Here is a 1,066,269-nt window from a genome sequence, read left to right as displayed (position 1 = left end):
TGAGCAGATTTCATCATCATCGACCATCCGCCTGCGCCAACATATATATCCATCTTTCATACTCGAGTTCAATCCGTGTCGACGACTGAAATATGAGATCAAGTCCGAGGTCTCGGGTTAAGCAGGAACCGGGGTTTGGGAAGGGATCATTGATGGATTTTCCGGATCGGGCCTCACATATATCAGACTTCACGCCTTCGAGGGCCAGTGCGATGCTGAGTCGGATATCGACTTCACACTTATCAGAATCGACGACACCAACGCCGTCAAGTCGAATCTCATCAGAAGCAATTTCAGAAATTGCCCCGGAAATCGTCGTGTGGACAGAAGACATGGACATGGACCTGGATGACTCAAGCCTGGATGAGGCGGAACATCCTTCCGGCACATTATCGGACCCTGAGTAGGTGATACACTACGGCATCTTTTTCACGATGGTATCCTGGCTTCATGAGATGAATGCTGGGAGGCTCGAGATCGAGTTTAGCTGACCATCGATCAGTTCACCAATGCCCGAGGACGCGGCTGCTCCGTTGGAGACCCTCCGCATCCAGTCACACGATACCCCTCACGAATCTTTCGAGTCGCCGATGACCAATTTGTCTGATCACGACCAGTCTGAGCTTTCATCGGTCCCGCCGTCGGTGTCTAGTAAGGCAACGACCCCTGTTGAACTGGACGGGCATACGGAAGAGTCTATACCGTCAGCAGAGACCCCTCCGGTACGCGAGGCATTGCGACAGACCTTCAACGTGAAGCCGAAGTCGTCCATACCCTCGAATTTATCAAGCTATGAATATGCAAGGCAATGCATAGAAGCAGCCGAGTCATCGAGACTAAACCCGTATGCCCTGCACCAGGAAGAATATCAGATGCTGCGACAACACATCAGCCATGTTCAAGTCACCACGTATCTGAATATCAGGAACGGCATCCTCCGGCTCTGGTACAATAACCCACGTGTTGCAGTGACAAGGAACGAAGCGGTTGGTTGCGCTGGTGCCAGATGGGTTGACGTCGCAAGTATATGTTACGATTGGCTGTTGCGACGCGGATATATCAACTTTGGCTGTGTAGAGTTTCCAGCGACGAACGATCGACAAGAAGAAGAAGACGTAGAGGCAGAAGTCCCGCTTAACAAGAAAAGGATTGTGATCATCGGTGCTGGTATGTCCGGCTTGGGCTGCGCCAGACATTTGGACGGCTTAATACGGCAGTATGAGGATCGTTTCCGGGCGCTTGGAGAACCAGTGCCTGAAATTGTGGTACTGGAAGGGCGTGGGCGAGTGGGTGGAAGGGTCTACTCGAGGGAGTTCAAAACAAAACCGACAATACCACTGCCCGATTTTGACGGGGAACGGTTCACCGCCGAAATGGGCGGCATGATCATCACTGGCTTCGAACGCGGCAACCCGATGAACGTTCTCGTGCGTGCGCAATTGTGCCTCCCATACCGTGCTCTGCGATCGGAAACGACAATTTACGATTCCAATGGCAAGCCGGTGGACTTTGCAAGGGACCAGCTCGTAGAGAGGCTCTACAATGACTGCTTAGATCGCGTCAGCGAATACAAGTTCAAGTCACAGCCCGCCAAGCTTATCGAGGGCAATCGAGACTTGATTGACGAGGCGCGAGACGCCGTGAGTGACGGCCACAGGACAATTCACCAAGCTGAGGAAGCGGTGGCGGCTCTCCCACATGCAACGCCCGTTTCGCAACAAAATGTCCCCGAACGAGTAAACCTGGTGCCGGTCTCGTCAGATAAGCTCACTGGCCGTGTCCACACTCAGCCTGGCACACCAGGTGTACTAAAGGCAACCGAGAAAGCCCAGGCAATGGGGTGGACGTTGAAGACCGGTTTGGCAAACGACGCCAATATCGATCTGAACGAGGCTGTTACTCTGCCAGCGGCCACGCTCGGTTCGGTCATGGACGAAGCCGTCCTTCAATACCGCAACATTGTCGACCTGACTGCCCAAGATCACCGTCTCATCAACTGGCACGTTGCGAATCTGGAATACAGTAACGCTACAAATCTTCATAATCTCAGTCTTGGAGGCTGGGATATTGACGCTGGCAATGAGTGGGAAGGCAAGCACACCATGATCGTCGGTGGCTACCAAAGCGTTCCCAGAGGCCTCATGCACTGTCCCACTCCTCTCGACGTACGCCCGAAATCCGCGGTCAAGAAGATCACGTACCAACCACAGAATAACGGGCGTGCTTCGATTGAGTGTGAGGACGGGACGTCCATCGACGCAGACTACGTCGTTTCGACGATACCTCTGGGAGTCTTGAAACACGGCAACGTCGCGTTCGACCCGCCATTGCCCGAGTGGAAGACGGAAGCAGTCACTCGTATAGGGTACGGAGTGCTCAACAAGCTTGTACTCGTTTATGATCAACCATTCTGGGATACGCAAAGGCACATCTTTGGCGTTCTTCGAGACGCTCCGAACCGCCACAGCCTGAACCAAAGCGACTACGGCTCTTCACGAGGCCGCTTATTCCAGTGGTTCAACGTCACGCAGACCACCGGCATACCGTGCCTCGTGGCCCTGATGGCCGGTGATGCCGGGTTTGATACGGAGCACAGCAGTAACGAGGACCTCATCGCCGAGGCGACAGAGGTCTTACGCAGCGTCTTCGGCCCCGGCGTGCCGTACCCCGCCGAGTCCGTAGTCACCCGCTGGGCCTCGGACAGGTTCGCGAGAGGAAGCTACTCCTCGGCCGGACCGGAGATGCACCCGGACGACTACGACGCCATGTCGCGCCCCATCGGCAACCTCTTCTTCGCTGGAGAACACACAATCGGCACCCACCCGGCTACCGTCCATGGAGCCTACCTCTCAGGACTCCGCGCCGCGTCAGAGGTTCTCGAGTCGATGCTCGGCCCGATAGAGGTCCCGACACCCCTTGTCCGAAGGAAAGGAAACAACGTGTCCAACAAGCGTAAAGAAATGGAGGGACCCAAGGACCCGGAACAAATCCGCCTGGAAGCCTACGAGCTCTCCGCCTGGGAACACACCAAAGCCAAAATCGGCGAGCGGCCCGCACGCCCGGCCAAGGTAGCCGCCAACGCCTACCTCCTCTACAGCCGGGCCTTCTTCGAGGTCGCGCGCACGCGGTGCGAGGAGGAGCGCGCGGCGGCGGCCAGCAGCGGCAACGGCAACAAGAAGAAGACGGCGCCGAACGAGGTGCGCGTCATGACGTCCAAGATGTGGCGGGCCGCCTCGGTAGAAGAGAAGAAGCCGTTCGAGGACGAGGCCGCCGCGCAGAAGACGGCGTACGCCGAGGCCGTAAAGCAGTACGAGGAGACGTCGGCGCGGTGGGATAAAGAGTACGTCGAGACCATGAGCGCGTATCACCGGGAGCACCCGTACGTGCCGCTCCAGCAGAACGGAGGAGGAGGAGGGAGCGGTAGCGGCGGCGGGAATAGTTACAGTGCTGCTACGGCGCGGCAAAGGGAGATTAATGCGCAAAAGTACCGCAGGACGAAGCATGTCAGCTACGCCGAAAGTGACGGCAGCGAGATGGAGTTTTGACGGGGTTGTTTTACCTGACGAGGCGCGGGTGGTATGATGAGGTATTCGTTTTCTATTAAGTGAGGGGTTAGGCCGTTGGCTGTTGTTTTCTAAACGGATTTGCATGGAGGGCAAGGAAGGGTGCATTCGGGGGGCTCGTCTGTGGTGGTGGGAGTCTATTTTTATTTCTCGTTCACGGTGTCGAGGAGTTCTGCATACCCCCCCTCCGTACATGTCATATTTGCTCTCGTTGGAACCTTGAAAGGGTTGTAGTAGACCAGCCTTTTTAAACGTTCTGCACAGTAATACTGTTGCTCCCGTACATAAAGGCACCCTCGTTAAGAGTGTGCAAAACAATAAATGGCAACACGCTCATCAAACGGCACAGATTTCTGAGACTCGGGTTTAAGATAGATGAAAATAACCGATCCATATTCTAGATCAGGATGTATTCGCGAGGATTTGGTACACTGAGGGCTAAACTAGCCGCCCTTGGTAGCTTGATACAAAGGGAAGAGAGGCAATAATCATCTCTATCTGATGCGCGCGCTTTTTTGGCCAAAAAAACCCGCTTTACATGTCCTCGGAGGCAGTGGCACCAGTGATAATCTCAACCAACTCTCCGGTAATGACGGCTTGACGGGTACGGTTGAAGAGAATCTGGTACTTCTGGATCATCTCACCAGCGTTCTTGGAGGCGTTCTGTCATGGCGTGTCAGTTCAAAGTACTATCTTGGACAAGAGTTTATGTCAAGGAGGGTGTTAACGTACGTCCATGGCGTTTCTACGGGCAGAGATCTCGCAGGCGTGACCCTCAGCCAGAGCCCAGTAGATGGAGTTGGCAAGAGCGTACTCGCGGAGGTTGGGGATGAGCTCCTCATCGACCTCGAAGGCGGAGAAGTTGGCTTTGAATGCAATGTTAGTTCAATTCGTTCAGTATATATCTGATTCATGTCGGGGCAAGCTTACGAGACTGGGTGATGGCCTCCTCGGAAAATGCCTCAATAGTGACAGGCTCGTAGCTGGTGGCGTTGATGAACTTGTTGTGGAGGATCTTGATGGAGGAGTAGTCGCCAGCGAGCTGAACGATCTGGTCGGCGATGGCAGAGGCATCAGCAAAGGTGGGGACGTCCTTGCCGACGCCGGCGAAGGAGAGACGGATGTCCTTGGCGTTGGTGCGCTGAAGCTGGGCCTTGCACTTCTCGCCGAGGATGACGAGGTCGGCGGTGGCGTTCTTCTCGGCGAACTCGCGACGGATGGTACGGGAGAGACCAGAGTGAATACCACCGCAGAGACCCTTGTCGGAGGAGCAGATGATGATGAGCTCTCTCTTGCCCTCGCCCTCGAGGGGCTTGGTCTCGGCGGAGTCGAAGACCTCGTTGGAGGTGGCGCCGTAGACGCGAGAGTCAGACATGGCCTTCTGGGCGCGGTTGAGCTTGGTCGAGGCGACAATCTTCATCGTCTTGGTGATCTTCTCGATGTTGCGAATGGACTTGAGGCGGCCTTCGATTTCACGGAGGGTCGCGAAGTTGGCAGCGTTGGTGGGCGCGCTGGCCGTAACTCTGGAAACGCCGCACAATCAGCATGACAGCTCTCTTATCTCATTTCTCCTCTCGCTCGTGTGTTCAATTGGTATCGTTCCCAGCATGTCCCTCGAGTCCCGTCCTCTTTCATCGTTGATGGCCGACCGTCGGCACTGTTCTGACGTGTTGTCCCTTTCCTCCGATTTTCCGAGCTCAGGAAGGTGTGGATTCCGACTTACCGCGAGGGAGCCGCAGCCGCAGCTCGCAGAGCTGGTCTCGCCGCCCGGGAAAGCATTGTGAAGTTTGAGATATTAGGGAGATCGAGCCTCTGCCGTTTGTGGGGAGCAATTGACCACGACCGCTTTCGAGATCAATTGAGGCTGTCGGACGGTGCTTCGGGATAGCGAGATTGGTAGGTTCGAGGTTATTTTCCTCCCCGGCTAGCAGTCTTCGCACCCGACTCCATCCACCTCGTTTTCCCGGCTAACTGAGTTTGACCGGCAGCCGGGTGGCTCAGGAAGGTCACGTGCGCTGTGAAGCTGTGGCGCAGGCTTTGGATTGGTTCAGGCCTTCCTGTGTTCTAGCAGCACCTGCCACCCGCTTACCTGTGCCTACCTACCCGGGCTTACCTAGACAGTTAGACTCCTAGGGGCAGCCCCATTAAGTTTCGCTCGTAGCTAGAAGGTCTTCGACGCCTTTCCCACCCCCGGCCTTCTTTTTTCGTTCCCTCGATCCCTCGAAAAAAATCCTCGTCTTCCCTTTCGATTCGAAGAGACGTGGGTGCCATTCCCTACGTCTTTCAACTCATCAAGTGGCGGCCTTTCCAACCATCCGGCTTTTGCCTCTATATCTACGCGATTCTTCCGCGCGGATCGGCTTCTACAACAACTTTTTCTGCTCCACCAAGCCCCGGTTTTGGACTTTGCGATTCAGTTCTTACTTAACCGTCCGTAAACGTCGCGAACCGAGACCTTTTCCCACCATGAGTTCCTCAGACGACGACGCACCTCTTGCGAGGTCGAACGGACATAGTAAGTACGCTAAGAAACATAAACTTTTGCGCTTTCGGGCGCTTTACCCTTCGCGCCTGCCACTTTACGCCGGACGTGTCACTTTTTCCCTCCTCTCGCCCCAGCGAACCCACCTGACTCGTCGCGTACTTCCTGCATCCTGGCTTTGCCTACGAAACCAAATGAAAACTTAACAGCTTTCTAACCTGATCACCGACAGTTTCTGCATCGAGGATATCGAAAGCCGACGACATCGCCATGGACAGAACCGCCTCCAAGGCACGAGCGGCCCCGCCCGGTCTCTCTATCCGCAATGGACCCGTAGAGGATGACGATGCGATGGATGTCGATGGCCCATCGACGAACGGCAAGCGCAAGTCTCGTTCATCATTGCCCAAGGTCAATTACAAGGACGAAACCGAAGATAGCGACGACGATGCTCCTTTGGTAGGTTACACATGGCAGGCAGACAGACGGTGGCGGACTCCGAGGCTGACAGCGACTCTAGGCCAAGCGACAAAAGACCAAGGTCAAGGCACCAGAAACGGATTCGGACGACGAACCTCTCACTTCGAAGAGGGGCAAGAACCTGCCTCCTTCCTACCGGGAGACAGCTTTGCCCGACGAATCCTCCGATGATGATCAGCCATTGGGCGCCAGGCTCGCGCAAAAGAAGGCGGACATTGAGAAGGCAGCCGCCAAGGAGGCTCGCAACATTCGTGCCAGCGAGGCCAAGGCAAAGAAGGCAACCCCGAAGAAGGCGAAAAAGGAAGAGTCCTCCGACGACGATGTGCCTTTGGCCAGGTCAGGAGCAAAGAAGCGCCAATCGAACGGCGCCAGAAAGTCAAATGGGGTTAAATCCGAATCCGACTCCGATATGCCTATCGCAAGAAAGGCTGCAGCGAAGAAGGCCACCCCGGCCAAGGCTACGGCAGCCAAGGGCAAGGCTGCCGCAGCACCAGCCAAAAAGGGAGCAAAGGCCAAGGCGGAAAGCGAGGCTCCTGAAGACGAGGAGGAGGAAGAGTACGAATGGTGGAACGCCCCTAAGAAGGAGGATGACAGTGTCAAGTGGAAGACCTTGGAGCACAACGGCGTCATGTTCCCACCCGAGTACCAGCCCCTCCCCAAGAACGTCAGACTGCTCTACGATGGCAAGCCGGTCAACCTGCCCGTCGAGGCCGAAGAAGTTGCCGGTTTCTTCGGAGCGATGCTTAACTCTAAGCACAATGTCGACAATCCCGTCTTCCAGAAGAACTTCTTCGACGATTTCAAGGCCGTTCTCAAGGAGTCAGGCCAAGCAACCGACAAGCAAGGCAACAAGGTCGACATCAAGGACTTCATGAAGATGGACTTCGAGCCCATCTTCAATTACTACGAGCAACAGAGCGCCATCAGAAAGAATCGCACAGCTGCAGAGAAGAAGGCAATCAAGGCTGAGAAGGATGAGACGGAAGCTCCCTTCATGTACTGCAAGTGGGATGGCCGCAAGGAAAAGGTTGGCAACTTCCGCGTTGAACCTCCAAGTCTATTCCGCGGCCGTGGCGAGCACCCAAAGACTGGAAAGCTCAAGAAGCGAGTGTATCCTGAGCAAATCACCATCAACATTGGCAAGGACGCCAAGGTTCCGACACCGCCCAAGGGTCACAAGTGGAAGGCGGTTGTTCACGACAACAAGGCTACTTGGCTGGCTATGTGGCAGGAGAACATCAACGGTGCATACAAGTACGTGATGCTTGGCGCTGCCAGTGCAATCAAGGGTCAGAGCGACATGAAGAAGTTTGAAAAGGCAAGAGAACTCAAGAAGCACATCGACAAGATTCGAAGGGATTACACGAAGGATCTCAAGAGCGAGGTCATGGCGGACCGACAAAGAGCCACGGCCGTGTACCTGATTGACAAGTTTGCTCTCAGAGCTGGCAACGAGAAGGACTCTGAGAACGAAGCCGAGACCGTCGGCTGCTGCTCCCTCAAGTATGAGCATATCACCCTACGCGAGCCCAATACCGTCATCTTCGACTTCCTCGGAAAGGACAGTATTCGATTCTACGATGAGGTCACTGTTGAGAAGCAGGTCTTCAAGAACTTGAAGCTCTTCAAGAAGTCGCCCAAGACTGACGGTGACGACATTTTCGACCGCCTGACCACTACGCAGCTGAACAACCATCTCAAGAACTACATGCCGGGCCTGACAGCAAAGGTGTTCCGTACCTACAACGCGTCCTTCACCATGTCCACTCTCCTTCAGAAGCTTGTCGATCACAAGAACCTGACGATTGCGGAGAAGGTGAAGCTGTACAACGACTGCAACCGTGAGGTAGCCATTCTTTGTAACCACAAGCGCACTGTCGGTGCTGCCCACGAGGCACAAATGGAGAAACTCGGCGACCGCATCAAGGGCCTCCGGTATCAGCAATGGCGCCTGAAGCAGATGATGCTTCAGATCGACAACAAGGTGAAGAAGAAGAAGGGTGCCGAATACTTTGCTCGCCCCGAAGAGTTGACCGATGAGTGGATTCTCGAGCACCAAAAGTTCTTGGTGGAAGAGCAGCGCACCAAGATTGAGAAGAAATTCCAAAAGGATAACGAGAAACGCCTGGCCGATGGCGAGAAGCCGTTCCCCGATAAGGAGCGTAAGGAGCGCCTTAAGGCTGCGGACGAGCTCGCCGCCAAGTTCAAGAAAGAGAACAAGTCCAAGAAGGTCGAGCCGGAAGGCCGAGGCCCTACGGTTGAGAAGCTTGTTGAGCAGGCCAAGAAGATTGATGACAGAGTGAAGACTTTGGAGCTTCAGGCTGCTGATCGTGATGGCAACAAGGAGGTTGCCTTGAGCACCTCTAAGATCGTAAGTTATTCGCTTGGCTGAAAATATTTCACAGCTAACATATTCCAGAACTACATTGATCCGCGCCTTACGGTTGTCTTTGCCAAGAAGTTTGACGTTCCTATTGAGAAGTTCTTCTCCAAGACGCTGCGCGAAAAGTTCAGCTGGGCCATCAAGTCTGTTGAGGATGATGACTGGGAGTTCTGATCGCGTTCTTTCCAGAACTTCAGTTGCTTTGCTGAACCAACCCCATCGTATCTCGTCACTTTTACTGTATTTGTTTGTTTGTACCAAAAGCATTTCTATTTCAGCATTTTACCCCGGGCCTGGGACGTCCTGCCAGTTAGGGACCACTCTACGCGATGGCCTAACTCGGTATCTGGAGAAAGTTACTCAGGACGGCAAGGAGAAAAAGGTATATATCAGCTGCGGTTGAGGGCGCGAGGAAGTGCCAATGCATACAGCGAAGAGATGGGGTGTTGCTTAAAGAGATAAAACGGAGCTTTTGTAGAGAACGGTGACATGGGGGCCACCGTCCGCCGGTTACGCCTTTTTGCTATAGAGCCACAAATAGGCCACAGCAGACTAGACTAGCTTAGTTAATTAAAACAACAGCGAATTCAGCAACTCAGAGTGTCGCATAGATGTGATGTCAGGCTTCAACAAGTCGTTCCCCAAAGGTTGGGGTTCGACAATAGGTAGCATGTCTTCATTGCTTACGGGGACATGGCACGGCTGTTGTGCTATGCCAAACCCAACCAAAGGCCAAGAACACGAAGCGGAGTAGACTTTCGAGGTGGTTGCAGAATGTTGATGGTGTGGCGGGCTGGTGGTTCAATGTCTGAGGGAATTGAGGCTTGTAAACCTGTACCTCCATGTCACTCAGTTGAACGGCATTTACAGAACAAAAACGGCTTCTACGCCATACCCAATCTAAATGAGTCAATGAAATAAAGTGCAAAATGAACAATGAGTGCCACCGATTGAGATTTGTAGGAGGCTATGGGAAAATAGACCAAAAAGCAAAAGATATCGACGTTGGCCTGATTCGAACAGACGCTCCCGAAGGAACAAGATTTCTAGTCTTGCGCATTAGACCACTCTGCCACAACGCCTCATGTGTTGTTCGGACGGTAAAGTCATTCTAGTTGCCTAGCCGTCCCAAACCCACTCTGATTCCTCCGTCCGGGCTGCCCGCTCCTCGAAGCGACGACGAGAAGTCACAATCCAAAGGGATCAACTCGGTTGGATAAACTGCTTTCCGATCCATTCGCTTCGGGTGATCCTTCACGCAGGACATTGCTGCGTCTATTCTATTTACAAAAGTAATGCGTCTTATACGTTTCAAATCCAATTCGTATGGTTTCCCGTCCCTTGATGCTCCCCAAACGCCGTCCAATGCATAGGCTTCTTTTCAATGTGAGCCGTCCGTTTTTCTAATATCGTGCCTCCAGAAACCAGCAAATGTTCTTCCACCACATATATCCATTACGTCATGTTAAAAAATTCCGGGGAAAAAAAACACCTCTCCAGGCGGAGGGGGAAAGCGTATCATGACATCTTCTTCTACCGCCCCATCAAAGCGAAAATACCGACAGCAAACGACACCACCAAGACCAGACACGAAGGGCGCACCGAGCTGCCCGCGCCGTCGGGAATAATCTTGCCCTCGGACGTCATGCGCCATCCGTCCGGCACAGAACCGCCCGTAGGTCTCGCGCTCGCGACCCAAGGCCAACCCGTCTGTGTAGCGGAAGCCGACTCGTCGGCGCCGATACCGCCGCGCGGCACCGTGGGCGCGGGGGAACCCGTCTCAGCGGCCGCGCTGGCCGTGTAGGTGACCTGGCTCGCCTTCCCCAGGTTCCCGTTGACCTGGCCGTCGACAGCCTGGATGGAGCCCCAGTTGCCCGTGGTGTCGGTGTACTTGTACTCTTTACCCGTCGAGTAGTCCGTAATCGAAACGTCCTTGACGACCATGTGGAAGGGCCCCTTGGAGAAGTCCGTCGGTCCGCGGGCCCAGTCGATCGTGCCGGCGGCGTTGGCCGGGTCGCCACCGGACCAGGAGCCGAATTTGACCTGCATGGGCGACTGCGGGTACTGGTTTGTATCGGCCTCGGATTCCTTCAAGGTGCGGACGACGGTGCCGTCGACGGAGAAGACGATGCGCTCCGAGGTCCAGTCGATGGTGTACTTCATGAAATTCTCCTGGTTGTTCTTGCTGGTCTGGTGGAACTGGCCGCGGTTGTAGGTCGTCACGTCGCCTTTACCAAAGTAGTTTGACTGCACCTCTGTCGGGTCGGCGCCGAGCCACTCCATGTCGATCTCGTCGAGGGTGTCGGACTGCAGGACGAGGGAGCTGACGATGCCGGCGCCGGTGGCGGCTTTCAGGGTGATTTCGACGCGGCCGAACATGATGTAGAAGAGGGACATGAGTTGCGGCGCCTGGCCCGAGGCGGCGACGCTGAAGGTCACGCCGTCGGAGCCGTAGGTTGGGTTACCTGATGCGGCGAAGGAGTTGACGGCGCCCTGGGTGAAGTCGACGTGGATGGCCATGCCGAGAGCTGTGTCGGCGGGACATGTTGCTGGAGAGCGGGGATAGGTTAGTACCTCATGTTGCTTGTTGGTGGCATCGTGTGACGGTAACTAAGACTTACTTTGTTGGAGGGGGTTACACGATGAATACGTCTGAGCTGAAGCTGTTGTTGCCAACGCCGTCAGGCCGGCAAATAGTCTCCTTGAGAAGAGCATTGCGTGATTTGGATGTGTGAGGGTTCCACCGCAGAGAACCAGTGGAGGGTAAGGGTGTTACAGACTCGGGAGGTCGAGGGTGAAGTCGTCGGTGGAAGAGAGGAGGAGAGGTTTAACTCAAGTCTCCTCCCACTTGAAGAGAATCTCCAAGTCGAACCGCCGTGGAAAAAGAAAAAATAGCCCGCTGCGACCTAAAGCCAAGGCCGGTTGGGAGCTGGCGACGTCACAGGGAAAGAAGATGCAGACAAGGATCCGTGTAAGTCCGTGGCACGTCGCACTTGGGCAACACGAGGGGGTGGGTGGACAGGAGTAAGCGTGAGGTACTGTAGGTAGGGAGAACTGACAGCAGCAAGAACAAGGAAAATTGTACATCACACGGGCGGGCCGTGATAGAATGGCAGCGGCAGATTGGTGTTATATGATCTGAGCTGTCTGCATGTTCCCAATCATTTCCCATGTGCCCAGCCACTGGCAGCTGCAGTAGCGTCATCGGGCCGCGCAGGGCCCTTTTTCCCTCTTGTCCTCTGGGGTTCCAAGCAGTTTTTTCGGGCCTTGGGCCTTGGAAAATAGTCCAAGAGAATTCATCACCCCATGCGCCGCCTACGGTCTACCTTGCCTAGTACCTTACTACCTACCAAGAGGGTGTGGGGGGATGGTCGATGGGTGGAAATGAAGGGACATCAACATCGAGATGTTTTCCATGTTTTTCTTGCACTGGACGAAAGGCAATCAGTGGCCGTTGTTCCGCGGTGCCGCTACGTGGTGTTCCCTGTTCGTTGTCCGTCCAACTCGGATTGGCTGTCCTGGAAAGAAAGTTGAGACGAGGGGAGGTTGGGATGAATTCAAAGGTTCTGATTGGTTGGTGCATAGCGTTGAAAATGGCGTGGCTGGTGAACGACGGGTGGCTGGGGCTCCGCCAGACCCTTGGCGTCAGGACTCAGGACCCGTTGACTCGGTGCCAGAATCTCGTGAGACCCCTCTTCCGCAGCAACCTCCAAGGATTAGTAGAAGTCAAGGTAGCTGAATGGGGAGTAAATCTCTGACGATGATATTCAGGTACAAAGTACGCAAGACGGGGGCTCGGGATGCGGGACGCGAGGCCTCGCATGAGTGTGGGATACCTACGAGTCGGTAGGGGGCCTTCTTCGGGCTTCGATGTCCACGGGCGCCGGCTCTCACATCCGGGTTCGTGACGATTGCGCATCCGAACGTCTGGCGGACAGGTGTCTCGGACGGGGGGCGCAGGCAGCTAACGGTGACTGACACTTACATGCCCGTGACGCATGGAAGCCGTTGCGCTATCTGGGATTTCCGTGCGCTGGCGTGTTGGACTCGATGAAAGGCCAGGCATCTGTGCTCTTGGTAAAGAAGCACATGAATCAGTCTCGAATGCCGTTCATCCCGGACAGATACTCTGTCCATTATGATTCTTATCTCGTTTGACCCACTGCTATGCGTGAACTGACACCCGGTTCTCGATGGTCCCGCCAACCGGCCGACGGCCAAGTACCCCCGGACAGGCTCCAGTCTCGGGTATCCACCCGGAGCCGGACTGGACCCGCCATCTCTCTCCGCAACCGGCGTCACGCGATCCATCCTCAACAGGCCGGTGATTCCCCCCTTCCCTCCCCGCAATCTAGTACATTTGCAACTAGAGTCCCAAACTGGTCTTCTACCAGCACTAAGAAGGAAACGCTCACAGCGCCCGCAGCGGTCAGAGAACCCCTAGTTACCTAAAAATTACGGGCAAACAGTAGCACAATGCGGGGGAGTCATGGGTAGCTGCGGGTAGCTGCGGGCTGCCCCACCACCTGGTGCACCCGCGCCCTCGTGTAGAGTGTCAGATACGCCTTACGCCCTTTGTTATCTCGAAAGCTCCCTGGACTCGGGCTGAGATAACCGACAACTTTCAACATTATTCACAACACCTCTTGAAATCTCACAGTAAACACATCTCTTTCTCAAACATCTTGTAACTCAACTCGTTCCCCGCAAGCATGTACTCGAGAGCCGCTCGCCGTGGCCTCAATGGCTCCGTCTGCCGGGCCTCCTCTGAGCCCTTATCAGCAGCTGCTGCCCCTCCTCGCACCCCATCTCGACTTACAGATCTCCGGCGCCGGAGCCGGGAACGCGCCCCGGCGACATGGGAGCCCGTCGCCTCTCAGCGCCCGTTTCACTCAAAGTCGAGTGACAGATCCGTGGCAGACGCCGTCCCCGTGGAGAGGAAAGCAACCTTTGAGAAGAGACAGCAGCCGTCGCCGTTCGATGGCGTCCGGGAACGCAGGGCCAAGGCCGGCAAGCTGATTGCGGGTGTGGCCGCCGCCTCAGACAGCGATATGTTCAAGGCTCCCGTATGCTTCCTCTTTAAGGGCATTCGGATTTCGAGTGACGTTATACTGACCTCTCATCACAGGCCGTTGGGAAACCCAAATCAAAGCGATGGGACCGTAAGCTTCACTCACATATCCTCTCACTCCTGAACATCTCACTGACACACCTTCAAGATCACCTTTCCAAAGAGTCCCTCTCCCGCCACCCCTGCTCCCTCAAACAAGCCGCCCGCCACCTCAAGAAACCGGGCCTCATCTCCCTCGGCGGCGGCCTCCCCTCTAGCGCCTACTTCCCCTTCGCCTCCCTCTCCGTCCGCGTCCCCACGGCCCCGCACTTCTCCGAAGCCGACACCATCGGCGCCCACGGCCAAGACATCACCGTCGGCAAATACGACGTCCGCGACGCACCCGACGCCGAATACGACCTTTCCATCGCCCTAAACTACACCCAGTCCACCGGCTCCGCCCAAATGATGCGCTTCGTCACAGAACACACCGAGCTCGTCTACAACCCTCCCTACACCGACTGGCAATGCTGCCAGACCGTCGGCAGCACCGCCGCGCTCGAGCAGACGCTGCGCATGTTCTGCGATAAAGATCGCAAAGACGCCGTCCTGACGGAGGAGTACAGCTTCTCCACCGCGCTCGAGACCATTGCTCCGCTCGGCGTAAAGGCCGTCGGCGTCCCCGTCGACGCGGAGGGCCTGTTGCCGGACGCCATGGACGAGATGCTCTCTGCCTGGGACCCGGCGGCGCGGGGCGGGCACAGGAAGCCGCATCTGCTGTATACCGTCCCCTCGGGCCAGAATCCCACGGGTGCGACGCAGTCTGCGGCCCGGCGGCGCGCCATCTACGCCGTGGCGCAGAAGCACGACCTCTACATCATCGAAGACGAGCCGTACTATTTCCTGCAGATGCAGCCCTACGCCGGATCCGACGCCTCTGCGCCGGCAGCCCCGCCCCCGTCCTCCGTCGACGAGTTCCTCGGCACGCTGATCCCCTCCCTGCTAAGCATGGACACGGACGGCCGCGTGCTCCGGATGGACTCCTTCTCCAAGGTCCTCGTGCCCGGTTCCCGCCTGGGCTGGGTGACGGCCTCGGCGCAGGTGATTGAGCGCTTCATCCGCCACGCCGAGGTCGCGAACCAGGGGCCCTCGGGGTTCTCGCAGATCGCCGTGTGGAAGCTGCTCGACGAGACCTGGGGCCACGAGGGGTACCTCCAGTGGCTGATGAACCTGCGCATGGAGTACACGCAGCGCCGCGACTGGCTGCTCGCCGCGTGCGAGAGGCATCTTCCCCGTGATATCGTGAGCTGGACGCCCCCTGCGGCTGGCATGTTTGTAAGTTCTTTACGTCGTCCTCCTTCTCCCAGACACATACACCTCCCCATGTGACGACACTTGCTCCAAGACTAATCAACTCCCTACTCGTATCCAGCTATGGCTCAAAATAGACCACACCGCCCACCCAGACAGTAATGCCAGCCGCCCCCTCCTCGAGATCGAGGAGGAAATCTTCAACTCGTGCATCGAAAAGGGCGTCCTCTGCGCCCGCGGCTCGTGGTTCCGCACCGAGCAGGACACCCCGCTCAAGGATCTCTTCTTCCGCGCCACGTTCGCCTCGGCCAGCGAGCAGGATATGGATAAGGCGATTCAGAGGCTGGGAGCTGCCATCAAAGAGAGTTTCCGCGTTGCGTGAAGAACGAAACTGTTTGCAGGCCTTTGGCTTCCACGTTTCCCGTGGTATTGCTTTATTTCTTGTCTTTTCCACGCTTCTGAATCTTCACATCATCTTCTGCATCATTTTGGCTATGCTTTCAACATGAGTTTGTCTGGGGGGTTATAGGTTGGTTAGCATTATCATTATCATCATCACATTGGACCGTGGGCTCGGGGGCTACGAGTCATCTGTTTCCTATCACACTAGGGGGCTTAGAACAAGAGGTAGTTATGCTCTCTTATGAGAGATGACAGGGCTCAGACTCATGATTGGGTACTTTTTTTTAATTTTTTTTCAAATAACGAACATCACAACGGAGTAGTATTTATCTTTCGCAGTGTGCACACAACGTGACGGTCCAGTTGCAAGGAATGTCCCCATGCAGAGCACACGGTTCCTTAGATATATATAAAAGTACGGATCCAAATCGTAAGAGATCTTCGGCGCTATCGGATTCCAAACCCGCCTCGCAAGCCTCTTCAATCACTAGATAGTCTCTGACACGACTCCCGTCAGGCTAGCTTCCAAGAAACACTGCAACCCAAAGTTGCTAAACCAAGACAATGGTCGCCCATGCAAATCAGCAGCCACAATCCGCTCTCAACTTGGCCGCCTCTCACTTCAGCCCTATCAAATAGTCCTGCTTGCCAACGCGAGTACCCGCTCTTGCTTACTCCGTACTCTACTCCTAATTTGAAGTAGGCACCTACTTTAGCGGCATCCTCCAGGGTAGCCCCAGTATCTGGGGGAGACAAAGGTCGGGTTATGGCTTGTCGTTGTGTATGGGGCTTGTCCGTTACACAAAAGAGGTTTGCTTATCCTAACCTCCCACACCAGTTGGTTTACAGTGCGCTTCGAAGACGTCTGGCGCTGTCTTAATAAATACCTCGTACAGAGGAAGAGTATTGTGTTGAGATTGTTCGTCGTAATCATCAGTCATCCACCTAATCTCATATATCTTTCCAATATTCGTCGCAAAACGAGCTGTATCTCCCTCCCTCTCTCCCTCTCTCAGCAGCGTCAAAATCCTTCACATTTACCCCTGCTTCGCCCTCCAAAAAGCAACCTTTACGCCATCCCCAGGTTGCAGCACAATCTCCGCCTTGAGCGTCGGCTTCCCGCCGTCAACGGCATCCATATAACTCTCCACCCTCTCAAACCTCTGAAACAGCCGGCACAGCGTATAACTCATCTCCGTCAGCGCAAACTGCTGCCCGATGCAAATTCGGGGACCGCCGTTGAAGGGGATATACGTCCACGGCTTGGGCTGCCAGTGGTACCACCGCTCGGGCGAGAAGGTCTCCGGGTGCGCAAACGTCTCGGACACGGGCGGGTACAGATCCTCACGGCGCTGCATCAGGAGCGTGGAGTACCCGATCGGCGTGTCCTTGCAAACGGCGAGCGGTAAGGTGCCGTCGGGCCCGCCGCCGACGGGGAGGGTCGTGTCCTTGAGGGCGAGGCGGACGTTGAAGGGGACGACGGGGTAGAGGCGGAGAACCTCGTTCATGACGTTTTGGAGGTACTTCATGTTCTTGAGGTCGGCGTACGTGGGTTCACGGTCGAGGCCGACCTGCTCGATGATCTCGGCGCGGAGCTTGCGGACGACTTCCGGGTGGCGGCCCAGCTCGTATAGAGTCCAGGAAAGGGAGGCGGCGGTGGTGTCGCGGCCGGCGAGGAGTACGGCGACGAGCTGGTCGCGGAGGACTTTGCGATCTCGGGTGAAGCTGGCGAGCTCATGGAGGAAGGTGTACCCTTGGTCAGATTTCGTCTTGGAGGCGAGCTCCTCGGGGCTCAGGCGGAGGGCGCGCTCGATGAACTTGTTGACAAAGTCGTTCATTACGTTGAGGCCGGCGCGGAAGGAAAAGAGGGGGATGAAGGGTTTCAGTTTGGCGGCGCGGGCGAGGATGTTTTGGACGCGCTGGACTTCGTTGAAGGCTTCAGCAAACTCTTGCTTGACGGTCCTGTTGGAGGGTCCCGTATTAGTCTGTGGTGCTGTATAGGTTTGTTGGTGTGGCACTCACGAGAGAGACTTTACATCCTGTCCCAGGAGGAAGTCGGTGGCCACGTCCAAGGTGTATCGGAAGAAGAGGTCCGAGACGTCCATGACCTTGCCGTCAACGGCATCCATATTGACGACCTGATCCTCTCCATCCAAGGCACCGCCATTGGCAATAGCCTTGAACAAGGTCTGGATATGCGACTCAAAGCAGTGCAAGTCACTGACGCGATCCTTGATGAATTGAGGTCGGATGAGCTGCCGGCTTGCGTGCCATTGGTCACCGTCGGTGGTGAAGATGCTGTCGCCAAGGAACTCCTTCCATTCCTGATGGAAGGGCTCGCCCTTGCCGTAGTCGGAGAACTGGGTTGCGAGGATGGCTTTGATGTTCTCCGGGTCGGCGGTGAAGACGATGCGCAGGCCGAGAATCCTCTTCTCGCCGGTCCAGCCCTTGACTTTGGAGAGCATGTCCTTCCAGAACTCGACGTTCTTGTGTGTCATTGTCCCGCGGACGGCCTTGAAGATGAAGTCGATGCCTAATGGGGAAGGGGAATGTGAGTAACCAGAACCATTGATGAAAGGGTTTTTCAAGAACATTGACCACCGAATGTGTAAGTCACATCGCGGATAGCATGAAGAACTCACCACCGGGGAAACGAGCATTGAGGGACTGGCCACGAGTGCCGGGTGCCAGACGGCGCAGCCGTATGGTCTCATCGAAGCGCTTGACGGCTACCCATAAACCCCAAGCTATTGCGCCAAAGACCAAAATGACTTTGAGAGTAAGGTACTCGAGGGCATGGTCTACTAGACCCATGGTGAGTGGATTCCTGTGGACGTGTCGTCTAGCGAGATTCGGTGGTAAGGAGGGTGGAAGTCCGAGTCTGGAATCTGAGATGCAGGGTCGCCTACGGGCGAGACAAATTCGAGTAACGTCTCTTTAAATTGGCGAAGATGGGTTGATTTTCCGGTACTGCTCGAGTGGGAGTTGACGTGCAGTCGTCAAATGTCGTAACGCAGGAAAAAGGTGGAGAGAGAGAGAGTCGACAGAGGACGGCGCAGTGACTATATTCCAGGAGCTCGTCGAGACCGGTGACGCAAAACCCGATAGCTTATGTACGGAGGAACGGGATAAATCGAAAACCCGCTCCAGTTGTAGACAAAAAGAAGACCAAGTCTGGGCAACGAAGGCATAACCATCTGATGTGGGTAGGTCTGATGTTGGAGGGTGGAAAGCTGAGACTACAAGTATTAAGTATGTATCGAATTAGCTAAACAGGATGCATGAAAGCAGTGACAGAGTACAAAGTGAAAGTACACCTCATTGACCCTTAGCTACTGCGATGGGCTCATCCCCACTTGGTCTACCGTTCCTAGCTTGTTTTCCCCCCAAATCCGTCTATCCGTGCCATCTCTCTTTCTCTCGAGCTTCGGTACGGGGTCCTCGGAGTGCAGTGCTAGGGGTCTGCTTGAGACTAGCCAGTGTTGGAGACAATGGGTGAGGGGGACGGGGTCGAAGGACGAGGGGACGAGGAATGTGAGGAGAGAACCAAAGACACAAAATGCCAAGAACCCCCAATGTGATCATCCATCACCCATCCTCCATCCGTCACAATCCATGATCCATCGATGGCAGCAGCCCGCGGACGGCCAGAGAGAATCAAACCAAAGACGAATGGTTGGTCAGTGTACATTGAGGTGGGCTTTCCCCGCCCCCCTCTCTCCCTCCTCGGTAAAGAGGACCATCCCAAGTCCTCACATCCCTACAAAAATTAATTACACCATGGACATCGATGTTCTCTCCGTGGACCATCCACCGCGGCCGAAACACTTGCCCTTGTGTGCTAGCGGCGGCGTAAAAGCCACATGGCGAGTGAACTGGCGTAGGCCTGAGTTGGCTTAGTGCAGAGTCCCGTGTCACGCTTCACGCTTCTTTTGCATTGGTCTCTTCCTCTAAAATTTCTTAAATCGTATCACAAGGTGAGCGTCTATTGAGAGTATCTTATGGACTAGTATGCGTGGTCCAGCTGTATACTATGTAAAAGCTTCCCGAGTTCACTCTCAGTACGAGTCAAGAAGCAACCTGTTGGCTGTTGTGCAACGGAAGCTCGCTGAACCGATACCCAAACCCTTTTTGTGCATGGAACCGCACCCGCCACGCGGAGACTGGACGAGGAAAAGAGATGGACGACTACCCGGGGCTCAATGATCCCTGGAGAAGGCTCGAATTGTATTACCTACACAGTACCTTCCTTCGCCATGTTGTGGCACAACAGAGCCGAAAAGGCGGTCGATGATGGGAAGTGTGGTTTCGAGAGCCGCGGGGATCCGCTGCTTGGTGAAGCTAAGAAACCTCCCCTGTTGGTTGTGAAATCACCTACCTGCACATGTACGGCGCAGCATGCATGGCAGCACAGCACAGCAAGATCAAAAGACTTCGCGTGCGCGCCGCTGTTGTGCTGGCTCTACTTCATCAAATATCATCCCCCAGAGATCTTCCGTTTTAGGGAAAGAGGTGCAATGCCTGACCAATCGTGAGATGCTGTGTACTTGAGAGTTGCGAGAAGGTTGCGGCATAGTTGCTGGGGACATGCCTACCTGATGCCGAGGTCACGAACCTCTTTTCTTCGACGAGAAGAATTTTGGATCTTTTGTTTGAGAGGGCGATGGAATGAGGCAATTGGGTGGATTACGTACAGTGCGATGTGATAGAGGAGCATAACTATTCCGTAGGCCACGATATGTTTATCTTGTCTTGTCGCGAATGATTGCAGCAATTTCCATTCTTCAAGAGAACAAGATAGTCAAGCTGTTCGACTCTTCCGTCAATTGACAGTAGCGTCGGACGATACTCCTGCGACTCTCGATTATTACCCTTTCACCCATACCTTTTGTTGAGAAACTTGAGAACCTCACTTGGTCCCAGTCATTCCACGTTGGAGACTACTGTGTAGAGACTCAGACCGGAGCAAGCACAGTGCAAGACCCCACCGATCACGATCTGAATACCCAGAAAGGGAATTTCTGCTGTCGCAACCTGCAGGTGCCCACACGACTTTTGACCAAAGCTTCTCCACCCCGCAACTTACAGCTTACACCCCTGCAACTCTTTTTCAAGAGGAGGAGGAAAAAAAAGAGGAGTCCAATTGGATCCTGCGAGGTTATGCCTACTTTGCCTTAGCGCGACTTCCAGCGCCCTCTCACTGCCGAAGCGGAGGGTGACGTCGGGATCGTTTTCGTCCTTGTGACTTTGGAAACGAGCGGGATGGCGTCAAAGAGAAAAGAGACTGAGAGCGAGCATCCCAATCCAGCGTTCAGTCCTTGCCAGAGAAAAACTTCCCTCTAAGTAGGCGTATGCAAGTAATCCAGTAGAAACGTCTAGAAGTGAAATCATATCTCGTACATAGATACAAGTTTTCAATTACAGAGTTCTCAACCTCTAAAGACGACCAGAATACCGCCGAACGCTCAGCTCTCATCCGCACCATGATACCACGGGAAGCCCATCGCAATCACGAGCAAATAAAACCTTACCCCAGAATCCGCCCTCCTTCTGGAAGCGCGTCACACCAGATTCACCGAGGTTTGGACATGTAGATCACCCCGATTTCTCCCCCGCTTTCCACAAACGAGCCGTTCATGCGGAGGGCGCAGCGGGAACTACCTTGGGCACAACCAACCTCGAAGAGCGACGGCGGCGGCTGCCAAAAAAGTCCCGTTCTCCCCTCCCCTCCCTCCGCCACGGAAAGGACATTCGGATGAACTTTTTAGCCCAACGGCGCCGGGCAACGGACGCTGAATGTGTCGACCCGATCCCCCGGGGCTTGATGATCTGTGTCGAATGATGCGAAGCGTTGTCATTTGACACCCTGGATAGGGAATCCATCATCCGTTGTAAGAGTGTTGATTAACGAGATGAACCCCTGTCTCTAATACATGTACAGAAAAAGGTATGCTCAACTGATCCGGCGAAGGGACTCGCTGCCTTCTCCCCGGGAAACCGCATCACGCGGAATATAACAGAGTGCGTGGAACTCCCAACCCAACTCTTACACCATGGGATACCCACACTCACCCGCATCCCCCTGCGTGCAAAACGGCATCTGCACCGGCTCCGACCTCACGCCACGCGCCACCATCCTCTCCCGGAACTCAGCCAGCCTCGGCGCCGCGTCGTACTGGCTCCGGTTCTGGCCCGAAGCGTCCCGTCGGCCCGACCACAATACCTCGCCTGCCGCGCTGGCCCGCGGCCACAGGATCCCGTCGATACTGACGGGGTCAATGGACTCGCTCCACGCCGCCACCTCACCGCCAAGGACAAGCTTGGCTTCCGTCTCGGTCAGGTTGGCCCGCGGGTCGTGCGAGTACATGAGGCGCCACCCCTTTGCCGGCGAGCACCAGTCATTGAAGGGGAAGAAGGCCTCAAAGGCGGCTCCGTTGTCGAAATTCATCCAGTGGCCTCTGCCGCAGTCAGAGTACTGGTACACGTTAGCAAGGTGAACTCTTCAATATGGACGTCAACAATACCTACCCAGTAATTGTAGTTGCTGTCAATGACCTTATGGCCCTTACTGGTCAGTTTCTTTACGGAATCGCCTCCCAACCAAGACTGGATCACGACGTCGTCGCCGAGCGTGATGTTCCACTCGAGCGGCATCTCTTCCCAGACCAACGGGATGAGCCCGTGCTTGCGGATTCTGGCGTGGTTCTTGTCCATGAACTTTTGCAGGAGCGGTTGCAGGACCTCACTCGAGTTGGACCGGATACCCTCGTCTAGCATTGAGTCGTTCTTGTTCAGTTCATCGCCACCAGTGTGGAAGTATGCCGTGTAAGGACCGACCCTCGGCAGGAGATCGTCAAAGAGTTTGTCCAGGAACTCGTCGACTCGGGTATCGTTCATCTTGAAGGCGCCACATGGTGGCTCTACGCACCACCACGTGTACGGCTTCTCGTTGTAAGCCACAATCAGCTCCGGGTAGGCGAAAGAAACGGATCCGATGTGTCCCGGCATGTCGATTTCAATCACCGGCTCAATTCCGCGGTGAACTGCGTATTCTTGGATCTTTGCCAAATCCTCGGGCGAATACGACAATCCCTTGCGGTAAGCACCTTTGGCGGCTAGATCGGGCATCGCAGGAATGTCAAGCGGCCATGATTGCGAGTCCGTGATGTGGATGTGGAGCCGGTTGAGCTTATTCCAAGACATGGCGTCAATGACCCTCAGAACATCCTGAACGGGGAAAAAGTTACGCGCCGTATCGATCATGATTCCGCGGTGGGAGTACTCTGGCGAATCCTCAATCGAAACGGGCGCCAACGTGGTATACCAGGAGGTGCCGGATGTGTGCTGGTGGAAGAGCTGCACAAACGTCTCAAGACCTCTCAAGATGCCGGTGGAGGACTTGGCCGTAAGCGTCGCTGAGCCATCCTCTGTGATGTTGAGCGCGTATGATTCATCGACGTCACCAGCGACAGGCTTAAACGTGCTAGGCTTATCCTCTCCAGTCTGTGTAATCTGCAGCGACTTGACTGCCTTCTTGTCCGCCGCGTACACATCTGGCTCAAAGTCACTGTTCTTCGGGTGGAACTTCCAGGGCACGAAGTTTTGCTGGAAAATGGCAGCCATGGCGCGCGACACACCGCCTTGCACAATGTCTTTGCTGTTAAACGTCGAGCCCGAAGCCGGGTTGTAGCCATAAGTGTAGGGCAGCTGCACATTAAAGAAATTCTCAGTATTCTGTGTCTCATCATGGGAAGTGGAAGTGGAAGCAGAAGAAGGGCGCCAGCGTACAGATCCTCCATTATACGTGATTTCCAGTGTTTGGCTTATGAACAGAACACTCTTGCCAGTGGAAAGCTTCTTCGGGGCTGGCCAGATACCGGCACTGACCTGGCCCACGGCGAGGGAGAGGGATACGAGTAAGAGAGAGGGTAACATGTTGACGATTTGGGGACCCCGCAATGAGAAGAATTAGGAAAAAGAAGAAGTATGCCGTTCAAACCAACGGAAGGGTCGAGGCTGGTTATATGAACAAGCTAGGGTGATGCGCGGTGGTCTTTGTGGTGTGTCTTCGCACTGTTCCTGCGAAGCACAATTCTCCGAGATAAGGTAGAGAGTATGATACCCTCCTAGCCACCAAACGAACCGAAAGATTCGTCCCGTGCCACTTTCAGCTGCAGAAGAAAGACATACGAGAGCGCAGAAGTAGTTGCCCGTCGACTCTGCTGCCTTTTCTTTCACGGATACCGCGCAGCCAAGTCTGGATGGTGGTTGGGAACCAAGCAACCAATTGACAGTGTGGTGCACAGAGCAACGTTACGTTACGTCAAGCTTTGAGGTTGACGGAGCCAAGCTCACTGTACGCTTGACGACCCACGCTACTGCTGACGACGGAGGGGCTGGCTGATGGGGGGAGGGAGAGATCCTCAGGCCTGGTCGATCTCATGCGGTTGAGAAAAAGGAATGAACAAAATCAAAGCTTCTCGAAATTGGGTAGACCGACGAACTGGCCTTATAAGGTAAATGTACCCCGTACGTTGGATGCGACGTGCCAGACCGGGCTGGGGCAATGGCACGATCCAATATGCTGATCCCCCCAGTATTCGGTTCCTGATAATCTAGGGAAAATAGTAGGCTATGATTCGTTTGTTGGTGGCGATGAACAAGGGGTATGCCTTCATGGGAGTAGAGGCGCAGGGCGGATGAGAAGAGGCAGCGGCTGTGCTTTGACGCCAATCCAACGCCGGGTGATTAAAGGAGCTGATGGAGCCGGGAGGCGCGGAGAAGAACCGAAGAAAAAAGATGCTGGTTCTGCAGGAGACGATGGTCGATATGTTGGTTTATGCTCTCATAATAAAACTAGTGTCAAGCGCAGCTAAGAGCGGGAGAGCGCGTGAGAAGCGACAAAGGTGGTAGATAAACCAAGCTCAATAAGGATACAGGTGACAAATGCCCATGAAGTCTCGAGATTGACAGGAACAAGACAGATTGACTGCTAGTATCATCTGGTCAAAGGTCAAAGTAGCGTCAACGCAGGGACTCCTGAAGGTAAGAGCGGGCATTAGGATCATCAACACCGCCTGTCATGAGCAACGATTACAAGGATGACAGGAGGGGGAAGGAGGAGCTGGAGGAAGTCAAGGGGAGGCGCGGCAGAAGCCCCCCCTCAAGCCAAGGACCTAAACCAGGCCAGGACAGCCAACCGTCATGGCAGCAGGGGGCGGGGAACGGCACCTACGGCCAAACAACTTTAATTACCGACCAATCAAGCACACAGAAACCTCCGATCCAAGGGCGGCATTGTCTCCATCGACAAGGAAACAAGAAACGTAATTAGAGTATTCTCTCGTAAAGCCTTTCATTCGGTCTCGCTCAGTCGGCAATAGTAAGAGAAGCATTTCGATGGCTTTCGAAATGCGGCAGACCAAACTTTGGATACGCGTGTTGCAGTCAATGTTCAGCGAGAGAAGTCTGAAAAAAAGTGAGAAACCATAGCTGGTCACCAGACGCACATTGCAAGCCAAGGCAAAAAGCCAAGAGTGGAGGGTGCTGGGTCGGTACCCACAGCTTGCACACACCAACGGCGGATCTGCAACCATACCTACCTACCTACCTTATGTAAGATTCTTATCTTTTACAAGACCCGACACATGCCGCAAGAACATACAAGGGCATCTTACTGCATTTCGGACCTCGACAGTGAGAGATCTGGAAAACATCTATGAATCCTCGACACTAAGATTAAGATTCTGATCGCCGCAGTCTCATCAAAACTCTCATACGTAGAGAGGGAAAGTAGAGAGCTCTTTCCTTTGTCGTCACCCTGTTTCAGCTGCCACCCGTATAGCGTGGGGGCTTTGAGACAGACTCTGGCCTGCCAGTAAGATAATGCCCGATATCTTTGGTAGTGACTGGTGTCATGTCCTGCCTGGAAGTAATGGCGGTGTAAGGCGCCATAGTCTAAGGCATCCGTAGATGCAAAAAGCTCGGCCACTGTAACAGTGAGCCTACGAAAGATCCGAGGAGACTCTTACCAGCCTCAGGTGTAACGATGCAAGGATTTTTACTAGAAGACGGGACTCGAACCCGGGACCTGTGTGTGCGGGCATTTCGTTCAGATGCGCCAGCATTCCCCGCTACGACACAGGCCTTGGTGACAGAATGAAGCATTTTTATTCAGTATAGAGGTATCGCGGGCGGGCGAAGCTGGAATAACCCAGAGGTGGAAAGGACATCATGATGTATGTTCAACCTGCCTGGAAGGAGCGGAACCACACAGGTCGGGTGGTTCCTGGGGAAATGAGGCTGGAGAGCCGGTGGCTGTGTAGCCGTTACGCTGAATAATCAGGCGCATCGCGTGCCTGAATTAGTCAGGGCAAGCCACACTTGGAATTGGCCTGAACCTTCTCCTTCTGCAGTGAAGAACCTCCGGACATTGGCTTTGCACCGCCTTTCTTTGCGCAGACTGTCACGTGACTAGACTACATCTCCTCCAATCAAAGGCTTTGTTGTGGGCCCAGCTCTGAATTCTCCGTCATCTCAGGAACGTTCTTTGGCTCTCTTGCCTTAACTACCTCGATTCACTTCCTCCACCATACACAACATTCTTTTGTTGCTCTCTTGTGCATCACCAACTCTCCTCTGCCGGAATCATCGCCTGCTCCCCCTATACCCCGGCGCAAGCGATTTCCACTACCGCGCGCATTCTAACACGTCAACTAAAGTCTCCGGTGCCGTATTCGACGCCGACTTTTCTTTCCCGACGGCAACGCGTCTGGTCCTGCAGCTCAACTTCAAAAAACTGAACGCACCACGACTCTTCGCATTTGCACTCGAAGCTTCACGCGATATTCGCCATATCGGCGCCAATCAATATGACGGTCCAGGTCGTCCTCAATACCCCGCTGGCGGATGCTTTGAGCGCCGCCATCCAGCCCAAATTGATCGAGGCCGGCTGGGCATCAGGCTCCGACGATGATGCCGCGCTCGTCGAATACATCATTCTCATGCTCGTCAACGGCCGCACGCAGGAGCAGATTGCCACCGAACTCTCGGCTGATCTCCTTGGTCTGGGTCCCGAAGATGCGGGCGCCCAGCAATTCGCCGCATGGCTCTTTCAACAGGTTGAGCAGACCGACGCACAACTCAACGGCACCCAACCTTCCGTTTCCGATGCTATGACTGGCATGTCTCAAGGAAATGGAGACTTTGACACCGACATGGGTGCAGGTGATGGCAATGAATTGAACGCGTTTGTCTCCCTAATTTACCCCCCGCAGCCCGTACCTTACTAACCCGCTGTAGCCCGACTGGCCCGCGATCCATGCGAAATGGTCCCAACCCCCGAGGTGGTCGCGATAAGCGAATGCTGGGCCACATGACCAAGGCTATGGACAGGTCTGGCGATTCGGTTCTTCACCGCGTTCGCGGAAACGACAGAATCAACTCCCATGCCCGAGGCCCACCTACAGGCCCCAGAGGTGGTATGGGTCGCGGCGGACGACCCATGAACAACCGTGGAGTGAATATTCAAGCTGGCCTCAACGCGATGGCAGGAATGAACGGTCAACATGGTGCCCCCCCGGGAATGAACCCCATGGCCCAAGGTTGGGGCATGCCCCCGCCGCAAGGACAGCCGTCACAAATGGACCTCATGGCAATGATGGAGCAACAGGCGCAGATGATGTCACAACTCCAGCAGCAGCTTATGAACCAAAGTGGTGGACGAGGTGGACGCCGTGGCGGCAAGTCTTTGTTCGATCGTACTCAAAATTCTCGCGGCGGTTTCCGACAACATCAATCCAGAGACAAGCAAGATTCAGCGATGACGGAAGGCGGAGAGGGAGACGATGTCGACATGTCACAATCGAAGCGCGAACCGCCCAACCCCGACGAGACTGTCTGCAAGTACAACCTCCGTTGCACTAACGGCGAGTGCAAGTTTGCGCATCAGTCACCCGCGGCACCGCCAGGCACCACAGTCGACATTAACGATGTATGCACTTTCGGTGCCGCATGCAAGAACCGCAAGTGCGTCGGACGGCACCCATCTCCAGCAGCCAGACTGGCGCATCAGAGCGAGCAAGACTGCAAATTCTTCCCCAACTGCACGAATCCGAGATGCCCCTTCAAGCATCCCGAGATGCCGCTGTGCCGTAACGGTGCTGGGTGTACGACTACGGGTTGCAAGTTTACACATGTTAAGGTCAAGTGTAGATTCAACCCTTGCAAAAACCCTCACTGCATGTACACCCACGAGGAAGGCCAGCAGGGCGTCTTCAAGGACAAGGTGTGGACTGCCGAGGGTGTCGACGACCACGTAAGCGAACGTCAGTTTGTCGACACAAACGCACAAGCAGAAGTGATTCTCCCCGATTCAGAGAACGCTGTGAACCAAGAGCAGAGCAATGCGCAGGAAGTGATCAGCTAGGCGCTCATACGAGAACGTAAACCCTCAGGAACGCGAACTCTCAGCAGAGAGTTAACGCCATGCAAGAAGCGTTGTCTCCAGCAATGAGGCTGACTAGACGGGGGGCGGTGGATTGGAGGAGCGCAGTTGGCTCGGATTGGCGTCTCGCATCAGACCTGGTATACCCTTAGGAGGATCACTGTGAACTAGTTCAGTTTTGGGATCATTAGGAGGCTTCCAAGAAGAGGCCTCGATGGTAGAATGGGAGCGGCGACTTCTTGTATGATAATTGGACGATGATGTATGCCGAAAGCGATATGGCACTTTGGGCGTTTTGCGGGTGCAATTATTCTCTTATTCAAGTATAGACTGGGCTTTGGGCGAGCTGAAATAAAGCGAATCAGAGGGCCTCATAAATTGCGGTCCCTGATAGTGTTAGAGGCAGAACATGCTGTCCTCTTTAGTAGCCACACTATGTTCTCTGGTCTTTATTCCTCGATATCTTGTGTGTCAATCATTATCTGACTGTCCGGGAAGCCAACTACCTAGACTACAAACGTTTAGGATAATAGTCTGTAGCCACTGCCTACAAAGGTTCTCATTTTCATTCTAGTCTGCATTAGTATTGATTTTGACTACCCTGGGAAAGTAATTGGCCTTCAAGACGTCAAAGCTGCCCATGTTGGCAGTTGATGTTGGTTCGAGGTGGTGGGGCCGGAAGCTCCAAGGACCCCTAGCTCCAGGTACGGAATTGCTTGCTGCAAGACCCCAGTCCATGTCGTGACGCCACTTTGCAGCACCAACATCTCTACCAACGGTCAACCTCGGATTACCACTCTCTTCCTTTTTCTTCTCCTTTCACCTCTTTTTCGGATCGTTGGACCTTACCAAATGGTGCTTAGAAGAGCTGACGATGCATTCATGGCTCTACTGAGGTCCTACCACTCCCAGCGCTTCTGCAGTGCAGCCCTCGGCGGCTGCGGCAGAAGCGCCGCGGCCATCGTGCCGGCGCGACGACCCTTCTCGACAACCACCGTGGTCGCGAGACAAGAACGGCGACGAAGCCAGAAAGAGGCAGAACCAATCTTTACAAAGAACATCCAGGTCCCCACCGACATCGCCGTCGTCGGTAGTGGCATTGCCGGCCTCACGACCGCGCACTACCTGGCAAAGCTACTCCCCGAGACGTCCAACATCACCATATACGAGGCGGGGGACCGGGTGGGCGGTTGGATCAACACGCAGGAGCTCGAGGTTGAAGTCAATGGAAAGAAGAATAATGTGCGCTTCGAGCGCGGGCCGAGGACGCTGCGCGGTATGGGCAAGGATACATGGAAGTTCGACGACCTCGTGCTCTTCGACATGGTTCGTAGTCTCTCGTCGCGAAGACCTTTTATACCCCTTCTTCGCTAACAGAAGCTTCCCCTTTTGAAACAAACAGATCAGAGACCTCCAAATGCAAGGCGAATACCTGGGCATCAAATCCCCGCCCCGGTACATCTACTACCCAGACCACCTCGTCGAGATGCACCCGCGCAACGTCTTCCGCGAAGCCGCCTTCAAGGGCATCATCCCGGGCTTCCTGAACCTCATGTGGCGCCGCCAAAAGGCCCGCGAGGAGGTCAAGCCGGCCGACATGTCCGTCGCCGACTTCATTGCCACCTACACGGGACGCCCCGAGCTGACGAACAACCTGGCGTCGGCCATGATCCACGGTATCTGGGGTGGCAACGCCGATAAGCTGAGTATGCGCAGCTTCATGCCCGGGCCCTGGCACCGCTTCTTCGACAAACCGTACAAGGAGGACGATTATGTGTCGTACCCGCGGAGCGAGGTTGGCATAATGGCTACGTTGGGCCAAGATCAGGAGCTCCGGCAGTACTTGACATCGGCGCAAAAGGATCAGCTCGTCTTCTTCGAGAAGGGCATGAGCAGTCTGCCGAATACTATTGCGGAGCACCTGAGGAGGAGGAAGAATGTTACGTTCAAGATGGGCGAACCCGTCACCAGCCTGGAGTACGATAACAAGGGCAAGAAGGTTATGGTGAGCTGAACATCTCTTCTTTTTCCTAGGAAACCCCCTTCCAACCAACACCACAAGCTAACATACAACCTACCCCCCTATAGCTCTCATCACCAAGCTCGACATCCCCAACACCATATGACAAGGTCATCTCCACCACCACCAGCAAAGCCCTCCACGCCGCGACGGGAGACGCCCTCCCCTCCCTCGCAAACTCCCCGAACGTCTCCATCATGGCCGTGAATCTCTGGTACCCGCAGCCGAACCTCAACGCCGCCCACCCAGGCGTCGGCTACCTCGTCCCCCGCGCAACAGACTCCAACCTCGAAGGCCTCCTCGGCGTCTTCTTCGACTCGGACGTCGTGCCCCGCGCCCCCGACGAACCCGAAGGCACCAAATTCTTCGTCCTCATGGGCGGCCACTACTTTGACGGCCTCCCTGACGACGCCCTCCCCACCGAAGCCGAAGGCATCGAGATGACCAAAGCCGTCGTCGAACGCCACCTCGGCATCCCCCAGTCCACTCCCGCATTCGCTATGGCGAACCTCGCGAAAGACTGCATCCCGCAGCACCACGTCGGCCACTACAAGCGCATGGCGCACGCGAGCTACGAGCTGCGCGACGCCTTCCAGGGCCAGCTCACCGTCGCCGGCGGCTCCTACACGGGCATCGGCGTCATGGGCGCCCTGCGCGCGGGCTACGACGTCGCGGTACACATTGCCCAGTCTGCGCAGGAGCACGTCGGCGACACGGGTCTCGGGCAGTTCGAGGGCAACACTGAAATATTTTCGTCGCCTCGGTGGCACCTACGCAACCTTGGGCGTGATATCGACGATAAGATTGGGTGGAGGAATTATATCCGCTAAAAAGGAGGAAAGAAGAAGACGTGGGCTGGAGGAGTTTGCCCATGTGTTGAAGAGTTGTCTATCCACTTGTATCATCAGTCTGGGTTCTTGTACTATCTAAGATTTGAGATATTATCATAAATGTAGACTAAAAAGCATCGTCGACTTTGCTGTTTCATGATGTTTTTTCCGAAGACAGTCATAGTAACAATTGTATGACATGAGAACCTGCTGTCAATCATGTCTCGAGCTCTTGTTTTGCATCACTGTTTATCATTGTCATTGTCGAAATTAATCTGGTTTTCCAAAACCTTTGCACTCTCTGTGTTCTCTTTTCATGATAAACTTCAATTATCATGATAAAGGGGGTTACCAATGGTAGAAGGAGAGTAGATTACTCTTTTGTTTACTGCAGGCACGTAGGTACGTAGAAAAGCTTACCCTTTCTTTCCGTACATAGAAAGGAGGGGGTTACCTTTGTATGAAAATACATCACCACCGAAGGCTTACGCTACGCAGTAAAGGACAGACAGACGCGATTGACTTTACGAATGTTTTCGAGGTATCTTTTGGGGGGGAACCATCTACCGGTCCCTTGGCCAAACCGGCCCGGGCTTTCTTTTACAGGCACCGCTCCTCTGCGCGCGTGCTTCACAACCGCCTTGGCTTCCAAGCATCGTATACCCCGTCCCGTTGGTATCACGTCGTCACTAAATACTAATGATGAATCGAAGAATCGAAGAAGAAAACAAATACACCGTCGCATCCAAACCACGCCTCTTCTGGGCCAAGGTCTATGCAACGCTGTTGGGCAGTCTCTCTGCCCACGTGGCTACGCTGATGCTCCCCTCCCTGCATCTAATTCCGTGTCTCTTGCCTGCAGGCACTCAATCGAGGACCAAGGGCGCTTGCTTACTTCCTCCACCGTTCCTATTGCTCCCTTGGCTCACGCTCGTTGGCTGCGTTCCAAAAGACTGATTGATTGAAGTTGATTGACTGGTTTGTGTCGGTTGGCCCTCGGTTGATGGTGCGCTGCTAACATCACCAGTCACAGCGTATGCTCGCACCAGGTCGTCAAGCTTCGTGAGCAACTCCATGGTGCTTGGGCCAGGCCGCGAGGCTGCGCTCGTCCTAAGACCTCTCCAGCCATTGCCGTGAGATTCCCAAACTCCCTTCAGGATCTTGTTGAACTCCTCGTCAGGGTCCACCACGCCCTGTGTTGCACGAGTGAAATTCCACCACATCTCGTTGCGCCGCATCCTGCTTCGTATCTCAAGTACCAAAACCCGAGGCTCGCCTGTCGGACTAGGCAGAGTATAACGAAGAGCAATCCAGTCGATGGACCTGGTGAAGATCTCGACGCGACCTTGGTTGGTTGTTTCGAGGGGTTCCCATTTCGATTCGATACTCTCGAGGGTCCTCAGAACTGGGAGGAGTACCGGCATATAAAAGATTAAGACTCTGAGTCCGTCCTGGGTATTCACCAACGTCGTGAGTAGGTCAAGAACTCTCGCGTGAGGGTTCCCCTTCTCCAGGGACATTCTAATCTGACTCTTAGCCAAGTCGAGGGATACCCTCCAGCGTTTTGGCTTCTGAGTCTGATCGCTCTCGCCTGGCATTGTGATATCGCTGTACGTGAAGACGACCTGCTGAAGGCTGACTCTTTCGCACTTAACAGAACCCCTTGCTTTGCTCATGGCCTCGAGGAAGCCTACAAGGCGATCAATAGACTTGACATGGGTTGTCAAAGTCTCTAGAATAGGTTGCCCAACCAAGTAGCGTATGCGGAATATGAATTCGCCCTTCTTGGGACTGAAGGAGACGTTGCGGTCGATACGGCCCTTGAGCAGTGCAAATTTAGTCTTGTCTTTGACCCGGACAATGGCGTCAACAATAGTGTTGAGTTCGGCGTTCTCAAGCACCTCCACAGCCGAGGGAGCATTGTCATCTTGGCCCTGGGCGGCTGTAGGCCGAGTTTGAAGTCCCTTGAACTTCACTTCGACCTGATCCTGCGCCCAAGCTGAGTCCTGTTTGCCCAATTGCCTCGAGGTGTCTTTGGGGCCATCCTGTGCGCCTGATTCTGATGACCCCAAGATCTGGGACAGCTTGATGACCAGAGACGGAAGCCGTACTTGTTGTGGCAGTGCGTAATTAGTAGACTCCTTCATCAAGTATTGGATCTTGCCCTTATGCAAGTGTTCCAAGTCAGTAGCCTGTTGAACGATGCCAGTCACAAAGAGTGTCAGGTGAGACCAGAAGGCATCATCCAGATCTGGTTGCCCTCGAGTGAGTTGTAGTTTGGTATGAAACTTGAGTGGACGTGTTGGCGTGTTGCGGTCACTATCATCGTTAGTATCGCTGATCCAGTGCCTCTCAGAAGTGTAAACTTACATATCAAGCAGCCACCATTCGTCGCCACTCAGGCTCAAGGACACCATAACGAACCAGCTCTGATCTAGGCTCTGGCGCTGCATGAAAATAGTCTGGAATGCCTCACGAGTCCGAATGATTTGCTTGATGTCTTCGCCACCAAGGGGACTCTTGCAAGTCTTCCAGCCCACACTTCGTCCTCTGCGGTTGCACTCTTCAATGAAATAGCCCCATCTGATGTTCTCCAGGCAGGTAACTCCGTCCTCTGCGGGGTCTTTGCCGCCGTAATTGAGGCGGGTTTCTCCTTGTAGTGTATATTTCGCGTGAGGCTTGATCGCGGCGAATCCAGTGATGGGTTGTATAAGGAGTGTAACGTTATCCCGAGGGCCCAGTTGCATGCTCAAGGATGATTCCATCGGCTCCATTTGAGAGACTGTCAAAGTCATCGAGGACTCCCTGTTGACGAACCGAGGATATGATAGAAGCTTGGTGTGGATGGATGACAGAATGTGCTCAACGTGTCTAGCCACTGCTGTCTTGAGCAGGTCTTCGGCACACAAGTTGTCCACATCAAATGGCAGGAACACATCCTTGACTTCCTTGTTGTCCCGGTACCAGCGTGCAACTAATCGACTGGAGTGCTTCGAATCAGTCTGCCCATTCGTCTTCTTGGCACTGTTCACTGCAATCATGACCCAGCTCTTTGGTCCGTTGGCTCCGTATCGAGTGGTCCAGTATTGTAGGGCTAAGGCTCTGTTGAGAGGTTCCACCATCAACGTGCCAGTCCATGTGCTTCGACTCAGCTCGATGGCCTGTCTCCTGAGCTCGCTGATCTTGTGCGTGAGCACAAACTCGTGCAGGAATCGGTAGCATCCTTCGAGACCTTCCTTTCCGAGGATTTCGTTAACGTGTGCTTCGAGGAATGACACCAGCGCGTCAGAGAGCTTGCTTGACGATGGCGAAAAGGCGAATCGGAAGTCAATGAACCAGAATTGTTGGGTAAAGTCCTCATCGGCGATTGTCAAATCCACTTCAAACTCGCCCTTCACTACGAAAGTGACTCTACCAGACTGAATACTGTAATTCTTGAACTGATGTGGTATTTTGTCGTAGTCTTCCAGATTCAGGCGAAGAGAGAGCATCGTGTTAAGATCATCGATCCATTTCAGCTGTTCTTCTGCTGTCAATGGCGGTGGTGGTATATATCCAGGCTACGACAGATTAGCTCCCATCTCCGCCTCGACAAGATCCGGATAACCTACCTCTGGAATCCATGATGCTTCACCAGTCGTTAGGACTTGCAGAGCCGTCTTCAAGTCAGGGTTGGGAAGTCGGGCGTTGTCCAGCGAACGCTTCAGGTCAATCAGCAAGTCCTGGGAGTAGTCATATAGCATACGTTTCGAGTCAATGTGTGCCTTGATGTCGATAAGCTTGCTAACAGCCTCCGCGTTCTTGCTCCAGTCCGTAATGACGAGGGCCTTGACCCATTTGGAATGTGCGTCTTGTGCAAACTTGATCATGAGCATCTTCTTTCTCTTATTTCCTTCTGACATATCGTCAGGTGCATCGCTGCCATGGGGTGTATTCCCGTTCACTGCAGGAGGTGCCCACTTGATGGAACCCATTTCGATGACGGTCTTCTGTAGCTCTTCGTGGGTGTGTTGCGCCAGTCGCGCGACAATCGTCGATAGTGGAATGTACCCCTGGGTGATGTGCACAATCTCCTCGGGTAGGTCGTTCATCCTCGGTTTTTGCTGTAATGTCAACCCGGTCGACATCTGCGATTGTTGCTTTCCTTGGGAGTCGTTTTGAGAGTTTCCGCCGGAAAGGCCATTCGCCATGTTACCGGCCCCAGGGGTGTCGGCGGGCGCCTTGCCCTTATTCGGCTGTCCTTCCATCGTTCCACCATTGGCGCCGTTGACCTTTAGGTTTCTGTCATGGTTCGGATGTGTGCCGTTCAAACCCCCATTCTCCATGTTGACGATTCCAGGCATCGGGGGAGGGCCCTTCCTGCCTCGTTGCCTGCGTCACGACCGGCCCCCCAAAATATGAACTTGATTCTTGCCTGTTCGATAGATTATGGAATACAGATGCTGAGTGAAGCTGTGCCAGATGAGCAAGGGAGGATAATGAAATGCTGGTCCCGGTCCGAGGTGGCTGTCAGACGGGATTCAGTCATCGGCGCCGGATGCGCAAGCCAGCAGGACAGCGCAATCGCATCAACTAAGAAACCGAAGTTTCAAAGAGGGACGCGATACACGTAGTAGAAGTTCAGTCGCCGAGGTTTCGTAGGTAATAGGCGCAAGTGTGGTGTCGTTGAAACGCGATGAGGTCGTGGTCAATCGGAGGAATCGACCTAGCGTCGATCGTCGATGGGGGGGAGGACGCGAGATCGTTGTCGGAATTGTATCGTTGATTTCCGTGGAGAGTAATTCGCAAGTCGAGGTATTCGGTGCATACGGAGTCTCCGAAGGGTCGTGGAAGTCGGGCCGCGCAAAAACGTTCAGTTTGTTGACTGCTAGGTAATTGGGCAAGTGGTGATGCGATGGTGAGAGCGTGCAGCCAGGCATACAAGCAGGGCGGGAACTAGATCGGTCACGGTGCAACCCGAGCCTTCAGCATTTTTCTCGGACAGCCACGCCTACGGGCAGGCGCCAGCAGTCGACTGTCCCTGCTGTTCATCCGGGTCGGGGTGTCATGTGATCTCCGCCAATAGGACAGCCATGGGGTCCACCGCGCAACTCCAAGCCGCAAACCACCTTAACCGTACCTATTTAGCAGATTAACCTTATCTTATCAACTACCGTACCTTTGTTTGAGGTAGGAGCTCCTCGAAATACTTCGGTACCTCACCTAGCTAGTCACTTAATCCTGGCATGTACCCTTCATATATCGTTTCCAGCTGTAAAGTCACGATTGTCATTTTGCACCTTCCAGGACCAAATCCGTGTACCTTTCTTGAGTTACAAGCCTAGAGATCGAACATTGCTGTAAGCTGCATTCTGGGCTGGCTCCTTGCATCAAAATTTGATTGCATGTGTTCAAGATTTCCCACAATGACGTTCCTATGAATACCTACGCTTTCAACAGTGACTGACTCGTTGCTCTAGGTACCTTACTAAGTGAGTACCCTCGTCACCCCGGCTCTGTCGAGGACAGTCGTGTCTTGGTATACCTTTCGGATACGAACCGTTCTTGGAACGAGAGTTCGTCAATCATAGCAAGTGTAAGGAACAGACAGTTTTGATCATTAGAAACGTGAATCTCATTGATTTTCTATCCTCTCTGAACCGGCCAAGCAAAGCGAAGAAATGTCCATCGTCCTACCAGTGTTCACCCGTGGGCTTTCCTCCTGGCTTCCCTTATTTATGTCGTCTTCATTTGAAATCTATGCCCTCCCTTCGATGGTTATGATACGTTGCGAATGCCATAGGCTGCGCAGTGGGATATCGCGGGTGCATTGGCCGAAAGTGTGGTTTTTGTAGTTGGTGTAGCGGGGGTGGAGGGGTTTGCTCAACTGTTCGTAGACATCCTTTAGAATCAATTCTTCTATGTATGATAGCTACGCTAAGGCGCGCACTTAGTTTTACTCACAACTTGTTCGGGGCAGCCTGAGCAGAGGTAGTAGGCCACTGGTATCCAGCCGCATCACTGAACTTGTAGCCATAGGAGGAGGTGAAGTCGTCAAGGACAGCGGGGCCACGAGAACCTGGAAATGGTTAGAAAGAGCTGGCTACAGAGCGTACACACTTCGAAGACTAACCATAAGGGTATTCCATGGGGATGATCTCCTTGTTGTCGTCCAGGTAGTGTAGCAGAGGGGTGAAGATTCTCCAGCTGGCGTCCAGCTCGTCGTCACGGACAAAGTTGGAGTGGTCGCCCTTCAGGCAGTCCAAAATCAATGACTCATAAGCCTCGGGGATCTTGAGGTCAGAGAAGCGGCGGCGATAGGTCAAGTCAAGCTCGGTGACGACAGTCTGCATGCTGAGACCGGGCAGCTTGGAGTTCATCTTCACGTAGACACTCTCGTTGGGCTGAATGCGCATGACAAGCTCGTTGCGGGGAATGTCCTTAAAGATACCCGAGGTAACGTCCTTGAACTGGATACGAATCTCAGTCTTTTGTTCGTTGAGGGCCTTGCCGGCCTTCATGATGAACGGAACGCCATCCCAGCGCTCGTTCTTGATGTATGCGACAAGGGCGCAAAAAGTGGGACACCTCGAGTCCTTGGGGACAGTATCGTCTTCCTTGTACGATGGCTTGCTGCCGTCCAGTGACTTGCCGTATTGTCCGATGATGACGTTCTTGGGCTCGATGGCGGGCATGGCGCGGAGAACGCGCACCTTCTCGTCACGAATGTCCTCCGAGGCGAAGGAAATGGGGCGCTCCATGGCGAGCAGGGTGAGGACCTGAAGCAAGTGATTCTGCTGAACATCGCGAATGATACCGAACTCGTCAAAGTAACCGCCACGGCCTTCGGTGCCAAAGGGCTCCTTGAAGGTAATCTGAACGTTGTCGATGTTCTGCCTGTTCCAGGTGGAGCCGAAGAAGGAGTTACCAAAGCGAAGGATAAGGATGTTCTTGACCATCTCCTTGCCGAGGTAGTGGTCAATGCGGTAGAGCTCATCCTCCTTCCAGTCGGGCTCGAGGGACTTTTGAAGCTCCCGGGAGCTGGCAAGATCCTTACCAAAGGGCTTCTCAATCTGCAGACGTCATCATGTCAGCATCTCCATAAGCAACGGGCTAAGATTCAACGTGGGCGGCACGTACGACAACGCGCGCAATTCCCTTGGTGGGGTAGCAGCATCTCTTGAGATGCTGGGAGACAATGGTGAAGACACTGGGGGGAAGTGCCATGTAGAAGAGACGGTGAGTCTCAGGCTTGCCCTGCTCGAGCTCCTCGAGGTGCCGGGTCAGGTTCTGGAATGACTCGTCCTTGTCGTACTGGCCAGAGACGTAGGTGCAGAGGTTGCAGAAGTCGTTGAGCTGCTGCTCAATCTCCTTTGTGGGTGTCTTCATGTAGGATCTGATGCGGCGGATGTAGTCATCGTGGTCCATCTTTGTCCGCGCATATCCGACAATCTTAATGTCCTTGGGGAGGAACTGGTTTCGGTACTATTTGCGCCGGGTTAGCTCGCCATATCCGTGGGAGAGGCATGTCAATGCGGTCGTGAAGTTCGTACCAGACCGAACAGAGCAGGGTACTATAGAAATGTCAGCAGATTTTCCGGCCATGAGGAGGCTCTCATTCGCGTACAGTCTTCTTCTTTGCCAAATCTCCGGAAGCACCGAGAACAACGATGACGGTGTTCTCCTTGAGCTCCATAGAACTGTGTAATTAACGCCATTGTCAGCCAAACTCGCACACCGATAAACCAGAACGAGGCCATTGCCATTCTAGCACAACCCAAATTGCCGGATTTCAGGTCGGACAGCGATGGTGAGTGAACCTCCGGAATCGCAAAGCACAGAGGAAGGGAATGTTGGTGGGGTAGGAAGGCGGGGTGACATACGCTGCGGCGGAGGTGTGATCGGCCATGGTGTGTGTGATGTCAGTGATGAAGCTGGCTCGACTATGAATGTTTCTTTGGATGAGAGATGTAGAGAAGAAGGGGGAAAGAAAAGCCTCTACAGCAGGAAACCAAAGTTAGCAAGCAGAAGGGCAGAAGAGCGAGCTGGGAAGGTTTTGGAAAGAGATGCTGGGCGGAATCCGGGACGGATGGATTGGGGTATTTAGTAATGACGAAGCACAGATGTACCTCACCTCTGAGGTAGGGGTGTAGAGGGGTGAATGGGTACGACAGAACGGACCCGACGCATGTGTGGATGGGGTGAATTGGGATAAGGTATGGGTACCTACGCGGTATCCGTACCGTGGTGGTACGCCAGGCAGGGCATGGCAGCGTGGTGCGGCGCGAAGGCGCTGGAGGAAAAAGAGGGGGACTTTGGGGGGGAGTTTAGAGTCTCAGGGGAGCGAGTACCGTACAAAGACTGGGCCAGACAAGACGGCAAAAAGCCAAAAAGATACTTAGCCTGAGATCAGGTCAACATACCGCGTTTAGTGCATCCCGACGGGGTTTGTCAAAGCAGTACGGGAGCCAGGGGGAGCTTACTCACAGTTGCAGCCCACTTCTTGGTGCCGCCTTAGCGTGCTATGTACTGTACTTTGATACTTGTTGAAGTTGTCGAGTCCCGCAACCGCACCGCGGCTCGCCCTTTTGCGCTTGAGAGCGAATCACTCTGGTGAAGGTGGGTAGGCTTCCCTCGATGGGCAAGTGGATAATTGATAGATCAAGTCGATTTCGGCGGCATTACTGAGCGGTACCTACCCGGTAAGGTAGGCCTATGGATACCTATACAATGGAAGCACATCGGTGAGACAGAGGTTGGCACAGGTTGTCTTTGTGATTTTAGACAGCCCAAGCCTGAAAAGCGCCCGCCCGCTCTCGCCGGACGGTCAAGGACGTGGAGTTGAACTTGGACGGAGGAACAAGCTGTGTGGAGAGAGAGACAGAGACACGGCAAGGAGCTGAGAGCGCACGGAGACGGAGAGCGAGGATTAGTGAGCGAGCGGGCTCTCGTGGATTATTCTACAGGTTTTCGGTGCTTTTTTGCGAGAGGCAAGGGCTCCTCCGGCCCCCCTCGTTCAATGTCACCGGGTTATTCTGTCTGCTCCTCGCCGACTTGGGGCGCGGGACTTGAACAGGGTTGATGTCAATGGAGGGGAAGAAAGGAGGGGCACCTCCTCGGTCTTGTCGACAAAATGTTGAGCGCTCCCGGAGATTCATACGTATTTATCGGTCTTAAGCTCCCCGGCCCATCAGCACTGATCACTGATGAGTGGTGACTGAGCAGCGACCATCCCAAGCATCCGTAGATCCCTCGACTCGACTCGGCTCAACCTTGCGGTATGTACGAATACCTAGTCATAGCTTCCTGGCATAGCTCCAGTGTGCACAGAGTCATTCACGCCCATGCCACCTTGGTTTGGTCCGGCGCGCTGACGGCATCAAAGACTAGACGGTGGGCAATTGGGTTCCCAGCACAAAGCCAATCCCTCCCACTAACTTGGAAGTGGACTGGCGAGTGTCTGTCTCTCTGCCGCATCTGATTTCAGAGTAAGCGACTGCCCTGTCTTGGTTACATAGGTTCTGTAGAGCAATCATCGTGCAACATCTATGCAAGCGTCGCTATTCTATTCCGCCGGTTCGGGACACCATTCTTTGAATCCTAAAGACCCAGGGGCGAGTGAGAACAGTAGCAGGTACTGTACATGCCAGACCCCTGCCCGAAGAAAAGAAATGAAAAGATTCTCGAGCAGATCGGGTACCTCGACTGAAGGGGAGCTAAGGTGCCTCCGTATGCAAGCTGCAGCAGAAATGTTGGACCAACGCCTGTCAGAGCGCACCGGAGCTCCAGAAACATAAAACATCAGAGGAAAATGGGAAAACATTTAAAAAAAGATTCAGAGCCCTGCCGCTGCAACTTCAGCCCACCAGCGCACACTTTGCTTCAATGCACCGCGCAGACGTGCAGGATTCGCGGCCCCTGGCAAGTAGGTGACAATATCGATTTCCGCTCGACACATACGACAAGCAGTTCCACCGCTATTATCACTGAGATCAATATCTTTAGAACAAAGTATATTCCTCTACGTATGTAAGAAGAACTTTAATACAAAAGGATAGTAATAATGATATGAGTACAAGTAGTGAAAGGGGTATTCATCAAGATGAATAGCAGGAAATAGATCTTGTCACCCACTTGCTTGGGTACCTGGTATACGTGCAATAAACCACCCCAACTCAGTCACCATGTCAACATAGCATCCACACATAGGTATGACCTCAGATAACTAGGGCCCCCAAAAAAGGGTCCAACATCAGCAAGACTGCCCAGCATCGATGGTTGAACATTTGGATTTTGGCTTGGGCTCCATCTCCGGCCCCAGCTGATGCGGCGGTACTCCCAGTCCCTCTCTTCCAAACGCCGGACACCGCCGAGGCTCCCGATCGGACTTTGCTGCTTATGAGATCGGTCTGGGTAGCTGAGAAGCGAGGGCGGAATTCAGGAAAGCTGTGGAAAGCGTGGGTCGCCAGCCTGTGTGAAACGGTGCTCCGTCAGGTAACGACAGACCTGTCACACTCTGGCCTGTATCGTCGCCGTGTCGGGCCCAGTTGCATTGGAGAGTCATATCTGTCGCTGCTGCAGGGCAGGCGGATATGCCTATGGTGCGTTTCCTTCTCTTCCCTTCCCTTCTCATCGCTCCGATGTTGTCACCGCGGGGTCTTCCAAGAAGTCTCCATGCCAGCTGCCACAACTCCATTCCGCTGCCGGTCCGGCCAATGCAACTGTGGCATGAAGCTCTACTGCAGACCTGCTGGGCAATCGGCAGAGTTTGGCGGCCAGAAATTGCCGCAAGCCCACCCTTTGAGGCGTTCCAATCGTTGAAGCTGGCGGCTCAACCTATGCCGGACATTTATTACCACGGCCGCCGCCAGGGCATTTGGAAGCATCTCCGGAGTCGCTCTTGGGTTGGCCCCCACGATTCGGTCTTCGTCGGTTCTAATTCCAAAGGTCCGAAATTCCTGGTAGGTTGCGTGGGATTATCCGTGGTTCGGTTGACACCTCAATAGTGGAAGATGTTTGAGACATTTCCTGCATGACCATCAGACTTTGTCTCTCCCCTTTCCCCCCCCTTCCTCTTCTTCTTGTGTAAACCAAAGAGACGCCGATCCAGTTCAGGGAATCCCGCGAGATTTTGGGACCTGGGTGTGGTTTATACTTGGGACGTCGGACTGCTAGGAAAGGCCGCCCTGCAACTGTCTCACAACTCCGCGGTTTCGGCCGTCCAAGCTCCAACGGATGGCCTGAAGTATTCTGGAACTCCGGTCGAGCCGCACATCTGTTTCCGAGTTTGCCATTCTCTATCGAAAGTTGAAAGTTGGTATAGGTCATCAGTTACGGCCGACCTTCACTTCGGCAACCCCCACCCCCGGCAACTGCCTGCTGTATGTAACCAGTGCTGGGCTGAGGAGCTCCGGTGAGGCTCACACATAAATGGACGTTGCGGTGCATCATTGCATTTGTCATTGACGGATTTTCTCCCGCAACGACAAAATCTTATCCGCCGCGGCTGCAAGGCTTCGGGCGAATGAAGGTGCGAGGCAAGTCGGTGTGGGCTGAATAGCGGCAAAGACGCGTCCAGGCCAGACTGGGTCCCGGGTCGGCAGCTGGGCGGGATTGACACCGAGTTGGCCGAGAAACACAAATCCATGAAATGGTAAATTTGGAAACGCCCGGGCGGAACGTGGAAGGATGGAAGGCTGACTGCGCCTCACCTGTTGATCCCAGCCACGATAGATGGCTTACCTTATCTTATCTCGAAAAATGGATTGAATTGAGGTGGGGTGGAGTCTGCACCTCACCTTAGTCATCTCACGTGCCTCCGCAGCCCTAATTGTGCGCCGACGAAATTCGAAATTGGCTATCGGCCCCCGTAGCGAACATACCGAAATCGCCAACCCACGACGAGCGCCCGGAGTATTAGTCCATCGACAATCCTCTGCCTTCCTTTCTCGAGTCCCTTTGGTTGGAGCGTCGACATACTAACCACCGCCAAAATGCCTTCGGAAGCCGGTCACAGATGTGAGTAATTCGATGTCCAATCCCCCTGCTGCAAAAGTTTGCAATGTCGAACAGAGCCGCGCATTGCCCTGAACCCTGTGAATATGGTCAATCATCGAGCACTCTGAAGATATCACATTATGGTGTTTGCATATTATGGAACTTCAACTGACATGATTCTCTGCAGTATACGTCAAGTAAGTTGCACCCAATCGATTTTCTACCCATCGGAACCGACGACGCAACTCGTGGATCTATACGACTGCGCCCATCACCTGAACAAACGATGCCTCAGCGACCCGAACTTTGCGCGACGAAATGTACTTCAAACCGAAAGAATCGAAACTAACATGCGTTTCAGGGGACGTCACCTCAGCTACCAGCGTAGCCGTCACGTCACCCACTCCAAGACGAGTCTGATCAAGATCGAGGGAGTTGACGACACCAACGCCGCCAAGTATGTCACCCAATCCACGCCTTTTCCCCTCGCAACGCCCGACACGAAACGGTGGCTAATATGAGAGCAGCTTCTACCTCGGCAAGAAGATCGCCTACGTCTACAAGGCCCAGAAGGAGATCCGCGGTTCCAAGATCCGCGTCATCTGGGGCAAGGTCACCCGCCCTCACGGTAAATACAGCCTCCTCCGATCGAACACTTTCCCCGCGAAACCGAGCCCTCAGCTAATACTAGGAAACAGGCAACTCTGGCGTCGTCCGCGCCAAGTTCTCCAACCCCCTCCCCACCCGCTCTTTCGGCGCATCCGTTCGCGTGATGCTCTACCCCTCGTCGATTTAAAAAACGGACTCATCATCGGACGGAGTTGGTATTTGAGGATGGATTCTGAATTGGTTGCATCGGTCCAGGCAAGGGCAAGAGCATAGTGCCTTGCTTGCTAAAAAAAAAGGCATCAAATCAAACTCGTCAAACAACCACGCATGAAGGGCGAAACGCACAACCCGCCGAGAACCCTCCCCCACCCTATTTTTTTCATCGAGACATGGGAATATGATTCTGCGTGATTCGACAAAAGAATGGAAGAGACGTTTGTGTACGGGTCGCGAAGAGTAGCCATTATTGTCGAGGGCTCGAGGACGGGGAAATGAAAAAAAAATCAACAACTTGATGTTGCTGGCCGGCTACACAAACGCGATAACGACGAACGGTAGATCGGGCGGCATTAATGTCAGGTGTTTTCAAAAGACATGGCTCAGCGACGGTATTCAATGGTTTTTGCACAACTTCCATTCGGCTCCCTCTTCATAAGCTGCCCGCGGCTTGTCCCCAGTCCTAGTCCAAATGTCTTGCTGCGAAAGCAGTCCCAAAGCCTCCACGTCCAAACTTTGCCAATGTGTGCTTGGGTGATGTACAATGAGAATCAGTGACATACTCACAATACATATTTGGAACGATGCTAATACGCCCAATCTACCTTGCTCTATCTATTCATGTGGACTGTGCGATTCGTGGAAATCCGGGGAAAGAAAGGCTGCCCTAATCTACTGCCATGTTCCCTGACTTTGATATCCCGTCCATCACCCAGGTAGGTATTCAAAGCATCTCAGGTTTCCATCGAGCATCCCAGGAACCTTTCACTTTATGAGGACAATATCGCAAAGTGTCAAGGAGGTTTCCACTTGCGCCAGCAACCCTATGGTCCCAAAGTTCTCAAGGGACACTTTAAGAAGTGACGTCAAGGGCATTTCACTGACACGAAGCGGATCCATGGGGGCCGCTCCCACCCCGTCCCGATTTCCCGCAGCCGGGATATCTTCCGTCCATCTTCGGCAGATTTACCGCTTCGGTACCACGAACCGGGGGCCTCCGACCGAGGGGAGGTGACCTTCCGAACATCTCCGCCTGGCTTGCACTTTGTCGCCAGATTGGTTCCAACTTACTCCGATTCAACGCAACGGAGACTCGCCTGTGTGTTGCACACATTTTGATTGACATTGGATTGCAGGGGAGAAACGTAAAACGGAAAAGACCTAGGTGGATACACGAGAACGTGGAAGCTGAACATCATGAGACATGTCGACACGCATGCGCAAGCGGCTTATCCACCATTCATGTCTACGTTAGGTACGACACGACATTATACCGATGGGACTTTCCAAAAAGAACTCGACATTGACCTTAGAAAGACGAGAGAGAAAAGAAGGGTCGTTTAAGGAACTGGCCCAAGGTGAAAGTGGGCATGAACCGACGGGTCACGTCATATAAAGGTGATGCCTTCCAGCCCAAAAACCAACTCATGCAAGTCACAATCTTCAACACAGCTCTAGTATGAATGTTTGATTTTTGTACATTATGCCATACACTATCTCCGCTTCACTATTCCATATGCCCCGTGTTGCATTCCGAAACTCCTAAACCCCGTGGAATGGGGGCCAACAAAGACTCACCAGCCTCAGCACCCTTTACCACAGAATCCATCATTCAATATCCTCCATCGCCCACGCGCTCACGCCCGCCCTCTCGACATTAGCCTTGAGCTTGTTCAGCACAGCCTGGCGCTTGGCCCGCTTCGCCATCAACTCCGACTTCTCCTCCCCGCTGAACCCGCTCAGCTTCTTGCGCGGAGGCGTGCCCGTGCCGCCGCGGCCGCCGTACGAGGCCACGGAGGACACCATGGAGTTACGCAGGGTTCCGGGCGACGCCATCACGGCAGATCGCTCGGGCGAGAAGAGGATGGAGCGGCTGTTCCTCTGGGGCGTGACCATCGGGGAGCCCTCGCGGCTGTTGACCGACGAGAAGCGGAGCTTGCGCATCTGGTTCTCGAGGACGTCGATATCGCCGGATCGCTTCTCCACCATGCTGGTCATCTTGCCAATGGTCCGCATGACGGCCTCGACGGTAGGCATGTTGGAGGTGCCTTTTCCAGATGCGCTGTTCGCGGCGGCGATTCTGGTCTTCAGGATCGTCAAGGCCTCCTCGGCTTCGGCGAGAAGCTTGGTGAAGTTTGTGTATTCGCGACGCAGCTCGTTCTGCTGACTTGCCTGCTCGGTACTCAGAGGCAGAGAGCGGCTGATGTCGGCTTGGTCGGGGTCCGTCTTCACCATAATGATCTTCTTAAGATCATCTTGCTTTGATCGGAGGCGAGACATTTCGCGGGCGAGCTCGTTGCACGCCTCAAGCTTCTCTTCAACGTCGTGAACACGACCATCCTCGAGGTCCTGAGCCAAAGATCTATCAACGACTTCTCCGAGCTCATCAATCTCGCAGAGAACCCAACTGTCTGGGTTCTCGAGATCTTGCTTGCGTCGACCCCCGGCCTTGAATCCGATGTCGTGCCCCATGAGAAAGCTGGCAAGAGAGCGAGCATTCAGACCAAGGGTGTCGATCATCGAGTTAATGTCGCGATACACTGCCTCCACCTGGGCCGGGATGGTCTCCTTGGCTGACGGCACAACGTTTGAGTGGGCGATGAAGTCATCAAGCTTTAGTGTGGGCTCGATCTTGGAAGCAAGAATCTTCTGAATCTCATCATCCTCCTCGTCTTCCAGCGCCCTGGTCTCTTCGGCCTGCCGCCTTTGGCGCGCAAGTCTTTGCTGAGCAATGAAGTGATCATCGTTGGATTTGTTCCCGACAATGGATGACCCCATCTGCGAAGGCTGCTTTTTCTGGGCTGCAAGAATCTGAGATGCCATGCCCGGGGCACTAACCGAACGAGCAGACTCCTGGCGCATGATGCGGCCTGGCACAGCGCCACGGACTGGGCTGGGAGAGCGAGGGCTGGTTTGGGACGGTCGGGGGAACATGGGAGCATTGCGGCTCAGGTCACCAAACAACGATGCCCGCGGTCTCTCTTCCTCCGTCCGTGGAACGGAGTAGGTGCTGCTACTAACACCACCGAACGAGCTTTGCGGGGTCATGCCCGCCGTAGGGGTCATCGCCGTCACGGATGGGCTTTGATCCTTGGAGACAATGACGCCGCTGCCCTCAGACTCATCATCGTCGTCCTCATCCTCAAGATCGGTGTCATGCTCACTATCAGGCACAGTCGGAATGGAGGGGAAGACAGGCTCCTTGGGCTTAGTGAGGAAGTCTGGCGGCAACGGAGCATCGTCTACTGCAGGTGTCGTGTTCTGAGGGGTAGACGACCACGTTGCCGACGACAAAGATTGCTTGGGCATCTTGAGGAAGTCCGGAGCCGCAGCAGGTGCAGTAGATTTCGGCCGTTCAAGCTCCTCGGGCGAGGACTGGTCGTCTGCTGGCAAATGAAGCGCCGCCGAAGGCGTGGCAGACACTGCGGTCTTGCCAGGCTTGGGCGTGAGGAAGTCGGGTGGGAGAGGAGCTTCGTCGGCCGGAGTAGTGCTTCCCTGTGGCTTTGAAGGCTTGAGGAAATCAGGCGGTAGCGGAGCAGCGCTGGCTGCCTTCGTTGACGTTGCCTTTGGCGTAGTGAGGAAATCGGGAGGCAGAGGCGCATTGTCCACTTGAGGTGAAGCCTTACTTCCACTGTCTGAAGGAACATTTCCGGTGCCCGAAGAAGACGAGGAATCACCAAGAGGATATGAGTTTTTGCTAGTCGTATCAGGGGGAAGAGGAGTGCTGGACTCGGTCTTGACCTCTGGTGTCTTCTCTGACGGCTTCGCAGAACCAAACAAACCTCCAGTCGCTGGCTGAGAAGGGAATCCAAACAAGCCGCTTTTGGGGGCTGATGTTGAAGTCGGTGGGAAACCAAATTTGGAAGGCGCTGGAGTCTCTTTCGGCGTTGTGGATTGGCCAAGGCTGAAGACCGATTTGGGCTTCGGTGTTTCTTCGTTCGATTCTGTGGTCGTTTCCTTAGGAGGAGTCTTCGTCACGGCGCTTCCCAGTGCAGAGCCGAAGTTGCTGCCAAACAGAGAGGATCCGCCAGGGGTAGAAGGCTTCTCATCATCATCCTTGGCAGAGGGATCTGCCTCGAAGGTGGTTCCCAACTTGAAAGGCTGGCTGAAGGGATTGCTAGTCGCCGGGCCAGTCGAGCTCGGGGGAGGGAACGCGGTATCCTTAGAAGCCGTGCCCAGTTGACCCCCAGAGCCGAATGGACTTGACGAAGTCTTGCTGGAGAAAACACTACCACCCTCGTTGCCCTTATTTGCAAGGGAACCAAAGCCACCAGAGCTAGCAAAGCTAGAGAATCCCCCAGACGCAGGTGCAGGTTTGGCTGCTGATGCACCGCCGAACACACTCTTATTCTCGGATGTTCCGAAACTACTAGGCTGGCCGAACGCCGGTGACGCAGACGTGTTCGCACCAGATGCTCCGCCTGACGCCCATGGAGAGGACTTCTGTCCAAGCGACGACGACTGACCAAAACCGACTGATGAAGGCTGGCCAAACGCCGGACCTGATGAGGAAGCAGCTGGTGTCCCAAAGGCGCTGCCACTGCCAAACGCTGACTTGGGTGCAGCCGATGGCGTAGCAGAGGGGGTCCCGAAGGCGCTTCCGCTACCAAACGTCGACTTGGGTGCATCCGATGAAGCAGCGGAAGGGGCCCCAAAGGTACTAGCACTGCCAAACGCTGATTTGTTTGCAGCTGGAGTTGTGGCGGAAGGGCTTCCGAAAGAGCCGCCAGTGCCGAACGCTGATTTTGTTGCGGAGGCCTGAGCAAAAGGAGAGCCAGATGTAGCTGAGCTGCCCCCAAAGGGGCTACCGCTGCCAAACGTAGATCCAGAGGCTGCGGGAGCGGCGGGAGCGGCGGAAGACGTTGTCGCAGCGCCCCATGGTGAAGCCTTAGATCCCAGGGCTGATGAGCCACCAAATGTAGGGATCTTGGATCCACTGGAACCGAACGGTGAGGCCTTTTGGCCTGAGCCCAAGACGGATGCCGAACCGAAGGCCGGGGTGCTCGAAGGAGCGCCAAATGCTGATGTGTTCGAAGCTGGGGCCGTCACCGGTGCTGCTGCTGGTGTCGAGCTGGATGCGCCCGCAGGGGGCGCGGAAGTATCAACCGCGGCCATGCCAGGGTATGTCGTGCCCTGCCTGATGGAGTCCTCGTAGATAATCCACCATGAACTCAGTACACCCTCATTGTTCAGCACCCACAAACCCGGCACTGGGCCGGGAGAATCTTCAATCTCTTCATCGGCGGGCAAGGGCTTGTACACCTTGTCCTTGGCTGAGAGATCAAGGGCAACACCGATGGGGATGGTATTCTCATAGCTGTCATTCATGGGCAGAGAGGCACGTTTCGAGTCATCGGCCAGTTCTGTTGTGGTAAAGACGCCGGCGGTGTCGACTGGATGGTCAGAAGTCAGGGGTGACTTCGCCCTACTGAGGAGGCCGATGTCTGGGGAGACGGTCGATGCCACGATGAGGAGATCTGAAAGGTTGGGAGGGAATTCCTTGAGCCTCAATATTGAGTGATGAGGCGGCTTTTCGGCGCCAAACGGGTCGACGGGGTCGTTCAGCTTCTGGAAAGTGAAATCTGATGGCAGCTTTCTTGTAATGAGATGGTATACTGAATTTGGCGGGGACTCCGAAGTTGATGTGTGGATGGCGAGGAAAAGATGATTTTCCAGCCAAGTCAGAGACGATACTGTAGTCAATTAGTTCAGCATGGTTGCGCGTTCCGTCAGCTCGAGAACCTACCGTGAGCATTCGACACGTTTGATGGCCGCGGGATCTCGCCCTTGGCCTCACCCTCAGGGGTCATTTGGAAAATGGTCCCGTCCGCCAAGCCCGCCACCAGCTGCTTTCCTTTTGTGCTCCAGCTTATGCAGCTAACCTGTGCTTTCAGAGCATTGCTGACTGACCTCTCCTTCAGGTTCGCCATGTGCAGGTTGCCGTTGTTCGTCACAATGGCACACAGTTCCGCCTTCTCGGTCGTGGGGTTCGGGAAGAGCGCCCTCAAAGTTTCGCCGTTCGTCGCAAGCTCGAACGCAGCTTTCGTGGCACCCTGGAGCAGGCTTTCCACTTCGTATACCGCGAGACCGCCTCCGCTCTCGGCGGAGAGGATCAGGTAGTTCTCGTCGGCGCTGAAGGCGAGCTGCGACACCCTCATAGGCATGGGCAGCTTGCCCTGCGGCTGGAACGCGCGGACATCGGAATCGCCTTCCTTTTCACCCTCAAAGCCCTTGCGCACGGAGTCGGTCGAGGTGATGGTGATACCGTCGGGTCCAGCGGCGGCGACGAGGCCTCGGCGGGAGGCGATGCTGATGAGCGAGGCGGTATCGGCGGGCGGCGGGGACCAGGCGGATGTGAGTCGGAGCTTCGCGTCGCCTGCAATCGACTTGAAACCAAGCGCCTGAATAGATTTACATGGTGAGCCTCGAACTTTCAAAAGACAGCGGCATCGACGGTGTCGGTGACCAGATCTCACCTCGGTCTGGATCACCTCCAGCTCGGGGCCTTGAGTCAGTCCTCCTCCTCCTCCGGCCGTGGCATTTCCTTGGTTCGCGAAGCTGAAAGCCATGACTGTTGCGACGTGACCGGCTTGTGGAGGGAGGACGTGTAAGTCAGGGTGGTCCTTCGCATTCGCTGGAGGGGTCGCGTTTGTTGATAAGAGTTTTCCCCTTGTGCTTCTTTTCTTTTTCGTCTTCTTGTTGCCCCTCTTCTATTTCTTGCTGTTGTTAGGGTGCTTCGCGCTGCACTCAGCTTGGGGGGTGTTGTTGCTTGAGCCACGAGGTTTGGCTATGTTGCTGCTGTCGCAACCGGCAGCTATGGGATAAAGAGAAGGAAAATAGCTGGATGAAGCCTGGCTAATCGCCTCAAATCTGGAAGGAAATAAGTATTATGACGTCCCACACGTGGAAACGCGATGCAATTGGGTGCAAAGCAGAGAGACAGGCGCCAGTCGAGATGCGTAAAAGAATCTTGCACCTTTTGCTCGTCTTTTGGCCTGGGACTTTTTTTGAGGAATGGCTACCTAAAAATTCCCAGCTCTTTGCTTGGCCCATCCCCCCGTTCCCCGGCCGGTCGCCTGCCAATCCCTCCAAATGTTCGAGTCACGTGCGGTGAGCTTCGGTTTAGCTCAGATCTGGGGCTCTCTCTGTCCAATCACTGCTGCCTCTGGCAAGCTCCGTCGAATGTCAGGGTGCCTTGCAGGCGTGCAGGAGCTCCCAGGCCCCCCCAAACAGCGGCAACGACCATCGAAGGCAGCTTTTAGCCTCGTCATCCAGCTCTACCTTACCGTTTACCGCGTCCACCTTCAACCTCACTCGATCCCCACCTCATCTCTCGACGACTTCTCCTCGGACCCAACTTCGACTGCCACGACTGACGACCACAAACTATTTGAACGAATTCGACGGTTTCTCACATACATAGGATAGCGACCGGGGTTTCCAGATAAGGCAGCAGCAACGATGCCCGGCTTCGACTTCTCAAACTACAACCGCAATGCGGCCCTCCACGCCCGAGGTGTCCCCCTCCCCAAGGCGACGAGCACAGGTACCACCATCGTAGGATGCATATTCGACGGCGGTGTTGTGGTCAGTACCCTCCATTCGATTCACGTCTTTGAGCAACGATGGCAACCTTTGGGATTCGCCTGGTCCCCCCCCCCCTCTCCCACCCCGATAGCATCCCTCGCCTTCAACCGCAGCAGCTAACAGAGCGAGGTGCACTCTAGATTGCCGCCGATACAAGAGCAACTTCCGGTCCCATCGTCGCCGACAAGAACTGCGAAAAGCTGCACTACATCGCTCCCCAGATTTGGTGTGCAGGAGCCGGTACCGCCGCCGACACCGAGTTCACCACGGCAATCATATCCTCCAACCTCGAGCTCCACGCCCTCTCCACGGGCCGCAAGCCCCGCGTCGTCACCTGCATGACCATGCTCAAGCAGCACCTCTTCCAGTACCAGGGCCACATTGGTGCCTACCTCGTCGTCGCCGGCGTCGACCCCACGGGAACCCACCTCTTCACCGTCCACGCCCACGGTTCCACCGACAAGCTCCCCTACGTCACCATGGGCTCCGGCTCCCTGGCCGCCATGTCCGTCTTCGAGACCCAGTGGAAGCCGTCTCTGACCCAGGACGAGGCCGTCAAGCTCGCCAGCGACGCCATCCAGGCCGGTATCTTTAACGATCTCGGCTCCGGAAGCAACGTCGACGTCGCCATCATCACAAAGGACAAGACCACCCTCAAGCGCGGCTTCGTCAAGCCCAACGAGCGTAGCGCTAAGCTCAAGAGCTACGCCTTCCAGAAGGGCACCACGGCCGTGCTCAACGAGAAGATTATCAAGAAGAACGAGATTGGCCGCTACGTGAGCGTAACGGAGGTGCCGGCCGGTGAAGCGATGGAGGTTGATACCTAGATGCATGATGTTTACGAGGCAACTGGAGGTGGGGGTTCTTAAGACGTGCTAAATGAAGTACTCCCATATCGGGAAGATTCTGTACCAATACAATGATGGCAATAGACGAGACTGACGCAAACCGTTTCCCCCCAAAGTGCCAACTTCCCATCACTATTTTGACATGGAACAGCATCGATAATTTACTTAACAGGGGCTTCGATAGCCGCTGACTGTGGATGCTTCCACAAGACTTTGGTCAACATCCATTCCTCCTGACATAGTACGGCCATTCGACCCCTTGCTAGCAGTTCGTGCCAACTCAAAGTGGTTGCTCAACAGTTTGATTTCGAAAAATTTGATCCATTGGCTACACTACCGCAACTGGGTAGGCAGACGCATTTTGTATGACAAAAGGAATCCCCATGAAGTACCCTATGAAGAGAGCCATTGCTTCCCTCCCAGAATAAAAAAGACAAAAGTGGTATATACATAGGAATCAAGGGTATGTTCGATCAAGGTCTGGACACGCAGAAAGGACCCATCACTTTTTTGTCCCTATGTCACAAACCCAGAGCCTCTCCAGGACCCAAATCCCTCGCACACATTGTTAGAACAAAGTAGGGAGAGGCGTCCTTATTCCCCCCCTCCCTTAGGTCACACTTTTTGAGACCTCGTTGAATACAGAAAATGGCACAATTCCTAGCCTCTGAGTTTTTAAATGCCCAGTAAAAACAGCTGCACTCCGCAGAGCCAGTCTTCCGAAACTCCGAAGATGCGGGGTATGAAGGTGATGTGTTGATGCAAGTGGTCATGATCCATGAAATGCCGCTAGTCGCTCCGCGCAAAAAGAACTTCAAAAAGACTCATCGCTAGCCAGTCTTAATGCCGAACATGGTGCGCGTCCTCGACTTGCTGCGGGCATTCTTGGCAGGCTTGTCTTCGTCATTGTACTTTGACTTGTGAATCCTGTGATGGCGCTTGTCAATACCAATATTCCGTTCCCTTGGAGGGCTACATGTAAAACATACCAGCTGTTGCCGACCATGTTCATCCCTTTGGCCTCAGCTTGTCTATAAAAGCCAGCGGCCTTCTTAAGGTTCTTCTTGCAGCCAACTCCTTGAGCGTAGCAAAAGCCTGCTTCGGCCAGTGCATCTACATCGCCCCAAGCTGTTCACACCATTAGCTTCATGAATCCGTCAAGAACATGCAATCTCAGCTTACATCCAGCGATCTCAAAGCATCTCAGGGCAAGAGCCTTGTCCTGCTCGATGCCCCATCCATTCATATGGCTCACACCCAACTCATAGATGCTGAGTGCGAACTGTGCCTTACGAGTTCTTCTCTCCATGGCATCCACAAACTTTCCTTCCTTGACATGGTCCTCGTCATCAGCGATTTCAAGGCTGGCACATTCAGCTGCTTTACGCAGCCACTCAACACCCTCCCGCTGGTTGGGCCGCATACCCCAGCCGTGTCTGCATGCCAGCGCATACAGAAGCATACCTGTCGGGTTGCCTCCCTTCGCTGCATGGCGAAGATGGTAGGTGGATTCCTTCACTGAGCCATTCTCATGGCATTCAATACCCTTGGCTAGGTGATCCTCCGGAGACATGTCTGAAGCTGTCGGGGCACCTGATGCCAATGAGCGAGCCGCCTTGACAGTGCTGTTAGAATCACTGGTGGTAGTTGACATGGCAGTCTGACCACGAGCAGCAGTATCGTGGGCCTGAGAAACAAGGGCACGACCCCGAGAATCCTCCTCTGAAGCCCGGCTCTCGGTCGATGGACGGCTGGGATTGGGGGATGGCTGCGGGGCGGGGCCACCGCGATCGAGACTGCGCTTTCCTTGCTCGAAAGAAGGCTTGCCCAAGCTGAGGTTATCGGGCTCTGCTGAGCTAGATGGCCGAGTTGGCGGAGATGGGGGTGCTCCGCGTTGGATAGCTTGCACGTTGCTTGGAGCAGTCACGGGCTGCTCCCATTGAAAGGAAGCTTGCGGGTGAGGGTCGAGAGGAACAGATCGCTGCACGATCTTGCCTCGGGGAAGTGAGTACTTGGAATAAATGTACGAAGGAGCGGCCTTGCCATCGTCGTGCACATGGTCGGGGAAGCCCTCGCTGTTCATGCTAACAGGAGTATTGGCAGAGTCGTCATTCGCAAACATGAATGACGGTTGGCTGTCGGATGAGGCCTGACGCGTTGGGGTCTCCAAACCAGGTGTGCCGGCTCGGCTCATGGGCCTCGAAAAGTTGAAGGATGGTCGCGGTAATGGCATGGAGGCGTCGGAGCACACGGAAGGTGAGCGTTGGAAAGGACCTGGGTTCAGGTTGGGTGACGCATTTGACGCCGCATAAGCGCTGCAACTTGAAAGTTTGCGCGGGGGCAACGATTGAACAGAGTTGCTCATGTCGTCGCTAGTATTTTCGAGGGGAGAAGACATGGAGGTCGCCGATCGTGCTGTGAAGCTCGGTCGCGGAGGAGCCAAGCCAGGTCCATCAAACGAGTGTCCTTTTGACTTGCCGGGCGATCCATTTAATGAATTTTCGCGTGACCGTGCTGGCGAGAGCAGAGGTAGTGAATGATCTTTTCGTGGAGGCGAGGTTTGCAAGTGAGAGTCGTTCGTGGGGTGTTCCATTGGCGTAGGGGACTGCTCTCTTCTTGCGCCAAAGTACGTCTCATCCTGGTGTTCCTCCATCGAATCCAATACTCGTCCACGCATCATGTCGGGCAGGGGCGTTGGGAGAGGCTCGTTCTCGTCGGGAGTAGGCGGAATGCGGCTCATTCGAGGGTGCACCGAGACCGGTCGATCTTTCTCAGACGGGAAGGCGTCCTCTACCTCGGTTCTAAGTCCCAATCCTGGGTTTTGAAGCTCAGGAAGTGGCATCTCGTCGGATCCTGAATCATTAGACATAGAGCGAAAGTAGTCTGATCGGCCCTGTACGACCAAAGGACTTTCAGTCGTCAGAGGTGGTAGTCTGCTCATGCGCCTTCCTTCGCCGCTCGCGGCAGCTTGGAGCTGTCTCGCCAACAGGCGACTCTGAAGAGCGAAGGCATCGAGAGGTGACAATTCCGGGGGTGCCTCGCCTGCGACGTGGAGTCTAGGGGATCGCAAAGGTCTCGAAACGTTGGACATGCTCGAGGGCGCCCGAAGGTCGATGAAGTTTGGGCGTTGCGGCGACATGGTCGGTCGATTTCGAATCGCGTGTTACTTTAAGTTCCCATGCAATGCGATGCAGCTGTTTTGCAGGTCTCGTATGCGTTGGGGAAATCGACAACAGACAGAATGAACGGTCGGGCGAGCCTAAGAAGTGGTCGGTGGTTGGAATCCTGGCGGTGCAGGTCGTGTCTTAGCCGAAGGATCGGTTATGGCGTCAGTCTAGAATGGAGGATGCCACATAGAGGTCGAATAACAGGTCGATGGCCGGCTGATGGTGTGGCTGCCGAGAATGCTACCAACCGCGCATGAGAACAATGAGGTCAGGATTGGTTAGACGCTCGAAAACGGGAGAAAGTTTCGATGCGGGTCGAAGATGGGCGAAAGAAGAAGCAGAAATGGAATCTGAGGTCGAATATTTTGGAAACGGATGTCGTCGTAGGGGCCTTTCCTTTCAGTTGGTGTTGCAGATGGATAAACAGGTTCGAGGATCGGTAGAGTATTCTTTCTTAGAATCCAAGCAGTACGCACTAAGGTAGCGGGAGGCGGGCGTCCGTTTTAGGCACTGCGGTCTGGCGGATAACAAAGAAGGCGCAGCAGCCAAGTGGGAAGGTCGAAAGACGAAAAGAGTGTTGGAAGAAAAAGAAGAGGATTCGAGGGTATCGAGAGACAACCTGAGGTAACCTGAGGTTTATTCAAACTGGCCGGCCGGTGCTTGGTGCTCAGTAAGGTAAGTAGCAAGAGGTCTCAGGCCGAGAGCAGCTGAAAACGGTTCCTTTCGACGCCTGTGCTAAGGATTGGTCCCGATCTGTCGCGAGGAACAGATGATGGAACACGGACACGAGGAGGGGAGGGGGAAGCCTAGGAGGGAAGGGGGGGAAAAAGAGAAAAGGTAGAGAGGAAGCGAGACGAGAAGCGGGAAAGAAAGAATGGAAGCGATCTCTGTTTCCCCCCAGAATCGGATACGAGGGGGAGGTGATGAGCAGGTGCCAAAACGGCCGGGGGAGGCAAGCGAAAGAGGATGAACGAGGAGACGAAAGAGGGAAAGAAGCAATGCACTTGAGTCGCCCCGGGCTGGAACTGGTTGTGGTGCAATAGTGCAATGGTGCAGCTGGATTGAATTGGATTGGATTGGATTCCCAGAGGGGCGGGCACTTGGGCACTTTGGGGCCCTAGGGAGGGGAGAGGACTCAGAGGTGACTTTCCACTTGTCAACTGGGACAGGGTGTTATTGGGCCAATCGTGGGGACGCAAGGAACAGACTGAGTTGAGTCTAGCACCTAACGCGACGCTAATACAGGGACATCAGTGCTCCGTAAGGTACCGTAAAGATGGAAAGCACCTTCCATTCGACACCTCACGTTCCCATACTCAAGACGGTAGGAACGCTCCTGAATGGGAATCCTGAGGTGGGTGCCTCTCACTTGGGAGCACGGGCATCGAGACCGGTAGAGGGTAGGGATACGTACCGCGGTACGTTCAAGGGATGAGTTAGCACGACCACATGTATCCGCAGCCACGACGGCGCCAGGGCCCCCCATGCGAGGCACGCCGCACGGAAGCAGGGGCAACAACAGGGAATGGCATCACAGGCGGACGCCCACGAAACACAGCAGGAACAACCGGTGAAAGTTGCACGCGCATAAGCAGCCAGAATATGCATTTCTACGCAGCCCAGTCCTTAGGTACATCAAGGCATGTAGGTATTCGTACCTATGTAAGGTACAGCAGCAGCAGCATCACTTATTGAAACCCCTTAGTGTCTGCAGTTGTAAATCATGGCTGGCCGTCTGCCGATGGCGTTGTCTGGGGTGCAGGTACACAACAGTCATTGGATGGCATCGCATAGCAACACGATGCACTAACAGCAAGACCCAAATTTCCCCTTTTTTCTTGTCTTGTCGCTCGTCCCCGTCTAATCCCTGCTTGCTGGCCCTGCAAGGTGCAAGGTCTCTACTTCCGCCCGTGACGCCCCTCCTTCAACCTTTCAAGCCCTGTGGCGGCTGGCCCTGCGACCTCTTGCGACCCTGCGCTTCAACTGGAAACGGGGACGTCTCCAGTTCTTCTCTGTCGCTGTCACCTTGTTCATTAATGCCAATGCGTCGTCGTCCGTAGCAAATCGTAAGGTAGGTAGCGCGCCACACTCCGTTTTCCTTCTAGACCGTCGACGACCACGTTCACGCCGATTGTGCATGTGGCTTGGACATTGTGACCCGAGGTTCGGTGGCAATCAGCAGCCCGGGACTGTATACTGTACGTGAGTCTACCTTTGGTATGGCTGATATTCAATGCTCAGTCAGGTACGCGCTCGGTTTGGTCGTCAACATACGTGAGAGTCTAGGGCATAGTCATCTTCAGGTCAACGTGGGAGCCGCGCCTAGGTGCATAGCAGGAGTGTATGCCTTGCCCGTACCTCTCGTCTCTGCACCTGCCTGTACCTTATTTCATGAGTTTATGTACGTCCTTCGTTGCCATGATGAAAGATGCGGTGGGTGTAGATCGTAGAGCACGTCAGGTGGGCTTGCTTTGACATGCATAACGGCAAAGGACACAACCATCTTCGGTAAGGAAGCTGCGCTTCCTTTTGGCACCTTGGTATGAGGTGATGATCTCGTGTCGCCAGTTGCCACACTGAACGGAGAAAGAAAGACCAAAGGGAATGCCTTTCCTTCTTCAACATAGAGGTTACCTGAGGTGCCTTACCTAATAATCATGGAATCGCGGTTTTTTTGTATCATCTATGGTGTGAGTTGGCAGGTAAGGTATTCGGTTCGTACCTTCCCGAGTCTGTTGGCCAGAAGTTGGAATGGGAAGCAACAGCTTTTCAGCCTGGAAGTAACAGCCCTGCCACCGGTCATTCCCGCTTCCACTGCCGCTTCCTTCTCGTTCTTCCCGGTTTAGAGTACGGAGTACAGTTCCTGCAGCAATAAGAATCGCCCAGAATAGCCCAGCCATCAACCTACTTTAAGCACCTAAGGCATTCCCGGGCGGGATGGGAGGAACTTTAACAGATAGGCACGTAGGAAGCGCAACAGCCTCTTCCCTCAAGCTCCAGGCTTCAGGTGTCGCTCATCACTGCCCATCTAAGCAAGAGCCGTTCTAGCGGCATCCTCGACTCAGCTTTCTTCTGAGCTGTCCTGAACCTGACGGAGCTCTTCCCATGCCCGGGCTTTACTAAGGCACTCACGCACTGAGCACTATGCTAGGTAGCTAGAGGGGAGGGAATAGTGCATACGAGGTATCCGCACGCTGCCCCGGACTGAAGTGCGTTTCTCGTCATTCCATTCCATTTCCTTATTAGCGGATGGCCAGGAGACCTAACTTTAGTAACATTGTCGCTGCACTAACACGGGCGAAGACCCAGGCTAGAACACGCTGGGCCAGAAATCTGGACCATTCATCGAGAGATCAACGCCTGGCGCAACACCACACAACTCTGTTCTTCTCTTCCTCTCCAACACCTCTTCCCTGCTGTTTCTCGGCCTACCTTACCAAGGCGGCCGGGCGCTGTTATGCACAAACAGCTATCCGCATCGTTGCTGTGCGAAATGTTGTTGTGCGACGACTGTCCATGTCCACGATGGAGATTATCTTACTGCTAAAGGCCCACCGTCCAGTACCTTTCCACCTACCCTGCCTAACCGTTTACACTAACGGACGCCAGCTCTAGATTTACGGAGCTGCTACGGAGCATCCTCCATCAACTAGACATGGCGATGTGTCGTCTTGATCGTCGGTCCCGTCCACTCGCGAATCACTCGTCAGCGGGAGAACCCCCAATGGAACGCACCCTTGGGTCTTTGACGGTTCAACCTGGATGCTGGAAGGGCTTGAGCAGCAACTTCCCAGCAAGCAGCCCCATCAACAACAAAGGAACGGACGCCAAAATAGACCAATTGGCAATTCCCCCCCAAGAAACGGAGCCACATGCCACGGAGCGACGGTCCAGAACAACATAAACAATCAAAGTAGAAACCAATAGGTCGCACATGACGAATCGACGATGGCCTCACGGACGACAGCATCCCCTCTCATATCCGCTCGAAGCCTGTCGGCATCATATATTTCCCTCCCAATTTTCTCTCGAATCCCACATGGCACATGTCCCGCCTGTCGCCTGCCCTCCTTTTTCCTCCACTCCGAGGGGGCTCTAATTATTTCGCTTCCCGCTCTCTGCAGCGTGATGCCCCTGGATTGGGAAGTCATCCCCGCGTTTCATTGGCTCATCCCATGACCCAACAGAGTACGAAGCATCGTCGGAAAACCTTCTTTTGAACTTTTGAATTGCTTTCTCGTCTACTTTGGTACTCGATATTGGTACCTATCCGTACGGAGTACCTTACAGCAGGTAAGACATGTGCCATTTAGGGACCGCGCTCATTACGACCTTCTTCCTATGGATACATACAACCTTATTAGTGCGACGTTGCAACATGCAGTGCCGCTGCAATTGCCAATAGCCTTCCTATGGTCTATGGGGCATGGTCCGGGACCCTTCTTTTTTGTTTCCCCGGCAAGAATCAAGAAGGAAGACTGCCCAAGACGGTACGGAGTCACGGAGGATTACACCTCGAAAATTTCTCTGCCAACATATGACCTGCATGGACTGCCAATTCAAGGACGGGAAATTTACAAAACTCAACCTTCTTTCGGCTGGGGAAATTACACGGCGGCTCACTCCCACGTCGATCCTGGAGGCCGCGTCAACAAACACCCAAAAGCAGCCGTGACGATGCACCAATTACCGAGCACACTTCAGTTGACGGCGACCTCTGCAAAAGATGCGAAGAATACGCAAAGATGCGCGGTCCCATCATTGCCAGCCGCGGTCTCTACCTGAGTATCCGGGGTTTCGGCTGTATCCATGCTCGTCATTCACAACTCAATGTCACTGACAACTTTCAACAACCATCAGACTTACGGTACTATACCGTGTATGTATAACAACCTGTCAGGTCGTTTCAGCCTGCGGCCATCATCCCTTCTGTCGGTGCCTCTGTCGTTCGTTCATTCGTTGCACTTGGGGTGCCCTCAGATGAACCCATTTTAACGGTTTATGTGGACGCGACCAATGATAGAACGCGAAGACTCCCCCAACTTGCAGCTTCCGCCATGTGAGTAAAAAAAAAATCATTCCTTTTCTGAAAGGTCAATTTTCTCCTCCTTTTCCCACACAAGAGTGTGGCACGAATGCATAGGGAGACACAGCTCCTACGGCGCATTCACTACGGACTCGGATGTTCTGCCCATTGACATTCTCTGACAAAAAGAACTCCTCCTCCCCCATTTTTTTTTTTCCTTCTTCTCCGTCCTCCTCCACAATCCCCTGCATGCAAAGTGCAAAAGATTCAGGAACGACGTTACCCTCCCGATGGGCTTCTAGCTTCTGTGAGACAAGTGGCTTGTTTCGCTCCCGACTCAGAAGCACGAGTGGGGCCACCCACAGAGCACCACATTTATTGGACACTCTTTTTTCCAATACGAGGGTTGACTGCTCGCGTGGCTCGTGTACCGCATCGAACACGGCCGCGATGCGGCGGGTGGTGTTGAAGTGGCGAACTAAAGTTCTAGCGATGGACGTCGTTAATCGTTAGGGGAGGTCTAGAACTTCACTGCAATTCCGTCCAACATTGTTCAAACTTCAGCATATCTCGTCCCATCTTTTTTTTTTCGCTTGCCAACTCCCACCATTCCGGCCAAGGTGACCAAGCCACATGATTTTGAAAGGATGGGCCCCCGGTTACAGCTGCCGATTCATCCCACCGAATCGCACCCCATATCACAGTACACAAAGCAAGTCTCTCTTCCTTGGCCGCATGAAGTTCTCTCGTCTGGTCACGACTCACTGTGGCGCGCATAGTGATAACTGCCACAGAAACATGATATCACCCCTCCCCCCCCCCTTCTCCCGTCACCTTGAGTGCAGCCATGTACGTGGCGGCGGGCGGCGGCGAATGAGAACTTGGGAAGTTGAGGATACTCGCTATCCAATGTCTGATGTAAAACCCTCCTCGCTAGGCCCCGGCATATACCTCTGCCAGGGTCAGGAAGACCGGATGCGATGCATGAGATATCTTGAGTAAAGTACTTACTCTCTGCAGACAAAACTCAGTCCCATCACGGCCAAATCCTGTCCGCCGCGGAGTGCTGCTCCCCCAGCATTCTATACCCGTACGAATATGCAGTAAACTTGTCCTATCAGTAGAAACCTGTTTCTGTAGGCATTTTGAAACCCAGCTTCTCCAGTCGCCTTACAGGGCATCTTTCTTTGCCATTTAGAGTTGCTTGTCGGTATCAGATACACCACTCCCCCCCTAAGAAAAAACATTGTCCCGGTATCTATTTTATTTATTTATTTTTTATTTTTTTTGGTATATATCTCTTATCTCATCTTGCAAAGAGTATCAAAGCCACACGCCGTCTAAGACGGATGGACGGCAATGAATTGAAACCGTTTACAAAAGTGATCTTGTTTGTTCTACAGCTAAAGGTCGTGGCAAAGATGTGCTATAATTGTCCTACCTATCCTTCACATCGCGTTTTCCATGAGCCGCAGCAAACCATTGTTGGCCAGGTGGTCGGTCTCGTCGTCAACTTTCGCCTCCCCCCACCAGCTTGCGTCAACGGCACACCGGAAAGTAAATAAAGTTTTTCTCTGAGCTGAACAAGATGCTCAGCTCGTTTTCGAGTGTAAAGTGTGGTATATTTAGACTTGGCCGCGTTGGTTTTTTTTTGTTCCTCGTGATCTGCCTCGTCCGCACTCTAGGAGAAGAAAAACTTGGTTGCTAGAAAACACAAAAAAGACCTTTCGGCCCCGCCACTGCTGCGAATCGAGGCGCAGCTCTCAAAAAATACGCCATCCATCATTCAACGCCACCTTCCGGCCTCCCCACACGCCCGTGTTTTTTCAGGCCCTACCGAGGCTCAGATGTTAAACAATCGGTAGAAAGTCGTTTTGTGATGATTTGGATGAGTAAAGTAGAGTGGTTAAGGAGGTTGTTGGAGGGGCAATTATCTGGCAAAGACCCCATTGAGCCCCTCATCTGGTCCCTCCAAGGGTAGCTTTCCTCTAAGAATAGCTTCGTATGAGCCTCTTTGCTCACGAAGCAACCATCCGCAAGGTTCCGTTTCGTTACCATGAGCCAGGTCGGATGTTCGGAGTTAGTATAGAAGCTGTGGACGTGGGGGGGGCCCCGCATCTTCTCAATCTCAAGTCTTTACCATCGATCAGAGTGACGTGTCTGCCCAAAAATAGTAGTCCTGGGTTGCTCCAAGCGATGTCAAGCTCGTAAGCTGAACACCACAGCTCGCACATGCACCAGGGCAAGTATACCATGCTCATCGCCTTTGTCCACCAAAGCTTGCGCGGAGCGCCAGGATCTGTTGTCTCTCTGCCTCGGGGAGCATGTTGATCGTCTCCATCGGCAGTTCCATAACCTGCCGCATGAGAGCGTCGGGGTCTTGACCCAGAGGTGCAGCAACTGGCGGGGGTACGCCATAGGGAGCTTGCTGCGGGGGAGGCGCGTACGGCGTGCCGGCGACAGGCGGGGTGTTGTTAGCTCCCATCACGGGGACCGGCGGGAAGCCGGGGGTGGGCTGTGGCGGGTAACCGATCGGCGCGGCCTGCGGTGGGGGCGCCGGGGGCGCGCCGCCAGGCTCGATGACGGAGTGGATCGCCTCGGGAGACACCAGACCCATGAGCAGGAGAGCCTGGAAGACGGCGTATGCCAGTTGCGGTGCCTGCTGGAGAAGTTCCGTCGCCCTGGCGGGGTCGGTAGAGGCCAGCGCCTTCATCTGTGTGAGGATATCGAGGAGTTGAGAGGGGGGAAGGGTGTTGAGAGTCCGTGAGATGGCGTCGGTTGCTGTGACGTTCGGGGGGAGCTCCTTGCCGGCTGGGAGAGGAGGCAGCGTACTCGATTGCATCGGCGGCGCGACAGGGTTGTATCCGTTCGAGGCGTGGGAGGGGTTGCCGCCATCTCGGCCCTGTTTCCATTGTCAGATTCCAACTTCAAATGCCGGGCTGTACCTCTATACGTACGTGTCCGTGGCTATCATTGTTGTCGTCACTGCCGCCCTCGTTGGAAAAGTCGACCCTAAGTTTCCTTCCCATAATCTCATAGTCGTTCAGGTTGCGGACAGCCGACGCTGCGGAGTCTGCGCCGCATAGTCAGTCAAGTCTAGATTCTAAGAGCAGTAGGGTTCTTCTGAGAAATACCATTGTCTGGATATTCTGCAAAGCCGAAACCCTTGGGCCGTCCGGTCTCGCGGTCGTAGACTAGGCGGAAGTTGAGGACCTTGCCGGCGCTGCTGAAGATGTCGCTGATCTGCTCCTCGGAAAGGCCTAGGACAATTGGTTAGATACATAGAGTCTTGTGGAAGAGTAGTTCCTACCATAGGGGATATTGCCCACGAAGACAACTCTGGAAGGCGGCTTCGACATCACGGTATGAAGGTGCGATGGTCGGCACACAAGACTCGCTCAGTACGCGCTCGCCAAGGCGGTCAAAGGGACGTTGGGTATCGCGTTCGTTGAAAAATTCGCAGCGTTCTCTTCTTTCGGTATCGATTCCTCGATTCAAAGTGTCGTGGGTATCAATTTGATTCAGTCGAAGGACGGCGCAACGGTGATGATTTCTTGGAGGTTGCCTTTTGGATCAGAAAGCACTGCATTCTCCAGCCTTGACTACCAGGCTGGGATTTTACAGTGGGGACGGGAGCCGCGCAGCTTAAGCACGAGCCATCTGATTCTGGATTGCTTCTAGTGGTCTAACGGCATCTTCCATTGGCCAACGGCCGACAATTACCCAGGGACCCGGACCCGCCCGCCCCGTGCGAGACCCCTGACAAGATGCACCTTTAGCGCAATTGAGAGCTGGACCGTGGACGGGCTGCGTGGCCAGAAAACGAGTGAAGGTGGCCTCTACTTTACTTTGGATTTGCGCAACTCCCAAGGCTTTGTGAGATCCAATCCTCCTACCTTGCTTCCAACTCGACTTTCTCGCGTCGACCTTCTCTTCTCATGGTTCAGGCGGGGTCTCTCACTTCCTGATATCACCTTTTACCTCTCCGCCACTCCTTTCAGCGTTATTCTGCTTGGCGCATTGTTGCGAAAGTACGACTTTTGGCCTACTCCCGTTGATTCTTCCCACAACGCTTACGAGGCTACCCCAAACTCGCGATAGAGGTCGACAGCTCTTGATAACACACTCCTCCTCCCGAACTCACCATGCCGGCAAAATCGAGATTCACAAGGCTCGACGCCTTCACAAAGACAGTCGACGAAGCACGCATCCGCACAACGTCTGGTGGAATTGTCACTATCGTGTCGCTGATCGTAGTCTTTTGGCTGGCCTGGGGAGAATGGGTTGACTACCGGAGGATAGAGATCCACCCCGAGTTGATCGTGGACAAAGGAAGAGGTATGAAGCCCTGGCAGTCTCTCCTATTCTGTACAGGCAGAAGGAGCTAATATGTACCCGGTAACAGGCGAGCGCATGGAGATCCATCTCAACATGACTTTCCCCAAGATGCCCTGCGAGCTCCTCACCCTGGACGTCATGGATGTTTCTGGCGAGCAACAGCACGGCGTTCAGCACGGTATCAACAAGGTTCGCCTTCGTCCCCAGAAGGAGGGTGGTGGTGTCATTGACATCAAGGCCCTGGATCTGTAAGTTGCCGCAAATGTCGCTTCTGCCGGGGAGCTTTCTCTAACACCTTCCGCCAGTCACTCTCGTGATGAGGCTGCTGAGCACCTGGATCCCAACTACTGCGGCCCCTGTTATGGCGCCCCGTCACCCGCGAACGCGCAAAAGGCCGGATGCTGCAACACCTGCGAGGAAGTCAGGGAGGCGTACGCGCAGGCTTCGTGGGCTTTCGGTAAGGGCGAGAACGTCGAGCAGTGCACACGCGAGCACTACGCCGAGCGATTGGAGGAGCAGCGCCAGGAGGGCTGCCGTATTGAGGGTAACCTGCGCGTCAACAAGGTCGTCGGAAACTTCCACCTTGCCCCTGGCCGCAGTTTTAGCAACGGAAACATGCACGTCCACGACCTCAAGAACTACTGGGACACCCCCTCCGATGCCCAGCACGACTTCACTCACACTGTTCACTCCCTGCGCTTCGGCCCCCAGCTGCCTGACACCGTTACCAAGAAGATGGGCAAGCGCGCCGCTGCGTGGACGAACCACCACGGTAACCCTCTCGACAACACCCACCAGGAGACCAACGATCCCAACTACAATTTCATGTACTTTGTCAAGATCGTGCCTACCTCCTACCTCGCTCTCAACTGGCAGAAGGGATCCAACCCCGAGGAGGAGAACTCTGGCCTCGGTCTTCTTGGCCAGGGAAGTGATGGCAGCGTCGAGACTCACCAATACTCCGTCACGAGCCATAAGCGCAGCTTGGCTGGTGGCGATGACTCTGCCGAAGGACACCAGGAACGCCTCCACTCTCGTGGCGGTATCCCGGGAGTCTTCTTTTCCTACGTAAGTTCCTCCATACCCGCGTCCTCGACCTCCTTCACTCACACGAACGTGTCCAGGATATTTCTCCTATGAAGGTCATCAACCGCGAAGAGCGCGCCAAGACATTCACTGGTTTCTTGACCGGCCTTTGTGCCATCATTGGCGGCACTCTTACCGTCGCCGCTGCTGTTGACCGCGGTGTCTTTGAGGGTGGACTGCGTCTCAAGAAGATGCGCTCCAAGGATATGTAGATTAAAGAGATGGAAGACCTGGTATTGTAAGTAGTCAATATGTGGTGGAATATTTCCGTACGCTGTGCATCAAAAGTGGAGTTTGGGTGGCTTGGTAAAGAAGGCTTCATCGTTTCAATCAATACATAAATATCAAATGTGCCATTGGAGTTTATGCGTCCACCAGTCTTCCTTCACTTGCCATGCCTATCTGTAAATATATCTTGTACCGATCACTGTAGCCTTTTTGATATACGAATATGTTCTCGGACAATTCTGAGCCATTTCGAGCAACGATGTCAGCTTGTACTAAGATTTGTATGTTCAAAACGATGTGTGTACGTGACTTTAGGCCTTTGCAAGACTACTCCATGGAGAATTGAAATTCATCATTTGCCCATCAAACATGACCTCAACTGGCAAAATGAGTCTTGCGATATGGGAATGTTGCATGTTCTGTGAGATTCGAGTATCTTCCAAATACGTACGCACCCCCGTTCTGCTTTCTCCTGGTTCAGACCATGGGCTGTGTGATAAGCCATCCATGCGTTCCCGATCTCCGAAATTATAAAGGCCGCATATCATCGTGACTTCTAGGGCCCATACCCAGTTTTGCGCCAAAGGCAAGGACAAGAAGGCGCTTCACAAGAAACGCTGAGAGAGAGATATGGCAGCTTGCAAGAATGACCAAGTAAAAAAGGGGGCTTAAAGGAGCCTCAAACAGTACCAGGAAGAAAGAAAAAAGAAGGCACCTGTGGGATTCGAACCCACAAGCTACAGCCCGGTAAATCTGCTCTTAGCATTGGGTTACGAATATCTTTGTCTTCTGGGCAACTTTCCCTTTCTTGCTGTTATTGAGATTTTCCGAGGTGAATCGGCATATAGCCCACCCCACACTCGTGTATTCCCGTGTATTGGGAGAGAGGGAAAGAGAAGAAGAAAAAAAAAGGCTGGAGAAGTCAAAAGAGTTCACCCCCCCGGTGGCGAACGGGGGCTACATCTCTGGTGCTCATGCTGGGACTCGAACCTGGAACCTAGTGTAGGCTAAGCCAGTCGACGAGGCTCGCCCGTAACCATCCCGCCAAACGGCAGTTTGACCTGACCTCACAGGCCTGTGAGGCGCCTGCTGCCGTTGGTGACGGAATTAGAATCGACGGGACCTATATGGGCTTCCCGATGTAGTGATTCGTTCTCGTGTGTTCATGGTTCCGTGGAGTCTACGGGAATTTGACGGCAGGAGGCAGTAGGCACCCACGTGATATACCGAAAGTGTTTGCTACAGGTCTACTGCCGCCCGTTAAGTCGAGAGGAGATTACCTTTTGAGTATGATGGTTCATCCACTACGCATTGTTCCTATCTAGATATGAAAACGGGAAGCAGACCCTGTGGTTTTGAACGTGGAATAGCTTAAAAGCCTACCGCCCATCATTGTAACGGTGGCCCTCAGGATTATGCTACGATACGTTTCCAGAATACTGTATGCTTTCTATCAAACGGGCTAGGCACGGAACGTACCATCTTTCACTTTAGAAGTACAAGATGTAAATTTATGCTGCTTTTGTCAACGCCAAAATCATGATGTTCTTGAACTTCTTCATTCTCCGTATAAAACTCCAATCGTATGCTCCAGATAATCAAAGATACAGATCATTTTACGGACAGTTGAAGCAGTAAAGACAGTTGTAGCAGAAAGGGGGATGAACGAGGCTATGTTCTCATAGCGCAAGACAATCGGTAGGTTAGACCATGACACGCCATCTTTCAGGTTCTCCTTCACCCAGATACTGCCTCATGGCTAGTCAATCGACAGTCGTCTTAGGGCTATAATCCTTTCCGAATTATCATCTGGATTTAGGCATGGTGACTCCGTGGCGCGCTTTTGGAGTGGGATTTCATATTTCATGATGTATGCAAGTTGGGAAAAAAAGTACTACGCGAGCCTACACATAAGTGACCGCTGTCGAGTAGGCTTGTAACACAGGCCTCAATATGCCATGTACGGTTCTTGCAGCTCAGATTACGCTACTCCTCAAGTCCTTCGTAATTTCTTTATCGCCTCAAGTTCGTTCAGCTTCATTGCAACACGAAAGTCATCACACACTATTTCGCGATTGAGTACACCGCACGAAAGACACACCGAATTGCTAAGTTTGAGATGCTTAATGGACACGAGTGCGCAAAGATAGCTGCAGCGTCATAAATCATTCTTTTAATACCCGAGCAACGTACTTGTTTATACCACACAAGCTTCGGCGAACATGTCCTCATTAACAAAACCACACGTGTCCAACACCTCAACTCCACGACTTGATCCGGTAGCTCTAATTTGCGTGTCAAAACAAGGAAACAGAGAAGGCGATCGCACTATCCTACACTGGTTTCAAAAATAATAAGAGGCTACGAAGGAGACATCGCAGCACCTTTTGTGACGAGAAACTCATCCAAGGCCGTAGCTTGTGCCGGTGTGTATCCGTTCCCGTTATTTGAAGCAGGTACGGGAGTTTCTGTCACCAAGCAGACCGTATTCTATGAAGTACAATTAGCCACTTGCACACTTGGAAGGTGATGGATCATATCTTGCCGGGAAAGCAACAGAGCGTGCGTCAACTTACCATTCCTAGAACTGCGGCATCCAGCCGATCAAACATCCTCCACAAACGATCGTTATTCTTCGTAAAGACGTAGCCAGCCAAGCCGACAGGGGTGTCGTTCGCCCTCATCACAACCTCGTCTTCCGTGTCGAACACATACAGGCCCAGCACGGGGGCGAACACTTCCTCCCGGCACATCAGCATCGAGTCCGTCATACTCCCCAGCACAGTCGGCGCCATGAAGTACCCGTCACCAGGCTCTCGCCTTCCCGTGCCGAGAAGCTTGACAGCCCCCTTTTCCGTCGCGTCCTTGCATAGCGCCTCCGCCTTGTACAGCCCGCGAATCGTCGTCAGCGGGCCCAGCGTCGTATCCTTGGCCATCCCGTGCCCGACCTTGAGCTTCGACGCCTCCGCCACCAGCAGCGTGGAAAACACATCATACACCCGCCGCTGCACGTAACACCGGTTCGGCGCGACGCACGCCTGCCCCGCGTGCCGCCACTTCAGCGCCGCCAGGTCCTTGGCCACCTGTCCGAGGTCCGCGTCGTCGAACACGACGGCCGGGCAGTTGCCGCCCAGGTCGAGCGACAGGCGCTTCAGGTTCCGCGTGCACGAGGCGGCGACCCGCTTCCCGACGCGCGCGCTGCCCGTGAAGCTCACCGCCTTGACAAGCGGGTGCATGCACAACGCCTCGGACACCACGGGCGTGTTCCCCAGGCTCGTCGTCAGGACGTTGATGGCGCCGGCGGGGAAGCCCGCGCGGTCGGCGAGGCAGGCGAGGGCGAGGGCCGTGAGCGGGGATTCGGAGGATGGTTTGACGATGACGGTGCAGCCAGCCGCCAAAGCTGCTGCGGCTTTGCGGAGGGTGAGGGCGAGAGGGAAGCTCCATGGCACCAGGGCGAGCACGACGCCGATGGGCTGCTTGAGGAGCGCGCCGCGCTTTCTTGGGAACGCGCTGGTTGCGGGTGTCGAAGCGGGGACGGCGCCGTCATCGTCGGATGTGGGGGAGGAGACGCGGGATGCGGCCGGCGACGGTAATTGTGGAGTTGTTGTCGGTGGTGGAGGCGGCGGTGGCGGCGGCTCCAATCGGTCTGCTTCGCCGGCGAACCAGCGGACGAGACCAGCGCCGTAGTCTACTTCGGCGAGGGCCTCGGTCAACGGCTTCCCTGTTTCGTGAACCAGAATCGTGGCCAGGTCGAGGCGGCTAGCGAGGATAAGATGATGCCATGAGGTCAGGAGGCGAGCGCGCTCATGAGCCGGGGTATGCTTCGAGAAGCCCTGGAAGGCGACGTAGGCGGATTTGACAGCGGGGTTGACGTCGTCTCTGGTGCTATCCGGACATGTCGCCCATACGCGACCGGTGCCCGGGTCAAGGACCGCGAATCGTTTGTTACTGAGGGAGGAGACCCATTCGCCGTGGATGTGGCAATCGCGGCGGAGTAGGTCCACGTCTGTCAGTCTGAACGGGAGCGGGAACGACGGCGAGATGGGAGTGAGGCTGTGGATCACGAGACTGTTCTTGTGGCTCTTGGCCGTTGAGGTGCCGGAGGACGAGGTGCTGGCTGTCGTGATGGTGCTCGCGACGGGGGATGTTACCGCGCTGATCATTGTTGGTGAGAATGAGACCCTTCGTCGATGGGAGGAGTAGTCTTCCCGACCGGGCTGGGCAACGGAATGTCTCCGCATCGGACGCCCTATGAGGTGAGGAATGAGTGGATTTGGTAACACATACACATATACACACAATATGGTGTTGAGAAACCGGTTTGAGTTGGGACCTAAGGAAAGGGGACGCAAACACCTACCGGGCTGCTGGTAATATTAGCAATGCTGATCAGGCGCCCGTCCAGGTCCTGGGTGATTCGGGAGGCGGCGGAGAATTTCTCCCCTCTCCTCACGGCGTGGCATCGGTGCCCGACTGTTGCATAGTGGTAGACTTCGGGGGAAGGGATCCGAGGTCGAATGAGATCTGCGAGGTCGGGAATACACATGTTTTAAGCTCTGCCCCTAGGCGTCATCTGAAGCTTGATGTCGGTGTTGTTGCAAAGTCTCCCATAATAACCTACCCCTGGCTTCGAGTAAGCGGCCCAAGCTCCGTGCTTGCGGCTTTCCTTCCCCCCTCCCCCTTCTGCTTTTCTTGTCTGAGACCGAGACAAGCGGGCCGCCCCGGATTTCCAGCTTTCAATCCATCTATGGCAAGTGGCAGGTCACAGAACGTTTCTGGTTACGTTGGCTCGGACTCATGATGAAGAGAAGGACGGAGTTCATCTGAGCTCGGGTAGAGACGCAGTTGACAAGTAATGCGGTTCTGAAGAACTTGAGGGGAAAACCGTTTAGGGAAAACTGACAGGATTCGGATGATAGGACAAGAACTGTGCGCTCACGAACTGAGTACTAGCGGGAGTTAACAATCCGGGGTTGACGGAAATGAGCCGCATGAGCCAGATAAGCGTAGTATTTAGTGAAAACTTTGAAGAGTGTGTCTCCCACCGGCGGTGCTCTTTTCTAACACTTTCTCAAACAAGAGAACAGATGGTTGCTACGACGTCTAGTAATAGGACGTGCTTGCGCTCCTGTAATCCGGTCTCGATTCAGGATATCCTCCAGGTGGCCCAGATACGCCTTTGCCCTCGTCATCGGAGCTCAGGGCATCTCCGTAGTCGTCATTCCTCTCAGGCGGCGCGCGCATGGCTTCCAAGATGCTGCGATCCAACACTGGCGGCTGATACGGCTTGAGGGTGTGTATCTCACGGCCAGATGGCATCTGAGCCAGCAAGGGCCCAATCGGAGGCACGATCTGGACATTCATCTATGCATGAATTGTGAGCCTCGCAGTCATCGACCTTGTACGTAACATGGCTTACCGTGTCATTGAGCTTGTGCCACTTGCCTTCAAGCAGCTCGATCACCCTCGTCTCCTCGCCCTTTCCGCCGTCCGCACCCCACGTGGTCTCCTTTTCGACCTTGCGATCCTCGCGTTTCTCGCTCCACTCCTTTTTGAACCGGCTGAAGCCACTACCTTTGGCTGAATGTTTAGACTCAACGCCTATTTCTTGGAGTCCGGCTTGTAGCCACGCGATGGCCGTGCCAACTTGGCCACTAATCTCTGAGTCTATGCCAAAGAAACGGCAAGCCTTTGCGCGACATGTTCTTCGCAGATCCTCGAGATAGCGAAGCAGTCCCTCGTTGATCCCGCTGGAACCCCGCCCCGCAGCTTGGCAAAGAGAGGAGGCCTGGGCGGCGTGCTCCGCAGCAGCAAGACAGAGTCGTGCAAACAGATGGGCACGAACTTTCGGAATCTCGGGGGCTTTGAACATCCACTCGCGGTCGTTCTTATTGCGGTCTTGCGCGACAATGGCTGGGTAGGGATCGTCCTTGAGAACCGCCAACAGTGTCGCCTCGGCGAGAGCCAGGGACGACATGGCTCGAAGAGTCGAGGGTGATACATCGCTGCAGGGTGGCGGGATCTGAGTTCTCTCAGCCCGGGAAGCTATATAGTCGTATATCGATGCAGCATCCAGAAGATATTTGGTCGCTGTTTGAATGGAAGCTGTGCGCTGTTGATTATCCAACGTGGCCTGTGTTGTGACGTACAGCGGGTGAAGGGCTGCCCGAGCAACCAAGGTGTATGAGTTTGCCAGAGATGAGAGAGTGAAGGCAATCTCGTGGTCTATGGACTGCACTTTTACCCTCGCTCGCTCTCTGCCGGGCACTGCATTCTCCGAAAGTGTTGGTCGCCATTCGATGGACGGGGGCACCTTTGTGTTGAGGTTGATCCAGTCGCCTGACTGAGATGTTGGATTTAGTCCAGCATCAATGGCGATAATATAGGGGATGTAGCCGTTAAGAGCTCCAATGACTGTCGAAACGTGAGATGATTGCGATGATGGGGGTAGTCTCTTGTGTTTTTTGAGAGCATCTCTCACAACCCCGCGATATGTGCTGGAACTGAGGGGCAATGAGGGGTGAGTGTCGCTGCTAAAACTGGAGGAGAATGAGAAGGCCGAAGTTGTCGGAAGAACAAAAGGGAAAGGCATATTCAGGAGGAGCTGGGTACCAGCCGAAGTCAAGATGGTGTATGATGAGAAATGTATATGAGAGTCAAGGATCGTCCACTCACTAACATGGAAAGCTGCCAGAGAGCAGGTACCTCGCTGTGACGTTAGATGTCCCGGATTACCTAAAGTAGCCAGCCAATTGAGGCTAACGCCTCTTAACTTGTCGACACAGACTCGGTCACGTGTTTAAGACCAGCATTCCCCGGTTGCGATGGAGAGGACCGAAAGCTGAGTTGTTACAGGCCATTGCTGAGGCTCGATTTCGAAATGGCAAAACTTGAAGCCATGTCACTTTTTATCCAACATAGGAAGTCATTGGCTCCCAAGGTTGAGATTCAAGCGCTCAGTCATACAAGGTCAGGGTTGTATTTCACCAGATCACAAAAGTAAAGTACCGCGTACCTAGGGAAAAGGCCACTAAGGTAATCTGGATGTCATACCTAACAGCACAGAATATGCTTGGAATATATTCACTGTTGCAATCTTCTTAAAGAGATACAATGGCAAGCATGGGAAAACCACATTTTCGCCTTATCAATCACATTAGCCCCAGATTGTCCCTACTTCTTTAATGGAAGAATTAATGGAATGTTTGGGACAAGGGAACGGCTAGCGGCAGAAAGGTACCTGGCGATCCGAACCTGCCTTTAGCGGCCGGGATGTGGGGACCTTAGGTACAGGACCTACAGGTTGAATGAAGCACCAGCTGTCGGGTTCGTTAACGCGACGTGGACCCTTGAATTTCAGCATCACCTCAGCGAACCTCCCACTGCCACCACGACCTTGACAAAGCCAATTCGCCGTCTCCAGGCAATTCTTCACCCCCTTCTGGCACCTCATGCCGCACATTGCCAATCGACTGGATACCGACTGAGCTGCCATCATGATCAGTCCATCTCCCCACAAACCCCGGCGCAGAGGCGGCAAGAAGACCAACGGTGGAAATGGCACTGGCAGCAGTACACCCACTGTGGAAAGCCACCTCACCAAGAAGGAGGCTCTGGTCAAGGCCCCAATCTTCCCTTTGGCTTCGTTTCTCTGGCCAGCTCGAGGCTCTGTATCGCAATGGGAGGTCCTTCCCCTGATTCTCATGGTGGTTGGCCTGTTTAGATGGGCAGCCGGGCTCTGGGGGTACTCTGGTAAATGCGCTCTGGAACACCGATGAGAATTGACAGCTCTTGCTAACCATGCCACTCATCTTAGGTTTCCAACGACCACCCATGTTCGGAGACTACGAGGCGCAAAGACACTGGATGGAGATCACAACACAAATTCCTGTCTCGCAGTGGTACTTCCACGACCTGCAGTGGTGGGGTCTCGACTACCCGCCCCTGACGGCATACCATAGTTGGCTCTGCGGCAAGGTTGGAGCCTTCATCGACCCTACTTGGTTCGAGCTGTACACCTCGAGAGGATCCGACGACCCGACTCTGAAGATTTTCATGCGCGCCACAGTCATTGTCTCCGAGTACCTCGTATATATCCCCGCTGCCGTCATCTTCGTACGACGCTTTTCTAGACACAGCAATGTGCCGACATGGACCGCCTGGATGGCGCTCGTCGCAATCTTGATGCAGCCCGCTACGATTCTTATCGACCACGTCCACTTTCAGTACAACACTGTCATGCTTGGACTCGTCCTGGCGAGCATGTCGAGTATGCTGGCTGGCCGCTATCTCTGGTCTGCAGTCTTCTTCGTCGCCGCCCTTGGCTTCAAGCAGATGGCCCTCTACTACGCCTTCTCCGTCTTCGCGTTCCTCCTGGGCAGCTGCGTTTTCCCCTTGAAGCCGGGCCGCTTCATCGGCATCGCCCTGGTGACCGTCGCGGCTTTTGCGCTTCTGCTTCTGCCCCTTGTGTTGGGCACTCTCTACGACGCTCATCGAGGCATCGACGCGCGGCCTGACTATGAGGGGCCGCCGCCTGCCCTGCCTCTATTCCCGTGGCTGACCGACGTCCTCGATACCAACGCCATTTACTACCCGGTAGTCGAGCAATTGGTGCAGATGGTTCATCGCATTTTCCCCTTTGCGCGCGGTCTGTTCGAAGACAAGGTCGCCAACTTCTGGTGTGCCGCCAACGTCGTCATCAAGCTTCGCAACTACCCTCCCGAGCTTCTCCAGAGAGGCGCACTTGTGGCTACATTGGCCTCGATCATTCCGCCCAACCTCATTCTGTTCTTCCGTCCGCGCAAGTCACTTCTTCCCCTGGCCTTTGCAACTACGGGATGGGGGTTCTTTCTCTTTAGCTATCAAGTACATGAGAAGAGTGCGCTACTCCCTCTCATGCCCATGACAATGCTTCTAGCCGGTAAGCACGGACTGTCGCGAGACATTCGGGCTTGGGTTGGATTTGCCAACGTCTTGGGCGTGTGGACGATGTTCCCCCTCCTTAAGCGGGTAGACCTCAGCGTCCCGTACGCCGTCTTGACATTGCTGTGGGCATACCTTCTTGGTCTCCCGCCAACGTCTCTGAGTGCCTACTTCCAGGAGGATCACGGCAAACTGCGCCAGTGGGCAACATTCCTTCTCCACGGCGCGTTCTACGTTGCCATGATTGCGTGGCATGTGGTCGAGAGAGTTGTGGTGCCGCCCATTGACAAGCCCGATCTCTGGGTCGTTGCAAACGTGGGTGTCGGTGCGGTGGGATTCAGCATTTGCTACCTCTGGTGTCTGGTGCAGTTGATTGTGCAGAGTGACATTCTGCCGACGAGAGGAGGCGCGAAGAACAAAGCAAAGAGCCAGTAGATAGAAGGGTCGACTAGCAATGGTCTTGTACATGACAGGCGGACGAGTCTCTTGAGGAAGAGAGCTCATGTAATAAAAGCACGGATTCCAGAAAAGATAAATGAGCATCGGAAAAGCAAGGTTTTTGTTTTGGAAAATTGGGGTGAATAGTACATAAAAACACTTTTAAAGGCCGAAAACGACGCTATTCTACCACCTGGCGATGCACCTCGATATCTAGGAAGAACAGAAGGAAAACAGGGAATCTCATGATTATCGACAATCGCCTAGTCCTGACTTGACTTTGTATCTTTCTCTGAGGCTACAGGTATGGTGATGCTCGTCCGAGGTTGGAGAATCACGAAACCTGCACAAACGCCCGCTTCTTGACAGCCCGGCTCTCATCGCCATCCTCCCAGTTCTCGTCGACGTAGTCCTTGACGCTCTTCTCCTGAAGCTGCATGCCGACGACCTTGAGCGCGGCAATGTTGAAGCCCATCTCGTCCTTTTGGCGCTTCAGCGCGGCGCGCAGGTTGGCGCGGATGCCGTCGAGCATGCCGCGCATGGTGCGGCTGGCGACGATCTGGCGGTGGTGCGTCTTGAGCATGAAGAAGAGGATGCGGCAGGTCAGCGGGATGTTCATGGAGCGCTGGGCAAAGACGTTGAGGAAGGTGAAGAGCATGGGCACGGAGGCGAAGGGCAGCACGAGGAGGGCGTCGTGAAGGGCCGAGGCCTTGATGCGGCCCAGCACGCTCATGACGTAGGCCTCGGCCGTGATGTTGCCGAGGGCGACGAAGATGGGGTTGCGCTGAGGTGCTGGCGCGGACGGGTTGGTCTTCTTGGCGTCCTCCCACTCCTGGAGGAGGTTGAGGTCGGCGATGGCGATCTCGAGGGCCTCGGCGATGCGTTCTCCGGCCATGAGGGTCTCGACGGTCTGCTTGGAGGCGGCGCCGACTTCGCCTTCCTGGTCCTCTGCGTCCGGGTCGCGCTCGAGCGAGGTGGTGAGGGTCTTTTCGTAGAGCTCCTCGATTTCCCTTTCGCGCTCTTCTTCGAGGAAGATTTGCTCGTCCGTCTCGTCCCAGACGCGGATGGACTTGTCGTGGCCCGCTGTGACGAGGAAGTTGCCCGTGTGGCCGACGGCCATGGCCCAGACCTCGCCGTGGTGGCCGTCGAGGCGCTGAATCTGCTCAAACTTGTCGCCGTCCCAGTATTTGATGACACGGTCCTTTGAGCTGCTGAAGAAATGGTGGCCGTTGCCGTCCGAGTTGTGGGGGACGAAGGCGACCTGCAGGATGGAGTCCTGGTGGCCAAAGAGGGCCTTGTGGCAGTCGCCAAAGTCGAGGCCCCATATCCTGATGTTCTTGTCGGCGGAGCTGGTAACGATAAGCTTGCTGTCGTACGAGATGTCCATGCTCAGCACCGGGAGCTTGTGGCCGTAGAGGTTGAGGTAGAGCTTCAGGCTGTCGGTGAAGAAGACCTTGACGGTGTTGTCGAGGAGGGAGACGGCGATGTACTTGGCATCGGGAGAGTATCTCACGCAGAGGATGTCGTCGGACACCTTGAGTGTTTTTGACTGGACGAGCTTCAGCTTAGGTGTCGTGCGCGTGGTGCCCAGAACCGGCTCTTGGACAATCTTAAAGTCCCAAAACTTGGCTGACTTGTCGGCACTACCTGATGCCACCGATTTGCCATCGGGGTGAACTTGTAATGACCAGATGGCACCCTCGTGCGCAGAGACGCTGTCCAGCAGGCTCGCGGACGCGACATCAAAGAGCTCAAGCTCTCCCGTCTTTGTTCCGACGACGACGACCTTGTCTCCGGGCAGGAACGCGCAGCAAAGAGCGTAACCGCACTCAAAGGTGCGGATGCAGGCCTGCGTCTTGATGTTCCAGACCTTCAGACTTCCGTTGGCAGCCGTCGCCAACATCTTGTCGTCAGAGCTGAGCGATACGGCGCGGATATCTGTCCTGTGTCCGGGGAGTTCCACGGCCAGCGACCGCGTGTAGTCGGGCACATCCTCCTTCTTCGACTTGGAGCCCTCTTTTGTAGGTATGCTGTAGTACTCGAGTTGGTTGTTTGTCGTCCCCGCCAACAAGTGTATTTCCTTGCTTCCACCATTGACCGCCCAGTCGACAGATCGCACCTTGCCGCCCGTTCGGACAATCACGTACTGAACAAAAAAGTCGCTAGCCTCTGCGGCGGAAATATCCTCTGCCTGATCCTCACCCTCAGTCGCAGCATCGGCCTCCTCTTTTCCTTCCTTGCTGGCCTTTTCACGTCTTCTTCTCCTCTTCCGGGCCAGGGACTTCTTGACCTCTGCCTCCGACCTTATGCGCCACACCTCCACGGCCTTTTCTACGCCGTGGACTGCAAAGTAGTCTCGGCGGGGGTGAAAGATCACCTCGATAGCCTTGTCCTTATGCTGACGGAACAACGTCCCTCTGTCATGGAGGAATTTCGTATTTTGCGGAGCGTCGACCTGACCCTTCAAAGCGGCGAGTCCTGTCGTATCCAGGAACCACACCTTCAGCTCTCCGTCGTTTCCGGCCGTGATGCAACCGCTGTAGTCGGGGGAAAGTCCCAATGCCCAGCATTCGCCATTCGTCTGTGCGATGTGTGTCTCGATGCAATGCCTCGATGACAGGTCCCAGAGCTTGATCAGGGAGTCCTTGCCGGTCGTAAGAAGGTAGCCCTCCGCTGACGGGTCGCTGTCCAGCATTGCCGTGTTCTCCTCATCTTCGACCTGTCCCTCCGGCTCGACGAATTGCAGTCCTGTGATCTGATCCTTGTGTCCTCTCAGCTTGAACTGGCCGACCTCAGCCACGAGATCCCAGATAATGACATCCGTGTCGCGGGAGCCACTGGCCAATCGCACGCCCGACTTGTCGAATGCCAGTGTCGTAATCGCCGACTTGTGTCCGTTGAAGTTGACAATCACCGTGGCGATCTTGCTATCCCATAATCGAATGCTTCCATCTTCGTATCCGACAGCGAAAATATCTGTGTCGACTTTACTCTGCACGATCGCAGTGACGGGTACCGTGTTTCGTTCGTCTCGCCACCTGCTAAGTAGTTCGCCCTTCTTTATATCCCAACACAAAACATCCTCGTTCGCGGCTACGATTGCTTGGCCGGCGCCGTTGCCAGCTCTGCCTTGGGGAGCCCAGGCGAGGTTTGCTGTGTTGGATGCGACAACGCCGAAAGACTTGCTATGCTCGTACTTCCTGAAGAAAAAACAAATGTTAGACACACTGGTAAAGTCCGCGACATCTGTAAAACCTTACAAGTATGATTTGACCATTTTTGCGGATTTCCTGGCGCCCCAAAAGCCCTTTGTCAATGGCTCCTTAGAATGCGACGAGTAAACCAATCGTCAAAATCTCGAACCTCCCACCTTCCAATCTTTCAAAAAGTTTCCCTCACCTTATCGATAAGATCAGAGGATAAGTGGAGAGGACCGGGAGTGCCGAAGTATATCCGCAATCAATGGTCCCGCATGAGCATCACAGCCACAGAAGCTCCGACAGCGACCTCCACGTCAGGCGGGCCCCACCACGAGGCATCATCAGCATCCAACGACGCAACAACATCACAGGAGACGTACGGACAATTGGTCGCAGACAAGATGCTTCTCCTCGACTATCAGAATGTTCTGATTCAGTCGGTCCTCACCGAGAGATTCTCTGGGTACGTTGATGAGAACCATTGTAGCCCATGTTCGGCTAGCTTCCTAACTTCCAAGGCAGTGCCCCTCCTGCACACATCGACCAGACCGTCTCCGATTTCGACGGCGTCATCTACCACATCTCGACCCCCGAGACGAAGACCAGGATTCAGCTTTCGATTCAAATAAGGTGCTACAAGGACTTGGTCAAGTATGGGGCAGAGCAAGTGCTGCAGAGGGAATATGGCCAGTATGTGGTGCCGCCGGAACCCGGGTACGACTTCTCGGTATTGATCGATTTGGAGAGCCTCCCGGAGGAGAAGGGTCAGTTACACTGCAATTATACCGGGTGATACTTGGGACTGACGAAAAATGCAGAAGAGAAGGATGCGCTGATCATGAAGATGGCGCTGCTGAAGCGCAACGCCATGGCCGCGCCTTTCGAGGCCGCTTACGAGGAGCACTACAAGCTGAAGGAGGAGGCATCCAAGTACACGTCTGAGGAAGCCCCGCAGGGTGTTCGCGAGGGCGGCGAGGTCATGGCTATCCACTACCGCGAGGAGGAAGCTATCTACGTCAAGGCCAGTCACGACCGTGTCACGGTTATCTTCAGCACCATCTTCCGCGAGGAAACCGATCGTGTCTTTGGCAAGATCTTCATCCAAGAATTCGTCGACGCCCGCCGGCGAGCTATCCAGAACGCTCCCCAGGTGCTCTTCAGGAACGACCCCCCGTTGGAGCTCCAGGGAGTCCCTGGTGTCAGAGATACCGGAACCGGCGAGATCGGATACGTTACCTTTGGTGAGTGTTTATCCTTACATAGCTTGATTGCTTTGCCATTGACGTCTTGTGATAGTTCTTTTCCCTCGACACCTTACACCACAGAGAATGCCCGACTGCATCTCCCACATCCAGACTTTCCGCGACTACTTCCACTACCACATCAAGGCATCGAAGGCGTACATCCACTCAAGAATGCGCAAGAGAACTGCCGACTTCCTCCAAGGTATGATACAGTTCGATTTCGGGGTGAACTTTTTGACTAATACTACGCAGTTCTTCGCCGCGCAAGACCCGATAGCGAGGAGAAGGAACGGAAGACGGCGAGCGGCCGCACTTTCAAGGTCCAGGGAGCGTAGGCCAGTAAGGATGCATTCTCACCGCATCCCCGGAATAGGCAGCACACAAATCGATGACAAGGACTCGCTGGACTGTGCCCTTGAAGATATGTCCGGAGCTGAGACGTATCGAAGCTGTATAAGCAAATGCGATATCACGCGTTCCCGCCCACAGCTGATAGCGATAGCAAGCCGAGGGGTTTTCCGTTAGCTTTGTAGAAGAAGAAAAAAGACTTTCATGACCACTGGCCCTGCAGACTATACCTCATCCTCGGAATCCTCCTGATGAAAACCAGAAGCAGCTTGGCAGTAATGAAATCGGGAGCAATTCTAAGCTGATGGGCCAATCAGAGGCCCTAAGGCGTGGACGGGCCTTTTCGTGGTAGGGTGATGAGACGGAGATGGAGAAACCTTCTGCAGATGATGCGCAAACTGCAGCCGGGACGGGGGCACCGGGGAGGGGGAAAAGGGAGATGGTGACGGCGTTTTGACGGCGGTGCATCCATAGAACATTAATGGCGGCGGTTGCTTGATGTGCCGGATCGACGTCTCCACTCTAACGCTAACACCGGTGTCCGATGGGAAGGGTTCCCACCTCACGCTTCCAAGTGCCTACGTGTAGTGCAGTTTGCATACCAATGGAGACCAGGGCTGATCCGTGTACGCAGTATGTTGTACATGAATGCATTGTTGACGGCCAAACCGGGATTGTTCATGTGAACAATCATGAAGCAAGCCGGCCGTGCCCTTAATATGCCTGGAGTTTGTTCGAGGCTTTATTGCTGGCCGTCCGATGTGTAAATGCTGCCACAGCGAGAAAGTCGAAATATTCGAACTAGGTATGCGTAGCGTATCCGTATAGAGAACCTAGTGTTTGGATGAACGAAGGGGGGGATGTAACATGTGGTACCCCTATTTGCATCCATGGACCATAAGGTAGGTATATGGTGTGGCTCTCTGCATAAGATAGGTCTATATATCGCTCTTAGTAATCGTTGATCGTTCCTCTCAAGCACGTAATCCAGGTCGCATAAAGCTGTTTCCTCGTGGAAGGAAGGAATTGGATTGTTTCGTTTGTGCGGCGAGGTTTTTTGGATTGTGTAATTCACAGGGTAGTCGGCTTTCGACAACCGCGCATAATGGTGAATTAAAGTGGTTTTTTTTCCAACAGAGGGATCCGATAAGTGGGTGGGCAGACGCGCCGGGACAGAGAGCTTTCAACTCTCCTTTTCTGCCTTGGTTTTTCGCGATTCGAGTTCGTTGGAACTTATCCTCCACTTTGAGCACTGCCCGCTGCGTTCCTTATGCTAGGTAGTTTGGTTTCCTACGTTTCCCTGCTTTGCGCCGTCCAGAATCGGGCCGTGGCAATTAGTTCCCTTGAAGGAATGGACGTGGCCAATTTTGAAATGTCCTTTACCAAATCTTGCTCAGAATCGAAAATCGAAGTACCAGTGAACGGAAGACCGATGAGCCAATTGATGCATCGTGAACGATGTGTATGCACTTTATGCAGCAGAGGTTGCGATGACAGTTCAATCAATTGGAGAGCGGACGCCGCAGGCCGGGATATCCCCCACCGAGGAATGGGCTGTGAGACCAACTGGGTTTGAAGATGGGGCGCCGCGGGCCCCCTCGTCCAGTCGTCACGGTCACCTCGGACGACACTGCAAACTGGAAGCGACGAGGGAGGGGACGGCTTGATGATCCATGCCGCGACGCCGGATCCCCCCCTTCGTCATTCTCTATCCGTACGCTACGGAGGGAGCAGAGCACCAGTCTTTCTCTCTTCCCGCGGCTCCGGGGGATGATTTACTTGGTGTGAGTTTGTACACCTGCTGTGTATCCGTACATAGATGCTCTGCCTCCCCCCCCGAGTCGCGTCTCCAAGGAGGAAGGACCCGACCCCTTAAAACTCTCACAAGGTATCCCATGCATACCGTGGACGGCCAAATGCGAGAGCCTGAGAGGATACCCGACTGACTGGATGACAAGCCCCTGGGACTGCCATCGCATCGCATGGCATCTTTTTTAGCTGAGGTGTGCACGGGGACGATAATGCAAGGAACGGCCGGCGCGGAAGGAGGGTTGAGAAACTTGAGACGGATGTGATAGGATGATTGGGGGTTTGGGGTGATTGGGATTGGGGGGGGGGGGGGAAAACCCCACGTCGCGAGCTGAGGTGGAAAGATGGAAGGGCGAGTGGTCTGCACTTGCCTTGTACCTGACGCTAAAATAAGTGAAGTGTCTGTTTGATGTATCTATGTATTATCCGTACCTGCTTGGCAGTGCCTGCAAATGCGAATGTAACTCGAGATGGGCCAGTCAGAGCACTTTGTCACATCCAAAGCATCTTTGAGCAACTTTCTTCGAGCAGTGGAACCTCCTGGTCTCTTCCTGATTCCTAAATGCTGAGTGGCCGGCACCTCCTCGACCTTCAAGCTTGCTCCCCCCCACCTGCCGTCCGTCATCTGCCCAGGCACTTCGAGATGTGGCCCGTCTGGTCTCTGGCAGACTGGCACTCTGCTGTATCGGGCGTAGCGGCAGCTGGGAACTCCTGCAGGAAGAACGTGCGCTGCTTGGGCCTGGACCGCGGGCAGCCGTCAGAACAGCCAGACTTCAGAGGTCAAACCGTCAATCATGTCCCAGAATCGGAATAGGGAGACTGGAGGGAGGGCCCTCTGAAGCTCTCCCTCTCAACGTCTTGAGGGTCCCGAACCTGCGGATGGCATATCATGACAGATTCAGATAAGATGTGTTTGGTCTTTTCCTGGATGGCCACGAACCTCTTTTAGGAAACGGGTGACTTTCCTAGTGACATGTTTGCAAAGGGAGGATGAAAGTCTACACCTATACCTTCTTCACCTGGCATATCGCTGTTCTAAATCCAGGCCTTGCTGCTCCATACATAGTACCCTAGAAGGCTTGCCAATTCTTTTTGTGTGGTCTGCCGCCGATGCCACGACACACTGGACGACGCCGATGACCCCCCGGGCATTCTTGACATCAACCCCTGCCTGCTAAGAGCGCTTGAAGGAGCAAAAGTGGTACGGATAACGTGAAAGTGGCTCCTCCCAACTCCCAACTGTGACTTGCAGCCTGCAGGATTGTGACTGAGGCACTTTCCTCTTCGTTGGTTGAGCTGCTCCTTTTTCTCTGCTTCTCTTTTCGACGTTTGCTCCATACGGAATCCCTCTCCCCCATTCGCCCCGAGATTTCCTTCGCGGAACATCTCTGTCGCTCATTTACCAATCTTCCTTCTTCTATTCCATGGGCAGTCTCGACGTCTTCACCGTAGATTCAACATAATATCCCTACCGACGCCTTACCCGGACCGTTTTGCCATCTACCCGGCCTTTCTGCGCTCGGCCAGCCACTCACGACAAACAAGCAGCACGAGAGTAGAAAAAGAAAACGCAAGACAACCTAAGGCGTAGGCATAGCGGCTTGCAGTGACTACAGCGTATACGAAGAGTCAATTCTCGCCTGGAGCAGTACAGAGCACAACTACGCAGTAGACGATAGAAAGACGCCAAAGAAGCATTCGAATCGAATTTTAGCACCCGTTAGGTCAAGGGAACAGGAGGGAAATCGTCATTTGGAGATCTCCCAGAATCCGAGATTGGGGACAGCGCTGGTCGTCCCTCTCAGAAGCATTCATTGGCCGATGTTGAACTAGAGCCATTTCTTCTCGAGACGTTTAGCTCCCGTGGCGTCACCGGCTTTTCCAACGATCGCCCTTTCTTCTCCTGATAGCTTGCTTACCTTACCTACCTTACAGAGTCAGGTAGTAGGTATTGTACGCTACCTACGGATACTTCTACCTGACCGACCTGGCACAGACACCTCGTGTCACAGCAAGAGGCGACACCGCAGCGAGACATTTCGGCGGTCCTCTACGGATTTGCAAACACACGAGACAAGCATCTCATCAATCCACGTCGACAACGTAGTACACTCATTTCTCGAAGCTTTCGCGCGCGACTCTGTTTCAATTTCACCTCTTGGAATCCACTCCGATCAGATTCCCGTCGATTTCCCGTCTCTATCTCTCTCTCGCTCTTCCCAGCTGCAACTTGCACCCATCCACACTCACTCCATACATACAGTCACCTTTTTAGGGCAACTCACAATCATTCATTCTTTCCCCTTTCTTATTCAACATTCGGGTAACAATTTCTTCTTCGCCGAGACGCCAGCCGACGACCGACACAAAACGGTTCACTTGGTCTCTCATCAATCGGTCTGCTTCATTTCACGTTTGGTGGACTTGCTTTCGTCAAGCTTGCCCCAAGCCAGCCTAAACCGATTGTCAACCCATCCGAGCACATTTCAATCAGCAGCCGCGGAGCCGTGGCCGCGACTGCGTATCCGTACCTTACTCCGTAAGGTACCTTACGGCGAGTGGAGGCACCGCCCCACCCACAAAAAAGTGTCAGTGCTTTTGATAGGAGGTAAGTGCAACCTAAAGTCACCACCAATTTCCCTGGCGCAGGTACGGGCAGGTACAAGTCTGCAAAGTGGGGCCCGCACCTTCCATTCCGGGCCCCATCTCGTCTGGCGACTCAGCCTCTCTCCTTCCCTCTGGGCTCCCGTCTGGCTCTGGCTCTGCGTCTGCGTCTGTGTCTGTCCGCCTCTCCACCAACAAACAACAAAACACTGCGGTCGACAAAGAGCAGGGGGAAGAATAGGAAGCGCAGCTCTCACCACCTCGTCGTCGCTGCCATCAAATGGCTGCAACTCAGTTCTAACCTTTTTTCTTGTCCGACGATAGAACTGGGCGACCAAACTACTCTCTATTTTCTTTTCCTTCTCTACATCCGACAACAGACGCTCGTTTTCACTCCCCCGATTATTCGCTAAATCCTCACCTTCCGATTCGACTCGACCCGATTCGACTCCTTCTCTCCGTTTAATTTCGCACCACCGATTTTCGACGCGCCTCCGAACTCGCGACCGATCAAACGAAGCAGCAGACATCATTCTTTCCATGGCCAGCATCCAAAATTAGATTCCTGCAAATGCGACGCGATATCCAGTCCGATTCTCAAGCATCAAAAATCTTCAATTCAACAGCTTCGATACCCGGTATTCACAGCACCCAACTCACCACCCTCTTGCCGACCGAACAGCAATAGCAATGCGTTTAGCTCTCGGTCAGCGCCCTTCGGCGCGCCGGAGTAAGTGGGCGAACCTTCTTGCAGTGGCAGCCCTCGCACCTCCCTCGGTGGCAGCAATCCAGTTCACCCCAGTTTCCGATGCGAACCTCGACCTTTCCCAGCTTGGCAGAATTGGTGTGGCGGGCGACTTCAACGGAATCTCCCTCTACCAGTTTGAGGAGCAAAATGAGAAGCCTTACAGCACAAACGGAAGCGAGTCTTTGCTTTCTCAGCTGCCCAATGGGGCCTTTGCGTCGCTCATCTCGACTGATGCCTCAATTCACGACATGTGCACATTCACCCTCGACAATGGAACGATGCAGGGAGTGGTAATTGGCGGTAATTTCACGAGCTTGGATGGCACTCAGTCTCAAGGCATTGCCTTGTTCAACCCCAACACCTCCCAGATCACCCCTCTGGCCGGTCTGTCAGGTCAGGTGAACGCTCTTCTCTGCGACCAAGCTGCCAACACCGTTTATGTTGGAGGTAACTTCAGAGGCGCCAACTCGACGAACGCAATCGCCTGGTACGGCACCGATGGATGGACTAACCTTCCTTTCGCTGGTTTCAACGGCCCTGTTTCGTCCATCACCAAGGCTTCAAACGGCCACATCGTCTTTGGCGGCAGCTTCACTGGGCTTGGCAACACTAGCACTCCCAGCACCCCAGATGGACAGGTTATCAACCTCTCGACTGCCAACATTACTTCGGCTTCGAGCACCTCTACCGCTGGCTTCAGTGACCCTCGCAACATCATCTGCAAGACGGACGGGGCTGATGGCTCAGGCAACACTTGGCTGCTCCGCGACAACTCTGCTGGATTCTGGCAGGCAAGTTTCGGCTTCGGTTTCCAGCCCACCAAGATGCGGCTCTGGAACACCCACCAGGACGGCCGAGGAACTAAGACATTCCGTTTTACTGCTCTCCCTCTGGGCGGTATCTTGAACATGACCTACGTGGACCCCACGACTGGTCAGAACGCTACCTGCACTAGCGAGTGTCCTCTCAGCAACAACTCGACTCTCAAGTTCCAGGACTTCCACTTTGTCAACCTGGTCGGAATGAACTCATTCAGAATCGATATTTCCGACTACTACGGATCTGGCGGTGGTCTGAACGGCATCCAACTTTTCGAGGACGACATCAACTCGTACGCCATCAACGACTTCAACTCCCCGGCCTGCGCAGATAGTGACACCAAGTCATCTGCCACAACCACCGGACCGTGGTCGACTTCTCCTTCCTTGCAGAGCAGCTCTCAGTACTTGACTGCCAAGCTATCCGGAACCATCAGCGCAAGCTCCGCCACGGTTACCTTCCTCCCGGATCTCAAGGAGTCTGGCAACTATTCCGTCAACCTGTACACGCCCGGCTGCCTGCAAGACGGTACCTGCTCGACCCGAGCACAGGTTAACGTTACCGGCATCATGTCGTCCACTGGTAGCAACAAGTTTACTACGTCCCTTTACCAGACTAATAACTTTGACAAGTATGACCAGATCTACTTCGGCTATATCGAGGCGAGCTCAGCAGACGGCTTCCGGCCCAGCGTCACCCTGACTCCTTTGGCTGGGCAGAGCATCGATGAAATGACCATTGTCGCTCAGCGAGTCGGATTCACGCTCATTAATTCGACGGGTGGCCTGAATGGCCTATTCGACTTCGACCCTTCGTCTGCCACAGTCAACACTGATTTCAAGAGCTCCAAGATCAACCAGCTCGGGTCCTCATTCTCTTCAGGATCTGCAGTCACTAGCTTGACGACTGCTGGCGACTTGGTCATCGTCGGAGGCAACTTTACGTCATCTACTGCCCGCAATGTCATTGGTATCAACACGGCAAGCGAGGCTACCATGGCTCTCGACGGCGGTCTCAATGGCGAAGTGAAGGCGATGGAACTCAACGGTACTCAACTTTACGTTGGCGGTGTCTTCTCCAACACCCTCGACAATGCCGTCACAGGTCTCAACAATGTCGGTGTGTACGACACCTCCGCCAACACGTGGACTGCACTTGGTGCAGGCGTCAACGGCGAAGTCTCCCACGTTGTCCCGATGCTCGTCAACATTACAAGCGAGAGTGAGGCAGAGTCGGTCGTTACATTCACTGGCGACTTCAGCGAGATCAACGCGTTCGGAGACAACTCAGCTATTCAGGCTTCCGGCTTTGCCGTCTGGGTGCCCTCTCAGAAGAATTGGCTGCAGAACCTCAACGGCCCTGTCCCGGCCTTGAACGGAATCCTGACTACTGGCATTCTCGATCTTCCCGGAGGAGGATCTCTTTACGCAGGATCGATGACCTCGGCAACTATTAGTGCTAATGGTGCCGTCACCCTTGCTGAGAAGTTTGGCCAGTTCCCGGTCAAGTTCAAGTCATCCTCGACGACCTCTAGCACCGTCAGCAAGCGCGATTCTCTGGCCAGTGGCAACATTACGGGCGTGGTCACTGGTGCATTCTACACTGGCAACAACCGCAACATTACCATCCTCGGTGGTCACTTCACAGCTGTGGGCACCAACGGCAGCTCCGCCAACAACCTGGTGCTCATTGACGGGTCGAACTCGAACTCGATCACCGGCCTCGGCTCTCAGATCGAGGACAACTCAACCTTCATTGCCCTTGCGGTAACTGGCGACCTTCTCTTTGCCGGAGGTAGTGTCCGTGGTACTGTCAACAACAATGCTGTGCGAGGTATCATCTCCCTGAACCTTCAAACTGCTACCTTCAACAGCACGCAACCTCCCGGCATCAGCGGCGGAAACGCGACTGTCACCTCCATTGAGGTCCGCCCCGATTCTGGCGATGTCTATGTTGCTGGTTCTTTCGAATCAGCTGGAGCACTCGGCTGCCCAGGTGTCTGCTACTACGACACATCTCTGGCAGGTTGGAACCGTCCCGGTGTTAACCTCGAAGGCACCGGTCATTGCCTCATCTGGACCAGCAAGTCCCAGCTTGTTGCCGGTGGCAACTTCACATTGAATGGTACCTCTCCAACCATGCTTGCCATGTACAGCCCCGATCGCCAGGCATGGTCTGCCTACCCCGGCGAGGACTCTCTGCCTGGTCCCGTCGAGGTTCTGACGGCTGGATCGAGTGATCGCAAGCAACTCTGGGTTTCCGGAACCGCGAACAACGGCTCCATCTACCTGATGAAGTACGACGGCTCCAAGTGGCAATCTGCCGGAACTACTCTACTTCCCGGCACTATTGTCAACAGCATCCAGGTCTTTTCTCTGACTTCATCCCACGATAATACCGACATCCTTGACTCCAACCAAGCCTTGATGATTACTGGCTCCCTCAACGTTCCCGGCTACGGATCAGCGTCGGCTGCCATCTTCAACGGAACGACCTTCCAACCGTACGCGCTCACCGTCAATAGCGGTAACACCGCCGGCTCGATTTCGAGAATCTTCACCGAGAACCAAGACTTCTTCTCCGACAATGGTAAGTTTTGCATACCCGATACCTTTTAAAACGCGTACTGATACCAAAGCAGATGGCCGCATGGCTCTTGGATTCATTGTCCTAATTGGACTCGGTATCTCGCTCGCCCTCATCTTCCTCATCGTCATCGTCGGTATGGCCCTCGATCGCCTGCGCAAGAAGCGTGAGGGATACTCGCCAGCACCGACATCGATGTACGACCGCGGCGGCGGTATGAGAAAGATTCCTCCCCACGAGTTACTCGAGTCACTCGGCAAGGGCCGTCCTGGCGCTCCGCACGTGTAGCACTTGTGAGGAACGTTTCGGTTTCGGTCTTTTATCAGGGTTTTGCTTTCCGGCGTTTGGACAGGCATGGCGTGGAAAAAGGATACCATCGCGACTCGACATCTTTCACCAACGGAGGCATAGAATCAGCTGTTGAGTCCAAGAGGGACGAAGACGGCACACATTCGACACCACGCAAAACGCAAGTCTTCGATAGCAGTCTACCTGGCTACGACCAATCGATATGGCACGCCATACGATCTGACAGTAGCCTCGTGGACCGCCTCGACTTCTCTGCATTCGATTCTTCACGACCTCACGACCTTTGTTTAATGTCTACATGTTTAGTTATACCACTATGCGCGTCAAGCCGCTTTCTCTTCTCGGACACAATCAGCAAGGTTCCTTCCCAGGAACTTGTACACTACAACTGGACACAGCTCCTTTTTGTTATCGAGCTGGTCACGCGCATACACCAAAACAACCAAACAATACCAATCACTATCAATCAGGTTTCATTTTTATTCTTCACTTTGTCGTCTCCAAATGAGACATTTTCGGAGTTTCCCAAGGTCAGAGAGGAGGGATCAAGGCTTCTTCTGAACTTGGAGGTATGAGAGAGAGAGGTGGAGGAAAGGAATTCTCTTTTTTTTTCAATTTCGGCCAGCAAGTCTTGGCTGAGGCTGTTTCTACCCAGCTTTGGAGACATAGTAGTAGCTTCATGGCGGTTGAGTGCCATAGGTAGCTTAATATCCAGAATCGAACAAGGTTTACAGTAACATTCCTCCTTTTGCCGTCCATCGTGATCGATGCAGTCAAGTGCCCCAGCGCCTGTGTTTTCCTACTCGTCAAGATGACGAGGATACAGAGAGGAATGTCATCCAAGTGTACTCTGGTGTGTACCGGTTTCCTCTCCATCCCTCCCCCTGATATTGTCTCATAGCACTTGTCTGCGCCACGTAGAAAAAAAGCCTTCCTCCCCCAAGCGCTTCCCCTCGGCCAGCAAATATCTCGCCCTACGTGCCTGTACGACGTTTGAGATCATTGCCAGTACCGTCATCGTCATGTCGCTTGTAAGCTTAGCTGCTTGCGTACATGTCTCTCTCTCTCTCTGTTGAAACCTTCGATCACCGATCTTATGCTTCGACGCCCCCCCCCCCCCTCTTTCCACTGCCGGTATGTCTTCGAAACTGTGTAACGCTGGCAGAGACTGGTTCATCTTGAGAGAGCGCCTCACACGCCCCCTCCTTCCTCGGTCTCGTTAAGGTACTGGATACTGGGAGCTCAGAGTGTGGATCAGTGAGTAAGTGGGTGAAGTGTTGGCCTGAACGAACAGGTCGTTTCGACGGGGAGATGGTTTCGTGTATACCGACCTTCGTGATTTAAGGAAAGACGTCCTACCTAGCTCGAGATGTCCAGAACTCAGAGCTATAAGCTGGAAGCCAGAAGCTTTCGGGGGTTGCGGTGAACTTGAACTTGATCTTGAACTTGATCTTGAACTAGAGCTAGAGCTAGAGCTAAAGCTTGTTAGGTACCTCGTGTAGAGCTCTTCAATCACACGGCACACACACACACACACACACACACACACACACACACACACACACACACACACACACACACACACTCACCGAGCAAGGAGGGGAAAGGGAAAACAGGAGAAAAGACGTTGCGCTTGCCCCAGAACAGCGAGCCCACGATATCTCACTCACTCACGCCCGGAAACAGCATGAACGGCCTACAAGCACTACACCATTACACTATAATGGCTGGAAGACGAGGGCTTGTGATCGTAGATGGCGGCGATTTGGGGGGGGGGGGGATAAATAAACGTCTAAAGCTTATTCCGCTCGCGGTGAAAGTCTGCTTCCTTCCGCCCGCTATCATCCTCTTGAGAACCACTTATGTACCAGTAGACATCCCCCTCCGGCGTTGAGATTTGCCCCGTGCCCCGAGAAGCCCTAAAGGGCGTTTGTTTCGTGCGGGTGAGACACTGTCTAGTATATACGGATGATCGCCAGCTAAAGGGCGTAGATTTGATGTTCATCTAGGTACACGAGCGCTTTTTTCTTCTTCTTTCTCTCTCTCCCTCTCTCTTCTTGAGGGGTATGAGACGGATGTTTCCGTCCAAGTGAACTACGTCTCAATGCTATAGCCCATCTACAATGTGTGTGTGTGTGTGTGTGTGTGCCTTGGATGTGATTTGACAAGGACTTGAGTGAGACGGAAGAGATGAGCTTTCATGTTTGATGATAGCTTTCGGCCGAAGCGACCACCACCGCCGCCCCGACCCGACAAGACACCGAGGGAGGTGAGGACATGGCCGTGTATGGAATGCTTGGAATGACTTCCTTGAAAAGTGCATGCAGTAGATTCCAACCTCGAGGACACAGGTAGCCAAGATAGGGCTGTTGTGTTGTTCGGCAGCCATGCGCTTCGCACCAAGGCCCAACCTTCCGTTTCGTCATGCCCTGCTCGCTATACGCGCGAAACTCCCGAATGCGGGCATTTCTTAGGGCCCTGGCGACAGACAGCTCAGAGGACATGGGCGACATGGCCTTCTCCCAATCCTCGATATCGGGTTCTTGTCGTTGCTTACTTCCTTGTTTTGTTGCATTAGAACCCTTCACGCAGAAGAGACGATGCGAAATCTGGCTGCAAGCTTCTCGATTGGGAGCATCTCCCGTTCGTCGAGGCTAAATTGCCTTCATCTCGGAGAGGACCCTTGGGGGCCCCTCCCGTTGCCTCCCTCGGCAGGATCCAGAGTGGTAACTTGTAAGAGTCAATTGCCTCAAGTTGAGGCATTACATTTCACTCGACATTTCCTTGTCTTGGATCTTGATTCTAAACTGACGATGGTGATGATGCTCGTTTGAATGGGCCATGTCGGGTGGCAAAAAAAAATAAAAAATAAGCAGACTAAGAAAACAAGGCCGACGGATGTCAGAAAATCTCGCAAGGGGGGTCTTGTTAACCACCAGTACGATTGATTGTAGGCACGAATTTGGATGTAGCGCGAGACAGGATGGGGACCGGGTGACGGAGACCGCACTGCAGCAAGGCAAGACAAGGCAAGGCAAGGTAGGGCGAACCTTGATGGTCTGTCCCCGTCCGTTTGCGCAAGTCCGGTTACGGGGCCGTTGGCTGCTTTGAGCGGTGAAGAGGCCGGCGCCGCGGGGACTTTACAGGGACCGGGGGCGGGAGGGAGGCTCGATGGTGAAAGTGAAAGACTCGGCGATTGATTGTGTCTGGTGGTTGGAGGGAAGGTAAATGCGTTAAAGGAGAATATACCCGGTAGCTTCGTGGTGGCAATTCAGGGTACTGCATAGGTATGAAGGCTTGGATAGCTGCCTTCATTGGCCAAAGCGACTGGTTTGTGACTTCTCTGGTGGTACGCCGTATCTACTGTGTAGACTTCTGAGCATGGGGGTCTTTGCCGCCTCTTTTTCTTTGTTTCCAAATTTCCATATATCCGTAGACGTACCGTGGTGGGGAGGCAAGCTGGCAAGCAAATGGTCCGTGGCGTGCCGGTGTGCAGTGTTGTGTCGCTAGCAAAAGCCATTGGTCGTGCCAGAGGAGTGAGGCTGGCTCTATGGGCAAGGATGCCATCTCAGGTGCTGGGATTCAGTGTTATCTGATGCTCATGAGTGGTGGAGGGCGGATGGCTCCCGCGTCGGGGCATGGCACAGGACCATCAAAAGAAACTGAGGTGAGCAGAGCTCAGCGCTGTCAGGCCGACGGGAGGCGAGAGGCGACAGAGGGCTGCAGATTGAGGTCAAGTATCCGTAAGGCAACGTTTATCTACTGAACTCTCCGCACTGACACAGGGTGTGTTTGACTCTAGTCGGAGGAGTCGCAACCGCAGTCGAACCTTGGATAGGCTTGGATTGAATTGGATTGGGCAATGGCGCAGAGAAGACCCTGTGCTGAGGATCGAGTATCTCTCGTCTGGTCTATCCGTCCTCTAAGCCTGTCCGAGACTTGCAGGGCATTGGCATTGCGGTGGCTAGGGTGTGGCCGCGTCGTTCCGCCGTTGTTTTCCTTTCTTAAGGGTCCGTCAAAGTAAACAAAAGGGGGCACGGCGTGTGGGGGGGTACGAATAGACGCTGCAGAAGGCGCGATGGCAGTGCAACACGGTTGGTCTTGGTTCCGTAAGCTGCTCGACGCCTCAGGACAATGGCATTTCCTGGCGCCTGAACATGGACATCTACGAAAATGCCATGGTGTTAGGTGGCGCCTTGAGGGTGTGAGGTGCGCGTCACTGTTGGAGCTCGAGACAGGCAAAACGCTGTATCCGTCCGGACATTGGGTGCCTCTGTTTGTCAATGGAGGGCAGTTGGTACCGCAGCCTGCAGGGCGCAAAGTCTCCTGCGCAGCTAGCGGTCAGTGGGTGGTCAGGAACACGGGCTCTTCTGGAAAGGCATGCCGCTGTGTCGTCTGGTAGAGTATCCGTAGTGGGCAATGTTTGCCAGGAATATGCCTCGACCCCTATTTCCTACTTGATGGTTCCGTCCCAAGAGACGAGGCGACTGCGACTGCAACTACGACTGCGATTCACGGGCAGCGTAAAGACGAGACACGGACATCCCTGTGGCCACTGCTGTCAAGGGACGAAAGGATGCCGAATGGTTCATGGACCATGAGGGTTGGCATCAATTGAGCTGCGGGCCTGCGGCAGATCTTGTGTTTCGAGATGGGTGGAGGTGCCAAAGTGAACTTTGAAAAAGGGTGGAGGAGGTTGCGAAAAATAGAAACCAGGGAAATAAGGGTCGGTTGGCTTCTTCCCTCGTTCTTTGATGAGATGAAATGCGTCGACAGGGAACATGAAACTTCGGTTGAGAGAACATGCACTATGCCTGCGCCGTACGAATGAATAAGGTATGGCTATCCATACTCGGTACCCCGTAGCTGCTCTGGTTTCGTGGATGGTGCACAGTATTTTCTCTCGGTGGGGTCAATTAGAGATTTTGGGGCCGGTGGCAGGGTCCTTTGGAGTGGCATGGAACTGAATTGACGATTTTCTGCTCTCTTCATTTTCCTGTAACAAATTTTCAGTGACATATCCATCAGGTCAGAGATGAAGGAAGCACCGCCTTGGGATCTGAGGCAGGCATCTTTGGTCTTCGTCGTGATACCTTCCTACCTTGCATGCATTAGCTAGAATTGGTTGTTGCATTTCTTTTCTTTTTGGTAGCTGTGGAAAAGAGGGGTGTGTACGCAGTACTGAAAAGTACGTACTCCGCCTTGGATCTTGGACATTTACTGGATTCGCCCCCCTCTCCATTGGCGAATCGTAGGCCAGTCAGATGGGCCGGACTCCATGACGGCCGTGGCACAATGACGTTTGTGGATGCCGGCTCAGGGTGGGAATACTACAGAGTCAGTATCCCCGCTCTAGTCCCGCTCTCGAAGCCACCGACGTCACCGCGTCCGGGTTGTTAATTCCAACGACGAACCACGGCATCCACCCATCCTCCACACCCTCTTCGCTTTCCCGTGCAGACAGAGTGCAGACAGAGTGCAGACGTGCCTCTTCCTTCCGGATGCCTTTTAGCATAGGTAGCACATACCCTATTAGCCTATGTGCCTTAGGTAGAGGGAGTGCAGCTTTAGCAGGTACGACACTGCAAGATACCTGCCCGCAGTACCGGCCGGGCGTGCCTGCCGATTGGGGGTCAATGAACCCATCACATTGCTCACTTGTGATGTCCTTTTTATCTTTTTTCTGCCCATATCCGCTACTGCTCCTGCGTGAGAAATTGGCGGTGTGTTGGAGGTTGGAAGTGACGATGACTTGCATCGGAGACGGAGCAGCTGGTGATGTCTTCATGCAGTTACCCAACAGAGAATTCCATGTCCCGTCGCTCGTGTTACTGAGGATAGCATGTCATTCTCCGCTTCGGCCTTGCTGGGCCAAGGATGTATGGTATCTGCGACTTGTAACTCTACGAGGGTACAGGAAGGACCTGATGAGAACGGCAAGGCGAGCAAGGACGAGGCATGAGTGACAACATGAGCATGCCACCCCAAGTCGTCCCCAACCCTCCAGCTTCAACCGTCGTCTCCTCTCAAGGTTCCTCCAATTCTTCTCTACGCACCCCCTTCATTGTGGTTGGTAGCCAACCTCAACTTACATCTACCCAGGCAGCCTTGTGGCAAATAAAGCGCACCCATGAGCATGCAATCAAATCAACAGACACTGGACGCCTCGTTCACTGGCCGAGACAGCAATGACATCGCATTTGGTTCGGAAACAAGCATTGTCCCTTGCGAACTGACCGTGGACCAAAATTCATCCAAAGCGTGTACCAATACCATCATCAACAACACCAACACCCACGCCTGACTCTTCCCCATCGAACAAAAAATCCGGGGTGGGCGTTCAGACCCTAGGGTTCTAGGAACAGCAGAAGGACCCTGAAGATCCCATCTTGAGAGGCGTCTGCCTTGCCCCAATCCAATGCTGGGTCTGCGTGCAGCTAGCCGCACTAGCGCGTCTGCTCGTTGGCTGCTTTCGATCCAGGAGTCCTCCAACCGAGGGGGTATCTGTACAGTACGGAGTACGGCCACACCTTTTACAAAAACGCTACTGGATTGCGAAGCCTGCGAATTGCATCCAACCTATCCCTCCCTCCGTGACATTCCCCGGCCGCCAAATGGCCCGCCGCCAGCGCCGCCGCGGTACGATGCCGTACCACTGCTACACGGGCTGCGGGCACGGGCACGCACATTTACATACTACCCATCTGTATCTGTTCTGCTTCATGTCGACCAAACAACGAACACACTCCCGCCCACCCACACATCCAAGCACCCTTGACGGCGCATTTACAGGCACTAGCTATGCTATCTGCTACCCACCCACCGCATCCAACTGAATAACCGACTCCAATCACCACTCACAACCTAAATCACCGCACACGACACGAGAGGACGACCAAAAGCCTGTGCCGCGGCCACCATGACGTTGAGGTCAACAGGCTTCCCCCCTCTGAAGCAGCCATCTGTCTCGTGCGCCGGTATCTCGATGACGGAGCCCTACTAGCACAAGGTACTTGACACTTGGGGTGCGCGAACTCTCGAGGGTCTTCGCCTTCCATGGTCGGCTGCGGCCACTTTCACGCCTCGCCAGCTTTTTTGCCGTTGCGCTGCCGTCGTTGGCGCGCCCGCTGCATTTCGAGCACCGCATGCTACCTCGCTAGTTGGGCGGAACCTCCGCATGCCATCACAAACCTCGGATGGTGGACAAAGACACTATCAAGAGACGGGTGCCAAGCAATGCCGTCTCTCGCTTGCTCAGCATCGCTTCGCACCTGGCACTCATGGCTTCCATTATTTCACGCAGCGCTTCAACGGGCTAGCACCGTACTGCATCGCGATTCGAGCACAAGATCACTCTGATGGTGTAATGGCAGAATCCTTGCAGGAGCGCAACTGGACATCCCCGTCCCCGTGATCTGGGGTAGGAAAGCCGGTCACGGCAGGCTCAGAGACTTGTCACGCGCGTATCCGCTGAAGGATGGACATGAGTGTGTGTCGGTGTCGGTACCTGGCGGATCGTCGGTGGTCCGGCAGGGCTTGGAAATGTTCGCCTTGTCACCTCATTTGCTGGCCGTCCTCCAAGCTCCGTGGAATGCCTAGCGAAACCTAGCACCATGGAATTCTGGGATGGCATTAGACGTGAAGCTCCAGAGAAGTCATGTTTTGGATATCGTTTAGTTCCATCGAATCGGGTGCCTCGCGAGCAGAAATCCCAGCCAAATCCTGGGTCATTGTGCCCTTCTTCTGCTGCTTTTGGTCGGGCTTGGTACGGGTACGGTAGTGCGGTACATTTGACGCTCTGGTCTTGCTGGATGTAACCTCACCATGCTCCCCGAGGATCAAACAAAGACGTCGTGTGCAGTGGGGTCGCTATCTTATCTCGTATGGATAGAGAGCCTGGCTCTAACAACGGAAGAGGAGCCCTCTCAGAAACCACTCAGACCGACCGTCTCGAGAAGTTGAGCCGGGCCACTTCACCAAATGCCGTTCGAATGGGTTCGCTGTGTCTACCCAAGGACCAAGGCGCTATCGAGGTATCCATGATCAAAATGGACCTCTCTTTTCGAGCGTACTACGTAACTGCGCTTTTCTCTGGACGGATACATGACCGACATTGTAGCCCGAACCACCAGGCATCAGATGTAAAACGTCCCCAGCACAGTCCACAGTTCAGACTTCAGCACCGCCGGGATCCGTCTCTTCCAAGATCGCCCCGCCCAAGGCAATGTCATCCAATCACTCCCGTTCAGCCCACCACGAAGCTTGATCGAGCTTAACTCCAGGATATCTCTCGAGCAGGAAATGATCAGAGCTCATCTTGGTGCCAAATCCCAGCAAACAGATGCTCGCTGCTCGACGCGTGCCTATGTGCGGAGTCTGACATGTTGCTGAAACACGCGTATCCACTTTTCCCTTCATCTCTGGTTGCGCCGAAGTTGGCTCTTCTTGTGGCTCCGTGGGACGGTGCAAGAGCTGGGGCTTGCGGCTGGGATGAGGCAATTCGATGCTGAGAACGACGACAAGTTACAACCACCACGACGACGATAACGGTGTGGATACATACTTTTTGTTGACCCTCTCCACCTCCCACATCTGCCATCAGGCTTTTGTTCCGATGGCTTGTCTTTTCAAGCACACACTGCGTAGGCAGGCATCTGGTTCACTTTGAGGCTTGCCTCATCTTGCATAGCCTTTGCCTTGGCCTGTCCACCACTTGCAGCACAAAGGTCCGCAGTCTCCATTTGTTACGGTTCCTACATCGTCATCCCCAGCCCATCCATCTCCAACTTATCCAGTTCAGCGGAGCTCTACTTCCTTGCTCCCTTCTCCCAGCGATCCCAGTCCCCCGTCTTCGCAGTTCTTGGTGTAATGCCACATATTGTCAATGACAAAGTTCCCCTCATCATTCCTAGCCTCCATTCATCTTCATCCCACATCGAATGATTAGGTGCTCTCCTCGTTTGCATCTCACATACTCGGGGCGCTCCACACTGAGACCTCCCAAACCTGTCAGTCCTCCAATGCATATGCGATCTCCCAGGTTGTATCCTCTCTCATATTGGTCTTCCCACCCCTTGTCCCTCTTGGTCCGCTCATACTATACATTAGCTCCAACGGACGGGCATACGACACGACTTAGTCTCTGCGGCAGAATTGCAGATTGACCATTCTAGTTGGCCTCTTTGGGATCCGTCTCTTCCTACTATAACTAACACCACGTCGTACATGACACTAAATTAGTCATCTCCGTTTTGGCCCATACGCCATCCGTCACTTCATGGCAAAGTTGGCCTAGTGCCGTCTTGGTGAGATCCCCTTGAGGACTCCGTAAACTACGTAAGCACATATCCATCCTTGATAGCGCTCCCCTCTATCTACGTAACCCAAGGTTGCTTCTTCCCCCGTCTTCGTTAGCCTCTTTCCGTAGCCTCCCCGAGTCTCCGCCCCGAAACGCCTCCATCATGGCGAGGCAAACCCCCTCCCTTTTAGCCGCCCTTCCGTGTCGCCGCGTTCGACTCAGTTGCCGCAACGGCGCCTTGTTCCAAAAACAAAGTCGCCGCTAACATGCCCGGACCAGGTGACCTTGACCAAGGCCAGCAACGACGACAACAACGTCGCGAATTGAGCCTCCACTTCCATCAGGACTTTTTGTCGGTTTTTGCCTCCCCCGAGCGACCCTTTGGCAGCGTCCAACCGCCAATTCGCGAGCCACGTTCGAGATGGGTCATCTTATCTGACCATGGGCGCAACCCCATCCTAATACCTAGCATATACCGAGCATGCCAATGTGTGTGTGCGTGAGAGTACGCCCCGCGTACCGAACGCAACTGCGCGCCGATCGTTGACCACGCGGCAGCTTCTCCCATGTTTTCACATGAACACTCGCACAACCCCCTCCCCCCTTTCTTAGAGATCGACGCAGCCTCTTTCCCCTTTCCCCAAAGAGCCCCCTCTTTCTATCAAAATCATGGCGTTTTGCTGGGTGCCTGGCATTGCCTTGGGTTTTGTCAGAAAGGCAGCGAGCCCGACCCTCATTTAGGCTTATCCCTACCATTGGGTTGTCACACACGCATACGCGGTGCCGGCCGGCAGTAGGTATACGCACACTTTCAGCTTCCGCACTCGGCGAAAGCGATTGGATTTGCGATGAGACAAAGGCGCGCGCCGTGGTTGAACCACACTAGACCACGGAATACCTACCAATCCTCCAAATTTCAGGGCCATGACATTGGGATATCATTGCCCGAATAGACCGCATCGCATGGCAGGTGGCGAGTCGGTGAGAGCCGAACCGTCCAAGCCCCAAATACACACATCCTCATCTCAAGCTTCGGCTTCATCCCCATTGCGGGGAGAGATGCATAAGTGATGAGATGGCAGGCATGGCGCTTTTGGAGGGGGGGAAGCACGGGAGCTCGGGGGGCCAGTCTACTTGGGGATGCAGGTTGTCGTTTTCCCCATCTTGATGCAAAGGCGGAGGAGGGAAACCGTTCCCCCGTGCCCTCGGCGCCGCGCCATCTATTTGATGCTTGACCACCTGCAATTGATCGATCGAATGTTCCTACAAGCCCAGGGAGCTTCATTGCATCAGAGGTGGTCTGATCTTGCGTTGCCGATCTATCAAACTTTGGCCATTGGAGATGCGCGGTTTACGGATGGATGGTTCATGTGAATTTTCTTTTTTGAAATTCTTCGTACTACTATTATATTATACTGTTCGCAATGTACTATGTGCGTTGTTACCCATATCCAGTGACACTATCAGCCAATCCACTAATCTGGTTTCCTTAAATCGCAACCCATTTCCGTTGCTCGCCGCCACCGCCGCCTTCGCCGCTCAAGTCACGAGGGACGTGAAGCAAAGAGTCTCAAAAGTCCAAAGGAAAAAAAATTGTCCTCGACGATGCAAACTAGAAAATGCAATGGCATTTCTTAGTAAGATGGGTATAATCATCGTGTGTGGAAGCTAGTAGTACAAGTCGCCCTCCCGGTTTGGGAACAGGGTCGAGTTTTTGCGAGGTGTGCCGCCGAGGCACCAACCTCTGGTTCGTCATCTAAGAAAAAAGACCCTTTTGGTGGAAATTCCCAACGGGCGGAAATGACATGATGAGAGCGCAACAAAGTAACAGATGATGAAAAAACAAAAGGCAGAAAACAACAAGAGTGCAGCCCAGTATCCGTTCAACGCCAAGGGTGAGGGTATCGCCAGGTCCTCCATGACCTCTTGGAGATCTTCTTCCTCTTTCAAACATTTGAAAACCGAAAATGGACAAGAATGTGGTTGGTCCAGCCACCAACCAGGCCCGTATCCTGGGGGTTGTGTGGTGTGGGGTTGAGCGATCGACAATGAAGTGAATCCGCGCCCTGGTCCCCCTTCCTCCTCCTGCAGTTTCCCCCTTTCCCATGCGTACCTCACAGCCATGAGGCGCCGTCGACTCTGCCGCATCGTTCCGGAGCCCGCGGGCTCGAATAGTCGCAGGTAAAAGTAAGCCAAAAAAAAAAAAAAAAGATTGGTGAAAAGATCTCCAACATATCATGAGACACCCTTTATGATGATGATCCGAAAGTGACAACCCGCCCGCCAATTCCTTTGCCGCCGCCTGACTTTTGTCTCTTTCGCTCGCAGATAGATGGATATTATAACGATTGTAAGAATGGTATCGTGTGAGAACCGATGAAAAAACGAAGACCGTCTATGAGAAATTTTGAAAAATCACAACCCCGTTGTCGAGCCACTTGCAGATGTGGAGGGGGTTTCGGTGTCGAGAGTGGGTATAGACTTTTGGTCATGACTCGAACCGGGAAAACTCGTGAGCTCGTACTGATCATACTCGCCGAGGATTGTTTCGAGAACAACAATGTTGCCGTTACAGCTTGTTGTACATGTGGACATGGCAAGTTGAGTCCGATTAATCGGAGTGATGGTCTTCAGAACCAGCTTCAGAGCGAGCGTCGCCCTTGTGGACCTTCTTGTGCCTCCGCAAATTTGATACTACGGAGAAGTGACGACCGCAACCTTCGACCTCGCAGGCAAAGGCTATACTGATATTAGCACGTGTAATCTGGAGATATGCCTTGGCATGGATGATAAGTGTAACATACGCTTCTCGCCAGTGTGGCTGTACATGTGCGTCTGAAGAGAAGAAGGCCGAGTGAAACGCTTGTCGCACACCTTGCACTTATGCTTCTTCTGCGTGCTGGACGACACCTTGGAGCTGAACTGGCCCATCATGGATTGGGGCGCAGGCGGGATCTGGGGAGCCATGAGGCCGTGGGGCCTGGGGAGGGTCCGGGAGGTGACAGACTCGATGTCTGAGCCGGCAGTAGAGTAGTCGCTAACAGAGTCGGCGCCGTAGTAGTTGCCGAATCCAGAGGCGGAGGATACGGAAGAGCTGGTAGAGTGCGTCGAGGGGAAGCCGTACGAGTCACTTGAAGCTCTGTCGCTGCGGGCGCCATAGATGTTACGGGGAGTCTCTTGGCTCATGGCGAGCATGCCGTGGCTTGCGTCGAGGGCATCAGCGAAGCTCCTGCGCTCATCGTGGTGGTGAATTCCTCTGTTGTTAAAGTCAATCATTGAGTTGCGATGGGGCCGGGCCAGAATATTGGGGGTTGTGACATCGACCAGGGAAGTTGAGGGTACTGACGAGTGAGAGAATCTCCGAGAGTGTTCGGGTTCCGGAGCAAGGGCGAAAGTAGAGCGCATGGGAGCAGGTGCGTAGCCCATGGTCTCGTAGGGGGTGGGAGAAGCCGTGTAAGTAGCGTTGACAGGGGAAGTGGCGGTCGCGTAGGGAGCATCACCGTAGGCAGGGGCCGAGGTGGCAGCCATGCGGTTGATACTGAGGATATCTTGGGGAAGAGTGAGTAAGTCCGACCTAGGCAGAGGGTCTGCCATGGGGAGACTACCTGCTGAAGCTGCCGTCACTGGGATCTGTCCGTAAGAACCCAAAGATGAGGCATTGCTGCTGGTGCTAGTCCTAGCAGTGTGTGACCTGTCCAAACCCAGACCCGAGTTGAGAGAGTGACCGTGGTGAGGAGCATACAAGCCCTGAGGAGCTTGAGGTGATGAGGTGTTTGCCCACGGGTTTGAGAACTGGGGGGAGGAGGAGGAGGATGAATGTGCGTAGGAAGACATGTGGTCGAATGTGTTTAAAGGTCCGAATCGTTGCTGGGAATCTAATGTCATAGTCATGATGGTATGGTTGGTGGTGTTGATGATGGTGGTGATGAGAGGTTGTGGTGGTGGTGGTGGTGAGATGGGATGACGAGGTTGAGCGTCAACAAAGGTAGATGTCCGGTGGAATAGCGTTTGCTGATCGGATGCAAGTGCAACGGCTTTGAGAAAAAGCCAAGTCGTGTTACGGATCAGATAGAACTGGATGATCCCGTGGGAATTGTGTGAGTTGAGGTTGGGGGATCAGCGAGGTTTAAGTGTGTGCCTGTGGACTACTGACACACGAGTATTTGAACCAGTTGAGAGCTGAGACCAATCGTTTGGGCCGACCAGGCAAGAGTCGTATGAAGCTTGTTGCACAGTGGTCAGCGGGACATGGGAGAGTCGTGTGGAGACTCGTTCTCTGCAGACAGCTGTGACGACTCCGACTCAGAGTGATCGACAGCGCCAATATCCCGTGGGAAAGAGGCCGAGGCGGACAGGGTTGGGGGCGATTAGGTAGGGTAGCAGGATGGTTCAGATTAGGACCGGGGGGCAGGCTGAGGAGGAGCCTTGAGGGAGGGAGCGACCAGGTTGAGGTACAGTAGTGAAGTACTCCGTAGTGCAAGGTTGTGTACGAAGTAGGTGTAGACCAGCGAAAGCGGAGCGGATGCACGGTAGTGCGTAGCGTGGGTTTAGAGGTGTGTGAAGTGAGTGAATGAGGATGTGGGATTGTGGATGAGAATGGGAGAGGAGAGGAGAGAGAGAAAGAGATGGTGGCCCAATTTTTGACAAGTTGACCAGGAAGGAAGAGGAGGAGAGACCTGGAGTACGTCCCTGGGACGAAGTCGAAATGGGAGAAAGATCTGCGGTGTCGAGGACGGTTTGGTGAAAAGTCTCGAGGTCAATTGGGGAGCCGTGACAGGGACCCCAGGTGTAGTTCAGTAGTGCGGTGTAAAGTGCGGACGGCTCTGAAGTCAGCCGGGAGAAGACGACCGATAATTGGAAGTGCGTTGGTGTGTTTTTTTTTCTCCCCTTCCCTTTTTCCTCAAGTTCGCAAATAGTGGGGCTCTCCCGTGTTGTGTGTGTGTGTGTGTGTGTGTGTGTGTGTGTGTGTGTGTGTGTGTATGTGTGTGTACGTAGTGTACGTAGCGTGGTGCTTTTTTGGTGTAAAAGGTACCAGTATCTTTTTCTCGTTCTTGTGTGTGGAAGAAAAAAGATATGGGGGCAGTTTCGGAGAACAGACAGTTGCTTCTTTTTTTGATTTTGCTGCCTCTCAATGCGCTCTCTATTTCTTTCTGTTCAGTTGTGACGAACCGAAAGCACAGGGCAAGCAGGAAAGAAGGCGGAGCGCTCTGTCTGTAATGCGTGGTTGGGCTTGAGGTTGGATGATGGAGCTGATGATCTCTCTGATGATGAGCGTTCAGAAAATTGGGTCAAGGTGTAGAATTCGCAAAGAGGGATGGGGGAGGCGAGGGAACAACGCTTTTACATCCTGTGGTGCTTCCGGGTCAGGCAGGAGAGACAGCAGATGAAGCTATGATGTCGCTTTACTTGGTGTTAGAGTGCCCGGTGTGGAGCGATGAGGTGAAGGGGTGGGGTGAGGAAACCGATGAAGAGGGGGTGAGGTTTTTCTGGCAGCGAGAAAGATGAGGAAGAAGACGTGTGGTGGGGTCACTTTAGTAAGGAAAGAGGGATGGGGGTTCGACCGGGGGTAAGGGGGGGCGGGCAAGGAAGGAGAGAAGGAAGACAACGGTAGGGAAGGGGGTGTGTTTGCGAGTAAGAAGGAGTGGGTGGAGTGAGGGGGGAGAGACAGGCAGGGACCATGGGAAGTGGATACCCGGCTGTCCTAAGCCAGGCAGGAGAAAGTGTGCACACACACACACACATACACACACACACCTCTCTCTCCTCTCAGAGTCTTTCTGTCTCTCCAGCGTGAGGAGACTGAGAGGGGGCACCTACTGCGTACACCTACATCAGAGAAAGCGGTATCCGCTCGCACTACAGATGCGGAAACCTGCGAGGTGAAGAGCCGGGCTCAGGCTTGTACCGTCCAAGTCAGGTGCGCGCCACGCAGGTACCAAGCCCGACGGGTAGAACTACCAACGTAAAGCGCGGCTGTCGACGCCTCGACCACGTCCCGTCCCAAGTACCCGAGTACGTCGTCTATACTTTGGGCAAGGCTAGCACGCTCGAGCATATGCTGCCCTTTCGCCCACCTACCAAAGTACTGTACGGGGACTTTGCAAGTCTACCTACCTTACCTACCTTGCTGCAGAGTATGGCAAGGTGAGGTAGGTATTCGTGCACCAGCATTAAGAGAAAAGCCCCCCAGTCCACAAGGTGCCGGTATCTGTCTCTCCCGCTCGCCATCGCCTCTAGCGCCAGGCCACGGGCAAGAGCTCTGTTCTCCCCCCATCTCTTCCAATCCGAGCAGCCCATCACTAGCCTTTACCTGGGCTAGTCAACTTAAGGTCAGGACTCAGCGTAACGTAGGATAGGGTACGGCGTCACGGCGTCTAGGGCATGCGGATACGCATTGCGCCTCCCTCGGGGTAGGAAGAATCAGAAGAAGCCAAAAAAGCGCCACTGATGATGGGTAGGCAAGGGCACGGAGACTATGGGAGGGGCGGCCATGGCATGGAATGGGACGGGATGGGGGTTCGAGTTGGTGGGCAGTCTCTCCTTTCTCGCGCATCTACACTACGAAAGGCAGACCAAAAGTGCAGATTTGTAGAGTCCCCCATGCTGGCTACGGATACTAGCATCGGGTCTGATCAAGGTTGAGGAGGAAGGGTGTGTGCGCTATGATTTCTCTTCTTCTCCTGCGACCATGACGGATGTATACGGATAGGATAGTCAGGATGAGGGGTACGAAGTAGGGAAAGAAGAATTATTCCCAAGTTAACCGTACTCTGGAGGTGGGTTCTGACGGCTGGCTTGCCTGACGTCCAAGCCATGAGTTAATCAATCGCCAATGCCTGTAGAATAGAGATGAGATATGCAGGGTCTTTCTCTGCCAAAGCAGAGGAAGGGGAGCAAAATACATCAAAACTCGATTCTCCGACCCTAGGTGCCATCTACGCCATACCGGATACGTAGTCAGCCAGCATCATGTCCAGATTCAGACCTGCCATGGCTTGACTCGGAACGGCGCTTGCTCGCCAGTGTCGCCACAAAGTCCCCTTGGGCTGAGATGGATGTCGCGATATCTGAGAGGGGAATGGCTCCAGGGCCGGGGTAGGGGACCATGTATTCCGGTCCAACGACTTTTTGATACTATTCTCCTCCTTGCGAAGCTAAATGACCGATGACAGCACTCGCCGTCCCGCTGGCTGAAAGGAGCGAAAGAATGGTGGATGTGGATGTGGATGTGGTGGTGGTGGTGGTGATGGCATCGCGTTCTGCGGTCTCTGCACTCGGCAAAGTGTGAAAGTGTCAAGACGAGCATGAAAGTAAAAAGAGTGGAGGGCAGGCCAAGAGAAGGGCTCTCAATGGTGACATTTTGTCCATACTCCATCGACGAGACCAACAGCAGCGTATCACGGGCGTCGAGATGCCGGCTTTGGCTCCTCTCAAGTGGCTCCCGTCAATTTGCTGGGAAAAGGTCTCCGGTCTCTCCCAAAGCCATTGGAAAAGTACGGATACCAGTATTCCGTATGGATACCCAGGTCAGGTTGTAATGAAGACTGTGGGCGCATTCTTGTTGTCGTCGTCGGTTCGGTTCCTCATGTCTTCCTCTCTCTCTCTTGTCCCTTTCCCACTCCAACGCACGCAAATTCGCATCTGGCGTTCATACGGATACTGCGTTCAACGCTCGTTCGCTTGGGGGCGTCCCATCCTCTGGTATTCAAACAATATCAATGGCATCCTTGCGAAGAGGAGAGACCAGGGCGGGTTCGAAAGGTAGCGTGGGCGTTTGAAAGGGCAAAATGTAGGGGTAAGCCTTGGAGAAAGGCGTAAAGAATCAGAAAAAGTGGGCCCGAGGGCTGTACTGAATACCTTCCTCTCGTTCTTTCTTGCTGCCCGTCTGTCTCCTCCCACCCTTCCTTTGCCTGCGATGAAAATAAGCAACCACGGGCCAATGTCGATGAGAGCGCCAAGAAATACCTCTCTCAGACGGATCCTAAGCAACTTTGGAGAGAGAAAGAGCAGGGGCTTTCTCTGACGACGGGGAGGGGGGGGGAGAACTAAAGCGGGGACGTGAAAAAAAGGGAAAGGAAGGGTGGTACGGCGTGCGTTTAACCCTCCAAGTGGATACCAGGGCGTCTTTCGACGGCTACCACTGACGTAAGGCACGTCAATGTATTGATGCGTTTCGAGCAAGGGTGTGCAAGATTGAAACAACCTCCACAGTGCCCACCCGGACACTGCTGTCATCAACTGGCAGGGGCCAAGGCAAAGAGAAGGGGGGGCACCGGGGCCCTCTTGGGGGGGATTGTGCCCTTGGTTTGTTCGTCAGTGAGGAAGTCGATGTATCCGTTCCTAGTGTAGTGTACGGAGTATTGAAGTAGAGGGAAGCGAATGAGGAGGGGAAAGAGGAGCTGCCAATTCGATTCGACCGCAAGCCGACGCAAGAATAAGTTCCCCCCATGCTTTCAACACTGCAAAGTACCTACACTACGTATCTCGAGATCAAAATTGCCAGCAGAAAGAAGCGTCAACTTTTGCGTTTGATACGTACCTTCAAGACTCGGAAGAAAGTCACACGGCCAGGAAGTGGGAAGCTGCACTTGCACTGCACGCCAGGATCTGTTCTGTCCTGCCCCATCCCACATGTACAACCAATCCCTTTGCTTTCCACGCCCGTTATTGCATGCTGCGTACTATGTAGAGTACGGAGCACTTCATACCTGGGAGGGGGAGGGGGGGATGATGACAAGGGACCTGCTACAAGATGAGAGCGGGCGGTCTTGAATGAGAGGGTGCTGCTGGAACCACATCGCAACCGTGGGTTTGGGCAGCAAGAATGCATGGTCAAAGACAGAAGGGTTCGACATTGTCGTCATATCATGGCATCTCTGTTACGATGACGGCCCATGCCTGTAACCCATCATCATTCAACGCAACAAAGACACATGTGTGTTGCCGAGCAAAACAGAAAAGTGCTTTTGACCGTGTGGGCTCGGCGGGAACAACCAGCCTTACTGTTCCTGTGGGAATGTCAATTCCGGCAATAAGTGACAGACAAGCCACTGAGCCTCATATTAACATGGTGGCAGTCGCGCGTACGAAGACCGCATTCAATGTCATCGAGTCAACCAACCCGGTGCTACCAACCACGAAACAAGCAAACGGTATATACGTACAGCTCCGATAAGCTGCCGCCATAGCTACTGTTAATTCAAGTCAAGTGCTTGGCTCTTCCATCGTATGCGTTTCTCATATGATCCGCTCCCAAAGAACCGATCTCTGGTTGATGAATTGCACGTTGTTTTTCCAATGGCTTGCATGCAAACATGAGCCTGGATTCTTGATGACGAATTTTGTTCGCTCTCTAATATGAAGGAACACCTTCCATGATGGATGTACGGAAATCGCGTCAATAATGACATTTCCCGTGGCTGCATCTAGGACACACAGAATATCCATACTGTTACATGTATGACGCGGGTGCCAGCTTACTCGTCTGGGATGAGGCAGTGAACCTCCCAAGGTGGCTACGGTTCATGTGGCCTTGGGCCTGTGTCGAGTATGACGGGGGTTGACAGAGGTAAACCGCATGGGGGGTGGTAGTGTCGTCTGTGAGGCCAGTGGATTTTGACTGACGTAGCGTGCCTCTTTCCATCCTTCCCATAATCAGGATTCTTTCCTTCTCGTGTTTGAGTTACGGCATGCTGGACGACGAGGACGAGAAACCATAATCTGGCAGCATTGGTTGGTCGGCCATCCAGCCGGCCAGGCATTGCTTGTCAGCATCCAAACGGCCCAGCAATTACATCAACGATCCGGGGTACCCTCGATCAACGCTGCCCCTCATCCATCCTACAATGGCGCAAGTGGAGATGTTGCCCTTTCTCCAGACGTTTCCCAGCGCACCACATGTCATCGTCTGCCTCGCGCAGATTTAGCTATTGCCCGTGGAAGAATAACCCAAAAGATCTCTTTTCTTCACGTGTTGAGCAGGAAAAGTGTCCGTCTCGCCGTGTCTGCAGGGTGCCGTCCTCCACCCGAAGCTGCCGTTAAGGCCCCCATTGCTCTCCACACCAAGAATCTTTCATCTCTCAGGAAAATTCCATACCCAACTTGGACAGCATCCACCATGGGCTATTGCGAAGATGGAGATGCTTGGCAATATTTGAAGGTCTGGAAGGCTCTCTTGATAAATATCACCAAGAAATGATGGGTCGCAAACGCCTTCCGGACAAAAAAGTATGCTCAACATGTCGATGTATACTCCGTACACTCCCCTTGACTCTCAGTTTATTGGTGTCCCTTACAACAAACATGGGATACGGAGATCGAGGCACACTCTGGAGTGTAAACACTCAAGGCCTGGCAGCAATGTCTCGCGGCTTCCCGGATCTTCGATGCCTGAGGTCCGAGTGAGGGTTGGCATTGCCTAGGAATATGTCCTCTATCCCCAATGCGATGCATAGCAGGGGCTGGCAGGATTAGCGTAGGTGTCCGCAGAGAGAGAGAGGGCAAAAAGGGAAAGCAAAAAAAAAGGAAAACAGAGGAACTCGGTACTTGATTGCACCAGAGACAAGATCCACAAAATCTGCAAGGATATACAGGGGAGATGATCCACCGTTCCTTTTCAGGGAGATGACGGGTGATGGGAGTGGCGCCGCACTAGCAGCTTTTCCGCTGCAGCCAGACAACGACCGCTGCCTCTGCAAGTGCCACACACCAACACTTTGACGCCCTCGAATTCAACCGCTCTATTCTCACGATTCGCTCTTTGCCCATGGCCGGTGTCGCGACGCTAGCTAGGACTCTGAGAGTGCGGAACGTTCCTGCAACCCCGGTTGTTTCTCCGCCTCCCTAGCAGAGACCGGGGCAAACGGGATATTGAAGAGCGGTCACGAAGTGCCCATTGCCCGCAACAGACTAATCTCTGACACAATCCCCTAGTGTCATCTAATCGTGCTTAGTGCGCAAGCTGGACCCTGATGAGCATTTTGCCTCCTTGATTGCAACGGTTCAAGGCAGCCAATCATCATTGGCCTCTGTTTCAAAGACATGCCGAACTGAGATTCCTGTGTCAACAGCAACACTTCAAGTAACCTCCACGTTCCGAAGAGGCTTAGAAGCTAAGCAGAGGCTGCGCTGGCACGATGGTTGGCGCTTCGACGACTTCTTCGCGGCAATCAAAAGCGGCCCGATATCAGTTCAGAGGCGAGTGTCCATGTACTAGTGGAATCACCGTGGAACTGCCCAAAACTTTCGTGTGAGCTTCCATCTCGTGGCAAGGTCCGAAGACAAGAAGAAGTGGCAAATAACATCTGCCGTGATAGCCCAATAGAGATGGCTTCATTTGGCCCCCATCCAAAAACGGATTCCCTGGAGCCGATAACAAGAACCCATCTTCTTAATAACGGATAATTCTTTTTGAATTCTTCTGGATCACGACCCGGGTCCCTAGGGCCTAGGAGATGGCAGGTGGGGTCCTCAGCTCAAAGGCCATCTGTCGGCTGAAGACCCTGGCAGCCTGGGCAGAGCCAGGCCTGAAGTGTAAAGTTCTCTTCGGCAATAAAATCCCCGGACGATAGTCTCCAGTGTGTAGAGTTCCGCAGATGATCGGCCAGGAACAACCCTGCCTGATGGAACGCCGGTTTGGGAGACTGGCCCAATAAACCTTCCAGCAACAGCCGACAGACAAGGAATTGTTGGATGAGGATGAGCCGTCTTTGGAGGACTCAACAGCCTTTGCTGGGTCAACTCTGCAGGTCCTTTCCCGAAGAAGATGATCAGATGGTGGTGTTTTCGGAATGAGCGAAATGGGATATGCGGAACATGGAGAGTTGCGACAAGGTTCTCGAGATTGCCCCCAGCGTTCATCTCAAATCAAAGCCTCACTATGCCCTATTCGAAAGGATGGCAATTGGCGGTAACCTCGAAAGAGACAGTTGAAACACGCTAGACATGGGAGGTCCATGCCCAAAGTGTTGATAGCAGCAACGTTAAGGTCGCCGATGAGCCCGGGGACCCAGGTGAGTGAACAGACTTCGAAGTCTGAGAACGTGCCAACCAGCCAACGTAGCGGAGACTGACAAGCACCTCAGCGCTGATCCAGCAGTTTTTGAAATGGCTTCGTCGATGGAGTGGGATCTCGACATGATGATTTCTTGTCGTTGAGAGTGGGACATGCTGGTTGGGAAAAGCTTCCATGGCAGGCAACCCGACGAGACCCGGCTCCATCAGCTCAAGGGGAGCGAACGCGTCCTCTCCACATGCAGAACCCGATGGTAGGTGGCGACGACAGCCGGCTATCCATCCGTACTCCGTACACGAGAAAGCCGCGCTCGTCCCTTGACCGAGCAATGAGTCTATTGGAAAACGGCGCGACGGCTCGGTGAGCCACGGGATGATTAAGCCTGGCCCCCAAAGCTTCTGGCAGTCAACGGCATTGAGTAGGGCCGAACGCACAGGAGAATTCATGGAGCCGTCAATGAGGTGCAGTTGAGCGTGGAGTGCCACCTGATCCAGATACCCGAGATGATGACGGCGCCGATCACCGCCCAGAGTCCGGCGGCGGAACGGCACCTGACTGATCTTCTCTCCCAGAACAACGACAGGGTCGCATTGAAGGAAACATTCTCTGTCGGCCGGAATCTGTAGGCAATCTGTCATATTACCGTCCAAGCGGATGAGCGGGCTGCGGGCGGCCGGGCTTGTGCGGAATCAGAGTGGATGTTTGCAACCTGCCAAAGTCGGTGATGGTCAATAGTGAGGGCACGACCCACAGCGCCTCGGGTGCAACGTTGGTGGTGGATTAAAGTTCGAGAGGGAAAAAATGCAATGTCGAGGACGGGGTTGAATAGGGTTGCCTAGTGTAAGGCCAGGTGGGATTCGACGAAAATGGATGGCAGTGCAGGCACATCGCGGCAGCTGAGTACGAGAAACTCATCAAAAGCACCCTTGGCGATAGTTGTTATGAAAGGAGTGCGTCTATGTAAAGGGGTGCGCATTGGCTGCCGTCTGAGTGTGCACTGCGAGCGAGAGCGGAGGAGACGGGAGAGCATAGCGATCAAGCAGCCTACCCCTTGCTGATTGAATTGACCAGGGAATGTCTCAGAATCGACATGGATTCCCCAAAGGCGGGTCTTCTTGTCTCTCCAAAGCAATCAAGCAATCCAGAGAGACTCCAGACAGCTCCCTTGGCATTGAACTGTATGGAGACGCTATACTGGAATCGACAGTAGCGCATTATATCATCCTGGCTCTTCTGCAGCCCACAGCGGGGAATGTCGATCATGACCGTTTTCTGTTGTCCTGCAGACGGCCCAGCCGTGCCAGCCTCACTTTGTCAAGGTTCCTGTGCCTGGGGTGCCTGAAGCGCAGAGTACCATCGTGTTGTTTCTTGTCTCTGTGCTCCTAGAGTTGATCGAGGAGGCTTAATTAGAGCGAGGAAGAGCCGTGAGGCGCGCCAGTGGTGAGAAATGGTAATAGAAACATGACAGGATGCGCGCTGGCCGTTGGCCGCTTGGTCGTTTTCTCTTGTCCCCCAAGGCTCGATTATCTAGGGTCCGGGACGGCAGCGAAGCCCTAGCTGAAGATTTTAGCGGCTAGGCGTGTCCTGCGTGCTGCTACACTACAGACATACCTGTGGGGGGAGGAGGGAGGCCTTGCATATCCGTACGGATACTGCTGTTGTTATTGAGAAATGAGGTGCTGTTGGTGACTTGATGTTGCTGCTCGAAGCCATGCAATTCGATAACCCTGTGAACAGGCATTGATTTGGATTTCTATGTGGGGCCATCAGAGCGTCGTCGCCAGATAGATGGCCAGCAGTGGGTTGGCACATGGTTTCTCGAAGTCGAAATTTCCTGTTCTCGCATTTTGCGGGTGTGCGGTTGCATTGGAAATAATGGAGCAGCCATTTTGACGATGCTAAGCGGCATCTGTCTGAGAGCCAGCGTGTCCAGGATGCGCAGGATGCGAGATGGAGCCGCTGAACTACCAGCACTCTCTCGCGCTCAGGTATCATGTAAGGTTTTTTTTGTAGTGTTGGAAGCCGGCTCGAAATAGCTATGGAAGGCCGGGGAGAGATGGAGCGATTGATCCCGTCCCATCCTGTCATGTCTCTCTCGTGTTCGGCGGTGTGCTATCCGTGGTCCGTTCCTGAAAAAAGGGGGGAAAGGCAAAACCGAGAGGCCTTCAGACGTGTTGTAGTCAACGTCGGAAGCTCGGTTGTATGTTGTGTGAGCTTCTCAGCTTCTGAAGATGGTGGAGCGAATGACAGGTGACGCGCGTATCCTGTTGCAGACGACTTGTGGCTGACAGCCAAACGCCCTGAGCAACGCCTACCGAGACGGGACGAACGTCTCCCTGGCAGCATCGGAATGTTCGTGTTGATCCCGTAGCTCCAGTTTAATGCCATGGAAGGACATGGCCGTAAGAGCAGAGGGAAAGGCCAAAGCCCAAATGCCATGGCAGAGGCCAAAGAGGCAGGGTCGCGAGCCATGTAGCTGCATCTTTTAATGGCGGGATTGCTGGAGCCGGCAAGCCTTGTGCCAGCACGCGAGTAACGGTGCGAATCGGTCAGGACAAGAACAGAATAGCATGGAGCTACTAGGCGGCGGCGTCATGCTGAGGTCAAGTAAATGTGGACTGACTAGCGCCGAGAAAGGGGATAGTTCGAAGGAAATGTCCACCTTGGTCAAAGCCGCGAACGAGGAACTTTGGAGGGGAACAAGAAAGTGAAGTCAGCGCTGGACAGCATCGACGATGAAGTACATGGTGAGCGTGCGGATGCCATCATTGCTCAGACTTGTTGTGGATGGAACTCGAAAGGCAGGGTACTGTTGACAGGACATAGCCATGTAATCTTGATCCGATGTGGTCGACTCGCGCTGAGGGGTGAGGGGATGGGTTTGACCTGGTAGGAGACAGACGTTGGCGTTAAGAAAGGCAAATGTGGTTTTTCGCTTTCTCAGTGGTGAGGTTGGATGACATGAGGTCAGTGTTGTCAAAATCGGACGGATGTTGTCGAGATGGTTCCTAATTAATTACCTAAGGTAAGGTAAGGCGGGAGAGGAAGGCGAGGCTTCCGGGCGGCTGCCCTGAACAGTTGTGCACTCATTCCCGTCGGGTGATTTCATTCTTAATTACTTCCTTCCTTACCGTGAAATCAGGGCAGCTATATTCTATTCTGAAGACAGGTATCCGTACCTACCTTAGGCAAAGCATTGAATAAGGCACGCTTCTTTCCTTGGTACCAGACATCTGACACCTCTTAGCGTACATACACATCTGATGTCGAGGCAGGTGTATGCGTACGGAGCTCTCGGTACTCGGTAGGGCTGGCTGTGCTTGCCGCATCTTCACGCCCCCAAACATGGGGGAAACCGAGCGTGGAAGGGGCATCGTGGGATATGTTTCGAAACACTCAATGACGTAAACGCCCCTTGCGAGCCTGCTTTCGCCTACCTCTTATTCCGAAACAGCAAGAGGTCACCTTGCGATCTTTCCCCTTTTCCCAATTAATTATCTACCGTGCTACATCACCCTTTCAACCTTCCCCCGATTCCACCTTCCGTCTGATATGTGCACAGGCAGGCACGTAGGTATACATACCTACTCAGGTCATCTCCATGTAAGGTACCTACAAAAGTAACAAAAGTACGGATACCCCCCTCTTTCTCACCTTGAGTAAAATGGAATGAAGGATGCATACCGAATAGGAACGCCCCAGCTTGTGTACCCCGAGTTTATTAACTTTCTTTCCCCGGAATTGTTTCGTCCCAGCATTTCAGATCATCCCCGTAACAACTTTTCGACTGTCATTCGAGAGATATCGACCGAAACGCACTTCCGCCTTCACATTTGCATTTGCGGATGCACCGGCCTGCGCAGCCAGCCCCGTGCCCGGCGTTATCGCACACAGCTGTTGCGGTTTGCCACTCTCGTTCTCCGGGTCGGTCCTTGAGGATGAGGCTTTCCAGACACAAATTTGATTCGGACAAGGCCTTCCCAATACAACGACGTGCAACCCCCGCGCCAACGCTCCCTCCATACCTTCCTTGTCCACACTCATCCTCCCTTACAGATGCTTCAGATCTGGAATTCAGCAGGAACTCACAATATCCTGCCATCCCTCTCGTCCTTGCTATACAGATACCTCCGTGCCTCCATAGCTGTCAGGTGCTGTTCGAGTCACTCTCAACACCACTCAACAGTCATGGCCTGCCAAGCTTGACTTACTCGCTCAGTCATGGAGACGGCACAGTTGCTCCGTCATCTTCCCTGCAACTTGCAAGCTTGCGAGAACTTACTTCGTCGTTCCGAACGTCCCCCGGCGCCAAACCGTTTGCTAGTGGAATGCGCTGACCAAAGTATTCCAATGCGCCAACCTGCACCTTGCGCAGCCCTGCGCTTTTGGCGCAAACTTTGTTCCCAGAAGTGCCTGCTGAGCATTTGCATATGCACTAATCAGCAATCCCGCGGTAAATCCGCCGCTGCCTTTACCGAACTTGAATGGTCACGGAGCACGCTGGCGGCCTGCCTGCCAGTGCAGCAGTGCCTGCTTCTTGCGGCTTGGTAAACAAAATGGGGTGGAGCAGTCTGGGGAAGCTTTCGGGCGATGTTGAATCCTCGTGGGAGAAGGGACGACAGCACGATGACAACGATGATCTATGACGATCATGGAGATCTCGCACATGAGACGACACGAGGACGATGCCGATATGATTTAGGGACGAAACGCCAGCTAACGATATGTCTTCTTCTGTGCTGTCGAACACGGTCGAAACCATGCTGTTGCTTGTGAGCATGCCCATTCTCAGATAGGTCCTGAAAACCGCCACTTCCCCCCTCTCCTCCCCCTTGGATCGAAAGTTCACAACGGCGCGTCGGCACTACGACCTCAGTATCTGTATCTGTGACGACTCTTTTCTAATCAGATGAGACATGGCGCAGTGGTCTGGTTGAATGCGTACCGCATACCTTAAACACGCCTTGCCTTCCATTCCCTTGGTCTAGTGCTTCGATAGAGGCGGCATGTAAATGAGGCAAGATTGTCTAGGGAATCCGAGTCTCATCGGCTTTCCGCTGTGGCTGTCTCGAACATGTCTTTCCATATAGAGTCCCGCTATGCCCGCCTCAAGATTCGCCCATTCCTCCTGCAAAGAGCCCCTGTCCTGCCAGTGAATTTGGCCGAGCTCACCGAGACAGTGCTTACTGTTTTAGTCTTGGTCGTTATCCATGTTATCTAGAGATGAAGACGGCGCCGCGGGACTTGAGAAAATTCCCGGGGGTGAAATGTCGATCGTTGCTTAAGAGGAACACCAATACGGAGTTTGGGGGACTGGAGTGGTTGGTCCAAGCACTGTGGAAGGGCGATTATTACACTAGGAACGCCTCAAGTCAGCCCAGACTATGGCCGTCTAGCCTCAACTCAGTTTACCCAGTTGACGCAGGCGCGCAGATCCCCCGCAGTGTCCCTTTGCGCGAGAGGCAACGCTGACGCCGTCGCGACCGTTTCCTTTGCCAGCGAGGCTTGAGAACACACGTAGACGCGGTCTGGAGAAAAAGGAAGCAAAGATGGGGCGCCTTTTGGTAGTGAGCCGAGTGTGAGACGGCGCGGATGTCCGCAAACCGCTGGACGAAAACAACGGAATGTCTCAGGAGCCAGGAAAGCCGCTCGCTTGTGCGGATTACATTGCGTTGTGGACACTTTCGGGGGTTTGCATATCCGAGCAAGAGCAAGCCCACGGCAGAGACCAAGACCGTAATTCACTTTCCGATATCGCCTCTTGCAGTCGCAGCGCCACCAGGCCTAGCGACTTTACACAGCGAACCGGTTGCGATGAGGTTGGCGAACTCAGGAATTGAGGCTCTTTGCACTTGAAACGAGACCTTGATCCCGTTTCCCTCCATATTTTACACTACAACATTCGACAATCTACCCGCGTTGGCTCACCTGAATCTCGCATTTTTCGACAGGAGGGGTTTTCATTCCCCACGGAAACTGTACCATACAGCGAAGGGGAAGGGGGGAGGGAACAGAAGAACAACAAACTAATAAAGGGCAGCGTGGTACCGACAGCAACATCAGGAGCGCAACCCGCAGCCTGCCAGCCCACCGCCAACCGAGCGTGCCAACCGACCAACCAAACCAGCCCTGCCCCTGAGTGAGTTGCATTCCGTCGACATCTCAAACAACACAAAAGAGGGGAGAAGGGGACGGCGATATGCTGCCCCCTGACCCACAAGATAGGTACGTGTGGTACTGCTGATCGCGGCGTCGACGACAATGACAGACGGCGACGACACTTGAATCTTGACTTACGATATTGACGTGAGAGCGCCAGGGACTTGCAACTTTTTTCCTTTAAGGTGGGAGGCTTGAATAAGTGGTTCATTTTGCTAACCGAACAAGGTATCCTTTCGCCCGGCTGTTCCTGCGGCACGGAGCCAAGCTCTCCCCCGTACGGAGGTGGGAAAGGATCATGTCTGTAAAACTTTTCTCCTCTTCCTTTCGACTAATATGTGGGATGCTTATTTTTAACCATCCGCCGACGCAATAAGGAACACGTGAGCTGTGCCTGACGGTAGCAAGGCCATCCATCTAATCCATTCGCTGGGCGGAAGTGGAAAGGCAGATGAATCGGCGTTTTCGAAATCCTCTTCAACCTCTGGGTAAACTTGTATCGGGGCCATCCTTGGACGACATGTATACTAGGACACAATTCTATTTTTTTCACGTCCTGCTGCTTGGATCAAGCTGGACACCGGGGGAATCGGGGATGATGATGTGGTTCAGATTTCATAGTTCAGACCTTTTCAACGGGGCTGCAGAGTTTCCCCAGTTTAGGAGAGTTGTTGTGATAATACGTTTGTGCTATATGCAACGCGTTTGAGGACGCAAGGCGGCCGATGGGCCCGAGGCTGACTGGTTTTCTTGAATCGCGCGGCGGGGGTCGGGCAAAAGTTCACGATGACTTCCCATCCCCAGACTCCCCGTGGGCTCATGGAGGTCTATCACAGGAGACATTTTCCGAAAAACAGGTTGCCTCCTTTCTGTTTTCTCCAGTGCCTTTCCCCGTTCATCAATCTCTCTCCCACTCCCGTGGCCGCGGGACTACAAGCGGGGGGTCCGGGTTTCCCGATATACAATGCTCGGATTTGAACATGACTAGAATACACAGTATTGTACCAAAACATGACTTATACGCAATCAAGGCTCAAGAGCACACCCCTTTTCGCCCCACCAGCTCTCCGCTATACACCAGATGACCCGGGAAGACTGCATTTGGAGATTGTTGATTTTTGAGTGTAAATGTGGTTCCTCTTCTTCTTTGTGAGCTCCGTATAATATGCGGAATACAATTGTAGCTAGGCAAGACGAGGCTGAATCGTGTGTCAGGCTTTCAAGCTTCTTCCCCCTTCCCCCTTCTGGGGCGGCAGGCCCCAAGCTTCTTTCTCTTCTTCTTCTCGTCGCCCCCGCAATACCGGCGAGCGGTGGATTGGGTGAGTTGAGGGGGTGTGGATGTTAGATGTTGGTCCTTGCTTTGCATTGCGCCCGTTTCCCAATATCTGAATATAGGATAGTAAGTAGTCACTTGCGGATAGACGCCTTGGCTGTTGGCACTTGCTCTCTGAGTCCCCTAATGCCTCTTTGACTCCCGCTGCCGGCGTGCCGAGACTGGGGTGGTTTGGACAACGTTCATTTCGAGGGAAGGGTAAAGGATGTGAATAGGGCAAGGTCAGGTATATTCGTACATTATCAACACGCCACGTCTTGTCATGAAGGCACACTCAACACGGGCGGGTCAGAACATATAGTTTAGCATACCGTACGGATCCCACATCATATGGGTTCCATACACACGGATGAGATAGTAAACATGCGTCCATCCTCCGCGTACAAACTCTCTGCCTCATTTGCCCCAGCCGGCCGGGGGTCGGTGCTCAACAAAGTATCTAGCTACGAAGCAGTCGCCGAAAAACTCTGTATCTAGAGAAGATCGTTCACCGCTTACTATAACCCTATTCATTCCGTGCCTGACAGAAGCCGCAGAGTTCTCTCACAGAGTGGGAACAAGAATCCCCGTCACCTTCAGACCGGTAACCCGTGAGACGTGAAAAGCTTCACGGAGACAGCCGTTCGAGCGAGATACAGCCCACCCCATTTGCACCCCGCCGTCCGGAAGCCCCGAGTCATATTACAGCGAACAGACGAGCACGTTTCTCCAGTTCAGGGTCACCCGGGGGGGCTTCTGCGGGCACAGCGAGATGAGAAAGCATGTAGAAGAAAAAAGGAGGGAATTATTGCTGGTATCCCAAGTTCTCAACAACAAAAATCAAAATGGAGCTTTCATCGTGGAGTTTTAATTCTGCCCATTAAGATCAAATAACGCCGCTGATTTGTTTGTTGGCTGCTCTGAATGCTCCACCAAATGAAGAAAAAAAGACAACAAGAAAAGTCTACACGATGCGAGTATTATGACTCAAGTACAATGGCTGCCTACCCTGCGCCCGTCGAACACGCGCTACAAGTATCTTGCTCTTCTTCTGCTTCTTCCTTCTTCCTTCCCCTAAGCCCGGATCAGAGCCTCACCCCCGCGGCCCGTCCGTTCGCTCGCTCGCTCTCGGAACACACTCCCCTAGAGCCTGTGCGGGCCCGGAAAAAAAGAACACATCCCTTCTTGGATATCGTAGAAGAAAATCAAACCCTGAAAACCCGTTGAACCTTATGCCCCGCTTGCCTCTGATATCCCTCCCTTCCCGTGTTCTTCCTAAACTTAGAGCATGATTGCAAGCTCTGACCTGTCAACCTTTTCCTCGTCCAGGTTGGGATAGTATGGTACCATGGCATCGGCACCCTGGACGTACGCGTCGTTGTACAGCCGCCAATAAGGCTGCCGTACCTTGCGCGCAGGATGGAACAGGCCTGCCCATACATAGTTGAGAACGACGCCAGGGCCAACCGCCATGCGGATGGCTTCGATGGCCTCGATGATACGGTCAATGACGTGAGGACTCGTTTCGAAGAGGTTGGGATATAGGAGGTTGAGAAGATGAACCATTGCGTCCTCGCATCCAAGGCCGACAACGCCAAGCGCGATATGCTTGACGACAGATGCGGCCGTCTGTCGATGGACTTGGTCGCGGTCGATGAGAGCATCCTCGAGCAGAGGGGTGACAGCATAGACGTAGTCCTTGGCCATCTCGCCAATGTACTCAAATAGGAAAGAGAGGGATTTGAGCACACCGTTTTGTACGTTGAGCTCGGGAACGCGGTACTCGTTCATGAGGGCGGGAAGAACAGTGAAGGGGGCGCAAGTCTCAGCAACGATACCAATGGCAACAGCTGTGTTGACACGGGACTGACGCTCCTGCACGCGAAGATTGTTCAGCAGCGTGGCGAGCACATCCTGGGGACCGATGGCCTTAGCGATGAAACCAAAAGTGTTGTTGGCGGCACGACGGATGCCCTTCTTGTGTGCCTTCAGCATGTCGAGGAGCTCGAAGCAGATACGCATCCACTCGCGGGCGTTCACACTCTCGGGGCCGCGATCGGCGATACGACCGACCAGGTCGATGGTGTTTTCTTGGACCTTTTCGTGTCGGTTGCGCAGGATAGGGGTGAGTCTTGGCAGCAAGTCCTTGATAGGAGGTTGCATCTGTGTAATACCGACAACCGTGACGATCGACCTCAGAGCTCCCAAGATGGAACCAAGAACCTCGGGGTACTCCTCACCCAGGTATTCATAAAGGACGATACCCAACTTGCCCATCAAAGCGTCCTCTCCGCATTGCTTCATGACCATAGCAATGCGTGAGATGAGGTCGGCTGCTTGCTGCCGTACTGTTGCTGACTTGTTGTTCAATCGCCAGAGGATGGTACTGACGATCTGGGGCAGGTATGGCTTGCAGCGCGATCCCAGGGCGTTGACGACGGAGCCGAAACCGTTGAGCATGACAATGTCTTCCACGCTCTGTTCCTGGAACGAGTGTAGGATACCATCGATCAAGCGCTCCTCAAGACGCTCGCCGATGTCTGCTGCGCCCAAACTAGCGACAATCTTCTCCACTGTCTCGACAGTCATTTTCCTGTAGGCCTCACTCTCGTCCTTGAGGTTCACTACGATTCGTTCCAGGATTTCGCTGACGCCGACCTTTTGGCCAATATCGACGGTGGTTTCGACAACCTGTCTGTAGTTGCGCTTGTCCAAAGCCATTCTCCTCACCCAGAAGCTCTTGAAAAACTCGTCCAGGACATGCTCCTTAAGGTAGCCTGCGGTAACACCATCAGTACCAGCGCACTGAGACACAACCTTCAGGACAACCTTCTTCATCTCCTCGTCTGGGGAAGAAAACTCGCGAAGGAGAATCTCCATAATCTGACTGGTATAGTAGTTGGCATATTCCTCATCCATGAGCGGGATGATGAAACCGACGGCCTTGAGGAAACCAGCCAAACCCTTGCCTCTTTGCTTGCGAGCTCCAGTCCACAGCGGGTTGAGGATATCGTCGAAGCTCTCAATACCGTAGGGGTTTGAAGCTTCGGCAAGCGCGGCAATAGCCAAGCTGGTGACTGTCCTGACCTTGGTCTGCTCGTCGTTCAGGTTGGGCCCGATGCAGTCGACCAAGCCCTTGAGGTGCGGAAGGACGGCGCAGCCCATTAGGATAGGAATTTGCTGCACAATCTTGACACCAGTATGGCGGGCTTGCCATGACTTCTTGCTGCGACACACTGCCCGAAGGAAAGGCAGCAGGGCCGGAATACCGAGGGCGGACGCCACAACGGCGAAAGCTCTTGCGGTGGTGTTTCGCACGTACTCGTCGACATGGTCGATGTCTGGTCTCATCGTGCTGATCATGGTGGCCAGACCAGCCGCTTTACTGAGGTTGGAAATGATCTCACGACCTTCGACTCTGGCGTAGTAGTCTTGATCGATGAGCAGCGGCTCGATAACGACCAAAATCTTGTGCACATATGGCCGCACCAAGTCATCGAGCTTGTAGAGAATACGATCGATGACCTTGACAAGCAAATGACGCTCCTGGTCTTCCAAAGTCTTCTCCATGAGCAGGGGAAGAATCTGGTCGAAGAGCGGACCGGCTCCAAACTGCCTGGCATTGTCGGTGAGCTGTCTCAGAGCAGTTTTACGCATTGGTGGAGTACCATTCTTGACTTTCAAGAGCAGCCTCATGATCTTCCTCTCCTTCATTTCGTCCACGCTCAAGCTGTTCTCGTCAGAACCATCGGTCAGCTTACCGAAGTACGCCATATCCTCGGCCTTGAAGAACTGCAGGTCACCAATGCCGGGAATTTCTGCCGGCACAGGCTTTCCGCTCAATCTAACGGCGTCAGGGTCCTGCATCATGAACCCAGTCTGCGGTGCTGGCGTAGCCATGAGCTTATGAGCAGGCGCGCGAATGGGAGCGTATCCTGGCGGTGGCTCGAGAATCTTGTATCCCTGTTCCTCGCCGGGGAGAAGCGCGTCCAACTCTTCGTCACTGATGGGCGCGTTGCGTCCTGAGATATCGGTACCGAAAGTCGTAGGCAAGGCTGCGCTTCCCGCCTGTGACGGGTGCATTGGCGTGGCGAGACCCTGGTTACCCATTGGAGTGGCCGAAGGGGCCTGATCCCACCTTGACCGTTTCTTTGGTGCATCTGCAGGCTCCAGAGAGGGGGCCTGGTCCCAACGCGAGCGCTTCGACTTGGCGGGCTCAGATGGCTGAGCAGCTTCCTCGTCAGCTGTCGTGGTCGCGACATCCCACCTTTTCTTGCGCTTCCTTCCAGAAGAGACAGCATCGGTAGAGCCAGCTTCCGCGTTTTCCTTATCGTCGTCCCTCAGAGTCGCTGGGGCGGTGTTGCCGTCTTCCTCGGGACCCCTCGCGGCCTTGGCCTGGATCTCCCTTGCAACGCGTTCCTCCTCTCTTTCAAGCTCTCTCCGCTGCATGATCTCGCGGTAGCTATCGCCGTTTTTGTTGTCTCCGTTGGCGAAGGCATCGGTTCGGGAAGGGGAGAGACCGCGATCGAATCGGCGCTTCTGGTAGTCTGTCTCGCGATCGGTAATCCTGTTGCTCTTCTCGCCCCGGCCAGCCAAGGGGTCATCCTCTTCGACGCCATCGCCGCGTGCAAACTCGTCAATCATTTCACGCGATGCCGTGTACTGGCCGACGAGACGGCGCGTGTTGTCGGTGCCTTCCATCTCGTCGTCATCGTCATCGCCGGCCGGGATGGACGTGTTGTATCCGGCAAACTTGTCGACGCCATTTCGATCGTACAGATCGGTGTCGAAGCTATCGGTGAGTTTCTGCTTGGTGCCAGCGTCGGCACGTTGATTGTTCGGGTCGAAAGTGGTCGAACCCTTCTTCGCAGCGGCGGCAGCGTTGCGCTCCGCCTGGAGCTTCCGGACAGTCTCGAAGTCTGCGTCGGACATTTTGAATTATGGGCAGGGTTGCTTCATGTCACTTGAAGATGCAAGTGGGCGATCGACGATGGCGGCGCGCATCAGTAATGGTCGTTGTGTTGCTGATGAGGCTGAAGGGGGTAGCAGCAAATGGCCGGGTCGCAGGAGAGTTTGCAATCTGCGCAGGCAAAAGCTTTGCTGTCGGCGACGCCACCAGAATTTGGGCGCCCGAATTTTAGCCGAGAACGCCAAGGCTGGGAGCTTCTGCACCTCAACCTAGGAGCATTCGCGACTGATAACAACAAAGAAAACAACATCAATATTATTGTTCCATGGCTTTCACCCGCAGAAGATCAGGTAGAAGCTATCTAAGAATTTCAGGTAGTTCCACCTACATGTCACAGTAAATCAATGCTGTAACGCTTTGTCTACTGTGTACGCGCTTCAAGACATGGCCGGGGATGCGAAGCTAGTGAGTAGACAACCTGGCAGGATGTCGCTCATGTTGTGCATGACGAGGTTATATTACTAAGGTAGAGGTATCAGCTCGTCTTTCGAGCCTGCGATCGTGTCCTCCTCCGCTTCGGCGATGATTCTAGCAGGGCAGTGTCGGGCACTTCATGCTCAACCTCAACCTTGACCTTTGTCTTCACAACCTTACGTTTCTGACCCAAAATGGGCGTTTCTTGATCAACGGTTACCTCCTTCTTCACCCTCACCGTCTGGTCCTCTTCCTTCTTCACTGTTCGCTCAGAAAAGGTCTTGAGGTCCGCCGTGAAGAGCACAGAGTGCGCCCAGCCCGCATACTTGCCCCAGAGCTCCCTAAAATGATCTCCCACGGCATCGTACATCGCCTTGTTGAACGTCTTGGTCTTGGTCTTGCCGAACTTGTAGTCTCTCTGGGCAATCTGCCAGACGTGTGTGTCCACCGGCACGGCCTCACCCCAACCCAGGCCCATCAGACAGACACAATCGGCCACCTTGGGGCCTACGCCCGATAATTGGAGCAGCTGTTCATGTGCCTCTTTGTATGTACACTGTGGCAGCTTGCATCCCTCGGCCGTTTTGATGTAGCATGGGTTCTCTGGGTTGGTAAGACTCTCGAACCATCCCTTTGGCCTGTCATTGACCACAATGGAAGCCGTCTGCGCGATATACTTTGCGCGATAGCCAAACCCAAGCTCCCTCAGATGCGCCTCTACTGAGCTTCCCGTCAAAGCCTCGGGTGTTGGGAAATCGTGGAATGTTTCGTCCCCAATCTTGCCGATCAGCGGGCCGTAATGTAGACACAGCTTGTGAACCTGGCCAAGTATGAGTGCTGGATTTCTTTTTCCACTTTGCAGCAGTTCTTACCATTTGTGATATCCTGGCGATATTGTTGTTGCTACTGCAGATAAAGCATATCAAAGCCTCCCATGGGTCTTGGCTCAGCATACGAACACCTCCGAACTCTGGGGCCCTCTTGCGAAAGTTGGGATCCGCTTTCGACCATTCCTCGTACAGAGACTTGAGGTCCAACTTGAGGCTCAGATAATGCCGTAGTAACTCCTCTGTGTCATCTTCACTAGCTTCGCTGTCAAAACTTGGAGGGGTGAGCGGATATGTTGGTTTCGTAGGCCAAGTGACCTTGTAATGCAGGTGAGTTGGATCTTGCTTTAATAACACGATTCGACCATACAATGTGCAGCACCTGGATGAAAACTTAGCGGAATTGAATGATTATGCAAAGAGCTCAATGTGACTGACCACATGTCATTGACTTTACGCCATCGGAAGGACTGGCCACATCGAAGAGTCGTGTCAATGCATAGCTCAGCTAGACTAAGCGGCAGTTTCCGCCATTCAGTCACCCTGACCACAGACATAACTTTCTTGTATTCAGAGACCAAGCTTTTCGTGAGGGTCACCTAAGCGAATGACAGTGACTCTAGAAGATGCCAAGAATTGGATCAGAAAGAGGACAGAAAACCAGATTAATCGATATGAAGGTGTGCGAGTTACATGAAGTTGAATAAAAGTCGCCGCTGAGGCTGATCACTTTGTGAGTTCTTCCCCTGAACGGACTGGCCGATTCAGTGGCCAGTTGCCACCACAGAACTGGCTCTAGCGGAAGCCGTCAGCCACGAGGGCTAAGCCACATCACAGTGTGATCCATGATGAAGCCCAACACTGAGATAGCCGTGCACACTGTACTGAAACACAGTACGCAAGCCCCCACACCTCTTCGCACTCAATCAAGAGCATCACGACCTTACTGAGCGGCGCATCACACCTCAGCATCCAGTTCAACCGCCCACCATGCTCTTCTTCAGGTAAGTTTCGAAACTCACTCGGGGAACGCGATATTCACAGGCTTTCAAGCCCAGAGTTGCGCCCCGCGCATGCTGGATGATGCAGTCACTGACGTTACGCCCACTAGTTTCTTCAAGACGCTCATCGACCACGAGGTCACCGTCGAGCTCAAGAACGACATCCAGATCCGCGGCATCCTCAAGAGCGTCGATCAGTACCTCAACATCAAGTTGGAAGAAATCGCTGTCGTCGAGGAGCTCAAGTACCCGCATCTGGTCCGTCAGCCGCCTGCCCCCCCTTGCACCAAGGCTCTCACGCATCCTTATTAGGCTGAGGAGCCAGCCTTGAGAATGTCGCTAACGAAAATATGTAGAGCTCTGTCAAGAATGTCTTCATCCGCGGCTCCGTCGTTCGTTATGTTCACTTGCCCGCTGGCTCAGTAGACGTGCCCCTTCTGGAGGACGCGACGCGCAGAGGTGAGTCTTGCGTTTCCATCCCGTTCATCGCAGGTATGGGGATAGCGCTAACGCCATCACAGAGGCTGCTGCCCAGGCCGCAAAGGCGAAATAGGCTATTAGCGGAAGGGTCCAAGGTTTCAGAATGACGCATATTAATCATGGCGATATGGCCGGGGCACTGAAAAGGCCGGTCCTCGCATGCGGTGGAATGAAGGCCAAAACCTCACAACTAGGTACACGTGCTCAACGATATTCTTGGCGTCTGGCAAGACCTGGTGTGGCAGCGCCTCATGGAGTATGAATAGAGGCGATATGATATCCAGACAGAGATCTACGAAACAAACCAAATGTTCAACGGAAGTTGCGCCCGACCGCATTGTATTCATTATTCATTATGCTATTCTGATGAAGCAAGCAATCACCACCAGACGCCTCCTCCACGGCTATCTTTGCCGTTCCACAGCGCAACTTCTTTACCCTCGGCCTCTTCGCCTTCGAGAGGATGCACGAGTCCGCCCTTTCTCCTCTCAGACAACCATTTATCAATCCAGCCCTTCATCCTTTTCCTCGATACTTCGCTGCCGACATTGACCGTGGGTACTACCTTGTCGATGCGCAGGGACATCACGAACATGGTCAGCTCCCGGAAGCTGCTATGCTCACTGTATGGCACACCAAAACACATGGCTTCTTTCGTGCTGCCGCGTTGCGCGACGAAATCCTTTGCCCCAAACCGAGGCCGCCAAGCCTTGCCTTGAAGAATCTGTGTCATCGGGATCGTGCCAGGTTGAGTGCTAGCTGTCACCGCCTTGCTAGCGCCTTGTGGACGGTAGTTCCAACCTGAAGGTCGAAATCCTACGATACGACTGAAATGCGGCTTGTACCCGTTGAGATATTCTTGTAGTGTCTCGGCGCGGATTTCCATCAGCATTTGCATGTGAACCTGAGCTTCATGCGGATTATCCGTCATAAGTGCCGTCAGCTCTGGGTCTCCGAGTTTGGACACAATGCGGATCTTCGACTTGGACGCAAATATCTTGCTTCCCAGAGCTTGGGCAATAGCTTTGCAAATCCGCTCCTTACCAATCGAGTAGGTACCGCAAATAACAAGGAGACGTTCCTTTGGAGCATTTTTCTTCTTCGCCTTTGCAGAGGCGTCGTCCGCAGTTGTCTTCGTGAAGAACTTGCTGACCGTCTCCGTGCCAGCCTCTCTGTTGATCTTGTCCCATGTGTTGTCTTCTGACGTCTGGTCTGGAGCAAGTGACTTGCACATATCTGCGCATGCCTTTATTACGTCGTTCTGAGGCGGGAAAGAATAGCGGGGGTTGAGGTAGGTCGTGTCCAAGTAACAAACATCAATCTTTTGCTGCTTGAGTTTGCCTGATACCGAATCTTGTATGTCCGGCTTGAGTAGAGGATGGGCAACCTGAGCTGGACAGGCTCTGAAGTCGCCACAATGCAAGATTCTTTGCATTCTCGCATTTGGACCCTTTCCCATTGTCTTCTCAAACAGAAATAGGGAGCTGCCGGGACAGTGGTTGGCAGGGATCATAGTCACCGTCACACCCTCGGTGCCCGGGACCTCCTCCGTCTGATTGAACTCCAGAGCAATGACCCACTTAGCAGCGACTCGTAATTGCATCTTGACCAGGTCTCCGGTGACTTTGCTGCAGTATATTGGGCCGTGCGTCCAGGTGGAAGTCAAGCCGATGTAGTGATCGCTGTGAAAATGGCTCAAGAAATAGGCATTGCATCCCTTGACCGCACCATACCTGAAGGCATCTACGCAGATGTAGAAACCAGGCATTATCTTGTAAAATGGACAGGTCCGTTGATACGCGGGCTTTCCACGCGATGAATGCTCTGCGGCAGCGGCGCCGGCCCACGCAGCGTCTTCAGCATGGCCAGACATCAATTTGGTGAAGGCAGAAGTCGACTTGTTTTGGACTTCGCTCAGCTTAAATGGGTTGGCTTGGCCCTCTCGTGGTACTGCTGCGCGCGCAAGTCGTTTGTTTACTTCAGGGGGTTCAAGGATTGGCGGTCTGGCGACTTCATCTTTGACTTCCTTGGTCTCCTTGGGTTGGGGTAGTGGAATTGGGTTGCCATCGAGGCAGGCGTTCACATGTCGTGTTGCTTCGTCAGGTGTGATACCGGCAAGTGTGCCGTCGCAAATAGGACAGTTGGCCACCATGGCATCGCTAGGCCGTACAGGATCGGCTAATTCGTCGCAAGAATAGTCGCCCGTATCTGCAGCCTCGGCTTCTGCTTCCAAACGGGCTTGTTCCTCCATGAACTGCATCATGCGGTATTCTTCGCCGCCGAAATCTTCGTCGTTGGGGAAATCGTCTAGGTCACCAAAGTCGTCAACATTTGCAAATTCGGCGTCGATCGAGTCCTCAACCTTCAATGGCGGTGGCGGGCAGCTCGTTTCCGTCGCTGGCGGTTTTGCCTCTTCTTCTTCCTCCTTTAGCTGAACCAACGGCGTAGAAACATTATCTTGCTTCATTGCTGGAGACGTCACGTCGTCCTCCGACTTGACCGGTGGGACGATGGGCGGTCGACTGCGAATAGCACCGATGAGACTTGATTTCCGAGCTGTAGGGACCTTTTCTTCTTCTTCTCCTTCACTGTCAGATTCGTCGAGAAAGGGGCCTTTCCGCTTAGTGGCCACCTTCTTAGAAGGCCTCTCTGTGGGTGATGAGGGTGGTGGTTCGGACACCACAGGGCTGTTGGAATCTCTTGCGGCTGACTGTTCCCCTTCGTTATTCTCGGGCTCTTGGCTTAGCCGCCGCTTCTTATTTGGCGCCTCAACCTCATTAAACCTCGCCTCCTCCTCCCATGGTTCGGCATCATATATCTCTGGTACCTCATCATCTTCCTTTTGGGGAACAACGAGCTTTTCGTGGCCATCGATAAACAACGTCTGCTCGGGCTTTTCGGCCTTTTGAAAGAAGCTCAGAATGCTAGCATTGGGTTTCCCTGCAGGCTTCTTCGAAGGAGGCAACCTGGTTAACGGTTTTTTGGGAGTCGTCGTAGGCCTCTTCCGCGCTGCCGTTGATGGAGGGCCCATTTTGCCACAAATGCCCAGTGAAGGGTTGCTCTTCTCGAGAAGTCCGAATTGTCGAGGGTTCTGATGTTGCGAGTACTGTCGAGACCGCCATCTACACTTGCATTGTGCTACACAAGTCGAAGGGGCGAAATCTGGACAAGGGGCGAAGTGTCAAAAAGTAATGACGTTGGGGCTAGGACTGACTAAAACACGAAAATCGCGGGGTCTTTTGGAGTGCGTCGCGAAGTCACGTGCTCTTTCCGAAATATTAAAGTGCCTGGTCCTAGCTCCGGTATAGAGATATTCTTGGAAACGTATAAGGCGACAACCATTCCTGAGCACGATGTTCTTGTGAAAAGAATGTCTCGCAGTCTTGATTATGGATAAGGCGTTTTATCTTTATTCACAAGCCAAGTGCGATGATATCTGCTCGATTTAGCCGAGTCCTCTTTCGTCCTGTTCCCCAGTCTTCCCATGTAGCTTTACCCAAAGCCATGCATCTCCATCCCAGTCCGAGCTTCGTACAAGCATGCGAAAGCCCATTCTTAGTTGAGTACGAAGGCCTCATCAGTGCTTTGTAGCATAGACAATGATTTCCACATCGCTGGGGCCTCAGTTGACGGCCCGACGGCTGCTACGCATGAGCTCCCAGTGGAAGAGCACCTTGATGTACGCCTGGCGTACCGTATAGGCGGTGATAGAAGTGATGATAGCCGCCAACGCCACACCGGTGCTCTGTACGTTCGCGCCCCCATCGAGCCGATGCTGTCGCCAAAGCCGAAACAGGTGGGCCTCGACGGCAAATAGGCTGAACTGCATACAGAGGTAGGAGAAGGTGCCGAATCTTGCGACGTTGCGTGGTAGTTGATACCGGCGGCAGAAGCTGGTCCACCTCTTCTTGTGGATGATGTAGGGAATCTCGGTCGCATAGATGATGATGTGGCGAGCAAAGAGTATCATGAAGTAGCGAAGCGTCAAGGTCGTTGTGCCTCCGACGATGACGGAACGGAGAGCCAAGACCACGATGAGGGCGGTGATAATGTCACGACCGACGGTCATGTACACCAGCATTGTCGCCAGGAGATGCGCGTCATCAATCTCTTGCTGCTGGTTGAAATATTCCAGGGCGAAGACTCTGATGCGTATGCCAGTGTCGATAGTGGCACGCGCTCTCAAAACACCGGGTGGCCGTGTTCCTCTTTTCTGAATGGAAAGGAAGCTGGGCGTGTCTGTCCTGCTCCGCGTTTAGTTTGTTTCAAAGATACTGAGGATAATGGAACAGTCCTAGCAAGACTCACTGATGACGTTGTTGATGGGTTGTTGCGGTTGGCTGTTTACCTCAGCTATAGTCCGAGAGAAAGAACATGTGCGAGGAAGAAAAGGCAGCTCAAAAGGAAACCAAGGTGGAAAGAGAATATTGATGTTGAGCCTACGTAGGCTAAATATTTGTCGATATCCCCCTTGCACACCATCCTGGATATTGGGCCAGTATGGTTATTGGTGAGGATGGCCAGCTCAAAGGGAGCGAATCATCATGGGCTGAGAGTCAATTGTACTCCTTGTGATGACGGCGTCCCCGGGAAGTCTCTTGACCAGACTTGCGTGTTTCTAGCTCGAGCCCTTTCACTCATACGCATAGCTTATTGAACCCCTTGTGATGGCTGAGTACCTGTATCTTCGGTTGAGAGTCAAATAAGCCTTTCCTTGTAAGATGAGAAAGCATGTATTGGTGTTGTGAGAACAAGCTTCATTGTCTCACGCGGAATGATTTGGAAACGCTCGTTTCTTGCTTTTCAGCGATTTCTTGGACAAAAACCATAGCCTGTTCAAATATATAGTCTCACTCTTCACATTTTCAATCTGAACGAGGGTTACTATACATCAGCATCTCAACGAGCATTGTTGGTCCTTTGGTAGAGTCGAAGACGTATCAAAGATAATAGATCGAGCTAAGGGCTTGATCTCATTCAGATCAAGACAAATATCCAACAGTCTGACAGCGTATCAATGAGAAAAGAAACACCAGGCTCCTCTACTTACATCTCTTTCCATCGCTCAAAATAAGCGAGAATCCAGGGGCCACTTCGAACAAGGCTCGTGATCATCTCACTGCACTACTCGCCCCTATACCTCTCAATGAACTCCGCTACTTCAACGGCCCCATGCGCCCTCGCAACCTCAGCTGCCGTCCCCCTGACCTTGAAGGGTGCCCTCATCTTCGTCGGCATGACCTGCTTATCGATGCCCAGCTCTAGAAGCAACTTGACGCACTCCATTTTGCCTGTCCTCGCCGCATAGTGTAGCGCAGTATAATCCCCCTCGGCCCTGTGATGCAGATCTTGGCCACAGCCGAGGAAGAAGCTCACGCACACGACGCTTCCGCCGGACGATGACCAAATAAACGCGTTTGAGCCTTGAGGCGTCATGTAAGACCACTGAGCTCCGTGCTTAAGCAGGAGCCTAATCATTGGCAGCGAGCCGGTCTCGGCTGCTGCCATGATCGGAGTCGCTGTGCGGTACCCCTTCGCCTCTACTTTGGCCCCGTTCTCTAGCATAAACCGAACTATCGGGAAATCCTTGACCCATACAGCCGCATGGAGAGGTGTATCGTTACTAGATGATTTGGCATCCAGATCGGCTTTGTGTTTGACCAGCAGCTTAGCCAGCTCAAGCCAATGCTTCGTCGCTGCAAGATGGAGAAGAGTTATGCCATTGCTCTTTGCACGCGGATCTGCGCCAGTTTCAAGAAGCTTGGCCGCGATGCTTAGGTCTGGGTTGTAAGCGGCGTACCATAGGGCAGTCGGCGCCGTACCGTCTTTTGAAGTCTCTCTCGCGTTCACGTTGGCTCCACGTTTGAGCAGAACATCTACGGCGCCTGGGTGTTTGTTCTTGACTGCAACGAGGAGCGGCGTTTCACCCTGAGAGTCTCCTGTCAGCGGTAGTTCGAGAGTCTTGGCCTCCTTGGCCAAGATCTCGAGCTCCTTTGCGTGCCCACTCGACGCAAGCCCGTGAATCGGAGTTCTGCCGGTTTTCCAACCCCCAAGCGTCGGATCTGCTCCTCGCTCGACGAGTAACCGAATGATTTTCAGGTTGATGACAAAGTCATTTTTCTTATCCTTCTCCGGGGGAATGCATGCCTTATAAAGGGGAGTGTGACCCCATCTGTCTCGAGCATTTGCGTCTGCCCCCTTATCGAGCAAATATTGCACAACAAGATATGCAGAACTCCTCACGGCTGTGTGTAGCGGCGTGGTCCCGTTGGCATTCCTGATCTTCCAACTGGCCCCGCTCGACAATAGCGCCAACGAAGTGGGAATCTGTCCTCGATTGAGCGCCTGGTGCAATGCTGTATCCTGCAGCGCATTCTGGACATTGACGTCTGCTCCGGAAGCAATAAGCCGGTCCAGGACGAGCAGAAATCCCTCGCGAGCGGCAACATGTATGGCCCGGTCACCACGGTCTCCTAGGGCCATGTTTACAGAGGCGCCTTGGGCCAAAATGGGCTCAAGGTCCTCAAGCCGCCCGCCTCGTACAGCGGCAAAGAGGTCGTCAGCAAATCGCTTGCCTGTTGTGTTGATCTGAGTATCTGATCTACTCTTCTTCAACTCCGATGGTGGTTGTAAACCCAGTTGAGGGGGGTTTTGCCTTTTGAGAAATTCGGTCAATATCTCTCTAACCTCCTCTCGGAGAGTGTCGACACCCTTCTGTACATTATGGACGCCCTCCTTTACTTCTTGACCAGTACGCCTATGACTTATTAGTGTGTGGCTTTGTCTTGTTCGGCGTTTGTCTTCATTGCGTACACTTGCAGAAGCTGGATAACAATACCAAGGCGGGCTTTCTGATCTTGGATACTTTGCGCAGCATCTGAAAAGATCTCCTCCCTCCATAAGAACTTCGTCTTGTCCCACTTTCCCATGCGCGAGTCACTTTTGCTCTGCACCTTGCTGACTTCGTGTTCCAAATCTTTGAGTGTCTTCTTCAATTTGTCCATGCATGTATCAAGCATCTTCCGCAAACCATCCTCGGTACTGTTTTTGACCGGGTTTTTGAGGATATCAGTCTGTGAGACTTGTTTCTGCAAATTGAGGCACACATCTTTCGTCAAGTTGCACTCGACGATGATCTCGTGCACAGCCTTGGGTGCATTCTTGTACTTTTCCACAAGGCTTTGAATCTGACGGGCAACGCCGAAAAGTTCGACGGCACTCGTTAGGGCGGTGATGGGATCCATCTCGCACGAAATGTAGGTCTTTGAAGCAAGGTTAGAGATACCCCTCTCTCAAGCGCAAGCATGGGCGAAGGTAAGCTTCATATAACAGCGGAGAAATGGTATCGTGGTGCATCGCCTCAGCTAGCCATCCTCTCTGCGGCCAATCGTAACTGTAGCTAGGGCTGACATGCATGGATGCTACCCACCGGCTGATATTTCACAAGGCTGCCTCTCATTTCGGTGTCACTGCTGTAGTGTCTTTCTTCGAGAAGAGGAGGCGGGTAAGCTGTGGCATAGATTTGAAGTAAGATGAAAAGACGTTTCATAAGCTCAGTGATTGAAGTCATGGTAACCAGAACATAGGCGCTTTTGATTGCTCGACTTTCTCAAAAACTGGCTTTGGATCGCCGTTCTCCTACCTCGAAGCATTTAGAGACCATGACACCTTTCGATTCATTATTTGCCCCAATATAACCAAATGAACGTGCTCGAGGGCCATTACCGGCGAGCCTTGAGTGGAGATCTTGAACTTTACCAACTCTGCGATGTGTCGGCTATGATGCCGCCGCCTTTCCCAGCGACGCTGGCACCAGGCATGGCGCAACAAACCCTCTTTCTCATTGCTGACAGCTTCATTATTACGACTTTCCGGGGTCTCTAGAAACGTATTCGATGGAGGATATACGGAGAGCGAGTCAGAGAGGACAGTTACAGTGACAGCTATATCAGCAAGGGGGGCAGTGAGGTTAGTTGTAGTGAAGATGCCAGTACTGGAAACTCGACTTTTTAGAACTCATTTCGAAGACAATCACTTCCTTGAGTTTAAATTTTCTGCTTATCCTGGTAAAGTTGCATCCATTTCCTTCTAGCGCCTCAGCAGACAATTGAACGAATGGCTTGAGGGAACCGCAGGGTCAAGTCGACTTGACTCTAGCTCACAGATATCCTGAGCGCGCAAGGAGCAATTTGATCCGGGCCCAGTGCCACTCATGCGAATATGTCGCCTTAATGAACTATCAAACCTTGTATGCCACTCATCCGAGTTGGTGTCTGAATGCGAATGGACTAAATGGTGAGCAGAAACGTTTCGTCAACAATTCCATTACCTTCATGCTGGTCAACTTGCGCGACTAGCTGTACCGGCAACACTGCAAATAACCAGGTGAGGGGCGATGACGACATCCACTGAACATCAAATGTCTAGACAAGGACCGGGGTTATGATGAGAAGGTTTAGCTCTCAATAACAAACCGCTCAAGCCTGCAGACTGCTCTTCCGAGAAAATGAGGTGACCGATGATTAGATAGCGCCGACGATGAGCGCAATACCAGCACAACGTGAAGTCCATGAGTGACAACGACGCATGCTAAATCCAATTTCTGAGCTGGTCGCGCAAAATGGGCCCAAAGAAACAGGAATGGGTGCCGATGGCGGCGCCCACTGGGGGCTAGCGCTGGGCTGATGCCGATGCGTAATGTTCCCAGAGCTCTCACGAAATCCAGGTACGTAAACCAAAAGTTTTTATCAGAGCAGAGGCTGCTGTCATTCGCCGATCGTCTCATCGAGCCGTTGGTTGGCTTGTCCCAGTATGCCATGTGTGTAGAAGTACCGTCGTGCCGTGGAGGCAGGGGGGGGGGGGGTCCCAGTTCTCAGGCATGTGCAAGTGCTTCTCGAAGAGAGATGGAGGAAACCTTGTCTCACCAGGAGTATCGCCTACCTGGAATCCCCACGCCCAGTAGCCCCCAAGACACTAGACATCCCGCATTCAGTTGCAGGCTTGATGAGCTGCTTCCCAGGTTCGTGGATGGGTTGTCTTCTGTCAGAGAGATAACCTTAGCTTTGGGGGGCGGGGAGGTATCCCTACTAGGAGCTCACTCACACACACTGATAAGTACGGAGTACTTCACTTATCTCACCTTACCATATGATGTGATGTACGGTAGAGAGCTGCCAGGAACAGGTGCCTTATCTATATATAATATCGCTGACGTACCTGGTCTCGATTTGTTATTCTCTCGTCCCATCTTGCAAAGTTACTCAAATAAAGTTGCGCACCCACGTTGTTTCCCACCGAAAGACATTCTCACTGAACTCATCCAACAACGAACTCACTCACCATAGCTCACGAACCACACGCCCTACATCCATACCTTGAACTCGAACACGATGACTGCCGAAGTATCTCACGGAAGAGGTGGCGCCGGAAACATGGCCGTTGACGACACCCAGTACGTCGACGGCGAGGTCGTGAGAACAGGCCCCGAGGGGTCTCAGGGAACTGGCGCATTCAGCGCAGGTCGTGGAGGTGAGTCTTGACGCGGGACGAGTGCGCCCAGCGCATCGCCTTATCACCCAGCCCGCCAAGCGGCATCAGCGCAATCGCCCACTTGGCCGATGCCCCGCCCCTAACCATGCTCACTCTCCACCCCACGATGTCTTCAGCTGTTGCAATCACATCATAGTCAAACGCACCATGCTTTGTAGGCTGACTGTTTGCGCCCTGCCATCCAGGTGCCGGTAACATTGGCGACGCCAAGAAGGAGCCCGCTCTGCGCTCCGACAAGGACCTCGTCCCCGAGGAGGCCTACCGTCCCTCCATGGAGGGCCAGGACTACCACGTCGGCCGGGGCGGTGCGGGCAACGCCGTCGAGACGGAGAAGTCGGCCGCCCACAAGGACATTGATCATGAGAAGAAGGCCGCTGCGCAGGCTCGTGCCGACGGCCACTCGGGTGTCAGCGTCGCCGACAAGCTCAAGGCCAAGATCCTCGCCCCCTTCCACAAGAAATAAAAAGGAAAAGACTTGTCTGTTGGAAAAGGGTAATTATGGGTGTTGATGTGTTGCGATGGATGCTGGTTGGACCTGGGCTGGAAGTTTGTTTTTGGCATACCCTTCACGATATCCCCCTTTTCGTAAAATCTATTTCGTGTCGAGACTTTGTCTCGACTTTTAAAATGATATCCTGCCACTGGCATCATTATTTTTCTTGGCAAAAGCGTACTTTAATTGCTCTCATCGCGTTGTTCCATCTCATGCATCTCATGCATCTCAATGCATCGATCAAATTTTTGGTGGGCGCGGGTTCCGCGCGGATGTAAGGCGTTGGCGCAACCAACACCTTCCACACAGAAAACATGAGTCTGAATGAAAGAATACGTCTGGGAAAGCCTGAAACATAAGTCGACATTCATAAAAAGACACAAACTCATCCGTGGGCGGTAAAAAGCAAAAGTACACGACGAAGACAAGATTCGAACTTGCGCGGCCGAAGCCATTTGATAGAAGGCTCTGAAAATACAGAGTTAATTCGAGTCAAACCCATTAACCACTCTGGCACTTCGCCATTGCTCATTTTATGAAATGGGAGTTCAGAATGCGGATTATGTTGCTTTGCTGTCCAGATTTGGTGAGAAATCTCATGTGTGTCCTGTGAAGATGCCGATGAGTGAGCGTCGGAGATGCTCGGTGTGGAGAATAGTGGTCAGTGCACTCGCGCTAGACCCGGCTAGGGGGCGGTGTAGTCTAAATCGGCAGAAACTTGGCAGGGTATGCCGGGTCTGTGCCCAATCACTCAACCGCTTCAACATGTAGGTATGGAAGCTACGGAGTAAGGTAGTCAGAATCAAGTCGTCTTTCCAAACACCTTTCCGAGCCATACATCAACCTTCAACTTCACATCTCCGTTGGAGCTTCGCTTCATCAAAGTATCGAGAGTCGCAACCGGAGCTCCAGGTCCATGTTTCACTCAGTCACAGGACAGATGTCTGCTGCATACAGTGGATTCCATGGGTCCTCCGCGTCGGGGCCCATCGCCGCGGAACTTTAAACTGAAGCGGTGAACTTTGGCGGAATGCAGCGTCCAGACAGCCATCCGCCTGCGTTTTCGAGGTATGACAAGAATTCCCAGTACGCACAATTTGGCACTGCCATTGATACTACTCAGCTACTGCCCGGATTCTGGTTGCCAAATACTGTCGACTAACACCATCGACCATGGCGATGCTAGCGCATCATGTCCGCGCTTTGCAATTTTCGTCTGCGCCGACTTGATTTACGTGCCGGTGATCGTCGCTCAGGGTCCAACGGGTCTTGAAATGTGGTGGGCAGACATGCTCACTGGCGCGAAGAGGAACCGCAGATCGCTCGGGCACTTGCAGAATGCCCGCCCCCGCAAGCCCCAGTCCGGCTTGGATCGCCGTAAAGCCTCGCCGCAGTGCTGCGACGAGAATTGGGTTGCAACACACACAGTAGCTGCATTTTATCATGAGATAAACGAGTGTTAGAGGAGCGTGGTCGAGTGCGAAAGTTCATTGAACGGAGCCTTGTAGTTTGTGCAGTATCGACATCCAAGGAACGCCGCATGCGAGCTAAAATTGATCTGGGATCGTTTTTACCCAACTGAAAAACCAACCACTCCCAAGACGGCACGGCTCTAGCCAAGGAAACGCAAACCCCTGGAGACTTGGTGAACCTAACCTGGTGAGGTAAAGTTGACAGATCTGTACTGATATTTCGGCTTTCCAAGGTCTCGAATTTGTTAAGTCTATGATACTCGGAGTTTCCAAAGAACCCGGTGGGGTTGAGACGCTGATTCGTGTCGACCAGGGAGGTCTTGTATCCCTATGAGGCCGAATAAGAGAAACTACAAGGGAGCCGGGGAGGCCGTTGAAGAATTCACCAATGCAGTGGGATTCAGCCTCTTGCGGTGTAGGCAACGCAAAGTGCCAATGGCCATGGTGGTTGGAGATGGGGAATTTGTGGTGTACGATCAATGCCCAATCCCAAAGGCGGATGCAGCGCATATCCATCGACGCATGCCGGCCATGGAATATCGGACGAATGAATAACCTGGTTCGTCTCACAACGCATGTCGTTCAACGCGCATCCTCTCACGATAATTGGAGTCCATTGCCTCATAGCGCGATATGCTTCAAGCGTGGCAGCGGCGCTAGGAAGGAACACCGTCCCATCGGCGATGATCTAGTTGGATGCATCCATGTTTGTCGTCGCAGCGCTTGCGAGATTGGGCAACGGTTTTCGTCGCGACTGGGGTATTTGGAGAAGATTTTTGTCACTCCCTTACACACATTACAGACGTACAGGGAGGAGAGCGGTTGGGCGGAGGAGGGTTGAGAGGGGAGATGCGATGTGGTGAACGGCGGACGGCGGGCCTTTGGTGGCCTTGGCTCAGCTTAGAACGGCTCCGGCAAAGGAGCCGCGGCGCAGAAGACAGGCAAAAGGGCAGAGAGCGACCAAGTACTCCGTAGACATGGAGCTAGAGGCCGGGAGAGACCATGGATTGACACTGTCACCCTGGATGTCCCTGTCCTTGCCTCTCTGCTCTGGCCCGGCCTGCTTTCGACGACTTTTGCGACGCCATATAACCAACCACGCCGGCCCACAGCCGGATCTCGCAAACCTGACGACACATCAACCTGCCTCGCTTCATTTTCCCCGTCCGTTTTTGGTTCTACTTTCTTTTCCAGTTCTATCTCGTCTTTCCATCATCTGTCCTGGTATTGACTGATAGAATCCGCTGTGGCCCCATGTTGCTGTCCCCGCGCACCAAAGACCGACCTCGCAATTCGCAAACACGGCGTATTCGGACTGACGCATAGCGGTCACTATTGAACAGCGCGCATAGCCGCCTCTCACAAGTCGCCTCTTTTCTCGGGTCCATTACAGCCGGCATCCTTTATTCGGAATCGGCAGGCCCTCACAAGCGAATACTCCATTGACGAGCCCTCGGAAAACAGATTGGGTAGGCTGCTACCACAGCCCAACAGTAGCAGGAAAGTGGAAAATCACCGAGTGGTTCGACCGAGCTGCAGCATCAGCGGGGTCCGAATACAAGCCCGTCATCAACTCGGCTCTCACTTTGGCGAGGTGCCTAGCACTTGCGACGAGTACGACGCTTCAGTGCTAGGTGCCTTGCCCGAACCGCACCCGCATCTGCACCCGCAATCCGCATTGGCGCTGGAATTCCGTCGTCGCATTATCTGACTGCATTACCTACCTGCCCGGTTGGTAAGTCAACTTCCTTGGTGAAGGTACTTTGTCCCGTCCAAAGTGAAGTGCTCAACAGAGGTTGGCAGGTTCCCGCGGGCCGTTCTGCAGCAGTGCAGCCTAAACTCAAGGCAGCTGCAAGTTACAAGAGACGGAAGAGACGAGAAAGAGACATTTCTCCAGTTCTGACCAGTTCTGGGCCATCTGGACCTTGTTCTGGTTGCGTGCTGTGACCGGAGTGCACCCGTCCGGTGAGACAAGGTGACAGGCCCGCACAGGCACAGAAGTCAGCTGTCCGACCTTGGCCGTCCAGTAAAGCTGCGCCCACACCTGCGGCCTACCCGTGTCAGCCGCCATGGTTCCAAGACAAGAGCAACACGCTCGACCACCACCTGCACCACGCTTATGGTCGCGTCTTTCAACTTTGTCAAAACGCTCTTTTCGCTCCTTCACCTCCGACTTCGAGGCCGATGACGAGCGTTCCGATACAGATTCCGACTTTGACAGAATGAGCGGCAGCAGTAGTGATGGTTTCCTTCACGGCCCAGGCCGTTACAAAGGCGAAGACACTCGGCCCACGAGCCAAAAGGAGCTGTCTGGTTGGTATGCATACGCCTTTGCTGCCGAAACCTATGTCATATGTGGTAAGTTTCCAGCCCATGGATCTGGATGTGTGTGCATGCGCTGACTGAGAATAGCTATCGGTGAGTTATCGCAGTCTGCCACTCCGTCTTCGAGCAGTTACATTCGTCGCGAGACAGTGATCAAGCTGTGGAGCCTGGACAGCTCGAGATGCTGGAGCCACAGCATTGCCGTGCACCCCGCCCCGAACCCGTTGCGCTGACACCACACGATGCCTAGGTTCCTTCATCCCGATCCTCCTCGAGACCCTCGCCCGCGAAAATGGCGTCCTATTGTCTGATCGAACGACCCCGTGTGGTACGAGCGACTCGAAAAACAAAACTGATGGACAATGCGTCGTGTATCCTTTGGGTATCGAGATCAACACGGCGAGTTTCGCCATGTACACCTTCTCCATAAGCGTCCTGCTGCAGGTTCTCCTTGTCGTGAGCGTCAGCAGTGCCGCAGATCACGGCAACTCGAGAAAGAAGCTTTTGCTCACCTTCGCCTGGGTTGGAAGTTTCTCCGTCATGGCCTATATCTTTGTCAACAAAACCACCTATCTCTTGGGTGCTCTGCTGGCTATCGTTTCGAACACATGTTTTGGCGCCTCATTCGTGCTCCTCAACTCATTCCTGCCGCTATTGGTCCGGCATCATCCGGAAGTGATTGCTTCCGAGACTGTTCACACTCCCGACTTGGGACATTCGGACCTGGAATCGCGACCGCTCGATGGTTCCCACGTTGACGAAGATCCCGCCAGTGCCGAGGTTGAGGACCAACATTCGCCCTTACTCGGTGGGCATGGAAACGGAAACGGAGGCTACCCGTTGGTTCGGAAAGCTACTCACGAGGAGCTCACCTCCGTCGAGCTCCAGCTGTCCACTCAGATTTCCGCCAAGGGCATTGGCATTGGCTACATTGCCGGCCTATTCGTACAGTGTGTCGCCATTGCCATAGTGATTGCACTGAAAAACACTACCTGGTCGCAAAGGGTTGCATTGTCTTTTTGCGGTCTTTGGTGGGTATGTGACGGGCTCTCTCTCTCCATCTCATCCCCGTCGCCTGGGCGCATTATCCACCGTTACTGACCATCTTACAGGCAGTCTTCACGATCCCTGCTGCCATGTGGCTCCGCCCTCGGCCAGGTCCACCAATGCCCATCACGTCGGGCAAAGGAATCCGAGCTTGGCCAACTTATGTGGCTATGGCCTGGAAATCGTTATTCAACACTGTCCGGCTTGCTCGTCGCCTACGAGACATCGTTCTGTTTCTATGCGCATGGTTTTTGGTCAGTGATGCGATTGCAACTACATCTTCCACGGCCATATTGTTCGCCAAAACGCAACTCCACATGAAGCCTTGGGCTTTGGGTATGATCAATGTGATCTCCACTATAGCTGGTGTTATCGGTGCCTTCAGCTGGGCTTTCATCTCACGCAAGTTCCACTTGAAGCCACATCAGACAATCCTTGTCTGTATCGGTCTCTTCGAGCTCATTCCGATCTACGGACTTCTCGGATATTTGCCGATTGTGCAGAGATGGGGCGTGATCGGACTGCAGCAACCGTGGGAAATGTATCCCCTAGCTGCCGTGTACGGACTGGTGTTGGGAGGCTTGAGTTCATATTGCAGATCGCTGTACGGCGAGTTGATCCCCGAGGGAAGCGAAGCTGCCTTTTACGCTCTATACGCTGCATCCGACAAAGGTTCGAGTGTTTTTGGGCCTGCGATTGTCGGAGCCATCATTGATCAATCTGGTGATATCCGGCCGGCGTTTTGGTTCTTGGCGGCATTGGTTGGGCTTCCGGCGCCTCTCATCTGGAGCGTGAACGTGGAGCGTGGCAAGCGGGAGGGTCAGAAACTTGCAGAGACTATTGAGGGATTCAAGAGTCTACAGGCTGAAACCGGCAGCGAGACAGAGGACAGCGACGATCGTCCGATTCTCAGTGCCTATGACGATGAGGAGGAAGAAGTCGAACACGAGCATAACCGGACCAGGGGGAACTGAGCCCCCATTACCGAACATATTTGCATAGCAACGGCGTAGGTAAATCAAGTTAGCGATATTGTATGTTTTACTCAAAAGCTCCGAGTAATGAACAGTCGACTTTGTCGTTGTTTCTGTTGTCGTCTCTATCGCCCCCAACATGCTCGCCGCCTCCGTCGTATCCCCTATCTTCGTTGTTGCTCTTTGATCCCCATACTCTTCTGTTCATATTTACGTCAGAATACTGGGGAAAAGCAATTGACTATTGATTTGAATGATGATGATGAAACTGGTATCCTTTTGAAACCAATCATCCAGCTCATTCATATCAGAAGAACGGCATATGGCATGAGACACGAAGACTACAGGTGTAAGAGGTCATGGTAAAGCGACGAGACCGGTACGTAGCCAATCAGGTAATGGAGAAATAAGTGTCGGCGCTTGTTGTGGGAACCTTGGAGGCAGACCAGGATTTTGGTAGGCGCGGATGGTTCTAGCTCCTGTTGTCTGCTGTGCTTACGTGACACGCCTGGTCCATCTGTGGCACGCCGCACGCCGCACACCTGCTGCCCGCATCGTGGTTGCTGGTCCGTCCTCTAGGTGGCAGTGGACGTTTGGTCGGAGGAACGCCGCGCTCACGTGACCCAGCAGAATAGTCATCCTGCGCCACCTTTTTTTCGCTGGGTAGCAAGAACGCGCTCCGCTCCTCGTCCCGGAATTGCCAGATCCTCAACCCGCGATTTTCCCAATTTTGCGCATCGTGGCCATCATTGGTCGTCGATATTCGGCCTGGACCATCTTCAGGCTTGCCAGAGTATTTGCACACTTGACAAAATCAACAAAGAGCGCCCATCTAGGACCGCGCGCTTGCCATACTGCTTCATACTACCTCCCCCCGGTCCTTTGGGCGACCCATTCGTCTTCCAGCCACCCCGTGCTCCTTCCCTTCGGTCGCGACATCCCAGCGAGCTCTTTGCACCAACGTCATTCGTCTCGGACACCATCAATCGAGATCGCATCACTCCGATCACTCTCATACCTGCGATAACTTCACCGTATTCGCGTTTGCGACTCCGAACCTCCTACTACACCAATTATGTCCACCTCGCGGAAGCGCCCTCGCGCCGAGGTCGAGGAAAACAAGGCCGAATGCCCCTTCAGCATCACCTACGCCGAACCCGACATCAAGGCACAGAAGAAATCCAAGAAGAGGAGGAAACCAGAGCAAGAAGAGGAAGATGGGAAGAAGAGCTCCAAGCAACTCTCTCCCTTCTCCCCTTCCGGCGACTTCAACGGCAAGAGCGCTAACGATGTTCTGGACTTGGAATACCATGTGCATCCGCAGAAGAAGTGGTTGGAGATGACAAGATACAATAGCTTCGTCCGTAAGTTGCTCAGCGATAGTCCATCTGCGATGGCCTTGCACTAACAGTGACGGGCGGTAGTAAACGGGACGAAGTATTTCAGTGAGGGCTTTATCTACGTCGCAAACGACCAGACAGTCCAACGCCAAAAGGCCGCAGCGGAAGGCTCGACAGATGCCAATGAGCCTGAGAAGGTCCTGAAGCGGTCCAAGTCCGAAGATGACTGGGTAGCGCGCATTCTGGAGATCCGCGCTAGTGATGAACACCACGTCTATGCGCGCATATACTGGATGTACTGGCCGGAGGAGCTGCCGGAGGGCACGATGGAAGGAAAGAGATACACGGGAGGTCGTCAGCCGTACCACGGCCACAACGAGCTGATTGCTTCCAACCACAGTAGGTTTCATGCTTCTCTAGACAGTGGTCTCAGTACTGACGCGAAGCAGTGGACATCATCAACGTCGTTAGTGTGACATTGCCCGCCACCGTCAAGCAATGGATTGAAGAGAACGACGACGAGATTCAGGAGGCCCTCTATTGGCGTCAGGCCTTTGACTGTCGCACCCAGCAGCTCTCGGTATGCATAAATACCCCCGAAGCCTAGAGCAGGCGATTGTCGCTAACCCGTCATGCAGTCAGTTGAACGCACCTGCAAATGCCGACAGCCCGCCAACCCGGATAAGACCCTCGTCGGGTGCTCCAACAAGGAATGCGGAAAGTGGCTACACGAACACTGTCTTCGAGAGGAAACCCTGATGCGAACATACGAGCGACTTGGCAAGGACAAGCCCCACTTCACCGCGAAACCCCCGACAGACGGAACAGCGTCGGTCGCTGAGAGCGACAAGGTCAAGGAAGAAAAGCCGCTCGATGACGGTGTAAACGAACCCCTCAGCCCTACCGAGAGCGGTGCCGACGTGAAGCAAACAATCGATGCCAAGCCGAGCGATGCGCTAGAAGAGATCAACGGGCAGTCAGTAACCGAGGGAACGCCTGCCGTTGTCGATGAGCACGTTTCGCAACCACCCACAACTCCTGCCACACCAACCGTACCCGAGGTGTCGGCAGCGGCGTCGTCACGCAAGGTGAGATCCTTCAAGAAGAAGCCGTCCTCCGCCGACGCAAAGCCGTGGGAGGGCTTGTTCGAGGCGAGGATCTTGATGGACATGACCCCATCGACGATTGAAATCAGGGATCTTCGAGAGAACGTCACTGAAGGCGAGAAGGTGTGGACTGAGCCGCTGCTCTGCGTCGTTTGCGGAGTGGGAATCAGCTAAATAATCGGCCTTATTGTGACTGCCAAATTACCGATCGATCTCTTGAATTAGGGGTCATTTCACAAACCGCCAACGCGACGATGGGGTGCCGAGCTTCACTTCTCGATGTACTTATTCCAGCAGGCACTTTATTCAACACACCGGAGCGGTGACTTAGGAAGTGCTGCTGTTTTGCTTATGACGATTTCCAATATGATTGGGGTTCGTAAACCGACCCTGAAGACAAGTATAAGGAGAGGAATACATGCCAAGAGGCATGTTGCAGGGGATGAGGGAGGACAGGTCTGGGCAGGCGGGGCGAGACCTGGACAGCTGAAGGCGAGTCTCGAGGAAGAAGACTGGTTATTCGGGTGTGGCTGGGGTGCAGTTTTATTTTTCGCGCGAGGCGTTGGCGAAGGGAGGGGGATTTATCTCGCAACTGAGTGAGGTTGGCATAAGGAATTGGTCTTGGTGTATTCTCAAGAGACAGACAGAAGGACGTCAACAAAAGGGGACGCAAAAGGCGAACAAGGCCAGCAGAGCGGCCAATTTGGAGACCAGAGTCTTGCGAGCAGTTTCCTAGAGCTTACATGGTTTGTGGTCAAATGTTTACCTTAACCTCTTTTACTCTGCATTAGCCATTGTCATGATTGATGAGACTTGCTCGATTGACCAGAGACGTCTCATGTGGTGGTTCACTGTGATTATTGCTGTTCAACACCGAGAGCTCCAAGAGCTCCAGATGCAGTGGAGAGCTGTGCTGACTCGAGAGGTAGCAATAGCTCCAAGAACTCACTCCCTTTGTCCAGCTAGGTGAAGAGGTAGGTGTGTGAGGTACCTCAAACAATGACGTGCCTTTTGTAGCTCCGTGCCTCTTCAACATGCCCGAGGTGGTAGGTGCAGCCCAGAACTCCCTGGCTGTGGGGTCCTGGGGAAGTACACCCAGGGGCTAAGGACCGTCTACCCCGCCAGACCTTCCGCTAACACCCCAACCTCAAAGACCATCCAAGTCCAATCGACACCGCCACCCTTTCATCGCCAACGACTCTGAAGAAGCTCAAAGACAACCTCTTCCAGCGATAGACACACATACAAAGAGCCCATCATGGCCTCCGTCGACCCCTTCGACTCGGCTCTGTAAGATCGCAGCGGCCCTGACCCCCTCAACGTCATGCATCAAAGCAAATCATCTCTAACCTCTGCCGCGTGTTCTCCCCGTCTAGCGACCTCCTCCGCCGACTGAACCCGAAACACACGACCGACCACCTGAATGCAATCATTTCCCTCGCACCGGATCTGACGGAGGACCTTCTCTCGTCCGTCGACCAACCCTTGACCGTTAAGCGCTGCAAGCAGACGGGCCGCGACTACCTCCTCTGCGACTACAACCGCGACGGCGACAGCTACCGCTCTCCATGGAGCAACCAGTTCGACCCGCCTCTAGACGAGGGCGGCGTTGGCGGCGTCGGTGCCGGCGGTAGCGAGGGCGCCGGCGAAGGCGCGATCCCGAGCGAGAGGGTCCGCAAGATGGAGGTCAAGGCCAATGAGGCGTTTGACGTGTACCGAGATCTGTACTACGAGGGTGGTGTGAGCAGCGTATACTTTTGGAACCTAGACGATGGATTCGCTGGCGTGGTTCTCTTGAAGAAATGTGCGTTTCTGCCTGTGACCAGGAATTGGATCTTTTTTTTTTCTTTTTTTTTTAGCTGACAAGACACCTCACAACCACAGCCGCGACCCCCGGCGGAAGCGCAGAGGGCGTATGGGACTCGATCCACGTCTTCGAGGCCATTGAGCGCGGCCGCACGACGCAGTACAAGCTCACCTCGACCGTCATCCTCTCGCTCTCCACCTCGACCAACGCCCTGGGCGACATGGACCTCAGCGGCAACATGACGCGGCAGGTTGAGCAGGAGCTCCCCGTCGACGGCGACGAGAGCCACATTGCCAACGTGGGACGGCTCGTCGAGGACATGGAGCTCAAGATGCGTAACCTGCTGCAGGAGGTCTACTTTGGCAAGGCCAAGGACGTCGTCGGCGACCTGCGGAGCGTGGGCAGCCTTAGCGAGGCTGGTAGGGACCGCGCGGCGCAGAGGGAGATTATCGGGAGCATGCAGAAGTGATGTGAACCCGTTCTGATTCTCCTTGAGCTCATCAAAGGCTGTATCCTAGGAATTGGAGCTACGATTGATACCCCGCTCATGATATTGCGGGCATCGTGGTTGGTGGTGGATGAGAGTAGCACGGGTGTGGCGCCGGATGTTGAGATCGGGTTGTTCGGCTTGGCATTTTCCAAGCCGGGCTTTTCAATATCCCCCAAGATCGAGTTTCGCTGTTTTGCGTCGTTGGCGTCGGTGGAGGAGAAAAAGGAAACGATCGCGCGTGCCTACATCTCTTGTCTTGAATCTCTAGATCCCTTGGCGGATGAATTTTTTTCTTGCTCCGGCAGCAGGGCTGTAGCCCATCACTCCCGTCCACTCTTTTCTGAAGCAAGAACGAAACAGGCGATAGAGAAGAAAAAAAAGACGGTATGGCTGTAATCCAAAATCACGTGTACCTCTTTGTCCTTGAGTGATCCATCTCACTGCAGCGTCCCTTTGCCTGATTCGGTTTTTGACGTGTATGGGTTTGGGGGAGAGAAGTTTGTCTCCGATGTTCGGCACGATTTGCGTTCGACAAGGCTCTGTTGGATCTCTGTATCACTGTGGCGCTTGAATGGACCATCACACCGGCTTCAAGACTTTTCGTCTCTTTGCCTCTTTATGGTATACGCAAGTATACAAGTCCTTGGTTTTCGGATATGGTTTCTTCTACATAGAGACATGCGTTGTAGACTCTGGACATATTTTCAGTCCATGTTGCGCGGCACCAGCACCGATTCGGCGTGTGTAGTCTCGTTTTTTTTTTGCCTGAAGATCTGATCACGGTTAATAGCAGCGCGCACTGGCAATTTAGGGACACGTTTGACTGGAAACGAGCAAATAAACCTCTGCAATATACGACGTGGGGGAAAGGCTCGATATCTTCAACGTTGAAAGTAGGAGGTCATCATGGCCATGTATTCATGCGAAGACCTCAATCAACAGGTGAGGGTTTCTTCCTGGCCCCCTAGCAGCCATAAAGAAGAGAACCGGCTTCGTGGGCGGGACTTGGTTGGCATCAGCTCAAATCACAGCTCAGCACCGAGTGGACGCAATTGTTCGCAAGATCCCTCCTAAAGCCGGTCTGTTGACTCGACCAATGGATGGGCAAGATAAGGTCGATGAACTTGACAAGGAGTGCAAACAGAGTAAGTAGGTAGGCTCACACGGCAAGCTACTCATGTAAGCTTCCGGCAAGATCTTCCAGCCTGCTCTAGTTCTGGCAGTCCTCGATCCTCAGCTATACTCTCACTTTTCAAGCGCCCCGCGAGGATCAAGAGACAATCTTCGGATAGGTAACTGAGAGTGAAGCGATCAAGTATGACACCGGTATGGTTCGCCTACATGCAGTAAGCTTAGTTGCGGCTAATTGCTTTGACGCAACAGGTTCCTTTGGCTATGCCCGCAAAGTGACAGGCCGGGAATCGATTCGACGATTATCGTGTAACGTAATGTGGACCGAAATCGTGAGAAACACCACTCAATAGCCTGGAAGCCGAATTCGTTTTACACAGAAGCCAGTCAGAGACTTGCCGAAGTAAAAGCAATTCCAACCTCGCGGCGATTATAAGTGTGCCAGGAACGTGGTTGCATAATACTGCCCATACCGTAAACTATGCGTCAAATTAGGACCGATAGTAGGGGTCCTACAAATGTTCGGATCAAATTGAGCCAGCGCTGACAGAGACTTCGTTGCCCATTCTGAGTCTGACTCTGACTTTCGTTCTCGTTCTCAGAAGTAGGACACGCAATTGCACAAACAGATCCGATCAGCCAAAACCCCCGTAACCTACCTAGTGTGCCTAGCTGAAAGGTAAGCTCTAAAGCGAACCCGGTAACACTGGCATCGTCGGATTCACGCTGTATGTCCGGCTCGGTCTGTTTAAAGATGTGAGATACGCGGACCTTGATACTCAGCGAACACCGGGCTCCCCATCTCCTTTCGATAGGCTTCGGGGGCGCAGTCAGGATTTGTTTGATGACGAAGAGCATGAGTGTCGCACTGGGCGAATGATGCCCAACGTTGCCTGTCGAAGCTTAGGCGGTTAACGCGCCGACGCGGGAGCTGTCCATTCAAGGCGGGGGTTTGGTTTGCTAAGGAAGAGACCTGACAGAGTTGGCGGTTGCTGCATGGGTTGGTGCTGTGGAGCCCCCTTGGCTTGATGACGGACCTGCAACATCAATAGTTGGCTCTGGCTCTGTCTCTGGCGCCGAGGGCGGCTGGGTTCCTAGCTCCAACGTCGTTGGCGTTGGCGTTGGCGCTGGCGCTGGCGTCGACGCTGGTGTTCGTGCCTTGGTGGCGCATAACCAAAATGCCAAAGTCAATTATTTTGGGAAACACATGAAAGTGAGTACGGTGCCAGCCAATGTCTCTCGTGCCCTCGTTGATCTTCAGGGGCCTAGCTGATGTGAAAAGCGGCAAGATAAGGGTTGGTAATTTGGATAAATGGATTAGCACTCACTTTCGCCCGAAAAAGAAAGCATGCGTGTTCCGTTGCAGAACAGATCCCACAAGATTTCTAGAACATGCAGCAGATCTCCTCTAGGACTCCCCGCATGCAGGATGCAGGGAGATGCGAAACGCGAAAAGCCAAATGGCCGAAAGCTGAGCCCAAGCCCGAACCCGCTCGTGGAGCGCCGGTGCGAGTGCGGTTCACTGGTTAGTAGCCCCTTTTAAAGTTGAAGTACGGCGGCATGGCCCAGGCAAGAAGCACCCATCTGCGAAGAGCATCATGGAAGGCCCCTGAGCGGGAACGGGGCGGGATCCATGGGATGGACACTTCGCGCCGCTGGCGCTAGCCGGAAGCTTGGGACGCAAGGTAGCCAACAGGAACAGGAGAGCCAATAAGAAGTTTGTTTTTTTTGCATCTCGCATTGGTCATTTCGTAATTTGTTTTCAACGAGATGGGCGTGTTACTCGAAATCGAGGCTGATGGTGAGACAAGATCTGTTGTATCACTGTCTTGACTTTAGGGGATGAGCTGTGGATAGCCGTGGTTCCTGGCCCGGGCCGGACAATGAAAAGAAAAGACGGAGAAGCCGGCCGGCAAGCAGGGCAAGCCGCGAGTGTTGAAGTGAGTGCGTGGGTGGAAGACCGGGAATAGCGGGAGGGAAATCGACAAGCTGCCATCGGGCATGGATTGTTCCCTGCTTTTTGGCGAAGATCTCGGTGGCACGGGAAGGGTTGGACACGATATCAGGCATGTGTTGGGAGAAACCTGAGTCGGAACGCAACAGAATCCGAGGCTGTCAAGAGACATTATTGGACAATAGAAGGCAATTAGGGCGCAGGATTGCACTGCGAGGGCACCGTGAGCGCGTACCTTGCATGGCCTTTTTTCCAACTAAGGGCACCGATGTCTCTCTTTGGCGAGTATAGGTATTCTGTCTCTGACGCATTGCACGCATGTCTCTGCCGGGTATTTGGGATTCGACGGAGCCAATAGATGCAAGAAAGTGTGACGACAATCACGACGACCAGGCTAAGAGGTGACGGGGATAGGCCCGGTTGAAGGCTCTGAGCAGCAGACAGACACAAGTTTCTTGTCTGGATTTCGATTTCCAGCAGTACGAATGTTCATTGATGAATGTGGCTGACCTCCCCCTCCCCTCTTGTGACGATAATTGATAGAGGATGCTTGTCGTCGCTCAACAGATGGTGGACGCCACGGGCATGGAGTGGACCGGGGGATATCTTGCTGCTGCAACGATGTGGGGTTTCTGAGCAAGCACGGGGCACTGTAAATTTCGCGACAAGGCGGCAAGCGGCAGACCGTCTTGGTGTCCAGCCCATGGCTCTCGAATCCCCATGGCATTGTTTATGTGTGTGACCGAGTGTGAGCGGGGGGATGGCGAAGAAGCAGCTTGGCGAAGACGGTCGATATCGGATGAAGATGAGCATGCGATACCGGAGCTTTGGTCGTACAATCTAGTTAGTGGTCGGTGGTATTTCGCCCCTTGGAACGCTGGCTTACCTAGTGAGAGTGATATCGCGACCCTTCTCAGATAGTAGAGGCACGTTATCCGTACCAAAGTTCTTCATTCGGTAGAAAATCTAGCACGGCACTTGGGTATGACTGTGGACGTAGGGATACTAGGTGCTTGTATCGATTAAGATAGAGCGCAGTAGCCGCCGCCAGAACATGTTCCTTTGGATCGGGGATTGGTTTCTTGGTGGATTACGCCGCAGCCAGGGTTCAGGGTGTTGGAAAAGGATGCTCTCTGGACTTTGGAGAAGGCAAAGGATCGCTAGCGTGTCAACGGAGTGACTCAGGCGGAGCTGGCACGGCAGGCAGGACAATATGGGACATGTCAGCGAGCTGCGTAGATTGAAACTTGAGATGATGGCGGGAAGACACCGATGAGAGCAGCTGCGAACTAAAGCTACCTTAGCTTACGCAGTATAGGTACTTAGAACAGGTAGGCACGTAGGTAAGCAAGGTGTGGCATGGTGGTGGTGAGGTCAGCAGACAGGGGCTCGGGAATCCGGAGGAAAGAGCTGATGGGAGCAAAGTTATGTGTTCTTGCTTGGTGAATACTGAATACACAGCCCCAGTAAGGTACCTTACGGAGACCAAGAAGTCAAGGAAAGAATGGACTAGGCGTTGGACCTGCCTGGACCTGAAGCTGGCGGAGAGCATGGAAGTGGCAGGAGTTGTCCCCGAGTTACCTAAGGTAGGTACCTACTCAAGTGAGAGAGGCAACAGCAGCCAAAGCACCTGGCAGGGTTCAGCTCTGTAAGTGTGAAGTTTGAAGCGGCATAAAGGCTCCACCGGCTATCCATCGGCAGCTTGATGAACGAGAGCCCTCTCGATTACAACAAGTGAGACTGTGAGTGCTTTGGTATGGTAAGGTAACTTGTGTGTGCGTGTACGTGTGTGTGCTGTCCCTGGAGATATTGTCATTTCCAAATCTCCTCTTTTCCTCCCACTTTCTTCGAGTCTTCATACTATGTGTGCAGTAGTAGGTAGGCCCCCCCCCAGTGCCCCCCTCGTCCCTTGACCCGCTCTCCATTCGTTCCAACTTCCACGGCCCGCTCCAATATCCATCTAGCCCCCGTTTTGAATGACAGCACCATTGTATTGGAGGATCCTCCGTACTGGAGCTTGTTTTTGCTCTGTTTCGTCTCTTTTTTTATGCTGCTGCATCTCCGCTAAATTTTTTGACTATTTTCTCCTTATTATTCTTATACTCGCACGGAAGGGAACACAAAAGAAGAAAAAGGGGAAAGGACCATGTGTCGTCTCAAGTTTTTTTTTCCGTCGATTTTGTCTTTTTCCACGACGTGCGCAACGCTGCTGCTACCTTGACTTATGTGCTTTTCGATATCATTAGACGTAACCAACCAACTCGAATCTTTTACACTTGAACAACACATACACGCGCACACCTAGCTTACCATACCTTTCCTTTCCCTGCTTTAGACGCACAAACATACCATACTGCGTACCTTACACAAACACATATATACATATATAGGCGCACCCACGCACACCACCATTAAGCCTACAACCTCCTTTTTGTCATTATTACTCTTGCCCCCCTCGTCCGCTTCTCTCCTTCTTATTCTTCCTCTCCTCTCTCTTTCTATTCCTCATCACACCCCTCCGACTAGTCTCCCCGCCTCTGCCACCTGACCTCAATAACATTGACTGCCCTGCTATCCATAACTTGGACCTAATCAAGGCCATCCGTCTGCCATCTTCGTTCGCCGCCCTCCCCAAGTCCTTCCCACAAACTATCCCGGTTGGACCGTCGCCCCCCCTCGAAGCCCCCCTGCCGAGCTTCGCCCGCATCCATCCCGCTGCACCGTGGTTTACACTAAACTCGCGCAATCCCGGTGCTGCAACTCTCGTTCCAGGGGGCCAGGGCAACTCACCCCTAACTCGACGGGAACCTGGACACCAGACGTCAACCCCGCCGTCCGTTACCCTCGCTGTCCTTGTCGTCCCTGCCCGTCAGAGGTACCTTTCCTCCCGCCTTGCCGCTGAGCGCCCAGTGCACCACCACCACAACCACGACCTCGAACCCCTCTGCCCCCAAACTCGTCAACCTGCGCTGCTCGTAATATCCTTTTCTTTCCGACGACACAACACCGCACACAAACGCACAACCACTCGACGACCGCCTCTGCCACCGAATCCCCCCTCCCCCTTCCCTTCACCATGGCCGAGAAACCCTCAGTCCTGATCATCGGGGGGCTGGGCTACATCGGTCGCTTCCTGGCCCGCTACATCCACGACAATGACCTCGCATCAGAGGTCCGCGTTGTCGACAAGGCCTTGCCCCAACTCGCATGGCTTGCTCCCGAATTCCAGGACGCCTGCGCCGGCAGCAAATTCATGCAGGCCGATGCAAGCAGAGAACGTAAGTCACCAGACCTAAACGACGACATGACCTGTTTTCTCCTTTTCTTTCCCATTCACCGCCCTCCAATACTCATTCGTTCATGTCTCTTCTTCCTCTTCTCGTCTCTTCTCTTCTCTGTAGCCCCTCCCCTCCCCCCTCTGTCTCTGGGGTCTCCAAAGCTACCAACCGACCCAACACCCCAGATAAATAACCAACTGTCATGTCCCTCTCGGCTAACGTTTCTTGCTTTTTCTTTGCCCTGTTGCAGAAGCCCTAGCAAAGATATTCGACCGCGCCGACGGCAAACAGTGGGACTACGTCTTCAATTGCGGCGGCGAGACGAGATATTCGCAAGAGGATGAGGTTTACAAGTTGCGCTCTCTCGGCCTGTCGCTTGCTGTTGGCAAGGAGGCGGCCAAGCGCAAGGTCAAGGCCTTCATCGAGCTCAGCACCGGCATGGTCTACAAGTCAGACTCGTCCCCAAGCAAAGAGGGCGACAAGTTGAAGCCTTGGAGCAAGATCGCGGTCTACAAGCTGCAGGCCGAGGAGGAGTTGGCCAAAATTGAGGGGTACGTATCCAAGGCGTCGCCACCAAGCGTTCCCAGAGCTCCCTTTACCTTGTGGGGCACATTATCGTGTATCGTTCCAAACTGACTCAACGACACTCTTTCTCTAGACTGAATCTCATCATTGTGCGTTTGGCACACGTCTACGGCCCGTACGCGTCGCAATGGGTCGCAACGGCACTTTGCATGGCCCGTGTCTACCAATACCTGGAGAGCGAAATGAAGTGGCTGTGGGACAAGGGCCTCCGACAGAACACGGTACACATTACAGATGCCGTACGAGCACTTTGGGATATCACGGCGTGGTACAGCAAAGGCCAGGACAAGTGGGATGTCAAGACCATGGGCAAGGTGCCCACGTTTAACGTTGTCGACAAGGGCATCACCACACAAGGCACCATGTCCGAGATTATTGGCGACATCTTCAAGATCGAAACGGGATTTCAGGGACAACTCATCAGCACATTTGCGCGCCTGAACATGGACAGCGTCGTCGACGACGTCAACGACGAGCTCATGGGACCATGGGCCGAACTGCTCGAGAAGGCGGGCATTGCGCGGCCGGGACCTCTTACGCCCTTCATGGAGAAGGAGCTGTTGAAAGATACGGACCTGAGCATGGACGGTAACCGCTTAGAACAGGTTGTCGGCTTCCAGTACGAAAAGCCCAAGTTGACCAAGGAATTGGTCGAGGAGGTGATTGAGAGCTACAAGACGATGAACTGGTGGCCGTGACGGTCACGGACGGACGGAAACGGATTAGAAGCATAAAACGGCGTGCGGATGACGATTTTCGGCCTGGACTCATCTGAATCGAAGAACGGGGAAGGATACCAGCGCAGGCGCGGGCGCGGGTTGCGGAACCGAGAAGGGGGAAGCGAGAGAGACAACGAGAGCGCGCCGTGATATCAGTCGAATCGTTTGTTTGGAAACTCCACTGCGTGCGAGCAGCATTCAGTAGCCGATGGCGGGGAGTGCCGGGGAGTGCCGGGGCATTTGTATAACCAAGATATCCTTTTCCTTTTATTACTCTTCGTAGCTCCGGCCATGTATATTGGCACCATTTTTGAAGGCAGTAATCCACGACGAAATTAGGCCAAAATAAATAAATAAATGGAGCGCGCATATTCTTGAAGCATGATGAAAGAAAGGGAGCTGTACCTGAGCTGTCACAGGCAGGGGTTTGCCTGCTGGCATCTTCTTGAAACAGCAAAGAGCTCTCACGTGTGGTTTTCCGCGGGCGGAAACGTCGCGGACGGCCACCTCTTGGCCCCGTGGGAGCTGGGATTCTCCTGCCTGCGTGACTGGCTTCTTTGGAGCTTGGCCCCGCCGCAACGAGGTGTCTCCCTCATCGCTGCGGCGCCACTTGCCATCTTGAAGAATCGAAGACTTGAAGCTTCGTTCACCGGCCGGACCCATTTCTGACGCAGGAGTCATCCTAGTCAGGCACCGGAAATTCTCGAGACGATTCGTCGAATAGACGAGTTTTATTCGGATGCCTCTCATTGCGCTTCGATTCGCTCGCTTGTGTGACGGATGCTAAAACACATCGTTCCCCGATGGTCGGTTCAGGGTCTGGTTCAGAAACCCGGAGCGAGGATCAAGGAGCCAGAGACAAGCTTGGTCGACGTCGACGTTGACGTTGGTCGGCTGGCACTACTGTGCGAGTTGTCAAATAAATGTCTGCAGTTTCCCAAGCTGACGCAGAGAGCCGCTGACGGGATGCTGTCGTGCGATGAGGCAACCGAGACGGGTAGAGGTGGTACCAGCTAGTTGACAACCGAGTCCACTGCTGAGTGCTCTGAGATGCTGAGATTGACACGATGGCTTGAGCCAGACTTGTGGAAGGTTTTATGGAGATGAACCCCACGGACGGAGAGAGGGAGCCTGAGCTGGAAAAAGAATGCAGCTCGCTCGGTTGGCCCCGTCGCAATCCACCACCACGGGCAAAACTAAGCGTCCGTCCCGCACATGCTTCGGACTGAAAAGGCCGAGTGTGACCAAAAGTCTGCCGAAGCCGTGGGTTGGCATCTCTCGCCTGATCGCCCGAGACGGGATGGAGAGTTTGGGGGGACCGAGTTCGTGATTGGCGTCGTGTCATTGGCAGAGATTGGCGGAGTAGAAGGGGAGAGAAGCTGTCGGTGTATGCGACATTGCTGTTCGGATACAAGCGTCAAGCAAGGTCGAAGCTCTCAGACGAATTGTGCGCCTGTGAGCTGTTGTCTGTCCCTGCGTCTGTCTGCTTTACCCGTCATGCATATGCCCGCCATGGATTGCTTTAGGTAATGACCCTTGCCGGCCCTACATCGTGAAGACCGTGCAAAAGGCCCCTTGGGTCTTTTCTTCTTCTTTTTTCTTCTGCCCTTCAGCGCTGCCTCAAGCCTCAGAAGCTGTGGCGTCCATTCGCCTCTGGGTTTGTCCTTTCTTGGCTGCCTGATTGGGAGCTTGAGAAGTGACACTCAGGGTGCACGTGGGACTGGAACGAGCATCGTCGAGGATAGGGTTCTATTCGTCATGAAGAACGGTTGTTCGGATTGCTACGTTCCCCGTACTATCTCCAGATGGACGCAACGCAGACCGGGCTAGGCGGCCAGATTGGGGTTGTGAGTGTCGGTCTGGTTGCTATCATTGGCCGTTTGTTTCGCGCAGGCCCAGGTGGTATGCTGGCATGCCCAGATTCGGGGAGTTAAGAGGAGGATTAAACTGCTGACAGGAGTGTAGAGTTCTGGGGGTGGGAGGTTGCAGTCTGCAGAGAAGGGTGTGTATGCGGTCATGATCTCACGCGCGATCCCTTTTCGAGATAGATTGGCAGGGTCTGGGGTAAACGTAAGGGTGTGGAGGTTGTCTCGCGAGCCTCGGCCCCGACATTTGAGCGGTCGCAGAACGTTCGTGTGATAATAGAGAGCTGTCCTTATTCGGGGCTGGCTGAGCGATTGCGAAGGTGAGAGTGAGAGAGAGCGAGAGCTTCTTCTCTTCATGTGAAAGCCGTGGCAGTGGCAGTGTCAGTGTGGGGAGGGATACTTCCCCGCCCCGCTTGCCCAAGGTAAGGTAAGGTACGGATAAGGTAATGAAGGTAAGTACCCACGCAGGTGACAGAGAAATCGGCCGGTCTTCTAAGCATCGAGGTACCTTACACCGTAGGTACCTTCCAACTCCAATCCGTATGTACTAGGTAGGTAGGTACTCGGTCCCGCGGTAGGCACCTGGTGAGCTTGTTCCTGACTTGACCTGACTGGAAAGAGCTGATACCGGACCAGGCGGCGTATAAGAAGGCGGCGACGGATTGGACGCCTTCCATCTGGAGTCAAGTTCCACGTCACCTTTGTTGCTCGGCCCAGCTTGTTCATTCCCATCCTCTAATTCATTCTACCGCCAGTTTGCGAACAAAAGAAGAAGGTGGCTTACCTGAAACAGAGTTTGTGCCTGCTTTGAGTAACGACTTTGGCTTGACGACATTTCACCTTTGCAAACTGAGCCTACCTACATTTACGTATCTCACCTCTGCGGGCCCGTTGACATTTTGTTCCCGTTGCAACCCTCCCGGCCACCGACCCAAGGTACTTTACCACCGCCACCACCACACCTTTACCTCCTATTCTACTTGTTGAAGCTCACCAAAGCTTGAGGACATAAAACACCGAATACTTCTTCGGCCAATCTTCGTCGCAACACATTCCAAACGCATCCACACAACACATCGCATCACAATGGCTGCTCCTGCTACAAAGACGATCGCCGACCTCAACGGCAAGTGGGTCATGGTACGTTCACCCATGTTCTGGATACTTTAGCACCACCAAGGAGCAGAGATGCGCGCAAGGAAAGAAAACTGACAACGCCAATAGAACAAGACCCTCTCCGATTCTCCGGAGCCTGCTCTCGCCCTCCAGGGCATCGGTTGGATGACCCGCAAGGCTGTCGGCCTCGCCACTGTCACCCTCGACGTCAAGCAGTACACCGCTCCTCCCTCCCCTCCCGGCACCGGCACTGAGCCCGTCACCCACTTCGATATCGACCAGTTCGCCACGGCCGGCCTCAAGGGCACCACAGAGAAGCGCTGTGTCGACAATGAGTGGCGTGAGCATTCCGACTGGATGTTCGGCAGCGTCCGTGGCCAGAGCCGCTGGATGACCCTCGCCGAGATTGAGGATGAGTTCCTCAAGAAGGGCTGGCTCGAGGGCGACGCCGAGGCCACCGGTCCCGATGGCAGGGCTCACCTCTACAGCCACGTCGAGAGCATCGACAACGGCTGGACTGCTTCCCAGATCTGGGGCTTCCAGACCGTCGAGGGCGAGAGACGCTACACTCGCAACGTCCTCGTTCAGAAGGGCGGCAAGAGAGTCGAGATCCGCCTTGTTTACGACTACCTTCCTTAATTTTGACGCACGCGGCGTTTTCTGGGAAATTCTGGCATTGGGGTTGGATTATGGGACCGATTCTACCACACACAAAGCATGGCTACTACTACACGCACTTGCAGGGCGTCTAACGCCGTTATGCTCTTGGGCTATGATAGATAGCACGGCGAAGAGTAGACTTTGAGAGCATGAATATCAACTGAACCCGTCTGAAAAACTCCTGTTCCGTGGATGCTCATTTGTAAAAAAGATATACGTGATGACAAGGGAGAGCAATGTTGAATCGTCTGCCTGTGTACCAGTCATTGCCCCAATGCTTCCATCCGCTTCAACATGCGAACCACCAACGCCTGAGTTGATGCAGCCAACCGTCTCATCTACCATGTTTCGTCGTGCCATAGATTCATTACGACCGTTGGATGATCGTCGCCATCCCAGCTCTCTGGGTATAACACTGCTCGGCCCAAACCTCTCACTCTTAAATCCGTCCTCGACAAGCGCACACTCACGCCGGTCTCCTCTTGACAAACTCCTCGAGATCCTGCACCGTCGCGACGCCGAGCACGAAACGCCGCTTCTCGTCAGTGATGACAGCAAAGTGGCTCTTCTTCGCCTCGACGCCGTCTCCGGCGAAGAAGGCCTCGAGCTCCTCGAGGGGTGTCTGCATGGTGATGACGCGATAGGTGCGGCCCTTACGCTGGAAGCGGACCATGGCCTTGGAGAGGGGGTCCTCGGGCTTAACCTTGCCGGCGTCGAGGAGGGCCTGGAGGTGGGGGATGGCGAGATAGCCGACGAGGGCGCGGTGGGCGTCGACGACGGTCAGGTGGGTGTAGTCGCGCTCAAAGGCGGAGATGAGGGCGTGGGAGATGGGGTCGGTCGGCGTCAGGGAGAGGGCGGCGGGGGGGTCGATGTCTTCTACTGTGGCCTGGATGATGAGGAGGGCAGGAGTTAGTCACTGGCTGAGAAGGCTTCGTGGTCTGTGGTTTGAGGGACAAGTGGGAGAAGGGGGACTTGGTTCGAGGGGATGTTCACGTACACCGCGATAACGGGAAGACCATTTTGAGACGAAGGGACTGGAGGTTTCGCTGGTTTGCGACGTAGGTGCCGCCGCGGCGGGAGTGGAAGCCAAAGCCGCCATTGTTGGGAATTGAAGGGACTTTCCGGGCCTCGAGTGAGCACTTGTCACAATAACAGTCGACCGTCGAGGCAGAGTGGGTATCGTTTAATCGTGGTTGGTGGTGGTCGTTCGCGCAGTTGCGTTGGAAATGATATCAATTATCGCGGGGTTCTTTAGAGGGAGGGAGGGGCGGTGTCGACATCGACAGGGCTGAAAGATTTGGCGGTAAGGTACGGGAAAACGCCACAGTTGAAAGTCGGGCGGTGTCTCGGATTTGCTCACAGACGCGCGCGCCGGGGGCGGCTGCCCGCCATTGCGAATTTGCATGTCGGGGGGTAGGATCCCAACACGGTCCACTTGCGCCAGGTATCCATCCGCAAATTGTTAAGGTTTCGCTGAAGCTGCCTGCCGCCGTTCCTTCACCGATCTTGGGGGTTCCACAGCGGGGTGTTGCTGCTGAAGAGTCACCAAAAGCCACGGGAGCGATCGGGTTGAGTATCACGGATCAGCCCGCTGGTAGAATATCTCGCGAAGTCGAAACAAGGAATACCAGATTAGACCTACCATTTCGAGAATGAGGCCCATAGAATTCCGGTCATCTGCTCGCTGAAATTTTCTCGTCGCGCGCATCGAGAATGAAAAAGTCATTCTAAAATCCCTCGACGGAAGTTCTTACGATCGCGGTCAGCCTGGATGCTTTAGTGTAGTTTCAAAGCAATTTCCTATTTGGGCCATCGGCTCTGTCACGGTCAGTTTGCAACGTATCGCCATTTCGTTCTCTCCGTCGTTTACCACAGACTACATGAAGCAGAATCAAGAGTAAAAGAGCGATCGAAAGGGTGTAAATTGTACTTGAATATAAAATCTGATTGGAGAATGATTGATGGACAAGAGTATTGGAAAATGCGGCCGGGAGACGAAACAGCGAAATCACGGCGAAGCTCCGCAAAATCCGGGGATAAGCGCGGGCCATTTCGCGATAACACGGGAGCTTTCCCTCTCGTCGTATTTTGTCGCATGCCGGTGCCCCACTCAAGCTACCTTACTCCTGCTCTAGGTAGTACACAGTACAGCACCTCCCACAGCTCTGCATCAGAGTCGAGACCTCCCCTTCTGAGGTGTGATGTCACCCATACCCTCCCAACACCTTCCGCCGCAGCTGTCGGTCACTGGCGCGTAAGCTCTACCCAAGTCCAGGCGACATTGTACAGCAAACTATTGATGAGGTCGAGGTACCCGCGACATGGACGTGACCGAATCATCCGAACCGACCCCTTCCTTCTCTCACCTCCTGGGCCTTCTTCTAGAGGCAATCACTGCCTACCTCCTCGTTAGAGCCCCGTTCCTTCCTGAGCTATCCTGTCCATCCACTCATCAGCGCCGGCGCCCCCTTTCCCCCAATTATATTCGCACGATAATAAACCTGCTTCTGACCTCTCTCTCGTCCTGGCTTCTTCTTCTTCCTGTGTATGCGTATTTGCGACGACTTCACTCGCAACCTTCTCCTCTTCCTCTGCTTCCGCATTCTCGACAAGTAACCAGCTCTCGACTCTCAAGGTGCTGTCACTCATACGCCGGAAACGGTCATTTGTGTCGCGCGACTGACGTTGCACCTGTTCTCCTCCTACTGTTCTTTGAGCTGGAAACCCCTCCCAGCTCGCTCTTTTGGTGAGTAGAGGTCTTCAACTTTTTCTGTCTACTCTCTTCAACATCGTGTCATATACGCCCATTGCCGGTGTCGCCCGTCTCCTTCGAGCTCGAGCTTCCATTGCCAAAATCGATTACGCGCTCATACCGTCTCTCGAGCTTATCGCAGGGGTATGATCGTCCTTCACCTTACCTCCCGACTAACTTCATTAGCCAGATATCCTTGCAGAAGAAATCCCACATCATCCAACCCTCCCGGTCCAGACGAATTGCGTCTCGACCACCATGTCGTTCCTCTACCCTAGACAAGATACCCTCAAGGGATGCTTTGCGTCCCCTTTTGGCAGCCGTCCTAGCAAGGCAGCGGACACCACGGCCATGGCGAAACCTACGCGCTACCAGGCCCGCCCCGAGTTCTATGGCGCATTCTCCACCGTTGACGACGTCAAGGGCAAGGCGAAGCAGCTCAGCGCCGAGGCCACGGCCGAGTTTGAGAAGGCCAGCGCCAAGGCCCAGTCTGCGGCTGGCGGCAAGATTGAGCTGTACTCTGGAAAGTACTATGTTGCGTGCACCGTCGGTGGCCTCATGGCCTGCGTGAGTTTCCCTTGCCTTCCTAGACCTTGACTCGTCGTTGTTGTCCATGATGGGTGACCTCGTCTCCGCTCCGGGGTCCCCACAGCGGCGCCGGGCCCCGGCGCCGGGCCGCAACGAAAACTTATGAGAACCGCTCGACTAACACTAATGGCTAGGGCTTGACGCATACCGCCGTCACTCCTCTGGACCTTGTCAAAGTGAGAAGACAAATCGACTCGAAGCTGTACCGCGGAAACTTCCAGGCTTGGGGAATGATCTTCCGAAAGGAGGGTCTCCGCGGCATCATGACCGGCTGGGGCCCGACTTTCTGGGGCTACTCCGCCCAGGGAGCTTGCAAGTACGGATTCTACGAATACTTCAAAAAGGTAAGAAGATATAATTCCACATCGAATCTCGCATCTCAGCCCGATGAAGGAAGCCTCGTGACTAACACGCAACTCCCAAGACCTACGCCGACCTCGCGGGCCCCGACAACGCCAAAAAGTACCAGACGATTCTCTTCCTCTCCGCCTCAGCCTCCGCCGAATTCCTCGCCGACATCGCTCTGTGCCCCTTTGAGGCTGTCAAGGTCCGCATGCAGGGTGGTATCCCGTCCCCCTATAAGGGCACTCTCGACGGCATCAGCAAGGTCACGGCTAAGGAAGGGTGGGGAGGCCTCTACAAGGGCCTGTACCCGCTCTGGGGCCGACAGATCCCCTACACCATGATGAAGTTCGCCTCCTTCGAGACCATTGTCGAGATGATGTACGCCCGCCTCCCGGGTCAAAAGTCTGACTACAGCAAGGCCGCCCAGACGGGCGTGTCGTTTGTCAGCGGTTACCTGGCAGGTATCCTCTGCGCCATCGTCTCCCACCCAGCCGATGTCATGGTCAGCAAGCTCAACGCGAACCGCGCGCAGGGCGAGGCGTTTGGTGCGGCCATGGGCAGGATCTACAAAGACATTGGATTCTCTGGCCTCTGGAACGGTCTGCCTGTCCGTATCGTCATGATTGGTACCCTGACCGGCCTGCAGTGGATGATCTACGTGAGTGGCCGTCATAATGTTATTGAAGGGAGTTGAGAACAGTGACTAACATGAGTGAACAGGACTACTTTAAGATCTTCATGGGCTTCCCCACCACCGGAGGAGCAGCTCCCCCCGCCGAGAAGAAGTAATTCAGCAGATATCATGATGGTTGGGTGAACGGAGGGTTGGGCCAGTGCAACCTGGGTTGTCCAGCTAGTATACTATGAACACTGAGGATCTCTCGAGGGAGTTCTCTTAGCTCTTACGCTATTGTAACAATGAGAGAGTCTTTTCCGCAATGACTTTTGTCTGTTTTTTTATTAATACCTCCCCGTCAAAGTCGTATATCCAGAGATCAAACTGCAGCACCGGGGAAGTTGAAAATATCACGCAAGTTGTTTTTCCTTTTTCTTCCCTGAAATTTTTTCCCGCTCTCTCACCATATCTGGGTTCGCCCTCATCGAAATTCTTTTTCCTCGGCGTCACTTGGCGTTCCATCACCGGTACGTCCGTGTATAAAAAGCGATTATTTTCCCCTTGACCTGGCTTAATTTTGGAGACGATCAAACTTGCATGGGATCCGATTTTAACGGCAAGATATAAACACCGTGCCCATATTGTAATGCGCCTGCAAAGCTGTGATGTAACTTTCAGGCATTAAAATTGTGAGAGATCTATGATGAGGACGGGGATGATTGGGGGGGGGGGGGGGCGAGGAATTTGATGGAAAGGAAGAAGAAGAAGAAGACAACCCGGGTCGGAATGGGAAAGGCCCTGGAGCAAAAGACGGGAAGCGTAGATGTTATCGATTTGAACGACACCTTGAATACAAATCAGAATACTATTCCCAAGCCTCGGTCTCCCATCTAAAGCTAATGCCGACTATCAACGACCGGACTGCGTCACCTGTCTTGGACAGCAACGGAACGAATGCCGTCTTGCTAGCACCCTCATCTTTCCAACAACGAAAAGAAAGAAATGACCCAACGTGGCCTTAGGTTTTGGCCTTCAAGTTTGAGCTTCACGTTTGGCTTTGTCTCAACGTGTCATATGAAGGATAGCATCGTGTCAAAAGGTGCCAAACCCACACGATGTGAAATAGCACAGTCAAACCAGTCAACTCAGTGCACCAGGTGATAATGCTGACCGACTTGTCAGAATAGTCATACAGGGCACTAGAAAACATTAGTTCCAACAGCAAAACGTAGTAACGAGAAAAAGGCCAGGCCCGGACGCCGGCGACGCCGGGGCGGGATACCACTCCACCTGCAGAGCGACTTAGCCGTCCGAACTTAGGCGCGGGGGACGCTCCGGCAGTCGTGCGCCGGCACCGGTAAAGGTCTCTCTGCAGTTAGATGGATAAGACTTCTGAAGCCTGACCCTCTGTGCGCGGCCTCTGAAGAGTCGAGACTGCCCGAGTCTTGCTAAGCAAAATTTAGAGCGTTGAGTCGAAGAGTAAAGAGCAATAATTCGTCATTTCACAGTGCTTGGGCGGCAGTGGGGGAAATGGCACCGAGGGATGCAGAGCATGACGTCCATGTCTTCCAGAAGTTCGTGGGAATCGGGCCGGTACGGGACCGTGTGGAGGACGCTGACCTACCAGAAAACGCCAGTGTGCTGCACATCGTGGATGATGGAGCGCGGGTGGTTCTAGACGTGGCATCTGCGAATCGGTTGGCTGCGACACCCTACCTAATGGTAGTGCCTGTTGGCCAAAGATGTCCGATGGATTAAGCCAGGTAAGCCAAGGTACGCCACGAGCGAGGCACAACGAAGATAGCTCAAGACACAATAGCTAAGTGGCGCTGACGTTGAACGTATGCCTTTCCCCTCGGCCGCACTAGCCTTCCATAAACAATGCAATGTCTCCCGAAGTTGCTTTCCGTTCGGGGGCTTTTCGTCGAAAAGTAACGAGGGGCTCTTGGGGTCCGCTCATGGATGATACCTGTTATGACTGCGGAGTTGTTGAGGAGGTGAGGGTTTGGGAGTGAGCGTTCAGGATGGGTCGTGATGGAGTGGTTTCGATCGGACATGGATGCGACGAAGGTGCAGTGAAGAAGCGAGTGGGTGTAATGCTGATTGGCAACGTTAATGGGGCATTCTGTTGGTGTCGAGCGGATATCCCCCGCATAGATGCTGGCCAGGTACAATAGCGTTCCCCATGCCTGGTGGGAGGGACATACTGGAGCAAGGGGGAGCGAACAGCAGCAGATCGACAGAGCTTTGCTCCACTGCTGTGTTTGTGAAAAGACTCGGCGTGTGTCGGAGGGGAAAGACGAGAGGCATGTCTTAAGATGGACCGAATAAGCACGGGAGGTGAGTTGACGAATGAGCTCGGGTCCAGCAGCGTGGATGAAGGTGACAACGGCGTCGTCCCCCGTCCAGCTAGACACGGAATCGGACCAGTAGCGTCGAGCCGTCGATCCTCTCACACCAACCGCGATGCAACAATGTCTTTCGGGGTGGCTGCACCGCACCAAGGGATCCAACACGGCGGAGAGGCATGTGTACATAGGGGTTTTTGAGGTAGTCGTTTGTGGCCCTGGCCTGGCATGACGGGTCAACCAGCTGTTCATTGGCGCTCGTTCTCGCCCGTTGTTGTGAATCTGCCATCTTCAGGTAAGGCGGGTTACGTTGCGTTGGAGTGTAATTCGCAACTCGCAACCTGTGTAAGAGAGAGAGGGGTCATGTCTGGGTTACCTACCGAGCCGCTCCTGTGCGAGTCGCATGCTGTTGCGGCAAGGCCTCGAAGCATGGAACGAGGAGCCGGAAAAAAAAAAAAGAAACGCTACAGGGACTCTGGCAGTTCATCAGGCCAAGGTTGCTGGCTGTGTCAAGAGGAGGTTGCAGAAAGCCTGTCCTGGACGATGTCCGTCTCATCGATCGTCGAGAAGACGGCAGTCTGCAACACCAACGACTCAGGAAGAACGCCTCTTTTTCCGGGGTGCGGGGACAAATTCAGACTTGAAGTCGGCAGCTAAGGCGTTGTAGTTTGTAGACTATGGGCAGATGTGTAAGCCGTCGGGTGCTTTTTCCCACCAAATAAAAGGCCTTGGAGAGCGCCCTCATCCCCGATTGAGCAACCGGCGTTTGAGGGGCAACAAAACTTCGGTTGGTCTAGGGCGGCTAGGTTTGATGGGTAGAAAGCAAGAGACTGACTAACAATGACTGAATTAACAATGCGCTGCCCGGTTACCCTTGAGACTGGATGTTTGGGTGTTTGGACGGATAGTTCAGCAGGGTTCCAGATACTCTTCGTGACCACACGACTTCGGAGACATGCCGGGAAGGGATAGTCGGGCCTGACAAGCCATGTTCGTACCCGAAGCGCCTGTGTTCGGAGCTGTCTGGTTTGGACATTATTGGCAGCTAGGCCGAGCGACTTCCGGCCCCCACGTAGCGTGTATACCTCGGGTGCTGCTGTGCCGCAGGCCGCCGAAGGGGCTCGGATACAAGAAAGCGAATGAGTTGCTGAGGCCGTGTCGGCGATGGTGACGGGCGGTCGTCTGTTGTTCAGAATTAGGGGTCGTGATCTATTGACAACTTGACGTGCAAAGTCTAAGCAAAACGGCATGTTGAGCGCAGATCCTCGCCAGCGGCGGTCGTTGGATCGAAAACGGGAGCTGTTATGTAGCAGCAGGCCTCCAGGCTGGAGGACGTCAATATCGGGACCCAATCAAGGGCGCGTTGTACGTGAGGGTGCCATCAACAATCTTGAAACCTAGGACAGCAGCCGGGCGAGACAGATGAAGGAAGCAGGATGTCTACTGTGTACTGCGTAGGTGAGGGTGAGGGTCAGGCCGATAGCGAGCGCTACGAATAGACAAAGCTGGACAGGCAGAACGGACGAGACCAGGAAAGAGGACCCAACGGCCAGCCAAGGGTAGCGTTCCAGCGGACCGTCGTGTCGGGGCGTAGCAGGCGTGGCGGACAGGTAACGATGAGGGCGACGGGGTTCCTCTGGTGGTTCTTCCGGGTCGGGTGAGGATGCGGCCTTTTGTCTCACAGTTCAGATAATCAGTCCGCTGGTGGCGTTGTTCCCACAGCGAGTTGAACAGTGGTGGGTGAGGTAAGCGGAGAAGTATTCCGGGCTCATGTATGTAGGTATCGTATTTCCATCATAAGGGTGCGTGGAGGTACAGGGATCGTTTTGAACCGTCTCGATACACGGGCGGTCGTATTGATTCCCATTTCCTGCCCATTGTCTACCTACTCCGCCGGAAGCTGAATGGCGGATGGGCGCTGGGTGTATTCTGTACAGTGGAGAGTACGGATAGGTACGCCAGAGAGAACCCGACAAGCAGGATGCTGGGTGCTGGGCGAACCGTGATCGAATCGACAGGGACCTTGCCGTACATAGCCCCTGGCCGTCCTGGTGTCTGGTCGCCAGTGGGTCAAAGTGCGGAGAGCGAGGGTGCTCACATGGCAGGCTGTTGAGTGCTCCGTGCCTTGGTGTTGGTCAGCAAGGCGGTTGGGCGTCACGGACGAGTTGGTGGAAACTGGGCAAGGATGGAAAGGACCACTTGAAAGGTACTTTCAACGCTATCAGAAACAGCCTCTCGTGAGAGTACTAGCTAGCCGTGAGCTGTCAATGAAGGGTTCGAAGAAGAGGTCGTATCCATCTATACAGTACGTGAGCAGGAAGACCAATAACAGTCGTTATACCTCGTGATAGATAGGTAGTCCGCAGTGAGAGGAGGCTCAGGCTTGCGGATGGCTCCCGCCTGGGCAAAAAGGCTCTTGCAGCAAAGAATGCCTCGCCCTATGGTGGAACATGCTATGGAAGGGTTGTTCTGCATGCTGTTGTGTGAAAGAGGCTGAGCTTGTCTTTTGCCCAGGCTGGCTTGGCTGCGGTGTAATCGTCTTGCGTACGAAGTATATGCCATGCCAAAGTTACTCGGGGGGAGAGAGGAAGCCTGGCCAATCCGTAGTTAGATGATGCGTGCTGGCGTCCTGCAGAACATTGCTCTATCCCACCATGTCCAGGTCGGGTCATGCTAGGGGAAGAGACGCGGCTGGCGAACAGTACGTCGCATGTCTCAGTTCAGGGGGAGCATTCCGGGGTCATTATCGAGTTGCCAGAGAGACAAGACGGATGTGGAAGTCAGCTGGGGACAAGTTGGACCAGGAAACATGTCGTCTGACACACAAAGTGCAGTCAGTTTCACGAAGGTGATGGAATGCAGATGTTGATGAAGACTGAAAAGAGGAGGTACGTACGGATAGGTATCGCCGGTACGTATTCGCAAGGGAAGTACCTAAGGTACCTAGAATGCTGAAGCCGACAGGACGGGCAGGAGACGACAACCTAGAGACAGCCGTCGGTCGCAATCGGGTAAAGTGTTAGTGTCGCCAGTCACATTGGAGTCGCAGTGGCAGGCAGTTTCCCCCTCCCACCTGCTATTCGCCTCGTTGTTTGGAAGCGTCGCCAGGAACACCCAGCCCTTCATCCTCGCCTCTTCGCACCTAACCTTCAGCCTTGATTCATTGACAACGTTGGTTGCGCGCTGTCTCTCACCTGGGCTTGACGACGGTCAGAAACCGAGCCCGGCAGGTGTGAGAGCAGTGCACTTTAGAGAGGGGAAGAAGAAGAAGAGAGATAGCGTCATATCGGCCGTTATCTCCGTCCGTCGTCCGTGGGCTCAGTTTTGTCGGGTCTACCTTACCGTGTGTCAACCTGCCAATCCGTAAGTCCACCTACCTAAGGAATATGCGATCCACTCGCAGTCCACCAAGGGCTAACAGTACGTATCTTGAGTAATGTGCGACTGAGGTGTGGTCCTGCCTTTTTCTTGCCTTCCTCTCTTCTTCTCTTTCTGCCTTGAAGCCTTCGTACCTTCGTCTTCGTGCCTTGGTCGCATCACGGGTCTCCAACCTCTTCCAATTGCTGCCCGCCATCAGTACCCAAGGTACGTATGTGGGTACGTAGTTATGGTAAGGTATTCGTACCTACCTACCTACCAGGTAAGGTAGTGCATCCGTAAGGTCAGAAAAGGACTTACAAGTCTTCTTCTGGAGGCATCCTTTTATCCGTCCTCGTCACTTTTCTCCTCATTCCTCCGCTTCTCCCCCAATCGCTTATCCAAAAGTGACAAAGTACCCCGTACCTACCTCACCACTGACCACCAGCAAGAGGAAAAACCAAAAGAAGAAGAAGAAAATACTTACTCCTCCGTCTGGGAAGCAAAAAGACGCCAAACTTGCTCCAGCCTCTCCATGCCCACCCCTGGTCGGAAACCCCATGTCTGGCCTGTCTAGCCCTGCACTCGAGAACGAACTAGCCCCCTTTCTGTGCACTGCAACCCTTCGATTCCTTCCACCGACCTCCACCTTCCCTCCACTGACACCGTCAGGTTGTGGGTTGTCCAGGTGGGGCCCCCTCGTCCTCGGTGTCCTCCCCACCACTCGCAGTCAGCCATTAACAAAAGTCACCTTCTTTTCCGTATGTACTTGCGTACCACCACTTGCAGTAGTCGCTCCCGGCGCCGTGTGTCCATGGTCTCCTCCGTACCTTAGCTCGCAATGAAGTTCGCAGACTCCCGTCACTCAGGTCTCCTGCGAATGCAGTACACTAGGTAAGTATCCATAAGGTACGGCTCTGGCCTGTTGCCTGCCCTACTGGCTGAGAGTGAGAGGTGCAGCAAGCCCTGTCACCCATCGTCTGCCCGTCTGTCTGTCGCTGTCGCGTCCTGCCACTACGTGCCCAATCCAGGCTCTCCAACCCACAACCTCGCCTCCATCCTCCTTGTTACTTACGCCTATCAACCCCAGGACCCCAAGTCTAACGTCCAAATCCCGCCCAGGGCTCCTCCGTCTTTTACCTTGTTCTCACCCACCCAGCTGCTAGGTACCGCAGACTACGCCTCTTACCAATCCTCCCTTCCTCTTCTTCATCCACTTCCCACATTGTCCCTCATCATCATCATCCTACTCCTCCTCTTTCTGCTGCCAACACGGCTGGTTTGAGAGTCTGCGTCCTGGCAAATGCTGCTTCCACCACCGTTGCCCGCATCCAATCTTCCCTGACACCTCTCGTCCCTCTCTCTTCCCACCCTGCTTCCACAGACCACCCGTATCTTCGGCCGAATCACCGAGGGAAACGACCCCTACTCCTCTGCACCACAATCGCGCGCATCTCTCGAATCTCCTCGGATACACGATAATACCTCTCTCCGCACCTTTTCCACTGCGTATTCTTCATCACGACGTCAATTGTCCATCGCATGGTACATTTCGCCATATTTGCGCGGCCGCCGTGAGCTTGTCTCGCCCAGACATCACCCTTCAAGCCAAATCCACGACCCCAAGTCGCCAACATGGCTGGTTTCTTCAACAAACTGAAGAGCGCGGGCAATGTGCGTTTCCTCTACTCTCGTCATTTCTTTGACTACGCTCTGCTCATTGCGTGCTCTGAAATTCTCTTTCTTCTCTGCTGTGCTTTTGCTGTTGCTGCTGCTCGCGCGTTCTTCAGGCTGACAGACCTCGTCCTTCACAGACCACCTCGAGTCCAACAAGTAAAGATGTCCCGAGCAAAAAGGTCAAGGAGGAGCCAGCACCGGAGCTCACTCCTCTGGAAAAGATGCTGCAAAATGCTGGTCCATTGAGGGAAGACGGGACTGACAAGTTCTTCGGTCTGGAGAATGTAAGTTTTCGAAGCCACACCCGGCCTAGCGACTGCCTTCCCGAGACAACGAATGCTGACTGAACTGGTAGTTTGGTAATACTTGGTAAGCGATGCTATCATCACCACATCGTCTCTCATTTGCTGACGTGTCTGTAGTTATTGCAACTCGATTGTTCAAGCATTGTTCTATTCAGAATCCTTCCGAGACCACGTCGTCAAGTACCCCACACTATCACCTACCGATACCCCGAACGGAACTCGACCAAAGGTGAATGTGACGATCCGACCGCCAGTCGCGAAAGAGCCCCCGAATACGCCCGGAGCGAAACAGAAAGGCCTGAGTGCATCGGAATCAATGAAGCGCAGGCAGGCCATCACAGCGGGAATGCCACCTCCAGGAGCGCCGGGCATACGACCTGAGGATAAACCTGATTCGCCAGAGTACAAGAAGAAACATGCCATGATCAAGGGCCCCATCCTCGAGCTGGCACAAGAGAATCCCTCCGCTTACGGCATGGAAGAATGCACCTTCACCGGTCTCAAGGACATCTTTCAGGCCCTTATCGAGAGCAATACTAGGACAGGCGTGTTGAGTCCACAGCGATTCCTGGAAATTTTCAAACGAGACAACGAGATGTTTCGGAACTCAATGCACCAGGATGCTCACGAGTTCTACGGTCTCGTATTGAACGATGTCATCTCCAACGTGGAAGCGAATGCCAAACGAATTCAAGAGCGACAGGCCGAGAACAAAGACGGACTTATTCAGTCAGTGGAGAACGCTCTTGGCGCGACTAGTTTGATAAACCGACCAGTGAATGGCGTGGGATCCCCAGGAACCGGCTGGGTTCATGATATCTTTGAGGGTGTATTGACCTCGGAAACCAAATGTTTGACCTGCGAAACAGCTTCGCAAAGAGATGAGACGTTCCTGGACTTGTCCATCGACCTGGAGGAGCATTCATCAGTCACGTCTTGCCTGCGTAAATTTTCCGCCGAGGAGATGTTGTGTGAGCGCAACAAATTCCACTGCGACCATTGTGGTGGGCTGCAAGAGGCTGAGAAGCGGATGAAGATTAAGCGTTTACCAAAGGTTCTCGCGTTGCACCTGAAACGATTCAAGTATACCGAGGATTACAGTCGACTGCAGAAGCTCTTCCACCGGGTCGTCTACCCGTACCATCTACGCATGTTCAACACCACCGACGACGCTGAAGATCCCGATCGACTCTATGAACTATACGCTGTTGTTGTTCATATTGGCGGAAACGCCTATCACGGCCACTACGTATCAGTGATCAAGACGAAAGATCGGGGTTGGGTCCTGTTCGATGACGAGATGGTGGAACCGGTTGACAAACATTTCGTGCGGAACTTCTTTGGGGATAAGCCTGGCATGGCATGCGCATATGTCCTCTTCTACCAAGAAACCACCTTTGAGAAGGTACAAGCTGAGATGGAGGCCGAGGGTCTGGAAGAGGTCAAAATTGCCAGCGAGGCCGCTAATGTTGCTCATGAACATGGCCAACCAAACGGTACGACACCACTTTCGAAACAGTTTACGCAGCCAGTCAGTCCCATTGAGGAACGAGAGCCGTTGCCCAGCCTGGCACATGCACAAACAGCCCCAGGCAAGGTGGATGTTCCGCCATCCGAGAAGCTTCATACCCCTGTGATAGATACACCGGCCACTCCTGCTGTCCCCCCTATTCCATCAAGCCTCGCCAGATCAAACACGGGCGCCAAGGCAGACAAGTCCAAAGAAGACAAGAAGCGGGAGAAGAAGGAGCAGGAGGCAGCGGACAAGGCCAGAAAACAAGCTGAGAAAGAGCAGGAAAAGCTCAAAGACAAGGAACACCGAGAGAGTATGGCTAGGGCCAGAACGGCTCATGCACGAGAAGCAGAAGATATGCGCAGAGCAATCAAGGCCAGCATGCAATCGGCTGAAGGAGACAAGAAGAAGGAGTCGTCAAGCTCAGGCAGTTTCCTCAACCGATCCAGCCGGGCAAGCAAATCAATGAGCAGGAAGAGTTTCGGATTCCTCAGCAAAGATAAGGACAAGGCTGAATCACATCAGTCATCTGAGAATGGGCATGCTACTCCAGAGGGGGTGCCGACTCAACCTGAGAAGCCCAAAGAACTGAGGGAGAGATTCAGTTTCAACCTCGGCCGGAAGAAGAGCGGTAATCTTCTGTCATGAGGTGGCGCATGAGGTTCTAACGATTCATCTGAAGATTTTGGTATTTGACAGTACATACAGCAAAAAAAGGGGTGAAGAGCAGGATCCTGTACGATGTACAACCCACGCGCCCAGCGTTTGGTGCGCATCTTATCCATCGGCCGCATGGTTGTTTAGGGGATTGAGGAGGTGGCGGCATGCGCAGATACCCAGGCATGGAGTGGTTTGCTTGGATAATACTTTTCTCACTTAATGATGCAAAAGAGGATACGTTGTGATGAAGGCATCTTGAGCGTTAGTTACTTTCTCCTGGCACCTACTTCATCGGACTGTATGATAGCGCAAGGTGTGGTCAACAAAAGACGGTACAAAGCACGTAAGGGCAGAAAGGCTCTCTCGAGTTCTACTACTCGGTTTGAAACAACGCAAGCATCCTCCTCTGCTGATTGTGATATTACACTCGCCGGGCTTTGCAATGTTACCCGGACATTTTCAGTTAAGATACACATACGTACGTGACATTGACAGCCAAAACCCCATCCGCTCTCCATCCTTCAACGCCGATTCGTTACCATGATGCCATGCCGTGGAAGTGGAAAAGTTCAAGCCATATACGATGCATTAAAGAGCAGCAGCCCCCTTCGTTTTTCTTGTATCTTCCTATCTCATCTCCTGTACCCTAACGACACCTTATCCGAGGATGAGTTCGTACAGAATGATAATGGTGTTGATTCCGATCAAGGGTACTGTGGCAGAGCGTCAGTAAAGGGCGTTTCTGTGTGGAAGTACTCATACAATGAGAGACGGATGTTGGGGATGTAGACACGTACTTCTCATCAGTGTCCGTACGCTGGCGATCAAGTTGATAATCTTTGCCTTTACGCTTGCGTCGTTGCTCGAGCCAAAGGTCGGGTCGTAGGAGGAGGGGGAGAGGTTGACTGGAAGGAAGTCGCGGTTAGCTATTGTAATGTCTCTTTCTCCCGGAGGGGTAAGGGCGCAGGGCGGCAATGTTGCTGGGTAGGATTAGGCGGGGACGTACTGCGCGCGAGGAAGCGGTCTTCGGAGAGGACTGCGATGGCGTTGATGAGGAGGACGGCGACTGGGAGGAGAAGAGGAGGAATGTCAGTATAGGCGGGAAAGCTTCGAGGGGGGGGGGGGCAAATGGTTTAGGGCGGACGTACTGTAGAGGAAGTTTCCCAGGATATACATCTTGACGGTTTTGATGTCGGCTTGGGGAAGCCCTGGACGCGCAAAATGCGGGTTTGGTATTGTTGTGTCCTTTCCGCGGGTAGAGCTTGTAGGAAGGTGGGTTTTTAGCTCTTCGTCGTTCGAATTGAAGCCAGGTGGTGATGGTGTTGCGCTGCGCTGTCCAGAGCTTACCTTAGGAGGGATGGGATGCGCCGTCAGAGGTGGGGAGGCGTATTTGATCCGTTCCGAAGGAGAATCCCTGCAATAGGTGCCCCGTAACTTAGGTGGCCTGTCACTCTGCCGCGGCATGGCTGACCCCTAAGTTCCTAGTAGACAGCTTGCATTGAGTGGTGCTGGCGCTGGGCTGTGCACGGACGCTCAGAGCTTCACCCTTTCAATGGCATTTGGATCTGCACGAGACGCCAGCTTACACCTGCTTCAAGTGAAAAAGAGCGGAAATCGTGAGAAGCAGAAAATCGAGGGTCATATGAGGCAAGGGAAAAGCACAGGGCAAATTGTTTCAAAAACCTCATCTTCTCGTTGTTCAACCCCATCTTTTGTTTTTTCGCTTCTTCACCGGGGCTTTCCTGTTCTCTGTGTATCTTCCAACAATGAGATAGTCACACCCGACAACACGCTCCTTCACCTGCTTAACAACCACATCTCACAGCTTCTGCGCCTCCTTGCCGGCACCATCACAATGAAGCTCCTAGGTAACCCAAACATGAACACCCCCAATTTCTCATCACAACTCATAAAAGATACTAATCAGTCACTCAGATACCGCCCTTCTGGGTCTCATCCCAGCCCTCATCACCCTCCACCTCCTCCTGGCCCCGGACACAAAAGTAGAGGAATCCTTCAACATCCAAGCCACCCACGACGTCCTCGTCTACGGCACGCCAACCCACGGCGTCGCCGCCCGTCTGAGGGCCACCTACGACCACTTTGAGTTCCCCGGCGCCGTGCCCCGCACTTTTGTCGGCCCCGTGCTGCTCGCCGGCCTCGGCGGGCCCCTCGTCAACCTCGTCGGCTTCGCCCACGCCCAGCTCGTCGTCCGCGGCTTGCTGGGCCTCGCCAACGCCGCCGCCCTCGTCGTGTTTGCGAGGAGCCTGAGAAAGGGCATGGGCGAGGGCGTCATGCGGTGGTGGGTTCTGTTGCTCGTCGGCCAGTTCCACGTCATCTTTTATGCGTCGAGGACGTTACCCAACATGTTTGCCTTTGCTTTAAGTGAGTTCTCATGTCTTCTAACCCCCTTTTTCTTTGCCTCCTCACAAAATCCAACATTCTAATGAAACCCTTCACAGCAACCCTCGCATCCGCAAACCTCCTCCCAAACCAATCCCCGCAATCCCGCCTCCCGCGCCTCCGCGTAGCCCTCTCCCTGCTCGTCTTCGCCGCCGCAATCTTCCGCTCCGAAGTCGCCCTCCTCCTCGCCACGACGGGCCTCCACCTCCTCCTCACCCGCCAGCTCACGATCCCCCAACTCGTCCGCCCCTTCCTCATCGCCTTCGCCGTCGCCCTCGCCGTCTCCGTGCCCCTGGACTCGTACTTTTGGCAAAAGCCCCTCTGGCCAGAGCTCTGGGGCTTCTACTACAACGCCGTCCTCGGCTCCTCGTCAAACTGGGGCGTCTCCCCCTGGCACTACTACTTCTCCTCCGCCCTCCCGCGCCTGCTCGTCAACCCCCTGACCTTCACCCTCCTGATCCCGCTCGCCCTCGCGCAGCCCGGCGCCTCCCGCTCCGCCGCGGGCCTCGCCGTCCCGCCCCTGCTCTTCGTGGCCATCTACTCCCTCCAGCCGCACAAGGAAGCCCGCTTCATCTTCTACGCCGTCCCGCCCCTGACCGCCGCCGCCGCCCAGGGCGCACACTTCATCTTCACCCGGCGCGCCAAATCCGCCCTCTACGCGCTCGCCTCCCTCCTCCTCGCCACCAGCGTCCTCGCCGCCCTCGCCGCCTCGACGGGCATGCTCCTCCTCTCCTCCCTAAACTATCCCGGCGGCGACGCCCTCCGCCAGCTGCACGCCCTCGTCGCCGCGTCCCCCGCCGCCAGCTCCGTCACGACCGTCCACACCGACGTGCTGAGCTGCATGACGGGCGTCACCCTCTTCACCCAGAACCGCGTCGGCCTGCCAAAGAACCCGCACTCCCGCGCCCTCGAGACCTCTCTCCAACAACAAGACTCCTCATCATCATCATCACCATCAGGCACGGATCCGATCCTCGCATTTGATAAAACAGAAGACAAGTCCATCCTCTCCGACCCGGGCTTCTGGTCTCGCTTCGACTACGTCCTCGCCGAGGACACGGCCTCCGTAAAGGGAGGGCAGTGGGAGACGGTGGGCGTCGTGCAAGGGTACGCCGGCATCGAGGTTCTCAAGCCGGGTTCCGCTACCTCGTCCGGAGAAGGGGACGAAGAGACGGGGGAAAGCAAGATCCTCGGCAGAGGACTCGTTGTCAAACGCGTACGGGATTTCGTACAGGGCGTGACGGGCGGCTGGTGGGTTGGGCCACGGATGGAGCCGCGGATACGCATCATGAAGCGGGCCAAGGATGTCGGTGGCGCCGGTGCCCGTATCGTGTCTTCATAGATGGGTTGTCTTTCTAGATGGATAGTGTGTAAGAATACAAAAAGAACGCATCAGTGTCAGATTGTCCCAGATCACTTGGACGAAAATCACTTGTACGAAGGAAAGGAAGGGCATAAGCTTCGAGTTGATGGGAGACAACACGAGGTATTTCAATCGTTTCATACGCCGAGCGGTGTGCTCCGGCTTTGTGGCACTAAGACAAGAGCAGACACTATCCTACCACAAAAGGCCAACCAGTGCAAGCAAGGCCTCGTTTCCTCTCTTTCCAACACCAACAACTACCGCGACTACTGCCAATGCCAATGCCAATGCCACTGTGTCACCGACCAACCCTTCCGCAGTCCCAAAATCACTACGCACTTTTACTGTTTTCAATCCATGCCAGCACTCAGTCCGGCCCGGTCCCAAACCGCCCCCTGCCCTATCCTATCCACCGCCTTTACCTCCATCCAACACACCTTCCACGACCAGCCGGTCGGAGCAGCTCACTAGCCCAAGCCCTGGGTAACCCAACTTGCTGAAGTAATGACAATCGGAAAGCAGTTTGGGTCAAAACTGCGACTCGCTAAAATTGTCTGGGTGTCGTAATCGCATGATACAGTAATGGAATATGTATATAAGAGGCGCCTTGTTCTCCCCCCCTGAAAGAAACGGGTATTCAGGTATTGTTGTTGTTGTTCTCGATGTTATTGTTGTTGCCTTAGTGGTAGACGGGATGCTGTCTCGCGTCGTAGGTATACTATATGAGGTCGCAGTAAGGGAATCATGAAATGAACGCTCGCTACGCTTCTCTCATTCCGTTTCGCTCCCGTCGTCTTCAGTGTCGTTCAACTCGCCGTACAACGCCTTGTACCGTGCTAGCTCGGCCATCTGCTTGGCAACCTGGTCAAGGATGTCACTCATGGGACCTCGCATGTCCTCGAGTTGTTGCAGTGGAGCGCTGCCGAAGGCAATGTGACGAAGCGACAAACTCGTCACGCACGTCTGTCAATCGATTAGCCAAGACCCTTCACAAATCAAGTACTGCATCAGGACGTACCTCTATTCTGCTCACTTGATGCTCCATGAAGTTGAGCAGGAATCGTTCCGTGACCTCACCTCCTCGGTGTTTCATTCTCTCCAACAACTCTGTTTCGGGTGGCTGTAAGCCCTGGCCAGAGACATTTTCTAGAGAGCTGCACAGCATCTCCAGCCGCAAGCTGACACGCCACAAAGCCCAGATTGATTCCGTGTCGAAAGCCAACTCGCTGCCTGCCTGGAGAATGGCGGGTTTGTCGACCTCGGTCCGTTGTTCGTGTTGTTGATGATGCTCGATACGGCCTGCAAGTGCATGTGGGTACAAGGAGTATACGACTTCTGGGTTCTCAAGGCCTTTGAGCTTCTTCTCACCCATTTCCTTGACCTCAAAGCCCTGGGAGCTGAGAGAGCGCAGGTCTTTCCGAATTGCCGAACCCATCTGGTCGTCGTCAAAGGTATCTTCGGATCCAGTCGATCCGTTTCTGTCTGTGTCCTGATAGTTCTCCAGACAGCGCTGAATCTCTGAAATGAAATCAGAGGAAACGGTGATTTGTCCACCGTCAGCAACGGACGAGATACGAGAAGCTTTGTTGACCATTGGACCAAAGTAATCCATACGTCTCGTGACAGGGTCCATCTCACTAACCGCTTCACCAAAGTGAATGCCCATACGTACAGAAAGACCCTTGAAGATCAGGGCATTATCCTTGTCGTAAAGTGCCTGGCAGGAAACGGAGTTGATTACTTCGGAAGGCCAATTGACATCCAGCAACGACATCTGAACAGCAAAACACCAGAGAAGCGCCGATGTGGCTGTCGGGAAAGAGACCATGAAAGCATCTCCTTCAGTCTTCACTTCGTATCCACCAATTCTTCGCAGCTGCCGACGCATAACCTCGTTATGCAGCTTGATTGCAGATCTCATGGCAGCGGGGTACATCTCCCATAGAGTAGTCGAGTTCTTGATATCAGTGAAGGCTATGGAGACGTTGCCTGTCGGGGCTGGAATCTCAGCCTCAAGACGTTGTAGACTTGAGTCGAGAACGTCGGCCTTGTTCCTCTTGCCTCTGCGCATGGGCTGCTGAAGATCTTCCGGTACGCCTGAGGGGTACAGAGACATACTCTGACCACGATGAAGCCTTGACCGTTCAACCCGCCTCTTAAGGTCGGCAACGCTCATCATCATGACCATGATCTTGTTGGTGGCGCCATAGGCAATGGCTAAATCGCGAAGCTTCTGCGATGCTCTCATTAAGTCACCGCGCTCCTGCCTTGCAAAGTCAACCACCAGAGCGGGATCCAGGTACTCCCAGAACTCTCTGGTGGCAATCAGGATTATGTCGTCCTGCTCGCGGATCGTGAAGTTGCTGACATAGGGAGCGGCTTGCACCGCTGGCATCAGGTCTACGTATCCGAAGGCCCTGGAAACCTCGAGCAGGTCGTTCAATCTGCCGTTGCGCGAGACCCAGCCACCAGCCTCACGAATCCGTTGGCGCTCGCTTGGTTCTGCTGGGTCGTGCTTTTGCGTGAGGATCTTGTGAGAGCCATCGGTCTGAATCAGCATGGCCTGCGCATCGCCCACATTGGCGACATAAAGCTCAGTGTTTTGAAGATAGACCACAGTGGCAACACCACCAGAGTTAAGGTCCTCCTTGCTCAACACGACTGGCGTTGCAGAGCCTCTATGCGTCTTTTGCGAGCGCTCTTCGGTGTGCTGGATGGCGATGGTGACGAGATCCTTGTTGAGAGACAAGAAAGCCCGCCTCAGGGCATCCGATGGTGTCTCATTGAGATGCGTCTTGAGGCCCTTCAACTCCATGCCAAAGATGTGGCCAAAGTTCTCATGCAGATACTTTGCAATCTTGGAGCCTCCACTGGAGAGAGCCTGTCCGTCAAACAAGCCAAGTAAAGTCTCAGTCTCTGTGGAGTTGTATCGAGGCACCACGAGATCGATGGTGGACAAGTGCTCATTTTTGCCCAGCGTGTCGGCCATACCATAGGGAAGATGGCCGGCAAGAGAACCAGACGTCCGCACGCGGCGATCCTCACTCTGATCGGGAATCGTGGGCTGTGTGAGGGTGACATCCATGAGACCCAAGACCCTCAGATTCGAAAGCCTGTTAAAGTCGGCGAGCGATTCTCGGTTTGTCACCGTCGGACCAACAGTGGTCTGTTTGATCTCCAAACGCTTGTTGCCTGAAAGATTCAGGTATCTGAGGTTGGGGTTGAGGTTCCAGTTCCAATCGTAAGGAACGTTTGAGATGTTGTATTTCAGGGAGTTGCTACCACAGTCCAAGACCGCAAGCTTCTTAGCCCTGGATATGTCGGCCGGTAGGTTGGTGAACTTGTTCCCATTGATATGCAGCACCTGCAGCAGACTGGCATCTTCGAGATCATCAGCCGGTAATGTCGTCAACTCGTTACCAGAAAGATAAAGTTCCACCATCTGGGGCCAACTCTTGATCGATCTTTGTGGCATGTCGTTAATGTAGTTCCACGACAGGTTGAGGACGCGTAGCTCGTTGAGCATCGTGATCTGGTCAAAGACTTCGTCGTCAAGCTTGTTCTCAGCCAAGTACAGGTTGCGCAGAGACCCGGCAAAAGTCGTGTAGAGTCTCGACGACAGGCTAGAGTCTTTTCTTGCGGTCGCAGATGGTGGGAGCGGTGGCACGGTGCCGGCCGATGTGGACCTAGACACCACTGACGTCTTGCGGCCACCCTTACCATAGACTGACACGACAGAACTCTTCCTATCACCACCGCCTGGTACAGGCGACGGTCCAACGCTCAGCAACGTTGATGATGAGTTCTGGCTCGGTCTCCTGGACGGATCCGGTGATTCTTCCAAGGGAGATTGGGCAATGCGCTCCATCGGGTTGGTCTTGTTCACGGCAGCTGGCGTCTGTGCTTCTTCGCCTGATGGCCGGGGTTGTCTGGAGCCCGGCTTGGGGAAGTTCTCCAAAATATTGGAAGATGCATTGAGAGTCTCGAGCTTGTTGGCCCACCACAGCTCCATTGGCAATTTCCTGATGTTGTTCCTGCGCACGTCCAACACTCTCAGCTCTGTGAGACATCCTATTGAAGGTGGAAGTTCTGCGACGTTGTTGTTGGCAATGCTGAAGTGTTCCAGCTTGCTGAGATTGCCGATGAGGGGCGGCAGGGAAACGAAGTAGTTCTTGTCCAGCACAAGACGCTCAAGGTTCAACATCATGTTAAACGTCTCGTCGATACTCGCAAGCTGGCAATGAGACAGATTCAGCATCTTCAACGTGAGAACTGGCTCGTTGATCTCGAACTTGGTGATTGGGTTAGAGTTCAATTTCAAACTCCGTATCCTGTCGAAGCTGCCGATGAACTGCGAAATACTGTTGTGGTCTGCAGAGAGAATCTCCAGCTTGGGAAGCAATGAAATGATATCGATGCTCGTAATGGCGTTGTACTTGATGTCCAACTCCCGAAGGCCCTGCAGCTCGCTGAAAGTGTCGGGTAGTGCATTTGACAGCCTGTTGTTGGTCATGACAAACTTTTCCAAGTTTCTCAGTCTTCCAATCTCGTTAGGTAGACTGCTTATCGAGTTGAAGCTCAAGTCCAGCTCGACGAGAGTCTCCACCTGGCAAAGGAACAGTGGGAACTTGTCCAAAAAGTTGGACGAGATGTTGAGGTTCCGCAAAGCCCTGTAAGCGCCAAAATACGGCGGGAGTGCCTTGAGGCGGTTATTGGCTATGTTGAGCTTGAGTATGCCCTGCAGACCGTTCAGCTCAGCGTGGTCCAGCTGTTCCAGTCGATTGTTCGACACATCGAGGTACGTCAGCTTTGCCGCCTTGCCCAAACTGGGAGGTAATCTTCGTGCTTCGTTGTTGTTGAACTTGATATCTCTCAGGTTTTGACATGACTGGATGAAGTCGCGAGGGAGATCCAATGAGAGGTTACGTGAGAGGTTGAGCGATATGATCTCAGAGGCTTTTGAGTAGAGCGAAATCGGGATGGTGATGAGATTGCGGCCAGCAAGGTCGACATGATTGAACTTTTGTATCCGTCCAAGTCCGAGATCATTTGTGACGGAGTGGAAATCGCTCTCTCTAGAGGAGAGGAACATGAATCGGCACAGATAGCTATTGTCCTCCCGACCAACGTCTTCGATTCGGTCCCGCTCCTCGTAACCGATTTGTTGCAGTAGTCGCTTCTGCATCAAGAGTGGGCGCTCGGGGGCCGCGAGCACCCGGACCAAGTCATGCTTCTTAAGAATGATGTGGTAATTCTCTAGCCCGTCCGTAGCGTAAGTCTTCTTGATAAGCTGTGATATGACATCGGTAACGCTCGCATCGAGAGCCATTGACAAAGTCGCAAATGTCCCGTCGGATCTGAAGATTCGAATGCAGTAAGGTGTCATCTTCTCGTCGGGCCGAGGCGGACTGCCAATGTCGTCAATGTCTGGCGCCTGGTACGTGGTGTCCTCTGTATTACGACGCACAGCCCAGCTGTCCGGCGCGTTCCAAGAACCATTGGGTCCAAGGACAGCATCGGTCTTCGCGGGCACTGGGGGTGGTTGTTCGACTTTTTCGGAATCGCCAATGCTGGAGAAGACACCGCTGTCCATGGGAGTCAAGGGTTGGGGCTTCGTAAGGATGCCGTCCATATCACTGAGGTTGGTGTCCAAGTGAATTCCTCCAAGCGATCCGAGGTTATTGTTCGCTCCAGGCTGCCTATCCGTCGGTCCAATCTGCTCATCCGGCTCCATAGTCCGTTGTTGCCGGCCTTTGCTCTTGGAAAACGGGAATCTGTTGTTGAACGTCTGGTTTCGTTGGTTGTACGCTGCTAGTCGAGGGTCCTGATCTGGACCAGGCTCGGTGCCCGAGAAGGCGAGCGGGAAAGTTGAGGGCGACAGCTCGGGTCTAGCGAATTCGGGACGAGATGGTTTGGTGGCCAGTGACCGAGTCGAACCGGGCAGGTCGCGTAATCTAGACGTTCCGTCATCTTTGTCCTTGTTCCGCCGTAGACGATGCAATAAGTTCCTCTTGGAATGATGCTGCGGCTGTTGCTGTTGTTGCTGCTGGCCGCTGGGTGACGTGGAGCCATCGACGGTGCCATGTCTCGAACTGAAGTAGCCGCCGCTCGGGGTCGGGCTTTGAGCGCGGGATCGATTGGAGCCGTACATGACTGTCGCTGCTGAGCCGCCGCGCTCTCTCAGATTCTGTTGAACTTGCAAGCTGGCCTGCGAATCTTCCCTGCTTACAGTCGGTCGCAGGGCCCTGCCATCATCAATGCTCCTGTTGTGTCGATGGTGGTGGCCAGGGAGATGCACGATTGAATGGCCGGAGCGGCTGGATGAGGAGGTCTTTGGTGGATTTTGCGGGTTGTTGGGATTTTCGTTGTTCATGTAACGTTCGCGGTCGGGGCCGCTCAAAATGTCTCTGACTGGGGCTTCGCCGAACCTGGCAATATCCTTGAAGCACATTTAGCAGTCTTGACTCGACACAGAGAGGCGGGTGGAAGAAGGGGTAATAAGAGATAAGATAAGGCGATGGGTTGATGCGGCGCAATTCCCGTATGCGAGATAGCGGCGCCAAGGGTGCGGATGTGCGGAATGCGGATGGGGATTGAAAAGAGGAGGGATGTTCGCAACGAAATCAATCGTGGAGAGTGGGATCAACAACAATGTAGGAAATAGCGTCTAGGTACTCACATCAGCCTCTTGGTAGAGGAATGGCACGACTTCAGGAGCCGGTACTGGGGTTCTTGGTCTTGACGAGGAAGGCGAAGCTTCTCTGTCCCGCGCATGGTCTGTCGCGTTAGAGTAGTTGCGATCTCTCGTAGGGCGGCTGTGGCTGTAGGAACGCGAGCGGTCCCTGCCAGAACTCGAATGCAAGCTGCTCTCGGAACCGTCTCGTCCAGGAAACTCCTCCCCAAAGAAACCCTGTAGTTTTTGCAATCCACCTCTTCGGATGCTCGTCTTGGAGCCCTGACTGCTCAAGGTCGTTATGCTAGCCAGAGAAGGCCTTCGTTCGTCTCCGAAGTATGCTACATCTGGCGAATCTTGGCTGCCAGAGGATTGAGGCGCAAGGCGATTTGTAGGAGCACGGAAGCCAGGCGAGAGCTGTGAGGCGACGGAGAGGTTATCGCTCGAATCGTTGTAAAAAGTAGTGTTGAGCTGGCTCTGAGGCGTGGATGCGGTGGCACCGCCGTTGGATGGCGACATCCAGGGAGCTATCTGGGAATTTGACGAGGGAGTGGCGGTGGGAGGGTTATGTTGGATGGAGGGCAGACGGCCGCCAGAAGTCTCTAGGACGGCCAGGTCTCTCCGGTAGTTGGCGAAGTCGCTCAGACGATGATCGCGATAGGACGAGGCATTGGACTTTGTTGTTCCTGGTGACAAAGCTCCGCGCGGCGCAGAGGCAAAAGTGGAAGAGGTGGGCGGGTCGGCTGGGCTCAAATCACTGATGAAAGACCTAGACGGGGGGGCGGAACGCAATGACCAGTCAGTTATGGGTGCATTCGTCAACCAAAGAAGAGGAACACGGAGGAAAAATGGAGGAGTAAGTTGTTAGTTCTGGTGGGAGAATGAGTATGTCTTGGGTGCTTGGCTTGAGAAGCTACAACTGGGCTGGACTGGAGGGGATCGAAAACAGCAGATAGCTCCACCATTGAAGCGACGACGACAAAGCTTGCCTGGGGCCGGGGCGGAGGAGGAGGAGGCGATGGGGGACGGGGGGACGGACGGGGAGGGGTGAGGTAAGGCAGGCTGCAGGGCAGGGCAGAGGCAGGGAACGTACGAGGTACGATGAGAGTGCGGATGAGGCTTGTTGGTTCAGGGTCGCCGGGCTACTGCTGGCTTGTTGCTGGAACTTTGGAGGGGAAAGTTGGGAACAGCGCCAGCCAAGGTACAACAAGATGGGTATTGGACCCGTAAGAAGTAAGGTATCCGTAGTGTGCAAGAGACGAGTGGAGGGGAAGGGGGCAAGACAAGACAAGAGAAATGTTGCAATGCAATGCGCACACCAAGGCAATACGGGCAAAGTAGCAGACTGGAATCAGCCCAGTAGCAGCATCTAGGTAGCAGGGCAGAAAAAAAGGATCAAGACAAGCACAAGCACGACCACAAGCTGGCGACACCTCAGTCCCCAGTCCTTAGTCCTCAGTCCTCAGCTACGAATAGTACCGGTGCGAATAGTTGAGAACTTCAGAGAGTCCTTGGACCTATTCCGTTCCATAGACACTATTCGTACACCAGCTGTGTCTCGACTGGGGCTGGGACTGGGTTTCGGGACGCCGCCGCGACACGCAGGGAAAAAAGCTGCGGGACGACAACCTGAACCAACGAGTGGCAGGGAACAGCGGCCATGGGCAGCAGAGACAGAGACAGAGACAGACAGTGAGGAGGGGACCAGGAAAGAGAATGAGCGCCGGGACCACTTCACGACTCAAACAACCCACTTGCGGCTTGCGGCTCGCCCACGCAATACCTGGGTGGGAGGCGCAATGAGTGTGAGTGTATGGAATCAAGGTGTGAAGTGAACCCCGGCGTCGGATTTGAGAGCTGAGTGGTCTCACTCTCACTCTCACCATCGTTTCTCACTCCCACTCTCACTCTGTTTTCCTCCATGAGTCGTCTCCTTTGGGGGTACGGTGCTGTCCACAAGGTAAAGGAAGTGGGATAGGAATTGTGTTTTGTGTGTGTGCGTGAGTGCTTGATGATTGATTGATCGACTAGGGGTTATGGGGAACGGACCGGGACAGGCACACAGGGCCAAACATTAGGAAGAACATGACACTCACTTGTCTGCGAGGGATCCATTGCTATTGCCAATGCCAGTGCCAGCGCCAGTGCCAGCGCCAGCGCCATTGCCCTCCGTCTTGAGGCGCATGGACGACTTGCGCGATGCTGGGACGGGGTTGCTGGAGGGTCTCACGGTGGCCGATGATCGGGTGCTGTCGGTACTGGTGCTCGTGAGAGAGCTGAAGCGGGAGCCGGCCTCATTCCTCGTCATTGTCGCCAGGCCGTCGCGAGAGGGCGCAGAGCCATGTCATTCCCGAGAAACAAGGTTGAGAGAAACAGAGGGGACCGGCACCCAGCAAGGCACGCTATTGCTGGTAGAGCAGTACCTACTCCGTCTCCGTAGGCGGGCACGGAATAGGATACGTACGTTAAACGCGTGATGGACGAAAGCGTGAGTTGTGGGCACTGGGCGGTATCCGTAAGTTGGGCCTAGCGGGCACGCGGGTAATCGACGACGAGGGTGGAGTGGGCAGTAATCGTAATCGATATTTGCGAGTGGGTTTTACGAATGCCCGTGGTGTACTCCGTAGATGAGGTGTGTGGAACAGAACGCGGGCGGCGAATGCGTTTGCGACTTTTGCGCACTTCCAGTTTTCAATGGAGAAAGTAAGCAATCCGGCGGGACGAGAAGCGGGGAGGGCTGCCGTCCAAGTTGACGATCCGGTTCTAGTGTATGTACGGATAGGATATTCGTACGATGGCAAGGTAGAAGGACAGGCACGAAAACAGCTCGAGGGCGACAAACTCCAGAGTCCAAGAGAGGGGTCGAGGCCGTTCTGAGAATGAGGTGGGCCGACAGAGACAGAGGCTCCGAGTAAGGTATGTAGAGATGAATACGTTTAGGTGGCGGCCAGGTGGAATGGAAAAAGGAATTGGAACGGCGGCAGGACAGGAGGTATGTTTTGTCGTCAAAAGGAGGCTGTTTTTGCAGTCCGGTCGCATCTGCTGATGTCAGTTGTGGTGCAAAGAGGCGAAGAAGAATGAAGCTGCGTGACAGCGAGAATAGCGAGGTAATGTAAGGTGGTAAGGTAGGGCCGAAAAGTGAGAGGTAACTGCTGCTGCTGCTGCTGCTGCTCTTGCTGTCACTGGTGTATGCAAGTGGTGTCCAGGCAATGAAAGTATGAGGTACTTGGGTAGTTTTGTACGACGGACAAATGAGAGCTCCATGCAATGGGTGAGGCAAGGTGCCTTGAGGTGAGGTGAGTGAGAGGTGAGAAGGTACTGATCAGGTAGCTCGACCCAATGGAAACTAAGGTGAGTTGCGTGGTGTGCAGACTGCAGAGTGCTGGTGTACGGAGATGTGGTGGCGTGCAGCGTGTGATGCGGGCGGCAGAGTAGGTACCTATCCCCCGCGCTCTGTGTTGGCGGTGCTGGGTTCCAATGGACTGGTGGAAGAGGATGCCCTCGATGAGAGGCTTCGCTGTTCGGTATGGATGTCTACCTTTTCTCACAATTTCCCAAGTCATGTTGCAGTCATTTGTTTCTGCATTTTCGCAATCATGAATTGCAAGGCGTGTATACCCAAAGTAGTGCTTACTACGCCGAGATACTTTGCAGAATAATCAGTCGTGCCTGCCTCGAATTGCAAGATGCCCTGGATAAAGCATATTCCCATGTACATACTGCGTATTGACACACGTGGAAGGTTCCAAAGGTCCCAAGGTACTTCACGATGTCCAAGGTAGGTGCCAAGTCAGGGAAGGTGGGTGGCTTCTTACTTAACCTTTGGGTAAGGCGAGGGAGGCACCGAGTGACCAATGGTCTGTTCCCGTCCCATTTCAATCCCAATGCCTTCCGTCCGTACAACCACAATGTGACAATACCAGGTACAACCGTGACGTCCATAAGAAACATCGTCGTTCAATCAGGTCTTTGAATGCAACTTGTGTCCCTATCCCGTATTCTTACCATGGGGTATGAGGGCCGTGTTTGAAAGAAGCACCAACATTTCATGTTTCAATCCCAGGAAACCCTGTCACCGCCAGCATAGACACAAAACCTCAATTTAGTGTGCCTATCTTGACGCGGTACGGAGTCCTTCGTGCAAGGTAATGTGGGAGGTGCCTCGATGCCTACCTTACACAACAGAGTACCTTACTTCACTAGCAGGTGGATGTGGGCTTTTCCGGGGATTAGACCCGCTCCAGGACTCGCTTCCGTCGCTCTGCCGAAGCGTAGCGCGCTGAGGTGCGGTTGAGTGGGCGAGCGAAAGTGGGTAAGTAGTTGGCCGGGCTAGCTTCCAAGTACCTGAGTACGGATACCTACGAATAGACTTGCCAAAGTCTCAGAGATGGACCACCAGGAGTGCCGCTCAGACCGGGAAGCCTACCTATCCAAGTGAAAGAGCATCAGGAGCTTCGTACTTCCGTATGTCTTTCCCACTGTCTCTTTACGGAGTGAAGATGAACACTAAAGGTAGCGACAGGCTGGATGCTTCAAAGATAACCAACAAGTCCATATCGACATGCTCCCATCACACGTTCAGATAGGTACCTTGTACCAACCAGAGGTATGTTGTCAATGCACCAAGGCATACGTGATTTTTTTCTTCTTCTTCTGAGTCTCAAAAATTCTGCCCGGCAGAGCTTTGGTTGCCCTTGTTCCGAGGGAATCAAAGTGTTTGGTTCCCCGATACTTAGCGCGGTAAGTGTGAGTGACAATATCTTCATTTTTAGCGTCTGAGGTTCCTTGAAGCGTTCCTCCTGACTGGAGGTGAAGTGTTGGTGAGGCGCTGAGGTACTGAGAAGGTGGGGTAGCAGGTAGGAACGTGCTCACGGACCACCTGCAAAAGATGTCGGGTAGATGGTAGTGGGCAGTGCAGGGATGGCACCTGATATGGGAGAGGTGGGGCGACGGGCCATTCCATGATTGGTTTTTCCAACTGTGAGTGGCTGACATGTTTGGGGGAAGATGGAAGGTCCCCTCCCACATCATGAAGTAGGTACTTAGGTAGGTACGGACCACCGTACCTCCTCCTTCTGGGCTAGTCTGTTTGTATCTCTTAATCCGTAGTGCACCTCACCTCCTCAGGTCTGCCCACCTCAGGGCAGGTGCTAAGCGATGCTATCTCGGGACTTGCCACCTCCCGCTAATCACCTGCGACATCTCAAGTATCGTCCTATCGTCCGTTCGCATTCCACCCAACATCGTACTGCGTACACCAAGAGATGAGAGACGAGAAACGACAGCACATCTCAACATCAACCGTCCACTCGCCCTCGTCCACCTCGCAAGGAACGGACTCGCGACTTGCAACGCCAGAGCTGAACAGAGGTCAGTGTCACCGTCCCAGGTACGGGCTGGCAGGGGAACAGACTACACATTCTCAAAGAGTAATACGACTCTGACACTCGCTGCCCAATGTCATTTCCGATATTCTTCTTCCTCAGACTAGAGACCAGAGACCAGTCACTGCACTACACTATACTGCACTACGGTCCCTACGGGTAGGTCAGACCTTAGACCAGACCTCCTTCTCTCATCTCAACATGGACTTACTTCATGGGCTCATGAACCTCCGAGCACATGTATCCGAAGTGATACGGGATACGAAGCACAGAGAACGAAACACTGGCTTTCTTTCACCTTAGTCAGTTAATGTCTTCTCTCTGCTTGTTCATACCCCGATCTCAGTCTCACTTCATCTTGGCACGGCGCGGCACGCAAGGTCCAGCTTCAGAACTCCATTGCAGCGCGGCTGCTGAAGCGGCTGCTGCTGCGTTACCGTTCAGTTGCTATTATTGCTTGCTCGTTGTCACATCGTGGCGTCCCATTGCTCGACTGAACGAGTTCCCAGCTCTGGTTGGGCATCTTTGCCTCTTTTCTATTCTACCTACCTACACCAAGGTACCTCACTTGTCACCCATGTCGTATGTCCATTCCTATAGTAGACCACCCATCACCGTGTTATGCATCTGCCTTATGCTCCGACTACGGCATTGGTTCCGATCCATGTCTTGATACCTACCCCACGGCTGTCCTTCCGCGATTCATTCCCAACTCCGGCCAAGCGCCCGTCGCTGTGGGATCCGTCCAAGTTGCGAGATGACTGTCACAATCGAAGCCTCACTCACGGACATGGCTCATCTGCCAATTGGATGACAGAGTGACGACCTCATTGCTAGCTTTTTCTGTCAATATCAAATCTAAATTCCTCAAGGTTCCAACCACGGCCCCTGGCAACTCTTGTCATTCCACGGACGCAGTTCCGTTACCCTGCGGTTGGTTTAGGTTGCCTACCTTGCCTTACTGCACCTCGCTCACCCATGCAGCCACCACCTCCCACCCACAATCGTTCCCGAGTCGTTGAGCTCGCATATGAATAAACGTTCACAGCGCATCTCGTACTCGCCCACCCAACACGCACGCGCATACGCACACGCACACATGTCAGCCATGCAGCAGCCCGCGGGGCAACGCATAGGGCAGACACACCGCTGTTCACCAGCAGGGCAAGCCAGCTCAGACGCTCGTCTCATCCTGTATCCCTCCTACTGCGTACGCCTCCACGGCCTTCAACGCCGCCGCACGAGTGTCCCACGTCCCCTGGTGCTCTAGGGTTCTCCTTCTTCGCTCTCTTCCATTGCCTCCTCATCTGCCCCCTCTCAGCTGCCTGACCCTGCCTCCCCGTCCAGGCAAGTAACCTTACACATGATATCGAGCGAGCAACCTCCCTGCTTAGCCACATGTCTTCTACCACTCTACTTATTCTACGCAGCAACTCTGCTCATCTACCAAGGCTATACTTCCCAGTGGCTCCCAACCGTCGTTCACGACACTAACCATCCAGGCGTGCAAGGCCCAAACTCTATTCTCCCATCACCACCTCCAAGCGTCAATATGGCCTGATACTGACATCTTATTTGGCAGTTCGATCTCTGCATCAAGCTGCGGCTACAGCTATCTCAAACCATGACTTCTCAGTCACCCTACCCAAAGCAAAATTCATCGCTTTTGCTACTCACCTCTTACCTTGTCGCCTGTTGCCAAAGACGGTCCATTTCAACCAGTTCTACAACGAAACTCCAGCTTCCCACTCTCCGACGCCACATGTCTTGCCTATGAACAAGAAGGACTGTCGCCAGACGGCGATCAATGCGCCCTCTGGAGGGCCCTTGTTTCGTTGCTTTCGGGCCTCTCAGGACCACTTCGCCTCTCCCTTGTCTGGTCATCCATGCACGTCTTACCGTTCCTGTGTTACCATGCACACCAAAAACAGCCCGTACCTAGAGGGAGAGGCCGCGTCTGCAACCTCATTCTTATCCTCAGTAGGTACACCTCTGACACGGATCGATACTCTCGGGTTCGCCGCCATCAAAGCCGCCCCAATCTCATGATTCTAGCTGTCTGGATCATGCGAGATATGCGAAGCAAACAACCATAATGAAACAACATTATCAACGTCGACATCAAGACCATCATCACTGGGTACGTTGGAGGCATCACTGTGGTTATATGAGTTGCCTGCCACGATATGACGATGATAATCAAGCGATTACTTTACACCGGTCGACCTCTGCCCGACATGTACAGCTGAGCTGTTGACCAAGGCACGTCAAGTTGCTCTATAGTCAAAGAGTCTACAGTTCCAGGAGCAACTCGTTGCGAATGGTAAAAAAGGCCGATGTGGCTTTCGTAGGTTTTACCTATCCGTCCCCAGAATACCTTACACCCCAAGGCCTACCCTCCCTGTTGGACGATTCGCGAGCCGCAACAACGACAGGAAGATCGACAACCTTCTTGCGTCTAGCTCTGAACTCATCAGTTGGCACAACATGCTTGCAAGCCTGGTCGGCTAGTCTAATCCTACGAGCTACTGTTCCCAACACGCCATACGAAGTTTCATCGACAAGTCGAAGCACCGGCCAGAGGATGCATTATTACACCCTCCATGGTCCCTGAAGATCTCTGTGGCCCCCCGAGTCAAGACACCGGCTCAAGGGTTGCAACTGTCCTTTGTTTCTGAAGTATCTCTCATTCCCGTCTGGACAATGTTGCCTTCGGAGCAGCTTTCCGGTCATCCTATCCCATCGTTTGGCAACCACCACTCTGGAGCACAGGCTCGCAAACTAAAGCGGAGGCGGCATGTTTGTTTGGCCGCATCAGGCCAACTCGCCACATCTTAATTGACTCGAGAGCATTGTCCACAGCTTCTAGAAGGTAGTTCCTCTGAACAAGTGGTTATCACGAGGGTCCCGTGAAACGGCCTCGAGCGAGTAAAAGAGCGAGACCAACGCTCCTTCACATGGGGCCTAGACGCGGCCGCGCATGGGTCGAGCTGGTAACAAGATGGTGTTTGTTCTTTTTTGTTGTACCGGACCTCCCGTTCTTTTTCCCAGATATGGTTATGCCCAGTAATTAAAATCCACGCCACCCAACAGGACGTAACAGAAACACAAATTTTCCAGAAAAAAAACACGCCATTCTCTAATCTTGTCTTGCCGGGTCCAACTTAACCTCTCCCACAATGGCATCGACCTCGGCCATGATCTCGGGCGTCAGCTTCTCCAGAACCTTCAATGCGCCCACATTCTCCACGATTTGCTCCGGCCGTGAGGCTCCGGTGATCACAGAGGTAACGTTGGGGTTCTTGAGGCACCACGCCAGGGCCAGCTGTGACTGCGTTGCACCGAGCTTCTCCGCAATACCCTAATCACACACACACACACATGTCCCGGTCAGCCATCATGATCTCTTTCGTCCCGAGTCGCGAGTGTCGCCGGCGGCGCCAGCGGCGGACACGCGGGGGAGTACCAAACGACAGCAATAACAATAGGAAACTTACCTTGAGCTTGACGACATTCTGAATCAGTGCCTTCCACTCGTCGTTACCGTACCACTCCTTGTTGGCCCAGTTGACAAACTTATCCCCCTTGCCCTCCGCAAACCGGCTCCCGGCCGGCGGCGCGTCGGGGTTGTCGTTGTACTTGCCGCTCAGCAGGCCCATCTTGATGGGGCTGAAGACGGTCAGGCCGAGGCCGAAGCGCTGGTACAGCCGCTGGAACTCGTACTCGACCTTGCGGCGCTCAAGGATGTTGTACTGCGGCTGCTCGACGACGGGCGCAATCATCTTGAGGTCTTTCGCGATGCCGCAGGCCTCGGCGATCTCGTCGGCGCTCCACTCTGACGTGCCCCAGTACATGGCGTAGCCCTTGTCGATGACGTGGTTGAAGGCGCGGACCGTCTCCTCCATGGGGGTCAAGCGGTCCGGTCGGTGGGCGTAGACGATGTCGACGTACTCGAGGTCGAGGCGCTGGAGTGAGGCGCGGAGGCCTTCGATGATGTGCTTGCGCGAGAGGCCGTGGTTGTTGACGAGGACTTCGCCGTTGGCGCCGCCCCAGTTGAGCTGTAAGTGCGCGCGACAGGTTAGAACAACTCGTGGTTCAACTGCGCGCTGTCGTTGCTTCTGCGGAGCTCCGTGGTTCAAGACTCACCTTTGTTGTGACGACAATGTCGTTACGGTTCCAGTTGAACTTCTTGATGGCCTGGCCCATGATGATCTCCGAGTTTCCGCCCGCATAGCTGTATGGAGCGGTTTGTGATTAGCTACTTCATCTTCGCTTCACTCGGCCGCAACCGCATGGTATCGCACGGGAGAAGTTCTGGAGAGACTCACCTCTCAGCTGTATCGAAAAAGTTGACGCCAAGGTCGTAAGCCTGCTTCATACACGCAAACGTCTGTTCTGCAGTGCGTCGTAGCCGTCAGTGACGCTGCCAAAACACACGAGTCTCGCAGAAGATTCGCTTGAGTCCCCGTCCCGTACATACCATTCTCAACGTGGCCGCCGAACCTGTTGTATTCACCAAAGTCAGCACGAAGGTCCTACAAAGCACTTTGCAATTTCGCGTGAGGAAATAGGTAGGAGAAATATACGTCAACCAACCGCCCAAACCCAGCACCGAGACGTGAAGTCCCGAGTTACCCAGGCGGCGGTACTGCATGCCCGTCTTTCTAGGCTCTTCCCACGCCATTGTGTCTTGTTCTACTCGGTCTGTCGGGTTGGTGATCAGGGGTAATCTAGATATCTCGGCGTCGGGCGTCGTCTCTCGAAGCGTAGGGAAGTGGCAAGTATGCGAAAAAAGGATGTAAGATGGTATGTTTACATTCACTCTCGTCTACTTTTTTTTTTCTGCGCTTCACACTGCCTGCTAATGATTTTACCCCTCCGTCTTCGCTCTCGCGCAACATGGGAAAGCTCCAAAAGAGCTTGCCCCGCACCCCTCCTCCCTCTCTGCGGAGATATTATCGGAAAGTGATGTTTCTTTTTTACCCCTCCATAACCACCTCACCACGTCATGCTAGCAGCTAAAGTAGTGGGAATCCGACTGGCATTGACCAATGGTCCACCTCGCAGCGGCGCGGTGCGGCTGGCTGCAGCTGGGTAAAGGACCAAACTGCATGTTGGTCCCCGAAGGATTACCATCATGCATATCCTATAAGTAAGTAGGTACATACATATAAACGGATCGCGGCAGGGCCAACCACCAGGGGATTTATCTAGGCACTCAGGTAGGCTGGCTTTCCGTACTTCTCGCGGTCGAAGGCCGGACTGGTAGATATGTACTAGACGCGCTTGGGGGGGACTCGATGGTTTTCTTTTTGGCTTATGGCGCTTTCTCTTTTAGTCTCTGAGGTGTCTGACGTGGAGGCTGCACCGCGGTGACCATCGAGATGTCCGCTTGAATGACTGCTGAATAGAGCAAGTTGTACCACCATCAACATCGCTAGAGAAGTTGGAGGCGGTTGTGGCAGTCTGACAGGCCAGCCCAGCTTCACCGCTTTGTTCTTACTAGCAGTTCAAAACCCGAACTTCTGCAAACTAGCAGTTTCATTACCGTCATGTGAACCAGGCAGGTAGTGCTAGGCTCTTGTGCAGGTAGCCTGCCATCATTCTACGCTACGGTCTATCGTCCTCAGCATCGAGGGAAGCTTTCCTACCAACGTTCCCCGTGTTATTCACGTCACCGGTGCGGAATCCCAGCCCGGCTCCGGGAGTAGCCTCCGTCTCGATGAGAATTCCGGACCCTGGAAGACGGGGCCGGGGGTGTGTAATAATTCATGGTTCCGCTGAGGGTTGGAGAAGAGCTTTGTCGAAATGGCAACAGGCTTGTGCTTGCCGTGACTGCCGATGGTGCCGAGCTCTCGTTGATATACTGGCTTTTGGCAAACTGGGATATTCATTGATGAACGTCGAAGGTTTACAAGAGTCTACCTACTACTATCAAATTGGTCCAGCTAATACTCACTTTGTCACAACAATATTCCGATACGACAAGGCCATCTGACCACCATTTGACGTATTTCGAAGTACTAGATATGGTGTTTATGAGCCGTCAGTGTTGCCATTTCATACCACTTACAAGAGAGAAAAAACATGACCAATCATATAGAGCACCCTGCATCATTCTACATATTATCGGCGTGCTCTCCGTGAACTACAAGTCGCTGGGCTTTGTGAAGCCTCCGCAAGTCCGGCCTATTCCCACTAAGATCCTGAGGCTCCGGGTCCCGAATGAACCCCTGTAGAATCGGTGGACCCGGCAAAAATCTCGGGGACGGGGTCGGGGGCTGCTCGTGTGGACGGTGGGCCAGCACCGCCGGCGGGGCACTGGGTAACACACACATCCATCCACTTGGGAGGAACCCAGCACTACCACACCACACCTCTTTGCTTTCAACGCAGGCGCAGTTACACAATGGGAGGGTTGATCTTCTCAACCTGCAACACGACACAACGTAATGGCATCAATGCAAACTGCTTCCTGAACATCTCCCGCGCGTCTGCGGCTGTACCTGCTTGAGAGATCATCATACTCTTACATGTTTTCTTGTTTCTTGAATAGGCAGTAACGTAAGGGAACGTCTGCTCAATAGGTACCTTTATGCTCAAACGTGTACATCCGTCTCACCCATATACAAGTATAAGTCGAGGTACCTGCAAACAGGGCGGAACCTCCGCAACTTTACTGTGCAGAGCATGTAGCCCAGCCCTTGGGGCAGCCAAAAAGTTACCCCGCATGACGGAGACGGGTTCGATGGAGGGGCAGCTGCATTCAACCTCCGATTCGGGGAAGACCCGACGGGGGGAGTGAGAGAGAGAGAGTCTCCAGAAAGCCCATTCCCTCTCGTCATTCGTCCCTTTCTCGCTCTCTTTTCTCGCTCGAATTCTCTCGTGGTCCCCAAGTGTTGGGTCGGTAATTATCAACCCATTCCCCACGCAAAAGGGATCCCAAGTACCTGAAAGTTGGCTGCGACAACCCGCCGATCATCTCTTCCCTACTGCCTTACCAAGTACAACCAGCCCACGCGCCGTCTTTTTGTGTCTCGTGTTTGGCTGAACATTGGCTTGTCCGCCTTACTCAGCTTCGTCCAAGCCAACGCTTTCCCATCTCCAAATTCTTCCAATTGGTCACCACGACCAGTCTTTACTCGCAGAAACTCTTTGCAAAGCCCTCCTCCCCCGCCAACGGACCAAGCTCCTATTACCAAACCGCTAACCAACCCCCCGCCCTCTTACCGGAGAGCCTGAACTTTGAATCTCTTAAAGGAGTATCTGCTCGCTCTTGTCTTTGCAGCTCTTTCAAATTGTATAAGACGTAGACCTCTTTGTTCTTGTATTACCAGACGCTGTTCGTTTCTCAAAGTCCGTTGCCGCATTGCGTGTATTCCAAAACAGCTACGCAAACGACCCTGAACCGGCAGCACAGCTTTCTACTCTCGAAAGCTTCGAATTATCCAACAATTCCACACTACTTCTCACCGTAAACCTACAATACACACAAGTTTTCGCCCACAATGGCACGCTATGTCGTCGCGGAGAGCGCGGGCGGGCGTCCCCCCAAGAGACAGCTTCGCAAGTGGTGGAAGGAGAGCTCCGTATACCAAGTCTACCCGGCCTCGTTCCAGGACTCGACCGGCTCGGGCGTGGGCGACCTCAAGGGCATCATCGACCGCGTCGACCACTTCAAGTCCCTCGGCGTCGACATCGTGTGGTTGTGCCCCATCTTTGAAAGTCCCCAGATCGACATGGTGAGTTTCTGGCAGGCAGTACTCTTTAAAAGACATTTCATGAACTCGGACGGATGAACTGACCAACAAAACGTGCACCAGGGCTACGACATTAGCAACTACAAAAAGATCCACGAGCCCTACGGCACCGTCGCCGACGTCGACACCCTCAAGGACAAGCTCCACGAGCGCGGCATGAAGCTCGTCCTCGACCTCGTCGTCAACCACACCAGCGACCAGCACGAGTGGTTCAAGCAGTCGCGCAGCTCAAAGGACAGCCCCTACCGCGACTGGTACATCTGGCGCAAGCCAAAGTACGACGCCCAGGGCAACCGCCAGCCTCCCAACAACTGGGCCTCCCATTTCCAGGGTTAGTTCTCTCAGGCCATCCCATACTTCCTCGAGGCTCTGGAAAGCTTGTTGAACCCGCCTACTCGAAGACGACGGGAAAGTTCAACTAACATCGGACGTCTACACACAGGCAGCGCGTGGGAATACGACGAAGCAACAGACGAATACTACCTCCGCCTCTTCGCCCGCCAACAACCCGACCTCAACTGGGAGAACCCCAAAGTCCGCGCCGCCGTCCACGACATCATGCGCTTCTGGCTCGACAAGGGCGCCGACGGCTTCCGCCTCGACGTCATCAACTTCGTCAGCAAGCCCCAGGACTTCCCCGACTCCAAGCAAGAGGTCCTGCCCGGTTCCGAGCTCTACTCGGCCGGGCCCAGGCTGCACGAGTACCTCAAGGAGCTGGGCGCCATCCTGCACGAGTACGACGCCTTCAGCGTCGGGGAGATGCCCTGCGTGAGGGACCTGAACGAGGTGATCAAGAGCGTGAACGGCGATCGCGGGGAGCTGAGCATGATTTTCCATTTTGAATTGTGAGTATCCAACCCGCCTTTTACCCCTATTTTGCCCATCCACTATCGGCAGGACAACTAACAAGCATCTCCTCCCCCCTTCCAGCGTCGACATCGACATCGGCCCCCACGGCAAATTCTCCGCCAAAGAATGGGACCTCGCGGAGCTCAAGGGCATCGCCAACAAGTGGCAGCGCTTCATGTACGACCACGACGGCTGGAACGCGCTGTACCTCGAGAACCACGACCAGCCGCGCTCCGTCAGCCGCTTCGCAAACGACGCGCCGCAGCACCGCGTCGACAGCGCAAAAGCCGTCGCCATGTTCCAGGCCCTCCAGGCCGGTACGCCCTTTGTTTACCAGGGCCAGGAGATTGGCATGGTCAACGTGCCCAAGGAGTGGCCGATGGAGGAGTACAAGGACATTGACTGCCTGAACCACTGGAAGTGAGTATACGGTCATAAATTTTAGGCTGCGCAAAGAATGATGCAATGCTGACAATCTCCCCCGTAACCAGCTTGCACAAGGACTCCAAAGACAAGGAATACCTCGAATTCCTCAAATCCCAATACCAGAAGAAATCCCGCGACAACGCCCGCACACCAATGCAGTGGACCGCCGCCCCCAACGCAGGCTTCACGACACCCCAGGCAACCCCGTGGATGACGGTGCACCCGAACCACACGGAGATCAACGTCGCCGCGCAGGTCTCGGACCCGGCCTCCGTCTTCAGCTTCTGGAAGACGGTCCTCGCGACGCGCAAGCGGTACCTCGACATCTTTGTCTACGGCGACTTCGCCCTCGTGGACGAGAAGAACGAGAAGATCGTGGCGTACGCGCGGCGGGCCGAGGACTGCGCCGTGGCGGTCGTGGCGTGTAACTTTTCGAGCGGGACGGTAAGTTGGGAGGGACTGAAGGCGGAGAGCGTCAAGGAGGTGCTTGTTTCCAACGGCGGCAAGACGGTGGAAGATTTCAGTGGGGGCAAGGTCGAGTTTGGACCGTACGAGGGAGCGGTTGTGCTTCTGGCCTAGTACTTTTGATTGTTGGAAGCGGTTGGGTATGAAAACTAAGTTATAGAATGTAGACAAAAATCTGGAGTACTATTTTTGCGTTTACTATTTTTGCGTTCTCCTTGCAGACATACTTGTGCCTTTTTGAGATTGCTTATCATCATGTCACGGCTCTTGATCTGGTGGGTAGTCAGAGATAGATCCAGATGATGGAGAGGCCAAATGAGGATGACAGCTTACCTAGAGATTCGGAAACCACGCTCATGATTCTCTCCTTTGACGCCTGAACGCCAGACTTCGTGCTTCAGTCTTGGCCAAGACGTAGGCATTTGTGTCACTTCAAGTCGAGTGCTTGCCCATATGTACCATCAACTCTTACGGCTCGTATACGCTTTCTTTTGACCCACAAGCATCCTCAACGGCCACAAATCATAAAACAGCCCAGAACGGTAGTTCGCTACTCATACGTCCTCTGCAAATTGGCCGGAGACTGCGTCGGGCTGTTGAATACGCCCGGATTCCCCTGCACCGACGCCATCCAATCGTCGTTTGCGACGTTGTCCCACAACGCCCCATTGGCAAAGAGCATATCGAGCGTGCCGTTGGACTCGACGGTGTTGAAGGAGCCGTCAAAGTGCTGCAGCTGATCAATTAGGTCATGGGGGGCGCCGGACCCCATCTGGCTGGTGGATTGATCCCAGACGGGGGTCCTGCCGATGCCCTGCCGCTGAGGTGACAGAGGTACTGTGTTGCCGTTGGTCATGCCCTGCGCGGAGGTACCATCTTTATCAAACATTGGTGAAAAGTTGGAGTGAGATGGTTGTCCATAGGTCTGAGATACGCCGTTGATGTGTGCAAACATGTCTGCCTGGCCGTTTGCCGCCGCCGCCGCAGCAGCAGCAGCAGCATGATTCCCGTCATCCCGCCACTGGTCATCGTCGACCTCCTGGATCCTCGACGTCGGGCTCCTGTTCATGATCAGCAGCGGGCCGTCCTGGACCTCGGCTATGCGGGCGCAGAGCATCTCCAAGAGGGCTTTGTTGCCGCCGCGACACGAGGCAAGGACCCGCTGCAGCTGGAGGAGAATGTCTCTTGGGCCATCGGTGGAGGTGCGAGGAAGACGAAAGTTGTTCGCCACGGCATCCGTCACTGCGCTGGCAATCTCATAGATTTTGAACTCCTGGTAGTCAAATTAGTAAACCGAAAAACGATATATACCTATATATGTATATTTGTCCGGTATGGGGCCTTACGATTCCGGGGCCATGGGCTTCAATGGCCGTACTGGGAAGTTGTGAAATCAACTGGAGAAACTCCTTGGCGATCTGGATGGGGTGAGATAACGAGGTGACAGTGTTGTTATTACTGTTGGAAGACCAAGCGCGGCCATGGTTCATAGTGACTTTCCACAACACGGCCTGCATCCATTGACGCGTCACAACGATGTCAGCTCGCTGGACATCGTTGCTGGCATCAGAGTCCAGGGGAATTTGCTGTAGTTTCTGCTGCACGACATCGAGACACGCTCTACTAGCCGTTTGCAGGCCGTCCGCCATGGACCACAGGGCGTCCTCGTCGTCCGAGTTCTGGAGGATGTCAAAGGCGCCGCTCTGATCGAATATCCAGAAGAGGTCGGCTAACTTTTTGAAAGCAGGTAGAATGTGGCCTTCATCCTCGCCAACCCCTGAACCGTCTAAGGACGGAAAACGGGTGTTGGACTTGAGCGCCACAGGTAACTTGTGAAGCATGGCCACGCCTCTGCCATTTTTGTCAGAAAGCAGCTCGATGGAGAATCTTCAGGGGTAGAACAAACCTTTCCGTGACAAATAGTAGCCAAAGTGTCCTCCTCCGCATCTGCTGCTCCGCCAAGGGCAGAGCCACGTACGACGACTCCTTGTGCAATCCCATGATTTGAGCAATGGTGATGGCCTCTCGGAGGTAGAGAAGCGACTTGGCCCCTCCGGGCTGCTGGTTCTCGTGATAGACGTGGAGGAAGAAGGACGTCCTCAACCAGTTGAGGTTCATGGGCGGGCCTCCCTCGCGTTCCTGGAGCGCCATTCTCGACCGCTGGCACTCGGCCTCCATCGAACCTGCCGTCGCCGGGTCGTCGTTGTCAGTCGTGGCCAGCTTGAGCTGGGCAATGGTGGCAGCTCCCACGGCGTTGGCCAAGACGTATGATTCGAGGTCGTCAGCATCGCGGGACAGCGAGGCCATGATGTCTTCGACTGCAATGATGGGCCAGACGGGGAAGAGACGCAGGCGGTAGATACACAACCTCAAAACCAGTGATGCGCTGGGCGTCCTTTGCGGCTGAAGGGCATTGTCCTGTCGGACGAGTCGTTGCCCACTCGCGGCGCTCCCAGTGGCCTCGGATGATCCTCCCTCGGAGGACGATGGGGACCGGGATGAGGACGGAACGCCCGAAGAGGCGGCGGCAACAGCCGGGGTTGAAGCGGAAGCCCCATCACCGGTGGGTGAGACGGAGGATGCAGAACCGGCGGCACCGGTGGTGCCAGCGGGGGCAGAAGAAGAAGCAGAAGCACCAGCAGTTCTAGCAGCAGCAGAGCCCTCCTTCTGGGCCTGGGCAATCTGGCGTATCGTCTTCGCCCTCAGGTTCCGTGGGCCCCTAGTGGCAGGGACCTTGTTGAAGGTGCATGATGTCCCGATGGCGACGCAGCCATCACAGGGCGGGACCTCTGTGCATTTGATCTTGCGGATCTTGCAGGCGTCACAAGCTCTTTTGCCAATCTTGCGCCCGGATGACATTGTCTCCGCGAAAGAGACGGAGAGAGGACGGAAAGGGGGGAGGGGGAGAACAACGTCGGCCCTGCTACCCTACTCGTGCCGTGTCATGGCAGCTCGCACCTGCCGTGGACTGACTTTCTTTTTGGGGATTCGCCAGGTAATACGTCAAAGTCGTGGATGTATGCAAGTTGTGTGAGGGCGGGTGTTGTGAAGTCTGTCACTTGCACCAGAAGAAACGGGTCCCCAGGTTCCCGGCAGGCTGGGCTTGACCAAGACCGTGTATCCGTAGTTCTTAGGGGCGTAAGTGGGTAAGCGAGGTGACAAGCACGTAAGGGTATGAGGTACGAGTGAGGCTATCCGCAGGTATTACAAAGCAAGGCTGCGAGGGTCAGGCGACTCTGGCATAGTCTGAGTAAAAAACTGGCGTTCCTTGCTTGATTCGAATCGAGGCAGAGAGAAAGCTGTCACCGGCGCCTACACGTCTCGAGGTGACTGAGAGAGGCACGGAAAGGTTGGACCAAAAAAAAAATGGGGATGGGAGAGCATCTGCGGACGTCTGAGATGCGCAGGGTGGAGTCGACGACCGATGGTGTGCTCGCTGCGCTAAGCCGATCAGGGGAGCTGTGGACCTTCCGCCGTGCTTGCCTCCCTGCAGCTTGACACGCTTCAGTCCGCTTGAGGGGGGCTTGGGGTCGACAGGTGGCGCCCGTTAAGGGACCTTGGCGCTGTATTTCCCCGCAAATTCGGCCTCTCACTGCGGTAATGTCCTTGACCGCTGTCCGGGCCGCCGACCTCCCAGCGATTTGGTCCAGCCCAGGACGTCACACGGGGCCAATCAGCGTTCATCGATTATTACCTAAGTGTAGGTACGTAGAGAGGTATCTCGAAATTCAAGCGAACAAAACGAACGAGAATATGCATCTTTCTACCAAGAACACTAGGTAGCACGATGTTATAATTATCAATTGACCTGATTGGGAGTGCAATGCGGACATATTGCGCATAAGGTAATGTGATTAGTTGAAGAAAATTATAATGCCTCCTAGCGCATGCATGGTAGTACCTTGTTCTCGTCATTTTGGTCTCTACCATCTTTATTAGTTATAATCTTGTCCTTTTCATGGACTGGTATCCAAACTTATATCGCCCATCAACTTTTTAAATATTGTCCTCGAGCTATACTCATGCATAGACGTATACAATGCATATGGCATGATTACCCTCCTAGTACACAAATCTGAAATCCAGACGCTTGTTTCCGTCCTGTTCGCGCGCCGCCGCATCACTCTGGTACGCCAGCCGCTCCTCGTTGGACATGGCGTCCCACACCCGCGCCTTGCGCTTGTTCAGCAGCACAAGAACTTGACGGTGGACCAGGAACACAACGAGACTAAAGGCGCAAATCGACACGCAGACCGTGTTGCCGCGCTTGTAGTACGGCGCATCGTAGGCGCGGTAGATTTGGGATCCAGCGAGGGACCCGATCTGCACAATGACGTTGTACGTCGCTGCCGAGATGGCGCGCTTCTTGACGTCGAACGTGTTCTCCGAGATCCACGATGAAACGATTGGGTGAAAGTAAGGGTAGCCAGAGATGAGCGTAATAACCGAAAATCGGCTCCATTCGCGTCCACCGTCGGGCAGCGTGAGGAGGGTGATGAGTAGGGGCATGATCCAGAGCTCGCCAAAGATGCAGTGGAACGCTCGCTCCTTGAAGTAGTCGCTGCTAAAGGCCAGCGTGAGCATCGTAATGATTTGCAGCACGGCCGAGGGCACCGTGAGCATGTTGGCGTTGAACGTCGTGAAACCCAGGCGGCGGAGGGTGAGCGTCAAATACGCCTGGACGGGCGTGGCCGGAATGTAGGCGACGAGGCCGATGAGGTACAGGCCCCACATGGAGGGGTCGAGCCATGCGTTCTTGATGTCCTTGAACGTCATGGGCTCCTTCAGCGCAGTGAGGCCCTTTGCGGGGTCGTCGCGGAGGATGCGGTTGATCATGATGACCTCCTGTCTCTCTGTGTACCATGGTTTTCTCCAGAGGACCGTCGTAGTGTTCGTCGGGGAGGCGGGGAGCCAGAGGAATGCCTGTAACAACATGGGGTCAGTGGGGGGAATCATTTCGAATCACCATACCTCGGAAGAGAGAAAGCGGGGGAAGAAACGCGGGCAGACATACCATGACAGCCAACACACAAGTCAGGAGACCCTCTGAGCGGCTAGTCAGCGACAAGACACACAAGAGATGAAAAGGCGAGGGAGCAGATCACATACCCAACAGGAAGAGCCAGAACCAGCCTGTGTGTCCACCAATGCCGCGCATCTTGAGGATACCCGCCGCCAGCAGAGCCGAGATGACTCGTGCAACGTTAAGCGTGGACCAAAACACGGCCAGTCGAACGGACAGCTCCTTTGATGTGTAAAAGTAGGTCGCGAAGAGAATAGTACCAGGAATGAAGCCACCCTCGCAGGCGCCGATGAGGGCTCTCGTCACGTAGAAGCCGGCGCGGGTCGTGATCCAGGCCTGCGTCCAGGAGACAGTTCCCCACATCATCATCATGGTCGGCAGAACGTACTTGAAACCGAAGCGCTTGGTGAGGAACTGGACGGGGAACTCGGCGGCCAGGAAGCACACCAGCTGAATTGTGGTTCCCTACAAGAGCGTATGTTAGCAATTGAGATAGTCAAAGAGGCAGACTGCCAGAACGTACGTTGTTGTAGTCGTCACTGCTGAGCTTCAGGTCTTTGAGGAAATCATCTGCCAGAGCATTGCTCAAGTTTCCTCTGTCCAATTGCAGGCCAAAGAACTGGTTTAATATTAGCAAAATAGCTTCTCATGACCTCAAAGTGGCTTCGCATACCATGATACACAGCATCGTCAGCAACTTGATGTCGGTGATGCGAACCACCTTCCTCTCCTCGGCCTCTGTCCAGGTCGCGGCGGGATCCCATCTGTGCTTTCCTTCATAAGACTCATGCGGCGGCACGAGGTCAGACAGATTCTCGCGACCGATGACAGGCGCGTCCGAGTCCTGGTATATGGATACGGCGTCCTTCCCGCTGTCGCTGGCCGTTTTCCGCGCGGTGGGCTCGACGTCGACCATCTTTGCTGTTGCTACTGCTGCCGTCGCTTGGTTCAGGCGAGAGAGCTCGTGTAAGCAAGAAGTGAGGTGGAGGCCGGAGCACACACACTCGCCCGAGGTTTCGCTTGCGAAGAAAAAGGGAAACAAAAAGGTAGCGTAAACTGACGGTGATCGACACGAAGCTCCAGTCTCAAGAACGGAGACGTTCTTGATGCTCAACTTAATAGTCGTTCCTCAAACTTCTGATATGTCTGATTGAGGCTAGCAGATCACGGCTCACGACATCTATGCTCGGTCTTGCGTCTTCGAAGGAACCCACATACTAGTGGAGGTGAACCATGTGGTCGGACAAGGGGGCCAAGGGCGAGAGAGAAAAGATGGTGTTGACAACTTTTCTGCTGCTGCTGATAGCGACCGGGTCCGGATGGCCTAGCCGGAGAAGTGAGAGTTGGTTTCTCCAAATAAAAAACCTTACCCCAGAATTCTCCGCCTACCGATTAAAACCCCGGGCTCTCGGAACGACACCCCCTGGCAACGTGTCTTGGCCAACGGGCGATGTCATTGTCAACATAGTTTTGACTACATGTCATCTGCCCTTTTCTCTGGCGAACGACGACTTCACGTTCAATGGGGGTTTCATTCGTGTTTTCTGTTTTGCTTGCGCCCATGTGGAGGGTGTCGACAAGAAAGGCTTGTGACAAGGAACGGAGCAAATATGCCAATGGGCAAGGTAGCCCCGGTAGCTAATGTGCCCAGAGCAAAGACGTGATGCTGCCGCGTCCGTCTTCAAGTCCGAAAGATTCTCCGACGAGGACTGCGAGTTTTGAGACTATGAGGCAGAGCAGGAGAGGGGGGAGGTGTGTGTGTGTGGGAGGTTAGATGGCCGAGTGTTGTCTCCGGAGGGGGTGCCTGAGGTGCCCCCACTCCGCTGATTGGCCACGGCTGACAGACTTCGCCGAATTAGGAAGCTTTGCGATTGCGCCATCGCCCACCGGTCGGGAGCCTCCGTAACGATGAGGACTCTGAGTCTCTGAGTACTCCGTAATACCTGCCACCCGACCAAGGGGAAGCCATCCTCGTTGGAGAAAACGTCTGACAATCTTCTTTCCCTCCTCACCCCATTTCACATTACTGGTCACTCCCCGATCTCGCTTTGAAAGCATACAGAAGAAAAAAGAGGAACAATACTCTCCCTCCTTATGACAACGTACGTGGAGAGTGACAAAACATAACGGGTGCTCCGGACATAAAATCTAGCCATATATCTCGCTCATAAATCTTCCCTTTCGCTTATCAGATCTTACCTCACACACCCCCAAACAAAACATGATCGACGACACTCTCAAGCGCCCTGCATCAACAGACTATACCACCTCACACCCCGTGAAATCACAAAAGATCATCAGCAACAATAACAACAACGACATGCCTTCCGCAGTCTCTACCGGTTCCAACATTGTTGGTGGAAACTCGGCAGCTCGCCCCCGCTTGAGCAAGCCGCTCGTCTACTCCGGTTCTCTGGACAACTTCAAGAACGCAGACATCACCCCTGTCATCGGACGTGAGTATGAGGGCCTGCAGGTTGTTGATCTCCTCAAGGCGGACGACCAGGTCATTAGAGATTTGGCCGTCACAAGTGAGTTTATCCTCCACCTCTCTATGTATGTCAAGCCATGTGCTAATAGATGGCATAGTTTCTCAGCGTGGTGTCGTCTTCTTGAGGGACCAGGATGTGACGCCCACCCAAATGAAGGATTTCTGCCTCCGTCTCACAGAGCTTGCCGGATGTGTAAGTGAAAATCAACTACTTCAACCCAACTTGTAACTCAGCTCCCTAACCTGATCCGAGAAATAGCCCGAATCATCAGGCCTTCACATCCACCCCCTGACAGAAGAAGGTAGCGAGCTCGGTGACCAAATCAGCGTCATCAGCAGCGAGAAGCAGAAGAAGGGCGGCGGCCTCACCCACCAACTGAGCGATGTCAGCCGCTTCGCCAGCGCCGGCTGGCACACCGACATCTCTTTCGAGCAGGTCCCCTCGGACTACGCAATGCTCAAGATCCACACCCTTCCCGCCACCGGTGGTGACACTGTAAGTCCCAAACCAACCGCCTCCCCGTCCCCCATCTCATCTCTCTTCCCCTGAAAAGGCTGGCTGGAACCACCCGTGTCCTCCCCCTTGCTCACTTGCTTGCTTGCTTTGCTCGCCATTATACCCTTGCAGTTGCATTGCAGATGAGATGTGGAACCTTGCCCGGCTAACGGGGTGAACTCGCAGCTATGGGCTTCTGGATATGAGATCTACGACAGACTCTCCCCGCCCATGCAGAAGTTCCTCGAAGGGCTGACGGCCACCCACGACGCCACATTCTTCCACGACGAGGCCCGCAGGCTGGGTAACCCCCTCCGAGAAGGCCTCCGCGGCTCGCCGCTGAACAAGGGCTCCGAGCTCAAGTCCATCCACCCCGTGATCCGTACCAACCGTAAGTATAATGCCCGTCTATCACATCACTCCACCCCTAGTCAAAAGCATTCCGAAAGAAAAAAAGTCTAGAACCTCAAGCTGAAAAACCTACCCCCTTCAGCCGTAACGGGATGGAAGTCCGTCTACGTGAACAAGGGCTTCACCAAGCGCATCAACGGCGTCACAAAGGACGAGTCCGACGTCCTCCTCGCCTACCTCTTCAACCTCGTCACCCAGAACCACGACGCCCAGGTCCGCTTCAAGTGGCGCCAGAACGACCTCGCCATCTGGGACAACAGGAGCATGTGGCACTGCGCCACCTACGACTACGTCGAGGCCAGGGCCGGCGACCGTGTTGCGTCGTTGGGCGAGGCGCCGTATCTCGATCTGAACAGCACAGGTAGACGGGAGGCGTTGGGACTGTGAAGAAAGGGCGTTTTCGACGAAAAAAAGTTTTGGGTCACGAATGGCGTTGGGGTTTTTGGTAGTTTTGAGATGGAAACTTGTATTAGGCCTTTGACGAATTGAAGTTTATTAGCATTATGTGGAAGACACGGCACTATGAAACATTGTTGGAAGAATCATCCATTGCATACTTGTCATGGCATAAGGTAACCTGCTTCATGATGCTATAAATATCAGTCAACCACCACATGCTAGCGATTCCATCGCATTGCCCCTGGCTGCCATTCTCGCTCAAAAAGCCCTTCTGTCATCACTCCTCTTTCTCATCATCGCTGAGTTGATCTACAGTATCGCCATTATCTTCGTGAAGCAAGTCTCCAATCCACTTGCTTTCCCCGAGTATGCTTCTTGCTTCCTCGGCTTCCACTACCATATCATCAGATATCAACAGCACTGCCAATTCCGGGACCAACACTGCCTCCACATAGCTAGAATAACCACGCGACGATATCAGCCGATCGTCGACGGCTCGTTCTCTCAGAATCGATGAAAAGCGACCGATAATGTGCTCTGAGAATGCACGAAGGCCCCGCGGGCCGTAATAGCCAGGCGTCAAGCTATCTTCTGCCTTGAGCAAGGTCCGGTTCTTGCCCTCCTTGACCTTGTCAAGCAGCAAATCACCAAAGTGAGAAGATCCGCCGTTGATAATCTTTCCAAGAAAGCTATAGTGAGTAGCAATTCGAGTATCAAGTCCCTCCCAGTCGATCTTGGGGTAGCCCCGAGCATCCCAAGCCTTTTCAGCAGACTTCTTTTTGTGCAGTCGGCAGAACTGAATCTGCTTTCGGATGTGCAGACGGGCACCCTTGGAGAAATCGTGCAGTAACTTCTCATCGACAATCTCATTACACATGGGGCAACGTGTCTCTACAAGCTGCTTGAGGTCGCTGTCCAAGTCTGACAAGTCCGAGGATTCAAACGAGAATTTCCTCGTCTTCTTCAAATCAGACTCAGGACTTGACTCGAGATTGCGAAGCTGTGAGCGCGCATTCGTTGGACTCTGCAGAGACTCAGGTAGGGAAGCTGATGGAAGTTTGAACTCGGCCTTAGCTTTTCGCTTTGGTGACGAATGAGGACTGAGAGATACATGCTTCATAACAGGATGAGCAGAAGCGTGAGGAGGAGAGGATAAAAACGTGGCCGCGGGCTCAATGATGCGTTTTGGAGGTGTCTGGCTCAAGAACTGGTCAAATGGGTCGTCATCGTAGGCTTTGAAAGACGGCTGCACCATCTTGGGCGCGGCAGCTGATCAATGGTTAGTAACCCCATGACTTTGAAACCAATGTACAACAAACCTTCTCTTCCTAGCTTGGATATCGGCCTCTCCTGCGATGACTTCGGTTTTGACTTTGTGGGAGGTCTGATACGCCCTCTGCTGTTTTCGCCTCGACCATAGCTCTTCTTCCGTACTAGTAATCTTTTGGCCTCTTTCTCGTCGTCAAGGCCGATCTTCCGTGCCTTTGTTACCTTAGATTCTGGACTAAGTGCTCCGCCGTCTGGTGAGTTTCTCTTGCTGCCACGTGTTGTAGAGAAAGAGCCCTGAGAGCCTTCGTATTGCGCTTGTCCTTGAGAGCTTTCCTGGGAAGCGCTCCACATCTTGCTCTGCTCCTTTCCTCTCTTCGATGAGCCGAAATAAGGTCGAGCCATGTCGGCGCGAGATGACCACGCACTCTGATCATCATCAGAGTCTGAAGCTGGTTTTGTACTCGAAAAGACCCGAGACGCCTCTTTTGAGCTTGGCATGGCATTCGAAGGGATTGATCCCCTGCAAGGTTCTGGATCGGTAATCTCATCATCAGAGTCATCAGGTGGCCGGTCTACCGGTCTGTCGTCGGCGACTAATGTCCGTCGCTGGCCATTAACCTGTGACAATAAAGGCCGAACGCGGTTGTCTCTCGCAAGACCAGCTCGCCTCTGCATCGTTGCCTGCTTTGGGGGCATGTTGACACTGAATATGCCTTAAAACGATGCTTAACGCAGCGTTGGGTCGACTGAGTTATGCTCTCGAGAGGCAGAAGTATCAGTATTTAAGTGTTTCCTGCGGAGACCAGCAGGCATCTCACACGGAGCTCAACATCAGTCTCCGGCCGGGTTCGCTTCCGCTTCCGGTTCAATCCCTGATACTTTGTAATGGAGGTTGGCGAACATATGCAAGATGATCAACGACAACCCCCAATTGATGTTGAGTCTTCGTACGTAGCCTCGACCGATGTCTGATCTTCTCAATTGCGGAGGAGACGTTGTTTGTTCGGCCCCCGGAGCCACAAAATTTGCTGCCGCTTGAGGTTAAGTGGAAGTGCTGACCCGGGGAAAAGGTGGAAGCTACAATCGCGTTCTCGACGCGTGCCTGCCCAAGCACCGGCCAAGCAGTGTACAAACGACCCCACCCCACTCTGTCAATGGGTACGTCCACGTTAGCGGGAAACCCCTGGTGGCTCAGTGACTTTTGGCGTGGAAGCTGGAGCTCCCCTTCCTGCGCAGGGGTCTTTGATTGATTGTTGACTTTACTACTCCGTACATCGACAACTGGGCCATTAAGCTTCACGGGCGACGCCTTACCGACGACTCGAAAGGGGTGCATTGCCAGACAACGCGTCCTCATCCACCGAATTCCCCAATTCTTCCCGGATTCTTCGTCATGGCGTTGAATCGGAAATACGCAGCATTACCAGACCTTGTCAGCATACTTGTACTACTAAATACCAAGAAGACAATACTGACGAGGTTCAGGACTCGGCCCCGGACGTGTACGAGACGCCAGAGCTGACAGACGATACCTCCACTGTTCCTGTGCGTTCCTTACCCTGAGATCGTTTGCTATGGCTGACCAGCGCGCAGACGACAACCGGACAATCGCATTCGGATGACGATTTCGACGACGATCTCGACGATGACGCCAACGGCATTTCAAGGTCCCGACTTCGGGTAGATGAAGCACGATCTCGCTTCCTTCCGGCGGGCGTGGATGCCACAGGGGTCGACTTTTCCGATCGAGTAGACGGCAAGCGCAAATCGTACAAGGCATCAACGCGACGCCAGCGTTTCCTGCAGGATGGTACGGAGCAATTCGGCGATCTTAGCGATGAGGACGATGAGGACAGCCTGGAACGCAAGATAGCGCGGCTGCAACGAGAAGTAGAGGAAGCCAAGGAGGAGTACGGGAAGAGGAAGGAGGCTGCAGCAAAATCTACGACAGGAGACCATGACGAGAATTTAGGGTCTCTCAGCAAGGTCCTGGACGAGATCTCCAAAACTCTGGAACCGCATACGAGCGCTTCTCGCGCACCTCAGCCAGTGTCTCAGTCATCTGGACCATCTAAGAATGAATCGCAAGACTTGGTGGCACCGGGGAACTCTGCGACCTACACAGTAACGTATGCTCCTACCTACGAACAGAGTCACGCTCTCGCCACCGCCGCGGACTTTGACCGACGACTGGTCCTCCTGGAGAAGGCAATCGGAGTAGGATCAACCGCCCTGCCGGAAGTCGACATCAATGGTCTGCCCAGAGCCATTCTTCCCACGCTTGATGGGCTTCAGAAGCAGATTACGACTCTGTCGCAGGCGTCAACATCGAATCTGGATTCAATCAGCCGTCGAGTCCGTACCCTCATCCAAGAAGCTCAGGAGCTGGAAAAGGCACGCCAGGGGGCTAAATCTGCGCAAGAAACCCTCGGCAATGGTACGGCTCCTAGCGAGGATGCCCCGGCTCCCGAGCAGCTGGCAAAGATTAACGCTCTTTATGGGACTTTGCCGACCATTGAGAACCTCGCTCCTCTCTTACCACCATTGCTTGACCGCCTGAGGTCCCTCCGCGCAATACACTCTGACGCTGCCACTGCTGGCGAGATGCTTGGCAGAATTGAAAAGCAACAAACCGATATGGCGACGGACCTTAAGCAATGGAAGGACGGTTTGGAAAAGGTTGAGGAGGCGATGAAGGAGGGTGGCACTGCCATGACCGGAAACATGAAGGTGATGGAGGCATGGGTAAAGGACTTGGAGGGACGCATTGCGAAGTTGCCATAATTGACTTCCGCCGTCAAAAGATACCCCTGCTTTAATCGATCAATCGAGCCGAATTAAAAAATCTCTTGCGAACGTGTCCATGATGTGGCTGTCGATGTGTCGTTGTAGAATGGCTAGGCCCTTACGAGGTTTTAGGATCTGAGCTCCCAACTTCGACGTGCATGTATGTCACCACAAACCCGACTATGGAAAGCCAGATATAACCATCAAAGCCCTTCGGTGAACTCCGCAACCCGATCAAAAAACATTCAAGATGTCAGATGCGTTCGAAATATAGCGAACTTATTGCCAGTCTCTACTTCTGCAGAAGCCCACCCTGCTTCTGTCTGATGCATCGTCATCTGTTTCTTACAGTAAAGTAGAGTGATCAATAGACAATGCCCTTCATATTCCTATTTCTGGGCTATTAAGGTATGCAGCACAAATATGGGGTTGGAGATGGGTTTCGGTAAGCGGTGAACACGGCAGAAACCAGATGGACAATGCGCCCAACTCGCGACCAATGAGAGATCGCTGGGTCCCTAGCACGCACCGTGGAAGGGTTTCCTTTCGCTAAAGCCCTTCCACAAGTCTTCGTAGCGAAAAAAAGATCGTACTCGCAGTCAACCATCAACCCGCGCAGCCCACCACCCAGCAGCACCTTCGCAACCACATACATGTACGTGTCGCGACGCCCGAGAAAAATTGACAGAGATCTTGATCGACTGACGTATAATTTTCGCCCGCAGTCAAAATGGATTCCGCTAAGCAGCCTGTCAAGCTTGTGAAGGTCACCCGCGTCCTGGGCCGTACCGGTATGCCCCGCCTCTCCTCCCCCGAAAAATAGAGAAACGAAACCCTCCCCGACGAAGATCGAATCCACGATTGCAACCGAGACGGAAGGAGGGACGAATTTTTGGCAGATTTTCTGACTGCGTATAGGCTCCCGCGGTGGTGTCACCCAAGTCCGCGTCGAGTTCATGGACGACGAGACCCGTTCCATTATCCGTAACGTCAAGGGACCCGGTAAGCGACCACCGAATACCTGCGACCGCCTTCTCACCGAAAGAGGGGGCAACAGCGACAACCGCGCGAAGGGAACCAAGAATACTGGCTAACATCTTTCTCTCTCTCTAGTCCGTGAGGACGATATCCTCTGCTTGCTCGAGTCTGAGCGTGAGGCCCGCAGACTGAGATAAGGCAGCTGAATAGGCGGCGGCGTGTGTTATGGACATTACGAGGAACGGAATCATGGTTCTGAGGATGGGACAGGAACATTGCGAGGGCTTCGTCACCCGAGCCCACGGCTTTCGTGTTTAGAGGAGTCAAAAAACGGATTCTGCATTGCGAATACAGCAAGGTTCTCCCACCCAGCCGCGAGGCAACTCTGCACGAAGAACGACCTCGTGTACCTGTTTGTGATGCGACGCTGGAAGGGGCAAAGGGAACGGCGTCTACGAGATATATCAATCAATGGACAGCCTGGGAAAATTCATCAAACATCTTCTGCACCAATTCTTGCATCTCGACTGACTGCTATGTGGTTCACGCTGCTTGGATGATGATACTGTCTCCTCGGGGAACGATGTGAGAATACGACGTGTGCAGGGGAAAGTCTCAATCAATTTGATTATCAACGTAGTCTTGGAACTCTCCTTCAGCATCAACTTCTCCAGACTGCAACTGTCATCACGATCGCGAATTGCCCCGCAAGCTGCGCCTGAGAGCCGCAAAGCGCAAGGCCGCAAATTCCTTGGAAGTGTCACGTGATTGGGGGCCAACGAAAATTTCCTTGGACTGCCCCACTCCCTCATCTCTTACAGCTATAAACTTCTCTGGATTCCCAATCACCTTGGACTTTTCTCTTCCTTAACCCTCAACCCTTGAAAGGGGGCATTTCGCGAAGTGGTAAGTCAAACAGTCTCTATTTTTGCTCGTTATAAAAGTTGGGATGATGTATCCAAATTAGCATGTATTACCTGAATCCTTTTGATGTATCAAAATTATCACCAAGATCTCTGACACCAACACTATCAACTACTCTTTTGCGTTCACTCCAAGCTTTTTGTAGCATTGGCTAACCCAAACAAAAGATTGCAGATCTCTACCAATTTTACTTCGAACATGGCTGCGGCTCCCAGGCCACCCAAAGACCACTTCAACGTCTTGTTCTTTGCAAGCGCGGGCTCCTTCACATCCAAGCAATATGAGGTGTTGCCGGCCCCTCTCCCCTTGAAGAAGCTATTCGATGCGCTTGAAGAGAGACACGGCGGGTTCAAGGAGAGGTTCTTAGAGTCGTGTTTGGTGACGGTCAACTTAGAATACGTAGATATCCCTGGGCCGGACGACGAGGATGGTCCGATAATACGGTCCGGCGATGAAGTAGCCATCATACCTCCGGTCAGCTCCGGGTGAAGGGGTCCCGTCGGTGGCAGCCCTCGTATCTGTGACTTGGTTCCATCATGTCCTCATGGGCACAGCAGGAGTAAATCCCTGCGGGAGCTCTTTTTTTTTCGCTACGTGCCATCTCGCGTGCTTTGCGCTTGACCCAGCAACGGGTCGCGTTCGCCGTCCTGTCCTTGCGGTCGTTGCCAAAATTGTACTCGGCTCCAGTCACGCCTCCACAACCGCCACCAGTCCGGGTCTTGCTTACTCCGTCGTCTCCCCCAGCGGACGCCGAGCACGATCAAGGTCACCAACAAGACCACGATGAACGTCGACACTATGGAGATGATGGACGTCAGACTCGTAATAGTCGAAACCTGGCAGCCCAACGGCTTGGTGCGCAACTCCCATCGTTCCGCCCAGTGCGGACAAATGTTCTCGTCGTAGGCGGGTGCTAATAACGGAATCGCGTACGAATTAGGTACACAGGCGGACGTCTATATCAAGGAACGCAGACACAGCATCACGAATTAGCACACAAATATTCGTTTCATCGTTTCCTATTTTGGGCGTGGTAGAACGGTACCATGGGACACCAGCTGCATTCGTTCTCCGCCAGGCACACCTTGCAGTCCTGGTGGTTCCAGCACCGGAAGAAGTGCTCTTCAGATGATTCTCTGGCTGATGAGAAGTTATGCTTCAGTTGCCATAATTCTTTGGTGCTGAGTTTGTCCATCTTGTGAAAGTCGGTACGGCGGCACGGGCGGCAGTAAAGCGCCTAACCTAGCCAATTGGTGATTACGATTGCGATTGCGGGTGGAAAGTGAATCTTGTGATGGAATTTCCCAGTGGGACGAGTACGGGATGACACCGGAGTTGTGCGGGGAAGGAGCTGGTCGAGTTGGAGTCCGTGCGGCTAATACTTGGATCACAGTCTGTCACAATTCCTGACTTCAACAAGCCTCGCGCTTCAAATCATAGAATCCTAATACCCATTAGATGCATATAAGAGATGCTTGATACATCGTCTGAGAACATTCCGTTTGAGCCAGTTCAGCAGAGAACCTTGAATGCGGTCGTTCCTCGGACAATTCCTGCAAAGAAATTCAATATGACAAATTACGGCAGAATGTCCATTTGAGGTGTCCTTTCAAGGCATCACCAATATGCGGCGGCCACGGAACAAGGCGGCCACCGGACACCGGCTACTATGCAGGTACCGTCGCTTGACGGTTGCTCCCACGGGAACGTCAATTTCTTGGTCCTGCGGCTTGCTACGGAGACTTCTCAGGGGCCAGTCCTGGAGGATGAGTGCTGCGCTGCAAGCAATATAAGCAATTGGTCCCAAGATCACGGATTCGACGATCCCCCATCAATCGGCAACTTGGGAATAATACCCTTAGCGGCGACATGCCGGCAATTTATGGATAAATTACCCCTGCCTTCGAGAAGCAGCCGCAAGCCGACAACAGCTCGACAAGTATGTGATTCGAAAGCTGCGTACTTTTCTTCAAGGAGGCCTTCGGATACAGCTACCGGTGTGAGTTGGACTTTGTGCATCAAGATACTTACAGCTGTGGTGGTAACATGAGAAGATCATCTACGTGTATATCGGTCTGGTCCCATTACAGGCCATGCAATTATTGCTGTTACCGAGGCTGTCGTGAGCTGTCATGAGCCGCCTAGACTGTCCACAGACTGCCGTTGATCGAAAAGTCGGCCCGGTTGAAAGACACTACGGACAAGAGGAAGCACGAAGGCGGCTGACTACCTACCTATGTCTCGAACGCGATCATCGACTTGCGAGTCTGCAACGAGGAACGCGTCGGCTGAGAGCCGACTACGGTTAATTGTATTGCAACTCCGTTCGTGTTGGTTCAGTCACGGGCAAGACCCTGCAATGCAATGTTCTGCCGTTGGCATAGCGCGATCTTCCCTCTATCAACCACTACCGGGCATCATTCAGCCTGATATCAGGCTAAATGGCTAAATGCATCGGGTGCCCTGGGTGGCGCCGGTCAACGACGTGGTATCCTGGCAGAACCCCCCATGTGAGGCAGCGGCGCAGTAGCCATTTTTTCAACCTCACGCTAGGAATCTCCAACCCCTCGAGTCTTCTCCAACAGGCAACTTGGACACGGTGCGATTCTCAGCGTTGTCGTGGGGCTCCGCAAATGCATCTCCACGACCCACGACGGTTTAGTGTAGAGGCAAGACCGTTCGACTAGGGAACTCGATCATTCATGCTGGGTATGAGCTGCTCAAGTGTCGTACCACTAACAGGCCTGGTGTGCGAGGCCTTCCCAACACCCCCCACCGCTGTTTACACCCACGCTCGGAAGCACCCACGTGAACTCTTCACCTAGCAAGGACCCTGGCGAAAGTCACTCAAGGAGTGATCTGACTGAGAAGGGCAGGCCTTACCACTCTCGAGTCCTCTTTACAGGGCGGGATGGAATGCAAAGTCGGGCTGTTCCGCTTCATCGTGGATCGACTGACAGTCGAGCAGCAGTATCGACGGAATAATCTTGGCCCTCATGGTGACCCTCCGCACAGCGCACGCCCACGAATCCACACCCTCAATGACCTTGGGGAGGGTGGGTCTATGGGTACTCAGAGAGGAGCGGTTCTCGGCCGACCAAGTTACGAGAGATTCGCATGCACCCGCTGTCGCCCCATTGCTGCGGAATCCATCCCGCCGGCACGAGGACTGATCGCGCTGAAAGCGACATACGGCGTCAAGAGGCATATCACGTCGCCATTACTCACCGTGTAAGAAGCAGACTTGTCTCTAGAATCTGGATACACATCAGTGGTTTGAGTAAGCGCAAAAGGCCCGTCTAGCTTTTGGTACCAGGCCCGCAACCCATGTCCTCAAAATAACACCAATGGCACGGTGGAAAGCTTTACCGAGGGTGTCTCTCTTAGCAGGGGTCGCTCCTCGACAAAGTTGCATCGACGGGACGGAGGTGTCTGCACTTTCGGTTTGGCCTACCGCCTCATCGCAGCAAACTTTGGTCCCCGGACATGAGTACCGAGCACCTTATTGAAGCATTTACTGTTTTTCATGCGTCGAAAGAGCTTCCCGTTTTCACGTGGCGAGTAAGTTTTCTCTCATTTGCCCCAGAAATTATTGGGATAATACGCGTGAGAAGCAACCATTGACTGATACTTCGTTGCGGCCCCGGCGTGATCACTGCATCAAGCCGGCCCAGCAAAGGCACGGCACACGGAAACACACGGAATAGAAAGTGTACGGAGTATACCTGGCGAGTCACGGAAGCGTCATGCCGGGTTTAAGTCGAGTCGCCATGTTCCCAGCGCCCACATTCTAGTGGTAAAGACGACCGATTTTAGCTTAGCGATGAGTCGTCCACCTCGGCCTTGTCTTCCCCGCAGCGGTCGACTAGTCAACCCCAAACTCGTCTAATTTTGCGGTTCTTTTTCTCTCCGTCCTCACTTGCTAGGATATCTCTGGGGTTAACTCTTAAGCAGCCGGCAAAAGCTGTCCGTATTTTCCAGCCTCTTGTCCGAAACTTAAGCCATTGACGTCAACTGAGAAGCTCCCGGAACTGGCCTTCTCATCACCTCAATCTTCATACACGTATGTTTACAACTTTCAGTCGTAGTCGAGCGTGTCGAGTCACCTTGGGGAAAGAGAATGGGACAACGGGCGGGACCGTCGCAGTCTCCACTTGAAAGACAACCTCCCTGCTTACCTCCACCTCCTTCTCCACGGGACCCCAGGGGGAACGTTCAGCAAAGTGGGAACTCTCACACCTTTCGCCCTTTTCCCATCTAGTCTTGTCCTTGTCTAGTGGGTTGAAGTGTCCACACAGGCGCCCGGCAAAATACGATTGCCAAAGTTTGGAGAAATAGGTGTCCGATTCGCATTCACCCGTTCGGACGGCAGCAGATTTCTTGGGGAAGAGCCTAGTTCGGATAGGTTTACGCCGTACGGGTAGAGAGTAGAGGAAAGCCTCCCGCCCCTCGTGACTTGATACTTCTCGGAGCCAAACTTGGCAGCGAAGCTTTGTCTTGAAACGGTTCAAGCCCATCGCATTTTGCCGGGAGACAGTGGCAATCCCCTGCGCCGCGTACGCACTAGGAGATTCCATGGGCCTGGCAATTTACCTGGGCCGGCAGGCTGCTTCGTCCTCGTGCAGGACGATATTCTCAAAGTCGCTATGATATTGACAGCTGATTGGGAACCGGTCGACCTCCGCTAGGATTTCACGCAAAGGATCCCAACCAAGTGGTTCCAGCTTCCAACACCCCCCCCCCCCAAAGAAGACCGGTCCCTAGACCTAGGCCTTCCCGGTCCGATGCCCCGTCTGAAGCTGTTCGCACTGTTTATTCTTTGCTTCCCATCTGTTCGTCTTATGATCCACAGCTCCATATAATAAGACCTGGAGACCCCGCGTCGTAGATGGAAGTTGTCCTTCTCGCCCTGTCCGTCCCTCTCAAGTCATCCTCTGGCCCAAAACAATACGGAGACCTGCTTCTGGCTCTTGCTCTGGTCGCCGGCAAAAAGCCAAACGTCAACTTACCACGACAAACCCACACACGATACATAGCTCCATTGAGCAGACGCCAAAATGGGTTTCCTCAAGGGCGTTACACAGAAGAAGACCAACAGCGAGGCTGTTGTCATAGCTCAGGAAGAGGCGCCGGATTTTGAAAAGGTCAACTGGGTGAAGGACCCCGGTCTGAGGAAGCTTTACTTCTACGCCTTCGTCCTTTGCATTGCCTCCGCGACTACTGGTTACGATGGGTAAGTTGCGCAAACGATCATGAAAGAGAACACAATCAGGCCCGTTTGCTGACAGCAACGTGATTTGTAGCATGTTCTTCAACTCTGTCCAGAACTTCGACTCATGGCAGTCCTTCTTCGATCACCCCAAGGGAGGCCAGCTCGGTCTTCTCGGTGCCTTTTACCAAATCGGCAGTCTGGTTTCGATTCCTATTGTGTAAGCGCCGTTCTCACACGAAGCCCCTGGGCGATCGACAAGCTTGCTGACCCTTTTGAAGCCCCTTCATTGCCGACAACTTTGGCAGAAAGATCCCCATTGTCATCGGCTGCTTGATCATGGTTGCCGGTGCCGTCTTGCAGGGCGCCTGCACAAGCATGGGCAGTAAGTAGCTACAAAGATGTAGCAGCGGTTTCTCAGAGGCTGACCATTCGCAGTGTTTATGGGCGGTCGTGTCCTTCTTGGTTTCGGCAACTCCTTTGCCCAGATCACGTCGCCCATGTTGCTCGCTGAGCTTTGCCACCCTCAGCATCGTGCTCGCTTGACGACGGTTTACAACTGCTTGTGGAACGTCGGTGCCCTCGTCGTCGCCTGGCTCTCTTTCGGAACCGACTTCCTCGGAAATGAGTGGTCGTGGCGTATCCCTGCCATTGGCCAGGCGGTGCCCTCCGTCATCCAGCTCGCCTTCATCTTCTGTAAGTCATCTTCATGAATCGAGGTTCTCCGTCAGATTCTGACTGGTTATCAAAACAGGGGTTCCCGAGTCTCCCCGTTATCTCATCGCCAAGGACCGCCACGACGAGGCCCTCGCAATCCTGGGCAAGTACCACGCCAACGGCGACACCAACAACCCCACCGTCCAGTTCGAGTTCCGCGAGATTCGCGAGACCATCAAGCGCGAGATCGCCGCCAAGAACAGCAGCAGCTACCTCGACTTCTTCCGCACCGCCGGCAACAAGTACCGATTCATCGTCCTCATCTCCCTCGGTCTCTTCTCGCAGTGGTCCGGCAACGCCATCATCTCAAACTACACAAATATCCTCTATGCCAACGCCGGCATCGAGAGCTCCACCGCCCGCCTCGGCCTCTCCGCCGGCCAGACCGGTCTCTCCCTCGTCACCTCCCTGACCTTGGCCATGCAGGTCGACCGCTTCGGTCGCCGACCCATCTTCCTCGCCTCCACGGGCGGCATGCTCATGACTTTCGTCTTCTGGACCTTGTCTGCCGGCCTGTACGAGGAGCACGGCTCGCCCGGCTCCAACTACGCCATGATCTTCTTCATCTGGCTGTTTGGCTTCTTCTACGCCTTCGCGTGGTCCGGTCTCCTCATCAGCTACTCCATCGAAATCCTGCCGTACAAGCTGCGTGCCAAGGGTCTCATGATTGTCAACTTGACCGTCCAGGCCGCCCTCACGCTCAACAACTACGCCAACCCCTACGCGTTTGACTACTTTACCGGCCACACCTGGAAGCTGTACCTCATCTACACTGTAAGTTTTCACTTGTCTTCGACTTCGAGGTCAATGAACATTTTGGCTAATGATATTGCGTTTCACAGTGCTGGATCTTCCTCGAACTCGTCTTTGTGTACCTCTTCTACGTCGAGACAAAGGGCCCTACGCTCGAGGAGCTCGTCAAGGTCATCGACGGCCCCGACGCCCAGGTTGCGGACCTCGATCTCGCGCAGGTCGAGCAGGAGATCAAGCTCGGTCACGAGGCCGAGGAGTTGGAGCACAAGCGCGGTTGAGAGAGGCTATGTGTGTGTGCTTGGCACCATTGCATTGGGGATTTCCCTTCTCCCAATTTTAGCATTTCACGGACTTGAAGCTCCGTGACATGAAAGCATATACGAGCATGCAGATACCCCCACTATTTAATGTTGTACAGAGATCATGCGATACAGACCTTTTATAATGATGCGATCAAGTATACAGACATCTTGTGTCATCTACTATCTGGTTTCATGAGGACGTGACAATGTCGGTTGACTACATGTCATTGATCCAACGTCTAATAAAGAATTAAGCGTCAAGGTCACCTTGCTAACATCCCAAGTGTGATTTATATACTCTTAAACCTCCCAGCAAGGTGTTTCCAAATATCAGTCGCTACAAACTGCCTACTGCTATGCTCTGCCATCACATCTGCGTAAACCTGTTAGCTTTCAAGTCGACTCTTGAACATCATCAGCGTGACGGCCAAGATCAGGTAGACCAGGCCGCCTTCCCACCGTCAACTAGACCCAGCCTCATCATCCCTCACCCCAACCAAAGCCTCATTCCTCTCCACCCCCTCCCCCTCCAGCTCCGCTCTCTCCATCGCATCCAGCATCCGCATCCTTTCCGCAAAAACCAACGTCACCCACTTAATCTCAGCAGCTTGCCTCCTCTCGAGCTCCGCCCGCGCCCTCTCGAGCCTCTCCTCGTGCCGCATCCGCACGCTGTACATAATCTCCTCCCGGATCGTCCGCTCCTCCTCAACTTTAAGCTTGTACCGCGCCACCTCGTCGTCCCGCCACCGCTCCCACGCCCGCCATCCCTTATCCATCGTTCCGCGGAACTCCCGCATCAGCACCTCGATGCGCGCCTCGCTCGAGGGGCGGTCCGCGAAGAAGCTCTCCAGCTGACGGAGGTACGCCTCTTCCGTCCTCTGCTCCGCCAGCACGCGGGTCGCGTACTCCGCCGTCAGGCTCTTGACTTTGGCGGCTAGCTTATCCGCGGCCGTTTCGACGAGGGCTCGCTGCTCAGCCTCCTGCTTCGACTCGAGCTCCGCCGTCGACATGGCTTCCTCATTGGCCGCGAGCTCCTTCTCCTTATCGTGCTGGTACCGCACCAGGAACTCCTGCAGGTCGTGAATCTGGTCCAGCAGCTCGCGCAGCTCCTGGAACCTCACCTCGACCTCGTGCCGCCTCAGACTCTCAAGCCGAGCCCGCTCCTCCTCCCACGCAATGCGCGCCTCTTCTTCAAGCCTCTCCATCTCGAGACGCAGCAACTCGGCTTTCAGCGCCTCCTCGCGCTCAAACTCCTCAATCTGCCGCAACGCGTCGCGGAGCTCCTCTTCGGCCTCGGCCTCGCGCCGCAACCTCTCCCGCCGCCGCGCCGCGGCCCCGTTCTTGATGAGTTCGAGCTGGTTCATGGTGCAAGTGCACGTCCGCCACCGCAGGCCGCAGACGTAGCAGAACTGGTAGCCGCACCGGCACGTCATGTGCTGGCACGCCTCGCGGTGCTCGACGAGCGCCTGGCACCGGCCGCAGTGCTGCCACCCTTCCTCCGCGGCGAGGGCGTTCGTCAGCGCGAGGTCCCGGTCGAGTGGGCAGTCTGCGTCGTTGGCGTGGTGGGGTCCCCGGCACATGCTGCAGCTGCGGTGTCCGTCGCGGCACCGGGCCACGCGGGATGCGGCGTCGACGTGTTCGGGGCGCACCCAGAGGCCGCAGGCCGGTTCGGCGCAGTAGATGCGGTCGGCGACGGGGATGGCCCACTCGGCGGCGCGGTCTTTGCAGGTCTTTGCCAGGTCGGGGGAGATCTTGCGAAGGTAGAGGCGGGTTGGGATCGGGTTGAGGCAGCATTTGGGGGGCCAGTGTTGTTCATTTTGGACGGCGGTGGAGATGAGGCGTTCGAAGCAGTCGGGGCAGTAGCTGTGGCATGTGACTTTGATGACTTTCTTTGGGCTGAAGTCGTCAAGGCAGGAGACGCATTCGCTGGTGGGTTTGGTGTTAGATGTCGAGAATGGGTTCAGTGTTGGAAAAAGGGGTAAGGGGGATGTGACTTACACAGTCACAGGAGCTTTCTTTTGCTTTTCTGTGACAGTAGGAGCGGGTTCGTCAGATACTGCTGCTTCCAGGCTCGCCTTGCTCGAGTTACCACCGAAAAGGGACGTCTTCTTCGCAACATCCTTTTCACCAATCTTTTGCAAGATTCTCGTCAGGGCGAAGCGGCTTCTTTTCTTGGGCTGGAATGGCAAGACGATGAGCCCCTGTGACAAGGTATTGCCCTCGCCCGCTCCCGTCATCTCGGGAAACAGCTTGAGATCTTCGACATTCTCAACTTCTTCCGTTTCGAGCGCCGACGATGGACCGGGTTCTCCGTCCGTACTAGTGATGATGATGGGAAGATACGGCTCCTTTACCGTGCCGTCTCCCTCGTCGTTTGCGGTTGCTGCTTCGGCTTCCCGCTGTTTTTCATCTTCCTCTAGCTGCCGCCGCTGATTTTCCTCGGCGGCTCTTGCCTGAAGGTTCTCGATGGAGACCTGGAGGATCTCGAGGGCTACCGTGTTAGTGAGGTTTGGCGCTGTTCTGAGGGACGCTGGCGGATTGTATTCAGTCCACCGGGCCTCACCCTCATCCTCACCCTCTTGTATTGAATTCGCCTCGTTTGTTTCATTCTCATCGGCCGGATTCTGAGCTGTTATTTCTTTGTTGGTGATGGCCAGAGTAGGCTTCACCTCATCATCGTCAAAGTCTCGTAGGGTCACAAATGGGTCGCCGTAGAACCCCACGTAGTCTTCCAGGCGGGCGGGCACGTTCGTCGCAGTCTCCATCTCGACGACGGTCGACGTGGTTGTCGTCATGTACCTGGGTATAAGATGCTGTCTTAGGTAGGATGTAGAGTTTGGCTCTTCGCCGATAGAGAACGGAGAGAAGAGCACAAATAACTAAACGCCACGCCGAACAGTCCATCAAGAGCGGGAAAAGAATCTATCTAGGTAGAAGTGTGTCTCATACCAGAGCCCTGGCGGAAGATATGGATATGGAGAATCTAACCGATCCCACCAACGAAACGTAAGAGTCTCTCTACATGGCGTGAGCGGGAAGCGGAGCATGAAGGAAGCCAAGGTGCAGTTGGCGGCTCCTCCGAGCCTCATGACAAGCTTGAAGAGATCCCCATTTTTGGGGGATCAACGACGAGGCACCCTGATGACAGCTCACAGACCACAGGGCTGAATCTGCCCCAGCTGCACTGCTAGACTGTCGAAAGAGGCGTGGAGGTGGTATGGAGAAACACCACATAAAGTTACCATAGCATTGGCGGCGGCCAAGATCGGCTCTATGGTTTTGCGAACTTGGCCGCGGAGAAAATGGGTTGGTAGCCCGCCAACCGGGTGCTGATTAGATCAAGGCAGACTCGTCAAGCACGATGTCGCGAGGCGAGACCTGGTTGGTTGAGTCTCGTGTCTTGAAGATAAACATCGCGAAGAAGGCCGAACTGGCTGCGAGTGGGCTGCGTTGGTGTTGGGGGCGGAGCTGGGCACGTTCGGCTACTTAGCGCGCGGGCAGTGCAGTGCGCCCTAGAGGTCAGTCTGTAATAACTGCCGCAGTTGGTCACCGAAGGGGTTGCTTGGTGCCATTAGAAGGTATGTCACGCAACGCTTAGCCTCCTGAAGATTGGTTATGGATAGTTTGGCTGATGGTGAAATGTTCCAGTCGGTGATAATACGTCGTGGGATCATGTCGTACTCGCGCTGCTGTGCCTTGCAGGCCGAGTTTCCGCCGATTACGGCATAGATTGACGTCCTTGGTAGGGAGCTGGAATGGTGTCAGCCTAGAGCACATAAAGAAATGACAAAAGAATATTCAAAATAGCTCTAGATGAAAGTTTAAAGGCGTGACTTTCTCTTCCGTCTATGCTTTCTGATTTCCGTCTGAAGCTGGACAGAGACGAAAGAGTGAGGATGAGGAACGCCTGCCTGGAGTTTGAGATTGGGGCACGGACCACAAACCGATCCTTCCTGTCTGGCATGGCTCAATGATCCATAGGTGCTAGACCCGCTGCAATTTTCACCAGCATCTGTAGTGTAGTGGTTATCATCCTTGCCTTCCATGACTCTCCGCGGTTAGCAAGGGACCCGATTTCGATTATCGGCGGATGCATGAACGTAATCAATTCAGTACCTTTTTAAGGTGCTTTGTCTTTCCTTTTTTGACGTCGTCTGAGCATGAGGTACTCTCGATTCACTAATTGCCCATGTTGTGTGTACTTTCCATGATGGGAAGAGCCGACGCAATTTGCATAACTCATAATGAAGGAAGCTTGCCACCTTCCAAGGAACTCGGCATCAGGCATCTACAGGTTCTCTATGTTTCGATACGCCAACGCGTGCTACTTCGGCCGCAAATTCGGGGAGCGCCATCTCGCTACCTCAGGCAAGTTTGTTTGGACTCCATATGGAACAACAGATTTCAGTTGACAAATGACCATTATCTTAGCAATTGGTACAATGCACCTCCCCGCCACTTTCAGCTCCATCCCTAAATCCTTGACTTGACCTTGCTGAACTCGATCTTGTTGATGCAAGAGCCCACATTCTCAAGGCCAACTTCAACAACGTCTCCGTCCTTGAGCCACAATTGGGGCTTGCGACCCATGCCAACGCCCTCGGGACTACATATACCGTCAGTCATGGGGTCGGCTAGGGCTCTTCGTTGATCTACTTACGTTCCGGTGAAGATGACGTCTCCCGGGAGCAGGGTAGTGCCCTGGCTCAAGAAGGAGATTGTCTTCTTGATGCCAAAGATCATGTCCTTGGTGTTATTATTCTGGCCCATTCGTCAGTTCTAAACCCACACTTCGTTGCCTGCGGTCCAACACCCACCTGAACGGTCTCCCCGTTGACCTTGGTAAAGATCTTGAGGTTTTGAGGATCCTTGATGACCTTGTTGGTCACAATGCCAGGCCCGAACGGCGCCCAGCCGTCAAAGCCTTTCCCAAGAGACCACTGACCGCCGCCACGCTGGATTTGCCACTCGCGGTGTGACACATCGTTGCCCACGGCGTAGCCGAGGACGTAGTTGAGGGCATCGTCCTCGGAGACGTCCGCGGCGGTCTTGCCAATGACGATGACCAATTCGCACTCGTAGTCCAGCGTGCTGCCGGTCTGAGCAATCGGATGCACGGGAACGGGGTCAGTCGGTCCAGCCAGAGAGGTCACGGGCTTGTACTGGGAGAAATCAGTCTACCATTTTCTTCTTTCCTCAACGAACGACGACGACTTACGAAGAGAACTGGGAATTTGGGAATTGCCATGTTTGACTAAGGGGTGCTGTTAGCTATTTGTGCAGAGCCATTTCCAGGGTTCTTTGGCTCTAATCTCACCTCCTTGGCGTGGTTGGCATAGTTGAGGCCGAGGCACCGTACAGTCTTGACGTGCTCAGGCGCAAGGGGGGACAGCAGAAGGCGGATGTCGGCGACGTTTTCTGTGACGTCGTGTCTTCCAAAGATGTCGCCCGTCACGATTCTGGCTTGCCTCGCCTTGGCGATGTCAGTGACGCCGCTCGGCAGAATTGCATCGCCGTAGTACGTCTTGCCGTCCCGGGCAAGGAAGCGAACGAGTCTCTGATGTGAGAGTCAGTATATCGGCTGCTGTCAGTCACTCCTGGGCAGCGATTGACTCACGGAAAATGAGGCCATATTTACGACTAATCAACTGCAAGTTTGTGGTACAGGCTGAAGAAGAAACAAAGCAAGATAACGGTACAGTAGATGAGAATATGTTGCAGGTGATGGAATGTGACGAATATCGGGAGAGGAGCCGAAGACGGGACGCTGTAGCGACTGGACCCCACGAACGTGAAGCCTCCGATTACTATCCGTCGACCCCACACTTCCCCCCATAGAGCACGGATTCCAGAGCTAAACCCCGGCTCGCTGTTCGGCGTCAGATGTGCCAGAGCGAAGTGAATTGCGTAGCACTCTGGCGCGCCGGCTAATGCATCGGCATCATTACGCCTTGAACTCCCGGCAGCTGCGCAGCACTACAGGTGTGCACCTCTTCCGGATGCGACTCCACAATTCCGAGGAGCTCCTTTCAGCATCAAAAGCTAGAGTTTACAGTTTCTGGGTTACTGCTATGGACAGGCAGAAGAGAGTACTTTACGGGGTTCATAAGACTACAGGGTTGCTCAAACACCCTTTTAAGGGACGGGGCACTACTTGCTTTTGCTCCTTCCAGCATCATGCCAATGCCAATGCTGCTGCTGAGTCATCCAATCGACCTCCGACTTCCGCCGTTCCTCATTGGCCTGAGCTACAACGATGGAGCTCTCTTTCTCATGGTTGACATCAATGATTCGACATCCGAACTTTCTCATTACGGTCCTCTCATGAACCATCAGAAGAGCATTCCTTCCGCAGTAACGCCGATTTGACGTTCGAGATGGCAGTACCGAAGCGCGGTCTTTCTGGCCTTCAACGGGAGGTTTTGGCACTCTATCGACAATGTATCCGGGAAATTCGGAAGAAGCCAGAGGTAACATTTCTTCAACGTCTTCGACTTGCATGTGAGATGTTAATACCGTTATAGACTGCACGACCTCATTTTCAATCTTTTGCCAGGCAAGCTTGTGCACCAGCTTTCTTATGTGCCGCATACCACCATACTGACCAACACATTAGGACAGAGTTTGAAAGGTACATTACGGTCGACAAGCGCGACTTCTCCGTTGTAGAGCATTTATTGCGGAAGGGCCGCCGCCAGCTCGAGACGTACTCTTCACCGAGTATCAAGGACATCAGCCGGTGAAGAAACCACCATCCTCATGCCAAGAAACTGGGCTTATTCACATCCTTCTTCGCACGGTTCCGTGTAATGTTGGGAAGGAACGTCGACTTTAATGTCCAGGGCCACGCGCAAGGCACAGCACCGACTGCCTCCCCTCTGTATCACCATATGTCTCTCCTATGCTACGTTTTTGTTACCTAAACCACATGATACCAACGCAAATTCTTCTTTGGATCCATCGCTACTATTCCAGTGCAGCGAGCATGGACGATGCTTGATTGCGACAGAGTCTTCCGAGACTGCAATTGTATTTCACCTTGTTCACCACCGCCGCCCATTCTTAAATCTGAGCCGACACAAGCACACCAGGCAGCAGAAGACGTCTTCCGCAAGCCCATAAGTCGGTCTGTCGAGAGTCTCCGTCGTCAGCAACGCATAATTGTACATACAGAGCGCGCCAGCAGAGCCAGGCTCCCATCCGGTAAGGTTACCAGCTCTCGAACGACTGTAGCATCCGCGAGAAGAGCGAGCCAACTTGTCCCGATCATCGTCTCCCAAGAGCGAGAGCTAGAAAGACTGCGCAGTATTGTGGCCTCGGACGCTCTTCAGCTCTTGACGCCGACCTCTCGAAGGCACAACAGACCCTCAATGCAAAGGACGCCACCTGCGTGGTATATCGCGATGGACCCTGCGGTTCAAGCCGGTCCTAGATCGCCGAGACCACGAGGCTCTTCTTTTCGCTACCAACGTGCTGTTCCAAATCGGGCATCAAAGCCACGTCCCGTCCGTAGAAGACCAGTTGCAGGTCCTTCGGGATCCCCAAGTCAGCCAAAAGCGCCAAACTTTGGCAACAGTCCATCCAGAATCCGAGGTCACCCTCTGTCGGCCATGGCGGATCCTGGCCACACCTTTCAGCACCGCGAATCGGTGGCGTCCCACGAGAGAAGATTCGGAGTTGCTGATCCACAGCTGTAGGAAGCTGTTCGTCGGAGTCTTTCGCAGCAAAGCCGAGTATCCCTTGTTGCTTCGCCATCAAATAGATCATCAAATCAATCTTTCCGAGCACCTCAACCTCCATCGAGAACCTCCAGCCGGCGCCGGGAAGTGAATCGTTTCGCACGGCAACTAGAGATATATGCTGAACGTAGAAAAGCTGCAGGAGAGCTACCTGTCTCTACCCCGACACCAGAGTCGGTTGCATCGCTTCACACAGTTACAGCTCTTCTTCCGTATGAGGAACAGTTCCAAGCTGTTGGTCTAGCAGTGACTTCTGAACAGCAGCGTCAGAAGTCGCCGCCCAAACCGTCTCCCAAAAAGGACATGAAGACGAAGAATCCATCAGACATCGAAGCAGAGCCAATCTCGACTCGCTCTAGGGACACCAGAAAACAAGCTGAACCAGGCCACCTTCAGCTTAATGGCTTGAGGAGCGCTTCAACAAGCTCATCCGATTCATCAACTTCTGGTACGCAGGTTGCCTTTGCACAGCCAGACGCCTGGGAGCTCGCCTTTATCGACGAAGTTCCCGCCAAGAAAGAAAGTTCTACTTCGAGATGTTGTAACCTACCTTGCTTCCAAAATACGAGAGACGAATCGATCGACATGCCAACGGGTCGGCTACCTCCCGCTCCGACGCCGACAACAGTTGACACGCCAAACAAGATACTGGCAAAGTGGGAACCAGTCTACCCCCAGAAGACAGAGGCGCTACAGGGCTGGCGTAAGTCGAGCTTTATAATCGTCGGCCAAATCGTTGCTGACTCTTTCAAAGGTGAGAAAGCCTCTCGAGATGTTCGAGCCAAAACATGGCACGGCAACACGGCACAACGTCCATCAACCTATCGGCCACTCAGGGAGGCTCCCCCTTCTCGCAACGAGACAGAAGCACCAAGTCCCAAAAGCAAGTCTCCAAGGAAAGCGGTACCTCATGACTTGGACGACGATAAACCACCCATACCTCCAAGGGCCCAAGCTCGTATCGATCGTCCGAGGAAGCAATCAAAGGCGCTGAAGCTCGAATCTTCAGCCCCTAAGGGGATACGTAAGGAGTCTCAGCAAAACGTGTTTTCAGATCAGGAAAACTTCCCACCAGGAGATAAAGCCCTTCCTGTCATAGCCAAAAGACCAGTGAAAGCCACTGTATTATCAGAGTCAGACGAGAACACTGTCGAAGTACAGGCTCAGGAGCCATACAACACCAATATCTCCACAGGATCGAAACAGTCAGCTGGCGTTGTAGACAAGCCTCTCAGGGTTTCGATCAGGCAGCCCGAACGCAAGGCTAAGGAAAAGGCCGCTCTTCTGAACAAGCCTACACAAACGGATTTTGAGCATCCGCCAATTTTCCAATCTGGGAGGATGTTCAGAAGCCTGCCAGGACCCGCAACAGAAGTGGAAAGAAGAGAACGGTCGGCTCAGACGAGTCGCGGAACTATCACACCTAACCCTGCTCTACCGTCCACATGGAAACTGACCTTGAGCTCATCCTCGTCACTTGAAGTAGCCATGGAAGCCGCTTCACGGGAAATGAAGATGCAAGAAGCCAGGCGATCCAGGCATGAGACACTCAGAGGACAAGACTTGGAGACACAAGCTATTCCCTACATGGCTGCAGAAGCCGAACATGACGAGCCACTCCCAGAGCCCGTTGACGAGGAAGCTCCCTTACCCTCAGCTGAACAACCCGAAGAGGGACGAGAACCGCTGCGAGGTAGTGATAACTCGGACCCCAAGGAGCAGGACGACAAAGAAATTGATGACAGAGATGTTTTGCGAGGTCTCCACATCGCCATATCGGCTGCTTGTAACGAAGAGGTCGACGCATGGATCCGACAAAAGACGGGTGTGCGCATTCGTCGATTCTTGGCAGACTTGAAGGCCTTTGAAACGCTGGGTGAAGAGGCCCAACCGGATCCAGCCAAAGAGCGCGCGAGGAACAGGAGAGCCGACTCGAGGAAACTCAAGGCACAGATTCGACAATCTAAAGCTGCCAGGGAAGCAAGAGCAGCAGCACAGTGACATCGACGCATGGGATGTTGTTACTGCTTGCGAAGATCAGGAAAAGGGCTTGACTTTATGTAGTAGTTTTAGATTCTGTGCCACTACCACTAAGGGGCACCAATCCTAATTGTCTACCTCACTGCCTAATACCATGATGATTCAACAATGTCGGGTGGATCGTAAGCCGCCTCATAGCAATTTGAGGCCCGGGGGATCGTGTGAGACTTGATGCAATTCATGTAGTTCATTCAACCGAGGTTGCCCTGATAGGTCCCGATCCTCGTCTATCGTCTAGACCGAATAAGTCTTATCTTTTCTACCCTTTGTCCGGACCACTATCCCAAAGCTGAGGAGGACTACCTACGCCTCTCCCCTCGGCCTCCCCTCCACTCCCTTCTTGTCTTGGGTCCCTTCTCGCCGGTCATCTCTGAAATATAAACCTGGCACTCTGAGTGGTGCCTCATGTCTCTCTTGCCATGATTAATACTAATGACTCTGGACCCTCTACTCGCTCTCAATGTTGTGGTACTATGTCGTACAGCTCTGAACAACGCTGGACGGATGTAATGCGGGCCGCAAAGGCGGTCAACCGGAATGAATGCGGAAAGTGTGTCGAGTCGAATCAAATAAAATGATCTCTTTTTGTCTCAAGATGAGAAGACGTCGAATCATGAAGGAGTCAACTGATCCGCCATCATCTTTCGAACCTCCTTCTCCAAGTTCTCCTCGGCATTCTTGTCGTCCAAATCCTCCACCGCACCAGTGACCTTCTCGGCGAGCTCAATCTTCTTCTGGCAGGCTTTATAGATGAGCTCCTCAATGGTGTGCGATGTCAGCAAGCGAATCACCTCCACATCCCGCGTCTGGCCGAGGCGGTGAGCTCGGTTCTCGGCCTGAATGTCGTCCTGCGGGTTGTCGGATTGATCAAAGATGATGATCTTATTGGCAGAGGTCAGGTTGATGCCAGTGCCACCAGCGCCCGTCGTGAGCAAAAAGGCTGTGATATCTGTATCGTTGTTGAACTCGTCAATCAGATCCTGGCGCTCGGCGACGTTGGTCTGGCCATATAAGACGCAGTGCCTGATGTTATCGGTGTGAAGGACCTCCCGTAGGATCTCAATGACCTTTGCAAATTTGCTGAAGACGAGGACGCGGTCGCCGTTGTCGCGATACTGGTGGATGAGCTCTAGTAGCTTGACGACCTTGCCACTGTCCATCCAAGAACCCTCAGGGACGTCAAGATGCCTGATACAAGCGTAATCACGGCACCAGAGATGCAGCTCGAAATCGGAAGAATTTTGCAGCTCCCCAATGAGATGGTCAATCCGCGGTTGTTGCAGCTCGGATTGCGGGACCTCTCGCATCAAAATATTCGCCATCTTCTCAACCTTCTTGTTGTCAAAGTAACGACGGAATAGTTGCGGGTGAAGGGCCGCCTTCCGAAGCTGCATCCAACTGTTGTTTTGGTCGCTCTGACGTCCGGTTGTCGTCTTCTTGACCGGGCCAGCCTTGAAAAGTCGCTCGTAGTCCTCGTAGAGTTCCTTCTGTACTCCTGGTGCCAGATCGCAGTATGCGACATTGCAAATCTTGGCCGGCATGTCAGAGAGCACCTGCTGCTTGCGACGCTGCAGGATGAACGGTTCCAGAATCGTTCTGGCTCGGCTGACACGCTCACCGTAGAGGAAAGCACCATTGTTGACATCGCGAATGGTGACCTTTTGGCTGAACATGTACTGGAGCTGGTCCATCCGACCGTTGAACTGGAGTGGGTCAATGAAGTTCAACAACGCCAGCATTTCCATCAGGTTGTTCTGAACAGGTGTTCCGGTGAGAAGCATTCTCCAACCGGCCTTAATCCTGATCAAGTCCTTGTAAATCTTGGTCTTGGGGTTCTTCATCTTGTGCCCCTCGTCAAAGATGGCTGCGGCTGGCTGCAACTCTCGGAGAGCCTCCAGATCCTCTTCGGAGCCAACTTGGGTATAGGTCGTCAAGACGACGTGGTAGTCCGCCGGGTTCTCGAGCATCTCGTATGCTATCTCTCTACGTTCGGCTTGAGGACCTTGATATGCAAGAATCGAGAGGTCGGGAGCAAAGCGCTGGAACTCTCCCATCCAGTTTGAGAACGTCGACGGTGGTACAACCACAAGATTGGGCCACGGCCTCTCACCCTTTCCGGTTTTCTCGTAGTTTTCGACAAGATGACAGATGAGAGAAATGACCTGGCAAGTTTTCCCTAGACCCATCTCATCGGCTAGAATGCATCCGTAGCCACTGTTGTACAGGAGGGACATCCAGTTGAGACCGAACAGCTGAAAGGGACGCATAGTGCAGTGCCCATCCATGAACTTCGGCTGGCAGGAGATTGGCGGCTCCGAAAGCTTTTGAGTGTGGAAGCTTGTCGGTGTCAGGGGGAGGTCGCTGTTAGTGGAGGAGCTCTGTGTGCTCCGTTTCTGACCCTTAACATCGAGGTCCCATCGGCTGATCTCCTGTTTGACCTTGTTCGCCTTCTTCTCGCATTCGGCTACCACTTCGTCAATGGCATTGACGCTGCGAGTGAATTCCATGATTGCATCAACCAGGGTCTCTCCAATTGGAACCTTGGGCCTCCTGCTGCGAGCGTTTGCCTTCTTGGCCACCGAAACGGCTTGTACCTCGCTAATGGTATCGAAAGGCCTCTTCGTCTCAATAATCTTCAGCTCGTCCATCTTGATATTCGTCATGGCTGACAGATCCGCGATCGAGCTGGTGTTGATGGCTTGGAGAGCCTTGTCCTGCAGGCTGTCCTTGACTGCCTCGTTCAATTCATCCTCGTTATCAAAATCCTCGTCTTCATTGTCATCGGGAATGATGATAGGCTCGTCCACTTTGTCGGCGGCAAGCTCGTCTAGGGACGGCTCGTCTTCGTGAGCCTGCTGGGACGCAGGTGGAGATCTACCGGGGCGACGACCTTGCATCAAGCGCCTGCGCTTGGGCTTTGGTGGTGAAGGGGTGGTGCTTCGAGAAGGTGTTGGTAGAGTCGGGGCATGTCGCCCGAGTAGTTTTGGCTTGCTGGGTGAGCCGGGTCTGCCTGACTTGCGGTCCATGTTCTTTGTTCTTTCGTCGCCAACGGTTATGCTTGGCTTGGTAGAGCTCACGAAGCTGTTGACTTTGGGCTTCAGATGCCGACCATCCAACAAGTAGTTGATTGCGTCCTCAACATTATTGTGGCATGCGGTCAAAGCTTCCTTATAGTATTGAACCGGTATCGTGCCGTTGAGCGCCTCAGAAACCTCTTCAATCTTCTTTTGCAGCTTATCCACCGAAACGTACTCGAAGTTGGCGACATGCTTCTTGAAAGATGTCTGGCTGATATTGCCACGGGACGTTCGGTCATCTTCGTCATCTGACGAGCCTTGTATGAGCACAGGCTCCGCCGAGGGCCTCTTCCGCGGGTTGGAAGGCGCTTGTGACTTGGGGGGCGGCTGAAATCGTGAGCCGGGGGGCACGAGGCGTGAGAAGTAGCTGGATTTGTTCTGGAACGGCGAGGATGCGGGAACCTCAATGACTGAACGCGAAGAGGGGGAGGAGGAATGATCGGGTTGCGTCTTGGCTTGGGACGCGAGTGACGTTCGATTGACAATCTGCGTCGCTTGTGTCTGGTAGGGGGATTCGGGGATCGTCTCGTCGGCGAGCTCGTCGGCGTCGTTACCGCGACGAATGCCTCTGATCGGTGACGTGCCCATTGCCGAGCTGCCCACCGGCGGCGGTGAGGAGCTGAGGGTATAGTTGATTACCATGGCTCGTATAGATGTGTTTGTTGCTTGTGAGAAGTGAGGTGGAAATTGGGAAGTTGACAAGCGGAGGTACGAAGGCGAACAATGGTCGATATACAAAGGCGGGGAGAAGTTCGCTCAAAGGAGAGAAGGACTCGAGGACTTTGCTGCTGTGAAGATGTCGATTGTCGAAAGGCTGTGCGAGATAATTAACGCTAGAGCAGGAGAAATCGCAAGGTAAAAGAGCAACAGATTGGGCAATTGCAGGTATCCGTGCCGCCTTCCAAGATGTGGGCGCTCCTGAGCAGGCTGGCAGGAGAGGGCCGAGATTGATTTTGAACCGACGGCGGCACTGGAGTGGGAATTTTCTGGGGCAGATCGCAACGCCCCCCCATGTCCGTTGACACGGGAATCCAAAGAAACGCGCTTAGACGAATCCCCATAGCGCGTCCGCACGTGGTTGGCGTCATCAATTAAAACACCGTGCGGACAATCATCCCTTCGAACTGTGGGCACTGTCTTCTGACTTCACGTCTCGTTTTTGAGGAGACCTCTAGCAGCAAGGCTCAATGAGCGGGACCATCAAACTCATAAGCCCCAACCGACGTTCATCAACTCCGGGTCTTCCGCAACGTCCTCGACTGACAACAAGCCTATTTCAACGTCGATAATCAACACCTTGTAGGTTTCCTGTCCCTTAGCACAAGCTATACGAGACCATGCGCTTACTTTACACCTTGCTCAATCAAGATACACGTCATGGCGACCCGACGCATCGTGGCCTCGGAGAAGACCATCCTCGAGAAGGATGATGTGGTTGGTGCCAGTCCCGCTGCTGGCGACAAGTCCAACATCACTCCTGCTGTACCAATGGATGTCATCTTGAAGCTTCTTGGATTCACGTTGGCCATGATTGTGTTGCCCATCGGCACCTACTTTGCTACGGTCGACTTCCTTTTCAAGGGTAAGTAAGCTGCACTCGTGTTTCTGCCTTTCCTATTCCACTGCCAAACACGATTGGACGCGCCCGATTAATCTGATAACCAGGCAATTCGACATTTGCCGGCGCTCTTGCTGCTGTAATGGCCAACGTGGTATTGATCAGTTATGTTATCGTTGCCATGAAGGAGGATCAGAGCGACCAGCTGGAAGCGAAGAAGCAAGGGAAAAAAGACCGTTGAGATTTGGGATGGGCAGTCAATCGACACCTTGGTGCCTGGGGTGGCAGCCTGGAACGCGTTTCACAGTTTCCGTAGGAATGAAAGTTGTGTCACACATCCCTCTCTCTCATCAGATATGTTACACTGTTGATGGCAAGTTTATCTCTATTCAGGAGATTATATTACGTTGATCTGGTCTTCTTCTAAGACCTGGCTTATTGAAAGCCACACCAGTGTTACAATGAAGCCTTATCAAATTTCCAACGCCTGAACCGCCAAATCATCCCCAAGCGTTGTAGATGAAACATTGTCGTCAAGTCACCATCAAGCCTCCATGGCTGCCGACTTCGCCCTCGCAATCGTAAACTGGATCCTGTGCATATATCTCGACCCAAACAGTGTGTATTTCGTTGTTTTTTTGAATCAGAAAATAGATAGCCATACCTCTCGGCTATACTCTCAAATTGACGACCCACCTCAAAATAGGAACGGCCGTCTCATCAGGGGAGAAGGGTACTCCGGCAACTCCACACCAGTGACATATCAGGTATAAGCCGATCTCTGCCCGAGAACACCATTACACATCCAGAATCTAAGAAAATGGGGGTATCGACAACGTTAAAACGAAAACCAGCTCATATCTCATGCCTTGTGTTGTTCAAGATGATTTGCTGAAGCGCTTAGAGAACCAGCTCTTTCTCTTGGCCGGCTCAGCAGGTCTAGGCTGCGCCTGTTGCTGCTGTTGCGGTGGGGAGCCGCCAACTGGTCTCCGAAGGACGTTCGCGCTCTGTTGCTGAGGTACCTGGGCTCCGTTGTTCACAGCTTGATAGGCATGTCCCTTTCCATTTGGCGCGCCATTGTCAAACTTGAGAGCAGACGCCTGGTGCCCTTGGTCCTGACTGAAGCCAATGCCATAATCGTTGGTGGGTTCAGGCCTACGAGCCGGACCGCCACGCTCAATAGAGCTATTGTCGCTACTAGTCGGATCGGTATGGTAGCCTGCATGCTCTCCGGAGCTTCCACTTGCGGCGGCTGATGTAACAGTCTCGTATGAGCGGTCCTTGTTGGGAAGGGGATAGATGTTCTGATCGCCGCGAGCGTAGCCGTTCATGTGGGGATCGGTCTGCGTCCTGGGAACTCTCTGTCGGTAGGGAATGTTGTTGCCGCCATTGTAATGTCCTCCACCATTTTGGCATTGATCGTAGTAACTCTGTCGATTAGACCCCATCTCAATCTGACCGCTTTCGGGACGGAACGAGCCCGGGCGACCGTTGTAGTAGCTGTCATGGGGATGGCGTCCTCCACTGGCTATATAATGGATTAGCTAGGCTGTGCAATCAATCGGTGAGTAGATAAACTTACTGGCATAGTAGCTGCTGCGCCTGTTCCATGTTTGGACCGACTCTGTATCTGAGCGAATATAAGACTGTCGCCGGTCTCGGTCACGATAGCCTCCATCAATGGCGGCCTCGAAACTGCGAATGGTATCAAGGGGTCGTTCCCAACGGCTACGTGTGGGATTAGATCGGTCGGGTTCGGCTGAGAAGCATGGTTAGAATAAACCGGCTAGGTTTGCGGATCCAGAGCTGTAGCGTACCAATTGGGGCACCGGTGGTGTCCTTGTGCTGAATGGCGCGCAAAGGAGCCAAGGAAGTCTTGGTCATTGCCTGAACGGCGGCTTCGGAAGCTGTTAGATATCTTACAACCGACATCACAGGAGAGTGGTAACTTACAAGGTTCGGCCTCACTCATGGCGACGGTAGGATCAGCTTTACTGTGTAATCTCTTTGCTTCCTTCTCTTCAGGTGTCTCGTGGAGGTCGATCTTGGGGTGACTGCCAGAGCTCTTGTGGGACTTGTTGGACTGGAAACTGAAGGTTCTCGGCCGGGACTTGGAGCGTCTATGGGGAGTTTGATTCTGGGCGTGGGATGGGGACTGCGCCTGGGCGTTGGGAGGTGGTTGAACAGGCTGAGGCTGGTCGTACTGCTGCTGATAAGGCGGGAATTGGGACTGGCCGTTGTCGTATGAGTCGGGGCCTTGTTGGTGATAGTGGTGATTCGGTTGCTGGTGCTGGGGAGGCAGCGCGGGAAGTGGATGGTGTTCAGCCATGACGGGCGACTGGGGAGGGTGCTACTTTTAATTGATCTGTCTCGCAAGTAGGCGGGTTCAGTGGGCGCGGACCTGGTCTCGGCGAGCAAGGTCGATGGATGGAGCTATTGCGTGCCTTATCGCGGGTCAGCAAGGGGAAGAGTGGGCGGGCGGTTCCCAGAGGTCGCTAGCGAGGCGGCCAAGGTTGCGTTTTCCAGGGGTGAGCGTGAGATGATGGAGCGCGGTGGAGCGTTGGAAGGGGCAGAATAGTGGAAGGGAAGGGGGTTTGGGGTGTGCCGTATGCCTGAGTGTGGTGTTTCTGCCGACAGCTGGGATTGAAAGTGGATGCAGAAACTAGCAGAGAATAGTGTACCCGTGGACCGGGCTGTTTCCAGTGTTCCACTTGTTGACGATGTGTGTTGTATGAGAAGCAAATCTTCGGGGACGGAGAACAAGCAGTTCGAGAGCAAGTTGAGGTGCTTGTGTGCTTGGGAGATGTTTTTTCTTTCTTTCTCAGATACTGTCGCAAGGGGGCAGGAAAGCAGGGAACTGGGTGTCTCGAATGTGGCTGGGGGTGAGGTTGAGTCGACAACCTGGAAGGCACTTGACTTGGTACGAACGGCAACGGCAACAACTCCCAGCCGATGAAGCTGCCCAGGTGGGCTGCGGTGTGGTTGTGGTACCGAGCTGGAAGGAACGGCCAGGCAACCCGACGACAACAGCGATCCAATGAGATGGCGACAGAAACACCAATGACAACGACAAACCCCAGCTGAGGGTACGGGAACGGGAACAGTTGCAGGTGCAGGTGCAGGTGTTGGTGCGATGGAGGGTGCTCACGGACAATTCGGTACGTACCTTGCCTTTTTTTTTGGGCCGATGTTTCGATCCTTGATACGGAGTACCTTATGGAGCGAGGTATTGCTGCAAGCTTGGTGTATCTTGCTGCAACAGAAGCAAGAGAGAAAAAAACGGGAGGGAGTCTGAATCTGACTCTCGCGCTCTCCCAAGTCTCAACTCTCGGATGGATTCTGATGGGATTTTGGGAAGACAACTTCGGGCGAGCGACGCCAGGATGTTTGCTGAAAAAGCGCTAGGGCGATTTGAATTGGAGGCGTTACAGGGAAGGAGGGTGGCCGCAATGGGTTAAGCGTCACGTCTTTTTTCGATGGGGTGGTCGGACGCTGGAGTCAGGTCCGGCGACGTAGGGGAAAAAGTGGTGACTGGGGGGCTGGGACGCTCAGGGACGCCGGGGCCAGCAAGTGCTGTCCTGGTGCTGTAAACTGGGTCTGCCCAGACGGCAAGCGCCTCCTACTTGTTGATGAGTGTCTTGGTGATGTGATGTTGCCGTTGGGTTTCTTTTTCCGCCGGCTGGTTCTTCTCCTGCTGTTTGCTGCCAATTTCTTTCTGCCCAGGTTGAAGAATTGACGTGTGTTCCGATATAAGGATGTAAGGATTTTTCTGGTTTTGCTTGGCCGGCTGTGGTTCTTGGCTTTTTGTGTTAGTTCTGTCGCTCTTTCCTTCTTTTTGAGTGTCACCGGCAGTTGCAGCAGGGTGCGGGCAAGCTGGCAGGGTTCCCATCGACCTGAGCCTTAGGTGAGAAGGCTTTTCCTGACAAAGGTACGTACCGGTAAAGAAAGTATCCTGTTTCCTGGCTTTACTTTGGACGGGAGGGTCCTTTGAGGGCAATCAAGCCGTTGCTTCTGAATCTGACGTTCTGCAGCCTTCTTCGGACGTTTCGTAACAAAAAACGAGTAAACTGGGTATTATGTTTGATATTGCCTGTTGATCGATGATCGAATGCGACGTAGTTGGCGCGTTTGCAGGCGGTTGGTGGTGGGCCCGGAAGGGCTAGGACGTGGAGGCCGTCGATCGTTCGCTTGATGTGCGTGGTGGAACTGGATGGGCAATGCCAATGGCGGTGCAGAGCAATGCGAAATGCTGTCGTTTCCGAATGGCCAATTTCGCCCCTGTCGTCGTCGGTTTGTCTGTCTGGAGACTATCTGGCTATGGCTGACGTCAAGCGGCGGTAATCCTCACGTGTTTCAAAGCGCCTTCGCGTGGTAGCTCGAGGTACGGTATGGCGGAACGCAGCGGTGTCCTTTTCCCCTTTCCTTTAATTTGCTTTTTTTTTTTCCTTCTTGTCTTTCTCGGCCCTTCCCTTTCGGCCCTTGGCCTAATGCGTCCTGGAATGGAATGGAATTGGATCGAGAAATTGTCGATTGGGGGGTGCTTCTCAGCTCCTGTGCTTCCAGGACCAATTTGTCCGGTCGCAGAGCACGAATTTTGGTCTTCGCTCCGTGTCGGACGTTTTACGTTCTCGGGTCTGCGTTTCTGCTCGCTGTCCCAATGTCAGCCAATCTGTTTTGCATCCATGTGGGCGATGGGGTCCAGTGTCTTCTTCATCCCACGTCGCAGCGCCATGCATCGTGGCACGTCCTGGCGCCGCAGCCGACCGCTGCTTGCAGATGATGGACGACCCATGGGGACCCAAAAGAAATTCCCACCTCTGTGCGTACCTGGTTTTCTTTCAATGGCCCCTTGCTACTTTGATTATCCCGGACGTGGACGGGTCGCTTGTCGGATCGCTCCGAACAGTGAGGTTTTATCAAATTGCCTTATTATAGATGGTGCTCCGGAGATTGGAAGGGCGTCGATAGCGTCCAAAGCCAGGTCGGGTCAATGACAATGACTGGTCAGCGAAAGAAGATCGAGGTGTCAAATGATATAATATGGCGAGATGCCAGTGTGCGTGGTATAGGCAGCGAGTGTGAAAGGTGATTCACTGTAACCCTGCAGGTGTTGAGGCAACGAGGTGGATTAATACGTCGTCAAGTGTGGATGTGAGTGAATCGGGCGAGACCTTTTGGAGGTGTAACAAGGCCAAAAACATAAGGATGGCTTAGAATCCCAACGCAAAAGCGTGGCGGGAGGCCTTGGGTATCTATACGAGCCTCCAACTCAGTTGGGCCAACGAAGGAAGAGCCGGCGACAGAGTGTGTGAGTGCGCGTGTGTGTGACTGGAGGGAAGGCCAGCTGAACAAGGTGGTGTGTAGTGACAAGTCAATGATGATCTCGACGACTAAAGCGTAAAGGTGTGGCCTGTCCTGGTCTGGCCTGTCACGACATGCTATGGCAAGAATAATAAGAAGCTCCGGTGGTACCTATCGTACCTTATGGTCCTTCCCTCACTGAAACCCGTACCTTGCTGCCATTAGGTTACTAGGTAAGGTACTTCATAGTCGTACGAAGCTTTAGAGAAGGTCGGCGCCGATGGGTCCCGCACTTACTTCACGACAAGGGAAGGAAAGAGTGAGGAAATTTTTGACTTCGGGGACCTTTCTTTCCCAAGGTCCGTTTATGGCGTGGCCTCATGAGAAAACCTATCAAAGGTATCCATGTACCTTTAGTACCGTACGTATGCACACAGGGAATGCCTATCAAGCGATGCGGCCTAGCAACTAACACAACCACACAACGTACGACTCCCTCGAGTCTCTCCTTAGATGTCCTCTCCAGGCTCTTAGCATGGGAAAGAAGCTGTACTTCGAACAGATGCACTGCTCCACAGAGCCCTGCCTGCCTCGGCCGCACCCTGTTCTCAAATGCCGGGCTTTCCATCGAATGACAGGTGACCGCGGGCAGCAAGATCAAACCTTTCTGTCCAGCCTTCCAGTTGACAAGGGGCCAGGATCTATAGAGTCAGAAGATACCTACTGCAGTAGCAAGATGGCCGGTATCGAGTACTGCTCGGATGCAGTGCGCCAAAGTCGTCAACAACATTCGAAAAGCTCCCTCCCCCACCGTGCCGGTCTTTCTAGAAACCCAGCAGCCTATTTGGCACAAGCTGCACTGCAGCTGGCCGCAAATTGACGCAGAGGAAATCAAAGGCCTGGCCTTGCATTCCATCTCAAAATTCCAATTGTTATTGCCCGCGTCTGCTCGACCTCCACAGTGCACCCACCCGCCTTTTCCACCTTAGCCGTCTCATGCCCACCTCCCATAACCTGTCACAACCTCCCCAAGCACGTTCCTGGCCTGGAACTCGAGCTTGACGTGTGTTGCCCTGAGACTCCAAACCGCGTGCGTGTACCTCTCAGAATCAGACGCAAGACAAGCACCGGTCAATCAACGGACTCTCAACCATTGGCAATAAGAGGGGTGCTCAGGTGGAGGGGAATTCCTGAAGCCCGCGCCATTACGCGTTTCGCCCCTCATCAACCATCCCACCCGTCCAACCCGTCCAACCCCAGCACAGTTATGAGGTTCCATCCAAGAAAACCTTAGCCTTAGTCCTGCAGGCTTGTAGACGGACGACAAGACCCGATCAGCCACCACTGCCACTGCGCCCAACCAGGATCGACGCCCGGCCATCCATTACTTCCAGTCAATATTGAGGACAACCGCACACAATCGACTACCTACCTACACTACCTATCATGGTACACGGTATCTGTACCTACTGTACGCGACTGTTTGGGACTTCGTACATGCAAATCAGCGAGGTCGCTACCAGACGGCGCACGACGGGCTTTCATCATTCCCATTCCGCCGCTTTGTTCCTCTGGCTTTAAATCGATGCTACTACAAACTCCCACCTTCGCTGTACACTATACACGGCCATTCTTCCCACTGGCCAGCGTTGTTGCTGAGCGAGATGCGGCCGCATGGAAGACGTGCGTCGGGGAAGCACAACAGTGGTTCAGTCTGAAACTTGACTGCCTCTGCATCATTCAAGCAGGCAGTCAATCATGATTGTCCTTTCCGATCCCGAACGACAAATCACTCGGTCAGTACCTTATGTGGTTTGTCTGTCTCGCGGGAGCGGGGCTGCGTTGCGACTCATGGAAATTCTGGCACAGCGCCTCAAACACAGTCAGCCAGCATCTTTCATCTGATCCTCGATCCTCAGATGCCATTAGGACCGAACAGCATCTCGACAATGGACCCCTAAGGCCGAGACACTCAATCACTTGGACTAGACGCCAAAGGGCAGCGAGGATCATGCCCGTCCCACCGCCTCTCCCTCTTCAGTGCTCCACGTTGTCAACTTTTGCCCAGCCCGAGCTTGGGGTGAGATGTTGACCACCCCTGCAAGCCGGTGGACTTCGTGTTCAACGGCCGGCCATACGAAGGCTGACCCGTCGCAGTACTGCGAACCTGCAAGGTCCACTTCCAACCGAGAGTCCGGAATATCAACTTGGCTGCCAGACCGCCGCATAAAGCGTTAGTCTTCAGCTCTGCTCGTCAACTCCCGCGGGTTCCATATTGCATAGTCGAGCTGCGCCTCAATCACAGTTGCACACATGACGCGGATCGATGGCTTACGGTACGCGCACATCAGATACGTGGACGTGTGTACGAAGTACGGGCCAAGTTGCCTCCACAGGGCCGTGAAGTTTTATCCGCTCACTCTTCTACAATTCGTGCCCAGTTCTACACCATATACCAGCCTGTAACTCGGATTTGATTCGCTTGCATCGAGTCTCACAATCAACGGCCAAGGGACCCCAATCGTACCCGTGAAGTCTCTAGGAACGTTTCCATTGCTTCGAGATTTTTCTATACATGTCCAACTTTCTCTGATATCTCCCGCCTTCCCGTATCAAAAATTTTGCGCCTGTCTTTCCAGGAGACGGTGAAGGAACGCAGTGTCGTGCGGAAAGTCTGGACAAAGCCTGCATCATCGCAGGGTCCTTCCGATGTTGTACCAGCTCTGTATCCCTTCAAGCCGGCGCGGGATTGCCACTGTCTCTCAGTAGGTATCGTGTTTGATATCTCCATACTTGCTGGATTGGCAATACGGTTACCAGCCGGGGTCAGTAAGTCACTTTCGCCTCATACAGTACACACACACACACACACACACCACCAGACGAATGACAGGTACATCGAAGGAAGGAAGGGTCTTGAGGCCCGAGCTTCTGGGTAATTCTCTCCATGTTTCTACTGATCGGCCAGCAGCCTTCCATTTTCGCCGCAGAGCACCCAGGTTTCCCCGTCAAACCTGAAATTAAAATAGAACAACGCTTGCCAGCCAGTCATCGACGCTTGCTAGTTTTGCCTCGAAGCATTCTCTGATATCAAAATGCGTGGAAGAGATACCTATGTCAAACAAGAGCTTCATCACCCTACTCATCTCACCCTAGTCACCTTGCATCTTTACGGATGCTCAGTGGTGTTGCGGTATCGAAAACCGGAATCTACGTTCAACAGCATGCTTACACCAACATCCCACACCAAAGCTCAGGAAAAGCAGAAAATAGAGCAGAAGTCGAAGGCCAATGGCATCGCGCCGAGCTAAGACGGCCGGGGCTTCCGACGGCTGGTACGGTGAGAGTTTGTAACCCTCTTCAAGCTCGCGCAATCTAGCTACAAGACATGCCAGCAACTGCGTCTATGCTGCAGCCGGGCGGGCTTGAGCAACAGCCCCCTCCCACCATACGCGCGAGACCAATTAACTGGCCGCAGCATGCAGGCTCGGCCAGGTTCTATCAAGATCCCGTCGTTCTTGGAGGCGCAAGTTTGGTCTTTACTGCACGCTATCCAGACAAAGTCGGGTCGGGTTTACTTCCGTGGCACACCATATCCTTGGCCACGCACCCTCTTCGGCCTGTTTCGCACACCACGCCTATCGTGGATTTTGAAAGCTCCGATTGTTGGTCGGGAAATCCCTCCTCAAGCTCTCGCTGCTAGGTGGGTTTCGTCCTCTCTCCATCTCCTCCCACCTTCATGATTCGACTCCGTCGTCGCCCTGTCCTTGGCGTTTCGCCCAATCTCCAACCTTTCGCCTTGCCTAGGAATACTTTTCAGCGTGCCCGGTTATCAACTTATCTCGCTACCCTCCATTGATGGCCATCACCGCACCAATGTAACCTCGACGATTGTCAAGTAATTGAGTTTCCAGACTTCCCGAACCAGCTTGCTTGTCGATGCCCGCGGCGCCCTCTCAGAATGGTACGCACAAGGGGACTGATCTCGATCATCCAATGCCTCGATGGCGCAGGGCAGTGGAGGGCGGTAGTTGAGCCCCCAACAGAGACTAGAAGTGGTTGCGTCCCCCGAGTGGGGTGGAGGGGTACAAAGTGCCTAGGCAGAGAGACCGGGGGGTCCCCACGAACAGAGCAGAAACCAAAACCTTGGCGTCCGACGTTTCCCAGATGTGCGGGCTGCTTCAGCCCGATGGGTCTTTTTTTTCGATCCCATCTTTTTTTCATACTTTTTCCAATTTCTTTTCTCTGTTTCTTCCATGACTTCTTCCTGAAACTCGGGGCTCTGTCAGTCGAGGCGCCGCTCCAAAAACATGGGACCGTCATCCTAGCAAGACCGTTGGCTCTCGGATCGCGAGGCTGTCGCGGTCGGTCTCTTCTCTTTTCTCGCTCTTTGACTTTACACGATACCATTGTCGTGTACATCAGCCCTTTTTCTCCATCTTCTGCTGTTTGAGAAGTCTTCAGACGATATCGGTCCTTCCGGGGTTCGTCCTTCTTTGGTTTGTAATGACACAATCTCAGGGTTTTTGGCCCTTTCCCTCTTTTTCGCAAGTCGCCTTACTTTTTCGGGCCCAAAACTCTATAGTCGAGTGAATTGAGTTTTGGTCTGATAGTGATTTTGCCTTGAACCATTTCTCGGAGAGGGAGCGGGGGAAAAGGGAGGTGACGGGGACCTGACTAAATGACTTCCAATTCTAACTCTGAAGTCGTGTAAGTGTTAAAAAGTTTTCTGCCCCTCGTCGGATCAGAGTGCTGCGGAAAAGGTTGATGGAAGTTAATTTCCTGTCTGTTGCTCCGGCCGGGTTCACTGCCGAGAGTCTCGAAGATTGCGCGACCTCTTTTTTCGCCAACGTCTCATGATGAGGTCTACTATGGGAGGAGCCGAGGCATCTCTAGTTGGCAGGTACATCAATTCAGATGAGCAGCTGCCGGTTCCCGGTTATCGCGTACGTAGCTGGCTTGCTGATATATACACAACTGTTGCCTGTGGAATCTTTGGAGCCTGTCCATCTGCTTGTGTCCAGGGGTCTTGTCTTCAAAGATGTCATGAGTTGCAGATCGGTCAAGCAACTTTGGATGCTTCCCCTCTATGATAATTCCCGAACGTAACTCGCCGAGCCTATTGCAGTATATAGAGATTGTGTCTCGCGGTCAAGCCAAGATAAGGACACACGCATTGTATAAGGTGGAGGTAGCTCGACATCTTGGAGACCTTTTCTTGACCGACCCCACAAGACTTTCACACTCTATAACACCATACCGGCAACCGAACCTGTGCCAATGTGCAAAGCATCATTCGTTCACGCTGTTTAGCACAACCTTAAAGCGAAGTGTGTCATATGACATAGTTGATGATAATGATTCCGTTTTTGTGACATGGGGCCATAAGTATATCGCTGGACTACCTTAGATGTATGATGAATGCGTCGTCCAACTCATTTCCAAAACTCAGTTCTTTTCCACTTCATCCGAGGAATTTCTATGATACAGACAAGAGCCACCACATTCTAGAAATAATAGGAGAATAGCCATCGAAATTCTGAGATTGGTAGGAAAATCCATAGCGACGCTTCTTGGTCAAAGTCATCATGTCCTGTACTCCACGACTGACCCCATCTGACTCTTGGGCTCTCTGCTACGCATCCATCTGGCTTTGCCATGGAATTACTGTCGAAGTTGGAGATACTGTCTATTGGGGACAGCAGTCAGTTATTCTGGCATTTCTAGGGTTTCCGAGCCACCTTCGACAAACAAACCTAGAGCTGTTTCTCAAGTAAGAGGATCATCTTGGAAGAACGGACCAGCCGTGGGGAGCTGACCCCAACCATAAGCATCATCACTCGACGGAAATTCCCAGTGCCCGTCCGTTTCTCCCATGGTCATTGCATAGTTGGCGATAAGCGAACCGTCGTCTATCATGACATTGTCGTTGGCGGCACCACTCATGACAGAAAGCAAGTCGCGGAAGGATTCGAATAAAGTCCTTTGGCTACTGCTTGGTGATGATATAGCCGGCGCCCTCTCTGAGAAACATGCTGTCCCTGTAGAACTGCGTCAGTTTCTTGTCTAGCAAGGCCTTGATCTCTTTGGAATCGATTTACCTGGACTACCGTCTGAAGATGAATCCGAAACTTGCTCTCCCTCGGCAACCGAGGTGTGCTCCTCGATGAATCGATTGAAGAAGGTTTCCATAAACGTATTCAAACCGCCAATGACCCGTTCCCTGTCAATACCCGGCATGCGGTCAGCATGGTTGACCAGCATCTCCGCCTTGGTTTCTTGCCAGTAGTTTCGCATATTTGTTGCCACCTCACGGGTAGGGCTGTAAACATATGGTGAGTCTGGTGGCGGTGTATCGGGGAATACGATGGTCCAGACGGCGAACCACTGCTCCTTCACGGCGAGCTTGCGGTCTACCCTCTCCTTGAGCTCCTTCTGCTGGTCTTGGGTGATTCCGTCGGGCGGCTGGTTGGCTCGCTTGCTGCAGTCCTGTTGCCTTGTGTGGCACCTCTCCTCAGTTTGCGTCTCGAATTGTCGACCGCACCTTGAGCAGTAGTGAGGCTGCATATGCTTCCGATACAGATGCTGCTTCACGTCTCTGATCCTACTCAGCTGTAATAAAGAGCACCGATTGTGGGTGCGTTTGTCTGCCTTGTAGAACGGACAGGCTAAGCTGAGATCATTGTCATTCTTGTCAGTGGCTGGACCTTGGAGTCGTGATTTCTTCCTTCTGGACTCATCCGGCAGTTCGTCGTCGTCACTCCGATCCTGGCCATTGGTTTCATGTTGACATGCGCCTCTTTTGCGACGTGGCGAGCCTGTATTCCTGCTCCGGTGTTCTGGGGGCTTTTCTTCACTGGTTTCGCGGCTATGCTGACAAGTATTGTAGGTCGGGCATGTCTCTGTTTCTTGTTGTGAAGGCAATGGGCAAGACCTGTTTTCCATATTTGAGCCAAGTTTCCAGTGGCAAGGCCAGGTGAAAGGCCGAGCATCAGACTCGAACAGCCATTGCAGATATGAGAACAGGTCTCTGCAGGTTTCAAGAGACTTCGCTTGGAGCCATCGATATCCTGTCACTAACGTGCTCAGAGCCCTTCCTTGGGAGTCAGTCTTGTCTGCAACTCGAGAGGAAATTGGGCCTATGTCCCGATAGACTTTGTCAGGACTGGCAATAAGGAGCCTTCGATTTTCAATGGGTATCGATGAAGAGGCACCCTGTCCTCGGGGAGTGACCAGGTCTCCGCCGGCTGAATTCTCTCTGGGAACTCCAATGGAAGGGATGGAGAAGGTCTTCCAACCGGTCTTTCCGGAAACAATTACAGGACTTCGGCCCTGGACGGCTAGAGAATGGCGCGTAATTCCAGGCTGTCTGCACGTCTTGATATCTTGAGGAAAGTCATGCTGATCCATGGCCATGGGGTAAAAGCCCCCTCGGGAAAATTGCAGCTCGTAATGAGCAAACTCAACAGAAGCTTCCAAGTCGAAAACTGTGGTAAGGGGCAGAAATCTTGTCGTATAATTGCCAGAGTCGACCGAGCGTTCTGTTCGGAATCCTGGTTTGTCAGAACGTTTTGTTGACTGAAAGTTCCGTTGCAATAGCAGCCTGGTACCGAAGTCCTCGAAGGCCAGATGAGGCGCGTTGGTCAGGAGACGACCTGCACGGTAGTTGAGAGCATGGTATTCCGGGATTTCCTTGGCGTGTAACGTGTCTCGCGAAAGGCGTGGAAGTTCTGCTGTTGGACGTATCGAGTTTTCCATCATGCTTGTGTACCAGAAGTTATGCCAAAAGCAATCCACGCCAAGGTAAGAGTCCGAGACGTTTGTAAACGTCTTCTCATGGACTGCTAACATCCACAGTACAGCGGGAGATATTGTATACTTGGATGATGATCCGTCCACATCGGCAGCAAACGCCAACCAGAACCTAGGGAAGGTAGTAGAGCCACGACAAATTCCACGGCAACTTGCCCGGTCAAGGGACAAATGAGCGTGTCGTTAAGTCGAAACAATTGATGAACCCATGAGAAGAGGGTCCACGATAGAATAAGTCCACGATAAAGGAATTCCACAATAGAAGGAGTCCGCAATAAGGATTCTCCACGTTTGGTTTTGTCCTGATGGCATCCAAGTTTGGGCATCCAGCGGTCATCCACGATTCCCTGTCCTAGGGCACAGGGTCCACGTATACGGTCAGGCGTGTAGTTTATGGTCGGGGTTGTCGTTGTTATTATTGTCGTCGTCGTCGTTACCGACAAGGGCGTTGATCTATCGAAACGACTCAGTACAAAATGAAGAATGATAAGAAGTGAAGAAGCAAAAATCATGAATCACAACTTCCTCTGTTTAAATATCAACCCCAAAGAGGCAGGCCCATGCGAAACCCAACGGCTCGAACAGAGAGAAAGAGCACAATTGTGCTCCCATCATTCGCTGCAGCTCCTGCTTCCCCTTTTCCTTTCTTCGGGCATGCTCTGCATCGTGCATAACGGTGATTGGCCTTGCCCGCGTCAGTTCCGTCATCCTCCCAAACCCGGCCACACACTTCTTCCACTTCACCATCAGGCTACGTCCACCTAATAGGTCAAGTAGGTAGGTGTCTGCTGACGAACCTGACATCATGGGCGTTTTACCTCCTCATAAAATTCCAAACACTCTGGGAAATGGGCTACTGTCCTCAGACCAAATTCCCTTCCTTCCCACTCATGCCCTGCGCCCTAATGCAATGCTCATGCAGGCTGCGCCGAGAAATGCAAACACTAACAAAGTGTTGGCTATATTCCTCTAACCCAGCTGGGACAAGATGCAAGCTCCTCAAACTGATGAAAGAATGTTCTGGTAACAATATCAAGGGCATCTTGCATACATGTCTCGGCAGCCTGTTACCATTGGCAGGTACAATTGGCGACATTGGCCATAGCCGGCGTAACCAGAATGGCAGGAAAGGAACTTGATAGCTGCTCCCAGGTTTAAGTCTTAATCACAGGCCAAAAAGAAAAGAAAAAGAAAGAAAAAAAGGTTGGCCACAGTAAGTCCTCTCGCACATATACCCCTTTTTCGCCCATATTGCCGTCAAGCCTACTTAAGTTTTGTCAACGCCAGCTTTTATCACTGCTATTGCGCGCGGGAAAGATACTCTGTGAGTTCGTCTTGTGTCTGCACGCGCATTAGACCCAAACCAAGCCTCCTAAACCAGAGATGCCAGTCAGCCTTACGTGCTTGGCATCAGCTGGCTGTAATCTCAAGCATACAAGTTTCCATCCATATCAACCAAGTCACCCCATTTCCCCGTCACTAGGTGATAAACCTCTGAAATAACAACAGGATTTGACATTATCAAAACGACCGGTGTACATTACACATTGTCCCGTTTACCATCCGTGAGTGCACCGATCAATCTAAACCAAAAAACAAGTTTTGGAACGTATGCTTTTTCAGTTCAACAAGAAATGAAGAACCCCATCAAACGCCAGTGAGAACTGCCCAACATACCCCTGAAAGGAATAGTTCACTCATTTCGCTTTTTTCTCTCTTCCCCTTAGACAATGTTGTAAACCCGCTTGGCAATCAGGTAACAGCCCATGCCGAATGCCAAAAGTCCTGCGGTAATCGCCCAGAACCATTTCAGGTCCCCTTCGTACTCCTGGCCGGGAACCCACACGTTCATGCCCCACAGACCAGTGATAATGTTCATGGGCAGAACAATGGTACCCAGCACGGTCAGCTTGCCGAGAACGTCAGCCGTTTGCTCCTGTCTCTCGTTCATACGAATGTTTATTTGAGCCAAGTAGTTGCCGTGAGATCGCGCAAGGATTCTGGAGAGAAATGCTCGGTTAGCTTGGGTTTGATCAGTCTTCAAGGCTGAATGACTTACTTTTCATAGTGACTGAGGTTAGACGTCATGGTCACAATATGATCCTGAATATCGCCCAGGTACAGTCCAATATCAGACTTGGGTGCGACATCCCAGCGTTCGTTGCAGCGCTTCGCAAATCCCTTGATGACATCTGCCTTGTTGCCGAGCAGACGGTACAAGCTCATCACTCGTTTACGGCAGTCGCCCACCCGGCGAAGCATATCGCCTTCAGATCCCACAGTTGTTCCTGTATTGCTGGCCTTCTCGTCAAAAACGTCGCTCTTGGAGTTGCCAGTAGAAGAATGCAGCCTCAGGATTTCATCATCAATGTCGTCGACTTCGTCCTCAATATTTTGGATCAATGGCACAAACACATCGGTAATGTCGTCAATGATTGCGTAGGAAATCCAATCAGAGTTGACGATAAGGTAGTCCTTCAGCTGACGGATACGTCGGCGGACGTTGGCGGGATGCGGTGTCATGGAGAAATGGAAGCTGATGACACCCTCGCGGAAGACGATGACATACATGTTGACGGGTTCCAAATAGTCCTCACTGTTCTGATCCTGGTCAAAGGATCGGTAGTTGACAAAGTAGTAGTGGCGGAATAGTTCAACCTTTTCTCGCGCCTCCTGAACCATGATATCCTCAGCTGTAAGCGGATGGATACCAAAGGCCTTGGACAACACCTTCATCTCCGCTTCCGTTGGAGAAAGGACATCGAGCCACCACACAGGTCGTTCGCCGTACCTCGGTGCGTTGACGAGCAGCTCTGGCGTCTGGGTTGTCTGGTTGCCGACGACCGGCGATCTAATCCCGGTAGGGGTACGATGAACGGATCCGGCGCGGGAGCTACCACCCGAAGTTTTGTCAGGAGACTTGATGCCCTCTCTTCTCTCTTGTTCGGATTGAGTATTCGCGAGTGATGGCTGCCGTGTGGGAGCTCTAGACTCCCCGTTTTGGCCAGTGTGGGAGTGATGCGTAGACAGGGGTGGCAGACCACCATCGTCTTCACTATCTGTGCTCTCATCGTCGGAGAGAATACGCGGATCTGGGATGAACAGCTCTTGGAAGTTACCGCCGGGCTGCACAAGTTCCGAGATTGTCTGACTGTGGATAGTGCTCTGGAATTCCTCGTTGAAGTAGGTAAAACGATAAGGAGCATCTTCCTCGGCACGGTACCACTCCCGGGTAATTGGTCGTAAACGGCCGTTAATGAGCTGAGGCTCGGTAATCCGCTTGGCGCGTCTCTCGTCGCTGCGTCCCTCCTTTTCGAAGCGGCTCCATTCTTCCAGAATACCAAGATCGGGCCAGCGGCGTCGACGACGCCTCGGGCGTTGTTTGGCAGCGGGGTCTTGAGAGTGACCTTCCTCGTCACCAATTTCCGAGATCCCGCTCGGGAAGCAAACATCCTCCTCAGCCGTCAGGGCAATGGTGTTCCTCCGTGCTAGATCGGGCGAAGAGTGATTATGAATATCCCGGTCGGAGTGTGACCCGATGCTGTTTCTTGGGCTTCCACGCGGCGAGGTACGAATATCAATCTCGTCTTCGTGAATCATGACATCCCCGAAGCTCAGATTCAGGGGGTCGGAAGGTCGGAAGGTGGGCGACCCAGGCATGGATGGTGGGTAGTTGACATTATAATTGTTGTCTTGGAACGGGGTTGCAAGCTTCGTCCTCGAGGATCTGCTGGATCCGCGTCGGCTCACTCGTTGGCGAGGATCGCTCGAACCATAGCCGGGGAACATGGGTGCGGTGGAAGAGCGCTGAATGGACCTTGACAAGAGAGGGGCACCCTCGTCCCACGAGCCGTCCTCGTCGCCACTGTCTCCCACGTATGCGTTGCGAAGTCTGCTGCCGGTTTGTGGTGTTGTCGTCGTGGCGGGGAAGGGGGCCGAGTTGTTCATTATGGAAGGCCTGCGAGGTCGGAGTGGCTGTGGTTGATCTCTGCATTGTGTAAGTCAGACATCGTTACGCCTGACATTAGGGACCACGCGAACTCACCTGTGATCCAGGAGTTCCTGGCTGTCAATGCTCGCGTTGCTTAAATTCGTGCGCTGGCGGTAAAAACCGTCTCTCTCGGGTGCCGTGGGCGGAGCTTCGTCGTGAGACTCCTCAGCGAGGACGGCGAATGACTTGCGCCGATTGCGCTTCTTCTTGGCGCCGCCGCGATGGTTCTTTCGCCGACGGGGCTGCTGCTGCTGTCCGTTCTGGTCATTCCCGTTCGCGTGGCTCGAGGGTGTCGCTGGCGGGGGCGGTGCTGTTGAGCTCGACCCGGGAGTATTGGACTGTCTCCGGGACGTCGGCGTCTGTAGATGAGCCGCCAAGGGCTGGAAGGGATTGCCAGACATGTTGGAGGCGATATGTCACACCGTCTCTTGCAGCGCTTGTGCCGACTACTACTAGAGAGACCGGACCAGGTGGGTGCCGCAGGTCGGCGTCGAGCAGACTGCAGACGGCAGACTACCTTTGGCGTGGGTCGACGACTCCTGGTGTGTTTTGGTGGCGACTGGGGACGGTTTCCACGTGAAGCACGAAACGAACTGCGGGCGAGCTGGGGTAGATTTCAGCTGCTGTCTATTTTGAGTGGGCGTAGGCGTGGTGCGTGGGTCGGAGCTCTGTTGGAGAAATGGCAGCGCGAATATCGGATCGAATGCACTGTATTGTTTGAAAGTGAAGATAAGAGATGATAGAGTGAAGTCGGGAGATTCAAACTATGCAGCGATTGACAGTAAAGCTGTTAACGAAGGCGATAGAGCGGAGATATCAGGCGACCGAGACTGAGGAAGAAAAGTCTGCCGATGGTGTTGGAATTGGGGAGAGGGCGAGAAGCAGTCTAAGGAACAGCCCAGACTTGAGAGATAGAGCGATGCATCCGTTCCGTTGGTTGCTCTCGGTGATGTCAGTGGAAGGTGGAGCAACAGAGACTGAGAGAGAGGGCCTTCAAATGCTAAGCCGCTTTGAGGAGAGATCCGGCCGTCCACTACGTCCAGCACACGCACAGCTGCCACAGCAAGACGCACGGCACACCTGGGATGAGACCCCGCCCTGATGCTTCCGCCACTTGCCATTGGTCGCTACGGGGTCCGAGAGCTTGCCCCCCTCCGAAATTTAGCCAACCAGCGGCCACCTCCGAAAGCCTGGAAAGTCTGGCCGACCTCTTTTTTCTTCTTTTCTGGGGCTTGTTTCTGGGAACACGGGTACGGGCAGGCATCGGAGCTCCAGGTCCTCACACTCCTCCAAGCCATCAGCCAACACTTGAATACAGGGCATCCAGTCAGCGAGGACAGTGCTGTTCGCTGTCAGCTGGTCGTCGTCCAACCCCACAGTGGACCGAGACTTTGATGCTCAGCGCGCTGTTCTCCAGGTGTTCTGTCGACTGCCCACGTCCTTCCCTGACGCATGACACTCCACAAGTCTCCAGGCTGTCGCACAACGACTGATAGGCAAGTACCTTAGGTACCTCGAACAGTCCAACACCTCATAGAGCTTCGACCAGCGCTCGGCTCATTGCTGAGCCTGTCGATCGGTTGCGGCAATTGAGCACACGACCTCTTGACTTTTTTGGCTTTGTGTATCTGGGCGCCGAGAGTTTCTCTCGACATTGGTTGGTCCATTTACAGGACGGTACCTGATCATCGCGCTGTATCGGGCCAGACACATGTATTTGTCTCTTCGTGGGTATTACCCAAAGAGCTGGAAAAAATCTTACTCAGGTAAGGCAAGCCTCATGGCAGGATGAGTGAGTATGCCCGGGAGCTGAAAATTCGTCTGAAATTGAATGACTCTTTCAAGGTGTGGCCACATGGATGAAGGAATGGCTGCAGCGGGAGCTAGGTCAATGGCAGATGGGAATAAGGTGTTAGGATCGAGATATACTTGCCGTGCTCTAATGGCAAAAGTCGACTGCCAGGACACCCACCTCATCGGAAAGCGGCACATCGATCATTCATGCTGGAGGGAACGAAAACTCGGCAAGGCGGACATCTCCAATGCGCATTTCCACTGCACGACATGGCTTTCAGCAAACTTAAATCGTATTACCTACCCATCACATTATTGATCGACCTTCCATGTCTGACTTTGGAATAGTAGACATTGAGATGAGAGAAAGGGTCAATACTGAACCAGGGACAGGCAACCCATCAGCTTTCAAGGTCGCCGAAGCAAGTCTAAAAACTTCGACTTCGGATGACTTGCCTTACTGTTCGACCACCTATATCAGATCATATCAACCACGAAATACGCCCCTTCATGCATGTTATCGGTAGTAGATAGAGTCGGCTATCCACTCACGATTGCCAAATCTCCATATGCCACTGCACACCCGCTCGTCGCAAGCGGAATCGTTTACATAATGGAAAAAGTGATGAGGCTCACAAAACCTCCACGATGCTGAAGCCCAATGAGCGCCTTGTTTTGATAGCAAACAATGTCTACCCGTGATGTCTAAACTTTTCAAGAACCATCCATGCCTCCATGCCGCGCCCGGATATCAAGAAATACCAATCTTTTCTTCGTACAAGGGAAGTACCGTCTGTTGGCCTGGATGGCATCTCTCCTGCCACCTCATGCCCATCCTCCTCATTATAGGATCTTACTGGAAGTTCCACAGCTTCGCCACGAGACTATCTTGAACTCCGGACTCCGGCTCGTTTGGAAGAAACACCTTCTTGGGGATCTGGAACTCGATCACGGGCGGCTTTCTGACCTGCTTGCCCATCTCGGCTTCGAGCAACTATATCAATTGTTAGCCGGAGGTTCTTGTAATGGTCTATCTGGGTCTTTTGTGAGGCAACTTACACTGCTGTAAGAGTGGTCGAGGAAGTCCTCAATGTTGTAGGACTGCTTGGTAAACTGCTCTGACATGATCTTGGCAATCGTCGCCACGTTGGGATGGTAGTGCGACTGCAGCTGCACAATCTCCCATAGACAGCTGTCAATGGCGTGCGTTTCCATGGGATCGGCCTCGTCTGCCAGGAACGGGTCTTCCACGCCCTGCGTCTCCATGAGAGCCTTGATCGCCGGGTCTCTCGTTTCCCTGTGGAGCATGAACGTGCATAGAGGGTGCCTCTTGAGAATGTTGTACATCCAGGGCACAATGAAGACGATGGCGCTCGGGGGAGCGTTGAGGCTCAGCCGTGCCAGCCTCTTGATGAAACTCGCCACCAGCACTGCAGGCAAATGGGTTGAGTTGAGGAAGGTGTCCATCAACCGGAAGAATTTCGAGCGGTACTTGGAGTGAAGGATGTCCCGGTCCAGGAGCGAGTAGAGCTTGGTGTAGAATGACGGGTAGTCGAGGTTGCGTTCCTGGATGAGGTAAAAGACACCGGAAAGCGCAAGCAGCGAGATGGAGCCGCCCGCGTCGTAGGAATCCGTCAGGAAATCGGCGAGCAACTCTGGGCGGATGAACCACGGGGCAATCTCCTTGGACATGACGTCCAGAATCTGCTTCCGCTGCTCCCTCGTCGTCGCCAGCCTCAGAACCGCCAGCCAGGCGTCTTGGCCCTGCTTCTTGTGCTGGTGCACAGAGTTGACGTTGTGCGACTTCTTCTTGGGCTTTTCGGCGTAGAAGTTTCCTAATTCTTTCGGCACGTCCCCAATGTTTGAGAGTAGCTCGAAAGCGTCATCAAACACCTCCTCCTTGGGCAAAGACCCAGGGTTCTCGGCGATGGATCTGTGAGTCGTTAGTTTTGTGAACCCAAAACGCCTCGCGTGCTCCGGTATCATACTTCACGGCCTTTAGTGTGAAGAAGCGAATGTCGTCGTATTCTGTCAGGTATTTCTCGACAAACTCGACACGAACATCATCACTGTCTGAAGCCAACAGCCCCCTCACAATTTGCTCAATGAAGGCGTGAGGAAATGTGTACTCCTCCTTCTCGGTGAAGTGCTGAGCCTCGGCCTTGAGGCACCTCATAGCCAGCGTCAACGCAGTCGACGCCAGATCTTCCTCCTCTAGAAGCGAAGCGAGCACGCCCTTGTACTCGAGGTACCGCTCTCTCAACCATTGCACCACCACCTTCTCCTTCTCAGCCTGTCCTGGCCTAAAGGCGAATGCTCCCGCCGAGAGCAATCTCACAAAAACCCTGCACAGGGCCACACAGGCCAGTGTCGCGGCCTCGGGCTCATCCTCTTGAGTGCTAGCGATCTGGATCAGTTTTGTGATGTTGTTGTAGTGCTTCTTGGATTCCAAAATCTCATTCTCGAGCAGTAGGATCTCAGCCTGAGGGTCGTTGCTCTCATCGCTCTCTGCTTCAGATTCGGACTCGGATTCCGATTTGGCGCGCTTCTTTGACTTCTCCTTCGTGGGAACTCTTTTCCTCTTCAGGCCGTCGGCCGAGACTTTGGCAGGCATTTCCCCTTCTTTTTTTGGCGTTAATTTTATGATGAGCTGAGCTTCAGATGTTGATATCAGTCGTCGCAGTCGTGAAAACCGAATTCAAATTTACAGCGGGTCCTAGATGAGATGGGAATTTTCATCGAGGTACCAATGTACTTCCATGCGCCGAGGTCCCACTTCAACTTGGATGAATGGGACTTGGAAGCCCAAGCGCCGGTCGGTCGTCCTGTCCCAAGTCTCCCCCCAAATTCCCGCAGCCACTGCTTCCGCCACATCACGTGATAAAATCATAGCCGTCTCGGGAGTAAGCGGTACCCGTAGACAAAATCTAACCTCACCTCGAGCAGCTCCGAATGACCTCAAACCCATAATACCCGCAACCCCCCCAATCATCACACAATGGCGTCCCGCTTGGCTCGAAGCGCTGTCGGTACGTCCAGACACATCCCTCGAAGCTTCGGCGTGTCAATTGGCTTGCTCGACGACAGCAGACAAACGTGAACGTGGTGGCTAACGCGCAGGCTCTCCCCTCCCTTCTCGAACAGGCGCGAACCTCCTCAGGCCGACCCTGGCCCGCCGCACTCTGCCCGCCATCTCGGCCTCGATCGCCGGTGCCCGCAACGCCTCCAACGTTCCCGCCGAGGACCCCAAGAAGAAGGCCCAGTCCATCGTCGACGCCCTCCCCGGCAACTCGCTCCTCTCCAAGACCGCCATCCTCTCCTCGTCCGCCGCCCTCAGCGTCTACGCCATCAGCAACGAGTACTATGTCGTCAACGAGGAGACTGTCGTCGCCTTCTGCCTGCTCGCCGTCTGGGGCGGTCTGATCAAGTACGGAGGCCCGATGTACAGCGAGTGGGCTCAGGGCCAGGCCGACAAGATCAAGGGCATCCTCAACTCCGCCCGTGCCGACCACACCCAGGCCGTCAAGGGACGCATCGAGGACGTCCAGCAGATGTCCGGCGTCGTTGACATCACCAAGTCCCTCTTCGCCGTTTCCAAGGTACGACTCTTTATGATGTAATCGATGGAAGAGGAGGATATGTCGGAACAAGCTCGGTCGGATGGAATAGTTAGGCACAGCTGGAGTGCACCATTAAAAGAGTCATTACAGAGCAGCAGCTGACACGTTCGTTCAATAGGAGACTGCCCAGCTTGAGGCTCAGGCCTACGAGCACCAGCAGAAGACCGCCCTGGCCGCCGAGGCCAAGGCCGTCCTCGACTCCTGGGTCCGCTACGAGGGCCAGGTCAAGGCTCGCCAGCAGAAGGAGCTCGCCGAGACCATCATCGCCAAGGTCACCAAGGAGCTTGAGAACCCCAAGGTCCTCCAGCAGATCCTCCAGCAGAGCATTGCTGATGTCGAGAGTACGTGCTCAATTTTCCTTCACCAAAAACCTCCGTCATCGGATGGTCCTCTCCCCGGGGATCTCTACCCAAGCCATCAATCAAGTCCTTCTTGCTAACATTCATTCCCTTCGCAACAGAGATCGTCTCCTCCAAGGCCCAATAGATTCCCCACCCTTACTAGAGTCTGAGCGAGAAGCTTTCCTTTGTCCAAGGGGTCCTGTTCCCCTTGCGTGTCAATAAACACCCTGTGCATTAGCCAAATTCAAGAACTTGAAAGAAGAACGAAACTGGACCATCACCCGCCCATGTGTCGCGTAAGTGTTTAATTAGGAAAAAAGCTTATTTTACTCGACAATTGATTCAACAATCTTCAACGATTTATTTGAGGTTCCTATAGAGCTATCTAGGATGGCGTGTTGAACGCCAAGGCTTTTTTTCGTCTCCCCGGGTGTCCTTAACCGTTGTTGTTGGCTGCACCACCACCTCCGCTCGCAAATCCGATCGCTCCGATATCCTCCGCCCGAGCATAGCAACAACTCCAAACGTGATGGCAACCAATTGACCAAACACTTCCACACGCGAAATTGGCCAGCAATCATATTAATAAAATCACAACGCATCAGAATAATCATGAAAAAGGTAAGAAGTATGTTCAATCTCGGAGTATGAAAACCATCACCGTGTCATCCTACGAAACCCTGATTCTGTCCCTGATATCCGTACTCTGTACAGCATTCCTGAACGCCTTTCCGTCCTAGCTCATGAGCAAGGTGTTGAGAGGGGGAAAATCACCAGAGCCTCCCCGTTGCGTCAAATCCGTTCTAACAAAGAAAATTATTACGCGTGATGGCGCCTAGGAAAAGTATGATGACTGGTCGACAGTGCATCTCCATCGACACGCACACACAGCTCAATAGATAGGTCGCGGCTCATCCCATTTTGAATGAGCAGCAGCCTTGTCCTCTGACGTCCCCGGGGTATCTTCTGTCTTGACATCCGCTCCATAGGAAATACGTCCGCTCTTGCGCCGTCTGGCACTGTCCCCTGCAATCGGTCCAATCCACTCCCACGCGCGACCAACTTCGCCGCTCCTTCCCTCTCTCTGGCTGGTCCGCACGTTGCTGTTTTGCTCAACTACCGCCTTGACCTTTATCCAAATTCGGTCTCTCTCTCCGAGCGAGTGGACCGAGCGGAGCACGTCGTCGCGGAGGTTCGGGAGGAAGAGCCAAGGGTCATCAATGTCTTCCTCGCCAAGCTCCTTTTGTGTTGCCAATCTTGATAAAACAAGGTCTACCAACGCAGGAACCTGCGCCACAGTCGCCTTGTGAGACCTGTACTTCCGCCGGACGTAAAAGTAAGCTGAAATCAACAGAATCACAGATCCAATTGAGAGTCGATGTCTTGCCAGGCCGAGTCTGACTGAGCGCTTGAGGGTGCAGCCGATCGGTAACCGAGCGAGAGAGGTAGACGAGAGGTAGGCGTCTGAAATTGAGGTGGAATTGGCCTTTCTACTTCGGGCACATCCGATCTGGTTAGTCCACTGGTCAGAATGGTGATTTGACGATATTGATATAAGCGCGAAAGGGGATTCCGGACATGACTCTGACAAAAAAAAAAAAGGATAAGAACTTACGGTGCCACTTCGACTTCCTCTCTACCCTTGACTTCTCCGATCGCGGCGACCCAAAGGTCGTCAAACTCCTGCTTGTTCATCTTCTTGCTCCGCTTTGCACTAATCGCGGCCTTCAGCTCCTCCTCTGCGATGGATGGAGACGCTGGCGCCTGACCAGCATCTACAGTAGAATCTCCACATTCAAATTGCGCGCGACGCTCTCTAAGTTCCTCGACCGCCTTGTCCGCTACAGCCTTCACTCTTCTGACCTTTTCGCCATCCGGCTCACATGTGGGTGGAAGTGGAACCAACCCGCCCAAAGCCAGAGGGTGAGGCTTCAAAATAAAGTCAGGCTCGCAGCGAACAGTGAAATCTTCGTAGCAGTAAGCGTGCTGTGGGCAAGGCTCGCACTGGGGCTCTGCAAGCTGCACTGCCCAATCGGGAACTGTGACCTCAGGAGGAATGATTTGCGTGGCAGGTCGACCGAGTCCGCAGTAGCCAACAGCAACCTTCTCCTGTCGGTACCACGCACCGTACGCTCCGAAGAGGGAGATCGCAAGAGCCCAAAGAGGTTTGGCGAGACTACGTCTCGGACGAGGAGGCGACGCAGGCCGCGGGGCTAGGGCTCTTTCACCACCGGCAGCCATCTCTTGTTCCATCTCGAACTGTGCATCAGGGGTAAACTCTTCCCCAGCCTCAACCTCAAACTCTTGGGGTTCGGGTGTTTGCTCGCGAAGAAGATCGCTGACAGGAACCTCGAATGCATGGGACTTTCTCGACGATTTGGGGCGATCCTCGGCGTAATGGCCATCCGTTCGTCGACGAGGGCTACTTTCAAGTTTGCCATTTGCGAAATCTAGGCCAGTGGTCTTCCTTCGTCCGTTGGGGCTAGTGATGAGATGCGTTGCTGGGCTCCCACTCTGGAAAGGGTTCTCTGTAGAGAAGTACTGTGACTCCCTACGGTTGAAGAAATCCTCCTCGGACTCTTCCTGCTTGATCTTCGGAATCTTGGGAGTGACAGCTCGCTTGCGAACAGACTTGGGCGGCTCAGGCTCGGTGTAAGGCTCGACATAAGGTTCAGGTTCAGGCTCTGGCAATTGTCGGCTCGCAGCTCGGACCTTCCGTTTCGTCGGGCTGACTGGAGCCGGCACTTCTTGCTCATATTCCTCGCTTCTGATCCGAGCAGATGCTTTCCGCGGCGATCTCGATCTCGTCACCCTCGGCGGGGGAGGAGCAAGGTCGTAGTCGTTATCGAAGTCGTCAGTGTCCTGAGAGCTCCCAGCGTCGACAATGCCGTAGCTTGATCTTTTGGCCTTGGCTTGTTTCGCCAAAATCTTTTTGGCTTGAGGCACAACCTGCTCTTCGAACAGCTGGATGAGCTGGGGCTTCTTGGCTGTTGCGGGGTACTGGATGTCGTGTGCGACGAGGATCGAGCGGAGCCGAGGAACTGTCAGCGACTTGGGGTCGAACCCAGGCTGAAGGTATTCGTAGTCGTCCATGTTGAAGCAGTTGGAGATGCCGTCGAAAATTGGTTGTTTGCAAAGAAAGCAGAGAGTATAAGCAAAGAAACTCAGGAGTTGCGATCAAAGAAAGGTTGGTGCTGAATGACGGTATCAGAGCTTGGACACTTTGCGACAAGACGTCAAAGGAAGCTCACAAGGCAGCCTTTGAAGCCCTGCAGTATGAAACCTTGAGGGATAGAGCAGGCAAGGAATGAGTGACTGGCGCATACAAAATGCAGTCGCACAGAGGATTTGGGCCTTGCTTTCTGCGGCCGTGGCAGGTGCACAGGTCTGAGCGATGGGGTGTAAGGTGCAAGTTGTGCAAAGGATGCGCCCAGTGGACAGATGTTGATAACGTCGGACGGGATGGATGAAAGACACGGGCGGGAGCCCACTGACGCAACAAGTAGGAGCATCCTGTCGCTTCTGGGTGCTGTGGCAACAGCAAAGGTCATGTGGAAAAAACAACTAGTGTGGGGGACGACTAGGGAAGTGACAGGGGATGACCTTTCCAAAGTTTCCAGTCCTTCCAGACTCCGAGGTAAGAGCAGGGGGGTAAGAGCAAGCACGGACTCGAGGGGTCCTGCCTCAGCCACATTCAAGCTCGAACAGAAATGTGGCTGGGTGTGGCGAATTATTTCGAGCTCGACCATCATTTCGACTGATGGTTCGTTCCATGTGATACCAATCGCAGCGAGCCCCTCAAGAACCCGCCTCTTGACGGCTCAGACAGAATGGCGACCACCAGAGTCCTCTTGGCCACAAACCGGTCGGTCTGCAGGTCTTGCACACGTAAAATTCAGACCCAGGCTCGCCGGTCCTATGCGAGTGTAGGCGCAACATCTTCAGCATCCGAGCCAGACATCTATGATGTCGTTTGCGTGGGAGGTGGACCGGCAGGCTTGAGTCTTCTGAGCGCTCTTCGTATGCTACAGTCGCAATTTCATGGGTACATAGAGAGAGACTAACATGTTCTAGGGGCTAACCCAGTCACATCCCGTCTCAGAGTAGCACTCGTCGAAGCTCAAGATCTCTCCAAGATTCGCGCGTGGAACCTCCCGGCCGACAAGTTCTCGAATCGATGCAGCTCCCTCACCCCGACCTCAGCACAATATCTCAACACAATTGGAGCCTGGAGCCACATCAGGCGCGATCGCGTTCAAGACTACAATGAAATGCAGGTTTGGGACGGTGTTAGTGGCGCGAGAATCGAATTCGACTGGCCGGCTGGTTCGGCGCCGGGCAAGACAATCGCATACATGTGCGAGAACCTTAACTTGACCTCCGGTCTCTTGAGCCGTCTGGAGGAGCTTGGCGGAGTCTCGGTATTCGACAACGCAAAGGTCGAGAACATCAGCTTCGGAGAGGAAACGGAGGACCTGGACTTGACGCAGTGGCCTGTTGTGCACTTGTCAGGCGGAAAGCAGCTCCACGCAAGACTGCTGGTCGGAGCTGACGGCGCAAACAGCCCAGTGAGGACCTTTGCCGGTATCAAGGCGCAGGGCTGGGACTACGGCAGACATGGCGTTGTTGCGACGCTCCAGCTGGAGGGCGAGGGATGGGGCGGGGAACACAACAAGATCGCGTACCAGCGCTTCTTGCCTACTGGCCCTGTGGCAATGTTGCCGATGCCTGGGAACTACTCGACGCTGGTGTGGTCAACAACACCTGCCAACGCCGCACTTCTGAAAAGCCTGTCGCCTAAAGACTTCATCTCCATGGTCAACGCTGCCTTCCGACTAAGCCCCGTCGACCTGGAGTTTATGCACAAGCAGGAATCTGGTCAGTCTGAGGAGCTTGCCTGGAGACTCGAGCATACTCCTTTCGATCACCGGGCGATTCCTCAGCAGGTCGTTGGAGTTCAGGAGGGCACCGTTGCCTCTTTCCCGCTCAAGATGCGGCACGCAGACACTTATACCGCCGAGCGTATTGCCCTCGTTGGCGACGCGGCACACACCATCCACCCCCTGGCTGGGCAAGGCCTGAACCAGGGTCAAGGGGACGTCCAAAGCTTGGTCAAGACCATTGAGACAGCCGTTTCTACTGGCCAGGACTTGGGAACGACACTTTCCCTCGAGGCGTACAATGCGGAGCGCTACGTTGCGAATCATATTGTACTAGGCGTATGCGACAAACTTCACAAGCTATACTCTGTGGAGAGCGGGCCTCTTGTCCCATTGCGATCTCTTGGTCTTAGCGCGGTGAATGCTCTCGGCCCCTTGAAGAAGTTCTTCATGGACCAAGCCTCAACCACTGGCGCCAAGCTCTTCTAGAGTTGTACTCTATGTATTCCAACCCCAAAAAGCTGTACTATCAACCTAAAAAAGCCTGGTCTGCGTAGTTAGGCCATTTGTATCTTTAGTCTAAATATCAAATCAATGGCCAATGCCAAACACCTGGCCGAAGTTTTCATAGATACGCTTATTCAGTGAACGTAGACTAGAGACATTTTGCATGCCATGGTCTGTACGAAATTCTTCTAGAAAAGAGAACAATGCGGTATATACGTCGGCGCTCTGTCTCTTCACTCTACAAGTACACAAAAGGAAAGAAGTTCCTCAGTCATTTTGATATCCATCCTCTGATACACCCTTTACCGATCAACCTCACCTGGGGCAATAGTTAGCAGCTGCTTTATTGAAGCATTATCAAAAGGAATGAACTCACCGAACACCAAATCCATAGTACCGATAACCGCCACAGCATCAGCAAGCATGTGGCCCTTGGAAACGTGGTCGAAACCGCCCAAGTGAGCGAAACCAGGGGCTCTGATGTGGACACGGTAGGGTCTCTCGCTGCCGTCACTGACGACGAAGACACCCATCTCACCCTTCGGGGCCTCGATGGCGGAGTAGGTCTCACCAGGGGGGACAGTGTAACCCTTGGTGTAGAGAAGGAAGTGGTGGATAAGGGCCTCCATGTTCTCCTTCATGGCAGCACGGGGAGGGGGCGAGATCTTGTAGTCCTCGACGCGGACGGGGCCAGCGGGCATCTTGTTGAGGCACTGGTGGATGATGCGCAGGGACTGTCTGAACTCCTCCATACGGCAAAGGTATCTGTCGTAGCAGTCACCGCGGACACCGACGGGCACGTCGAACTCAACCTCGCCGTAGGCATCGTAAGGCTGGCTCTTGCGGATATCCCAGGGGACACCGGAACCACGCAGCATAACACCGGTGAACGACAGGTTGAGAGCCTCAGCGGCAGAGACCACACCAACGCCCTGAAGACGCTGGATCCAGATACGGTTGTCCGTCAACATCTCCTCGGTCTCGTCAATGCGGTCACCGAACTGGGTAGCCCATTGGTAGATGTCGTCGAGAAGACCGACTGGAATGTCCTGGTGGACACCACCGGGACGAACATAGGCGGCGTGGAGACGGGCACCGGAGACACGCTCGTAGAATTCCTGACAGACACGCGGGTTAGCCGGAAATCGCACAATCGGCTTCGTCATTTCTCCCGACTTACCATGAGCTTCTCACGCTCCTCGAAACCCCACAGGAAAGGCGTCAAAGCACCAACATCCATAGCGTGTGACAGAACGGACATGAGGTGGTTCAGGATACGGGTGATCTCGCCGAACATGGTACGAATCCACTTGGCGCGCTCGGGGATCTCGACGTTGAGAAGTTTCTCAACGGCAAGGGCGAAACATTGCTCGTTCGTCATCATGGAAACGTAGTCGAGACGGTCGAAGTAGGGGAGGGCCTGGAGGTACGTCTTGTACTCGCAAAGCTTCTCTGTACCTCTGTGAAGCAGGCCGACGTGAGGGTCGGCTCTGATGATCTCTTCGCCATTGAGCTCGAGAATCAGACGCAACACACCGTGGGCGGCGGGATGCTGGGGACCGAAGTTGACGGTGTAGTGGCGGATCTTTCGGTCCTCGACAGACTCCTCAGGTGTCGTGTCCTGGTCCTTCGGCGGCGTCAAGCTGTAGTGGTCCTCGGCGCGGGAGAAGTCGGTCGAGACAGGTGTGAGGCGCGTTCCTTGGTATTCGGGGGCGGCATCGGCGTATCGGCGCAGGGAGGTCGTCGAGAACGGTCGGGCGGCGAAGGAGGTGACTGCTGCCGGGCGCAGACATAACCTCTTGGCGCTGTGGCCAGCAAGTCGGTAGAGGCCTGACATGGCGATTGTAGAGTGGAGAGACGGCTGCAAAAGAGGTCAAGGAGATATGCTGCCTCCAATTGAGCCTCCTTTATTATGCCAATGGCTAGGGGCCGGCTAGGTTGGATAGAGGGGATTCGCCTTCGAAAGTGTGTAGTGTGGCCGTCATGTCCCGAAAGCTCGAACGCATCGATTCAAAATGGGCCTTCGCTGATTGGCTCAGCGGAGCACGGTTTTGCCGCAGCCCTTGAAGGTGCGCAACAGTGTCTTTGATACAGTACGTACTGTATCGCACACGGCTTATGCTACATGGATGTGGATTCAATTGAGTTGCAGCTCTCTCACAAACTAGTCTCAAGCTGCAGCCGGTATCAAACGAGGTAAGCAACTGTTTTCTCAATTCAACTTGCATTGCGTTTGCATTGGACATCAATGCCTAACATTCTCGGAGTCAAGGATGTTGCGATCAAGACCCTCCCGGATTTTGGCTTCTCTTTCATGGGTTGCGCAAACTTAATAAGCTGATCAGAAGCTCTAGACATTCGCTCGGTCTGTATCTCACCGCCGGTGAACCTGTGTAGGTTCAGAACTCCACCAGGAGTCCTCGACAATGCCATGGCCGTTCAGCTCTTCCAGCTCAGGGAAACCGCCCACCCCGAGCAAGTCAGAAGATGATGCGCGAGTCTTACCAACATCATGGAACGACCTGCTGCCACAACCTGCGCCGCCATTACAGGCTGCTAGAGAGTGGGCTCCCGTTTTCCTGACATCCGTCGCATCGCTGGCAGCTTTCATGTTCTATCAAACCCGGCTGCGGAGGTTTCCCACAACAAACCACATCCAGCCAGAGCTTTTTAGAAAGAGGACTCTTCTAGGCCGAGTGACCAGTGTGGGAGATGGCGATAACTTTCATCTGTTCCACACACCAGGTGGCAGACTGGCAGGCTGGGATTGGCTGAGGAAAGTTCCTAACACCAGAGCCGCACTCAAGGGAAAGACAGTAAGTGCAAACCTGAGCGGAAGGAGAAACTAGTGCTGACACTCATCACAGATACCGATACGGATGGCTGGAATTGATGCTCCTGAGGGCGCACACTTTGGCCGGCCGGGGCAGCCAGGTGCGACAGAAGCGCTGCAATGGCTGAGAGGCTACATACAGAACAAACGTGTCTGGGCGCGGATTCACAGGCGCGATCAATATGAACGCGTTGTTGCGACAGTATACGTCAGACCGTTTCTGTTCAAGAAGGACGTCGGGCTAGAGATGCTGAAGCTCGGGCTGGCAACGACATATGAAGCGAAAACGGGAGTCGAATGGGGAGGAGCTGAAGAGGCATACAAAGCTGCCGAGGCCAGGGCCAAGTCAAAGAAGCTTGGAATCTGGAATGGCAAGGCAAGTGATTTTGAGAGTCCCAGGGCATACAAGACCAGAACAAATGAGACGGAGGTGAAGCCTGAGGGGAAAGCTGAGGGCAAGACAGGGGCTAAGAAAACCGGCTGGTTGTCGGGGTGGTTGTGAGGTGTAAGTCGGGAGGGAAAAATGTTCTACCACTTCGAGGTCAGCTGCATGCAAATACACAAGCGAGTACCTTACGCGGCGATACCAATTAGCACTCTTGTACGAAAGCAATTGCTGCTTGGACTTACGAGAGCGACTTGATGATGAAGTGAGAGGACAATGAATCCTTCTGCTGTGATTGAGATGGTTATATCGATACACCGCTTTGTTGCGAGATAGCTTAGTTGCATATGATAAATTACTGTATGCTAACAGTGATTGGCTGGAAATAACTCCAGTACCTGCCACTTTCACCGTGCTCGCAACCTCACCCCCTGTGTTTGACCCGAACTTGGACGTATCAGATTGCAGTATGCGTACAACCCAACCTCGATGAATACTGCAACTTCTCATAACATCTGGCCCTAATCGGCAATTTAAGCATTGAATGCACAGGGGACTGATCTGTTTCTCTTCGACCGCTGCTTGATTGCAATTTTTGTTTTTATCGACTTGAGGAAGAGACACGCAGCTTTTCAGGCCGTCCTTAACGGTCACAACTCACCCAAGATGTCACTCCAAGTCAGAGGCCCCGACTTCTCGGTGACGAAGCAGAAGGCCCTAGAAGATGCGAAAAAGATGCAAGCTGCTGTGGACGATGAGGTGGCCAAAGCAGGACAGGACAAGCCGCCATATCTTCTCAATGAATTGATTGGCAAGGGAAGTTTTGGTCGTGTCTATAAAGCAACCGACATCAACACCAGTATGCTTGTGGCGGTCAAAATCATCGACATTGAAGAAAGCGACACCGTCAACCCGAAGCTTGCAGACACCTTCAAGGAATTTTTGGCTGAAGTTAATGCGCTGAAGCTTCTAAGCGACAGCGGCGCAAGGAACATCAATCATGTCATCGACGCATTGCCTGTCGGCCAATCTATGTGGATGATCACGGAGTACTGCGCCGGAGGAAGTGTGGCTACACTCATGAAGCCGACCGCTCCCGGTGGCCTGCAAGAGAAGTGGATTATTCCAATCCTCAGAGAGGTCTCTGAAGCTGTCTTCTGGGTTCATCGGCAAGGCATCATTCATCGCGACATCAAGTGCGCCAATGTTCTGGTCACCGAGGCTGGTGGAGTGCAACTTTGCGATTTCGGAGTGGCAGGTGTTATTGAGACGAAATTCGATAAACGATCAACCTTCATCGGAACCCCTCACTGGATGGCCCCGGAACTTTTCGATCAGTCAACATCCTATGGAACAGAGGTGGATATCTGGGCATTCGGCTCCATGGTTTTTGAGATTGCCTCCGGCTTGCCACCAAACGTCATGGCTGGTGTCGACGTTTATCAGCTTGGAAATTACATCAAGGCACACACGCCTCGATTGGAGGGCGATCAGTACTCCGACCGACTAAAGCACCTAGTTGCCTACTGCTTAGAAGAGGATCCGACGAAGCGACCAACAATCGAAGAGGTACAGAACCACCCTTACATCGCCAACTCGGCCCAAGAATACCCAGCAGCATCACTGGCATTACTAGTCAGAGGATTCAAGCTTTGGGAGTCACAAGGTGGCAGCCGTAAATCACTCTTTGCTCCGGGAGGAGCCCAGGGCATGTCCGGCATGGATGAGTCCGACTTTTCATCCACTGCGATGGCCAACGACGAATGGAACTTTAGCACAACGATGGCATTCGACCAACAAGTCTTCCAAAATACGGACGCTCAGGCAGTCTACGATGTGTATGGCTCAAACGTGGAATTCGACCCTATGCTTCTGGATGACATGTCTCGATCCAAGCCGAAATCGCGGCGGAGACCGCCACCACAACAACTTGCTGCCATGAAAGCTCCCTTAGAAAAGGTGTTTGACCCAAACACTATTTCCAATTACGAAGACAACTCTCGAGCCTACTATGGCAGACCGATCCCTCCGCCAACTTCAGATCTTCCACTGCGAGACGACTCGCTCCAGTCAACAGCAGTGAGAGAATCACTCATCGATCTCGACGCTTCACTGCACGGTGGTGATCTATCCAACTTTGTGGATATGAACACCATCAGAGCCGGCGCACCGCGCGTGTCTGTCGATTATCATATGGGCGACGAGCCAGACTTCAGCAAAGCACCATCGAGTGACCCTGCAGATCTGAATCCGAATAGAAGGACGCAGGACTGGAAGTTCCCTTCCATGGCACCTCCGGCTTCCGCAAACCCGGAAATGTCGAGGTTTCCCTTTAACGAAGATCGCCCCTTCCACGAAGATAGGCCATCGTGGGATGACCATTCGGGACCAAGTTCTGCGTCTCGCCCACAAATGTTCCACCATCAGACCGATCCTGTCCCCGCTCCCAACTATGGCGGCGACTTAATGGTTCCCCGGCCTGGCTCACAGATGAACAACAGAGAGTCCACGGGGAGCTTGATAGATCTGGATGAACTTATGGTTCCGCCTCCCAGTAACCAGAATAACCGTGTATCTACCGGCAGCTTGATCGACCTCGACATGGGCTTGGCCGATCCCATGCCGGAGCTCACTCGTCCTTCAACAGCAAACTCGGACGTCGCATCTGTCAGCGGTTCAGAGATGGGAATGGCGAACCCCTTCGACCTGGAGCGTCATGCCTCCCTTTACGTGCCCACATCAAACCGGGAACCTTCCATCTACGTCCCAGTATCGAATAGAGAACCATCTCTATATGTACCATCATCGAACCGAGAACCGTCAATCTATGTTTCGGATGACTCGGACTTCTCCTCGCGCGCTCCCAAAGACGATGATCAACTAAGCCTCGTCGACCTCAACCTAGCCGAACCCGGTGCTACCGTTCGGCCCAATGGCCAGGGCGGGTTGCGACTTAACACACATCGCTCATTCAACAGCGTCAACAGTGCCGACTACTCTGATCCCGAATATCTGACTCCACAGCAGGCCGCCCAGCCAGCCCTGCCCCCGGGTATCCCACGCTCGGTAGGGAACCGGGACAGTGGCACTATCCCGCTGCCTCCTCCACCAGCGCCGCCGTCTGTTGAGGTCATGCAAGGCTCAGCTAGTGCAGACGCTGTGAAGGAAGAGTTGAGGAGAATGGCGATGAGTTTGGGTGAGCATCTAAGTCACGCAAACCAGTACCTGTCAACGCTACCTGTCCGTAAGGGCGGAAGACAGGACCTACAGGACCTGATGGGTGAATCCACTTGATGGGTTTGGTACGTTTGGCTTTGTCTTGTATACATGGAAAGCAGCATGAAAATACGGAAAGGACCTGCTTATGTATTCACGGAGCATCGGCGTTAGAGGGGTATGGATTGTTGACGAGGGACATGTATGACTACTCTAAGTTGGATGCTAGGTTGGCATGGGCAATGTTTGCTTCGAACGAGAAGGGCCCATGTCAGATATCGTTTTTAAAATGACATCCATTCCTTTTGAGAGTGTATCTCCCTGCCCTATCGTACTCTATGAGAACCCTATCATGTCGCCCAGCAGCAGGGCCCGATACTTCTCCGTTGCCTCCTGCAGCTTGATGAGCACCGCGGCAGAGAGCATCTTCACATTATTCTCCTCCCCGCCATCGTCACCGCGCGTGCCGTTGAAGACACCGCTGACCCACTCCTGCGTCTCGACCACCTCCCGCGGATGCGCCTCGCACAAGCGCCGCATGTCAGACGCCTCATTGACCTCGAGCATGGCCGCCAGCGCGACCAGCAGCGCGTGGGTTCCGGGTACGTCGCCGTTGACGTGGGCGCGGACACCCAGCAGAAGATCCCAAAGCTCGGCCGTCATCTGCGGGAGGGCCAGCGTCGCGGGTCCCGCGGCGTGGACGAGCACGGCCAGTGTCTTTAGGTAGAGGGAGAGGAGGTACGGCTGGATGAAGATACCGGAGCGTGCCGAGTGGGAGCGTAGGGCGTGTTGGAAGCGGGCCGTCAAAGGGAAGAAGAATGAGGTGGCGAGCAGGGAGGCCGTTGTGTTGGGGATGGAACGGATGCCGGGTTTCTTGGTGGACTTTAAAGGCAGGCGGGAGGTGAAGGTCGAGAGCTTGAGGACGTCTGGTCCCGTTGTTGCGTCTGCTGCGTTGGCGGCTATGGGGGCGAGGAAGGAAGACGTCAAAGAATCGGCGATGGTGTCGAGGGCGTTGGCGGGAATGGCCTTAAGGTTCGACGAGGAGGCGAGGCGGGCTTGGGCGGTGGACGGGTCGAGGTAGAGCGCTTCCATCTTCTCCGGGAGGCGTTTGGAGGGGAACGAGGCGGCGGCAGAGTATTCCGAGATGTCGAAGCCGGCGAGCTCGCGCGCGCTGAGGCCGAGAACGATGAGAACCGCGGCACGCTGCGAGATGGAGTAGTCGCCGTCAAAGAAGGTCTTTGCGAACCATTGGCCCATCTTCTGTGGCTGTGCTGCGACGATGGCTATCATACCCTGAAGACGGAGGTCATTGAAGTTTTCAATCTCGAACTTGTCCTGGAGGCCGACGAGAAGCGTGGCGAGCTCGTCTGCATGGGAGGAGACCTCTGTGCCAAAGTTCGCTTTGCGACGGATCAGGGGCGGGGCTGTGGTGAGGGCCAGTTTTTGCTTGTCGTAGTTGTCAGTGTCGCGGAGGTAGGTTATGAGATCGCGGACGTAGACTGGAGCTCTTGGCTTGTCGCGGCGGACGAGCGTGGCATCTTCGTCTGAGTCTTCTGCATCGTCGGAGGGCTTGGCGTAGGGTATGAGGTCCTCGTCCTCGCTTTCGGAGTCTGAGACTTCTTGTATGATGAACTTTGAGGGCGCGGCTGGTTGCTTGGGTTTTGGTGCTGGGTTCCGGCGGGAGGGTCCCGGCGGTTGTGGCTGTCTCTTCTGCTCCACCTCAGGGGTGGTGATCAACTGATCGATAGGCCCTGTACTATCCAGCGTTCTGACGAGATCCTTGTAGAACTGTGCCTCGTCTGTTGCCATTTCCTCCATTTTGAAGTCCAGTTTCTTGTCACCACCGTCGATCAGACTCGAGAGGGCCTCGCCCACTGCCATACCCAAGAATCTAGCCCTCTCTTGTGAGGCGCCGATCCGGTTGGACACGGTGTTGAGGTAGCTTGAAGATCGCATGAGCATCTTAAGCTTCAGGGGTGAGAGCTTGTTGACATAACTAGCGCTAAGGAGAAGAACTTGTGCATGGGCTTTGTCATAGTCAGTAAGTGCTAGAGAGTGACAAAGGTGAGAGAGTCGAACCTTGCTGCTGCATGATGGGAGAGTGCTTAATGTATAGCTGATCGCCGAACTGGTGAAGGCTCTTCTCAAATACCTGAGTGACGCATTCTCTGTCCTGTGCAAGCGCTGCTATGGCTGCGCGCCTGATACCTATGCCATCTCCCAGGCCGGCACCAGTTGAGCTGGTCAACCAAGAGATTAAATGTGCCTTTCGGCTTTCTTCGTTAGACACTATCTTCTCGATGATGCCAGTCGCAGCGGATATAACCGAGTTCGGCTTCAGAGGTTCGACATCGCCCAGCTTATTGAGAAATGTCTCCGACAAGTGCTTGAGAACAGCAAAGAGAACCCGCTTCTGCTCCAGTTGAGAGAATTGGCCAAAGAGCTTGAAGAAGGCGTTTTGGCTTTCCTCAGGGCCTAACAGAAGTTCGCTGATAAATTGGTTCATCAGGGCATCTACAAATCTGTTAGTGACATTCCTCAAGCTATAGAAGGGATGGCGTAGAGGATGGTGTACTTGCCAGAATAACCCAGGCGAAGTGATCGTATGAAAGCCTCTGCACATAGCTTCGCATCGTCAGACGAGTTGCCACCCTTCGCCCACGCTCCGATACTTCGACCCAGCCACCTGCTGTATTGTTGCCCGTCTGCGATCCAAAGTTGCTTCTTGTTGATTTTGTCCGGGTTGGCAATGGCATCTGCCTCGGCTGCAACTGAAATAAGGCGTCCACCGGCTATCAGTGCGATGAACTCATTCGCCATCGGCCGTCTTCTCGCCGTAGACTCTAGCCCAGCGCTGCTCGACGCCCATAGTGCAGCAAGGTAGTCGTCCCCACCCAATACTGCTGAGCTGACCTCGAGTAGTACGTTCAGGTTCAGGCTCAAATCTGGGCGCTTTACATCCTTGGAGCTCGCCTTGGACTCTTGGATCAAGGCCTTCATACGGGTGATGATGGCGTTGAGACCTGTAACACTCCTCAAGCATCTAAGCAGCAACTCGACGTCTTTGGGGCTATCGACATCTTGTATACCAGATCCTCCAGAAACATCTTCTTTGAGCAAAGGCCAGTAGTTGGGAACAATCTCTGAGACGAGGCACTGAATAATTTGCGCAGCCTCGGGACTGGGCGTCGCAAGCCTGAATCCCGTTGCAGCAACACTGCCATCAGTGAGGGACTTGAGGACCCCAATCAGATTGTCATAACCTGGCTGGTTCTTCAGAGTCTCTAGAGCATTCTCTACAGAAAGAGTTTCGGCAGCAGCAGATTTTGGTGGTTGAGGCTTGTTGCTTGTGGCTGCTTCTTCCAAGAATGGTTCGTTTGGCCTTGCCTTGAGGTAGGTAGTGCTGACCGGGGTAAAGAAGTCGTCCATGCTTGATAATCCCTTTTCTGGTGGTGGACTACGGTCCTTGCATGGTACCGTGAGAAAACGAAAAGGGCTTTCTCAAACTGTCACCTCAAAGGCCGAAAATCCAGAATAGTGTCGAAATAATTTTCGCTGATTGCTCTGAGTTGTGATTGCAATATCAGATGGGAGTTCTGTTCGTTAGGAATAATATGTCCCCCAACTGTCTCTACGAATGGATGGACAGACACCCAAGCCCAAAGAGTTAAGGGCCGGTGGGGTTGTCTTTCCACACCCCACTGTACTGTAGACACACCCATAGAAGGCCCCAAGGTCGGTAGGTTCCTAGGTTTCCATTTAGGCAGGCATCTTATCGATAACAATCCTGCTGATAAGCCTTATCAGGCACGGACATAAGGTAAGGTAGGTAGGCTCACCTGGCCCTATATAGGTAGGTATCGTCATGTCGGCCCCTCCACCTCCCGAAGCTCACCCTGGTTGAGAACCCAAGGAACAAACAACAAAGTGATCACACCGAACATCACCTACAAGTCAATCCGATTCGAGCGCTCCTCACGATGGCTACCGAAGCACCTTTCCCGGTAGCGGCACATCAAGTCGATGAGTCAAAGAGATGGTTCGCCTCTCATGCTACAAGTCGTCAGTTGTCGCACTCAATCGCTGACCATAGCATGGTACAGGACCTATCTCGACAACATTCGCAAGACCCCAGGACCCTTCAGCGACCCTGATGTGGCCGGAACGGAGGAGGCTTTTGAACAGTTTGACAAGATCAAGGTCCTGTATGGTATTGCATGATCCAATGAGTCGGTGCTGTCTACTAACACATCGTGTAGGGTAATGTTGGTGATCCCCTACTCGAACACGATAACTACGACTGACATTATACAAGTGGCGCCGGAGGTCTTGGATGTGAGATTTTAAAGAACTTGGCGATGTCGAAGTTCAAGGATATTCATGTCATTGACATGGGTAAGCCGTACCCTGTCTCGCCGCTCTACTCAAGATCTGACATTTGCTTGGCCAGATACTATCGACATCTCGAACCTAAATCGGCAATTCCTCTTCAGAAAGTCCGACGTCGGCAAGTACAAGGCTGAAGTCGCGGCTCAGTTCGTCATGCGTCGTGTCAAGGGTGTCAACATTACAGCCCATAACTGCGCCATTCAAGATTTTGGTCAAGACTTCTACAAACAATTCCAGTTCGTCATATGTGGATTGGACAGCATCGAGGCCCGCAGGTGGATCAACGCGACCCTCGTACAGATTGCTGAAGAAGGCGAGGACCCGGATTCATTGATTCCCATGATAGATGGGGGCACAGAGGGTTTTAAGGGTCAGGCTCGAGTCATCGTACCTTCGATTACATCTTGTATCGAATGCCAACTGGACATGCACGCACCGAGAGCCGCTGTTCCTCTCTGCACAATCGCCTCAATCCCCCGACAACCAGAGCACTGCATTGAGTGGGCACACGTCATCGCCTGGGATCAGGAGAAGCCGTTTCCAAAGCTGGACAAGGACGACACTACCCATGTGTCCTGGCTGTACCAAAAGGCTCTTACACGTGCCCAAGAGTTCAATATTACAGGCGTCACTTACGCCCTGACCCAGGGAGTCATCAAGAACATCATTCCCGCCATCGCATCCACAAACGCCATCATTGCGGCAGCATGCTGCAATGAAGCCTTTAAGCTCGCCAGCTCGGCCGCGCCAACGCTTGGAATGGAGGAAAACTATATGATGTATTCTGGAAATGACAGCATCTACACCTACACCTTCAAGCACGAGAAGAAAGACGACTGCCCCGTCTGTGGACAGGAATCGCGGCCGCTCGAGGTCGACCCTGACAGCACACTCCAAGACCTGGTGGACTCGTTTGTCATCCGTCCCGAGGCACAATTGAAAAAGCCTTCATTCAGAGCCGCCAATAAGACCTTGTACATGCAGTTTCCGCCCAGCCTGGAGGAGAAAACACGGGCCAACCTTGGAAAGACCATCAAGGAGCTCGAGCTGGAAGATGGGCAAAATGTTATTGTCACGGATCCTGCTTTCCCTCTGGAATTCAACTTCTACCTGCGGTTCAAGAAGGCCGCATAGATAGATACTCAGCATTTACGTGGGATGATGATGATAATAGCATGGACGGTGTCTTTGGGAATGTCAAAAGGCATGGCATATCAGGTGTACTCGCACCAAAAGAAGCAACTAGACGAATGTAGCAAATAAAACCGAGTGTCATTATGAACTTTTTTCTTTCTTTCCATTGCCAGCCAGCCCTTGCAAAACCAGAAACACGGGATATCTATAAGTATGGTACATGTGCAGTGATGCTTCATCTAACCATGTTGATGACCTGCTGCTCAAGACGGATACACCTCGTCTTGAACTGCTTAACCGACTCCAAAAACAATTCGTCGCTGTCCCACTGTCCTGTGCTCTCAATGGAGAAGATAAAGTGATCACGCACCCGGCCCAGCTTGACCTTGCCCTCGAATTCGGGGTGGCGCAAGCACTCACGACTGACTGTATCTCTCATGGCGTCCTTGACCACAGCCTTCTTCTCGCCCTCGTGACCCTCGTATCCGCTGCCGGCAACGGCGGCCTCCTTCTTTGTGACCTTTTCGAAGCCAATGACGCCTTGGGGGAAGCACTTAGCAAACTTGTCCGCGTCCTGGCCGAGGATTGGCCGCGTGATGGTGATGGTGGGCATGAGACGGTACGAAGCGGTAGCGACGGGGGAGAATTTGGCGTGGTCGGAGCCGATACCCTTGTGCATGTGCATGTCGAGCTCGATGCACTGGCCGGGCCGCAGCTTGGCGATGAGGATGTCGGGGTTGACGGGGCGGATGGCGTCCTCGCCGGAGAAGAACTCGACCTGGCGGCCGGTGGGGACGAACTCAATGTCCTTTGCGTAGACGCTCGCGTGGTGGAAGGCCTTTGCCGGGTCCGTCTCGCCGGGGGCGGCATCCGGGTTGCGGGTGCACTCGATGCGCAGGCGCAGCTGGACGGTGTTGTAGTCGAAGGAGCCCTTGCCGCCCTGCTCGGGCTTGCGGTACCACTTTAGGAACTTGTGCAGGCCCTCGGGGTTTCCGGTGAAAGGGATGAGACCGAGGCGGTGGGCGAGGACCTCGTCCTGGATCACCGAGGTGTTGTTCTCAATGTAGACGTTCTCGATGGCGATGGTAGGGATCTCGGCGATGAGGGTGCGGCGGAAGGCGTTTGCGATCGAGGCGTCGACGCCGATGAGGGAGAAGGAGGCTTCGTGCTGGGCATTGTGGTGGAACTGGACGCGGAGGTTGGAGGCGAAACGGTCGAGGTCCCAGGCGTGGTCCTCGCCGGCGTAGGTGCCCGGGTAGTCGGTCGAAGTCACATCAGTGACAGTTTCCTTATTGATACCGACTATCTGCAAGTAGTGGTCAGTATGGGAGAATCGCACCTCGAGGACAATGTGAATCGAATTGACTTACCCTCCGCCGGTCCAGCTCGGCTTGACTGGGTGTTGAGGAGGGTGCCATGGTTGTGTGCGGTATGGCTGGACTGCGACTGCGAAAAGTTGCGATCGATGGAAATGCAAAATAATTTTTTGGAGGACCCCTCTATCTACACCGAGACTATGCGGCTTACGTACACGCCCCCTGGATTGTTAATGCCAACCCCCCTACTCCGAATGCGTTCTGGAAGAAAAAAATCTGGAGAAGCTGTGTGGGGCACTGAACGTCACAACGGACAGTATCGATGTACCTTAGTTGCGACTCGCGAGATCATCACCCAATTCTACGGGACGGTCTGTCGTTCAGGATCACGAGAAATCACAATGCTTGATATACCGGCTGGAGTGTCTGCCGAGACAATGTTTGCGTGTAGCTGTTCTAGGTCTTCCTGATAGTCATTTCTTGTCAGTGACATCCAGGTGTCGTTGATTTTTTTGGTAGAGCCCCCAACACCGGGCGTAAACATGCTAGTCGTGATCCAAAAGGACCAGACCATGAGGCTATCGCGAACGAAGATGGCATTCACTGAAGACTTACAATGATCACTGCAGCTGCGCACCCAACGAATCGTGAATACCTCTTAGACAGTTGACTAATGCCAGAAATGATACCTTACGTAGTGAAGGGCAGTTCGATGGTTTTTACGGAGTAATGTAACTTAAACGCATATGCTCCCTCCATTGCCATGGTCGATCTCGGCTACATGATGTGGCGGGCATCTCTACATTTGGTGATGAGAATAGGTTCTGAGTTGATGTGAGTCTACGAATACGATGACGGTATTCCAGTGATCTATCGACATCGAGAGGCAACACCAACATAGGTAGGTACCATACCATCTGACCTTGAATCAGGTGGGTGGCTGCTAGGTAGAGGAGCGCACTGGATGAGGACAATGAGTCTTCTCTCCTATTCCATCTTATAAGCCGAATACGTATCTAGCATAAGAATATCCGGTGGGAAGGAGCAAGTGTAGCAAAGGCAGGTGCCACGGGAAGTAAAGTTTCGGGGGCAAGAGCGACCCAGACTTGCCGCACCTTCCCCCGTCAATAACATCGCTCTGTCCACAGGAATATTTCCTGCAAGGCTTGCTGCCCTTCTTTCTTTTCGCTTCACTCATCCCTTCTCATCGCACCTCAGTCCAAGTTCGTAGCCTTTCATTCTTTCCTCGAAAACACGAAGCTGGTTGCAAGCCTCTCATCCGCAGGAGTAGTCTTCTCATCGTTATCGTTGGTATCTGTGTTCCTAACACAAATGAATCATATTTTCCTGTTCGAGGTAAGAGACGAGACTCCCCAGATACTCATCTTCCATTCAAACCCTTCGTCAAAGGGTTCCATTGACCATTGTTTAGATTCGAGGCTATTTTGCGATTGTCGTGGCCATCACAGACATCACAGACGCCACTACTCGATTTCGCATTACTACTTCCTTGATTTGGGACTGAATCCTTGTACGAGCTTTCTTTCACACTCGACTCACGGATACCGCCCACTCCAGCAGTGATGGTGGTGAATGTAAGCACCAGTGTGTCGCCTTGGCGATGCGATGCCTCGGCGGCAGATGATGTCCATCCTCACTCTGCCACTCCAGCGTTCCAGCAGCAGCACATGCCGGACCCGCGTTACTCGAGGGAGATTTTCGAGGTCAGTGGCAACAATCATATCTCTCCTTCCTTCTTCTTCCTTTTTCGTACATTGTTTTGACTTCTAGCAGACTTGCTCCATCCCAGTCAAGATTGGAAATCCTCCCCTAGCTCCCAAGCCCGCGTTCGCAACCACGATGTCGAAGAAAAAGTTGTCTGGCAAACAAATTACCTCCTCTGACTCTTCCGGTCGCAAGAAGAGCCGTAGAGACCGTCTCTCTGCGCTGTTTGGCCACAGCCCCGAGCGGGTTGACGATGCCGCTGACGACAAGACCGCCCCCCATGACGAAGCCACGCCTACCAAGGCCACCGCAAGCAACCGACGTGAGAATGAAAATCATCTTCAGAACTCTGCCGCTAACCTCGAGGATGCTCCCAAGGAGAATGGTACTCGCGACTCTGTCGTCACCATTGTTACGACTCGTTCTGTGACTACCGAAGACAAGGATGCGCATGAGTCTGGCGCCGCGGCTTCGGCGGACAAGATTGACACCATCGATTTCGCCAATAAGAATCAGATCCGAGGTAAGACCCTCGAAGTGAAGCCTTGTCCTAAACTGACTATCGACGAAGCAATTTCGAACCCGTCTCCGAGTCGCATGACTAAGTTGCCTATCCATCGCCACAAGAGAGCTTCCAGCTCTTTCAAGATTGTCGACAGGGACTCTGCTGACGCTGTGCTCCTCTCTGCTTTTTCTTACAATCCATCCCCGGAGAAGAAGAACAGTGCTGTTGCGAAGCCAAGCACTCAGGCGCCTTCTTCTACTCAGCTTGCCGAGCATAACCAGCGCCATGATCAGGAGGCTCCTTTGCTGCCATCGTCTACATACTCCGGCCCTACCATCCACAATAGTGAACCTCAGAACAAGCACAGTCAGAGCAAGCTCAAGGGCAACTCTCATGCCAATCATGACTGCGCTCTCTCTTCTTACACAGAGCCCGGTCCTGCGATCAAGATCACCGACACCGACGAGGAGATTGCTAGAAAGCTCGAAGCTACGGCTTTCACTCCTGCTGCAGTGGCCCCTCCTCCTAATCCCCTTCTCAGCGCGCTGAAGACTTACGTCTCCGATAAGTCTCCAGGTGAGAAGAAGGTCCGCTTCGCCGCGGGCTCTTCCATCAAGTCTGGCGATAGCGACAATGAGATCGGAGTTTCGGACGATTCGGACAAGACCATCAAGTCTGGTACTGGAGGCATGAAAGCGGCCTCAAATTCTATTCTCTCGCCTACAGTCTGGGACAAGAGTGCTGAGCCCAAGATCTGGGTCAAGAACGGCAAGCCCACCCTCTTCCAGCCTCAGAAAGATCCCGGCTACTACACCAACCCGCTTTGGTCCCGCCAGTATCCCGAGATTCTCTCAGATGACCCCCGAGTTAACCCCTATGGTCCGAGCATCGCCGGAAGCACCACGTCCACGGATGGAAGCCAGTATTCTGACGCGCCCGCAGCCCGCGCCGTCACCGACTTCGAAGTGGGTAACAAGCTCCACTCCAATGGCGAATCCAGCACCAACGTGAACTTCGGCACGGGTGCTGCGCCTGCTCGCACTCTCTTCACTAGAACCACTCGAGGCACTATGCCTTCGCCCCCGGGTGCCAACCAGAACTTCGTCGGCCGTGACTTCCCCGAAATTCCTACTGTCCCCGCTGGATTCGGCATGCCACCTCTTTATAGAGGCCAGATCAAGTTGGAGATTGGTGGCCGCCGCTTCGTCAGCTCTATGGATGTTCTCGAGAGAAGCCCCTGGTTCAAATATATCTTCTCCATCAACTTCCGCGATTGGTACCGCGATGGCGTCTTCCACTTCGACAACGATGGAGATCTCTTTGCTCACATTCTGCGCTTCCTTCGCACCGGCATGTATCCACTCTTCTGGGATGCGCGCAACGGCTTCGACTATGCCATGTATGCGATGATCCAGCAGCAAGCTCGCTACTACATGCTCTACGACCTCGAGGCTTGGATTGCGCAGCAGAAGTACCAGGCAGTGGTGGAGACCCAGGTCATTCACCAGAAGTTCATCATCCCGAACTCTCAGGGCTGGATTCACGAGCAGAGTCTCACGGGTCTTGACACCTCCGAGATCTCTGGCGTAGCTGAACACCCCAATGTGACCCTCGGTCGCCAGCCTGAGAGCCAGGCACCTGTTGCGGACATGTTCTTTTCTGATAATGGAGTCGACTCGAAGGGGAAGGCCAAGGCAATCGCGCCTCAGCAGGACGGCCCTGATGGTGCCGTGGCGCTGTTCACCACCGAGAAGGTTGTCAAGGTTCACATGAACCAACTCCGCCCTTTATAAGAGTTGAACTCGTCTCACTTGTAACATGTTGGAGTATTCGGACGATTTTGTCGTGGGAGGGAACGGGAATGCGTACTGGATTTGTTTTTTGAGAACCTTTGCTGTTTCATATGCAGCTCGTTTGGCCATGGTAATGAGGGGATGGATATGGCCCGACTTTTGTTCTCTGGGAATCAAACTTTGCTCAGTGTGTAGGCCAAGAGTCCTTGGCTAAGGACTGCTTGAGCCGTTCAACGCAGGCCAACGCAGATAGTCTCAACTCAAATGAAAATTGCAATTGAAAAAAAAAAAATGAGGTATCACCGTGCTCATCATACATTGGCCAAGATGTTCATCATAATCCTAATTCTGGCAGGAAGCATTCGCTCCTGCAAGATCGTGTCACCTTCCCGAGCTAGTGGAAACGTCCGCTTTTTGCTTCCGATCTTGCCGTCATTGGAGTACACAGTTGTCTTCTCAATATTGTACACTGGGGGTTTGGTGGATGGAGTTCTTTCCTCAGGACGGTACGTTTTTCTGATAACAGCATATGATGTTCTAATCCGAATTGGACGTTGCTTTCTCTTGGGCTCACTTCGCCGATCGGGAATTTGAGACTGAATTCTGGTGCTATCGGATATTCGAATAGCAGGACTTATGCGTGGAGTACGGTCTTCTTGGACTGGTGAGGCGTTCCTTCGTCTCGGGGAGGCCTCTGTGCTTCGAGCTTCATCATCTTGGCCAACTACAGTCGTGGCTTTGCTGTCTTCGGCGGCCTGTACCTGTGGAGTTGGTCTCTCTTCTTCTTCTTCATGTTCAACATGTATGCTGATTTCTACTGGTTCGTCTGCTTGACTTCCTTTGTTTGCAATCCCTTCAGTGTCGGGTACGTTCATCACTGATGTTGACTCCTGTTGGCCGTCCTGATTCCCTTCCTGCGACTCCTCTTGAATCATATTCTTGTTTTCAACAGAATAGTTTTGTGCTTCGATATCTTGAGACATTTCTTGATTCTCTGTTTCTTTCTGAGTAGTCACAATGACGACTTCTATTTCACTTGGAACAGTCGGTACTGATGGCTCGTCTACCTCAGTCGAGACCGACCAATTCAATGTCGAAAGCGTGCTCTCCGCCGGATCTGCCTTTGGGCAATTGGCCTTGAAGCCAGCCAAATTGCTATAAGCACTGCTTATTCTACCTTTCAGTAACTCATTAAACCTCTGAGCAAGGTCGAGGCGGCTAGTGACTTGCGGTATTTTCCATGACGGGTATAACCTCCCATGGCAGCGGGACGTGTAAAATGTCTTTTCAGCTTCAATAAAAGCGTTGCAGAGGTAGCATGCGTCTTTGCTGGATCGAATGACTCTGGGAGGAAGGTCTGAATGGCGGCTCTTGAGATGATAGTGGTATATCAGCTGAACTTCAGCGTGGACCTTTGCGTTCTTCAGGACATCCTTGGCCTGCTTTTCGAATACAACGTTGACATCCTGATGGTTTTCTTGTGACCAGGCATCCCTGAGGACTCGATCGGGGCCTTTCGTGATTCCATTCCTTGACAGAGCTGTGGTGAGTTTTGGGTACCTTTCATATGCTCCCATCCGTTCGTAAGCTCCTTGCGCAAAGCTCGTGAGGTTGACCGTCACCACGTCCGCGGACCTAGCAATTGGGTACTTCTTTGCAGTCCGGTATACATGTCGAGAGACCTCTCTGTACCGCGCAATCTTGGAGATCATATTACACAGGCTCGTTTTCGAGCATGGGTCCATTTTCGTGTGAGGGACCATGCGGACGAGCTGTTCAAAGTGGTCGACTCGTGAGAGCTGGAATATATCTTCCACCAAGCACTTCAGCTCAGAAGGATCTTGGTATCTTCTCCATCTTCCGAGTGACTTTGTTATATCGCGAGATCTTGTCACGAGCTCTTGTGACTGTGCCATGCTGTTGCTCGGCTGAGTAAAGTATGTGCTGAGCGTTTTGAGCAACGTCTCAATTGACTGTCGTTTTTGCGTTGGGCGTCCTTGCGATCTCCCAACTCGTGCTGCGGGCTCTTCGCGAATGCGTTTGAGAATCCGATTGTAGCACATCCTTACAACCTCTTCGAAGACCCCATCCTCAACTTTGGATCTTGATTCCTTGGGATCTATTCAGCATCGAGTAAGCTCATGTCTCCCCAGCACCTGAGAAGGATAACTTCAATACTTGCCGTCAAGACCCTTTAATTGCTGGAAAATCTGTTCGAATCCATGCTTGATATCCAGCAAAATTTCTTGACCATTGTTCGGGCTCTTTTTGTTTACGGCCACCACAATTTCCAAACGGCGTTGTTCAGTTCGTTCTTCAATGTAGACAGCCGGAACGAAGTCCGGATTTCCATCGATGCTGGCCAGGAACGCAAAGGCGCCGCATAAACTTCGCTCTCTACTGAACTGCAGCGTTCTCTCCTTTTCTTCAATAGGGTTCGATGATGGCTGATTGAGCTGGGGGTAGTGATGACGCTTGCTCAAAAGATGCAATAGTGATATGTTCTCGGCGCAAGCAACTGCCGCAGCGCCACCTTCGCCAGACCTATCCATCGTGGCTTAAAGTATTTGTTCTGAAATGGTTGTAAGGGGACAAGGAAAACACACTTAACGACCGGGTTTTGACGAGCACATTGTGACTACAAAGTGTTGGTATTGTGATAGCCATGATGCCGAGCCTTGCGCCTACGGCAGGCACCCGAGGCTTCTTGTATGAGCGAACAATTGTATCCAAACTCAGCGCGTGCAGCAAGTCACCTTAGCAACTTCCTTGCCATGTATGCTGCATACCAAGATGTATGAGGTGAGGCGTTCTGATATGACACAAGCGAATCAGCAACAGTTGCGTCCCTCCCTTTTTCCAAGATTCTGCAGGAGGCCAACCAAACCGCGGTCCAATGGTAAGGCCAGGCAAAGGGCCCGAAAGCCTTGTGCATCTCGTCATTCCAGACACTCGGAAAGGCAAGAAAAGAAAACATGACATAATCTTATAGAAGGGCTCATCGGTAATCGTATCACGGCGATGGAATAGCATGCCGGAGTTCACTCGACGAAGGAATCTACTATACTCCCCGTATCCGCATCCGCATCCGGGTCCGAGACCCACTGGTTCATCCCGCGTGGGACTACCTTACGCAGCTCCGCCGAGCCCCATAATGCCCAATACACTTGGAGAAACACCGATCGTAGTCACGACCATTTGCGCCACTTGAGGGCCGGCTGTATTGATGTGCACATGAACTTTGGGAATGGCATTCCACTGAGGTTGAAACAAGCTTCTTCCACCCGAGTCGCTGGGCTCATAATCCTTTGTCCTCGCTCACTGATTCCGGATCTACCGGGTCTGCGGGGAATCACCCTCACGAGCGCTGGATCCATGACTGGCCTAAGAAAACAATGGGGGAGACCAAAAAACCCTGGATTCAGTAAAGGAAACACTCCATCATGCAGTGGGCACCTGTTCTCCAAATGCCCGTATTCGGGTCCGTGGGACGCAAAAGGGAGGCTTCGTCTGATACATCAACTGTATCACATGCAGCTCCTAGAGAGCGGCCTCTCACTTTGACGCATAAGGGCAAGCTCGGAAGGGCGGCATCATCGTCTTCGAATTTGAGTTTCTTTGTTTGGGGCATATACTTTATCATTTCAGCTGCGGGTTCCTTTCTCACACTGCAGATCTTATCTCATACTCAGACTTCAATTTCATTCTGAAATAACACATTTCATCGCCTCGTATCTAAACATAAATTTCAAGACATTGTAGACTGCACACTCATTTAGTCAACAACACTCCACGGCATCAAAACTCCATCACCAAACACAACCACCTTGCAAAGATGTTGAACACCACAGTAACCGTAACACACATCTCGCCCATCCCCTCAACCCTCTCCCGCGAAGGCGCCCTAGCCCTCATCCACGACGCGGAGCACCACATCAAATGCGACCCCAACATGAAAGACTACGCGGCCCGCACGCCCGCCATCCCGCCCACCGTCCCAAAGGACATTGACCCCATCGCCGCGACGCAGTGCTTCTCCGTCACCGACAGCGTGCCCTCGATGCTGCCCAAGGCCATCTGGAGCGGCGACGCCGTCAGCGACTACGACTTTACGTTCACAAAAGACGGCAGCTTCGTGCGTACGAGCTGTCCGCTCAACGTGCTGCTCGAGACGCGCTGGCGCGTAAAGGATGCCGAGGGCGCCGAGGGTGAGGGCGCGTTAGAGCTGGAGGAGGTTGTTGAGATTCGGTGCTCAAGGCTTTTGGCTGGGGTTGTCAAGTCGCAGTGTGAGACGAATTGGAAGGATTTCCATAAGAAGATTCTGCAAGGAAAGACGGCATGATTAGGTTTCAAAGAGGAGCGACTGTAAGAAAGATGAATTGTCCGTAAGTAATGCACAGGAGCAACTCGCGGTAGACGGCAGACGTGGATATGTTGCGCGGATAGATTCATATGTGAACAGTGTCTAGTTTTGAGAGGTGTACTTTCAATTGTACGGTAATATGGCTTTCTTGACATCTCACATCAAACTGCTTCGCCCGCCAATTTCCATGCTTCCCTGGCCATCCTTCATCTCACCACTTCGACCAACGACAAATTCCCGATAGATTCTCTGCAGTCTGGCCCGCTCCTGCGTGCTGATACTTGATCTGGTGTTTTCCAGGGCCTTCATCAAGTGCTCCAGCTTAACCACGACCTCCTTGTCGTTGACCGGCTTGCCATCCCCTTCTGGGCGTTGAGATTGCTTGACCCTCTTACGGGCAAGTTTGATGCTCTCCAACTTGGCGAGGATTGCGGCATTTTCAACAAGCTCTTTCTGCCGGCTGATCGGCTTCGCGGCAGGTGCAGCGTCTTGGCCGTAGCGGAACTGTACGAAGCTGGGGACAGAGCCTTGGGAAGACGACTTGCCATTGACCTTGCCGTTCGTTGTTGGGGCATGACTGACATCATCCAGAACATCGTGGATCGCCTCTAGCTGGGAGTTGGACACAAGAGCCTGGAGATCAGCACCGGAAAAGCCATCGGTCCTACGTGCGAGATCAGTCCAAGCGTCGTCGGACTCTGTCAATTCCTCGCCGAGCTTGACCTTGCTGCTAAGGGACTTCAAAATGTCCACTCTGTCTTCCAATAGCGGCATGTCGCAGAGCAAAGATTTGTCCAGGCGTCCAGGGCGAAGTAGAGCAGGGTCGATCAAGTCTGGCCTAGATGTTGCTGCCAGCACGTAGACACCGGAAAGACCTTCCGCTCCGTCCATCTGCGTAAGAAGCTGGTTCACTACTCTGTCTGTGACACCAGTAGAGTCATGGCCACGCTTTGGGGCTATAGAGTCAAACTCATCAAAGAACAGAACACATGGCTTCGCAGCTGACGCGCGTTCAAAGAGATCGCGGACACTCTTTTCAGACGCTCCAATGTACTTGTTGAGGATCTCAGGTCCCTTGACGCTGATGAAGTTCAGGCCGCATTCTCCAGCAACGGCGCTTGCAAGCAAGGTCTTGCCACAACCTGGGTATCCATACAACAGCAGGCCTGACCGTAATCGCAGGGGACACTGCTCAAAGATTGGGGCGTACTTTGTTGGGTACTGCAAAGTCTCCAGGAGAACCTTACGAGTTTCTTGCAAACCGCCGATGGAGCTGAAAGTGGTGGTTGAGTGTTGTAGAGAGACATTTCTCAGCGAGGCGGGCGTGAACCCCTTGAGAGCATTGTCAAAGTCGACGCGACTCAGATGTACCGCACCTCCCTCACCGTCCGTATCGTTGACAGACCGGATAATGGCTTCGTTCCGTGCTCTTGCCACAAGTAGGGTGATGTCTCCTGGCATATAGCCATCAATGAGGCCAGCAACATCCAAGAAATCCAAGTCGGGACTGATGACGAATCCTCCACTGGTGCCATTTTGGTTCTCGCGGCTGCCTTGGCTGCCGGCATCCATCCATGCGCTGTCCTCCCCTCCGGCGCTTCCGTCAGCTGTGGGTGGCCGGCTGCCATTCTGCGGTGGCCTTGGAAAGTCTTCAGCGGAAATCGCGTCTCTTCTGACAATGCTTTCCATGACCTTTCGTCTCGCTTCCTTGTTCGGCGCCTTCAAATCAACAATCTCGCGGACGACATGACCCCCAATGATGACACTGTTCAAGGAATCTTTACCCTCCGCAACAGCCAACAGGACCACTCCAGTATCCACGTTGCAGTATTGGCGTACCATGGAACCAATGATTTCGCTAATCTGGCGGCTCCGTCCGTTGTCGTTGCCAACTTGCAATTCGGTTTCCACAGGGCACAGCTTGTCGAGGTCGTCCAAAACTACGAGTGCCTTGCCCCCAAGCCTAGCACCCCAGCTGGCTGACATAAATACTTGGGTCAAGGTATCCTTGATGGTAGCAATTCGAGTCTCGTCATTAACGAGCTTCCGGCATGGGAAGTAAGTCGTATGGAATAAAAGATCTTTGCCAAGCTCCTGCGCTAAAGACCTGGCAACTGCAGTCTTGCCAGAACCCATAGCACCGGTCAGGAGAGTCGAGGAAAGGTGTGAAAGGTGGCTTCGAAGGTCTTGAAGGAGCTTATCAATGCCTACTAGCTGCCCGTCATAGGACGGCTGTAACTCAGCGATACTATCGTCGTTCATCCACGACGGTCGGGGAACCGGGTCTCGAATATCGACCGGAATTTTCTCGCTGAGGCCCAAGACCCATCTTGTTGATGATCTAAGCGGATCGCTGTTGATAGCTGGCGGATCGAACTTGATTACTCCTCCTTCCCAACCTTGAGGAGCCTCGAGGCCCTCGAAAAGGCCAATTACTGATCCGTCTGTCAAAGGTCCGGTGATGAGAGGGGCAGCATCTTTGCGAGCGTACAGATGCCTAAATTGCTTGGCCGCCTCCTCTTTGCCAGCCTTGGACTCGCCACCGAACTTCAATCCATCTGAAGATTTTTTGGAAGCGGCAAACGGTTGGACTATCAACTTTGTAACAGCATCCAGCGGCCATTGTTGCGGCGCCGGCTCGACCTTGACAATCCCTCCAACGGATCCTGTAAAGCCCAATGTTGCACACAATGCTGGAGAGAGGGCAATGGTCTTGCTGTCGGGTGGATCGTCCCAAGCGCGTAGATGTGCGACAACCTTTGTAGCTACTTTCGATGTGCTTGCTGATTGTTCAGCATCTTGTGGTTTCTGGGTGGAACTTGCTTGTGGTGTAGGTCGCAGAATGTTGACCGAAACATAGTTCACACCTCGGAAATCCTTGGTGTACAGAATGTCGCGGTCTACCCAAACGCTGAAATCTTGGGTAGTCAGGTCCTCGTCGAACCACTCCCGGCAAGCCGAATGGGCGATACCGCGTAAACAGAGGGCAGGCTTGCGATCTTCCCGCGCACTACGCCGCCGGACTGTACTTGCGCCGCTGCGCTTGGACTTGGAGGTGCTTGCCACACTACGATTCTCTCCCAGGGAGTGTGCTGTCTTGGCCCGGACCTTTGGCGCAACAATGACTTCAGCGTCGGGGGATATTTTGACGAAAGGAACTTCGGCGCCGGGGGCGGGATCGAGAGAAACTACTTTGACGTTTGCTGTCGATGTTGGCGAGAGGTGTAGAGTCAAGGCGTGAGGGGCGACCAATGAGCCGGAGCTGGAAGTAAACGCGGGGTTTGGCAAAGCTCGTACTTGAGAGAGGAGGTTGAGTTCGAGGAAGGTCGCATGCAACTCAATCATTTCCCAGTCTTCCGGAGTGAGCGGCTCGATGTTGATCGTGTGCGCGACGGGCGGATCGACGTGTATTGAAGCCGTCACCTTTTGTCCGTCTGTAAGGCCTAGGGTGCTGGCCAGCGTCGCGTCGATTTCGACCTGCGCCACTTCCTGTTCGCGCCCCGAAGCGCCTGGTCTACCTCCATTGATGCCATCGCGCCCGACTATGGGTACAACCTTGCGCTTACTCGGCATGCCCGTCCATCCGACGAAGAAGGATCTTTGTTGTGATGCGCCGGACCCGGAGGCGCCCGCGGAGGGCCGGTAACTGAGTTCGACAACGACATTTTGTGCAGGCTGTAGGAGATTCTATGAGAAGGAGAACCATTGACAATATGTGACTAGAGACCTACTGTGTTGACGTTCACGAGGAGTGAGACCAGCGATGCGGGGAGATTGACAAGGCAGTTCTTGAGGTGGGTGAGGGAGATCTCGGCCGGAGTCGATTGCGCATTGCGCCGGGAAGACATGACTGCTGCAATTGAGTGTCTAGTGGTCCATGAGAAGATCCAAAGGAAGAGAGCGACAGACTCTACGACGAGAACACTAGGCAATGACTACAGATATTGTTGCGGAGAGTCACCGGAGCTTGAGCTGCTGGAGCTGGGGATGGAAGTTCAGCCGAAAGTGACCCTGGCATGTGCCGACGCCGAGGCATTCCCGGCATGGGAAAGCCACCTCCACCCCCATTGGGTCCGAACACGGGGTAGGTAGCTACAGGCGGTACGTACTCTGGGATTCATGCAGGTGCATCCTAATACCTCAGCTTGCGCCTCAGGTAGCAGCTAAAAGTACAACAGTCAGGTACCTGTAATGTGTGGCTGCAAATCAATTAAACCCTGTGGCTCAACGCGTTCCCCTTTCTTGACCGCGACGCGTCCCTGCGTGTCGCCCGGCCAATTTCTGAACCCCTGGTCGCATTGATCTCACATTCGATTCTTCCCAGCCCCCACCCGGCGCCAAATAATCTTCAATCCGATAGCAGCAGAACCACAAAGTCCACACTCCCCGCGGTTGTCGCAGAGACCAAGTGAAGCAACCTCATCATCGCATCGCTGCTGTCGAACACACAGTTCGTATCCCAAGACTGAAGGAAACCAACCCCACAGCCGAGATCGCACAGATTCTGTCAAGATGGCGCTTCGTCAGTTCAAGGCGCCAGTAGCGTACGAAGCGCAGCAGAGTATGCTCAACCCTCCTGAAGCTCATGGCTTCTCCCGCACCGCCATCATGACCGTGCTGACCTGCAATAGGTGCACTTGAATCCTTCCTCACAGACTTCAAGGCGTCCCCCGAGCAAACGATTTCGCATGCCCTTGGAAACATTACGATAGACGAGGATGACTTTAGCGACGATGAGGTGATGGAGGATGACGAGACACGCGGCACCCGTCGCCAGGCCAGGAGTCCGCCAGGCCCAAAATACAAGGTCATGATGCAGAAGCTGGCAGACCGCAAGATTGATGAGGTCTTGATTGACCTGGACGATTTGGCGAGTGTGAGTTGCAGTAGCTCTTCATATCAAGCCCACGGACAGTGACTGACTCTTGCAGTTCGAATCATCCCTTGGCGATGAACTTCAGCTTGTCCACTCTATCGAAATTAACACCAAGCACTACGTCGAGCTTATGTCAAGAGCGGTTGACAAGCTTATGCCTCAGCCCAGCGAAGATGTCACGTACGGCTCCCCGGCACCTGTCGTCCAGGGGCGTCATGGCTAACAGTCGATAGTTTCAAGGATGATGTGCTAGATGTTCTCATGGAGCGGAGAAAACAGAGAAACGATATCCTTCAGAGGCAGGCTACTGAGCCTGTTGATGGTCAGCTGCCCGACCCCAGCATTGCTGAGGACAAGTTCCCCGCCGAGCTCACGCGCCGGTATACCCTCGTCTTCAAGCCCCGATCCGAAACTCCCTCCCACCCCATCAAGGCGCTCGCCGTGCGAGAGGTCAAGGGCGAGCAATTGGGTCATCTCATCACCGTCCGAGCCATTGCCACCCGAGTTTCCGACGTCAAGCCTATCGTACAAGTGAGCGCATACACTTGCGATCGCTGCGGCTGTGAAATCTTCCAGCCCGTCAACGACAAGTCATACGGCCCCCTGACCGTATGCCCGTCCGAGGACTGCAAGACCAATCAAGCCAAGGGTCAACTACACCCTTCTTCAAGAGCCTCAAAGTTCTTGCCCTTCCAGGAGGTCAAGGTCCAGGAGCTGGCTGAGCAGGTACCCATTGGCCAGATCCCTAGAACTCTGACCGTCTTGTGCTACGGCACCTCCGTTCGCAAGGTGAATCCCGGTGACGTTGTCGACATCTCTGGCATCTTCCTTCCCACACCCTACACCGGCTTCAAGGCGATGAAGGCCGGCCTCTTGACCGATACTTATGTGGAGGCGCACCACATCGTTCAGCACAAGAAGGCCTACTCTGAGATGATTGTCGATCCTGCTCTGGTACGCCGAATCGACCAATACAGACAGTCCGGCCAAGTCTACGAGCTTCTCGCCAAGTCCATCGCCCCCGAGATTTTCGGTCACCTCGATGTCAAGAAGGCTCTTCTTCTCCTACTCATTGGTGGTGTCACAAAGGAGGTCAAGGACGGCATGAAGATTCGTGGTGACCTGAACATTTGCCTCATGGGTGACCCTGGTGTGGCCAAGTCGCAATTGCTCAAGTACATCTCGAAGGTCGCCCCTCGTGGTGTCTACACCTCCGGCCGTGGTTCAAGTGGTGTCGGTCTGACGGCCGCCGTCATGCGAGACCCTGTCACTGATGAGATGGTCCTTGAAGGCGGTGCCCTCGTCCTTGCCGACAACGGTATCTGCTGTATCGACGAATTCGACAAGATGGACGACAATGACCGCACCGCCATCCACGAGGTCATGGAACAGCAGACCATCTCCATCTCCAAGGCCGGCATCTCCACCACCCTCAACGCCCGCACCTCTATCCTCGCCGCCGCTAACCCCATCTATGGCCGCTACAACCCCCGCATCTCCCCCGTCGAGAATATCAACCTTCCCGCCGCCCTTCTGTCTCGTTTCGACATCATCTTCCTTCTTCTCGACTCACCGACCCGCGAATCCGATGCCCAGCTTGCCAAGCACGTCACCTACGTCCACATGCACCAGCGCCACCCGGATATTGGCACCGATTCAGTCGTCTTCTCTCCCCACGAGGTCCGCTCCTATGTCGCTCAGGCCCGCACCTACCGACCTGTCGTCCCCGCCTCCGTCTCCGAGTACATTGGCAAGACGTACGTCCGCATGCGTGGCCAGCAAAAGCGCGCCGAGAAGAAGGGCGAGCAATTCACCCACACCACCCCGCGTACTCTCCTCGGTGTCGTCCGCCTCGCGCAGGCCCTCGCCCGCCTGCGTTTCAGCAACGAGGTCACCCACGACGACGTCGACGAAGCCCTGCGCCTCGTCGAGGCCTCCAAGGAGAGTCTCGCGGCCGAGCAGGCCGCCAATGGACGCCAGCGCCTCAATGCCAGCAGCAGGATCTACAACCTCGTCAAGACCCTCGCCGACAGCGGCGCCTGCCGCGCCGACGACGCCGACGACGACGAGGAGGAGCTCGGTGTCGAGCTCAGTCTTCGCAAGGTCAAGGAGCGTGTCATTGCAAAGGGCTTCACGGAGGACCAATGGCTTGCTGCTCTGGAGGAGTACAATGAGCTTGATGTAAGTTTTTCCCAACACATATGTCGATGAACATTGCTGATAATTCATTAAATAGGTCTGGCAAACGGCTGGAAATGGTACGAGGCTGGTCTTCATCACCTCCAACGGCGCAGAGAGGGACGAATGAGAATTTTGAGCGAGCATGTGGGAGTCGTAGTAGTAGTCGTCTTATCGCGCGGTTGGTGGTTAGCTGAAATCTTGTGTTGTTTTCTCATAGTTTGCTTCGTAAAAAAGAAGCCTTTGGGACTTGGCGTTTTGGTTTTGACATTGTTGAGGAAGATGAAGGAGACCAAGGAGAAGGAAGAACATTCTGGCGGAGCACTTGCGAGTGGACTAGCTGTCCAGTCCCGTCCGAGATGGAAATAAAAAATAATGAACCACTAGCATCAGATATCTCTCGTTTCTACATGTGACCGATTCTGGCCTGATTCCGCACTTTTTCTGGTATTTTAGACATTGTTATAACAGATTGGAATTCCCATGAAATTTGGATGATATGGTTGTATAATACAAAATTTTGTTACCCCCCCCCCCCCTTCTACAAGTAGGCATCTCTTGGTACACTAGTACATGTATACACGTTCTCTCTCTTTACACCGTTTTCCTCTCTCTCCCTCAGACTCCCCTTCTTGGACAGGACAGAGAATCCCTGATTTAGTACTGCAACACGCGCGTGTTGAGCAAGCTCGCCCGCTCCAACTCGCCGAGGACACCGCCGCCAGCAAGAGTCCACTTCTCCGCGACGGACGACTCGTCGATGCGCGAGCGCATGAGGCCGCTGGCAGCCCAGTACTCCATGACGGCGCGGGCCTCTTGGCGGCTGATGCCGCTGACGTCGAGGGTCTCGACGCCGCGGACGGCCTCGTAGACGCGGTCGTCGTAGCCCTTGAGGTACGGGTCAGGCGTGGGGACGAACTGATCCGCGGCGGCGGCGGCGGACTGCGCGAGGGCGAGCTCCATGGACGGGGAGCGGGGCGCGTTGCTGCGCGAGGTGGCGGCGATGACGGCGCCGCCGTTGGCGAGCGGGGTCTTGCCGGCGAGGGCGTCAGCGAAGAGGCGGACGAGGGTGAGGTCGTGGGCGTGGACGAGGTTGTAGGCAGGGTCGCGGTAGGCCGAGATCTTCATGATGTGAGAGAGGCCGTCGAGGGCGAGGAGGACGGGGGGGGCCGCGGGGTTGGTGGTGAGCTCGTGCCAGAGAGCCTGGAAGGCGGGCCAGGCGAATTCGGGCTCCTTTGCGGCGGTGGCGATGTCGAGGAGGGTGCCGTCCTTGGGGACGTGGAGGAGCTCGGGGTACTCCTTTGAGATCTTGTACTGCTCCAGAACGGGGCCGCTGGTCTTGACGATGGTCTGGAGGAGATTGAAGGTGTAGGTGGGCTGGTAGAACTGGAGGGGCTTGGTGTTGGGCACGGGGCTGTAGTCCGCGTTGGAGTTGGTGAGGTCTTGGCCTGATTTAGTTGGTTAGTGACGAACGCTTTTTTCAAAATAGTCCTCGGCTTGTTAGAGGAGAGGGTAAGTACCTTCGGGGATGTTAATGACCACCCAGTTGTTCATCAGTGAGTGAGCCATGGCCTGGAGCAACAGCATGCTCTTTCCCGCGATCTTGCCGCCCGTCAACGCCAATCTCAACGTCTGCTTCTCCTTGACGGCAGCATCCAGCCGGCTCGCGAGCTTGACAGTCTCCTCCCTGACCAGCATATGCGGCCTCCGGAACAGGCCCCAGTTCTGCGTCGTCTTGAACGCCTCGAGCGTCCGGAGCTGATCGACCAGCTTATCCGGCAGCCCGACGACGGACCCCTTGCTCTCCGCCGCGGCCAGCGTCTCGTTGGTGATCTCCTTGAGACCCTCGACGGCCAGGGCGTTGTTGTTGCTCAGCGTGATGCGCTTGCGGAACGCCTTTCTCTCGCCGGGGGCCGGCTTCTTGACCCTGACGTTGTCCCTCTTCTTCTTGGAGTTCTGGTTGATCTTGCCGCGACGGATGTGCTTTCCAATCATCTTGAGAGTGCGCGGAGCGGCGTCGGCAGACGATGTCGAGAAGGGGGCCGCGGAGGCGCCGGCATATGCGGTGATGACGGGGACGATGCGCTGCGAGAGGATTCGGGGCGCTGTTGCGGCGGCGGTCGTGGGCCTGGTGAGGCACCGCGCGCAGTTCGCTGCGGAAGCCATTGTGTGCAATTGCTGGGGGAAGAAAAGGACGCCGGTTTCCTGAGTCGATTATCGGTAGGGTGGGTATCCGCTCTGGTTTGTTATGATGCCATTCGAATGAATGCCGGCCAGCGTTTCGTTTTCCGTCCGACACAACTTCGCCCTTGCAGTTTTGCTGGTTCGTCGTGCGATTGGGAAGCTCTCCCCAAAAAGTTCGATGGTAAATTCTCGGGACGTTAAAGCCACACCCCCTGGCAGCACCCAGCGAACTGGGGAACAAGGTGCACCGGCCAATTTACAGCGTTGATTGGCTGCGTCAATAGCCGGCGTGGCGGTGTCAGTTGTTCCGATTCTTATCGCTATCGCCCGTCGAAATTTCCTAAACCCAGCCAGCCAAAGGAAAAAAAGTTCTAGAGTATCCCACCTTCCAGTACGCTGCGCAACCGCTGGATAAGACAACTACCACATTCAACCCATTCGAAAGGGAAACCCAAACGCAAACCCACAGAAAAGACATTTCACCGATCCGAGGAGGAAACACGATACGCACAAAATGGCGCTTCCCATCTCGCGCCCCAAACTGCCCGTCGCAGTCAACAAGCCGACGCCCTACAACTTCGACCTCGGCCTGCTCCTGGCCAACGACCCCAACCCCCTCGAGCTCGACAAGTCCGCCATCGAAGACTCCCTCGCCGCCACCGCCCGCGACGGTGCCCAGGCCCTCATCAACCAGCTCCTCACCACCTGCCCCCTCCAGAGCACCCCCGAGGGCGTCCTCCTCTCCCTCCCGGACCCCTCGACCCCTCTCCCGCGCGAGAAGCCCGTGCCGGTGGCCAAGGAGCCCACCAAATGGGAGCGCTTCGCCGCCAAGCGCGGAATCAAGCCCAAGACGCGCGAGCAGCGCCGCAACCTCGTCTTTGACGAGGACACCAAGGAGTGGCGCGCCAAGTGGGGTTACAAGGGCATGAACAAGAAGGGCGAGGACGACTGGCTCGTCGAGGTCGATCCCAAGGAGGAGGCGAAGCGCAAGGAGGGCACCACCTGGCAGGGCGACAAGCGGAGGGAAAGAAAGGAGAGGATCAAGCGCAACGAGAGAAAAATGAGGAAGAACCAGCGAGAGGCCGGCGAGAAGCGGGAGAAGCGGTAAAGGAGATGAGCGAGAGGAAAGCGTGGGATGCGGAATATGTAATGCTTCGGGTTTCGGCACATGGTTACGGCGTTCACATGGTGGTAAAAATCATTTCTCGGCATATTTTGTCTACAGGAAGAGGGCATCGGTATCTCAAAAAGCAAATGGAGGCGCTTTGTGGCTCAAGATTCGGCCCGCCACAACTCACGTTACTACAAGCCGTCAAGTCTTGCTGTGAACTCGTCCTCCGATTTTGTTTTGCAAAATGGGGGAGCATATGACGTGGCTGTCGCCGCGCGCATCCCCTTTGTCCTACATACAAGAGTCCTATATTGTACAGAGATTCCACCGACCCCTGCAGTCATGTTGTTCGTGGCCCTATGAATCGTCACCCGTCCCCCATCAAGCATCTCGTGAATGCTCCTCGCTCACGCAATTCCTACGATGCTACTAAAGACCAAACCACGCTATATCCGCGGCACCTCACCAAAGCAAAAGAAGGAAGGAAAAAATTAGGTACCCAAACCTAGAGCTACTACTAGTGATTGCCACACTTGATCTAGCTCTGGTTGCTCAAGAACCTGCATGTCGATGAAAGCTCGGCCAACGCAGTTTCCTGAAAACGGTAAAATCGACGGCTTTTGTGATACGGTTCGATGCCCTGGGGGTATACCAAATAGCATAATGCTGTGTCGCAAATGAAGAGATACCCGGTCTGTTGTTCAAAGTCATCCGTTCATGCCATGACTTTTGGTGACATCCGATATAGGCTTGGCACAGGACCGGGGCAGGGAGAGTCGCTCGGAGGAGGAAGAACGGAAGTCGTCAGTGGCGTGATGTCGTCAGTGATGTTGTTGTTGGTGATGCTAAAGTGTTCCCTGTACACACGAGTTCCGCCTGGGTATTCGAGGAAGAAAGAAACTAAAGGATACTCAAAATGGTGTTTTAGAAGCCGAGTGGTGAAAGGGGTTTGATGGGTGACAAGGGCCGCAAGTCATTCGAGCCCCGTGGCTCACGGCCGCTGTCAATCGTCAGCGTCGTACCCATCGTCGAGTTGGATGCGACGCTGCCGTTTGACTCAGAAAGTTGGATGGGCTTTTTTTTTAGCCGTCTGTCTTTCTCCTTGGTCTGCTGCTCAGTGACAATGCTGGACTGCTTACTGCTTTCCGAAAACGATGCCGCGCGATCGTCCAACGTCACAGGAGCGGGTTCTTCCTGCGCTACGGGGGCCGCAGGCTCCTCGCTCGTCTCACGAGACGGCTTGCGCGGTTCCGAGAGGCCTTTTGGGGGTGGCTGATCGAATAGTTGATATTCCTGCTCAATGAACTTTGCCTCGTTCTTGCAGCCCTTCCAGCAGTCGCGCCAGTCGCAGACCAAGAATCTGAAACAGAATGCGTCAATCTTCATGCATGGCTGGAAGCAAATGCAGAGATTCCTAAAGTCCATCTTATTCTTGTCGGAATGCGCCAGGAGCAAACTGAGGTGGCAGGTGATTGCGAAAAGAAGGTAGTAGTTGAATGGCGAGAGGTTCGACAGCTCTTCGACCAATAGTGGGGGCACGGTTTCGTAGCCGGCGCATTCTCTCGCAACTCGTTCCTGGGCCGCCTTAGGGAATAGCTCATCGGGAAGCTCTCTCAGCCAAGCCTTGAGCATGGAGCCTATGATGTTGATGTCATAGAGGTCCGGCTGTTCGAAGAGGTTTACATCGTACTCTAGAAAGAGACGGTTAGCTTGGCGCCAGCTTTGCGTACGCATGTGTGATGAACAAACCTTCGTCAAACTTCCTCTGCCATTTCTTGATCTGCGGCCCGCTGCCAGGCACACGGTACAAGCCTTCCACATCACAGCCCTTATAGTTCAAGTAGTCGATCGCGCGCCACGGGAAAGCGGGCATCCAAAACTCCGTCTTGTCTCTTGAATCCTCCAAGCGCTTCGAGATGCGTGTGCGACGCGTCTGCTCGACCAGAGGCAGATTGATTGTCTTGAGCGTGTAGTGCTCATCGTCGATGACAGGCTCCCTCTCCGTCGTGCTTCCACTACGGCCACCCTTGCCGAATAACCGGTTGCTAATAATGTCTCTGCCACTCTTCAGTCCTCCGAAAAAGCCACCATTTTGTGAAGACGAGTTTTGCCGAGGGTGGTGGTCCTTTTCCCTATGATTGTCCTTGTGGCTCATTTCCCGGGGCGACGCGCGGTCTTCCGAGCGATTCCGCCCGGTAGAGTTCACCATTTCTCTGGCAGACCTTTCGGGTCCAGTGCTGGTATTGTTGAGCGAGTGGTTACGGCTCGTCGAGGTGTGCGACGGTTCGGGTTCGACAATCGATACGGGCACCGGGCTGGGTTGCTTGTCTCGAGAGCTTGAGCCGTCCTTGTCGCGAAGCGACTTGCTGCGGCTTAGAAGACCAAATGGCTTCGATTTGGACTTCTTGGACGAGGAGGGTTGGGCGGTAGAAGTATCGTAGTCGGCAGCAGAGGCTAAAGATACGTCGGAGCGGGACGGCAGGGTGGGTGCGGGCTTTTGGACGGAGTGCTCAGCATAGGACGGATCTGCTGGTGAAATGGCATACGGGTCAGCGACTGAAGAAATGGTCTCACGATAGGCGAAACGGGGGATGGATCAGGTAGTGGGCCCCAGCTGCACAGGCAGTGGACACTACGGTCTCAAGAAGGAAAGTTATCCTCGTACCTAAAGGTTGGGTGGGTTGGTTGCTCATGGGAGGAGCATTGTCGGGGCCCCTCGACATACTTTCGCCTCTCGAGTCAGGATACTGGATCGGGCTCTGTTGGTGTTGCTGGTGCTGGCGCTGAGGGTGTGAGGGCGACTGCGCGGGGGAGACGAGAGAATGGGACGATTTGTTGGCAGACTTTGTGAAATTGAAGAAAAAGCCGGCGGCTTTGGAGGGTCTTCGGGATGGCTCGTCGGGGCGGTGCTGTTGTTGACGAGGGCTGATGGGGTTGTGCTGATGATGCTGGCGAGGGGGCGTGTCTTCGGAGGCGCGGTGGAGGGCGGAGGAGATGGCTTGATACTGTTCGAGGTCTTCGTCGTCGTCCTGGTCTTGAAAGTTTCGATGCTCGTCGGTCAACTGGAGAGACTGCTTGCCACTTGCGCTGGGCCTTTTCGGAGTGAACCTAAAGGGAGAGCGCGGAGATCTGGGAGAGGATTGCGATTTAGAGCCAGCGCTTGGAGGAACGGCAGAGGCGAGGGTTTCAGCAGAGCGCGGCACGTCTTCAGGCTGGTCGGAGGAGGCTTGAGATTCAGACAGCGTCAGCGGCTGTGGTGCATGCTTCCGGCCCATGGTAGGAAATTAATAATGTGCCTCTCTTTTTTTTATTCCCCGGGTAGCTGAATGAAATAGGAGATTTTGGGGGCCCGGTCAAGGATGATACCCAGAGGGCGCGGCGACACAGACAAGGCGTTGGTGGGCGGGCGGCGATGGGTGGTGGCAGCAGAGAGGCAGCGCAGGAGCTCCTCAATCAGGTCAGGGCCACCCAGCTTGGGGATCCGTACGGTACGAATCCAACAGCCCGGGGTAAGTAAGGTGAGGTGGATGAGGTGAGGCAGACTCCAGAGAGAGCACCCGGCCTGCATGGGCTACCTCAGGGCTCAAGCTGCACGAAGTATTCGTAGTGGTAATAGTGGTATCGGTAGAGAGACTGTGTGTATGTACTGGTGCGGCGAGGGGAGAGGGTAGTGCGACGTGCGACGGGGAGACAGGCACACACAGGGCACAGGACAGGATCAGAATCAGGATCGGGATGAGATGGGATAGGTTGAGATGGGACGGGCAAGGAAGCCAGAAACGGTCCCTATCCTGATTCGTTCTCTGCCGCAGGAGGGCCAACTGTTTCGGTGCGCGCACTGGGACCAGACGGATCACGCATCTGTCGGGGATATCAGGAGGTGGAAGGGGTAAAGTGCCAGATGGGGGAGACAGGCTAAGGAATGGAAATCTGTAGTAGGTGGGCGATTCAGGAAATAGAGATAGATCACCTAACCTAGCATAACCTAAGGCGCGGGCGGGTGATGAAAGTGTGCAATGTAGTATAGAGAGGAAGAGGGAGATGAAGGATGAGAGAGTGAGTGAGTGACTATGTGTGAGTGAATGAAAGATGGAGTTGAGATGGTACCTGAGAGAGATGGTGTGTGAGAGTGAAAGTAGGTAGGGAAGAAGGGGGGGTAAGGTACCAGGTAGGTTGGTAACCAAACAGTACCTGTGAGGTAAGGTAAGGTAAGGTCAGGTACAAAGCAAGGCTCCTTGAGATAAGTACAGTATGGCTAAGTATTAGGTGAAAGCAGCCCGCCCGTGTTGGAGAGGTCGGGGCGTGTGAAAGGAGGCTTGATGCAACTAGGTATGGGATGGGCATTGCAAGCTTGGGGACGACTGAACCAAAGATGCGGCTTTGTCTTGACTTGTTCTGGTTTGTTCCCTATTGTGTTCCCGTATAAGAACAGCCAGGTGGCTGAAAAAGGTTGGATGTGAAGGAAGTTTCAATCATTATTGAACATGAATAACGGGCAGAATAACTGGGGGAGGAAAGAAAGAAAGAAAGGAAGATAGATGTTGGTACCTTGGGTCAAGGATTGATTGATGGGTACAAAGTTGCAAACTAACAGTTCCCCTACAGACCTGGAGTGCCCGAGGTACCTTACCTACCTTACCTTACCAAAGGGAGAGGGTGGTAGCCAGCCCAGCGTGAGGCCTGTCTATGTCCGTGCCTGTACCTGGAACCGGGAGCCAAGCACAGGATCTGTAAGGTACAGCTACATGGGGGGAAGACCCTACCAACCTCAGAAGGAAGGCGCGGCGCTTGCTTTCGTCGAGCTCCTGCCTGCAAAAAATAGAGGAGAGACTGTGGAGTCACAAGCCGTTACCTCAGACAGTGGTTAGAGACGTCCGAAAAGAGGCGTATTTACATACATACGCAGTACCTAAGAGGGGGGACTCGGGAAATCTGTCACTGGCAGGAAGGAGCCATGGCCCGGTGTGGATCCGACCCTGAACGACACCTGGCGGATGAAGGCAAGAGGGCCGGGGTGGTGGTAACTGCCCGGTGACAGGCATCGCCTTCCATTCGAGTCTTGATGCCCGGCGGGGAGCTTGGAGGAAAGAATGGGGGACACAACGCGGCACGAGAGGGAGAGAGGGCACTCCGGCCGTAGTGCCAATTGGTCTGATGGTGTCAATCCCGACAAGCACCAGGTGAGAACGTTGGGCAGGTCGCTGTGGGGGCCTCGGGCTGTGCTGATTCCTGAATGTCCTGGACTTCTGAGATTCCCTCTCGCAATGGCCTGACACCGCATCACACTTCATTTGCGGCTTAGGTACCTTGCTCCAACTACACACTAACATCATTTGCTGCGCTAGCCACCACCTCGTGTTGGACCTATGCTACCTTTCCTTGCCATATTCAACACGACGTATTGGAATACCCTCATCTTGTTGCTCAACTCTCTTTAATTACCATGTCGCCCATGTCGGCTTCTACGGATACGGCGTGCGTGTCTACCCTGGCGCATTGGTGCCGTCCGTTGCCGGTTAGGCCTCAATGCGGCTCTGGCCATTGAAACCGATACATTCTTCAATCTGCCTCCTTGCTCCATCCATTATCCCTCAGCACTGCAATTACCTCAAGCGGTCTTCTGCCACCAAAGACGTCCGAAGAACCGTGGCTGCTTGCGGCCTAGTTGCATTAACAGCCTTAGTCGACCAACAACGAACCAGGCCAACGGCTTGCCGCTTGCCAGTCTCATCCGCCAGTCGCCGCGCACAGATCGTGGTCCGGTCCTCCTGTAGTGTCGATTTGGGCAGCGCACGTCTGTTTGACATTGACATTGCTCAAGCTATTGGGAAGCCATACCTGCCAAGCACCATTCTGGACGAGCCGTCTTGGATCGCAGAGTCAACCATGCCAGCCTCACCATCAGGTCGCCTTTACAAGTGCCTTCTTTGTGGACTCGCGACAACCAACAAGTCGTTCGTTAACAGCGACCACCAGCTTGGGCGCATTGTTTGTACTAAAAAGGGAATACATATCCCAAATCTATCGGTGATCTCTTCGTCCGTGTCACGATTCGTATTCGCAAGCGGTATACTCAGACTCAGCACCCAACACGATCCCGGCCAATGAAGGAAACTTGCTCCGATGGCGATGACGGAGTCTGTTCTCTGCCTTTTGCAGATGATTTAAAAACACCAAGCTGAAAGGGATCTCGCTGGGAGTCGGCTCCTTCGGTGTCCCATGCCAAGGCATTGAATGAATACCCTATTCAACTCGACTCTTGGAGGACATTGCCCACTGGACTGCCAGGAGGCCAGACTCTTGAAACGCAGTCAATTCTAGGATTGCCACGTTTTGCATCGCCTGGAATGTGAGCAACGCCAGGGGTGCTTACTGCTTGCAGCCGTCCATGTAAGCTTTAAGCGTTGCATTACCTCATGACACAACTTGCGGTCACCCCTTAGAACCGGTCATCTTTCTAGTCGTCTATCTCGGGATACGTTAATTGGCAATACCAAGACGGTCAGTGCCTCCGCAGCAGTACGGCCGTCTGTGGTCCCGCCGCTCGGGCATCAAGCTGTGCGCCGTTATATGTCGTGATGACGGCACCTCCGAAGTCCGATAGGCGCTCCGCAAGTTCAGGTGACTGACCACGAGCGGGTTACCTCAAATGTGAGGGAGGGGATGAAGCCTGAAGCAAACCCGTAATATGGAGCACCACGTGGTCAGAACACCGCGACAGTATGTACACTTGCAAGACGAGGCTAGGCGTTGCCGACAGAGAACGGAGCAACAGACTGATCTGGCATGATGTGACAAGTCGCGACGCAGCCAGCACGCTACCGACGCACTCTGTGCGGTTCTTCTGCACGTTCAGACCCTTCCAGAGTGTTTGGAAGCCCGAGTCGAAGATCCCCTTACTCCGTCCAACGGTGAGCTCGGCTCGACTCGCTCAACTTGCCTCCCTGGCCAGACAAGAAGACAAGAAGCTTGCCGGCTGCCCACTGATTTGACGGCGAGGAGTCGCGCTACTGCGCGTCCATCTGCAAAGCACAGGCAACACGAAGCCATCTAGCATATCATCGCCTCCCAAGTCGTAAGCCTCGGACTGGTTGGCAACCAACCAATGCACGTATTCTGGCTTTCGTTTCGAACCGAGCACGTCAAGTGTTGCCGCAACGTGCCGGCTTTAGCCTTATCTCGAAAGATTGTGCCGAAAACGTGCACTCTCTTTGGTGAGAGGGCTTATTTTGAGCAAAGTTATCCAGAGGGACGAGACGACGGGTCATGGCGCAGAAGAAGTAGAAACTCTGCCGAACTTTACGCTAGAGCTGTCGTCATTCTCACTGATACCAAGTCCCGCATTGCCAATGAAGGTGGTTAGAGATCGACGGAACGGAAGCGTGTACAAGGTATCAAGTATCTATCTCAGCCAATACTAGGAAGTCACTGTTCGCTGTATGGCTTCTCGTGGAGAAGTGGCCTCGGCTTCAACAACGCAGGACGGTTGAGATTACTTACGTTCGATACGAGATATTCGCAGATTCACTTACCCGAGGCGTTTTTTGCTCTAGTTGGGAACTTCCGCAGCACTATAATCAACTCCAAGCCCACGGCGTGTCGTCAGCGGTCAAGTACCTCGCGGGCGGATAGCGGGTTCGGTTGCTAATATCAACGATGAGTTACCCACTTGCCGCGGCGATCTCTCTCGGTTATGAGTTGACAGACTCAAGCCTAGTCGAGGATACAGCTAGCTTGTGCCGTATCGCAAAGCAGCTTTACAGCCATAACTTCCGTACACCAGCTCTAGCAACATGAGCGACAGGACATGAACGAAGTCTCCCAGAGCCTTACCATGGAAAGGGAATAGCACTCTGCGTTCAGGGCCTACGAAGTACTTGGTCTCTGACAACGGCGTCATGGTTCGCACAGGCCTGAATGCCAACGTACACCACCGTTGTCCGAAAGGAGCTTAGTTCAGGCACACAACCGATCACTCTGAAACTCGGTAGTGTTTCTTCGACAAACGCTGGGAAAAGCCCCGCAGGTGTGGGCACGATGAGTAAATGTCAACAACGCCCCGAACGGTGTCTGGACGGGAAAGACCCAGAAAAGAGGGTTGGTACGCGCACATGGCAGCGTGGCAGCGTGGCTTCGCCTCCGTTGCTCCTGGCCTGGCACAAGCCTGGATGATGGCTCCAGTTGTCAATATGGAAGTGGCACGTATTCTCGTACGGATACTGTGTTATGCCCGCGAGGACCCGCCTTTAGAGTCTGGGTGCGCAGATTCGGGCCCAACAACGCTGCGTTCTTCCTCGGGAGAACTGGCTCTAGCCCAAGCCGTCTCAAAAGGGAGGGTGTCCGATATGTCATAGTTCGCCCGGCGGGGTGTGAGGTTATTCGCAGGATCAAGCCTGCACCATCTCCTTCCAACTGCCCAGTCCAAGCCACCTTCTTCTACTGTGTACGGTGCCGTCAAGGGCGGCTCTGGTGACCCCGTCTGTACTTGCGATCTTTTGATGATGGGTCTTGCGTAATCCTCATCCATCCAAGATGAGATCGGGAAAAGAAGGGCGTTTCTAAGCCTTCCTTGTCGTCGATCCCAGAGCCTAAAGTACTTCTCCGCCATCTCGTTACCTCTCCAGGACAAGTACGTCTTTCAACACTTATTGGACGGCAAGTTTCTGCAAGACCGGGTTCCAGCCACCATCAATAGCCGTGCCAAGCATCAGCCTCCTCAGTCTGGCGGAGGTAGTTACTTGTTACACACCACTCCTACTAGAAGAGCTGCCACGAATGGATTCGGGAAGATGATAGGATCACGAAAAATAATTCGATCTTGCTGCGGTGCTTTGGGGATTGTAAGTTTGCATGGCGGGCATGTAGTATGGTGCCAAGAATCCAGCCTAATCCTGTTTAACGATCCCAGGTTAAAGATGAGCTTGGTTCTCAGGTCCGTCTCTCGGTCAACTGTTGAGTTCCTTAAACCCAACTCCCGGTTGACCCCAGTTGGCAATTCAGCTGGCTGCCTTTCAAGTACAGTAACTAAGGTAGATAAAGTCATGGTGCATCACCGCATAGAGTGAGCGAGACTATCACCAAGCAAGGTAAGGTAAGAGACGGCCAGAAGTTGTCGGATACTTAAGACGTCACGGACGTCACCTTCGGATCCGTTAAGCATGGGGTGGGTTACACACCTCGGTGAGGGCGGCGAGGTCACCCCACACTAGATGGACTTCACGGCCCGGCAGTCGGCAGAACCCTGCGTACCGGCCCTGCACCACCATTACCTAAGCGAACAACCTCACTTCATCCATCCTCTCACGCCTGCCTAGGTATTATTGAGAAAGTTTGGTTCGGTTTTAATTCTCCATAAATCTTTTCTGATCTTACCTCAGATACGAACGCCCGGATCAAGTCACACGAAAGGGGGAAAACCAAAAGAGAAAAAGGGTGGCGTCATGGCGGCCCAGTTCGAGAACCTGCCAGACGAGCTCAAGCTGGCGACGGCGGCGCACGTCAAATACGTCCAGAGCCTTGATACCCGCAAAGACGAGTACGACTACTGGCTGACGGAGCACCTGCGCCTCAACGGTCTCTACTGGGGCCTGGTAGCGCTGCACCTCCTCGGCCACCCGGAGGCTCTCCCGCGGGACGAGACGATTGATTTCGTGCTCTCGTGTCAGCATGAGAGCGGGGGGTTCGGGGCCGCGCCGGGCCACGACGCGCATATGTTGTACACTGTTAGTGCCGTTCAGATTCTGGTCATGATTGATGCGCTGGATGAGTTGGAGGCGAGGGGTAAGGGTCAAGGGAAGGCGCAGGTTGGCAAGTGTAAGTACATTAAAGCACTCTCACTACGTCACAGGTTTTGGGGGCAGTGGGCTAACACTCGCCATCTCAAGTCATTGCGGACCTCCAGAACCGTGAAAGCGGTACCTTTGCAGGAGACGAATGGGGCGAGGAGGACACGCGCTTCTTGTACGGCGCCTTCAACGCCCTCTCCCTCTTGGGCCTGCTCTCCCTCGTGGACGTCGACAAGGCCGTCGCGCACATTGTCGCCTGCACAAATTTTGACGGCGGGTACGGCGTCAGCCCGGGCGACGAGTCTCACTCGGGCCAGATCTTCACGTGCGTTGCGGCGCTCGCCATCGCGGGGCGTCTGGACCTCGTGGAGGCGGATAAGCTAGGCCGATGGCTCAGCGAGCGGCAGGTTGCGGGGGGCGGGTTGAATGGCAGGCCGGAGAAGGACGAGGACGTGTGTTATAGCTGGTGGGTGTTGAGTAGTCTGGAGATTATCGGGCGGACGCACTGGATTGATCGGGGCAAGCTTGTTGCGTTCATACTGAAGTGTCAGGATCAGGAGTTGGGCGGGATTTCGGATCGGCCGGGGAATACGGTTGATGTGTGGCATACGTGCTTTGGGATGACGGGGTTGAGTTTGTTGGGGTATCCGGGGACGGTGGAGGTTGATCCGGTGTATTGTATGCCGAAGCCGACGATTGATCGGGTGCTTGGGAGGAAGTCGTCGTGAACTGTTGAGACGGAATATAGGAAGGGTTAACGGATGGATGATGGCTTAAGGTCAGACGCCTGGTTCTCGATATATGTGTTCACATAAGTAGACTTGTGGCCTGCCTCAGTAGTAGAGGTATGAGGATGCGGGTCGAGAAGGGAGCAGTAGTGTCGGCTTGTCCACAGTCTACGTAGCCTCATTTACGACTTGCTGGGAGATAGCCCCTGGGATACTCGAAAGCTTAAGATACCCATGAGAGCAAGTTAATGATACGTAAAACAATCCATCATCAGCCCCATAATACAACACAAGTCAGTCCAGTCACCGTTGCGCCAACTTGTTCTAAAAGTTGGAAGGTAAATCAATCTACAAATTCCCGTTCCTCTCCATTCACACTCCCTACTGCTCTACTTCAGTCTAAGGCTTAGTCAAATATCTGTTGCAAGTGTCATATCATCCTCGTCAAATGTACTTTAGGCATATGTAGTTGCTTCTGACCTCATGGCCATTGAAAATATAGCCTCATCTCGTCCAGAAGTACCGCCTGCACTAAGGTACCTCAAGGTTGAACTGATACGCCTGGAGCGCTTCACTGGCTCGCCCGCTGAACCCTCATCTCGAAGCCTTGTAAGGTACCAAGACTTCTCACACCGCCCGACCCTCATCCCATATCCTATTTCGGCATCAAACCACCCAGTCACGTGCACTGCGGTCGGTGTAGGCTTAGCTTCGTGGTGATGCCCTCCACTCCGGAAGACCACCCACCCGCTCACCGAGCGGCCCCACCACACGCGTCTGTCGGCCTTTCTCTCGTCTCTCATACTTCGCCCTCCGCCTCCATCACAACAAACCCATCTTCCTCCTCCACGCCGTAAGAAGTCTCGATATCTTCAACCTCTTGGAGATTTCACCAACAACTACACCATTCTCTTGGACTTTGATCGTCTCATTCGGTCGCCTGTCCAGGTTTTCCTTCCTCTCTGCTTTCGATTACAACACTGTCCCGACACTTCCACTTCTTTCGAAATACACCCTTTGTACGACACCGTCGCACCTGTATTTTTCTTCCCGTCCCAGATTCGTCTGTACGACCATCATCAGATCGCCTTCGACCTTCGCAAAATCCCAGTTCCAAGCACTGCTTCTGGACCAACATCCTCATCCTCCTCCCGCTACCCATCGGGGGAATTTCAGCAATTCGCAGATACGCATTGACAAAAAGCACTTGAAATACCAGATTCTACTTCCACACCCGTTTCTCAGGAAGTTCAGGGACTAGGTACGTGGTGTTGTTTATTTTCATGTCAAAATCATCACCGAACACCTTCTTTGGCTTCATTTTTCGCGTTCCCGGCTTTGTTTTCCCTTCACGCAATACTTTCCAGATTGGTCCGTCTCTTCTGTCTCTTTCTGTTGCAAATCATTGTCCTTCGCCTTGATCTCAATGCTCTTGTTCTTTCTGGTGAACATCACCATCGAATGTTGTTCTCGTCACGGTCTACTTTTCATCGAACGATTGCTTTCGTCGCAACGCTTTGATCGTCCCAACCGTTCATTCCTCAGATGCACCGTCCGAGCAAGGTTCTCATCGCAAGTTTTCTGTTTTATTATTCGTCTTCAAATACCCTTTCCGTCTCAACACTTGGGCATCTGAAGATTCCTCACGATGTGGGTGATACTGTCTATTCTGAGTGGTTTGTTCAGACACGTTTGCAAGCGCAAGTGCTGGAAAACGATTCCCTGACTTTCTTTTCTTCATATCCTGTCAAGTTGAAGAGGCGAGAGCCACCTTCAAGTGTGCTCCAACTTTGGCCCTTTTTCTTCAATACAGAGACAGCGAGTGCTCGTCTCTGCTCCTGCTTCAGGAGCTATGCTTGGTTCAAGACACTCCTACCAGTCCTGTTCAACCCAGGATGGCGAGAGCTGGTCTTTGATCTTGCTAGTGTTGTTCAAGTTGAGACGGCGAGTGCTAGTCTTGTCCAAGGTCAGACGACGAGAGCCAGCCTCTGATCCCGTCAGTCTTGTTCAAGTTGAGACGGCAAGTGCCAGTCTTTGATCTCGCCACCTTGTTCAAATTTGGACGACGAGAGCTAGTCTCTGATCTCGCTTGATATGAGACGGTGAGAATTAGCTTCTGATTCCGCCAGTCTTGTCCGACTTGGGACGGCGAGAGCTAGGATCTGATTCTGCTGTTCTTCTTGGACTTCAGACGGCGGGAGCTACTCTCTGCTCTCGCCTATCCTGTCAACATATGATGGCGAGAGCTATTCTCTGCTCCCGCCAGTTCTGTTCATCCAGGAATGGCGAGAGCCAGTCTCTGCTCCCGCCCTCTTGGTACTACAGCTAAGGAAGGGCAACAGCCCCGGGCTTCTTGTACCCGCTCTATTCTCTGCCCTTCTCTTCTCCTTTCTCTTCTCTGGGCTCAAACTCTTCCTTCTTTCCTCTACAAACACATCGACAGTCTTGGTCCACTCTTACTTACTTTTCCATACAGAAGCAATCTAGTTCCTTGGGTTGGTGATACGATCTATCAATCAGCGCAGCAATTCAGCAAGATACGCGACTACAGAGAGTCTTTTGGTTGTATTCAGGACACACGGTGAGCCATTGCCTGAAAAACCACGAGTTCTTGGAGAGAAATCCTTACTAATGAAGCCAATCTCATAGAACCCAAATACACACGATAACCCGTCTATTTCCCGTGGTCTTCAGAACCAACAGCTGACCTCTCAACTTGAGCTCAATCTGTGGTACTTTGGTAAGTCTTTCACCTTCATCCAGCGAGTGAGGCTTGTCCGTTGCAACACGGTCGGGGTCACCAATCGCACGGCAATTTCAGGATCAAATTGCCGTCATTCTCCCGGGCCAATGGGCAGATGGTCGGCGACAACACGTTCATACCGGAGGCTTGAGGGTCCGCATTGCCGATGCCTTCCTCAAAGTGACATTGCCCCTTTACGTCAGGTGACAAGACCGGGACTTGCCTCTGCTCCTTCATCAGGGTTTCCGACTGTTGAGAAAGAGCCGGTGTCACAGCTTCCTTCATCCCCAAAATTTCTGCCACTGACGAATTCATTTTGCAGGAAAGAGTACCTGAACCTCAAGAACCACCTCTTGCCAGATTTCGATCTCATACCAGCGTACCTTCTCCGTTCATTTTGGGACGGCAGGCTTGTTGTTACTATGGATAACATCATTCTTCCCGTCTTTCCGAAATGGCTCCTAGACGTCAGGCGGCTCTTGCTGCTCAAGCCGTGAGTACATCCCTTCTCCTATCTGGAGTCTATGCCCACCCTCTTGGATGGCACAACAGTCATTGTCGATACATCCGTTCTTTCGTCGGATGTTCCCAATCATCGACATTCCTCCTCCCATCACAGCCACCCTTTGCTTCCACTGACACCTCCCATTTGCACTGAGCGTTTCGACTTCACTCCTTGGCTTTCATTGCTCCGTGCTGCCCTTCCTCTGTCTGCTGATATTCGAAATATCCGTCGTTCTCTTCCTCCCCTCATTTTGTGTTTTGGTTACTACGAGCAGACAAGCCTGTCTTCCATCCCACTCGCTCTGTTCAGACCATGGAAAGACGGCTAGTCAGTAACGACTGGCTCCATGAATTATAGAGGCTGCAAATGCTGACTCTGGACAGAACATGGCCGCCGTCGCAGCCCACGAGGCCGACGATGTCATGCCCGTCAAGATCCTCAAAGGATCCAGAAACAAGCAGCTCAAGCCTATCAAGATCGAGAAGTCCTCCACTGTCAAGGCCAGCGGCAAGGCCCCTAGCTCCAAGAATCCACCCGACGACCCCAAGCCCTCGGGCAGTCCTGGAATTCCCCTCGTCTGCCTTGTCTGCACGAGTACCCCGCGCTTCTCCGACCTCTCCCATCTTCTGACCCACCTCAGTTCCAAGGGCCACCTTCAGACTCAAAACGATGTGAGAATCCGCGCCACTCAGGATCTCGCCGCCGCGGACAAAGTTGCCACCTACGACAAGTGGTACAAGGACTATGGTATCGAGCGTATGCTTGCAGAGCGCCTCAAGGCCAAGGATGAAAAGGCGAGAGGTTTCTCGCGATCTGGACAGGCAACTTCTCAGGTAGGCATCCTGTCGAGCAAAGAACTTTTCATGTACTGACTGGGACAGACCCTCAAGAGAAAGAAGGCTCGTTCGACCCTTGTCAAGCGTGAGGCTGATGACTCCATGTTTACGCCTCCTCCTACCGGTCGACTTCTTGGCCAGCAGCAGGCCATCACATACTACGGTGACAACGATGATCTGGCCTCGGCCTCGACTCCTACCGATGATGCCATTGAGTGGGGTCCCGATGACTTGGAGTCTGCTCGACTCAAGGGAACCGTCTGGCCGGGCATGGGCATCTTTGATGCCGCCACCCCTGATCAGAAGAAGCAACGGAACCAGCGCAAGGACGCCTCTGTGCTTCGCAAGATGGAGCTTTCGTCTCAGGCGATCACCACCTTGGAGATCGTGGCAAATCTGGACTTGGAGTTCGAGAGAACTCGTGATGTCTATGATGCCCCTTCCGTTGAGGGAAGCCCGGTTAGTCAAAGCATATGCCACGAGGCAGAGCAGTATCTTACTAATTATTTCAATCGCTCAAACAGGTCATCAAGAAGTCTAGACGTCGTCAGAGACGTAGCGGTGCCGCAGAGGAGGATGGCAATGCCTCGGGAGTTGTTGTCAAGGAGGAGCTCGCTGACGAAGCCGCTCACCGTGCATCTTCTGCTTTGGCTATGCAGCTCCAGAATGGTCTCTACAAACAGGAAGAAGTTTCGGAGCTCGACAGCGAGTCCCTCTCGGAGAAGTTCGATGTCACGAGCGACATCGCTAGCACCGCCGATGGTGACAGCGATACTCTCGGCTACGCCGGAATGATCGAGCTTGATGAATCTCACAAGGAAATTGGAGGTCCCGACCGGGGTCCTAACGACCAGTTCTTCACCGTCACTGATCGCGTCTCCGACGTGTTCCAAGGTGGCAGCGCTGCCGGTAAGTCTCTGTACTATACTATATTCGTCTTCCTGCCCACCCACTAACTCAGATTATAGGCACCAAAGCTTCGACTACGGTGAAGGATGAGCCTAGGTCCATCCCCGAAAACTCTCATCATGTTAGTAATGTTGTGTATTAACCCCTATGTGCGCAGATTCGACGTCCGCAATCGTATACCCCTCCGGTCGATGAACGCGAACTCGAATCTGAGCATGGCCTCTCCTACTCCGGCTGCGAAGCAGCTTTCACGTCGAACTTTCACAGGAAAGGAAAATAACAATGGTGTACAGGAACACAAGATGACCAGCATTGACTTCTATGGTGTCAACAACACTCACTTGAACCAGGCTGGAATGACTACTGCCATCAACATGGACCCCAACATCTTCACCGGATACTCGATGCCTGACATGTACCACCTCAACCCGGTCTGGGGTAACCCAATGTTGCGCGCCGGCCACCATGGATTCAACCCCATCAATGCCAATCACAATCATCAGCAGATGATGTTTTCTCAGCAGATGCCCATGATGAACACGTTCGGCAACGGCCACCATGACCACGCTCAGGGCTCGGGCGTGTACCAGAATGGACATGGGGCCTAGTTGCGCAACTCGACAACGTTCCCGTTGGTGACATGGGTTCATCACAAGCCACCACCGCGGGGACTCTTTATCTGGGTTTCGTTCTTCGGTTTCTTTCTTTTCAAGTAAGTCTGACGTTCTGGCGAAGGCGCAATTGGGCAGTGCTGATACCCCACAGTTGTTCGAGTAGATACGCAATCTTCTCCTGCGTTCCTTTACATCACCGGACCACTTTTGAGCTCGGGGTGACGCGGGGTGAGCCTTCCTCTGGAAACGACTAACTCGCTTGCGGATCCTCGCTCAAATGGCGTCGGGGTGGAACACAGGGTAGTTAAGAGGGCGGGAATAGGACACATGCTGCTAGGCTTGCGCGATACTTGCAAGCAAGAAATCATGGGGAATGTGGTGGAACATCCATAAGCGGTGGCACTGCAAAGAGCCCCGCCAGGTTTCTAGGACTTTACCCATCGACTTTTTTTTGTTTCGGGAGGCAAAGGAGGCTATAGATAACGCAGTTTTCGGTCTTGCGCAGTCATACCGCGTCAACTAGTCACACCAGACGCACTTTCGAGAAATAACACAAGGATTCATAGTACATATGTTTACTTTTGATTGTCCGTGATATATTTGCCTACAATTGCTCAATGTTTGAGATCAAATGATCAAGCTGGTCGGGGTTCGTCTCAAGGACTTCGGTGAGAAGACGAGCGGTGCCCCTTAACCTCCGGACCTTTACATCCTGTTCCATCTCGCGCGACCTCTGCGAGGCAACATCAATGACCTTGCGGGGTATGCGAGCCAAACGAGCCACGTTTAGTCCATACGATCTGTGCGCAACACCCTCTCCAACTTCATACAGGAACGTTATTTCTTCGTCAGCACCCGCCTCATCATCATCCGCATCGACGTCGCCTTCCTCCGCCCCAGCCCCGGCTCTGCGGGTGGCGGTGAAGCGCATGTGGACGTTCTTGACGAGGCCTTCGCCTATGCCCTCGGCTAGGCGGGCGAGATTCTGGTAGTGCGTGATGAAGAGGGTGAGACACCTGTTCTCGCGGACTACGTGATCGAGGACGGCGTGGGCGATGGCGGCGCCGTCGTGGGTGGAGGTGCCTCTGCCCAACTCGTCGAGGATGACGAGGGAGCGCGGGGTGGCGGCGCGGAGGATGCGCGCCGTCTCCGAGACCTCGACCATGAAGGTCGATTCGCCGGCGGCGAGGTTGTCGCGGGCGCCCATGCGGACGTGGATTGCGTCGGTGAGGGTTAGCGATAGAGCGTCGGCGGGGACGAAGGAGCCTATCTGGGCTAGGAGGACGAGGAGGGCGACGGCGCGGACGAAGGAGGATTTGCCGCCCATGTTGGGGCCCGTGATAAGGTGGGCCAGCGGGGAGGGGGAGGCGAGGGTTGTGGTGAAGGGGATGTAGGGATCTGAGAGGGTGTGTTCTGCGATGGGGTGGCGGCCTTGGGCGATGGAGATTGTGGGTTTGTTCGTGGTGGAGGGGAGGAAGGTTGGTTTGCTGTAGCCCGGGAGGGCGGCGACGCGGGAGAGGGAGAGGAGGCAGTCGAGGGTTGCGAGGGAGGAGACGGCATCGCGGAGAGGTTGGTAGGCGTCTGCTATCGTGCGGAGGAGAGCGGAGAAGGCGGCGTCGCAGGCGGCGGCGAGGGCTTCACGGTGCTGGTCCCTCTCGGCGATGAGGCGGACGACGGCGGGGGTGTGGAAGCGGGAGAGCTTCTTTGTGCCCGAGATTTTGATCCACGAGGCCGGGACGGATTTGAGGTCCGTATTGGGCACCTCGATGAGGAACTCGATGCCCGAGACAGTGACGTAGTCGACGGGTTTCTTGCGTTTGAGGGAGGAGGCGGCGTCGCCGCGGTGCTCGTCGAGGGATTGTTCGACCGAGACGATGCCCATTTTGTGGTCTTCAATGTCTTCCGTCTGTTCTGATTCGCGGAAGAAGTTGTACTTGTCGTCTTTGCGGGCGGCCTCGGGGTTGATTTTGTCGAGGTGGGAGACGACGAGGTCGAGGATCTGGGGGAGGGACAGGACAGCGGATGCGATGAGGGGGGAGGTGAAGCCTGTTGCCTCGGCGGATTTGACGGTTGGGTATTGCATGGCGATGCGTTGGAGGGTCTGGAGGACGGATAGGAGTTCAGGGCGGGTGCATTTGCCGTAGTAGATACGGATGAGGCTGCGCTCGAGGTCCGTCTTTGTGCCGGCGAGGAGTGTTTGCAGACGGTCGACTTTTGCGGAGGACTGTTCGTCAACGAGTTCCTGGACGGCGGCCACGCGTTCCTCGAGGCGGGCGACGTCGAGCAGAGGCCGACCGACCCATTTGCGGAGGAGGCGCTGGCCGAAGCGGGTAGTGGTCTTGTCCAGAGCCCAGAAGAGGGAACCGCGCTCCGAGTGGTCGGTAGCGTTGCGGTAGACCTCGAGAGCCTCGAGTGTCGTTCCGTTCAGGAGCATATGCTGGCGCGCGGAGAAGCTGGTGAAGTTTTTGGTGAGGTCAAACACGTGCTCGAGGCCGTATTCCTTGAGGTGGCTGATCATGGCGGAGAGGCAGACGGTGACGGGCTCGGGGAGGTGGAGGATGCGCTCCAGGAGAGCCGAGGCATCGGCATCGGGGGTCTGCTGCAGCTTGTCGGCGTAGAACTGTGTGACGTGAGAGTAGGCCTCGGCGGCCATGGTCTTTGTTCGAGGGACACGCTCGACGCGGCTGCGATCACCAAATACGTTTGTGCTGCTCCCCGAGAGGTGCTGGATCAGCTTGTCTGACCCCTTTGTAAGGTCGCCGACGATGACGAATTCGCACGGCGAGATATGCAGCAGTCGGGTCTCGATTTCACTGCGCATAAAGCCGTCCTCGAATGTGTCGTAGATGATGTCGCCCGTGGTTGGCTGTACGGCTACTATACCGACATCGACCTTCTCGTCGGTGCCCTGCCCCTTGGTGGGAGTCTCGGTGATGCAGAGCAGATAACCACCCGAAGGAGCGCCACCATCACCATCCGTTTCAAGTTCGCCATTCTCGTCAATGTATGTGCCCTTTGTGTAGACGTTGGTCAACTTCCGAACGAATGGGGCGTTGCGGTTGTCGCCGGCCTTCTTCAATGCGGCTGTCTCAATCTGGCGTACCACGCCGACCTTGTGACCAGCAGCAACGAGACGCTTGGCGTGAACCGGCAGACGATGTACCGGGATGCTCGCAGAGGCGAACTTTTCCAGATGTGCTTCAGAGGGGTGCTCGTCGTAGCGGAATTTGCCAGGTATGCACACGATGCTGAGCTCTTTGGCGGCAATGCGGGCATCTTCACCAAAGAACCGGAACTTATAGCCCACCTCTACGATGAGGACTGTATCCAGATGTTTCCGCTTGATGTCGAGGAACTGGATCTCCATGGGAGTGAGCTTCTTGTTTGCTCTTGCACCGCCCTTCTTTGCCTTGGGCGGCGGCGGAGCTTCGTCCTCGTCTTCTTCTCCTTCGCCCTCCTCCTCATCAGCGGCTTCGTTGTCATCTTGCCTCCGGCGCCGCCATAGCATGCTGTCCGGATGGCCCAGCTTCTTGACGAACTTCTTGTGTAACTCCTCCTTGCGCTGCTTCGTGGACGGGTCTTGATCCTCTTCATCCTCCTCCTCGTTCACGTCTGAAGCCTGGCTGTAGGCGAACCGTCCCGTCCTAGAGGAAGCTGCAGATGCCTTGGACTTCGGCTCAGACTCGGCGGGTGGCTTGGCTCCTGGAGTGAAGAAGGAGCTCTTGCCCTGATCCGCAGCATTGGCCTTGTCCCCCTTTTCACCCTTTGCTCTCTTGATGGTCTTGTCGGGTCCATTATTGCCCCTATCCGTGTCCTCCTCCAAGGGGCGCTTGCGCGAGGAATCCGGCGACTCGGGCGGGCTTGTTCTTGCTTCGGACTGCGACTTTTGGAAGGCGGCGGCTAGGCCATTGACCGTCTTTGGCTGGAAGAAGTTTGTGAGCGACTGCTGCTTCTTTTCGGGCGGTTTCGACTTGGGCGCCATATTGGACTAGAGGTCCTTACGGGAGCTGGCGGCCTCTTTTGGGGTGTTGGGAGACGATGCGAAATGGTAGACGGGAGGCTCGAACGTCGTTGGTGATGTCAATTGGAGGCGACCACCCCCAGATTTCCTTCCATTTAGTCCGTCGCGTCTGCCGGGCGAGAGCGCGTTGAGAGGTTGCAGGGGTGGCTCCACTTGAGTTTGGAGCTTACAGGGGTCAAAGCCACTACATTTCCAGGGATGGCGCCCCTATCACCATTTAAACTTTCTTTTTCTCAACGACGCGTTTTCGCTTCAACGGCTTTAATTGGCACGGATTGTGACCAATTTACTTACGGTAATATGGGAACTTCCTCGATAAGAGACTATGATAATGTATAGAAAGGTTATAATCTGGGGAGGGAAGTGTGATGACCTGAGTCATGTTGGTGCCCGTGTAAGTCAACTATGCCGAGTCCTTGTGTAACAACCACTCCAGACCAGCCTTTTGATCTCTTTGGTGTTTCTTGCTGAAGTCTGCTTGAGGAAACAGTGCCCAAAATCCATGAGGTAGACCAGGATAGACATCCAGTTTGGTTGGTATTCCCGCATCCTTCCAAACCTGCTCCATGACAAGCGTGCAGTCTCGCACGGGATCCAGCCCACAAGCCTGGAAGTACGTTCTAGGGATGCCAGTCAGGTCCGGCGAGATGACAGGGTACGCCACCGGGCTTCTCGGGTCCGGCTTGTACATTGCTAGCACGATGTTACTCTGAGCCTCTAGAGTGCTGCTGTCGTCTTGTGATGATCCTTACCTCTGATAAACTCGATCGAGTCTGCGGTCACGACTGGGGCACTAGCATTCTGCTTCAGACTCAAGAAACGATCTCGGTACGTTTCGGGAACGGTGTCTTCGGTGACGGCTCCGGAGATGGACGAGAATATGCCCGTCAGCTCTGGCGTCTGTTTCTCGTCGATCCAAAGGCGGGTTACACCCAACGCCAAGTCCGCGCCTGCACTCTCGCCGCCGACGAGAATGCCTTTCGATAAATTAATTCCAAGGTTTTTCGCGTTATCGACGGTCTACCCCGTGTCAGCCTCATCCCTACATGGTAACAGGCAGGCCTTCTAGATGGGTAGATCTACCCATTTCACAGCATCGAAGCAATCCTGCACGGGGATAGGAAAGGGGTGCTCTGGAGCCAAACGATAGTCCACGTTCACTGCAATGCCACCGAGTGTTGTAAAGAGCTGGCAGAGGGGACCCACGCCCTCCAGATCGCCAATGACGAACCCGCCACCGTGGAACGCTACAAGAACAGGACAGCCATCATTGGCGACGGCTCTGGGTTTGTGGATGCGAACGGCAATCGCTGTCCTATCTCTCACGGTGATGCGGACGTCTTCTTCGACGTAGGGCAGGGTAGATGGGTCGGGTTTGGCCGCGAGTTTGGCCTCGAGGACCTTGGCCATGATGCCTCGGATCTGTTTGAGGTCCGTATTCTTGTTCCATGCGCCGACCTTGATTGGGCTGGCCCGTTGAAGCTGCGAGAACGGTCAACATTGTGATGTGATGAGCTCATGTTGTGGATCACCTCTGTGAACTCAGCGTTGGGCTCAGCGAGAGCTAGTATTTCCTCAATGGACAGCATGGTTGCGACTTCTAGTTAACTGTGCCCGATGACTCTTCGACAGCGCGAGGGTATGGCGAATTTCAATGAGGGGACAAGCACGTTTATGTTTATCCAGTTCAAAGTTGAAAAATCTCAGTCAAGTCCAACAATTCACCAGCCTGCCGTACAAATGTCCCATTAGGTGGAAGTCAGAACGGGGTAAATTCATGCCGACAACTTGCAGATCATTCAGCTTCAGCTGCCTTCCTAGCCTGTCAACGTAGTAGCAAACGACACGAACAAACTCCCACCCCTCATACTAAGGTAGGTGCAGTCACTAGCGGTGGGTAGCGTCACAAGAGCTCCCTTGGTCTGGTGACGATCCGGTGTCCGAAGGATCCACTTTCCGGAAGGGGGCCGGAGCCCCGCAACGCGGAACGGTCACCGTCACGGTGCTACGTCGACGGAATTCGCTGACGTCTTGGTTTCTTTGGAAATCACAGCATACATCGTCTCAAATTTTAGGAACATAAATAGGCTGTGCAGCCTAACACGGAACTGTATGAAACCTTGAGACGCATTTAATCGAGATGAGAAAACTCGAGAATTGGAACGATGCGCGAGATGGCCACCAACACACGTGACTCTTCGAAGGCGTGATTGGGCCATGGCACCGAACTCTCCCGAAAATTAGAGTGACTGACAAATGCGACAGCTATGGTGAGGTCAGTCAGCGGAAAAAAAAAGTGGTTCGACGAAGACCACCTCAATAGCCATCCTTTCCGCCCATCCAAATCTTTGTCGCAAACCACCCACCGAACAGCCCGACACTCATTTCGCTCTCAAAATGGCATCCCAAGCTGCTGCTCTGCGTAAGGAATACAGTCCAACATTTCATGCTGCGCAATGGCTAACAATGTCCGCCCACAGCCTCAATCGCCACCCCGGCCGCTGCGCCGGCTGCCAGCCAGGAAGCTTCCAAGCCCAAGGTGCGCAAAGAACCCTTTCTCCGAACATAGCCCTTCGACGATTTGAGCACGACGAACGTTGAATACTGACGAGCCATCGCGATTGTAGCCCTGCTGCGTGTGCAAGGACGAGAAGGCCAAGCGCGACGAGTGCATGCTCTTCTCCAACGCCGCCGATCCGTCCAAGGATTGCCTTTCCACGATCGACCAGTACCGAGCTTGCATGAAGGGATTTGGCTTCACTGTATAAGCATCCGATAAGAGAGAAAGGATAATAGAGCGAACCCATGCGACGATAGTTCTTGTGTACAGTAACGACCCGAGCATACTTCATATGGCGTTGGGGGAATAGAGAAATCATTTCGACTCTTCTAAGCCTTGTTTACCTGCGATCCTGGTCCCTGGAGCATCTGCGTAGAAACGTAGACCGGCCTGGGTTTAAGAGCTACACACTTCGGTTGCTCAATCCTAATGTGTTCGCATCATTGCATTATAGCAGAGGAGAAGTAGGGAGATACTGCATAGATAAAGGGATAACTTACTTGCCAACAGGATCGATGCCAGATTGTTCTCGCTGTTGCACAAGAAGGGCACCCTTGACCGCTGTGCTGGTCTTGCACGTAGGATGCCGGCGAAGTCGCGCAGACTCGGCAGGGCCAAGTCAACTAGAGGGGAGGGGAAGCCGACATTTAGTTGAATTTGGTACCGTGACCAGATGGCAGTATGGCAGTGGCTGTGGGTTTTGGGCGTGTGAGAATTGCGCCGTCAATGTGCTCGCCCTCAAGGTTCGGAAAGGGGTGGGAGGCTTGGAGGGCAAGGTAGCGAGGGCCGTGGATGGATATGGATGGCGCTGCGCCCGGTAGGCCAGCGCTTTCTGCCGTGAGCCATCAAGTTTCCATGAAAGTGAAGGCTCGAACCCATATAGGGGGGTCCAGGACCATTCCTGTCACCAACGGAGGCAGGCGCCTCACAGGCTTGTGAGGTCAGGTCAAAGTCCCGTTTGGCGGGATGGTTAGGGGCGAGTCGTCTCGGCGGTAGGCTCGTCCTCGCTAGGGTCAAGGTTCGATTCCCAGCATGTGCACCAGAGATGTAGCCCCCAGTTCAGCACCGGGGGGGGTGAACTCTTTTGTCATTTTGCAGCTTTTTTTACAAATACGATCTAAACATTCAAATTGTCTTTTCTGCTGAAGCAGGCTTCCGAAAAATGCGAATAAGCAATCAATTTGGACGTGCGTATCGTAAACCAAAATCGGCGGATTGAAAATGGTGATATAGGGACTGCTCACCTCGGCTAGGTCGGTGAGTGTCGGTGTGTCGGGTCTACCTCGGATGCAGATTGCAGATTGCAGGGACGAGCCACATTCCACAACAGGGACCCCACCAGATTTTTTTCCCTGCGATAATGGCTTTGGCCTGCATCTCTTATCGCATCTCGAAAATTCCCATTTTCCATCACCACCGGTCGGCACCCGTCACAACGCAAAGATGGGTCTGGCACAGGCGAAGACGTGAGGCTCACCGTTTCCGTGCGACTTGTCCTCGCCTGCTTGAATAACTAACTGAAAATCCCATTTTTAGTCGCCGGAAGATCGGCAAGGATCCCAACAACACGAAATGGACCAAGGACCTCGACTCCTTTGGCCAGAAGATCCTGCGATCACAGGGTTGGGAACCCGGCCAGTACCTCGGTGCAAAGGACGCAGCGCACGCGGTGCACCATACGGCGGCCAATGCCTCCTTCATTCGCGTCGCCCTTAAGGATGACATGCTCGGTCTCGGTTTCAAGCAGGCAAGGGATGACAGGGTCACCGGCATGGACGTCTTCTCCGACCTCCTTGGACGCCTGAACGGCAAGTCTACGGAGGTCATTGCCAAGGAGCAGGAGGCCCGCACGGCGCTGAAGAGCACGCTGTACTGCGATAACAAGTTTGGGCCGATGCGCTTCGTTAGCGGTGGATTCCTCGTCGGCGACAAGATCAAGGAGGAACCCACGGCCGAGGCGAAGGAGAAGAACGATAGCGACAGTGACGACGTCAAGATGGAGGATATCCCCGAATCGAGCAAAAAATCGAAGAAGCGCAAGGCCGAGGAGTCGAGCGAAGACGAATCCTCGTCCTCTGAGGACGAGAAGGCGAAGAAGAAGCGGAGGAAGGAAGAAAAGAAGGAGAAGAAGCGCAGCAAATCAAAGTCCGCGGCCAAGGAGGATGCTTCGGAAGATACCCAGGACGAGACGGCGGAGAAGAAGGCGAAGAAGGACAAGAAGAGGAGCAAAAAGGCCAAGAAGGAGGCCGCCGATAACAGCGATGAAGACGAATCGTCAGACGACAAGTCGACAAAGAAGAAGCGCAAGGGCGAGACGGATGCCGAGAAGGCTGCGAGGAAAGAGGAGAAGAAACGTCGCAAGGAGGAGAAGCGCGCAAAGAAGGCGGCGGCAGCGTCAGCATCAGCGTCAACAACACCGACGGCCAGCGGTACGTCGACGCCGGTGCTCAGAGGCCACCACGCTGTGAGGTCACGGTGGATTGCGCAGAAGAGGATGGCGACTATGGATGACAAGGCATTGAACGCGGTACGTTTTGGTGTTGCTCCAGCGCTTCTGGTGCGATTGTTTACTGACATGTGTTACAGATTTTCATGGTCAAATCGCAATCTTGATAGACTAGCAAGTATTAGACAGTTAATGACACTTCCCAGGCGCTTTTCATCCCTTCGAATTTGCAATTTCCTTATGCGATCTCAGTATCTGGGCTGCTAAGCTACTTGGTCAAGCTGCGCCGTTCCTATCGCTTCCGATAGCATTGGCTGTTTTTCGATCTATTCGCCTACACAGCAACATGTCATGGTTATTTTGTGTTGCACAAAAGACGTCGCATAATTCATTCGAATCAGCACAGCCGAATGGCTGATACTTGGCTTCTGGGCAAAATGAAGCCAATGGATCCAACCAAGGACCAAGGCCCGCTTCATCGTCGCCCGGCTTACGAAGGATTCGGAGGCCGCCGAGCCAAGTTACCGGCACATAGTTGCCGCTTCGCATTCGAATCTCACATAAGTACTTTGACCCATATGCTCCTGGTGCTCCACCGTCACCTTCTTCATTACATATTTATTGTTCAAATAAAAGCATCCATTCAAAGGCTTTAGCCAGCGAAGATCTTAAAAAGATTTCTTGACTTACAACGAAGTGGGGAGCTCGATTAGAAACATGACTTCAACTCCAACGCCAATTCCACGACCAGAGCCTGTAGCAAGCAGCGATGGACCTAAATCAAGTACCGCAGCGCCCCCGACAACGAAGCCAGACACTCCCAATACTGCCCCGAGACAATACGTCGATGATCTCATGCCGTCCGAAAACTATTTCGCAACCTGGTACTTTCTCAACCTGGCAGCACTAGCGACAATCGGCAGCCTCTCTGTGAGGCCATCGCCCTCCGGCGACGAAGACGCCAAGCTCCTCCTCGCCATCCCCGCCACGGTCTTCTTCTTCATCACAGGGGCCGGCGTGTTCATCATGACGTACGGCGTCTGGCCCCGTACGGGCCATCAGCGAATCCTGAGCAGTATACTGGGCTTCACTGCCACGCTCATTTACGGGATCACGGTCCCGAGCTGGACCGTTGGCGTCGGGCAGACTCTGGGGCGGGAGTTCTGCCTGCTGAGCGGATTTCACGTTGGGTTTTGGATTGAGGGGGTGACGGGGCTCATGGGGCTGGTTCTCGAGGCCCTCAAGAACTCGAAGGAGGAGCCTCTGCCGAGGAAGATTCGTACTGTTGGCGGCAAGGATGCGGCCAAGACTCAGTCTTCCTCTTCGTCCGGCGCGGCTCAGAACCTTTGAGATCTCAAGGTTGGACGTATCGTTCAGGCGTTTTAAGGCCTACGCAAGGTTGGGATGCGGCTGGATTAAGTTTGTGAGAGAGACCATCGCGGTTACCCGTACACATGATGCGGGTTTCCCCACGGTTGTAGATCGAGTCGAAACGAGATGGCCTCTATCATCTTTCTCTACAAACATTCCGGCGAGCACTATATGTCCAAGCAGGTCCTGCTGTCCATGTACCGAAGTCCACCAAACTCATAGCACTTCACGACCAATCTCTGAATGCTAGACTTAGGACTCGCGCTACGCATCGGTCCTTGGGGCGTAATACTGCCTCAAGAGCGATACACCGCGACTCTAAGTCCCTCTTCAAATATGGGAGATAACAAATCCCCCTACCCACCTCCCTTGACAATGAAGAAACCACCCAAACCCTCTACCGAGCAAGTCGAGTCAAAGAAGGAAATAGCCGAACAGTTGTTATGCGCGCTCGCTGTCAACTTCTCGAGCTGGGTCGTCCTGGCGGTCCTTGGCAGCGAACACTGCACAGTTGAGTCGGAGGTCCTCTTTGTCATCTACGGCGTCGCCGCGATGATCGCATTCCCGGTCTCGTGCATCGCCATCCTGGAACATTGGCCGAAGGGTCCGAGAAGCACATCCGGCATCATGACAGCCGGCATATTGGGCTATAGTATCGCGATGGCCCACTCGTTCGTCACCGGGCCCTGGCCGACCATCTTTACCAGGCACTCCTACCACTTTTCTGGGGTTTACATCGGTTTCCTAATCGAGGCGGCCACGGGATGGTGCGACGGCTTAGCATCGATCATGGCAGAGAAGTTTAGCAAATGAGTCGAAGTCTACGGAATGAGAGAAGACTGCCCGAAGAAATTTCGACTGTTGAGCGCAGCGTCGCTTTCTTCCTGGACAACCGCTGGGAATATGGCACACGTTTTCGACTGCGAGGACACTCTGGAACAATACCGGGCTCTAATGGGGGTTGGCAACGAGGCAAATGGAATAAATCTCGGAAACTTGAGAGACTTGCACGTCGCGAGCAGGTTTCGGACAATAAAAATGACCGACTACTATCATCTGCACTACTCTGTCTGGCTGTCTATCTTGGCGTACTCTTGATAAACACATCAATACATCCTCTACCTAATTATTATTTCCAAGAGCTTGGAGGCAGTAAATGTATATGGCTATGTTGTTGCCTAGGTATCTGCTCGCCCGGCCAACCTGATTTGATCCCAGCACCGCGTTCTTCATGTGGTTGACAAGAAGCTCTAAGGCAATCATCTTGAACTACATCACGGCTTTGGATTTCCCAAGGTTGGACGAAATAGCGTGGTATCTCTAGTCTTGTTCCTTAATAAAAAAAAAAAAAAAACATGCCTACGAGAATGATGGTATTTCGAGGCTAATCTCTACCGACGAATGTGAACCGTGTGATGCCAGCCTAGTGATTCACCTTTGACACCCATATCTCTCACCGCCTGGCCTCACGCATATCGCCCACCACCCACCACCTCACCCACTATAATTGTCAAAAGGAAGCTATTCCATCACCAAGGCCTGTGACGTAGCGGGGAATATCACTTAGATGGGAATAGCCCCGCACTCATAGGTCCCGGGTTCGAGTCCCGTATTGTTCTTGTAAAAATCCTTGCATCGTTACACCTGAGGCTGGTAAGAGTCTCCTCGGATCTTTCGTAGGTTCCCTGTTATAGGGAGCTGAGCTTTTTGCATTTTTTGTATGAGTTAGAAGTCCGATGGGATAGCCGTCCCTCGCCCTCAAGGTTGTTGTGGATGATCAATGGCCCGGATAATTCCTTGGTGGTGTAAGACTGGAGTCTACACGGGTGACCTATTGTGCATATTTCAAGAACATTGCCGCGAAGAAGACCGAGCTAACGTACCATCCCGAATTACTCTCGAGTCTACCGAGTCCATGGAAAAGTTAAGTCGAACTCTTGCTTTGCCTTTGACCGCGCTCCTTTTTGTTATCTTGATGAAGTCCGAGACTCTTGGAATAGCTTGGATCATACAGACTTTATCTCTGAACATCTTCCAAGCTGGATTCTCGAGCGTACCTCGGATCATGTCTTATGAGTGTTATGTTCAGGATCTGGCCCATTACGTGCTAAGAACAAATTAGAGGTTGAAGAAGCTTCTAACGTCCCGCAAGAAGTGTCATCACGCAGTCGTCAAAAGTCATCCATTGCCAAGCCGCAAACCGAATAGTCCCAGTTCTTTCCCAGGAGCCAAATGTCCCAAAGGCACCTGCATGGCATGAAGTATCTCCGCTGGACTCTGATTGAGCGCAGGATCGTGGTACGACTGAAGTCTAAACCTAGAGCAGAGAGTATCATGGTCCGATGGTGAAGGTATCTCCGGAAGAACGGTGTATGTAGTATATCAAACAGGCTCGTTTCCTGTCTTATTGATCGTTCTCCGTTCATTCCATATCCCATACATCATCTTGATAATTCTAGTAACTTCAAGTTACACTCACCACTTTCTCAAGCCACTTTACACCCAAGTATTCAATCACATATACCATCAGTAACAAAGATGGCGGCTACCCGTACATACTTTGCGAGATACCCTCACGTCTGGCACGATCGCTCCACTCGTCCGAGACTCACTACCATGAGTCTCGAGACGATCGGGGAGTCTCTTGGAGAAGTCAGCGAGACCCCTACCCCTGACAAGGTCAAGAAGATGCTCCAGTCAGCCTCCAGGGCCGAGGCCATCACCAAGGCCCTATTCGAGCAAGTATACGCTCCCAACAAGCCTGGAGAGAAGGGAATAGAGGGGAGGGAGTCTCAATCTCCTCCAACCGAGCTCGCGACTCCGGGATCCAAAGCCCCTTCCACTTGGAACCCCACCACACCCGGCTGCATAGACTGCACCATCTCCCCCTCCCCCAGCCACAACCACAGCAACAACATCGGCTGGACCTCCTTCGAAGATATCGCCCTAGAAGCCCGCACCCTCGCAGACTACGGCATCCGCAGCCCTCGCGTCAGATCCCGGCTCTCCCGCTTCCAGTACGCCGACTACGAACAAGAACCCCTCACCCGCAACGAGCCCTGGATCAAGAGGTTCTCGTACTTCGAATACGGGATCGAGGCTGCGAGGGGGATCCAGAGACGTGATGATGTGGTTGTTGTTGACCCCTTCCACGTCAACGAACTCCCCGTCGAGGCGGAGATTGAGGAGTTGGTTCTCCCGCCGCCTGTGCTGCCACTGCCACAGCCACAGGCACCGGTGGTCGCTCCGCACCTTGAGGAGTTACGGCCGCGGTCTTTGGACCTCAGCGCAGCGAAGGTGAATGAGAGTGAGAGTGGGAGTGAGATTACTTCGCAGGAGCATTTCTGCCTCTTCTGTTCCTCCGTCGTTTGGTCTGAGAGTGAGGAGGACTCGGAGTACAGCCTGGCTGACCAGGAGATCCGGCGGGAGCTGGATGCGGTGAGTTGGGATTTCGAGAAGTGGGCTCTCGGCGATGGTAATTCCGACACGGACGGCAAGGAGTCTCCCGCCTCTCCTGCCGCTGTTCCCGCTTCTCCTGCCACTCCTGCCGAGCGGTGCGGGGGTGTAGTCGCCGTAGTAGAGATGGAGGGAAGGGAGGAGGAGGAGGAGGAGGGGGAGGAAGAATCGGCCTTCAGTGTGGTTCTGCTGGCGAATCTCGTTGGATTTTCCATTTCCTTCCTGATCGTGTCCATCGTATTCGGACTCCGGTCGGAATCGCAGTGAGCGTAAAGCTTGAGCAAGGGGAGATGGGAGGAAGGGTGGTGTGCGGATAATGACATGACGATGATGATAATGATAATGAGGCATAAGCAATGGCGGGAACTCGTGTTGAGCCTTCTCGCGTGGGATCACACAGTATGTAGTCTGCCTCTAGAGGCAGATTGAAAATTAATGGAAATACTGTGGTCACCAAGATGCATTTTGAAGAGTGTGACTTATTATCCGTTTTATATGCAGCCTGAATGATGAGACTGATACTACAAGCCCAGATGCCGCTGTATTGCGCCTAACCGAGAACCTTGAAGTTAAGATCTAAAGAGGGTATAGATAATGCATGCAAGCCCGTAAACTCCACACCCAAGAGAACGCCAACGCCCCCTCCAAAAAAATAAAAAAAAATAAAAAAGTGCATCAATAATGCTGTGCCTTGCTGTACTTCCACAATAGACTCGCACCCTCAAGCTTGGGCATGACTTTTGGCCGCTGGCATCCCGGCGAGCCCTTTCCGACAAGGTGGATAGATCTTTGGAACCTCCGCCTGAAGCGCCGCCAGTCGTCATTCGTGGGCCACGACTCAAACAGGTCGCCTTCGTTTTCCAAGTCATCCTTGTCGAAACAGTCGTCCTTGTCGTCGTCGACGTCCAGCGGGTAATAGAGAAACTGATTAGAGTGCGGGTGTCGCGGCTGTGTATAGTTGAGCTGTGACTCAATATCGAACTTGAAGCGGTATCCTTGGTGCACCAGTTGTGGGCGTTGCGGATCTGGGTAGTTCATATGAGATGTGGCATACGGAGGTCGAATGTCAAAGTCGAACTGGAACTCCTGGTGGACGACAAAGACGAGCTTCCTTAATCTGGGGAACTTTGCCAGACGGGCAAGCAGCGTCGATATATTGGACTTGGAGACTTTCCAACTGAGCACAGGGTGGCAGATGCCAGTGTAGAGTCCGTATGACGTTCCAAACGCAAGCCGACTGAGGTTGTCTCGCACAAGAGGGATCTGGCTGAAGAACTGCAATGTCCGGAGTAACCGCTTGACCAGCAAGTACGGCTCGAGCAAAAGGATATCGCGCGATAGGTTGACGTATTTCGTCGTCGCCGAGAGAGCGAGAGGTCTGTAGCGTTGTAGTACAAATACCCTCGTCTCATGGCATACCGCGCCAAGCGCTGGTGGCGGTTCATCTCGAACATTGGCGAACATGAGCCCGGCTGCCGCAGGCGTTTTTTGGCTTGCATTCGGCGAGTCCATGACTTCGTACACGCGCGCTTCTGGGAGAGCGTACTCCCAAATCATTAATCGGATCTCCACTGGCAACTTCATCATCGGGAACGCCTCTCCGGGGGTGGTTGTGGGACTCGAAAACTCCTTCGAGATAGACGGAAATAATGTTGAAGGCATGTTGATCTATGTGTGACGCTGAGGCTGGGTTGCATCGCAGCAAAGAGATCTTCAGAAACACACAATGCGGGCGGTTTGTGAACCTGGCGGTCGATCTTCTTTAAGGCCGGATGATCTCTAGCTGGGGGGGGGGGGCAACAACTTTAATGATCGACGTGACCCAACCACTCGGACAGCGACCGCGCAACGCAACGACTGGGCAGATACTTCGTAGGCACGCAGCAGCCAGCAGACACGCAATGGGACGAGACGAACGTCCCCGACGGGGAGGTTGGCGTTGAAATATAGGACCGCGATACCCACTCGTTTAACGTTTCGACTAGCGGCCCGAGAGATCTCGCATAGATGAGGGTAGGAGTTTGTTTCGAGGATCGCGGCGGGGTGTAGTGTGGGTGAGGGGAGTTTATCTTGGAGACCTGGCACTAGCAGCTTTCGCAGGTTGATGAGGTTTGCTGATGGGACGACACCAATGAGACGGGGCTGCTCGGAAGCGGAGCGAGATGTGTGTTCGAATCTTGTCCAAAGGAAGAAGGAGAGACGACTCAAGGAGCTTCTTGACAGGGAAGAAAGTGAAACGTGAGGAAACGCAACCGGACTTGTTGCTTGCAAACGGCGGATGTAAGCTGGGTTTTGTGAGCCGTCCGGAGAGTCCCCATCACACTGGTGAAACTGGGGCTAGACCGGATCATCTGATGGCTGTCAGTTTTGACTAGACTAAGGTAAGGTATGGTCATCTACCGTCCCTGCGGTGTCGTTAGTGGGCAAAAGCAACGTGGGATGTCACGACCGGTACGCCGCAACAAATGAACTATTGGCCGCCATGACTGCCACATCAGGTAATCGTGCCGGCAGTTAATGACGCACCGATGTCAGAGCGGGCGAATGCACGTCGATATTCGGGCCTCTTAAGGTCTTAAGCATGGCGAAAGCGATATGTGAAAATGGGTCCTCGGTGCCGATTTGGCGAGGCGGAGTTGCGAAAAAGCGCACCGATAGACTAAGGTAGCAAGAATCTCGGTCCGCCGCCGCCGGAAGCCCGCGGTGAACATGGCGCGAATTCTAAATTTGGCGGTCAACGAGAGAACGCTTGCCCCTCGTAATCCGATGACGAGTCGTGATGCCATAAGCTGGCGGTAAATAGCTAGCAACTCGAGCTTGCATGGGCGCGCGCGCAAGAGAGAGAGAAAGAGAGGGCGGTCCAGATTAGACAGATTGGAACCATCGGTCTGCCGTCATTCGAACCATGCTACGGCGTAGCACGGCGCTGGACTGCCACGGCGCTGCAAGGTGACCGCAGGGTTCCAACGAGATGGCAGACGGTTAGCCATGCCAAGACGTTGGCCGGGGCCAGTTCGGGGAAGTGGTGGCATCGGAAGAGGGGCGGACGTGGTAAGGAGCTTGCCGAGAGCGACAGACGACGAAGGAAGGGAGGGGCTCCGAAGGGCTCGGTCGATTAGGTGGGTACGGGGTTCAAAGGTCGTTTGCTTGAGGCTTTGGGATCGGGCGAACGATACGAAAGCGGACAAGGTAGGTTGGTTAAGCATATTGCGTTGCCTCCTGGCACCTCCTCAGGTTGGGTCTCCGCCGCCTCATCACGGGCCCAGGCTCAATCAATCTGAAGGGGACTTGATAGGGCACTTGACGACGTTGCGTGACCGTTTGGTTGAAGTATCCGGCTCATCATCTGTCGTATCCAGGTATCCTAGGACCTAGCCCCCTGCGCAGACGACACCCCTTGGCCTCCTCTCGCCCTTCGGCACAACTTGGCTTTGCCTAGTACAGTCAGAACCGTGCATGGTAGCAGCTTTCTTTCAGCCCTGGTCGACATGGCTTATTGGGGGTGGGCATATTGTGTTGCGCAAGCCAGAATCCCCCCATTGTTTAGTTCGATGAAGCGGGCGAGTAGAATAGGATAGGTAGTAAGCTCGGCGCACACGACGGCTTGAGTAAGACGATGGAAGAGGGTGTCTTCATTTGTTGCTGGCTGGACGTTCGCAGTTGTTCTGATGGACTCTGGATGACGACTGGGGTGGGTGTCATCTAGTTGGCTCAAATCCGATATGCTGCTCGTCGCATACTGAGTGCAAACTGTGGGGACCGGGCGTTTGAGTGGACTTCAGGCGCACTGACCAGGTCCGGCAGCACAACGGGACGTCCAGTGGGCCTCACTCTCTCTACGGTCTTACCTAAGTATGCTAAGGTACGTGGGTACCTCGCCAGGCTCGCAGACTGAGGTGCAGTCACGTCCGCAACCAGCGCAGCTAGTCACCCAGTGGAACGCCGCGTCCACCTGCAGCCCGCGGAGCCTGCCGCGGCTATCTTCCGTTTGTCCGCGAAAAGGTTCCTCCGGTGCCCTTAGTCCAGCTGCATCAGACCCACTCCGGGCGGACGTGCAGGGACCCATCTCACGATATAAAAAAGAATTTTTGGTCGCGGCTCTGTCGAAGGCTTCTCTTTTTTCTTCTTTTTTTCTTCGTGCGGCTGGCACGATTCGTTACAGTTTCCCCTGTTGCTGGAATTCCTAAGTCGGTGAATTCATGGCGTCAATCGTGCCCCAGATCGAATTTTAATTGCAGCCGGCCTCGTCCATCATAGATCCTGTTCTTGCTCTTGTAGCGAGTTGGGTCGCGATCGATGGGCCGGACATATCCAACCGTTCAAGCCAAATTTATTCTTGGCTGGAACTCGCAAAGTGAATGCGACGACCTAGGCGGGAGAAGTACGCCTTATGCGGCTATGTCACCTATTACCTGCCTCGCGGTTGAGCTCAAGGCAGTATGTCGTCGCAACCCGTGACGTTTCCTAATTTGGCGCACCACGCGCGCTCTAGAATCGTCTCATGTATGACCGCCTAAATGCGTGACTCTGCATTACCGAACGTCAATCATGCTCAACCATGCAATCTGTGTGTGGTTCAGTGGTTTTGGATTTTGAGCCTCCGGCACAACCTGTTACCGGAGGCGTCTATAACTATTGCTCTATTCATGATTCTCGTCGCATGGGGTCTCGAGTGCAGACTTTTCTTCCTCTTTCTTGTCTCTTCACCGGACCGATTTTCAATGACCCACCGATCCGCTCTATTCGCCGGCCTCATCGCCAATCTTCTCCAACTTGCCCATTTCTCTCTTCTCGCCCGACTCGCCGATGAGGCGCACGCGATCGAGACGCACCTTTTCACCGTCGCCGTCACCCTTGGTCACGTAAATGATCAAGCTGTTAATGTTCTGGAACTTGACGAAACGAAGGCCAATGTTGGCGGTGCCGTCAGCGTTCCAGTCCTTCTCGGTGAGCTCGATGGCTTGCGTGGGAGGGGTATCGTCGGCTTCGCTAAAGTCGAGGTTGTGAGGCTTGTTCGTGTAGAGGTGAATGGTGCCCGGGCGCATAGGAGCCTCGTCGTCGTCATCGTCGGTAGGAGGCAGGGAAGTGAGCTGCGTGATGGGTTAGCAACTGACGCTGTGTCTAACTACAATTTTCCAATCATACCTGAAGGGTGTGCAGCTTGATCATGGACTGGAACGGCATGAACAACAAGAGCTGGTCATCGGCACCACTCTCAACCCAATCCTTCACGCCCTCCTTCTTCGCAAGCGCGCTAGGCTTGGATGGGTCGAACAAGACCTTGACGGGACCAAAATCCTCGTCGGCGTTCAGCAGCTCGCAGCCCTTGGGCTCGATCTGGCCGGTAACGTCGCCATAGCCGCGAGGGAACTCTGCGCCTCTCCAGTTGCCTCCGCTTGAACTTCCGGACGCCTCGCCAGAGCCTGAACCGCCCTCGGAAACCTCCTTCGCCAGCCTTTTGACCACCTCTTGGAGCTTGCGGGGGTCGGCGCCCTGGACCTTCTCAATGGTCTTGCCTTCGCGGAAGATCATGAAAGTCGGGAGGGAAGTAACGCTGTAGGCGGAGGCGATCTCCTTCTGGGACTCGACGTCGATCTTGACAAAAGTGACGACATTCTTGCGGGACAGGGACGAGGAAAGCTGCTCGTAGAGGGGCGCGATAGCTTTGCAGGGACCGCACCAGTCGGCGTAGACTAGAATCCATTTGTCAGCACGTCAACTCAATCGTGGATGCATCCCGCGAGCAGCTCAATAGCCTCCTAGATGAAGAAGTAGGAACGTGGCCGGCGCGATATTGAGAGGCAATGAAGCCGCTATCACAACGCGTTGGAGCTGTCGCGGCCGTATATGGCCTCACTGGCGTCATCCAGGATGGAGAGGCAGGGGTGCAGTGACTTCGGTGGTCGGGTAGTACTCACAGTCAGCAACGACGATACGGGAGCTCGACAGGAGTTTCTGGAACTCCGCTGCCGACTTGATGTGAACCGTAGACATCTTTGCGGCTCCAAGACTGCAGGGTTCGTGTCGGTAGGTAGGATGGGAAGGTTGATGTTGATGATGGAACTCCGAAGAAAGCTGCCCCGCGACGACGCATTGGCATGAGTGCCTGGCAGGCCGACCAACCTCCAAAGATCCTTAGCTCGACTACCCCGCACCATGCCCTTTTAGGACTAGCCACGTCTTCTCGTGATGCATGGCAAACAAATCGCCATTGTTCAACGTCCGATTACCTTTCTCTGTCCCTCAACTCATCGCAACCTTACTTTTGCTCGAAGCGTTCATTAGGCACTAGATGTTTGTTTCTTAATTTATTGAAAAATCTTTCCACTATGGTACTGATTCTTAGGCTTGTTTCCGCATACTCACAGTTGCTTTCATAGCTTCTGATTGGTGCTACTAGTTCACTCAGAAGCCCAGTTGTAACATAGTTCACGATGAAAGCCGTTTGCTATGGCTGTGTTTCCTGAAATGTTTCCAAAAGCTCGCCCGTTTGGACCTGGGCTTCATTAAGCCCATCCACGACCGCCAGGTGCTTTCCCGAATGATTCTCCCTCTGTCGTTGTTCTATCGTGGCCCTCCTGCCTCACACAAAGTGACGTTGCGAGTTTTCTTCAGTCCGCTCTATCTGACTCGGACGTTTCGAGGATGGATGTATTGAGTACATTCTATCTAGCTGTACAATCTGAAGGGAAGAGAAGAAGTCGATCGGGTGCTTCATGCTGCCTTGTTTGAGAGTGAGAGCTATAGCTCCCTCCCATTCGCGTACCATAAACTCGACAAGAAGATGAGCGATCTTGATCGGCCGCTCACCACAGCCCAATAGACTCATAATCCCTCCCCGCAACGGTCCCTCCGTTGTAAGCGTAAACAAGGCAGCCCACCTGTACCCTACCTCCAACGCCACCGTTGTTACCTAGAGTAGTACCGTATCAGCAACAAAATCTCTTCACCAGAGGGAACGTCAACCATATAGAAGCTGTCAGACACTCACACTGTAGGTAGTTATCCCTCATCAAGTCGTTGCAGCTCGGGTTGGTGTTGGAAAGGCCATTAGGATATTTAACATGCTGCCTGTCTCCGTCGGTGACACAGCCTACAGCCCAGGAGACCTTGTACTGGTGGCGACCCTGAAACTCATCGTGCCACTCGACGCGAAGAGACTTCATGCCGGATTCCATGAAGCCGGCGTAGTTGTTGCAAAAGTAGTCTGCACCCTTGAGCTGCTTGTCGGAGTGGATTGGCGGGTGAGGGTTGAAGTCGGACTCCTTGTTGCAGTTTCTCGGCTGCTGGTTAATGGCGACGTTGATTCTCTTCTCGAAGAGAGGGGCCTCGTCAAAGGTCTCCTGGGCGTACCAGACTGGGCTGTCGATGGAAGGAACCGCGGGTTTGCTGGTGGAGCGAGGAGCGATGAAGGAGGTGGTCCATGAAGCTGCGGTACCTTTGGTCGAAGACGGAATTTGGAGCTCGCTGGCTGGGATTGTTCCGTAGAATGCGGCTTCTCCAGCCACGAGGTTCGCAACCAGGGGTGTGATTGCAAGGCAAAGAGTGAGGGTGTTGGGGAACATGTTGACTTGTGAAGAGAGTGGAAGAGAATGATAATGACAGTGGATTGGTTGGAAAAAACTGTAGGAGGGAAGCTGACTGGAACGGATGGTGAGCTGGCTGGTATGTTCTCAAATGTTTCTGCCAGAGGATGGAACTACGATTCTTATATCAACTGCTTGCGTCGTGGTGTTTGTTCAGCACTTCGGAATCACATCACAGGGAGAGGCAACCAGATTGACAAAACTGGAAAGTTTTCGTGTTGCCCCGAACCAGGAAACGCCATGCTCACGCAGGGCTATCTCTTCAATTTCTCATCAACCAATGCCATCAACTTCTTTCAGTACCCAAGGAACGTCGTAGACAAGACTGCCGTTTTCAAGATCGAGTCACTCGATGCGGTGACGTCAGCATAGTCCACCATGCCTAAACAAATAAGGATCAGAAACGCAAGCTGCCACTCTCCCTACATCTACGAGGCTAGAAATAGTCTCGTCTTTGGTTCTGTTTGGCCTGAGCGTCCTAGTTTGGGTATCCGACCTGGAAAAACAAAGAACCTGAAGGCTGAGTATAGATGTTTGTGACACACGATCAAAACTTCCCTCTGGCCCTGGGAACCTGAGTGTAGTTTTCCAAGGTCCCCGAGCAGCTTCACGGGCAAACCCGAGTTCTTAATTGGATGTCTCCACGACTTTCCATGACAGCCAGATCCAGACGTCTAATGCTTGGTACATAGGGAGTAATCTCAATGCTTTAGAGCCGCTGGTGTCACCTCACCTGCGTGTACCACCGCCTCAGGTACTGTTCTTAGTCTCATTGATTACATTTAATTCGGAAGTATCGCTTGAAGAAGAAAGCCACTGAGCTCTATACATAGGGTATAAGCAGCGTAGTGCCGTGTAGTGTAACTATACTGAGTTCTTTTTGAGGATTAAAGCTCACATGGTACTCAGACTTACTTTCTAGTGTTCACTGTGTGTGTGTGCTTGCAGCAGCCAAGCCACTCAACCATGTTGGCCCAGCTGGTATGTCTCAACATGAAAACGACGACGGAATTGACGCATCCATAAGCTTTCGATTCGATTTAAATCTAAACGCCGTGAGACTAGAGCTTGAAAGTAACTCCCATGAGTCTCATCGAGGCATGCGTTCTGTCTAGGGAGAAAGACCGTTGTTTTGGACTATGGGATCTTGACATTTTGCCCATGGGATTCGCTTTGTCCCTACGTCGCTGCTCAGAAACCATGAGATGTCTCGTCCTCCTTGCACATGATCAACTCCATCCCCTCGATCACAGGCACGCCGCCATACTTCATGATTATATCCATTCCTCCGCTGTCACGTATCTCATTATCCCAATCAGCTCGGATCGTATCCTTGAACTTCTTCCACGAAACATCGTCCTCCTCAAAGAGACCGTTTGGCTTTTCATCTGCGTAGTATGACCAGATCACATCTTCGGCTTGAAGGCTGAACAGCTTCGGCGCTGCTCCCTTCTGGTATGTTAAATTGGGGGCTGTCCGCAAGAGGATAATGAGCCTTCGGCAGCTGTCAAGTTCCAGCACAAGATCCAAGACACGTCTGAAGTTTTGGTCTTGTTCAAAGTATCGGCGGTCAACGGCGATGATTTCAGGACGACAATCCTCAAACGGTCCCAGCGGGCAGTCCTCTCCGGGATCACGGATAATGATCACGTCCTGCTTGGGGTTGAACCAGGTTCCCCCAGACGCAGTGAGCTCCGAACCGTAGACGAATAGCCCATTCTGTTCGGTAACCTCCCAGGCTTCTTTGCAGACGGCTCGAATCACTGGAGGTCTGAATTTCTTGCAGAGCTCGGGATACTCGGCTACTCCGTCCGCCTGTTCGAGAACGCGACGGCCTGACAGTGCCATTTTCCAAATGTGTCTCCGCAGTTCAGCGGGGAGACGACCGAATTTTGGGAAAGCTGCAGCTCTCACTGGGAAGAGTCAATACCACGGTCGTCAAGTATGATCAACCCCAGAAAGGTTCGAAGGAGAACTCACCGGAAAGAGATTCCTGCTCTTGCTGTTTGGAGGGCATCGCCGCGGCCTGTTGTCTTGAGAGGACCATCGCCGCCTGCTCTTTCATGATCTTGGTCTGTAGTCTCATGATACTCGCCAACGTCTCTTGGGTATCTACTGCCATTTTCCCCCGGTCAGTCTTTTCGCGGTCAATGCTGCTTTTAACGGAGTGTGCTTGCCTTGAAGATCTTTGACTCGGGCGACATCTACTGCAGGGGCATTTTCTGCGACGCACAACCTTGCGATTCAGAAAAGGTCTTCGATTGCTGAGCCTGAACTTTGTTGATGGCCTTAAGGCCGTCGGTCAAGCTCTTGATGAGCTTCGCCGATTCGTCCATCTTTGTGGGCTTGGGGCTGACTCTCGAGTTGAGGGTTGAGGTGTGCGGGAAAGGTGTGGTGGATATCAGTTGCAGATGACGAAGGTTTTGAGTGTGTGAGAGGGAAAGAGCGAAGAAGGTAAGAGAGAATATTTCGAGTGTGGGAGATGGGAGTGTAGAGGATGGGAGTGTAGAGGATGGGAGTGTAGAGGATGGGAGTGTAGAGGATGGGAGTGTAGAGGATGGGAGTGTCAAGGTGTAGAAGGTAATATACAGGTAAAAAGAAAAGGGCAACGCCAAAGTTTCGCCACATAGAAGGCACACACCTGACCTTGCTCTTTCCAACGCCAGATAGGCACCTTCGAATCTACTTAATATGCACAAGTAACCAATGTCTGATTGAAGTCAAGACTCAGGGCTTTAGCCTAGTGTGAAGAAACAGTCAGTGGTAATCCACTTCACATAGCAATGAAAGTTATTGACCTGGTTCTCCTTGTCAGCAGACAAGACTTAACAATCAAATTTACTTGCTGTATTATCTCAAAAACTTCAATGGTGGCATCTGATAAAGACTAGGCAGCCATAGTGGCCTGCAATCTAGGGGCCAAATGTCGACTGTCCCCGCTTGATGCTAGTCCTTCTCACTATGCGTGATCACTCATATTGACGACCAAGCAAAGCCTTGCTGCTTCACAAACAAAATTTTCTTTTCAAATTGGTCGGCAGGAGCAGGTTTAGGGATACAAGGCCTAATTGTTTCCTCTCGAGACCTTCGAATTTTGACGAAACCACTACCATCGAGGTGGGTAAAAGAAGTCGCATCAAACACCTCGACTCCGAGGCCAGGGCTACCAAGATGGCCTCGAACTTGCAACCTGAGCCTGATGAGCAGATAGAGCTTCTCCGACATGAAAATGATCCAATCTCCAGCATGATGAGTTCCATCAGCCTGATTATCTCTTCTTTCCAGCAGCTCGACAAACAACAGACCGCCATCGCCAGCCTGCTGAACACAGCAAGCAAGGTTTATTCCAAATTTGATGAGGCTGAAAAGCTCTTAATCGGAAGCACGCATTCCTCGCTGTTATTGGCCTTAGCCGGAATCACGCAGGCCGACGGCCACCAGGACCAAGAACTCCGTCAAGATGCAATCACCCTCCTCTTGAAGGCAGCAAGCAAAGTTGTCGAGTCTATCCAGAAAACCAAAAGACCTCCCCAGGCTCGCAGTCAAGGTATTTAAGCTCCCCTCTATCGTCAATGAGAGACTCTCTAACTATTGAGATAGACCATGAGTGCTACTTCAATCGACTCCCCAACGAGCTCAAGGACAAGATTTGGAAGTTGTGCCTCCCGCCTGGTAGAATCTACGAGCCGATCACATACTACAATCACCGGGAACACGACCCAAGAAACATTCTGTTCTATCAGCACTGGGCACCTCCGACTTTCAGAGAGATCAACAGAGAGGCTCGCGAATACTGCATGAAGGCTGGCCAGTTCCGCTTCGGCCACTTTGAGGACGCATTGGGCCACGGCACCGTGAGATCGATCTGGTAAAACAATGATCTGGATGCCATCTATCTCTCTGGTCCTGAACAGTACTGGTACCTCAACCACCTTCAGGTGAAGAACCTCATCATCGGAGACGCCATCGTCCTTGACCGGAACGAATGCAGAGAAGTGCTCACAAGCGATTGTTACGGGTGTGAAAACCTTACAATCGCCTATCAACCCCGCGGAGCTCCCATCGAAGAGAACAAGGGACCGACTCGCGAGGCAATGGAAGCTACTGAACCAGTCTTCTACCCCGTCAAGGATGACGAGCGCGTCTGCGCTGAGATAGTGGACGTGGAAGATTGGGGCGAAGGCCTGCTGAAGACCTGGGCCGAACACAGAGATGAGCTAAAGGAGATCTTCTACGAGGATGGATCCAAGACGAGAGACGTCACTTTCCGTTCTGTGGAGGTTTTCCGGAAGCCTCGCATCGAGAAGGAAGGTTATCATTTCAGACGATACCACACAAACGGTACATAAGCCAAGGACCTCTCATATTCCTGCCTTGCCACGATCGCTTTTTGGTATCGCCTTCGTTAGATAGTTAGACGGCCGGAAACACCCTGCCCAACGGGACTGAGGGGGAAGAAGGCCATAGCTATCAACTCAAAGACAGTCTCCACTCCGGTTTTCAAGCTAAAAACGTTACCTGACTGTGGTCCTTTTGATGCTCACATAGATTGTAAATTCATCACGGCTAGATCATTCTCAAGATAAGCGACTGGGCGCGTGGAACACCGTGATCGCCGAGAACCTTCGTCCAGACACCTGATCCTTACAAGAATACCAAGCTCGCCTCGCATCAAATGGCAAGGTCCCTTCTGTTCACGCGCTCTATGTCGGGGTTTGGAACCAGAGTCATCAAGGCTTCTAAACGCCCTGCTGAGGACCTTCCGGTTCTGGTTGTGGTATGCGTTAGATCATTGCCAGGCTTTTATCTATCACCTCATGGACAGCAACATTATGATGTGAGTACAAGCGGCCGCTTCAGTTCTTCGCTCAACTCGTGCTCGTTTACGTGATGGAGGCTGCTTCTGCTGCAAATTTGACACGGGGGGGGGGGGGAGGACGTCAGTCGTTTAAACATCAGAGAAGGCTTGGCAGGTCGTCGAAATCGTCGTTGATCTTGCCGTCCTCACACTTCTGAGCTTCGGTGAAGAGGCCACAACGACCGACCTCCAGGGATTCCGTAGTCTGCGACGGTATCTTTAGGTTACTAGTTCTTTGCACTAATACTGCAACGGCAACAGTTTTACTTGGAACATACAATTTGTTAATGACTCGACCTAGGTATTTCAAGGTACTCCAAGAGCCAAACTCACACTCGCACCTGCTGGTTTCGTTGGCATATTTGGGGAGGAAGGAACCGCTTCTGCCTTGGACCTGCCTCCCCGGTAAAGAATGAAAGAGGGCCTACTTGAATTACTTCCGTTTTCAAAATCCTTCCTCTGAGATTCTTCTCTTCAGCAACCCACACGGCCAACGCGTGTCAGGTGAGCTGAGTCTTTTCGCCCTTCCACATTCTCAGCCCTTCAAATAACATCTCGATGTCGGTGCACCGAGTGGTCACTCTTTTCTCAGACAGGCTCCTAAGAAAGGTTTGTCTTGGCGTCTTCATTTACAATATCAACTCAAAGCTGACTTCCTCATGGCACAAATCGACAAACCCCACGAAGCGCAACCCGCAAACAAGCCTCCAAGTCGGGATCACCGGTAAGCTGATTCGATTCTGTTTCCCTCAAAACCAATCATGTTGCTGACTGCAAGCTCAAGGCCCAGAAAATGGCACCACAGCATTCGAGAATGGACTTCCCTCAGTTCCAGAAGCTGCCTGCTGAGATCAAACGCAGGATTTGGATCGAAGCCCTCCCTGCGCCACGGATCTACGAGCCAGACAACCGCGGACCCTGGATAAGTTTTAATCATCCGACTCGATTCTACCGCGAGTATTATCCTCCCCGGGTCAGAGAGACCTGCAAGGACGCCTATGATGCCTGTATGTCGGTTGGCCATTTCACCTTCGGCTACTTTGACAATTCCAACATCCGGGGCCTCTGGTACAACAAAACTCAGGACGCAGTCTACTATGCGACCTGCGACCAGTGGTTCAATACACCCTTGAAGGGCTTGAGAAAGATCTACGTTTCCATGGAAGTTGCTATTTCAATCTTCTTTGATCAAGGGCTCAGAACCCAAACCTTCGAAGATTGTCGCCACCTTGTCGTCGCGCTCTACTTAGACAAGCGGCGTGAAATAGGAGATGTCATAACGGACGATTTTGCGACGACGGCTCCAGTCTTCAGAGCTATGAGAGACGAAGATATTATGGTTGCAAAGGTGGATTTGACATACTACCTCGCAGGGCGGTTTCCAGAGCTGCTGGAGAAGGAGTTTCTGACCTGGGCCGATTTCAAGAGCGTGTTGTTGCAGAAGAGAGAGGAGATCATCCTCGAAAACTCAAACGAGCCTTGGAATGCGTGGATGAAGAAGGGGCCCTTGCTCCTAGAGGCTGTAGAGGTCTTCAGAAAGCCGGATGTTGGGATGGACCCTGAAAGACTGGTCTAGGGCTTTGGTGCTTGTTTTTCACCAGATAGAAGTCGTGCGTCCTAGCTCATACTCTCTCCAGGCAATACTACATACCTCAGCTACAGAACGTTTTGACGCGTGAGTAAGGCGAGTAAATGAAAGCTAGGTTCCATGGTCCATCCATGTCACTCTATAAAAGAATTCGTATGTATAAGAGCTCGTGGTTCGCGGAAGATTGACACCATGACCCCATTCATCAGGTACGTTTTCTGGGGGAAACAGCGACAGGCATGAACAGGGTACGATTTGAAGATCTTGAGGATATCAATTGATGCGTGATAGTTATCGTACGATGAAGAAACCAACCCAAACGCCTCTTCTCCCAATGGAAAGTACCGAAATACGGTACATATTAAATCCTGCGTGGATCATCAAGGATCAAGCTGAAAGTCATCCAAGCTACCTTCTATATCTTGTCCTCTAGTCAAAGTAGCTCGGGCGAGCTTTAAGGACCTCGATCCCGGAGAACTTGGGAACACGGACAGGGCTGAGATGCTTCACGTTGACGACGTGGTCCTCCCATATCTGGGCAACAATGCGCTTGACATCGCCCCAGGTTGCGACGCTACCGACGTCGTCAGAAAGTTCCTTCGGGTAGTCATGGGTGCTAATAGGATCGGCTTCCTGTAGCGGGAAAAGCTTGGCAGGCAGTCGAGGGCTTGCAAGGCAGGAGCGGATATCCCACTCCATGGTCTGCATGAGGATGACCTCCTTGCAGGAGGTGAAGTGATCGAGGATGGTGTCCATCTTGGCGGTGGCATCGGCCTTGCACATAAATCTATTATGCGGGAAGGCGACACGGACGATGCGTGACATATCGAGGTTGGCCCAGGTACGCGGCTCTTCGCGGACAAAGACGATGTCCTCTGAATAGTTGTACCAAAGTCCTTTGTATGGGCCACCGAACAAGCCAAATTCGAAGCCACCTGCCTCAAGGAATGCCTTGTTGGCCTCTTTGCAAGCGAGTCGGAGCTTGGGCGTCTTGTGGGCAGTCACACTCATTTCAGTGAGCCCGGAGGCCTGGCGCAAGACCAAAGCCGGGTTAGGCGCGCCGTTGTTGGCGGCAATCGGGGCTCGGAGAACACGAGAGAAGTGGGCATCGACGTTAGAGAGGTCAAAAATGCGTCCGGCAGGGAGAGCAAGCTTCCAGATCTTCATGCGAATTTCGACGGGGAACTTCTGGAACTGGGGAAACTTGCTACTCTTGCTGTGGGAATGGCGCGAAAGCTTGGAGTCTGGAAGAGGAAAGCCCAGGTAAGAGGAGAAGGCCGCTTTGACGGTGTCTCGCTCGCCTGCTTGATCGATGTCAGCGATGTGCTAAAGACAAAGAGAAGAGAAAAAACGTGCTCTTGCGACTGTGGCGAGTGGACTTCTTACTCTCAATCTGCTTGATCTTCTCCTTTAATTCAGAGTTCTCCTGATTGGCAGTCTCGAGACGACTCTGAAGGGCCGCAAGTTGGGCGGGCTGGGTTGCGTTTGGGAAATTTGCAACCTCTGTGGTGACGGCGGTGCGAATGTAGTCCTGAATTGAGACCATCATGGCATTTGAGGCTGCGGCCATCGGGTCGGCGGGGGTGGATGTGTTGTCCGCCATGATGAGTTTCAGCTACCAAGATGAGATGAGCAAACGGGGTCCTAATAAGCTGAGTCTAGATAGGTCGCTTACCAAAGCAATGGAGAGAAAGGAGCTATTTTGATGGGCAGCTTCTGTAGTGATAGCAAAGTAAAATGTTCATGCGATACCGATGATGTAGCAAGTGATTGCAATTTGTGCCAAGGCCAGTGAAAGGCGTCGCAATATGACGGCTCCTAGGCGATGAGACTTGGGGCCGTGTCGCGTGCGCGGATGGTGGAAGAGAAGCCGCAGTGGTGCAGTAGGACTTGCCAAAAGTCAGCAAACCGTCGTCTCCTTGTCCCTTCCGTTGTCGTGCCGCGGAGACTGGACGTGGTGCCGTCCAAAAAGCCCACGACGGTCGGCCTGGCAAAGAGATGTAGTTGAAAAAGGCGAGATGAGTGCGGGAGATATCCAGCGAGGTTACCTAAGGTTGGAATTAAGGTGCTTGCCACCCTTCGGTTGACTGCCCTGGTTGGGGAAGGAAGGATCGCTTCCTGTGGTTCGCCCCTCCCTCCCGCCCAATTTAGAAGGTTCAGAGGCACTGGTAGGGACCTTTGTCACCGTACCTTGATACTTAGGTACCTCTATTTCCGAAGCACCAATGATTCAGCAGGTGCGGGCCAACGTTCCTGTACCCCAAGTCTAGGTACCTACCTCAAGCAGCGTGGCAGCCCAGTAAGGCCCCTCAAGAAACCGCCCCTCTCCTTGTCACGCTGGAGCGGGAGCAGGGATCTTCACCCAGGTACACGCGTTAGTGACCGGCCGGGAGCCATCACTGCGGGCTCAATCTCACTTCCCGCGGCCGACGCACTGACCTTCAGTTCAGTCGAATCTCACCTCACTCTTACTGAGATGTGATGGGTAACAAGTATAGACGTAACGGGCTGTATCCGTAGATACATTCATCATAGATTATGTGTATGAAAACTCAAGGTTCCGCGATGCCATGAAATTAGTTGTAGGGCGAAATCCTTACAAGGAGGTCACGTCGAGGGCCTTGCCGCAAATGCTCTAACATGAGAGACAAGCGGATGGAAGGCAGGAAACGACACAAGTATCTATCTACACTTAATCGCCTGTAACGAATTGATGAGAACACCATCCGGAACCAACGGAATAAGAGATGCGTAATCGAAAGCAACAGGTCTGTGTGAGCTCATGCAGAATCGATGAGCCGCACTTTCAGTTCGTCTTATCTCCAGCACTTCCTACATGAAGAACAGGTCGGTCACGCCGGTTAGACTGAAACCCTACATGCAAGTAGCCGCAACGTCCGCGCGTGGGGGAAGACGTTCCGACCTATGGACAAACAGACCGGGGATGGTTGGCCAATCATGACGAGACGGGATTGACGCCTCGCAATTGTCCAATCCTGTCACATATAGTGCCTTGCTGACGACCAGGTTTTTTTCTAAGGACCGAGGTGGTCTAGGTATCCTCCTGAACAGGCATTTATGAAATCCCCCGGTCTTGGAGACAAGCAGGCAGTGAGCCTTGTTCGTGATGGACATGCGTCATCTTCACAAATTTACACGATACTCATTCAAGAAGCCAAGAACCAGTTTCTGTCATGAAATCGTAAGATTTATCAAGGAACATGTGTGGTCTATCTCATCAATAAATATTTTCTTCCTCTCCTGAAAACGATACATTGAGTATGAAATGAGGAGTTGGCTATTCTTACCGATCCGAGATAGTGATCCGCGAAACGAAGCAGGGTGACTATCATTCAAAAGACAAGTCTCACTCCACGTTGGGAGCAATGACAGTGTAATTCCTCCATCCACCATTGTCCCTCGCAAATTCCGTCGCCTCATGATGCTCATCCAAAGAGAAAATCTTGATCTCCGCGCCGCTCTCCCTCCCGATCCTCAGCTGACCTCCCTCAACCATGCGAACCAGCTGCAGCAGCGTCGGCCGCTCACACATCCACTTGCCAATCAACTTCAGATTCTTGAGCCCAAACACAGCATACGGTATCGTCAGCGTCTCACTCGCGCCGCCGCTGAGGATCACCCTTCCCTCGCGCTTCAGGGTGCGCACCGCGGCCTCGAGGTACGGCGGATTCTTGAGCTCGCCGGGCGTCCAGTCGTTGAAAACGTCGGCTCCGGCTCCATTGGGCGTGGCTGCGAGGATCGCCTGCGCATCGATGTTTTCGTCACCTGTCATCACCACCGTCTTGAGACGAGGGTTGTCGCCGAGCTTGGTACGCATTGCTGCAAGCTTGGATTCGCTTCGGCCCAGGGCGATGACGTTTGCGCCGACGGTGAGAGCGACTTCGACGGCTAGACCGCCAAAGGAGCCACCTGAGGGTCCGATGACCACGGTCTCTGCTACTTTGATGTCTGCTGCCTCGAGGAGGGCGCCGGCGGCAACGGAGTAATGCGCGATAGAGCTCAGCGCCGCAAAGTCGTAGCCAAGTTCACCAATGAGGCGCTTCTCGTCGAGAGGGTAGACGTTCTCGAGAGGCACCTTCTGATACTGCTGCAGCGAACCATCACGCCACTCCTTCATCAACTTCTGCCCCGCGTCGCCCACGCCGCCGAGATGACCGATCATAACCATGGCGTTAACGGGGTCGTCGCGGCCGCGGGTAGTGGCGTCAACGTAGACGAGATCACCAGGCTTGACGCGCACGGCATCCGGGCCGACGGCGTGGACGCGGCCGATGGCATTGGGGTTCGGGACGAAGGGCGGGTGGACGTTGAGCTGCGGGAGCTTGCCGGTGTGGGCGAGGTGCGTGTAGGGCACGATGGGCGCGGCGAGAATCTTGACGACGACTGTGCCTGTGGGAGCGTCTGGGATGGGGAGGTCGATTACTTCGAGGGGTTTGGAGTAGGATGAGAGCCAGAGGGCTCTGTTGCCTTGTGCGGAGCTCATTTTTGATAGGTAGATCGGGCTGAGTATAAGATGATGGTTCGTGTAAGTGGACTTTGCGAGAATTGAAAGGGTTTGGCTTTCAGGTGATCGATGTAGTCATTCGTATCGTCTTTCTTATACGCCGATACATTTTGAACGAATGCGATATGTTGCTGGGTTTTATGGTTCCTTTAATCATGATCGAAAGCTAGGGGCTGAAGCTACGTTTCTCGGGCCTGATGATGATGCCGCGTTCCCCATTTATTCAAATGAGGAAACCGGTGGCCGAAGCTTTCGGCCCAAGGAGAGAGCTACAATCCGTCAAGGGCCCCCACTTCAAGGCACCGCGCGGGAGGGGCATTTAGTGGTGACGGAATCGAGTGCCGCGGAGATCGGCGGGCCGCTGGAGGACTGTGGCACGAAACTCAATTGCCAGCTAGCACGACTCGGTTTTGGGATGAGACCAAGGGGGCTTGGTTAGTTCCATTGTCAGTTTTCACCTTACATCGCCTATGCCCCAGAGATTTCGGGCCAGCGAGCTTTGCATTCTTAAGTCTTGAGGTGTTGCAAGAAGCTGCGGCAGAGAGGACGGGCGGGAGTGGACCTGCATTAAGGTATTCGTGGACAAGGTACTTCGGTTTCGGCCGGACAATGTGCGTCAATGTCCTTCTCCTGGCCGCTTATGTAAGACGACCAACGACATGGCAACTTGCTCAACTTCGGTTTGACCTTAAAGACGTCATCCTACTTCAATCCATTCTCAGCCTGTCATCAACTGCTTTACTCATTCAACTCAACCATCCCATTGGTTATACAAGTCATGATGGTCGTCAAACGGAAAGAAGGAAACATCGCTGTCTCTGAGCGGTAGCAACTTCGAGGAATGTTCTTCGCGCCTTAGCAAGATCGGAGAAAGATTACCCCTTGCAGCGGGAACGGAAGTGGCTTGAGCTAGCCTCATACAAGTAATTAGAAGTTATTGAGTTGTGGAGGATATGTGTTCAGCGCTTGTTCTTTGCTTGCCTTCAGCCTTTGAGTATCCCATGGGTCGAATATATAGAGTGCCACCCCAAATTGACAAAGGCCCTAGACATATATGCCGGTTTGTCTTGAACAAACAAACCGCGATGAAAGACCCCAAGCCTTTGCTCGATCAAGGAAATTCTTGGATATCTTTATGTGCCATGTTGCTGCCTAGTGGTCTAGCATTCGGCAACGCTTCTGTCTGTATCATGCCCTCCCTCCAAGAGATGAGGGGCCAAGTTCCTCCTCACGGTCGATAATCTTTGCACAAGGCCCTGGAGCATGGCATATTATGAGGCTTCGACACATCCCATACCAGGTCTCCATTCCAGCTTCCTCAGCTGAGGCTTGGATGACCTTGTTGTGGAGATCTTCAAGGAGAAAGAAACTGTTCGGGTACAAGAACCCTTTTGTCAGCTCAAGAGAATAACTGTCCATTATAACAAATCCAGTTTTCGCTAGTTTTGTTGCTCTTTAGAACACACAAAGTGCTCTTTCTGCTCACATCTCTTGAGGTAGGTGCGGCTCATCTCATCAATACCTCAACAAGACACCTGAGTGAGATGAAGTGAAGGATGAATAGTCGAGACTGGAATACACACCACATCATCACCTGAATACTTCAGTACCGCTACCAAGCGACCTCAGTGGCGGTGTGAGCGAAGGCACATTCTGCTTCATTACAGTATAGGGCTGTTGGCCAAAAAAGGTATGTTCTTGACCCTGGGCCCTTTCCCTTCCCCTTTTCCTTTCACCTCTGTTTGGTCTTTTTTTCTCGCGCGCGCAACAACATCACCACCAACTATCCATCACATCTTATGCCCGTAAGATTTTTCTACCAGATTTCCATCTCGCCTAATCTTCCAGATTGTTAACACCCATCTAGTTGCTTCGGCCTTTGCGCGCTTTTTACAAACAGTCACTATCACCACTACCACCACAATGGCCCCTCGCTCATGGGCCCAGATCGCTGCCACGGGCACAACGCCCAGCCCCAGTCCTCTGCGCCAAGAGGTCTTGGTCAACCAGCAACCCCCTCCGCATCCGGCTCCCCCTCTGCCCTCTGCCGCCGACTTCCCATCCCTCACGGGATACACTGGGGAGGAGGTGAAGGAGGGGGAGGGGCAGGATCTTGCGGCCTCACGGGCTGAAAGCCCTTGCCCTTCTTCTTCTTCTTCTTTTGGCCCCGTCTCGGTGGTGGGAGGAGCGGAGGAATTTGGTGTTGCCTCTTCCCTTTTGAGGGAGAGCAATTACCCATCTTCCTCTTCTCCTCCAACTATCACGATCCTCAAGCGTGATACTACTACCACCTCCTCCTCCATTGCCGACAACACCGCCGAGATGGTCAACCAGAAGCGACAAGAAAAGCTCGCTGCGAAGAAGGCGGCGGAGGACGCAGCTCGTCAGTGGTTGCTACCGCAGATTCCGGCCATTTCGGTGGTCGGAGGGTCTTCAACCGCAGCTCCTGACGTGGCTGCTGATCCTGCCGTCATCGACGCGGCCGACGTTCCTCTCCCGGCGGACGAGGGGAAGGAAGAGAAGGGGAAGGGACCGGCAATCCCGACCGCGACCGAAGAAGAGGTGGCTGTCGCCTGGTCCGAGGCTTCGGCTAAGGACGAGGCGCTCAGAAGAGCCATGATCGCCTCGCTCGAGCGAGACCACCGCGCTGGGTAAGTCTGAGGCTCATCAAGATGCGGAAAAATGAAACAAATTGTTGACTTTCCTTTCTTCTTCCTACTCCAGGCTCCTCCTGAAAAGAGAGACCCATAACTTGTTCCTCCATGTCCGTGAGGGCACGGTGATCGGATGTCATCGCGACATCGTTACCTCCGAGGCCACCAGATTGGCGGGGCTCCTTTCTCCTGCCGACGAGGTAAGTTTGCTATTGAGGTTCGATGGAAGATTGCAATGTTCTGATATTTTCGGTTGATGAACAGGACGGCAAGACCCACCTCGACCTGAGCGACTGCGCGATGGCGTACCTCAGCCCGGTCATCTTCTTCATCTACAACGGTGGTAAGTAACTGTTGGGACTTTCTTTCTCAATTATTCTCTAATTCGAATGTTGGCAGATCTCCCCGGCCACAGAATCAACCGGGATTGTATCTGGGACACCCGTCCTGTCATCAACAACGTCATGTTCTATGGCCCGGCGTACCGCTTCGGCGTCTCGTCAATGCTCAAGAGCCAGCTTGACAACATGGAGGAGGCGTACGAGATGTACCGCGTCGCGTTCGGCGGCCGGTACTTCTACTACCAGATCAAAGAGTTCAATAAGATGGCTGGATTCGAGGTTCCCTTCCGGATGGCGCTTATCCATCTGTACCTCGACAACCCCCTCAACGAGGAGCTCAAGCCCATGAAAGTGGCTTTTGCCAAGGTGGCGACCGTCGTGCTCCCCTTTCTGCGCCGCCAGCCTAGCTTCAATCCGCTGACTCAGAGTCTCTGGGAGGGCCTTCCGTTCCCCTGGCGTTCCGAGTGGGAGGAGTTCTACTACGAGGGTCTGCTTCCCGACTTCCCCAAGATCTTTGACGAGAACATGGAGTGGGTTGAGGAGAAGATGAATGAGAGCCACTTCTTCTACGAAGAGCCCATTAACCCTGCCGGTCCTTCCTCGCGTCCTGCCTTGTCTGGTCCCGCGATGGTTCCGTTCTATCAGGAGTCCGTCGATGAGATGTGCCGTCGTCTTTCTGGCTTTGGCATCGATCCCGGCTACCCGTTCACTGGCTAAGATGACAGCCTTGACCGAATAAGCACCGAGCTTTGAGTTTCTTCTTACCTGGATGGTACAGCCCTTTCTTGCCTTTGCTGGATACTCATCAACCTTTGGGATCCACTTGGGACATCGATATTCTCGCTACCATGCTTCAAATCGGATTACTTCATTTTGGCAATACGGACGCGAAATCTTCGTTTCTCGGCATTGACCACAGATTCTTTTGTTGCGATTACGGCACTCCATCATTGCGGCTTTCGACTTTACTTGATCCTCCGCGGCAAGAGCTAATACACAGACGGATGACTTGACTTGCTCAAAACCATCTCGCAGATTGGACCTCCTGGACCAGTCCTTCAAGCGAATGGAAGATAAGACATGATTTTTTCGGCACCAGACAGCTTTTTTTTTTTTTTTTCTATTCTGTTTGGAGGTGTATGAATGTGACGGGACCTTGGAGGAGGTACCCATTCACCCAGTGGACACCATGGACTGAGAAGCTTGCTTGCTGGCTCTACTTTCACTTTTCGTCTCTTGGCATGGTCAGCCACGGTTACGGTTACGGTTATGGTTATGGTTATGAAAAAGCAGATACCCATTCGATTTCCGGTTCTGGGACAGGTTCATTTCACGATACCCCCTGGTTTACAAGTCTGGAGTTGAGGAATCTCGGTTTACGGATACTCGGATGCATCAAAAGAACTCGGACACTCTCGTCTTCAAAAGAAGACACTAATAATAAGAGATCTGAGCACAACACCCAGCAACGCGTGACTTGACGTGAATGTGACAATCCTGGCTATGAAGAATGTGGTACTCAGTGAAGAAGCTAAGAGTGAGGTGAGATGAGCGTCTGTCTGAGCTACAGGGAAACCACCTGCATCGTCGCCCCGGCAGTGGCTGGGCCCAGCACGTTTAGTGCCAATCAGCCTTATTTTGCAAGCTGGGGCCTCCCGGGCCCGTCTCTTCACCGCTGAAGATGGCGGGGCAAGTCAAGAACCACCGCCGCTAACGTGTTCTACCGTCTCCATCCTCTGTGCGGCGTGGGTGGGAACCTGCAGTGGTTGACGGTTCCTGGCGTCTGCTTGGCCCTTCACAGGCTCACGGCCCTCTGTACCTGCCGTGGCATCCCCCTACAAGTCACAAAAAGCCACCAACGGCCCAGCGCTCAGACTGGCGCCATGGCAGTAACGGCAGTAACTGAGGTGATGGGCAACGGCGCTTGCGGGCCCCGTGTTTAGTGTCGGCCCTGCCCTGCCTCCTTTGAGTTGCAACAACCGGGTGGCTGGTGGTCTCTTCGGCCGGGCTGGGTAGGTTGCATTTTGCCATGGTGATTTGCTGCTATTACATAGTACTGGACAGTCATGGCAAGCATTCTATTTAATAAGTGGTGCATCTTGGTTTCGGGGGCGCCGCCGATCTAAAGAGGCGTTCGCTTATTTTGCAATCTATCGATAATTAAAGGATATCCAATACCACCTTGCCGTTTGGAGAAGGAGAAAATATTATCACCACTCGATTAATACCAGGGTCCAAGGGAAACCCCACCAAACGGCACTTACACCAAACCGACAGACTTTACACGGTGCTACGGCACAGAAACAGCAAGGCCACCCACCGTATCATACCCGGCTCTTGCGAAGGGTAACCTTCACGATGTCACAGTACGAACCTTCACCCCAACCTCGCCGACGGGGAGGCCAGTCCCTCTTCCCCTACAGCAACAGCAGCAGAGCCTCAGCCCAGAGCCTCAGGAGCCAGTACAGCAGCAGAGAAGCTCAAACGGCACACCTCGTCCAGCTGATTGAGGAGTTCCGCAAGGGGGATCCCATCTACGAACCTGTGCCGCCCACCCCGCCACCCAGAGCCCCGGGACGGCAGGGGAGTCAACGGAGTCAGAGGAGCCGGAGGGTCGTTTCGCCATTTGTGCGATTCCAGTCACCTTTGGAGAGGTTCACATCATCACCACTTGAGCGCTTTACATCACCTCTGGAATCGTATGCTCCCAGAAGACGGGCGAAGACGCCGCTTTCTGTTCCCGTGGTGTATGATATGCCCGCCACTACCACCACAAACACCCAGCAGCAGAACATCGTCTTCCCTACAGCGATACCAGAAGAGGCGCAGATGCAGACGAGGCAGCAGTCACCACCGCAAGAACCTGAAATCGTACCCGTGCCGTCCATCATCGCCAACGAGGGCACGGAGTCGGACGAGCAGAGCTTCGACCTAGACGGATTCCCGATGCCGCCAGACTTTACGGGCCAGGAGTACCTCACTCCCGTCGAGGAGGTTGAGGACTGGGTCGATTTGGAGGAGACGTCGGGCAAGGTGTATGCCTTTGACCCGGCGCGCTCGTCGTCCGACCCGGCTAGAGACGATGATGGGTCGGATTTGGATATCCCGTTCTCGGATGACTCTACGTTGAGAGGGGAGGAGCCGCCGTTGAGTACGGCGCTTCATGTGTATCAGTCAATGTACACCGGTGAGGGCGTCCTGGGCGGTGTGCATTCGGCTGCTTTGGATGTTGTCTATGACACCAAGAGAAGGCGGCAATCGCTGTTTAGATGGCTGTAAGTGGTGTGTGTGTTCTTTAGTGTCCTCGGAATGCTAACCATCTTATAGGCATGTACAGCAAGACATGATGAATTTTGACGAGTTTACTGTAAGTCTTTACTTAAACCACCAATCTTAGGAGACAAGTGCTAACTCTGAGTAGAATGAGATTTCTCGCGCACTCTCCGAGTCGGAACAAAATGACGTCCGCAAGCTGCTCTCCGATGTGAGGAAAAACTACTCCAAGACCATCCGCACCTCTCGCGACACGACGGTCAAGCACATGGAGCCCAGCCACCTCGAACTACCCCTCCAACGCGGAGGAGACCAAGCCAAAGGCTCGGCGACAGGAAAGCGTTCCGTGACTTGGCTCTGCATCCCGTACTTTTCACTCGAAGAGTATTCTGGAATCCTGGCCACGGGAAACCCGGGAGCATACCCACCCCTCACGCTGCTGCAGTTAGCGTTCTCAAGGAACTCGCAGAAACGGGATATGCTCCAGGCGACGCGTCAAATTGGCAACGGAGGGAAAGACATGTGCTTCCACATTCGACAGCTGTGGTGTATCGTCCTGGATAACTCGCTGCTCATCACCTGCGGTTCCATGTACGAAGAAGCCCTGCGCGGCGAGACTGTCACGATGACGTCTGAGCCGGCGAGAGATCCGACCTTGGGCGCAGACACGGGACGAATACTTATCCAGCACGGCGAGTCGGTGATGTGGTCGTTTCCTCTCGAGGAGTGCAGAACCTGGTTTGCGTTTATTGCGCACTTTGCCGATTTCTGGCCAAAGGCGGTCCGTTTCCACTTCAACGGTCGTCTTTTGACGGAAGCGCGTTGGTGGAAGGTGCTTCAATTTGCCAGGACCTCTCGCAGGAATGTCGTGATCAGCATGGAAACATGGTAAGTCTCCGTGAACTCGCTCCAATAAGAGCATTGGGTTGATAAATTTATAGCACACCACCACAATTACCGCCAAGCGGCATTTTGAGACCTATCAAACAAGGCCTGAGCTGCAATGTAGGGCAATCGTCTGGTGGCCTACAGCTGCCCAGATCTTCAGCTGGAAACCGGATGAGCTTCCCACCGGGACAGTCCAACAAGACCAACGAGATGTTTCACGCATTCAGCTGGGCCGAAGCAAGATCGCCCAGCCCAATGGAAGGTCCCAACTTTATCGTCCTTCAGAAACAGCTGTCCGAAGTCGAGGAGTTCCTGACGGCTGAGACCAACGGGCCAGACCGGCGGGCTTATCTGGAGGCTGAGATGTCGACGAGAAATGAAGTGTTTGAGTACCTCGAGCAGCAGGGGGCGCAGATACAGGATACGAAGAAGTTGTGGAAGAAGCAAGATTATGACGAGCGTGTTGATATCTTTAACGCGGCTGACTCCTTGTTCCGCTTCTTCTTGCCTCCATTGTTTGATGGACCGACAACGGAGAGGTTTTGGGGTGCCGTGATGAACTTGGTCAGAGTAAGGCTATTGTTTGTCTTATGAGCCCCTATTAGATGCTAACGGCTTTCAGATTCCTCAGCCCCAGACCACCGAGGGTAAGTCTCATCCGAACAACCTCGACAAGATACGTCGCGAAGCCGTCTACGCAAATGCCCCCACGGTCAGAAAAGCACTGCGCCAAATGGCCCTCCCCGTCATCGCCTTCAAGAGCATCCTGTCCCATGCCGAACCCACAGACCGGGTGGATATCGACGTTCCGCTGGAGCTGATCCGAGCCTGGCTTCATCTGGTCATGGGCCTGATCTACGCGAGTCACGAAACGCACATGTGGGAGGACCATCTGGAGGTAGCGGACACGCTGGTCAAGAACGGCATGAAGCACATGATGGAACGGCTGTCAAGCCTTAATCTGCTGGAACGGTCTTCCGTCCTCCCGCTCGAGGTGGTGTCCCTGATCAGCTACGGCCTCTTGTCCAACACGTCTGGAAAGTATGCGGGAATTACGGACACTTATTCAGAGTATCTCAGATCATTGGTAAGTTTGGAGTGACTCGTGGTGTGTGGGCTATCTACTTTTGTATCATGCACTGACATTGCGGGCAGGAAAACGAGATTGCAAACGGGCAGTCGGACATCTCGTACCAGCAACGGATCAACTTCTTGCGCCAGGAACTGAGCGTGATTAACCGCGCAATTGCAGCGCAAAACAGTGTCTTTAGCTCTATCCTAGCCTCTCGTCAAGAAGGTTCATCCGCAGCAGCGAAGCTTCACCGATCGGCTCGAACTCAGGTCGCCGCAGCCAACTACCGCGAAACAGCTTCTCTCAAGCCTCATTTGCGGATGGGTAGAAGCAGCGGCAGACATGGCGCCGGCGATGACGAAGACGTGCAGGTGCTGCTGGAGCCCATGGTCATGGCTGCCAGTGCAGAGGTGTCCGACTTTTACAAGCTTCCGTCCACGGACGCGGCTGGCTTCAGGGATCTCCTGGCGGCGGAGTGCACGCAGCTACTTGAGCGGCGGAGCAGGGACTTTGAAGAGTATGCTGAACAGGCTGACGTTTTGGAACAGACGGTGAGTAGTTGTTCGAGACCGCTTGTGACATCTTAGATTCTGGGATGAGCACGCTAACGAGTTGAACTAGAACCTCAACAATGCCGCGGTGACCAAGGACCGGCAAGAGCAGGCGATTTATGCCTTTACTATTGTCACCATTATCTTTTTGCCTCTGAGCGCCGTCTCGAGCGTCTTCGGGATGAACTCTAGCGACATCCGAGACATGGAGGCCGGGCAGTGGTTGTACTGGGCTACCGCGATACCCGTCACCATCTTAACGATTGTGCTGGGTCTGTGGTGGATGGGCGAGATAGGACACCTCGTCGACTGGGTGCTCAGAAAAGTGCGAGGCGACGACAGAGTGGGCACAAAATTTCCCGCCTCATCGTACAGTAGCGGGGACATGTCCGAGAAGCCTAGCTACCAGCAGCATGCCGGTATCGAGGTTATCAATGCTCCGCGGGCCGTGTATAGTCGGCCAATGTTGGCCAAGCAGAGCTTCACGAGGCGGCTGGACAGACGACGAAGCCAACGGACGTGAGTTTGCGGGACGCATACCGCGGTACGCCTCTGGCAACAGCACGACACCACCAGCTACCTTGCACTACATGACGGCCCTGGTCTGACAAGTGCAACTGCCTTGGATCGAAGCCAGGAAGCTCGGGGGCACCCGAGCCGGCGCCAGGACCCTGGGTGCAAGGGTCTTCTTTGTGGAAGTGGTTGGGCCTAGATTGTCGATTCTTCGACTGCCGGGTGCTTCACGAATCGCCGAACACACTCACCCAAGGCACGTCAAAGATTGGGCTGCCAGTCTGGCGCCGGCAGGATGGGGACGATCGATGGATTGGGGATGGGTGTTGGCTCATCGGCTTGGCATCGTGGGATGGGCGCCCAACGGAGATTTGAGGCCAGCTAGCCCTTCCGCTACTCGTCTACCGGCATACACGCATCGAAAGGTGGTCTCTTGTCCTGCAGAAGGGGAAAGTAGATCTGAGAGAAGTGTTGCCTCCTTTGCAGCCCGACGAACAAAGCCGGACACAGACGCTACGCTTGGGCGAGGGAAGAAAAAAGAAGGTTGGGACGAGAAGGATAATGGAGCGGAGACGTGCGACTGCCAGCTCACACACAGAACCCAATCTGACAAGCTCAGCCCTGCAAACCCCACGATCAGGGGTGGCCCCAGATGGCCCAGATATGGCCGAGATGGGGGGAGAGCTGAGAACTCAAAGGATGGAAGCGTTTTGGAAGATTCCCCGGTTGTGGTCTGGCATCCCCAGCCTGTTGGGATCTGTGGGCGGGCTATTGATGATAGGGCCGCGGAGAGACATGCACGACGACATGACAGTTACGATAACATCCTTGAAATTTTCAATTTTCCGTCTTACGGACAGGACCAGGTGCCGGACGCCGTGAAGCAGTGCAGAGTGCGCAGAGTGCAGCTGGAGATGTAGGGCGGCTACAGTGAGTCGAGCGAATGAGTGGTCTGGAAGCTCTGCCCTTCTCTTTTGGTGATTGCTGGTGCGGCGCTTTGCGATCAAGGAGGGAGCATGTTGCGCACAGCTTAGCTCTTTGGAAGGTTTGGATAGAAAGCTCTCTACTCCCTCTGTTCTGAGCATCTGAGTGGTTGGGAACTTGGGGCCGAGGCCGGGAGGAGGGAGTGGACGTGCCGCGTGCCCAGTGATCCCGGTCAATGTTCGAGTATACGTACCGAACGTCGACCGCCTCGGGGTTTTACAACTTGATTTTCCCAATTTCTGGCGTGACGTGCCCGCTGGCGTCATAAGGCCTCAATTGCCCAATGGCGCACCCTTGTCTGCCACACGATGGGAAGGAAGGTGCCAGGTGACAGCCGACCACCTCCCCTCCCAAGTCCCAGACCAGAGGACGGAATGGAGGGCGGGAGAACTTCCCATGGCAGGTGCATCTGTGGTACTAAGGAAGGGGCAGGAAAGAGGAGGGAGGGGAGCGGAAGGGAAGGGAAGGAAGTGATGGGATGTTTTGGATGGGTTGGGTTGAACTTGACACTGGTGCAAAAAGGTTGGAATCGCATGAGGTGGCCCATCTGGAGTTTTGGAATTGGAGTTGTTGCTGCACAGTACCTTGGCTCTAGATACTATTTCACCCAATGAATGATTGTATACAGTATCCATCTGCATGTCAAGTAACACACGTCCAGGCTGTGTTTTGCGTGCGCCTCTTTCTCTCTTCTCGAATATCTGGTCTCTGTTCTTTGGGGTTAATACTTCTCCATACCCGTGCATGCTCACATCCACTCTTGCGTGCCCGTACGTGCGTCCATCTATGTAGCATCTCGGCGCTCCCGTCCCGGATCTACTGTGGGCTTTTACGGAGTGCTGTAGTGTAATTCGTAGCTTCGTCGTCCATGTGCTTGTTATGCGGGTTTGCTTCTCTGGCTTGGTTGTGGCTTAGTACGGATAGCTGAACCCGAGTGGACGGAGTAGTTGAAGGGGGAAGATGGGTGCAAGGCAGCCTGGCCTGCGTGGATGTCCCCTTCCCGCTGGGCAGTGGGCGGTTTTGATCTTGGGCTGACACACACCCAACCAGCCAAGCTGAGAAGGGTGAGAGGTGGTGCATGATAATACCGCAGCGCAACTCTCTCACAGGCCAATTTCATGGTGTTTTCCCATTAGTTGGTTTGCAGAAGGAGGGGCAACTGCCAGGCAGGCAGGTAGGCAGGCCCAGTCCAGTCACCCCTCCCCCCTTCTACGGAAGCGACGAGGACCTTGATTCAACCTGCCATCTGCCAACTCCCGTCCCTTCCCCTTCCCTTTCCTTCCCACCCCCGTGCATGCGTACCTTCCTTGCAGCCGAGCCAGAGAGCCTAGACTCTTCGTTGTTGGTGTGGGATGAGTGTTATATGAATAGCGCATCTCCCGCCCGCCAACACTCCAGACGAAAGGGACTGGTTCTGTTCTTCTCATTCCCACCACAACCACAACCATAACTACAACCCGCCGCCGCCGCTGGCTTACCGACATTTGACACCGCGACACCTTTACTTAGCTCCAACGCTTTCTTCTCTCCCACCCGTTCGTTCGCCACTGGCTCCCTTTTTGTGCCTACCGACAGTAGGTAGTGTAGAGGAAAAGGCCAGCCCACCCCGCGCCAGGTGATCAACATCTGATTTTCCCTCACCCGGTCTTTGCGCTCTGCACATCACTTGTGTCGCAAAAAACGGTCGTCTAGCGGATCGCATTCCCGCATATCGCATCTCGCACATCCCTCGGGTCGCTACACGCAACACGCGCAACACCTCATCCCATCCTCGGGTCCACGACGCATCCTGCGTCTACCCGCAACTCAAAACCAACCCAAAATAACCAAACCCCAACCAACTTTCCCTCTCGGCATCACGACACTCGCACCGAAAAAAGTGTAGGCTACCGAAAAGGCGCACAGTCGAGAAACATCTATACGTTCAAAAATCCCCTTGGCACGAATCCAGCCGTCCAAAATGGGTACGAGTAAGCCCCAAAATACCTGACGTCAACGTTTGTCGCAACGTTCGCGCCAGGTCTACGTAAACACAAATGACTAACCATGCATCGTACAGCCTCGTCAAAGGAATACTACGAGTATCACCACCACCACCGCCACCACCATCACCACGGCGCAAAGAAGCGCCTCTATCTCGAACCTCCCACCAACGGCGCCGTCACGGTCCGCACAAAGAAGACCACATTCATCCCGGCTCGCGAGCCCACCCCGCCTCCCGTCATCGTCAAGCCCGCCCCGCCGCCGCCCGTGATTGTCAAGCCTCCTCCGCCTCCCCCACCGCCCGTCGTTCTACCCCTCCCGCCTCCGCCGCCGCCGCCACCCGTTGTCGTTCCGGAGCCCCTGCCACCCATCGAGGTCATCGCAGTTGACGTCGAGCCTTCGGTGAAGAGCAGCAAGTCAAGCAGGAGCAGCCGGTCGAGGAGCCACAGCCACTCGCGGAGAGGCAGCCGCGACAGGGAGAGGGATATCAGAGAGGTGTACGTTGAGCGGGAGAAGCTCGTACCCGTCCGGGTGCCCTACCCCGTCCCCGTCCCCGTTGAGCCGCGGTACGAGACGTTCCGCTATGTCGAGGGTAGAAGGTACTCGCCGCCCAGGATGCTGCCGCCGCCGCCACCCCCTGAAGAGGAGAGGATGAGGGTTACCATCTCCGACCGGAGGAGGGAGAGAGAGTACAACGACTACAGCTACAGGCGGTGAAGCCTTGATCGTTGTGCTTTGACTCGGGCCTTGTTTTCAGGTACTGTGTGTTTGGATCGAATGTTTGGAATATTATTTGGGAGGTTGTTTGTTTGATTTGATACATGTCTGGCGATGATTTAAGCGGTTATGATCTCGCGGCGTTACCAGGTTTCTTGATACGATGAGACGGTGCGACGCCGCTGGAATGGAATCTTTTCCATATTTATGACTTGATATCTGGGATTTAGTTTGGGAAAGCGATGACTAGCGAAAGCAGTGCTGGGATATATGTCATGATAGAGAGAAACGTATGATGATATTCTGAAATGACAGCCGCTCTTACAATTGCATATTCCTGTTGCGTCCTCTTGACTGGTTCCTTTGACGCTCTCGAACTGAGGCTAATGTCTACACTTCAAGGCTGGCCTTGCATGCTACCAACTCACCCAACCCCTATATGATACGGCGTGTAGAATTCATGGCTCGCACGAAGCTCACTCCGTCTGAGTCACTAGCTACTAAACAGCGTGGGCGAGGCGTCTCTTTGTCATGTTTATCACCCGTGGTCGACACTACTCGTGAGATGTTGATTCTTGTGATTGTGACGATGGTTCAAGGTTAGACGTGAGTCGAATTGTACGCTTCCGACTGGCTCTGGGAAAAGATGTGTGAAGTCTATGGACTGGGCTTGTACGAAGTGAGCTCTGTCTCAATTTACCGGCTCCCAACAGTTGGGCGAGATATCTATTCATCCACCGTCAATGAGCTAAGGAGACCAGAGAGCCTGGATCCAGCGACATCCATCGCGTTTGAACCACGGCCCGGACTTGATTTGGAATCTAGGACGGGCCCATGTTCCCCCATCCGTCTTGGAGCCGCGTGAGATGGATATGGGTTTGCATCCCATCTCAACAATGGAACATCGTGTTAGAGAGACTGGTATATCGTGTCGAATTACATTGATCAAGCACAGCGACGGGAGAGGCAAGGTGACCTTTCCGCCTCTACCGCGACGCAGACTTACCGTGTAATTCTTCTCGCTAACATCGACCTCACAGGGGATCTGACCGACTACGTATTCAAGACTGCGACGACACGGCGAGAGAGGTGTGCGACCTAACCATTCGTGCTCTCCCGGACACTACGTGATGTAGCCCTCGGTACTTCCACCCTTCATCACGGAGTCGAAGCTATCACCACAAGCTGGGAATCATCTAGAACTCGGCAATCCCGTTCTCGGAAAGCCCGGCCGAACGGATAGGACAAATACTCGGACATTCTCGACGGCGAGCCCTGGGCGTCGCGTAACAAGCCTTGAGAGGTTGGTCCACCGTTCAAGCTCGCATTCGATCCACTATTTCTTTCTCCATCTAGAGGGACCTCCGGGCACTAGGCAGTGGGCAGAATAGAATGAATTAGCTGCGATATATCGAGATGCGACGGTGGACCTGGCATGTGTTGATAGATTGGTTTAGCAGGGTAGATGAGTAAGTCGATTCGACGATACCGATCCGAGAAGAAAGAGAACTCCAATGGCAGGAGCACGTGGTCCAAGAGAGAGCCACACAAAGTATGAATAGATTGCCATACAATATAACAAGGGAGCTTGACAATCAATACAAAGACGAACAACTTGGCACTTGATTGAGACGCGGCCTTGAAAAGATACGAGTCTCAAAAGTCGCGTGATTGGGAGAAAAAGGTGAGGCAAGATGAATGGTGATTTGAGATAATATCAATAGACTATATGCGGTTTAAGAACTCTCAGCAGGGTAAATGAGTAGGTCGTTCTTCTTTGGCGTCTCGACGTCTCTCTATCAATTGCGCACTTCCTCTATTTTGAGAAGGTCCCGAAACGCACTGTTTCGAGCATCTACATCAGCTCCTGAGACGACGCCAAACCGCAAGCAGCCGGGCAGCCCCGTCTCCTCGGGCCCGTGAGGTTACATTTCTTCTTCGCCGTGTCACGATTTTGACTGTTTTTTCAGGCCCCGTCCGTGTTGGCAGGGCTGAAGCTATATATAACCGCTTGGCTTTGTTTCTGCGCAAGCGCATCGAAATCTTTCTGAGGCGTTTCCCCCCTTCTCCCCTTCACTGTGCAACACTGCATCGTGCTTGAAGGAGTTTGGTCGTAGTCGCAGACGAGCTGTCAGTGTCTCGCCAATCGATGGGCGGCAATAAACATCGAACTTCGATTGACAGGACCCAGCCCACTGTCTCGGAACCCCAGGAGGGCCAAGAACCTCACGATCGTCTCTGATCGCGTGCTCCCTTGCCAAAACCTTCTTGCAAACCCTGCAGCGAACGTGTTCGCGACTCCGATAGAGTGTGAAACCTCGCCGCTCCAGCTCGAGTAAATGATCCCTCCTGGGATAAGAAAGGTTGCTATTTCGAAGAACGGGATGCCTACTTCGGTCATCCTGCAGTGATCGCTGTTCTCCATCGGCCATGGCAGCACATCACAAAGTTTCCAGGCTCGGATCGGCTCGGCCCTGGTCTCCATGTGTTCGTGGACCATGACGCCGCGGGGGTTCACTTCAAAATTGACTTGGCGTCGCAGTGTCGAACCCGGAGTTCGGCTTGCTTCCTAACTTCAAGTGGAAGTTCCAATGATGTATTGCAGATGGTCCATTCGTCTGGTCGCGTCAACGCGCAACTACCTCGGGAAACCCGTCAACAGCTAGCCCAACATTCGAGTGCTACAGATCTAATATCCAAACACCAATGCGTTGATGCTGAGACCTACTGCATGTGACTTGTCAGGCTGAGATCATTGCGATCATGCGCATGCCTTCAATGGCGGGTACCCCGTCAGCTTGAGATACCCATAAGTCGCGGGCTGAACTCAATACCAAACGGTCCGTAATGACCCAAGGCGAGGACGTCTCGGACAACGCCGGCCAAGACTGAGACGTTGAGGCTCTCTTCCCCCTCTTTCGCTGCTCAAAAAACGATTTCCACTGTCGAGCAGGTAGGCAGAATCGGAGCAGAAGAATGAGAACGAATGCGCCCTCCCAAAGAAGAGTGTGGAAATTTCTCGGTGGACGCGGGCTCCGTAGCACTGCAGCGGCGGCTCCGAAGATTACTGCGTAAAAGGCGGAGACCAAAGCGGAACTCGTTGCTTGGTTGACTTGGCCATAGGAGGATCACTTAATCTAGTCTGGGCTGTATATACGACGTAGGCAAGATGTGGTCTTTGATACCTGATATCATTCGACGGCAGTGCGGCAGGGTTTGATTTCCTTACTCGGAGGACCTGTGGAAGTGTGCTGGACGATAGGTGCAGATGTCCAAGTAGACTGGCGCCGACATCGATAGGAAGCGACGCAGCATTGGACCATCAACCTGCCGTACAATATCGAGGTCACAGGCATCGATCAAAACTATGCGGACGCAGGTGAGAGCGGGAAGAGCGTCCAGGAGACCGTCGTTGAACGGCACTGGCGCCGATTGATCGGCCCCGTCCCGGAACCTCTTATCCGCGGACTGGACCCGATCCGGAACCCCACGGTCCCCGACCAGACCAACGTGGTGCACCTGGATAAGCAGAAGGTCTGGTTGAGGATCAAGGTGGCCTGGGTTCCCATCATCATCCAGCCGTACCTCGATGGGCTGATGAGTCGGATCTTGAGACGGCATGATGAGATGCGCTTAAGTGACGTGGAGGCCATCATCGAACGAGGCACCTCATTCGTAACATGGCGAGACAGGCTAGCTCGTCGCGGTTGTCAGCTGAACATTGTGGATCGCTCCCATGGTTGAAACGGCATGGGGCTCCGCGTCTCATATGGGGGATTGTCTCCCTCTTCCTTTCAAGAGACGATATGGAAAAACGAAAGCTTGCATTGGGGGCCGTTTCCTTGCCGATGAATTCGATCGTGACTCGAGGGGTTCGCCTCGACCATCAAGTTCGGGTTGTTTAGTCGTGTGCATCGAGCGTGGCGAACATCGCTTCGCATGGCGATAGTTGCATAGTGAGCAAACCGCAATGCACAACGGCGGCTAGCCGGCATGTTCCTGGCGCATTTCGTCTGCGACAAGTGACACTTCGTGACAGCGTCAACGAGTAGGAGAATGGCAGGCTCGGTCTGGGGACGTCCTGCGCCCAATGAAGCCGGCCCATCCATCTCACCGACGGAAGCTGGGAGCCGGGGACTGAAGGACCGTCTGATTGCCAGGACCCATCATCTCAACTTCCGCAACGTGTCTAACAGGCTACAGCGGTGGTCCTATGATGTTTGCCTTGAATCGCTCCCTCCTCTTCCGCGAGCGGACGAGAGAGGAGGAGTGCGCATGAACTGGGATCGACATGCTCACATGAGTTTTCTTCATAGTCGTGCTGCGTGTCTTCGTCTAGTCTAGCTGAAGCGGTCGAGGTGGTGAAGCGAGAAAATCTGCGACGAGAAGCTTTCCCTCCCCCTCAGATTGATGGCGGATCTGAAACATGCCCGCGACGCCGGCTAGACTTCAGGCTGAAGATGGCTGGCGGTCATGGTAGCGACTGATTTGGTGTTTCACCGCACTTTGCGGGAGAATACCGAGTCGTCATTGGATGGGATGGCTATAGCCCGAATTGCAGGACGAGGTTGATGAGTTGATCTGCTGCACAGCTGACGGAATTCCGACCTTCCTTCTAGCGGACTTCGTCCCAAGTTTATTCGACCCCGGGAGGTTGAGGGGTCGGGATGTCAACCGAATCTGTATTGCTTTTGGTAGAGTAATCCTGGTTTGGTTCACAGAGCAGTTGCTGGAAATTTGTCATTTAAAGATATCGAAAGGCAATGATTCCCTCTTGACGATACACAGGAGTTTTCCCGTTCCTATACTGGGCTGTCGACTGAAGATGACGTTAGAAAGTCTTCTTGTAGTCTGGGGATCGAGTTGATGGAAACCTACCGAGGTAGGGGCCAGGAATTGCCTCAGTATAGGCCCGGCCGACGTAGCTGTGCGGCCCCATCACATACATCTGCAGAGCAAGCACCTATGAGCTGATTGGCTTGTCCCAGGTATAGGCAGTATTGGCCAATCATGCCTATCTGAAGCCACCAGGCTTGATCCAGGGGCGAGAATGTCCAAAGCCAATGTAATATGACTTATCAGAAAGTCAGAACTTTGAAGCAGAGAAGCTTACCTTCCACGGGTCCACTGGAGACCCAAAGACGCCATCTTCTTGTTGGGATCGTGGAGGGTTACAAGGCCCGAGGAAATTCAAATGTTCTTGGTGCGAACAGAGAACAGCTTGCGTGCCAAAAGTCCCACGTAGGCTGAGGTCATCAAACACAAGGCTGCGAATGGCACGCTAAGATTTCGGACGAAGGGCCTCGTTGAGCTTGGTGATTGCAGTTGATGAAGGATTATAGTGGTCTCGCACTCTCTCGGTCACTAGAACCTCTCCAACTCCAAATCATCTTCTGTCATTACGGTACTTGGCGTAGTCTGAGGCTTCAAAGCCCTCGCATGCAGCTGGCTGTTTGTCATATGAACGAAACAATCGCTTGTTGTGTTCTGCAGCAACGGACGACCATGACAAAAAGTGAGCTGCAGCTGGTGAGGTGCAGTAGCGGGCAGCTTCATCAGCGGAACTGGAGCTTCCCGATGCTTGGCCAAGCCGCCTTGAACATGGGCTGCAATGCAGATCTGAACCGCACAATGGTTGGCCTAGAGCTGCCGTCTGGCGTGGTATCAAGATGACCCCATATGCTGGGACAAAGTAGCATATTGTGTTTGACGCTCTGTCTGCTTCCTATGACTGTGTGCAGTGAATTCAAGACCAGCATCGTAATTCCTGACGGCATTCCGCCTGGGTTGCATATGGGACGAGGGGCTATTCCAGTTTGCAATGCAACGAGCTGCCAAGTTCCCACCTCTCTTTCTCAGGGTCCAAGTCCTCTTGCCCTTCCGCCACGCTTGATTGGCTGGCTCTGTCGATCCCAACGCTTGGCTTCCGAGGCGGCTGGCACAGGCCACCAATTGTCTCTCCCATTCAGAGCGGCTTCTGGCTCATGAGTTCGTGCAGGCGTCTCGAGGCGTTCGCGAGTGCAAGCCAGGCACGTCAGGACAAGCGCAATGCATGCTCCTTTTCCTGGTGTTGTCTCGTCGTACTAGACATGGATCTCGTGGCGGTTCATACTTCACGGGATTGTAGTGTGGGATCTCATTGCGCGCCTTGAGCTCCTTGGCTTTCGCGCCTGTGGTTCGAATGTGCTCATGGAAATGGATTAAGATTGCTGGATCCACCAGCCATCAGGATCCAGAAACAACGGCCGCTGAGGCGCTGAGGGAAAAAGCGACGCTGGAGAGGGGGTTTCCTGGTACTCGCATCTGGTTCGCGCCCACAGCACCAGTCGGGAATAGCTGCACTGCCGCCAGAGGGTTTTCGTAGGCCATACTCCGTTCTCCGTAGTCTACACCGCTGCAGCGGTTTAAATTGGCATCGACTTCTTATGCCTCTGATCACAACCTGCCTGGTCTCTCCAAGGGCCCGCTTTCTTCACTGCCATCTGTTGCTTGTTCCATCCCACTCCGAGCTCTCTCGTTGGCTGATTGAAGGCCGTAATGTCGACTTTATCAACACGACCGGGGACGATTCTCCGGATCTGGAAAAGAACTGACGGTCTGCGCCCGCGAGCCTCAGGGGCCTGAAGAGAATTATCTTGCCATTTTGCTTCGGAATGCCGGTTCTGAGCGGGTCTGTCGATTCGCCGTATTTGCCCCTCGAGTACCGGCTTGTTTGCCCCTACGGATGGACATCGAGCCTGTTCAGATCGAAGAAAATTGCCGACCTGACCGATTGCTCTACGGACCCCTTTTGATCCACTAGCCTTTCAGTGCTATCGGTGGAAGTAGAAGCTGCAGCAAAGACACCGCTTTTCCCACGTAAATCTGGACTGCCCAACTTACTCACTCTGTGTAGGCTGGGAAGCTCTCCATTGCCAATGTGCCAATCATGTCAGTGGCTTCTTTAAAAAGTGGCTGCACACAAGGATCAGTAGTCGCTTGTTCCGCAGTTCAACGGCGTCTCAACTTTGGGAACTTCCAAAGCCTAGACTGTTCCATGAGATGTAATTGAAAGGTGCTGATGAGAGGCTCGAGCGATTGCCCAGTTGCGTTGTGTGACCTCATGACTTGGTTAGGAACTGCCCCGAGTCATCGAAGGCATGGTGAGTGCTGGAGTGAGCGGTCTTTGACTGCATAGTCCCGTGTTTTCTCAGGCGCTCGGGTTCGGACTTGCGCAACAGTCTAGGATCACTTCGAACTCCCAAGAGTGCAATTGGCGACAAAACTGGAAGAGATTGGAGATTGAAGGGGCTCGACGAGTTTCCTGTCTTGTAACACTAGACCACGGATGCTTCCGAGAAGTGAATATCCCGCGAGTATTCCTAGAAATCTAGCCCGTCGATTCGAGGGATCTTGGGTTGACAACTGTCCCTCGAGGTTATTTGCGTCGAAGTTGAGGCAACGCCCTAGAGTCATGCCGTGATGACTGCCGTTTTTTGTAAAGCAGATGTTTATACTGGATATATGGTGCACTCATTTGGCGGCGCAAGTGACGGCTGAGTAGAAGACGGTGTAGCATGTGTCCGGTCATAGTTAACCCAACCCAAGGTGCCTGCCAGTACGAAGTACGGGCGCCTTGGCTCTCGGCTCAGTGTGCGAATTCCACGATTCCTGCTGGCGGAGGATGTGCCTGTAGTCTGTTCCTGCAGAAGCGGTACTACCTCCTGCATGACACATAAACGTGCTAGACCGAGTCTGGCCAGATACCTAACAAGACTAGCCACTCTCTTTTGTATTGTAGGATTCCACAGGCCTAGGCCAAGGGGGGCAAAGCCAGATCACGGCGAAAGCCCAGTGCCACATTCCCAATGGGTGCGACAGCGCGCGACGTGGCAGACAGTGTCTGAAGCAACAGCAGAAGGACAAAATCCAGCCGATAGCTGCTCGCGCATGAAGCCGCTGTGGGGTTTGTCATTCCCATAAAGGAGTGACACGTCGAGTGAATGCTGTGGACGCGCCGCGAATAGCATCTCAAATGTGACAGCAAACGGAGGACGTGGATAGCATTTGCTGGACGACCGTGACTGGCGAGGATCCCAGTTTCGAATGGATCCATTCCAAGTGCCCATAGGTAGCTCTCTTTTTCTCTGTATTGACGTGACGGGCATTCGATCCTGGCTGGCCCAGACTCAGAACACCGCTTGGGCCACTTTCCCGTCCCTAGCCCTGGTCCTGGAAGTGGAAGTGCTGTTTTTGAAGTGGAGGCATCAAATGTCTGGGACTTGAGGACCTCAAAGAGGGACGAGGACCAGGAAGACGAAGAACGCAGGGGTATGATTGGAGCAAACTGAGCAGAGACCCCTGGCCCTGAGATTAATTAAGGCCTTGGGTCGTGGCGTTAGGAATCTGGGGTGTGTGAAAGTGGCCCACAGCGCTACGGCACCCGTGCCATGCATGCATGGATGTGGTGGAGGAAGCATGTCCGTAGGAGAACTGGAGATGTTTTGATCGTGTACTTTGTAGGGGGCAGCTTGATTCCTAGTCGTTGAACAGTATGACTCTTGAGTGAGTGTCGTTGGCCAGCTCGAAGACTCAAGTCTCTTCAAGTGCGGAGAAGGAGCATCGGTGCACGGTGTGGAAGATGTAGAGATGTCTGAAGGAGGATGGAGCCGAATGACAAGGCGGCTCGAACCTTGCGATACTGATGAAGCTTGGGAAGAGCTGCTGTGGGTGACGACGGCGGGCAAGCGCAAAGAGCCAAATTCCAACAGTCAGTTGGCGTGTGTGCTCCGTACTGATCTGTAATACGTAGATTTGTTTGTCGTACGCGGACTCGTGACTGACATGTTTCAAGAAAGCCGGTGTTTCGGGAGAGAGGCAAGATGACCTGTGGTCACTCGCCAGCGGTGCGGGACATTCGGGACATTACGCAACGACAATATATTGCTGATATTGGCTTCTGAGTGTCTGGCAGGTTATCGGATGAATTTGAGGGTTGTGTAGTGTCGTGGAGGGCGAGGTACTTTCCGGAGCCGAGCGGTCGAGACCACGGTCTGGGTTGGTCCATACGTCAAAGGTTAATGGGAGTCGGAGAGTTCCAGCCTCTTTGATACATCAGTGAAGCTTGAGTTACCGGTGACATCTGGTCGTGACCGACCTGTCTTCCGTAGATAGACAGATACCGTGGACCGTAATTGTAGAAAAGCCGTCGAGGTAGGAAGAGATTAACGGGTCGGGATCGAGAACCAAAACTTTAGATTGGCATAGCAAGTCTCTAAGGGCGCGGGGCGGGCGTGTGGGATGGAGTCTGAAGATGCCTTGGAGCCAAATCTCGCCAGCTCAACATGCTGCTGCTGCTGCTGCACACGTGGCTGACGTGGGAAACCGTGAGTGCCCGTGTTGGTAAGGTTCCTACGGCACCTAGTGGTGCCGGTTTGCTGGTTCAGTCGGCCTGCACGAAGGGAGTGAAACCAAAAACACAGAGGCAGAGAATCAGACGTGGTCGGAGATTGAAGTCGATGCAAAAAAAAAAAAAAAAAAAACACGAAGCATGAAGATTGGAGGACTTACATCAGCAACATAAGTAAGGGATCTTGGGATGCCTCATGTCCTGCAGGAAGGCAGAATAGAAAGAAGTGCCTCGCAGTGTCTCTAGTACCTTAGGCAATAATTCGTCAACCTAGTTGGGCAAATGCAGGAGCAATGGAAGGCACCTCTTGCTACATTTAGTCCCGTTGTCTATTGCGGAAAGAATAATCTACCAAGGTAGGGAGGTCGGCACTTTCTAGAGTGAATTGCATAAACCCGAAAGGAAGGTGATATCGTGAAGGAGCAACTGCGCGCACTAAAAGGCAAGGTACGGCAAGGCAAGGTAGGCAGGCACGCAGGTACCTTGGAAACAGCCTTATGTAAGCCCAAGCACTTTCAACATGCCGGTGACTTGAGCAAAGCTTAGTTTATTTCCCACCCGCAAGAGAAAAACCAGCAAAATACGTATGAACAGTCCCCTTGTTTACGACTTAATTTACTGAGGCAAAGGTCCAGAGCGCCATCAAAGTCATCATGGCGGTAAGACTACGGACGACAAACAACAAATCTAGGATGACGGTTTCGCCATTGACACACCAGCGGCAGACCGGCTGCCCTGGGAGATGAAGACGTTTCTCACAACCTTAAGAGTCCAACACTAAATGACCAAATCACCCTTAGTATGCGAACTAGAGGCAATGGCTGACAGGGTTAACAGACGAATACTTTCTTCGCTACCAGACTGTCATGCTGTAGCATCATTCTATGCAGCGTGTCTTCGAGGCCCCCGCACAAAGTATCGCTTTGAAATGGTAGTGGCACGTGTATGGAACACCGTCATTCCCGCCCACCGTGGGGGCCAAAGGCTCCAAAGGGATACAACTATCGGGGAGGATACAGCAATTGCTCCGATGCCAGCTAGCACGTTAAAGGTCGAGGAGCCACGGTGCCACGGAGCCTCGAGGGAGGGGACGATGGAAGGGAGGGATCCATCATCCGGATGACCAACAACGGGATGCAAAATGAACCCCAGAGGTCAATGCTGATGGTGCATCGCATCTCTTTTGCGGCTTGCCAGTGGCCAGTGGCCATTGTCAATCCAATCTCTTCTGCCTCCTCCTCTCCTCCCCACGTCCACGTCTATACGTCCCGCCACGCTCGCATTCTCTCCGACATTCTCATCCTCGCTCCTCTTCCCCGAGTCGGCCCCTGAACGGACGGAACTTCGAAGGCCCTCAGGAGACCTACCAGCGTATGGTTATCACGGAGGACAGACTATTCCATATCCCAACTGCATCCTTCCCTTTCTGGCCACACCTTGCAGCGGCAGATGCAGACTCCAAGAACCACGAACCCACCACACGACCAGGAACGTACAGCAGCAGCAACAGGGGACTGCACCACCTGCAGCCAATTCCCAGTCCACGCATCCTGCTGCTACGACTATTTGATTGTCATTGGCCCCTGTGGCTTCCAAGTACCTTATCGGGGTATCGGTGGTGCAAAGATACCTCCATTACTCACGCTTCGAGGTACTACCACCACCACCACCATCGGCCGGCCACTTATTCCCCGGCACCCTGTTTAACCTTCAGATGTACGTTCCTCTCCCCCCCCGTCTCCCCCTCCTGTTAAGGTCCGGTTGCGAATGCCGCTGCCGACCTGCCCTGAATTATTTTGGAACGGATGTTTGGCGACAGACACGCTCGACTGGTTGAATGGACTACTGCTATACAGATGATATTCTGATCTTCTTATCCAGACTTCTAGGCTCTCCGCTAGTTTTATTGGCGGTCGACTCGAATGCTACCCTCCTCTACCACGAACAGCACCACAGATCAGCCTCCCTTTGCTAGTTGCTGGAAGCGGCAAGACGGGAAATAAGGGGGTTCTTTGATCAAAACACCACAACACCACAACATCAAATCCTTTCCCCTTCAACGCTGGTCGACTCTGAAGCTGGGTCTGTCCGGCCTAGCCCACCATCATTCGCGTTGCATTGCACTGCATTGTTCATCGGAAAACCTACACTTCGGCCACCCCAACGGCCACATCCTCCCGTCTCTTTGCTTCTGGCCTCACCTCACGGATGCCAAATCGTCCATAGCCGAGTTGCTTCTCTCGCTCTCTTTCTGCGTCTGTGCCAGCCAATGGTCCTCTCGTCCAGCATCGCCCCCCGTCACAACACCACACACACAAATACACACACATACATACACGCACACGCGCACGCCTACCCAAGACAACGGGCACTTGTCTCATCCACGCCCGGCTGGCAGCATTCCTTTCACAAAGCATATCCGGCACCGCGAGACGGGCCTCCCATCCCTCCCTTGGGACCCGAAGGACGCCATTCATCTGATCTACTGTGCTCTGCTCTGGCCCACGTCCAAGATACAACCTCTTCTTCGTCCTTCCACATCCTCGTCTTACGTCCTGCTCGCCCTGCAACACTACAACGACCCGTGACGACAACCTCAACCTCCAAAACCCAACCCAGCAGAGCCAAAAATTGGCCTTTTCGACTGGCTACCTATCTGCATTAGAACAGATCAGAGTCGACTCTGGTCTGCTTCGACTAGTCCTTGCACGACTGGCCCCTCGGCTCCGCTCTCCGTCCGCGTCCCTTCCCGGCTGGATTCGCTCGCTCCCGAGAAACAAAAATAAAAAACCTACACTGCAATCTGCATCCCGTCTAGAAAGAGGCCGGTCTACATGCAACGGCAGTCGGGGTTATCCAGGCATCTCGAAACCGCTGCGAGGTTGTCCTGCGTTAAGCTCTGACCCTGCACACACCCCTAGTTGGGCCGCCGGCCAGTTGTCTTTCCGTCGCATTGCCCACCATGTCGCAGCTTGCGCTCCAGACTCAGAGTGCCCAGGGCTCAATTTCAGATCCTGATGCTTCTGGTACGACTTCCACGTCTGGACTTCCCGTTGACGCATCCGCTGCTGCTTCTGCTGCTGCTGCTGATGCTGCTCCACGTTGTTCTGCTGTCGCCCCCGTTGCTCATCATCACCCTCGCCTCCCTCACCAAAAACATCCTCTTCACCGGCTGCAGGTCGCAGACGTCTCCTCTTACTCCCCTTCTTCCAAGGATGGCCCCACGACAGGCCTCTTGATCCCAGCATCCGATCCTGCAAGCATTAGCAACAACAGCACCACCACCGCCAATACAAGCATCGCTGCCGCTACCGCTGCCAGTCACACTGCTAGCAGTGCGACCAGCCCTCTTCTTACTCCATCTCCAAGGTACGTTCCACTGGGCCTCCACTGGCTCTGATTACCAAACGAGTAACGGTCCACTCTTTGCTCTGCTCTGCTTCGCTCTGGTTTCTCTCTCTGTGCCTTGCTTTTTCTTGCTGCTGCCGCTGCTGTTGCTGCTTCTTTCTCCTCCTTGACCCTACCACCTTGCCTTGACTTTTCCACGCCCGCTAGATAAACAGTCCTGCGACTCGCTCGCTTGTCTATCCACGCCTACGCCCACCACCGAACCTCAACCGCAGAGGGAGAGAAAGAGAACGTAACTTCTTTCTACCTCGACCCCCGGTCTGCGAGGATATCGTGTGCTTGTCTTGGCGGCCCGCGACTCTTTTTAATTTTGACTTTTCGCTCAACGCCGACTCTCTAGCTGCCTTACCATCTTTCCTACTCTATTGTGGGACTTGGATCCACGGCTCTGGCCTGGCAGCATATTGACTGATGCCCTCCTCCACCCTATAGATCCCCTCGGCGCCCGATACCTAGTCCCCTCCACGAGAGTACCGCTATTTCTTCGCCGACGAGCCCTTTCTCTCCTCGATCGTCATCTTTCTTCCCACCCGGGGCAAGATTTCATACCCACCGTTCTCGAACTGTCCCAGACATAGTCACGACGCCAACCGACGATTTCCGCTCTCCAGTAGATCTTTCGGGAGAACCGCAGACATATTATCAAAGCGATTCGTCCTGCTCATCCACGCCCGAATGCAGCACACTACGGTACGTGTGCGTCTCGTCGCCTCCTCCCGATTTGATCATCTCTAGTTGCTCCCCGCGTCGCCATACGTTACACAGCTGACAGACGAAACAGTCACAGTAGACCGAGAATATCACCGCTCCCTACGAATGATAACCGAAGCGCTTCCGAACCTGTATTGATATCTAGGCCTCTCGCAGGCCCCCTCCGATCTCCAATGTCTTCTTCCGGAGGATTGGCCGCTGCATCGCGGGGCAAACAGAGCAAAGGAGCGCCGCGGAACTCCTCCATGGACTCTGCTATTTCAGCCATCTCCACAAAGTCACAGCCGCACAGAGGCGCAGCTGGTAGTCAGTCTGATCCCACAGACATTGAGGGATTGATCAAGACTGCAGGCAGCCCGGAAGCGGTGATCCAGTACCTGTTGAAAGAGAAGAACTCGCAATCGCAACAGAACGCGCAGTTATGGCGCTTGGTCGACAAGCAGAGAGCCATGATTTTGGGCCTCAACAAAGACTTGGAACGGGCCTTGAAAGACAAGGAGAAGTACCGAAAGAAATTGAAAGAAGTCATGTCAATACCGGAATTGACAGGGGCAGACGGATCGAAAACTAGCAGCAAGGTCCTCAAGATGCCCGTCAGCAGAGGTATACCAACAGTCGACGTCAGCGCTCCAAAGGAGCGACAAGTCGTTGCACCGGACTCGCCAACTCTAGACTCTGACAGCCAGAAGCACTCACCCGTGGATATGGCCATGGCCCCCTACCCGATCACACCTCCCGCCGACCAGCCCAACGGCCCTCCATCAGCAGTTGGTGCTCTACTAGACCCGTCTCACGAGATGCCCAAAGCACATGAGCACGCCTATGATCAGTACAACCATGATGCCGAGGAACAAGCAGCAGAAGCGGCACGGAGGGAGCAAGAGGACGAGCAAATCATGGATCTTCCTCTGAATTTCGGTCTTCCACCATCCCGAAGCCTACCGAGCCAGCCGCCAAGCATGCCTCCCCCTAAGCCTCCTGGAGTACCAGAGCCAGCATCGGCAGCCAGCGAGGGTATTTCACAGTTTCCTGCCCCACCACCGCGGAAGCCTCCCCCAGCTCCTCTGCAGCTCCAGAGCCAATCTCAACCAGCTGCTGAGGACGATGACTCTGACTCCGACTTCGACGACATTTTAGAGGTGGACGAAATCCTCACTGAGCAACGCGGTCGCCGTAGGACACGCGAAGAGGATGACCAGGACCGGGAAATCTTGGCCATTCAGGAGGCGGAGAGGAGAAGCTTATCCAAGAAGAGCACAACGCAGAGTCAAACTACCTCGCCGACTGAGGGCATTCCTGAGGCCCCAACGGGCTTGCCACCAAGCCCTCCGAAGCGGATGCAGCGTGAGAATATCCCAGCTTCTCTAGGCTCAGTTCTGAATGCAACTACTCTCGAAGCTCCCTTGCTGAGCCCCGGGTTACCATCAAGCCCGCGTCCGATGGGCGGTCTGTCATCATCTGATAGCCCTGCGCCCAGTGTTTCTTCATTTCCTGCCGCGCCCTTGTCGCCACGGCCACCTCGCCAGCCGATCCCTCTCCCACCAGGCCACTCTCTCCAAACACCATCCGGCCCAGAGCCTATGGTTCTCAAGAGCCCTCAACCTCTGAACATTGTCAAGAAGGGATGGGATTCAGCCAGCGAGAAGAGCCGTGGCAGTCCGACTGAGCGTGGTCGCATCTTCAAGGGATTCACCACTGAGGAATACCCTGATCTGCTCCTGCCTCCAAACGTCTTGCCGAATATTAAGGTGAAGGTTGCGTCCTCGCGCATGAAACCATCTCGGGCAAGTTTGATGTCTTTGACACAACTGGAAGAGGATCCGGTGTTTACTCTTGCCATTTTCTCCCGTTCCGAACCGGGCGAGCTTTGGCGGGTTGAGAAGGACTCTGCTTCGCTAGCAAAGCTCGACCAAAGGTTGAAACAGTGTCCAGCCTTCACTGCGAAGACCCCAGAGAGGTCGCTCTTCAGTGGCCACGCGCCTGCTAAGCTCGACGCGCGGCGAATCGCTCTCAACCACTACCTGGAAGAGCTTCTGGAGACTCCTTTGGATACCGCTAGTGCTCTTGAGCTCTGCAAGTATCTGTCGACTCACACGTTGCCACCAAACGCCGACGACGCCGGCTCGATGGAGAGCATGGCGGAAGCCAAAGTCAAGACTGGTCCTGGCGGTCGCCCATTCAGAACCGGATATCTCACCAAGCGAGGCAAGAACTTTGGTGGCTGGAAAGCCCGCTTCTTCGTCCTCGATGGGCCGCATCTCAAGTACTACGAAACGCCTGGGGGTGCACACTTGGGCACCATCAAGCTTCCCAGCTCTCAGATCGGCAAACAGTCCCAGAGCAACGAAAATCAGTCACCGCAACCGTCTGCCAACTCAGATGACATGGACAACCAGTACCGTCATGCATTCCTGATTCTTGAGCCAAAGAAGAAGGATTCTACCAGCCATGTGAAGCACGTTCTCTGTGCCGAGAATGACAGGGAAAGAGACCAGTGGGTCGACGCTTTACTTAGATGGATTGATTATAAAGATCCGGAAGAAGATGAGGCCCATGCCGCGAAGCAGCAGACTCAAGATCGCCAACATGCTAGCGCAGCTGAGCGTGCCGAAAAGAAGAAGCAGCGATACAAGAAGACCGCTTCCCAGCACCACCATCAGCCTACTGAGTCCGACAGCCTCATAGGCGTGAGATACGATGCGACATCTCAAGGCGATCTTCCCCACCATGGCGGACCTGCGCGCCCCAAAAACCATGGACATGTGCCAGAGAATAGCCACCCTGTTGAACCCATGGGAATGTCTTCGCAGCCATCCATGATGATCTCCGCTCCACGGGATATGCAGGTCATTGCCGACTCTGCGCAGTGGGGAAATAGAGCAGGACTTGGCGTTCCCGTCAACGAGGAGAAGAAGCTGAAAAAGCGAAGCTTCTTCGGGTTCGGCCCTAAGACGAGATCGTCGTCTGACGGCCAGGATTCTCTGTTTGGTGGAAGCGAAGGCGGCTCGTCAACACCTCCCCAGGGCGGATACCAGGGACCCATTCGCCAAGCCTTTGGGGCTCCTTTGGCCGAAGCTGTTCGCTACAACCACCCTGTTGATGTGAACGTGCCTCTCCCCGCCGTCGTGTATCGATGCATTCAATACTTGGACGCCAAGAACGCAATTCTGGAGGAAGGCATTTTCCGCCTGAGCGGCTCAAACGTCGTTATCAAGCAGCTTCGCGAGCGCTTTAACACAGAGGGCGATGTCAACCTCGTTACCGACGAGACTTACTACGACATTCATGCTGTCGCGTCACTCCTGAAGTTGTATCTCCGTGAACTTCCGACAACAATACTCACCCGGGACCTCCACCTCGAGTTCCTCTCGGTGACGGAGATGACCGACCAAAGAGACAAAATCGCCGCTGTATCTGAATTGGTTCAGAGGCTGCCCCAAGCAAACGCCACTCTACTCAAGTATCTGATCGCGTTTTTGATCAAGATTATCAACAACGCAGACATGAACAAGATGACGGTCCGCAACGTCGGCATCGTGTTTTCTCCGACTCTGAACATCCCAGCACCGGTATTTGCCCTGCTGTTGCAAAACTACTTTGGCATCTTCGGCCTGGAACCCGAGCAGTATGAGCTGCCGTCTTCATTCGCCGAAGGAGAGACGGGCCGAGAGAGATCAGGCTCCCTGCCCTCGATGAACAATGGGCTTCCGAACCGGCCTTCCTACGACCCTTCTCAACATGCGCGTCCTTCCACATCAGCGGGGTCCAGTCAATCACCGCATCGCCAGAGACTGATGGATGCCATGACTGGCCAGCAACGCACCGGCAACACTCCCCCTCCTCTGCTCCAGGACCTGCAGAGTGCTCGGCAATCCCCCACACCGCCACCAAATTATCCTGTCGGCCGTGGCACAACATATGAGCCTCAGTACATGCCATCAGGATACCAGAACAACAACTACCAGCAAATGGCTCGCGGCTACGACAACAGTTCCTCAGGATACGACCAACATAAGAGACGCGAAAGCGCCATCTTTATGGGTAACGTGGTCGGCCTCAACCCACAAAGTTCCAAGAGTCGATTGCGAGAAGAGACCCAATTCTGAGATGCCTTACATCGTCTCTCGTGAGTCTGGCTGCTCTAGGCCTCACTTTCACTCCCTCATTACGCAAACATACCCACTCGTTCACACGCAGCGTTGATACCATCCCTTGCATATTTTTCTTCACGTTTTATTTATTAATGCCAGCCCAAGAGGCATGGACGACATGATGGCGCCAATATACCCGAACATATCACACCAATCCGGACCGGCGCCGAGCGCTCCACTTCTACCTAATACCGATCATCACCTACAAATCCCAAGCCTCTTTGAATTGTCCATTGTTTCACATTCGCGAGTCGAAGTAGGAGTGAGCTGGACATGGGGTGCCTGATGCAAAGTGGAACATCCAATGAGTCCGAGGGATAACGTTTGTATCATATGGACACAGGAAGTACTGCTGTTCAGGGCGCTGCTGTCACCCATGTGGTTTTTGGTGGATTATGCTTGCTTTGTTTCACAGATCTCAGCATGGCGTTGACGGTGATGAGCTGCGAGTGGCACCTCGTCTCATGGTTTCCGGGATCGCATGCAGCGAAGGTATGGCTTTGGCATTTTATACATCTAGTTTAGCTTAAACAGCGGGAAAATCTATACCAATCATGTTCACATTTTGAGGGGTGACAACTACGAATTGACCTGCTGCGAAGTAGAGACGGGAGTGTGAGTACACTATTGAATTGCCCTTCGACTTGATTGATACTTGCTGCCCTCGCCGCTGACTAATATTCGTTAGTGACGGAAAGGTCGGCGCACAGCCGTCGGCCACAACTCTCCGCGCCCTCCGCCGAACAAAGGTCGGTATTTTCTGTCGCCGTCACCGATCATCTGATATTGGCTTTCAGCACTGCACCTTGCCAAGCTCCTCCCGAAATGGATCACGGCGCCGCAGTTCTCGACCCAGCACTACGAAGCGCGGAGCCCTCTAACAATGGCAGCAATGGTATGAGCGGGACCTCTCAAGGCGCTGCCGGCGCCTACCACGATGACGAAGCCGCAGCCGCCGCCGCTGGAGTAAGCTCCGAGGGCCAGGGCCAGGGACACCATCACCACCAGCAACACCCCGACTCCCCCGAGACGCCTCATTCGGCCCACGATGGCGAAACGCCGCAACACGATTCGATTCACGGCGGAAACCCCGACGACCCCAAGCGACCGCGCGCATGTGAGGCATGTCGGGGTCTCAAGGTGCGATGCGAACCCGATCCGAACGATACCGAGGGCCCGTGTAAGCGGTGCAAGAAGGCAGGGAGGAACTGCGTCGTGACGATGCCGACGCGCAAGAGGCAGAAGAAGACCGACTCGAGGGTCGCGGAGCTGGAGAAGAAGATTGATGCGTTGACGGCGAGCTTGCAGGCCCGCGGAAGCTCCGCGGCGCCGGGTGCCGCGCCTGCGGTGGCGACGACGACGACGAGCGCGCATGCTGCCTTATCCACGCCAGGTAGGGACGAGAATCCGTATAATAAGGGTTGGGGAGGTCACGGTCTTGCGAGGGAATGGACTTCAAGTACAGTTGCTGGAACGGGGTTATCTGTGGAAGGGCTCGACCCGCAGGAGGCGCACGCCGCGGAGAAGGGGCGGTTCGACCATATTACCTTCCCGGCGCCGCCCTCAGCCGTAGCAGGGCAAAAGAGGAAACACTCAGACCGCGGAGACGATACGCCGAGCGGCAGCGATATACCGGAAGGGGGACAAATCGGGGCCAGGCCGGCGCCGCCGATCCACATGGGCAGTGACTACGCCGACGTCGTGGAGCGCGGGATCCTGAGCGCGGAGAAAGCGGCGGAGCTGTTTGAGCGGTACAACACGCTCATGGCACCGCACATGCCGGCGGTGGTGTTCCCGCGGGGCGCGACGGCGGAGGAGACGAGGAGGGCGAAGCCGCTGCTGTTCCTGGCCATCATGGCGGCGTCGAGCTCCGAGAGCCCCAATGTGCAGCGGAGGCTGGTCAAGGAGCTGATGCAGATTTTCGCCGAGAAGATTATTATCACGGGCGAGAAGAGTTTGGAGATTGTGCAGGCGCTGCAGGTCGCCGTGATATGGTACTGGCCACCAGAGCACTTTGAAGAGCTCAAGTTTTACCAGCTTGTGCATATTGGCGCCGTAATGGCGCTGGATATCGGGCTGGGACGGCGCACGGCGGGCAGGAAGATGCAGATCCCTTACCAGTGGCGCAACCACCCGTTCAAGAGGGCGCCGCCTCCGGACCCGACGACGAGCGAGTGTCGGCGGGCGTGGCTGGCCGCGTATTTCTTGGCGGCGAACACCTCCATGGCGCTGCACCGGCCGAACCTGGTGCGGTGGACGAGTTTCATGGCCGAATCGATGGAGGCGCTGCAGACGAGCGCGGACGCGGCGCCGTCGGATAAGTATTTCTGTCACCTCGTGTGGACGCATCGGCTTGCCGAGGAGGTGGGGATACAGTTCTCCATGGATGACCCGGCTGTGGTGCCGAATATTACGGATTCGAGAACGCAGTATTCGCTGAGGATGCTGGAGAGGGATTTGGAGAAGTATAGTGCTTCCGTTCCCAAGGAGGAAATGCAATGTGAGTTATCACCCCCTCTATTTATACTCACGACGGTTGTATAAGGCTGTGACTGACGACTATTGATGAAGCAACCCTCAAAATGTCCTTCCACGTCCTCTCGCTCTACATGCACGAAATCGCCCTCCACACCCAAATGGACGACATCCGCCCGCCCTTTGACACAGCCACCCTCAAGGACGGCATGCTCACGAACCTGACCCTGACAACCTCGCACATCAACGCCTTGTCCGCCTGCCTCTCGGCCATTGACGGCATCTTCGAGGCATTTTTAGCAATGGAGGTGCCCAGCATCCGCTGCCTGCCCGTCTTCAACTTTGTCCGCGTGGCGTACGCCGTCGTGGTCCTGATCAAAATGTACTTTTCCGCTACGGCGCCCGGTTCAGAGCTGGGTAGGGTGATTGACAAGGACAACATGAAGGTGGAGTATTACCTCGACGCGCTGCTGGAAAAGTTCCGCGCCGCCGCGTCGGATGATCGAAGTCGGCCTGCGGCTAAGTTCTTGATTGTGTTGGTCATGTTGAGGAGTTGGTTCTTGAAGCAGAGTAAGGGGCTTGCGATGGGTGTTCCCGTGCCGGAAGCTGCTGCTGCTGGGTTCAAGACCTCGAATTCGCAGCCCGAGACACCGGCTTCTGCTGCTGCGCAGTTGTCTTCTCGGCGGCCGGAGGCGACGCCTGCTTCCACTGCCGCCGAAGAGCAGCAGCACCAGGCGCAGCGACGGGTGTATGCGGGGCAACAGCACCCGCCGATGCAGGAGTACCCCGCCGCCAACACGCCTCTTCACCTGCTGTCAGAGATTGCCACGCAAAATGATCGTTCTGGCGGCGGCGGTGGTGGTGGCGCGACGAACAATATCCTCTGGAACCCGCCTCCATCACGCCAATCTTTCCTCTACGACCCGAGCGCCGTGACACCTACCCCAATGGACGGACCTGGTTCCGGGCCAGGGACAGCGGCGTCGAGCGGTACGGCGGCGACGACAGTTGCAGGTCCGGGCGATGGAAGCGGAGCAGGACCGGGAGCCGGACCCGGGCCGAATTCAGTGGCACCCTGGCTGAATCCCGTCTGGACAAACGACTTACAAGATTTCGGACTCGATCCGGGCTTCACGAATGATTTATCGCTCGAGGAGATCACGACGGGGTTCGGGACGAGTCCAGGGAGCTTGAGCAACGGGATGCGGTATGTTATGGCGCAGGACCCGTGGTTGAGCGGGATGAGCGGGCTCGGGGAGATTTTTGAGGGGATGCCTGGTGGATCTGGCCCGCCCATGTTTCCCATGTGAATGAAAACACCGGGAATGGTGTCGAATCACGGGAACGCACCTCCAGGCAAAAGGCCGCTCCGACGACCAACTGCTTCATGCGCCTACATACGGCGGAAGCGACGGCGTTCATTCACGCTCGGGGTTTGGGATGAACCTGGCAGACGGGCTTTGCCTATCCGGCCGGGGTAATGGAGACACCCTGGGTCCGACGTCGGATTTTGCTTATACGGCTGTCACTTAGCACCGACCTCCGGGCTCTGCTTCCAGACCCCGTCTCATCCTCACCTCAACTTTCCGACAAGAAGGGGAACGGGAAGGTTCGCTCGTTTACGGAACACTCCGAAAGCGATGACAGACACCACGATACCACTGCTGACCGACCCACATCCTTTCTGGCTAAGCTTTCCAGCGACACTTCCAGACCTGCTCGGACTTGGGAAGGTAAAGCAGACACACTCGGAGCCGAAACATCACTCAAAGAAGCCCGTCCAACGAATCTCAACTCGTCTATACAACGCCAACCTTCATCTACATGAAACTGCCGTACTATGAGAAGGCGGAATCTTAGTCACGGCCGAGGACGGATCCGGGGAACTCTGGGGAAAGAATGAGGAGCAGAGGGAATGTTGGAACATCTAGGGCTCCGCCAGGGGAAAGATGGGAAGTTTAACCTTTCTGACATTCCCCAGGGGGCCGTTTTGGAATAAGTCAGGCACAAGAGGAGGAAAATTGGGGAGCAGGAGTACGTGCACTTTGCTCTGACTGGACAAGAGACGAAGTTTGCAGAACCCAGCTTCATCCAAGAGGCTTCATCCATCTCTCTTGGAAGGTGCAAAAGTAGTGTCCTGAGGGGATGGGCGGATGGAAACAGAGAGGAATTGGAGTCGAGGGGTCGCTCGCTACAGCACAAGTGAGTTCCGGGAGCTCGTGAGTGGAATTGAGTTGTGCTCTCGCAAACCATCCGATTCTACACTCCCACGAAACTCCATCACCCATCTCAGCAATGTCGTTGTGTTTATTTTTTATTTTTTTGCATGTGCTATTCATACGAGATACCTATGTACGATGAAAAGATGCTTGGGCAGGCGAACAAAAAGGATAGATTTTCTCTCAATTCTCATTCACACAACACACATTAACCACCCCACTCGTTACCTACCCACTTCCTCACATGCCAACTACACCTTGCCTCGACTTACAAATGGAATGCGTTTGGTTGACGATGACTCTCCGCCACCCCCGGATAGGACGGGACCTGCGGTGGACTGCCAACCACGGCTTCACGTGGGGGAATGTGATGACAGAAGCCTCCGTGGAACCAACCCGCCTCCCCGAGTTCGCCTGCTGCCCTATGGTGCCTACACGTACGTGCAAATTCGCCGCCCGCTAGTGAGACCTTGCAAGCCTGGTCCCCGGCGAATGGGAACGAGATACCGACCATCCGGAATGGAGGCCCAGTTTAATCCCACGCTGTGTCTTTCGGGGATGCCTTGGCTGCTTACCACCCGTGTCTAACAAGTTGGCTTGCCGCGACCCGAAAGGCACACATTCGCATTACATATTATTACTCACCCCTCGTATTTGGCCATGCTAGGTGAGGTCTCACTGAATGATAACATCAAGATTTTAGGTAGGGACCGCGAAACTTTCACTTCGGGTCCGAGCGTGTTTCTCATGGTAGCTAAGCTCGGCGTTCGTCGCCGACCGTTCATCCGCCTCTCGCCCGGGCTGTGTGCCCGCAATTTAACCCCTCTTCCAAGTCCGGCCTGTTGTGAACTCTGTACCTATCGCGGCCGCCTGATAAAACGCAAAATCCATGCTTCCACCCACTTTCAGTCTGTCCGGCCGTCGGTACAAGCCCGTCCTCAACCCAAAGCTTTCGCCGCGTGACAGCCAGCGATGTAACGATACCGAAGCCTTTCCCCCTCTCCGTACGCCAGACATGAATCCATGTCGAGATCTTGACACCATCAACATTCTCTGATGGGCCGCAAGCAATAGCCAGGCATGTTCTTTTCCGGACCAATCTTATTTTGGAACCCGAAATCTTGCAATTTGCGATTGTCCTCCATATTCCGCATGCCGTTTGTAAACTCCTCGTGAAATTGCAGTTGCATTCCGCTTCCGTGATCAAATGTGAGACAACGGTCTCATGTGCATGTGGTATGGAGCTTCCCCGCTCAGTGTGCAGCCGCAACCGGGCTGCATCACAACCAACCGAACGCCACGTGGGGTTGAGCCGATAGAAAGTGTTCCCCAGCTTGAAAAATAGACAGGGATAAGGACGCTCAGAATCTGTGAAACGCTTGATGATCTTTTGCTCGTTTTCCATATGGCGAAAATCATGTTCTTGTAGTGAAATGCCATCTTTGATGGGGCTTATTACGATGGCATGATGGTCAACATCAGTCGTAGTAGCCGTTCCTGACGTGGGCTTCTCAGTCCATGTAGAAATCGCCCTTGAGAATGCGTTCCTGGAAGGCATCCGGCTTGGGTCGCTCGGGAGCCTTGGGCTTCATAGCAGCCGCCTGGGCGGGGGGAGCAGGCATCTCGGAGACTGATTTCTGACGATCGTGGGCGACGCCATTGCCGGGGCCGCGAGGAGGAGAGGATGAAAGACCAGAGCCGAAAGAAAAGGACGCTCGTGGTCCCTGAACAGAGCTCTCGGCGCGAGATCTAAGCTGCTCGGACCAGTTGAAACCTTGGTCTGGGCGAGAGAACACGTCAGAAGATGATCTTTGCTTGTGTGCAATGCTTGCCTGTACAGTGCTGCTAGATCGACGCCTGGCCGACGACAGAGCAGCAGCGATGGACGAAGTATTGGTCGGTGGCGTGGAACTCGCAACCGAACCAAGACCTCGTGGAGAGTGCACACTGCCACGTCTGTCGAGGGCAGCAGGAGTGCTAGGCACGGGAGTGGCAGAAGCAGAGGGTAAATCATTACCGTTTGAACCCGGACTTCCACCGCCATTGCGCATGGTGCGCATTGCCTGAGCTCCGAAGCTCATTCTGCGGGTGAAGGGAGTGGTAGGTGCTGTGCGGGCGTTGGGGGGAATCTCCTCCTCGTCGATTGCATTCTCATCGATGGAGTCGTTGGAGTTGGTCGAAAGACTTCCCCGTCGGAGAGAGTTGAAAGCACTGGCACCAGTGGGCGAAGTTCCAGTGAGGCCGAGACCGGTGGTGACGGAGAGTCTCCGTCTCTGAGCGTCGCTGGTGCCAGGGAATGCACCGCCGTTGGAGGTAGAGTTGCTTCTGAAGAGACCAGCGATAGCCTGCTGGGTGACTGATCCACGTCTCTGGCGATGCATTTCGTTCGGGTTGTTCTGAGTGTTCTGGTTGGAGTTGGAGTTGTCGTTGGACATGATGGGCAAAAGAGATAGTAAGGAACGAATTGGGGGCTGTAGTATATGTAGTCGGGGATATCGGTATGTCGTGCGTCGGGTTGTTGTATGCGTTTAGGTAGTCAGAGGGTAGTCCAAGTTGTGTTTCGGAGGTGCGTCTTGCGTGGGGTGAGATCTAGAAAGAATCGAAAGAGGGATCGAACGGGGAATCGTTCGACAGGTGCGGATGTGTGGAACAGGGTGGTTATATATCGAGGTGGCCGATGGACTGATTTGGGGTGACACTAGGGGCGGGTTACAAAAGGTTGATCACAAGGGAAGGGCCAGGGATGGGATGAGCGTACCTCTGTAGTGCGCCGTGGAAAGGTGTCGATCAAGGGGTTTGCTGGCCTGGCGAGAGTCAGAAAGAGAGACTTATTCCGTCTTTGTGCTTCGTTTGTGCGTTTGTGCTGGGGGATCGACGAGGGAAGCGTCCCCTCTAAGCGGCGCTTCCTGCACAAGCAGCAAAGCGGGTTGAAGCTCTAAATTGAGTGACGTCGAAGCTTAGGGGGCAGGTCTTGGATCAGTGGCAGCACCCTAGGACGGGCCAGGTAGCAGGGGCAGAGAGTCAGGGAGGACCAGATTGGCAGAGTAAACGGGCTAGAGGGGGATGGCTGGTTGTTCTCACTGTTCTGTAGTGGTTTGGGTAAAACGGTGGTGTGTGCTTGCGTGCGTGTGTGCTTGGTAGTGTCGAGGTGCTTGGTTGCCGGGGGTGGGCTGCTGGCTGGTCGGCGGTTGCTGGTTGTTGAGCGGATGGCGTGGGTCTGCTTGCTCAGCCAGGACAGGCAAATGGTGGTGGGATGGCGGTGCGTGTGGGGAAGAGGCGAATGCGGTGTCGGATGGTCGGTCGGTCGGCGTGCGTTTGAGGGGCCGATAATAGCTTCTTGGGCTCCAAACTCGATCTTAGATAGGGGTCAAGGATTGGCCAGTCGCCAGGCTGGAATGCTTGACAAGCACACAAGCTGCTATCTCTGTGATGCCGTGGTGAATGTGTTTTATGGCTCTGTGTGGATAGAAGTGGGTTTCTGATGGGTTGCTGATGTATTGCAGTCGTGTCGTATCCGTAGTTTCGTAGAAGGGTAAAGGAGGGCAGCCAGGCAGATGAAAGAGGTTCGATGTCAACGCAAAGATCGTGATGTTGATGGAGAAGGGTTCCAGTGTGCGTCTGCCAAGTTGAATGGCATTGAGAAGACTGGAGATCAGAGGAGGCTTGTTTGATGGAGCCGCGGAAGGAACGCAGTTTACGGATACCACTTGCTCCTTCCATTGTGGCATCTGCTCCTGCCTGTCTATTCGTTCCTTCTCTCGCCCTCGCTCTCGTTCTTGCCGTTCGTACCATTCCTTGCCCTTGCAACACCAACGGCACCTGCACCTGCCTGCACCTCTGACCTGCACTGGTTGACTGGATAATGGTGGAATCGTGGAGGAAAGGAGCCACCACGAACCTTTGGAGCCAGAGATGGCCTGGAAGACCCAAAATGCCAAGTTCAGCATGGAAGATTGGCGCGGAGGCTACGGCAGCTCCCACACCCTCAGGGCCTTCCTCATCCACGATACCACAACCCCGGCTGCCTACCCAGCGCAAGCTCACAGACACACCATCCAATCACGGAAGGCATGGCCTCAGCGTTGCTTCCAGCAAAGACACTTTGGCGGCATTGCGCGGTACGTACCCACCTTAGCGCAGTCTCTAGTGCTGGACGTGCTGGACTAGCGCTCGCAGCCACTAGACGGCCGGGTTCTGAACCAGCCAGACCCCCGCTTGTCGACGTCACCCAATCGAATGATTTGCGGGGTAATCAAACCAGCCGCCAGAGGTGGGAAAGAGCGACGGGACGTTTGACTCTCACCTGCACCTGCACTTGCACTTGCACTTTTGACTTCCATTGCACTTGCGAGTTGCACCTGTCTCTGACTGCTGTGGAAGTCACGCCGGTCGTTCGTACTCTCCCACTCTTCATACCCCGTACCATCCACACAGATGGGAGGAAGGAGCTGGGCTGCAGATGGAAGGATTTTAGCAAGGACTCAACACGGGAAAGAAGGGGTCCTCTTTACGTTCTCCGGGTCTCTGTTTCTCTGTCTCTGTTTGACTGCTTATGTCTCTCCCACCTGTCTCTGTCCCGGTCACTCAATTCGTTAGGTGTGCTGATCTTCTTGGGACGCATTGGGCCGTAATTATCCCATCGTTTCCTATCTGCATTTCCTGTCTTGCTTTTTGCCATCTTTGAACATCTTCTATCCTCCTCTCTTCCTCCTGCGTGTCCTCCCCCTTGCCCCCTCCCCTCCCCCCTCGGTCTTGCATCAGAACCGACCATCTGCGGTACGTACCCCACCACCCTTTCAACGCCCATTCAGCACCGGAACCACCACCGGGACCACCACCACAATCACTGCCAGACACCTGTGACTGCAAAGATTCCCACACAACTCGCATCTGCAGACTCAGAGACATTCATCCACCTCGCCCGCAGTTCACCACGCATACGGTTGCACTCAGCGTATACCAAGCTCAATGCAGTCTGCCTTCTGGACCACCAAGCACACACGCGGACACTTGACAAGACGTCCCATCTCGCGTGCCATCGCATGCTTGCTCTCGCCACTTTGGGCCGTCTATTGACCACCATGGGCCCATCCGCAGGCACCATCATCTGCCCATGTTTCTGCCACCTCAAACATCTCGAGCTTCGAAAAACGAACTCTGACTTCAGACCAGACGGGAAAGGCTAAGAGCTGGCTGCATCGTCTCCAGCATGTACAAGTACCAAACTTTTGTCAGCGGGAGCCATACTCGTTCAGACTACCAACCTTGATCACAGACCTGTTGTTACTCGACAAGCTCAAAGCCTATATTCTCCTCCTCTGAACCCAAGACCAAGACCCTGGAGGTCTAGGCTGCTTTGGAAGCTTTCCGATGCAAAAGTTGCCAAAGACGGTCACATCGAAATTCCCAATTCCCTCCTCTTCCGATCACATTTTCAACTCGTAGTACCTACGCTCGTGTCTCTTCGACCAACACGAGCAGCTGTCGTGTCACCATCCGGTCCTCCTTCAGTCACGTTTGGTGTGTTGTACGTAGACTATTGGCAACCAGGCTACCTTAGCTCGACATGCCGGAATTCGACGCCTCCTCCTTCTATCTTTGACTGCGTCCACTTGGCATGCAGACGGGCCCTAGCAAGTACTGCCCCGGATAGACAAACCATCCGTGAGCGACTTGCACACTGCTTCAATTGCCCTCCGCCGCTTGGACCAGGATGCATTTCAGGCGGCACGCAGGATCTCAGCGACGAGAGATTGGCGAAGCAGCCTGGTCTCTCAGCCGCTGGAGACAGGGACGTGGGCAGTGGGGGTTGGTTGGATGGCGAACAGTATCCAACTCCGTACCTTACGGATACAATGTCTTCTTCAACTCGTTGATGCACCACACCCGGCTACTCGAGTCAATAAAGTGGCCGAAGCAACGAAGCAATGAGGGGAACATGTTTCTTTCGACGCAACTTCACGACTCGCTACATCCTCTGTCTATGCACGCCTGTATCCCACGTCGAAACTCGAAGAAGAACTCTAGCACCGCACCTGGTACATCGTGGCACACATATTGGAACGTTTATCTTCTCTTTCTTCTATTGATGCTCTACCTAGATCCCACCCCTCCCGAACCCGTCATCCCTCCCCAAGCCAACCAGAACACCGCCGACCTCCCCGAACCCTGGTTTGACCAACCCCTCTGTTCAACACTTCCCCAGACTATCCACATCCGCAGCTCCCTTCCTGACTCGTTACTGGGATTCCCATCCGTCTTCGTCTTCAACAACGCTTGACTTGGTCTGCTTCCCCGCAAATTCCGGGTCTCAGCACCAGCGGGCCCCATTTCGCACGCGGATTTGGTCCTTGGCCAGATAGATCCCCGGCCTGCCAGATTAGCCCTCCCGCTAGCAACAGGACAACCGTGAACCGTTCTCTGGCCACGCAGTTGGCTTATCTTGGCAGCCAGTCCATCCTGTGCCAGCCTGCCCGGATTTTGCAACCGTCCCACGAGCCATGCGTCGTGTTGTGTCACGAGAAAGCTTAATGGTGAGAGGCTTGCTCCATTGGTGATGGCTACGTTGATCAAGGTCCAACATTTCTTTTGCCAGATAACACAGCACCGGCCACAGATTTTATTGCCACCTCTTCCGCTTGTTCGCTGCGCCAAAGCACCTGGCAAGCTACCACTGCAGGTCGCTTCCCGGAGGTCCGGCTCCGCGCCGCGGTAGTGTGAAGCTCCTGGTGGACCCTGAACTCGCGGCACAGCATCTCAACCAGCCAGCAACATGTGCAACAACGGTCATGCGCCCGCTTCTTCTCCAATTCCTGTAAGTTCTGTTACCCCGCCTTGTTTGAATCAAACTCCGAGGTGGTGGGCAAGAGTTCACTCGCAGGCCAATCTCGATGCTCTCTTATCTCTTGCTCAATTCGGGCTTCCCTGTCAGTAAGCATGGACTAGTGATGAGGGGTGACGAAATGATTGTCACCGAGGGTGATGTCAAGCGGTTGCGTAACCTCGCTAGGCTGTCAAGGAAGATGAGACCACAGAGATTGCCCAATCGTTACCGTGTGCGAGGGCATTAGTTCCCTCGAAGGAGGCCGTTGTCTCTGTTGTTATCTGTCAGAAGGCCTAGGTAGCTGAAGTACCCAAGCTGAGACTAGGCAATGGCAGGGTTGCAACACACCCAGGTGCCAGTCAGTCAAGCCAACTCTATTTCAATGGCGTTGGCAAGATGATCTCACCTTAGGAAGTAGATACCTATACTATCAACTCAGTTCCGGTTTGTAGTGAGTCCTTTCGAGGGAGTCTTGACATCCCCACTCCTCGTACACACTGTCAGATTTGACAATGATTGGGTTGCTGACTGAGTTCATGAGTGAGGTGAGTTCAAATGGCGCTAATGAGTACAGGTGTACCTATTCTTTCGAGGGAAATCAGCTAGATATATATACCTATCTCACCATACTTCCCTTGTATCCGCCTACAAGTAATTTCGAAACAGAGCGGAAGTTAGGGGGAAAAAACTGGAGGCGAGTTTACTGACGCAGAATGAGATAGCCAACTGCAATCTTCACAGGGGCTTGACCGGTCAGCGGGGCATGAGAAATGAGCGTTGCATGTGTGCTCTTGACCCTGTCGGCTTGAAGGAGTTCCAAAGGATAAGAGTTGGATTGATCCGGTTACGACTATACTTCATGCCACGCAGCTCTTGCACTTTGCTGATTTACAGAAAAATCGGCCTGCCTTGGTAGCTTTTGCAATGCATTATTCTAGATTGACTGAGACAGTAAGAGACAGTCGTTGCCTGCTGATGTGAGCTTGGAGATCTGTCTTCATTTTGCACAGCGAACATTCGTGACGTACGATGCAGGCTGTGATGGAATATATAGATTTAAACGTCGATTGATTCTGGTGACCATCAGTCAATGTATCTGGCCCATGACAAGCTGTTCGCGCTCTGTGATAGTTCACATGTGGACTTGTCGATCGTGCGCAGTGGAGTGATATCTACATTTTAAACGACTAAGTGTCAACCTGTACCTGTTGGCTAGAACATATGCTATCTGTTAGTATTTACGTCAGCAGGGCGAGGTCTTTCGGCCGTTATGAAGCTCAAAAGTCCGGGTGTGAACTGCGTATGTGTACGGAACGAGGAAGTTGTGGGCGTAACCCACGTTGCCCACGTTGGGTGTAAGTAGAGAGGGGCGTTTGTATAACCAAGACCACATTCCAAATCCATCTTTTCTACCATCAATAGTCTAACAATCATTGCTAGGATGCATAAAAACATGTATAGCATTTATGCACACATGGCGTTGAGATTATGTAGGAGTATTAAGCTTTGACTCAACATCGTTGTTTCGGTCCTCAAGTATTGAGCTAGGAATGATAGCATAGCTTAACTGTTCGTATGTAGTCGAATCTATGAAATACCACTTGAAACACGTTCTACTGGGCAAGTCACCCCCTTTGACTATGGAATCGGCAACATCACAAGCTGCCTGCCACCTAAGCAGCATCATTTAAGCAGCATCACTTTGAGCCATGATGTCCTTCATCGCCGCGAGTCGATCGCCCTTGATCTGGGCAATCTCCTCAGCCTCCGCCTTCTGCAACTTGGTCATGTACTGGGTGAACGCGTTTCCAAGCTTGAGGACCTTGTTGAAGTGGCTCGCGTCCGGCTTGACCCCCTTATCTTCCGCCAGCGCCAACGCGCTCCTGACACAATTGCGGATCTGGCGGCCGTTGAGAGGCTGCGAAGCCCAGGATTTAGTCACTTCGCTGCCTAGGGCTTTGCATTCTTCTCGTGAGAGAAGAGCTGGTGAGCCATCGCGGCGCTTGCGGCCGAGGTCTTGGATGAAGATCTTCCAGACTTCTTTGCGGAGGGGTTCGTCGAATTCTGGCATGCCGATTGTGATGTGGATTCTGGATTGGAAGGCTTGGTCGAAGGCGCCGATGCGGTTGCTGGTCAGGAACATGATGCCGTTGAAGTATTCCAACGTTCGGAGGAAGACTGCGTTTGAAGTCAGCACTTGGCCATGGTTCTGTTGAATCGGAGTTCGTAAGAAGACTTACTGGATACCAGCGCGTTTCTTTGTAGATTGTCGTAGTCTCGGTCCTGCAAGAAGATGTCTGCTTCGTCAAGCAACAGTATGGCATCCCATGCTACGGCATGGCGGAAGATCTTCGACAACTTCCCCTCGAGGGTCTCGGGGTCTGTCCCAAGATCTCCTGCGGTTACCATGTAAAGAGGCTTCTTGAATGATTCTGCAACGCACTCTTTTGATTTTATGTCAAAATCCGTTCTCATTAACCCGCCAAGGAACACATACCTGCGGTCAAAGTTTTGCCGACGCCTGGAGGCCCATGAAGAAGAATGACCAAGCCCTCGCCTTTTCCGTCAACAAGATCATGGAAATTAGTACTATGCGCGAGATAGGACTTGACCATAGCCCAGATGACTTCTTTGTACTCCGGTTTTAGGACCAGCCGCTTCCATGCATCGACTGCAAATTGCACAGGTTTGAAGTCGAGAACACGATACCAATCTTCATATCAGTTAGCTCTACTACGAAAGCGTATGATGCTTGCAAGGACATACCCCATCCTTTGTCACGGAGACTGAATCCACGTACGAATTGAGAGCAAAGCATGAGAGCCAGCTCATCCGGTTTAGTCGTTGGCGAAATGCTGTCGTAGTCACGAAACCAATTGCCCCGCGTATCTCCTACTTCTTCGGCCTCGGTTCGCATGGGGACATCCCCAGGCTCGTAACCTGTCCCGCCATTGTTAGTCGTCTGAGAAATATCAGATCCTCTTCCAGCCCTTTCGCTCCACTTTGCGATAGCTTCGCGTTGGTTGTACACGGTTGATGGAGCGCGGGGGAGCCGGCCTTCATCCATTGCACTGTCGACCTGGGTCTCCACAATTACTCTCATTCCAGGACCCCCGTCATGGCCACGTGCTTTGGATGTTACCAACTGTTGAAATCTAGATGTCGTTTTCATCTCCCAGTAGCTCTGACCTCGAGAGACTGCAAATGCCCTGACAGCATCTAGATCCTCCATGAATCTTGCCGGTACGTGACGTAGTTTTGCGATCCCTTTTCCACCATGGAATCGCTCCACGTTCCATACACAAAAGTTCTTAACGAAGGCGGACCGCTGCGGACTGTATTCAATTGACCAGCCATGTAGCATCAGCTGTCCATGGTACATTCCCGAGGATGCCGTGCTGATACTCGGGTAGTCGACGATGAAGCACACGGTCTCCAGGCCCTGAATTCTGACGAAAATGGGTTCGCCTGGTGTATAAAGCATCCAGAGGTCGTCATATTGGACAAGAGTGCTGGGACCGGCCGATTTCAAGGCCTCGAGTCTCGACCGGATTTCATTGAAGGTTGGTTTGAGAAACTCTAGGATCGTCTTAGAAATGGCAAGATTATGTTTTGAAGCTTTGGTATCATTGGCAGTTGTAGACGCTGGCGACGCTGTCGATACCTTCCTCTCGAACGCGTCTAAGCGGAGGAAAAGCGACACATACGGTGGATAGAAAACGATTCCTCGACCTGTCGCCTTTTCAGAAAAGGGGAACGGCTCGAGGCCCCTCAGGAAATCGCTAAATTCCCACCAGTCTACCTCTATTCTTTCTGGCCGGACTTTTCCGAATGCGTCCACATGATGGTAGAAAGTGACCTCTGGTATCTGGGCCGTATCGGTACGTTTCTCGTCTTCCGATGGCACGCCGACTAGCTGAACCGTTTTGAAGCGCCCCTGATGATCTCTGTATGATCTTAATGTGGCATGGCCGATTCCGACACCGAACTAGTACTCGTGAGACATGTATCGTGGAAGAAGCTATTGCGTTAACATACTTCGTTGATTTCTCGAGAAGGAGCGGAAGTATCAGGTTTCTTTCTACTTCCACTTTCATGTGTTGTCATATGAATCGACGGAGCTGGCGACTCATCAATCTCGCTACTGGGAGAATCTCGGTAACTGCGGTTTGTGCGCTCATCTGTTTCGCTAAGGCTGTGTGAATTGTCGGAGTGCATGGCGGCGGGTTAAGTCGGAGTTTTGTCAGTCAATGAGTCGTTAAAATCCAGAGCAAGCTTTCCAGTACCGGTAGATGGCCCATTGGCTATGCAAGCTGTTCGTTTATATCATAATTGCCTCTAGCTCGCCTAAATGCTCGCTCCGTAGGCGAGGCTACCGTCTGTAGTATGTTCTCGGCAGGCACAGCTTATGTGATTGCGACTATCTTAGTGAAAGACAAATGGAATCGACCCAACCAATCGATCAAGTGTGCTGTGAAGCAGTTTCTACCTGTAATATGGTGTGCGCATGTTGAAGCAGGCTTTGAGCAGCAGCCATCCTGCATCGTATGTCGTATGACACCCTATCAGGCCGCGTACTCCGTCACCTCTATTTCTACGACTCGTAATCTTCTCAAACCACTCATGTGTTGCCAAAAGCTCTCTAAATCTGATCCCTTCCTATTTCCCTCCGAGGACATGCCTCCAATATGGGCGAGCTGCTGCGTTCCCAACTTTTCAGTAGTTTCATTGGTCAGCCTGATTTATTGCTGCTACATAAGCTGCATATGTGCGCTGCACCCAGAACATGGCGCTGTTTAAGTGGGATCAGGTAGTCCAAGTCTTGCATATGTACATTTCAGGCAAATAGTACTTTGTGCTGCAATAGTACTGACGACAAGCTTGGCAGTCATGCAGATTACGAGGGCATGCACAGTGATTGATTAACCAATATCTTTCCTCAACTGGCCATTTCAATGCTCTCTTGAAGACATCGATTTGGCTACCCGTATTTCTCTCATAGTGTTTGTTATAAGGGCGTTTCTTAAAGCCATGTCTTTGATCGTGCACTGCTAAGAAATCTCATGGAAATAAATGTCGACCGCAACATGAGCAGCAGGCTATCCAGTGTCAGCGAGCCCTCAGACCAGAGTGGCTCTCTGAGGCGAACGATCAGGCTTGGCCATCCACCTGCAAAAACACTCTCCAGGCCACGACTTCGTGACGGGAAATTGAGTCAACTTCTCGAAAAGACTAAGCCACAGAAACGCCAATCCATGGATGAGGCAGAGCTAATAGAGTCTTTGAAAACGCTTCAAGGAACTCAGGTATTTGCGACAGACACGACACTATCTCGCACCCAAAATAGAACTACAGTCGACACGAACAGAAATGCGTGGGCCCTTGATGCGACCGCTAACCCATCTTTGAGAGACAAGTTCGAACAGCTGGGGTTGGCGGTAAGCGAATACAATATTGCTGCGTCTCGTGAAAAACGCGAGATTGTGATCAAAGATGGCTGCAAGCTTCAAGATGTACTAGCTCAGGCAAACGCCTTGCAGGAGGCCAGATCTACAAACAAAGACGATAAAAGCCTCAACAGCAGCATACAGGCAGGCTTGCAGCAATTTTGCAAATCGACTCTCCATTATGCTGCAGTCATGGATACACTGGCACAACATCATCCTGAATGGGTCAGTCTAGCTTGGGGAACGATGAAGCTGTTGCTCATGATTCCGATCGAGTACCAAAAAGTCAAGGAAGGTATTGTTACCAATCTTGGACGTATAGGGAGTAAGCTGGAGCTCGTGAGCCTACTGTTGTCTTTCTATCCAGTTGAGAGAATGACAAATGCGGCTGCGGCCATCTACGCGTCGATCGCAGATTTCCTGGCATTTTGTCTCCGGTACTTGCGTAGTAATTGTTTAGGTACAAAAACCTCCGATAAAAGCGTTATGTATTCACGTTGCTGATGATGCAATCTCGCCCGCCACCAGTCAAAACCTTCAAGACGATGGTCGCACCTTTCGACACCAGGCTCGGGTCCATTCTCAAGACCATTGACGAGAATTACACCATCCTGAGACAAGAAGCTGAAATTCAGTTCATGATATATCAGTTTCAACGATACTGCAGTATGCAGAGAGATCTATTTGAGATCAAAGAAGATCATGGGCGAATCATTGGAGTACTAGAAGGTACTATCGACATTAAGGGCCGATTCCAAGACCTTGTTCAGAGCTAATACGCCTAATAAAGAGATAATTCGTAGGGATGACATGGATCGAGAAAGAAGAAGCAAAACGATAGATGGTCAGTGCCAAAATGTCAACGCCAACTGGAAGTTCTAACATTCCTCTCAGCATCTGAGAATCTTGACCGGAAACTTCTGAAACCGCCCGAGCTCGAGATATGCGATGATTTCTTTCAGGACCTACTTCCCCTGGACGGAAATCTACATCAAGTCCATCTCCAATCAGATCTGCTACCAATGTCTTATTTGGTAGAGAGCCGCAATGTCCTTCGTCTTCCTTCATTCCAGTCATGGCTAAGCAGTTCAAAATCTGGTCTTCTGTGGGTAGATGGATATGAGATACCTCGCCGCCCTAGCTGGACGACGGACTTGTCTCAAAAGATTGTGCGTGCAGCTACGGAGAGCGGCTACGATACACTTTCGTATTTCGGGAGCCTACATCGAGGGAGTGACGACGATACACCAAAGCCGCGCGCTCTCGTACAGAGCCTGCTTTTCGGCATGCTTCAGAAGTTTCCAACAGTGACTTCACATGGCGATCCGAAGCTATTCAACGCCGAGATCTTCGTTGCTGCTAAATCAAACCTGGACCTTTCATGGAGAATCTTCGTGGAATGTCTGCGCGCTCTTCCATCTTCCATCATCTACATCATGATAGAAGGCGTTGATCACTTCAGCATGGCTGGGGATCAAGCTACCGATTTCGAATCTTTGCTGAAACGCCTAAGCACATTGTCAGCTGCTCTATTGGATGATAAAGTAGTCAAGCTTGCCTTGACGTCTGTTCGACCAAGCGCAGGATTTCAGCACCTGTTTCCCAACCTAGAGAGACTCGAGGTTTATCATGACCACAAGCTACTTATACGCGTGCCAGCTGCAGCCGCGCGAAGACGCAAACCCCGATCAAAGTTGCAGAAGAAGAGACAATCGCCCCTTTATTCCCCAGGACCAACGTTGGAGCCAGAACCGACTGATATGGGTAGCGACTTTGCCCCTTCTGACTCAAGTGTGGACAGAGGCGGCAATGTCAGCGACTCAAGCTCAGACTTCGATATCTTTGGTAAAGGCAAGAGGGAGATAGGCCGTGTGAGATCCTCTTGGTCAAGTCCGACTCCTGAACATGGCCGGGCGAGTCCTCTTCAACTTGATTCGGAGAAGAAGGCGAAGTTGACGGGAGAACAAGAGGCCGAGGATTCTGACAGCTCATTCGAAATATATGAGGCGCCTACTGCTGCGTTGCCTGACCAAAGCACAGCCAGCGAAGGAGACCTTTCGGATTTTGCACCATGAAGGAAGGCTAAATTCGGGGGTTTACGCTTTGTGGTCAAGGTATCAATCAGGCAAAGTTACTCGTGCTTTCAATGTTCATAGAGCCCGACTTCATGCTTTAGTTTACAGTTACTCGGATGAATTTTGTCGAACATGACTATCAACCAGAGAGAGTCAATAATCTGTTCTTAGATCCGTGCCATGAACAGTACTGTCCGGAAAGTCGTTAGATCTGCAATGACTTTTTACAAAGAACTTCTCCAGTCCTAGTGACAACACCAAGACGAGAAGATGCATGCGTCGGAAACGAGAGCGAGTTCGTCTTCCGTTTGATATGGCGCAATGATGAAGCATACTTAGTACTGCGCGTATTTCATGATCATGTGAGTAATCATCTTTCTCGAGATCCGTCTCGAACCCGAGACACTGACGCCGGCCACTTTTGATCAAGAATCGGCAGACTTACACCGAAGGAGATCTCCGAAAACCACCTCATCGAGCGCGGCGCGGCCTGTGGGTTGCTGCGGCTGGCCAATGACCAGGATGACCCGAGTTCAACATATTGACGCACCCATCTTGCCGGATTTCCGACCACGCGTCACGCCGGAAGCAGTAAGTTGCCTGACAAATAAGAAGGTTTGGTTTGATCTACGAGTAAACTTCGACTCAATTCTTCCCGCGTCGATGCCTTCACCAAATTGAGCGCCTTGCAGAATGACAGATGCGGAAAGCAGGCTGTGCAATCTTCGCACCTTGATGAGACCGTTGACGTGTGGCCTGTTCGTCATCTCCGAAAGACAAGGACTGCTTCTACTTTTCACTTGGGGAGTCTCACGACAAGCATCAACTAGTGCCGGGTATGCCCTCAAGCTTAGACGCGCATATTCAAGACGGACACTGTCTAGCGAAAACTCCGATTTTCCAGCTACTAGACCCATGCTGACCAACTGTATCAACGGACATTAACTTGGGCAGACCATCCCTCAGTGTAAGTCAATCGAGTAATGTGAGAGCAATGCATTATGATATGTGAGTCGTTATAGTGATGACCGCCCAGAAACTGATCGACGAACGACCTGGACGGGTGCAACATTGACGAGTCCTTGGCGAGGCCCGTCTTAGCGAAATTGTTGGGACGACGACGATCTTGTGAACAATTATCCGAAGACACGATCTTCAGACGATTGCCAGCAAATTTGATCCGTTCGGAAACCGCGTGGGACTCAATGTGGGATAGGTATTACAGTTCTCCCCTCCTGCCCCTTCATTACAATATGATGTGGAATGAGCGTCCCGGAGCCTTAATTCTCCAACATGGCTAAAACGACAATGAAGGGGAGGCTTAGCAGTTTTCGCACTAGTTGAGAGTTTCAAGCAACTTTTGAGACCCTGCTACTGCGGTAGTGCCGCTCTTGATTCATGTCACCAGAGCTTAAACTCTCCCTTCCCTCCACTTCCGGCAGGGGACAAACGCAAGGCGGAGAAAAGATGGAGGCCGGCCGAGGAGACCGCGGGCAGCGTGTTTACAAGCCTCGTGCTTCCATATTACGGATAACGGAAACGGCATCTTTTGCCTTGCTCCTCAGCACATGCAGGGTCCGTCCCAGTCTTGAGATCAGCCCACCAACGAACCTGAGACTCGGCGAACTTTGTTTTCCTCGTTGGGCTGGCTTGATTCCAGCCCTTTGGCAACCTCTCTGCACGCACGCTCTGATTCTGGATTGACTCTGGGAAATGTAATCACCACGTGTGGACATGTAGTGATTATCGGCTGCCTTTCTAAGAATCGGACGCCGCTAAGGTACCGAAGGGGACGGAGCGTAATATCTTCAGCTTACTTTCGAACTCATCAAAGAAGTTCAGTTTTCTGAACCAAATGAAGAATTGTGATTCATGTTTCCCTTTGCTTCTTTGTGTCCTGTTGAGCAAGTCGACGCGAAACAACTACTGAATGACGAGGCCGACATGTCTTGGCGTCTTGACTGATCTTGCCAAGCCACCAAACATGTTGCCTCGAAATCGGGTCCGGTTGCTCAAGCGATTGGCAGATTGTTTATAGAAGCAAATGAAACCTGCTCATCCGGCAGGGCGATATATCGGACTCCGAAGCACCAGCCAGACGAGTCATCGACACAAGAAGAAGGCGAGTGACCACTATGCGAAATGATCAGACTTGTAGCAGATGGTCTGAAGGCCTCTAAAATTCGGCAAAAGATGAAGTAGACCTGACACTCAAGTGAAGAAAAGGATGGAAGTTAGGAGGAGTAATGCTAGGTCCAGACCGAGGGAACAGAGCCGAGGGTTGGATGAATTTGGTGTGAACACTCGTTCTCGCCAAGAATTGTGACTGGCGCTTGTGGTAGAACGCTTCCAACAACTGGATGGAGATCTTCAGCCGTCTGTCGGTGCCAGTGATCCATGGACCAGCTTCAAGAAGAAGCACTCGAGAAGCTCGCGCGATGGGAACGATTCCGGTTGGTGTCTTGACGCATTGAGCAGAAAATTCGTATACAGAGCAGCCCCAAGGCGAGCGAGGTGAAACGCGATGTGCGGCGATCCCAGCCAGCGACTGGCTCAAAAGATCAGCCCAAAACACATGCGGGTAAACCTTCTTCTCCTTCGAATCCACCCCAAAGCTTGTCTCTCTCGGTTCAGACATCAGACGGGCCGGGCGATGCGCGCGGGGTGACCGTTGTGGACACCCACATTGTGAATTGAAGCTTCACCCGAGAGCGAAACGACCCCTGAAAGCATCGCGATGACTGGGACTGAGTTGCTTCCCATCGTGCGGCGGACAGGGTCTTCGGCGTACTCGGACGAAGTATGTTCGCCTAATCGTTTGAGATGACGACGCGATGGAAACTGGGTGTAAGTGGCCGTGTCCGAATTTTGCTCGGAAGGTTGGGCTATATAATTCAATCAAAGAAACTCTCAATTCTGGCTTTTGGATCATCAACTCAGCCTCTTTCCAGTTCATCAAGTCCTACTACTAAAGGCTCTTCACCCTCTACATTCTTTACATCATATCACGCCTATCACTTAGATCACTAAACACTATTATTCAAGATGCGTTACACTCAGCTTCTCCTCTCTCTCTTCCTCCTCTTCACTTTCGTCATTGCTCTGCCCGCGCCGGCGCCGGTAGAAGCCGTCGCTGCGCAAGACGCCGCCGACAAGAACAAGAATAAGAATAATAACAACAACGGAAATAAGGGCACTAAGACGAAGACCAACAACAACGGCAACACCAACAAGGGCCAGACCACCAAGGCCACGAAGAACGGAACCGGAGGAAACACCAGGCCTACCGCTGACGAGTGCGCTGCTGCCAAGAAGCTGGCTACTGGTATCGACAAGAACATCTCCATCCAGAAGCAAGAGCAGAAGGATGTCGCTGCTGTGAAGAAGGCTGTTCAGTCTGGGAACAAGGGTCAGTTCGACCAGGCTAAGACCAAGCTCGTCGCTACTGTCAAGTCTGGAGCGGATGTCCGCGCCGAGAACCAGAAGATCGCTCCCAAGGGTAACGCCGCAATTCCGGGTCTGAAGAAGGTACGTTCGGACTTTTACCCCACACAGTGAAGCGGTAAAAGACAGCAATCTGACAAGTCATTATAGGTCCAAAACGCACAGGCTACCGAGTTGAAGCAGGCTCAGGGTCTCACGGGCAACAACGCTGATCTGGATACCATCGCCCAGATGGAGAAGGAATTCTCTGGAGGTATCGACCAGAACCAGCAGAACAAGAAGGATGCTCTTAAGGGTTGCTAAGCATTTCAAGACTGAATATGCTTGAGGACCGAAGGATAGGCTGCACGTCACTGAGCAGACTGAGGTTGGGAGCAATGGATAGCGTTGTATATGAAGGATTCTCAGTAAATATATAGTGAATGAAGCCAGTTCGGTACACTTTGACTTTTTAGTGATGGGTTCACTCCGAATTTGAAACATTCGAGTGCTTCGATACTTCTGTTCTAGTACGGTGGTATCATTCTCCTGCAATCACCTTGAGCGTGACCTGATGCCGACTCATGCCAATCGCTCAGGGGCTTCAATACTTGGAAATTTGGAGACTGTTAGCTTGAGGCTGTTAGTTAATGTGATATAGGTTAGTATCATTGTACGAAGGCCAACAGGCTTTAACATGTTGCCCTCGCTTCGAGGTGTTTAAGATCATGATACTTGTCAAGTTGTATGAGATGTTACTCACGGCTGTGCCGCTGTAATCGACGAAAGAATAACCTTCGGTGATTGTATAGCTTTTGACGGAGGTCTTCCAAATTTCTCATTACATGTTTGACTTCTCTCTGTCTCTGCTTAGCGTTGTTCAGAAGGAAGTTGATGCTGCTGTGCAGAGGCACATCTTCGAACAAAGTGGAGGCGATGCTGGATACTGTTGTACCTCTTCAGGGTAACATAAATCAAATTTGATGCAGCCGTGGCCTCTAGGATTATTGAACACAGTCAAATTCCGGTGCATAACTCTTAAATAACGCCGCTTCTTGAACGAGAAGACCAAGTTGCTGAGACGATCACTAGCATCGAAGCAGAAGCTGCAGCATTGGGTGCACCTATTGGTGCGATTCTTCAAACTTCTACAGCCAAGATTAGCTGCTGGTAGGTTGTCTACTAAAGCATGATAATGTACACAACATATGGATAATGGTTTGTTACAGATGAAGACTCGAAAGCTTCTTCGAGAGCCCCTTTCGGAGAGGGAATCCGCCATAGCAAAAGTTGACGCTCTGAAGCAGCCTTACTTCGGTGACACTCAACGTTAAACGGAGTTTTCTGGCAAGATACTAGAAACGAAAATCCAGTCTATCATGTTCAAAAACGAGGATGTAAGCTTTCTCCCATCGTGAAGAAGCTCTATGTCTGATCTCAGAACTTATTGTAAGGTAAGTGCTCATCTCGGACTTGGTGAATCCACAACATGATAGAACGGATATTCATTCGTCATAGGAGATTATAAAGCTAGCTATCTAGATTGGCAAGGGGCACGCATTTTGAAGTTTGATCACTGATCGGCATCTCATAAATGTATCTCATTGCACGTCGAAACAGAAAGTTGAACTTACCTTTGGGCACTGGATAAATCTTATAACCTAAGCCTAAGTTGAACGAGATAGGTATCTTCGTTCATTTCTCCAAATGCAGTATTGAAATAGTATCGAAAGATGTGATGTCATCACAAAATCCACTGGCGTAGGCGAATGATTTCTCGCCGGTCAGGCTGATTGCCTGGGTTTGAATTTGAAAGTCGGCTCTTAGAGAACGCGATTGATTAGTGAGTGATGCCTGGCGACGTGAAAACTTCCGTATATAGTTGCTTTGAAACCAAGAATGATAGCTTTTGAGGGCGTAGACTCCAGCTTGCTGTTCCACAAGTAACTCTAAGCTGTGGCCATATGGGAGACAGCTAGTCACCATCCATGCAACTCGAGACAGCAGAACGTGCCGTGAAAATGTCAGTATTCAGCTTCCTTAAATTTTGACACAATCAAGATTTGTTTATGTTGAAATGGACTTAGCGAGAGTAACAGGTAAAGCTAGCTTGCTGAACAATCCTACCTCATACATAAGGATATAAAGCTCGGAGGCTTGTAACGCTGAACGAACCTGCTATACTGACTTTGTCGCGAAATAACTTCCGCGCGCAGCCGAAGTAGTTTAGATATGGCCAAAATCGATGCTTGTCTGCTTCAAATCATTAGAGGGTGCATTGTAATACCATGAGCCTTTCAGTCGTGGAGGGTCACCAGGTATTACTACACTTCCAACGCCCTTGGCAGGCAGAAAACCTTTACCCACATCACGCATCATCATCAAAGTTTTTTTTCATTGAGTACTGAAACAAAGGGGGCTAATATGGGGGTTAATATGTGAACAGTCAAGATTCTCAGTCTCTCAAGTGCCTTGAAGAACCTTCCGCCTGAGCTCGGAATGCGACTGGTTTAGACATGGACGCATTGGCGCTCCGCTGAGCGCCATCAACAGGAATGCCCTCGCACCGTCGGGATAATCTTCCATCTTCCTTCGCTTAACAAAAAACCATCCAATGTCTGCAATAAGACATCATCTATAGGTATACAAAAAATGCCGCGCGCGAAAACTTTCAATTCAGACTAAGGAAGCCTGGAAACAAAAGCGCGCAGATTATCTACTTGCCGTGTTCCCGAAGAAACAACACTTACATTATTCAGGGTCAGCAAACTTCGCCGGATCGCCTAGTAACCGTCTATTCAGGATGCCAAGTGCCGTGTTCCTGAAAGACAGCTCGGGCAGTTGCGGGCGGGAACGAACTCTCTTCTCTATCGGATGGACGTTGCGAAGAGAGTCATGGCTGTCTTGTTGGTAAACTCATCAATTCCCAGGGCCCTCCTCTCTACTCATTTCTGCGAAATTCCACCGAAAGGTAACACTTCTCCGCACTCCCCTCAAAAAGTCCGCAATAGCAGTTTATGCGTATGCGCCGTGCCTTCAAGTGGGCGATGGTTGCGGGCAAAGTCCACTAATTAGGCTTTTTAACTCGGTTTCTTGCGAGCCTAACCGGGTTGCGAGGGGGACAGTCTGCTGTCAATGCCAAAAAAGGGGGCATCTTATTTCCCTGAGGAGTCATGTTTCTCTCTGGCTTTTGCTGACGCTCAAGGGAGGCTGGTCTTGTCAGCAGGGGTCTGGAAGCACTTTGTCCCCCCCTCACGTTAGAATTTCTCGCCTGCCAACTCTGACGCTCAGGAGCTTGCAACTTGGTGCAGTCCGGCAGTCGCAGTTTGGTAGGTGAGTGATCGCCTCCTCATAGCGTAACATTCCTGGCTGGTAATCTGCTTAAGATAGCCTTATGACTCGCAGATCTCTCACGTAGGAAGTTGTAGACGACTTGGCGTTGCTTGAGGTCCAGGGCCGATGGGCAAGGGGTTCTGCCCCGTAGCGCACCCAGAATAAAGACCCCGGCCGCCGAGCCGGAGATCTCGTCCTCAACTAGTGGCCGGATTGCTCAAGACTTGGGGGCGCCGCCATGGCGCGCCGTGGCGTTCCGGAGCACCGGTTCACTCATACCCACCATCCCGATCTTTCGCGGTTCCAACATCCAAACTGACGGCTTGGCACTGCGTTCAGCGCTTGGTGTCGCCCCGATTATGATAGCTCGATGACTCGAGAATAACCCAAATTCCCAAATCGCTCTTTGCTTGAACTCTGCACAAAGTGCCGGTTCTCGTATCTCTCTAAGGATTAAAGTATTGGTTCCCTCTGAGCTTCTCGCTTTCTTGCTGCGCGAACGCCCGAACCCCCAGACAGGGTTTGTCGCAGGTTTCGCGAGTTGTGACCACGTCCACAACCGTCCGCACCGGAAGCAGAGCGGCTCAAGAACTTGCGACGTTTCACCCGCGTGGATCCCACCAAGCTTGTCTTGCTTTCGTACCTGGAGAGCCTCAATAACGCTTGTTTCGCTCCAGGGATCACCCTCGGCTTATTTCCAACGATGGCAACTTGCAGTTGGTCGTGTGCAAAGAGAAGAACGGGGTACCACGTTAGCTCCCGTGGTTCCGGCCAACGGTTAGCCTCCGCAGACCGCAAGGATTATGGGAGGATGGCTTGGAAGCTATGATCGCCGGGTCATCAGCGTCGGATCATTGACATCTCTCTGTCAGCGACAAGGATCACATCGTCGTCGGGCTGAGGCCGAGTTGTGGTATTTGTAGTCGCAAGGCCGCCCATCTGGCCTTGACGCTGCATCGTCCGGTCTCTGCTCGCCTTGTCTCATCATTCATATCATCGTGCTGGTCACTCGTTTCTTTCAATCTTGTCTAATCCAAAATACTGTCCTTTATTCAAAAACCGCGAGACTACCTGCACTTCCGCTTTCACAGGCCGATAAACAAACATCCCAAGTAATTACTTCAAGATGCGCGCTTCAATCACTGCCGCCACGGCGCTGCTCGCCGCTTTGGTTTCTGCTCATGGCAACATCGTCTCGCCTCCTGCCCGTGGTGTCGGCGCCGCAATGGCTGCAGCGTGTGGACAAGCGAACGTGAAGGCCGTGACGGCCGATCCCACCATTCCCTTGGAAGACTTCACCAACCCTCCTGCAACATGTAAGCAAGCCTATGGTACATGAGCGAATGACCCAAGTTACTAACACTCTACCCAAGGCCAACTTGATCTATGCAGAGGAGCCAAGTTCGAGGACAACAAGGCCAATGTCCAGACCTTCAAGGCTGGACAGGTCGTCAACATGAAGGCCGAGATCCCGATCCCCCACGAGGGCCCCATGAATGTCTCCATTGTCGATACCGCAACCAACAAGGTTATCGGACAACCTCTCATCGTCTTCGACAGCTACGCCGACGAGAACCTCGCGGCACTGCCCAAGAACAACACCGACTTTGACATCACCATGCCCTCCAACCTGCCCGCGGGCACCTGCGCTCAGGCTGGCCAGTGCGTCGTTCAATGGTTCTGGGTTGGCACTGCGGCGAAGCAGACATACGAAAGTTGTGTAGACTTTGTTATGGCTTGAGCGATTAGAGTATTGTCGCCTAGTTATAGAGCAATGGGAGGTTTTTTGAGCGCGTTTGAGCACGTAGATCAGCATCGCATCCCTGTGAATGCTGTACCATTTTGAAGAGCTTTTTTTTATTACACTTTAATTGTCCATGACAAGGAATGCGAAACACTTTATTTCCCCTTGATGTAACAAAGCTTCGTGGCACCACTATTGTATGTGATGACTTTGTCATGGACGATCAGTCACTCATGTTTAAAAATGACATCAAGACGTCCAATCCCCAAGTAATAGGTCGAGCGGCATATTTTCCATGAAGTCTATGGAAGACTCATTGAGCAGCATCCGCAGGCTTGGGTCCGCAGCATCGTCATCAAAAGCTGGTTGACTTTCACTATAGAAGGCAAAGTCGTTCTCACTCGGCAGATCAGCAAAGTTCTGGGTCGGCGCGACAAAGTGGGACGCCGCCGGTCTCGCTTCAGCCTCATCTAACATTTGAGGAACCACGGATTGGAAGTAGGCTTGATCCAATCCCAAGTCCAATTGCGGTAGAAACTGGAACTGGTTGTGGATGCGATCCAGCATCTCCAGACATCGTTTCGCCGATCTGCTCTTCTGCGCCAAGGTCTTTAAGCAGGCGCGTGACTTGGAGACTGAGTGCTGCCATACAAGTCTGTCGGTTTGGTCTGTGGAAGTGCTTTTGGTGAGATAGTTTGCTTCCAGGACTAGAGTGGCCTGGAAAAGAAAGTATGTCGCGTACCACACGATACCCTGGTGTAGAGAAACTTCATTCGCCATACAGAAAGTAGCAATATCATGAATGCTTTGCATAGCAACGTTCAGGCACTTCTCTTCCGCCTTCACTTTGGTGGGCAGGTAGCTGTGGTGTTGCTGACTGCCGCGCCAGAGGAGAATGCGAAGGTTCTGCTCTTTCCAGAGCACGACCGCTCGAGGCGCCCGGAACCACGATGGGCAGTCGGTCTGGGTGAAATATGCGGGCAAAGCTTGTTGCCAGCAGTTGAGATCTCGGTCCATTGTTTCGGCGACTCTGTATTCGACCTTTGTTCCGGCGGTTTTTGCCAGTAGAAACTCATGATACACAGCATCAGCAATTTTGGCTAGCTTTGCTTGTGCGATAATTGCTGAGTAGGTAGTCGGGTAATCAACTGGTCGTGATACCGGTGCCTTGAGTGGCAGTTCCTGAAGGAATGAGCCAATAGGAATCAAAAGGATCGAACTTAGAAAGACAACATACCTTATCGTCGATGTTTCGCGGAATCCGGGTATCTATGAAATCTTCCGACATCGCGGGCGGTCTTCCGGTGGTGATGTTGAACCCGCTCTCAAAACAGTAGATAGTCCAAAAGAGCTGCCGTCGCCGCTCATGTCCTAAAGTATCCTCTAATGCTGGAGGTTCGCGATGAAGACCTAGTCCTAGCGCCATTCTGTACGCTAAACCGCTGAAGTTATAGCCAGTATTGGTCCTATCTCTCTTCTGTAGGTAGTTGCTCATAAGCAAAAAGGCCTGAACTGTCTCGATAGTGCCGGACTCAAGCATCTGAAGAGACAGACTGGACCGCGCTGCGCTGTAGTAGCTCGACTGCAGATGCTCTGACTCGGTACTGGAGAGCCAGTGGCCGATGGCCAAGACCATTTGATAGACGACGCGCCATGGTGAGTTCGTGAGCCGCTGACGACGCCCTGCGTCAACCCTTTCTCTGAAAATCCGCTCGTGAAGAACCGGATAGGAGGTGTTGTAGAGTAGGAAGTAGGCATCGATTAATCGGCCAGCGATATATGACGATGGCAGATCGAAAGGTTCAGGTACCGCAAACCCGGCTGAACTGGACGATCTACGTTGTCTTTTACGATGTGATGTGTGGTTGTGAGTGGCTGGATGCGCAACGTGGATCACGGAGTCGATCTCCCCAAGCAACTGGGAACCAGAACTGCTCCCTAGAAGTTGACGTCAGGCATCGCTCTTCGGTCAACTGTCCTCCGCAGGCCATTCTAGAACATGGCTAGGCTTACCTAAGTAACCAGAGTCGTGGGTTGGTAGCATGGCCATTCCGTCATTCTCGTGGCCTGAAGATTTGAACTCTGGCGACAGCGACCCTTCGTGCCATTCGTAGCTATGAGGTGTGACTTCATCCGAGTCTCCCAGCGGGGAATGTAACGAGCCGCTTCCGTCATCATCTTCATTTCCTACTGACTCCTGCTGGTTCTGCGTCTCTCCGAGGGCTGAATTGATGTCAAGCTCCGGGTTCAAGGATCTGATGAGATTCTGGAGCTGCTTGCACCGGAGCTCGGCTGCGTCGAGGTTCTTCCGGGTCAGAGGCGTCCGATCAGGGGGCTTCTCAAAGCTGCACGTCTTGCCTGTTTTGGCGCAGTAAGAACATGGGTCGTTGGCTGCGCTGCCTCTCATGCATCGGCTTTTGCGCTTCTGGCAGTTGACGCAGGCCCGGACGGTGCTTGGATTGGGACATCGGCGGCTAGAGTTCGGCATACTTCGTTCTTCAAAGTTCAGTCCCTGTCATGAATAGTTCGACTCATGTGGAACATCGGGGGCCAGAGGGCCGAAATTGAGCTCAAATATGGTTTATCGTCTCTGCAGAAATCTCTCGAGGCTGCGTGGGACATCTCAGGTCTCTTTGGAGAGTCTTAAGATATTATCAAGCTTGCATACGCCTCATCAGACAAGTTGTCAAAATCCGAACTTTGCTCTACCCCTCAAGACGTTGTCCTCGGAGCACAGTCTCCCGATGTACGCCACTCAAAAGCCACAAATGCGGGATGAATTGCGGGGGAGCTGGGTGGGGAATACGGCTTGCTTCACAGACCATCCCAAGAGAGACGGACATTGCCAAGAGCTTTAATGATGGCCCCGTTTGTATCAGCAGATTGCTTCCGCCTCCCAATATCATAGTACGCCAATATTGTCCGTGAACTGTAGAAAGTCGGCGAAGATGGCTGCGTAGATCAAATAGTGTCAGGCTTGTTAGACTCGAAGTGCGACCCAAATCTTGCCATCTTCCTTGTCACGATTCTATACTAGGAACGTGACATGTTGACCATCAGGAACTGTTGGGGCGGGAACGTGCAGAGTGTTTTAGATATTCTTTTCATTAATATTAATTATTGCTTGATATTTGAAGTCTAGAGTCAAGAGTCTAAGAAAAATTAAGGAAATCACCCCCTATCACTAAAACGCCACGCCATCTTTCTAATGTTGAGATATGAAACCATAAAGAAGTTGGTTGCTCGATTCGCTTATGCAGGGATAATGATCAAATCAATGATAGTGCAGTAGCTGAGAGGTGCAGTCGCGGTGGAGAAGGCGTAGATGTGCTGGCCAGAGCCGGTGTTGCCATCGCCAACCTTGCTCGCCTGGCGGATGCAGAACTGGTAGGCCTTGCCATTGGAGTTCATGAAGACTTGGGAGTTGCCGTTGGCGAGGGTGGTGTAGGAGAAGATCTTCATGGCGCTGCTCTTGTTGTTGGACCAGTAGAGCAAGCTATAAGTGGACGAGGTGTCGATGTAGTAGTAGGCGTTGTGAGTGACAGAGTAGAGGCTGCCATCTGCGGCCACAATGAAAGTCTCACGGCTGCCCTGCTTGTACCAGTTGTCGGTCATGTGGGTGGCATCGTCGGACAGGGCGTACTGGGAGTTGGGGTTGACGATGGGGTTGAGGCTGAGGTAGCCGATGGTACCAGTAGGAGCGCTGGCGGCGACGTTGATGGTGGTAGTAGAAGTGACAGTCTGGACGACGATGACGGTGCTGGTGGCTGCAGTGGTGGTGCTCAAAGCCGCGCCGCTGGTGATAGTCTGGACAGTGGTAGCGGAGGCGGTCATGGTGCTGGTTACGGGGGTGGCGAGCAGAGAGCAAGCAGAAGAGACGACATCGGCTGGAGATAGCAGTTAGTATCAAGCGGGTTGAGACAGAAGAGAATGAAACATACCAGAGAATCCGGAAAGACCAGCGGGGGTACCATCGCGGCGAGCCTTTCTAAGAGTGGTGGTGTTGGAAGGAGTGACATCGGGAAGGGCAACAACATCGACGAAGTTTCCGTCATCATCCTTGGTACCGTTGACGAGAGGCTCATCGCGGGCCCAGAGACCACGTCTGACCTTGATGGAGTGGTCGAGGGGAGTGGGATCATCGTGGAGGCAAGTAGTAGTGGGACGGGGAGGCAGGTCACGCTTGAGCTGCTTGGTAACGGCAACCAGCTGGGTGGTGGTGCTGTAAGAAGTGGTCAAGGGAGTGACAGTCGAGACGACCGTGGTGGCAGGGATGGTAGTGAAGTCAGTCTCGGTGGCGGTGGTGACCGGGGTCGTGTAGCCGAGGAGAGAAGAGCAGTAAGGCTGAAGGCTGGATGTGACAATGGCAGAGCTGGCACTGGCGATGGCGCAGGGGATTCTGGGCTTGCCGGCGTCCGTGGCGTTGGTGTAGGAGAAGCTGTAAGAGATGGTGTAGTGGTCACTGCCGCGCCATTGGCCGTTGTTGACGGCATAGCTGTTGTCCCAGGACTTGGAGTACAAGGAGCAGTACTGTCCCTCGGGAACTCCATTCTTCAAGACGAAGAAGGTGTTGAAGAACTGGCAAGTCTGAGCAGGGGCGTTCGCGGGAGGGTGAGCAACGTTGTACTCGGACTGAGCGGTACAAGCAGCAGCGCAGAGCTTAGGATCGAAGGGGCCGTCGGTGAAGATCTTGGAACCCAAGAAAGTGTCGTATCCAGCGCAGTCGAGGGGAGCGTTGATGGAGTTATCTCCCAAGTAGACGGCGGAGCTGTAACCGGCCTGGTCATCGGCACGCTGGGCAACGTAGCCGTTGGATCCGGCAATCACAACCTCGAACTGGTTGCGCCATTGGCCGCGGTTGGTCGCGGTGTTCTCGTAGACGGGACCACCCCAGAAGACACACTTGATGACATTGGTGCTAGCCGGGTTGGGGCAGGCATCGGCGGGTTCCTAGATGGGGTCAGAGTCTGGTTGCTTGTGTTGATTAGGTTTAAGACTTACAACAGAGGGATCACGCTCGAAGTAGATGTTGAAAGCAACACAGCCGTTGATGGCATCGCACTTGGAAGCGCAAGCCTGAGTGTCGTAGCTAGTGAGGGTAGTGTAACCCATGTAGCCATAGGCGCTGCTAGATCCCTGCAGGTTCTTGAAGGTGTTGAAGTAACCAGAGGGAGTGGCAGCATTGTTGGCAGCCGACGAGAGATCTGTGTCGCTCAGGAAAGCGGCCGAAGTGTCGGGGTTCGAGACGGGGCCGTATCCGACGGGCTGAATCTCGCAAGCGGAGCGCTCAACGAGGCGCTTCTTCTCCGACTTGACAGGCGCAGTCTCCTGGGGAAGCGGGCTGGCCTTGACCTCGGCGACGACACTGGCGGCAGCAGCGTTGGCATCGTAAGGAACGACGGTCGGGGTAGCACCAACGGGGACGGTGGTGTGAGGCGGCTCGGGAGCATCGTCAATGACCTGCCAGACAAGGTCTTGGGCCTTGGCGAGCGCGACAAAGGCGCTGATGATAGGAGCAGAGCGCATTTTGAATGATCTCTGTCGAACTGGAGAAGTCGATCGAAAGAAAGAGCTTTCAAGGATCGGAGCTCAAGGTGTTAAGAGAGTGAAGAGGAGCGAAGAGGCTTGAGTTGACTGATGAGATATTTCGTCGATAATGGCGGATATCTCAGTTCTTTATGTACTCATCCCACGAGGCCTCTGACCTCGTAGTCTAGCCAATGCTTTTTGCTCTTCCGTTGGCCAATATCGCACATGCGACGACAACAGTGCGCAGCTCTCTCCACGGCTCGCTTCATCTTCACGATGCATACAATAGTGTTGATGCTGAGTGCTCATTTCCACATCACGCGGCCGGCAAGAAGCGGTGGACGACTAGGCCCGGAGCTGGACCACGGAGCTGTACCATGGGATTGGGAAAGGCGGCCGTGTCTTTTTCGCTCTAAAGGCCCTTGCTCCCCTGCTAGACAGCATTTCCAGACTGTTGGTAACAGATTCTGGACCCCTAAGGCCGCACAGATGGCTGTATTGGGCTTGAGTCGCTGGTGTTCTTGGGTCAGGTCGATGATAGATCCACGTGGGTTGAGTGTGTAGCCGCCTTGCCCGTTGCTAGATTGAGGAATTCAGCTCGCAACGGGAGGTGTAGCTGAGAGTCCACGGACCCAAAACAGCAGATTTTACCTAGCTCAACCCCTCGTGCCTGGTGGAGATCCCCAGCTTGCGGAGGAGTCTGGACTCGGGTGTGCAGGGGTTGACAGCAGGGGTAACGGGCGGCTGACGATCAATAGTCCAGCAAAGTGGTGAGAGACCGCTTGTTGACCTATGATGTTGCTTCGGCAGATGAGAAAATTTGAGGGACAGTCCCTGACTACTCTGCATCGTAAGGCGCTAAGCGAGTAGACGCCATGCTTTTGATATGTTAGTCCTACGGTGTTACCGACGGAACGGACGACGAGGATGCGCTGTGCTCCTATCGCATGTCGCCGATCAATCTATTGAGCAGCTAAGACCAAAATAAGCTTCCTGGGAAACCCAAAAAGATGGGAAAGCGATTATCGATGTGGTTCCACACAAGTGGATGCCGGGGAGAAGTCTGGAACAAAGAAGTGCACAGCATAACATGCCTAGGAAACATTACGCGATCTTCCCGCTCGGATTTGCCCATGAGTATTCAGAGGCATCCAAATTTTCCGGTGCCTCTCGACTAGAGTAGCATTCGATTGAGCTGATCAGGTGAATTTCAGCTTCGGGTACATTACTGTGTGTGCCACAAGCTTCACTGTTATGAGATTCTCGGCCAGGAGTTGGCCTTTAGGAAAGAAAATGCCTCAAAACATCTCATGACATGTGTTCATATTGTCAGTTGACAGGGTGTTTCCGGTCTTGCTCTTCGATGAACCCTCACCTAAGTACATCGAAACTTACTACATTTTCGATCTTACATATGAGGCCATCCGAAATCTAAGACTTTGCTCAAGACTGAACTGTTGCGATGATGAAGCAGAAGCCATGCATCAATATTACCACAGCAGTTGCCACTCAAAACCGCAATCTTTGTGCAAAGAAGCGAAAAAGTAGAAGTGAAGTTATCATGAGGTCCAGAAAGGGCAAGGTTCGCGCCGATCGTGGCGCCGGTCTACACTAGACTGCCGCGAAAGCGAGTACGGAAGAAATTTTGCCGATCTCGACTCTGATTGCACGGATGATGAGTCGAAGCCAGGTACTAGCGCGACTAGTGGTAGTCCGGCTTAGCACTTGTGCCCAAGTAGGACTGGACCCAAGTGTTCCTGGCTTCATGGACTTGAAGGCGTCGCCATCTTCGGGAGGCCGCGCGGTCGCTTCCGTCACATCCGCTTTCACAAAAGCCATGTTGAAATCGCCTACTTCCGCCTCCTGAACGGTTTCGCGGCTTTTCTCGCTAAAGTTTGAACGACTCTGATCTCGCTTCACACACAACTACGAAGGACAGCAGACAGCGTGCCGCTATTGCTCGCATGTATGTAAGAACGTGAACGACTTCGAGGGAAAGCACCGGAACGAGCCGGCTTACCTCCCTTACCTTTGCTTCATGATTTTTTACAAAATTTTGTTGTTCCCTTTGAGTGCACGAGCCCAGATAGAACGCCGAGCTCGGCACCCACTCCCGCCCTTCGCCGTTTCGACTTGGCAGCCTAGAATCTCGTGGCTTGAACTGTCAAGCCACAACGCCTGATGAATAACGCAATGAGGAATAGACGCAATTCCATCGGCAGGGGCGACAATATTGTGGCTTGCTGTCAAAGTGCTAAGCCAGAGAGACTATGAAGTACGACGGACAAAAGCCTCCAGTCTGTTGTATGCCGCGCGTATCGATCGGCATCTCGATGATGAAGGATTAATCCAAAAAAGGTGAGGTCTTCACAAATAACATAACGCTCGAAAAGGGCCAGTGCGCGCAGCATTGCATTTTGTGACTTCCTAAGTTGCATGCCTGGTGTCCAAAGTCGCCATGTTGCGGTGTGGCTTGGATCACAGGCAGAATCGGATAATGAGGCATTAAGGGGTTGACGATAGTTACCATAGAACAAATTGGTTTTATCGCCTAGGAAATATGTGTTTTAGGGGAGTCCCTCATTAAGTTCCCAACGGAATACTTCTTTCTTGCAAACCCATGAGGTGTAATGGGCCATAACTTAGCCTCTTCAACCTACCATCATCTAGCGAATTAAGCAATATCTGATTTTGGAGAAACGTGAATAAAATATCGTAACACTACGAGGTTATAACATCTGGATATGGTCCTCCGCATCTTATGTATGTTCCTAGACGTGAAGGGAAAAGTGTGCCGCCTTCTCCTCCTGCAAAGACTTCTTTAACTCACCCAACATGTGTATGGTCAAAAGATCTGTGGCCATGATGTTGAATCAGCGGCAGAATTGGTGTCACCTTCAATTTTCGGTCATTACGGTAGATCGAACATTACCTACCTAAGCTGTGCACACAGTGCATCCGGGACCAACGGCATTGGAAGGGGGCTTGATGACACCAGACTTCCTGCCTACGATATTCTCATCTTTGACTACTAGACCAAAAGGGCATCTTTGTAGAGGCTTCTACCAGAGCAGCTGGAAGTAATCCTAATGGATCTTCATCGGGAATATGTTGTCTTGAAGTATTACCAACACGATGGGAATTAGTCACACCAAAAATGAGCCTGGAGCTGATTGACAAGAATTTTGCCCGAGTTTCACGTCAAATCGAACGTGTTCGTAACCTAATTTAGGCGGGAGACAAACTGAGGCTGCGGTAACCACCACTCTCATTGTGAAGTCCGAAGACGGAGCCGTGACATAAGTACCTTATGACATTAAGACCCGGGTGTTGGACTCAAAGCGGGGTGAAAGCTGATCTTTCTCGGGTGTTGATGGAAGGATTGGGTCTAATGTTAATGAAGAAAGCATGTCGGGTAGAACAACGCCGACGAACAACGCCGACGAACTACAAGTTGGAGTCATCTGATGAAAGCATCCTCGTCGCCTCCACCTTCGGAGCACAGCGCGCCGACAACAAGATTCAGGCTTGCGGCACCGTGGTAGCATCCACTTTCCCCAGTTTCCCCGGTCATTGCAAGAACCCCAGAGAGTCTGACGTGGGTCGTCTGGGGGGCAATTCTCCGATGGTGCGTTACGTCTTCTTCATGTATAATCATGCTCTTTGCTCCTGCAGCTGCAAGTCCTGACCTCTTGTTTCTTGGACTATCAGGCTCCTACTTCTACCCTATTAATAAGATACTATAGTCGACATGGAGATCTCGTATGGCGCAGCTGGTAATACGAACCCAAAGTATTGGCCTGAATGACGAGCGTCACTAAACATCATTACTAGGCTACAAAGGTCTCGTTCACGAGCCATACATCTTCTTTCTCGCATGTTTTGCAAGCATTGGTGGTGTGTTATTTGGGTAAGTTTTCACGCGGGTTCCTGGCCTCTTTGATGAAAAATTAAACTGAAGTGCAAGACTGATTGAGGCTCCTCTAGTTACGACCAAGGCGTAATCAGTGGCGTTCTGGTGATGAATAACTTTGTCAGTTTGCGTTCAACTGCTTTGCCGCCCGTGGGACTGAACAACCTAACGCCTATCCCTACAGGCCAAACAATTTCCAACCCTCTCCGAAGATGCGACTCTCCAAGGGTGGATGGTGGCAGTACTCACACTGGGAGCAATGGTTGGCGCATTGGTCAATGGCCCAATTGCTGACGCCCTATCTCGTCGCTGGACTATTCTCCTAGCCAACATCATCTTCCTCATCGGCTCGATCATCCAAGCTGCGTCGATCAACATTCCCATGATATTTATCGGCCGCTTCATTGCCGGGTTGTCGATCGGCCAGTTGTCCATGGTTGTTCCCCTATACCTGAGTGAGCTCGCGCCGCCAAACCTTCGAGGAAGTCTGGTCGCGCTTCAGCAGCTTGGCATTACAGTGGGAATCATGATTGCTTTTTGGCTAGATTACGGGACCCAGCATATCGGAGGTACAGGTGACGGCCAGTCTCCTGCAGCTTGGAGACTCCCGCTCGCTCTCCAATGTGTGCCCTCAATAATACTTGGAGCTGGGACCTTCTTTTTACCATACACCCCGCGTTGGCTTTTGATGAAAGGTATGATTGATCGGAACCTTAGGCGACTAGCCGTATACTTACGTTAAACCACTAGATCGCGAGGAGGATGCGCTTGCCACCCTTGTCCGCATCCGGCGTGTCCCCCCAACAGATGCTCGGCTTAAGCTCGAGTTGACAGAGATCAAGGTCGCAGCCCGATTTGACATCGAGACAACCGCCGAGTTGTTTCCTGGCGTCACTTCACGCCTGAAACTCACGTTGGAGAGATACAAGTCGCTCTTCGTTGTTCGCCATCTCAATCGCCGCTTGGTGATTGCCTGCCTCCTTCAACTCATACAACAATTTACCGGTATGTCCTATATCTGATTTGATTGTACTACTTGGTTGTATCCAAAGTCTAGTGGTGATCTCAGCGTCTTCTTAATGTATGACTAACAACAAGGCGAGGCATCAACGCTATCATCTATTATTCGCCGACAATCTTCCGGAACATAGGACTCTCAGACAACTCCGTAGATCTACTAGCAACTGGTGTCGTTGGGGTCATTAACTTCTTCTCCACCATCCCCGCCATCATGTTCATGGACAGATGGGGGCGGAAGAAAGTCCTCCTCATCGGCGGAGTTGGCATGGGGGTTTCCCAACTCATTGTTGGAACTCTTTATGCTGTCTACAAAGACAGCTGGGCAAGCAATAAGTCAGCTGGGTGGGCTGCTGCGTTCTTTATATGGGCCTACATCGCCAATTTTGCTTTCAGCATCGGATGCGTCAACTGGATTGTGCCTTCGGAGATCTTCCCGCCTGGAGTCCGATCCCAAGCGGTTGGTCTTGCGATTGGAACCAATTGGCTGAGCAACGTAAGTCAACACGAAATGCTGATAGTCTTGCACGCAATGCTCACATTCAAAAGTTCATTGTTGCTCTCATCACTCCCCGAATGCTCGAGGCGATCACATTCGGCACATTCTACTTCTTCCTAGGTAAGTCAGAAACTCCTTGGACCGTCGAGTGCATGAGTTAATACTAACTTGTCAGCGTTCTGTGTAATTCTCATTGTATGGGTCTACTTCTTCGTTCCCGAAACCAAGGGAGTTCGGATCGAAGAGATGGACAAGCTTTTTGGTGGTAATCAAGGAGAGGCGGACATGACCAGAATGGCAATTATCAGGCAACAATTGGGATTGATTCAAGGGGATGAGTTGACGAAAGAAGTTAGTATGGGATTTAGCGAGGTGGAAAAGGTATGAAACATCGATATCTAATCTATTCGGTGTTCGACTCGAGCTACCAAGCTCTGAGAAGTTTGAATTAGTGATTAATGTCGAGGATAGCCTTCTGTACTTGAACACTTCGTACGCCATAATCAGGGGTGCTTAGGAGACTGTACATCCAGCCTGCATGCCTAGAGGATAGCACATTCGGGGGGAGTCTAGGTGTCTCCTTGCCTTGATAGTGCGTTCCATCATGAGCCAAATGATGACCGGTAACACTCCTCCTGGAGTAGGCACGACAACAAGATTGCTAATGTCGTGCACTCCAGGATCCAAATCACCCATTTTGGTCTTCACATCAAAGCCGAGGTCAACTACCAGCTTAACCCCAGATCCAATCATGTTCGGTTTGATGGATCCGCCCTCGTTCCGTTCTGTCATAATAACGAAGTGGCGCTTGGAGTCCTTCCAGTCGATGCTATCCAGTTTACCATCGATCGCTTCCAGGATTTCGACGTGGGGAAGATGGCGCATCAAGTCCGCCTTGAAGCCTGGCGTGATGATGTTAGTGCCTCCCACCAGGACGATGGTCAGGTCGAGCATCCAGGCTTTTTGGTAGGCGTAAAGTAGCCGTCTCAGGGCATCCGCTGCAATATTGGTCGCATATCCCTTGGCGTATTCCTCAATGTGCTTTTTGGTGTGAATGCTACCCATTATTTCGCGTTCCTCGAGATGGTGTGGTAGAGGTCGCTGTATTAGAATGCCATGGGTGGTTCCGTCTTCATTCAATTCCGCAATTTTATCGAGCGTCTCATCGGCCGACGCGTCAGGCGCAAGTCGATGTGATATGTATCGAATTCCAGCCTAAATAGTTTAATGTTAGTTCAATCCTCTCAATCCATACTAGGTAGAGTGACGTATGTACCTTAGCAGCCACCTCGGCTTTGATCTGCAGGTACTCTTTCGCATCGCTACCAGTGTCGAAGTATATTACCCCTAGCGTTGGTTCGGTACCATCCCGCGATCTGTGTCGGTAGCACCATCGCTCTATGTCCGCAGACACAGGGAACCCTTTGAGAAGAGAAGCGCCGGGGACATGTTCGAAAGTAGGCTGAGATTCGTGCTTCTCACCAATGATGGCATCCCCTCCAAATGTGCTCAAAGACATGGCGAAGCGCGATGCACTCCAATCAGAGGCACAGACAGACAGGCACAGAATCAAAGAACCAGCTACGAACCCAAGCTCCTTTGATGGCAAGTGTCAGAGGCGACAGCCCGATTTTGATGTTCTGCAAGACGCGTCGAGCATGGGGGTAGGTTGCCTGGCGCGACGGGCCGCAGTGCTAAATGAATGTCTCAGAATCCCCGACTGAAGACGTCGATCTCGGTCTGCAAGAAGCCTCAATAGCTAGCGCCGGTGGGGGTGTGTCACACGGGAACGTCCAAGATCTTCATTCGTCTGTCGTTTTCGAAGTGAAGACAGTCGCGTCATTCTGCAGCGAGCCTATGTATTCCTTCGGCTGCGCTGGATGCAAGCCAAGCGAGTCTCGTTTGGGGCATATGATGCGAGGAAGACGGATACCCCAAGCTACGAAGGATTGGGTCTTACTATTATACAGATGATTTACGTATTCGCGATGTTCAATCGAGTCTACTCTATGTACTTCCATCTAGATCAAGCTTCAGTATTCTCGGTGGTGCTCTGCTTGCCGCGCCCAAAGATCTTGCTTGAAAGCTTTGAACACCATCTCGTCATCGTCGCAATCCCAAAAGACCATCCCCGGATTCTAACAGTGTAAACAAAGAAGTACACAAGAGCCCAGTTGGCAACGGCAAAGGCAACCAAGATGCCAAAAGCTGGCCACTTATCGCTGTTGTGGACGTTGAGCGTCTGCATGTACTCGCCGCCGTTATTGTATGGACAGTAGCCGCAATTGGACGTCGCGTTAGGGTCCTCCAGGTAGCCCGTCATCGCGACCTCATTGACGAACCGGTCGGCGTATTGGCCACAGGTTGAGCCTGGAGGCGGATTGAACCTGGCAAACTCTGTGGAGCTACACTGCACCACTGCCGGTGGGAGGACGGCCGAGAGGACGCCTCGGCTGAACCAGGTTGTTGGGTTGATGTAGTACATCCAGTACCTCCAGAATGAGGGCATGGAGGCATAAGGCACCAGGATACCGTTGAAGATGGCGATCATGACGAAAAAGAAGGGCAGGATCTGTTGTTGTCAATGTTAGAAAGAAATCGGAGCACAAGTATGGTTCAATTACTTACGTTCGACACGGTGGAGTATGAGGGCCCGAAGGCGGAAATCCACTGGCCCCAGCTGGATTGGAACAGAGACCAGACGAGAACCATGAGATAGGTGTAGCCAGAGACAGACGAAGTAGCCGGGAAGCCGACGGGAAAGTACCACAGTAGCCAGTAGATGGTGGCAGATACGATAGCCATGGGGATTTCACAAACGACGTTGGCTGTGCAGAATGCAATCCAGCCATATGTGCGACTAGGCAGTTCGCGGTCTTCCCACAGATCTCGGTTCTGGAAGAACTTGATCACGACGCTGTTGACAACTGTGGGAGGTACGAAGAAGATGAGAATAATGGCACTGAACATGCGGTTCTGCATGCCTGCGATGTCGTTTCCAAGCATCCAAAATGTCTACCAAGAAGTTAGTACCTGCCACAATTCAGGAGAGAATCAGTTGCCAAACTTACAAATCCGTTGAAGATACCCATGATCGTATGCACAAATACTCTGCTATACATGTACTGGGGCTCTCTCCAATGTTGGACAAACATCCTCTTCGTGAGAAGGAGGCACTGGTAGGCAGTTGAGGCCGCAAACTCCGTCTGCGCCGTCGACCTCTCTGGCAGAGCCCGTCTCTCGGCAGTGATCTGATCGATCTCTGCAACAATGGCTCTGTGCTCCTCCGAATTGCGCCACTCCTCGTTCCAGTCGATGCGCTGGCCATCTTTGATCGACGGTTGCGATGCCGTCTCGAGGATGAACTCAGCGACGTTGCGGCTTGGGGGGCAAAGAAAGCCTCTCTGTGTGAAGTAGTCGATGACAACTGAGCCATTGGTGCCGACGGGGCCAAAATAGAAAGTGTTGCCGCCTCGGTTGAGGGCCAAGATCATGTCGAACTGCTCGATAAGATCGGAAGAGGGCTGGTGAATTGTGCAGATGATGGCTTGCCCAGCGTCGCATAGCTTTCGGAGGAATCGGACAATGGAGAATGCAGATTGGCTGTCGAGACCACTCGTGGGCTCATCAAGGAAGAGCAGGAGACTTGGTTTAGCAGCTAGTCGTATGTCAGTTGAGGTTCCCAGGTGAAGCGAGGACTTCATCAGATAGAAGGCTTACCGAGTTCAACTCCAATCGTGACTCTCTTCCTCTGCTCCACTGTCAAGGAAGATATGATGGCGTGCTGCAAATCACCCAGTTCCAGAAGGTGAATGATCCGATCAACGTACGCAATCTTCTCCTCACGAGGGATTGCACGTTCCTGCCGAAGAAGCGCAGAAAACTCCAATGCCTCTCTGATCGTGGCGGTACCTTCGTGGATGTCTCTCTGCTCACAGAAACCAGTGCCTCTCTGGAACTCGGGCCCCAGGCTAGCCCCGTTCACAAGCATATCCCCCGTAACGACACCAATCCTTTGTCTCTGGGCGATGGTGTTGAGAAGAGTCGTCTTGCCAGCGCCCGAGCTGCCCATCAGCGCAATCATCTTCCCAGGCTTGGCATATCCGCAGACGCCGTTCAAGAGTTGCCGTTCGCCGCTGCCGTAAGGGACTGTGTAGTTGATGTCCTTGAATGTGAAAACACTTTGGCCGTCGCCGATGGGCTCAAATGCCTCGTCGGTCTCTTCCGCAGGCCTGCTCTTCTCGTTGTCCACGTTCTTGTCATCACGGGGTTTCGCGAAAATCAGGGACTGGGCACCAGATCCCTTGAAGCGAATCGTGTCGACAGCCAGAACGGTCATGGCGAGGAAGAAGACGGTGAAGGCGATCATAAAGCCAAAGTTACGCCATAGGTTCGCTCTCGAGCTACATATTGTCAGTGTGAACCTATGAGGGAGAAACTGGTATGCGAATCTTACTATTGAAACGAAGCCTGTAGATAGTCAGGACCGCTGACGATGGTGCTGCCCATGGTCGAGCCAGGAAGACTACAGCCTTGATAAGTGGGATCGGATCCGGGGCCCCGTGGCACGAGCTGAGACTCGCTGCATTGCATTTCTCGTCCAAAGAACTCGTTGGCTTGAAGGGCTTCAAATCCGTATGCTACGGGATTGATGTAGTAGATCCAGCCGAACCAGATGGCGTCGCTGAGGAGATTGGGTTTGGGGATGACATATCCCGTCATGATGAACATGATGTTGAGGACTGATATTGTCAGTTAGATTGATCTTTGAGAGAGTTACTGAGCCGGATAAGCGGACTTACCGACGCCAACAAACCGGATAGAATCGTCAACGGTGGATGAAAGTGAGGCGAACATCCGGTACATGGTTGTTAGACAAAAGGTAGCCGTGTACACGATGAGTGTGTAGATCCAGAATTTGGAGGCGTCAACGTCGAATTGCGCCAAGAAGTAGACTGGTACGGAGAACAAGAGCGTCATGATGAGGATCAGTGGGAAGTCCAAGAGCATCCTCGCAATGACCACAGCAGATGGCCTGTAGAAGGCAAACACTCTCTGCCTCTCAATCGTCGTTCTACCATCAATCGCAGGGACGAGTTCTGCAAACTGAAGCCATCCGATAAAGGCAATCGAGAAGAAAGCCACACCGCCTCTCGCAAAGACGGAAGACGTGTCCTGTCCGGAGCCGTAGAAAAGCGACGAGACGATGAGACTGTTGGCAATGATGATGGCGAGCTTCGTGTAAAAGGAGCTCCGGTCACCCCACAGGAGCCATGCCTGGCGCTTGGTGCAGGCAGCCACTTGTTTGAAAAATGAGACGGTATAGATGGAATCGCCGATGACAGTCTTGCTCTTTGCGTCCTTGACGGTCGCTGCGAACATTCGGTGCTTGTCGTTGTTCGCTGACCTGCTGCCCCGTTCGTAGTCCTCGACATCTTGGAGGATGCGCTGGTAGTGTTCGCTCTCCAAGAATGTCTGTTCAAGCTCTTCCGGTGTCTTTGGAGTCGTTTCTTCTCGGCCGGGTTGGAAATGACGGGCATTCTTGTCGGCGATGGAAGTGAGAAAGTCGGCAGTAGTTCTGAAGGGCAGGCTTGTTAGCTTCTCAACCTTTTGATAATATGTCCACTATCACTCACTGTCTAGGAGGGCATAGGTATCCCAAGTCCTCAAAGTATTTCTTCGCCTCATCGCCAGGTCCCTGGAACAGCATGCGTCCGTCATCTATGACAAGGACCTTATCCATTAATTCGTAGATTGACTCTCCAGCTTGGTAGAGTGTCACGAGGGTCGTCCTCCCACTAACATCGGTGTAGACGCGGAGCGACTTGGCGAAACTGAGAGCCGTGCTGGCATCGAGTCCTCGGGTAGAGTTGTCCCAGCAAACAACAGATGCTCGTGTGGCTAGCGTCTCAGCCAGACTCACACGCTTTCGCTCTCCTCCAGAAACACCTGAAAAGTGTCAGTTGGGTTGGCTCAAGGTTGTTAAGGCCTGAATTTCTCACCTCGAATATGTTCGTCGCCGACCAACGTGTCCTTAGTGTGATCGATTCCAAACATCTGAAAAAGCGAATCGAGAATCAGTGGGATCGTCCATTGCTCTCTTTTCCGTGTTTTTGTCTTCAGGGCGAACCACAAAGTCTGCCAGACCGTGAGCGATGGGAAATGCCGATCGTCCTCTTCGCAGTACACGACTTCGCCTCGGTATCGCTCCAGTTGATCTTCTGCCGGTATAACGCCATAATGTACTTCTCCATCGACCTTGGCGTATTCGTCCCGGTGGTTGGCGATGGCCTTCAGAAAAGTCGAACATCCGGAACCTGGTCGCCCTAGAACTAGCATGATCTCCCCGTGTCGCACCGTTCCTGTCATGTTCCTAATGAGATCGACAGTCGGCTCTTTGTGAATCTTTAGTTTGGGGAAGATGCCAGTGATGAAATGGTAAAAGTCCGGTCCAAATGTGTTGACTAGGTCTCGGGGAAACGTCGTCACTTGCTTCGTCGATGACTCGATGCCCTTGACCGTCAAATTCTTGAAAGAAACACCTAGTCTCTTTGCTGGCCCGCCGCTCGGTGTGCGCATGTCCATGATTCCCCTCCTGAGAAAGTCGGGCAGGTCGAATGTGTCATTGCCAGATAGACTAGGTGCGATTGTCGAGTCACTCTCTCCTCCGGCATCACCATGGTGTTCTGAAGGCTTCCGTTGATATGCAGTAGAATGGCGGTGTTGAATCGTGCTCAACTCCTTCTCAAGATCGTGATACTCCTCCAGTGCGGCGTTTATTGAGATTTCGCCTGCCGCATTCTCGCCCCAGCGGCCGTCTTCCTCTAGTCTCGCGGCCCCCGCCATGGTGTTGCTCTCGAAATAGAAAATGAGAAAGACAGGGGTATCTCTATGAGTGCGAAAGTCTATTGGTCAAGTTGATGACGCTGGGAGTCGATCAGGTAGGTCGAGGTAGCTGGATAAGGAATTCTGGAAGAGATGGAAAATGCAAGTGATCAACAGCAGCAATAGCAAAAGGCTTGGACGTCAGGCTCAAGAAGCTTTGAGGTGAACAGCTGGCATACAAATAAGCGTATCGAATGCATCCTGTCTATTATGTCAAGTCTTTGAAGGCTAAGGTAGACTCCGCATGATGTAGCCCACCGGCCGGCAACGTTGCCATTAGCGTCCTCAACATGCCCTCCGCGGAGGAAAATTTGTAATCCGCAACGGTCCGCCAGCATTAGCAGCAAGGGGTTTGAATCAGAATAGGACATGCAGGGCTCACCCAAAGAGGGTTGTAACAATCCCTGTGGAGTAGTAAACCAAATCTCATCTGCTCCGTGGGAAACATTTATGACCAACGCCGAGGGTGAAAGAGTCGATGGCACCCTTATCTTGAGGGGTGAGGAAACCCCACGCATAGTTTGCCATGATGACATACAAGCCCAACATTAATTTCCAGCCAACAGGGACTTGCATGTGCTTTCGTTCCGGCAACTCATACAAGCGCCCATTATTAATCCCCAAAAGGCCAAGCTCACTTTTTTTTTCACCAGAGACGGAATCCAAATTCCTCTAGGAGTGGGGCCGGGTTTTCTTTCGACTTTCGCCGTGGCGTCTCTAGCGTGGTGGCGGATCCCGCACCCAGTATTACACAGCATACTGTTTGTGCCGATGTTTGAGGCACGACATGGAGTTAGAAGGGATGGCGTTTTCCATGACTCGATTGACTCTCCAGCTCGGCCATTGGCCGTTAGGATCTGTCTTGTTCTCTCTGTTATGACCGTTATTCCCTGGCTTTGGTATTGTCTCATTACAAAGGTAACTAACTCCCCGAGCGTCATTGCCGCTCCATGTTACAGTATGTGATGCAGATTGCTCTTTTTGCGCCAACATTCTTCGTAAGAGCTGATGACTAGATCTACTCTTGATACTGAAGTACTTGAAGAGGTCTCTGGTTTTATGAACAAACTCCGAACGAACAGACAGTTTTTAGCATTCGTTGCCGTCCAGACTAACAACTCGACACGATCCACTCAACTGCAGCTTGCTGACGCGCCCCACATGTTGCGGTCCAAGCTGATCGACGAGCCCAGCACAGGGCAGCTGGCAGCAAGTCTTACGCATATCTCGTATCTTATGAGGAGGCTCCAATGATAAATAGAGAATAAACGACTGGAGGCGCCTTGACAGGCGGTGTGAAGCAGAGTCTTGGATGTGCATACTGTCACTAATTCTCGTCTGCATCTGGAAATCTTACTAGATTCCCTCGATTGAGTTCAACGACCCCTCACTGTCATTTCAGCCAGAGTTTTGGGAACTTCTGCCGATACTCCGCGCCTAGGTTGCCATTCTAGGATATGGCTTGTGAAAGCTCCAATTTAAAGTGAAGTCGAGATGCATCCGCCTTTTGGTTGTCTTCCGGCTGACCAGCGACGCGTGCTATCAATGCATACATGCATGCATTCAGGTAGCTCAGTAGAGGGCCGCTGTGACTCATTCAATTCCGGCTGCAGCAAAGGGTTAAGGGAGGATCACAGACAAGATTGGCAAGTGACAATACCGGGAACCCTGGCGACCTGGAGATAAGCGGAATGCGGTTAAGTTGCTAAAGTCCGGTGATCCGGCCCCACTCTTCGGGGACAAGTCCGGAGCTGAACACGGCTGACGTTCGGCAGATCTCCGGGAGGCTGTAGAGAGAAATTTGTTCATATGCTAGGCCCCCTTCTTCTTCTGGGACAGTGTTACTGGAGCAGAGTTTGAACTCGAGTGTCGTTGATGCCAAAATTCCATTAACCAAGAATTCGAGAGATCTCATCAAGCCAACCGTTCAACCGCACGGGGGCTTCGTGGTTCATCTCAGTCAAATACCTGGTAGCTGTTCAATGGTCAAGGAAATTGGTGTTTTAACGCTAATATCAAAAGCTAGTGACATTCAAGGAAGGAATCGATTCCCAAGATATCTCTGACATCTTCGGGAACTGGGAATTCCTTCTCAATGGAAATCAGGCCTAACGCTACCAGTTCGTCATCACCGACATCAGGCCGCTCGTCCAAGACTCTTTTCAGCTCCCGCGCTCTGGTCGTCACGTCTTCAATACCAACTATTCCTTCAGCAACCCAAGAGCCGCAGATACGAGCAGGAATGCCAATCTGAATGCTTCGATACGGAAGCTTCTCCAACCGCACATCGCGTTCTGGGTCCCATTGGACGCGCACCCGCCCGTCGCCCTTTTCCAAATCGCTGCCGTGGGTTGAAACGCTTTGACGAAGAAGGTCGACGAAACCGGCGTGGGTCATTTTGATCGCCAAGATGCGCTCCTGGCCGCGATCTTTGTATGAATAACCTGCGCGGTACAGCATCCATGCCCAGCTTGGTTTGATCCAGGTCATGCGGGAAAGTTTGAAGTTTGGGGATGCGTCGAGCTTCTGAGCAGTAACGGCTGCCTCTGCGATGGCGGCGTTGTACGCTTGATAGACCGTGATAGTCTCATCGTCGAAATAGGCCCTAATCTGTCTGAGGGGCGTTGTTGTCTTCGAAGCTTGGCCTCTGCTTGGTTGATGAGTGGTTGAAGCCATTCTCAAATCACTTGACGATGGCTGGTGTGTTGCATGTAGATGATGAGGGAGCAATCCAGAGCCAAGGCCGGCGGAGATGTCGACGGAGAGACAGCAGCTTTTCTGATCTTCAGCTCAGGTAACAAATTCACCGCCACGACGCCACAACGCAGCTAGTGAGTCACGCCGACCCAAGAAGAATCAATCTCATCAGCAAACAAGTTCTCGCAATCGAACTCAGCATGGTGAGCGCAACGAACAACTTAAGCACTTCATCTGTAGGAGTCTATGCTCTGCTGTACGCGTTCGCCAACGCTCTCATCAGATGGCATCGAGTTTAACGTCCGATTAGCGTACTTCTTATTCTTCGCAGGGTCCACCTCTTCGACAAAGATCCGAGTCACAGTCTCCATCTGAATGCCCTTGAGGCCAGACACGTCCCGGTCGTGCAACGACGTCTGACTCTCGCTACGGTCGTGGCTGGCCTCGGAGCCAAGCCTGGCGCGGCGCGAGGGTCTGCGAAATACACTCGGCTTCCTGTTATGCGAGTCGTCTTTCGAAGCGCCACCCTCAATCCAGACCCTGTGGCCATACTGTTGACCCAGGGGCGTGAAGTTGAACGTGTCTAGGCCGACATTTTGCTCGTCGACTGGCGCGTCAAAGAGAATGCCGCTACGCGTGCTCGAGAAGATGAGGACATCGATCCATCCGTTGGAAGTGATCATGCAGCCAGCGAAGATGAGGTATTCTGCCGAGAGCTTGATACCCCCGCTGCTGAGGATACGTCCCAGGGCCAGCGGCGCTGTGCATAGGAGGAAGACAATGGGGTAGAAGAGGAAGAGGATGCGCTTGTGGACCTCTGTCTTCTGGTTGTGCTGCGACATGACGTTCGGTAAGGTCGTGGGGCTCAGTACACCGTCACATGAGGCTTCTTCCGCAGCAGCGGCTGCCTTTCTGGCGCTTCGGAATGCCTTATCTGCCCGGTGAACGTGGACGAAGACCAAGACATACGATACGGTTCCCGTAATGATCAGGGTGAGCATCCAGGCATAGTGTAAGTACATCCGCATAGCCTCATATTCTGAGTTGATCCAGCACTGTGAAAATTTGAAGTAAGCATATGATTTATGACAAGCTCGAGCTGGAGAGAAGGCCTTACCCAGGTAATGTCGCGGACATAGAAACCACCTTTACCGGCGCCGTTGTTGGTGATGATCACCCCAAGTACAGACATAAACAAAACAAAGAACCACAAAAGAAAGATAGTGCTGTAGAAGGCCTTGCACGAGATCTTGAGACCTCTGACCAGGGTGAGATAGGTATGTACTGCGATGAATGCCACAAAGGCGGTAGACGCCAGGTCGCCCGTAGAGATGAACCACCCCTGGGCCCAGCACGCGGCCGAGTCGTCGGTGATCTTATCCTCCACCAACCAGACAACGTCGAGGAAGAAGGCGCAGGCCTGGATGGCATCGGCGAAGAGCACATTGAGTAGGAGAATGAGGAACTGATTCGGGACTCTCGATCCCTTCGTCTGTCCGTTTGCGTTATACTGGGCCTCGAGTTCGTGGGGTAGACCGGCGATGACTGGAACCTGTGTGGTGGTGGCAGGTAGTTGTTGTTCCTTCTTCGGACTCGTCCTCCGATACCAACATGCGAGTCTGCCAATTAGGTATACTAGGAGCGAGAAGGAAGTGACGAGAGAGAAAAACGAGAGCGTAACGACGGCTTTGAGCCCATGTCGAAGAACCGTCGGGAGCGGCGAGAGAGTGTGTGTTCGTGTGTACATGATTGCGGATAGTTACCGGTTATTGGGATGATTATGAGATTATCATGACCGTCGTGCCTGCCGACCTTGCCCGTTGAACCCAGGTTGTTCCTCCGCCAAAAGACAAGTCAAAAAGAAAGACTACGGTGGTCTATGAGCCATCATGAAATGTTCACTCTTGGCGTGGCTTCGTTACTTGTACGAACGAGCGGTAAACGCTGGTAGACCAATGTCCGGCATGAGATGTCCGACGTCCGCGGGGTAACGCCTCCCTGGGGAGCCTTGAAGCCCAACGGGCGCAACGTTCTTAGCTCGCGGGATGGCGTCCGGGAAGGCCAGGAGAACCATGCCTCTCTTCATCTGTCAAGATGCCATATGGCAGCTCACCCCATGCCTAGTTTAGCTAAGCCTCTGCCGATGAGTGAGAACTCTAAAATCAGTCGACGAGTGAGGTTTCCCATGCCAAGGTGAAGTTGAGGAAGAGACCCTGCCAAGGTATGGAACAGTGTAGAGAACGCCGCGCTTGGGGTCCAAAACGGCCAGGGATCCGGATCGTTCGGCGTTCGGCCGAGCAGCCTAATTCGTCCATTTATCCCCCTCTCCCGAACTCATACCACCTATCCACAGTAACCACAGACATCGGCATTGTGCCTGCAAGCCAGTCCACCCATGCCTTCGTGCCGTGGGGGGCAAGGGGTAGAAGAGCCTAAGAGATCGCCTCATGAAAGCTTCTCGGCGATGACAGGCCAAAAGAGAAGCTCATAAGGGGCGGCTCGGCGTCGCTTTCGGAATTTCGGTTGATCTTAACAGCCTGTCGATTTCGAAGCTATCTCTCACAAACCCTTGAGATCTTCATCGCAGCATACGGAACGTGGGTTGCGGATGGCACTTAGACGAAAAAACTAACGTCGCCCCATGTCCACGGAGAAATTGGTCGTACGGCTATGCGAAATATGCAGCCCACGCAAGCGAACAGACAACGCACTGGAAGCAACAGGCACGTGAGGAATAAAGTTTAATGAGTGGAGTTGAGCGCCGCTCCAAACTCTAATAGAAGCACCAAGTGGTCCCCGATGTGGAAAAGGAGACAACGAGGATTCTTTCAGGAATTACAGGCTGGCTCGGTAGCATTCAACCGAGATTTGAAACAAGATAAAAAACATGCTCAGAAGAACTTGAAGCTCTTAGTCACCTATTACGGCTGGGTGGGAGGGCGGTGAGTAGCCTCGACGGACTTTTTTTGAAGCCGATTTTCCTTTGGCTTAGTTGATATGGACCAAAGTGGCACCCTTCTATGGGCGGCGCATACAAGTGCCATAAGCGCACCCGGCGGCTCTTCTAGAAAGAAGAGAGAGGAAACTTCTTCGCAAGGATTGTCACGTCATTTCCAAGAACGTACATAGACGATTGTGTAACCTTTGCTGGAGTCATGTCCTCGTACCCACGATGGGGAAATTTCCACAATGTGCCATAACGTCGGTAACGTACTTCCTTTCAAGCGCTCGGCTAACCGTGTCGTTGCGAGTCAGAAGGTATCATCGGAGGCGGCTGGGCGAGATCTTGTTTCTCGCGCGACGAAGTGCGAGCTCGTGGCGAACAGGGTTAATCGTTATGGCGATGATGAGTTCATAGTCATATCTTTTGCTTTCTCTCGTAAAGACGGCTTGTCCACTACTTTGCTCAGAGTGCACCGTAAGTATTTTCCTTATTCAGAAATTCAAGAAAACCTTCTTAATTGCTGTGATCGCACAGACAATTGTCAACTACGGAGTACCTAGCCTAGCTTGCTGGAACTTGTCGTTGGGGAGACAACTGACGCAACCTGCCTCTCGTCAGACTGGAAAGTGCAGGAGATGCCCGTAATTTCATGTCAATTCATAAGCCTTGACCCTTCGGTGGTCTAATTGTTTTCGCTTGTAATGATAGAACCCGCGGGCGCCCGCGCGCTTACGGCACCACTGTCTCGCTTGTTGTTCTATTGACATGGAAGTCTCGGGGGGTTTCACGATATTGGCGTCCGTCGGCGACACCGCTCAGCCCCGTAATGGACATGAAAATGAATCCGATTTAAGATTCGGAGCAATCTTTCTCTCTTTATCGGACTCGGCCGGTTGAGTTATGTAAGGTACGAATACGGCATGGAAACCACAACGTCGGCGATCTCAATCCAGCAAGGCCCTGCCAGATGCCACACCGGGCGCTGTTCAATTCGTAGGGCACTGGGCAAATGGCTGGATATCCGGGATAAATCTTGCATAGAACCCGCAATCGAGCAGAAATTTACCCAGCACTCCCTCTACTACGTAACACGGGGATTTGCGGAGTACGTCAACACGCACACGCAAGACTTCAAAAGCTGTTCCATTCATACTATAATAAAGTTCTCACTTGGTGGCTTACGGTCCGCCCAAAACAACAGGGGTGCACTGACCAGCCACCTCCTAAGTGGAGAGGTATTGCGACTATTGTCTCTCTTGTCTCGTAAATCTGAATGCAGATGTAAGCCTTGAAAGGTAAATCGAAACGTAGACACATATCCGAGCGGAAGCCCGCGATTGCGCGGCAATCCAGAGGTTGACAGGTCAAGATGCGGGCTTATCAATAGCCGATGAGGTGGAAGACTATGGCGGAAAGCTAGACAGATCGCTGCGGTCTTCTGACGCGCTTGTTCTCGTTTTCGCTGTCACAATTCTCCAGGAGAAAAATGACATGGCGAAGCAATATTTGCCGCCAAGGCTATCAGTCAGCTTTGCGGACCCAAGACTGATAGGAATTAAGTCCTGACAGGAGCCGCAGCACCCAGACTGTCGGGCAAAATGCATCTGCAAAACATCATGAACGCCGCGTGACCCTCCAAGTCGAGGGTTCTGGCCAGAATGTCTCCACCTAATCGACAAACGAGGAGCATTGGGATGACAATCTCGGATGCTGTGGATAACAATGGTCTAAAAGCTGTTTTCGAAGGCCCACGTACAGCGGGCGTTGCGCTTGAATGCTTGAAGATGAACTCCAACCCCTGATGTATCAATAGCCTGTTCACAACTAGCGGGTGATCGTCGCCTTCAATTCAAAATGGATCCACGGCGGTTTCAAGACCGTGAAAACTTTATGCCAAGAACTCGATGAACACCCAACGCCACTCTAGTCCATAATATCTAATTGCATATCGCAACTTGTATGCATTCTCAGTACTTGTAGATGCATTGGTGCCCGACTGCAACGATGAAGGACTAAGGTACAATGAAACCGATATCATCATGCGATCTTCGTCAATTGCGATAGTTGCCACAGATCCGTATCTGATTGATAAGCCGAACTGTAACTAGCACGACATTGTTCCGCAGCTGCCGTTACGTGGGCAGACTCTCTATTTCTGGCGCGGTCGAGGCTGACAAGCGAAGAGGGCAGAATTCAACTTGCGGCGTGTTGGAGAAGAACAGGGGCAATTCCGAAACCTACTACTTCTCTTTACTTCCTATCCCGATGCAACTCATCGGGATCGAGGTAACAACGAAAGCGACCATTACCTGTCAATCTTAGTTGAGATGATTTCTGCCATAATCATTCCTATCTCAAGGGCATATGCGCCGTATCCGCACTTCTTTTCACATTGTGCTCTCATGACTAGAGCCTCACTCACAGATGAAATGAAAGGCCAATTTCTTGTGGTTTATGAAAAGATTGACGGAGATGTGGTCTATCATCTGCGTCATGTGAGCCCACAAGTGACATGCTAGAAAGGAGCTCATGTAAGGTCAAACATAACGGCAGGCCAGAGAGTACGGTGATGCCAATTGGGATCAGATGAGGATGTACAGACGAGTGTCAGAGTGTTCCAATACAGCTCACCTTCTCAACTGGTGGGGTTGACTGCTCTCGTGACCCCTATCAATGAGCATTCCTCAGTTTTTATCACACGTCTATGGTCTAATTCGAACTCCGAGCCAAACGATTAAGACACGAGTTTCATGAAACCATCGTTACTATCCCCTACGCACTGACGCAGCAAAAATAGACATCCGATCAAGTGCTAGGCCGGCACCGTACATAGGATCTTAAGGTATGTTGACTAAGGATATCGGCCCGGCCCTATCTCCCTCATTTGCCTATAACTAGTTTTGAAACAAAGTGGAAGTTGGGAAGAGACTGAAAAGATCTATATTGACGTTTTGTTGCAGTCAATGGAATACGCTTTCTGAACACCGCGCAGTCACAGCATATCGATGCAAAGACCCATAAGTGGAATACAACGACATCCTAGGTAGAAAGTTTTCGGACGTATCCATTCGATTTAAGCGCGCATATGAGTGACATACTTGCACAGTTCATCGGAGCCTCCTCCGAACCGGTGGGCGTCTTTCCCCACGATTCGTGTCCGCTGATCACCTTCGGATACAACGCGCAAATCATAGGCAAACCCTCGCGATTATCCTCGGAAGAAGTGATTGATATTTTGGGGCTGACTTGCTTTTATGAAGCTTCAGCCCTGCGCTGGAGATCACACTCCATCGAACGAGTCCCGTGAGCAGATTGCTCGACTTCATGACGCGAGCTAGAACTCGGAGCCGTGCGAGACAGCGAGGTGAAATGTCAAAATGAAATTAGCGAGCAGTGATCGGCGGGACGGAGAATAAGTCGCTATGGTATCCGCAAATTCCCGGTCAATGCTGAGGTGGTCTTTTACCAAGTCAATCAGTGTTAAGAAGAGAGCCTGAACCACAAGGCCATGTGTCGAAATGGAGGAGACCTTGAGCTTCTGCCATCTGACGAGATCGCAACATGCCATCGAGATTTTTGAGCGAATCCGAGATTGTCACCAGCAATTGTAACCGATATACAAACTGGAAATCCGTAGAAAGAATTTCGGCGGGCTGGATTTGATGTGCGATCCGCGTTCAGAGCTGATACTCACCAAAAGATTTCCTTCTTCAGACTGCATTTCATCATGGATTTGTAGCCCATTGCTACTGTGACTTGATGATCTGTTAGGACTGACCGCATAGATCTCCTGTCATGGCATCATGATACCATACGCTGGAGCTTGTGCATTGATGGCTTGATACGTCATAGTGCTTTGATGATCCATGCTATTCCATCACACTCAAGGCATCGTGATATTTGGTTACCAGAATATTTAGTGGCCTGGATGAGTCAGCTTGGGTAGACCAGATGATGACTCAGATTGCCGAAGCCGGGCCAGCGGTTAATCCGGATGACATCCCCCACCCCCGGCACTTGACATCGCCCTATCAGAAGGCTCAACGATGAAAGCTGTTTTAGCTGACTCTGCATTTCATCCCTCAACATCGAAGCACACATGAGCTTGACCGCCTAGCGACTACCCCACTACCCCTCCTAAGTCGGAGTCAGTGGCAGAAATTCAATTGATTTACGACATGACGCATCCAGGCCAAAAACTTTACTCTGGGATTTTTCAATCTTACGGCTCGGTGACCTGATTGAGTCACTGCAAAAATCTTTCCCGCTTTCAATTGACGCTTTCCAAGTCACTCACAGGTTGCATTTCTCACACCGCGTTGAAGAACTCGAACCCCTCGAAACACCATCATGGTCGACCTCCCCGACCCCACCATCGACCTCGACTGGAGCGGCTACGTCGGCGCAATCCACGAGATATTCCACAAAAATGCTCAGTCGCATCCCGATCGGCCCTGTGTGACCGAGACCAAGAGTCAGACGTAAGAAATTCTGATGTCGAGCGCTGCTATACGTTGCCCTACGCTTGCTGACCTTTGTACAAGGACGCCGACGAGGACATTCACATATCGCCAAATCAGCGAGGCGTCCAACACGATTGCCAACCACTTGCACGATGCTGGAATTACCAATGGAGACGTTGTCATGATCTTTGCTCACCGCTCGGTTGAGCTGGTCTGCGCGTTCATGGGAACTCTTGTATGGCTCGCCAGTCTCCCGCTCAAGCTGCGCGCGCTGACTCACGTTGATAGGCTGCTGGAGCCACAGTAACAGTGCTTGATCCTCTCTACCCTCCTCAGAGACAACAGAGTAAGTACTATGTCCGATGTCACAGGCGGTCTTGCTGACTTGATTAGTTTATCTGGAGGTTTCCCAACCCAAGGCTCTGATTTCCATTGGCAAGGCCGTAGACGAGAATGGGTACGTATCTGCCATTCCGCTGGCCGCCACGCAGCGTGTCTCGCTTTCATTTTGCATTTTACTGACCTATCATGTCTAGTCCTCTTGCTCCCGTAGTACAGAAATACATCGACGAGGAACTGTCCCTCAAGACACAGCTCCCGAATCTCCGCCTCAGTGACGCCGGCGTGCTGTCTAGTGGCGAGCAAGATACCGAAGATCTGTTCGCCAGCGTAAGAGCCAAGGCCTCGTCTCTTCCCGACGTCATCGTCGGTCCCGACTCCAACCCCACCCTTAGTTATACGTCTGGTAGCGAAGGAAAGCCCAAGGCTGTGCTGGGACGTCATTACGGCTTGACAAGATACTTCCCCTGGATGGCAGAGCGTTTCAACCTCTCATCCGAGAGCGTCTTCGCCTGCCTGTCTGGTATCGCTCATGACCCCATTCAGCGAGGTAACAATGGACCTTGGCCCCAGATCTTGACACTCATGCTGACTTGGTGGCTCAGACATCATGACGCCTCTGTTCCTTGGCGCTCAGCTTCTCATTCCTGCCAAGGAAGATATCCAGCACGAGAAGTTGAGCGAGTGGATGAACGCCTGGTCACCGACTGTAACTCATCTGACCCCTGCCATGGGACAGATTCTGGTTGGTGGAGCCACCGCCAAGTTCCCTTCCCTGAAGCACGTCTTCTTCGTTGGCGATATCCTCACCACTCGCGACTGCAAGGTGCTTCGCAAGCTGGGCCCCTCATGCGCCATCGTCAACATGTACGGCACCACCGAGACCAGCAGAGCGGTGTCTTACTTCGAGATTCCCTCCGCCGAGTCCGACCCGACAGCTCTCGACTCGCTTGGCGATGTTGTCCCCGCAGGTTGGGGAATGCACAACGTTCAAGTCCTTGTTGTTTCTCGGGATGACCACAACAAGATGTGCGGCGTCGGCGAGGTCGGCGAGCTGTACATCAGAGCGGCCGGCTTGGCTGAGGGTTACCTCGGCGAGCCAGAGAAGAACAAGGAGAAGTTCATTGAGAACTGGTTCGTTGACAACGCTAAGTGGGTGGAAGCTGACAAGGCTAGCGCAAAGGGCGAGCCGTGGCGTCAATACTACAAGGGTCCCCGCGACAGATTGTACCGCACAGGAGACCTTGGTCAGTACCTCCCTTCGGGAGCTGTGCAGGTGTCTGGCCGTATCGATTCGCAAGTCAAGATCCGTGGGTTCCGTATCGAGCTGAACGAGATCGATGCCAACTTGGGAGGAAGCCCGCTCATCAGAGACTGCAAGACTCTTGTTCGCAGAGATCGTAACGAGGAGCCGAATCTTGTCAGCTACATTGTGCCTGAGATCGCGGAGTGGAAGCGCTGGTTGGAGGCTCAGAACCAGGAGGATGTCGAAGACGAGGGCGTTGAGATGGGATCGAGCGTGGTATACCTCAAGAGATTCCGCAGGATTCAGGCCGAGGTACGAGACCACCTCAAGGCTCGTCTGCCAGTCTACGCGGTGCCCTCCACGTACATTGTGTTGCAAAAGCTCCCTCTCAACCCCAACGGCAAGGTGGATACCCCGGCTCTGCCTTTCCCCGATACGACCGAGATGATGGAGGATGCCTCAGAAGAGGACCTCAAGAGCTGGGAGGCCCTGTCTGAGACGGAAAAGACCGTTGCTGCGCAGTGGGCAACCCTCATCAAGGGCCTGAACGAGAAGACGATCAAGTAAGTGAATTGAACGATCGACTACTTTGTAGAGGAAATCGAGGCTAACCCATCCCCAGATCCGAGTCAGACTTCTTTGACTGCGGTGGGCACAGTCTTCTGGCTCAGCAGCTCCTCCTCAACATCCGCAAGAACTTGGGCGTCGACATCACTATTGGTGTCCTTTATGCCAACCCCACCCTTAGCGCGTTGAGCACCCAGATTGACCGCCTCAAAAGCGGTCAGGCACCCGCAGTGGACAAGGCCGCCGAAGCTGTGTACGCCAAGTCGCTTGACGAGCTCGTTAAAACTCTTGATGCCAAGTACCAGAGCGCCGACCCTGCGGCCTTGAGCCCATCGGCTGGCGCGACGTTCTTCCTCACTGGTGCCACTGGTTTCTTGGGCGCGTACCTCGTCCAAGATATCCTTAGCAGACAAAACACCAAGCTCCTCGTGCACATTCGTGGTGTCAAGGATACCTCTGCCGCCAAGGAGCGCCTTACGAGATCACTCAAAGGCTACGCCTTGTGGCAGGATTCATGGGCCGACAGGATCGACTGTGTCCTTGGTGACCTGTCCAAGCCCCGTCTCGGCCTGGACGATGCCAGCTGGAAGCAAGTCGCCGATTCCGCGGACGTGATTGTTCACAACGCGGCGTACGTGCACTGGATTGCGCGCTACGAGCAGATGATGCGCAGCAACGTCCTGTCTACCATTGACGCGATGAAACTTTGCAACGAAGGCAAGCCCAAGATCTTGTCGTTTGTGTCATCGACCTCGACGCTGGACACTGAGCACTACGTCAACCTTTCTGACAAGGAGACGGCAACTGGTCGCGGAGCGGTCCTTGAAGAGGATGACTTGCAGGGCAGCCGCACTGGTCTCGGTACTGGTTACGGCCAGACCAAATGGGTATGTTGATCCAATGTGACTGAATCGGCGAAATGAAGCTAACTATTCTGCAGGTCTCTGAGCAACTGGTTCGCGAAGCCGGTAAGCGTGGCCTCCGCGGTGCCGTCATCCGCCCAGGATACATCCTCGGTAGCCGCCACGGCGGTGTCTCCAACACGGATGATTTCCTCATTAGATTGTGCAAGGGTTGCGTCCAGCTCAAGGCCCGCCCTCGCATCGTCAACTCAGTCAACGCTGTGCCTGTAGACCACGTCGCCCGTGTCGTCATCGCTGCTGGACTCAACCCCCTTCCTGGTGTCAACGTTGTCCACGTGACGGCGCACCCGCGCCTCCGCATGAACGAGTTCCTCTCGACGCTGAGTTACTACGGCTACGACGTCCCCGAGGTCGATTATGAGGAGTGGAAGACGCAGCTCGAGGAGTTTGTGTCGGCTGGTGCGGTCGAGAAGGATCAGGAGCAGAGCGCGCTGATGCCGCTGTTCCACATGGCTACGTCTGACCTGCCCTCGACCACGCGCGCACCCGAGCTCGACGACAGGAATGCCGTTGCTGTGCTCAAGGCCGATGCTGAGCGCTGGACTGGGGTTGATGACAGTGCGGGTGAGGGTATTACCCGCGAGGATATTGGACGGTACCTGCGGTTCTTGGCCGAGACCAAGTTCATGCCGCTGCCCACAGGCCGTGGACGCGAGCTGCCGCCGATTCCGGCGGGAGTTGCAGAGGCTCAGGCACAGTTTGGTGTTGGCGGTCGCGGCGGTGCGGCATAAGAGTGAGGTGCAGTTGAGGCAGCTAGCTACAAGAGGATGCAGCTTGATCAAAATAAAGTCAAATAAAATCAATATTTCAGCTATTGATAACACACTATAGAACCTCAATGGGTCAGTCAGTGATTCTGTCATCTCATCATCACATGGACGAGATGCATAGTTCTGGGGTGCAGCCAAGGTTGCAGGATAGCGTGTAGTTGAGAACCAAACGTAACTACCGAATATCAGAGATGAACCATACCCTGTTACTCTTTGCATCAAACCAGGTCTGCCATACGCTCTCTTCTCACCAGGCAGGGACTTGGCGCAGAGATGACCTGGAGATTGTCTTGGCGACGTGGATGATTGGTAGGGTATATTGCAGTCTGCTGGGAGCTGCTTACAGAATCCAATGTCTGCTGCATCGCGGGCATCTCTAATCTATCTGAAGGGTACTTGCAGTATATTGTCCGGCCTCCAACTCACTGTACCTATCTGAGTACTTCTGATGGATGGACTGTGTATGTAGAACCACCTTCAAAGGATCTCATCGTGCGTAATAGCGTCGTTGCAGTTGTGGGCTTTGGGGCTTCGGGGCTTTGGGACAAAATCCAATTAGCGTAACGGCGGAGTCAAAGCGCCAATCAGCAGTGGGCGCGCAGATGTCTCGGTGCCATCCGAAGACCCCTAATGCTTGCTTCCCGCCCGTTGTGGGCATCTGGAGAAGGGAACACTTAAAGTTGGGTTTCTATTCCTTTCTCGGTGAAGCTCGAGAGGTACCTGTTGCATCGTCTTCATGTAGAAAAGTCACCTCATTCACGTGCAGTATCATCATCCTGCCTGGAGCGCCATGTACACCGGATGACATGTAATGCTCTAGCTTCGCCGAGAGAGGTCGGGCTAAGGAGTCATGTGCCGAAAATCCGAGGTTCTGGCCGAGCTGACATTTTAGCGGGGCATCATGACGAATGACGAGTGAGTCTCAGCAGAGAAAGTGATACCCATTGCCCTGCTTTTGAGAGACACCGGTTTACTATCTGCAATGAGATACCACAGACATGGCGTTATCAAGTACTGATCTTTATAGAGACAACAAACACTCTTCGACTTTGACTTTACGCCACTGTATGTTGTGTTCCAAGAATGCAGAAGGCCGCGGATTAAATCGGCGCTTACGGCGGGCAGCGGACGATCCCGAATTGCGTGATTGGCCACGGTGCTGGTGGGGCGCCTTCTTTATCAGATGATCTAATCTGATCGGTCACCTCAGGAAGGCACCAAAAGGTAAGGTAGGTAGGTGCAGCAGGTACCTAAAACCTGGAAGGAAGGAAGGAGGGACTTATGTGTTGTCACTTTTCCCGTCCACTTCAGTCCTCGCCTGCCGTGCTGCCCACCCGCGACTGCCACGCCTGCATAGCCTGCTGACAGAGCATTCGTTGGTCCCCTGATCATGAGGCCCAGGGTGTCAGAATGCCAGCTGTGGGTGGTTGACTGAAATCCTTCCTGTTTGCCTGCACATCTTTTCACATCATGGCCGCCGGGTAGGGTTGCTGCCAAACGTCGCTTCTGCATCATTTCTCATGGACCTCTGCGGCCGAGTTGCCCATCCAGCTGCGAATCTCTGAACTCGCAAAGGTACGAAGACCCCGAGCAACGCCCATCTTTCTCAACTTACCTATGTACTACCTACGCAAATAACCCCTGCTGACTGGACCCCCCCTGAGCAGGCGCTCGATACGGATACACAGCCGAGAAGAATCTTTCCTCCTATTCCCGCCGATGACTGCGTATGCTACGGTCGCGAGCTTCCATCCATCGTTGAACTCGGTGTGCAGCACGGGGACGTTTCGTTAACGAGACACGAAAAGAGGTTGCCCAGACCTCTAGTCCCTTACCTCATCTCCGCCCGCGGCGCGCGTTCCAGAAGTACCGAGACATAAGGTTTTCGCCAAAAAAAACGAACAACGCAAGGGAGAACAAGAAGCGGCAGAGATATGTCGAAACTATGGTCGAAGCGCCGCCCTTCCCCGGGCGGCGAGACCTCGCCGCTCCTCGAGTCCGACCTCACCGTCGGAGCACCGAGCCAAGCCGACGCAACCCTCCACTCTCATGATGCGCCCTCAGGCGGCGTCGCACACTCCGATACCGTCGCGAACCAGATCAGCAGTGCCGAGCGCGTCTGGCTTTTTGTCGGGATCTTCCTGGTCGGCTACGCCTATGGCCTCGACAGCCAGGTGCGGGGAACATACCAGCCCTACGCCACGTCAAGCCTCAACCTACACTCATCCCACTCAACCATCAACGTGCTGCGGAGTGTTATCGCCGTGGCATCGCAGCCCACTGCGGCCAAGGTCGCCGATATTTACGGCCGCTTCGAAACCATCGCCGCCTCCATCCTCTTCTATGTTGTCGGTACCGCACTCGAGGCTAGTGCGTCTTCGGTGGAAGTCTTCTGCCTCGGTGCCGTTCTGTACCAGATTGGCTGGACATGCATCGTCCTCCTTCTAGAGGTCCTCGTGGCCGACTTCTCGTCGATGCGATCTCGAGTCTTCTTCAGTTATATCCCGGCTATCCCCTTCGTATTCAACACCTGGATCAGCGGCAACGTCACCTCGGCCGTCTTGCGAGTCACATCATGGCGGTGGGGCATTGGAATGTGGGCTATCATCCTGCCCATCTGCTCCATCCCACTCCTCACTAGCCTCTACACCTTTGGCCAGCGCTCGCGAAAGGCTGATCGTCATGCCGAGTCGAAGAAGGCTACCGTCGACCTCTTCCATCAACTCGATGCCGTCGGCCTTACTGTTCTCATTGCCGCCTTCTCCTTCACCCTGGCACCTCTGACTTTGGCGGGAGGAACTGTGAGCCACTGGAAGAGCCCGGGAATCATCATTCCGCTCGCCTTTGGGCTGCTTTGCATCCCGGCCTTCATCTTCTGGGAGCGCCGCTACGCTCAAGTTCCACTCATTCCCTTCCGTCTCCTCAAAGATCGTGGCGTTTGGTCCGCCCTGGCCGTCCGCAGTCTTCTCAACTTTGCTTGGTCGACGCAGGGGAACTATTTGTACACCGTTCTTGTCGTGGCCTTCGACTTTCCTATTGAGACGGCCACTCGCATCTTGTCATTCTTCTCCTTCTTTGGCGTTTTTAGCGGGGTCTTGATGGGCGTCGTCATTTATAGGATTCGAAGACTTAAGGGCATCATCATCACTGGCGCTTGCATTTTCACGGCCTCCTTTGGTCTTCTCATATTATACCCCGGGGGAGCTTCTTCTGCTTCACAGTCTGGTCTTATTGCCGGCCAAATCATTATGGGTCTGGCGGGTGGTCTGTTTGCGTACCCAACACAGGCCTCCATCCAAGCGTCGTCCGATCGGGAGCACGTTGCCGTCGTTACGAGTCTCTACCTCGCCATCTTCAACGTCGGAAGCGCTCTCGGAAACTGTCTGTCGGGAGCCATGTGGACGCAACTTCTCTACCCCTCTCTCGAGTCTAACCTCGAGTTCCAGCCGAACAAAACCCTGGCGGCGCTGGTCTACAACTCGCCATTCTCCACCATCGAAGATTATCCGGTCGGCGGAGAGATCAGAGACGCTATCATTGACAGCTATCGCGGTGTGCAAAGGCTTCTGTGCATTGCTGGACTGTGCATCTGCGTGCCTATGGTTGGCTTTGCTTTTGCGTTGAGAAACCCGAAGCTGTCGGAGGAGCGGGTCCAGCCAGAGGCTTCGGCCGAGTCGGACTGATCCATACGACTACGAGAAAGACGACATAATGTCCGTCGTTACTGACTTCCTTTTGAGACTGATCCCATTCATCGAATGGGTTACGATGCATACCTCAGGTATTAGGATTGTTGCTGCACAAAGAAATCGATAGAGCAAGCGTTGGATTTCTCCATTAGATCACTTTTCGGTTTACCACTTCATATTACAGCGTAGCCTGCCAATACGCCAAAGATTGGCACAAATATTATCTTTATCTATCATTGCTGCATCAAAGTTTTGGCTCAATATTATCACTCATATCCGCTGCTACGTAGTAGCCAATCCCCTGATCACCCCTTGTAGTGTCCCACCTACATCCCTACTTAGACGGAGCCTTGAAAAGCCCGGATTATCGAGACACAATCTCTCGGGAGTGGCATATCCATGTTGCTTTCAATTAATCTTCTTCATAGAGTTTTGATGGTTTTCTCGGCAGTCAGGGGGTTCTACATAGCGTCCGCGGGACGCGTGGGGTATTTCTCAAGTCCGTCCTCACTCTACCCACGTCCTCCTATATCGAGCGAACTACAAAAGACAGCTTCATCGGCTACCTAATCTACAACGGGCTCTGCCTCTCTTCGTATTGTCTCAGTCACTCGTTCCGAATATGAGGTTCTTGGTCATCTTGCTTCACCTCGCGGTGGCCTTTGCGCTGGCCATCGTTGAGCAAACTAATATTACCAACGAGGTCCCGAGGATCGTTCTGGTAGAACTGACTGAACGCGCGCAACAGGTAAGATATCAAATGTAAAATGTATCAACTTGTCTCATGAGACTCACCTGCCCTTCCAGAATCCAGACATTGTTTTCAACATCATAGAACAACGCTTATTCGAGCACGAATGCATATTTACACGCCGTCACACATTTAGTTCCTCATTCTTTCGCGGCTTCTCGTTTGGCTTGTCATGCGAGGGAGATAGGGAAATAGTCCGGAGCGAAATACTGCCTATGATTCAATCCCTAGACGTTGTAAAGAAGGCTTCTTTCGCTTCGCGGAGTCATCAAACGCCTCAACGCGGACAGCAACGTCCCCAACAACAACATGGAGCTCTCCCAGGGGAAACAACACACATAGTCAAACGACAGGCCACCACCACCGCCGCCAACAGCGGGTTGTACGAATCACCCACCCTCCCAACACACAACGACACAGGTGTATCCCGCCTCCACGCCGAAGGCACCCTCGGGAACGGCATAAACATCGCAGTAATCGACACGGGCTTCGATCTTGCATCCCCTGGGCTCTCTCAGACACGAGTTACATATAACTACAACTACGTCGAGGATGCCTTCAACTTTAGAGGTGATAATTGCATCAACTTCTTGCACGGGACGCATGTTCTGGGTATCATTGCCGCCGAAAGCGAGGAAAGAAAGTTTGGGGTAGTAGGCGTGGCGCCGAATGTGACGGTTGAACTGTATGGACTTGATCCGTGTGAAGGTGCTGCGCCGGGTGGGTTGGATGATTTGATGGCTGCCATTGAGAGTGCTAGTAGCAAGGGGGTTGATCTTATCATGATTGGGTATGGGATCGGGCTTGCTTTTGAAGAGGGTGAGTGCGCAGCGTTACACGGGAATCTGCCCAGATTCTGAGTGATACCGAAGCTGACATTGTTCGGTTAATCTGCTAGAACCCGTTGCTCGTTTGGTCAGCCAGGCTGTTGCAAATGGGACGGCGGTGACGGTTGCGTCTGGGAATGCCGGGCCGGGTTTGTTCACGGGCGGATCACCCGCCAACGCCCGTGGTGCTGCGGCGATCGGGTCGGCGGATAATTCTGCGACGCCGTATTACACGTGGCGAGCCAACTTCACATCTGGCGATGATGCCGGCTTTGTTCGTTACGCGCCACAGTTTCCTGCCAACTTTCCTGCTGGGAATAACCTCACTCTATGGAGTCCAGGCCCTGCGGAAGGGTTGCCAGAGGGGTGTAACCCCGCGCCGGGGGGCTTTGTTCCTCCCGCCGACCCGGCGCATACCATTATGCTCATTGAGGAAGATCATTGCTGGTTGAGTCCGGGGAATACGTCAACTCGGCTCGCGCTTGGGTTGGGGATTCCGTACGTGTTGCGGTATCAACCTGCGTCGGCTTCAGTCGTTGATGGAATGCAGTGGCGGCCTGGGTTTGCGGAGTATTCCAGGGATTACAAGGGCATTGCTCGGATCTCCAACGAGGATGGACTTTTCCTCGCAAGCCTACTTTCAAACGGCTCCTCTGTACGGATCTCCGTCCCCTCGAATATCTCCGAGGCGCATGAGGAGGTGTTATACAGAGACAATGATATTTCGGGTGGTTTCGTCTCCGGGTTCTCTAGCTGGGGTCCGACGCCCGAGGGCAAGAGTTACCCGTCCTTCATCACGCCGGGGGAGAATATCCTCAGTACGTTCCTGCCGAGGTATGGCGGTGTAGCTGTTGTCGGCGGGACGAGCATGTCGAATCCGTTTGCCGTGGGCGTGTACGCCCTGGTGAAGGAACGGCATCCAGACTACGATCCGCAGCAAATTCTCGCGGTGGTGGCGTCGACTGCGAAGCCGGTGCGGTTCATTGATGATGCAAGGCAGAGGAAGGAGTTTCTGGCGCCGGTTTTCAGTCAGGGTGGTGGACTTGTTGATGCGTGGGATGCTGTTCACACCGCTTCGTTGGTAAATATTTCGAGTTTGGACTTCAATGACACAGCGCATCGGCCCGAAGCCCTGACGTTGAGTCTGAAGAATACGGGGACGGAGACGTTGAAGTACGAGTTGAGACACCTGGGTGCGGCGTCGGGGTATATCCTGAGCGAGACGGATCCGTACGGCTTGTCTGGTGCGGAAGGGCATCCGGTGTATGCGGACGTGGATATCTCGCCGGCAGAGGTGGAGCTTGCCCCGGGCAGATCTATATCCATCTCGGTTTCTGTCCGGTCCAACCCATCGCTTCCAGCGACGTCTAGGGGTATCTTCTTTGGAGGCTACATCGAGATCGTGTCCTCTGCATCTGAGGCGAACACGCTCACGGTTCCATACACCGGCTTCGGCACGCCTTTGGTCGATATCCCAATGATCAACCCCAACGCATCGCATCTCGTCAAAGTCAACACCGACACACAAGTCGACACGGAAGTACCGCCCGATACCCTCTTCACATGCCTCTTCAACGGAACCATCCCGAAGCCAGCGTGGCCGGTCACCTGCGACCTCGGCTTCCCCGGGTTCCGGAAGGTGTTTGTCACGGCGAGCCGGGAGTATACCTACGACCTAGTCAGCGCCGAGACGGGCGAGGATGTATTGGCTGGGACGTTTAGGGGTAGTGCGGGGAATTGGGCTGCGCCGTCGAGTTGGTGGGTCTGGGATGGGTCAGAGGAGAATAGGAAGTATGTGCCGCCTGGTTCGTATTTCTGGAGGGTAAGGGCTTTGAGGTTGAATGGGGATGCTGGGAGGGCGGGGGATTGGGATGTTTGGGAGAGTGGGCGGTGGAGGTTGGCTTATGATGGGCGGAGTGTTGGGCTTCCCGAGAACGCGACTGAATTGCCGTAGTAGGTTCAAGATACTTGAGATAGGCTGACGCCGTTTCGTGGGTTCACCGTCCCGGTCCGGGGTCAGAAAGCACTGGTTTCTTTGTTGATGAACGATGTTGTTTGACAAGTCGAGATGGAGAGACATCGCTTTGCGATGACAGGAGATCACTGTAATTTCACAGGCTTGACCATTCGTCGCGTGAGCAATTTACAACTACGTTCTAGCTAGAGATGGACCGACGGCAGTGTATACGAGCAGACCACATCTGTCGTCTCTCTCTTTCATTCAACTCGGAGAACCTAGCAAGGCACGTCGTTACAGCAAGTTCCAACATCGGTGTCGGTGCACCAATAGCCATTGCAGCAGGTGCCGTCGCAATGGCAGCGAGCCTCAATCTGTACCAGGTATAAATTAGCATTCATTGACTTGGATTGTTCTATGAAGATGGGTTTGCTTACGAGTGCCCTTACGACGTGCTGGTTCTCACTCATGGCAACGGCGTTGACGCCGGCGAGGAGGGTAGCAAAAGCGGAGAGGATGATGGCGGCTTTCATTTTGTTATTGCTATGGGCAGAATGTTGGCGGATGAGGCTACGTTCGGTCGATGAACGGAAGTGAGGGATTGGGTAGGCGACGTTGTGGTTGACATCAATCAGCTCGGTGAGGTGAACGGCACATGGTTTTGTATGAATACCAGAACCTGCTTTCCTCAGACGCATCCTAGCTGTTGAAACTTACGCCCGTACCAGGGAGTTCAACTTCATCCAGGTCCCCTATCTTTTCTCATCCTTCAAATCCTGCGCCAGAGCAGAATCAGAAGGACCCAAGGCCGTGGCTTGAATCCATCAAACCGTTTTGGAGAGAGGTTGAAGATGAAGAGGGATCCGTAGAGTCTTGGCTGTAAGCTGGCGACCAGACTAAGTCGGGATGGGGAAGGTGGCTACCCCGGCAGCGATCCGAAGGATCGGGACACCCTGGTAGAGAGGTTGTCGGAGGATCGAGGAGGCAACATGAGGAATGTGATACGTGAGATCTCGGTGTGTAAGAGCTAAAGCCGAAAAGGCTTTTACGAACTTCCTGGGAACACGGGGGATGAATCCGGTAACGCTACCTCAAAGACGATTATCGAAGCTCATATACATCACTGCATGGAAGAATATACCCTTAGAGTGGTAAGAGAGTTGAGGGGACCCAAACAAGAGACGGCAGTGTCTTATCCTCGGTCATGCAATGGATTTCAACTAATACCTACAATCTCTTCTCAATCTTCTCCATTGCTGTGTAAGCATCGCCAGCATCCCTCCGCGCCCCCTCATCAAGCCCCTCAGCATCTCGAATAACCGCAAACCTCTCCTTCCACAGCTGCCACCGCTCGGCACAAAGCCCATCAGTCCCCTTGAACTTGCGCCTCAACTTCACAGCTTCCTTCTTATCGAGCTTCCACAGGGGTCCAGCTGTTGCCCCGCTCACCACCTCATTGCGCCCGTGTAAGAGGTGGCCGGCGTGGATCATCCAGGCTGCGGCGATACGTGTCTTGTGTGTGATATCCTCTACGGCGGCTGGATCTGAGTCGATCTCGTCTGGAGCGCCGCGAACGGGCTTGACGGTGCCTTCTAGAGCGTCTACGAGCGCCCAGATGGCGTTTGTTTCTAGGGGGACGAGGCCTAGGCCTGCGACTCGGGCTGCGTAAGCTTGCAGGTTCACCTGGCGATCTTTTCTTGCTTCTTCACTGGGAGCTCTTGAATCACCTGGCGGTCTCATTTCAGCAAGTGATCTATGGAGGGAGGGAATCTCAAAGGTCGTCGCAAGATCGGAATCGGGGGCGTGATCTTACCGTCACTGAGCGTCTCGTTGAAGGTATTCGCGAAGATGGTTAGGCTCTTCCACACATCGACCGAGCTGTCACCTGCACCTCCCCATTCTTCGCCCAGAATTACGCTTTTGGTTGGAAGACCGGTGAGCGCCTCGATGACTGCCGCCAGCTGATCTTGCTCACGCCGGTCGTAGGGGATCTGGCGGGCTAGATCGTGCATGAGGTCCCAGAACCACCAGAGGAAAGAACCTGCTGTGCCATGTTCTTCGTAATCCGAAATGAAAAGCGAGTTTATTGCCGCGGCGGCCTTTTCCGCTGAGATAGTATTATTCGAGCCGAAGACCAAATTGAGTATCTCGACGACTCTGGCGGCGAAGGGAGGCGCACCGGGGTCTTCTAGTTGGACATGCACTGTCGCCATTGTTGGTTGTGAGATAGGATGACTTTGCAATTGACCGTTTGTTACTTGCTGGATTGAAGTGCAGCTGTAAAGAAAGGTTTCTTCTTCCAGATATCGTTGAATTTACTGCTTGACAACGTGTCAATTGGGTCGTCGGGGTGACTGACAGTTGCATCGACTTTTGGTAGTTCAAGTAAAGCTGCCGTCATCCGGCGAACACTTTTAATTAGAGTTCACCCCCTAGCCCATAAATAAAAGCCCGGCTTCTGGAAAGGGAAAGTCGCCAGGCCTCTTCAGGCCCCAGGGATGGCGCCTCCAGGCCGCAGTGCGTGCCAGGATGGGGGGCCGTGTTTCGGGGCCCGGCGTCCCCGTCGGCGCCCTGCACAGCCCTAAAAGGGGGTCCCCGCCTTTTCCCCTCAAACGGCGCCATGCCGTCAACCCGTGCCGGGGCGCCGGTGCACCATGAACTTCAGACGCCCAGAGCTCGTTTTCTGCTAGGCAACCAAAGTTTAGCAAAGTCTAAAGACGTGATTTGTTTGGGGTATGTTAGCTATACTTGGTCGTCCTATGAACCTTGCTGTCAATAAAAGGGGTGATGGCAATGCCCGGTCCCGTGCCAAGCATGATGTTCGAATCGTCCGAAGGAGGAGATATCTAGGCAGAAGAATGAGGTCGTTCGATTTTTCTGCCTTTCTTAGAACCATGATCTACAGATACCCCGGCTTTCTAGTCTATCTGGAGTTTGTTACCAAGCTGACGTTGAAGTTTGAGCTATTTGACATGCTATTACGTTGGCAACATACCTAGAAGCAATATCAACACTTAGACTTCCGCTCGTTCCGGATTTCAGGCGAGCCCTAGAGTGCTCTATTACGACTAATGAGATGATGACTTGTAGCTTGGCATACTTGGATAACAGAGACGGTGTTTGTTGTTTTAGACTCAGAGAACGCATCGTCCAGGCCGGCTATGGAGGCATGGACCCGCTCGCTGCAAGGTTACATTTGGTGGAGATAGCCATGAACACTCGGCGAACATACGATTCCATGATTGGCAATGTCAATGTCTCGTAAAAATGACCTGGTGCTGACCGGCGGAGCCATCACACACGCTCGTTCGGCACGTCTAGCCGATGTATTATGGCGTAGGAATAGGGCAACTCACTTGTCAGTCATTCAGGATCTTTCACAAATGACCTTGTTGTCTTTCACTCACATATTGATGCTTTGAAGGTGTGAGTCAGCTCGTCAGGGAATATGTAGGCCCGAAGTGAGATGGCTGAATGCTACTTTGGGATCCTTCACTCCTTCGATGTTGCACAAGAGCTTCGGCCCCATTGCATGCCGGCATCTAGCCATCAAAGATTGAGATGCACGCAAGTATCAACTTGTCTTCAATACCAGCAAATATCTTAGCAGTTTCTAACACCTTATGGAGAATTTATGACTTATCATGTATGTCTGGTAACAAGAGATGCGAAGAGTCGTGTTCATGTCTAGTTGTGAAAGTAAGTTGGCATAGTCTGTCTGAAAGTTGAGTATATTGAGGCTAGGCTATATCGTGATTGAGTTCATGGTCTACATGATACATCGAAGCTCATCTTATTCTGTCCCGACTGTAGCCAAAGTTGGGTAAGAATATAATTAGGTCTCTGAGATATACCTAAGCAGATCATATTGGCGGCCGTACATTGATGCGTCACTGACTCGCAACGAAGTGTGAGCATAGACCATGTTCACTCGGCTAGACCGGGAACATGGCTGACAAGTTCCCTCGAGACATCTTGGAGGCCTAGAAGAGAAGAAACAACAAGTACTCAACTTCATGGGATAAATAGCGTCGTCTTGCACCGTCAAAATGATGAAATCTCAAGCTCGCTCCTCATCCAATGGTACTTCAAAGCCTTTTACACTCTTTTACAACTTGAAAACATTCAACCGTTTCTCACACTCACTTCGCAAATCACTTTTAGTAACATCAATCCGTCAAGATGGTTTCTTACACTTACATCCTCACTCTTCTTGCTGCTACCGCCAGCATCGCCAGCCCGACCCCCCTTTTGGGCGAAGACGGCACCATCGAGACTCGTCAGTCCGGCCAGGTAATTACTCCATAGTCTTCCTGCCCACCATCTCTAAATCGCATCAAAACTAACCAATTCTCAATAGTCCTACACCTGCAAGGCAGGAGCCAAGAACGACGGCGCCCTGTACGGAACAGTCAAATACGACACATCCATCGGATACCTCCGCGAAGCCAAGACCACCGCAGGCTCCAGCGGATACCCCAAGCCGTTTGACAACAGGGGCAATGTGATGACATTTGCCTCGGGATGCTCCGGCACCGTCTACGAGCTCCCTGTCCTGGCAGACGGCAAGCGCTACGACTTTAACGCCAAGAAGGGGACTACCAACCGCCCTGGTCCCATGCGTGTGTACTACACCAAGGATCTCAAGTTTTGCGGTATTGGAGCCAAGGAGAAGGCTGACGGTACTGGCAACCCTCACAACTGCGCCGCCAACTAAGGAGCTCTTTTTTTTTGGCTTGGGATATTGGTTTGATAGATGTTTCTTCTATGATGGAAGAAGGCGACTCATGTTGTTTATGTATAAAGATTGAAACATATGGCACATAGACAAATATCCAAGTACAATCTTTGAACTTGTCGCACAGGCATCGATATGACAGCTGGTCCCCTCTGAACTATTTGATTTCAGCCAATGCAGCGCGCTGTAACGAGAATGGCTTCGCCCAAGTTTTGGTCGATCAGAGGACTAGGGATGGCGTAGAAAGCTCATGGATTCCGAACTGCGGAATCACCTCTAGGTGCTTAGTATAAGGCCGTACATCCAACGAGGTCTGAGTCGCTGGATTCTCAACTTGCTATCCCCCGAGAACGATCGGTGTAGGGTACAGCTCTATATCACTAACAACCGGGAACGATGCATACCGTACGATGTGGAAAACAAACATGAAGTAATTGAGGTGCTCGGGGCTCCTGGCCGTACAAACGCCTCCTCCCTTTCTTAGCATGTCCTGGATGAGGAGACAGGGGCACGTGGGTAAAAGGTGGCTTGAATGCGTGATGACGGCAGCCACAAGCGAGAGACAATATCGGTTCCCTTCCCCTTTCCTTCCCGCCCGGACGAACCCCTCCGCTCTATCCTCCTTCCTGTGGCAGGTATGGTGCACGGAGTACGTACCTGCTCCTGCTGCCCAACTGTTACTGGTGAGAATGGCACGAATGGGAAGGTGCGTGGCTGGAACAACGTTGTGTGATTGCCTGTGTGGCTGGTGACGTCACGATGCCGACGTCACAGGCGACAATTCTCACCACACATGGCAGTTACTGGCGTCGGCTCCTGCCTGCGCCAACCCGCCGCTTTGGTTCGCTTGGGGTTAGCCAAGTCTCAGGCGGCAGCGCCCATCGCGTCACAAGGACGTTGTTTGTCGTCCGCGTGGGCTCCTTTCTTAAAGCTAACGGTGCGGCCAGTTTTCAATCGACCTCTTGAGCTGTTGGAGCCAAATCTGAAGCTCTCATTTATTCACCTTTGCCCGATCGCATCCAGACTTCCAAGCTCGCTCCAAACCAGACACTCCAACAATACCAAAACCACAACACTATCACAACCGTCACCATGGCCGTCTCCAACGCAATCCAGGATCTGTTTAGTAGCATCTACGAGCTCCTCTCCTCCATCTTCAACGCCTTCTATCACGTTCTGCAGACCATCTTCAACACCATCATCGGCTTCTTCACCGGTCTCGTCAACCTCATTACCGACGTATTCCAAGGCGCAATCGATGTCGTTGGCGGACTCGGAAAGTTTGTCTTAAGTAAGTCCCACATCACCAATGCAGCTGTTCGTCGTCTTGTTGCTGATCTCCTTTACCAACAGGCAACTTCGTCATCATTGGCGTCATCGCGGCCGGCGGCTATGCCTACGTCCGGTACACCTCGCAAGGTCGACAGGTCGCTACCGGCAAGAAGACTGCCTAAGCGGGTCGGTTTTACGCAACTCCTCGACAAAGGTTCTACACACAAGTCCAATAAGGATAACACGGAAAGTTAAGCTTGGTGGGAGACACACGGGATGAACGTACAGGGATGGGCGTTGACGCAATATCAGAGGATCCGATGATACCACCATTCTAGCCGGTTTTGATTTCAACCAAGATACCTTTTAGCAACGCAATTCATTCGCTCTGTTTTCTCGAGTACTCGTCGTTTGCTCCCTTGTGCACTGCTAGTCAATGCTTACGGAGTCGGCTCCGCCGCGTCGTCTTGAGACCCTCTGTTCGGGCCTCACTCCGCAGCGGGTCCCAACCCGCTTCCGCAATTTGCTTCATGGCAAGATGGCCGAGCGGTCTAAGGCGCCAGCTTCAGGTTAAATCTGATCCTGCTGGTGTGGAAACACGCGCGAGTTCGAATCTCGTTCTTGTCATAATCCTTTTGTTTCGGGACGGACTTGTTGGTTTTTGTCCAATGAAAGTTTGGTCGAGTCGAACTACGGCCCATGCCGATGAGATGGGCGGCTTTGTGATGCGGATGGCGCCCGCTTTGAACATGAGATGAGAACGCGATGCATGCTCAGCGAGGCAAAGCAGCCATGCATGATGCATTTCTTGGCTACATCGAATGTTGCCTTGGCGTCCTCACATATGGTCGAGGACGATAGGCAACGGCACTTGGCGCGCACCGGTTGTCCGTTGAACAAGATTTGTCCGGAGCCGATTGCGTGCGTTATTACGCCGCTTCTGTTGTCCGTGAAGAAGATCTGGAGATCTCCGTCTAGTAAGCTGTGCATCCACCTTGGAGCTCTGGCACGGAGGACAGCTAATTCTCGTCCTTCTCTTTCCCTCGTCCTCGACTTGTTTTTCGTGTCCGGTCTCCATTTCCAACCTGAAAGAGAACATGACAGAGCAGACGATGCGGCTAGCCGCTTTCCTGACACGCCGTCACTAGCACTATCCTTGGGGGAAGGAGACCTAGGGTAAGCCCAGCACCAGCTCCACCCTCAGCACACAGAATACTCGAGCCTCAATCTTTGACCACCTGACATCAACATCCGATATGGTGTAGTGGCCAACATGATGCCCTCTCATTCCCTTGAGAGGTTAGGCATAGCCCCGAGTTCGATTCTCGGTTTCGGAACTTTTGCCTTTTGTTTAGACCAGTTGATGTCTTTTGATGGCTTATGAGTCGAAAGTTTTCGATTTCTCATGGAACGTTGAGATTACATAAGCAAGTACCTTATGTAATTGGGGTTTCACGGTAGATAGCTGACGTTTTGCCGTCAGTTACTAATGCATGAAGCAAGGTACCTACTTACCTACCAACACAGTATTCACATGCGCCAGCCTGTTCCATCAGTGGAAATGCTCAACTTTGTTGGTGCTGTCAAGATCGTAGCCGCCGTGCCGCTGTCCTAGAAAGCTTAGCATCTGCTGAAGAAGCAGGGGTTCGTCTTAAGTGGTATTTTTTTCTCTTCTTCTTCTTCCCCACCTCGCGCACTGAGTACGAATTCGCTTTTACTCCTCTGGGGGTCGCCCAAAGTTCATGCTGTAAGCAGCCAGAATCGCAAAAGATCGCTTTACAGTCGCGGGAAGATGCCGATGTTGGCCTACTTACTCTGTACGAAAATCTTGAATTGCTATGCATAGTAAGTGGTACAACTACTGAACTGCAGCATGCATTTATTGGCTTTGAAGCTCGTGTTGACTCCCCGCTGACTCCCCGTCGCGATGGAGAAGACGCAATTCAGCAGCCCAGCCAAGGCCCTGTGGACCTATCCCACCGGCGGGATGTGGATTATGTGGTGGTGGATTGTCTCTGAGAGTGAGGTTCACAGAATTCTCCGTCATTGAGTCTGGCATCTAGCTTCATTGCCAGGCATTGAAGCTTCGGCACTCTTGAGTCTCAGTTGCGGTCGGATTTGAAAAGCTCCCTCCGTGAGGCCAGGAAGAAGCCTGCCCACGATACTTCAAGGAGGTCGATGAAAGCTAGGCGCACCATCTCACGGTTGAACCTTTTTCGAATCCTTGAAGGTTCCTGGGTCATCGGCCACGCATCGGCGGACTCCCACCCACATTCCGCCTAGCTCTCTGCACGCAAAAACATAATGGATACAACGTACCATTCAGCCAGCATCAACATTAGTAACTGGCCGCGGAAGTGCAAAATCCAGCAACCGTAAAAGTCGATGAAGAAATCTTTTGCAGTGCTCTCGACATGGGCGTATCATCACACGCACCTAGCAGCTTCAGGTGGCTGTATGAAGAGACGAAGCAACGCCGCATCGTCACTGAATCTCAGTGCCGATGAGCGGACCGGACCGTTGACAAAACAAAACTGAATCCTCCGCACGTTGACTGGTCGAGTCCGCCGCGAAAAGCTTGCAAACCCGCGCTAAACAACTTGAAGCCATTGAAACTGGGGCCCACGGCGTTTCTGACCACCATCCACGCCCCCTCAGTCATCACGACATGGAACCAATTCCGGGAACTTCCTGTAGTTCCTGCGTGGCCTTTTTACTCATCTCACGCCCTCCCCTTCCCACCCATGTCGGCCGTTCTGAACTCATCCAATCCGGGATCACTGATCTCTTTCAATCATCTTATCAGATCATCTAATCTGATCCTCTCGACCCCACCGTTCAACAAAGGATGCAACCATCTTCACGCATCGCACACCCCCTCCCCCCAGCAAGACGCGCTGGCGGGAGGACGATCACATCAAAAAGGACCAAACCTACAGACCCCCGCTTGCTGAAGAAAAAAAAAAAGTCTGAGTGAGTGAGAGAGAGAGAGGCATTTTTCCTCTGGTTATTCTGCCCCGAATGTGACATTACGTAGAGCCTAGGATTGGTAGGTCGTAGATGAGAATTGACCCTAATACCCCGCCATCTCCTTCACTCCGTAGTTTTTTCTCTTCTTTTGTACTGCGCGTGTGGGCAGCAAGAGTTCTTTCGTCCCTTTTTTGTTTCGTTTTCTTCCCCTCCCTTTTGTCATCTTATCGGGAAATAGCTTGGCGATACCCCCCAAGCTTTGAGGCTCACGATGTTTGGCGTTTCCAACTGGCTCATCGCGGCCAGCGTGGCTCTCGCCACGGCCGTGTACTGGGCTTTCAAGGCCGTGTACATGAGAACCAGATTCAGAGGATTGGTAAGAGCTTCATTCTCAACTCACTCCGTCACGTCCTGCGCCAGCGACCATGCAGACAGGCGCAAAGCGTGCAGCTCACGAAAGCCACAATGCTGACTCTGTTGGTGTCTTCTCACAATAGCCTCAACCGCCAAAGCACTCATGGATCTGGGCGCACACAATCATCTGGGAAGAGCTGGCAGCCACCCTCCCGCTCTTCACCCACCCCCAGCACATCTATACCATCATGGCGCAAAAGTACAACCTCGGCGGAATCTTCTACGTCGACATGTGGCCCTTTGTCGAGTCCCAGGTCATCATCACCGACCCGGACGCCGCCCAGCTCGTCCTCACCACGAATCCCTACCCCAAGCACCCCACCATCGAGCAGTTCCTCCGCCCCTTCACCGGCAAGGACAGCATCGCCGCCTCCAACGGCGACCGCTGGAAGTACAACCACCGCATGGTCGGCTCCGGCTTCACGCCCACCTACGTCAAGCCCATGGCCGGCATGATTGCCGAGCAGGTCCTCATCTTCCACGAGCGCCTCCGCGCGTTTGCTGCCAAGGGCGAGTCGTTCAACATGGAGGAGGAGTCGGCCAAGACCATCTTTGACGTTGTCGGCAAGATTGTGTTTGGTGTCTCTCTCGAGGCCCAGAGGTCTGGTTCGCCACTGCTTGAGGATTTGCGAAACTCGATTAACCCCGCCACCACCTTCATCGGCACCCGCAACCCATGGAAGAAGCGCAAGGCGCAGCAGAAGTTGCAGGCGCTCAAGGATCGCGTTAGGGATACCTTGGCTAAGGAGATGAAGGAGAGGTTGCGCATCCTGCAGGACGAGAAGGAGTTGCCTTCGCGACGACAGGTCAAGAGTGTCTTGGACCGCATCGTCCTGGACAGAATCCAGAGCGGACCGGGCATGGGTCTCGACGACGAATTCATCGACACCGCTGTTACCAAGTTAGTCAATTCTTTTCTCGCGCATCACACGTTCATTCTTGCTAACAACCAAACCAGCCTCAAGGCCCTCCTCCTCGGAGGCCACGGCACCACCACCGATACCTTCACCTGGGTCACAATGTTCCTCTCCCTCTACCCGGACGTCGTCGCCCGCCTCCGCGCCGAGCACGACGAGCACTTCTCCCCGGACCTCGACACCACCGTCGAGATGCTCATCGCGAACCCGCAAAAGACAAACGACATGGACTTCACCAACGCCGTCATCAAGGAGACGCTCCGCTTCTTCCCTATCGGCTTCACCATCCGCCAAGCCCCGCCCGGAACCACGCACCTCGAGTGGAACGGCCGCCGCTGGCCCGTCAAGAACCTCATGGTCATCCCCTGCGCGCACTCGACGCACATGGACCCGAAAGTCTGGGGCGAGGACAGCAAGAGTTTCCGACCCGACCGGTTCCTGGGCGAGGACGCCAAGGATATGCACCGCTTTGCGTGGCGGCCGTTTGAGCGCGGGCCCAGGGCGTGTATTGCGCAGGATTTGGCCATGGATGAGCTGCGCATCATGTTGTTGCTCACGGTGCGGTGGTTCGATTTCGAGACAATTGTGAATGGGACTACGCAGAGGGTCGATTATATGGATATCGATCACAAGGTGGGCGATTTGGCTTTCCAGATGGTTGGTATGGAGGCTAGGCCGAGGCACGATATGAAGATGAAGGTGCACGTCAGGGAGAGGAAGTGAGCGGCCGTCTCCGTCGTGCCAACCCCGACTAAGACGTGGTCTCTTGAAGCGAAATCTCTGTAGGTTCTGCGCTTGGGACCGCCGGCTGAGCGATCTGGGTGTCGAGGTGGTTTCGAGGTCAGCGATGGTGCCTTCACCAGGAGAATAGTGTAGTGAGTCGAGGGCACCCAGTGGAGATCATGGTGTTGTACATAATTTGGACCATTGTCACACATTAATGTCATTGTCTCAGAGCTTAGCGGAAGCACCTTGAGGAAGCGTCAAGGTGATGGGCGATGACTGGATTTCTCTGCATACTGGGTTTGAAGGATGACTAAAGCTAGGACAGCCTTGCAGCTGTGCCTTAGCTAAGTAATCTTACTTGAATCGGGTGACAACATGAACTCACTACCAGTATTGTTGGTATCGCGTGCCACATGACTACGATCGGTAGGATGGGCGCTGTCCAGGCTGCGTTCGCCCTGGTCGTCTGTAAGCTCGCTTGTGGAGAGGAACACTCAATCTTACCCAAGTTCCGGCGAAGATTGTTATTAGGTAAAGACTTAATGCTAATGTAGATGGTTGAGGCGATTGATCATCCAAATACTTTTGCCAATGTGAGAACAGGAAATTTTCTTAAAGTTTGTCCTCTGTCGGAGTCCATTCCGAGCCAGCCGGTCCGTCACCATCGCATGAGAAGGCTACTAGATAAATCTCGTATCAGACATCCTCCCTTGACTCCTGACCACGACCTGTGACATTCAAGCGGGGGCGCATGCCATATAAAAAGTGTCAAGAGACACGGACGGTGACTTGTTAGTATGGATAAAACATTCCGGCCCGAGATGAACTCTGGGGTGAGACCAAAGTCCGATTGACGCACGATTGACGTTGTTGATTTGATAGCCATAGCCGAGATGGCGTACATTCCACTACCGTGGCGCCGACACTCATCCCCTATCCCTCGCCTCTTCCCCAGGAAAATGGCTAAGACTTTGGCGTTTTAAGATTAAAATAGGCGCGGCAGGATGAAAGAACGCAGAAGAGCGTTAGTCGGTCGGCAGGCATGACGGGTAGAACGCTAGCAGAGATACGAGGGGCTAGGAGCGAAGTTCCTGGGAAGAGAATACGAGACGCGACTAACTGAATTCTTGCTGGAGAGCGAGGCATGACAAACACAACAGCACCGGAATGTAAAATGTCATCCAGACCGGATGTGATCCGAGTTTTACCAACAAACTACCCCTTGGCCATCAACGCTAGCTGAAATGTTTACGTTTAATTCACCGTCTTGGCTTCAACTCGATGTCCTATAAATCATGATCAAAGTTCTCCTACAGCCTCAACTTTCTTTCCAACTCAACCCACACACTCATTCACCACTTTGACATCAAGTCATACCACACTCTTTTACACCACACGGTCTTCACCACCCAAACCCCAACAACATGTCTTCTCACGTGGCTCCCCTCCTGGCCGGCCTGATCATCAGCGCTGCCCAGCTCACCTCCGGCTCCCCCGTGGCCGACGCCCCCGTCGTCGCACCCGTCGCCGCCCTCCTCACCAACGGAACCTACACCCAGGTCGTCACCGCCATCACCACCTACTGCCCCGAGCCCACCGTCATCTACCACGGCAAGTTCACCTACACCATCAAGGAGCCCACCACCTTCACCATCACCGACTGCCCCTGCACCATCACCCACACCGGCCCCGTCCCCACCGGCGTCGCCCCTGGCCCCGAGTGCGCCGCAACCTGTGCCGCCGCCTACGACAAGTGCCGCGGCGCCCCCGACGCCAACCGCGCCACCTGCGCCGCCGAGTACGCTGGCTGCCTCGGCTACAGCCCCTTCGGCCCCGATGGCTCCCTCGTGACTCCCACCGCCTGCTCCGGCACCGCCGTGGTCCCCACCGCCACTGCCGTCCCTCCCATCACTACCGGCGTTGTCCCCCCCACCGGCCCCTCCGGCCCCGAGTGCGCCGCCACCTGCGCCGCCGCCTACGACAAGTGCCGTTCCGCCCCCGACGCAAACCGCGCCACCTGCGCCGCAAACTACGCAGGCTGCCTCGGCTACAGCCCCTTCGGCCCCGACGGCTCCCTCGTCACCCCGACCGCCTGCTCCGGCACCGCCACCGCCGTCCCTCCCATCACCACCGTCGCCCCTCCCACCGGCACCGCCGTCCCTCCCATCACCACCGGTGTCTTCCCCCCCGCGACCACTGGCGCTGCCTGCGTTACCGGCTGCAACGACGCCTACAACAAGTGCCGCAGCGCGCCTGGCGCCAACATGTCTACCTGCGCTGCTCAGTACGCCGGATGCCTCGGCTACAGCCCCTTCGGACCTGACGGTTCGCTTGTCACGCCTACCGCTTGCTCTGGTTCTGCTACCGGTGCGGCGCCTACTGCTACTGCGAAGCCTTTGCCTTCTGTTGTGCAGGTTGCGTCTGCTGGGCGTGCGTCTTTCGGGGTCGCTGTCGCGGCTGTGTGCGGTCTTGCTGCCCTTGCGATGTTCTAAGATATGAAGGGGGTTGGAGTCTGTTGAGATTGCATCTCGGGGTTTGTGTATTGGATTCTGTGTACATAGTTGGCTTTAATATATTGTATTCATGAGACCGACCTTTAGACCACCTGACACCTACATGTCGTGAGGTAGAAGTTGCTCCATGACGAACAATATCTCGACGCAATATGGCTTGAAAGATATGGCTTCATTCCTGGTGCCTGGCCTGTTTGCAGTATGTGTCCAAGATAAGAGGTCGATTAAGAATGATGTCTGGGAGCGATGTCTGCCATACTCCATGATGCATGATTTATTTACCTTAGTCTAGGTACTGGTAAAGTACGCATCTATGTCTTATCAGCCACGAGCATCAGATTCCGTGGCGATATTGTATAATCAAATATCGGCACAACATCGACATGTTGCCCCCCGTTCTCCGTCAGGAACAAATACCGATCTAGAGCAATTACGCTCTCGACAACCTTGCAGCACAGAACACTAAGCGTCCAAAGGATCGCCACTTTGCCTTCATATCCTCGATACATTTCCTCATAAGCTAAGAGATCAGCATCGCTGATTTTGCTCTCGTCAACGTTCAGGCATCCCATTGCTCTGCGAGCGAACGCATTAAAGCTATCCATGTCTCCCTTTCGCACGCCCCACACTGGTCTATCCTCCCTATCGAGTTCTATCCCTTTATCGTGGAAAATCTTCTCCAATAAGGCTCGATAGAAGCGACGTTTGGAGTACGTCGACTCTGCTTTGCTCGGGTCTGCCCTTTCCCAATTATTCGGCGCCTGGCAGCCCGTCATGAGCGCCGTGGCACTCAGCGTGACGTTTCTGTCTCGCATCTTTGCACTGATGGGGAATCCATCAGGACAACTGGCGGAACGCGGGACGATGTGGTTGTAGCAGCATCCGACGGCGCCCAGACACATGATGAACGGGACCGTGGTGAAGTACCTCAGCATGTGCTCAGACAGATTCCCGCACGCGTGGAGGCCGACCAGCATGCACTTCTCGTCTTCAGCCCAGGCCGCCATCTCGTCCGCCAAAGGTGGCGTGCCGTCGATGTAGCGCCGCATATGCTGGATTCTGCTTTCGGGAATACCGAGACTGGCTGCGCAGGCCTTTGAGGCCGCGATTTGGGACTCGCTGCCGTCGATAGCTAGGACGCGGAGCTCTGGGAAGAGGTAGGCTAGTGCGATGGAGAGGTAGCCTTGGCCTGAGCCCATGTCGATGATGTGGGTTATGTTGTTTGTTTGGCAGACGCTGTGGATGTATGCGGCGGCGGTGGAGACCTCTGCAATCTTTTTGGTCTTCATGCGGCTTGTTAGGATCTCTGGGAGGGCGACAGTCTTGCCGGGGCGTTGATCTCGTGGAAGAGCGAGCGATCGGATGCTCTCGAGCCACTTAGACAGTGAATCTGGCCTGTCTGACAATTGTTGGTGTCGTTGACTTTCATTTGCTTCCTCATTTGCCACTGAGGAGGGTCCCGACTCTTCGATGCTGTCGATCAAGTCTTGTTGGGCTATGCGATGATCTGGGAATGATTTCCACCAGGATGTCCATTCCACGGGTAGAGCGTCCCAGGCATTGTAGATGAGTGAGTCGTTGACGTGGATGTCCCCAGTAATCTGGCGGACTAGGGGCGATCCAATGAATTCGATGAGGTCTTTCGCGTATTCATCGGTGCTGTTATATGAATTCGGCAACGCAATCATGCTTTGGTAAGTATGCGTTGCTTTGTTGATATTGTGTTGCGGAAGGGTGGATTGTCGTGCGAGAAGTAAACCGCGCGTGCTCTCCTTTCTTACGTGAAAGCGGTATGGGACGGCAGAATCCGAAGGCAGTTGGTTTTGAACAGGTCGGTTATAGTTCATGTATGATGAAATGATAGACCAATCTTCAATTCTCCCAGGTAATGAACGCGAAAGATTAGAAATGACAGGATTGGATCTTTGTTGTCATAACAGAAAACCACATGGATGTCTTAGTTGGCCCAGTTGTCCAAAGTCGTGACGGTACACTTCAATCCGGCAGCTTGCAAATGAGTCTAATGAATGATTTCTTTCGCTTTAGCAATATTGCAGTAGATTGTAGTAGCTAACATGATCATTTCAGTACCTTTTACGTGGCAGCACATGATCCTAATCAGAGCGGAAATGGCTAGTCATTCTCCCCTTTTACCGCCTTGCCTTGACTCAATTCCAGCGTCTTTATCTCCCAAAACTTCCTGTAACGATCCACAGCGCCCTTTCCATGTTCACTGCCTATACTTTCCAGCCATTCCTTGTCGGGTTCGGAAAGATGATGACAGTCCGGCTTGGCTCCAGCATCCAGCAGTATCTCGACCAGATCCCAATACCCTTTGAAGATGGCCGCATTGAGTGCGCTTCTGTACTTTCCGCCACGAATGTTGGTGTCGGCGCCCTTCTGAAGTAGCAGCTCAACGCCTTTTGTCTTGCCTTGAGACGTTGCTGCCTGTAAAGCCGTGCTAAATAGCCCACCTGTCATATTGATGTTGATTTCGGGGCAGTTTTCGAGGAGGTAGATGAGGCCGCAGATGTTCACCTCATATACACGACTACTAGGCGCTACACACGCCGACTGCAACGGAAATCCATATTGACCGCCTCCTAAGTTGACATCAGCGCCGCGTTCGAGAAGAAGCCGGAGCCTGGGAACGAGGCGGTCGTGATCCTCCAAGATCTCAAGGGCAGCTTGCAGAGCAGTGCCATGTGGTCGGCCTATGCTGTCAATATCGATACCATGGTCGAGAAGGAGCCTCATCGTTTCGGTGTTATCACTCCAACCAGGAACTGTAGCAGCAGCAGCATGCCAGGCGCTCCCGAAAAGGCCGCCTTGGACATGTACGTTGGCCCCATGTTCTATCAGTAGGCGTGGCATGTCGTAACAGTCCTTTTCCCACTGTTGATACGCGCAAGCCGCCTGAAGCGCAGTTCCGTATTTTCCGCCCTCAACATTTACATCTGCACCATGGGAAAGCAACAAGCGAATCGCTCCCATCTTGCCTCCTTTGCAAGCGCCTTGAAGTGCTGTGCCATATATCCCTCCCTGCATGTTGACTTCTGCGCCTTTGCTGAGCAAAAAGGTTTCTACATCCTCACGCCCGCCCTTGCAAAAGTATGAGCCTCCGTGTGAAGCTGCCGCTTGCAGCGCGCTTCCGAATTTGCCACCGACAGCATTGATATCGGCGCCCTTTTCGACCAGTTTCTTCACAATACCTAGACGGCGGTCTGGGTTGTAGTTGGAACATGCCGCTTGCAAGACGCTTCCAAACTCCCCACCCTCTATCGTAGGGTCAGCGCCTTTATCAAGCAAGAAGTTAACCAGCTCTGGGTCCGCTTTGGAGCAGGCGGCGTGCAATGCTGTTTCATATCGGCCTCCCCGGTTGTTTATTTCCGCGCCTCTGTCGAGAAGAAGACTTATCACACCAGTGACGTAATATCGTCTACGACATTCCGTTTGTAGTGCGTTACCGAACTCCCCACCCTGGCCATTCACGTCGGCCCCCATGTCTAGCAGGGCCTCAATCACTGCAATGCTTCTAGACGCGCCATCAGCACTTCTCTTCATGGCTGAGAGGCATGCCGCTTGGAGCGGGGTGCCATCTCGCCCATCATCCAATGTGATGTCGGCGCCGTGCTCTACAACAAAGTCAAAAAAGCTACGCGTTTTTCGACTTAACCACCTTTTGATTGCCTGATTCAGTGGGCTTCCGTGTCTTGCACACTTGTTGTTAATATCAGCACCGCTGTCGAGAAGAAGCTGCAAAACTTCAGTATTTTCCGGGACATTGTAATTCTTCTCATAAGTCGATATCCAGCACGACAAAAGACAGCCTGCCTTGCGGACGTCAGCCCCGCGACTCAGGAGTAATTGTAGTGCTGTTGGCTGATTGCCCATAGCCGCGGCCTTCAAAGCCGACCCAAATTCGTCATCGTACGCATTGATATCTGCGCCACTGTCCAGCAAGAGGCTTATGATGGCCAAATGTCCTCGGTATGCCGCAGCCTGGAGCGGCCCGACAGTGATCGCGTCTCGTTCTTTGTCACCTGCACATCGGGCAAGAATAAATTGTACAATATCATGATGGCCTGCCTTGGCAGAGACTCGGAGGGTCAAGTTGAGATCCTCCTGAACCAAATACATGATGGCTCTCGAAGCTCCACGAAGCAGGAGTTTGGTGAGATTCAGAGAGCCGAGCCCGGCGGTGTAGCAGTACGGCCGCTGCTGCAAGTTGATCCGTTCCTTCCAGTCAAACGGACCTGCCAGCTTCCTACTATAGGATTGTGGCCTATTCCATATAAGCAGTTTTAAGCTGTTACTGCGGATGGAGAGGGCACGCTCAGCGAGCCGGATAACCTCAGATGACCATTCATGGCGCGGAACTAGGTCTAAGTGCCGTACCCAATCCTCGATTGCGTAGCTTTCCAGATGTAGCTTATAGTCAGACTCCTTGGCCTCGGCACTTTGGCTGACGTGATAAGACAGGCAGCAATGAGCGATGTGCAGGTGAGCATTCCTCTCCGTAAACCAGAACTGCTTTGCAGGGCTTTGTTCGATGCGATTAGATATCAAATACTCCTTGACTGTGAAGTGAGCGAGGCGGACATCTGTGAATGTTTTCCATCCTCTAGAGCTATACTCTTCTCTTGTCTCGGTAGTCACGAGGCTTGAGAAATATCTCAAAACCCCTTCTGGGGCAAAAAGTCGCTCTTCTTTTAGGTCGATGACAACCCCAGGACGGAAAATGAATATTTCGGCAAGTTCGGCGAGGCTCAGTGGTCTGCTTGAAAAAGCTAGCCACTTCAGCGAGTCTAGGATCTGAGGTTGAAAATCGGGGTCTAGGTCGAGAAGGAGCCTATTATATGTTGCGTCAAGTCCTGACGGCAAATTCCGAAGTTCTGAACGTATTTTTTCTCTCGAATTTAACTTTTGGAGAACTTCGAACTGGCTGACAAGATATTGAAACCTGAATCCGTGTTAGTTGCGGTCTTTCGCCATAAAGTCGAGTGGTTCACTCCACTATCTTGACCTACATTCCATCCGCTTTCGCGAGCAATGATTCCTTGGCTTCGGTCTTGATCTCGGGAGGCCAAAGTTTGTACGTTCCAGTAGCTAAGGTGGCGTCGATGTACAGACTTAGATCACTGTCTAAGCCCGCCTGATTTTTCATGAGACTGATGGTGTTTTTCGTTGGCAAAGACGGCATCTCTTCGAACTTAGTACGAATGTCCGGCTCGGCCCTGCTCGTACAAAAGATATGGAGATTATCCGGCATTTTGGAAATGATCTTACTGAGGCAGTCCATAAGCCTCGTTCGCTCCCCATCAAGAATCGGGCACTCATCGAGAGCGTCTACAACAATGTATACTGCTGAAAACCCACGAACGGCAGCTCTAAGTGCATTCTCAAGTGTGTCCGTATCTGGACGCTCTCTTTTGACCACGAAACTCTCGAATTCTTTGATCGGCTGTGGCGTATCGGGACGGCTCGCGCAAAGTTGGCCAATAAGCGAAGATAACATAACGGTTACCTTTTGTTGCTCCAAGTTCCCAAAGCTGAAGAAGTAGTACGCAAGAGCAACTTGAGGATTCTCTTCTGACTTTTCTTTCAAGTGTTTGATGACCGATGAGCTCAGAATCGATTTGCCGGAGCCAGCTAGATGTTGTCAGCGGTATAAAAAGAATGTCACCTATCACACGACTATTGCGTGTCATACCTTTGCCGTTGAGCCACAAGAAAGACGTTGGAGCTGTTTCCCACGTCTTGAAATCTTCGTTATCTTGAATTAGCCATTCGCAAGTGCCACTGCGGTGTTTACTACGCGCGGCATTGTACTGCACAGAAGGGTCAACGGTACAAAGCCAGTTGAGCAATTCTTTGCGCTTCTTATCGTTCTGGATTTCCTCAATCCTTCTTCTCAGATCGGAAACATCTGTACCAATCCTTTCCCAATGGTTCATGGCTTGTTGATGCCGCGCCTCTGCGTATTCCCATTCTTCCGTATACGCCTGGTCCTGCACATGATTGCTTACTTTGTCGAATTCGGTCTCGTGATATTTGATCTGTTCAAGCAGCTCTTCCCAGTCATGATGCTTCACAGAATCAAGCGCCAGGCGAGCGCCAGTTTTATGGTTGTGGTAGCGATAGCAAACAATCTGAAACTTGAGGATCTCTCTGTACAGTCTTTCCAAGACGAGTCTGTAAGCAGCATGCGGCTCCGGCGAAGCCTCGCTGGTCTTAGACTCGTAACGCCGGACATAAAGATCTTCCCACATAGAGCTTCGTACTATGAGGGACGATATGTGCTCAAGCCCCTTGGCCAGAGCGGCGGCTTGATCCAAGGGATTCAGAAGCAGCTGTGCAGATTATCCAAGATAAGTCAGTCTTCCAGAACAGGTAGCGGATGTGAAAGGCAGTAGCTTACCGGCAGTAACAAGCTCACACCACTCCAAGCAATCGAAGCGTATGGATTTGAGACTAGAGCTTTGGCAACAAAATCATTGGCCCAGTCGACCACAGCTAGGACGGGCTTTACAATATCCTGGACTTCCACCTCGGAGCTGCCAAATTTCAGCCTCCAAGACTCCCGGTTGACTTGATCCATCTTGTTCTTGAGGATCGTTGCCAACCAGTCTTTCGTTCCGGCATGTGAACGTACGCCGACACCAAGGCCAGCAGCCAAGTTGCCGCATATCTGGTCCTCGAACTCTTGTACGAGGCTCTCTTCTTGATTTCGCAGGTTTTGATATGCCACGTCCCACAACTGCCGAATAGACCCTTCACTGTTTTGGGAAGGCGTTAACTTCGCGGCCGGCTCGTCTCGTGTATCTTCTTGGAGCGTATTTGATAGTTCGGTGGCTGAAATCGATTGCGCTGTTCCCGAAGAATCGGTCGTGCAGGAGCTGGGTGCCTTCTCCGCGAGCGCACCCGCCTGCTGCCGTGGACTCGGGTGGGCGTGAAGTGGTTCTTTGGGGGCGTCATCTTTCTTTGGACCACGGATGAAGTCCTTCAACTTCTTCTTCAGACTCAAACCCATTGTTTCTGATCCACTGATTCAGAAATGATGTGAGAATGACAAGAAAATGCTGCCAACTGTGGCGGCAAGATTTCGATGAGGGGGGAATGCGGCTGGACTGCCCAATGCCCTTTTGAGTCTTCTTGTTGGCCAATAGAAACAATAAATTCGATTCGAGGTCGCTTGTATGCGGCCAACCGCCGCCCCTTACCAGTGCAGATGGCATGATCCAACTGGGTCCAACACGCCGAGGAGAGATCAGCCAGCCAGCGTGATTGCTTCAGTAGGGTAGAATCGGTTAATGTCTCATTTCTCAAATGTACAGCGAGAAGAAGGCGTTCTGAACTTCTGGATGCGTATGAAGCGAGCGACTTGTCTCATGACACACTAAATAATGTGCAGTGAACTCAAGAAATATGCGCCTGATTGATTTCGTCCAAGTTGGGTGCTTTTCATCACCACGGTCCAAATAGCATGCCACGTGATCACGGGACATAGCCAAGCCCGGCTCTCCGCAGTTGATGCGATTGATTGCGGAGCCCACTACCAAACAAAAGGCATTTTAGATCTGAAGGCTTCGTCTGCCTGCATGATATTGACCTAGTCCCTCTCTCGCTCCAATATTGAGATAATGACGGTCATGTCCTAAGTTTGACCAGCTTTGCGTTGTGTTCAGTCAATACTGAAACATTTATCCGAGACTCAATCAGGCGTATGGATTTTCTTTCAATTTAAACAGCCGAAAATAGTCTCCCAATGGGGTCGGAAGATGTCTTCGCCGTGGACTATGTCCAGCCAGAGAACACTTCTAAGACAGGCAAGTACACTAACCCAGCTTTTTACTTGGGCCAGTGCCACAGCATCTCTTGCCAAGCCAATCAACCAGGTGTAGTGCTGGGTTCCCTGCGAGGCAACCATGCCTACAGTCAGAAGCCAAACGAAGAGAATGTTGCTGGAGTGAGCGTATGGTACGAGCTCCGCCAGGCTTTCCATCAGCCGATTGACAATCGTGTTGAATATGACGGCGTGAGAGTAATACGTCGGACCCTGGATGATGAAGATGTAGAGTATAGTCGCCAGTCGGATAGTTTCACTAGATGCCGAATGTGGCTCTACCACTTCTGGAGCTGACAACAGAAGTCGGTGTATGACAAAACATGATAGGTCATGTAGTCTTGTTGGTTGCAGCGGTGCTTTCTGCGCGCGGCGAAAAATACTCCGAAGCCGTATTAAAACATTTTCGACCTCGTTTTCGATCTCAACATCGCCGAGATGGGATAGATCACTGTCCAAAATAGTTGGATCTATCTGCCATTCAGAAGGCGTAGGGACACCGTCGCCAATGCCTACGTCGTTCTGCGTTTCAAACTGAGGCAGGCCGGTAACAATCATCGACACCCTTCGAGGTCAGACAACGTCAGTACGCAAATGTTGTGCTATAGAGCTTGTATTCAACGTACCAGCTGACCATCCTTGCAGTTAGTGGACTGGTTTGTCTCACCGAGTTAATGCCTCCTCGCATATTGACAAGTCTCTTCACTCCATCAACGTGCATTTCGCTAACTTGGATATTTCCTTTGCCAAACTGGTTGCATGAAGAGAGTCAGTAAGCATGTGACAGCATCGAATCGTCATGAAGTTCTGGTTGGAACGAACAAGCCAAAGCTCACCTCGATAGCTGCTAAAGTGATGACTGAATTCATGGTTCCATCTTGAATGGCCATTGAGTCGTCTTGAACCTTCCGGCGAAGTAGAGCAACTGAATCCGCCATCAGAATTTCTGATGACTGAAATCCTTTTTGAGCCAGCAACTCTTCGTCAAGACATGCTGTTTGTAAAGAGACGTGAAATAATGCTGGATCACCGAGAGCTAATGGCCACCATGAGACGAGGAATGGATTTGACGTCGCGTTCAGATCTAGAGGGTAGTATTCGAATGCGATCTTGTGGAGAACTACATGGGTTAATGAGCTAGACGTGGATCGACAGGTTTAGTCGTAATAGGCATACAGCTATGAATAAGACGTTGAACTTGATGCCGCGGCAGTCTAGTTTGAGGATAAGAGTCAAAAGGATCAAGAGATCCAAATCGATAGTTGGTCAAAGCACCGGATCCGTCCAGCGGAGGTCCCGGCGACGATGTTGCGCTACCCCCCGGTGCGGACCCGGAAGCAGCCGGAGCAGCCGTCAGGGGTTCGTTGGCGTAGGCGCACAGGACCTTGCGCTTGATGCAGCGGGAGCACCGCGGCGTGCGGAGGTCGCAGCTGTGTTTAGACTTTGCACACGCAGCACAGGACCGACGGAGGGTTTGGCGCATGTTTGTGCGAGATCGACTGGACTGGGGGCGATGAGGACATGGAAGAATTGGACTGGAGTGAGTCGATGGTCCCTCCGTGAGGTCGAAAGGAGAGAGAGAGAGATGAAAGTGATCCAATGGTGGAGACAATGGTCTGAGAGCTTCGCCCGCGTATCCGCGAAAGACTGAAGAGCTGCTCCCGCTTGAGAGTTCGTTTCTTGCGGTGTCCTGACCGAAAGGGGTTTAGTCGCCGCAGTTTCAATCGTTAGGGATCTCGCTGCTCAGTTCCCTCCCTTGTCAAACTCCAGTTTTGTTTGCTGACAAACGTCGAGTTGACTACCGAAAGAGGTTTAGTCTCCGCAGGTCGATGAGATGCCAAGACTTCACAGGGCTGGCTTGTTCCGCGGTTTGGGAAGAGAAACGAACGATGTTCTGCATGTGGTTCAACCAGACAGAGACCAGTTGAAATGAGACTGTGTTTGGTGGTGTTGACGGGATACGAATACGCAAGACGAAACCCCCTTTGACGTTTTGATGGGTCCAATGGCTTCCTTTAAAGAGGTGCCGAGATGTCCCTTAGATGCTCTCCTGGCGGGAAAGACGGTCCAGCTACACCGTTGTAGACTTTAACATGGCTTCAGCAATTGTCGACACGCCTATCGTACAGCCTGGAGTAAGGCAAACATGGTCTAATGAGACGGTTCTGTCGCCTAGCACGCTGCCGGCTTTCTTTTCGGGCTGGTCAACATGGCAGTACATCGTCACCTTCCTTCTTGGCGTCGTCGTGTACGATCAGGGTACGAGCAGACCTTGAGCTCCTCGAAGATAACAAGGAAAAGACTGACATATCGCCAGTGATGTATCTCAAGAGGAAAGGCTCAATCGCTGGACCTGCGTACAAGATCCCCCTCATGGGACCCTTCATCCAGGCTTTACACCCCAAATTCGAGGAGTACCTTGCCCAATGGGCGAGCGGTCCCCTCAGCTGCGTGTCAGTCTTCCACAAGTAAGTACTTTAGCTCAGTCAAAGAAGCAAGTCCTCAAGGTCACTTAGGTGCATGCCCTGATCATTGATATCTCAGGTTCGTTGTTCTTGCTTCTGATCGCGACATCGCCCACAAAGTCTTCAAGTCTCCAGCCTACGCCGAGCCATGTATCGTCCCCATCGCCAAAGATATCCTCGGCCACAAAGCCTGGGTCTTCCTCCAGGGCAAAGAGCATGCCGAGTACCGGAGAGGCCTGATGCCCCTGTTCACCAACAAGGCAATGGCAACATACCTCCCAGTTCACGAGAAGGTGCTGGGCGAGTACTTTGACAAGTTCGTTGCCGCAAGTGAGGCAAACAACGGAAATCCCATGGCTTACATGGCTCTCTTCCGCGAGATCAATTGCGCGCTCTCGTGCCGTACCTTCTTCGGCGACTACATTTCTCAAGACGCCGTCAAGAAGATTGCCGACGACTTCTACCTCGTCACCGCAGCACTCGAGCTTGTCAACGTTCCTCTCTCTATGTACATTCCCGGAACAAAAGTCTGGCTCGGAAAGCGCGTGGCTGACCAGGTCCACGCTGAGTTTGCAAAGTGCGCGGCCGCGTGTAAAGCCAACATGGCCAGGGGCGCGACTCCGGCATCCATTGTTGACCACTGGGTTCTGCACATGATGGAGTCCAATAAGTATCGCGAGAAGGTTGCTGCTGGCGACACCGATGCTGTGAGACCTTCAAACATGATCAGGGAATTCACCAATGAGGAAATCTCAGAGACGCTCTTCACCTTCCTCTTCGCATCCCAGGATGCGTCTAGCAGTGCTACGACATGGCTCTTCCAAGTCCTGGCGCAAAGACCAGACGTTGTTGAGCGCCTTCGCGAAGAGAACCTTGCCGCGAGGGGTGGCGACAGCACCGAGCCCTTTGACCTCCCCATGCTGGAATCGCTCACCTTCACCAACGCCGTCATCAAGGAGCTCCTCCGTCTCCGGCCACCCGTCATCTTCGTTCCCTATCTTGCAACCAAGAACTTCCCTGTTACGCCGAAGTATACCGTCCCCAAGGGATCCATGATCATTCCGTCATGCTACCCGGCCCTCCACGACCCCAATGTCTACCCGAACCCCGAGTTCTTCGACCCTGACCGATGGATCACTGGAGACGCCGAGTCCAAGACCAAGAATTGGCTCGTGTTCGGTGCTGGACCACATGATTGCCTTGCGAGGAGGTATGTGCCACTGACAATGGCTGCCATGATTGGCAAGGCGGCGTTGGAGATTGATTGGAAGCATCATGCCACGGAGAAGTCGGAGGAGATTAGGGTGTTTGCTACATTATTTCCAATGGTAAGTGTCTGGTCATGTCTCAGTCTCTAACTTCGCAGATGCTAACTTTTTTCTCAAGGATGAGTGCCAGTTGAGCTTTACCAAGCGACAGTGAGACTCGCTTGCTGAGTTGCTACGCTAGCTTTTGCCTGTTTCTTCTATAGAACACGCGGATCTGTCTCTAAGCATGATGACAATGGGGGACTTCAGAACTTCACACGACTATCTTATTCTTAATAACGAAAATATTCCATCTGAAGGCCGTCCTGGTAACCTTCTTCAAAGTTCCTAATTCCAAACACAGACTCCCTTGCCTTGTAAACGACAACACCTCAAACGCCCAAGTGATCTGATAGCACCATTTCCCTCATTTCAGTGATCAACCGCGAGAATTCCACATACCGATAACGTCATCTGCAGTAGCCTCCAGGGCCTGCTGCTCTTCCGGGCTAGAGGTCCAGCTTTCAGTCCCGGCAATGTGCACCAGCCCTGGGTACTGTGGCGGAGGAGTTATCGGGGACACGGAGAGTCGCTGGGAACTGTTGGATACACTGCTGATCTCTGGGTACACCTGCATCGAGGGGACTGCAGCTACATTCACCCTGTCCCGATGAAACATCTCCATCCGTCGCCAGCGAAGAGATGCCGGGGACGGCTCGCTGTGGAACCCAAATCGTCGGCGGGATGGTTCCCAGCCAAGCGTCGGACTGTTCGCAAAGCGCGGACGGCCTCGCATAGACTCTCGAGGTGACATGGTTGATCTGTTGGAGGGGTAATGGGTAGGACGACTGATCAAGGAGGGTACCAGAGAGCCTGCATCCGATGAGGTCGCGCTAGTGTTGTTGGTACGAGTCGGACGCAAAGGCGTAATGACGAAATGGCCATCTACCTCACACTCAATCGACATTGAACCTTGACCCAGATAGCACTCTAGGTCAGGAAGTCTGATGACGGTGCCGGTGGTTGCGATCGACTCGGAGTCGTTGATGCCACTGTCTCCTGCAGAGCTCGCTGCATCGAGGGCAATGCCTTGGATGGAAACCCTCAAGGAAAAGTTACCAGGCCGACGACGTAAACGCCGACTACCCGGAAGCGTGCGGTTGGTTGAGGAGGATGGTACTTCTGATCGACTGCGCTCAGAGTCAAACGGCATCGTGGGCTAATCAACGACTGAGCTGGCTGTAGCGTAGGTTGCTCTTCAATGTTTTTGAAAGACAAGTGTGAACTGGAGTTTACTAAAGCTGTTGTGACTAAGTTTATTGTAGACATACGAGGTCGCTCGAGTTTATCTATATGAGAATCAAACATCTTTCTTTGCTGTTCTACCGCGAAATTTCAAAGAGTTGTTGATTCTGACTTGAAGTTGTGAGAGGATTCGAGATAAGCCCAAACAGAAGCGGGTTCTTTGCTGTCTGTTCAACCCTTAACTTCTAGACTACTCTGGTAGAGTAGGATCTTTGCTAACTATAGAACCACATATTCATGAAGAAAAATGGGAAAGACATGAGCAACTCGTCAAAGAAGCGCATTTCAGCGAGACATATTGCTGCAGCTTTGTTTCGACTGTGGCTCCTTGCTCTATTTCTGGGATGAACAAGCTGGTTGATTGTCCTTGTGGAGCCAAGGGCAGCCCTCCATTCATAGTTGCAACTCAGCCCTCCACCGTCAACTCGGAAACGGGTCGGTTAGCTCAGTTGGTTAGAGCGTGGTACTAATATTTCACCTGAAATGTTGTGTAATGCCAAGGCCGGGAGTTCAAGCCTCCCACTGATCACGAACCTTTTGTCACAGGCACTATTTACTATTTTGCTGAAATAGATAGTATCCATGAGAGTACCATGAGAGTTCCGCGAGAGCCATTTGGCGATAGACAATTGTGGTGCGCAAATTTGTGTTGAAGTTTTGTGTGATGTGGGGAAAATGTTGTTGGAGACAGACCACCTGAAGGAGTTGTAGAAAAATCGCGGTTACTTCGACTTGCGTCGCGAGAATCTATTTGTCTTCTAATTACCATGAGGCCTGTTCATGATGGACATAATGCGCACAAATTTGCTCAGATAGCCGTGACGGGGCTTCCTATCGTTGCGTACTTAGGTTGTTCGCTCCTCATCGCATCCCCTGATCTCTACATTCAGGCAGTAGTGGCCGGCGTTGGCCGTGAATCTCCGTTCACGACTTCACGCGCGCATATCTGCCTTTCAAATTGGCTGTCCTGCCAAGCACTAGACGCCTGCTGCGATGTAACTCCAGCGGAAAGGCGAAGAAAAAGATATTCAGGCTAATATGGGAATCCGGCATTGGGTCAACCCTTGACTCTCCCGTAGCCACGGTTCTCTAAATATCGACGCGTTCATTAAGGGCCATCGATCTTGGACCTCATTATTGCAGCGTGGGTGGCTACTGGTGGAATTTTCTCAGATCCCGGTTTCTGGGCCCGGAACTTGAAATGAGCTTGTCGACGCCAACCACTTGCACATTACGGACAACTTTCCTCTTCTCTGTCAACCTTTTCTTCTGGTTGCCTCCGTCTGCCCAACAACCCCGCGCTCACACGCGCCAAAAAGGAAATCTTGAAAATGGGCCTACGGCGCAGGCGGGATGCCCACTTTCTCCCCCTCGCGCTAGCCTAGGCACAGGAATTCTCGGAGCACCCTCCGAGCGCCAAGTCAGTTTGCCAGACATGGCCACGGCACTGCTGCTGTTGCTCCGTCTGACTTGCGCGGCCAGTATGCCCATCTGGTGCAATGAGACATATGATAGTTCTCAGCGGGTTTGCACATGACGCGATCGAGCTGGGAGAGGTTCACTCCGGGTAAAAAGGATGAATGCCTCTGCAGGAAATCTGAGGGTCCTTCCTGCTTGACGCTGAACCACCACGATAATTTCCCCAATATTTGCGTGGGTGGTTAGCAGCGGGAAGCACATCCTTCGGGCCGGCGATGCCACACCCCACGTGGGAAAGTCGAGAATCCAGGAATATTCCGAAGTCATGTTCGATGGCCAGCCAACCTAGTGAGAGCCAAGAGACAAAGGGTGAAAGCAGCATGCAATGTGACCCCAGGTCAGACCTCCCTCGCGATGGAGTTTGTTCAGGATCATGTATAAGTCTACGGTGCCCACCCCAGGGAAGATGTCGATAAGAGATAATGCTCTAGTTGTCAGACGTGTGCGCATCGCTCAGCTCATCGACCATCAATCAGAATCAGAAAGTCGAACATCATGTACGCCAAGGCTGTTCTCGCGGTTCTGTTGGGCTCCGGCCTCGTTTCGGCTCAGCTCAACACCCTTGCCGTCCGCGCCGGTCTGAAGTACTTCGGCACGGCCGTCGATGAGCGCCGCACAACTACGGATGCCGCCTACATGGCAATTGTGAACAACACTGCCGAGTTTGGTTCCCTGGTACCTGAGAACGGACAAAAATGGGCGTATACCGAGCCTACTCAGAACACCTTCTCTTACACCTCGGGAGACATTGTACGTGATGCGCCAGGGCATGGAGGCTTGGCTAGATCCATTAGACTGAGCGCGGGCTGACTCGATGATTTCGCCTAGATTCCGAATATTGCAAAGGCGAACGGCCAGATCCTGAGATGCCACACCTTGACATGGTAAACATCCCTTTAGTATGAGCATTGGTGGTGCACAACTCTGACCAGGAACCAGGCACTCTCAACTCCCCAACTGGGTCTCGAGCGGATCATGGACAGCAGCAACCCTGACTGCCGTCATCAACACGCATATTTCCACCGTTCTAAAGCACTATCTCGGCCAGTGCTACGCCTGGGATGTCGTCAATGAAGCAGCAGCAGACGACGGAAGCTGGCGCACCAGCGTCTTCTACACCGTCCTCGGCACCGACTACCTTCCCATCTCCTTTAGAGCTGCCAGGGCTGCTGATCCCAATGCCAAGCTGTAAGCCAGAGAGTCCCCCGCCTCTTACCACTCAATCACTAATGGAAGGACCCAGCTACTACAACGACTACAACCTCGAGTACAACGGCGCAAAGACCAACCGCGTCTACGAAGCCGTCACCATCGTCCAGAACGCCGGCGCACCCATCGACGGTGTTGGCTTCCAGGGTCACTTGATCGTGGGCTCCACCCCGGGCCGCAGCGCCCTCGCGACCGCCCTCCGCCGCTTCACCGCCCTCGGCCTCGAAGTCGCCTACACGGAGCTCGACATCCGCCACTCCAGCCTGCCCGCCTCCAGCGCCGCCCTCGTCACACAGGGAAACGACTACGCCAACGTCGTCGGTTCCTGCTTGGACGTTGCCGGGTGCGTCGGCGTCACCATCTGGGGCTTCACCGACAAGTACAGCTGGATCCCTGAGACATTCAGCGGTGCCGGTGATGCCCTTCTGTGGGACGCCAGCTTCAACAAGAAGCCTGCGTACACGTCTGTTTCCTCTGTACTTGCTGCTGCTGCTACTGGTGCCGTTCCGACTACGACTTCGCGCGCGACGACTCTGATTACGACGACTACATCTGCTGCTGCGACTACGAGTAGTGCTGCCTCTGGCGCCGGACAGGTCCGCTGGGGCCAGTGCGGTGGTATTGGCTGGACCGGGCCTACTACTTGCCAGTCTCCTTACGTCTGTACCAAGGCGAATGACTTCTACTCTCAATGTCTCTGAGAGATTACGGGATTCTTCTTTAATCGCCCGCTCTCTATCGTGAGCAACAAGCGAGGGATGGAGAGGGTACGGCACTTTCGGGGATGGCGGGGTAGAGGTAGGGGTGGGTTCAGTCTGGGTTCCATGCCCATTTGATTGAACCAGATGTAAATACTTGACCTTCGTGTTCATACTTACTTAGTACTTTGATTCATGAAGAATGAATTCAACTGTTTGCTCCTGGCTAACGTATGCTCTTTCGGCAATACTTGATGTTTTGTGTAACCATCGACGTCACGGTTGATGATCAAAGAGAACTGTGTTTTCTTCCACGGGGAAAACCCACTCAATCTCGCTCCCGAGCTCCTAGACCAAGTGTGTGATTGTCGCTACATCGCTCCAGTATGGGAACCAGACGTAAGCATAGAAAAACTAAAATGGTTACTAATTGAGTTTCCTGGTATTATGCTGCACCTCGGCTCGTCGTCGTAGAGTTTAGTGCTCTTAAGTCCGGGAGCATAAGAATAACTTGGTAGAAGCTACGGGTAGGCACATTAGAAACGAGAGACTGGCACAAGCTTCACCGCTAAATCAATCATCCATGCAAGGTAAACGCCGATAGTAACCCTCCTCATCGCCTATCACCGATGGATATACCTAGGAATTTGTAATGATGCCGCGGAAGCGGCGCAACACAAATGGCACAGGCTAGTTGAGGGGGAATCAAAGGCTATTCTGCAAATCTGCGATGCGATCGAATGATACGCGACGCCGTCGTCCCGGACGATCGGCAATAAGCACCTTAGTGCATACCAAGCATACTAACGCACATGTTTCCATGGGATGACAAGGGAACTAGAAAAAGCCACCAAGCCAAGAAGAACGTCTGTCAGCGCCTCCGTCAGCAGGCTGCAGCAGAAAGGAATGGAAAAGCTCCATACATGCTGGTGTCTGGCTCGGGAGGAAGCGTACGAAGTACGGAGTACATACGGATTTTACGCTTGGCCTGCATTGCCCCAAGTCACTGACAGGCTGTGCTACGCCGCACAACAGCATGGAATCAAATAACTGAACCTCATCCACGGACACCGTGGGGCTTCATGCTGGAAACGTCAGCTAATTCACGTAGCTTATCTGACTCGCGCGAGCCCCCGCGGCCAAAGGAAATCCGGACTTTTGACCGTGGAGGGGCATTGGGGTTAGAACAAGTTAATCCAATTACATGTCTCAGTTGCCAAGAACAAAACCCACTGAAGATTTCCACCCCTCCTCTCTGCGTCATCATCTGAAGTGGCGGGCGAAGCTAGTCCTTTCCGGCCCAAGCACCTGCGAGTTTGGAAGCTTGACACCGCCAGAAGGCCAGACCAAAAGCTGAGTAGAACCACCAAAAAAGAAAACGAACCCATCCGCGGCATTGACGGCTGCCCCTGGGCGTCGGAAGGCTCCGTAGATATGCCGGCAAGCTCATTGAACTGTTTAAACTCGGTATAGTGCTGTCTTAACTCCAGCTAGCTCCGGTCAAGAGAGTTCTTGATGACATGATGAACGAAGGGGAATGCGCCCTAGCTCGCGGCATCTGTGGATGCCGTCATGGACCGTGGCCTCGGTGCTTTGTATTCTAAAAGTTCATACATAAACTCAGCCCCCCTCACCAAGTCGCTGGCAGTTGCTGGTTGATCAATTCGTGCTTTACAAGCTTTGAAGACGAAACTCGACTCCAGCAGTACCATATCAACAACGCGAGTCAGCTTATCACAACACACAACACACAATCATGTCCGACATCAAGTTCGAAGGATGGCTCGGCCACAGCCCCGACAGCGTCAACGGAAAGATGGAATGGGGCGCGTTCGAGCCCAAGAAGTGGACTGAAGACGACGTCGACATCGAGATCTCCCACTGCGGTATCTGCGGTTCTGACCTTCACATGCTCCGCTCGGGCTGGGCTGAGACCCCTTATCGTGAGTTTTCCCTCTTTACCCCGCCTCGACTCAAAACGCGGGGTTCTCAAGCAGTAATTTGTCCATTTTTCTTTGCTAACCTGTGCTCCTTTTTTCAGCTTGCTGCGTCGGACACGAGATCGTCGGCAAGGCCGTCCGCGTCGGCAAGAACGTGAAGCACGTCTCCGTTGGTGATCGCGTAGGTGTCGGTGCCCAGGCTCGCTCCTGCATGAAGTCCGACTGCCCCGAGTGCTCAATCGGACGCGAGAACTACTGCGGCCGTGCCAACATCAGCACATACGGCTCCGTCTACCCCGATGGTGAGGGCAAGGCAATGGGTGGCTATGCCGACTACAACAGAACCAACGGACACTTCGTCATCAAAATCCCGGATGGTATTCCTTCTGAGGACGCCGCGCCCATGCTTTGCGGTGGCATCACGGTCTTCTCCCCGTTGAAGGAGAACGGCTGCGGACCTGGAAAGACTGTTGGTGTCGTTGGTGTTGGTGGCCTTGGCCACTTTGCTGTGCTCTTTGCCAAGGCCCTCGGCGCTGACAAGGTCATTGGTATCTCCAGAAAGGCCACCAAGAAGGACGAGGTCCTGAAGCTTGGAGCTGATGAGTACATTGCGACCGACGACGACAAGGACTGGTCCAAGACCAACGCCCGCAGCATCGATCTCATCATCTCTACCGTGTCCAGCGAGAAGATGCCCTTGCAACAGTACCTGAGACTGTTGAAGGTCTACGGCACTTTCATCCAGGTCGGTGCCCCCGACGGTGGTAACCTGCCTCCCATCAACGCCTTCACTTTGCTCGCCAGCGGTATCAAGGTTGGTGGCAGCGGTATCGGCTCTCCCTCCGACATCAGGGAGATGCTTGAGCTCGCTGTCGAGAAGAAGGTCAAGCCTTGGGTCCAGAAGCGCCCGCTCAAGGACGCCAACAAGGCCATCGTCGACATGGAGCAAGGCCATGCTCGTTACAGATACGTTCTGGTCAACGAGAAGCACGCTAAGTTGTAAAAGTATCAAAAAGTTCGGAATGGACTATGTAGATTAGAAGATGAACGACGAAATGATCATGAGTTGAAGCTGAGTCTATGAACCTGATTGCAACTATGTGCTCGCACGAATTCTACATCGCGTTTGCTTCCACTTGTGGCTAACCACGGTTTCTCAAGCTCGTGAGCGGTTGGGGTCATGGCTATATCAACAACTAGGATGATTACCGTAAGCATGCCTACTTGACATGTACTTCACAACGTAATCAATGATCACTGGAACTATGGTGGCGAGATTCCTACGCCAATACACTACTCTCGCTTCGATAATCAAGGACAGCTATGATGTTGTGTTATTGGTGTCCTTTGGGTCACTCTTTAGTCAAGCACTTCCAAGGGCTAAGTCTTTCCTAAGATGCGAAGAGCAAACACGGAGCAAGGCTATTGCTTCAACAGCATGATTATGAATTAAATAGGATATATATCGGCTGGTAAAAGTCTTGTCGCTTATACAGAGTTGGTTCTACATTATTATGAAACATGGCACTCAGAGACATGGATGACTATCTCAAAGGATGTTGTCAGCCATCTTCGCGCCGGGGTATTGTTCCTTGAGGCCTTCATCAAGACTCTTTCCGCCTACAGTCATGTCCTTGAAGGCCGGGCAGGCCAAGTTGAGGATGGCAGCGCCAACAGTGTCGGTGACAAGCTTGAGAGGCGCCTCAATGATGGTAAAGATTGTAGACAGCGAGTTTGGTGAGGCGGTCTTGAGAATCTCAAAGACAAAGCACAGCAGATTGTTGCCTTCCAACAGCTTGGTGAGGTTCAGGACACCACCGGTAAGGTCGGCGAGATTGACTCCCGCAAAGCTGTTGACCTTTCCCATGTTTCCGCCGATACTGTAGTGTGAGACTCGTTAGCATGTTGCTTGATAATCTTTTGACTTGGGTACTTAGAGTGCACGTACCTTCCCAACTCAGGGTACTTGGCAATCCAGGCGAGAAGATCCAAGTTCAGCTGGACCAAGCCGTAGTCCACCGGCGTACGGTACCAGTTCTCTGGAATACGTTCCCAGCCTCTGTTGTACGTGAGATTGCCCTCTTCGCCCTCTACGGCGAAGAAGCTCTTCAAAGTTGCCTTGTCTAAAGGGAATCAGTACATTAGTCCATTCTCTAACAAAGGCTGACAACTTACTTAAGAGACCAGTTGGATTCTCCGCGGAGTGGTTCGCAAACAAGCGGCAAGCAAACAAAAAGCCCGCGTTTCGAGCAATCATGCCGGTAAAAGGACCATAGTAAAAGTTCGGGTTGGTTGCAATAGTCTCGTTGAAGCGAATAGAGGCCCTGTCAGCGAATAACTCAAAGTTGTAATCGCCCTCGCCTGACGACATGTCGTAGAAGGACCGGAACTGCTCCATGACCATGGTGGAAGCGTCTCCCGTCATGTACAAGTCGGCTCTGGTGTTGGATGAATCACCCTCGATGATGTTATGGGAGCCATTCAGTCCACGAGGCGTACCAAGGAGACCGATCAGATTGCCCAAGATGTTGTTGGATCCGCTGGCAGCATCTCCAATGGAGAAACCTGGGTTAAGAGACAGAGGGTTTCCGACAAAAACAGTTCCCATCACTCCTAGAATCGTTGAAAGCTCCAATCCCATGCCAAACACAGTGTTGATAGCGGCCGTGACCTCGACTAAGCTCGTCACACCCTTGCGGCTGATGTAGCCATGGTTCGCCAGAGCGTTGAGCCCCGGGCAGGGACCACGCTGGGCGCCGTTCTTGAAGTCGGGTGCGATGAACTTGTGGTCGCCGGTTACATCGATAGGTGTTGTCAATGGGTCGAATAGAAGCCTCTTCTCATGTACCTCGTGAAAGGCGCTGGCGATGTGTCCGGAGAGCTTGGATGAGAGCTCCTCTCTGAGAGCATCAGCTGCGTATGCGGGGAACCCAAGGATGCCGCTGCCGAAACAGGGCAGAATAGAGAGAGCGTAATGCAGCTTCATTTTGAAGCGGCCAAGTCAAAAAGAGTGTGAGAATCGAATGATATGACGTGGGGTTGAAAGAGTGACGATGGATGACTGACGGTTGCCGGTGGGCTTGTGTCAATGATCTAGAGGTGGAGGATTGGAAATCGGAACATTATTCTTGGCCAGTCCCTTTTACTATGGAAGTTTGACGGGCCGCTGGTTCCGCGACGTGCGGAAACCAAACATTGGGATCAACTCGGGTTGGCCTAATCGTGGGCATCGGAAGACAGCCGGCCAGGAGAAACACATGGGTGGTCAGGTATCGTAGGCTTCATGGCAGTGGCCCCCAAATCCCACCGGCACTTCGCCTTCCTCATCATGATAGGAAAAAGATCTACTCAGGCTTCGTAGCTGCTCAATCTCAATTCTACTCATTGGGGATCTGGTATCAATCTGTTGGAAAGGGCGACTCCCATTTCCCAGGATGTAAGTTGGGGTTGCCTGGTTGGTTGTTGTCAAGTAAACTTTACCAGTTTAGCTCGAATAATCCCTGGCCAGCATGTAACCCTTTGAAATTGAGCAATTGTCATATCGAGGCAGCCCAGAATTGATAACTCGAAGGATCTGCATTTGAATTCCCCGATAGCCCCATTTTTGAACTTTGAGGTCTCCAAAAGTTTGACGGACTCTCCGGGAACGCAGCAAACTTCCGTCAACGTCTTCTAGCGTGAGCATCAGCACTTGTGAAGTTGCACAATTTGACTGCCCACTGATCGACTGGTAGGAATTTAGACTGGAGAAGAGCCCAGGCTTACAGAGTTGCATTGAGGTGCCGACGTCCACAAGAGTGCCGATTCGGGCCTCACGCTTCCCGACTAAACCGCACACCGCTGGTCGGTGCCCCTGCACGGTGCAGTGGTTCCGGTTCCATGGCTCAACAGACGCGATGTGCTGCCCATCCGCAAGACATCAGGGGCAGATTCCTACGAGCCCCAGCACTTGTGGCAGTGTCAGACGCAATTGGGCAAATTCTCGTCCCCCTTGTATTCCTGAACCCTATTCGAGCACTTTACAACGAAGATCTCCAACAAAAACCGGGCATGGAATACAAGAAGAATTTGTGATAGAAACATCCACTACGCAGGGTCTTCGCGATTCCTTCGCGATTACTGTATCCCACCGCCCTCGCCGTCTGCTCTCGTGCTGCCTCACCAGCTCAATTCACAGTCTGTGGGCTTGAAGTCGTAATGGCAGAGTCTAAGATGACCAGCACGTGGTCCAGTCGCAGGGTCTGAAACAGATCCCTGTCTGTCATAATTCACGATGCACCCCGCTAGACATGGGATCCCGGAAGGCTGGCCGCTCCATATTTGACGTGTTTGGCAACGGTCTTTCAGGAGAAGAAGGAATGCAACATGCTCGCCTTGCCGCTTTCGAAGTTTGATGTCTAAAATGACTTTCAGAGAGGGTTACATAGATGATTAGGGGGCGTTGATTATGCACAAGGGTAGATATACCAATCGAGCTAGTAGGGCTTGGTGATTTTCGCCAAGAAGTGGCAAAGACCAACAGGGACTCTCTCGCCATGGGAAGTCAGAAAGATCAGGGCCCGTCTGACGCAGTTGAATCAATGATTCAACGCGTCCCGTGTCTGTCGATGGGCACCCGCCCACAAATCGAAAGAAACCCTGCTGCCAGCTAACTTCCTAGAACCTGGTTTTGTCTTCGATGAAATGGAAACAATAACGTACGCCGGGATGCCGGCAGATGTGGCACAGATTTGGGGCCTCTTGGATCAAAAGATGAAAGAGCATTGAATAAGTCTTCATACCGACGGGATTCAGTCATTCATTCGTTCCTCCTTCTCCGTCTCTTCTCCTTCTTCCTTCCTTCGTCTTCTTCGAATTCCGTTTCCAGCCCTTCAAAGCTGGGACTAGAAACCATGAAATTCTTTGCCTTTATTTTGTTACTTTTGGCGTGGTGTCAAGGCGTGTGGGGTTTGTCCAAAACAGTTGATACCCCCGCGTCCACGGAGACTCCTCCGTTGTGCGGCGTAAGTCATGCATCCGGCTGACTGCTGGACGACTCCAGGAACTGACATTGGAATAGTTGCAATGCATTCAATCAGTCACTTTGGCAACGCAGCTATGCTCGCTCACTAACGCAACTTGCATATGCACCAATGTTGAGCTGAATGAGAAGATTTCACTCTGCGTGCACTCTGCGTGCACTGTCCGGGAGGCACTACGTATGTTACTACTTGCCAGTGATGACTGGAAGTTGATGAACTTACGATCTTTCCAGTGGTTCAAAGTTACTCTAAGCACACTTGCGGTGCACCTTCACGAGACAGAACTGCATTAGTATGGGTCACCGGAGTGGTCTTTCTGGTTCTTGGCCTTTTGGCGTTCGTGTTGAGAGTCATGGCTCGACTTTGCCTGGGTGGCCAGTCTTGGGGGCCAGACGACTGGGTTATGTGTATTGCGGTGGTGAGTCAACTCTCTTCTGCCCTACGCAAATTATCGAGTTACTAACAGAATGGTAGGGCATGATGATACCACTCAACGCTCTATCGGTCCCAAGTAAGTCTTTCCATGTCTAGCCAATATTTTATGTTGCTGACTCGTCGCCAAGTCTCTCAAGTTGCTCTGGGCAAGGACATTTGGAACGTGCACCCTGACGACGTGACACAGTTTCTCTATGTAAGTCTTCTTCTGCAGATGTTCAGTGCCTTAACTGACTTTAGTATTAGCTCTTTTACTGGGACGAGCTTCTATACCTCGGCGCTTTGCCAATCACCAAAATCTCAATTCTTCTCTTTTACCTCAAAATCTTTCCCAAGAGAGAAATAAGAATTGGCTGCTGGGTTCTTATCGGGCTCAACGTTGCATACTTCATCACCTTCGAACTCATCTCGATCTTCCAGTGCCGTCCGATCGATGGGGCCTGGAGAGCATGGGACAAGGAATACCCGGCAAAATGCAACAATATCAACATCCAGGGTTGGGCTGCGGCAATCATCAATATTCTTCTGGACTTGGCCACGTTGATTCTTCCGTTGAAAGAACTGTACAATCTTTCGCTTTCTACAAAGAAGAAGCTCATGGTCATTCTGATGTTCAGCGTTGGGTTCTTGTATGCTTGGCAAATTATCCATCCCGCAGAACTGTTTGCTGACAAATTCTACTTAGTGTCACTATTGTGAGTGTGGTACGGTTGCATTCGCTGGCCAGCTATGCAACTACGAGCAATGCGACGCGTAAGTTTCTACCCAACATACCAGTGGGAAAGCATTAAGCTAATGTGATGCTAGAGGACTACGTCGAGGTCGGATACTGGAGCACTATTGAGGTTCCGGTAGGCGTCATCTGCGCCAGCATGCCTGCCATTCGCTCTCTATTCAGTCTGGTCTTTCCCAAGGTGTTCGGCACCACTCAAAGGGGCAAATCAAACTACGCAAATCTCTCTAGCCAACAGAAGGACCTTTCCAACTCCCAGAAGGTTTCATCCAAGGGCTCGTCAAAACCGGCTATTCGAGTGCTCAAGGAGTTCACAGTCCGGTCAAGACATCGGGATGATGTCTCCTACGTTGAGCATGAACTCACGGCAGGGCCGTTCACAGACCCCAGTTCGCGCCCGTCATCAGAAAAGAAGCCCATTACTCCACATGAATCTGTGTGAGCAAGGCATCATGAGGAATTTTACTGGCCGGCGTTCATCTGCTGTTTATTACTCTCACTCATTTACCCGCTTCCTTTTTTCGGCAACATTTAGACACACAGAAGAGGATCGATCCTGCTACCATCTTTTTTAATTTTGACAGCACAAAGCTGCACTGAGATACCACATACGAACATAGAACATAAACATAATTCATACTGTCATTATGGAAGTTAACCCTGCCTTGAGACTTTGCTGTAGTCCGCATTACCCGCCAGGTCAAAGTCCGAGACCCATGTTCCACGCCATCCAAATCAAGTCATGTTTCCTTGGAAATGTTTCTCTTGGTTAGCCCTACCCCAGACCTAGCTTATGGATACGCTAAAAATCCGAACGCCACTTGACGGGATGAGAATCCTCTTAACGGCCGTTGACTATTGCGCTAGCCAGTATGAGCATTGAGCAGAAAACACGAAAGCTCGAACAGTGGAGCAAAGTTGTTGGAACAAGGGTCGTTGCCAAGGGTCTCCTCAACGCAATGCCGATCTCTGCCTCCTTTTGTCCTTGAAGGAGCTTCACGTCTCTCATTCCTATCTCGTCAAAACTTTCTCTGCAGAGCAAACCCCTCCGACAGAGTGCCATTCTCATCTTCATCCCCTGCGAAATCAATCTTTCTCGAAGGTTTCAGTGGCATGCGGTGGGGGCTATGCCATTTCCATCTTGGGACTTAATGGGGGTCTGGGCCCCCCGTTGTATCTGTCATTGCGATCGTCTGCCTTGCAGTTTTAGCCCAGCCGGGGACTAGGAAGCGGTCCGTAGAAAGACTGCCCGCAGCAATGTCTGAGTCAACCTCCCTGCAAAGCCATTGTCAGAGCGCATATCGGCTCCCTCGCGCCCGCGACCCTTGTTAATGCTGAAGCTTCACGAAAAACGCCAACGTCTAACGACAAGCTTAGCATTATGGCTGCGTTGCATCGTCAAATTCAGCTCCTTGGCAGCTTTTATGCCAATGGCCACTCTCATCGCAAGAGGCCTGGACAAACTTTCTGCTGCGTGATCTAAGGTTTCTCGTGGCATTGATTCCTTATCCATCGTGGACTCATGGCTTTCCTCAAGTGACCAACGCCGAATGCGGAAGCCTGCTGAACCTTGTATTCTTCCAGCTCCGAATCAGTTCTCTGGACTTTTCCGCAATCCCTGAGTTGGAGGGTGGCATCGGCAATGACAATTAACCCACTTACCTTCTGCCCTTGAGATCAAACTTGACGAAAGAGCAGGGCATAGTAAGCATGGATTTTCCTAATCCATGAGGACTTCGAAGGTTGGAATCCTGGCTTATGAAGAGGAGAAGTATAGTTTTCATCGTGGCCATGGAATAGTCCACTCAAAAAGAAGTCGTCATTGAGGACGATCAACATGAAGGGTCGGCATCTTGAAGCGGAGCAGGAACACGGCATCTCCTGAGGCCTGTCACCTCGGACAATTCCCATTCCCTAAACTGACAGTTCTCCGATGGGCCTCACTTCCAAAAAACAGGGCTTTGTTACCAGACCGCCTATCAATACCGCTTAGGTAATGGCTGACCTCTCCTTTCTTTCCATTCAGGCTGTCTCATCAGTGCCGTTGACCAAGAATATCAAGCTTTCAAATGCGGCTCGTCTTCGATCTGACTCGATGTTCTGAGACCTTTGTATCCATCTGACCCATTGTCACTCTTTTCTCTCTTTTGAGCAGCCCGTGTTGCCAAGCGCTCAAGATGCGCGTTTCACTCCTTTTCACACTCGTTACTGTTTTGGCCGACTCAGCCTCTTCCATGTAAGTCGTTCCGAGCAGAATTCTTCTTGGAGACCTAAAGAATTGACATTTTCATTAGCGCTGTCCCATGGAAGACTGCAAGGCAACAGCCTCGCCATGAGCCCTTCATTGGTCGACGCGCCGCCAACACCACTCTTGACAACTACGATTATGTCGTTGTTGGCTCGGGTCCTGGAGGAGGCCCTGTTGCTGCCAATCTTGCCATCGCCGGATACAAGGTGTTGCTGATTGATGCTGGAGGAGACTCAGGGGACTCATGGACGGAGAAGGTCCCGGCTCTTCACCTTATGTCAACTGAGTTCGAGGACACAAGATGGAACTACTTCGTAAGTGTTCTAAGTACGCAAAGAGCGTGACAGAAAGTGCCTTGACTAATACCATGTAGGTCAACCACTATCCCGACCTCGAGCAACAGAAGAGAGATTCCAAGATGACGTACGAGATGCCCGACGGCAGTTTCTACGTCGGGCTTGATCCTCCAGCTGGAGCAACCCCTCTTGGTGTTTGGTATCCTCGCGCCGGAACTTTGGGAGGTTGTTCTCGCCATAACGCTCTCATCACCATCAACGCTCATGACAGTGATTGGACGAACATTGCCACACTCACCGGCGATGATACCTGGAAGCCAGACAACATGCGCTCGTACTTCCAAAAGATCGAGAAGAACATGTACCTTCCATCAAGCATCATTGGGCATGGGTACAGTGGATGGCTTGGTACCTCGCTTACTTCTCTGTCACTTGTGGTTGAGGACCAGAAGCTGCTGTCGTTGATTATTTCCGCTGCTACTGCCATGGGGAAGAGCCTTCTTGGATTGGTGCTCAGCACTGTCACTGGTCTTGGCCAGGTCCTCCTTCGAGATCTCAACGCGCCTGGCCAGACTAGCAAGACTGGACTGTACCAGGTTCCGCTTTCTATGACTAATTCCATCCGTGGTGGTCCTAGAGATCTCATTTTGGATACTGCCAACGCTGTCAATGCTGATGGATCGCGCAAGTATCATCTTGATATCAAGCTCGATACTCTTGTAAGATTTCTTGAACCAGAGTTTCATAGAAGTTGATAAATCGTGTCGTTTACTAACCTCCTTTAGGTCACCAAGATTCGATTTGATGAGAGTGGTGACAAGCCTCGCGCGGTTGGTGTCGACTTCTTGGAGGGCTCCAGCCTTTACCGCGCCGATCCCCGCTCAGGATCTGCTTCATCGACGGGCTCTGGTAGCGTTGATGCCAATCGTGAGGTCATCATCTCTGCTGGTTCTTTCAACACACCTCAGCTTCTGAAGCTCAGTGGTATCGGTCCGAAGGCAGAGCTCGACTCTTTCAAGATTCCTGTTGTCGTCGATCTCCCGGGTGTCGGAACCAACATGCAGGATCGCTACGAGGCAACCGTGATCGGCAAGACCAACAGTGACTTCGTCATCACAAGCAAGTGCACTTTCTTGGAGACGTCTCCCGACCCTTGCCTCGAGGACTACCAGAACGGCCTCGAGCCCATCACTAAGGGCGTGTACGCCACTAATGGCATCGCGATCGCCGTCATCCTCAAGTCTTCCGTTGCCGAGAACGAGCCCGACTTGCTCATCTCCGGCGCGCCGGCCAAATTCAAGGGGTACTTCCCCGGCTACGCCTCTGACTCGCTCGCCGACGCACAGCACTGGGCATGGATCATTCTCAAGGCTCACAGCAGAAATAATGCTGGTACAGTGACCTTGAAGTCGACTGATCCCAGGGACATGCCCCTCATCAACTTCAATTACTACGACACGGGCGTCAACAGCAACGGGGAGGGCGACAAGGATCTTCAGGCTACCTATGAGGGCTTCGAGTTCACCCGAAAGGCCTTCGATAGCCTCATCCCGCTCGACGGCAGCTTCCCCGAGGTTTGGCCCGGTACCAATACCTCCACGGAAGCGGACGCCAAACAATTCCTCAAGGACGAGACGTGGGGACACCACGCTTCGTGCACTTGTCCTATCGGTGCTGATGATGACCCGATGGCTGTACTTGACACTAACTTCAAGGTCCGCGGTACCGAGGGCCTTAGAGTTGTTGATGCTAGTGTCTTCCCCAAGATCCCTGGATTCTATATTGCGCTGCCGTTATATGTGGTGTCGGAGAAGGCTAGCAATGTGATCATTCAGGAAGCCAAGGCGTCATCATCCTGAGAACTCAGCACCCATCTAACACTCGTAGGAGTTTCCTGTGCAAATTACAACTTCGTCCCAGCGCGCGTTAAGGTCCTAGCTTTGGGTAGATTAATATTCTAGATTAATAATAAAGAGATACCATATTCCTCTCAAAAGCTATTGTGACACTGTGATGCGACTTGAGTTGACGTGAACACGAACTGACATGAAAGAAACCTATACGATGTTTACATGTTAGAGTGAACTGAGAACCCAGCTGACAGCTGGATGATGTTCCTCGAAAAGAGCAGAATTGAATGATCGGGGCCGAGATCATCGCCGATTATGACGCTTAGAATCAAATGGTATTGTGCAGAGAGCCCTTGGCCTATGTTCATCGTATTGACTAAGAAGTTGAGAATGATATACTGTCGATGTGCTCAATTAAAGTCTTGAGTAAAACAATGCCATGTCGGCTATAACAGTGCATGCATGACTTATTGGTAGCATGTGCCTTAAAATTCAAGAGCATCCATGCCACACTAGATATCAAGGCTAAAATGGGACATCGGTACGTTGATCAAGAATTATCCACCGACAAAAATATCTGGGGGCATAGGACCAAGTCAAAGTTTCGAAATTTTATGTATTTTTTATATAAGGTATGTAAACCGCTGGTGATGACTCAAACACTCTGAGTTACAAATAAGGTTGATTGAACAGAGTCAATATTTGAACCCGCACGGGTGGGTCTGAGCATCTGCAAAGGCTTAAGGGATGTTGTGAGTGAAGAACCTCACGTCATATTTGGGAAACTTACTCTTCACTTACAGTTGAGCGTAAACCAGCTAAGTTCACTGAGATTAGCAGACTGATATCAGATCCAGCCTCCTGCACAACCCGCTGTCACTGGAAGTACTATGACTGAAGGTCCACCTTCTTTGTAATAGGTCGACTAAGCCTTGGTACGGAGGTAGAGGCAGACGCATATCCAAGCGGCGGGACCTCGTTAGTCACTGCGCGCGTGACGGGGTAGTTACTTTCACCAATCGTACCAACATGAGTCAACAGCTGCTTTGCCCGTGCTGTTCAAGCATGACCGAAGTACAGGCTGGCAACCTTTCGCTTCATCTCAGCTTTGTGATGACACCTAGATTGGACCCAGTTGTGGATAGTTGTGCCGGTCACCAAGTGCTTGTTACGAGAGCTAAACAATAGGAATATTTCCACGCTTATGTGTCTTCAATCACTCAAGCGTCTGAGCGTCTCGTCGCAGAAGCTTGGCAGGCTTCCGAGTACGACATAGTAGCATTCAAAGTGCCGTGGTCTTGAACGCTTGATGCTCGTTGATCTCACACATTGTTGTGGGCGAGGAAATCAGACCTGGGCCCTACAGAGATCACAGAGCTTACGTTCAGTGGCTTGAGTAGAACTGTTCACATGATTGGAACGATTCCTCCTCAGCCACTCCGCTGCTCACACGACCACACACTTACCCAAGCGGGGATAGATTGGAATACTGGCAGCTGGTTTAAGGAGAGCCGCAAACGATCGACGCCAGTGGTAGTCTGCAAGCAGGGTCCACGGAATTGGATTCCTGGCATCTTGCAGATGTCCCATGACGACAATAGAGTCAGGAACATCTCAATGAGTTGAGCCTCAGCGGGGCACTCGTATGTCACATCACACGACGTTGCCCTGCGTTTGCCCTCATATGTATGTTTTACTGCTTGATACATCCCGACATCATGGCACTCATATGGTCGCTCACTGGACTCTTAGTGATAAGTAGTCACGTTTCACCCACTTTGATAGGTGAAGACTTCTGACTCACGAACATTGAACGGACTGGTGATCGAATTCGTCTCCAAAAACCCCCAATTCTGCGCATGTTGCGATAGAAGTTGGACGTCCAAATCATAGAGTACCCAGATGTAGGACTGCCGAGCAAGTGAGTCGTGACGATCAACTATGGGCCTACAAGGCGTTACCAGACGTCATTCAAGAAACATATGTAGTTGCTGAAGATCGGACTCAGTCGACAGTCCTATCAACACCCATTGTCGAATCGAAAAGAATGAGAAAAAAAACACAGATGTTTTTTCGATTCAATTGCGCAAGTAACGGATCATTCACTCTTGATTCCCCACTTCAGGCTCGCGATGTCGGAACCCGGAAACAGGGCTGCTACCGAGGTTGACCTCGGCTATGAAATAAACACCAAAAAAACTCGATGGCTCTGTATCTGGACATCACCATTGTATGATTGAATCTGTGCTATGGTATGATATGACCTTAACCCCGGAACATGAGGTTATGGTTAAAAGCTGCGCGTCCAATTTCCAATGCGTGATGAAAAGGGCCGAATAGATCGACGCTTGAGCACTTCGCGCTCCGACCCCAGTATGAAAACAAGAACCCCAAAACTCCACAATAACCATCATGGGAACAGCATCGGATTCCGAAGGAGCCTCACGAACATAGAGGAGTGCGTGACAGGCAAACATCAGTCAAGGTACCCGCATGGCAACCCAGGCTCCAGCTGAGGGCTGACAAACCCTGAGAGGCGGTACAGGTCTAGTTCTCCAATATTTGCATGGGCAACTCCACAAAACTCAACTGTTTCCCCATGGGTGTGGTCTGCTTGGGAGGAGTGGCACGGTGATTTGATGGGGCCTGGATATCCCACAAATTGCTTTATCCAGCAGTCTACTAGCATCGAATGCCGGCATTCTGCCCGGGCGTGGAATTATCATGACGTAGGCGCCGCTCACGAGACCTCTCACACCGGGACACTGGGAATATCGGGAGAATGAAGTCGCGTACGCAACTATTTTACCATCATCGGCATCGTGAACGGCTTTTCTGCCATGGATCAAGACGGACTCTTGGCGTTAAGACCGGACTCCGCGCTAATCGGCCGATCAACAGTTCAGCGTTACTGAATAACCGTTGTTTTACCGGCGGCAGGCTCCTCGACCTTCTCTATGACATGTTCCAAGGAGCACGAGGCTCGGTTTTCAGCGTAAATCATGACCCGAGGGCGAAGAACAGGGCCGATTAGATGTGCGGGGAAGCCGGGGGCACTGGGACAGAGTATTCTTTCTCTCCGATTTGGGACGACCAGTTCCACGGCCTTGGCCCCCAGAGTCCCCTCAATTTCTGAGTGTTCGTGAAGAGATTCCCCCAAAGAGCTACTCCAACCGCCATCACGAAGAAATTTCAAAGAAAAAACCTGCGTCTACAGTCCTCTAGTGTCGGCGCAATGTCGGACCTCCACACAAAGTCGTGTGTCCCAGTGGTCCACTCACCTTAACGGCGGGGGCGGGGGTGGCTGGGATTAGGCCGGGGGCGGTCTTCTGCTCTTTGAAAAGCCGGTACGGAGCAAGCTTTGAGTGAGGTGAGAGAGTGTTCGGACCGGGGGTTCGCTCAGGAGAACAAAAGCTTGGAGTCTCCAGGTTTTCCAGCTGTCACCCGATCCGCATCCCCCACATATTGGCTCGTGTTCCTTGTCCCGCCCACAGCGGCAGTTCTCCGGAAGTTAACTTTGAATGCTACGGCGCAAACACCGACAGTCAGGCGCGCTATTTGTGATTATTACTCCATTCTACTCCGTACTCTAGAGACTCTGCCCGTCGTCGGTAAAGCGACCCCATGTTGGCATCCAGCAGTCGGCCTGATGCGGAGTTATCGCTGGTAGTTCTGGAAGCCGGGCGGTGAAGGATGCTGAGACCTGATGAAAGAGTCGATTGTTCTAGAGGCCCAATGACTCGATCTTCCCGCTCAACAGCTGTTCCAGCGATTCTATGACTAGTCATATCCGCCGTTAAGAGAATTACACCCCACAACCCATTTGACGATTTGTGGCCACCTCTAGTCAGACTGGAGACTCGGCAAGATTCCGCCTCCCCACGTGTATAGCAGAGCCTTTTCCGGACCTTGCCGTCGTTTTGGCAACCATCTGGAGACTAAACCTAGTGTAGTCATCGCGTGCGTCGCTGGAAAATCTACGGCTGATTACCCTGCCCAATATCCCACCACTTCGCGCCTTGGTGAGCATCTTTCGGGTGTCAACCGGTGCGGGGCCGACTTCCGGACCATGACGATGTGCAGTACCAATGGGAACGCGATCATGATCAGGTTTTCCCCGACCTTGTCGTTGCCCGCGCGGAGGTTACGGGGAAGAGGAGGGGTCTATCCAGGTCACCGGCGAGCAGAGTGCGAGGGCGACGAGGGTATGGTGGACTGACGTTGCTGCCGACGATGAACAGGTAACATATAAAGAACGGCATGTAACCCCCAATCAATGGAATTTTAGGATCTTCAGCACAAGCCGCAAGTCAACAGCTCAAGGATCTCAAAATGTCCGCAGCTCTGTCTCTCTTCCTATCCGGTCTTCTGTTGGCACCCTCAGTCAACGCTCAGGCGTATGACTCTGGTGACCGATCTGAAGATGCCTTCAGCTGGATTCAGCCGGTGAACACCACCATCCTCGGTCCCTACGGGGACTCTGAGCCAGTCTATCCTTCCCGTAAGTTTCTCGGTTCTCTAAGTTTGGTAACAGATTAACTAACTCAACGATGAAGCCAACATCACTGGTACCGGTTGGGAGGATGCCCTCGCTAAGGCAAGGGAGTTCGTCTCTCAACTGACCATCGAGGAGAAGGCCGACATGGTCACTGGCCAACCCGGTCCCTGCGTCGGAAACATCGTCGCTATCCCTCGTCTTGGTTTCCAGGGCCTCTGCCTTCAAGATGGTCCCCTGTCCATCCGTGTTGCCGACTACGCCAGTGTCTTCTCCGCCGGTGTCTCTGCTGCAGCCACCTGGGATAAAGATATCCTCTACGAGAGAGGTCTTGCCATGGGCAAGGAGTTCAAGGCCAAGGGCGCCCACATTGCTCTCAGGTTTGTCCATCTCCGTACACTCATTATGGCCAACACCTACTGACCACTCAAAGCCCCGTCGCTGGCCCCCTCGGTCGCAGTGCCTACTCCGGCAGAAACTGGGAGGGCTTCAGTCCCGACCCTTACCTGACTGGTGTCGCCATGGAAAAAACTATCACCGGTCACCAGGATGCTGGTGTCCAGGCTACTGCCAAGCACTGGATCCTCAACGAGCAGGAGACCATGCGCAACCCGACTTTCGACCCCAATGGTACCGCTACAGACATCGAGGAGCAGGCCCTCTCCTCCAACGTTGACGACAGAACCGCCCATGAGCTCTACATCTGGCCTTTCGCCAACGCTGTCAAGGCCAAGGCTTCTTCCTTCATGTGCTCTTACCAGCGTATCAACGGTTCCTATGGATGCCAGAACTCCAAGTCTCTGAACGGTCTTCTGAAGACTGAGCTTGGATTTGATGGCTACGTTATGTCTGACTGGGGTGCCACCCACACCGGTGTTGCTGCCATTGAGGCCGGTCTCGATATGGATATGCCTGGCGGCATTGGCAGGTACGGCATGGACTGGAAGTCTGGATCTTTCTTCGGCGGCAACGTCACTACTGCTGTCAACAACGGTACTCTCAACGTCGCCCGCGTTGATGACATGATCGTTCGCATTATGACTCCTTACTACTGGCTCAACCAGGATAAGGACTACCCCAGCGTCGACCCCTCCTCTGGCGACCTCAACACCTTCTCCCCCAGATCCACCTGGGTTCGTGAGTTTAACCTCACCGGCGAGCGCAGCCGTGATGTTCGTGAGAACCACGGTGAGCTGATCCGCAAGCACGGCGCCGCCGCCGCTGTCCTCCTCAAGAATGAGAACAAGGCTCTTCCCCTCAAGGCTCCCAAGTCCATCGCTGTCTTTGGCAACGATGCTGGCGAGGACACTCAGGGATTCTACAACCAGGCTGACTTCGAGTACGGCACTCTCGTCGCTGGTGGTGGCTCCGGCACCGGTCGTCTGACCTACCTTGTCACCCCCCTTGAAGCCATCAAGGCTCGCGCTTCCAAGGATGGTGCCCTGGTCCAGCAGTGGCTCAACAACACCCTCATCATCAACTCCAATGTCACCGACCTCTGGGTTCCCAAGGCCCCCGAGGTCTGCCTCGTCTTCCTCAAGACCTGGGCCGAGGAGGCCGCTGACCGCCAGCACTTGAGCGTCGACTGGGACGGCAACGACGTCGTCGAGAGCGTCGCCAAGGACTGCAACAACACCATTGTCGTCACCCACTCTTCCGGCATCAACGACCTCCCCTGGGCCGACCACCCCAATGTCACCGCCATTCTCGCCGCCCACTTCCCTGGCCAGGAGTCCGGTAACTCCCTCGTCGACGTCCTCTACGGCGATGTCAACCCCTCCGCCAGACTCCCCTACACCATTGCCCTGAACGGCACCGACTACAACGCCCCTCCCACCACTGGCATCAACACCACCGGCTGGTACGATTGGCAGAGTTGGTTCGACGAGAAGCTCGAGATTGACTACCGCTACTTCGACGCCCACAACATCTCTGTCCGCTACGAGTTCGGCTTCGGTCTCAGCTACACCACCTTTGAGGTCGCCGACTTCGAGGCCAGCCCCGTCGAGCAGGACATCACCTCCGCCCCTGAGCAGCGCCCTGTCGAGCCCGGTGGAAACCCCGCCCTCTGGGAGACCATCTACAACGCCACCGTCTCCATCACCAACTCTGGGGATGTCGAGGGTGCCGCCGTTCCCCAGCTTTACGTCACCTTCCCCGACTCCACGCCCGCCGGCACTCCTCCCAAGCAGCTTCGCGGCTTCGAGAAGGTTCCCCTTGCCGTCGGTGAGACCAAGAAGGTCGGTTTCGAGCTGATGCGTCGTGATCTCAGCTACTGGGACGTTGTCTCGCAGCAGTGGCTCATCCCCAAGGGCGAGTTCACCCTCAGCCTCGGATGGAGCAGCAGAGACTTGAAGGCTACGGCCCAGATTACCCCTGTGCAGGCCTAAGTCTTTAGTTAATTGGCAGATGTTTTAGTGGAGGAATGATACGATGGACGAATTATGACTCTGGATAATATTAGTAATGTCTGGACAACAATAAAATAACCTTTTTTCAAGTTCAAACAAATCTGAATGCCAACATTGAGCGTCCCCACCCGCGCAATTCGTAGCATTTTGGCATTTCACGATATATGACTATCAAATTAGGCAGTATAACAGGCCATCCCCAATATCTTTGAGCTCAATATTGATTATATCAACTGGGCCAACAAGACCGAATCCCGAATTCCAGGGTACGGCCCTTTCTAGATCTTCTATACTGAGGGACTACGGCCAAAGTTTGCGTCGCAGATCACCCATCCGCTGGCATTCTACGTTAGACACATGCGTAAGCACCATACAGCAACAGCCTGCATATAGCGTGCTGTGCCGAGAGACAAAGTCTAGGACTTGCGAGACTGACCAGTCGAAAAGGTTATCTTCTCTTTGGAATACTTCCTTTTCGCGCGATTAGCGAATGAGCTTCGCTGATTTCCACGGCTGAGACGCAGCCAAGCTAGGGAGTGCATCCAGCTGAACAACCTAGTGAGATTCGGGTGATACAGATTCCAATTCCATGGGCTGAGCACATCCAAGTACTCCCCCAAGGCCTGATAAAGACGCTGTCGACACTTCTTCCCATTTGCATAGCACCCGTCTCGAAGTCATTCTCCAATCCCTTCTTATGTGACTGTTCATCTTCCCGAGAATACAGATTCTGCATTTCTGAACTGTCCGGCGCCTTCCAGGAGAATCAACTAGGACCGAAATATGGCGGCAAATATCGATGGAGTTGGAGGCGCTGGCAACGTGAGCACTGAGAATGGACCAATACTGACTACGGAAGAGCAAGATGATCATGCTAGTATTCACGGACAGTCACCGAACATCAACAAAGCCTTACAGAGACACATATCACTAGGGAAGCGAGCGCCAACAAAACCTATCCAGGAAAGGACCTGGAAATTTTACTTATATGGACTATATTCGTATGAGAATCTTCTCAGTCAACCAAATCAGTGCATCCGATCACAACGAGGGTATACAAAGCGCGAAGGGCTTTTTTCTTCTGTCGAGATCACACAGGGAGGCGACTTTCCGTATCCAGCTAAATACCGACAATCAGCAAATTGGGATGGAGGGCACGATGTCGAGACAGGGGGTGCTAACCCATCAGCCAGACACTTGCCCCGAGGAAATGCGTACCTGGGAGAGAAGCCGATGAAATTCCAAACTCGCCTGTTTGGCATATCTCGGGAATCTCTCACCGTTACGATAGCCCGAGCCTTACCGATCTATGTGGTTTTAGGCGTCTTCCCCAGCGGCCAACCCAACCCAGTCGAAAGGGTTATGTTCTGCCATGAGCCAAAACAATTGTTCCGAGAGCTTAAGAAAGAAATTCTTCGCCTACGCGGTTTCTGGAAGACCCTTTTTTCTCTCAGACATGTTAAAAGCTTTCGGCTTTACAAAGTCAGTTACTAAAAGCAGGAAACCCTATCTAATCCCTATCCCTAGCAGTCGACACCTAAGTGCGTTGTGTGACTTGTGTTGGAGATGTGGCTAACCATTTCTACAGTGTAATGCGCAAGACGGGACTCATGAGCGTGTCGAACTTGATAATAATGGTGCTGCGGACTTGCAATTGCTCCTGCATGCGTACAAAAAATGGCGGGTCCCTGAGCACATCGCAGTTGCCTGGGGGGACTGGATTCACGAGGAACTCAACAGCGACTCACATGACGTACTCAAGGGGAAATTCTCACTTGAACTTGTGCTGGGCTGGTCCGTCTCCAGGATTGCCGTCGTGATTCTCATACCAGTTGTGCTAAGCCTCGCCATCGGACTCTGGTTCAACTCAAAGGGCTGGACGGACCCAACAACCATTCAGACCGCTTGGTCTATCGCATCCTACATTGTGACAGCAGGAGGTTGTAAGTATCCCATGTTCCGTATTGAAGGAGGTTCAAACAGAGCGCGCTGACTGACCGCTTCTAGTCGTTGCTGCTTTACTTGGTATTATGAGCAGTCTTGCCGATAAATAGGCTTCAATTGCACACCACATCATGTCCGATAAATTGCGAAAGACATCATCCCGGCTTACAGGATCTATATTAATAGTGCACTTGTCTGGCTTTGATCATACCAAGGTACTGGAATTCGATACTATTGCTTGCTTCCCTTGCTAGTGGAATGTGATCGAATGCCTTTTATCTATCCGAGATATCGAATTTCAAACATCGACGGTGGGCCCGGAGTGCATTCCATCAGTCTCGTTTTCTCAATCTCGTCAAGTACACCAGGGTGATGCATGTCTTGACTGTTTAGTACTCTAGCGGTGAACATGTTGATGTGTTGTGGGGCGCAGGGCTAGACCAAACGAGACTGTGGCGTCGAACTTGAAAGCTGAAGCTTATCACCGTACTAAGGATGCTCGTTATCTGATGCGAGGCCGCGGACTTTTCAGCTCTCCACAATTTAGGTTAGGAACGTGTTCGAAATATGTAACACGGCACAATTCGACTCAAGAGGGAAATACTGCGGCGGTGCGGCCAGCCCGAGACAAGCTGCGTTTGCTAGTTCGGCCTTCACGCTTAGCTACGAGGCAGCTAGAGTTCAGCTTCCCGAAATCTACTACCGGGATTAGACTTAGTTAAAAGAGTTATCCTCAGCAAATGTCCCCGACTGGACTCTCCTTTGGAACTGCGTCCCGCAGCTTCGGGTAACCCGGCCTGCTTCACGGAAACCCTCCAATCGTCTCTTGCCAGGATACAGTTCTCAATGTTGCGAGGCGCGCAGACACGGAAACATCAGACGATGTCGTCACGTCCACAATTTTTGGACTTTCCGGCCAAGCAAACTGCCATCTTCGGCGCGGACTTCCCCACGCCCTTGGTAGTCTGGCGACTGATTGAAATAGCAGGTTGATTTCCACCTTTCAGCCAGCATCAGGAGCATTGACAGTTCATATTCTTAGCGACATTTTGGTTTGGTAGGAAAGATCTGTCATACGACCGACAACATGACAGTTGTTGAGAACAACATCTTGGCAGAAAAGCCTTCGGGCGCTCCCGCTCCGGAACTTTACAGATCTGTGCCTAAGCGCAGGACTTTGGTAAGAAAACATCTCCGCTTGGACGTTGCGCAAAGCTCCCGTAAGCATTGTACTGATCCTTCTCAGGCACAAACCGCATCCTTTCATCTCAAGACTCTCTATCTATTCACTAGGAGCGATATCAAGACCGTACTAGCGCCTCAAATCATCTTCATCACAGCAGCTGTGTTCAGTCGGGAATCACTCACGACAGCAATCGATCAAACGAAATACTCCAATATTCAGAGACTACCCCTGGCAATCCTATGGATATGGCTCAACTTGATCGTGTGCGGTATCTCAAACCAGCGACTCGCGGACTCCATCGTCGAAGATGAGCATAACAAACCCTGGCGGCCACTGGCTGCGAAGCGGTTGACGCCCGCACAAGCCCAACGACTTCTTCTCGGCATGATACCTCTCGTGGTTACAGTAAGCGCGTTTATGGGTGGATTCAAACCAACGATATCGATGATGACGCTTCTATGGATGTACAACGATCTCGACGGGAGCAGTATCAATATCTGGGCGCGCAACGCGATCAACACGGGCGGCATCATGTGTTTCAGTGCTGGGGCTTTGGAGGTCATCTCTGGCGGTGATCTCCTTCCGAAGGCGTGGGCTTGGATCGGGGTGACCGGGGCCGTCATCGCCACTACAGTCCAAGCGTTGGACTTCCCAGATATGGAGGGAGATCAAGCTAGGGGTCGCAAGACCATTCCGCTGCTATATGGCGAGGGCATTGCTCGGGGCGGGCTGGCTGTGATGGTCTTGCTGTGGTCTACTGCGTGTCCACTGTTCTGGAACCTCCAACCGGCGGCCTGGGCGGCTCCTATTGGAGTGGGAGCCTTGATGGCTGCATTGACTATGGAGAGGCGGAATGAGAACTCTGACGATATTGTCGCGAAGCTATGGTGTCTGTGGCTGGCTGTCTTATATGTCCTCCCTCTTTTCGCAGCGTAGATACAAGTGCTCAGCACAAGAGCATGTGTGTGTAGAAGAAGATATCGTAACCTCGACTTCCATAAACAGAGAATTATAAGCACCGGGCAGGATCGACTGGATAAAGTATGAGAGAAATGGCAACATGCTGAGCCAAGGCGAGCAATACGAAGACCTCCTAATTGTTTGGGAAGCATATGTCGCTGAGTGCCTAGGAATATCACCTCAATAGACTGTCCACATTCAACATCAACGAAGCGCATTGTGCGTACAGGCTATATCCAAGCCTATAGGACAGAGATTGATCCCTTTGTCATGATAATGTTTATTGGTATTCATGTTATAGCGCGAAACTTGTCGTTCTGAAACTTGATCTTTCCTTGTGAATCTTCATCCCGAACTTGACTGCTCCTGATGCACACACAAGATACCGCGTCTGTCATGCTTTCCAATGATCAATCATCCCTGTGGCTTCCATGCTCAGTACTCCTAAGCCTTCTCCGTCTCCTTCACAGACTCAATGCCAGGAACACGCCAGTCGCAGCCGCAGGTACAGCCCCAGGAGGCATTCTCACAGTCGGTATGGCGCTGATCGTAGCGAAGCTTGCCGGAGCTGTCGCAGCGGTAGTTATAAGGGCGATACTCGCACCAGAGCTTGCTGATAGGGCAGACGATGTCGCATTCGCGAGTCTGGAGGACAGTATCCTGGGCCTTGATATTGATGGTGTCGACTCCATCTCTGTCGTTGGAGTCCTGACGGATCTTGTGGGGGTTCATGCTGGGGCCGGCAGCGACGCCAATGGCAAGGGCGGTAGCACCAGTGAGAAGAACTGTGATTTACTGTCAGGCTTTCTTCATGATGGATACTTGAGTGGATTTGAACAAACTTACCTTGAAATCTCATTTTAGAGGCTGTGCTATCTGTTTCTTGGTTGTGATTGATGATGTAAATAGTGGAAGGAGATCTCGTTAACAGGCAATGGCGGTGGGAGGTGAGATATTGAAGAAAGGTAGGGAGTTCTGAAAGCTACTGATTCAACGTATAAATACTCAAAGAGTATTCTGTAAAGGCGTTTGAATGCAAAAAACTGTCTTGTATCTCCAACTGACCGCCATCGCTGCCTTGAAAAGTTGTGTTGACTGAGTAACGACATAGGTGGAAGGAGCAAACGACGGCCATCAAGTCCATATGCCTTTGTTCTTTCCTTGAGAAAATCCACTATGAGATGACCAAAAAATATCATTAAGGCATATATGCGATGATGACCACGCTAGCTCAGCTACGATACTTTGTCCACATGTATAACACTTGTGTAACCATCGAGAACCCCTTGCGATCAATCATCAGCACGAACTGAACTTTGGTACTACCCAAGGGAGTGCAGGAGAAGCAAATTGCCAAGTTGAAGCAGGTATAGAGATAACTTTTAGCAGCTTGAAACTATTTTACTTAGGTAGTGACCGTTCGTTGGTTTGGCCAAATCAAGACAGTTATCATGTAAGTTCTATGTCACGAGCGTCTTGAGGCACCTACCGATTTTGACGATGGATGAAATGATGGCATCTGAATTTGTCACACCAGCAAGAGATCTCAGCATTCTCTCTTTGTCTGTGTTAGTAATAGATTGATGTTGGGCAGTGTTTGCCAGGTACATGCGGAGCTACATTAAACAAACATCCGACATGGTGTACTACAAACAGTGACGCAGCCAAGACACCCGCTCAATACTTCAACATGATCACCGTCCGTACCTCTTCTACACCCTGCCTCAATAGTGTAGTTCGAAGCTTCAATACCTGAGCGTACTTCAAGTTGCTGATTCGCTGTTGCACGTGCAAAGACAGTACCTCCGATCAACTAAGATACAATTGTCGTGTTCAATTCCTTCAAGTTATGTTCTGTCCGTTTCAATGCTAGATACTTTTTGCACCTCAAATAATGTTACAAGTGCCAGAAACAAATACACGCTATGTCCACTCTAATGCCCCGATAGACCTATGTTCCACAAAACAAACCATCAACGCCTTTCGCCTCCAGACTTTTGTCTCTCAGCCTGACCAAGCCATGCAGTTTGCTCGTCCAACCGGCTGTAATGCGCATCAATCACCTCCTGGTTCAAGTAATTCAGCCTGTGACCACACCTCGTCCACTTGACGTCATGCGCCGTTGCTGAATCATCGCAGCATCCTCCCCAGCAGTCTCCGATTCGGTCAATGACCGACTGGAACTTGGCCTTCTCGCTCCTCCGGCTCCGGTCGATAATGTTGAGCATCGTCGGAATTGCGACCTCGTGGAACAGGTCCGCGCAACCGTAGACCGATGACAGAAAAATAAAGTCGGCAAAGAAACGTCGAGGAATGTAGAAAATGTCTGACCAGCCTACGCAAAACTCCTTTTCCTCGATCGTGTAGCCGCGGTTCATCCGGATAATTTCGCCGTTGACGGTGACGGCCTTCTCGTTCCACTTGTGGTACCAACCCCACCATTGCGGAAACTTCTGCCAGTCCGTCATACACATGTACCGCGGGCCGTCGCCCTCGAACTGCCGCGTGTTGTGAGATGTCGGGAACCAGATGGACTCGCGATTCTCATCTACCCAAGCCATCGGGTCGATCCAGGAATCGAAGTGGAAGTACATCAATCCTTCGATATCGGGTTGCTCGTCGAGTATGAGCTTCATCGTCCTGGCGACTTGCATGTAAATTGTTTCGTGGTGTGGGTACTGCGAGTGCGTGAGATTGTGCCAGTCTTCGGGCTTATCCTCGACCATCTCCGGCATGGAGATGTGGACGGTGTGGTAAAAGGGCTTGTATTTCATGAGGAGAGGCACGCGCTCCATGCGCTTCGCATTCCAGCGAATCATTGCGAGCGTGTTGCTAAAGGGCGAGGCAGTGAGGTTTCCAGGACCTGTCGAGATCTTGTACGGTTCTTGCTTGTCCGTGAAGGGTGTGATGATTTCGGCCGGGGGTGTCGAGCAGTGTCCGTCGGTGTCATCTCTCATCACGAGTCGGTACTCGGGGGTATGCGGGAGTTCGGAAAGTGTTGCATAGGGGATGATGCCTGCGCCGAGAAAGCTGGCAAAGGTAAGAAGACCGAACTTTGCTTTCTGCAATAGCGTTAGTATGCCTTGATCACAGTACTCCATTAAGATGACCGACCTTGTAGGATGGAGGCGGCGCCAAAGAGTTCGGCACGTCATCCACTGGAGACGAACTAATGTACTCTTTCAGGGGAGCATACTTCATGTATGCCAGCGAAGCGATGAAAATGAGCACTGTGCCGGGTATAAGGAACATGCTGTATCGAGACAAGAAGAAGTGCGCGGACACAAGCATCAACACAATACTTGTGGTGTCGTTGATGAACCATCTCACCCATGAGTCGACCCCTGTATAACGTCAGCAATCTTCTTCGAGAACCCCCAAGTGGGACGGTGTCTAAAACGTACTTTTCTGTGCAACCGTAGTAATCAGAGCTACAAGTGTGGTCATGAACACCACTGACAAGCCCTTGCTGTCGTAGCCGCCGAAGAAAGTGGGTTCGAAGGAGCTGTATAGTCGCACAAGTGCATGCACGAGCAGGTTGAGCATCGCACCGAAAGCTCCCAAGACAATGTTTGCGCCGTTCGAGCTCAACTCGGTAGCCTTCAAAAGCTTCTCGCTGTGGATGTCGGATAAGGCACTGAAGCTGGCCTGGCCGACAATGCTGACGTAGAGGGGAAGCTGGTATGTCGATGCCCTCGTGCGATGTTGTGGGTAGAACTGGGACAGTACCAGACCCGACGTCTAGTCCTGTTTAGCAGCTGACTTGGAATATCAGAAGCTACGCGAATGACCTACCTGGATCAAGAAAGCCATCCATCGGGTCTTGGGGCCCTTCAGTCCAAGAGCGGGCGTCGTGACTAGAGCTGCTGCAACCATGATGCCGCTCTTCGTGATGGAGACGGTGCCTGGATCGCTGACCAAATAGTTGAGAAACAACTTGAGAAAGAAATGTTAGCTTTTACCTCATCTAATGTTGCGCCAGCGCCAAGTGCCAAGCGCTTTGACGTCGCATACCAAGTTGTTGCTGAGCATTTGCAGTAAAGCAATCCTCATCAGTCCGAATCTCAAGTCCGCGTCTCCCCAGACATAACACCAGAGTGCCCTCGCGCCTCCAATGCGGGGAGCTTGTCGCGATAGCTTCTCCGCAGCGTACTCGCCAGACGACCGTCCGTCCTCATCAGCGCCAAGATCCAAGTCCTCCGATCCGTTGCCCAGCGAAGAGTACTCGGTGTTGGTATTTCGTCGGCGAATCTCGCGTTTCAAAAGCAAAGTCGCAATCAAGAACCTCAGAAATTCGGATATCGTTAAACTCGAAGATGGCGAAAAGTTGAACTGCCCTCGCTCGCGGGAATTCCAGAGATTGACCGCCGCGCCGACCTGGAGGAGCACCAGCCCGAGCGCGGCGAGACACGGGACCAGCCCGGCGCCACCGGATCCGGCTACCGCCAGCATTCGGCGGAAGATGGACCGGTTTACGGCCATGGCGAAAGAAGAAAGAAAAAAGGAGTGTAAGGCGGCGGCGCGAGTTCGTCTCGATCGCTTTCCGTTGTGTTTTCTACCAGTTTTGACGAGAAATCATGATTTCGCAACCACCGCGAGTCGAAAAGAAGAGGACAGAACGCTTGGCCCTTTTTCCTCGCTGCGAAAATACGAGTCGTGGCGGGGGCGATCAGCGTCGCAAAAAAGGTCCCCTCGGCCTCCAGACAATAGCAGGGCTGTTCGCACGGAATCTGCTGGGGGCCAGGTTAAAACCGGGGACTTGACAGGGGACGAGAATCGAAATCGAGCTTGAATTCCCCAATCTGACCACGCCGCGGACGCCCCGGTACGAGATCGTCAGCGTTCAGCTTCGGTTGCGTGGAGCGAGTACGGATGTGGACGGCTCTCGAAAAAGGGGGGGTGGTGTTCGTCAGTCAGCGCGGGTGACTTCGATGTCGTGAATAGTATCATTGAAGAACACGAAAGCTGGCAAGATGGGAGGCACAATGGTTTTGTCTGGCCTTGAGCTCGATACTCGAAGCTTAATTTGCTGCTAATAAAAAGTATTTTAAGGATCTGAGGCAAATGCATCCCCCTAACATTGCAGTTACAATTCTGGCAGCGAATTAATTAGCACGGCTGTCGCCTGTTTGCATGATCCCCGTCAATCTGGGTGTTGGACTGAACGCCAAGTGGACCGATGAGCTTTGGGAACATTTGGAAGTATCCGTTTGTTAAACCTTCCGGTGTGGGCGCCCGGCAGTGCTTGATTGCAGCTTTGCCCGATCAGTTAGGTGATCACGAAAGAGGAGATTCGACCGCAGTACATAAGGTACGGCGCAGAGCCAGGCTTGCGAAGTTGTGGCAGCGTGAAGGTCGATCCGGCGTTTAAAGAGCAAAGAATCTCTGCGCAAGGCACCAAGTTTCCAAAAGGCCAAAGTTGGCGCGCCGCGCGTCCTGTAACATCTTCTCCTCAACAAAGGCCAGTCATGCGGAGTAAACTTCAAGTTGACAACCACACACACACACTAGAAAACCATCCGAGGCTACAGCTACTTGCCTCCTAACAGCTGTCTGTCTGGCCTTATGAGTGTGCGGAAGAGATGGGGCACGTGTTCGGCCCAAATAACTAGCTTTTAACATGAGTCGCAACGGCTGTCACGGAACTGCGCATCTTCAAGGACACAGCCTGCGCCAGAAGAAGTGAGACCGGCTATCGAAATGTGGCCTGGCCGTGAGGGGCCACTCTCTTATTGGACCGTCTTATCACTCGGCGCCAGGATTGAGTTCCCAATTTAGGTCGTTTGGAGGGGCCTCCCGGTTCCCCTTGTTAAGCACGGTTCAGCAATGTCGTAGCCGTGACGGCACGCAACGCTGAGAGGGAGTTGCACTGCTAACAGAAACTGGCACACTGGTTAGGGGCCGATGGATAGACTGAAAATAAGGCGGTGGGCGTTGGTCCGTCCACCTTCAGTCGTTCGGCTGAACTGTATGGTGCTGACAGTGACGGAATCAAGTGAGATGCTCAGCTGGGTCGATACGGGGAAACCCCGCCCGCTTGCCTTGAGATCACGACACATTTCTCCTGCCTTCCACCATGTCGGGAGGCGGTGATCAGCCAGGTTCTAGACCAAGAGAAAGGGAGGGGGGGTTGGAAGGAAACAAGAGTTTACATGTGGCAAGCCGAACATTCCAATCAGGGTCCGACTTGAAACACATGTGCATGTTGACCCCTACTGCGCCGTCTGCGCCCAAGTTTGCTACGAATCGGAGGTCGCTTCACTCGTAAGGCGCATGGCTAGTGTGAAATCCTTCAAGCACTTCCAGGGGCGGCTATCCGAGATCTACCACATTCGACAGCGCCATTTAGGGAAGCTGAGAGGCCTGCAGGATCTCTTGTCTTGACTGCGTGATACTGAATAGGGGAACCAGATGGAGAAGGACTTTCCGATGATCTGGACACGATGCTATGAGCTTGACTTGACGTACAATCGGTTGAGGTTCCTTCCCCGCCTCACTATGCAACAAGCGACATCATACTCAAGGCTCGCTAACTTCGCATGACCATGGAGGCGAATGCTAGAAGCACCAGAATACTCGGCCACGGCTGCAGATGTGACTTGTGCAAACCAGTCTCCTATGCCATCACCAGATTCGCGAGGCATATACAGGCCTCTGTGATTCAGCTAAACTATTGATGAGATGCCGAAGACAGCGGCTCTATAGTCAGGCTTCCCATCTGTCATCCTATATCAAGACTGTTGGATTGAAAGGTTTGACTGGTGCAAGGTCTTCCACGCGTCCGACCACGTCACTGGCAGCAACTAGGAGGTGCCACCACCTGCGTTAGCTGCGACGGCAGCGCTAGAAGTTTTCCGTCCGTCTCACTAGTTCAACCGTCAAACACACTCAGCATAGCTCACAAATCCAGACCAGAGCGACGGGTAGACTACTCCGATTCGAGAAGACAGCAAAATCCACGGTCAAACTTTCGAGTCCGGCCGCGAACGCCAGTGTTACGGGCTCGGAGCCATGCCCCGAAGCCCCCACTTGCCGCAGAGCGCTTCCGTTTCCCTTTAGTCATCGTCGATCTCACGGTCTCAAACGTAAATGGCGGTTGAGGTTGATATCGGAACAGCAAAAATTTGGGATGATGAAATGCCCAGCTTTTGAGTAGAATAAAGATGCCTCCATTTCAAATTCACTTACGCGGAGCTTAGTGCGTTGCACATGAACACAACTAATTTGCAGCTCCTGAGTCTACATCCATGTTACCCTGAAGACGGGCACAGGGGGGAGCTTTGCGTCTTTCTGATCCACATCAAAGAGTCCTGGAAAAGTGGCTTAGCCCACGGGCCCTGGTGCCGTTCAACGGACCGTACCGTCTTCCGAAGCCCCGCTCAATCACTGACTTCCTCTCACTCTGTAAGATGTTGAACATGTGTACGATGCCTCGAAGCTGAGCTGCTCCAGGAGTTACGGTGTCTGGGATGAAGTTTCTTTCGTGCCTTGCACTACTTGGCTATTCTTTCCAAAGTGAAGACTACCAGAGTTTTGACAGAGCTCCTGATCGACCATTGAGACGCGAGATGCCAGAAACAACGTCAGAGGATTGTGAACATCGTGAGAGATACATCCCGAGTCCCATCTGTCATGACTAGGAAGGAGTTCGATAGTCCGCTCCAAGTTTCGTCGAGAAGATGCCGAAGCTACTAGACGAACCTTTATGAAGCCTCAGTTTTCAGAAAAAGCATATGCCTTCATGCCAGACTTGCCAGTTCAATAGCCGTCGTATCCATCACCCGTCCGACGGTCAAACTATCTGACTCTACAATTCTGATTCATGTACCTAATCGTCAATAAGGTTGTGGCGGAAAATCCACAAGCAGATATTATGCCCGTTTTGGGCATCTTGTTTACCTCAAGGTCCAGATTCGACAGGGTCTAGACGAGATCTGACGCCTCAAGCTAATGCGGAGGCCAAACCCCCGCCTGATCGCGTAAGTCATCACATAAGAATGCCGTGATGGAGGGAGCAAGTTTGGGTAAGGCTGCATCGTCTTTTTAAAGTTCGACGTCAACGCCGAGCTTGAAGCGGTTTGAGATGTTGCCAAGAGAACACCTTTCCGTACAGAGGAGGTGAGTGCTCTCATTCGAGACAGCATCTGATGCTCTGCACAGATGTCGCAGTAGCTGACGCAGATCTATGTCCGAGCACTATTTGGATTTTCTCTTCACAGCAAGATAGTGTGCGTCTCGAATTCTCATGGAAGTAAATGAGTGGTCGGTGTGTTCGGCCCAATCTCACCAGCGTTGGAGACGCGGCTCGCTAGAAAGTTTGATTTGTACCGAACTTCGTGTTGATGTTGCGATCAACTCGAACTGCAGTCAACGGCGACAATCGAGGCCGATAAAGATGCATTCCTGGCTCAGATGATCTTGGCAAGAGGGGTTTAAAGGGGGATTTGGGGAATACATGGATACAAGTAATGGCGAACTCAAGCCCGACGCCACATGCAACGCTTGGAATACTTCTATGTTTCATGGACCAAGAGCTGGTGTGTGATTTGCTCTCGTAAAATTGACTCACTTCCCACTGAATCATCCTGGATCATCACAAGCCCCTACCAAGCTGGAACTTTGCCCGGTCTCGCTACCCAATGGCATAAGCCTCTCACATTCCAACTTTGATTTAAGCTCCTGGCAGAATTGATAGTGTTCCCGCCATCGGCTCATCCCCCGAGTCCTCCAACCTTGCCTTGTGGTCTGGAACAATGTTTGGATCGACCCGTTACAGCACTGTCACCGAGGACCGCCCGAGGGTCGTCTGAAATGTGCATCCCCAAGTGGACAACGCCGACAACGGTCTCCCAGTTCGCCGCGATGAAGGTGTCCTCCAGAAGACGGAAAAGCAGCGACTTTTGCCTCAGCCCGAGGAGGATATGTTGATAACCCGCCACCGTTCGCCGTAAGAAGAACTTTAAACAGAGAGGTTTACCCGTGACGGCTAGGGGCGAGGCGCGCCTCCGGCTTTTGCATCCCGCACTGGACAAGTGAGAGCCTCTGTCGGCCCAGTTTGTTTCGATATTTAGAACGAACACACCCGCGAACGCTCACCAACCTCTTTCTCACCACGTCATGGCTCGAGTCATATACGCTGAAGTATTCCGAAGAGTCTGCATCGGAGTGAACGGCCTAAGCATGTGTACGTTACATCGCATTCACGCTAGCATTACACGCCTTACTGAGACCTATCCAATCTCAGCCCGACTTCCCCATCCCTAAGTCATCAAAAGCTGAACTAGTAATGATCAATGTCTGACCATCTCTTCGCAGCGGCATTTCCGCCGACCAACCAATAAAGGGTCCCGGCAATTCGGTTCTGGGCCTTGGTCTCTCCTGGGCAGAATTCTCACCATATCCTCCGACTACCAGCTTCCAACTCGACTTGCTCGCGTTCGGGGCCGTACCTCTTCTCATCCAAATGCGGCCACGATGACTTCTATTGAGAGCAACGGACCTCTGATAGCGGGCATCACATGGTTTCTCTGCTTCTTCTGTGGCACCTTCCTGGCGTTACGAGTGTACGCGAAGTTAAGCAGGGGACAGAAGCTGTGGTGGGATGACTACATCTTTCTTTTCTCGTGGGTACGTATATAAATTCTTAACGAGGTATCTGTTTGTCTGACTATCTGACAACTAAACTGACGGTGGCTTGCAGACTTGTCTCTTTGTCGAATCGATCATCACCCAAATGGGCGTCAACTTGGGTTTCGGCCGTCACTATTACGACATCACTCCCCAGGCCAATCTCCTAACGATTGCCATGTATACTTCAGTAGGCGCATCAATATCGTGCTTTGCTTCGACTGGTAGCAAAGTTGGGTTTGGTGTAACCCTCCTTCGGCTCACGACGGGCTGGTTCAGGATATTTGTGTGGTTCGCCGTCGTGACATTGACGGTGGTCATGCTTCCCAGCGCGACCTTGACATGGCTGAAGTGTACCCCGGTGCAAAAGAACTTCAACAGACAGATGCCAGGGACCTGCTGGGATGAGTCTGTGACGCTCAACTACGGCATCTTTAACGCGGCTTGGTGCGCGTTCATGGACTTTGTGTTGGCGATAATCCCCTGGAAGCTCATTTGGGGGATGCGGTTGAGAAAACACGAGAAGCTAGGCGTTTGCTTTGCGATGAGCCTAGGCTGGTTGTATGTTTTTGTTCTCAAGTCGTCGTACTATCTTACCTCATGCTGACTTATCACCACAGGGCAGGCGTATGCGCCATCATCAAGGGCATATATCTTGTTCAACTAGAACAAGGTGACTTTTTCTGTGAGTTGACTAGTTGCTCTTGCATTTGGCTTTTGTCATCTTTCTAACATTTGCACCCAAGTCAACGGAAAGGACGTAACTATCTGGACCGCTGTGGAAACGGCCACAGCAATAATTGGATCATCGATTCCGGTCTTACGAGTCTTTATCAAAGAAAAGGCATCTACCCTTGGCTACGACAACAAAGTCAACCACGATGGTAGCAACGAAAATTCAAACAACATGGAGCTCAACACGTATCGGAGCGTGATTACCTCTACAACGCGGAAGGGTACCCTATCGACGACGGAAGAGACCGATTTGGATGGCGCACGGAATCTCCCACGGAGCGGAAGCTGTCTTTTGGTGGACATACCAGACTTCAAGCTTGAGGGAATTGTGCGAGCTCGGAGCGTGGATGAAGAAAGTCAAGACGGGTCAGACGATGATCAGAAGTTTAGTAATCATGATCGGGTCGACCACAATGTCCATAGCCAGGAACAAATCAGGTATGTTGGCCCTATATGGCGTGTATACTTTTGCTAACCCTTTCCAGGGACGAGCGGGAGTTTTATGGAAGAGCGCTCTGATCAAGTCATTCTATTGAGAATGGGCGCCAGAAGCACTACGCGTAAGAAGACAATTACGCGAAGGGGAAATTACTGACTCTTGTGTACTAATGTTTTTGAATGAGAGCAAAGACCTCTGATGTCGAAGGCTTGATGATACCTGGAGTAATTCCGCTCCGCTATAAAGTAATGACAGTAATGAGAATCATGAAGTAATCTTAGGAGTTGATACCATCGTTCTCTAAGTTGACCATGCTGTTTTGTAAGAATTTAGGCACAAAGAATTTAGATGTGCCAAAGAGTAAATTGTAAGATATTTTATGCAACGGCATTCTAAGATTCCTGTGGTCACCGGTATATGGCATCATATGCCGTTGACGATTTTTCCGGAACGGTCATGAAAGGATCTGCAACAACCGCCTTCTTGATCTCATCCTCCGAGACCTCCTGCTTGAGAAGCCATCCGAGGCCTCTGAAGATGTCAAGGTTTGCCTTGAACGCGGACTCGACACCAGGGAATATGAAATGTCCATGCGGAGCGCCGGGATACACATCTAACCGGGTTTCAACCCCGTGTGCTCTGAGAGCTTTCTCGTAAACCAGCCCGTCATCCCGGAGGAAGTCCAGACCTCCAACCTGCACAACTGTTCGTGGCATTCCGACATGGGGATTCTTCGAGTTGAAAGGCGAATAATCCACTGATTTGATGTCTGCCTTGTAATTGGCAGCAAGATAACCCCAGGCTGCTTTACTGAAGATCGGAGCCTCGGCGTTCTGCTCTCTTGCGAGGAAGATATCTTTGTACTTTGGAGGCACTATGTCGTCCTCGAGGAAGAGTGGAGCCAGGAGCCAGACACCGGTGAGAGGAGCTCCGAGCTTCGTCGCGCCATCAACCATCTTCTGTGCCATGACGGCCGCTAGGTTTGCGCCAGCAGATGGGCCTCCGATAACGAAGCCTGCGCTCAAGTCGCCACCTAGTGTGTGCGCATTCTCAGAAACCCACTTGAGCCCATCTTCAACATCATTGGGGGCCGCGGGGAAAGGGTGTGTGGGTGCCAGACGATAGGAAAGGTTGATGACAGTGGCATTGAAGAGCTTTCTGGCGATTCTGGCCCAGGGACTCATTTGGTGACAGTCACCCATTGTGAAGGCGCCTCCATAGATGAGAACGATGACTGGGGACTTTGCGCCTGTTGACGTGGAGGGCTTGTGGACGCGGGCTTCTTGTTGGCGGCCCCCATCGCGCATTGGGATTTGGATAGTGTACTCGAATTCCGTGTCTGGGGCTGGGGGAGCTGACTCTGGCAAGGGATGCCCACCTGCCAGGTACTGGAGTATGGTTAGTGGCCGAGTCAGTTCATGCCAACGAGCCTTGACTAACCTCTGCGATCTCTGGACTTCAACGAGGGTCAGTCCACTTTGTTCCAGACTTTTGAAATTTCGCTTGCGGTTGATACTCACTCGATGACGCTCAAGGCAGCGAGCTTCTCTTTTGTGTCATACTCCATCTTGTCCACAGACGTCTTGTTCTCAAGAGAGCCCATTGATACAGTCTATTGCCTGAGCAAAAGTGCAAGTGTTGGAAATGTGTGGGATAGCGGTGCGCACGAGGGAAGAAAAATTGGATTAAGAAAATCTTCCAACAGCGAGCGGCCACTGTCAATTTAAAGCAAAGCCGCATTCGTTATCTGATGTGACGGAATCTGGTTCCAACAGAGCTAAAAGATTACATGTTTGTCTAGTCCCAACGGCAGCGCTACTATCGGACATGGTCTCCGCACCCCGATTGTCCGAGGGACCACAATGTGTTCGCTTCGATGGTCATTATTGATCTGCTCATGGGTAAAAAGCAAATCCAGCAAATGAAACGAACCCCCCCGCGGAAAGCCCCTCTTCTAGTGCAACGAGGCATCCCACGTCAGCACAATAACCATGCGAATTTTCGGTGTTTGGCCAACGAAAAGTCCCTTTTGGCAAACCCAGCCCGACGGTCTGGCTGCAAATGATGTTACATTGAAGATGCGCGTGCGAGGCCCAGTTCGGAGAAAGCAAGTCTTGGCGATGTTTGTGCCCCACAAATACCATTCATACCGAGCAAACGCTCCTCTTCGAGACCATACCTCCAAACATTTGACCAAGTCGAGCCTCTTATCTGTGATACTCTCGGACGAGACATTTCAAACACAGTCTTTTCTACCTTAGAATAACTTACTGCATGTGTTTAATTAGGTATCCAGTGCGGACATTTCCTCGGCTGAGGAGAACCTTGGCCCGATCAAAAATTCCATTGATCAGGATACCTTGTCTGTGGTGAAGCCCTCCTTTGTCGTGTTCTTTGACACGAGAACACAGAAATTGTCCTAAAAAGTTTTTAGAAAAGATTTGAAGGAGACAACTCGGAAAGACTGATTGAGCCTAGGTGCTCTAGGTCACTGTCCTGTTTCAGAAGAGGCAGTTGACAATGGCTTAGTCTAAGGTGTCAGACTGATCCATGGAACAAGACTTCTTCGCACCCATGAGTGCTGGTGAAAGACGACAGGCAACATCAACTTGCCGACTGAAAACGATAAAAGTGCCACTATGGACTAGCTCTTGAAGCTTCCTGCAACTCATTCTCAACTCATCATTTTAACGCAACACTCTCAACTTCAACTCAACGCTCCACAAGGATTCTCCATCTGACATTAGCAGCTTCAAGCATCGATCGAACTAACAGACTCACAACTCAGTTTACATCACAGCCATGTGCAACTACATCCTCAACGTCACCAAGTGCCGCCAGTGCGGCCGCACTATCAGCTCGTCCCAGTCCGACTTCGTCTACTGCCCGTCATACAGAAACGGCATTAGATGCCAGACCATTCAGCGCGACTGCCGCACTCAACTGGTCTGCTGCTCTAATTGCCAGAGGGCCTACCACCTTGAACCTACTGTCAATGGCTCCAATATATTCGCTGATAAGGAGTACGGTTCCGACTCTGAGGATAGCTTTGCTCCATCTCAGTAGTGGAAATAGGACGCGACGGTAAGTAGACTGATCTACGGTTTTCGAGAACTCTTTTCACAAGGTGTTGGCAAGCGAGACGATTTTACATTACAAGTTTAGTATCAGTTTTCTGCGCAGCTAGAATTAAACTTCTCTTCGCGAACTCAATCAGCAGATGTGAACTTGTAGGTCCCAATTCACCGTCTATGTTTCCAATCATGCAGCCAGTGATACGTGTATAGTGATTGTACAGGGGATTTACTGCATTATTAATGTAACTGGGCCCTTAGTCTACTTCGAAACTTCACAGATCCCAAATTTCCTATCAATCGAGTTGTTCGTCTTTTGGCTGATCAACTTTCATAAGTGGTCAAAGTGATTTTTTGTAGTTTGACACCACTTTGCCATCGAAAACCAGATGTGAACATAAACCTTCTCTTATGGGTTCTATGGGATATTAAATGGGCAGCGTCGCATTAACCTGGAGGCAAGTTCCCAGTCTACCCCCCTCCAGTCTCGATGTCGCATTAACAACATACTCCTGCAGCGGCGACGTGCCGCACTTGAGGCCCAACACGAAAGCCCCAGCAAACGAATCCGCCAGCTTCGGCGACATGTGCACGGCATCCATGGGATAACCCTCGACAGCCGCCTGCTGGCCCTGCACCTGAAGGGCCTGGGCGCTGTAGTTGCCGTGCGGAACGTAGTAGATACCGGCTGCGGGTCCGCCGAGGGATTCGACGACGTACCACGAGTACCACGCGTAGATTGTCGGCGTCCAAGAGAATGTGCCGGTCGAGTAAGGGTTTATGGGGGTTGAGGTTGAGATCACCACGCGGGCGCCGAGGGAGAGGAAAGTTGAGGAGGCGTTGCGAAGGTAGGTAGTGTATGTCTGCACTACTTCCGTTTGGTTGCTAAAGACACATAGTTAGATCGTCATCATTAGGGAGAAACATGACGTTCTCAATATCTATGGACGTACTTGAAAAGCACAGGACAGACATTGTCTCCAATGCCGGGACAGTCGACTCGGTTCTTGACTGTGTCGTTGATCGGGTTGCCAGCTAGAAGTCTGTCAGAGTTTTTCATACTTGGAGAGTTAAGATCGATGCAGTTCAGATACGTACGTCCATCGTTGTGACCAAACTCAATCACAACCCAGTCCCCAGCCTTGACTTCGTCAATGATCCGCTGGAACCGGCCCTCCCTCGTAAAAGTGCGCGCGCTTCTCCCAGCATACGCAGAGTTATTAACTCGGATCTTTGACGAGTCGAGAGAATAATGCAGGTACTCTCCCCATCCCTGGGTCCCGTTATGTCCACCGCCCGGTGCCATCGTGCTGTCGCCAGCAAGCCAGAGTACCTGTCGGTCGTCGATATCGGAACGCTCCGTGGGTGCTGCGAGCGCTGAACCAGCTCCCAGAAGGAGGGAAACTGCAGAAAACTTCATGGTCGACTTATTCTCGTCCAGACGGAGAGGGCTATGTTGGTAGAGACAGGCGCGAGGTCTTTCGAGCTATCTCACCAAGCAAGGTCACGAAGGCATAGCTTCATTTTATTGTTCCTCGTCCCATGGCGAGGGTGTCATTGACAGCGGATCTCGGCACCTAGAGCTATCCAGCGCGCAAGGGATGCCATCCTGTCTCCCCGCACCAGACTGAACTGACAAGCCCAAAAGCTGGGCATTTCCCCGCGTAAACCAGGGGTCATTTCGAGGCAAAGGACACAACGGCGGGACCGCTAAGCTAGATGAATACTGAAAACCCGTTGCTCAATTTGCGCACAAGTGGGAAAGCGATTGAATAGCGTCTGTTGAAGCGCTCCTTATTCGTGGGAAGAAGGTGGGTGGTTTTTGATTCGGGCCAACAGGGGCCGAGTCTACCATTGAGTAGGCTTTCGGTTGACCGTTTGCCGAGTGAACCCGGGCAGATGGATCTTGATTCCGTGGGGAGATGATCGGGGTAAGGGTCCGTCTGATCCGGGGTTAATTAGTTCCGCTGCACCCGGAGCTGCTTAGATTGTTTGTGCTTCATTTGATAAGAGGCGCTTCATACTCATTCATCTAAATGTTTCGTGAGCTCACCTCACTCAGATCTCACACTGAGTGAGATGAGCTCAGAGCGACCACTACTGGTGTAGGATGCAGAGTCTGAACGTGCGATTAACTACCTTGCGAAATACATCGTGATAAATCACTGCCAAACATAAGAACCCAGAGTACATGTATCATAGCCTCCGAGGCAATCCAGAAAACACAAGCTGATGACAATGTACTGAACTGCTTAGAGTATCGCGGGGCCGGATCCGGTCCTGTTGCTTTGACCTCAATTGAAGCGCCCTCGGATCCATTTGACAGCTTCAGTGTGACGCGGCCCGATCTTGAAAGATGAGCTGCTTGACAGATTGCGACATGCGGAAAGCGGATAGCTATCGAGTTCTGTGCCGTCCGATTGCGAGTCCGACTATCGATTCCAAATGGTTGATTATCGTCTCTTAAGATGGGCTGGAGCATATCGCGATCTCCAGTTCTTACTACCACAGGCTTTTTCATGAGGCAATATTACCCTCTTAGTACCTTGACATCATGCTACCTTCCGAGTGAAAATCTTTATCAACGACGACATCAAACCCGAATCTTCGGGTCTAGACGCACAAAGTGAAGTCGTACGGGACTGGCCGTCATAGGAAAGACCGAGGATCTTGAAATGGCATTGGTTCGATTACCTGTTTGGGCATTGAGCTCGTGCTTTGACTCGGGTGCCCCTCGGACGTGTTCCCGGTGTGGGGGGCAAACATTGACTTTTGCCATGACAGGATTGAAACCCGGCGCATTCGGTTGCGGGGGTCTTTGAGGGTCGCATTCATGCTGGGGGAAGTTGCCGGCCGGGGGACCGAACACGAGGTGAATATTTATTTTGAAGTGGGTAATAAACACGAACATGAGATTGAGCCCATGAGCGCACCGAGCCGGACTCGAGTGTGCGACTGAAAATGGTGTAGAATGAGATCATCTAGCATGTTCGGATAGACGAGAAGGCATCGTCCGTTGAGCTTTTTGCTAGAGATGTGGAATAGCTTCTAATCCTCGCACTGCAGAAGAAGCTTAGCTAAAGTGAGTTTACTCAGCCACAATAGGTTAGTTTCCCCAGCCAAGGGCAGTAGTTTTCCACAGTCTAAGGGAGCTGGATGTGATGAGGCATCCAATCATTTCAGACAACGGACGAAACTTGTGTGAGAAGGCATTGAATGACACGTACTCTGCTTGATACATGCAAGTAATGGGAAGCTGATGTGGGCTGAGCTGAGCCTGCATATGCTCTGCTATGCCTCGGGAATACCACTAGCGCACATGCCATACATGACAATAGGAAGAGAGCCGTGGCAGGAGGCAATGCAGTATTCGTAAAATCAGATGCTTGGAAAGAGTCAAGTCAGATCTGGGAATCTGCACTGATGCAAGGTGCTGCAGATTGCCGAATAAGAAAGGAGGGTCGCCCAGACAAAGCCGACAGGGGCAGGGCAGAGACACTGGAGACACTGACACTTGACACGGCGACTCCCGCGGTCTGTTCACTGTTTCTATTCACAGAATCGACGTATGAAAGAGGACGTTGTTAAGATCTTTAAGTGGTGAATATTCCCCGCCCCTCCCCTACCTCTGCACGAATTCTGAAGAAAAACGAACCAGTGACATACCGTTAAGTCTCATGACGTCACGTACCCGTGATCCACAATTCAACCGGAGCACCGGTGACCGAACACGATCGCGGGGACCTTCCAGAAACGCAACATCTTTTTGATCTCAGCTGGAAGCCGCGACCACTTGGCTCCTGCTTCCGTACGGAAATATTTCACATCGTCGACTTGGATTGTCGACCAAATATCTTCAACAATTCTTCCGTTGCTGCTTCAACTCACCACATTATCGACATCTTCAGGGGCACACAAGAGTCGGAGGAAGCTCCAGCGATAGACAGCCCTGGGCATATCGTCATTGTGAATTCCCGTCATGGCGACCCAACAGCCCTCAGGCCTCACTGCCGAGCAGATCAAGGCTCTGTTCAATATCCTCACCCATTTCGAGACCTACCACGAGATCGAAGACTTCAAGAAGCCAGAGACAATTTCCGACTATGGCTACCCTTTTGCGCAAAGCTCCAAGCCCGGCGAGGCCGTCACCTATGCCCCAGAGTCCTCGGCACCCCTCCTACAGTCTCTCTTCACCAGATTTATCCTGAAGCTACCGGGCGTCTCCTCCTTTGTTCCCGAGTTTTGGAACGTCCGAGTTCAAGGAATCCTTAAGAACTTTGCCGAGGCCGAGCTGTCCGAGAGCTACGAGAAGGGCGCGCTGGGTACTAGAAAGACCCTGGCGACCGCCTCATCCACTGTCATCGAGACAGTCGCGCGTGGCATGATTGGTGGCGGACCCTATAGCGACCCCTCGACGCGGCTTGAACAGTACGATCTGAACAGAGCGGAAGACCTGGCGCAGGCCTGGGATGATGCTATGCATGACCTCGTTTACGGGGACCTCTGCGACAGCTTACTTGACCACCTTGCCGAGACGGACGACTTTGAATCACACTCTCCAATGACCCAGGCGGCCAACGAGTACATCATTGTCCAGTGAGTATTGCTCTGTGCGAAGGCGACTTGAGGAAGTCAGAGAGACTAACACGGACTTACAGCCTGGCTGGACTTGCCCACCAAGTGCTGGTTGTCTCACCTGAGGGCCAGTACCTCGTCAAGCTTATGGAGCAGGTTCACAAGATGGTGCCATACAACATGGTACGGCAGACACTTAAGGTCGGCAATGCTGCGACAATGATCGCTGGCATGATGAAAATCTTTCTGGCCAAGCTCAGTGTCGGTTCGGTTTCGAACTGGTTTGGCATAACAAAGGATGCTGCAGATGGCATGAATCTTATGCAGAGGTTCGAATTCCTTGAGCTGAGGCCCTTCTACCTAGATAAACATTAAGACTAACAAAGCTGCAGGATCATCTCCGTCATCCTCGGCTGGGACTGCGCAGAGTTCAAGAAGACGATCGACAGAATCGCCAAAGACAAGAACAGGCCAAGTAAAGGCGCTCTAGATGCCATCAAGGCCCACACTCAATCCGCTCCGACCGAACGCGAAGTGATCCGAGCCATGAGCGCGCAACAAGACAAGTCCATCATCGCCGTCATCCTCGAGACCGCAAACCCCATCCTACTTTCCGACCTCAGCGAGGACGAGCACACAATGTGCCTAGAATACTACGCAGCACTACTGGCTATGCGCGATCGAGAGGAAATCATCAGCATTCTTTGCAGGCAGAGCCCAGACTACCTCACCCAGGCAGTCCGCGAGGCAGTAGCCGGGATGGATCCCATTATCCGCGCCGTACACAACAAGGTCGACCTCTCAGACCATGTCAGGGACTACCACATGTTCCTCGACCAGCTGATCGCCTGCAGCAAACCAAAGAAGGGGAAGAACAAGGATGATACGGAGACCATGCCCACGGTGGAGGACTACGTCAAGCTGTGCAAGGACAATAAGCATCTCTTGTACAAGTGGCTGCACGCTGTGGGCGGCAAATGCCCAGAAGTCATGGATCAGTTCAGGGAGTGGGCAAAGAACTCCCTGGTTGCGTTCCATAAGACTAAGAACGGCGGGGCGAGCATCGAGGAGCAGCTGGGTGACATGTTCAACCAGGTTCCCGATAACAGCAGAGCGGCCCTCCTTCCCATCATCGACGCTCACGCTGCATACCTACGGGACCTAGAACAACTGTCCTTGACGCGCATGCAGACCATCATCGAGGGCAACTCGACGAGTATGGCTGGTCCGGGTGTCTATTTGGTACGATGGCAGAACCTGATGGATGATACCCTCATTACGCCTGTGAGGCCCGTCGGTCCGGTGCGGTTGGGCAAAGACGTCAAGGGGCTGGCGCCGACACAAGGCAAGCGGGGTTCTGCTTCAAGTGATGCTGGCGAGATCATTGCGGCCGTCCGCGACATGAACCTGTCTTCTTTACCCGAAGCGCCAGATGTGCAGGCGGTTATCCAGGCGCTGGGGCCTAGGTTCAAGCAGATGCTCACCATAGCATCCAGAGCCAATGGTCCTCCGACGAACGGCACGGCCAACGGACATGCTTCGCCTATTTGAAGTTGGATGGACTGTCGACCAGTATTATGACATGTTTCCTAGGATTTCTTTTTCGGGCTTTGGGGGTGGATTAGCATGGTATCACATGGTGACTACTACAAACGACTTGCATGAGAACATGGATTGATGGCTTCTAGGAATTGGCCTGGCGTTTGGAAGGAATGAGGATTGGTTTTGGCCTTGGACAAAGGCTGCATCGAAAGACAGGCGGGATACCTGCTGTAGAGCCGAGCACAGACATTGATCAGAGATGTCGTGAAGTAAACCGTGTGTCGCGATGCTCCGTGAGATTTGCCGGACTGGAAAGTATGTTCAACAGATCAAGAGCGTTGGCATATGCGGTCGAGGCTTATCCTAGTCTTCAATGAAGGTGTGAACAAGTGTCCGCATCTTGCCATTAGCCGAACTTCAATTTATCCATAGGTCTGGGACTGCGTCATTATGCCGGTCTCTGGGCTAGCCTCTCTTCCCACCCATGTTTCTCTTCGCACTTGCCGTGCACCCATATACATTTGACAACGTACAGGCACATCATCTTGGCAAGGACGTTGCGGCAATCAACGGCGAGTAAATGTCAGCAAACAAGCATCCCGTCATCCCCAAGGCGCAGCGGCAAAAGTTTGCCGCCAGGCCATACCAAGTCAGGTAGCTCGTCGAGATCATCTTGCGTAGCTAACCGATTTCGCCCCAAGCTCATCCCTGTCTAGCGCCGAAGGGACAGAGCACGAGGGGATGTTTAGACGAATGATGCGCCGTCAGCTCGCTTCAAATATCCCTCACTCATTTCGCTTTCGTCAAAAGTTGCCCTAGTGTAGGTTACCTCCCTGGTCGGGCCCGACTGGACTTTCCCTCCCTTTGAAGCTTACCCGCCTCAACTTTCCCTGCCTTATTATCCCACATCCTCGTCTTAATTCTTTTTGATATTCCAGGACAACTCTCATAGTTCAGAACACTCAACGCAGCATCGGACGCTCGCGGAGACAGTTCATACCTCCAGTCCATCAAGATACTTCATCTCATAATGTCTACAACCACTACCACAACCCATTGTGCGCCGAGCACAGGCATCGACCTCGCCAACCTCTCCCCCAACAACGACCCAGAATCCCGCTCCTTCTCCTCCTCCGAGATCAACGACCCCTACAACCTTGGCACACACATCAAATCCGACGCCGACATAGTCCAACTCAAATCTGCATACAACACAAACAAGCCTCGAAACAACAGCAACACCACGCGAAGACGCTTCATCCACCACAGCTTCACCCGCGGCGGCGCCAAAGACGCAAAGCTGCAAGATTTTTATCGCGCCCAAAACGACAAGATCCGCTCCTATCTCAAGAGCGTAGACGACCACGAGCGCGAGGCAAAGGAGACGCAGGGTGATAATAACCTCAAGTATCAGATCGCTGTGAAGGGTAGCTTGGCTGCCAATGTTATCCTCTCGGCGCTGCAGCTTTATGCTGCGATAACGTCTGGCTCGCTGTCGTTGTTCACCACGATGGCTGACTCCGTCTTTGATCCACTGTCGGGTGTTTTGCTACTGCTTTCTCATCGCGCGGTGAAGAAGGTTGATACGCAAAAGTACCCCTCTGGCAAATCTCGCATCTCTACGGCGGGAAATATCGTCTTCTCGTTCATCATGTTCTCCGTCTCGCTGGTGCTGATTGTCATGTCGGCGCGGGACTTGGCTGCTGGATCTGAGGAGGAGACCAACGAGTTTCACTTCACTTCCGTCATTGCCGTCGCTATTGCGTTTGGAACGAAGTTTTGTCTTTGGTTGTACTGCTGGTCCATCAAGGATATTTACTCCCAGGTCGAGATTCTGTGGCGCGACCACCGTAACGATCTCTTCATCAACGGATTCGGTATCTTTACCTTTTCGGCTGGAAGCAAGATCAAGTGGTGGATCGATCCTATGGGCGCCATTCTGTTGTCTTTTTTGATTGCGGGATTGTGGTTGAGGACTGCGTATGAGGAGTTTCAGTTGTTGATTGGGGTGTCTGCTGAGCCCGAGTTCTTGCAGCTCATTACCTACATCGGTAAGCTGATATCAACTTCTAGTCAATGAGATTTGAGAATGAGAACTGACAGAATGTTAGCTATGACTCATTCGCCCGAGGTCAAGCAGATTGACACCGTTCGCGCGTATCACAGCGGACCGCGATACATCGTTGAGATTGACGTCGTCATGGACCGTCATGAAAGGCTCGAAATCGCACATGATGTGGCCGAGGCTCTCCAAATCAAGATTGAGAAGTTGCCTGGAGTAGAGAGAGCATTTGTTCACGTCGACTATGAGACGGATCATAAACCTGTAGGTCTTTTCGGCCCTTCTTCGTTGTTGGCTCAATCAACGCAGGCTTCAGGCGACATCACTGTCCTGGGCTCCACGGTTCTTAATTGCTGACGATGAAAACAACAGGAACACGACTTGAAGAAGGATCTGTGACAGCTTGCTACATAGTACTTTCATTGCCTTTAGAAGCTCCGCTACCGTGCACGTACAAGTTGGGATTCCCATGTTTGATGAATCTGGACTTGTACACAGTACTAAACAATACCAATTCAACTGAAATATCACAACGAATAGGAATTCTGGATAAGACATTCATATGAATGCTCTCAACTTTCCGAATAAAGATGATATACTGTCTAATTACATCTACATTTATTCTAGTACTTGAAATACGTACAATGAGGGAAAGACCATGGATTTCGGTCTCGCCAGCGGAATCAGCGTAGAACTGGATTGTTGTAAACCGAGCTCAATCAACCATACCAACTTTATTCTATACTTTAGCTACTCATTACTCAGTTGTACCAGATTGTACGCTGGTATTATCGACACATATCCAGCTGTCCGAGCTGGCAGAAGATTGATGAGCAAAGGCCACCCGCCGTCCAGTAATGCCGTTCGAAGCCTCTCCTCGTTTCGGAAAACCTTGTCGGAATGATGGTAAAGGTGGCCTCCAGTACGGATCATCTGACCGGCTTTCGCCGGCTCTGGAAGCGAACTTTTCCAGTTCCATTACCAGCCTTTCGCAGCTGACTCTGTTGTCTCTCTCGCACACAAGGACCTTATGCCCTAGTAGGTCTAGAAAGTCTGTGAGGAAGTTTGGTTCCTCGGTCTTTGATTCTTGATAGAGTTCATCAAGCCACTATGTTGATCCCGGTCAGCGGGCCTTGACAAAGTAGTTACCTTGACACTGTCGATTCTAGATGAGCAATAGAGAAATCAGAACTTACATTGTCCACGGCAAGTTTCAGAGAAGTTCGAACCGCTCCAGGAACTCCGCCATCATTATAAGTTGCCACAAAGAACTTGTCTTCTGCCCATCGGAACCGCTTCTTAGAGTCGTCCCAATCTCTTTCCATAGCACGGGCTTGTCCAAATTCCCCTACAGCCAAGTGCCCACGAACAACCCAAGTCAAGAACTCAGAGAAGACGCAGCCCAGGGCCCACACATCGGCCTTCCTGGAGTACACTTCCCCAAGCTGCACAAGCTCGGGCGCTTCATAGGTAGGTGCAGGCTGTCGAGCATCGGAACCATGATTGAACGACCGCGTTCGCGATGTGAGCCTATGAAACTCTGTGAGGCCAAAGTCGGCAATTTTCAACGTGCCGATACCCAGTGGTTTGTCCAGGTGATTAAACAACAGAATGTTCTCGGGCTTGATATCGCCGTGGATTCCGTAGATGTCTCTGTCAGTGTCTTCATTTTCGTGTATTCGGTTTGCTCGTTTGAGTGCTTTCACACGAACCTCGTGGATGCTTTGTAGAGCCGCTGCCAGCGCATGGCATTGCTCGGCCACCCAACGCAGGAGTATGTCAGGTTGGCGGGCGCCCTTTTGCACCTGTGTAGGGCACTTGTTCCAAAAGTGCTTTAAGTTGCCCCCCTCTGCCCAGGGAAACAAGAAGGAGTACTTGTCTCCAATCTTGAAAGTCGCGCAAAGATCAAGAATGTGGTCTCCCGGTTCCATTTTGGTAAAGGCCTTGAGCTCTTGCTCGAATTCATCCTCTGCTTGGTCAGGGTCTGTTTGAAGCAGGGTTTTCAGGGCGAATGCTTTGTGATTGTGCTGCAATTCACCCAGGTTGGTAAAGTCTGAAATAATTGCGAGGGCTCCGGATATGAGGTAGGTTAAGGGCAATACTCACAAAAGAATGATGATCTTGATGTATCTCAACTTTGCGGACCATAGAGAAACTTCCCTCCTTTCTCTCATCCCCAATGAAAGTCCAGGGCATGATGACCTCTTCAGCCAAGTGAAACGTCGTCACTTCTCCGTTTTTATCGCGATCAATAATAGGAGCAAGTATCTTCCACTGATTTTCATAGAACTCTCTCAGTAATCCTTTTCCTCTTCTTTCGAAGCAAGAAAGAGCCTTGTTCGCAAATTGAGACTTTGGACTAATGAGTTGATCCCGGGATACAGGGTTGAGCCACTCAAAAGGCAGGTCACGATCGCGTAAACCATCCTTCATGAGCGCCGGTAACGTCTCAATTCTGCGGATCAGAACCAGGATGACGAAGATCCTTTGACTTGTGTCACCTCCCTTGTGTGTGCCCGTTTCAGTGCCGCAGACGTAATCAGTAAGGCGACCCAGCGTTGGCTCGGAGAAGTGTTGTCGAAGTACGGCACTGACACGGTTCCGGTGGCTGATAGCGTGCAAGTCACCAGAGGGAAGCCATGGTCTCGAGTGTGTAGGCCCGGTGGACTGCATCGCTTCGTGAATCTGTTCGCACATGGCTTCTGCCGCCCCCATTCCGATTTCGTTCTCTAGCTGTAGATCTGCTTCGGTATTGCTCGGCTCGCCGTGTGGCTCAAATGCGCCGCCCACAAAGCCAGGGAACAAAGCATCTGGCTGTGACCAGAGTAATGCAGTGTTGTTTTCTTCGACTAGGTCTATGCCGTAGTTGTAATTATTAGACTTTGTCGTAATCGAAACATCTGATTGTTCGCGGACGACATTTGGAGGACGACGGCCTTCGGGGTAGAATTCCAAGCTCCTCTCCGGATTGAAGTCATTGAGAAACTCCTTTGATCGTTACATTAGTTTCAGAGTCTTTGTAAGAAGTAGCGATAGATATATTTGCTGTCGACTTACTCGTCCAAAGTCGAATTGAGACATCCTGGCAGGCTTTCGTCGAGGGATCGGGAATGATTGGGCAATACCCGCTATGACTGGTAGGTGCAATAGGCACCGATTGCTAAGGTAGTTGGAGCATGTGTTCCAGACAGGTGACTCTGACTCAATGTTGTGGCCTACGCGTGCTTGTATGCGGCAAATGACGAACAAGAGGCAAAAGGGCCTGGACAGTGAGGTTGCCGAGTCCTGGATGGCCGCTCAATGGGTGGGAGGTACTGATAACATGACACACGTATCAGGCCCCGAAATTTTCGGAGTCTGGTCACTTTTATCAGCGCATGGGAGTCCGGCGAGGCATTCTTTCCACTGGCACTAATGATACATTGTCGAGGCATTGCCGGGATCGACTCGATGTGCCAACTCTTACCCTGCACCCCCTGGCATGTCTTTGAGCGGCAAGTGATGGCCTGCAGAATGTGAATGCGCACATTGGTTGGGGGTGGCTTGGCGGGTTGCCTGGCTGCCTTCTGATGCATCAAGTTGCATTTTGTTGTGGTTCGCCCCGCGCGCCTTCGCACATTCTCGGCCAGTTTCAAAAAGGTACATCAGGCTACAGATTCTGCATCCTATAAGTAGTATCTGGACCCGGCATTTCCACCTCTCCCAGAGGGCTTACGCTCAAGTAATAATCATCCTTAGCCGTCTCGAGCGATTGAAATCGATTCTGATATCATGCCCAGTCCGAGAGCATACTCATCATCATCCGCAATGAGGTCTTCGCCGACATCTTACCAATCCTGGTCAGGAGCTCGCTTTACAGCAAAAATCCCAGGACGCTTTGTGAATCCAGCCAAACTGGAGAGCTTTCTCGATCGGAAGTTTGACGACTACTACACTGTAGAGGTATTCCCCTGGTCTGACCCCAATTCCCCGTGGGCGAGCCCTGATAATGAGCAGATGCGCAATAATTTCTATAGCGTCACCACGCCGTATCATCTTACGACCGAAGAGATCAAACGAAACTGTTAAAGTCACTCGCGTTTGGCTCAGGAGCCTTGTATCGATATCTTAGGCGTGGAAGGGACCTTATCGGTTCTTTAAGTAGGCTCGGGAAGCCCCCCTCCATTCTAGGTGGTCGCAGCAGGTGTCTGCTTTTGTCGAGATTGGACATATTCATTATGACTTCTCATGAAAATAATATCACCATCGGCTTTTAGGTACTCTCGTATCAACTCTTTCAAGACATACCTTACGCCTCTTGATGACTCTCCTCTCAAACAATAAGGATGTCTTATGCTCATCGCTCTCAAACGGAGACTGTATGCACCAGCAGATTACCTAAGATATCTGACCAATACAGCGTCACTGATGACATAGACATTATGGAGTTCAACTTTTACTGTCATACTGAGAGAAATGATGTGCTAAAGGCTCGACGATGCATGTATGTATGTGTATGATGAGATAAAGTACTGAGCATCCGAAAAACGAAGAGGTAGGTTACCAGCCCCATGATGATCGTCTACGTTGGCCATAAATTCATCTGTTCTGCCTTCATCTCCTCCTACTTGCATGACCTTTCATCTTGACTTTCACCGCTGCGATTTCGGCCTATATCATAGTCATTACTTGGAACGTCTCAAACGATTCATTGTTGACTCACGGGACTCAATAACCTCGAGGTCTGGAAGTACCATTGGTTATCAACATACTGTGTGTTTGTCAGTATATCATGAAAGGAAGGCATGCGAAGGTTGAGAGAACCAACCCCATGGATTGCAAAGTTGCCGTCTCCAACAATTTGCGCCAGAGCTTTATTTAAACGGCTCTGACTACCATACTGTATAGGCAAAGTTTGAGTGTACATACTGCCTACAAAACATTGACCTCAGATGAGGCGTTTTGATCTCAAAGTGGAAAAGCCACTGGGACTGGACATAACAGACCTAACTACGTGGACTGACAATACGCGTGATCCTCTCACTATTAAATAAGTACATATGCGAACCTCAAGAGGCTGAGAACTTACCGAACGATATTTTTGCCAGTGAAGCATGGGTGATAATCACGCTACTGTTCAAGGCGAACCTCCCAGCCAGGATGTGCCCACCGATGCCTAAGTTGCATGCATGCACTCAGTGCATATGCAGACCCACGCACAGCCCCGAATGTAGGCATGATGTTCCATTCTACCACGTTGGGCGTTCTGCTTGGCTGATTTGGTATCAAGAAAAAGCTGCACAACGGTGGCAGCCATTTTCCCAAATCCAAACCAGGACGGCCCGCACTTCTCGGGAGATGGGGACGAGCCTGCCGACGCACACCGTTCCTCGCCAACCGGAGCATCCCGACAATGCTCAACACGAGGCGCCTTTCGAGCGGGGTAAACCTTTGGAAAATTTGCCGGATTATTGAAACCAGATCATGCTGATGGTGAGCTTAGCTCTTCCCGAGGTAGGTACTCAGACTTGGCCTGATGGGATGTAGTCCGGGGAATCTTATTGCTCATCTCAGGGTTCGAGGTTAAAACTGATCTCTGTGACCTAATTACCTCACATGCACCTTCTACTTGATGTCTCTCGTGATCTCAACCATCAATCTATTTCTCATGAACTACCCGAAAGCTCGCTTAAGTTTGATTCAATACTTGAAGCTTCGTCCGACCCAACTTACCAGTCGCCATGTCATGGCTATGCCGTGATCCGAGAATATTCGAGGAAGATCTTGAGGTGCTTGACTTTGAACCGACAGAAAGTCAGCTGATCTCAATCGAACGACAAGATAATGTGGGATGAATTCTCCATGAGCCGACTTTTGATGAGCAAATAGTTCACGTTCTGACATCAAGAAGGCTCTTGACCATGCCGAGTCCTGGACAATGAAGACGTGTGCACACTGGAAACAATGGTTAGACACGGTAAAACTTCCTGATCATATTCTCACTGCCTTACGGTAAGGTAGCCAGATAGAACTAATATCGTCGATTTATAGGATCGGTCGGGGCGACAGTTCCCCGAATCTAGCAGACTGAATCTAATATTAGGGGGTCGGGCGGAATTTCCTTGGGAACATGATCCGTCCGCTCTTTCGACACTACCCTGGTCATACCAAATCTTTTCAAAAGTTCAGCGACGCTTCCTCGTGCACAGTGGTATCGTGAGGACGATCAATCGTAACACGAGCTGCATGTTTTCTCAGATGAATTTTGAATGGAACTTGAATGATTCCAAGCAGAAATCGCTCGGTACGTGCCCATCTGAACGATGAGATAGCCGGTATTAGGTAACTCACCAAAGATAGTATACCTCTGCAGGACGACAGCATCGTGGCCAGGAGACATGGCTTTATCCGTGACTTTTATGCCCAGCACTTTGACTACGAATGCTGTCTTGTTCGGATGTGATCTCAAGAAGCCAGACATGTACGACGATCGCATGACCTTGGCCGATATTATCACTAGTCGACTGAAAAACTCAGATACCCCGGTATTTCATCCAATGATGTTACCGACCATATTTGCAGATGTCGAACGAGACAGACAAATCGAGCTCGTCCGAGAAAAGCTCGAGCAATTAGGACGACGGATCGATCGCATTGCCTTCATGAAGCCCACTGTGAAAACTTCAGCGAGCGTCCGTAATGAGATGGAAACACTCAATGATGACGAGAAAGCCATGTCCAGTCCATTCAGTGCCCATCACCTTCAGCAGGGCATGTCAACTTCGTCTGGTTCAACCACCCTCACTGAGGATAAGGTTCTCGTTCCACCTTGTACTTTTCCAGACGAAGAAAGTCTTCCGACCGCCAAGCTCTGGCAGCAAATAAGTCGTCTCAGAGTTGGCCTCAGCAATTGGAGAAGACAGCTACTCAAAATGATTTCTCACGTCGAAGATCTCAACCGTGTCGAGTTTGCACCTCGTGGTCCTTTCAACAGCACATACAGAGAAGAGCAAAGACTACAGTTATTTTTCACAGGAGAGCGAATCAGAGACAGGCTGCAAGAGCTAGTTGATGAGTATGATGAATACATCAGAGAATGTTCACACATAATGGATGGGTTCAGCTTGGCAACTCAGCTTGTAAGTTGATCACAGTCTGTAGTTCGTCACAGCGACGGACTATTCGCTAATCTCTTTCGCGTAGGAAATCAGCCAAATTGGTCGTAGCGATGCAAAGACGAACCAAGAGATATCGCGAGTCAACCTAGATGTTGCCAAAATGACCCGACGGGACGGCAGCATCATGAAATCAATCGCGGTGCTAGGGATGATCTTCCTACCTGCTTCTTTCGCAACGGTGCGTGATTCGTTGTCCCATATGAACATGAATGTTGGGTTGATCTCTGTCAGGCATTTTTCTCTATGGACTTCTTCGACCTTCCCAAAGAAGGAAAAGGTGGAATACTGTCAAGTCTATTTTGGATTTACGTACTCGCCGCGGTTTTGTTGACATTGGGCACGATGGCTATCTTCTATTTCTGCATCTTGAAGAAGAGGGACAAAGAGGTTGAAAGCGATAGGAACTCAACAGCAGAATCGTTGGTCTGAGGTGTTGTCTTCAGCCTTGAATTTCAGTCTCGAATGTGTCGACAATTATTACATAAGAGCGGCTTCAAATTCCTCCTCGAGTGACCAAGCTAGAACGCAGTGGGCAAGTAAGCTGACATCAGATCAACCCATTGAGTAGCTCAGGACCTTTTTCCAACAACTCATGTGACACAGTAATCAGACATTCGTTAGTGCAGAAGGAAATGATTCGACGCATACAGCGGCTATTCGGTAGCTTTGTACCCATGGCGGTTCAGCCGCAATTCGATGTGGTAGCTCGTACTCAACTGAAAACCCTTGTATGGTAAAGTAATCACCCCACCATTAGCTGCGAAGATGAGGCATTTGGTGCTGCCTGTAACGTCGGATCAGGCTGCAGGATCGCTAGCGAGAATTGTTGCTGAGTTCTCCGCCCACGCGCTCATAACATCTGCCCGACCGCAATAATTATTGTTTACATAAGTACTGAAGTACTATAGTCATCAGAATTGGCACGGAGATTTTGTCTTCTTGACTCTTTTTAGAGGTATTCACGCCAGCATCAACAGTCGTGTAAGCACCAGTGCTTTCGGAGACACCGCCAGAGTAAAGCTATCTGGCGGGGCAAGTTTCTTCATTCATCGCTGCTTCCTTATCTCCTTCTCAAGTATTGTCTTCAAAGAGTCGCGCCACGATGAGGGAACAAGAAGCATCAGATTCGTCGGGCAAGAAAATCGTCAATGGAGACAGGTCCATGGATGAGATCTGGGCAGCCGCAGCCGAGCATTTCCGGGAAATATGCGGCGAGTCGCTTAACAAGGGCGAGCTGAAGAGCTTCGAAGACGTGCAGAAGCAGATTGAGAACAGCGGCAAAGTCAATACGAGCCCGAGTCCGGAAGACAGCTGGGAAACAGCTAAGAGTGTCGGCCTAAGTTCTCTCAAGTATCTCAAAATGCTCGTGGGAGCTGCTTCGCAGGCCTCTTCATTTGTGAGTCTGATTTGAGTTTCAATTTTGCCCGACTTGACCGCTGATGCAGCCAGATCCCAATCCCGGCTGTGGCAAGCAATATCACAGCCAGTGCGCTCTCATTCGTGTTCGACATCCCTCAGGCTATCAAAGGGTATAACGATGCCGTCGATCAAGTCTTTAGCGAAGTGTCGTCGGCGCTGTCTCAGTTCCAGATCTATCAGTCCATGGACAGCGTCGATCGCTTGCTAATCAACCAGATCAATCTGGTTCTCATACGCTTTGTTGAGGTTTGCGCTCATGTCGTCAAGCATCGCCAGGGCCGCAGACGTGACCGAGTCTTCCAACGGGTCAAGTCCATTTTCGACAGCGATACAGACCTAGCTGGTGCCATGGCAGCATTCAAAGGGGCTCTGCAGGGACAGCGCGATGTTGAAGGAACTGTCACGCTTGCGGTGGTTGTAGAAACGCAAAGAGCTGCGCAAGAGACCCACAAGGGCGTTCAATCTCTGACAGACGACGCTGACCGCACGAAGACACTGACCAAGATTCGTGATAATCTTGGCGTGCCGTCGACTGTCCGGCTCGACACCAACACCACGCAGACAGTTACCACAATCTCGGACAAATGTTTCAACGGCACAGGTTCGTGGATCTGGACTCATGAAGCGTACAACTCATGGACAGCATCAAACGATAAAGATGTATTGGTTGTGTCCGGTCCTGAATCATCCGGAAAGACATCTGTCACTGCTCTCATCACCAAACGCCTCGAAGAGCAAAAGGGCCGCATCTATGTTGCCCACTACTTCTTCCCAGTCAGCACGAAGAAGTCCGAAAATGACAAAAACCCCGTACAGACAGCGTTAAAGTACATGGCTTTCCAAATTGCTCGCATCGATGCCACGGTACGAAAAGCCTTGAACAAGGCGTGTGACGCTGGGCCTGCCGCATTCCGTCGCTCATCAAGCACCGAGAACTTGGAGAAGCTGTGGTCAGACCTCAAAATTGGAGCACCTGGATCAGGAGCTACATACTACCTGGTGTTCGATGGAATTGAGAATCTTCATCAAGATCAGTTGAAGATGCTCCTTGAGTTTGTCTTCGGTTCTCGGTCGAAAGAGAAGCCGGCTCGGCGAGTGCGCATCTTGGTGAGCGGCACAGACGCCAAGCTGAAGACTGCGTACCAACCAAACTTCGACGATGCGTTGAAAATTCAAATGGAGAAGGAGAACGAGCAGGATATGCGGCTCGTCATCATTGAGTCTTTGAACAAGCAGGGTGTGCTTCCAAACGCCGGGACCAATTCGCAACAGCAAAAGGCTAGAGACAAGATTCTTGAGAAGCTTCCACAGAATGTGAACGGAAGATACTCGACATTCCAGCCTCAGCTAGACGGAGTCATACGTCTCCTGAGCACACGTATGGCTACTGTTGAAGAGTTAGACCGTATGCTTGATCAGTCAATGGGCAGTTTCGAGGCGGCGATCAACGATCTCCAGCGGTCATTGACAGCTGATGAAATCATCGAGCTAAACGAAATGCTTAAATGGGCCTTGTACAGCCACTACTATCTTACCTTGGAACAACTTGAGTCCGCCATGGTAAGCACCCTAAGGTATGCTCTTGGCCAGTATGCAGAAACTGACATCAGGTGTAATAAAGAGGCTATTTTCAGGCATAGAATCTCTCACGTCTCTCGAGTACGTTATCAAAAATAAGTACTCCGCTGTCTTGATGATCGAAGATGGTAGTGTCTTCCCTCAAGACGGTGTTGTAGAGTATTTGCAGAAGCAGAGAGAACTTTCGAACCGCTCGGCCAACTCCAAAGACCGCCCTACGATCAGCATGACCATCACTATCAACAATGTCGATCAAGAGCTTTGTGGGCACTTTCTCTGGGATCTTGCAGATATGGCGATCCGGGACAAGTTCAAATTTGATTTCAACAACTCAAACGCTCTGCACAACAGCAGTCAGCGTATTATTTCAGTGGACGAGTTTGAGGCCAACCAGACAATTGTGACTCGGGCATTCAACTACCTGAAAGGCAATCCCCAGGAGGAGACGAAAACCATTGGAGAGTACCTCGTCTGTTGGCTTCCCTACCACCTGGGCCAACTTCGACTACTCGAAGACGAGGGCAAGGGAGAATTGACAACAAACGAAAGGGCCGAGATTGGAAGTAATCTGTATAACCTTTTCAAAGACGACGCGGTCTTCAAACGGCATCGAGCATCTCTCGGAGAGGTTTATTGGTGGGCAGACGAGATGACAGACGTTCAGAAGTGGTTAACCGATCCAACAGTCGTTCGGAAGCTCGATAAGCCATGGCGTGCCAAGATGGAGCGTGCACGATACCCCACAAGAGGATATCTCAAAGAGTTCGTTCATATGGTAGTACGAGGGTTCCTGAGAGAAAGGAGCTGGAATGTACCAAGCGCTTGCCGGTGGCTGAAGGAGTTCATGGCCGCGGTAAGTCTGCCTGGGAAATGTGGCATGAAGCCTTTGAGCATGGGATACTGACAGGAGCATTGAACAGGACAAGGACAAGATTGAGAAGCTTCCAGATGCCCCAAACCCCGATGGAAATGACGCGAACCAAGAGGGCTCATCATCTCCATCTTCATCCGCTGGCTCTAGCGACGAGATCGACTGGGACGTTGCCAGCAAATGGTGCCAAGACATCCTCGGACTGTCAGACGCAGACCTTGATTCACTTTGGTATGAAAGACTCGCTGAGGCATCCTCTTGGGTGGGGAACAATCCCGATCAAGCTCTGTCGCTCTATCAGAAAGCCGCTCAACTTGAGAACCCAAGCTGGCGGTGTTACCAAGGCCTAGGCATGACGTACTATAATCGGGAGCAGTTGGAGCAGGCCATCGAACAAGTCGAGCTTGCTCTGAAGGAAGCCGAATCGGAGAAAACTACGCCAAAGCCAGATGCAAAGGAGATCGTCGGCTTGCACTTATTGCTGGGCAGGTACAACTATGAGACGCAGAAGATGGCCACTGCGGCAAAGCACTACTTGGTGGCGTCTCAAAGCGATGACACTGAACAGGCAATCGCCGGACAACTGGGACTTCTGAAGGCAAAACTCATGTCCCCAGATGTAACCGAGGCTGCACAATTGCTGAAGACCATGATTGCTGCAGAAGGCGGTGAAAGTAGGATGATTGAAATCCTGAAGAAGATAGCGAGGGACTTTGAACACGACGTTCTCGCTTCAAGCATGTTCAAAACCACGAAAAGCGATCCAGAGCTTCTAAAGAAGATGGTCGACACGATGTACGCCGCCACGCAGAAGTCCACCACGCAAGAAGAACGCCATGCCGAGTCTTCTAATTTAGATGCGCAATACGAGGAAGAAGAAGCCCGAGGAGTGCTCCTCTTCGACCTTGGCCTCGCCGCGTATAAGTTCGGAATCACACTGGATGAAAAAGAGCCCGTGAGCGAAGCCCTACGTCTTTGGACTGAGAGTCGAGACCAACTCGCCAACGTGGGTGGCCGCAACGCCTACGTTGCGAGGTCTGACGCCACCTCGGCTCTTGCGAACCATTATTTCTCGAACCAAGGAAAGGGGAAAGACGAAGAAAACCTCGAAGCATTGGCCAAACTCGTCCAAGAGGAATCAAATAATTTCGACGACTCTTTAACGGCACTCCTAGCCGCACTCCATGCGTTACGTGGAGAGAAGGATAAGGCCAGATCGGTGCTCAGGCCTCGGGTAGTACAGGCTCTTCAGATACTTTCTGACGAGATGCCCGATAATGATAACTATGGCTTCTTCCTCCTCCAGCAAGTGTTGAAGAGCTATCAACAAGAAGACTTCAAGGGCGTGTTCATCGCCCATTCCTTGCGGGGCCAGCCAGATCTTGTGACGGGCGGTCTGAACTTTACAGCCGAGGATATCAAGGATGAAGTTACAGACAAAGAAAAGGTTCTCGAAGTTCTTACGGTACTGGCGAAGGGAACTACCCAGCTCGTGAGAACTCAAGTGCCAGATAGTGCGTCACAACTAGAGCGCATCCAGGCCGCCAAAGCACACATTGACTCACTTGCCCTCGCAAGTCAATCGAACCTCGCCTCCGAAGGTGACACAAGTCATCAAGACAAGCCAACGATTCCAGACAATACTGGTTCTCCAACTAATGTTGCACATCGCCTACTCCAGTCGCGCATCTCGGACTTGCTGAAGCAGCACACACCTACGGTTGAAGTTGAGACACAGTGGTTCTGCGATGGTTATACTTCGGAGGGCAAAAAGTGCGAGAAGAGAGGCGATTTTGAACAGGAGTTTTACCAATGCGTCTACTGCTTGGATAAGGACTTTTGCAGAGAATGCCTGGCGCGATTACGGGACCCTGAATCCGACGTGATTACGGTTTGCAGTGAAAAGCATCAATGGCTTCGGAGACCACGACAGGGGGAGGATGTTTGTGTTGGTCCGGAAGCGAAGACTGTTCCTGTGCCATTGGGCGTGGAACCAGTTGATGGTGATGCCAACGTTCTACGAGCTCGGTATGCCATGGATGGTGGGCAGGTGATTTCGGTTGAGGAGTGGAAGGAGAGTTTGGCAAGAGAATTCGAGATCCCAATGGACGAGATAAAGAGTGGTGTGGCTGCGTTGAATGAGCCGGAGGACGAAAGCAAGAGCACCACCTAACGAGAATATGTGCATCATGTGTAGTTCCCTGGTCATTATGACTTAGTCGTCAACTACAATGTACCGCGGTCAATTGCGCTATCGAACAGCTGCGCATCATCCCGTTTGAAGGCTTTGTCGACGTGCCAGCATAGAGTATGGCTACAAGTGGCTTGAGAGAGATTCAGAATTAACGCAATCAATTCCAATGTGCTTTCGCTGCCCAGGGGGCCATAGCTGCTGATTTGAGTTTGAGCAAAGCGGATGACGACGACGACCACATCCACATCGTGGGCAGCAGATTGCCGTGGATGTGCACGGTTGAGAAAGAAGCTCCTACGTTGCCGCAACAGGTGTAGGTTTCTGATGCTGACATTGTATCTTATCGAGAGTCTCAGCTCTTCAATTCATCTACGCAATTTCAGAACTTGCTCTGTTGCAAAGAGCTTTTCTGTCATATCGATAGCTGAGGACGCAAATGAGGCCTGCAGGGAACTGAGGGGAGCGTTGTTTCAAATAGACGCTGGGAACACAAGCACTTGGACTGTTCACTATTCCAACCAACTCAGGAGAATAACAACAAATTTCAGTGAGGGAAACTCGGCCTCTAGATCAAGGTTTTCGATGATTCAAGTAGGCTTTATGCATCAACCATCAGTCCCATGGTTGTTGTTAATCGTTCACCCGAAGTTCGATATCCACAGCATCTCAAAGATAAGCAGCGGCCCTGGCTTACTTCAAACAAACGGCTGTGCGTCTAGCAGAGATCTAAGCCCATTAACGTTAAACAGACCCCACCAACACGGACTCCAATCGTACGAATTGCGTCAACCCAATAAATGAACCGTCCCTGAAATTTGACAAGCGCCGCATCTGCCGTGCCGATGTGCGCTCGCGTCCGGGACCCCTTCGGGTTGCCCCCAGTTCAGCCCCTTTCATCGGGCTGGACCATCAGATGACACATTGACAGCTGCCGCCAACAACGCTGCTGCTCCCTGTCAAAATCGTTGATCCGCAACTAGGCTAGCCATGCCGAGGCGCTGTTGAAATGAACCAAGCAATTACATGTCGGAGCAGGATCGAAAGGGGACGGCATGCCGCTGTGGAATAGTCGCTGGCTCGAAAACAAAACGATCGGCCCAGCCGCCAATCTTCGATGCATCTGTAACTTGTCGGTCGTGACCAAATCGAAACCATGATGAAAGCTCTCTTCCTCACGGCATTGGCTGCTGGCTCAGCTGGTAGGTTGCTCTGTTGAACCCCCCCTTGCATCTACGAATACGACCCCTAACCAACAATCCGTTCCCGCAGCCGCGGCGAACCTCAAGTACCATGGAATCGACTGGTCATCCACCATCGTGGAAGAGCGTGACAAGGGCGTCACCTACAAGAACGCCCAAGGCGTCGCGAAACCCCTGGAGGAGATCCTCGTCGACGCCGGCGTGAACATGGTCCGCCAGCGAGTCTGGACCGTCGAAGGCGACTACGGCATCTCGTACAACCTCGAGCTCGCCAAGAGGGCCAACGCATCGGGGCTCATGTTCGGCCTCAACCTGCACTACAGCGACGGCTTCACGAACCCGGGTCTCCAGGACATCCCGACCGGCTGGCCCACGGCCATTGACGCCCTCGAGGCCCAGGTCACCAACTACACCGCCGAGGTGTGCGCGGCGTTCGCCGCCGCCGGGCTCTACCCCGAGATGATCACCATCGGCAACGAGATTGACGGAGGTATCCTCTGGCCCACGGGAAAGTACGATCTGCCCGAGAACCTTGCTCGCCTGCTGCACGCTGGCTCGGCCGCCATTCGCGCCTCTGCCCTGGGTTCGACTACGAAGATTGTCACGCACCTTGCCCACGGCTACGACGCCGACCTACAGGATTGGTACTACGACATGCTCGTCAAGACTGGCAAGTTCACCACCGCCGACTGGGACGTCATCGCGGTGTCCTTCTACCCCTTCTGGAGCTCGAAGGCGACATTCTCTGCCCTCGAGACAGCTCTCAGTGGCCTCGCGACGCAGTACAGCAAGGAGGTTCAGGTCGTCGAGACGAACTGGCCGACCAAGTGCACGTCGCCCGATTACACGTTCCCCTCGGACCAGCTTAGCATCCCGCTGAGCACGGCAGGCCAGACTGAGTACATCACCATGGTTGCGGATACCCTCAAGAAGATTCCCTCTGCAACCGGTCTAAATTACTGGGAGGCTGCGTGGATTTCCAACGCCGTCCTGGGTTCCTCTTGCGAGAGCAACGTCATGTTTGATGGTACTGGAAAGGCTTACGATAGTCTTGCTGTTTTTGGCACCATTTGAGATGGTCTTCCAGTGTTATTCCTTTTCGATAGAGAAATATCGCGTATTCATGTACATATTTCTCCGAGGTAATCCTGTTCATCCGGTAGAGATCAACTGCTTCAGTACATAAATTAGACTTGATCGCACTGTTGAATGCACTCTATCTCAGGTGGTTTACTGGAGGAATTCAGCGAGCATCAAATCTCACGCAATGATGGAGCTTGTAAGATGATTTCTCCCGGCACGACAAAGAATGTCCCGTGAAATTTCATTAACGACACGGAGCAGATCGAGACCCTGTTTGCTCCAAAAAAAGTCAAATCATTGAATCTTATCTTCAGAATCATGTGATGCTTCATTGTATAGAAAGATGAATTATATAGTTTCCCCTCTCCTTGACACGCCTGTGAGAAATAACTTCTCTAATCCGCCCAGAAAGTATGTACATAGAATAGAAATTACGACCCGGAAGGCCTAGGTAGCGCAGTTCGCTGCTTAAACACCAACGCAGACGTAGGTCTTGGCCCACATGTTTTGACAGGTCGCGCCCACGCCCGTGTTCCACTTGACGAAGTTGGCGAGAGTGATGCCGTTGTAGCTGATGATCTGGTCGCACGTGTTGCCCTCGGACACATAGTGGAACTTCTTGCAGTTGGTCACCATTCCCGGCTGCGTAGGCTGGGGCGTAGTCACGCCGTTGCCGGGGGCCGTGGTGGTGACTGGAGGCTTCGTCGTGGTAGTCGGCGGTGTGGTGGCGCCCCCAATGACGCCGACGCACACGTTCACCTCGGCCCACATGCCGCTGCAGTCGGCGCCCACGCCCGTGTTCCACTTGGCGAAGTCGGCGAGGCTGATGCCGTTGTAGCTGAGGACCTGGCTGCAGGTGACGCCCTGAGCAATCCAGTGGAACTTGTTGCAGTTGGTCACCATGCCCGGCTGCGTCGGCTGCGGCGTCTGAATGCCGTTGCCCGGGGTGGTGGTGGTGGTAGTCACGGGTTTACTGGTGGTTGTCGGCGGCGTCGTGGGCGTGGTTCCGCCGATGACGCCGACGCAGACGTTGACTTCGGCCCACATGCCCGTACATTCGGCGCCGACGTTGGGGTTCCACTTGGCAAAGTCGGCGAGACTGATGTTCGCGTCGCTGAGGACCTTGCTGCAGGTGACCCCAGACGCGACAAAGTAGAACTTGTTGCAGTTGGACACCATGCCAGGCTGGATCGGTGTAGGAGTGGTCACGCCATTCCCGGGAGTCGTTGTGGTGGTGGAAGCTCTGGTGGTGGTTGTCAACGTCGTAGGAACACCGGGAGCGGTAGTGGAAGGGGGCGCGGGCGCCGCTCCCCAATTTTGCTCGATGCAGTACGAGTTGCCAGTGATGAAGGTACAGGAGGCAGACAAGATAGGGTTCTGGTGAGGATGAGTGTTAGCAATCGTCAAATAGCATTGATTTCCAGAAGTTCAACTTGGCTTGATCGACATAATTCTATCTCGATACATTATGCTATATTTTAGGGAGTAGACTTACGTATGCAACAAGCTGAGCTTGAGTGATGCCGTACGTGGCAGTCACTCGCTCGCAGGTATCAGATGCGCCAGCGACAAACCACCAGGTGCAGTCCGTGATGGTGCCCGGGTCCGCGGTCGAGGGTGGTGGCTCGGCCCACTGAGCGACAGCGCCGAGGCACAGGAGCTGCGCAACAAGACTTGACTGGAGCATGAACTTCATCTTGGAAACAGGAAGTTTGCTGTCTGGTAAGAGTTTGCTCGGTCAAGTCTACTTGATCGTCCGGCTGATGACAAGGGGAAGCTCAATGGATGTAAGATAGACCGTGATACTACATATAAATATACAACATCATAATAGGAAACTGATTCGGTTCATTTTTTTCATCCAAAAGTTCCCAAAGTCTGGACACCCATGCAAGACTCGATTCAGCGAACGTGACATGATTGCGGTCAATCCTGTGAGGCTCGTACCGCATAGAACTAAACGAATCCGACCAAGACTGCAATTTCCGACTCCTCTCCGGCCAAGGCACAATGCTGACTTCATCTCCGCAACGGCGTGAGATTTCTGTATCTAGCCAGTAAGCGTTGTATTAGGAGCCACAACTTCTAGACAGTTGATCTATAGGATTCTTGCCTACATGCATATATTGGTGGCGACTCAGGGCGGCCGAGGGTCGTCCCGAGGCGAGTTCAGGCTGAAAAGATATTTTGTTCAATACGTTGCATTGCCAAGACAGACTATTTTGGTGGCCATGTGAGGGGGGCTTACGGTCGCATTAGGCTTCCTCTGCCAAGAGACAGGGATTCATGCACGTAACCGAGGGACCCATCGAACCTGGTGAATCTTGGAGTCTCTGGAATGAAGGAAAATCAGACGTAACTAAGAGACTCTCAATGTATCAACTGATACGGGCCAGAAACGAGCAATAAGACTACCGAATAGGGTACATTTCACACGCACCAAGTGGGCTCGAATCAAGGTCTTTGAATATCTCATACCAGATTCAAGATCACGGAAAGCAGATTCTAACAGATTCAAGGCCAAGACATATTGATTACACAGATCTATGAATATGAAGCTAACGATTGACGTAAAATGTAAACAGAAACGGTGTTATGCGGGAGAACCACCTCTTTCCTGCCAAGTAGTAGAAAGTATAGTAGCACCAAAGGCCAGAAGAAAGCTGCCCTAATCCGCCTTATGTGATCCAGTTCAGGCAGTCTGGTCAAAGTCTCTGACTGGGTGAAGACAGTACCAAAGCCCAACGCGCAAGTACTGCGAGCAGCTTTCGGCATTGCGCAAGGAGGGGTTAGCTTTCAGAAACAGGTTTATAGTCACAGCATTGCCGGCAATGATTGTCGAGCAAGTCGCACCCTCCTGGGCCTGGACATATTGACCACACAGATCTGTGGTACCCTGAGCGACTGTGCCAGTGGTAGGCGGGTCAACCCTGGTGTCAGCGTAGCCATCGCCGGAACCACCGGGACCCCCGATGCCTCCGTTGCCCGTGTCGGTTCCGTTACCGGAACCAGGGCCACCGTCGGGAAGTCCGCCGGGCGCGCTGACACAGATTATGTTGCCCCAGTACGGAGGCGAGGTCTTGGAGGACCAGATGTTGGAGCACCGGTCGTTCAGGCCGCCGTTCCACTTGATGATGTTCTGCCATGTGGTCGCCTGGTCCACCCCGATGGCGACGCAGTCGTCTTTCTCCTTGACCTCGTACGTGGTTTCGCAAGTCAGGGGGAGACAGAGCTCCAAGCCGGCCTGAGGAGCGTCGCAGTCTAGGAGACTTGGGTTGATGTAGTACAGACTTGCCGCAGACTGAAGTCGAAAGACTCGTTAGCATCATGCTGTCGCTCATCATCACTATTCCGTCTCGCCATGTTGCACTTACGATGGATTTTGCCTTTGCAATGCTGTTGCAAGTGTCGCCGTTTTGAACAGTGTATTTGACTCCCGTAACGCAGCTATCTGGCACAGTACCATTGGGGCTTATGACGGGTGGTTGGGGCTCTGTAGGTGTAGTAGCCCCTCCACAGTCTGTAACAGGGTCTTGGTCAGATGCTGGCAGAGAATTTCAGTCGTAAGTCGGGCTTGGGCACTTACTTTCGTTGATGTAAAGCAGCCTCTCGGCGTGCAAGCTATCGTAGGCGGAATAGGGCGACCGCTGCATGAGCCGGAGCTTTTCTCCGTAACAGAAGGAGCAAAGCTGATCCTTGGGCATATCAGCGAGGTCCTCGACGTCATCAAATGCCTCGATCTTAGCTGCGTCATATTGTGTCAACATAAAGTCTGGTAGCGTATTGGAAGTTCTCAGAGGCTGTTTTGCCCTATCGCTCACCATTGCAGTATGCACCGTCGGTATCCTTTAAGCAAGTCTCGTTCCATCCAGAGGTGACGGAGTCGATGAGAGACAGCACCGGATATCCCTGGAACAGCTCGGGCGTGGAGGCGCAAGAGCCCGCGATGCGCCGACGAGCTGTGGATAAGGCAGTCGAACAAGTGGCAGAGCAGACCGTGTCCGTGAAGGCCTTATCTCCGGGCGTCCCGTGGTATACCTTCTCGCCGAGGTTGCGGACGTAGACATCGCAGTTGATCGTCTGGTAGAGTACCGCTTCGCAGGCGGAAGTGAGACCAAAGCCAGAGAGGGTGCCTTGAGCGGCGAGCTGGAAGCCAGTGGCAGTCTGTCTTTGCGCGAGGGACTGGGGGACACCTCTGGACTCAACAGCAACAGAGCTCAGGCATAGGGCGAAGATGGCGCTCGCGAGGCGACGTGAGTTTGAAAAAGACATGACGTCTCGATGGTGCTGTAACGAGTGACTGTAGGTGAAGACTGGAGTGGATGAGAAAAGGACGAGAAGGCCGAACGGCTCTGAGCTGGATTACGACAAGACCAAGGTCAAGTCTTCAATTCAGATCGCAAGTTTCTAACCATGCCGCTGACGATATGACTGCAGATGATATCAACTGCTCCCTTTCCCCACTCATGTAGTATAATTTTGCATTGACTAATTCTGTCATCTCTTGCCTCACAAGCCGGGTCAGGCTTCTATCCAAAGTCCAAGAAGTTGTAAGTGCCGAGAAGGCTGGACCATCAGTCCCTTGGCGAACCGCCCTTGGCAAATTGGACTCCTGAAGTCCGCATGGTAAGACAAGAGGCAATTTTGTGCCTGAAAGCGGCAGGTGAGTGTTGAAAATTGAGCTCTCATGATAGAGAGACGATGGTGCCTGCTTGGCGATTCAGCGAGAATGCAAGGAATCGCGTGCAGGATCGTCCCGTGGGACGGCCAGGGCCGCATCGGAAGTGGATGTGGACAGGGATCGGTGATCGGGGACCCGTTACTTTGTGCTTATGCATATTTCTAATTACCATTTTCGTCTCCGCAATTATCGGTCTTATTCCTGATCGAATGGTGAATGCGAGACCGGGTTGATGGTCCTTCGGAACCAAAACACCTTGTAGACTGCAACGTTGTCAGCCCTAGGGCCGCTTTGGGTATCCGAGAGAGACATGTCGGCGGAGTCGACAGCAAGGGACTCTCGGAGCCCACTCCCCATGCGTACATGATCTTCCATCGAGGCAATTTGAACCTGCGTTTCTGCCCCCAAGAGGCAGAGGCAGCAAGACGCGGGGGTCAGGGGCCAGGGACTAGATGTCAGATTGCTTCGGGCCTGCGGTTTAATGACTCTTGGCTCTCAACCCCGAGTTTCGCCTATGAGATTTGACATGCGACGAGGTGAGGGATCGACTATGGCATCAAAGAGCTTGTTTCGATAGATATCTAAAGTCTGATCGATGCGCAACTCAACCCGCCATACTTTGGTCTAGTAGATTATTCTTTACTGACACTTCTGTCATTGCTTCTAGCTTGGCTCCTTCATTATGGCCAAATTTCTGCTCATTCTCTTTTCTTTTGTCTCGTTCTTGCAGCTGTCTCTTCAGCAAGCCCCTGAATGTAGCGCCACACAGCTGTGTCCCATTGGATGCTGTTCCAAATACGGAGTCTGTGGTACGGGCCCTGATTATTGCGGGTAAGTGGGAGCCCTTTGCTGCTGGTAGAAAGCTTGCAGACGCTTTGTCAACGCAGTAACTGATGTAATTGGCGCTGTCTAGTACGGATTGTGTCAGTACATGCGACTTCAAGGCAGACTGCAACCCAGGATGGGATGACCCGAAATGGAGCAAGGCCGAAACATGCCCTCTCAACGTCTGCTGCAGCAAGTTTGGCTTCTGCGGTACTACAAAGGACTTCTGTGGTGATGAGACTGTCAAGGTGGGTTCACACCTTTTAAACTCATAGACATTGAATGAGTTCTGTCTTCGAACAACGGGCTGATCATTGTCAATTTTGCTGTATCTAGCGGCCATCATGCGCCGTCAACGATACGCCTATCACCCGTGTGATCGGCTACTACGAGGCCTGGTCTACGACCAACCGTCCTTGCTACGGTATGCTGCCAGAGGAAATCCCATTCGGATATTACACCGACATCATCTTCTCTTTCGCGACGATCGACCCTAGTACCTTTGAGATCAAGGCTGGCGACTCGCAGACGGCGGATTTCATGCAAAGAATAAGCGCCATCAAACTGATCCAGCCGGATATCAAGATCTGGATCGCCGTCGGCGGGTGGGCTTTCAATGACCCCGGCCCAACGCAGTCCACCTTCAGTGACATGGCTGGCTCGACCGATGGGACCAAGAAGTTCATTGACTCTCTCATCAAGTTGATGAACAAGTATGGGTTTGATGGTATTGACATTGACTGGTAAGTCGCCAAGCCGCAACACTCCAGGATATAATGCTGACCTCTGGGTGTGTGACAGGGAGTATCCAGTTGCCGATGACCGCTTTGGAAAGGGAGCAGACTTCAAGAACTTTGTCACCTTCATGAAGTCCCTGGCCGACAGGATGCACAGCGGTGACCAAAAGAAGTCTGTGTCCCTTACTCTGCCGTCGAGTTTCTGGTACCTACAGCACTTCGATATCAAGAACCTTGAGAAGCATGTCGACTGGTTCAATATCATGAGCTACGATATCCACGGATCCTGGGATATCGACAACAAGTGGACCGGCCCTTACGCCAACTCACATACCAACATGACTGAGATCCAAGACGCGCTCGACCTGCTGTGGCGGAACGACATCAAGCCGGAAAAGGTCACCTTCGGCATGTCCTTCTACAGCCGAAGTTTCACGCTCCAGAACGCCGGATGTAACACCCCCGGATGCGTTGTTAGCTCCGGAGGCAACGCAGGCGAGTGCTCCGGCACGACAGGCGTGCTGCTGCACCCCGAGATCGCCGACATCGTAAGCAAGAATAGCCTCACGCCCACGCTGCACCGCGAGGCCGCCGTCAAGTCCGTGACGTGGGGCGACCAGTGGACGACTTTCGACGACCTGGCGACGTGGAGGCTCAAGTCCAACATCATCCGCGGGCAGTGCATCCCTGGCGTCATGGTCTGGGCCATGAGCCAGGACGACAAGGACGGAACCAACATCAAGGCCCTGACGTCCGCCGTCGGCCGCAAGGTCATGGACCCGCCCAAGTTCGTGCCGGCCTTGCCCTCCACCGAGCCGCCCAAGGTCGCGGAGCTGTGCCGGTGGTCGGGCTGCTACCAGGACTGCCCGGCCGGCTTCAAGACGGTGCAGCGCAACGGCCACAAGGAGATCATGCTCAACGGTGAAAACTGCCTCGACGGCGGCGTCGACAAGCTCTGCTGCCCCGCCGACCAGCCGATGCCCACCTGCGAGTGGCGCGGGCACAGGAACAGCGGTGTCTGCAAGCCCGGGTGCGAGGACGGCGAGGTCAAGGTCGGCTCGCTGCGCGTCGGCTGCAACTTCTCCCACCAGGCCGCGTGCTGCACCAACGTGGCGGCCACCGCGTCCTACGGGATGTGCAAGTGGGTGGGCGAGGCGCCGACGTGCAACCAGGACTGCCCGTCCGACTACCCGAACAAGATCTTCTCGTCCAGGCTCGCCGCGGGAGGCGAGCAGCCGTGCATATCGGGTACGAAGCACTACTGCTGCCAGGAGCCCAAACCGTCAGACTTTTCAAAGTGCGACTGGGTGAAGAAGGGCAGCCCGCCGCGATTCAGCCAGGACTTCATCTGCGAGGACAGCTGCCCGGCCGGCCAGATCAAGCTGGCGACCGAGGTGGGCGGCATGAACGCCGAGAACGGCTGCTTTGGCGGCGCGAGGGCGTACTGCTGCGAGCCGCCCAAGCCCATCGTCCCGCGCGGCGACGACGACCCCTTTGGAGGGAAGCAGAATAAGGAGTTCCAGCTTCTTCTCGAGGGGTACATGGAGAACCCGACGTGCCCGGCGACCATCCTGAACCCGTCCGAGGGCAGCATGTTCGGCAACACTTTCACCAAGCGCGACCTCAAGCGCGACCTCAAGCGCGAGGCCGCTGAGTACCGGTCTCTTCACGGCAGGGCCACGGACTGCGAAGAGGATCGGTTCACGAGGATGGTCCTATTCGGCGCTCTGCTGCTCACGGCGTCCCAGTCGATGCTGGAGCCCCTGAGCCTGGTGTACGATGAGATATTTGCCGGGGCGTACGATACGGAGCTGCAGTCTGGTAACATCAGGACGTACTACGCGAATCACGAGGGGATGGACCCGAACGCCCTGATGCGATATGTCTTTATGAATCCCATTGATGCCGGGCCCGGGTTGAGGCGGGCGGCAAGGACGGAGACCACGTTCTGTCAGCTCCTTACGGTGACCAAGCGGGAGGAGAGTGATCTGTCAAGGAATTCCAAGAACGTAAGTGAAGCTTCCTAATCTGATTTCCCTCCTCGATTCCCTGCTAATATCTACAGCTCTCGACGCTTGCGTCCCGCCATATAACCTGGCTCCAAAACATCGGCGCCGGCCGGCCGGATATGTCCACGATCCTCGAGGGCATCCTAAACAACGAGCTCAGCCTGCACTACGCGCGCTGGCAGCACGTCAACGCCCAGGGCGGTCCGATGCTCGAGCTGGCCTACTGGATCGGCGACACGCCCGGCGTTCCGACGGGCTCCGAGCTGAACAGGTTCCGGGATAACTCGGAGGGCAACGAGGAGCGCTTCGTCGTGTTCCACTTCCACGTCAACGAGAGGACCAACTGGATCGCGCACGTGGACGGGCGCACGCGCGTCGGGATCCAGTCGGTGCAGGTGTTCCACGGGTACGACACGGACGCGCAGCCCGGGCAGGCGTGGCGCGTGGAGAACACGGCGTCGACGCGGGACGGGTTCGGGTGTCCCGACGAGGAGCTCTGGTACGTCGGAGCCGAGACGGACCTGCCGAGTGACCAGTTGCCGGCCGACCAGACTTTCTTCGAGAGATTCCAGCGTTGGAGCAGGATGTTGTTTGATGATGGGTACCTCGCCACGCGGGGGTTGAACTTGATCCTGACGGTGAGTTCCTGTATCCGAATGCCGGGTTTCGATGGTGAAAAGCTGACGTGATGATAGGGTGGTGCCACGGTCAACAACGGGGGGAATCAAGATCTTGATCCCAACAACGCGGGGATGCTACTGCGCGGCGGAATGGCTCACCCGGCATGGGGCGTCATCACGCAAACCGTCAACTTCTTGATTGACGGAAGTCAATACGACTTCACCCCTCGAGACCCCTTTGCGTGAGGGCCGAGAACCATGAGAGTTGGCTTCGAAGACATGGCGAGGAGAAGATGAAAGCTTCAAGAGGCTCAGGACCCTAATTCGCTATAGTACTTATGCATTCTACTGAGCGAGGTAAGCCATCTGTTGAGGAAAGGAAAGCATTTCCTTCTTCCTTAACAAATAAGGTAATGACAGGCAAGAGATAATTTATTGTAGTATATTTCACAACGCTTATATTTGCATCTGGGAGCTGTACCTCGACTATACCAGCCTTGATTTCTTTCCAAGAGGTTCTTAGGCAGACGGATGCCTACCAAGTAGCTAACATCAAGCACTCTCACCGCCAGCCGAGGCTAAGTGCGCCGACAAGACGTTTACAACATCCATCGACTTGCATCTCCTGGCCCATGCCAGCGGCGTAGTGCTATCTGCTTGGCCCAGGTCCTGTGCCGATGGAACAGCCCTCTGAACAAAGTCTCGCATGCGGAAACCCCAGACATCGTGCAGAGTGTTAGAAGTGGTATAAGGGCTCCGAATGACCCTCGACTTGACGTCAACGGGGGAGCCGCTCTCGATGAGTCTTTTTGCGAGGTTCGCTACCTCTGCCCTGAGATCTGGATCTTGCACTGCTGGCCAAGATGCCAAGGCATGAAGAACGGTCCATCCCTCGTCCGTCACGACGCCAGCGCTGGCGCCATTCTGGAGTAGAAAGTCGGTCGTAAAGCACATATCATGCGCGGTCTTCCCCGCTGTCGGAGATAGGGCGCACAGGAGAGGCGTCCATCCGTTGCTGCTGGCTACGTTGGCGTCCAGGCCGGAGTTCAATAAGAATTCCACCGTGGTTCTCTGCCCCCCTGACGCGGCGTAGTGCAATAACGATTCGCCGTGAGCGTTCCGTAGTTGTATGCTCTCCGACTTCGGCGCGCGGCAGTGCGAAAGACAGATTTCCAGCTGCGGGAAACTTCCCGTCTTCGCGGCGGCGTGGAGCGGTGTCTCCCCAGCTTCGTCTTTGAGATCAGGAAGCGCGCCGTGCCTAAGAAGAAACTCAAGAGCAGTAGCGTCGGGGAGCTGACGACTGAGTGGACTGAACACGTAGTGAAGAGCGGTCCTCCCGCGAGCGTCTGGACGATTGGGGTTCGCTCCCTTCTCCAGGAGGCCGCTGAGGCCGCCGATACACTCATGCGAATGTACTGTGGCGTGGATAAGTGGTTGATGGAAACGGGGGTCTTCACCGTCTGGATCTCCGCCTGCGTCGATGAGGCGACCGACCAGTTTTTGCTGACGTGTAGCATCTGCAGTGGTTGGTGCTGGTTTTGTTTCGCGTTCGGGGAGAATCATCCTCTTGCCGACCGCCCTTGCCAGAGCATCTTGGATAACCTCGGGGCCGTATGTGGCGCCGGGATGAGCCAGAAGAAGTGGCACTGTATCATCACACCAGGCTGATGCCGCGTCAAGCAGCGCCCTCCGCATCTCTTGGTCGTCCCAACCGTCCCAGGCGCCGAGGAAGTAGGCAGTAAGATCTGCGTGGTTGTTCCTGGCAGCGATTTGTAAACAGTCGGGTCCAGGTTGGCCTCTCTTTTTTGGAATGAAGCGCCCGTCAGGGCCGACTCGTTCCCAGAATAGACGAGCCATCTCGAGTCTGCCATGCTGCGAGGCGGCCAGGAGTGGTGTGAAGCCGGGATCCTGTTTGTCTCGCGTATTGGGGTCCACGCCAGCATCTATCATCATCTGGGCAGCGGCATCGTCTGCTTGAAAGATAGCCCAGTGTAGGGCCCAACCGATATCGTTGTCGGGGTCGATGTCGGCGCTCCAGGATTCCAGGATATGTGCCAAGTATTGTTTGTCTCCTGTCTTGTTTCCGTGTCCCAAGTATGGTTCCACGATTACATAGTAGTTATCTGGAATAGACATGATGTTTGTAAAATTGACGTAAGGAAGCCAAAAGGAACAAAATTGGCCGGAGGGTTGCCTTTTAATAGCTTGACTTGGGCAGCTTAAGGTACCTTGGGAAGAGAGAGTTGCAGTCGCAGTCGCATCCCACTTCGGCTTACTGCCTAATGTAGAAGCGGGTCGTATCCCCACGCTTGGCAACTAAGTACCCTATCTCGAAATATCTTTATATCGAATTATGTCCATCTCGATGGGAAGCAGTTAGCATCTTTGTGTCATAGCAAGCTCCAAAAAGCAAATTGATCAAGCGCCAAGTAAGTACTATATTATTTTATCAAAACTATAGTCTTGTACAGATGACTCACAAAGAATTCGCTTTCTTCGATGAAAAGATATTCACTTAGAATTATATCCACCTCAAGTTAAATGAAATTTATCTCTTCGGGAAAATCGACATAATATTTTGAAGATGAGCACCAGGCTCTTTCCTGCCAATAATACAAGTAGCCTGTTCCCAATCGGGGCGTTGATCATTGGCACTACTTACTTTTGCCTCGGCAGGTGCTGGTAGCGGCTCACATTTTGTTGCATAATGTACGTTATACCCATTTAATGCTCAGTACTCAGCTGACATCTCTCAGCTGGCCGCGCATTTGCCCTCGTCCACCACTTCCGCAACAAGCATCTGCCCAGACAAATGAGCAGACGGGGCATTCAGAGGACGGGGGTCCGATCCGAGGAAGAACTATCTATACCCGTGTACACGGTCACGGCCCGCGATACGGTTCCGGTTCAGAATGAAGATTCTGGTGGGCGTGTATGGTGTTTTGATATGTTTGGCGGTGCTTGCGGGCTTTGCTGGCGCTTTGGCTGTGAGGAGGAATAGAGGGTTTAAGGGGACGAGGTTATCTCATGGTGTTGATGCGGCTAGAGGACCTGGACTGGATGGGATTGTGAGAGGAGGTCGTGGGGTGAGAGGGGGAGAGGTTGCAAGTGGATTTAAGACTCCGAGGCTTGGGCATGGGTTGCTCAAGTCGTTGAGTGATGATGAGATCGGATGTAGAAGTGTGATGGTGCCGGCTGCTGACCCTTTGTTATGTAGATTTGGATTCGGATTTGAAGGAGAGGTGGAATAGTCGAGAGATATCAAGACATATAGAGCCGCAGTTGGTAGATCACTCAAATCACATCATATTGTTTCTTACTTACTTCTATATAATTGACTGTACTCCCTTCTATACAATCGACTTCATAAGTTCATTTGCTCGACGTCTGTCCATGGTGACGCTATTCCCAAATTTCAGGTTGTCGTTCTCTGTGCTCTTCATTCACGATACCCATGGCCAAGGTCAATCCATGTCGTGAACGATAGCTTCAAAGTAAGTACGGAGAGTCGCTATGATTTCCAGCATTTCAGAACGATAGAAACCTCACTCTTTTAGAAATCCCTTGCAGAATCTTTTTTTCCTTGACTCAGAAGTCTCAGCAGAGCCTGCGAAATCCCATCGACACCCTTCGAGTCTATCTATAGCCTTCAGGATTCTCTCGACTGTCTCTCCACATTTTTATGCGCCGTCACTCTCCATCCCAACACCTCACTGTTTCAAAACATTGGGTCACCGAGCAAACGGCTTCACAGTGAGCTACGAGACAGACAAACTCTGGTTGGGGTTGATGGTTTTTGAGTGATTGAGAAAAAGGGTTTCTAGAATTCTGTTCTACAGTTCTCAAAGAAAAATAGGTATCAAAAACAAAAGAATAGAAACAAAAACTTCACCTGCCAAGAGACGCCCCAATTCATCCCATTAACCATGCCCTAATCGCAACCTGATTCCCAAAAGAAGGCAATGCAAAGGAAAAAGCGCAAGTCAGGGCCATCAAACTCCGTACTCGCAATACACTGTACTGCCCAGCTTTTTTTCAACAGTGTAAACTCCTCTGAAACGCTTCCGCTAGTGTCCGCGACCCAAGCTGCACCAAAAATAAGCAGCCGTCCGAAGTGCCGGTATGAACAGGGCCCGAAAATATCATACAAGCTCTCACTCACTCACTCTCCCTCTCACCATGACGGGCTAGGATTGGCTAGCCAGTAACTCTCCGCACCCAGAGCGTCGTCGGCTCGTATTCTGCATTGCGATCCATTCTCTTGTAGGCTCTGTGCAACTTGAGGCCGATCTCGTACTCTTCACGCTGAACCTCAGCGAGCTCAACCTTGAGAGCCTCCACCTTGCGCTTCTCGGCCTCGCGTTTCCTGAGGACAGCCTCACTGGCCAGGATACTGTCGGTCGGCATGAGCTCTGTCATTTGCTTAATGGCCTGGTTGATGTTGATGCGGCGATTGCCCAACGACTCCAACCGAGCGTTGAGGTAGCCCACGCGATCGTTGACCATCGAGAGCTCGGTCGGCGGCGGAGGCAAGGCTTTGCTAGTAGACCAAACCGACTCCGGGCGGCTCGAGTTGCTGTACAGGCTGGCAGAGCTCGTTCTAGGCAGCGGCTGCTTTTGGCTGGGCAACTGGGTTCGGGCAGGCGGCGGCGAAGTGTCCTCGGTGAAGGCGCCCGACATGTAGGGGGACGACATGGAGATGACGATGGGCTGGTCTGGGTTGATGGAAGGGCTGGTGGACTTGAGTACAGGAGGTCGTCTGCGGTTCATTACACCGTCCTTTTGCTGTTGCGGTGGCGTCGGGAGCGAAGGCACCGGAGGCCGATCCGACTCTGCGGATTCGCGAGGGGTATCGGGATCGGCGGAAGTCGCGTATGTAGTGACGCTGAATCTCGAGGGAGGCTGAGCCCAGGGGTCAGTCGGCTTGGCTGCAGCGGCAGCGGCAGCTTCGCGTTGTGCTACTGCAGGAGCGCGCGGCGGCGACTTTTCGTGAGTGCTGGCGGGTGCGTGAATAGTCTGCTCTGAGTAGACACTTGAAGAATAGGAGGGCTGCGGAGCGTGAAGCGCATGCGAGTTGGCAGGAGGAGGCTTTCTTCGTATAGCCTTGTCGAGGCCGAGATGTGCATTAGGGGCAGAAGGCAGGCCCATCAGGGATGGGGGTTGTCTCTTCGTGACATTGGCGTCATTAGTGGCCTCGGGCGTCGCATGTCCGGGCGATTGGACTCCAGCGCCCGAGTCGGGAGGACTGGGATATGCCGACTGTGCGGGTGGAGGGGTGCGAGCGGCGGAGGGAGATGAGGCGGTAGAAGCAGTAGTCAGCTGGCGGGGAGCGTTGAAGACAGTTCTGATGGTGGGCGTCCTCGACCGCGGTGACGTTTCAGATCCAGAGGGGCTGACAGGGGACAGTGGTGAATTGACACCTGCGATGGGCAGCCGAGGCCCAACGGCGGCGCGTCTGGTGCTCTTGGGCGGTATGTTGAGAGGTGCTGCAGGCTTCGTGTCACGGACTGGGCTCACAATGGGTGCTCGTCCGCTTGCACCTCGCCATGGTGGGCGCTCGTCAATGACATCGGGTGTCGTTGATGACTGACGCGGCGACTGCGGCTGCTGGGGTTGCTGTTGCTTTGGGCTTCCGCCGACGGGCCTCAACCTTCGCAGACGATCACCAAAGGTTTGCTGCGCCTGTGGTGCGTTCTGCATGGCTCTCATTGCGGCCGGGGACTTGCCGAACTGCGAATTTGAACCAAACTCCTGGGCGTACTCTTGTGGCCTGACTTGACCCGCACGGCCCGTGGTCTGGGACGTGGGTTCGCCCGTCATATCATCCCACTTGGTCTCGCGCTGGATCCGCAGCCGTTGCTGGGATTTGGTCTCTCGGAGAGTGTGAGCCGCAGCTTCTTGATTCTTGCGACGTTCTCGGCGCATCATGGGGATATTCGTCTTTTGCTGAGCCTGGTGATGCTGGTCGTTTTGGCCATGGGCGCCGTTGATATCGAGCTGCGACATGTCCGGGCTCTCGTCCATGGGCGAGACATTCCCGCGGCCCTGCGTGGGGGTTCTGAAGTAGAGGCACATGGTTAGTGGGTGGTTGGTTGACTTGCAAGTGAATCACTATCCAAAAAGGCGAGACGAGACAAGACACATTCCACGTGGGTTTTGAGAGCGAAGAATAAGACTTCTCAGACAAACCCAACGTTTTGTGTTGCTGCTCGACACTGCGCCTTTTGGTAGGAATGACTGGGCTCGACTTACCCGTCTCTGTGAGCTTCCATGTCAGGAGAGCTCGGGGGAGAGATGTCCGCCACGGCGGAGGTGTAGGTGTTTCGGGCAGCCACGTTTGCGAAGTTTGGCGAGATGGGGGAGGTGTAGTTGTCGCCGTCGGAGTAGATGGATGAAGCAGGGCGCCAGACGCCAGAGGTATCGCGGTGGTTCTTGTATAGGTTGCGCGGGGGAAGGAGGTCGTCGAGAGTGCTGCGGGAGCGCGAGATGTTAGCAAGAGCGTTTTGAAAGGCGTTTCCAAGAGTATGTTGAAGGGCAGTGAGGTTGCAAAAGAAGGAGGCCGAGGTGTCAGCGACGTGGTCGAGGTTGCGGGAAAAGTCGCGATGGACGAGGAGCATGCGCGAGGACGAGGTTGCTGCCGCCATGGTGAGCCCATGGAACGACTGGCCTTGACGCCAGGAAACCTTGAAAAAGAGCTTCACCTCATCTGGCCGGGCGGAAGGCGCGAGTGGCGGGCGCGTTCGATTGCGAATATCGGAAATCTTTGGGGGATTTTGGTTTGAGCTTGAGCTTGAGCTTGGCCGCCGCTTGAGCTTCGTTGAGTTCGTTGAGGAGGCGCGTGGGAGAAGGGCGCGAAAAAGTCAATATCGCAACGGGCAGGAACGGGTGTCCAAGCTCCAAGCTGCTCCTTCTCTTGGTGTGGTGTGGTTGACTTTCCATTTCTCTCGCCTTCTCCTGCTCTCTTCCGCTCTTTCCTCTTTCTTCTCGTCACATTGCATTGTGCATTTTGGGTGGAATATCGTGGATCGTACGGTGTATTCGGGGGGAAGGGGAGGGAATGTATGGAAATACTCACTCTTCAGCAACACCACTCTCTTCGAGGGCACGTTTCTGGATGCCACCGGTTCCGGACTGAGTGTCGTTCCTCGGGTTTGTCGCTGTCGAATTCGATCTCGTGGTGGTTGTTTTGTTGTTATTGTTGTGCTCGATGCCGAGTCCGCCGCGCGGGTTGCGAAAGTTATCGGGCCAGTAGTTCTGGTGGTGCAAAGTGCTCGTGGAGCTGTGCTGGATCTCGCGACGGAGCCTGTTGTAGTTGGCAATAGTGTCTCGACTTCGAGATGCTGCTCCCGATGTTGGAGCTGGTGGTGGTCCTCCTCCTCTTTGTCCGGGGACCTGATACTGATATGGCTGGACGGGTTGGTACTGCTGGTGGTGTTGGCCGGCACTTCCTCCTCCTCGTAAATGCACCCTGATTTGTTGTGTTGTCGTGGAAGTTGACGTGTGGTGTTGGTGTTGTGGCTGCTGGGATGTTGAAGTGGATGATTGGCGGTGGTAGGGATGAGCTCCAAGTTGTCCAAGGTGACCTTCCAGGTCGCGTTCGCGCGTGACGGAGCCGGTGACGGAAGAGAGAGAACCGGTGACGGAGACAGAACCAGACTTGAGAAGATTCCTCTCGCGTAGCTGCGGCGGCGGCGTCAACTTCTTTTGAGGGCTGCCCGTCGTTTTCAGGCTGTTCGTCCGACGGCCAATTGCACCACCAGCACCGCCAACACCTGGACCAAATGCACCAGCACCAGCACCAGCACCAGCACCGCCGTTGGTACCTGACCGGGACCTTGATAGGGCGTCGGTCCCCGGACCCACCCTGCCCTCTAATTGCAGGCCCGTTATAGCGGTTGGCCCCGCCCCCGCTCCACCGCGACTTTCACCTGAAGAGGCGTCCCACATCTTTTGTCGCTTCTCTCTCTTTTTACAGAGTGCTGTACTTTTTCGCTCGTCCTTCTCGCTTGAGGTGCTGGCCTCCTTACCTAAGACGCTTCTTTCTTAGGTCAGCTTTCCTGTTCTTAGCACCAGCTGTTAAGTGCTAAGAAAGGCAAAAGTGACAGCCGACGGCGATCAAGCACCCGCAGACGCCGCAAGTGCAATTTCCCTCCAGGGGTCGTCCGTCTCTCCACTCGCTTCTTCTTCTCTCTCAAATCCTCTTCCAAGAACCCAGCACTCACAGACTGCCCGCCCGTCAAGAGATTGCAACCCCACCAATCGCGGTGCACCCAACACCACGGAGGAGTATTACCACAAAGAAGTGGCTTGAATGCGATGCGACGCGGACCAAACTCTTTCCTTTTCGCTTGGGGAATTGGCGAAACACCCTCGGCTCGATGACTTTGTCGTATGCCCGTAGTCGACTCGGTTGTCGCAACGGTCCGTGGTCGAGCAATGCTGCTGTTGTTGCTGCTAACGCTGCCACTTTAGTTGCACCGTTTCGAAAGACGGGAGAAAGCAAAGCAAAGCAAAGCGAATGCTGCTTACACCTGGATCTTTCTCAAAAAAATGAATCCCCAAGGGCTTGCAAGGGAATCGGACACAAAGATGTTAAATATCCCTTACTTCGGCGACCGAAAAGAGACTCCCGGACCTCTCTCAACTCGAGAAACTCCCACTGAGAAACACTCCAGACGCAGGAAAAAAGAACCAGACCGAGCAGTCAATGACAGCCCGCCGCGCCTCTCGTCCCTTGTCTCTCTCTTACAGCGTCGCTGTCGTCCGCGCTTCACAACTTCAGTCTGATGTTTCGGATCTGCTCCCGAATAGGATCTCCTTGAATATGCTTATCGCCTCTCTCTTCGCATGAATTTGTCTTTTGGTTTTCCTTTTCGACTCGCCGGGGAAAAGAAGTGGAGGGGTCTATTTCTCCTCGTTTCGAACGCTGTGACCGGGGATGGGCTCGAGTGTGCACCACCTGGGAGTTGGCGGTATCCTGGACCTGGACCTAGACTTGGACCTTCTTGCTTCCTTTTCGACGACAATGAATAATTCCAGGTTTCTTTCTTTCAGTCTTCCATGGGTTCCAGTGTCGATAGCATACGATTCGAATAATAACGTCAAGGTGCCGGCTCGCTCGCAAGTCGTGTTCGAATTCGGCGGAGTGGGTATGATGCAGCGGAGTCCGGCAAGATCTCTCAAAGTTCCGATATACTTTCCTCGATGCCGGCGGGGACTCGGAATCAACGACAATAAGAGGCTGACTCAAAGCTATCGTCAAGCGATGAATGGACTATCGGTCGTGTTTCCAGCTGATGATATATGAAAACAGAAACTCTGGACTAATCAACACGTCCAAAGCCAGGCCGTCTCAGAGGCCAAGTGCCGTTCCTCGTTTCGTGACTCGGGATGATGGGCGTGGTGGTGGGGAGGGAATCGGAAGCACAGGCTGGCTGGCTGGCTGAAAAGGGCAATTCACAAACAAAACGTTGCTGGACCCCATGAACAACGACCTCGAGAAAAGGATCAAGAAAGCAAATCTTCCTTGAAATCAAGAAATGACAACAGAAGAACAAGTGGTCGACAAAACTGAAGAACCAGACGAGAGGGAGAAGAAAAAAAGAGGAGAGGAAGAAACAAAACGAGAAAACAAGAAACATCCAAGGGCTTAAAAGTCGATACCACAAAATTCAACGCAAATCCCCAAGATGAATCACAGACGAAGTGAGGGAGCTACACTACTCTCCATCATCTCCACATGGGAAAACCACATAACCCGGCACTTACCACTCGTCCCGCGGGAAGATCACCAAGGAGCGGACCTGTACCTTACATGTCCTTACATGCAAGCCTCTGGGGCCAAGTTTACCATGCACCTTGGGCGGAATAGGGTCTCATCGGGCGTCCGTCTGGCACCACACATCCCCTCTCCTCACATCCATGATCCAGCCCGGCCGCTGTCCCAGGGCCCAGACACGGACGGGGAACATCGAACGCCAGTCACTGTCATCAGACTTTAGCAGGCTGTCCATGTGCCAGACGGACAGAGAGACAATAGACAACCAGGGAAGACATCAGTCAAGCAGAAGCTAGAGCCTTCCTCGAGTCCCCGCCCAGGGGCCCGTCCGCCACTGCTCCTGTGTACGTCTCAGCCATCAGACGACGGGCCAACGCCTCAGCCAAATGACGGGGCTTTCTCCCGAGCTTCATCCCCGACGACGTTCAGACATGGACCTCTGTTGACTGTAGCCATACTTACACAGTACCGTGACAATAAGTATTTGCTTGGATGTGCTAAGAGAGTGCGAACCGCTGAGCCTAAACCTGGACTGCAGCATGCAGGACGCGGGAGGCAACATGCAGGCACCGCAGTGCAGCACTTCAGTCCAAGTACCCTCAGCGATTAACACCCCCAAGCCAACGAATATCTCGCACAGCGTGCAAGCCGACACTAAGACATCTCCTGGAGGGGTCCAGGGCCCGGGGAGCAAGTGAGGTGCTGTCCCGGGCTAGCGACGCCAAACCAAACTGCAAAGTACCTACCCTTCCCGGCCTGCGCTTCATTGGATGGTACCGCGCCGTGTGCAGCCCCCCGTGGCCCCCTCCATTTCACCGCGTTGTAAGTGGTGACTTGTAACCCAGTCGATGGTCCTGAGTGACGCATGTTCATTACGCAGTACAGCGCCCAGCGGACTGCATGCGAGGTGATGGGTTGGGTTTTGAGTATGGACCTGCGTCCTCTCGATGAACATGTTTGTGAAGAACTCACTACACGGGTTCGTCTCTTGGCCTGGTGACACGACGTTGATGATCCCTCCGGCGTGCATAAGTTAGTAAAGGAGAGCGTGGTGAACAAATACTTCACTTCGATAGCATCTCATGCCCATGGAAAATGTTTCATCGTTTCGCAAAATAAACATCTCACTTTCATCAAATCCCACCCACAGCCCCCTCCAATCCAACACCAGCGTCACACCCACTAATTAGAGCCCACCTCGTTCCCTCCGCCCATCAGAGCTTGTCGTTTACAGTGTACTTTCGTAGATCGGGAGGTCTCGACTCTCTCACTCACTCATCAGCGCCGGGCGGCAGTCTTGAGTGGCGGAAACCGGCGTACCGCCCCCCATCTCATTCAATCTCATTATCTGTACAAAACCTCGCGTGCCAACGAACCATTCCGAAGCGCCACTTTGATCACATAATTTCCAGGGACCGTTCCTGCGTTTCACATTGACCACCTTTTCTCTCCTCCCGATGGCTCCCCCCCCCCTCCCCCCCCGAATCCTTAATCCTTCATCTGACTTTACCCACTCGACTTTGAGAGAGGCTCCTCAGCCAGTGATAGGTCTCATCGCGTCGATTGTTACAACTCACGGACAGGCCGGGTCATGCATTCAAAGGGCACATGGCGAATGAATGTGTGACGTGAGAGGCCAAGTCAAAAAAGGGAGATGGGATCTGGAATAATTACAATAAGGCCAGCAAGTCATTTGCTTCTGCTCACGATTCACCTTCCCCATTCAACGCTCATAAAGAAGTCTCGTTGATGAGTGTGCACTCGGGACGCCCGGCCCTCGTTGATGAAATGACCAACAACCCCTGGAACTCAAATCGACACGCGCAATCTCGTCCAGTGCGAGGCGAGCAGTGTGGACCCTGCACTTTGGAGGAGGGACGGAGGAGTATTCGTACATCTCACTGATCTCAGCCGACCACGGGCGACATAGTTGACCTGACCCGACCATGAAGTTGACCTGACCTGACGTATCCACAGTCGAATTCCTGTACAGATTCAATGGCCGGGTCAGGTCAGATCAGCTTTGATCTCTACTCTCAATCGGCCATTGGCCCAATGCCTGCGCAGTGTTCTTGAGCTGAGCTGATCTATTGTCCCTGACCTGACCTGACGTGAGTTGAGCTGAGCATAACATCTGTTTGCACATGGAGCGTACCTCAGGTCAAACTCAGCCTCCTGTCCTCCAAGGCTCCAATGGCAGCGAGCCCTTGCCCGTCAACGAACAGCTTTAGCTGGCCCGAGCCCATTATACACTGTTCTGCGTACTTGACCTGACCTGACCAGAACATCTCTCATTTTGCAGTTGGAGTATGCCTCAGGTCAGGTCGAGTCTGGCCTCAAGTCGTCCACTTACAAGCTGCCATTGCTCGGGTGCTTGCTTGACTTGACTTGGCAAGACAGTTGACCTGCCTGACCTGACCATGGAATCCATGCAGATAGCTTGATTATGGATACGTCAGGTCAAGTCGACCTCAACCTCGCCTCCTCCAACAACAATCAGCCATTGCCCTGACACTCCTTTGACTTGACTCGACCTGACCCGACCACAAGTCCTTAAAGCTTTGACTACACACGTCAGGTCAAGTCAGGTCAAGAAGAGAAGCAATGGTCGGCTGAACTACCACCTCCACCACAATACGAAGATTCGATGCGCGCCGAACCTAATCAATGACCTGAATCTATTCCAAAAAAAAAACTCCATCGGGAAGCGCGAGCATCCTTCCTCTCTCCCTCACCACCTGGGAATCACATATTGCCCAGGCAGGCCCCTCCACGCTACGCGACGCGCGCCTCCAGTCACTCGATCCAAGAGCAATATGTACTCCGTACGCTCGGAGCCCGCAAACATCACGTATCCTAGAGAACACAAACGCAAACCGCACCGCACTCCTCGACCCTGCAATGCGCTGCACTGCACCGCGCGCCGCAGTCAGCAGCCAGCAGGCAGCATACGGCAGCATCTCTAGCAGCTGCCATCCTCGGTGAAGTGAAACCTCGTCCGTCCATGCATTCAGTCCAAGCTCCTATCCCCTAAACCCCTCCGTCCCGACACGAATGCCCCAATTCGCCAACTCCCGTGTCATCTCTTGAGGGGAACAAGTCTTGACAGACCATGACAACGGCACCCGTCTGTTCTCGCAAAGCACGGGGGTACGGATTGCAGCACGCACCACCCTTTCACTTGTCATCACATCACATCACGGCCTCCTTCACCTCGGTCAAGCCAAATTGCGTCCGCAGCTCTATAGCCGTAGATGTGCTGCATCTGCAACGCTCGAGACATGACCTGCATGCACCTCATCATAAAATAGACATAACACAGCAACAGGTGATATGTTTTCGCCCTGCACCCCTAAGTTTTCTGCCATGTAACCTATCAAATCGACTCCCCATGGCCTCATTTAAACTTTTCCGTTATCATCACCTGCCGCTCCTCAGAGCAACAGTTCAAACAAAACAGCCACCTTCGAAGATTCACCCCAATGGCTGACCCTCCAAGTACCGAGTTATCTGCATGTCTGCCAACAAAGATGTAAGGGAGCATGGACCATGAGTCGTTGCGCCCATGCGGCAGCACATGAATTACATTAAGGCAGGTCTTCAATGCCGACCCTGCATGAGTGTCGATCACACGTCTCCGAGCCACATCACATTCAAAAGAGGGACAAGCATTCAAGCACACGTTTGTGATCGCTGTCTTTATTTGCAATTAACATTGATATGTCTGCCTTGCAGGGATTCAACCCGGGCCGTCTGGACCCTTGTGCTTCAATGACCCCTTCAAAGCCTTTCAAAGACTTTTGCAGACCAAAGATGTTGCGACCCCAGAAACCACGAACCTCTTGGATGAAAAGTAAAATCTTGCGCGCGGTTGTCTAAAGAAATCTCAAAAATCGCATCGCTAAGACCTCAACGCCTTTGGAGTATGCCCGATGCCTGTACCGAAAATGAGAAACCTGGGGTATTCGAATGGCTGCGATCTGAGAAATAGTAGCTGGATGCTTCCATCCAGATAATGCAAATACTCCCTCTCCTTCTCTCGCTCTCGGCAATAGTCGTCTGCCGAAAATCACGAAGTTGCGAAATCGTCGCAAACAGTGCTGATATAAAAAAGACGGCAAAACTCAGAAATGCAGTATCTGGTGGCATGGTCACTCTTCGTCATCAGAGCTAGAGTCTGATTCGGAGGAACTCTCAACGTCGTCCAAGTCAATAGGGGCTCTGGCATCACCCCCAACTTGCTTGAGAAGCTGCAAGGCCGTCATACCGCCATTAGACGATGGCCTCGACGGCTTTGCGTCCATCGCGCTTTCGTCCGGAGGAGCAGACCTAACCTTCTTCGACGGGCTTGGGACGTGCACCTCAACTTTAGAGTTGCCTTGATGATATGTTGACGGCGGCGGCCGGCTCGCCACCGGCTGTGCGGACGTAGGCGGCTGTGACATGCTCATGCTCGCCGTCGGATCCTGTGTTGCGGCCGTCGCGTTGGACCCGTTGAGGCCATTGGCCATGTCTGTTACCGCGACGGTCTGGATCGGTGTGAGGTCCCGCGGAGTCTGCGTCGCCGACGCATCACCATTTCCATCGAGGCGAGCTCGCTTGTCGGCATGGCCTTCCTTACTCGGCGTAGGAATTGCGCGAGGTACACCATCAGGCATGCCCATACGCTGGCGTTCCATTTCCATCTCCTCGCGATTACGTCGCTGGCGCAGCTTGATGCCGTACTTCTTGCGGATCGTGGACTGCTTGCATGCGTACGAGTTCTTGAATCCCGCCAGCTTCTTCTGCAGTTCATCCGGGTCACCACCGGCTTTCTGCGCAGCGTCGATTTTCATCTTGAACACTTCTTCGGCTAATTGCAACTCGGCCTTCAGCGCCTCAATTTGATGTACTGTGAGATGGGCCATGTCCTTGTGCTGAGGGGTGCCCAATGGAGCATTCGAGAGATCAACCGCCTGAGAGCTGGAAGGAGCGCGAGGTGTCTGGGTGTTCGAGTATGCCGGGCTGTTGCTACCGGAGGCGACGTACATGGGGGCGCTATCCGGAGCTGGCCGTTTGACGGGCGGGTTGAGAACTGGTTGCGGCAGAGACGCCTTCGGAATCGAGGAAATATCGTCCTTGATGACTTCGCCAAAGTCGCCACACACCTTGTTCATCATGTGGTATTGCAAACCAGCCATGCCGCCGAATCTTTGCGCGCAGTGAGGGCACATGTACGCCTCACTAGTCGATCTTGACAGCGGAGACGTCTTGACACAGATCTTCTTCTTGACGTGCTGCTGACGGTTAGCTTGGCCCACGTTGCAAATGAGACCTGCACTTACATGTTGGTAGGCCGATACCCCTGGGAAAGTGCGGTGACAGTAGAGGCATTGCGGGTTGGCAGGATCCGCTGGCTCCAGGGGTTGCACAGGGAGCTCTGGCTTTTGGTTGACACTCTTGAAGGAGTTCGTACGCGCGAGGGCAACTTGATGTTGTTGTTGCAACTGCTGGTGCTGCTGTTGCTGTTGCTGTAGGTGCTGTTGTTGTTGGGCCGGAGCCGCAGGAGCGTTTCCAGGCAAGGAGGGGATGACATGTTCATTCTCGACGATATCCGCAGCATCGTATCCGAGCCTCTCCGCTCGCGCCAGGGCATTAACAAGTCGACGTGCCTGGATAGTGGGCAGACGAGCTACGAGAGCTCTGTCAAGGAACGTGTCGGAGGCCTTGGCGAGAATCTTATCCGCCAACTCATCAATGTCAGCCGTAGTCATGGCATTGATAAGCTCATGCTTGCCAGCCTCCAGAAACCTTGCGCCATAGTCCCTGACGGCTCTCTGGAAGATTCCCACGTCGGCTTGATGCATGGTGACGTTCATCTGTAAGAGGGTCAGTCAATCGTGATTCGTCAAGAGCCTCTCGGCTTCCTTCCCATAACGTGGTGATCCCCGCGACAGATACTTACAAGAAAAGCCAGGTGATAATGTGAGCCAAGGAGACACTTTGGGTGGTTGTCCCTAATCGCACGTCTAACTGCATCCGGGTCTGATTCTTGAATCGCAGCGGAGAGCCGAGCATAGTCGTCCTGGAATCTCTTATTTTTGTCCACGTTACCCGTATGTTGAGCTGACGCTGGCTGAGTTTCTTGCTGAATATCAGACGTGACAACCGGAACAACAGGCGGCTTGACTCCATTCGCAGCAGCACCTGGTACAGGAAAAGGCACCGGGGTTTGCTTGGGAGCCGCAGCTGGTTGCGATAGCGGAGGAAAAGCGGGAGAATGCGATGCGGACTGGCGAATTGATCCATGGCCGTATGCGCCGCCGTTGGGCATAGGCGGCTGCTGCATCATTGGTGATGCCATCTTTGAACAGCCGCTTGCTTGATCTGTGGAAAGTGACTCTACGACCAAGTCAAATGAAAGATGTTGTTCAAGAAGCCAAGTGCACTGATTGAAGAAGGAACGACTCTAAGTTGAATGAGATTGTCGTCCATGGACCCAATTTGGTCAGGTGCAACCTTTTTGAGTGTTAGTAACGGTCCAAAAGTGCGCTTAGAAGAAGCTGCTCACTATCCACGAGTTGACGCGTCAATCTTTCGTCAAACGCGTTCTTTGACGTCGATCTCGAGTTCGCGATCTTGATCGTGGGTGATGCTCGTCGTCCTCAAAGTGCCGTTCTGCGCAACCAAGTGGGCAGACGTAAGTGGAGCACGGGTTGGTTAAGTAAAGGGCGGAAAAAATAGGAAAAGTTAGGGCGGAGGAGGGGCCACGTCTTAATTAAGACAGTAGAAAAAGTTAATTAGCGTGACTTATTTAGAAGGAGGGGGGCCTGGGAGCGCTATAAGTAATAGCTAGAGAAGGTGCTATAACTTGCTATAGCGTTTTTGGCAGGAAAGACCCGCTCTTACCCCTTAGCTCCGGTTTGATTGGCCGCGCTTTCCGTTTGCTTTATAATGACATAAGAATCTGTCACACATTCGCGACTGCCTCAAGGTGCATATAAGACGCTTGGACTCGATGCACCCAATCAGAGCATTTGGATCAGGAGTAACCGTTAAATTGGAGCAATTACTGCAGAAAAAGTAACATTTTTAGCCCATTTATTAATAAGTCGCAATAAATTCTCTCCATATTTTGTCACCCACGTGTAAGAAGCGCATGATTCGTATTATTTCGGCCACAGTAACGAGCAGCGAGACTGGGTCATTTGAACAACGGCAAAGCATCGCAATGTTGACAATTAGGTGGTGTTGTGTTGCAAATCCAGAACAGAGTCCAGATTGTCATTACGGTAAACTACTGATAACCATGCCAAGCACCCGTCCAATTACCTCTGCTCCTCGCGAGCTCCATCGTTATAGGCGCTTACTCATTCATCCATCCATCATTCCCGGCCATTATCTCATGAGAAGTCCTTCCCAGCCCAGGGTATCATTCGGTTTCGCACTCCGCGCCCGCGTTGTCGCTGCTCAAATGTTCTCGCCAATACACGCCAACATCAGCCTCTGGTAATCGCCGCTCGTCTCGCCCCGGATCCTGCTCGCCAAGCTGCGGTTGTACCTAGCTTGGTACGCACCCTTGACGTTGGCGAGGGTGTTCTTGTCCCAGTGGTATCGCACCACGCGCGCTACGAGCAGATGATCCTTGGTGCCGAGCCCAGCCATTGAGTCTTCCAGGAGCTTGGCGGCATGCATGTACTTGTCGACTGCGTTGCGGAGCTGGAAAAGAAGGGCGTCCTCCATGTGTCCAGAGAATTCCTATCGCGTAAGTTAGTATCGGGTATGACGTGCGCGTCGAATTGGGCCGGCTTACCTTCTTGATGACTTCCTCAAGCTTCCTCCTAAACTTCTGCTCGTAGGCTTGGTTGATGGCGCGGATCTGATTGTCGTTGCGGGTGCTCAGGATGCTGCAAACAAGCATCTCATCCGTGCCGACCTTGCCTTCGGTAGCCTTGTACAACTCCATGACATCTGAGTCGACCTGTTGTGGCACAACGGGTGCAGAGTCTTCTGCCCTGTTGGCACCCAGAACGATGAGGAAATGCCTCTCGGTCTTCATGCTGAGGTCGCCCTTTACGTCATCCTCCAGGCGCCTCTTGAATGTTTGCTGGTATGCGCTCTTGATGGCCTGCAGATCCGCGTTTGAACGGCTGAGGAGAATGTCATTCAGAACACTCTCCTTTGTGCCAACCCCGTCCATTGCCTCGTACAAGTTGTAGATATCGGAGCGGAGGGGGCCGCGGGCGATAGACACCAAGCCCTTCTGGAACCAACTACTTGTCTCCTTTTTAATATCCTGCTCGAGATCACGCCTGAAATTCCTGTTGAATGCTGTTCTGATGGCATCGATCTGCAGAGGATCCTTGGTTGCTAGACAGCGGATGAGAGTCTTCTCGTCGGTACCAAACCCCTTCATTGCGTTGCGCGCTGTCGTCGCGTCAGGAGTCGCATCCCATTGGATGATCTGAGGAGCGCCGTATCCCAAAGACGCCGGCGTCGGGGGTCCGTAGTGCTGAGGCGGAGGAGCGCCATACGACTGGTTGGGTGGCGGTGCCCCGTAGCCACCCGGCGCGGGAGAGTGTCCGCCATATGGCGAGGGAGGGATCGGGGGAGGTGCGCCGTATGCGCCGCCCTGAGGCGGATACTGGCCTGGCGGAGGACCCTGGGGCGGGGGGTAGTGTCCGCCTTGCGGGGGGTATTGGCCCGGAGGAGGTTGTTGGTAGTAGCCGCCCTGTTGAGGAGGTGCACCATATTGGCCGGGCGGAGGACCTTGAGGAGGAGGGTAATGTCCTCCTTGCGGAGGATAAGGTGATCCGCCGTAACCTCCCTGTTGAGGGGGCGGATACTGCTGGCCGTAGCCCTGGCCGTGAGGCTCTGAATTGGTGTCAGGATCTAAATAACAAGCATGAGAGGATCGCAGAGATGCGGAATGCAACTTACGGGCGCCGTAGCCGTACTGGCCTGGATAGGACATTGAAGTCTGGAATGCGACGCGCAAAGCTCGATCGGTTGACGGTGCCGGGAGAATCGGGGGCGCGCTTGCGTCAGAGGTCAAGAGGGGGCGGGGTACTGGATGTTAGGTAAATGTGAACTGCGTATTCGTACGGAGTAGGTGTTGTAAAAGACTGCGGGGCAGCACAAGGTGACAAGATGCAAGAAGACGGAAAGTCGGATGAGAGAATCGCAGATGGGACTGGGCGGCGTAGCTTATTTTAAAGCTTACATGTGGCGGACGGACAAGACGGGGTCTCAAGAGGCAAGCGAGGTGACGGCGACGAGACCGGTGTGTGGCTGTGAGTCTTTTGCTGAGGCAAGAATTGCGTGTTTGGGCCCTGTGCCGGTGCTGAGAGGGGGAAGCTGGAGGTGATCCTTTCCGGCCGTCACCTGCTTTCTGTTGGTGGTAAGAGCTTGAGCTAAGGTGGAAGATCGAACCCGACGAATCGATCCGTACGCGGAGCTTCTCCCAGCAGTCAGGAGCAGAAAAGCCAAAGTCCTTGGGCTGCGAGACGGTCTGCCCAGACTGGTGTGGTGGCTTAGTAGGCACGCGCCCAGCAAAGAAACTCAACGTCATCCACCTGGAAGAGTAAACACGACTTCTGGGCGGCGCGGGCAGTGCGATGGGGTCCACAGAAAGCGACCAGAAGGTCCAAATGTTTCCATCCTCCAAGGCGCCAACCCTGTTGAGCTGCTGTCAGCGCCACAGAGATGCGTAATCGAGGTAGCACTGCCAAATGTCCCGCGTTCCTGTGCACCATTGCTGCAGCCCGATGCGGGGGGGTATGTTCGCTGTTCAATTCATGATGAATGAGGCATTGAGTCGAGGTAGAAAGCGATTGTTCTAGATGCTGTAGACCTTGAATTAGTTAGTACGGATATCCGAAGCTGAAGAGTAATGATAGAGCAAACAAACGCGCAAGGTGTGATCGACGGCGACCCTGCTGCCCTACAAGATGACATGCACGCTGGGGGCCAGAGCTCCCTTGCCCTTGCACGACTTTGGCGACTGTTTATTGTGAAGAAGCTTAGGAAGTGGACCGGGCAGACAGAAGCGCCTGTGGTGCAGAGATGGGAGCGGAGCGGAGAGTCAAGGGGAAGGGTTCGTCTGGTGGAGGAAGAGGAGGATGCAGGGGCAAGCCACAGGCCAAGGCTCCGATGCACGAGCCACCGGCGAGCTATAGTTCCGGCTGCACCGCCACTTGCTGACAGATCTCGGCCTTTCCGGCTCTATGTGGCTCATGCCATTCGTGGCTGGTGGCTTCTCCATGGTGGCTAGTGACACTGAATTACATAACAATACTAAGATACCTCGCACCTCGAAAACCCAGCCAACACTGAACAGGCGCATGCCAGGATGTGGTTCGACAAAGTGTATCCCCAGCCTGCGATCCGAATGACAGTCCCGTCACTAGCAGCTGTTTGCCTTTGAAGTTTCGCTAGCATCTCTCCCCTTTTTCATCAATCGATGGTAGCTTCCTGCGAGGTCTAGATGCAGCAGTGTTAAAGTCTCCGCCAGCTGAGTTGCAACAGCAACAGGAACGCGGGTGGCTGGGCAGCCGTCTTTTACAATCTCCCATTGGCCACAACGGATCCACCTCGGCAAGCTAAGCGAGCCGTTCAGCCCAGCCCGTACCTGGCGTGCCACGCGTGCCTGGTTTCTGCCCACCTCCAGTTACTTTTAGGCCTGTTGCTCCCCCGCCATTGGTGCCCTTGAGTCGCTGCGTCCCTGGCCAACCAGCCAAAGGTACCTAACCCCTCCATCCAAATCCCCCCATGCAGTCAAGTCCCTTGTAAGTAACCCCTGGATCAACTGTCAAACCGCCTTGGAAGCTGCACTACCACCACCAAAATGGAGCCATTTCAACCTCCCAACCACCAACATTTCCCATCACGAGCTTTTCCGAGCTTCCCTCACCCAGCCATCCGCGTTTGCGAGTGCAGCGAAGTAAAACCATCATGGCTCCCGCACATCCTTCTGTTTGCTTTTCCTTTTGCTTCTCCAGTTTTTCCTCGTATACCCTACAGTCGCTTTTGCAACTATTCGTATTCGATTGACATCGATATCCACCGTCCTGTCAGTGCCCGTCCTTCATCCTGCAGCAACAGCAAGAAGCACAGCGTCGACCAGGCCTGTCAACTTGAGGCACCAGACTTGACTTGAGACGAGCTCTTTCTTTATCTCTCAAACACATCACACCGCCAGCAGCTGGTGGTCCATTGTCGAGATGCGGCCCTCTGCTCCCCTCCCGCTGCTGCTATCCGTCTCCACAGCAGCAAACGCGATCCCCCTCATCGATCGTCTCCTCCATCTTCGTGGCACAAAGCCGACAAAGACCTACTCAGTGGTCAATGTTGAGGGAAGTCCCAGCGCCGACCCGCCAGTCGTCACCATCACAAGATCGCCGGTTCAAACAACGGTGACGCAGAGAGTCACCGATACCATCACCCAGATCTCGTCTGCAGTACAGACAACATCTACTACATCCCTCATCATCGTGAATGTCGATGGCACCACGGACAGCGGCCCCGCAACCGTCACTGTCTACCCAAGCGTAAAGCCTACCCCTGAGTCAACACCTTTGACAGTCACTCCCACGACGGCACCAACAACGCCACCGGTTGCTCCTCCGCCAAGTTCTGTTGAGCCAGCACCCTCCTCAGCTGCACCGTCAACTCAAGTCTCCGAGTCTATTCAGCCAGCTCCTTCTTCAACAAGTACGCCTGGCATCTCTTCGAGCATTGCACTTCCTTCATCCACCCCGTCCTCGAGCGCCCCTGTCGTGGTGCCTCCCCCATCAAGCGAGACATTGGCGTCGCCTAGCCCATCCTCGCCAGTTCCTTCGTCGCCATCGACATCTGCTCTCGAGCTGCCGCCCTCTACAGAAACACCAGTGGCACCATCATCAGCACCTGTTGGCTCATCTACCGCCAGTGTTGTGCCTCTTCCTTCGACGGAAACCCAGGGTACTCCCAGTGCGTTCCCATCGCCGTCGCCGTTGCCGTCCGCCAGTGTCTCCACGGGAGCAGCTGGGCCTCCATCGACTTGGACATCTATTGCGGCACCCCCAGCATCATCCTCAGCAGCCGCAGCTTCCAGTTCTTCAGAGACCAATGCGGTTCCCCCTCAGTCATCAGTAACATGGGCTGCTCCAAGTGAACCGGTTTCAACACCAGTTGAATCGTCTGTAGTCATCGTTCAGCCTCCCTCGCCTACAGAGACCCCGGTTGCGCCGACTTCTTATATCGCTCCCCCTGTGGAACCATCATCTGCTCTTCCACCTAACGTAACATCATCATCATCATCATCATCAACCTCGACGACTACAACTTCTACCTCTACTAGCACAAGCGTCACAGAGGCTTACACGCCGCCGACTCCTACCCAAGTCTATGAGACCACTTATCAGACCTCATGGGTACAGACGCCCAGCTCTTTCCCTCAACCCTCAACCTTTATCACCAGCATCATCAGTGTGACAACATCTTCCTCGGTTCCGGAGTCTACCACGAGCTTTGACGATGGTGATTGGTCTACCACCAAGTACCCCGAGTGGAACGGTACTGCCAGCGCGACTCCTCGCTACCGCCGATGAAGGGGGGGTCATATTTCCTTTTGCTATTACGGAAAAGACGATTTATGTCTGATGTACTTTCACGTGTTTTGCATATCCTCAGCATGGCGTAATTAGTTCTGCTAGAACATGGGAGGTTGTTTGAACTTAAAGCATGGGTAACACGTGCGAACGAGACCTGAGAAACGACGCATCATTCAGGGCCAAGGGCCATCTCGGACTGTGGGAAGAGAGCTCACAGCAGCACAGACCAAGAGCTGGAACGCGCTGTCATCAATGGGTTTCCTAATGTCTAATAAGATAGAACTTGTATATACTCAACCAACCGTCACATATGATCAATCGTTCTCCCGTATGCTCGAAACAGAACGTCGTGCCCCTAGATGTTGTCTGTAACGCAGACTAGAGTCTCGACAGTTGCTTAATCCAGTCGTTGATGATCACACATGCCCCCCTGGACGCAGAAGCTGAGGGCGACATGTATATTGTGAGATGATTGACCCAAGCTGGGAGATCTGCGTCACCGTCCAGGAGGCTACTATCATCTCAATCTCGGCTTTTGAAAGCCTGTTTGGAATGAGAAAATCCTTCTTGTTTATTCTTCAATCGTTACTTGACTGTATGCAGTCAGCTTCTCTTATTTCCAAAAGAACACGGGAAAAGTCGGGTTAGATAGGGGTGCAAGCGAAGCCGCAGCTCAGCATAGGACGATTGCCAGAAAAGCAATGCCAAAAGGATTTTCCTCTTCAACAGTCTTACAAAATAATTAGACAATTATCCGCTGGCTAGCCTTCCGGAAACTGTAGGCATCAGCCTCCTCATTGGTGCGCGGAGGAAAGGGTAGCGTTGGCGCTAGGTGACTAGCAACATCGACCAACGCGAGAACACGTTGGACATCACGAACCGGTTCACGAGTTTTCTGGGATTCGTTCATACTCTGCTTTTACTTAGCTTCACACCCAAAAGGAAAAGAGTGACACATTCGGCATTGCACGTTCAAGAGAATTGGAGACGGTTGGCCAAGTCCCATCTGCTCTTCTATGTTCTGAGCCGGGTTCCTGCAGGATTGCGGACCTCTTTGCAACCTCTACAGTCGGAGATGGGGCAGAGGGCGTGTGCGAGTTAAGCCAAGTCTGTGCCGAATAATCCGTGCCATGGGGAACCGTTTATGCATGAAAACGTCCCGGAGAATTTTAGGAAGGTCCCGTTGGAGGAGCTAGAGTGTAAGCTTAAGAAAGCTACAGCTTGCTCGGCCGATCTATATGACTAGAGGTCCGTAGGATCCATGCTATTTTCTCTCTTGCAGCTTTTTGCGCATCAGAATGACGGGAAACTTGAATGTGAAGTTTCGCTCGGTGAGCGAGCTACCTTAGATTAGGGATTGTCCAATGGCATGTCTACACGTCTTACGGTCTTGTCATGACTACGCCGGTACAGCTGACAACGCAGCGACGGTCTGGAGCCGTTCAGATGAAGGCAGGCTCCGACAGTTTTACGGCGAGAGGAGTTAGTTTCTGAGACAATATGGCGGGAGCGAGGGGGTTCGGCATGTGTTCACAGTCTTGGTCTCTCCATGAGCCTACTAGGACGGCAGGGGCTCCATGGGTAGTATAGGTGAGTCGTGACTGTTGATCAACTTCGTCATTCCTCGATGGGTCCCCGATCTGTCTGCCATGTTTCTCGGGTTCTTTCTTGGCCAACTCTAGGGCAAGACCTTTCAGCTGTAAAGAGGAGGGAGGGGTAAGGGGAGAGTATATACCTGCAGTACTCCTTGAGTACCATATATGCTCATGTGCCGACTTACACGCTCGTCTCAGCCTTTCCACCCAAGCACTCCGTCCTTTGGGCTGAAGAACAACCATTCTCTCCTTCCTTCCCCAAGCGAAATTTTCCTCTCCTCAGGGCTATAGAAAATCACTTCAGTAACACTCTTCGGGGCGCTCTCTCTCTCTCTCTCGCAATGTTTCCACACCTCCAGTCATGCAGACGCAAAAGTGTCTTCTCAACCTTCCTCCTCCTCTTCTTCCTCCTAGCCCTCCTAGTCGACTGCACCCTCGCGACACCATCTCCGACCACAGAGCAAGCTCTCGACAAACAAGCAAGAGATTCAACGATCCTAGAGGACCTCTCATACCTCGCCATTGCAGCCGATACATCCTGCGAGGGGTCCAAGGGCCAGTACAACTGTCTCTCGGACAGATTTCAATACTGCCTCAACGGGACGTGGAGCGACGTTACCGCGTGCACCGAGAACAGCGAAAAGGCTGCCGAATCATTGTCTCTCTGCACGCCTATCGGGAGGACGGATACCATTGATTTCAACGGAGAGTGTGAAATCAGCGCCGCTTGGGGATGGGGGAATGGTGGCGGTGGTTGGGGCGGCGGTAGGGGGTATTACGGTGCTGGAGAGAGGGTTGAGGTGTCAAAGTGGGTTTGGTCTTTTGTTGGTATGGTATTCGTCCTGGGTGCGTGGTGAAGCTCAGGCCGATGAACATTCTGTCACCGGTGTCCTGGGCAAGGGAATGAGAAAACGAAGGGTAGGATGGATAGGGACATTGGAGTACATTCAAACTTTTCTTCTGTCGAGGGGATTACACGTCAACAAGGCGATTGGTACATTTTCTTTGCGCAGACGAGGTTTTCTCATGGGACCATCGGGTAAGGCGTTCCTTTTGTAATAATACCAGCTTATCTCTTGGCTTTACAGCAATGCGCGGCTTCTTCAAAAGATATTCAAAAGCATATGACATATGTAGTCTATCTCTAGGGGTGTGCAACAACTGGTCGTCCTGACATACCGGTATGCTCAACTACGCTTCATGAGATATTCTCAAACAGATAGGAATTAGCTTCCTGGATAAGAAAAAGCGTTGAGGCTGACATCAACCCATGCGGCAACCCGGATCCGAAGGTCCACAGATCAACAAGAGCCACGGGCCAACTTTGCGCTATCGTGACGTCACCCCTTGGCGCATCACAAGACCAGGTTCAAGGAAGCTAACGACCAACCTCTCTCGATATATATTCTGAAGATAGTTTAATGAACTTGTATTTCATATCTACTTGAAGTGTTACTAAATATTCACATAACTCGGCTCATTAACCAACCATAAGAAACCAACGTCTACCGAAGCTTGAACACAACCATCACCATGGCCACACACACGAATTCCGAAGTTCTCAACGCCGAGACCGCCGGCACCGCAAACACGTACGAGACCCCCAATGTGAATACCGCAACCTCCCACACTACGACAACCGACGAGATTCCAGCAGCGCATTCGACCTCCAGAGCCGCTACAAGCACCATCGGCGGCGGCGATGCGCCGACGACGCGTAGCGGTGGCATTGGACAGCAGATTAAGGGTGCATTTGCACAAGGACATGTGTGTAGTTTCCACGTTTATTGACACCCTCTAGTATGATCAGGGGACTGTTGCTGAATATGCGATGCTGATGACTGTGTTACAGGGAATGGGAGAGGTGATTCGTGGAAAGTTCAACTCTGCTGTTGACACCGCGGCTGGCGACTCGCAGGGCATGGCCAAGAACAAGAACATCACTACTGGTGGTGAGAGGGAGTTTGCGACAAAGGACTTTGTTAAGAAGGGGACATTGGACAAGGCTTTGTGAGGAGGTATTTGTTTGGAGAGGATGTGTTTTATGTATGATGAGTGTTGTTGGTGGAGGGCTTGAATGATACCAACTTGTTTGAGATTCCCTTCCGTATTTAATTCATCGATTACCACTACGCTGCGGCTACCAGTATCTGTACAATGGATGTTTGAAGCTCCGATTTGAAGATCTGCCATGTAATTTTTGCATCTTCTAAGCTCCCAAGGGTGGGATATGAGTTACGTTCGAGAGGTTGAGTCGTAATGCGGACTTTTGTGTTTCTCATTCAGATTATTCTTGCTTCTGGAATAACCAAAGAGGCCAGTAAGTGCCATAAAATGAACGAACGTCATAGGCCGACTAGGGTCAGACCCCTCTAGGGAATCATACGTACTAACTGCCAGACACGTGGTGAGTCGTGAGCCAAAGTTGCGTTTTGACATGGGAGCTGAACTAAGCTGGGTAAGATAGCAAAGGATACAGGGTACGCATATACATTTTGCGCCTCCGGACAGTAGAGTTTGTTGGAATCACCTGCCTCCAATACGGAGTTGAAACCTCTATGAAGCTTAGGAAGTCGAAGAATGGTCGATTATATTTGGCAGACTGGGTCTGGCTGTCAGTCTTGGAAACGGTCGAGTTCATCTATCTAGTAAGAAATTCCGTAAACAAGCTGTCATCTCCTCCACAGATATACTAGTCATCGGGAGTATTCGGAATTTCGCAATGTGGAATGCTATCGTAGCGCGGAAGGGGGCTGGGAAGTGATTTCGGCAAACATATAGCCAATCGTTAGATAGAAAATGGCATCGGGATTGGCGTTTTGACGATAATTTTATAGAAAGATTGCTGATTTTATCGTGAGTATTAAGTTGAGGTGCTTTATGAAAGGCAGCCGGCGGGTATCGGACCCCAGGAGCGGAGGTGTCCCGGTGGCCCCCGCGATTCTAGAAATGTGGAGTCCCGTGGTGATCCGCGGAGCCGTCAGCGCTGGCCCGAAACAAGGGCCGAGGCATTGGTTTGCGGACAGCGTTGGTCAAGACCAGATACGATATCAGTCTGGACACCCCATAAGTTGTACTAGTGAAGAAGGATTGCTTGTCATCCTCGCGAAGAGTCAGCCGGTAAGCAGCCAGTGGAGCATTGCATAATGTTTGCTACATATTGCAGTGCTGATTGTACAAGTTGCATTCACGCTGGTTCGGCTGGTTTAAGCAGCTGTTGGCCTGCTGGTGAGTCTCCGTTGTGCAGGGTGAATTAGCTGCCACACCCACTCTCCAACGAGGGATTCCGACTGCCCAAGCAATGGAACCCCCAAGGGGGAGGTAGGTGAGGTCCATTGGTTAGGTGAGATGAGGTCGGAGAGATCCACACCTCCCCCCAATGGCCCCAACAAGGGGACCTTGACGGCCAAGGTCGGGCCCCGCGTGTGCATGCGGCACAGCGTTTGGATGTTCACACTGCAACTGCAACTGCGACGAAGTTCTGCTCATCAAAAAGAAAGGGAAAGAGTCATTGGCCGATGGGATGTTTCCGACTCGGGGGAAGGACCACTTGGGCAGTTAGAGGCAGAAGCAAGTGCCAATATCAGTCACTAGGAAGGCACCTTGATGGACCCCTCTCCTTGGCTGCTTCTCGGAACGCGTGGGTGTACCAATTCGGAAAGACATGTCAAAGGAAGTCACGCTCACCTTCCACCTTCGCAGGGGCACTTGCCGTACCTTACACGATGCCATAAGACCAGCTGATGACCCTCTTTCCGCCGCTGGTATTTTCCAATTCCGCCTGTTTTCTCTTTTATTGCGACTCTGTTACTCTTCTGCATCTTCATTTATCGTTTCTGTGCTGTGTTCAAACCTCCAGACACCAGTTCCATTCATCCGAGAAGCGTCCCCGTCCAACCCACCCGAGTTCCGACCCCAGATTTTGACCCCAAGTTCCCACACCTCGTAACCCCACGATTCCATCATGGACGAAGAGCAATCCCCCTTGATGCGGATCCCCGCCGAAATCCGCATCATGATTTACGAATACCTCCTTGACGACGCTGGCGAAAGAAGACTCGCCGTCCGCAATAAGGCAATGCATCAGCTGCACAACGGCGCCCTGAGCACCTACCGCCGCACCTCATACCGCATCATCGAGAGGTCCTTTCACAGGCAATGCTTCTTGACGACGTACGCGCATCACCACCCGGCTAGCCCCAAGTCTATAATGCACCCCGAAATCATGGCCGTCAACCGCCGCATCCACCGTGAGACGAGTCACCTTCTTTACGGCCGCCCGCACGGCTTCGATTTCGGTAGCGACGTTGAGGCTGTGGTGCCCTTCCTCAAAGACCTGACGCCCTCTTCTCGATCTGCTATCCAGGAACTTACCATCCGCAAGGACGGGCCTGTGATGCATTGCAATAGTGAGAGTGACCGGCTGGACTGGGCTACCATGTGCGCCTACCTCCGCCGGCTGGATAAGGCGATACCTAGGCTGCGTATCATCGTGGAGGGCGGAAGACCAACGGCGGCGTGGGAGGGGCCGCAGGTGCTGAGCGTCTCAGATCTGAGGTTGCTGGCGCTCATTAAGCACGATAGCATGGAGTGGGTCGGTGAGCTGGCCAAGGTCGAGGGGATTGAGCAGCTGGAGATTGTGCCGAGGATACGACATCTCCCTGCGCCCGGCACGACGGCAACACTGTTGTTTGCTGCATTTTCAGCGTCAATTGACACGGCGCTTGTTGAGTATCTCCAGACGGACTGTGGGCTTCCTGCTACGGCTATGTCCCTCACAGCTTGAGACCGTTGGGAGGTAGTGAATGTTGGATATTCTCGGCTGCTTTTTCGGCCTTCTCACTCGGGAAATCGGGTGAGTATGGACACGAGCCCACTGATTGCGGGGATGGAGCAAAAATGGAGAGTATGCGGAGTACTGTCTGGATTTGGATGGCGTTTTGTTGGAGTAAGGGGTTCACGAACACACATATCCTGCATGATGCAGCAATGGCACACGGGTAGGGAGTAAGCACACGGCATGGTATTATCTGAGATGGGTGAAGATGCGAATTGACAGAGGGGCATCCTGAATGTAGGGATATATTGCACATGCATGTGACAGTGTACGAATCAGCTGCTGAGAGAACCTCAAACGAATCAATGAACTGACGCATGGCATATGAGAGAGACTGTTGTTCTTTGGTGATATTATCGTTGCTTCTGACCGTTGTGATCATCAAGGGGTCAGGTTGGTTGTGTGCTGTTGAGAGGCGGAGATCGGGTTGAACCCACAGGCTGATGCAGCCAAGGCGGGGGGCGCCAGCCGGAACTCTGGCCTGTACCGCGACCCTTGGTCCAAGACAGAACTTTTGCTTCCAACGCGCCAACGTTTGTGCGAGATCCTGGTCAAACTTCCTTGCGCAGTCCAGAGTCCGTAGTCCAGAGTCGAGGCTCGAGTGGCAAAGGTTTCCACTACCTTGAATAGTTAGAAGTAGGCTCGTTGGCCTAAGTAAGAAAGAGAATATCCAATATGTAGCAGAAGTTGACCGGGTACAGAGGAAGGATTGCTTGAGTGAGTCGCCCTGGATTCTTTCCAGCTAAGGATACTACTACATGGTTGAAGCCTGCTTGCTTTATCGCGTCGGCTATGGGTGGGATTACTTTGATTGAGTAGTACTTTCACCTTCGAGTGTGCAAACGGACTGAGGCATACGGAGAGTGCAATGTGATGAACAGAGAGGCATACTACGGGGAGAAGAAAAACGCAGCTCAGCCTGGAGAATAAAGACACTCTACTGACATCAACGAAAGGCGGACGACTCCCCCAATCACCACCTAGGAGGGTGGTACCGACGAGTACCTATTTGTCTAAAGGATTAGGAGCCTCAAGTTCACTGCATTTTTAACCCACCCAAAGGGTTCAATTGAACCATGGAGAAAAGACTAATACGTATGTAGTACTCCAAATTTGAGTCTCGCTTTCACTGCATTTTCAACCGGTCCCATGGAATGAATCCCTGAGGCGTGTTTCCCTCTTATCTTATCGCCCTTTTCGATAGACGAGGTCTTACATAATACTGCCTTACATAATCACTCCTCCAGGCAGCCCGATTCTCCGACCTCCCACTGGCGGGCACGTCACAGGCAAGTCGCAAGAGAATGGAAAGGGACAGTCTCCACTTCTCGTCCACGCCAGCCAGTGTCTGGCCTTCACTCCACTGCTCCAGCCACGGCTCAGTCCACCGAGCTCGCATCGCACAGCACCGCAGCACTGCCTAGTCGGTCCTTAGCACTCGCCTCGAGCCAGCTACTGCTAACCTGACGGGACTCCATCGTCAGCCTTCCAACGAACCCCCCGGGACCTCACCTCGCAACCCTTTTCGCAGCCGCGCGCGCCGACGACACATCTCCGACGTCTGCGCCCTCATTCATCGCGCAATTGTTCCGACCGCAATCGATCCACTCCGACTCTGTCGTTTGTCTCCTTCATCAATGAGCCACAACTGAGCATCATTTACGTCGCCTCGATCGATAACTACCCCGCCGGTTCGACTTCGATATGTCTGCGACTCCTGTGCCGCCGGAAGACCAGGCACGCCTCTTGGAGGATGCCCTGGTCGCGGTGCGCCAGCAGACGGCCCTCATGCGCAAATGCCTCGACACGCCGAGCAAGCTCATGGATGCCCTCAAGTGCTGGTACGTCATCCCCGTTCCCCGGATTCCCGGGAGCTCCTAGGCAGCTTCTCTCGATGCCCCCGATAAGCTTCAATGGTTGAGACTAACAGTCCGATGCACCTCGTCCAGCTCTACCCTAGTTTCCGAGCTGCGTACGAGTAGCCTGGGCCCGAAGCAGTACTATGAGCTGTATATGGCTGTCTTTGACGCCTTGCGCTACCTCTCCGTCCATCTCCGAGAGAACCACCCCGTCAATCATCTCGCCGACCTGTACGAGCTCGTCCAGTATGCCGGTAACATTATCCCGCGTCTGTACCTCATGATCACCGTCGGCACGGCCTACATGTCCATCCCCGACGCACCTGTCAAGGAACTCATGAAGGATATGATGGATATGAGCAGGGGCGTGCAGCATCCCATTCGCGGCCTGTTCCTCAGATATTACCTTTCCGGCCAGGCCAGAGACTACCTACCGACGGGTGACGGCGACGGTCCCGAGGGCAACTTGTCCGACTCGATCAACTTCATACTCACCAACTTTGTCGAAATGAACAAGCTCTGGGTCCGGCTGCAACACCAAGGCCACTCCCGCGAGCGCGAACAACGGACGAGAGAGCGGAAGGAGCTCCAGCTTCTGGTTGGAAGTAATATCGTCCGACTGAGCCAACTCGTGGATCTGGAGACGTACAAGTCGGGCATTCTTGCGCCTCTGCTAGAGCAGGTTGTGCAATGCCGCGATGTCCTGGCACAGGAGTACCTGCTCGAGGTCATCACCCAGGTCTTCCCTGACGACTTCCACCTACACACTCTGGACCAATTCCTCGGAGCCGTTTCGCGCCTGAATCCCCATGTCAATGTAAAAGCCATTGTTATTGGTCTGATGGACCGCTTGTCAGATTACGCCGAACGCGAATCCAAGGATGAGGGAGAAGGGGACCGGGCTAAGCAGGAGGAGGAGGCGCTATCAGCTCTGCTGGAGAAGACGAAATTGCAGGCCGAGAAGGCATCAAGTGCGCCAGGCTCCGGTGTGGACGAGAATGGGAAACCCCTTGACCTCGATACAAACGGTGCTGCGCACGAGAGCAGCGAAAACGAAGCCCGCGCCGCAGAGGACCTACCCCCGCCAGAAGAGCCAGCTCCTTCGATTGCCGACACTGAAGCGACTGCCGTCAATGGAGAAGGGGCTGATGCCGAGAAGGGAATCCCGGAGAACGTGCAGCTCTACGAGATTTTCTTCAGCCAAGTCAAAAACTTGGTGGATGCGCAGCATCTCCCTATCCCAGACACAATAGCGTTGCTCTGCTCACTGACAAACCTGGCACTCAACATTTACCCCGAGAGGCTAGACTTTGTCAACCAGATTCTTGAGTATGCCACGATCAAAGTCCGGGAAAACGCAAACAATGCCGACCTTCATTCTCCCCCGGCACAGCAAAGTCTCTTGGCCCTGCTGCAAGCGCCTCTCAACCGCTACCTCTCCATCTTCACCGCGCTCTCTCTCCCTACCTACGTTCCTCTTTTCCAGTCACAGTCGTATCCCACTCGCCGCGCCGTTGCTGGTGAAGTCGCTCGCACTCTACTCCGTGACCAGACAAGGATCTCTACCCCTAGCCAGATGGAAAATGTTTTGGAGGTCTTGAAGGTGCTCATTAAGGAGGGCTCCCAAACACCGTCTAACTACCCAGGTGTTGCACAACGCCGGGCTGTCGAGACCGACGAGACTATGGAGGAACAAGGTTGGCTGGCCAGAATTGTCCATCTCATTAATGGCGAAGACAACGACACACAATTCCGTTTATTGCAAATGACCCGCAAGGCTTACTCTGAAGGCAACGAGAGGATCCGCACGACGACACCGCCCCTCATCACTGCCTGCATGAAGCTTGCAAGACGCTTCAAGACGCGCGAACATTACGAGGACAACTGGGAGACCCAGAGCAACGCCCTCTTCAAGTTTATGCACTCTGCTCTGAGCACTCTATACACCCGTGTCAACGGAGCCGGCGCGGCGGAGCTCGCCCTGCGCCTGTTCTGCGCGTCCGGTCAGACGGCTGATATGACGGGCTTTGAGGAAGTGGCCTACGAGTTCTTCGCTCAAGCCTTCACCGTCTACGAGGAGGCGATTTCGGACTCCAAGGCGCAGTTCCAAGCCGTCTGCGTTATTGCCACAGCGCTGCACCAAACAAGAAACTTTGGCAAGGAGAACTATGACACTCTCATCACCAAGTGCGCTCAGCACGGCAGCAAGCTTCTGCGAAAGCCCGACCAGTGCCGTGCTGTCTACCTCGCTAGTCACCTGTGGTGGGCCACGCCAATGGCTGTCAATGGCGAGGCCGACGAAACTGGGGTAAGTCTGGGCTACATACACAACCAACCGACATTTGCTAATCTGTTGCAGCTGTACCGCGATGGAAAGAGAGTGCTTGAGTGTCTTCAGAGAGCCCTGCGCGTTGCAGATTCTTGCATGGAGACAGCGACATCGATTGAGCTGTTTGTTGAGATCCTCGACCGATACGTCTACTACTTTGAACAGCAGAACGCGGCGGTAAGCCCCCTCACTGCTTTTGTACATTGTTTTTCCCGAGTACTGACTGGGCTACAGGTCACCACCAAATACCTCAACGGCCTCATTGAGCTCATCCACTCCAATCTCGCCGGCAACCAGCAGGATTCGGCCTCGGTCGAGAATAGCAAGCGACACTTTTACCACATCCTCGAAAGTATCAAGGGGCGGCAGTACGATGGCATTGTCCTGTACCCGAAATAAGCACCGGTACTTGGAACCTGTCGACCCGTTCTTGAAGCAGACGGGAGGCACTCCTCCAATCACCACATGACGACACACCTTACGAGAGCAGGGAGAATGAAAGAAGGGATTATGGAGAGGGAACAGATGGGTGTTTCTTAATTAGCGGCGACGGAAGTAGTGGCCAACACGGGTTTGTGAGAAGAACCTAGTTGAGTGAGGTTTGGAGATTGGAGCAGAAGGAAATGAGAGGGTTGCGTGTGTGAGAGAGAGAGAGTCAAGAAAAAACGTGTTTATACGATAAGCGCATGCAATGAATTGGAACAAGACGAAGTCTGTGGATGTGGTTGTGCACAGAGAGACGGTGGAAAAGCTTTGCATGTGGCTTGTGGCCTTGATTGTATATACGTGTGTCGTGCCTTTTCTCTTCCTACCTTACCTCATTTCTAGTGAAGCGATCGAACTTCTTATCCCTCGCCACAATCGTCACGTCTTCAAAAAGTGTAGGTTCGAGTCAAAAGAAGGGTGAGACAGCTTGATGATATTCATCACGACACATGGAACATCATCACGATGAAACACGGGCAAAACACAGTCTCGAATTACACGTTCCGCTACAAGATCGCGGCAGTGTAAAAGGTTTTCAACTATCGTACCTTCGGGACATGAAAGAATTGCGGAACAATGGTTGTTTGTGTGGTAGAAATTCCCCCCTAAACTCCTTGCAATGCCAGAAAAACAGGAACAGAGTTGGCAGCAGGCTTTCGCGGCGAGGCGCGCATAGACATACCCCAGAAGATCTTCCAAATGGAATTTTTTTGAACGGAGTCGACGAAAAGAAACAAAAAAGGGAATAGGAGCAAGTGGCCCCCTTCGTACATGTGTCTTCTTCAAATTGCATTCAAAAAATGCGGTAAAACACACACTCCATCGTCGTATCGAAACACAGAAAAGAAAAAAGCCCAATATGGAAATGGGAGTGATGGTGCGATCAGCTGCTCTCTGCAGCCTTCTCCCACTCAGATAACGCATTTGTCGCGTTCTGGATGATGCGCGCCGTCTTCTCGACGAGCTTGTTCGCGAGCTCCCAGTTGCCGGCCTCAACGGCGTCGCGAATGGCGGCAAACGTGACGGGCTTGTTGCCGGACCAGGCTTGGGGCCCAAAGATGACGTGCTTGAACTGGGTGCGATCGGGGATCTACACATTCGTCAGCAATTGAATCAGAAAACACGGATAGCATGTCACGGAAGAGGGAAGAGATAAAACTTACACCACCACCCTGCTCAAGGTCCAGCAGCGCCGTCTCAAAGTCGGCCATATGGTTGTTGAACTGAATGCGCTTGTCTCCCATATCGCCCGACTCCCAGCCGCCACCGCCCATGACTGTGCTCTCCCACGTCATCTCCCACATGGAGAAGCCCTTGACGTTGACCTTGGTTTCCGCAATGAGCTTCTTGAGGGGCTCCAGCGAGAATTTGTCCTGCGTACCCGCGCCCATGTGCTCGCAAAAGTTGGCCAGGTCGTTGATGTAGCGCTCAATGCGCTCGCTGTAGCCCACCATGTCGAATGGTAGAATGGGCTTGTCCGCGAGCTCTAGGATCAAGAGGCCGACAATCTGGCCCATCATGACGTGGTACGCAAACTCTGGGTCGCCGATGCGTTGAACCCATTCGTAGTTGTCGTAGCTGGATTGCGCGGGGAATCGTGCGCCCCTGAAGCCGAGATCGAGAGAGCTGGTGCCGGCAATGTTTTGGAAGGGAACCCAGTCGCCGTCCATTCCAAGCTCTTCCAGGTCACCCTCCCGCTGGTTCCACAGGTCACGGACTGTGGCATTCAGGCCCGCATCAAAGACACGATCGATTACGCGGAGGACAGCTTGCTTAAAGACGGGCGATCCCGCAGCGTGGAATTCGCTGCCTGCCACAGCAGAGTCGAGGTCGATGTAAGCAAATGCGTTTTGTCGCAATAGTTCATCATTGTGCTCGACGAATTCAGTGGAGCCGATCATGTTGTACTCCTCGGCGTCCCACGACATGAACTCGATACTGCGCAGAGGTCGCCAACCCTTGGAGACGAGTGTGCCAAAGATGCGTGCCATCTCAATCAGCACCGCCGTGCCAGAGTGAGGCTCAGTCGCGCCAAATGACCAAGCATCCCGGTGGTTTCCAATGATAATGGACTTCTGATCCTGCTCAATGCCTTCGATTTTGCCGTAAACATTCCAGATGCCCTTCTGCTCAACAACGTCGTTGTCGTTCTTGAGTCGTACAATGGGCGAAGAAAGGTTGCCAGTCCACCACTCCGCGATATCAGGAACACCTCCCGCCCATTCCTTCGGCACTTGCTCACCATGGCCCTTGAGATGCTGTAGTAGAATCTGTGCGTCACGCCACGCGAGGGGCAGACTGGGGATCTTGGTCAGACCCTTGCTCTCATCGGGCTTCATACGCGGCAGGTTCTTCTTGCTCTCCCAGCCAGGAGTCAGGGGGTCACCAAGGACCCAGTTCGACAGCGCAACGGAGCCTCTCTGAACACCATCGGCGGGCATGAAGCGGCCATTGGGTGCTACATCGCCCAATCTAAACCCGTCATCAGCTGGATCGCTGTACACGATGCAGCCTGCAAAGCCGGCATCCTCTGCTGCCTTGACTTTGAGGGCCAAATTCGCCTGGGTGCCATAATAACGAACAAGAGCAATCGCGCCCTTGGTGTCGATCCCATGATCCGCAAGCTTCTTGTAATCCGACCTCGCGCCATAGTTGGCATAGATCAAAGGTCCTTTAACATCTCCTGACTTGGATAGTCCGTGGAACACAAACGTCTGGTGTCCAGCTGCTTCTCCTCCGATTTCCTCTTCTTCCAGCTTCGCTGACCACTTCGGCTTCCCATCGTCGCCAATAATCTCCACAGCGCGTCCTCCGGCCTTCGGATAGTTCATGTACACGTAGTATTCGTCAACGTTGACGTAATCCAGCCCGGCTCTGGTGAACATGGACTCGACGTCCATAGCCAGAGCGTAGTCGCCCTCAGTTCCTGCCATGTGGGCGTATTTTGTGTAATGAGCTACCGACGCCTTCAGCCGGCGGCCCTCGACATTTTGCTGCACGTACAAGCGTACATCCTCGGGGTTGAAGCGCAGTCCGCCGTTCATGCGCCTAGCCATGCTCGTGAAAAGATCGCTCATGAAAAGTGCGTAAAGAATGCCCATGACGAACACAACAGCAAACACCCGAGCAAAAATGATAATGGCCGTCCGCGCCTTGTCCTTGTCCCATTGCGGGAAAGCAAATCGCGGTCTCGTCGTCGTCGCATTCGCCTCGTTCGGGTTGTTGGGGTTGTCGGCCGAGCCCGAGGGCAGTCGAATTGTTGGACGCAAATTTGGCATCCGCCATCGCCAAGACCACTTCCAGCGTGATAAGGAGAGGGCGAATGGTATCCGTTTCCCCCATATTGACGGGCGCGATCTGTCCTCTGCATCCCCTATTTCGAGCTCTTGCATCTCCCGGCGCACATATGCCGTTTCGTCTCCATCATCGTCGCTGCCCCATGAGCTATCTTCGTCATCTGTTTCGACTGTTGGCGGCCTATACCCGTTTGGGCGACGTGATGAAGTTGCGAGGCCATTTCTATTCAGCAGCGACTGCGACTCAGTCTCGGCCTGGGAGCGATCGTCTAGCGGAGAGCGCGGGGGTTGCTGCCATTCTGAGGGGTCGGCCGGGCCGCTTGTGGCGAGAGCTTCATCGTAACTTGGGATGGGGGGTACAGATTCGTACCGGTGATCGCGATCCGACGGCATCGTTGCGGTAGTCGCCGGTCAGGAACGAGAATCAGGGGGGCGATGTGTCAAAGGGACGTCGATCAAAGGCGTCTATCGGCATCCATATAGCAGCGAAGGGAAAACGAGCGGTATCGAGTCGGTCGGGTGAGGGCGGAGATGAAGGGAAAAGGAGTGTTGGAAAGGCGCAGCAACACACGACGCTATCGAAATACTATGACGGAAGAGAAAGGGGTCCCATGGATGCTGCTCGGGAGCAAACAGACATTGACCGGATCGACAGGACTAAGAGAAGCTGGATGGTGAGGCTAGTCGCGATGTCGATTCGGCTGGCAACAACAAAGCTCGATGGAGGTTGAATTGACTCTGCGGCTGGCGATGTCGAAACATGAAGGTTCGTGATTTGGCATGGATGAACATGGAGGTGCTACAGTCCCGGCTTCCGTGCGGCAGTGAGCCGGTCCCCAGGCAGTTCCAGTCCCAGTGAGTGCAGCCGCAATTTAGTGAGCCTGTCCACTGCAGAGTCCCCTACTCTGCCAAGGCTGTCCAATCAAGATTGACGAGTGTCTTTCTGGGCAGTGAATTCCTGCTTACGTGCACGTAGGTCCCTCCTGCTTACCTAAGGCAGCTTACGCGGATTCGCCAAAAAATGGAAACCGCGGGATGCCCATACGGATATCACGATACGAGGGACCCGGGGAGGTAAGATAGCCGGATAACGGAGGATCCGTTTACATAAGCGGGACCTCTATAGACCCGATTATGTCATCTGCACAGCCACTCTTGGCCCCCCTTGGCTGTCACTTTTCTGCAGATTGCACTGCATCTTTGATTCCGACTCCGTCTCTCGATTACAACTCCCACCCCTCCCCTCCTCGTCTCTCTCTTCTTCCCTTCTCCCCTTGCAAGTCTCGAGTGAGGAGGATATCCCTGCTGCCTCCTTTCTGATGACGAGACTCCCCACTCATCCCCCCTGCTCTCCACCGACGGCCACCTGTTCCCAATTTCAATGTGACCCAACAAACCCCTGTGTGCGTTTGTGCTCCATCTTCCAAAACGAAGCTCTTCGGGACTTCTCGCACGGGTTTCAGGTCGGCCCGGGCCCCGGATCGGCGCCCAAGAACCGGGAGAATCTGCCGTGGCTGACCCCCGGCGATTCATCCAGCCGTCCCCGGATTCAGAGATATCACGGATATGGCAAGTGTGGATAGCAAGAGACGATTTGTGACTTTGGTCCCATAGTCGGATATGATTAGACGTTGACATCTTGGAGGTGCTGATAGCTTGCTCCGGGCTAGCAATACCCGGAGTTCATGCTCTACTTGCATCTTTAGTCAGTAGTCAAATATCTAGGCTAGCCTTCTTCTTTGTGCTAGACCTGTGGACTGACCTTCCGCTTACACCTTCTGCTGTTCTGACCTATGCAGTCTTTTTTCCATCTTGTTACGGAGGGCATTAGCACCACTGTGAGCGCTAGGAATCAGTCATGATTCTTCCTCGTAAGTCTGCACCTGGAACTACTAACATATGCGATTAGCTAGGCTTCGTGAGCACTTCCCATTCTCTCCTCGCACCGCTCCCACGCCGCCTACTCGACGCCATCGCCTGACGAATCCAAACCTTACCCCGAAGCTTCCCAGCCAGATTACACGAAACGTCCCGATGCCGACATAAGCGCAGGTCTCTCATGGTCTTGCGTGACGACCTTCCCGATACCTACGTCGCTCGATTTCGAAGCAATCACCAACTCTTACCAATACACCCCAGAACTCTACAATCCGCATACAAATTCCCTCGAATGTGTGTCCATTAATCCATAACCTACTGCTAGCATTTTGCGGCACCCTAGAACAGTCGCTTTGTTATCGAATGTCTAATGCTTGCGCGATTTCGTGTGCAATTGGGCCACCCAGATCGCTATAACCTTTCGTCCGACCCGGAGTTTGCATCTCGCTTTCTGGAAACCATCAGTCATGGCTGTTTCCTTCAATAGGCCTCCATTAGACTTTGGCCACTACTGCATGGCGTTTGTGTGACTTTCTAGAAGCGTATTTGCTGGCGACACAAACGATCCCTTCTAGGAATTGGGAACTGATGATCGTGACACCAAAACACTCAATACTGTACGCAAACGAACATAAGATCGCGAGGTCTCCATGCCATCTATCAGTCATAGTCTTTCGTCCGATTTTGGGTTGACAACGTAGGCTCGATTGGACTGACTTTGTGTGGCTGATCTCGTGCGACACCATCAGTTCGAAGCTGCCGCCATGCCATTCTCAGCGACTGGTCGTTTGTTCTGTCGTAAGAGAAATGGCAGTCGACTTTTGCCATCTACGCTTACTCTTTGCCTCTTTCTTGCTGGCTTTGACTTGTACGAATGCTGCTTGTTTGCTCAAATCTATCCATGTGTTGCCTGGCATTCGTCGTCGCGCCTTTATCCCAAGAAATGCTTTTGGTCCACGGCCTCTGGAAGACTCCGTCTCCTCGCAGTAACCGATTTCGGAGCAGTCCGATGCAAATTTTGGCTAAGGGGAAAACAAAGAAATGCCATGTTCTGATGTCTTCAGCAGCTAGTCTGTCAGCTCGAGCCCCGAATTGCCCAGTCCATATGCTCTAAAAGACCGTTTTCGAGTCGTTTAGTCTACTGAAACCCAAAAAAAAATCGTGTCAATCGCATGCTGGTGCGCCTGCTAGGCGCTCTTATCTAGTGCGTTGTCCTGGCGGCGCTATCGTCATCGGCATTCTTGGGGTCCGTTGTCCATCACACAGAGTCTTCACCACATTGGTAATCAGAGCCCGATTCAAATTCACATGCAAGCTAGGCTAGCTTGAATAGCGAGTCACTGCTGATATGTCTTGGGTAATAATTGCGCGAAGAGAAGTAGCACTGAAAACACACTACTTTGCACCATCTTGTGGTCTCCGTTGAAGCTTTCTAGCGAATGTCGCTAAATAATATGGCCCTCCACCCTTGGTCAACTAGAGCGCGCTCTATCTCTCTCGCATTGACGGCCTCGTTTCGTATTAGCTCTGATGGCAGCATGAAGACATTGCAACGGCCGGGCTAAGGTCTGCCATGGTCAGTCTGCATCGTGAATCAAAGCGATGAAGTCTACGTTGGGCCAAGTTAAAGATAACAGCATGGCCGTCTAGGTCATTTCAGCCTAAGTAGTACCTACAATCCCAGCCTGTCCCGAAATCGCAACTCCGATTGCTCATTGCTGCCGAGGTCTATTTCGTGCGCAGTGATGACCACCGCACCATTCGTTTTCGCTCAACCTTAGCAAGTAAGCAAACACAGCCCTTCCTTCATGATATCATAGTTCAACAATCGCGAAGCAATACCAATGATCAAACGCCGTTCGTGCCCAGAAAGATTTACAAACTGCTGTCGGAGCCCGCTCATACCCTAACACCCTTTACGATCGCCATCTGAACCGTATCATTGCTCATCAAACACGCCAGCTCCAGCGTAATGGCATGGTGAAAGTACGCCGCCATCGTGCCCGGGTGACAGCCCGCCTCGTTCCTCGCGGACTCGGCCACGAGTTCCGGCAGCGTGTGCCCCAGCCCAAGACGCCCGATAATCAGTTGATTCGCTTGGATAACCAGCGGCACGTCGGGATACCAATCTGTCCCAGAAACCCCGAGGGGTTTCCTCAATCGTCAGCGAAATCGTTGCCCAATTTGGGTAGAGAATTGGACCACTTTGCCGAGCGACTTCGCCCGCGTGCTTCTGTCTCGGCCGGCCCGGCTTGCATGTATCGACGAACCTCGGTCAAAGATGAAATGTCTCCTGCCAAAGCCGTTAGCATATGCTTCCTGCAGCTGTTCTCTTTTTTCTCGCAAGTCCAAGCCTCGGACGAGAGAAAATCGGGGGAGTGCGTCTTTGCTCACGCTTCCTGCGTCCCCGACGACGCTGAACCCGTCGACGCGCTCGAGCGGCTTGAACCGCTGCAGCTGCTCTGTGCCCTGCCTCGCATGTTTGATGATTCCATGTCAATTCACGTTTTCTGCACACGCGCGACGATCATTGCAGAAATACTGCTCTTCTTCACAAACACCCGCCCAACAAAAGTCTGGGGAAAAACGCCTCATTCATATATCTATCTCTCCTATAATTTTTTTATTCTGCTCACTGCGATAGATGTGGCGTCGTGCAAAACAATCGACTGTGAGCGCGTTTGAGCAGGTAATCGCCCAATCAGGAAAAGAGCCCTTTTTTTGCTCTCTCTATTCAACTCAACGTTCTCCAACGTTAGTTGCCGTTATTTGCTCAACTCAAATAGTATTGATTGGCCACAATTTCCAGTCAAGCTTGTTGGAGACTTCGCTGGTGTAGTACAACGTATAGGCTTTTCCGGTAGGAATTGCCACCGCTTGAGAATATCCAAAATCGGCTCGTTGGGGTAGGCTCGGTGCCCGCGGGTTCGAAGGGATCGGCTTCTGAAATCATTCAACTTACGAGGAAGCTCTGTAAAGCCGACAAACAGAACTTTACAGACCTCCGCCGTTCGCTACGCATGAATTCGATAGGAAGTTTCGCACGTGACTTGATACAAATCTATAGAAACTAGAAACACTGTCAGCCATCCGATCTGGTCTACGCTGCGAACTTGCGGGGAGAAAAAGAGAGGGAAGGCCTGCGAGCCTGCGAGGTCAAAGCATAGAACTGTCCAGGCTTCTCCCAGGTTATCGTGAAAAGGCGCTGATTCGTTGGTATAGTCCACAAATAGACTGCCATTGGCTCATTGTTGGCTTTGTTTCCCGTATTCGCAATGTGTCAAAGTTGACGTAAATGTTTGTGAGACACTTTTGTAAGACGTCGGGTGGCTACTGCGGCTGTCAAAATCGTCTTAAGACTTTGAAGTCCTGTCCGCGGAAACGCTGCTTTTTTTCGATTCGGCCGACGCTAAGGTAACCTGCGAGTCTCAGCATTGGAAAATCTAGAAATCCACAAGTCGTAGAAGAAATAACCTGAACAATTGTCACTACTTCCTTACGCCATCGCCATCGATTTTGCAGCATTTCAAAGCGGTGTACAAGACGCAATTCGCAGCCGAATTGACTTGTCTGCCTCTCCAGAAATCAAAATACGCCATAGAAATAATCTGTTGCTCTTGGAACATCCTTGAATTCAGCACTGAGCTGGGACTTCAAATCTTTGCAACACATATCGTTCCAATAATGGATTGGCGACAAGTGTAAGAAATCAACCAGTTGTCGCTCGACACTTACACAAATTGCCTCAATTGCTAAAGTCAAAGAACCTTTCGACAAATCCTAGACAAAAATGTCAAGGGATTTCGAAGATTGTATAAAGAGAGCAGAATCCGCAGATTCACTGAGAGTCTTAGTTATTTGCTCGTTCAGTCGTGTCGTCGGTCAACGTGTAGAATTGCTAATTAGACACAGATCTCAGTCAGCGAAAACTCTTCCACTTCTCTCAATTTCTACTCAACCAACGCGTCCAATTTGTGTAGGAAAAGCCGATTGTACTTACTGGTTCAACCTGGTCCTCTTCTTCAGGAAATTGGACAGTCCCCCATGGTTCCTGCAAATTTCTAGGCAAATCTCCTAAGCCTGAGCTTCCTGTTGAGATCGTTTAACGCACGATTTGTTGGTTAGTAGACACATGGAGTTGATAGCAAAAGGCTTTGGACTTCCAACGCTCTTTCTTGGCTCGTCGGAGTTGACACTACCAACTACTTCGCCCAACAGCAAGATCTAAGTTAGGCAACTCCGACAACTCGAACAGTCGTACTACGACCACCTGCAGGTTGCATAGTTGTGGCTAACGACTTGCAACAAGGCTTTCGCCATATTCACGCGCCAATCCTGATTCCGAGCTTCGGCCAATAGGGACCTAGCCGCGAGTTGTCCCGACGAAGGCATAGCCGGCGGGAACCGCTTGGACGCCATTGGGCCTCCGATTGCGTGTCCCCGGAGTCGTCCGTCAAAGGGGAATCGATGAGACATTGATTGCCTGCCAGTGTGGCGTACCGACCGGGAGTTCATTCCCGGCGGGAACAGATCGTGATTGTTGCGTGACACTGCAGTAATGCTTCTCAGCCCCGGAACCTGGCTGCCTTTGTTGCTGGTCTGACATCTCTCGGCCAGGTTTATGTTTCTTTTTCTGGCCAAATAGGAGATATGGCCGAGCCATCATCACCTTTTATTCGCTCCTGCAGAAGTTTGTTGGGTAGCAGTCCCAATCGATGGCTGGGGGCAAGCGAGTCGATCCAGAGAGCCAAAGTTCACAACTTTCTTGGGCCCGGAAGTCTCTGGCCAAGGCCCCGGATGAAGGGGAGTATCAAGTGATGGGGAGAGGGGATTGTTCAGTCGACGGGATTCGATCGATCGTTGCAAAAAGTTTTCTTGGGCTGACTGACGCTGAAATCTGGGATCTTTGGTGATGCTGGGGGTGGACCGGAGCTGGGTAAAATTGGTTCACGCTGTGAGTAATTAGCTCAACAGACGAACATGGTCATGTCTATAGGCTTCCTAGCACCACAGGGCCTCGTCACACAAAGGCAACGTCTAGCCTACCCTGCTGAATAGTATTTCAAAGAATCGGACACAGGATGGGACACCATCTTGCTTCGCGGACAAGGATGACAACTGGCTTAACTACTCGACTGATGATAAGAATCGTTCATCAGGCCTGGTGCGTGCTGGCGAACTCGTAAGCAGGGGGTGTTCTGACAGGATGAAGAACCTTTCTCTCCTGCTGTTAGTGCCCGACGGCGTCTCCGCCGAGCTTCGTAGGCGGGATCCTCAGCACCACTATCGCTAGACTTGTACTACATAGCCCACTCTTGGAGTTGACTCGAACGTGTTCAACGGCTCTCATTCTCGGCAATTTTTTTAGAAATAGTCATAAGAACCATCCGAGGACTCCAAAGCGAAACGGTCTAAATGGGCCGTTTTTCCAATGTCCGTTCGTCAAAGCGTGATGTGAAAAGAAGGGGGGAGAGAAGCCTGAAGGGGGGTGGGTGTGGTCAGCCCCGTCTTCTGGAAGTGAGGGAAGCATGTCAAAACAGTCGATTAAACAGTTCAGAGTTGACGAGGACCATGGGACGCCAAGGAAACGGGCAAAGACTGTCTGACTACTACACGGTCAACCCAAGTTCGGGGACGCACCAGTGCGGTTCGAGCTGCCCAAGAGGTGTCAGCTCAAAAAAGGCTACTTGCTCAGCTCTCTGTGCCCTGCAGTAGTGTGAGACGACGCTGTCCGTCACGAGACCTTTCTATCACTGTGAGATTTTCGGTCTCAGCTACGTAGTGTCTGTGTTCGTCCATGTTCTTGGTAGCTGATCGCTAACAGTTGCCTCCGTCAGGTCTGCGAGGGCCTCTGCGCATCGACAATATGGAAATGTGTGGGATTTCCCCCTAACTGCGATATGCCGATGTGTCAAGCGCGGGATGGATCAGTGGTGAGCATTGGCATCGGCGCCAGTAAGAACCAGCGGTTGAGGGACACGGTCTCAGAAGAGCGGGAAGACTCCCGGATGAGGCCCGAGATGCATGATCACTCCTTAGCTCGCAAGCCACATGGACTCTGATCCTCATCTTGCTAGTATAGATGTGCGGGGGATTTTCGAGATCCTCGGTCTTGGTCTTCTAGTGCTCATGAATGTTATTTTCGGGCTTTGGTGGCTCATTAGCACCCCCTGATGCGCCCCCCCCCCCCTGAGCTGTGAGATGACGGTGGTTGGCGCGAGATAATACACATGTTCACGCGCGCCAGTGATGATGGGGAGCATTCATTAGCGTCCACAACTAGTAGCTGTCAATATGCTTCTAGTTCTGGTTATGAGGAATCCTGAAAACCCGTCAAAACTGTAAAGGCGACGGTCTACGCATAGGTAGTCGACACGAGAGAAACGAAAGACACGAGGCGCCACAAGGCCAACTGAGCCTACTACCGAGCCCACAACAGCCTGCGGGATCTGATGGGCATTGCAGCCGCACACCCGCATACCTATCTCGCTATCGCAGACACATCCGCTAAAAGCTAAAGTTTTCGGGTACGAGGTTCTGAGTCCTAACGAGGTCCCAACAGGAGCCCGAAGGCTGGCTGAAGAAGGGGAACATAGAAGAGATTGGGCCACCGGGGCGGACAAGACCTTTCGTCCGAGAGACGAGGTCCAGTGGACTCTCTATTACGTCAAGATTTTGTTACACGGTCCAGTGCTGAAGCGCTGAAGTTTATCACACTCCCGTCGGGTAGCGGGACGCGATGACAAAAGAATAAGGCCATCGCCCACTTCACGAGCAGGCGGGCAAAAAGGGTTCGTTCATAAGCCTCGGAACACTCAGGGCTTCCAGACCCTGACTTCCCTGTTTGACGCGGCGGCGGTCCCATGGTTCACAGACCGCCTTGGGGGTGAGCTTCAAAGCTTCGGGACAAACTCCAAGAAGGGAGAACGGGCCAGTCCGCCGTTCCCTTTGGCGTACTTTTGGCAAAGTATAAAAATTTCTAGTCGTCGTAGCGGTCGAAGAAGAGACTTTGGCGGAAGTTAAGAAGGGTAAAAGTACCCAAGATGAAAATGCTGGTCGGGGAACGGCGGCCCGAGCTAATGTAGTTCGAAAGCATTGCGATTCAAGGGGCACGTTTTAGCCGCTTTAGCGCAGGGCGTTGGCACAAACCTGGAACCCGCTAGCTGATACGAACTCGGCGAGCCAGTGAGTGTGAGCTAGAGACAGATGGCTAGAAGGACGGACAGAGGGGACAGGACACATGGTTAGATTTATGGAGGACTGGAATGTAGCGAGGATCAACACAAGCGGTGCTCATCTACCGGTGTCATATGGGCTAAATGTCACCACTAAACGCGCTCGGAATGGACCCATCCTTTCCGAGCCTACCTATTTGCCTACCTACCTATGTGCCTCCCTCCCTCCCTTCTCTCGAACAGCGACTCACTCGATTCAGTTTGATTCAGTCGACTCAGTCGCGGAGAAGAGAAGGGAGAAAAGAATGTTGTCAGAGTCTCGGATGCTGCGGCGGCTGACTGGTCAATCTGACTTCGGATGTTTTAACCAAATAGGATTAGGAACAAGGAAAGGCTTGCGATCAATAACCTGAAGCATCTGTTCGCCTGCCCGTCCACGTCTGTATCTCTACCCCGAAGACTAATCCTAAAATCGTAAAAAAAACATGATCGGTAGTTGCGATTAATCTTTTCTTTTTCTTCCACTGGAACATGAGAATTAGGTCTTGTTCACACACCCCCTCTTCGCCGCAGCCTCCGCCGCAGCTTCGTCCGTGTGTAGTGGTGTGGCTGAACTCGACCCCGTTTCCCGCTTCGCCCTAATCTTCGTAGTAATAATTCTCCTCTACGGATACAGAGTATGGAGTCCACTCCATCGCATTTGTCTTCCTCCTATCGAGCCGCGTTCCTATACCGACAGCATGACTCTCCACAGAGACATTCTTTGTCCAAACCGCGCCAGTAGCTCCCAGAATAGTCCACCGTGACCTCGTGACCCGCCTCAATGCCCTTGCTCACCAGGATGATGCGCTGCGTGCTCATCCACACAAACTGCTGGAATTGCGCGTTGGACTTGCAGCTGTGGTTGACGAACCTCGTGAAGTTGCCCTGCCGTCCCTGCCAGATCTGATAGGCCCGGACACCCGTCGAGCTGTCCATAACGTCCATATTTTGCAAGTCTTTTGTGATGAGGCCGACAAACTCTCCTATCGCCGCGCCGCGCTCGAACGGACAAAGAGCCATCAGGCCGTTATTGCGTCCGTCCGAGGTCCGGAACACCTGCACCGGGCAGGGGCTCCGACGCCCGGACCCGAATAGCGTCGGGAAGCAATAGCACGAGTTGATCTTGGGGTCTTCGGACTGCTCCTGGCCGCACGAGTGACATGTGTGCATGCCCTGGACGCAAGCCACGGCGTTCATCGGCGGCACCCATCGCGGATCATCGGTGCCCCACGCGCTCATGTCCATGACGGAGTGTTCGAGCTGTTCGAAGCTGAAGTAAGGGTCATATTCGAGATATGTCGACCGGAGCGGAACTGGGTCCGAACCGTCCTGGCGGACAACCCAGTCATGCGGGTGACCGCAGAACCGACGCTGTGCGCCCTCGCCGACAATCATGAGTAGTTGGCGCCACGTGGGGTGAAGAGTGTCGGCGGCGACCTCAATTCGGGGCCGGAGGCACCGGAGTCGTTGCATGCTATCCGGATTAAATCCAACTCGGTACTTGCAGAAGCGGTAAAGTCCCATGCCGGCGAAGACGAGCGCGGCCCAACCTCCCGCGTCCTTTATTTCCTTGTAGCCGCGCCAGATGGCCATCTTATTCCGCAACTCCTTCTCAGACCATCCAAAATCGTTACACGCCTCAATGAGCGCCGCCTTGCGACGTTTGGTAGGGGACATGCCCGGGTTCGTGATGGCAAGCAGCTCGACATACGAGTCGAAGTGCTCGATCCACCGCGCTTGGACAATGACCTCAATCGAGCGGCACGCGCGGCTGGCTTGCGTAACTTTTCGGCAAAAGATGTTGCTGCGGTTGAAGGTTCCCTCCATGTCGATCTCAGTCAGCGTGCCGTCTGCCGAGGGCGCCTGGAGCAAGCCGAGCTCGAGCTGCTCGGGAACGTGAATCTTGCCAGCATTGTTGATGGTTGCTGTTGCTGCCGTTGCCGTGAGCTGCCACTGTTCAAGCAGACTCTGGGGATCTAAGCTGATACCACCGTGGATCTGCTCCCAAACGCTGACGACGAATTTGTCAATGGACGACTGTTGCGGGATGAAGACGACGTCTGTCTGAATCTTTGCGCGTTTAGGAAAGTTGTTGGCAACCTGCATATGCCTCTGGCTGTCCGGCTGCTCTTCCTCCACTGGAGCGGCTCCCCTGACTGGTCGTAGAGCTCCCGTTCCTCTTCTTTGAATAAAAGCATTTGCATCGGTCTCGGGTGACATTTGTGGCGGTCCTTGGGATGGCGTCCGTTGTGTCCGGACAAAAGCCCGGCTGGCGCTTGCCGCGACATCGTCCATCATCAATTGCGGGCTGATGGTGGGCGGTGTCGGGTGTTCGATGGTGTTTTCTCTTCCCGCATGGCTCGTATTCGGGCTGTTATTTGCGCTCTGTGAAATGATGCCAGACAAGTCTACCATTTTCTGTATAGTTGGTGATGGTGGTTAGCAGAAAACCCTCTCGTACCTAACCTGCAACCCAACCACCCATGCCACAACACGGAGGAGCAAGTGAAATAGACCCAGCAGTAAATCAGTTGATGCTGAGTCATCCGCTCTTTATCTGTCTTGATTGGGTATCTCCGGGATTGTCTGCGCTGTAGAACTGGAGTCCACGGGCAGCACGAAAGCTGAACACTTGCACACATTCCGGCGCCAACGCGCGGTCCAGCCCGCGATGATAAACATGGAGATGCAACTTACCGAAACCACGGGAGAGCGGGGTGTTTGCCCCTGCGTTCCCGGCTCGCCGTCCTGAATGAAAGCTTCAAATCGAAGCACCGGGTTCGCCAAGTTTCCAGACGAATAATCCCGCAGAGTTTCCGCAAGCTGGTCTAGAATCACCCGGCTAAGACCTTCTCGCAGGGTGTCCATCTGCTGCTCCGGGGACGTCATGATCCAGTTGCGTTGGCGGTAATGATCGGTCGGCGGGAGAAACACCTTGACGGCGAAGGGATCTTGTTCGCGCTGGAAATCAACTAGTCGACGCTTCAACACCATGTCCGGGTGGGTTGATGGCGGTAAATCGAAAGAATCGACAACCGTTTGCCGAGGGTTAAAGGATCAAGAAAAATAAAAAGGAACCAAAAAAACGTGTCAAAAGAGACAGCCTAAAGAAGGACGGTTCGAAGCTTGTCTCTATCGTTGTCAAACGGTTGATTACTGGGTATCATAGCTGGCCTGCGGGCGGGTAACGGCACCAGGCATCAACTTTCAACCGAAGAGTGTGGGAGGCCAGCACAGTTTTAACGGCGGAGAAGAGAACGAGGACGCAGTGAGACTGATCACTGCGAGATATTCAGGGTCCACCTTCCTGCTCGTCTTTGCTCTGGAGGTGGGGTCAGTTGTGCCAAAGCAAGGTAAGCCGAGCCTGTCTTAGTCTGTTCTTCTCCTCCTGGGTGTGTATACATGTATCTATGGCTGAGGAGGAGAAAGAGGTGTGGGTGTTGTACCGTGGCCCGGTGGGTGTGTTGCGAGTGAGCATCAGTCGAGAGAGACGAGGAGCACGTAGCCAGAGTCTAGCCCATCAAACGCCAGCCTAACCTGGTCAAGCAAGGATCGTCGATGGGCAGACAGAACCGAATTACTGCGTGGGCAGAAATTCCGAGGCGGAAGGGGGGGTGGAACTGGGCAGAACGATCCGCCTCGGCATCATACACTTTCGTCGCTTGTTGTATTTGTTAGCGGCGCCGTCACAGCCACAGTTGCAAACGGCTCGACAAAAAGGTTTTCTCCTCACGTGTTTTTGGCTGCTGCTACTGCCGCTGCACTGCTACGGAAGCATGCCCGAGGAAACGGGCTGGCTCGGCCTAGTCTCCCTTTCGTCGAGCTGGAGCAACCTTTCGCAACTTGACACTTTTACAACTCAACACTACTGCAAGTCAGAGTCGTGACAGTGACGCTTGAACCCGAGTTAACCCCTTGTATGACCCGATATACCTGACATGACTGACTTGACTGACTGGTGTACTCCGTACTAGCGGCCCCCGACACGCACTTTCATACCTACTAGCTACTCACACTCAGAGGACGCACACAGGGACATGCCACACACACACTCCAGCACATACATAACACGAACAGGGGCTCAACCTTTGGAACACAAAAAAGAAAAAGCGTCATACAAATAGAGTTTACGTGGCGTCGGCTAGCCGACGTCATCCCCGTCCCAGTAAGGTTGCCTGGAAACAGTCAGTCTGAGCCCAGCCACAATTCTCGCTGTTAGGGCTGCTATTCAACCGTCCGTCTCTACTCGTGGAATGTCGACCGGGGACCGGCTTCTTGGCCTCAGCTTCTCTTTTTTTTTCCTTTTTCACCAGCGCCAGCAACCCCCGAGAGAAGCCTGCCGGTGGGCTTCCCAAATTGCCGTCAAATGCGCCCTTCGGGGGCAGCCTCAAACCTTATTGTTATCAGACACTAGATGCCAAATTCCCCCGAACATTTCATCCTTTTCCCTTATGCCCTTTTTCGGGCAGCTGTGGTTTCACATGTCTCTTTTAGGTCGCCATGAATCTCAAGCTCGGTCGAACAGGAACACCCTTGATTATCGCCAGCCTGCACCCCCTTCCACTTCCTTACGGGTCCCTATGTGCTATCTTTCACGTCCATTCCTGTCGTATAATCACCCGCTGGTATGCTGGCTTGCCGCTTGGGACTTGCAGCGTATAAGTGAGAAGTGATGGTCAGCGTCCTTGTCTGGCCTATCACTGTTCCCTCCCAATCGGACCGCTCCGTGATGTGTCTTTATTAAGGTTCAGCCATTGCACGGCGACCTGGTAAGCGGAGGTATTGCCAGACAAGAACTAGCCAAAATTGCCCACTTGCCGGGTAATCATTCGAGAGGCTTGCACGGGTAGCTATTTTCTCCTTGGGTTGCACAAAGCTAAGTGAACCAGAAGCTTTCAGGGATAGCGAAAGCGAATTACCGTGAGATCGAACATCCGGCGAACTTTCTTTGCGCTTCTTGTTGATTTGACAGCTCCTGCGCTTATTATGGCTCACGGCGCTTGCCCTCCCTCTCCCTGTTTCCCTTGAGAGGGCACAGTTGCGAGCCGACTCTGTGCAGGGCAGAAGAAACGGATCACCCACAGGTCAATGTTTTCTCGTCGCTGTTTCTTTTGGTCAGAGTTTTTCCCTACACACCCTCCCCCCCGTCACCCCCTTGTGGGTTGCGAGATCTCGTGTGCTTGGACGAGCTTGCCATCGGGTGTCCCGAATGCAGTCTGTCTGTTACGCTTTTCAAAAGTTTAGTTGTCGGCAATTCATCCTTAGTAGCCAGGCGCACAGGGCTGACCAACGGTGTGGCAGAAGCTACCATTCTGCTGGTTCAGTTTGACAGTTCATGCATTGTCAAAGATTCGACAACATCGAGCATATTTGCATTTAGCCTATTGCGGCAAACAATGCTCCCAGTGCCGGGTCTTTTTCTGCTATGGTGGTTCGGCTTCTCCCGAGAACCAATCGATTTGGGCCGGTGAGTCTTCTATTTCGCTGCTAGCTCAGCTTATTTGTTGCTAAAGACGAGTGCCTAGTCCCCCTCCTACACCACCATCTCCAGAAGTGTAATGCTTCGTAAAGTCATAGCCCAGTGCTTGTGCGCCCTGCCAGGAGAACCTTTTTGTGAGCCAAACTGCGAAACCGAAAAGAAATAACGATCAAAACGTCAGAGTGGCCTGTCATCCAAACTCACCTTGCTCAGTTCCTTCAGCTTTTCTTGATCCGATTCAGCATCTTTGCAAAGCTTGAGGAACGGGTCGGAAGCCAGCACCTCGTCGGGGTGGACGCTGAACATGCGTCGCAAATTCTCGCTGGATATCGGGTCAATAATGTCTTGATACTTCTGTCGCCGCACTTGGTCGTAGACTTCCAGAATGCTCCGGCTCGCCTTATTGCGATGTATCCCGGACAAACACTCGTAGAGGCCTTCGACGTCGACGATGCCGCCGGTGAGGCCGAGACCCCCACTACCATGACGATCGTCAGCACAACCTGCGCGCTACGGGCCACGGAAATTACCGAGCGAAAAGAGCAAAGATGCCTACAAGGGGTTGCAGAGGTGCGCTGCATCTGCAGCGAGCAAAATCCGGCCGGCAATCATTCTCTTGGCTAGCCGTTGATGGACCTTGTATGGGCTGATACTGACGAGCTTGTACTCGTCCGGTTTAGGGTGTCCAGGTAGTATACTTCTAAACCTCTCCGGCTGCCTGCCGAGAATCTCTTCGGGGGTCGAGCCCGTAGCTTCACCATACGTTACACGCCATAGGCCATCTTTGGTGATTTTGGCCGCCATGAACCAGTCCTTTGAGTCTAGAATGAAGTTGGAGTCTGAGTACCCAAAGCGACTAAAGTCGTAGTACACCTGTGAGATCATCAGTTCGTCGACCTGACACTCGAGCACCCGGGCTTCTCGATAGAGAGGACCACATCGACAACGGGCCGAAAGAAGGTATAACCTACGTTCGTGGCCACAATCTGCTCATCCCATGTCTTGCCAGGAAATTCGTTCCCAAACAACGATCGCCGGACAATACTGTTAGCCCCGTCGCACCCAATAACAAAGTCACCAAAAAGCTGTGACTTGTCCCCTGTGTCCCCGTTCTCCACGTCGACCCAGGCACGGGAATCGTCCTGACCGATTGCTGTCACCCGATGATGAAACAGGTACGTGACGGATGGTAGATGCTTCGAGTGATCGTAGATCAACCGCGCCAGGTCGCACAAGGGCAGTGCAACCATGCGATCTGGATCATCACCGTCAATCTCGTTGCTGATGCCCGCAATGCGCGTCCCGTCTGGCTTGCGCCATGCAACTCCATCGGGAAGAAACCCGTATTTCCGCAGGTCGCTCCCCAGGCCGGCGCGATTCAGGACCTTCATCGCCGGTGGAGCGTAATGGGTGGCTCTGGGCTTATCGTCGAGCTCCAATGTCTGCTCGACGATCGTAACGGGAATGGCGTCCCGACCCAGAAGCAGCCCTAGCAGCTGCCCAGCAGGGCCGGCCCCGACAATAATAACCTAAAGGGTATGCTCAGTCAAAGTTTGATAGCGGACAGGCCAGCGTGTTTACATTTTTCAGCCCTGGGGACATGGCTAGCTAGTCAGAGAGGGGAGGTGTGCCTGTCAAAGAAGGTTCGGTCACCCAATTGCTATGGGGATATTGCGAAAAGACGTGGCTCGGGAGGGTTCACGCGAAGATAATTATCTGGTAAATTTGATGTACGGTGTATCCGTACGTGTAATAATGTGTGGCTCAGGTCAAATGTAAGATACAGTAAGGGCGTGTGCATCTGCAAATCCACGGAGTACACTCAGGGTCTGTTTTGAAGTAAAAGAACCTTTGCAGTTATGAATGCGTTGGAAGTTACATTCGATGATGCGTTGCTCACTCACTCTACGTCTCATGTGAATACCGCATGATCCCCGTTCCCCCGCGCCCATCACCGGCGCGGGCACCGGAACTCCTCCACATCCAGGATGAACGCTCGCCGGACGTGGCCTCCACAAACACCCGTGGACCCCACCATCCATCACTCAGCGATGTAACAATGTTGTGTGTGTCCCCCACATGGGGTACTATCTAATTAGATTGCCTTAGTTTTCTCTTCATCAGGCACCTAGGTGGCCCACTGATTGTTGGCCTGACTATTTTCGGCATGGCTGTATTTCAAAAATCGAACGGTTTGCGGAGTCTCTTTGTCAAAAAGCAGCGAGTTAAACCCCGCAACCGTCGTCCCGTCGGAAAGAGGACCCATGTGAGGCAGGTGGTAGCATTTCGAGAGGCCGACACGAACAGGCATACGGACATGGTCCACGAACGCACGTATCGCAGGGCAGGCCACAAGCACATTTTAGTCTAGTTTGGCATCAGAGCGATCCAAGATGCTGTCAAGTCTGGTCGGGCGAGTCATATGTCTCCGATTCTGGGCAGTACCAATGGTAGCGGGAATCTGGAAAATCAATACTGGAAAGACTTGCCAAACTTTGGAGATATTGAAATTACCAGACTACTACTGAACTACTATTCGTACGTGTATGCGTACTATTGTGACGCGCTTCGTGGCTGCCATCAGTTTAGTAAGCTGATCCGGCCGGCCGCAAGGGCAAAGAACACCTTATCCAAGATCTCTGAAGGAACCGAATGCAGAAATTCCGCCTGTTCCGATCGTCTCCGGAGCTTGACGCCGACGCTATCAAGTTCTTGAAACATCCCGTAGGGTCCGAACGCTGCATAGCTACCCAACTGCCACGGCTCCTGGGCGTGAAGGAATTCGGCCACTGACTTGCGCATCTGCTTTCCAGTCTGTTGTGCACCAGGAGCAAATGAAAGATCAAATCCTCCAAAGAGAAAAAGCAAATCCACCGCGTGATGAGCTCCATTTGAGGGTTGCCAGGGGTTGCACTCATCAACGAGATATCGATAGGCGGGTTTGTTTGCTGCCCTAAATAGGCGAGCAATGTTCTCCGCTGGGAGAAGAAATTTGTAGTCATTCATGAAGTCCAACGCCCCTATCTTGGAAGCGGAGGCTCTGTCAGAATGAATGTTGTAGAGTTTTTTGAGCGTGTCCTGGTGTTCGCCGGCATAGCTGAATGCCTGAGCAATCTCTGAAGCTTCCATTTTCCATATGCCCTCTCGCCAGAGAACGGCCTATTTGTGAAGGTTAATTGGAAGGAGGGCAACCAGTTCAAGCCCATGGGTACAACACATACCTCGTCTCGAACATCACCTATCATCACGCTCTCCGCAGCCCCTATTGCTGTCTCCCACCCAACAAGAGTAGGATCCACTTGAAGGAACCATGAATGTATTCCAGCCAGTTCTATGGCCTTCACCAATTTTTCAACAGGGGCTGTGCTCAAGTCAAAGTCACCCAGTGTACCAAGATGATTCACGAGTGTTTGGCGTAAAACAGAAGCCTTTGTCCTTGGCTGAGGAGGAGAAAGGTACAGCGAGCCAGAAGAGAGTATGACTCTTCTTACTTCAAGGCCAGCCGCTATGTGGGCGTGGCAGTATACCGCTCCAGCACTTTCTCCAGCCAGTGAGACATCATTCTACGGAAGCCTGTCAGTGGTCTCCCGTCTTTGGCAGATGGGAATGTGACTTATTACCGGGTCACCTCCAAAATCCAGAATGTGATCAGTGACCCATTTAAGAGCCAATGATTGATCTCTTAGAGCGAGGTTACTTGAGCTACTTTCGCTTCCGAACGCGAAGATGTTGAGTCTGTACTGAACTGTCACGACGATGACGGGTTTACTCAAGTTCACGGAATCTTCCACTATTCTTCTCGTGTCTAAAGTTTGCAGCTGTCAGTGCCTAGTATGCTAGCGCTAGTACGATACATTTCACGAAGGATCTTTTGGGGGCGGATAAGGGGACATAGCGGAAAGCAGGGCGCAGTTCGTACCGCACACGCCAGAGGCCGCGCTTCCAAAAGTAACCGCCTGTGAGCCGCCTGAGATGTCCGTGTTAGTCAAAACATCAGCCCCTGACTTTGACAAGCATACCGTGTATCCAGACCAAAACAGGTAATCTTTGAGCCGTCAGCAGTTCTTGTGATTTGGGCACCGTAACGTCCAAGTTGAGGCATCGAAACTCATCTTCGGCCTCAACGGGTAGCCTGTGCTCAGGAGGTATACGCAATAGATGCCCTACATCAACTTTGACTTGTGGACACCGAGGGCTGTGAACACGAGAACTAGTCAGCCTTTCCTTCACCGACAAATGTTCAGACCGAACGTCAGAAAGAACGTACCCAAACTTAGTACAGTTGATGTCTTGCGGCAGTGCCACTATTGGCTCGGGTTGGGCAAATCGCGAAACAATCTTGCCATATGGGATGCCTCTAAACTGTGCGATCGTCCCTAAATCAACGCCACATAGAGTTGAACCCAGAGATTTGCTTTCGAGAGTATAGGCCATCGTTATTCCAATGGCATAGGAAAGAACAAACAGAGTTACGCTAATTCTGACAGGATTTCTAACTGTAATCCGAGCTCTAGGTCATCTCCGTGGGACAGGATACACCGGACGAAAGACCAAGTGTCAAGTGGAGGACACTGGATGAGTAATGATGGTTTCCCCGCGGTCAGGAGCTCTATCTTCGCAAGTCGACCCCGCATCAGGTGACTATTTCCGCGGCAAAAACACACACATACACACACATAAACACACACACCCCTTCAGATTCGCCGTTGAAGTGCAGTTAAACTATCACTCAATTACCAAGAGATCTCGTGATTCTTCGCGTGAAGGTACCGATCAGGAATCCCGAAGGCCGTTGAAAGCACACAGACATATTGAAAGTGTGCCACACGTGAAATTCTTGAAGCAACGAGTGTTTGGCGTTTTGATCACAGATTCAGGGAGTAGAGACCGTTAGGAAGATACCCAGTAAACGTGCCGACAATACGGGAGATTCTTCTGAGAATTGATAAATACCACCCGATGCCTTTGACAAGCATCCCCTCGCCTGAAGCTCCCCAGTTGGTCCGTGGACCATCTATTGATGGAACAGGAATGCCTCCCAACCCTTCAGTAGTGTGTCCAGCCCAATCTTTTCACCCAACTCGAGCAGCAAATCATATCGTGCCGTGCTAGCCCCGGCCTCCTTGTAAGCTCTCGTCCCATCTTGGTACACCACCCGCCCGCCGGCATCTTGAAACCGCTTCCATGGAGCTTGACCATGAACAAAGTCAACTATGTCGGTGACAAATGATTCGGCGGACTTTCGCTGCTCCTCTCCAAGATGTTCCTTATAGTTTTGGAAGAGGAATGCCACGTCGAGGACATGGGTGCTGTAGCCCCTAAATGGCCCTTCCCACGGATTGGGCTCGGCAAACTCCAACAAATAGGAGTCGCCGTGAAAGCTGTTGGCAAATGACTCTGCCGTTGCCCGAAATCCAATATCAGAGGCGAATTGCAGAACTCGGATGAAAGCCTCATCGTCGTTTGTGGTGTCATTAATGTCGTATGCCTGCAGAATCTGCGCAGCAATGCCCGCATGGTGTGACATAGCTGTGTTGATGATTTGCGTGAACGAGGCTGCGATGTTCTCCTTTCGCTGGAAAAGACCCATAAACCCAAATATGCTCGCCTGTGTGGTTGGTTTAGTTACATTAAGCCGAGAATGTGACCGAAATATTGATGGTACTCACATCCAAGGGGGCGTACCCGACCATGATAGCTTTACAAGATGTTGTCTTGGGAATTAGCTTCCCAGCTGACGCCGTCTCGAACGTCGGCACGAACGGGACTGTTTCTTCATCGAGAACCGGCAGGAAAGGAAGGCTTCTGCCAATCTTCGAGGAGAGCTCTTCGGGGGACGCCCTTGACAAGATCTTGATACGTTCACTCGAACTCACATCTTCAGCTCCCAAAGCTTTTACAACGCCTTTGTACGCCTGCTCAGCCACACCAAGCTCCAGGGGTGCGAGGGACGGCGGCGAGCCTCCCAAGATAATGAGTTGAGAGGCAAGAGCTTTCTCAGAGTATAATAGACGGGCCGCCGAGACTAGAAAAAAGTAAGAGATGCGGTCTCGGTTTCGAGACCGAAAGGCCGAAGGACCGACGGATGAGACTTACTGCCACCAGCGCTTTCACCTACAACGGTCACACTCTGAGGATTTCCCCCGAATCCCGACGCGTATTTTCCCACCCACTCCAAAGCCACCCTCTGATCATGATGACCTTGATTGCTCTTGAATCCTTCTTTGCGAAGCTCCTCAGATGTCAGAAATCCAGGAATTCCGAGGCGGTAACTATCAGATGTTAGTTACGAAAGCTAGAACGGTGTATTTGGGGAAGATATGTTATACTTGATGTTGATGGCGATGATGGGCTTCCCAAGCTTGTTTGAATGTTGGACTATGCGCTTGGTATCATACTGAGGCCACCAGTTGGATCCCGTGCCGAACCCTCCGCCGTGAATGAAAACCAGAACTGGCAATTGCTTTAGGTCACCAATCTCAAGGGGCGCTGTGAGATTCAGATTGAGACACTCGGTCCCCGAGAGACCGGGGAATTCGGGTATTGGGAGCGACTTCTGAATGATCATGTGTTCATTCTTCACTCCGTCTGGGTCGGATACGGCTTGCGGACTGATAAACACGATTAACTAAGTAATTTGGTGTTACAACAAAACATGAGGATAACACACCCGTGGCGTGTAGCGTTGAGTCCACTGCCATCGTACTGGACAAGCTTCGCATTGTCGAACCAGTGCCGTAGAGTAGCATACTTGAGGCCGAGGAACTGGATTACTCCGTCGGATGCTTTGCCCTTGACTTTCCCAATGATTGGGTGATCGAAATCTTGGGCATTTGAGACCATCTTGATTATACAGTGCTTTTGGAAGTTCAGAATAGCTCGTCAAAAAGTTGATACAGATGGAGAAAATACTCGGTTGGCCGATGACTTCAATGTGGCTAAGGTAATGTACGCGCAGGAGTCAATTTGGTCGGAGATTTCAATAAAGACTTCAGAAACAGATATCCTCAACCCGGCAGCGTGAATGCGATCCTGGTTTATCGACTTAACTTCAAGCTGGTGAGCGATATTGATTCCACATCCTGGAGGCGAGCGACCGGATCACCCGGAGCGAATCCCGCGATGTATTCTGTCTTGCTGTTGAAGCTCCTGATAGCTACCCCACGTTACCCCGCATGGGATTTCGAGCAGTTTGAGAGCTCCCCCACATGCAGCTGCTGTGAGGATCGCGTCAGCAACGCGTCAAGCCATTCATCGCGCCCTGAGCATCGGCTGCTTTTGCTACACGGAACGTCATGCTGGACTATTTTCCAATAAACCAGGCTTGTCAGTTCACGTTGAGCGTCATCGAAGCCTCGGAGTCGCTCGAAATGGTATCTTGAAGACTGTGGCATAGCGCTCACCTCATGCCGCTGATATTGACTCTAGCGCTAGTCTCATCAGTCAGTCTTGTCCAGTAATGCTCTACCTGCGCTTTGATACACTTTACAAGATTTAGTGGTAGTAATGAAACCGTTTCTTATCTGATGATGACGTTGGACTAGTTGCGAGGTTGGTTGGCTCGGACGGGAGTGTGCTCGTAGCAGGGAAGCTCTGCGGAGATATCATGCCCGCACAAGGATTTTCATTGGTTTCTTGATGACTGATCACACACCTGCGGGACGGTATAGGTTTGATATACCTCCCCACGTATAGGACAATGCAGATCGCGCCTTCTATGCACTAGTTCTGTGGTTGACATGCAGGCCCAGCAGCCTCCATCTCTCGCTCGTATGCCCGTGCCAATCGCTCTAGAACATCGCCCATCCTGACTGTGATACCCCATACCCATACCTAGCGACACATCGTCAGTTATCAAGTGCTAAAGAAGACAATCACTGGAATCAGTAACTTACGTCTTGAAGGAATAGACTGCAAGTTTTAGCTAAGCCTGCAGCGAGGGATGTGCTCTCATCTGTGTCATAGTCCGATTCCTCGAGTACGTCCTTGATCTTCATGAGCAGGCCTAGTTCAGCTGCACTGGGCTCGATGCCCCTTCTCCTGTCTAATTCGATCGCGTGAGCCCATTTCGTGGTGAATAGTACTATTCAATGTTAGTTGAGCATAGTTCAAAGTCTTTCACCTGCGGAGTAGTACTTACCATTGTCCCAAGCTGCAACCGCATGCTCTACGCTCCATCGGAAAGCAGCTGTCTTACGTATGAGCATGTGGCCCATCTTCACTGGTAGCTGGATACCCTCCAGCGTCTTCTCGATGACCTTCACGCAGTCGATGTTCCTCTCTAGCTTCGTGTTCGCGAACGTAGTGACGTTGCTGTTCATGGTGCTTGGGTCTTCAGCGAGCAGACAGAGACGATCGAAACTCTTAGTGTTATCAAAGAGCCGGATGTAGGCGGCTCTAAGGATCGCATGTGAGCTGAAACATAGGGACGTGATGTCGTTGTCGTCCATATCCTCAAGCTGACCTTCTCGAGTTTGCTTCAGTAGCCCGTGACACCTGTCTAGAGAGATTAAGGCATTTGAGAGAAGAGAGCTCCCTAGAGAGGAAGTCCCAGTTATTGAACGAAAGGAGAAAATCGCTGAGGTTTCCGAAAGTTGGGAGAGTTGCCAGGTGTGTATGAGGATAGCATGTACCAGGATGAGCGCAGAGAATGGTGAGATGTTGTATGATTCGAAACTGCAATCATCGGTGTTCTCGGCTAAAACATCTTTCAGAATGTCCTTGGTGGTTCTTGAGTTCTTCTTTCTGTAAGCGGCTCGCAGTTCTCGCCACTCATTGGCTGATAACGCATTCCAGAGGTTCTCGTCATGGAAGTGCTCAATTTCTAGATCTTGACTGGCATTGAAGGCAGGACTGAGGCCGTAGATGATGGTGTTGACCGTGTTTGTCACATAAATGGCACCAAGGAGTCTCTTCCATGATTCGCGTTGCACCCAGTCTGCCCATGTTGAACTCAGGAGGTCCGCGTTATCTTCTTGCAGCTGACGCCGCATCTTTGCGTACAACTATCAATATGTAAGTATTGACTCTGGTCTCTCTATTACATATTATAGCAACACTGAAAAATGGGCTGGAACCTACTAAAGTGTAATGGCTACACTCCCCTATAGACTGGGCCGCCAAGTCTTTGTCGCCACTGAATGTTGCGAAGAACGTTAAGAGAAACTTCGTTTGCATAACCCAGAGTGGACAATCCCTCGTGAGGATCTACAGGGGACACAATCATTAGCTCTGAAGTTCGCCTTGAATATAAGATCAGAGAAGGAGTAACTCACTGGCTCAATCAGCCTCAGCGCAAGATCCCAAAGACGCCGGGCTCGACGGCGATCTAAGCGATAGAGAGCCCCGATACTGCACATAGCCAGTATCAGGGGGCTAGGAATGTCACCATGCGAAATAGTCTGCAGGTGAACCAGGGGCAAGTGGCAATGAAAGCACTCCACGTAACTGGAGAGAAAGCTCTGACAAGCCTTCAACGGAGGGATGTCCTTGGATATGTCAGGTCCAGTAAGTCTCTTATTCACGTCTCTGCAAATTGAGTCATGCATGGGCTTGTCCATGGTAAGACTTGGCTTCGTACATCGCTTATTCTCAAGCAGACGTGGAAGCTTGCGCCCGGTAACGGCTTGGGATGTAGACTTCAAGGTTTCTGGCCAAGTCTCTCCATCTGCGTGATGAAGACTCCTCTCAAAGGAGCATGACTTCTCTGGAGGGCTGGCAGTCGAGTCATTCGAAGCCTCAAGGCCAGTGCCTGTGTTCGATAATCCCATCCAATCTGGAGCGTCGAGGAAACCAAAGTCATGTGCGAAGTCAAACGGCTCCTCAGATATAGGCAATACCGACTGTGAAATTGGATCTGCAAGAAAAGAGTCCAAGGAGCCGAGAGCTGAGCCATTTTCTGGCAGCGAAGGGTGCCCGTTTGGTACATGACCCCTATTTGCGGTTCCTTCAGTGAGTTGGGTCCGCAGGTGATCAAAGACTGCCCCTTGTGTCATGGGTAGATCTTGAGGTCGACTATTGCCAAAAATCGATTCGGTATGAGTCTCGAAAAACATGTCCAAGGCGTCTGGAGAATCTGAGATGGAGATATTGTGCGTTTGTGGAGGAGTGGGAGCCGCTTGCCCGCGCTGCCGAAATTGATGAATCTCTCTCGAGAGTTTCTTAGGTTGCGTTGAGACCACAATGCTATTGGAAACTAGAGTCGAAGAGCAAGAGTCTCTCCTTGGGCCATCTCCCAGCGAGGGCTGGCTCAGAGGGGTGCGATAGGCACGCTGCCGTTTAGGGTCATGCTCCCTTTCACTCGAACTTGCCTCCGACGACGCATCGTCATCATCATCATTAGACGGATCATCGACGACTTTGCTGTTGTGTTCCGCATGCAGTGTCTTTTCATGCCGCGTGACGAGGTCTCTGCCTTCCGATTAATCTCTGACCATCGCTCAGACAGTGCCAGGCTATCATGAGGGAGCCTCACTTTCTTGAATATGTCTTCAAACAGTACTGGCAGGCATAAGGCTTCTCGTTTGTATGACTTCGCTCGTGGCGAATACAATGCTCACTGCGTTTGAAGACCTTAGGGCAGTGGGCACACTTATAAGGGCGAGCGGTCCTGCGAGCACGCTTTTCCCCTGCCTTTGCCGTCTCTGTCGACGCGACTACTTGTCCGGGCCCATGGACGGGTAAGGATGTGGTGGAGGACATGAGGTACAAATATTCTGGGTTTGGTGACGGGTGAGATAACTAAAGTAAGATGTTTGTCGATAAGGTGTATGACGGGTATCTCGAGAATAAAGTAAGACGAGCAGTAAGTTCTATGGCGTTGTTGGGGAGAACATGGGGAAACACGACTCAGTTTGTTGGAGTATCGTCCTCAGGAACCAACCAGACCGCATCGTCATCAAGGATCGACAAAATAGCGCCAAGACGGACATGGGGAACGCCCGCGGGCCGCCGCAGCGTGCGCAGTTAGCTGATCAGTAAGTTATTATCAACTCTTCGCTACCACGGCGGTTGCGGGGAAAAGTGTGGGGTTCATCGCATTTGTGTCCACCGGCATTGAGAACATTGGATCTGAGGTGGCCTTGTACAAATATGCTGGTTGCTATTGGTCTTAATGCCCCGTTTGACCCATGCAGACGTGTGGCTCTTGTATGTTACAGCTCGGACGAAACGCAACCAATGACTCGAAAGACGGAACACGAGCGGATCGCCCTCCGTTACTCCCCGTCGCGCTCTTCGAATACCTAACTATGCTACAACCATTCCCTTCGTGTCGACTTTGACGCTTCCCAAGTAGAATCCTTCTCTTTCTGCTTGGAACCATTCGGATTTGAGAACTTCAGCTCGTCTGTTGTTGCGTGGCGCGAATCGGACCTTGAAGGGTTTGGGAAGAGTATTGATACCCGGTTCATAAGCTTCATCGGACAGATCTATCGGCAATTCCTTGCCATTCGGGTCTAACGCCGGCTCAATCTTGAAAGCCCACAAGATCTTAGCCAGTGTGATGAACAGGCTGTTCTCGGCTAGATGCATGCCAGGGCAGATGCGTCTCCCTCCACCAAAGTCAAAATGGTCACGAGCTTTAGCGTCTCCCTGAGCGGCGTAAAAGCCAGCCTTTTCAGGATACGCCAAGTAACGTGATGGGTTGAAATCTTCAGGGTCGGTCCATTTATCGGAGCTGAAATGTAACACGTATTGAGGAATCGCAACGACGGTGTCCTTGGGGATGTAATAATCCTTATAGATGACGTCCGAGGTCGTGTAATGTGGGCTTCCTATCGTGGTTACTGGCCTGATGCGGAGGACCTCTTTCCCAATTGCTCTGATATAGGGCAGGCTGGCTTCGTCTGCAAAAGTTGGCGATCTCTCGTCGCCAATCACCCTCGTTAGCTCTTCATTGGCGGTGTCTTGTACTCTGGGGTTCGCCGCCAGGTAAAGAATGCAGCTATTCAACGCTGAGGAAGTTGTCTCAGATCCGGCCTCAATCATGGCTTTACTTGAGTTAGTGCTCCGCATACAATTAATAGTAGAGCTGGATATGATACTTACAGCCTGCAACAAAACCGGCCTGAACATCGGTAATGCCGAGTTTCTCAAAGTCTGACTCCATGAACTGCTTCACGAAGCACTCAGGTGCTTTCTTCTCGGCCACCGAAGTCTTCAAGCCATCCCAGTAATGCATCCAGATTTTTCTCTGCCTTTCGTAAGCCCGAATAGCAGCCGGACGCCACCACTGGAGAAACGATGGAAGATTGGCAAGAGGAGGAAACATGTCAGCGATGTAAGCGCCAGGCTCTGCAACCTCGGTGAAGTCTTTTAGAAGGTCGTAGATCTGACGCACATCTTCGCAGTCCTGTGTTTTTAGACTAGGAGTTAGCTTTCCTCCTCTTCGAAGAGTTGACACAAAAACAACTACGTACCCACTTAGGAACACGAAGTCCGTACGTACTGGTGAGTACAACAGATGTGGTATACCGGCGGACATGCATGTAGAAACTTTCTTGATCTGTGTTGTCGGTCGCAATGTCGTAGAGAAGTTGTTTGGCCTCAAACTCTTGTGATGGCTTGTACGTGTCTGAAGCTTTTGGCGTAAGGAGCTTGTGCACAATCGTTCGCAATTGTCGCCATTTGGACCCGTAAGTCAAAAGTAAGAGCCTGTTGCTCCCGGACAGAAGGTCAGAGAGTACCGGCATTGGTGACCTTCCAGAGGTCTTTGCCGATTGTTTGTCAAATATCTCGCGGACGGCATCTGGGCTATTGACGAAAACCCAGTTTTCCCAGCCGAGGCGGACTTTGACAATCTCGCCATAATCTTGAGCCCATCGCTGGACTTGTCGATGTGGTGCTGAACCTAGCTGTGGCGCGTTGCCTAGTAAAGGCCACCCCTTTGGTCCTGGAATGGTCTTATACCCCTTTGGAGTGGCAGTTGTTCTGCTCTTGATGTAAAAGTGAGCTACAACTATGGAAATAGAAAGAAAACTTAATAACTTGAGTAACGACATTGCGTATAATTACGTTGTGACAGCAATTAAAGTCTGCCCTGCCTGATCGAACTCAATATGAAATTGTGCAGACAACATTCTAATAGCCACCTTTCATAACAAGTGGTGTTTCTTCATCCGGAACACACTATGCACACCTAATCGTTGTGCCCGCATTGGAGCACGAGCCCACTTCGGCGACTTTGTCAGTCATGACAGAGACACCACATCCCCGCACACTAAGAGACAGGTCTGGAGTGGAATCCCACACAGGTCGTCTCAGCACGACAACGAAGCTCTCCGAGCCTCCACACGCTCCAACGTACAAACTGCCGCAAAGGCCGTGTGGAGTAGCTGCCCAAGCTCAGATAGCTCCATGTGGGGTGAAGCTTTCCTCAATGGACAGGGGAGCATTTCGTACAAAAGCGATAGATAGCTCCATTGAGCCGTCGTTACCGTCAGCCCCTCATCCAATAACCCCTCCTCGCATTCTCAGAGCTAGCTTCACTTCACAATGGCAGCGCCAAAAGATCTTAAGCCGAAGGACTTCCAAAACGCCTTCCACTGGGCGGCGACGCAGCAAGACGGAGCAGTCCCCTCCTTTGCGACGCGCCCGAACGACCCGTACGCTTATCAGCCCGGTTTCAACAACAGCTTCGAGTCAGAGGCTATCGCCGGCACGATTCCAAGGGGCCAGAATAGCCCGAGAAGCATCAGATATGGATTGTACGCCGAACAGGTGACGGCTTCGGCCTTTGTCGCGCCCAGGCATTCCAACAAGAAAGCTTGGCTCTACCGGTCGCGACCAGCTGTTGCTCACCAGGGATTTGTAAGTCCTTTTTCCCTCATCAATCTTGGAATTTGTCGCTGATTTCTCTCTTGTAGACCGATCTTCCCGATAACAAAGACACTGAGTCGACTTTTATCCCGATCAACCCCCGAGTTCACGTCTCACCCACTCAATTGGCTTGGAAGCCGTTCCCGATCCCTGACGGCCAAGATCTGGACTTTGTCGATGGTCTCAAGACTGTCGCCGGCTCTGGAGATCCAACTCTTCGCGAGGGCCTCGCCACTCATGTCTACCTCTGCAATAAGAGCATGACGAAAAGAGCTTTTGCGAACTCCGACGGCGACTGGCTCATTGTGCCTCAGCAGGGTGCTCTGGACATCCAAACTGAGTTCGGTTTCTTGTACGTGCAGCCTGGTGAGATTTGCGTCATCCAGCGTGGTCTTCGCTTCAAGGTAAACGTTGAAGGGCCGACTCGTGGATACATCCTGGAGATCTGGGGCTCAAACTGGGAACTTCCCGAGTTGGGTCCTTTGGGAGCGAACGGGTTGGCCAACGCGCGCGACTTCTTGCACCCGGTTGCCGCATACGAGGTCACGAAAGAAGACCCCTGGGATATCGTGTACAAGATCGGCGGAAAGTTCTTCAACAGCACACAACGGCACTGCCCCTTCGATGTGGTTGCGTGGCACGGAAACTACGTGCCGTTCAAGTATGATCTCACCAAGTTTGTCAACGTGGGCTCCATCTCCGTGGACCACATTGATCCGTCAATCTTCTGTGTCTTGACGGCCAAGTCCCGAGATCCAGCTGCGCCCCTGGCCGACTTCTTGATCTTCTCTCCTAGATGGGACGTTGCATCTCACACCTATCGCCCGCCCTACTACCACAGAAACTGCGCTTCTGAGCTGATGGGTCTGATCTATGGCGAATACGGAGGTCGATCCGATGAGTTCCAGCCCGGAAGTATCTCGTTTGAGTGTGGGTTTGTGCCTCACGGCGTCGCATACGAGCAGTTCGCTGCTGCATCCAAGGCAGATCCCCCTCAAATGCAGATTTCGCTCGGCTCCATCGCCTTCATGTTCGAGACAAGCCGAGCTCTCACCATCACCGACTATGCCTGGAACAGCAAAGAGAAGCATGAGCACGACCCCAAGATGTGGGATGACTTGGTCGACAATTTCTCCCAGTTCGAGATCGACCCTAAACTTTTGAGGTCTAACAAGGCAAACCACCTGAGTTGAGCACCTGTAGCGGAGGGGAGAATTTGAACGAGTTATGTGTAACATGTTCCAGCGGCTTCATATCGCAAGGAAAGCTACGTAGTATAGAGTAAAGGAAGGCAACGAAAGACTCCATGAGTATTTTATAACTTAACTGAAGGGAAACTTGTGAAGAAACTGCTTATTGCAACCACCAAAGAAGATTGGATGTAGGGAGACTGATCTGGCCTTCGCGGTGGATGTTATACCTACCTTACACACCAGACTTTGCTTCACGTCTTTAACCCCTACTCTACGGTAACCAGGAAGACACTAAACCTGTAGCCCTAGACAATAGGATTGTAGAACCTCATCCGGTTCTGAGGATCCCATTTCGCCTTCAGCCCTCTCAACTTCTCCAGCCTCCATTCGTCCCATCCATATATAGCCTCGAGCGACTCAATTCCATGAGCATAATTCACGTATGCTGTCAAGCGTTCAGGCTCATGACTTGCCGCTAATAGATGCCCTCGTAGCTTCTCTCCATATTCTTGAGCAAGTGCATCAAGAGACGCGTTCGGCTTGTACATGATGTACGACGTAATCAGAATATCGTCATCTCGATGCGGGAAGGCTGTGCTCTTCTCATCGACGGCTTTCACGCCGTGAGTCGAATATCCTTCAAGGAGGAAGAAGGACCCCGCAAATTCCGGGTTGCGGTTCGACATGTCGGCGATGTCATCAAATACTTTCCGGACGGCAGGTAAATCATAGGTCTTCAGACCGATAGGGTATCGCAGACCCGTGTAGCCTTTGGCGCATCCGACACTATCACTGCTCATGAAGGTCAAGCCAGCCAAGTCTGGCATAGGTGCCACACCAGCTTCGACATTTATATGATCAATGTCATAGAGAGGCTTCGCATACTCTGTAGACTTTTCGAAGGTGTCGTCCGATATGATGGCGTACCAGATTATGGGCTGTCTTATTTAGCGGTCGCAATCCTGTTCGGGAATGAGCATCTTACGGGAGTTTACACTTACTCGATTGGGGTCGATGGCAGGGATGTTTACAAAATACATCCAATGCGTAACTTCTGGTGGCTGAGTCTTCATCATAACGTTGGTCAGATCGAGAATCTCCTCAAGTTTGTCCCCGAGATAGATAAATATCTGATAAGACCACTTGATGTTCTTGATATCGTGGACTCGGTACTGCCATTCAGTGACGATGCCAAAGTTGTGGCCGGCTCCCCTCAAAGCCCAAAAGAGATCGGGATTCTCATCATTGGACGTGCTGACGAGCTTTCCATCGGGAAGAACAACTTTGGCCGAGATGACTTGGTCCGAAGCCAGGCCATACTGGCCCTGAAGCCACCCGTGACCGCCTCCCAGAACTGGGGCAGAAATGCCAACGCACTCGCAGATTCCTGTCACTTTTCGTTGTCAGTAAAACCTGGAGTTTCGAAAGGACTCCTGCGATGGCATACCTGTTTGCTTGCCTGCTGCCCACAGAGTACTGACAACCTCCTTCACACTAGCTCCGCCTCCAATCGTAGCAGTCTCGCCATCCTCAGAGATGACAACTTGGTCCATGCTGCGAAGGTCGATGGACACAGCATTCTTAGCTAGACTCAGCGACTCTGTTGCACCATGACCACCCGATCTGGCAAGGAAAGGAGTGCCCTGCTCATTTGCATGACGAATCTGTAGAGAGAACAATTAGGGGTGCAAAAGGCTGCCTTTCGCAAAACATACTGTCACTTGAATGTCGTTCTCTGTGTAGACATTGACAACAACTCCAACGTCCGGTGCGTGCCAGTCTCGCCACCTACTTATATAGTTGTTGAAAAGGGGTTCATTCGGAAAAACAATCGAGGCATTTGGCGACAATTGTGTAGATAATTGCGTCCACGAGTTGGTGTCCTGGGTCACCAAAGATGTCAAGCCCAAACGCCCAAGGATGCTTTGCGATAAATTCGTTTGGTTCAAAGCCCAAGAAAGACCGAGAGCAAGCACTTCCATTTTTCACTCGGATTTAAATCGTAAATTACTCTGATAAGGTGCGTAAAGTGAATATTAAGAATAGCACCGTGATACTTTTGAGGAAATCTCATTGCTGACGTCACGTGCTATGTTTTCTTTGAAGGGGATGAGTAGTGTGCCAAAACTGGCATTGCTGACGTGAGATTAAGAACAACTTAGGCTAGGGATAATTGATGAAGTAACTGCAGAAAGTACTTTTGCTCTACGTACCACTTCTGACTAGATTCACAGAGCGCCAATAAGACTGCGCAAAGGCGGGAAAAGATAAAACATGCACCAGCCCACTGGGAAGAATACATTAATGTGGTTATCTCATGCAAATGGAACATCACCACTCTCTCAGTCAATCACCCTAGGGTCCAAGTGATAATAGGACATGTACACAATCAACCCGTAACGGACTTAAAACATCTAGTAATCAATACACGAAATGTTTCTTAGACTTTCTGCTCAGGTTGGGGGATGCTCATTCCGGCTGTGGCCTCGTAGCCCTTGCTTGCGATAGCAGTCTGAGCCTCGCGAAACTCTGCCTCCTTTTCTTGTTGAATCAGATCGCAGCACCCACAGCAACAAGCAGTAGCAAGATCGACGAGACAGCTGCCCTGGAGATTGTACTTCTCACGAAGGTTGGCGCGCTGAAGAGCGAGAGGGATCCAGTGGAGGCCAAAGCAAGTGGAACCCCAGAACATGAGACACTATGAAGCAAGTCAGCTTAGTACAAATGTAGAAGTGCATCGCTGCATTGTCGTACAGAAGTATTGATAGGCTCATAGCCCGTGAGGCTGCCGTTCTTGCGAAGACGGTGGTGGGTTTTACCAAAGGTCACGCAAGGAACACAGCAAGTGATGGCGCAAAGGTCGATGGGGTTGAAGCAGCCGAAAAAGCCGTTCTGCCAAGGTCGAGAAGTCTCGGGAGACTTCGAGTTGACGTGCTCGCTAGGGCGAGCGAGAACGTCATTGAAACGATCCTTCCATTCGTTGAGGTCGTTGTGGTCGATGGGACCGTTGTTGTGGGTGTTAGCTTGAGCTGGGGTGGCCATTGCGGAGTTATGTGATAAGAGATTCAACGTGAAGGAGTGTAGAGACAAAGGTTATGAGGTGGGGAATTGAAAACAGTGGGAAGGAGTGTAAGTTGCCAAGACAAAATAGACAAGTCATTCTGGAATTGTCTTGCTCTTATAATGTCAAAGTGCCGTGCTGGTGGTTCAACGGCTGATCGCCATTTGAGACAAACCAAAAGGGACCTGACATCCCTGATTTTAGCGTCATCAAGGGGATGTGATGGAACTCCTGATAAGCACAGAATCAGGGACCGGATTGCCGTTTTCAAATGAGGTTCGAAAGCCCTGTGGCGCTGCGGCGGCAAGCTTGAAGCTTTTGATTTGGCAGCTGTATCAAAAGGCTAAAGCGCCACCAATTTGCCGTTGTATCGCAGGACCGGATGGTGGAAGCCTACGCGAGCCTACGCACTGTCTAAGACTAGCGGCAAGCCTCTGGTGCTCACAATAGCGGAAAAGTTGCGCGTTTACGAGATGATCGTCGTCCTCTCAAGTTCTCCTGCAACGCAATTCTCAAATCCTAGAAGTACCATCTTACACCCCATGGACATCATACCTTTGCGTTGATCTTGCTCCTGACAAAGATTCAAAACGCGCCCCAAAACTACCTTATCCTCAATGCTCTGTAGCAAATACGAGAGTCATCTCTAAGTAATCGGGTTTTAGTAGGGTTAAGCTGAGTGGCTGGGAGACGCCTTATACACGCGCGGATTGCATCCAATGACAGGCCTCAATGATTGTACTTATCACATGACCTTGCCCGGTCACAGGGGTGAAAGAGAATCAGGCTGCGTCGCAAGGGATGTATGTACTCATCATTTCCCGATACAAAACATTACGCGCTCTTGAGCCTTAGGACAGCCTCGAGCGCTTGGCCTGTGATCATGGCGACTGCGCTACGCAAGGCTTCGCGATTGAAGCCGGATATACGACTGGCGCAAGCAGTCTCGGAGTTTGAAGCTTCCCTCAACTCTACACAGAAGGCATCTTTCCGAAATGAGCGTTCTACGGCATGCAAGAACCCTCCAAGCGCGGCTGACGTGATGCAACTCACGGCCAAAATTGACCATGAGGCTCGTCAGAAGCGGCTTTCATCCCGGTGCTTTGGACCTCGCCTGACCAACTTGCTTCAGGCAGTTCAACAATTTGCTGCCTTGGGCGATGTTGTGGTAGGCGGATCTCAGAATCTCGTGGCGTGCGGGGTCTGGGCAGCAGTCAGGATGACACTACATGCAAGTAGCTTCAGAACAAGACCTTGCAATTGATGCTCACAAATTGTTCAAGATTTGTATTGGTTTTTCAACATACCTTGAAAAACTTTCCCTGCTTTTCATGGCGGCTGGTCGCGAGGCCCCTCGGCACCAGGCAATGGCTTTAATTTACCCGATGTCCAAAGCCTTACAAACTTACCTCTGCGAGTACTTCATCGTTGTGACTCACATCTGCCAACGGGTGCAGTCCTTTACGCAAAAATCGATGATGGGTCAACTAGCCGCGTCCCTGAACGATTCAGACCTAAAGGGGTTTCAGTCAGACCTTGAACTATGGTCAAATTCGATAAAACAAGAGGCGAACCTGCAGCTGAATGAACATTTCAAGACTGAAGCTCATTTGAGTGCGGAAACACGAGGGATGACAGCTCTATGGACCAAGTCTACGACACGGCGATTTGATGTCGCAAAGAAGCTGAAATGGCTAGACTCTTGCTCTACTTACGACTTCGAGACAACCTGGAAGCAAACGCAAAAGTTGGGATTGACTTCGTTACTTTCCAGCTCGAACGACTATCAAGAATGGAAAAAGCATACCACTTCATCATCAATACTCTTCAGTGGTAAAATTGGCGCTGGAAAGTCAGTCACAATGGCTAACGTTGTGAGTGACTTGAACCGTGACAAAGAAGCCGTTGTCCTCTACTTCTTTTGCCGATACGATATTCCAGAAAGCTTGAAACATCAGACTATTCTCGGGAGTTTGGCTAGGCAATACCTCAACTACTTCCCCATCCGCAGCGAAGTCTTCGCAGACGATATACATACATCGAAGTTAGGTGTCGAAGAGTTTATTGGGTTTCTAGGACTCGGTTTGATAGGAAGTGCTCAGAAGTACATTATCGTGGATGGTTTAGATGATTGTGGAGCCGAGGAACGTCGAATCGTTCTGCAACAGCTCACGAACACCCAACAGCCATCATCGAGATGGCACTTGGGCATCTCAGCTCAGCCGACAGCTGACGACTTTGTCAAGATCCATTTGAAACCGAACTGGAACGTCTCGCTCCCGGCCGAAAATCCAGACATTGAGTTTTTCATCGATGTGGAGATGGAAGCGCGCCTTGACAACGGGGACTTGGCTGTTGGAGATCCTGCTTTGATCGCGGACATCAAGAAAGCTCTACTGAAAGGAGCAAATGGAATGTAAGCATGATTTTTCCAAGAAAAGCTTGAACTTGGACCGTTTACTGAGAACAATGATAGGTTTCTTTGGGTTGCTCTTCAACTCGATGCCATCTGCTCAGAGGCCTCTGACTACGACATTAAGGAAGCAATCAAATCACTCCCCCGCGATCTCACAGCAACTTACACACGGATTCTGGAAAAGTCGACAGCTCGAGACCATGAAAGATACCATAAGCGCATCTTTAAATTTCTCGCCGCGGCGTATAAGCCGTTGACATCAGCTCAGATAGGCGAGATGGCAAGCGTAACCTTAGGAGACGAGACATATGATCCCTCCAGGAGGATCAACAATATCGACAAAGTTCTTGGATTCTGCGGTAGCCTGATCATGGTGGATGAAGAGGAGAAGACCGTACGGTTCGTACACCACAGTGCCAAAAGCTTCTGTCAAATTTCTGTCGACAGAACATCATTGTGGCAATTCACGAATGAGGAAGCCCACAACGAGCTTGGTGGGACAATTTTGACGTATTTGAACTACGCCATCTTCGAAACGCAACTTTCCACAAACGTTGTTCCGATCTTTGATGCCGGAAAGATCTCAACTGGTATTCTTCGTCAGACATTTCACAATTCATGGAGTCCGATACGCCTAGCAGAGAACTTCGTTAGGGCGAAGACAGCTCCAAGCCGCCAGATTGGTCATGTTATTGCACAAAATATCAGGCAACTCAATACAATAGCGAGTGATCACCCTTTTCTCCCGTATGCAGAGGAATTTTGGTTGCTGCATACACGATTTACGGTGATACCATCCACTCGACATTTGTGGGATGTTTTGGTCAACAAATTTGATCTACCGAGTCTTCCGACTTTACCCTTCGTGGCAACAGCCTGGGCTCATATAATTGTGCCTCCAGAGCTGAAAAATTATCCTGGGTTATTTTGGTCTGTTCAAAACTCTCACGTTCCGATGTTCAACCATGTGATGAAAATCTGTCACGATAACCGCTCTCTTCGGTTCCAGTCGCTTCGCCTTATCTCATTCCTTAAGGTTTTCAGAGCACTTTCGACAATTCCCATAATCGAGAGGTTCCATGCTACGTCTGTCAGTCTTGGGATCGAATCGCACATGGCCACGCGTCTGCTGTCTATGTCAGAGTGCTTCAAGACTCACAAGGTTTCTGAATGGTTAGCATCTCAGATCGAAATGTCTGCTTGCGACTACGATAATCCAGCAGGCAGCGGGACTCTAAACGCAAACCACATCACTAAACTCGACCTCTTTTCCCAAGTCAACAAACAACCGCGGGTAGCTGAATTGGACGCGGTAGATACACAGGTAGCTGTTGTGAAAGGCTTCACCTTCGGGCTACACGCCGATACACCTCGAACATACAAGCTCCTACCACAACAACTCGAAAGCCAGCCTTGCCGGTCTCCAATAGTACGAGATGGCCACACTCTACTATCTATGCTCCAAAGCAACCAAACACAAGAAATGCTGCTGAGGAACATTTATTCCTTCATCCAGAAGGGCCACAGCATGAAGGGTCTCGGTATTTTACCGGCATACTCCGTTCTCAAGATGCTTGCGGAGTCGCAGGAACTCAATCGAACACTTGCAGACCAAACCATGATGGAAATGATTCATACGCCATCACTTGGCTTCGGAGTTCGCATCGAGGTATTTCGTCGTGCCTGCCTAATGGGAAACCTCAGCTTAGCTACTTGGCCGCCAATTCTCAACATCAATAGTGACCAACACAAAACGGCCACGTTGGCGCCCAATCCCAGCAAAGCAGCACCCAGAGCCGACGAGATAAGCATGGCGTTGCAAACCATATCCAGTCAAAGATTTGAGCTAGCTTCTCGGCTTCTAGCTATGGGCGCATCGCCAAACGGCTGTGACGCCTCTGGATGCCCAGTGCTTCACCGGGCAGTGCTCTTGAGAAATTGGCCACTCGCGACATCACTGGTCAATCATGGGGCTTCGACACAGGAGCTGGATAGGTTTTGCTTTCGGAAAGAGTTATTCCACTTCTGCATCATGCATTCTGATCTAGACGGCGTCAAGTTCTTGGCTCGATCGGGCTGTCTTACAACCTTGAATGCGCTCTCCACAGGGCCCGAATTCGCCCAGTTCACCCCGATGGAAGTTGCAATTTTCGAGAAATCTGACTGGTGTCGTAATTATTCCATCGGGGACTTGATCATCGAAGGTGCTCGATTTGAATTTGTGGCCGCCAGCGGTCCGTTACGTCGGATTGAAGAAAGACTGGAAATGCTTATCCTCAATCGCGGACGAGAAACCGGGCCGTACGTTGCGGAATGCATGCAGACTCTGGAAGGAGAACTTGACGCTGCCTCCTCATCATTCAAGGTCAGCAGCAAAATCATATGCCTCGTGGCAATAACTACTCGAAAGTTTGTCTTATCATACCTTTTCGACCTGCCCAAACATTTCAGCATTTGGCCATTCGCTCTGGAGCAGTTTCATAGTGACATGGACCCTGTTTTAGGATACATGGACAATTCTTTGTTGCTAGTGGACCGCTTCTTTAAACAGCCCCTAGCCCCTGAATTCCAGGTGACAGATCTGGTCTTGGCTCTGCGGGAGATGATGGGGGCTCTGTCGCGTCTCAAAACAGCCGACTTCGATGACTTGCAAGAGTCCCCTGACCTTCAAAGACAAATCGACTTGCTCCTTCCTGTATGGAAGGTACAGATGAGAGTCTTACAAATCGTGAATTTATTGCTGAGAAGCATCATCGCGATGCCTTCTAAACACAGATCGAGGGAAACCAGTATAATGCCCGGCATCAACATTCTGTGTAACGACCTCTTGCACACATCAATAGCCGGTAAGCCAACTGCCTTGCCCCAAGACAAAAGCCTTACGGGATCGATATTTGCGCAACAATTTGAACATTTTCAAAACGTCTTGGAAGAGGCTTTCTACGAGATGGACCTACCGTTTTTCCTGCAATGCTCTCTTATCCTTGGGGCCAAGTTCCCGCCAAAAACCTTGGTATATTTTGCTTCTAGCCTCGATGTCACTTATTTGACTGACTCTTGGGATTTGAGCGGTCCGAGTCCTCCTCAGAACTCCGTCACCATACGAAAAGAGCTCCGATCTATGGGTTGTGATGATGAAACTTTGGATACGCTTGAGAAGGTGGTGCATGATATGCTCTTCAAATAATAATCCACGCATGCCCTTCACACTAAAATATAATACCATTGCATAATCAAGTAGGAAGTAGGAGAGAGACAGTAGATTCTGACAGGAGTTTGCCTTTGATCATTCCCATTTAAGTTATACGTACAGGCGCCAGACAGCTCGCGACCCGCCCATTCGTATGCGCCAATGCGCCAGTGCGACCTATTCTAACACGAATGGCTTACCCGTGGTAAGATCCTATGTAGAATTCGGAATTCCGTAATTGAGGAGCAAATCATAATTCCCGTAGACTTGAAAGAGGTAGCGATTATGAGCATAATCACATATTACTCAAAGGGGCAAAACGGCGTTTCTTGAGGATATATGTCCTTTGTTGTCCGAGCTACGTTGTAAAATCCTAAGAGACACATAAAGACAAATAACACTCTCAAGATATCAGCAATGGTGAAGACTTTCTGGCCCTTCTCAAGCCACCCCTATCCCTTTCATTTTTGTCTCCTGAGTCCTAAGTCAATCAGACCATCAATAACCTCGACTAAGATCGCGTAAGTCACGTTCTGAATAAGCCCCTTCTGCCTCGTCAAGCATGGCCATTGCAGAAATAAGAGTGCCCTTCCAAAATCTGCAGCTCACAGGATACTCGATCATCGGAATTTAACCGCAAAGGTCCTTGGCCCAGCAGTTCTCATCAATGAATCTCTTGGCAACAGTCTCGGCATCCTCCTTAGGGTTGCAAGTGCCCTGGCGAATGAAAAGAGTGCGGGCAGCATTTCCACCACCGCAGCCTGCACCACCCTGAGCAAACGCGTTCCAAGGGGACAATGTCCAGGCACGGTGACCGGCAGGGAAGCCAGCAAGGCTGGGCATGGAGTTGGTGGGTCTCAGGCCGTTGTAGATGCGGCCCTCATACTCGTTGTTATCCTGTAGTCCGCCGTCCGCAACGCCGTTGGTGTAGTGTCTCCAGCGGATGACCTGGTCCCAGCTGAAGCCTCCGAGCGCCGCGTACTCCTGCTCGTTGGGGTACGGGCTGAACTCGCCCAGAGTGCCAGAGACCTGGATGAAGTTGGCCGCGGCCGCGATCTCGTAGACGTAGCCGTTGCCGTTGAACATGTTGGTGAGGAAGCCGACGGCAGTGTCCTCGCTGGCGGTGGTGGAGACGTAGCCGTCATTATCGCGGCTGGCGCCGTTGTCGGCGCCGACTGCGTGGTTGTACATACTGACGTTGGGGACGATTTGGAGGATCTGGCTGGCTCCTCTAGGGGCGAAGAGACCGGCGGCGCGCATCTCGGTAGGGGTTCTGGTATCGGCGCGCCAAACGCTGAACTGGGCATTGCAGACTGCAGTCCATAGTTGGAGCACAAGCACAACGAAAAAGTTGTTTAGGGATATCATGTTGACGACAAACCGTGTAAACGGCAAGACAAATTGTTGATGAAGGAGAAAAGAGTGTAAGACAAGGCTTGAAAAGCAGCCAGAGTCAATGAGAGATTGAGATGAGGTCGGTAGTTGGGCTGATAAAGAGAGTGATGATTATGGTGATACAAAGTGTACGTAAGTTGGTGAGAAGTCATCCTTTCTTTATACTTACCATGTTGCATATGATTCCCAGGGTTTCTGTCTTAAGATAGCATCGTGCCTGAGATCTCGGTTGGGGCTTCTAGTCACCGAGCACCATCAAGTCGAGAAAGGGCATGACGGGCATCCCGAGACCGAAACTAACTGCCGGCACCAGAAATCCGTACAAGTTTTCCTGTCTAAGCCTCTACGGAGCACTCCAGCTTGGCTCTGTCAAGACGAGACGAGTTGTCACCAGACACAAACTATAGCCAAAGCCGCAAAAGGTTGCCAACTAGACCAATGTTGGAAAGTTCTATGAAAGTAAATTAAACATACACAATTTATTACACCTCGACTCAGCTATGAATCGTTTCTTTCAATATTGACAGGGCTTCAACACCGTTAGCATCCTCCCTTACCCCCCAAAACTTTATCATAGCTATGCGGAGACATGTCTCGTATTTAGCTATACGGACAGCCCTTGGCGGTCGCAGTGTTTCTTGGCACCGATAGACAGGCTCGAATGGCTGAACAAAAATGGCTATCCCATTCTCTCACATCAGACGATTTCAAGCATGACCAGGATGGGGTCGACGGCTATTGGACGATACATGTCAGTCACAGCTGATAGGAAAGCCTTACGGCATGGATGACGAAACAAATATCTCTCAGCACAATGTCCAATACTGCGTGGATTAGATTGTGGTCTGAGCTGATAAGCCTAGTCCTGGACAAGATCATGTGTGCCATATAATATACTCCAGACCACCCCTGATATGATGGCCCTAGCGGGTTTCCATATTTCAGCCCCCGATTCCAATCCCGCAGAGGCCGCACACGTATCCTGGCCTACCGCAAATCTTCCGACTGCCTTGTAGTCCACAATAGGAAGATGATGCCGCCAGAGTTCCCAACACCCAGGACTGACTGCTTTAGCGTAGGCGAAAAGTATATGAAGACTCGTACGTAGATGGGTCTAATCCGAGATTCCCAAAACCCACATCAACTCTCTTCCATCGTCCCAAGTAGTCAAAATCGAGCAATACCCTTATTCTTGTCATCATCTCAAATCTCCCACATCCCACTTTCTAGCCGTCACCTTACGCCCCACGTTCTCCCTTATTCAGACTTGCCACGAGGCCCGCTATCAACCACAAGGGTCAGACTCTCCCGATCATCCATCAGAACATCACCAACCATGAGGAACCCCGCCACCACCACCTGGAACCTCAGCGTCTCTCGCAACGACGCCGAGAAGCTCCTCAAAGGCTTCAAGCCATCGCAAATGGAAGATCGCTGGATGTGCCGCGCAGATGAGCCGGACGCCCGCGGCGACTTCGTGGTGCATTTGCACAGGAGCTGGACCGGGGACGAACAGTTTCGCATGAATGTCGTCTTGGCGGCGACGGGTGCGGGCGACACAACGGAACCTACCGGTGAACGCCATGCCACGATAACCGAACTCACTTGGGATAAGGGAGAGGGTCAGTTCCTCGCTACCGAGGAAGAGGCCAAGGAACTAGCAACTAAACTCTGCCGGGGCGTGCTTGGTTGTGACTTGTGAGCTGTGCGAATCGGGAAAGTTGAAATGTTGCTCAGTCGGTAGTTTCCTGTTGTAGAAGAAAGGTACGGAAATAGACCGAGAGCGAAGTCGTCAAATTTTTTGTTAGGCCAGAGAAGTGCCTTAGTGGTGTCATGCATATGTCTTCTAGAACACTTGAGGCGCTGACGGTGTAACCCGCGCGAGTTCAGCCTTACAAAGCGATGCACGTCAGTCGATCTTTGCGCATCACTGCAGCTAGGTTTGTCTCGTATGATGTCGATACACCTTCCATGAAAAAGGTCTAGCTCGAGGCATTGCGCATCTACTTCATTTAATAGAGCAACGGCAGGGCCGTGGTAAGACCGCGGCTTCTGGGTTGTCGATCAGATGTTTAGTTGGCAGTCGGGTCAACTCCTCATCCGCAAGTCCGCAAGCTTTTCGCCCGGGCAACTCCTGCAGTTCTTGGTCGGCGATTCTCATATACTGTAAACAAGCGCAAACTCCTGAAAGCGCGTAAAACTCGTCCACGTGCTAGCATTTGCCCAAAGTCTATTCCTGGCTCATGTGTCAGATTTCTTGTCGGTAACGATGTCGGACTCTCGGCCAACCTTAATTCTGAAGCAACAAGGCGAGTTCCACAATTAATTGCCAGGGACCGGGTTTCAAGAGCCTATATGGTGGTTCATCTTAATACCCCGAAGAGTTGGAACCCTAAAAGTCCCTACGCCCCACACACGTCGTCATTGGCAGGCTGGGTTTCGCTTTCGGTTGATACTATTTATGATCTGTGTAATTGTATAGTGTAGATCACTTGGTCTACCCCAACACTGTATTGAATGTTTAATTAAGTCCTGCCGTATGTGTACTAGACTATAGGTTACGAGTCGGTCGTTGTGGTACGATGTGTTTAGCCCGGTCTTTCCGACTTGAATCTGCCAAGCTCGTAACACTCGTTTACATGGCTGAGCAAAGCTGCGTGTAAGCAGAGAGCCGTAAGAAGAGCTTCCTACAGCATGAACAGACATACATGTGTATCTTCTCAGATATTAATATGCTCTCAACTTCGCCCATTGCTGTCACTCAAGAATAGTCATTACCGATCCACCAGCACTCTCTCTTCGTCACCACATTCACTAGACTCACACTCACTTAAACCTCTTTTCAATCATACACCATCAAAATGCGTGTCGTCACTCTCATCGCCGCTTGTTTCGCTGCCAGGTTCGTCTATGCTTCACCTCATTTCATTTGGCTTCAATATGACTAACCACAAACACCTATTCACAGCGCCGCAGCCCAGACGATCTACTGCTGCGTCAGCAACGATCAGGACCAGGTTGTTCCCATGGATGACCAGACTGAGAGATGTTGCCAGGCTTCTGAGGGTAACATGCAGGGTGTAAGTAGCGGATCGTATGCTTTTTGCAGTCAAGACTGGGGCTAACCCTATGGGACTAGCAACACGAGTGCGCTCTTGAAGTAGGACTTTTCGGCTTCAGCCAATGCTGTCGCCAGCAGAGCACATCCACCTGCAACTTCTGATCTATCGAGAGGGCAAAGGATGATGGCGTAAGGTGGGATTGCGGAGGTGTGTCACATAGTTTTTGAGGCTGTTGGGCCTTGCATTTGGGATATCATACGCGACGGGTGTTGTGACATCTACCTGAAGCAACTTAGAGTTCTTGTCAGTTAGCTCACATATTCACTAGAATTCAACTCGAATTTTCGATGGAATGAAGTAAAATTCTTCAAGCACCCAAGTTGTCCACAGTGTCCCTGTCTTATTGATGAATGTAGATTGTTCTGATACTGATTCGTCAACTATGATATGACGTTCCAGTCGTTTGCTTCCAAGGAACACCGCCACATGTCATCCACTCTTCAACGTTGTTGAATGTGCCTGAGGTATTCTTTGTATAATGATTATGCCAGTGTGGGGCAACTATTGGGCTTTGACTGGAGTAAGGAAAGCACTCGCTCATGAGCTTACCACAAGCTGACATTCCCTACACATCACAACGAAAAAAGGCCCCCATGTAACCCCTGAACTTCTCACGGCCAGTCAACTCGCTGAGAGATAGAGATGTATAACTTTTCGATGCTGTGACGTTGATTCTAGGTTTAATCAAGAGGCCCTCCTGTTCAGGGGTGACGATGGTGCTTTGGCCTCTAGCCTAAATTCTCACGGCTCCCACGGTTTCCATGGCCGTGCCAAACTCTGAGGACCCGGCTTCACCAACGCTAAAACAAAGTGATCTCAACCACATGGTAAGCTACAAACTCTGAGTTCGCTGTCGCTTCTCCCCATACTTTGAGAAATTCTCCATGCTCGTTTTAAGGCTAGCTGTTCCGGGGCCAAGTCTCACGAAACCTGCCCTGAAAGTGGAACGGAACCCGATTGCCACTCCACACCGTTTGACAGTCATATATCACATCTAGTGCTTGAAACCTAATCTTGCATTTCTTGGACAACAGCATTTTGTCTGCCCACGGCACTTGCTGTTTATCGCAAAAAGTTTTAAGCCGTGAAGCATATACCTGACTTGACTTACTAGCGTTTATTCTGAGTATGAAGCAGACGATCAATGTGAGGCCAAATAGGCTCTCAATGCAAATTTCAATTGCGGGCGATTTAGGACACATAATACCCGAAACTCAAATCCTATGCTGTCTTTATATTCGATAATTTGAAACACCGTGATACATAAGGCGGTACACAAAGCATCTACACCAGATGGAAAATTACGGCCTTATGCTGCATAGCTCATGTTGTTCAGCCAGGCCAGGAAAGCAGTGGGGAGTCTCTGGCAAATAAGCTCCGCCAACAGTCTCTTGGCATCGACGAACCAACAGCGGAGTATTGTTAGGTACCTGACGCAAATATGAATACAGTACGAGGTCGTTGAAAATCCCACAAACTCCAAGTCCCACGGGTGTGTCCGCTTACTTCTGATTCAACGCTCAGAAGAAATATTTCCCGTTCCCGGTGCCAACCATTATCAGACCCCACGATGTAGTCGTATGCAATCGCACCAAAAAACCATCGCCATGTCGAGACTTTTACCAACATTTCTCTTTCCAGAACGATGTGAATGGGCGGGATTCGGTTCAAACATCCGTCTCCGACGCAGAAAAAGACACCATCGTAGCCTCTAGAAACGGCTTCATCAGCACTGTCCTAGCCTGGGAGCAACACCTACACCTCCAGCTACGACCTGATGACGTTTGGCTAGCCATCCTTGTTAAGTTCAGCTTTTTCGTCAACGGGCCTGGTCGTGCCGAAGCGCTGCGCGATCGTTTCGTCGTCCATGAGGGCAAATAGGACCTCGTCGTCTTTGTCGATGGCGGAGTCACCGCTGAGAACATTGACGTGCCAGCATTGACAGAGAAGCTGCTCGAATACCGATGGTGTGATGAGAAATGGGAGAGGCTGGAGATATCTGGGGTAGCGACTTTCCAGTCAACGATCAAAGTAAGATACCTGTCGGCCTCACAAGCGTTCCCATCACGTTTGGCAATAGAGTTGTCAGAGGAGGAGGGGCGAGTGATGATACTGCCGAGACTATACTACTGGCAGGATGTGGAGGGATGAGATTGCTGGATGGTCGGGAGTCGACGAGGGTAGCTCCGTGTTCGAGCTGGTGGCTCCTGCAGGATAAGCCAGGGCCACGAGAAGGCAGAAGAAGCCAGGTGAACCTACCCAAATTAAGTGCGAAGAAACTCGCGGAGCGCAAGCCATTATGCAGGAAACCAGTAAGCAAGCTTGTATTGAAGTAGTTCGAGGAAATGCCGCCGAGGGTGCGCCTGCCTCCTCGATCTCAAGATAAAGCCCATTTGGGAAGTTCCTTCCATTTGTACTAAAGTTGGAGATGTACCTGCCTTGAGAGGCAGAAGCTGTTCCTTCCATCTGTTGCTCTTCCCAGGGTCAGTACCCCTTCCCTTCTTGCTTCTTCCATCTTGCTTCTCTTCTCTCACCTACAAAAAGGCTTCTACTTCTCACCCAGCCTTACCACTTTCTTCAACTCGACGCATCACACTCACCTTGCCTTTCATACAATTGCTTTGCCAACTCTATCCACCTTATTCATCAGTACAGCTCGTACATCTCCTACCACTGTACGTTCTTTGTTGAACCTACCGCTCACATGCTCTTTACTTTACCTAGCTAACATCAGCCTCAGACAAACAACCATGCCTCCTAAGAAGAGCTCTGACGCCGGTGCTGCCGCCGCTGGCCTCGACTGCACTGAGTCCGAGATCAAGCTCATGATCGCCATCATGGAGCTCACGGCTCGTCCTGCCCTTGACTAAGACGCTCTTGCCGCCAAGCTTGGCTCCGCCAGCACCAATGCCGCCCGCATGCGCGTCACCGCGGCCGTCAACAAGCACCCGACTTGGTTCACTGGCGGCGGCGCTGTTGCCACCAACGAGGACGGTACTCCGGTCAAAAAGGCTCGTGCCAAGCGCACCCCGAAGAAGAAGGCGCCTTCCGAGGAGGAGGATGGCGATAATGCTGAGAAGCAGGGCACGCCTTCCAAGAAGAAGGCACGTACTGCCAAGGTCAAGGAGGAGCTGGAGGATACCACTGCCGAGGAAATCAAGCCGAAGCTCGAGAATGCTGAGAATGCTGAGATCGCCGAGGGCCAGATTTGAAGGAAGGAGCTATCCTGAGGTGACAGGATTTGCACATACTTCACTTGAATTGTGGGCAGGTTCGGAGGAGCCTTGAATGGGCCGCCATCATGCCACCGTGCAATCTGTTGTCTTGAACCTTTCTAAGATCTGAACAGCGCTTGGATGCATGGAGATAGCAAGGTTACATGAAGGCCTTGGGATATTCACAGACCAACAGAATTCACAACATCGCGTTTTCAACAAAGGCCTAATCAGGCAGCGCTATTGATAAAGGAAATGCTCCATGCTTTTGTCCCTTCTATGACACAGGTCCACAAGATCAACGCTGCTAAGACCAAAGATCCGGTTTAAGACTCACAAGGGTCACATCCATCTACCTTGTGATAAATGCCAACACATTTGTTTCAACCGAATGATACCTACCAACGGCTAAGAAAGTGCGTGTTGGTGCTGGGAATATGTCTCCGGATGGCGACGCTTGCACTGCCTTTTTCAGTATGAATGTTCCAGAACACGCTACTCACGTTCATGAAACTTCTGCAAATCTACTTAGGGTAGGAAAGACTCGAGTTTTCGTTTGCCCACGACCTATTCATCCACAAATCCATCAACTATCCACTCATGACATGGCCATCCTGATCCCTATTTTGGTAAATTACCAGCAATGATGGAATTCAAAGCAAAAGAAACGTGTCTGTTTCTACCTATATGTAGGGTTGATCTAGTAGTCCCTCAAAAGCCCCCGTTTCAATTCGGGAAGACTAGTATATTAACGCGTTCGCGGTGGTAACTGCCTTTCTGAGACAGCCACCAATCTGCCCTCATTGTTGCGCTTTTTGGCCGCACCATATCGACTTGGATCTTCTCCTCTAGTGAGTAAACCTAACAATCTTACTAAAAGATCATGGATGACTTCTTGCACTTAAACGAATTACTGCCTTGACTCTCATCTCAAGCCGACGAGACGTCAAGATATCGAGCTTGCAATTACGAAGTCTGGGCCCAATTACTCACAAGAACCAAAAAGAGTTCACCCCCCCCGGTGCTGAACTGGGGGCTACATCTCTGGTGCTCATGCTGGGACTCGAACCTCGAACCTAGCGTAGGCTAAGCCAGTCGATCAGGCTCGCCCGTAACCATCCCACCAAACGGCAGTTTGACCTGACCTCACAGGACTGTGAGGCGCCTGCTGCCGTTGGTGACGGAATTAGAATCGACGGGACCTATATCCCTCTGTCAAGTGGTGTTAGCCGAAGAGGTATACCGTTGCGGTTTCTCATCAACGTCCCGGCCGCGCCTGCCATACCTCTCTCCTACCGTCACCACGGGTAGCCACCACGTGACGTACGCGAACCGACATGTAAACACCGACGCAACCGCTTTCTTACGCGTCAAGTGATTCATGAAACGGACTCCCTCCCAAGTTTTATCTGCATAGATTCGCCAGGGATTTGGTAATCCTGAATGCTGCCTTCAGATACCAATCCACTGTGACCAACGTCTAGGAGGGAGATGACTTACCCCTGAAAAGAAAAGAAACCCCAAGAAAACACTCACGGAAAATTCTAGAAGAGCCAGTCTCATTGCCATCCAAATCAGGCAATTGAAAAAAGATGAGACTCAGATAAAAAGCAATATCTGATTTAGGAGTATCCGGACCTTTGCTAATAAGGCTTGATAGTCGCCTCAGCCCGCTGAAAGAAGAGGACTCGGTCTCGACTCGACGAACATGAAGCAAGGGCTATCATCCTACGATGATGAGACATAATAGAAAAGGAGAAAATTTATGCCGCGAGCACTTACTACTGGGTATGGGATCTTATTCGCCATGTTCCTTCTCGACGTGTCAATATCGAGGCTGCAGTTTGCGGGCCTCAGAGACGAGTCGAAGACCAACGACGAGAAGGAAACCAAGATGACGGGAAATAGGCGACACAAGCTGATACTATAGGACATAGCTCTCAGTACGAAGGGCATTTGAGCAACGCGCTCGGCTGCGCCTGCTTCTTGGTTAGTCGTTGAGGTCGCGATGCGCTACAGCTCGAGCGGAGTCCGCGAGCTGGCGTGACACTACACAAACCACAATTTTGACCGTTCAGACATCGCCTTGTTGGCTAAGTGGTATAGCGTCTCACTAGTACCTAGTGACATGAGAAGATCGGCGGTTCGATTCCGCCACGAGGCATTGCTTTTGCTTCTGAGGGGCCCCATGGATGGAAATTCAGTTTTTGTCGATTCAACAACGTATCTTTCTAAACATTTTACCTTCTTGCTTTCCCTGTTCTGGCGGGTGTAACTTTGTTGAAAGTTCTCTCTGCCATTTCGTCTGGAGACGGTAGGTTTCGCCTGGTAGGGCTGCCCATTCGCGTGCACATCCCACCCACCCACTCACCCACTGGTCGCTTGTTACACGCTGCCGCATGAAAGCCAAGACAAGGACAGCTTCTGTTCTGCTCCATCATCCATTTCATCGAAAATGGAATTGGCCCAGCCTTGCAGGTTTGCCATGTCCAACTTGTCCACAGCCGCAGGACTCCAGCCAGTTATGCCAGCCTAGGCCACCAGGGATGCCGATGGAGAAGAGCAGCAGAATTTGAGAAAGCCGCGGGAGAAAAAGCCGAGCTAGTCGCAATGGCGGCTGTGCAGAATGCCAGAATCTCCATCCGCAAAACTCCATTGTGAAAAAAGTCTCAGGGATTGCCTGCTGCGCCCCTCCAGAAAGTGGGCAGAAAAACACTGAGACAGAAAGGAAAAGTCAAGCTGAGCTCGGCCTGGCCTGGTTGGCCCCCCCCACCTCCTGAGAAAGCCATCCACTCTGTTCTTCCCAATTGAGTTGACAGATGGGTGTCAAAAGTAATGATTGGATGATCCACGGAGAAGGGGACAGAGTTCAATAGCCTCTGAAGTTTGGCGTGCCTTGCATATCCTGGGCGTGGCTGCGATTCTGCGACGGGAAGAGGGTCACACGGGTTCATATAGGAGCGTGCCGTGCATGCGGTATTCCCACTCTCTATGGATGTCATAAGTGCGGCTGTTATTATGAATTACTCGCTTCCGGAGTCGTGGGATTATTCTTTAGGCGAGCTGGCGAAGCGCAAGTCGGGTCCGGCGTGGAATTCGAGCCCGCTCACGGGCCCGGGCATGGCATCATATCAGTTGCTTTTTGGCTTGGCCGCTTAGCCACGTTTGTGATTTTCCCATGTTTCCGGATTTCCCCAGCCATCAGTTGACACCTTCACAAGTACTCATAGGCGACTATTCCACTGAAAGGAATAAAACGGCATTGTTGGAAAATCACAAAAGGCCGACGGGGTAACCTGAGCAGAGAAACCAGAAACCAGCTGGGATGAAGGGTGGTCTTCATCTGTTAGCGTTTTATTAACGTTACATTGAATTTCACGTGCCTACCACGCCTACGACCACGATCCAGTTTCTGTAGTCGGCCAATTGGCTAAATCTTGGTAAAGTTGATGAACCTGCCTGCGGATTAGTGATTCTCGGCACGGTGGCCGACGTTGCTATCGGTCAAGGACCGTTCTTGTGCCAATTGATACACTAGACACTAGACAGCGGTTCATACGCCACCTGACGTCAAGTATGCTGCCGTTCTTCGCTGTCTCGGGTAAATGGCAGAGATAGGTAGGTGGTGAACTGACCATCAGAGACTCCAGAGAGGGCAGAAAATCAAACCACTGACCACGACGCGGAAAACCTCGTATCCATCGCATTCTCTTGCAGATCTGAACCATTTGCAAGCAAGTCAACTAAGTAACTCGCACAACAAGCGCGGGCAACTAGCGGTTAGCGGCACCTCGAGTCTTTATTTCGGCTAGCACCAGAGGGACAAGACACTGACAGTTTGACACGGGCAAGAGTGCACAACACTGGGGATGACTGGGAATCCAGAACATTATTACGACACTTATGACGGCGGTGGAGCCGTCCCCTGATCGCCCCCGATTATGACTCGCGCTCGGAGCGCGCGCCCGCCCAGAGAGGAAGGCCTCCCAAAGACCAAGAAATGGAATTGGACCATTTTTTCCTTTCTTGCTTCAGACCGTCTCTGCTGTCCGCGGACTAGCCCACTAACAGTATTGTAGACTGCAGTCCTGTTAGCAAGGAGGGGGTGGGATGGTCCCCGTCCCGAAACCCTTGGTGTCCCCGGCCATCGGATAGCTGGGAAGTCTGTTCAAGAAGTGTTGTGTCCAGTGCTGTTTACTCTTTGGGAAATCTGTGCTCCTGTTTTCCTGCCAATTTACCATCTTAACTTTACTGCCCTACCTATTCGGTCAAACTTGGACTCTTCTTCAACGTTGATCGAAATTTTACGTGTATTGCGTCTTGGAAGATCTCCCGCCCGCGTTCTTCGAGACTGGACTGCTGATATCCCACCGGGCGGCCCACTACACGTTGCTCACGCTGCCCCAACGGACCCTTCGATATCGGGGATTTTGGGGGAACAGTTACGGGACCATCCCACGAGGCCAAGACCACGGTTCTGAATCGTTTTGCGATCTGTAAGGCAGAATATGGAGTAAAGGGGGTCGAACTCGAAAAAGGATACGAAAGAACCAGAACACACATTCGAGACACCCTTGACTTGAATTGATTCTTAGTTTCATCTTCTTGTCGTGGCAAGAAGAGCAGCAGTAATCGGTCCGCTGCCATTCCCAGCAGCGCGTGGAGGAGAGGCCAATATTTCCCTACCCAAAGTATATACAGAACACAGCATTCCAAATGACGACGACGTCCGATCCGAATCCAATGACAACCCAACGAGGCGCGGCGCCTCTAACGACCGTCTTCGCGACGCCAGACTTTTGCAACTCCCTCTACTGGACAAACACAATCACGCCGCCCCTCTCGAGCGTAGTATGCATGCCCACATCATGGCACCAGGTCAACGACTACAGCTGGGGCTACTACTCCCCCGGCATCTGCCCATCAGGCTATACCGAAGGCTGCGCGTTCCCGACCTCGCTCGCAACCTCAAAGGACGGCGCCGTCGGCATGGGCGGGCCCGTCACGGTCGGCGAGACCCCGCGGCTGTGCTGCCCGACGGGGTACGTCTGTTATACCGACACCAAGAGCTACGGGTACAGCAAGTGCATTTCCACGATCCCGACGACGTCGTTTTATAACAGCGATAATCAGCCGACCTCGCAGCTGGCGCTGGTGTATGCGGTGCAGGTGCGGTGGGCGAGTTCGGATTTGAGTATTTTGGAGACGGATCCGACGGTGCCGGGGGCGACGTATACAGGGGCCACGGCTACGGGAAGCGGAGGGGAGACGGTTGCGACGACGGGGGCGCAGACGGGGAGTAATTCGATTGCGACGGCGACGGCGACGAGTACACCAGCCGGATCGGACACCGGGTCATCGGACGGAGGGGGAGGGGGTATCTCAGTTGGCACGACGATTGCGATCGCGGTTGGGTCGGTGGCGGGGACGCTCGTGCTGGCGCTGCTGGCATTCATCCTCCTATGGCGACGACGCAAGAGACGGCACGCACAAAAGATAGCAGCAGCGGGCGAGAACGGCGGTAGCGCAGACAGCGACTCGAAATCGGACTCGGTGGCGCCGACGATGGCACATAAAGCGCCGGTGGGGAAGTCGTCTCTGGATATCATGTCACCCAGCACCGCGAGGCCGGGAACGGGCACTACTGTCGTGGGTGACGAGGCGCTGCACTCGCCGCGGTCACCGACGACGACGGCACAGCTTGACTCGACGACGGTGATGGAGATGGAGACGATGGAGAGGCCTCAGGAGTTGCCCGATACCAACGAGGTGTTTGAGATGGAGGGCGACATGCCGGGCCCGCCATTGTACCGGGAGAAAGAGGGGTGGCCTCTCAGGTGACCAGGGGGGTTTCAAGAGTGTTATTGACCTCGTCTTTTTGCGACATCAATTAGCGATGTGTATCTGTTACCATCTTGTCTGTCAGGATATACCTATTGTGGTTTGCTGTGTTTATTGTAGCGCTGGAGTTCATGTAGGGATGGGTTATGGAAGCTCTCGACCCGCTTCAGTCGGTTCCTTGAAGAGCTTTCGAGAGACAATACTCTAGAGAGCGTTACTATGCAATTACTGCAAATCAATATAATCGAAATCAATTCTACACTAGGCCGGGTTTTATGATGACTTATAGACATTTGTATGCTACGGCTGTTCCCGCGACGGGACGATAGATCAGCACCTACGCATTGTTTGGAGACATACGAGTCTGACTATGTGATTCATTTGCCTTCATGCTTATTCAAAACCGAAGACTCCCCCAACACCCGTATGGAACATCGGGCCGACAACACCCTCAATTGAGTTCACTTCGTTTACTTAGACACTTTCCCTCGTCTCATATATTTTTTTGGAAATCTTCACGGCCCCGCCACCAATTTGAGGTGGTTGCCGTCGCTCTAACAGTCCCCAAGTTAAAGCAGCTTTGAGGATTAGGGAAACAGAGCTGTGGCGGATTTCGAACGCCGCTTTATAAGAGCTGAACTTTGCCAACAGCAAACAGCGGTGTCCTAAAAAACAGAACTGGATGACTGTGATTGTGCAGGTTTCTCAGGACAATGAGATGCACTTCTTCAGCGTATAGGACAATTCCTGGTCAAATGTAGTGGACTGACGATGCCATTCGTTACTTTAACTACGCTCACACACTCACGTCTATGTCCAATAAGAAACATCTCTCGCCTCACTCATTAGCCTCTCGCAACCACACTCACACACAAATAACATCGGATTATCCCCGAAATCTAGATCCTTCGCCCCGGCCTCTCATCCAGGCAGCGATGCCCGTTTAGGGCCGCTTAAGCACACATTCCAGGCTACCGGGGCCACTAAGATACCTCTCACTCCCGACGCCCCGGCTTGCCCCTGTCTCAATTGACCTCGCTCATTCGGCGGGGGCGACAGGGCTTCAGCAGGCAGAAATGGTGGGGCTTGTAGGATTCTCGTTCCAACGTCCGACATTTGGTGTTGGTGTTGGACGTGTTGGACGTCGCTGACGGTTATAAAGTGAGTGTCTTTGACGCTATTTTCACTCTTTTCTTCGCTTACTTTTCAATTACGATTCGCTTTTGCTTCATTTCACTGAGCGCCACTGAAACAAGTCGTCAACATGTCTCGGCGTTCCGCAGAAACGATGAACATCCCGAGGGGGATAGACGTCGTCAACCCTAATTACTTACATCCCCATCTCGTCATGATCGGTAGGTGCTACTGATGAATTGTGACAATGTCCTCACAATCATCTCCCAGAACCAAACATTAACAACACCATTACTCACCTCTCCATCTTCTAGGCGACGTCAACGCCCTCCCTCTAGACCTCGTAGTCAAATTCTCTTTCCTCCTCATGGGAACAGGCCACCTCTTCAGCGGCAAACCCGCAACGCGATCACTCCCATCGCCAGAAGACGAAGACGAAAAGACGCTCTGCGCACGCCCTTACAACGACTGGGCCCCGGCGCCCTACAACGCCTGCTCCATCCGCGCAGACTCCTTCATGAACAGAGCCATGACCACCGTCTCGGGCTTCGGCGACATGCTCTCTATCGTCACCTCGACGAGCACGGAGTGCGACCGCGATCTGCACCACATGAAGACCCGTCTGCTCTGCGGCGCGCCGCCCATGTCGATTGCGAGGTGGCGCCAGAAGGGTTTGCATGAGCTGGATAACATTCAGCGCGCGTGTCAGCATCTATGTGCTGTAGTGGATTCGTTCGAGTATCTTAACCTCCCGCATAATGAGGAGAGGATGCGGAAGGGGTGTAATGGTGTCTGGAATGCGTGTCACGACTTTGAGAAGGCTCTGAATGCGTATAGAAGGGGAAAGGGGCGCGGGGGTCCGGTGAGCGTGACGGCGCTGTGGGAGGAGTATATCGTGGACTTTTTCAGTACCATAGCGGCAAGAGCGCACGCGTGGGTAATGGCGCGGATAGGGGAGCTGAAAGAGGCTCTTCTGCTCCAGCTGCGTCAGACCACACCCGTGTCCGATGGCCCGGCGTCTGCGGCGCAAATGGAGATCCTGGACCGGTTTCACGACCTCACCGAGATAACGAACAAGGCGGATACGAAGATTATGGTGCCGTTGTGGGGGTATACCCTCCGCACTCTTACCTCTGCGGCGCCGAGGCTGAGGGATAATTGGAACGGGTATGACGGGCGGGAGCCGATGACGGCGTATCCGTATGATATGCGGCTCCGCTCCAGGATCTACGGGATCCGGTGCCGGTATCTCAGTCGGTCGGCGCAGGTTCAGCGCGCGATGGAGAATGTCAGGCTGGGGAGGGAGGTGCCGGCCTTGTCTGATCCGAGGGGTTTGGAGGCAACGTGTCGGGCGCAGATGAGGGAGTATGAGCAGGCGAGGAGGGAGTTGCGAGGGGCGGTGCCGGAGGTGGGTGATGAGCCGTGGATTGCTGGTGTGAAGGGGATTATGCAGACGGCGACTCATCGACCGTTTAGGGTTTGGGGTTATATTGGGTATCGTGTGTCGTATGAGCATTCTGATGAGGAGTGGAAGGCGTTTCTTGGGAAGTTCAAGGATGATGTTACGGCGTGGGGAGAGGGTGTTGATGGGGCTGGTGATGTGAAGCCCATGTGCAAGGTGAGATGGATTGATGGGCGGGAGCATGGGATTCCCAAGGGCGACGTCGAGGCGGCGAAGAGGTGAGTTACCCCGCTGATTGGGAGTATGGTGTGAGCTTGGGTTGCTGACAAGTGGACAGACATTATCAGGGGTATAGCAAGTCTCCGGCGTGCGAAGGCTTCATGACTCTCAGCGGAGGCGTCTTTTTGGTCGCGGACAAGGCGTCCATCGATTCATACTTGCACCCAGTCAAAGATGACGCGGAACCGGTCATTCCCCGTGGCGACCTGAGTTCTTTTGTCTTGCTAGCCAAGCCGGATGACGAGGATAGGGAGGACAGAGATCCGTCAACGAGGGAGAGGAGGCCGTCTCGAGATGCAGCTGGAAGACCGACGATGAGGCGGGACTGGAAGTTCGACGGCACTGTGAGGGTGCTCGGTGCGGTCTTGTTCGACGATGTTTGGGCGTTGTTGTCACGGAACTCTGTCAAGCTGCTGGATCTGGCGAAGATGGCGCTGGTTCATCCGCGGCAGGTCTATGTTGGGCCGAGTGTGCCGTTGGAGAGGGACGGGTGGTGGACGGCGGGTGTTTGTGGGTTGGCGGTGTTCAAGTCTTTTGAGAAGTGGAAGACGTCGTGAGAGTCTTTCTCGTAGCTCTAAGGAGTTATGTAATGATTGGCCGGTAGATGGTAAAGGGGAACTTCCGCGGCCGCCCTGGTGAGCGGCAAAAGGGATGTTGTTTGAGACGAGATATCCATTGAAACCCTTGTAATAAAAACATTTTCGTCTTCTTGAAAATCTTAAGCTCTAATTCGACACGTCTTGCTCTAGATGAGGGCCGTTGAGATAGCATAGGAAATCACGAGCTAGGGGCGTTCATCGTGATGTCAAATGACAGCGTGTGTTTTCTTGTAAGCGATTACATCTGCATTGAGCTGGCGTCACCATACACCTTGAAAGCCAATTATCCATACCGCTATACCGCGAGAATGCTCATCTCATTTCGAGATTGATAGGAAGTCTCGAACATGAGGCGTGCTTCAATAGAGCAGGCATTGAACGCTGTGAAACTCACATGGATGACGCCTATCTTAGCCTGCTGTAAGTTCCCGCATTGGCAGTAAGCTTAAATGAAAGCTCCACCAGGTTCAAGGCACAGCTGCCCGGACGACTCACCTGTCCCCGTTCAGTGGCACTATTGGCGCAAAATGTACCAGCCGTTCTTGAAGTGTCAATGACAACTCAAGCCATTTTGATCTATTATATAGAAGATACGACTGGGCATATTTCGTTTGAGGCGGGATACGTCGTCGTTGGGTAAGTAGTCATGGATCGTTCCGACAATTGAGATCTTACTGGCGAGAGCAGCCTAGCTGTAGCAACGGGTGCTACTTTGAAAAGCCTCGCGAGGTATTGATGAAATTCCAACTTTCTGGTATTCTACGCCTGAATGTTGCATAGAATCAATTCTTATGAGTGAACACGAGGCCGTGGGAAGTTCATCCGTGAGGGGGAGGCAAACACCATTTATATTTTGTGAGTTTATGTGAGCGGCATTGACATGCTAAAGCGGATCTCCGCAATGAGGCGATTTAGGTCGCTCAGCGCAATGGCAGGGAGGTCTCCCAAACGGTGGCGGGAACCACTCGCACATGGACATCGCGACGAATCATCCATCTTGATCATGATCATCATTTCTTATGAGCCTGCTTTTACACAACTCATATTTTGATCTTTTTGATTGAAGGCGCCATGATCTCTTGAACAAGACGAAATACGAACCGCATGGTTGAACTTGGCCAATAAACTAGGAATCCTTCCCGACGCTTGTTTGGGATGACCATTTTTAGGACGCGAGGAACTCCGCCGCTGCAGCACAGCATAGCCCCCGAGCTGAAGCTGACTGAGACCCTACCAGCCAAAAGATGATCAGTTAAGATCACCCGTATCCCTTGAGGCTAAAACCATTGGTTCTACCGGCGCCTTCACAGTCTCGTCTGCGTCGTAAACGCTGGGGTTCCAAGTGTTAATGGCTTTTGCATCAACCACATCGCAGGCAGCGAAACAAAGAGCTTGACAATTTGGATCGTCCACGACTGAGGGTAAAAAAGTCACCGAAATGGATCATTCACCATCAGAGCCAGTCTCACCTGGTCGGTGGCATCTCATGCGCCCGTTGCTGCTCGTTTTGGCGTTCATTTTCGCCCTCTTCGTCGCTGTCGTCCAGATCTTGACTCTGACGGCCGGCACCTGGGTAATCCGCGACAGCAACGGTGCCCAACGTCTTGGGCTGTCGAGCCTCGCTATAGTGGAGGTAAGCAGCAGGCTCCCCTTGATCATCGCGAACTCTTCAACATAGACTGACCCTCACGAACCCACAGTTCGACGGCATCATCGCATCACAAACGAACCCAAACACCTACCTCGTAACAATGCACCAATTCGCCGCCTCCTTCGCCTATACCTACCCATCAAAATCCCTCGCAGGCACTCTCGACTCATCCCCTCACCTCCCCTACGATTTCGGCGCCGTCGCTCACGCCCTCCGCCTCCCCGAGTCCGAATGGGCATGCTACCACTTCGCCCAAGACGCCTGCCAGAACAACCCCTTCCTCAGCGCCTTTCGCAACTCGTGGCTCATCCTCCCCACCGCGACAGCCAACATCGCCCTCGTATATGCGCTCGTCGTGGTATCCTACCTCTTCGTCACGGAGCTGCTCATCGCCGTGCGGCCGAGCTGGCTGCGATGCCAGTGCTACTTCTCATGTATCAAGCGCGTGTGTCCGTGTCCGCGCGGGACGAGAGCGGAAATTGAGGCGTTGCCGCCGGTGTTTTGGGATCGGTATCGCGGGTGGTGCTGGTTTATGTTGCCGGCTGCGGCGTTTTTGCCGGCGTTCACATTGGGAGGGAACGGGATGCTGCTGAAGGAATATGTTAACCGGCCGAGGGGTCTGGAGGGGGATGTCAATGGGCGGTTTGGGACGGGTTTTGTGATTTTGCAGGCGCTTTGTTTCGCGGCTTCAGTTGCGGGGGCTGGGTGTATGGTGTTGAGGAGACGATTGGGGATGAGGAAGAGTTGGATGGAGGAGCAGGGTGTTGGGTTGAAGAGAGGGGCTTGAGTCGATTACTGGCGATACCCAGGGATAGAGAAAATGGGATTATTTTCTTGCGTCTGGTTGAATAAGAGCATCGAACTCTGATCCGATCCGATGCCGCGCCGGTCCGGGAGAGAAACCGGAGCTCCTGGGTAGAGCGTGGAGCCAAGAACCCGCAGATTGCCCACTTGGAGCCGGCAATGTGACGATCGGCACCGGTCCACTGCGTCAGATTCGATCCGATCCGATCTCTGCCACACAGAGAGCATGGGGTTGCTTGTCGTCGCGTAGGGCATGAGTACGCCTCTCGAGCAGAAGTTCTTCCACTTGAACAACCACACCATTTCGCACCAAGCCTCATCCCCAGTTCACAGATGGAAGTGTCTTACTAGCTCATTCTCTGGAGAATGGGCCGCGACTAATCTGCGACTAACCCCATTGACGAATCATGGCCTCATCATTCAAGTTGGTCCCTGCCGATCGGTTATGGGATGTCTAGTAGCTCCGCAAGCGCGGACCGTTCGCACCATATGCTGATGTCATTGCCCACATGAGAAGCTGTCATCGATTTACGCCTCGCATGAGACACCATGGAGCGAAAGAGCTGGTCTTTGGATGATGCCATGGACTCGTCACAGGTAGCTCAGCAAACCAAAGCTGAGCTCTGAGCTTGCTCATTCATACAAGCTGTGCAGATTCCATACTTACCTCCCTTACCTTACATCCATCAACCCTTCTACCAATCAACTTTCCTACGAAGGTAGTTTGCTACCTCAAATCACCACAACTACACAACTCATAATTCCCACATCGAACAAATTTCACATAATGTCCCGTCAAAACTACGCAGTCCCCCTAATGGGCGCAGCAGCCCTTCTAGGAGGCGGCATCTACTACGTCCGCAAGCCCTCTACAACCGCAGGCGACCCTGCCCAACAAATCGCAAACAACGCAGATAACTCCCGCCCGTCTTCCGACGCAGTCGCAGAGCAGCGCAAGAAAGCCGCCGACGCGAAACGCGACAATGGTCTCGGCGGTGCAGGCATCGGCACCAACACGGGTGCCACCGGTGGCGCGGAGCTGAGCACCGGCAATCGAGGCGGCAGCAGCGCCGACCGTGATACTCCCAAGGGTCCCAAGGACAAGTTCCCCTCTGACGCTGGGGAGATTGGAGGCGGACCAGGAAGGGCAAACTCGAACACCCGGGCGATTGAGACGCATGGTCCTTCTATGACACCTGGGTCGAGTACATTGACGGGGGCACTGACCGGGAAGAGTAACGGTCCTAGTACCTCTGGAAGCAGTGGCAGTTCGGGAGAAGGCATTGGGTCTAAGATCCAAGGGTTCTTCACGAGTTCCAGCAAGAATAACGAGAAGCCCAGGCAGGCTCCGGTCGATACCAAGATTGTGAGCCATTCGCCCGATACCCCGACGAACCGTGGTGGAAGCCCTTGGGATAAGGAGCGGAGGGACGTGGTCAACCACAACCGCTCCGCAGAGTCATGATTTACATATGGGTATTGCATTTGTATCATAATTGTGAGCATTAAGAGCGAGGTCATTTGCGATCTCGTTAATTTAATCATCAAAACTTCGCACCGAGCTTCTTCTCATTCTTCATCTGCTGCTCGTCAACCACAATGACAGCCTTGCCGCTCATCTGCCCCGTGTGCACAAGCTCAACAAGCTCATGAATCTTGTCCAACCCATGGAAGACATTCGTCTTGAGCTTGATCCCATTCTTCGCAACATGCTCCATCAACCCAACGCTCTCTTCCCTTGAACACAGCAAACTCCCCTTCACCCTCACATCCCGAAATACCAGTTCCTGGAACGGGATCTTCACCTCATCAGGCTGCGCAATCTGCACCACCGTCCCATGCATCTTTGTCACCGCACAAGCCAGAGCCGCAGCCGAATCCGCATCAGACAAGTTGAGCGTGGCATCTACACCCTCCCCTCCATTCGCAGCATCCTTCGCTTCCCTCACAACATCTTCTTTCTTCTTCCTCGCGTCAAGAACCACATCCGCGCCGCTCGTCCTCGTCAACTCCAACCCCTCGTCCCGCGCATCGATGCCAATGACGCGCAAGCCCAAAGCCTTGGCAATCTGAATCCCCAAATGACCTAGCCCGCCTCCTGACCCCAGGATCGCAAGCCACTGGCCCTCCTTCAGCCCAGCCTGCACCACACCCCTCCAGACCGTCCGTCCAGCACACGCCAGCGGCGCGGCACTGAGGAACGAGACGGCATCCGGGATCGGCACGGTAGATCGCGCGTCGACCTTGACATACTCCGCAAAGCACCCGTCCACATGGACCCCGACGTGGCCCTCGATGCGGCTGCAATACTGCCGAAAGGTCTCTGGTGCAGAATTACAGTCGAAGCAGGAGCCGCACGGATGAAGCGGGAGACCGCACATGACTCTATCGCCTACTTTGAAGTTGAAGTCTGAGGATGCGGACGCCGAGCCGACAGCGACGACGGTGCCGGAGCCTTCGTGGGATGCGGTGCAGGGGAGGGATGTGGCGAAGATGCCGGAGGAGACCATGCTGTCTGTGTGGCAGTAAGATGCGACTGCGATTTTGACGAGGAGGTCGTGAGGGGCTAGAGAGGTGGGAGAGGGAACGGGGATTGTTTGGATTTCGTAGGGGTTGTTAAAGGATGTTACGCGGATTGCTTTCATTGTTTTGGGGATCTCTGTGGTAGCCATCTTTGCGGGCTTGGGTGATTGAGTTTCGATTAAGCTGGTGAGGTTTTGAGTGAAGGCAATGGTTTGTTGGTCTTGTCGTAGTTAAGTTGGCGTGTTTCCTCTTCTGATGATTGATGAGTCTTTCGTATGGTGTTGTCAAAGATGTGATGACGTCGAACCCTTGAGTGGTTCAAGTTTGTTTAGCTTCCCCCGCCGGATCCAAGGCGGTCCGACGCCGACTACGCTGGGCTAAGGTAGGATGTCGGATCCGATGGTTCACCATGGACTTGCCGAGTTTGATGGTCTTGGAGAAGGCGACGTTGTAACCTTAATTCTTCTCAGCTGCGCACCAATGTAACATTGAGCTGTCGGGCTCATACGGGTGGTTGAGGGCCTGATAACATTGCTTGAAACTTGGGGTGCCGAGATGAGATATTCGGGCAACGCCCATCTCTGGTATAAAGAGATCATCAGATCTTAATCTCAATAATGAATACCGTAGAAGGTTAATCACCTCTAAGCGCCTGTAGCTCGTGGATGCTGATCGCGCGGGTCGTCGATCAGACGCGGTGGAGGGGGAAGGTAATGACTGACACATGGTAGTATAACAAAAGACTGTAGTTGCAATAGCATCATGGTAGAATCATCACAAGCTCGAAGAAGAATCAGTTTGAAGTCACTGTTTATAAGTGAAGACAGCGGTAGAGGCAGCAGAAGTGCTTATGGGCACTGTGATATATATACGCTCGGCTCGGAGGAGTATACGCCATCGACTCCGAACAAGCCCCCAGGGGCTGAAGTATGTACATGAATCCAAGTTTTATGTACTTGAGATAAGATTTTAATAAATATGAACCGGGAGAAAGAGTGCATTTATCGCAGGAGAGCGTGGACAGTGGAGTTGTACGTGTCGACACAACCGCCGAGGTAGGTCGACGTCAGAGAAGCAGTCGTGTTCTTGGCAAGCGCGGCGAGTGCAGTGGTGCCGCACTTGAGGCCGAGGACAAATGACTTGTGAATAGCATCGGCAAGGAAGGGCGCGGTGTGGGTGTGGTCGTTGGGGTAGTTCGCGTTGGTGGTGGTCGCGCCGAGGCCCTTCATCGCCTGGGCGGCGTACTCGCCGTGCGGGACGAAGTAGTAGCCCTTGGAGGGGCCGCCGAGCTGCTCAACGGCGAGCCTGGGTGTTGGTGTTAGTCTCCAATCTGATGGTTGTTTGGATGATGAGAAAGTTGAGGGCTTACCAGGCGTAGTAGAAGAAGCGATCGTATCCGAACTTGTAGGTGCCAGTCTCCCAGACGTTGTTGGGGGTCGCGGCGGCGATGATGACCTGCGAGATGACTGTAAGCCAGATATTCTTGTGAGATTAGAGATCCAAGTCGGTGATCATACCTTGGCACCGGCAGCGTTGAACTTCTTGGCGGCATTCTTGAGGTACGCAGGGTACGTGAGAACAGTCTCGGCAACACCACTTTACAACAGTCAGCATCGTCTTCTTCATCACGAACCCTAGCAAACCAGCAAATACTCACTTGTAGGTAGTCGAGCAAGTCTGCGCACCATCACCAAAGCAATCCGTCCGTCCGTTGTCGGTAGGCGTAAGCGAGCCGCCGTCATTGTGACCAAACTCAATGACGACCCAGTCGCCTGACTTGACGAGCCCTGCCACGGTATCGAAGCGGCCCTCGCGGGTGTAGGAGCGCGCGCTGCGGCCGCCGATGGCGCGGTTGTCGACCTTGGCCTTGCTGGTCGAGAAGGAGTACTGCAGGAACTGGCCCCAGCCCTCGGTGCCGGAGCCGCCGCCGCCCTTAGCTGTGGTACTGTCACCGCAGAGGTAGATCGTCGGGACGGTCTGGCGCTTCTCGACGGACTCGGCGTCGGTGGGGAGGGCGGAGGCCAGGCCGAGGAAGCCAGCGAGGAGGGCGATGTTAGTGCGCATCGTGTCTTGTTTTGAGAGAAGGACTGTGGGTGAGGTAAAGAGTGACAGGGTTCTCCGGAACGAGCGAAGGGATATGTATGTGTCTCGTGAGAATATGGGGTGGAAGGCTCCAGATTGGAGGAAGGAAGCTTTGCCTTATAGCTTATAGGAGAGCGGCTCTTAACTGACTCTTGACAAGCTTTCCGTCAGGGCCAGGATACGTGGGAAATCCCATCTTCCAACCAATATTAACGAGAGTCTAGTGCAACCCCTCGACCCCGGTTCATTTGTTTCCAACGATCGCCTATACGCCTCCTCAATATCGCCAATGTGGAAGAACACCAGTTAAACTCGACGAGGGTAGTTTCCACTCGTCCGGGTGACCGGGTCCTCCCCATCTCGGTCGAGTCCTGGGCGAGACCACAATAACGGGAAAGCGGCGGATTGCTCCAGCGGTAGACCACCGGGGGGCCGGTCCTCGTGGTGTGCCATATAGAGTAGACTTTTACGTTAGCGAGCGGCTGCAAGGCAAGGAAAAGACCAGCAATCAGACGAGCCGCAGGCTCGCAGCGGCACTTGAGGTCACATCGGGGCTCCTCTCCGCCCCGCACACGGAGGACGGCGGTGCTGCTTCGTTTCGAAGGGGGCCTGGTGGCTGCATTCCTCGAATCTCCGTCGCTGGCTCATCTCTCTGGTGTCTGCTACATGGACGGATCACAAGTGAAAGACTGCTCAGATCGACTGTCATTGAGTATACTTAGTCCGTCTGATTGTTAGAGCATTATCACAACATTGCTACTGGACAGGAACCGAGCCACTCAGATGGTGTACAGCGTCCAAACCATAGACATCCCTTACTCCTCTCCACTTACGGCTAACCGATGGCGCAATACAATTAATCTGGTTCAGTGGTTGCTGTGTGCTAGAAAGGGGCGTTGGAGGGGAGGGGGGCTCTGTCTTTCGTGTTTCACGACGTCCGTCGTCGAGCAAGGGAAATCTCCGCCAATCGCGGGCTCTCGTCGTTGAGGTGGCCCGTCCTCAACATCGTGGAGCACTGGGAGTTGGACCACCGACCACCGACCACGCGGACTGAGGGCGGAGTATGGAGCTTCCAAGCTGGGATGTTCCCAGCGGAGAAGCCTTGCCCTTTTCGGCGACTAAATACGACCCGAGTCGCCGTACACAGTAAGTTGAATACTGGTGAGATTAATGAGGGAGAGAGAGTAGTAGCTCGTCCCCTCTTGTGGCCCGAGTTGAGGTGTCTGGTGCCTCGTGGGAAAGATGACGCGAGGAAGTGAAGGTCGGTCGAAGAGAAAAAGGGACTAAGCTGAGTCTAACCCCGCGTTGAAGTGCAGAATTTCTTCCTCTTTCGAACAGGTCAGCCGACGGGAGCGCTTGTCGGCTGGCTCAAGAGAAGTTGTGACGACGGAACCATTCGCGCCGTGCAGTGTGTGCCTTGTTCCTGATGTTCCATTCTTCCAGAATAATTGCCCCAATGCACTGGAAAGTTCGCCCAGACGCGGGTCCAAGACGGGATGCCGGCACTTGTTTTTGGGCTGCTTGCGCCGTACTGAGTGGAGGGGGCGGAAGCTAGATTTGTTGAACTCGTTTAAAAGACGGCTAACCGGATTTCCAAAGGGTTTTTGATCAGATGAACATGGCCGTCCTACCCGAGGAGACTGCAGTCTGCTTATTGGTGCAAATTGTTCTCGGTGCAACGTCTGAAGGTGTCTCCAAGCTTTTGGGGAATCACGGCAGGGGTCATCCTGAGGGCTGGCAAAGCTTAAACGAAGAGCGCGAGTCGAGGCATCTGTGCGAATTACTCCGTACTTGTGTTGCGCGCTGTTAGCGCAAAAGCTTGTCAGGGGAGAGGGGGCCAGTCAAGGCTTCCGATATGAGAAGGGGACAGCTGGGGAGGTTGGTGATGGTTTCCCGTTAGTGTCTATGGTGCCATCTGTGCTTTCATCTTGTTGATATTTCTTATAAAGCAGACGAGGTCGATAGCCTGGTCTAGATGCTTGTTGCGATGCCTGGGTGGGAATTCGCGTTCGGAAATTTGGTTACTTAAAAAGATTGAAACTGGGGTAGGGTCCGTAGGGAGCTTAAAAGCAGATTGCAGGGCGAGCTGCGATGCGCTGCGGCATTACGGGAATAAGAAATCCCTATCGGTTCGACTCACCTCGGTGAATCGGTGAATCGGTGGCCAGGTCGGTCTGCGACTCGGTACGGGTCCGGTGACCGGAGGGGTGACCAGAGCTAGACCGAAAGTCGGCCACTTTCCCAGAAGCTCAGGCTGGACCTGGAATTCGAATATCTGTGTGCTTTTCTCTATAGCGCAGTGCAAATGTCGGCCGAGAAACATGTTGTAGGTTACTCTGGCACCTCCATATAAGTTTTGGTCATGATGAGTACTTTCCGCTCTAAAGGCAAGGCGGATGGTGTCATGGACACACATTTCCATGCTAAAGGGCCGATCTCGTACCATAAGAACATTGAAACAAGCGCAACTGTAGCCGGATGACCGAATTTAAATGGAACTAGACCTGCGATAGAATCGAATTGATTTGAGAACCTCGAAAAGAATCGTGAGGGAAGAGATCTTTTCCCACCGTGCGCCAAGCGTACTCACCTAGTTTTCAGTCGGTGGTTTCTGTAGGCAAGATCTTCAGATCCTGGCATTGCGATTCAACTTCAGGAACAAATTCTGGTGAAAGATTGAACATATGCATCAAGATGAGGCGGCTCAACGACAGACAATACACAAAGATCGAGGGTAGAAGCTAGTCAAAGATAAGTCTGTCCGATCGTCTGAATGTCTATGGTCATCTGCATCCCTGCTAGTGTGCCGCATCGCCGGGTCGACCCCATAACCATGTTTTCGGGATCAACCATCCGCCAATTCTCAACACACTCATCGTTTAGATACATGAGTAATATCTCACACTCACACACGGGAACTGCTGGCTGATGGATTTCGAGGCTGACTGGAATGCGCCTCTTCCAGCAAGGGGTCCTGCGGTTGCCAGGGATGCTTATTGCTGACATCTTCGCACTGGGGGTGGATTGCGGCTGGCGGAGCTGAATGCTTATCGGAATGCTCATAATTGGCCAGAATACGGCCACAGGAATTCTTGCACCGCGCCGGGAAACAGGTGCCTGCATAATGGAGCCGATGGGACCATTCTTAAAGAATCCGGCGCGGCCAAACGAACGTTGGTTAGCCTGACTTCAGCGTTTTTTACCCCTCGACTGACAATCGACCTGAAATTTTGGAAGCCGTCATCAATCGCAGCTGTTGTATAGAAGAGGACAGCATTACCTAGCTCGGTATCAACGAAGAGCCGAAGAGTCGAAGAAAAGCACGGAAAGAGCACACAAACATCCCAGAAAGCGAGGTTAAAAAAAAAAAAAAGCTGCCAATCATGGCGCCCACGGACAAGATCTCGCTCGAGTTCATCACTACCGGCAACGTCTGGATGCATACCGGGATGCAAGGTCAACCCATAGAGAACCGCAATATCGCTCTCCGCTTCCTCCGCTCCTTCACCGGCGACTGGATTGGTCCCATGCCCCTTGGAGCATTCCTCATTCACCATCCCAAGGGTCCCATCCTCTTCGACACGGGCGTGTCAACGCACTGCACCGAACCGGGCTACTTCCCCTGCTGGAACCCGGTGCCGGGCATCCTCAACAAGCTAGAAGTTACAAAGGAGGACGGCATCGTCAAGCAGCTCCGGAAACGCGGCATCGAGCCAACGGATCTGCAGTTTATCATCATTAGCCATCTACACCACGATCACGCCGGCGGCCTGGAGGTTCTTGCTGTCGAGGCGCCCGATGTGCCCATCTACGTCGGCGGAGAACACTGGGATGCCTTCGGGAAGCATCCAGTCTATGCTGCTATGCAAGGGTGCACGCCGGACCGGTGGCCCAAGGATTTCGAGCCTCGGATCCTTGATTTTGAGGAAAAGCGCGCTGTTGGGCCTTGGGGTCGGTCGTGTGAGCTTGCGCCGGGCGGCACGATTGTCGCGGTCGATACGCCGGGCCACGTGCCGGGTCACATCTCGTTGATTGTGGTGGGGGACAACGACGATGGGAGTAAGACGAGGTATTTGCTGACGGGAGATGCGACGTATGCAATTAGTGTGTTGGATAAGGAAGAGCCGGATGGTGCGAATAGTGATCCTGTGGCGGCATTTGAGAGTTTAAAGAAGATTAAGGCGTATGCTCGGAGCCACGATGTCGTTGTGCTGCCGAGTCACGATCCGGATACGCCCAGGTTGCTTAAGGATAAGGTGGTATATCGGCCTGGAAAATATTAGATGGGTGTTGCAGTACCTACCCTTGGCAGAGGAGAAAGCACGGCTGTAAGTTATAGGAAGATAGACCAACGTTGGACTCGCGAGTCAACAGAACGTTCAGCCCTCGATCGTAAGACGAGATGCGAGAAGTGTCTATACTTTGTGGTATGCTCATGATACAGGACGACCTAGGCAGAATTAAAGATAGCAAAATCCCTCCAGCCATTTGGCATGACATCTACGCGCTTGATCCAATCGAACCTGATTACTTTCGGGAAGCAAGTGCATATGCATCTCCATGCTTCACACTACCCGTCGTCAAACCTTACACTCCTGCCGAATAATGACTTCGCAGGCTAGACAACACGTGAATCGGGCGAGGGGAGGCGACGCCAGGAGGAGAAGGCCGCTGCTGACACAGCGCTCTGGTAGAGGTCTTGGTACCGGATTCCTCCGTGGCCTCACGGGTGCCTGTACTGCTGCTGTTCATCATCCAGTGAATGACGATGGCTGAAAATAGAACTGAAACAATGATCAGCCAGATTATTTTCAACCAGTAGGAACAAACTTCAAGGGCTTACTGTCGCTTGTGCAACACATCATGCATAGCCACGCAACCTCACCCCGCAAACCCACTATGGTGATGCAGTTACTATGTGATGTTAGCATTTCATCACCTCGAGGAGTCGTATTACATTCGAAATACTTACAGTAGACTGCTGCCCATCGTGGCTATTGATCCGATAATGGTTCTCTTCGCTAGTTGTCGAAGCCTACGGTTCGGGGGGTTGTGAGAATGAGCGACGGGATGGAAGTAACGGAAACCGGTGGTGGAGGGTAGCCACCGCAGCGAATATGTCCCTAATGACCGGTTAAAAGACGTCAGTGAACGCAAAGCTTGACTTACTACAAAGTGGCTGCAAGAACAGAATCGTCAGGTATACCTAGAAGAATGATAAGCATCTGTACCGTGAGCTCCGGCAGTGCAATCCCTTACAGTTGCGAGTGGATCTATTGCAATGAGTGGTATCATTGATTGCCATCGAAAGTAGATGCGACAACCACCACCATACAAATCCCAGACGGTACTAAGGTGGAAGAATTGGTCACTAGCCTATGGTGTGTTTACGGACAGAAACTTACTCTGCAATGTTGTAGCTGCTAATCGTACCGTAGATGCCTAGCGCTAGAAATCAGCCAAAATGCAGGAGAACCTCAGAAGCATGAAGCTCCGAGGGAGGCAAAACATGGTTGGGTCAACCCACCGATGACCAGGAAAATGTTCCAGAGATATAGCTTAGACCTCAGCCTTGCTTTCTTGGTGCTGCGAATGACGTGCTTCGGCAAGACTCAGCATGGGTTCGGGCAATTGCCTTTCTTTAGTGTGTACTCACTGCGCGATCAACAAGAAACAGGAAGATGAACTGAAATATGTTACTAGAGGAATCAAACTCATTTGAAAATGAGACACTCACGATCTAGGTTTGTTATTTAGCATGCTAAGATTCATCATAATATTGATGAACGACTCTTACCTTGCTTCCCATGTAGATAATCGGGCATAGCAGTGCTGTTGCTCTACATGTTGCTTTGCTCGTACCATTTCCGACCACAAACTGCATGATGAGGGCAGAGACTGAATATGCCAGAGATGTTCCGTAAATGAGAAAAACGAGCCAGATGATCCACGGCAGGTTTTGCCAGCCCTTCCTCCTGACTCCCATTGCACGCAGTGTGATGAAGCTGGACAGTACACAAGCGGTTGTGATTTCGATGATGCAACTGCAAAGCTTTGCAGCGAACGGGCTGTGATACCAAATCCCTTCATCCTCTCTCTTGCTCAGCGTATCCATGGCTAGGGCGACTCCTGGTGATATGGCAGTCATCGCAATGTCTGAGTTGAAGGTATTGTCCCAATGTTGTTCTAGGCAAGGTTGTGCTAGGCGAAAGTGTATTCAGCTCAGGATGTATGATTGATGTCGAAATTATAACGGATAGCGCTTGGCGTCGAGATCCGTTGAACATTTGGACGGGACGCCAATTAATATCCCCACAGGTAACCTTGAGGCTCTGGCAAGAATATGGATGGTTCAAGCGGGCTTTCGGATTGTCCGTCCACACTGAGCGTCGAGGCCCTCGAACATCACGCCACAGCTCCCCGCCGTTTCTAACGCATGTGATCGGCTGTACACCTCACAGCGGTATTGGACGGGGCGCACTGGCTTATCATCGCTGGCATCGAGGAAAAAGAAAAACATTTGGCGGTCTGATAGTTGCTTCCGTGTGCAATTGGGCTGCCCCCCCGGTGCCGGCATCCTTTGGCAGATCATGCGAGACTAATGTACAGTACCAAGGAATTGTAGACCGGCAACACCGAGAGAAACGAGAAAAGCGCTAGACAGGGGATAGGCGCTAAGTCATAAAATGATAAATCCTTAGGGTGATATGTTCCTCTTTGATTCGCTCAACAGACTACGATGCCTTGCCCACACCATTGCAGAAGCATGCATCTCTCTGCATAAGTCTTCAGCATGACGGACGTCCCTCCATCTGGAAGAGAACTCATATTTCCTGGCGATAATTTAACCCTTTAGTTTTTCTCACGCCTCAAAGTGGCGAGATCTTGCTGAGAAACGTCACTTGGGGTGACGCCTACTTACTTACGTCCTTATAACTAAGTAAGAAACGGATATTGCCATTTGCTAGTCTGACCCTCAAACCTCTTTGGCATACTAAAGTTTTTGAAAGGCTTCGTCCAAATCTCCTCAACTGCCATTTTCCGTTCAAATTATGAAGCAATTAGTAGACTTAGTCTAGATCCATGAAGCACATTGATTTCATCTACACCGTCGCGTGGCGCGCCCTTCACGCAGCTTGCGCTGTGCTCATCTAACATTGGACTCCGGGTTGTGCCAAGCGATGCGATTTGATTGGAAGGTCTCCCCGGAAATTGATTTACCCAACCACCCCAGCTGGGGGTGACGCAGTACGGAATAGTGATGCCATAGATATTGCCGGTCTTTTTGTGAGGAGTGGCGATCGTGACGGCGAAAGCTGGATGAAATTTCAGAAGTGACATAGATATTGCGATGGTGTATCTAGGGTCTACTAATAGAATCCGGGGGCGAAATTCAAGTAACAATGTTCACATGTTCTATGAGTGTACTGAATACATTGGGTTCAAGGAAACCACGGTAGCTTGCTGCAGGCGTGACCCTGAGAAGGAGCATCTACAGTAAGGGTGAGCTGGAAATATTCCCCGGATAATCGCACAGTCTTCTCTCCTGCCAAAAGAAAACCTCGTTCATGCTCTCGCATAAAGCTGAGACTTTGCGAATACGGTACAATAGTCTTTTGATCGTCGTCATCTACATGACTGACATCTCTGCGCATTTGGACAGTGACCATTGTGACATAAGTCTGCCATCACCACAGCTCCGCCATAAGGTAGTTTAAAACCCCACAGAGTTCAAGAAGTTCAATACAATACCAGTTCATCGAGCTTTTTGTATTGATTCCTCGATGCTGCGTCATATGTGATCTCCACATCAGCTCGGCAGTCCTGGGGACTACGATCTGCAAAGGAAATCAGGAGCTGACGTCTACCTAGTGGCAGCCATCAGGATCCATTACTGAATAGTAACAACACACTAGAACATTCTGTCCTTCCATGCTTCGATCGATGCTACGACGAAGAAAAAGAAAAGCCACCAGCATAGCTTCTAGAAGGATGCACCTTCAAGAGGTGGTAAAGATCGTCAGTCAACTTTGACAGCTCCGGCAAGAGTGGCCAACGGCCCGATACAGTCGTTGCTTAGTACTTTGAGGGATCGAAATCTCATTAATGACAGTACAGCTCATTCTCATAGGACTCGGACTTGTCCGGCATACCCCCAAACCTGACGCCAGTTCCTCGTCATATGGCGTGTTTTCATCGACGCTGTCCACAGTGGCATCGCCCATGGCACGCAGCCCTCAGGCAGAGAAAGGCATCAAGCAAGTGAAGATCATCATTGTAATAGGCTTGCTTCGGGATAATGGCATTCCACCCAACCATTGACGGATACGAACGTCTGCATGTGGTCTCACTGGTCTGCAGACCCGGCTACACCAACGATGAGTGCCAGTCTGACTGTGTGGGAAGACACACCGCTCCGAATCACAGGGGCGGCCAAGAAGATGTGCCCTAATAGGCGTTCGGACGAGATGATCCGGACTAACATGTCTCGTAGGCGCAGCTCATGTCCCCCCCTATCCCGGCCTGGTAGACCGCCAAAGAGGAAGCAGAGTGAATTCAGCCCAAAAGAACTGCGGGGGCTAGACCTATAGAACAGATTCAAAGCGGACTATAATCCAATCAGTTCGCTTGTCAAGTATTGTGGCTTTTTCAACGGTCATCGTACTTGGATATGGGAGGGGGGTGTTATCTCCATATTTGAGATCGAATTAGGCGAACCCCAAGGCTCCCCGCTAGTTTATGCCCTAGAGACGCTGTTTTGACAATTGATCAGGGGCAACGATTACTAGTTCTCTTTTCTTGCTAGAGAATTCTTGAATAAAGCATATAGAAACTAGCATGTCGATTAGACAAGGGACTTTCCTATTACTATCAGTCTCCCCAACGGGATGAGCAACGACCGTTCTGTGAGCGAGATGGATGCAGTTGCCACGTTCGACGAGACCTAAACCTCTAAGCCCGTATACCTCATTCATCTTGATGCTCTTATCGGGCCACTATGAAGCTAACACGAAAGATGCGTTGGAGACCCTACCTGCGGAGATACTAGCCATTCCTGGATGCTAAGATGACTGCCATCATTTAAATAATGTGAGACGATTACTTCAACACTCTATTGGTTGATATCAATGCCTACCAGCCGGAGGAGACCTTCTTGCAATATGAATGTTACAAATTCTGCCTTGCAGTCTTCTTAGTACATCTAGGCTCAAAGGATTAGTGAACCAAAGCGAGGATAACAAGAAAATTGATTGGACACGCAAGTGGATACGTATGTCTATTTCTAGAGCTCGAATTGCTGGTCGATCTATTCATTCTGCGGTATCCCTGATTCAAGAAGACGGAATAGTCACTGAAAACCGCGAAGCTAATTCAAAAACGTTTTCCATATTCCTCTGATCACATGCCGAGTTTCTCTTAATGATTGTCATCTCATCTATTAACTACACACATTATCTAGTTCATGCACGTCTGTCTCTGGACAACTACCAACATCCACTCAAACACGGCACAAACGGCCATTCTGAGTCGGAAAGCCATCAAGCTGGCGCGTGACGTACCAACTCTCGCTGCCGACACCCAAGTTGGCATAAAAGACACCAGTGGGGTCAATCTTTTGCTTGAATGCGAGAAGGCGGGCGTACTTCTCGGTACCGTAGAATGACTGCTGGAAGTCAGGCTCAGTCACGTCACCCTCGCTGGCATATCCGCCACCGCCAGGAGTGACATCCCGCCACGGCTTCATCCACTCGTTGGTCAACAGCTTCGACTTCTCAGCGACAACCTCAGCGGGCGTGCCAACGTCCCAGCCCATGACTGAAATGGCAAACATGGCAGCGCCGCGCCACGCCGGGTTGACGGCGTTGTCGGGGTAAGGGCCGGGGCCGCCGGTGATGCCGAAGCCAATGATCTGACCGCCCTTGTCGCTGAGACCCTTGATAGCCTCAAAGGTAGCGTTAAACTTGGTGGCATCGGAGAAGTTCTCAGTAGGGAAGAGACGGCACGCCGTCTTGGCGGCTGTGCCGCCGACGGACTCCTTGGGGAATCCAGCCTTCCAGGCGGGGAGGAAGCTCTTGTGCTCGGTGTAAACGGGATCGACGGTGATGCCCAGCTCCGTCCACTTGGCGAACAGCGGAGCGGTGAGCTCTTTGAGTTGGACGAGAGTCATGTTGGGAGCGAACCAGGGGAGCATGGTGAAGGTGAGGGCATCGGGGCCGGTGTGGAAGATGTTCCAGTACTCGTAGTTGCCGGCCGCGTTCCAGGTGGGAAGTCCCTCCCAGTAGGCCTTGACGCCAGCCCAAAAGGCTTCGTGGCTGACGGTCGCGCTGGTGCTGAAGCTGAAGGTCATGACAGCGATGGTGTCGATCTTGGGGTAGGCTCTGACGACGTATGAGGTAACGACACCATAGGTGTCTTATGAATGGTCAGCTTGTTTTTCCTTTGATGGTGAATGGCTCAACTTACTTCCACCGCCGCCTCGAAGAGCCCAGAACAGCTCAGTGTTCTGCTTCTCGTTGGCAGTAACGAAGCGTCCATCAGGGGTGACGGCATCGATGCTCAAGACCTGGAGAAATACAACATCAGTAAAGTAGCTTCGTGTAGAACATATGAAGAAGCATTCTTACCGAGTCAGCAGCAATTCCGTACTTGGGCGACAGCGGTGAGTGACCACCACCAGCAAGGTAGCCTCCAGCATAGCCGACAGTCATGCCCTCGCCTCCGACGGCAGTAACACCGAATTTCTCAGCTGCCTCATACAACTCGAAGCCCTGAACGCCGGCACCAACCTTGATAGCGGGGCCAGAGTAAGAGGAAGTGGTGTAGGTCTGATAGAAGTTGATGCTCTTGAGGTGGTGGGTCCAGACCGAGAGGGCACCGGATCCGGAAGAGCGACCGTTGAAGTCATGGCCAGTGTTCTTGACCACAAGACGAATGTTGAGGTTGCGGGCAAAGTTGACTGCGAGCTGGATCTGTGCCACATTCGTGGCCTTGACGACGTACGAGGGGAAGCCACCGACGGTGCAGGTGCCGGCGGAGCTGTTGTCGACTGAGGGCGGCATGCAAGTCAGGCCCTGGTACAGAGGGCTCATGACTGAGGTTGGATCCTCGGCACTTCATGTTTTGTTAGCATGTTGAAATCAGAACGTATAGGAAAAGTGGCTTTCGCTTACTGGATCGTAGAGTTGGTCCACTGGTTGGTGATGTACTGGCAGCGAGTAGCATCATAGTTGCCAAAGTCATCAAAGCAGGAAGCGCCAATAGGCACTGTCTCGGTGACGGCAAATCCGGTGAGGAGGTTGAAGACGCTCCATACTGCCTTGTTTGGCCATAGGAGATCCCCGGGATAAGTTTTGCACTTGTTGAAGGTGCGGGCCGTTCCAGAACGCTTCTCCCCGGCGGCGGTGGTGTCAAAGTCAAATAGGGAGATGTTGGAGAGGGAGAGGTCCGTGAGGTTGGCCAGAACGGCGTCCGTCAGCTGAACGCTCTCCTCTTTCAAGAGATCAGTGGAAGCGGCAACGACAACGGGTTCAGCGGCCGGGGCCACTGTGGACTTGTTGGCTTCTACAATATGAGCGACAGGTTAGTCATGATACAAGTCGCAGAGCACTCGCATGTGAACCCTCAGGGGTTCACATGTGGAAAGTCAAAATGCGAGATCAACATACCGATTACTGCATCGTCAACCACAATGGTCTGAGCGTACGCCAGAGGGAGGGCAGCGGCCAGGAGGAGGGCCTGGCTGAGTCGAGACATATTGTGTGCCAAGAGATTTGGGGATTGATAACTTCAGACTGAAGGAGTAAAAGATTGGACAGAGGGCGCGACAAGGAACGGGTTTGCGTGCTTGTCAGACAGGAACCTCCAATGGTTGATCACCGGGTTTGTGGCTGGCGGTGCGGCGGGAAAGAAGCGAGCGTGCAGAAACGAGCAGTACACCACGGGATTTATAACATCCACGTGGAAGCGTTGCATCTTGCCATCCTTCCTTTACACACCGGTGACACTACGCGTATGGTTCGATAACAAGTGCGAGATATTCCCACTACCGTACTGCCCGTTGTCGATAGTCCACGGTTGACACTGCCTACCTGAGCCCGCCGACATATCCCGGCCGTCCTCGGAGTCGTGGCGGAGACCTTGCATTCGATAGCGGCAGAGGCCACGACATCTCACCAAATTACGAGGATGAAGGACTCAAGGAGGAAGGGACCATTTGGACGAGAAGGGATCTTGGGTCCGCCCCCGGGCAGGAATTGCACCGGGGCCCGGGCTCGCTTACACAGATCTGGATATCTGTTTGGCCAAGGGGTTCGGGGGGGAAGTAGACTAGAGCAACGTTGGTGGCGAGAATCGCTGTGACCCCGCGCCGGGGGTTACAACGGTGGGACATGAACAGCATCGGCATTGCAAAACTGCGCAAGTACTGTAGCAAGCTGGCTGGTGTCTCCAAGACCGTGGTAACAACTTCTTCTAGACGTTCTCTCCCGAGTGCCGGCGCCGCACCGCCGACACTAACGATTTAAGACCATTGTCTGTGGGCAAAAGTCTACCGCACCTTTGGACGAGCTCGTCTCTTGTGAAGGCGCTGGGTAGCGGCTGAGGCGTCTCCCAACTTTAAGCCAAGCTGAATAAGCCCCGTCTATTTGTGGTCTATCCGTACCTATCAGCATCTGTCTTCCTCCGAAAGGTATGGTGGCGAAGAGAGTGTCGGGAGCTGGAGATCATTCATATGGAACATGGCCCCCCCGGTGAATCTTCTGCACGCTTTGTCCTCTTCCGAGCACCGCCGCTCCACTGTGTACCTTGTCCGCAACGAAATTCCGGCTGTCCGCGTCAGTAAATCCCCACTACAGAGTCTAGGGATCCCCGAAAAGGGATCTTGGAGATTGGTGCAATTGCGGGCAAGACTGAGGGATTTGCGAACAAACTGCCCATTATCCACATAATAAGGGATGTGGATAGCGAGCCGTGCCTCTGGGGAAGACGTTGAGTTTATCTTTGCGATCTTGCTAATGTCTCATAATTCGTCAACTAAGTAAGATCAAATCAGACTGTACGGGTAGATGAACCATCAAATCGGTTACCTCTACCAAAGGCATGTCCAACCGACATTTCAAAATCGGGCAGAGAGAAATCGTACGACTTTTCCCATAGCCCCAAACGCATTCCTCATTGCAACCCATGGAAGACACCGCAAGAGTCCAGAAATTGGAGAGAGAATCTTTGAGGGGATATTTGCCGTCTTAAGGGGGTTTCCTCTCTGCATGATTGTCTGCAAATTCGTCCTGCGCCAATGCGGCACAGCAAACTCTGTTTTTCTTCAACCCTGTATACCAGGTAGCATTCGGAAATCACTACTTGGTCGCCAAGGGGTCAGGACTCAATCCGAGTCGCTGGTGGACTTTCTACGATTCATTCACACCAACCCGCTAGTGCTCAACACAGACAATAGCTCCACCTCACTCCCCTAATGCTTGACGATGGTTGCCTGCATTTATTCAAAGGCGAAAAACGTCCCTCGCCAGCCTCGGCCGAGGCGATGAAGAAAGAGGGGAACGTCGTATTCACAAATCACCGCGTAACAAAAGTGCGAGGTCGTATCCTGAATCTCATTCACCGGCCCCATGCTCCGGGAAACACCACGACGCCTTACTCAGATTGTGATGCTATGCGGACCGAACTAATCCACTTACCGATCCAAGACCGCATAGCAGGCTTCTCTCCGGTGGGCTTTTGCAAAAATACGATTCGTGTAGGGCCAGAACACGGTCGGCCAACAACGTATTTCAGCTCAAATGTGTGTTGGCCTAGGGTTGATGGAATTTCCCATAGTGGTGACTGGGCATAAGCAACAAAGCTGGAGGAGTATCGAGCATGTACGGACGAAATATGAGGCGGTCCTTCGATGGATGATGCGAAGTACCTACCTCATACAGAACCAATGATACCCCGTACAGAATGACTGTATCATCCAGATTTGACAATGCGATTGAACGCACGTGCCCTTCTGCAAGTAACACTGCTTTGTGTGGCTCTACGCTCTATCCTCCAATTCCATCCTGTCTCATCGTGGATGGCCTTCTGCCTGACTGGACCATCTACGCCATGGCTATCCCAGACGTTACCGAACAGTCTTGCCTCCATGGCGTATTGATAGTCCAAATGAAGCACGGAAGCCGGATTTCTGCCCGGATTGTCGGTATTAAGCTTTCAAGTTATCTGGAATAGTCCGCAGCAATCCTTGTCTAGAGGCAGCAGAGGACTGCAGGAACCTGATAGTCGAGAGTCTGCAGTGTTCGAGAATGCGCCATCCTTGACAGGACCCTGGCATCGTCTCGAACGCCATTGCACAACTAGCCACTCACAAGTCTTCTTTTCCATATTTACTAGGGCAAGCCTCGGGTACGCAGAGCCCATGGATCCTGGAGTCTGCACGAAGGAGTATTCCCTACTTGGCAGTGAACCTAGGAGCACAAGATCTCAATGTCGCCTGGTGCTGGCGGAGGAACGACCCTGAATCAGTGTGCTGCCGACCTCTGTTCTCCGGCCAGGGATGCAGCAATGCAACCCAAGCTGCGGAGATTTGAAGAACTTCAGCAAGTTTTCTGCGGGAACCCCCAAGTCTCCTCTCTGCCCTGTTCTCTTACTATCCGTGGAAATCACCGACCGGGAAGTTGCGAGACTAGTCCGTCTCGACCCCAGCCTTACCATGAAACGGGGTCGTAGAGAATGCAGGTCTGTCACGATTGGCGTACCACTAGGCAGGATCGAATACTGAATACTCCCCCTTCCTGTCCATTTGAACACAATGCTCCTGTAGAGGCCTCAGATGGACGTTACCTTGCTTCCTTGTTCAGTGTAAGATCACAGCTAGTCTCCTGGTTTTCTCCTGTTACGGATGGCGATGGTAAGTAACTATGCTCAAGAACACTGACCAAGCGTTCCCAAGATCAAGATCGAAATGCTGAGGGCTCCCCTTTCCCAAGTGTAGCCGATACGAGATACGATCTCTCAGTGACCCAGAAGGAAATTCAAGACCCAACACCTTGTATATATCTCACAAACTCTCCCACGGGCCCATCGCGCAACCCGACCCCCGAGCCTTTTCTTCGACCTCTCCCCGGCCTGCTCTTCCACCCCCGGATTTCAAGTTTGACTTTGGTGCCAAGTCTGCAGAGGCTCAAACTTTACTTTCTTTCCATCAGGGCAGTTCAACTTCCATACTCATTCTTCGACTTTGTGACGAGGGCCAGACATGGAACTCGTCGCTCAGCGGGCCGTTGAGGTTCGGTGGGCTAACGTCGAGGACCTACCATCGACGCCTTTGCAGAAGGTGATCATGGCGATTCTGTTCTTATTCACTTTGACTGCATTCTTGACCTATGCCCTGAGAATGTACAGCAAATGGACATCAAAACAGATTGGACTTGGTAAGTCATCCAACCCAAGCTTTTCTCGTCGAGTGTTCGTCTCATAATTCCATCAGATGACTGGTTCATGACCGGAGCCATGGTAAGACCAGGCCTGCCTCCACCGGCAGAGTGCCGATCACCACCTTTCGGTGTTGCCTGCCCTGACTAACATCAACATGGCAGTTCTTCTCAATGGCACTACTGGCTCCAACATACATGTTCTTCAAGTACTACTACGCCGGCTTCCCTACGGCAGCGCTACCTGCAGACTGGGATCCCGCCCCCATGCTGTTCTGGAATTGGATCATGCAGGTTCTCTACAATCCCATCCTCGCGCTCGTGAAATCATCGATTCTGGTATTTTTGTTACGCCTAGGCGGGCACAAGCGCGGTGTACGATGGACCATTTACGCCCTCAATGCCATCAACCTGGCGACAATGGTGGCCATTTTCTTGGTAGTGCTCTTTCAGACTCTTCCGATAAACGCTTTCTGGGATGCGACTATTCCCAAGCAAAGGGAAATTGATGGACCGCTATTTTACATCGTTAGCGCTATCATCACCATCATCACCGACTTCTTCGTTCTCGCTATTCCGTTTTGGATCTTCCTCGGTTTGAAGATGCGCATGGCCGCTAAGATTGGATTGATAGTGGTATTCCTAGCAGGTGGAGTGTAAGTCATGGCACCTGAAAGATCGTCATGAACCCAGAAGGCCTGGATTGACCTTGTATTTGAACCCTTCGATGCTGACTTTGTGGAAGGTCAATCATTGTGGCCATTCTCCGTGTCCACGAACTCCGAAAGAAGTTTTACAACATCACCCCTGGCTACGATCCCCGAGACGGCATTGGCGACACATACAGCGCAATCGAAGTCAACCTCTCCATCATCGCCGCCTGCGTCCCGGCTTTGCGGCCACTCTTCCGCAAATGGATGCCGGGCATGTTCTCCAACAAGAGCAGCGCCGACAACGCAGGATACAACAGCAGTCAATACGGTCGTTACGGTGCCGGCACTGGGAACGGCACGGGGACCGGTCGACTGAATCGGAATACTGTCGGCAACGGGTTCCCGCTGAAGGACATGCGAAGCACACACACCGAAATCCGAGGCCACTCACCAGACGGTAGTGAAGAGGAGATTATGACCTACAACGGCATCATCAAGACGACCAATGTAAGAGCGAAGACAAAGAATGATTTTATGGTTTGAGGATACTAAGGAGTTTAACAAGGTTCATGTCTCGTATGATGATTCGGTTATGACGGATAAGGACTCAGGACGGGAGCAATTGAATTCGGAGAAGCCGGTGAGGCGCAACAGCAAGTTCGGGGTCGGTTCAAAGTAATGATTGGATTGAAAGAGCACGGGACTTTGGGAAGGGAATTGGTATGAGCGCATGATCAAAAATTACTCATTTCGCTATTTAATGATCTCACTGTGTGTACTGGAAGCGCCAGTTATTTCCTCTGTTCGTAGAAGCTGCGGTGAGCATGATATCCAAACTTTTCTATCAGCATTGATGACACCCTCAACCCCAGACATGAGAATCAGTTTGCTTCGAGACCTGTCAAGATGTCAGCCATGACTAAACGATGGCTTATCAACGTGTATTGACTAATTTCGGACAAATCCGTACTTCTATGCGCGAGGTCGTGAAACGAATTGGCATTGCCATCTAGCAGTCATAGGCCCATCCCAGGCAAGTTCCATCTGTGCAGGCAACGCAGTCCTTCTTTCCATCTACGCATTCCTGACAATAGAAACCATCTCGGGTCTGGTGGGGTTCGACAGCATTGCCAGGAACAGCTGGAGCCGCAGCTGCAAAACCGGTGAGGAGAGCGAGCGTAGTGACGATGGCCGCGAATCTCATATTGAAACGAGTTCCTCTAGATTGATGAAAATAGGTGTCGATGTCAAATATGCAACATGTGCTGAAGGCTAAAACGTACTTGGTTTTCCGACCCAGCAACAGTAGGACATCAGCGCCTTCGGACGACCGGTCTATATAGGTATTTAGTTTGAACATGCCTTACTTAGGAACTTCTTCATCACACATGGCAAGAGTCGCTTCTTCCCTTTTCTTCGCCTTCGGACATCCGGGAAGAGCATACGCTGCGACGAACAGCTGGTAACCTCATCTCTCCCAAGTCGGATACTCTTTTGAGGCAACTCGTGCAGCAATGGCTGTGACATGCATTGATACGAGGTCTTCGAAGAGACAGATTGGGACAACTCTTGGTGGAAAAGCCAGTTTCCAAGCCCCACAGAGGGGAATCAGACGGCTCCGATGCATAAGTGGTGGAAACAGGATAAACCACATGTCAAATAGGGTAGGTGAAAGATGAACGTTGCAACACAGTAGATGGTAGACTATCTACCGCCTTCTCTTGGCCTAAGTCTAGGCGGATATGGTGTTATAGACGGAAAACGGCCAGCGTTAAGATGCATAGCCGTCGGCGCCAACCTTAATTACCCACTGTTCGCTTATATGTTTTGGTTGACAGTGGGACTCAAGAGCAACGAACCAGAAGTCGCATATTCTCGCCAGGCTGCACCAAGCTCCCCATGTCGCATCCGCTCTGAAACTTGTTCACACGCTGTACTGCAATGCTTGACGCCCACGCGATAACCTTCTTTGGTTCTGTATAGTCAATCGAGTTTCATTATTCTATTGTCGACAATTGTGTCCTGTTATTGATACGGAAGCTTGGAGCATCATAATGCAGGCAGCTGGAGAACACGAACTTTGCCAATTTGTGCTGGGTGATTGGGCTAGCACCGCAGGAGGATTGCGCATTCTGACGAAACATGGCTAGTACGCATAGAATAGCTCGATGGCGCATCAGCTGCTCAAGTATTGTTCAATAAACTAGGTAGCGTGAGCGAGTGAATGGGCCTTTATCTAGAAAAACGACTGGGACATGTGACAATTGAATCATGGCATTAGGCATTGGTAAAAAGCTGATGATTGCTTATATCTTTTGACGCAACACGCTAAAATTACAATGCTGCCTATAAATCTCCAGTCGTCTTAACAGTGGTCGGCTTAGCCAGTGCAGCACTGGGTGTCGCATCGCTCGCCCTAAACACAAGTCATTAGGACAGCTAGTCAAGACGAGAACGGAGAATCAAACTTACGGCCTCAGTCGTAGTCTTTGACGGTCCTAAAGAGCGTTCGAATCCCTTGCCTTTACACATTTCGTTCAGGGATTCGGTGATACCATCGGCAAAGCACAAGCAGGCGCCTCCAGTGCAGTATGTGATAGTCGACGAACAGGACTGGGCGGCGACGCCAGCAGCCAGAAGGACAGCCGTGTAGAAGAAAGATAACTGCATATTTTTCGAAGCGTATTGGAGTGAGTGATGCTGTGAAGAGGGTATCTTGAAATTGGCCGTGGGATGGGGAGTTCAAAACCATTTATAACTTGAGCCGACCTCGAACGCCTGTGTCATTTTGTTGATATTGCGTTCCCACAATGCCAACATTGGTGCCACTGGGGAACCGGGATCTACTCAAGATGTATCTGAAATAGCAGGACGACCCTTGTTGAGCCTGGCCACCTGAAGCAACTGCGGCCGGTCAACGTGGGGTCGTCTGGAGATGCCGTTCACTGGGATGGTCTGAGACAGACAGCCGGGCTCGCTCAACCCGCACATCCGACGATCGGGTTCGTCCGACAACCTATCGACCTAGTTGATGACCCTAAGTTTGGACGCAAATTCCGGACTGTTAGAGTAGCTTGTGACGAAATAATAGTACCCTGGATACGAAGCCACAACGGGCGAATTGCTCGAGGACATGTTCGGCCTGGTGAATTCGATGATGGCGTAGACATAACTCACCAAACCGAGTCCCACTAAAGGAGTCTCCGGCTCTATGTTTCACACTCTTTGATTCTATCTTACTTACGTTGTTATCTGTCTATTGGAAAATGCAAGCTGGACAGTCATACAGCAGGCTCGGGTATACGCGCCTTGGGGAGATTGAATGACTTATCAAATTGATGGCGTGAAATAGCTTTCCTCAGACTATCATCTACCGAACCATATCAAACAGTACCTATTTTCTTACTAAGGTAGTCGGCATGACCCTGGTCTTCATCATAAATACATCTGACACTTGCGACGGGATGGACGATTTACTTTCGGACAGAACCCCCGAGATTCAGATCTTCAGGTTGTAGGTAAAAAGACAGCCGTACCACATATTAGCTAATTCATCTTCTTCATGTCTTACATACTATCAAGCTCGTGTTCTCCACCAAGTGCCTCAGATTCCCTGTTGTTTCAGATCCAACGGTACCATGATTCGTAATGATGGCGCCTCATCGGGCAAGTGATTCCGCGAAAACTGACTCAGGAACCACTCAACGTGAAAAGTAGAGACGACTTCAAAAGTCTAAAGAATGGGATTCTAGTGGGTATGTCCACCAGTAAAGAAGTACTTAATACGGCGGTTGGGAACTCCTTGGCAACGCTATGGTACTCGCACACGCGTGACGCCATGCGCGCTATGCGAAAAGCCGGTTGCTGCGCGACTCGCAATACAATCTGGAGCAGTCTTTGCTCCTGAGGTTTTCCTAGAAAGAATCTTGAAGACATGGTCTGAATCTTAACAACCGCGGGTATTCACATTCCAAAAGCTCTCGGGGACGTGGCTGAACTAAGTTATAGGCTGACGAGGCCTTTTGACTTTGGTCTCTGTTACTTGAGTTGCCGTTATTTTAACCATTGGCGTCAGCGAGAATAGCCCTTCCATACTTTAATATTGAACTCTAAGTCTCACAACCAGCACCGTGCACCAGCACACTACGGTTTTTTTCCTGTGTTGAAATCTGCACATCAAGAGCAGGGTTACCCTGAAAGAAGTTGACCGGTTTCAGCCCTATCATCATTTTCTCGCACGGCATCACCGGCCAGTCTTCGATACGAGGGTTATGCGTAGACCCAAACGTGTGCCAGATTACGATATCCTCGTTGCGCACCGAAGACGAGTCACCGTCCTTCCGTTGCTCTATCCAGGATCCGATGCCATCGTCTCCGGTTGACTGCATGGTGAACCTCCCGGCCGGGAAGAATTCGTCGTCGTGATGTCGTGTCACCCAGACAGCGTGAGATGTGTACCTTGCACGCTTGCCGTGCCATGAGTTTGGCTGGGCGAGGAGAAGCTGGCTGTAGTGGGGTAGAAGCTTGAAGCCGACAGAAGTTCCTGTAGTTGAATTGGTGACATTCTCATTGACAATCTTGAAAGTTTTGTTCGTGTTGAAATCGAGATCCAAGCCTGCCTCTTTCTCAATGACTTGTGACGTTGTGGTGTATCCTACACCAAAAGGGTTATACGTGTCTGTCTCTCCACTGAAGGGAATCGGGTGAGACTCTTCGACAACCAAGGAGTTTTGAGGCCCATCGATAGCAGCGTCCATCCTCAAGCAGAAGATGTGTTGGTGATACGGCGCCAACACACCTGGGGCGACAATGGTCCCCCATGGAACCTTGGTGTCAAGATCAATTGGTGCTGTCGACATGATGCCCGTGGCACGGACTTCGTAGAAGATGGACCCATCCTGCTGAAAATAGAAGAGGAAGATGTACTCGTAGTTGCTGACCGTGATGATTGTCTGCAGTACCAGAACTCTAGATCTCGTGACTACAGCGTTCCCCGTCCGGAAGTTTGTATGCTTCCAAAGAATACCATCATCAATTTCGTGACAGCAAATAACGTTTGGCATCTTCAAAGGTTCTCCGGATGAGGTGCTGAGCCAGCCGTCAAAGTACTTGATATGCCCGAGACAATCGCAGCCCAACTTGAGATTATTGGCGTTGATTCCTGCGCCGTCGTTTCCCAAATCAAAAGCGGCTTTCCGAGGGTAGGGGCATCGAGGATCTCCGTAAGGCACGAACATTTCGGCTAGAGATAGACGATGAAATAGACTGCGGCCCTCGAAACGGATGTCGTGAAGAGTCATGCCCTCTCTATAGTTGAAGCCGACTCTCAATGTCCACTTTTCCCAAGAAACATGGTTTTCCTCGATACTGAACGACGGACCCTCGGGCTGGGAGACGTGGTACGGCTTTGTCGTTGTCCTGCGCTCTTGTACGAAATCTGGATGATACTCGCTGTTGGAATGGATTTTGCGGCGATCAAATTCCTTGCCCTCGTCACTGAGCTTATCGTGCTCTCCAGAAGGCAGTCGGTAGATTTTGACCACTTCGAGGGAGTTAGATACCTCCGCACATATGTCCAACGGGTAGGCATAGTAATTCGCGTCGGGGTTGTCAGAGAGTCGCATATAAAACCATGCCTAAAGTATTTAGTTCAATATTTTATATGCGCGGAATATGTTGTAATTTCACCATTGTCCAGCGGTCTTTCATATCCTTCATGCCGTCGGTAGCATATGCCCATGGCTCAACGACAACGGTAGCGCCTTCTGGTAGTTTGAGGGCACTGATCTCGCGTTGAATGTTCTCATCTGCCAGGCAAGCCGCATCAACTTGTGCCATAAAGTCAGTGTCGATGAAGGAATGGCGACCTGGCAGCGGGGTGGTAGAAGCGACGGTCGCAGTGTCCAAGTTGACAATCATCTCGTGCAAAGTTTTGGCGACGTAAGCCTGCACTCTGGCCTGTCTTTCCGGGTGGACGGCATCTCTATTACCGCCATGCTCGCTGTCGAGGAACTTGACCAGATCTTTCTTTGGTGGCTCAACGAGAGAGATTGCTCGATAGAATATCTTCTTGCCGTGGTTCGACTCACGGACGATTCCGGCGGCCTGCATTATGTCAACAATCATATCGCATACGTAGCTCCTATCGCATTGATTTCTTGAAGATCACTCACCTGGCTGATTTCTTCTGGTCGCAGAGGATCAAGTGGATGGGGTTTCCCCTTCATGTTGGCGTCTCCCATGTTTATTCTTCACCACTAGGAGTAACAAGGAGGTAACCTGGCGGATGGTACTGAAGAGGAGTAAACTTTGGCCATCGGTACATCGAATGAGAGGTAGAGAGACTTTAAATAGGTTGTCTGAGGCAATTGCCGGCGATTTAACTTCCCAATGGCGCCGAAAGCGGCACATGTGACTATCTCGGGGTTGATAAGCCGGTCATTCGGAACGATAGTGCACCCCCGCACCGGACGGCGTGCATCGCTGTCCCCGAAGGGTAGTTAGAGCCTCAAAAGTGGAGAACTTCTTCCGGTGCCGTTCCGCAAAGGTAAGGAATTGTCGAGACAATAGCCGGTTCTCCGGTCGTCAACCCAGTTCTTCACTCATAATACCGGTCCGGCCTGTCTGTCCTGCACCGGGTCGAGATGTCTTCTGCGCCCTTCGGGTGGACCATCTACCACCTCGTCTGGCCGTTCATGGTGAACCTGTGCCGCCCAAAACACAAATTCGATCATATCATTAGGAAGACTAGTGGGCAGGTGTAGTTTTCATATCTGTTAAATTACTATTCCTAACCATAAGCATTCTAAGTTCGTTACACAAATTGAACTCCGTCAGGCCTTCCCTTGCCCGCCGATCTCACCCCTTAGGTACACTAGGAAAAGCCCCTTCTGACAATGTCAGCCGCATAAATCCTGACTCCTCGGCTTTCCAGGTTCTGCCTCATTGATAAATCCGTTAAGTATCTTGAACTAGTCATAGTTAAGGCCACCTCTTTATTCCAGTTATTCTATATCAAATGTGCTCAAATACTGGCTCTCAGCGTAAGCCAACCGCCTAGAAGAAGGGAGCGGGCAGCAAAATAACAAACACCGCCCAAGAAGAGAATAGCAAGATAAAATCCCGAGAGCGCTGTTCCGCCCATACTCTCCAGCATCTGTCCACCGATGGGTACGGTTACTAGCAACGAGAAACTGACTACGAAGTTCATGGTGCCTTGAAGTCATATCGTTAGTCAACAAAGAAGGCGATAGCGATGGAAGAGCATCACTTACCCAAGTACCTCCCGTAATCCTTTGGCTCGCAAGTCTTTCCTAAACAGACTAAGCTGTGTCAGCAGTTTCGTCCAACAATATAGAGATCATGGAGATTTCTTACCTGGTGTGCTCGAAAGAAAGGATCCCGATCCGTAGCCCCAAAGCGCGGCAAAGGCATACAAAGCACCGATATGCTTGGTTCCAAAAGGTACGAAAACGACCCCAGTAAACACAATCGTAATACCTATCATGATGAGGAGGATGTTGAGGTGGCCAATTCTATCGCCGATTACGCCGGTCATGATGCGACCGAAACATGAAGTACCGTTCAGAATGGCCACGAGGGAGAACCCAATGTTCGAAGGGAAGCCTGCAGCAATGGCAAAAGTAGGCAATAGGCCGGTAATTCCAAAGAGAACAAATTCCAGCATGAAGAGACCACCGGCCATAAAGCCGAATGGAGGGGAGCGGAAGGCGGAGAAATTGAGCAGGGCTCCGACTCTCCCAACGGGTGCTCCAGAGACAGGAGTGGACAGGCGAGGGTAGGGGAGGAAACAAATGACGCCCAGAACCATAATACCAAGGACTAGGAATCCCATGATCCTCATGGACCACTGCCAGCCCAGTCGAGGCAGGATGGACCGAAGCATCATCGAGATGGTCACACCCCCGAACGAGGATCCGGACAGGGCGACTCCCATGGCAAGCCCCTTGCGGCGGTTAAAGAGCTTTCCGATAACTGCCACAGCGACTGTTGATGTGAGGGCACCGCCGATGCCGCCTAGTACTCCCAAGCAAAGAATGAAGTGCCAGTATTGCGTGCATTCACCCATGATGAAGAACACGGGCACATAGAGTGCCACGGAGATGGGAGCCAGCCACTTCGTCCCATAGGCATCCATCAATGGTCCGGCTTGGATTCCAAGGAACAGCGCAAGTGAGGTGAAGATCCCGCTGATCCAACCTAGATCGCGGGTGGAGTACTCACTCAGCTGATGTAGCTGGAGGTATGACTGAACAGTTCCAACAGATTGCATGAACCCTATTAAATCATCAGCATAGTCTCAGAGAAACAAGGGTATCATGAAGACGCTTACCGTATGATGGGTAAAGAAACATAAATGATCCTAAAACACATAGCCAGGCCAATGGGCTAGATTCGGGGTCGTGATGGCGAGAACTCGTCGGACTGCGCATCGCCCCCAGCTCAATAGCGCCCGGCGCATCGTGGGATTCGGTCACAGCCACTCTATCTCGCTCCTCTGAGGCGCCCATCGTGGCTTTCGAGAACGATTCCGGAATTTGACGGTAAGTACGTGATATGTGCCAGAGAGAACGTTCAGTTCGGTGCACGAAGTTTTCTCCTCTTTAGTCGTATCTCGGGATCCAAGGCCGTCTGGCCGGGATGCCTGCCGAAGACGGCGTATGCACCTAGTAAGAGTCATTCAACCATGTCAACCACGCCTTGCAAACCTTGCGTCTCATAGGAACCACCGTATGTGGCAGAAAGTGGGGTCCCACGCCCTAGGCTTATCAAGTGTTCGCCCTAGGTTGATGGAGTCGATCTAGAATCTCTTTCAGAAAGAGTCTGCATGTCTCCACGTCCGATGGGCGGAGATGGGTTGGGGTAATAGTGTTCGTTGGGTTTCCTCGGGAAACTCTTCCCAGTAAGGCAGTTTTGCGCGGACACTATAGGGTTCACAAAGAAGACAATAACTTTTAGCTTTCCACTAGTTTGAAAGCCTGTGGCTTATGTGCATTCTTGAATGTAATATATTGACACACAAGTCGGGATGTATATACATGAAATCACCCCGCGCTTGTTTAGATATTTACACAGATTACAAGTAAGAAGCCTCAACCAAGAAACCAACGGTGAACTTGGAGTGGCGGAGGACGGCAGACCACTGGATAGTGTCGTAGCTCTGTTGCATGTCAAGTCAGCATTTGATCGATTGCTAAAGTGGGAATGCCGGCAACTTACGTCGTTGGGGCTGTGGATGTAGGGGGTGGAGGTGTCGATGGGCTCATCGCAGACGTAGGCGGCAGCTGTCGGATCAAATTAGCCATTAAGTTTCACACTTCCCAAAATATTGGCGTCAACTTACGGAAGCCGTTGGAGCGGGCGCTGGCGTGGTCGGAGCACCCGTATCCGCAGACGTCGCTGGTGGGCGCGCTACCGGTGTACTGAGTTCCAATGAGACGGACGTAGGTGGTAAGAGCGGAATCAACTATCAGGAGTCAGCGATACTACTACATGCGTGCATGTCATCCATAAGTGATGAGCTTACCGTAGTCGTTGTAGACTGAGAGCTTTCCAGAAGGAGAGTAACCGGCCATATCCTGGTTGACGAAGGCAAGGACGGTCTTTCCGGCGGACTTATAGTTGGCGAAGACAGCCTGGGAGCCGAGAAGGCCGCCCTCCTCACCGGCGTAGAAGTGGAACTCGAGAGTGTTCTTGGGCTTGAAGCCAGCGTTGGCGAGGACGCGGAGAGCCTCGAGAATGACAACGACACCGGAGCCGTTGTCGTCAGCACCGGGTCCACGGGCAGTGGAAGATCCTCCGGTGGAGTCGAAGTGGGCACCAACAATGACTGATGGTCACGATTAGCACATAGAAGGCTACGATGGAGACGGACGGTTCGACATACCCAGGTCGGAGCTGGTTCCGGGAATCTTGACGATGATTGACGGCTGGCTGAAGGAGTGGGTGAACTGGGTGACCGTGATGGCTGAGTTGGCAGCAGCAACAGTCTTGACCTGGTTGAACAACCAGGTGGCGGCTTGGGTACCGTAGGTGGAGCGGTAGTAGCGGTTGTAGAAGCTAGAAATTATCAGCACGCACTCGCTAGTTGGATTAGGGCTCCTGAGTGACTTACTCGGTCAAAGTCTTCAACCAGGTCTGGGGGTTGGTGTTGGAGACCGACGCGATGAGGGTGTTTGCCTCGGTGACGTGGGACAGAGTGGTGGGGTATGTCACTCTGGCCTCAAGGACCTCCTCAGGCGGGGTGGACAGGACCGCCAAGACCTCCTCGTCCTTTGACGGGTTAGCGTATTCCATGAATCAACGGGAAACAGTTGAGACTTACGACGATGTCGGTGATGTCAATGAAGCCGACGTGCTTGTTGACATACTCCTCAATCTTCTGGTCCTCCGTGACCCAAGTGCCGGCGTCGGTCTCGGACGTCTTGATCAGACGGAGCGCAGGGTCAACTTGGGTCTCCTCAGTGGCAGGCGCAGCCAGGGCAACCCTGGAGGCCGCGAGAATCGCGAGAGCAGCGTTGAGATGCATCGTGCAGATTGTCCTGTTGATAAGCGGCGTCCGTTGATAAATGGTGCAGGTGCAACGAAGAGAGCAAGAGAACCTTTATGGCCAAGAATCTGGTGAGAAGCCTTCTTTAAATACACTCATCACGACCCTAAAGAGAAGCGAAGCATATACGGCCTCCCGCCCAGCACTTGCGGGATGTGGAGGATCAGCCAGGACGGCGGCAGGACCCGTTGGCCCAAACAGGCATCTCATTATGCCAACGGCTTTCGCCGTCATGGCACGCAATACAATGAGTAGACAGAAACAGGAAGTCCGTTACTCAGAAGCCCACAAACACCGTTCAGTCTCTCGGGGAATGGAGAGCATGCGGCAGGAGCATTTAAGCTTATCATGATCGCCAAGGCCGCGCGAACTTTAGGAGCTGCCCAACGGAGCTAGTGTCGGCTGTTGGCTGGGTCATTGATGCTACCCCGGCCGGCAGTCCCGCACACTCAGACTAGGTTTTTTGAAGACATTATTGGATGCTGCTTGGGGTGTAATGTCGCTGAACGCGATTTGGGTTCTTGGCAAATCCACATCACGGAGCCTGTGAGCTGTTTTCTGCGCTGGAAAGAAATGTGTCTCTATGATGCGCTGCTGAGTTACGTCCTGCTACGTTAGGACGTTTGACTACCTTATGAGGGTGAAGGCTGCAACTTTGCGAGCATTTTGATACGCCCTGGTATCTTTCTCGTGTAAAGAGAACTGTATCATTCTCCATCACACTGTAAATTGGGACCTCCTAGACGTCAATTCTCACAGGCACATTGAAGTCTGCCAAGGATGGAAGCCTACAGGGAGTTTGACTCGTCCAAATCCTGGCCTCCTCGACAATGCAACGGGAACGCTCCATGCCTTCTTTCAAATAACCTCAAACCTACCCACCCATTCCTCTCCACGTACAATATGGCTGCATGATCAATACGACAAACGCAGGCGGCATAGGATTCCCATACGTTTGCAAGTCTCTGCAACGAGGCAATAGTACTTCTCGCCACACTATACCTCGGTGCCTTCCGTCAATTGCCGCAATTGTCCAGATGTAATCCAGTTGCGATAAGACAACACATCCCGCCGTCCGTTGGTTGCCGTGTATCCAGATAGTCATGACCACCACCACTGGTAAAGTGTCTTAAGCCATGATTTTGAAGGCATCGGATTCGAGTCCGGAACCTTTGGATCCGATCTCTTTCCAGCTTCTTGACGAGTGACACTGGCTCTAAAGTCTTCCTGGAACTGTGTCATCGCGTTAACTCCCTTCCAGATATCTTCCGAAGCCATATCACGCTGGCCAGTTTTTGCCAATCCTTGAGCTAGCAGTGAGATATCTTTGATGTCCCGTCCACTGACATTCAACACCGATAACTGGACGAGGAGCTCTTCTTTGACCCAAATAGGACGCTGTCCACGACATGCTCGTGTTATCCAGGTATCCCAGAGTTGTCTTCTCGCTGCTTCGGATAGGGGCTCGTAGGAGAGCGCCAGGTGAATTCGGGACATGAAAGCGCTATCAATCGTTCCAACCCGGTTGGTTGTTAAGAACAGTGTCCCTTCGAAGTACTCAAGGGTGCGCAGCAGCACTGGCCATATCAGTACTGAGTCTCTTCTCCACGACTGTCTCAAACTTGCTCTGTGACCCCAGATGGCCCGCTCATCTCATCACATCACAGAGGAAGTTCCAAACTTGGACAGAAGTGCAGCGAGTGATTTCAGAATAGTTATGAGGGGCAATAGTGGTTTGTATATTTATGAATGTCTTGCATTCTTCTGTTAGCGTGATGTCTGCAACACAGGCCATGCCTAATGACATGTACGTCCCGGTCTCTCGCTGAGCATCAGTAGTGTAGGTAGTTGTAGTGTAGTATGTACTCAAAAAGCAGACCCGACTCAACGTATCCAGTACCCAATCATATTCTCATGAATGTACGCCGGTCGTGATATGTCGTAAGGGAATGTACCCATGCATCCAGTTGAAGTCTTACTTCGCAGAACGCTTCACCTTGCGCTTCATCTTGCGCTTCACCTCGCGCCTCTCCTCAGCCCAGTAAGGGTACCCCCCACACTCCCCACTCTGATCCCACTCCTTCCTCAACAACCGATCAACCTTAACAACCTGCTTATCATACCACAAATCCAACCAAATCGCATTCTTCCTCTTCTCCTCCTTCAATTCCCTCATCCGCCTCCGGTAGCACTTCTCAATCCTCTTCGCCATCAAGATGTCATTATTCGACATCTTCCTCGGGTACATATCCGCAGCAGAAGAACCGAGTCCACCAGGCCAGAACTGCATGTTGCAGCCCTGCATCCTCATTCCGTAATCCTCGTCCATGTGCGCGTGGTCGTGGAGCTGGCATTCTTTGAGGTAGGCTAGCTCTTCGCGGAGTTTGTCCTGTTGCGTAATGGCGAGGCAGCGGACGCGTCCTGTGCGCTGGGCGAGGTCTGACGTGGCGGTGCCATGCTGTTGGATTGCGTCCAGGCCTTTGTAGACTTCCGGGTCTGGAACGAGGAAGCCCTTAGGCCGGGGGTAGGGGACCATGTGGTTGAAGATGCGGAGCATTGTGAATGTTTGTTTGTTTGGTGAGGGTGATGGGCTTGGTGAGGTGAGATGGGTTGAACTGGGGAGAAGACTCTGTAGTCCTGACCAGGTTTGCTGAGGCTGAGGAGTATTGGTAGAGGTAGATGAGATTGGCTGAGAAGCCTGTGAACTTCTGACCAGGAAGTGTGATGAGGTGTAGTTGGTGTTTTTTATGAATTGTAAGAGTGACAGCATGTAAGTTGTAGAACAGCTAGACCGACTCTGTCTGATAAAGTATCAAGCTCTGATGGTTCGGTAATGTGGTGAAGTGGTATTGTGCAGAACTCCAGAGAGCTTCTGAACGTAGAGAGTGAACCGAATACTAGTGAGTTGTACTAGACAGGAGAGAGTGGTGCTTCTCCTGGAACAACCAAACAATCTGGCAGGGATGGTCCGAATTATATAGCCTCCCATATGCCGTCAAGGTACAACACCGTTTCCTAGGGTACACCACCAGACCAACTATTGTATAACTTTATGAGGGTAAAGCACCATCTTCTTCTCTTTATCAGCAAAGTTTGAGCGGCAACTTGCTCATCGAGGACCTTGCTGGGGCATCATCACCATCGGAGTTGAGTATGGTGGGAGTTGGTTCCATGGCATCAGCAAACGATAAATGCATTTCCTTCGGCATCGAGGCCGAAGAGGTTGGTAATGATCGTGACATGGTGTTAAGTCTGAATAAAGAAGAATGGTTCAACAACAGCTGGTCCGGATTCTGCCTATGAACCTGCCTACCCTATGCGTCATGGGAGCATTAGAAGTCAGCGTAATCGAAATTGAATGCGTCGCTTGCCCTCGCCAATATCCTTACAACTGCCTGTGGTAGCGGCATTGAAACACAAGGGAGGCGTACAACATCGAACTTGTGACAAAGGCAAGTCAGAAAGAGCAAAAGAAAGAAACATAAAGTATGGAGAGCTGAGCTCGGATCCAGTTGTTCTATCTCTACGTCTATAGTCTTCATATTGTCTAGTGCTGTATTTGTCGCCGCCAAGATCCGACGTCTTGTACTGTTACTCCGTGGCCAATGCTTGAAAGAACAAAGTGAATCCAACCAAATCTAAACGAACGCTACCGACAAACGCCACAGTGCTATTTCATATGCTTGCCCTTCTATACGCCTTCTTAAACGCCAATGAATCCTCCTCCTGTGCCCAGCTCTCTGCTGCGAACCCCAACTCCACATCCGGCTCGTGCTTCCACCTCGGATTGTTGAAAAGCTTCCCAAAGAGTGGCGAGAGCCAAAACCATGCCGGTATAACCGTGTGAAATCGCACTAACTAGAAGCTGAGTAGGCCACTTCTTCTCTTACCCAGAGGGTAAACCATGAGGGCGCTCATAAATAACCCAACGGTGATGCCAATAGCGACCTGAATAACGCTAAGAAGAACCGCAAAGGCCGAGTTGTTAAGGTCTGAACTGTCGGTTGATGTCGAAGTACCGTTATTGTTCGTGATCTGATCAGCCGACGTGACACCTGCCAATAATGACCCGCCAGCCGCGAGACCACTAGGGACCTGCACAAATATAGCTGGAAGCATAGCGGCGGCGGCGAGTCCATATCCGACGGTGCGCTTCCGCTCCGGGACGACACCTTGGGCCTTGTCCTTCTCGGAGAAGGCCGTGGTGGTGGGTGTTGCTGGCGCCGATCCTTCGGGAGTGTTCTCTCCGGGGGTATGGACGCCAGTGGGACCGGCAGCTCCGGCGGTTTGGCCAGACATTTGGTACATTTCCGGACGAGGACGCTCGTTGCGACGGCGGCTAGCGCTAACGAAGCGCGGGGCCATGCGAAGATCCCACCAGTCGAGGAAGTCGAGGAAATAGTTGTGAGCATGGCGGCCAAGGCGGGAGTAGAGGTTAGCTAGCAATCCCACGGTAAGGGCGCCAAGCATGTTCGAGATCTGAGCGTTGCCGACAAAGAAGTCAGACGAGTAGCTGTTAACGAGGAAGCCGGCGAGTGAGATGGTGATCATGACAGGTGTCTGCTTCCACTTGGCCTGATTGATAATACAGAGGCAGAGGGTGAAGCCTGGCACAAACAACAGGTACCAATTCCTATTAAGCGGGTTGGTGCAGGTCGTTCTCGACTCTGCGTGGCGGTCGATCATGCCGTAGAGCGCAGTGCCAATCGTAGTTCCGTATCCGAGGAAGAGCGTGTAGATCATTGCATAAACCATGCGAACACTGCCGGCGACCAAGTTGTGGCTTTGCAACTCCAAACTGCTACAGAGGACCATGTAACCTGGAAGAATGAGGGCAATGGAGCTCTGCGCCAGTGCGGAGAAGCAAAATAATTCGCCATTGTTGATGGAGCCGAAGGCGCGGGCCAAGAAGGAGGTGACGATGGAGGCGGTGATTTCAAAGACGTTCGCATACAGCTCGTTGCTCGGGGCAAGGATCAATTGCATCCAGCCCAGGATGCAACCAAGAATGAAAGCGATGGGCAAGTCGATGAAGCGTCCCTGAAAGGCGAAGGGGGCGACACACACACTGGCGAGGCCATAGACGGGCACGCGCATCCAATTGCCGAACTTGAGCTTGCGAGCTGTAATGCTCTCCAACATGATGGTAGCCTCATCGGCGCTGATCAAATCGTGGACAACCTGCTTATAGATGTCATGCACGTCGCGCAGCTTGCCCAAATCGACACCGTGTGCCGAGCGGACGATCTTGACCTCGGTGGTGTGGGTCGCGCTGTCGTCGAAACTGATAATCATACAGCCGGGAATGTAGAGGAACTGACCCTCGATCTCGAGGACTCGTGCCGACATCTTCATGTACTCCTCCAATCTGTGGGTTGGAGCTCCGTACATCATCAGCGCCCTGCACAGCTTGACGAGATACTTATGCCTCGACAAGATCTGAGCAATGTGCTTAGTAATGCGGTGCTTGTCTTCAGACTTTGATGACTTTGGTGAAGATCCGCCCCAGACTCCAGACTTTTTTCTCTTCGGCCGTGACGGGGGCTCGGTCTTGAGCTTCTCGGTGAAGCCCTGGCTAAACACACTCGAAGCCGGCCCTGCCATAGCGGACGACGACTTCATAAGCTCAGCCAGAGCCATGGAGGAACGAGAGCCTTGCTTCTTGTGGTAGTTGAACAAGCCACTGTTGGGGCGAGAAGGCCGAGGTGATCCAGGGGTTGAGGGCGCAGCGGAGGCTGGCATAGAGCCCGGAGGCGAGTGATTGGGCGTAGCTGTAGCTGGTGTGTTGGAACCCGGCGTGTTTCGACCACTGCTACCGCCGCTGCCATTCTCGTTGTAGAGCTTGAGGAGCGACGATAGAATGCCTCCGTGATACTGCTTCGGGGGCGGAACATAGTCGTGAGCGTAAGACTGCTCCAAAGTGGGCGTGGCGGTGCCAGATCGGGCACCTGCAGGCGCCTCGTACTTGAAGTAGTCATTCGGTCCTCGGCCACCCTTCTTTGCTCGTCTAGTGTGAGATCGGACGAGATTCTCGGCATCCAAGTGCGAGTTCTTTCTGGGACGGGACCGGACCTTTCGTCGCTCATCCGACCCATCAACCGCAGAGCTCAAGCCGGTGACGTGGTCGGTTTCCTCATCATCGCTAAATGGGTTGTAACCATCGATGGAGTTGCGACGAGAAGGGGGTGAGGAGTAGTTCTCGACACTAACAGCCAAGCGATTGGCACGCTGGCGGGCCTCCAAACCCGAACGCTGCTGCCGCTCGCCGGCAGTTTGCTCAGCGAGGTCGGCTTTCTGTCTTTCCTCGGGTGCATCGTAGCTGGTGTTACGGCGGAGCACGGGCCGGGGCCGGGCAGGTGTCTCGGAAGGATTGTTCTCCTGGTTCTCCGAAATCAAGACCTGGGTTAAAGCACGACGTAGCTCACCGGCATCTGGAGCTCCCGCTGGGGTTGCGTCGTTGTCTCGTCTTGGAGTAGCAATGCGTCCAGGTGTATCAAAGGGGTTAACTTCGGGGGACATTGACTGCGCGAAGTAGTCATCGTCAATCACGATGCTTGGTGGCCGATTGTCTACCAGGGGTGTCTGGCTAGGCTGAGGGCTGTCGGCATGGAAGCCAACCTTCTTCTTCTCCTTCTTCTCTTTTCGAGCCTGCGGTGTTGCCGACGAAGGGTGAAGCAATGGCGGAGTTCGAAGTTTGGGCTGTTCCTGTGCTGGATTCTCGAAAGGATTCGGCGGTGTGTTGCTGGAGCCGGAGCTCGTCTGGCCGGACTCTTGAGGCGAGCCTGGCATGTTGTCTAAAGAGGAAACGATCGCCGTTTCCAGGCTCTTGGTTGATTCAGCTCGATTATCCTCAATTGAGTATGAAGATATCGCAGGTGGCGGTACAAGAGCCTCTATACAAGATAGTCGTGACTGGATGGATTAGAGCTGCTGGTGAAGATGCAGGTTTTCTGGGTATATCGAGTCAGGTATCCAGATATCGATGGATGAATAGTGTTGTCGTTATCGTGGGGTAGTGTCATCAGTGGACCTCACGGCGGTAGCACTCGTGGAAAGTAGGCGCCATTATGTGAGGAAGTTGGAAAGCTAATTGAAGTTGGTTTGGAGGGTGGGAGGAGGTCAAGGAAGAGGAGGAGAGGGCGAGGAGGGGATGATCAATGGAGTCGAGAAGCTTGGAAAGCAGGCGGAAGGAGCGGAGAGACGGGACGTAATGAATGGCGAAAAACACAAGACGGAGAAGGGAGAAAGAACTGGAGAAGCTACAGCTGAGAATCGAGCGGAGGAAAGCAGATCCCAGGAAAACACAGCAACAGAAACGGCAACGAGCAGACCGGGAGGCTCCACGGGCCCGTAGTCGACTCGTCGCCGGTTCCTTGCTTGGAGCGTGGTGACCGTAGTGGTGTTTCTCGGCCCCGGTGCTAGAGGGTTGGCGTGTTTGGTGCGCCTCTGCGTTATCACGCAAGATTGACGGTTCTGCTCTGTGGTATCCATATCCATACACTTGTACGCCACGGCGTATCCGTACATCTGTAGAAAACAGAGTATTTGCAGCTGTGTGTCTGTGGTCTGTAATGGTGGTGGAGAAGATTGACCTTGAACCATGTTTGACGTCGATATCCACGTTCACGCCCATGGCCCCACGCTCCGTCACCGCACCCATCATGGCCATGAATGATTGACAATCCCACGCCTCGCCATGCCGGGCCCTACGAAGAGTGGGCTGTGACCCTGCTGCTCGTCCATGGCACCTTGGCCAAGCTAGACGGACTCTCTCGGCTGGCGGGGCGCGAGAGCGAGCGAAGTGGAGGGTGCTGGCACGCTGACTGGGAACGCCGTGTGAGGGATGGAAGGGCGAGCGAGAAAAAGACACGAAGGGTCCACAACAGTCGTCAGAGAGAAGTGGAGAGAAGTTCGAGTCGACGATGTTGTGGTGGGTGGATTCGGCGATAAGAGTGCGCAAGCTCCAGCCTCGAGCCGCATCGAGTGTGTGGCTAAGAAGAGGAAGTGTGTGTCGAGTAATGTTATTGATCGCTATGCCGGAATCATTGGATCGTTGGTGCAAAGAGCTTGCATATTGCCATGCAGTTTCGACTTTGCGGCGGCCTGCGAGTTTGCAAAGGCGACAAGATGGAGGGAAGAGGCAACCTGAGGCAAACTGCACCGGCAGAATGGAAGGGAACGCGCCGAGAGGTACCTGTGTATCTCTGCGATACGTACCTGCTTAGTGTGCAGCTCTTGCCGCCGTCGAGGATTTTTCCCTTGCGCTAGAAATGGCATTGTGCTAGAAAGAGTGGATCCTGCCGCGGAAACCCCTATCGAAGACCGCCACACCTTCCCGTTCTTTCAGTGATACAGTGATACCTTACAGTGAGTGAAAAGTTTGATGTGAGAGACTGTGAGTGAGTGAGTGAGTGTACAGACCTGAGTGAGTAAGAGGGCGAGTGAGCGTAATGCTACTGAATGAGAGTGAGAGTCATACGAACACACAGAACTGAGAGATTCGGTCACCAGCGTCAAAGTCAGATTCTCTGAAGGACATGATTGAGCCTTCAAGATGCCACCCCTCCCTCCCCTCCAGCCCTCCAAGGTTCCCGCCATCCCTGCCAGGAACCCTTAGCCGTCCATTTTGTGCATTCTCTGTAAAAAGAGAGTGTGTGCAGCCCAGCTAAACCCCCAGTGCCTGCGTCGGTGACCCCCATGCCATCATATCAGCTCACCCCTCTTCCCCCTCCCTCCAACACCCTCACCTCTCTACGGAGTACCCTTTCGCAGCTTGCCGAAGCCCTGCGCTTCCGACTTGCCCTAAAGTGAAGCTCTGCTAAGCTGTTCGTACCACCAGGCGCCTATCATTGCCTCTTCTCACGACAGTCGCAGACCGTCTGGAGCTGTTTAGCGCACTTGTCTCGCGTCACACGTGCCTGCACCAAGACGACGCAGTGGACTCGCTGTCGTCGTTATCAGTCGAGTCTCTTGTGTCTTTTACGCGCGCCATACCCGCACCTCTCTTGGCCCTTTTCAAGTTCGTACGGATAATCCTCTCTGCTCTGAGAATGGGCCGGCCGACGGTGAGGAGAGCCCCGTGTGCCTAACTACCCGTATCTGTAGGTGTGAAATGACAGGAGCACAGGAGTCGAAAACGTTGTGAGGACACTTGGGTCAAGGAGGTGAGGTGCGCACATCAATCTCTTACTCATCTCCATAAAGCGTACATGAACTGCTTCTAGGCTTCCGTGTCACCGGCGTCGGCATGAGTTCGCCTTCAAACTATCAAGAGAGACCCAATTTAACGCCACGGACGCGTCTCTCTGTGAACATTGAAAACGCGGTTTGAAAACTCAGATGCTGTCAAACTCATATAGAGTCTCATTGTTAAATAGCGAACACCGAGTCCGGCCGGCAATGTTCCGGCAGTAGCCCCTACCAGAGACTGCGAAAGCCACGGGTTGAACGAAGAAAACCTTTCAAGCTAACGGGCATTGGCATCCCAACTTCTTCCATGCGTTCCCAACAGAACGTCTCTGGCGCGATCTGACTTACCTTAGCCGTTCCGCTATAGTCTGTTAGGTCCGTCGACCCGTCGCCGGTGCCCGTTCTGGGCCTTGAGGACACCTAAAAGGGTCCCAAAGGGGGAGGGTGTGTTGAAACCATGTTCCCTGTGAGAGGTTAGAGAGGGTGTGGACGGGAAGCACTTCGGAGGTGTGGCAGGTCCAAACAGGGGCGGCGGCTAGAGTCAGACAGATTAGAGAGTGAGAGAGAACTACGAATGGCTAGCCAGCGAGCACATGAAGAAGAAGCAACCACTGCCGTAGTGCTGTCGCAGATGTGATCGATGAACCAATCTTGCATCCCAATCGGTTGCTTCGATGTTCTTAGGGCCGATTGAGATAACAGAATGCGCCCGGCCAAGACTTTGTTTGCTATTTGCCATAACCTTTCCAGTAGTCGTCATTTCGCCGCCTTGGTTTGAGTTTTCTCTCTGGAATGCTCCTTTTCGTTCTTCACTCGTCACTCTCACTCCTGTTCGGCAGTACCAGTATTACCTGCTCGTGTCAGCTCAGACACACATCATTTGCTACCGAACTGCTCTACCCTAAGATCACCGCTCATCCAAATCTTAACTTTTTCGCCGCAATGCCTCAGAACGACAATTACTCTCACCCTCTGTAAGCCTACCATGTGTCACAGTGTCATCCCGTTTCGAGATCATCCCGTCATCAACGGCGTACCTGGGCGGGTAATGGATTATCAGAAACAGTCCCATTCGAACACACACGCATTCATTTCTCACAAAAGAACCTCTCAAAACAAAAACTCCCTCCAGAAATTGTCATCTCTCGCATGACTCCGAAGCCTGCCATCGGAACCCCTCCGTCCCCTGCTAGCTCCAGGGCTCCAAAAAGCCAAACAGACGAAACAATCAGGGCAGCTCCCTGGCCGAACATCATGGCACCCCTGACGCCGCCGCGGGCGGGCATTGTCATTGCTGGGCTTGGAGTGGCGTATGCTAGAATGGAAACCCCCGATCTGGCAGAGCATCTCTGCGCTGGCTAGCCCCTATGCGGACTGCAGTCTGCAGTGTTCACATCTGTCCGTCCATTGTCTCCCGGGCCAAACATCCGAAGCACGGAACCTAGCCAATGGCAAAAAATGCAAAGAAAATTGTGCAGCACTGCAGCCCTCTCTCTCTCGCCTGTCGTCGCTCGCGCGGCCGCCTGGGTCCATCCCGAGCCACCGGTGCCAGCGGTTGCGAAAACCGGTCGACGCGCCATGGCGAGACTATATGACGTAGGGGAGAACGGTGAAGCATCGACAAAAACATGACCATCCCACACGCCCCCCCTTTTTCCCACCCTCCCGGATGGCCGACTAACTCCGCCTAGCGAGAGACGAACGAAGGTCCATGTCCAAACTCAGCTTGGCTCCTACCGTCACATTCTCTGCTGTTGCTATTCTTTGATATGCGTCCTTGACAGGACACCACCTAGAGTGATACGTTCGAGAGGCTCTGCTGTCCGTTTTCCAACTGGCTCGTTGATCTTCCGGGTCCCCTTCGAACGAAGGACGGAACGGACAACGACCCTTACTCGATGATGTAAAACAGACCCCACTATCACATGAACATCTGTACAGCGTTCCTTGGAATTGTGATCTGACTTTGAGTTGGCGATCCTGATTCGTCCCAAGGTTCACTGTCGTCGGTACTTGTTGTTCTTCGTCATTCGAACGATCCAATCTATCATACCTTTTGTCCTCGGTCAGCAAAACTCCCCGTACAAGCTACGAGTCTACGCGCGTAACCCTCGTATCTGATAGAACTACTACATTACACTACCACGGCAACGGTCGCGACCATAATATGTCCACCGATGACCGATCTACTGTTTCTATCCTGAGTGAGGCTGTGACGCCCGTTCACCATCTTTGGGCCCCCTCCTACTAAGCACCCCCCTATCACAACATCCATGCGGCACGCCGTCCATCACTCATGCCGCGCACCGACGTTGCCAACACAGATTGCCAATCTCATTCGAACTTAAGTCGTGATTGACACCACAGATGTGTGTGCGTGCGTGTGTGCCGTGCGTTGCGTGTATGCGTTTGCCCGCCCTCCCGTGCCGCCCGGGACACCGGAACCGGGAGGAGCATCAACCATCGTGAATCAGACCCGTCCACACACACACCCCATCCATCCCACCGCAAGAAAGAGTTTCGGCCGCCGTTCTAGACCGCCCTGCCGCGACGGGAGGAAGATGGGGTGACCCCTCCAAGCTCCAGGTCGTCCTCTCAAGCCTTGAGAAGCTCTACACCGGATTCCGCTGATTCCAAGCAAGCTGCAAAGACGAAGCTCCTCCTTCCTCGCCTGTTTCCTTGCGCAAGGTACCGAAATACATCGTCTTCAGCCCGCGTACTCGTCGGTTCCCAACCACGGACACTCAATCATGTTACCTATCAGTACGGATACTCTTCTTGACCTCTCCACTAGGCGTCCGGGAGTGGATATATCGGCCGTTCCAGCTTATGTCTCGCTCGTCCGTGTGATGACAAAAAGGGGCCCCCTGTCGCTCATCGTCGACTCACTCAGCTTTCACAGGTTCACGTCCCCTCCACGTCCCTCTTCTCGGTTTCCCTGATCCGGAAATCCCGAGCCTTGGATCCATATTTCGAGATATCCTCTTTTTCTCTTTCTCCCCCTCAGGTCCCCATCTCCTCTTCTCCAAAAAGACTTTCACGATCCGGCCGAGTTTCCCACCACTCTGCGCCATCGCCTTTTCGCATTTCTCCTCCTCGGCGGAACCCCAAAATCTGCTCTATTCCACAATAAAGTCGCCCCCGGGGCCCCAACTGTGACTGTCCTGCAGCTATCCCGTCTTTCCCCTCTCTTCCCATTAAGCTGCATTCGGTACAGGATCCGAGGGAAGGAATGGGTTTTGTAGCTTGAAGCCAGGATCCAGGGGCCAGGATGTACTCTGACACGCCTCTGCTGCGGCGTGGAACCCCTCACGACTCCAAATTCTTTTGGTCTAACTGATAGTTTGTCAAATCGTGGTTTAAATCTCTGCCTCGCCTCATGATCGTGATATCCATCACGCTTCGGGAAGCCCTGTTCAAAGTTCTAGCCCAATGCTCCCGATCCACACACATGGCAATTTGACTATCCGTGCCCCCTCGCACTTTCCATCTTTCACAGCGGCGTAAACCCTGTCGACAACTCCTATCGGGTGCCCCTGGTGTGATGTGCGCAAGGGAATGAAGAGGCATGTTTGTCTAGACCCCTACGGATAGAGGGAAGAGCTCTCTCCCAACAGTGGAGTTTCTCTCTTTCTTGTGACCATTTCCCAAGTCCTAATTTTTTGTCACACGATAAGATTTTCCGCTACATAAAACTCCACAGATTCCAGAACGTTGAGCCCTGGACCTGCCAGGGAAACAAAACTGTGTCGGTAGAGCCCAAGTCCTAAAATAAGATGAGACCTTCTTCGTCCGGTCGATGATGGTCCACTTTAGGCCGCGTCCCGTCCGAAACGAGGGCGGTATCGGGACCATCTGGTGGTTCGTGTGTCAACCACTTTTTTCTTCTCATCGCAGCATCGCAGATGGTCCGGAAGTTGCAGCCGGACTAAACAGAAACTCTGTTTTACGGGCTGATCATTGATGATGTGGCCGAACTATCTTAGCTTAGCAGCAGCTTGAAGATGGATGTATCAGTAGGTGAGAAGCATTGCAGTCTAGTCAACGGCGGGTGAGTTCGCGCCGAGCATCCACCACACGTTTTCAAGTGCCATCCGGCATTGGATGATCTAGAAGTCAGAGTTCAGCTTGAAACGAGCGCTGTGCTGTGCAAAAGGGCCAACATCATTTGGGGGCTGTTTTATTTTGCTTCCCACCCCCTTTTGGGTCACCGGCACGCTGCATGACGACGGGTGAGATGCTGGCTTGCTGCGATGCAAAACTTTGATAACATGTCATCGGTGATTCGTGATGCTGCAGCAGTATTGACTCAACACGGCCAACATGCTCAGCATGCCGTGATTCAGGGCAAGGTTCGCAATCTCGAAACTGCATTCAACATTGCATCCGACATGTGATGCTGTCATCTCAACAGCCATCCGTTGACGCGTGTACCTCTCTCTCAGTCACATCTGCAACCCGGGCGGGCTTCAGTGACTATGCCGCATCGTCAAGTCTTGGTGTCAAAACTAGCCGTAGGGCCGATATCAATGCTACCCACCGACAACCCACGAAGACATGAGAACATCAAGGCACGAATAGGAAGGTGGCCGCAGGAAAACGGCCAGGGAGGTAGCCAAAACACATCGCCGTGAAGAAGCTTGACCGAGCTGTTTCTCGTGCGGTGACAAATGTCACCTACCGTGATGGCTCGTCTAAGCCGAATGCAACACACCGTCATGGGCGACCCCCACGCCGCTACGCCACGGGTCCGCGGCAACTTACCACACTCCCGGGCCCACCTGATATCAGGAACAGTTATGCTTTTTTCTCATTAATTTCTTACTTTTGTGACCTGGTAACTAAGACTCGGCAAGGGAAGAAAAGTTCGGTGCACCCCTTGAAGCATGATATTGGCAGCCGTCCTCATTTCGTTGCCAATTGTAAAAAGTTGGTGTGCAGGGCTTCGGCTATACCGGTGGATGTTCCAGTGGCATCACTGTCCTTGGAAATGAAGCCATCGTGAAGTCCGCAACTAGTCATTCATCCACATGGTTCTCATAAACAAGGTAGAAGAAAGAAATTTGACTTGTCACATTCGAGACCTGCGGCAAATAACCCCTTGCTGCTGTTGCTTGAAGCCCCCCGTCCCCCAGTAGAGTCGGGTTGTAAGACTGCGTAATCTCCCATCGCAGCCCAACGATGCATGGTCCCCTGGGCCCTGTCCCTTTCCCACGAGGCTTGTTCACGATGGGCCATCGACGGTCCGTGTGCTGCTGAGAAATTTTGGGGCGGATCCGGTTCGCAGACAGCACGCACGTGTGGATCAAATCGGGGAATTTCCTTCATTTCAGGGGGATCCATCGAACATTCTCCCCAGTTGATCGCTTACGACGGGGAGACTGTTGTCGGCGGGCGAATAATGCTATGGCAACGGAGAGTCAGTGGTTGTTTTGTTGATCTCTCCAAGGTTCGACTATTGTGCTGAATGACTGTTGTCTTTGGTTTCCAAGTGTGTTGGATTGTGGTTGGATGAGATATCGAAAGCCCGCTACACAACTCTTCACAACAGTGTAATAGGAGTTGTAAAATAATTCATATGGAGCTCGATACAATACTCTAGAGTAAAGATTGCCAAAGTCACTTTCCGCCAAGGACGGAGAAGGTCGTTACTAGATATTGGCAATAATGCGCTTTTCCAACAATATCGACTTGAATGAAACAGACATTGATCGATACTAAGTCACAGGCTATATATTGTCCTCAATAGCTGGTATGAAAGATCAAGGAGACTACTGCTGGGACCTACAGGATATCATAGCTCTTGATGATGTTTACAGAGCCCTCGGCCTCGAATCATCGGTAAAGGCCTGTGACTACGCAGGAAACACATCTTGTTACACTATCTCCCATCTTCAAGTTACAATACTCGACTGCATGGCCAGTTGAAGAGCATGAAATACGACTTAAACCCTTCGTACAAGCATTAGGCTGTGTAGAGGCATCAAAACAACATGTTTTTCTAGGTAAAGTTCGTGAATCAATGCCTTTACCAATCTAAGTATTTACTAATACCTGTCGACCTTCTCAATTATGTGGAATTTAGTCTGGTCCAGTTTCAAGATGTGATTACCACTTTGTGTAATACCGCAACATTATCAAACATACCTACTTCAATCAATCTCAGTGGAATTGACTTGGTTGAGCTGCTCAACGTATGTCACTGCAAAGCATGTTGTGGCCACACCTCTCATAGACCCCGTACCAACGATGAGAATCAAAGATTCGAATGATCAAGTAGGGAAAACATAAGTAAGAATGATAAGATCGGCTTCCAATATACGCTCGACAATCCTAGGGACAACAAGGTCATAGCAGTGATATCTTTCTGTTTGACTATTGAGTATGTGCTGTTCTTCAGCTACAAGCAAATTGAATTACATGAATTGTCCGTACTCCCATTTCTATGGTTTAAATATCACCACAAAGACTTCTCTTCAGATGCCCGACGCCAAAGGGTACTCAACTGGGTTGCTGTCTTTCCCCTGCTTGTCTCGCGCCATCCCCTTTTCCTTTGACACATCATATCACTCAACCAGCCGATGCAGTGGCAGCAGGCAAGACGGAAACAGTGAGAACAAAGCTGGCAGTAATCTGAGAAGTTGAGGCCGTGCTTGTTATCCCAGTGGTTGAAGATATTGTAGGCGATGTGGATAGAGCCCCAGAGGAAGAAGCTTGTGATGCAGAGGACGTGCTCGATTGGATGCTCGTCTGGCTAGTGCTTGGTGTGGTCGCGGATGTCGAGGGGCTTGAACTTGAGCTTGATATCGGAGAGCCAGAAATCGTAGATGAAGAAGTCACAGACGACAAAGAAATAATGACTGTAGTGGAGCTTGATATGACGGATGATCCTGAGCTCCCACTGCTACTGGTCGTGCTGGCAGTGGCGGAAGGCGTAGAAGTAGACGTTCCTGTGCTCCCGGATGTCAAGGAAGAGCCTGTGAAGGATGAAGAGGAAGAGCCTGTTGTTCCGCTGCTACTTGTGGCGTTCAAACTCGCACTTGGGTTCATGCTCAAGGTGGTAGAAAGCCCCGTGCTAGTCCTGGAGCTATCGGTGTTGAAGGTGCTGGTGGATGAAGTTGTTGCCAAGTTCGAAGAAGAGGTAGTTGACGATTGCGTTGAAGTCGTAGAAGTATTGCTGAAGCTTGTCAAGGATGTCGAGATGGAGACGAGTGAAGATGGAGAAGTAGTGCTAGAATCTGTAATGATGATTGTTGACCCGCTGCTTGAGGAGCTCGAGGTACTGGATGATGACGAGGTCAGAGTTGTTGAGGTATCAGTACCGCTCGTTCCTGTAGTAGTTGTGCTACCTGTGTCGGTGGATGTTGAGGAAGTTGTCAGGGTCGATGAGCTGGACGAGCTGGAAGAGTCTGAGGCTCTGGGATTGAAGCCGTACACGCTGAAATACTGAATAGAGCTGACAGCACCGCCACATCTAACGGAGGAATCTCCGGGACAGAAGATGTTGCAATTAGCGTTGCTGTCAGGTGTGAACTGGATAGCGGCGATACCTGCATTGCTGCAGTAACATTGGTCGTTGAAGAGCGCGCCGAACGAACGAGAGTTGTTCACCAAGCAAGTTGTTCGGCAAAACTCTACGCTGTTGGCAGGATTGGTGGAGAACAAGGTGAAGGTCTGCTGGAAGTTGCCAGGTTGGCCACATCCTATCAAGACCCTGCTGTAATCTTGGCTTGCTACATTGGATACCAAGCCAACCAATATCAAAAATAAAGCTCTCATCGTGAAGGCGAACTTGGTCTATCGAAGAAACGTCGTAGTCGGTTATTCTCCTGAGAGTGGATTGGGGACAGGGAGCTCTTTGCCAGCCAAGTGGAAAGGGAGAAGAAGCCCCGAGAGTAGGGCAAAGTAAGGAGTGACGAATGGAGAGAGAAGAGAGGGTTTTTAGCCCGAACTTCATAATTCAAAGAACCGGGCCGGGCAATACCACATACCCGACTTATTTATTACACTTACCTTACCCGAGGGATGTTCAAGATATGTGATGACTCTAGCTTGAATGCCAAAATTCCTGCTACCCAGTCTGGACAGGGCTGAGGCAACCGTGATGCACTTTCATGACAATTGTTCAGCTGGATGGCTTCGCATTCTTCGACGCCTAACAGTCGTTAATGTCTTAGATCAATATCCTATCGTGCAATGGCAATGGCCGTCCGATTAGCCACCATACCTTTGTGTCTCGGAGATATTCCGGATTTATCACAGCTGAGTAGACGGGAAACGGTACCCGACTTCGTATGTAGCATGATTGATTCTTAGCAGAGTACCTTTTGATTTCAGTTAGCAGATGCAGGTGGTCGGCCGACCGCTTCCGAGGTGGGCGTCATGTTGGGTTTCACAGGACGGAATTGGCTGAATCGCTGAAGTACAAACAACAATGCAATCATGCGCAAAGGATTTCGATATCACGTCCGCGCATAGACCGTGAAGCCTCGATCTATTGTTCGGGTGTGCTGCAGGGCTGCCGGACGAACCCCACAGCGGCACCGGTCCGGCATGCGCCGGGTCGGACCGCCTGAGTGGGTCGTTCCGGAGCGGCACCGTTGACAGGATGGCTGGACGACATTTTGCAGGTTCTGCCTTGTGGCAACTTCCTAGGACTCAATCCAGGCAGCGGAAACTTGGATTTGCACGGAAGGCATTGAACCGAACATGCTATGCGAGGACACTGCCGCCTTCAAGACATTGCAACACGTTGAGTACCTAAGATACCTAGGTACCTTCCTCCCAGGTAGGAAGGCTTCCCAAGGTATCACCGGCTCAACCCATTTCCATCCTCATTCGAGCCGTCTCAGAAGCTGATCGAAGCACAACAAATACCATCATGGAGCCTCCAATCAGTCATTCAACATGAGCAATCGACCCATCTACCAACTACACAAGGACAGAGAGAAACAAGAAGAAACATGCCCTCCCCAATCCCCCGCCTCCTCCCACCAATCTTCTCAATCTTCGACTCAGGCCTCGCCGAAACAGCAAACAACCCCCTCTTCTACCTCTCCCACGACGCCGAACCCTCCGAGACAGACAACGCAATCGGCATCAACATCCACGCAGGCCCCTTCTCCACCGCGCCCATCATCGCGCATCTCACCCACCGCCTCGTAAGCCTACCGGGCTAGAAGACCCGTCGCACCATGCAAGTCCACCTCGAACAACCGCAGTCTCCCCTCCCTTCGCGCCCCCGCCGCCGTGAAAGCAACTCCAGCGACACCCCCAAGATCCTCCTCCACGAAGACCGCGGTCGACAAGGGAACGCTCTGGGCTTCCGCTCCCTTTTCAGCCGTATCATCCGCGGGAGAGGGTATCAGGGCCTATGGCGCTTCACGATGCGTCTTCGGGATCCTTGTTGGGCGGAGATGACGACCGATGTCGATTTCGAATGGAGGCATAGTCGAGGGTTATCTATTCGGACACTACGCCTTTCAGACGGGTGGCTTCTCTAGCGGAAACGCACGCCCGACGAGACTCGCATCCTGAGAGCTCCACGACAGTCGTATCTCGGAAGGGGAGGCTATGCCAAAGTAGACGAAGAGTTAGTCGCCATGATATCAATTGACCCCTCGCGACCGTACCTTGGAACAGGATTCCGATTCCTCAACTCCGCTGCCATTCCCCCTAACGCAAAAGAGACTCCCTTCTTGAACGACGACTTCGCGTTGGTGGCGATCATGTCCGGTATTGGTATCATCATGGGCGAGAACGAAACGTTAGGCGGCGTGCTGACGGCTGAGGAAATACAAGCTTCACAGAGACCTCATCTCAAGCGCGCCGCATTAGTAGAGAAGCACGCCCGCGAGGCAAAGGACTGGCTCGCTACCATGGACCTCCTTGACGACAATGACCGTGACGACGAGCCACCTCATATACGAAGGGCTGAAAGAATAGCTCCATGGAGGGACCTCCACGGGTCAAGAGGAACGGTCACACGGGGAAAAGAAGGAGTCAGTGGCAAGACAAAAAGCTCCAAATCAATACCGCCTGGAGATCGCCGACAGCGCAGTCTATCAGCGCCCGAGACTTCTTCGCAGCGGACGGCAGCTGAGAAGACTTTGCATCACGATTCAAATCGCAGACAGGAATGGGAGAAGAGGCCTGCCGTGTACGTGCCGAGGAAGAGGGAGAGAACCGCGAATGCGTCTGCGGCGACGAGACGGACTACGCCGCTGCGGTCTTCACAGAGGAGCTCGTATGGGGACCGAGACCCGACGAGTCGGAGCGTTATCTTGGCACAAGGAGGAACGCAAATTGAGTGAGCTGGTGGAGTATGGCGTGAGTTTGATGGTTTGAGGCCCTCGAGAAGCTAAATCATTTTCGAGGGACGGTCTCCTCAAGCACGTCTGGTTCTGAGGTGTCCAGAGGGGTTTCGAGGTCGGTCGAGTTGGTGATGGCTGAGTGGAGGAAATATTCGGTGCAGGCTCGCGCTAAAATGACAGTACTAGCAGTAGTAATTCATGGCATAACTATGGCATATGATTTGACTACGCGAAACCGAGCGTGCGATTCCTTTGTGTTCGTTTTGTGACGATTGGGCAAAAAAGAAAAATGAAATAAATCGATGAACTTACAAGACTGCCTGTCAAAGACCTCGCCCTGCTTGCGGATTACTTAGTCTAGAAGAGACATATTGTGCAGAAGTAGTACATTGGGATCTGTAGATGCCCGAAGGAGCAGATGTTGTAGGGTCGTGGTAGGACTCGCAAAGGGACTGATTCTGGCTCATGGTTATCCAGACTATGAGTATGGACACGCCGCCTTCACAAATACATTTGACCACCCAACCTTCCAGGAGACTGAAGTTCCTAGACCAGGGAAAGCGGTACTCTATGCGTTGTTTGCAATGCAGAATCTGATAGGGCACGATGGAAGGGGCGTAGTCATTCAGAAGACAGTCGCTGACCAGGCTAGATGACCCCATTCCCAGACGAAAACTTATCGGAGGACTTCGTGCCAACTAACAAACTCAAATTATGTCCCCTATTCACTGATCTCGCTTATTGTCACAACTTCTCGCAAAGAGACAAGCGGACCATCAGTATCCAGGTACATGGCCGAGGTGGCTCCTCCGGAAGGCTCCGATTAGCTCCGCCCTCGATTTTTCGCGATATGCAAGGCGAAAGAATCGAGCAAGACACTGGACAACCAATGGCGTGTGTCTCAGGAACGCAAAGCGACTGAGAAAAGTTGAGAAATATGAGGACTGAACGCAGAGAGACGATAGAGACCAGCATCACGGCAAGCGTGTTGCATAAGATACTTACACAGCCTCAAGCCCATTCTTTGAACATCGTAAGATGCCAAGGCAATATCCATTGGGCCAAGCTTCACTGTGGAAAATCGTAAGCTCGGTTTTTTTCTTTCCGCGCTTGCCAGTGTGGGTTCTGGCTGTGATCGTTTTCAGCTGATATAGTCGTGATCTTAAACCCCGCATCGACGGGTGAGAGATGGGCAGGAGAAGGGAGGACAATCTCCGTATATCCCCGGATCTGCAAGAAGGCCTTCGAGATCCCCAGAATCTCGAAGTGAGCGGAGAAATCCATCAACCGACATACTTCGGAATGTAGAGACGGGCCCATCATGGAGCCGATGGTCGTCAATGTTGATGCTTGGCCTCTGCAAAGCCGCCACCGCAGGAATGGCAGCCTTGCTCTAGCTGGGGGCCACGAAGAAGTTCCGGAACGAATGGCTGACCCAGGAGCAAGACCGATCTACAGGCGGGCGTTCGGTAGGCTAGCGGCTCGAAGAGAAGGTGGCGTGTATGGTTGGATTCATCGTCGGAGACAATTTCGACCAAAGCTAAGCAAACAAGCTCCTAGGTCGTGCCAATGGTGCGTAAGCCAAGTCGGTTGACCTCTTGGTTGTCCCTCCATTAGCGGAGCCGCGATTCATGGCACAGCGCTTAGTGGTTTGCGAGGAATTCTCGTGCCCGTCTTGTTATGTCTGCTGCCAAGCAGGAGGTAGCCGCCACGTTGTTGATGTTGAGCAAAAGCCTAGCCAAGGAAAGGGTGAAAACGGATTCGGGGGCCTTGGCGTTTCTTGTATCTGGAGCTTGGGTTGCTTGTAAGTTAGTTCGACCAGGGACCGTCACTTCGGACACGTCGGACCCCAACAACAACGTCCTGAAGCGAAACAAATGTGCATACTGATGTCGTTTTGTTTCTTGCTACTGTCATCTAATCTTAGCACTCGAATGCGTTGCGTAGCACATGCGACGGACCCTGAATTTGTCAGAAACAAGCAGAGTGGGAACATCCTGTCGCAAGCTATTCCCAGCGTCGCAAGCAGCACAGACAGGGTGTCACAGGCCAGGCGTTCTCAAACATGCGCGGTGCTCCGAAACATGCTGATAAGAACCAACCCACCGGGCGATATCTAGCGATGAATGTCGGAATATCAATACCACAGTCCACATGTGAAGAGGTTGGGCAGCTAGTTGCGACGCAATTCCAAAAATACGAGCATGTGCGGCCTTTCCAGGTTCTAGGCTTCTAGAAGTATTCTTAGTCTCGCCGGGGAAGGCTTTAGCTGTGAGACATTGGCCGGGGCACCGGGAGGCTCGTCAGCAGCCGTTCGATTGGTGTCAACCAAGGTGCTGTGGCCTCGACTCTCAAGATCGCCCGATTGGACCGAAGGTACAGTGGTATCTGCATAAGTTGCGAGTTTGAGAGATTGGGGACTTTCAACTTCTACTGACAGGCGCTTTGGTGGTGTCATAAAGGAGCCTTGCGGCTCACCGCCGTTTGGGAGCGGCGAATTTGAATGATTCGGACAAAGTTCACGGTGGGATCTTGAGTTTCTCGGTGCGCATCTCCCATGGTATGATGATAGCGGCCGGCGGGCACGGTAGTATTCCAAAAACCCAGGGTAGCACGCCGCGGCAGCTCGCCGGAGCAGAGGCCAGAAGGCTGGAAAGGATCTCGAAACGCTCGGGAGATGCGCCTGCAGATGTTTTGCCTCGTTGCGGTAAGGATTAGGATGCGCGCCGGAGCATAGTCGAGTGGTGGGTGGTGACGGAGGTGGGGTGATGCGAGAATGCACTGGTGCAGACAGGCGCATGGCCGGCCAGGTGTTGTTGAGCTTGCGAAAAGGGCCCGGTTTGGCGAGGATGATGGACCCGTTCTTCTCCGCAAGGAATACTCGGGGTTTGGGGTTCAACGGGGGAGATGTTGTTGGAGAGGTGGGGAAGATGGGGAGACGGGGAAACGAGATTCGGTCGAGAGACACTTTTGTGATTACGGACGGTCGATACGTGGTTGAAGGACTCTCCCACGTTACGGCGAGGGGCGGGCGTCCTTCCAGGTTGAGTTTAGACGAGGGGCGGGCAAGTCGAGGCGAGAGGAGGGACGGTGGCCGGTGAGGTGAGGTGAGTGGTCAGCTGTGGTCGGAGAGGTCGAGTGCCGGGGCAAGTCGCATCAGGCTATCAGCCTCTTGGGCTTCTCTGGAGCAGTCCAGGTATGATTGCTCTGTGCGGTACATTAGCTTGAATGTAGCGACTGGGATGTGGGAGGAGTTTTGGCTGACTGGCGCTCCGTTGGCGGCAAGCAAGTCAGAGGCAATGGCGTGGTTTCTGAGGGTACAAAGTCTTGGCAAACATTGCGATGTCGTGTACTCATGATAAACCGTAGCCCGTGGATGGTTCAGTTGGTGGTGGTGATGCCCAGCAGAGAGGAACCCTAGATGCGACTATGGAGTATCCATACCTTGGCCTTGGGCCATTTGACCCAGCATGACTCGGCATAAGGTGGATTGAAGAACGATCTCAGGCGGATGACTCCAGACTCCAGTCCTTGTTAGACGTGCTAGACGTGCTAGACTGGAGATTTGACATCTGGAGGCCGGGGAAACAGAGATTGGGGAAATTTGCTCGTGGGGAACGGTGATGCAGAGAATGTGAGGGGGCGAATACGGAAGATACCATTGGGCAGAGGTGGTGAAGTTGTGAGAAAATAATTCGGAAGATGGCCGAATATTCGAGGGCCAGGGGAGGGGGAAGTGGAGACGTTGGCGCTACCGGTGTTGCGCCCGACGGAGGGAGCCCCCGGTTGTCCCCGGTCGTGCCTTCCCAAGAACCGTCTTTGTCATTTTCCTCACAAGCGACGGGGGAAGGTACGAGGTATCGAGAAACGGTGGAAGGAAGGAAGTAAGGTAGGGAAGGAGCAAGTGTCAGCTAGTGGCAGAGGCAGTGATAGTAGGGGTGGAACTGCCTTCCGACGGACTATCCAACTAGACGCCCACAAAGGTGACGAGTATCGTGGCCATGCCAGGAATGCGCAAGTAATACGGAGCCAGCAGACCATTTGACAGTTTCGACGGACCATCCTGGGGCCCCGACTTGAGAATCTCTGGGGAATTGAAAGGGTCGCGGGGATGAAGAAGAAAGGACACGCAGTAGTCCGGGTTGGTGGACACTCACACGCACCAATTTACTACCTAGGTATTTGTAGCGTGCCATTTGCTAGGTATTGACGCTTGGGCAACTGGGTTCCAAAGTTGCAACACTTACATGGCCATTGGCGGATAGCAGTGCGCGAATTTCCTCGACTTCCATTGTCACTTGTATTTTTGCCCTCCACCATGGCCCATGATACATTTCTCATTGGCCAAGAGACAACACAGATGAGAGACATTTTCTTCTTTTCAGTAGTAGTCGGCAGTAATACGGATGGTGCTAAATTGTTAGCATCAGGCCACAACGCCCGTTAAGCTTATTTCCCCGTTCCCCCATCATCTTGTACGGTGGGACGGACGCTGGCTGGCTGCTAGTGCATTGGGCGGGCATTGCCCATCACCCATTACCTAGGTACCCATCAGTGCGGGATCGGCTATCTGCTAATCCAATGGGGGATCATCTGGGGGAAATCTGTTCGCGGAGCTGTCAAACGTGTCAGACGTGTTCGTTTGATCTCGCGAACCGCTCTGCTGGAATCGACGAAACGACCTCACTTTACGACAATTTGTGACCTCACCTCATTGATGTTGTTCAGCTGTCGTCGACGTCGTCAAGTGCGGCGACAATTTACTCAACTCCCTCGCAGCGCCGAGCAACTTGGCGTGACGGGATGGCTTGCCGAGGAGGACACAAGCACTTTCTTGGCAGACTCATCGCCCGTTGAATCTTGGCGACTTGGCCGACGTCTGGTCAGCGTGGCCCATCCTTGCCCGTCTGCCTGCCTGCCTGCGTTCCTTTCCCACGCTTGCGATTTGTGGTGTTGGTGTTGGCATTGGCGCTGGCGATTTTGGTGTCGCTTGTTCCCCCCCCCTCTCTCGCAAGTTGCAACCAGGTGGCGGCAGTAGTGCGAGGCATGGAAGAAGCATAATTTGAGAGGAGTACAGTCTCGCGCGAAGAAGGTGCAACTGGAAAATCCGGAGTCGAGCGTGACTTTCCTCAGGTCGAATACCGGCACTTACCTTACGATGTACGTATTTACCTTGGTGGACGGGATGTCTTCTGGCGCTCCTTCTGGAAGGCAGCAACCGATCGACAAAGGAAAGAAGAGGAGTCACGGGACGCCAGTGAAGGCGCGCTTTCCTTGCCTCGCTTTCCCTTAGGTTCAGGTCCCTACTGGATCGGGAAGGAACTCTAAATCATCGTGAAGAGAAGACAAAATGAAGGCAGGCGTGATCGTGACTTGGTGGGTCATGCTGCTCAAGTGCCTCCCATTCGTTTGTCTTGCATTTCCCTCGTTCTTTCCCAAATCCAACATCTCCCGTCATCCAACATCTAATGGAATAGTACGTACTCCTTACCTCTGACCATCTCCAATGTCTGACTCTGACTCTGACTCTGCTGCTCATCTTCCATTCCCTCCGGTCTCCTCTTCTCCCACACACACACACACCTTTTCCCTCCCGCTCCATCGAAGGATTCGGCCGTGATGCAACATTGCTCAATCGCCCCCATCCAACTCTCCACAGACCAAACCCCAACACAGACAGCCAAGACCTCCTGGACGTGTGAGGCGCAAACTTTTTCTGCACTCGCTCCAACCTAACCCTTTTTCGCGGCCCTGACTAAGGTAACTTCTTTTTCGTTCCTTCCTGGCTCCGTTTGGCGTTGGTTCTCACTTCTCACAGTGCACACTATCGCCGCAATCGAATCCCCGTTGCTATTCCTAGCGTTCCAACCTGCTTATTCTTGGCCCTCAACTCCATCCGTTTCTTACACTGCTCCGACAGCGCAATATCACAGCTATCGCTACCACTGCAACGGAGCCATTCAGAATTGTATCGCGACAAAGGCCAGCCATGACTGAGTAATCGAGAGTCGTTTTCCAACGGGTCTACTACGTGCCATTCGTTTCACTGTTTCCTATTCTGGTCTGCTACAGCGCAACCTGCACCATGCTCGAAACCATCGAGTACAGACACTAAGACAAGAGAGATGGAAGCGTGTGACACGTTTTGTGCGACCAAATGGACACCGTCGTCACTTTCTCCTACGCATACCAACCCGAAATGAAATCCATTCATGGAGACAAGAGGGTGTTCGGCCGGCGACTCCCAGTGGATTCGACATGATGCGCGTTAACTTGGATCCCGCCTCATATCGCATCTCACTTTGCCGCACTGGGACATGCCGGGAGACGGACGCTTGACCCATGGACCACGGTTCATCATTACAAACGCCAACCAACCTCTTCCCCATCCAGATCCCTCGCCAGTAGGGAGCTTGCTACCTAGCTGAGAAGCCGGCTGCATGGGGTGATCCATCATGTGCCGGAGTGAAGGCCGTCTCCCGCACGCGTGGAATTCCGTAGTGGGCATAGACCAGACGCAGGCTACGCTTCCTCTCCCTTGCCAACGAACGCCATCGTATGCAATATCCCAACATGGTCCGCGCCCTCGTAATCCTCGTGGTCCCTAGCTTTCCCTAGCTCTCTCTCGGGATCGTACTTCGCCAACCACCATGGGCATGGGCATGGAACAAACACCCTGGTCTCCTCGACCCCCTTGTCTGCCGCCTTTTCTCGTGCTACTCGCAAGTTGCATGGTATCCGTATCGAGGCACGCCGCACGCTCTTCTACTCTCCCCGCTAGAAAGCTCTAGCTGCCATCTAGCAAATCTGGCTCCCATGTACCATACCTCCCTCTGGTCTCCTCACCATGCTCATCCTGTCCTCTTCCCCGACGCCGACCCCGCATCATTGACTCCGACCTCCCCACGCATCCATCAGAAACAGTTCTGGCCTCCATTGGCCAGCCTGCCCACACTAATCATCACGCTTCTCACTGCAGCGTTCCATCATGGGAGATGATCGCTTTCGAAACCATGAGCATGTCGATGCCATCCCGGTCACTCTGGACCTCGATACCGGTGCTCTTTGTTTTTGTCTCTCTCAACTCCTTCGAAACCACCTTATCCACCTGCTCCATGTTGGTGAACTCTTGGCACCGACGCGATGGACGCTCTGATGATTCGCCAACCTGAATGGCTATCGATGGCTTGCCCAACTATATGAAGAAGCTTTGTGTCCCCCTCTTCATCCCATTCTGTTGAACTCAACCAGTCGTGCCTCATCCTCTCATCTCTTCTTCCTCCTTTACCTCTCTCTTGATCACCGACATCATCTTCAACCACCTCAGTCCCTCATACACTTGACCGTGTCTTAGAGAGACAACAAACGCAGACAGACATCCACCATGTCGACGTCGACTGCGCAGCCCGCCGACCCCGTCGCCAAGGGCGTGCTGGCCACGGCCAAGCAGTCCTTGAAGGACCTCTTCATCTGGAGACAGCGTACCGTTGTTGTTAGCCCAACTGGCGAGACGCACACAGAATGGCAAGATCCCGACCCAATCAAGAATCCCATTAGCCTCATGGCCCAGCTCAGCCCTCGCGACTGGCTCTTCTTCCTCTGCGGTTTCTGCGCCTGGACCGCCGATGCTTTTGACTTCCACGCCTTGTCTATCCAGACCACTAAGCTGGCCAAGTACTACGACCGCTCAAAGACGGATATCACCACTGCCATCACCCTGACTCTGCTTCTCCGTTCCGTCGGCGCCGCCTTCTTCGGTCTGGCCGGTGACAAGTATGGTCGCAAGTGGCCCATGGTTCTCAACATGATCATCCTTGGTCTTTTGCAGATTGCCACCATTTACAGCAAGACTTTCCAGCAATTCTTGGCTGTGCGCAGTTTGTTCGGTCTCTTCATGGGAGGTGTCTACGGCAACGCCATTGCCATGGCTCTTGAGCACTGCCCGTATGTCAATCAATCTTCTGCCTTTCGTCACTAGCTCGCTAACAGATTCCCAGCTCCAACGCTCGTGGTTTGATGTCCGGTATTCTCCAACAGGGCTACTCATTCGGCTACGTCCTCGCCGCTTGCGCCAATCTCGGTGTCGGTGGTGGCACCGAGACCTGGAAGACGGTCTTCTGGATCGCTGCCGGTATCTCCATCGCCGTCGGTCTTGTCCGCATTGCTTTCCCCGAGTCCCAGCAGTTCCTCGAGGCCAAGGCCCACGGAAAGAAGTCGGCCTCACCCGGCGCCTTCTGGCGCGAGACCAAGAAGATGCTGGCCCAGGAGTGGAAAATGTGTGTCTACTGCATCATCCTCATGACCTGGTTCAACTACTACTCCCACACCTCGCAAGACTCGTACACGACCTTCATGATTGCTCAGAAGGAGATGGACAACGCTGGTGCTTCCCGCGCCTCCATTCTCATGAAGGCTGGCGCTTGCGTTGGTGGCACCATCATCGGCTACCTGTCCCAGTTCGTCGGTCGTCGCCGTGCCATTATCGTCTCTGCTCTCATCTCTGCCTGCCTCATCCCCGCCTGGATCCTTCCACAGGGCGAGCGCAGCCTGAGTGCTAGCGGTTTCTTCATGCAGTTCTTCGTCCAGGGTGCCTGGGGTGTCATTCCCATCCACCTCAACGAGCTTTCGCCCCCGGCCTTCCGCTCCTCTTTCCCAGGTATCACCTACCAGCTGGGTAACATGATTTCGTCCCCGTCTGCACAAATTGTCAACGCCATCTCCGAGCAGACCTTTGTCAGAGCCCCCTCAGGCCACAGCGTCGAGGCCTACGGACCTGTCATGGGTATCGCCACGGCCATCATCGCCATGGGCATTGTCGTCACCACCATGTTCGGACCCGAGCGTCGCGGCCGCAGCTTCGAGCACGCCGTCGCCGGTGTGCAAGGCGAGGCCGTCGAGACCAAGGAGATTGACGACCACGACGAGGAGAAGGGTAGCATCAGGGCCTCCAACGTCGAGGACACCCGCAAGGAGTAAGATCGGTCGCTGCCGGGCTCAGCGATAGACGTACAACACTTTTGAGAAGTACAACTGGAATGATTTGGAATTACGGTACACAGGTACAGCAAGGAGGCCGGGCATAGGCCTCCAATGGCTGTGATGCCATACACAATACCCCATGGGAAGCGCCACGGCGCGAATGAATGAATATAAAGATTGATACCATTTTCAAAAAAAAAAAAAGTCCCCCTGTCTTACCGCACTCGCCCGTGACGATCAGCACATGTGTGCGACATGTTGTTTCAAATCACGACATTTCTTCGCTCATGTGGACAAGCTTTCCGCCAAGCCGCTGGCTGAGTATCGGCGTCGCTGGGCGTTGAAGCTTGCGAGTGCTTGTCTCTGTTTGGTTTTCTTTTGCATTTCATGGGAAAATTAGTCATCGATGGTGCTAGACCCGATGGAGGGCGGAACCGGTCCAGACTAGTGCCCGGGACCCACTTATCCCGCTCCATCTTCCATTGCCGCGTGAGCAGTAACCGGCGGTCGGCTACTTGCCTTCTCAAGAAGTCAGATTGACAGTCGGCGTCTTGAGACGGCGATGGTCACTCTCGATTTGCTCAGGGAAGCCTCAACAATGATTTCTTTGGCTTGGCTGGGTTTTCTTTAGGTTGTGCAGCTGTTCTGGCTGGGTCTACTGCCTGAGCCCATACTCCCTTAGGTTCGGGGCTAGGGTGCTTCACAGCGAAGACGCTTGCAACCCTAGCAAACGGTTGTAATTCTCACGTCAAGGCAAGGTTTTTCGCCGTTGGAATTAAGAGATTATACAGAGCCCTTGATCCGAAGGTTTATCAAATCACTACAGCCAGACGTATATCACTACCTTGTATTCTCTCAATTGTACGGCCAACCCCCCGGGATGGATCATGTATGAGATTTTTCCCGCGTTGCAATCTCACATCTCTCCCTTTCCCCGACATCTCCAGACTCCACGTTTTCTAGGTATGTGCAATGCAGGGTTTTTTGGTCAGGCGGCCAGGCCTTCTCCATCTGGGGTTCGTCCAGTCTGTGCGGTGAGACATTTGCGATCAGCGATACCGCGATGTTGGAAGCAGTCTCGTACGATGTGCAGTGGGCGCGAAACGTCGCGATGGGGCCGGTTCGTGTGCTCACCGTTCCGTGGGTTGGTTCATTGGGGCACCGTTTTATTGGCGTCCGTTGTGGAGGCCCTGGATGTTGCTCGCTTTAGTGTGTCCTCCGTACAGGTTTATACCCACCCGCTCCAGATTTCTCCAAGAGTTTTTTCAATGGGGGCACCCCGCTCATGTTCTTTTCCCCTCATTTACCCTGTTGCGCAGAGATGTTTTGTTCGGACTCGCTCCAGCTTAGGCGCTGAGATTTCACATGGTTCCAGACCCAGCTACTCCGTAGAGTGTATACTAAGTCAAAACCGTCAATGTCAGGGTTGAGATAGAGGGTCTAGTGGATCTGGGGGGGAAGGACGCGTGCGCGGTGCGCGGAGAGAACACCGGTTCCTTCTTTGAGCTGAGCCCAAGGATGTGGGCGTGGGGTAGGGGAATACTTCCTGTTAGTGAAGTGTTCATGTACGAAGTTGGCAAGGTTGGAAGAGATTTTGATCTGACTCCATCGCGAACCCGAGGACTTGGCAACCTTTCCACTTTTCTCTTCTTCCCTTTCTTTCTTTTCTGGGATCTAAATTTCTTGATGTGAGGTATCCTCCTCGGATGTTGTCCGTTCCGCCCAGGCCCTAATACCACAACACGACCCGGGTCTTATGTATACCTGCGGCGCAAAAAACCCCAGTCCCTTTTCGGGATTTATTTACTTATACAGGTTCGGTTTCGACATCCTTCCCGCTGTCCGGGGTCCTCGGCTGCGCTGCACCGGTGGGTGGATGGCGGGTTTTGGGATGCGCTTGAGATATGTGGAATGAGGTAGCCGGCGGTGGTCTGATTCCGGGTTCCGGACGAGCGGGATGGAATGGCTTTGTCTTTGAGCAATCTTTTGCCTTAATGTCAAAACGTTACTTTGCGATGATGTCGATTGTTCAAAGAATATTGGCGAAGCGCAAGGCGTGACGCTGCCGGATCTGCTCCCAGAGGCCCTCCTAACAATACCTTTGTCTCTGAGGCCAACGAGCTGCTGTGAATATGGTATCTAAGTTCTCGCTGGACTGAGAAGCCGTTACTAAATACAAGCCGACTTCCGTAAGAAATATCATCTTCCGCACGTAATGATATCACCGAAAATGAAAGACTACGACTGACAACCCCAGAGTCAGAGCCATTCTGCATATAGGTACTACTTGGGAGGGACGAGATAATCCGGCAAGACGTATAAAATGGTAATCTGAATTCAGCCCGTTCAACTGAGGACTCGCCCACGAGCGAAGACAGCCCCGATGAGGTCAGATGAAGAGATTATCGAGACCACTCTGGTCGAGTGTTGGCGTTAACCCTTACCTTGGCGTACCCTAGCCGTATCATTTCGTCTCGAGCTTTTAAAGCTCGGCTTGGACGAATTCCAGTCCAGCGCCAGCAAGGTCTGCATACGCCGTATACTGAGCGAATGGCAAACCCGTTGGCCTCGGGGCCTGAGCGGCCAAGTAGTAACAGAACCGCGAAACGTAGGATGCAAGATTGGAGACCTCGCCCGCAACAGCCGCTCCTCGTTCCAGGTCCATCTCTCCATCGGCGACGACATCACGAGCAATTTCAAAGAGATGGTCTAATGAAATGATCGCCGCCGGTGCGGCGAGAACAGCATCGACCATTGCTCCTGTGGTGCGAAGATCATCCGCGGGACCCGCGACGACTAGGGGTTGGAATCTCGTGTTGGCAAGTTGGTCCTGCACAAGTTCATTGAAGACGATAAGGGCACCAACTCTTATGGATGTAATCATTATTGAAAGCCCATGTATTGCCGCATCCTCGATCGGGGCATTCTCCACGGCTAGGTCGGCTATCATGGCAGAACCTTCATCGAGGACGAGGAGAACCGTCGAAAATTTGCTGTAAGGGTTGCCTGCTGCCGGAAGCAAGACCTCACAGTAGTCGACGTACGCTGCCATTAATTTGGTCGTGCTGCCTATGATGTGGCCCAGATGATAGATCTCCTGGCCGAAGGTTCGGCCGGCTGGCTTGTTGGATCTGGTTGATGTAGGCGACGTAGGTGCTGTGCTGGTCGATGTGACAGATGCAGCCGATGAGATTGAAGTCACCGAGGTATCGCTTCGGTGAGAGTTGGGTTGTTGTTCTTGGCGGGCCATGAACGTGTTCGACGATTCGGAAACAGCTCCAGCCGTACCCATGTGACTTTTCTCCTGTCCTTCAAACGATTGAGCCCGCGACCTGGATTGCTTTGAGCCAAGACAAGTTTGCAAAGCCTCCCAGTTGTCAGCGGCAAGGAATGCTTGGACTTCCGCCTCATGAGCGGCGAACGGAGCCTCTTGATTGGCGATCTTGTAGATCACCGTGTAGGACATGGCGGGAATCCAGCATACCAGATCGAGGTAGGACACATCTGGTATTCCAATGTCCTTTAGGATGTCAGAGATGACGGGGATGTGAATCTTTGTATCCAGAAGACCGATCGCACTGTCAGCGAGGTCGATGAGAACCGTGAGCAAGGCGTCGACGACGACCTGGACAGTGGACAGCATGGTGACGCCTACGATCCGGACGAGCTCTTTCAGCACCGCTTCAACCGTCATAGACGAGAATCCCTCGGCCAAGCTTTTGAGTTGAGCATATGCATCCGAGAGAGTCTGGCCCTCTTTCTCAAGCACGTCAAGAAGATCGTTGATGGCCTGATGCGACGCATCCCGTGCCATTTTGGGCGTCGTCCCCACGATTGTTAGATTCGCGCCATGGTTCTTGTAGTGAGTCATCATCATCTGAGATCCCGAGGTGTGGCCCTTTGCAGGATTCGAGGCGCTTGCTCCTGTCGGTTGTGAGGCCTTGCTGCCGAGCGTCTTTGAACAGTCCGGGATACCCGCCCAGTTCTTGACTTTCTCCTCGGCGTTGGCCATCTGCACATCAAACATGGACTTGGTTGTCTGGATAGAGTCTACCTGGCTGCTCAGCCACTGCCTCGTCATGTTGCAAAGGACCTTCTTGGTCCGTTCGATGTCATCCCAATCATAGAGAAACTCGACGAAGGACATGACCTTCTTGACGCCAGTCTTGATGGCGTTGAACACCCACTCCACCGCCCCGACAATGGCTTCAACCGAGGTCAGTGCGGTGCGATATACCTTGCCGGAGATGGTGGCGACAAAGTGCCATGCCTCACTTGCGCCATCCTTGATGATGTCGACGACATGTTCAACGTCGGACTTTAGCCAGCGGAAGAGGTCGCCGGCCGCAATGGCTACATTGTGGGCTAGGCTGTCGACCGAAGATGAGGACGTATATAGGGTGTGTGGAATTACGCTCATGCAAGATGTTGGGGTGACTGTCGACTCGACGAGCCCGTAAGTTGTACCGAGTCTGCTGAGGCTGTTCGCGACGTTGGCCACATCACTTGACGACACAGACCCATCTACAAGAGCCGTCCATGGAGTTGGGCCCCTGATGCCGCCAGCGAACGTCTTGGTTGGTACTTTGGCGCCTCGGAGGGCTTCCTCGCTACTGAGCGCTGCTACCGTCTGGAACGACTTCTCCATAGGATTTATGGTAATCCCAGCCCCTCCATTGTCGCAAATCACTGTCATGACAGTGCCGTTAATGCTGTTCTGCAGGGCCTCAACGACGGTCAAGCTCCCGGTTGCATCCGTGAACACCGGGACATGTGCCGGCCCAAGGACGTAGTAGAGCCCGTTTATGTACACGGGCGTGCGAGAACTGGTAGAAAGCAATACTTTGACGCCAGGAGCTGGGAGCTCGTGTTCATCGAGGACTTGGATCGTAGTCGTGTACGACTTGAACTCCAGCGGCTTAGCCTTAGGCTCCGTGGCCTTGAGCTTGATCTCATCTGCAACCCACAACTTTGCGTCGTTACCGGTAGTCTGCGTCAACCTCTCGAGTTTGCCGGAGCCGGATGTGAAAATGGCCCGGCCGCCGTCGCTACGGTTGAGGTACGGCGTCATGTGCTCTACGCCAAACACGATTGGCACAGGGACGCTCCACGCCCCCTGGTTGCCGAGCTGGCTGGACGGGCACGAGAGGTAGTACACCTCGTTGCTGGCATTCTTGCCCCAGATTGTCGTCACACCCCCGCGCGTCATGGCTGCGAGCTCTTTGGTGCCCGAAAGGACGTTGCTGCTGAGCAATTGTGTAGCCACTGACCCGTCAGTCTGGCGTTCGGCTGGGAAATAGAAGAGAGTCGAGTTGCTGACGGCGAACAAGTCCGTCGTCCCGTCCGGAGACGCGAGAGAGCCGGGTCTGCGAGCGGCAGCGATGGCAGAAGCCTGCGTCTCTGTCGGCAACTCGAGGCGGCACGGCAACGGAGGTCCGTCACCGAAGGCGTTTTCAATAGGCACGTAGACAAGCTGGGCCGAGTCGCCGGCGGTTCCCAGGGTGTACACCCCGTCAACAAACCCGTAGGCCACTCTGCCCACGCAACTCTGATAGTAGCCCTTCTGAATGTCGACCGGAAGACCATGCAAGGTCCAGGATCTACCGGACGTCTTATGAGGGTTGATGTAGTAGCGAGCAATGTCCTTGTCTGCCTTGTTTGACGAGCGGTCGACGTCGACAATGATGTGCTGCCGGCTTCCCTGAGGCTCAGCGAACATGACGCGGACAATGTTGATAGACTCCGAGCCAGCATGGCCTTCTGCATCAAAGTCGATTGTAGACCACTGAGGCTTCGCCGTCCAGGATGTGTCGGAACTGGAGTTGCCGAGAGAGAGCAAGAGCTTGTCCGAACCCCCCTCAGATACCACTAGAACCATCCCAATGGTGCCGTCTGTGACGCTCTGTCCCACATCAAAAGTGCGTACTGATGTGGAAGCAGACGAGAGGGGCGAGAGAGGCATGCGGACCCAGCCGGTCTCGGTGGCGCGGCTCTGCTCCATGATCACATTGAAGACGTTGTCCGTGCTCAGTGAGAAGAGTAGGGAGTGGCCGTCGTCAGTTTGGAGAGCTTCGAACTTGGCTGTAGGAGCCACGATCTCTCCCTGAATGTAGTTCTGAATGAGATCGGTCGTGTGGGCCATGGAGTATGCTGGTGGACCGGTGGCTTCAGGAAGCTTCCGTGCGGGTCTCGTCGGAAGATTGTCCGACGAAGGGTCGGTAACTGGGGCGTCTGCCCGAGGCGGCGGCTGGAAGGGCTTGGTTGGCGCCGCGTAGGTGATGTCGCAGATCAAGTCTTGGTGGTTGGAAAATCTGGCTGATGTATACGTGAACACCTTGCCACCGGGGAACACGAAGTTGTGAGGCGTAGCAAACTTGACACTCCCCAGCTCCAGGCTCACTAGATCTGTAACCTCGGTCTTGATCTGGTTGAAGTGGTCGGTGATGCCTGCGTATAAGTTTCCCCAATAGTTTGGCTCGGGGGACTGCGGATTGTCTTGTTTCTGAAACTTATTCTTGTCACGTTTGATATTCAACTGGCCAGTCTGGTCCACTGACAAGTCATAGGTGTCGGTGATGGTGACGTCGTATACATTCAGTGGTGACTGTGTGAAACCCTGGCACATCAATGAGACAACGACCCACAATCGCTGGCCGATGGTAATGATACTCCCATTGACCTTTACCTCACAGTAGTAGTGAGGGACGACTTCGATGCTGTCGTAGAATCGACCCAACACCTCTGACTTCTCGCATTTTGTATTGGAATAGCCCTCGGCCGACCAAGTAATGTCAATAATCCATTCACCGTCATCATGGCTTCGCACATTCCTGGTTTGTGGCCATTGATCAGAAAAAAACTGTATCACTGGGTTCCAGTTGCCCAGATAGTCGATAAATTTGATGTCAACTTTGGAGGTAAGGCAAGACTTCCGAGCAGATGGCAGGATGATGTTCATCAACTGCTCGGCGAATACCCTTCGCTTAATGGCAATGACACCACTTTCGCTCTTCACATCCCAGGGCTGGACCCAGTTCCAGTAAGGATCCGAGGCTTTTGGAGCTCCGTGACAGTTCGTCATGCAGAGATGGTTGAGTGTCGCTGCGGCAGCCTGTTCGGGGGTCGGATTGTTGACGACACAAGCATTGGAGTCCTTGTACCGACTGATGCCCACTTCAACCGAAGTCACTTGGAGTGTGGAAGGATCCGGATGGTCTTCAGCAACGGCGGCAACTGCAAGTATCGGTTGTCCGTAGCTCTTGGCTGCTTTGCTGTAGAGGTCGACGAAGTTCTTCTGCAGGATTTCTAGGACGGGTGAACCGGCTGAAATCCCCACGAAATTGGGTGTGCTTTGATCGGCAGCAGTTTCCAGATCCATAAGAGTTTGTTGAAGGCTGTAAGACCTGCTGGGGGGAAGATAGTTGAATTGAGACTTGAGGTTTCCCTTGAGCTCTGGGCGGTGATTAAAGTAGGGTGTCTCGAGGCCCCAGTCAAGGCTCTTATTGAGGATGTTGACGTCCGTCTCGATATACCACGGCGATCCAGAGGGCTGGTTCCAGACGTTCCAACGTCCATTTGCGGATGATCCTTCGCTAGTCGTATTCTGAATAACCTGGAACTCGGAGCAAAACATTCGGAAGAGAGACTTGCCGTCACTCTTGCCGAGCTCCAGGACTGGAGGAAGCTCCTTGGGCATTACGCCTGGGGGCACACCAATGCGAATCTGCACGCCAGCGACGAAGTTGTTTCGAGTGAGCTCTTCAATTCGAGGGTCATTCGGCGATGCACCATCTAGGATCTCAAACGGGTTGACCCCGTCTGTCCTCTTCAACAGTTCATCGAGACTGATCTGGGTTGTGGCGTTTCCGTTATTCGAGTCCTGTGGCGGCTATGTAAGCAGTTGGTCGATAATATTGATCTCCCACCTGACATTTTGCCATAATTTTTCATCTGGGAATACTTACTGAGATAAAGCAAATATAGTTAGCCGGCTGGTTACTTTCCCAGAGATATTCCAATAAGCCAGAGTTGATGCTGGCTTGAGTTGTGGTGACCACGAAATCATATCCGTATCTGAGGTCTGTAAGGTTGGAGTTGCTGGCGTCCATTGCTAAGAGCTTGAATAAGCGAATATGGTATTGCAAAATAGTTGATCTGATTAAGAGATGGCATAGAAGTCCTTCGTATTATTTGCTCACGACATGCACGGAAACTCGTCTTATTATACGCCATTATAATCACCTTACTTATGTGGGACTGTCTTTCACGAACACCCGTCAAGCTCTCATGCCCTGCTTATCACCATGTATGCGGTCGCCACCGCTTAGATACCCGATTCTCTGTCCATAACTCGGCTGGAAACAGCCTCTTGCACCGATTTGGCTTGGATACTCGCTCATCCCTACTAGCGAGTTCAGCTGTAGTAGCCACAAACTTAAATCAAGTTCATACCTCGCCACCGACGGCTTGCCTACGACTCCAAGATCGCAAATTCAGTGCCAATATTTAAAAGTTTATCGGGTGAAAACTCTTCTTCTTCTGAGCGAGTAGTTGATATGTCGTAGTTTTCGCTTCAACACCACTGGATTTTTCAAAAAGCACTTTGATCCCCACTAATTTGTGTATTGTGTCTTCGACCGATGAGTCGCGACCTGCAACAAAAGCCATGGTGGCAGGTAAGTCTATGCAAGTCTTTACCTTCTCTCAACTAAATGCAGATACCTAAACTCACACTGAGAATCGTGATATGATTCACTTCACATGATAAGACGCCCGTTTTGCCACAGCAGATTCTCAGGGGGCTTTTCCCATATTCCAAGCACATTTTAGACACTTTGAGGCGTCAGATGATCCAAGGCTAGCCGCCAAAGCCTAGGGCATAGGTATGCACGTATGCTAAGGTTATCTTGGAGCTGAAGGGATTGCCAAGACCGATCATTCATTAGGGCAGCCATGTCTCGTAGGTGGCAGAATATCAAGACAGCACGGCGTTCTTGCCCACGTCCCAAGCTGCATAACCCCGCTGCAAATGACATACGGTGAGGCCTTCTCGGTCGCCGCCACATATCCGTAGTGTACGTTAGACAGCTTGTCATCATTGTCGGATCTGCGTATTTCTGAGACAGAAGGAGATCTTAATAACGCATGCATACCATCGAGAGGAGGCGAGAGAAATGAGCCGGCCCCATTCCCAGACATGGAATAGAAAGTTACTTCATGTTCCACAGAACCCAGAATCACGGGAAACATTGTTGCCTCGCGGAACCAGCCGTGAAACGAATCTATCACCCCGCAATGGCGGCTGTTCTAGACTTAGTCTACAACTCAAACGTGAAGACTTTGGCTGAGGATTTGGGAGCGCCTTGCGCCACTGATCGACAAGCGCGCCTCGAGAAATCCTCAGCGCCCGTCCAGGCGACTGAAATGTCTCACCCGCATTTAGCAGCTGCTCGACTAGTTCAAACCCCTTTCAATTTGCAAAAACAAGGGCACAGAATGGAATCCATCTCTATTGACTTTGTCGTCCCTAGCCAACGTTCTCAAGTTCTCATTGCCGAAGACGTATTCCTGTACGCATCCGCTTGGTGTCATCGTGGATTATTCCCCAAGAGAGCCATGAGAGAGCCACCTCAATTTATTGATAAACCATGCAGTTCCGATATCGATGAAACGTCCGTTATATCAACTCAATCTGTTGAGTCCCGCATCAATTTTGATTGCAATGTGATTGTAACGAACACATCGTCCGTGCCAACAACTCATGTTACCTTCATAGATTGTAAAGGGCCATCTACCTTCGGTTTCAGGCCTGAAAACTATATGTCGGCGGACTTCACACTGATGAATATGGCACAAGAGACATAGAGGCTGTGCTATTGACGCAGTAGTATCTCTTACCTAGTAAAGCCATATTTAAATAACTTTACTTCCGCCCCCAAACCAGATATTTATCTCAAGCGAGCAGAAACAGATCCTTGCCAACTGAAAGTCAAAGCGCTTTCAAGTGCCAAAGTTCAACTATTGAGGATGAAGACAGGACCAAGCCGGCTGCCGGAAGAACTTGAGATCGGAAAATGCGTTCAAAGCCGCTTGTTGGAAAGTTGTCCAGTTAAAAAAATGATTATCCCGTCGGTCGACCTATCTGTACACGTGATTCTAGTCGCTTTCAATCACTGCAAATTAATATCGAAACATTGCGATTCTCTCGTTTAATTTGGTCGGAAGTCCCGTCCCGTTGCCTCGTTGATTACCAATTCGCTGACTGGGAGTGCGAAAGCAAAGAATCGATAAAATTACTCAGTGAAGAAGTTCTTTATGGTCCGATCCCTAGGCAACTTGGTTCTCGTACCTGAATGATCCTGGAACTTGTTGGATGACAGGGCGGTTTCAGACTCCACGCAGCTGATGGCGCCCGTCATTCAACCCTTCTCCCTGATGCTGACACGAGTCATCGCCAAGATGGAGATAAAAGGTCTGCCTTTCTGTGATCCGTTCCCGAAGCCGAGCTGGATTAGCGGCTTCACTTAATAGCGGCTCGGTTTTAAAGTCAGCAGGTTACTCGCAAAGCCCTACAGATTTAGAGTTCAGAGTGAAACAACAGAGTCATACAGCATGCCATGACCCGTTCATCCCGTCGGGAGTTTCAATCAATTTGATACCATTCTTTCCTCATCTGAAGTTTATCGAGAGCTGCGGAAAATTCGCTGAATTCAATTAAAGTACATAAGTAAGCTTAATCGCAGCTTGTTCGTCTCAAGAAAGCAAAACAATCATCATCAACAATACCATACGCCGAGCCTATCAATTTCGCTTCCAACCAGTCAACATGAAGTTCATTCTCCTCCTCGCTTCCGCCGGAGCCGCCATGGCTTTTGTCGAGTGCCGTACACCTTCAAATGCTGAGGTCAGTCCCGATCTGAGACTTGCTAATTGTAAAATTCCCATAGCTGACCTTTGTAGCTTTTCAAAAACTGCAAGACTCAAGAACAGCGAGATGGCTGCAAGGGCCAGTGCATTAAGCATGTAGGTTACTCATTCGGACTTATACTCAGAATTCGAACTAAACATCTTCATAGTGCTCGGACACAACCGCAAACTTGGCTGTCTGCATTGAGTAAGTCTACCTCCACGGACTCATTGATGTTATCAATGTTCTAATGAGTGCAACAGCAAGGCGAACAACGACTTTGACTGCGTCTGCGGAACCCAGGCTGGCAGAGGTCCTGGATTCAACTAGCTTATGACTTTGTCTCTGGATTTTCTTTTTAATGTAGATAGAGCATGGCGTGCCTTGCATTTGACTAAGAGAACAAAAAGTTTCACTCGAGAGCTACCTCGATTCGCCACAACTATCATCGATCGCTTTATCATTGAAACTTAGACAATATCTCCGTAGAAGTTGCATGTTCCCGAGTTCGATTCGATAACACCAGCTCCATAGCTCAACCCCCTTTACATCCTCTATTCTGAGACTCTACACCGTATCCTTACTTTAAGGTCGTCGAATGCGATGAATAGAACTGCCCTATAGCTGGAGCTTCGAGAAGTTCGAGGATGTTTGTTTGCCCTGGCTGCGGGAATCCTGTTATGTCTCCGCTGGCCGGATGCAGTAACCCCCGATTCACTCCTTGCAGCTGGAGGAGGTCCCTAGAGCCTCCAAGCTTCTCATGGGCCATTGCACTTACTAAAAGTCTATTGAGCGGGAATTCGAACTTCACCTACAAGCAGCGAAAGATCATCTTAACACGGTTTACCAGAGTCGACCTCGGCTTGTTTCGTAAGTTAAATCAGCATGCTCGCCAGCGGAGCTTGAACCTACACAAACGTGTCACAATCTTTCCTGTCAGAGACCTCGCATGGAGATCGCTTGCTGTTGATACTGAAATACACACGCTACCGAACGACTGAACTCCTGTCTTCATGCCAGCCCCAACTCGCAAAAGTCGCGCGTCTGAAAATATTTACAGTAGAAATGAAGAAAACCAGGCAAGGAACTAGGCCTTGAACTTCTTGAAGTTACGTCCACCATCAGCCAGCGCCGTCATGTTGGTGTTGCCAACCTTGATGTACTCCTTCTCCTTGGGAATCGCAGCAATCACTTCGTCAGAGAGGCCAAGGGTATCCTTGACGACCTGCTTCGGGGTAAGGGCCAACCATTGTGCAACGCTGATGTCCGAGAACTTGGGCGCTTGAAGGACCTCAAGGAAGATGACGTCCTCGGTACCAGTGTTCTCGATGTAATGACTGTCACCAACCTTCACGTAACCAACATCGCCGGCGGTGAAGTCAAAGGTACGCGAGGCCTCAGGGGCTTCAAAGATGGTGATGCGGCCGGAGCCCTGCAAGAAGTAGTTCCACTCGTCGCTTGTGGTGTGCCAGTGGATCTCGCGCATGGCGCCGGGCTGGACGACGACCAGGGCAGCCGAGAAGTTCTCCGCAATGGGGAACGTTTGCGGGTCGAGGATCTTTACGGAACCGCCGGGGACTTGGAAGGGCTTCTGCTGCGACCAATGATAGGTGTATGATTCAGCACCAGTCAGCGATCCTGCTGATGAGGTCTGATTCTGCTTCTCAATGTCTTTCGGCGCAGGTGTGCCATTGAAGATCTGGAAATGAGTAAGCTAATGCATCAACGTGCCAAATCGTCTTTTGACTTACATAAAGCTGATCCTTGGGGATCTTGTCAAATGCAGAAACATCCGTCTTAAGGTTCTTGGAAAGAACGGACAATGGGTTTCTCAAGAATAGCTCAGAAGCGAGAAACGTGTTCTCTTCGCTGAAGCTTCCCTGGTCGAAGACGAGGAGGAACTCTGTGCCTTGGTCGAACGCCTGAATGCTGTGAGGAACACCCTTCGGGAAGAACCATACATCGCCTATGTAGCTTGGTTAGCTTTATAATAAAGATAAATCAGGTCGAGCTAGACATACCCTCGCACACATCGTCGACGAAGCTCTTTCCATCCTCATTCATCGCTGCGATGCGACAACATCCCTTGAGCATGAGCGCCCACTCAGCCGAGGTGTGCCAGTGAAGCTCGCGGTAAGCGTTGGGCTGCAACTTCATATCGACACCCGCCATCGCAGAAGCGACAGGTAGGACTTTAGTGTTCTGCTGCCGCGCCCAGCCGGCGCCCTCTTGGCTGCCGAGACGGTTATGCGAAAGGCCCAACGGCCACATGGCGTTCTCGACATCGCCCTTGTCGGTGCCGGGCGGGGCGAAAAGATCGGGGTTTAGCTTCTCATAGTCGTAGGTTCCTGCGGGAATTATGTGTTAGCGCATCTCTTCCCTGCAATGATCCATCTCCCTTCAACGCCTCCCCGCTAGGGATGCAACGTACTTGGGCCCGGGTCCGGAGATCCTAGTCCGCCGCGGATCGGTTGCGGGACGTCGACACCATCAAAGTTCAAGTACAGGCCGAGCTTTCCGTCTGCTTCCTGGCCGGGCACGAGTGTAACGTCGTCGACATTGGCGGAGCCGCCAGTTTCGGGGTCAGGTCGCGCTGCGTTGCCTCCGAGAAGGCTAGAATCTCCTCTAAGACTTCCCGTAGGTGTAGTTACGGTGGGGATGGGCGGATCGACACCGCCAACGGGGCCTTTGTTCTCGCCATAGTCTCCCATTCTATTCAATTGTTGGCACACTCTCCTAGTAATTGTGTGCTCGTGGGAGTACTTACTGTGGTGCCGGAACGGCATGGCTCTGCGGCAGAGCCGCAAGCAAGCTAGCGAGGAGGAAAGCACCGTGGGTATACATCGTGATGGAGAATAAACTGGAAGCAGACGAAGTCGAAAAGATTGCTCTGTAACGAAAGACTGATTATTGAGTGCCTGTTTCCAAAATGATCTGAAAGGTGATGATTCTGAGATGAAGCACAATCCCTTACAGACCGGATTGAAGGGCCTTCTTATACCTCGCATTCGCCATAAGACGAACTTAGAACCTGCCTCCAAAGTCACCTAGGTAAAGCACACAAACGACACATGATGGCTCCCGAGCTAGCTATGCCGTGCCTTGACCATCTGCCAGTCTACTTCCCCTCACCCCATCCATGCCATCTACTATCACAAGGCGGAGAGGAATTCGGCGGGACCGATTAAGCTCCCAGCCTTGGCGTCCGGACCGCGATATGTGGATGACATGGGGCTAGCCGCGTGGAGCACGAGCAGTACAGTAGAAGCCGGGGGCAATAGTAGTATAGATGACGCGTTTTCGCTCTTTTAGGTCTATCGCGAACCGTGAGACGGTTAGCACGGGAAAGGCAAAGACCCACGCACGGTTGTACGGCACCGGTGTGGACGAACATATTGATCTGATCAGCGACTAGCCACATGCTACCTTGAGATTACTCACAACCTCCGAAAAAGCACACAGCGCTCACCACGTTGTCTCACTTAAAGCGCTTACAGCCCACGGAGGCTTCGGGAAGTCCATCGCGCCTCAATCAACTCAGCTGGCCTTACTAGGATCAAAGTTGTTTTGCAAAGTGCAAATGTTCAGCAAAAGGTTAAAAATAAGGCTTGGTAGTGTTGACGCCCTCCCGTGCGCCTGCGCGGATCATCGAATCTGATAGCGGGAATTCGGTAGCGCCCCACGTTGCATTTCCCCCCTAATGCCGAACACGGCAGTTGATTGTCTGCCTACGTGGTGAAGTCACCGCTCTTAGAAATGGTCCGTTCGCGATTCGTCTGAACCGCGGAACCCTCTTGACGTGTGTTCTTTGTGGGTTACCTTAGATTATTCATGCAGAAGAAACGTACTTACCTGGGATGATTAAGGGTGTGACGAACACCTCGGTGAAAAGAAAAAAGCCCCGGTGTCTCGCAGAAAGTTCGGGATTGTCCGCTTACACCAGACTTATTCAAGATTCAAGAGTTCTAGCTCCCTGATCACTCGGCTGCTAGCGTCCTGCCACCGGCCTCTAACCTCACCCGGGCAGAGGAAAGAAGCGTGTAAGAGTTTAGTGACGCGCCAGTCATTTGAATGGTGAAATGTGAGCAATCGAAATTACAAATGCCGCAAACTCCTTGCACGAGTACAAGCATGTGTGCTCAGCATGGGATTGGGGTTCTTGTCGCTCGCAGTAGGTCTGGGCTTGCTTTCATGTCCTCGACACCTACGAGGTGCCTCGATGCTAAATCGGGCCCGGCAGATTTGGATTCCGGGATATTATTTCATCAGAAGTACAAGATTGCATCATTTTCAGAAGAGGGGAAACTTTGGCCTGTCATCTGGCAGGTTTGCTAGATGGCCCAAGACCAAGGTTCAGAAGATGAGACGAATGCAACGTTGTCTACGCGATGAGCGATGGCAGATACTAAATAAAGCCTCACAATATGACATAAAGGAAGCTGAATACAACCAAAGCTTGTTTTGTACCCAATTGGGACATCACTGATGGCTGAGCCGTCGCATATCGCTGTGGTTGGATGATTGTACGATTTGGGTTGCCGCATGCGGGACGGAAATACCGCCACAATGCCATCGTGCATGCATGCCCGTCGTTGGCGCGTGCGGCTTCATCCGATGCAGGTGGCCTTCTTTTTCTCCTTCGCTGCCCGCTGCAGATCTGTCTTGGCTCAAAGGAGAGAGCTTGTGTTGCAAGGCTAACGATCGACCGGGCAGTTGGGCTTATGAGCACCCTTGAAGGTAGCCAAGTCCTCTTAAGCATAGCTATAGCCGTCCATCAGCCAATGCAACGCACCTGATCATGGTCTTTAAGAGTGTTTCATCTACAGAAACCCTCCAAAGAGAAGAGAAAAATCTCTTCCATGAATTATCAGATCCCACCGGCATTAATCTGCTCCTCCACCCGGGAGGCTAAAGGAGGGTATTCCCATGGAATTGCAACGTATTCGTACAACGCTGACGCTTTCAACAGGGCAGTCACTCAATCTGGTGACAGAGAATAAGACCTCCTATAATCCGATAACATGGTATTATGTCTTCTATGGATGTGAGCTACTGAATCGCGCGCTCATGGATGAATCATAGAGAGCATGCAGTCTGTTGATTGATCGAAGTCTGTGATATGACATCAAAAATCTCCGCACCAGCCCTCCCGTTGAGCCAGGCCACCAACAAACTCTGATTGGAGTGGGACGCCTATACAAGGTGATATATCACAGCCACGATGCCTGATGGCCCTGGCACTGGAAAGATTTTGCCATTAACTCGTCGTGATGAGTTTGAATTGCGCCATGTCGCAACCCCTGGACTACCCAGACACAATGAACGGAAATCAAACTTTTCATGACGTGAACATACAATCAGGTGTTAGAGAAGAGCATGATTGCTGGGTATATGATTAATACACTAGTGAGAAAGGTTTGTTGGGCTAATGGCCTAGATATTCCTTGACCTCGTAGTTCTTCTTCGCATAAAAGAACCACAGTGATATGGTGATAATGGCAATGCCCACAAGCACAGCCGAAGCATAATTCATTTGATCTGCAACAGCAGGTAGGTAATAGGGGAAACAGTAGAAAATGAGTGCAATCGCCGACCATGCAAGCATGACTATGTTCGCAGCAAAGCCAAGTTTAGGATACCAGAAGGGGCCGTGTTTGAAATTCGAGCGGCCTTGGGAAAGTGCCAGGACAACCGGGATACTGTAGCTGATGTATTGGAGTAGCAGTCCTGTAGATATGAGGGAGTTAAAAGCGAGGTCGGATGCGAGGTAAAGGCAGCCGAAGATGGCAGTCCCTGATGCGGAGAAAATCAATGACCAGGTAGGCGTATGCAGCGGGGAGGGCGCAATCTTGCTCAGGTGATGGTGCATGGGGAAACCGGCCTCGCGGCTGATGGTCCACGCGAGCCGAGACTGCCAGGTCTGAATAGACCAGACGGCGCCAATGGTTGTGATCATGACGGGCACCCAGAGACCCACGGAAGCAGCCTTGCTGCCTGTGATGCGGTAGAACAAGGCCAGGGCCGAGTTGTCGTCGGCTCCGTCAATGACGGGAACGTTAATGAGAACAGACGTGACAACAAGGAGTCCGGAGACGAGACCGACAACGATAGTCCACATCAGTGCCTTTGGGATATCCGTGCTGGGCCGGGGCATCTCCTCTGCCAAGTGAGTTGCAACGTCGAGACACGAGAAGCTCCAGTTGGCGCCGTTCATTCCGATGATGAAGGCGATGCCGTTTTGCCAACCCGAGATATTTACTGTAGTAGCGAAGAAGTCCTTTGCGGAGGCGTGCTCGTCCGACATGGCGAACAGGGTTATGAAAATGACGACGATGGTGGTGCAGCTGAACAGTAACATGATCTTGGAAATCTTTGGCAGAAGGCTCTCAAAACTCGCACCGAAGACGGTGACGATGTTGAGGAGTTGGAAACCCAGGAACCCCATCCACCGCTTATAGACAAAGCTTGGATCAAGAAGCGTGATGATGGAACAGATGCCGACAGGCACCGAGAGACACGCCGACGAGCCTGTGGCGACGGCAGCAAGCCAGCTGATGACGGCCGTGATGTACGACAAGAACCGGCGAGAACTCGGCGGCGCCAGCCGGTGGACCCAGATATACTGCCCACCTGGGTGCGGCATAGCTGAAGCCAGCTCCGCGAGAGTTGTGGCAGTTGCGAGGCCGACAAAGGCCATGACAAGAAAACCCCAAAAGAAGAGCGGCGAGCCGCCCATGGGCAGAGTGCTGCCGAACACTAGCAGCAGGCCGATAGCCGTGTTTGTGGTTCCGTAACCGATACCGAGGGCGGATAGAGTCGTGAATGGCTTCATGGTTTGCACGGTGACGTCTCCGTGGACGATGGAGCCGTGCTCCGTGGCTTCATTGTCCGCTTTTTCGGGCATGGCGGCGACGGCATTTCGTGTTGTGGCCGCTGAGGCCTTGTCGAGTGAGGAGGATCGCTGATCCATTGTCGTATTGCTGACTCAAGTGTTCGCCAAGGGCGAGGTCCCGTCCAAGATGACTGACTTTGCGAATATATGCGTAGGCAGTGGAGGATAGAGGGAGGGGGTTGGACGGAGATTGCCTCCCTCAGGTTTTGGGGGTGGAGTATTGAGGGACCAAGTTAAGTAGACGCAATTTTCTTGTGCATGTTTGTGTGACCAACTTGATCCAACTAGATGGCAGCACGAGACTCACGTTGACCGACCAGAGGCAGTTTGATAAGCCGAGATACCATCTCGTCCACATAAGACAGCTTGGAGATAACATATCCCGGACTTGTTTCCTGGGGTTGCCGCGCTATCGGCTCGCATTTCGCACGCAGTTGCCCGATACGGCAAGCCAGAGCGGGCCCCTATCCGCTCCCGGTGCCCCGCATCCCGACCCCCTCATTCGCCGACACCGGCAGAGATTGCGGATGAGCTGCAGCGGTACGATGAGGGTAGTAATGGACACGATCATATGGTTCGTCTGAATCGATACCGAGGTCAATGTGGATGAAGATTGCGTCCTTAGAGCCCAGGATCTGTGTTCATTACAATTTTGCTCAAGAAGCTCTGGAGTAGCGATCAGTATCACCTCTCCAGTCCTTACCACGGTGCCATCAACTTACATCAAATCTCACCGAAACTTCAAGATGGGGGTTGAAGATGAGATTTCATCTTACCTAAGTGAGTAATCACAATCAAACCTCAAAGGCATGCTTCGCTAACCAATTGCTTCAAGATCCCGAAACAGCCAGGTTTCTCCTAACAGTTTCCAAGGCCATCTCCCAAGACCCAGGCCTGCCCAGGCCAAACCCAACAATATCATCATGGCAGGTTCCAGAGCACCGCCTGGCATCAGTCCAATCTCCCACACTCCCCAAGCAAACCGACTTCGCGGTCATTGGGTCCGGCATCACCGGTTGCAGCGTCACGAAGACGCTTCTCGAACACCAGGCATCACGCAACGCCCACGTCACGATGCTCGAAGCCCGGAAACTCGTGAGCGGTGCCACAGGCCGGAATGGCGGACATCTTGTCACTGCTTCGGGGCATACTTATGGCCCCATAGCTGCGCAACACGGTGTCGAGGCAGCGAAGCAGATTACCCGCTTCTCGATCCTGAATGTTGAGCGAATCATGAGAATGGTTAGAGATATGGACCTGGAGACCCAGGAGCGGTGCCAGATTCGCGATGTTCTCAAAGTCATGGCTGTTGGCGATGATGAGACATGGGTCGCTGCCAAGAGCTCGGTATTGGGATTCCAAAAGGCCGTCCCAGAGCATAGTCAATATCACCGAATCATCGAGAGAGACGATGTGCCAGGAGTACGTGATTCGGGATGCTACAGGAGGGTCTCGGAGCTTGGTTGACTGACCGTTTGATCACAGAGATGGAACATCAAAGATGCAAGCGGGGCTGTAGAGCACAACGCCGGAGCCATCTGGCCGTACCGTCTTCTCATGAGGATCTACGAAGGTCTTCTGATCCAATACCAAGACCGACTAGCAATTGAGGCAAACACGCCCGTGCTTCAGGTCGAATTCTCGTCGTCCGCCAACCCAGAATACCCCTATCTCATCATGACTCCAAGAGGCATCATCCGCGCCAAAAAGGTCATACACTGCACCAACGGCCACGCATCACATCTCCTCCCACAACTAGCAGGCCGCATATACCCCTTCCGCGGCACAATGTCCGTCCAGAAACCCGGCCCGACCCTCAAGAACCTGGGTGCTTCGCGCTCGTGGAGTCTGTCTCACAAACCGACCCTGGATGCCCGGAGCGGTCTCTACGTGACGGGCCTCTACTATCTCCAGCAGAATCCTATCACAGAAAGAATTTGGATCGGGAACGAGACGGCGTACATGAAGGACATCTTGACTTCTGATGATACCTACGTTCCGAAAGAGGCGAAGGATGCTCTGTCGACGGTGCTGCCGAAATTCTTCCTTGAGGGGTGGGCACCTGAGGCGAAGACGTCCGAGGTGGAGGCAATTTGGTCTGGCATCCAAGGTCACACGGCTGATGGTCTCCCAATTGTAGGCCACATTCCGGACTCTATCGCGGGAGACGCCGGCGGCGGACAGTGGATCGCCGCCGGGTTCAATGGGTACGGGATGGACAAGTGCTGGCTGACGGGCGAGGCTTTGGTCAGGATGATATTTGGGGAAGATGTCGGCGACTGGTTCCCGCAAGCGTACATTGTCACGGAAGAGCGTTTGCGAGGCAAATTGACGTCGGATGAGACGTTGCTCAAGTTTGCAAAGCTCGCGAATCCTCAAGGGGTCAAGCTGTCCAAACTCTGAGCTAGTCCCGACTTGCCTATCTAGAGAATTAATGGAAAGCTGTCATGGCCGAATAGAATATAGTTCATAAAAGAGACAGAGTGCATCATATTAGCTCCCCACATTAGCCCATCATCGTCCCGAGATTCTTCTCACGCGCGATATCGAGCCAATACACATCCTCCTCACCAGCATCCAGCGCCACCCACGTATGATCAATCAACTCAGAAATGACCCGACTCTTCCGAAGCGGCAAAATGTGCGTATAAGCCGCCAGCCGCGACCGCACAAACTTGCGCGCCCTCGCCACCTCGATAGACGCGGGGTCGATATCCAGCACATCCGCCCCGGCCTCACCGTACATAGCATCAGGCTGCCGTAGGTGTTGCGGCTCCCTCCTCAACTCGCTCGAGATAGCCACCATGATGAAAGGCTGTGCGCTTCGCGTCCGGGATTCAAAGGGTATATCTCGCAGGATACCGAGGATGTACATTGCAAGCTTCGTCAACCACGTCCTCCTCTCTCTCGCCGAGGGGACCTTGTGGCTATCTAACCCCGATCCCGCGGCGGCAGATAGCGGAACCGGACGTAGGAGCCGCTCCCGGTCCCACGGTGCATACCGCTCATTCAACAAATCTGGAAACACGCGGTACAGCTGTAAGAGACCGGTACACCGGTACGCCTCGTCGATAAGCTCCAGATGCCGCAGCGGAGTCTTCGGATCGCCTGGATCCGTGACGCGAGATAGGTCCGGCGGACGATGCGCAAGAAACGCGCGCTCGAGTTGTCTTGCGGAGCGGAGAGCGGCGCGGAAGACATCCAGGTCCGTCTCGGTGAGGAACTTCACGGAGGCCATGTGTTTCCGGTACTGAAAGATGAGGATGCCCGTGTCGGTGAGCAGTCGGACAGTGGCGTGGGATATGCCCGAGTAAGGGTGCGGCTCGATAGACTTCGACGGGTCCGCCGGGCCGATGGATGAGGTGTGGTGGTAGTCGCCCAGTTGGGTGCTGTCTGTCAGGTAGGCGAGGAGCATGGCCCAGTAGTCCATGGTGTCGCTGAAGAAAGACAAGCTCGCGTCTGCGTCGCTGCCGCACGTCTCGGCGGAGACGTCTTTGAGCATGCTGCAGCTTGCTCTGAACATGTCTGTTGCGAGGTTCTGGGGGCTAAGCCAGCTTGATGTGTGGCCTAGGAGCGTTGATGAGAGAAGCATGGCCCGCTTGTGTGTTGTAGTCATTGAGGTTGATAAAGGTAGCGCCGAGGTTCGATCGCGGATGAGTCTGAGGGCGTCGCCGTGTTCTTTCCGGGCGACGGGCAGGAGGTGCGGAAAGTCTTCTGAGAGGCAGGCGGCGGCCATGCTCTGGATGGTGTGATATAAGGCGCCGGAGGACTGCCACATTGTCTCGACGATGTTACGCATTACGTTTGTCTTGCTGTCCCATGCGCAGTAGAGCGTGATGACCTCGCGGAAGAAGTATTCGGAGAGCGATGTTGGCAGATGGGCGAGCTCTCGTGGGCTACTCTCTAAGGATTGTTTACATGACGTGGGTTGAGTATTATCGAACGGGGGCGGAATACTATTCTCCTGAACATTGGCTGCGGAGCTCTCACTCTGGAACAGATGATCCATCTCCCGGTCCTCAGCTTGAGATGACGACGTCGTCGAGCTGTGGCCATCAACAGTCCAGGCTGAGCTAATAAAGGGCGCATCCCAGAATGGCGTTGTAGGAATCACATTCTGGCTGCTAAGAAGCAAAGCGCACGACGAAGCATCAAGGGAGGGCATCTCCTGTGGCAGAGCAGGAAGGTCCCACTGTAAGGGATTTGCGAGCCATGGGTCCACGTGTTGCAGCACGTTAGTGTCGACATGGTTTGAGGTTGGCGAAGCGGCTTCGATGGGCTGTGGACTTGTTTGGAACGCGGACTCTCGAGGTCCTCGTTGTCTGGGTGAGCCTTCAGCTGCGGCCTTTTGATCGACGCGGACTTGGTGCTTTCGCGACCAGCGCACGTTGAGGGCGTAGCCGGGGCACTGGATTCCTCTCTCCTCACACCGGGCGCATCCAGGTTTCCTCTCGTCGCATTTGGTCTGGCAGCAGCATGTCAGTTTGTGTGATGGAAGAGGATGGGAGAGGTCCCACAGTGTCCATACCTTTTTTGACTTGCATCTGAGGCATCCGCCCCGTGATTTGGTATGCATTGCTCTAGAGGACTGCATGAAGTAGGGTGAAGCCAAGACCCTTGATATTCTGCGAGTCTTGGTAACGATACAAAGATGATGATTTCCAAGAGTTCGATCTGGATGAATACGCGGTTTTCGCAATGAGAATTTCCCAATGACTGTTCAATGTAGTGGATGAGAAGTCAAAGTTGGAGGTTGGAGTAGATAAGTTATCATTGAGTAGACCAACCTAAACCTCTTATCTCATTCGAGTCTAATAAGGTACTTGTAATGAGCGAATGCTAGCGCATCCCGAGACCCCCGGTCCAGCTTTGTGACAATCCCCCGCAATTGTCAACTGCGTCTAACGCGAACCCGGTCATGCGGGGGGAGGGGTCTCTCCGGCAGACGGCAATTCAGACTCAAAGTTTGAATAGCATCGGAACTCAGCTCTTGGCATTCAAGCATCGCTCTCTATCTTTCCAGGTATCGATAGAAAGGAGGCGTTTTGATCAAGAGTTTCACTCTTCACAGAGTCTTCACCATGTTTTCACTAATCCAATTTATACACCATTCAATACCAAACTCACATACTGCGGAATTCAATTCCTCACTCACTCGCTTACCCGCCACCCCTACCATCCCCAGCCTTAGCTCCAGGCTCTCTCACCATGGTAAACAACCGAATCGCATCCCCTTCATCATCACAAATCATCTCCCTCTCAAACACGAACCCCCACCGCCCATAAATCTTCACATTCGGCACATCCTTACTAGACTCCAAATAACACTTCACACCCTCCTCATCAGCCCGGTCCGTAACAGCCTTCATCATCTTTGCGCCTACACCTTTGCCCTGAGCGGAAGGCAGCACGACCATGATGTTGAGGAAGTAGTATCCCCTAGGATCAGTCCAGATCTCGCGCTGCGCTTGGGCTTGAGCTTCTTTCCAGATGTAGTACCGCTGAAAATTCTACGTCAGAAAGGAGATCCGAGATGAAGTGATTCGAGTGAGCCAGAGATGTAGATGAGATGAGAAGCAGTACCTTGACATTCAAACCCCCGCGTCCATACCACAAGTTATAGTTCACCTGTCCAAACCAAAGCCGCCACCCCTCAAACCAATCATTCCACGTCGGCGGCGCGTCGGCAGGCTGTGGAGGAAGCCACATTGCTACGCCGAGGACCTCATCACTGCCTTGTTCTTTTGCGACGTGGAATATGCCGTTGCGCATGCCCCATCTCATACGCAGAGCTAGGGACTCGTAGTTTCGTTGCTGGTTGAACTATGATCCGGTGAGCATCCTGGGAGATATAGCTTGGCGGAGTTGGGATGAGGGTGTACCTTTGATTGATCGTATACCCAGACATTGTACGGGTCACCGCTGAATGCTTGTCTGTGAGGCGTAGATCATTAGTATCTAATTTGAACTCGGCGTGGGTATCGTGCCAATGTCTGTAATACTCACTGCACTGCTTTAACTGCCCCTGGAATATCCGCCTCTGTGAGATCCGTAACTTCAATCGTCATCTTAGACGTAGGGTGAACTATCGATGGTGTGTTGAATGGCAATGAGGTACACCTGATCAATGCAACTTAGGGATCTAGAACGAAGAAAATTTAGCGTAAGTGTCGCGTGAAATCAAAAGCAATAATCTCAGCCAGATTGAATATTCAATGTGAGATTCAATTGACATAAAGACCAGATCAATTCTCTTGCCGGCTGATAACTACAAAGCAAGCCCCCAATCTCCAGGTCGCGTGTGGTCTGCGGGGTACAGATAGTGTTAGTTCAGAAAGATTATCAAAGGGAGATAAGATCGCATAGACTTTCCGCGAAAGGCAAGGCGGGAAACTCGGCGCAAGCTCAAGCATGCCAAACCTCACTCACCCCGCGTGCCGGCGCCAACTCGGCTCCTCCGCAGATGAGAATTCGAGACCGGGACTGAGAAAGAGAGAAAGTTCTCTTTGCCAAGGACTCCTAAACTCCAACCACATTCCACACTTATTTCACCTGGCTACGGTAGACAGACCAACAACGGGACCCTTGGACTTCCTCTCACTTCCCCGCAGAGCTATCCGTGGATCATCCGCCCATCGGGAACCTGTGCGACAATCCGAACATGTCTGAACCTACATATAACCTTTCACTTCCCTCCTACCGGAATGACCTCGGATGAGTGGCGAGAGGACAAACACTTGGCCACTGCATTTTTCTTCTCACTTCTTTCTCTATTTCTCCAATGTCGCATGTTTCAATTTTCAGCCAGACAAGGGACGCGTCAGTGACGCAGGCGCAGCCGGCGCTGAGGCCAGCTTCGTCCGACTCAAGTGAGCGACACCAAGTTGGTGAAAATCAAAATCAATTGCTGTTGCTGTTGAGGGAAAATGAGTTTGAAGATGTGATATGCCATTGGTATTCGCTTAATTATGATTATTTTAGATATGCAATGCTCATTCGCCATGAGGAATGTGTCAAAAGCCCACCAGAAACCTGTGGTGGCCGGGGAAAGTCGTTGAAGGCTCGCTCGCTCTTTGGGGCAGCCTTCCGATGCTTTCCGGGAAATGAAGAAAATCTCATCTCAACATCAACGTGTTGCCATGCTTCCTTCTATGCATCCTTTTCTTCAAAATAAGGGGCTTCGGTCCTTTGAAACATGACCGATATTCAACCCCCAAACCCATAAATCCAAACGTTCTCTTTTAACTATTTTCCCCTCACAGATCCTTCTTCTGCTCCTGGGGAATGGGGTTTCCCTTTTCGTCGACAAGACCCTTGGCGCGCATGACCTTGAGGGCGTCGTGGAGGGGATCGAGCTCGGGCTGGGGCGCGCGATGGGAGTCAAAGTAGTTGTCGGCCCAGGTGAAGTACTGGCCGTAGTTGACGGTAAAGTACATGTGGTGGAGGGTGTGGTGGGCGGGACTGTTGATGTACTTTTCGAGCCAGTGACCCGAAATCATGTCGCCGTCGTGAATGAGGATGGTCCAGATTTGAACGAGGACGAAAAGGCCCATGTAGAGGTACTTCTGGATAGGGCAGAAGAAGACGAAGACACTGGAGAATGTTAGTTTTGTTGTTGCACGTGGCTGGCCACCGAATTGAGGCTAAAGTAGCTCCCACTTGGTGATGGTGATTCTTGGGGGTTGACTAACTGGTAGGGCAGAGATTGAACGTAGCCGTCGAGGGGGTGGAAGGCGAGGGCAGCCCAAGGCGTAGGCACTGGATACAGTCAGTTGAGGCCATAGAAATGGGTGTTGGTCAATCAACCGGAAAAAGAAGGAATGAGATGGGGTGACATACCAATCCACTTGTGGTGTGGCTTGTGGATGTACTTGTAGACGGCGGGGTGGTGCTCGAGGCGGTGAATCCAGTAAATGGCAATATCGTTCCAGACCATGAAAATGGTAGCTGAAATGGCCATCCACCAGAGACCATACTCCTCAACATGGGTGTACAGCAGACTCTTTCCGCGAACCTCGGCGAGGAAAAATGGCAAAGTCAGGATGTTGATAACGGGGACGGCCTTCATGGAGGAGATCATCTCCTGGCGGATCTGGTTCTTGAGGAAGCGCGGGTGATATTCGAGGCGGCGGTCAAAGATGAGGTAATAAGACAGCGGACTGAAGATCCAGTAGAGGGCGCAGGCGCCCAGCTGGGTGATTGCGAGGATGGAGATGGTTTGACGGAGGATACTATCGCGGGGCCAGGCGGAGCCATACGAGTTCGAGAGGTCTAGTGGTGATGATGAGGCAAAGGCGTCGCCGGTCGCGTTGTATGCGCCGGTGTTGGCAGTGGTGGGCGCAGGGACGAAGTAGGCGTAGGCCTTGTCCAGGACCAATGGGTCGAGGAGCTCGAGCGCGACGTCCATGATGGGCCGGCTTTGTGTGTGGCGTGGTTGTTCGTTGTTTGTTGTCTCTGTTCGGCAACGAGTTGCGCAGGAGTGAGAAAGACGGAGAGACGCAGGTGGTGGGATGCGTGCGGAAGGTTGTTGGGATGGCAGCTATCGGTATGCCAGGTGATGGAGGGAAGAGAAGTGAACGTAAGAGGAGGCGAAGTGTAGATGGGAAGGAAAGGAATGGCAAAAGAGTCACGTCGCCGATAAAGGTGTTCCGATGAAGTTGCGCTCGCTCGCAGCTCGGTCGGTCGGTCTGGCGGTCCCTCTATTGCTGTTGCTGGCAGCGCTGTTGTTGCTTCGGCGTCTGCTTTCTGCTCAGGGGCAAAGGAAATAGCAGAAACATTTTTGGATCCGTTTATTTTCGCCCACATTGGCACATTGGAGCAAATTAGTCAACCACCGCCCACCCCTCCCACCAAAGAGCTCCTTCCATGGTGCGCGCTTGCGACCAGTAACATTGGGCGACAAGGGACGGGACGGGAAAGAGGGATGGCAAAAAAGTGCGACCACCTAGGTAGGTACCTGCCTGCACTGCTGCAGAGGTACAAAATACAACAAAATCAGCACATCAGGCAAGAGGGAGGAAGAAAAAAAAGAAGGGACCCGCCAGATGAAATGATGGCGCTAAGCTTCATCAGTTCATTTAAACGAGGTCGGGCTGATCATTTTGGCCACTCACAACAGCCTCTGCTCTGCATCTTCCCCTCTGGCGGGGTCTTCCCACCGGTACGTAGCTTCTCAGTCAAATACATGTACACTCCCGGCGCATTCTGGTGCCCTGGTGGTGGTGTCACTTTGGTAGTGGCCGCCGCACTACGCAGTGATGGACATTGGACACATCCATGACAACAGCATGGCAGGGTGCGCCAACGCCGTGCTTGTGCCATCTGATTTGCCAATCCCTTTCTCGAGTACACCGGATCTGTTCCTTCCCCTCCATTACCACCTGTGAGCTCTCCTCAATTGACAGCGCTGATTTGGCGCATTCAAGCAGATTGTTGAGCTGCACACAATATCAAGCAACCGCAACAATTTGCGACTTTCGGGCTACTCGGTGTCCGTGCGGCGCCCCGAAGACGGAGTTACGAAGTATCAAGGTGGGGCTGATATCGCCGGATTCCCAATGGGATTTCAAGGAGAAATGGAAAGCGGGGCGGATCTCTCGGGAACTCGTGCTGCCAGTCGAACCATTCTGCCACCATTCTTCCATGGCCATTCTCCATCTTCGCCACGGGTGAGCACGGGGAAGACATGTGGATGGCATATCCCAGCATTCGGGATGCGTTATCCTTTTCTGCCATCTGGATTTCCTGTCATCACACTTTTATCCGCGTGGCATATATGGTGTTGATGAGTGATACGCCTCTGGCGCGTCGATCTTGAATGCCGAACGTCTCTCCACTGGACCTTATGTTCATGCTTCTGGTGTTGCTAGAATACCGCATTCTCATGGCCCCTCTAGTGACAATGACAATAGTAATTGCTTTTCGGACGACTCAGACAGGGATCTCAAGCAAACACCAGTTTCGCCCATGCGACAGTCTGCAACGACTCGCTCGTTTGAGAATGAAACGACACTGATCAGAGCGAAAGAATCTCCCGTTGGCAAGCTCTCAATAGCGACCCAATTGCTTACAGCTCCTTGATAGCTCGGTGATGATGGTTCTTAGCGCGCTTTTCGTATTCGGATCGCCCAAGAGCTTGGGCGCTCCACACGATCGACATTTTAACTCTAGCGCCTCACGGAGTGTGGCTGCAGAACAGGCTGAACAGCTGCCCAATCACGTTAGACAATGAGTCAAAGCTGTGGTAGAATATCTATCCCAAGTCTAGAACGTTGGATGGTAGTTGTCAAAGGCTCTGGCAGAAACTCTACTATCAACTTTCCATCAAAAGACTACCTATGCAGGCACGTGGAAATTCGTGTAAGGTACCTAGGATTAGGCCAACAATTGATGGTGCGATCAGTGAGGTGCAGTATCACCGCGATAACGTTGCTTATGTAATTGCCATGAACATGCGAGGAAGGAGCCATCGCAGTACTTGCAACCCCCCGTCGCTGCTGCACTGTTGCCTAAAGCCTTATGGGAAGCTCATTCGAGATGAACAACTTCCCTTCTCCGCAAATCTCGTCCCAATTCACTTCATCTTCTCAGACCTCTCCCCCATCGACCTCCGTCTCCCTCTCTGCCCGCCTCCAACAACGGCGCGGAACCCGGCCTCGCAGCGCCAAGATCGGACGTGGGGACCGTCTTCGGACGTTCGTTCCCAAGCCAATTGCATAACACGACCCGCGTTACTCCCACTTGTTCCTGGCGTCGATAAGGGGATACCTAGACAAACGACGTCTCCCACCAGAGCGGTTCGCCGCCGTCGGCCCCGGTTGGTTCGCACCCATCCATCCACGCAAATCCAGTATCCGCAAGTCAGCCGAGCCGCGCGATGCCAAATACAGGCAGGCCGAGTCCAAACTGCCACTTGTGCCGGAGCCGAAGGGTCAAGGTGAGAGAATGAGACATCTAGACGCACAATTTCCGTATGAGTACTCAACGAAATCCGAATCATAACGGCTCCCTCCCGCCCTCCCGCTCCCGCTCGCAAGTGCGTAGCGTCGTCGCGTGTTGTACCTACTCTGTGCCTTTGGTTCACTGATGGATACATGTACCTACCTATCGTACCTACTTTGCCTTATACGTGTGAACAATCATCCCAAGTCTCCATCGCCTTGCAGCTGACAACTGGGGGGTCCGGCCGCGCGCGCCGTGCCCGCGGCATGCAAAAAGTGCGATTTAGGCCGACCTCAGTGCGAAAGATGCATCAAGTACGGGGTCCAGTGCCCCGGCTACCGCGACGATGATGGAATGCGCTTTCAGAACGCCGATCCCACCTCGTTTGAGCGACGGAAGAAGAAGAGGAACCACCAGCACCAAGACCAGGACGATGAGGCGGCGTTGATAACCAACTCAAGGACCGGGACCCTACAGATCATAGAATTCACACCTGAATTATCGACAGCGGCATCGATCTCAACCTCGGCGTCCCCTGGGTCGAGCCGCCAACCGAGCCGGCAGTCCACACCTGCCACGAGCGTCACCACTGACACCACTACCTCGACGCAGCTATCCGTAGCACTTCCCGTGCTCAAGACTATCCGTCAACACTGGACTGCCGAATCCATCCCGCTGGTCCTGGGATTCTACGAGAGCCTGGACTTTCTTCCAGGCTTGTTCAGGGGTGCCGGCCAAAACCACTGCCTCGTGCTCACCGGCCAGGTCTTTACCAGGGCCTACATGATTAACAAGTTCCGTCCCAGGGCCGACTATCACGAGCTGTCCATCGTTCTCGGCCATGCTTTGGCCGCGGTACAGGAGGCTATCAGAAACCCGAAGACGTATACTTCTGATTCAACGATCGTTGCGGTTTGGTTGCTTGGGAACTATGAGGTGAGTGAAGAGGCTTATAACATGCTATTCGCATGACACTCAGCCCAAACCTCGGTGTGCAATGTGCTGGGCTGTTGCTGTATTGCTTTTGGCGACCAGGGGACTGAAACAAAATTCTGGCAGCTGATGATTGGCGGGTTGGAACGGAGATCGTTCATTACCAATAAAGAAAGGGGTTCGTCGCCCGAAGTTCCCTGGCACATCCACGGCCAGGGCCTCCTCAGCCTCATGCGGGCAAGGGGGGACCGGCAGCTCTACACCCGGTCCGGCCGTCAAATCTTCTGGGTCATGCACAATATGATTGTAAGCAGGACACTCCAGACCTATCTGCTCTGGTTTACTAAACCCGTATGTTAGCAAGTCCAACTCACGATTGCAAACACACCTTGTCCCCCGGACTTTGAACGCTGGCTCGACATCATCGAAGCAACCCTCCAACCCAGCGAAGGCCTCCTTCTTCACACTGCCCGCTACCTCTCTGCAGCATGCTCTCTTCTATCAAAACTGATCCCGCTAACACTCAGCGGCGATGCCTCTCGCGCCCGGGCAGCATACCCGGCCCTCATTGCTGAGAGCGACCGGGCAGACCTCGCCATGGCGGAGTGGATGCACGCGGCGCCCGAGTTCCAATTCGAACCGGGGCCGATGTGGGGCTACTTCTGGAACTCGTGGCGGAGCGCAAGGATCAAGGTGCACCACATGATCATTCTTATTTCGAATCTCGTCGAGTATGGTGAGCCGTCGCTGGTCCCGGAAGATTACGACGTAGACTGTGGTGGGTGTCCGTTGTTGAACCCGGAAGTCCTTCACGCCCGCCGGGAATTCTGCGTGGGCATCATCGCGACGGCCGGTCGGGATGTCGTGGAGGGGATACCGAGGTCGTTGGGCGGGAAAATGCCGGACCTAGACCCGGATTTGCCCTCGTCGTATTTCGATGGCGTGAGGTTGATTTGGCCGCTGAGCCACCTGTACATTCTCCCCACGGCGCCGCGGCACCTGCGAATCGTGGCAAGGGATGCGTTGTTGAGAATCGCCAAGGAGAAGGGGATCTTGACGGCGTTGAAGCCGAGGGCGGGCGGGATGCTGTTCCCGGAGGCGGCGTTGAGGGGCATCCCGGTGGATAATCTGGAGGATGTTATTGAGGGCGGCGGAGGGGTGCATCAGATTGCGACCAAAGTTGAGGCGCAGGACTGATGATACTCTACAAACAAGGGCGAATGGGAGTGAGCTCCGAAGCTTGGAGCGCGTATGTTGACTTCTATGAGATTTCCGAACTGTAAAGTCGGGGTTTAGTAACTTCCGTCATCTGGGAACGGAGCCGACATTTCGCTGTTTTCTTGTTGTGGGTTCTACGGACATAATCATCTAGTTGTACCCGCCGTCGGCTTGTTCGCTCGGGGTATTCGCCGGTCGGTGCTAAACTCAATTCGCCGATGAACATGACATCAATACTCACCCAAGTATACAGCCCTGCCCGCCAACGTGAAAAGTGGTGTTCGTGCGCCTACCTAGTTCTTTCAGCTTAACTTGGTGGGCTCTGGAGGCTGCTTACGCTCGCATAGCTTGCTGCTCCCCCTATGGCCGATCATTGACGATCGCACCTCTGCCTTTTACCCACTTTGCAGTCTGATTACCCCTAGGCATAGACTTTCGTGGGATCGCATGTAAATTTGATCTTCCTTCATGAGAACCCTCCCAGCGAGGGGAAGTTTCCTCAGAGAAGACCATTGAAAAGCGGACGCCGTGTTGAATCCGTTAGAGGGATTCAAGAGACCCCTCAATATGTTCAAAGCATAAGACTAGGCACCAACGACCCGCATCATTGATCATTGATCATGGATCCCAACATTCCTACCCCGGCTCACTGGCTCAGGGAACGAGAAGCTTGTTTCGACGTGTTAGCGCCAGATTTGCGCTGCTGCTGCCTGCGCCGTTGAAAGCGGGAGGTCTGTCGACGGTGTAGAGTTACTGGTGCAAAAGAGAGAGTTTGATCAGTTTGCGGTAGAGTACTGCAAGGCGTAAGCAGAGCCCGGCACTTCTGAGCCGAGTAAGCCTGCCTCATGCCGGAAGAGGAAAACCATTCGACCCCAATTTTCTGCTTGATCTGGGTCCTAAGAGCGTCCTCGAACTTTGAGGTATTTGCGCGGTGATGAGCGGTCGCTGGTGAGACGTGGTGGTAGGATTCTGGCCGTGTGCCGATTATCCGAGTCGCGAGATAGGGCGCGACACGAAAGTAGGGTATCCTGAGACCATTCCCGAATAGTAGCATTTCTTGAGGTTATGGGGCCGCAGAGTCAAGAGTCAAGACTCTGGTGGCTCAGCCACGGGATTGAAGCGCCCTGTGGATTTACATCAATCTGTATGACATGTCTATGTACTCCGTACTACGAAACTAAAGGACAATACCAGCAATGAGCTTCTATACAGAAACGGAAAAGATCTTTCCCCGTAGAGGTGATGAGTAAGATGCATCGTTAATCGATAAGAGGCCTACCTGCTCCCGCGGGCTTAGATTGCGTCTAGATAAGGTACGGCGCTACAACCCCTCAACCACCCCGGGGCGCCGCTGATGCGCTTCGACAGCTTATTGGATACCGCAGCGACCGTTGGCTTTGGAGGAAGGCGGAGTTGTGGTTAGCGGAGGATTTTCCAGCGAATGTAAGTAAGCGAATGCGATGGATGGGGACGCCGATGCAACGGACGCGCAGGCTGGCGGATGGGGCCCGAAGGCTTGTTTTCTGACTTACAGCTAGCTGCCTATTGAATATGGGGCCGGGGGAAGTATGGGAGGACTCCCTCGCGTGTAAGGTAGTTTTGGAAATGATATAACTACCGGGCTTGGGAGCTCTAGATATCTGGAGTATTCGAACCATCATCAACCTACTTCACTCTAGAATACGACTAGCCTGACATACCTGGTCCTTTAGTCTTACTATGCTTGTTTACGAAGCTCTTATCCAGGCCCGCGGCCTTCTTCGCGACAATGACAGCAGCTCTAATAGCACCAAGGATACCTGCCCACACATCTCCCTCGCCGAAGGTCAGCACATTCACTCTCACCTAGTCTGTCATTACCCAAGCTTCTTTTACTAACACCAATTCAAGATGCATCTCAACCCCTCTTTGGCACCATGTCCTTCTACACATTCAACATGATCCTTTCTGGTAGCTTCGCTGCCGCATCCTGCCTCATCATCTTCACCCTCATGATCCTCCACGCGACGCATCTCAGCAAGAGCAACGAGCAAATCAAGTGCGTTCCCCTCCATCATCCATAAAAATTACGAACCCAGACACGGTAGAGCTAACAGCAGAAAACAGAATCCTCAGAATCTCCCTCATCATCCCCTTCTGGTCCATCATCTCTTTTCTGTCAATCTGCTTCCCCACGGCCGAGGTCTACCTCCACCCCTGGCTCGAGTTCGTCCAGTCCATCTGCCTGGCCACTTTCTTCCTCCTCCTGTGCGAGTTCGTCTCGCCTAGCGAGCAGCACAGGGATGTCTTCTTCGCCGGCATGACTGTGAAGAATAAGAAGGCTGCCAATGGGGAGGAGAATGGTCTCGAGTGGTATAGGGTTAGTCTACTGCATCTCGTCAAGCACCGTGGAGGGATACATCTAACATCCCATCGCAGAAAATGTGGTTCGCCGTCTTCCAATATCCAGTCGTCGCCCTCCTCGTCGCCATCTTGACCGCCATCACCCAAGCTGCTGGAGTCTACTGTGAGTTCGAAAGCAAAGTACATTTCGCTAGACTATGGGTGAGTCAAACCTTCAGTCCCCGCCTATAACTCATCTGACAATTTCCCCAAAGCTGCAAATCATCGGCACCGCCTCCCTCACCATCGCCCTCATGACCGTCATCCGCTTCTTCATGCAACTCCGAAAAAAGCTCTCCCACCACCAACCCCTCGCCAAATTCTTCGCCTTCAAGCTCGTCGTCACCCTCACCTTTCTCGAAAACATCATCTTCTGGATCCTCAAGGACACGGGCGCCCTCAACCCGACATCCACCCTCACCGACGCCGATCTGCGCATCGGTATCCCTTCCATGCTCATCTGCATCGAGATGCTGCCGCTGGCTGCGTTCTTCCACTACGCGTACTCGCACCGGCCCTATGTCATTGGCGGCGGGAACACGCGCCGGCCGTTGGCGGGGGATTTGGAGGCGTATGAGCCGCAGACGTACTCTGGTGGGCCCGGGGGCGTGTGGGCGTTGGTGGAGATGTGGAATCCGATGGAGATTGTGGAGGCGATTGTGTTTGGGTTGAAGATGAAGGCGGAGGAGAGGAAGCAGTCTAGGGCTAGGGGGCGCGAGTGGCAGTCGACTAAGTATCAGTCGGTCGAGGAGCCGTATGAGATGGGCAGGAGATGAGGGAGGTGATGGAGCGAGTTTGATGAGCGTTGATTTTGATTTGAAGCATAGATTGATCATTTCATAGCACATAGATTTTCCCTGGCAGCTGTATATACCCATGTTTAGAAGTTGACTCGCTTACATGTATTCTTTACTTGTCCACAGTAACAAATGTGAAGTGAACCTGGCTGGTACCTTAATTTACTTTACACCATATGGCGATCCAAGTTGTGTAACTGAGAATAATAACTTGGCCTAGAATACAAACATTCTTATACGGAAGTCGATTGGAGTTTTTCAATGAACGGCCAATGCAATTCGACTGTTGTACAGTAGCTCGTACTACTACATAGGCAAACATATATACTTTGAATACTATGTCTAAAGGGCATTGACCTTGGCGGCATGCTCATAAACAAGCGGCTGGGCCTCGGCATCATCCAGGTAGATGGTGAACCCATCATTATGGTTGCGACCATACGAGTAGTTGGAGAAGCCGTACTGCCAGTACATATCCGGCATCTCCTCCTCCAGCGAAATCGCTTGCCACTTGCCCAGCACCTCTGTCCTCGGCGTGTCGTCCACCTTGCCAAGGTACTCAAGCCTCTTATCAGCCGTCAACCATCCATACTCCTCATGCACAACCGGCTTTCCAACCTTCTTTCCAGACGCCGCGTGATCCCGGATCCACTGCTCCGTCCACTCGACCGTCTTGCTCCACCAGTCAGGGTAGGAGTGGAACGTGCCAAAGTCGATATTCGGCAGCGCGAGCTCGTGGTCAAAGTCGCTCCCGTCGGCGCCGTTGTACGCCCAGTCGTCTGATTCGATGTTGAAGCCGCCCTCGCCGCCCCAGGTTACGAGGTGCTTGTTGTCGAGGGACTTGACGTAGGCGCTCATTTCGGTGATCCAGGCGCCGAGGCGCTCGGGCGTGCAGTCGTCGCTTCGGGGGAGGTTACGGGTGCCGTCTGCGCCGCAGCGGGGTTCGTTGGCGAGTTCCCAGGCCATGATGGCTGGTGAGTCCTTGTAGCGGGTGACCATTTCTTTTACGTAGCGCTTGAAGGCGTCCTTGATCGCGGGGACGTGGTAGAACTAGGTCCGCATTTGGGTTAGCATTCGGGTACCGCAGAGTTCTGTTGTTTGTGGAAGAAAGTTGGGGGCTACTCACGTCGTCGTGGAACTTTCCACCCAAGTTAACCGTGTAGACGTCCATGCCGCCGTAATCGGCCCAGTTGTTGGTGAGCGCGACAATCAGCTTGATGCCGACCTTGTCCGCTGCGTTGACGACCTTGTCAAAGGCCTCAATGTTGATGATGGAAGTGCCGTTCTCCCATCTCTGGAAGACGATATCTGTGTCGCCAGCACCCTCGCCGCCATACTGGGGTAGACCACCAGCATTGTAGGTGACGTTCTTGTCGTTGAAGCCCCATGTGCGGAAGACCTTCAATCCGGCGTCCTTGGCTGCCGTCAAGCCGGCCTCGACATCGGCTTGGTTCTAGAAAACTTGGTCAGTTTCATCACATCTTGCTAAAGTCAATCAATTGGGCTGCTCTTTGCAGGTCACATACGTTGTCGAAGGGGAAGTAGTAGGCATTGCTACCCGCAAAGTTGAAGTCTTCGCCATCGAGCTGGAACTTTGTGCCCTTGACCGTGACGAAGCCCTTCCTGATGCAAGCCGCGGACGCGGCTCCGCTGGCCAAAAGGCCAATGGAGAGCAGACCGGAGAGTTGAGGTAGCATTGTTGGATCAATTGACGGGAAGACCTGCAACCAATTCCAGATAATCCTCTCGCCAGACACGCGAAAAGCCCGACAAGGCGGAGACACATGTTCGCGGCTACGTGCCATATATATTGACCCTCACCCTCGGAAAAGTTTACATCATTGCAGTAAACGCGATCCGAGCCATACCATCTGATCCGGGGCGTTTCCCGATTCGAACGACGGAGGCCGTTGGGCCGCGTGCCACGGGTGCGTCGACCGGGGCACGCGGAGGGGAAGTTGGAGATGCCAAGGTGAGGGACCGGGACGCTATGCTGCTTTTAACGCGGAGGATGGTTGTCCGAAAGTTGGGGTCGGGGCAAATTGTCAAATGAGACCAGGCACAGGCGAAGCATACATGAATCGAGGTGTGGAATTGGCAAACCGTTCTTCGTAGACGGCTGGGATGCGATCTTACCTGGTTGAAATTCCCACTCAAGATGTCAAAGTGGGTAGCGTCCATGGTGCCATTCCCGCGACTGTTCACTGAGCCCGAGACTCTCGGGTCATGGTAAGTCGCAGATGAGCCTTGACCAATTTACCCGTAGGCATATTCATCCCTTGGAAAGCGTCGCAAAGGTCAATAAAGCCCTTCGAGTGAACACCACAGAGTTGGACAGCTCCTCGAGCCAACAGTCAAGTACAGCGATCTTCAACTGCAGGCTCAAGCCAAGAGAGACCTAGCGTCAGGGCCATCTATCCGACGGGATGAACTTCCTGCTCGTCCGAACAATTGACATGGGGAATTGGCAAAGCCGATCTAAGTCTCGCCCCCCAACTTACAATTATGCTATGTCCCCGCGTCGGGTAGCCGGCTTGTCTTCCTAAGCCTTTCCAGCTGTATTCAAGAACCACCCAGGCTGCAATGCTCTCGATTGCTGCGCCGCCTGCATCTCCTGGCATCTTGCCTTCATCAACATGAGGTATAGTCGGCGCTTCTTCTGACACTTTTGCTGGAACGAGAGTAGGCAGGTGGATGTGCCTTGGCCATCAAAATACGTTGGGTCACACTTCATCTCATGCTGGTGTAGAATCCGCTTCCAGAAAAGCGCGGGGTTGTTTACTTTCAATGCGGGGTAGCTCTGATTTTGGTTGTGGTCCTTGAAATTGTTAACAACTTTCGCGATGGAGAGAAAATTGGCACCCATGTAGATAACATAACACAAATCACTACTGTGAAGCCTTGCAAGTCCTATCTGGCAAATCAAAAACATGACCATGTATTAATGAATGCCTAAAGTTCACGGTAGACACAGTACGCACACGATGATAGCTCAGCGTCTGTCAGAATCATCGCTATGGCAAAAGTCAAAAAATGAAACTCATCAAGTGAGTCGCGAATTGCCTCGTGGCGGAATCGAACCGCCGATCTTCTCATGTCACTATTACTAGTGAGACGCTATACCACTTAGCCAACAAGGCTTGCTTCTGTGCGCCCAGAGTGCGGAATATGTTGGGCGACGACGAGTGGGACGATGCGTGGAAGTTGAGTGGGTTTCGAGAACTGGGGCCTGGCAATTTGGCCCAGGACAACCCAATATGGATGGACATGCAGGCCATGCGCAGAAGCGCTCGAACTGCAGAGTGGGCTGAAGCCCTCCAGTAGCTTGATCGATTCCTCGCTAAAACCGGTCGATATCGGCAAGACGTATCATTCTGAGAACGTTGATCCTTACATGTACCCAAATCCAAAGCTCAACTCGTAGGTTAAAGAGAACCTTTCTCTCAGTTTCACCAAGCACAACGTGTACTAGTCAGAAGAGTATGACTTAAGTTGATGCCCAATTCAAGTGGTTGAGCGGGAGAATCTTTGGGCTGTTTTGAGACAGAGGCTTTGTGACTATATGAATCACTGTTGAAACCCATCAATCCGAGGGTCTCAACAGGGAGTTCTGAGATACAACAAGAGCATGAATGTTGCGAGCTTCGCACTTACTTTGACTCCTCTCAAAGTGGGAACGAGAGGAGTACTGTTGAGAATACCACATGAGCCGCTAGGAATGGACCGGAGGAAGAGAAGTTAGTAAATGTTCTATGCTTTCACACAGCCTTGACACTGGTCCTGAAAGCTAAACTGGACATCCGGTGCTCTGCTCTACTGGCATCGCTTGGTATAGGGCCTGTCGACGAGTGCGTGGTTTATGAGCTGCATCAAGGCCACCGCTTAGACTGCCACCTGTCACTTTTTTTTTTTGGCCTTCTCCTAACATGTTGACCAAGTTCACTCCTAGCATCTGCTCTGTCAAGTTGCCAATCTCAAGTAGGGGATACAAACAATGGTTGTTTGCGTTACCCAGCGCCCAAAAGTTGCACAAACTCGAATCTGTAGGAATTTTTGTCACTCGCACAATTACTACACATACAACTTGGATCTTTAGACTTATCGAGATGGATGCTTTGACCTTGGGATTCAGCCCATTTAAACAAAACGGAACCAAAGCCACAATTCCCGCATTTGGCGTACCAACGACGGGGCTGGCCCTCCGTGATCCCATCCTACTGCCGAAATCCACCAATTACCGAGACTAGTAGACTGCCGCTGACAGCCTTTTAGCAAAACTCTGGGGAAGTTCTGGAGCATGGCACGTAGCATGCGTCAAGGATCAGTTGATTGCGGTGTGTCTTCCACGTCCACGGGGTCCTACCTTCATTTACAACACGCTCGCTCACTCGTCAAGTCGCCCCGTCAAGGGTAGTGAGGGATCCTGACCAAGAGTCACAGCTATGAGATTCCTACGTTGGATCAGACGATTCATTTACTTTCATTACAAATGACCGGGAGGAAAGTCGGTTGAGATGTCGAGTATATAGTAGCGAACCCAAGTTGAGCATGTTGGAGCTATTTCTTGCGCACGCCATCCTCCTTGACATCAATCAACTCTTCCCGTATACCAAGCTTTGATCGTCATGAAGTCCGCTATTCTATCCTTGTTGGCGATCGCGGCCAACCAGGTTTCAGCACACGCGACCTTTCAGGCTCTGTGGGTTGATGGAGTAGACGTATGCCCAAGCCCTTGAAATGAGAAATCGCAAGCTTGCGCTGACTAGTAGTAGTTCGGCGGCCAATGTGCCCGACTCCCGCTTTCAAACTCACCCGTTCAAGACGTCACTTCCAACGATGTTCGATGCAATGCCAACGGCGGCCCAGTTGCTCGCAAGTGTGTGGTCAAGGCCGGATCCTCAGTTGTTGTCGAGATGCATCAGGTACGTTGAACCACACAGTTCGATATGAATGTTCCATGTAAGATCTAACGTCCTCGCTTACAGCAACCCAACGACCGAACATGCACCCAAGAAGCCATCGGAGGCGCACACTACGGCCCCGTTCTCGCCTACATGACCAAGGTTTCCGACGCTACTACCGCCGACGGCTCGACCGGCTGGTTCAAGATCTACCAAGACGGATGGTCCGCCGCGGCCGGCAGTGCAAACGGCGACGGCGACAATTGGGGATCAAAGGACATGAACACCTGCTGTGGTAAAGTCCAGGTCAAGATTCCCTCAGACATCCCCGCCGGAGACTACCTCCTTCGCGCCGAGTCCATTGCCCTGCACGCGGCCGGCTCGAGCGGTGGCGCCCAGCTGTACATGACTTGCTTCCAACTCACCGTGACTGGCGGAGGAAGTGCTTCCCCCGGCACCGTCTCATTCCCTGGCGCCTACAAGGCTTCTGATGCTGGCATACTTGTCGATATTCACAGGGCCCTGACTACCTACGTCGTGCCGGGCCCGACTGTGTACGCCGGAGGCTCGACCAAGAGTGCCGGTGCTGCTTGCGTTGGCTGCGAGTCGACGTGCACCGCTGGCTCTGGACCTACTGGAACCGCATCGAGCGTGCCACTGCCGACGGCCTCTGGTGGGCTGCCCGGCTGCACTGTTGCCAAGTATGCTCAGTGTGGTGGCGAAGGGTACACCGGCTGTACCACTTGTGTTGTAAGTTGACTTCTTCTAAAATCGTAGGAGATTACTTGATGCTGACAATGCGCAAAGTCGGGCTCGACATGTCAGGCTGTTTCGGCTCCCTACTATTATCAATGTGGTTAAACTTTTTAAGAGCCCGAACTAATGTCAAGGTGCGGGCCGTATCTTTGAACGTCAACTAAGACGTCCTGAGAACGATTGCACCAAGCCCGAGAGACCTTACTATTCTTCAGGCTGGTGAGTTATTCAAATGGGGTTTGCTTTGTTGTATGGCACATACAAGGTTTACATAGGCTAGTCTGCCAACAAAAGTCTAGCATCACACCATCACCACTTCTCGTGCAGTGCCTCTATCTCTATCATATGTCCATACACACAGCCTGTTACTTCTAGCCCTAGATGGCTTCATATTGATGACATATGGTTTCTTCGACCGGAAGCATGTGATAGTACTCTTGAAGCACGGCTTCTACAATATGGCTCCGTGAACCGCTAACCTCAAGCCTTGTGCGATCCATCAAGGAATGATACTGATATATAATATTGAAGCATTAGTGTTTAACAATACAAAAAGCACATACTGGACAGTTTAGACAGGGCACCGGGCCGGTTTTCAAGGAAATTAAATAGCAAAATTAGGCTTGCTCAATAATAATTAGATGCAATCGAAATGGAAGTCTTCCGTCCTGTCCATCTCACTCAGATATAGAGTACTGGGTTTGAGTTTATTTTTTCCTTCAAGTACTTTCGCGTAACGCATGGGAGACCAAAGGGGTTCACCGGTGATGTTCAAGCTATGATAATCGTCATTCAATTTACGTCGACAAAGTATTTCAATACTGCAAAAACGACAAAAACATGCTACGTGATTAGGGGTATAGTACAGACATAATGCACGCTTTTACATCCCGTACTACCTCCTGCTGATAGCTTTCAAACGCTCCCCCTCTTCCCCCCAAAGAAAGTAATTACAGCCCTCCCCTTCTTAGCTTCTTAGAAGTGGCCAACCTCTGGCGCTGTTGGCGGTGGACCCCTTACTTCGATTGTGAAGTTTGGCTGCCCAGGCGCCCCAGTTCTGTATGTTCTCGTTCGTCTTTGGGGGTGTCCTGGCACCTCGACCTCATCTTCCGACCAGTCAACCACTTCTTCACCTCGAATGTCCTCACGTCTGGGGCGAGATGCTCCGTCGCTATCTCGGAATGAAACCCTTCGTGCCCTTGATTGATCGAATGGTCTTTCCGATCTCAGCGGTTCCGGTGAAGCATAGCCGCTGTCACCGGGAGACAGGCTACCGTGAAGTGGCGTATTCGTATCTCCTTGAAATCGCGGCCCAGAGTGGCTTCCACTCCTCGTTCGAGACTTCCTCACTGTTCCGGTCCAATAGGCTTCGGATTTCTGGGCTTGTCTTTGTTGTGGATCGGGTCCCTGGTAGGGGGGTTGACCATAGATCGTTTGGTTCGGCATGAAGGGGTTGCTAGTTGCGGTAGCATCACTGTCTCTTGGTAGTGGTGGATGGCTGCCGCCAGAGTAAGGAACTTCTGATGCAGCTCGTCGATGAGATGGTCTGTGAGGAGCTTGAAAGCCTCCAAGATCTGACAGCGACTGTCCACGTACTGCCTTCAAGATTTCCTTGGCAGTAGCTTGTATAATGGGGCCAGCATCCGGTTCATCATAGACTGACGGAGCAGGCGTAGAAAAACCCCTAGAGCCAATGTCGGAGCGGAGGAGTCGCCTGCTCAATTCTGAGCGCACGTCAATGTCTCTCAGAGCACTGGCATTGTTTTCCAGCTCCTTCCGTACAGTCTTTTTCACCTGTCTGATCAAGGCTGCATCCGATGCCTTTTTCCTTTCGCGTCTTTCTTGAGCTTTCCAACCATCATGCACTTGCTGTTGCCTGAACGCCAGATCTTCCATTCCTCTCTTCATCTCTTCTATGTCATCATCTCGACTTGTTCGTTTGTGTGGTTTCTCCTGTCTTGGCTTAGGCTGCTTCTTCGATCTGGGCGCGCTTGCTTCCTCATAATATCCCTCGACTGGCTGTTGCGGTGCGGGATACTGTGGGTAATGATCCTTGCGTTGACGGGGGAAAGTAGTCTGTGGGCGAGGGCCGGTATAATAAGCATGACTGCGAGGTGTGGCAGCGTACGGATGAGGGTGGACTGGTCCTTGATGCGGTACATAGTAAGAACTGTAAGGCTCGATCGGTGGAGGATATGTAGATGGTGGTGGTCCCATAGGCCGGGGCCCGCCCATCGAATTTTTCCAACCAGCAGTATGAGGTGCTGGAGTATAATGCGGCATTGGAGGCGCATGCATTGGATATACGCCAGGATGGGGAGGTGGAGGAGGAGGAGGAACTCCGTAGTAGTTCATTGCTGGGCCTTCAGGCTGTTGACTGAATCCTTGAGGATCGTTGGGACCGGGAGGCGGGGGTTTTCGGTTCGGGGGACCTCTGTGCCGTGAAGGGTCTGCGAAACCTTCTAGATGACCGCGCCTATACGGGACTGTCTGGCCGGTAGCAAATCTTGCTTCGTGATGAGGGCTCAAGCTATCTGGATCGGCGTATGTTCCGTCCCATGCAAATTGTGAGGCAAAATCTTCGAAGTTGTCGACTGGTTCTGTGTGACGCTGGTGTTGTCTGTAGGATCTTCGTGTTACGTCGGATTCCGATTCGCTCCAGTCAATGTCTTCTGGAATATCTTCCTGTTGGATTGGTTCTCTTTGTGAAGTATAGGGGAGCGCTGAAACCATGGTGTTGAATGTAAGGTGAATGGGTGTTTGATGGAGCGAAGAATTATTGACTTTCAAAGCATACTGTCAACTGCCAGGTGTGGATAATGCGACACGGTCCCAATTTGCTAGAGTCGGGGTGCGTAGTGTGGCTGCTGCTTTATTATATTCGTCATCCCATTCCGAGCCACGCCGCTCCGAAGGAAAACGCGCGGGATAGGCTCGGCTCTCTTCGAAACATTTTCTTGCCGGTCGGCTTCTGAAGGCCGCCATCGATCGTTCCTGTCATTGGCTCTGAGGGTGGTTGTTGGTTCGTGTTGGCAGTCATGTGTCGTGCGGCGATGAAAAGAAGACCACCCGTTCGCCGTTTATCCAGCTGCTCCGATTAGACAGGTCGCCGCTCCGGCCGTCACTTGCCCCGTTTCATCCTTGGACACAGGGACCGGACATGACTTTGAAGCAGGCTATGCTAGAAATGCAGCTGCCTCATGGACGCCTTGAATTCTGCCTTGAAGTCAACCGGCTTGTCGCAGCTTACATATGCGGCCAATGGCGCTAGATTGGCGCTAATGTACTGCGAGGTGTAGGAAACCACGTCAAGAGGCAGAGTACTTGGTTATACTTGGGTTAAGGCAATTGATCTCTAACACCAATTTACGGAGAGGGACTGACGAGGTTGTGTTAAACGCTGAAATCCAGAACGCAGCGTTGGAAGCTGGTAAATAATCTTGCGACTCAAAAGCTGGACCCTGAATTGAGGCCGCACCTCTTCTAACAGCATTTCCAACTATTCATTCAAACCAACAGAGCGAAACGCTTGTAGAACGTTGCACACTAACGAACACTTCAAGCAGGCTGGCATGCAATATATATGCATGCGGTAAGACTTTGCAGCCGGCCGCTCAATGATGGTGGCAGTATTGACGTGTTTTGGGATAAGCGACGTGGGGATTTGAGCCAGTAGGATAGCCCATTGCCACCAAGATCATGGTGTGAAGCTCAGCCCCCGTGACATGCTTCTGTTCTTCGAGTCCCCTGCAAGTCGGATTGGCGCAATGATGTGGGCGCGAAATCTCCTTTATGATTCGTTGACTCTTCGGCCGAGAGCATGGTCCAAATGCTTAAACATAGAGAAGCTGCTGAATCCGGGCCTCTTCTCTGTCCCTGAGTTGTTTGGTTGGAACATATCTTGAAGTTTGCAACTTAGCCGTCTTGATCAACCGCGGCTATTCCTTGATGTCAGTCATAGCACAGTGCTTGAGCCTGCGCATCTATTTCCAGAAACGCTCCAACGGCGGCTATTTCGGATACCTACCTTGGGCTCAGAGCTTTCCAACATGGATCCTCTGAGCATCACAGCAAGCACTCTTACCGTCATCCAGTCGTTGTTGGCTACGTTCGATGCTATCAGACACATCAAGGGTTTACCCGCAGCCTTCAAGGAGGTGGGGAAAAGCCTCCCACTCGTCGAGAACACACTGCAACTCGCTCATGAAGCCCTGAAAGCCGAGAAACCAGACGCCGCGGCTGAGAAGGAACTTATACCCGCACTGGGCGATTGTCAAAAGCGGGCTTCCACTTTACGCGACATCTTCAAAGACATTGAGGGCGGCAAGAACCAGGAAAAGGAGGTCAAAGAGTGGTCCGCTCTTGTCAAGTTCTATCATAACAAAGTCGTACCATTGGGCAAGGCTCACAAAGTCGAAAGCCTGATGCAAGACATACTCAAAAAGCTCAAGGTACTTGCTATTCGTCAGATATTCAAGGCAAGTACGGAGTTGCAAAAGCAAGTTGGCGGCCTAGAGGATGCAATCCGCTCTCTGTCAGAAGTGGACCCATCCCTCCCAGACTCGGACTTTGATGCCGCGTCTAATAATATCTCGATGAACAATTACGGCAAAGCGAAAGGTTTGGTTTCGACAGGCAGCAATGCGGACATTGCGATGGGGGATAAATATCATTCAGGCCACAACATGTACTTTGGTAGGAGATCAAGGGACAGCGATTCTGACTGAAAGTCTTCAAGTTTAGAAAAGCTGACGACCAGTCAATTCTGTGTAGCAAACCATTACTATCAAACTTCTGGCGCTACTGGTTCGTTTCCATCTGTCCGAATTGATTGTGTCTCCTGTTCTCACCAAAGAAAGCGGACCGTCCAGAACTACATATCGCGGACTGGCTGAGGCTAGTGTCACGGCCGCTGGATGTTGCAAAGATGCAAACCGAAACATTCCAAATCGCTCTCAAGACTCCCGGTGCAGGACATGCAATCACTCAACTGCCGGCATTTGAAAAATGGTGTGCTGGAGAGATTCGGAAATTTTGGTGCTATGGAATCCGTAAGATGATGTCTTCGTTGCAAAATGAAATTGATGACCTAACGAAAGGGCGCTTTTAGCTGGATCTGGGAAAACAGTTCTTGCGTAAGCATCAGAATTTTGATCGTGACACAGTCCTTCTTCGATCTCAAGAGCCTGTACTGATCAAAGCTTCGCAGATCTATCATCATCGATCATATCTCCAATCGAGTGATAGGACATCGCACCAAGGAAGTCTGTGTCTACTTTTACTTTGACTACACAAAGCACTCCGAACACGGGATTACCGACATTCTATCCACAGTACTATTGCAACTCTTACAAAATCAGGAGGTTCTTTCCCCCGAAACTCAGCGCGTCGTTAATACCTGGAAAAGGACTCGACAAGTCCCAACTGAGGAGGACTACTTCAAAATGATTGCATCGCAAGCGGAATTGTTTTCCACTATTTATTTCGTGGTAGATGCTCTTGACGAATGTCTCGACAGCCCCGTTGAAAACACTCTTGCGATCTTCCTAAGGAGATGCCAGGACTTGCCGAAGAACTTCAGGATGGTCTTCACGTCGAGGCCGGGATCCCATTTCCATCGAATGATAAGCCCAGATCATAAATGTGAAGTCAAGGCAGATGAAGCTGATGTCAAAGCTTACTTCGAAAAGTTCATCGAAAACCACTATGATTTCCAAAAGGTCGTAGAGAACGGCCGCATAGCGGATCCGTGCTTCAAAGACAAGATCATTACAGCAATTATGAAAAAGTCTCAAGGAATGTAAGTCACTGAAGTCATTCAAGAATAGAAGGTACTGAGCATTACTCACATTTGACATAGGTTTCTTCTTGCACATCTTCATATCGAATCCTTGGCTTCAACTCTGAGTCTCGTTGAGCTCATCAACAAATTGTCACACCTCTCAGCAAGCCCGCAAGAAGTCTATCATCAGGCAATGGACCGCATAAAGACGAACTCTGTTTCGAAACGGATTTTGGCTATTCATGCCTTGTCCTGGGTCGTTTACGCTAAGAGAGCTCTCACTGTCGATGAGCTTCTACACGCTGTCGCGATTCGTAGTGCCCCACCATCTTCGTTCACCGACAATGAGCCGAGAAAGAATCTCCTGCCTACATCATCCAACATGTGCACGGAAGAAGTTCTTTTATCAGCCTGCATCGGCCTCATCGTCGTTGTCCCCGGTGGCTCTGCATCTGAAAGGACTGTTCGATTGGCTCATGCCACTGCGGCGGAATTCCTCTTGGCTCAAGAGATAATCAGAGATGAGCAGGCTACCTTTCTGGAAACCTGTTTAAACTGTCTTTTCCACGCCTCAAGTCAGAAATCTTGCTACTCTGGGGAAGAGCTCAATAAGCACTGCAAGATGTATCCTCTCTTCCGTTACGCAGCGGCTTACTGGGGACACCACTTCTCCGAGGTGCCCAAAGTAAAAGGAAGTAATTACAAGTTGGCCTGGGACTTTGCATCAGACGAAGTTAAGCTAGGCAATGCACTGAGAACGATGACAGACCCAAGGGTCTCGCACCAGACAAAAGTTTCTGGAGGGCATGTCTCAGCTTACTTTGGGCTTGAGAGTCTGGTCAGGAGAGCGATGTCCAAGGCCAGCAATGTTGACTTTAATGCCAGAACAAAGAGCGGAGATACCCCATTACACTGGGCAGTAGCCCATAACCAACAAGATTTCGCGTTGTTTCTGATCAATGCAGGGGCGGATCTCAACATCCAAAACACCAATGGCAAGACGGTCCTACACATGGCGACGGCCATGGACCACAGACACTTTATCAACATTCTAATAGAGAAAAGGGCAGACCTTGAGCTCCAAGACTCCGAGGGATACACTTGTTTGCGATGGGCTGCCCGTTATGGATACCAGAGGACTGTTAGTATCCTGCTGGAGGCCGGAGCAAAGATCAGCGCGTCTGACAAGGATGGATACACAGCGTTACGCTGGGCAGCACGAGAGGGGTACAAGTCGATCGTTAAGACTCTCATTGACAGAGGCTCATCAATTGAGTCACCGGGCTCAGAGGAGTGGACGCTGATGAGATGGGCAGCACAAGAGGGCCAAGACTACATCATCAGCCGCTTAGCTAAAAGAGGTGTCAGTTTGAATAATCCGGATTCCGAGGGATTGACTGCTTTGAGCTGGGCCGTGAAGTACAAGCGAGAGATGACCGTATGGCAGCTGATCAAGGGTGGTGCAGATGTCAATAAGCCGGACAAGAAGGGAAACCGACCTCTTCATCTAGCTGCACACAATACCAGCGGCGATCAAGACAGAAGCTCTCTGAATATAGTCTGGATACTCTTACAGAACAAGGCCGAGATCGACGCCAGGAACAAACACGGAATGACACCTCTGCATCTAGCAGCAGCCAGAGGAACCGCCTCAACCGTCTGGCTGCTACTCGAAAACGGAGCGAATCCAACTCAAGTTGACACAAATGACCACAACGCATTATACAATGCCGTAACTGGGCTTCATCTTGGATGCTGTCAGATTCTGATCCAGAAAGCGGAGCATCTCGTCAACTCCAAGGACTTGTCATGGCGTACGCCTTTGCATGACGCGGCCTCAGAGGGGTCCCTCGCGATTGTCGAAATGCTCCTACGCCACGATGCGCATATAGATGCTCAGACCCGCCAGGGTCAGACACCACTTTATCTCTCAATCCTCCAAGACCATCTTAGTGTTGCCGAGTTGCTAGTCAAGAAAGGTGCAAACTTACAGATCCTCAACACCAACAAGCAATGGACGGCTTTACACCATGCAGCATGGACAGGAAGTATTCTCATGGTAGAGATGCTCATCAGGAATGGGGCAGACGTTGACGCGCAGGATCGACAAGGGTACACTGCGCAGCATCTTGCGCTTCAGGCTGGACATGGCGTGATCGTGGATTGCCTGAGGGCGACTGGAGCAGATACACAATACCTGGATTCCGAAAGGTTGAAGTCAAAGGACTTGAATGGAGAAGGCAAAGAGAAATCATTCACATCGACTGATACCTCTTTCCCTTTCGAGGAAGCGAAAAGTGCTGAGTCGCCACAAACAGAAGAGCGTCCGTGGTGGAAGGGAGATAGAAGGTTCGCGGCTACTGTGGAGGATGAGTGACCATTGGACATCGTTGGAAAGTACACTGGGTTGAGGCTTTGGCTTTGAAACTCAAAAAGGTGGATTTGATGTAATCTTGCACTTCTTGCGCATCCAATCGACATTAATAACAAGACTGTGATCTCGAAGGAACCAAACCATCAGACCTTCTCCTCAATTTTCTCCAGCAGATCCAGAATCTCTCTTGCAGCCTTCTCTCGACCAGCGCCTTCCGGATGCCGCTTGGCTAGTGCTAGAGCTTGTTCCTGCATCGCTTGCGCCTGGGGGCCAAGCACGACTTCAATCAGCTTTTCGGAAAGTTCTTCTCTCTCCCAGTAAGGCTTGGCCTTCCTGTTGGCCCACTTCCCAATGCCCAAGATCTCTGACCGAATAGCGAAGTCATAGCAGTCTCCCCAACCTGGCAGAACAACTTGTGGTATACCAGTACTAGGTTGGAAGTCAGCGAGAGCTCTTGAGTTGATTGAGAAGGTGCTTACCACAAAGCCTCATGGAATGAGTTGGAGCCGCCATGACTGACACAGCACACGAGATGACCAGACTCTAGGATAGACTTTGGTTCGGCAGTAAACCAGTCCGTGATCTTGACTCTATCCTGTTTGATGAAGGGATTCATAATTGCCTTGACATCGAGCCATGGCCCAGAGTCTTCGGTTGCGTTCTCATTCTCGTCCAACTTGCGCGGCATCTTCCAAAGGACTTGGAGTCTAGCTTCATCATCAGAACCACCCTTGTGTTCTTCTGCTCGATCAAGAAGATTTAGAATCGCATGCGCAAATTCAGTCGCCTTCGGAAGATCATAGAAATGGTGCGTGCCGAGACTGATGAAGACTGTTGGCCCTCGACTCAGCCACTCAGCAAGTTCAGGATCTTCGATTTCAATCTTGGGGGCAGCGCGGGTGATAGGACCACATGGAGTGATGGACTCGGGGATGGTCTCAAAGGGGAAATCGATGTCGGGACTATTGGCGACAAGGATTCGAAGGCCCTTGGGTGGTGCTTTCAGAAGGCCAAGCTCGTTCCAGGTGATGATCTCGATGCCGGGTCCAGCATGTTTGGCGAGATGTGCCGAGACACGCTTATATCTCGAATCCGCAAAGAGTCCGTATCCGGCGACGAGGTTGAAGAAAACGTTGAGGGGGACTAGATGGAGTGGGATCGGAAATGGTAGGCTTGATTGTATACTTGGCTGATGTTAGTTAGGAATTATAGCTTCGACTCTACTTTACCTGCACTCACATGGGATACTTCCACAGCATTGCGAGCTTGGGTTGCATTGGCAGCGCAAATTCTTTGATAGTATTTGGAGCCAGACAAATCCAGTTGATGTTTGCTTGGTTGGCAAATGTTGTAGCTGGCGCGAAGAACGCCTCCACCACAGTCACATCCGGCTTCACTTCCTCGAAGACTTCCTCGATAGCTCTATAAGTCTCGAAGAATTCCTCTGGGCTCCACGGAAGTGCGAGGCCAGCAAGTGTGAGCATGTTGCGGGACGTATTGACGAGCCCTGGCTTTGTAAGCCAAGTAGCCAGCGCCGGATTGTCAGGTCTATCCACAGCCTCGAAGTGGGAGAGGCCGATGATTGGATGTAGCTTGACGGCGTTCCCAGCCGGGGCTCCTTCTATCTTGTTGCATTGGTCGACGAAGCGGCGGAGCTGAGAATCAAAGCCTGCTTGTGAGCCAATGTGTACTTCGACATCGGGGTTGATCTTTATCAAGGCGTAGGTAGCTGAAAGAATGACATTAGCCTGACCATAATCTTTGTTACAGAGGAACAAGATCTTTTTCTTGGTTGATGACATCTTGAAGGGTGATCTCCGACTGCTGAATATACGGTACCGTATGATGAAGCTTAATCAGGCCATGGGGGAAAAGTGCTGGAGCTACGTTCGAGGTAGCCTAAGCTTTATATAAGGCAGTCCCCAGGAGTAAATGGAAATCCTTCGGCCTTCTTCTCTTACTTTAGGTTACCCACCTGCCTTTCTCCCTGGAAAAGCTCAGAAGCACGCCAAGACGTCGTGGGGTGTTGGCACTGATTGTAGGTGCACCACTTGCAGAAATGATATAAAAATCGTTCTGATAAACCATTTCAACGAAATTCAGGATTGGTTGCGCTCTTCTCGCTGTGCTGTGCTACACAGCCAAGAAACTCAACATCGCTGACGTGAGATAGACCGGCATCGTGCACTTCAATGTTACAGATTAAGCCAAAAGGGCAAGAGCTTGTGGACTGAAGTGCGCGTTAGCTCCACTGCGGAAGGATTCCCGTTTGGTACCTTATCTCAATGTTCCATTAGATTTACGCCAGATGCGTTCGGATGATGTTCCTAAGCGGAGTTTGTGCGACATTGCAGTCTGAGTGATGTGGCGATCATCTGCCGCTCGAATGGGCGTACGAAGCCGGTGGGAGACACCCGGGCCGAGTCGTCACTTCTCCCAGGTCATAAAAATACCATTTTGGGTCAGATATGCTGGCGAGCGGAGACTAATTGAGCATTGTTACCGAATGCTGCAGCCGAACAGTGTTGTGAACCTGTTTGATTGGATCACGAATGCACTGAAGGCAACATTGATGCTACGCCGAGATTACTTGCGTTCTTCTGACATCTAAACTGTAGCGGGTGTTTGAAAATTCGTGTTTATTGAAATTGCGTGTCCTATTGCAGATCATGTCTAAATTTGGAGTGATCTCTATCCCCTTGTCCCAGTAGAGTGTTGTGGGAGTCGAGTTCAGTAACGGTGTAGTGATAAATTCCAGAGGCACTCATCTCATGCTTTGGTACTTCTGCCCACATCTCATGCTTAGGTATTGATCCACCATACAATTCAGTCTGTGGTACATCCGACTGCAACTCCCCTGGAGCCACAGGGTGATAGTAAGCCTGGTATGCTCCATCCCCCTTTGCATGGTCAGGATATGGAGCAAGTGCAGTCGCTGCTTCGGCGGCTTGCTTCTGCTTCCGGCGTTTGACGAAGCAGAATAGAGCAAGCCCGATGATGGCACCGACGACGGCTCCAACTACAGCTCCAACAATGGCGGCTAGTGGGGTAGATCCCTTGGTATCTTTGTTCTCTGCTGGATCATGATTGGTTTCTCCAGTCGTGTTTGTATTTGACTTCCTGAAAAGTGCCTGAACTTCATTGGATGACCACTGGACGGAACTGATACCACTAGATTGATGTTAGCACTTTGGCTCATGCTGTCAGCTTTCAAGTGCCAGGTTCATTTCACTTACGTTTGCTTATACCAGTCACTGACTGTCTTCGCACTTTCGTAGTTCTTGGCGTCTGCGTCGTAGTCCGTCTTCCACTTCCAGTCTGTCATGTCGAAGAGACCGAGTCCTTGCGGCCAGGGGTCGGCACTTGTATATCCCGTTTTGCCATCCGCTCCTCCAACTGACAGCATTTGACGGCGGCCAACTAATGCGCAGCAATGATTCCTCCTTGGATTTTTCGACTCGTAAGCGACTTGGTTCCAGAAGAACCCCGGAAGGCTTAAAACGAAGACATCATCATAAGTTGAACCTGTCTCACTATTGGTACCGCCGAACACAAAGCTAAAACTTCATTAGTATCAACGAAAAGTCGTATGAGATCAATGGAAATGCTCACATTTCGTAGGTTCCGTTGTTGCCTTCGACTCCAACGCTGCAGAAATTGCTGCGGGGAGTGGGCGCATTTCCGGTTGTCTTTTGCCAGTACCAATCTCTAGTTACTGGATCCATGAAGGTCAAGTTGCTGAAGTCCTGCCATCCGAGAGGCTTCGCCTGATCAGGTTCGAGACCCCATGTTGCGCCGCCCATTATGGTGATGAGACCATTCGAACCAAAAGTCGGGATGTAGACGGCTGAGCCTCCCGTCAAAGTGCCATACTTGGAGAAGGCATCATTTGTTTCATTTGCCCAAGACCTCGTGGTCATGTTGTAGGACAAGATGCCCGGGAGTGGCTGCGAGTAAGGGTTAGATGTCGTCCAGCCTGACGATTGTCCCCCAAACCAGAACCCGGCGTCGGGGGTACTAGCGAATGCGCCCCCCTCATTTCGTCGCAATTCTTGGAAAAGTGTTGGGTTCGCTGGCGTCTCTTTTGACCATGTCCCACCTCCTTTGCCGTCTGCTTCAAACTTCCAGGACGTGGGCTCGTCTAATGGAGCACCGAATGGGCTATGTCCGCCCCAAATCCAGAATGTACTCTTCGCGTCGTTTTTCCACATCGCCTGTTGGTCCATAGTCTTCGGCGTCTTCGGAATCTCCCTGATCCTGACGCTGGTTGCGGACCATGACGTCGTCAAATCGATCGATAATGTGGAGTTGACTAGGATTCACACCGCGTGAGAAGGTGTCGGGATTGATCGCTTCGTCGTTGAAGTAACTGACCTGCGTTGGAGCCTCGCGACGTTATCGGATTACCTCGCGCGTCGAGCTGAGAGATCTCGCCGCCATCGATGTAGGCGTAGTCGCCAAGAACAACGACTAAATGGCTTAAATCAGTTGAGTTCGATTGTTCAAATGTTGATATCTACTACCTCTTGCTTCTGCTCGACGGAGGAAGATCTCGGGTGAGGGTACATCTGACAGTTCCCAGGCGCGTTTCGACAGCGCATTCGCCAGGTTGGGCAGCTGCATCACACATCCCAGAAAAGCTCCCTTCACCGACGGCTTGAGCATCATCGTTTCGTGAAATGAAAGAGTGAATAAAACAGCCGCGAAACGAACGACGCGACGAAAACGCCAAAACTAACGAAAAAGTGAGGAACGATGAGGAGAAAGTCAAGTCTCAGCCATCAAACTCCCCGCCATGTTCGAAGGAAAGGCTCCATGAAACTGGGAAAGGGAGCAGCCGCAATGTTGGCTTCGGTTGAGGCTGATGCTGCCGAAATTAACATCAAACCCAAATCATGCTGGAAGCCTGCAGACCCATGACGCTAAGTCAGAAGCGATGAGCCAAAATGCCCTGGCATTGGGCAAAATCGCTCGCGAAGGATCGTTAGCGCCCTTGGCATGCTGACGGGCTTCCAAACCCTCGTCCCTTTCATAGCCTGTTGTGGCGTGGCGTTGGCACATTTTTCAGAAAGGCCTAACAATAAATATCACGGTCTCTGAATGGCCTGTCTTAGGTATCAGGCTCCTGGAAGACGACATAGAACGTGATGATGTGCTGGACTGAATGGTATGCTATAGCTTGGCTCTGACCGACCGCGCTGTTCACTTCCAAAAGATTTGAAAATCTTGGGGTAAAGTCTGTGTAACAGAACGACGGCGGCGAGCTAGCAAAGATGACCCCCGGGGTTTCCCACGGACCAAAAACACAGGCAACAGCTTAATTAACTTAAGGTGCAACAAGCCTTATTCCGCCGGAGATCGTGGCCGACAGTGGGCCAAAATCGCCCGCGGCAATACGCATAGCGAGATTATCATCCCTGTAACGCAGACCCTTGACGATTTGGGGGCTGCTCCAGAGGCTGTGCAGCACCCTGCTGATACTTTCCAGATTCTCTGTTCGTTCGGCTCGGACAAGAGAGGGTGATCCAATTATCGCTGTTTCACTGTATTCCCGGCATTATGGTAGACAAATTGCTCACATTCTGAGCGACAAAATGTTGGACTAGTTCCGAGGGATTGAATCCCAATCAGTCTCCACAATTCCTGTTGAGTCTGGTGAGAACCGTAAAAGCACAATTTGCCTTCATGAAGTACATTTCAAGTTGGATGAGGAAGCGAAAGATCATTGTTAGAACCCAGCCTTGCCTTCACCAGCGAAGATAGACAGTTGTGTCTAGTATTTTCAACATCGGGAGGAAAATTATAGCAGTGGTCGTCATAAAGAAGAAAGGTTCTCAGAACATCATGGCATTAGGCTAAGAAGAGCTACATCAAGTATTCACTCTATGCCTGTCGTTTTAAGCTGCATTTTCTGTCGTCGGAAGTTTTGCCACAAGAAAAACCGAGACCATGGATGACTCCGGGTATGAGAAAGGTTCAGCTGAATCAGAAGCGCCAAAGACCGTCGAAAGTGCGCTGCAATTACAAGCTATGAGTATGGTGCCGAAGGAGAAGCCAAGAAACAATACCACAACAGGATTCAGATAACAATTCCGCACAAAAGTATGTTTCGTTTCCCCCCATTCCCTGGCGAACCGAACGACGAGACGTTAAGGGAAACTCAAAGAGAACAACCGCAAGTGGGGGCAGAGACTGTAGAAGAAAATGAAAAGGAACAACCGTTAGTGGAGGTAGAATTAAATCAGCAAGAGCCTCCCAATGAGCCGATGCAGCGGCCACATAGGGCTTCGTCTTTATGGTTCTGGCACGAAAAATGAGATAACTCGATAGAAACCGTCATAGGTGCGATCAAGAAACCAGGGGTGCGCAATATGACTGAATCCGATGCGTTCATGACTTCAGATATCGTTGGAGAGAGAAAGATGCACATATGCTTACATCAGGAGTCAACTACAGTTGTTGACCTACTTAGCCTTTGTGCTCACTTTCACTACTGTGTAGTGGAATCCAGGAGCCAGAAGTAACCTCACCTGCGGCACTGGCAACACAACTCAAGTGGCCATTCGCCGGACAAACTCCCAAGTGCCAACTCAGATCTGCACTAAGCGTCTTGATTTATCCACTTTCATGGGAAATCAGCCATCTGCCTGAAGTAAGACCAGGGCAAACAGTGATCTTGTGGAATAGCAGGAAACACTGTCTAACTCAAGAACCAGCTCGAATAAAACTCTAATTCGTCCGAAGGAAGTCAAGTTAGGTAAAAATCGAAAGGTCGATGGGGTTACCTATTGCTACGCACTTATCTTCCCAAGTTGAATGTCGGTGAATGGCGCCCAAGCTCGGCGCTTGAGCCAGTGAGCGGAACGCGAGCTGGGCCGTCACGAAAGATTTATCCTGAAGCCGCGGAAAATTCTCGCTCATACAAAACAGACCAGTGTGTCACGACGATTCATGACTTTACCCCTAGGTAGGTAAACCCGAAACTTGACCGGAAAGAGAGTCATAGGACCATTGACGGATGGAGAGAATCCAAGAGATAGAAACTCGACATAATGGGAATCTCGCACGCATTTATAATATGATCAAACTCCCCGCCGATATGATTGAATAAGCACAACATTCAACACGAACTAATCAGTTGCCGCGCAACTCTTCACTTGAATACTTATCCTTTAATTCGCGTGTACTTCGTGTCCGCAACCACAGAGCACGATGTGGTCGTCTTTCACGGTTGCAATGAAGCCGTTGCTGGTCACGAGCATATGCCTAATCCAGTCTATTCAATGTCTAAAGACTGTTGAGATCCCCTTCACCCGCATGGCCGCCCCTAACAGCAACTTCGTTGCATCGATGCAAATCTCGGTTGGATCTCCACCGCAACAAGTTTTGGCGATCTTCGACACAGGAAGCAGTGATCTCTGGGTTCCTCAGCTCAACAGCCGCCTATGCAAAGACCGCTTGGCAACATGCACCGCCAGCAACGGCAGGAACTCTAGCGTCTCAGGTGCATTTGACAACGCCAAATCAACTACCTTTAATGCCAATCGCTCTCCGTTTGAGGCTACGTACGCGAATGGTGTTGAAATCCAAGGAACCTTCATGTCAGAATCAGTCACGGTCGGCAACACATCGATCTCAAATAACACTATGGGATTGGGTCAGACTGGCAAGCTGACATCACCCCTGATTGCCATCCTGGGCGTCGGCCCCTCGAGCTCAGAGGCGTCCGTTCTCGCCAATAATGCTAAGCCGTACACGAACTTTCCAGAAAATCTCAAAGTCCAAGGGCTCACCAAGTCGCTGGCTTACAGTGTATACTTGAATGATTTCAGTTAGTTTCCATATTTGGGTTCTTCAAGTACGCTTGAAATTTGCTGACATCGCTTAGGGTCGCCCACTGGAAGCGTCGTGTTTGGCGGGATGGACACTGCCAAGTTCACAGGACAAATGCAGATGATCCCTCTCGTTGGACAGAAGCTATTCAAATCGAATGACTTCATCGTGCCTTGGACTTCCTTCTCCTTCTCGGCAGACAAGAATGCCAAACCAACTGCAATTGGGGGAAACAGCTTCCCACCCGTCCTCGTTGATACTGGCAACCCATCCTTATCCTTCCCACCAAAGATATTGGATCTAATCGGACCGGCTATCAATATCCAAACACTACAGGATGGAACGAAGGCATTGAAGTGCAGCAGCGGCGATTCGGGTGCCAAGTTCAACTTCGAGTTCCAGACAGCCAAGGTCGAGGTCCCTCTGTCGATGATCTTCATCCCCCTCATGAAGAACGGAGCACCCGTCACCGACAAGAGTGGCAGTTCCCTGTGCACACTTCCGTTAGAACCCATTGACAGTAACGTAGCATCTTTTGGTGCGCCTATGCTTTCGGCTGTGTACACGGTCTTTGATCTTGAGAATAAACAGCTCGGAATGGCACAGGCTAAACTCAACGAGTCAGCATCAAACATCCAGGAATTTGTGCCAGCCAACCCATCGAAGGGAACAGTCAAACGGCCACAAGCGCAAAGTGTGCGCTTCAGACAGAAGTGATGGAAGAATCATAGCATGCTGATAGACCGATTTGCTTGCAGGCTGGTTTCACAAGCTCTCTCTCTTGTCGCATTTCTGAGTGGCATTGGAAAGAGCCAACTTAGCGTACAATTGTAACACCTGTAAAATAGAACGATTGTCAACATCCGCGCATCTAATGAGCGAGACTCAAGACAAAAACAAGACAAAAACTGCAGGGTACGAGGAGCTCTTTGATATTCTCCCAGTTGTATTCCAGAGATCACGAATTTCTTCCAATGTTGTTGACATCAGAGATGTCGGTGAGCTAACACGCCAAGTAGTCCAACAACCTTGGAAAAAAACAGGGAAAGTTCAAATTCGTAAGTTTCGAGACCCAGAAAAATCACGCATCGACTGGTCTTGCTTGCGCGATAACTTATCAGCATTCTCCATAATAGTGTCTAAATCCACAGATAAATACGGAGTTCTTGTATTGCAGCTCTTTGAACCACCAAATCGGAGCTTGGCCTCGGCAACTATACGGACTAATGAGCGGGTACGCAATGCAACATGTAGATCAACTTGATACGGGATGCAGAAGCAACCGTGCTGCCGTCCGGTTTTTGTGGATCGATGAGAGGCAAACAAAAACAACACACCTCGTATGAAGGCATCGTCATCTTGAGAGACAAATATTGTCCCTACACTTCCCCTCTTTCAGGTGACAAACCCGCCCATATATTTTGACATCAGATCCAACTAGCTTGCCATAAAACAGACTCACGAGGATATGTCTCCCGCGTCATCGATTCACGATCCAGGCGAAAGCCAGCCGCTCCTCTCGAGGCATCGACGACGCACCGGCACATTCCAACTGCCATCGTTCAATGGCCAGCGACTCGTGTCGCCCCTATCCATGCGACGTGCCTCCCTACAGGAGGTTCACCCACATCACGAAGACGTCGAGCCAGTGCTGCCGGCCGCGCCAGTCGCCGCCCACCAGGAGACGCGCCTACACAAGCCGCAATGGGCGCTCAGTGACAGGCCACCAAACACATGGGCACAAATCCGTCATTACTGGCGGGAGGAATTTGCGTGAGTACCTGAATTTCGGCTGCATCCATCTTTACATCACTTCAATCGCGGACATGGCTCCCCACCGGAGCCTCCCCCACCGGGATGCCTCACGGCAATGGAGCTCTCAGAATCAATCCGATGCTGACCGCACACATGCACAGTGAGTTCTGGGGTACCTTCATGATCTTGCTCTTTGGAGCAGGTGTGGAATGCGAGACGCGTCTGAATTACCAGTCGGCCGACATCCGCGAAAATGCTGGTGACTTTTTGCAGTGCCGCCTGGCCTGGGCCGCCGGCGTGGCTATGGCCGTTTGGATGTCCGGTGGTGTATCAGGTGGACACTGCAACCCAACCGTGACAGTTGTCCTCGCCCTTTTCCGCGGCTTCCCCTGGCGCAAAGTGCCCGGCTTCTTGGCTGCGCAGGTCTTGGGTGCTACCTTCGCCAGTCTTGCCGTCTATCTGAACTACTCCACCAGCATTGCAGAGTACGAAGGCGGCGCTGCCCGCACTTTGATCGGGGAACATGCCACTGCCGGTCTCTTCTTCACCTTCCCCAAGTCTGGACTTCCTTATGCCGGCGCCTTTTACACCGAGTTCCTTGCCTCGGCCGCGCTGGTGGCTATCGTGTTTGCTCTGGCTGATAAGAACAACCTATCGCCGCCAAAGGGCACACAACCCTTTGCTATGTTCTTGGCTTTGCTGGCCATCGGCTCCGCCTTGGGCATCAACACTGGGTACGCCATGAATGGTGCCAGAGATACTGGCCCACGTATTGCGTTGGCTATCGTTGGCTATGGCTCGGATGTCTTCACTCATGACTCTTACTACTGGCTGTGGGCCCCTTGGGCTGCTGCTATCGTTGGTGGTATCGCGGGTGCTTGCGTGTATGATGCATTCATCTACACTGGGCGTGACTCTCCGTTCAACATCCCGAGGAAGGAAGATGACTGAATGGCGTGATTGGAGGGTCATCATATTGACCCTGAGGAATCAGAGTCAAACGGGATAGCGCCAGGTTGTATTGGAATTTTCTGGCTGTTACAAGTTATTGAGGAGATATGTGGGATGATATTTTAGCCACCTGCAGATTGGCTATGACCTCAGACAGGACAGAATAGATCAGACATAAGATAGCAACGGCAATACTCGTAATAGGCGTCAAGGAAGGCTGATCAAAGACATGTATAGGGACGGGTTATTTCACGATAATGATCACTGACCTATGGAGATATCTTTGGAGTGAAAGTTTTTAGCATGCTAGGCAGATAATGTACTCGAATCGAAGTCGTATATGCCCGAATACAGGCTCACAAATCAAAAATCCTTTTGGGCTTCACCCAAGTAGTGGGCCACATTCGGGTTCTTGCGAGTATCAGGGTCAGCTCAATCATGCATTTATTCTAAGTCTCTTGCGCTTTCTTTTGGATCAAGGCGTGCGGTAAGAATTGGGATGTGGCCTGAGCTAGCTCCCGCTGACTCGCGCTGAACTCAAGTCACCCGGTGGAGAGCCATCAACATTAGCAACAAACTTCAACCGATGTAGTTTAGATGAAGTTCATGTAGTAACACCTCATACCAAGATCTATTCATTCGGGTAATTAAATATCTCTTTGTAATCATGGGAGCATTGGAACATCACACTAACTCAACCGTCAATTCATCAACCTTGACTCATTTATCGTAACTTATGGTTCTCACACGAGGCGAACGAAGTGTTCCATGACGACTAGCAACTTCCATTGCGCCTACCAATACTACCAATCGGTAATTGGCGGTTACACAACCGCCAAGTCGGGGAAATTTTGGCGCTATGACGATCAGTCCGAAAAGAGGAGAAGTCTGGGGGAACCAAGATCATAACGCATTTCGATGGAACCCTGCGCGAGTGATAGAAGAAGTGCACCGAGAACCGAGAAACCGCAATTGGTGCGCATCACATACGACCCGCCGGCTGAATGCAAAACTTTCAGAAACCTTTGTGAACAATCTTAATTTGACCCCGGAGCCGCAAAATCCGTTGATGTCTAGGTCTAAAGGAGGGGGATTGTAGCACAGGATCATACTCTTCAAATTACTTTCGGCAATATGGGAAGTAGTATTGGTATCGGTAATCCATGCGGCACAAACGGCAGTCCACATAGAGCATAGTCCAGTTTCACTTTTGTTAACCCACGAATGCCAGATTGATTAGATTCGTATCCCAGTGCGACTTTCTCGGACTCTTTCGCATTGGCGAGCAACTGCCGGTCCACAACTAGAGGAGACCGGATTGCAATTAACAATTAGATAGCCAATCGCTGTCAAGTCAAAATACACACATTTCTCATGTATATAAAGATCGGACGACTGCCAACTGTTTCTAGTCAAGGAGTTCGTGTTACAGAGACTCAAGCTTTTTTCATCAACTGTATAAACTCCGCAACACAAAGATGATGCTCAGAGCCAATGCGGGGGTGGTTTCGACCACTCTACTGCTCCTCGCGTCTGCGACAGATGTCATCGCCCAGACGTGCGACCTGCCGTCTACCTATCGCTGGACATCGACTGGCGCGCTGGCCACACCCAAATCCGGATGGGCCTCGCTCAAGGACTTCACCACCGTCACTTACAACGGTCAGCACCTCGTATACGCGTCGACTCATGACCAAGGCTCAACCTGGGGCTCCATGAACTTTGGCCTCTTTTCCGATTGGTCTCAAATGGGTGCTGCGTCTCAAAATGCAATGACCCAGTCCGCCGTCGCGCCTACCATCTTCTACTTCCGTCCCAAGAACATCTGGGTCCTCGCCTATCAATGGGGTCCGACTCAGTTCTCTTACAAGACGTCGAGCGATCCCTCCATTGCGAACGGGTGGTCCGCGGCGCAGCCCATGTTCTCCGGAACCATCTCCGACTCCAGCACCGGCCCCATCGATCAGACGCTCATTGGCGACAGCACGAACATGTACCTATTCTTCGCGGGCGACAATGGCAAGATCTACCGCTCTAGCATGCCCATTGGAAACTTCCCGGGCAACTTTGGCACCGCCTCGACAGTTGTCATGAGCGACACGACCAACAACCTCTTCGAGGCTGTCCAAGTCTACGCCGTCAAGGGTAAACAGCAGTACCTCATGATCGTCGAGGCTATTGGCGTCAACGGCCGCTACTTCCGCTCCTTCACGGCCACCAGTCTCGGCGGAGCGTGGACGGCCCAGGCCGCAACTGAAAGCAATCCCTTTGCTGGCAAGGCCAACAGCGGTGCTACTTGGACCAATGATATCAGCCACGGCGACTTGGTTCGCAGCGATCCCGACCAGACTATGACTATCGACCCGTGCAATCTTCAACTCCTCTACCAGGGACGGTCTCCTAGCTCCAGCGGCGACTACGGCCTGCTGCCGTACCGCCCGGCAGTTCTCACGCTGCAGCGATAAGATTCATTCGCCCAACCTCAACCTACTGGATATCTATGGCATCAAAGGTGACACTAGGAACTAGGTATTCTTGGGTCTTTCGCTAGCTCAGTAGTGGGCCAGACAGTCAATCGAAAATAACGTGTAAGGAATAAGCCCAGGACAGTGTTTGCGCAACGAGGGGCTTCACTTTTACCTGTACATATTGATCAAACATATAACATATATAGGCTATGGGTTCTGTACAGATTGTCTGCCATTGAACATAACATGACTATCACCATAGTTTTGTGCTTTCCCTTCAACTTTGATAACGGCTTTGAATCCATCTTCAGTCATTGGGGGACGGTTTTGTCGCTCAACTTCATACGGCTACTCAGCGTTGACGGTGAAGCTTTCATCCCCAACTTTGCGGATGGTAGGTGTGACAGATTAAAGATCCAAAATGGGATTTGGGAGGTGGTAGAATGTTCTGACATGTGCTCCGTGTAAGGATGAAGCATGCGAAGACCACATCACTCATATAAACAGGCAGTAAACTAGAATATCTATGTCACACGTCAATGGACTTCATGATACTGATAATGAGAAAGGCCGGCAATTGGCCATACCTGTTGCACTTTCTAGGCACCCTCGGCTGAGGTATGCATCATGTAAGCAGGTCAGAGAGCCTTGGCAAATCTGTTGGTTACATACGCTCATATGTAGTTCATCCAGTGGTCTCTGGCGAACCACGGCGCCTGAAAAGGCGGCATCTTGTTGAACTTACCCCGCACTCGAGATGAGAGACGTCAGATTCTCGCTTGACAAAAGGGCTTGCTAACGCCTCGTTTATTGCTCAATTCGAACAGGCTACAGCCGCCCCGTCATGATTTCCCAATGTCGTTCAGTCAGCTTACTAGATAACAACGTGATTGAAATCAAATCATGCGGCTATTACATACGACTACACTTGAATTGCGAGAGTTTTCCGGCACAGATATACCTCCATATGGCATCCTGTCCCACACTTGGGGGCGCAACGAGTTCACATTCAAAGATCTTCAGACGGATGGATATTGCGGTGGGATCACGAAAATCGATGGCCTCTGTCGTGTCGCTCGGGGCGAAGAGCTTTCCTGGGTTTGGATAGACACTTGCTGCATAGACAAAAGCAGCAGTGCTGAGCTATCCGAGGCCATCAATTCTATGTTTCAATGGTACAAGCGGGCAGTAGCATGCTACGTTTTCCTTGAAGATTGCGAGGTCTCAAACCATTACGGATGGCGCAGGAACAAAGCATCATTCTCCCAAAGCCGCTGGTTCACTCGCGGTTGGACGCTGCAGGAATTGTTGGGCCCCCAAGGTGTGCTTTTACGACCACGCTTGGAAATTTGTTAATCAGATCGAAAAGCTCGATGGAGAAGGTCCTGAACATTTGAATATCCCGATAAATCCATTCAGCCCACTACCTCCGACACGTGCTGAGGACACCGACGTCAAGAATTCCTACAATTTTGTTGATCTGATTCACGACATAACGAGTATCAATGTTATCGCACTATCCACGGAATTCGAAGCTGTGCATCAGAATTTCTCCGTTGCTGAGAAGATGAGTTGGGCAGCGAAGAGAGAAACTACCCGGATAGAGGATAAAGCTTACTCCCTCATGGGCCTGTTCGACGTCAATATGCCGTTGCTGTACGGAGAAGGTGAAAATGCTTTCTTCAGGCTCCAGGAAGAAATCATCAAGAAGACTGACGATGAGTCAATATTTTCTTGGGGCTACGGAGAAGACTTCACATCTGCGGGCGGACTGTTTGCCAGGTCTCCAGCCGACTTTCTCAAATGCAGGGATGTCACAATTGGTGAGATCAGCAACAGCCCTCACTATTACTTAACGAACAAAGGTCTTTATATCCAGGCACGCATCTCACACACAGATCCAGTCTTGGGACCTTTCTTCTACGCCATGATACACTGCACGGATAGGAATTTGGCTTCAACGAAGCACTGTATAGCTATTCCTCTCTGCTACTCAGGCAACCTCATCTTCCGCCCCCCTGAAGCTATACCTTTCATGATTGAGGAAGGTAGCAGCAGGACCGCTTTCAGCAAGGATCTCGTCAGTCTTTACATCAACCTTACCCGAGATCCCAACAATTCCAAAACATTTCCGAAGCCGGGATATATGTTGACACAGTTGGAGCCATGCTCAACTATTCAAATGGCTTCTATCTATCTACCCTGGAACTCACTTGTGGAAGTCTATCCTCCGAACTGGCGTCCACTGTATAATAAAACTTCACGACCAGTGACAGTAGTACGAAATTTGGGGTCACCAACAACATCCGCAACCGTCTGGATGAGATTTTCACCCAAAAAATGGGCGGTCTCTCGCTCTCTCGCCTTGCGACTAGATTTAGTTTGGATGTTGGGATCTCGGAAGAATTCGAATCGCCTTGGGCTAGCGCTGAAGTCTGTAAAATCCCTTGTGAAGCTTATACCAGGGGAAAAGCCACTGTTCGTGGACATCTTAGAGAACGGTTTATTGGGTTGGGAGGAGAGTGCGCCTTGGGGAGAACGCCAGGTGAGTGTCTACTGGGCGCAAGGTGAATTCGAGGGCAACATTCGTTTGTACTTTAGCTAGGGTAATCGCTCGAACAGAAGGATCAGAAACAGATTGGTAGTGATGAGCAATATCTCATGGAAGCACGTGTGAGTAAATCTCTCAGATAGTCCGCGGTCCATTGGATTATACCTCAGCTAAAGGAGTAGTACGTAGAATGTCCACACTACAACATGTCCACCTTGCCATCTCATCAAATTTTACTCTTATTCGCAATGCTAGAATTCACTTCCCTGGTTTCCCTGCTTCTGATGTTTTTTGGTCTTTTTATTCGAAGGGAAAACTACGACAGACAAAAGATCGTTTACTGCGGCGTGTATTGACACTATCCAAGATTTGATGGGCTTAGTAATTTGGTAAAGAACGTACAGGCTCTATATAATCTCGTCCGTTCAGTGGATATTTAAAATAGACATGAAAAGACATGAATTCACCGGAAGTCTTTTTTACACTTATTCCACTGGGTGCCAGACACAGTCAAAATATAACGTTCCGATCTACTCTAGTAACAGTACGTCTATTTGAGACGCTTATGAAGACGCGTGCATACACAAAGCGGGATTAATCCAATCTTTTCCAGTTGATTTGTACTTGGCCGACAGTCTTCGTAACCGGATGTGGACGTTCATTTGACATTACCTTGCTTTTAGGTATACGGCACTCGATGGCCTTGTGATAATGCAACAAAGGCTGGAATGTCTATGCCTGAGTACTGTCCAGGCAAGAAGTCACAGTTCATGAACACGGGTCGGGATATACGAGGGCCCGGCTCCTAATTCGCTTTCCCGACTTTAACGCAACGCTGCTGTCCCGCCCGAAATCCGCTCGGCCTTGAAGAAGGCCGTTCTCCGATTTCACGAGCGGATTCCCCACACAAAAACACTAAGCGGCTGTTTCATTTCCAACCCTTCAGCCATAACCAGACTAGCAGTTTCGATATTGAATTGAATAGGCTATGACCAACTACGTAGTGGTCATCCCATGGCTAACGTATTGCGGCAGATCGCCTCACGTCTTTGTCGCAGCCGCGGAGCCTGAAGGTGATGTGGTCTCACGACCGGCATCTCCCCACCTGAGTCCGGTGAAAAGGCGCCAAAAATAGGGGTCTCGGACACGCACGAAAGGGTGCGGGGGCCGCTAGTTCGACGTCCGGGCCTCCGTACCTGGGGCCCAGGCGTCTGACGGCAGTCCGGTTGCTAGGAACGAACATGAGGTAGGCCTTGATCGCTTGACATCGGACTGTTCATTGCGTCCAGTCTGTTCTTCTTTCGGTAAACTATAAACTTCATCGATATCCTTCTCTAAGGTGCACTTAATTTGCCTTTTCATCTTTCGCTCGATATCCCAGCTAATTCCCTGTACTTACTTCTACATCAACCTTTCAAACACAATGGCGAGCCCTGCTGGAAACATCTCCTTTGAGGGTAAGTCATGGAAACTATGCACAATGGCTGGATAACGACTGACTGAGTCGCTCAGACTATCTCGGCCTCTCTGGCTGCATCTTCGAGTGGGCCGACAGCTACGACTCCAAGGACTGGGATCGTCTCAGGAAATGCATTGCCCCTGAGCTTCGCGTAAGTTATCCGTCCCACGATGATGCTCTTCACTGCCTCCGGAATTGTACATTTGTACTGATCTAATGCAGATTGACTACCGCTCCTTCCTCGACAAGATCTGGGAGGCCATGCCCGCGGAGGAGTTCATCGCCATGATCTCGGACAAGTCCGTCCTCGGCAACCCCCTTCTCAAGACACAGCACTTCATCGGCGGCACCCGCTGGGAGAAGGTTTCCGAGACCGAGGTCATCGGACACCACCAGCTCCGCGTGCCCCACCAGAAGTATACCGACGCCTCCCGCAAGGACGTTGCCGTCAAGGGCCACGCTCACAGCTACAACAAGCATTGGTACAAGAAGGTCGACGGCGTCTGGAAGTTCGCTGGTCTCGCTCCCGAGATCCGCTGGTCAGAGTACGACTTTGAGGCTGTCTTCGCCGACGGACGTGATTCCTTCGGTGCTGAGGAGACTATCGACAAGAAGAACAATGTCTCTGTTGTCGAGAAGGAGCTCAAGGTTGCCGCTGCTGTCTAAATAATGTCAATGTAATGAGGGAATACCTCCGGTCATGGGAACGGCGAATCGGGACGTGTAATTTACGATGGGTAATTGGGTTCATAAGTTAAGGCTTTGAATGAAACATGGCTACACCTGATTCAGTAAACAAACTACGTGGTATCATACTGGCTGTTAGTCTCATTAATCAGAATATCAAAATCAGATGATCGCCGGCACAAAGACCTAGCATCCCAGCGCGCTTCGGATCTGGAGGAGCAAGTCCATGAGCAACATTTTCAGTTACCACGGCTCAGGCGTCTGGTTCAGGGCCTATGAGTTTGGTCCTGTCAAGTTCTCTCCTACCAGCGCTACTAAGGAGTGGGGTACGTACGATAAGGATGTCAATGCCTTCACTAACCCCACCAACCTTGCTGCTGGTGGTTTCTTGGTTCGCCCTAACCGTCTTACTCTACATAAGCTCTCTGGTACCGACTTCTACCTCAACTGCGGCTAGATTAAGGTGACTACCTCTCGCATCACCCGTGGCATGCGCGCTTCCACCAAGATTGATTCGCGATACGGGCCTAAGGCTAAGGATTTTATATTGCTTTTCTCTTTTATTCGCACTATGTGTAGTGGTAGATAGTTTCCGGCAGCCGATGTAGGCGCCCTTTACCCCTTGAGGGGTGGAACCGGCGTTAAACAATTCATCATCATCGTCATGCTCATTATGCGCGCTGCTGATGTCCAGCAGGAGTGAGCTATCTAGAGACCGTCCGATCAACGATCACGGAGATGACAAGCGATGCTTATAGCATCAAAGCGACAAGGATTGAATTGGATGTTGAAAATGGCAACTTGAACTCACAGGTCTAGTAAACACCTTTTTCACCATGTCAATGTGTTTCATTTGAGACATACTTTTATATCCTATAGGCATCCACATTCAGGCTTTCTGGGTCACCCATCGATCGCATTAGGCATTTGAAGCTGACATGGGCTATATCCGAGCCTTTGTCTTGTCGGAGTGAATTGAAACCAGGTTGCCTGTTTGCCGAAGGCTGTTGTACCTCATTGATTTAAGATTGAAGGAATGGTTTGTAGGGACGGTTCTGTAGAAAGGTCGCCGCGCACTAGCAGTACAGAAACTCTGAGTCAACCCGAAGGCATAGTAATATGGTAGTACATACATGTGTACGTTTTGGTGCTTCCGTGGCCTTCATCGTAACACGGCTTGTGGTCGAGTTCCCAGCATATGCTTTAGAGCTCTTTTCTGATACGGTATACGACAGACTGACAAGATTTCAAGGTGAGTGAAAACTCCAAATCATGAGACGTGAGAATACATCACATACATGTACTATTGAAATGATCATCAGCGACCCCAGCGATGGGAAGTCGTGATAGCTTCAATTCTAGATCGTATTGCTGACAAAGCATACATCACGTGAATCGAGTGGATTGAACTTAATGATGACATAAGATGGGGCTTTGGCGGGGCACAGCTCGGCAGTGCACGGAGCAGCAGGGGCCCGAGCCATTGACGGGAACTTGGAGAGCTCCGACGGAGTCTGGTGAGAGGTCGCTTTCGCAATGATTCTCGTGTCGACAACAGCTTGAACAGCCTCATCTTGCGATACGAAGCGAGACTGGCCAATTTATGTTCGATATCATTTTTCTAGAACTCTAGAATAGATCAACGTTGTGGGCAAGCTAGAATACCTTGAACCTCGGTTAGACAACAGCTCCGACAAACCCTCGAAGCGTACGGATACCTTCGAACCATCATCATGGACTACGTCGACAAGCGACTCCAGGAGGAAGCAGTGAAGCTGCACGTGGACCAAGGGCAAGTCAACTAACTCACTCTTCTGTGGAAATCAGTCAGCTAACCTAATCACCCTTCAGCAACGCCTTCTTCACCCCTCTCAACATTCTCTTCCTCCTCGTAAACATCTACACAATCTACGTCCTCCTCCGACCGACCCCGCCTCCGGTCCTTCCGAAAGAGCCGCCCGCGACCGTCTTCCGCGTCTTCAACCCGCGCACCCTTCTCTCCTTTACCGGCGAGAACGATACACCCATCTACCTCGCCGTCCGCGGCCGCGTCTTTGACGTCTCACACGGTCGCAACTTCTACGGACCCGGCGGACCCTACTCCAACTTCGCCGGCCGGGATGCTTCGCGCGGCCTGGCACTCGGCAGCTTTGACGAGGATATGTTGACGGAGGATCTGGACGGTCCGTTGGACCCGCTTGAAGGACTGGGGCCGGACGAGATTGAGGCGCTTCAAGGATGGGAGGAGAACTTTGACAGCAAGTATCTTGTTGTCGGCAGGCTCACTGCCGTCGGTGATGAGGAGAAATAGACCCAATACTGGTAAAAATGGTAGAACTGATAACGTTGTGTTTCCCAGCAGGGCTTCAATAGACTTAAATGTTGAAAGAGAGCTCTCTTCGACGAGGTTTCGCAAATTTCTGATACTATCGGTGTCACTCGACTCGAGATGGATAACCAGTATCCAAGCCACTGACCTTTGTTCCACACGCTATACAGTCTTTGAGAACAGGTCCAATATATCTTCAATGCTCGAAGACCGCACAGGAAGTTGGACGCGTTCGATATCATTGTGACATCGCGGACTTGATGACCAGTCAAGCGCCCACGGCTTTTCCCAGTGCCTCGAAAGAGACTGACAGCCAGCCCGAAGAATTAGATTCCACAACATGCATTGTTGCGCTCCCCATTGTTAAGATACAATGACATGACGCAAGGGCGCTGCATGGGGAGGCAGCCGCCAAAAGAGGGCCGCTTTTAGGTTAGTCAGATTATAGCGTCACCACCAGGAGCCAGCGAGGAAAAATTGTGAGTGAGATAAAATAATGCTGACGGCCTGACAGTGGTGGCTGGACCCCTCCCTTCCCCCTGTCTCTTCCGAACCAGTTCCCTTTCTCTTCCCCCCCGAGGCTTGCGATGAAGCTCCAGCGCAGGCAGCGATATTCAGGAGATTGGATTCGCGTGGCTTGACGGTTATTTTCAGGCCGTTGTTGCAGCCTCCGAATGACCGTGCCACGAATCCACGAGTGATCCTTCGCTCTGGACACACTGTTGTTTCCCTCGACCAGTATCCGTCCATTGCGTGTGGTTAACTTACTGCCTCCGGTTCCAGCGGCATCCGGGTTGCCGGGGAAGCTGAGCCACGGGGGTTGGGGCATGAGATGAGATGAAGTACCCGGATGTGTGCGCTTATGTCAACTCTCTGTTGATGGTCTTGGCAAGTTGCTCTGGAATGTCGATTGACCAGGCTGCTAAGACAATCCGTCTCAGACTGAAAGCGTTCGATATTCTTCACTTTCCTCAACAAGAGCACTACGATGCGCCTTCTTCACAGGCGACCAAGATGTCACAACAGAAGGCCGTTTCGTTCTCCTTCTCGTCTTCTTCCCGTATCCCACTCTTTACAATGAAACCAGAGGAACACAGCAGAGCTGGATGTGTGGCTGACGGTCATCCAGCCAGCCCAGACGACTGGGGCTTATGAGCCTCTAAAATTAGCCCCGGTTCGTCGAATCCGGCAAGGGTCGCAGATCCTCCGGCGCTATGCTCCAGTCTGCTTCGTTGTCCCGTCCCGATTCCATGTCTTCGATCTCACCCACGTTCCTCATAGAGAAGCATCTTTCAAAGTTTGCTCTGGTTTCCCTTGCGGAACGTCCAGAAGCAAACGCAGCCCCTGGACAATATTACTTCGTGCCTCGACCAGTATCTTGTAACCTTATACATCTGGTTCTCAATGTGTGTCTATGAATGGTTACATGTACCTGCGCTGATGCTCAGCCTTCAGCCCTACATATAGGCAAAAAGAGAAATGAACCAAACAACAACGAGGAAAGGCAAAGAAAGAAGGGAAACAAGCTTCCCTCCCCCTAGTCGCATCGTCTGCACTGCACCGCTGCATTCCCACCCTTCGTCATTCTCTACGCTCTCCCCGTGCCCATTGTCTCCATGTGAGAGGTATCCAAGCCTCAGCCTCCAATCCGTCAATCCGTCCGTTGTTGCGCTAGTGATTCCAGCCATTCCTTTGCTCTAGCTCGGCTCCATCTAGATTCATAATCGTTGTTCCGGACGGTGTTCCTTAAAACCCCCCGTCACGCCTCCTTCATCATTCCTTCTACTAAGTACTTGGTATCTCTGCCAATTTGTTTCGCCCACTGCCGCCGAACTCAACTAGACCCCTTGACCTGGCCATCACCATCTCTGGCGAGCAGACACGAATGTATGGATACACCACAGAGACTCTTTCAGACGACCGAACCAACAGCACTGAGACACCGCCTCAACCTGAATCGGAACCCAATTGAGCGAAATTCGAGTTAGACTTTCATCGACGCCGCCCAAGTGCATGACGCGCATTGTCGATCCCTAGCTCTACAGTAGTCACCACCCAAAAGTGATCTATCTTCCGGCCCCCAAAACCCCTGGTTTTCAACCATCAACACCATCTCGAGATTAGAGCAGACAGAGCGACACTCCCTCCAACTCTTCACAATGGCGTCGGCGCGGAGGAATACAACGACAAGGAGCTTGCTGAGCATTCTCCTCCTCGCAGCACCAGCTCCCGCAAAATACCAAAATAACTTTGACCTCTACCCAGCAGCCGCCCAACCATGCCTCTACGCCTCCTCAGACGCAAGTAAATGCGACGGCGACACAGTCGCAACGATGAACAAGTGCCTCTGCAGCGATGACAAGGGCAAATTCGTCACAAACGCAGCGACGTGTCTAGGAAAGGAAGCAAAGGATACCCTCCGCACAGTCTATCAATCCATGAGCACCGCCTGCTCAGACTCCAAGACGCCAATATCCATAACTGAAGACCAATTCCTCAACCTCGGCGCGACAGGCGCGACAGCATCGCTATCAGTAACTTTATCCACATCAAAGACAGCTACGCCCACTACCATGATGACGACCACCACAGGCGGAGCAACCATCACCCTCACATCAACACCTACACCCGCGACATCGACTCCAGCACAGGAAGACAAAGGCCTAAGCACGACCGCCAAAATCGGCGTCGGCGTCGGCGCCGGCGCAGGAGCCATCGCTCTTGTCTGCCTCGCCGCCTTTATCTGGCGCATCAAGCGAAGCCGCGACGCCCACGACGAGTCCCACCGCCCAATGCTCGGCGGCGGCATCGGTGCCACGGGCCACAATAACCCACAACACGGGCCCTTTACCGAATACAGCCCGCCCGCGAGCGTCGCCGGCACTGGGGCGGGTGGATACGCCGCGTACACCGGCGCGCAAGAGTACAAGAACGAGAACAAGCAGCAGCAACCAGGCTGGAGGCCCGTCTCCGAAATCACGGCTACGAGTCCCGGTGGACAGACGTGGGCGACAAATTCACCGCAGCCGCCGTATGCGCATCTTCAACCGCAACAAGGGGCAAACTTGGGTGCTTGGGGCCACCACCCGCAAGCTGCGTACGTCGCTCCGCCGCAGGAACCTGCTCAGCAGGAGGGTGTGTTTGAGTTGGCTTCGATACCTGTTACGTCGCAGCCTCCTTCGCATGTGCCGCAACCGCCGCCTGGTGCCGTTGAGATGCCGGCGACGGAGGTGCAGCCGCAACCTACGAGGTATCAGTATCCATCGCAGAGGCAGTGAGAGAATAGGGGTGATAAAAAATGGGCATTAAGGGGTGTTTGGGGGATGTATAAACTACTATGATACCTTGGGAAGCATTTACACTCACGGGGACTTGGTGTTCTGGTTCCTGGTAGGGACATATAGATGGGGGAAAAGACACGGAAAAGCCATGAAATATAATAGCACCTTTGATCCACCTGAACCTTCGTCATACCCCAAATTTGAATGCACCTTGAAAATAAGTTCGAGATCTTGATGGTCAACTTTACCTGTGTGGCTCATGCAAAGCCTAATGATGCAACCTTGATCCTAGTTAACTGATAGTCATCGTATTGACTTTGACTTGGCCCACTGAGGGCTACTAATCGTAGAGCTCGCCTAAATGCTATCGGCTATGTAAACTACTGCCTACGCAGCAGTCAATTCGAGATACTGGCACGGCTGGAGTCTGTACTGAGCTAAGCTCATATTCTCACTTTAAGGAAGAACCCATGACTACTTCGAGCCGCCGCCCGAACTGCCACCAGAACCTCCACCAGACTGCCCGCCAGAGCTAGACGAGCCGCCACCAGAGCCGCCACTAGACTTGTAGGTCGGGTGATTGGGGTAGTTTCTTTGCGCAGCAGCCGCAGTCTTCTGAACGAACTTCTTCTAATATTTCTGTCAGCTCTGAAAACACCTCAATGTTCTTTGATGTATAAGGAAGATGCGCTTCCCGGCTCCTCTTACATCCTTATTCCCCGCCTTGATACGGGCCGCAGCCTCAGGGGTCATCTTTTCCTTGACCATTGCAAGTGTTTTGACGATGTGGTTGTCTTTGGTTGCAGAGTGTATGATGTTGATGTTGACTGGAATCCGATCGTGTCTGTAGAGCTTTTGAGTGCTTCAAGTGATGATAATATTGTTGTTGTTATTGATGATGATGATGATGGTGGTGGAATGGATGTGACTGCAGGCGAATCCTTTCCATTTTATATCTTTTTACACTAACGAGAGGTAGACTATATACGTATTAGTGAATTATTGCGGTGCCATTAATCTGGCTGCGGACATTATCTCTCGTGATTCACCGTCTGCTAACGCAATATTTCTTGAGTTATTCACTGGCTTCTCATGATGCAGACATTGACTTCACATAAAGGTCAAGTGGATTGCTGACTTTGGTATTGGCGTTAAATGAGTGAACTTGAAGATAGGTGGCGTCCACCTGATGATTCTGCTTTGAGTACATGTATGTCATGTTAGTGATCAGACCCAACACTGAAATGAGTACATATTCATACATGAATCCACCCAGCCTGTTCCTGCTTGTATATACTCCTGAAAGTTTTCACACAGGATACAGATATGGCTTCAAGTATGACAGTTACGGCCGGCGAGAGGGAGAATATCTGATTGAACACGGGAAATCTCATCATCGTCACTCCCGACTCGAGTCGCTCATGGGCCGGTCCTCATTTCCGCACGACGATGCTCGTGGCTACTTCTTGGCGTCCTCTCCAGAGGAGTTCTCGGCATTTCCACGAGTCTGTCCGCCAGAGCTTGAGGAGCCACTACCCTTATTGGAGCCAGGCTTCTCCTTATTGTCCCAGCCCTTTCCCCCCTGGAATAGTGTTGTTGGTTTTCCTCGAACAAGTCTTTTAGCATCTAATGCAACTACTAAGGGGCCTCGCGTCCTTTCAACTTACCACGCTGGGCATTGTCAAAGTCTATCCTGATGGAATTCTCCTCAAAAGTGCACAATGAGTGTATGGTTTTTCTGCAGGTTGACAAATTCGTCTGTTTTCGATGGTCGTGAGCCAGGACAGAGGAGCCAACAGGACGACTACACGACACCCGCTCGACTATTTATGCCTTTCATCCTCGCATGGGAAATCCGTCTAAGCTATATATCTACCACGTAGTACAGCCGAGGGGTCTGATTACATCCCAAAGGAGACCGTCTGGAGACCTTTCACATGCCAGAAACTATGACGTGTCGGATGAAATCCTATTAATCATGAAGGGGAATATCATACCGCCAGGAGTTCAGGGGCTACACTAGGTAGTACAGATGCTAGAACAATGCTTACCCACGCCTCTCAGCTGACCTCCCAAAGTTGAACAGCTTCTTGTCCCGCTCTCTTTCTTTCTTTGTCTAAGCAATAGCTTGCCGAATGAGCTTCTGGGACTGATCCCAATCCCTCTGTGACGAAGCCTATCTATGATTCCTAAACGGTCTTGTTGGCGGTGACCGAACAGCTCAAGAATAGTCGTCGTGGTGGCTGGAAACTCTCCGATTTTGTCCAACTGAAGAGCCTCTTCCTATTTTTCAGGACTCCCTAGTACAAACCTCTTCTTTTCATGCTTGAGTCATCTAGTACATCTTATGATTTCCATGGATCCTATGCGATCGAACTGAAGGGCATGCAAGACGTTGCCCCTTGGCCAAGCGGGCTTCTGAGAGTGGACGAATCGTTTCGATTGAGATCCAAGATGAAGCTGTTTCTTCTCTTCCGTTGTTCTTCATTCATTACAAAATGTACTCAATGGCAACTCGTGGTGGGTTTTACTCACTTGCAGTCTGCGAGACATTGCCTGTCGCATCAATGCCTCTACAAATTAACGTACTCAGAGGAAATCTATACTGCACAAGGTAGCACACGTAGAGTTGGTGTCAGTACCACGATGCATTGTAATATTATCGCGCATCTACTATAGGAGCTTCCCCTAACAGAGCTATCTACTAAGTGATCAAGTTACGTTGTCAATACTTCAGCAATAGATTTGAATGCTTTCGACAGACGACTAGAGCCTGTTCAATATCACCGACATTGAAGGTCACTTCTCATCAATATGGCCCCACAAGCTCCTTTTGAGCACATGAGATATCTTCAGAAGTCCGACGGGTAGTGTTATCGACCAGAACCATCGCTTGAGATATCGTTTCCCTGGGGTTTCAGTTTCCGTCTTGCTCTTTAGACCGTATTTTGTAGCCTTGTTGTCAAATATTTCCCCTGTTGCCCTATCCTATAATTTCTGCGTTAGTTATCCAAGATATTCAGGCACATACATTTCACTGGTTCGCTGTACCGGTTTCAGGTCTGGGACAGCTTGTACCGGTTGCTCTGGGGGGACAAGGAACCTCCCCGGAACTATTTCATCTTTCTTCTGATGTATATTTACTTGTTCCGCATCTTCTTCCTTTTCATATACCGTATTCTGGTGGTTCTAGAAGTACTGTTAGTCCCATCGAACCTCCGGCGTAGTGATTGAGTGTTAGTAGCTGCGCAGCCACTATGGTGTCCTCTCCATGTCTCCTTACCATGATGAGTATTGTACCACGTCAGAGATTCACTTGAATTTGGTATTTGTATCTGCAGTTTTTAGGTTCAATGATCCGTGAGATGAATGGGGGCGTTTACATGAGGCTAGAGTCCCAGCGGAGAAGAACTGAAATTCAAGAACGCGAGTCCCGTTGGCCATTTATGCGTTCCAGTCTTCTATGTCGCATTAAAGGATGCAGATTTTGGGAGCATCGACTTCCAAAAGGTTGAGAGTTCTTTGGGTATGATTCATTGTTCGTATTTGTTTCATATGGCGGCAAACAAAATTTGTTCAATCGAGATCTGTTCACCACAAACAAAGGAATGATGTTTACCAAACCCAACACACCGCTAGAATCTATTGTTTAGTAGCCCGATGACTTGACCCGACTGATGTGGTTGAAAGAACGTTGTTCATTCTGCTACAGCTACAGCTATAGACATGAATACATCCATAGCGGCGCTTCCATGGAATTCGGAAACGCCATGTTGACGCCTACTTATTGCTTAACACAAGAGCTCCTTGACAACAAGTATAGGATAAAACATCTTCTCGGACGTGAGGAGTACACGCAAAGATAGTGTGACACGCTGTTCACCTTATCAATCGGTCTCCATTATTCGACAGCGAAGTCAGGCGTAATCTGATTCCACATGAGCTGTCACTAGGTGAATTAGGCCTGTGAGAATGCTACTTATCATTGCTTGCTGCCTAATTGTCTATTTGTGAAGTGGCTTGCCTGGCGGGGGCTTCTTCGTCCACGAGCTGCAACCAGAATTCTTCCTGCTTCGCCGACTGTGGTCTTGGCCAAAGACTCTCTTCTAGTTTCCGTGAGAGCCTCTCTCCGAGCTTGTGCCGCGGCCTCCCCTTGAGCGTCGGCCGCCACCTCCCCTTGACCTACTGCGACTCTCTGCCCCCCTGCTTCCACCGCGGCTTCCTCTGCCTTGACTACCCCTGCTTCCACCGCGGCCCCTTACGGAGTTTCCACGAGAATTTCCACTGCCGTCCGGGATATCGCTTGGCACATTACTCTGATTAGAGGTAGAGCTTCCGGCAGCGAGACTATTCTCGGCATCTTCCGTCTCAACCCCGCTCGCGGCTCTTTGTCTCCTATCAGCGGCTGCTCTGAACCTCTCAGCGAATCCTAACATCTGCAGATTTGGTCAGCATCAGTCATCCGCACACCAATGCGGTTGAGTATTTTGGAGCAGAAAATATTTCATACATCCTTCGGGTCGTCTTTTCCGTCTTTGTATTTTTCGGCATTAAATCCTACACGTTTCACATCCCTTTCGGTCATGTCATCTCTATCTTCATCTTTTTTGGGATGCAAATTCGTGTCGTTGTGCTTCTTCGGCGGCGGTTGACTCTCATTGTTTTTCTTGTCCTTGTCTGCGTTCCAATTGTTCGAGTACTATTTCTCATGTTAGCCTCCACAGGCTTTCTAACTTTGTAACTGCTTCGAAGTCCTCATTCGGCTCACCATAGTGTTGTCTTATAACGGTCAACGTGTGCTTGAAAGTGATGAATTTATCTTCTGTATCCGGATTGATCGTGGGGTATGTTTTATCTCAAGGGTTTACGGTGAAGGACAAATCACATGGATAATACGGAAAACTCCCATCGATTATATACGTAAACTATTCTAGCAGGTGAGATTGTTTGAAACCTGGGTTCGTCTTTGAAGTGGTTCAATTACAGTACGTGATCAATTGCTTGGAGATTTCGGAGGGGGCGGCGAATGCGATCCGTTGCATCCAGGTCTGTTCTTGGAGAACAAAGACGACACTGAAATGTTTGCTGCATACATGCAGGCTTCACTTGCTAGCGTCGATGCGCTTTGGAAGAACGACAAGATGTACAATCTGGTCGCTCGCCTTAACCATTGATACTGAACAGCACATTGAGTGAGGTTTGCTGAAAGACCGCGACACATGGCCATGATGTATGCCATTCTTGACAAGTTGTGTGCCACAACCTCCGATTGCTGAACAGGATGTAGAAACAAAGTACGTGTTAAAGAAGCTTGTAATATGTCGTGCGTCCTGTTGTACCTCCGGTCTTCTGTCATGCCAATCGACGTCACGCGCAGTGCCGCTGTTCGGGTCAAAGGCGTGTTGCAGTTTGCCGCCCTGGTGGCGGTTTTCCTATGCAACGAGGATTCCGAAATGGAGAACCAGCTGCCTGCCGTCGCTCCTCGACATGTTGATAGCAAGTTGATCTACCCCGGTCTTACATGTGCAAAGCAGATTGGTGCGTGGTCAAACATTCAATTACGACAAATTTTGCAGTCACGCCATTTCTCTAGATAAGGCAAAACATCAACATGAGCAGGCAGTGGTGTTTCATGCATTATGGTTTAATCTTGGGCCACACCAGGTAACGACATATGCCTGTATTGCTGCTCACTAAGTTCACTGTTCACCGGCCAGCAACCCGCGCTGAATAAAGTCAAGGCGTCAGTGATTTGCCAAAGAGAAGTGGTCAATTCAAGTGGCGGAGCATAATGACGCGGCTGAACAGAGAAAATCCTCGAAGAGGTTCTGTAGCGAACACGTACCATGTCAGCAAGAACGCCAACAGGCTTTCTGATATGTTGACATGTTATCAAACAGCATTCCCTCTGTGCAAGCATATTGCGGCCCGTATATTGAGAGTCGCATTATCTCCTATTTGCGTTAGGACTGTACGAGTCTATCTTTGGGCGCGTACCCAGACGGTCGCTAAACGATCTTTGGTTAGCTGGATACGAGAGTCCGACCCCGTCACCAATCGGGAGCTCTCGTTTCGGGAGGCTCTGACTGCACTTGGCTAAGTGCCAAGAATATGGCGCAAGGGGTCAACGCTGACTTGATTTCGCAGTCTTTCGGTGTCAGATGCGAACTGGCGAATCATGCCATGTGGCTTTCGGGATTGAGGCTATGTTGACATGAGGATTGTAGGCTGTAGCGGACAGGTCGTATCTGTCTAGCCCCTTTCCGAATAGGGCTGTCGACTGCGAGAGTGCGAGAGGATTGGAATTCTGGACATGCTATTGTCGAGGATGCGAACTACGGAGAGGGCGCGTAGATATATATGTGTATGGACGGGATCGCATCAATTTGATCAGCCCACCAACCTTGCAACCCAGTGTATCGAAAGTTCTTCCGGTCTCAGCTCCCTCACGTTGTTCTTTACCTCAGCTTTGTCAACCCACAGACAAAATGTCGGAAGTTTGCCCTCTTTTAACAAATGCCAACTGCACCGTGGAAACATGTCCCCTCAGCTGTGCTCAAGTTGAATACCTTCCAACTCTTGCTGGTAATGCAGTCTACGCTGCAGCCTTTGGGCTGCTCCTGATCGCCCAGATTGGTCTCGGCATCCGATATAAGACATGGGGATTTATGGTCGGCATGATCTGTGGTCTCGTCCTCGAGGTCGTCGGATATGCCGGCAGAATCATGCTGCATAACAACCCATTCGACTTCAACAACTTCATCATGTAAGTCTTGGACCGAGCCGTTCTCCAAACCCCATGGCGTTTGAGAGTATCTGACAAAATGTCAACAGCTACCTCGTTCCTCTTACAATCGCACCCGCCTTCCTCGCCGGTGCCCTCTACCTCTGCCTCTCCCGTATCATCATCGTCCACGGCCAGCACATCTCTCGCTTCAGCCCTCGCACCTACGCAATCACATTCATGACGAGTGACTTTATCTCACTCGTGCTCCAGGGCGCCGGTGGTGGTATCGCAGCTACTGCAAACACACATTCCGGCAGCGAGACAGGCAGAGCAATGATGGTCGCGGGTGTCGTGTTCCAAGTCGTATCCCTGCTGGTCTTCATGCTCCTGTGGCTGGAGTTCGTCTTCCGCCTCCGCAAGACGACCGAGGGCAACAAGGGTGGATCACGCTTCGCTGAGCTCAGGTCGACAAAGAAGTTCTTCTTGTTCCAGTGGGCGCTCGGGGCGGCTGTTTTGCTTGTCTTCATCCGCTCGGTTTATCGTGTTGCGGAGTTGCAGCAGGGCTTTAACGGGCCTATTGCCAATGACGAGGTTTCTTTCATGATCTTGGAGGGGCCCATGATTTTCCTGGCGATCCTCGCTGTAACGGTTTTCCATCCTGGTATTGGATTTGATGGTCAGTGGAGCAGCGCGGCTTGGTCTGTTAAGCACTCCAGGAAGGCTGCCTTTGAAATGAGCAGCTCTTCGATGGAGGAGATTCAAGGCAATCATGCTTGAGATCGTTTGGAAGAGGGCACATGCACAGATTTGAGAGTTGTTTGAGTATGTAGTGGCAGGTGGAGTAATGGACATGGACTGTGGATCTGACTGGGGTATTGGTTTGTATTGGAGACGAGGAAAGTACCGGCTGTACAATACCTAAGTTGAAGGAAGGCTCTAGAATGTAGAAGATATGGGCGCAATTCATAGATATCCACCATATCATAACTTGATGTACTCCGTGAAATTCTGGAACTCTCCAAACACACCCATTGGTCTGGTCTGAAACTTGGCCTCAAGCGTGCCTGGGCACGTTGGGCTGGCCACCACACTATGATCGAACGTACGAAAGTCAAATGGCAGCTCGCACAGGTTGTAGACCCGTGACTGGTCATCAGGTAGAGGCAGACCAAAAAGTCTCGACGTCTCGTCGGGTAGAGCTCCTTCTCCACCTAGATGCTGTTCTTCCAGCTCGACTATGCGCTTGGCCGTGAGATATGCGTGGTGCGCGTTCCATAAACCTTCTCGTCGGGGTGCCAGACGGAGCAGCTCCAGGGCACGCCATCGTATTGACGAGTGACGGCATTTCAGCGCGGCGTAGAATAGCGGTGCCAGGAGTTGGACGTCGAATGAAAGAAGTTGTGGTCCTGCCTGTACCTTGCCTGGCTTGATGACTTGCTCTGCGTACGTCACCAGCTCGTCAAAGTCTGATCTGTAAACATCTGTGTCTGTTTCCTGAGATGTAGTGCAGACTCGTGTCCAAATGTTGACGACTTTGTGGTTTACGAGAAGGATGTTGACCGCGTCTGGGTTGGGCGGGTTGCCGACAGACTGCAGCCGTTTCAAGAGATCATCGAACTGCCTGTGCCATACTTCTAATCTGGTCTGCAGCTTGGCCTGCTCAACAAGGTCATCAATGCCCACAAGCAGCGTGTCTGCCTTGGGACTGACCGCGTTGATGAACCGAATGCAGGCGTCAGCGATAGCGAATAACCGCCGTCTAGCGTCCTCAAAGTCCTTGTGTGGAGATTCGTCCTCTTCCGTATGCATGTAGACTGGCGGGGTAAATCTACCGGCCAGACAGGAGAGGATGCCCAGGCGTGAGAACATTGGGAAGATGTGATCCTGAATCAAGGTGAGATCGTTGCAGGGGGTCCTTGACCCTGTCTCCGGTGTGGCGCCGCTGTTGGGTCGGAGGGGGGCCAGAATGTTGAACCCGTTGTGGATGTGAAGCATTGATAAGTCGGCATCGCCTCTAAGGAACTCGATGCATGTGAACAGAAGACAGCAGACCAAAGGTACCAGGCTGGAGTTTGGGTTCGTCTGAATTCGAGCAGAGAGGCTCTTGAGTGCGAGCTTCCATTCTCTCTGTGCCTCGGGGTTGGCCTTCACAAACCCTGATGGATGCCGCAATGATGCCTCAACATCACGGTAAACTGCACTAACTGCCGACACTGCATGTCGGATCGACGGCTCGGAGTGTGATAACTGTGGGACAAGCTTCCTCCAAAACTCTGAATCAAACTGTCCGTCAAGTATCGTGCCAATGTTGGTGTGAAAGAAATCAAGGCCACTTGTGTTTTCGAAAAATGCCGGCTGACTTTTCGTAGGGGGAACATAAACAGTGATCACGTTATGATGGGGTGATCGTGCTGGACTTGTCGACTTGTACTCGCATTTCCGGCTTCCGACGGTGCACCGTCGACAAACGGGCTTCGCTTCATCACATTTTACGCGACGAGCTTTGCAGGTGCTGCACCCGGTTCGGACTTTGGATGTGCTTTCCCGGGTTCTTTTGGGCGGAGAGCTTGTGTCGACGATCATGGTGAACAATGCTGTATGCTGTAACGAAGGAGTATCCCCGGGTTTCCCAAGGTTATTACGAGATATGAAAGACACCCGACGATGGCAGGAATGGGTTTCAGGTCGCAAATACTTGAGAATACGAGGTCAAAATTACGCAGCCCGTTGCGAGCCGCTCAGCCACCACAGACGACGAAACGTCAACAATTTGGAACTTTTGTGCTTAAACGAATGGGGATGACATGTCTCTAATAAGTACTGCGCCAAAAATGTTTACCTTGCTAGCGCCCTTCCTACAAAGGCGCAGCGTGTCCACACTGAAGTTGGCCTTGTAGCTTCGATGTTAAACCAATGAAATGAGAGGACTAGATCGATGCCGCCCGCAGGGCTTTATCCAACGGCTGCCTAACACCCAGGAGACGCAACTGTGTGAGTCTTACGTCAGGCCGGCATTTGAACGGTGATTCACGCCGGATTCGATAAGAACTCGGCCCGCAGATCGGATCCACAGTCGGGGAGGGGCCGTGAAGGGCCGTACCGTCAGAACATAGTGAAGATTGAGAAAGCCAGAAGTGCACCAGATTTAGGAAATAGGGTGTCGGTAAGAGAGCTTTAGCGGAACGCGTTCGATGTTCACAAGACGTTGCGCAAATTCGCAAGATGTGCAATGAGTTGGGAAGATCTAAGATTCTACCGACAAACCCACGATGTGTACTAGTAAAAGACTCTGGTCATGTATCATAGGGTCCTGTGTAGTCGCGAACAGGCAGACGATATGCTCATCAGGACCCTAAGACCACTACACTCATCTCTAGTCGACCTAGACTGCCTCTACTAAGGTGGTATGGATATGTATACATAACAGCATAGGTTCCTAGGTAACTATGGTCCTCGCCAATGCTGATGGAACTCTTCTTGTTGATCGGAAATGTACAAAATTTCGGTGCAATTTACTACTCACGAGATCATCAGAGTCGCCTCTCTTCATGGCGGATGCGATGTGAGAATTAATCAATATGTCCAAACGGTCCATATGAACCTGTATCATGTCGAAAGCATTGCTGTTGGTCTCGCGTCGCGAAGTTTACCAAACTCGCAGCGTCTCACTCAATCCTTCCATCGCGGAGGTTTGTCATCATTGACACGGGAAGTGGGTGATCTACAGCATAAAGTCCTTCCGAGACGGGATGTGGATACTTGTCCGAAACAGAAACAGACAGTTGTGGCAGCAAAGCCCTGCTTTCGTCGAGAGCTTGGCGGGGAAGAAGCATGGGCGTTCCGGGTGAAGTCTATGCCCTCCCCCTAAGCTCCAGTTGCAAGTGCTCTGACTATACTTTGCAGCAAGATTTCGCATCTAGAATCTGGAGTTAGTACTTATCACTTAGTGGCAGAATTGACATTACGACGTTTGGTGAGATAATGTAAGGTATTGAAAGAAATCAAAACTCAAAGTTAAACCTCAACGAAACTGGGATATAGAAAGTCAATTGGCAACGGCCGCCGGTTCGGCGCGTCCAGGCACGGGCTCCAGAGTCCAGCTTTTGGTTTTCGCCGGCCCATGCTGTTGACAGCCCTATCCCAGCCCCTCGAGCCCCGAAGACTCGAAAGATTTCGGGGCTTTTTGATCAGACTTTGCGGAGCAACCAATCGAATGATCTTCTTTGCCAACCACACCAGCATCCAGGCATTTGACCTATTCCTAGAAAAAGCATGCCCTGATCTTGAGACTTTCTAGAACTCTTCTCGATCTATTCGAGACTGTAAATTGCTAGGGACTCGCACCCGACATGGCGAACCATGTAACAAGTTTTACTAAATTGGTACACTCATCGTCTCTGCTTCTTTCCTCACCAGATTGCGCGTTCATGACGTCCGGTCAACAAGGTGATGATCTTACAGTCAAAGCAACGATAAAACCAACTGTCGACAGGCGCACGTCCAGATGCATAAATGTGGCACCTCACACAACACGCTTTTGAGCCTCATCTTTTTCCGTCAGAACAAGCATAGGGCCCGCAGGTTCTGCCATCTCCTCATGCCATTGTCCCTCTTTTCCGCTGCAAGAGCAACGCTGACTATACAAACATGGGACGACTGAAATGAAGGATGCTGTTTCACGGCCCATCCCATCTACATGTATCCACAAGCCGCGCGAGAGTCGCAGGGTACTTCATTGCACATGATCTTGGGAATGTGTGGGGGAGGTCACTGGGTCTAGAGCTTCATCTCGACGTTTGATGCCACCGGATAATCCGTGAACGCAGAAAATACCACACAGAGGTCACGAAGAGGACCGCTATTGGGTGTTTTGGCATGATCGCTTTCCTGGTACCGCCATCTATAAACAACATTTGCTGTCATCCCATCCAATGTCTTGGAACGGATCTTGATGAGACTCTCGTTTTACCAGGAGGCTGGCTTGAGGTTCCTGGATATTCCGGATCTCTTTGTAAGGCGTTTCTAAAAGTTACTTCATATAAGGAGAGAATTTTCATGACAATGTTAAGATGATCGGAGAGAACTTCCAGATGCCTGAATGAGATCGAAAATACTACGCAACACAAGGTACGTGGGGGCGCCTTACCGATGATCTGCACTAGTCTGCCGCGTGTAAAAAATGCCCCGTCTTGCCTCTGCAATTTCAATCCAAACGTTTCCATCTACTACCTTCCTCATTCGAAGGCAAATGCGCGTCCCAGTCCTCAATGAAGAGACCAAATACTGATATCAGAACAACTTAGTTTCCAAACGGCCGGTCCGGATTCTTCCTCCCAACCTTTTTCGATGCTTTCCTGTTCGATTCCTTCGCTCATTTAATCCCCCTTTCGCTGGCTGGAGACTTTCGAACGCGAAAAACACCGTCCGTGTCTTTGCCATTAACTTTTCTCCTCCTATTTTCGAGGCGACTGTTTCAACCCCCTTTCTTATTGACGTTAACCTTTATACTTTCCCCCTAATTCAAACTCAAAAAAATCATGAACGACGACAAAAACGATGGGCTTCTCGTCCCAATCGACTTCAGTAATGTCAGTGGCGGTAGACGAGAATCGAGGATCGATAAGTACGCCAAGCGCAGCTCGCAGATGTTTATCCCATTCAGCATCGTGGATTTTCGACATTCCCAGGCGCTGACCCCAGCATCCCCGCGCTATCCGATGCAGACCTTGCAGGAAGGTGGACGAGGGCTCGCGAGGATCGACTCCATCGATACGATCACCGCTGAGAAGCAGGAGGCTGCCGTCCATGAAGAGGAAGTGCTTGGAAGTACTGAGATTTATGATAAGGATGGAAACATTCGGCTTGTGCCCGTGAGTGAAGGGCCACAGATTAATCCGAAATGCATTGGGAGACTGACCGTAACTATCAAGACTCCTACTCCGGATCCCAAGGATCCTCTCAATCTGCCTGAGTGGCGCAAGTGGCTTGCTGTCGCCTCGTTATGCTTCTGTAAGCTTCTTCCGTCCAACTTGGGCGGGACGTCCATTTCTAACAGCACACAGTCGGCTCCGTCTCTCTTGCTGCCGAGATCGCCGTCGCTGGCCTCTTGCCCGTGTTCATCCTTGAGTACTCTGGAGTCGATCCGGCTTCAACTCTCAAGCATGCCGACCTCAAAGGCAATCCAAACCCTCTTGCAATTGTGCCATCCGGCGTGACTCCAGTTTCTCTGACGTCTGTTTCTCTTCTGGCGACCATTCCCATGCTCAGTAATGGTGTTGCTACGTATTTCTTGGTCCCTCTTACGGCTGCCATCGGTAGACGTCCGGTACTCATCCTCACGTCGGCTTTTTCCTGGGGCGGAGGGTTCTGGGCCGGATACAGCAAGTCGCTTACAAGCCATGTTGCTGCCAGAGTCTTCCACGGTCTTGGGTCTGGTGCTGTCGAGGCCTTGCTCCCTTTGATCGTCCAGGACATGATGTTTCTTCACAAGAGAAACAAAGCTGTGGCGTCCATCATTGCCAGTCAGGTAGGTTTATGCCATCTGAGACGTCATACCATCAACCCTTCAAATCCCATGATTTGCGGTAAGGAGTTAGCCATATCAAGTAACTGACATCTTCACGTAGGGGCCAATGATTATGCTTTTCGGAATCCTTGGTCCGTACATTGCTGTCAACTGGGACTGGCGATGGATCTACTGGATCACATCCGCCGTCGGCGTCCTGACCTGGATCATGCTCATCCTGTTTGTCCCCGAGACACTCAGACAGAGATCCAAAGCAGAGCTTGCTGGACACCAGCTGTGGCCCATAGCTGCGGGCGAGGACCGCACTCAGCTAGACTACGCCACATACGGCGCGCGTACGCGATGGGATGACCTGGGGTTCTTCCAGAGCGGAACTCATTGGAAGGATGCCGGCCTCCAGATCATCGCCACTCTCAAGACCACCATGTTCCCCGCTGTCTTGTGGTGCACTCTATTGCAGGTTGCATTTGGGATGGTTATGGGTGCGACGGGACAGGCGACCTCATTCGCTCTTCTCGCTGCTGGGTAAGCATTTACCACAGTAGTTCGTCCTGGGACCAAAATACTAATGCATTTCTCTTGAACAATAGCGTTCCTTTCGAACTCACCGGCCTTTCGCAAATTCCCCAGATCTTGTCAACTATCGTCATATTCGTCGTCGGTGGACCAGTCGCCGACTCAGTGTCTCTCTGGATCTCGAAGAAGAAGGGTGGCCGTGAAGCCGAACACCAGCTTCCCAATCTCATCCTGCCTATTTTCTTCGCCATCACGGGTGCTCTAGTGTTTGGATACGCCGACCAGAACCACCTTCATTACGCCGTCTTGCTGCTCGGGACCTTCTTTCTCATGACATCAACCTTGATCACAGCGCCGATTGTGCAAAACTATGTCATTGAGAGCTACCCCCAGTGGGCTGGTCCCGTTCTGGTAAACGTCTCGACTCTACGTGTTTTCATATCCTTTCCTCTTAACACACAGGTGACAACTTGGCTTCAAGAATTAGGTGAGTCTGAAATTCGCTCTGAATGTTGCACATCTTGTTAATGAAGAATGCTTTTCGACAGGTCCAATGAAGTTTACAGTCTATCTGTCCATCATGCTCCTAGTCGTCTCGACCGGTATTCCAATTCTCTTCATCTTTGGCAAAAAGTTACGCATGAAGACGTCCGACAAAGTTTCAAAGAGGCAATAATAAACCATTGCATGAGCAAGTACTCTAATTGGAGTCTTGCACTAGAGGCTGCCACAGACAGCAGCCCGTCCAATAGCGTAGAGTGAGGATTGTCTTTTTCCTGGCGGTTCTGTTCTAGAAGGGGCCAGATTCTTGTCGCAGAATCTTAAACGTGGGCTTCTCGCAGCTGATATGTCTGTGTCTCGACGGTGCGACTTTCGTTGTGAGACTTAGATCATGTTTCAATTGGTAGGTGAGCTATCTATGCCGGGAGTTTAATGGTTCGGGGACGGGAAACTGATGGGAATCGGCATGGAAAATATCTTCATTGACTTTAGTCTGCGGGAGGGCGCGGAACAGTAGTGCGCTTGAATGTAATATGTTTGAAAGGCGGAATTATGTCATGTCTGGCTTAAATACAGCCAACAAACCTCATTCGGGGTTTTTGCTTTGAATGCATCGTGACTTTCTTCGGGGCCTTTCTCGGACTATAGATCATTAATTAGATGTAAATCTCCCTTCGAAGATCTCAGCGGCAAGTGCAAGAAAAGTTCACCGCCTTCAGATGAGGCCAAACCCAGACAACACGTCAAGGTCGCAATATTCGGGGTAGCATCCATTCAAGTTGCCAAGTAAGCACGCATCATTCGATTCGCGAGTGTCAACCAAAAGGCGGTTGCGCTAGACTGCAGTGAGATTCAAAAATAGTCCACTAGGTAAAAACACGAACCGACCACCTATATGGGGCTAGGCAACGTGAGCTGAAATTTGCCGAAGCAACGTTTCTAGCGGCACAGCAATAAGCTTGTCCGAGAATTTGGGACTTTTGTCTTTCGTCAATGCATCTCGTGAGAGTATGAATAGACGGCATCTTCGCGCTGTCTGGTGATTTTTTATTCTTGGTTTCGAGATCACGGACTTCATTACTTTCCATATTAATTCGCTTTTGTCACTCGCTACCGTCACTCGCTACGTTACCGTCACTCGTTTATTCACCCATATTGTAACCATGTCACGCTTGCTTACTGCCCTGGCATTGGTTGGCCTTGGTGCCAACGTGGCAATGGGGATTCCTTTCGACCAGGAGGAACAAAATCGGAACGCTGAGTGCGATGTAAGTATGAAAATCCTCCAACGTTTTTTCAGGTACTGATATTTTCTGCGACGTAGAACGGTTGCTTCTTCGGCAGCTTCCCCGGGGGCTCTTGCACAAATGATGCTGCATGCATGTGCACCCAGCAAAAGTATCGTGAGAGATACTTCTGCTGCATGGCCCAGAAATGCGCCGCTTCCGTATTGCCCGGTAAATATTTCCGACTGGCGTGAAGCTAGATTAGCACTGATGGGAATACTGTCTAGATTCCATTCAGCGACAGACTCTGGAATGTGAAGCGAGGAATATGCCCTTCACATTTGACACAGAGGCAGTGTGCGGCATCAAGTTGACAACATCCACATCCGCTGCCCCCACCGTTACAGTCACTGCTACCGGCGGAGCGGGAACTCAATCTTCAGTGCCACCGGCATCTGGCAGCTCATCTGTCCTGGTGGCCACCACAATGGCATCAACTCCAGTGACAGCACCCACACCGAGCGCAGGCGTCAACACTCCAACTGCTACACCGAGCAGCGGATCTGCTCAGCGCTTGCGGGGCTCCTTGGTTCTAGTCGCTGCAGCCGGCTGGATGTTCTGGTAGACGACTGGAGCTATTGCCGAGAACAAGAGTTTGTCATTTCTCCGAACGATCATGATACGCCTATTAATCACCATTGCAATCAGCAAAAAGCTACGAACACTTAGACATTTTACCTCCTAGACGCTAATAATAATGACAACAAGTACATAATGCAATTGAATTTTGACACCCTTTCCTGAAAGCCAGCATTGATTACCCCAGAAACTCTATCCGTAGATCCGGTGAACTCGGGACGCGATTCAGCGAACGCCCGATGGGATGCTAGGCTGCCCCCGCGCTCACTGGTGGAGACGAAAAAGTCCGCCCAATCACTCTCCCAATCCCCTGGAACTAGGGGGAGCTGTCCCCTGCGAGCCGCAATTTCAGGTGGTGTTTGCGCCATTCCACCGGTTTTCACGGGTGGCATTTCATTTCAGTTGCGTCTACTTTTCAAAGCTTGCATCTGGCCCTGAAGCGGGGAAGATGGAGGGGCGGAGGGCTTTCAGGGGTTAAGATGTTGCCCTATAAGTCTACCTACTGGATTGATCCATCTGATATCGTTGTTCGTGTTGCGAAAAGTTCCCAGCTTTCCTGTTCCTTGCAGCGACTCGACGTTGGTGCATTGTCGCGATGGTTGTCTCCAAGGCCTACCTGCTCGGCTGGGCAGCAGCAGTTGCGATTGCTTCGCCAGTCGCTGTTGAGACGCCCTTCAGCTGGAAGAATACGGAATATGTGTGAGTTCTGAAAATCCACACGGACGGCTACTTGAAATCACTGACGCGAGAAGGGGCTCAGACTCACATTTGGCGACTCTTACACATTCGTCCAAGGAACCGAAGGTCGCTGGGCATACAGCTTCATCGGATCCCAGCTGAACATTTCTTTCACACCCGAGCAGCTCCTCGGTGACCGCATTGTTCCGGGACAGAACACGTCTTCTGCCGGCGGGCCTAATTGGGTTCAAGAGCTCACTGGCTGCAAAGAGGGCCATCCTCGGGACTGCGAGAAGCAATTATGGGGGTTCGCATACGCCGGAGCTGATATTTCGACTACCTTGTGAGGAATTCTCAGCTAATTCGACGCAAAGCGTATGAGATGAAGCTAACACCATCTCAGCGTCCCGCTGCACTGGAACCATACCATTTCGTATGAGAAACAGGTCGAACAATGGGATACCTACGGCAAGTCAGTCATTAACGCCGATCCCACCAAGTCACTCGTGGCCTCCTACATTGGAATCAATGACATCAACGACATGGCCAATTTCCAACTCCCTGTCAACGGGCTGAACAGCTGGGAAGAACTGTACACTGCAGTCATCGCTGAGCAGTTTGCAGCCTTGGAGACTGTATATGAAGCCGGGCATCGCCACTTCCTGTTCCTGAACTTACCTCCCCTCGATAAGAATGTACGTCAAATCCGGCACAGTTTTCGTTTCGACAACCTCTTCAAGAATCGTGTTGACCATACTACAGCCCGCATCGCAACTCAACCCAGCCCGTCTCCCAAGCACAGACATGATCAAGACGTTCAACGGCGTAGTCAACCAGACCGCAAAGGCGTTCTCAGAAAAGCATCCCGACGTGACTGCTCTGGTATTTGACACGTACAGCTGGCTTACACAGGTCTTTGATAACGCGGCGTCGTACGGGTTCACCAATACGAGCTCTTTCTGCCCTAGCTACAAAGCCTGGGATATCGATACGAACTACGCTGCGTACGGGTGTCAGCCGATTTATGAGTACTTCTGGTATAATTCGGGTCACATTACGTACCATGTACATGAGCTTCTGGCGCAAAAGGTCAAGGAGTTCCTAGTTCAGAAGAGCGCCAGTGGATGCGGAGGGAGGAATCAGACGCTTAGCGCATGGGGAGCGAGATGGATCGGCGGGAAGTCAACCTGAATCCAGCGAACAATGTAAGATCAGTGCATTGATGTTGATCAGTCAGGATTGTTCGTTATCGGCCTCGCAAAGATAATTGCTTAAAGTTTCCATTCCATTGCAGGCAGTCGCTAGCAAATTTTCTAAGGCCTATCTCCCCAAGCCTCGGAGCGATGTATTCAAACGTTATCGGCTCTCAAGATCTAGGCCGGGAGAGAAACCTATCGAAGCCCATCTTGAGCGTCCTAAATTATAATTTCGAAAATAAAGTCGCGGAAGTACAGATTCTTTTCTATCCTCAGAAAATGTTTGGAGCCGCTCCCAGAAAGTTACATAGAGGATAGTTGACCTGAATGACTCAATTGTCTGGTGTTAATTCAACGAATCTTGTTTACGAGAAGACTCTTGTGATAAGGCTTCATAGAAAGTAAGAGGCAAGCCGATCGGGGTAGATGGCTGACATTGTCGGTTTTGAAGTCGACACAACTCTGCAAAGTTGAAAATGTCAGCATTAGCCATTTAAAGCTAGATTTCCGTGATGCTCAGAGATAATTGCTCCGTGCCGCACCGTGCCGGGAAGCCGATCAGGTCTAAACGCCGGCCGAGATAGGAAGGTCAAAGTTCTGGTCGAATCAAAAGCTCAGGATAGAGGTTTATCTGAGTTTTGACCCCACTCTGTCGTCGTTCTCGCGATCCTTCAGGACGTGTGCAACGCGTCACGTCATGCGAGACAGGCTGATCTGTAAGACTCTCTTCCGATAAATACACTGCCGTAGTCATCCATCATATCGAAAGAGAGTCAATGGCGGTTTTATCTCGTGAGTTGTGTTTGTAAAGATGTTGTCCTCCGCCTCAATCGCGCTTGTCGGGCTCGCCGGTCTCGCGGCCGCGCAGTTCCCGCCCACACCCGAGGGGATCAAGGTGCTGAAGTCCAAATTCCACGAAAATGTCACCATTTCATACAAAGAGGTGAGCGCAAATTGTTTTGGATGGTCTTTTGCATCCTTGACTAATTGAGGTCCTTGTCCTCTAGCCCGGTATCTGTGAGACCACGCCCGGGGTCAAGTCGTACGCCGGATACGTGCAGCTACCCTCAGGAACCCTGAATGACGTCGATGGGGAAGCTCAAGACTACCCAATCAACACGTAGGAACCGCAAATGCTCTCGGCTATCACTTGGAACTGGTACTGATTCTTACAGCTTCTTCTGGTTCTTTGAGGCGCGCAAAGCTCCCGAAAATGCTCCATTGGCAATCTGGCTCAACGGCGGACCGGGAGGCTCCTCCATCATGGGCCTCCTCGAAGAAAACGGCCCCTGCTTCGTGAACGAGGACTCCAAGACGACTCGTCTGAATCCGTGGAGTTGGAACAACGAAGTGAATCTCCTCTACATCGACCAACCGACTCAAGTCGGATTCTCCTACGACATCCCAACCAACATTACCATCCACGCCAACGAGAACTTCGAAGAAAACGGACCATGGGGCATGTTCCCTGCCGATTTCAGCGACGGTGTTCCCGAGGGCAACTACACCTACCGTTATGGCACGGCATCAAGCCAGAAGCTATCGCATACGTCAAACACCACGGCGCATGCTGCGCACGCTCTGTGGCACTTTGCGCAGACGTGGTTCTTTGAGTTCCCTGGCTACAAGCCCATTGACGACCGGGTCAGCTTGTGGGCCGAGTCATACGGAGGACACTATGCGCCTGGTATTTTCCGACACTTCCAGACGCAGAACGAGTTGATCCAGAATGGCTCATCGCCCGAGGAGAATGCCCAGTATATCCACCTTGATACGCTTGGAATCGTCAACGGGCTCATTGACCTGTCGATCCAAGGTGAGACTTGGATCACGTTCCCGTACAACAATGTGAGCAATTTGTACCCCTTGATACAGCCTATAGTATCTGGGTGTATCATGATGAGATACAACGCTGACTACCTGTTCAGACCTATGGAATGCAAATCTTCAATGAGTCGGTTTACGATGCGTTGATGCACAACTGGACCCGCCCAGACGGTTGCAAAGACCGAATTCTCGACTGTCAGGAAGCCCTCAAAGAACATGGACCGCTAGTCGCCAACGGTGTGAAGAAGAACTACACTGAAATTTGCGGCGACTTCCTTACCGAGTGCGGCTTCAACGCCGTCGAAATCTACCAGAGCAAAGACGATGGAAGGGGCTGGTATGATATCGGACACAGCAAATATGACCCTTTCCCGGCCCCGCACTTGTACGGGTACCTCACCGAAGGCGAGGTTTTGTCGTCTCTCGGCGTGCCTGTGAACTACTCGGAATCGTCCGCGGCAGTGGGCATCAGCTTCCAGAATACTTTCGGTAAGATGGTTACATTCCCATTCGCGGGCGCTTCATGCTTTCAGATGAACGTTATACTGAGTGATTTTTATAGATATGATCCTGGGTGGATTCGGAGAGTCAATCGGGTACCTCCTCGATAGCGGCGTCAAAGTTCACATGATGTGTGAGTCTTGATCATCCCCATCCTTGAAAGTTGCGTGCTGTTCCTAACGCTCTTGTGTGCAGATGGAGATCGCGACTACGCCTGTAACTGGGTCGGCGGCGAGAAGGCTAGTCTGGCGATCCCCTACAACCGATCGATAGACTTTGCCAACGCCGGGTATGCCCCGCTCATCACCCCCGATGGTGTAACGGGCATGACGCGCCAGTTTGGAAACTACAGCTTCTCGCGCGTCTACCAAGCCGGCCACGAGGTGCCGTCTTATCAGCCCGTGACGGCGTACGAGATCTTTATGCGGGCGACGTTCAACCGGGACATCGCGACGGGACTCATCCCCGTCACGGACGAGCTGTCGACGATCGGCGTCAAGGACACGTGGCACATCAAAAACATCCCGCCCCAGGAGCCGGATCCGATTTGCTATGTCCTCAAGCCCGAGACGTGCCCCGAGGATGTGTGGAAGACGGTCGAGGACGGTACCGCACTGGTGAAGGACTACTACGTGATTGACGCTACTCGAGAGAGTCAAGGCCAACAGATTTCCGAGGAGCTGTGAAGAAAATGGGCAAGGGAATGGTAACTTGCTCAATAGACTACATGCACTTTGAGGTAGTTAGCGCAATTCATGTTTTGAGGCAGGCCGCAAGCTCAACACTTTGGGGCCAAACAAGTAGAGACGGCCGGGACAAGTGTGTTTCAGTGATTGGACGCATGAGGGGAACTCGTCAGGAAACATGCAGCGCTGGTATCTGCCCTATGCCCTAGCGCCGGTGTCTAAACGTATTGTAGTTGCGGTCCGACGAGTTTTAGCTCCCTCCAGCTCCTCAAGCTTCAATAAACTAAGGTTCTCCTCATCTCGGGTGCGCGCATTTCGAGGGTTGCCAGGGTCAGTGTGCAGCGTGCCCGTGGTTCTGGGTGCGCGACATACCGTATGTGTTCCGGAGAGACAGTGAACCTGAGTCGTCTGAACAAGAAACTCAAAAAGAGACTCGGCGAGACAGACGATCCGCCAGCTGGCGGCCATTTCGTCCGATCCGAAGACGTGGATGGCCCTGGCGGGACGTTGTTGCGCCGGCGGCACGACAGCACGAGCCCCCGGGAGGCGCAGCCCCGAGCGAGGGCTGAGCAGGGGGGAAACGCGGCCGCGTTTTTCAGACGGGACGGGGGATTGGTATCAACTGCAGACAGCAAGAGATGAGAGTCTGCATGGCGGTCATCGCGCGGGTGACGGGGCAGCGGGTGAGACCGGGGTTGGTTTCTCTAGAGAGCTATTGGTATGTGCCAATGAAGTAATGGCACACTACGAGACTGTACGACCCTTTCACATGCTAGTTTGAAGATGGGGACTGAGGGCCTCTTATCTCAAAAGAAGCAGCGTTCCCAACCCCTCCCTCGAGAGAATCGGTCTCGAGTGTGTTCTGTTCCTTGTTACTTTACGTTGATCTATCCAGCCTCTTATTGTTTCTGTCACTCAACTCCACTGATTTGCTGAAGCTTTTTGGACGTGCCCAGTGTCGACTGAAACGGCGCTGAAACAACTGCTCCTGGCAGAGTCAAGACATTTGGCCATTTCATAGGCCTCCAGCCATTCCATATCTCATTAATAACAACGACAACAACAAAGAGCGATTCTTTAGAAGAGAAACAAACACGGGAGACGAACTTTAGACGGGAATCATACAATCACACGGCAAAATGGATACAAAATCATTCTCATCACGGATCAGTGATCTTGTCAAGGTAAGCAGCACCGCATTCCATAACGACTGGTTGCCCATCAGCAAGGGCTCCACCACATGATTCAAGCACTCTCAAAAGAAGCAAAGCCGCTAACAACAAACCGCTCTAGTTCCTTTCCTCTGTCCAGGGAGACCTCTCAAATGTCACCGCGCCGCCCTCTTTCTTGGCGCCATCGTCAGTGGTCGAAGTCGGCCACTGCTGGTGCCAGCGGCCAGGCGTCTTCGTCGCCCCGGCACTGGAATCAGACCCGGAGAAGCGCAGCTTGAAGGTGCTGCGCATGATCCTCATCGCCATGCGCAGCCAGTTCTACGTCGCCGGCGCGCCAAACGTCAGCATTAAGAAGCCACTCAACGCGTTTCTGGGTGAGCTGTTCCTCGCTTCGTGGACGGATTCCGATCGGAAGGCGAGGACGGAGCTCGTGGCGGAGCAGGTTAGCCACCACCCGCCCATCACGGCAATGCACATGGGCAGCAAGGAGCATGGTATTCGCGCGGACGGGTATGCGCGGGTGGAGATGACCTTTTCGAGTACTGTGAACATTCGACAGATTGGGCACGCCGTGGTTCACATTGACCGATATGACGAGGATTACCTGATTCCGTTGCCAGAGGTCAAGGTTCGGGGATTCCTCAACGCGTGTCTTTACCCAGAGGTTTTGGGAACATATTACATTGTTTCCAACACGGGCTACATTTCAGAGATCAAATTCTCGGGCAGCGGGTTCCTTAGAGGCAAGAAGAATTCATTCGAGGCGCGGATGTATCACAAGAACGACAAGAAGAACACAATCTACGAGCTTCAAGGATGCTGGAGCGAAGGCTGGACAGTCAAGGATGGAAGGACAGGGGAAATTCTCGAAAAGTACGAGGTCGACGCGTTGGAGAACCTCCCAGCGCCGATGGAAATGGAGCCGATTGCGACCCAAGATCCGTGGGAGTCTAGACGCGCGTGGAACGGCGTCATTCAAGGGCTCAGTAAGAATGACTTCCGCGAGACGGTCAGCGCAAAGAGCCAGGTTGAGGAGGCGCAGCGGCGGATGAGGGCAGAAGAGAAGAAGAAGGGCGAGACATGGGAGCCTTTGTTCTTCAAGAGTATTCCTGGGGAGGAGCACGAGGTTTTCCATCGGTTGGCAAAGGGCGTTAATTGGGAATTACATGACAAGCATACCAAAGGCGTTTGGAAGATTGATGATTCAAAGAGGGACTCGGTGCAACGGCCGTTCAGAGGAGAATCGACACCACTGGGTTAAAGGAATATTGCCTAGATCTAAATTTGATGCATTATGACTATTTGACTAAAATACTTGCGCCAGATCTCTGTTGTTATCTCTTCAACTTCCTCCTGCTATTCAGGTCGAGAACGCTGCTTCTATAAGCCTCGTTAGCTTATCACGCCAGACAAATTATTCCGTGGAGGTGATGAAGTAGTCGTAGAATCTGGCATATCAGGTTTAATCTGAGTCTGGCGGCGACTTCGGCCACGTATCCCAGTCCACCACATCTTCCCACCTCAACGGACTTTCGTCTTCATCCTCCCATTCTTCCCCAGACGCCGCACTTCTCACAAAAGCGAGTTGCCTGGAGATTACAGGAGACGACGCATTGCCGGCTTGTGGCTTTCTTCCCTCATTCTTCTTCTTCCCCTTTCCCTTCTCTAAAAAGAAGGACTTCCTCGTTCTTTGAGCCCAAGTTTTCAACTGGTCCGGATTCTGGGCGCAGAATAACACCAATTCCCTGGTCGCCAGACAATTCTCCAGATCATCGTGTGCTACACCCTCAGCCGCCCAGGCCGGAGAACGTATTTGGATACCGAGAAGCTCCTTGCACAGCGCCTCCAAGCCCCACCTCTTCGTAATCTTCGATTTCGACCCGAGGACGGCATCTGCAGTGATGATGGCGGAATCAATGATTCTCGCATGGAAGGTGTGTAGCACCCGCAGGTCATTGCGGACTGACTGTCCGATGAGAATCGTGTCCTTGTCAGAGTAGCGCCATAGTTCCGCGCGCGCGGCCTCCCAGCCGTCCAAAGCTTCATTTCGTAAAAGAGCTGCGGACATCTTGGTCGCATTGAGACCAGTGACGTCTTCACGCCAGTCTAAGATGGGTCTTCTTGGATTTACAAGCCGGCGGCTCAGCAATACATTGCCCGTAAGGAAGTCGAGAATAGTGATCTGGATCAGTTCGTTTTCGCCTCGTTCGGTACCGCCCATCTCGCAGTCTATGACGAGAGCGGCATACTTTGGATTGGATTGGGTTTTATCAGGACAGGGTAGATCAAATGTCGACGCCATGCTGGACGAGCCGTGCGTGGCATTGACCATTGTGGTCGGTAGAGTATATCGTTCCTTTCGGAGTCTCTCCTCTGAGTGACAGAGATCCGAGATTTGGTTCCAAATAGCGTTTCGTCCGACTGCTGGCGAGTACATGTTGCCCCTGTATATGGTGTGCATAGGCGTAGTAGTTTCGATAGCCTTGACTGGCTGGTTCCTGAGCAGCTCAGGGGTCTCAGGTCCTTTGGCTCTGGTTGGCAGATATACTACCAACGGACGTGGGCGGACAGGTTCGGCGGCTCTGGCTGGCTGGGTAACAACCGGAAGAGTTTGTACAAGTCCGGCGATTCTAGTCGATTGAGCAGGAACCTCATCAGAGTGTTTTGCGCGCCTATGTTGTCGCTGACCTTCTTTGGTACTGAATCGTTCCTTGCAGATCGCACATTGGTGCTTTCTCTCTTTTTGATAGGGCGGCATAATCAGGAATTCAGTTGAGGACTGTGAAAAAGGAGAGGAAGAGCAATGAATACCCCGGGGGAAACGAATGTTTATCATTAGTGTGTTTATAACTGGGAACCCTGGGTACATTCACGTGGTCCAGACCGGTCACGATTTGGTTGCGTGAAAAGTTGGCGGCCTACAACATGATCTCTGTTGGTGCAAGAGCGGCTTTATCGACTGCGTAATTGGGCTCCCTTTTTTTGTGATCGACACACTTCTGCAGGAGGCCAACTGCTCATGTCTCACTTGTTGTGTCGTGATTCTAGTGAGTCGACCGTTTCCAAGATTTCTTAGATCTTGCTGATCTATCTTGACAGGGACTCCGCTACCGGGTACAGGCACTGTCAACTCAGAGAACTATTGCTACTTCTCATACGAACCTGTTAACTTCGATGGAAGCGCCCGCTATTATCATATCAAATAAGCGACAGAAAGAAATATCAAGATATGAGGACTGCCAAGTGATGTTGGGAGCGTTCGTGCAGAGCAACTGCAAGTGTCCGAATTTGGCATCTCGAAGAAGCCAAAAGGGCTTTGCCACGAATCTCTGCGCTAACCTGTGCCAACTAGATGAAAGTTCATGCGTCTGATCAATGCTGCTTATCCACTACTTTGGGTGTCTTGCATGTCTTTGGAAATACGTCGTAGTATGCGCATAGCTGCCTGACTTCCTCTTGGCTTTGCTGCGGTACGCGAGTTCGATTGTTGATACTTTTTCCGCCTAGCTGATACGATAATGCCGCCAGTCAAGCCCGTGAGGGTATTCAGTCGGAAGCGGAGTTATGCCGAATGCATCCGATGGCGGTGTGTCATGTGAGATAATCACGTCGATTAAGAGTGCATGTATTCCTCAACGTCGCTAATATATCTCCACTGTTCCCCCCTTCTATAGAGATGGAAACACCTCGATAAGGGCAAGGCTTTAACGTTTACTATTTGAAAGCTCCAGTCAAGAAACACAATTTCCATGGCGTTATGTGCACAAAAGGCATCATCAAGCGAGTTCGTTTCGATTCCGTCACCCCACCTTGCGAATCTTCATACTCCTATAGAGAATAGTCTTTCAAAAAGGCCCTTCAATACTTTCACTGGGCAATACAAACTAATACACTGAGTTGAGTCTAGGTCCTCTATACCTCTTGTTCGCGTACCCAAACCAATTCGCGACAGAAAAGAGACCCATAACGCCGAGAACCACGCAAGCATAATCTGCCTTTGAATTAGCAAGGAATGGCTGTACAGTCGTAATGGAACAGTTAGCTCACTCATATTCGAAGCCGAGACAGGCATAACAACAGGAAAGTCATAGAACACCAGCGCCAATAGTCCCAAGAAAATCGTCAAAATGTTGGCAGCGGCACCAATGAGGGGCGGCATGTTGAACTTTCGCCGCGGCAGTACTCGACGAAAAGCCGCCTCTCCTTGTGACCGTTGATATAGAGCTAGGGCGGCTGGAAAGGCAAAGCTTACTTGCTGTAGAATTAGGCCGGTAGCGACAAGAGCATTGAAAGCCGTCGAAGACGCTAGAAATATGCAACCGAGAGCGAAGATGAGCGCCCAGTTGACGAGAAGTGCGTTGACTGGCACGCCCATTTTAGGGTGGATCTTGCAAAGGAATGGGGAGAATACAATGGCATTGTCACGAGCGAATGCCCAAGTGAGTCGACTGGCCGTCTGTAGTGCTCCCGTACAAGCGAAGCATCCGCAAGAAGAGAGTACAATCACGAACGTTGTTGCTGCTGCGCTGGATCCAGTTGCCTGCGACCAAATCTCGAGAATAGGCAGCCTAGTGTAAGCTCATGTCAGCTCTGCAAACTTCCTATGCCTGCAACACAGATTACCGCCCCGCGTGACTTGAAGCTAGGTGTTATTGATTCGGGCCTAGACACTTAGGTTCAGAGAAAATGGGGGCATACGGTGATGAGAGCACAGGCTCAAGATCTGTGAAGCTGTACAGCATAGCTACGCTGAATGTAAAAGCCGAAACAAACCCAATAGTTATCGTTGATATAAGTGCTTTCGGTATTGCAGATGAAGCATTGGTGCATTCCTCGGCCAAGTGTATCGCACCATCGAGGCCGGAGTAGATGAAGTTAGGGTTAAGTAGACCGGTCAGAAAGACTATGCCCTTTGACGACCAACCACTCTCATTAACGAACGTGGTCCACACAAAGGAATCTTTCTGTTTCCGTCCCGAGCGCGCCAAGCATGTGACCGTTATTACGAAGAAGCCTGTCAAAGAAAGAAAAACTATGAAATCAGGTAGTCAGCCCTTGCACTGTCTGGAGATGGTCTGCGAGGTGCAGTAATTAACCACAGTACCTACAGCCAATATCGTGGACCCAAGCTGTCCGTTTCATCAGGAAAATGTTGTACACTGTAAACGCGATGTTGAATGCCTGGAAGACTAGAAAGATATGCCATGTTTCTGGGATATACGTAGGATCGAGGTACGATGCGAGCGAAAGAATTATGACTGGCATTTGAATGATGAAGCCCGCTCCATTGGCAATCCAACCTAGGAAGTTGATACTGCCGCAACAATAGCTCTAAAAAAGCGCACACGTCAGCAACAGACGGAAATTGAGCCACAAAAACTCTTACCAGTCCACGGCTGTACCGCTTGGGTGCTAGGATGCTGGTCCAGTGGTATTGTCCCCCGGCGGTAGGATAGACGGATGCGATCTCAGCCATGCTCAACGCACATGCGCCTCCTAACACGAAAATGAGGACGATGCCATAGAGCAGGGTGACGGGCCCTCCAGAGCTGATTGAAATCACTAGCGTGGCTGCAACTGCGGACCAGCTGTTGCAGATGTTCCATCCTAATCCAACGATAGCCAAAGGCCCAATGTCTCGTTTCGCCAGCGACTGGAGCCCTAGGCGAGACAGGTCGGCGTCTTCGTCAGAAGTAGTAGGAGTTGAGGCACCTGCCAATGCGAAAATTTCCCGTAAGATTAGTCGAATGCCTATTTTCAAGACGATTCCGAAAAATGACGAACCTTGTTCAACTTTGCCATGCTCCATTGACTTTCCAGTCGAGTTTTCTTTAGGTGCGACGCGTCTAGGGGAGGGTGTAGGCAACGTCATGATGTCTCTATCACGGCCGTCCATCTTCTATGGATCCAAATCACAACGAAAACAGACAAAACCACAAGTTTCACCGATCGTACGACGCGTATCTTAAGCAGTTTTGGAGTTCGAATAACGGTCATTTATGCGAGCAGCTCGTATAAGGATCCTCGCTACGGTACAAGTCGAGACTGAGACAAAGCGGCAAGTGGTATTTTCCCCGTCACACTGCAGACTCAAATGCAGTCAGCGTCGTGCTTCGCTTGCACGCCCGAAGCTCGTCGCGCTCTGATTCGCGCACCGCAAGACAATAACCGCGGCTCAGATCATCCGCAGCTAGTGTGATGCACAAACAGAGGCACAAACAGTAGGCATGGCACCAGACGTGCAGGAATTCATTTAGCCTTCTTGGTATCACAAGGATTATGTCTCTGTCGAGGAGAAGAAGAAACTCGAGGAGGTCGCCAAAATTTCTTGGTCAATTGAGACAAGACTTGTTCACGGGCATGTTGTTGTATGCACATTGGTCTTCGTGCTTGCCATCATCTCAATGTCGGTGAAATGATCATGTCTTCCGGTGCAATTTGAGTTCGATTCCTCAGGGCATGTAAGCCAAGATTATCCATTGCGAGATACGTTTTCATCTTTAGCAGCTATGTGGTGTATCTCAAGGTACAGTGAATCCTCGTAAACCGATGGATGTGTCCTCAACGTTGATCGACGGAATATCAATAAATAAGGTGATTTACATGAAAGACGAAACGATCGTAGCAACTAGCAAGCCAACAAAAAGACCCGCGAACGACGATCTGTGTTGAGTCGATGAACTTGGTCTATTTCCGAAGCTTTCGGGCGACCGGCTTCCAGCAGTAATGTCATTAGCGCGAACGCAGCGGAAGACCGTGTAGTTTGAAACCGCGCTCCCTCCAGTATAAATGTAAGAGAGCATTACGGGCCAGACCTGTGTCACCGCGTAGTCATAGACCTGTCTGGTATTACTATCGTTGCCGGGAATGTTGTAGGGTGCAGTTGACTGAAATAGCGTGTGCGAAGAGGCCGAGGCGTTTGAGATGAACTCCGTTGTGAGGTTTCCTTAGATTCTGAGTCAACATCCTTGCGTCAATTGGCATTCAAGGAGTCACTTACTTCTTTCTGCCGTTGTATAAGCCATTGAGTCGCTACAGCTCGCCGGAATGTCGAATCCGATGCCGTACAGCGAAGACTCCAAAGAACTATCGCACTGGACCTTCGCTGCAATTTCTTTGAGATCGTCGATACAATTTTGTGGGATGACGCCACCACATGAGCCTTGGATATCATCATTGAGCTTCTTGATCTTGTTCTCAGTCCAGCTCATCTGCCACCAAACATATGAGCAGATACGGTACCCGTCAGTTGCGTTTCCTCTTTCGACCGGATTGCTTGAGGAGTCAAGACTAATTTTTGATGGGTTCGAATTGCTCACGGTTCCCCCACTAACGTTTGTGGCAACTGCAACGTCGATGCTCCACCCGTTTCCGTGGCCGAACTCATTGTTTGTTGGAGTCTCTGCAAGTGGCTTCGACACATCGATGCCGAAGATTGGCCAGCTTCCCGTGGCATTTGGATTCAGAAGGCTCTCCGTCAAGATGGAGGAGCTATTCTGTTCCACAGTATCGGCACGCGGCCTGAGATAGGAAACTTGGGACTTGGGTGCATAGCTCCCGTTGACTAGGCTAAGCAACCAGAGGATGACGAGAGAGTTTGTGGCATATGCCATATTTCGAACCGACCTAGAAACTGGGAATTTCTGGGAGCAACTCAAAAGTGGCTGTGAGACAAATTTCGAGACGATTCCAGACTTGCACCAGGGGGATAAGTACTCAAACATATGTGGCGGATACCCTTCGCCATGAATCTACTCTCGTCTAAGTCAAATGACATGGGCCAAGGTGCCGCACTTTTCACTCGCGAGACAGTAATGAGCGGCAAAATTGCCGCTCAGGCGAGCAAGAAAAAAAAGCCAAGCTCTGATCATGTTGGCGCTCTCATGATTGGGTGCTAGCGTTCAAAGGATTTTAGCATCCCTTCGGGTGCGCTATCGTTCGTCGCTAGCCGTTAAAGAGCTAAATGGAATGACATTCTTCCCTGTACTTTGTCAAAGAAAAATCCACGCCTACGTCACTCGAAGGGTTTGGGCTCGGTAGTGTAGATCCGAGGTCTATCAATCAAGAGGAAAGATGGTAGATTGTATGTAGTCATCTTCGTAGAGACATCCGTGTTCTCCCTTGCAACCTAGGTACAGATGGTGGATGCATCAACACCAATCTTTTCTCCATAAGCCACACACATCCAAACCCACCTATTCTTCATTCGTTCCTTTTCATCCAGTCCATCAACTCCGACCAGTCAATACACTGATGTTCCGTGTCGAAACCCGTGACGCCGTCCACTACGACGTTGGCAACCTCAATCGTGAGATCCTGTCCAAACATTGTTAGCACTCACCAACAAAAGTCATTCCAGTCAGAAGAGTGTACTAACAGGTCTGCACATTATAACTTGACGCAGGAGGTCAAAGCAGTGTCCGAGATGATCCATGTCGTGCGATGCATTGAGCTCCTCCGCCTCGCTTGCATAAATCTTTTCGTTGCTAGAATCCGTGTCCATCTTCTCGTGCCCTAGATGTTCCATTGTATTATTACGTGCCTCGTAAAGTGCTTTTCGTAGCATATCCAGGCAGTGAATTTGATGGAAAACCGCCACGCAGCTCTCCGTTGGCGCCAGTGTCGGGTGCGTGAAGAAGCCGCCGTTTTGCGGGAGAAGGGAAGACCACGCAGCATCCACCTCGGGCGACGGTGGCATTGCGTAAGCGTAGTCTTGCTGGAAGACTCGTGTAGACGTTTTCACTATTGCTCACCCTCAGCTCCTTTCATGCTTTTCCATGGCAACTCGCATTTACTTACGACGAATCTCCGACCTGAGTGGCTCGGCTCCAAAGTAGACGGGCCGTATCATGAGAATTGGCGGCAAGCAATTGCTGACGCCAGCCACGAAGACCAACAGGAGAACATACGTGAGGTGCAGCTTTCCACGGGCCAAATGTTGCTTGGGCCAAGTTTTCGTACTCTCAGTGCTGTCCTCTCCCTGCCCGAGCTTGGTGTATGACGAAAAAGAGGCCATCATCTCTTCACAACGTCGCAACGTGAGACATACTCAATAATGGGCTTGACAGCATAAGAGTAGCCAGCCTTTCAGCTTGAATGAACAACACAACACCTCCCGATAGCAAGGACGGAGAGCTGGAGATGTGCGGGAGTGTGTTCGACTCTCCTCCTCAGTCGGTATGGGAAGCAAGTTGAGAGCCAGCGCTTCTTTAGTACTTGCATGACCCGTGTCAACATCCCTCGTTCCCTGTTAACTGCGTCACGCTGGAATTGAAACTGTCAGAGCTCACTCCCGTCTCACCGGTATGTAAGCTTTTTCATCAATAAACTCAAAAGACTCCCGGTAGTTCAGATGGTTACGAATCACAGCAGGAGACATGTGGAACTCTCCCTAAGCGATGCTGGCATACACCCCTTAGGCTTAGTAAGTTGAGAAAAACCTAGTGAAGGAAATACATTTCCGACGCGAAACCCAGGTTACCTAATACGGCATGAGATCCGGAGAATAAACCTTCAGGCACTACATCTATTGACTCCACGATTAACTTAGGCATAAAGCTACTTCCATTACCCTTAAGAGGTTTTCGTATGCGGAAAATAATCAAGCCTGAAGCGGTAATAGTGCAACTTAGTAGAACATAAGTCGGAACACCCCCATTCGGCTACCCCCCCTATTCGGCCACCCTAAAAATCCCTCCTAACCTCCCTAATTAAAATCCTACCCTTAATTTATAAACTACTATAATAATTATAATTATTATCTAAATAAATTTCTTTTTAATATATATATTTTTTATCATATTATAATATTATATATTAAAAATAAAGTTATTTAAGCGCTCGAGGTAATTAAAAATAATACTTTAATTAGGAGGGCTTTAATTAAGTTCGGGATTTTAAAAAATATATTTTAGAATTATTAACGAGGTTAATAAATTAAAATAATTATTTTTATAAACTAATAAAGGCTTTTTTTTTAATAAAAAAATAAGCTAGCTAAATAAGTTCGTATTTAATATACTTTAAGAGTTATATTAACTTATAAATAAGTTAGAAAATTTATTAAATAAGTATTATAAGCTTAAAGGGATAATTGTTTTTTTAAAAAGAGATAGATAAATACTTTTTTAAAATAAAACTTATTTATTAAGGTTTAGAAAAGTCGTTTTATAAATTTAAAACGTATCAATAAAGTATTTATTAAAGTAATTAGGCCTTAGTTTTAATTATTTAATATATTAAAAATTAAGGATATTAAATAGGTTAATAAATATAATATAAATAAAATTAGTATTTTTAAAAATAAGGGATTTAATAAGTTAGTTTTAAATATAACTAAGACTAACGTAATATTAAAAAAAGAGCTTAAATTACGTTCTTAAATTTTTATTATTAAATATATTTTTATTAATAATAAAGTTATTAAACTATTACTAATTTATAAAAAAAAGTCGGTTTAATAATAATAGTTCTTTTTTAATTTTAAAAATTTTAATAATTAGGAGTTTATAGTAATAAATAATAAGTAGATTATAAACTAAACTATCTTTATATAGTTAAAAATAGTCTTTTTATTATAAACTAAGCCCCCCCTAACTAGAGGACTTAACTTATAATTAGACCCTCGATTATTAATTTTAAATAATTATAAGAGTTATATAATAATAAAATTTATATAAAAATATTATATTAATAACGTTTATTTATTATTTTTATTATTATATACCTCTTATATTTTTTAATTATTAAATATAGCTATTTTTAGTTTTATTAAAACTAATTATAAAAAAGAGCTTAGTAAAGAGGATATAATAAATAATTTTATTATTATTAAAAATAGTATTTCTTAGCTTATTATATTATAACTTATTTATTTAGTTTAATAAGGGATAATATATAAAATAATTAAAAAATAATTAGTTTATAGCTATTTAATATAGTTATATTTTTTAATAATTTTATAATATTGTTTAGCTTAGTTATATTATTAAATAATATTATTAATACTAAATAAATAATTATTAATATTATTAAAGTTATTAATTAAACTTTTATAATATTTATTATTAAATAATTAATTTTTAAAAAAGCTAGCGATTTTTATAAATAATTAAAGTTATTTATAAAGCTTAGTCTTAATTATAATACTTAACGTCTATTTTTTTATAAAATTAAAAAAGCTTTTAATAAAAAGTTTTTTTTATTAATTCTATTTTAATAATAAGTTTAAGTTTTAAAAATTAAAGTTAAGTATATAGTTCTTGAAAAAAAAAAGAGTATTTAAATAGATTTAAATACTAAGTTTATTAATATTAAGGATATAAAAAAGGCTTAAGAAGATATTAATAAGCGTTTAATTAGTTCTAATTAAATTATAAAAGTCGAATTACTTAATAAGGGTAATAATTATATTATAATAATAATAAAAAGTAGTTAATTAATTAACTATAGTTAATAATAATATTCTTAGACCTATTTTTAATAGGGTGGCCGAATGGGGGGGGTGGCCGAATGGGGGTGTTCCGACTTATTTAAGCGGTGAATGAAGGTGTATAGAATAATAAGTAGTTGAACGTAAGTTGAAGTCTCGCCAATGATCCTTCTATTTGTCAAGCTCAGCCTATGCCCGTGCGAATTCCTAAAGACACAATGAACATGATTAGTGTTAGTTGTTGACAACCTAGTAAACTACCGACTTGCGTTTAAGCAAGCGCTCAAGTTTGAGTCAAAAACGAAAAAGCTTGTGGCTCGATGTCTCCCAGTTGGATTTTGAGGTTCACGAATGGGAACCGCGCTTCAATTAGCCAGCTAACAATGTTCAAAGGATTAAAATAGGTAAATTCCTTGGATGCATTGATAAACTTCCGCTTTACATGCAACTACTCTAATTACAGGAGCATAGTGAGCGAGAAGGGTAGAAGCATGCTAATCATTGCAGAGGCTTTTGACGAATGAACCCGTCCTGCAGAGCTTCTTCTGTTGCTTCCATACGAATCTGGCTCACGGCTTCCGTCTACGATGTTGTTGGCACGAATGCATCGGAATAAGCTATAATTCGTCCGAGTCCCTCCGTCTTCATAATTGTATGCAAGAAGCACGGGGTAGACATTAGTAAGAGCCGTGTCGTACGCATCGCGTAGGCCAGCTTCCGATCTATTCGAATAAGGTCCCCAGATGCCGAAAAGATGAGAAGAGGAGCTTTCATTCGTCGAAGTTCCGGTAGGCAAATCAAAAGTCACGTTTCCTGGCCAAGATTATTAGTCTCCGCTGTGAGGTCTGTCACGGTCAGTTGCAAGGGAGGTTAGCGACTTACTTCGGAATGACGAAGGGGATGAGAGTGCTTGAGGGCAGCTCTTAGGCTTTTCGAAGCTTCTGAAGGTGCTACACGGCTGGCGCACCAGGGCCTCTTTAGTCTCCTTGATGCACTCCTCGGAGATAACACCATTGCAGGTCCCGTTAACATCGTCTTGGAGCTTCTCCAATTCTTTGACGGTCCAGACGTTTTCAAACCAGGCAAAGGAACAGATGTCATAATTCTCAGTGTAGTTTGTTGTCGAGTTCAGGCCTTGAAAGGCATTCTCCGGTCCTTCGAGAGTTATGACTGCGGGGTTCGATACTGAAGTGCTGATGTCGTCCGCAGAAATGTTGGTCGCAACGGCGATGTTGATGCTCCAACCGTTTCCGGGGCCGTAGTCATCGGCAGGTGGATTCAGCAGTGGCTCCGTCACATCGATGCCATTGATAGGCCATGTTCCTGTGGCATTTGGGTGTGCTACTGCGTCGCGGATATTGATGCTAGTCGAATTACTTTGCCGCGCTTGTATGCGGTCAATTCGGGCGCTATCGGCTGTTGCCAGAAATGACAAGCCTGTCGCAAGGATGCCGATGAGAAACTTCATGTTGAGACTTCTCAACTCTTCTGAAAGTTTATGCAATATTTTTGCTACGTGATTTTTGATGTTATTAGGGTATTATCGTGGGCAAGGTTCGAGGATCTCTTGCAAGATGCATCATTAGTAAAGGAAGCAGATCAAGTTGAAGCTTAAGGGCGCAGGAAGGCCAGTCACTTCTTATAAGCCGCCTACTATTTCTGCCTTGACTTGAAGATCGCCAATATTGGGACTTTGGTATTCAGCAATGACGTACCTACGTTGGTGTTTATGGCAATTCTAGTGGTCAATCTCATCGCTGGGTAAGACAGAAGGATTCATGCTTGGCGACGCGGCCTCTTGGCAGTCAGCATAGGTACCGAAGTACCTTTGAAATAGTACCTAGAGGAAATGACTGTAGGATTCTTCTTTGAATTGAGGGCGTCAACTATGCCAGCCGGTTGCACTTAATGAATGGTTCAAGAGAGTTTATGTATTGGCTTGCCCAACCATCAAGTATTCGATTTAGAAACAACTACATCAAGTGGCAATTACGTAGATGCCGTCTCATGCGATATCTTCTGTAACTGATCCTTCAATTCCTCTCCCGTTAGTTCGGCCAAAGTCAATATAGCCGACTCGACCGTACTCAGAGCAACAAGTGCGGCGCCATAAGTGAGTTTCACCTCTCCAGTGCCGATCACAGCAGGGTGGTCTGAGAATTCCTGTCTTGTTGGAGAACTGGCCACCTCCACGCTCTTTCCCGCAGGAGCTTGAGAAAAGGCGTCGGCCCGGGCACTCTCACTCACCAAAAGGTCATGAGGCGTTTGCGGAGCCGCTGCAGATTCAGCAACCTTGAAACCGCCCCTGTCGCCAGAGTTGTCAGGCTCCTCAAAGTTCATATTCTTGAAATTTCTCCGGTACCGAGGCATCTCTGCAGGCAACGGGAAGAATGGCAAAGGAGTTGGAGTTGGAGTTGCCGTCGGGGCCGCAGACTTCTCCCCCTCTGCTGGATGTTCCTTGATGTAACCGAACTCGAGAAGGTCCATGGCCCATTTGTATGCCTCGTATGTGTCCTTCATCTTGGGGTCGTTCCTACTGCCCTGGTGCAGAGCATCAAACATCAGGTAAAGTGCGCGTACAACACTCTCGAGCGCCCCAACAACCCAAGCGTGGTGCGCAGAAGCTGCTTCGCCGACAAAGTATAGCTGACCACCTGCGTTCGGCTTGGTGATGGCCGGGTACAGCTCACTGAACTGGCTAGGGCCGAAGTAGGCAAATGCTCCAGCCATTTGGGGATCATGGTACCAGTCGTAAGCGTGGTGCTCAACGTACTGCTCATTGAGCATCTTCAGGGTGGCAGCGAGTTTTTTCGTGTCGTTGTGGTCGTCAGTGTGGAGGAAGGCGAGATCTCGAAGCATGACTTCCTTCAGCTCGGCCTCTTCTTTGAGGATGCGCTCGTTAGTTGCCGCGTCAAGCTCGCCGCGCGGCTTCGATGCAATCAGACTAGCTAGGCGCTGGGCTGTCTGTCCCCAGGTGTAGGAGACAAGGAGAACAGCAGGCTTGTCTCGTGGGTCGACCTCCTTATTGATATTGTAGGAAGGGTACACGCAGACCTGTGGAGCCAGATCCGTACGGGCAAGGCCGCCTTGGTCGATGTCGTACGGCGCCTCCTGCCACCACGGGGTCTTGAACTTTATGCCGACCTTGCAGGAAGCGCCATATCCCAGGCAGCGAATGGCTTGCTTGGTATCCCAGAGCAGACCAGCCTTGGAGAGGTCCATTCGGTTCATCGATCCTAACGTTGCCGAACTGAAAACCGTGAAGTAGTCTCTTGAAGGCAGTGAGTTACGGCTGATACTGTCCTTGAGCATCACGGTCATGGACGTGGTCACTTGCTCGTTGATTTGCAAGTTAGCATTCATTCCCACAACCTGGGTATTGAACCTGATAGCCGATTGGTTCTTCATCTTCTTGCGCATCTCTTCAGCAATTTTTTGAGCGCCACCGTCGATGCAAAACCAATGGTCGTTGGTCTCTTTGATCTTTGTTTCATCGTCGGTGATGTAAAAGTCGATACTCTCCAGGACAGCCTCGGTCAGGCTTTGGTCGTACCATCCAGTGCCACTAGGATCAATGCAATTAGGCCTATCCATTCATGGTAACTTCGAGGTGCGGAATAGAGAGGAGTACTTACTAAGTGGCAGTCTCCAACCACTGAATGGTGTTGTAGCTCATGTTTGCGCCGTGGGGGATTTTTTCACCGTCTTCGGCGAGGTCAAGGATTGGCCCGTTCCTTTCGGAAAGTGAGCATTTTGCATCAACTGACCGGAGAATCAGGAGGTACTCACGTTCGCAAGAATTGACGAACACTCATCTTATCACATTTCATCAGAATCTTCCAGAGCTTCTCCTCGGCTGCACGAGACATTGGTTTCTTCTTATCAATGTACTCATCGAGATACTTCTTGATGTATTTGATGAAACCTCCAATTGCTTTCTCAAAGAGGTCGCCTGGGCTGGTTTTCAGGAGGCTGGGTGGAAGGGTGAAACACTGTTAGCGATTCTGCTTAAGTCTACACCGATTCCATAACAGCTGGTGACTAACTTTTCTGGAATCTGCTTGTCTGGGGCAATGCCCACATTGAGTGCAAAAGGATCCGTCTCTGTCGAATCCTTCGGATATGGGTTGCCGACCTTGCGAACGTTGTTGAAGAGCGTTGGGCATTTATTCTTATCATCGCGCAGATAGTACTTGATCAGTCGTGGAGGATCGTTGACATGCGTGCGATCGCCCAATTTACCCTCTTTGATGCCCAGCATCTCGAAAAGGCTGAAGGTTCTAAAGTTTGTGTGTTAGTTGAGCTCATTTCCAGGCCTGAACTTCTCCATTCCATCGAGGAATCCGCAACACACCTGTCCATGATTGCATTCCTAGGGAAACGCATGGCTCCGACGTCATAGTAATCGTGGAGAACATCCTTGTTGAAGTGGTGGGTGTAGAGCCTGCCGCCGACCTCCTTTGAAGCCTCCAGGATCTCGTAGGTGATGTGAAGGTGGTCAGATCCCTTCTCTTTTGCGATGGTGTCGTTAATCCAGTCAATGGCTAAAGCTGTAAACAGTCCTGCTACTCCAGCGCCGATGATACCGACGTTGAAATATCCTGGCTTCTCGGGAATGACGCCGCCACCAGTGACCGGCTTGAGGGTCTCGGCCAATCCCGAGATAGTCGCAGCTTCTGGCTTCAACTCTCTATTGTGTGCAAGCTTGGAATAGCCGGCCTTCGATGCTTTGTAGTCGTTTTCGAGCTTCCACTGGGCCACGAACTCGGCCCATACGTATTTATAACAGACTTTTGGGGCCGTAGCAGGGGATTCGGGAGGTGCCATATTGCTAATTTGTTCCAGATGGACTAAGGTAGTTATCAAAGGAATAGGGGCAATGGGCTTTGGTCGTTGATGTTGGAACCATAGTAAATGACATTTGGCTCGGGAACTATGGGAATTTATGCAATTCTTGGTGACATGAACTTCACCTACTTATTTTGACAGTACCTTGAGGAAAACCTTCCATGACCATCCGCCGTTTGTTGATATTTAGTCTCACTCTCAGCCGCTACTAGTGCCATCCTATGCTTGCGGGAAGCAAATGCGTTGCTCGTACTTTTAACCTATCATCCAATCTGATGGACACCTGAGACAGTGACAGTGTCTATCCCACCCACAGAGGCTGGCTGAAATTTGAATAGCTGACGTTGAGAATCAACAAGCAAGCGGGCACTCTAACTCAAAGCAGTTTAACCCGCGCTCCCAGCTCTCAGCTGCGGCCCAAACTTGACCTGCATTCAGATATTTTGACTCTTACCCCGCAAAACTGGAACGACGGGGAACGGCAACCATTGAAACTTGTCCTTATCAATAGTACTCAGGGGTCGGGCCGCTGGCATGATGTCTTAGTTTCCGCCAGCCAATCGCCGAATCTAGACCGCCTCCCGCGCCAACGAGGAAGATATCGAGAACCGAACGCCGTTTGCACATAGTTAGTTGTACTCAGCTGTCTCGACCTAACCTTCGAGGGCATCTTCGAGTAACTTGGTCTCCTCAGCTTGGTGAACCTTCTTGGATCCAGTGGCAGCAGCAGCCCCAGTGCGCCTCCCAGCGTAAACAATCTTCTTACCCGCAAGCACACTCGAATTCTCAATCACAGTCTCGAGCCTATCCCGCATGTACTGCCACGCGCCTCCATTATACGGTTCCTCCTGGCACCACACAATCTGTTGCGCATTGGGGTATGACTTCAGGTTCTCCTTAACGTCGGCCCAAGGGAAAGGATGGAGTTCTTCAATGCGCGTGATGGCAACGTCCTTGATGCCCTTTGATTCGCGGTATTTGTGCAGTGCTGCGTAGACTTGACCACTGCAAAGAATGACGCGGTCGATCTCTTCGCGGGGGAGGATGTTACCCCGTTCGTGTTCCGGATCCTCGAGGACCGGCTGGAAGGCTGATATGCCAATCAGGTCAGAAACGGGAGATCTGGCGATGGGATGTCGGAGAAGAGACTTGGAGAAGAAAATAATCAGAGCTGGGAGTGTTAGCAGATAATTCCAAGCCAGCCCCCTCTCACGTGAACATGCACTTACGCTTCTTCTCAGGGGAATAAACCTGCCTCCTCAACGCATGGAACAAATTCGCCGGCGTCGTCATACACACAATTCTCACATTTCCCTCCCTCCTCGCCCTCTCCAAATCCTCAGGCCAAGCCCGCCCGTCCTCGCTTCCCAGCTCCAGAAACCTGCCCAGCCTAGCAGAAGAATGCTCTGGCCCTTGGCCGTCATACCCATGCGGCAAGGACATGACGAGGCCAGACTCGAGCATCCATTTCGCCTCTCCCGAAGAGATGAACTGATCGACAATGACCTGTGCGTTATTCACAAAGTCGCCAAACTGCGCCTCCCACACCACTAACGACTCTGGCGCAGCGAGTGAGTACCCGTAGTCGAACCCTAGGACGCCAAACTCGCTGAGCGGAGAGTTGATTGCGCTGTATTTGCCTGCTCCTGGAGTGTCTAGGTTGTTGAGCGGCGTGTACTCGGCGTGGGTGACTTGATCGTGTAGGACGGAGTGGCGCTGGGAGAAGGTGCCTCGCTCAACGTCCTGACCGCTGAGGCGAACGGACTTGCCGTCTTGGAGGAGGGTTCCGAAGGCTAGGGCTTCGGCTGTGGACCAGTCGACTATGCCCTCGTCAAAGGCTTGCTTCTTGGCGGCAAGGATGCGTTGGAGGTTGCGGTGGAGGTTGAAGCCTTCTGGGACGCTGGTGATTGCGTTTGTAATCGTCGACAGTGCAGCTTCGTCGATCGCATTCGCGGATGTAGTAATATTCTCAGCGGCTGAAGTCAAATCCGAAGAAGCAGCGTCCACAGAGCGTTCAGCTGGCTGCTTGCTTCTCGCCAGCTTCTTCTCTAGCTGCTCCCAGACCCAAGTCTTCTGCTGCTCTGCCATTTCAGCAGACAACCCGCCCTCACTGATCAACTTCTCAATATAGAGGTCCATCAATGATCTCTGTTCGGCAATTCTTTTGTACATCTCAGGCTGTGTGAACCTGGCCTGGTCAATCTCGTTGTGTCCGAACCGCCGGTAGCAGACGACGTCAACGACGATATCCGAACGGAACTCGGCCCTCCAGTCCGCAGCCAGCTTGCTGATGAACACAACGGCTTCCGGGTCATCAGCATTGACGTGGAAAATCGGGGCCTCGATGTACTTGGCCAAGTCGGTGCAGTGTGGCGTTGACCTGGAATCTGGGGAGTCGGTAGTAAACCCGATTTGATTATTCACAATGATCCGGACTGTGCCGCCGACTTCATAGCCCTTCAGGGCCGAGAGGTTGAGCGTCTCGTACACAGGCCCCTGACCCGAAAATGCGGCGTCACCGTGGAGAGCCAAGAACATCACCTTGGACTGATCAACGTCGTCCTTTAGATGCTGTACAGCCTTGGCCTTTCCTTGGGCAACCGGATCAACAGCCTCCAAGTGGGACGGATTTGGCAACATAGAGATGCCAACCGTCTTGCCGCCAGCAGTCGCCCTCTCGCCCTCCATGCCAAAGTGGTACTTGACATCCCCAGTCTGCCCCTTGGTCGTATCAAACGCCTCCGTGCCCGCAAACTGACGGAATAGCGTCTCGAAGTCTTTGCCATACACCGTGCTCATAAGGTTCATCCTTCCGCGGTGACAGCTTCCGATAACGATATCCCGCACACCGTGCCCTTCTGCGCAGCGGTCAATGAGCGCGGCTAAGCCGGGAGCCAGCCCCTCTGCGCCATCTAGGCCGAATCGCTTCTCGTTGGGAAACTTTGCCGCGAGGAAGTGCTCGAGGGACGTTGCCCAGATCAAGTTGTCGAGGATCTGCTTCTTCTCTTCAGGGGAGGGGGGCGAGGTATGATACGCTTCGATGCGCTCTCGGAGCCATTGGCGTTTGGCGGGGTCGGAGACGTGGTGGTATTCGACTCCGATAGAGCCGCAGTAGATCTTTTCGCAAGTGGCGATGATATCGCGGAGCTTCATCGTCTTGTATTCTTGTGCAAGGTGGGGTAGAAGCTCTGGACCTAGGACGATTTCGCGGTCCAAGTCTGCGGCGGCGAAGCCGTACTTGCTCAAGTTTGTTGTGCTCGGAATATCATCGTGTGGCTTGACTGTCGCGTTGCCAAGGTCGCCAAGGGGGCTGATCTTTGCGGCTGAATGGCCATATTGCTGGAACGCTCGAACGATATTCTGTGTCTTCAGAGAGTCGACAATGTGGCTCGAATCCGCACCGAGAGACGATTTGATGGCCGGTGTGTGCCTGGGTGAGATTATGCCTGGCGGTGGCTGAAAAGCTTGCGTCGAATGTACCGAGGGGTCTTCCATGTTGCGGAAATATGTATGCCATGATACATGGACGTTTTCGGGGTCCTTCTTCCAGGAAAGATACATTTCGTCGACGTAGTTCGCTGTTCCTCCCTGAAGGAACGAGTCTATGGGGCTCTGAGTGGTTGTAGATCGTTAGTTCTGGGGGCATGACCGAGGAACTACTGGGCAAAATCTTACCGGAAGAACCCTTGGTTCCTCTGCTTCTACTGCCGTAGCATAGGATCTACCCTTCGAGGGCTCGAGTTTACATGATCTGGTAGAGGTGAACGTTCGGCCATTCCTTGACCCTCCGATTCCGTTGAGAGGGGAAGAGATACTGCAAAAGCGCGAAGAAGGAAAGAAAGACGGCTTCGTGTGCAAGAGTTTTTGTTGTGTATGGCCTTTACAGATTGAGTAGGCGGATCGAATCATCATCGTGTCGGTTGTTCAACTGGTAATGGGTATCAGCTTACAGAATGGTATAATCTGGAACCTTGATGATTGACAGGAGAATCAAGTTGAGGGCAATGTGACATGTCTCCGTTCTCGATGCTCGCTCTTTCGATACGCGGCTTACACGCGGGGAAGATCTGTAACTAACCCCATGCCGATGGCGCACCGATCTCTATGCCGTCGTTCGAGTTGAAAGTCAACCGAGTAGGCTAATTAGGCAGGCTATCGGCGACTCGGAAGTACCGAAGACAATTGGCCTCGATCTCAGGCCAATATCGAGGCGATGCTCCTCGCAGGCAATTGCTTTGCTCGTTGTTGGCCTGGAAGTGATCAAAAAAGCTGCCCTCGGATATCGAAGCCGAGACTTTTGCGTGGATCCGCCGTGACACCAAAGTCAGCCTCCTCCGGCTTCTACACCCGGATAGCCAGCAACGACGGCAATATATCTCTTTTATGTCAATTGGATAGTCCTGAAAAGAGTATGGTGTTCGGATCGCAGTTTTCTAGATGCCAGTGGATGGCATGATGGCAAGTGTGGTTGAACACTGACTCCACTATCGCCCCTAATGCTACCTTGTTAGATGCCTGGTATCAACAGCCCAAGTTCCTTCAGACCTCTATGAGCCAAGAGTGGTTGAAGTTGAAAGTACTTGCAATGAAGAACGGGCAATGTGCTGGACGCTGGATTCTCCGGATTATCTATGACCGAGCCCCCATCTAAGATGTCTAAGATGCAGCAATTGTACGCCCCCAATGCCCGCACAGCAACGCTGTCAATCCAATCCCACTCCACCCATTTACAAAGTAAAATACAATTCGGCACGATGTTACACGAAACCATAGCCGTACGCAGTCTATGCCCCTTCTCTCGCACACTGTCTCTCCTCAACGCAAATAAACAGAGACCTTATTCCATGTTTAGAGAAGAAGGCTGGAGGGGTCCTCGATGTAACCCTTGACGGCGCCAAGGAAGGCCTCTGCCTCGCGCTGCTCAATGAGGCGGTGGTCGTAGGTAACGGTGATGTACATCATGGGGCGGATCTCTAGCTTGCCGTCAACGACGACGACGCGCTCCTTGATGCCGTTCATGTTGAAGATGGCGGCCTGGGGGTAGTTGATGACAGGGGTTCCGAACATGGAGCCAAAGATGCCGGGGTTGCTGATGGAGAAGTTGCCGCCCTCGAGGTCCGGCATGGCGAGCTTGCTCTTGCGGGCCTATAATTTAGTTTTAGAAAGTCTGTACTTCTTTACAGCATAATCATAATGCGGTACTTACCTTGTCGGCCAGCTCAGCAACACCACGCTCAATACCAACGATGTCCAAGCTCTCCACGTTACGCAGCACAGGCGTAACCAGACCCTTAGGCGCAGACACAGCGATGCTGATATCAACGTAATCCCTGTACGTGATGATCTCCTTCTCGGTATCCATGGCGGCGTTGATCTGGGGCACGCGCTCCGCGGCCAGACACGTCGCCTTGGTGAAGGCGCCCATGTAGCCGAGCTTGACACCGTAACGCTTCATGACCGCCTCCTTGTTCTTGGCGCGCCAAGCCATGAGGTTGGTCATGTCGACTTCCTCGATGCACGTCAGGGAGGCCGTCATGTTTTGCGACTGCTTGAGCTTCGTGGCGATGGTCTTGCGCATGCGCGGCAGCTTCTCGACGCGCTCGCCGCGGGAGAAGGAGCCCGTCGCGCCAAAGGGAACCTCGGACGCGGGTTTTTGTTGTTGCTGCTGCTGTTGGGGAGCAGCGGCGGACTTGGATGGTGCCGCGGGCGCGGGCTTGCTCTCCTCCTTCTTGGGCGCCTCGGGCTCCTTCTTCTGCTCCTGAGCCGGCGCGGCGGCGGGCTCGGGTTTGCTTTCGGGCTTGGACTCTTCCTTCTTTTCCGGCTGGGACTCCTCCTTCTTCTCGGCGGGTGCGCCGCCCGTCTCCATGCGCGCAAGCTTCTGTCCGACCTCGACGGTGTCGCCCTCAGCAACGAAGAGCTCGACAATAGTGCCCTCCTCCGGGGCGTTCACGGCGACGTCGATCTTGTCCGTCTCGATGCTGGCGACTTCCTCGTCGGCCTCAACGCGGTCGCCGACCTGCTTGCCGATGGAGGCGATGGTGCCCTCGGTGATGGACTCGGCCATTTGCGGGACGGTGATGATGACCTCGCCATGCTGGATACGGGTGGTGCTGAAGGAGCGGTATTGGGAGGAGAGGGCGGGGAAGGCGTGAACGATCGGTCTTGAGGTGGTGCGCGTCGCGGTTGTGAGGGATCTCGTCTTTGTGGATGTCGGTTTTGATGCTGCGCTGGTGATCTGGGTGCGAGCTGCGGATGCGAGTCTGGAAGAGGCCGCGGAGGGCTTGGCCAGGCGGCCGACGGCTTGAAGCTGAGAGCGCATCATCTTGGCGGTTGTAGGTAGAGGAGAGGAGAGGAGCGTGGTAGTTGAGCGCCCGGCGATCCTCGACGACAAGTCTGGGTGTTTCTGGTGGTGTTGAATGAGTCTTTGACCCTGGTTAGAGAAAAGGGACTCGGAAAATCGTTGTGTAAATTTGACGTTGGAGCTTTGCTGGGCGCTGTGACAGAATCACCTGCCGCTTTAGCCTCAGAGATCAACAGCTCCGTATGGCAAGCACCACAAAGCAGGTCACTAGACTATCTCAATAATCTCTGGTATGTATCACGGCCTGAATTTAGTTTACTACAATCTTCACATACATCGATTTTGTGAAGGTCTGTTTTCTCATTTGGGACCTTGCGTTGCCTGCAGTTCTCCTATGAGATCAATTGGAGCTTTGGGACTGTCCATTCTCTCAAAATGACTTGATTATGCCCCTCACTTCCTTTTCATGGAGTAAACTTGTGACGGTCAAAGATAGAAAAGACGATTTCAAATTGGAAAGTCATCTATTTGCTTAACGATCAACATTGCCAATACCCGCGAGAGAGGTAGCCCAAATCTCTCAATTCGTAGACCAGCCCCAAAAGCAGCGGCGCATTCGATGGCCCCCGGTAACCCTCTGGGAAGAAATCGGAAAGGCTCCGCATCCGCATCCCGGGACGAGCTGCCCGAGTGGATCCGTAGCTTGCCAAACACCGCCGCATCATTGGCCAATTCATCACCCGCAGTTGACAGCCGAAAGACAGCGCCAAAGGGATACGTACCGCCTTGCAGGGGGTTTCGGCTTCTCCTTCCTCCCTTGCGGCTTACCCGGCCAGACGGCTTCTTCTCCTCCGACGTCTCCTTTCTGCCTTTTCCCCTGTGGTTTCTTGCGGTGGATGATTTCTGCGCCAGCACAGGCAGGTAGCAACTTTAGTCATCGCACATCTGCCAGACAGGGGTCTCTGAATCTGCAGACCACGTCGCAGCGAGGGGAAAAAAAAAAAAGAAAAGTCAATTGATGGCCCGAGCTCCTCCATTCACATGCACCCAGAAAGTGAAAACTGAGGTTATTCACAACCGTGACGTGACTCGCGCGATTTCATACCCCTCCAGCCAGCACAATGGCTGCCAAAGATTTACAAACAAGCGGCAGCAGCCAAAGAGTCGCATACCTAACCCTCTACAATACCCTCTTCGCAGCACTATGGGCATCGATCCTCCTCACCGTCATCTCAACCGCTTTGTCCGAGGGTAAACTCGCAGTGTACGCTGCAGCAGAACCTCGCTCGCGATGGGTGCAGACGCTCACTCTCATTGAAGTGGTTCACTCAGCCGTCGGTGCGTGACTCCAACTCCGTACCTCCACCATTTTTCAAACTACACTGCTGGATACATCATGCCAGGGACATGAGACATCACGCACGCAAGACCAACTTGAACTAACCCGACCCCCAGGCCTCGTCAAATCCCCCGTAGGCACAACAGCCCTCCAAGTAGTCGCCCGCACAATCATAGTCTGGATGGTCTGCTACAGCTTCCCCGCCGCCACAGCCTCCTCAACAGCCTACGTAACCCTCCTGCTGTCCTGGGCGACGGCTGATTCCATTCGCTACGCCTACCTGGCTCTGAACCTCCACGGCAAGGCGTCTGATGCGCTCGTCTGGGTGCGGTACGCTGACGCAAGCCTTTATTTTTTGGTGTCTTAGTTGACTTAGGACGGTCGAAACTGACTATCATGATTAGGTACACCATGTTCTACCCCCTATACCCAATCGGCATCGCCTCGGAATTCTGGCTCCTCTACCTCGCCGTCGAACCCGCTTCGCGCATCAGCGCTCTCATCCCGCCTCTGTTCTATTTTTGCTTGCTGTTGTATATCCCCGGTAAGCCCTACTCCCACCCCCTTATTGGGACTTCCCATAACTTGCTTCCTCGATGCTGATACACGCATCTGGGTCTAGGGTCTTACACCATGTACACTTACATGATCAAGCAGCGCAAGAAGACTCTCGCAAAGACGAAGAAGACGCAGTAGTCCGGCAAGTCTCTGCCTTCATAGAAGCGATGGACTTCCCTCGAGGTAGATGCGCTCTGAGAAGGCAGGTACTGGTAACGGATGGACGTAAACAAGATAAACTTGCAACTACCTTAAAATGTCGGCCAAACTCTACCTTGAGCGTGAATCCGAACAAAATGCGTACAAAGCTCCAGCCATCTTCCATCAATTCTCGGTAAGAGACGCACATCTCGCGCTCAGTCTTACAAGTTATAACGGAACGCCTTGTCCTGCACATCCGTCAAGTCAGAATCAACCGCAACACCCATCTGCACCGCCTCCGCGCCTCCATCATGGCCACCAACATCATACTCATATCTTCCCTCCGCGGCAAGCCGGTCTCTCGTCGCATTCTCCCTCTTCAAAACAACCCCATACACAGCATACGTGATAATCAACCCCACCCAACTCGCCATACTCAGTATACACCCCTTGGTATACCGCGGCGCATCCCCCTCCGTCCAGGCCTGCGGGGAGACAATACACCCAACGCAGTACACGATAAAGAACCCAGCACTAACCACACTCTTCTTGGTATTCCCCTTGACATTGGACGCCATCATTGACGCCGTGGAGCTTAGGAGAGAACTGCAGCAAGCCGCGAGCCAGGTGCTTGCCACAATGCCCCACTCTGCGCCGTGCAGTGGCAGCGCGAGCAGCATGGCGGATCCGAGGAGCGGGACAAGCGAGAGGCCGATGGAGGTGTAGACTCGCGTGCCTGGGAAGAATCGCGGGATGAGGGCGCTGGCCCAGATTGTCACGAAGCTGATTGCGCCACCGGGGAGGCCGACGAGCATTGTTGTGAAGGGGGAGTAGCCGAAGCCGTTGATGACGAGAGAGGAGAACTGTTTAACCAAATGTCAGGTGTTTTCGCTGGGAAAAGGATAAGGAAAAGCACTTGCCTTGAGAATGGGAGTCGTCAGTGTGATGCAAAGCGCCATCATGAGATACAACCACGTCGTGGGCTGCCTGAACGCCTCATACATCTGTTTTGTATTGAACTCCGCGCGGTCTCTGGTCCCACGATCAAGGGCCAGCCTCCGCGTCGCGATCTCCCTCTCCCTCTCGTTTAGGAACCACGCTGTAGTTGTATCCCTCGGCATAAGTAGGCAAAAGGCAACGCCGCACGCCGCTGTCAACCCGCCGCTGACAAGGAACATGACCCTCCACTTCTCCAGCGCCATTTTAGCGGCGCCGCCGATCCCGTACATCATCAGCGCGCCGAGAATTTGCGAAACACCTGACATGGACACCCACGTCGCGACGCGGATGGGGTGCTCGCGACGGCGGTACCAGTTTGATGTGATGATGATGAAGGCCGGGGAGACGGCGCCTTCGGCAAAGCCGAGAAAGAAGCGAGCCGCCGCAAGGCCTGAGAAGTTATGCGTGGCGCCGAGGGTCATCTCGACGGCACCCCAGGCGATGATTGTAACACCGACGAAGAGCGTTATAGGCAGACGGCCCATGAGGTAGGCGGCGGGATACTCGGAGCAAAGCTGGCCAAAGTAGAAAAGGGAAATAATCCAGGAGAAGTCTTGGCCTGAAAGGCTGAGGTCGTTGCGGAGGCCAAAGACTGAGGCGTAGTTGATGGACTGCTTATCGAGATCTATCGGGGAGTATGGTCAGTCCGAAGGCTCGTGATAATGTGGATCGAGAGATGCTCACACTGAAAGAAGTAGACAAAAGCCATCAGGGGCATTAGAACTCGGTCAAGCTTTCGAACGAGAGCAGCCTCTTCCTCGGAGCTAATTTGTTCAAATGCTACATGTTCCTCGTCTTGCTTCTTGGTCATCTCGAGCTCTTCGGCGATAACGGTTTGCGGATCCTCTTTCGTGTTCGCCATCTCGTCGTACTTCAGTCGCCAACTTCCAAGTCAATGTTGTTGAAACTCGAAAGCTATTCTTCAGTAAGGTGGCACAGCCAAGTAGTCGGCGGTTACTGTAAACTCTTCGGCCCAGTAGATTGGAGCGTGGAGGCCTAACAAGATAGTGTCCTGTCAGAAGTATCAGGTCTAGAAAACTGAAAATAAAATCGACAGCCAGGAGGAACTTAAGTAGCCCGGATGCCTGCTTCCTCGTTCTCTAGTGCTCCCAATTCCGGGGTGATTATCTGGGGAAGCGCTTGATTCATCGTGGAGCTCAGAGGATTGCGGGGTTTGCCCCAGACTCTCCGCAAGCCGGCAATCTGGAGAGGTGCAGTTCAGCGAGTCGCTCGGGATACGAAGCCAGAGTCCCCTACTATCGGCTGGCTATATCGTGTGCAAGTAGCCCGGGGCAGAGACCGCGGGTCCACTTGCCCTCGGGAACTACACCCGAGGACCTCTACATGTCAGGTTCTTCGGGCTTGGACTGATGGCGTTGGACTAGACGTGTCCGCGTTAGAACAGCTTCCTTCCACATTGACAAGTCACCGGGATACGTTCAAAATGTCGGTTTCGAGTACCAGGCTCTTTGCGGTGGACTAAATATCATTGGAGGCCGAAGGATTCAGCTATCATTGCTGCCACGGAATCTGGTTCTCTAAAGCTTCCCAATCCGCCTGTTCGACTCCAGTAAACGAGAACCCGGGGGTATGGTAGACCCAGTACAGGCTGTTCTCGCCCTCCAGAGGTATACTCGCCAAGTCAGCGCCACTGAAGCCAAAGTCGTGCTGGCCATCCATTTCCTGGACTTCCGACGTTGAATCAGTACTATCCTGGACGTTTGATAGTCCCTGGATGTTCGGTATTGCCGAACCTTCACTTGTTGATGGTCCTTCTGGAGCCGTATCACTGTTTCTGTAGCTAGTCGAGAATGAAAAGGGCTGCGCCATGAGATCCATGAATGACTCTTCGGGGGCCTGGAGCCCAGATTGATAGACAGGTAGGGCGAGATGCGAACACATCTGGTCGAGTTCTGCCAAGCGTCTGGCTGCAGGTCGATTACCCAGGGCGGCAAGGTACCTGAGAATGGCCCTTGATCCGTCGATACCTTTGTGCCCAAGACCTTTACCAGGATTTATGGCTTGAACGAGGACAAACACATATCCCACGGAGAATGTTGCGTCTAGGTCGAGAAATGCGTTCTTTGCTATGTACCAAATGCTGTCAACGAAAAGAAGCGTATCGGAGAAGGAAAGTCAGACTCACCAAGTATCTCACTCTTCCGAAGTTCTTGCAGGATGACAAGAATCTTGCTTGCTGTCTCGACACAAATCTCTGCAAGTCGTACGAGTGCAGGCCTGACACGGCTGTAGTCTTCGCGATCTGGGTCGCGACTATTTCGAGCCATGTACAATAGGATTGGCCGAACGGTATGTATTACAGCCTACATGTGTTAGTAAACGTCTTTGGGCTATGGGCAGTGACCTTCGAGTACCGAGTAGACCGAAATATGCAAGCTGGAGCTAGTTCTTGATACTGTAGTCGCGGCTTCAATGAAGGGCCGTCCTGCGACGGTTAGCCCAGAGGGCTTGATCTCCATCGAGTACTCGGATGGCATGTTCTTTTCCACTTCGTACAGGGAGTGTAGAATATCTTGGACATTATTGATGAAAGTTGTCTCAGGCTCGTCTCTTTGTGAGTAGATTGCTATCATGGAGTCAGTCCCATTCCAACACATGTGGGATGTGATGCGACAGACTGGCGGTTATCTTTCCGGTTATCCTCGCCGCTTGAACATTGACGTCCAATGCTGTGGCGGATGGGAATCCCAGCACCTCGTACGGGGACTTTGTCGTTATCACGTAGTCTTCAATGGACATGGGGAATCCGCCTGCGGCACATAACCTCCTAGGGGAACAGTTAGCTGCATGGGAGCTTGACGCCAGTACATGGCCTCACGATGGGGATGTACCTTTCTTGCATGTAGATAGACCACCATAACCTGTTCCTATGGACATTTTCCGAGCGGCGTGGATTCTGAGAATTGTTGGATCGATGCATACCATGGCTGATGGCCAGCCGTAAGGCAGTATTGGACTACACGCGTCAGCAGCTGTAACTCCCGGGCTCCCATTGTGTCTCAACTTACATGCAGATATGCATCATCTTTCCGATCCGAAATTTGCAGGTATAATGCGGTCAAAGCCATGATTTCTACCCCGATAGTCCCATGCTTGCGCAAATCACTCAGCAAAGGCGTCCTCTTTACTGCTTCCCTGAAGTACATCGTCCCCGGAAGTTCTCCGTCCTCATCATCCCGTCCCTGCAAGAGCCTCCCAACCGCAAAGACAAGCAGTGCTTCCACAATCCAGGTCTCTGTCAACCGCACATCGGCACTGGACTCGTGATACAAGATGGATAGATTGTCCGAAAAGGCACGTACGTCGAAAAGCTGCTGCGAAATACCAACGTTGAAGATGACGATGTCGAGCATCGCGTGGGCCTCCTCTTCCGGCGGCCACTGACTTCCGATCGCAATCTCTAGTGCGCGTCTGTCAATATGCGGAAGCGGAGTCGCGGCGTTGACGGTGGACCGCGGACTAGCGGTAGAGCCGGGATTGGACCGGGAAACGAGGAGTGTCTTGATCTCGGACCCGAAGGTCTCGCTCGAGGAGAGGGCGGACTCGGGTGCGATTGCTATTCGCCGGGATTAGTATCCGAGGCCCGGGAGGTCGCCTGATAGACGGTATATAAAAGTGCAATTACCTCTACCTGCACGAGCAGGTGATGATGTGGTCTGGGCCTGGGCCTCGGAAGTTCTCGTCCTCTCAAGTGTGGGAGATGATGTTGACTGAGACATTATCGGCCCAGGCTGGCCCAGTGGAACGGGTGATTGGCATGGGATGTTACCATCTAGATGGTCATACATATGCATCACCGTGATCTCATTCAAAGGATCTTCGACGTTGTGCAGCTGCGCTGATGACGACGCCGGTGCTGGTGCTGTAGCCGGGGGCGTCGAAGAAGCGGCCTCGAGAGCCGACCTCTCTCCTCTTCGTCGCTCATAATAGGCGACTTTGTCCTCAAGCTCCCTAATCTGTCTGTATCATGTAACATCATTCTTAGCTACTTCGGCACCTTCTTTGATGTCGACCGTGAATACCGTCGGCGGACCAAGGGCAGGACGTACGAGACCGAATACAGCTTCCTCTTCTCCGAAGCGGAAAACACACATTCCAAACCCCGCTTGGCACAGTACTTGCACGGACGCTGGCCGGAGCACTTGACCTTCTTGTCCCGGCAAATCTGGCATGCATTGGATGTGCGAGCAGCCTCGGCTTGAGAAGCCGAACGGAAGCGTCTGGATGCTCTCGTTGGCGTCGAAGTGCCCCCAGCTGGTGGGCTCGCCAGAGTGCGGGTGTTGGTTCGTCGATTGATAGTCGAATCGACGTCCATGTCTGTTATCTTTCCTGCAAAGGCTGAAAGGCTCTGCCAAGATCTCTGGCCCACGAATGAGATATCCGGGGAAATGGGTCAGATTGTTTGTGTGGTGTTGTTGGGGTGTAAGGGAGACGTATCCGTGGGACGTTGTTCATGAGACGAAGTATTTAGTGGATTGTGGGGCCAGCGCCGGGTACTTTGCACGCTAATTGAGGGAAGGTGCACCTATTGACCCCGAACCCCAGATTTGGAAGCGTCTACATGAAGGAGCACTGATTGTTCAAGTCGACAGCAAAAGAAAGCTCCAAACTGTGTGCTGCGGTATGTGAAAACAATCGACCACGGTATCCAAGTTTGTTCCGATTCAACTCGTCATTAATTATACAAATCATCGTCACCATCCGACTCCTTTTGCTTCGAAGCATGTGGGCTTGTCACCCGAATGCCATTCTCCAGCCTAGCCAGACTCATCTCATAGTTCTTGTGATCGCACCACTTAGAAACCATCTTGACAGCCGTCTTAATCTCACGGCCGTTGAGCTGCCAATGCCCAAGCTCCTTGATATCCTCGTCCGTGAGCAGCTTCCTTGGACCTTTTCCTTCATCACCTAGCTCTTGCTGAGGCAACCTTCCAAGGAATTTCCGCCAGATAAGCTCCCTTGCATCGGGGCTCAGCGCCTTGAACAACAAGTGCAAGCTCACTCTACTCCGAAACGCCGTATCGATGGTGTTGTACAGGTTCGTGGTCAAGAAGATGATTCCCCGGAAGTACTCCAGCTCGCGCAGGAAGATTGATACAAGCTCGTTGCGCGCGATGTCGTTGGGGTTCCGCTCCGCCATGAACACATCTGCCTCATCAAGTAGAATCACAGCGTTCCATTCGGTTGCCATCTCGAATACCCGCTTGATCTTCTCGCCTAGCGTCGATGGGTTGATGCCAAGGTCCTCGGCCTGCAGGTAGAATAATGGGCGTTGAGTTCTGTCTGCGACCGCTTCGGCAGTGAGTGTCTTGCCAGTTCCCGGTGGGCCGCTGAGGAGGATGATGAGGCCTTGGCCTTTGCCAACGATAACATCTTCCATCGCGGTCTTGTTCGCGTGGCCGTGATTCTCGACGAAGGATAGGACTAGGTCCTTCTGCTGTTCGTCATAGACGAGGTGATCGTAGGCTTGGGCATTCCAGACGATGGGCTCGATGTCCTCTACGTAAAAACCGACTGTAGATGTTAATAAATTGAATTGGGAATTTGGAGTTGAGCAACTTACGCCAAAGCTTGTTCTTCAAGGCGAACCCCTCAATCAGTGGAGACATGAAGACGAGGTCCCCCGGACGGGCGAGCATCTCTTCCTTGTTCTTCAGCTGCGCCTTCTCCCCAAGATGTCTCCCGTTTTTGACACCTGATTTCTTCGCTTCCTTTCCTTCCGATTCGAATTCTGGCTCGCTATGATCATCGTAGATAATGTGCTTCTTAGTCACACGATTTCTTCGCGTCTCAGCGTCGTCATTTTCTCTCTTGCCCTGAGTCCGTTCGTACTTGTTGAACCCGACAACATCAATGAGGATTCTGCCCTCTACATTGTGCTTGCTCTTCAGTCCCATGGCAATGCCGTTGTAGGTACAATATGTCAACCCCTGAAGATCCAAGACCTTCTTGCCCCTCGTTAGGGTTCTCTGTAGTATTTCTTCTTTGTTCAAATGGAAATGCAGAGGGTAATGAGTGAGCTCTAGTATCGGCCGGTTCCCCGCGAACTTTGGGATCTGGAGCTCTTGGTCGGACCACACGAAGCTCTCCCCATTGAATGTGAGAATCTTGCACTTGATGTTGAGGAAAACGCCCTGATCAGTCCTCTCATACGATGTATCTTCTACCTTGCACAACAGCTCCGTGTTCTGAGCGCTGCTGTACACAACGGAGTTTCGCGGGAAGTAAGTCCAAGCCATTTTGAAGTTGATGAGACCGCTGGCCTGGAGCTTGCGCTTCTTCTCGCGTGTCTCGCCTAGCATATCGTCCAGGGTCCGTACTAGGAGCTGCAAGTAGCCCTTGAGCGAGCCGTCATCCGTCGTCTTGTACAGGTCCAGTATCTCATCGTAGCAAAAGAAGAGAGATCGGAACGGGGCCTCAAAGGTAGCAGTATCGCTAGGATCGAGGTGAACATCTTCTTTCTTGAAGATGGGCTCCAGGGCAGCGACGAGGGTCGGGTTCTGGATAGAGATTTGGTGATAGGTCAAGGAGTATCGACCTGCCATGACAGGCTTCTCAATGTCCTTGATCTTGTAGACTTTGATGGCGGGCCGGTCTTGGCTTTCGGCGACCTTCTTGCTCATCTGCTTGGGAGGGAAGTCGACCCAGTCGTATATGCCATTGCAGCTGTTCTTGCCCTCATAGTAGGTCTTGACGCTGGCATCGATGCCAAAGATGGGGTTCTTGGGCGACTGCTGCTTCTTTGGGTCGTCGTCGGAGAGACTTCCCTCGATATCAGAAATGGGGCGCCCGACTTCTTCTTTGTGGGGAAGAAGCTTGCAACGCAATTGCCATGCCTTTTCCGAAAGATTCTCCTTGTCGAAAACGTCGCGAATGTCGCTCAGGTGCATCTTGGCTATTCGTTTGCGTTGTGTATGGAAATGGTGGAAGATCCAAGGCTGAGGATCCGAACCGAGCAGAGATTGTGAAGATGGTGAGATGAGAGATGGGATGAATCAAGAAGATCAATCCTTTTTCAAATGGCAGCCTTGTTGCTTTGATGCTGAAGCCTGAAGCCTGACAGCTTATGCCACATAAGCTGCATCAGGCTCGACAATGGCGCAGATGATAGGACTCGAGGCAGATTGGTTCGCGGCCCATGGGCGCATGAGATTGGCCTCGGCGTTGTCCTAGTGGCTGACCCGATCTATCTGCAAAGGCAAAGGTACTGTACGTATGTGCTGACTTTGGGGATCTAGGACTACTCAGCCCCAGATGCCGGTGAGTCAAAGCCGGCCAAAGAGCGCCGTTGCAGCCATGGTGGCGCCTTCATGCTCGACGGAGTAACTTATGATGGATAGTTCGAGAGTTCTGGTGGGAGACGAGATGCATTTGTTGGATCTGAGGCCTATCCAGGACCCAAGATGCCATATCTCAGTTGTAAGGTAGTCGTCAGATATTCCGGAGTTCTTCTAGATTCTCGATTGATGAAACAAATATGGTTGAAAGATGGTTCAGTATGGGCTGTCAACCGCGTCGAGGGGGAGCTTTGATCGAGCCTAAACGCACGTCACTGCCGACAGCTGAGCACGGGCCAATACAAGGACGTTATAGTGGGACTGCCGTCTCGCTTAACCTTCTCAGCCACTCACAGCAGCCCTGGGGTCAAAGCCCCCTGCTAGCGTGCAGGGCAGGTTTTCACCCCCACGGTTGCCTCCCTTCAGGCACCTGGCACCTCAGCTTCTCAACTGCATTGAAGCTTAGAAGCTGAGGCACGCTCGTCCATCTGTCTGCCTTGACGTTTGCCGAACCGTTATGGGCTCATGATGGCGTTTATGAGTGCAAGCAGGGGCATTTTAGCCTTTTTCCAACGCTGCCTTTGCTAAAGCGAGATGGCGCGTTGCGCAGTGTGAAATGCTTCTCCTAAGTCCGAATCAACCACCCGCATCGGGCTGCCTAGGTACGTACCGTCTGAGGTATCTACCTAAGGGGAAATGGGGGGGTAACCAGCAGAGGTGCGTTTAATCTGCAGCGTGTATGTTGTTTAAATAAATAATGACCCCCCGGATTAATACCGCCCCGTGTTCATACTGCAGTATGTATATTGACTTAACGGTAAGTACGCCCCTTCCTCTTAGATTTTAGTCTACTATATTAGTAGAATAGCCTTCCTTAAATAGAAAAGCAATTCTAGCAGAGATCTAAAGGCCTAAGGAATCTAAGGTATTATTAAAAAGAATTAAAGAGGGGAAAATAGGTGCTTTGGCATACGTGTTAACTACGCTCGATACTAGAGGCCATGTAGCCAGCAGACCGACCCCCTAGGGGCATACACCCCCCCTAAGGAGCAGCCTAACGGACCTCTGTCGTGCGCCCACCCCCTCCCGGGCAGGTACACTGGAACTCTGACGGCCAAACAGCACATGGGCGTAAAGTTATTGTTTTCTGAAAGCCGTCTGTGAATAAAGATCCCTTGGTCTTCGTGTGATCAAATTGCATCACAAGTCACTTACTCAACTTTCTCCACGGTCTTTTGCGATTCAAAAGTCTGGTTGAATGCACTGCTGTCGAGTGTTTGCTTGCATTCATACAGCTACCCACCAATTTGGAAAAGACCGAGTCCCCGGAACACATGACAACTTGAGCTCAATCAAAGTGATGTAATGTGTGTCGCTTAGAAGTCCCGGTACCATAGCTTTGCTGTATCTCGGCAAACGTCTTATCCTTACCTACCTCGTGTACCTGTTGGTCCCAGCAGATGGAGTAGAGGGCCAGGCTATGGGTACATGAGTGTAACTGGTCGAGAGATGAAAAGCCATAGACAAAGAATTTCTAAACACCTCCAACGCCTTGCCCAGTGGCAAGGGCCTTTCTGACATGATATCTCATCTGTCACCCCAGCTTAAGGAACTCGGAGTTCAAACTAACCTGCCATTCGCCTACCCGGTGCCATGTTTCTTACAGCCTCACTTCAAATGGGACAAAGGGGCAGATTTCTCGCTCGGGTAACACAGATGGATCAAGCGAGGCGATCAATAACACGCAGACAATCGGGGAAAGAATGGAGCCTGGCAAACAAACATACAGTGACATGTGTCCGTGTCCCTGATGATCACCCACGTGGCCCTGCATGCCCAGAGACGATCCATTTCAGTCTCGACTTTGCACGTTCATCAGTTGCTACAGCTCGCAAAATATTTCGTGCAGGGTGAGTATGCAGAAGTGATTGGTATGGCCGATTTCGCGTGGTCTTCGGTGTCTTTTCATTCGAACTTCAGATGGCCGTTACGTAGTGAGAACAACATGACGGGTTGAAGGTCAAACCAACCCAACAGGTCATCCAAGAGAGGAGGGTAAGAATAGCTAGGTATCTCATTGATGAGACAAGTTGCTGGTCTCAGTGCCACATCAGACGTCATTGCGATGGAAGCACGGAAACGTACTGGCTCAGAGTGATTGCAAACAGCTGCGTGATCCTCGCTATCCTGCGATTTGCCGTCGCTTACTGGCATAGCACGAAGCAGGTAAACGCCGTTTCTTTAAGCTGTCAAAGATGATTACCCAGGGTTGCTACACCCCCAAAAGTGTGAGGCCAAGTGGCATTATCGATCGGATGCACCATATGATTGGATGCATGAAGGTAGTTTAAGTCGGGACTGGTGAGTAAAATCCGAGTACCTACGATGGAAAGTCCAGCCTTGTGTTTTGCAAGTAGCAGAACAACGTTAATCTGGGCATTAGACTCCAGACACCATGAAGAATAATGAGATGTGATATTGGAGCCACAAGTGTCCTGCTGTGCCCGGTGCTGCATCGGGGTCACGCTATCTGATATGGAATCCTCACGATGAACACTTAGGAGCATGGAACTTCTGCTGCCAGCATGGACAAGCCGACTATTAGTCTACTCTGACTCACGACAGAGTGTTTTATCACCATCAACACATCTGCATCTGTAGTCGTTCGCATGTACCTTGACATCCACGACCAAGAGCTGACCATGTAGGGTTGTAACCGTTATACTCTCGATGCCTTCTTCCTGAGTCTTAAGTCGTACTTCAAATTGTGACACGACAAATTCGAAACCTGACATGCCCATTCACATGGGCGTGCTACTCAGTTTCTTGAGCACTCCAAGTCATCTAGTACCTACAGAGGTCCACATAATCAAGGAAGGCGTATCAATAGCCGCCCTTGTGCTTTATAAGAGCTGCTCAAATGCACGTCGTGAGTAAGGTATGTGCGACTCGACTCGACATCCAACTCTCTTTCTTAAACCCGTCGGTCCGAGGCGCTCAGTGCCTCAGATTACAACATAAACAGTGTAAATGGACGTTGAATGTGAGACCAGACGATCCTGGCGCATTGGAGCGCGTCAAAACAAAGGAGGGAGCAGAAGCTATTGTGGTCCACCAAGAAAAAGCATCTACCGAATCCCCAGCGCTTCTCTGCCAAGTTTACTATACGAGAAAAGGTATAAGTGGACGTCTTCCCCTTAGGCCCCTCTTTCGTCCCTTGACTTCCAGGGACATCTCCACATCGGGACCTCCTAGTGCACAATACACAGCCTTAATCATGTGGAAACGAAGAATGTCGTGCACATTTGTGGAGACGCAAGAGGTCAGTCATGCTGACCGGGACATAATAGACAGGGAACACTGGTGCTGCCTTGATTCCGAGCCGGCTCACCGAGATTATCAAAGTCAAAAAAAAAGGCGATGTAGAAAACTTGGCTCCAATGCTGTCCAGTAGGGAAGGTCGCATTCTCAGGTCATCAACTCTCACCGGAATATCACGCTACTTTCAAGAATTCGGGTCCTCCGCCCGAACGACGCTAAAAGCCAAGCTTGCGGTCGCGATTCTTTAGTGTCGCGTGCCTTAGAGACCTGGTTGGAGACGGACGGCACTTGCGCAGGGGAGCTCGGAGTTCAATTGGGACAGTCTGCAGATGGAGGGGTGCCCTGCCGGCTCAAGTAGGAAATGATACGATTCCCATTGTGGTGTGCAGGACCCTGAAGGCGGGGGTTGCGGGGGTCAACCCGTTCCCAGATATTCCAACTTTCGAGCTGATAAGATTTCTATATGGAAACTTATCCAGGGAAGCCCAGGCTCAGGGACCGAAGTCATTTTGCGAGTGGACATCTGAGTCGGCGCAAAAGAAATCTTGTACTTCTATTGTTGACGATTCATGGGCTAAGAAACCTCGGACTCAACTCCAGTCAAGAAGGGGGTGACATATCAAAAAGTTCAGGACGGTTAGGGTTTGCCGGGGAACGTGCAATGACGACAACCACGTTTTGCAATCCGGTATAGCAGAGGTCTAAAAGGGTCTCACATCGGCTCGTGCTGCCAAACCGACCTCGCACAGCAAACTATGCCTCTTCGTCGCAAGAGTTGTTGCAATAACACCAGGGCTCCCGAGTCAGGATAGCCGCCCGGGGTTTCATCGCCAGGCCTCTTTTGTTTGCAGTGTGGTACGGAAGCAAGGGACCACAACACCCACATAACCGCCCTGGCGTAACGGGAACCAAAGGGGCCACCATCCTGGCCGAGCAAGGGTCCGAACGCCGTTTTTCTGCCCTGCTTTTCAACATCTTGCTTGTTCCGACCTCCGTTCCACCGTGTTCCTTGTTTGCATCTCACAAAGAACCCGGATTTTCTTGAAAGCGACAATATTACGATTTTCCAAGGCTCCCAGGGTTGCACCCGCGCTGGAGCACCGCCGTTTGTGAGAGGGCAGCTTGCTTTCCTTCCTTTCCATAACATGTATTTCCCTTCCTAATTACTGTCATTTATGTACATGCCTTGACACTCAACGGGTCCATGCCCCGTGAGTATCTCGCCCGGTCGGGCAGCAAACGGTTATTGGGACCAACAGGTATAACGCATTGTTTAAGAAACCTTTCGTCCCAAAAACTTGCGCCGTCCCCCCATCTCTCGCCTAAAGTTAGAAAAAAGAGGGGACCGATTCCCGAACAAAGACTAGTCATGTCATCGGAGCATCAACGTTGTGATCTGCGGTCCCCTTTATGCCTCTGCCGAAGCGACGACATCCCGGTCCGTTCGTCGAGTGTGTGATACCCTAGATCTCGCGCGTCCGTCAAGTAATGATAAACTGAACGCGATCCCGTCGCTCTTCCGTTCTCACGAGGTCTGTTGTGAGCAGAACTTTTGGACGAAACCTCAGATGATCGTATAGCCAGTTCGCGATGTGTTCAACAGCTCCGGCCAACAGCCTCTTCGGGGGCGCGTCCTTCTCCTTGCCCTATCATACCCTCGATGGAGCTGTCATCGCTAGCAAGATGGCTTCTTCCACCATGGTGGTCACGGAATCGGTGACTGAGATCACAGAAGTGACGGAGCCAACAGAAGAAGTGGCACAGTTGATTTCAGCGCCGACCATTTATCTCGATGACAGCGGCGACCTGAGACTCTCCGTCGGCGGCGACGTTGAAGAACACCCACAAGATTTCGTCGTCTGCTCAAGGGCCCTTGGTCGAAGCTCTCCTGTGCTGAAGGCCATGCTATTTGGTCGCTTCCTTGAGGCTCGTCCGGTAGAGGGTGCCGGAGAGTGGGCCGTCGACCTGCCCGAAGACTCACCAGAAGCAATGGAAATCGTACTGAACATCGTTCATGGCCACTTCAACCTCGTCCCGGAGAAGCTACCGTTGATGCGTCTCTACAACGTCCTCACAATCACGGAGAAGTACGACATGACCGTCATCGTTCGCCCATGGGCGCGCTCGTGGATGCAGGGCGTCAAGCACCAGACCGACAATGCGTATCTGCTATGCGTTGCTTGGGAGCTGGGAGACACGGAAGTCTTTGAGACAATGTACAAGAAAATCACCTACGAGTCAATGATTGACCTCCAAGGAAGGATCGTATTTGGACACTTGGCACGCATCTGGAAGCCTGGGCCAGAGGGATACAATTTTCCTCTCGAAAAGATTGTCTACCTTCGGCCCCCGGAAGTCTTCGGTAAGTTTGCTCCGCCGATCAACTCAGTCAGGTCGTCAAATCGCTAACACGACAGTCAACAGAAACCATCGCCAAGCACCGCCAAACATTGGTCTCGGCCTACTTGGACCACTTCGTCCTCCTTTACCGATGTCTCAAAGACGGATGCAGATACATGAAAGGATACTACCACAGCTCACCAGACGCCGAGGAGTGCAACAGCATGCTTCTCGGGTCACTAGTGAGATCTCTCGCCAAGGGAAAGGTCGACATTACCCTCCCGAGCCCTTGTGAATCGTACAGAGGAAATGTGGAATCGTTGGAGAAGGCCATTGGCGCCGTCAAGCTCTTGACAGTGCACAAGCCATCTCCAGCGAACCAATGTTTGAAGAGGATAGAAGAGGAGCTGGCGAAGGGCGCAGTTGCCGCCGGCGTAACAAAAACGGAGTTGGTTGTCATTCAACCGGAGCATCGGGGATATCTGGAAAAGCAAGCTAGTAAGACCGGAGTTGTCATGGCTGGATAAAAAGGTCGGTTGCATCATCGGTGTGTAATGGAAATGGAATTTTGGGATAGGGATTGTTGTTCCTGGGGTATTTCTGGGAGGGTGCATGGTTTGGGAACGGTTAAGTCTGGAGTTTTGGGCAGAGTTACGGGAGACTGTATGAAATCATTCAGGAAGATTAGATTTTATTACCCCATCTCTTTTAATTACTCGCAAAGATTCTAATTAGAACTTTTCAACCAAGTCAAATCAGAAAAACATGCGTGGCAACAGTTGAGCACGGGGTAGGCTGATTCTAGCTTCGTCTGTGCATTGAGAGATCAGCGCGGGGTGGAACTATGTGTTCACGAACGTCATCATGCTGTATCAAAACGGCGTAAAGATGGGATAAACACTTGAATCAAAACCTCGAAATTTTTGTTTTATGCCAATACACCATCCCGCAGACTATGTCATCAGAGTAAACGCCCAGCCCTAAACCCCAGATTTGCCCACTATCAGGAGCCAACATGCCATGACTCTTCAGTTGAAGCCAAGGTTGCCAATCGTAACAGACTTGATGTTCTGGTACTCTGCCAGTCCATACTTGCTGCCCTCCCGGCCAAGTCCACTCTCCTTCACACCACCAAACGGTGCCTCCGCCGCGCTGATGAGACCGGTGTTGACGCCCAGCATGCCGCACTCCAATCGTCTCGCTACACGCATGACTCGGGAGATGTCTTTGCTGAAGAAGTAGCCCGCAAGGCCGTACTCTGTAGCATTCGCCAGCTCCACGGCTTCTGCCTCCGTCTTGAACGAAAAAATGGCCGCCAGCGGGCCAAAGGTCTCGTCATGTGCGACCTCCATGTCGGTAGTGACCCCGCTGATCACTGTAGGCTCATAGAAGTACCCCTTGAGTCCCTCTGGTGCCTTGCCGCCCGTGTGGAGGACGGCACCCTTCTTCAGTGCGTCTTGTACGTGAGCGTCGACCTTTTGGACGGCGGCGGCGTTGACGAGGGGGCCTTGTGTGATGCCCTCGTCGATTCCACGACCGAGCTTGTACTGCTTTACGCGGGCTACGAGCTTCTCGATGAATTGGTCCTTGACCGCCTCATGGACGAGCAATCTGTTTGCGCACTGAGGATATCTGTCAGTCTGACTTCTAGGATGTCATTACCTTTGGAGAGGCTTACCACGCATGTCTGTCCGGAGCACCTGAACTTGCAAATTAAGGCACCCTCGACAGCTTGATCGATATCCGCATCATCAAACACAATGAACGGGGCATTTCCGCCCAACTCCATGCTCACGCGCTTCATCGTACCCGCCGCAGCCTTAGTGAGCATCTTACCGACACCAGTTGACCCAGTGAAACTTAGTTTCTTCACGATAGGGTTGTTGGCGAGCTCCATCGACGCCTCTCTATCCTTGGTCGGCACCACATGGATGATGTCTGACGGAATCCCGGCAGCGAGTGCCAACTTAGCCAGAGCCAGAGCGCTAAAAGGTGTTTCGCTTGGTGGCTTGATGATTACTGAGCATCCCGCGGCGAAGGCTGGGGCAATCTTGCGGGTGATCATGGCTGCTGGGAAGTTCCAAGGGGTGATGATTCCGCAGACGCCCACAGGCTCCTTGAAGGTCAAGACGGTGGTGTTGGCGTAGGATGAGGGGATAGTATCGCCGTATGACCGTGTCGCTTCCTCAGCGAACCAAGAGATGAAAGAAGCGGCGTAAACGACCTCGCCTCTGGCTTCGGCAAAGGTCTTGCCATTCTCCAAAGATAGGATCAGGGCCACTGAGAGGGCATTAGTTTGTCAATTTCTTAGCAGGTAGTCATCTAATGTTGCGAATCCACTCACGATCGTCAGCGTTGGCAATGACCAAGTCGAACCACTTTCTAAGCAGGGCGCCTCGCTCCTTTGCTGTTGTTGACTCATGGAACTTGGCTGACCCCTTCTTGGCGCTCTCGATGGCATCGATGAAGTCTTGCCGGCTCAAGTTGGCGCATTCTTGGAGGACCGTCGCGCTTGACGGTTCGTAGACGGGGAATGTTTTGCCATCCTGACCATTCTTCCACTCGCCGGCGACGAGACCAGAAGAAATCAGCAGGCTCTTGTCCTGGAGCTTTGCGAAGACGTGTGCCATTTTGTGCCCTAGTGATGTGATGTGCACTTATTTCTGGCTTTGTGCGATCTATTAAGAGGGAGGAAGAAAAGTGGAATAGCTGGTTTAAGACTCTACGACACGGGAACTTATTTTTATATATCCCGCCGTCTTTGGCCATGTTTCTTAGTTTCCTTGAATCACCCCATTCTCGTAGCGGTGACAGCCGAGCTTCGGAGCATTGCGGGGACGCGAATCGACGGCGATCCGGCTGCCGGTCGTGCATCAAATCCACCGAGGCTCATGCAGGAGATATTGGCGCTAGTGAATGCCTCGGAACTACGGAGGGCAGTTTATATACAACCCCGCAGTCGAAACACCTTCCCCTAAGTCGACACTATACGAGTGCAGATGGGCTCGATCAATCGAGAATTATCCTCGGTTCCATTCTATTAGTCATGGATACTCCAGGGTACCATCCTATCCCATCATGCGCGCGGGATAGAGCGGGAATTTCCTCGCTCTCCGGCCGGCCCGGCCCCATTTGATGTGGGTCAACCGGCCCGGCGGGTTCCGATAAACTGAATCTACCGGCCCGGCTCCGATGGCATGACAAGGCGGAATCCGAATGATGACATCCGGGTAGCCGCGTGGGATTACGTATCATAAGGCGTTCTGATTGTGGGATCGACGTCGTGCTTCAATCTATAACAACTTGCTCTTCCAAACGCGGGGCATGAGCTACTGTTTCTGTCCATTCGTGGATTGGTATACGTGAAATGGCAGTCTGTCCAAGATACAAGCATCTTTGAGTCGTAATTTGAGATATAACTAGCGGAATTTAGCTGAGTACAACCGAGACATATCGTCTTTCATTATAATTGGGCTCAAGATCCGTCTATGTACATAGAGCACGCGTTTCTGAAGGCTGAATTTGTTGACTAGTCATTCTATCTAGGTAGCCTACGAAGTGGACAGGTCTTGAACAAGACTCAGTTCAGTTTGAACGATCCTCTAACCAGGCCTTGGGAAGTGAAGATTCCCCGCGGGTCAATTGATCTCTGGATCTCTTGGAGCCTGTTCTTATTGTTCTCTCCGTATCCTGAAAATGGGTCTTGATTATGATTCGCATAATTGATATACAGCCAAGGATGCAGCAAGTCCATCGAGTCGGCTTCTGCCTTGCCTCGGTTGATGATTCGGTCGGCATAGGCGTACATGGCCGCATCGTCCTCCGACTTGGACCATCCAAGAGTGAGAAGCGCAACTTTTCGGTGGTAAGGATAGTCAGCATGTGCTCTACTTCGATAGTACGTAAGATAAATGGCGGAAAGCATACTCATCAGCGGGCCATCGGACTCGACTCCGAGAGAGTTTCCTCCTCTGACCTTCATGGCATCGATAGCATTCTTGTGCAAAGCCTGAACAACAAGCGAGGACGAGAGACCCGGAGTGGTCTTGACGCCCTCAATTTCTTCTGAGTAAATGTTGATCAACTGCTTGTGCAGAACGCGGGAAGGGCGGAAAGTGAAAGAAGCATAGACGCGACTGCATTCCGGGCAGTCAGAACCTGTCTCAATGGGCCAGCAAATGTGCTGAGGGTTCGGAGGTCGGCTTACCGTAGTCCATGCGGAGAGACACTGTCAAGACTGTGGTTGCTCATCCAATCGACTCGAAGATTGCTCGTCTCATAAGGGATTTTGTTCAACTCGGTGAAGACAGGTGGTTCGACGATAGGTTCATAGTACGCTTGCGAGACGCTCATGCTGAATCGGTCATTGGCAACATCGTAAGAGTTGCGAGTCCAGAAGGACATGTATGTGTCAGCAGCCAGGTTGGTCGCAAGTTGATAAGACTGATCAACGAGCTGATCGGTGAAGTTAATATGATAGGTCCTTGCACCACCCCATTTCTGTCCTTGCGGCACAAGCCGCGAACGAAAGTTGGTTATGATGCCGAAGTTATTACCACCTCCTCGCAAAGCAAAGTACAGGTCTGGGTGGGCAGTCTCCGAGACATTGACAATGGTGGCATTTGGTAGCACAAGCTGTTGCATAGTGAGTTAGCTAGGAGCTTTCTGTAAGGTAACGCAACGTGTGTTCCCTATAAAGTCGAGGTGCTCACTTGATACTCCCACACATTATCCACAGCCAAGCCGTGTTGCGGTCCAAGATCGGAGAGTCCGCCGCCGATCGTGAATCCGGGAAGTCCAACATCCGCTGTTCTCCCGCCAATCATCGTGAGATTATGCTTCTCCAGTGCCAAATAAGCGTCGCGAAGGACATGACCAGGTCCGAGATTAGCTTTGGTGCGGTCTTCTGAAATCTCAATATGGTCCATGAGGTGCAAGTCGATCGTGATACCACCGACTGAGTTGGAAGCATCCAGATTTGTCATGTGTCCCCCGCCTTTGATCGCGAATCGGCACCAGTTGTTGACAGTGATCTCAACGACTCTCGAGACCTGAGGCGCGGTGGTCGGCTCTACGCGGCAGGCGGGGAGAACCTCCTGCTGCTTCATGTCCCATATCGCAAAGGAAGGATCGTTGCTACCTAAATGTACGGCAGAGCCGAACTCCTCCATCAGTTGAGAGCACTAGCTGGTCGATCAGTACAGGGAACTCTTTAGAGGGCTCATAAAATTGAGGATATCTCACTGCTTGACTGCATCCCGCAGTTATGGAGGTTTCAGACGCAAAACCCAGCCGAGTCTGGGCAAGGAGGCCGAGGATGTACCCGATTGCCATGGTAATAATTTCCGGATCAGAATTCTTAATCTGAACAATGGATGAAATGAGTGTGAGGAATAATCGATTCACTTGGAAGGATTGTTGCTGCATTTATCTACTCCCAGACGAAGTCACTGCACTAAACCTGTGACTTCGGGGGCCTGATGGATGTCGATGATACTTGGTCACCAGCATACAAGGTATCGTAGCATTCCACATCGAGCTGCTGCTTTAGGAAAGAAGCTGGGTATAGCTGTATGCTGATAGCTCAGGTCGGGATCCATTTCATATATGCAAGCGACAAGAAAGACTGTCGTCATGTGGGATCAATGCAGTCAAGCGGACCCCGCGCAACCCACGGGCTTTTGAGTTGACACTAAGAAGATGCTCTTCAACTGCCTATTTCTATGGGCGATCCAGCATCAGGATCAACATGCTACGTCCGGACAGGCATCCGTAAGTGCCTTGCCAAATGTCACCGCCAAATTCTTGTACGAATGGGTCAAGTCCGAAGTCGCATCCACGCGGCCTGCCAAGAAGCTCGATCCAGGAGCTCATCTCAAAGCGACTTAATGCATGACGTTGCAAAAGACGACACCACACAAAGAAAATGTTCAGATAGCTATCCGTGAAACACAGGACGAGGACAGGGGACGGATGCCGATTATGTTCTAGCGCAAAGTCCCATCGTGCGGCTCCTCCCGTAGATGTCAGTTAGTCAGATAGGCGTGTCCGATAGACGTTGTTTCCTGGATTGCGCGGCCAGCGTCGAATCTATGTAACAGTATGGAAGTCGCACGTATCTACTTGAATTTTCAACTATAAATACAATCATGAGATGACCGTGTTGTGAATAAGTACAGTCAATTTGGCCAAACCTAGAACTGAAGAGAAGGGGACCGGACTGAGAGTTCAGAACTATGCCTTTTCGGGGGTCCATCCAATGCAGTGTCTCTCGCCCGAAATGCAATGTTGTCAGAGTTCCAGAGTGTCAGCAGGTTGCATGAAACCCCTCACCCGCACCAGCTCAGAGCCAGGTTCTCAACGACATACTTAGGATGAAGCTCAGACCCAGGTCGTGATCAGCAACTACCTTGTACGTTATCGGTCGCCGAAGGGGATCTCTCATTTGTCTAAAGACATCATGGAACTGGAACTGGACACTCCAGAAGCACCCGAAACCTATTCGTTGAACAATTGAGTGGAATGAAGAAGTTCAGGGTTGTCCGGCCATTGTTCGGTTCTACGACGTTTGTGGTGGCTGAATCGGATCAGGGAAGCTAAGAATGATCGGGGCTAATGTTTAAGTGGAACTTTCTCACATGCAACCTGCTGACGTGCCGGGGTTAGGGCGCCTCAATGAGACCGCTCGGCAGGAGATAAGATGAATGGGCTGATGAGACCAATTATTCGCTTGGGCAGGTGAATCTAGCTCACTAGCAATCATCAGACGCCATTGCGCCGGGACGTGGATGGTAATCATAGCACACTTTGATAGCCTGTATAATTCTCATAGAAACTTTTCCCCAGTCTCTGTATTATTGTATTGGGAAAGGTAAGCTGGAGTAAGTGAGCTACAATTCCTCCTGAATGACTGATTCAACTCAGAGTATTAGCATCAAACAGTGCAGGAAATGCACGCAAGACAGGCATTCCGAACCCATTGCCAAGTACCTATTGAAGGTTGACGTTTGCCAGAGGATCATTCCTCTCACATCAGCAGACAAGCTGACCTATCGAGACTTCGCTTATCCTGCTTATTCGACCGCGCCTGTGCTTGGCACGCCGTAACGTGAGTTGAATCCGAACAGGAGAACGGCAAGCTCGGAGGATCGACGCTATGAAAACACCGCTCAAGTTCTCTGAGACCACATCAGACATAACGAGATGCTCAAAAACTAAACCAGATAAGAAAGACTCTACCCTCGAGAGCATGATGGCGAGATATCGAATCTTTTCTATCAGCACCGTAGACGACGCTAGCAGCGTCGACCTTTTCTCAGGATTCACTGATGGCGGCCTGACTTCTTTGAAGCTATCTCACGAGGACGGTCGCTGCAAATTGGAGTAAATCTACGTTTCAAAATCTTGCGGCCTACAATCAGTCTGTGTAGAACTTAGCAAGCCTCATAATGTTCTTTACTGCCTAAACAGAAGTGGCTTGGTTAGTACTTTCAACGTGGAGCAAGACGGAGAATTAATGCCCATCGTGAGCCGAAACACAACTATCGGCCCCGTCAGCAGCACGCTCTATAACAGCTGTGAGAATAGAGAAATGGTCGCTGCTCACTTGTAGGCCACTGATGAAGTACTTGACTTTTTTACTTGAGGCACTAATGCTGCCGTACGCTTTACGGGCTTGAAGCTATGTTGCGACATGGAACGCACCCTTCGACGGCCAAATCAGCTAGCTCCAGACGTTTGTGTACTCATCGCCTAAAAGACCAAAGCCGGAGCAGAGCATCTCGCACCCTCATGATGTAATTCTAGACCCGACTAGGGAGTTAATTGTTGTGTTTGATCTTGGTTCTGACCTTCTTCAATTTTGCTCTTTCGACAAAGTCATAGATCTCTTGACCGAGATTAGTAGACAATATACCGTGTCCTTGGGATTCAGGTCCACGTCAGGGCGTGTTCTGGGCACCGAATGCGAATTTTACCCGAGGAGACTCTCTGCATCTAAATGTTCTAGCAGAACTCGACAGCACCATCACATCATTCCATTTCACATATCCACTTTGTACAGGCGTCATTGCTTTTGAGCAGACTTTCATCATCAGCTCGGACAGCTCCCCGCCAGCAGCCTCTAAGGGAATCGTGGCGGAGATCGAGGTTTCTGTAATCAAATCCGGTTCCTTAGTCATAACATGACATGAACCTATCCAACTAACAAAAGAGTTTATGGCTTGACAACAGATTTATCATTGCCTCCAATCGCGATTATTCGCCTTTCGAGATACCCAATTTCAACTCGAACAATAAGACGCAGGAGCCTTCGGACCCTCTCGCCATTTTCAAGCCAATGCCAGATGGCGCCTTGTCTTTTGTACAATTAGCACCTGCGGGGGGAAAATGGCCGGGACATTTCAAGATGAATAAGAGGGGGATCTGGTCGCTGTAAGCTTGCAGACCTCGACTCGAATGGCGGTCATGCAGAGGGATATAGACAGTGGAAATCTCCGGTCTATCGTTGCTCATATCGTTAATATAGGTGAAGTTGTCACTGCTGTTTGAGACGAGTAGCTGGAACAAGCCATATCAAAAACGAAGACAGCGACATTGAGGTTTTTGGCCTCTATCATCGAGAGTCTCTTAATCTTGATCAGAGTCAAACAAGTCCTTAAACTCCGTGGCAAGTCTCGATATCTGTGTCAACTGCAATTTGCGTCAATTTACCTGATGTCTCGTATGATGGATGGACATCTTCACCAGAGATGCAGCCCCGCTCGATAAAAGTTGCCGATGAGAAGCCATACTCACTGAACGGCACAATGGATGAATGTTTGTTGAGTCCCCTTAAGCATTTGGGGCTTTCAAAAGTTGGGTAATCGGAAAACCCCTCTTGCAGAGAAATACCGAAGCTATACTCGATTCATCCGCCCAGAGGCAGAATAAAAGCTCATAACGACGGCAAGATGATGGCAGTATCTTGGTGATCGTGTTGGTTCTGTTCATGATGTTGGATGCGAGCTGGACGCGAGGTCGCTTCGCAAGGGTCCATAAATCTCCAACAACAATTGGTTGCTAGCATTTGTTGCTGCATGGGCGATACTTCCCCTGCTGTTTGTTGAACTCTTATTCGTTCTTCCTCAAGGGGGATTATCCTCATGCAGAAGTAACGCCCGTTAATGAATCCACGGCCGCAGAGCAGGGGGGCTCAATGGCCCACAGCATTGGTAGCGACACTCACGTGCACTTGAACATCAGTGGCATCCTGTCATCCAACAGAGTTCATTCCCCAGAAAAGTCATCCGCAGCCGCCCGTTGGAAACCCGCGACAAAAGTTATTGCTCGCACAGGTCACTACGATATGTACTCCCGTCCACCGTCCTGTCGCACGATGGGTGTCGATTCTGCCATCGACGTAGACGCAGCACTAGAGCCCATACCGCCCAATAATGTGCCTGATAGCGAGGTCATTATCGAGGCTGACAATCAGGTACGCATAGTGCATCATCGCTGGCCCCAGGTACACAAGAGGATATTCTAATGACAACAGAACGAGGATGAAAGAGAAGAATCGGTAAGGCCTGATAATTTAGTGGACAAAATAAAAGCTAGGAGTTGCCTGGCCGTGAAGAGCTCCAGGCTGACCTTCAACCAGGGAAGTGTAGCTTCGTCGAGTATGAGTGCCACAAGCTCAATTTTCGGATTTCGTATCGAAAATGGAAGAACCTATCATAAGTACAAAGATGGCAGTGAGTCTTTCAACCCTCACGATTACGACTTACTTAAACTTCATGTACCCTACACGACGACTCCTCGAGACATGGATATGCTGACGTACCACGGTAGAATACAATTTGCCCAATGATGAAAGAGAGACGGAAAGATTGGGTCAGTTCTCACTCAGCAGACCTATTGATCATTCTAATTATAAGAACAGACTTGCAGCACACTTTGTTTCGACTTACGTTTGGCGATAGACTTGGTACTGCCCCACCAAGTGATCCAGGGAGTAACGTCGGCAGAGTTTTGGATGTAGGCACAGGGAGTGGGATATGGGCTATTGACTATGGTGATGAACATCCTCAATCTGAGGTCAGAGATTACATGAATGTACGTGAGACAGAATTCAAAACACTGACTGACAGCACAGGTTCGAGGCATCGATCTCTCAGCTGCACAACCAACTTTGTACGCAGTCTGACCACAAATCCCTTTGATAGGGCAACCGGCATACTTACTACTTGCTTAGTACGCCAAAAAATGTGAAATTTCTTATCGACGACCTCGAAGAGCCGTGGACCTACTCACGACCTTTCGACTACATACATAGCCGAATGATGAACTCCTCGATCAGGGACTGGCGAGAATACATAAGAAACTGCTATGAGTGAGTCTCTTGATTTGATAGAGTCTGTGATATCATACAGTAACTCATCAACATAAACGCACAGCAACCTCAATCCCGGTGGATATCTGGAGTTAAATGAGATTGATGTCAAGCCACTCTCTGATGACGGCACCTTGAAACCGGAGCATTCCATCTCTCGAACCGTCGAGATGCTCCAAGAGGCTTCAGAGCTATTTGGACGCCCGTACCAAGATCCCAGGGCATTGAAATCGGTTCTCATGGAGACGGGTTTCACTGGTGTGACGATGCAACACTTCAAGTGGCCCACCAACTCTTGGCCGAAGGAACCCCGGCACAAAGAGCTTGGGGTTTGGAATAACGAGAATCTCACACAGGGATGGGAGGCGATCTGTATGGCGCCGCTCACGAGGGCGCTCCGTTGGACCAAGAACGAGGTCTTGGTATTAATGGCCGAGAACCGCAGAGACTTCTGCGACCGAAACATTCATGCGTACTTTTCTATGTAGGTTATCATGACCCTAGGCCGTCCTTCAACTTGGAGATTCCGACGTCATCATCCTAGCTAACATTCCTTTTCTAGATGGTCGATTTATGGACGAAAGCCAATAGACACAGACATGGGTGGCACCGAGGAACGTAACGAGTAAGGTCACGAGGTGAGGTATAAGGATAACAGGGAGAGTAGGTGACGTGAACAGCAGATGCGCCTCACGAGAGGGATCCGAGCTAATCCTTGAGACCGCGCCGGCTGAGAAAATCGAACCAGGAACACAGACAGGTTCAACCCACTATAGCAAGTCAGATACCCATTAATCTACACAATTTCTGTTTTCCGGCACGATTTATACTGTGCTCATGTACGGTGCTCATGCCCTCATAGAGAAATGCAATGTTACTCTCGATAAGATCACTGATTGGCAATGAGATCCAAGAAATGTCGGGGTTGTTGAGGGCTCGGGCATATGCTCGGAGCTTTCTCGGACGGCAGCGGCATAACGAAAGCTAGAACCTACAGACCTGGGTTGAATGGCCCTTCTGCCCTTGTATTAAATCAAAAGCTTGCCTTGTTGTTTAGTCCAGTCGGATTGAATCCCTGTTTCCGTGCATCAGTGTTGATTCTGATTTAGGCTTTCGGTCAATGCGACGTGCTGAACTCTGTCTAAGCTCGTGCAGCTATCATTGGCCTGATGGGCTACAATTACTGATGCGCTCAGAACCTAGACTACCGGTTGGAGTGCAAAGCAAACGCCTCGGTCTCAGATTTTTGAGAGGTTCAAAACATGAAGCTCGGCCTGATGGACGTGACAGAAAGTACGCAAAGAGCGTTCGATTTACAAACCCGGAGCATCCCGCCACTTCTTTCATCAAATAATGAAGGGTCTCCGATGCACACCACCCCTTCGAGGCTCGATACTGCTGCGTCCGTAGTAGGGCAGACATCATGAAGACCACTAACAGACCCGATGAATGGAGGATTGAGCAGGGACTGGCTGGGGCGGAGCTTCCCGTCCTTGACATGACGGGACCGCAAACCAAGGCTCTCCCCCCTCAGATTTTTGGTGACCTAACGAAAGATGATGCCGCCATAAAGAAAGTCGGCGACCCGAACAAGTTGTTCACCGAGGAGCGGCAAGGTTGGACCGGGTGAGTCCCTTCAAGCGACTTCAGCACAACCTGCCTTCGATTACAAACACTATGACTGCATGTCTACAGCAGCTGACAATTCCGGATTCAAAACAGCTTCGTCGAGTGGGAAAATTATCCGGAGAAGAAGGCCGCGGCCCATAGGATCTTGACCTCCCAGACATTTCCCCCAAATCCAGAGTTCCAGCTTGGGCCTATTCCAGCTAGCAATCCTGTCCTTCCTGGTACTCATTGGAAGATGTGGCACAAGGCGGTTGGAGGCGCTTTGTCTCGCATCCCCGACGACTCGTGGGATATTGTGCTCAAGGAGAAGCACGCCGAAATGCTGCATCTTCTCCAATTTCCTTACAACGGCGAGCCTCCCAAGCGCCTCGTGACCGACAAAGAAATTACCCCGAATCCCCTCCACTTCGTCCGAAACCATGGCGGGATTCCGATCATTGACAAAGAGCACTACAGCTTTCTGTTGGATGGACTTGTAGCGAACCCGAGATCGTTCACTTTGGATGACCTCATGGACGAAACCAAGTTTCCGCGGATGGAGAAGACAGTGACGATGCAATGCTCGGGAACCCGACGTATCGAGCAGATTCTCAAGTACCCCGGTCAGGGTGATGAGGTGCCTCAAGCACCCTGGGCTGAAGGTGCGATCGGAACTGCCAAGTACGTTGGCATCAGCCTCAAAAAAGTCATCAAAGCCTGCGGTGGACTCATCGAAGGGGCAAAACATCTCGAATTCTACGGCGCGGACACCTACTTCAAAGATGACAAAACCATGAACTATCTCGTCAGCGTTCCATGGTCAAAAGTGAGGGCAAACGAGGTCATGCTGGCCTGGGAGATGAATGGCGATGTTCTTCCTCGCATTCATGGATATCCCCTTCGCATCGTTGTGTTCGGCTACATTGGAGCACGAAGCGTCAAGTGGCTTTACCGCATCAAGGCTATCAAGAACCCTACACGTGCGCCTGTTCAGAGCCAGGAGTACCTCTACTTTCCTCAACAAGTCGGCAAGCATAATCTCAAGATGACGGACGGCATCCAGATCCAGGAAATGCCAGTTAGTTCTGCCATCATGTCGCCTTGGACCAAACAGGTCGTCATACATAACGGCAAAATCCGCTGCAAGGGATGGGCCTACTCAGGTGGTGGTCGCTGGCCAGAGCGGGTTGAGCTCTCAGCTGACGGGGGGTTCAATTGGTATACTGTGCCGGTCGAGAATCTCTCCGAGAAGCGAAAATGGACCTGGCGAACCTGGAAGATCGATCTTCCTTGCGACGTGGAAGGCTGGATTGAGATCGTCTGTCGCTGCTGGGACAATTCGCTTAATACTCAACCGCCCGATGTACGCACAGCTTGGAATTGGGGCTTACATGTGACCAGTTCTTGTCACAGAATATCGGTTTACAGTGTAAACAACACCCGACCAAATACTCAGGCACGCCTCCGGGAATTTGCAGACAAGGGTATTCCGTTCGCTCCAATCACAGTACCCCTGGCTTTCCCGTCTCAATCTTGGGAGGAGTATGAGGAATTTTGGAAAAAGCACGATCCACGGGATGCTGAGGATTAGTTGACTGCCTTTGTATTTTGCTTGATATGACGTTGCGATGGCTTTACTGTATGTATGCGGGATCGCAAGAGGGAATCGTCAGAAAGCTTCAGGATACAACCCAAATTGAATCAATGAAGACGACTGTGATAAAAACTGGACACAGGAACTGTTGGGGTGAACATCGCGCCTTGACAGCCATATCGATGTACCCCGTCTGTTACGGATCGATACCGCTGCAGCACCCATTCTGTGGTTCGCTCTGGGCATTGGGTACCGCTAGCACGTAAACAAAGCGACCGGAGTTTCGAACGCATGTGGTGTGGTTCGTTTACACCGCCATAGACAATGAGCAATTGATGTTTACTGTGCCGCGAGCTAGCTGCCACTTCTGGAACTGCCCCCCGAGTACCAGGGTTTTGTCGCAGATAGCTGGTTGGATCCGACTGGATCCGACTGGACAAGCCAACATGCATATCTGCGTAGTTGTCTCCAGATGTCCAGCCAAGAAGAGGGGTAAATCGACGTGGGACCCGTCTCCAAAATATTTCCCATCGGTTTCGCGTTGTGAAATCTTCCCATACCCGACATTGCACAGACATAGTTCATAGCAGACGAATCTGGTGCTCAGCGACTGTTACATTCACTCCGCTCAAGTCTGGTTGGGCTCATCCGCATAGAACATTTCATATCATTTGTGCTCAACAGTGGAGGACACGATGTGCAACGACGACAACAATAGCCCCACCCCCCAGCCCCCACCAGCTGGCGCCATCGCGGCTGATGAGGTGAGATGTCTTAAGAATCCGTCGAGAGATGGCAATTACTGAAAGTGCATGTACACTGTAGTTCACCGACGACAATTCCTCATTGAATGGTGTAGGTATCTCGGAAGATACACCAGGAGGTGCCCGCAGAAGCCAGCTGACTAGGTGACTTTAGGGTAGCATCGCGTCGTCCACCTCGACTGTAGCGGCCTCGATTCTTGAATCTAGACTAGAGAACGGGAGAACGTACCACAAGTACAAAGAAGGGAGTATGATTAAACGAAATCATCTGAGATTATACAAGACTAATCGTTGCAGAGTACTGGGCACCTAACGATGAGAGAGAGAAGGACAGACTCGGTAGGTTGCTAATTCTCCCAACCCTACCTTGGTTGATAGCATTTTCTCTGACTGACGGGCTGGGCTAGACCTTGTGCATAATCTCTACCTTTTGACTTTTGACTACTATCTCGGAACTGCGCCGCCAACTCGAGAGGACTCGAAAGTCGGTCGCGTGCTCGACGTCGGCACAGGCACCGGCCTCTGGGCAATCGAATTCGGAGAGGACCACCCCGAGGCTGAGGTTCGTAAAGCTTGCTATGCTTTGATCCTGGAGTACAGAGTGTTGATGGCGTGTGTTCTTCTCTAGGTCACAGGTGTGGACTTGTCGGCTTCCCAGCCAAACTTGTATGACACATGCCTTCCAAGACGAGCTTCTCTTGCAGAATCGCTGATGAGATTATTAGCGTACCTCCGAATGTTCGGTTCGAGATCGATGACATCGAGGAACCATGGACTTTCAGTGAGCCCTTTGACTACATTCACAGCAGAATGATGAAGGGCAGCATTCGCGACTGGAAGAAGTTCCTCCAAAGCAGTTTTGAGTTAGTCACCTCAAGCATGTCCATCCGGAGGTGTCTAGCTACTAATGACTGAGCGTCCATGCAGTAACCTCAACCCTGGTGGATATCTCGAACTGAACGATATCGATTTCTTCCCCTTGTCTGATGACAACACGATTCCCGAGGACAGTAAGCTCATGAAGGCCTTTGGGTATTGCTTTGAGGCTCTCGAAAAGATGGGATCGCCTTTTGAAGAGTTTAGCCGCTTCGAGACCCTGCTCGCCGAGGTTGGATTTGAAGACATTCAGGTGCAGCGTTTCAAGTGGCCCACAAACACGTGGCCCAAGGATAAAAAGCACAAGGACCTGGGCGAGTGGAACCTCGAGAACCTTTCGCCCAACTTGGACGGTCTTCTCATGGCGCCGCTGACGCGAGCTCTGGACATGAGCCAGGCAGAGGTCCACGTTATTGCGATGGAGGCTCGTAAGGAGCTCACGGATAGACAGATCCACGCTTACTTCAATGTGTATGACTCTCCTGACCCCCCTAATAATCTGTTTCGAAGGTACGCTTTCTGACCTTTTCTCTCTCTCTAGGTGGTCGATTCATGGACGCAAACCAGCGGCGGCGGCGGCGAACTGAGAATGGCCAAGCCGTCACCGATCCGGTGATATAAAACTCATAGTGTTCTTCAACATGTGGGGAGGTTTAGTTTGTTAGTGACTTGATTTAGGCTGGCTTACCTGGAAACAAGTATAACTTAATGTACCAAATGAGACGCGAAGATGGCTGAATTTCCCCCTCATTTTAAATGCTGAGAAAAGATGACTTTCGTATCAGCTATACACTGATGTCAATAAGTGATTTCAAACTCTGGTCCAAGCAGCGCAGTCGACGAGGTCGTCTCTCCTCAACGCTGATGGTGGCAACATTCTGATGAGTTCAGGCACTTTCCTCACATGGTGTTGATTTCACCCGACTGCTGGACAAGCTTATTTTCAAGTGGAGCAGAGCGGCTCAACCTGGGGCGGACGCGAGATCATCTCGTATTCAGTGGGGGCTTATACGTCGATATTGAAAAACACTATACATAGAACCTAAAGGGCCCTTCGCTCACGCGGGCTGCTCCGAGATGAACGCCGATCTTCGAGACTAAAATTGACGCATTCCCACATCACAAACATGCGATTTATGTCAGACTTCTTGCCCGGTCGAGTAACCTGCTGCCGCTGCTGTTGGACTGCTCAGACATCCGCGAGATGAGAGCCTCGAACATCCTATTGTTGCAGGGGGCAACTCTGCTTATTGGCACAGCACTCGCCTCTAGCTCGTCTATCAATAGAAGAGCCGACATCTCATCCTGCAAATTGCCAGCGACAAACGGCGTCTTCTTCAGCTCTGGTTTTGGCTACAAGTACGATTGCGCTCCCAGCAAGGGCACCATCAATGCGATCCTCATCTTCATCGATTTTCCGGATCAGACCGCTTCAGAAGCTTCTCCGCAAGAAGTCTACGACCTCCTGATACCTCAAGCCCAGCAGTGGTTCAACACGTCATCGTACGGCCAGCTGTCGCTCAACATCACCGCAGACACGAGCCGATTTTACCGCATGCCCAAGAACGCAGCCGAATACAACTTCGTCAGACCTTTATCGCAGCAAGCTCACTATGCTTATGTCCAAGACGCGCTAGAGCAGTGGCTAGATGTCACCAACACGCCAGTCCCTAGGGTCAATAGCACCGAGGGCCCTCTGACTGATATCTTCTACGTGATCCCCACAAGAAACGCGACGAATATTGAGCTTTCTGCAGCTCTAACCGGTGGCGCATATACCAAGAATGTGAACTACATTGCGAGAAAGGCTGTCACCATGGGCATTGACACATTCGATTGGTGGGGTTACAAGGCGGTGAATCACGAGACGGGCCATACCTTCTGCTTGCCGGATCTATACCCCATACCGACGGGTTATACGGGTATGTACGCCGGCAACTGGGATATGATGGCCAACGTGGGGGCTTCTAGCCCGGATTACGTCGCATGGGACAAGTGGAGGTTAGGCTGGCTTACGGACGATCAAGTCGAGTGCGTCGTTACGTCGGCGGCTCCGCTCAACGGCAGCAACATAACTTCATCAACGACGCATAAACTCACGCCACTGGAGACTATGGGCGGCATGAAAGCCGTGGTTGTGAAGCACAATGCGACGATGGCGCTGGTGGCCGAGGTGAGGTCGAGGGAGGGCAACAACCTCAACTCATGTACGACTGGCGTCTTGCTCTATACTGTAGCGACGGATCTTGGTACTGGCGAGGGTCCGATCCGAGTCCTTGATGGGAATCCCGGCTGGGGAACGACTTCTTGCATCAACGATGATCTTGACAACGCGCCGTTGAGTTTGAACGGCGGGGGCGCGAGCGCATACACCTTGACAGATCTGGGTGTGACGGTGACGGTGGTGGAGCAAGACGGCGATAATTACACAATCCGCATTGATGTATCATGAGAGATAATGATTGATAAGTCTAATGGACGCGTAGGATGCATGGGAATGTCGAGACTGAGGGCGCTGAAAGGTCGTGGTGTGTCGAGGTCTCCACTGCCAAGTGCTGTCAAACGTCAGAGGTCCAAATCTGTAGGCCGAGAGAAGGCAGAGAAAACGCTGCAGGCGTGACAGGTTTCCACCAGGGCATGTTTCGGCGATTCAGTGCATGTCATGGGAGCATGAACGGCAGTTCATCACACAATCTTGATAAGTAACGTTTCGTATGTTGCATACTGAGAGCATCTCAAACTTCAGGTGTATAGAATGGGATGAAGTTCATCGTTGGTGGAGGAAACAAAGTTGGGATTCTCCTGAAGAGACTGCAGATGAAGAATTCGGCCAGTGCGTTCGGACTGAAGAAAGAGCCAGAAACAGGTGGTTGTATGCCATTGCATGATATCAACTGATAAAGTTCATGATAAGCCGCCTTCGATATTGTTTGATCGTCAACGAATCTGAAGGAACAACAAGTTATCGTAACTGAAGTAAGGGAACTGACAAAAACACCAAAACATCAAGCAAATTAGAGTCTACTATATCTAGGAACAGCTTGCCTACACTGAATCAGGCATTCAGTTGAACAGTGGGCTCAGATCAGTCAGGCCCAACCACTAGATTTCGGGGACGTGGTTGAACGCAACTTTTACTCAGGGCCAGCCGTCTCGTCAGACTGGAGATATTTTGTGAATCGTAATTCGAAGTCCGAAGAGAAAAGGGGAGGGAAAACAACACCTAGCTGTTTTTGCACTGAAAATGGAACTGGTCAATTTTCGTTGTTGATAATGAGAGTAATTTGGTAGTCAAATCGTCCAGTCGTCTAATAGCTAGGCAACTTTGGAGAACCCATCCACCGTGGACGAGGGTCGAGTCATCCCACCTCAAAATCGATCAAGGACTTCACGGCGCCATAGGCCGAACTCCGAAGGGCGAGGTAGATCATACCACCTTACACAGGAGGGAGTGATGTGAGATGATTGCTTGCCAATACGTAAATCATCCCCGCTTTGATGGACGCTCTATGCGATGATTTCCTGCCAGCCAGACATGTGCACGAGGGTGGCTAGGGCCGCATGGTGATGGTGTCTGAGGTTTCGCCCCTTGGCACTGATGCGTCTGAAGTCTCTGATCGCCTGAAACAGAAGATCTTAAGGCAGGCAACGAGTACAAGTCTCCACTTACGGTGCCGCAGAAGCGTTGACAGACGTTGGTCCCGCGACGGGGTAGATAGACTTCTGGCCAGATAGTGGGATGGTGTCATGCATGCATTCCCACAGAAGACGAAGGGAACTGGGCGACAGTGGTTTGGGGGTCCAATTGCATCCATAAGATTGTCGAGCATTTTGAGTTCCATTTGACAACTGGATCTGACGTGAAGTTTCCTGCAGGCACTGAGGGGCATGCCCGCTTGTCCACCACAATAAGCTTACCAACTGGCGGCAACTTTCCTCATTTTCAGAGGATCCAGAGATAGATGGCAATATCGTCTGGACTCGGATCATAGCTGGCCAGGAACGACGGCCAGAATCTCCGTTGAGCAAGATCGGTTGAATCCCATCTGCTGTTCGGAGCGACATCCCGAATAGGGTGACCTTGTCCGCAGAAAGTGCATCTTCAGGGAGAAGAGGCACTTCTGGAGTACATTTCGCCTACAGAATTACGCAGTAATCAAGCTTTCCAGACATCTGTAGCGCGGGTAGGCCCTGCGCTAAGCCCTAAGAGAATGCGAAAGTGACTCCTTACAAACCAGTTACCCGCCCGGCGAGCTTGCGATCCGGAAGCCACCGAGGTTTGCTATTGGCTTCGGAATGAGTTAAGCATTTGGTCGTGGGGAACTCGGCTTTGATAAGCGGCGGTGGCCCTCTCGAGACGCACGGGTGAAGACCCTCCCCCTTCTTCTCTCCCCTCCCACCCATGCCACCATCGCAAAACGTTCCCACCCTTACCCCAGGCGAAACTCGCTCTATGACAACCTGCGGCTGATTCTGTCTGATCTTCCGCCTCATCTTTCCGTCCACATCGTTGTCGAGGCGTCTGAAGTCTGCGGCGCCTTACCGAATGCGCCGACCACCCGTCGCAAGACTTCCAAAAACTCAGCCGATATCGCGACCCATGTTGCAATAATGAACGCAAATGCAGCCACGCCATAGTCGTTCGCTAGCTGGTCGCGCCCAATTCAGACCATGACGGCCTCGCGCCCCCACCAGACTTGCTTCATGAGTGGTTGACTTGGCGATGACATGGTCACCCGTCGCGTCTGTTCTTTGAACCCCCTGCACATGCCATACCATGATTTCGGGTCCGATAGATTCCTGTACCTGACAATCTTCTAAGTCGCCGTCTTAACCGATTCGGCTCGTCTCATGTTGTCTCGACTCTCGTCCCCCTCGGCCTCCATACCCCGGGGAGAGCGTCGTCTGTCTGAACTTTTGAAGTCTCATCGCAACGGCGTGCTAGCCAAAGCTGGCCGAGCATGAGGCTCTTGCTCTGGACCGTCTGAATTCCACTGATTCACCAAGGATCTGCTCTGATCATGTTTTCCATCCAATCTCTTCTTTATAAACCTGGCTGATCTCCCTCTCGGCACCAAATTTCTTCTTCTTGGCTATAGCTTCTCATCTTCATACGACATTCTCTTTGCACCGTTTCGTTTCATTCTTTTCAATTTCGAGTTCTGTGAGCTCTTCCATTCTTTGTATCGCCAGCAGATCTGACCTCGTTTTACTCTACTATCTTACAATCAACTCTTCGCTTCAAACCACGTCAGTCGACAGCACGCAGAAGGCCGGTCTTTTCTGTCTTAATCACTCTCGACCGTCGATAATCCAAATCTCAATCAAGATGAAGTACCAGACTATCGCTTTCGCCACTTCCACCCTCGTCGGTCTCGTGGCGGCCAGTCCCTACCACCGTCACCACCATGTGAGACGTGTCAGCAAGCGTGAGGTTCCCCAGGAGCACTCTCACGAGATCTTCCTCAACATTACCCGCGAGTTCCTGAACAAGGAGAACCCCAAAGCCATTGCCGACCCCGTCTTTGGCCTTCTCGGAGACGCAGCCGCCAAGACTGGCGCCGGACAGGTCACCAACTTGGCTTGCCTGCAGCAGGAGACTGCCGACCAGGCTTTCACCAACGCTAAGGCCGCCAAGGATATCCGCGGCATGTCTGCTGCTCTCGTCTACCAGACTCTTGAGCGCAACACCGCGGGCGTTGGTGTGAACAGCGCGGCTTGCACCGACAAGCCTGTCAACGCTGAGATCGCCGCCCTCTCCAAGAAGCACCAGGACCCCGCAGCCGATGGCGCTGCAGCCAACAACAAGGAGGTTGCTCTCGCGCTAGCCAAGCAGTTGGCCGCGGTCGGCGGTGATCCCATGCTGGCTCTCGAGAGCGGCACCTTCGCTCCTGGTGACAAGTCCGACACTACCTTCAAGGGTCTCAGCTGCGACACTGACACCGACCCTACCGGATGCATCTTCACTGAGAAGAAGCTTGTCCTTGATGCGACTCCCGACGAGATCACCGCCGCTGCTAAGGGTGTCACTCAGACCATCACCGGTGGCACTGGTGAGCTGAAGGCAACTCACATCGACATCACTGGCCTCGCCGTTGCCGGCCAGGCCGGAGCTGCTAAAGGAGGACAGACTTCAAGCACTCCTGCCAAGGCTAAGAATAGTGCCACGCCTTCCAGCGGCAACACAAACTCCAACTCTAACACCAACACCAACACCAACGCCAACGACGCTTCTTGCGATGCAGCCAGCTCTAACAACGGCGCAGCCCAGACTCAGGCCAACAACAGCACTGCCGGTGGAAACAACGGCAACAACTCAAACAACAACGGCAACGCCAATACTGGTAATGGCAACAACGTCCAGACTTTCACCGGTTCTCTCGGTGGCGCCCCTCCCCCGGTCATCCAGAGCTCCGGCAACCGCCCCTTCTCCGTCAACGGTGACACCTTCGTCGGAAAGGGCGCCGCCCTCGGCCGATCCTGCGACGTTCAGCACAACGCCTGCGCCCGCGCCGTCAACAGTGGCCAGCTCGACGGAGAGGTCTCCCAGTGCGACGAGCAGAACACCCAGTGCCGCGCCCAAGCCAACCTCCGCAAGCGCTTCTTCAAGCGCCAGGCCACCGACTTCGGTTCCTGCAGCGACCCTTCCGTCGTCTTCAAGGACGGCTTGCCCGATCGCCAGGCCGCGGCTTTCATCGCAAACAACCAGGGCGACTTCAACCACGGCTCTGCGCAGAAGATTGGTATCATTGCTGGCTTCATCTGCCAGCGCCTTTCTGACAGCTGCAAGGCGCCTGCTGCTACCGTCGAGAGCTGCAACAAGGCTCAAACTGCGGCTGTTGCTGCTACTCAGGATGAGACTGCTGCGAATGTGTTCAACAGCATGCTTATTGGCGGCTCGGCTAGTGGCAACGTCACCGCTCGTGGTGAGCTCAGACTTCACTGATTGGAGTACTTCAGAAGTGCATTCGAATCGTTACTCGATGATGGGTACATGGAAGGTGTTTAGGCTTGCATTGATTTACGCTTCCGGTGGCAGTTTGGTGGCAACATTGAGATATCCTCCGCACGGGTCAATGTCAGGAGTAGCTTTAGGTGTTTCTTGGAGTCTTGGTGACTTTTCAAATTGAGTCAAAATTTCATGCCTCACATCCTTATTTTAAACATCGAGTGACCTATTCAGCAGTCTATTGCTCATGCTAACCAAACCCTTGATAGTTCATTGGTCGCATGCGGCGGTATTCACGACAGGGCAGTAAGGTTTGAGGTTTCTAGGCCCGTTTCGAATTGCTTAACTCATAGGAGCTGGCCATTGGCAAGGATGCAATAAGTTTAAGTATTATTGATAAGTAACCTAGAAGTCTTCTCTCAAGACACCGACTCAAGGCGAGTCGTACTTGAGGTACGCGCCGCTGCCAGTGTCATGCGTCAGGTTCGTCTGCACAACACGACCGTTCTTCAAGCTACCACTCTCAGCAACACCTCCAACAGCCGCGGTACCGTTCAAACGATGCAGCTTGTTCTCGCCAGCCAGCACTGTGAAGTTGGCGAGGGAAATCTCGTATCCCTGCTTGATCCTGGTCGTAGGAATACCAAAAAATGAAGCATTCACAGCATCGTAGTCAATGCTGAGCTCATAGTATCCCCTGTAGAACAAGTCTTGCCACTGCAACTCGCGATTCGCAGCCGTAAGCCATGCAGATCCTGCATTCGCCGCCGCCAGCGAAATATTCTGCCCAGCAGGGCAAGGCGAGCTCACAGCTGAACCCGCAAATTCGACGCCGACGGAACCGGAGCCCGTGTTCGGATCGTACTCGTGCTCACCAAGCCAGACAAGATCCGATACCCACGAAGCGTGCGAGTCGCCCGCGAGGAAGATGTTGTTGCCGACGTTCTGCTCGTACAGGACCTGGAAGGTGCGGTTGCGGTTTGCTTGATAACCGTCCCACTGGTCGTAGTTCATCGGGTTCTCGGCGCCGAGGGCCAGACTCTCGTTCATGCGGCTGAAGATGATTTGGTTGCCAATAACACGCCAGGTCGCACCGCGGGTCGAGCTTTGGCGAAGGGTTTTGTAGAACCAGGCTTCTTGGCGGGGTCCCATGAGGGAGCGGCTTGCGTCGTTGGAAATGGCGTGGATGTAGTCGGTGTTGGTGTAGACATCCGTGATCTAGGGGGTTAGCAAGACTCTGAAATTCCTATAGGAGAGGAGTAAAGCTTACAGCGCGATCGTACTGGCGAGTATCCAGCATCACAAGGTCGAACAAGTTGCCGAAGTTGAACTCTCTCCAGATGCGGAGGTTATCATCCATATCGACCTGGCGAATGGGCACTAGCAGGGCGTTAGTATCGATATCGTCATCAAAACTGGGTTAGAGTGTAAGCATACTCCACTCAAAGTACGCGCGAACGGCATTCATCTTGCGCTGATCAACCGAGACACCGCCATCAGCAATGAAAGAATCCTCAGTGTTGTTAAGCTCTGAGGCACCATCTCGCCACGTGTTGTCCGAGACCTCTGTTTCCCATTAGTCAATGTGGCGCATAACGAAAGACTGCTACCAACCGTGGTCGTCCCAAACCGGGATCCAGGGAAAGCTCTGGTGGCTGGCCACCAAGTCCAGGTCGGTTCTGTAGGTTGCAATGCGCTTGCGGTAGTCATACAAACTGCCAAAAGTCAGCTTGGAATGTTCCCTAGAGAAGTAACACAAGCTACTGACGTGAAGATCTGGCGATCGGGTAGAGGAATTCTTCCGATCGAGTTGCCCCAGCCATACTCGCCATTGCCGTACTCGTAGATGTAGTCTCCAAGATGGATCACGTAGTCAACCGAGTCTTTTCGGACTGGGTTGCCGTACGCGTTGAAGAAACCGAAAGCTTCACCAAGTCAGTCGAAAAGTTCTAAGGACTCTGGAATGGAAAGTTCACGAAGACGTACGGTAGTTGCTGCAAGAGTAGACGGCAAGCTTGATCGGTGTTTCAACTCGGGAGTTCTTTGAAGGAATCGTCTTTGTCCGGCCAATCGGGGACGTCTTGTTTGAGTTGCAAATACCAAACTGATAGTCTTCAATGCAAGTTAATTACCCTCCCTGGACGAGTTGAACTGTGGTCACTCACAATAGACCGTGAAAGGCGCCAATCGCTTGGCCTCAACCTTGACAGTATAATCCACATCAGAGCTCGTGTAAGCAGTACCCGAGTCAACAACAGCTTCAAAAGTCTTGCTTGTGCTGATTTTCCAATCAACGCAGACCGGAGAGTCACTCTTCTTCACATAGTCTTCCGTGCTGTGGTCATACAGGGGAACGTAGCCGCTGACAGTCAAGTTGCTCTTGTCATTGTCAGCTGTCGGAGCAGCTCGCGTCCACAGGATGACGCTGTCCTCGTACGGATCACCGGAAGCCACGCCATGCGTGAAGTTCAGCTTGGCTGGATCCCAGTGGGAGTTGGCGTAGGTGCGCTTAGCGACCTTATTGATGGAGACACCAAGTGACGCATGGTGCTTCGACGGCGACAGGTAGTTGAGGTTACCTGTGAAGGCAGCCGATGCCGCAGTGGCTAGAGCCAAGATAGCAAAGATGGACTGAACCATGATGACTGTGGCTGTCACGCTCTGGAGAATTGAGACGCGAATGAAGTGACCACAAAGACTTGAGCTTTTGGTTGCCAAGAAGGAACCATCATTAAGCTTTGACGGCGAGAGCCGCCATTTATGAGCTTTGGTTTACAAAAGTTTCTAGGCAGGAGAATACCAGGATGAGCTTCCACAGCTTCCATCTCAGGCCGTTTGTTTTTCGCTCTTGATGGACGCCCGCCACGTGCGTTATTCAGACGGCCAGGCTCGTGGGTAATCATCTCAACAGTGATTGGACATTGAATCCCTTCACCGGACATCAAGAATCGTTAGTCTTCTCTCGATGACGACAATCACCAGGGATTATCGCAGAGTAGCATTCGCGAACCCCTCTTCTTATCAATCGTGCATGTGCTGAGATGGGCATAGGTTTACCAGGCTTGCAAGGCTCGGAAATAAGTCCTCTTTATGAATGGCATATCTTGAACCGCGGTTCACACGTGCGCCCGGCTCTGGAGGTCATTGGTGGTCTTGGCGCTGTGGGGCCGTCGCTCCGGTCCTTCGGCTCTACATAGCTGGGATCCCGCCTTTGTCAACTCGTGCATAGCAGGGTCGCGTTTTCAATGATATATTGCTGAACAAAGATATCCTGTCTTCTCCATGGAAAAACATTGCTGTTTTGGAACATCGTTTCAGCATGACGTGGAACTAACAATCTGCTGGCGCATACTGTTTGTTTTCTAAGGTAAATGTATCTAGCTCTGCATACAATACAAGTGACTTCCCACACTTAATGGAGGCCGAAGTGACATTTACACCCAACAGGTAATGGCACTCAACTTCGTATACTACACTCTTATGGCGCAATAACAAACATCGTCTAGCGCACATTGTTTCCTCCCATATTCACGCGTCAATATTTTTGGGGGGAAATAGGTACATGTACCTGACATGAAAGACCTAACCCTTTGGGATGCAATGCTCGCGCTGATTTGCGTTCGATGAGAAATGAGACTCTCAAAGGACGTGGTATTGGTAGGAGTTATACACAGTGAGGCGCCTAGCTTATGAAGTATGTTAGGCAATCACTTCGCTATGTAGACCAAGTAGATCGCTACCAATTATATGTTGTGCTTGAATGCGAACAATCATGAATAAACAGATTATTGATTCGTGCACACAAAATCACCTTGTGCGATCTGGCCGATTGGATAGCTCTACCCAGGTCCGGACTCATCAATTAACCACGACCATGCGTGAGCTCTGATATGGCTAGTCTCATCTCGAGCAGCCCTGTTTTCCATGCGGAACAAGCAGAGGGTAAGACTAAGAGTGAGCATTCTTCATTTCATGCGTGTGACTCCATACGTGACAACAGACTCCCAGAAGAATACATACACATAAAATGAGGAAACATGGCTCGCAAAAAAAGTTTTACTGAAGTACCAGGCTTTGACAATAGAGTCTATGCCCATGAATCATCGAGCTAGCCGTGATACACTATAGCAGACCTGGAAGATATAGTTCTGAAAAAGAGTATTGAACTTGCAGTGGTAATGTTTCCAAGGTTTCAGAAACACTAACTAGTCCCTTGTAAAGAAGATTGAAGTGAAAATTTGCCCATGCAGAAGCTACAACAGGGGTTTGATTCGAACACTTCATCCGCGAAAAGCTTATACCTAGTAACGAATAAGAGGTCTTCGAAAGTTCAAGACGGCTCAAAGTCTTGAATTGGGCTATCATGACTCAATAATTCCATGCCCCCATGTAATTCTTCGTAGAACAAAACGACTACCTCAGTCGATTAGACTTCGGATGGAAATACATAGGAAAGACCACTAATGGAAGGAAGACGACGGGAGGTATTGTAAACGCGATACCAAGGCTCCTATTAGCAGGTAACACAAAGGGCAATACCACAGGAGCTAATGAAGTTACAGACATATAGATGATGAGGCGTAGAAAGGTTTTCGATTGGTACAGATGACCAATGACTGGGTCATGAAGCTGCCCGGCAGCCTTTTCTGAGGCTGATAGTAGCCCACGATCGTTCTGAAGTACGTCTGATAGTTTTGTTGCTGCTGTCAATGCTGCTTGACGCGGATGAATCGCAAAGCTTCCGACGGAGACTATCGCTGAGGATGGAGGGATTTGGGGTACTCTTTGTTCTTTGATACTAAAGTCAGTACATACTTTGGTCTGTGACAAAACTCTGGCCTTGTTCTCAGTACGACAGGTCTCACGCTTACCTAAGTACAACTGGAGAGCCACGAAAACAGGTTGAGAAAGTAGAAGAACGGGGAGCAGTTGACCAAAGCCCATTTCTCGCTCAGCTGACCGTATTTCCTTCCCAACTTGACTCTTACTAGAGAAAAGCTGGAAGGTACCCCATGCCAAAGTAAATGCGAGTAGGAACAAAGTGAGCATGAAAGATTCCAAAAGCTCCAGCCAAGCAACTGAAACGATATAGATACTGATAATCGCCTTATACAAGGCTCGTTTACGCCAGCCTGGCGGTTTCTGTAGTGTGCGCTTCGCGGCCATCTCGAGAAAGTACTCCAATTGGGATCTTCCCCAAAATCGTACCCAATCCCGACTACTGTCGAAAAATTGACACAGTTTCCAGGCGAAGGCGCCGATCAAGGAGACATACGAAATCCAGGAATCACGGTGTTTCTTTGAGCCATAAGTTCGCGTATCCCAAAAACAACGAACAGGTAGACCTGGTTGCATTGATCGCCAGTCAAAAAACTCATGGCGCAAATTTCCGGGCCATTTCGATGAGACGGTCGGAACCAGGGCCACGAGAAGGAGTCCTAGAATCAAGATTATGGCGGATACTCGAATAGATCGTAGTGCCCTGCTGGCCCGTAGTCTATCTCGAAGTACTGATAATGACATGAGATGGACTGTTGAGCTGAGCCACGCCAGATATACAACGGCGTTCCAGTGATAGGCGCTAAGATTGGCCCCCAATGCTTGAGTATAACCGGCTATGAGGATGGTGAGACCGGTCAGAAGCTGTTGATCGCTGAGCATCAGTACTAGCTCCACGAACATTTTCCTCCATCTATCTTCCGACTGTTCTGGGCGAGCGAAAAAGAGCCTTCGGTCAATATTACGAGCCAGACCCTTCGGCAAGGCTCCAAACCAGTAAGCCCATACAATGAGAGCAAAAACTAAATAGGCGGACACCACAAAGGCCGTGAGCACCTGTGGGCTATGTAAGTAAGGCCTATGATATCATGTGAGGCTATCGGACTTACCCCATTCCCAGAGATGTCTGGGTTCGGGTAAACGGTCATCTCACAATCTAAATAACGTGTACAATTGTCCACAAAAGCCTCAACTTGGCTGACTAGAACATTGGGAGAATAGCCTAGCTTGGGACCATCGTTTCCACTCCAGTCAGTGGAGGTTTCAGTGGTGGTCCTCGTCACTGCTACGGCCGCTGCAGTTCCGAATGTGCAAAACGTTATCGTCGTCGTCTCCTGGCTGATGAGCGTGGGTATCGCATTTGAAGTAGTAGACATTATTTGTAGACGATAACTCTTGGCTGGTGAATTTTGGACCTGGTGAGTTTTGAAATCCTCATGAGAGAAGCACGCGGATGAGAGGGAAAACTAGGCTTGCTCGACCTTGTGCGAAGTCTGCGGCGAACGTTTGTTAATCAGGCTGTTTGGCAGAAAGGCTTCGGGTAGTAGCCTAGACTGACGTAATCGAGCGAAGTGACGGGAGAAGTCTCATCTGATAGGCCTGATTAAGCCCCTAGTTTTCACCGCTAGTGTGCATCAGTACATTGCACTTTGTGCTTGTGGCACATCTCATGCCTCTGGTTGGGGTCTTGAGGGACAAGAAACCTTCGGTGCAGCCTTTCCCGCCCCCTTTCCTCTCCAGCTGTACTTGGCTGTGAAGATATCTATCATTCGTAGGCGACAAAACCTGTGGAAGAATGGAGACCAGCTAAGATTCACGCTGTACCTTTTCTAGGCTGTGGACTTGCTTTTGAGGTAGCTTATCATACACTGTTTGAGATGATCAGTAGTTCTCAGTACCATCCAACCAGGAGACCACCTGGTGACATGCAAAATACCTATGTAAGTTGGGGTCAGATCACAGTATGACTTAATGTCACTCCTAAACGATGTGAGCGGGGTAGACCGAAGTCCGAGGATCTATTATTAGGAGCTGGGCAGTTCTAGGTCATCACTGCTGGGATCTGACTTGCTGACTGCATGAAATCCCTCCATCGTTAGCAAGACACCTGACTAAAAAGTATCTATGCTCAGACAGATATGATTCCGGTTATCACAATCACCCCAGCCACGATCCATCCAAACGTAAGAAGTTTGGCCTGAACCAAACCTCCTGAACGCAAATCAATGCGATCTTGTGCGGAGCAAACTACACGGTATTGCCCGCTTGCCTTCTTCTCAAGCTTATCGAAGGGCTCACATGAAAAAGAGCCTTCCGCATAGACTTGAAGGTATTCCGTCCGGTTGGCGAGCGCCTCTTTGCTGAGTTTGTTTCGAAACTCAAAGTAGGAATCGCTTCAACATATCATTAGTATTTTTCGTCCCACATCATCATCGGAGACACGAAAGAGCTTACAAAAACTGTTTAGACAAATTCCCCCTTAGGTAACTTTTTCCCATATTTGGCCGGGGCCAGTACCACGACCGTATCATCTCACCCTTTTCGGACACTCGATACTCTGTTGATAAATTCAAGTTGGGGTTGTATCCGATGTCGAGGCTGAAGTCTTCCCACTGCTCTGCCTGTGGTGGAACCGAAAGCCACACTAACTCCCGTTCGTTCCTGATTGTGAGATTGCCCAGATGGTCGAAAGGTAAATCGAGATGCTGATAAAAATTGGCGCCGAAGCTACTAAAGCTACCCACACTCAACGTCTTGAGGTTTACTAGCCGCTCAATGCCGTTAAGGCTGTATGTTGTTTGAATACTGCCAATTGTTTGTTCAGTGATACCAGATCCGCCCAGCACCAGCGTGAGATTGTTTGGCTTTCCGGATGTGCTATAGGCGAATTTCACCGTGCCAATCTTCGCGGCGCCAATCTGAAGGCGCTTGACTTTGCCTGAGTTGTAGATGGAAACGTCGTCCACTCCGAGTTGAGGTTCCTTGAAGAATGCGTCGAGAGACTCGAGACCGCCTAACCCGAGCTCCATGGATCTACCATCAATTGAACCGTCGCGATTCGTGATACCGGTGATATTACGAAAGGCGCTCAATTTCAAATTCGTCAATTTGGGTGCATACATGAGTCGCATATATCCCACTGACTCTAATCGGTCGACGTCGAGATACTTCAAGCTTTCCAGGCTGTGAAGCACGAAATTTTCGCCGACCGATTGCAGTTCTGGAAAGCTAAGGCCTGAGATCCATCCGTCATATGCTAATAATATCGAGCCGTTGACTCTTGTGATGGTACTGGAAGAGATGCTTGTGATATTGTGGTTGTATCCAATGCACTGCGCTGATACTTGTGGGCATTGAGAAACGTTCACAAGGTCGCCATGAATAACCTTGACTCCCTCGAGGGCAATCTCCTGAGCGGATGCTCCGGTGATGACAGTAACATTTCCAAAGATCTCGGGACAGTTCCGCAGCGCATCTGCATCCGCTTGTGACGTGATCACCACGGAACCACACTCCTGGCCGATGACTTCTGTTGGTTCAAAGGGTCGTTAGTCAAATCACGGGCAGGCCTCATTTCATGTCTTCTTACGATGCTGCCCGACAATGAGGGCTAATAAGAACCCATTTATCCAAGGCGACGACCCAAACATGTTGCAAAGACCGAACTACAATCAGTCGCAAGCATACATATTGAAGAGCGGGCGCTGACTTCCTTAAAGACAACCAAATCCCCCCGTTATTTCCAAAGCTCCACTGAATTAGCTACCTGCATTGGGGCACATGCCCGTTCACCAGGAGGTAGGGCTGGCAAAATAAGCTTAAGCCTGATGGTTAACACATAAACTGCTGCCTACCAAACCAACCGTCGGGATACTGGCTCCGATAGAAGGCTTGACCACAATTTCCTCACGAAGACCGGGCGCCTGCCCCTGGTCGATTTGGTGGACAAAATTACAAGCATCCCGAAGAGCTGAAATCGCAGGGTCTTAATGCAGGGTCAAATCGTCTGACCTTCCTATTAGGTAGTAGCTTCGTAGCTGCCAAGTCCGCCCTACCCGAGGAGGAATCTTGACCGAAGCCAACGGCCTCATCAGGGATTTCTCATCCGAACTTGAACCAAATAACACAAAATTCAGAAATCCACGACTTGTGCAACAACGCGTCTTGATTGCGTGTCAAGTTCGCGAACTATAGAGGCCAACTTCGACATCAATTGAATTTTGCGTTTGCGAATCACGTCCACGGTAGTCATAGAAAGTTTTGTAGAACTTGGTTGAGCGCCGAAACAGCACCCAGCATTCTCATTCCAATTCTGCCGCGGTCACCACCTGCCTTTCAGAGCACTGGTAGTTGATTGATTATGGAAGTCATGAAGTTGCAAGAGAGTTATAATGTCATAAGCAGCATCAAGTGACGGATTGCAATGAATTGTTTAAGAAGACTTCGTGCTATGACAGACGTGATCCCCTAAGGTATGTTGTCTTTTGTGAACTCAACCGCAACTTCGTACGACGCAGCACGAGTTTCGAAAGACTGTGCGGCGACTGAAATTGAGGGCACTTCGCGTGTTCTTGTTTCATCTTAAGACAGAAATTGGAGGCCAAAGCATGCAAGCAAGCCTTTGGGCCATAGAGACAACCAGACGATGAACTTACCTACTAACAGAAAGCTCGGTTTTTGGGAGATTCAGGACGATTCTTCTCAAACAGTCAGACTATTTGCAGAACTGGGAGGCAGCATCAATTACCATCACTCACAGATAGGTACTAATGCTGGCTATGTGTAGGTTTCTCCGTAGTCTCCGGATCCGGGTTGGTGGTAAGAGGCTTATACCTCCATGATCTAGGCAGAGACTAAGTCGTTCTTTGGACACTTTTCAGTGGCTTACAATGCCGATTTTCATCTTGGCACTCGTGGTAAGCATCTTCTTCTCCGGTGTTCCTCACCCGCTGGGCGCACTCACGACTCAAGAACCCCGTCGGACTTTGAGTTTATTCCCCGTCGTGATACAAAACTACCGACGACATGGTCTCTCCTAATACGATTTATCTTGGCAAGTATGCGATTTCTGGAGAAGCCTATCATTCTTGCTACAATTTCCAAAGATAGAGGGAGGCTCAGATGAGTGCCAAGTCGAGGTTAATCAATCTGAACTTTACGGAGTGTCTTTGCTGACGAACGCTTCCCTCACCACTGGGCTTAAAGGACTGGCAATATTCCAGTTCAAGTAGATCGAATGAAATCATGTTAGATCTTGTTCCCTGATACTTGTGTTCTCTTCATACTGCCACTACCGTCAACATTTTCCTCCAATTATCAGCGACCATGAAACAACCAGTGTACATCCTGTTGTTGCTCCTAACATTTGTCGTCTCCTCCGCGGGGACGATCGCACTCACCTTTGCACCATGCTACGCAACATTTTGCTCCGAGGACTACTTCGAATTCGAGACTAGATTACACCTTTTAGTCTACTTCGGCTTAGTCGCCGGCTTCGGCTGCTTTCTCCTCCTTCGATCTTATACCACGTGGGTTCATGCCCTAAGTAGTTACCATCTCATGCGCATACCTTTGGGAGGTAAACGTGTCACTTTTGGTGGTCTTTTGGCAAGTATCTGGATAGTCGCGGTGGTTGCCTCCACGACTCTGTTCTGGCTGCCAGCTCAACGGGACTTCTGGGGTTTCAGAGCAGACCCCTTGGGATGGGCGAGTGCTAAGCTTAAACTCACGATCACGGGGGTGACTGGTCACTATGCCGATATCCTGCTCGGACTATTGGTGATCCCAGTTCCTAGGAACAGTCTACTTGGAAGGGGGTTCTCGATGCATCACAGCACACTATTATATGCGCACAAGATCGTTGCCTATCTCTTTTCGGTATCAGCAACCGCTCATGGAGTTACATACCTTGTAAGTCTTTGGTTCAGTTCCGGCACCTTGTGCGATTTCTAACAGGTAGTAGCTGTATGCAACAGATTCCAGCAGCGACGGCGATGAGGCAAAGGAGGAAGCATTCGCCACAGGCAATCCGGCGATGACTCTGTCGGAGAGCAAGCAAAGAAGCGAATGGTTCACCATGACCACATACACCGGTATAGCTGCCATCTTGCCCGTGTGGTTGATCATCGTCACCTCGCTTCCATGGATTCGGAGAACCCACTACAACTTCTTTTACTACACCCATGTCATATTCGGTCTGATCATTTTCGTCGCGGCATGCATCCATGCCAGTACCGACTTCTATCTCCTTCTTCCGGGACTCTACCTCTGGGTCGCCGACTGGACATGTAGACTCTTTGGCGGACAGGCAGGCGGTCTCGCCTCGAAAACCGGTGCGACTCTGGAAAATGCAGGCAACAATTGGCTCAGGATATCCACACACCTGCCAGTCTCAAAGAACGCATCAGCGAGCACTTTTGACCTCGTCCAGGAGAAGGGAGAAACTCTGCACGAACCTCTTAGCTACTACTATCTCAGCATCCCATCCATCAGCAAATTACAGAACCACGCATTCACCGCTGCAGTTTCTGCTTCCACCGGAGCTGGTCCCACTTTCCTCTTGCAACCCACGACTGGAAAGAAGCAAAAGAGGCTGGACAAGGAATGGACTTGGAAGTTGGGCGCCCTTGTTCCTCAACCATTTGAGAGCACAGTTGTTGAAGTCCGAGTTGCGGGGCCCTACAGTGTCGGCGACGACGGATTCAAGAACGCATCTCACATCGTGTGTGTTGTAGGTGGAACAGGAATCACCGGCGCCTTGAGTCTAGCATCATGGTGGTTGGAGAAGAGGCCACCGAACTCAACCTTCACTCTCGTATGGTCTGTGTGTTATAAGGAGGCTACGACGATCACGGAGTGGGCTCAACTTCAAGAGGCAGCTTCTTCGGTGCCGGAGCTTACTGTGGTTGCCCACGTGAGTTCAGGAAGTGGCCGTTTGGATCCCACCTCATGTATCCGTGGAGCTCTCATTGCCGGCCAGCAAACAAAAGCGGACTCCGTCGGACATGCTTGGGTCTACAGTTCTGGCCCAGCAGGTCTCATTGGCACTGTTGAGAGGGCGTGTGTTGAGGCCCGGAAGGGTATCGTTGCTGGTAGAGGGGGGAGAAGTACCGACTCGTGGAAAGTACGCGATCTGGGCTGGTACATGGCGAAGTGGGAAGTCTGAGGTTTTCAACTCCCACAAGCTTGGTAGGTAGATTTCCCTTGTTATCTGCAAATTGCTGGCTTTTCTTGTCTGCACGTGGGTTGATTGGCAGCAATGACAGTTGTTCCTAGCGGACTCAACTATGTTAGATTCTACTTTCTTATTCCTCATATAGAAAACTTGAACAGTCTCAAATCCACATTTGAAGTGATAGCCATGCACGACGTGGATGCACTTGTTCCGATCAGCTGAATAAGACTGCATGTAATACCCAATGGTTGCTAAGTAGAGTACAAAAGTACGATATTGCTTTGCGAGAAATTCAGTTGGAGATACACTACGCCCCGATCTCCTTCACAACCCTCTTGACAACCTCATCCAGATCTTCCTCTGAAACACCAAGCTTGCCCATGTCGGTGACCTTGGCGCTGTAGTCACCGCCCCAGCCCTCGCGCATGTGGTTGACATAGAAGCCAACCAACATGGCCATGTGATCACCCTTCTTGAACTTCTCGTTCGAATCAGCCACGACAGCCTCTGCATCCAAAACCTCAACCTTCCAATCCGCCTCCTTCGTGCCCGTGGCTCGCAGGATGCTATCAAGCATATCCCTCTGGCTGATATAAAAAGACTTCAAGTACACAGGCTTGTTCCGGAACTGCTCAAGCTCAGCATCGGGCAAGCTCAAAACACCAGCGGTGGCCTTTCCGGTCGTGCCAATAGTGGTGGTGATGAACTTCGTGTTCCCACCATCAAATAGCTTCGCAGAGCGGTTCTTGATATCGATGCCCCAGAATCCCTGACCAAGAGACCAGTCGAACCAAGGGTTGTTGACAATGGTGATCCAGCTCAGGCCCAGCTCCTCGGTCAAATCGCGGAACTGCTTCTTGCCCGCGACCATGGGGCTGGCCTCGAGCAATTTGGACGGCGCGGGGTCGGAGCCGAATTCGGTAGGCACGACCCACTTGACGCCGGCCTTGGCCGCAGCACGGATGAGAGGCGCCTGGCCGGTCATATAGCTGTCGAAGCCGAGTTGGAGGATCAGCACATCCTGGCCTTGAAACGCTGATACCAGGAAGTCTTCGTCAGAGTAGTCGCCCTTCTTGACGATGACGCCGGCTGGGAGTGTGGCGGAGGATTGGGCGCGGGAGACGGCGGTGATGGTGTGGATGCCCTTGTCGAGGAGGGCGTTGAGGGTGAACCCGCCGAGGTTACCACTGGCACCGACGATGGCAATCTTGCGTCCTTGTTGTCCAGACATTTTTAGATTGAATTTTGAATTTGAAGTGATTCAATGCTGAATGACGATTGAGGATTGGTGATTGGCGATTTATAGTAGAAGTTGATTCTTGAGCTTCGATACTCAATTTGTCTTTTTGTTTGAGTGATTGATCTGTGGTGTTATGCTGCTTTCCTTCATCCACAAGAGGGCAGATGCCATCCTTTAATATTTCTGACATACTGACAGATCTCAATGAGGCACAAGTAGTGTTCCCGTTTCCGTGCTCAACAAACAATGCATTATTGCTTCCAGCACCCGGATAGTGTGTAAGCCTTCAGAGACATTGGATCCTCCACCACCATGAAAACGCATCCGGCGAGCACAGACAACATCCAAAGTGCTGCTGACAACTTACAAATGGAGTGGCTGATTGCTAAGCTCCTGGGATCAGCTAACTTAAAAGGGTCCGAAACCTGACCAGATGTGGCTGGTTGGTGTCCACACCGCGCGGTTCGGGGGTAAATTAGCCACGTTGGGATGCCTCAGCTCCGAGGCTTCGGACTTTTGAATTGCCCATTTTGTTGATTTGGGGCAATTCCCCTCCACAGGCGTCCCAGATCTGAGTAATCCAGCTCCTGTCGCTGTGAAGTTTGTGAGACAACTCATTGTTTCTTGCCATAACATACCCGGGACTTTCGTGCCGTGAAAGGATTAGGCTGCATGCGTCACTACCTATCTTTGTCAGCTGGAGTTGAGTATCTCATGGTCAAGGAAGGCCGAGAAAATATTCGTGGACAGTGGTTTTGTTCATCGCATCGAAAGATGACTTGTTGCTCCCCATGAAGGAGCTAACTTTGGAGCCGACCGGCCATTGCAATTTTCGCAATGTCGAAATGTCTCCGGCTGCGTCTGTCACCAGCTGGCAGTAATCGGACTCGTCTGAAACGCGCCTGTGCTCTCCCAGCTCATCCGGCGGCGCATCGCTGACGGCATTCGGGGACGCAGCATGCGCTCATCCATGTCCATCTTTGTGCAGCTAACAACGACATACGCATTGAATGTCGAAGTAGCAGAACCCATCGTCGCATTGAATCGTCACTCATCTTGTAGAAATTCAAGTGTGATGAGATCGCTTCATTCCACACCGGAGCGTTGACCACCAGCTCTCAGCCTGCTTCGATCACCCTCCGGCTATGGGCAACTGAGCGAGCCACAAATTCACAGCCTTGAGCCTCGTAGGACACCCTCTTGTAATCACCGAGCCAATAAGTTGCAAGTGGACTCATAATGGCCTCCGCCTCTCGCGATGGCGCCCGCTTCCAGCCACTCCCCTCGGGACCCTCAGGGCCGGGCTCTAGCTCCTCGAGGTCGTCCTTTGACTCAACATCCGATCCCAACGATGCCGACGACGAAGCTTTCGCACTTCTATCCGACGACGATGCCGTATCTCTTCTTTCGGATGACATCGAGCTCGAAGAGATCTCCACAGCCGGGCCATCCGCCGGCTCGGGCTCTCGTCCGGCTAAGTCCCGGTCAGAGATGGATCAACGGTTCCAGGATGCCATCAACGCCGAGCGGAACATGACGCCACGAGATGCCATCCGCGCCTACCCGATGGCCGTATTCTGGAGTCTCGTCGTGTCTCTATGTGTGATCATGGAAGGTCGGTTCAACATTAGAGACAACTACGTGAGTACTTCAAGCTAATGAGTTCATAGGCTACGACACCATCCTCATCGGCAGCTTCTTCGCCCACCCAGAATTCGCAAAGAAGTTCGGCGATGGCAAAGATAAAGAAGGCCGAGACCAGCTCTCCGCCCTCTGGCAAGCCGTCCTCGGCAACAGCAGCACCTTTGGCTGCATCATCGGCGTCATCGCCAACGGCTTCCTCGTTGAGCGGTGCGGCCAAAAGACAGCCCTCATCAGCTCTCTCTTCGTACTCTCCGGCTGCATCTTCATCACCTTCTTTGCAACTAATAAGACCATGCTCATGCTTGGTCAGATCGCGTGCGGCCTGCCCTGGGGCGTCTTCGCATCCTCAGCACCCGCGTATGCGTCTGAGGTCTTGCCGTTGACGCTGCGCGTGTATCTGACTACGTGGACCAATATGTGCTTCATCATCGGCCAGCTCATGTCCGCGGCCGTACTCGCGGGGCTACTGCCGCGAAAAGACGAGTGGTCCTATCGAATCCCGTTCGCATTACAATGGTCCTGGCCGGTACTGCTTATCCCGCTGCTGGTATTTGCTCCGGAGTCCCCATGGCATCTTGTCAGGACCGGCCAGCTCGACAAGGCGGAGAAGGCATTGCTACGTCTCCAAAGGCGAAAAGTTAACAACCTAGACGCCAAAGTCCGTCTACGTGAAATCATAGAAACCGATAGAATGGAGCAGGAGCACCAGACAGGAACTACCTACTGGGACTGCTTCCGCGGCGTCGAACGTCGCCGCACAGAGATCGCATGCGTAGCATTCGCAGGCCAAGTCCTCTCCGGCTCGAGCTTCGCCTACAACTCAGTATATTTCTTTCAGCAAGCCGGGCTGAATCCGCAAGATGATTATAACCTCAATGTCGGCGGTACCGCGCTAGCTCTGGTGGGGACCGTCGTCAATTGGGTCGCGCTGATGCCGTACTTTGGCCGTCGTCGTATCTATCTCTGGGGCATGTTTAGCATGTCCACTATACTCTTCATCATCGGCGTCCTCGACAGGATAGGCCGGTTGCCGAATGCACCATCGTCACCCATAGGCTGGGTCCAAGCCTGTCTTACCCTGGTGTGGACTTTTATCTTCCAGCTATCGGTCGGTCAGCTTGGGTGGGCTATCCCAGCCGAGGTTGGATCTACGCGTCTACGGCAGAAGACCATTTGTGTCGCGAGGTCTACCTATTATGTGATGAATCTACTGGCAAACGCCTTCCAGCCATTTTTTATCAATCCGAACGCGTTGAATCTCAAGGGTACTACGGGTTTCGTCTGGGGAACCTCGGCGTTTCTCACATTTGTGTGGGCATTTTTCCGGCTGCCGGAAACAAAGGGGCGCACGTACGAGGAGCTGGATTATCTCTTTCACAACAATACCGCGACGAGGCAGTTTGACAAGACGGAGGTGGATGTTTTTGAAGGAGGCTATGAGAAAGTGTCACCACCTAACTCTCGATGAGTTCCTTCATGTTCTCCTGTAGGATTCAGCTACTGGATGAGAGGACATAGCAATAGGTAAAGTGCTTAGGTACTTGTATGAAGAGAAGGAATGACAAGTATCACTTCTTGTCCGATTGGGAAGACATGCCATTGACCAATAGTGGTTTCTTCCTGTTTATCACACGATGTCTTGCGCAGTCGCTGTTCACCTAGATCCAGAGATCTCGGTCAGCGAGCGTTTCTTGGAAATTTGAGAATTGTGAGCCCTGAGTCTGGATACATGACGTAGCTCATGACTATGCGCACACTTGAAGTCACTATCCCGAGGTCTTGTCAATGGTAAACATTTCAGCTGAAGTAGCGCTTGTACATCAGATGCCTCGATCTTTTGACTCGTCAACCTCGATTCAAATCCGGCAGAGGCTTGCACGAAGAGCAGGGATCATAGCTCAACGCCACGGAATCTCCCCGCACATCCACAGCCTAAAGGCAAAAGGGCAAAACACACACACACACACACCGACCCCGGTCAAGCTTGCTCCCCCCCACCAAAGGGCGTCAGGGCGCAGCCAACACGCTGGCAAGCTTCGGAGACTCGACGCTAACGAAGCGGTTACCCCAACGAGTAAGCAGACTGGAAAGTCGGCGAGCGGGCAGAGCAACGATCCTCCCTCTGTGTAGAATCATCCTCGGCACTGGGCGGCCATTCTAATTAGCTATGGTTTCGCGAAACGCGTGCGCGGGGACTAACCTGCGGCTTCCCACGGCTTCGGTGCATGAGACGGGCCCGGATCTTGATAACAGATGCAATGCGGGGAAAGCTATCTTAGTGGGCTGCTCGATTCACACAACGTCTTCTTTTCTCGGTCAGCTCTTCTCCAAAAGCTCACTTCTTCACCTCTGATTTACTGAGTAGTAATTCGTTCCGCGTGCATTGACCTCTGACAATCACTTCCTCCAACGTCTCACCCTGACTCCAATTTAACCTTCTTGAAGCTGCTCATCTCCATCTCACCTACCTCTCCCCCTTTCTGCGTTGACGCGAGCACACATCAAGCTGGAAATACTTTAAAGTAGAGCAGAGCTTCAGGCACGACCTATCTATCTGCGTTGCAGGCCTGAGATATTATCCTAACAACGCGTTCCAGATCTTGGAAACCGGCATCACTCAAGATGGCGACTGTTGTAGAGAAGCGGGGCGGCCAGACCATTTACAAGTCCCCGGATCACATCGATCTCCCCAAAGTCGACCTCCTCACATTTCTATTCGGTGAGTCTCACAGTCACGCAGACCTTCAACACACACCAGCATCCTCCACTGTTCGCCAAACACACGTACTGACAGGATGCAGACTCACCAAATGAAAGACTGCGCGATGACACAGTCCTCCACGCCGACGCGGCCGATCCATCCAGATCAATCACCAAATCCCGCCTAGTAAAGGCTCTCAAACAGCTTGGGCACACCCTCCGCCACCAGTACGGCATCAACAAGGGTGACGTGGTGCAGGTCATCTTCACAGGCCACTACATGGCCCCCACCGTCTTCTACGGTATCATGGCAGCGGGCGGCACCGTCGCGGCGTCAACACCGTCCTCCACCCCGCCAGAGATCGCGCGTCAGATCAACCTCACCGAGAGCAAGATGATCATCTGCAGCCCTGACCTCAAGGCGCTCGCCGCTGCTGGTGGATCAGCTGCGGGACTACCCGACGATCGGATTCTCTACATCGGCGACAGCCACGAGTTCCAGCTCTTCGAGGCTAAGACGGATAAGCGTGTGCCTCTTTCATCGCAGGAGCTCGACTGGGAACGGGTGACGGACCAAACGAGACTCGAAAACACTGTCGGATGTTACATCTACAGCAGTGGCACGACTGGTATCCCAAAGGCGGTCAAAATTTCTCATGCAAACATGATTGCGCAGACCATGTTCATCTCGACGCCGACGATAGAATATTACAAGACGCACCCGAAGATGGAGTACATCACGCTCGCACATTTACCGGCAGCTCACATCTCTGGTCTCCAAGCCTACATCGTCAACCAGACCTTCATGGGCGGCATCGTCTACTGGATGAAGAAGTTCAACTTTGTGGAATTTCTAGACTACGCGAAAAAGTACAAAATCACATCCTTCTTCAGCGTGCCGCCTATCTATCTCATGATTGCGAAATCACCGCTGGTCAAGGATCATCTCGACACCGTGGAATTCGCCCTCACGGGAGCTGCGGCTCTAGGAGGCGAAACCCAAGCCGAAGCACAGCGAAAAATGGGCAAGGGAAAAGCGATCCTCGGCCAGACGTGGGGTCTCAGCGAAACTACCGGCGGGTTCACGATTCTTCCCCGCCATCTCACAGATGACACGGGAAGCGTGTCCATGATTGTGGCCAACTGCGAAGCTCGGCTCGTCGATGATGAGGGGAAGGACGTCGAGGTTGGTCAGCCGGGAGAGATGTGGTGCCGTGGGCCAATTGTCACCAAGGGGTACTACAAGAACGATAAGGCCAATAAGGAGGCATTTGTTGATGGTTGGTTCTGCACTGGCGACCGATTGTCGTTCAAGGATGGAAAGTTCTACTTTGTGGATCGGAAAAAGGTTCGTATTATTTGCTTTCTTGGTACGCGCTACCTCGGATGAAACTATAGCTAACAAACCTCAGGAACTCATCAAATACAACGGTTTCCAGGTGGCACCAGCCGAACTTGAAGCATTACTGGTCACGCACCCGAAGATCCAAGATGCGGCCGTCATTGGCGTCGAAGGCGAAGGCACCGAGCTTCCAAGGTACGCAACTTCCAACTCCGTTGGCCAGCATAAACCAGTTGACTAACGTCCTTCTAGAGCTTATGTGGTCGCCGATAAGAAAAAGATTTCTGCAGAAGAAATTCAGAAGTGGGTGGCAGATCAGGTTGCTAGTTACAAGAAACTTCGTGGCGGCGTGATTTTTATCGATGCCATCCCAAAGAGTCCCTCTGGAAAGATCTTGCGCAAAGATCTAAGGGCACTTGTGAAGCGCGAGGCTGGCGCGAAGCTCTGATAGAACTGAGGTAGACAGCCCATAACGAATGTGAACAGAGAAGGCCTCACTTCATGAAATACCATGCGCTGTTGATGCCTTGGGACTTAACATTGAGTTTTGTCTGAAGGTCCTTTCTCCGAAGTCCACGTAAAGTTCAACATCAACTCTAACGTCCGCTACCGTTCCTGGTAGTCTAGGCCGCGATGGTCAGTACCAGAGTCGTCCCTTACGTCTGGTAGGGCCATTTTGGATCTATCTCCGAAGGGTATTGCTCTAGGTATGCTATGTGAAATTCCCCTTGACACTTCTTCTTGCCATCCGCACCTTCATCCTCTAACCTGCATCTGCGTTACATCTAATCCATATTGGATCTCTGGGACAACAACATCACTAATTACTTCTGTCGTCATCATAATTGCACGTCACCTCTTCGGAAACCGCAACCATGGGACTCTTAGCATCTATCAGAAACCGTCGTCCCGGTGCGGGAAACCCGAGGCCTCCTCCTCAAGCATCAACCCATGTGCAGCAGCCTATGCCATATTCCCCTGCCACAGTTGGTCCAACTACCTATAACGCTCCGACGAATTTGACTCCCATCGATCAGGAAAACCGACGCCTTCTCCAACTCACGCAAAGTATGGAAGAAGAGAGAATGAGAGAGCAGGCCCTCGTCAATCAGATCGTCGAGGCCGTCTATCGAGAGAGATATGGTGATCAGTGGCACCTTCATCTTCAAAATCAGCACCTGACACCACTCGAGATCAGACGCAAGCCCGTTCCCTCTAGCCAATCAACCTCTCGGGACACCAGCCCCGGCGCCTCGTCCCACTATAGCGGCACTACGATGAAAGAGCACGCTGAGGGATCTCAGCTGAACACACCGAGTCCCAGCTCCAGCAGATCCGGCTCCCAAAGCCCTCACATAAGCGAACATGAAGGAAGCAGTGGGCAAGCAGACCCTTCTACAACATTTGTCGACGGGAGCAATCACTCGCATGTGGTCAACGCCGGGAATAATATGCACCCTTATGCTGCAGTTTGGCCTGTCAGCTACGATCCTCCGCCATACACTGCCCACCGACCTCTTTCTGTTATCTCGGAGGAAGGCACAGGCCAGACAGCAGTTCAAACAGCAGCTCGACTTGCACTTCTGCTCGCAGCTCAGAAGCAGGTCGTGCCCGTGGCAGTGAATAACAAGAAGAAGCTGAAGTATGAACCAGCTCCCCTGAACCATCTTACTCGAGGAACAATGCGGAAGAAGGTTATGGGTACTTCGAAGTAAGGGAGGAAAAAAGTCGGTACCAAAAGTAGAAAGAGTAAAATAGGATATAACGAAGTAGTATTCATAAATAGCGAATTTTACATGTGTCTTTCTGGAAAAGGCTTTTACAACATCATATACCTGCAATATGATGTCTTCAAAACCATCAAACCTGTGGCGAGTAAAATTACCGGTCCCATAGCACCATTGATTAACAATGATTAAGCAGGAGATATGCCTAGCATGGACTCCTCATGATAAACTAGAAGATAGTGTGTCGACGGCAGTCATCTCTCCACCACGAGGATCCAAACATTGAGGATCAAGATTAGACGCAACATGGCCAATCATTTGATGAGCTTGCTATGAATTTTGACTCGAAAGAATCCCTCACAAACAATTGAAGCGCGATGAAGCGTGAAGGGCTGGTTCGCAGTGGACAAAGTTCCGCCTCAACAAATGAGAATCAGGGCCTGTCTCAACTTGGGGCTCTCGCCGAACTACTCGTATCGCTGACCAGGCACTTATGATATTGATCCTTCGAGAAGCTCCTGCAGCATTTTTCCAAGTCAGATGGATTTGTTCGAAGGCCCGGTCGGCCTTCCAGCTGTGCCTGCCTGCACGAACTCATACAGCACACAGCTGGGCCTTGTTTCAGTCGAACCATTCTCCAACGAGAGTGCACATCGTGGTCTGGACTCAAGATATGAGGTCATTGCATCACATTTTGTGAGACAGTGATCACATTTATCGACTTTGTCACATTTCTAGGCAGGCCGAGGCTGACGAAGTATTTTCTTGTCCACCACCTTGCAGCTGGGTCTCGCCAGTTAGGCGATTCCGTGAGGAGCCGAGACAAGACGATCGTCTGTCTCCCCCCACCTTCCTATTTCACTTGGTGTTAGTTCATCCCATCTTGCCCATGACCCAAATATTAGGATTCGATGCAATGTGCCCATCCACTCGTTTTCCAGACCACCGGAGCATCATCGGCAACCCACCTTCATGGGTGGATGGAGCGAGGAATGACACGATTCATCAGCTCTGATCCTTCAGTATGTAATTCTCCCAATAGATTAAATAGACCGTTGCTGACCGACATATCAGGCGGGGTCAAAATGTAGTCAGATAGAGTTTGGGGTGCCTACACTGACGTGAGATAAAGTAGGTAGACCAGTCGGCAAAACGCGTGTAACTCCGGCAGCGGGGCGGGACAGCCCGTCAAGGGAGCGGCTGCGGGCCTCTAGTCCGAGAAGCAGGGGCTTCGGTCCTTAGATGGAGAGGATTGCCACTGTAGGCGCGTGGATGATTCCTCATCGAACTCGGACATGCAGCTCCAGCCATCGCTGCAGTTCACCGCCATCGACCGCGGAGTCTAGAATGTCTCACTTCTCGCCCTGATTAAGGTTGTGACGATAATCAAGTGCGGACTTTTTCTCGGCCGGTGGCAATATCAAGGGAGTAAAGGTGAATGCTGGCTTCCCTAGAACCCGGTATTATCATATGGAAACTCCGAGCCGATCTAGGCAAGGGAGAATGCCAGCTTTGCATTCGCATGCCAACGCCACATCCGTCAGCGTAAATCCAGCCTCATAGACCCTTCAGACTCGGACTTGGCAATGAGAGAACTGCTCGAAATGGTCTGGAGGGGTGTGCTACATGTTTCGCGGCGGGTTGTTACGATTGGTGGTTGGAAGGGGCCACTTCTTCTTGGCTGCGCAGAGCCTTGAGTGATTTCCAATTTCCATCCCTTGAGAAAGTGCGCAACCCACCTTCATGACCCTGTTAGTTCGCGAGAGCGTCATTCGTCTCCTCGGATGCCCTCGCCTTCCTTCAAGTAGGTCATCGGCCAGTATGCAGGGGACATGCGAGATGCAATGGACTTGCGTTGCAGGATTCAGGCAACGTTGCGTCCTCATCATCGAGAAACTGATCATGACGTGCCCAGGTTGTGAGGCCTGGCTAGACCTCACGAAGTGAAGTAGATGCTATGTTTGAAGACTATAAGTAACTCAGTGTTACTCACTGGAAAGTAGGATGGAAGAGAAACTCAAGCTATCCAGGCCAAACCCCCTATTCTCATAGATCATTCAAATCACAATGCACTTCTCAGTTATCGCATCTGCCCTCGTGGCAATCACCCCAGTTCTTGCTTTGACTCGGTCTCCTGCGCCGACTGTTACAAATGGCCAATACGTTGTGGACGGCTACGCATATGCCAAGCGCCAGATTTTCAACTTTGCCAGTGGCACTACCCTTCCCAGTGGCCTCTACAAGAGCACATGGAACATTTCTGACCCGCCAACCCATCGCTTCGACGCAGCCAATGTCGTTGTCGGCAGTGGGTATATGAATCTTAAGGTTCCTGGCGGCCAGACAGCCATGCCTTACAGCGCAGCCGAGGTCTCCACGACCTTCAACGTCAAGTACGCCTCAGTTCGTACTGTCGCTATCTTTAGTGAGCCTGCTGGAGTCTGCAACGGTAAGTCACGTATTCGCGCCCCAGAATCTGCCACTCGGTACTAACAATAGACTACAGGGGCTTTCTTCTATCAGAGTGACAGCCAAGAGACTGACATCGAGTGGCTTTCTGATCCGGCTTCCCTTAGCAACCAAGGAACTCGCAAACTCTGGCTCACGAACCAGGATGCTGATGGAGATGGTATCAAGACATACAACGCCATCTCACCCCCTGCCAGCCCAACTACCACCGAGCACGAGTACCGTCTCGACTGGACTCCCGGCCGCGTTACCTGGTACGTTGATGGCGTCCAGGTATGGACTACGACTGGTGATGTGCCCTCTGCCAGTGGTCCTTGGGTTTTTAACAACTGGTCCAACGGCGACAAGGGATGGAGTGCCGGACCCCCTGCCACCCAGGCCGACTTCAAGATTAAGGATATTTACATGTATTACAACCAGTAAGCTGTGGGAAGGCTTCTACACGTTGAAAGCTTGTGCCATTGAATGTGGTCATTACCGTCAAAATCTGTCTAACATGGCCCAAACAATGGTTACATCTGATGTCTCAAGGCCTTACGGAATCAGTTATGTACGCAGCGATTTTTCAAATCAATTTATCAGTTCGATCATGCACGGTGCTATATATCTTGCAATTGAACGAAAGTTGTTCATATAATGATATCGGGAGAGGGAGAGTTGAGCTGGCTAGCTTCATGCCAAGTACTTTGGTTTCTATGACAGGTGGAGGAAGCCGCAAAAAACCTTCCTCGCGCCTATTTATCAGTAGCGCTGGCTAGGTACAAGTAACTACTATAACATCAAGACTGCTCACGTTATTGGTGACTCAGAGTACACACGTCGGAGGTGCTGAATAGGCAAGTGAACGATTGTATCCAGCTCAATTTTAGTGCAGTTAGCTACGATCTATACCACTCTACAAGTTCGGCCCAGACAATCTTGTCAATCCAATGTTCCTATTGCGAAACAAATTCACCAGATCCATAGCGTAGGAGCTCTTTAACAGACGGGAATATTGATGACATCGCCAACTTGGAGCAGAAGAGGGTCGACACCCTGGTTGGCAGCAAGGAGAACGTTGACATCAAGGCCGAGACGCTCAGCGACGATGAAGAAGGTGTCGCCGGCAACGATGGTGTAGGTGGCCGCGCCGCCCTCAACACAGGTACCGGTGCCGGGCTTGGACAAGCAGGAGGTGTTGTCGGGGTTGCAAACGTAGGTGGGTACCTTGAGGACCTGGCCGAGGGCAATGAAGTTGGGGTTGGTGAGGTTGTTGGCGTTGGCGATGTCGCAGATGCCAGAGCTGTACTTCTGGGAGATGATGGTCAGGGTGTCGTTGGAGACGACAGTGTAGTCGATGGTGGGGCCGGGGGAGCAGGTAGGGGTGGCGGTCGCCGAGGCCGTGGCGGTAGGAGTTGCCTGCTGTTTGATTGTTAGTTTGAGTTCATCTTCATTTATGTTAAACCGTAGCTGAGCTCGGTCGTTTATGGTGTGGAAGATCATGACAACTGATATGATGCTAGAAGTTGAGGTAGCTTACAGGAAGGGCAGCGGCCAGGCCGGCGATGGCGAGGACTGAGAAGAGGGCGGAAGTGAACTGCATTGTGGCTGATTTGGGAGAATCAAGATTATTGGAGTTGAGCGAAGGAATGAAAGTTGGTAGTATCGAAACGATTGTGTTGGTATAGAGAGAGACTGGATCGAGAAGCTGGATGCTGATGATGACTTCCTAAAAGATCAGTAGTACTCGACGATCTCTCGCCCTACTTATATGGAAATCAACAGCCCCTGAGAGAAGAGGGAACCAACAGTTCGGACGCTAGCATTCTAGATCCCGTGAAGGAGCACTTGGCAACGGCAGTGTCTGTTTGTGGGGGCAGATTGGTTAGGGGCTTGTTCAAGGAGGGGCTGTGTGATGAAGCTCTCCGTGTTTTGTTTAGGCTAATTCGCAATGTGTCAAGGCGCGAGACAACAAGCAACAGTAAACGAGGCTGTTGCGAGCAGCGAATCTGCGCTTGGAGTGAGAGGTACTTCCTGAGCCATGGGCTTGGGTCACTCGGAGACTCGGGCATGATCGTGTTCCTGGCAAGCCAAGCAAGTAAACCTAAATTTCTGGAGATCGTGGCCCCCTGATTGACTCGTGCCAGATGTTGGGTCTGGGGAGGCCCTTGCAAATTTGCTGCGGTTGCCAGGAGGCCAAAACGATGTTTCTAGAATTTCAATATGAATTCACTCAATATCCCTTCTGTGCAATTTTTACATTTCATTAGGTGACGTGGCTCTCCTCGACTCCATGACTTTGGCGCCAGCGAGCTGACGATGGCCGAGCATTGGCGTTTTCGACCCGAAGAATTTAGGAGTTGGAGACAACGGCACATGTTAAATAAAATTCAAATCGTAAACTTGGACTAAAGCAAACATACCCTCCACAGCCTGAAGTCTCCTGATAAAGTCGAAGTACTGGATGGCTCCGTGTTCGCGACCCAGCGTTGACGGGTCATTACGCGGAGCATATAATCGGGGCAATCAATCAAGGTTTGAGCCTCATTCAAGGTCACCCCACCCTCACCGTCCGAACCATCGTCTCATCTCTCGCAAAGCCTGGCTCAACTGTTTGCATCGAAATTATCTGCCTAAGCATTTCTGCTCACTCACTCCCCGATAACACCAATGCCTAGATGTACTCTAGATGACTTTGAATGATCAACTTCGACAGTTACTTGATGGTTCGAAATATTGGGAGATTCCTTCAAATCCCGTAGACACGATGGACGGCCTCTCCACTTTCGACCGAAACTCTTCTAGGTATTTCCCAGATCGGTCTCGGACTGATGAACTTAGACTCCGTGTGGAGATCGCGGAGGGGTCCACATGCCCCAAAGCCACGCCATGCTACCCATGAGTCCCGGGCTTTCCGATCAGTTCGCCGTGTTGCGAGCTTGAGGCGGTGCTCACTCTTTTTTCCAGAACAATGTTCAAACGAACAAGAGGCAACCCAGGAAAGCGGTAGCCACAACGAAAATGCAACCTCGTGTTGTCCGAAAAGGGGTCGTGAAGGGGGCAAAAGCGGACCAGACTTCCCATTCTGCATTCAAAGCCTTGTCTTCATATTGCAATCCATCGATCTCGCTGGCATGTTGCTGTCAGTTATACAGTCTTGGCGCGAATTCCCTCATGATCACAGGCTGCGTCAAGCTCGGCGGTCTATTTTTGAGAGTTTCTGTGGAGTTGAGATGCTGTCAAGCTTTGAGTCTAACGGCGGGTCGCGTTTTCTTAAGCGCCACCGCCGTACTCGGCGAGGTTACGCTGGATTGAATGGATACGCCTAGAAGCTTTGGGGAGGGTGACTTTCTTAGCAAAGACGATTTGAGGAACTGCGTTTCTTTGTCGGATCATATCCGACGTGGCATCTACATCTGAGCTACGTGGATCAAATTATTTCATGCCCGCACGACAGTAGCTTCTTGGGCATTCCCCTTTTAGGAAACGACTGTGGCATCGCTGGAAAGAACGTTCGTGGCCAAGCCACCTGCTATGCCCTCTGAAAACCTTCACGAGTGCTTCGTCAGTCGGGGCAGATCAAAGTCTAAGCTTGTTATCGAAGAGACTAGATTCTTTGTGAGCACAAGTACCTGAATACAGTTTTGGTGAAGCAGTGTAGTGCTCATCCAGCACTTAAATTGATGTGCTTTTTCAAGCCTGCCATCAGATAACGATAACTGTACTGGACAGATGAAAGTCGTCAATTAATGACATCCTTATGCTCAGAGTATCTTCGCCCTGACTTTAATTCATGCTAGTTGATGGCAGCGCTTTCCAGGCATGGGGTACTGCTCTGTCCACTATGTTGCACCCCCAGATTGAGAGTGGATGTGATGATGAGTCCTCGAATCAGCACGTTTCTTTCATTTTCGACGGCCGTTGCGGACCACGGCAAGGTATGACTTGGCCTCTGGAAGCAGAATCGAATTTTCGCCCCTTTTCCCACAATGACTCGTAAACATGGAGGCAACCGCGCGCTTAGCATTGATGAAGGCGATATCGCTCAGGTTTTGCTACCTCATTTAATGACGAGGGTCCCTTAGTAAGTAGATTGAAAGTTTGAGGGCAGGTCAAAACTTTTGGTGCCCGGAAGTTGATGGAACTAAGTGCATGATGGCTTATTCGTCCTCACTAAAGCGGTCAAGTACATACCTGATGCCGCTTAATAACCTTCCCGACGACCCCCTTCTCATAGCACCTTCAATGTGCTTTAGATATCATCGCTTGCTCTGTCTTACTCCTCGCAGGACTCGCGACCTCATACAGCCCTAGAGATCATCTTCGTCCAGTCCACGAGAGGTTTATTTAAGGTAGTGTGATTTCGGGCAAGGTAAGCAAAAAGGCCGGACGAGACGAGGACGTAAAGACTCCAGCTATGATGAACAGTGAAGCTCCCATGCAATGGCCTCAGGATCTACCGCACAAGTGCCATTTCGATCATCGTCTGCCGTCCTCGAAAACGTGGCTCAGCATTTATTTCACCGATCAATGTGTATGGACGTCGATGATCGTGGCCCGCTTCCCCGCATGATGCTGGAGAATCTCCGTCCGTTCCCCTCATCTCATCAGTTGCATCTCCAGCCTCCGCCTTTAGCCGCCCCAGATCAACCCCAACTCAGATGTTGCGCACCAATTGCAGGATAGATCTGATCCGGGATCACGGCTCACGCAATCGTCTTATTTGTGCGCAAGTGGTCGTTTCTGGGCGTTGTGTAAGGGTTCAGGTCGACTCGTGTCAAAGAGTGGGAAGAGAGTCAATATTCGGCCATGATAGAAGCCATGATTAACTACTAGTAGCTTCGGGCACTATAATAATAAGCTTATCATGGCTGTAGTCGTCTTTGAGACTTTCATACCGATCCATTATTATCTAGATCAGCCATGAACATGATATTCACCCTCCTTTCAGCCATGGTGTTGGCGACCACTGTGGCCCTAGCCCAGGATACCACGTTCACGAATCCTGTCTTGTGGCAAGACCTTGCCGATTTGGAGGTCATTCGCGTCAACGATACATACTACTACACGGCTTCGACGATGCATTACTCTCCGGGAGCACCTGTGCTCAAGAGTTACAACCTTGTCGACTGGGAGTATGTGGGACACTCGGTACCTGAGCTCATATTTGGAGAAGAGTACTATTTGAATGGTAGCACCAGTGCCTATGTAGGCGGCATTTGGGCTTCTTCCTTAAAGTACCGGGAAAGCAATGGTCTGTTCTACTGGTACGGGTGTATTCAGTCTGGCGGAATGAAGACCTGGATTTTCACTGCTAGTGATCCAGCGGGACCATGGACTGCTCAACCGCCCATCGACGAATGCTTCTACGACTTGGGTGTCCTTGTTGATGACGATGATACTATGTATGTCGCGTACGGAAGATACAACATCAGCGTCGCTCAACTCTCACCCGATGGGCTGCAGTCGGTCAGAAACGAGGTGAGTTCCGAATCCGGAACATGCAAGGGCATCTTTGACTTCTCTTTCTAGGTCGTGTGGGTCGACCCAGTACGATATCTGGAAGGAGCAAGATTCTATCACATTGGTTCCAGCTATTATATCTGGCTGACCAAGCCCGCGGATGGTCAGCATGTGTTGAAAGCAGATAACCCGTGGGGTCCGTACACCAATCGTACGGTTCTCGACAGGATGGCATCCCCAATACCGAACTCCGGAACACCTCATCAGGGAGGCATTGTGGATACCCCTGATGGTGACTGGTGGTATATGTCATTCTTGGACGCGTATCCAAGTGGCCGCATCCCCGTTCTGGCACCGCTTACATGGGACGAAGAAGGCTGGCCTCAAATTGTTACGGATGAGGCCGGAGGCTGGGGCAAGACGTATCCGATACCGATTGAGACGGAGAAGAAGGTGAAGGCAGCTGGAGCGTACACCGACAACTTCGATAGCCCTGTTCTCTCAGCCGAATGGGCTTTCAACCACAACCCGGACAACTCTGCCTGGGAGCTCGGCCCTGACGGTCTGACATTGCACACGGCAACTATCACAGACGATTTATACAGAGCGAGAAATACTCTTGCCCACAGAATCCAAGGACCAAAGAGCAGCGGCACATTCCGACTGAATCTTGGCAATATGGCTGATGGCGACGTATCAGGCGTCTCAATCTTCCGCGACGAGTCCGCTTACATTGGGTTCCGCAAGGAGGACGGCACTCTGAAGCTCGTCGCGGTTCATGACCTTATCTTGTCCGAGAGCTCGGGCTGGCAGACTACCTCCAATGGCACGATCGTAGCCACGGCCACTGAGTCTGAAGTCGACCTGTCGGGGGTTGCCGATGGTTCTGTGGACATCTACCTTCGCATAGTCGCAGACGTCCACCCGACTTTTGGGGTTGAGGCAGATAACCCGAGCCAGCTGCTGTACAGCCTGGACGGAGAGAACTTCACCCAGCTTGGACCGGACTACCCCCTCCACAACAGGTGGCAGTTCTTCCTAGCGTTCCGTTTCGCAGTGTTCAATTATGCTACGAAGTCTCTTGGGGGTTCAGTCGTGGTAAAGGAGTTCACTCTCGATTCTGTAAATTAGTTCAACACTTCTAGGATAGAAATCCTCGTGACGAAGAAACTGGTCCGAATGTCACTGCGGAAATTGCGGTGCGCTGTTCCGGCTAGTATGATTATCGATATGAATGTGAAACCCTTCGTTGGACCATTTCTTTCTGGTCGCTGTTCGTGTGAACATCTTCCTTCAGTGCTTTATGTACATTGTTTCGGCCTTCTCAACATGTTCTTCTGCGATGGGTCGTTCTTGAGGAAAGTCGGCTCATGGTCCGCACTCTGCAGTTTGCAAGCCATCGATCTCGAGGCAGTCGTTTTGGAAGTCATTGTTTCGCACAGGGTCGGATACGATAATGCACTGTGTGAAGGAAGAAAGCACAATTAGCAAAGGGCAGACCTGGGACTGCAGCCGGGATGTTGGATTGTTAGCTTACTGCATCGCCTCCTGTGCCTTGTGTTAGCAGTCTGTTTCCACTATGGTGATACTCAAGGGAATGACTTACTCATATAGCCTTGGTCGTGGCATGCAGATGTCGTCCAGTCAACGCGGACTTTTTTGGATGCCTGTTCGCGACAGAAGCAGCTGATCTCCTGCTGGGCGATGGTACCCGCCGCGAGGGTCCTTGGTGTGCGTCAGTATATGTATTCTTTGGCTCGACCAATTTCAGATGCGGCGTTCTTACGCAAGGAGGACAATATGGGTCAACATCTTTGACGCTTGGGGTGACTCGACAGGTTTTGTCATGAAAACCATATGCCACTGTTCAAGCGGCCGGGTGTGGCAGACGTACTTATGTCCCATCCCTCGATGGGACATTTCTCTCTTCAATGACTGCTGCGCTGTAATCAAATCTATTTGTCTCTGAGGTTTTACTATATCTAAGTAAGCGCGCAGATATGCCAAGCTGCGCGGTTCCTGATGATCTAGCTTGGAGATAGTGATGTTTTGGACGAACCATTGCGATAGACTTCAACTTAGAGGTAAGACACTGGACCATCCTGACTTGCGTCGGTCTCGCAAGCTCATGTGATAGGATGCAAGGGAACTGATCTCCACCAGAGAGGCTTGGACCAGAGACCTCGAGTCATGCTGCTGGGGACCGTGCCGAGATGAGGCTGTCTAACCTTTCACTCCGGATATCAAACTCTCGAAGTGCTTTAACCGAGGATGACTTCTCTGTTGAGGCTCGATGAGTGTTTTCCAGGCGTCCGGCGGGATAGCTGGAAAGGGAGCCGCACATGTTGGAGAAGGCTTTCGCAAGAAGATGTGAAAGACAAAGTAGGGAAAGTTGCCAGCGCAATCATTCCCAAGCTCCATTCCCGCGTACCTGGAATGAATTTGTTTGAAATCAAGCGCAGCTCCAAAAAAGCACAGTCTTAAGACTGTGATCAGGGTACATTCGTAGTAGTCGGTTACCAAGGCTAGCCCAAGCGTCATCTGTTTGCTTCTTGCCTTAACAAATCGCAGGACTGAAAGTTAATGCGAGCCTGCCCTTTAGGAGAACTGTCCAAAGTGAGTAGCTGTATCACATACACATAGAATCATGCCAATTGACCAAGAATAGAGGACGATATGATTCTGACTGATATGGGTCTCGGCCAGGGGACGTGGATCAAGGAAACTGACTACTTCTTAGTAATAAGACGAAAGGGATAGTTCCTACAACTCCAACAACAAAATCAAATGATTGATATTGCGACATTTTCTGGAAAAATTGCCATTTTGTAAGCGAAGAGAGTATGTTTTCAATCACGCACTTGTCATCGACAAGGTTGTGCTGAACGTGTTTTTACTCGATCTAGCGAGCTGAATCCAAGGGATAAAGCCCAGGACATCCATTTTCTGGTGCACTCTCAAATCGAATAAATCACAATGTGACCAGCCCCCTAGGCACTCGATAAAGATTCGCAGCCAGATCTGGCAAAAGGTCTTCCACGATGGGTGTCCAATTGATGAAACAAAAAAGAGAAGAGTACTAGAAACATCGAGTCAAGTACGCCATAATCCTGAAGGCCTCGCAGCATCAGGTAGGATGAAGACATTTACTGAGCCGCGGCTGGATGTCATTGGGATCATTGAACTTTCGATGATGAAGGAAGAAGGAAAGAAGAAAGCAAAGAAACAATTGCCAGTAAACAAGGAAAGAAAAACGTTGGATGATGCTGTGCTATGGCACCCGTCTCTCAGGGAAATAATAGCCGGAATCGTATCCAGATTCATAGCTATCTGTCACTTGATCAGCGAAGTATCGAAAGTTCCCTTGCCTTCGGCAATTGGGTTTGGAGCCTGAAGTCGGCCAAAATGCTCCATGGAGCCAATCATGCTTGGACGGATAGCCCAGGCCAAGCTGCAATAGCTGCTCAAATTCACTCAAAGGTCCACGAGATTTTGTTGAGCCTCCTGAGATATTGCTTTCGTTCAAGGGCATGATGTGCGAATACGATGGTGTTCCACCATTAACCTGAAGTTCTGTTGTCGCTCTTCGTGAAGAATGGCAATCCAGCAGCTTCGATCCAACTATTTCAGCAACAGTGCAGTCCTTTACTTCTCCTTCATAGTATCCATCCCTTTCATTCGCAAAAGACCCGTAGCCGAATTTGGCTGGAGCATCCTTTGGAATGGGAAAGGAAAAAGAATCGTACGATGATGCCATAGCTGACAATGCTTTGTTTTGACGTGACGGGTGTCGTAGGATACTTGAATATTCCCTGTTCGATGTTCGATAATCGGCTCGGAGGACTTTTCAAACGATTGAGATCAAAGGCAGGCTGTCAAATAGAAACGAGCGGTCGCGCAGCGAAGGCATGGGATGGTGTCTGTTTGATCTTGTCAATGGCAAAGTCTGCTACCACACTGATGTGAGTTAGCCAAAGAGCCTCAGATGGCAACATGCAATAGATCGCTATCAACAGTGCAATTGGAAACATAGCTCAGTGAGATCTGAACGTTCATCACAATGAATCTCTGCTTGGGAGCATGTGGATGTTTGATGACGTCGGGGATGGCGGCAAAAGGAGATGGACTCACCGTCCTGGCTAAGGTACCTGTAAGGAAAAATGGATGTAGGCTTTTCTTTTCCGGAAAATCATGATTTTGGCAAAATAGCAGCGAGTATCTAGATCCTGCTTTGAGATTCCAAGCAGTTTCAAAAGATAGAATGATCTGAGGACTTGCAGCAGTTGAAAGATCTGGAAGCGGGACTGCCCTGCCAAGAGGTGGTTGGTTCTCTGACCACGTGCTACCCTTCTCAACGCAATGTGCCCACACGCCCCAGACAGCCACCCGCAACATCGAACTAGGTATTTCCACACTCCTTGTCTTAGGAATCTTCTTTTCCGTTGGAAACCTAGACCACGATATATTGCTTACTGACAAGTCCCCGGAAGCACATGTACACAGTAACTCTTCAAGACGTTACCAGAACTTGACCAAGTTCTTGCACAATGGTTAAGGCAGAGACTTTGAGAGTTTGTTCTCAATCTTTCCGAAAGCTGATTTTTGACGGATATAGTATTTCTCTAGCTCCATTGAAGCCCCGTGCCGGAAAGAAAGCTAGGACAGTGTGAGCCCCTGAGACTGCGAGACACTTCAAAGAAGCATCATTCATCGCAGCGTTCGATACGAGGAGAAAGCGCCACCCGCCAGCCCATCACTGCCCACCCTGTGAGACTTGAGCCTAGAGTGGCAGGATAGCAACTTTCCTACATACCGAGTCATCATCTATGTCAGGGGCTGTGTTACGCTGCCTCGCTTCTAATACCGTACGCGCCAGGTGTAACCGCCGCCGTCTTATGCGGACCTTCTGTCGACACGAGAGAGGCGTTGGGGCTGCAAAAGGTCTGGACTCTCGAGTGCTCTATGCGAAGCCTCTACGGTCGTTGATATGACTTCAGGGACATTTGAGGCAACGTGAATCTTCAATATTCACGGGATGATGTCCACCGATCAAGGTATGAGTTATCCATCCAGGCATCTACAACTTGGAATTCTCCAATGGCAAGTGGCTTATGGAACGCGTCAGCAGATTAGCATTGGTTATGTGGGTATCATTCAAAGCAAGCTTCGATTCCAGGAAGTGTCTGGTAGGTGTTGTTGAAGGGAGTAAAAGTATAAGTTGGCGGTACAGGCTTCTGAACCAAATTTGACAGACAAATAAAGTATCGGTAGTCAAGTCAAAACTCTCGCTGTCGGGGAGATGAGAGGTCCGTCCAGTACGGAGGAGGTCACTGGCCATTTTTAGGCCCCGACGATCTGTGCCGCTCTTGTAGCCCCTTTCCCCAACTGATACAAAATTAAGACCTTGTCCAGAGCAAAACACAGCCTCAATGGGTGCGGTCTAGTATTAGGCCGTTTTTGGCTTGCTAAGCTACGCGTATGTGAGGTTGGAGTAGAGTGCGCCTGTCATGTGGCGGGGAATGAGACGGCGACTCAACCGGGCGAGTCTAGGGAAGAGGCGCTGTCCCTGCATCCAGGTCCAAGTCACATTCGAACGCAGCCATTGTGAGCTGCACATAAATATAGATGTTGAATCCCGCTTTCAAGTTTATGAATTTGAACAATATTCAGCTCATTGCGTTTCGGCTTGGACAACAGAATGCTCGATATTCCCCTCGAGGACCTCCAGAATCGTGGTCCCTTCGAATCCCGTCGACCTTATTCATCGATTTCGGATCCCAGCGGCACACATCGCAAACGCCAGACAATGGGGAATTTTATCTTGATTCTATCCTATGCCATCGATTGGGTTTTACTCATCGCATTTGCCGTGGCAGGCCTGCTGCTTGGCAATCTGTCGCCACAAAAACGGCCTTTTAACCTGGAGAACCCAGATATCAGCTTTCCGCTTCACAGCGATACCGTTTCTGTGACGAATCTACTGCTCCTGAGCGTCGCATTACCAATAGTGGTGATCTTTGGAGTAGTCATACTATTCGTACCCGGGGGAACAGTTCCCAGAGATACTCCAAGGTCCCTTGTCTGGAGTAGGAAGATTTGGGAGGTGCACGCAGGATGGCTGGGACTCATCCTCTCGGTCGTGACGACCTGGTTCATCGTGAGCACAACAAAGAACCTACTCGGGAAACCTCGACCGAATGCATTGGCCCGCTGCCAGCCCGATCTCGACAATCTGGCCCGGTACATTGTTGGTGGCATATCAAACACCACCACCGTCGCAATGGGACAGCTCGTATCGGCCGACATCTGCACCAACCCTGACAAGAGTGTTATTGATGAGGGGTTCCGCAGCTTTCCGTCCGGACACTCATCCGTCGCAGCTTCAGGACTCATCTATCTCATGCTCTTCTTGGCGAGCAAACTTGGGGTAGCCGCGCCGTGGGCACCTCAGGGGGTACATCTGGGACCTACCCATCACTCTGCTTTCCCTTCCCGCATCGATGGGGAGAGCTTGGCGGGAGAAGGCCAGGCGGGCAGGCTCCCTGAGCAGGTCATGCCGTTTCGAAGACAAGCAGCAGCTCCACCCATCTATCTTGTGGTCCTCACCCTTGTTCCATTCGCGTTGTGTATCTTTATCTGCGCTTCCAGATGGTACGACTTCCAACACCACGGTTTCGACATTTTGTTCGCTTTCGCTATCGGCGCTACCTCATCTTACGTTGCGTTCCGCTTCTATCATCTACCTATTAGTGGAGGCGCTGGCTGGGCTTGGGCCCCTCGAAGCGAAGATTCCGCTTTCTGGGCGGGTGTGGGCAAACAAGGATATCGCCACAGTTCGACCAAGCTTCGGCAAGATTCTGTATGCTGAAATACATTCCCCGTTTAGTACATTCGGGCCAAAAGACTTCAGCCGAACCCACCAATCATCACATTTGTATTACAAGTAGTGGTGCAGACTAGCACGCATTGATGTACAGTAGATATGGCTTCTCATTTCATGGTCAGGGGACCAAAAGCGAATACCTGCTTGGGGAGTCAATCATAGCGTTGATAGCTTGTATCTACCATGTTACACGTCACAATTCAAGGTCTCTTGCGAGGAATCTGCCCAGGCAGGTGCTGATTTGTTGAGATATTCGACCTAAAGAGTATTCGTACTCGCTGATCGTTTGAATGTGGAATCTCGAAGCTGTCAAGGGGCTCGGATTTAGCTCCTAGATGCCCGGAGACCGAGCGAGGGGCACTTGTCATGTCTGGATTGTCAATCCTGCCACAACGACCGAGCTCTCCGCTCACACCAGCTAAATTTAGACCCATGCTAGGGCATCAACTAGCCATGGAATTATGGGAAGCCGTTCTTTGCCACTTTAGAGGTCATCAATAATTTCATAAGGTTCCCAAAGCTGGTCAGATTGCCCACGTGCTCCATGCCGGAACATGGTATACCGTTTTCTATCCCATGCCCGGATCTTTACATCGTGCAGTTCCGAAAAACTGTGAATCTCACTGGGATTAAGGATGAGGCTTACAGGCGAAAAGTTCATGGATTTAATGGTCACCTCTATGAGTGACTAGTGAAACATCTTGTATCATACTGAAGTCGCTGTGATGAACACTCCTGTCGTGCTGGTTTCTTGACCAGTCATAAAAGCCATCCGTTGTCACGAAATTCCACGGCTTTCTTTCAAGCCATGGTCTCGAAGTGAATACTCGAACCCTAAAGATTACCATCCGAAGTTCTCGCAGTGTACTTCGATGCTTATGTCGCCAGTGGCGATACAGTTTGCAGCTGCGTTCTGGACAATCTCGGTCAGTGACTGCGGGCCGCAAGCAGCAATCAACACCCGTTGACCAGGCGCAGTTGACTGCAGCGTTTGAGTGATGGCCTCCCCAGCCCGCAACTTGTCAAACTTGATATCGCACAGCCCCTCAAGACCCAACGATATATCTCCTTGTGGTACTGCCGCAGCCGAAGGGAGAGCTTCCTTGTTCTGCTCCGCGCCAGACCCGGGTAAAAGAGCTTCAACCTTCTCGTTCGGTGACTTCAGAGAAGTGGGCGACGAGACATTTTCAGACGACTCGCTCAAGGAGGCCGTGGAGCCCTCTCGGGTAACGTGCAGTAACACGTTCACCCCTGCGCCGTGTTGGCTCAGTGACTGAAGGTGATCCGTGAACCATTCTAGATTTTCTGTCACACACGTCAGCGTTCACTCCACACGTGTCGTTGATTGAATTAGACAAACCCCTCTTTCTGACGGCCCAGATAAAGTCAACACGTTTGTGCGATTCAAACTCCAAGTGCTGTAAGAGGCTGGTTGCCAGGCCGAAGGTAAACGTCGCCCCGCTGCCTCCGGCAATCAAGACCACCTTGTCGTAGTTCTTCGGGTTAGGGAACGCTCCATAGGGTCCGTCAACAGAAGCCCACACAGTTGTACCAGCCTCGGTATTAGCTAGATCATGCAAAGCCTTGGTGAAACCATCATAGGAGCTGAGGACCAACTCCAGCCCCCCGCGAGGGGTATTGGACACGATGGTAAAGGGGTGTGTTTGGAATGGGCGAACACCGGGAATCCAAACGAAGCAGTGCGAGCCGGGAGTAGCACCCGACAGAGGCTTCTTGATGACCAGACGAACACCATTGTCTGGCAACCGGTAAATGGTAGCGCTGTTGTTGACAAGGTTGTACAGCATTCTCGACCCCCGAATCAGACGGTCAAGTCCCCAAATTGCGGCGATGAAAACCATTGCCGCAGGGATCTTCCATATCCAGTAGGGCCTGTGAAGCCCAGTGAAAATAACGGCCAGCAGGAATCCCACCAGGTGGCTCACATAAAACCACTCGTAGCCAAGATTTCTTGCCAAGCCCATGAGCAGGAGGAGCATGGCAAAGCCTGCGCCAATGCCCTCCCAATTTTGCACTTCGAGCAGGGTGCTCCACCGGTCCTGCATTCCGTAGTATACCATATAGAAGATGGCGTGAAGAAGCATCTGAAGTACGGCTGCGTACCCGGCTAGACGGTGGAAGAAGTTGAGTCTTTCGTAGGAGTGTCCGGTCAAGACACCGAGGGGGGTATTTTTCAGACCGAAGAAGACACAAAGCGCCATGTTCGCCGTCGACATCCTGTACATGAAATGTCAGCACCCAACAAGGTGGCAAAGGGACCCTTAAAGTCTGACCATCCAAATCTTGCAGCAAAATTGCTCATCTTTGCCTTGTCAACATGATGAAATGACATGACAATGTTGACGCCGACGAAAGCAATAGTCAGCAAGGCATGGCCTCCCGTTGGAAACCCCGGCACCTTGCGAACCAGTAGGCTTCGTATCTTCCTGCCGGTTGTTAGGGCTGATCGAGCGCCAAGTGATTTCTGACGATAGTCCTACCTAGAAGCCTTGGCAAGGGGCGATGACGAGCCAGTTCTTGTTGACTTTGATGTTCTGCGTTTGATCCATTGCGCCCAATGGTAGATAACAAGAGCCGCAATGACACCTGCCACTACTCCCGCATATACCTTGACATTCCACTCATTCAAGAGCTGTCGTGCGTTGGGCGGCTTCGGTTGCTTGGCTGCACGGGATTCGATCATGTTTGCCAACATTGAGTGTTGAACAAAGCGTCCAGTCGACAGCGATATTGATATGAGCAAAAGTGGCAGACTCTCTCTCGGACCAAACTACCGCACCTTAAGAGGATTTGGCGAGTTTCCTCATACACTTATATCAGATCTCGATGAAGAAAATAAGAAAATAAAGCTCTGCCTACGTATCAATCTAGCTCCAGCAAAATGGTCAAAGTGCGGAACGTTCATCCCTTGTTCCACTATCGGATGCACTGATTTCAATCACGGACAACTTCCTTGGTCGAGAACCTCATTTTCGTATCATGTTTCCACCGAAAATACCGCATCGCTTGCGAGACTGCGAACATCGGACGGCTGAATGTGACATGGAAAAGTCAATCATTAGCTTCACGATGGCCCTGATTGGATCTAATCAGATGTCTAGATAATCTTTCGCGCTAGAGCCACACACGCCGGCGGGTTAGGTTCTGGCCTGGATCGTATCTTGAAAAGAAATGACTCGCTTTCGATGTCGATCTACTTGCCAGTGACTTGTGTGACTTATTGACTTCTTGACGCGAGAAAGGAGATTTGATATCTTCGGGTAGGTGCCAGTGGGTATCCAAGAGACCATGAGGACCCACGAATATGTCCAACAAGTTGCCATGTGTGAGGTTGGTAGGTTTGAGGACTCTACGCTTACGAATTCTATTGCCATCTGGTACCCACTTGAAGGCTTTCTTCACGTACGCCCCCTACAATTCTCAAGGTTCCAGCGGCTTTAGTGGATTTGATAAGATTCTTACCTTGGTCGACTGGACCACGGAAGGATATCTCGCCTTGTGGGCTCGTTAGATCTTTCTGATTCCGTCCTTGAGAAAAACACGATCCTAACTTTGCCGGGCTCATCGGAGGAATTGCGACGGATAAAACAGGCTAGTAAAAAGTCTGTTGGGCGGCCGCTTGGGACCTCGTACGTCAGAGGAGACTAATTGCAGGGTCCAAAGCCTAATTTCGGCAGGTTGTCACGACAAACGATGCCTAAAGCAACCTTTTTCACTATCCTAGTATTTCCCAAACCATGGAATATTGTAGATGCCATGTGAAGGAATTAAACTACATCATGTATTCCCGTCAAACAAGAGCCGACGTGAACACTTCTCTGTAGTCAAAGAAGGCTAATATGAACGACGGTCGTTTGGAGCCGTGTCGGTTGCGTATCAGGACTCTGGGCGTGGAAACACTTACCGTAGAAAGGAACGAATCATCGTTGAGCGAAGGAATGAATGTGGAAGTTGCTTGTCATAGTTTTAAAAAGCGGGTACAGCTCTCCGCTCCACGTGGATACTCGAAACTACGTCTGAGAAAGGCATCTGGGGGTGTGGACAGACACGAACTTGTGGACAGACGCTACGGATACCCATTCGACTCAACCAATCGACAAAGCATTCAACAGCCGTGCCAAAGTGGGATCGGGAATAAAAGTTTTTCAGCCCATGTTTTTTAGTCCTGCTAATCAGAAAACCATCCCGGCTTCAGCCCCAACCGGTGCTTCGGGTCTGTCCGACTTGGCTTTTTGGGGGGGCACCACTTGACAAGCTTTTTTGGCCATAACTCCGAGATCGCAACTCCGAGCAGTTTTGAGCTCGTACGACCGAGCCCTGTCTTTTAGTCGCAACCATGTTTCTTAATCATGTCTGACATTACCTCACATTGGCGGTTGCAATAACTTTAGATTTTGGGATAGAATGGCAAGGTCCCCGCCATGTGTGAAAGTCGCTTGCAAGAATTCAACATGCTCTAGCTAGTTCTAGGTCACAAAGGCTCATATCTCATTTTCTCAGAAAGACGGTGTTAATGTAGTCCGCCGTGACCTCACAGCGTCTCGTTGAAACCGGGCGGAACGCATTTTGGATGCATGAGATAAAGAGCCTCGGGTAACCTTTCTTGGATCACTTTTGTACAACACGCAAATAGGCTATTCCGCGTACTTGAAGATAACGATTACAGACAAACGTCTACACAGTGGGACAAGATTGGGCCCTTATTCTGGATTTCTAAACAATGACCCACGAGAAGATCGTTCAAAAGCCGACTAAATCCTCCTGTTGAACCAATTACAAGAGAGATCGAGCCCACGTGTACACAAGGAATCTTTCGGTGTCGACTTACTTACTGTGAAGTTGATAATAGTGTTGGTGGAGGGCGGAATTCTAGAAACATAAGGCCTGCGGCTTCGTGGATACCTCGAGGCAAAGTGTGCTCATCCATGGAGTTAACGGACTATACGTAGAATTCGCCATGCTAATGGCTAACATGACCACGCGTCCCGGCAATCCTGCCACCTAATGTGGGTGGCTCTTCAAGTGTAATCCACCTGGAAAGCAGTGCGGTGTAATTCAACTGAGGCCACACGGCTTAACCCGGGCACACGCGGATATTCGGTGTTAGAAGGCATGTCGTTCGCCCCAGAAACCCTCTAGAAACAAGTATGGAGAGTAGGCAAAAATAAATCAAACCGTGGGGACTTACAACGTAGTAGCCGTAGACGCTTTTCCCAAGTTGTGACTATAATGGTTCGACCTCGAATCGATGTCTCTTTTGAGATGACATGGGGTCTTGCAAAGACCCTCTCATGACTCCTGAATCCCAGTGAAAGTCGGTAAGGATCAAGGGGTTAGAAGTGCGATTTAGGTGGAGTTTTCCCAAGCCAATACCAGTATAGATGGATTTGCTGACAATCGTGGGGGTGTAATGAAAAAGACGGACTCTACAGGGGACTCTGGTAACCAGATTCTTGGGAAGACCTGTAGTGAAAGCAAGAAGGCTGGCTGCCGCATAGTCCCGGCAAACCATCCGCCTTGGCTTGCGGGGAGATGTTAGGAAGATAGTGACCAGGTGCCCGACTGTGGACACTGATCGCCCATATTGTCGCCGACCTATTCGCACATTGTCTGCTAAGTATCTTTGTCATGGTTTACAGAACAGGCAATGAAACCCCAAGAAAATGCCAGTGGTCCGAGTTGAGCATGGCTTACTAAGTTCGAAGTGGCCTGGTATCTATCGCCGAGTTGACACCTCGGAAGGCCGAGGGATCATAGCTACAGCCTACGCCACGTTCTGGTCAAAGTCCCACCCGGGAGGAAGCCCGCGTCACCCAGTCGCGTGTGATATGAAGCAATGTCTCTGCGTACCCGTGGAATGGCATCGCTTCGGCCTCAAAAAGTCTTCTGATGCTAGTGGAGGTTGGGTAAATATCCCACTGAAGTTACTTTTTCTGCATTTCTGCAGCTCCCCTCAGCGGATCCTCCTAGTCACACGCTGTAGTCTTCCTATCTTGTAGAACACTACTATCCGAAAGATGGTGGGCCGCTGGGTCCAGGTAGAGGCTAGTAGATCTAAACCTATGCCTCATGCAGGTATGGCTGTATTCCTCACCGAGTAATGCGATGAGAAAACATTTCATACCATGGCCCCGTACGATTGCTCGCGTGTTCATGGGACAACATGGAGCGGGGTCCAAATGCTTGGCTGGTCCACGAAGGGCATTGAAGGATATCCTCTAAGGAAACTGCTAGAAATTAAACCAGTGACACGTCCAAGGAAAGGATGCAGACTGAGTAAACAAATATTGTCCAACATAAGAGCGGGTTCGCCACATGGTTTAATGCTGTAGACTTGGACTGAAAGCCGTCGAAGATTTGAGGCTAGTGAAAGAAGCAAGAAGGTTGATGACTATTCAGATATTTATTCGAATTACTAGGTAAATGAACCAAAAAATCCAGAGTATTGGTATAGGGACCGAAGTCTTGAGTGTGTGTGCCCTCCACCAAAGTTTTCGTCCCCTCCATGGATGAGATCCGGCAGCACAAAGATCTCCAAACCAAATAACCCCCGAGCCCGCCATCGTGCCTAATTATTTCAGTGCGCTTGTAGTGGTTGACATATCCTTCTTGGGTTCGTTGACAGAGTGTTCAGTAGGCGTGGATGTTCCTGGCATTTCCTCAGCGGACTCGACCTTGCCAGCAGTCTTTGGCTTCATGAGGGGCCAGTGACCATTGACTTCGTGGAATCTCAGAAGCACAAGCCAGCAAATGACAAAGATCCAGTAGACATTATACGAGATGACAGATCCATAGGTGGCAGAGTTGTTCCAGCCGAAAATGGCATTCAGGAGACCCCAGCCACCGCCACCGTTCAACTGAGGGCTGCAGCACTGCAAGAAGTCAGTCTCGCGATCACAAGTCCCATTTCAGCGCGAGTGCGCGAGTTTGGGTACTTACGTTAACGTGCCAAACACTTCTGTCGATATCGTAGGATCCAGGACCTGCGCCAACCTCAGCCGCATCACCACCGACGGCTGTGTTCCATTCCTGTGCTTCGAAGAACCACACGGCGCGCGAAAACAGACCAGCAGCGACAATGTAGAGCAAGCAGGTAGAGGCGACGAGGAAGATTTGAATCTTGGAAGTAGATCCACTCCTGAAGATTTCGCGTTAGAGCCATCTGGCCGACCATTCTGGTGTGATAATATTTCTTACTTGTAGAGGAGGTAGCTCGCGAGAACACCAACGATCAAACCAACCACGACCGGGAGGGGTACGGCAGTAGCAGGTGCTGCGAAAGTGACGCCGAAGATGAAAACGATCATCTCAATCCCCTCTCGCAAAATGGTGATGAGGGGTAGGAAGAACATGACGTATTTCTCCTGGTTCCTCTTGAATCGAGAGCCAAACGTCGAGGTCGTTGTCTTTGCTTGGGGCTCCATGGCCTTGGCAAGTTTGGCGCGCCATTTGTCTTGCAGCTTGCCAACTCGAAGGAGAGCAACTCCCATGAGCGTGATAATGATGGACGCGAAAAGAGCAAACGAGCCTTCGTAGTAGTATTCGTGCGCTTGCCAGCTGTCTCGACCGACTCCGTAGAAGACACCGATGATAGCGGCCGCGACTATGATGCAGAGGGTGAGGCCGAGGGCGGTTCCCATCCAGACCTGCGTCGCGTGACGGGTTAGCATAACGCGACGAAGTTCGCAAAAGGATAAAAGCTAGGCCAAGACTTTACCTGTTTACGAAGAGCTTTGTAAACAGTGACATCGCGTCCGGGGCCTCCGAGGGTCTGCTTCAAGAAAGCGAGGAGAACAGAGACAATGATGCCAGTCTCCAAGGACTCGCGGAAAACGACGAGGAAGACGGGGACCGAAAATACGTTGACGGCCATCTTGCTCGTGATGATGGGATCAGTGTGAACCTGTTGGATGAAGTCTAGTTCGGAGCGAAGGTGGGAGGTCTCTTAGCCGAGATCGATGAGGCGATGAAAGTCTTTATCAATCTGGCTTGCTGATCGAAGGGGAGTAGTCGTGCCTATCGGATTGAGTCTGGTGCTTCTCCAAGCCGAGCTCGGATTCGGAGGGGTCTAGGTATGTCGACACGGCAATCATCGGAGGGCAAGGAGTCCAGATGAACCCACCAATACATGGGAGGTCGATATTGTAAAACTCTGCGGATCTTGGAGGTGTGCTGATTCTCCTCCCATCACCTCAGGGGTGGTTGATGGATCGATTAGATTGGATTACCAGGTCCGAGCTGGGCAGGAAACAGATCGAGAAGAGCGGGTGTTTCTCGGCTAGTCCTATCAGGTATTTTCTCCTCCAAACACTTGCGATGATCATTGGCGCTCAACGTGAGTCGTAACACTCGTACTACGCTGTTAAAATTGCTTCCACTTCCAACACAGCGGCGCTCAAACACAATCCTGGTAGCCATGTCGTTGAATGTATCTCGACCGTACCGCTACAAGATGGATCTGAATGCAAGCTCGAACCGAAGATGTCTCCACATACGCAGGCCGGTCGTGTGATGGTGGGGGGCGACGGGTGGAGGAGGCCCCGAAGGGTCTCCCGGTGCTAAGCATTTCTGCCCTACTAGTCTAACCCCGGTGCTTGCTGATCAGATGGATAAGATAATTGAGTGATTTTTGTGCCGGCATGGATTTGGCTTTACTTCCATGGAAAGTGGCGTCCCGGAAACGTTGCCTCTGAGAGACCCTGTTCGTCTAGAGTCGGCCAGCCTCCGGGAGGGAAGAAAAATCAGATGACTCCGATATGTCGCCCGACACTCCAACCCGTTCAACTTGAGAGGATCGAAGACTGATATCGGCGGCAACGGTTGCTCCTCCTATCTTCCCTTCTTTCCCTTACAGTAGGGTGCCACCCACCTCATTTCCTGTCGAAGAGCCAGAGATAAGTTCTCGTCTTCCTCTCATCGACAGCCAGCCAGGACATCGCACTCCTCGCCAATTCCCATCGCGGCTACTTCTGTCATTCGAGACAGCCTACGGAAGACACGCCATCGACCATCTTCACTGGACCATAGAGTGAACTGAGGTCGCCATGGTCAAGACTCTGTCTCTCGCGCTCGCGTGCCTGGCCTCGCGGCTCGCTGCTGCAGCGACAGTCAACTACGACTTCACCGTCGGCTGGGTCACTGCCAACCCCGACGGTGCCTTCGACCGCCCCGTCATTGGCATCAATGGAAAATGGCCCATTCCCCAGATTGAGGCCAACATTGGCGACAACATTGTGATCAACGTGCACAACGACTTGGGCAACCAGTCCACTTCGCTGCACTTTCACGGGCTGTTCATGAACGGGACCACGCACATGGATGGTCCGGCCCAGGTGTCGCAATGCCCCATCCCGCCGGGCTCATCATTCCTCTACAACTTCACCGTGAGTAGTCACACCTTATAACGTTATAGTTCGCATGGCTACGAACTCTAGCAACGGAGTGTTTACTAATGCCAATCTTCACGGTGATCCAGATCACCCAACCGGGCACATACTGGTATCACTCGCACACCATGTCCCAGTACCCAGACGGACTCCGCGGCAGTCTCATCATCCATGATCCGGACAATCCCTATGCCGGGGATTACGACGAGGAAATCGTCTTGACGCTTTCAGATTGGTACCATGAGCAGATGCAGAACCTCATCCCGCCGTTCATGAGCAAGACGAACCCCACCGGCGCGGAGCCTGTGCCAAAGGCAGCGTTGATGAATGAGACGCAGAACCTCACCATCTCGATTCAGCCAGGCAAGACCTACTTGATGCGCGTCATCAACATTGGTGCTTTTGCAGGACAATATCTCTGGTTTGAAGGGCACAACATGTCTATCATCGAAGTTGACGGTGTTTACACACAACAGGCGACTGCTGAGATGATCTACCTGTCCGTCGCCCAGCGCTGCAGCTTCCTTCTCACAACCAAGAACTCCACGGCCGAGAACTTCGCTATCGTCGGTAGTATGGACACGGTAAGCTTGAATCTTCCAGAATGATGCAGACACATAAGGCCGTTCGTGAAGAAACCATCTCAAATGCTAATGTCGATATTTTCACCTCCAGACATTGTTCGACACTTTGCCCGATGATCTGAACTGGAACGTCACAGGGTGGTTGGTGTACAATGAGAGCAACTCACTTCCGGAGCCGGCATTCATCGATGAGCTCAATCCTTTCGACGACATGACGCTGGTACCACACGACGAGTTGGCTCGTTTCGGAGAGCCAGACCAGACCGTTGAGCTCAACGTCATCATGGACAACTTGGGTGATGGTGCCAACTATGCGTTCTTCAACAACATTAGTTACAAGGCACCAGTGGTTCCGTCATTGTACACTGCACTTACAACCGGTGCCGATGCGGAAAATGCCGAAGTCTACGGCGACTACACCCACAGCTTTGTTCTGAAGAAGGACCAGATCGTTCAAATCGTGGTCAACAACCTGGATTCCGGTCGCCACCCGTTTCATCTTCACGGGCATCACTTCCAGTCTCTGTACCGTGGTGAAGAAGAGAGCGGTACTTTTGCAGACTCAAACATGACTGAGAGTGACTTCCCCGCCGTCCCTATGCGCCGCGACACTCTCGTCCTCTGGCCCGATGGAAACATCGTCCTCCGCTTCAAGGCAGACAACCCAGGTAACATGTCCTTGCGATATGGTTAAAACTGGGATTTATACTAATCCTCTTTTCATATAGGCATCTGGCTGTTCCATTGCCACATCGAGTGGCATGTTACCTCGGGGTTGCTGGCGACCTTTGTTGAGGCACCGCTGGAGATCCAAAAGTCCCTCACTCTGCCGCAGAACCATCTCGATGTTTGTGCAGCTGGAAACGTGCCCGTTGCAGGTAACGCTGCCGGCAACACCAAGAACCTTCTGGACCTCAGCGGCCAGAACGCACCTCCCGATCCGCTTCCGGCTGGGTAAGTATCAAACTCCTCACGGCCTAGATGTACCACTAACAGAATTTCAGATTCACGACCAAGGGAATTGTCGCGTTTGTTTTCAGCACCATCTCAGGCGTTCTGGGCATCTGCGTGGTTTGTTGGTACGGCATGGCGAACCACGTCTCAGAGACCAACAATCCCGCCGCTACGATGCTGAATGTCCAAGAATCATCCGGCTCGGCCACAGAGGGCGAGACTAAGCGACCTGCCGGATCTACCGAGAACTAGAATAACGCGGTGGATACCCAAACGATACCTGTTTCTTAACAATCCTATTTAATCTATTCTGGTATATCCAAGCACTTTCCATCCCAGCCCTATCCAGGCAACTCTGCCACTGGAGTCTTCGGCGATTGTGCCCATCCTTTATCTGGTTCCAATTTTGGACTGCCCCTGTATCCAAAGCCCGCTGGTTCGAATTTGAAGGGCCGGGAGGTGCCGTCCAACTCAGTTGCTTCGGACTCTGGCCGCGCCGAATTCGCTTCATATGGCTTGGCCATACCGCCTTCGTACCCATTTCCCTTTTCAGTCGCATTATCCATCTCTGCCGCCCCCGTTTGTCGCAATTTCCTTCTGGAGTACCATATGTATATCAAAGCAGCCATGAGGACCAGGCACCCTCCCGCGATACCAACGCCGAGTCCGACTTTGGTAGTTGTCGTCAGACCCGCCGTATCGTCTGATGAAGAGCTTTGTGTTGCAGTCGGATGTGATGTTGTGCTTGATGCTGTAGTTGTGGGAGGTTGAGCTTGAGCGGTCGTCGGGGCAGGTGAAGTTGGAGTCGGGGTTGTATTGGGCTGTGTAAGAATCGGGACATAGCCAGGCTGCCAGATGACGCTTCCTCCAAGTGAGGTCGGAAGCTGTACAACGTTTTGGAGGATCGAGGAATCGGTGAAGGCGACGGTTCGGGATGTTTGTGGGCACCAGCACGCGTCTGCTGATGTCAAAGTCGTGGGCTTCGCCGATTGTTCGCAAGCCACCCATTGTTCTGAAGTGCCGTTGCAGTAGACTAGACCTGCCCATGGTTGATCTTGATATCAAATAGTTAGTCTTATGCCCATGGATACATCTCTCTCATCATGGCGACTGCGACCTACCACTCATGGCTCCTTTATCCGGACAACTCGCGTCTCGATAGTCTGGGTCGCTACAACCCGCGAGATATGTGATTCCGAACCGACCATTGTAGCAAGCATGGCTTGACAAGCACATGTCGCCGCCCTGGCAACAAGTCTTGTACCCAAGGTCTGCATTTCCACACGGAAACCATTCTCCCACCTCGTCTCCTGGTCCGTGGTAGCATGTACCATTGCTGATGTAGGGATTTGACGAGCTCATGATGTTTTCCTGTCCCACATTCCTCCCCCGTCAACAAGATTTCCTTCGTTGTCGTCGCAGTCCACCAGTAGACTTTCGCGGATGTGCTCGTGTCGTGAGGAGAGAAGTTCGTGAGGGGCAACAATTCGGCTCTCACTTGCCACGGAGAAAAAGAATGGCTGGGACGGGTGACGAACAACGCGGGAGGGAAAGGGTGGGAAAGCGTTGGTAGCTATATCCCTTGCGGTCCTAGTTATGACGGCGTGGGCCATGTCTTAGGTTGGCTGGTTGGACTGTTTGCCAGGGCAGATTGCCAAGGCCTGTTGGTGCAAAGAGATGCAACCGGTCCCGTGGACGAACACTTTGTGCATCATCACCCCAAAAAAGAAAATGATCAACTTTCTACCCCCCTTGGAGCTGAGTCTGTCCGAAGCCGAGACTTGTCACGGCTGCTGTCAATACGAGCCCTGCCAGCTTTAATGCGTTTTAGCTCTAGACTTTTGGCCTTTATCCGACCAACAGAGGTTTCTCTGGAATGTAGCCAATGATGCCAAACGCCGTTTTCAATAGTGGGGAACGAAGTCCTCTGGGACGAACCGTTTGACGGTTTCGAACGAACAACTCTGTTGGTTTTGCATGGTGCCACGCTCAGCTCCTGCACGCAGCTACCCGTTGAATACTGCGCCTCCTCCGACAATTACAACTCAGCAGGGATTTATTGCAAATTCGTTTGCCTTCCAAATTCTCAGCTGCAGTCTCGCTCCATGCGGCCAGCACAGCTTCAAGAATCAAGATGCGTCGTTGCTCACTCTCCTTCGCCGTTGACGGTAAGCGAGGCCAACGGGTGCGACCTGCATGAGACTGACGCGGGGACATGCACCGATGCGGCCATTGACGCGGGCTACTTTGAAGGCTCGCGGCCGAGTAAGACATTGCGATACAGTAGCGTGTTGTCCCGAGAGCAAGGGAGGCTAGCAGGGCTTGGATGTGACGCGCCAACCCAATACCCATCCGGACTGATCTCGGTGTCCGCAAGGAACAATCGATTTTTGACATTTGGGGGGTCACAAAGACCAACAACGTGGTTGCAGGGGAGAACATGCATGGTTTCCGGATTGCACCGGAAGTCGGCACGCATGAAAGGTGGCTGAATGACTATCTCCCCGACAGACTAGGTTCTATTGAGACTGATTGCATGACAAGGCGCAATGATAAGAGTCAACTGAGACTTTTCCATCTTCTCCCGTTCTCTGTTGGCTTCGTATAACATCCAACTCCATCGATGTCGCAATAGCCCGAGGGCCGTGCCGGCGAGGTGGGTATCGGATTCAGTGGGTCACTCGGGGCCGGGACAGTCGGGCTTCCGGGTCCCGGCAACGAGATTCGGTCTCCAGAGAGAATCGAGTAACTCCGACAGCCACACCCAACGTAATCAAATAATAGATCTGAAAAGCTCATCTTCTTAATGTTGTTTATCAATTTGTTTGGGGAAATTAGTAAGGATATTGATTAACAGTGTCATGCCTTCAGCACCACATCGCAGTCGGCCTTAAGCCATGTCGCATCTGAGGCAATCGTCGCATCTGAGGCAATCAGTTGAATCCATCCGGCCAGTAAGCCTCAAGCCACTCATATGGCTCCTCGGGCTCGTATGCGTTCTCCACAATTCCCTCCCATTCGGTGATGGCGTCTCTCGTCTCGTTGTACAGGGCGTACTTCTGATCTGGGCCGGTGCCAACCGTGATTGGAACGGTTTGCATGTTGTTTGCAATCTCTTTGTCGATCATCACCTTCAAGTCTTTCAGCTGAGTGTTCTTGATGCGAATCTCGTCGCCGTAGTTAGGGTTAATCTGTCGATGACAGGATATTAGCCGCATGTCAAAGACCCAGGCATAATGATTGGGTACTCACGATGCCCATTCTGTTGCCATTGATTGCGATAACGTTCTGAATGGTTGCATTCCGCTTTGACTGGTTCAGACAATTACCGCAAGATTGGTAGAAAGTCTGAGGTATAACATTAGTGGGATTTCTAAACATGGTGAGCATGGAGAGAGGTTTGACGAACTCCGAATCCATCAGCATAGAAGCCAGTAATGTTGTACTTCCCGCCAAGAGAGTTGTCTTGGAAGATCTTCCAGAAAGGTCAGCAATTTTCTTACTAGTCATGGCGCAGAGAGAAAGGCCGACCTTGTCAGTGGCATTGCGAGCGCCGCCACCAATCACTCTCAGTTGAGTGTTCAAGCCCTTCGAGGTGAGGGCGTCTTCACAAACATCTTCCCACCACACTGTCACACAATCAGCTTGGCACTTCTAAAACAGGACACTGTCCCACCATTCTCAACCCATGCGTCGCCCAATGCATGGATTCCCTCAGCCTGGTGTTTGCCAATAATGACGTTGCGGATTGTCGAGCCAGGGAGAAGATTGAAGACCGCGTCGGCATCCGTGCCCTCTGCAATGATGGACAGAGTTAGTATAGGTTTTTGGATCATAGCAGAAATCACACCGGGGTCAAACATACCAGCTTGCTCATTGCAGCTGCCTTCAACACGCTCGTAACGCTTCATGCCTCCGTCGAAGACCTGCCCAGGAAGAATGTACATGGCTTCCTTAAGGACAACAGTCTCGTTCGAAACCGGGAACTTGGTGACAGGAAACGGGAACCGCGGCGGTGGCCGTTCACCAAGGTCGCCTTGCGTCGCATCTGCGGATCCGCCTGGGCCATCGCCTTGCTGGCGACGCTCAATGGCAGCGGATTGGGCCAGAGCAAGCAGAAGAGAGAAAGCTGATGCGCTGTTGACCTTCATGGTGACTGCAGTATGCAACGATCTCGGCGAAAATATCAGGTCGCGTTGAGAGCGTCAAAGGCCTCGGACTTTCTGCGATCAATCAAGAATATGAGAGAACAATCTTCACCATTCGATGTAACCCGAGCCTCTTGCAGGTCGTCGCGCTTCCTTTATACCTAATTTTTCCACATCTTTCACCTTTCAGTCCAAACCTCTCAGAGCTCTCCGAGTTGCGCGGTTGATGGATGACATAGCTCCAAGAGCTCACATCCAACCCCGTCATTGGTGCTACCCTACTAGATTGTCAAAAACATCATGGGAAAGGGAACATGTAGGAAAGAATGCAACGGAGGATTGAAGGTCAAAATTCCCATGAATCAATGCTCGAGGATGGGCTTACAAGCCCCTTGGCAAAGCTTGGCGTTTCTCGAGATGCCCACGCTTGAGCGGTCTGGTGAACGCCAGGCTGATGTCCCAGCTGGCCGGCGCGACCCCGGACCCGCACCCCGCTCATTATTATTGGGGAATCGAGAGAGGTGGGATTTTCCCCGGGAAAAGAAAAGCTTGGCTTCATGGGTCGAAGTCTGGATGCCTTCAGGCGAGGCTGACGATCTTGCGGGGAAACAAAGATTGCGTCGTTGGGGGTGCGGGGGCGGAGATGATAATCTGGAGAATCCAGCTGTGACCAGCAATACATTGCTAACTTGCATCATACATTATTGGTCAATAAGTAGGGCCTCAGTGCCAGTCACAAGAGTTGTCTATCGTATCTTCAGGGGCCTCGCCTGGAAGCAACGTTCTTCATTTTCTTTACGAAAGAAGAGTATTCGCACGACAACCCCAACATAGGATTATTGGGATAACGTATTCGCATTCAATAGACCTGGCGAGACTGATGGAAGAGGATTATCATCTAGGAATAAGTCAAAACCTGATAAAAGTTAGAGACAAAAATGGGAGAATGTGGCGTCGTGATGGTTGCTTGCCAAGCCATGTACGCCATGCGTTCTAAGTGGCACAGGTACTCGCGTCTCTCATTGCCACCACTAGAGACAGTAGAAGAATACTTGGCAGGCTGCGAGCCAAGTCTCATCTGCACTGGCTTGTCTTTGCCCCAACCTTTCAGCATCGCGAAGTCTTACATCAGGTCACCAAGGATACTTACTGGGGAGCCTGACCACTACATCGGTGCCAAGATTGACCAGGCAAAACAATTCCCTCCAATAGTTCGTTATATATCACCTGTTATGAAGAAACCAAGAGCATATGTGAGCATAATTTGCACGTGGCTGCAACAAAGGACAATATGTGTAATACGGGAAATGAGCAGAGCACCTGCCCGCGATTTACCTGCCCATAAGTAAGCAGGTAAGTAATATAGTACAAAGGGTTGCGTATGAGACTTCGACCACTCAGGTTGTCGGTTGGTCAAAATACTGCTGTCTTCAATTCTCGAAGTTTCCTCACGCAACGTATGCCAGGGCACGGAGACCGAGATTTCTGAGAGTGGATGGCAATTTCATGGCTATCACATGTTCATGGATGAACACATTCTATGTGTCCGCATCCAGCCAAACCATTGGTTTCAGCGTCACTGGGCAGTGGTCTATCATGGCTTTCGCACGTCAAGATACTCGAAGCCAACCTGACGTGAGACACCTGCTCAAAAGTGGAGCGTATCTCAGCCATCGCAAAGATCGTCAGGTACAGCTTCAAGATCTAAGGTGGCATTGTGTCGGTCTAGTCATCGATCAACAACTAAGATGCTGCAGACTACCTAGCCTTGGAAAACTACAACATCCCCACGCATGCTTCCTCGGGGCTTCCATTGCTGAGTAGGTCCAAGCAGTAGCTCGTGAGTGGTCAGAGTAGGATCGCTATCACATGCCTCCACATCAACTTAAACCTTGCAGAGAATGGGACCAATTGGAACGATGTGGATATCTCAAATCGGATAAGAGGCCTGTGGGATGTGCCGTTCACTTGAATTCCCGGTGAGCTAGGGGCGTCACCAGGTTACGAAACTCCTATAAGTCATAGCAGCAGATCGTGCCCCAATCTTAGTGTTGGCTTGTACTGATGCTGCTTGTTCTTCCTTGCTATATCAATATGTGCTATGCTTATGCGCGCTCTCTCTTCTCAACCTCCTCAACCTTTGCCTGAGCGTGAACCCTCGCGACTCCAGCCGCAGAATCTTTGCCGTCGAAGAGCATGGAAATTTCTTCCAATGTAGGACCCCTTGTCTCCACGAAGAAGAAGTATATGACCAGGCACTCAATTACCAGACTGTGGATACCGCTTCGTCAGTTTCTATTCAGGACAGCATCATCCAGCAAGGGCACTTACATGGCGATGTAAACGAAGTAAAAATGCCACTCCAGCTGCTCAAGCCCCAAGGGGTTGACCCATTGGTTAAAGACACCACTCAGTGCAGTGAAGCAGAAACACAAGGTGAGGCCTTTGGCGCGAATATTGTACGGCAGGATCTCGACGGTGTAGGAGACGGTCAGGCCGGGCCAAGCGGCTCCCGCGACACCGTAGAAGACGAAGATCATAGCCACAACGGCGATGCCAGCCGATGAAGACTGGGTTTGGGCGTACACTGCGCTACAAGCCGTCCAGATGGAGAATGAGATGAGCATACCGACGCCGGCGAAAAGAAAGAGTACTCGGCGTCCGATTCGGTCGACGAAAAAGGCGGCCGTGAGCGAGACAAGCCAGCACCAGATGGTCAGGCCACCGTTGATGTAGGATTGTGTGATGGAGCTGAGAACCTTCGTCAGATACTTCATTGACCGCAACCATTGCAGAGAACTTAAAACTCACTCTTTGATGCCAATAGTTCCCAGAATAACGGCAAGCTGCACAATTTTGATTAGACGCAATGTTCTTCAACCTGTATTCTCAAAGTTCACAACTCTGAGAGCACCTGCGGGCTGCTTTGGAGTACCAAGAAACTTACATAGTATGACACCAAACCGTTACCACTGCACTGGGAAAAGATGGCAGTCGCAATAATGAGCCCGCAACGCTTGCGATTTCCTGGAGTTCGTACGAGTTCCATCCAGCCGCTTTGTGCCGAAGCCTCCTTCTCAAGCCGAAGAGTGCTAGTGATCTCGGCAAACTCCCAATGCGCGAATTCGTCGTTTTCATTGTTGTTGCCATGGTACTTGATGAGAACCTTCTTCGCCTCGGCCTCCTTGCCCTTGCTGATCAACCATCTTGGGCTCTCGGGGAGGAACCAGATGGCCATCAACTGGATGCCCGGCATCATGCACTGCAATCCGGTAGGTAGTCGCCATTGTAGATCGCCGGCTTGTTTTGTGAGCGTTCCGAAGCCTATTTCACACCAATCATTAGTAAGATGCCATGATTCGGGTTCCAGGGAACTGGGTACATACAAGACCAGGCCGCAATGATACTACCTAAGTACCAGAGCGTGTTGTAGAGAGTCGTGACCTTGCCGCGATGCTGAGGGTGTGCCACTTCGGTGATGAGCAGGGGACAAGTGCCGTTTGAAATATTGGATCCCGCGCCCATGATGAAGCGACCGATGAGGTACATGGCGTCCCTGCCAGATCCAAAGGGGAAAGACTGCAGCAGCGCACCAAAGATGACGAGGAGGCAGCCGATGGCGGTGCCCCATTTTCGGCCGAGGCCGTCGGCGATGTAGGGTGCGAAGAGGAGGACGAAGAGACCGCCAAAGCCTGGCATGGCACCGAAGATTCCGAGTCGACTTCCTGAGGGGTGGTCGAAGACTATACGAAAGTTCGTCAGTACACAGACGTTGGAGACATAGATATCGTTTGAAGATTGTGACATGCGTAATCACAACATGCCACAATCATCACATTCATCTTACAGGTCTGCCATGACTGCATGGTCTGAAGTCCGTTCAACAAGCTTCCGTCGTAGCCTAGTGTCGTAGAGCCCAGGAAGAGGAAGACCATCATGAAGTAAAGTTTCCTCAGCTCTGTCTGCTTAAACCACGGCAGCGTCGATGCTTCGGGTGGCTGTAGATGCGGATCGTCCATAGCCGCAACGTCGACGTGGTCAACGCCGTGACTTTCCTTCTGCTTCAGATCCATGACTTCGTTGCGAGTTGGGTATAAAATGAGTCAAAAAGGCAAATGCAACACTCGGAAAAGAAGAGTTGAAGGGCCTGGTGTTCGCTACCGAGATGCCGGCTTGCTGCATCTTATGATTCCTGGGTAATGGGACCGGGGCAAGTGTACTTATAATAAATCGGTAGATGGTACTGGGTGAATGGCATCTCGATATTGCTCAACGCCCACCAACCGTGCCGTGACCCTTTCCCGCTTTCGAACTGAACAGCCCACCCCCGAGGCGAAGACCGAGGGTGCTGTATCCGATGACGGCTCGAAAGCGGCCGAGCAAACAGGCCACACAACTCAACAAGATGGGCTACTCCTCTCCCTATGAGGCGTCACTGAGAGAAAGCGGGTATCCAAGTTTTTGCCAGTACCGAGAAGTAGGAGCACGAGACACTAGATGTTCATTGGAGCGACAAGTCCCCGTGGGGGTGGATTGCGGGAATCTCAGGGAAAAGACTGGACGAAGAGAAGAGAACAGGAAGTACAAGATCCAATATTATTTCTCCACATTTAGGTTCCGGGGAAAGCTGCTCGCCGCCTGTTCATGTCAAGGTCTGGTCTGTGGCACATCCTGGGAGTAAGGTTAGGTAGGCATGGCGTGGTCAATTAGTTAGTCAGGGACGAGAAATTCGTTCAAGTTCCTCCAACCCAGCGGTCCGGATGGGCTAGCCCATGAAAATGACTGAAGAATGGATTGTCTGGGGGAAAAGGTAACCTCAACCAACCAACCAAATGACAGATTGGACTTCCTACCCAGCGAGCGACAAGCATCTGCAGAAGAAAATCACAGTGTACTTGCTTTCTTTCGTACGAATACCAGCGAAGAGCATGAGGAAGCAGGGAATGTTAGAGTTCCTGGAAGGTCTGGAGCTATGCCCTTCAGAGTCTGGGCCTGACTCGATTCGTAACGCCCCAGTGCGGGGCTTTTCCCTGCAAGTTTCTTCCGAGCACATGGAGGCTAATGAGAGCAAAGAGGAGCAGAGAGGAGCAGAGAGATGGAGTAAATCCGACGTTTCTGCGACGCAGAGCGCCCTGCAAGAAGGTTCAAAATACACAACTCCCGACAATTCTCCTCGGATGTCCCTCTGCCCTCCCCCCGACCGTTGCCTCTCTCACACTTTCCCTTCTCCAGACTACTCCAAGTCTCCAACATCTTTGTTTCTTTGGGTCTCCTTCTGGGCAGAACAAACGCGGGAATATCGCCGGACAATCATGACCCATGCGGCCACGTTTTGACGGACGTTGATCCATCCTCTCCGCACTCCAGCCTACCATATCGTCAGCTTGGAAGCTTCATATTCCCAAACGCCACCTAAACAGGCAAAGAGCCGAAAGCTGTGTTCTCCACCATTGGATCATCTGCTCCCTCCCCGGATTCTGAGAGGTTTATCCGGGGAATCGAACACAACCCACAGCTGTGCAGGTTTGATGAGTGGCAGCAGCTTGTCTGATCCGATCTAATCTGGTGCTCATCAGTGTGAGCGGGCTCGGGTCTTTTGATACGGTCTGACAGAGACTACTGCCGTCTACCAACCAACCACCCAAGCCACACATCATGGAGATCGACCAAGCAATTGGGCCACCACCAGACGGAAACGGGGCTCACTCCCCACTTTCGACGTCTCCCGCCTCACCAGCCAGTGGGCGGCCGAGGGCCAAGATTATCAGGAATCAGAACGCCTGCGACGCATGTCGGTCCCGCAAAGTCAGAGTGAGCAGCACGAAAGTCTAGCCCTTGATGTCTCACGAGACCTCTACCCATGATGACTAGTTTTCATCATCGGGTACCTCGTACAGAGACTTTTGTAAACATCTGACCGTGGACGACATTGGTCAATTCTATCCCATGTTTCTTTCGTCCCGAAGTTCAACCATCTCACCCCAGACTCTGTTGAACTGACTGGACCGGCAGTGTCTCTACGGCTCGGGAGAGGGTCGATGCCAAGGCTGTACATTCCTCGACATACAATGCACTCATGAACGGCCGCGGAGGAGGAGGGGACCACCAAACAAGTCCGTCCAAGCCCCGGCCCTGCATCTCATCTCATTATGGGATGATGCTATCCAGCCGACAGCTCACATACTAACCAACCATGACAGACACGCACAGCAGCATCGGCAGCAACAACACGGGCAACAGCAAGTAAATGCTACCGCATCGGCTGCCAGCCAGAGGAGTCCTTCAGTATCAGACATCACCTCACCAGACGTAGGCCTCGCCTACCAAACCTCACCCGCCGCCTCATCCTCGACCCACACTCAGACACCCCAGTCTCATTCTCACTCTCATCCTCACCCTCACACAACTGCCACGCCTCACTCAGCAACAGACCTGCGCGCCATCATCGCAGGCGCGCCGAGTCCCAACACCACCACGGGATCCCACCACAGCGACCGTCTCGCCCTCTTCGCCTCCGAAGACCTCGTCCAGCGGATGCTCCACGACTGGTTCGAGAAAGTCCACGCCCTCGCCCCCGTCCTCCACCGGCGTCGCTTCCTGCACCGACTCAAAGCCGGCGAGGCAAACACCGACCGCACCTTTTGCGCCCTGGTCGTGAGCGTCTGCGCCGCGACGGTAGCGACGCTGCGGAGGGCCGACTACAGCCCCGTCACGGTCGAGCGGTGTCTGGACTTCATCGAGGAGCAGCACTTGCTCGACCATGGCCTTCGGAAGCCCGTCTACTCGCTGGACTGGTGCGTCGCAATGTACAATATCGGCACGTCGGCCAGCTCGATGAACGAGGACGGGCTGGGGGACATGGGGTCGTTCCATGGTATGTCCGAGGCGGCGGCGGGGGCGAGGTTCCTTGCGTACTACCGCATGGCGGACCTGGATATGTCCGAGCAGCAGCTGCTGAAGAGGCTCTTTTGGCTGATCTTTGCGGCGTATTGGTACGTTGTCCCCATGAATGAATGCAATTACCCCTGTCTTTACCCCCCACCCAAACGCAAATACAAGCTTGGAAAAGTCGAGATGAGGAATAATCTTCGGTTGACGTTTTCCTTCATCTGAACAGTAGTGCGGACATATTCGGCAGACTGTCCGTAAGTATCGTCTCTCATCAAGAGAACCGCGCCCACCTGCGCCCTTTACCCCTGACAGACTCGCAACTCGAGACAGGGCCACAGCTGTCCCACGCGGAATTACCGCCGTGGCACGGCGATACAACTTCCTACGTACCGGGATTAAACCAGCTAAGCGACCTCTTCCTCATATGGCATGAGGCGCAAACCGCCCCCATGAGCCTCTACGGCGGCCAAGAAGAGGCTCTCAAGCACTGGCTCGCCAAAATCCAAACAATCATTGACAACTTTCCGCCCGAACTACGCTGGCGCGGGGGTCTGTCCCGCCCCTCTCACATAACAGAAGGTCACGACACACAAATCGCTAACCTCTTCATCACGAGCCTCAACATCCGCTCCAATTTGCTGCAAAAGTTCGGTTCCACGGTCAAGACGCGCGCGGCGGAGCACCAGCGCATCGTTGACGACCTGCTCGAGATCCTGTACCACATGCCGCAGCACGTCCTGGAGCAGAACGGCAACAGCCTGATTCCGAAGCTGAGGGACTGCGGGGCGGCGTACATGGAGCAGATGGACGTTGGCGACGGCGCGCTGGTGAGTGAGGGCGCTAGGCTGAAGCTGGAAAAGTTACTGCGGAAGCTGGATGATATTGACTGCTGGCCTGGCTTGCCTGGCATCGAGAGCCCGCAGAGTAATAGGCAATGAAATAAAGACAAGTTAAATGACCCGAAGTACTTACTTAACCCGCGAAACTAGTGCGACTACCTCATGCATGAACCGAAACGTCCCATGATGTTTTCCCCAGGAGGATGTGATGGTGGGCGGGAACTCTCTTCGGCGGCAGCCCGAACGGAACGTTGTGACTCCACACATCCACAATCCATCCGGCGTGGTTGTGGGTTGCGGAGACTTTATTTCTGGAGACTGTGGGTTTGAGGAGATCCAAAGCCTCAACAGATGCGAAGTATTTCCGAAGTCAACGCATGTTTAGTTCCTGGAACTCGGATCAAAGAGTCTTCTTCCAGCTTTCAATTTCTCCAACTAAAATGCGTCATCAGAAGTGCGGGGAAATGGTCTTAAGTCTTGAATGTTAACCCACCTTGACATAGACTAGAACATGGGACAATAGTAACAGAATATAGCATATCCGAAGCTGTAAGTCGAGTTGCGAAGAATATCCGAAGCCATCCAAAGGGATCGAACTCGGCCCATCAGGCGATCTGCAAACTCCCGTCTGACATGCCGCGGCAGTAATGGATCCTCTTCCCCATTCAAACGTCTTGAAGCGGACGAATGGTGGACGTTTCGACTGCCGGAAGCAGATAGAAGCCCACACCGGACAACCATTCAGCAAGTCATCTTCGGATTCTCCGAGGCGGAGCTGGCGCCGGCGAGAGACCCTCCAAAAAGCGGTTCGTTGATAGAGAAAGCTCCTCGGGATAATGTTGACTCGAAATCATTCTGACATTATTTCAACCTGACAACGAGCGACGAGCGTTTCCAATCCGTGGTCTTCAGCTCTCTGTCCTCTCCCTTCTAACTCTTCCCTGATCTCACGCTGTCTCGTTCCCAACTGCCTTCAAACACAAACACACACTCTCTCTCTCAATTGCCCATCATGACAGCATCAGAATCCCCCGCCATGCAACTCCCTCACCTACGCCGCACCAATGGCAACACCCAGCTCTACCTCAAGGGCAAGCCCTTCCTCATGCTCTCCGCCGAGCTTCACAATTCCTCCCTCTCCTCCGCCCGCTTTATGTCCGAGGTCTGGCCCGCCATGAAGTCAAACCACATCAACACCCTCCTCGGCGCCGTGACATGGGAGGACATTGAACCCACCGAGGGCAACTTCAACTTCTCCGAGCTCGACGCTGTGCTCGCCGGTGCGCGGGAACACGATATGCACCTCGTACTCCTGTGGTTCGGCACCTACAAGAATGGCATCTCGACGTACGCGCCGCACTGGGTAAAACGAGATACTAAGCGCTTCCCGCGCGTGCAGGTCCTTGAGAAGGGAGGCGTCAAGAGGACCATTGAGATGGTCACGCCGCTCAGCGAGGAGGGTTGCGCGGCGGATTCGAGGGCCTTTGCTGCGCTGTGTAAGCACCTCGCCCAGGTCGACGCCAAGCACAACACGGTGCTCATGATCCAGGTCGAGAACGAGACGGGTCTTCTGGGCGACTCCCGCGACCGCTCCCGCCGCGCCGACAAGGCCTTTGCCGCGCCCGTACCCGAGGCGCTCCTCCGTCACCTCAACGAGAAGTCAGCCGACCTACACCCCAAATTCAAGGCCCGCTTCGCCGATCCGCCTGCCTCGGGCTCGCACTCGTGGACATCCGTCTTCGGCTCCGGACCTCCAGCAGACGAAGCCTTCATGGCCTACCACATCTCCTCCTACGTCGGCCGCGTCGCCGCCGCCGGAAAGAAAGAATACGATATCCCCTTCTACACAAACACCTGGCTCAACTTCGATGACCCCGCAGACCTCGACCTCCGCGGCGTCCCCATCGTGGTCGGCGGCGGCGCAGCACCAGGCATCTACCCCTCCGGCGGACCCTGCCCGCATGTCCTCGACATCTGGCGCCACAACACAATCTTCACCGCCGAAAAGTCCCTCGACTTCCTCGCGCCGGACCTTTACTTCCATACCTACGAGGCCGTGTGCAAAGACTACGCGGCCCAGGGCAACCCGCTCTTCATCCCCGAGCAGCGCCGCGACGAGAACGGTGCCCGGAGGGTGTGGTTGTCCTACGGCACCTACGGCGCCCTCGGCGCGAGCCCCTTTGGCATCGATACCGGCCCGGAGATCGTCGGGCGCGAGTTCAAGCTGCTCGCGCAGGTGGCGCCGTACCTGCTCGCCGCGAAGCCCGAGGATAGGTTCGGCTTCTTCTTTGACGAGGAGATCAACACGGCGGGCAAGGGCGAGAGGTGGACCAAAGTGATTGGCGACGTTGAGGTCATCGTCGAGCGCGCTTTCGTGTTTGGCAAGCCTGGACCCGGCGGCGGTATGATTATTCACCTCGGCGACGCCAAGTTCCTGGCCGTGGGCCGCGGCTTCAACGTCCACTTCAAGAGCGTGCGGCCGGAAGCAACGTTTACTGGAATTCTTGCGGCTGCTGAGAAAGAGGTTGATGAGAAGGGTGAGCTCCGGACGCTGCGGGTGTTCAATGGTGATGAGACGCGCAGCGGAGAGTTTTTGATTATGCCTAATGACGATCCGGACTATGGTGGATTCCCCATTGCTGTTACGGTCCCGGCGCGGACGTGTATTGTTGAGGTTGAAGCGTACTGGGTTGCAGAGGATGAGGAGGACCGATGAATTGCATTGTCTATTGAGACTGAGATGAAGACATCCACACTTGAGAATGACTTACTAAACTAGGACAAGGTATGGTTCTACCGTTCCGACTGGTTAGAACAGGTACAGAAGGGGTACGATATAGAGATATGAAAGACTTCATAGACAGATTGTACATGCAATTCACGATTTAATGACACTCTTATCCCTAAGCAGTTCAATCAAGTTTGCGCTGAGGTGTTGGCGATGTCAAGTATTGGCGGGGGGCTTGACTATGGCTCGTGTTATCGGCACCCGCATCGCGAAGGGCGTCAATGACAACTCTGACGTAGACGCTGACAAAACACAACACAAAGCTCACGCCCTTTGAGATTTCTAAGCATGCAAACTTCGACTCTCATATGTTCGTCTTGAAGGTTTCAATAACCCCAATTTACTGCAAAATCTGGAGCCTTTAGAGCCTGAGACCTCATCATTCACCGGTCGCAACTCACTCACATCTCACTCAACAACTCAACACCACGAAATCCTCTAAGACCCCCCACAACTACACAACGATGACTTCAGCCTCTTCACCGGGATCAAAACCCACGACAGTAGCAGGAGGCTGCTTATGCGGCGCCCTCCGCTACGAAGCGACCTTCTCAGACACCCACGACTTCAACGCCAATGCCCAGACGTGCCAATGCACCCAGTGCCGCAAGCAATCCGGCGCCCTCTTCGTTGCCTTTCAGCGCGTTCCCTGGCCTATGAAGTGGACGTCTCTCAAAGGCACATCAACGCTACGCGAGTTCAGCATCACACCCATGGCGAAGCGAGGGTTCTGCACAGAATGCGGCTCGTGGCTTTACTACCAAAGCGAGGGGGAGGAGTGGGGTAGTATTTGTCTTGGGACGCTTGACCAGGAGGCTCTCATCGGGGAAAAGGGTCAGAAGGGAGGGTTTGGTGCGATACTGGCGAGTGGTTTGGGTGGGCATGAATGGTGTGAGAATGAGATACCTGGCGTGACGGATGATATTCCAATGCTGAGGAGGGGGCAGAGGAATCAGCAGAATGGCAGTGATGCTGTCGTCGTGAAGGCTAAGCTGTGAAATACGATAAGTCGGTATGAGATGTAAATTGAAGCTCAATATGGTTCAAGGACCGCGCTCTTCATGAGATCAATGAACTGCTCACAACTCGCACGAACCAAGTAAAATTCGGCATCTTAAACCTGAGTATCATCGCCCCCGAAGCCATCTCATCGTCGAGCCCTTCCCCTTTCTCCCTTCATCCTCGTACTCCTCCCCGGGTCCTCCGTCCTCTCCCCGCTCGTTCGCCGCATTCCATCGCCGATACGCCGCCTCAACCAACCCTCCAACCTCCTCCCTCGTCCCGCCGACCGTCCCGAGAACCATCAACGCCTCCGTCTCCTCAATCCAATTCTGCAGTCTTCGGAAATCAATCTCCTTATTCTTCAACTTATCCGGCATCCCTTGCCCCTTCATCCACGTCAACACGCCCGCGACAACGGTATTCACGCCGCCGAGCACCGTGATACTTGTCCGGTGAACCCCCGCCTTGGGGCCCAGGCAAGTGAGCACGCCGCCGACGACGATTTGCGTTGCGTGGCAGCTGTAGATGAGTACGGTGGCGAGGATGCGGAGGGTGCGGAAGCGGCGGTGGGCTGCGATGGTGGAGGCGTAGATGCCGAGGGCGGAGGTGCGGCCTGCTTCGAGGTCGCAGTCGTCGGCGGGCTGAAGGTGGGTGTTTATGCCGACCGCGCGGCGGAAGAGGAGCAGCGTCGAATGGTTGGGGTCGGTGTCGGTTTCGTTATGGGGAGAGGAGGGGGAGGCATCGCGCGGTAGAAGCGGGGAGTTCTCGTTGTCGTCGTTACTTGGACGGGAGGGGAGAGGTTTCGACATGGCGGGCTTCGGCAGTCGTCTCGGTACTCTGATTTTGACAAGGGTCTTTGAGATATCGAGGGATGGAACCTTGAGCTTGGAGATTCGAGTGAAAAATATGTACACTTGAATCCCGTAACTCAAGGACAGCCATCATTTATCAAGGCCAACGCATCAGCCATGGCTGGGATGGCTGGGGAACAACAACAACAACCCACGGACCTGAAGACGTGATAAGCATCGGGTCATAAGGGACTACGAGACCATGCTTCTGGTCGCATTTCGATATCGCGAACCGATCACATTGATGGTGTTCGTGTCAAAAATATGGGTAAAACCAAACCTGCACTAACACGGAACACTGCAGCGGGCCGTTGGAGGGTGTGACGGAGCCAACGGTTATTGGCCGCAGATAAGTTGAGATGAGACCAGAGTCACTTGTCGCTGGTCATTCACAACGGTAGAGTCTTTTAAGATGAAGATGAACCTGTGTCTGAGCTTCATCAGATGACTTCACAAGCTCTTGCATTAAATAAGAACCTTAATGAAAGAGAAGGCTGTCTAGACAGAGGTTCTAGGTTCAGAATGGGATCCTCGGTGAGATCTCGGTGAGTATCACGGTCTCGGTGAAGACCTTCGGTGAAGGCTGAAGCTGAATGGCTCCCTGTAGAGCAGCGCTGCAGGGCTGGATTTCAATAAAATGCTATGTCGATGCAATCCGTTATCACACATAAATACTCCGACTCTCATCAGCGAAGCACAATGGATCTGATGTCGTCTCACGTGAAAGACCATGATTACAGTCTCGGCACATCTCTGCCGGCCCTCCAAGACTTGGCTTCTCACACCTGCTGCGAACGCCGCGATGCCGCATTACCCTCAAGTGAGATCGTTTGAGGCGATCAACTTTGAGCGCCGATCTGACCCCTTCAGAAGTAGTGCGCAATGGCCGGTGGTGGTCTACCACGCGACAAGAAAAAACACTCTCAACTGTTATGCGTCCTTGCTGGCATTTGTCGATCCCTGACGTCAGGGACTCGGACCGACCGCAAGGGACATGCGTCTCTCTGCATTTCTGTCACTCTGGCGCGGTGTCGAGCGCGGGTGCTGTCAGCTTTCGTGAACGCACATCAATAGTCCGGACGGCGCCCCGGGTTGGGACATGATTCCGTCATTGAACCGAATCCCTCGCGTTGTCGGCAGCCGGGACCCTTGAAGGGCTCCTGGAAGCTGGAGGCCCTGGAATTCAGAAGGGGGCTCGGACAAGGGGAATCCGAGCAGCGCAATGAAGAGGCACGAAACGGTGGGACAGACAGGAGGCAGAGGCAGGAACGAGATCAAGCTTGACGCAGGAGTCGGGGAGATTAGTCCGGGCTTGAAATATCTGACATGGGCGCGCAGCATTAGAGACTTCTGTACCGAGTAGAGTGAGTGGGAAATAGGAAGACAACAGGAAGAGGCTGGAGAAGCGCGGCGTGCGGCTGTGTTTGTAAGAGTGAAACTGAGCCGCCGTCGGGAAGTTATTTGCTGGGACCAAGAGTTCGGAGGGACTCCGCGTGTAAAGCCACAGCTATTCCCGGATAAAGGAAGATGCAACGGCGACTGGCCGATGAGGATGAGGATGAGGAGGGAAAAGAGGGTGGTCAGGGATCTGTTCGATGCTTGAAGCCTGCGGGATGACGCCAAAAACAGCCATACGGGATCTTCTTCTAGACTCCGCCGGGGAAGCCAAATTCTCACCTATGGGGCGCGAGTTCACTAGCACTCTTTACCGAACAGTCTCCTCTCACCATCCGAACCCAGCCGTCTTATTATTCCTATCCATACTTTTGTTTCTCTTATGTGAATCTCACTGAACCACTCACACTCCGAATGATCCCATGAGCCCCAGCCACGGAGAATAATCAAACAGCTTAACACAAGGAATAATGATGGAGATTGAATGAGAAAACGTGAGATGGCGGTAAAAATGGAAGCTCAGTGGAAGACTTCCGGGGTTGGTGAAACAGATTGGCAGGTGCCTAATGCGGGACAAGACTCATTTTCCCTGTCAGAGATCATTCAATTTTCTGCGGGGAGTTGCACTCAGTGTGTAAAAACCACCTTCAGGTACCGACGCTAAGATGTAAAGATGCAAAGAAATGGAACTCTCAAGCCATGTTGCTGTGCCGTATTTTCCAGACGAGAGACATTCTAACGTCGGACCCTTGCTCTGTGTCTTTTCTTCTTTGCGTGTAATAGATCATAGACGGTACGAATAGATCATGGATGGCAACATTCGAAGGAACGAGACCTTGGGGCCCTTCACTCCGTCCACGCAACACTCAATCTCTTTTCTCACTCCAGCTCATCTCATCTCACACTAACAACTCACGAGACTGATAGAAGGATCACGGCGATTGAAAGTCGCACCGCCGTGCCTCCGCCGCCGCCTCATTCATCCTCCCCGAACTTCCAACGTCCTTCTCCTGTCACTCGCCCTACCCATCATCCCGTCCTTCGGACTCATTGACATAATCCTATCCCTCGGCCTCGCCTTCGCCTTGACATGTCATCCAGACACTACTCCTCTAAAGTCTCCCCTCCGTCATCCTTGTCCGACCACCCCCGCGTCCTTGCACGCCTTAGTGTCACACACCCCCCTCCCCCCTTCTTCTTCCCGCCCACCTCACTTTTCCGAACACGGCATTGGTCCAATGAACATCGCAATGAGCCGTCTGATCCTTCCGAAGGGGGTTGTTTCTCAATGAACTAGAGCTTGCAGTGTGCAGCTTCGTACAGCGCAAAGAGAAGCAAGGCAAGCTGGCAAAGCAAGGTACCGAGTCGCACCAAGGGGGTGTCCTTGCCACAAGATGATCCGTTTCCCAGCCTATGTGAGCTTATTTCCTTGGCTCTGGGTATCCGATCCTTTCACTCGGGCATCTTGTATACTTATTTAACCTCTCCGCTGCCCATGCGTCTCATCGTGAACCCGCGTCTGTAGTGTCTCATCGTAGCAGTCGTATACCTCACTCATCTCACTCACACCTAGAAACACCTCACGCTGCTGTTAATCACTTGAGCATCAGACATCTCACCACCATCATGTACTCAAACGTCTTCCTCCTCCGGTGGGCAGCCACATTATTGGCATCAACCTCTGCTGGTAAGTTCATCTTCCATAATACCCCAGATTTTTACTCTAAATCTTCAACGGCATCACTAACCCACTCAAAAGTCTACGCCGCCCCCGCGCAGCAAGCCCCGGCACTACACTCAAGAGCCGACTTCAACATCCTCGTCGGCGGCAACGTCTCCCTCCGCCTCATGCCCCTCGGCGCCTCAATCACCTACGGCCTCACCTCCTCAGACGGCAACGGCTATCGCAAGGTCCTTCGCGACCTCCTCGTCGCCGACGGGAACCCCGTCGACATGGTCGGCAACCACCCCAACGGCACAATGGAAGACAACGACAACGAGGGCTGGTCCGGCTTCCGCATCGAGCAGGTTCTCGCAAAGGCCAAGATCTCCGTCCCCGAGACGCTCCCGAACCTGGTTCTCATCAACGCCGGCACAAATGACTGCGCGCAGAGCTATGACACGGATAACGCGCACGTTCGCATGCTCGAGATGATGAACTACATCTGGGACACCTCCAAGCGCGCCACAATCGTCCTCTCTACCCTCCTCGTGAACGGGAACAACAACACGGAGGCGTGCGTCCTCAAGGTCAACGAGCAGTACAAGACACTGGCCTCGGAGCAGCAGGCGATTTCCAAGAAGGTCGTCCTCGTGGATATGCACTCTGACAAGGGCCCGCTCAAGAGCGATCTCGTTGATGGCACGCACCCCAGCGACGCGGGCTACGCAAAGATGGCGCACATCTGGTTCGATGGCATCAAGGACGCTGCGTCGCGCGGCTGGCTCGAGTCCCCTCAGCCTCTGCCTGAAAGCAAGAGGTCCGAATGACTCAGAAAGATTGCGCCGCTGCTTTACATCGTGTTCCGCTTTGCCGGATCCCCAGAGCCGTCGAGCTCATAATGCACACACCATAGAACAAGGCAAGGACAGGAGGGGAATCGCATGATACAACTGTAATGTTACTGCATCATCGCTCTACAAAAGTAATTAGCAATTCATCAAAACGGCGTTCAGGGTGGGCCACAAAAGGCTTGGAGGATACTTTTTACTTTCAATCTTCAGACAAATCACATACAATTCAATCAACTCAAGTGTCGATGAACTAGCCAATGAGACCCATCAAGTGAGATGCTATGACTTTTCTTACCGAGGGAACACAGTAGCTTCCCGAGGATGTGAACGGGTACAACTTCAGATGAGTTGCGTCGATCAGCTGATCGCCGGGATCCACGGTGAGATTAACCTCAGGATGACTCCGCTCGGGTCCGGTACGATCAACCGCAGACTCCATTCTCTCATCATCAAATACTTCATTGCATCTCCAATCATCAAAATATATAGCCAACATGTCTCGGTCAGTGTTCGCCGCCGTGTTCCTCTCCATCTTCTATCTAGCCAAGGTCGCAATCTACGACCTCTCCGTAACCAATGGCCTCATGGACTCCACAGAGTCGGCCCTTGCCGGAGAGCCGATTACGTTCACCACGTTGAAGCCGCTGGACAGCCTACTCACTATGCTCGTCCGGTTCTTCAAGCCCATCCTTGACGGCAATGACCCGAATCTTACCTTGTTCTCAATCTTCATGGCCGGCCAACTGCTCGCCGTGCATGTCCTCATTCAAGTGGAAGGTCTGAGAGCCGGAAACCGAGAAAGACTGGTCTCCTAGTGAGTTCGTCCTTGACAACCTCAGTAGAAGCCAACCCTAACAAGTGAACAGCACGACCTCCTGGGGAATGCTCTGGCAACTCATGACCTTCGGCGCCACTCTACCGCTCTATTTCCTCGCATACCTCTACACCTCCCCGATCCCAGGGTCCTTAACACCAGACGAACTCGCAGCCGCAATCTCCATCGACCCAGTCCAAGCTCGCGCGGTCATCGGCTCCCTCACCTTTGGCGCTTTCATCCCAACGCTCCTCGCAGCGCTCCCGAGCCCCAGCATCATCACTCCGCGCACCCAGGAGATCCTCCTCGCTGTCTGGCAGGCCTTCCCCCTCTGGTCCGACATCTGGCAGTTGATCTTTGCCCAACTCATCAGCGCTCTTGGCGTGGTCCCTTCAGCCGCAAAGTCGAGGCCGCAGACGAAGATCAATGACTTTCGCAGGATCTACACTTACGCCCTGTCTGTTATTGCCGTCACGACCTACGGCGTCATCGGTTATGTCTTCTGGAAGGCTGACTGGGCTTCGGAGACCGCAATCGAGGCAATGGTGCAGATTCTTCGTCCCACTTCGCCGTGGTCTCAGGTGAAGATGGTTTCGTTAGAGAGGGGCATCTTGGACTTGCTGCAGTGGGATACGTACTGCGCTTCCTTGGCGACGTGGAGCTGGATTGCCTACCTGGCGTATGGGACGAAGGGCGTCGGGCAGGTTGTGATGGACTTGGGTAAGTTGGTTATGTGGAGTGCGCTTGTTGGGCCTGGCGGCGCGGCGCTTGCTGTTATTTGGGGACGGGATGTCGGGGCTGTCAGCAAGGCGGCTGGCAAGAAGAAGACTGGATAAGGTTTCGATATGCTTGTTCATTCAAGTCTAGATATGTATCAGTTTCGATCGTAAACAAATGAATTCTTTGGCACGAGAATAGAATATTAATGTATTTGACGTCCTTCAAGGCTCTGCCAGAGATGCCACGAGGTAGATGAAACATAAAACACCTCCGAGCCAAAACGAGCGTAGGGGATAAAAACCACAAGTACACCATTGACAATCTTGTCCGATGATAAAGCCAGCCAACATCTCCGGACGCTCTCCCTTCATTTGAATTATTCGAAACATCTTGCTTTAAGCGGTGCGACTTTGTCGGACTTTACCAAGGCTGGAGTCTGCCCCAAACTCAGGCAGCATGCGCTTCCCAGGGGCTATCATAATTTCAACTTTTTCGAAAAATTAGCTTCGTCGACTAGAACACATGCAGGTTTATATAACAAAGAAATCAAATACTTACAGAAAAGTGTAAAGAAGAGTGTAAAGAAGAGTGTACTCCAGAAGATGAGAATCACAGGAACCCAGGTCGTCAAAACCATAATTTGCCCGAAGCTCCATTCGAGTTGCGGGTCACCCGCTGCGCCGCTGTTGATAGTCTGTTCGCGAAAATCAAAGAAGATGCCGAGTGTCGCGAGCATCATGCCCATCAATATCGTCTGCACGACCCGGGATTCGGCTGCGAGGAGTTGTGCTGGTGATTGTTCTCCCTTTGCAGCCTTCGAAGGTGTCGACTGTTCCCGCTTTCCAGAGGTTTGACCAAGCGATGAACCTCCCACACCAACGTTTTGAGATGTCTGGTCTTCTTTGTCTCCAATAATTTGAGTTGGCGGCTGTTTCTCCTGTCCACCTGTTCGGTTCGACGATAGTCCATCCTCTTCAGATTTCGGATCCGAATCCTGATCACTTTCTCCAGCTTCAGGAGTCGACGGTACTTCCTTTCCGGCTGTCCCTTTTTTCATATATGTGACTACCAAAACAGTCAAACTGCAGATAGCCATCATGAATACGGTGACACTCACAGACACCTGAAGGAATACCCTCACCCTTCGGTCACTCTGCAGCGTGTCCTGGAGCAACTGTTCGACAACCTTGGGCAGCTGCACGGTTTGCCACACTATCAAGCTGACCAACGTCACAAGTAGCACCCCTAAGAGGGCCAAGACTGCAACAGTGGTCAAAATCACCAGGCCCCGACGTCTTGCTGCTTCCTGAAGCATCAAGCTAGCCATGAATGTGACCTGAATACTGAATAGCGATGCCAGAGCCGAGAGTTGCGAGTCATACACGGTGAGATCTTCGCCAGCCATCCATCGTTCGACTTGTCTGTCTTGTCCGTTGCCTGAGGCGGCAGCGGCGGTATGGATCGAGGCAGTTACTAAGCCTAGACTCAGGAAAACGGAGCTCGAGTAGAACGTTTCCAAGATCTCTTTAAAAGCACTCATGAGGCTGCGGTAGGTCGACATCCGCCAATCTGGGACGCGGTTTTTGGGTCTTCTAGGGCCTTCAAGATGCGGTTTCCGGCATAATATTCCACAACCTTGGCGACATAGAAAGCGATAATGAGCCAGGCCTCGATACAGAAAGTGACCATAACCTATATGCACATGTGATTAGCTTCGTAGTTCCTGAAAGTCTGGTTGTTTCAGCTCACCCCAACACCCGCGATATCAGCGTTGCCTTGAATCCCAAGAGACCAGCGGAGCTCGTCGATACACGTCGTGTTTGCCGACTTTTCGAGCTCTAATTGGACTGCATCTATGAAATCCAAGGCACTCGAAGTTGTTTCAACGTCGCAAGTAGCATTAGCGATCATTGAGACACAACCACACGCAGATAGGTACCAGGACGCTATCTGCTGAGGCGTGCCGTAGCCAAGCTCTCCCGTAGAATTGGTCTTGAAGGAGGACTGAACCAGATTGGAAAGGGCGTTGATGTGGACATTGCAATAGTCCAATTTCGGAGAGGTGCGGATAATGCTGTTTGCAAAGTTGCCCAGTGACGAACAGTTGGCGGTCACATTCCAAGTCAAGTTTGGCAGCGATGCCCACCAGGGCAAAGTCATGTTGCGGGACATGGCGCCCGGTCGCGGAGTGTGATTAAAGCAGGCTCGAGAATAATGCAGACAATAGCAGAAAGTAAGAGTCGAGAAGAGAGCTCGGGAAGAGGTGTCAAGAAAAGGGTTCGAGGGGGGAGGTTCGAGAAACAAGATCAAGAGAGTAGCTCGAGAACAGGGATCGAGAGGCTTTCCCAAGAAGAGGGATCGTGAAGAGGTATCAGGAAGGAGTATTGAAAAGGGGTATCAAAAGCGAATACCAAGAAGGGGTATTAAGAAGCAGCGCCAAGAATGGTTATGAAGAAAGGGTATCAAAAATGAGAACCAAGAAGGAGTATCGAGGAGAATGATCAAGGAGAAGGATGAAGAGGGAGAACCAAAAGGGAGGATCAACAGGGCCATCCTATACTTATAAATGCTGAATGAGCGCGGAATATGTATGTGTGTGCGCGCGCCTTGGAATGGGTTCCTACAGCAAGCCTACTGCCCAACTCAATGTATCAGGGTGGCCGGCTGCCTCCCGCCGAAGAAGACATCAACTCAAAGCCTCCGTGATGGAGCGAGCAATGACGTTGTCTTGAGAAAAGAGAGAAGCCCTGAATTTCTCGGGTACCTTGCATCTACCTTTGGCGCGCATTACATTGCAGCAGCTTCATCGTGTCCAAATTTTGAAGCGAAACAGGCCGCCGAGGGACGATCTAGGCCATGCTTTAGACTACCATCTTTGCCATACAGTTTCATGAGGTTGTGGCTACGATATGTTGAATGGGTCGGAGAGCAATATTCGGAGTTGAGGGCGAGGATTCTTGCTTCAGTAACCGCCACAGTCGGACTCATCATACTTTGACCCCTTGCTCAGCTGAATGAACGAGCTTCGTAAGTTGGTAGATGTTGACGTCAGGGAGTCGCGGGTGGTAGGAACGAAACGGACACGACTGGCAACTGACAGGCTCGAGACGACGAAGAGTCCAAAGACGTAGTGTAGTGGGGAAGAGGGGTGGAGGTGTGGGATACGCCAGGAACGCTTGCGACTACGCGGCGCCGGACACACGCGCAGAATGTTCTACGCACCTTCCAGACCCTCGCACTCTGCAATCCTAGTACGACTGCGAACTCATGTTCCCGGTTCCGAACGCAGCGATGCAGCTAGTGGTGGCGGCCGTTTCACTCCTGGCCAACGGCTCCGCCGATGGTTGGACTGACGAGCTGAAATCTGACAAGCTGCTAGGGTTGTGCAAGTGCTTCCCCTCGGCCAATGAATCAATCCCATTCTCCGAGAAGACAGAACATGCCTTTGGCAAGCCCAAAGCAAGTCATCCCATGTACGCGCCTCTCTTCTCCTGTTCGGACATCCAAGTGAACACGCAGCACGGCCCCGACCACCTGGACGTGAAGGAGGATGACCGGTCTGCGGATGTGGCCATTGTAAAGTTGGAATACTCGAGAGTTCCGCCCACCAGTCCTAACTCCCCCTTCTTCGGCACACCACTACAAGTAACGGCGGTCGCGGGGTGTGCATGGCTGCATGGGCTGCATGGATGGCTACTGGTGCAGTAAATCAGGCTCTCGGGAGTCGGACCCCAACCGATGAAGCTTACTTCCTCTTGGCACCCGGCTGGGCCCCTCCTACGAGACCAGAACCAACAGACATCCTTTCGGTAACTAGTAGTCCATCATATCGTCAAGAACGCAAAAAGATGAGTTGAGGACAGCCCGACTCGAACGGACAGCCTTCTGGACTGGAATCAGATACGCTACCATTGCGCCACGCCCCCGGATTTTTGAGAAAATTAGCCCTCAATCGAATGAAATGAGCGGAAATCCAGAATTCTGGAGGTCCCGGGAGCGAAATATCGACAAAGGGGGGCAGGAAGCGTGACGGTTGTTGTTTGTTCCAAGTTGGTGTAAGTGAACGCGGGCCGTGTGAAGTCGTGAACTAGTGGGAGCTGACCGAGCTCACCGGTGCACGGGCCATATCAAAGTGGTCGGAGAATCTTTGGCTCCGCTTCGGTGTCGGACTCACCGAGGTGAACAGAAGTGGACCTTTACTTTTCGCGACTCCAAGTTCTTGTCGCATTTTCCATCTAGTTGCTTCCAGCCTTCCGTACTGGTCCTTCCTTAACAGACCACCACCTTTTCTACACCTCTGCAACCAAATCCAAGCAAAGCACTTTCCTCCCTCATCGAAAAGGACCACCTCGAAAAAACGTCAACAACCAAAAACCCACAACCAACCCTCTCCTCCACATCGCGAAACACCTTCCCATAAACCACAAAGATGGACTACCAAAACCGCGCCGGCTCCAAATTCGGCGGCGGCGGCGTAGCCTCCTTCAGCGCAACAAACGCAGACCGCCGCGAACGCCTCCGCAAGCTCGCCCTCGAAACAATCGACCTCGACAAGGACCCCTACTTCTTCAAAAACCACGTCGGCTCCTTCGAGTGCCGCCTCTGCCTCACCGTCCACCAAAACGACGGCTCCTACCTCGCCCACACCCAGGGCAAAAAGCACCAGACCAACCTCGCCCGCCGCGCCGCCCGCGAACAGAAAGAGGGGAAACAAAACATCGACCCGGCGACCGGGTTACCTGTCGGCGTCGTCGGCGCCGGCTTCGGCGCGGGAGGCGCGAGGCGGAATTTGATCAAGATTGGACGGCCGGGGTACAAGATTACAAAGATTCGCGATCCGATCACGCGTCAGCAGGGGCTGCTATTTCAGCTTCAGTACCCGGACATCGCGCCCGACGTGGAGCCCAAGTGGCAGGTCATGAACGCCTTCACGCAGCGCATCGAGGAGCCGGATAAGAATTTCCAGTACCTCCTGGTGGCGGCGGAGCCGTACGAGACGTGCGGGTTCAAGATCCCCGCGCGCGAGCTGGATAAGCGTGACGATAAGCAGTTTAGCTTTTGGGATCCCGATGCGAAGGAGTATTGGCTGCAGGTCATGTTCATGTCGGAGCGCGAGGAGAGGTATGTTGCGGCGCCTGGTACGAGGAGGTGAAGTGGTGGGAAGGGAACAGCTGCGTTGTTGTTCGCGGAAAGGGTGTTAGAAAAGGCTGTATAAAAACGACATGACGGGAGGGGTTTCTGGGGCATGCCACGAAGGCAGTTCTGCTTCGCTCAGATATAGGATTCACCAGGAGACTGTCTCTCATAGTGATCAGGGTTCGTGCCTCGGACAGCATTGAAGCAAACGGTTGTTATCTGGGTCAACTTGGTCAGCAGTGGCCCACATGGCCCTATTCCAGTGACATCAGGGGGTGTCATATCACGGCGTTGGGCGTGGGTAATTCGAGAGAGGGAATTGTTTGTAAGACTTGCTTTTGCTTATCAGGCCCCCGGGCAAGGAAATAGAAGAGCTGACATGAACCTTCAGGAGAGGTTCCGACGTGGCACTGGGCCATGGAGTTTAGCAGAAAGCTTTGGCTTCATAAGTTACATTCAGAGATTCCTATGAAGGCACCTTATTCAACAAGTACCAATAGTAAGACAAAACAGACAGAATGTAGACCCATCAACAATGAATGTAATCTGACCACAAGTCACTTTTATCAAGTAGTGCAAAGTTCGAATCCTGACAGAGGCTTATACAGAAACTTGATGCGGTCCTTCAAGACACTGGGAGAGGACGAGGCGTCTAGCACTTCCTAGACGGTGGACCTGCAGTGTGCTTTTCGCCTGTGCCCAATCGGATTGAAAGAATGGTGAGAAGTTCGTGGCCAAACAACCTACGTAACTTACTCAAAGACAGTATACACTTGAAGATGTACCGTCTATAGCCACCAGAGGCCGACAATAAAACCACCACAAACATTCTGAGCCATCAAGTCCCAAGTCTTGTTCTCAAATGCATCGTCTGGATTGCATCTATCACTTCACTGTTGCCAGTCGTCCTCATGACTCTCTGAATCCCAGTGTCATCCATCACTGATAGATCCAGCATTACCAGTACATCCTGACATCCCCTCCTCACGCTGCCCCCTACTATCCGTCTTCTTCATCATGTTTCTCATAATGAAAACTCTAGTGATCCGCGGCCGTCTCGACTACATACCCCCTTGAAAGACATCTCGTTTTCACTCTCCCATCTACATGATTTGTGCGACTTGGTGTCTTTGATGCGAGTAAACGCCCTGTATGCAGTGATTGAAAACAAAAAACAACGGTAAATGCAAATCTTGTAAGACAAGAATCTGGGTGTATTGGTTTGGCAGTAGGCAAAATGGAGTCGCCAGCGAATCACTGATAGGTATTCTCTTGGTCCTCCGAATCTCCGCGTCTTGCTCGGCATGATATCGGTACACCCCGGGATCGGGATACAAGTCGCAATAAGCTGGCCACCAAAACAATGCGTTTGTCGCGCTTATCGGAAGTTGTTGTCGAACCGCTTGAAGGTGTATCCAATGAAGGGCAAGCTCATCTCGGGAGACTCCTCGACCACCGCTGGCACACCCGAGCGGGCTTGCTGAACGGCCTGAGCCTTGAGAATCGTGGCGTTATCAGTCTGATCAATCTCATCGGTCGGGAAGTACGTGGTATCGATGGCTGAAGTCAAGCGAGGCTCGAAAGGAGCTCTGATGCGACGCAGGCTATCGAACTCAACTCCTCTGAAGAATGAGTGCTGCTTGATTTCGTGGGCGCCCGAGCGACCCAAGCGGTTCTCTGTGTTACAGATCAAGCTGACCCATATTAGTACCCTAAAATGCCTCTGTTCTGAGACTTACTCACCTTCTAATCAGGTTCTCGGCTTCCACACCAAGCTGGATATCATCAGGGAAGTACAGCGTTTGTCTCCAATTGACAATCTTGCGGTATGTGTCGTGGCTATCCTCGGCGCAGAAAGGAGGCCATCCAACCAAGCACTCAAACATAATGGTGCCCAGGGACCACCAATCGCAGTCGAAGGTGTAGCCGTGACCTGTGAAGATCTCGGGAGCGATGTAATCGGGCGTTCCGACGGTGGAATAGGCCATCAGTCTTCTCGACCGACGCCAGTCGTTGATCTGGGATCTGTTGCTGACGGTAAGGTTGATCTGGTCAATGGCAACAGAGTTACGGTCGCGCGGTTTGTTAGATCGGCCCTGCAGCAGCTGTTGGTAGTAGTTGTTGTCGTGCAAGCGGTTGAAACCGGTCGAGAGTCCGAAATCGGTAAGCTTGACGTGACCTCCGCGGTCCAGTAGAATATTATCGGGTTTGATATCACTGGGCCTGTCAGCTTCGCGGGCTCTGAGCTTACCGACAAAATTTGACTTACCGATGAATGAAGCCCAGCTTGTGGACTGCCTCAATCGCAAGCACGATCTCGGCAATGTAGAAGCGCGTAATGTCTTCAGAGAAGATTTCGTACTTGATCAGCATGGTCATCAAGTCACCTCCGGGCAAGAACTCCATCAACATGTACAGGAAGTAAGAGTCCTGGAAAGTCGTAAAGAGCTTGACGACCCAGGGACTGTCTGACTCGGCCAAGATATCTCTCTCGGAACGGACGTGGGCAAGTTGGTCCTTCTTGAACATCTCCGTCTTTATCAGAGACTTCATGGCGTACACCTTGCCATCATTCTTCTTCTGGACCAGCTTGACTTCTCCGAAAGCACCCTTGCCGATGATCTTGATAGTGTTGTAGTTCTCGGGCTTGTCCTTGGTTCGTAGGAATCGCAGGTATTGACCCTCCTTGCGACCGGCCGTGGACCAAATCTGCTCGCGCCTTTGCTGGCTCTGGCCAGGCTCGGAAAGCTTCACCTCCATCTCGGATTGTCTGTGTAACGAGAGATTAGCACGTGGCTGCTTTCGAGCTGGCAAGTCTTTGTCCTGCACTCACCTCTGGTTGCGTTCTCTAGCACGCTTGACGCTGTCCTTGAAGAAATCGGATGCCAATTGGGTACACTTCTTCTGGTTGTTGTTGGCGTTCGGGCCGTACTTCTCGTAGAGTCGCTCAGGAGCAGGAGCAAAGACCTCGACGGGAGCTGCCTGCTGGTTCGGCATCGGCGGCGTCGCATAGTGTCCGTAACCCTGAGGCGTCTGTCCCGAGGCACCGGCAGTGCGAGGTCTTTGAGCGGGCGAGGGCCCACGGGAACCGTAGGGCGACGCCCGAGCAGCGCCGCCTAGGTTTTGGTGAGAGAATTGGTGGGCGAGACCGACATTGGGATCATTGGTCCCCGGGGTGTTGGATCGAGGCTGATAGCCCGCGTTGTAGTCGCCGTGGCCCTGGGGAGGATATTGGCCCTGCTGCTGGCTCGGGTGGAAGTAGCCCTGTTGAGCATAACCGGTCGCATACTGCTGTTGCTGCTGCTGCCCCGGGTGTTGCTGCTGTTGGTGCTGCATACCGCCGGCTTGTTGGTGGTGCTGCTGCTGCTGTTGGCCTTGGTGAGGGAAGACGGGCTGAGGAAAGGTAGAAGGCGTGGTGGGATATTGTCGGTCGCCGCCGGGACCCAGACGATCGTTTTGGTTACCGATGTTGAGGTAGAGACGGTTATTATTACCCTCCATTGTGTAGAAGTTTCGTCTTGACTCGGGGGGGCACGTCGTGTGCGGGTAGGGGTTGGTAGTTGCGCAGGCTGTGCGGGCGACTAGCAAAGTGGCAGTTTAATTGACAGTGCTAAGGGCGAGCGGACCGTGGAAGTGAGGCAACGACTAGAGTGGTAGACGGCGGGGAGGCTGCTAAAGGAGATGGGAAGGTTGCAGCCGCAGTGCGCAGGGTCAAGGCGGGTGGTTGGATGGATTGGGGTCGTTCCCCGGGGCGGAAGTCGAGAAGAATAGATTGCGGTGGGCGGGTGAGTGGATGGGAGGTCCTCGCAACCCACTGGAACTTGATGAATGGTAAGTGCGTGCCCTAGTGAGTGAGAGGATAGGCCAGGGATGGGGGGAAACGTAAGGTCGGTAAGGCAGGACAGGACGTGAAGATCATGATATCTGGAGGTTGGAGTATCACCACATACCTTGGCAAGTTGAGTGAGTGTAGTGTAAAGGCGGTCGAGGAAGCTAGTTTGTCTATCCGTATGCTCACCAGCAAAAAAAAAAAAGGGGTGGGAGGCGAGGATTTGTTGATAGGGCGCTTGCCGATGGAGCAAAAAGGTGCAAAGGTGGCGTAGAGGGGCTTGATGCTCCAAGGGGTGGAATTTCCCCAGTGCCAACAGTGCAGGGCGAGAACAACGACTACCGGGCAGAGCTAGGAAGCTAGCTATGTGTAGTCGGTGTATACAGGTAACAGGAGGCGATAGGTTGAAGCACCTTGTGGCTTGAGCGAGGTGAGGAAAGGCAAAGCTGGCAGACGTCGAGTTGTCGAGGAGGGACGGGAGAGAGAGAAAGAGGTTCAAGTCACGAGACCGACAGGATAGCTGATGTTGGGCGAGGCACTCGGTAAGGTACCTAAGGTATTGGGTGCGTATGGAATAACGTGGTTTTTGGTGTTTGGTATTTTAGAATGTACTCTGTACTTTGCTCTCAGCACGCACACGAGGAGGCGGTCGAGGACTTGGTACAAAGGAGGCACGAATAGGCTGATTCCAAGGTTTGAGGAGGCCTTGGGATTTGGGGTCGGTCTGAGAATGGGAGGGGAGGGGGAAGGAGGAGGGGTGATGATGGGGTGCACACTGCACAGAGGGACGGACACCTGCGAAGCGGCCCCGGCAGTGAGGTGGAGCAGAGTCATGGTGCAGGAAGGACTTCTTCCATTGGAAAGGCAGGAGTTGGTCGAGAGAGGTAGCAGGTACATTCCGCTATCAGCCATTACTTAGGTATCCGAGGTACTGTGTAAGCCTTGAATGGAAGGAAGGAATGCAATTGGGTTCAACGTCAGTGTCGTAGGATGTTCCTTCCCTTCCCTTTTCAAGGAAGGTACAATGAGGTAGTTAAGGGAAGCAAGTTATGCAGCCCGTCGCAGCAAGAAAAAGGGCAAGACCAGACGGGGTGACGGGAAGGGACCTCCTGAAGAGAAACCACGCCGCACCTGCCACGAGCAACACACTACTACGTACAAATTTACACTACCAGCACTTGAGGCGAGGCGGGGATCTGAGAACTCAGGGGAGGGGGCACTCGAGGGGCGGCGCCGCGGCCTTGAAAGTCGAGGGGCCTCGCTGGACCCCAAGTACCCCTGAGATTCAGCCAATGCCGAGCTGTGAGTGGCCGATGAGCGGGGTGAGGTGGGGTCGGAGCTGCATCCACTGGGATTCTGGACATGCCTCCGCCGCACCTCCTCCACTTAGAGGTTTGGCATCTGGCCTTATGCCTTGCGAGGATGACACTTGCTACTTTGTACACTCCCTAGCAGTCTAGACACCTTACTGTTTACTTCGATCGCGGAAGTGCATCGCTTACACTCTCAACACGCTGGTAAATAGGAACCAATGCCATGCACTGTCTACAGCTTGCTGCATTGCATTTCTAGCTCCTTCCCAAACATCCCCATCATCGGCCGTGACCCACAAAGCGTGCGGAGCGGCAATCAACAACGAGGAAGGAGGGGCGCGGACGATGTACTAAGCAATTGGCAGGAGACCGCCGACATGTACCTCGCCTTACTCCGTACTATGGAAAGTTACTTGCACCTCGACGACTCGCTTATCCTCCCCCTTTCACCGACTCTTGAATTCCATCTTGATGCTCCAGACTCAACGTCCAATTCGACATCATCATATGCCATGGATCATGGAACTCGGCCCGCCAACGTATCGGGTCCTGGATGCTACAGCTAGCCCCCGGAGCTGAAGCTCTAATCCGACTCACTCGACTCAGTCATTGACTTTCCCCCGGGGACCTCGACTGCCCAGCGGAAACTCTGTTACGACTACCGCCTCTCAAGCCTCTGTTTCCGAATCGTCTCTCACCTTTTAACCTCAGTCTTCAAATGACCGCCCCTCTTCACCGGGAAACAGACGTACCACATGAGACCTTCACTGAGATCCAGCATTCACTTGATACTACCCATCGAATCTTAGGTACTAAAGTGCCACCGCCATCTTCAGTCTCCGTCTCCACGATTGGCTTTTCACTTCTCCCCGTGCAACATCGTTCCGGCATCTCGCCAATTCCCTTCTCCAACCGGAGCACGTCAAGTGCCTTGCCGCAAGGTTACTTGGGTATCAACCGGACGCAGACAGCCTAACCTGAAAGTTCGGATTATTTCTCTACGTCTCTAAATGGCCATACCGTTTAGCCCTTCGGAAAGCTCAAGCGGTCGCATCACTTACGCATCCTGCCCGCCTAACCCACAAGCATGGCTATCCCTTCCACCTAGTTCATCTCTCCCGTCGCCATCTCGTCTCGCCCGCATCCGCACGTCACTTGGTCCCTAGGCTCCAACAGGGGTTCTCTTATGGCCAAAGACAAAGAAGAAATTCTACTGTATTCGACCCCCCACTGAAGTGTGCCAACTGCCAACTCATTCCTGATCGAGCGGTCCGGCGGCGGCGGCGGCGTCGTCGTCTTCTACCATACCCACCCAGCCCAACAGCCTGGCTCACGCTCGGCATCGGCACGAGGCATCGTCGGCCGTGTACAGCCGCCGTGAGACACGACTCTAGCAATAAATAGCATATTGAACGCCTGCCGCCCCGCTCTCATACGCTCCAAATCGTATACGATTGTCACACCCGCCACAGGAACAAGCTTACAAGCTCATCCGTGGCACATGGCAGCGTTACACTCTTCGTCTTCGTATGCATGGCATGGCATTCCTGCTCTTCTATCCTCGATGCCGCGGTCTGGTGCATGTCACCAGCATCCTGGCGAGCTTGGCACCATCTCTGTCTATCGATTACGCCGTGTTCCCCTTCACAGCACCACCACGTTCTACCTCGTATGGCGTAATCTCGTGAGCAGCACAGGAGGAATCAACAAGCCTAAGGCACCGCCACACATTATGCTCTCGGTTGGGATGACGAAGCTCTTGGTCGGAGGACGGCCGCCGGGCTCAGGTGATGCCCTGTGCCTGTATCAGGTTTACCTAGTGATCCATGATCGAGCTCCATGCTCGCTACCATCGTCGCCCAATGACCACGGCCCGACGACGCCCTATCCGCCATGCAGCTGCCTGCCATCGCGAGTTTTGGGCTGTCATTGTGCAATAAGTCGATCATGCATCAGGATCTGCCACTGTTCTTCGGGGATCGCCAGACAACTGGTTCAACGTGGGTCTCGGTGTAGCGCCCATCACATGGGCAGTCAATTACCGGGATCAGGATCTAAGCGGGCAATATGGAAAGGAATTCCCTACACCAAATCAGGCGAATATGAAGTTCATCTTGAACTTAGTGGTGTAACTGACTTTGATGGTAAAAGAGGAGGCTCTGGAGAGGAAGATGCCGTGACAGCTCGCTCGGTACGTCCCTCGGGGCACTATTCCACTTATGGCAGGCGGTCAGTCGTCACTTTGCACTATGCCGTTTGGGGACAGATAGGTCCGATAATTCGGCGAAGCTCTTATCGCGACTAAAATTTCCAAAAACCTCACCTCAGTTCTCCTGGCCTGAGGTAGGACAGGACATTTTGAGGCATTGCGAGCCACCGTTTTCATAGTCGCATTCTCAGTGCGACACCAGATCGCCTTACACGAAAACTTCTAAATACTTTCATCCCCCCTAATATACACCCATAATGGCGGACTCGAACCCCACGCCGCCCGAGGTAAGCATCCAGCGGTCCCCATTACCATCACGAACCTCAAAACTGACAATGGCATCTCCCAGGCGGCCCCGAAAGCACCCACTCCTACCGCTGCGACAACAACCACAACAACAGCCACCTCCGCAGCAGAAGGCTACAAAGCCGCGAAACCGAATCCAGTCTGGCAAATGATGGGCCTCCGCGGCCCTCCCAAACGCCTACCCTCACGCAACTGGCTCATCTTCCTCTCCCTCACAGGCGCCATCTCCTCCGCCATCATCTACGACAAGCGCGAAAAGAAGCGCGCCACGGCCCGTTGGGCCGCCGCCGTCTCCCCGCTCGCCAGCGAACCTGTTACCGATCCCTCTCAGCTGCCGCGCAAACTCACCGTCATCCTCGCCTCCCCGCCCGGCGACGGCTTGCGCGTCGCGCAGGACCACTTCATCGAGTATGTCAAGCCCATCCTCGCCGCCTCGGGTCTGGATTGGGAATTTGTCCAGGGCCGGCAGCAGGGTGATGTCCGCGCCGCCGTAGCGGAGAAGATTCGGAGGCGCAGGAGCAGGGAGGAGAGGCCCGAGGTCGAGCTGCTCCCCACCGAGGAGAATATTCGCGACGCCATCCGCGCCAAGAACAACACACCCGAGTTCGAGGGCCCCGGAGGAGACATCGTCATCGGGCGTCACGCGTGGAAGGAGTACATTCGCGGCCTACACGAGGGCTGGCTCGGTCCCCTTGACCCGCCTCCCAAGCCCGAGGTAATTTCTACCCCTGAGCAGCCCGCAGCATCAGAAGCGACCTCAGATTCTACAGCAACAGAAACAGAGGGCGGTGCCGTGGAAGCAGAAAAGAAGGAGGAAGAAAAGCCCAAGGAAGAAGAAAAGAAATCAGACCGCCCTCGCCAACCCGTTCCCTACAACACCACGGCAGACTACTCAGCCTCCCACCTCCCTCCCACTCTCCCCGCCGAATTCTCCCCCTCGGAACCGGTGCAATTCCCCCACCTCCTCGGCTTCGCCGGCACCTTCACCCGTATGGGCCGCTTCTTCAACCGCCGCCAGCTCGCAGACAACGTAGGCCGCCAAGTCGCAGCCGCCTGCTTCGCCCACGCCCGCGAATACCGCGACGCCGAACCCGAGACCGCCGCAGATGACTCCTCCGCCCTCACGCCGTACGAACAGCAGCGTGCCCTGGTGCATGAGGAACGCGATTGGGTCAAGTCCGTCTGGAAGCCAGTCGACGAGGCGACGGCCGACGAGGAGGAGAAGACCAAGGAGCGCATCTGGGCTTCGCCCATGGTCATTGATCCGCGTATCGCGCAGCGTATGCGGCGGTTTGAGATCCGGGCTGAGGATGAGGAGCGCGCAAAGGGGATCGTCATCCCCGAGACGCAGATTGAGGGCTGGATCAAGGGCACGCTGCGGTCGTTGGGCACGTGGGGGTGGAGTGTCGTCAAGGGGGAGGAGCGTAAGGGGCCCAATGTCGGAAACATTGACGACGAGTAAAGGACTCCCCCTCTGCCTCATTTCGTTTGGTTCTACATAACGAAGGAGAAGAGAAAGGAGACGATGTATAACTATCTTGACCACCACCCCACACAGCTATACAGAAAGCGACTGGGTAGTGGAGGGTTCACAGCACATTGTAATTCTAGCTTGATGTTCTTCATTCTTTTTGCTTTTTCATGTATCTTCTTCCGTTTCGCTGCATGGACTGGAGCGCGGGAGGTTATCATAGACTATGGGTTCACTGGCCAAAATAATGCCAAGAAGCCCTCCGCTTGTTACGAATATTACTGTACACTCCTCTTTCTTCCATAATGTTCTTTTCCCCGGTATCGTCTTTCCACGTTACATCGTGAGACTGTGGGTTCTTGCGGATAAGGTATATCCTTGCTTGAGCTGGAGAACACGTCAAGCATGAAGTAGGTATCAATATCTACAGATGAAGCAGCACCTCCATGATGATAGCACCCCGTCAAGTGCTCTGGCATAGAAACAACATGTCCCAGGATCCATCGGCCCATCCCCTCTCAGTCATCGTCCGAATCAGATCCGTACGCAACAAGACTCGGCTTCCCCTTCACCGGTGCAGGCGCAGCTGTGGTCGTAGTCGTAGCCGCAGGCATAGGCACAGGCGGACTCCCCTTACCAACACTCTTCACCTGACCATCGCCCTTCTCGTCCACCTTGTCTTCGCCCCCCTTCTCCCTCTTCACCCCAAACCCCCTCTCCCTCTCCTTCCTCCTCCTCTTCCTAGGCCCAACAGCCCACTCATCACCACCCTCCCCCTCACCACCCATCTCCTCCCCCTTCTCACCCTCCTCCTCCCCATCACCAGCCCTCTTCGCCCCCGTACCACCCCCCTGCGCCCTCCGAAAAGCAACGAGCCCCTCCTCCGTCTCCCTCCTAACCCTCTCCTCCTCAGCCTTCTTAGCCTCCCTAACCTCGTCCAAAAAATCAATCTCATCATCATCCAGCGCGCGAAACTGGTTCCGAATCTTATTCGCCTCCTCAAACGCAGCCTGCTTCGCGGCTTTATTCGCCTGCAGGACGTCGTAAAGACTCTTCTCCCCGCCCTCGACGGACTTGACGCGCGCCTCCTCCCTACGCCTGCGTTCCGCGTCGAGTTCTTTCTGCACGAGGTCCCATTCGGCGCTCTTTCTGGATTCGGCGGCGGGTTTGGGCGCCGAGCCGGCAGTGCTCGCGCCGGCGTTTGTTGCGGGTGTTGCGGTTGTGTCTTGGGGTACGGCCTCGCCTGTCTCGGCGTTGATGGCCCCCGCCGATACGAATCTCGACATCGTGTCTCGTGAGTTTTTCCCCCCTCTTCCTCTCTTTCTCTTCTTCCTCAAAATTTGTGTTTTCACCAGGTTTGATATTCGAAACCTTCTTCTAGGGCAGAATAGCAGAGAAAAGGCTTCTGCGTCTGCAACGGAGGGAAGAAAGGAGAAATAACGGCCCAGGTTGATTTGCTGCTTTAATCGATGTAAAGCAGCCTCTTTTTTTTCTCCCTCGTCTTGAACCCCTTTGAGAGCTACTTGTCTTCCTGAACTTTTTGGATCTTGCTGTTGTTGGTCGGTTTGTCTGGGGTAAAGGCTAGGGTACAGCCGAGCACTCGTGTAGGCCGTCTTATGCTCAGTGAGGTAGGTGTTCGTAAGATACTCAGATTGGGAGCCTGGCGTCAGGCAAAATGACGCAAAGGTTCCAGTAAAAGAATGGTCCTCAAAGTTTGGGTTATCACAAATTCTCTCTCTGATAGAGGAAAGATGTCCTTGAAGAAGACGTCTGTGGGCGAGTGAGTGCCTCAAGTGAGTGAGAGGATGAGGCCGAGGTCGAAGTTGAGAAGTTGGAGGAAAGTTGGCAAATGAGCGAATCAGGGAGCAGAAAATCACTGTACTCGTTGGAGTGGGGCAGCAATCCAATCAAAAGTAGGCTGGGTCACTTGGGTCATCAAGCACCACTCCAAGTCATCACACAATTTCTCCTCCCAAGACCTCATCTTCTCATAGCATTTCAGATTCACGCCGCCGTCAAGTAATCTTTCATGTCACGATCGAAACGTCTGAGACGACTGTGTTTGCTTCATCATGTTTTGTTATTTTGTTTAGTTGTCTAGGACTGTAGTGTCTTCACTAAGTAGGCCATGTCATTGTCGTCGCCCGTGGGTATGCCGTTGTGTGCTCCATCCGTTGTTTTCCTTTCCAATCTCGTCCTTTCGGCGAAAACTTTTTTCAATCCTACTAATGATGTAAACCACATCATAGCGTACCCGATACCCATGACGACGTGCCTACTTAACCAGCGGCCACTGGGCGACATACAAATCTAGCACCAGTCCCGACGGCTGCCTGGTTCGTTGGGTTCATATCCGTAAAACCACCACTCCCATCACCATCCACATGTCGGAGAGCAGATAACCTGCCTTCCCATAAACTGAATGTATCCAACCTCGATCCCAAACACTCTAGTGGATGCCGGTACAAGTTGGCATGAAGAGAAAATAAATAAAAAAAAAACGTCTAATAATGTCATGAACAGTAAAAAGGCGTAGAAATAGCAGTGGCCCTCTGACATTGTGCCTTCCGGGCAATGAGACGAGCCAGTGTGCCGAATGAACAAGAAATGCCAAACAAAGTAAAAAGTAAATGAGACTCCGTACCCACGTCCTGAAGGCTTTGCCTCCCATTTTTGATCAGTGAACATGAATGCAAAACACCTCCCCATGTTAAGTTTCCCCTTTTTTTTTTTGTTCTCGCAAGTAGAAAATCGTATGCCCGCGCAAAGCCAGCCAGTAAAGTGAAATGTGATCCTATGTACCCTTTACTTGATGCACTTCGTCCTTTCTTTTTGGAGGGGGCAGCGCCGACAAGGCAGGCGCCAATGACCGCGAGGTCTTGTCGAATTGAGAGCTGGAATTTCCGCCTTTCGCAGACGGAATGCAAGCCGGGATAGGGAACCGAGTTGTTGCCGAACAGGTTGAATTACAGAAAACAAGTTTGTCTCTTTGGCGTGCCACAAAGGAAATGGATGTCGCTGGTGGCAGGTAATCGTCGGGGGGACTCGGGAATCGAAACTCGTAGAGTTGCTGTCGCGGGTAATGACCGATCGGAACCATGAGTCGATGTACGAAGATTGAGCAATGAGGGGAATGCCAAGAGACTACCACCACCATCACACCAAACAGAAATACAGCCAAAGGATCTATTGAAATGAAAACTCCGTGGGGATCGCGAATGGCGACCATGGGACGCCAGTGATGAATTTATCCGTATACCAGGGGAGAAAGAATTAAAGAAATATGTCATTAGGGGTCGCAGCCGCGCGTCGTGACCATCCACCTCCAAACGCATTGTGGCTGCGAGACAATCTAGTAGCCAAGTCAATCGCGTGTGGCAGCGATGGTATCGAGTGAGGGCAAACGTGCCCGTGTCGTGAAGTCGAATGCCGACGTGTAGACCATTCGGTCAAATAACCGCTTCTTTCGGTGCTCGTCGTGAGAGGGTATCTGAAGAATGCAAATGTATCGTTCATGCCAGAAAAAAAAACAAAGTCCGCGTCTCCGGTGACGCTAGACCTCCCAAACTTTTCCGATAGCAAAAATCTCTTCCAGTTTCGTAAGGCGATTGAGTGAATCTGCCAGATATCGCCACAACTTTAGCCCATTACAGGCTGGCCAAAGCTAGGGTGGGCAAAGTATGATGATGCCTTGGTAGGACCAACGCAGTTCGCACAGCTACACTCCGCAACACCGTGCTCCCACATGGTTTGCTGGTAACCATAGTGTCCAGGGAAGTTTTGTTGGTTGTGGCGGTGACCATAGTAGTTGTGCGAGGGCTGCTGATAGCGGGTGTTCCACTGGCCAGTGGTAGCGGCCTGGGAGAACCAATCGTTGTAGCGAGCGTTGGTAGAGGTGGCTGAATTAATGTACTCGGGCGTGCCATAGCCAGAATCCGGAGGAGTGAGCGGGGCATTCTGCCAATTCCAGTTGCCGCCGTAGGCTTGCTGATGAGCCAACTCGTTGCGCTTGATAGCCTCGTAGCGCTCGTATTCAGCCGCCTGCTGCTGAACAAACGTATGATAGGAGGATCGTCCACCGTATCTGTTGTTGATGTTGGTGTCGATGGCGGGGACGAGTCTCTCGCGGGTGACTCTTGCCGCAGCCTGGTCCTTTAGGATCTTCCATTCATCCCAGCTGGTGAGCCAAGCCTTGTAGTCCGCGCTGTAATCCAGGTTGACGTAGAGACGCCAGCCGGATTGCTCGAGCCACTCGTGTTCCAGAGCGTTGAGCTCAGCGACGGGGATGCCGCTCACCTCAGACCAAGAACGGTTCTGGAAGGTGTTGTCGTCCAAAAACTTGCTTCCAAGCAGGAGGGAAACGGTCAGCATGCGCCAAACCTGTCCCTCGGGTACAGTGTACGAGGGGTTGTTCTGCTTGAGGGTGTTGACCCGCTTCGCCAGGTAGTTCATGCCGAGGAGAATGGTGCTCTTGGGCAATCTCGTCGATGAGAGGATCTGCGAGACGAACTTGCGGAACGGGGGCGTGACGGCCGTGGTCGACAGCGGCATAACAACGCGGGTGGCCATCTCGGCAACGAACTCGGCCATTTGGTCGACCTCGTAGTCGAGGACGGCACAGACACCTCCGGGCATGATGGCGGTATTGAGTGGAGTCCGACGAAGATCGAATGTAGATCTTTGTCGGGTTGAGGATACTGCTCGATGTACTCGGAAGAGACACTTAGCAGTGGGAGAAATGCCGCGTCGAGCTAGCGATGGTTGTCCAAGGCCGATGGAAGTCGGTGTGTCGGTTGGGTGAGAGGGTTGGTGACACGAGCCCTTAGTAGCTGCGAATAGCCATCAAGGGTTGAAATCGCGACGAGGGGGGGGCAACAAGACGTCTAGAGATCGGATCGATGAAAAAGGTGCAGCAGTCGTGTCGCTAACTGAGGACGGCTGAAAGACCCAGCGAAAGATATGTATCTTGGGCGGAGGAAGAGATGCAATGATGGCTGACTCGGGAAAAGGATGCTTGAACGGAGAAAGGTCGTCGAGGGCGTCAGAGGAGTTCTAAGGGCCGCACTAGAAGGGACGAAGAAAGTTGTGCAAATGAAATGGAAAGCCGCAGCTCTGTCCTGTTTGGTGAATGGTCAGCGAGAATATCCAGGAAATCAAAAAACTTTGACTGTCTGTGCCTTGAGTCTGATACACAAGCTTCGTCGAACGATGCGTCAAGTAGTGACGGGCCGGTATTGGAGTGAGGAAATGCTGGGAGGCGACGTAGGCGACAGCGGCAGAGAAGGGGGTCCCCTGTGGTCAACCAATGCAGTGGCCATTGTGTAGCTCCAGCGCACCAGCATGGAGGAAACATTTGCTGCTGCTTGAATGTGGCCGTTTGGGACTGCAGTGCTTAAAACCAAGGGCTGGTCATTGACTGAGGCCGATTCGATCGTAGCACATGGGTGGCAGAACGTCTCCAGACCATACCGAAGCATGCCTTCTATCGATACCGCTTGTGGAATTCGATCGCATTTCGGGCGTCGAGTAGTTGGATGAAGCTTGTGTACCAGGCTCTCCAGGATGACTCTGGATAGATTGGAGGTTCGCACTGTTGGGATTGTAGCTTACCTTGAGGAAGGTGACCGTAAACAGGTGTGCGAATTCGAAAAGGACGGTGTAACTTGGAGGTGTTCCAAGTGTCGAGCAGCAGACGCGATCAAGTCGACTCGATTTGTTACGTTCTTGCTCAGTGTCGTGCACCTAAAACGTAGTCGGCCCTGTATGGGGGGCAGGCGGGCGGTTGTTGTAGAGAGGCGACAATCGAATTCGACAATATCGTGCAGTAGAGGAGATGAGAGATGAGAACCTGAATCCTGGGTTGTCGACGACTTTGGATGGAAATATCGTGCAGAGTCGAGGACAGGGAATTTCGTCGTGATACGGCGGATTCGGAGGTTTGAAAAGAGAAGAAGGTTTCGGGGAGGGGAGAGAAGGAGGAATAAAGTCGGACAAGAAGAATTTCGAGGAGTGAGAATGGATGGGACGGGTTGGGATGGATGGGATGGAGATGGGGAGAGAGAGAGAAATGGGGACGGGGGTGAGGATGTAAAGTGGAGAGAGGAATGATGGCGGCGTGCGTGTGAATGGAGGCGAGAGAGGGCGAAGTTGAGTGAGAGAAGGGTGGAAGGGGTGGTGGAAGGGGCGGTAGCAGCCCAGTAGTCGGGTGGTGTACGGAGTGCGGATAGGTACCTGAGGACCCAGGACTCAGGTAGCCCAGACGAGCCCGGTACCTGGCCGTGGTACCTTGTTCCTTGGGATGAAGCCAGTACCTATGCGGCAAAAAGCCGGTGACGGGTACTTTGAGGGACTGGGTAGGAGGACCAAGAAAACGGGGTGACAGTGACGGAGTGGACAGCCCGGCAGCAAAGTGGGCACTCATCGGTTCCATACTCTGTGCGGTGCACCTGGGCTGTCAGTGTAAAGGTACCTCCAGCAAAGTACCTCAATACTTTCCTACCGCCCTGGAGGAACCAGGCCAGAAGAAACAGGAGCGGGCCTGGAGGGAATTAAAAAAAACTCACACACTGCAGCAAGCACCACCCACCTTTTCTGGACACTAGGGGAATTGAGGAATAGAACATCGTGTCGATTGACGGTTCAGCAATATGAAGTATCTTTCGCTGACATTACGTAGTAAGGTATTATGTATTCTTTCCACACCAGAGGTCCCACGGGCAGCTTGTACAGTTTGAATGTACACCTCAGAGAGACAAGACGAGACGAGACGAGAAGGGGATTACAAGTGTTCAGCTGGCAGCACAGGGTAGGTACTTGGGGCAAGAGTACAGAGTAGAACAGGGCATTTGTAGGTACTCTGACACGGGCACCTTAACACAGGAATGACCGGTTGTGAGTAGCAGTGTTCGGATAGTGTATGTAGGTAGGTATGTACTCCGTACTCCGTAGGTCTCGCTGATCGTGGGATGGGCAGTGCCGTGTCTGGATGGCTCTATGTACTCCTCGCCGTGTCGACTGGTACAAGTAGACAAAAGAGCAATTTGGGACACATTGGCAACGGGGATGAGAAGGGGACGGCAAGAGTGGTGCTACAAGAGTATGGTTGGCAACTGCCCATGGCCACCCCCCGCTCACTTCGGTGGTGAGAGCCAGACACGGAATTACATAGTAGACTGGAATTACAAACTCGAGCAGTATGGAAAAAATGCGTTACAACGAAAATTAAAATAAAAAACATGATGGATGATCAAATGAGAAAAGGAAGAAAAAAAAACATGGGCGGGCCTTGGATTGGATCGAACGTGGAGACGACAGGGTGACTGGCTCCGACGGGACCACGACGCTAAAAGAAGGTACGGAGGTACTTCGTCATCGGGACAAGCGAGGGATCGATACGTATCTCCCGACCCCCGTTTTAGGACAGAAAAGGGCGGCACCGGATGATTGAGGACGAGTGTGGGTTTCAATCTTCAGATTGGACGTCAAAGTTGAAAGAGGGAAGGGGGCACTCTTGCCCCCGGCTCCACTCTCACCTTCCATGAGTCCACGACACGACACCGCTCCTGCTGCGAAGCAACCGGCCGGGGGGGCCACGCTGGAGGGGGAAGGAACTGGGCATCGACCAGTCATTAGCCGTTGTTTGGTGATGGTCCAGGGAAAGTGCTGCTGGGTGGGTGGATCACTGGACCGCCAACCGCCATTGTACACCTCACGCCGGACGGGCACTCACTTTCCATTTTGATGCATGGATTTATTTCACTTGCGCTCACCACTTTGTGAGTACCTATCTGTGTGTTGAACTTGGGTCAAGGTGGTGGTGGTGTTGGGTGAGTGAACTCTGCTGTCTGAGGCAGCAACATAATTGGCCTAGCTCTAGCATTGGATTCCCGATGCTGCACATCTGTCTCTGCCTTTCATTAACCCTCTCATTCATGGAGGGACGGCAGTCAGTCGGGTTGAAATGCCTGAGGGCAGCCAAAAACATGACTGGGACAGCAACACGTTGCAGGTGTATCCGTGCCTTGGGTGCAGGTGCAGGGGCAAGGGCTACTTGCCAGTTGTGACAGGGAGTTATCTATGGCTTTACAATAAAGAGGCAGGCAGGCGCGGGAGAGAGCAGGACTGCAGGAGACGTAGGCGGCAAAAAAGGGCAGGAAGGAAGGAGAGACCACGCTCGAGACAGTCGAGACAGTCGAGGCAGCGCAGGAAGCAGCAGCCCGAAGGCAGGAAGAGGAGCCACTGGCCAGGACTCAGGAGGGCGGTACGGAAGACAGGAGGCAGGGGGTGGGCCACACCTGCAGCATCGCACCTGCCCTGCACCTGCCTGCACCTCACTCCTGGCACTCACACACTGCAGGAGCGCTGGCCGGTGTCTCGCCCTCCTGCCTCTGCTCCCACGCTCCTTCCTGCTCCTGGGCTGGTTGGCTCCTGGTCTGTTGTTATTATGGCTTGTTGCTGGATGGCTGGCTGCCGCCCTCCTTCGAACCTGACCTTCCTGGCCAGTCCTGCTTGACCACTTCCTCCAATCAAATCGGGCTTGGTGGAGTCCAAGGCACTGCCTGGGGGTGCAGGTCTCAATGGCCCGAAGTTGGTGGTGTCTCTGTAGTAAAGCTCACGCTAAAACACAGAGCTGCCAAAAGTTCGAACCTCTCGTCATGGAAATGGAAGAACATGGACAATTCGGTGGTGTACCAGAGAGACTGGCACGGCGCGAGAGAGGTGAGACCGCTCTTGACAAGAGACGCTACGCTGTATCTGTGTCGTTGACTGCCTTTCTTGCAAACCATCAGTGAAATGACAGGACAAACTTCGAGTACCTACTCTTCCTGTCACATCGTGGCATCAGTTAAGACGCGGAGACTGCAGCAAAGTCGATGGCATGGCATGCACGTGAGAGGACCAACGGCAATGAGAAAAAGCAAAGCTGACTGTCAGATAGGCTTCATCCACAAGGAAACAATGGCAGCTCACAATACCTACCATCAATGGCAGCTTCGATCTGATTTCCATAGGCACCCGTCGTCCGGCACACGAGCACAAGTGACGACGAACAACAATCATTCAATAGTCTGCCGTATCTGCTGTATCTGGTCTACCTGGCGACGAACCAAACTGCCCTGGCGACGACGTCGTCTACATAGTACGCATAACACAGTAGTCGAACGCACACCAAGGCATCCGCACCATCTTGAATCTTTCCGAGTCTCCCTTCCCATATCCATGCGGATCGAGTAACCAGCACACCTCTCCCACCCCCGGGTGCGCCATGGAAACAAAAGCCAAACAGGTCATTCGGCGCGCAAGGAATAAAAAAAAAGTCGTTAATGGCGGTTCGGCTCTAGCGTTCCTTGAGAATGGGATGCCCCAGTCTCGCAAGGCTTCTAGATGTACTACAGAGTATTGGGCTAGCCTTGTGCAATTTATGCCAGTCGCCTGTACCTTGCATATGGGTCAAGGAGGCTGGGATGTCGCGACTATAGCAGGTACTCGTATCAACAAGATGCACCGAGGCAACCTGTGAGGTACCTTTTCCCCCCCTCCACCAGCACCGACAAGCATCATCTCTCTGGCTTGACCGCTGACCGCCTTGGTCGCAGCTCTCGGCACCTCTGAGATTCTCTGGGTCTAACCAGTAACGATTCCCGCGACCCCGTTTGGCGGCTGCATCGCCCTGGTCCTCATCTTCCACATACACACTTCATCCCTGAGAGCGTCCTGGGCAGCCCAGCCTAGGCCACAGACCTGACAGAGGACTGGTCCTTTCGATAGCAATTACCTAGCAACAAGCCTCCATACTCAACGAGTTTGGTTTCGCAGTCATCCACAGCCCACACGCAACACTCGCACCAGGGGCAAGGGCAGGGCAATTAACCAAGCACCAGTGTGACACTGGGCACTCTCTGCTCTCTGCGTCTCTGCCGTGGGCTCTCCGTGACTCCGTCTCTTGCTTCTGGGCAATGGCCTTTTCTTAATTCGGGGTTTGGCGAATGGGAGTTCAGGGCCCATCACACTTGGCCTGCATTTCCGACTGCAATGGGCAAGGGACAGTCTGAGTCGGTGGACTGTGCCCATCATCCGATCTGCTGGGTGATCTCTGTGGCCTGGTCGCCGCCCGAGGGTCCCAAAGACGGGCAGCACGCAGTTTGTCCTTCTCAGAGTGCGAGTCTGAGCTTGCACCTGTCTTCCCCAGCCAAAATCATCCCCCAGTCCGGTAGCCCGGACTCCCAGGTTTGCTGGGCAGGCTATGACGACGGCAGAGCACCCACTCACGAATCACCGTCACCATACCGACCACTAACGCATTGAACGGCCAGCGCCTGGCGGATATTGGCCGTGATGAGGCGTTAAGAGGTCTCGCTCCTTGTGCCTCGCATTTGCCTCACCTTCGGCCCATTGCTACGGTTTTCTTTGCCAGGCCCGCCTAGGATGAGATGGATCATGGATGGGATCGGCGCTGATCTCGACATGTTGGAAACACCACCGGTGAGCGAGGCAAGGGCTGCTATTCGTATGTGTTCGACTATTCGTACAACCATTTTCATCTCTGCGGCTTGCCTCGGGAGCATCGCCTCCGACACCACCTGTCTTGACCAGAGTACGCAGGGTATTCCCGTTGCAGGGTCAGGTCCGTATTGCCTTAGTTAAGCCGCACCGAGCGTTGAGAGGGTGCGACATCCAGTACGACGCGCAGTCAACTATTCGTATATCCAGTTCGCTTCATCGAGACGAGGCTGCCTCGTGATTTCATGTGTGCGTATCTCAGTCTCAGTTGCCTCCGTGCCTCTGTCCCGCTACCTGATCAACATTTTCTAGCAAACGTGGCAGTCAATTCCCAACCCTCTTCGGGCCACGCGGGCGAAACCCTGTCACGAAGTACAGAGGTTCGTAGCAAAACACAAAATGGATTTCCAATTTCACCGCACCAAGATTCATTCCTGCAGCTCATCAGTGACCACCAGTGCCACCGTCCATTCGTCGAAGACAGCGGTGGCTTGCCGGGAGCCCAGCACCTAGCCAAACGCGGCATTTTCACATTTGGCATTATCGTCTCTACCCGCAGCAAGGCCCAGCAAAAACAAAGCTTTACGGATACGTACTGCAAATGTGAGTATATTGCATTTTCATCTTCTGCCGGCTTGGGAGTTGGATGAGATTGCAGCGGAGGAAGAGAAATACCGCACGCTCCACTCTCCGAGGCACCGTCCTAGATACAGTGCCCAGACGCCTCTCTCAATTCAGTTCTGTCATCTACAGACTAGCAGCACACCCGAGGGTAGTTGAGAGCGGAAGGGCTCCACCGGCCAAACGTGACTGGCACACAGGAAACAATTTCACTCTGAAGTCTGGACGGCAACCGGTAGCTGTGTGTCCGGATGATGATCCTCCTACGCGCCTCACACACAAACCAAACATTGTCAGGCGCGTTGCTTTCACCAGTCTTGTCGCCTCGGATCGCGGCTCACCTCCGGCAGGGCAGTTGTGTTTCCTCCTCGACTCCTGCCACTGCAATTCAAACATTTTGCTCTTCAGCCTAAGGGTTTTTCATACAGGTTTTGAATACGGTTACAAAATTCTGGTGGTCTAGGAATCCTCCACCTAAGCCAGGCGCATTGCAATCTGGAGAAAGAAGCCATTATGCAGACACCGTACTGGACTTTCGCTTTCACGGTTAGCGAGTAGCTGCGACGCGCTCGGTGCTCTCGTGGCCCGTTAAGAGCTCTCAAACCATGTTTGGCCCTCGCCACTCAGTTTATTCAGGGGTCAAAAGGCTGGATCATCCGTGCCATCGCAGTACGGATACTAATTACCAGGAATCAAGAATTGATAATCCACTCAGGTGAGATCCGGGCACGCATCCAGGGCCATCGCTGCCGTGCAGCCAACAAACCATCCAGCTTCCCAAGTTCATGGTCTTCAGCAACGACGACCTCGAATCACGTGCCTTGGATACCAAGCCCAGGAGGATGGTTAACAGCGTCGCATCTCCAGCAAGTCAACGCACGCCGTGGTCACAAGTGAGACTTGTCTTCTCAGGCGCATGAACCAGCATTGCTACTTCGCACGCAACACGATACGGTTGACAGAAGCAAGATATTATCATCCACAACCTGGCGAGGCATCGAGGCATCGAGGCATCGACTTGGAAATGAGAAAGCCTCCCCAGCCCTGCGCTTGGTTGCCGCTGGAGACAATGCCCATTCCCCGGATATGAGCAGGCTGCATGGCTTGGAGAATTCAAATGTCGACCCTGTGATTGGGCAACCTCACAAACTCTTGGGCGGTCTGCATGGCCATCCATGCCCTACAACGTCCACGAATTTCCAGCCCTGCGTTCAAACGGCGCTCACCGTTGTATCAACGGGAAAAGAGGAAGAAACCCTTTCGAGACCTTGGAGTATCGTTGTGCCTTCGTCCAAAGTACACTATCAGCATGTCGTGGCAGTACGGACAGAGAGCTTGCTTCAAGGCCATTGCCATAGGTTGACGTGAGCTACCCTTAACTAGGAGTTCTCGTGTTCCCAACACCGGTGGCAACCTTCATTGTGCTTTGAAATGGCTCGATACCCGCAAATACAGTATACAAAGAAGAAGAACTTGGAAGTTGGAAGGGATTCGCATTGTTGCATTTCATCGCGAGTCAGGGTGAAGCTGACCCGCTGCTCGAGAAGCAAAATGTTGGCTCAGTCTTTTGAGACTCGGTGTAGGGAGTACGACCGCTCAGACGTTCGACCTATCAGGCGCCTTCATTATCACCAGCTCAAGACCGACCGGTAGACCCGGCTCTACACAGCTGCACGCCCCGGGGTGCAGCTGGCCAAAGACACAGTGCATCTTCTTTCTATCATGGATCTTTCGGCCTAGCGGTGCCCCCTTGAACGAGGTGTCTAGGGCGGTGCCTCGTGTTAACCACCCCGTGGACCGCCGCAAGTTCGCAACCCTAGGGGGGTTCCTGGCAGGCTGGCAAAGAATCTCCAGACTCCATCAACATGCAGGACGTGATACAACGAGAAATTCTCAGGCTCAGCCACCTGACGGGAACACTTTCACGAGGGAAGGCGCTGGCGATCTGAAGTGCCCTTCTAAGTCTACGGCATACAGCACCTAAGGTGTTCGACGCATTCAGCTGAGTCCGGTCCGCTGTGCAAGGCATTTTACGGAGAAAATTCGCGGTCCTGCTGTCGAATACAACAGGCCAAGGAAATACATAGCAAGCGGGCCAGGTCTGCCATTGCCAGGTCCAAGCTGGTTCTCCTGGTTTGGCACGCGGCTGGCCGTCACTGACATACTGCGGACGGATAGTGACACCCAATTAAGGCTCCCCTTGCACCGCCGCCTATTCTATGAATATCTCGGCCTTTCAACCGCGCCGACAACTGACCACGACGCTATGAGATGCTAGGGGTTTTGCTTTGGACCCTGAAAACCAAGTCTCAACACGGAATGACAGCCGGTCTCCCTTGGTCTCTTCCAAGGAAGGGTTCAGACTCCACGCCGAACTCTACGGGCAATCGTGTTGACAACTCATCCGCTATGAATGATCATCTGGTGGGAAGACAAAGCACTACGGAGTCAGAGTGGTGTATCAGGAAACCAGTCGCCCAGTCTCCGGCGAGTAGTCGTCACCTATTTGGTGTCACTAGGTTCCAGGCCCGAAGATCGGGTGGGATTTCATCACACCAATACCAACAAACTGCACCGAATTTTATCGATGGCCCACAGACGCAGAGAAGACGCAAAGGCTAAAGTGGTCTTTCTCCAAACTTGTCGTACCTGTCGTGCCTGTCCAAGGGTCCAACTCCACCATCCGCCTCTAGCGGGTGGCAGGGCACGAGGGCCCCATCATGTGGATGCTCAACCTGGGCCAGCCGAAAAGCTATCGATTCGACCTTTTTTTCTTTTCTGGGACTATTTTTGCGGCCTATCCTAGTTTCTCGATGGATCCCCTCTTTTCTGAGAGGGCACAAGCCAGCCTCTACAGGATTACCTGCAGAATGGGGCTTTTGGGCATCTTCACCGCAACTAGGTTCGAGGGGAACCCGGGCTGGACATGGCGAGAGCTCCAGAATCCAACCCGATCAGATGCCCCTCGCGGTCAGGACCCGTTGCGATACCACGCACTCTGCATCCGTACAGACGACGAAGACGCCTGGTCTCTTTCTGTACGTCTGCCTTTCCAATATCGTTCATTGTATACCAAGGACAAGGCAACCGCAGTTGCCGATGGCACCCTGACGCGGAGATGGCCATAGGAAGGCCCCCACACTATGCTCAACAGAGTGATAGGCGACAGCATCAAAGTCTCTAGATCGATTGTTAGGATTTAGCCAGCTTGAATCAGGGACACCGATCCGGGACGTTGACGATGTCAAAACTTGTCCAAACTTTCCGCTAGTCTTTGCTAAGAAAGAAAAAAATGCACGTCGACGAGAATTTTTCAGGGTACAACGTCAGGCTCCAGGCCGTTGTAACAATTCTCGGACTCTGTGGGCTGATCACGGTTCAACTCGTCATGGTTCGCGAGCGATCTTCTCACGTTTATCCGCTTCTCGACCAGATCTGCCCATAGGACGCCGAAGAAGGGCCTGTCGTCCGCTGCGGCTTTGGCGACAGCCAATGACGAGGTCTGCCGGACGCAACGTCTGCTCTGTCATGAAGTCTCCGATGCCTGCCATCGCCCGCGTTCTCGCCCTCTTCAGGGCTCTTGAGTACCTACCAAATCCCAGAGCTTAGAGGTCTGAAATGTACCGTTTCCTAAGTTTGTCCCGGCATATCGTCAGTTTGCTACCATATTGGTTTAGCACCAACACTCGCGTGCCTCCTCCCAGCCGCCCAGCCCAGCAAAGTCACCAAAGGCGGGACTGGCGTGACTGTATGATTCGACCGTCTGGCTAGGTACCAAGGCAGCGGCATGTCTGCATACGAGGCACGGCTACCTGACACCCGACGGTTCCGCGTTGCCAGACGTATCTATCCTCGGGACCTTTCATGAATGCTCCCTATTAGCCAGAGGCCATTTACTAATGTCACCATGTCTTGCCGTCTACAAAACATCCCCATCACTACCTACCAGCTCCAGGCGGTGTGGGGATGTTGTAGTGTGTTCCTGGATGTTCGCGGCTGTCGACATTTAGAAGGCGCCTCATGGAAGTTGAGGTTGCTTTGCTGACAGCATCGTCGTGCCCGCAGTCGGATCTCATAACTAGATTACCAGACTCTTGAACTCGTCTCGCCGTGCACATCAGCGGGAGTGCAGACGTACTGACACAGCGGTATGTGATGCGATCATTGCCCAACCAGCCACCTGCGTACGGATACTGGCCGTGGCAAGAAACGGTCTTTGGACTGCGGCAGTGCCGAGGGCAACACAAGTTTGAGCATCGTGACCCAGCTGCCTAGGTGAAAAGTCGCATAGCAAAGAAACCGCTCAACCTGACAGGTAGTCGAATGACTTGGAACCTTTCTCTTCGCAAACCCCGCAAACCAACCTGGAACTACTCCGTACGGGACTTTGGGGGGGCCATCTAAGTCTTCAAACTTCGACGCCCCCTTGGACTACCAACCTCTCCCCCCTGCCACAGAGCATCACAGCTCTTGGCGTTGAGAGACAGGGCCTACTGATTAGAAATGCCTTATTAGCGACGATTGGCGACCGTTGACTGGCCGGGTATCTGGAAACCGGTGGAGCGGACGGCGTGCACCGCTGTCCCAGTGGGGATATTCGAGAAGAAAATGCCGCGATTCTGCGTGTCTGTGAAGCCGCCAGTGTTGCAGCCCACTGCACTGAGCCCAGGTCACAACTAGCTATGACCAATCTGCAAGCGATCCCACGATGGACGAACGCCGCGACGGCGCTTGGGACTGAGGATCCAAACAAATGGACTCGAGTCGAAGGGGGGAGTCGAAAGCATGTCATGGACGGGTCCCGGGAGGAGCTATCGGCCCCAAGCCGCCCGCCTCTGCTCCGCACGACCACTCTCAATCGGGACCAGCAGGCGTTCGGCGGAGACGCATCACCATTCACCACCCATCCATCACACTCATCGATGTGTTGGTGCAACCCTCTTGACGTAGTGTTAGTCGCCACGCTCACAGCCCAGCCCGTGACCGATGACCCTACCTATCCGCCGTCAAATGGACCCCCGAATCGGCTCATCGTCCATCCCCCGAGTTACACCCCACACACACAAAAACACACGCATACGGATACACTATTAGTGAGAGGAGAAGGAGTGGCAGGGAGGCGCAACGACTAAGAAGTGCAGGCAAGGGAGTCACGGAGGGTCAGCCAAGGCTTCCAGAGTGAATCGACAACGTGCTAGAAGATGCACGTTTTGGTCTTGTTCAACGCCCGCCGTCATCTACGGTACGTGGACGGCCTGGCTGCGTGACCCCCAACTTCCGACGCTCGTTGCTGAAGCTGGACCTGCTAATATGGTTCACACCCACAACCTTCCCATGGTGACAAGGAACCTTTTTGACAAAGGCTCTTCCAGCCTGTCGCCCTACCTATGTCATGCCGGCCGTCGGAGGAAGGTTCATCAGCCGAATACAGCCCCCGCCGCCGATGACTGAGTACCTAGCAGACTCGGTCTCAAGCCTCGTCTCGGAGGTATTGGCCACCAGACCCAGGGAAGACGCGCTTGCTAGAGTGCTTGCAGTAGTAGTGCCTTGCCCTTGAGCGGAAGAAAGCGGTGGTGATGGACGGAGAAGAGTCGCGCGGTCCCTGACCTATTCCTGGCTTTCTGTCTTGGAAGATGTGTCTGCAGGATGTGATGGGTTAATGTTTGGAATTAGGTGAGTATCTTACCTCCCCTCGGCCACATGCATTGAGACGGCAAGCCTTTCTCGCGGACGACTTGGCTAGCATCCGGACAATATCACGCACCCGTTCACCAACGGGGTTGTTATCATGCCTCTGTGCCGCAGGCAGCTCAGCCGTTCCGCTCCGTCTCCAATCCCACAGCCGGCGATCCTGACCTCGCATCTTTTACACACACACACACCCCGCCCAGACACGCGAACACCCAGTCGTCACCGTCGTGTTAATCCGCCCGCCTGCCCATATCACTCAAGCGCTTACTACACATCCCCGTTGAGACGAGACGTGCGCGTTCAAGAGGGCGGTTATCTGCTGCCTCCAGGCGAACACGCACTGGGCTCGATATCGCATTATCTACCCCGGACTGGATGGATCTGGGAGTTGTGACTCCCACCCAGCGTATCCGGACGGGCCGCCGTTGACCAGTCGGTGATCTGACGACCTGGCTCCGAGAGTTCGTTGCAGCCACCGTGAACTTGCGCATCAATCATGCCTCATTTTTGTTTGCCTCCAGTCGAAAAGGGAAAGGCAAAGCAAAAGCAGCCCACTAGTCGGTAGATTGTCAGCCACGCTTCGTTTTTGAACACATTGCGCCAGACGCAAAACGGCCATGCGCGTGGCGTCCGTCCGTACCGACAAGGCCGTACCGTATCTCAGCTTCCCTTGGATTCGCGATTCGGCCGGATAGCGGTAGACGGCACATGCAACTTGTCTTCGTTGTGACCTGCTGCTGGTAATAGCGGCCTTTGCGAGCGGTGAGAAAGGGCATGGCGCGACTTAGACATACATGTCTGCCTGCCTACCGTCTTTTTGACGCCAGTACTCTCTCGTCCGGTTCACTCTGTGAGAGCTTACGCTCGTCACGACTTTGCTCTTTACGGACATTTTTTGTCTCGGCAATCGCAGGCAAACACTTCTACTAGGCCAAGCGTGTCTTTCGTCTTTTCCCCAGAGAGAGGGAGACCATCAGTCAACCCAGGCTGCAGCCATCAGTAGCTCCTGGGTTCAATAGCTAGTGACTGCCGAACGACTCACTGCACTAATCCTGTTGCCCTGCCCTTGCCCTGCCCTGGCCCCCTTCTGCGCCGCATCCTGCAGCGGTGGCCAGCGCCGGGGCATGCGAGCTTCGAAGTCCAAGGCGCGTGATCTTGCTTTGCACACCACGTATAGGCAGCACACACGCAACCCGCGCACTCACGCTCACGCACGCTGAACGGACGGAACGGGCTGGAAGCACGTAGACGCAGCGGACGGGACGGTGAGTATTTTATTTCGGGATGTGCTGAGTCTCGTGCTTTTTCTGGTTGGGTGACTTTTGCTTTAGCGTTGGCTGGGTTGTGGACTTGCTTGGTCGGGGCGCCGGCTTGAGCCCAGCGAGCGGCCTGTGGCTGCTGCTGCTGCTGCATCCATGTTGGCTGTTCGCTGGCCATGGGTGTGGCATGACACCCTCTCTCATTGATCCCACCACCAGTCCGCTACATCCTAAAGCTCCCCCATGCCGGATCGTGCCGTTGGGCTGGGTTGAACGACCGGTCACGTTTCTGCGGTTGGACGAGCCTTGGAGGTGAGGATGGGTGACTAATCCGGGGGGAAGGGTGATGTCGCCAATATCCCACTCATTGCTTGCCTTGACGACGCTAGCTTCTTGGGCTCGAGCTTTGCTCTCAATCGTGGCATTTTTGCTGTAGAGTGTCACGGAGGTGCAATAGTATAGAGTGCAGGCCGTCTCCTTGCCGTTGCCTTGCTGTAAAACTGAGCAGAACGTAAAAGCGGATCTACTGCAATGCACCGTCCGGAGATCTGTTATGAGATCTCATTGACGTCCTTGATTCTAGGCGCGATGGCTCGCCCGATGCCAATCTATCGCACTCTATAGCCAAGCGTGTTCAAGTACACGCATAATACTATGAATGCATTCTTATACTTGTATCTTCAAGAGTGGATGATGAATCCCTGCCTTGCTCGGAGCGGTCCGCTTAAAGTGTGCCGCGTAGCCCAGAGACAAACGCTCAACGAGCGGTCGATCTAGAAGAATAGCAACCGTGAGGTGAGCGAAGCAAGTGATGTCATGTTCCCAGGGGCAAACGAACCCACAGACAGAGAAGAAGCTACAAGGCTACGATAAGCTTTTTCGAAACCTAGTTTGATGCCACCGACTTACTTGTGTCGCTCGGGTTGGCGGTACCATGGACGCAGTGTGTCGTCTGGGTGCCTGTTGAGTGCTCCGGTTTGATGCTGTGGTTCCGCTGTTCAGCATATGCCCTTTCTTCGGATGGAAAATCCAGTGAGTCTGCGGTTGCGACGTGTGTAGTTATTCTGGTTTGTCGGGTTGGTACGTGTGGTTTTGATGTGGCTTTGACGAGGAAGTTTTCTGGCATGTCTGTGGTGACGGCCCGAGTCGTCGTCGCCCGCCGCTGTCACCTCTCCCCTCCCCTTCTTGGAGACGACCCAGGGATGCGGGATTTGTCTTGGAATATGGAAGAGGGTAGGATGCGGATGTGAGGAAAGTTTGAGGAAGGTGTGGGCAAGTCAGCGTCGGGGGGTTTTATATGATGATTATGGTTGGGTGAGGGTGAGAAGGGTTTTGGTAGGGGAGTTTGAAGTGCACGGAGGTTTGGGCTATACGACGCGTGTGGGTTTGATTGAGTGGTAATGAGAATGGGTAGGAAGAGGTATTTGATGGGTTTGCATGTGAGAGGTGTTGAGAAGGTGTTTTGAGGTTTCGGGGTATTGTAGGATTGCGATATTGTGATGTCGTGATGTGGTCGGGCTGGGAGGTCTGTTTTGTTGATTTTGCAAGATCTGTATTAGTAACGATCTTTAGGCTTGATCGTGCTTTCCAAGTATCATCCGTAGAAGGCAAGAGATCCTAATAGCTGACCGTCTGCTCCTGCATTTCTAGATATGGGCCGTCGTGGCGAGTATATATCGAGGCCTTAAGTCAGGAATTACCTATCCCGTAAGCCAGTCAACGGCGGGAATGAGTCCAACCTGCCAAAAGTCCTTCTTGGCTGCCGCCTTGTTGATGGTGCTCAAGTCGGCATCTGCTCGGTTTCTTAGTCATGCCAATCTCAAAACCTGTCTGCCTTTATCTCTTAAGCTGGGAACTGTGGGCTCTGCTTAACGGTCCCCGTTCGTGCTTGTTCCGTATTCGTGAGGCTGGTGTGACGAATACAGGGTGGGAGGTGAACGGGCGTTATGGACGTGGTGTGAAGACTATCTGTACGGATATGGGAAGGGATATAAACGAGCGTTCAGGACGTGGTGTAAAGATTATCTTTACAGATATAGGGAGGGAGGTGAGGGAGCGTTTGGAACGTGGTGTGAAGATTGTCTTTATAGGTTTAGATAGGGACGTGAGTAGTAATTACTACCTTAGTAAATGAATATTCAGGTGAACGAACGATGTTAAGAAACACAAAGGCCTTCAATCTATCGTAAGAAGATGCTAAATAGTGGATTGTCTTGGATTATCTTAGCTTCTTCGTTAGGCTCCTGCTTGATACAGAGGCCCTCAGTTCTTGGGTATAGATCCTCTTTGATTGTCAAGAATTGGATCTTCCGCAACAAAGACGGGATCATCGCCAGGCCACCGGGTCCTCCGCCATACTTAATATAACGTACTGGCCTTCCTTCTCCCACTCAGACTCCCTTTCTCTCCGTACTCACAATGAAAGTATCCGTCCGTATAATCTTCCTATCAAAGTCATCCTGGCTCAGTATCATCTCGGCTCAGTATCATCTCCTGACTGCTGCAACTTCTCGCCCCAGCGATCTTTGATTCCGTCTCATCTAGAGGTAATCGTCAGCCGAGAGATCCTGGGTGGCGGTGAAAGCGAGTCCATGACATACATGTGAAGTCGCTGCTTGCAAGACTCCGGACGCGGGTGCATTTGTAGACCGCGACCACAGACGAGCTAACCAATGTCAGCATGTTCTTGTCGTGATGGCTACCGACTGTCTCCTTACATAGACCCAATGCCCAGCGCAACACTCAAAGCTGCCTTTTTCTTGATGCTCATCTGTAGTCTCGCAAGCACCAATGCTGGATAGACAGCGAGGTACAAGTCAACAAAGGCGCCAAAAGCTATCTCACACGTCAGCAGGCCGTTGCATTAATTTGATCTCATTATCAAGGTAAGCTTAGCCTCGTACCTCCCGTGTAAATAGCAAACGAGACCAATATCCATTTATCCAGGCAGTGACCAGACACGGAAAATTCCCATTGCGATTGTGTTGGCTGGCAATGTGCGAAGAGGAGAATCATGTTGGCCGTCAGGTTGAGCAGGCAGAAGAGGGACAGGGCCCAGAGGAACGTCTTGTGCCATGGACTCGGGTTCAAGATTCGCGTCAGGAGAGCGACGACGGCGAGCTTGGGTAGGCCAAACGACATGACGCCGGCTGGGAAGCCAGCGACTGTCCAAAAGATGGCCCCGGACTTTGGTTGGGTGGTCAAGAGCTCGAAGTGTAGGCCCATGCCATGTGATACAGCAACTACGGCGGTCGCGACGCTCACCCAGCTACAGATCTATATGACGTTGGTGAACCTATCCAGACAGCCAATGTTGGAGTATTTGATTTGGGAGACTCATTACTGACGCCACGATGAGGTAGTCATCTGAATGGACCTTCTTGAGTATCACGCCCCGTACATAGAGTCTTGCTGCAGTGAAGAGGGTGCTGAGAGCTGTGACTGAGATGATGATCCCCAGAGAAGAAGGTCCCTTATTTTCATTGTCGTTTGATGTTGATGTTGACATTGCTCTTGTGGAAAGGCGGCAATTGAGCATAGATGGGATCGAAGCAAGTCAATTCTAGGAAGTAGGGATGAGAAAAGGGGAATACAGATACAATCTTTGATAAAAAAGTGCGCATCCTTCATTGCATACGCCGGCATGGCTGCTGCTCTGGGACCGAAGTACAGGAATACTCGCTTCCTCGCGAACATATTACCAGCCGAAATCACAAATCCTTCACTCTCTAATGCTCCCGCCCGTTCGAGCCAGATCTTTCGGGGATTCCAGCCGAAGATATGATGAATCGGACCATCGGTGTTACCCGGTTCACAAAATCGAGATGCTGCGCAAGCAGGATGGACCAATATCTGTTGGACCAACAAGATCCTCCTGGTTTGAACAAGCCCAGACTCATGAAGCGAATCAACCCTCCCAGGTGGGGCTGGGGTGATTCCGGGATGCTTCACCCCAATAAGGACTGTTGGACATGGTTCTGTTCCAATGATGCAGGACCAACAGGTCTGTTGGTCCAGAGTTGCAGCAGAACCTTGCATGCGAGCGTGTAGAATAGATGAGAGCTTCCGTGTTTGAATCTTGGCGATCATGGGAGAAAATTCATCGGACATGGGTTCTTGTCAAGGGTTTACATGAAGAACATATGGCTATATGCAAAGAAAAGCATACAAATATGCTCCGCGATGTCCCACACCACTGTCAAATACCCTATGCCATCGTATTCGACGTACTTGGGACCAGCATTGAAAACACAGTATCTTTCACATACCTTACTGAGCCTCACGACCGTTCATCGTTCCTACTATTGATCATCCGCCATGGGCTCGGTCCCGGACAATCTTCCTCATGGCGTCTCAGTCGACATGGCAACTCAGCCCGGCAACCCAAAAGATGTAGCAATGTTGTTGAATAGCATCAACACATTAGGCGCCTCCTCTCTCGACAATGAGCAGAATTGCCTTAATCTTCTGAAGCAAGCTCGTATGCTGGTCCAGGCTCTAGAGACACCCAGAGAGACTATGATCAAGCACCTGTGGGCACAGGTATTACAAGGTCATGCAAAGGGAGTAGACGGTGTAATTTGCTAATTGAACTTGATACACAGCCTGCCACTGGCTGCGCCATCGCCTCAGGAGTTGAATCGGGTCTCTTCGACTTCATGGCCCGAAATCCAGGGCCGAAGACCGTAGCCCAACTCGCCGCAGAACTAGACTTCGAGAAAGATTTACTAGCGCGTTCGATGAGGCATCTGGCGTCGACCGGATATCTACGCGAGACCGGTGTTGACGAGTACGAGACGAACCACTTTTCGAGATCACTGACCCTTCCTATTATTGGCAGCGCCTACTCTTGCGTGTAAGTCTTCATGATCCAGCCGGCATGAGAGATCTAGAAAACTAATGGCCTCTTCCAGAGTCGGCGGCGTGTGGCCTACCTTTTGCAACTTCCCCACGTATCTCAAGAAGAACGGGCGGAGAATGACGCCAGATATAGGGCCTCTACAAGATGCCATTGGCAGTAAGAAGGATTTTTTCACACATATCATGGAAAAGTACCCCGCCGGCGAGTTTCAGCAGTTCATGAAAGGATACGGCCAGGGGAGGAGACTCTGGATGGACCCGGATTTCTACCCCGTAGTCGAGCGCCTCGTCAACGGCGCAGATACCACTTCACCAGACGCGGCGTTCATCGTCGACATTGGAGGCGGCATCGGCCACGACTTAGACGAGTTCTGTCGCAAGCAACCTGCCGCGCCGGGACGGCATGTCCTACAAGACCTCCCTCACGTTCTCTCACAGGCGCAAGTCCAAGATCTCGACTCCAAGATTGAGCTCATGCCGTATGACTTTAATACCGAGCAACCAGTCAAGGGCGCGAGGGCGTATTATCTCCACTCTGTACTACACGACTGGACAGACGAGGTCTGCGAAAGTATTCTTGCGCGAGTCAAGGCTGCGATGAGGGCAGGGTATAGCAGGCTCTTGATCAACGAGAACGTTATACCTTCCAAAGGCGCAGATTGGCAGGTCACGGCGCTCGACATGGTTATGATGACTGTGTTTGCGTCGAGAGAGAGGACAGAGGAGGAGTGGTATCAGTTGCTGGAGGGAGCTGCTGGTTTGAGGATCGTCAAGATCTGGTCTAGGGGGGAGGGGTCTGAGTCGCTTATTGAGTGTGAGTTGGCATGAAGACGGAGCAGGGTCAAGGGAGATGGCTGCTCGACATGAAAAGCTGGACTAAAGAAACTTCTGGGCCTTGAAAGACATCTAACAGAACGGCTGAATTGAGATCCTCAAATCACTTGAACCTCAGAACAGAGCGTTTTCATTCGCCCAAGCCAGCTCACTATGTAATCAAGCAGCCTTATGAAGAACGCTGTCGATCTATTTGAGAGAGCTTTCAGACATTCAAAGGCGGTCCAAGAGCGGGAGATACTAGATGTCATCAGTCGTAAACTGAGCAGACCTGTTCGTCCGACCCAAAAAATTTGTGTCATCGAGCGAGCTCCCAGTCGGGATCATAGTCCATGATTCCTACTGAATACAAGACTAGGGCTTTTCATACAAGTCCAATCTCACGGCCTTCATACCGCTTCGCCTATCATGCCTTGCCTCTCTTTCCTTCCCTGTTTTCCCTTACCTCTTGTACCTTGCCTCTCGTGCCGTATTCATCATCTGTATTTGTGAATACGAAACGGGTGCCGACCACCGAGGTGACAGACACTGCCGGATCGAGCAACAAGCCGCCCGGACCCTCGGCTTCATGTTCTTACCACCAGCCATGACGGTATCGACTGCCCTCCAAGGACTAGCCAACGAGCACGAATATAGCGCAGTCAGAGTCTATATTGAGGGACTTTATCGCGCTATTGTTAGAGGGTCTCGAGGTGGAGGGCACAACTAGCGACAGTGGTGCAAACGGATAGGAAGACGTTGAGATGAAGCACGTCGAGTCGGCATAGGATCGACAATGAGGGGCATTACACATCTGTCGATGAACGACGACGATTCATCTGGGCGACCGCACACTTATCAATTAACCAGCCAATATCTCTTTTGTCTTCCCGGCAGGCTGGCATTACTTGGACCCCCCCCCCCCCACAAATATACTACCAATTTGAAACCACAACAAGAACATCACCACATCATCACAATAACCCATAAAAGCAAAAGATAACTCCTCGACGGGGAATTGAACCCCGGTCCCCTGCGAATCGTTGTAAGAAACTAGTTCCTCAATGACAAGCAGATATCCTCACCACTAGACTATCGGGGAAGTGTGGATGTTGACATCCAGTGATAGTTGGTTGACGGTTGAGACCCGCTGAGGGGATATAAACCCACAGATGGATCTTTCATAATTAGATGGGTGGGTAGGTTAGTGTGTCGGCTAATACAAACCTGCCCCTCTTTCTATAACGACACTTTTGGTGTCCTGACCACATGCATTTAGATCAATCTAGGTTATCCGTAGGAGTCAATGATTTCAAGGGACGGGGCCAAGCAGCTCAGCCTTTCTTCTCAAACACAATGAGGAAAAGAAACGTAAACTTGGGGCAATCCTTTATGAGCTATTCATGATTCATGCTAGTCTTACATACAACTTCTCCTCTCTCTTCAACACCCTTACTGAAGCGACTCTCATCTCAAGCCACGCCCAAATCTGCTGCCCCAATCTCTCCTTTCGACAGCAGGAAAGAAGAAAGAGCAGTATTAACATCAACAGTAATAGTTTTTCCGTAGTCTCCTAGGTAGTGCTGGTCACCCCTGAAACCATTCCACCACCATATACCTCCCCCCCCCCCCCCAGAAACGCCAGGCCAACGGGGAAAACCCCCCAAAACAAGCAAACAGTAATTTCCATCAAGCATTCGATGCTTCCACTTCCTCATCCTCGAATTCAAATGCCACCGCGGAATACATCAGACTGGATCTTAACCCTCTTCCCCACAGCCTCACCTGAACCAAGTCCATCCGAAGAGCGCTTCACTCCCCGGGTGACAACCCCATACGTTGCCCTCTTGGGTGACTCAACACCCGCGCTCGCCATCTTGGAAAGGGAAGACGGTCCATTCGGCATCTTGCCCTGAAAAGACTCCGACTTCATCATCTTCCGAGCAGCAACAGCTTCAGCCCTGACGGCACCAAGATGCCTCGTATGAAACACCGCCCTCCTCTCCCTCCCATGACCGCACACCCTCACATTACCACCGCAAAAGCTGCATTCGTGCCTGCCCATCGCCGATTCGAAGCGGCCGTCAGGCGCGGGATAGAAGCCGGGGATCGCAATCAGCTCCTTCTAAGAGTGCTTGCCCTGCGGCACAATCGCCTTGTCGATCTGCAGGTTACCCCTTGCCATCTTGTCCTTCTCGTCGCCGAAGCGCGACTCGAACTCCCGCTGCTGGTCCTGGTGCCTCTCGAGGGATTCGCGGCACTCCGGCGGCAAGAGGGCCTTGAGGTCGTCGCCGATGGCCAGGATGCCGTTGAAGGGTTTCAGGAAGTCGGGGACCTCGGCGGGTCGCTTTCCGGCGGATTGGACGCCCGCGCGCGGTATTTCATAGACAATGTCCACCACGTTGAAGTTGCGCTGCACAGCTGAGGGTACCGAGGGCAGTGCGCTGTTCGAATCGCTTGTGTCGCCGGGAGTGACCCTCTCGACGCGGGCGCGAGTGGGTTGCGTGTTGACTGGCTTCTGCATCAGGTTGGTGTGAATGTCGTATGCGCCGTTCCGCAGTGTTGCCATCCGGATGGCATTAAGACGACTGTTGAACTCGCTGAGCTTTGTTAGTATGTGGCACAGTAATGATTGATGTATATAAGCCCACCTAGCAGCACGAGCGTGCTCCAGTTGCCAGTTCGTATCATTCACGTTGACCCTCTTCTTCTTCACCTCTGTCAAACCAGCAAGAGGATCCGAAGCAGCCGGTGTCTGGTTGGTATGGTACACAGCACTGGCACCGAACCACGCGACATACTGATTTGTGTTGTACGGCTCGTTGGGGTTGAAGACGTCTGACGGGTCCGCAACGTGTCCCTCGATGATGCCAGAGGCGCGCATGTCAGCCACGCGGTAGTCGTCCACGATATTCCGACCTCCCACAATGATCCTCGCGCCGAACTCGACAAAGACGGATCGCGCCGTGACGATACCTATCGCACGGCCCTTGTATGAGTGGGGAATGATATTCCGCTCAATCATGTCCATCTTCTCGTCGTCGCTCACGATAATCTTGTACAGCTTCGGGTGCTTGTTGAAGAACAAGTAACTGTCGCGGAACCCGACGCAACGGGCGGGCTCCGTCGACAACATGTACTGCCTCTCGCCGCGATCCTTGACCGTGAACGTTCTGCAGCGGTACTGGCGGCCGCCCTGGAGATTACCGAGCTTGTCGACCTTTGTCTCGCCTTCCGCGTCCTCGGGAAGCACGCACTCGTCGTCGACAATGTCGACCTCTGTGCCCTCCTTGTCAATCACCTGCTTGAGCTTGGGAGGTGCTTGTCCAGGCGCGGGCCGGCGTCCGCCGCGGCCGCGCCAGCCTCCACGACCTCTACGTCGCGGAGTGTCGGCTTCGGATGCGGGTACCGTGATCATGTTGTCCCAGCCCGGTGGCTTGTTCTTCGGAGGCCGTCCTAGTCGCTTGCGACGCACCACAGGCTCGGCCGGGGGAGTGGGTTCTTTGGCTGAAGGTTCAGATTCCTCTCCCTCGTCGTTTGCTTGCTCTTCCTCTTCCTCCTCTCCGTCTTCGTCGGCGGCTTCCTCTTCATCGCCTGACTCGTTTGCCTTCTCTTCTTCTTCTTCCTCCTCATCCTCTTCGTCTTCTTCGGGTGGCGCCTCATGCTCGGGCTCGGACTCGACAGCTTCGGGGACGGGCTCGTCATCGTCGATGCCTTCAAAGGCTCTGGGCGTGCTTTCTATGTTCGCCAGTCCGTCAGCAAGCAGCTTTTACTTGTTATTTCTGACATTTCCATGGCTGGGACAGCGACTTGTTCGAGGGGTAGCTGTTGGGAATGGAGGGGTACGCGAAGCGAGGAGGAAACCATTGAGGCGCCATGCGCTCGCATCCCATAAGTAAACGAGCCGTAGGAGAAGCTTCGAGCAAATGGTCCGTCTCCGTCATGTTGCAAGCCATTCACGGAATCAAACTACGGGCTATGCAGCTCCCAAGTCGCGACCAAAGGTGAATAGTTGGGGAAAGCTTGAACTTACGTAGCGCAGCAGAGGCGCGCTTGGCGGCAGCCCTGCCGGACCGAGAACGACGTCCGGACATTGTGAAGCGCGCGTGTCGAGGGCGCAAGGCGGATGGTGAAGTTGAGATGGAGATTTGTGGGCGCAATTCGCAAGTTCGGTGCAGTGCAAGGCTGAACGATGGTCAATCGGCGCTGGTAGATGGAGTCGCGTCGCGAAGCAAGGCTCAGCTTTCCCTGTGGTCGGAAAAAGTCATTGGGGACTGAGCTGGCATCTGATTGGTCGTTGGGTCAGTGCAAGTTATACATCACACGGCTTTTAAACACTGTATGCACGCCCATCTACGAATTGCTTCATCAGGAAGAACCTTGTTAAGCTGTACCCCTATGGCCTCACTGCTGTTTCTCGTCTCATTACTATTTCTGGTCAAGCACATCAGGCTCACCGGAATATCAGCGCAACCTCATGACTGAAAGCATGTTGTGATTCGTCCTGTCTATGCTATGAATCCTCTTGGCAAGAAAGAAACCAAGCAGCAATCTGGGAATGTCCGCAATGATTATGCAATTAAGCCACCCCAGTCCCAATAATTCCAGAGTCTCCATCCCAAACCTCACCACGCAAGCGAGCAAAAAAGCAAATCTGTCCCGTCGGCAATCGGACCCTCCAGCTCTAATGTTCCAAGAGCTTCGAGGTTGCACCATTCCAGGTGACTAGAACCGATCGACGGACTGAGACGGCGGGCACAGGGAAACCACCCCTAAACGCCCATGGATATTTTTGTGTTTTGCCGTCGCTGCCAACGACCAAAAAAATGCAGCCGGCTGCACGAGGCTTCCAGAGGTCCGTCTTGACGTGATGTCCTACTCCTATTTGATAGTCAAAAGTTTCGCGTCTTCTCCGAAATCTTCCGCCTCGACTTTGATGGAGGCCATTTCCTCTGCCTCGCCTTGGGGATGAGCAGTGTCTAAGCAGTTGAAAAGGCGACCAGAAACCTTCTAGTTAACCGGAAGATTATCGATTGCCTTCTTGTCCGCACCCCACTCCTTCTCGATGAGTCTATCGCGAGCCTGATACAAGAACCGATAGGCTGTCTTGATGGTGCCGTCGCTGACACCTGCCACCGAGGCAATCTCCTTGGAGGTTCTCGATTCCTTCATGAGGTGAGATGCCATGTAGATACAGGCAGCGGCGACGGACAGAGGCGAACGACCAGCCAACTCAGAGACGCTCGACGTCTTGCGTGCGAGCGCGCGCGAGACGTTTTCAATCTTCTGCGCGTTGCGGAAGTTGAGGTTGGAGCAGAAACGAGTGCAGAGGTCCTCGGCACTGGTAGACGCGCTGGCCTTGTAGCCGTCCAGATTGGAAAGAGAGCCGGCACCACGCGGGTTCTCCTCCTTGATCTTCTGGAGGAAAGACTCAAGCTGCTTGAAAACCCTGCCGATTTCCTTCTTCGACACATGGGTGACTTGGAAGATCTCGCGGAAGGTACGGCCGACACCAGTCTGACGACACGCAATGAAAATGCAGCCTGCGATGACAGCCTCCTGCGGCTTGCCTTTCATGAAGTTGTGGTCGTACGTCAGCTTAAAGATGTGCTTGGCCGCATCAGAGACGTTCTTGCCCAGGTTGATACTATCGCAGAAGGCACCAATCTCCTTGTACGCCTGCATCAGAGATTTGCTAGCCTTGTCGTTCTGAGACTTATTCTGGAGACGGGCAAGTTGCTTAGAGTCTCTACCATCACCGAATGCGATGGTGGTCTCAAGCTGTGAGCCGTTGAGCAGGGGGTTGACGGCGTCACCAACACGGGAGGGATCGTCGTTGCCCTGGTCGTCGTTGGCAAATGTACGCCATTCTGAGCGGGTGTCGATAATCTTGTCTCCGACGACGAGGCCGCAAGAACCGCACACCATGTCGCCAGAGGAAAACTCCTCAACCAAGTTGGGAGGGTACTCCTTGCAGTCGGGACACATCACGACGCAGTTGAGGTCATCCTTAAAGCCCTCAGCATTCTCGTCCGTCGCGGCTCCATTGGGGCCGAGCATCTTGGGCTTGTACGGCTTGGCAGTGTAGATGTTATTGATTTCGTCGAAGACTTTGCGACGACGTCTGAGCTCCTTTCTTCTCCGCCGGAGTTCTTTTCGCTTATTGACGACTGCTTGGTAGGTTTCTTCTGTCGGCTCGCTGGTTTGCGCTGTCCAAAGAAGATCGGTATGAAGCTGAACGAAGAGCGGCGAATGCAGCTTGGCGGTGTTTTTTGGGCGACGGCTACTTCGCTCAATAAACGATCGTCTCAAAGGACGATGCTAGAAGCTGCTTCGGAACCGAGGTAGAGTCTCGATCCCACGCCGAGGCAGTAGGCGAATGTATATAGATAGAGAATCCTCAGGCTACTTGATCGGCGTTTTCTTGATGAACGGGGTGGGCGTTCAGCGGGAGAATGACGAAAGCGCTCGGGGATGCCCTAACTATTTCAAGAGATAAAGGTGAGCCATGACTTCCTGACTTTCGGCAGGAATATCCTCTCTCACCAAATGAATTGTCCTTTGACGGAAGTCACGAAAGACGATTTTGCGGGGGAGGGAGGAGAGGAGACGAGGGAGAGAAAGGCTTTGTTTGCCAGCCGACCGATTCTACCAGTGAAGGCGTCCGAGACGTGTGAAGTGGCGAACAAAGGCTTGAGATGGTACGGCGCAATGTACCAGGGTCGCGCGGCTCGAAGGACTCGTATACGACGGTCGCAAAGTTGCTCTGAAAAAAGTCGATGCGACGATTTCTCGAGATTTCGTTGCGGCGAATGCAGACGACGATCTTTCGTGCGGCGAGCGAGTGACGTGAAGTGGGTTGTAGTGGGAGAGAGTCGAGGCTGAGGTTTCGGATTACGGACGAGGACTTTGACCACCCTGGAAGACCTTAGGCAGGCAGTTTTCGGAGATGACTCAGCAGGCAGGACACAAGGCAAGTGCGAGAGACTCGGCAACCTTATTTCGGTCAACCTCACCTTGCTTACCTCATCAGGTGAGTGGGTCTACTGTCAACCTCCGATTTTCGATTTTTGTCATCTCGAATGTTCCAGCCCGCCGAGGAAGGTGTAAGTCAACCAATACCTTCCTTCGTAACTCGCCGGTCTGTCACTGATTGCAAATAAACCAAATTTGAGTCAGAAACACTGACATATATTCGATCGTGGGTATCAATACAAAAGAAATGTACGGTAAAAGAAGGTACAAGAATACACACCGGGGCAAACCTTTAGCCCCAGTCCTCTTCAAGGTAGAGGCATTTCGCTCATCATGTCTCGTAACCACAACACACCCCAACTCCAGTCCTTGCCTTATTAAAAGTGTGAAGAGCCATCAGCCCTGGGCATCGCCGGCAACGGTCGCGTAATCTCCTCCATCGGGTGAATCGGCGGCGGCGCAGTCTCCTTATCCAGAACCGACCGGCTTGACCCACTCGACTCCGGCGTCAACGGGACCCCGGTCCCCTCAGCATCCACGCCGGAACACCCCGGCCCAGTATAAGCCCGCCTCGCAGACGAAGCCGAGCTCGAAGTCTCCGACCCGGACCTGCTTCTCCCCTCACTAGGCGCCCACTCCCCAGATAATTGTCGCCCATGGTGTAAATCCTCCCGATGCTCCCTCATCTGCTGCCTGCCCCGCGGGGGCTCCGGCATATCCAAATCCGTCATCTGGTGGTGGTGGTGGTGGTGGTGGTGGCGGCGGTGGTGCTGCTCCTGCATAGAAGAGAGATCAAACACGTCCTCGCAGCTATTACTCCTCGACGGCCCACGACTCGCAAGCGACTTGCGAATCATGATGCTCCGCTGCAGCTCCTCTTCTTCCAGCCTCTCCAGGGCGCTGAGCTTGCGCCGGCGGGCGAATTCCTTCCGCGTGAGGTAGGGGTCCCGCTTACACGCCTCGCGGAACTGGGCGTTCTTTTTGCGGTCAAAGATATAGAATAACGTCGCCGACATGATGGCGGATGCGCAGCAAAGGATGACGATGATGAGGACCGTTGTTGTCCCGGCAGAGGAGGGTGATTCAATGTTTCCTGGTGTGCCGCCGATGCCGTTGCTTGCGTCTATTGGTGTTGGTGTTGTTGGTGATGTTGTTTGTGCTGGTGATGTGTGTGAAGGAGATGCTGTTGCTATTGCTACTGTCGTCGTTGCTGCTTGAAATGTTGTTTGTATTCTTGCTTCTTCTCGTCTGCGTATGTCGGAGATGGCAGGTGCCATGTCTTCTTATGTTGACGTTGCGGGCAGCAAGAGAACTGAGCGTTTTGTTTGTTGACAGCGGGACTTTGAACAACATGCAGTCCTAGTCTCCAAGTCGTAGTCCGTTTACGCCCCGCCCCGGGGTCTCGACTCTTCTGCTTGCCCTTTCCCCTTCTAGATCCGAGAGTCGTAGCTGAGCTTTGGGGTGGGATAGAAGTTGAGAGAAGGTAGTAAAAAGATGGTGCCGCGATAGTGTACGCCAGCGCCGGTCTCCGGTGGTGCCAGTGTGACGGATAAGGTGGGCGGAAGGGGGGCGTGGAGCAGAAGTAGGGGTGTGTTTGTGTGGGGTGTTTGTGCGGATGGTCAATGATGCTCCGGACGACTGCACCCAAGCGAAGACATCACCAATGTTTATGTGTGTAAGTACAGGCAGAATTGGGTTGTGGTTCTGTTGATTCCGCTCGGAGCTTTTTGTTCGATGACGGGGACGAGAATAGACAGCTCAGTGCGTGGACCCTCTCTAGATAAAATGCCCGTGTGTTGTTGATGGAGAATGGTGATCGGAGTGTGAGGGGAAAAGGGATGACAGAAGGAGGGATGAGAGGTCCCCTTTATTACATGGTTTCTGAATCTTCCCTTGCGAGACACAATGGATACTTCTTTCGCATTGAGATGAGAGAGCTTCACAAGAGCTTCCATGCAAGCAAGCATGGCCATGGAGGGGGAGGCATCCTATCAGACCCCTTGTCCAGCGTGAGGAGGGCACGAGCCGAAGCAAGCGAAGCAACTGCAAGGCAGAGAGGGTATCTCTACCGCTGAGTGGCCGGCATCCGTCGATGCCTTGGCCTTTTCCACTCACACTCGCGCAAAAGATTCATGGGTTGGGAGTGTGCATATTGCCCAGCTGCGGACATGGTGGATGAGGATGGGACGGGACTGGGGAAGGAAAAGCAGAAACGGAAACGAAAAAAGAGGGTAATGTTTGGGAATAGTAGCCGTAGCCGTGTGAGTGTACCCCATAAGGCGCTGTTTCTGCCGCAGCGATGCCACTCACAACTCACAACTTCTCTTTCTGTACTTCGGGTTGGACCATGAACCATGGCCGCGAATCGTTCGCCCGGCGCCATGCGATGCGGCTATAATTGGCCGTGTTGCTCTCGTCGTGCTAGCATCCCTGTTCTCCCGCAGCAGGGAAACAGATCCGCCCCCCGACCAACCGCGGGGATCCAAGGGTATGTGGTGTGTCTGGAAAGGGATTTGCCTGGACTTTTTGGGGCGGTTCATGTTTCTTGCGGCGGCTTTCTTTGCGGCGGCGAGGAAACGAATAAGGCCGAAGGTTGTCCTAAACGTATGCCTAACGTTCTCCCTAGATCGTTCCATATCTATCAATTCATATCACAAACGAGAACCACTTGACTTGCGTCAGTCTCTGGGACCATGGTGCTCGTCTGCCTGGCTGATCTGCGTTGGAGACACATCGAGGCTTGTTGGTCTTGGTAAAGCGAACGAGACTGCGCAGTAATGTTGCACTGAACCACCGTCTGACAGAGAGAAAAGAAGAGAACCTAAGCGTCGCTCTCCCAAACTTAGAACAAGGTACCACAACGGGTCCACGAGGATCTACCTCAACTCGGCTTAGCCTAGGCGCTCAATCAGCTTTCTCAGATCCGCTCGGCCCAGCCAAAAACCCTGACGCCTTACAGTCCAGCAGCAGCAGCAGCAGCCCGGCGTGGTGTGCTTCGTGGGCCGAGCTGGACTCCGTGGACGAACACACACGCTGGAGAAGCTTCTTCGCTCGTTCGCGGGCGCCATGGCGGAAAGGCGAAGGACCCGCGGGGCGGAGCTGGAACACCACCACCTGCAGCTGTACGGATACTTGGAGTGTAGATCCTGGACACACACCCTGTCGGTGGTGACCTGAACGCGGACCCCGTTGTGTTAGTGAGGCGCTGCTACTGCTGCAAGTCACTCACTCACTCATGAGTTCACTCACTGAAGACTTCACTCACGCAACCCGCTCACCCATCCTTTCCCCCACTCACTCACTCTGCAAACTGATGATTGAGCGAGGTTGCATCAAAATGGGCAATCATGCGACTACCTCGATTAGTTTCTACCCAGTTAAACAAAGAAATCACAATCCCTCGATTAAACACCTCACCCTCGGGTACAACGCTCACATTGTTTGCCCGCCGTGTCTAGACTCTGGCTCCTTTGTTCACTCTCACCCCCGTTGTTAAAATGCCACAGGTCCCAACGTTCGATGACCGTTTCTGAAAATTCCAGCCCGCCCTCTCGCAACTTACACAAAGAAAAGACTCGGCTTGGCAGTAACATGATGCGAAGAATTAGCTTGGCCAAAGTCGGGCCGGGGAGGCAATCAACGACTCAACAAATTAAAGTATTAAGGTAACACGAAAAAGCACGAGGCAAGTGGGTGGCTTTTTCAGCCGCGAGTGCTACGAGTCGGGTCCCATCATCCCATCGTCCCATTTTGCACCCTGAACCCTTTCTCTCCCTCGCTTCAGCTGAAAATGGTTCAAACAAAACCTATTCAGACTGTTTTGGCAAGAAAACGTTGAAAGAACAAAACCCAAAACTCTGTCCATATCTCATCCAACGGGTGCATTGATCACTCCCACGCACCGACTTTGCTGCAGCGCGGCCGTTTCAAAACGGCGACTGCATCAACAGTGAGCCTGCAGGATCTCTCCGGGATGGCCCTCGGTGAGAAGAAAGGGATTCGATGATAAGAACCATACTTGCATTGGTGAAATCTTGGGGAGAAAGCCGCGTTCCGGAAGTCAGAAGAAACAGAGCAAGAGAGTTGATGTAAGTTCCTGCACGGTAGAGGATGGTGAGAATGTTAGTTGCTACAACTGCAAACCCCGTTCGAGCGTGATGAATCCGGACGTCGTGAGCACCACGGGATTACCCCCCTCTGCCTTACCCACGAAGTCCGGATGGAGACACTTGAACCCCACGGAAGAAGAATGGGATGGAGGATCCTGGGAGATGGGATGCTCTTCGAGTTGACTTTACGATATTCGACTTGTTTGGGAGCGGACTGAGCTTCACTGGAATATGGTATACTGCTCATCAATACCTTAGCTACAATGGCTATCCTAGGCGGACGGTGTCATACTGTATCTGCTGCGCTACCTATTGGCACTGGATAAGAGAGCAGTACTCAAAATCATCTTGCGTTTCTCTTCGTCAAGATTATTTTCGGAGGTTCGATTCGCAAAAGAGCCTTGAACAGCCTCGGTTCATGCCGTCTTTCCCGCGAAGGATTCAAACCCAACCCTGTTGTGCGGAGGGTGGGGGAGAAGAGACAACGCCCGATTATCAAACATCCCCTGCATATATCTGAAGTTCAGAGATTCCAAGTCAAAGTCAATGACCATAGCTAAACCCGAGCCATTAACCATCCCGACTGGCGAGAACTTGGGAAAAGCTCTCTAGCAGAGTCCTGCGCTGCATGGCACACTGAAGCAAGAGCACGGCCTACCATCAACGACCTGCCTGCATCAATGGGGTGAAACATTTCCCATCTTCTCGGGCAGAAGACTGCATGCTTCCAGCGTCTCAACTCTTCACCCACAACTCAATTCGCCCGGGTGCTTTGGCCAGCGAAAGCAGGGTCGAACTTTGAAGAGTCCATCCCGTCTTTTCCCTCTGAAGCCGAGATCATTTGGAATTGAGGAAACCACTCATCTCTTCGGGACAACATCTCTCAGCCTTCAGCCAAAAACAAGAGCCAAGACCTTGATCCGGATGCGCCCGCCCGTCCACGCCGTAGAGACGCACCCGACTTACACAAGTTCACACTCAAAGACTGAATCAACAGCCCAGAGCTCCTCGGACTAGCTCATGCAGTAAGCAACCCCGTCCCCTTCCGTGCTGACAGACGCTGATCTTCCGTCCCCCATCGAACCGACGAACCCCTCTGCCCCTCCCCAGGCATCCTCCCATTCCTCCCGTGCCGTCCCCTCCCCCATGCTCCATCAATCACAACCTGGGAAACCCCGCAGCCGTTGTCGTCGGTAGGGGTGAAACTGCTGTATCCTGCTGCCTCAGCTTACCTACAGCCTCCGCGCTTCCGACCTTCGGCAGCGAGGCAATCTCATTGGTGAATGGGGGGCTGGCTGAACCAGAAGATCATGACTGAGACACATGCACACAACCCTCCGCTGACGTCCGGAAATGGATCATAATCGTGGTCAAACGGTAAACCCCATTGTCGCGAGTCTACACTACGACACTGTGGATCGCCGGTGAGTGAGAACCTGGTGACGGCACAGCAGCGCGGCTGTGCTATTTTCACGACTCTGCTCAATGTTACCTTACCAAGGACCCGAGTGAGCGATAAGCGCTGAACCGCGATTTGCGGTTATTGACCATGATTCTTTCCGCAACCCCCGCCTATGAGCGAATTCGACAAAAGTGAGTTGGTCTTGGTGAATGAGACCCTAGTTGAAGATGCCTGCCAAAGACCCTCAACTTTGCCGGGCCCAACGGGTGAACTCCTACGCGCCTCGTCAAGGCAGACCGAGAAATCTTCTATGGGCCTTACAACAGAAGCAATACCTGATCTCTTCATAACCCCTTATAGACTATGCGCAGAATGCAGAATGCATGGCAAAACAAAAGACGAAGCCCGCGTTGCATCACGCAGCAGAGCCCCCCGGGTTGATGTTCACTACACAGCCACAGCCCTGCTGCACGCCATCCGCAATAATCCAATGTTCGTACGGTACTCGCCTGCCTGCGGAAATGCATTCAGTAACAGTCTGCATATTCCCCTCTACACAGCCCTCCCGCTCTTCATGCCGCAGTCGAGACGGGACGGCTGCACGATGCCCGCTCCGAGTGTGGCGAATGACTTGTTCTTTGGTCATAAGTCAATTAATCCCGTCTGCGATGTCGTGCTTGTGGCGGAGTGTGGTGCCGTCCAGTCTGGGGTTATTCTGTAGTCTGGCGTGCTCTCATTCTCTCCCGCATTAAGCATCACTCAGCTTGAGATGACGTTGACGAATAATCGTCGTTTTAGCCTCATTCAGACGAATGTTATCCACTGACGGTCATTTCCATTGAAATGGGGGTATCTTTTGGATCTCTAAAACTTCTCCAGTCTTCTATATGATGGCCGTCAACTCATGAACCTCGCCTAGTCATTGCTTGATTGATATCAAGCTCATAGCGGATACGCATCGTCCGTTCGAGTAATGTAAATCTCCCCAACTAGAACCGTGCAACCGACCGTCATGGCAATGGCGATGATGGGTATGTTCTCCCTTGCAAAGTCCCTCCTGCTGACAAAGATGTGCTTTCTCTCCAAAATGTCCCTCCACAGCAGGCCAGCCAACGATGCGCTGAAGGCGGTGCTGAAGGCGCCGTAGTTGACCCCGAGAGCCATGCTGTAGACCGTCGCCCAGAAAGTGCGCTCGCTGATGGGCACGCCATTTTCTCGGTGGATCTGCTGCCACGCCTGGATCACGCGGGAGAGTAGGATTGTGGTGCCAATATTCGTACCCGCGAACTAAAGAAGGATCTCAAAAGTCAGCCTTTATGCGGTAAAACGTCTTGGTCAAACCAGATCTGGACGGGCAAATACTCACGTTGCAGAGGATGACCGAGAGGAACCCCATGCCACCAATGGCACCAATCGTTCCCGTCTTCTCAACCCAGTGATCCCATCCGTACGCAAACACCGGTACCCAGCCCTTGGTGACGAGAGCTTGCACAAGGACGAACATGGCAAAGGCAAAAGGGACGAGGGCGAAGGGTAGATGAGATAGCACCGCCATCACCGTGGGGAATGTCTCTTGTGACCAACGATACCCGTCCTTGAAGCGCGATACCAGCGTCGCCGGTTGCTTCTTGGAGCGGAAACTCGAGCTTCGGCGGGATTGTCGTCCAGTGGTCCCCTTCTCAATATCCATAACCCCATCTGGCAGCGTTTGTGCTTCGCCAGGCCCACTGGCCGCAGCTGGCACAGCTCGTCTCCTACTTTCCGTAGAACCCTCGCTTGGTGTTTTGCTGATATCGGCCTTCTCCGTTCTTTCCACGGCTGTAGACTGTGAAGATATGAGCTGCGGGCCTGCATTGCCGGTCACACTGTCGCTGTTTCCTGATGCTGGGATTGCTGGAGTAATCATGAACTCGGCATCAGTAGCGTTCCGCTCCGACGCATTCGTGCTCGAATCGTTGCTGACTGGCGAAACTTCCTCATTTGCAACTCCGAGGCGTTCCTTATCTTCCAGAAGGTCGGTATCTTGGATATGAATCTCTGGTCTGGTTGCATGTGACATTGGCGACATCTCTGTCGTCTCTTGGGCCAAGCTTGTGTCTTCTTGGCCCAATATGCCCGCGTTGCCCTTCTCTCTAATGCCTTCCTCTGCCCTGACAAGCTCCTCATCCTGTCCCTCTCGTCCCTGTTGTGCTATGCGGCGAGTCTCTTTTCTGTGGGACCAGCCGAACGCCAGGTCCCAGCATAGCATGATAAAAGCGGCCGGTAAAGTGACCCAAAAGACTTGCAGGTGCTGATCATCCTTCGGTTTCACGTTTGCGGCATTGAGAGCCAGGACCGTAATTAGGGTCACCGACATGACAACAGCGCCAAAGGCAGCTCCTCCCTTGTCAAGCCAGGGGTTCAAAATCTCAATAGCTGAGAGCAACTGTGCTTGCGGACTGCTCTCGGGCGCTTGATCGGCATTGCTTGCGGCTCCTCTGGGGTTCGGGATGTTGGGGTTGACGGGCTTCGATTGCATGGCCTCCTCTGGCGGTTGAAACATCTCAATGGACTCGGGGATGAGCTTCTTGTCTGCAAAGATGATGTAGAGGAGAAACGGGAACAAGACGATGGCCGTCACGACGACTGGCACAACCATGTTGGCCGTGTACTCGACGAACTTGATGTCGAAGGCACCTGCAAGCACGAGGTTGGTCGGGTTAGATGAGACGAGAATGGCTGAGGCGATGTTGGCTATGGAGAACTGGGTGAAGATCCACGCTCTTGGGTACTTGATGTTATTCGAGATTCGGGTCATATAGGCGAGGAAGGCCGTGCCGGACAAGATAATGGGATCGTTGCCGATGAAGGTGCCCAGGCAGAAGAAAAAGGCGTAGAGGTAGAAGAACAACCGGTAGCCGACCTTGCCTCCCCATTGAAGCACCTTGAGTGCCAAGTACCGAATGAGTCCCGAGGCGTCAATCGAAATGGCAATGTACGCCAGCGTCAGAAAGAAAACCATGATATCGAGAGGATGGATGCCGTTTTGGCCAATGGTTCCGTCGTACACTTCCTCCCTGCCAATTGCCAAGATGGCCAGGAGAAACAAGTCGGCGATCAATGGCGCAGTGATTGAGTTCATTGGGAAGTCGAAGCGCTTGAAACGCTTGCGTCGAGGGGATATTCCCTCAAAGCGACCCTCCTTGAAGTCATCGTGAGTGTCTTCCTCGCGCGGTATCACCCGCAGCTTGCGAAGCACCTTCAGCACCGCATCCCACAGTCGCGCAGGAACGTAGATTGGGATGTGGAAAGGAAACAGTACGACGATGTCTGTGCGCCCATTGAATCAATGAATTATCCATTTGCGACACATGTGCGATGCACATAAAGGCTTTTCAACGAAGGTACCACGACTTACTCGCAAGGAAGAAGGCTATCAACGTCACAATTGACCTCCATTCTCTGATCTGATCCGTCCGTGTATCGATGGCCATCGTAATCAATTAGAGTACGTGTCGAGACTTCGAGCCCTCATGGGGCCCAGGAATCAAGCGTCGACGAGAGAGAGGTTTAGAAAATTCGCAAGATCCATGTACGGAGTACTTCTCACGAAGTCTCTGAACGCGGTGAAGGAGGCAAGAACCACCGAATTGAGATGACGGGGGAATGTGCGATTAAGTGGAGCCCTTGTACCTACTGTGTATATTACCCGCCTTGCCAACGGAGAAGGCGCGGGTCATTCACTTCGGCCATGTCCTTCTCCAATTGACGTCGCCGCTTCATTCGCGGCGGGGGACGATCGGTTCGGGTGATTGACGTTCCTTCAAGTCTTCCAAGTTCCAGTTTGGAACCAACCTAACACTGCCACCTTGCGCCTGAGCTAACGTTGCAAGGAAGAATACTGGAAGCCTGATGATCAAAAATTACGTTGAGCATCTACAACCTCCCTGCACTTCCAACCTCGCTTCTATAAGCTTTGCCTCTTCTTTCTTACCGTCATCTTGATAATGTACCGTGCGAAACTGACTGGTTCAACCATAGAGGAGGATTCTCAGCGCATCAAGTACGAGATATGCTAGAACAGAGTCGACCGCAGAGACCTAGAACCAACAGCCAGGCTGCCCGAGCTAACATCATCCACCCACGTCAGCGAGATCGCCCGGCCATGTGAGGTCCGGGGAACGAGGAGACTCGAGAAGGAAAAGGCACTAAGACCTGAGACGGGGCGAGCTGGCGGGGTGGCATCAACGCCCGACTGGCGAGTTGATCTGGGCCCTAGTGCCTCAACCGGCATAGTATCCTGCACGGTTCCAATGCCATCAGCAAGCATCAGCAAGTCAGCGTGCCTCCGATTGAACATTGTTTCTCGTCAATGTCAGAGCCGACAGGGCACTGCAACCTCTACTGGCCAGAAACAGTTGACAATGCGTCCCTAGAAGCTCTCACATCTGCTGTGTTCCCATCCTTATGGGGCTTGGCGTTGTCGATTCGCCGGTCGGCATTTTGCAGCGTCAGATTCTCAGCGATGCTCACCTCAAACACCTGCCTTTCTGTATCCTACGACTCGATAACATGATGAAGACGGTAAGATGGGCAACCGAATCCTTTTGCTGCGCCACCACCGCGGGGTTTCTGGAATGCTTGCCATCTGAACCCAAGCTTTTGCCCCTTGCGCCGTTGCTCTGCACTGCTCGCTGAGCCGCACCGGAAGAGCAAGCGAGCACACGAGCACCTTCCACTCACAGCCTTACCGTCAAGTGAGGTAATCAATGCCAGCATTGGACGGATACTCGGGCAATCGGAAGGGAAGGTGAACTTCTTCGGATGGAGGGGCGGGAGACGACCTCCATGTCTTGTCCAACTACCGATTAGAGAGGCAGCAGAAAGCCGTTTTCGTCGATTGACTATCTACAACTTCCACCGTTGCTACCGAGCAGGAAACAAACGAAAGCTTATTTTACCGAGCGTTCCCACATTAGATGGTCGAACCACGCTGTGTCAACCTTTTGGGAGAATTGATGGGACACGCGCGATGCCACCGCTTTCACCTGCCCCTCTATTGCGTGCCATCATCAGCCAGCGGGCCACAGATCAGCTCACCGCGTCTTGCGGATCGTCTCCGGATTGCATAGAGGTTTTCTGCGGATGGCCAGTATCAGGGCAATATGGATTTGGCCAGCGAATCCTGTGAGCGATGCTTCTCTTTCTCCACTTTCTACTGCAATGGAACGGGATTACATACAACCTACTAAGCGGTGGGCAAAACCGGGGACAAGTCCGAGGCAATCGCCCAAGACCTCATCGCTGTGATGTTGTATCGGCCCTTTATACCTCGCCTTCTGTAGCAATCCAACTCTCGATGGTTCGAGATTGGACACAGGACGAGTAGAGCGATGTGTGAATTGTACAAACACAACCAAAGGGCGAAGACGTTGCCCATCTGCAGCTTTCGAATCTCCTCGAATAGACGATGCTCTACGATAAGCGGGCCATAGCTGACATAGGGTGATCTAGGTATTACATTCTTTTGGCAGTATGCGTACTAGCTCGTGGAGAGAAATGGATCAGAGATGTCTGCATAGCAGCGGCATTGATCTTACCAGCCGTGGCTGCGGTGCATGGGATCGTTCTTGCAGCGCTCCATGTAAATGGTTAGTTGGGAGCAGAAAGGTCCCTAGTTTCTGTCTGACACTCATTGCCTAGACGCTGCCGATATGGATATCTACGGGGCGCTTCAATTTTGCTCCATTGGCATTCTCGCAGTTCCGTTGACGGTCAAGAAGTCCGAGACGTACTTCCACGAAAAGGGACGCAACACTGTCTTTGTGTGGACGAGTCTGTTACTAGCAGGTAGGAAGCTAAACCCCCCAGAAGACGTATTTGCTCAAAGTTTGACCAATATTTATAGGGCTCGTGAGCTTGGCTGTCGAGTTCTACCGATCCAATTCTATTCCCTGCTATCAAGACAACAACGGCAATCCAATATCGTCGGACCCGAGAAAGTTCCCTTACGGAGACAGTCCATTATGCGGTATTACCTGTTCCCAGACAGACGGGCCGTTTTCTCGCTTGAGGCAAAAGGCTGCTAGTGAAATTTTCGTGGTGCCGAGGCCGAACGAGCTTCGATTTGGAAACGCCATGTTTCTCGCGGTGGCATGTTGCGTTCCGGCCATAATCTCGCTCATCTCTATGAGAAACAAGATCGTTATCACCGATTGGATCAAGAGGCAGAACGGGCCGCAGAAGGAAAAGGGAAACGAATCCGATGAATCCAAGGATATACACAGAACGTTTAGCGGGTTCCTGAATCTGATCGAGATCTTCGTTTTTGGCGGCGCTGCCTTAGCCATTCTCATCCTCGGAGAGATCAATCTTTGGAGCCCCCAGATGGACTATCATACCGAGCCATTTGGAAGCGTTGGTGAGTTATATATGCCTACGGGATCTCTCTGTCGCTGACCAGTTCTCTTCCAGGCCAATGGGGCACCATTGTTGCAACAGGGCTAGCAATCGTGGGATCATTCCTCATTTACCTCCTAGACGGTATAAACGAGGCCCCGAAAGACCCGCTTAGCATCTGTGGCTGCGAACACTGTCGATTGATCTATGATCGGGCTCGAGAGGTAGACTCGGAGTCTTTCCAAGAAAGTGAAGATGGGCATGCAGACCACATTGAGCATGGCTTACCGCCACTCACGAGCACATCTACGCGCGGAACTCAGGCAACCAAGCAAGGTCCGGGACATAGACGAAAAGTCTCTGCCGGCCTGGTCAAAGTTGGCAAATGGTTCGGCAGCACTACCGAAGATCCATTTGGGGCCCCCGACTACAGGGAAAGGCAGTGGCCAGAAGTTCCTGGAGAGCGGTTCAGAAGTTCCGCCTTGAAAGACACGGCTGAACAGTACAGCACATACCGAGAACATGAACCACAGGAGCCAGTATCACCAGGACACCACTCAGGAAGCGAAGGCGGGCCCGCGACGCCACGACCTATATCACCCATATCACAGGAATCGCCATTGTCGCATCCGCCACCGAGCAGAGCTAGGCCAAGGAACAACTCGGAGCCTGTTTATTCACGATCGCCATCGCGGCGGCGACCAGGCTCGCCTTCTTCTCCGGCTGGATCGCCCGAAGGCCCGCGAACTCGACGCCGGCAGACTCTTGAGGTCCCTGGGCAACGTCATTTGTGAGTTTTCAGGACAACTGGAGGTGACCGAGAGCAGCTGAATGCTGTACAAGTTCGGGATCGAGAAGTGCTGGGATGACGTATTTAGTTTGAAGATGGTTGGTCAAATCCGTTATGAGATTTCTTGTTCTCCTTTGCCTGCATTTTGGGAGGCGTTGGGTGTCCGTGCTGCTCGATATCCGGCCAGAAGTACAGAAATGCCACATGTAAGAATAGGAATACCAGGATAGAAGTTCGATATTAATGAGCGGCTCGCTTTGGTTCAATGCTATGCTGTTGTGCCCTCAAACGCGTTAACTTGCAGACGGGACATTTGAGGCCGAGTTTCAGAGCCGATGAAGGCAGTCTGTGATGGTCTGTGCTAAATTACCTAAGCCACATAAATGGCGACCAGGATAATGCCGAGGCCTACCCGACGGCATCCCCGCCAACGGACCGGAGCTAGACCGGGGTCGGAGCTGGGGAACCAAGTCGCCAACATCGATGATGCCGGTCTCGAACTTGTCCAACAACTTCCCCGCGAAAGCTTGTCCTCATTTCTTTTATGATTTTGTCTAAAGACCTAGACAATGGCTCCCTCATCGTTTAGAATTTCCTCCCGGATAGTCTCCAGGGCTGCGCGGTCATGTCCGCAGTCCTCACGCCTTCCGACGGCGTGGCGTCGGTACTCATCGGTACCGAGCAATAAGCTGCCACTTGAGGGGTATCGTGTGCTGGACATGACGAGAGTTTTGGCTGGAGTAAGCATCATTACTCCCGTACTTCAGAAATTAGATGCTAACATTGACTGATGTAGCCATACTGTACACAAATTCTGGGAGACTTGGGGTCAGTTGATCTCACTCATCTTCTCATGCTAAGCAACTCGTACTGACGCCATTGAAGCGCCGAGGTGATAAAAGTCGAACATCCCGTTCGCGGCGACGACACTCGAGCATGGGGTCCTCCTTACGCAACCTACAAAGCCGGCTCCTCCAAAGAAGGACCCGGCGAATCGGCCTACTTCCTCGCAGTGAGTATCCTCCAGTCACAGATATGAACCGAGCTAACTCATCCACACAAGGTGAACCGCAACAAGAAGTCACTAGGCCTCAACTTCCAACACCCCTCCGGCACAGAAATCCTCCACAAGCTCGTCTCACAATGCGACATCCTCGTAGAGAACTACCTCCCCGGCACTCTCAAAAAGTACAAAATGGACTACGACACCCTCCGCGCCATCAACCCGGGCCTCATCTACGCCTCCATCACGGGGTACGGCCAAACTGGCCCGTACTCGGACCGCGCGGGCTACGACGTCATGGTCGAGGCCGAGTTCGGGTTGATGCACATCACCGGCAGCCGCGACGGGGAACCCGTCAAGGTAGGCGTCGCTGTAACGGACCTCACGACGGGGTTGTATACGAGTAACAGCATCATGGCGGCGTTGCTTGCGAGGGGGCGGACGGGGAGGGGACAGCATATTGATGTGGCGCTGAGTGATTGCCAGACGGCGACGTTGGCGAATATTGCGAGTAGTTGTCTGATTAGTGGGAAGAAGGATTCTGGACGATGGGGGACCGCGCATCGTAAGTTTCACCCTTGGCGTTTTGTTCACAATCATATGATCCTGACACTTTCGCCAGCCTCCATCGTGCCGTATAAATCCTTCAAGACAAAAGACGGTGATATCCTCTTCGGCGGCGGCAACGACCGACTCTACGGCATCCTCTGCCAGGGTCTAAACAAACCAGAATGGCAGCACGACGTAAAATACGCGACAAACGCACAACGCGTCGCCAACCGCGTCGAGCTCGAGGCGCTCATCGAGCAAGTCACCGTCACCAAGACGACGGCGGAGTGGCTACGCGTGTTCGAAGGTAAGGGGATGCCGTACGCGGCGGTGAATGATGTGCAGGGCACGCTGGAGCACGAGCATACGAAGGCGCGGAACATGGTTGTTGAGATGGAGCACGAGGAGTGCGGGCCGATTCGGATGGTGAATACGCCGGTCAAGTATTCGGAGAGCGAGCCGAGTGTGAGGAGTGTGCCGCCGACGTTGGGGCAGCATACTGATGAGGTTTTGGGGGGGCATCTTGGGTTCTCGGAGGAGAGGATTCGGGCTTTGAAGGGGGAGGGTGTGGTAGGTTGACATTGTGGTGCCTCCTGGGAATCACGACTTCACTGCGATTTTAATCCCCCCAAAGGTTTTGTACCTTAAATCTCGAAGAGAGACCATCCAATTGGCCAATCTACAGGATGATAGGGTAAGGTAGAAGGTTACAAATCCGGACATAAATGGCATGACCTGAGACATCTTCCTTCACCGAAAGCCACAAGCACTGCAATTTTATCTCCTCCAAAGGCCATATGCATTCTCGAAGAGGCGTACTCGATCGTTCACGGGGGATGTTGTGGTCGGAGACGCGCACCTCCTTTCAGCACCGGATAACTAGTATTGGTGATGCACGAACAGCGCAGTATTGCACTGCAAGTATAACACCTCCGACGATGGGATGCTGCGAGCGTATCCGATCGCCTAACCCCGACGCACTGCAGACTTTCAACTAGTCAAAGGTCTTTCGCACAACATGATTAAGAGAAACTGTAACATATTCCATTAGAGAAGGAAAGCATCGTGAGGCGAGAGTGCCATCATGTATGGCATGTTGCGCTTCTTGTCTCTTTTTTTCCTGCCCACCTTCTTTGGCCTGGTTGACCGAGGAAATCCAAGGTAGGAAAGCACGTAGGGTGTGGGCCTTATCGGTGAGCTCGGTGAACAGCGCACGTGACATCCGCGACTCACAGTGGTCGCGTGTTTGATGGTATTTCTGCGGTTGACTTCCTGCGTACACAGCAAGCAGTCAATATTTTCTTTCTTTCTTCGAAACAGATACCCGTTGCCTCAAATTCTTTTCCTCATTAATCGATGGGCCGGTCTCTTTAATTCGAGCTTCTGCATCCAGAAGCTGGAACATCTCATCCTTTGCATCACCTTCTTGCTCTGCTAGCTTCACCAGCATTCGATAGCTCTCACAAGCCATCCACACCTTACACGCCTGTATCGCGGCACAAGCCGCACCTTTCAATCTCAACATGTCAGACCCATCGACTTCAGACCTTATGGCAATCGATGCAGAAGCTACAGATGAGTTTCAATTCGGCGAAATTGATACCACAGTCGAAATGGAAGTCCTGCCCACGACGACCGTTCAAACACAGCCAGAAGATGTGCAAACAGCTCCCGTCGAAGCCGAATCTCACCAGCAGTTGACTGCGCCGATTGCGCAAATAGAAATTGAGCCTGCGCCAATTGAGCATCGCCATGATGTACAGACACCGCCTCGTGTGTCAACTCCTCCGCCAGCTATTGAACAGCAGTCGTACCAGCCACAGTTCTCTCTTGCGACTTCACGATTCATCATGAGTCGTCACAGAGGCGCTACCCCAGCATCTCCACCGCCCCATCTCGTCGCAACTCCTCCTCCCCCTCCAACTCCTGAGGTCGCCCCAGAGGAAGTCGAAGATACACCTGTGGACTACTCGCACCTGCCTATGACCGTTTATCTCCCGTACGCAGAACCCCAATCAGTTCCGCCCAGCTCAGTACCATCTTCTGGAGCAAAGCGGAAGCGCGCGGCAGCGGAAGATGAGGCTTCCCGGAAATCCGCAAACATCCCCGCCTACCAGGAACCCGCAATCCTCAAGCGTCCCGTACCTAGACCGCCGATGAAGAGGAAGCGCACCAAGGATGACGGCAGCGGAAACCCAATGTGCGTCAAGTGCAACCGCATCTCCGCCACAGACGGCAACCCCATCGTCCCCTGCGGCTGCGGCGAGGCCTGGCACCAGCTTTGTCATGACCCAGAGATCTCGGCAGACGCCCTGGGCGGCGGTTCCTCCAAGTTCAAGTGCGTCACCTGTAAAGAGGAGGACAAGCAGCAGGCCAAGTATCAGCGCGAACTTGCAAAGTACCGCGAGGCGAAGCAGGAGCAGTCGGAGTGGAAGAGGCACCACAACGAGGTGGAGAGGAAGCGCGAGAAGAAGCTTGCCACCCTACCACAGTTCCCTAAGCCGAGCCTCATTGGGTTTGAAGGAGGCAGTGCCAGTGGCAGTGAGGTGAGTGTCATAGAGACAAGCAAGAACTTTAGACCCAAGCTGACGCGCTTGCAGAGACGAGAGTACTTTTCAGGTCTCAAGAGGAGCGATCTCCTCAATCTCCTCTTATTCAGCGAACAAATCCACCCCGGCCTTCTCGTAGACGTCCTCGCCTCTGTCTCTAAGAAGCACCCCGACCTGCCTCTCTTCAGCTCGCCAGATTGGGCTGAACCCAAAGTTGTACGTCTTCCGCCCTTACCTGCATCATCCTAAAGCACAAGGACTAACAAAATACAGCAACACCGAGAATCACAGCCCCACCGCCAGCAAGACCACCGCCCGGCTTCCAAGCCCTCGAAGCAGCGGTCCAAAACAGGCGGCGTCCGCAAGATCCTCAAAACCGCACCCACCGGCGCAGCCGATCAAGCAGAGGCAGACGCTGAGGACTCGGAGGACGCACTTCCCGAATCCTGGCCCAAAGCCGGACATGGCCTCTATCAGCGTCTGAAGTCCGAGAAGGATGACCCAATGTTGTATGACGACAACGACGAGGAGGCGTTTAGCCACTTCATGGTCGATAAGTACGGGAAGCAGATTATGGAGCCCCTTGCGGGTTAGGAGCCCGGCAGTCCTCAGTATGAGAGCTTCGACAAAGAACAGCGGGACAAGGCTCTGGGATTTCTGCACAAAAAGTTGGCGGGCATTACAGATGGCGCTGCTCTTGCGGCGGCGACTCTTGGGGACGTTGATGCGCAGATGGTGGACTTGACAGGCGAGTCCGATACGGAAGCAGGCTAGCCGCCTGCGTCTACTACGCCTAAGGCTGATACCATCGAGACCTCGACGAAGGGACGGCAGACGAAGCGAAGCAAACAGGCTGGCACAGTCGTCGCTGACGAGACCTACTCTACATCCAAAGAGATGGCTCACATGAAGCCATGGCACCTGTAAAAGGACCCGAAATCAACGCAGAAGTCTAGGCAGGGAACATTCGATAGGTGTGGGATTGTTACAAATGTCGAGATAGAAGGAAGTCTTTGTAGAATTGATACCCGCAGCCTGACTGCATTACATCAGCAACATCGTCTCACTCTTATGGTGCTTCTAAGTGTTTCCTAGAGAGGCTATTTGAAAGCATGTGATGTAGCTGTCTTTGATATGTTGGAGTTGGAACTTGAAAGTATTTGATGTAGCTATCCTTGAGCGTTGAATTCGACATACTAAGACTCACTGCACGCTGATATACCCTCACGACTCAGTTCACATAACACCTTTTATTATCAGTGCATAAAAATGGAATGATGTGCTGCAACAGACGACGTCTGACATACGTCCGTCTATCATTAATGCTCCCTGAAAAGAAATCAGACGAATTGAGGTAGATACTCGGCAAGACGAACCGAAGTCGCCATCAGACGGACACGTCGTCCTATATGCCACGTCACATTTTAGATGCAAAAAATAAGTAATAGTTGGCATTTGATATTGATTATCATTAACTAATGTAGGTTTCTTTTCGTGGCTGTAATTATGCTATGCCAGGTATCTTGTTTCCCAAGCCTCGTACTCCCGACGATCGTCATGCAGGCCTCATAAATGCAGGCGGAGGTGGCGATGAATCCTCGTTTCCCATCCCATTCCCCGGCCCCGTCCCACTCGCGACGGAGTTGACGCTCGCGCTCACGCTGTTCTTGACTCTTCTCACGCCCATCCTCACAGGTAACCCAACCCTCTCCCTACCGACATCACCGCCGTCGCCCTCCTCAACAGGCCTCGCAGCCTCCAGATCGACGACACCAATCCGCTCAGGGCGCTCTCCACCCGCACTCCCGAGTCTCATCGCGCTCCCACCAGGCGACATCCTCCCTCTAATCCCCCTCCTTCTCCCATTCTCGTTCCCAAACACCTGTCTCGCCTTCTCCCCGTACCTCTTGACCTCCTTGCCCAGCCAATGCCGACACAGCAACACAAAAAGCAAATCCCAGAGCCCGATGCCCCAGAGGAACATGTACGCCAGCACGCGGCCATAGCTGTCGGACATACCCCAGTACGTGAACCCGCGCGCAAAGACGTCACCGAGGGAGATATAGACCCAGAAGATTGCGATGAGGGAGGCGCCTAGGACGAGGCGGATGAGGAGGGTCCAGCCTGGCCAGGGGTCGTGAGCGTGGACTATTGAGCGGGCGTCGAGGAGGATGTCTGTGGAGAGGATCGCGATCAGGGCAACGGCGGCGGGACTATTTATCACGGTCAGTATGTATTGAATATCGAGTGGATAGTAGATGTGAGGGGATATGGTCACGAACCCTGCGGGATATGTCAAAGGAAACGAGACGTTGTAGAGGAACCACGACATGATCCATAAGAGTATCGATGCGGCGGCGACGTGCGCTACGTCATTAGCGATTTGGGCGCGGAGCAGCCATCGCTTGAACTGTCGCGCCTGTTGTGCGTTGGGACGGCGAGGTCTCCGGACTCGGGTCCGGCTTCGGGGCGGCGGGGGGATTGTGAGCGGCGGAGGACGGTGGGGGCGCTCCATTGTGTTGTGGTGGTGGTGGTGGTGGCTATTATGGGTGTGTTTTTGCCCGCTGCACCACCAGAGATCTCGAGTTGGTTGAACAACAACACGATGGTCCGAGAGATCAAAGGCGGGCGAAAAGAGGTGAAGAGGATTGAGAGTTTGCGCAGACGGCCTTCAGCATGATCCTTTCTCGGCGGTGACGAGTCCCGTTGTGTTTTTTCCCCTTCTTTTTTTCGTTTCTTTCCTTCCTTCCTCTGTTTCGACTAGTTTTCCGCTTGGAGATTGCCCAGCATGCCAGTGACGTTTTCTGTTATGAGAAGATGGGGACACCAAATGAGATTCGATGGGGAAAATTTGTCAAAAGGGTAAAGGCGCAAAAAGCGAGGAACGAAGAATAGAGAATAGGTACTAGTGACCGACGCGGCGGATGTCTCAGACGGGAAGTAAAGAAAGCGATAATGCAAGTTCGGGTAGTAATAAGAGTCGCAGTGTTGAACGATTATCGAAATAAGATAAACCTCGGGATTCTGGAACGTGGCATGAGATGACGCCGGGTGGGATGAGTGTTACTCTACGTGTTAGAGCGGGAGGGAGCGAAGGTTGGCGAGCAAGAGTCGTGACAGGTCCGAAGGTAAGAAGTAGACGCGGATTCGCAAAAGGTTCACGTCGCAGACGGGACGGTGTGTTGTTGAGTTTGTACTTTGATCTTTTCTTAAACCTGGGCTGAAGCCAATATTGGAGAGGTGGACGATTGGACGACCGTTTTCAGCCAAATCGGCGATCAATCATGTACGGGATGGGACGAGATGATGATGATGATGATGGGTGCTGGGCCAGGGCAAGTCCGGACAAGGTTTGAGAAACACGAAAACGATAAAAAGCGTAGAAACCCCTTCGGCGAAGAAACAGAGACAGCGACCAGCGAGGCGGTAATGGATCGATCGAGGCCTTCCGATGTATGTCTGGCGTTGGAAGATGTCGAAAAGAAGGAAAACAAGTCGAAGAGACTCAGACTTCGGCCGGGCGAGCATCTGCGGGAGAACCTCGTGGTTTTGAGCCAGACGTCCCATGCGATGCAGATATCTCTTGGCTTCTTCTAGGGGGGCACCGGTCTCTCCAGAGTCCAAACCGAACCCGTGTGACCGTGTTGTTGGTGCAACGGAGCTGCGAGCTGCAACAGCACCGCGTCCCCGAATGCAGCATGCATCTTTTGGTCCTTGGTAACAGCCACTCAAAGCCAATGGGCCCTGCGCAGATCATACAGCTCCCCAACCCTATGCGTGCGCCCCCCTTGCACCGGCACTCGACGCCGTCCCGTGCAGTAGTCTGGTTTCCAGGGGCATCACGAAGTGCCACAACATTTGAACATGGACCGCCTCGTGCGGGGCCGCTCACCGGACTGTTCTTAGCTTCCACCATCTTTAGAAATAGCCCGTTGCGGCGCTGTCCAGTCGATGGTGGCCCCTGATGCCCTGGTGAGGCTCGGTCTGAAGTTTTGCCAAGCGCAACACTCTTCTTCGCTTCCGTGGGGTTTGTTACAAGGGGGCCCTGACTCTTGCCGTCTCTCCCAGGGGCCAGCAAACCAAGTTCTAACCGCCAGTGTCCATTGTCCGGTGGTTGTTTTCTGGCTCGGACGAGTCTCAGACCAGATGAACCTCGATCAATGTCCACGCCCCCGTCGGTGGCATCTTCCCAAAGCTTAGACAGAATGGCATTCGGACCGCCGCCCTGAACATCTTTAATCGTGTGCCGGGACCTGAACCCATCCGGATTCTTCGCAGCCTCGGGCCGACATAGGGAAGATAAGTCGATGATGGTTTCCCTGTGTGTCTTGGTCAGCGAAATGTTGCACAACGCCAATTGGTGTTTTCGACAAACCCTACTCGCCCATTTGTTAGTCAAAAATCATTTGAGTTGTCTCTCCACAGATCTGAGGAGTCATGTATGGCAGTTAATCCTTGCCAACGAAGCACAGCCTCTCTCCCTTCGAGACCTTCTCCATCCCATCTCTAAACAGCATGGAACCTGGAAACGAAACGTCGCTCTGCTTTCCGTGAAAGGCAATTCTGGATCCAGTCCGTTTCTGAAATTCATAGCGTGTATGCTATCGCTCTCAAACCATCGCAGCCGCACCATACTTGGGGACTGCTGAGCCAGGTCCTCCGGTACGCGGCATTGCAGCACGAGATCGAGTCGCGCAATCCTTTTCGTCCAAAGCTTTGGCATGATGCTTCATGATTTTGGCACCTGCCAGATAACTCTTGTCTTCGGCAAGCGACCCTGTTGGCTCGAACGTCCTAAAGTCCAGAGCAGACATTGTGGGAAATTCTCGATAATGCCATGTCCGATCTTGGAAGTATGCGCTGCAAGCCATCTCCGGCTGCCAATGCCTTTCGACAGTCGAATGCACACATCCAGAACCTGTCGTGGTAGACAAGATGTAGCATGAACCTATTGACCATATACGTCAGATGGACGTTGCGAGGACCATCTGAAGCAGATTGCGAGGAACCGTCAAGCGGCGATGCCTAGACTAGAGCTGCAGAGGGTGCTGGGAGCTTACGACGATTGCAGAACCTTTCGCCGTTGACGCAGTTAGAGTCAGCATTGCCTAGGGGATCTTTGGAGCCTTTGCCTTTTGATGGCCGCATATGCCCTTGTCGCCATCGGGATCGTTTCTGGCACTGGTTAACGACCAGAGCAATGTACGTAATACGCCGCAGACGGCAGATCTATCCGCTGTGAATTCGTCGAAAGAGACCGGTCTATCATCAAGTTGGTGTATAATCTCTCAGGTGAGGCTTGAAACTTTAAATCGCGGTCAGGAAGGCCAACGGATCGATAGAAAGTAGGAAAGTGGGCGATGATTTTGAGTTCAGCAGTTGTGGAGGGAGGAACAGAGAGAGAAGTCTAGCTGCCTTTAGCCGGAAGATTTGAACACCGAGGTCCTTTGAGAGTTCAGGAGAGAGAAGGAGCTGGTCGGGGTTTTCGTAACTTCCGGGGCGAGATTCGAGAAGGTGCAAGTGATCATATCGGCTCTGCCGGCGATGTGGGGCCGGTCCGAACGCCGAGAAGAAGCTTTCTCCTGGACGAAAGATGAACCTCAGGATTTTCCCTCTCTCCCAAGAGTTTCGAGAGCAGTCTCTGAGTTGGTCCAGATTCATTGCATGTTTTTGAGCATCTTGTACCTGCCTCTTGACCGGTACTCGGTGCGCAAAGAAGCAAACCGCTAGTATTCGGCTTCACCGCCGGCGCTCAGCGATTTATCCCAGCTCCGTAGTCCGGAGCAGAAACTGTATGCATATCCCCAGTTGTCCAAGACTTTCTTATACTTCCTCAAGAGGTTCTCGAGGCTGGAAAGTGAACCGTCAGACATGACTCGGAGTTTCAGGGTTCGAGGCTTCGGCTTCGGCTTCTACGGCGAAAATGGATACGGATAGATCATTTCCCCTCCCCCACGGATATCACGGACAGGCACTGTCGGAAACCGTTCTCCGGACTTTGTATGGGCTCCAGGGCGTTCTTCATTTCTAAAAAACTAGCTTGCGATGCTACTGCAGGCGTGATACCATGTAAATCGGGTGCTGAAAATAAGAGGGCACATCGTTGAAGAGGCAATATAAGCTTTTAGCCGAGCTGAATCCGGGGAATATGACCTCTTTTTGGCAGCTCGGGAGGAACTCGGCGCGTTTATGAGGCGAAAAATTCGAACTGAGCCGATTTGGTAGAATGATCGACGGACTTTGAATGGTAACTATTAGAAAGCGAAACCGACGTATTCGTGTCCGGGCCTGCTAAGCTTTCAGAGATAATCTAAATTAGCTTTTTCTCTAGGTTGAGTGCTATTTCTAAAGGCAGGATTTACGACACCATCTAATCCCCTGAGTGGGTTGTCAACGATAGAGTGGCTCTGTAGGGAAACCTGTATGACTCGAGGGGCAGACTATGTGGATACATGGGGCACGGAAAACACCCAACTACAACTGCAAAAAGTCCAAACATGAGCTTTGTTAGTGATGATTGTTGTCTTCCGCTAACTCCGGGGTAATAGACTGACATCTAATTGACTTTTGCAGGACTCTCGTATCGTAGCTTCAACAGTTGTCTTCGAAAAGGATTCCCACGATTTCAAAAGTTTGGAAGTTCTGCGAGTATGCGAATCCTATATAGAGCCTGGAACTCTTCGCCGATCAGTGAATAGAAAATGTGACCAGTAGACAAACGCAATCTCACAAACTCATTACAACATCAAGTTACCATTCCAACCCCTCTACCAAAACTCAAAATGAAGACCTCCATCATCTCTACCGTTGCCATGCTGCTTATCTCCAGCAGCTTGGTCGATGCTCGCACCTGTGTGTGTCTCGTACGTATCACTCACTTTCGTAACATTGGACTTAAAGGAAGCTTGATGTGTTCGACATAATATTTGCAGAGCTGACTATGGGGAATGTAGTTCAAGAACCAGGACGGTAACGACCAAGGCTCCCAGGGTTCCACCGCCCACTGCTGCGGTAGTAAGTGCCTTCCTTTTTTTCTCTCCTTCTGTGTCTTATGCGGGATACTAACGCGTGACTAGACGACGTCGTCACTGGACCTTTCCACAATGCCGCCTTCTACTGCCCCAACCGACAAGAGACCGCCGCCCAGTTCGATGCTTGCTGCAGGAACTGGATCGCCAGCTCTTTCGGATCTTGCGACTCCTAGGCTGTCCAATAGGATCTTGGCTGGCATGTGTAGTCCGTGGACTTGGAGATTCTGCAGCAATTGATAGTGGCATGGATAAAGATGGAGGCATTGGCTGATAGCTTGAATACACATGACTGGTCACCACATCTTCTCGAGGTTTTTTGTTACGAGCTTATCATGGAGAACAATGGCGATAGCCCCTGCACAGCCAAAGGTTGGTATGTGCCTTACCCACGAAGTGGCTGTACCATGCTTTTAAGCACTCCCAGCCGCTCCATCCCGTAGCTCTCGCTCATGCTTGCGGAACGAAACCAACATCCCAAGATCGTACACAACCTTGAGACACCCAGCACCCACAAAAGCAACCCAGAAGAGATTCTTATCCACCAAGATACCCACACCCACGGGACCAACACTCGACGTGCACGTCTTCAAAACATTGATCAAGCCCAACACAGTAGTCCGCTCCTTGGGCAAGATCACGCCAGCAAGGAAAGCGGCTCTCGGCGCGACGTCCATGGAATGCGTCAGGGCGCGGAAGATCAGAAACACGATGGCCATGGTGGCGTCTCGCGGGAGAGGGATGAGTGCGGTGAAGATTGTCGAGGGGAGGTGGGTGAAGACCATGGCCTGTGTAGTGAAAGTTAGCGGACAGTAAAATGAGCTTATGGAGATCTAGAGGGGAGTGGTTCTATAGTTCACGTACGTTGAGGTTGCCGATTCGCTTGGCTATCGAGGATGCGACTAGAGTTGTGGCCGCTGCCAGCAGGCTCGTGGTGAAGAATAAAGAGCCCAAAGTTCCATCGTCCACGTTGAACTTCCACCGGAAGAAGAAGGCGATCCAGGACCTGGAATATGTCAGCGTTAATACTCACAAAAGGAGTAAGTGGGGACATACTGGGTAGTCAAGCTCGAGGCAAAAGAATCAAGCGCAAAGAAGAAGCACAAGGTAGCGACAACAGGCATACTCTTCCTCTCAATCCTCGGGAAAAGCTTCGACCGCCAAGTCTTGACCTCTACCTCACTCTCAGCCGACCGTTCGCCCAGAATCGGAGCAGTCTCTTCCGCAGACGCCCCGGCTTCCTCCCGTTCTGCCTCAATATCACGGCTCAGGAGCAAGGCGAGGAAGAACTTAAACACTCCGAGCACCGCATACCCGTAAAAGACTACACGGTACGCATGCTCAAGTCCCCAGCCGGCACTCGTCGTCAAGTAATGCGCCGTCCAGCCGCTCGTCATCGCCCCAAAGGCAGTTCCGGCCGCACCCATGAGGCTATACCAGGCATAGACATCGCTCCTATCCTCAGCCGTAGTAAGATGCGCGACGATACTCTCTTCCACAGCCCGGAAAGGTCCAATTTCAGCGCCACTGGTTGTAATCAGCCTCACTCTTCTTAATTCCCTGAGAGAGATGTGTGAAACATACCTTGGACTTATAACCCCCACCACAGCAGCAGCCAACAACACCCAAAACCCGCTACACATCGCAAAAACAACACCGCTAACAGCCATCAAAGCCGCGCCTGCAGCTAGCACCGCCTTCCGCCCGACGCCATCGGCGATGGAGGTGAGAACTAAACTGATGCAGACGTCGCCGACCAGCGTAAACGCCATGAACAGACCAATTCGCGTCGCCGAGAGGCCGAGGAGTTCAAAGTACGCTACTAGCTGCAAGGTTGTCGCGCCGTAGGCGAACATGCGCACGAAGCGCTGGAGGCATAGTAATTTGATGTCGGGGTGGGATCTGCCGAGGGCCAGGAGGCCTGTTTCGGCGAGTCCGCGGTGTAGAAGCTGTTGAGACATTGCGAATGTTGTCTCTACTGTACCTATCTACATGGAAGATGTCAAGGCGAGAATAGAGGTGGTAGAAGATTCATTGGGTGCGGATGAATAATCTCCGCGGACCGAATTTTAAAGCAATTCATGGTTGTCGGGAAGTGGAGACTGATTATCACTTGCAGCGACGCGATTAGGATGCGCAAGGCCCCTAGTCAATCCAATTGCTGTGACTCTGAAATCTATGTTTTCGCTGCTTCGGCATGGTCTAATCATACCTGACATAATATTGGGGGAATAGAAGTTGGAAGAATGGACGTGAGATGGAACGGCGTAAGTATTCATAAAGCGGGCTTGCCAGGGATTACCACTTTATGACAGACACAACTATATGCGAAGACTCCATCCCCGATCACTCATACCCAAGCTCCAAGCTATCCCAGGCCCTCTCTTAACGACATCATCAACTTCTTCCTGATGGTGCCCCTGCGCAAGCCCAATCTCAAGAGCCTGCTTATCCTTGGAGTTGATAGCGACCATGGCCTGTAGCGTAGAGCTCTTCACCACCCCGATACCCGCTGCTTTGGTCTGAACGATGGCGAGAGCCAGGAGCATGATGGAAAGCACGGCCTGACAGGATATGAACGCAAGCCAAGGCCAGCGAACTTGTACGAATGTTTCCGATGCGAGTGCTTGCCCACTTGCTATTGTGGTATCATTTGTTATGCTGTTCTTGCGTTAGTAACCTCGTTTACTTATTCAACATAAGGGGAATCGACAGGAGACATACCGATTCGACAAGCTCCTGGCAACATTATTCGTAATATTCGCAACGGCCTCATTAATCACAACCTCCTGCGACACATTCGCCCGCCCCTGCGCCTCCAACGTCTTGGCGCCGTACTGTATCGCAGCCAGGTACCGAGCCGGCGCAAGACCGAGTGCACTCGGCACGTTACTGAGATCCGAGTACGACCCGTTGAGCGCATTCCTCAGACTGTCCTGCATCGCGCCGAACCCGGTACCGCCGTAGGGGAAGTTTTCGCCATCGGGGTTGAGGGGGTCTCGTATCGCGGGTAGGTCGTCTCGTACCTGGCCGGAGGGGAACGTGATGGAGCCCTGTTCGACGTCCGAGGTGATGTCGACGACCTTACGCGATTCAATGTTGCCTGTGAAGGAGAGGTTGTACGTCTTCGCGCAGAGGTACAGCACAGCCTCCGTGGCTCCGACTGCGGCGTCATTCCCTTCTCGTAAGGAATAGATCACCGTGAAGTTGAAGAGCGCTGCCTCGGGTTTCACGTCTGACGCAATTGGCTTACTCATGCCCCGTAGATTGATGAGACCGAAGTAGTTACCGCTCAAATTCGCAGATATCCCGTTGGGAAGCGAAGCTTTCACCCGCGGTGACCCAGTAGACGTCTCTCTAGTTGTGACATTCAACGAATTCGTCACGTTCCAGAATTTGGCGCAGATGCTCAGCGAGCTGTAAGTCTCCCATTGGCACTCGCTTGTGGGACAGCGGGCCGGGCTGAGGGGGAATTCTTGGGTATGATCGTAGCTTAGGCCTTCGAAGATGGATTGTTGAACGTAGTTTTCTTGCTGAACTGTGCACAGGGATTTTTAATAAATACAAGATACAGATGAGGATTTAAGGATTGGACGTACGGCTGGAGAAGGTATTGGATGTACTAAAGAAGTACGATGTTGATCGGGGCACTGTCGCATCACCGTCTACGCGCGCGAGGCGGACGGGGTATGTGACGGCGGATTGCGTCAACGTCGACGTGAAGATTGCCGTGATCATGACAATCGTAGCAATGAGACTCGGGGACCTGCGGATAGCATCAGCACACGCCACACCTTTCTCACCATCACTAGAACACAACACTCACCAACCCTTAGTCGTCTTCAACAGTTGAATACTCCCCCAAGGTCCTCTGCTAGCCGAGTCGAAATCCTGAAAATCCTTCAACGGCCTCTCCTTGCGATACCAGAGCCACTTCAACTGCGACAAGCTCTCAGACACTGGGATAACAAACGCAGCTCGCGCCAGCGTCGCGAGGAAGGCGATGAGAGTGTTGAGTGTCAGGCCTAGCGGCCATTCGGGCAGTCGTTGGCCATCGAAGCGGGATAGCACCCCGGCGAGAGCGGCGACGGAGGCGATGCTTATGATTGACCATATGAGCTCTGGTAGCCAGCCCTTGAGGGATGTGCTCCATGGCTGCTTGGGTGCAGAAGGAGTGAGACCGGATTCTCTGTGGGATAGATGGGACTTTGTGTCTGTTCTCCCTGGTGTGTAGTCCCATCCACCGTGACGAGGCGACTCGGCCGAGTCCCAGTCTGTGTTAGACAGCTTGTTGTAAGATCCGTGCGGAGCGCCGGTGACATGGGCGGCGCTGGGCTCGGCGGTCACTGAGCTCTTGGGTCGTTGGGTTTGCGCGGACTCTAATGGCTCGATGCGGGTCTCTGCCGAGTCGGTGGACTGCACATGAATGAGCGGTCGCCGATCATCTCTTGAGAGGTCCGATGCCTCCGAATTGTATGGCGGACGCCTGGTGCTATCTGCCGCCGCCCAGGGACCTTCAAGATGGTGCATGATTGGTCATCTAGTGACCAGGAACGAGCCCTCAAATTACAACCAGACAACACTCGCAGTCTAGCATTGTGGTGAAAGACTTCGACAACCTTAAAGGGAAAGGCCAGCTAGCTTTAAGATAAGAATGCCGGCTGAGAAACATGCAGCACATTATCCGCGCTGGGGTCGTTTGTGGGTTGATCGTCAAGGCAGCAGGATCACACAGAGACAGCACAGCCCGTGGCTTCCCCACCAGAAAGGCTGTGACAGGGCCATTTGTGTCGCCTAGGGCCTGAGAATAGCTAAGCGACTGCTGCCAAGCCGGGATGGGGACGCTGTTGGTGGCACCCAATGCAGGAAACCTCGAGGCTCAGGCAAGGGGCGGCTGGGACATGTGCGTGATGTCGGCTTGCATGGGCACTGCCGGGTAGCAGTAGGATCATTTACCCTGTGTCGCTGTCTCACAGGATTGCCGTCGGCATTCGATCTGTGAGACCTTTTCTGGCCACTCGAGTTTCAGTCGTGGTGAATGAGGATTTGGTTACACTAGCTGATTGACATGGCCAACAACGTGGCCGAATTGAGCTTCAGGAAATGGAACCATGTTTGCGAAGAGCGTCGAAATTATCCGTGAATTTTTGTCTAATTCTGTAAGGTAGATCTCGCTCATCTATCTTCTGGCTCAGACTTGCCTTTACGACATCATCGCCAGCGGTCTTGAATGATTAACTCGAACGTATGCTGCAAGCAAAGGGTTACTGCAAAGCAGAAACGCGCAGTCACTGGCAATATCGTTCAAGGGACCGCCAGCTCGGAAGTATCTGTACGTCATCATCGCCAGGCTTGGGAAGCACTTGTCTCCCAGTTTATACTCATGGAGCAATGACTGTTGTTCCCTTTGTCTTTCCACTCTCCATCTTTGCCGTCCTCGAGCCGAATTGAATCTAGTCGAATGATTAGCCCGGGGGATACTCAGCCGCCCTCAGAGTATAGAGTAAAACCTACCGCTCTCTTCTTCTCTTGGGCAACTGCGCCCATGCCAAGATCCCTCGCAAGAAGCCTCAGCACTCGCTTCTCAGGATCGACCCCCGAGTCGCCTTCGGAATAGCCAAAGTCACACTTCTCCCAGACCGGACACTCGATGGCCCACTTCACAAACTGTTCATCAAGGAACGGGAATCGTACTTCCCGGCTCCAGTGAGACATGGCTCTATCGTCGCGTCCCAAGTTGCGCTTGCCCAGCCGGCTAACATCTAGCTTGAGTTCCTCGAGCAGGCCCGGGTAGCCCCTCCTTGAAAATGCAGTGGTATGCCGTACATAGCCGCCAAAGAGTTCGTCGGCCCCGAGGCCAGAGAGAAGCACTCGCGCTGGCGTGGTATATTTGACGGCAGGGTCTGACGGGCTACTTTGTGACATGCCGATGCCGCGGGCGGCAAAGTAGAGGGCGTAGGCGATGGAGAGATCCATCTCGGTGTTATGGGGATACATCAAAGAGATCACTTGGCTCCGGTGCTCGAGTACTTCCTGGTAAGGAACGTCAACCTGCCAAGGGTCAGTAAGGGCAGATAGCTGTATCAAGCTAAAGGAACCTACGGCGATGAATCTCCAATTTCTAGCTGGGCAGACAGTAGTCAGCTCGGCAAAGGACTTCCTTCCCGTGATTCTGTCTGGACAAGCCTCATAGAGACTTGGCGCACCAGGGGAGTTGTCAGCCTTCGCTGCTAAGCGAGGGTTCTCGAAAGCCACGTTGATCAGGTCGATGCCTTGATCAGATGGAACCAAGTCGCTAGCCATCCGCGCGAGGATTGTACAGTCCAAGCCGCCAGAGAACAAGACAGCTACTCGCGTGTCGTTGCCAGCATCGTGGGCTGGGGGTTCAGGAACGTTTAAAACGCGCAATCTGAGCGACTCGGTCATTTGCTGTTTGACTGCCTGCACTGACGGTGACACTGCTGACAGCGGCTGAACATCAGATGGCGGGAGTGTCATACTGAAGACTCCAATGTTGAGGACCTGGTATCGTAAGTAGCAAAAACGTAATTCATGTCGCGCGAGACATCTAGCTTACCGTCTCAGTCTCGCCTGGCGTCCAAGAGCGAGGCGAGTTTGACTTCAGTGAGTCACTGTGCCAGGCTACCAAGTCTACGACGTAGATGCCATCTGCTTCCACCTCTGCCCACGAAGATGATGTGCTCTCAGCAATACTAGACAATCTGATTCCACCCTCTCCATTGAGCAGCAACGATCGTCGACCAAGTCGATCGCGACCATAGAATAGACGGGAAGAAGTCGCGTCGAAGTAGACAAACGCGAAAGGGCCCTCAATGCTGCGCAGTACATCCAAGACCGCATGTTCCTCAGCGCTGCGGCTACTGGCCGCAGTGAGCAAAGCAAAGATTACCTCTCCGTCGTTCCCTTGGACAGGTCCCCCTGCAATCTTCCAGGCCTCGCCGTTCCAGCACAGGACAGACCCAGAAGACGCGTCGCGAAAGGGCTGCTGAGTGACGTGGTCACCGCGCAGAGCCAGAACCGTCGAGGTGAGAGTCAGAAAGACAGAGCTATCTCCCGGGGTTTGACAGCGAACTTCGCCTAGATGATCCGGACCGCGGTTGCAGAGGCATGTCTCGACGTCTCGGGGCAGCGACTGGAAGCCGTCGCGAGAAACGACCGCGTGGATCCCGCACATTATAGCATACGCGGCACCGAACGCAGTTTTCCACTGGCTGCAGATAATAAGTCTCAGATGGCAACGTCTGTGACTGGGCTGCTGCGATCCGCGATTCACGGGAAGGAGGCTTGCGACCGCGTTGGATGTTGGTCATGAAGTTGCTGTTCGCACGAGAATCGGCCAACGGAATTTGTTCGGGAACAAAGATTGGGTACCTGGTACTGTGGTCCAATGGAGCACCATCAACCCCACCATCGATTTAGGTACGTACTTTTGTGCCTCTTAGGGCTCTTGTGATGGTCAGATTGGCTTGCTTTAAAGAAGAACACCATTGAAGTTAGAGATCCTTGAATTGCTTCTTCTCAATCATCTGTTGACTGAATTGTTTTGACTTCTACGATTTGTATTTCTTTCTTGGAGAGGGCCACATCTGGTATGCTTTGAGCAGACTTCACTCAGATGACGCCATTACACATCGCCATGCAAAATTCCCGAGATGGATCATGAACTTCCCCTTCCCCAAAGCAAACAAGGAATGAGCGGAAGCTAGTAGTAGGGCGGCATAGACTACCCGAGCAAGTGACCTTGCTTTTCCGGGGAGATCTGGGGAGTTCCCCAGTTGCGTGATGCAATTGGAACCCCAGCCGCGAAGACCCGAACTTGGCAGTTGAGGTCAGCCCAGTGTTAGTCGACAACATCACGCCACTCTCTCGGCTGTCTTCATCATGCGACAGTGCCATCATCATCGGCTCAGGGAGAAGTGACAGAACAACACTATAAGATGAATCACGTTTCCTCCGTCTCTATTAGGCACGCTAGAAAAGCTAAGCATCACAATGGCATCTAGAAGAACCTGTCAACAACTATGGCGCACTCAACTCACCATTACAAACGGCATCACAAGCCGAAGCATCACAAAACCAGCAACAATCGCCAGAACCCTGCCCACAACGACGACAGCAATACCCCTCCCCAAAGCCCGACTTACAACTCAATGCCGGCAATCAAGTTCCTTCTCATCTCAACATCAAATTCGCCCATTCTCAAGCCGTTCTCCTAAGACAGAAGCAGCAGCGGCGGCGCCCGTCACCCCGAAATGGACGCCGCCTAGCGACCCCACTTCCCGGCCCGTTGTCATCCTCGGCGCGGGGGTCCTCGGTCGGCGATTAGCCGTTATGTGGGCCTCTACGGGCCGGCCCGTCATACTCCACGACGTTGACTTGAGCGTACTTTCCTCTGCGATGCCCTACGTCGGGGATGCGCTCACCACGGTTTGTGCCGTTCGTGAGACGCATCCGGGTCGGGTTACGACCAGCACTGTTTTGGAGGAATCGTGCAGTGGAAACCCTTGGATGGTCATTGAAGCTCTCCCCGAGGATCCAGAGATCAAGCGCGAGATGCTGGGGAAAGTCGACGCGCTCGTTCCCGAAGACTGCATTCTAGCTTCCAACAGCTCCACATGGCCGACGTCAGCTCTGAGGCATCTGATTACCAGACCGGAGCGCCTGCTCAACACGCACTACCATCTACCGCCACGAAACACATACGTCGAGCTCATGACTTGCGGTGTAACAGACCAAGATCTCATGCCCTTCCTAAAGAAGCAGATGAAGAGCGTGGGTTTCAACCCCTTGGCACTTCCCCATGAATCAGTCGGCTTCGTCTTCAACCGGATATGGTCCGCCGTCAAGTCAGACACGCTACGCATCCTACAGGCGGAACTCGCTTCACCCCGGGATATTGACGCCCTCTTCAGGGACTTCTTCCACGCCGAGAAAGGGCCCTGTGAGAAGATGGACGAGGTCGGGCTGGACACTGTGTGGCAGGTTGAAAGGAACAGGGTGAACATGGGGGTCGTGGATGCGAAGAAGGCTGGGTACACGGACTGGCTGGAGGAGAACTACATTTCTAGGGGGAGGCTTGGGGAGAAGACGGGAGATGGGCTGTACTCGGCCGAGGAGAGGAACATCTTGCGTGAGAAGAGGGCTCAGGCGAAGAGCTCGTATCTGAAGTTGCGCCGATGAAGTACGACCCACTGTATGCTTCGCGGTAGCGTTTTCTTTTCTGTTCTGTCAAATGCGAGGAGAATTGGTTGGCCACATCCGGAGACAACATATTGCAGAACTGATAACGCAAAGCCATACTTTGATGAAGCAGCAGTAGTGTCACTGCTCAGCCACCATCCCGTCTGATTCTCCGTAAAAGCCACGGTATACGTTTGACCTTTTCCCCCGCATCAGAGTGCTCAGTTTCCCTTTACGTACTTCAGAATCTAGGCCTCTTCTTTTGCGGCTCCTCCGTCTCTTCTGATCTATCTCCGCCAATGGCAGTCTTCTTGGCCTGGTTCCTCATGTACTTGAGATTATTGTCCGAGATTGGTGACTTGAAATCCCCCATCAAACCTTCGAATCGATCCATGATTTGATTTAAAGGTGAGCATATCTTGTGGACCGCTTGACTTTTAGATCGGAGGCTGAAAATCAAATACCAAATGGCGTTGACGTTTCCGAGAAAGCGTGTTCTAGTTTCCTGAGGTACCCCAAATTTCCCAAGACCGAGACGTTCGACAGCTTTCATTACTTCAACCAGGGCAGTGTCGTTGCACCGGTCCTTGATCGCTGTCCAATCAGTCGCAGACAGGGCAGGAGTCTTGGTAGGAGGATGCCCATATCCATGATAGCCAGCATAATGCGATTCAGGCTGCTCTTTGGGCCGTTCTTTTTTGCATTCTCGGCCTTTTAATCCTTCCCGAATGGCGGCGTGAAAGTCTGAACTCAATTTATTCAAAATATCCTGTCGAGCCTTTGTGATATCATCTGATTGCGGCTTGTTAAGCAGACTTATTCCATAATTTTATGTTTAGGAACCCACCTATTATGCCTCTGGCTTCATAACAATCGTAAGTGTTGAGAGGGACCCCTATCTTATCAACGATCTGCCCTTCGGGGTTGACTTTGGACCCAAGGACAAAATCTCGACATTTCACTTCAAAGGTCCTTTCCTCTCCGAGCTCCCAAGCAATCCATAATAATCTTTCGTTCCCTTCCGAGATCGCATCGAGGTTCTTGTGAGGTTCGAACCAGATTGGCGCCCACTGGAATATGACCGATAACATGTCATACTTGTTCGTGACAACAAGTAGCTGGTAGAGCTCATCCAGCTCCAGCTTCTGCGGGACCGCACTGAAGCAACCATGGATGATGTTGAGGAGAATGAAGAAGGGCGCAGGGCGGTCTTCGGGAAGCTTCACGATCCAGGTGTCTCCCTCGGGCTTCGACTCCGAGAATCCACTAAAAAGCATTGCTCGAAACACGGGAGACGCGCGCGCCAGTGCCCTAGAGCAGACGACGAAGTCGAACACGTCGGCGCTCCCATCTTCTAAACTGCCGACTCTGAGAGTGAGGTCGCCTCGATCGTCGAAGGAGACCTTTTCGGTCGCGATAGGAGACCCCGCTCGCTCGGGACCATTGGGTTTGGGTTCGTCGGAATCTTTGGGGACGTCAGACGAGTTCTCTGTGGCTGACGCCATGGTGGGTGCTTGCGTTGGCTTATTCTGAGTTCTGGCCAGAGCCTCAATCAAGTGTATGCGACTAAACAGCTTGCATTTAGATATGGTACATATGCATATGGTACATCTACGAGCGGGGTTTACGCTTTATACCCTGGGTCACTGAGCACCGAGCCGCAGTACTCATCTAGATACTAGACGGAGGTAGGTTCTGAGTACCTTGGGCAGGAGGAAAGAAAGCTAATGGTCAATCAGTCATTTTTACCTGTTTTAGAGTCTGCAGAGGCGTGTTGCGTGTTTTTACGTGCACGAGAGAAGAAAACTGAGCGAACCACCCATTAGAGTTGTGGAACGAACGATTGAGAGGGACACAGTTCTACTAGCAAACAAGTATAAGATCGGTGTAAGTTGAAAGTGAATCTTGATGGAGGAAGCTGTATGAATTCATCTGTGGACATCACACTCAAATTTCAACCACAGCCCTCCTCTCTCGGCAGTTCCCTCTCCTTGAATTCCATAAATCCAGTCAATCATTTAAGTTCCAGGAAAGTCATGAGTCAATACTTGAAACATCATGGAATGTCCTTTTAGTCCAACTTCAAAATTGCCGATTTCACCCTAACGGAGAAAGAAAGACTCTACTGGGAACGAATGCACAACTGCTCCAACACCGAAGATCTAGGTAGCTATGCTTCAATCATTGTTCGCTTCTCGGAAACCAACGAGCCAAAGACTTCTCTAATAGAAACTTCTGAGAGTCCAACCAAAGCCATGAAGAATCAATAGTTTATCATGTTTGTGGACTGAGGACGAAACTACTACTGTGGCTTCCATCCCGATATTTGAGCTCGCGCTTGAAATTGGTCCAATTTCTCTTGCGTTGAAACAAGGTCTAGATGTTCCAAGTAAGATTCGTCTCCCAACTTTCTTTTCATTCCTTCAAAAGGATTGCAATGGTCATGTAACTCATCATAATTGACCTCCACACTCAAGAGTGTGTTTCGTAATTCTGTGGCACTGCCTGAATAATCCGGATGTTTCGATACATCCTGATCGAATAGAAGAGCAACATCGAAACCTTGCTCTCCCCAGATGGTGGTCAAGGACTCTGCAGTCATCATTGTTCGGATGAGGCCTGTGCATGGATCGTGATTTAGATTACTGTCTGTGGGCTCGATTTCAAGGCAGTGTTTGCTATCATTCTCGCCAAATTTCATGATCTTTCTAAGCTCTGTGAACATGAAACCTAGGAGTCGATTTCGGACCTTTGCTATGTCCTCTGTTTTCCGTCAGATACCAGTACTGTTATGCAGGATACACGGTTACTTGGATGGCTGATGACCAGAGTATGAAAGACTCACCAATAATTCTCGCTTCGGCAAGAAATTTCTCTATAGGGTCGGGTGTCTCTGGCCACCGGATGCCACCTTTCCCATCACCGGAGCACATAGAGCCTAGGTGATTGACCATTTCGTTGTATATTTCTTTCGCGCCGATCTCCCAAGCGATCCAGGCAATGTATTCCTTGTCAGGCGAGTCGGTTCTTTCTTTCTCTGTGGGCATCCAATCTTGGAGGTGCGGGCCCAAACTCCCTGTGAGACCAAATTGTCGAGCATGTGCCAAAAGACCATAGAGCTGGATGACACAGACCTTATCCGGGATGAAGCGCTTCTCATCGTGGATGATCGCAAGGAGGATCAGCATTGCTTGGGGATTGTTGGATGGCATTTTATCCACGCGTTGTTCTTTATTTTGCCAATTTGGCTCAAACATGAAGACATCAGGGGAAGCTTTCGTCAGTTTCTCAGGGGAAACGAAGATCGTGAGTGACAAGTCGGTGCCATTGTCAATGTCGAAGCAGAGGAGCTTTTCCTCGCAAAACACAATGACCCGGTCATCCGGTATTCTCGCGACTATCGAATCCCATTTCGTCTCCGTATATGTCATGTCTGGAAGCAAACAGCGGCTGTCAATGTCCCTAGGAATAGTCAAGCTGCTCTTCGCTGAACAACTTTCGATGCAACACCTTATATGCAATGCGTAACTCAAGCAATCTGAATGGTAGAGTATTGTTCAAAGTCTATGGCGAATTACGGCGCTTTGAAGCGGAGGTTTATCGTCTGTTCTATTTCACCTCGAGGAAGCAGATGACTCATTTATATTCCACCTCACACAAGAAACTGAGGAGCGCCTCGTGAATCGGAGTCATTGGCAAAGGGATCAAGGTTGAATTCATTCCTTTGGACTCGGTCAAATGCTCCTGGTGGCGGTAATGGTGGTGAAGGTTCTTTGATTTCCTGTAGCAGTAACAAAGACGCTGTGTAAGAACAGGGGTTTGAGCACCCCCGCCATGGAAGGAAACGTCCGAGTCTGTGCCTCCTAGGTAGTTACACAAGGTAAAGCGGCAAGTCAGTTTGTAACAGTGTTGGTAACACTTGACTGCGGTTGCTCGGCCGGAACTGGCATGCCTGAAAGCGCGCGACTTGGTCCATCTTATGGGGCATTGAGCAGGCGCGTAACACACAACCTACCTCCGTGCCTCCAGGTATTCATGCAACACTGAGTATCACTCGACTCGATTTTTTCCCTCATATCTTTTATCAACACCAAGGTTGAGGTACTCCAAATCTGGATGCGTTAAGGCGTTAGGTGCCGATTTGGCCATACCCTACAGGTACGTATATTACATCGTAAAAGATGGTTTTCAAGAGCAAAGACTTCTGAGGTGCTCATTTGGACTTCGAATCGCTCGTTCATAACGGTGCAACCGTCGTTGCGAATTAAACAGGGCGTGTATCAAATCGCGACACTACTGTTTGTTTGTTGCGTTATCAGCACAATACTAGGCTGTATTTCAGATAACATCGGCCTAACACATAGGAGACACCCCCATCTTTCGGTCTTTTCTTTGAGGGAACTCAAAAAGTCTTCCTCGAACCATCGGAACAATATCACATATTCTATTCCCTCCCAATATCACACTTTGAGACCATCAGAGTTAACCTCTCCATGGATAGTTCTTCACCAGATAAATTCGGAAATAGAAATGGAGATTCCGAAATGAAAGTAACAGATGCTGTATGGGTGAAAACTCTTGCACTTTATTCAGACGATTTGCTAAATAGTTCCTGCCTCATGTTTCGTCCGTGGGCGCCAAGTCTAGTTACAATATCCGCTTGTACCTACCCGATGCTTCAACACATGCTGTAGGGGGCGCTCTGAACCCAACCCTTAGAAGGGTCTCTTCTCACTATGAATGATGAAGCACTTTGCGTGTTTCTTAATAGATGAAACAGTCATCCACTTGCGGCGTCCATTCGTAAACAAGAGCTTGCTCAGTAAAGTGTTCCCGACTTCTCACGGCAAGCTGCAGAGGAGACCACTTTGAATCCCTTTTCAAGTTGTCTCGCATCTTCTTAAAAGGATCACAAGATTCATGGCCATCCATGGTCTGGCATTCCACTTCCAAGAGCCTCTCGAGCAGGCTCTGAACACTGCCTGTATAGATCGAGGTATCATCCAGGCTAGATAGGATCCGACTCAGGCCGAACCGCTCGAACGTTGTATATAGTCCGTCACTGGAACCGGGAGACATGTAATGGATGATTTTGGAGCTACATTCATCGTCATCATCCAAACTATCGTTGAAGTGGCAGCCTACACCGCTATCACAGGACGTTATGACGTATTTCAGCTCACTGAAGAGGAATTTGAGTCTCTCTGTACGAACGAAAGCCACGTCGGCTACGTAGTGTCAGTTTTGTTAGACCAGAGAAAATCTTCAACTCCTTGACGATGAAGACGCTCAAGACTCACTGGAAACATTTGTTGTCTCTCCGCCCAGTTTGCGATAAGATGGTGACAAACTCCTGCAACCTGGTTTCTCAGGTTTGTTTCGCTTGTTGACTTCACATATAAAGCCCAAGCGATCAGCCATATCGTCATATAAACCTCCCGCGCCAATTTCCCAAGCTACATTGATAGCGGCCTCAATCATTGCTGTGCTCAGGTTGTCTTTCTCGTCTTGTGTGGGCATCCAATGCGGTAGATACGGACCCAAAAGAGATTGGAGATAGAGTGGTTGAGTATCATAAACCAGACAATAGAGGTCACGGACAGAGATCTTTTTCAGAACTGGTGTTTTTCCGAGAACGGAGGCCTTGTTTGGGACAAATAATTCGGTACCGTGGGCGATGTCGAAGAGAATTAATATGGATCTAATATAGCCCCGCGATATTTTGTCCGTAAAAAAAGAAAAGTCGAAATCGTGTTCATAGGATGCCTCGATTTTCTTCATGTTTGCAGCTTCCGTCATTACCTCTAGGGAAACGATGGCCGTGACCCCCATCGTAGGGTTTGTGCTTTCACCACTTTTACCCCCTACGTTAAAGGAGTGAAGAGACGTGGAACCATCTTCGCTAAACTCAATAGTTTCGCCCGACGGCAGATTTGGAATGATTGACTTCAGGTAGTCGTCGGTATCAGAAGATGTCATGTTCCCGAAATCAAGGCTGCTTCCTATATAGGTCGGTAGAAACCAGGAAGCTTCTGTCCGATTATAAGCTTTGAGATTAAAGTCTAGGATTCTTGCATTTTCCTCTGCAGTCTGATATGAGACTTACGAGCTCTATGCGGTGTAGTGCGTTTGATATGTTGATGTGTGATAGCGCGTTGAAGGAGTACTCATATGTCTGTCGTTCCTCCCATCAAAGATAAGGTAGGGGAAGCAGGCGGCTGATTTATATTCTTTTTGCGCCAGGAGATGCGAACTACTATTTGGATTGGCATTATGGAGAGAGTGCGGATTTTTGAAAGGTTACTCTTGGGGCAATGGGCCAAGAAATGATTCATTTCTTTGACCCTCGGCTCATTGCCCTCGTGGAGGTGACGGGGGTAAAGATTGGTGCGTTTTACCGTACTTGGAACAAAGACACTGTATCAAAACAGCAATTTGGAACCCGCCACAAAGAGATTAATCTCAGTGTTTGGTTCCCAGTAACACAAAGGCAACAGGCGGGTTTGTGAGAATGCAATTGGCGGCCAGCAGCGTTTGCCCGGCCCCAGGTCAGGCTTGGCACGCCTCATAGCGCAGGTGAGATTTTGGACTTGGTGATATATTGGGTCACTCAGCAGAAGCTTACCGCCTAGCTCGTAGTATCGAGGTAGTCCGGGTTCCTTTTCGTTTAATTCTGGCCATACTAGTTATGAGTCTTTTCTTTCGAGCTACCTTAGCACATTATCATTCCACAGCATTCGTTCAACTGCCTCCACTTTTGCTCGGAGTTACATTGGTAGCACACTCACGAGTGGAACTGCTTACTTATCGAGGCTTCGATGTGGCTTCACATCATTACTGCAGTAGCAAGCGAAAATGAGACTGAAGCGGTGTGCCCGGTCTTTGTCTGAGTTTAACTTTCCCAAAGCCAAGGAATGATAGTATTCAGTCGTTTTCGGACTGTAGATATCGGGTACACTTTGGGACTACCGGACCACCTTCTCAATAGCTCATCCCCCAACCATACCGTAATTGACTTGGAAGAGAAGAAGCAAGGAGAATGAACTGGTTGTGTTTTTGCTATTTCTCCCTTATTAAACTGCCTTTCCTGACGCGCTCCCCCTGTATGTTCTGATAAATAAAATGATTAGAGCTCTGGGTGCATAATTACCTGTCGAGTTTTGAGAAAGCAGTGATTTCCCAAAGCTGTGCTTTCTGGTGTCTATTCAATTAGTTCAGCGTGGTTTTGGGGGCCCCCCATCCCGAGATCAAAGCCCGCCGTGTGAAGTCTTTCTTCTGTTCGTCGGTGAGCTCCAGCGACAATCCCTCCTGATTCCGTACATCAACTCTAAATGTCTTAACGAAAGGATCACAAGACTCGTAGCCCTCAATCGTGGGGCATTTTGTCTTCAGAATCTCCAAGGTGCATTTATCCATCTTTTCAATAAGTGTCCCATCTCCGTCTCCTGTGTACTCAAAGAAGCTTGCGAACTCAAGTCCAGCTGCCTTGATGGTATGTTTGAAGGAGCTGGCGATCTTGAAATTGCATTTCTTGTGTTCTTCTGCGGTTGCTTGCTCCTTCTGACAATTTTTGTTCTCTGAGGCATTGTCATAAAAATCCTTAAGCTTTTGTCTCACGACCACCATGCCTTTCTGGCGGAATTTCTCTACGTCAACTGTTTCCGTTAGGTCACGTCGCGTTTCCCCACTCTCCAGCAATTGGAAAAGGCGCATTACTCACCTTGAACTGTTTTATAGATTCTTACACTATCAGACCAGCGATTTATCAGATGGTCCTTGGAAGGTACATTAGTGTACTGGATGGCGAGGCGAGCAATCACTTGTTCGTAGATATCTTTCGCGCCGATTGTGCTGGCAATCCAGGCGGTGTGTGCAGTATCGTCCCAAAACTGAGGGTCCGTCCATTCCTCTTGCTTGGGCATCCACCTCTTGAGGCACGTTTCCAGACGGTGGACGAGGCCATACTTGTCTGCGTGGTGGACTAGGCTCTGAAGCTCGCTGATTAGGATTTTGGCTCGTAGGATGTCCAGAGGGTGCTCGTGAACGATTGCGAGGAGAACGAACATTGAACCGACATGATCTTTCTCCAGCAACATGGTATCTCCGACGACTGACCCCATCAATTTGGCCAGCGGTTTTGAAGTCTTTTTGACGGTGTCGGAGTCGACAATGATTTCCAAGCGTGACCTCCAAGTTTTGTCCATAGGCTGAGGTAGAGGAAATGGGTTGGGCATGATGAAGCGGAAATCGCCCGATTTACTGATTCGCTGGATAGGATGGTCTTCCATTAAAACAGCTCGGAGTATCTCCCACATCTTGTCGGTAGATATTGTATGACGAATTTGTTTGGGGAATGTGGAAAGGAAATATGGATAGGTCTCGTTGACGACCGTCGGAAATCGTGGATATCAAGCTGCACTTTCTCATTCGTAAGCTTTGGGTCTGGCACGAAGGGAAAGGAAGAAAATAATTAGTGACTTCTATCCACTATTCCAATCGTTGGACTTACGAGTGTAGCACAGTGAAGTTGTAAATAAGACTGAGGAAAGGCAGTGCTAGACGAAGAGCTTGCAGCATTTTTGAGCCAACACCGGAGGAAATGGGCTGCTTTATAGCAATTCTGTGAAAGGAGCGATAATTAAAATGCCGAAGCCATCTGTATTTACGCATAGCAGCTTCTTGGTTTACTGAACAGACGCCCAAGCTACAGTCGCTCCTTTGAGGTTCTGGTGGCTGTCCCCTTGTTGTAAAGAGGTTCAGCATTTACTTGATTTACCACAGCAATGACAAAGACCTTGAGCAAGGTAGGAACTCCACCACAAACAGAATAATTTCAAATGTGGCTTCTGAATCTGCTTACACAAAAAAGCAAGCAGTGAACAGACATGGTTGGGAGCAAAGACGGAGTTCAGCTTCGACAGTTCAACTTCTACGTATGCTACCTCTGGGCCTCTTCAGGCATTATTTCCATCGCGTCAAGCCACTCCATCGTAAATGCCGTCACAATCTTCGTCCAGTCCCTCACTGTCGGCATATCGAGGTGCTCCCCATCATCCTGCGTGGTGTGCCATACGTCTGGGAAAGGCGAGGGAATCATATGCAGAATATTGACGCCCTTCATCATGAAGGGGACGTGATCGTCGCCGATGCCACTACGTCCAAACATCTTGTTCACCTTGTTGATATCGTACAGGAACGGCATCTTGGGCTTGCTCTCGAGTAAGTTGAGGTCACGCATGCGCTTCTCAATGTCGGCCATGGCCTTGTAGGCCCAGTGGGTTGACTGAAAGTAGGAAGGGACCTTGGGCTCTGCTGAGCCGAGGAGGTCAAGCAGGACGAACATGCTGATTTGCTCCAGGGGGTTCTTGTAATGAGACATGGCGGGGTTGAATGTGTTCTCCCATTCGAGAGCCAGGGACCTGCAGCAAGATGTTAGTGAGGTAAGATCTCATGCTGTGTCGTATCTCAACTGACCTGGCGCCATATAGTGAGTCGGTGTCCGTCCAGGACTTGAAAGCTTCCTCTCCATCGAGAAGCAGAATCTGCAGACCCATATCCTGGGGAACTGTGCCACCATTCTCCCCAAGAGCCACCATCTCATCGTACATCTGGGTCATCATCGGATCCAGCGCCCTCGCAACGTGCAGAAGCATAGCGCACGGCGCAGCACTATCCGTCGCGCCGATAAAGCCCTTGGGTTCGATCTTGCTGTCGTAATGCGCCACCAGGGTGAGATAGTTGGCCTGGCCAGGCTTCGTCCATGGTGGTTCGCGCCTGATGATGAGATTCTGAAACGGGATATCGATATTTCCCGTGGCGGGTGTCTTATCTGTTGAGTTTTGCCATTGGATGTTCCATTTCGGCAAGTTCTTGGTGAAGAAATCAACAAAATGCTGTTGAGTTTTGAGCTGCCCATCCGTGCCGGGCACTCGGGGGATGAGAATGGGGGCCAGCAATGGGCCGTTGTGAATGTCAAAGTCGGCCTCGGATACGGTGACGTTCTTGAGCACGGCTGCTGAGAGCGGTGTGTAGGCGCATACCGAAGCCGCGAAAAGGAGATGAAGGAACGCGATCCAGAGTCCGCGGACGGGATGGCCTCTCACGAGAGGGAGGGCCATGGCGGGATGTGACGAATGACAGCAGCAAGGGCACGATGGGACCCTGTTCTCATGAACTCATGCTGTGTTTGGCGGGCCGAGATCTGTGGCGGCGCGTCTCTTCGTTGTCGTCGTCGTCGTTGGTAATAGGGGGAGATGGCGAATTTGGATGACTTCGCGACGGAGCTCCGGGATTTGATGAGAGGTTCAGAGCTGTGGTTGAGTTTCCGAAGAGGTGTCAACTTTTGGACGTCCTCCGACCGAGGGATGGACCGGCCGCAACGGGTTAGAGCGAAACTGTCCTGCAACATGGAGCTGCAGTCCCCCTGTGGCTCTGTTTTAAAATAGCGGGTCTATGAGCGCATTAGGTAAGACGCGCTGGGACCCGTTTCTCCGCACGGCCCGTCCAGTGAGTGCACGCTCCACCGCGACGACCTCACCTCACTCTTCATCTCACTCCATCTCACTCATCCCTTGCCTTACTTATATGGTGCATCTCATTCATTCCTGAGCACTGTCGAGGGACCTTGTTTTGAGACTCGTATCGAGCTTCGCAAGACGGGTCTTTAGGGCGTACTCATCCTCCTGGATTAACTCATTCTTCTTCTGCGCGACGATTGATGTTTGCCTGTTGGTCTCTACGTTGAGGAACTATTCGAAGAAGAATACCTGCTTGATGCCGGAGGGAAGGTAACATCACGGAACAAAATTGAGCGGCGGCACTCAAGCGACCTGATGTCGCTGATGACCAGATATGTCAAGTCGTCTTTCAAATGGAAATTTTTGGTGGTTCGGCCAAGGCCTGCATCTTGGCAGATCCAGATGCGAGTGGCATTTGCCTCCAAGTCGTCCTGGGATTAAGTAGCCCAAGCTGCCTTTCAACCGTCCCAAGGCGAACCTGAAGTGACTGATAGGGTAACCCTCCAACGATTTCATGTGCATCTCACTCATCACTGAGCACTGATACCTTTACTCGGCCAAGTCATGCCTTCAGTGGCGATGAGACTAACACTTCAAGTAAGAACCATGTCGCTTCTGAGGAAACGAAGAGTAGTTCTGGTTGTCCTACATCCAACATCAGTTTTCTCATTTTCAATGCTCTCATCTCATCAGACTCTATGCCCATTCGGACAACTTTAATATTATGATGTTCCTATCTATGATCTCTTCACCAAGATTCAATATCTTCGTATAGATTCGTTATTCTTATTCATCCCTCATCATCTGCCAAAGATCCTCAAACTCCTACATCAGCCGGCATCAACAAGCGTTCCCTCTTCATCAAAACACTACAGGCCAAGACAAGTGCCCCAGCAGTGTTGACCAAGATATAAGGCAGATTCAGAGCCTCGACGATAGCCTCGAGAACCTCCTGCTGCATCCGCGGAGACAGCGTCGTGACAAAGTCCGTCCCGACACCAGCAATCGCAGCCTGGATCTGGGCCTCCGTGACAGTGTCCGGGAGAATCGCAGTCAGCCGTTTCTCAGCTCTGTTCAGAAACACGGCGTTACTGACTGCCAGCGCGATGTTGATACCGTTCGTCTGCGCCAAAGGAATCAAAAAGGACGCAACAGCAGCCTTGGGTGCCGGCACGCTGGCCTGGGCAATCGAGAAGCCCGCTTGTGGGAAAGTCTACTCGCCAGCAACGAGCATGGCTGAGGCACCATAGATCCAGGCTGTGCTTGTGTCAGTTTTGACGACATGCATCAAGGTGGAAGTAATGATACTGATGATGCCGCCGACGGTGAATCACGGCATGTACAGCCCGAACTTCCCGGACGGATGCGATAGCATGCCGTCATGCGTTAGAGTTACGGTGACCATGACTAGGCTGAACGGAAGCAGGGGGACAGCCGCGTTGATGGCGCTGTCACCTCTCGTGGACTGGAAGAAGATGGGAACAAAGTACACCGGCACGAAGATGGCGCAGCCCCCGGCCGCCGTAATGCAGAATATGAGGATGATGGTTCGGTAATACTGCGAGAGGCGATGAGCTCGACTAGGAAGATGCGGCGCTCCTTGGTTGTACCGATGCAGTACGCTTGCTGAACGCCGAAGATGATGAAAAGGACGCCTGCGACAACGAAGAGTGCTATCTCGGAGCCCGAGTCCCACTCGTACCGGACGCCGCCGAACGAGATGCCCATGGTGAAGCAGACGATGGAGCTGAGCATCAGCGGAGCACCGATCCAGCCGATCTCGACGAGTCGCTGCAGGATGGTCGCGCCAGGCTGAGGGTCAGGGGATGGGAGCATGAAGAGATAGACGGGCACGGCTAGGCCGCCGATGGTGAGGTTGATGTAGAAGGCCCAACTCTCTGGCGTCAGTCACCGTGGAGGCCATCAATCATAGCTAAGGCTACTTACCGCCACGTCGCATCCGAGTCAGCAAAAGCGCCTCTCACCACCGGTCCAAGCAGGGTTCATAGCCTTCACGTAATCCTGATACTAGCGAGATACGCAGGTCGCTCCTGAATCGTCATGGTCGCTGCGACGAGGACCACCACTTCGAGATACATACCAACACCGTCGAGACCGCACAGCGCAAGCCCGACGATGAGCCTGGTCATGTTTGGCGCCGCGCTGCAGAGAGCACTACCCGCTTCAAAGACAGGGACACTAGCGATGTCCAGTCACTTGGGCTTTAGATGTGAATACAGCTGGCCATAAAAGAGGTTAACAGCCGTGGCCGCCATGATGAAAGCGACGGCAAGCCATGCAACGTCCTTGATGGAGTCCAACTGCAACACGATCTGAGGCTGCACTTCGGCGACGATGGTGTTGTCCAGGGCAAAGAGGAAGGTTGAGGAGAAGATGGCGGAGACGATGAGGTATCACTTAACCCCGGTGACGGTACGGATAGGCTCGATGAAGACGGCATCTTTGCCTCGCTTCGTGTCGGTGTTGTCCCCTGATAGAGGGCCCTCGGTGGAAGAGGAATCGGGCTGGTCTGCCTTCTCCAGCGGTCCTCCGGTCTGGGGCTGAATCTCAGCCTTGGCTATCATATTGTCGAGGGTTGGCACTTGAAAAATACGAGTGTGAAGCCGTCGAGCGTGAGACACTGTGGCCTTCTACATTGTTTCCCGGATCCGCAAACGTTCAAATACTCTTCCGACTCTCTCCTCCTTCGACCACCGTTATCTCAGGCTCATACGCCATCAAGCTGTAAGCTGACCTCGAGCCATCTGGACCAATGGCTTCCGCAATCTCGTGAATCTCGAAGCAGAGTCAGCGTGTAAGCTCTGTATACAGCTGCAGCATATCAAGCCAGCTCTTGCAGTGAGCGAGCTTACCAGCTAACCCGCCAAAATTCTGGGTTTGGCGTTGAATCGCAGGCTGCAGCAAAGACAGCCCAGGCGATAACGATCCATTTGACCCAAGCTATACACGCCTTTGAGCTTCCGAATGATGCCGCTGAGAAGACAACTCAGGTTACACGGAGGCGCACGGATAGTCGGTCCGTAGAACAGCCTCTTTGAACCGGCGCCAGCGCTTACCGCAACCTCACTAACCCTTGAGCATTGACGAAGCATGCATACAAAGCCCATCATACAGGCCATGGATGAGGGTAGTCCAACGTCCCGGATATCTGGGGAATCCAAATCTTACCACCCTCGCACCGCTGTCCGATTGGATTTCTGCCGACGTGACATGATGACGAGTCGAGCGGGTGATGGTTTTGATAAGCTTCCGGGAGCCCAAGCTGACGGGTTGCAGGTAAGAAACACCATAGTTGTAGATTTGGAACATGCTGGGCCCGGTCTAGCGCATTATACACAGTCTTCCTAATGTGTGGACCAATGCAATATACGCGCTTTCTCCCATTTAGGACGCCTCGATGTCGTGGTTCAGTGAAACTTGTCAACTCGTTGAGGCTGAGATAAGCACATGAAACTCCGGCGCATGGAGTAATATGATAGTCAAGCGGCCGGCGGTCCCGAGTATGGAGGATCCCATTTCGTTAAAACTTGCCTCACTCTCACTGCAATCCACAGCCGTCAAAGGTGCGTCTTTCCTGACATTAAGTAAGACGTCCAGGAAATATACCAGAGGTGCCAGAATGCCTTGCTAATCAAAACATCCTCTGACTTCAGGTGACGAACACGATCTACCAGCGTAATCACGATTCACGGACTCAGAGACAAAGTTATAGTCCTCTTCTTATCTCTTATCTGTTACTACATTGTTTCAACATTCCCGGCATTCGACGATTTCGGACTTGAGGTTCCTGATGTGTTCAACGTCTATGTTTCTATGAAGCGAGCTGAGAGCAAATGCTAGCTGGGCTTGCTCTATACGATTCCTGGATGATTTGATATTCACGAGCATTCCCATATTTCCCTGGCGTTTTTCCCTAGAAAAGCACCCAATTCCTTCCTGCTAACCCAGTCTCGGCATTGCGAAAGGTTGATGCTCAGGCGGTGCTAGATCACGCTTTAATGTCGCCTTCCTCAGACTCAAAGATCACCGAAACGTTCTTGGCTCCCACGCTCTGGCCGTTATGAATGATGGTAAAGTCAATGCTCGCACCGGCGCAGCTCATGTCGACAAAGTATGTCAGTTTGTAGAACACCTTTCCCAACGGATTGGTCCAATGTGGCAGATTCTCGAAGTCGAGTTTCTTGCTGAAAGTGATGTCGCACAGCTTCTTGACATGGCTGTTCATCTCTTTTGGAGGAGGCCAAGCAGTGCTGATATACAAGGTGTCTGAAATCTCCTTTGGCGCAGTTTTGAAAAGCCGGTAGTAATCTTCCCGAACGGGATCTGTACTGGAAACATCCATACCCTTATAGCATTGTTAGGGTGATTGCCTGTTTGCATTGTTTAGTGGGATAACATACCTGTTCGAGAAACCACTTCATCTGGCGATTTGCTTTCCATTCCTGCTGTTCTTCGCACCAGATCTTGGACTTCTTGCTGTGAATCTTGGGATCGAAGGTCGTCCTATACTCGACTCCATAGCTAGCTCGGGCGATTCTAGACTTGACGCTGATTGAAAGTCCAGAAGACAGGTTTAAATGGTCCAGACCTTGGATTACTGCACCACGACAGATGGCGGTCCAGCTTGAACAGATCAGCAAGAGTACAAAGAGAAGAGTCGAGTAACTCACGGCTTGGTACCCGAAGACTGAAGAAGCGCAATGTTCTTGTCAATGGTGCGTTGAAGATGAGTACGGAGGTAGCGGCATCTGCCAAATCCTCCGACTAGAATGACATTCTTTTTTGTCGGTATGTCAGGAAGCTATCCTTAAGGAAGACGTTGAGCGGATCTTCTTACCTTAGGGAGCTTGCCAAACTTGGAGCGAACACCATTGATCTGCTTTTGCACGAGTGCTGCAATCTTGGTGACAATCGGGTCAAACACAGGGATGAGGTTTTGCAAGTTGAGAATCAGGTTTCTCTTCCGCTTGATGCCGCGATTAGGTGTTCCTTTGGCTATGCACTCGGGAGGCAGCTTAATGTGCCAGTCGCGAACTTGACCGTCGAATTGCTGCTTTATTCCGTGTTCCCAGTCTCCATTGAGGATGTTCGCGGCATCATCCTTAGGGATATTACTCCAAGCTTGAGGGGTGACCTTGTTCTTGAGGAGTTCGACAAATGCCTCATCAAGAAAGACGCCGCCACACAGGTCGCCATCTCCCTTGATGGCTTCTCGAACGACCATCGGCTTCAACTTGAGGATCTCGTAACTGATGAGATCGACGGTGCCTCCTCCAGCGTCGCAAACAACGAAGTAGTCGCCCACCTAGGTGTGCCATCAGCTTACCAATCGTTGTTACATAAGGAGCAACAGATCATACCTTGATGTTTGGTCGTCCTGCGAGATCCTTCAAAGTAGCCAGAGCTGCGGCCTCGGGCTCCGAAATGAAGGACAATGTGGTCGCTCCAGCAAGGCGTTTATTGAGAAGACCGGCATTTTCGGCTGCTCGCTTCATTCGAGCCTTCGCATAGTCTGGCCAGATAGCGGGCAAGGTGATGACAACGTGGAACTTGCACATCTTGATGAGGTCATTTCCCGCAGAGATACCAATGCACTCAATGGTATGATTCCACAGAAGTCGAAGATAACTGCTGATCACCTCAACAGGGTCTTTGTTTGCTTCTCTCACCAGCTTTCTAGCTGTAGCAAGTTGCGAAGAAGTCCGGAGTTTCTTGGGAAGGTCAGCATCATCAATCAGGAGAAGCTTGAACCACTTCATTGCATCCGGGCTCTTTTCAACTGAGACTCCATGGCCCCAAGAGATGGCGCCTTGGGTGCCTTCGTAAAGAACGGTGGTTGGCGTCTTCTCGGTGTCCGAGGCAAAGTTGAGCTCCGTTTCCCATCTGGTGATGACCTCGATGTCGTTGGGTTGACCAGAGAATGCCCAACTGACTCCAGAGAAGCTGCGAATTATTAGCTAGGACGCTCGATGAACAGAATGCCACGAAACATGTTCTTACGTCGTGCCGAAGTCAATGCCGATGACTATCGCGTTTTCGTCGTCTGCCATGATAACTTTGTCCCTCAAGATTCTTGAGGCCGGAATTGCTTGCCTTCGTTTTCGGGGACTGATAAGATGAGGTGGTTGAGAGGGAAAGTTTAAGAAAAAGCCTTGTGGCGGCCAAGGAAAGAACGTCTAGCCAGGTGTTTACTCTAGGGAAACTTCGCTTCTGGGAAGAGTGATGGATAGGTTAGATAGAGATGTGTCAAGGAGTGATGTGAGAGGTAAAATGAGAGGTGAAGCGGCAGGTAAAGTATAAAAAGTTGAAGGGGAAGGTCAGCTATCGTGAGAGAGCTATTACCCACTATCTCGAGGTAGAAAGACGTGGCAGAAAAGTTCTGAAGAGGGCAAGGCAAAATATCAGGTAGTTGAGTTCGAATAACTGAGGAGGTAAATTGAAAGTCCTTGTGATGTGTTGTTTGAAAGAAGCGATCAAGGGAGGTAAAAGCGAAAGTTCGTGATGACTTCCCTGCTTTTCTTAGGAAGGCAAGCTGGGAAGATCTGCGAAGGCAAGCGTTGAGATGGGTTCCTGCCTTGAGTGCAGAAGTTTCCTTTGGTCAATCTGAAATTTTCCTCTTACGACAGTATTGTTTGACGGCAACAAAGAGGATATTTCGTGTGAAAACTTTCCAATAACCCCGCCTTCTTTAATTGGAATGACCGCTCAGAACTAAAGGCCCTCTTGCTTGAAGTCTGAAGAAGGTGCGATGCCGGCTACCTTACCTGACCTTCTTCACTTGGAATTAATACCTAAGGGACTTCCTTCCTACTACCTAACTGACCTCCCTCAAGCGACTTCGTCTTCGAACAGTCCAGGACGTACTTTCTTCTAAGCGAGTCTATATGAGGGACGCAGCCGGACGAAATCCAAATTGCTATTTCCCCCATCGTTTCATCAAATCTTTTCTCCACGAGATTACTCAATAACCCTTCTCCTCCACGACTCTCGAACGAGGCTCCCTGATCATGCCACCCTGGTTCGATTGCGGCAAGCACGTCAAGTCTGAAGAAGTAACTCAGCTAGAACGAGGACGCTCATCGAAACCTACTAAAATCTTGCTCGCTATTCAGCAGGAGGATGACATCGTCATGATGATTCCAAGCGAGGCCCCCCCTGAGAATCTTCCTCGCGGCGGTAGGCGCGAGCGCGACGCTATCGCAGTCATTGGAAGGAACATACTTCATCCCGAGCCAAACCAAGATGGTCAGACTCCGCCAGACTTAACCACGAATCTGTACGAGAGGGAATCTCAGCATCTCACAGATTTCACAGGAACAAATATGGCTGTTCCTTCTCGAGAGTGGCGGGCCCAAAATGAAAGCGTCTCCAGTGCTCAATCCCAGAGCCAAACCAAGCGGCCCCGTATCACCGCGGACGGTGTTTTACGAGAAGCTACTGAGACTCAGCGACTCCGGGACAAGAATTTTCGTCTTGGAAAACGTCTGGAGGAACAAATGACGGAGAACTCAAATCTCCAAGCCTTCGCAGTAAGTGCCAAGAAAGAAGTCGACGACACCAAGACGAAGCTGGACAGCTTGAAGAAGGCCTGCAATCGCGACATACGATCAATGCAGCATCAGATTTGGGAGCTTAACGGACAGATTCACGGACTCAAAGGGCGCATTATTTCATATGAGACCCAGAAATCAAGCAATCAAGCAATCGCCAATTCGAACAAGGTGTCGGACGACGCGATCAAATCTTGTTGGAAACGAATGGCCTACAACGTCCAGAACATCGCGGCATTGTATCTCACTGCCTGCCCTCGAGAAAAAGACATCTTTCGACACGGCCACAGTGAGAAGTCTTGTGCCGTTTGTCACATGGATCGTGCACACTTCATGCTTCTCAATAATGATGATTTGAGAGACAGCGTGGTCGAAGGATACATTTGGCGTGCCGTCTTCCGCCACTTCTTCGGATCCGACGGACCGGAGAACTATGGAAAGAGCTGGGCTGGTCGACCATGGCAGCTTTTCACTGCCCTGTTTCACGATTTATTAGGTGGGAACCAGCCAAAAAGTCGTTCTCTCATACTACCTTAGTGGACTAACATACCCCGTGTCGTATAGCTCATCCTGCAGCGAATGCAGACCCATCGGAGATCCATAGGTGGAAAGCAGCCTCTGGACGCATGATCGATCGGATGATCGGTGTCGATGAGGTCGAGATGCAAGAAGTCATATATGCAGAGCACCAGGGACTCGTCAGATTTATTCCCCGGGATCGTTCTGGTCACAAGGCTCAGAAAAGCCAACTATATAAAGATCTCGAAAAGATCTTCAAGGATGCAGTCGAGCTACACCGAGTCTTCATGAGGTCCAGAGCCCATTTCTACGTCGATTGGACCGAGACGTTATCCACTACTGGAGATGTCACTCACTACCACCCGAACTTGCATGAAGCTGAGGTCTACGAGAAGAATCTGGATGATTCGAGCATTGTGAAGTTCGTCATTTCCCCCAGTTTGATGAAGATTGGCAACGCCGATGGCGACAGCTATGACAAGCGCAGTCGCTTGATCAAGGCCTCTGTCATTTGCGATTAGGCAGGAGGGTGGCATTGCGTTCTGAGACAGTGCTCCAGGGGATGGAGCGAGAAGCAGTCGCGGGGGTATATTTAGCCCTCAGAGCCAGGACGAAGGAAGCAAAGCTATCGAAGCAGATAGCGAGGGTTGTAGTAGAACGAAAAGGAAAGCGTTTCTGACACCAAGTGCTTCTCACGATGAGATGTGACATATCCCAATACAATCCAAAAAACCACACACTGGCACGACAAGGTCATCATATTTACAATGCCTAGCTTATTATCTTGTAGTCCTCGCGTTCCGTTAATCCACCTATGCGTTTGCTCTTTGACAACAAAACTCTTCGGCCATCTCGACGTATTGAATCACAAAATGACGAGGGATAGACAGCAAGGGATCGCCGCAGACAGTGCCTTCAGGGGCACTATGCTGCGAAGCTATCATCCTGTGAAAGATGGTGCAGAGTGAACTGCGTCTGATTACAGGAAAGAGACCAACTCTACTGATGCTTCTTATGGCAGATGGAGATGACCATCACCTCACGACGAGGCACCTGCGAAATACACGGGCTTGTTGGACATGAGCACGGGCTATCCCTGGAGGTGGAAGATCTCGGGCCGAGCGCTAAGCTACACATATGATTAACTTCCGCTGATTTTCCATCAGCAAGCACAATAGCTCAGGGGTAGAGCGCTGGGCTCATAACCCAGAGGTCCCTGGATCGAAACCAGGTTGTGCTAATTCTTTTGCGTTTTTGCCATCTTTACTCCATTTCTTGCTCTTTTTCCTCGGTTTATTACGGAAATAATCTTCTTTGGGTTTTATTTCATCTGGGTTTTGGAGAAACCGCAAACGTTCAAGTTCCATAAAGTCTGTACAGAGAACCATGTCACCCACCCTCCCCCAACACCACCACACATCTTCTGCCCCAGACCAGACAACCTCCATCAAAACCACAATCCCAACGGCCCGGCGCATGTCTCAAAAAGCCGGAAATCGGAATAAGCCCCGGTACTGAAGCCGCTCTAACCCCTAGCAGCAACCCCCCACGCCGAGTCGGTGCCGGCCGAACAAGCTTACTTGAGTCTTAGTAGCTTGAGGCCAACGATGATAGGACACTGCCCCGGTCTCGCGCCATCGAATGGAGCGCTTATCTCCGCGACAATCCCCCGGAATCGAGTCTCGGTAAATGCTTTAAGCGCTCCACGAGTCGCGCGTCATAGACGAAGTTCCGAGCTGTTTAGCATGTTTGCCGACGGGCTTTTTCTCTTTTTCGATGCGCCGTTGGGAAGAACATGGAGTTTACAACCTCGAATTGACTTTGCGCTTTGAGAATAAGGATACAGAAGGTTTAGTGGGACTTTCTGAAGGGCAAAGAGAAGCAACGACTCTTAAAGATTGACAACTCAACGCCATGACTTCATCATTTCTAATCAACTAGCCCCAACGGACTCCCGCACGCTAAGAGGGTTTCGCGAACGAGCGGATAAACAATCTCTGGAGACTGTCGACTTTGTCACTTTGTCGCATACCTTCAACTTGAAGAGAAAGAAGCTTAATCGGGGCGATCTCAGAGTCTCAATACAGAAGGGTCCCAATGTTGGAGAAGCGAAACTCTGTTGAACGCAGCAGAGGTGACACGGACGCCAGCAACAAGGACATGGGCTCAACGCCCGCAGGCGCAGGCGCAGGCGCAACGGCAGGGCCTGGCGAGGCGGTGGCTGCTGCTGCTGCGGAAGAAAAAGAAGCCTCCATGCCGCAGGAAGTAATACGGAATTCAGCCGCGAACTCTGTCCGGGATGGCGGCTTTGGCGGCGACGACGACGAGAAGCGGGTATCCACGGGCGGTGGTAACGAGACGAGGTCGTCTTCACCGTCGCCTTCGAATTCGGACTGTGAATCGCATCGGGATGGCGGCAAGAAGGATAGTCGCAAAGGAGTTATTGGCGCGACAGTCGGTTTTCTCACGTGGACGCCGAGAAAGTTGCGATATGATCCCGAGAATCCTCCTCAATTCACTCTCGGCCTCAACTTTCTGTTTGCAGTTGTAAGTTACCTTCAATCATACACACATGATGGATTGAGATGCTAAGCGATCCAGGCGGCGACGTTCACCGTCGCCAACCTTTACTACAACCAACCGGTACTCAACAGAATCGCAGAGACATTCAACGTCAGCTTCGAGAGGGCATCGTCGGTCGCGACGCTGATGCAAGCCGGCTATGCAGCAGGCTTGCTCTTCATCTGCCCTCTGGGCGACATGCTGCGCCGGCGGCCATTCATCCTAGGCCTCATCTGGGTGACAGCGATGCTGGTGAGCCACCCAACACAAAGACCTTTTGCGAAGTCCATCAACCTAACACCTCCAGTGGCTCGGCCTATGCCTAACAAACTCCTTCCAAGCCTTCCTAGGCCTATCCTTCATCGTGGGCGCAACAACAGTAACACCACAACTCATGCTCCCGCTCGTAGCAGACATGGCGCCCCCCGAACGCAAAGCAAGCTCCCTCTCCATAACGACATCAGGCCTCATGCTCGGCATGCTCATCGCGCGTCTGCTGTCCGGTATCGTGGCGAACTACACCTCCTGGCGCAACATCTACTGGTTCTCCTTCGGGGCGCAGAACCTGCTGCTGGTACTGCTCTTCTTCTTCGTGCCGGATTACCCCTCGACGAACCCGGACGGGCTGAATTACTTCCGCGCGCTGTGGACGATTGTGACGATGTTGTTCACGGAGCCGATACTGGTCCAGGCGTGTCTGATTGGATTCTTCATCAGTTCCATCTTTACGTCCTTTTGGACGACGTTGACGTTCTTGTTGGCTTCGCCACCGTATGAGTACCCATCTATTACCATCGGCTTATTCTCGCTGATCGGTATAGCGGCGATCTGCGGTGGGCCGGTGTATGGACGATTGATCATGGACCGATACGTGCCGTGGCTGTCTTCTGTGCTCGGGCAGACGGTCATTCTCATCGGGTGTATCATTGGTGCTTTTACGGGTACTTTTACCGTTGCCGGCCCTGTGATCCAGGCGATTTGCATCGATATGGGTATTCAGACCGCGCAGACTGCCAACCGGACTGCGATTTACACTATCAACCCCAAGGCGAGGAACAGGGTGAACACGGCGTACATGGTGTGCGTGTTTTGCGGCCAGTTGACGGGTACGGCGGTGGGGAATAGATTATACGCGCAGGGCGGATGGAGGTACAGCGCGGGCACCTCAAGTATGTATTCTCGCCAGAGTCTCGTCATTGCTGCGGTATGCTAATGTTGTACAGTTGGATTTATCGGGTTGTCATTGATCATCACCATGCTCAAAGGGCCACGAGAGAAGAGCTGGATCGGATGGAGGGGCGGATTCAAGCTGCGCAAAGACGCGCCGAAACCTTAGCCGGCCTCACCCGAAGAATCACAGGGGCCGGTACAGGAGCCGGTGGAGAAAAGGACGGATATCGGCGCCGGTGGTGAGGGAAATCGGCGGTGACAGGGTCCGATGGGTGGAGGAGCTGGCCGGGGGATGAAGCTATCGGGGTGGTTGGGTCGTGCCGAGCTGCCGTTCCATGGTTTCGGGAGACGCTAATCAACTGTTCTAGACTAGCCAAAGGGAATCTTGGTCAAACGAAACTCTATTTTTTTACTCGATGATTTTGAAACTGAGATGAAGAAGGTTACTTTGAAGTTGAAGGAGAAATGACGCAGCTGTTTAGTTTGGAGTAACAACCGGCGCAAGTCTTCAGGCCAGAAAATGTTACCCGGCAGCCACTACAGCGAGACCCCGGGCAGCAGACCCGCCAAGGACGCCCGCCAAGACCCATAACGAGGCCGTCTGGGGAATTGAGTGGTGGCTGAGGCGAGGCAAACTTTAGCGAGGAATGTCACTGGACGGGGGGCAAATGCACCACATGCTCCAGGGAGGGGCGGCCGTTGAAGGGTCGCTCCGGGTGCTGTAACCCGTTGCCTGTGGCCTACCTTACCTTAAAGCTCAACATCAGCGGCACAGCGCCCCCGCGATTGAGGCCCACCAAAATCACCAACCACCCGCCTGCGACCAACCGCCAAGATTGGCAAGGTAACCTGGCCGGCGGAAAGAGTGAGAAAAAAAAAACATGTTCCTCATCAATGAGTGAGAGAAAGACCCAGGGGGGGGGGGGGAGGCGGATGATTATCTCACTCACTTCCCTTTTCACTCTCATTCTCACCGACTCTCACCTCATTCACCTACAGAATAAGCTTCACTCACCATCAATTAAAGGCTCGCTCACCAATTGACGACAACTAACTCACGAACCAGGACCTGGCCATGTCAAACACCACCCGGCTCACCACCATCCCCCAAACGCCCTGATGGCCCGCTACCAAGGCCTCGACTCGTCCGACCTGTTCCGCTTCGACACCCTCGCCTTGCGCGACGACATCCTCGTCTCGGACGACAACGCCGTCTCCAAGGTCGAGTACGATGAGTACGTCGTCTTCAAGAAGGACAATGGCATCCCCTCGGGCGCCAAGACGGGGCTAGAGGACGACGAGGATATCAGTTTCCAAATGCAGCACAAGGACGAGGTGCCGGGTCACCACACGCTTAATCTAGCCTTTCGTCATGGGTACTCTGTTGACCATAATGTGAGCGTCCCCTAATATGACCCAATCGAGACTATCATACAAGAAACTAACGTCTTGGTAGGGAGTGTTCACACAAGAGCCGGCACGGCACCCGGAGTTGGTTCTAGATGGACGGGTTCGACGAGTGTGAGTCCACCCACCTTATTGAGTAGTTCATCTCAGACAGAGACTAACATCAACAGCATCTGCTTCCGCCGCAACAAATCCTTTGACCGCCGAGAAGACGGTATCACCATGACCCCAAGAGACCTCGACGCAATGGATCTTCACCCCGCCACCCTCCAATACTCCCGCCGCGTCACAAACGAATCCCGCTTCTGGTCTCTCGACCGCTCCAAACTGAGTGAGTATTCACTCTGATAACCATCAGCCTCACTCACAGAAACCAAAAATGACTTACACACTACCAGGCCTCATTCTCTCCTTCTCCAAAAACCCAAGAACCCCCTACGACTTCATGTCCCTAACCTACGACGTCCGCAACCGCACCTCCTCCGTCCTCGTCCGCCAATCCTACCACCCGCGCCAGCACTCCCTCGAGAACCTAGACGAATACGACCAGCGCCTCGAGGCCTGCCGCGCCCACTGGGCCCACCCCTTCATCACCCCCGTCGTCCTCCTCCAAGTCCAGTTCATGCGCACCGAAGAGGCCGTCATGGAGAACATCAACCACGTCAAAGCACTCGAATGGCAGGTCAGCTCCATCGCCGGCTTCGAAGCCTTTGAAATGGAGCGTGAGAAGCGCTCAAAGCTCATGCGCAGACTAACGTTCGCCTCGTCCACGGCCGCGGCCTCGCATAACGAGAAAACGCCACAGATTGCCGGGCCGATGAGCATGGCGAACCTGATGAAGAGCGCGCACGACGTGCTTAAAGAGTCGATTAAGCTGCTAGACACCGTGCGTTGGATGGAGAGGGTGGTCAAGCTGATGCTGCAGGCCGGCGACGAGCTCGCGGAGCGCATGTCGACGGGGGAACTCAAGATTCGCCTCGACGATTTCCACGTACGACAGACGGACGCCGATCAGAGGGATGAACAGGACCAGCAAGTGCAGCCCGACGAGCCGCCTACGGGCCCGCCGTCGAGGTCGTCTGCGAGTACGAGGAGGCGGTCGCTGCCCAAGGCGCCGGATCCGCTGGCTGATCCGCTAGGGAACCATTGGCATGAGATACGGCAGTATCTTGAGGGGTTGCAGCGGATGTGTATGGGTCTCGAGACGGATCGACGCATGTCGGAGGCCCGGTGCCGCGCCCAGATTGATATTGTAAGTGACACTGTATTACATCCTCACCGTGTCCCCCAAAGCTAACACTACCCAGATCTACAGTAAAATGGCCCAAGAAGACAACGTCCTCAACGCCCGCATGGCCGTCGCCTCCTCCCGCGACTCCTCCTCAATGAAAGCCCTCGCCGTAATAACAGCAGTCTTCCTCCCCGGCGAGTTCCTCGGCACCCTCTTCGGCATGTCCATGTTCGACTGGCAGGCCTCGGGCGAAGACGCGGACAGCAGCGACAACGGAGGCGGGACGTCAACGAACCCGAAAGATCCCATCCCCGTACTGAGCCACCTGTTCTGGGTCTACTGGGCCACCGTCATCCCTCTGACGATCGGTATCCTCGTCGCCTGGCGCGCGTGGTGGGTGAGCCAGGACCGCTATTTCCGACGGCACCTGTCGAGGGAGTTATCGGAGGAGCGGTACTGGACTGCTGATGGGAAGCCGAGGGATTTGGAGCATTCTTTCTGGTGGGATTTCTTTTATCTGTCTGTGAGGCGGGATGAGCGGCCCGCTCCGTCGGCGAGCGATCTGTATGGGAGTAATACGCTTGAGCTGTCGCCGAGTATGTCGCAGGATAAGGACGATATGAGGTCACCGCGAGGGGATATGACTGTGCGGAGAGGGCAGATCTCGTTTTTGAGGTCGCAGAGTATCCGGCAGCGGAATACTGTTGCTGTGTAGTGTGTGGTTTGAGTATGGTGTACGCCTAGTTATGATCTTCGATGATGGGCGGCTTGCTTGCTTTTTTGCATATCTACTTGGGTGGTCGGTCTTCTTGGTAATGGGTAGTCGGAAGAGTGTATATACGCGTCATGGTAGGTGATTTGGCTGGAGTTACGCTGGCCAAAGTAAGTATATATATAGATGAAATCAATAACCACGATTCATGACAACAAAGAGGTTGATGATGACAATGCTAATATTAGGGTTATCTGTCGGGCGTCCAGCGAAGCAGGGCAGCTATTGTTCAATGAAGCTTTCACAAGTCTCGACGTTCATCGGCAAAGTAAGGTAAGATGGTAGCTAGATAGCTGAATGGCAGCCTCATAACTAACGCCAGTCAGCCGCGGTAGCCATACCGGAGTGAAAGACAGACAAACATCACCGGGAACAGACAAGTGCGAATGATTCATTGCTGCATTGCGGAGATATCTCGACTAAGGTACACGTCCCCTGACGGTATAACCATGCCATGTCCTCATCTCCCCCCAAAATATGCAGTCCTGATGAAAGTCAAGGTGCCTTCCGAAATCCCAATCCATGTTGAGCTGTGAGAAATGGTGTTGAATAGAAAGGTAGACCTAGACAAGAGTCCATGTCACACCACCGACGCGACCGCGGCCAAGGTCGCCCAGAAGAGCCTTGAAGACAGCAGGGCTGACGTCAATGTCGTTGACGGCACATCCCATGCACTTGTCAGTCACCTTGACGTCGACAGACTTGCCCTCGGCTTGAATGCGGACGGTCTTGCCACAGAGCGGGTTGCCGTTGGACTGGGAGCCCATCTTGATGTGAGAGAGGGCAACAATCATGGAGTTGTCGTTGTCAGTCCAGCCACAGGCGCCAAGACCAGGGTTGAAGAAGGTGATGTCGCCCTGGAAGGGGCCAGGGCTGAGGTCCTGACGAGCCATGACGGCGGGGGGCCTGGAACAAGCCAGTGTTAACATCTGCGAGAGGATGGTGGAAGAAGAAGAAGAAGGAAGGAGGGTCAACTGACTCGACATCCTTGTAGACACGGCAGACTGTGAAAGAAGTGAGGGGGTTGACAGCGCGGCCCTTCTTGCCCAGGCGGGTAGAGCAACCAATGTGAGTAGCCTTGTCAGAGAGGAGCTGCTCTGTAGGAAAAGGTCAGACGAACTCGAGGAAAGTCAGTAGACGAGGCGAAGACATACCAGTGGTGCCGAGGGTCTCGTAGTAGTCCTCGACAGTGGTCTGAAAATTGTTCATGTCCTTGAAGCTAAGCCAGAGCTTGACAGCCGAGACCAGAGGGTTGGTGACCTGCACGCTGTCCTCAGACAGAGAGCTGAAGTAGGCGACGACCTCGCCAGCACCATCACGCTGATGAGCAGGAGCACGGCCTATGAAGCCCTGTCTGGCGAGCAGAAGGGCCCAGGTGTCGGCGTCCTCCTTGAGGTTGTTGTCCCAAAGGATGGGAGGGGCACCTGCCTCGGAACGAGCAGTGTTGATCATGGAGAGCGCGCGGTTCTCGTCACCACTGGCAATGGTGGTAGATGCATGGACCATGCCGACGGCAGTGAGGCCGACTGCAATGCCAGTAACGACAGTCTTGATGCTGATCATGTTGACTGTTGTGGGTAGTGTGTGTGGGAAGTTGGAAAGTGAAGTGTGTGTGAAGTGAAGTGAATGAGAAGCCTGAAAGAGACAGTGTTGAATGGAAAAGTTGAAGTGTAAAATAAAGACGCAGTCTTTGAAGTTGGGTATCAACGAAGAAGAGAGATTAAAGTGTGCGTGTGGGTGGGAGGAAGAAGAAGAGAGGGTGGTGGGCGGGAGAGAAGGCGGGTTTATATAAAGGCTCAGGAGGGAGGGCTCAATAGGCAGAGGAAGGAGCCCAAAATCATGTACCTTCCTTTGAACAAGTTTCTCGTCAAGACGTGAATTCCAAGGCGTTCTAGCGGCAATAGAAATTCGGAAGGAATCAAGTTGGTGTCAGGATCGCAGCTATACTTTCAACCGGCCTATCCTTCCCATCCAGAGCAATCCTGATGGCAACAGGTCATGGTGGCAGATAGAGATTCCGAGATTATCACGATGGTGGTGATACCAGAAGACTTGAACGCAGGAGCCAGAGTCTTTCAGGGGAAACTGGCACATCTTCGTTGGAGCACACTTCGAGAACTGGGTGGGCGACACAACATGGAGAGACCAATGATGTAGAGCTGGCCTGACAGTAAATCAATCTAGATGAAGCAAAACGACAAGCCATCTCGGAATCTTCCCCGAAGCACAACAGCTGAAAATGAGAGGCCAGACCAGAGGGGAGGAGAGGCGTGATCTCTCGACTGCTCTACCTAAGCAGCAAGAGCGTCCCTTCCTCTCTTGAAAACTCCTGAAATATCATGGAAGTAAAAGCACGTGATTCGAATCAATTGGAATCTATCTGGGAAGAGTGGAAACCCAGTGAAGCCAAGCTTTGCGGGCAGGAGCATGGTTGCACTGCGTATGTAATCAAGGTAATCCCCAGATGTGGTCAGCAACAAAGACACCACGCACAAACGTGCAGCTTTTCATGCCTGTGCAACATATCAATTATACAGCAGTCCTAGGAGATTGCAGACTGATATTTTGTGAGAGCTGCCATGAGCTGTGGTGATGGGCCCTTGCCTTAGGCGAGGTGGCTTACATCCCCGGGCGCTCCCTACACACACAACACCACCCAACCGCCGACTCTTTTTGGCTCTTGTAAAACATCTCTCAGGCGACGTTCAATGATAATATCTCGCGGTTGCAAAGTCGAATCACAACTATTTCGCACGCATTGTTGATGTGGCCTCTTCATCCTGCCTGTACGCTCCTTCTTCCTCGAGCTACGTGGGCCATGCTCACAGTGTAGCCCACAGCCGCACGGCCCTCCCTTTATTGCCTAGAGCAAACCGCCTCATCCTGAGCATGAAGGAACGGTTGCGGAAGGGACAGTCTAGTTCCAACAGTTGGGAGGAAGGACCAACGCTATGCGAGGGGGAGGGGGGGGGGGTTAGACGGCTCAAGTGTGTTGGTCCAAGGAGTTTAGTGGCCACGTTGAGCTACCCTTAACTCCTTACATGTGAGAACACTTGAAACGGCGTGTTTCTCTTCGTTCATCTAGATAGCAGCAAACTGTGTGGTATCATGTATGGCAGCCTATCTAAACTGTTTGCTTGTGGCAGCGAAGTTTCTAGGCGGCGTCCAACTCTCTGGAGAGACAGGCATCACTAGGACGTGGCATTTGGGTACGTCCATCTTCATGTGCTCTTCGATATATCTATCAACCATTTAAGAAGCACTCTATTGACTTACAGGTGGTATCTATCCCCAACTTCCGATAATTTCAAAGAATATATATGATCCTATCCCAAACATCCTCTTCAAGCTCTGGGATTCTGACGACATTCCGCTCAAACCAACTGCGTTCAAACTCCTGCCTATTGCCTTCCGTCTCTCGATAGATGGGCAACTCCCAATCCTCGGGCATGATATTCCTTCCATAATCGTTTTCTTCCAGCTCGATGTCCATAGCTTGATTCGTCTGTTGGACTTTACTCCAGAACGGCAGGTGCTTTTCGAGGCCAAGGGCACCCAGCAACGCAGCAAGCTTCTCGCCAGCACTTCCTCGCTCCTTGGCGAGGATAGAAAGGGTCTCGAAGTACTCCTTCGTTGTCGCAGCGTCCCCTCTTTCCACAATCCTGAGAAGCAGCTTGGTCCAGTGCGTAATCAACACCGGATCGAGCGTGCCCTCGAGCATTCTGAACTCGATGGTTCCCTTCGCTCGCGGGTCATTGCTCGGCTTCGTAAAATCCCACTTGAGCGCGCCAAAGGCGGTACCGCCCTTGCACCCACGGAACGGGACGAGCTGGGCTAGAAGGGCGGCGAGATCATCCGTAGCCCAGAGCTTGGCTAGCTGATCGCGTAGCTTTCGGGGCAAGTCGCTCATGGGTACATTGGACTCTAGATCCAAGAGCACATTGGCCATGCCTACCTGGAGGGGGTTACTTCTTGACTTGTCACCTGCGTCCTCGAATACAAACGCTGCGGTGTAGTCGGGCAAATCCTCGGTCTTCGCGACAGCCGCTTCGAGGTGTAGAGGCTCCGTCATAGGATTCCACTGCCTCGACGGATGGACGAGGGTGTATAGAATCGGATCAGCAATCATAGTCAGGGTGGCGATACGCTTCAAGCTGCGCAGTGAAAAGCCTCGAACGCTACCTACGTGAACGTGGAGGCCGCAACTGATGTCCAGCATCGGCCGAAGCCCGCCGCGGAGAATCTTCAACACGTCGACAATCTTGCCGAAATCTTTGGGCGAATCACGCAAGATGGGACTGGACATTTCTATCCCGATGTGTCCGGCGTACTCCTTTTCACCGGAAGCCCAGTCTGAAAGGCTCGGATCTCTCTCAATGTACCAGCACTGGAACATCGCGAGGACATCTTCGAAGAAGTGGAGGTGGCAGCCCGCGGCGTCTGCAACGGACTGTATCCCGGGGATGGAGACCTCACCCTTGAATTTGTCTTGGAGGTCAAAGACGGTGTCGAACGTGGCGCCAAAGTGGCCGGCGTCGCAGAGCAGCCTCTCTAAATATTTCGCTGATTCATCGTGGGCCTGGCCGCGCTCGTCTTTGGGCTGAGTGCCGAGGTATTTATCCATCAGGTCAGCCAGCTCATCGCGCTCGTCCTGTGTAGTGGGCTTGCTCGGACTTGGGATGACATACGGGGTGAAGTGGTCGTAGACCCAGCGCTGGTCTTTGATGCCTTTGCCAGTATACTTGGTGTTGGTGAAAGGAACGAGGAATTCGAGCTCGATGCCAAAGGTGTACGGGGACAAGTCTTTTTCGTCTTCGAGGTTGATGGCGGGTTTGCGAAGGCGGTGGCTGTCGAGTTCCGGAACGAATGAGTTCCGGCCCAGAGGTTCGTAATATGCTGCTTGTACGTGGAGGTTAATATCTTCAAGAAATTGAGTCGTCGTGTACGAGCCAGAGAGACCAAACGTAGAGATGGGTAGCTTCAGCTGTCCAACCACACGTTCTACTTGATCCTCAGTTTCGTTCAGGCAAAAGTTGATGATGCCGTGACATACCTTGATCCAGTTCTCGATGGCGGCAGAGTCCAATGTGCCAGCGTGCTGAGAAAAACCTATGGTTCTCTTCGTAGGGTCTTTGTCAAGGAGTCTGGAAAAGTCGTGGGCGCCAGGGAATATGCCTGCTTGACCTTCCCAGTCCCTGATGTGGATTTCGGTGCCACTAATGATATCATTGAAGCTTTCGGCGGTATTGACGCGAACGATAGCTTCGTTTTCAATGTCTAGCCCGCGGATAGATGGTGGTTCGAGCATGTTGACCTTGTTGGCAGTTGGTAAACCACGGGTGAAGAATGCCTCGGTGGGCTCGCCGCGCCATTCGGCATCAGAAAGGAAGGCGTGCAGATCGGTGCTGAACATACGTGCAAACTCAAGACCAGGAGCTACTAGTGAGCCTGGCCCACAGTATGGCGCATGTAGCTCGTTCAGGCAAGTTGAGGCGAACCATAGAAAGTTGAGGATACGACGAACTTCTGGGAGGGTGAAGTCTCCCTCCCTGGGCTTGACATCAACGCGGAGGCGCGGAATCTCGTTCAAGGCGATGGTGAGGTTCCTCGAGACCTTGAGAGCGGAACAAATCGAAATGATTATTGCCGAAGTCTGCGGGATCATGGGCATTAGCGGAGAACGAATACGGGCGAGGTGCCATCTGGGGGACCCAAGTATGTTGAGCTCTTGCTCGTCCAACGAGACATTCCAAACACCTGGATCAGGGTCCTGATGGTTTCCAGCACCATCTGTGGTCCCGATTGCTGTAGGTAGATCTATCTGGTGGAGACCGTTGGCAATGATTCGGACTAGATCTTGTCGTTCTTCTTCGATCACACTTTCGTAGATTATACGGTCCACGACGCTGGCGTTTGGAGACCGACATGCTGCCAGTGATGATGCCTCCTTATCGGGACGTTGAACGAGGAATTGAAGCACAAAGTTGATCTTCAACTGTCGGTTGCCACTGGATCGCTGGAGCCTGTCCATTTTCTTCAGTTCCCTGGTTTTCTTGTTGTAAGTTTGTTGTTTAGGGATACGCTCGAGTTTTGGTTGTCGTGTTGTGATCTTGTTTGTTTGCTGTTGTCCAGAAATCTTTGGTTATCTACATCTATCATGAAAAATGTTGTTTTTTATGAGGACTTGTCTGTAATATTTATCGAACACCATGATGTAATTTCCAGCACTCCCAAATCTTGGTGCCCAGGTTCCAGCGAATCGCAACAATTGGACTGTGTCGCCTTGTGATAATTGCACAAAGACATCGTTCCATTGGACTAAGTACAATTACTTTGTTTAAGAACTGAAAGAGACATATTGAAAGTGCTCCATTTCGAGAACAGCTGCCCTATGATGCAATTCCTTGTCTTTGAGTGACCGTTGACCTCGGTCAATTCGGTATAGGATTTCGGTGAGTTCGGTGAGGCTATCGGTACCTGTGTGGGGCCTTTCGCGCTAAGCCCTTTTGGAGCTGGACCTGGGTCGGGAAACGCCGACCTGATTTTTCTGACGCGCCCTGCTGCTCTCCAATGCAATTCCAACGCGATCCACATCTCACAATCGGTGCAGCGCTCCCCTTCCAGCCTCAACACCACGGATACTTCCATCGGCGCGCAACGAGGCATCCGGCGATACAGCTCCACACGCACCCAACTTCAGTCGCCAGAATTATACGAATCGCTAATTCGTGCTAAACGATTGCCCTAATCCGCGCAGTCTCGTCTCGTCTCTCTCCCTCGAAGTGTCCCCGGTCACTTCTCCGCCGCCCATCGTCTTGCGACAACCTGCCATGACCCATTGGGTCTCATAGTCTCCCACCATGGACGCCCGACCGAAGCCCCAGGCGTTCCTCTCTACCTATGCGCCTCGAATCCGCGCCTACAACAACTCTCTCCTGACCCCGAACGTTGCCAGCGCTCCGACCACGACCAACTCCCGGGTGACAAAGCGCGGCACAACCATCATCAACTACGCGGAAGACGGCTACGATGAAATCGACGATGACGAGGACAGCGGCCGCCGTCGTCCTACCGGCCTACGCAGCCTGAGAAGACAGGACGATTCGGCAATCGGCCAGGATCTGCTGGACAAGGCTGGAAAGGACACGGACGAGCCTGTCGAAGTACAGGGCATCTGGAGAGATTGGTTCGGCAAGGGACGCCAAGTGCGAAATGACCAACAGAACTCGGCGCAAGCAGATCTGCCTTTGACCTTGATCCCCATCCGAATCGAGCTCGATATTCCGTCCTTCTTGCCCCAGGTCGCCTTTCCTTCGGCGCCTCACACCGTCGACACATCTCTCCCGCAATACCGAGCGCAAGAAATGACGCCGCCCTACCGGCTCCGCGATACCTTCCTTTGGAACCTGCACGAGACGGTCATCACGACTGAACAGTTTGCGCAAACATACGTCCAAGACCTCGACTTGCCGAACCGTCACAACCTTATGCTCGATATTGCCAGGCAGATTCGGACCCAGCTTGAGGAATATGCCGGCGTTGCGCTGCATCCCTTGTTTCACGCGCAGTCACAGAACTCTGGAACCAACGACGCGACCAAGTCGAACTCGATGATCAACCAGGACGAGACACCCACGCCTGCCGCGGTGATCAGCCGCTCCGACACCCCGATGCTAAACGGCGGCATTGGAACGCCATCCCGAGTCAAGGACGCGACATCAGCACCAGACGTGACAGCCCACGCAAGCCCTATTCCGGTTGACTCGGACGATTATGACCACGACGACGCCTACCGATGTATTGTCACTCTCAACATCAACCTCCAGTCAGCATTGTACACGGACAAGTTTGAGTGGTCTCTGCTGCATCCCCCGGGCATGCCGGAGGCCTTTGCCAGTCAAACATGCCAAGACCTTGGATTGACAGGCGAGTGGGTTCCTGCCGTCACACACTCCATTTACGAAGCAGTATTGCGCCTGAAGAAAGAGGCCTGCGAAGCGGGTGGACTGGTAATGGGCTGGAACGGAGTCCGCGAGTTCCCCAACGATGCCACGGCTGGGGCTGACGCCGGATGGCGCTACGATCCGGAGAATCTGGCCGATCCCTGGGAGCCCAAGGTCGAGATTCTCAGCAAGGAAGAGATGGAGAAGCGAGAAGGCGACAGAGAGCGGCAAATTCGCAGACTCCGTCGCGAGACTGCTCGCTTCAGCTCAACTACTGGCTTGGTGGGCGGCGTGCCATTCTCTGGATTTGGCAACGTGGTGGAAGCTCCGGAAGAAGAACGTATGGGCAGAGGCGAGCGGTCCAAGAAGAAGCGTCGCTTCCGCAGTCTGAGCCCGATAGGCCGATCTGGAACCCCTGGTGGACGCGGAACGCCAGACGTGGGATCCGGATATGGTGCAGGCAGCGGCTTGACTGACACGGAGCGCTTATCTTGGAGATGCTGGCACTGCTGTCTCTGGGGCTCAAGTGTGTGGGCGGTGAGACCTGGACCTGCAGGACCACGGGTAAGTTCCCAATCTGGTAATGAAGAAGGCATGTGGGCTAACAGGAAAACAGTCACTATGCCAAAACTGTGGATTGCTGTACGAGCGGGATGGCAAGCTGCCCCGCCAAACGAAGAATATGCATTTGACGGTCATCCGAACGGCATGAGAGAACAAGATGGAGCCTCTCACTTGTCATTTCGTGAGCGACGACGTCGGTACCATTTTGCAAACAGGACGAAAACGAGGAGAAGAGAGAAAGAGCATGATCCGGTGTGAAGGACGCATCGGATTGTCCAGGAGGAGAACTGTGCGCTGTGGACCAGTTCTTTGTGTACATGATGCGCAGGCGGCGGCGGTTCTGGCAGGCAGGCGTTTTACTGGGGATAATCTGGCCCTGGCCTACTGGGCAGGGCAGTCAAAGGAGTCCGGCTGCGAGCAGGGTTGTGCGATGTTCCACTTGTTTTCGGGCTAATTACGATCGAGGTGTCCCTTTGTCGTAGGGGAAGTATTGTAGACTATGTGTAGGGATTCAATATACACACAGACAAGCATCGTTTGGGCCACCATTCCAGGCAAGGTTGAGTACGTCAATAAACGACGATGGGATGATATTGTCAGTAGAGGGGCATCTCGAAACTGGAATAAGGGTACTGTGTGTATTTGACTGTGTGAGAAACCGCTTAACACAGTCCCCTCACTCACTCAAACACTTGGATCTTCTGATCTCTGAAACACCCTCAGCTATCATTCTTCATCTTACAAGAAACACGTGAAGGCCGCTCATCTTCCCGACGACCGCCCGTCATTCCGAACTCATTTCCGAATTCTCCAAAGCAGTACAATCCGGCGAATACCCGCGGCCAGCGACAGGCCACATGTTTCCCTGCCCAACGGCCAGCGAGTGCGACGTCGTGGCAAAGGAAATGGCCAGAGATGCCGAATCGGGACGAGAAAAACCACGGAGCTCGACCACCGTCAGCCTCCGCAATTTCTCCCACAGAAAAACTTGACGCTTTCCCCTTGTTGGCATGTCATGTCACCGGGTAAACCCTTTGATGGGGTAAGGTAGAGTTAGAGTTAGGCTCTGCTTCTTCCTCTCTCCCGTCGATTCCTTAACGCGTGTCCTCCCTCTGCTCTCAAACTAGGTACTACGTGGAGAAACCAAGTGGCTAAACAGCCCTCCTCTCGCTCGCCCCTGGTTTGCCGACTCGGAGACGAGTCACTGGGATTTCTCCGGGCGGTACCTGACTTCCAGGCTGGCCTGTGAGGCGGCATCGCCTCGCCCTGGCCCGTCACTTTCCAATCTGCGCGTATCACAGATCTGTGAAGGGCGTGTAGTGGTGGTGGTAGTGGGGGGAAAGTGGCTGCTCGCTTCTGCGCCTATGCCGAAGGGGTGGAATCTGCGCATGGTCAAGTGACTCTGGCTTCTCCACCATGGGATTGCCGCAGACAGCTGGGAATGAGAAGACTCAAACTCTTTGAGAAGGATGGCCGGCCAGCCGACGGGAGCTGACTTGAGGTTTCTGTTCTACGGACCCATTGAGCTGCGCCCGAAGGCGCTCGATACCAAGCTCGCGCTTGGCTTCCATCGCTGAAAGAGGGAAACGAGAGTCAGCTTTTGCGCGTCGTTGTGCTAGGCACCGCCCGACATTCGCGGTGATTCCAGGTTCCGTTGGATATGTTCGGACTCGATCTGACTCGTTGGCGATAAGCGGATCTACCAGCCTTTCGCTCGCCTTCATCAGATGAGACATGCTTGCGTTCATCGGATGTTAACGACGTTCATCCCGTCATCGTTCGCTCCAAAGAGGCGAACTACGATATTACCAGCCACACCACCCATCAAATACGCGAGTGAAAGGGTCTCTGTCGCATCCCGCTCCTTTCCGGCTTCAGTTCGATGCTGTCCCATATTGCGGCGGCCCGGCTGGTGCCGACGATGACGGGTTGCGAAGGGGAAGGGTTTCATGTTCCTGAGCTCTTGAGGCCAACCGCATGGAAGTCCAGGAAGACGGGCCCGAGATCGAAGGAGGGCTATTCATCTATGTATGATACCTCACGATAGATTGCGTGTGCAGTCTGTGTGTTGTGTGCCTACGATAAGGCACCTCTTACAAGCGCTCACGGCTCTCGTTCCCTTTGTTGCCGGCCAGCCCAGCTTGTCGGCTCAGCATCCGGAGGGGCCCTTCGTCAAGCTGTCGTGAGACTTCCAGGAATAGCTAATGCCGCCCCACGAGGCTCATTGTCTCGGCTTCGAAGGTGTTCGTGTCCCGATAGCTCCAAGGCGGTGCTCCATAAGGCAGGATGCTTGCCTAAGCATGCTGCTACGCACGGAGTGGCTCTCGATTCGGATGTACGCAAGGGGAAAAGAGCTCATTAGTACCTGACTTCTTGCAGCCATCTTACTACGGCACAGCGAAGATCCCTCAGATCTATCTTCGCTTGAGGTACTCCGGAAACCCATGCTCCAGGGGCGGATGCCCTTCGCCTACCAAAGCCTCCTCGCTTGTGAAGCTATTATCGGCGAGGTCCCAGACGATCAGAGTGAGATGGTCGATTAAAGGACGACGTTGAATTTGTCGCGGCTATTAATGCTGATCACCACCAAATCCGGTGAACGCTCTGGACCTTTGCCACGGCTTGCTACATTTGGAGGCTGAGCTCAAGCTTCTCAAGCTTTTTGGCTTCTTGGTCGCCCAGAAAGTTTAGTTCTCTGGTCATCACGGGTAAATTCAAAAGCCTCTTGGCAAGTTGCGACGTGGGGCCGTTGCGTCTCTAGGCAGTAGAGGCACTTTCTTGCTCAACGTCCGAACCGGGTGTCGTTGAGTGACATCGCACCGTGATGAACTCCAAGAAAGGGTTTCCTACAATATCCGTACCGCAAGACCGAAGTACCGCAGTCTCTTCTGTCACATACACTCAGATTCAAGGTACAGACACACACACCTGCAGAGAGGCAACGTGACCAGTCAGTCATGAGTGGTGTGGTGGCAGGCCCTGCTCTTAACGCATGCAATATGGGACAGCACCTCCCGCCTCCAAATTGAATCAGGGCTCCATTGAATCTCGCCCCAATTTGTTTCTGAACCCATCGGTCTGGTAGGCATTGATTGCCATTGATTGAAAGCGTTGATCAATTAATCAAGTACGTAAAGTTTAGAGAGCCAAGCTGGGCCCAGCATATTGGCAACACAGAGCCGCTTCGCTTGTCGAAAGAGCTTGACGACATCAATGTTCAAAGACGAAACTCTCGTCAACGACATGTCTGAACACCACGGAGATTCGACCCTTGCTGTCGTCCCAGAGAATTAAAAATGTGGCGTTCTCTCTCCGCACAAGCAAGGAACAGAGCGGGCGCGTGGCAGTCAGTGCCGGATGGCTAATAGGGTTATGCGGGGAGAAGGTTCTCTCTTCCCGCTCATGATGTGCAAACGCAAAAGTCGGGAAGCCTGGGGGCGGGCGATCCCTGCAAACTGCGGGGAGCGAGATGCCTAAAACAACTCTTCGCGTATCTCTAATACTGTTATCAGTCGAATCACTAGAAGGGGGCTCGAACCCGTAGCCTCAAGGTAAGGTACTTCTCAAGAGGGTGTGAAGAAGATGTGTGTGAGAGTGAGAGGTGAGGCTTTCGCTCAAAATCACTCAAGTGAAGTCAAACTGGCAATGTACCAAAGTTTGGCGGGATCTTCGGGAAGCCATGAAGATCACGAGGGATGCACAATTCTCTTTCTTCCTCATGCTAGATGATCCCGGTTATGCCATCTCACGATATCGGCCTCCCACTTCGTCAAAAAAAAAAAAATCCTACAATTTTCTTTTGTGACGATTCGAGGCGCGTAGTACTCGGCGGAAGGCCTCCGTGCTGTGCGCAGGGGTAAGAAAAGTGCTCCAATGAGGAAAGCCACGGGGACAGGTCCGCATTGGGACGAGAAACTTACCACCACCTCAACTCACCTCATCTCTCACACACACACACACACACATGGCACTCATTTTCTGTGCGACCCGGTTCTCCGTAGTGAGAATGGGATGAGTGAGTGTGTGACCAGCCGCATGGCCGGATGTGACATCGTGTCATTTCTCTCCCTGGTTCGGGACTGAGGGCGAGAACATGCGAGCCCACGTATATGGGCTTAACACACCTTATGCTAGCAAGCGGGTGAAATGAGTGAGTTGCCGCTCATACATTCTTCGTCTCGGTCCCGACTACTATGAGCATCCTCATTACTAATACTCTTATTCTTTCGGTTCTTTGCTTTCTACTTATTCAATTAGTAATACTTTCTTATAAGCTTAGGAGAGGAGAATAGTGAAGGTAGATGTGATAGAAAAGAGTGTTGCTCATGTGTTGGCCGGCATACTCTCTGGTCACCCACTCGGCTAGGTCCTGTCTGTACCTTGCGGCTTACCCCAAGTTTGAAAGAAAAGCGGTGCAGTTTCTCCAATTGCCTATTCGGGCAAGCAAAGCACAAACTTTGGGTTGACGACGACGCATCGTGGGAGCCGTGGTTCCTGGCACTTACACGCGCTACCCCCTCCCACTTCCATGCTCCATACCACCTAGGCTGCCAAGACTAAGTCAATGTGTGTAAGTCTACCCCTTGAATATGGTCAGTTCAACTACAGCTGGTACCTTGGCTCCAGATCTTTTGCGGCCCGGATGCCGTGAGCTCCTTCGGATCCTCGCTTCCTCGTCGCTAGGCTAGTCGATCATGGGGTTGGATGTCACATCGAACCAAGCTTGAAGAGTGGAACGCGGCTGTACAGGAGGCGAAAGACTCGGAATCCGACGGCAAAGTATCATCAAAGACTATCGAGATATCCCTATATAAGTCCATCGAAACTCCTCATCCAGAAAATCCCATTCCCTATCCCTCTCATCCTCATCCCCAAACACCCTTCCCTCCCTCAACACCACCACAGTCCAAGCATTCAAGATGCAGACCAAATTCGCCGCCCTCCTCGCCCTCGCGGCTGCCGCCCGCGCCCAGCAGGCTTGTACCTCCCAAGCCGAGACCCACCCCGCCCTCACCTGGCAAAAGTGCGCCGCCGGAGGCACCTGCACCAACGTCGCCGGCTCCGTCGTCCTCGACTCCAACTGGCGATGGGCACACACCGTCGAGGGCTCGACAAACTGCTACACCGGCAACACGTGGAACAGCACCCTTTGCGCGAGCGGACAGGGCTCCGCCTGCGCGACAAAGTGCTGTGTTGACGGCGCGGATTACCCGGGCACCTACGGCATCACGACCAGCGGCAACGAGCTTAACCTCAAGTTTGTGACTACGCACGCCTACGGAAAGAACATTGGTAGCCGTGTCTACCTCATGGAGAGCGACACAAAGTACCAATCGTTCGTGCTCTTAGGTGAATCGAGCCCCATGATCTTCATGTTTCGAGATGCTTCAAGGAAAACTAACTTTTGACTAGGCAATGAGTTCACCTTTGACGTCGACGTCTCCAACATTGACTGCGGCTTGAACGGCGCTCTGTACTTCGTCTCCATGGACCTCGATGGTGGTCTTTCCAAGTTCACTACCAACAAGGCCGGCGCCAAGTACGGTACCGGATACTGCGACTCGCAGTGCCCCCGCGATGTCAAGTTCATCAACGGTGTTGTAAGTCACAACTCCTACTTTCAAACTCATATATCAAAAGCTCACAAGCAAACTCCAGGCCAACGTCGACGGCTGGAACCCCTCCAGCAACGACGCCAACGGTGGTGTCGGCAACCTCGGTGCTTGCTGCGCTGAGATGGATATCTGGGGTAAGTCTCAACCCCTATTCTCAACACATCAACATGAGAAACCACCAGACACTAACAACACATCACAGAGGCCAACAAGATCTCCACGGCCTACACCCCTCACCCATGCCAAAACAGCGCCTACCACTCCTGCACAGGCAACGCCTGCGGCGGAACCTACTCCACCGACCGCTACGCCGGCGACTGCGACCCGGACGGATGCGACTTCAACTCCTACCGCCAGGGCAACAAGCTCTTCTACGGCCCCGGCTCCGGCTTCACCCTCGACACCACCAAGAAGCTCTCCATCGTCACCCAGTTCATCAAGGGCGCCGACGGCGTCCTCTCCGAGATCAAGCGCTTCTACGTCCAAAACGGCAACGTCGTCCCCAACTCCGAGTCCACCATCGCCTCGAACCCGGGTAACTCCCTCACCACCGACTTCTGCACCAAGCAGAAGCTCGCCTTTGGCGACACCGACGTCTTCAAGGCAAAGGGCGGCTTCGCAAAAATGTCCGAGGCCGTCGCCGCGCCCATGGTCCTCGTCCTGTCCCTGTGGGACGACCACTACGCCAACATGCTCTGGTTGGACTCGACCTACCCCGTCGACGGCGCGGGCAAGCCCGGCGCCGAGCGCGGCTCGTGCCCGACTACCTCGGGCGTCCCCGCCGACATCGAGGCCAACGTCCCCAACTCCAACGTCAAGTTCTCCAACATCAAGTTCGGCCCCATCAACTCCACCTTCGCCTCGGGCTCCGTCGTCAACCCCCCCGGAACCGGCACGACCACCACCTCTGCGCGCCCCAGCACCATCACGACTTCCGTGCGTACGTCGTCTACCGCGCCCGCTACCGGCACCGTCGCCAAGTACGGGCAGTGCGGTGGCCAGGGCTGGGCTGGTGCCACTGCTTGCGTTTCTGGCAGCACTTGCACCGTCGTCAACCAGTGGTACAGCCAATGTCTCTAGATGGCTCTTGAAGACGGGTTGCCCTTTGCGGTAGCCTTCCCGATTAAAGTGACGAGTTGAAAGATTGGGATACAATGGTGATATAAAGGGAAGCATACGTGGAAGGGATAAAAAGGAGGGTGCGGAACTCGACGAAAGCTTCCCCTTCTGTTTCGCATTGTTTGCATTCCTTTCGAAAAAGATTTCGAAACGAAGAACACATATTTCATGTACATATTCTCCACCATTTTCTCACATACCGGGCGTGCTTCTCGCGCCTGGCGTATAAGTATATAAATCAGATCATTCGCTTACTAAATTTCTGTTCATGAAGTGCTTTGAAAACTTGACTGAGCCTCTTGACATTCGGCACGACTCCTTGGACGTTAGATGTTTAGTGAAGACCATCTCAAAGCTTCAGCTCCTGCAGTTTGTCGCATGATCACTTCCATAGCCATCAGTTCTGCACTTATCTTCGGTGCCACAGCCATCTAAGTCAAGGTGTCCATGATAGTACAAAGGGGTTGAAAAACATGCCAATCTAGTAGCGGGGATCCATCTCAATCTCACTTGGTTGGTCTCAAGTCTCATTCAACATTGGATGACCGATTCCAGCGCGCAAAAGCAGATGGTAATCAAAATGTAACGACAAGTGTTACGCCTTTCTATTATAAATCATAATCCATGACTGCCCACTATACCTACCATGCGGAGGAGCATCGCTGCAACCGCTGTCCGCAAAATCGATTCAAAACCTCCAGCCGCCTGTGACTCCTTGGTATACGGTATATAATACACACACGCCAATACCCAAATCAAAGACACTGCCATTTGCTCTCCTTCTTTTCTAGGTTCCTATGAACCAAATCATGCTTGTGGCCAGACGCTCGCAGCGGGGCTCGGGTTGTTCATGCCCATATTAAGAATGGCATCGATATCGCTCATGCCCTCATTCTCCAGGACATTCAATAGCTCCACTTGCTGTTGCTGGCTGAGACTGCCTTGTCGCTCTTGTGACCAATTGAACGGACCACCAAACTGGTCAAGCCCCAAGCCGGGGTTTTGAGAGTTGAAGCCATTGACCTGCAACGAGTCGCCAAAGAAGCTATTGCTCATCGAGCTAAAGGCATCGGGGTTGATGAACGGAGGCGGCGGATTGAACCAGTCCGTTGTTGGATTATAATTCGGCAGCGGGCGTTGTGGCGCACCAGGATTCGATGTCGGCGGTGCACCAAAGCCACCAGGTCCTCTACTTCCAGGAACAGGCGGTGGAGGCGGGGACATGTTGGTGCTGTGCTGACCCATGGTTGGTGTTCCATGCTGAAGGACAAGTGGCGAGGACTGTGACATGGCCGGAGTTCCCATCGGGGGTGGTGAGATGGTCGAGCTTGATGGCGTACCTACAGGGCCGCTATTGAACGAGTCTGGCGGTGTGGGCATGGCGTTGTTAATGGTGCTAGGGGGTGACGAAGATGAATTGTAACCGGGTGTGGTCGTCGCCGGCGGTGTAGAGTCTTCAAGCGGTGACTCAGGAGGGTAGGCAGAGAAGCGGCGACCGCCCGGGTTCATGTTGGGGTTAGCATCGCCAGATGAGTTGCCCCAGATCGAGTTGGAACGGAACGTTGGGTGAGGGGGGAAGTTGGGATCCCATTGGTACGTGTTCATCGACTCAGGGGTAGCATCGAAAACAAAGCCAAACTGTGGTGGGTTGTGCGGTGGGTTAACCTTGAACGTCGGCCCACCACCTGGCGCTGTCGATGCCGAGACCTCTGAGCCTTGAGGAGAGTTGCCGTCAAAGAGCGAAGGAGGCGTCGTGAAAGTACTTGACGCTTGTAGGATAGGGGTATCCCTGGCCTCGTAGCTCTGGAGGCATGCCTTGGCGAAGATGGAGTAGAGTTGCACAGCCTGAGCAGTTCCCGGCCAGCGTTCAGTGCATCGTTCCAAGATGTCCAACGTCTGGTCACTCAGCTCTTCCACCTCGTCACGGGGATGGGCCTGCCGGATCTCGGGGTACGAGACCGTCCAGAGCAGTGTGTTGAGAGACATGTAGAGGTTGAGGAGGAACACCCAAGTAATATCGACTGCTGCCTTTTCCATCTGCTGCTTCGACAAGTTGATGATATATGACGCCCCTTCGAAGCAGATGCCCGCAGCTCGTGGAGAGGGTTTCGGTACTTGCGGGGATGGACGGTAGAGGAAAATGCGCATCTGGTGGTATCGTCCAGTGAACCTATGAGCAATTGGTTAGAAAGGTCAGTCTCGAAATGAAGCAGGCCAGTACGCACCATGGCCTACACCAAGCCGGATTTTGAGGTGAAGAATCAATCCAGTTCTGAATGTCTCTCTCCATCTTTGCGAACCAGGGGTGGCTCTCATCCCTGGGCTCTTCGCGCTTCTTCTCGTAGAGCACTCTCCTGATCTCGGCCTGTTCCATGCGCATCTTGAAGAAATGCAAAGCCACCAGCTTGTTCTCGCTTGGAGGCCCCTGGCCAATGCCGTCAGCCGTGATGTACTCATCGTCTACAGTCGCAAATGGCTCCACATCCATTCGGTCGTCAGCCTTGGAGAATCCGTTGGGTCGGCCCATGCTATGTGCTAGGCCAGCTTCCATGGAAGTGATGATGTAGGCAAGACGGCGTCGCATGTCCAAGGTCAAGGGATCCAGGAGATTCCCGGCCCCAATGGTCTTCTCATCAGTCAAGCCTTCTGCCTGACAAACGCGCGTGGCCATGCCAACCATGTAGTATACGGCGGTTCTCGTGGGGGTCAAGAGGGAGTATTGACCGATGAGCGCCAAACTCTGTAGAGACTTGAGGTCCTTAGGCCGGGACACTTGCTCGAAGTGTTCCATGGCAGCCAAATAGTAGCTGTCGGCCAGACCGGCATACTGAGGATCCATCTTTTGCAGCGAAATGGCAAACACCATGCGGACTATGAGGTTCTTGTAGGGGTCTTGGTCACCGGCATACACTGCCTCCAGATCGTCCAAGAACATTTTCTCGTGCAATGTCGGCCAAAATACTTGGGCTGTTCACTAGAAGTCAGTCGCGGGTTAGGCCGAGAACAAGGAAGGGGTTTCACTTACATCGCTGGCAAAAGACATCCACGAGCTTATTGGCGATGGGTCTAGTCGGCAGGCTCTGGGCGGGATGAGCGCTGATCATGGGATAACTCTTCTTTCGATCCCTCGTCATGACGATGGATTGCATGCGCGTCATCCTCCGCGCTCGAACTTCGGGAATCAACTCTGAGATTCGCTTCGAGTCGGTAAAGAGCTTTGCGCCCTGGACTAGCAAGCGTGTCATTGCGATGCCGCTACTCGGACCTAGGTAGCGGGGAGTCTCGTCGGTATCGTTCAGGCGAACCAAACCACCGGGCCGCACGATGTCCTCGTCGAGATGAGAGAACTCGCTGTCGTCGTCGGTGTACTGGCGTAGCTCGGCCTCGAGGGCGCGCACCTTTTCTTGCAGCTTAATGACATAATTACGATTGATCTTCTTTCCCTTGGTCGTATCGTAGTACTCGCAAACCGAGCCGGCGCGTTCGCACGGCAGACAACGGGGTAGAGTAGGATCGCATCTTGTTTTACGCTACAGAGTTGAACAAGTCAGCCGCGGTCTACGAAACGCCATACACGTATTCACTAGTCGAGAGGCCGTTAGGCGCCGGGTTCACGGGGAGAGGCTCCGACGTACCTGGCGGCAGCGGCAGCAAGCCGTCAGAGTGTGGGCAATGCGATTGGAGGGGCCGTCACTCTCTGGATCTTCGCGACTGGTAGGAGGAGCGCGGGAGGGGCCCGGGTAGAGTTGGGGAGGAGCGTTGGGAGGCGGGTGGTGATGGTAGGGTGGGTTTCGTGGCATCATGTTGCCCAGGCCATGACGGTAGATATCCATGGGCCGGGATATAGAGACTGAGGCTATTCGCCCAGTCGATCTTTGTGTGTCTAAGCAAGGAGATCACAAAGGCGCCTTATGGTATAGACGGTGATTTGCCTTTGCCTCGCTGAGAAAGCTTGCAGGGAGCCGGCGAAGGCGGGTAAGGTAAGGTAGTATGTAGTCGTCGTTGAGAGTTGTTCACGATGAAGTGGGTGTCGTTTACGGAGCGGAGGCGTACGTGGGCGAAGGGATCGGTGGAGCGCAAGGGCGGGCAGAATGTCTCATGATTCGGCTGACGAGGGATTCGATAGTAGGTCGAGGGTGTCGTGAAGAGACAGAGGGTCCTCTTGTCTCGCCAGTCGCGTGTGTGGTGGACTCGGCGGTTGTGTAGGCTATGTTTGTATGTCGAGCTGGGTATGGACGGATAGGTGCAAGAGGAGACGGACACGGGCAGCGGGCGTGAAGAGACGACAAGGTCCACAATTGAAGGTGTTGCTGTTTGCTGCTGCTGGCTGCTACGCCGAAAAAGATGACAATGTACGGAGTACAGGGCAGAGTACAGGGCAGAGAGACCGGGAGGAGAGAAGTGCCCTGCAGTGTCGTCCAGTTGATTGTCCGCCCGCAATTCCGCAAGGCGTGGTGGTCACCTTTTGCTGGGCTGGGGGTATGCGGTACGTTTAGGTACGCGTTGGAGGTTGTCACTTCAGCGCTCTACAGCAAGAAAGGTACTTCAGTCTGTTGTCGTGCTCGGTACCTTACCTGTGGGCGATGTTGAATGGGCATGGGCGGTGGTCCAGCAGAGCAGGGCAGGGAAGGGCGGGGGGGAAGAGGAGAGATCCTGGAAAGAGAGGAAAAGGTACATGAAGACTAGGCGCAGACTAGAGCGTAATGAGGCGAAGTGGGATGTACTGCCGAGGTATAGAGTGGGAGACGCGCTGAGGCGGGAGCTGGATGACAGCCCAGATGCGAGGAATGGAAGGCACGACCTCGCAAGGTCTCGGCTGTTCATTCGCTAATCAGAGGAATCGGCCAGGGCGACGGTCAAGGTTCGCGGGTACCAGGTGTCGGTAGGGGCGTTTCAGAACCATTGCAGTGGGGACCTTAGCAGAGCTTCGTTAAGGCTGGACGACCTGACACTCCCGTTCCTTTCTTGAGATACCCTGTACACTACAGTAACATCATCTCCATTCCCGTGCTTCATCACGACACTTGAATGAGTGACAGGAGGGAGATACAGGTGACAGAGAAGGGAACACCGAATAACGGGATGAAGCCTCTCGGGACTCGTCACAGTCACAATGGAGGTGGGCGCAGTAGGTGGGCGGGATCCAGGATGAAGGGATCCATAATCCCATAGTCCTTTCCGTGGATACGGAGTATGGACACTGACTGACTTCAGACAAAAATGTCCCGTGGGCCGTGGATAGGTACTACACACTAAAGAATACTAGCCAGATAATCGCTGGTGCGAAATGGCACTGACTGGATATTCAAGTGGACAGCCCAAAGGGTTTACCTGCTTCATTGGGGCCGTTAGATACCTTACAGGTACAGTATCCATACAGGATAGTCATGGCGGCACCATCCATGGCCGTGGATACACAGATCCATACAATTGCCAACAAACCCGGCAGACGGGCCAAATATCTCGTCGTCTGAAAGCCAGGCCTACCTGGCTTCCAGCCGTGGGTGAACGAGTTTGGGGTCCGCGAGGTTTGAACAGGCTCAAACCGAGTGGGTGAGCAGGAGGGCAAGATATGAAGGCGGGCAGCAATAGCACGGCACATGCGGAAATGGCCTGCATGGGAGCGGCTATTGACTGACAATTCCCGGCTGGGAACCTGGACGGGTTTGTGTTTTTTTTTTTTATAGGAAAAAAAGATTCCTTTTTAATTTGCTTGTTTGTATCCGTATTCAAGGTGCGAAGGACGTGTATTCGGTGAAGATGGTTATCATGTGCGTAATTCATCCGAGGGGAGAGGTGAGGAGTGTCGTTGTGGCTGACTTTTGCAGAACGCACCTTCCTGCACCACCTTACTCGAGGGAGGTCGAGCGAGGACCTTTCGCTCCTTCCTCTGCCCATGGCCTTAGCTCCTTCCGGCTGCCAAAAAGTCAAAGCACAGCCATCCAAGTCTCTGGATCATTGGATGCTTGACTCTTGACTCTTGACGGTCCTTCCTGGCGGTCCTTTCTACCTGTCTCTGGATCCGTGTGCCTGCTGTGCCTGCCTCATCCCACCTGGCACCCAGCACCTCCTGCGTCCTGAGCACCCCGGTGTGCCCCGCCCCTGCCCTTCGAAAGAGGTCGGCCTTGCCCCGCTCTTTCCTTCCTTTCTGCTTCCATGATCATCTCCCCCAAAACTCTGATCATCTGATTCGCCGCAGTCTCCACTTGCGAGATCCACCTCTCCAAACAGTCAAACACCATTGAGGCTGGGCTTTCCTGTCGAGACACGGCAGGAGGGCACAGGTGACAGGGAAAGCACTGTTGCTGGCCTTCCCTACTGCAATGGGAAGCTGCAATTCGCAAAGCGTAAAAAGTTACGACTACAAGTGCAAGAACGAGTGAGAGACATGCAGCCGATCCTTCCATTCCCAGGCGTGTGTGTGTCCCAGTGCCCGCCAATGACATGTCATGCCCGACTCACCCTTTTCTCACATTCCCATCTCAACTTCCTCATCGGACTCGACTGCCACCACCTCCGGTCTGACGGAACACCCACCCGGTAGCATTTCTACCTCGCCATCCCGTCCCTTGCTTCCCCCCAGGCCGCCCAGTCCACGTTACAAGGCGGCGACCATCAATACCTATTCTCTGGTACGCAGCACGGCTTCGGACTCACATCACCAGCACCATCAACAGGGAAAGACGCCGTTGTGATTGATGCCGACGGTACGGTGTACTGGTGCAGAAAATACGATGAACACATCCATGCACCATGAGAGACGCGCCCGCACGTCCACCAGGAGAAAATGTCCCAAATGGCATGACGGATACCTGACTAACCGCCGTCAACCACCAGCCTCCCATGATCTTCATCTATCCGTACTCCGATCTTCCAGAACCCTACAGAGTACGGAGTACAGGGCAGAATAGGATAGAGGCAGACTACGGATACAGAGCACGAAATATCCTTCGTCACACCGTCTCTTCGTCCGCGGCCGCCGCCCAACGCCGCTGCATGCATTCGCGGCTCTGTCCCTTCTACCCCGCCCTAATCCTCATTTCGAAGGATTCCCGACGCTCGACGAGCCTTTTCTGGACTGAACCCTTGATTCGGCTGCACTAGCACAAGCTGCCCTTGCCATTTCTGACCTGGCATCCAGGCTCGTCGATTCCTAAATTCTCTGTCAAGCACTGAGGATTCGACCTGACTTGGTCGCTTTAGTGTACCTACACTAGATACAGTACGCAGCAGTTATCGCAACGCTACTGAGTACCTACCTACCTACCTCCGTCCACGGATCCAGCTCCTGGCCTCATCATGTCATTGATTGAACGATGCTACCTCTTCAAGAGGCACACTTCAGGGGCCTTCCTCAAGCGCTACTTACCTCGCAGTATTTCTCACAAGATCGACGACCCGGAGGACAAGGTTCGCAGGGAAGAGAAAGAGAAGGAAAATATGACATAAATTTTCCAGGAAAAAAAGTCAACATCAGTCGTCCAAAACAATATCGCCTTGTGGGACGGAAACAACGGCGTGCCCTGCATGAGATGACATTTTTCATGGACCCCTCCAGCAAGTGGGGGAAATCCAAGCACCCACGAGCACCATGACACCAGCACCAGCATCAGGAGCACGGTACGGCACTTTTCTGGTCTCTCGCTCCCATTTGTGAGGGAGATACGCACCATGGCTTGCGCCATTATGCACATCTATTGGCGCCGCTCAAGTGGTTTTTGTCTCAGTCCGGACCTGCAGCAATACAACTGTCTTGACCGTCATTCTACAGGACCTGTCAGTCTGGCGTGGCATCTTGGTCTGGACACGTCCATTTCAAAGACTAGAGGGCGTTGGCGGCTTCTTCTGAGTCAACAACTGCCCTTCTTCTGCCTATCTCAAGTGACGATCTCCAAGATTCGAGGTGCTTTCTCTCGACGAGCCCGCCTCAACTGATGGGCAAACGTACGGTGTACTAGCAGCCAAACAGAGCTGTTCTTCTTGAGCTTCCATAATCATCACCTTAACGCGTCGCAAGATCCACGTCTCCGTCTTTTTCGTCCCGAATTGCCAGTATCATTGCCCGCTATGCCCGATTCGGCGATGCGCACCTTGTGTGCTTGGCAGACCGCGGCAAGCCAAAACGCAATTCACGACCGCAACGCATGGTGCTCGCTGTAAGCATCGTCTTGGCTCTCATCTTGTTTCTCCTGTGCGGCTGGCCTCGTCGCTTCGATCGATTAAACACATACAAGGATTGTACGGCGCGGCCGAAGAATGACGAGCTGAGCTTTCAAGAAAATATTGATTCTGGAAATGCCGTGCAATGCGCTCGGCAGTTCTTCTATCTAGTGACGGAAGGAGCGTGGGGCCAACAAGATCCTCGTGCCATCAAAAAACGCCTCTAGCTTCGCCTCTACCGTCTGTAGTCACCTATCACAGCTCGAAATGCATCGGATACATACGAATATTCGGCCTGGAAGACCCGAAGCAGGCTTTCACCTACATATGAACAGGCGCTCAGGGTCAAGGTCGAGCCTTCGAGGCTGGCTGGCGCTGGCGAATAAGTCGACGACGTCTACGGTCTTGAATGTGAGACGGGTCCAAGCAGAACCTTACCACTACCGACGGCGGCCGCACTCTCGGTCTGCCGGCCCCCTGGCGGTCTTGAGCTTCTCCTCTCGTTCGCGGATCGTCGGATTCGCGGTTCGCCTTCTATTTTTGTTCCAGAATATTGCATCTGCCGGTTCCAAATTGCATCGTTGGCACGTTGTGTCGTCAATCCTCGTCGAGATCGGGGGCCCCGACGACGGCCTGCCCCCCGTCCAAGAAATAAAGCTGCAGAGAACCCTGGAAGCTTTCTCAGCCCAATATCCATCAACGAACAACTGCTAGTGGCCGCCCAGGGGAAAGAGAAGGGGAACGGGACGGGCTTTATCTGGCAAGGCAAAAAAAAAAAAAAAAGGGCAGCCAGGGTTCAGGGGTGGCTTGTACTCTGTACTTCCAGTGCCCATTCCGTGGCCCGCCTTGCCCGCCTCCCACAGCTTTCGTCAGGTTAAGAGAAACGGAGCCCAGGCGGGGTAAACGTCGACCCTTCAGTCGGCGTCGGTCGCACAAGAGAGGGGAAAGGCCGTGTCAACGACTGTGCCGCCGATCTCCAGCATGGACAGAGACTCGGAGTCTCAGAGTCTCGCTCCCACAGATTACGCCGCCGTTGGATGCGCCTGGTGGCAGCACCAAAGTTACAAGCTACAACCAACGATCCCCGCGCAATACGAACCCCCCAAACCGTCCAGTCCAGTCCAGGTCGACCTCTCCTTTGCCCTGGCCTCGTCCTGCCTCGTCTGCCCTGGCCTTGCGTAGTCTTTGGCCTTCCCTGCCTGCCTTGCCTTACAGCCCTTGCCTCGTCCTCCAGCGCAAGCACGACGCAAGCACGCAAGCACGCAGCATCGACAGGCACCCAAACGGTCCACGGATACTGCGGTAGTGTAACAGCAAGGGGGAAGCCGTGAACGACTCGCGCACCGTCTCGTCTCGGACACTTGCCCCGGACCTTGTTCTCTTTACGAATATCCGTACTGACTCTCTACGGATACTTGTGGCTTCGCTGCGCTCTCGGTTCTGTTGCACTTCTGAACCACAGATCAGCATCTCTCGTGTTTTGATCTTCCGACAGCCGCACACCTCGAGCCGCCTTTTGATCGTACGCATCATCGCTGCGACTATTTTGAACCCTCGCAACTAGCCTAGGGCTCAACATTCAACTTTCCGACAGCCGACGCGCCAACTACTACACGCGATACCGCGCTTAGGACGATCTGTTCTCTTACGTGCACCAGTCCCTGCAGCGTAATCCGGATCCCGGACACACTCCAGCGCCCCCCTCAACGACGATCCAGCTTTACAGTCAACTTGACGTGATCTCAGCCTGAGCTTCGCTTCACTTTCGACGGAACGTTCACCACATCATTCGTACTTGGTTCCTCCCGTTTTACGCGTTTTACGGATCACACGTCTTTTCAGAGAATACACGATCCCCTAAACTACAAGCCTCTATTTCATCAACCCAATCGCCTGGCTCTATCCTCTGTCGTGGATCCCTTGCGATTCGTCATCGATCTCAAAGCTTCAAGATAGCGCGGCCTCGAGGCACGGCACCTCGTTTCCCCGTCGCATCCCCAATCGCACCCAATGCCGCGATCTAGTTTCTCAGATAACCCCCTGCTGCGGGTATCGCGGCCTGTATCGGCCTGCTCGCGATGTGAGTTGTCATGGTTGCGGCTGACTGCTTGTGTTCATGCGAGGCTAATCGTGCCCCACAGGTCGAGCTGCAAAAGTCAAGGTAGCTATCCTTCCCCCCGCTGCCCAGCCTCATGGATCTAACGGGCTCTTGCTGATGCGTACTTGACTTTGTCTAGTGTGATGGCAAGCTTCCAGCCTGTACTGCCTGTGAGAAGGCAGGCCGCGAAAATGAGTGCTCCTCAGCCAATGACCAGTTCGCCAGAGGCAAGGAGAGAAGGTTGGTCCGCCCGTCATGGTCATGAGATCTCGGCATGCGTGATATTAACAGAGACTCAGTTATGTAGCAGCCCTGGAGCTTAGAGTTGAAAAGCTAGAGAAGCGCTTGGCATTTGCGAGATCGCGCAAGGCATCGGTTAATCTCCACGATGTCGATGAAGCGACCGCGGCTCCTGCTGACCGCAAGGACTCTCTGGCCAATATTCGAGCTGCGATTCACCGGAAAGCCGCCCGTAAGAGGGAGGACTCGGATGTTAACGCACTCGTGTCTGACTTTGGCTTCTTGTACGTCCATCTCTTGGCCCCGCACTCTGAAGTGCGTGCTGACGTCTGCCAGATCCGTCAACGCAACAACTCGCGATTTTGAACCTTCCGTGAGCGGCATGACGTTCGCCCGCCTGGTGCTGGCTGCCGCGACTAACGACGAGGTACCGGATCCGACGGAGGACAGTTTCCCAACCAGAGCAGAGGCCTTCGCCACTGTTCAGTATTACATGGCCAACGTCTACTCACTGTTCCCGTCCTTCTCGGAGACTCACTTACTCACCGTCTTGGACGATGTCTATCAGCAAGACGAAAGAGTCAAGGACAGGCTCAAGGATGCCGACTTTTGGCTACTGTACATGGTTCTCGCTATTGGGTACGCGGCCCAGAGCAGGGACAAAAACGATGACTTCTCTCGCCGCGGTCTAGACTTTGTCGCTCGCGCCTTGCCTTTTGCTGACAAGGCACTGATGCCTGGATATCCAAGCCAGATTCAGTCGCTCATCCTCTTCACGCAATACTCAATGCTCGACCCTGGCCATTTCGACAGCTGGTATCTGATAGGATTCGCGAGTCGTGCTGTGGTTGACTTGGGATTCCATCAAGACCCGCCACAGCTCCAGGTTCCCGATAAGGCTGCTCTCGACCTTCGGAGGAAAATGTTTTACTGTGTATATGCACTTGACCGGTAAGCTCGTTGAGCCTAGATGGCATACCAGATTCAACTCGCTGACACCAAGGATAGGATGATCAGTATGGTTCGCGCCCGATCCTTCTCATTCACAGATGATTCCATCAATGTCGAGTATCCCAGCAACTCTGGCTTGACTTCTGGGCCGATCACTGGCCCTCAATCAGCAGACTCGGCTTTAGTCTTGTTCCAGCTTCGTCGACTCCAGTCCGAATGGTATCAGACACTATTCCAGGGAGACGCAGCGCCACTTTCAGATGCTGCCTCCTTCATTTGGCAGATGTGCCTGGAAATGAGAGAGTGGCACGAGTCACTGCCTGATAACCTCCCCTCGGGCATCCGCGAGTTCTTCGAGCTCGAGCTGAGATACAGTTACATCCACTGCCTTGCGCCTAGCGATCGCCAGCCACACCTGACTGACTACACCCGCAAACTTATTTTCGAACATGCCATTGCTTACATGAACACAATTCACAGTGTCGTCCATGGCTCCGTCAACACGGCATTCTACTCCTCCCTGGACGCTCTCAAGGTCTTTTTCGTGGCAACACAGTTCTTCGTCGTCTTCAACGACAAGCGTGAGCTTCTTATATCGGAGCAAAGAATCATTCCGCCTATCACTCGTCCAGGCACCGCACCTCCGCCACCTCTACCGCATCGCCCGGCTGGTGGCGAGGATAGTTTGGACAGAAGCATGCGATGCTTGCAGCAGGTTGTGGAAACACTTGCAAGATACTCTCAGCGATGGGACATTGCGCTACAGCTCAAGACTACATTTGAAGGATTGTCATCAGAGTTGTTTTCCTGGCTTCAAGTACGTCGGCAGATGAGAGAGCAAGGACAGCTGCCTCAACAACACCAGCAACCAATGCAGCAGCAGCATCAGCAATCGCCTCATCAACCGCAGCAGCAGCAACAACAACATCAACCACAACAACAACCACTCTACCACCCGCACCAACAGTCTTCACCTATACCCCATGGTCCTTCGCCGCCGCTTGGTCAACACCCTCGACACCCTCAGCATGCCCAACATCCATCCTACCCGCCTCATCCCCATCCTCAGGCCCTCATGGGGCAACAACAGGTGTCGATGCAAAGCATGATGCAGCAGCAGCTTCAAGGGCAACCGATGATGCAATACAGATGGGTCGGCGATGGGGGCGGGCAGATGATGCCTGGTCCACCGGGGCAAGGCCCACCGATGTGAGCCACATGAACAAAGTCATTGCGCAATGCTCGTTGAATTCTGGAAACGAGATGGATACCTGGATTGGAGCAGCACATTTGTATTCTTAGATTATAGAGATGGCACTCCATCGTTAGAGTCTTCTCTACAACAAGGTTCTGTGTCAAACCTACCTGAATTTGAGTATCCCTGTGACGCGCAATTGCCTAAGGTCCATGAAAGCCGTGTTGGAATGCCACCTTGGCTAGTATTCGCTACCATCAATGGTATAAGCTCTGTCTTTCTCTCTTGTCTAGCTTTACTCTTTTCTTAGCGTAAGCTCTGTCTTGATTCCTCTACTTGCTTTCTGATATCTAGGTCCAACTTCACAAAGGCTTTGGGATAGTAACGGAAGGAAGACATCAATGGTGATTGCACTTCTGAGGAACAAATATGCAGATCTAGGATTACAGACGGAGGGGGGTTGAGAGAGCTAGGGATGAAGAAGCTAAAGATATAAACCATCATCTGTTCCTTTTCTTGAATCGTTGCATTTGTGGATGCCATGAGACACCACGGTTCGTTCGGTATGGACCCCAAAGATGCGGAATGGAGGGCAAGTACATGGGGGAGACGGCAAAAAGACCGACCATGGTAAGCAGTCTTTGGTAGATGATAGCTTGACTAGACAATGCAATCTTACCGCCTAGTCATACTCAATAAAGGAGAAGTCTAAAATTTGCTAGGAGTTAACTAGGAGCTTAAAGAGGTCTATATAAATTGAAGGTCTTGCCAGTGAATCCATTCCCACTTACTGTATGATTTATACGTCCGTTAGCCTTCACCCGGTACAGTGCAGCTACGCTTGTTTACTTTTATAATAAAATAGAACTAAGGTTAAAGAGGTGTTCGCTATCATGAAGTGTAGTGATAGTACTGTTCGTATTCGGGCTCAGATACGAGCGAGCTGATAAGGTCACACTGATACGAGCACGTTTGGAGTAGTAAAGCTGGGCCGGACGGTTAGTGGGATTTTGAGTGTTCAAAGAAAGAGGACGTAGATGGAGGGTACTGTGGCCCGCAGCGGTATCATTTCATCTTCACATCGACAGTGTGCTGATGACGAAAGATGTTAGAAGAGCAAGATGCGGTGCCATTGTAGAGGGCGTTTATGTAGGTATCTCTAGCTCGATACATGTACTTGTGCCGAGATGATGAAGACAGAGATAGGGAGGGTTTTTTTCGTTTCATTTGCACTGCAGTCTCTAACGACCTGTATTGACTGACGAGTCCTTAACCAAGTCATTTCATAAAGTGCCAAGCCAAAGATGATTCAATCATGACAACTTTAATTTCGCAATCTGGGGTATAATGCGACGGGACCTATGCCTCTTTCAGGCTGATCCTCAGTTCTCTGATAATGATACATCAATCCGCATTACTCATTACTCCTCTACCCATCTCCAATTACCGACATATTCTCATCTCCTAAACAGCCTCCTTCCTCTCAGACTGCTGAATCTCAGCACCATCCTTGTTATCAAGCGCAGAGTGGCCGTGGTGTCCCTCCTCGGGTCCGACGCCCAACATCTGCGCGCCCTTCTCGGTGTGGTTGGCGCCGCCGAACAGCTGGTCCATCTCCTCGAGCGGGATCTGCTTGGTCTCGGGGATGAGGAAGTAGACAAAGATGCCGAGGACGATGTTCATGGCCATGAAGAAGAAGAGGCAGTTGAGCCCCTCGTTGGCGAGGAAGGTGGGGAAGAATTGCTGGAAGATTGTGTTTGCGACGTTTTGCATCTGAGAGCACATGCCGACGGCCTGGGCGCGGACGTTGACGGAGAAGATTTCGGCGGTCCACATCCAGGTTGTTGCGCCCCATGTTGGCTTGTAGAAGAAGATGACTTTGGAGACGTTAGTTGAGTGTACTTGAGGAGGGAGGATGTTGAGGGAAGAACTTACAGAGGAACAGCAAAAACACAATGGAGATACCGACGGGCTCGCTCTTTGTTCCGTCTGCTGCCGTGGGAGTCTTCATGCCGACGATGGGGACGATGAGCATGCACACAGCCATACCAGCCGCACCGACGAGGAACAACCACCGACGACCGAAGCGATCAGCCGTCCACATGGCGTTAAGCGTGAAGAAGATACCCATGGTGGCGTTGAGCGCGTTGATGAGGTTAATCGTATCGGTAGACGGCCAGACCTTCTTGTAAATCGAAGTGGAGTAGGAGTTGAGGGTACCCTGGCCGGTGAGCTGCTGTCCGACGTTGAGAGCGAAGGCGAGGTAGAGGCGCTTGCGGATGGAGGGGTCCTTGAAGAGGGCGGTGTAGGAGCTGCTGATGGCCTCCTTTTCGTACTCGATGGCTTCGCGGATCTGGAGGAGCTCCTGCTCGACCTCTTCCTCGGTGTCGCGGATGCGCATGAGGGCGGCGCGGGCGGCCTCGACGTTGCCGTTCTTTTGGATGTGCCAGCGCGGGGACTCGGGTTGGAAGGGGAGGGCGATGATGATGAGGATGGGGACGAGCATCTGGAAGATGACAACCATCTTCCAGTCCCATTCGCCGAGCTGTTCGCGGCGCTTGGAGCAGGCGTACTGTAAGATGTGTTAGGGGGTTTTCTCTGTGCGGGAAAATGTGGGTGGAGGAACATACGTTGATCCAGTAGGCGATGAAGGAACCGACAGAGTAGAACATTTGCCAGCAGGCCATGATGTGGCCACGAATCTCAGAGGGGGCGACCTCGCCGATGTAGACGGGGCCGGCGGTGAGAGCCATACCCTGGCCGATACCGATCACGACACGGCCGGCGATGAAGACGCCAAGCTTGTGGTGGGGGGTGAAGGTCTGCATGAGGGTCGCGATGATGGTAACGAAGCAGCCGATGGCCATGCCCCAGCGACGTCCGAGGTAGTCGGCCTGTGTTGAGAGGTTTGTGTTAGTCCTTGCTCTGGCTGATACTACATTCGATGGCATGAGAGGGTGTGCTTACAGTGGGACCACCGATGAAGAAACCGGCAACGATGGCGCCGATGGTGTAGGCGGTGTTTACGAGGCCGATGAGCTGAGTGTCCTTCTTGAGGTCGACGTCGACCCAGGCGAGCCAGTTCTTCGAGCCCTGAAGGGAGTTGAAGACGGAGGCATCGTACCCGTAGAGGACCATGCACATGGCCGCCATCAGGGAGATGTACCAGTTGTACACTCTTTTGCCGGACGGAAGACCCATCTTGGCGGACTCTGTTGTTGGTGAAGTTGCTAGAGAAAGATAACGACGCCCTGTGTGGTAAGAGGAGGGTGTTATCGACCCAGAGAAGAGAAACTGATTGAAGCAACTCCGGCAGAGAGGTGAAGAGCCGAGGAGGGAAGAGGAGGAGAGTCGTTCGATTCAGGAAGAAGGGGAGATGGGAGGTTGTCTTTAAAACCTTTATCTCAAAGGCGCACACCATACCACGCTATACCCGGTCTCTTTCTCTCACAAAAGTAACCTAAGCCGTTCAGATAGGGATCCCCGCAAGAGTTTAGATTTCCCCCAAATCCCCTCATCTCACACCCCCGGTCCCCCTCATTCCCCGGTCTGACTATCCGCCCAAAAGATGCTGGGTTTCGAACGAAGACGGCTGGCTGCCGATACACTAGAATTAGATGGCGAGAAAGAAGAGCAACCAACCGAGAGAGGAGGAGGGATTCGGGCTGGCACCCGGCATCTTTCCCCATAATTGTCGAGGGCCCCAGGCCTAGCGCTGGTTCCGGGGGAGTGGAGAATGAGATGGGGGAGTTTGGATGGCATGGTTGGATGGGTTTGGTTTTCTGCACACCGAATGCTGAGAGATACCTAAATTAGAGCCGGGTTTCTGTCTTGTTGCATATGATTATCCGTAGGTACATGTAGGTTAAGTTCCTCTGCTTGAGTCTGTCATGACCGCCAGGTAAAGGGCCGAAGACATTGTCAAATGTGATATCTCCAAACACTCTCTTCCGTTGCTTTTCAAAGCCTCTCTGTGTTGATTCCCTCTCTCATCAACTATGTCGTCCAAAGACAAGACAACCCAAGGAATGCGGCGACAGAACGAACCTCTTGGCGCCGCGCCGCGTGTGGCCCGCCACGCCCGCCTCTCTTCCCCAGAGACCCCCAACCTTTTCAACAATCCTTGCTCGACTCTTGTCTCCGCGAAAGGGCCAAAGGAGAAAGCTAGCCAGCCGGCTAGCCCATGGAGAAGGGGGGGCGTCTGAACCTGCGGAGAAACCCCCAACTTCTAATAATCCACCAATGGTAATTTCGCCTGGGGAATCGCCTTCACGTACGGATACGCCCTCCCTCAGTTCCCTCAGGACACAATGTCAACCACCGCGTGGAGGCTGGTCTGGGCAAACGCTTGTTTTCCCTTCTTCTTCTCGACTATACTCGAACGAGTCCACACGTTCCCCGTTTCCCCCGTGGGCCGTGAGACTTGTTTGTGCAGTTTGCAGGCGGAGCTGCTTTCGAGTTCGAGAAGGAGGACTGTGACTTATGCGACTGACTGACAGCCAAGCCCGCATTATCGCACGTCCTTGACGCGTGCGCTTCTCGCTTCGAATGTCTACTGCGTAGGCAAGTGGATTTTGTTGTCGATGATGGCCCTTGGCGCTGCACATGGCTGTCAACGTCTGTTGTCGGATTGCCGAGTCCCGTATCTGGACACGCCTATCCGTGGGGCCGGCTCTGTGTATCTCTCAGACTGCGTCTCTCCGTCGTTTTCAACATGTCTCTCGGTAGTGTATATCTCATATTGAGAACTACCGTCCATAACGAGATATCACCGATGAGATGACTCAACTGGCGCATGCAATGCTGAACTGAATCCGGTCGGCTCTTGAATCTTGCGCGCGCGGGCGACCGCGCCCCAAATTACCGCCCCCATGCCAAGTGCGTTCGAGCTTCCTCCTGTAATTCTGCCTATGAGAGGTTCGCATGTGAAGAGCAATGTGTTCTGTTACGCTAAAGTCTGTTGTCACCACATCCCGGCCCTTGGAAGGTAGACTTTATCTTGAGAGAGGGACCCATTTCTTTCTGCAGCCGTTCCCTACACGCGCAGGAGGCAAAAAGAAAATAGGCCCAGGCTTGCAGCCTTTCGCGCATGAGACGCCGGAGTCGTTCCGCTTAATCTCCAGCGTAAATGACATGAGGGCCGCTCCCGCGCAGTTTTACTGTTTCCTTGACTCGCCATAGCAGTGACCAGAAGTCTATCCCTGAGATTAGTCACTACCATGTAAGGCATCTCAAGATACCTACGCAGAGGCGAAAGTGAAGGGGCTCAAAAGGAGACAACACAAGCTTCAGCCAGCGCAAGCCAAGAAGAATAGCAGCACACTTTCATAGAATGCTGCCCTCCTTCGGCGATTATCCAAGAGACCATCGGACAGCCAAGCCTGGCCATTCCGCGATTCCCGCGTTGGCACTGCAAGCCACCCGGCGCCGCCAAGAAAATATCAAAGTTGAGCCGAGTATCTCAACTCCCTCGGCCATGTTCTGCGCTTTAGCTGCTGATGACAGCTTCTCGTGGACTCAGACTTTCGGTCCAAACACGCCAACGGCAACCTGCCGCTAGCTCAATCCCAAGAGCCTGGGACCCAAGAAACGTGGCGAGTAATGCAAGGCCAAGATCACCTGTGCTGTGAAGCAGTGAGCACCCATGACATCTCTTGATCGTTGGGAGAAACCCTCCATCCCATCGGCACAGATTCGGATACTCCAGGAAATTGTTCAAGAAATCAACCCATCCCCATCTTGGCACTAGCACCAACTGCCATCGTGACTCCAGGTCTCTCTCCGCTTCATCTCCCCCGGACCCCAGAAAACACCGTGCCGCAATCCGGAGTCAAAGAGGGCGCAAAAGTAGAGGAATAAAAATCGAACCACTGGAAAATCCGAAGTCCCCAAACCACACCTTGGGATATTTCAGCTAAGAGTAAGCCATGAACTATTCCAACCCGTCAAACGAGGCCTAAGGGGACGGGGGACCCGCTCTCCCCGCGAACATGATTGATGGAAGAAATAAACATTCCCCAGACAGCCCCAGATGGGATGGGAAGGGGGGCAGCGACGACGCCGCGCCGCCGCCTCTTGCTCCTACACAAGGATCTCAAAGTCCACGACAGCATTTTGAAAGGATCTTGTTGGCGCGTTGGATGCGCGCACGCCCACGCTAAGCATCGAAGGCGTTGCCGCGGGCGGCCGTTCTCGCCAGGGTACTGCGGGTACCACCTGAGAGGACTGCTTGGGGGTTGTCTAGTCTAGGCTGGACTAGGATATGTACGAATAGGTAGTTTGTCGAGAAGGAGGTGACAACCCGACAAGAGGGATGTGTCAGTGAAGCCTCTTTTCGTCGACGAGTCCGAAATCTAGTCCTATATTCCTACGCATTTCTCGCAATAGAGACTAGTGAAGCTGACGCATGCTGCGTGTCTGTGGCATGGTTGCCGTTCGTACCAGACAGATGCGGAGATGAAAAGTATGATAGGATGCCGAGAGCAGGAAGTGTTTGGCCAGGAGTAGCTGAGATGACTCTCGATCGTCGTGTTATGTGATTCCATTAGCTTACCGAGAGGACGGGACGGCGGTCTGAACCCAAGGCTACCTTACTGACCCTACGTGCCTCCGGAAACCTACCTCGTAGGCCGGACCCCAGCATCGTTCTCGGACTTCGGCACCGGTTGCACACCAACTCTGGTCGCATGACGGGAGGGAGGGTATGGCTGGCTCGATCAGGGCTTCTTCCTTTTCTCATGTAGTCATTGGGGAAGAAGCTGAGCTACTATGGCTTGCGAATGCTCGCGTGACCAGTTTGAGAGAACTGGACTCGCGTCGTTCTTGTTCTCAGCGCTTGAGCTATGCCACAGCGCAGCTGGTTCTTGTCTCCTTTCTGCTTGGAATGATCTCCCTTCCTACCGTCTTTCAAAACATCCTACTAAACTTGAGCAGGTCAATGTTACTAGACACTTCTGCGAAAGCCCCCTCGGTCATTCGTCAACGGACCCCCTATTCCAAATTCTCATGCAAAAATCCAAACGACAACGAGTCTCTCCCTTCGAAAGTACGTCCCGACTCACGATGGACCCGACAACTTTCCAGAGAATAGAATCACCTTGCTTAAGCCTCCAATCCTACCTATACATAAACTAGACAAACAGCAAAGGATACGTTCGATACCTCTGGGTCCGAAGACGCGCTAGATTCCATCACGCCTCGATGCTTTTCTGAGAGTCGTACTTCGTAATGGAGGAGCGTCTCGTCGAAGCACATACGCTATGCGTGTCTAGTACGTAGCGAATTGCCGTCTTGATAGCTTCGCTTGGAGCTCTGTATCTTCTGCATACAGTGGGGGGTCCAGACATACCTCAGCCTCGAGAACGTATCCGCGATTTGACATCTGCATGAATGCCTGAAGCTGATATCGCCGTATCACCATATCCTACCAAGACTCTGACTTCAATGTCAGCCTCCTCAATATCTGAGTTTCAGATCATGTTGAAAAGGGGAGCCGATGATATTGGCTTAGAAACATGCTGTGAAAAAGAGAGTGAAGACAACCGGCAATGACAGTGGTAGCAACGATGCAACAAGATGGACCTACGAGCCATGTATGCCCACATGGCCCCTGACTGTGCCTCCCGGGCAATACGCTAACACATGGGTCATTTGACATATCGGAGTAAACCATGATACTTGATCGCACTTTGATGCTGAATGTCGCTGAGGACAACTTGCTGTTGATACGGGATACAGTGAATCTATCCTAATTAGCTTGATCCAATCCCATCCAAGTCGTCCATCATGCAAGAAACCATGATCCTAAGCGGCAGTATCAATCGTCCGACTGGTCTCATTGATCGCTAGGTTGGCCAAGCCATTGACACCAGCCTCTTCATTGACCGCCTCCTTGCCCCTCTTCGAGGCGGTCTTCTTCTTGCGTTTCGCAGTCCCGAGGCTGACCGGCGGCGCCTCGATGATCCATTTTGCAATGGCTGCTGCACGCTCAGTGAGTATAGGATACTCCCGTCCATCGTCAACACTCCAACGACGTAGCGCAGGAGAGAGTTCATTAGTCTCGGACCTTCCATTCGAGCTATTCTTCAAGCTCATGAGGTACTCGTGATCCTCCTCTGAGCGCTTCTGACGAGCGGTGATGGCTGCACGAAGGGTAACTTCGTCAACAACTCTATCGTCATCAAGCGCGTCCATGATGGCCTGCTGTCGAACTCTCTCCTTCCGCTGCTCCTCAGTCTCGCCAATGTCTGGCAACGTGCTGGCGTCCCTCGTTATGGCAGCGGCTGCGAGGGCAGCGGCTTTATGAGATGAATGGGAACTGTCCTGCTGCACGCCAACTGGTCCATCAAGGACCGGGAGCGGCGCTGGAGCACACAAAAGTTCCCAAGAAGCACTCATTTGTATCCAATTCTCCGCCCGGCGCAACACCTCAATCCAGTCTGCCCTCGCTGGGGACCTACTAGCCTGGAAGAGCGGGTAGCCGTCAGCAAGTCGAGCGAGACGGGCGACCATGTGTGCGTGGCGTAGAAGCTCCTTGGTAGAGGTCTGTACCAAGCAATGGCAGAGCAGTAGAGAATGGAGGGCCTCGGTCAGAAGTGGATGATAGGTAATAGTCTCATAGTTATTCGGCTGTACGGGCCCTGATGAGCGGACCAAGTCCTGGGAAGGGTACGGCGGAATGTCTGCAGGTGGAACGGCAGCAAATAGCTCGGACAAGGCAAACGCCTTGTAGGAAGGGATGCTGCCTGAGTCCGGAACACGAGGATGACGGTAACCCTGCGCCGCGAGATTTACTTTTTCAGTAAAATCCCGGGCGACCTTCAGCGGTTGATCCGGCGTGTAGTGGAAGTTTGACAGATAGGCCATGTAGTCCCGGAGTGCTTTCTTAGCGTATGTCTTCACCACTTTCCGTTTCTCCAGTCGAATGTGCGCTGCCTCCTTGTCCAGCGTCGTGGTTCCGGGACTCTGCCCATCAGTTTTGCCTGAGTTGATAGCTCCATTCGCACCACTCGCCTGACCAGTCTCTCCGTTCGCAGGAGTGTCAGGCAGACTAGCGGCTACATGCTGGCAAGCAATAGTCAAGTACGCTCCAGCTCTTTGGAACAGCAGCTGTGTTTCCAAGCTACTAGGTTGCTGGTCCTCGGTGAGGATGATATCTGGACTTCTTCTGGATCCTGTCGTCAACTCAACTTCTCGGGAAAGCGGTGTTCCATGTGGTGGCTGGTGATAGCGGTGCACTTGCAGCGCAAGGCTCAAGTCCGAAGCCGCCCCTAGGTAGTCATCCTTGAAGATCCGAACAGTCGCTCTAGTTCGTAGAGCCTCGGCTTCGGTCGGATGCGCTGATATGATGTTGTCCAAAGGCGCTAGACTAGTACACTCGGCCAGCTGTCGCGAGGGTATCTTCTCGTGGAAGAAGTGAACGTATTTCGCATCGGGATCATCTCTGCTGCGTTGCAACACTAGGGAGCCAATTTCCTCGAGAGTCGAAGCACCTTGCATGGTAGCGACACTGCAAGCGATTTCATCCAGACGATATGCGCGGGCGAGCTTCTGGCTTGCCTGCTCTCTCATGCGAAATTTCCGCTCTTTGCTCAGTTTCGTACCGTGACCATTCCCCACGCCGAAGCCCAAGGACGACATGTGTCCGTTAAGCCCGCCATGTACGTTCGTCAAGGTTGGTGTTGCGATGTCGCTAGCAGCGCGGACAGCCAAGTTAGTTGCTTCATCGACTAATCTGCGAATCTTGAGAAGGTCAAAGAAGACGGCGGGGTCGATCGGACGGGGTACCGGGGTATTGTAGTTGATGTTCGCAATAGTTTCGAGGATCTCAATGGGCATCTGTAGCCATGGGCCATGGAAGGAAGAAATGAAGCGCCAATGCCTGTCGCGCAATGTGTCAGCGAGCTGTGATCCATAGTAGAGTATCAACATTCATGGGAGCGCAGCGCACACTGCGCTGGTCGCTCATGTTCTCTGTCGTAAATGCAAGACTAGGGAAGATGGCAAAAGGGGAAACAGACTTGTTGCGACATATTATGAGCGCAGGAGCAGTATCGGGCGCCCCGTTGGCCGATCGCCTGGTGCCTGAGTCCTTGGATGAGCCATTGGAAGAGGATTGCGATGCGCTCTCACTAGACACGCCGTCGCCAACATCTTCTACTGTTGTCTGCTTGCCCTTCTTCTTTGCCATTATCTGTCGCGCAAAATAAGACGGCTTTGTTGCGAAAAGAAAGAATGGCGGCGCTGTCAAGTCGGGAAGCACAAAGGCAAAGGATGGTCGACCAGTTTCCCTTGAATTACAAGGTAGACTGGACTCAAGCGATGATGAAGGTGGGGAATTATCGTCCAATTGATATTGAGCTCATGGTAGCAAATCTGTTTATTCCGATGCAATTAATCTCGTGTGTCTTGTGTGTGGTTGTCGTCGACAAAATTTTGGATTGCTACCGTTCCTGCGCGAGGTGCGCGACTGCTTGGCCGCCGTTCTCCTTCCATTATTTGTCCCTGAACAAGTTCGATCCTTCCTTCCCTCGACACATCGAGGGGCACCCGGAAAGCTCGATTCACGTGATGGGTCTCGCGGTAACGTGACGGATAAGATAAGCATCTTGACCGTATCGATTAGATTGCACCTCATCTACCTTAAGGTACCTAAGGTAAGGTACCTATGGTACCTACCTACCACACCGTGCTCACCTTGATGTTGCGCCCAACTTACACCAAAATTCCGATCCGAAACTAGGTACGATATCTGGAATTCATCAGCGACGTCCGTTAGACGATCAGATCGATACATGATTTAATGAATTCGTATCGCCCCTGCTGCCGAGTGGCTGGCTACTCATCTCCAAACGCTACCCGTAGCATGCACCCGTCCAGCTCAAGGCATCTTCGGTCTGAAGATGTTTCATCTCAACACGGGATTCTGGCATGGCAGCTGTCGAAGCTGATGAGGGGCAAAGGTTTGGTGTTCGGACTCAAAGCCCAACCGAGCTCCGATGGCATCTTACGATGAAAATCTATTGTCATTGCTGTACGCTTGACGCAGGAGACCGAATGCGTCAGCCGTGCTTGTTTCGAGGGACTGGGCTCATCACCTATACGCCTCGCATCTGCATCGCCAAAGTTTGGAGGATCTTGCTGTCACTGTCACACTTGCAGATGAGGTAAGTGGTTTCTCATTGAGCTTGGAAACTAAGTAGGAACTTCTGTCCTCGTCTGCTGCGCCAAGCCCCCTCCCACGATTCTTGGATTCACGGACCTAGCTGCTGGTGTCAAGTCCTGTTTGCTGGCTGGAGCCATTCCTTGCCGTCGATCGTGGTCGTCAACGTACCGTTGGCTTGGAAGATGTTCGTCAGGATATCAATGGTCAACCGGAAGCCGTCAGAGCTGGTCTTCTTGGTTCCATTGCTTGGCCCCGTCTGGACAAGGTCCGAGTACCAGTCAATCTCCTCCACCGTCGGACTCGGGTTTACTGAAGTGACCTTCTCGGATCCTACTAGCACGTTTGAGCCGTCATCAGAGTAGTTGTGATACTCGACGGCTACAGTTCCCGGCAGACCACCTCCACTATTCGGGGTGATGGTTACGTTTGCCCAGCCGCTGACCTTGCCCTTGAGGGTGAAGTTTCCGTTTGTTGGGAATGGCCTCTCCGGCGCGTGAGTTCCAGGCACGTATGGAGTTGCCCAGGGAATGGTGTCACCTAGAGACTCGACAGAGGGCGGTGCGAGAGGCTGCCGGCTTGTTAGATGAGCTAGCATCATGCGCTCGGTACGACCTCCTGGTGCCGTTGATGGATAGCATGGCAGAGGGTTCTCCCCTCCACACTCGGGAAACACGGTCAGGGCCTGGTAGTACACAATACGGGTACCATCATTGGACCATTTCGGGTCGGCGCGGCCGTTCCATTCGGCATCATTGATTGCGCCACTTCCGGGGATACCACTCCCCTCGGCATTGAGTTGTTGCCCAAAGTACGAACCACGGTCACCATGACCATCGATGAGCCATGGCTGGAAGAATCGACGCCCCTGGTTGTTTCTCGTTGATGAGGCCGCGCTCGCGGAGACCAAGTCTGTCAATGGAGGAATGCCGCGTAGACCCGCCATGAACATCTGGCGTCCACTACCACGGGTGTCCATAGCCACGGTCCATTGGTCATCCGGAGACACGTCGACGGGATCCGTATACTCTGGGTGGGCAGTCAAGCGCCGGACCTTTCCAGTGACAAGGTCTGCAGCAAAGACATCAATGTTGGACGACTCGGCGGGGTACCCAATGTATGTGACTTCTTTGCCGGTACCGCTGAACCCGCGAAGCTCTCCAACAGTGATGGCATCATAGTTGATCCGAAGCAGAGAGCTGTCCTCCGGGTCAATCTCGACCGGCTGCTTATCGTTTGTGCTGAATAACAGATTGACATTGGCGAGATCATAACGGGGCACAAGTGGCTCGCCAGTTGTCGGTGCTTTGTTGAAAGCCAGCCTTCCTATATATGCGAACTGGCTGACCTTACCGGACGTGACGGTGAAAGAGTTAAAGCCGAGATGCTCGTTGCCAGGATGGATGCGCAGCTCGCGAATGGTCCCGCCGATTCCTGACCCGTTCACGGCCGTGTTCCATCGGATTGGGTAGACGTGGACTTGGTCCGGAGTGCAAGCTTCGCTAACAAGCTCAGCCGAACACTCGATGACTTGCGGTCCAGCAAGCAGGCGTTTGCCGTCCCTGAAAATTTGGGGATAGTCGAGCGGCGCAACAAGTACAGCCTGGTCCTCCGCAGATACGCCGCAAGTAATACACTTCCACGCATCACCGTTCGGAAAAGTGCTGTTGTCGATCTTGACAATGATCAGCTGTGGGCCGTTGTATACGCTCGCCGGGTCGGGCGATGCGGGGGCGCCGGTGAAGTTCACCGTCGCTACAACGTGGAGATCATCCGGCAGGAAATCTCCGTTCTGAAGAGCGGGAGATCTCCCGATACACCCGGTGCCGCGGGGGTTGATCTCCAGAGTACATCCTCCGACACCCTCGTCCGCGGTGACGGGGGGTAGAGGGAGCTGTGTGATGGTGATTGGCTCCGGCGCGGGAGGAGGCGGGACGTCAGCTTCCCGGTTCGCGATCTTGGAGTTTTGGGTACTGAAGTCATTGCTATCGGCATGTCTGCCGAAACGGGCCTGGTCTTCATGTTCGTCCGCCGGTGCGGCGTACGCAACGCTCGCGGCGCAAAGAATGCCAGTCAAGGCAGAAGTGAGACGCATCTTGAGGAACTTCTCAGCGGCGCCTGTGAGAGATGGCACCATAAGCTGAACCAGAAGGTGAACCAGACCAAGGAGGAATGTAAGACGAAAACAGCTTCTTATGAGCATCTACGGAACCTTGAATTTCTCATCTTGCCGAGAGATCACCCTGTAACCTGATGTCCCGGCGGAAGACCCATCCCGCGGAAACAACAGGAAGATCTCGCCTAGCAGGGCTCCAGATGCACAAAGGCCAGCAGTCCAAGCTTGACGAGGACGTAAGACCAAGGCAAACTGCGCCGCCTCCCGAGGTGTTAAGCGCCGATCTCAAAGCTTGAATATTCGTATGTATTCCGAAAATTCGGGCCGGGGCGGGTCTCTGCTATACGCGGAACGGAAGTCTCGAATACGGCGAATACGGCGGGGGAGGCGGGATATACGCGTGGACATCCTTGGCTGCGAATGACGATGGACGGCTAGATCAATTTGGCAGGAAATTTTGAGTAAAAGTGTGCCACGTCGTAGGGATACTCCAGTATTCGACGCGAATGTGACGAAGTACGCTGCAACCGTCCAGTACTATCCTCTCTTGACAACTCATTGCCGCAGCGCAAGGCTGCACTTATAGCGTCAAGGCATGGTATGCCTATAGGAACCAGCCAAGCCCGCTGCGATGAGTAAACCAAGTTGAGGGCACCTTGTCATTCATACCCAGTTGACATGACAACTTCGGCTGATACGAATGAGTCCGATCTCTTGGTTGACTAATCTCTAAACCTGGCTCTGAAAAGCCCGACTACGTTGCAAACATCGTCACAATGCAGCAGAAAACAGGACCATTCTGATCCATGAGACATTGTCCTCTAGCACTATGATCCAAGTATGTACGTGAAGTATTGATTGCTTCTTTCAGAGTAAAGCGGTAATAAACACCGAAGTCTGCAGGCCAAGCAACCCTTCCGTGGCAACCAAACTCCCATCAACCATCTCCCAAGCAACATCGCCCCAAAGCACCTCAACAACCTCGCCAACCTCCACTCCATCCGGCAAAACAACTCTGATCTCGCCCGAAATCTCATCATAACTCAGATTGACCACACTGACAAGCACCTGCTTCTTCGCTTCATCAACCCACACCGCCGCATCAACCCTCTTCGCACCCTCAACAGCAAGATCCTGCGTCCTCTCCGTGCCAAGCAAGAACTCTACCGCAGCTTCGTTAGTAAACACACCAGCCAACTTGCTCGTCAGACCCTCCAGCTCCGGCGTTGCCGGGTAATTCCACATCACGATGCCCTTTGCGCCGTGGTTGACCGACAACACCGTCATGACAACCTCTTCCTCGGCGGTCGGGTACCGCGCCCAAAAGGTCTCGTTGCCAAATGCCTGCGGTGCAAACCACTGCGTCTTCTGCCATCCCAGGATCTCATCTCTACGGTAGAACTCGTCCAGTCGCACAGAGATATCCTCAAAATTACCCTCGCAGTCGTCGCAACCGCAGCACCCGTACGTGGCATTACACTCGGTGCCATACACCGTCGAAAACGTCGCGTTGATGGCGACGGGGTAAACGTCGCTCATGATGATATCCGCGCCGGCGCCGTACTCGGCGTAGTGGAAGTCCCAGCAGTTGAGCGCGAGGGAGACCGGGTGGTACGGGTCAATCGCCTTGATCTGCTCGTACGCCATTCCCGTGGAGTTGGCTGGGTTCGCCTTGCCGTCGGCCTCGTCGCTCTGGTACCACAGCAGGATGGACGGGTGAGTGCGCAGCCGGGTGACCTGGTCGACCATGTTTGTGAGGTTCGGCCAGGTCCATAGGACGTCGTAGCGCAGGTAGAGGCCCAGCTCGTCGGCCCGCTGGAGGTAGGGCTCGAATTCGTCCCAGGGGAAGGGGATCTCGCCGAGGCTGCCTGTGGGCACGATGTGGATTACGTTGTAGCCCATGGCGGCGAACTCGTTGAGGGTGTCGACGCTGTCGTTCCAGTACAAGGTCCATTGTGCTGGTTCAATGTCAGCCCGAGGTATGAATATGGTTGTGATGAAGATCTCTTACTGTAGTAGGTGTAGGCGAAGATGAGGTCCCAATCGGCATCCTTGCCTCGTTGCGCGAGGAGTCCGCCGTACAGGTTATCGATACGCGACACGCTACCGTAGTCCTCGGGGTACGGAAGATACGGAAACTCGGTCCAGCCTTCGTACACATGCAAAGAGTCCAACTTTGTTCGGATCGTGATGTTGTACGCCTCCATACGCGGAGTGAGCGAGTCTAGCGGGAGAGCAACCTCGTTATCGCGAGATCCGAGCGCAACTTCTTCGGTCGCAAGGACATCTTCCCCCAGCAAAATCTCAACTGTCAACGGCTTGGATGTCGAATTGGTGTAGTTCGATCCATAGCCGACGGGCATCGGAGAGCCGACCTGGTTCGAGACGGCGGCGTCGATGAGTAGGTTTGCTGAAGAGTCGGTCTCAAGATAGATGCTCAGCCGCGGTCGCACCTTGAGTCGCAGGAGGGGAACGCTGGAGATGGCTGGCTCGGGGAACCATCCACCTGGGTCAAAAGAAGAGTTTCTGCGATTGAACCTTGTGAGCACTTGACCGGCTGAAGCTGACGCAATCGGGTAGAGGGGACTCACGTTGCGCGATACGCCTTTCCGCACCAAATATCAACCCCTTCCGGGTTGTTGAAGCGGACGGCCTGGCCATTGACCGGCGGGAGTGCCGCGATCAAGGCCGCGATAGCCGGAATGAGCTTGCGGAACATCATCCTGTCGTGAACGTTCTCACCCAGGTGTTGCGAATAGCATCATGCTGGTCTGGCTCACGATTCGAAGCCATTGGACTTATATGAGCGGGGGAGTCAGCTATTGACCCCCAGTCCTGGTACGCAACTGGATTGTTGCTTTGGAGATGCAATCAGGTGGATCACCGCCGGATGGGCTATCAATGGCCTGACGTGCCATCGCCGCTGGGTGATTAGCGTCGTCATGACCCTGATCAGGAAGCTATCATGGACGGTAATGAGGGGAACGCGCAGGGTGAGGGGCTCTCCGACTTGGGTGTTTATGAATAGCGACGTTACATCTCTCCAAATCTCCAACTTTGGAAGTTTAGCCGGTTCGTGGGCGGGGAAAGACTTCGGCACTAGGGAATGAGGAGTGCCGAAAGGACGGAAGAAGCGGTACGGCATGACCGGCGAATCGGCCGGGGTTCCGTGCAGTGTTGACTAGATGGCATCTTCCGTGGGTAGCGAAAGCTCGACGACTTCAGGGACTTTGATTGATACGTTGTGTTTGCTTACTCTGGTAAACTTGTGGCCGCTTTCTTCTACCTGGCTCCTCTGTCTCTTCATCAGCCTTCATCAGTCAATTGGATTGCTGAAATGTAGGTGAAAGCTGCTCCAACGTTTCTCAATTAGGGGTGATAGTTAAGGTGGTATTCCGACGGCGGTGGTCATTGTGGGGATGCAGAGATAAGCAAGGGTCGTGATAGAAGCTCATATCATGATCGTCCGTCGCTTTAATTCATTCCGATCTTCGGGGCTCTTTAACATGCTTTGCGCTAAGTCTTTAGCAGCTTTCCTGCTCGCAACGTTCAGATATTGCATCGGTCGTCTGTTATTTGCAACCATAGACATGGTAACATATCAAATACGATCTATTGCATGGTCTTGCACCTACGCGGGGGAATCGAAAAATGGACGTATAGGTCCAGAATTCCATCATCTGCCAGGGAACAGAGCGAAACCCGTGGCCGTGGAACCGGAACACCCTCCCGACAGAAGCCCTGTTGCATCGAACATGGGTAACATATCGCAACGGCATTGTAAACGTCGAAAATGCTCTTCTTGTAGTAACATGCCTATGCTCACGCGAATCCTTGTTTCATCAACGTAGCCAGCGGCATCTGCTCGTCTCTACGACAGAGATGCCGAGATAGCACCTTCTCTGCCAGGGTCGGAAGCGAAGCTGTCTCATATTCTTTGTCCCAAAGATCGCTCTCCCGAACTGCGTTGATCGACTCCAAAATGCTGGCGATTTCGCGGCTATCCCACATACCTTCCCTTCGCTTCATAGAATAGAGCAGCGAAATAGCCCTCGACTGTACATCGGGGTCTCGCGAAAAGGTGGCAACCACCACTAGCGGCGGGATCGTATCTGCAGCTATAGCAAAGTGCGGCAGCTGTTGTGAATTTCCTTCCCCGGACGGACAAAAGGCCTCAGCCCTGTCGAGCATACTTCTCCAGATAGCTGGAGCTATCGTTTCAATGGTGGAAGTTTCGCACTGCTTGATGATCATCTTCCAATCGTTTTGGATAAGCGTCAATATTTGCGCCTCTTTCAAAGCCTCTGGAGAAAACGACGGATCAGACTGCCATATCTCGATGCTCATATCAACTCTGGAGCTCCATGTATCCAGGCGATGCCGTGCTTTCATCCAAGCGTCGAATATCTCATCTTCAAAGGGCGACATGTCGCCAGGTAGATCCAGGACAGAGGCCCAAGAACGTGGTGGAGCCTGGCGAAAGTTGAAGCCTATGATAGAGCCTAATGCCTTTTCAACACGGTGGATTTCGAGTCGTGCCTCGTCCAAGGTCTTGAAGGGATCATGCCCAGATGCCTCAGGTACAGCTGGAGGCCGTAAGAAGAAGTCTAGATCAGGGGTGATTTCTGCCTCGAGCAAATAGGCTGTATCGACCCCAATACAGGAGAACATGACGGCGATATCAGAGAGCTGATCAAAGTACTTGCTGGCGGTCTCGGCAAGACACAATTGTGAAGGGGACAAGGCTTCAGCGCCGTTCATCTCAAGACTCTCTACTGCCTCTCGAATGGAGCCGAGGATCCTAGAGCCACCCCGTAGGTGCTGTATTGCTTTGTCATACCGCCCTTCTATTATCTCGAAACAAACAAAGACGAGGCAAGAGACGAGGGAAATTCTGATGGACGTAGTAGATAGATTTTTCTCCCTGTCCGCCAGTGTCGACTTGAGAGCTTTGCCATAGTACGACATGGCCAGACTTGCAAAGTCTTGATCTTCCGTAACCTTGCTCGCATGCGAATAACCATCAAGGAAAGCTCTGTGCGATAGACCGAGCCCTACCAAAGCATGTTTAACTGAGTGTGAATAGTAGCCCAGCGGTATGATGTAGTTGTTCCAAAGCTTGGTCATCAGCGCTAGGTTTTGAAATCCAGGAATGGTAACCCGACGGACGTGATGGAACATGCATTTCTCAATGAGAGTTCCGTCAATGTCCCAGTCAAGCGATGATGGCAGTTTTTCAGGTGGTTGCGTTGCCTGGTCTAGGTGTCTTTGATGGCCGGCATCGCGACTTTCACTCATCCGATGTCTTTGGCGTGTTCGGCGGACCCGACGCCCTGCCAGATGGGCATCCTGTCTGTGACTGTGAGCGAAACTCTGTGCAAAGATCTCATTAGGGCCAGCAACGCTTACTTCGAATTTCTATAGAAAGTTAGCCTAGAATGTTCAAAGAAGACTCCGTTGCTCGCAAGTGTGGCACCACGTACACCGTGCTGTGTCCGGCCAGCGGCTCAAGTGCCGTTGACGCTGCCGGTGCAAGAGTGTTCGAATGACTGATGAAACAGTGGAACCTGCTAGTGTCTGCCATTTTTCGAATTCTCGTACACTGGGACGAAAAGCTTTCGCCTTCATATGCCCTAGACAGCCTCTCGGAAAACTTAGTCTGGGTCGACTGACAGGTGTCAAGGACTCAAGGCCGGCCTTTCAGGAAGAGATCAGGCACCCAGCTGAGAGTTGGACGCGTGTTTCAGGGAAGTCATCGCATTTCCTCTTTGGTCATTCTCGGCACCCCTGCACAGCCACTTGTAGCCCCACCTGGCTAAGCCTCAAGTAGAAGTGAAGGACAGTTGAAATGCTCACATGATATCAAGAAAAGCAGAAGAACATCAGCTTTTTGAGAGGGCAGATGATTC

At 52.6% G+C, this 1,066,269-nt stretch overlaps 382 protein-coding genes across 382 annotated transcripts, besides 1 other annotated feature; 185 read left to right on the top strand and 197 right to left on the bottom strand.

Moving 5' to 3' along the window:
- Positions 1-92: 92 nt before the first annotated feature.
- On the top strand, positions 93-3,545 carry CPAR01_09759 (flavin containing amine oxidoreductase; the record flags this gene model as incomplete). The annotated part of the gene is made up of 2 exons (XM_060494023.1): positions 93-403; positions 503-3,545. The coding sequence occupies 2 exons, from the start codon at positions 93-95 to the stop codon at positions 3,543-3,545; spliced, it is 3,354 nt and encodes a 1,117-aa protein (XP_060348153.1).
- A 552-nt stretch (positions 3,546-4,097) lies between these two features.
- CPAR01_09758 (ATP synthase F1) lies at positions 4,098-5,342 on the bottom strand (the record flags this gene model as incomplete). Its single annotated transcript, XM_060494022.1, has 4 exons — positions 4,098-4,226; positions 4,296-4,429; positions 4,494-5,086; positions 5,287-5,342. 4 exons carry the CDS (start codon positions 5,340-5,342, stop codon positions 4,098-4,100), a joined length of 912 nt encoding a protein of 303 aa, XP_060348152.1.
- A 687-nt stretch (positions 5,343-6,029) lies between these two features.
- Positions 6,030-9,082, top strand: CPAR01_09757 (eukaryotic DNA topoisomerase I; the record flags this gene model as incomplete). The annotated part of the gene is made up of 4 exons (XM_060494021.1): positions 6,030-6,078; positions 6,278-6,504; positions 6,566-8,896; positions 8,945-9,082. The coding sequence occupies 4 exons, from the start codon at positions 6,030-6,032 to the stop codon at positions 9,080-9,082; spliced, it is 2,745 nt and encodes a 914-aa protein (XP_060348151.1).
- A 1,359-nt stretch (positions 9,083-10,441) lies between these two features.
- On the bottom strand, positions 10,442-11,623 carry CPAR01_09756 (glycosyl hydrolase family 16; the record flags this gene model as incomplete). The annotated part of the gene is made up of 2 exons (XM_060494020.1): positions 10,442-11,457; positions 11,530-11,623. The coding sequence occupies 2 exons, from the start codon at positions 11,621-11,623 to the stop codon at positions 10,442-10,444; spliced, it is 1,110 nt and encodes a 369-aa protein (XP_060348150.1).
- A 1,997-nt stretch (positions 11,624-13,620) lies between these two features.
- Positions 13,621-15,651, top strand: CPAR01_09755 (aromatic amino acid aminotransferase; the record flags this gene model as incomplete). The annotated part of the gene is made up of 4 exons (XM_060494019.1): positions 13,621-13,974; positions 14,037-14,070; positions 14,128-15,293; positions 15,364-15,651. The coding sequence occupies 4 exons, from the start codon at positions 13,621-13,623 to the stop codon at positions 15,649-15,651; spliced, it is 1,842 nt and encodes a 613-aa protein (XP_060348149.1).
- A 1,057-nt stretch (positions 15,652-16,708) lies between these two features.
- On the bottom strand, positions 16,709-18,485 carry CPAR01_09754 (cytochrome P450; the record flags this gene model as incomplete). Its single annotated transcript, XM_060494018.1, has 3 exons — positions 16,709-17,633; positions 17,694-18,204; positions 18,314-18,485. 3 exons carry the CDS (start codon positions 18,483-18,485, stop codon positions 16,709-16,711), a joined length of 1,608 nt encoding a protein of 535 aa, XP_060348148.1.
- A 3,232-nt stretch (positions 18,486-21,717) lies between these two features.
- Positions 21,718-23,606, bottom strand: CPAR01_09753 (glycosyl hydrolase family 20; the record flags this gene model as incomplete). Its single annotated transcript, XM_060494017.1, has 2 exons — positions 21,718-22,146; positions 22,200-23,606. The coding sequence occupies 2 exons, from the start codon at positions 23,604-23,606 to the stop codon at positions 21,718-21,720; spliced, it is 1,836 nt and encodes a 611-aa protein (XP_060348147.1).
- Positions 23,607-26,542: 2,936 nt separating this feature from the next.
- CPAR01_09752 (uncharacterized protein) lies at positions 26,543-28,098 on the top strand (the record flags this gene model as incomplete). Its single annotated transcript, XM_060494016.1, has 2 exons — positions 26,543-26,919; positions 26,973-28,098. The coding sequence occupies 2 exons, from the start codon at positions 26,543-26,545 to the stop codon at positions 28,096-28,098; spliced, it is 1,503 nt and encodes a 500-aa protein (XP_060348146.1).
- Positions 28,099-28,821: 723 nt separating this feature from the next.
- Positions 28,822-30,966, top strand: CPAR01_09751 (protoporphyrinogen oxidase; the record flags this gene model as incomplete). The annotated part of the gene is made up of 3 exons (XM_060494015.1): positions 28,822-29,442; positions 29,519-30,121; positions 30,205-30,966. Coding segments are annotated over 3 exons (1,986 nt in total), but the record flags the coding sequence as incomplete, so codon positions are not given.
- An 866-nt stretch (positions 30,967-31,832) lies between these two features.
- CPAR01_09750 (mediator complex subunit MED14) lies at positions 31,833-35,291 on the bottom strand (the record flags this gene model as incomplete). The annotated part of the gene is made up of 3 exons (XM_060494014.1): positions 31,833-33,285; positions 33,337-34,526; positions 34,578-35,291. 3 exons carry the CDS (start codon positions 35,289-35,291, stop codon positions 31,833-31,835), a joined length of 3,357 nt encoding a protein of 1,118 aa, XP_060348144.1.
- A 1,614-nt stretch (positions 35,292-36,905) lies between these two features.
- CPAR01_09749 (glucose-6-phosphate dehydrogenase) lies at positions 36,906-38,953 on the bottom strand (the record flags this gene model as incomplete). The annotated part of the gene is made up of 6 exons (XM_060494013.1): positions 36,906-37,024; positions 37,079-38,018; positions 38,086-38,430; positions 38,499-38,519; positions 38,573-38,645; positions 38,829-38,953. Coding segments are annotated over 6 exons (1,623 nt in total), but the record flags the coding sequence as incomplete, so codon positions are not given.
- Positions 38,954-42,938: 3,985 nt separating this feature from the next.
- On the top strand, positions 42,939-43,738 carry CPAR01_09748 (60S ribosomal protein L33-A; the record flags this gene model as incomplete). The annotated part of the gene is made up of 4 exons (XM_060494012.1): positions 42,939-42,963; positions 43,141-43,399; positions 43,470-43,570; positions 43,641-43,738. 4 exons carry the CDS (start codon positions 42,939-42,941, stop codon positions 43,736-43,738), a joined length of 483 nt encoding a protein of 160 aa, XP_060348142.1.
- Positions 43,739-45,375: 1,637 nt separating this feature from the next.
- CPAR01_09747 (uncharacterized protein) lies at positions 45,376-50,336 on the bottom strand (the record flags this gene model as incomplete). The annotated part of the gene is made up of 3 exons (XM_060494011.1): positions 45,376-49,460; positions 49,514-50,168; positions 50,244-50,336. The coding sequence occupies 3 exons, from the start codon at positions 50,334-50,336 to the stop codon at positions 45,376-45,378; spliced, it is 4,833 nt and encodes a 1,610-aa protein (XP_060348141.1).
- An 892-nt stretch (positions 50,337-51,228) lies between these two features.
- Positions 51,229-52,181, top strand: CPAR01_09746 (proteasome subunit beta type-7; the record flags this gene model as incomplete). The annotated part of the gene is made up of 2 exons (XM_060494010.1): positions 51,229-51,354; positions 51,495-52,181. The coding sequence occupies 2 exons, from the start codon at positions 51,229-51,231 to the stop codon at positions 52,179-52,181; spliced, it is 813 nt and encodes a 270-aa protein (XP_060348140.1).
- An 851-nt stretch (positions 52,182-53,032) lies between these two features.
- Positions 53,033-55,341, bottom strand: CPAR01_09745 (uncharacterized protein; the record flags this gene model as incomplete). The annotated part of the gene is made up of 3 exons (XM_060494009.1): positions 53,033-53,129; positions 53,192-53,330; positions 53,385-55,341. The coding sequence occupies 3 exons, from the start codon at positions 55,339-55,341 to the stop codon at positions 53,033-53,035; spliced, it is 2,193 nt and encodes a 730-aa protein (XP_060348139.1).
- A 1,253-nt stretch (positions 55,342-56,594) lies between these two features.
- CPAR01_09744 (uncharacterized protein) lies at positions 56,595-56,855 on the bottom strand (the record flags this gene model as incomplete). The annotated part of the gene is made up of 1 exon (XM_060494008.1): positions 56,595-56,855. The coding sequence occupies one exon, from the start codon at positions 56,853-56,855 to the stop codon at positions 56,595-56,597; it is 261 nt and encodes an 86-aa protein (XP_060348138.1).
- A 4,301-nt stretch (positions 56,856-61,156) lies between these two features.
- On the bottom strand, positions 61,157-61,475 carry CPAR01_09743 (uncharacterized protein; the record flags this gene model as incomplete). The annotated part of the gene is made up of 3 exons (XM_060494007.1): positions 61,157-61,180; positions 61,230-61,297; positions 61,403-61,475. Coding segments are annotated over 3 exons (165 nt in total), but the record flags the coding sequence as incomplete, so codon positions are not given.
- Positions 61,476-62,652: 1,177 nt separating this feature from the next.
- Positions 62,653-63,754, bottom strand: CPAR01_09742 (RNA recognition domain-containing protein; the record flags this gene model as incomplete). Its single annotated transcript, XM_060494006.1, has 4 exons — positions 62,653-63,297; positions 63,341-63,468; positions 63,530-63,655; positions 63,706-63,754. The coding sequence occupies 4 exons, from the start codon at positions 63,752-63,754 to the stop codon at positions 62,653-62,655; spliced, it is 948 nt and encodes a 315-aa protein (XP_060348136.1).
- Positions 63,755-64,540: 786 nt separating this feature from the next.
- Positions 64,541-66,031, top strand: CPAR01_09741 (uncharacterized protein; the record flags this gene model as incomplete). The annotated part of the gene is made up of 4 exons (XM_060494005.1): positions 64,541-64,733; positions 64,801-64,981; positions 65,039-65,801; positions 65,858-66,031. 4 exons carry the CDS (start codon positions 64,541-64,543, stop codon positions 66,029-66,031), a joined length of 1,311 nt encoding a protein of 436 aa, XP_060348135.1.
- A 2,377-nt stretch (positions 66,032-68,408) lies between these two features.
- CPAR01_09740 (aldehyde dehydrogenase) lies at positions 68,409-70,210 on the bottom strand (the record flags this gene model as incomplete). The annotated part of the gene is made up of 2 exons (XM_060494004.1): positions 68,409-68,537; positions 68,624-70,210. The coding sequence occupies 2 exons, from the start codon at positions 70,208-70,210 to the stop codon at positions 68,409-68,411; spliced, it is 1,716 nt and encodes a 571-aa protein (XP_060348134.1).
- A 940-nt stretch (positions 70,211-71,150) lies between these two features.
- CPAR01_09739 (pH-response regulator protein palC) lies at positions 71,151-72,639 on the bottom strand (the record flags this gene model as incomplete). Its single annotated transcript, XM_060494003.1, has 2 exons — positions 71,151-71,411; positions 71,467-72,639. 2 exons carry the CDS (start codon positions 72,637-72,639, stop codon positions 71,151-71,153), a joined length of 1,434 nt encoding a protein of 477 aa, XP_060348133.1.
- Positions 72,640-73,543: 904 nt separating this feature from the next.
- Positions 73,544-75,404, top strand: CPAR01_09738 (ALG8 glycosyltransferase family ALG6; the record flags this gene model as incomplete). The annotated part of the gene is made up of 2 exons (XM_060494002.1): positions 73,544-73,799; positions 73,864-75,404. 2 exons carry the CDS (start codon positions 73,544-73,546, stop codon positions 75,402-75,404), a joined length of 1,797 nt encoding a protein of 598 aa, XP_060348132.1.
- Positions 75,405-75,741: 337 nt separating this feature from the next.
- Positions 75,742-78,684, bottom strand: CPAR01_09737 (WD domain-containing protein; the record flags this gene model as incomplete). The annotated part of the gene is made up of 2 exons (XM_060494001.1): positions 75,742-78,607; positions 78,668-78,684. The coding sequence occupies 2 exons, from the start codon at positions 78,682-78,684 to the stop codon at positions 75,742-75,744; spliced, it is 2,883 nt and encodes a 960-aa protein (XP_060348131.1).
- Positions 78,685-78,879: 195 nt separating this feature from the next.
- CPAR01_09736 (Arp2/3 complex) lies at positions 78,880-80,186 on the top strand (the record flags this gene model as incomplete). Its single annotated transcript, XM_060494000.1, has 5 exons — positions 78,880-79,070; positions 79,130-79,371; positions 79,426-79,848; positions 79,904-80,053; positions 80,104-80,186. 5 exons carry the CDS (start codon positions 78,880-78,882, stop codon positions 80,184-80,186), a joined length of 1,089 nt encoding a protein of 362 aa, XP_060348130.1.
- Positions 80,187-81,907: 1,721 nt separating this feature from the next.
- Positions 81,908-82,747, bottom strand: CPAR01_09735 (uncharacterized protein; the record flags this gene model as incomplete). Its single annotated transcript, XM_060493999.1, has 2 exons — positions 81,908-82,392; positions 82,441-82,747. Coding segments are annotated over 2 exons (792 nt in total), but the record flags the coding sequence as incomplete, so codon positions are not given.
- A 2,555-nt stretch (positions 82,748-85,302) lies between these two features.
- CPAR01_09734 (cellular morphogenesis protein) lies at positions 85,303-89,053 on the top strand (the record flags this gene model as incomplete). The annotated part of the gene is made up of 2 exons (XM_060493998.1): positions 85,303-88,768; positions 88,821-89,053. 2 exons carry the CDS (start codon positions 85,303-85,305, stop codon positions 89,051-89,053), a joined length of 3,699 nt encoding a protein of 1,232 aa, XP_060348128.1.
- A 7,077-nt stretch (positions 89,054-96,130) lies between these two features.
- On the top strand, positions 96,131-96,433 carry CPAR01_09733 (uncharacterized protein; the record flags this gene model as incomplete). Its single annotated transcript, XM_060493997.1, has 1 exon — positions 96,131-96,433. The coding sequence occupies one exon, from the start codon at positions 96,131-96,133 to the stop codon at positions 96,431-96,433; it is 303 nt and encodes a 100-aa protein (XP_060348127.1).
- A 1,580-nt stretch (positions 96,434-98,013) lies between these two features.
- On the top strand, positions 98,014-98,238 carry CPAR01_09732 (uncharacterized protein; the record flags this gene model as incomplete). Its single annotated transcript, XM_060493996.1, has 1 exon — positions 98,014-98,238. The coding sequence occupies one exon, from the start codon at positions 98,014-98,016 to the stop codon at positions 98,236-98,238; it is 225 nt and encodes a 74-aa protein (XP_060348126.1).
- A 1,890-nt stretch (positions 98,239-100,128) lies between these two features.
- On the bottom strand, positions 100,129-100,611 carry CPAR01_09731 (uncharacterized protein; the record flags this gene model as incomplete). The annotated part of the gene is made up of 1 exon (XM_060493995.1): positions 100,129-100,611. The coding sequence occupies one exon, from the start codon at positions 100,609-100,611 to the stop codon at positions 100,129-100,131; it is 483 nt and encodes a 160-aa protein (XP_060348125.1).
- A 372-nt stretch (positions 100,612-100,983) lies between these two features.
- Positions 100,984-102,404, bottom strand: CPAR01_09730 (uncharacterized protein; the record flags this gene model as incomplete). The annotated part of the gene is made up of 2 exons (XM_060493994.1): positions 100,984-101,111; positions 101,177-102,404. Coding segments are annotated over 2 exons (1,356 nt in total), but the record flags the coding sequence as incomplete, so codon positions are not given.
- A 5,683-nt stretch (positions 102,405-108,087) lies between these two features.
- On the top strand, positions 108,088-108,570 carry CPAR01_09729 (uncharacterized protein; the record flags this gene model as incomplete). The annotated part of the gene is made up of 1 exon (XM_060493993.1): positions 108,088-108,570. A coding segment is annotated over one exon (483 nt), but the record flags the coding sequence as incomplete, so codon positions are not given.
- Positions 108,571-110,309: 1,739 nt separating this feature from the next.
- Positions 110,310-111,023, bottom strand: CPAR01_09728 (uncharacterized protein; the record flags this gene model as incomplete). Its single annotated transcript, XM_060493992.1, has 1 exon — positions 110,310-111,023. The coding sequence occupies one exon, from the start codon at positions 111,021-111,023 to the stop codon at positions 110,310-110,312; it is 714 nt and encodes a 237-aa protein (XP_060348122.1).
- Positions 111,024-111,908: 885 nt separating this feature from the next.
- Positions 111,909-112,380, bottom strand: CPAR01_09727 (uncharacterized protein; the record flags this gene model as incomplete). The annotated part of the gene is made up of 2 exons (XM_060493991.1): positions 111,909-111,938; positions 111,997-112,380. 2 exons carry the CDS (start codon positions 112,378-112,380, stop codon positions 111,909-111,911), a joined length of 414 nt encoding a protein of 137 aa, XP_060348121.1.
- Positions 112,381-115,788: 3,408 nt separating this feature from the next.
- On the bottom strand, positions 115,789-116,049 carry CPAR01_09726 (uncharacterized protein; the record flags this gene model as incomplete). Its single annotated transcript, XM_060493990.1, has 1 exon — positions 115,789-116,049. A coding segment is annotated over one exon (261 nt), but the record flags the coding sequence as incomplete, so codon positions are not given.
- Positions 116,050-119,137: 3,088 nt separating this feature from the next.
- On the bottom strand, positions 119,138-122,788 carry CPAR01_09725 (splicing factor 3B subunit 1; the record flags this gene model as incomplete). Its single annotated transcript, XM_060493989.1, has 1 exon — positions 119,138-122,788. The coding sequence occupies one exon, from the start codon at positions 122,786-122,788 to the stop codon at positions 119,138-119,140; it is 3,651 nt and encodes a 1,216-aa protein (XP_060348119.1).
- Positions 122,789-123,300: 512 nt separating this feature from the next.
- Positions 123,301-124,623, bottom strand: CPAR01_09724 (8-oxoguanine DNA-glycosylase; the record flags this gene model as incomplete). Its single annotated transcript, XM_060493988.1, has 3 exons — positions 123,301-124,059; positions 124,112-124,448; positions 124,505-124,623. 3 exons carry the CDS (start codon positions 124,621-124,623, stop codon positions 123,301-123,303), a joined length of 1,215 nt encoding a protein of 404 aa, XP_060348118.1.
- A 433-nt stretch (positions 124,624-125,056) lies between these two features.
- On the top strand, positions 125,057-125,620 carry CPAR01_09723 (U6 snRNA-associated Sm-like protein LSm2; the record flags this gene model as incomplete). The annotated part of the gene is made up of 4 exons (XM_060493987.1): positions 125,057-125,070; positions 125,178-125,325; positions 125,424-125,526; positions 125,589-125,620. The coding sequence occupies 4 exons, from the start codon at positions 125,057-125,059 to the stop codon at positions 125,618-125,620; spliced, it is 297 nt and encodes a 98-aa protein (XP_060348117.1).
- Positions 125,621-125,926: 306 nt separating this feature from the next.
- CPAR01_09722 (DNA repair metallo-beta-lactamase) lies at positions 125,927-128,578 on the bottom strand (the record flags this gene model as incomplete). Its single annotated transcript, XM_060493986.1, has 1 exon — positions 125,927-128,578. The coding sequence occupies one exon, from the start codon at positions 128,576-128,578 to the stop codon at positions 125,927-125,929; it is 2,652 nt and encodes an 883-aa protein (XP_060348116.1).
- Positions 128,579-129,169: 591 nt separating this feature from the next.
- Positions 129,170-132,791, bottom strand: CPAR01_09721 (uncharacterized protein; the record flags this gene model as incomplete). Its single annotated transcript, XM_060493985.1, has 3 exons — positions 129,170-129,791; positions 130,688-132,304; positions 132,361-132,791. The coding sequence occupies 3 exons, from the start codon at positions 132,789-132,791 to the stop codon at positions 129,170-129,172; spliced, it is 2,670 nt and encodes an 889-aa protein (XP_060348115.1).
- A 2,145-nt stretch (positions 132,792-134,936) lies between these two features.
- CPAR01_09720 (uncharacterized protein) lies at positions 134,937-135,559 on the top strand (the record flags this gene model as incomplete). Its single annotated transcript, XM_060493984.1, has 2 exons — positions 134,937-135,075; positions 135,282-135,559. 2 exons carry the CDS (start codon positions 134,937-134,939, stop codon positions 135,557-135,559), a joined length of 417 nt encoding a protein of 138 aa, XP_060348114.1.
- Positions 135,560-136,882: 1,323 nt separating this feature from the next.
- CPAR01_09719 (uncharacterized protein) lies at positions 136,883-137,389 on the bottom strand (the record flags this gene model as incomplete). Its single annotated transcript, XM_060493983.1, has 1 exon — positions 136,883-137,389. A coding segment is annotated over one exon (507 nt), but the record flags the coding sequence as incomplete, so codon positions are not given.
- Positions 137,390-139,130: 1,741 nt separating this feature from the next.
- On the top strand, positions 139,131-141,407 carry CPAR01_09718 (autophagy protein Atg22; the record flags this gene model as incomplete). Its single annotated transcript, XM_060493982.1, has 4 exons — positions 139,131-139,419; positions 139,474-139,479; positions 139,637-140,421; positions 140,499-141,407. The coding sequence occupies 4 exons, from the start codon at positions 139,131-139,133 to the stop codon at positions 141,405-141,407; spliced, it is 1,989 nt and encodes a 662-aa protein (XP_060348112.1).
- Positions 141,408-142,482: 1,075 nt separating this feature from the next.
- CPAR01_09717 (BAH domain-containing protein) lies at positions 142,483-144,027 on the top strand (the record flags this gene model as incomplete). Its single annotated transcript, XM_060493981.1, has 4 exons — positions 142,483-142,771; positions 142,832-143,146; positions 143,197-143,327; positions 143,386-144,027. The coding sequence occupies 4 exons, from the start codon at positions 142,483-142,485 to the stop codon at positions 144,025-144,027; spliced, it is 1,377 nt and encodes a 458-aa protein (XP_060348111.1).
- A 1,084-nt stretch (positions 144,028-145,111) lies between these two features.
- Positions 145,112-146,129, top strand: CPAR01_09716 (F-actin capping protein; the record flags this gene model as incomplete). The annotated part of the gene is made up of 3 exons (XM_060493980.1): positions 145,112-145,143; positions 145,230-145,657; positions 145,738-146,129. 3 exons carry the CDS (start codon positions 145,112-145,114, stop codon positions 146,127-146,129), a joined length of 852 nt encoding a protein of 283 aa, XP_060348110.1.
- Positions 146,130-148,157: 2,028 nt separating this feature from the next.
- CPAR01_09715 (uncharacterized protein) lies at positions 148,158-148,995 on the top strand (the record flags this gene model as incomplete). The annotated part of the gene is made up of 4 exons (XM_060493979.1): positions 148,158-148,176; positions 148,334-148,494; positions 148,671-148,789; positions 148,851-148,995. The coding sequence occupies 4 exons, from the start codon at positions 148,158-148,160 to the stop codon at positions 148,993-148,995; spliced, it is 444 nt and encodes a 147-aa protein (XP_060348109.1).
- A 121-nt stretch (positions 148,996-149,116) lies between these two features.
- Positions 149,117-149,407, bottom strand: CPAR01_09714 (uncharacterized protein; the record flags this gene model as incomplete). The annotated part of the gene is made up of 1 exon (XM_060493978.1): positions 149,117-149,407. One exon carries the CDS (start codon positions 149,405-149,407, stop codon positions 149,117-149,119), a length of 291 nt encoding a protein of 96 aa, XP_060348108.1.
- A 2,904-nt stretch (positions 149,408-152,311) lies between these two features.
- On the top strand, positions 152,312-153,796 carry CPAR01_09713 (NAD dependent epimerase/dehydratase; the record flags this gene model as incomplete). The annotated part of the gene is made up of 3 exons (XM_060493977.1): positions 152,312-152,513; positions 152,764-153,064; positions 153,172-153,796. The coding sequence occupies 3 exons, from the start codon at positions 152,312-152,314 to the stop codon at positions 153,794-153,796; spliced, it is 1,128 nt and encodes a 375-aa protein (XP_060348107.1).
- Positions 153,797-154,087: 291 nt separating this feature from the next.
- CPAR01_09712 (uncharacterized protein) lies at positions 154,088-154,567 on the bottom strand (the record flags this gene model as incomplete). The annotated part of the gene is made up of 2 exons (XM_060493976.1): positions 154,088-154,227; positions 154,270-154,567. 2 exons carry the CDS (start codon positions 154,565-154,567, stop codon positions 154,088-154,090), a joined length of 438 nt encoding a protein of 145 aa, XP_060348106.1.
- A 2,201-nt stretch (positions 154,568-156,768) lies between these two features.
- CPAR01_09711 (uncharacterized protein) lies at positions 156,769-157,437 on the top strand (the record flags this gene model as incomplete). Its single annotated transcript, XM_060493975.1, has 2 exons — positions 156,769-156,822; positions 156,907-157,437. 2 exons carry the CDS (start codon positions 156,769-156,771, stop codon positions 157,435-157,437), a joined length of 585 nt encoding a protein of 194 aa, XP_060348105.1.
- A 487-nt stretch (positions 157,438-157,924) lies between these two features.
- Positions 157,925-158,557, bottom strand: CPAR01_09710 (uncharacterized protein; the record flags this gene model as incomplete). Its single annotated transcript, XM_060493974.1, has 2 exons — positions 157,925-158,344; positions 158,456-158,557. 2 exons carry the CDS (start codon positions 158,555-158,557, stop codon positions 157,925-157,927), a joined length of 522 nt encoding a protein of 173 aa, XP_060348104.1.
- Positions 158,558-159,779: 1,222 nt separating this feature from the next.
- On the top strand, positions 159,780-160,208 carry CPAR01_09709 (uncharacterized protein; the record flags this gene model as incomplete). The annotated part of the gene is made up of 1 exon (XM_060493973.1): positions 159,780-160,208. The coding sequence occupies one exon, from the start codon at positions 159,780-159,782 to the stop codon at positions 160,206-160,208; it is 429 nt and encodes a 142-aa protein (XP_060348103.1).
- Positions 160,209-160,468: 260 nt separating this feature from the next.
- On the top strand, positions 160,469-161,932 carry CPAR01_09708 (uncharacterized protein; the record flags this gene model as incomplete). Its single annotated transcript, XM_060493972.1, has 4 exons — positions 160,469-160,777; positions 160,933-161,142; positions 161,223-161,801; positions 161,864-161,932. 4 exons carry the CDS (start codon positions 160,469-160,471, stop codon positions 161,930-161,932), a joined length of 1,167 nt encoding a protein of 388 aa, XP_060348102.1.
- Positions 161,933-163,218: 1,286 nt separating this feature from the next.
- On the bottom strand, positions 163,219-164,296 carry CPAR01_09707 (uncharacterized protein; the record flags this gene model as incomplete). The annotated part of the gene is made up of 2 exons (XM_060493971.1): positions 163,219-163,475; positions 163,579-164,296. 2 exons carry the CDS (start codon positions 164,294-164,296, stop codon positions 163,219-163,221), a joined length of 975 nt encoding a protein of 324 aa, XP_060348101.1.
- Positions 164,297-168,305: 4,009 nt separating this feature from the next.
- Positions 168,306-168,946, top strand: CPAR01_09706 (uncharacterized protein; the record flags this gene model as incomplete). Its single annotated transcript, XM_060493970.1, has 2 exons — positions 168,306-168,358; positions 168,640-168,946. The coding sequence occupies 2 exons, from the start codon at positions 168,306-168,308 to the stop codon at positions 168,944-168,946; spliced, it is 360 nt and encodes a 119-aa protein (XP_060348100.1).
- A 153-nt stretch (positions 168,947-169,099) lies between these two features.
- On the top strand, positions 169,100-171,607 carry CPAR01_09705 (ubiquitin carboxyl-terminal hydrolase; the record flags this gene model as incomplete). The annotated part of the gene is made up of 4 exons (XM_060493969.1): positions 169,100-169,138; positions 169,279-169,425; positions 169,497-169,510; positions 169,564-171,607. 4 exons carry the CDS (start codon positions 169,100-169,102, stop codon positions 171,605-171,607), a joined length of 2,244 nt encoding a protein of 747 aa, XP_060348099.1.
- A 669-nt stretch (positions 171,608-172,276) lies between these two features.
- CPAR01_09704 (uncharacterized protein) lies at positions 172,277-172,795 on the bottom strand (the record flags this gene model as incomplete). Its single annotated transcript, XM_060493968.1, has 4 exons — positions 172,277-172,332; positions 172,417-172,524; positions 172,626-172,685; positions 172,768-172,795. 4 exons carry the CDS (start codon positions 172,793-172,795, stop codon positions 172,277-172,279), a joined length of 252 nt encoding a protein of 83 aa, XP_060348098.1.
- A 679-nt stretch (positions 172,796-173,474) lies between these two features.
- Positions 173,475-175,364, top strand: CPAR01_09703 (Alg9-like mannosyltransferase; the record flags this gene model as incomplete). Its single annotated transcript, XM_060493967.1, has 3 exons — positions 173,475-173,487; positions 173,555-174,004; positions 174,082-175,364. The coding sequence occupies 3 exons, from the start codon at positions 173,475-173,477 to the stop codon at positions 175,362-175,364; spliced, it is 1,746 nt and encodes a 581-aa protein (XP_060348097.1).
- Positions 175,365-176,156: 792 nt separating this feature from the next.
- Positions 176,157-184,366, bottom strand: CPAR01_09702 (protein phosphatase 2C; the record flags this gene model as incomplete). The annotated part of the gene is made up of 4 exons (XM_060493966.1): positions 176,157-176,348; positions 176,404-181,824; positions 182,065-182,827; positions 184,155-184,366. The coding sequence occupies 4 exons, from the start codon at positions 184,364-184,366 to the stop codon at positions 176,157-176,159; spliced, it is 6,588 nt and encodes a 2,195-aa protein (XP_060348096.1).
- A 2,956-nt stretch (positions 184,367-187,322) lies between these two features.
- CPAR01_09701 (uncharacterized protein) lies at positions 187,323-187,502 on the top strand (the record flags this gene model as incomplete). The annotated part of the gene is made up of 1 exon (XM_060493965.1): positions 187,323-187,502. The coding sequence occupies one exon, from the start codon at positions 187,323-187,325 to the stop codon at positions 187,500-187,502; it is 180 nt and encodes a 59-aa protein (XP_060348095.1).
- A 2,035-nt stretch (positions 187,503-189,537) lies between these two features.
- CPAR01_09700 (uncharacterized protein) lies at positions 189,538-189,953 on the top strand (the record flags this gene model as incomplete). Its single annotated transcript, XM_060493964.1, has 2 exons — positions 189,538-189,582; positions 189,726-189,953. The coding sequence occupies 2 exons, from the start codon at positions 189,538-189,540 to the stop codon at positions 189,951-189,953; spliced, it is 273 nt and encodes a 90-aa protein (XP_060348094.1).
- Positions 189,954-190,581: 628 nt separating this feature from the next.
- CPAR01_09699 (voltage-dependent potassium channel beta subunit) lies at positions 190,582-192,126 on the bottom strand (the record flags this gene model as incomplete). Its single annotated transcript, XM_060493963.1, has 6 exons — positions 190,582-190,803; positions 190,940-191,500; positions 191,589-191,676; positions 191,771-191,837; positions 191,923-191,945; positions 192,029-192,126. 6 exons carry the CDS (start codon positions 192,124-192,126, stop codon positions 190,582-190,584), a joined length of 1,059 nt encoding a protein of 352 aa, XP_060348093.1.
- Positions 192,127-192,440: 314 nt separating this feature from the next.
- Positions 192,441-192,608, bottom strand: CPAR01_09698 (uncharacterized protein; the record flags this gene model as incomplete). Its single annotated transcript, XM_060493962.1, has 1 exon — positions 192,441-192,608. The coding sequence occupies one exon, from the start codon at positions 192,606-192,608 to the stop codon at positions 192,441-192,443; it is 168 nt and encodes a 55-aa protein (XP_060348092.1).
- A 2,342-nt stretch (positions 192,609-194,950) lies between these two features.
- Positions 194,951-197,056, top strand: CPAR01_09697 (alpha amylase; the record flags this gene model as incomplete). The annotated part of the gene is made up of 5 exons (XM_060493961.1): positions 194,951-195,184; positions 195,266-195,533; positions 195,645-196,047; positions 196,100-196,471; positions 196,543-197,056. 5 exons carry the CDS (start codon positions 194,951-194,953, stop codon positions 197,054-197,056), a joined length of 1,791 nt encoding a protein of 596 aa, XP_060348091.1.
- Positions 197,057-197,492: 436 nt separating this feature from the next.
- CPAR01_09696 (fungal specific transcription factor) lies at positions 197,493-199,801 on the bottom strand (the record flags this gene model as incomplete). Its single annotated transcript, XM_060493960.1, has 3 exons — positions 197,493-198,215; positions 198,289-198,793; positions 198,849-199,801. 3 exons carry the CDS (start codon positions 199,799-199,801, stop codon positions 197,493-197,495), a joined length of 2,181 nt encoding a protein of 726 aa, XP_060348090.1.
- Positions 199,802-201,004: 1,203 nt separating this feature from the next.
- On the bottom strand, positions 201,005-202,881 carry CPAR01_09695 (major facilitator superfamily transporter; the record flags this gene model as incomplete). Its single annotated transcript, XM_060493959.1, has 5 exons — positions 201,005-201,865; positions 201,957-201,988; positions 202,052-202,430; positions 202,489-202,584; positions 202,639-202,881. The coding sequence occupies 5 exons, from the start codon at positions 202,879-202,881 to the stop codon at positions 201,005-201,007; spliced, it is 1,611 nt and encodes a 536-aa protein (XP_060348089.1).
- Positions 202,882-204,186: 1,305 nt separating this feature from the next.
- Positions 204,187-205,750, top strand: CPAR01_09694 (TfdA family Taurine catabolism dioxygenase TauD; the record flags this gene model as incomplete). The annotated part of the gene is made up of 5 exons (XM_060493958.1): positions 204,187-204,496; positions 204,555-204,649; positions 204,716-204,952; positions 205,139-205,343; positions 205,446-205,750. The coding sequence occupies 5 exons, from the start codon at positions 204,187-204,189 to the stop codon at positions 205,748-205,750; spliced, it is 1,152 nt and encodes a 383-aa protein (XP_060348088.1).
- Positions 205,751-206,039: 289 nt separating this feature from the next.
- On the bottom strand, positions 206,040-207,727 carry CPAR01_09693 (uncharacterized protein; the record flags this gene model as incomplete). Its single annotated transcript, XM_060493957.1, has 2 exons — positions 206,040-207,031; positions 207,082-207,727. The coding sequence occupies 2 exons, from the start codon at positions 207,725-207,727 to the stop codon at positions 206,040-206,042; spliced, it is 1,638 nt and encodes a 545-aa protein (XP_060348087.1).
- A 697-nt stretch (positions 207,728-208,424) lies between these two features.
- On the top strand, positions 208,425-209,815 carry CPAR01_09692 (uncharacterized protein; the record flags this gene model as incomplete). The annotated part of the gene is made up of 3 exons (XM_060493956.1): positions 208,425-208,463; positions 208,517-208,576; positions 208,625-209,815. The coding sequence occupies 3 exons, from the start codon at positions 208,425-208,427 to the stop codon at positions 209,813-209,815; spliced, it is 1,290 nt and encodes a 429-aa protein (XP_060348086.1).
- A 426-nt stretch (positions 209,816-210,241) lies between these two features.
- CPAR01_09691 (40S ribosomal protein S28) lies at positions 210,242-210,993 on the top strand (the record flags this gene model as incomplete). The annotated part of the gene is made up of 5 exons (XM_060493955.1): positions 210,242-210,263; positions 210,405-210,473; positions 210,544-210,609; positions 210,737-210,820; positions 210,932-210,993. 5 exons carry the CDS (start codon positions 210,242-210,244, stop codon positions 210,991-210,993), a joined length of 303 nt encoding a protein of 100 aa, XP_060348085.1.
- Positions 210,994-211,918: 925 nt separating this feature from the next.
- CPAR01_09690 (ThiS family protein) lies at positions 211,919-212,626 on the top strand (the record flags this gene model as incomplete). Its single annotated transcript, XM_060493954.1, has 2 exons — positions 211,919-212,194; positions 212,465-212,626. 2 exons carry the CDS (start codon positions 211,919-211,921, stop codon positions 212,624-212,626), a joined length of 438 nt encoding a protein of 145 aa, XP_060348084.1.
- A 4,151-nt stretch (positions 212,627-216,777) lies between these two features.
- Positions 216,778-218,677, top strand: CPAR01_09689 (uncharacterized protein; the record flags this gene model as incomplete). The annotated part of the gene is made up of 6 exons (XM_060493953.1): positions 216,778-216,953; positions 217,024-217,149; positions 217,211-217,314; positions 217,368-217,625; positions 217,684-218,420; positions 218,489-218,677. 6 exons carry the CDS (start codon positions 216,778-216,780, stop codon positions 218,675-218,677), a joined length of 1,590 nt encoding a protein of 529 aa, XP_060348083.1.
- A 485-nt stretch (positions 218,678-219,162) lies between these two features.
- On the bottom strand, positions 219,163-221,466 carry CPAR01_09688 (IBR domain-containing protein; the record flags this gene model as incomplete). The annotated part of the gene is made up of 2 exons (XM_060493952.1): positions 219,163-220,627; positions 220,700-221,466. The coding sequence occupies 2 exons, from the start codon at positions 221,464-221,466 to the stop codon at positions 219,163-219,165; spliced, it is 2,232 nt and encodes a 743-aa protein (XP_060348082.1).
- Positions 221,467-223,174: 1,708 nt separating this feature from the next.
- CPAR01_09687 (fumarylacetoacetate hydrolase) lies at positions 223,175-224,333 on the bottom strand (the record flags this gene model as incomplete). The annotated part of the gene is made up of 6 exons (XM_060493951.1): positions 223,175-223,307; positions 223,362-223,462; positions 223,519-223,863; positions 223,920-223,955; positions 224,019-224,258; positions 224,319-224,333. 6 exons carry the CDS (start codon positions 224,331-224,333, stop codon positions 223,175-223,177), a joined length of 870 nt encoding a protein of 289 aa, XP_060348081.1.
- A 545-nt stretch (positions 224,334-224,878) lies between these two features.
- On the top strand, positions 224,879-228,441 carry CPAR01_09686 (uncharacterized protein; the record flags this gene model as incomplete). The annotated part of the gene is made up of 4 exons (XM_060493950.1): positions 224,879-225,055; positions 225,682-226,394; positions 226,572-227,143; positions 227,195-228,441. The coding sequence occupies 4 exons, from the start codon at positions 224,879-224,881 to the stop codon at positions 228,439-228,441; spliced, it is 2,709 nt and encodes a 902-aa protein (XP_060348080.1).
- Positions 228,442-229,091: 650 nt separating this feature from the next.
- Positions 229,092-232,199, bottom strand: CPAR01_09685 (SNF2 super family protein; the record flags this gene model as incomplete). Its single annotated transcript, XM_060493949.1, has 1 exon — positions 229,092-232,199. One exon carries the CDS (start codon positions 232,197-232,199, stop codon positions 229,092-229,094), a length of 3,108 nt encoding a protein of 1,035 aa, XP_060348079.1.
- Positions 232,200-232,934: 735 nt separating this feature from the next.
- Positions 232,935-233,356, top strand: CPAR01_09684 (vacuolar ATPase assembly integral membrane protein VMA21; the record flags this gene model as incomplete). The annotated part of the gene is made up of 2 exons (XM_060493948.1): positions 232,935-233,139; positions 233,223-233,356. The coding sequence occupies 2 exons, from the start codon at positions 232,935-232,937 to the stop codon at positions 233,354-233,356; spliced, it is 339 nt and encodes a 112-aa protein (XP_060348078.1).
- Positions 233,357-233,993: 637 nt separating this feature from the next.
- Positions 233,994-235,444, bottom strand: CPAR01_09683 (uncharacterized protein; the record flags this gene model as incomplete). The annotated part of the gene is made up of 4 exons (XM_060493947.1): positions 233,994-234,643; positions 234,698-234,874; positions 234,933-235,022; positions 235,069-235,444. The coding sequence occupies 4 exons, from the start codon at positions 235,442-235,444 to the stop codon at positions 233,994-233,996; spliced, it is 1,293 nt and encodes a 430-aa protein (XP_060348077.1).
- A 2,059-nt stretch (positions 235,445-237,503) lies between these two features.
- CPAR01_09682 (uncharacterized protein) lies at positions 237,504-238,109 on the top strand (the record flags this gene model as incomplete). The annotated part of the gene is made up of 1 exon (XM_060493946.1): positions 237,504-238,109. The coding sequence occupies one exon, from the start codon at positions 237,504-237,506 to the stop codon at positions 238,107-238,109; it is 606 nt and encodes a 201-aa protein (XP_060348076.1).
- A 2,114-nt stretch (positions 238,110-240,223) lies between these two features.
- Positions 240,224-240,508, top strand: CPAR01_09681 (uncharacterized protein; the record flags this gene model as incomplete). The annotated part of the gene is made up of 1 exon (XM_060493945.1): positions 240,224-240,508. The coding sequence occupies one exon, from the start codon at positions 240,224-240,226 to the stop codon at positions 240,506-240,508; it is 285 nt and encodes a 94-aa protein (XP_060348075.1).
- A 477-nt stretch (positions 240,509-240,985) lies between these two features.
- CPAR01_09680 (uncharacterized protein) lies at positions 240,986-241,790 on the bottom strand (the record flags this gene model as incomplete). Its single annotated transcript, XM_060493944.1, has 2 exons — positions 240,986-241,260; positions 241,637-241,790. Coding segments are annotated over 2 exons (429 nt in total), but the record flags the coding sequence as incomplete, so codon positions are not given.
- An 815-nt stretch (positions 241,791-242,605) lies between these two features.
- Positions 242,606-242,869, top strand: CPAR01_09679 (uncharacterized protein; the record flags this gene model as incomplete). Its single annotated transcript, XM_060493943.1, has 1 exon — positions 242,606-242,869. One exon carries the CDS (start codon positions 242,606-242,608, stop codon positions 242,867-242,869), a length of 264 nt encoding a protein of 87 aa, XP_060348073.1.
- A 1,316-nt stretch (positions 242,870-244,185) lies between these two features.
- CPAR01_09678 (uncharacterized protein) lies at positions 244,186-246,177 on the bottom strand (the record flags this gene model as incomplete). Its single annotated transcript, XM_060493942.1, has 2 exons — positions 244,186-244,457; positions 244,518-246,177. The coding sequence occupies 2 exons, from the start codon at positions 246,175-246,177 to the stop codon at positions 244,186-244,188; spliced, it is 1,932 nt and encodes a 643-aa protein (XP_060348072.1).
- Positions 246,178-247,951: 1,774 nt separating this feature from the next.
- On the bottom strand, positions 247,952-250,620 carry CPAR01_09677 (CorA-like Mg2+ transporter; the record flags this gene model as incomplete). Its single annotated transcript, XM_060493941.1, has 3 exons — positions 247,952-248,228; positions 248,288-250,216; positions 250,274-250,620. The coding sequence occupies 3 exons, from the start codon at positions 250,618-250,620 to the stop codon at positions 247,952-247,954; spliced, it is 2,553 nt and encodes an 850-aa protein (XP_060348071.1).
- A 2,246-nt stretch (positions 250,621-252,866) lies between these two features.
- On the bottom strand, positions 252,867-254,627 carry CPAR01_09676 (CBF/Mak21 family protein; the record flags this gene model as incomplete). The annotated part of the gene is made up of 3 exons (XM_060493940.1): positions 252,867-253,007; positions 253,073-253,946; positions 254,002-254,627. 3 exons carry the CDS (start codon positions 254,625-254,627, stop codon positions 252,867-252,869), a joined length of 1,641 nt encoding a protein of 546 aa, XP_060348070.1.
- Positions 254,628-255,011: 384 nt separating this feature from the next.
- On the top strand, positions 255,012-256,119 carry CPAR01_09675 (ATP synthase subunit 4; the record flags this gene model as incomplete). Its single annotated transcript, XM_060493939.1, has 4 exons — positions 255,012-255,042; positions 255,134-255,612; positions 255,752-255,974; positions 256,094-256,119. 4 exons carry the CDS (start codon positions 255,012-255,014, stop codon positions 256,117-256,119), a joined length of 759 nt encoding a protein of 252 aa, XP_060348069.1.
- Positions 256,120-256,866: 747 nt separating this feature from the next.
- CPAR01_09674 (uncharacterized protein) lies at positions 256,867-259,067 on the bottom strand (the record flags this gene model as incomplete). Its single annotated transcript, XM_060493938.1, has 2 exons — positions 256,867-257,464; positions 257,590-259,067. 2 exons carry the CDS (start codon positions 259,065-259,067, stop codon positions 256,867-256,869), a joined length of 2,076 nt encoding a protein of 691 aa, XP_060348068.1.
- Positions 259,068-259,804: 737 nt separating this feature from the next.
- On the top strand, positions 259,805-261,343 carry CPAR01_09673 (ubiquinone biosynthesis mono0xygenase COQ6; the record flags this gene model as incomplete). Its single annotated transcript, XM_060493937.1, has 2 exons — positions 259,805-259,994; positions 260,049-261,343. The coding sequence occupies 2 exons, from the start codon at positions 259,805-259,807 to the stop codon at positions 261,341-261,343; spliced, it is 1,485 nt and encodes a 494-aa protein (XP_060348067.1).
- A 320-nt stretch (positions 261,344-261,663) lies between these two features.
- CPAR01_09672 (NADH-ubiquinone oxidoreductase 49 kDa subunit) lies at positions 261,664-263,198 on the bottom strand (the record flags this gene model as incomplete). Its single annotated transcript, XM_060493936.1, has 3 exons — positions 261,664-261,680; positions 261,738-262,479; positions 262,542-263,198. The coding sequence occupies 3 exons, from the start codon at positions 263,196-263,198 to the stop codon at positions 261,664-261,666; spliced, it is 1,416 nt and encodes a 471-aa protein (XP_060348066.1).
- Positions 263,199-263,787: 589 nt separating this feature from the next.
- CPAR01_09671 (uncharacterized protein) lies at positions 263,788-264,696 on the top strand (the record flags this gene model as incomplete). The annotated part of the gene is made up of 2 exons (XM_060493935.1): positions 263,788-264,177; positions 264,229-264,696. 2 exons carry the CDS (start codon positions 263,788-263,790, stop codon positions 264,694-264,696), a joined length of 858 nt encoding a protein of 285 aa, XP_060348065.1.
- A 549-nt stretch (positions 264,697-265,245) lies between these two features.
- On the top strand, positions 265,246-267,873 carry CPAR01_09670 (uncharacterized protein; the record flags this gene model as incomplete). The annotated part of the gene is made up of 1 exon (XM_060493934.1): positions 265,246-267,873. The coding sequence occupies one exon, from the start codon at positions 265,246-265,248 to the stop codon at positions 267,871-267,873; it is 2,628 nt and encodes an 875-aa protein (XP_060348064.1).
- A 258-nt stretch (positions 267,874-268,131) lies between these two features.
- On the bottom strand, positions 268,132-271,224 carry CPAR01_09669 (telomere length regulation protein; the record flags this gene model as incomplete). The annotated part of the gene is made up of 3 exons (XM_060493933.1): positions 268,132-269,822; positions 269,875-270,317; positions 270,371-271,224. 3 exons carry the CDS (start codon positions 271,222-271,224, stop codon positions 268,132-268,134), a joined length of 2,988 nt encoding a protein of 995 aa, XP_060348063.1.
- Positions 271,225-271,775: 551 nt separating this feature from the next.
- On the top strand, positions 271,776-273,318 carry CPAR01_09668 (ThiF family protein; the record flags this gene model as incomplete). Its single annotated transcript, XM_060493932.1, has 5 exons — positions 271,776-271,834; positions 271,899-272,000; positions 272,055-272,060; positions 272,111-272,190; positions 272,246-273,318. The coding sequence occupies 5 exons, from the start codon at positions 271,776-271,778 to the stop codon at positions 273,316-273,318; spliced, it is 1,320 nt and encodes a 439-aa protein (XP_060348062.1).
- A 235-nt stretch (positions 273,319-273,553) lies between these two features.
- CPAR01_09667 (RNA polymerase Rpb3/RpoA insert domain-containing protein) lies at positions 273,554-274,736 on the bottom strand (the record flags this gene model as incomplete). Its single annotated transcript, XM_060493931.1, has 2 exons — positions 273,554-274,624; positions 274,689-274,736. 2 exons carry the CDS (start codon positions 274,734-274,736, stop codon positions 273,554-273,556), a joined length of 1,119 nt encoding a protein of 372 aa, XP_060348061.1.
- A 259-nt stretch (positions 274,737-274,995) lies between these two features.
- Positions 274,996-275,208, bottom strand: CPAR01_09666 (uncharacterized protein; the record flags this gene model as incomplete). Its single annotated transcript, XM_060493930.1, has 1 exon — positions 274,996-275,208. One exon carries the CDS (start codon positions 275,206-275,208, stop codon positions 274,996-274,998), a length of 213 nt encoding a protein of 70 aa, XP_060348060.1.
- Positions 275,209-276,217: 1,009 nt separating this feature from the next.
- CPAR01_09665 (uncharacterized protein) lies at positions 276,218-278,657 on the top strand (the record flags this gene model as incomplete). The annotated part of the gene is made up of 2 exons (XM_060493929.1): positions 276,218-276,404; positions 276,445-278,657. 2 exons carry the CDS (start codon positions 276,218-276,220, stop codon positions 278,655-278,657), a joined length of 2,400 nt encoding a protein of 799 aa, XP_060348059.1.
- Positions 278,658-278,968: 311 nt separating this feature from the next.
- On the bottom strand, positions 278,969-280,720 carry CPAR01_09664 (uncharacterized protein; the record flags this gene model as incomplete). Its single annotated transcript, XM_060493928.1, has 1 exon — positions 278,969-280,720. One exon carries the CDS (start codon positions 280,718-280,720, stop codon positions 278,969-278,971), a length of 1,752 nt encoding a protein of 583 aa, XP_060348058.1.
- Positions 280,721-280,828: 108 nt separating this feature from the next.
- CPAR01_09663 (uncharacterized protein) lies at positions 280,829-281,209 on the bottom strand (the record flags this gene model as incomplete). The annotated part of the gene is made up of 1 exon (XM_060493927.1): positions 280,829-281,209. The coding sequence occupies one exon, from the start codon at positions 281,207-281,209 to the stop codon at positions 280,829-280,831; it is 381 nt and encodes a 126-aa protein (XP_060348057.1).
- A 1,283-nt stretch (positions 281,210-282,492) lies between these two features.
- Positions 282,493-282,999, top strand: CPAR01_09662 (uncharacterized protein; the record flags this gene model as incomplete). Its single annotated transcript, XM_060493926.1, has 1 exon — positions 282,493-282,999. The coding sequence occupies one exon, from the start codon at positions 282,493-282,495 to the stop codon at positions 282,997-282,999; it is 507 nt and encodes a 168-aa protein (XP_060348056.1).
- A 177-nt stretch (positions 283,000-283,176) lies between these two features.
- Positions 283,177-286,868, bottom strand: CPAR01_09661 (ATPase; the record flags this gene model as incomplete). The annotated part of the gene is made up of 2 exons (XM_060493925.1): positions 283,177-286,695; positions 286,752-286,868. The coding sequence occupies 2 exons, from the start codon at positions 286,866-286,868 to the stop codon at positions 283,177-283,179; spliced, it is 3,636 nt and encodes a 1,211-aa protein (XP_060348055.1).
- A 664-nt stretch (positions 286,869-287,532) lies between these two features.
- Positions 287,533-290,204, top strand: CPAR01_09660 (DNA replication licensing factor MCM7; the record flags this gene model as incomplete). Its single annotated transcript, XM_060493924.1, has 5 exons — positions 287,533-287,581; positions 287,652-287,896; positions 287,952-288,076; positions 288,130-290,077; positions 290,133-290,204. 5 exons carry the CDS (start codon positions 287,533-287,535, stop codon positions 290,202-290,204), a joined length of 2,439 nt encoding a protein of 812 aa, XP_060348054.1.
- Positions 290,205-290,731: 527 nt separating this feature from the next.
- Positions 290,732-292,240, bottom strand: CPAR01_09659 (uncharacterized protein; the record flags this gene model as incomplete). The annotated part of the gene is made up of 2 exons (XM_060493923.1): positions 290,732-291,522; positions 291,595-292,240. The coding sequence occupies 2 exons, from the start codon at positions 292,238-292,240 to the stop codon at positions 290,732-290,734; spliced, it is 1,437 nt and encodes a 478-aa protein (XP_060348053.1).
- Positions 292,241-292,772: 532 nt separating this feature from the next.
- On the top strand, positions 292,773-293,366 carry CPAR01_09658 (ribosome biogenesis regulatory protein; the record flags this gene model as incomplete). The annotated part of the gene is made up of 1 exon (XM_060493922.1): positions 292,773-293,366. The coding sequence occupies one exon, from the start codon at positions 292,773-292,775 to the stop codon at positions 293,364-293,366; it is 594 nt and encodes a 197-aa protein (XP_060348052.1).
- Positions 293,367-294,293: 927 nt separating this feature from the next.
- Positions 294,294-296,644, bottom strand: CPAR01_09657 (RhoGAP domain-containing protein; the record flags this gene model as incomplete). Its single annotated transcript, XM_060493921.1, has 3 exons — positions 294,294-295,060; positions 295,119-295,925; positions 296,035-296,644. 3 exons carry the CDS (start codon positions 296,642-296,644, stop codon positions 294,294-294,296), a joined length of 2,184 nt encoding a protein of 727 aa, XP_060348051.1.
- A 4,836-nt stretch (positions 296,645-301,480) lies between these two features.
- CPAR01_09656 (uncharacterized protein) lies at positions 301,481-302,325 on the top strand (the record flags this gene model as incomplete). Its single annotated transcript, XM_060493920.1, has 4 exons — positions 301,481-301,579; positions 301,790-301,850; positions 301,902-302,209; positions 302,278-302,325. The coding sequence occupies 4 exons, from the start codon at positions 301,481-301,483 to the stop codon at positions 302,323-302,325; spliced, it is 516 nt and encodes a 171-aa protein (XP_060348050.1).
- Positions 302,326-302,809: 484 nt separating this feature from the next.
- On the top strand, positions 302,810-303,882 carry CPAR01_09655 (prenyltransferase and squalene oxidase; the record flags this gene model as incomplete). Its single annotated transcript, XM_060493919.1, has 2 exons — positions 302,810-303,182; positions 303,254-303,882. The coding sequence occupies 2 exons, from the start codon at positions 302,810-302,812 to the stop codon at positions 303,880-303,882; spliced, it is 1,002 nt and encodes a 333-aa protein (XP_060348049.1).
- Positions 303,883-307,079: 3,197 nt separating this feature from the next.
- CPAR01_09654 (uncharacterized protein) lies at positions 307,080-309,483 on the top strand (the record flags this gene model as incomplete). The annotated part of the gene is made up of 6 exons (XM_060493918.1): positions 307,080-307,118; positions 307,514-307,963; positions 308,012-308,425; positions 308,491-308,875; positions 308,935-308,971; positions 309,033-309,483. The coding sequence occupies 6 exons, from the start codon at positions 307,080-307,082 to the stop codon at positions 309,481-309,483; spliced, it is 1,776 nt and encodes a 591-aa protein (XP_060348048.1).
- A 610-nt stretch (positions 309,484-310,093) lies between these two features.
- Positions 310,094-313,471, bottom strand: CPAR01_09653 (MutS domain V; the record flags this gene model as incomplete). Its single annotated transcript, XM_060493917.1, has 1 exon — positions 310,094-313,471. One exon carries the CDS (start codon positions 313,469-313,471, stop codon positions 310,094-310,096), a length of 3,378 nt encoding a protein of 1,125 aa, XP_060348047.1.
- A 442-nt stretch (positions 313,472-313,913) lies between these two features.
- Positions 313,914-315,099, bottom strand: CPAR01_09652 (uncharacterized protein; the record flags this gene model as incomplete). The annotated part of the gene is made up of 4 exons (XM_060493916.1): positions 313,914-314,203; positions 314,263-314,530; positions 314,594-314,992; positions 315,043-315,099. 4 exons carry the CDS (start codon positions 315,097-315,099, stop codon positions 313,914-313,916), a joined length of 1,014 nt encoding a protein of 337 aa, XP_060348046.1.
- A 576-nt stretch (positions 315,100-315,675) lies between these two features.
- Positions 315,676-316,278, top strand: CPAR01_09651 (COX17 protein; the record flags this gene model as incomplete). Its single annotated transcript, XM_060493915.1, has 4 exons — positions 315,676-315,700; positions 315,834-315,932; positions 315,991-316,049; positions 316,138-316,278. The coding sequence occupies 4 exons, from the start codon at positions 315,676-315,678 to the stop codon at positions 316,276-316,278; spliced, it is 324 nt and encodes a 107-aa protein (XP_060348045.1).
- A 1,235-nt stretch (positions 316,279-317,513) lies between these two features.
- On the top strand, positions 317,514-318,683 carry CPAR01_09650 (G-patch domain-containing protein; the record flags this gene model as incomplete). The annotated part of the gene is made up of 3 exons (XM_060493914.1): positions 317,514-317,536; positions 317,607-318,597; positions 318,657-318,683. 3 exons carry the CDS (start codon positions 317,514-317,516, stop codon positions 318,681-318,683), a joined length of 1,041 nt encoding a protein of 346 aa, XP_060348044.1.
- A 550-nt stretch (positions 318,684-319,233) lies between these two features.
- CPAR01_09649 (uncharacterized protein) lies at positions 319,234-319,866 on the top strand (the record flags this gene model as incomplete). Its single annotated transcript, XM_060493913.1, has 1 exon — positions 319,234-319,866. The coding sequence occupies one exon, from the start codon at positions 319,234-319,236 to the stop codon at positions 319,864-319,866; it is 633 nt and encodes a 210-aa protein (XP_060348043.1).
- Positions 319,867-320,262: 396 nt separating this feature from the next.
- On the top strand, positions 320,263-320,700 carry CPAR01_09648 (uncharacterized protein; the record flags this gene model as incomplete). Its single annotated transcript, XM_060493912.1, has 1 exon — positions 320,263-320,700. The coding sequence occupies one exon, from the start codon at positions 320,263-320,265 to the stop codon at positions 320,698-320,700; it is 438 nt and encodes a 145-aa protein (XP_060348042.1).
- Positions 320,701-322,425: 1,725 nt separating this feature from the next.
- Positions 322,426-323,610, top strand: CPAR01_09647 (uncharacterized protein; the record flags this gene model as incomplete). The annotated part of the gene is made up of 1 exon (XM_060493911.1): positions 322,426-323,610. One exon carries the CDS (start codon positions 322,426-322,428, stop codon positions 323,608-323,610), a length of 1,185 nt encoding a protein of 394 aa, XP_060348041.1.
- A 408-nt stretch (positions 323,611-324,018) lies between these two features.
- On the bottom strand, positions 324,019-325,005 carry CPAR01_09646 (uncharacterized protein; the record flags this gene model as incomplete). Its single annotated transcript, XM_060493910.1, has 1 exon — positions 324,019-325,005. One exon carries the CDS (start codon positions 325,003-325,005, stop codon positions 324,019-324,021), a length of 987 nt encoding a protein of 328 aa, XP_060348040.1.
- Positions 325,006-325,122: 117 nt separating this feature from the next.
- On the bottom strand, positions 325,123-325,629 carry CPAR01_09645 (uncharacterized protein; the record flags this gene model as incomplete). Its single annotated transcript, XM_060493909.1, has 1 exon — positions 325,123-325,629. A coding segment is annotated over one exon (507 nt), but the record flags the coding sequence as incomplete, so codon positions are not given.
- Positions 325,630-326,237: 608 nt separating this feature from the next.
- CPAR01_09644 (uncharacterized protein) lies at positions 326,238-326,549 on the bottom strand (the record flags this gene model as incomplete). Its single annotated transcript, XM_060493908.1, has 1 exon — positions 326,238-326,549. One exon carries the CDS (start codon positions 326,547-326,549, stop codon positions 326,238-326,240), a length of 312 nt encoding a protein of 103 aa, XP_060348038.1.
- Positions 326,550-328,082: 1,533 nt separating this feature from the next.
- On the bottom strand, positions 328,083-329,337 carry CPAR01_09643 (thioredoxin; the record flags this gene model as incomplete). Its single annotated transcript, XM_060493907.1, has 3 exons — positions 328,083-328,433; positions 328,489-329,036; positions 329,262-329,337. 3 exons carry the CDS (start codon positions 329,335-329,337, stop codon positions 328,083-328,085), a joined length of 975 nt encoding a protein of 324 aa, XP_060348037.1.
- Positions 329,338-330,149: 812 nt separating this feature from the next.
- Positions 330,150-330,908, bottom strand: CPAR01_09642 (uncharacterized protein; the record flags this gene model as incomplete). Its single annotated transcript, XM_060493906.1, has 2 exons — positions 330,150-330,256; positions 330,335-330,908. 2 exons carry the CDS (start codon positions 330,906-330,908, stop codon positions 330,150-330,152), a joined length of 681 nt encoding a protein of 226 aa, XP_060348036.1.
- Positions 330,909-332,120: 1,212 nt separating this feature from the next.
- CPAR01_09641 (uncharacterized protein) lies at positions 332,121-333,265 on the bottom strand (the record flags this gene model as incomplete). Its single annotated transcript, XM_060493905.1, has 3 exons — positions 332,121-332,842; positions 332,910-333,044; positions 333,163-333,265. The coding sequence occupies 3 exons, from the start codon at positions 333,263-333,265 to the stop codon at positions 332,121-332,123; spliced, it is 960 nt and encodes a 319-aa protein (XP_060348035.1).
- A 706-nt stretch (positions 333,266-333,971) lies between these two features.
- Positions 333,972-335,278, top strand: CPAR01_09640 (uncharacterized protein; the record flags this gene model as incomplete). Its single annotated transcript, XM_060493904.1, has 3 exons — positions 333,972-334,476; positions 334,530-334,783; positions 334,844-335,278. Coding segments are annotated over 3 exons (1,194 nt in total), but the record flags the coding sequence as incomplete, so codon positions are not given.
- A 1,302-nt stretch (positions 335,279-336,580) lies between these two features.
- Positions 336,581-337,363, top strand: CPAR01_09639 (uncharacterized protein; the record flags this gene model as incomplete). The annotated part of the gene is made up of 1 exon (XM_060493903.1): positions 336,581-337,363. The coding sequence occupies one exon, from the start codon at positions 336,581-336,583 to the stop codon at positions 337,361-337,363; it is 783 nt and encodes a 260-aa protein (XP_060348033.1).
- Positions 337,364-337,804: 441 nt separating this feature from the next.
- Positions 337,805-338,978, bottom strand: CPAR01_09638 (uncharacterized protein; the record flags this gene model as incomplete). The annotated part of the gene is made up of 2 exons (XM_060493902.1): positions 337,805-338,676; positions 338,762-338,978. 2 exons carry the CDS (start codon positions 338,976-338,978, stop codon positions 337,805-337,807), a joined length of 1,089 nt encoding a protein of 362 aa, XP_060348032.1.
- A 1,764-nt stretch (positions 338,979-340,742) lies between these two features.
- Positions 340,743-341,879, bottom strand: CPAR01_09637 (uncharacterized protein; the record flags this gene model as incomplete). Its single annotated transcript, XM_060493901.1, has 1 exon — positions 340,743-341,879. The coding sequence occupies one exon, from the start codon at positions 341,877-341,879 to the stop codon at positions 340,743-340,745; it is 1,137 nt and encodes a 378-aa protein (XP_060348031.1).
- A 1,944-nt stretch (positions 341,880-343,823) lies between these two features.
- Positions 343,824-345,612, top strand: CPAR01_09636 (uncharacterized protein; the record flags this gene model as incomplete). The annotated part of the gene is made up of 4 exons (XM_060493900.1): positions 343,824-344,551; positions 344,625-344,754; positions 344,819-344,897; positions 344,954-345,612. 4 exons carry the CDS (start codon positions 343,824-343,826, stop codon positions 345,610-345,612), a joined length of 1,596 nt encoding a protein of 531 aa, XP_060348030.1.
- Positions 345,613-347,649: 2,037 nt separating this feature from the next.
- CPAR01_09635 (uncharacterized protein) lies at positions 347,650-351,202 on the top strand (the record flags this gene model as incomplete). The annotated part of the gene is made up of 7 exons (XM_060493899.1): positions 347,650-348,170; positions 348,223-348,262; positions 348,317-349,056; positions 349,110-349,626; positions 349,679-350,143; positions 350,212-350,679; positions 350,750-351,202. The coding sequence occupies 7 exons, from the start codon at positions 347,650-347,652 to the stop codon at positions 351,200-351,202; spliced, it is 3,204 nt and encodes a 1,067-aa protein (XP_060348029.1).
- A 3,020-nt stretch (positions 351,203-354,222) lies between these two features.
- CPAR01_09634 (uncharacterized protein) lies at positions 354,223-354,876 on the top strand (the record flags this gene model as incomplete). The annotated part of the gene is made up of 1 exon (XM_060493898.1): positions 354,223-354,876. The coding sequence occupies one exon, from the start codon at positions 354,223-354,225 to the stop codon at positions 354,874-354,876; it is 654 nt and encodes a 217-aa protein (XP_060348028.1).
- A 3,225-nt stretch (positions 354,877-358,101) lies between these two features.
- CPAR01_09632 (uncharacterized protein) lies at positions 358,102-358,497 on the bottom strand (the record flags this gene model as incomplete). The annotated part of the gene is made up of 1 exon (XM_060493897.1): positions 358,102-358,497. The coding sequence occupies one exon, from the start codon at positions 358,495-358,497 to the stop codon at positions 358,102-358,104; it is 396 nt and encodes a 131-aa protein (XP_060348027.1).
- Positions 358,244-358,312: a sequence feature (Short protein (CPAR01_09633, KAK1536091.1) was converted to a misc_feature.).
- A 2,172-nt stretch (positions 358,498-360,669) lies between the features above and the next one.
- On the top strand, positions 360,670-360,864 carry CPAR01_09631 (uncharacterized protein; the record flags this gene model as incomplete). The annotated part of the gene is made up of 1 exon (XM_060493896.1): positions 360,670-360,864. One exon carries the CDS (start codon positions 360,670-360,672, stop codon positions 360,862-360,864), a length of 195 nt encoding a protein of 64 aa, XP_060348026.1.
- A 6,362-nt stretch (positions 360,865-367,226) lies between these two features.
- Positions 367,227-372,489, top strand: CPAR01_09630 (RhoGAP domain-containing protein; the record flags this gene model as incomplete). The annotated part of the gene is made up of 2 exons (XM_060493895.1): positions 367,227-367,633; positions 368,454-372,489. The coding sequence occupies 2 exons, from the start codon at positions 367,227-367,229 to the stop codon at positions 372,487-372,489; spliced, it is 4,443 nt and encodes a 1,480-aa protein (XP_060348025.1).
- An 870-nt stretch (positions 372,490-373,359) lies between these two features.
- Positions 373,360-376,319, top strand: CPAR01_09629 (uncharacterized protein; the record flags this gene model as incomplete). Its single annotated transcript, XM_060493894.1, has 2 exons — positions 373,360-375,034; positions 375,106-376,319. 2 exons carry the CDS (start codon positions 373,360-373,362, stop codon positions 376,317-376,319), a joined length of 2,889 nt encoding a protein of 962 aa, XP_060348024.1.
- A 1,188-nt stretch (positions 376,320-377,507) lies between these two features.
- On the top strand, positions 377,508-377,816 carry CPAR01_09628 (uncharacterized protein; the record flags this gene model as incomplete). Its single annotated transcript, XM_060493893.1, has 1 exon — positions 377,508-377,816. One exon carries the CDS (start codon positions 377,508-377,510, stop codon positions 377,814-377,816), a length of 309 nt encoding a protein of 102 aa, XP_060348023.1.
- Positions 377,817-378,009: 193 nt separating this feature from the next.
- On the bottom strand, positions 378,010-378,633 carry CPAR01_09627 (uncharacterized protein; the record flags this gene model as incomplete). The annotated part of the gene is made up of 1 exon (XM_060493892.1): positions 378,010-378,633. One exon carries the CDS (start codon positions 378,631-378,633, stop codon positions 378,010-378,012), a length of 624 nt encoding a protein of 207 aa, XP_060348022.1.
- Positions 378,634-378,739: 106 nt separating this feature from the next.
- CPAR01_09626 (uncharacterized protein) lies at positions 378,740-379,663 on the bottom strand (the record flags this gene model as incomplete). The annotated part of the gene is made up of 1 exon (XM_060493891.1): positions 378,740-379,663. The coding sequence occupies one exon, from the start codon at positions 379,661-379,663 to the stop codon at positions 378,740-378,742; it is 924 nt and encodes a 307-aa protein (XP_060348021.1).
- Positions 379,664-381,140: 1,477 nt separating this feature from the next.
- On the top strand, positions 381,141-381,411 carry CPAR01_09625 (uncharacterized protein; the record flags this gene model as incomplete). Its single annotated transcript, XM_060493890.1, has 2 exons — positions 381,141-381,346; positions 381,405-381,411. The coding sequence occupies 2 exons, from the start codon at positions 381,141-381,143 to the stop codon at positions 381,409-381,411; spliced, it is 213 nt and encodes a 70-aa protein (XP_060348020.1).
- A 324-nt stretch (positions 381,412-381,735) lies between these two features.
- Positions 381,736-381,906, bottom strand: CPAR01_09624 (uncharacterized protein; the record flags this gene model as incomplete). Its single annotated transcript, XM_060493889.1, has 1 exon — positions 381,736-381,906. One exon carries the CDS (start codon positions 381,904-381,906, stop codon positions 381,736-381,738), a length of 171 nt encoding a protein of 56 aa, XP_060348019.1.
- A 1,035-nt stretch (positions 381,907-382,941) lies between these two features.
- CPAR01_09623 (uncharacterized protein) lies at positions 382,942-383,508 on the top strand (the record flags this gene model as incomplete). Its single annotated transcript, XM_060493888.1, has 1 exon — positions 382,942-383,508. One exon carries the CDS (start codon positions 382,942-382,944, stop codon positions 383,506-383,508), a length of 567 nt encoding a protein of 188 aa, XP_060348018.1.
- A 2,230-nt stretch (positions 383,509-385,738) lies between these two features.
- CPAR01_09622 (uncharacterized protein) lies at positions 385,739-388,269 on the bottom strand (the record flags this gene model as incomplete). Its single annotated transcript, XM_060493887.1, has 5 exons — positions 385,739-386,229; positions 386,292-386,495; positions 386,549-386,764; positions 386,818-388,039; positions 388,090-388,269. The coding sequence occupies 5 exons, from the start codon at positions 388,267-388,269 to the stop codon at positions 385,739-385,741; spliced, it is 2,313 nt and encodes a 770-aa protein (XP_060348017.1).
- Positions 388,270-389,138: 869 nt separating this feature from the next.
- On the top strand, positions 389,139-391,573 carry CPAR01_09621 (uncharacterized protein; the record flags this gene model as incomplete). Its single annotated transcript, XM_060493886.1, has 2 exons — positions 389,139-389,823; positions 390,393-391,573. 2 exons carry the CDS (start codon positions 389,139-389,141, stop codon positions 391,571-391,573), a joined length of 1,866 nt encoding a protein of 621 aa, XP_060348016.1.
- A 3,045-nt stretch (positions 391,574-394,618) lies between these two features.
- Positions 394,619-395,320, top strand: CPAR01_09620 (uncharacterized protein; the record flags this gene model as incomplete). The annotated part of the gene is made up of 2 exons (XM_060493885.1): positions 394,619-395,101; positions 395,168-395,320. 2 exons carry the CDS (start codon positions 394,619-394,621, stop codon positions 395,318-395,320), a joined length of 636 nt encoding a protein of 211 aa, XP_060348015.1.
- Positions 395,321-399,455: 4,135 nt separating this feature from the next.
- Positions 399,456-400,070, top strand: CPAR01_09619 (uncharacterized protein; the record flags this gene model as incomplete). The annotated part of the gene is made up of 2 exons (XM_060493884.1): positions 399,456-399,645; positions 399,703-400,070. The coding sequence occupies 2 exons, from the start codon at positions 399,456-399,458 to the stop codon at positions 400,068-400,070; spliced, it is 558 nt and encodes a 185-aa protein (XP_060348014.1).
- Positions 400,071-400,322: 252 nt separating this feature from the next.
- On the bottom strand, positions 400,323-402,561 carry CPAR01_09618 (uncharacterized protein; the record flags this gene model as incomplete). The annotated part of the gene is made up of 3 exons (XM_060493883.1): positions 400,323-401,255; positions 401,311-402,011; positions 402,087-402,561. 3 exons carry the CDS (start codon positions 402,559-402,561, stop codon positions 400,323-400,325), a joined length of 2,109 nt encoding a protein of 702 aa, XP_060348013.1.
- A 764-nt stretch (positions 402,562-403,325) lies between these two features.
- On the bottom strand, positions 403,326-405,599 carry CPAR01_09617 (uncharacterized protein; the record flags this gene model as incomplete). The annotated part of the gene is made up of 3 exons (XM_060493882.1): positions 403,326-403,960; positions 404,015-405,023; positions 405,075-405,599. The coding sequence occupies 3 exons, from the start codon at positions 405,597-405,599 to the stop codon at positions 403,326-403,328; spliced, it is 2,169 nt and encodes a 722-aa protein (XP_060348012.1).
- Positions 405,600-405,793: 194 nt separating this feature from the next.
- On the top strand, positions 405,794-406,018 carry CPAR01_09616 (uncharacterized protein; the record flags this gene model as incomplete). The annotated part of the gene is made up of 1 exon (XM_060493881.1): positions 405,794-406,018. One exon carries the CDS (start codon positions 405,794-405,796, stop codon positions 406,016-406,018), a length of 225 nt encoding a protein of 74 aa, XP_060348011.1.
- A 3,335-nt stretch (positions 406,019-409,353) lies between these two features.
- CPAR01_09615 (sugar transporter) lies at positions 409,354-411,418 on the top strand (the record flags this gene model as incomplete). The annotated part of the gene is made up of 8 exons (XM_060493880.1): positions 409,354-409,378; positions 409,437-409,512; positions 409,590-409,635; positions 409,700-410,210; positions 410,266-410,520; positions 410,619-411,028; positions 411,082-411,151; positions 411,207-411,418. 8 exons carry the CDS (start codon positions 409,354-409,356, stop codon positions 411,416-411,418), a joined length of 1,605 nt encoding a protein of 534 aa, XP_060348010.1.
- Positions 411,419-411,544: 126 nt separating this feature from the next.
- Positions 411,545-412,550, bottom strand: CPAR01_09614 (uncharacterized protein; the record flags this gene model as incomplete). The annotated part of the gene is made up of 2 exons (XM_060493879.1): positions 411,545-412,246; positions 412,308-412,550. 2 exons carry the CDS (start codon positions 412,548-412,550, stop codon positions 411,545-411,547), a joined length of 945 nt encoding a protein of 314 aa, XP_060348009.1.
- A 507-nt stretch (positions 412,551-413,057) lies between these two features.
- Positions 413,058-417,877, bottom strand: CPAR01_09613 (ABC-2 type transporter; the record flags this gene model as incomplete). The annotated part of the gene is made up of 8 exons (XM_060493878.1): positions 413,058-413,603; positions 413,660-414,046; positions 414,103-414,689; positions 414,752-415,434; positions 415,488-415,773; positions 415,834-416,609; positions 416,668-416,980; positions 417,034-417,877. 8 exons carry the CDS (start codon positions 417,875-417,877, stop codon positions 413,058-413,060), a joined length of 4,422 nt encoding a protein of 1,473 aa, XP_060348008.1.
- Positions 417,878-419,938: 2,061 nt separating this feature from the next.
- CPAR01_09612 (uncharacterized protein) lies at positions 419,939-422,360 on the bottom strand (the record flags this gene model as incomplete). The annotated part of the gene is made up of 3 exons (XM_060493877.1): positions 419,939-420,694; positions 420,874-421,668; positions 421,731-422,360. 3 exons carry the CDS (start codon positions 422,358-422,360, stop codon positions 419,939-419,941), a joined length of 2,181 nt encoding a protein of 726 aa, XP_060348007.1.
- A 5,547-nt stretch (positions 422,361-427,907) lies between these two features.
- On the top strand, positions 427,908-431,826 carry CPAR01_09611 (L-aminoadipate-semialdehyde dehydrogenase; the record flags this gene model as incomplete). The annotated part of the gene is made up of 8 exons (XM_060493876.1): positions 427,908-428,038; positions 428,102-428,255; positions 428,309-428,366; positions 428,414-428,477; positions 428,557-428,909; positions 428,965-430,168; positions 430,228-431,059; positions 431,113-431,826. The coding sequence occupies 8 exons, from the start codon at positions 427,908-427,910 to the stop codon at positions 431,824-431,826; spliced, it is 3,510 nt and encodes a 1,169-aa protein (XP_060348006.1).
- A 1,973-nt stretch (positions 431,827-433,799) lies between these two features.
- On the top strand, positions 433,800-435,548 carry CPAR01_09610 (major facilitator superfamily transporter; the record flags this gene model as incomplete). Its single annotated transcript, XM_060493875.1, has 1 exon — positions 433,800-435,548. The coding sequence occupies one exon, from the start codon at positions 433,800-433,802 to the stop codon at positions 435,546-435,548; it is 1,749 nt and encodes a 582-aa protein (XP_060348005.1).
- A 628-nt stretch (positions 435,549-436,176) lies between these two features.
- Positions 436,177-439,908, top strand: CPAR01_09608 (serine endopeptidase; the record flags this gene model as incomplete). Its single annotated transcript, XM_060493873.1, has 6 exons — positions 436,177-436,302; positions 436,362-437,124; positions 437,204-438,954; positions 439,293-439,434; positions 439,513-439,668; positions 439,766-439,908. 6 exons carry the CDS (start codon positions 436,177-436,179, stop codon positions 439,906-439,908), a joined length of 3,081 nt encoding a protein of 1,026 aa, XP_060348003.1.
- On the bottom strand, positions 439,368-439,622 carry CPAR01_09609 (uncharacterized protein; the record flags this gene model as incomplete). The annotated part of the gene is made up of 2 exons (XM_060493874.1): positions 439,368-439,463; positions 439,527-439,622. The coding sequence occupies 2 exons, from the start codon at positions 439,620-439,622 to the stop codon at positions 439,368-439,370; spliced, it is 192 nt and encodes a 63-aa protein (XP_060348004.1).
- A 408-nt stretch (positions 439,909-440,316) lies between the features above and the next one.
- Positions 440,317-441,302, bottom strand: CPAR01_09607 (uncharacterized protein; the record flags this gene model as incomplete). Its single annotated transcript, XM_060493872.1, has 2 exons — positions 440,317-440,816; positions 440,903-441,302. 2 exons carry the CDS (start codon positions 441,300-441,302, stop codon positions 440,317-440,319), a joined length of 900 nt encoding a protein of 299 aa, XP_060348002.1.
- Positions 441,303-443,271: 1,969 nt separating this feature from the next.
- CPAR01_09606 (uncharacterized protein) lies at positions 443,272-443,806 on the top strand (the record flags this gene model as incomplete). Its single annotated transcript, XM_060493871.1, has 2 exons — positions 443,272-443,382; positions 443,450-443,806. 2 exons carry the CDS (start codon positions 443,272-443,274, stop codon positions 443,804-443,806), a joined length of 468 nt encoding a protein of 155 aa, XP_060348001.1.
- A 780-nt stretch (positions 443,807-444,586) lies between these two features.
- Positions 444,587-445,281, top strand: CPAR01_09605 (uncharacterized protein; the record flags this gene model as incomplete). The annotated part of the gene is made up of 3 exons (XM_060493870.1): positions 444,587-444,764; positions 444,816-445,118; positions 445,181-445,281. 3 exons carry the CDS (start codon positions 444,587-444,589, stop codon positions 445,279-445,281), a joined length of 582 nt encoding a protein of 193 aa, XP_060348000.1.
- Positions 445,282-448,340: 3,059 nt separating this feature from the next.
- CPAR01_09604 (cytochrome P450) lies at positions 448,341-450,123 on the top strand (the record flags this gene model as incomplete). The annotated part of the gene is made up of 3 exons (XM_060493869.1): positions 448,341-448,445; positions 448,567-449,384; positions 449,442-450,123. 3 exons carry the CDS (start codon positions 448,341-448,343, stop codon positions 450,121-450,123), a joined length of 1,605 nt encoding a protein of 534 aa, XP_060347999.1.
- Positions 450,124-451,550: 1,427 nt separating this feature from the next.
- On the top strand, positions 451,551-452,618 carry CPAR01_09603 (uncharacterized protein; the record flags this gene model as incomplete). The annotated part of the gene is made up of 1 exon (XM_060493868.1): positions 451,551-452,618. One exon carries the CDS (start codon positions 451,551-451,553, stop codon positions 452,616-452,618), a length of 1,068 nt encoding a protein of 355 aa, XP_060347998.1.
- A 332-nt stretch (positions 452,619-452,950) lies between these two features.
- Positions 452,951-454,486, bottom strand: CPAR01_09602 (uncharacterized protein; the record flags this gene model as incomplete). The annotated part of the gene is made up of 1 exon (XM_060493867.1): positions 452,951-454,486. One exon carries the CDS (start codon positions 454,484-454,486, stop codon positions 452,951-452,953), a length of 1,536 nt encoding a protein of 511 aa, XP_060347997.1.
- A 286-nt stretch (positions 454,487-454,772) lies between these two features.
- On the bottom strand, positions 454,773-459,672 carry CPAR01_09601 (uncharacterized protein; the record flags this gene model as incomplete). Its single annotated transcript, XM_060493866.1, has 4 exons — positions 454,773-457,602; positions 457,670-458,291; positions 458,353-458,992; positions 459,061-459,672. The coding sequence occupies 4 exons, from the start codon at positions 459,670-459,672 to the stop codon at positions 454,773-454,775; spliced, it is 4,704 nt and encodes a 1,567-aa protein (XP_060347996.1).
- A 705-nt stretch (positions 459,673-460,377) lies between these two features.
- CPAR01_09600 (uncharacterized protein) lies at positions 460,378-461,968 on the bottom strand (the record flags this gene model as incomplete). Its single annotated transcript, XM_060493865.1, has 4 exons — positions 460,378-461,050; positions 461,112-461,236; positions 461,322-461,605; positions 461,662-461,968. The coding sequence occupies 4 exons, from the start codon at positions 461,966-461,968 to the stop codon at positions 460,378-460,380; spliced, it is 1,389 nt and encodes a 462-aa protein (XP_060347995.1).
- A 610-nt stretch (positions 461,969-462,578) lies between these two features.
- Positions 462,579-464,372, top strand: CPAR01_09599 (cytochrome P450; the record flags this gene model as incomplete). Its single annotated transcript, XM_060493864.1, has 4 exons — positions 462,579-462,744; positions 462,803-462,953; positions 463,030-464,278; positions 464,337-464,372. 4 exons carry the CDS (start codon positions 462,579-462,581, stop codon positions 464,370-464,372), a joined length of 1,602 nt encoding a protein of 533 aa, XP_060347994.1.
- Positions 464,373-464,636: 264 nt separating this feature from the next.
- CPAR01_09598 (uncharacterized protein) lies at positions 464,637-465,410 on the bottom strand (the record flags this gene model as incomplete). Its single annotated transcript, XM_060493863.1, has 1 exon — positions 464,637-465,410. One exon carries the CDS (start codon positions 465,408-465,410, stop codon positions 464,637-464,639), a length of 774 nt encoding a protein of 257 aa, XP_060347993.1.
- Positions 465,411-467,060: 1,650 nt separating this feature from the next.
- On the bottom strand, positions 467,061-467,303 carry CPAR01_09597 (uncharacterized protein; the record flags this gene model as incomplete). The annotated part of the gene is made up of 1 exon (XM_060493862.1): positions 467,061-467,303. The coding sequence occupies one exon, from the start codon at positions 467,301-467,303 to the stop codon at positions 467,061-467,063; it is 243 nt and encodes an 80-aa protein (XP_060347992.1).
- A 173-nt stretch (positions 467,304-467,476) lies between these two features.
- Positions 467,477-468,891, top strand: CPAR01_09596 (glycosyl hydrolase family 10; the record flags this gene model as incomplete). The annotated part of the gene is made up of 4 exons (XM_060493861.1): positions 467,477-467,731; positions 467,810-467,865; positions 467,921-468,169; positions 468,225-468,891. The coding sequence occupies 4 exons, from the start codon at positions 467,477-467,479 to the stop codon at positions 468,889-468,891; spliced, it is 1,227 nt and encodes a 408-aa protein (XP_060347991.1).
- Positions 468,892-470,644: 1,753 nt separating this feature from the next.
- On the top strand, positions 470,645-471,831 carry CPAR01_09595 (zinc-binding dehydrogenase; the record flags this gene model as incomplete). Its single annotated transcript, XM_060493860.1, has 2 exons — positions 470,645-470,831; positions 470,930-471,831. 2 exons carry the CDS (start codon positions 470,645-470,647, stop codon positions 471,829-471,831), a joined length of 1,089 nt encoding a protein of 362 aa, XP_060347990.1.
- A 546-nt stretch (positions 471,832-472,377) lies between these two features.
- Positions 472,378-473,814, bottom strand: CPAR01_09594 (oxidase; the record flags this gene model as incomplete). Its single annotated transcript, XM_060493859.1, has 3 exons — positions 472,378-472,708; positions 472,777-472,951; positions 473,004-473,814. The coding sequence occupies 3 exons, from the start codon at positions 473,812-473,814 to the stop codon at positions 472,378-472,380; spliced, it is 1,317 nt and encodes a 438-aa protein (XP_060347989.1).
- A 1,906-nt stretch (positions 473,815-475,720) lies between these two features.
- On the top strand, positions 475,721-477,459 carry CPAR01_09593 (CFEM domain-containing protein; the record flags this gene model as incomplete). The annotated part of the gene is made up of 8 exons (XM_060493858.1): positions 475,721-475,831; positions 475,888-476,026; positions 476,083-476,267; positions 476,324-476,360; positions 476,413-476,480; positions 476,531-476,913; positions 476,970-477,037; positions 477,092-477,459. 8 exons carry the CDS (start codon positions 475,721-475,723, stop codon positions 477,457-477,459), a joined length of 1,359 nt encoding a protein of 452 aa, XP_060347988.1.
- Positions 477,460-479,194: 1,735 nt separating this feature from the next.
- Positions 479,195-481,420, top strand: CPAR01_09592 (choline dehydrogenase; the record flags this gene model as incomplete). Its single annotated transcript, XM_060493857.1, has 4 exons — positions 479,195-479,253; positions 479,312-479,579; positions 479,639-480,280; positions 480,347-481,420. 4 exons carry the CDS (start codon positions 479,195-479,197, stop codon positions 481,418-481,420), a joined length of 2,043 nt encoding a protein of 680 aa, XP_060347987.1.
- A 4,323-nt stretch (positions 481,421-485,743) lies between these two features.
- On the top strand, positions 485,744-488,296 carry CPAR01_09591 (glycosyl hydrolase family 3 N terminal domain-containing protein; the record flags this gene model as incomplete). The annotated part of the gene is made up of 3 exons (XM_060493856.1): positions 485,744-485,912; positions 485,968-486,286; positions 486,340-488,296. The coding sequence occupies 3 exons, from the start codon at positions 485,744-485,746 to the stop codon at positions 488,294-488,296; spliced, it is 2,445 nt and encodes an 814-aa protein (XP_060347986.1).
- Positions 488,297-489,100: 804 nt separating this feature from the next.
- CPAR01_09590 (uncharacterized protein) lies at positions 489,101-490,371 on the top strand (the record flags this gene model as incomplete). Its single annotated transcript, XM_060493855.1, has 3 exons — positions 489,101-489,799; positions 489,906-490,260; positions 490,325-490,371. The coding sequence occupies 3 exons, from the start codon at positions 489,101-489,103 to the stop codon at positions 490,369-490,371; spliced, it is 1,101 nt and encodes a 366-aa protein (XP_060347985.1).
- A 977-nt stretch (positions 490,372-491,348) lies between these two features.
- Positions 491,349-492,383, top strand: CPAR01_09589 (UbiA prenyltransferase; the record flags this gene model as incomplete). The annotated part of the gene is made up of 2 exons (XM_060493854.1): positions 491,349-491,441; positions 491,508-492,383. The coding sequence occupies 2 exons, from the start codon at positions 491,349-491,351 to the stop codon at positions 492,381-492,383; spliced, it is 969 nt and encodes a 322-aa protein (XP_060347984.1).
- A 468-nt stretch (positions 492,384-492,851) lies between these two features.
- CPAR01_09588 (uncharacterized protein) lies at positions 492,852-493,266 on the bottom strand (the record flags this gene model as incomplete). The annotated part of the gene is made up of 2 exons (XM_060493853.1): positions 492,852-493,192; positions 493,254-493,266. The coding sequence occupies 2 exons, from the start codon at positions 493,264-493,266 to the stop codon at positions 492,852-492,854; spliced, it is 354 nt and encodes a 117-aa protein (XP_060347983.1).
- Positions 493,267-494,380: 1,114 nt separating this feature from the next.
- Positions 494,381-496,889, bottom strand: CPAR01_09587 (uncharacterized protein; the record flags this gene model as incomplete). Its single annotated transcript, XM_060493852.1, has 5 exons — positions 494,381-495,469; positions 495,522-495,751; positions 495,812-496,148; positions 496,203-496,343; positions 496,422-496,889. The coding sequence occupies 5 exons, from the start codon at positions 496,887-496,889 to the stop codon at positions 494,381-494,383; spliced, it is 2,265 nt and encodes a 754-aa protein (XP_060347982.1).
- Positions 496,890-501,881: 4,992 nt separating this feature from the next.
- Positions 501,882-503,288, top strand: CPAR01_09586 (uncharacterized protein; the record flags this gene model as incomplete). The annotated part of the gene is made up of 5 exons (XM_060493851.1): positions 501,882-502,034; positions 502,108-502,595; positions 502,655-502,719; positions 502,781-503,207; positions 503,255-503,288. The coding sequence occupies 5 exons, from the start codon at positions 501,882-501,884 to the stop codon at positions 503,286-503,288; spliced, it is 1,167 nt and encodes a 388-aa protein (XP_060347981.1).
- Positions 503,289-503,374: 86 nt separating this feature from the next.
- CPAR01_09585 (alpha/beta hydrolase fold-3 domain-containing protein) lies at positions 503,375-504,811 on the bottom strand (the record flags this gene model as incomplete). The annotated part of the gene is made up of 4 exons (XM_060493850.1): positions 503,375-503,446; positions 503,661-504,596; positions 504,649-504,664; positions 504,729-504,811. 4 exons carry the CDS (start codon positions 504,809-504,811, stop codon positions 503,375-503,377), a joined length of 1,107 nt encoding a protein of 368 aa, XP_060347980.1.
- Positions 504,812-506,010: 1,199 nt separating this feature from the next.
- Positions 506,011-506,274, top strand: CPAR01_09584 (uncharacterized protein; the record flags this gene model as incomplete). The annotated part of the gene is made up of 1 exon (XM_060493849.1): positions 506,011-506,274. One exon carries the CDS (start codon positions 506,011-506,013, stop codon positions 506,272-506,274), a length of 264 nt encoding a protein of 87 aa, XP_060347979.1.
- Positions 506,275-506,710: 436 nt separating this feature from the next.
- CPAR01_09583 (GDSL-like Lipase/Acylhydrolase) lies at positions 506,711-507,702 on the bottom strand (the record flags this gene model as incomplete). Its single annotated transcript, XM_060493848.1, has 3 exons — positions 506,711-507,167; positions 507,236-507,317; positions 507,381-507,702. The coding sequence occupies 3 exons, from the start codon at positions 507,700-507,702 to the stop codon at positions 506,711-506,713; spliced, it is 861 nt and encodes a 286-aa protein (XP_060347978.1).
- A 1,229-nt stretch (positions 507,703-508,931) lies between these two features.
- Positions 508,932-509,117, bottom strand: CPAR01_09582 (uncharacterized protein; the record flags this gene model as incomplete). The annotated part of the gene is made up of 1 exon (XM_060493847.1): positions 508,932-509,117. One exon carries the CDS (start codon positions 509,115-509,117, stop codon positions 508,932-508,934), a length of 186 nt encoding a protein of 61 aa, XP_060347977.1.
- A 1,144-nt stretch (positions 509,118-510,261) lies between these two features.
- Positions 510,262-512,408, top strand: CPAR01_09581 (uncharacterized protein; the record flags this gene model as incomplete). Its single annotated transcript, XM_060493846.1, has 3 exons — positions 510,262-510,878; positions 510,941-511,186; positions 511,250-512,408. The coding sequence occupies 3 exons, from the start codon at positions 510,262-510,264 to the stop codon at positions 512,406-512,408; spliced, it is 2,022 nt and encodes a 673-aa protein (XP_060347976.1).
- Positions 512,409-513,429: 1,021 nt separating this feature from the next.
- Positions 513,430-514,860, top strand: CPAR01_09580 (cation diffusion facilitator 1; the record flags this gene model as incomplete). The annotated part of the gene is made up of 3 exons (XM_060493845.1): positions 513,430-514,450; positions 514,511-514,725; positions 514,834-514,860. 3 exons carry the CDS (start codon positions 513,430-513,432, stop codon positions 514,858-514,860), a joined length of 1,263 nt encoding a protein of 420 aa, XP_060347975.1.
- A 358-nt stretch (positions 514,861-515,218) lies between these two features.
- CPAR01_09579 (uncharacterized protein) lies at positions 515,219-517,542 on the bottom strand (the record flags this gene model as incomplete). Its single annotated transcript, XM_060493844.1, has 4 exons — positions 515,219-515,569; positions 515,658-516,488; positions 516,568-517,449; positions 517,519-517,542. The coding sequence occupies 4 exons, from the start codon at positions 517,540-517,542 to the stop codon at positions 515,219-515,221; spliced, it is 2,088 nt and encodes a 695-aa protein (XP_060347974.1).
- Positions 517,543-518,268: 726 nt separating this feature from the next.
- CPAR01_09578 (uncharacterized protein) lies at positions 518,269-518,529 on the top strand (the record flags this gene model as incomplete). The annotated part of the gene is made up of 2 exons (XM_060493843.1): positions 518,269-518,403; positions 518,458-518,529. 2 exons carry the CDS (start codon positions 518,269-518,271, stop codon positions 518,527-518,529), a joined length of 207 nt encoding a protein of 68 aa, XP_060347973.1.
- A 525-nt stretch (positions 518,530-519,054) lies between these two features.
- Positions 519,055-519,367, bottom strand: CPAR01_09577 (uncharacterized protein; the record flags this gene model as incomplete). Its single annotated transcript, XM_060493842.1, has 3 exons — positions 519,055-519,111; positions 519,164-519,211; positions 519,269-519,367. 3 exons carry the CDS (start codon positions 519,365-519,367, stop codon positions 519,055-519,057), a joined length of 204 nt encoding a protein of 67 aa, XP_060347972.1.
- A 1,471-nt stretch (positions 519,368-520,838) lies between these two features.
- On the top strand, positions 520,839-522,047 carry CPAR01_09576 (uncharacterized protein; the record flags this gene model as incomplete). Its single annotated transcript, XM_060493841.1, has 3 exons — positions 520,839-521,579; positions 521,644-521,796; positions 521,850-522,047. 3 exons carry the CDS (start codon positions 520,839-520,841, stop codon positions 522,045-522,047), a joined length of 1,092 nt encoding a protein of 363 aa, XP_060347971.1.
- A 673-nt stretch (positions 522,048-522,720) lies between these two features.
- Positions 522,721-527,659, top strand: CPAR01_09575 (uncharacterized protein; the record flags this gene model as incomplete). The annotated part of the gene is made up of 4 exons (XM_060493840.1): positions 522,721-523,014; positions 523,068-524,597; positions 524,635-525,468; positions 525,536-527,659. 4 exons carry the CDS (start codon positions 522,721-522,723, stop codon positions 527,657-527,659), a joined length of 4,782 nt encoding a protein of 1,593 aa, XP_060347970.1.
- Positions 527,660-528,833: 1,174 nt separating this feature from the next.
- CPAR01_09574 (arabinogalactan endo-1,4-beta-galactosidase) lies at positions 528,834-529,953 on the top strand (the record flags this gene model as incomplete). Its single annotated transcript, XM_060493839.1, has 2 exons — positions 528,834-528,879; positions 528,950-529,953. The coding sequence occupies 2 exons, from the start codon at positions 528,834-528,836 to the stop codon at positions 529,951-529,953; spliced, it is 1,050 nt and encodes a 349-aa protein (XP_060347969.1).
- A 477-nt stretch (positions 529,954-530,430) lies between these two features.
- On the bottom strand, positions 530,431-531,658 carry CPAR01_09573 (LysM domain-containing protein; the record flags this gene model as incomplete). Its single annotated transcript, XM_060493838.1, has 2 exons — positions 530,431-531,339; positions 531,458-531,658. 2 exons carry the CDS (start codon positions 531,656-531,658, stop codon positions 530,431-530,433), a joined length of 1,110 nt encoding a protein of 369 aa, XP_060347968.1.
- A 996-nt stretch (positions 531,659-532,654) lies between these two features.
- CPAR01_09572 (uncharacterized protein) lies at positions 532,655-534,234 on the bottom strand (the record flags this gene model as incomplete). Its single annotated transcript, XM_060493837.1, has 4 exons — positions 532,655-533,263; positions 533,337-533,506; positions 533,549-533,707; positions 533,784-534,234. 4 exons carry the CDS (start codon positions 534,232-534,234, stop codon positions 532,655-532,657), a joined length of 1,389 nt encoding a protein of 462 aa, XP_060347967.1.
- Positions 534,235-535,325: 1,091 nt separating this feature from the next.
- On the top strand, positions 535,326-539,080 carry CPAR01_09571 (glycosylhydrolase family 18-9; the record flags this gene model as incomplete). Its single annotated transcript, XM_060493836.1, has 6 exons — positions 535,326-535,474; positions 535,557-535,716; positions 535,805-536,211; positions 536,270-538,214; positions 538,271-538,852; positions 538,910-539,080. The coding sequence occupies 6 exons, from the start codon at positions 535,326-535,328 to the stop codon at positions 539,078-539,080; spliced, it is 3,414 nt and encodes a 1,137-aa protein (XP_060347966.1).
- A 306-nt stretch (positions 539,081-539,386) lies between these two features.
- Positions 539,387-540,970, bottom strand: CPAR01_09570 (uncharacterized protein; the record flags this gene model as incomplete). The annotated part of the gene is made up of 1 exon (XM_060493835.1): positions 539,387-540,970. One exon carries the CDS (start codon positions 540,968-540,970, stop codon positions 539,387-539,389), a length of 1,584 nt encoding a protein of 527 aa, XP_060347965.1.
- A 776-nt stretch (positions 540,971-541,746) lies between these two features.
- On the top strand, positions 541,747-542,085 carry CPAR01_09569 (uncharacterized protein; the record flags this gene model as incomplete). Its single annotated transcript, XM_060493834.1, has 1 exon — positions 541,747-542,085. The coding sequence occupies one exon, from the start codon at positions 541,747-541,749 to the stop codon at positions 542,083-542,085; it is 339 nt and encodes a 112-aa protein (XP_060347964.1).
- Positions 542,086-543,031: 946 nt separating this feature from the next.
- Positions 543,032-545,478, bottom strand: CPAR01_09568 (uncharacterized protein; the record flags this gene model as incomplete). Its single annotated transcript, XM_060493833.1, has 2 exons — positions 543,032-544,892; positions 545,087-545,478. 2 exons carry the CDS (start codon positions 545,476-545,478, stop codon positions 543,032-543,034), a joined length of 2,253 nt encoding a protein of 750 aa, XP_060347963.1.
- Positions 545,479-545,905: 427 nt separating this feature from the next.
- On the bottom strand, positions 545,906-546,781 carry CPAR01_09567 (uncharacterized protein; the record flags this gene model as incomplete). The annotated part of the gene is made up of 1 exon (XM_060493832.1): positions 545,906-546,781. The coding sequence occupies one exon, from the start codon at positions 546,779-546,781 to the stop codon at positions 545,906-545,908; it is 876 nt and encodes a 291-aa protein (XP_060347962.1).
- A 5,982-nt stretch (positions 546,782-552,763) lies between these two features.
- Positions 552,764-554,955, bottom strand: CPAR01_09566 (uncharacterized protein; the record flags this gene model as incomplete). The annotated part of the gene is made up of 2 exons (XM_060493831.1): positions 552,764-554,470; positions 554,557-554,955. The coding sequence occupies 2 exons, from the start codon at positions 554,953-554,955 to the stop codon at positions 552,764-552,766; spliced, it is 2,106 nt and encodes a 701-aa protein (XP_060347961.1).
- Positions 554,956-556,061: 1,106 nt separating this feature from the next.
- Positions 556,062-557,565, bottom strand: CPAR01_09565 (annexin; the record flags this gene model as incomplete). The annotated part of the gene is made up of 3 exons (XM_060493830.1): positions 556,062-556,349; positions 556,405-557,483; positions 557,532-557,565. The coding sequence occupies 3 exons, from the start codon at positions 557,563-557,565 to the stop codon at positions 556,062-556,064; spliced, it is 1,401 nt and encodes a 466-aa protein (XP_060347960.1).
- An 821-nt stretch (positions 557,566-558,386) lies between these two features.
- Positions 558,387-558,749, bottom strand: CPAR01_09564 (uncharacterized protein; the record flags this gene model as incomplete). The annotated part of the gene is made up of 1 exon (XM_060493829.1): positions 558,387-558,749. A coding segment is annotated over one exon (363 nt), but the record flags the coding sequence as incomplete, so codon positions are not given.
- A 1,064-nt stretch (positions 558,750-559,813) lies between these two features.
- CPAR01_09563 (uncharacterized protein) lies at positions 559,814-561,181 on the top strand (the record flags this gene model as incomplete). The annotated part of the gene is made up of 1 exon (XM_060493828.1): positions 559,814-561,181. One exon carries the CDS (start codon positions 559,814-559,816, stop codon positions 561,179-561,181), a length of 1,368 nt encoding a protein of 455 aa, XP_060347958.1.
- Positions 561,182-563,120: 1,939 nt separating this feature from the next.
- CPAR01_09562 (uncharacterized protein) lies at positions 563,121-563,636 on the top strand (the record flags this gene model as incomplete). Its single annotated transcript, XM_060493827.1, has 1 exon — positions 563,121-563,636. The coding sequence occupies one exon, from the start codon at positions 563,121-563,123 to the stop codon at positions 563,634-563,636; it is 516 nt and encodes a 171-aa protein (XP_060347957.1).
- Positions 563,637-564,312: 676 nt separating this feature from the next.
- CPAR01_09561 (uncharacterized protein) lies at positions 564,313-564,793 on the top strand (the record flags this gene model as incomplete). The annotated part of the gene is made up of 2 exons (XM_060493826.1): positions 564,313-564,546; positions 564,632-564,793. 2 exons carry the CDS (start codon positions 564,313-564,315, stop codon positions 564,791-564,793), a joined length of 396 nt encoding a protein of 131 aa, XP_060347956.1.
- Positions 564,794-566,743: 1,950 nt separating this feature from the next.
- CPAR01_09560 (uncharacterized protein) lies at positions 566,744-567,565 on the top strand (the record flags this gene model as incomplete). The annotated part of the gene is made up of 1 exon (XM_060493825.1): positions 566,744-567,565. One exon carries the CDS (start codon positions 566,744-566,746, stop codon positions 567,563-567,565), a length of 822 nt encoding a protein of 273 aa, XP_060347955.1.
- A 1,755-nt stretch (positions 567,566-569,320) lies between these two features.
- On the top strand, positions 569,321-572,203 carry CPAR01_09559 (vacuolar protein sorting-associated protein 35; the record flags this gene model as incomplete). The annotated part of the gene is made up of 4 exons (XM_060493824.1): positions 569,321-569,457; positions 569,566-571,783; positions 571,835-571,981; positions 572,039-572,203. The coding sequence occupies 4 exons, from the start codon at positions 569,321-569,323 to the stop codon at positions 572,201-572,203; spliced, it is 2,667 nt and encodes an 888-aa protein (XP_060347954.1).
- A 970-nt stretch (positions 572,204-573,173) lies between these two features.
- Positions 573,174-575,979, bottom strand: CPAR01_09558 (PA domain-containing protein; the record flags this gene model as incomplete). The annotated part of the gene is made up of 2 exons (XM_060493823.1): positions 573,174-573,380; positions 573,454-575,979. 2 exons carry the CDS (start codon positions 575,977-575,979, stop codon positions 573,174-573,176), a joined length of 2,733 nt encoding a protein of 910 aa, XP_060347953.1.
- Positions 575,980-579,363: 3,384 nt separating this feature from the next.
- Positions 579,364-579,944, bottom strand: CPAR01_09557 (uncharacterized protein; the record flags this gene model as incomplete). Its single annotated transcript, XM_060493822.1, has 3 exons — positions 579,364-579,593; positions 579,735-579,783; positions 579,867-579,944. The coding sequence occupies 3 exons, from the start codon at positions 579,942-579,944 to the stop codon at positions 579,364-579,366; spliced, it is 357 nt and encodes a 118-aa protein (XP_060347952.1).
- A 5,406-nt stretch (positions 579,945-585,350) lies between these two features.
- Positions 585,351-587,675, bottom strand: CPAR01_09556 (SET domain-containing protein; the record flags this gene model as incomplete). The annotated part of the gene is made up of 2 exons (XM_060493821.1): positions 585,351-587,099; positions 587,379-587,675. The coding sequence occupies 2 exons, from the start codon at positions 587,673-587,675 to the stop codon at positions 585,351-585,353; spliced, it is 2,046 nt and encodes a 681-aa protein (XP_060347951.1).
- Positions 587,676-589,162: 1,487 nt separating this feature from the next.
- On the top strand, positions 589,163-589,354 carry CPAR01_09555 (uncharacterized protein; the record flags this gene model as incomplete). The annotated part of the gene is made up of 1 exon (XM_060493820.1): positions 589,163-589,354. The coding sequence occupies one exon, from the start codon at positions 589,163-589,165 to the stop codon at positions 589,352-589,354; it is 192 nt and encodes a 63-aa protein (XP_060347950.1).
- An 834-nt stretch (positions 589,355-590,188) lies between these two features.
- CPAR01_09554 (FAD binding domain-containing protein) lies at positions 590,189-591,762 on the bottom strand (the record flags this gene model as incomplete). Its single annotated transcript, XM_060493819.1, has 5 exons — positions 590,189-590,242; positions 590,365-590,638; positions 590,717-591,033; positions 591,132-591,689; positions 591,742-591,762. The coding sequence occupies 5 exons, from the start codon at positions 591,760-591,762 to the stop codon at positions 590,189-590,191; spliced, it is 1,224 nt and encodes a 407-aa protein (XP_060347949.1).
- A 978-nt stretch (positions 591,763-592,740) lies between these two features.
- On the bottom strand, positions 592,741-597,003 carry CPAR01_09553 (carboxylesterase; the record flags this gene model as incomplete). Its single annotated transcript, XM_060493818.1, has 10 exons — positions 592,741-593,319; positions 593,382-593,723; positions 593,781-593,965; positions 594,080-594,127; positions 594,180-594,640; positions 595,188-595,768; positions 595,830-596,185; positions 596,257-596,432; positions 596,490-596,771; positions 596,831-597,003. The coding sequence occupies 10 exons, from the start codon at positions 597,001-597,003 to the stop codon at positions 592,741-592,743; spliced, it is 3,183 nt and encodes a 1,060-aa protein (XP_060347948.1).
- Positions 597,004-597,882: 879 nt separating this feature from the next.
- Positions 597,883-600,861, bottom strand: CPAR01_09552 (uncharacterized protein; the record flags this gene model as incomplete). The annotated part of the gene is made up of 5 exons (XM_060493817.1): positions 597,883-597,993; positions 598,056-598,243; positions 598,301-599,165; positions 599,436-600,522; positions 600,662-600,861. The coding sequence occupies 5 exons, from the start codon at positions 600,859-600,861 to the stop codon at positions 597,883-597,885; spliced, it is 2,451 nt and encodes an 816-aa protein (XP_060347947.1).
- Positions 600,862-601,407: 546 nt separating this feature from the next.
- On the bottom strand, positions 601,408-603,161 carry CPAR01_09551 (uncharacterized protein; the record flags this gene model as incomplete). The annotated part of the gene is made up of 3 exons (XM_060493816.1): positions 601,408-602,150; positions 602,209-602,512; positions 602,580-603,161. The coding sequence occupies 3 exons, from the start codon at positions 603,159-603,161 to the stop codon at positions 601,408-601,410; spliced, it is 1,629 nt and encodes a 542-aa protein (XP_060347946.1).
- A 493-nt stretch (positions 603,162-603,654) lies between these two features.
- CPAR01_09550 (homogentisate 1,2-dioxygenase) lies at positions 603,655-605,171 on the top strand (the record flags this gene model as incomplete). The annotated part of the gene is made up of 2 exons (XM_060493815.1): positions 603,655-603,969; positions 604,026-605,171. 2 exons carry the CDS (start codon positions 603,655-603,657, stop codon positions 605,169-605,171), a joined length of 1,461 nt encoding a protein of 486 aa, XP_060347945.1.
- Positions 605,172-605,476: 305 nt separating this feature from the next.
- On the bottom strand, positions 605,477-607,153 carry CPAR01_09549 (uncharacterized protein; the record flags this gene model as incomplete). Its single annotated transcript, XM_060493814.1, has 4 exons — positions 605,477-606,109; positions 606,173-606,564; positions 606,619-606,835; positions 606,887-607,153. The coding sequence occupies 4 exons, from the start codon at positions 607,151-607,153 to the stop codon at positions 605,477-605,479; spliced, it is 1,509 nt and encodes a 502-aa protein (XP_060347944.1).
- A 458-nt stretch (positions 607,154-607,611) lies between these two features.
- CPAR01_09548 (uncharacterized protein) lies at positions 607,612-608,213 on the bottom strand (the record flags this gene model as incomplete). The annotated part of the gene is made up of 2 exons (XM_060493813.1): positions 607,612-607,869; positions 607,926-608,213. 2 exons carry the CDS (start codon positions 608,211-608,213, stop codon positions 607,612-607,614), a joined length of 546 nt encoding a protein of 181 aa, XP_060347943.1.
- A 902-nt stretch (positions 608,214-609,115) lies between these two features.
- Positions 609,116-613,835, top strand: CPAR01_09547 (uncharacterized protein; the record flags this gene model as incomplete). The annotated part of the gene is made up of 3 exons (XM_060493812.1): positions 609,116-609,400; positions 609,516-610,648; positions 610,709-613,835. The coding sequence occupies 3 exons, from the start codon at positions 609,116-609,118 to the stop codon at positions 613,833-613,835; spliced, it is 4,545 nt and encodes a 1,514-aa protein (XP_060347942.1).
- Positions 613,836-614,468: 633 nt separating this feature from the next.
- CPAR01_09546 (cholera enterotoxin subunit A2) lies at positions 614,469-615,206 on the bottom strand (the record flags this gene model as incomplete). Its single annotated transcript, XM_060493811.1, has 1 exon — positions 614,469-615,206. One exon carries the CDS (start codon positions 615,204-615,206, stop codon positions 614,469-614,471), a length of 738 nt encoding a protein of 245 aa, XP_060347941.1.
- Positions 615,207-616,569: 1,363 nt separating this feature from the next.
- On the top strand, positions 616,570-616,935 carry CPAR01_09545 (uncharacterized protein; the record flags this gene model as incomplete). The annotated part of the gene is made up of 1 exon (XM_060493810.1): positions 616,570-616,935. The coding sequence occupies one exon, from the start codon at positions 616,570-616,572 to the stop codon at positions 616,933-616,935; it is 366 nt and encodes a 121-aa protein (XP_060347940.1).
- A 1,159-nt stretch (positions 616,936-618,094) lies between these two features.
- Positions 618,095-618,456, top strand: CPAR01_09544 (uncharacterized protein; the record flags this gene model as incomplete). The annotated part of the gene is made up of 3 exons (XM_060493809.1): positions 618,095-618,135; positions 618,202-618,313; positions 618,373-618,456. 3 exons carry the CDS (start codon positions 618,095-618,097, stop codon positions 618,454-618,456), a joined length of 237 nt encoding a protein of 78 aa, XP_060347939.1.
- Positions 618,457-619,935: 1,479 nt separating this feature from the next.
- CPAR01_09543 (uncharacterized protein) lies at positions 619,936-620,070 on the top strand (the record flags this gene model as incomplete). Its single annotated transcript, XM_060493808.1, has 1 exon — positions 619,936-620,070. One exon carries the CDS (start codon positions 619,936-619,938, stop codon positions 620,068-620,070), a length of 135 nt encoding a protein of 44 aa, XP_060347938.1.
- Positions 620,071-621,105: 1,035 nt separating this feature from the next.
- Positions 621,106-621,567, top strand: CPAR01_09542 (uncharacterized protein; the record flags this gene model as incomplete). The annotated part of the gene is made up of 2 exons (XM_060493807.1): positions 621,106-621,164; positions 621,258-621,567. The coding sequence occupies 2 exons, from the start codon at positions 621,106-621,108 to the stop codon at positions 621,565-621,567; spliced, it is 369 nt and encodes a 122-aa protein (XP_060347937.1).
- Positions 621,568-623,683: 2,116 nt separating this feature from the next.
- CPAR01_09541 (uncharacterized protein) lies at positions 623,684-624,020 on the bottom strand (the record flags this gene model as incomplete). The annotated part of the gene is made up of 2 exons (XM_060493806.1): positions 623,684-623,756; positions 623,815-624,020. The coding sequence occupies 2 exons, from the start codon at positions 624,018-624,020 to the stop codon at positions 623,684-623,686; spliced, it is 279 nt and encodes a 92-aa protein (XP_060347936.1).
- A 2,266-nt stretch (positions 624,021-626,286) lies between these two features.
- Positions 626,287-627,411, top strand: CPAR01_09540 (uncharacterized protein; the record flags this gene model as incomplete). The annotated part of the gene is made up of 1 exon (XM_060493805.1): positions 626,287-627,411. The coding sequence occupies one exon, from the start codon at positions 626,287-626,289 to the stop codon at positions 627,409-627,411; it is 1,125 nt and encodes a 374-aa protein (XP_060347935.1).
- Positions 627,412-628,675: 1,264 nt separating this feature from the next.
- CPAR01_09539 (uncharacterized protein) lies at positions 628,676-630,783 on the top strand (the record flags this gene model as incomplete). Its single annotated transcript, XM_060493804.1, has 3 exons — positions 628,676-628,766; positions 628,860-630,225; positions 630,285-630,783. The coding sequence occupies 3 exons, from the start codon at positions 628,676-628,678 to the stop codon at positions 630,781-630,783; spliced, it is 1,956 nt and encodes a 651-aa protein (XP_060347934.1).
- Positions 630,784-632,263: 1,480 nt separating this feature from the next.
- On the top strand, positions 632,264-633,263 carry CPAR01_09538 (uncharacterized protein; the record flags this gene model as incomplete). The annotated part of the gene is made up of 2 exons (XM_060493803.1): positions 632,264-632,458; positions 632,526-633,263. The coding sequence occupies 2 exons, from the start codon at positions 632,264-632,266 to the stop codon at positions 633,261-633,263; spliced, it is 933 nt and encodes a 310-aa protein (XP_060347933.1).
- Positions 633,264-634,067: 804 nt separating this feature from the next.
- On the top strand, positions 634,068-634,745 carry CPAR01_09537 (uncharacterized protein; the record flags this gene model as incomplete). The annotated part of the gene is made up of 2 exons (XM_060493802.1): positions 634,068-634,476; positions 634,537-634,745. The coding sequence occupies 2 exons, from the start codon at positions 634,068-634,070 to the stop codon at positions 634,743-634,745; spliced, it is 618 nt and encodes a 205-aa protein (XP_060347932.1).
- A 79-nt stretch (positions 634,746-634,824) lies between these two features.
- On the bottom strand, positions 634,825-635,952 carry CPAR01_09536 (alcohol dehydrogenase GroES-like domain-containing protein; the record flags this gene model as incomplete). Its single annotated transcript, XM_060493801.1, has 1 exon — positions 634,825-635,952. One exon carries the CDS (start codon positions 635,950-635,952, stop codon positions 634,825-634,827), a length of 1,128 nt encoding a protein of 375 aa, XP_060347931.1.
- Positions 635,953-636,804: 852 nt separating this feature from the next.
- CPAR01_09535 (GDSL-like Lipase/Acylhydrolase) lies at positions 636,805-637,867 on the bottom strand (the record flags this gene model as incomplete). Its single annotated transcript, XM_060493800.1, has 4 exons — positions 636,805-637,108; positions 637,173-637,258; positions 637,321-637,399; positions 637,461-637,867. 4 exons carry the CDS (start codon positions 637,865-637,867, stop codon positions 636,805-636,807), a joined length of 876 nt encoding a protein of 291 aa, XP_060347930.1.
- A 3,401-nt stretch (positions 637,868-641,268) lies between these two features.
- CPAR01_09534 (metallo-beta-lactamase superfamily protein) lies at positions 641,269-642,168 on the top strand (the record flags this gene model as incomplete). The annotated part of the gene is made up of 1 exon (XM_060493799.1): positions 641,269-642,168. One exon carries the CDS (start codon positions 641,269-641,271, stop codon positions 642,166-642,168), a length of 900 nt encoding a protein of 299 aa, XP_060347929.1.
- A 304-nt stretch (positions 642,169-642,472) lies between these two features.
- On the bottom strand, positions 642,473-642,874 carry CPAR01_09533 (uncharacterized protein; the record flags this gene model as incomplete). Its single annotated transcript, XM_060493798.1, has 3 exons — positions 642,473-642,669; positions 642,729-642,799; positions 642,858-642,874. 3 exons carry the CDS (start codon positions 642,872-642,874, stop codon positions 642,473-642,475), a joined length of 285 nt encoding a protein of 94 aa, XP_060347928.1.
- A 2,158-nt stretch (positions 642,875-645,032) lies between these two features.
- Positions 645,033-645,555, bottom strand: CPAR01_09532 (uncharacterized protein; the record flags this gene model as incomplete). The annotated part of the gene is made up of 2 exons (XM_060493797.1): positions 645,033-645,201; positions 645,338-645,555. The coding sequence occupies 2 exons, from the start codon at positions 645,553-645,555 to the stop codon at positions 645,033-645,035; spliced, it is 387 nt and encodes a 128-aa protein (XP_060347927.1).
- Positions 645,556-647,384: 1,829 nt separating this feature from the next.
- Positions 647,385-649,639, bottom strand: CPAR01_09531 (uncharacterized protein; the record flags this gene model as incomplete). The annotated part of the gene is made up of 5 exons (XM_060493796.1): positions 647,385-648,298; positions 648,350-648,449; positions 648,511-648,997; positions 649,057-649,447; positions 649,552-649,639. The coding sequence occupies 5 exons, from the start codon at positions 649,637-649,639 to the stop codon at positions 647,385-647,387; spliced, it is 1,980 nt and encodes a 659-aa protein (XP_060347926.1).
- Positions 649,640-650,063: 424 nt separating this feature from the next.
- On the bottom strand, positions 650,064-650,291 carry CPAR01_09530 (uncharacterized protein; the record flags this gene model as incomplete). Its single annotated transcript, XM_060493795.1, has 1 exon — positions 650,064-650,291. The coding sequence occupies one exon, from the start codon at positions 650,289-650,291 to the stop codon at positions 650,064-650,066; it is 228 nt and encodes a 75-aa protein (XP_060347925.1).
- A 2,850-nt stretch (positions 650,292-653,141) lies between these two features.
- CPAR01_09529 (uncharacterized protein) lies at positions 653,142-654,648 on the top strand (the record flags this gene model as incomplete). The annotated part of the gene is made up of 5 exons (XM_060493794.1): positions 653,142-653,316; positions 653,373-653,398; positions 653,482-653,972; positions 654,062-654,476; positions 654,535-654,648. 5 exons carry the CDS (start codon positions 653,142-653,144, stop codon positions 654,646-654,648), a joined length of 1,221 nt encoding a protein of 406 aa, XP_060347924.1.
- Positions 654,649-654,978: 330 nt separating this feature from the next.
- On the bottom strand, positions 654,979-655,329 carry CPAR01_09528 (uncharacterized protein; the record flags this gene model as incomplete). Its single annotated transcript, XM_060493793.1, has 2 exons — positions 654,979-655,189; positions 655,253-655,329. The coding sequence occupies 2 exons, from the start codon at positions 655,327-655,329 to the stop codon at positions 654,979-654,981; spliced, it is 288 nt and encodes a 95-aa protein (XP_060347923.1).
- A 1,020-nt stretch (positions 655,330-656,349) lies between these two features.
- CPAR01_09527 (uncharacterized protein) lies at positions 656,350-656,639 on the bottom strand (the record flags this gene model as incomplete). The annotated part of the gene is made up of 2 exons (XM_060493792.1): positions 656,350-656,385; positions 656,442-656,639. 2 exons carry the CDS (start codon positions 656,637-656,639, stop codon positions 656,350-656,352), a joined length of 234 nt encoding a protein of 77 aa, XP_060347922.1.
- A 1,439-nt stretch (positions 656,640-658,078) lies between these two features.
- CPAR01_09526 (copper amine oxidase) lies at positions 658,079-660,211 on the bottom strand (the record flags this gene model as incomplete). Its single annotated transcript, XM_060493791.1, has 3 exons — positions 658,079-659,605; positions 659,658-660,074; positions 660,143-660,211. The coding sequence occupies 3 exons, from the start codon at positions 660,209-660,211 to the stop codon at positions 658,079-658,081; spliced, it is 2,013 nt and encodes a 670-aa protein (XP_060347921.1).
- A 782-nt stretch (positions 660,212-660,993) lies between these two features.
- CPAR01_09525 (major facilitator superfamily transporter) lies at positions 660,994-662,500 on the bottom strand (the record flags this gene model as incomplete). Its single annotated transcript, XM_060493790.1, has 4 exons — positions 660,994-661,184; positions 661,244-661,291; positions 661,347-662,267; positions 662,323-662,500. 4 exons carry the CDS (start codon positions 662,498-662,500, stop codon positions 660,994-660,996), a joined length of 1,338 nt encoding a protein of 445 aa, XP_060347920.1.
- A 566-nt stretch (positions 662,501-663,066) lies between these two features.
- Positions 663,067-664,518, bottom strand: CPAR01_09524 (peptidase family M28; the record flags this gene model as incomplete). The annotated part of the gene is made up of 7 exons (XM_060493789.1): positions 663,067-663,150; positions 663,210-663,274; positions 663,334-663,456; positions 663,517-663,819; positions 663,877-664,049; positions 664,105-664,262; positions 664,315-664,518. The coding sequence occupies 7 exons, from the start codon at positions 664,516-664,518 to the stop codon at positions 663,067-663,069; spliced, it is 1,110 nt and encodes a 369-aa protein (XP_060347919.1).
- Positions 664,519-665,640: 1,122 nt separating this feature from the next.
- On the bottom strand, positions 665,641-667,096 carry CPAR01_09523 (uncharacterized protein; the record flags this gene model as incomplete). Its single annotated transcript, XM_060493788.1, has 3 exons — positions 665,641-666,116; positions 666,351-666,364; positions 666,519-667,096. 3 exons carry the CDS (start codon positions 667,094-667,096, stop codon positions 665,641-665,643), a joined length of 1,068 nt encoding a protein of 355 aa, XP_060347918.1.
- A 1,301-nt stretch (positions 667,097-668,397) lies between these two features.
- CPAR01_09522 (uncharacterized protein) lies at positions 668,398-671,328 on the bottom strand (the record flags this gene model as incomplete). Its single annotated transcript, XM_060493787.1, has 1 exon — positions 668,398-671,328. The coding sequence occupies one exon, from the start codon at positions 671,326-671,328 to the stop codon at positions 668,398-668,400; it is 2,931 nt and encodes a 976-aa protein (XP_060347917.1).
- Positions 671,329-671,658: 330 nt separating this feature from the next.
- CPAR01_09521 (uncharacterized protein) lies at positions 671,659-673,078 on the bottom strand (the record flags this gene model as incomplete). The annotated part of the gene is made up of 6 exons (XM_060493786.1): positions 671,659-671,985; positions 672,039-672,066; positions 672,132-672,530; positions 672,757-672,803; positions 672,906-672,932; positions 673,019-673,078. The coding sequence occupies 6 exons, from the start codon at positions 673,076-673,078 to the stop codon at positions 671,659-671,661; spliced, it is 888 nt and encodes a 295-aa protein (XP_060347916.1).
- A 7,130-nt stretch (positions 673,079-680,208) lies between these two features.
- Positions 680,209-681,178, top strand: CPAR01_09520 (uncharacterized protein; the record flags this gene model as incomplete). The annotated part of the gene is made up of 2 exons (XM_060493785.1): positions 680,209-680,338; positions 680,394-681,178. 2 exons carry the CDS (start codon positions 680,209-680,211, stop codon positions 681,176-681,178), a joined length of 915 nt encoding a protein of 304 aa, XP_060347915.1.
- A 1,513-nt stretch (positions 681,179-682,691) lies between these two features.
- On the top strand, positions 682,692-684,037 carry CPAR01_09519 (uncharacterized protein; the record flags this gene model as incomplete). The annotated part of the gene is made up of 4 exons (XM_060493784.1): positions 682,692-682,889; positions 682,950-683,156; positions 683,232-683,729; positions 683,861-684,037. 4 exons carry the CDS (start codon positions 682,692-682,694, stop codon positions 684,035-684,037), a joined length of 1,080 nt encoding a protein of 359 aa, XP_060347914.1.
- Positions 684,038-684,093: 56 nt separating this feature from the next.
- Positions 684,094-684,508, bottom strand: CPAR01_09518 (uncharacterized protein; the record flags this gene model as incomplete). The annotated part of the gene is made up of 2 exons (XM_060493783.1): positions 684,094-684,209; positions 684,394-684,508. 2 exons carry the CDS (start codon positions 684,506-684,508, stop codon positions 684,094-684,096), a joined length of 231 nt encoding a protein of 76 aa, XP_060347913.1.
- Positions 684,509-685,378: 870 nt separating this feature from the next.
- CPAR01_09517 (uncharacterized protein) lies at positions 685,379-685,537 on the bottom strand (the record flags this gene model as incomplete). Its single annotated transcript, XM_060493782.1, has 1 exon — positions 685,379-685,537. A coding segment is annotated over one exon (159 nt), but the record flags the coding sequence as incomplete, so codon positions are not given.
- Positions 685,538-685,850: 313 nt separating this feature from the next.
- CPAR01_09516 (uncharacterized protein) lies at positions 685,851-685,958 on the bottom strand (the record flags this gene model as incomplete). The annotated part of the gene is made up of 1 exon (XM_060493781.1): positions 685,851-685,958. The coding sequence occupies one exon, from the start codon at positions 685,956-685,958 to the stop codon at positions 685,851-685,853; it is 108 nt and encodes a 35-aa protein (XP_060347911.1).
- Positions 685,959-690,457: 4,499 nt separating this feature from the next.
- Positions 690,458-690,616, bottom strand: CPAR01_09515 (uncharacterized protein; the record flags this gene model as incomplete). Its single annotated transcript, XM_060493780.1, has 1 exon — positions 690,458-690,616. The coding sequence occupies one exon, from the start codon at positions 690,614-690,616 to the stop codon at positions 690,458-690,460; it is 159 nt and encodes a 52-aa protein (XP_060347910.1).
- Positions 690,617-691,029: 413 nt separating this feature from the next.
- On the top strand, positions 691,030-693,017 carry CPAR01_09514 (major facilitator superfamily transporter; the record flags this gene model as incomplete). The annotated part of the gene is made up of 3 exons (XM_060493779.1): positions 691,030-691,158; positions 691,396-691,985; positions 692,039-693,017. The coding sequence occupies 3 exons, from the start codon at positions 691,030-691,032 to the stop codon at positions 693,015-693,017; spliced, it is 1,698 nt and encodes a 565-aa protein (XP_060347909.1).
- A 2,485-nt stretch (positions 693,018-695,502) lies between these two features.
- CPAR01_09513 (uncharacterized protein) lies at positions 695,503-701,128 on the bottom strand (the record flags this gene model as incomplete). Its single annotated transcript, XM_060493778.1, has 2 exons — positions 695,503-700,899; positions 700,985-701,128. The coding sequence occupies 2 exons, from the start codon at positions 701,126-701,128 to the stop codon at positions 695,503-695,505; spliced, it is 5,541 nt and encodes a 1,846-aa protein (XP_060347908.1).
- A 397-nt stretch (positions 701,129-701,525) lies between these two features.
- Positions 701,526-702,269, bottom strand: CPAR01_09512 (uncharacterized protein; the record flags this gene model as incomplete). The annotated part of the gene is made up of 2 exons (XM_060493777.1): positions 701,526-701,701; positions 702,173-702,269. 2 exons carry the CDS (start codon positions 702,267-702,269, stop codon positions 701,526-701,528), a joined length of 273 nt encoding a protein of 90 aa, XP_060347907.1.
- A 1,576-nt stretch (positions 702,270-703,845) lies between these two features.
- Positions 703,846-704,256, top strand: CPAR01_09511 (uncharacterized protein; the record flags this gene model as incomplete). The annotated part of the gene is made up of 4 exons (XM_060493776.1): positions 703,846-703,923; positions 703,980-704,042; positions 704,096-704,133; positions 704,190-704,256. The coding sequence occupies 4 exons, from the start codon at positions 703,846-703,848 to the stop codon at positions 704,254-704,256; spliced, it is 246 nt and encodes an 81-aa protein (XP_060347906.1).
- A 757-nt stretch (positions 704,257-705,013) lies between these two features.
- Positions 705,014-706,770, bottom strand: CPAR01_09510 (oxalate decarboxylase family bicupin; the record flags this gene model as incomplete). Its single annotated transcript, XM_060493775.1, has 5 exons — positions 705,014-705,625; positions 705,678-705,892; positions 705,948-706,274; positions 706,358-706,638; positions 706,694-706,770. 5 exons carry the CDS (start codon positions 706,768-706,770, stop codon positions 705,014-705,016), a joined length of 1,512 nt encoding a protein of 503 aa, XP_060347905.1.
- Positions 706,771-709,351: 2,581 nt separating this feature from the next.
- CPAR01_09509 (uncharacterized protein) lies at positions 709,352-710,896 on the bottom strand (the record flags this gene model as incomplete). The annotated part of the gene is made up of 1 exon (XM_060493774.1): positions 709,352-710,896. One exon carries the CDS (start codon positions 710,894-710,896, stop codon positions 709,352-709,354), a length of 1,545 nt encoding a protein of 514 aa, XP_060347904.1.
- Positions 710,897-711,564: 668 nt separating this feature from the next.
- Positions 711,565-713,221, top strand: CPAR01_09508 (uncharacterized protein; the record flags this gene model as incomplete). Its single annotated transcript, XM_060493773.1, has 3 exons — positions 711,565-711,598; positions 711,654-712,240; positions 712,304-713,221. 3 exons carry the CDS (start codon positions 711,565-711,567, stop codon positions 713,219-713,221), a joined length of 1,539 nt encoding a protein of 512 aa, XP_060347903.1.
- A 103-nt stretch (positions 713,222-713,324) lies between these two features.
- Positions 713,325-716,886, bottom strand: CPAR01_09507 (uncharacterized protein; the record flags this gene model as incomplete). The annotated part of the gene is made up of 5 exons (XM_060493772.1): positions 713,325-715,283; positions 716,026-716,319; positions 716,402-716,641; positions 716,701-716,752; positions 716,825-716,886. The coding sequence occupies 5 exons, from the start codon at positions 716,884-716,886 to the stop codon at positions 713,325-713,327; spliced, it is 2,607 nt and encodes an 868-aa protein (XP_060347902.1).
- A 1,188-nt stretch (positions 716,887-718,074) lies between these two features.
- CPAR01_09506 (fatty acid hydroxylase) lies at positions 718,075-719,225 on the bottom strand (the record flags this gene model as incomplete). The annotated part of the gene is made up of 3 exons (XM_060493771.1): positions 718,075-718,411; positions 718,510-718,576; positions 718,658-719,225. The coding sequence occupies 3 exons, from the start codon at positions 719,223-719,225 to the stop codon at positions 718,075-718,077; spliced, it is 972 nt and encodes a 323-aa protein (XP_060347901.1).
- A 2,129-nt stretch (positions 719,226-721,354) lies between these two features.
- On the top strand, positions 721,355-723,889 carry CPAR01_09505 (uncharacterized protein; the record flags this gene model as incomplete). The annotated part of the gene is made up of 5 exons (XM_060493770.1): positions 721,355-721,512; positions 721,669-721,754; positions 722,046-722,695; positions 722,819-722,998; positions 723,053-723,889. 5 exons carry the CDS (start codon positions 721,355-721,357, stop codon positions 723,887-723,889), a joined length of 1,911 nt encoding a protein of 636 aa, XP_060347900.1.
- Positions 723,890-725,629: 1,740 nt separating this feature from the next.
- CPAR01_09504 (uncharacterized protein) lies at positions 725,630-727,068 on the top strand (the record flags this gene model as incomplete). Its single annotated transcript, XM_060493769.1, has 5 exons — positions 725,630-725,735; positions 725,801-725,948; positions 726,017-726,269; positions 726,329-726,454; positions 726,508-727,068. 5 exons carry the CDS (start codon positions 725,630-725,632, stop codon positions 727,066-727,068), a joined length of 1,194 nt encoding a protein of 397 aa, XP_060347899.1.
- Positions 727,069-727,431: 363 nt separating this feature from the next.
- Positions 727,432-728,786, bottom strand: CPAR01_09503 (mannan endo-1,4-beta-mannosidase C; the record flags this gene model as incomplete). The annotated part of the gene is made up of 3 exons (XM_060493768.1): positions 727,432-728,139; positions 728,216-728,542; positions 728,616-728,786. 3 exons carry the CDS (start codon positions 728,784-728,786, stop codon positions 727,432-727,434), a joined length of 1,206 nt encoding a protein of 401 aa, XP_060347898.1.
- Positions 728,787-731,714: 2,928 nt separating this feature from the next.
- Positions 731,715-732,851, top strand: CPAR01_09502 (glycosylhydrolase family 61-5; the record flags this gene model as incomplete). The annotated part of the gene is made up of 4 exons (XM_060493767.1): positions 731,715-731,807; positions 731,862-732,011; positions 732,075-732,740; positions 732,798-732,851. The coding sequence occupies 4 exons, from the start codon at positions 731,715-731,717 to the stop codon at positions 732,849-732,851; spliced, it is 963 nt and encodes a 320-aa protein (XP_060347897.1).
- Positions 732,852-733,721: 870 nt separating this feature from the next.
- Positions 733,722-735,479, bottom strand: CPAR01_09501 (uncharacterized protein; the record flags this gene model as incomplete). Its single annotated transcript, XM_060493766.1, has 1 exon — positions 733,722-735,479. The coding sequence occupies one exon, from the start codon at positions 735,477-735,479 to the stop codon at positions 733,722-733,724; it is 1,758 nt and encodes a 585-aa protein (XP_060347896.1).
- Positions 735,480-736,795: 1,316 nt separating this feature from the next.
- CPAR01_09500 (uncharacterized protein) lies at positions 736,796-737,473 on the top strand (the record flags this gene model as incomplete). Its single annotated transcript, XM_060493765.1, has 1 exon — positions 736,796-737,473. One exon carries the CDS (start codon positions 736,796-736,798, stop codon positions 737,471-737,473), a length of 678 nt encoding a protein of 225 aa, XP_060347895.1.
- A 200-nt stretch (positions 737,474-737,673) lies between these two features.
- On the top strand, positions 737,674-740,905 carry CPAR01_09499 (uncharacterized protein; the record flags this gene model as incomplete). The annotated part of the gene is made up of 4 exons (XM_060493764.1): positions 737,674-737,797; positions 737,857-737,881; positions 737,956-738,546; positions 738,607-740,905. 4 exons carry the CDS (start codon positions 737,674-737,676, stop codon positions 740,903-740,905), a joined length of 3,039 nt encoding a protein of 1,012 aa, XP_060347894.1.
- Positions 740,906-741,045: 140 nt separating this feature from the next.
- CPAR01_09498 (uncharacterized protein) lies at positions 741,046-742,704 on the bottom strand (the record flags this gene model as incomplete). The annotated part of the gene is made up of 3 exons (XM_060493763.1): positions 741,046-741,331; positions 741,382-742,086; positions 742,142-742,704. 3 exons carry the CDS (start codon positions 742,702-742,704, stop codon positions 741,046-741,048), a joined length of 1,554 nt encoding a protein of 517 aa, XP_060347893.1.
- An 855-nt stretch (positions 742,705-743,559) lies between these two features.
- CPAR01_09497 (kelch repeat protein) lies at positions 743,560-745,570 on the bottom strand (the record flags this gene model as incomplete). Its single annotated transcript, XM_060493762.1, has 5 exons — positions 743,560-744,073; positions 744,139-744,459; positions 744,515-745,214; positions 745,277-745,372; positions 745,426-745,570. 5 exons carry the CDS (start codon positions 745,568-745,570, stop codon positions 743,560-743,562), a joined length of 1,776 nt encoding a protein of 591 aa, XP_060347892.1.
- Positions 745,571-746,851: 1,281 nt separating this feature from the next.
- CPAR01_09496 (uncharacterized protein) lies at positions 746,852-746,989 on the top strand (the record flags this gene model as incomplete). Its single annotated transcript, XM_060493761.1, has 1 exon — positions 746,852-746,989. The coding sequence occupies one exon, from the start codon at positions 746,852-746,854 to the stop codon at positions 746,987-746,989; it is 138 nt and encodes a 45-aa protein (XP_060347891.1).
- Positions 746,990-747,006: 17 nt separating this feature from the next.
- On the top strand, positions 747,007-747,219 carry CPAR01_09495 (uncharacterized protein; the record flags this gene model as incomplete). Its single annotated transcript, XM_060493760.1, has 1 exon — positions 747,007-747,219. The coding sequence occupies one exon, from the start codon at positions 747,007-747,009 to the stop codon at positions 747,217-747,219; it is 213 nt and encodes a 70-aa protein (XP_060347890.1).
- An 895-nt stretch (positions 747,220-748,114) lies between these two features.
- Positions 748,115-749,452, top strand: CPAR01_09494 (uncharacterized protein; the record flags this gene model as incomplete). The annotated part of the gene is made up of 2 exons (XM_060493759.1): positions 748,115-748,733; positions 748,791-749,452. 2 exons carry the CDS (start codon positions 748,115-748,117, stop codon positions 749,450-749,452), a joined length of 1,281 nt encoding a protein of 426 aa, XP_060347889.1.
- Positions 749,453-750,203: 751 nt separating this feature from the next.
- CPAR01_09493 (MIP family channel protein) lies at positions 750,204-751,441 on the top strand (the record flags this gene model as incomplete). The annotated part of the gene is made up of 2 exons (XM_060493758.1): positions 750,204-750,508; positions 750,652-751,441. 2 exons carry the CDS (start codon positions 750,204-750,206, stop codon positions 751,439-751,441), a joined length of 1,095 nt encoding a protein of 364 aa, XP_060347888.1.
- A 1,478-nt stretch (positions 751,442-752,919) lies between these two features.
- On the top strand, positions 752,920-753,906 carry CPAR01_09492 (alpha-L-arabinofuranosidase axhA-2; the record flags this gene model as incomplete). The annotated part of the gene is made up of 1 exon (XM_060493757.1): positions 752,920-753,906. The coding sequence occupies one exon, from the start codon at positions 752,920-752,922 to the stop codon at positions 753,904-753,906; it is 987 nt and encodes a 328-aa protein (XP_060347887.1).
- A 906-nt stretch (positions 753,907-754,812) lies between these two features.
- Positions 754,813-756,514, top strand: CPAR01_09491 (HET domain-containing protein; the record flags this gene model as incomplete). The annotated part of the gene is made up of 2 exons (XM_060493756.1): positions 754,813-755,130; positions 755,270-756,514. The coding sequence occupies 2 exons, from the start codon at positions 754,813-754,815 to the stop codon at positions 756,512-756,514; spliced, it is 1,563 nt and encodes a 520-aa protein (XP_060347886.1).
- A 1,369-nt stretch (positions 756,515-757,883) lies between these two features.
- On the top strand, positions 757,884-758,585 carry CPAR01_09490 (scytalone dehydratase; the record flags this gene model as incomplete). The annotated part of the gene is made up of 3 exons (XM_060493755.1): positions 757,884-757,917; positions 757,973-758,070; positions 758,142-758,585. The coding sequence occupies 3 exons, from the start codon at positions 757,884-757,886 to the stop codon at positions 758,583-758,585; spliced, it is 576 nt and encodes a 191-aa protein (XP_060347885.1).
- A 67-nt stretch (positions 758,586-758,652) lies between these two features.
- On the top strand, positions 758,653-759,063 carry CPAR01_09489 (fungal cellulose binding domain-containing protein; the record flags this gene model as incomplete). Its single annotated transcript, XM_060493754.1, has 3 exons — positions 758,653-758,656; positions 758,712-758,740; positions 758,797-759,063. The coding sequence occupies 3 exons, from the start codon at positions 758,653-758,655 to the stop codon at positions 759,061-759,063; spliced, it is 300 nt and encodes a 99-aa protein (XP_060347884.1).
- A 207-nt stretch (positions 759,064-759,270) lies between these two features.
- Positions 759,271-760,917, top strand: CPAR01_09488 (membrane-associated progesterone receptor component 1; the record flags this gene model as incomplete). Its single annotated transcript, XM_060493753.1, has 2 exons — positions 759,271-759,305; positions 760,458-760,917. The coding sequence occupies 2 exons, from the start codon at positions 759,271-759,273 to the stop codon at positions 760,915-760,917; spliced, it is 495 nt and encodes a 164-aa protein (XP_060347883.1).
- A 2,177-nt stretch (positions 760,918-763,094) lies between these two features.
- On the top strand, positions 763,095-764,213 carry CPAR01_09487 (uncharacterized protein; the record flags this gene model as incomplete). The annotated part of the gene is made up of 1 exon (XM_060493752.1): positions 763,095-764,213. One exon carries the CDS (start codon positions 763,095-763,097, stop codon positions 764,211-764,213), a length of 1,119 nt encoding a protein of 372 aa, XP_060347882.1.
- A 477-nt stretch (positions 764,214-764,690) lies between these two features.
- Positions 764,691-764,984, bottom strand: CPAR01_09486 (uncharacterized protein; the record flags this gene model as incomplete). Its single annotated transcript, XM_060493751.1, has 2 exons — positions 764,691-764,846; positions 764,925-764,984. 2 exons carry the CDS (start codon positions 764,982-764,984, stop codon positions 764,691-764,693), a joined length of 216 nt encoding a protein of 71 aa, XP_060347881.1.
- Positions 764,985-769,570: 4,586 nt separating this feature from the next.
- CPAR01_09485 (uncharacterized protein) lies at positions 769,571-769,809 on the top strand (the record flags this gene model as incomplete). The annotated part of the gene is made up of 2 exons (XM_060493750.1): positions 769,571-769,754; positions 769,793-769,809. 2 exons carry the CDS (start codon positions 769,571-769,573, stop codon positions 769,807-769,809), a joined length of 201 nt encoding a protein of 66 aa, XP_060347880.1.
- Positions 769,810-770,704: 895 nt separating this feature from the next.
- Positions 770,705-771,720, top strand: CPAR01_09484 (RTA1 like protein; the record flags this gene model as incomplete). Its single annotated transcript, XM_060493749.1, has 2 exons — positions 770,705-770,982; positions 771,051-771,720. 2 exons carry the CDS (start codon positions 770,705-770,707, stop codon positions 771,718-771,720), a joined length of 948 nt encoding a protein of 315 aa, XP_060347879.1.
- Positions 771,721-771,924: 204 nt separating this feature from the next.
- Positions 771,925-773,526, bottom strand: CPAR01_09483 (uncharacterized protein; the record flags this gene model as incomplete). Its single annotated transcript, XM_060493748.1, has 1 exon — positions 771,925-773,526. One exon carries the CDS (start codon positions 773,524-773,526, stop codon positions 771,925-771,927), a length of 1,602 nt encoding a protein of 533 aa, XP_060347878.1.
- Positions 773,527-776,480: 2,954 nt separating this feature from the next.
- Positions 776,481-778,661, top strand: CPAR01_09482 (major facilitator superfamily transporter; the record flags this gene model as incomplete). The annotated part of the gene is made up of 6 exons (XM_060493747.1): positions 776,481-776,813; positions 776,874-776,952; positions 777,006-777,469; positions 777,570-777,994; positions 778,060-778,472; positions 778,534-778,661. 6 exons carry the CDS (start codon positions 776,481-776,483, stop codon positions 778,659-778,661), a joined length of 1,842 nt encoding a protein of 613 aa, XP_060347877.1.
- Positions 778,662-779,649: 988 nt separating this feature from the next.
- CPAR01_09481 (uncharacterized protein) lies at positions 779,650-780,337 on the top strand (the record flags this gene model as incomplete). The annotated part of the gene is made up of 3 exons (XM_060493746.1): positions 779,650-779,754; positions 779,811-779,943; positions 780,000-780,337. The coding sequence occupies 3 exons, from the start codon at positions 779,650-779,652 to the stop codon at positions 780,335-780,337; spliced, it is 576 nt and encodes a 191-aa protein (XP_060347876.1).
- A 609-nt stretch (positions 780,338-780,946) lies between these two features.
- On the top strand, positions 780,947-782,220 carry CPAR01_09480 (uncharacterized protein; the record flags this gene model as incomplete). The annotated part of the gene is made up of 4 exons (XM_060493745.1): positions 780,947-781,050; positions 781,112-781,372; positions 781,433-781,724; positions 781,792-782,220. The coding sequence occupies 4 exons, from the start codon at positions 780,947-780,949 to the stop codon at positions 782,218-782,220; spliced, it is 1,086 nt and encodes a 361-aa protein (XP_060347875.1).
- An 816-nt stretch (positions 782,221-783,036) lies between these two features.
- CPAR01_09479 (serine carboxypeptidase) lies at positions 783,037-785,239 on the top strand (the record flags this gene model as incomplete). The annotated part of the gene is made up of 6 exons (XM_060493744.1): positions 783,037-783,168; positions 783,233-783,345; positions 783,401-784,073; positions 784,154-784,541; positions 784,615-784,686; positions 784,749-785,239. The coding sequence occupies 6 exons, from the start codon at positions 783,037-783,039 to the stop codon at positions 785,237-785,239; spliced, it is 1,869 nt and encodes a 622-aa protein (XP_060347874.1).
- A 198-nt stretch (positions 785,240-785,437) lies between these two features.
- On the bottom strand, positions 785,438-785,815 carry CPAR01_09478 (uncharacterized protein; the record flags this gene model as incomplete). Its single annotated transcript, XM_060493743.1, has 1 exon — positions 785,438-785,815. A coding segment is annotated over one exon (378 nt), but the record flags the coding sequence as incomplete, so codon positions are not given.
- A 563-nt stretch (positions 785,816-786,378) lies between these two features.
- Positions 786,379-787,672, top strand: CPAR01_09477 (oxysterol-binding protein; the record flags this gene model as incomplete). The annotated part of the gene is made up of 2 exons (XM_060493742.1): positions 786,379-786,423; positions 786,533-787,672. 2 exons carry the CDS (start codon positions 786,379-786,381, stop codon positions 787,670-787,672), a joined length of 1,185 nt encoding a protein of 394 aa, XP_060347872.1.
- Positions 787,673-787,873: 201 nt separating this feature from the next.
- Positions 787,874-789,169, bottom strand: CPAR01_09476 (exonuclease; the record flags this gene model as incomplete). Its single annotated transcript, XM_060493741.1, has 1 exon — positions 787,874-789,169. The coding sequence occupies one exon, from the start codon at positions 789,167-789,169 to the stop codon at positions 787,874-787,876; it is 1,296 nt and encodes a 431-aa protein (XP_060347871.1).
- A 1,042-nt stretch (positions 789,170-790,211) lies between these two features.
- On the bottom strand, positions 790,212-792,283 carry CPAR01_09475 (uncharacterized protein; the record flags this gene model as incomplete). The annotated part of the gene is made up of 6 exons (XM_060493740.1): positions 790,212-790,239; positions 790,345-790,402; positions 790,459-790,979; positions 791,110-791,443; positions 791,520-791,742; positions 791,798-792,283. 6 exons carry the CDS (start codon positions 792,281-792,283, stop codon positions 790,212-790,214), a joined length of 1,650 nt encoding a protein of 549 aa, XP_060347870.1.
- A 727-nt stretch (positions 792,284-793,010) lies between these two features.
- Positions 793,011-794,024, bottom strand: CPAR01_09474 (uncharacterized protein; the record flags this gene model as incomplete). The annotated part of the gene is made up of 2 exons (XM_060493739.1): positions 793,011-793,357; positions 793,412-794,024. 2 exons carry the CDS (start codon positions 794,022-794,024, stop codon positions 793,011-793,013), a joined length of 960 nt encoding a protein of 319 aa, XP_060347869.1.
- Positions 794,025-794,613: 589 nt separating this feature from the next.
- On the bottom strand, positions 794,614-795,430 carry CPAR01_09473 (uncharacterized protein; the record flags this gene model as incomplete). The annotated part of the gene is made up of 3 exons (XM_060493738.1): positions 794,614-794,727; positions 794,789-795,153; positions 795,211-795,430. The coding sequence occupies 3 exons, from the start codon at positions 795,428-795,430 to the stop codon at positions 794,614-794,616; spliced, it is 699 nt and encodes a 232-aa protein (XP_060347868.1).
- Positions 795,431-798,299: 2,869 nt separating this feature from the next.
- Positions 798,300-799,310, bottom strand: CPAR01_09472 (uncharacterized protein; the record flags this gene model as incomplete). Its single annotated transcript, XM_060493737.1, has 2 exons — positions 798,300-798,655; positions 798,725-799,310. 2 exons carry the CDS (start codon positions 799,308-799,310, stop codon positions 798,300-798,302), a joined length of 942 nt encoding a protein of 313 aa, XP_060347867.1.
- A 521-nt stretch (positions 799,311-799,831) lies between these two features.
- CPAR01_09471 (flavin containing amine oxidoreductase) lies at positions 799,832-802,669 on the bottom strand (the record flags this gene model as incomplete). Its single annotated transcript, XM_060493736.1, has 5 exons — positions 799,832-801,407; positions 801,478-801,576; positions 801,632-801,814; positions 801,889-802,122; positions 802,197-802,669. The coding sequence occupies 5 exons, from the start codon at positions 802,667-802,669 to the stop codon at positions 799,832-799,834; spliced, it is 2,565 nt and encodes an 854-aa protein (XP_060347866.1).
- A 674-nt stretch (positions 802,670-803,343) lies between these two features.
- CPAR01_09470 (oxoglutarate dehydrogenase) lies at positions 803,344-806,602 on the bottom strand (the record flags this gene model as incomplete). Its single annotated transcript, XM_060493735.1, has 3 exons — positions 803,344-803,861; positions 803,920-806,302; positions 806,366-806,602. 3 exons carry the CDS (start codon positions 806,600-806,602, stop codon positions 803,344-803,346), a joined length of 3,138 nt encoding a protein of 1,045 aa, XP_060347865.1.
- A 936-nt stretch (positions 806,603-807,538) lies between these two features.
- Positions 807,539-809,012, bottom strand: CPAR01_09469 (dihydrolipoyllysine-residue succinyltransferase; the record flags this gene model as incomplete). The annotated part of the gene is made up of 2 exons (XM_060493734.1): positions 807,539-807,835; positions 807,897-809,012. 2 exons carry the CDS (start codon positions 809,010-809,012, stop codon positions 807,539-807,541), a joined length of 1,413 nt encoding a protein of 470 aa, XP_060347864.1.
- Positions 809,013-810,112: 1,100 nt separating this feature from the next.
- CPAR01_09468 (protein tyrosine phosphatase-like protein) lies at positions 810,113-811,026 on the top strand (the record flags this gene model as incomplete). The annotated part of the gene is made up of 4 exons (XM_060493733.1): positions 810,113-810,329; positions 810,447-810,660; positions 810,735-810,874; positions 810,953-811,026. The coding sequence occupies 4 exons, from the start codon at positions 810,113-810,115 to the stop codon at positions 811,024-811,026; spliced, it is 645 nt and encodes a 214-aa protein (XP_060347863.1).
- Positions 811,027-811,250: 224 nt separating this feature from the next.
- CPAR01_09467 (uncharacterized protein) lies at positions 811,251-812,890 on the bottom strand (the record flags this gene model as incomplete). The annotated part of the gene is made up of 3 exons (XM_060493732.1): positions 811,251-811,892; positions 812,199-812,653; positions 812,713-812,890. 3 exons carry the CDS (start codon positions 812,888-812,890, stop codon positions 811,251-811,253), a joined length of 1,275 nt encoding a protein of 424 aa, XP_060347862.1.
- Positions 812,891-813,540: 650 nt separating this feature from the next.
- On the bottom strand, positions 813,541-816,364 carry CPAR01_09466 (uncharacterized protein; the record flags this gene model as incomplete). The annotated part of the gene is made up of 8 exons (XM_060493731.1): positions 813,541-814,115; positions 814,175-814,352; positions 814,404-814,615; positions 814,668-814,816; positions 814,881-815,005; positions 815,058-815,605; positions 815,675-816,009; positions 816,099-816,364. The coding sequence occupies 8 exons, from the start codon at positions 816,362-816,364 to the stop codon at positions 813,541-813,543; spliced, it is 2,388 nt and encodes a 795-aa protein (XP_060347861.1).
- Positions 816,365-816,724: 360 nt separating this feature from the next.
- Positions 816,725-818,939, bottom strand: CPAR01_09465 (ATPase; the record flags this gene model as incomplete). Its single annotated transcript, XM_060493730.1, has 2 exons — positions 816,725-817,563; positions 817,613-818,939. The coding sequence occupies 2 exons, from the start codon at positions 818,937-818,939 to the stop codon at positions 816,725-816,727; spliced, it is 2,166 nt and encodes a 721-aa protein (XP_060347860.1).
- Positions 818,940-821,291: 2,352 nt separating this feature from the next.
- Positions 821,292-822,121, bottom strand: CPAR01_09464 (uncharacterized protein; the record flags this gene model as incomplete). The annotated part of the gene is made up of 3 exons (XM_060493729.1): positions 821,292-821,533; positions 821,590-821,772; positions 821,947-822,121. The coding sequence occupies 3 exons, from the start codon at positions 822,119-822,121 to the stop codon at positions 821,292-821,294; spliced, it is 600 nt and encodes a 199-aa protein (XP_060347859.1).
- A 2,116-nt stretch (positions 822,122-824,237) lies between these two features.
- CPAR01_09463 (uncharacterized protein) lies at positions 824,238-825,514 on the top strand (the record flags this gene model as incomplete). The annotated part of the gene is made up of 2 exons (XM_060493728.1): positions 824,238-825,009; positions 825,072-825,514. The coding sequence occupies 2 exons, from the start codon at positions 824,238-824,240 to the stop codon at positions 825,512-825,514; spliced, it is 1,215 nt and encodes a 404-aa protein (XP_060347858.1).
- Positions 825,515-826,015: 501 nt separating this feature from the next.
- CPAR01_09462 (uncharacterized protein) lies at positions 826,016-827,617 on the bottom strand (the record flags this gene model as incomplete). The annotated part of the gene is made up of 3 exons (XM_060493727.1): positions 826,016-826,609; positions 826,666-827,267; positions 827,332-827,617. The coding sequence occupies 3 exons, from the start codon at positions 827,615-827,617 to the stop codon at positions 826,016-826,018; spliced, it is 1,482 nt and encodes a 493-aa protein (XP_060347857.1).
- Positions 827,618-828,567: 950 nt separating this feature from the next.
- CPAR01_09461 (FAD binding domain-containing protein) lies at positions 828,568-830,321 on the bottom strand (the record flags this gene model as incomplete). Its single annotated transcript, XM_060493726.1, has 5 exons — positions 828,568-828,842; positions 828,915-829,123; positions 829,195-829,622; positions 829,700-830,170; positions 830,232-830,321. The coding sequence occupies 5 exons, from the start codon at positions 830,319-830,321 to the stop codon at positions 828,568-828,570; spliced, it is 1,473 nt and encodes a 490-aa protein (XP_060347856.1).
- A 3,004-nt stretch (positions 830,322-833,325) lies between these two features.
- Positions 833,326-833,424, top strand: CPAR01_09460 (uncharacterized protein; the record flags this gene model as incomplete). The annotated part of the gene is made up of 1 exon (XM_060493725.1): positions 833,326-833,424. One exon carries the CDS (start codon positions 833,326-833,328, stop codon positions 833,422-833,424), a length of 99 nt encoding a protein of 32 aa, XP_060347855.1.
- Positions 833,425-834,363: 939 nt separating this feature from the next.
- On the top strand, positions 834,364-835,988 carry CPAR01_09459 (TAM domain methyltransferase; the record flags this gene model as incomplete). Its single annotated transcript, XM_060493724.1, has 7 exons — positions 834,364-834,462; positions 834,523-834,546; positions 834,918-835,082; positions 835,123-835,160; positions 835,222-835,359; positions 835,424-835,843; positions 835,922-835,988. 7 exons carry the CDS (start codon positions 834,364-834,366, stop codon positions 835,986-835,988), a joined length of 951 nt encoding a protein of 316 aa, XP_060347854.1.
- A 794-nt stretch (positions 835,989-836,782) lies between these two features.
- Positions 836,783-838,558, top strand: CPAR01_09458 (sulfite oxidase; the record flags this gene model as incomplete). The annotated part of the gene is made up of 2 exons (XM_060493723.1): positions 836,783-836,985; positions 837,082-838,558. 2 exons carry the CDS (start codon positions 836,783-836,785, stop codon positions 838,556-838,558), a joined length of 1,680 nt encoding a protein of 559 aa, XP_060347853.1.
- Positions 838,559-839,256: 698 nt separating this feature from the next.
- On the top strand, positions 839,257-840,788 carry CPAR01_09457 (methyltransferase domain-containing protein; the record flags this gene model as incomplete). Its single annotated transcript, XM_060493722.1, has 8 exons — positions 839,257-839,325; positions 839,387-839,416; positions 839,480-839,573; positions 839,623-839,664; positions 839,733-839,887; positions 840,013-840,188; positions 840,253-840,672; positions 840,743-840,788. The coding sequence occupies 8 exons, from the start codon at positions 839,257-839,259 to the stop codon at positions 840,786-840,788; spliced, it is 1,032 nt and encodes a 343-aa protein (XP_060347852.1).
- Positions 840,789-841,405: 617 nt separating this feature from the next.
- CPAR01_09456 (uncharacterized protein) lies at positions 841,406-842,653 on the top strand (the record flags this gene model as incomplete). The annotated part of the gene is made up of 1 exon (XM_060493721.1): positions 841,406-842,653. One exon carries the CDS (start codon positions 841,406-841,408, stop codon positions 842,651-842,653), a length of 1,248 nt encoding a protein of 415 aa, XP_060347851.1.
- Positions 842,654-845,530: 2,877 nt separating this feature from the next.
- On the top strand, positions 845,531-847,147 carry CPAR01_09455 (uncharacterized protein; the record flags this gene model as incomplete). Its single annotated transcript, XM_060493720.1, has 1 exon — positions 845,531-847,147. The coding sequence occupies one exon, from the start codon at positions 845,531-845,533 to the stop codon at positions 847,145-847,147; it is 1,617 nt and encodes a 538-aa protein (XP_060347850.1).
- Positions 847,148-847,582: 435 nt separating this feature from the next.
- CPAR01_09454 (PhoD-like phosphatase) lies at positions 847,583-849,790 on the bottom strand (the record flags this gene model as incomplete). The annotated part of the gene is made up of 7 exons (XM_060493719.1): positions 847,583-848,368; positions 848,421-848,530; positions 848,588-848,716; positions 848,765-848,865; positions 848,919-849,075; positions 849,137-849,262; positions 849,316-849,790. 7 exons carry the CDS (start codon positions 849,788-849,790, stop codon positions 847,583-847,585), a joined length of 1,884 nt encoding a protein of 627 aa, XP_060347849.1.
- A 2,111-nt stretch (positions 849,791-851,901) lies between these two features.
- CPAR01_09453 (uncharacterized protein) lies at positions 851,902-853,305 on the bottom strand (the record flags this gene model as incomplete). The annotated part of the gene is made up of 3 exons (XM_060493718.1): positions 851,902-851,948; positions 852,016-852,985; positions 853,039-853,305. 3 exons carry the CDS (start codon positions 853,303-853,305, stop codon positions 851,902-851,904), a joined length of 1,284 nt encoding a protein of 427 aa, XP_060347848.1.
- A 752-nt stretch (positions 853,306-854,057) lies between these two features.
- Positions 854,058-855,579, bottom strand: CPAR01_09452 (uncharacterized protein; the record flags this gene model as incomplete). The annotated part of the gene is made up of 3 exons (XM_060493717.1): positions 854,058-854,322; positions 854,384-855,458; positions 855,519-855,579. The coding sequence occupies 3 exons, from the start codon at positions 855,577-855,579 to the stop codon at positions 854,058-854,060; spliced, it is 1,401 nt and encodes a 466-aa protein (XP_060347847.1).
- Positions 855,580-857,254: 1,675 nt separating this feature from the next.
- Positions 857,255-859,094, top strand: CPAR01_09451 (uncharacterized protein; the record flags this gene model as incomplete). Its single annotated transcript, XM_060493716.1, has 2 exons — positions 857,255-857,839; positions 857,892-859,094. The coding sequence occupies 2 exons, from the start codon at positions 857,255-857,257 to the stop codon at positions 859,092-859,094; spliced, it is 1,788 nt and encodes a 595-aa protein (XP_060347846.1).
- A 316-nt stretch (positions 859,095-859,410) lies between these two features.
- Positions 859,411-860,334, bottom strand: CPAR01_09450 (uncharacterized protein; the record flags this gene model as incomplete). Its single annotated transcript, XM_060493715.1, has 1 exon — positions 859,411-860,334. The coding sequence occupies one exon, from the start codon at positions 860,332-860,334 to the stop codon at positions 859,411-859,413; it is 924 nt and encodes a 307-aa protein (XP_060347845.1).
- Positions 860,335-861,582: 1,248 nt separating this feature from the next.
- On the top strand, positions 861,583-863,455 carry CPAR01_09449 (sugar porter family MFS transporter; the record flags this gene model as incomplete). The annotated part of the gene is made up of 2 exons (XM_060493714.1): positions 861,583-861,958; positions 862,014-863,455. 2 exons carry the CDS (start codon positions 861,583-861,585, stop codon positions 863,453-863,455), a joined length of 1,818 nt encoding a protein of 605 aa, XP_060347844.1.
- Positions 863,456-864,609: 1,154 nt separating this feature from the next.
- On the top strand, positions 864,610-866,477 carry CPAR01_09448 (AMP-binding enzyme; the record flags this gene model as incomplete). Its single annotated transcript, XM_060493713.1, has 4 exons — positions 864,610-864,706; positions 864,789-866,035; positions 866,100-866,224; positions 866,282-866,477. The coding sequence occupies 4 exons, from the start codon at positions 864,610-864,612 to the stop codon at positions 866,475-866,477; spliced, it is 1,665 nt and encodes a 554-aa protein (XP_060347843.1).
- A 427-nt stretch (positions 866,478-866,904) lies between these two features.
- Positions 866,905-868,464, top strand: CPAR01_09447 (uncharacterized protein; the record flags this gene model as incomplete). The annotated part of the gene is made up of 2 exons (XM_060493712.1): positions 866,905-867,730; positions 868,244-868,464. 2 exons carry the CDS (start codon positions 866,905-866,907, stop codon positions 868,462-868,464), a joined length of 1,047 nt encoding a protein of 348 aa, XP_060347842.1.
- Positions 868,465-869,823: 1,359 nt separating this feature from the next.
- On the top strand, positions 869,824-870,648 carry CPAR01_09446 (uncharacterized protein; the record flags this gene model as incomplete). Its single annotated transcript, XM_060493711.1, has 2 exons — positions 869,824-870,205; positions 870,263-870,648. The coding sequence occupies 2 exons, from the start codon at positions 869,824-869,826 to the stop codon at positions 870,646-870,648; spliced, it is 768 nt and encodes a 255-aa protein (XP_060347841.1).
- A 555-nt stretch (positions 870,649-871,203) lies between these two features.
- Positions 871,204-871,807, bottom strand: CPAR01_09445 (intracellular hyphae protein 1; the record flags this gene model as incomplete). The annotated part of the gene is made up of 2 exons (XM_060493710.1): positions 871,204-871,626; positions 871,745-871,807. 2 exons carry the CDS (start codon positions 871,805-871,807, stop codon positions 871,204-871,206), a joined length of 486 nt encoding a protein of 161 aa, XP_060347840.1.
- Positions 871,808-875,127: 3,320 nt separating this feature from the next.
- Positions 875,128-876,798, top strand: CPAR01_09444 (glycosyl hydrolase family 43; the record flags this gene model as incomplete). Its single annotated transcript, XM_060493709.1, has 2 exons — positions 875,128-875,685; positions 875,737-876,798. 2 exons carry the CDS (start codon positions 875,128-875,130, stop codon positions 876,796-876,798), a joined length of 1,620 nt encoding a protein of 539 aa, XP_060347839.1.
- A 237-nt stretch (positions 876,799-877,035) lies between these two features.
- CPAR01_09443 (uncharacterized protein) lies at positions 877,036-877,479 on the bottom strand (the record flags this gene model as incomplete). The annotated part of the gene is made up of 4 exons (XM_060493708.1): positions 877,036-877,128; positions 877,205-877,215; positions 877,274-877,392; positions 877,454-877,479. The coding sequence occupies 4 exons, from the start codon at positions 877,477-877,479 to the stop codon at positions 877,036-877,038; spliced, it is 249 nt and encodes an 82-aa protein (XP_060347838.1).
- A 3,886-nt stretch (positions 877,480-881,365) lies between these two features.
- CPAR01_09442 (uncharacterized protein) lies at positions 881,366-882,535 on the top strand (the record flags this gene model as incomplete). Its single annotated transcript, XM_060493707.1, has 1 exon — positions 881,366-882,535. One exon carries the CDS (start codon positions 881,366-881,368, stop codon positions 882,533-882,535), a length of 1,170 nt encoding a protein of 389 aa, XP_060347837.1.
- Positions 882,536-883,391: 856 nt separating this feature from the next.
- CPAR01_09441 (uncharacterized protein) lies at positions 883,392-885,254 on the bottom strand (the record flags this gene model as incomplete). Its single annotated transcript, XM_060493706.1, has 4 exons — positions 883,392-883,855; positions 883,911-884,788; positions 884,845-884,997; positions 885,052-885,254. The coding sequence occupies 4 exons, from the start codon at positions 885,252-885,254 to the stop codon at positions 883,392-883,394; spliced, it is 1,698 nt and encodes a 565-aa protein (XP_060347836.1).
- A 3,889-nt stretch (positions 885,255-889,143) lies between these two features.
- Positions 889,144-890,444, bottom strand: CPAR01_09440 (plasma membrane iron permease; the record flags this gene model as incomplete). The annotated part of the gene is made up of 4 exons (XM_060493705.1): positions 889,144-889,443; positions 889,511-889,709; positions 889,769-890,217; positions 890,289-890,444. The coding sequence occupies 4 exons, from the start codon at positions 890,442-890,444 to the stop codon at positions 889,144-889,146; spliced, it is 1,104 nt and encodes a 367-aa protein (XP_060347835.1).
- Positions 890,445-891,615: 1,171 nt separating this feature from the next.
- On the top strand, positions 891,616-893,747 carry CPAR01_09439 (multicopper oxidase; the record flags this gene model as incomplete). Its single annotated transcript, XM_060493704.1, has 5 exons — positions 891,616-891,954; positions 892,047-892,541; positions 892,633-893,209; positions 893,270-893,495; positions 893,546-893,747. The coding sequence occupies 5 exons, from the start codon at positions 891,616-891,618 to the stop codon at positions 893,745-893,747; spliced, it is 1,839 nt and encodes a 612-aa protein (XP_060347834.1).
- Positions 893,748-893,836: 89 nt separating this feature from the next.
- CPAR01_09438 (uncharacterized protein) lies at positions 893,837-894,857 on the bottom strand (the record flags this gene model as incomplete). The annotated part of the gene is made up of 2 exons (XM_060493703.1): positions 893,837-894,549; positions 894,617-894,857. The coding sequence occupies 2 exons, from the start codon at positions 894,855-894,857 to the stop codon at positions 893,837-893,839; spliced, it is 954 nt and encodes a 317-aa protein (XP_060347833.1).
- Positions 894,858-895,484: 627 nt separating this feature from the next.
- On the bottom strand, positions 895,485-895,937 carry CPAR01_09437 (uncharacterized protein; the record flags this gene model as incomplete). Its single annotated transcript, XM_060493702.1, has 1 exon — positions 895,485-895,937. One exon carries the CDS (start codon positions 895,935-895,937, stop codon positions 895,485-895,487), a length of 453 nt encoding a protein of 150 aa, XP_060347832.1.
- A 491-nt stretch (positions 895,938-896,428) lies between these two features.
- CPAR01_09436 (polysaccharide lyase family 3) lies at positions 896,429-897,646 on the bottom strand (the record flags this gene model as incomplete). The annotated part of the gene is made up of 3 exons (XM_060493701.1): positions 896,429-896,686; positions 896,748-897,124; positions 897,172-897,646. The coding sequence occupies 3 exons, from the start codon at positions 897,644-897,646 to the stop codon at positions 896,429-896,431; spliced, it is 1,110 nt and encodes a 369-aa protein (XP_060347831.1).
- A 2,102-nt stretch (positions 897,647-899,748) lies between these two features.
- CPAR01_09435 (uncharacterized protein) lies at positions 899,749-901,716 on the bottom strand (the record flags this gene model as incomplete). The annotated part of the gene is made up of 6 exons (XM_060493700.1): positions 899,749-899,914; positions 899,975-900,394; positions 900,455-900,489; positions 900,591-900,967; positions 901,030-901,386; positions 901,491-901,716. 6 exons carry the CDS (start codon positions 901,714-901,716, stop codon positions 899,749-899,751), a joined length of 1,581 nt encoding a protein of 526 aa, XP_060347830.1.
- Positions 901,717-903,298: 1,582 nt separating this feature from the next.
- On the top strand, positions 903,299-905,472 carry CPAR01_09434 (uncharacterized protein; the record flags this gene model as incomplete). Its single annotated transcript, XM_060493699.1, has 3 exons — positions 903,299-903,454; positions 903,656-904,635; positions 904,761-905,472. 3 exons carry the CDS (start codon positions 903,299-903,301, stop codon positions 905,470-905,472), a joined length of 1,848 nt encoding a protein of 615 aa, XP_060347829.1.
- Positions 905,473-906,385: 913 nt separating this feature from the next.
- Positions 906,386-908,089, top strand: CPAR01_09433 (glycoside hydrolase; the record flags this gene model as incomplete). Its single annotated transcript, XM_060493698.1, has 1 exon — positions 906,386-908,089. The coding sequence occupies one exon, from the start codon at positions 906,386-906,388 to the stop codon at positions 908,087-908,089; it is 1,704 nt and encodes a 567-aa protein (XP_060347828.1).
- Positions 908,090-908,625: 536 nt separating this feature from the next.
- On the top strand, positions 908,626-909,159 carry CPAR01_09432 (glutathione-dependent formaldehyde-activating enzyme; the record flags this gene model as incomplete). The annotated part of the gene is made up of 1 exon (XM_060493697.1): positions 908,626-909,159. The coding sequence occupies one exon, from the start codon at positions 908,626-908,628 to the stop codon at positions 909,157-909,159; it is 534 nt and encodes a 177-aa protein (XP_060347827.1).
- Positions 909,160-909,288: 129 nt separating this feature from the next.
- Positions 909,289-909,972, bottom strand: CPAR01_09431 (uncharacterized protein; the record flags this gene model as incomplete). The annotated part of the gene is made up of 1 exon (XM_060493696.1): positions 909,289-909,972. One exon carries the CDS (start codon positions 909,970-909,972, stop codon positions 909,289-909,291), a length of 684 nt encoding a protein of 227 aa, XP_060347826.1.
- Positions 909,973-911,061: 1,089 nt separating this feature from the next.
- CPAR01_09430 (uncharacterized protein) lies at positions 911,062-911,355 on the bottom strand (the record flags this gene model as incomplete). Its single annotated transcript, XM_060493695.1, has 1 exon — positions 911,062-911,355. One exon carries the CDS (start codon positions 911,353-911,355, stop codon positions 911,062-911,064), a length of 294 nt encoding a protein of 97 aa, XP_060347825.1.
- A 1,680-nt stretch (positions 911,356-913,035) lies between these two features.
- On the top strand, positions 913,036-913,899 carry CPAR01_09429 (GDSL-like Lipase/Acylhydrolase; the record flags this gene model as incomplete). The annotated part of the gene is made up of 2 exons (XM_060493694.1): positions 913,036-913,096; positions 913,169-913,899. 2 exons carry the CDS (start codon positions 913,036-913,038, stop codon positions 913,897-913,899), a joined length of 792 nt encoding a protein of 263 aa, XP_060347824.1.
- Positions 913,900-914,417: 518 nt separating this feature from the next.
- On the top strand, positions 914,418-915,573 carry CPAR01_09428 (uncharacterized protein; the record flags this gene model as incomplete). The annotated part of the gene is made up of 2 exons (XM_060493693.1): positions 914,418-914,737; positions 914,790-915,573. 2 exons carry the CDS (start codon positions 914,418-914,420, stop codon positions 915,571-915,573), a joined length of 1,104 nt encoding a protein of 367 aa, XP_060347823.1.
- Positions 915,574-915,852: 279 nt separating this feature from the next.
- Positions 915,853-917,617, bottom strand: CPAR01_09427 (uncharacterized protein; the record flags this gene model as incomplete). Its single annotated transcript, XM_060493692.1, has 4 exons — positions 915,853-915,929; positions 916,016-916,936; positions 917,017-917,149; positions 917,207-917,617. 4 exons carry the CDS (start codon positions 917,615-917,617, stop codon positions 915,853-915,855), a joined length of 1,542 nt encoding a protein of 513 aa, XP_060347822.1.
- A 1,131-nt stretch (positions 917,618-918,748) lies between these two features.
- CPAR01_09426 (uncharacterized protein) lies at positions 918,749-919,165 on the top strand (the record flags this gene model as incomplete). Its single annotated transcript, XM_060493691.1, has 1 exon — positions 918,749-919,165. One exon carries the CDS (start codon positions 918,749-918,751, stop codon positions 919,163-919,165), a length of 417 nt encoding a protein of 138 aa, XP_060347821.1.
- A 721-nt stretch (positions 919,166-919,886) lies between these two features.
- Positions 919,887-920,609, top strand: CPAR01_09425 (splicing factor 3A subunit 2; the record flags this gene model as incomplete). The annotated part of the gene is made up of 1 exon (XM_060493690.1): positions 919,887-920,609. One exon carries the CDS (start codon positions 919,887-919,889, stop codon positions 920,607-920,609), a length of 723 nt encoding a protein of 240 aa, XP_060347820.1.
- A 1,362-nt stretch (positions 920,610-921,971) lies between these two features.
- CPAR01_09424 (serine/threonine-protein kinase cot-1) lies at positions 921,972-924,094 on the bottom strand (the record flags this gene model as incomplete). Its single annotated transcript, XM_060493689.1, has 4 exons — positions 921,972-922,287; positions 922,337-922,810; positions 922,863-923,363; positions 923,427-924,094. The coding sequence occupies 4 exons, from the start codon at positions 924,092-924,094 to the stop codon at positions 921,972-921,974; spliced, it is 1,959 nt and encodes a 652-aa protein (XP_060347819.1).
- A 4,107-nt stretch (positions 924,095-928,201) lies between these two features.
- On the top strand, positions 928,202-929,712 carry CPAR01_09423 (uncharacterized protein; the record flags this gene model as incomplete). Its single annotated transcript, XM_060493688.1, has 2 exons — positions 928,202-928,231; positions 928,294-929,712. The coding sequence occupies 2 exons, from the start codon at positions 928,202-928,204 to the stop codon at positions 929,710-929,712; spliced, it is 1,449 nt and encodes a 482-aa protein (XP_060347818.1).
- A 527-nt stretch (positions 929,713-930,239) lies between these two features.
- On the bottom strand, positions 930,240-931,007 carry CPAR01_09422 (uncharacterized protein; the record flags this gene model as incomplete). The annotated part of the gene is made up of 1 exon (XM_060493687.1): positions 930,240-931,007. The coding sequence occupies one exon, from the start codon at positions 931,005-931,007 to the stop codon at positions 930,240-930,242; it is 768 nt and encodes a 255-aa protein (XP_060347817.1).
- A 1,087-nt stretch (positions 931,008-932,094) lies between these two features.
- On the bottom strand, positions 932,095-932,430 carry CPAR01_09421 (uncharacterized protein; the record flags this gene model as incomplete). Its single annotated transcript, XM_060493686.1, has 1 exon — positions 932,095-932,430. The coding sequence occupies one exon, from the start codon at positions 932,428-932,430 to the stop codon at positions 932,095-932,097; it is 336 nt and encodes a 111-aa protein (XP_060347816.1).
- A 930-nt stretch (positions 932,431-933,360) lies between these two features.
- On the bottom strand, positions 933,361-934,356 carry CPAR01_09420 (meiotically up-regulated 80 protein; the record flags this gene model as incomplete). Its single annotated transcript, XM_060493685.1, has 1 exon — positions 933,361-934,356. One exon carries the CDS (start codon positions 934,354-934,356, stop codon positions 933,361-933,363), a length of 996 nt encoding a protein of 331 aa, XP_060347815.1.
- A 3,455-nt stretch (positions 934,357-937,811) lies between these two features.
- On the top strand, positions 937,812-938,210 carry CPAR01_09419 (uncharacterized protein; the record flags this gene model as incomplete). Its single annotated transcript, XM_060493684.1, has 1 exon — positions 937,812-938,210. A coding segment is annotated over one exon (399 nt), but the record flags the coding sequence as incomplete, so codon positions are not given.
- Positions 938,211-939,753: 1,543 nt separating this feature from the next.
- On the top strand, positions 939,754-940,871 carry CPAR01_09418 (uncharacterized protein; the record flags this gene model as incomplete). Its single annotated transcript, XM_060493683.1, has 3 exons — positions 939,754-939,948; positions 940,072-940,349; positions 940,400-940,871. The coding sequence occupies 3 exons, from the start codon at positions 939,754-939,756 to the stop codon at positions 940,869-940,871; spliced, it is 945 nt and encodes a 314-aa protein (XP_060347813.1).
- A 1,057-nt stretch (positions 940,872-941,928) lies between these two features.
- Positions 941,929-942,413, top strand: CPAR01_09417 (uncharacterized protein; the record flags this gene model as incomplete). The annotated part of the gene is made up of 2 exons (XM_060493682.1): positions 941,929-942,154; positions 942,298-942,413. The coding sequence occupies 2 exons, from the start codon at positions 941,929-941,931 to the stop codon at positions 942,411-942,413; spliced, it is 342 nt and encodes a 113-aa protein (XP_060347812.1).
- A 1,149-nt stretch (positions 942,414-943,562) lies between these two features.
- Positions 943,563-943,970, top strand: CPAR01_09416 (uncharacterized protein; the record flags this gene model as incomplete). The annotated part of the gene is made up of 1 exon (XM_060493681.1): positions 943,563-943,970. The coding sequence occupies one exon, from the start codon at positions 943,563-943,565 to the stop codon at positions 943,968-943,970; it is 408 nt and encodes a 135-aa protein (XP_060347811.1).
- Positions 943,971-945,627: 1,657 nt separating this feature from the next.
- CPAR01_09415 (uncharacterized protein) lies at positions 945,628-945,792 on the top strand (the record flags this gene model as incomplete). The annotated part of the gene is made up of 1 exon (XM_060493680.1): positions 945,628-945,792. The coding sequence occupies one exon, from the start codon at positions 945,628-945,630 to the stop codon at positions 945,790-945,792; it is 165 nt and encodes a 54-aa protein (XP_060347810.1).
- A 1,623-nt stretch (positions 945,793-947,415) lies between these two features.
- CPAR01_09414 (uncharacterized protein) lies at positions 947,416-948,918 on the bottom strand (the record flags this gene model as incomplete). Its single annotated transcript, XM_060493679.1, has 5 exons — positions 947,416-947,520; positions 947,576-947,691; positions 947,739-947,955; positions 948,006-948,292; positions 948,702-948,918. The coding sequence occupies 5 exons, from the start codon at positions 948,916-948,918 to the stop codon at positions 947,416-947,418; spliced, it is 942 nt and encodes a 313-aa protein (XP_060347809.1).
- A 1,328-nt stretch (positions 948,919-950,246) lies between these two features.
- CPAR01_09413 (uncharacterized protein) lies at positions 950,247-951,300 on the bottom strand (the record flags this gene model as incomplete). Its single annotated transcript, XM_060493678.1, has 5 exons — positions 950,247-950,332; positions 950,393-950,457; positions 950,510-950,627; positions 950,696-951,060; positions 951,140-951,300. 5 exons carry the CDS (start codon positions 951,298-951,300, stop codon positions 950,247-950,249), a joined length of 795 nt encoding a protein of 264 aa, XP_060347808.1.
- Positions 951,301-952,109: 809 nt separating this feature from the next.
- On the top strand, positions 952,110-953,480 carry CPAR01_09412 (O-methyltransferase; the record flags this gene model as incomplete). Its single annotated transcript, XM_060493677.1, has 3 exons — positions 952,110-952,334; positions 952,397-952,647; positions 952,706-953,480. The coding sequence occupies 3 exons, from the start codon at positions 952,110-952,112 to the stop codon at positions 953,478-953,480; spliced, it is 1,251 nt and encodes a 416-aa protein (XP_060347807.1).
- Positions 953,481-955,191: 1,711 nt separating this feature from the next.
- Positions 955,192-955,530, bottom strand: CPAR01_09411 (uncharacterized protein; the record flags this gene model as incomplete). Its single annotated transcript, XM_060493676.1, has 1 exon — positions 955,192-955,530. The coding sequence occupies one exon, from the start codon at positions 955,528-955,530 to the stop codon at positions 955,192-955,194; it is 339 nt and encodes a 112-aa protein (XP_060347806.1).
- Positions 955,531-955,590: 60 nt separating this feature from the next.
- Positions 955,591-957,559, bottom strand: CPAR01_09410 (chromatin remodelling complex subunit; the record flags this gene model as incomplete). The annotated part of the gene is made up of 3 exons (XM_060493675.1): positions 955,591-956,065; positions 956,117-957,203; positions 957,499-957,559. The coding sequence occupies 3 exons, from the start codon at positions 957,557-957,559 to the stop codon at positions 955,591-955,593; spliced, it is 1,623 nt and encodes a 540-aa protein (XP_060347805.1).
- Positions 957,560-958,475: 916 nt separating this feature from the next.
- Positions 958,476-961,717, bottom strand: CPAR01_09409 (transcription factor TFIIB; the record flags this gene model as incomplete). Its single annotated transcript, XM_060493674.1, has 2 exons — positions 958,476-959,674; positions 961,066-961,717. 2 exons carry the CDS (start codon positions 961,715-961,717, stop codon positions 958,476-958,478), a joined length of 1,851 nt encoding a protein of 616 aa, XP_060347804.1.
- Positions 961,718-966,893: 5,176 nt separating this feature from the next.
- CPAR01_09408 (arsenite efflux transporter) lies at positions 966,894-969,424 on the bottom strand (the record flags this gene model as incomplete). Its single annotated transcript, XM_060493673.1, has 3 exons — positions 966,894-967,238; positions 967,318-969,260; positions 969,349-969,424. 3 exons carry the CDS (start codon positions 969,422-969,424, stop codon positions 966,894-966,896), a joined length of 2,364 nt encoding a protein of 787 aa, XP_060347803.1.
- A 1,671-nt stretch (positions 969,425-971,095) lies between these two features.
- Positions 971,096-973,123, top strand: CPAR01_09407 (uncharacterized protein; the record flags this gene model as incomplete). Its single annotated transcript, XM_060493672.1, has 6 exons — positions 971,096-971,117; positions 971,184-971,244; positions 971,445-971,581; positions 971,634-971,780; positions 971,839-972,351; positions 972,405-973,123. 6 exons carry the CDS (start codon positions 971,096-971,098, stop codon positions 973,121-973,123), a joined length of 1,599 nt encoding a protein of 532 aa, XP_060347802.1.
- Positions 973,124-973,838: 715 nt separating this feature from the next.
- Positions 973,839-975,250, top strand: CPAR01_09406 (CoA-transferase family III; the record flags this gene model as incomplete). The annotated part of the gene is made up of 5 exons (XM_060493671.1): positions 973,839-973,859; positions 973,916-973,947; positions 974,005-974,131; positions 974,183-974,687; positions 974,745-975,250. 5 exons carry the CDS (start codon positions 973,839-973,841, stop codon positions 975,248-975,250), a joined length of 1,191 nt encoding a protein of 396 aa, XP_060347801.1.
- Positions 975,251-976,194: 944 nt separating this feature from the next.
- On the top strand, positions 976,195-977,994 carry CPAR01_09405 (uncharacterized protein; the record flags this gene model as incomplete). The annotated part of the gene is made up of 4 exons (XM_060493670.1): positions 976,195-977,217; positions 977,272-977,436; positions 977,494-977,777; positions 977,826-977,994. 4 exons carry the CDS (start codon positions 976,195-976,197, stop codon positions 977,992-977,994), a joined length of 1,641 nt encoding a protein of 546 aa, XP_060347800.1.
- Positions 977,995-978,775: 781 nt separating this feature from the next.
- CPAR01_09404 (uncharacterized protein) lies at positions 978,776-979,735 on the bottom strand (the record flags this gene model as incomplete). Its single annotated transcript, XM_060493669.1, has 2 exons — positions 978,776-979,433; positions 979,503-979,735. 2 exons carry the CDS (start codon positions 979,733-979,735, stop codon positions 978,776-978,778), a joined length of 891 nt encoding a protein of 296 aa, XP_060347799.1.
- Positions 979,736-980,502: 767 nt separating this feature from the next.
- On the bottom strand, positions 980,503-982,034 carry CPAR01_09403 (uncharacterized protein; the record flags this gene model as incomplete). Its single annotated transcript, XM_060493668.1, has 3 exons — positions 980,503-980,964; positions 981,113-981,445; positions 981,837-982,034. 3 exons carry the CDS (start codon positions 982,032-982,034, stop codon positions 980,503-980,505), a joined length of 993 nt encoding a protein of 330 aa, XP_060347798.1.
- A 1,968-nt stretch (positions 982,035-984,002) lies between these two features.
- On the top strand, positions 984,003-984,424 carry CPAR01_09402 (uncharacterized protein; the record flags this gene model as incomplete). Its single annotated transcript, XM_060493667.1, has 3 exons — positions 984,003-984,083; positions 984,174-984,234; positions 984,297-984,424. The coding sequence occupies 3 exons, from the start codon at positions 984,003-984,005 to the stop codon at positions 984,422-984,424; spliced, it is 270 nt and encodes an 89-aa protein (XP_060347797.1).
- Positions 984,425-984,661: 237 nt separating this feature from the next.
- On the bottom strand, positions 984,662-988,778 carry CPAR01_09401 (uncharacterized protein; the record flags this gene model as incomplete). Its single annotated transcript, XM_060493666.1, has 8 exons — positions 984,662-985,036; positions 985,113-985,254; positions 985,305-985,775; positions 985,833-986,232; positions 986,605-986,909; positions 986,973-987,786; positions 987,848-988,014; positions 988,075-988,778. The coding sequence occupies 8 exons, from the start codon at positions 988,776-988,778 to the stop codon at positions 984,662-984,664; spliced, it is 3,378 nt and encodes a 1,125-aa protein (XP_060347796.1).
- Positions 988,779-989,629: 851 nt separating this feature from the next.
- Positions 989,630-991,443, bottom strand: CPAR01_09400 (asparagine synthase; the record flags this gene model as incomplete). The annotated part of the gene is made up of 4 exons (XM_060493665.1): positions 989,630-989,701; positions 989,763-990,299; positions 990,351-990,770; positions 990,826-991,443. The coding sequence occupies 4 exons, from the start codon at positions 991,441-991,443 to the stop codon at positions 989,630-989,632; spliced, it is 1,647 nt and encodes a 548-aa protein (XP_060347795.1).
- Positions 991,444-992,261: 818 nt separating this feature from the next.
- On the top strand, positions 992,262-993,449 carry CPAR01_09399 (3-hydroxyacyl-CoA dehydrogenase; the record flags this gene model as incomplete). Its single annotated transcript, XM_060493664.1, has 1 exon — positions 992,262-993,449. The coding sequence occupies one exon, from the start codon at positions 992,262-992,264 to the stop codon at positions 993,447-993,449; it is 1,188 nt and encodes a 395-aa protein (XP_060347794.1).
- A 241-nt stretch (positions 993,450-993,690) lies between these two features.
- Positions 993,691-994,954, bottom strand: CPAR01_09398 (uncharacterized protein; the record flags this gene model as incomplete). Its single annotated transcript, XM_060493663.1, has 2 exons — positions 993,691-994,241; positions 994,297-994,954. The coding sequence occupies 2 exons, from the start codon at positions 994,952-994,954 to the stop codon at positions 993,691-993,693; spliced, it is 1,209 nt and encodes a 402-aa protein (XP_060347793.1).
- A 797-nt stretch (positions 994,955-995,751) lies between these two features.
- CPAR01_09397 (uncharacterized protein) lies at positions 995,752-996,661 on the bottom strand (the record flags this gene model as incomplete). Its single annotated transcript, XM_060493662.1, has 2 exons — positions 995,752-996,212; positions 996,295-996,661. The coding sequence occupies 2 exons, from the start codon at positions 996,659-996,661 to the stop codon at positions 995,752-995,754; spliced, it is 828 nt and encodes a 275-aa protein (XP_060347792.1).
- Positions 996,662-1,000,658: 3,997 nt separating this feature from the next.
- CPAR01_09396 (uncharacterized protein) lies at positions 1,000,659-1,001,683 on the bottom strand (the record flags this gene model as incomplete). The annotated part of the gene is made up of 2 exons (XM_060493661.1): positions 1,000,659-1,001,104; positions 1,001,170-1,001,683. The coding sequence occupies 2 exons, from the start codon at positions 1,001,681-1,001,683 to the stop codon at positions 1,000,659-1,000,661; spliced, it is 960 nt and encodes a 319-aa protein (XP_060347791.1).
- A 704-nt stretch (positions 1,001,684-1,002,387) lies between these two features.
- On the bottom strand, positions 1,002,388-1,003,567 carry CPAR01_09395 (peptidase family M28; the record flags this gene model as incomplete). The annotated part of the gene is made up of 2 exons (XM_060493660.1): positions 1,002,388-1,002,868; positions 1,002,924-1,003,567. The coding sequence occupies 2 exons, from the start codon at positions 1,003,565-1,003,567 to the stop codon at positions 1,002,388-1,002,390; spliced, it is 1,125 nt and encodes a 374-aa protein (XP_060347790.1).
- Positions 1,003,568-1,004,783: 1,216 nt separating this feature from the next.
- CPAR01_09394 (uncharacterized protein) lies at positions 1,004,784-1,006,551 on the bottom strand (the record flags this gene model as incomplete). Its single annotated transcript, XM_060493659.1, has 4 exons — positions 1,004,784-1,005,166; positions 1,005,526-1,005,864; positions 1,006,068-1,006,165; positions 1,006,385-1,006,551. 4 exons carry the CDS (start codon positions 1,006,549-1,006,551, stop codon positions 1,004,784-1,004,786), a joined length of 987 nt encoding a protein of 328 aa, XP_060347789.1.
- Positions 1,006,552-1,007,975: 1,424 nt separating this feature from the next.
- On the bottom strand, positions 1,007,976-1,010,037 carry CPAR01_09393 (uncharacterized protein; the record flags this gene model as incomplete). The annotated part of the gene is made up of 6 exons (XM_060493658.1): positions 1,007,976-1,008,332; positions 1,008,388-1,008,610; positions 1,008,658-1,008,764; positions 1,008,825-1,009,292; positions 1,009,348-1,009,930; positions 1,009,988-1,010,037. The coding sequence occupies 6 exons, from the start codon at positions 1,010,035-1,010,037 to the stop codon at positions 1,007,976-1,007,978; spliced, it is 1,788 nt and encodes a 595-aa protein (XP_060347788.1).
- Positions 1,010,038-1,010,994: 957 nt separating this feature from the next.
- CPAR01_09392 (uncharacterized protein) lies at positions 1,010,995-1,012,577 on the top strand (the record flags this gene model as incomplete). The annotated part of the gene is made up of 2 exons (XM_060493657.1): positions 1,010,995-1,012,033; positions 1,012,102-1,012,577. 2 exons carry the CDS (start codon positions 1,010,995-1,010,997, stop codon positions 1,012,575-1,012,577), a joined length of 1,515 nt encoding a protein of 504 aa, XP_060347787.1.
- A 1,576-nt stretch (positions 1,012,578-1,014,153) lies between these two features.
- Positions 1,014,154-1,015,954, top strand: CPAR01_09391 (major facilitator superfamily transporter; the record flags this gene model as incomplete). The annotated part of the gene is made up of 4 exons (XM_060493656.1): positions 1,014,154-1,014,603; positions 1,014,658-1,014,870; positions 1,014,926-1,015,787; positions 1,015,842-1,015,954. 4 exons carry the CDS (start codon positions 1,014,154-1,014,156, stop codon positions 1,015,952-1,015,954), a joined length of 1,638 nt encoding a protein of 545 aa, XP_060347786.1.
- Positions 1,015,955-1,016,907: 953 nt separating this feature from the next.
- CPAR01_09390 (uncharacterized protein) lies at positions 1,016,908-1,019,141 on the top strand (the record flags this gene model as incomplete). The annotated part of the gene is made up of 5 exons (XM_060493655.1): positions 1,016,908-1,017,183; positions 1,017,245-1,017,309; positions 1,017,366-1,017,526; positions 1,017,594-1,018,447; positions 1,018,503-1,019,141. The coding sequence occupies 5 exons, from the start codon at positions 1,016,908-1,016,910 to the stop codon at positions 1,019,139-1,019,141; spliced, it is 1,995 nt and encodes a 664-aa protein (XP_060347785.1).
- A 620-nt stretch (positions 1,019,142-1,019,761) lies between these two features.
- CPAR01_09389 (SCP-like extracellular protein) lies at positions 1,019,762-1,020,761 on the bottom strand (the record flags this gene model as incomplete). Its single annotated transcript, XM_060493654.1, has 3 exons — positions 1,019,762-1,020,104; positions 1,020,178-1,020,295; positions 1,020,353-1,020,761. The coding sequence occupies 3 exons, from the start codon at positions 1,020,759-1,020,761 to the stop codon at positions 1,019,762-1,019,764; spliced, it is 870 nt and encodes a 289-aa protein (XP_060347784.1).
- A 1,744-nt stretch (positions 1,020,762-1,022,505) lies between these two features.
- Positions 1,022,506-1,025,229, bottom strand: CPAR01_09388 (uncharacterized protein; the record flags this gene model as incomplete). Its single annotated transcript, XM_060493653.1, has 1 exon — positions 1,022,506-1,025,229. One exon carries the CDS (start codon positions 1,025,227-1,025,229, stop codon positions 1,022,506-1,022,508), a length of 2,724 nt encoding a protein of 907 aa, XP_060347783.1.
- An 829-nt stretch (positions 1,025,230-1,026,058) lies between these two features.
- CPAR01_09387 (snf5/smarcb1/ini1) lies at positions 1,026,059-1,027,853 on the top strand (the record flags this gene model as incomplete). Its single annotated transcript, XM_060493652.1, has 2 exons — positions 1,026,059-1,027,705; positions 1,027,758-1,027,853. The coding sequence occupies 2 exons, from the start codon at positions 1,026,059-1,026,061 to the stop codon at positions 1,027,851-1,027,853; spliced, it is 1,743 nt and encodes a 580-aa protein (XP_060347782.1).
- Positions 1,027,854-1,032,624: 4,771 nt separating this feature from the next.
- On the top strand, positions 1,032,625-1,034,400 carry CPAR01_09386 (glycosyl hydrolase family 7; the record flags this gene model as incomplete). The annotated part of the gene is made up of 4 exons (XM_060493651.1): positions 1,032,625-1,033,054; positions 1,033,118-1,033,305; positions 1,033,346-1,033,454; positions 1,033,523-1,034,400. 4 exons carry the CDS (start codon positions 1,032,625-1,032,627, stop codon positions 1,034,398-1,034,400), a joined length of 1,605 nt encoding a protein of 534 aa, XP_060347781.1.
- An 846-nt stretch (positions 1,034,401-1,035,246) lies between these two features.
- On the bottom strand, positions 1,035,247-1,038,272 carry CPAR01_09385 (fungal specific transcription factor; the record flags this gene model as incomplete). The annotated part of the gene is made up of 4 exons (XM_060493650.1): positions 1,035,247-1,036,609; positions 1,036,665-1,037,406; positions 1,037,465-1,037,969; positions 1,038,075-1,038,272. 4 exons carry the CDS (start codon positions 1,038,270-1,038,272, stop codon positions 1,035,247-1,035,249), a joined length of 2,808 nt encoding a protein of 935 aa, XP_060347780.1.
- A 3,549-nt stretch (positions 1,038,273-1,041,821) lies between these two features.
- On the bottom strand, positions 1,041,822-1,042,049 carry CPAR01_09384 (uncharacterized protein; the record flags this gene model as incomplete). The annotated part of the gene is made up of 1 exon (XM_060493649.1): positions 1,041,822-1,042,049. One exon carries the CDS (start codon positions 1,042,047-1,042,049, stop codon positions 1,041,822-1,041,824), a length of 228 nt encoding a protein of 75 aa, XP_060347779.1.
- Positions 1,042,050-1,042,583: 534 nt separating this feature from the next.
- Positions 1,042,584-1,042,826, top strand: CPAR01_09383 (uncharacterized protein; the record flags this gene model as incomplete). Its single annotated transcript, XM_060493648.1, has 1 exon — positions 1,042,584-1,042,826. One exon carries the CDS (start codon positions 1,042,584-1,042,586, stop codon positions 1,042,824-1,042,826), a length of 243 nt encoding a protein of 80 aa, XP_060347778.1.
- A 2,062-nt stretch (positions 1,042,827-1,044,888) lies between these two features.
- CPAR01_09382 (fungal specific transcription factor domain-containing protein) lies at positions 1,044,889-1,047,101 on the top strand (the record flags this gene model as incomplete). Its single annotated transcript, XM_060493647.1, has 4 exons — positions 1,044,889-1,044,937; positions 1,045,005-1,045,221; positions 1,045,274-1,045,888; positions 1,045,946-1,047,101. The coding sequence occupies 4 exons, from the start codon at positions 1,044,889-1,044,891 to the stop codon at positions 1,047,099-1,047,101; spliced, it is 2,037 nt and encodes a 678-aa protein (XP_060347777.1).
- Positions 1,047,102-1,048,547: 1,446 nt separating this feature from the next.
- CPAR01_09381 (uncharacterized protein) lies at positions 1,048,548-1,050,284 on the bottom strand (the record flags this gene model as incomplete). Its single annotated transcript, XM_060493646.1, has 4 exons — positions 1,048,548-1,048,960; positions 1,049,019-1,049,655; positions 1,049,714-1,049,977; positions 1,050,051-1,050,284. 4 exons carry the CDS (start codon positions 1,050,282-1,050,284, stop codon positions 1,048,548-1,048,550), a joined length of 1,548 nt encoding a protein of 515 aa, XP_060347776.1.
- A 4,602-nt stretch (positions 1,050,285-1,054,886) lies between these two features.
- On the bottom strand, positions 1,054,887-1,057,272 carry CPAR01_09380 (uncharacterized protein; the record flags this gene model as incomplete). Its single annotated transcript, XM_060493645.1, has 2 exons — positions 1,054,887-1,056,986; positions 1,057,033-1,057,272. 2 exons carry the CDS (start codon positions 1,057,270-1,057,272, stop codon positions 1,054,887-1,054,889), a joined length of 2,340 nt encoding a protein of 779 aa, XP_060347775.1.
- A 1,084-nt stretch (positions 1,057,273-1,058,356) lies between these two features.
- CPAR01_09379 (saponin hydrolase) lies at positions 1,058,357-1,060,381 on the bottom strand (the record flags this gene model as incomplete). The annotated part of the gene is made up of 1 exon (XM_060493644.1): positions 1,058,357-1,060,381. One exon carries the CDS (start codon positions 1,060,379-1,060,381, stop codon positions 1,058,357-1,058,359), a length of 2,025 nt encoding a protein of 674 aa, XP_060347774.1.
- Positions 1,060,382-1,061,227: 846 nt separating this feature from the next.
- On the bottom strand, positions 1,061,228-1,063,082 carry CPAR01_09378 (uncharacterized protein; the record flags this gene model as incomplete). Its single annotated transcript, XM_060493643.1, has 3 exons — positions 1,061,228-1,062,318; positions 1,062,372-1,062,886; positions 1,062,952-1,063,082. 3 exons carry the CDS (start codon positions 1,063,080-1,063,082, stop codon positions 1,061,228-1,061,230), a joined length of 1,737 nt encoding a protein of 578 aa, XP_060347773.1.
- Positions 1,063,083-1,064,182: 1,100 nt separating this feature from the next.
- Positions 1,064,183-1,065,944, bottom strand: CPAR01_09377 (C6 zinc finger protein; the record flags this gene model as incomplete). Its single annotated transcript, XM_060493642.1, has 3 exons — positions 1,064,183-1,065,713; positions 1,065,770-1,065,778; positions 1,065,844-1,065,944. The coding sequence occupies 3 exons, from the start codon at positions 1,065,942-1,065,944 to the stop codon at positions 1,064,183-1,064,185; spliced, it is 1,641 nt and encodes a 546-aa protein (XP_060347772.1).
- Between the last annotated feature and the right edge of the window lie 325 nt (positions 1,065,945-1,066,269).

Source organism: Colletotrichum paranaense, assembly GCF_030867605.1.
Source record: "Colletotrichum paranaense strain IMI 384185 chromosome Unknown Scaffold_7.1, whole genome shotgun sequence".
Classification (NCBI taxonomy): Eukaryota; Fungi; Ascomycota; class Sordariomycetes; order Glomerellales; family Glomerellaceae; genus Colletotrichum; species Colletotrichum paranaense.
Note: the sequence above shows the minus strand (reverse complement) of the source record. Positions and strands in the feature narration are given on the sequence as shown.